The sequence below is a fragment of the Ambystoma mexicanum genome, chromosome 2q, assembly GCF_040938575.1.
Source record: "Ambystoma mexicanum isolate Mex_15411 chromosome 2q, UKY_AmexF1_1, whole genome shotgun sequence".
Taxonomy (NCBI): Eukaryota; Metazoa; Chordata; class Amphibia; order Caudata; family Ambystomatidae; genus Ambystoma; species Ambystoma mexicanum.
The window spans coordinates 1,288,069,467-1,289,222,899 of NC_090924.1; the positions used below are offsets into that span (position 1 = coordinate 1,288,069,467).

A 1,153,433-nucleotide genomic window follows, 5' to 3' on the forward strand; every position below is an offset into this window, starting at 1 on the left:
AGCCTTATTTCCTCCTACAATGTTTTACCCCCCCAATGTACCTGGTGGAGTAGAGTTCCTCGAAGATGCGTCGAACGATCCTTCTTGAGTGACTCCCTTTAAAGCAGGATACACGGATCGTCGAGAGGCATCGAAGATGGTGAACTTGTCGTCAACGGCGGTGATGAGAAGTTCGAGGGTGCCGAGACCCCGATATCGCCTCGGCGACGGATTGTTCAGGACCGCAAAGAGTTTCAGAAGAACTGTGGTCCAACAAGGGCGTCGAGTCGTCAAAGTCTTTGTGGCCTTCAGGTGGCGGGAAACCCACCAGCGGATTCTTCTCGGCGCGTTGGTCGTCCTCAACTTTCTCCGGCGGGACAAAGCGGTCAACGTTGCGGACAAGGGAGTCCTTGGATTCAAATGTTCTTAGGCAAAGGAGCGGGCAGCTCCGGTCGTCGGCAGCACGGCGTCAAGTGGTCCCCACGGCTGGGCAACACAACTTCACCGGGCCTCCAGCGGTTACACAAACCTGCGAACCCTGGTCGACGGCAATGGACTTCGACAGCGGCGAAGTCCGGGTGCTTTGCTTCGTTCTCCTCAGCGGTCCCGTCTCAGGTGGCAGCCTTTCGAGGGTCTGACTTCCAGGGAGCTTCGGCGAAGGTTAGCGCTGCTCGATGGTCCCTCGGAGCACGGGAAGAGGGCGCCTTACCAGGTCCTCTCTCGGATCAGTCCTTGACGAGTTCGGCAGCTTTCAGATCAGGTCGAAGCAAATGCAACAGCAAGTCTTGTCTTCCAGCTGGGCGTCGAGGATCAGCAGTTCCAGTTACTATTAAAGTGTAGACACAGCTTCTGAACAATTTCCAGTGGTGAGAGGTCCCCAGATATAATACTATCTTGTCTTTCATCCACACTGCTGGGTCACTCTCAGCGGCCAATCATACAGAAGGGCATTCATGCAGTCAGTCAGCCAATCAGGCACACAGTGCATTCAGGCCATCCTCCTCCCTCTCAGACACTCACAACAAGGAATGTGGATTGGGACGAGTACTCAGCCATTCAACACTACACACTGCATTCAGGTCATTTTCGGGCAGGGCTGTCTCAGTCTTTGTCTCTCATACCAGAAACCAGACAGCCACAACAAGAAGTGCTTATTGGTCACACACTCCATTCACCCAGGTCCCACCCACAGGGCGTACCCACAACATACAGTCACTGGGAAGGCTCCAGTCAGTCTGGACTGGACTTCACAACAACACCATATATGGAACTTACACCCAACAGCCAGTCAGGGGGAAGGGACAGAGTCAGGGCTTCCCAGGACTTTGGGAAAACAAGGTAACAGGTAATAGAAAGCAAGAGGCCATAGGGGCCATCTTGTTTTCCATCAGGAATCAACTGATTCCAATGGCAGGGCCTGGGTACCCCAAAACGGAGGATACTCAGCGCACCTGTCAAATTCAGCATGGAGCTGCCACCAGCCCATACCCTGCTCTGCGGGCCACCCACAGGTTCCCAAAAACATACACTAGGGGCACAGGGTTGTACCCCCCTCCCCCATGGGTGCCGTAAGGGTATCCCAAGGGGCTGTTCACCAAACCAAAAGAGAGAGAGCTGCACCGCCAGGAGTTCCACATGAACTCCTGTGCGGAAAATATGACAGAACACACGATAAAAAGGCAATAAAGGACAAGGATACGGAGGCCCTGTCCCTCCGATGCATTTCCATCATCACAGGAGTAAGAGTCTAAGATCGCGTTATTCGATGTGACCAAGGGAGTTGCCCATGCCAAAGCAGGCCCGGAAAGGTGGGAAATCAAAAAACCTACTTTATCCTTGTCTGTTGGGAAAAAACGAGATTTGAAAGTGAATTGTACTATGCAACTATCCAGGAACTCTTTGAGTTTATGTGGATCTCCATCAAACTTGCCTGTATTAAATGTTGATGGAGGTGAATCAGAAAACGCTCGGGCGACCTGTTGTCGCAGCTGGACATTATCTTGTTTGAGGGATTGCATTTCTAATGACATCGCCTGCATGGCGGCCATAAGTTGTTGCCTTTGCTGGTCCATTGAATATCAGTCTGCCAACTCTTTTCTTGAATACGTATTTTTTTTTTGGTGGTCTCGCTATCTGTTACCTCTAGTCGAACTTTATATTTTTGTAAAGAATCAACTTTTGTATAATTGTATAATAAGGAAAGTCTCACCTTGGCAGACTGGAACTATTCAATGAGAGGCCAATGCAGCGTGTAAAGGGTACCCCGACCGCCGCAGCACTCGCTACCCGGTAAAGAAACCCAGAGAGAAAGTGCGCGACCGGCAGGGAAACCCTCTGGGGTAGAAAACCCTGACAGGAAGCGGGCTCCGGCGTATCGATCACAGCGTAAGGACGGTGTCTCCAATGGTGATGCGGGAAGGCTTCTTCTGATGGCAAGAAACAACAAGGTGAGGTGCTTTGTGGGAGAGTAGAGCGGTAAGTATAAAGAAGGTAAGAAGGACCCCTAACCTCTTAGTTGGCAAATCCTCGAATACCTGAAGCGATCCCTGAAAGATGGGATTCCAAGAGAGCTGAAGGACGGGAAATCTAGAGGGTAATCGAGAGGTAAGTGCGCGCGCTATGGAAATGGTAAGATAGGGACTGACGGGAAGACAAATTACTGTTCTGAACTGTATCGAATAATTACCCGGGAGGAACCCCAGAGATTGGAACGGAGATTAAGCTCCTGACGGGGAGATGGGAAAGACCCCTGGGATTGAGCAAGCCGAAGCGGCTGGGAAGAGAATCTGAAATAGAATCAAGACAGTATTAGTACGTTAGGATGTAGGAAAGCATAGGCAGAGTGAAATGAGAGCACCTAGGTACGAACTCACGGAGCATCATCCAAAACAGTAGCGACGCGAAGAGCAGTCAAAGTTCGTGCCATATAAGGAATCACATGAGTTGTTTGCCGCGTCCCTGGCGAACGTGTAGCGACTGCAACGTTGTTCTCAGTGCGGACTGTTCTGCGGTCCGCCATCTTGGAAGTACCCGAATTACACCGCACAATCGGTTTCGGGACCATAGGGACCAACGTGCTGCGTGTGTAACAAGCTGCGGCTTATATGAAGTCCTTTATCTCATTATTGTGCCATCTTTTAATCTTGTGATTCCAGAGCTCTCAGGTTTCAAGTGCTCATACATGCAAACGCCATTCTCACGTCTATTTTTTTCCATTTGGATCTTGGGATTTTAGTTTTTTCTTTCCCAATTGCATTTTAGGAAAACTACAAGTCCAACAATTCCAAGCAAAAACAGGAGTGAGTCCTGCCCGTCAGGAAAGTTAAACATTTGAGCTTGGACTGCAATGTTATTAGTGATCTCAAACCTACATCAAGAAAGCATTTTGATTTACCTCTGTCTGCAAACCAGTTGTTAAGGTGGTGTATTATGATTTGGCCCTAGCTACTTTTCTCCTGCCGCCCATCGCCCCCCACTCGGTCCGAAAAACAAGGCAGACAAAATAAAAGTGTTTTCTGTAAATATTTCAGGAAATGTTTTGAGAAATATAAGGATATGGCATGTGGCCACTCAAAGAGCAGTCGCAGACAAAGGTGCGAGTAGTCTTAGACAAACTAGGAATGGAGCGCACAGCACACAGGAAACACGTTTGCATTAAGGGCGTGAAGGTATTTACCCTATAAAAGATGTCACTGTGCAAATGCCCTAGTTAGAGCAGTAACAACCCTGGTTATAAATGAATAATTGTTTTTCAAAATTCAATATCATGGCTTTTCTTACCCATCGCACACAAAATGTTTGGACCAATAATTACCAGAAATATTCATGTAACAAAGAACATACATGAATAAGACATTTTGGATACAATGTATTTTTTGGGAAACACCATGAAGGCCACTTAATATATATGTAAATGTAAAGAATGCATTCACTCAAAATGTAATGATGGTGTGCAATGGGCACCACCGGTTTGAAGCTGCTCATAAGCAATCACAAAGTAGAATATTCTCTTGTACCCAGAAAATAGTCCTAGATCAGCACATTGTAAGGTGGGGAATCTGTATTATGCAATAGTCAAATGAAATCACATTAACTCTCAGCAGACAGCTTAGAAGATATACCGGCAGAGTAGAGTTTGATGTTACTGTTTGATAATGGCAGAGCAAAGAGATCCTAGAACAATGTTTTTTGGGCGGGTGGGACAGGTTCTGACCGGAAATGGCTATAGGAATTAGTATGGCCATGGGCAGTCAATGGGTGAATACATAACCAAACAACACCTACAAGCACTGTGTCTCTCCTCATATGCCACACCCCTCTTAGCTGTATACTAAAATGCAACAGTTTGGGTCTATAGGTTGCACTGAAGCACCACCTAATGGCCAATATAAACAAGAATTGGCTATGTCAACAGTTTAGACTTTTGTGTAAGCATGGGAAAGGCACGTGCCAGGCACTGCCGTAATGGTATTAACTGGCCATAGGTACAAAATGGTGTGAATACCTGGGCATCTAATAGAAGTGCCTGGCAAATGTCTAATTATAGGGCGGCGACCGCCGCCCTATACTTAAGGTGAGTCAGACTCCCATAGGAACCACCAAAAATTCTATTGCTTATAACTTTTGATTTGTGCGACCGATTTGGCCGTCATTTTGAAGTCAATAAGGACACACAGCCTCCCCCCAGTCTGCAAAGTTTGTTAAAGATTTGCTAAAAAATAAAAAGGTTATTAAGAAAACAAAAAAAGAAAAAAACAAAGTTGCGGCTTACTTCCCATTAATTTTCCCATAGCCAAAAAAGGTCAATTTTTGCCATACCGCACAGCCCAAACCGCTGAACGGGTTTGGACCAGGTCTGAAACAACTAGGGCACAAAGCGTTCACTGCAGGCCCTTTTGTGCTTTGGGGTTATTAGTAGTTTTTTAAATATTTAATGGAGAAGGGGGGTGCCCCTTTTTCCAAAATAGATAGCAATATCTCAGGTAAATTGCCAAAAGTGGGTGTTTTTAGAAATTAAACATCTGCCATCTTGTTTTTCTCTGGATGCGAGAGGTAGCCGCGGCTATAGCCGAGGATATCAGAAAATGAAAGCAGAAAAAGGCATTTGCGGGTCTAAAAACATGCAAATGCCATCAGGATAGAGGTGGGGATGGGCTAGAGGGCACCAAGTGAAATTTAGGGGTCTAGGGACTAAGTTTGCAACAGAATGCTTTTCTGCAACCTCGGCTATATCCGCGAATAGCCGACATCTCAAAGAAAACTGCTCACAAAACAGCATGTGCTGTAGGGGGAAGGGAGGGGGCAGGGGAGGTGAGGAAGCCATTTGGGGAGTGGGAGAAGCTGGCACAGATGTTGGGGTACTTGGTGAGGGCCTGGGGGGGCAAGAAAGCATTTTCTTTTCTGTAGTTTTTCTGATATTCATGGCTATAAAACTAGAGCTAGCCACGCTATCTGTAGTCCATACATAAAGTGACTACAGAAAGCTGAGGGTATCTGTAGATCTGTACCCACGGGTATAGAAAAAAAGTAAATAGATATTTTTTACGGCTACAGTGACATCAGGGTGAAAAATCACAACAGGCATCTTGGACTCCCATCCATGCAGAAACCAGAACTGACGCTTCTTAGCTTCAAAGGAAGGCTGCAGATGGCACCCTCAGGCCATGTTGCCTAATAAGTTCATTTTAAAGGAGTATGAGATGATGATGCGCTCTGCACCAATTGAGTAATTGCGATTATTACAAGTATGACAATTTAGTTTGATGATTTTACTTCAGTTGTGAACAGCCGACACGTGTTTCAACGCGCTGGTCGTTTTCAAGGCCAATGATGATTTGAAAATAAACGCATGATGGTCCTGATTGCCAGCAATCTAGTGGTTAACAGCATCACACGTAGAAAGTTTGAGTGAAGGAACTTGTGGAGTCAGATGTGGGCCGCAATGGCTGGTTTCAATATACAGCTCGTTAAATCGAGCGTCGCTACCAATACCCGGGACAGTCCCTTTCCAGATTGCCTAATAAGTTATCACATATGTTACAAGGCCACTTAGTGCAACATGGCTGGAGGGGGCAGGCCTCTTCCTCGCTTTAAAGCTAAGCAGAGTCAGTATTGGTTACTGCATGGATGTGAGACAGTCTACAGTCCCGGATGCCATGTGTTTTCTTAGTTTTAAATATCTCATAACACGCTAAGAAAACACACAGCATCCACATTATTTTTTTTTTAAACTGTGCTACTGTCAGTCCTTGAAAGTATTGCACTTAGAGACCATTATTTTGCATTTTGCTGAATTTCTTTCTGGTATTTGTAATTTCCCATTCAAGGTGGGGAGGTGTAATGCAACAATTGTACACTTTTTGCCTAACATTACTCCATAAGGATTTACACATTTGACTACGGTATGACTACTTTTCAAGTTTTCTTTATAAAGCAGAGTATTGTTAAAAGCCAGACATGCGGGTGAGGAGGGGAAATGATGAGAGGGCAAGAAAGTCATGATTATTTGCCCACGATGTGGCAAGAGAGTTTGCAATCCTGGATACTGGTGCAGTTATTTGCCCCTGATTGTGGCTGCTTTTAAGGGCACAAGTAAAGGACACATGTGGGTGGACAGTGTAACTTGTTTTCTGAGGCGGACGCAACTCCTTGGATATTTTTGAGATGGGCAAGCTTGCTCAAGTATCTAGCTACCAGGACTTTACCCAGGTTGTCATGTTCCCAGTGCGGACGCTTACCCACAAGACCACAAGCACTTGTTTCGTATTGGGATTTTATTTTCCAGAGAATATTTCACGACAGATTCCTAGGCGTCAAGGGACAATAATGATAGTTTTCCCGGGATTTGAGGGACCAGGGCATGAGATTAATTACTCAGCGGATGTTATCATGGGCCAACCGATTTTGTATGAAGCCCGTCTGATTGTTATTAATTGACAACAGGAGAACTTCCCCAAGCTGCAGCGCCATAATTTTACTAAATAATTTTGTGTCAGTGCTAAGCAGGGCTATTGGGTGGTAGGATGTGTATTCTGCTGGGTCTTTTCCCAGTTTCAAGAGTAGCATGGTGGCCGATTCCGTCATGGTGTGGGTCACTGTTCCCGAGGAGAAAAAGGAGTTAAACAATTTTGTCAAATGGGGGACCAGTTCCATGCTAAATGTCTTGTAAAACTTGTTAGTGAAGCTGTCGGTCCCTGGGGCCTTTCCCGAAGGAAGTGAGTGGATTGCCAGTAAAACCTCTTGGTCGGTGATGGACCCTTCTAAGGGATCCCGTAGGTCCTGGGGGAGTTGGGGGAGTTGTATATAAAGTTATGCATTACCTGTTGGTCGCCCTGGTGTGTGACCGAGTGTACTCAGTAAAAGTATTCCATAATTCGGAGTTTACCCTCTTCAGAAAATGTGCGCTTACCATTAACATCCTGCAGAGCACCTATGTAATTGCGCCTGGCCCTCTTTTTCAGTTTTGCAGCTAACAGCTTATTGGCATTATTCCCTTTAGTTTAAAAGTGTTGTTTTGTGAGCAGCACGGAATGTGCTGCACACCCCATACTATGTGCCTCCAGGGCCTTCCACGCTACTCGCAGGTCCCGAAGTGAGCGCCTGGACCCCTTGTCCCTATATACTATCGCCTTTCCTCAAAGCTACTCCTCAAAATGGGTCTGGAACAGCTTCCTAACTTTCTCCCGTGCCGTGGATTGGTCTATGATTCAGCCCCGGATAAACGCCTTCCCAGCGCCCCATACATCGTCGAATCCCACCTCTCCAGTATCAATTTCCCAAAAAAATGCTTTATTGCTTCAGAGATGTGGGAACAAACTTAAGGGTCCTCCAGTAGGAAATGATTCAGGTGCTACAAGGGTTTGTGCGGGAGGTCTGGTTGGGTGGGACCATCGTGAGTATTAAGGGGGTATGATCTTATAGGGCTTTTGGGCGAATCTCAATGTTAATTATCTGCGGGATTAGGGTGTTGGAGAGAAAGAACATATCCAGCCTGAAGAACCCCCTATGGACTGCTGAGAAAAAGGTATAATCACGCTCCTCCTGGTGGAAAAAGCATCAGGCCTCAATTAGTGAGTGCTCACGTAATAGTGTGGTAAAGGCAAAAACGTTTTTCTTGTCGTGGGCCGTCGGGGGTAGAGATTTGTCAACCAGGGGGTTAACCACTGCATTGATGTCCCCACCCATAATGATTTCCCCTTCAGCAAACTCCCTCAGCGTCTTTGAGAAAGAGGCGTAAAATACTTCCTGTTGGACATTGGGGCCATACATTGATGCCAGGATCACTTTGCGTCGATATAATAGTGCTACCACTATGATATACCTCCCCTCCCCATCTCGAAGGATTTTCAGCCATTTCAGTGGGGTACCACTGCGTATATAGATGGCGAGTCTGCATCTCTTCGAGCCGCTAGAGGCACAAAAAGCAGTGGGGTAGAGTTTATTATTGAAGTGAAATTCATCTGAGGGTAAGAGGTGAGTCTCCTGGAGGAACAGGAGCGAGGAATTAAGGGTGGACATTCTATGAAAGAGTGCCTTGCATTACAATGTGGCATTTAGACCCTGTACATTCAGGGTGAGACAATTAACATCAGGAGTTGCCACTGTGAGCCCGCTCGGGTAAGCATATAATGCATTGAGTGGATGAACTCCCAGCAGGGGTGGCCAAGAGGCCCAGCTTGTTGGCAAACTCATTTTTCCAAGCTGTGTGTTACAATACAAATAGGGGTTCACAAAAATGTAACTTAAATAAGACAAAGTTAGGCATAATCCTTTCCAACAATGACATGAAGTCAGAAGTAACGGGTGTTCTCCGCTCAGGGTGCCTGACCTTTTGCCACGTCTCACCTCATCTTATAGTAGTGGAAAAAGAAATCTTAGATTTGTTGGTGTCCCTCCCAGGACTAAAGAGCCCATTAACTGGGTGAATTTCCAGCAAATCCATCTCGGGCGCCCATCCTCCCCGCTTCTGAAGTTATTGCTGCCAGCGAGAGGCTCCAGATGCAGAAAGATCAGTCTGCGGGCCGCAGAGATTCCTGTCCGGCCCTCAGTGTCAGTGGTAGAGGTGCTGCTATACTTGGTCCTGTGGGTTTCCTCCTCTTATCTCTAGGGGCTGGCCGAAATTGGGGACCATCCGGCTCTCTGACTTCTGAAGAACTAGCATTGTTCGCCTCTTCCATCAGTTCCTTCGCCTCATCCTCTGAGCCAATTATGTAGTGACGATTGCTGAAGTTAAAGACCAATTTACAGACAAACCCCCAGTGGTAGCAGATTTCTTGTGAGTGTAACCATGAAGTGATATTTTGCAAGCGCTGGCAGTTAGCCAAGGTATAGGCTGAGAGGCCTTGGAATAGGGTGAGGGAGGCTCCCTGGAAAACCACTGGCTCTGACTTCGGGCAGTAGGTTGCGTCTCTGTTGGACTGAGGAATAGACCCAGTGGGTCCTATCCAAAACAAGTTCCTCAGAGTCCGGGAGTTCAAGCAGCGACTTGAAAAGAGCACTCACATATGCCAGCAGTTCTTGATCTGAAACGTGGTGCGGGACCCCTCGTAGGCAGACTGTTTTCTAAATCAGCTTGTTTTGCCCAGATGTCTTCAAAGTGCTCTTCAATTCCATCCACTCTCTTCACCAGTTCCGCATAATCATGTGTCTGTTCACATGCTGTGTTTTCGAGATCATATATGCAAGATTCGAGGCCCAGTAAATGAGAGTTGAAGTCTGCAATTGTCCTTGGAGGTTTTTATTTCCTACTTTATCTCCTGCGTGATGTCCAGCTTGAAAACCTTCAACATGACCTGAAGGTCCCTTTTGGAGAGTGCAGAGTCAGGGAGGATCAGACCCAGTGGGGGCGAGTGGAATTCAGCTCTCACAGCCTGCATCCCTGGTTTCCCAGTGTCTTGGGGGGATAAGAACGCAGTGATATCCGATGGCTTCCCTTTCTCCCCTGCTTTGGGCATCGCTGATAAAACCTGTTGGGTTCCAGAGATGGGGGAGTTCCTCTGGTGTTGTTGTCTTAGAGAGGATTAGGGAAGCCAGAGATGCCGATAAGAGGAAGCCGGTCCCCAACCGTTCCGCCTGCGTGTGTTTGCTAGAGGCCCTCGCCCCTTTCCGTTCCAGAGAGATTGCTGGGGCTGGTGTTCAGGTGCCAGGTAAGGGGGATCGGTGGCCCAGGCCCATGAGGGCCAGGCTTTCTTCAGGAATGCTGGCTGTGTGGAGAAGCTCTGTGCCCGAAACGGTGGAAGATGATTTCAGTCCGTTTCAGAGTCATGGTCGAGGAGAGTTCACCCCTCCAACCGTTTTTGCTCCTCCCCAATCCGTCCGCTTAGACTTCAGGCCCCAGGTCTAACACAGCCCTCAGTCACTCCCCAGTCCGGGAGCCACAGCAGCACCCTTAGGCGGCCCGCAATCGCTGTGGTGACGGGGAGATGGGGCTGAGGGGAGCCGTTCTGGGTGTCGCTGGGTGACGCTGATGCAGGTTCCCGGGTAGGTGCAACAGCGCCTCCACCCGCTCCTCACCTTCAGGCTTGGCCGGGCCAGGCGTCTGCACTACTCCCCGAGCTCCTGAACGTCAGTAGCAGTGACACAGCTTGAGAGAGCGGGATGGCTCCTCACCTCATTTCGTTATCGCTGCGTTGTCTGTCTTGGTTGATAATCCACGGGTAGAGGCTCTTGCTTGTCTGCTAAGAGGAGGTTTTGAAGCAAGGAGTCACAGTGCCCCCAGCCCGGGTGCCCGGACAGCCATTTTTCCTTCCACGTTGCTCAGGTGTCGGGGGCAGAAGCGCTTCTCCTGCGGTTTAGTAGGCTTAGATTTCACCCCCAGGTCGAGCGATGTGCTCCGGGACCCCAGCAGAGTCAATGCGGGAGAAGATCGGGTTCGAATTCTCGGGGCAACATCAGAGGATCGGGCGCCCCGTCGCAGAGCTCACAGCAAACACAACTCCATGGCGTGCTGCCTGGCCCTGCCCCCCATTAGGATATATTTTAAGATTTTCATGCATGGGCATTGAAAAAAAGGGATTATTACTCTAAATCTATTTATGTGTAGAAAAGAAATGAAGTTTTAAAATTCAACATTTTCTTGAAAACATGTACATAGATATATATTTCTTTATGTGTGTCTTTTGTTACTGATTAACATGTTAAAATTGAAATAAACACATACTGTACAAAGTAAAAGAAATCTTTAAATAGTATCAATTTTTTTTATACATTGACTTTTGTGTATGTCATTGGGTGTTGTACCGATACCTAAAGATGTAAGGGATCCTTCTCCTGAGAGACTTATTGTGAACGAATGACTGGCTGGCCTACTTAGATCTAAGGGACATGTATCTGACAGTACTGATATTCTGCCCTCACAGGCTTTCCTATTATTCTAGCGAGGTGGCCACATTTGGGAATTCTTGAGACTTCTTCATTTTATCTTGCCCCCCTGTTCCTTCCCAAAACAGGCGAGGGCAGTGGTAGCTGCCCTCTGTGCCAGAGGGGTAAACATATTTATCTACCTGGATAACATGATTTTCATGTCTCAGGACCCGGTTCACCTGTGTTGGTGGTTGCTGATCAATTGGCAGAAATCGGAACTGGTCCTTTCTCAGGCCTTGGTGTTTCTGGGATTTGGAAAGGATTCAGTGGCCACCACCCTGCAATTGTCTGGGAGGAAGGTGCTAGACATTAAAGGTAGGCCTGAGCAGGCCATATGGCATCCTTCAGAGTACTTGCCAGGGCTGTGGATCTCTTTGCATCCTCTATACAAGCTATGTTCTGGGGACCCCTACATTACAGGGCCATCCAGAGGCTGGAGATTTGTCATATCCGGAGGAGCCTTTCTTACAAAGCCCTGGTCCCCTTAAACCAACAATCCCTTATGGAACTTAATTGGTGGTTGGCCCATATGAAGGCATGGAGTGGACACGCCATATTCCCATCGGTACAGGGTCTTCTCTTAAAATCTGATGGCAGCAGAACGAGGAGGAGTGCTCAGTGTGTGTAGACATGTCCACAGGAGGGAGATGGTCCTCAGATGAACTGGAGTTGTATATCACTGGCCTCTGGGGAGGTCATTCACAATCTAAGCTCTGAGCAGTGACACAGTGGAAGCTTGTTTACTGTTCCGCTTGGAAAACATTTCAATGGTATGTTTCGTCAACCATCATGGGGGCAGAAGATTGAGATTATTGGCCCAACTGACAAAAGCCCTTCGGCATTACGGCTTCCAGTAGAAAGTGGAGTTCACTGCTGAGTACCAGCTGGGACTATCTGGACTATTGAATGTAGTAGCACACTAGAATTCAGGTACCTTTCAGATCCCAGCAACTAGTTGCTGGACCGGTCTGCCTTCTTGTGCTCTGCAAGACACTGGTGGCCCCTTTGAATCTGATCTCTTTGCCTCCTGGCTCAATGGGCAGCTGCCTACATCTTCAGCTGGACGCTATTCCCTTCCTCAGTGGCCTGGGAGGCATTCCTCTATCCCTTTGGTCAGGGATTGAACATGTCTTTCCCCTCTTCATCAAGATAGAGAGAGTGTTATCAAAAGTCAGGAGAGAAGGCTTGTTGCTAGTCTTAACATCCTCTTTCTGGATGACCGGGGCTTGGGTCCCATTCTTCTGGACCTTTCCTCTGCTTCTCCAATCCCACTTCCCTGGAGTCCGATCGTTTGTCAGTTCCACAGGAGAGAGGTATTTGTTGATAATTAATGAAACGTCAGTGGCATAGACATTTTTGGGTCTTGCTTGCTGCTTCACTGTTTGTTGCAGTCAGCTGCATTCCTCATCAATGACTCCTCATCAAGGACTCCTGTTCTCCTTCCATCTCTAAGAGTTATGAGATTTGCTGGGTGGTTTGTCATAGCTGGTATATGGGGCAGAGTTGCAATCCTGTTGCAGTCCAGTTTCAGTACCAGTGGTACCTATGGCTAATATCTAACCGGTTTATTGGGCGTAAACGAAGCCCACCAGATAATTGAATTGTGTAGATAGGCCATTACAGCAGGTTATGACCTGGTGAATGGGGCCTCCATCGGTGAACATCAGTTGGTCTGCTATTTGCTTAAAGGGGTTTGGTTGGCAAAAAGCATCCACATTCCAGGAATTCTTAACTGTGGGCTGTTAGTGCTCTTCTTCAGTTTTTTGTTTCCTGGGGTGAGAAAGACATACTCTCCTAAAAATGCATGTAAAGCAAGCTGACCATGCTGTTATGACTGTAATTCTGTAATAGGGTCTTAGACGTTTTCTGCCTGAACAAACCACTTTTGTGATAATTTGGTGAATTAACACTAACACTAACACTAACATTGCGTCCAGGTGTTATCCATCCTTTCCATAGATTCCCTGCTGAGACGGGTCTAGTGCCTTATACTGTATGAGGAGGTTACGGGGCAGGATAGGCCCTTTGCCTTAACACAATTACTTCTGGCACTGTGTGAACCGTTCTTTCCGGTGTCGGCCCCACTTTAGCTTGTTGCGTCAGATGGGTGATGTAACAAGAGGGCATTGCGAAATCAGTTTTTGGCACCCATTGTACGAGGGCGCTATGGTTTATAAGACTTTTAGTCTTTGGGCCAGACTGCAGGACATCCTAAAGGCAACCGATTGGTCTGGGGACTTCAGGTTTATAGATTTCAACTTCGGCCGATTAGTGAGGCGGACACTTTGGTGTCTTTGAAAAAGCATAATACTTGCTTGGAGGAATGTCCCTTTCTTGTTACTAGAAGGGAGTTCTGATTCTATCAAAGACCCAGAGATGAGTAGTATCCCTCAAACTAATATGATGCACTGTTTCTATCTTTGTTGACAACAGTGTAGTGGTGGGCATTAGCTACCACCCAATGTTGACAGTCTTTTTCGTTGGCATTGGCAGGTTTGGATGTGAAGTCTTGCAGATGATATGGACCACCACCAGTAGTGATGTCAACATTTATTGGATGGACTTTAGTTTTGCTTCCCAAGTTGTCCCCCTGAGGATGGTGTTGGCGATTCTGGTTTGGTGCAGTTCTTGGGTTGACTGTTTTTCCAGTGGACCATTCTAAGCCTTTAGTTGTATCTTGGAATATGCATGTGGAATGGACAGGATGTGAGGTCATTATTAAAAGTGCTTAATGACTATTACTGACCTCTCATGGAACTAAAGTTCAAAACATTCTGGTTAAACTACAGAAGATTACTAGGAACTATGGAAAATGTATTTTCTTGCTGAAAAGGCTGAATACATAATACTCAAATCTGCTTTGTTAATAAAATTAGAACTTTCTTGCACTCAGCAGTAATGGAAATTGCTATTTGTGTACTTGTAGATTTCCATCTACCATGGAGAAAAAAGTACGATCATGCTCCTATTGCATACAGTGTTTCTCTAAGGATTTCATTTAAATATTGTCATGTTGGGTTATCATGTAATTTGTGTACATTCATGTCTACAAAGGTATTAAACCTTGCCGTATGACAGGAACTAAGAGAGAGTGCAATGCAGAGCTTAAATTGCAGGCTGTGCTCAAATCACAGCTTCACCAATTAAGAAAAGTGTACAATCCAGATCCCGGGCAACTCACTGATTGTTACTGGTGTCCAACCTGTGAAAATTGGCAGTCCCTAAGCATTTAAAAATTGCCAGTCCCTAAGTCAGATTTAGTTCTAAGGCACTCTCTTCAAAAAGGCATCACAGTGTTGCTACATATGTAATAACAGCGACAAGCCATATAATGCATACCAATATTTTGTTTCTTGGGTCACTCATGGAAACACCACTTAAACCAATGTACACCTCCCTGGTAGCGGCTACGCTGTATCTTCTATCTCTGCTATGGTCTGGATACCACCATGCTGCTTCAACTGGGTGTCCAGTGTCCATGCTTGAGCACTTGTACATTCTGCGAGGCTGCTAATCTGTGTCCTCCAGGGTTGATAGCTCTTTGTGTACTATCCTCATAGCTTCTATTCTAGAGCACACATACCTTCCTCTTCCAACCTGTGTCCTGTATCCACTCTATGGGACAGGTACTTCCTTTATGGCTTGTAAACTCTAAACATATGTTCTGGTATATGCACCTTCCTTATGATGTTTAATCTGAGTTTGGTATTTACTCCGGGTATGTGTACCGTTTTTTTTTACAACTACTGATCTGTCTCCTAAATCTATAACTCAATCCATATTCCTTTCTCGTGGCTGCATCGCACATGTGCCATGTGTCTATGCTTGGCTACAAACATCCTTTTCATGTTGCCTTTAAAATGTCACTTCCTTATGATTCTGATGTCAGCACCGATGAGGGAGGCAAGGAGACTTCAAGAGATTTTCTAAGAATATGTGTATTGCTGCCATGGAGCTTTGGGCTGTGACAGGGATGGGGTGATAGGGAGGGGGCAACAGAGATTCTTGGTTGCCTTAATATCTGACACGTACCTATATTTGACCAAGGCTAGAATTGTCTTTAAATCCGGACATATCCAGTCTAAGAAGAGATCAAGTAGGATAAGAAGAAGTCAGATGGTCCATGACAAAGAATAACCACACTTTTAAAGGAAATGAAAAACCTGTATCATTGCCGCAGAAGGTTTCTGCAGAATACAATGGTGCATGCAATTTCTTGCACAGAGAGAAAGTGTCTATGGGGGAACACCCAGCAGGCTGGACGTTGGCATAGAATTAGAGCTATGCACTGGACTGCTTCTGCTTTCCTTAGCCATAGGATGTCCTGCTTGTGCAAGAAATGCAAGCAATCATTTGTTGCATTCAGTGTTTCAGAATATGGACCCTGCAGGTATCACTTGCCCTGTTACAGACCTTTGAAACCCCACAACATTAAACGCACTTTTGCAGGTGACACTGCCCCCACTTGTGGAGTCCAACAGTTTTTGATCTATTTGTCAATCCTTTGTAATCACTTTAGAGCCTTGTGTTTGGAGTTCAACTCAGGATTTTGAATGAAGGATATGGGTAGCTAAAATGCATACATGAGAACATACATCTGTGCTATTGAACCAACAATTTCTGAAAAAGATGTCATATATCTTAGCCAATCTGTTCTGCGTTAGGTAATAAAAGTTATTTCTTGTTTGATTAACCTCTTGCCCCAGTTAAGATCACATATTGTAAAAACTGTCCTGTATGCTGCAGCTGTTCCAATTTGCAGAGGCTTTGTTTATTGCTAGCTGCACTGGCCTCAGCTGATAAAGGGAGGCAGGTGCAGGACAAAGTATCGCGTGCCACGGCCCCATTAGTGGAAGATGCCCCAGTATATAATGAACCTCTCCTGTACAGCACACCACCAGAGAGCAGCAGATGGCCTGGTCCTTCTCCCTATCACTTTGAGCAGGATCTGCCTGGAGACTAACAGGGAGCCATAGGACTATGGAATAGCAGTAGAGCAGATGCTCGGGACCAAGAAAATGAAACCACATCGCTACCATCTTTATGGAGCTGCACTGGCTACTCCTTCAAGCGCTCATCATGTTCAAGACAGCCTGCATCACCCACAAAGCAGTCATGCCCAAATCACCAGTGTATCTAGACAAGAAAAACATCATCTCTGGGCACGATCAGAAGTCATGGGATCACCCTGCTGTCATCAAAGAACACCAAAAGGGAAAAATAGGCAGGTCACTAATGCATATCAGATTGTGCCCCTCCATACAATGCTTCAGGAAGGACCCGAAGACCCTACTCTTCAGAGACCATTTTGCCAATCACTGAACATGCCGCTCAACTCTCCATTTCCCACTCTGGAACTCCCACTGGCCTCCTCCTGCGACCATTCCATCTACTTCTGCAACCCCAACAGACGACTAGTAACCCCTGGGGTGCGTCCCCTATATACAGTGCTCTGTTGCTTCTCAGCTAGGTTTGCACTTTATAAACCAATATCCACATGCACAATCATGCAGGCGATGCTGCCCTAGATGCAGCTGCCCCAGAACCACCATCACTCGGGAGAATGGGACCTGTACTCCTGACCTCTTCCTAAAGCTTCATCCCTGGGACATAAACTGTTGACTAGCCAGGGGTGGAATGAGGTCAACTATCCCCCAAGCATATGTCCTGTAGTGACACATGCTCCAAAGGAAGTGGGGAATCCTCATTAAAGGAAGGCAACTCCCTTATTGTAAGGAATCAACAAAGGATTTCCATGTCAGAAGAAGTTTTACAGAAGGATCTGCAGGGATATTTCCTTTATCTCATTCCAAATTGGTGCACAAATTCTGGTGCAAACAGGTAAAATATTGGTTGTGAGCATCAGCGCACAATGTATAATCAAGGCCCTCCTATTCAGCCCTATGACTGCTTCACATTTGGGGATACAGTAGCAGTGGACTGGAGAACTCTGGAGGCCAGGGGAAGCCACCAACCACATAATGTGCCCCCTGAATGTGGTATATGGGTATACCCAGTGAAAGTTCCCTAGCATAGCCTACCAGAAAAAGTATTGCATGAGAAAAGATTAAAAGTGCCCCATGCCAGCACCTTTGTATAGGAGTAGTATTAGGAAGAGGAAACCCAAAGAAAATCGAATTCAGGAAAGGTTTCTGCAGAATACTGTACACATTGGAGGTTGGGTGCTTTGCTCCACACTCAATCTGCACTTCCAATCATAGAGCAGGATTCCTCCTCCCAGAGTGGATTGTGGACCGGAGCCTGAAGCAGAGTATGCACCCATGAGGAGAGTACAACAAATAGGGGATATGCTTACAACGGGACTATGACTTTAGCAAACGTGTGCAATTATTGAAGCCACTGGCAGTCAGAAGGCGAGTCACCCAGATGCCATGTTGTCTGACCCCAAGATGATGGCAAACCTATTTGAGCCCTCGGGTGGGGGTAGGAGCCTGAGCTGAATTAAGGTATGTGGGGGACCCAGCACCTGACTGCACACAGGGAAAAGGGACCCTCAGAGGGATGGGAGATGGAACCACACACTGCTCACACAACCCTTGTCTGATGCACAAAAAGATCGCCAATCAGAACTCTGCATGAAGCAATGAGTGCTAAAGCCTCACTATAAAAAGAGGCACGATCACTAGGCTTTGTGGAAATTTGAAGAGAGTTTGTGCTGTGGCACCGAGAGGAGCAGGAGAAGCAGAGGGAGAGTGCGGGAGGTACCCACGCCACATTGGTCACACCGTGAGAGTCTTGAGACTTGCGGGCAATGGGGTTTCTGAAGAGAAATATGACTAGCCAGCAGGGGGCACTAGCCGACATCTTAGTGGTAACTGCAATGGAAGTTTTGTAACCTCTGAACCCGAGAAGGTTCTGTGTCCCTTGGCAAGGGGTGTTTGTGTGTGTGTGTTATAATTACTGCAGCCTGAAAAGAACACATGATCGGATGACAACATCCTAACAACATTCTCTGTGGAAATGGGGGCTGGGCTGCAGGATTGTTCTCCAGTAGGAGTTTTGGGGTAACCGAAGGGCAAGAGTTGAAACTAAATGGTCCTGCCCAGGTAGGGAGATGTCACATGGCTAGAGACCCTCAGAGGATAGCTCTTCTTCTGCATCATCTGCCAAGGACAAGTAAAGAAGCGTCATACACCCTGAGCCTATTAGTGTGTTGGTGGACACTTTCCTAGGTGCAGACACCCCAGAACTGTGTCTGAATGGGAAATGTAAATTGAATTAAGGACATTTAGTCCTCTTAGTTTAGATCCCTTTATCTTTATATTAGTATTGCGCTATCCTTACACTGCTAGCTGGTCATCTCCCTTTCATGTGGATTAGCTATTCCTCTAGGTCCTGTAGGTGTTTCTCACTTTACCCTGACTCTAGGACTCTGGCCAAAAGGAACACATGCATTCGTTGGGGAAATAACACATTAGAGGCTAGAACCATGCTTGAGAGAACATTAGAGGGTCTGGAAAGGAACATCTCTTTGGCAGTGGGAGTTATCCCTGTAACACAGTGGACTGTGACTTGCCAGATTGGACATCCTTTGTTTATTGAGGCCCTCTTTTGTTTCAGACATCAGCGTTTCCAAGGAGGAACTCCTTTGTGTTTTATACACTCCTTGTCCTACCATCCTATCATCCTACCATTGTTTACATAAGGATAAACCCCTGGCATATTTCTATTTTCTCCTGTGTGAGTGGTCTACTCCTCCTTCCCCCTGACAGGTGGAATGGAGCAGAAGTCATAAAAAGAAATTCAATCCATAATCCAACCTAGAGTTGTGACACGCCACCTGAGGAAGGGAGAATTAGGCCACATATATGGAGGGTAATGAGAAGTCACACACACATCCTGAGATGGAGGATTGCCCCAGTGAATTGCTGAGCTGCACTCACCTACACAGCATCCATGCTTTCCACCAATACAAACCCTCCGGCTTGTATGGTCTTGGCGACCCATAACTTGTGCGAGCAAGAAAGCCTAAGTTCTAGCCACTCATCCCCTTTGAATCATGTGAAGAAGTAGAAACAGCAGGATCTGAAGAATCCAGTCCTAATCAAACATGGAGGGTGCTGTATATTGCAGTAGAAAAAATAAACCTGTTTTAAGGATCAGAGAACAACCCTGGATAAGCCTACAAATGTTCCACCAGAAAAACCTTACCTGACCGATGCATAAAGTGACCCAGAACATAACCATCAAATACCCACACCCAGACAGGTGCAGGAATTTCTATTTGGTAGATCTGGCAGGAAGGCATTGCTGAACCAGATTATATTAAGGAGGAGAGAAAGAGTGACCAAGTACCAGGGTTAACAGGCTATGAAAACATATTAACACAACTAGTTGACCACCAGGTAAATAAAGAAAAGCACCTAATGAGTTATTGGAGGAGTTAAAGACAGCCGCCTTCAACTCTTTGCAACCTCCTCCCCCAGGTGCCCCCTGTCATTATACAATGGTATCGAGCAGTGGAAGACCCCAATGTGTTCTTTACTAATTTTGAAAGGGTGGCAGAGACTGCTGGGTGGTCACAAGGCAATCTATAGCCAGTCTACCAAGTACTAACCCCAGATGGAAGTTGGGTATATACAGAAATAAAACTAGGAACCCTAAAGTAGATGGGCCATGACATTTAGATATTTTGTCAGAAGTTGAGTGCCATCCCTCCACGATCTACTGAAATCCTTCAAAAGCTGTCTGGTAGGATTAAAGCTAAAAAAGCTAAAATAAATACATGGCTGGGGTAAGACTCTAAATATGGTAAAGATAATCAATTTATAAACTCCCTTCCCTCTTTCCTCCAGAGGGTCATAAGGCAGTGTTACAGTCCCTCCCTGGAGGAAGCTTTCCAGACTGGAATCGGACATCAGAGGTGCTCACTTTTAAAACCTCCACTTACCGGGATTTCCACCTTTAAGTAACCCACTAAAGGGCGAAAGAAAGACAGCTAGGCTTCTGCGTGGCTTGATCTCAATCTCTTCCTGAACTATGATCACAGGCCTCATGTGAGCCTAGCAGATACTTTTTCTCTAGGCCTTTAGAGGGGGGTGGAGAACCTTCCCCCACTATTATAGACTAAATCTTCACCAATGTTACTACTGCAATAAGGCAGGACATAATGCCTGTGCCTTTCTGGATCTTCCACTAGCAGAGACCATGGATACCAGTTACATATGGATCCAGACCAGGAAGCCCGCTACTGTCTGGAGTATCCCAAGGAGGACGGGGCATTACGGGTGGGGGGGGGTGGCGATGGTAGATATGACCGAAGTGGAGCTGCTTTCACTGGGGCAGGGAGAAAAAGAGTGAAATCTCTGCACAGGTTAGAGGCATACCAATGGTGGTCCGTCTAGACTTAGGCAGCAAGCAGACTGCAATACAATCAGATACCATATTTCCCCACCAGGTAATTCAGGGAAACCAATGCAAAGCACCTACATACACGGAGGCAGGGATCTATATACCAAGACAGCCCTTGCCCGCTTGGTAGACAGCCAAATCAAAACAAAGCACTGATATGCCATGGCTTACAGAAACTATAGTCCTCAGCAATGACTTGAAGGAGTTTCCTAATGGTTACAAACCAACCACATTAAAGGTAAAGAAAACAATGGACGTAAAAAAAAGGTTCAAAGTTCCCTTCCTTTCTCTGTGCTTTATGACTAGGGAAAAGTCTTGTCATGTTTACTATTAGTCTGCAAATTGTGGTTTGCCTATCTCCAGCTGATCAGGAACCAGACCGCCAGGGCCAGTTTAGCCGGGTCCAGATGTTGCTCTGCCCTTCCCTGCTGCGTCAGGAAGCCCCTGCCGGGGATCGTTAGATGGACGGGACCCTGGGAGCACAACTGCAGCAGATCCGAAAACCAGGGTGTCGAAGGCCAGTGGGGAGCAACCAGGATGAGGCAGCAGCCCACAGAAGCCCAGAACTTGCAAAGGGTAGGCTGGAGCCCCTTGTGGAAGGTTTCTAAGTGCAGACCAGAAACTGTGTTGCTCCGTGTCGTCTTGCTTCTAAGTCGAGTACATTGCCGCTGAGCTATCCTCCCAATCAATTTTGTGAAGACACGAGGGGCCGAGTTCAGGCCGAAGGGCAGCAGCACCTGATACTGAAAGTTGTAGGACATAATTGTGAATGCATCCTTGAGGTCCAGAGAACCTATCCAGTCCCCTGCACACAGAGACTTGTCTATGTGCTTGGGTGTAATCAGCTTTAAGCGCTCCAGCGGTAAGGACAGATTTAGAAATCACAGGTCCAGGTCTACCCTCAGGCCAGCCTGGTTGTTCTTGGGTACAGCAAAAATCCGATCTGACGAAGAGGAAGAGAGGATGGAAGTGGCATAGGAAGAGGAAGACTGAAGCCCATGGAGATTACCGAGAGGATCCACAGGTTGCTGAAGAGATGCTTCCAGGAGTCCTGCAATAGAGACGACCGCCCCCCCCCCGGCCCCACATGCGAGCTGTGTTCCGTGACCTTGACATCACTGCTTCTTGGCGTCAAAGGCAGGGGTAGAGAAGGGGAGTGGAAAAAACTGTGCATTCTCTGCTGCTTCCTCCTGTTGAAGCTGGTCAACCTGTCAGGCCTCTGTGTACCATGGTCTCCGAACCGCTTGAAGCCGGAGAATGCACAGGGTTTGAACTTAGAACTACCCTGGGATTGAGGGAAGTACTACTGACCTTTTTTTTATCAGGATTGTCAAGGAATTGGCGGTTTGAGCTGAGGTTTTCTTCATTGTTAGTTCATAGTCGATTGATGAATGAAACAGGTTCATGCTCTCAAAGGGCAGATCCAGGATACGCTCCTGTACATCAGATGAAAACATTGTGGCGTGCATCCACGCTGTCCTTCTCATCTCGATCCCAAGGCACAGGCCTCTGCTGGCTGTATCGATGTGGGAGACCACCGAAGACTGCTTGAGGTCCTGCGCAATGGCTCAGGCATCTGCCAGACCAGCCTTGAAGTAGGCTTGCTTGTCCGAAGGGAGGTTGGGCAGAAATCCCAGAGCTCCTGCCACAGCTTCTGGTTAGCTGCAGCCAAGAGGGCATCCACGTTGGCTTACCGCAGATGCAGTCCTGAGATTGAGTAACAGCGCTTTCCCAAGGGCTGCGGGTGGGAGGCAAGGAGGTTTGGCTCCCCGTAGGTCAGCCTAAACCTGCTGTCCAGCTTCTTGTTCATCTGGGCGTTGGCCCTAGGCTTCTCCCAGACCTTCCGCGCCAACTGCAGGACATCCATCTGGAGGGCGATACCAAAACCTCTGCTAGCACCCTCGACTCTTGGGGGGTTTCCTCAGGAAGAGGGACCCCCAAGAACTCTGCCATCCCTGAAGGCGGTCATGAAAGGCTTTAACGGATGCCGAGGATCCCCTCACCCCTTTTTTACAGACCAAGAAGAGTCTGGGCCTTGGGACACAGGTGCCAGCGGAGTGCCCCTAGGTCCGGACCCGCAGACAGGACCAACGGCTGTTGAGGGGGAGGCCCTGGTGGAACCCGGAGTGCAGGAGAAATGAATGGGAAGAGTACCCAGAGGAGGGGGCCAGGGAGGCACCATCTGTGGGAGGATCTCCTGCACAATGTCCTTCAGGAGGCCCTTCATCTAAGGGGAACGCATGAGGAGAAGGAAGTGCTCGAAGAAGTGGTCCTCACAAGCCGCCGGATCCCTAGGAGCCTGGCCCTCTGAGGCACTAGGCCTCTTCTCCTGGCAAAGCACTGAGGCACCAGTGCGTGTGGCCGTACGGTTGTGATGGGTAGATGTATCCCTGCGGAGTCCAAACCTGCACCAGATCCTTCTGGAGGGAAGGGGGCTGGGATCATCCTGCAAAGCCTACTCGATGGGTGAACGCACTGGCAGGCCTTGAGCCCTATCCAAGATGGCCACCTGCCTGGCATGCTCCGTCACGTGCCGCTCTGCCATTTTTAAGTCTTGCACCACTCCCTAGGTGGGAGGAGGGCACAGAGGCCCTGAGCCAAGAGAGGCCTCAGACACAAGAGGATACAGCTTGGGTCTTGCACTGGAAGCAGCGACGACCTCAGAGATGTCTCTGCTAGGCGGTGAGCACTCAGCCGGGCGGCGGTAATCACAACTCCTTGATTCACGACCTCGGAGTGAGCTCCGGTAGGCTGGGAGCCCTCGGAACCTGTGCTGGTAGCCGTGCTGGATCTAGCCGAGGACAGACTCTTGGAGGTGTCACTTGACAATTCCTTACCCCCTGGTGTAGAAGAAGAAGACGAGTCTGATTGTCCTTCCAAAGACAGCCTGGTAGGGCCCTTGAGCCCCTCAGCTTGGAAACCGGTAGCTTGGAGTACCTCAGGTCTGACCCCAAACCAACCAGAAGAGCCCCCGGGTCCCTCAGCTTGGCAGCCAGTAGCCTTAGAGGCCTCGGGCCAGCCAGAACCTGAATCCGAGGAAACCCAATCCACAGGGACCCCAGGGAAGAAGTTGCTGCGCTGTGGAGCCATGCAGAACAGTGGGCCTACCTTGTCTTGATGACAGGTCCTGGAGATGAAGTCCTTGAGGTGGGGCGGAGGAGAAGTGTGGAAGATCTCCCTCCACCGCGACAAGTGATTCTTCAATGCCCTGTGACCGAGAGTACTGCAGTCAGAACATGAGTCCCAGCGGTGGTCAGGCCCCAAGCACTCAAGACAGAGAGCATGGGGTTCCGAGGCCGGGAACGAACGGTCGGATTAGGCACATTTCATGGAGCCTCCTGGGGGTGACATGCACCGGGGGAGGCGAGGCACAGAAGGGAATTGAAATAAGAATTGCAAAAACACAAACGGGGAGCAAGCAGAAAGCTAAAAAAGTATCTGCGCTGGTTGCCAGGTCCGACACCGTCCGTGCGGAAAAAGGGACTGAAGTGAGGCACGGGAGGGCAGGGCCTCAGTGGGGCATTTCCACCCCCAAGGCTGCGTCCTTGTGCCCTATTCTAATTTTAAAGGGGAAGCAAATTTTTCCGCTGCCAAAGGTTCCGGTACTGTCCCTATGTTGGGAGATGCCACAAGGATGGAGGAAAGGGGACGGGAAGTATGAGTATTATTATTGTACTTATTGAGCGCAGGCCTAGCTTCGAGAAGCACCAAAGTGCTTTACAGAGGTATACAGCAATACAGATGCATAACAGAGCACTTTTCATATGTAACAACCGTACAGGTATACAGCTGGGGTGGGAGGGGCAAGATACAGAGGAGCACAGAGGAGGGGTACAGCTATACAGGGTGGCGGGGGGGAGAGGGCGGACAGCGTCTAGTGAGTCCAGTGGTGCGGGGGGCCAGGAAGTTGTTTCCTAGTCTCTATAGATCACCACCTCATAGGGGCAATCTTGTTTATAGAACTATTGGGACATGCATTTTCCCATGTGAATGATAATCTAGAATAACAAATCCTTCTGGTATGAATAATGCATATGGCATCTTTACAATACCAAATACTCTTGTTTTCAAGTGTATGCAGTTTGATTATAAAATAGACATCTAGATTCATTAAACAATCTTCAACAATCTTCCCTTTGTTGAAAACCAGCTTCTCCGCCTCCTGGCTTGTTTCATAACCAAGAGCAAGTAAAACCCAGACTTCCTGTGGTGCTGTGTGTGAGGCCACAATATATTGTTACTCAAGGTGTATTTGATATAAAATATACATTGCTATTGCTCTTACTCATGCAACTCGCTCAAGGTGTGCGTTTCAAGGTTCTTCCCAGAGCAATGTACGTAAAACCCATAGCAATGCAAACTGAAATGCCACATTTCATACAGTGTTTTTTTTAAAGGCCACTGTTTCAACTTTCAGATAATACATGTTAGTCAGATATCAGGCAAGTGTGCTTGATACACTCTTAATAGAATACGTGCTTTAGTTATTATGTTCTCCCTATTAAAAAGTGTACTTGTAGAACAGTGCATGATGACATACTTGCATAGAAAGGACATGCATTTCCAATAGAATTGCACCTTGTTCCAAGGAATCCTCCCAGTTGCAGCATCCCTTGTAACCCATAGCAACCGTCTGTGAGCATCTACCAATCTGTCAGGACCTTCGCTTCTCTCCGCCCCTCCCGTCTGTGTCGCATATAACAATACACAACAAACGATATGTTGTACACTGTGCCTTGTGGTTTAGCGCCTAGAGGGGTCATATGTCATCCAAAGCATCAACTTCCTACTTCTGTCTTGCAGAGCGCCAAGCATACTGAGGTAAAGGTAGAGTTGCTAGTTTTGGCTAACACCCAGGGATTGTGTGATGTGCACGTTATTTCTAATTATTGATTTATTGGACATTTGTATGGTGTCTATTCAAAAGTGTTTCCAGGCGCCACAAAACAAGATGACGGGGGGATAGGAAAGAAAGTAGAAAAACGGTTATATCGACCTTGTGACAATGCTACCGTGCAAGTGCAAGACAGGTGGTAAGTGCAGGGGGGGAGAGGGAGTTGTGCAGAACTGGGGTACACAATGGAGGGAGTGAGCAATTGCTGGAGGGGGCCAAGACGGCAAGTGCCAGGGGAAGGAGATGGGGAAGGGAGGATAAGTGCGGTGGACAGGGTGGACCAGGTCAGGGCTAGTCTGGGGAAGTGCAGGCAGGGATGCAGGGGGTGACTGGTAGAGAGGGTGGTCTGGCCCCTGTATGACTCTGAAGGGACCAGGCCCCCAATGAAGCAGCAGAGGGTACGTTAGCATGGGAGTGGGAGAGGGAAGGAAGAGTAGAAAAGGAAAGTCTTGAGAAGTTTCTGGAACTTAAGAAGATCTGGCTCAAGTCTGAGGGGCCAGGGAGGCCGTTCCAGAGGAAGGAACCAGCCCAGTAAAGGGATCTACCTTTCACTCTCTGCTTGGACAAACATTTGACCTGCAGAGAGTTGGAGCAAGAAGACCGAAGGATTCTAGAAGGGAGGTATTTAGGGAGGGAAAGCTGGATGTAGAGATGTATCAGGCTCCAGACATCCTTGTGGATGACGCAAAGGGTCTTGAATTTGATCCTTGTGGTCACTGGGAGCCAGTGGAGAGATTTCAGGGCTGGAGAGATGCGGTCCCTGCGCTTGAGGCCAATGATAAGTCTTGCAGTCCTATTCTGGCTTAGTTTAAGGGGGGAAGGGAGGAAAGAGGCAGATTGAGGAAGAGGCTGTTGCAGTAGTCCAGACTAAAGAGAACCAGGGCTCTGGAGACGTTGAGCTTCTGGGGGAACGTGAGGAAAGGTAGAGTGCATGTGAGGAGGTCGAGCTGAAAGTTGGACTTCTTGGCAAGGTCTGTGATGTGTGAAGAGAAAGAGAGAGAGGAGTCAAAGATGATCCCAGGTTGTTTTGCCTCATAGGTGGGTGAGGGGAGGGGACCCAACAAGGGTGGCCAGAGAGTAGGGGGGAAACAAGGAGCAGGCATCCCAATCAGAGGGATCTTGTCTTACTGGAATTAAGGTAGAGATCATTAGCAGAGCACCATGCCTGAATAGCAGTCAGGTAGTCAGGTACGGGAGAGGAGGTAGAGGAAGGCAGCTTAAAGGAGAGCTGTGTGTCAACTGCATAACACTGAAAATGAGGGGAGAGGGTGGAGATCAAGTGGGTCAGAGGGGCCAGGTAGATGTTGAAGAGCCATGGCGATAGGATAGAGCCCTGAGGGACGGCACAGGTAGAGAGTGAGGCAAAGGAGAGAAAAGCACCCATTTGCAACTTGGGAGGGTCCGCTTGAAAGGAAGGAGGTCAGCAAAGCCAGTGCCCGGTCCGTGATGCCTAGGGTATCATGGAGATGATTTATGAGGATGGAGTGATTGATGGAGTCAAAGGCAGAAGAAAGATCGAGGAGGATCAGAACAGAGGGAGTGTGAGTCCAGGTTTGAGAGCAGGTCTTCATGGGTGTTCAGGAGAGCAGTTTCCATGCCTCTGGATGCCTCGAAGCCAAGCTGGTGGTCATGGAGGCAGCCAGCCATTTCGGGGTGGAGGGTCAGTTGGGGGATGATCAGCTTCTCCGTGAGATTGCCCAAAAAAGTGGTGATAGAGATAGGGCGATAGTTAGCCCAGCAAGAAGGGTTAGCAGATGGCTTTTTTAAGAGAGGTTGCACAAGAGAGTGCTTAAGGGTTTGTGGGAAGGGGCCAGTTAGAGATAGCGATATGGAGGTTAGCTAGAACAGAGTCAGAAGGAGAGTCAAATGAAGTGGGCAGAGAAGGGTTGAAGGAAGAGGCAAATGCAGCAACTGACACATGCTTCATCGGTTGAATGATGGAGAAGGAGACTGCCAGTGCAGGTGGAGGAATTATCAGACTACAGGGGAGGTCAAGGTGGGGAGAGAGGAGAGAGACCCCAGGAGAGAGGGGTAGTTAGAGGGTAGGAAAGTGGGATGTCTTTGACGATGAGAGCCGCCAAGGTGTGTCTGGCAGAGTGGGTTAGGCCAGAGGAGAGGATAATGAGGGAAAGAAAGTCACAGAGGCCGCAAAAGAGTACAGTAGCTGTATCTGGAGAGTTAAGATGGATATTGACGTGCCCAAGGAAGATAGGTTTGGGAGTGGAGGCAAGTAGAGAGAAGGAGAGATCCTCCCATTCTGACCGGAAGAGGGAGATGAGTCGAGGGGGGACTAATGATGGTAGCGAGAGTAAGAGAAACGGAAGGCAAGACAGAAAGCCTGCAGACGAGGCTTTCAAAGGATGAGTCGTCGTGCCTGGGAATGATGGTGGCAGGAACCCATTCAGGGAAGATCAGTGCCACTCCGCCAACAGGCCGGGCGAGCCTGGGATTGGACATGATCTTGTAGCCCTCAGGGAGAAGTGTGTCAAAAGCAGTGACGGAGCTGGCCTTTAACCAGGTTGCGGTGAGAGCAAGGACATCAAGGTCAAGGTCTTCAAGGAGGAGACAGATGTCTGAGGAGTGTTTGACTGCAGAGCGAGAATTGAAGTACCTAAGTGAAGCTGGTTGCCCTCTTTAAGTGTTTTTTGAGGATGGGGCACAGGGGTGGGCTACCACCACTGGGGAGGAGAGGAGGGATGAGGGATGGAGGAGTGGCAGAAGAAGGGGGAAGTTGAAAGGAGATGGAATACATCTGTCAAGAAGGTTGAGGTTGGGCTGAGAGCCCTGGGCCATGATAGTGCCACTGAGATAGATATTTATGGTGCCCTTGGAAGATGCAGAGAGAGCCAAGAGCACTTACCATCTGTGCCAGCAGTAATGGGTGAGGAAAGGAAGAAAAATGGGAGAGGACAGAAACCATATGGGGAGTCCATGAGTCAGAAGAAGGAACAGCAAAGATAATGTCAATGATAGTCTGTCTGGAGGAAGCATTGATGTAGGTGTCTGCAATGGGCAGACCTAGGTTGGAACTCAGGACTGCCTTTTTAAACTTCTTCCTTCCAGACTTCGAACGAGAGGGAGGATAGGTGATGGAGAAGCAATTACAATAGATGGGGAGACCAACAGCACCATGGGGTAAAAAACAGAAAAGCCAAAGAAGAAGGTGAGGGTAGGGTGGAAACGGTGCATAGCAGGGGAGATGTTTAGAAGCACTGTGCACAATAGAATATCACCAGACTGCCAGGCCGACAAAATCAATGGGCAAACTAGACATGCCCAGATTCAAAGTTATTAACACATTGGAAAGCACACCTAAATTCGAATTTGCCAGAGAGCACTACCATGCAGTACAAAATGGAGGATACATAGTTGGAAAGCACACATAAGTTCGAATTTGTCAGAGAGCACTACAATACAGTACAAAATGGAGGATGCACAGTTGGAAAGCACACCTAAATTCGAATTTGCCAGAGAGCACTACAATGCAGTACAAAACGGAGGAATGCCAATTGGAAAGCACATCTAAGTTCGAATTTGCCAGAGAGCACTAAAATGCAGTACACAATGGAGGATGCACAGTTGAAAAACACACCTAATTCGAGTTTGCCAGAGAGCACTACAATGAAGCACAGAGAGGAGGGTGTACAGATTTAAGGCTCAACCGAGAATCCAAATTTAGTTTTAAGGTTTATTTTTGTTTAACAGCAGACAGCATTCAGCAAGATGCATATTTCAATAGGTGCAGGGATTCAAATGCACAGTTAGGCAGGTAGGGAAAGGAGCGGGAAGCAACCAAAGCCGTCAGAGTCTCAAGGGAGGGGTGTAGTCTAGACCAATGCATTCCATTTGCTTACCAGAGCAATGGAAAAAGCAGGTTTTGCTTGTGGTCAGAGCGTGCAGGGGTCACTTTCAGTGTGTTCACTGGGAGTGTTGCCAAGACTCAAAGGGTCATGAAGTAGCGGCATAGAAGGGGCTGCTTCCAGCACTGGACAGGGCCAGACAGGGGCCTTAGGTGAGGGCCTTGGATCAGTGGGCCAGCTCTCCCGCCTGACAACTCACCATTGGCCTTTGAATCAGGTGCTCTATGCGGCTTCGTGGATCAAGTAGGGTAGACAGCATCTGCAAGTACAGGCAGGCAGTGAAGTGGAAAAGTGAGGAATAGCATGGGCCAGACAGGGGCCTTAGGTGAGGGCCTTGGGTTGGTGGACCAGTGCCAATGTTAAAGTGTAGGCTGAAAGGGTTAATCTGAGGGCAGCTAATGTTAAACAGAGCTCACCTCAAAGTAGCTGTTCTGCAATACCCTTCTCACAAGGGATTTCCACCCTGTCATTCTTATGTTCGGTTACATTTTGATCACAACAGTTTATTTGTACGTACTGTCTCTAAGGAATATTCTGCATTCAAAGTAGGCATGCTTTCACTCATATGCTCATATGTTGGCAAAAGAATACACATTTCGACCTTAGCTGATTTCAAAGTAATCTGGGCGCGCTAACACTCTAGCTTCCCTTCTGAACAGAAGAAGAATTACATTATTTTCTTCATGTTATAAATGTCATGTAGGCAATCTACGTTGTAGGTACATCATCATTATATAACATGGTGTTCTAATATAGTTCTAGACCATGGTATTCTAATATGGTTCAGCTTATATAGCTATGTATGCAGCGTTACACTTGTCTTTGGTATTCTGTATTCGTGTAAGTGTTGTGTTTTATGTATATGCATCTCAGTTTCTGTGAAGGCATGAATATTGCAGAGGTTCATGGTGCTTAGGGTTTTTTTTAACCTGTTACGAGGAGCTACATTTAGTCAGTGCAAATGAATTCAATAAACAACCCGGTGAAGAAAAATAGGGGGTGGGGGGCAGTCAGAAGAGGAGGAATAGGTTTGTGACAGAGTCACCCCTGGGGAGAGAACAATTGGTGGCTGAGTTACTCTGGGGCCAGGAGAAGCTACCAGCTCTATGATGCAAGTGTAGAAGGTTAGTATGGGGAACCCCTAGAGCTCTTCCAGTCCCTCCTTGGGTGCCCACAATGAACCATGCGGTCACCCCTGAGATTTCCCTAGCATGAAAGAGGAAGGTGGGGAAATGACCCCATGTTACCATCTTTGAAGAGAATCAGTCTGAAGGGGAATAAGCCCACAGAAAATACATTGGGGGCCAGGTGCTTCCTCTGGGCTCATTCCACAAGTATGCTCAAGGAGCGGGATTCCACCTTGAGCCCACATTGAGCGCACACGTCCTGGAGTAGAACGCCCACAGAAGCTCAAAGCAAGGGCCCCACAAGGACAGGAAAATAAACAATGCTTTTCAATGCATAAGCCTGATCCAAAGATGACGGATACTCATTTAAAACCTCAGGCATGGGGACATGGCCATAAGCCAATTCAACTATTAGGTACAACAGCTGATTAAACTAGAGGAAAAGGGGCAAGCAAATGAGAGCAGGAGAATGCACTTAGCACACAACGACTCCGGGCTGAAGGGAAAACTGCCTTTGCCCCAATATAGAAAGAAATCACAAATCATTAGATTGTGTGAGACTTAGGATGGTGTTCAACAGAGTTGGCGCTTCAGCAGTGTCTGGGACAGTACAAGCAGCGATAAAGATCAGAAGGTGTCCAGGAAAAATAGACCACACTTTGAGGGAGTTGAGAAACAGGAAATGGCTGAACCAAATTGGGCATACTGTGTGAGAGTTGAAAAACAGAACATGGCTGAACCAAATAGAGCATACTGTGAGAGAGATGAAAAACAGAACATGGTTGAACCAAATAGGGCAAATTGTGAGAGAGTTGAGAAACAGGAAATGGCTGAACCAAATAGGGCATACTGTGTGAGAGTTGAGAAACAGAAAATGGCTGAACCAAATAGGGCATACTGTGAGAGAGTTGAGAAACAGAAAATGGCTGAACCAAATAGGGCATACTGTGTGAGAGTTGAAAAACAGAGCATGGCTGAACCAAACAGGAACTACTGTGAGAGTGTTGAGAAACAGGAAATGGCTGAACCAAACAGGGCATACTGTGAGAGAGTTGAGAAACAGGGAATGCCAGAACCAAATTGGGCATACTGTGTGAGAGTTGAGAAACAGAAAATGGCTGAACCAAATAGGGCATACTGTGAGAGAGTTGAGAAACAGAAAATGGCTGATCCAAATAGGGAACACTGTGACAGAGTTGACACTTGCAAGAGACAGCTAAGAAAGGAGATTGTTGGGGGCTGTGACCCATAGGCTGGCAAGAGCACTCCCCAAAATATAGGTTGTGGTTGTTTTACGTTTTTCTAAAGCAACACATGAAAAATAGTTTCCTTATTGTGAACCCTTTCTGCAGATTTCCTCTCTAACCACATGTGTACAACAGAATACTGTGAAGCCATGCGTGTCAAACACACTTCCAACCTTTATCAGACATGCATATTACATGCATATTAAGGAGGGCAAAGTTCTTTAATATGAATACAAATAGAACATTATATTTTTAGGTCCACTGGAACAGATGTTTGACAGTACACATAAACGATTACATTTCAGCCCAATGAATGATCGGGACTCCTTATTAGGGCTAACTAACAGACTTTGAAAGCATTTTAGAGATTGCGATTCTGTGACTTTATCAATACATTTCCTTAAGTATATATTTTCTTCCACTGTGCTTAGTGGTCTGCAAAGGTATTTTAACTTCATGTCCCATTCCCTTAAAATGGCATCTAATATAAAGGGATACATTTTTAAAACAGCAGATTTTTAGTGTTCCATAATTGAAATTGGTGTTTTGATGATGTAGTAACTATTAAAAGTGCTACCTAGTATCTTTTGCCATGTGAGGCTTAACAAGTGGCCTCACGCAATTAAGAGTACCTTTGCCCACTAAACGTTTCACAAGTATGTCCCTCGGTACAGACACACGCTAATATTCGGAATATCCCACAACCTAAATGAGATTAAAACTTTGTGGCCCTGAGGAAGAAGAGTGGCTGAATTTAATCCTTCAAAGTCCAAACATGTGGGTTGGCAAAGGTCAAAAGACCTTCAAGAACTGAAGATTTGTAAAAATCTGCTGCCTGAAATATAAAGGAAAAATAACCTACCGCATAAAGAAACATATAATGTTTCAGATTTGACTGAAAAAATGATCAAAAGCATTTTGTGAATGTTTTGTTTTGCATTTTTCTTACTTTTTTGTTGTGAATACATGTTGTGTTGTATGAATGGGTTCGATGTGATTTCATCAATAATGTTTTGATGGTGTGAGGACTCATCGAATTATTTGTGTTTTATAGGACATTTTACCGTAAGTGTGTGCGGGGGAGACCCACGCTGCACCCCCTATGGTCCCTGCAACCATTATTATTAGCCAAACCCACCCACCCTACATAGATTTGCAGCACAATATGATGGAAACAATTCAATGAATCTCCCACAATGGAAAATCCAGCGATGGAATCTTCCTACCCCACCTGAACGAGATATCAATGGTAGAGAGCAAAATATATATATGTTTCTTTCACCGAATATTAAGTAGATTCTGTCATGGTTAAAGTAAGCCACTTGCTTACTTTTTTCAATGATAATGTTTGGTTTTGTTTGGGTTTCTCATGCACATGTGTTCACAATTATTGCAAAACTAGCACTTTTAAAATGTATATTGTTTGGAGTAACTCTTCTTGTAAAACCAATGCAACCTTTTCTTCCAAAGAAAACCACAAGAAAACCCTTCTTTGTTTACAAAATTCTTTGTTTCTTGTGCACCCTTTCCCCAAGCAACCGTAACCTTTACTTTAAGTAAGACTAGAAAGGTGTCACATTTCCGTTGGCACGTGTGTCAGTGGCCTGCTCCTCCTGCTCGAAAGCCTTTACACCTTCTGAACATCAAAAGATGGATTTCCACGCCTCCATTGTGCCCAGCAAATGATGTTCCCCTAATGATTCCATGATTACAATGAAAGACTCGATTGGGCAGAGCCATTTCATTGCAGGCACCTACCTCAGGTTTATTAAAACATGTCGAATTGCATAGAATCATTGCCTAAAAACCCAATTTTAAAATGAGTAGCAATGTACAATAAAAATGAAAAGCGCACATTGAATTTCCAGAGATCCGCAAGCATATGCATTTTTTTCAAGCCCACAAAGACATCAAACATACATTTTGTAAGAAGAAAAATAGTCGGTTCGATAGCACAGCGTGTAGAGCGCTCGCTTTGACATCTGTGCAGAGCCTGCTGGCGCAGGTTCGAATCCCGGCGGGGCCAAACTCAACCTTTCATCCTTCCGAGGTCGATAAATGAGCACCACACAACGTGGGTAATAATAAGCAGCGCTCAGATACCTCAGGGTTTGTAGCGCTATATAAATGATGATGATGAAATAAACAATGATGATTATTCAAAAAGCTTAAGGAACCATCGTGCATCCTGTGGGGCGAAAACCATCAAGAAAGAATCAAGGCGACTCCGTGGGGTGTTTAATGCTGCAGGGGATGTATCTAATCGACTATACGATAAAGGGGATTTGTTTCCCTACAATATGGGAGTTGCTTGCTAACTATACCATAGTCATTCTATTTGTGATGCATAGAACACAATCAGGCATAGGGCGCCCAATGCATAGATTTGAGACTGCAGAGTCTTTTTGATGTCCTTGGTGGACGTGTGGTGTGTTGATAGAGATGGTGGGGCGCGCTGTGAACTTCGGACCCACACCAATGTGTGCATTGAGCCATAAACTGCAGGTGATCTAGTGACAGGTTAGGAGGTGGCGGGTGGCGGGGTGAGCTTTCGGGCCTACCCCCCTCTTGACCTGCACTTGGCTTATTAATTAATACTCTTAAACTGTTTACGCAAAGGGCGCGGGGCAGTGTTCAGTGCTTTGTTCTCCCACATGTTATTGTTAATGCTGCCTTTTCTTCTCTGATAACGAGTCTCGAAATTTCAGCAATTATGATTGGACTTCATTTTACAGCCTAACTATGTAAATACAGGGGCTGGGAGCCTATTCTCTCCCCTGCAGGAATGCGGGTTATGACCACACGTTTAAACATTCACTGCAACTAACTTAGCCCTTTGCATTTGAGCTGCTTGCGACAGGGGCTGCGAGCTTCTCTCCTTTTCAGCATTATTTTGAATCCATTATTTACGACCATACGCCCAAACCAACACAGGAGTAAACTCAAGCCCTTTGTACCTGAGACGTGAGTGAGGGGGCTGCGAGGTTTCGTCTCCCCCGCCAATTGAGAGTTAGAGCTGAAAGGCGAGTTACACTTCATTGGGTCTAAAACTAACTGACTCTGCTTGAGGAAGCGGCAAGGATTTCCGGCTGCTGCTGGGCTGGTAGAAAGGTTGATTAGAAAAAGTACCTAAAATTCACTATAGCTGCTAAAATGTGGTATGATTGTAGATTTTTAAAGGATTTATATGGACTTATCCGTTCTTTTATAGTAACACTGATATACATTTCCTTTCTTATTTCAGATGTCTTAGTAAACTGACTAGAACTTTCTTTTTATTTATTTAGAAGCACGACCAGTTGTGCGCTTGTGGAATCCACTTTACTCATTGTTGTTAGTCTGTTGCACGGTTTGCGTGGTGGAGGGTTCGAGGACTGCTGTCTTGTGTTGATTGAAGGGCATTAGCACGGGTCAAATTGTCTTTAACAGATTCCTTTGGTAAATAGTGTGGATTCATATCTACACTTAGGAAAATTGTCTGTATTTTCTTGTTTGTTAAACCCCCAGAGGAGTAGGGAAAGTTGGAGAGAACACAGAATTCATGTGGCAGTTATTTTCCGTGGCAAACTATAAACTAAGAAGGCCCCGAAGCTTAGATCTCAGAAAGGGAAAAGGGACTAATAGAACAAAGGGCACAATACCTGCACATAATACTGTAAGTCAAATAAATGGGAGGGAGACCAAAAGAGGGGAAGCAGAACCCCCAAATTTGGAGCAGCCTACAATTTTGGAATTTCTGACCAAAAAGAAGGTCGGGAAGGAATGTGTGAATGACGGATTGCCTCCCCTATCACAGAATAGGGCTATGGTAGATATGGTTGATAACAACTCCCTTCTAAATCTATGCAAGGACTTCAGGTGGCATTCTATGAGGGTGCCGACAGGAGGAAGTCCCCGCCTGAATACAAATTATTTGCTTACTAATCAGCAACATGATTATTCGTAGGCATTTAATGGGGCTCTCTCTGGGTGGGGGTACTCCACTTACTAATAAAAGCATGGAACATGCTGCAGATATGAATAATGTGATAGGATCAAACTTGTCCATGACCCCTGATTTAGAGAAGTTGTTGGAAGATAACATTTCGAGAGAACACATAGAATCAAGATCATGGTGCGATTCGGACTTAGTTGAGGATTATACTCTAAATATAAAAGAAAAAATGGATTCCTTGATAACGACAGTGGATATTCTATTAGGCGTTTGCACTAAGATGTTGAATGAGCAACAGTCACCCACAGACATGGTGGTTTTGTTGAATTAAAATATTTAAATAATTAGTGTACAATCACCTTGTGGAAACCATATAGAATATGGTGAAATCAATGAAAGTACATAGGTGCTCATGGCAGATGAGCTGAGTGGTAAATGAAGTTAATGAGGAGAAAAAGGATGATGAAATTGAAACGTTGAACTCATACATATTAATGCAGCAGAGTTTGAAAGTAGTAGAATGTTAGAGGTGGATGGGGTAGGTGAAGTTATTCATTCCCAAGGGTATAAAAGAAGAATACATTGCAAAATAAATTACAAAAAAGGAAATAAAACCAAAGTATTAAAATCTAGAAAGAAGAAATCAAACAAAAAGAATAGCATCACTTCAGCTGAGACCGCCTTCAATGATATGGAATGTACAGAGGTAGCAAATAGGTTTGAGCTCAATTTGACTAAACAAGAAGGTGGGTGAAAAAAGGCGGATATCAAAAGAGGGGGGTATGAAGAAGTGGCTTAAGAGTATGGGTAAGAAAGATGGCCCGGAGAAGGAAGCTCTGGTAGCAGTATTAGATGATAAAAGCAGTCAATGTGATGTACCTACAGTAGCAATTGCTGATCAAAGTGTACCTTTTGCCATAGTTGTGGAAAATGAGGAATCGCTGGAGGACAGTGAAGTGGGGATAAGGTTTCTTGACATACCTATAAATATGGAAAGGGTAGTATTAAAGCCTAGAGGAAAGGAGATATATAGAGGTGAAATGGAGAGATTGCCGATGGGCAGCAATAGAAATGAAAAAGGGAAAATAAATGATAGAAAAAATGGGGAACAAGATGCAAGGGTGATTAATAAAGGGAAGAGTATTAAAATAATAGAAAAAGCCCCTAAGGATGACATTCCTTATTTAAATCGTTGTTGGTTACTCCAATGCCTCCACAAAATATTTAAATTACAATTCATCAGAACCTCAGATATAGAAAGAGTCATATTGCCTGAGGTTGGAAGTTGGGAAAATTGGTCCATAATACAATTTGGTACAGCAGTCATTGTGGAACTAATCTATGATCAGTTGAGAGAGTTTTGGAATAAAGATTTTGAAATTATTGTATGTCATAACATTGGGAATAGTACGGAAGTTAAAAGTAGTAATCTGGTGCAATCCAGCAGGTAATTTAGGAAGCAGGTAAATAGTGCTGGATTCACGATGGGAATTACATATTAGAATGGTGAGATAAGCAGGAGGAATTAGCTCCAATCATAGTACCTTGGAATAGTAGGGGATTCCACTCTATTATGCCCTCTTGAAAAGTAGTGCTATTCTCACACTACAAGAAACCTGGGCCCAGGGATCTCTACTCATAGATAGATATAATATCCTGACCACCCCTGCAGAAACTGGTGAAAGAGGTAGACCTAAAGGGGGGCTATGTGTAGGGGTAAATAAAAACATTAATGGGCAGAGATTATGGTGCATTTGGCAATTCAGAATATGTCCTGTGTGTTATTATAGGTAATTATGGCACTGATGAGGAAATGTTATTGATAAATGTATACTCACGCCCAGGGGGGCCCACCAACCTGATGGAAATGGGAAAAATCAGAATGGACACCATCGAAGGATGGCTCATTGAATCCCCTCATTCAAATGTGATGATAATGGGGGCTTTCAACGCCTACTGTGATGTAGCGAGGAAAACTATAGATGATTGGAAAGAGCTCTGTGGAGCATATGAGATACCTATTCCAGGTGATTTGGGAAACCTGGGATTGCAACATACCCACTCTCCTCAAATCTCTTATGGAACAACCTGGCTGAATTGGTTATATAGTTGTGGACTTGGTTTTTTAGAACCAGGTATTGAGGGCGGTAAATATCTGACATGGTCTAACGGGTGTGTAAAGTATTGATTGGACTACATGTTCGTAAATAAGAGGATAACAAATCTGGTAAAAGGATTTGAACACATATTTACCTGTCATAGTGATCCTCAAATTTTAAAATGTACACTATACAGAACACAATTGAAAACAGGGTGTGGTGGAAAAAGCCTCAATATTTAAGCAATGCTGGGGGGAATAGGAATTGTTGGACAGAAACAAATGTGGTCAAATTTGATGAAACTTTCAATATCCTAGACATAAGTGGGCAAGAGATAGCCCTTAATGGTCTTAAGGTTATTTACTGGGGATGATACAGAAGACAAATTGTAGAATCCCAATAAACAAAAGGACAGGAAAAAAACACACAAGTACATATGATTGCCAGATATACACTAAGAAAAAAGAGAAAAAGAGGTAAATGATGAAATTAAATGGATGAGGTATGATGCGAGTATGAATGATGAAGAAAAAAGGCAAAAGATCTGCAATATTCGCACGAAATTTAAGAATTGGCTTAAGGCCCATAACAGTAATGTGCAGAATGCAAATAGAAAAATCGTATTAAGGCTATGTAGAGTCCATGATGCAAAAAAATTTTGGTATCTATACAGTAAATATATTACAGAAGAGGAGAATAAATATATCAATGTAATATCTATAGAAATATGGACATATTATATATCCTCACTTTATTTTGAGGAAAACAAATCAATCTCACGAATGGAGATTAGTTGGTTAAAGAAGAAATTATATTCCCCTTTGGACGAGAGGATGTTCTAAACATTATAAATAACATGAAATCCTCTAGGGCCCCTGGGCCATATAGTCTTGCAAATATAGTGAAAAAACGCAACCCTGAAAAATGGGTTACTATTTTGCTTGATCTCTATTCATGGGTATGGAAATGTGACAAGATCCCTGACAGCTGGAGAAAGGCCATATTTATTCTGATTCATCAAAAAGGGGGTAAGAACTTGCCCCAAGAATTATTGGCTGTTGGCCATGGCGGACTCCAGCTGTAAGATTTGTTTGCTCATTATCATTACAAATGATAAACCAATCGAGTAAACTAAATAAACTCATATCTCCTCTAGAGACGGGGTTTAGAGCGGGGTTCAGTACCATAAATAATATGGTTACACTGAACTATATCGCTGCAGATACCATAAAGAAAAAGACAAAATTACATGCCTGTTGATTTTTCTAGGGCATTTGATTGTGTAAACAGGGAAAGACTCGGTGAAAAATTACCAAAATGGAAAATATGCCTGATAGTTCTGCACTTCTTAAATGAAATGTACAGGGAATCCACAGTGACTATATGTGTAAATAAAGGAGTGGATAGGTCTCTAACTATTAAAACAAATATAGGCCTCAAACAGGGCTGCGTGACATCCCCTGTCTTATAAATCTTTATGTATGAGATATGGAAGAGTGTTTTGAAGATATTAATCACCACCCTCCCAAGATAGGAGAACTACCCATAAGCTGGATGTCATATGCCAATGGCACGGTCCTCCATTGGACTTCAGAGGATGCTCAATGAGCTCCATCGTTATGCTAAAGAGAATATCTTGAGCATACATGTGGGGAAAACAAAGATACTTATATTCGGAAGGGAGGAAAGAAACAATATTGTAATCTTAGATGGAAAATCGATACCCAAATTATTGAAGTAGTGGAAATATATCCATATTTGGGTATGTTGGTAAGGAACAACCCAACTCCCCCGACATTACTATGAGGAAATGATAGAGGAAAAGGTGGTAAAAACGTGGAATGTCATCTGTGCCTATATGTCTAGAAAGGGTGGGTACTCGATTGAGGGACTGCTGGAAATATATAAGACTTGCATAAAACCTGGGGCTCTGTATGCACTGGAAACGGTTGCATCTAGATTCACAAGAGACCTGAGTAAAATAGAAGGAAGATTATGGAAATCGGCCTTAAAATTAGCCAAGTCAACCACTATAGAGGCCATTAGATGTGAATTAGGTCTTACTTCCTTGATGACATTATGGAAAATCAGACGCTGTAAATTATATATAAAATTGAGAATGGATAAGAAGAAGGAAGTTAGTCTGATGAAGGTGATAGGTTTGTGTATGAAAAAGAGTGAACTAACTAATGAGTTTACAAAGGACTTGACAGACACTTCCATTATCTTCCTAAATGAGATCAATATAAAACTGCCAAAAGACACATAGGATGTGAATGGTTTGTATAACATATTGAAAAAGAAAGTCATACAATGGGATCTAAAAACAACTTGGATTGTTAAGTTAAAAAGGGCAGGTATGCAAACTATTGCCTGCAAGGAATGAGACCTGGGAAACCTCGTAATTATTTGTGGAAGGTTAGTAACAGAGAACTCTCCAGATTTATAATGTTACTAAGGTTTAATACTTTACCGTGTTATGAATATGTGGGAGCTTGGAGGGGCATTCCCATCGAAAAAAGAATGTGTAGATTTTGTAAATTGGAGATCGAGACTGCTAGACACTTTTTAACGACCCGTGGAAAACTGGTGGAATGGTATAAAAAAGGTTATAAGGAATTGGTCCACGACAGGAGTATGATTATGTCTGATCAATTTTGGTCACCAATTTACATGACAGAACCATTGTTGTATGCGGGAGCAGCTTTTTATGTTTGGAAGAAAATTCTACTTGAATGGGGAAAATCGAATTTGGAAATTTAAAACGGGGAATGCTCAGTAAAAATTATGTATATACTCATATGGAGCTGTCGAAAGAGGGGCCTTTGCCATGCAATATAAACTGGTATTTTCATTTTATATTGTTGTATATTTTAAAGGATATTTAAGATTTAAGGAAGGGAATATTAGGTATCCAGTGGAATGGTGTTTTATAAGTGGATGTAATTAACTATCTAATGCTATACTTTTAATATGCTGTAATATACTGTAAAATGTAGGAATATGCTATGTTTTGTTAAATGTTGTATTTGAAATTATTATGGTTACAAATTGTCATCTGTATGTAATAATAATAATTAGTTTTTTTTTTACAAGTGTTTAAGGTTTTAATTAACCAAATACACTATAATAAAGAAAGGAAAAAAAGATATGAGACTCATTTAATGCGCTGTGAGATGCAATATCAGTTGGGAATGTTCAAAGGTGAGATCATTTTGGCTGGAAGTCACTAAGATCAGGAATAGAACTTTACAAACAGATCTTTATTTTGACTTTCAAAGTGTGATTTTGGGGGATGATTCCTTCTTGGACGACCTGAGTTATCCCCAAAGATGTTGTTTTTTTAGAGCAGCCCTTTCAGCAATGAAAATGATCTTAAGAGACTGGAAAAGTGCCACCGCTCCATGCAGGTCTGCTTGGATTGATGACGTATGTAAAATGTCTTTGATGGAGAAGGTAGTCCTGAGCAAAAGGATGAAACGAATCTGTATGAGGGAATTTGGGGGAGTTTTTTGGAGTTGATATAATTACTGGACCTGTGCTTTGTTGTACCTGCCTGTGTTTGTGTGTACTGTATTTTAGTATCATAAAAGTTAATAAAAATGTCCAAAGGGTCATTAGGAATGCTGCAGTGATGTGATAAGTGTGTAACAATTTGAGGGCAATCAAAAGTGCATCACTTCAAAGGAGTGCAAGGTTCCTCATGGGGGCAGGTAACAGGACGAGGCAAAACTCAGTGGTTGCCTAGACGCTGCTTCCATTGGGTGTAGCAAATGTAGAATAGTTTCCATTTGAGGATTGGAGCAAATGTCACTATATCCCGAGCGTAAAGAAAATCCTTGCACCTTTCCCACACTGATAGCATCAATTTCTAGAGGGCGAGGAAAGTTGGGCTTCCACGGTCATGCAGGTTTTGGTCCTTATATGTAGATGGTTCAAGGGTGCAGATCAAAAAGGATTGGATTGTGTGAAAAGTAAACTGATCCACTGGAGGGTGACACAAGCCCACCAATTGTGTTTGCATAACTTTCCAAACAAACCAAATTCTGATCTTTGAGAGCATTGAGTGAACTGGGGGACTGCAGATTAAATTCCCTCTTACAGTAGTGTAAATGAATGAGACACCCCCCTACTCCCACTCCACTTCAAGTGATCAAAGCCCTTTTTCATCTATCTAGAGCTTATTAAAGAAACAATTGACATTTGTTAGAAACTGGAAAGCCCATTGTGAGGTAGGTTCCATTCTGCGATTTCCTGCCATGTCTGCATGCGGTCTGTCTCAAATGTCTTGATAGGAGTTTCGTGGAGCCTTGCGGCAGCACAGAAGAGACAGCAGCACAATGTTCAACAATAGCATCACGATCACCACAACCACCAAGCCCGTGACTGTGCCTGTAAAAATAAACACAAAAAGAATCAGAGACATATTTTCTATGGTTCCTGGGCACAATCTGTGAGTTGGATCCAGTCCTTTGGGTATTTAGAAAGAAAAATATAGGAGTACCTTTTCCCAAAACAAAACTCTACAGAAACACATTAACCTGAACTAGCGGTGAGAAAAAAAGCATTGACTTTACCATGTTTGTGAAAGATTTTCCAAGCATACTATGACTGGCTGCAATTCTATGGCACCTATTTTCCCTCCTGTTATGATTCTTTTATACAGGGGAGGACTGGCAACATTTGGCCTGAAGGGCACATGTACTTCTGTGGCCCATAGTGCAATGGCCCCAGCCCAAAGTGCAGCAGCCCCAACTTCCAGAACAAGTAAACTCAATACCCAACTCTCCCCCACACACACATTTCTCAAGTATATATAATAGACATAATTGGCACTACTTTCCTTTCATACAAAATATTTTTTAGTTATGCTTGTGATTTCTGAGACTCATGGACATTCCAACACTTACCAAACAGTACAATTATTTAATCCGCATAAATATAATTGGTGAAATGGGAATGCTGGGATTCGAGCCCAGTTTTCAAAGAACCAAACTCCCTTGCCCATGGTCCTCATCCACTTCATCGTTAGCCATCCCCAGATTCTCAAGAAAAAGAGCACGAGGCACTTGCTTCACAGTCATTACCCCTACCCTGTGGAACGCCCTACCTCTCCACTTCCAAGAGCAGCCATTCTACATTATCTTCAGAAAACCGCTAAAAACATGGCTGTTCGACAAATATGACTAAACTTATACTGGTGTATCCCTGTTACCGGACTATCCGCAGCATCTACTATCATGCTTATGTACTATTCTGTTTTTTTTCTTGTTTACCAATGTAGCAGCGCTTTGATACTTATTGGTTTGGCTGCTGTCAACTAAAAATGTGTTGCAGTTTGTAATTTGACAGCAGTCTACACCTTTTTGTCTTGAGCAGGACTTTCTTAAATTCCGCAAGCTCCTCACGACTTTCCTCTTTACCTCCTCCTTCCCCCTCTCTCCTCTGATAATCTCACAGTTGCTTGTTTGGTGTCCTGGGCCCTTATGCAACCTCGGGGTCCTGACTTCCCACACCAAATCACCCCCAGCTTCTGTCTATCCTCAGCACTTGCCTCGGCTCACCCTCCACTCTGGAGGCTCGTACTTACCTTACATTGCTCTTCACCTGTTGCTCACACATGAGCACACCAGCACCTATCCCATTCCCCCTCCCGGCTGCACTAGAACGTTCTGAACACTCACAAGACATAGTAGGTTCGTCCTCCACCCCCCACTGTATTTGATATTTTTTATGTTTTTTAATGTTTCTCATCCCCTTTTCCCCTTCATGTTGCCCTGTGAGCACTTTGAATCAGAATTTAACAAGCAAACAATATATAAAATAAATAAATAAATAAATCTCCTCCCATCCCAACCCATCTTTAGTTTTAGAACAATGTTAAGGGGTGGTGACGATTGAGAACTCATTGGTAGAGCAGAGCCATAAAGGACCCAGTAGGTCTGGTTTTGCTCTCATAGCCAAACATGAGCTGGTATGTCAAAAGACCCATACCTGGCTCCCGGCCTCCTCATCCCATAGACAAAACCCATACCTGCACCCTGTGTACAACCCCTCACTTGTCATGCTGCCTCCTCACCAGTATGCCTAACATACATTGTTAAAATCATAAAACACTATAGAGTATAAACACATATGAGTGAGACTTTTTCTACAGAGAGTTAAGGGGAAAATGCACAGTGATGAAAAGTGAACACATAATGCATGAAGTGTGGACGTTCAGGATTTGAGCACTGTCTTCCTGGTTCCACAGATTCCAATTAAGAAAGCAGGGGAGATTTCATCTTTTCTTATTCCATCTTCAATATTAGACACACAAAAATGCTTTCTGCAAAGTTGTTATTCAAGGACTAAATTAGTATACTGCTCAATAAATCTGGTTTTCAAAGCACCAGTGTATCTACAAGGAGGACGTCCATTAATCATCTGTGTCCTGTATATATCTGAGAAACAAACTAAGATTATATTTGGAATGAACATTTACTATAATTACAATCTTAGTCTGTACAATTGTGTGCACTTTCAAAACACCAAGTCACATGATAAAGCAACCTGAAAAGAGAAGTGTTAATTGAAACATATGCTCATAAAGCAAGTATGCATCCCTTAGTCAGAAAAAGAAGGGGGGGTCGATCCAGTCCCCCAAGTGGGTGCTGTGGCATTAAGGCCAGACATAGACCTCAGCAAAGGTCAACCTGCTGACCTACCGTTCCAGAATGTACCTCTGTCTCATTTACCCTATTTTCCTTACCCATCATCCTCTGGTGTCCTTCCTTTATGTACCACATTCTCAATTCCCCCGGTATCTTTCAAATAACCTTCAGAACTCTGTTCCCCTTTTGCTCCATCCTTTAACTGTTAACTCAATCCCCTTCCCTTACCTAGCACGCACCTCCTTCCCTTGCCCAAATTGATCAGTTAGCAATTCCTTGCCCATCACACCAAGCCTATTTTTGCCCCCATAACCTTCTGTTGCCCTGGCTTACAATAAGACTGTAGACCACCTTGATTTGCCAGTCAGCCTCTGCCAGATATGACAAGCAGAGGTGGTCGGGATCTTGCTGCTAATTGTGATTATGGGGTCTGGACAATGCAGAGTGAAAGATGGCGAGGGAACGCGGCTTGTTTGTGCTGCCAAGTTGCACTTCTTTGGAAAGTCAGCTGCATATTTCAACTTATGGAAGCATAGAGAGCTTCAAGGTAAATATGCCATGGACCCGGTGGTGGAGAGGGAGCAGGAGCAGTCTATTATATGTATGGTTGTTTTCTAATAAGGTGGAGTATGTTTGTGTTTGAGTGTATTTGTGACAGTATAACGTACAGGTGGAAGAATGTATCTATGTTCATGTGACTTTGCATCTAAATATCTGAATCTGGTGTTGATTTGCATGCGTGTCTTTTGTGGGTCATATAAGAGAAGAGTGTTCTGGACAAGGCAATGGAAATCGGTCACAGACTTAGGGAGTCATTCGGGATTGGGTGAAAACAGTAAAATCATCAATATTTTTGCAAATACCATTGATTTTACGATCCACGCAATTCAGGGTTTGATCAAACACCATTGGTGGTATTCCATGGGATTAAAATGGTGGTATTTAAAATTGACTTTTTGTAGAAAATCACATATTTTTACATCCACCCTAAAAATGAAGGTACAAAAATCCAAACTGGCCTCAAATGTTATAAATCGTTCTTTTTACTGTACAGAATGGAAGCACAGATGCTTCCCTTCAATGGAGTGAAAAACGTTTTTACAAAGGGCCATGTTGAGGGTGTAAAAGGCTGTGCATATCTGATTGCCTCCTCTCACCACTTTACCCATATAATGCATAAAAGGGCCAGAATTGAACCTTGTATGCATAAAGAAAATCTACAGTAGTGATATGAGCCACTACATTATTTATTTTATTGTTTAAGTGCAGACCTAGATTGAGAGCAGCGGCGCACTGTTCAGAGTGTGGGAAGCCCGCATTTGGGCTGGTATCTTTTAACAGACAGTACTGTGAGTTGGGATCTGTGCGTTGGGTGCGTCCACTGGAATTCCTATTTGGGCAGGTGTTGTTGAAACAAATCATGTTTTGAGAGATTTGCAAAATGGAAGAATTGTTGGTGCAAATTAAAGCTTACACTGGGATCACATTCCAAAGGGTTAATGTGTGACAAGAGAAGGATTGTTTGCGGGCCCTCTCTTTGCGGACCAGCTGTGAATGAAGCCTGTTGGTCGATTTGCTGAGCGAGGAGCGTGTGCCACCAGATATTTAGAGCTTAGCCTTCAGTAACGCTGGTGAGCTACTCGTGACTGCTTTGTAGATGATACATGCAGTCTTGAACAGTATCCTGGCGTGGGGATAAAGCCAATGTAATTCACATAGAATGGGGGTGATTCAGTTAACTTTCAATGCACTAATAATAAGACGTGCTGCAGCGTGGTGGACTACTTTTAGGGGGGCCACGTGTGTAGCTGGGAGGCTTGTCAGGAGGGCATTTCCCCCATCAATGTGCAAGAGCAGAAGGGCGTGCACTGCAGTCTGGAAGTCCTGTGGCAGGATGAAGGGTTTGATTTTGTGAAGGGTAGAGATTTGAGCCAGGCTGTTTGGGCCTTCTTGGCTATGTGTTTCTGGAAGGACAGGCTGCCATCAATGGTGAAGCCTAAGGATTTTGCGTCTGAGAGTATTGGATCAAGTCCTTCTAGGTGCATATCATTGAGCCCAAAGTTGTTGTTTTGCAGGCTAGCCCTTGAGGAGGAATTAGATCGTGGATGGGTTTAGGTTGAGGTAGGCAGTCGACATCCAGGATTAGATGGTGGCGAGGTAATTGCATAGACGAATGATGTTCTGCGTGCTATTTACTCTCATGTACAACTATACAAGTATAGTCCACGAATTGGTGGATGGCTATATTGGGATCTTTGAGGAGAGTGCTTAAAGGCTCCATGTAAATGTTAAAATGGATTGATGAGAGAATGGAGCTTTGGGGGACTCCGCAGGAGATCTGGAGTCAGGTAAAACACACCATGTTCATCTGGACGCTGTGATGAATCCGATGGTGTCATCACTTCTTTCCCGGTGGTGACCTCTCCCCATGTTTCCAGGGAACGGTAGCTGCTACCTGATCCTGACCAGCTATATTAGCGAGGATCACAAGGGGGACTAGCAGGGCACCATCGCAAAAGGCATGGTATTCCCCTTACTCTCTTGAGGATACCCTATCCATACCCAATGCCTTAATGGCATATTGCCACACCTTCCCTCATCCACCTAGGAAGAATAATGAAGACTTTTATCAAGATCTGTAAAGACGTCGCATGAAAACACTGTTTAAGACTCTTCCTACAAATCATACAGAGTGGACTTGCCCTTAAAAACAATTAAGAATGCTTACACAGACTTTACCTGTAAAACATTGTGAGGTAGTGAAAGAGAATGAAGTATGGGTGAAGGCAGCACAGAGCACCACAGCAAGGAAAGGATAGGAAGCCGACTGGAGGAGGAGGGACACAGGAGAGTGACTGATGGGTGTTACGGGAATCAGAGATACGCAGGGGGTTGGACAGTGCTTTTCTCTACACTTTCCAGAAAGGGTGAGCTGAGGAGGAAGAGGAGAACGGTTTCATGAGGGTTTATTGAAGGAGTGCTTTGCTGAAGGAGCAAGGAGCCGTGAAGAGGTAAAGCCCTGTTGGCCTGAAGTGGCGAGGAGCTATTGCGAAGTAGATCCCCGTTGGGCTGAATGAGGAATGAGCCGCTGAGAATTAGAGCCCCATTGGGCTGAAGGCAGCCGTAGCTTTAAGGATGACTGAGGGCAGCCAGAGGAGCTTGTTTCACTCCACCTGTTCATTTTCCAAGCAGCCACCTTCAGGGATGAGGCACGGTGATCGGAGGTGCCGGTTGAACTTGCATATTAATCGATTGAGAGCGGAGGGAGGAGCAAGTCCCAAGTGAGACTCCAACACTACTACTGGAGAAGTGCCAGCAGGATTTTCCTAGCCCTCTTATGTTCTTCAATTCACCACACATGTGTCACTTGAATTCCCAGCCCACCCTGCCAGTCACCCAGGGCTGAGTGAGGGAGAAATATTAGCCAGATAGATGAAGGCTGCCGCGGGGAAGCACTACCAAAAACAGCTTGCCTCTTCTCACATTGAACATCTGTGAGAACCTGCTCTCCAACCTTGATTCGAACTGTGAACTCATCTTACTTGATCTCTCCTCTGCCTTTGACACAGTCAACCATGGCATCCTGCTCAACCGTCTCCGTGATAACATGGGATCACTGGTCAGGCCCTGGCATGGCTGACTTCTTTCCTTTCTGACAGACCCTCCCAGGTTCAACTTGGGTCCTTCCTCTCCTCTATCTCTATCTCTTCCTGTGGTGTTCCCCAGGGGTCTAACCTGTCTCCCTGGCTGTTCAACCAATACCTGGCACTTCTTGCACACCATATTGCCATGTTCTGCCCCAACTTTCAGTGCTATGCGGATGACACTCAGCTCCTTTTCAGGCTACCCTCAGCCACCACTTCTCCCTCTTTCATCTCTGACTGTCTGTCTGCTATCCAGGAGTGGTGTGCTGCCAATAATCTCTGCCTTAATGCCAGGAAGACTGAGATTCTCCTAATCGGCACACCCGTTCCCTCCTTTTCTGTCACTCTCTGGCCGGCCTCTCTTGGCCCTCATCCTGCTCCCACTTGTGAGGCTAAAAGCCTCGGGGTCATCTTTGACTCCACACTCTCCTTCTCTCCTCACATCTCTGACGTCTGTAAGAAGTCATACTACCAGCAGCACCTCCTCTGAGGTATTCTTCCTCCCCTCTCCTTCCCCAAGAAGCTCACTGCCTCCAGAGCTCTGGTTCTCTCTAGGCTGGGCAATTGCAACAGTCTCTTTTTAAATCTGCCTGCTTCTACTCTCCGCCCTCTGCAACTCACCCAGAGCAGGACTGTGAGACTTGTCCTTGGCCTCAAACCCTGGGATCATTTATCTCCAAGACTGAAATCTCTGCACTGGCTCCCAGTGGCTGCAAGGATTAAGTTCAAAACCCTCTGCATTGTCCACAAGGCCTTCTGGGGCCTTGGGCCTCAATACCTCCAACTCTCTCTTCCTAAATATCATCCTGCTCAAGCTCTTCGCTCATCCGCCTCCAACTCCCTTGGGGTCAGTCGCTTCTCCAAACAACAAGTTGGTGGTAGATCTCTTTCTTCTGCTGGGGCCTCCCTCTGTAACAGCCTCCCTCCCTCCCTGAAACTTGAGGAGAATTATCTCTGGTTCTGGGAGCACCTCAAAACCTTTCTCTTTCCTTTTGCCTTTTCTCCTCCTCTCCCCTGCTGACCTCCTGGCTGAAACTGAAACTGCACTGGTTACCTGCCCACCCTCTAATGTCGGGCCCAGGTCCCCCCGCCAGTCACACACACCTGCACTGCCTTCCTGGCAACCCCGACAATTGGGACTGTTTTCAGGATCCCTACAGTCCCACTACCAGCACTTGATACCTGATGTCTGCACTTACCCTTGCACTTGCCATCTGCTGGCCGTACTTTACTTACTGTAAATGATTCTATTTTCCCATGTACTTCACTTTCCTCCTTCCCTGTTCCCATGCACTTGCGCGATCTGAATGACACCTGGCCTAGTAGGATCGTTGTCTGTCTCCCCTCTGTTCCCCCTCCCTTGCCTCGTCGCGCCTTGAAACACTTGTGTATAGGCGCGTTATAAATGCCATATCATATCATTATATCCTAAGAGAAGACCAAGAACACGCAAAGGGATAGCAGAGACGTCTGCCATACAAAAATCACGACAGGAGGAAGGGAGTGGGAACTGACCTGAAGCCCGTCACGTTCAGCCCCAAAGGACTGAGGTTTAGAGTATCGATAGAAAAGATAAATACAAGTTTTTAAGAAGGCAATCAAGAGAGTTGGCCTTATTTCCCACACTGCATGTGTGATAAACATCAAGAACGGATTTCCATTACATTAACTGCAAGAATACAAGAACGAGGAAGATGAGCTGAGTAATGCAGAACAAAGACAACCAGCTGTCTGAGGCAGGGGCATTGCTAGGGGGTGGCTAAGGGGGCTTTAGCCCCTGATCTTTTGGTTGTAGCCCCGGATACAATCTCAGGAGCTACAGCCAAAAGACTAGCTAGCCCCCAGTCCCAACAGTTGTGACATCAGCTTAGCCCCGGGTCTTTTCCAGACCTAGCAACTCCCCTGGTCTGAGCTATGCTGCTAGAGGGAGAAAGCTGCTTCTCTTGGTATGGACTGAGAGACCGTGGGGCTGCAGAGCGTGCCTTGGGGCCAACTGGCTCACGGAAGAAGACAAAGGGAAGCTGACAGAGAGAGAGAACATGCTGCAGGAACACCTGGGTGTTTCCGGTGTTGAGAGGCAGCATTTGCCTTATTGAAGCCCAGCACGAAACAGAAGAGCACAGCAGGAACCACAGGTAGAAGAGAAGCCAAGAAAGAAAGGGGGCAAGGTGGGAAGAAATGCTGAACGACCGCTACCGGCTTGCGGCGACAGAAAACACTGGGGCGTATTGGCAGCTATGTCAAATGCGAATAACTGTAAAGGAAGCAAATGAAGTACTTAAAAGAAAGAAGCTTTGAGCATTTCTTTAAGAGGGAAAACAGAACAAAAGCAAGAGACTTTCAAGGGTGTAATGCAATACACATAATACAAACGTCCTGGCAGGATAATCTACCAGGCAGAAACAGTATCAGATAAAGCCAACATAAGAGAATACCAATATTGGAAGTGAGTCCACATGGGAAAAGCCCTGGAATAAGAGTACACCAGGAAAATTGAAGCTGCAAAGAAAATACACTTTTAAGAAAGTTCTGGCAGGAGAATATGCCAGGCAGTTGCAAGTGTGTGTCTTTTGAGAAAGCCTTGGCAGGAGAGTATACCAGGAAATTGAAAATATGTGCATTTAAGAAAGCCCTGACAGGAGAGTATAGCAGCAGTTGCAAGTGTGTGACTATAAGAAAACCCTGAAAGTTTATGAGGCAGTTGCAAGTATGTTCATTTAAGAAAGCCCTGGCAGGACAGTATGCAAGGCACTGGCAAGTGTGTTCAGATAAGAAGGCCCTGGTAGGGAAGCACACCTGGAAAGGACAAACTGAAGAGTGTTTGAGAAACACATTACTTAAAGGGGTCCTGAGGAGGATATATCAGGAGTAGCAAAAAGGCTGTGTGAAACCAAGGAGAAGAGGCGTGAACACCTGGCAAAGGAGTACCCCAGGTATCCTACCAGGATACAAACCCACAGCCTCTATGCTTTGTGCACTAGTTGTATTGTTGATTAAGAAAGAGGAATGACAAACCTAGCAGGAAAGTACCCAGATACAGACTTACATCCAAGTTGTTTTGTTTACCAGTTGTGTGGTGGATAAAGAGAAGAGAAGTGAAAACCTGGCAGGAGAGTACACTAGGTATCCTAACAAGATAAAGACAAAGATCCAAGTTGCTTTGTGTCTCAGTTGTGTTGTGAATCAGGAGAAACTCAAGGATCTGATATATTTGAACATACAACAGAGGGAAGAGAAATCCAGGGGAAGGGAACCACTTTTGGAACAAGGAGCTCTATCCTTCCGGACCTTTGTGTTGGAGTTACGCAGTCTACTTTTTGAACATTTATAAGTCATTTAAGGCCAAAGACATTACTCTTTTCACCTTAGAGTTCATTTTGTTAGAATGTGAGGGCCATAATAGTACTTTGGACACAGGATGTTTTACTTTGGACATTCTGACATCCGACAGACCCTTCCTTTTGTTTGAGGTAGGGAACACCTCTTAGTGCAGGGACAGAGAGGCATTTTCTAAACCCCTTTTCTTTTGGTAATAAAGGTTTATGGCCAAAACCAGACATTTCTTTGTCTGTGTCCCATTCCTGGCTCTTCACAACGCCCTGGTATCTGCCCGAGAGGTAGGAGGTAAACCAGTTCAGGACAGTGCCAGAAAATCCCCTCCTGTCGGCAAGGAGATTGGAGTATGCAGTGGTCAATGGTGTCGAATGCGGCTGGCAGGTCAAGGAGAATGAGGAGGCATGAGTCTTTCTTATCCTGAATGGTGGCTGTCTCAATGCTACTGTGGGTAAGGCATCAAGCTCAGAGGTAGACGCAGACACAAGGATACAAGTTTCGAAAACCTTTATTTATAAAAATGGGGTTGGAAGAATGCCTTACTTGCCCTATTTCTAAAAGGGGATTAGTCGCAACCATGATTGTAAAGAAGAAAGAAAAGTCCAAAAGTCTCTCTGTCAAAAGTAAAGAATATGTCTGTGTCAAACCTATGCTTGCCCTCACATTCTAATTTAACAATGTGTAGGGTATTGGATAAAATATATAGGTGTCTCAAAAGAATATCAGTATGGTCATGGAGTTTCTTCTCAACTCCCTTCCCCAAGCTTAAGTCACTTATCGAACTTTAAAAGTTCTGTTCTTTCCAAACAGCTCACAAAAAGGCAGTTAAATTGTTTTCTTATTCGGCACAGTTCATGTACTGGTTTCAGGCTTCCCTTGCCTGATTCAATGTTCTCTAGCATAACACAGGGCTGCTTTAACAATGTTTTCTTTCTCATGCTACCCTCGCCTGATTCAATGCTTTCTAGCATAGCACAGTTCTACTTTAACAATCCTGTGTTGATCTTTCCGGCTTTCCTCATCGGAGCTTAGACCCTCTTTACTTTCAACTCTTTAGTATTTTTCATCACAACATTTCATCATCTTGACACACAGGGTTACCTTCCCCAATCTTCCTGCCTTCCTCATGCGGTTTATGTTGAAGACCTTTGTAATGGCACAGCTTTACTTACTTCCATGCCTGACCACTCCAACACTGTTGCATTCTGGTTATCGTATGCCTTATACTCTGTTAGTCTTTCCTCAAACGTGCCTTCTAGCATGACAAAAAGTTCCACTTCTTTGTCTCCATCTCAAACGTGCTCCTTAGCCCCCTGACAAGTTGTTCTTCTTGTCAATTCACTTAATCATTCTGTTCCGTTTCATCCGATACCCACCGGGATCTTGCTTCACATAATATTTTCTTCCTTAGCTTTTCCCATCAGCTTTCACTTCCATTAACTTTATTCAACTCGCTTTTCAATGCAGTGATACTTTGTTTAACGTTCCCATTTCACAGAGACTTTCGACATGCGGTATCCCACAGGACGACTCTGTTACTTTGTTTCATCACAGTACAAAACAATCAAAGCTTCTTTCAACGTGTCTCGCTTCTTAGGTGTAACCTTGCTTGCAACATTGGCTGTCATTCGTGTTGTTACAAACTGGGCTCTCTCATCACTTTGAACTCACTGGCTGTACTTTAAAAAAAGCGTCCTTCACAATTCTTTCATCCAAGGTCAGGGTCTCTCCCCTCCTGCCCCTCAGACCTTCCTGGTGGCTTGGCTGTCCCAGGGAAACAAGCGATCTCTTGGCACAACGTTCAGAAAGAGAAACCAGTTTCTCTGCTTCCTTTGAGGAACCCTTTTGGCTCCTTGGAGACACGGTCCCCTCGCCACGCTCTCTCCTGCTTCAACCTACAGATCTCCAAGCATCTTGGCACCCCATTCTCTCAAGCCTCATTCTCATTACCCTCTGCTCAGCTGCTCATCATCTTGCATGCTCTCCTTCTCGAACTCGCCTTTGCCTTCCTGACTTTCCGTGCTCCCTTTGTGAATCTGGGTTCCATCTTTTATACTTAGTTTGGTTCCCAATCGTATTCAGGTGTTTGTGATCGTAGCGAAGTGCCTGACCTCCTCTTCCTCATTAGAGGGACATTCATAGAAAGGGAAAAGTCCTTTTGAGTGTAGGTGTTCCATTGTAGAATTACTAAAGGCTCCAATGAGCCTAGTTCCTGATTGGGTGAAACCTGCAGAAAAAGATAGCCAGCCCGGACCGATGGCCAGGACAAATGGCCTCTTCAGGCCTCTGCCGATACAAGTGAGGAGAATTACCCCTTAGCGCCCCACAGCCCACAACAAGCAGTGCTTCAACACTGGCACAATGAGGTGCTCAGGAGCATTAAGATGGCCGCCACCAAGTTTGACGTTATGGATTACAACCTCTTACTAGCCTAGTTCCTGATTGGGTGAAACCTGCAGAAAAAGATAGGACGGCCAACAGCTGGGAGGTTCAACTGGCCCGTACCGAAGGCTAGGACAAAAGGCCTCTTTCATGTCTCTGCCGGTCTCTGCCAACCCCGTGAGCTGCAGGATGCCCTGCCGTGCCTCCAACCTCCTGATATTCCAACAAACACCAAAGGTAAGCCTGCTGACAGGCATGCAACTACCTATCACTGCAGTTAAATGTGTTTACAGAACCTGTTTGCCCACAACCCGTGCCCACCTCCCCACCTCAAACCCCTACAGACATCTCCCCATGGCTTTTCTCAGCTCTGCTCGGCCACCAAAGCAACGCTGTGTTACCAGACGCCAGCTCCCTAGCAGATCAACTGTTCTCTCTGCAGCAACCTAAGTCGGTATTTCACTCCGAGATTGCGCATTCACGATGAGCACCTGCTATCACCCCAACGAAGCCACATCAACCCGACCCACTGTCCACGATGCACCTGGTGCCAACAAGCCTAGAGATACTAGGTAATCCTCTCTGGAGCACTTCTTGCTCCACAACACACCTAGCTGGTACAGCCAGTAGGCATATCACTCCTTCCGGGACATCATAACCCCCCACTGCACACTCAGGTGCTGGCACCCCACTCCTCCAGTGACCACTACAAAGGACCTCAGCACCCTGCTCCCAGCCTCTACCCTGGACAGACATTCGAGACTTAGTCTCAGGACAAGTAGGATACCCCTGCTATCCAGCCCCATCTGCACCAGTCTAAGAAACGCCAAACATCGGGAGCATACTGACGCTACCAATGTTAAGCGTCCCAAAGCCAATCCTCTCTCTGTAGCATACCACACAACTAGAGCCAGGGGAGTGGCAACCACCCCAAGGCTGCTCTATCCCAGACAGGAACCACAATCCTCACCAACCGACCCCATCCTCAGGCCAATACAGCTAAGAAACCATCCACCAGCCTGCTCACCAAACATTCCCGAACCCTCACACCCCTTAACCCCAACAAGGCAGCCGCCTCGACCTCCATCCATCCTCCCCTTAGAGGTGACCTTAAAAAAGCCAGATCAATCCGAGCACATGCACTGGACATAAATGACCTCATATCGGCACATTACCTGAACCTGCTAGCCATCTCGTAATCCTGGCTACACCCAGCTTCCGGACCTTCTTTGTCCCCTGCCATGCCGTAGGGCTACTCCATCCCAAGGAAAGACAGACTGGATTCCTGAGGAGGAGGGGTCACCTTTATCTTTAAAGACCACCTCCTAATCAGACAAATACTCCAATAGAGGCAAATTGCGAATTGTTCTCGGTCGAACTATCTACCTCCCACAGTGACTACACCAATATCCATGCAATCAACTGCCCTCCAGGCCCATTGGCATCCTTCGAGGAAGAGCTCCTATACACATTAGGGGACAATATCAAGCCAACCACCAGAACCATCCTACTGGGAGACATAAACCTCAGCTTTAATGACCCTGAGGACCACAATGCCACTTCCTTGGCTAACGCCCTCTCTGCTCTTGGCTTCAGTCATCGTGTAACATTCCCTACGCACATTAACGGCCGTGCACTAGATTGAATTGCAGACCTCAACAGTAAAATTTGCATTAAAGCCAATGCATCCTGCCCCTGGTCCGACCACCACAACGTGACCTTCCCCTTCCTGCCCACTAAGCAGTCACCACCCACTCTCGCTACTCTCCCATCTACTTGCTCTCGGAGTTCACGTAAAATGACCAAAGATAACACCATGCCCCAGCTCTCACCACCCCAGACCGAATCACTTCACTCAAATAACCCCACTGTCCTAGCTGATCTGTTCTTGCCCAGAGCTTTGCCCGTGGTTATGATTAATTCAAAACCTTCCAGCCATCACCTTTCTGTTTTGCCAAAGTCACCCCGAGTTGGACGGGTATGCCCAGACGTGGGTCCCGAGTCTGCCGGGCCTAGAGACCCAAGCTACTCCTCACTGATGACGCCCAACAAGGCTGAAACATGTCTGGGGATGCTTGTGGTCTCGTGCAGAAGGGATGTGACCTAGCAGTTTGGGCGGACTGCCCCTTTTGGGGTGGGGCCAAGCCTGTTTTGCATATGGTCTTTCCCCTTCTGTAATGGCTTGGCAGGCGAAGAACGATGGTCTGGAGGGTTGCCCCGAGCAATGCCAGTGGTTAAGATTCAGTCTAGACCTTCCAGCCATCACCTCTTTGTTTTTGCTTTGTCACCCCGAGTGGGACGGGTATGCCCAGACGTGGATCCTGTGCCTGCTGGGCCTAGAGACCCAAGCTACTCCTCACTGATGAGCCCTAACAAGGGTGAAACATGTTTGGGGATGCTTGTGGTCTCGTACAGAAGGGATGTGACCTAGCAGTTCGGGCGGACTGCCCCTTTTGGGGTGGGTTTCAAGCCTGTTTTGCATATGGTCTTTACCCTTCTGTAATGACTTGGCAGGCGAAGAACGATGGTCTGGAGGGTTGCCCCGAGCAATGCCAGTGGTTAAGATTCAGTCTAGACCTTCCAGCCATCACCTCTTTGTTTTTGCTTTGTCACCCCGAGTGGGACGGGTATGCCCAGACGTGGGTCCCGTGCCTGCTGGGCCTAGAGACCCAAGCTACTCCTCACTGATGAGCCCCAACAAGGGTGAAACATGTTTGGGGATGCTTGTGGTCTCGTACAGAAGGGATGTGACCTAGCAGTTCGGGCGGACTGCCCCTTTTGGGATGGGGCCAAGCCTGTTTTGCATATGGTCTTTCCCCTTCTGTAATGGCTTGGCAGGCGAAGAACGATGGTCTGGAGGGTTGCCCCGAGCAATGCCAGTGGTTAAGATTCAGTCTAGACCTTCCAGCCATCACCTCTTTGTTTTTGCTTTGTCACCCCGAGTGGGACGGGTATGCCCAGACGTGTGTCCCGTGCCTGCTGGGCCTAGAGACCCAAGCTACTCCTCACTGATGAGCCCCAACAAGGGTGAAACATGTTTGGGGATGCTTGTGGTCTCGTACAGAAGGGATGTGACCTAGCAGTTCGGGCGGACTGCCCCTTTTGGGGTGGGGCCAAGCCTGTTTTGCATATGGTCTTTCCCCTTCTGTAATGGCTTGGCAGGCGAAGAATGATGGTCTGGAGGGTTGCCCCGAGCAATGCCAGTGGTTAAGATTCAGTCTAGACCTTCCAGCCATCACCTCTTTGTTTTTGCTTTGTCACCCCGAGTGGGACGGGTATGCCCAGACGTGGGTCCCGTGCCTGCTGGGCCTAGAGACCTAAGATACTCCTCACTGATGAGCCCCAACAAGGGTGAAACATGTTTGGGGATGCTTGTGGTCTCGTACAGAAGGGATGTTACCTAGCAGTTCGGGCGGACTGCCCCTTTTGGGGTGGGGCCAAGCCTGTTTTGCATATGGTCTTTCCCCTTCTGTAATGGCTTGGCAGGTGAAAAACGATGGTCTGGAGGGTTGCCCCGAGCAATGCCAGTGGTTAAGATTCAGTCTAGACCTTCCAGCCATCACCTCTTTGTTTTTGCTTTGTCACCCCGAGTGGGACGGGTATGCCCAGACGTGGGTCCCGTGCCTGCTGGGCCTAGAGACCCAAGCTATTCCTCACTGATGAGCCCCAACAAGGGTGAAACATATTTGGGGATGCTTGTGGTCTCGTACAGAAGGGATGTGACCTAGCAGTTCGGGCGGACTGCCCCTTTTGGGGTGGGGCCAAGCCTGTTTTGCATATGGTCTTTCCCCTTCTGTAATGGCTTGGCAGGCGAAGAACGATGGTCTGGAGGGTTGCCCCGAGCAATGCCAGTGGTTAAGATTCAGTCTAGACCTTCCAGCCATCACCTCTTTGTTTTTGATATATGCACAGTCACCACCATCAAAGAGTGTGCAGAGGCCTTTGTCTCTTTTATCGCTAGGTTCATAAACGCCTCATTTGAATCCTGCCTTGTCCCTCTAAGTCTAAAACAAGTCTTGGTCCTCCCACTACTAATAAAGCCTACACCAGACCTCAACGAGCCTACTAATCATCATCCGATAACGACAGTGCCCTTCCTCTTAAAAATTCTGGGCAGAGCCGCATATAACCAAATGCAGTACTTCCTGGAATCCAATCACATCCTAGGTACGCGCCAATCTAGTTTCCGTCCAGGATACGAGACAGGGTCAGCTTTGCTCGACCTAAAAAACCAGCTGGAAATTCTCAAAGACCAAGGCAAGCTTGACTTGCTCCTCTTGCTAGACCTCTTGAAGTGAGGGTCCCAGGAATGCCCCCTTTCATCCCCATGAACATGATGGCCCAAAGAGTGAAGAACGCACAAAGCCACTCGTTATTCGGGCAACCACCAGGCGCACCAGTGACTAACACATATGCAGAGAGGTATGCCCTCAGACACCATTCCAAACGTATCCAGTAAATGTCTTTATGGATACAGGTGCCTCAACAGTGGTTGTAGACCCAAATACCATGATAAATGACATTGACTGGAAAAGCAGAGAAACCACAGTGCTAACGTAACTAGTGACACCACGACATAACCGCGTTAGTTATGAAGTACACTCGCAACCATACACAGCTTTACACAAACACACACTCGTATTCGCGAAGTACATGCTTACATAGGTCTGTAGATAGAGAACAGATACATATACATACATTCAAATCTTTTATTATCTTCTCATCAGTCAAGTGCAGAAACGCTGAACGCAAGGCAACAAAGAAATACTGAGCAAGCTTGCAGATGCTTATGCAACTAACCCTATGGAGCTACAGGAGTACATAAGCAGCCTGGTAGGATCAAGTATGACTAACCTATAGGAAACATACTACACTTATACGTGTGTGGAAATCATATTATAAGTCTAATGAAAATCACATACGGCCTCAAGTCACTGGACAAGGGACGAAGGGGAACAGAACCAGGCTGCACAGAGCAGGAAGGCCATAGCTCACAGCCAGGTTGAGAGATAAACAGCACATTCCAAACTTGAGGCAACAAGGAGCCACCTGCAAAAAACAGAATAAATCCTCATAATTGCAGACGAGAAGAGCTCTATTTTGTGGCCCTCAACCATGCAATGCAGTTGAGCTAGACAATGGGTATTCTTCCGCAATGGGAAGATGAACCTTCTCAACCATCCAGATGAGAAGCGACACACAGACAAGTTAACAATGTTGCAACAAGGGGAGCACTCTCATAGGCATAAGTGGTATAGCTAACAGATACATTGGGAACACATAGTCATTTCACATCAGCTTGAAGAGATGCACAGAGGGCTGAGAACCAAACTGGATCCCAGGCCTGACGAGACTGGTTCAAGCCAATCAGGGGACAGAAATCCAGGGGTGGATGGCAGGGGGTAAGGGCCAATGGTAATCCTGCGACCCTGCAACAATGTAAAAGATAGTTTCATGGGGTAGGGGCAAATCGGCCACCTGTCATGGAAGGTCCAACAGAGGAAGTTGAATATAGGCTATACATACTACCTACCACGGCGAGCACCCAATTAAAGCTGGTGATACGTTTTTAGGGAGGGCCCAGGTGAGGATGCCATTCTGTATCAAAACCGGGTAACATGCTTGTTGAGTTGGAGAATCTGGAGATCTTTCTAAATGTCCTGTATGATCCCTATAAGTTTTTGTAATAAACGACAGTTCTAACTTGCTCTTGGCTGAGTCCTCTGTCTGTTCTGTGGAAAGGGTTGTTGGGTCTTGAACGGTTGAGCAATCCCCAGACCTCTGGCGTACCGTGACCTCTCCAACTTTCTCTGCGGCCTTTGACCTGGTTAATCATCAAATACTCTGCCACCACCTTTAGGCTTCCACAAACATCTCCCCTGAAGCTACCGCCTGGGTCTTCTCCTTCCTCAAAGGTAGAACCATGAAAGTATTCTCAGAAACGGCTTGAACGCAGGTTACCACCATAGGCTATGGTGTGCCACAAGGATCGTGTGTCTCCGCCACATTATACAATGTTTTCACAAAACCCCTCTCCGACTTCCTGGACTCTATCAGCATATCCTACACTATGCCGATGATACTCAGATTCTCCTCCCACTCTCAGGCATTTATGAGGATGACACCTTCACCCTTAATAAATCCTACATAACAATCCAGGCATGGTTGGCCATGAACCATCTCTGCCTAAATGACAACAAAACTGAGCTCCTGGTCACAGGCCCTCCTGCCATGTTAAAAAAGCTGGAAGCCCAATACTTGTCCTTCAACATTGATGGCCTAATCATCCCTGTCTTCTCCTGTGTGAAGCCCCTGGGTGTCAAACTTTTTTTTTTTTATTTCTTTATTGGTTTTAACAACATAAAACAAAAAACCATTATAATTTAACAAATGGTATGCTTATCAAAAATAAAGTCCCAACTCTTATCCTCCCTCCCCTCCCACTCCCTAGACCACAGTTAATTCCCAGTTCTTCTCGAGTCTGTGCCCTGGTCTGGCCCGTCCTCACTGCCTGAGCCGCTATCTGCTGTCCTGGGATGGAGCAGGGGCACTGTTAGCGCTACCCAACGGTGCAGTTCCTCGCTGGAGTCCAGCAGCCTCTGCACTTGAATTGCAGTTTCCCATGCTGCAGTTTCAGCAGTGATCCACTTCGTAAGATCCCCCACCACAGAGTCTCGCTCAGGCCTCTGGGGCTTTTCCATCCCATGGCTATGCGTCTTTTTGCCGTTATATATATGAGGTCTCTGAGCTCCCTGGGTGTCAAACTTAATGCCACCCTGTCACTAACAAGACAGGTGAATTCAGTTGCATCATCGGCTACCTTTTCGAATAAGCTAATCAATGCTGCCAGGCAATTCCGCACCCCGACAAGCTGTCTGACCATTGCGCGAGTCACAACCGGATATCATCTTCAAAACTCTCCCATTGCACACCGGTGCCTATCTCAAACAGCCCCCACCTACCTGGCACAATGAATCACAAAAGTAACTTAGTCCAGACCGGTGAGGCCAGCCTATGCACACTGCCTTGCCAAACCGAAATACAAACTGATCAGAGGAGGAGGTGCTTGCTTCCCTACGATGGCAGAAAATCGCTGGAACTCTCTCTCACCTGCCTTGAGAGCAGAGAATTCCTACTTAGCTTTCTGCAAAGCTCTAAAAACGTGGCTGTTCACCTAAACAACAATAAATCTGGGCTGTCTGCCCATACAAACATTACCTGTCCACAGAACCTTCTGAGCTGATCATATGTATTTATCATGTGTCCTCATATGTCATCTTTTTTCCCTATTCCCCCACAACAAGTGTAATTGGTTGCAACAGCGCCTTGATGCTTTAGGGCTTAGGTGCTTTACGAATGTAAAAATAAAATAAAATAAAAAATAAGAGAGGAGGAGCATTGAGGGTTCTGCAGAAACCAGAGATCTGTCTGACAGTAGGGTAAGGGGATGTTGGGTAGGGGGCAATTTGAAAGGGGGGATACCATGTCTCACCCTCAGGTAATCCCTCCTCAATCCCAAGGGACCTCCTCAAACCCAGTTGAACATCCCTTGCTAGTCCGCCCCCAGGGTCGGGATCCAAAAGCGATGGCCCTCCCCAAGCCACCTGTTTGGAAGATTCCCCGGGAGTGGGAAGGGAAAACCCCTTACGATTTTCGACACTACACATGGGCTGGAATCCTGACTGGTAGTCATGTAGAATGTGAACTTGTTCAATTTTGGCGAGTAGTTGTGTAGTAACTACTTTTCCAAGATTTAGCCAATAAACGTGAAGTTAATAATGGGCGGTATTTGGCCAGGTCTGGATCTAGAGTTGTCTTTTTCATGAGACAAGTCTTGCGTGTGTCCGGGAATGACTGTTCGGGGAGGGAGGCATTAGTGATTCCTAGGAGCATGTTGAGCGACGGGGACGTCAATTATTAATGATGGAGGCTGGAATTATCTAGTCAGAGTAAGAAGTAGGATTGAGAGCTAATCGTACAATGCTTCACAAAGAGGGGTTTGTTCCTTTGCTTTGCTCCTTTTAGAGGCGTGTGCAATTGTGGCGGTCTAGTAAGCAGCTTTTGCCTCTGTAATCAGTAACCTCTGGTTGGGGCAGAGAGATTTGAGGTTGGTAAGGTTACCAGTGTTATGGTTTTTGTGCCACCATTTCTCTAGGGCTCTGATTGAACTTGTGTTGGAGGCAAGCTCAGGAGTGTACCAAGGGACAGATGGTTTGGTCTTGGCCCGGATGGATTTTTGGGGGGCATGGTGTCCACCAGTTTCATAGCAGAGTTGTTAAATAATTTGCGTGTAGCTCATTGACCAGGAAGGGTTTGAATGAGTGGCACTGAGTGAGGGAACGTATAGGCTGACCTTTGTGGGCCGTAGTCATGTGGGTGACCAAGGGTGGGTTGCCGGTGTGGTCAGACCAGTAAAGTGAGGTTGGGTCTGCGCATGTGATGAGGGGGGATTGAGTACCAGGTGGTGGGTAAAGTTATCAATTGTTATTATAATATGTGAAGACTAAGTCGAGGGTGTTGTCTTTGTTGCTTTAGGGGAAAGGGGCACATTTTGCTTAAGCTCATGGAACTCGTCAGTGCAAAAAGTGTGCTTAGAGTGTGGTGGTCGGCTTGTGACTCTGGGACATTAAAATCTCTAAGAAAGACATTATTAGAGTGTGCTAATTTGGCAGAGTAGAGTAAGTGTGATATGTCTGCAATGAAAGTGTCACTCCTGTGAGGTGGTCGTTAGATAAAGTGGAAGGTGATGGATTCCTTGTGCGATAAAGGGAACTGGCAGGCAAGTGATTCAAAAGAACTTATTCTGGGAGGGGGAATGATGGAGCATTCCCAATTACTTCTGTGGATGATTGCCTCTCTGTACAATCAATTTCTCCCTTCAAATTGATCCTGAAAATGGCTGGAAAAAAATGTTAAAAACACTTTTTATATTACAGCCATCTGAGGTGGTATTTCTGAAATAGCACTGTAGGTATTCCAGAAATATCCCCTCTGCTGGTAGTAAATTTTGAGTAGAACGGATTTTCAGACATACCACTGGCAGAGCCGGTAACTTTCTTCAGCTGTATTAAAAAACCCACACAACTCTGTATGACACCCTTAGTTTGTAAACTTCTAATAATGAATACCTGCATATTACTTCTTTCTATGTGTGTCTTTCAACTGTGTCCAAAAGTAAGTACCACAAATAGTCCAATAGCCCTTTGTATAAACACTATATAAGTTACATCAATAGATGCATTCAGGGTGCTATTTAGCTCTTTTTGTATGAACTTACCTGTCCGTGCCCAGTTGGCCCTCATCTTCGCCAGGGCAGGAGCCCATTGCCACCCCCCAGCTGCAGGAGCAGCTCTAACACAGAGACGCGGCCTTCCCCGCTGCAGGAGCAGCTATTATCGTGATCCTTCTAACGCCGGAGCTGCGTGAACCCCGCTGCAGTAGCAGCCTCACCCATGACCTAGCTGCAGAGCCCCCAGCCTGCAATCCTGTGTTTCCCCCATCTCCCAATAGCCACCACCACCTCAGCGGCCACGAGGACTGGCCAGAATCTGGCATGAGCGCATTACCCTGCATCAAGATGGCTGCCGCACACCGAGATCCTTTTGTTGCTGTGGTTGCCTAGCAACGTGTTGCAGGCGGGCCGTTTAGCCAATAGAGGCTAACCGGAGGCAGAAGCTGGCCTCCCATTACTAAGGCCTACCTTCTAAGGCCCTTCACCTGTCCGTGCCGGTCATTGCCTGCAGGGCCGAGGGGCCAGTCACGCTGATCGACCGTCCTCCACCTTGCTACAGTCCACGGTAAGACACTCGTTCGACTACTTTGTGCCTAATCCTACAGCCCCATCCGACTCTCACCCTACTGGCTAACTACCAATAACACCTACTAAAAAGACACATGTGCTGCATTTGTACTTTGCCACGCATAAGCGCCTACATATGAGGCAACTAACAGTAATTCACCCTATGCGTGTCTACCTCTTACATTGTATACTCTGAGAGAATGTCATGACTTCCTGAACATGGCATACCGACCTCCTTGTTTATGCTGATAGGTCTCAGCGACATACCTACAACATGCTGCCACACCTTACAAGCCTGCATATACTACTGCTAGCCGTGTCCACTATGCCTGAACTTAAGTGCATATTAAATTGAATAAGTATATTCATGTACTGCATAGCTGCTGCATATGCTCCATACTATTGATACTTATCTGCCTAGTACACTCATACTCTGCGTTACTACGTGGTGTCCAGCTTAATTCATGCGTAACTTGTTTCAGTATTTATAGTTTATGAATGCACTGCTTCTACATAGGGGCAGTCACTTCTATGTAGTGTCCTACCCGCTCATCGTTGCCCACCTTACTGCGGTTGGATTTAGCAGTTCACTTCTGAAATTGGCAAACTGCATTATGTACTATCTCTCACTCCTACAACGCTAACCTTTGCTAAGCCTTGCCACTGGCTATTGTGCATACCTACATAGGCTGCCTCCTCACCCATGTGTAACACTACAGTACCCACATTACTACTGCCAAGTAGGTACTATGATCTGAAATTTACCAACACGATGGATATTGAAACTAGGCATAGCACAAAAGTGATTTCTGCCGTTTACTGCTGGAACTGCAACTAACTGATAGTATAGGGAAATCTTGCCCATACTGCATAAACTGAAACTAGATATAGTACGAAAGTGATCTCTGCCCTTAATGCTGGAACGGCATCCAGCCTATAGCACAAAGTTATTGCTGCCCAAACCAAGACAATTGAAACCTACCCATACTACGGAAAGTGAACTCTGCCGCACTTGAAGCCAGCCTTCCCACAAGAAATTAAACTACCCACCATAACCAACTAATCCTGTCTAATATGAGTAAAGATCAGAAGACCCAGACCTGCCTACTCACACTTAGTCTCCTCGCCATCATGGCCCTTGCTACTACCCTAGCATGCCCACCCAAGGACAGAAACATGAGACTTAGGTCAAGACTGCCCTGTCTCTATGAACCAAAAAGAAACAACACAAACAGCTCTACCAAAAACAATACTACCCAACCCAATGATCCTCTGACTAATACGAGCACAGACAACCAAATTAAACACCCTCAACTCTGTTCATACTTGCACTACCACAAAGAATCTTATGAGCCAGAATACACCCTTAACCAAACCTCCCCCCAAACCTAACAACACCTTAACGCTATCCGGTTCGCTCATCAACGCCAGATCAATGGTAGCCCACGCTAACGAAATAGCTGACATCCTAAACAACGAAAATCTGGACTTGCTTGCCATAACTGAGACCTGGCTTCATGAAGCAGCAGGACCAACCCTTATGATAGCGGTACCTGATAGCCATCAGATACTTAGAGCAGATAGGCCCAATGCCAGAGGGGGTGGCCTAACCATCATCTCCAAAACAACTGTTCCCATTAGACTAGCCACCTCACCATCTTGCTCATCCTGTGAAATACTCACAGCCAAACTGCTGTTATCCAATAACCGCCCACTAACTATCCACCTGGTATACAGGCCCCCGGGACCACTAGGAACTTTCGAAGATGACCTAACTAATCTCATAGCCAATAATACAAGAGACCACTCACAAACTTTGCTGATGGGTGACTTCAATCTTGGCTTTAATGATATTGACAACAAACATGCCCAATCAAAAGCAGCCCTACTAAAAGACCACGGACTCATCCATAAAGTCCTCTCTCCTACCCACATTAAAAGTAGGACTCTCGATTGGTTATCCGATCTAAACTGTAATATCGCCATTACTGATATTGTCCCGCAACTATGGAGAGATCACTACTTAATCACCTTCTCCGCCACACTAGATCTCCTCAGCCCTAAAGCTCTTAGCATAGCACCTCCACTCCCAACCAGAAGCAACAAGGATATTAACGGGAAAAGCTAATCCCCCTCCTTCTTCCCTCCATTAACGGACTCGAAAGTAATGCCGATCCCAACACGTTAGTAAATGCATTTAACAATGCCATGACTAATGCCTTGGACATCATCGCACCTGTTAAATTGCGCGAAGGAAGACAGGAATCACATCTGAATGCCTGGTTCACGCCCCAACTCAAAGATCTGAGATTACAAAAAAGAAAGCTCCAATCTATCTGGCGCAGCTCTCCTACTGACGATAACAAAGACAAATTAACCGACCTATCCAAACTCTACAAAAAAGAAATAATCAACACTAAAAAGAATATATTCAACGACAATCGCAAAGGCCAAATCCAACACCAAAGAACTCTTCTCCATCCTTCGCGAAATGGAATCCCCAATCCAACCGATAGACAATGTCCCAACGGACAAGATATGGTGCACCAACATACAAAACGCTCTATCGAATAAAATCTCCTCTCTCCAACTCAAAATAGCTAACAAAAAGGCCATAATGCCCTCCACTGATCAGCAACTATCACAACTCGCGGAAACCAGAACAACCCCGCCTTTCAGTTTCAAGACTATCTCCATTATTGATACAGAAAAAGTCATACTGTCCCTCAATCCCTCAAATTGCAAGGGAGAGAGCTGCCCAGCGCAAATATTAAAGGATGCAGCCAGGGACTTAGCCCCCTTTATCTCAAAGCTCATGAATTCCTCCTTCAAAACAAATACAGTACCTACTAATCTGAAAGAATCCTGGGTCCTCTCCCTGCTTAAAAAACAAACTTTATACCCCACCATCCCAACCAACTACAGACCCATCACTACTGTGCCTTTCCTACTCAAAATCATCAACAGAGTTGCATACCTACAAATTCAGGACTATCTAGAAGTCAATCACCTGCTAGGCTCATGGCAATCTGGCTTCCGCCCCCTTCATGGCACTGAAAAAGCCCTGTTAGACCTCAAGACACAAATCGAGGAGCTGAAGGATAACGGAAAAACAGCTATGCTACTCCACTGGACCTATTGGCAGCCATGCTACTCCACTGGACCTATTGGCAGCTTTTGACCTGGTGGATCATGCAGTCTTATGCAACCATCTCAGGCTTGCTGCTAACTTCTCAGAGGCGGCTATAGCCTGGGTCCAATCCTTTCTAGCTAACCGCACGAGGAGAGTCTTCTCCCCATCAGCTTCTGCCAATCCTATCCAAATATCTTGCGGAGTTCCACTGGGTCCTGTGTCTCTCCCACTATGTATAACATTTTTACCAAGCCACTGTTCGATAAGTTGGACAGACGGGGTGTTACCTACACTTACTATGCAGATGACACCCAGATCCTCATACCCCTTTCGGGCAACTTTGAAGTGGACTCTGCCTTGGTAAACAAGATATACATCCTCATTTAGGCATGGATGGCATCACATGGCCTCTGCCTAAATGACGATAAAACCGAGTTACTGATCCTAGGATCTGAAGCCAATCTTAAAAAACGAAGTCCAAACTACGCATCCTTCAACATTGATAAAAATATTATCAAGGTGATCCTGTGGTTAAAACCTTAGGATTCTACCTGGACTCCTCCCTCACCTTTAAGAAGCAAGTCAACTCTCTTGCTTCCACAACAGCCTATACGTGCAAACTTATCCGAGCCTCTAGACCGTTTCTCTCTAGAACTAGCTGTATTAACCTGGCCAATGCTCTCATAATGTCCAGATTAGATTATTGCAATGCCTTGTACTCAGGAGTGTTAAGATGGATTTTTGAACTCTGTCCTGGAGGGGCAGAGGTTCAGAAGGACAGCCTAGTTTCTTGGAACAGGGTAACCTCTGGACAAGCCAGACCAATCAAGGTACCGATCGCGGCGGTCAAGACTAGGTCTCAAGAGGGGTGAGGGTGACTGAAAGCCCGCAATGAGCACAAAAAGCAAGGACGCTTACAAATTACTCCAAGCAGGTGTTATATTAAAAATGTAGACACATTTATTCCAAGGCCTTTGTAATATTGACCATAGCAAAGAATCACGATAAAACTCAAGTAAACCAACACATCACAATCAAATACAATATATATACAATTACCGAAGGGTCTAAAGAGTTCGAAGCACGAAATATGCAAACCACTGAGATGGGGAGGAAAACAGGCAGTACAAGTAATCGTTAGACCCAGTTCGCCTTCAGAGGCCACCTAACTAGAAGAAAGTCTGAGCCCTATGAAGAGTGGAGCCTTGTGCTCAAAAGTACCTGCACACACTGGTGCCAATGGGCCAAGGGGAGTCTCTTCAAGGAAGTCAGGCAGTTCAGAGCGGTGAACAAAGGAGGGCGAACAGATCTACGCTAATCAAGCGCGGCCTCCACTTGCGGGCAGAAGCAGAGCTCAAGTGCGAAAAAGGTGTGCTGTTTAACACAGCGGGGAAAAGCTACGGGCTACTGAAGGAGGGCGACCAGTTCCTAGCGTTGCTACTAACCGGTCCCCGATGCAGGCAGATCCAGGCTTCTCCGCGTCAGTTTCAGTGCTGGCAGGTTCAGATACGAGCAGGGGACGACTCAGCGTCGTGTAGATTCCGCTGCAGCAGAAGTTAGAGTTGAGGATGTCCCAAACGCAGTGAACCCGCACAGATTGTTACCACAGCAGGGCAACGAAGCAGCCGTGTGTGTTTCAGCCCAGTGTACACTTCTCACTTCAGACCTGGTAATGCCAATTGTACGAATCGTGTGAGAGTTCTAAGGACTCGAAATACAACACAACCTGACGGCGTTAACAGAGCAAGACTCCTGTGTAGGCTGGTCAGTCCACTGGTTGGCCCAGAGACGCTTCCGAAGGCTTACGTGCAGGAGATGATGAAGATGCCGAGAATAGTTGTTCCCACTATTCCAAAGGGTCGAAGTACCAGTACAGGCCTTCTTGTTCGATCAGAGGCAGAAAGGTTTCACAGAGCGACAGCAGTGCAGAGGAGCAGTCCTTCAGCGGGTCACCAGCGATTCCTCGGTTCAGCCTCTTGGTTGCAGGATACTTGGCTCCTGTATCCGTCGTTCGTGAGAACTCAGGAGATCGACCTGGTAGTGGTGTTTCCAGCCTCCTCTTATCCAGAGTTCCCTTCGCGCCAAAACGGAGAGGACCCAATGGGAGATCTGCTCACAAAACACTCACACCATACGTGGACCTATCACGGACCACAGTGGTCCCAGGCATTCAAGACACACTAGACGCTCTGGCACCCAGGATGTGTATTGGGACCGGACATCCCAGCCCACATCCTGGAGGCACACACAAGGCCTGTAGAAGCCCGCGAAAGCATCTGTGTTTCGCGGGAAAGTACATGCCCAAATAAGGAAGGCCCCGGGTCGGCTCAACCTGGGGAAGGTGAAGGGGGCAAGACGGTCAGCGGGCAGGACAAAGAGCCTCGTGGTCTGGCCATTTTGGAAGCCAGGCCACCATTTTGGGCTAAGCGCGAGAAACGCGCTTAAACAGCCAAAAGGAGCTCAAAACACAAAGAAACGATCGCTGCCACCAGTCCCGTCCGTGATTCACTTGCACCGTTCGTTAACAATCCCAAGAGAGGGTCTAGGGCCTGTAGAGTGACTAGAGACCCAGGGGACCAGTAACCTAGCTTGTGTCATGTTGCGCGAAAGCTGCAACATGATAAAAGAACTACGGAAAACAACATTTCCCGGCACTGACTGTCTTTAAGGGCATGTCAGTTTCCCCGTAAGAATGGAGCGAAAGCCCAGAGGAGTGCGGCAGAAGGCTGCACTTCTCTGGCAAAGTCTAGATCAGGGTGAAAACAACAGCAAAAAGTTTAGGGGTTGCCACATGGAAGGAAAATTACCCACAATTAAGAAATCTTTCCTAACAAGGAGCCAACACATATGTCACAGATAAAATGCGAAATCTGCAAAACAATGCCTTGAGGGCAGCGCTGAATATCCCTTACAAGGAAAGAAGCTCAATGGTTAAAAATAAAGGACAGAATCTTCCTCAAAATAGTCTCTCTCACCTCTAAGTGTCTAAATAACTTAGCACCTCCTTATTTGTTGGAAAGAATCACTAAGAGAAAAGCCACCCGCCCCACGAGATCTGCTAATGCCTCCATGCTTGAGATTCCCAGATTTAAATTATCCATGGCTGGGGGAACCAGTTTTCCAGTTAAAGCTGCGCAATCTTGGAATACACTTCCACCTGATCTCAGACTGGGACAACCTTTCCCTAAATTTAGACACAATGTACTCAAATGGCTTTGCACTAATGACTCATAATTGGTTCCACCCTATCCCGGACTGCTACCTTCGCCTTCTACCGTGCACGATTGACCGCACCTATTGTATCTGCCTATGCATCACCTAATATGTAAGCATCTGCCGCCACTATGCTGTAACCAGTGGCGCCAGTACTATATATTCCCTTGTATGTATGTATGCACACGTAATCATATGCAATGATATGCATTGTGTTATGTATGTATGTACACGTATGCATATGCTTGTAATATGCAACGCAACTAAGCTTTAAGTCTTCTTGTACTGCTGCACCCAGCTACCCAAGGGTTTGGTGTGCATTATCAAATTAATAAACAAACACTAGTGTTCAAGAAATTGACCAGAACATAGGGGAAGCATTCATACAGAATCAAACCGGGGATAAACTCTAATGAGATATGGACCCTTACTTCCTTGGCAAGTAGGCGTTGTGATAGGCTGCTGTGGATTGTAACAGACCAATGGTGTATGGGGAGCAGAGGTGCACACATTACCATCCAGGGTCACAGAATGTGTTATTTAAATGCATACATTGCTACTGGGCAATATGAACATTCCCCTGCAGCCTAGACTCCTCTAACTCACCCTCACTGAGGAGGCCCATGTGTGGGGGCCAACCAGGCACATCCAAAACATTCCTGAAGTCAAGATGAATGCCTCGCCCCATTTGCACAGAATCTCGGTTCCTTTGTGGCAGGCTATGTTCCAAACGATTTTGTCTTTTTCACTTATTTATTTTACATTTCGGAACTGTTACCCATGGGGCAACACCCCAGCTGAACTGGTGTCCAAATGCCCCTTTTCTCCCTTGGCATTCCGCCCATGATTTTATATCACTTGTTACTGGAAACAATATCCTTGAACATGAATCCCCCATTCGCTGCAAGTCTGCTGCGAAACCATGATAGTGTTATGTACCTTTTAGCGCTTAATGCTGGTTTCCTTCAGCTTCTATGCGCAGCAAGAATAGCTGTAATTATTACTCAATTTAATGATAATGAAATTCATCGACCTATCCTGGCTGCCTGGATTATTGGGTCCAGTGGGGATTACATTTCGTGATTGTAGGTTACACCCAGATTTCAGATGCAAGCATTGAAGTGTTGAACTCTCTTGCAGGATATCAAAGGTAGTCCAGGTAAACACAAGAAGAAATGCTTTGCCTACCACGGAAAGCCTAAGGGCCTGATTTACAAAAGCGTTTCAGAGTAGCACAATCCCATTGAACAGTGATTTGTAAATCAGGTCCCAAATCTCGTACTGCAATAGCAATTTATACTGCTCCTGTTACTACTATAGTGGTCTCCTGGCGCTGTGTCAGCAAATAAGTAGCAGACGATATGTTATGTTAGATATTACGGATACAGGGCTGTGTATTCATGGCATCTATTTCAAAAATGTTTTGCCTTTTATCCTTTGAAGTGAAACGTCTGCTGTATTTTAATGTAATGTGTTTTATTTGATCGTGAAGGCCAATCCATCAGGCTAAAACACGACAAAGCGCAGTGTCTACACAACCTGCGTCTCTCCAAATGTTTTCAACTACAACTCCCATGATCCCCCTACATTGCCCCTGCTGACTAGTGCTGGTGGGAGTAGTAGTCCAAAACATCTGCAGCGCCAGTGTGACATCACGTGGCTATCAAAGAAGGCCGGCTTACACATGCGAGTAGCATCCATGCAATTCTCAGTCAGCCATGGTATCGTATGGATCTTTACCATATTTCCCTATTAGCCTTCAGGGGTCAGCACTTGAAACGTTGAATAGCCTCAAATGAACTGATAAGCATCTGCCCTTGTTTATGTTGAAAGCACGTCTTAAGTACCAGGCTATTATGCAAGTCTATGCAAAAAGGAGGAACATACTCGTCCTTGACACTTTAGGGATTAAATATTGCCCAGACGATATCAATAAATGTACATGCATCATTACAGAAAAGTACACATGATGATCGTTTAATGCAGTATACATTTGCAATACCTTAAGGTTTCTATACATCTCTTTGGTGCATACAGAATTGTACATGTGGGTCTCAGGAGGATAGCTCAGTAGGCAACGTGCTCGCCTGGGAAGCAAGACAATACGGAGCACCACAGGTTCGATCCCTGGGTCCGCGCTTAGAAACCTCTGGGTATTAAGCGTGTTATAAATAACCTATCATATCATGGGTAGCAAAAAGCTACAACAGGGCTTTGAAACCAGATGTTTTGGACCAACGTGAAAAAAAGGGCGCAGGCCCCTGAGCTACAGGGATATACTCCCTCAAGGGACTCTGAGAGACTTCAGATAGGGAACAAGAGGGAAGCTCGAGTTGGCTAAGATGTCACTCGGAACTGCCAGGTGGAGTCCATCCCGTAGTTGAAAGCTACCCATCTATGATTAGATGTTCTGCATGGCCTCTCCGGCGTCCCGCTTCCACCCCCCCTGCACTAGATGTACATATTGTGCCAGACGTTAAGGCACTTCAATCTTACTTACTAATACCATTTAGGATGGAACCATGTTTTTACAAGATTCAAGTACAAGAGCTCCATCGTCATAGCAAACAACCATTCAAGATACACTAAGAGGCTCACTTTCTATCAAAATGTCATTAAATGGCAAAGCGCCATTACATTTACATTGTAATGCAAATGGCTCCCCGCCACCACATTTTCGTAATGTAGACTGTGGAGTGCAAATGTAAAAGGCGGCATGCAAGTGTGTACGCCACCCTTTTCCCTTCACATCTGCACTGCGCAGTGCAAAGTGAGTAAACGCTGCTTGGCATGCAAACATGCCAAGCAGAGTTTAGTCTTGTTTGTGAGCGCCACTTGCCAAGTGTGCATGACAAGCGGTGCTCGAAACTTAAATGAAACCCTCCCTGACATGCTTGCACGTGGAGGACGGTTTAATTTCAACAGCAGACATGGTAATCGGTGCTCCCAGTTGAAATGAAACCCTCTCCAAAAGCAGAAACGCAGGTTGCGTTCCACCCCTCCTCCCTGCCATACAAATGCTTGAAAATGAGCTGTGGCGTGAATGGGATACGTCAATGCTTTTACACCTTTCATTCACGTTACGGCTCAATTGGAAATGAGCTCCTAAGTGATCGGTGTGGCCATCTATACTCACTTCAATGTTTCAAATTGTATTAAGTATGCAACACTCACATAGAAAACGAGTATGGCTAAGTCACCTTAACATTGATTCTCTCTTGACATTACCATTTACTGCCCGTCCTGCCCACCCCTCGCATTCATCCTTCTGCCACCGATAAATTCAATGTTCAACCTTGGCTGGAGCGAGACTATTTTCATTTCAGCAATTCCACTACCCAACTAGAGTCGGTAGAACCCAGACCTTTATTCAATCAGTTATAAAGCGAAAGATCTTAATGAAGCAGGGAGCGAGAAGACTTCCTGTTGACTTAAGAGTAATATCAAATAATTGATATCATTCTTCTCGATAGAAATGCATTTCCTGAGGCGATTATTATGTGAGACTCCCCATCTAGAAGGTGGAATCCGTACAAACGTACGAATGAAAAAAAAACAAACATGAGAAAATGCTGAATCTGACATGCAACAAAAAAAAAAGAATGGAAAAAATGTCAATCAAAGGGAGCAGGGGTTGCGGGGGTGTCCACTGCTCCCGTTGATCACTGTTCCGTGGCTTCGGGGTGGCGGGAGTTTCCCCCGGTTCCCTAGAAAGGAAAGCGGGCGACAGGTAAAGTTAATGAAAAAGAAAAAAAAAGGAAAGGATCTTGCAGTGCCAGTTCCCTTCCATGTGCGTGAAGGGAACCTGCGTTGCAAGGGGCTTGGGCCGGCGGAAGGTAGTTAAGGAGTGTGGCGATTGCATGGCCCGAAAGGCGGTGGTGCAGAGGGTGATTAGGGAAAGGAAGTGTGGATATTGGAGGGGCTATTGGCGGTCCCTGGGGAGTAATTCTGGTGTGGGTGAGGTTTGGAAGCAGTTTAAGCGGATGTCCGGGTTAATGAGGCCGCAGGGTGGTATGTCTGTGTTGTTGAAAGGGGTGGAGGTGGGCAGTGAGGATGGGGAGAAGGCGAATTTGTTGGGAGAGTATTTTGCGGGACTGCACAGTTCAGGGAACTTCCCGGAGGCGGTGAGGCTGGGTATGGGTGTGGTTGAGGAGGAGATGCGGGAGTTGTTGGCGGATGTTGGGCCTTGGGAAGAGCAGTATGAGGCTCCATTTTCTATGGTGGAGTTGGATGGGGCGATTCGGAAGGGGAAGTGGTCTAGTCCATGGGTGGATGGGGTCATGTATGTATTTTTGGAAAAGTTGCCAGTGGAATGTAAATTGGAGGTGTTGGCTCTGTGCAATGAGATCTGGAAGAGTGGAGTTTTGCTGAGGTTGTGGAAGAGAGCGATTGTGGTGGCGATTTTGAAGGGTGGCAAGGTCCCTACGGAGTGTAACTTGTATAGGCCGATTGCACTGACTGTTGTGCTGTGTAAGGTTATGGAACGGATGGTGGTTGAGCGATTGGGGTTTTACTTGGAGTCGAATGATGTTTTTGAGTGATTTTCAGAGTGGGTTCAGGAGGAATCGGTCGGTGGCAGATTCGTTAGTGAGGTTGGTGACTGGTGTCGAGGAGGCTTTGTGTGATGGGGAGCTGTTGGAGGCGTTCTTTTTGGATTTGGAGAAGGCGTATGATATGGTGTGGAGGAGTGGGTTGTTGGTGAGACTGTTGGAGATGGGTGTGAAGGGGAGGATGTTTCGGTGGATTAGGGCGTTTTTGGCTGATAGGACCTTTCAGGTGAGAGTGAGGGGGGTGATGTCTGAGGTATGGAAGATGGAGAATTGGACGCCGCAGGGGAGTGTGTTTAGTGCGATGTTGTTTAATGTGATGGTGGATGGGTTGATGCAGGCTATGGCGGGTGTCAGGTGGATTTCTTCGCAGATGATGGTGTGGTATGAGTAAGAGGGAGGAGTTTGTTGCTGGTGCAGAGTCGGCTGCAAGCTGCGATAGTGCGAAAGGAGGAGTGGTGTGCGAAATGGGGCTTTTCGGTGTCTGTGGATAAAAGTGTGAGTATGGTTTTCTCGAGGAGAAGAGTGCAGCAGGAGTTGGACTTGGTTTTGAAAGGTGTGAGGGTGAAGAGCGTGGAAGAGTTTCGGTACTTGGGGGTGATTTTGGATAGGAAGTTGAACTGGAATTTGCAGGTGGATGGTGTGGTGGATAAGTGTAAACGTAGGTTGAATTTGTTGCAGGCGGTGTCTGGGAAAGGGTGGGGTGCTCAGCAGAAGTGTTTACGAATTTTGTATAAGGGGTTGATTTTGAGTGTGATGGATTTTGGATGTCAGGTGGCAGTGGGTTGAAAGGTGTGAGGGTGAAGAGCGTGGAAGAGTTTCGGTACTTGGGGGTGATTTTGGATAGGAAGTTGAACTGGAATTTGCAGGTGGATGGTGTGGTGGATAAGTGTAAACGTAGGTTGAATTTGTTGCGGGCGGTGTCTGGGAAAGGGTGGGGTGCACAGCAGAAGTGTTTACGAATGTTGTATAAGGGGTTGATTTTGAGTGTGATGTATTTTGGATGTCAGCTGGCAGTGGGTTTCGCGGCGAGTCAGAAGCTGCGGTTGGATAGGGTGCAGGCGAGGGCATTGAGGGTGTGTTCGGGTGTGATGAGGTCCTCAACAGTAAATGCAGTTCAGGTGCTTGTGGGGGAGATGCCGTTGGGGTTGAGGAGGGATGCGTTGAATATGAGGTGGTGGGTGAAGTGCAGTGTGAAGAGTGTGGCTCATCCGGTGTGTGAATGTTTGCTGTATAATTGGAGGTTTGACTATTATAGGGACCGGTGGAGGAGGAAGGGGAGCACTTTGGGGTTTCACACGTGGGAGAAGGGGGTGCAGTGGGGTGTGGGCGAGTTGTTGGCTGTGACGGGTACGGATTTGGTGAGATGGCCGATGTGGATGATGGGGTCTCCAAAGTTGTGTTTGGAGTTGGCGAGTGTGGTGTCGAAGAAGCGGGGTTTGCGGGGTGAGATCAAGGCTTTGGGTCAGGCGTATGTGGCAGGGAAGGAAGGGTGTAAGGTGTTCACAGATGGTTCGAAGGATCCTGTGTCTGGGAGAGTGGGTATGGTGTTTTATCTGGAAAGCACTGGGGAGTATAAAGTGGGGCGACTGACGAATGACGTGTCGATTTGTACGGCCGAGTTGGTGGCGATTGCATTGGCGATTGATAGGGTGTACGAGTTGGGGTTTGACAAGGTGGTGGTGTTTTCAGATTCATTGAGTGGGTTACAGGCGATTGTGGCAGGGGATGGTGATAGGAAGGATGTGATTTTGGACATCAGGAGGAAGATTGCTCGGTGTGTGCGTGGGGGGATGGATCTGGAGTTGGCGTGTGTACCCAGTCACAGTGGCATTTTGGGTAATGAGTTGGTGGGTTTGGCGGCGGGTGCGGGTATGAGGAGAGGAGCGGTTGATTTGAGGATACCTTTGAGTGTGGATGAGGTGAAGGCTGTGGTGGTGAAGCGGGTTATGGATGAGTGGCATGAGAGGTGGGAGAGTGGGGTGAAGGGCAGGTGGATGTTTGGTGTTCGTGAGAAAGTGTCTGTGAAGGTGGATGCAGGGAAACTGGAATGGAGGAGGAGGGAGGAGGTGATGCTGAACCGGTTGAGGATATGGCATGTGGTGTTGAATGACAGTCTGTTTCGAGTGGGGAAGCGTGAGTCGAGGGACTGTGCGGTGTGTGGGGTGCCTGGGACTGTGGGACATTTTTTGCTTGCGTGTGAGAGGCATGTTGAGGAGAGAGAGTTGATGAGGGTTCGGTTGTTTGCGCTGGGAGTGGCTGAACTGAGTGGGAAGGCTTTGCTGGGAGGAGTCGGGGTGAGAGGCAGGGAGAGGAGCAGTGTGCTGCTAGATTTTGTGGGGCAGACAGGGCGGTGGGAGGGCAGCTCCTGCAGTGGCGGCTCCGGGGGGGTGTCTGCGGGTGTCGGCGGGGGAGGCCGGTGAGGCCGCCGGACGCCGACAGAACTGGGTGCTGACATGAGTGGGGGGTAGAGCAATTACCTTTAAATGGTCTGCAGTATAATGTTAACCAGTACCATACCCTGAGAGAACCACAAAGATTAGCCTGAGCCAAATCTAGACAGGAATGTGATTGTTAGCATATGCCACACTTAGATGGAATTTCTCAAGTTTAGTCTGCGCCAAATCTAGACAGGAATGTGATTGTTAGCATATGCCACACTTAGATGGAATTCTCAAGTTTAGTCTGCGCCAAATATAGACAGGAATGTGCTTGTTAGCATATGCCACACTTAGATGGAATTCTCAAGTTTAGTCTGCGCCAAATATAGACAGGAATGTGACTTTTAGCATATGCCACACTTAGATGGAATTCTCAAGTTTAGTCTGCGCTAAATATAGACAGGAATGTGATTGTTAGCATATGCCACACTTAGATGGAAATCTCAAGTTTAGTCTGCGCCAAATATAGACAGGAATGTGATTGTTAGCATATGCCACACTCAGATGGAATTTCAGAAATGTGATTGTTAGCATATGTCACACTTAGATGGAATTCCCAAGTTTAGTCTGTGCCAAATCTAGACAGGAATGTGATTGTTAGCATATGCCACACTTAGATGGAAGTACAGAAAAGTGATTGTTGGCATATGCCACACTTAGATGGAATTTTTCAAGTTTAGTCTGCACCGAATCTAGACAGAAATGACTGTTAGCATATGCCACACTTAGATGGAATTTTTCAAGTTTAGTCTGTGCCGAATCTAGACAGAAATATGACTGTTAGCATATGCCACACTTAGATGGAATTCTCAAGTTTAGTCTGCGCCGAATCTAGACAGAAATATGACTGTTAGCATATGCCACACCTAGATGGAATTCTCAAGCTTAGCCCGCGTTGCATCTAGATAGAAATATGATTGTTAGCATATGCCACACTTAGATGGAATTTCAGAAATGTGATTGTTAGCATATGCCACTCTTGGATGGAATTCTCAAGTTTAGTCCGCGCCAAATCTAGACAGGAATGTGATTGTTAGCATATGCCACACTTAGATGGAATTCTCAAGTTTAGTCTGCGCCAAATCTAGACAGAAATGTGATTGTTAGCATATGTGATTCTTAGCATGCACCACACTTAGAATTCCGAACCTAGCCTGTGTCGCATCTAGATAGAAATGTGACTGTTAGCTTGTGCCACACTAGTATGGAATTCTGAACTTTAGCTTGCGCGGCATCTAGGTAGAAATGTGACTGTTAGCATGTACCGCACCTAGATGTAATCCCACAATTGCAAGGACAGCAATGCCAACTAACCAACCAACTAACAATTCCATCCCTCTGCAGACACCTCTCAAACTATAACCACACACAACCACAAGCCTTAAACGCAGCAATCTGCACAAACTTCACAACAATGCAACAACAAAACAAACCACACATAGACTTGCACAACAGCACGCGACGACAACGGACCATAAAACACCCCCAAGCCCAGCCAACGGATCCACCGGGCTGAGGCTGCCAACAGCACATCACTGCTCTCTTGCACTTTTCCAGCTTATTCCCACTAACCCACCCCCTCTCCTCCCCTTTTTCAGAGCCGCCAGAGCGCCAACGGACCACTTCGGTGGTGATAGTGCGCGGTACAAATGTCCTTTAACATTAACATTAACATGAGAATGTGAGGGCTGTGTGTAAGATTGGTGGGGTAGGTGCACATCATCCTTTTGGATGGGGAAGCGCCTGCGTGGGTCCGCCCACACATTCAATAATTTCAAAGAAAGAAAGAAAGAAAGAAATGGCCGCAGGAGAGAAAACGGAAGTTATTGTCAAAAAAAATGACTTTCGGCTTTTACTCCCTATCTCATTTCGTTTTCAAAAATATCTCGGTAATCCTTTGAAGGGGACAACTGTATCTAATTAGATGAACGTGTGAGAAGGGCTGCAGTGCACAGGCAGTCAGTGGTAAGTGTACAAAAAGAAGTAGTGGAACTATGTTTCCTGCTGTCCTGCCCCGCCCCACAAACCCCATCGCCACGCCCCCTCCCACACGCAATCTAAACCCCCAAACAGGAAATGTTCAGTGCAGTGCACTGAAGTGCAAGTTTCAACTTCTTCCTACACTTTTATTTTAAAACTAAACCATTCAGTTACCGTTTCTTTTCTTGAAAAAAGTATAGGAACAGTAAAACATATCTAAAAAAAAGTAGAGAAACACTGCAGGCAGCTAACTAGCTTCTAATTCGGTCTAAGTTTTCTGGGTCCAGTCCATGCATAACCTCTATTGAGATACAGGTAGTAATTTCTTAGAACTAGGTATGCTAGTCCTTCATTGCTAATTGCTTGCTTAAGTTAGTATTCCACTGAGTATTCCACTTGCTACTCTGGTGCTAGCCCACACCATATAAAGGTGATAGGGTGTATGTCCATAAACACTACGATGTGGTTCTTCGGCAGAACCGCTGTCATTCGTTCAGTTTTCTTCTTCTGATTCACCCATTGCATCTTGATGAGCTCAAATTGATGCGCTCACCAATAATGCAGCTTAAGTTTGCACCAGGTACCCAATTGTATCCTTATGGGCGCAACCTTGCATAACTGGTAGTGAAACAGAAATGAACGGCCGCAAAGATACTACCCAATATCCCTCTGCCAAGAGGGGGGTACAGGCCAGGACCTGCTATGTCAAGAATAAATGGAATGTTTAGAAGTAGGGTTAGATCCATATCTGGAGAGTTTTCCGGGGACACAACTTGGGAACCTTGAATACAATGATCCCCACACTGATTGGCCAACTGCCAACATTTGTCAATGAATGCAACCCTTTGATTGGGGATTGGCGTACTTACCTTTACTCCAAGTCATGATAAATGTCTGGAGGGTCAGCTAATATTACCTTGTAGAAGATTTGAAATCAAAACAAGAGGCTGACCCAGAGACTGGAAGTGAGGAAGCCCGGCTGCAATCTGCAACCTTGCCAAGACTTTCCTGATGTCTCTTCTCTGCTCGCTTTCTGTAGGCACTTGTATAGCAGCTTCCTGGGTGAGGCTAATGAGTCTCAAATCCTGTTCCCTCTGAGTGTCTTGCTTGACCTGCTCACCATACTGAACCAGATGATGAAAAGGCAAGCTTATGGGATGTACTGGTAACCAACAGAGGCAGTGATGTGGTAACACTCTTCACTCAGAGGAATATCTCCTTAAGTCATCCTGCATGCTTCCGCCATTGAAGCCGCACCTCCCTCAGATGGAATGGTCTAGGAAAATACTGCAGGTACAATGGACCTTGTTCTATGGCCTTCTGCTGCTCCATCTGTAGATACATCTGTAGATACACCCAATTCCACAGGAACCAGTGCCCTATAGAACATGACTGCTGCAATACCAAACTCTAACCAAAAGTGTCCATTTGTCAACTGTCTCCAGAAACAGCTGAAGATCCCAGACAGAAAGTTATCAGAATTGTTTGACAGTTCTTCCAAAAGACCCGGAAGAGACCTAATGTCGGAGTACCATCAAGATTGTTTGCTATGGTCTGCCCTACACTCCCCATGTGTTGGCACAGTAAATCACCATAGGGAGGACTGTGAGAAGTCTGGTTTTGAGGACCATGCAGTCAAGAGATGCAAAGTAGCTTGCACACCCAACCACAATGCTCGATTATATGTTCCATATTAAATGATTAGCATTAGAACCACATCCCGTTGAGCCAATCAGCTATCATCTAGCTAATATTCTGCATTCAAAGACAGCTTTACATTGTGGTTAAGCTGAGAATAGTCCATGGCTCTCCCGGGCATCAACACACGGTGTATGCAATCTTCCAATTTATTGAAAGCCATCAAATTGCATATGATCTTACAGTTGTTCCTAATCTTAAAAGGTTATTAGATAACAAATGCTTACACTGTAACTCCTGAATTTCCGAACCTAAAAGAGAAATGAAGTGTTTTTGCTACATTTCTGTGTGGAATTCCCTTTATTCAAAGTGATACTGGCTGGCTTGACTGTCTATGTCATCCATCTAATTCTGCTTCTGAGAGCTTAACCTTGACTGCTTTATCACTTCTACCAACAGGTGAGCAGAGGCAAGCTTACGAGGCCCGCCTTAACTGTATGGGAAGCAACCGAGCACTAAACCTAGTTATTCCTGAAGCCAGGGCCCGGCGGTCATCAATGCTTGAAACAGTTCAAGAAACCTTGGAATGGTTCTAGTGCCAAGGCTTGTCATCCTCTCCAGCGAATGAATTACCAAGAGATTCTTCCATTTCAGTACTTCTTCCAAGATTTTATTTATAAGGCATTATACCAAAATGTCGCCTCCAGAATTCCGACTGGTGAAAATTCGGACTTTTTTCGACCCCTCTTACACCACGTATACATGGGATATGGGATATAATATAAGTATGGGGGCTGTGTGGGTCTCCCCCCGCATATGTATGTGGTGTAAAGGGGCTGGAGAAAAAAAACAAGTCGCCCTTTTCGGCCGTCGGACTTCTGGGGGTCGTAGTAATCAGTGAGGAGGTTTGCTTTACTGTATAAAGAGTTGCATGATATATGTCATGTTATGTTAAGTTGATTTATAACATGCACCACTGCCATTTTCATGGTCTCCAAGTGCTCATGTGGATCTGCAAGGAAAATCTGGCAGGGTGTGTTAGTGACAGTGAGAAGGATAGGATAGATATGCTCATCTGTAGATGTATGCAGAATCAGGGGCAACTGGTGTGTGAGCTTTCTGGATGTGCTTTGTTTTGTCCACTGGGCTTCTTAAGTTCGAAAGGGCAGGGTCCCGCGTTTGACTTGTTTGTTGTCTGAGGTGGTTAGGGTGATGAGCAGTTTGCACATTTTGATGGGTTCATTCACTAGCCCTCTGGGCGTGTGTTGTAGGGGAGGAGTGTGGGATGTATGGGAGAGAAGAAGTGGTTAGTGTGTTTTTTGGTGATCTCTGGTTATGTGTAGTTATGTTTTTGTTTTCCATTCTAAATGTATCCATTGCTTTCCTTGTTTCTGGTTTATGTTTTGTAAAAGCTGGGACTGCGTGGGTTGGGCAGTCTGTCAATGGAGTAGCTGTTAAATGTTTGAATGGCGTTTATCAGGTGAAAAACCAGGTTTTTAGACTTTTCCTGAAAGTGAGGTGGTCTTCCGCCATTCTTATTGCCTTAGGGATTGAGTTCCATAGTTTGGCTATCAGATAGGAAAAGGCAGTTCCTCCAAATGTTCTTTTCTCGTAGTGTCTTGTTTCTATTCACAGATCGGTGCTGGATCTTAGATTTCTCCTTGGCTGTTATCTGGTGATTTTTGTTTGGATACATTCGGCTTCTTGTCCATGTAGGAATTTATGAGCAATGCAGTAGGCTTTGAAGTTGATGCGTTTCTTCACTGGCAGCAAGTGCAAACCTCTTAGGGCCGTTGTGAAGTGGTCTCTTCTATTTAATCTCAGGAGTAGTCTTGCTGCAGTACTTTGGCTGTGTTTTAGTTTTTTGGTGCAGCATTCGGACATTACCAGGTATAGACTAATTAAGTAGACCGCATGATAACTGAAACAGTATTTTGGGTTGCTTATCTGAAGTGTAACAATCTTCACAATTTGATGTCTCTAGATTGATGTAAAAAATTCTGGATTTTTTGAAACTGACGACAAAACCCCTACATCATGACATTTTCATGCATAATCTAACTTGCTACCCTGGACAGTTATGTAGTGGGCATGAGAACGCTATCAGCAAAATGCATTCATGGACTATTGTCATTCCACCCAATTAATGTGCCAGTGTCTCCAAAGCTAGTGCCAAAGGTATGGGTGAAAGTGGGCATCCCTTTCATATCCCTACTTAGAATACCAGCATCAGACAGGAAGCCATGCACCAACATGTGTTTACTCTCTCTGCCCCACAGGCCATCCCCACCCCTCTGGTCCCCCCGTGATGTTCCCTTGTGCCCCCTTCCTTCTCTCACACAGTTATTGCAAATTTTGCTTGATTCTTCTACCCTGCTGCCCCCCTCCCCTTCTCCCTCAGCCTACTTCTGCAGGAGTCTGTCCTGATACATTCTGGTTTCACCATCACCGTCTTGTGGCCAATGCTGGATTTGACTTTAATGGACTTCATTGATTCACGAAGCGTCACCCTTTCTCAACTCTCATGCTGAAATTCCTTTGCATCTTGTACTCATGGTTGCCTGAATCATGCTGTTCCCATCTTCATCTTGTATCCTGGCTTGCAACATTATGTGTTACTACTTACTTCTGCAATTGTATTCACTCTCCCCTCTTGCTTCTCCACTCTTTGTGACAGCTTACTCTCTGTTCTCTCCTCCTCTCCCTTCTCCCTTTTCCTTTCTCCATTCTCCCTTTTCCTATCTCCTCCCCTCCTCCCCTTACTTCTTCTATGCACTTACCGTATCAGAATTGTCTCTGGACCTGGTATGATAGCAACCTCGTCTGTCTCCTCCCCACTCCCCTTACTTGTTCCCCATCTGCCCCCAGCACTATCTGAAATGTCGTCAGGCCTAGTTTGATAGTCGCTTGTTTTGTTCCTCCCCTCCCTTTCTGCACCACTCTCCCTCACCTTTTGTTTTTCTCCGGCTCTACCACAAATGTCGTCAGACCTAGTACGGTAGTCGCCAGTCTGTTTCCATTTCCTTCCCACTCTCCCCCTCCCTTCCTTATCTAGCTCTTGCACTATCTGAAATGTTGTCAGGCCGAGTACGATAGTTAATTTCACATCCTTACTGTTCATGTCCTGTAAGAATGTCATTGTATTTTCCCTTGTTCCCTCCCTTGCCTTGAAGCGCTTTGAAACACATTGTGTATAGGCACTATATAAAAAAACTATCATATCATATCATATTATCTTCATTGAGGCTCCCCAGAGTTAAGTATTTTAGGAACAGTTTATCATCTGGACAGATAATTTAATCAATTTGCCTTTTGGAGAAATGAGTTAAAAGTTTGATAAATGGTTTTAAAAGCAATCTGAATGATGTGCAGTAAAAGCCATTGCAGGGACTGTCAGGGCAAAGACTTTACCTAGTTTTTTAAAGCTGTGATTGTCTTGACAATAGATATGGGGCCCTGCAAGGTTTTGTCTCTTATTCCCCCATTTTTTAGGAGAACAAAAGGGGGGGGGGGGCGAGCTCCAAGTACACATTTCCTTTCAACTTCTTTAACTGCCTTCTCCTGAAGCCCTTAGAGTAGTAGTGCTGACATTGTTATAATGAACATTTTTCCTCTGTAAAGACCATTCAGTCTGGGCTCTTGATTTTACAAATCTATTCCTGAGGAAGGCGTTCATTTAGTCTATGGGCTGGTAGCTTATATGACATGTTGCCCTTCTTCTAGTCTATCTGTTCCAGCTAAAGGAGAGTATATCCAGCTCATCTAAGTTTTTACTGCTATCAACATCTAAAGTACATTCATTTTAGATCCATTCTCTTAATCCTTCTTTTCTGGGATGGGGGGATCCTATTTTAGATGTGACAAACCTTGCGCTCTTATTTTTAAAGCTAGACCTCATCCCTACTCATTAGGCCTAATAGTCAATGCTGTGGTGGAGAGGTGTTAATTAAAGAAAACTAATCAAAAATAGAGTTTAAGTAAAATTACGTTTATTTTCAAATATTCCTTCAGTTCATGTCAAGATCTGGATTCTAATGAATAAATGTCTTTTATAGAACATCTTATTCAGTGACTTACTTTGAAAGTTTTTGCTAGGCTTCAGAATGTACAGTTGATTTTTCATATACTGTATTGTTTTCTTTCACAGAAAAAAAAACTTTAGGACTTCCATTCCCAGAATGGAGCATTGTATTTTTGATCCAATCTATTTCTCTGTCCCATAAAAGCGATCATATTTTGCCTTCAAATCCCAGCATATAGAGTTGTATTCTTGTATCTCATCTCTTTTTATTTCATAAAATTGATTTGGCACTTTCCTCCATATCTGAGAATGGAGCAATGTTATTCTTATTTGTGATCTCTTCCTTCTTCACAGGCTGTGCATGGACTTTGCTTTAATTCTCACAGTGCAGTATTTTTTTTTTATTGCTATAGTTGATTAATCAACTTTTCAATACATAAAAACAAAAGACAAAACATAATTGAACATACAAAAACACTCTTATATACAATACATCATTAAACGTTAAATCATTTCATGTTAAAACAAAACATATTAGCTCACAGTCAAAGAAGAAAAGGAGGTAAGAATATAACATTCACATTTCCATGTTTTCACTTTTTCTCTTAATAAAAACGATATACAAACCATAAAATATATAAAAATCTAATTAAGGCTTCTAAATAGTCTTTCCAGTTACTGCTTATTTATTCACTCTGTCATTCCCTAAAATCCTCCTTTATTTTCAGTGCAATCAAGTAATTCAGAATTGCTAATCTTATGGTTGTTATTTGTGTATTATATATCCGACGCCAAACATGCTCAATAGTTAATGGAGTATAGGTCTCGAAGTGTTTCTTAAAATACTCAATTCTTTTAGGCAGTAGCATGGGACATTCCGCAACTAGATGTACTAAGGTTTTGAAATTTTTGGAACTTTACAAAAGCGGCAAATGTCCTCCTCTTTTGCAATGATGTTCCATTTAGCAAGAATGTTTCTTGTATGCCACAAGTTCATTCTGAATCTTAAAAATGAGTTTCTCGCTCTCGCACCAGGAAATTTTAACAAATAATTTTCTGCCGACCTAATTTTCTTTGTGATTATCTTGTGAGCTGTAGCATGTTTAATCTTTTGGCATTGCTCAAAGGTGTTAATCCAATCCCATATCATGACTTTTTCTTTGGCTCTATTGGGATTTATTATTAATAATTCCTCTGAGACTTCAACTGTTTGCAAGAAGTGTTTAACTCGTTGTCGCCATCTACCCATAACGTTGTGTTTGCTTGTTTTCATGTAAATAGACAGAACATGCAGTAAGGAACTTTCCTGTTGTTCCATGATACATTTACGATACAAACTGCATAATCTTCACATGTACATGCAGTATAAGGAAGATAAACCCAGTTCATATCTTAGCGAACACATTTGCGTTGCCATCGGTACATGTAAAGCATTTTTCCAAAATCGACCTTCCATTCTCAGCCAGGCCATCTCGTTTCTCCACGACCTTGTCTCAGCACCATATAGTACCGTTGGTACTACCTTCTGACAATAGAATATGATTATAGGCTTCAGAGAAAAAGTACAGTATTTTTGATGGAAGCCTGTGAAATGGCGGTATTGATTTTTTTTAAGCTCTTCATAATACGGAATGTCAGCCCTTGATGTATTGACATTCATTCCCAAATATTTGTATTTAGTTACATTTTCTAGTGGATAGGACATCAAAGTCCACGTGAAACGAGATACTCTAGCTTTCCTTTTGGGTACATTCTTCAGAGTTTTTATTTTGGAGACATTCATAACCAAATCATTTTCTTCCACATATTTCCCCAACTGATCAAGTTGGGGAAATAAATTCTGCAAGCCCCTTGGTGTTTTTGCAAACAGAACCACATCATCAGCATAAAACATCCAAGGGACTGCATTCTTTCCTAGCCGTGGCGAATCTGATGTTACCTTCCAAAACTCCTTCACCACATCAGCTATGAAGAGGGTTGAAGCCAAGAGACACCCCTGTTTAAGACCTTTATATGTATTAATTGATTTCGATAAGGTGCCATCCATTGTCAGGCGACCTTGTATAGAGGTTTCAGTATGGAATTGAGTTATCGGGGAAGGGGAGGAAAGTGATGATGAGAGTCCCATGGCTGAACACTAGTCAAATATTAGTCAATGGAAGAGTGGTCCACATGAGGGCCGATTCGGGAGCCAAGATATCACCAGTATCGCGTGATGTGTCGGAAGGGGTACTAGAAGGAAGGGTGGAAGATTTGATACCACCTGACACCTTGAATTAATTTGGATAAGATTGAGATTTCTAGATATTTTCCTGCAATGTTGGAGTTTGGAGGAAGGGAAGTAGTGGGTTGGATGGGGCAAAGAAAGTTAAAAGTCAGACTTTAACTTTATACTGATGAACTCAAGTTCTCACAGTACACAATGGCAGTGAGGAAGGGAGAGAGGTAGAACAGTACCCCCAAGGTGTTTATAGATAATGTGGGTAAGGTAAAGGGGATAGTACACAAAATATTGTGAAGGATTGAACGAAAGCAGTGGCATCGAAACTTCCGTTAGAATTGCGAGAATTTGTAAAAGGAAGTTGTAAAAGCTGTATGAGAAAGGGATCATTGGGTGAGTGTATGCAGTGGAATGGGTCTTTCCTTTGGTGGTAGCACGGAAGCCCAATGGAGATATGAGATTATGTGTAAACTTTCATCAGTTTAACAAAAGTGTTGCTGTGGAATGTCACCCTCTGTTGAATATGGGAGCGATGTTGAGTAGGTGGGTGAGAGCATGATATTCACGAAACTAGATCTGCCGTCTGCTCCTCACCAGGTGGAGTTGCATCCGAAGGCTAGGAGTCTTACAGCATTTGTCTTGCATGATGGATTATTTCAGTCCAAATGCATGCCATTTGGGTTAGTGTCGGCGGCCTCAGTTTTTCAAAAGGTGATGTATACGTTGTGCAGAGGTATAAGGAATGTCCATTGTTTTCAGGATGACATACTTGTCTGTGAAAGGGATAGAAAAGAACATGAAACTCTGGTGAAGGTATTGGGAATTTTGAGCGAGAGGGACCTTAGTCTCAAGAAGGAAAAATGTGTGTTTATGAACTGTGAAGTAAGGTATCTAAAGCACACGATATCAAGGAAAGGAGTAACATTGCATTACAGGTCACCACTCAGCTGTGCATCTGGTTTCTAGATGAATGAGCCTTACGGCATCTCACTGGCATCCTCAGTAGCATGACAGATTTCACTGCATCGTCGCTCTCTAGAATGACAGAGTGGCATAGCTACCCAGCTTCCCTCGTGATTGCTCACTGGAGTCTTCAAGGCTTCTCGCCTGCAGCATCTCACCCTTCACATGCTGTCCTGCTTCTGCTTCTTCCACTTCTCTGAGCACTTGCTTTCTCGTGTGATGTTCACACTATCATTGCCCTTTTGCGTAGATGCACGCTTGTTATTAATCCTCGCCTGAGACATTGCAGTAAAACTATTTGTTAGGTGCATTTTGCCTATTTGATCTTTAATTTGTGACCTATTCACCAGCCCTTTGAAAAAGCACAGGCTAATGTTCCTGAAGCTGGGCTTAACTTCTCTTGGGGGTAAGAGTCAATGAGGCGATAAAACCTAAGAGGGTGGACCAAATCTGTCAGCAACGGCACGCTGCCCAAGCTAAGGGCCCAAGCAAAGAGAGAGTCCAATAGCATGGGTGGCTGTGCCCATAGAAGCGGCACTCGGCCTGCCCGCGAGCGTTACAATGTCATTAGCACCTGTATACTTCAGAAGCAGCTCCTCTGGTTTTTTAAAAACACACTAGTAGCACTTGCATGTGAGCTAAGCGGGTGCTAAGCAGTGAGTGAGAAGCGGGGAAGAGGTAGCTTCCCTAGCACAAGCCAGCAGTAATAAGGCTGCTCGGAAATCAGATTTATGCCAGCAAATAAGCCCACGTTCTGAGCTTCCTGATTGGCTTGCACTCCCTGCAGGGGGCTAATTGCCACTAGTGCCTGTAGAGAGTTTGATGTGGGTACATGTAACCTCCACCCCGAATTATACAGAGATGCTTAACAGGATATGAGCAATGCTCTAATACATCTTACCTCTGTTTCCTGAGTGAGAACTTATCCATCCATCCCTGTGATTTAGCTAATGGCTCCATTCGTAATTGTGATTGTAATTGGCTTAGAATTATGGTTCAATGCTGATTATTCTCCAATATAAGTTTTGAGTGCACAGATTTGGTGCCCATCGGATACAGATGTGCCATCAAATCCACGCAACCAGAGTTTGGTGCATACGTTAACACCAGAGCTAAGGTTACTTTGTGGCATACTTTTTTGTTAATGCAGGTGTCACTCAGATGCAAAAAGTATTTGAGTCTGATGATTCAATCAAACTATTTCCAATGGTTTTATCATATTTATGGAACTTCTAAATCTTCGCAAAGTCAGTGGCTCACTAGAGATTATTGATAAAAGTCTGATATATTTGTAGCTGTGTACCAGCTAAAGGATGTGGTTTTCCGGATTTAGGGGACATTAATGATACACATGTACTTATGCAATTAAATTTGGGGAGAGGTGACGTACAATTGAGTAATTTGACCAAAAAAGTCAAATGTAGTGATAGCAATCATGATAATGTTCTTTTAAGTTCCCCTGTCTATGAATGATAGAGAATTAAAAGATTTTAATCAGAATGAAAAACGTACCTGTTTTTGATAAGGTTGTATGTATTATCAAAGCTTTTCGCGCATTGGTGAGCAAAAGTGTGGCTGAAGTGTGCTGTCAGAAGAGGATTGTCTGCATACTGCTCAACTCTTATACGAGTACAAGGACTTTGCTTTCTGCTGAATTTTCTCTTTGCATTTGCAGCTCAGGAAGTACTACCCTCCACCTGAGTCTTGGTATTTCAAACGCGGCGTTGCGCTTTGGCACGCCCTCTTTGGTAAGTGAAAGTGTGGCTGAAGTGTGCAGATGGCATTATCGCACAGACCTTTGTTTGATGCCCTATCACAAAGCACACTTGGCTGCAATTACTCTGCTATTGTTAATTGACTGCTGTATAATTACCACCTGAAATGCCAGCCATTCCTCTCACAACATCCTTTTGTGATTCTAATCTCTCCTTCCGTGTGACTATGTTGTATAATCTGAGAAGCACGCAGGGAGGTGGAGCGAGGGGGGGGGGGTTAGTTCAATTCGAAACAGGTCCAAAAAAAGTTTGACCTCATTGATGCTTTGAGTTTTGTTAAGTACATTACTAACAATCAAAAACCAGTTTCTGATGGGAAAATCACTGCATTCTTTTGTGTCTAATCAGAAACTACTAGTAACAGGCAAACAGGTAGTGCTGGCCTTAGCGGTGGCAGTGCCCCAGGCGCTGTATGATAAATGTCCCTGCACGCCCCTGGTCAATGCTGGGGTGCCTTATTTTTCACTCCACGCTCCGACACCTGAGCAGGGAGTAAATCACTGGAATAGGGCGCTCATGCTAATGCATTAGTGCCCTATTCTAATGAAAATCTCCTCGCTCCTGTGTCAGAGGAGGGAGGTAATCAACAGCACCCTATATAGGGCACCTGCCGTGCCTTCTCCCACCACACCAGCTCGGGGGAACCCTTGAAAGACTCCCCCGAGCTGGCATGGTGGGGGGCTAATGGCACCCGGCCCTCCCTGCCCGAAGGCCAGCCTTGGTAACAGGCCACCTAACAATGTCCTCAAGGCTGACCCCGTTACTAGGATCAAGGAACCAATCAGCACTGAAACCTCTTTGTCCTTGCCTGAGACCAATTCAATGCCAATTGATAACAACTCATTAATACGCATGTGTTACAACCTCCAAAAAGAAGTGTACGGCAATGATAGGGGAGCGATGGACATTCCTTTGACAACAGGAAGGATGCCTTATTTGCAGGGAATGTTTCGGCCACGCCCAATTTAATGCCGACCATGGAGCAACATCAAAACGAGTCCAGTATTAGTACCAATATGAGACCCATTTATTTTGACTCAGAACAACTATTAACCTTCATGAAAGCTATATTGGCTGCATGAACAGCTATTCTGAAAACTCAAGAAACAAACACAAATGTGCTTAAGCATATGTTTAAGCATATTGAAACATTAATTACTGCCAATAATTTTCAATGCCCCTTCATGCAAGTCAGTGATTTAAATAGGCCTAATATAATAGACAATGGCCAAATGTAAGAGGAAGGTGATGTGATTGAGAATGAAATACTCGCATTGGCCTTACAACAAAATATCACTATCTTAAATGGTACTCAAAATATCACTGAATTACTCGACAAAGCAAGTAAGATCAGTACAAATGCTCAAAAACAAAATTGAAAAAATAACAAACACTTGTGCATGGAAAAAATTAAAGAGAATGAAATTCCTCAGTGGCACTAATTTCCCCTACACGGGAGGCTAATAGCGGTGTGTCGGATCATCACACAGTCATTGAAACTAATGAAAAAATTCATATTGAGCTGTAAGAAGCCAACCAAAAAACACAGGAAGAAATGAGGGAAGAAATCATCGGTACATTGGATGGCAGGATTACTCGACCATCGGATGAAGCTTCAATTAATACCACCAGGGAAAGTCCTAAGCCATCTTCACACATATCAAACACAACTAACTTGGATTATAATGTAAATGATCGCAAGGAGGAAGTAGAAAATGTTAGTGATTCTAGGATTTTATTGGACTGTAATAATTTATCAACCATGCAAACCTCTGCCTTTATGTCTATAGATATCAGGAATAGAACAATTACCAATCATACAATTGGTTTGGGCAATTGCTGGGAAGGTCAACTGAAATGGCCCTTCAATGCAAACTGTAGTAATTCTACGGCTACTCCAAAAAAGTGTAATCCACGTAAATCCGATGATTTTGATATTTTGAGACCTCCCTCACAGTGTTCAGCAGATCTCTGAAAACCAAGCTCTTCAACTAGACTTTCACTCTACTAACATTTCTAGGTTGCTCTCATGTAACCCTGGAACCTGCTTACTCATAGTATGTAAATGTGGTCACACATGTTGTACTATACGTTTATCACTGTATCTATGTTAATCTTCTGTAACAGCGACACAACGCCTGATGGCCACTAGTGCGCTATCTGCTTACTCATACTATGTAAATGTTTTCCCAACTGTTCTACTGTACCTTTATCATTGTATCCAAGTGAATCTTCTGTAACAGCGCCATGATGCCCCAGGGCCGCTTGCACGTTTTATAAATTCAAATAAATGAACAAATAAATAACAGTATCTGCTATTTTGCCATCAGCAGAAAAAGTTTTTTAAACCTCCAGCTCGATTCTTAAACTAATGCACATTAATCCTCAGGTGCAAGTCTTAACCTCGCAAGACATTGATGTTGTACTGCTGCCGGAGCATCCTACAAATTATATCTGGGCTTGTATTCACTTTTACCCTATACATTCGGTTGGACTAATTCTGATTTATTATAGAGGTTTTCTCAAATTAGGTTATTCCTTTAAATATGGGTTATGTTTTTTTGACTAAAGCTGCTACTTTTAATTATGAAAACTTGAAAAACTTGAAAATTGTATGCAGTAACAATGATTGATGCATGATTTATGATAACCAGGCAAATATAATTAGATGGAATTGTTCAAATGTCAACAAATACGTGCTATTATGCAGAAGGATTTCCAGTTATTGAATTTCTATTCCCAACTGGATGCTAATATGATGATTGATAGATTCACTCAGATAATAAATAAGATCTGTTATCCACCATGCACAGTCATCAAGATCGATTCAGGGCAAACCAATATTTATGACTATCATATAGCCAGACATAAATGTAATATGCCTGGACTCATTAGAAGGATTGCCAAGAACAGTATAATGAACGGAAACGTCCAAAATGCCAGAAAAAAAAGGCAGAATGGGAGATTTGGCCAAATTTTGGTTGTTTGAAAATTCCGAACTGCCGAAAAGTTCGACCAAATCCCCCATTCGGTGCTAAGGGTTGCAGGGGTGCGGGAGTGTCCCCCGCACCCTTGTTCACTATATAGTAAGCGAGGGTTGCGGCGTTGTCCCCGCAGCCGATCCCAAAAAGTAAAAAAAGGAAATGACCCTGCAGCGCCGGTTACCGATCACGGAAGTGAAAGGCAACAGTCATCGCAGGGACACAGCGAGTCGGCAACACACAGCGAAGTGTGCAGCTGCAAGGTAAGTAGGGGGGTTGGGCGTGGGGGTGTGTGGATGTGGGTGGGGGCCAAGTCGGAAATGTTCAGGGGAGAAATGAGCAAATGTTATTTTCAGAAAAATAATCTTCTGTCTTTTCTCCCTCGAACATTTCCATCACAGGATTCTAACCCCAATCCTAATGAACAGGACGGCTAAATCAGTCATTATTAGTAACCTGAAATTTTAAAACTTGCTAAGCCAACATAATAATTCTATGTATAAGACGCAATGGCAACCCTCCCTAAAAAGATTTTTTTGGGGCATTTGATAAAAAAATAAAATCGAGATTGTGATAAGAAACCCCATGCAAATTACATTTTAGGGAGGAAGACATGCTTGCTTGTAAAAATAAATCTCTGACTATCTGAAGCGCCATGGCTTGTTGAAGTTTTCAAAGGCAATCCCTTGATGTGGACTGGAATATTGGGGGTGTTATTTGACAAGATTCTTAGCACCGGTTGTATACAAACTTCCTGGAAAATGTCCCAGGTAGTACCCATCCACAAAAAAGACATACGTACGGACCCAGCAAATTATAGATATTAGCCATGTAGGATGCTTCAGGCAAAGTATTTAGTAATTTATTACTAAAAGAAATAAAGAAATGGGTGGAAGGACAATAATTATAAAAACAGGATTCCGCCCAGGTTTTAATACCATCCATAATACCAAAACGCTCCAATATTTGATCAATGAATCTTACCTGAATTTGTATTCACAACTCTATCTAGCATTTGTGCACTTCACAGCAGCTTGCGATACCATCAATTGGGAGCTACTGCACTGCATAAACTAAGGTGATGGGGTTTACCAGACACTTGGCTAAATCTATCAAAGCAGTTATATAGGGACACTTCCATTATCATTTGACTTAATGAGACTGGTGAAATATCTCACCTGATTTTTACCAGCAGCAGATTAAAGGAGGGTTGTGTGTTAGCACCCATGCTTTTTAATCTATATCTGGCAGGTCTAGATAATCCTCTTGCAGACGTCTGTAGTTTTCTGCCAAAAATCAAAAATAATTCATATCCACTGGCTTGGATATGCGGATGACATTGTCATCCGTGATTGTATTGTGATAGGGTAACAAAGATTTTCGACAGCTTTGTCAGAATTCTCCAGATTAAACTACTTACAGATCAACCAGGCTAAAACTATAATCATGTGCTGCGGTAAACACAGAAAGCCAAGCAAAAACACATGTTTGTTAAATGGGAATAAATTGGAGGGTGTTCTATCTTGGTGTTTAAATCACTGTCATGATTCCTGCCCCTCATGTCCCCAGCCCTCCAAGATGTCACGCTGGAGCCAGGCCACGATCACCTACATGGCCCTCAACGGCCTCTCCATCCCTCCAAAGACCCACTTGGAGTCAGACTTGGCGCTTGTGGCACCAGACTCACTCACTCCCATAGGATAACATTGGGGATTGGACTTGTAGTGCATTGATGGGGGCTTCTTTGTCTATGGCTAACCAGGTAGCAGCCGTCTGTCAATCCGCTCACCACCAGATCCGGGTCCTCAAGAAGGTTATGCCGTTGATCCCTGATCCCTGAAGCCCTTCGCCCTCCCGTGGTAGCTGCATTGGTGATCTCACGGTTAGACTATTGCAACTCGTTGTACCTTGCACAGCCAAGCGGTCTTATCCACCGCCTCCAACGTATGCAGAATCTTGCAGCTAGGTTAGCCACCGGTTCCCCCTATGGGGCTCACATTACACCAGTGTTGCGCAAACTTCACTGGTTGCCGGTGAGGAAACAAATCCATTTCAAATCCCTGTGCATTGTCCATCGGGCTATTTATGCCCAGGGTGCCGTCAATCCATATTTATGAGATATATCCCAGGTCGAGACCTTCGTTCCATGACCTCCAATCGTTTGATCATTCCCAGAGCTAAGCGGGAAAGGCTCGGCGGCAGAGCATTCTCTATCGCCGCCCCCAAATTGTGGAATGGCCTTCCTCCGTCTCTGCAAGCCATTGTTGACCATCTTGGCTTTAGGAGAGCTCTCAAAACCTACCTGTTCTAACTCTAGCTGTTATCAGGTTTCCTCGTCCGAGCAGTCTCTTTTTCCAGCGCCATGATGCCCTAGGGCGACCGTGCGCTTTATAAGTTACAATAACATAACATAACATAACAAGATGGATGCACCACATATTTCGGTTCCCAGAACTAGTCTTTTGGGTGTGGTTCAGCCCAGAGACATCTGGGATACCCAGAGACTATTTAAGCCACACCCAGGCTGAGAAACATGCTTTGCGTTTTCTGCACCTGCAGCGTGACACTCACTGTGTTCGGATCGGTCTCCAGTAGGCCTGCATCTTTCTTCTGCGCTCAGCTCCTGCAAGAACAAGAACACTGTTAGGAACAGCCTTACCTTGCGGCGCTTCTGCCCATCATTCATCGCTCCTTCTGTTCAGCGGGCATCTTCGCCGGTGTCATTCCCATCCCGGCACGCCGCTTCCTAAGGAAATGGGAAAAGAACAGAAAAAAGGCATTAGTAAGCATTCTGCAAATCTTCGCTTATTTTTAAATACTGTACGAGCTTCAAACGCTTACCTGAATCCCAGCCGCTCTGGGGGAACTCTGTCTCGGAACTTCTCATCCATCTGCAAGAGGGAAAAGACACTCCAGGTTAGCGTGGAAACATCTAGAGGCGCCGCTTACCCACCGTATTTGTTCTTCATAACCGGCATCCATGCTGAAAACGTCGCGGCACCTAAAAGACACAGAAAAAGAACTCAGTTCAATGCAAATACAAAAGGGGTGCATTGCGCATTGCGCTCTCATTCACCTTCAGCGCTACTCATCTCAGCAGCACGCCACCATCCCCGGACGCCAGCCATCATCTAAGGAAGGAAAGGAACGAAGTTAGAGAACTGTTCAAAAGACTCATTATACTTACCTGTCGGACTCTTGCCAGTGAAGTAACTAAGCAGCAACGAGCCTGCGTCAATCAACGCGCCCCTGCGCTGAAAGCAGGACGGAGAGCACACTATCCAAGAAAACAAGGTGAGCTGTGGATCAATGGGAAGGGTTGGACCCCAGGGAAGAAGGGGTTCAAGCACACAGAGACAATAGGGAGTTAAACTCTACCAATCCTGTGTTTCAGGCCCAGTCTCCAGTCGAATAGCCTCCAGGGAAGGGTTTGAGGTCGTAAGAGGTCAGAACAGGCTGAGTGACGTCCCCGTGGATACCAGGTGAGCGTTACAATCACATACGATTGCAACAAGAAATCACTTAAGAATTATATTGCTGCCAAGATTAATATCAGATTTCACTGCATTAAGACATTTATACAAAAAGGTTCTTCATTACAGGGTACTGTAAAACTATATAACGCTTGCTTTGTCCCTGGTGTACTTTATGGTATGGATATTTATTTAACAAAATATATTTCGTAGCGCTATATAAGTGACAATTATTATTATTATTATAAATTTGAGGCATGGAAAGCCGTGGTGAGAGACATGTTTCTACCATCTGATGATATGCCCCCGTGAAGCCTAGTTGTGTAGTGAGTGGCGCACAGCCGCTAGAAGTGCGTAGCTCACAAAGAAGAAAAGAGGGAGATGCGACACAAAAGGGAAAGAACGCCAACCGTACCCGTCCCCCACCTACAAGGACATGGACAGGCCACCAATTTGATCCAAGGCGATGTAGACTCCACAATCGTTGAACATGAAGACAGTTTATGTTTATTTAATGTTGTTGTTTTGTTCTGTTTGTTCTTTCCTTTCAGGAACTAATCGAATATGTATTGGAATTGTAGAATGGCAGAAAAAATCAGAAGGGGGGGAAATGGACACTGATGTAATGTCAACTTCAAAATGCCAATAAAAATATTTTGAAATAAATATTAGCTGCTCAAAACTATTGAAGGAAATTTATGGCGTAGTTTTCTTGGTCTACGTAGGGGTGTCCCAATAGAGGCTATTTAATTAGAAATAGGAATCATATAGTTACTGAGCCTATATAAGATCAAACGTATACTTCTACTTAAAAAGTTCTACAACTCCGATCATACCTTATTGACCATTTTTGGTGATTACATCAAAGCCAACAAGTTCAAAGGCACATGGCTAATTAACAAATTTATCAACCCAGTCTTGCTTTCCATAATGAAATTGACTGGCAGGGGGACACGTAGGATGCTTCAGGCAAAGTAATTTTGTAATTTATTACTAAAAGAAATACAGAAATGGGTTGAAGGAAAATGATTATAAAAACAGGCTTCCGTCCCAGGTTTTAATACTATACATAATATCAAGACGTTCCAATATTTGATCAATGAATCTGAATTTGGATTCACAACTCTATCTAGCATTTGTGGACTTCTCAGTAGCTTGTGAAACCATCAATTGGGAGCTAATGTACTGCATAAACTAAGGTAATGGGGTTTACCCGATTCTTGGCTAAATCTAATCAAGTAGTTATATAGTGACACTTCCATTCACATTTGACTTAATGAGACTGGTGAAATATCTCTCCTGATTTGTACCAGCAGCAGATTAAAAGAGGGTTGTGTGTTAGCACCCATGCTTTTTAATCTATATCTGACAGATCTAGAAAATCCTCTTGCAGACGTCTGTAGTTATCTGGCAAAAAGTTTAAATACTCATATCTACTGGCTGACGACATTGACATCTGTGATAGTGCTGTGATAGGGTAACAAAGATTTCCGACAGCTTTGTCAGAATTCTCCAGATTAAACCACTTACAGATCAACCAGGCTAAAACTAAAATCATGTGCTGCAGTAAAAACAGAATGCCAAGCAAAAACACGTGGTTGTTAAATGGGAAGAAATTGGAGGGTGGTCTATCTTGGTGTTTAAATCACATACGATTGCAACAAGAAATCACTTAAGAAATATATTGCTGCCAAGATTAATATAAAATTTCACAACATTAAGACATTTATACCAAACGGTTCATCATTACAGGGTACTGTAAAACTATATAACGCTTGCTTTGTCCCTGGTGTACTTTATGGTATGGATATTTATTTAACAAAAGATATTAGCTGGCTCCAAACTATTGAAGGAAATCTATGGCGTATTGTTCTTGGTCTACGTAGGGGTGTCCCAATAGAGGCTATTCAATTAGAAATGGGAATAATATCATTACTGAGCCTATACAAGATCAAACGTAGCCTTCTACTTATTAAAAAGTTGTCTAACTCTGATCATACCTTATTGACCATTTTTGGTGATTACATCAAAGCCAACAAGTTCAAAGGCACATGGCTAATGAACGAATTTATCAACCCCAGCCTTGCTTTCCATAATGAAATTGACTGACAGGGGGACTTGTGAGCAAATTATTGGATATCAAAAAAGGAGATCACTGAGAAAGCATATAAATGGGATTGGATAAAAAACATTTCCCATTTAGCTCAATTTAATAATTCTAGAGAATATTCCCAGCAAAGATATCCTTATATTGTGCCAGCTAATTATGTAATTGCTAGTGTGGATAGACAGTTAGAAAGATGTATTTTTTATTACACTTTAACCTGTTGCCATCCCTTATGATCACAGGAGCGTGGACACATATATAATTATTCTTTTATAACACGCTCTATACCTGAGATCAGTTTCTAAGTGCAAAACCGGGATTCAAACCTGTCTTGCTGTGCATAGTCTTGCTTCCAAGACAAACGCATTGCCCCTGAACTATCCTCCCAGCCATATACCAAAACAAAATAGAAGATGCCGTCTTTGTCACAATGCACTTGAGTATACTAGACATTTATTAACTCAATGTCCAGCATTATGTAGATATAACTATGAATTTTACTGGAAACTAGGCAATGGTATGAATATTTTTGACTCAAATCAATCTTGGCATTATATTATCTCAGGCAGTTCTATTATTTTCTCAAGGTATTTGTATTATGGAAGGTCATATATACGTTGTTATCTTTGGATGAAGTAGAATGAAGGTGTAATTAACTAATAATTTAATCAAATGATATATTAATATGTTATGAGTTGAATTCTTATTAATTGTTTGGATTATGTGACAAGTTGAGGAAATTCATCCCTTTTCCCCAGGGGGCGAGCCCCCCGTAAGGCTGGGGAGGTGGACCCACTCTGCAAAACCCTTCTTAGGTGCCGAGGCAAGTGGGACCTCACTGGAAGAGACTCCCTCTTTGAGTTCAAGGACTCCCATTCCTGTGAGGAACTCCCTGATGCTCTCCAAGTGATGGCTTATATGGACTTGTGTAATAGATCAGAATGTTATCAGTTTCATGAAGATAAAATCAACCTACATTACCAGCGGCAAGAAATGGAGGCAATCTCTTTCAATCAAAGTCTCCAATGGACTGTGCCGAGGATACTGAAAAGGGATGATATGCCAAAAGACCAGGGAGAAAGGTCGGAAAGCCGAGAGAGAGTGAGACGCAGAGAAAACCAGGGCAAGCCCCTTATATGTGACAGAGCGGAAGGACGCAGGGCTGTCGCAGAACTTGGAGCCTGCGTAAACCAGAGAAGCTTTGATGCGGAGCGAGAAATGCTGGTGAACCAGCATCTGAAAGCAGAGGAAATCCGAACACCGTGGAACAGAGAGTTCAGTGGTGGCGTGACCACAGAGCAATCATGGTGGGCAACCCGTCCATACACCAACAGTGATACCACAAGCGGGAGGAAAGAACTCCTGATACGAGACATTGCACCATCTCTATCCAGAAGGCATGAGCAGAACACTGAGGAGAGAGACACTACGGAAAGTAAGCCGCTGGTCTACGAAGAAAACAAGAAAGAGTCCAACGTCCTTCAGTTACCGACGCCATTAGCCCTGAAAACAGAATGTAATACGGGGAACAGGAATACCGGAAGTTCAAGAGGGACACATTATACGTTAAATGAACCTCTGCACAGTACTGATACGAAAAGAAGTGAAATAATCTGATAAACCAGAACTGTGTTAATGAGATCAAGAGAAACCCGAAATCCACTAAGGGGGAGAGAAACAAAGTTGGAAACTTGTTACTCAGGGAAAAGGGAAAGATCGACCTAGACCCATGAGCTCAGGAAGATAAGCCTCATACAAGCAACAGCACCCTTGGAAGTTGAACAACCAGAATATTCTAGAGCAATATACCAGAGGATCTCGAACTCTACAAGAGAGAAAGAAGGAACCTGAGGGAGGGGAAAATACCAGTCCCCTAAAAGAACTGCAGAACTTAATCCAGAGGATAACCAGAGATCATTTAACAATGGCCCACTGATTGAGACAATAGAATCATGGAAAACCTGTGACAAAACACAGCAGCCTGGCGAAGGGAGTCATTCTCCTGGCCTTGGTTATTTATGTTAGTGGTTGAGTCAGATAGGTTACATTTGGATGGTCGGACATGTTTTGGACAGTCACACTGACTGACGATTACCTTAGTTAGTAAAATAGTTAGTGAACACTCTGAATCTGAAGACGTCCCCACTTCTTCCACAAAATATCCCCCCTCCCCAGGTGACCAGGGAATGGCCCTTGCTTTTGGATCCTGACCCCGAGGATGGATATGAGAGGGAGGATCACCTGGGAGGAGGAGAATTGGGGAGTGGGGCTGAGGCACCCTTGGGTGAGAAGCGATATCCCCCATTTTCCTTTCAGCAAGAATCTAATGACCCAAGGCTTTTATGGGATTTTTCTAATCCCTTACTTATCGTGCTAGTAAACCATCTCCTGATGTATACCACTCTGGTACTGAGACGAGGAAGAGGCCACACAGGAATTTACATTCATGCTTTATTGACTCAGACATACACACACACCAAGTTAGTACTGGGATGAGGAAGAGGGATGCCGAAAACCAAGACAGTTGTGAACTCACTGTTAACAGCCTGCACCTGGAGCCAAAGGTGCGGTATAAATGGCCCACTCAGCTGAGGCTAATGAAGTCGGAGCAGGAGAAGCAGGAGAAGGAAGCCAGGTGCTTGCAGACGGATCAGCCGAAGGAAAAGGCAGAAAGAAGCGTGTCTGAGATGCCGAGGCTCTGCAGAGTCGCTGTAGCAGAAGCAGATTGTGGCTGCCATTATTGGAAGGTCTCCAGAGGCAGGGTTTGGCTGCTGACCTCCTGGAGTCAACAGGACTCCAACTCTGTGTACCCGCGTTGTCGGATGGCCAGGACGAGGGGCTTGCTGAGCCGGGAAAAGCAGCAGCAGCAAGGGAACAACCGAAGCGGAGAAGGGCACAGGAAGTCAGTGAACCCAGGGAGACAAGTAAGTCTGAGTACCTCTGGGAAGCTGTGGTGCGAGCCTCATGCTGAATGAATGTTGACTAGCTCGCAAGTGAGCAAGCGACCACAGAGGCAAGGTGATGTCTGGTATTGGAATTGTGAAACACTGATGTTTAAAGGCTACAAGAATGTGATGAAGGAAGTGGTTTGTGAATACCGAACTGTAAGAAAATTGTGAAGGCTGTGGAGAGGGCCAGAAAAAGCAGTAACTCTGAAACTTGAAGTTGAATGATAAAACTATGAGCAGAGTGCACATTCCCAGCAGGAGAGTGAACTGGTAACTATGTTGTGTTAGAAATAAATGAGATGCAATTTTGAATATTGAACCAAAGGAAAGTAACAGTGAGTGAATGCCACATGAATGGAAAGTGGAGAAAAGCGTTCCCTGATACATAGAATCCATCTCCAAAATCACTTGGTCGGACAACCATCTAATAAGCTTCCACATACTGACGCTGGTTAGTCAGGGCGCACCTCAACCCACACCATGTCCCATTGCAAACTTACGGAAGATAATATCGTCCCCATTCTGACCGACATCCTCAAGACCTACCCAATATCAAATACCAACCCGACAGTATTTCCTCTATCTACCATAACTGCGTGAAATCAACCATTGATGCAGTAGCCCCGCTCACCTCTGAAATACGCCATAGTGCCAAACGCACCAACTAAGTTCTATGAAGAGCTTATTGTTCTTCGTCACCACAAAAGAGCGCTGGAGCACCTACATAAGATGACCCGACCACGGCCTCGGCTAACTCACAAGTCATAGCCAATAAAATCTACATATCAGCTGTCATAGCCCATAAAGTCTACTCTTTGAATACCTAAATAAACAACACCTCCTCCAACACCAAAGAACTATTCTCGACACTTAGAGAAATGGAAGCCCCCATCCCATCCACCACCCATCAAATAAAACAAAGCCTGGTGCACTACTATCCAGAATGCACTTGCCTCTAAAATCCTCACGCTACAAAACAAAATACAAATGAAAAGGCAAAAGCACGCCCTCCCTTGCACCTGATTCCGGTGCCAAAAAACAGCTTCCCAATTCAAATTCACCATCGTTTCCCAAGACCAGATCCTGCACCCCATTTCTACGTTGAAACCTTCCGCTTGTAAAGGCGAACGCTTCCCTGCCCTCCTAGTCAAACTCTGTGAACCTACATTAGCACCCATCATTACCAACTTCATTAATGCCTCCTTCATCACCAACTCTGTCCCCGCCAGTATCAAAGAAGCCTGGGTAACCCCACTTCTTAAAAAACTTTCTCTGCACCCTGACATACCCACCAACTACCAACCCATCACAACTGTGCCCTTCTTGGTAAAAATAATAGACAAAATAGCCTACACCCAAGCCAAGAGTATCTAGAAAGCAACCACTTGTTAGGAGCCAGACAATCAGGCTTCCGGCCTAAGAACAGCACAGAAACAGCCTCAAAACCTCAAAATCCAGATGGATACCATAAGAGACTCTGGGAAACTGTGCATCCTCCTCTTACTCGATCTGTCTGCTGCATTTGACTTGGTGGACCGGGACAAGCTATGCAATGCTCTCTCAGAAAACTTCAACTTCTCTACAGAAGATACCCTACGGGTCAAGTCATTCCTATCGGATCACACTTCAAGAGTATCCATCGGTGATGAGGCAGCCAACCCTATCCCAATTCCCCTTGGGGTCCCCCAAGGCTCATGCCTTTCTCCCTCCCTTTATAATGCATATATAAAACTCCTATTTGCAGCCCTTGACGACATGGGAGGCATCTACACCAACTTTGCAGATGACACCCAGATCCTAATCCTCATCCCCGGAGTCCTTGAACAAGATTCCTCCACCATTAATATGATCTACTCCATCATTCAAAATTGGTTGGCCACCAACAGTTTGTGTCTCAATGACGAAAAAACTGAGATTCTAACTAACTAACTAAATGGATTTTTATATAGCGCAACCTCTCACCCAAAAGGTCTCAAGGTGCTCACAGAAACATACAAACAAAGAACAAAATAGATTCAGGAGTGGAGAGGGAAACGAGTCACTTGGCAAAGCGACTGGCAGAATCCTGGAGAATAGCCGGGTTATCCTATGCTAATGTGTAGGTTTAGGCATCAAAAATAAATGTTTTAAGACGTTTTCTAAACTACTGCAATGTAGTGCATTGTTTGAGATAGAGTGGAATCATATTCCAACTTTTCAGAGCCCAAGCAGCGAAACTTGCTTCACCTAGTTTCCTCAAAAAGGTACGTGGTTGTACCAGTAACATAAGGCTATTAGAGCGTAAAGTGCACTTTGGTGTAGCCATATGGATCCTAGATTTCAAATATTCTGGGTCCTTACCTGAAAGACATTTAAAGACTATTACTAGCCCTTTGAATTTCAGCCGCTGCTCAATGGAGAGCCGGTGTAGTTTTTTTCGATGTTCTGTAATATGAGTTTGGCGGCTCAATCCACCAACAGCCCGTACTGCTCCATTCTGTATGGTTTGGAGACTCCTGATGTTCCCTTTAGAAGTTCCTATCAAAAGACTGTTGCAATAGTCTAATGTGGTCTTAACTATAGCTGCTGCAATATATGTTCTATTAGCTTCTGACATATATGGACGTATTTGCCATAAAAGGTGAGTAAAGAAGCTACATGACGACTTAAGATAGGACACATGTTTCTGAAATGTCAGGTGGGCATCGAAGAACACTCCCAAGGTCTTAACATATTCAGATACTAGGATATTATTGCCACCGATTTCAAAGGCTTTATAATCTGCATCTAGGCTTTTTATCCTATGAGGTGTGCTGATAACCAACAGCTCAGTTTTTATGTCATTGAGGGCTAGAGAGTTAAGAGCCATCCACTTCTGGATTGCATCATAGATTTCATTTATAGTAGCCAGATCATCGTTATAGACCCCAGATAGTTTAACAACTATCTGGGTGTCATCGGCATAGTTGGCAAATTGTATGCCCATAGCAGGTCACATAGACATTTAGGCCCTGATTTATGGGTTACTTGCGCCAAAAAAAACGGTATTTGTGCGCCATTCTGCCTGCAAATCCCTGTTTAACAAATGGGGATTTGCTGGCAGAATGGCACACAAATCCCGTTTTTTTCAGTGCAAATAATCCATGAATTACCCCCTTAATGTATATGTCGAAAAGTAATGGGGATAGGCACGATCCCTGAGGGACACCACATGTGACAGGAACTTTCAGAGACTTTGAGGATCCCTTAGCAACACAGGCACTACTAAGGCCAAGAAATGATTTAAGCCAAAGGACTGCTTCTGGGGAGCATAAGCCTATCTTCTGAAGTCTTTCCGCTAGAAGGTCATGGTCACCCAAGTTGAATGCAGAGGAAAGATCCAACAGAAGCAGGAGAGAAGAGTTTCCTTCCTCAATGATTTCTGTTATGATGGCCTTAAGATCTAAGAGTGCCGTCTCAGTTTCATGGTTGGTTCTGAAGCTGGACTGTTCCTTGGCCAAGATGTTATTGGTTTCAACAAAATTCTCTAGCTGTATATAGGCTTGGAAACACACAGGTTTGGCAGAACAGGTCAAAGTCCACAGCGCTTGTACACTGAAGAAATTAGGGAAGCACTAAAGCTGCAGGTGGCTGAGGGGTGTGGGAGCACTGCCAGATGCCACCCACAGTTAAGAAACTAAATGAACACAGACAGTTCTTAGTCTCACTGCGCTAAACAGTGCAATAGTGACAGGTGTTCCAAGTAATTCAAAGAAGGAGGGATTTCTCATGAGTCCAATGAGTTTAATAACGAAGTAGCCTGACACGTGTTTCGAGTCATCACTGACTCTTCATCTGAGGCTAAACATAATGCACAACATAATGAGGAACAAAAATAGTACAGCACAACATAAACAGTTTGAATGAAAGTCGTCCATTGTGAAAAAAATCAATAGAAAATTGATAAGGACATTAGTGAGGACATTCAACAAAAAGGGCAAACACAAGTGCAGGTAGGCCAAAAAGAACAGCAGTTACAGCATATATATTAAGATAAAATCAAATAGCAACAAACGAAAATAATAAAAAATAATAGATAAACAAGATTGGCACAGTACCATATTAGGAGGGGATTGGATTGAATGGAGAATCCATAGGTTACGGGATGCATGTAAGAAACACGGGTAAAGAAACAAACAAGTTGCAAGGAGTTAGTTATAGTGCATCCACGGAACAGCTATAGCAGCGCAGTCAAAGAGGCAAAAGATGCCAAAAAACAAAACCAAAATTGGAATCATAAAAAGTACCTGAAAGTTTCAAGAGCTAGCCTAACCAATTAAGTATATCGTGGCCAGTGCCAGATGCACTCTCTAAAAAGGAAGAGAGAAGAAAAGATTTTTATTTTATATGAAGTGTTTAAATACGCTGTTCAAGCACAAATGTGAAATTAAGGAAGAACAAGAGAGTGTGAGATTAAATGACAAATCATACCTCACTGCTTCGCAATTGCGGAACTCTGTAAGGGAAAAGAAATTCCCTCAGCATCACTTAAACATGGACAAATTAACTTAACAACTGTGATTGCTAAAATGCAGCTACCCGGAGTGCCAGAGGAAACCCAAAACGCAAAAGCATGGTGTGCGTGCACAAATAAGAATGGGCAAAAGCTAAAAATTGACATTCTCTAAACTTAATTGAGACGTGCTGATGCACTAATTAGAAGTATCATAGCGGCCAGGGGGCCATGAAAAACCGTTTTACCTGTGCAATGCTGCTGAACTGAATGAAATGAAAGTAAGCCCAGACCATAGAGATAGAAACAGGACTATTTAAATACACAAGGTATTTTAGAACATGGCCGATTAGGTCAGGAAAGAAAACCGCCATGTTGGAATGATGGAAATGAAATGAATACCTCAGGAGTGAATTTGCCCCAAAAAGTAAGGAGCTCACCAAACGTTTTTGCATAACAAAAAATGTACTAATTGCAAAAAATGGAGCCCCGGAGGGCACCAAGATAAATATATACTAGTAAGGCCTGAGAACGAAAGGAAATTTGCGCCTCGTGCACCAATTGCTGTTGAGCTGAATAACCAAAAGGAAAAACGGGTTCATATAGATGAAGGGGATTAAACCGCAGAGAATTGCGACTACTAGAGCATGCTAGTAGGAACCAAATTGGGGAAAGATGTTAAATAAATTGTGCATCTGCCATCTGTGAATGCGCTGCTATAGAAAAATGTGAGGTAATGGGACTGCAAACAGTCATTGTAGAGGGATCACTAGACACCACACGATTATAAATGACTACTTGGGTGTAAATAAAGTACTCATGTCCACAAAAAAGGGAGGGAAAACATGATACCTGTGTAAAATAAAGAAGAGAACAACAGTAGGTTTTCACAAAAAGGTTGCAAATTCATGGTCTGAATTTAGACCTCCAAATACAGTACGATATTTACAAATGAGTCTCGCTTCTAACTGGCGTAATTTGAGTGTGAGATTGCCCCCTCTAGGCGGCAATGACACTTTGCAAAGGCCCACAAATCAAATGTCACCCTTACTATCTAATTGATGCAGTTTTTGCCAGTGATTGGCAAGTGGGTATTTGGATTCCTGGCTGCCAATTGTGGTGAGATGTTCCTGAATACGAGTCTTAAGGGGCCTGATGGTGCTGCCTATATATTGCAATCCGCATGTACAAATAATACAGTAAACCACGAACTTTGAATTGCAATTGAGGAATGTTTTAATAAGGTGGTCTCCTCTATCTCCAAAGGAGACCTTTGAAGTTTCCAGAGTGTACTTGCACATGCTGCAGAATCCACATTTGTGAAAACCAGCAGCACGGGCAGAGTCTCACCACGTAGATTTAGGAGTGAGTGGACACATAAATGAAGGGCAGAGTTTATTTTTAAGAGATTTCCCTTTGCTAAATGTTATATTAACAGAGGGATCAAGCCAGTTGGCAATGTCAGAATATAAATGGAGAATGTGCCAATGTTTATCCAGAATTTTGTGGATCTTGTGACTATCTGAATTGTATCTAATAAACCTGATTTTTCGAGGCAGAGGCGATTTCTCGTGAGTTTTAGGAGTTAGCAGATCCGCTCTTTTCAGCTGATGTACTGTTATTGAAAACGAAAACATTATTCTGTAAAGTAAACAGCAAAAATTCTTTAACCATCAAAATGTGTTCGAAAAATGATACATTTTGGGAAATGACGACACTGAAACACTATCTACAGGAGAACAAGATAACTCGAGGTTTAAGAATTCTCATTCTTCTGGATTTTGAGGATCCGTTAGACACAGATCTTTTGTCCGATAAAATGTTGGAACTTCTGGTTGAGCACGCTACACGTGAACATTCACATACAATAGTTGAAATTGATGAAATTAAAGAACAAATTAATCTTTTTGATGCACCAAGTGCTACCATTGATAAAAATTTCAAAACACTATATGAAATCCTGCGCAAACACCAAGATGAGGTAAAAACGCGCAAATCAAGAAAATGTTCTTGCGATGATCGCGACTATAGAGATAATCGCATCTATACATACCAGGCCAAATATGACGAGGTCTCCAGATCCCGTTCTAGCAGCCTGGCATCCACCCCAGCTAGTTCAGAAGTAGATAGTGACTCAGAGCTTCAGACCCCGTCAACATCTAATTTGGGCAATGCCATACATTCTGATTCTTTAACACATGACATAGTACAAGACGAGTTATTAGACTCTGAACCCAATTCTTCGGTTCCATCAGGCGCTTCGCCTTTTTTGGAGCAGCTCAGACGCTTCAAGAAAGGCAATCGGATTGCAGGAGCAAAAAAGGTGCGTTTTCAAACGCCAGTAGCTTCAAATATATTGGCCCCAGGCTTACTACCAGGGGCACAAGGGGTGGTAGGCCAAGGCAGCGGAAACGCTCCACCCAACAGAAGACAGACCCAAGCAATGTCTCAGTCCCTACAACAGTCAATCAATCTGAACCAATAAATTTAATTACTAACTTAAACTCACATCCGCTCTCCTCGGCCGAAACAGCTGTTCTCTACAAGGGTCTTTCGTTTGTGCCATCAGCTACCAACAACTTTGTGGACATCCTCATTGATCTTTTTAAGTTTACACGTAAACTCAAGCTTAAAACATTTTTTGCAATGCAAGTTCGCAATTATAAACCTTTACCGCCCACTCCTATTGCGCCTCACATCTCTATGCAAACACTCCTTACTACTCATGTCCTTATGACCCTAGATGATTTTGCACCACAAACACAAACCAGCATTTCAGAAGTTCTTAAAGAATTAGATGTTGTTCAACAAAATGTTTCCATCAAGGAATTAACCAGGAAATCTAAGTTTACTCCTACATTCTCTTCTGATAACGTCATAGATACTTTCTATCAGGCAGTCATTAAGGATATCCATTCATTGGAAGATTTTGGTGCAATTCGCAAGCCGTGTTATAAGCACAATCTTAATAAAGATGAGTTTCAAGCAATGGTACATCTGTCTGGCAATTCTGAATTGATTATTAAGGAGGCCGACAAGGGCGGGAACGTTGTTGTCATGGATTGTGCTGATTATATAACTATGGGCATGCAGCACTTGAATTCCGCACAATGTTATTTGATTCTTTCTAATAATCCTTTGAAGACTATTCATGCGACAGCCAATGATCTGATTACCAAATGGCATAAAATAGGCCTTCTTACGGATGTGGAAAGGCAATTTCTCACCGTAGACAGACCTAATATGCCCACCATTTATTTCCTCCCAAAAATTCATAAACAATTCATCAATATACCAGAAGGGAGACCAATAGTGAGTGGGAGCGGTGGTACATTGGGACCTATCTCTGTCTATATCAATGAATTCCTGTATCAGTGGTGCTTAACACTCCTACATACATTAGAGATACCATGCACACTTTACAAATTCTTGACAGTTTAGATTTTCAAAATAACAGCTGGCTTGTTACTCTGGATGTAAAAGCATTATATACCTCTATTGATCATTACAAAGCATTAGCAAGTGTGGACTTTCTTTTCCGTGAATTTTCTGCATCATTTTTCGAACACATTTTGATGGTTAAAGAATTTTTGCTGTTTACATTCCAGAATACTGTTTTCGTTTTCAATAACATGTACTTTAAGCAACTAATTGGAGTGGCCATGGGTGCTAGCTTCGCACCAGCTTTGACCAACGCATTAATGCATTAAAATTGCACAAAAATTTGTATTTGGGAATGAAGCTTTTTTTACCTTACATGAAACTGTGGAAACGTTATATTGATGATGTTTTGTTCATTTGGACTGGTACACAAGAACTCTTGCTTGAATTTGTGGCCTATCTCAACAATAATGATTGGGGTATACAATTTACTTTGACCTACAGTCAGACTCACATAGATTTTTTGGACCTTTCAATTGATGTTACTCCAAATGGGTTGGTGACAAAAACCTTTCGCAAATCCACTTCTGTCAATTCAATATTACATGCGGACAGCTGTCATAAAAATCATGTCATAGCGAATATTCTTAAAGGAGAGTATATACGCGCTAAGAGGAACTGTTCCGAACCCTTGTACTTTGATCAAGAAAGTATCGCTATCAAATCTGGGTTCTTGGAGAGGGGCTATCAACATAGCTGCCCCGACAAGGCACTCATGTCAGTACGTCAGCTGAAAAGAGCGGATCTGCTAAATCCTAAAACTCGTGAGAAATCGCCTCTGCCTCAAAAAATCAGGTTTATTACTAGATACAATTCAGATAGTCACAAGATCCACAGAATTCTGGAGAAACATTGGCACCTGCTCCATTTAGATTCTGACATTACCAACTGGCTTGCTCCCTCTGTTAATATAACATTTAGCAAAGGAAATCTCTTAAAAATAAACTCTGCCCTTCATTTATGTGTCCACTCACTCCTAAATATACGTGGTTACACTCTGCCCGTGCTGCTGGTTTTCACAAATGTGGATTCTGCAGCATGTGCAAGTACACTCTGGAAACTTCAAAGGTCTCCTTTGGAGATAGAGGAGACCACACTATTAAAGCATTCCTCAATTGCAATTCAAAGTTTGTGGTTTACTGTATTATTTGTACATGTGGATTGCAATATATAGGCAGCACCATCAGGCCCCTTAAGACTCGTATTCAGGAACATCTCGCCACAATTGGCAGCCAGGAATCCAAATACCCACTTGCCAATCACTGGCAAAAACTGCATCAATTAGATAGTAAGGATGACATTTGATTTGTAGGCCTTTGCAAAGTGTCATTGCCGCCTAGAGAGGGCAATCTCACGCTCAAATTACGCCAGTTAGAAGCGAGACTCATCTGTAAATATCGTACTGTGTCTAGAGGTCTAAATTCAGACCATGAATTTGTAACCGTTTTGTGAAAACCTACTGTTGTTCTCTTCTTTATTTTACACAGGTATCATGTTTTCCCTCCCTTTTTTTTGTGGACATGAGTACTTTATTTACACCCAAGTGGTCATTTATAATCGTGTGGGGTCTAGTGATCCCTCTACAATGACTGTTTGCAGTCCCGTTACCTCACATTTTTCTATAGCAGCGCATTCACAGATGGCAGATGCACAATTTATTTAACATCTTTCCCCAATTTGGTTCCTACTAGCATGCTCCAGTAGTCGCAATTCTCTGCGGTTTAATCCCCTTCATCTATATGAACCCGTTTTTCCTTTTGGTTATTCAGCTCAACAGCAATTGGTGCACGAGGTGCAAATTTCCTTTCTTTCTCAGGCCTTACTAGTATATATTTATCTTGGCGCCCTCCGGGGCTCCATTTTTTGCAATTAGTACATTTTTTGCTGTGCAACGCACTTTATATACATTTTTGTGGAATTCCAGCACTGCTCATTTTTAAATTAAGAACAGGTTCATCTCTGCCTTTTTGCGGCGTTTGGTAAGCTCCTTACTTTTTGGGGCAAATTCACTCCTGAGGTATTCATTTCATTTCCATCATTCCAACATGGCGGTTTTCTTTCCTGACCTAATCGGCCATGTTCTAAAATACCTTGTGTATTTAAATAGTCCTGTTTCTATCTCTATGGTCTGGGCTTACTTTAATTTCATTCAGATCAGCAGCATTGCACAGGTAAGACGGTTTTTCACGGCCCCCTGGCCGCTATGATACTTCTAATTAGTGCATCAGCACGTCTCAATTAAGTTTAGAGAAAGTCAATTTTTAGCTTTTGCCCATTCTTATTTGCGCACGCACGCCATGCTTTTGCGTTTTGGGTTTCCTCTGGCACTCCGGGTAGCTGCATTTTAGCAATCACAGTTGTTACGTTAATTTGTCCATGTTTAAGTGATGGTGAGGGAATTTCTTTTCCCTTACAGAGTTCCGCAATTGCGAAGCAGTGAGGTATGATTTGTCATTTAATCTCACACTCTCTTGTTCTTCCTTAATTTCACATTTGTGCTTGAACAGCGTATTTAAACACTTCATATACAATAAAAATCTTTTCTTCTCTCTTCCTTTTTAGAGAGTGCATCTGGCACTGGCCACGATATACTTAATTGGTTAGGCTAGCTCTTGAAACTTTCAGGTACCTTTTATTTATGATTCCAATTTTTTATTTTTTTTTGCCAGCTTTTGCCTCTTTGACTGCGCTGCTATAGCTGTTCCGTGGATGCATTATAACTAACTCCTTGCAACTTGTTTGTTTCTTTACCCGTGTTTCTTACATGCATCCCGTAACCTATGGATTCTCCATTCAATTCAATCCCCTCCTAATATGGTATTGCGCCAATCTTATTTATCTATTATTTTTTATTATTTTCGTTTGTTGCTATTTGATTTTATCTTAACATATATGCTGTAACTGCTGTTCCTTTTGGCCTACCTGCACTTGTGTTTGCCCTTTTGGTTGAATGTCCTTACTAATGTCCTTATCAATTTTTTATTGATTTTTTTCACAATGGACGACTTTCATTCAAACTGTTTATGTTGTGCTGTACTATTTTTGTTCATCATTATGTTGTGCATTATGTTTAGCCTCAGATGAAGAGTCAGTGATGACTCGAAACACGTGTCAGGCTACTTCGTTATTAAACTCATTGGACTCATGAGAAATCCCTCCTTCTTTGAATTACTTGGAACGCCTGTCACTATTGCACTGTTCAGCGCAGTGAGACTGAGAACTGTCTGTGTTCATCCTGTATATAGGCTATTTTGTCCAAGATTTTAAGTATAAAAGGAACGTTGGTAATGGGACGATAGTTTTCAGGCATCAAGGGGTCGAGGTTATCCTTCTTTAGCAGTGGGGTATTCCATGCCTCCTTTATGCCGATGGGAACAACCGCCTCATCAAAGGAACGATTAACAAGTTCTGTTACCCATGGTGTAAGGGTGTTTGCAAATTCTTTAAAAAGTTTAGTGGGGAAGATATCCCCCTTACATGATGTGGGTATAAAGCCTTCGATGATCACTAAAACCTCTTACTCTGTCATTCTGGTAAATGAAAAAGGTTTTATCCCTTAATCTGGTAGCTCCAGAAGTGGAGGTAATGATGCTTCGGTTAGGGATTGAGACTCAATCTTTTCACTGATGCGGTCTTGGTGGAGCTGGGTCTTCTGACAGGAACAATCAAGTATGTTCTGACACCAGTCATCGTTTATAATGTACCTGTGTTCAGTAGTGGGACCTTTGAGCTCATTAAGAACTGGGAAAGGTTCTTTAGATTTTATCGAGGCCTTTTCAATTCTGACATTAAGGGACAGTTGTTTTGCCTCCAGAGTTAGATGTTTGTACTCTTTGACCACTATTTTATAGGTGGTGTCGCCATTGACGTTCACATTTCCTTTTATTTTTCTGAGCAGAAATTATATCGGAAGAGAAACGAAGTTTAAATCATTTCTGTTTCTTATTTTTTTCCTAGCGGAGAGGCGCAAGAATATCAAAAGCTTTATTGGTAGCATTTCTAAAGGCATTGGTAAATTCTTCCAAGGGTAGTTTGTCACCCAGGGGTGGTAAGAGAGGTTGTATAGTGGATTTAAATAATCAAGCTGTAATATTTTTTATGTTATGCGTTTCAGTTGCAATGATTGTTTTCTTTGGGATAGAATTGAATTTCAATGGCAGTACAAAATGCACCAGGAAGTGATCGGACCAGGGTCAGGGATCTACATTTGTTAAAAGCGGTTCAATATTCTTTGTGAGAATCCAATCAAGTATATTACCAGCTTTATGGGTTGGTCTATCCACTCATTGTGCAAAGCCAAGGGAGGATAATGTTTGTAGTAAGGATTGGACTTCCATATCCAGGAGGTTGTTAGCCCAGAGATTAAAATCTCCTAAAATGGCAAAAGCTGTGTTCATTTTAGATATGCCTCCTATGAGTGCCAGCAATTGCTCTTTGAAAAGGGGAGTTTCTCGTGGGGGTCTATATATGATTATTAGGCTCATTGAGTGTGTTGTGTTTGTATTAGGATTCTCACTGTAGGTCCTCTCACCCGACTAAAACTCTCCACGCCGACTACTCAACCATTACCATTGACGGAACTCCCACCCAAGTACTTAAACACGTTAAAACATTGGGCGTTCATATAGACTCCAACCTTTCTATGACACATAAACACATCAGTGCACTTTCATCTTCTACCGCTTACACGGCCAAACTCATCACACTCAGCCGTGATTTTCTTACTCCACAAAACTGCCTCACCCTAGCTCGAGCCCTCATTGTATTGAAACTGGATTATTGCAATATCCTCCTGATAGGAACTACAAATACGAATCTGGCCAAATTGCAACTGCTACAAAACAAACCCTTATGGGCAGCCTTTGGATTAAAAAGAAACAATCAAATTTCTCACATTAGGAGGGAAGCACACTGGCTACCCATCCAAGGTAGAATACATTTAAGACCCTTATTATCACACACAAATGTATCACCCATGATGCCCCTCTATACCTCAATAACACTGTCACCCATAAAAGGTTGACTAGATCCCTCAGATCGGGCTCTCGCACACACCTATGTGTCCCAAGGTTCAAGAGCTTTAGGGCAGGGGGGTTCCAGCTTCCCAGTAGCTGCACCTAAGATCAGGAACTCCCGTCCCAAGCACATTAGAAATGAGCTCTCCCATCAGTGCTTTAAGAGTATTATCAAAACATGGCTCTTCAACAAATGTTAACTAGTTGGGTCTCCACTATGCCACTGAGAGCACACTGCGATCACTGTACTCTGAATTGCTCTGCCTGTACTGTAACTATTTTTGTACCTCGAACTGTATTGTAAATTCCTCTGTAACCAGACATGCATGTGTATGTAACTTACGCTGTGATACCTCTGGGTTTGGGCGTGTAACAAATGCTATAAATGAATAAAAATAAAAGGAACTGTGAATCATGGAACCTGAAGAAAGCAGATATTTGTGATGACTTTAAAGAACTGTAAATTATACATGTTAAGAACAAGCAAGCATTGGGAAGAGCCATAAAGAAAAGAAGAATTGTACAAGTTACAAGTTGAAACTGAGGCAACATTGTGAGAATGGTGGCAAAATAAGTGTTGAAAAGAACTGTGAGAAACTAAATCCTATATCACTGTTGAGCTGAAGCAAATGCAAATGTGGAAAAGAAGCCAATCAGGTGTGCCGGTTGCGTGACCTATACAGGGTGGACCGTGTGGTCCAACAATTGCACCTAGACCGAGCACACCCTAATAAAGAGAAGTCACTTGATTCAGCTATAGGTTTATGGTTGAATATCCAGAGAAGCCTGCCTATGATGAATTGACAGAGTTGAACGTTGTGCTATTGATGAAAGAGCCAAGAAGGCTGAAAGCTGGGAAGAATCCTTAAGATTTGTGCTGTTGTGAAAACAGAGAAAGACTTGAAAGCTTGCGTAAGGGAACCCCTTTGGGAGTGAAAGTGAACTATTTATAATCCTCGGGAAGGGAGAGCCCCTTTCCAAACAAGAGCTGGAAGAAGCTCTAATAATTCGTTGGAACACTGCTTTCATTTGCTGCTGACATCCTGACACAGTTTGAACAAATAGATGTCATGGCAAGAATAGGTTTTGGACACAGACAGACATTTACTTTGGATTTCCTGACACAGACTATCATTAGTTTTAGGTAGGTAGGGAAATCCCACCTTAGCATAGGGCAAGGTAGGCATTACCCCAAACTCTTTGTGATTTTTAATAAATGTATGTAGCCCAAACTTTACTCTGCTGTCTGTGTCTACTTGCTGATGCCTTCACACTAGACATAGGGAAAGACAGACCTTATTTTTGATATTGAATATGTCTTTACTGCGTCCGCCTCCTTCCCATATGCTATTTTATTATTTCTGGTGTAGAAGGTTAGATTTTTCTTAGCCATACACACCTAAATAAATAAAAAATAATAAAACTATTAATATTTTAAATTCCAATAAAATAAATTAAATTAAAAAGGAAGACATTATGTATCTATAAATAGACTCAACTGTGTACCTTTGAGGTAAAAGTAACTCTTAAATCTTTACTTCAGTTAACTAATATTGTACACATACTTCCTAAGAATTCAGGTATCCTTTAGAGTGTGTGTGACTGGTCACCCATTCCCATCTTTATTCACACTCTCCTCTGTACTTAGTAGCTATTTTTAGAGACTGCTCTCTGCTCATTTTGTTCTAAACAAGTCTTTGGGGAAAATTAAATGAAACAACCCAAATGCAATGTTCATTAAGAATTTGATTTGATTTCAAACTGTATTGTTTTTTTTAAAAACCATATCAATTTTACAATGGGGAGTCCTTACAAAAATAATTTGATTCACATCATCCTGGCCTTGAGTCACACACATTCTATCCAGCGCACTCACTAAAGAGAACATAAAAATCAACTTGTTGTATATTGAGTGATGGACTGAAAATATTTATCAGACACAGACAAAATACAGAATTAATCTTCTTGTGGCACCGGGCATATAACCAGAATTGAACAGGACCAGTAAGATCCAAAAATAAACCTGGTCTTTAGTATTGCATTTATGTTATGTTATTTTGCATTTATATAGCGCCTTATATGTGCCAGTGTAGCTTGGATTTACATAACATACAGCACTGTTATTCAACCCTTCACATTTCAGTCATAGTATGATCAAATAAATCCTTGTCACTCATTGTCTTTCATTTGTTTTTTTAAATTGTTCAAATTGTGCTCTCAATCAAAATGTCCCTCTCTGACAAAAACTCCCTAACTCTCCACTTAATATACAGACCGCCTGGTCCTCTTCTATCCTTCGAGGAAGATATCGCTCAGCTCCTTTCACATTACACCAAGCCATCCTCCAGAATATCCTCATGAGGGATGTAAACTTGAGATTCAACGATCCTACCGATGACAACGTATTGGCCTTAGCCAACACCATTGAAGCACTGGGCTTCACCCAACGCATCACATGCCCCACTCATGACAAAGGTTGCATGCTGGACTGGTTGGCAGATGCTAACTGCAACATCAACATTTTATCCAACGTGCCATGACCATGGTTCGTCCACAATGTTATCTCGTTCACTATCCCCAAGAACAAACAAATTGGTGCCACACCCCAACCTGCACCGGCCTACCTGTCAAGGAATGCCCGAAATATCACCCCAGCTAACATGCTACCACTTCTGCAACACGCTAATGACTCACATGCACTCAACCAATGATCCGCCCACCATGGTAGAACTATATAATCAAACTCTACTACTTGCCATCAACAAGGTAGCACCCTTGATGAAACCTAAACCTAAAGCAGTAGCCCATTTGAACTTCTGGTACACCCCTAACCTTAAAGCATTACACTCTAGAAAGCGAGCAGTTGAGACTACATAGAAAATGGGCCTCATTCTGAGTGCAGCAGTAGCCATGCCGGTAAATACCGGCATGGCTGCTGCCAGAGTCATGAATTTACTGGCACCTGGCAATGGGCAATTACTGGGGCATTCCGGCCCCGCAGGACCCAGTAATTGCCCATTGCCGGGTGCCATTAATAATTACTCCCCATTCCCATTGAGCCCTTTAGGGCTCAATGGGAATGGGGAGGTCGGATGCACCGGCACCATTCACGAATGGTGCCGGTGCATCCGGCATGGTCAGACCTGGCGGGCGGGAAGGCACCCACGAGCAGAACTTGTAGTTTGCCGGTCCGGTAACAACAGTACCGGCAAGCTTACTGGTACCGTTGTTACCGGACCGGCAAGCTTGCAATGAGGCCCAATGTCTCCCTCAGTTGCCAATAAAGAGCACTTCACCACAAATTTCAAAACCTAAACAGGCCATACACCAAGCCAAAAGCCTTACGTACAAGGAGCGAATAGAAAACGCCACCTCAAGTACAAAAGAGTTCTTCGCCATCTTGCGAGAACTTGAATCACCAACTCGCCCCCGCCACCCCAGCTAGCTGCCTTAAAGACATCACTTGGTGCGCTAATATTTAAAAGGTGCTTCTGGACAAAACATTCTTACTACAAACAAAAATCGTGGTCAAGAAAGAAAATGGATACCTACCGAGGCACCAGCCGACCCCTACCCACACCTCCCCACTCTACTCACCCGTTTGAGTTTACCTTGGTCGATATCTTAGGAGTTACGAAAATCATCAAAGGTCTGAAGCCATCCAGATGCCAAAGGGCCATCGGCCCAGCCTAGCTCATAAAAGACTGTGCAGCAGAAATCGTCTTTTTCATTACATCGTTTATCAACAATTCCTTTACCTCTGGCAATGTACCAGCCAATCTAAAAGATGGATGGGTCCTCCCACTCCTTAAGAAACTTACACTAGACCCTAACAACCCCACCAACTACTGCCCCATCACGACAGTCCCTTTCTTACTTAAAATACTGGACAGAAAAGTATCTTGAAGCCAATAACCTCCATGGACTACTCCCATCCGGTTTCCGCACTGGTCACTGAACTAAATCAGCACTCCTGGATCTAAAAGTCCAAATGGATGAGATCAAAGACAATGGCAATCTGGCCCTCCTCCCTCTGCTCGACCTCTCAGCTGCATTATCTTTGGTGAACCACATAATCCTCTGCCAACATCTCTCTTAAGTGGCCTACTTCTGCCTCAAAGCAACAGCTTGGATCGAGTCCTTTCTATCAGATGGAACAATGAGGGTCTTTTCCACTTCCGCCTCTGGCCTTCCGGCCCCAGTCACCTGCACAGTTTCCGAAGGCTCCTGTGTCTCCCCAACGTTATACAACATCTTTACAAAGCCCCCCTCCGACCTACTTGACACTATAGGTACCTCATAAACTAACGATTCAAATGATCTCCAGATCCTCCTAACCCATCTAAGGCATCAACGAGACTGACTACAACGCACTGAGCAACATGTACCAAACTATCCAGGTCTGGATGGCTCGACATTCTCTATGCTTGAATGATGAGAAAACCGAGCTGCTCCTTATTGGAACGCAAACACGCCTAAACAAACTTAACCGTTCCTACAAATCCTTCATCATTGACGCAAACACTATCCCAGTCTCAAAAGAAGTAAAAACATTAGGGTTTTACTTGGACTCCTTGCTATCACTAACCAGTAACGTAAATGCAGTTGCCTCTGCAGCAGCATACGCTTTGAAACGTATCAATGCCTGCAGACCATTCTTGACTACCGACAGCTGCATCACGATTGCTAGAGCCCTTATTCTTTCCAGGTTAGATTACTGCTAGACAAAACACCCACTGGCTTCCTGTTCGCAAATGCATTGTGTTCAAAACAACCATTAACGCACAAATGTCTGTTAAATAGTGCACACAAATACTTGTAAAGAAAATTCTCCAAATCACAATCTAACAGACCTACCCGGGCCACCTACTCGCACCTTCTCATGATCCCTAGATTCAAACTGCAAAAAGCAGGGGGTTGTAGCTTCCCGATTGTAGCTGCTAAATTCTGGAACGCCCTACAGCTATCACTAAGATCAGGACCCTCCTTATGGTCCTTCCGTAAAGGCCTGAAAACATGGCTCCTTATGCAAGAACTTTAATCCGCCATAACTCTATATCATAGCACTACTATCTACTATGTATGTAAATCATTAATGTGTTTAAGTAATGTTATTATCCATCTGTACCACAGTATTACTGTAACCAGCGCCCAGATGCCTTGGGGTTTGGCGCGCTCTACAAAAAGAAATAATAATAATATTTCACATAAAGCTAATATAACAAGCCTTATTGACAGATAAGTCGTCAGGGCGATGTACATACCCCAACAAGACTATCTACCTACCTAGTAGTTGTCCAACAGCAAAGGGATGTTGTATTCATGATCTACAGTTCACTTTGATACTAATACATAAATCACACATGAAACAAGGGTAGGAAGGAGGAAAAAAGAAGTGGGTGAAGTAAAACAGAACAATCAATACCACATGTTTGAAAGGTCTTTCCATCCTCTGCAGGGGCTTACACTGACAAGCTTTATCAAGCAACCCACCCAAAAATGCATATTGCCCCCTCTTAGGGGTGCCCTTATGCAGTCTTGCGTCCAGCTCCTTAACAGCATCCTGTGATCTTTTAGCTGCTCCTTTCACTTTCAGAAAAGGACTGGCTTCCTGTGTCCTATATCTCTTTCCTGATGTAGCACTTCCGGGTTACGTTGGCTTTTGCCTTCCTCCCTGCTGCACCTGAGAGTATTCCTACCTTGCTAATTACTGTGCCGTCTCGCCACACTGCAGTACTCACCTATAATGTATTCGCTCCTGCTGCTCCTCCTACTCACCTCTCCCTATGCTTTCTCTAATCACGCTCCAACTTCCTCCTTTCCTATTCCTATCATAAAACTCACGTCTGGAAACTCACACTACTCCATCTCTCTTGCACCTCCTACTTTCAACAAAGCCGACGAGTAAATCAAACCTCCCTAACACCTATCCACCTCGCCTCTCTTCCTCTGAGACTCAACTTCTCTACTCTTCCTTACCGCATCAAATGGACATTGCACTATGGAATGCTGAGTCGGATGCAACAAAACCTTCTTTATCACTGACTACTTTCATGCCAGCTCTCCTCTGCCAAATCTCCTTGCTATCACCTAAACCTGGATTTCTCCATCTGAAACTGCCGCCCTGGCAGCCCTACACTTCTCCAAATTATCCTTTATTCACTGTCTTCACCTGACTGGCAGAGGTAGTGGCATCAGACACCTATTGTCATGATCCCACAGTACTGAGGAGCACTTGGATCCCGCTACGCTGGAAGTGCATGTAGCAGTGTAGTAAATATAGTAATTTTTCCAAGATGGCGGTGCCCGTTACTGAGGATTGGCTGACTGTGAATACATTCTGGAGCAAATATCTCACCTGCGCATCGCAAAGCCTATCCTCTGTGAAAAGAAGCACCGTTACTGCAAGTCCGTTTTTCCTTACTTTTCTTGTTCCTGCATATTTTTGCTTGTTTGTGCATCAGTCTACGTCCATTCCTGGACACACCACTCTGCTCCTGTTTTGCTTCATCCTTGTAGCGCTCACCTGCTGAAGCCCTGCCTTACTACCTCAAAACTCCATCCCATCTTACTGATACTGACTGGAACCTGTTTTCTCGTGACTTTTTGCAGGTTTTTTCCACAAATGATTTCCTCGTTGTTTTTTATATGTTTCCTGCAAGGGGGCTAGCCCTCTCGCTGTTTATACTCAGGTGGCAGGCTGGCCCTCAACTGGAACAGACCTTTCCTCTTCAATAAGAAGAAACAGGGCAAGTCACTAGAACCTCCTAAACCTGCTCAACACACTGCCAGTAAGCTACTGGTAAATCCATATTCCGAGCACAACAGTGACACCTACTTTTTTCCTGCCTCATCGCCTCCCAAATCTCCAATGCCACGTCCGCTCCTATTTCTTTTGAATTCACTATCTTTACTATTGCTCCGCCTCACTAGGTTAACATAATTTCCATCTATTGCCATTCTGATCCCACTGGATCACTCTTTGATGAACTTGGGCAACTCCTCGATTCTCTTTCCATTAAACATCACCTCATTCTCTTAGGTGACTTTAAACTTCCCTCTGTAGCCACTTCTCAGTAATCTAAACTTCAGTCTTTTCTTAGTGACCGCTCTCTCCGCTCTATCCATAACCTACCAACCCACATCAGGGGTAACTCTTTGGATCTCGTTTTCATCTTCACGGCTCTCTCAGCCACTAATACTACCTTCACATCACCCCTATCTGATCATCTGCTTTACATCCTCTGACCACTCTTCACTACTTACCTCACCTATTTCTAAAAGGAAATGTAAACCTTGTGCCATTCCTCCCTTTCTCGCTGACCTACAGTTCTCACTCTGCTCCTTGACATCTTCCACTATCACTGCCTTCTCCAGCTTCCAATCCCTAGTGTGTGACTCATTCCCCTCTCACTTACCACTGTTAACTTTCACCCCTAAGTCTCAGCACTCTCAAACATGAGTCACCCCATTCATACAGTGTCTCTGAAAAGACAAGCGCCGGCTGGTGCGCAAATGGAGGCATAGCCACTTGCATGACAACCTGTCCTGAACCCTCTCAAGTCCTCTCTTGGCAGAGTGAAAAGGGAATTCTACCTCACCCTCATCGACTCTCACTCCAACCATCCCAGCTGGCACCAGGGCCCTCTAAACTCACTCCTCACTCCTCTTAAACCTATGACTATCAACTCCAACATCACAGCTAATGACCTAGAGGAATACTTTGCTGCAAACATTTCCAAAATGACAGACTCTCTCCTGACATTCGTCACACTTCTTCCTCCTAAATTCTATACTCTGCCTACTCAACCATTATCATCTACCTCTATCTCCAACTTTAGTCACACTGATACTGAAGAAGTGCTATCTCTGCTGATGATGGCCAACCATGCTGGTGCCCCATCAGACCCTCCTGCTCCTCAGCTAGTCTAGGCTGTTACCCCTTTAGTGACCTCTCACCTTGCTGAACTCGTCAACCTGTCCTTCGATTCCACTTGCTTTCCCTCTATTTTCAAAATGACCACAGTCATCCCCCTCCAAAAAAGAGCAACGTGCTGACCTGCACCTGCCAATGAACCTTCACCCTGTTTCTCTCTAAAGTGCTAGAAAGGGTTCTGTTCAGCCATTTTACCAGTTTCTTAGATGTCCACAACCTTCGAGACCCCCTACAAGCAGGGTTCCGCTCCTGTTACTCCACAGAAACTGCTCTCATGAATGTCCCCAGATTCATAGCCTCTGCTAAGCATTCCAACCTATCCCCTATACTGATTCTCTGTGGTTTGTTCACTGCCTTTGACAACATCAGTCACAGTGATCTCCTTAATACTCTCCCTCTGCTTGGGATTCATGATCCAACCATTTCCTGGACTGAACCCTACCTAGCACCTTGCCAAGTCTCTGTCTCCTGGAACAACAACACCTCCCAATAACTCCTCTCACATTTGGTGTTCCACAAGGCTCTGCCTTGGGTCCTCTCCTATTTACACTATACACCTCGACTCTTGGGTCACTAATCTCCTCCTTTGGGTTCTCGTTTGTTTGTTTGTTTGTTTGTTTGTTTTATTATTTATAATGCGCACATAACCACAAGGATAACAAGGCGCGAACATAGTAAGAGGGTTGTATAGCTTAGTTACATACAGCATATTAAATAACGTCCCGTGGAGTTACAATAGGGATACAGTGGTAACATGGGTAAACAGATATCAAAGACATTTTATCTAGTGCAGTTTATATAGTAGCAGGAGGTAGCGGGGGTACACTGAACAATAATACAATTGGTGATGGCACTGATAATGGCATGAGGAGCCGCCAGGGAGTATTATTTGTCATGGTCCTTCATCCATTGTATAATGTATGTCCTAAACTGAAAGTAAGGGAGGTCTTTCCTTAGAGGTGGCGGTAGTGAGTTTCAGTGAGTAGCTGCTTTAACAGCCAACTCTTCATGGAGGACACCCAAAGCGTCTTCTCTTTTCCTGAACTCTCCTCTGATCTCTCTATCAAAATGTCCAACTGTTTCTCTTCCATTAAATATTGGATGGCTTCGCATTAACATAGACCTATATATGCCAGCTTCCCCAAGGATTGTTCCAATGTTTGTGGATGAGCGTTCTTTATCCTGAGTCCATGTAATTACGTTGCTTGTTACTACAACTGTGGTGAACTAGGCGTGCAAAAACAAATGTGGCTCCGTTGCTTTAGCCTGGGGCTAGATAGATATTCAAATCTGCCAATCCAGGTTCACAAAGGGAGTTTTAGTTACTCCAATCTGTGGTTGCTAGTTATTCTATAGTTTAAATATTTCAGTAGTTTAATGATTGTAGTGCTATGTGCAACAAATCTCATTGTTAAACTGGGTCCAGCGTCCCTCGCTATGGAGTCAATCCGTTGCAGGCATTAAATAAAAAATGAGCACGTTCTCATCAATTGTTTTCTCTTTTCTCTGAGTCTGCATTAGGCAGGAAGGTAAACTTTGGTGACTCTCAGCTTTATATGGCATCGGATGTGGGTATTGCTAAAAAATAATCCCCCTAGCCTCCTCCAGATCACCCCTGCCCATATTTTGCTAAATTGCCCAAACGAGGGCAACTGAATTTTGCCACTACTTGCATCTTGCCCACAGAGTTTCCCAACTGTAGGTTTGAGGTTTGGCCGCCTGTTATCTCGCCACTGCCTGTAGATTGCCACGATTGCCACTACCCACATCTTTCCCCCAGAGGGTTCCAAAGGTAGATTGTGCTGCTTTCTTATCAAACCATCTTATCTTTCTTATCTTTGGCACACAAATCACCCCATACACACTCATGCACCAAACAGCACATAATCAACTACAAATAAACCAGCACACTGTGACCGGTTTTTCTGAACTAAAGTTACCAACAACACATCAAAGCTCTCTTGTGCTGTTCCCTCTCAATCTTACTAACTAGACCCTCCCAAAAATACTTCACCTTTACACTTGCAAAGCCAGCCCTATGGACTTTGCCAAAGTGTTGAATTGGAGATTTGACATTTAAAAGCATTCCAAATAATTGCACTTCATAATTTCTGGCAGTTTTCCAAGCTCTCTGCTTACTCAGCAGGTCTTGTGTTTCAATTTCTTCTCTTTCAGATCCGTCTGGGCGTCTGAAGACCATGAAAATAGCAGCAGTGCGCAGTATAAATCACAATAACAAAACATAACAGAATATAACAGCCAATGCCATAACAGCCAATGCCATAACAGCCAATGCCATAACAGCCAATGCTTCTACACACTCGAATTCTTTTTCATGAAGGATACCTACCTTACCGCTGACAAGATATATATCAGGTACTGTTGCAAGCCTTACTTGCAGGTACTCTTGCTCGTGGGTGTATCTACACCATATACGCAGTGGAGGTTAGTGGAGTTGTGGGTCATGCCTTCGTCAGATATGACCTACATTGTAAGTTCCTATTTATAATACAGCATGCGTGAGTGCTTTTTCAGTGCATGTACATTACTTAGCTGTGGCAAAGCCTATAGGTTTGACTTTGTAAATGAGAAGGGTACCATTTTTTGGCAAAGACGCCATAGGACAAAATACTTTCCCTTTACACTTGCAAAGTCAGCCCTATTGGCTTTGTCAATGTGTGGTATTGGCGATTTAAACACAACAGGTTCACATTTGCATCTGAGCCTACCAAGCACTCTCTTTATCCCCTGAAAACAGATTGACTAAAGCTTTATGCTAAAGTTAAAAACATTTAAATATATTAAATCACATCTCCCATAGTCATTGCTTTTGAATGACTCAGTCATTTTATTACTCCATCAAAGTCAGTATACAATTTGACCTTGTGTCTATTAGCCAATGCATTTAGGATATGGATCCGTCTTCAGGAAAGAACACTTAATGAGTCAGGTGATGTTTACATAAGTTAGTCTTCCAGATAACCTAAGGCCTTAAGCCTCTTTTGGAGCGTTTACTAGAACAATACTTGTGGAACGTGGCCATTAACCTCATTTAGGATATCTGGAAGACGCCAATCCAGTGTGCTAGAGTTTCTAGTTCCCTAAAGATGGTAAAGATCTCTCTAGTGTCTGATTTGGCATTGCATATTCTGGCATTGAAGGAGTTGGATTTTGCTGCTATTACTGCTGATTTGTATTGCTTTGAGACTTTGGTGAAGTCATCTTTCAGGGTAAGGGTGGGAATTTTTGGCCACATTAGTTGTGCCTGGTGTTTTTTGTTACGTAGTTGAAGTAGGCTGGGTGTGAACCACGAGTTGGAATGTCTGACTGGTTTAGCTTTACGAGGTGCTAGGGGGGCACTGGTGTTCACAGCTTTGGATAAGGTAGAGTTTTAAACATCCATTAGTGACTTGGGGTTGGTGTAGAATGGGGGTTCGAGGTATAGAGTGTCCAGCAAGGGCATGATGCTTTCCCTTGTGAGCTTACGTGAGCTACGTGTGACTGCAGGTGGTTGTGGGGTGGCTGTGAGGTTGTGTTTCCTGCGCTGAGGGATGGAGAAGTAGATGAGGTAGTGGTCAGACCCCAGACAGGGAGTGTTTGCGCTGGTTGAGACCTGGCAGTTGTGGTCGGCAATCCAATCCAGTGTGTGGCCCTTCACATGCGTGGGGTTTGTGATGCAAAAGTGTTCCCTGATAACATGATGCAGTGATCTTTCACTCAAATAAATTGTTAAATGCACAGCTCAAATTTGTAACAAAAAAGGAAAGTGCACACTGGATACAAACATGATTAGAGGGCTGACTCACACATATGATAACAATGTCAGCCATACCCTACCATTTCAAAATGGCACTCCTGAAAATACCCCTTCAGTTAAGATGCAATGGCCCAATGAATGGCACTCTCTGCACCCTGGAGCAGAAGACTGGGAGATTTGTTACTATATATTTTTAACCATACAATTGCAGCACAAACGTGGAAAAATGCAAATGTATGAAACAGCATAAAAACAAAAAAAGCACTTAAAGAACCATATTTAACAACTCTCCCAAACGTAGCAAGCTGCAGAGTGGTGATGGCGGTGTGTGGCGTGACGGTGTGGAGTGGTGAGGTCATGTGCTACTGGTGTGGTGTGATAGTGTAGAATAGTGAGGTGGTGTGGTAGTGGTGTGGAGTGGTGTGTTGATGTGGAGTGGTGCGATGGCGAGGAGTGGTGTGCAGTGGTGGTGGTAGTATGAAGTGGTGGTGTAGCATGGTGAGGTAGTGTGGTGTGATTGAGGGTGTGGAGTGGGGGTTGGGATGGTGGTGTAGTTGTGTGGATTGTGGTATTATGGAACAGAGGGATCGGCTGATGTTGAGCAGAGGTGGTGTGTGATTATGGTGTCGTGGGGTGGTGTGGAGTGTGATTGTGTTGTGGAGTGGGGTGGGGTGAGATAGTTGAAGGAGACAACTGGAAAACAAATCAGAATGGGCCATGTGCCGCTGCCAGCTCAGACCACGCTGCAGCATGCCCAGAAAGAAGGGGCCCGGGCTTGAGAGGGTGTCTGGGTTCGGCGGTTGGCCTGAAATCCAAGGGCATTTTCAGAACATAAGACTGACCACAGAATGTTTTTTTTTAAATTGTTTTATTTATTAGCATTTCAACTTTCCAACAGTAACAGTACCAATCCCAAACTCCCGCCACCCGGACCCCGCCCCCCCCAGGATCCTCACACCAAGAGCTTTATAGTCGAAAAGTCTGAAGCAGCCCAAGATACGACACAAAGAATGTCCAATGTTCACAGTCCTCAGGGGGGGCACCTTTGCACCCAGTAATCTTCATGCAGAAGTACAAGGTCAATTCCCATGCTCTGCAGTTCGTTCTCGGTTAACATATCACATAAACAGCAACTACAAACCAAACCCCTACCCACCCATCCCCCGCCCGACATGGCACATAACTGTTCAACACATTTTAGGTCGGACCCAAGCACACAGTAAATAAATCCAACAATGCGACAATAAAAGGTATTCACCCCACAGAGGCAGTTTCCCAAACCACACAGCATCCGGAGAGGAACCCAATTCAATGCAACTCCACCCTCTCCCCCAATGTTCCAAAAGACCAGGGCCACTCCATTGTAATGCAAGATTCGCGGAGGCCGGACCCCTCAGTCAGACGATAATAAATTCAAGGACCCCTGTAACGATGCGGTGTCCGGTTCCCCAGCGCCTTTGTTCAGGAGGTATGACGTATACGCATTCCCACTTTCTGGCGTCACTCCTGTCCTTCCCAGATATCACGCCCCTGCGCAGCTCCATGTCATTACAGTACATAATGTCTTGAGACCATTGATCAATTGTCGGGGAAGTACTCCCCATAGCGACCCTACGCTTGGCAAGGATCAGCAGAAGGCTTATTAACTTCCGAAACCCCTTCGGTACCTGGGCAGTGTAACCCAACAAACCCATCACCAGATCCGGAGTACATCGCTGACCCACAACCTGCTCTATCACATCAAACACCGCTCCCCAAAATTGAGCCAGCGATGTACATTACCACGCCACGTGGAGAAAGCCTGCAGGTTCATACCCGCACCTGATACAAGCCACTGACCTGTGAGGGAAATATCGATGCAGTTGAACCGGGGAGTAATAATATTGATGCAATAATTTAAAATGAAGAAGTTTAAGATTAGTGTTGATAGCCCCTTTTTTGTGCCTTCACAACAATATGACCATACATCCTCCGAGATCTCCCTACCTAGCAGTTTTTCCCACTCAGCCCTCGGCGACACCACGGACTGTGACCTGCCCTCCGACACTGTCGCGTATAGTTCCGATAGCAGCCTCCAATCTAGGTCTCCCCTGATCACCCTATCTAACAGTTTGGCCGTCTGAGGCTGCTCGGGAAAAGCCGGGAAGAGCTGCTGCAGCACCACCTGGAGCCTATAGTACAGAAATACATCCAGCGCTGACAGGGCCCCTTTACCCTTCAAGTGCTCAATAGTAATAAATCTACCATCCGGAAACAAATCCGCAAACTTGGTGAGACCCAGCCGCTTCGTCATAGCAACATAACCTACTTCACTCGTCACGGGCACCTCCGGAATAAATATAATCAGAAGCTCCGGTGAGTAGAGTGTCCCCCACTTTGGTACATGCTCTAGCCAAGACCAAGCCCTGCACGTTAACTCCACCAAATTCTGAACCACCCCAAAGTGAGCCTGGGCTGTCAGAATAACTGATCTCAGCAATGCCGGGGATGCAATTGACCTCTCCACCTCAACATGTCTGTGTTCAGCCGCCAACCCATACCAGTATCTTAGATAGCTAGCCTGGGCCACATAATAATACAGTTCGAAATCAGGCAAGGCCAAACCCCCTTTATGGACAGGTGCCTCGAGCTTATCCCACGCCACTTGTGCCTGCTTCCCAGCCCAAAGAAATCGAGAGACTGCCGAATTAAGGTCTTGAAAAAACTTTAGGTATCTGAATGGGCACGTTAAGAAACACATATAAGAACCGGGGCAGAATGGACATCTTAACCACAGAGACCCTACCAAACAGGTTAAGCGGGAGCAAAGCCCACCTGTGCATTGCTACCTTGGCCTGCTGCAGAGTCGCCTCATAGTTACTGCGATACACCTCCCCCTCAGACCTAGCTAAGGTAATTCCCAAGTACCGAGTCCTAAGCATATCCCACTGAAACCCCCACCCGTCCTGAAAGCGAGCCAGCCCATCCGTCAGATTCCCCCTTAACCCCGAGAGTTCCCCAAATTGCTGAATATCTGACATGACCGGGTCTAAGTTAACCTCAGGATGATGCAAAAACAAGACCATGTCATCTGCGTGCAACGAGACCACCACTTTGTGAGTGTGTAGCTGAATCCTCCTATGAATATGGAACTCCCTCACTCTCTCAGCCCAAGGCTCTATCGCTAAAGCGAACAACAAGGGGGATGAGGAGCACCCCTGGCGCGTTCCCCTTTCAAGTGGGATTAGTGTGGTCATCTGCCCATTGACCCGCACCGTTGCGACTGGGTTCATGTATAATAATGACACCAAGGCCAGAAAGGACTCCCCCAGACCCAGCCTTCTCAGAACCCTAAATAAGAATGGCCATTTAATAGAATCAAAAGCCTTAGTAGCATCTAATAAAACTGCAGCCGCCGGGACCTCGCTCGGCAGGGCAGCCATCAACCCAAACATCCGCCTCAAGCCAAACGATGTCGACCGGCCAGGGATAAAGCCCGCCTGTTCCGCCAGGACCAACGTAGACATCAGCAGAGACAGACGAGACGCCAGGATTTTGGCCAAGATCTTATTATCCAAGTTGATCAAAGAGATCGGGCGGTAGGAGGAGCACTCCCCTTCGGGCTTTCCCGGTTTCAATAGTACCACCACTAGGGCCTCTTTGAGAGAATCCGGTAACCGACCCACAGGCACCGCCTCCTGATATACCCGCAGTATATAAGGCGCTAACTTGTCAGCAAAACACTTATAGAACTCCGAAGTAAATCCGGCCGGGACCGGGGACTTCCCATTAGGCAACGACTTCATGGCCTCCATCACCTCACCAAACGTCACTGGCCTGCTTAGCCACTCCCTCTGCTCCTCCGAGCACCAAAACAACCCCACCTGGTCAAGGTATGCATCAACATCCACCTGCGAGGCAGAGAACTGGGTAGCAAACAGGCAAGTGTAAAATGTGTGGAACTCTCGAAGTATCGCCTCATCTTCAAAATGCTTTGTCCCCTCCTCATCCGTAATTACCGTCACTCTGCCTCCCTACGTATTCAAGCGTGTGGCCCTAGCCAGTAACCTACTCGGAGCTTGACCCTCACCATACTTCCGAGGGGCAGACCTATCCCACAAATATTTGACCTCCCGCTGGGCCAACGCACGGAATTTCTGAAGGTGCACCATTATCTCGCCCCGCTGAGCCCTGGAAGGGACAGGAGCAGCCTCCTGCAGGGCACGTATCTCCTCTTCCTCCTTCGCCAAGTCCCTACGTATCCCCTTCAGTAAACCTGCCTCCTTAGCAATACACCCCCCCGTATCACGCACTTAAACCCTTCCCGCAGGGTACCAACCGATGAAACCGATCCTTCATTCACCTCAAAATAATCATCTATAGCTTTCCCCAACTCTTCCCTAAAAACCACATCCGTGAGCTCATCGCTCTTAAATCGCCACGGCGGCCTCCGCTCAACCCGCCCCCGCAGCCGAACCACCAAAACAACTGGAGCGTGATCAGAGAGAGTGCGAGCCAGAACCCCCACATCGGACACCTGTCCCAAAAGACTTTCAGACACCAAGAAGTAATCCAGGCGTGCCGCTGAGTTGTGTGGCGCAGAGTAATGCGTGTATTGATGCACCTCCAGGTTCCGCACCCTCCACACAACCGCCAATCGCCACACCTCTTGCATGCCCCAGAGTGTAACAGAGCACCTGCTGACCAAATGCGGGTGGTGCCCCGTCCGGTCCCTAGCAGGGTCCAGCACCGCGTTAAAATCCCCCGCCCACAATACCTCTCCCAAAGGTATGTCTGCCAGGTATCGCTCAATCCACTTCAGCGATTCAGATGTGTACTGGTTGGGGCCGTAGTAGCAAATAAACGTATAGAGCCTTCCCTGGATAACCCCCTGGACTATAACTGCTCTGCCCTCCTGATCGTTCAGCAGCTTAGTCAAACGAAAGCCCACAGACCTATGCGCCAACACGCACACCCCCCCCCTGGAAAAGGAAGAATATGAAGAAAAATATCTGTGGCACCCCCAGCATTTACCAAACTTGGCCTCCGACTCTGCCGTCAGGTGGGTCTCCTCGAGAAAGGCCACCTCCACATGATGACGCCGCAGATATTGCAGCACTTTCCAACATTTCGGAGGGCTATTAAGTTCCCGCACATTCCAGGTTAAAAGCTTAAGTGTCGTCATTGTTAAACTTTGTAAACCCTGCCATGGATGCATCAAGCGACCTACCAAAGAAGTGTATACCTCGTGCCAATGCACCCCCCTTCCCCCAACCAACAACTCCTCCCCGTCCCAACCCCCCTCCCCTACCGACAACCCCCCAACTTGTCGGTGCCTACCCAGCTCCCCATCCCCCCGCAAATTCCTCCACAACCACCCCCCATTCATGCCGGACACCCCAACCCTCCAGCAATTCAACAACCCACAACATAATGTCAGCCAGCTTTCGCACTGGGGGAAGCTACCAACCCGACCCCCCAGCACCCTATTATAGATCTCCCGACTTCCACCTTAAAAACCAACCCTGAATGTCTTGCCAGCGCCAGTAATCCAAGACCAGCCATACTCCCACCCCCACATCAGACCCAAGTATTGCCTCACTGTCCAGGTTCTTCCGGCAGCATGTCTAAGAAGGATGCCGCTTCCCCAGGAGTCTGAAAAAAGAGTGACTTGCCCTTATGCTCCACTCGGAGCCGAGCTGGGTATAACATGCATATTTCATATTTCTGTCCCTTAACCATTTCTTCACATCCAAAAAAGGTTTCCGGGTAGCTTGCACCTTGTCCGAAAATTCAGGGAAAAATCTGATGACATCCCCTTTGTAAGTGACAGTGCCTTTTTCCCCTCGCCTTCCGAAGCACGGTATTCCTGTCACGGTAGTTCAATAGTCAAGCTATCAACGGCCTCGGAGGGGCTCCCGGGACCGGCCTTTTCCCACTGGGAATTCTATGAGCCCTTCCCACCACACATATTGGGGAGAACCCCTCTGGGCCCAACACCTCCTTCAGAAAGCCTTCAACCAAGCTCTCCATGTCCCTCTGGTCCACCGATTCAGCCAGGCCCACAATCCTGACGTTATGCCTCCTTGAGCGTGATTCAAAATCCTTTTGCTTCTCCCTAAGCTCCTTCAAAACCTTCTGCACCCCAGCCATTGCTCCAGACACCGAACTTGCAACGTCCTCCTCTCCAGAGATCCGTCCCACCGCCTCGTCCAACCGTTCCCCCTGCTTGTCTAAACGGACCTGCATGTGGTCCTCCTTGCAAGTCAGCGTGTCCAGCTTCCCATCAAGAGACTGTATCCCAGATTGCAACTGCACAAGCATGACCTTAATATCCTGAATCGCAGATGAGGGATCCGTTCCCAAGGCCGGGGCGCACTGCTCCGAAAGATCCACCATTGCCCCATTGGATTTAGCCTGGGCGGGTACTTCAAAATGCAGCTTGTCCTGCTGTTTACCTCCCTTGGCTGCCTTCGACATATTGCGTGAGTGGGGAGGGAAGGGGGGACAAGAGCACATGCACCATCCAGTACCCTCAGCACAAGAGTCCCCCATAACACCTGCCCCTTCCGGCGCCACTAATGTCTCACACGGCACACTCCCCACCCGTGCCAAGACCCAGCAGAACCACAAGGGGGAGACAGGCGTGAGGCCCCCACAGCACCGCAAATGTGAAAATACAGTTGGGTCAGCAGGCGAATAAAACATTCCAAGCATACAAAGGCAGGTGAACCTTTAAATCCGACTCCACCAAGCTCACCAGGATATATCAAGCAGCCCACGTGTCCACAGCACCTTCAGTCTCCAGGAGAGCTCCAACACCCCTCCGGCCTCCAAGCCCATTACAAGGACTATGTCCGAGTCAGCCGGAGAGTCGAAACGGCAGCGCATTCACCAGCACTACTCCGCTCCTGTCCGCCGCCTCCAAGGAGCCCAGGGGGAAGGAGGCCACAGCCGCAACCCTCCGCGCGCCCGTCAGCGCCACTAGCAAGGGCCCCAGCACCGCGCTGCCTCCCCGCTGCAAAAGTCCCCCCAATTCCACATCGGGTTAGCCCTCAGCAGAGGCACCAGGGGCCGGCCCCGGCAGCAGCCCGGCTCCGCCGCACCTCCTCCACAGCAGGCAGACACTCCCACCGAGTCCGCTCTCCCTCGGGGCCGCCCACAGCCAAGCGGCTGTCACCGCAGTCCTCAGGCGGCCGCAGCGCCCCCAACGGGCACCGCGCTCCTTCCTCATCACGAACGGGACAGCTCACAGCCCCTCCAAGCATGTCCTCTACCCGGCGGCAGCACCCGCTCCAGGACCGCCTCTCCTCCACTCCACACTGGGGCCTCCGGCTGCAAGACAGGAGCCGCACCACTGAAAACAGACACCACCCGATGCTCTTGAGGGGCACAAAGTTGTCCAGCGCCGGCGCACCACACCAGGGTGCCAAATCAACCAGAAAGTCGGCGGGATAACGTCCGGATGTCCAAGGGTGTCGGAGAGCTTCACAGACCTGCGGCCATCTTGGTCGGGCTCTCGAGCGCCCCCCCGACCACAGAATGTTATATGCGGTATTTGCACTCATCTGGACAGCTTTTAGGATATTAAAAAAGGCTGCCATAATAACAGAGCTTTAACTATGATGCCCTGGCATGCATCACGGAGCAGCTACTTGAGAGCAGGGCCCCTTTACGTACTGCAGAAGCAACAGCTCTGACAGTGCTTTAAAGCGGTCAACAGACAGACCAGAAAATATGGCGCGTACCTACTTTCCATGGAGGCCAGCAGAGGTATAGAAGGAAACTTCCCCTTGGCCCAGCACGTTTGCACTATGAAACCTTTAGCGGGCTGGGCCACCACTCGAGGAAAGATGGTGTCCCACCGCCACTTGGAGGCGTCCTCAGGGAAACCAAAAGCAGGAAACCTTGCAGATACATACTGATAATTTCGTATGGAGGCCTGGGCCACGAACGTGGGTGCTGGTGTAAGGACAACATGAACAATGGGGGACGGTTTAACACTTGTATTCACATTGCCCACTAGAAAATCTGTACAACATATTTGAAGTTTCCAAATGGAAAAAAAATCACACGGGTTTTCAAAGGTATGAAACACTACACTTTAGGTTGGGGGACTTATCAACAAACGCAATGGGATGTGACGTAGCCAGAAATTAGCATATTAAGGTGAAATATGCGCATTTTATTAAATTGGCTTTGCATAACCACTCAAATTGCACAGGACGAATGGCATTTGCCTTTCAAAAAACCAACACCCCCCCCCCAAGAGAGGATAATTTCTTCTAATAGTGTTTTTGAAAAGGTGTGCACGTTCTAAACTCAAGAAGCCATGCAAATGCTTTCCCTGGGACTTGCAGTACCCAAATGGGACATTTCACCTTTAGTTGTTTATTATTTTTCATCAGGTTATATATAGTGCAGTGGTGAAGTGTCCGGCCTGCAAACCTGACAACTGCTCGATCCCCGAGGTGAGCTTTAATTCATAAATTCAAAGAGGGCATTCAATGTTTCTCATTTTAACCTCTGAAAAAAGTGGGTGGACTCCGTCCACCTGTAGGTACCCTCAACTTGAGCCCTGCGTTATATTGAAAACGGGTCCAGCCTGATAGATGTCTTACTACACACGTATCTGCTTGCCAGTGCACTCTTGGGTGTGTATCTGTGAAAGAGCATGTCACTGCACTGTTACTAGTGCAAGGGACAGCCATTTCATATTGTCTGGCCTGTGCTATAAATTTGGCGCTGTCGCGCATTGACAAGTTAGGGCTAAAGAAAAACCAAATTAATTCAAATTTCACACAGAACACTCAGTGTGATTTTGCACCCACCTCAACGCCACAATCCCAGTTGGAGAACAAGCTGTTGATAGCATTCACAACATGTTTCAATCAGCATGGAGTACTCTGCTGGGAACTGGACCAAATGACAGATAGCTAATACCTTATTTTTTGATCCGTTGTGCAACTCTGATTACAATGTTCCAGAGGCAAACCAGGCAGTGAGCACGCACCTTTGTCATTTTTTGCGTCTGTTAAACCACACTCCTTCCTCCGGTCTTCTGCAATGATTGGGGACACCAGGGCAGCAAACCTCTGCAACAGGCAGGGCTTTCCACAGTCGGGCAGATAAATCGGATGGGGTTCTGCTCCAGTGCCATTCCGATAATACATGTCAATGCTGTATTGCCTAGTTCAAGGTTATAAACAGACGATAGTTAGGAGATGGTGGCAGTGTTAAGCATGCCATACATTGTTTTCAGGGAATGGGTTGGCTAACCAAAGCTTAAATCAACCCGAAATACAAAACAAGGATTGGCAAAGCAGTAGTTTTGGTGTTTGCATTTGCAGTTTACTTTTATAAGTTAGGACTGCAGTAAATACTCAGGCAATAATTCCAAACATGTCTGCAAATTAGTGCTCATAGACAAACAACGTTAGTAATAGACACAGTAGAAAGACCTCTCTTTACTGCAGTGTACAGAAGTGTTTTGCTAAAGTTGCAATTCAGCAAATACTATGTTTGGAACGTTATAAGCATGGTGATTTTAAGGGTGAGCTAGGGTGGAAGTGTTAGCAGTCAGCTAAGATGGAAGGGAGAAGAGGTGAGCTCATATGGAAGGGGGAAGAGGTGCGCTAATGTTGGAGGCAATCGGTATGGGTGAGCATGGACGACATGGATGAGCTGGGATTAGTGGGGGTAGGAAGAGCTGAGCATAGGTGAGTGGGTTGTTGGGTAGGGGTGGGTAGGGTGGCTGGGTGCAGTGTCAGCCAGGGTGAGGTAAAAAAAGGCATGAGTAGTGTGGGGTAGAGAGGGGTGAGTAAGGGGTGGGTTTGGGTAGCATGGCGTTAAGTGGGGTTGCATGGGTAGAGAGGGGTATGGTATAGAGGAGTGAGGTAGGGTGGGAGTAGAGAGGAGTGAGGAAGGGTGGGTGGTGTCAGAGAGGTGTGGAAAGGGGGTGGGGTAGAGAAGGGTGAGGGAAGGGGTTAGAGATGTGTGGGGAGGGTTGTGTGGAGGTAAAGAGGGGTGTGAAATTGTTGTTTGGTGTACGTAGACAGTTGTGTGGAAGGATGGAGGGATGGGGAAGAGGGATGTGGATTGGTCAGCAGTGGGAGTAGAGGTGTGGAAGGGTGGATGGGTGGGATTAGAGAGGGGTAGGAAAGTTGGGTGGATGTAGAGCGGGACATGGAAGGTTTGTGGGTGAGAATGCATGGAGACAGGTGTAGGTGGGTGTTTGGTGCGAGAGAGAGGTGTGGAAAGGTGTTTGGGCTAGGGAGGAGCGTGGAAGGGTGGTTGTCAGTAGAGAGGGATGTGGAGGGGTAGATGGGGTAGAGAATGGTGTCAGGTGTTGTAGAGAGGAGTGTGGAAGGGTGTGTGGAGTAGGGAAGGGAGGGTGGTGGGGGAGATGGATGTGGATGGGTGGGTGGGGTAGAGAGGAGTGGGAAGCATGGGTGTGTGAGGCTAGAAAAGGGTGTGGAACGGTGGGTGGGGGAAGTGAATGGTGTGGAAAGGGTGGCTTGGGGTAGAGAGGGGTGTTGAAAGGTGGCTGGGTAAGGGTAGAGGGGTGTGGAAGGGTGGATTTGTGGGCGCAGAGAGGGGTGTGGAATGGTAGGTGGGTGTAGAGAGGGGCGTGGAAGGTGTGGAAGGTTGGGCATGGGGTAGAGAGGGGTGGTAGGGTGCATGGGAGTAGCTAGAGAGGGGGTGGAAGGGTGGTTAGGGTGGGTTGGTGTAGAGGAATGTAGAAGGGTGGGTAGAGAGGGGTGTGGAGTGGTGAGTGGGTGTAGGGAGGGGTGTGGAAGCATGGCTGGCATAGAGGGGGTTGTGGAAGTATGGGTGAGGGTAGAGTGGGGCGTGAAAGGGTGGGTGGGGTGGAGAGGGATGAGGAAGTATGGGTACGAAAAAGAGGGGGGTGGAAGGGTGTGTGGTGGCAGAAGGGTGTGGAAGGGTATGGGCTAGAGAAGGGTGAGGGAGAGGCATTAGAAATGTGTGTGGATTTATAACAAGTTAGTTAACTCCTGTCTTGACGCACTTCATAGTTTTTCCAATGTCATTCTTATACCCGATGCCTTCAGACTACTACAATGCTCTCTGACAGCAAGGCTTTAAAATGTTATAGTATTCTTACCCCATCCTTCAAGATGTGTTCTGTGCGCTCCATGACTTAGAATACCCTTTAAATGACTGCATATGGTCCCTCCTTTTCTCTACAACCAGATACATTTCCGTATCGGCTAACATTACACATCATTTCTTCTTCTTTATACATAGAGCGTTCATTACACCTGCTAAATTATCAAAATCTAAGATAGACAACAATGATAAGTGTTGGAGATGTGGCTTCGCTCCCGCCTCATATGAACATATGTTTTTTGGCTGCTCCTTCATTTTCAGGTTTTGGATAGATGTATGGAAATACCTTAAACTTATTTTTTTCTGTAGATGTCCCATTATCTTTTCTAGACATTGTCATGGGAAGCCTTGCTATCATCAGCCACTTACCACCAGAAGCTGCCAAACTCTATGACCTACTCATCATTTTGGCAATAAAAAGCATAACCGCCAATTGGAAAGACTTTCGTGCTTTATCTATCACAGTTTGGTGGAATACTATCTGTCAGACACAGAGAATGGAATTATGCATGGCCAATAACCTAAATTCTATCCCCAAGTACAATGCCAAATGGTCTTTTTTCATTTGCTACTTGGATTGTTTTAATGTAACCACACATGGAACGTGAACCTTCGCTTGCATTTTAAACTCCTATGATGTTCTTAGCATGTATTTACTTAGATACCATGTCTGATATCTATAAAATATGTTAATGTATAGCTAATGTGCATATTGCCTTGATTCACTCCCCCATGCTTCCCCTTCTGTGTCTTGTTAGTACTCTGTCTTGTTGTCTGTCTTCCCCCCACTTTCTTGTTTGTCGTGCAGAGTCCTTCATTGCAACCTTTCTAAAAGCAAATGGTTCTACTTTTTTTCAAATGTTACTAAAATTACTTATTGTTCATGCATGTCATTTGTAAAATACCTTCAAGAACATCTTATTGCTCTTGCATCAGTATATTCCTCTTTTTATTGTTTACCTAATGGATTTCTGCACTGCTCTTCAATAACTGCATTATTATTATTATATTATAAATTCCAATAAAGATTTATTAAAAAAAAAAAAAGAAATGTGTGTGGGGCGGTGTGTAGCAGTACAGAGGGGTGGTAAAGGGTGGTTTGGTGCAGGATGACAGGGTTGTGGAAGAGTGAGAAGGAGGGGTGTGGATTGGTGGGTGGATGGGAGCAGAGAGAGGTGTGGAAGGGTGGATGGGTAGGGTTAGAGAGATGTGTGGAAGGGTGAATGGGTGGGGTCAGAGAGGGGCAGGGAAGGTTTGCTGTGAGGGTGCATGGGAGGGGGCGTAGGTGAGTGTTTGGTGGTAGAGAGAGGTATGGAAAGGTGGGTGGAGTAGAAAGGAGCATGAATGGTGGGTGGTGATAGAGAGGGATGTGGAAGGGTGGGTGGTGTAGAGTGAAGTGTGGAAGGCTGGGTGGGTGGAGTAGAGAAGGGTGTCGAAGAGTGGATGGTGGGAGAGAGAAGGAAGTGAATGGGTAGGTGGGGTACAGAGGACTGGGGAAGCATGGGTGGGTGGGGATAGAGAAGGGTACGGAATGGTGGGTGGGGGTAGTGAATGGGGTGGCAGGGTGGCTTGGTGGAGGCAGAGAGGCGTGTTGAAAGGTGGATGGGTGGGGGTAGAAAGGGGTGTGGAAGGGTGGCTGTGTGGGTGTAAAGAGGGGGTGGAAGGGTGGTTAGTAGGTGGGTAGGGCAGAGGAATGTGGAAGGGTGGGTCAGGTATAGAGTGGTGTGGTAGGGAAGGGTGTGGAAAGGTGGGTGAGTTCGAGAGGGGTGTGGAAGCATGGGTGAGGCTCGAGAGGGGTGTGGAACAGCGAGTAAGGTAGAGAGGGGTTTGGAAGAGTGGGTGGGGTAGAGAACGGTATGAAAGGGTGAGAGGTTGTGGTAGGAGACGTGTGGAAGAGTGGGTGGGTGAGGTAGAGAGGGGTATGGAAGGGAAGGATGTGGAAAGGTGGGTGAGGTCAAGAGGGGTGTGGAAGTATGGGTGAGGCTCGAGAGGGGTGTGGAAGGGTGAATGAGGTAGAGAGGGTTTGGAAGACTGGGTGGGATAGTGAGGGGTGTGGAATGGTGGGTGGGTGGATGTAGAGAGGAATGTTGTGTGGAAGGGGGTAGAGAGGGGTGTGGCAGGGTGCATGGGAGGGTATAGAGAGGGGGTGGAAGGGTGGTTAGTAGTGGGTAGGGCAGAGGAATGTGGAAGGGTGGGTCAGGTAGAGAGAGGTGTGGTAGGGAAAGGTGTGGAAAGGTATGTGAGGTTGAGAGGGGTGTGGAAGAATGGGTTATGGCCGAGAGGGGTGTGGAAGAGCGTGGAAGGTAGAGAGGGGTTTGGAAGAGTGGGTGGGGTAGAGAGGGGTGTGGCAGGGTGAGAGGTTGTGGTAGGAGACGTGTGGAAGAGTGGGTGAGTGAGGTAGAGTGGGGTGTGGAAGGATGAGTGTGGTGTAGGTAGAGGGGGTGTGTAAGGGTGGGTTGGGTGTGGGTAGAGAGGGTGTGGAAGTATGGGTGAGGGTAGAGTGGGGTGTGAAAGGGTGGGTGGGGTAGAGAGGGGTGAGGAAGTGTGGGTAGGAAAAAAGAGGGAGTGTGGAAGGGTGCGTGGTGGCAGAGGGGTGTGGAGGGTATGGGCTGGAGAAGGGTGAGGGAGAGGCATTACAGATGGGTGTGGAGCAGTGTGTGGCAGTACAGAGGGGTGTGATAGGGTGGTTTGGTGCAGGATGATAGGGGTGTGGAAGGGTGAGAATGAGGGGTGTGGATTGGTGGGTGGATGGGAGTAGAAGAGGTGTTAAAGGTGGATGGGTAGGGTTAGAGAGGTGTGTGGAAGGGTGAATGGGTGCGGGTTGAGAGGGGCATGGAAGGTTTGGTGGGTGAGGGTACATGGGAGGGAGCGTAGGTGGGTGTTTGATGGTAGAGAGAGGCATGGAAAGGTGGGTGGGGTAGGAAGGAGCATGGATGGGTGGGTGGCGATAGAGAGGGATGTGGAAGGGTGGGTAGTGTGGAGTGTGGAAGGATGGGTGGGTGGAGTAGAGATGGGTGTCAAAGGGTCGATGGTGGGAGAGAAAGGGAAGTGAATGGGTAGGTGGGGTACAGAGGACTGGGGAAGCATGGGTGGGTGGGGATAGAGAAGGGTGCAGAATGGTGGGTGGGGGTAGTGAATGGGGTGGAAGGGTGGCTTGGTGGAGGTAGAGAGGGGTGCTGAAAGGTGGATGGGTGGGGTAGAGAGGGGTGTGGAAGGGTGGCTGTGTGGGTGCAAAGAGGGGGTGGAAGGTGGTTAGTAGGTGGGTAGGGCAGAGGAATGTGGAAGGGTGGGTCAGGTAGAGAGTGGTGTGGTAGGGAAGGGTGTGGAAAGGTGGGTGAGGTCGAGAGGGGTGTGGAAGTATGAGTGAGGCTCGAGAGGGGTGTGGAAGAGCGAATTAGGTAGAGGGGTTTGGAAGACTGGGTGGGGTAGTGAGGGGTGTGGAAAGGGTGTAGAAAGGGATGTGGAATGTTGTGTGGGAGGGGCTAGAGAGGGGTGTGGCAGGGTGCATGGGAGGGGATAGAGAGGAGGTGAAGGGTGGTTAGTAGGTGGGTAGGGCAGAAGAATGTGGAAGGGTGCGTCAGGTAGAGAGTGGTGTGGGAGGGAAAGGTGGATGAGGTCGAGACGGGTGTGGAAGGGTGAGAGGTTGTAGTAGGAGACATGTGGAAGAGTGAGTTAGAGAGGAGTGTGGAAGGGTGGGTGGTGTGTAGGTAAAGGGGTGTGTGGAAGGGTGGGTTGGATCTGGGTAGAGATGGGTGTGCAAGGGTGGGTGGGGGTAGAGAGGGGTGTGCAAGGGTGGGTGGTAGTAGAGAGGGGTGTGGAAGGGTGGGTGGGGGTAGCAAGGGGTGTGGAAGAGTGGGTTGAGGCATATTGTGCCCCCACCCAGGTTCACCAGACCATAGTCTGCTGGGAAAAACAGCATGAGCAAGGGTGAAGTAAGAGTGTTTGCAGGGATATGTACCAAGTTAGGCAGGGATACATGTGTGTATTAGTATGGGCGTATGTTTCTCCATTATATATGGACTGTGTTCTGGAGAGAGGCAACGTGGAGGAGTATGCATTGAGCTAATATACACACTGGGTTCAATTCAATTTTGGAGTACTATAAGATAGAGATTGTGTAGTGTTGGGTGTGTGAGGGGCACAATGGTGTGGGCAGGAAATCCTGGGCGATTTGTAGGCTTAAAGAACCTACTATGCCTATTTATGATGAATAAACTGAAGGTTATGCTAAAAGAGTCAATAAGTAGGTCCTGCAAGTGCCCAGAGTAGGTGCTGAAAGATTAGACCTCTAATTTAATTCAGATTATTCTACATATAAAAATCATTCTCCATTTTATTACAACATCTATAACACAATAACATAGACATAAAACACTTAAAATGGTGAATATAATGGTGAATAAAACCAGATTGCAGTACAAATATTCAATATACAGTACTAAAGATCACACATCCAATTATGAATCCAGGAAGGTACTTGTCTACAATCTATCAAAAACCTGGACCAAAAGAGTGTGGATCCAATGATGAAGCTTTCCCACGCTCTAATGAAAGCCCTATTTATGGTACTACAGGTACATTCCAGAAAAATAATTCTGCGGTGCCAAGTCAACACAGAAGACAGACTAATCCAATAGTAGGATGTGAGAGGTGAATGTTGTTGGTAACAAAGGTAATGGACTACGAAGGACATAGTTAATAACATAACTATGTTAGGTCTGGGTGCAGATGCAAAGTAGCCAATGTTTGTGTTTGTGAGGTGGCACTCAAATGGGAAGGAAGGGGATGCAGAAATTACTCAAACATCAATAATAAGGTCGACTCAAGAAGTTGGCAAGGTGTACACTTTTTTAATAAAAAATGATCTAAAACAGGGAGGACAACAAACATCCTTAGATGTTACACAGCATAATCTCCACACATTTCATAAAAAATACTTTTTATACTGAACATTCGTCATCACTGATGTCATACTATGTGGCAAACTGTAAAAACCTATTTGGGGGTATATTAAGGAACATCTTATACCTTCTATGGGGGTTAAAGTTGTGATTGGGTCTCTACTGTCAGGTGGGCAACTAAGCCCTCCTCTAGTGCAAGTCATTTACATCGTCACAAAATACACGACGATCAATTGGTTCTCAAACTACAGGGCTCTTTGCTACATGGCCCTCTATAATTGGTTGGCACGCTTGTACCATTCTGGAATATTACACTCGTTAGCAGCGCACAAGCTGGCAGCCCAGGTGCTGGTGGGCTGGTCTTGACCATAGCTTCCCACCCAATTAGCCTGACATCCATCATCACTCTTACTCTCTGTCATTCAATTAGCCTTTGAACATGGCCTTGTAGGCTTCACAACTACTTAGAATATTAGGGAGTATAGGTATACTCGTATCTGCTTGCCTCAACGTCATCTGCTTGAGTCTATTACCGTCGTGGTCACATGACTAGAGACCACGTTTCGAGCTTCAATTTAATGTTAGATGGTATTAAAAACAAATAAAACTTCACACTCATTGACTCTCAGCTGCACCTTGGCAGGAACTTGGCTTTCTGTTGTATTAATTTAATCTTTTGAATAGACAACCAGTTCTCGGCTGCCCTGTCCTTTCTTGACACTGGGCCAGGCAAGCCTCCTTGATTCTTCTTGCTTCTAAATTACTATTAATCAGCTGCAACACACTTTCAGGCTGTCTATCCATGGGATCCCAGTTTGCTAAAAACACAATGTGGAACATCCAGATTTCTTATGCTTCATATATACCTTGGCGGAACCGCCTGCCATCTATATACTACATATAGCTAGCTTCTAAGATCACTTAGTCTGCTTGCGTTACTGGCTCTGTACAATTGTAAAACGGCTTGCATTTTCTTCCCTGCTCTTCACACGTGTAATCTTCATTTTGCACGTAACAGGTTTACTCGATTCTTTTACTTCGTCATCAGGTTCTATATGTTCTTCTTACATTGTCCACTGCTACCTCTTCTCAGTGTGTCACTTTATGTGTTGTGATGTCACCAGTCTGCTCTTTCATTCAATTTCTCTCGTTTTTAAGGGATCTTTCCCAAAAGAGTGTCAGCTCTTCATGGATGCATAAAGAATGGCTTCCTCAATGAGTATTTTGCTTTAAAGGCTGCTCGTGTTATCAGCATCTTTACAGGTGTCGCCCTTGTCCTATCTCTGGCTCCCAACATATAGACAGGTTAGGGGTGGGTCTGGTTGAGGCTGCTTTTGGCTCCTCTACAACACTAAGGCCACCTCCCAGCATTGAGGAGCAGAGAGGGATCTTTTCTGGCTGCAAGTAGCAATGTAAGCACCAGTGTGCGCAAAGAGCAGCACAGAATGTAAGTGGCATGGATTTATCACATCTACCAATTCTTTTATATGCAATAGTTTTTGTGAACTCTAACCTGTTCCATGTGTACATAACATTTGACCAGAAAATTATCCAAATAAATTATAATCAAAACAATAAAGGAAAACGATTAAATAAAAGACAAATTGATTAATTATGGCAACAAACTAATCTGAGGTGGTTCCCTACCGTTAGCACCCTGGCAAGCGCCCATAGCCAATGAAAATGCTCTGAGCAGTTTCATTGGCGTTGGGAGCTTCCCTTCCCTGTGCCCGCTCCTCCTTCATATTAGCACCTGTGTAGTGATCTACACGGGTGCTAATGGTGTGATTTTTTCATTTAGTTAAAAATAGTAAAACGTACCTTTATCTCATGAGTCACCAACATTGAAGACGGACTTCCTGGCTGAAGGTACTGTGCTGCGTCGAGTGCGAGAAAAAGGTATGTTTTTCTCAAATTTTTACAAAATAAAAAAACATTAGCAACTGTGTAGTGATCTAGTTGAGTGCTAATGGGGATATACCCCTCGGTGGCTGAGTCCACCCTGTAGGTAACAGCCCACCACCCTCGTTAAGGGACCTACAGGGTGGGCCCGTCACCTCAGGGCATATCACCTCAATATTCAATAGGGGTCATTGGGCCATTTCTGGTATCGGTAGGAACTATATTTGACATTTTTCCACCAGGACTAAAAGGCTCCAATTGGGGCAGGATTTCAGAGTGTTTCCTTTTTAGTTGGCATCATCGAATTTAGGTTAGGTTGATACTTAGCAAAACTAACCACCATCGAGAAATTTGCTCAAGGAGTTAAGTAAAACGAGTTGGTGTTTGCAATCAGGTTCCTAGTGATCAGGTGTCCATCTCACACAATAACACACTATCGCAATTGAATAGCCTTGTTTAGAGTATTGGCCAGCAAGGCTTTATAGGGTAGACATTATGCTGCAGTGGTCAGAATCCAATAGTTTCCAAGCGCAACACTCTCCCATCATAGAGACACACAAGTCTTAGTGGAGATTTAGTTCACTGCGCATGTTACATATTCACTCACTCAAGATACGTACCCGTTGTCTTCTTGATGCAGTTCGAAGAATTGGCAAGCGGCATATGGTGGAAGCTGGCCGTTAAAAACATTGAGGGCTATCTGAAGAGCTGCCAGAGTAGTGTCATGCTAGGGAAGAAAGAAAGGGATATACTTCAGTTTGCAGCGTCAGAAAACAGCAACAGCCTAATTTTATTAAAATCGTAAATTCCATGCAGGGGACCACCAGCATTAGCCCTCGCGGACCAGGGGCCTAAGTACAGAGAACGTGAGCTGTTTCTCTATGGCAGCCAATCAAAAATGGGGGCCATAGAAATGGCAAAGGCAACTGCTAGAGTTCTTTCTCAAATTCCATAGTTGTCCCTTGCAGACGAGTGCAGAGGGTGTCCGATCAAAGGGTCGAATACATTGTTTTGAAATACAATAGTTTCAAAACAAAAGGACCGGGGAAAAAAAGTCGAATGCCTTCTTTTAAATGTATTTTTATTTTTGCTTTCGTATATGAAAAAACACTGGTTTTTACACTAGGAACAAGGGTTTGGGGAGGCACCCCCCCTCCAAAAAAAAACGTACATTCGACTTTTTTTTCCAGTCCTTTTGGTTCGAAACTATCGCATTCGAAACAATTGCATTCGACCCTTTCACCTACAACCGGCAATGACTGCATTCTCATTGGATGCTGCATGGCCCCTGGATGCTAATTACCAGTAAATTAATTAGTCCTTCTCTTCCTCATCCCAGTCCTATGAACTCTCCCACCCTTCCTGGTTTGGATTATGCCTAGTATTGTTACTGCAGATATAGTACCACGTGGATTCGTGTCGAGGTGACTAAGTGAGTTCCGGAAGGGCCGAGAGCAGTGTGGGCTCCTCCTTTGGATAAGGACTGGGACAAGGAACAGAAGGCCTAAATATTCTAGGCCTTCCCCACACCATGATATGTAACAGTTGTGTTAGGGTTCATCCAGGCCTGCGGACACCACACCCCCACATGTCTCCGAAGATTCCGAACACAGACTATATCTCTAACGAAATCAGAGTAAAGGGTATGGAGGAACAGACATAGATCACACCACTAGTTCACGCCTACGGTGCAAAACAAAAGAAGAAAAAGGTATACCACCAAGGTCCCACCCCCATCTCATAAGGACATTTTGGGTTGCCCTGGATAATGGATGGATCTGAGGAGACGATGTCCTGGGTGCTTGCTGATGTAGTACTGGGCATGGGCAAGGAACATGATGGAAAACTGTTAAGAGCTGCAAAGGAGAAGCTCAGAAGGTCCAACTGTGCACACAATGATATACCTGGCGGCACAAGGATGGTGAGGGTCCAGTTTGGACTCAGTAGAGGGAAAGGAAGAGGGAGAATGGAACAAATCTTTCATAGAGAACTGCAGACCATCTGGCAGGCAGTCCGCGGTCAGGATTCAATGAACCAGAGTAACTCACAGGAATCAAGAAGTCCAGGGAACAAAGAAAATGCTGCACAATGAGGGAAACCCAGTTGTGGAGCAGCAGTGAAGGCGCAGCAGATACCAGGTGAAAAACGTTCCTATTATATGATGCCCCAGCATTGTCACATGGGATATGAGGAAAAGAAAATAGACCACCATTCAAAGATGGCCACATATGTCACCTGCAGCTAGGCCTGTCTCAGAATAAAGTCTGGGTGGCACAGTCTTTACGCCACCACCCAAACACATGAGGAGGCAGCCACTATGAGGGGCAGCACTGACACTGGGCCACAGTGAGCAGGAAGCCTGGACGCAGAAGAAGGAGATACCCCGACAAAGGTGTGGGTGAAGAGCACACAGAGGCATAGCAGCTGCTGTGTGCTGGAAAGTTGGAGCTACTGTGTGCATACTTGTTGAAGAGCCTAAATGACATAGTACTTATACTCTTCCCACTTATGACCTATGGGTTATGGCCAGTAGAGGAAATATGTGTATTAAAAAGTGTATCTGGCAGTGGGCTTTGCATTTTCCCAAATATGTTTAGCGAAGGAAGGACCAGTGTCAAAGATAAGAACCAGATAATTTCCTTTAGCCACTGTGAGTAGTGGGAGTCCATCAGAAGTAGCCAAGGATTGTTCATTTCAGAGGGGATTGTCTCTTCTGCATTTAGGCAAAAATGTGTCAACTCCTGTATGACTGTCAAGTACTCAGTAATTAAGGCTAGGAAAAGGGAGTAAAGGCGGAAACTGAGAAGAATTCATATTCACACCCGGGGAGGGTGAGTCAACCAACCAGGTGGCTGGAACAGCGGGCGAGAATACACAATCCCGCCCGCTGTTCCAGCCACCCGAGGTCCTTCCCTGGGTGGCGCGATTTTTTGGCTTCTTTTGTTTAATGTCCCTGTTGCCTCCCTAACCTCCCACCCCCTATTTATTTGAATTTTTCCTCAGGAGATCGGCTGCGCCAGCAACAAAGATCTCAGAAGGAAAAATTATGAAAGCCATTCACATCCCGGACGAACCCCAAGGTGCGAATGGCTTTCATGCCCTGACAGTCGGGCAGACATGGCCGGTAATGGCCCACATCCCGAGCTGAGGCCACAGCCCACATCCCAAGCTGAGGCCCTTCGTTCGCTCGAGCCTGCCTTAGCTCAGGTTGCAGGGCAGTTACCGGCCATGTCCACCCTCCTGGCAGGGCATTCATCCCACAACAATGATGCTTCTCCTGGTGATCAACATCTCTGAATTATACGTGCAAAAACCACATACAATAATTGGGTAAAACGTTATAGTGGATGATGCCATAATATGGCATGATAGAATGTACATGTGCAGAGCTGCGTAGTCCTCTTTTTATTCGGGGGCTCTGTGGAGGAGGACCAATTTTACACAATGCACAAAAGGGGTTCCACAGAACAGCTCCCCACCTTCATACACATAAGGCTGTGATGATCCACATACAACACCATTTAGAGTACTGTCATATTTTATTTAGACAGAAATGCACAAATGTAGCATATTTTTTGTACCATCTGTTTATTGGCGTTTCGTAATCAGATATTATGTGCAAGCAATAACGAAAGGGTAAGACAGAAGCGCGTAATGCTGCATTCAACATAACGCCGCCAACTGTTGATGAAACCCTAATGTAGCGGATGATCGCGTGTCATCAGTTGTCAAATATTAACTACATAGACATAAACAACAGGGAGAACAATTGCAAACTCCCCATCCGCCCCCCCCCCCCTCCCCTCTAACAGGGTGAAGCTCTTCCGATGCTAAACAAAGCCAGTGACCTAACTGAAAGAGAGATCGGCTCTCTGAAGGGTTGTATGCCCTTCTCCCGGTAGTGCGAACCAATTGCTCATGCTGAGGTAGGTAGAGTATTAATGAATTGTAGGCAAGGGGCTCCCCCAGTTTCTTCGTCCTTATGCCTAGATGCAGAAACGGGGGGGGGGGAGCCCCTTGCCTAGAGTTCATTAATACTCTACCTATCTAAGCATGACAATTGGTTCGCAAATGTAGCATTTTAATCATTATCTACAAAACATAAAACCATACAAAACTTAAAACAACAGTGCATGGTCTGACAATCAAAAAAGCCCTCGATCGGTAGGGCAATAAATACAAATAGATGTGTAAGTTAAATATGGCATGACAAGAAAAGTATGCTACACTAAAGGAGGGGAATACAAAGAGGTTATGGGAAAAGATTAGGTCATTGAATTGGGGAGAGGGGGTGTGATTCTGTGGCAAATGTCATTAAGGAAGAGAACTGGACCCAATTAAAGTTGAATACGACTATTAAAGCATGGTAGAGGTGATTCAGGGTCTTAAATCGTCTAGAGCCCCAGGCCCAGACAGGGTCTCAAACATGGTTATGGAAGCCAACCCAGATGTCTGGGCCAATATCATGTGCCTCCTATTTGATACAATCAAGGAAAATGGGGATATTCCAGAGTCGGGGCACATGGCCCACCTAGTTCCAATCTATAAGAAGGGGAGGAGGACTGAATGTGAAAACGACTGCATTTTCTCTTTTTTGGGCTGCATGAGTAAAAGCTAGTCTAGTTTGATATTGCAGGGGTTGAATTAGTTGATCCAGAGTCATCTGGTACTTAGCCCCTTACAGAAGGGCTTTAGAAAGGGCCTGTCCACAGCCTTTAACATCTTTGTCCTCAATAAATTAATCCAGCAAACACGTGTTAAGGATGCATCCCTGCTCTATGCTTTATTTATTGACTTCTCAGCGCTTGGTCCTCCTCAAGGACTACAGTTTACCTGTAAACTTTTTTACAGTCATATTAAAGCTAGAATACGTATTTACTGAGCTGCTGATCTCTCTGCAGCAGTGGCGATAGACAGGGATGTGTTCTGGCCCCTCTGCTTTTTAATCTCTATATTTCTGACATTGACGCTGCTCTGGCCAGGGGCAGATCATTTCTGCCTAGGCTTGGCCATTCCAGAGTAGAATGGCTTGCCTATGCGGACAACATTGTTGTCTGAGACAGATGCCGGAGTGCGCAAATCATCTTGGACTACGCAAAAAGTAATGCGATGCAGGTGAACATGCGAAAAATGAAGTTCAGTAGCTATGTATATCTTGGGTATGGTATAGAGGAGAGAGAGGAAGGAAACATGAGTTGTTACATAAAAGGAAACTGACAGCATTGTCTATGTTGTTATTGAAAGAAAAGGTTTGCCCAATGTACCGCTGAGTACAGTCTGATAGGGGTCATAACCGTTTAGAAGCAGTAAAGTATTCTATATGCCCTGGAAGCTTCTTACACTGACCTTGAGGTGTGGCCAAAAACGTTGGATGGTTATGTATGGCACAAACTTCTTGGCCTCATTAATAGTACGCCGGTAGAGGCTATAAGGATTGAACTGGGACTTATGTCACTAGCAGTCCTTCTGAAACTTAGGAGAGGCAATTTGTTCATAAAGATTACTATAGCTGACGGAAACTCTCTTCTAGATAAAATTAGAAAGACTATACAGACAGTTCATGTCATGTCTTGAGAGAATTCATGACAGATAATGAACAATGTTTTGAACAGATTCAATGGGCTCCGAGCTGGGAAAAAGATGCTGGGGTTTTGATGCATTCTTTAAAAAAACGGGCTGAAAGTTGGGATTGGGTGAACAACCACGAACATGTGGCAACGTTAATATCATTGAGCATTCTTCCCTTAAAAGAAACTACAAAAATACATATATCCATTCCCATCCCCGAAGCTCAGAGGCACATGTATGCTTTTCAAGCATAATGAGCTGGATGTCTTGGCCATCAGAGGGGCCTTGAGAGGCCTCCCTGTGGAGGAACCTCCATGTCAGTTTCAATGTTTGGCTGATGCAAGCTTATCTGTGACATTAGCCGTAGGTAGGGTGGTCTGGACGGTGGTAGAAGGGAAGCTTGCTATGAGACTGAGGTAATAACTCGTTGGATTGGTACTGGTGAACAGTGGCAGTTGGTTGCTCACAATTGCTGTGGATGATCCAGGGTTTGAGATCACTAATGCTGCAATGATCCAGGCTCTGTTGGCCAGGCTCTGGATAATGATGTTAAATATAATTTGGCATGTTTTCTTTTATGTTTTTATTTTGTGTGCATGTATATATATATGTACTTCTGATTAGTTGTACTTATTATATGATTAACTGAGTGTAAGGTTGCATTCACTGTATTCACTGTGTCACACTAATAAAAACAAAGTACTCAGCGATGTGAATATTGCGAAGTATGTTACTTCCGAGTTGGAGCATTATTTGCGTATCGTCAACATAGAGCTGCTTTGAGACAGTGCAAGCTCAGTAATAATAGCCATGGCAACCGGGAACCCCAAAGGTGTTGGTGTGTGATGTGGTGTGAATCAGAAGTCTCCTACCTTGATCTGGGTGGAGCTGCCCTGCAGGAAAGATGCCCTTTTAGAACTGGCCTTCCAATGCCCATATAACTTTGGAGACAATGGAGCAGGATGACATGGTCCACCAGGTCATAGGCAGCAGTGAGAGGTCCAGTAAAACCAAAGCTGCGGCCTTGATCTCGTCCGGGAACGTAAAGAATTTGTCTTTGATCATTCAGTAGGCAGTGTTCTTCACTGACAGCTTTGGGTCACTTAATCTACACATTTTACAGTAGTTCACTATTGAAAGGGAAATAACCTGAAAGTTGGAGAGGATGTTGTGATCTGCATCGAGTTTCTTGATGAGACGGGTCATGGCCGGTGTTTTCAAAATGTCTGCAGGGATCCCTAATCTGTAAGGCATGTTGCAGAATATTGTCAGTGGTAGTGTTAGTGTATGAATAATGTATTTGATGATGGATGTTGGACAAGGAAAGTAATATTCTTTTGATACCTTCACTGATAAGGCAGTTTTTATTATTTCTTCTGGGATACATGTAGTAAAAGTATGGCAACACAATTTAGTCTCAGTCTTTTGAATGGTCGCCGTTTTCTCATTAAAAAAGGTTGCAAACTCATACCCTAGCTTTTGCAATGATTGGTGGCCACTGAAAGTTTGCAATGGCTCTGTCTATTTATTGCAAATCCTAAAGACCACCATTGTTTTGTTAACTCCCTCAGGGAGGAGGGATAAAATATTCGCTTATTTTCTTTAGCTGACATGAGGGAGTAACAATAGCTTCTTTTCTTTAGCTGACATCAAGGAGTAATAATAGCTTCTCTTCTTTAGCTGACATCAAGGAGTAATAATAGCTTCTCTTCTTTAGCTGACATCAAGGAGTAATAATAGCTTCTCTTCTTTAGCCGACATGAGGGAGTAATAATAGCTTCTTTTCTTTAGCTGACATGAGGGAGTAATAATAGCTTCTTTTCTTTAGCTGACATCAAGGAGTAATAATAGCTTCTCTTCTTTAGCTGACATCAAGGAGTAATAATAGCTTCTCTTCTTTAGCTGACATCAAGGAGTAATAATAGCTTCTCTTCTTTAGCTGACATCAAGGAGTAATAATAGCTTCTCTTCTTTAGCCGACATGAGGGAGTAATAATAGCTTCTTTTCTTTAGCTGACATGAGGGAGTAATAATAGCTTCTTTTCTTTAGCGGACATGAGGGAGTAATAATAGCTTATTTTCTTTAGCTGACCTGTAGTTGGTAACCTTGATTGGAAATTTTACATGCAAGTTTGTGTTGTACTTCATTTTGAAACCAATGGCATTTTAGTTTCCTACCTTAACTTTGTATTAGCGCTAATTCCTTAGTAAACTGTTGTGACTGTTTTCAATAATAGCTTTCGGTATTTTAGTATTCAAAGGGCCCAAGCTGTCCAGGATGTGTTGAAGGTCTAGATACATATCATTTAGTAATGAACCTGGAGACTCCCGGTGTAGCAGAGATGGACTAAAATGTACAAAGATACAAAGACACTTGCAACATTTGGTCTCAGAATCCTCTTTACAGGTCCAAGGTGGTGGATGCCATGTTCAATTTGGCTTCAGCCTGGGAGTGTGGTGGATACAGCCCAGCCTAGTGGTCAGCATTTGATGTCTCACCAATTTGTGTTCGGTTAGAGATAGAATGAACCAAAAGGAAAACATGACATCCAACAACTGACGCCCGACACAGAAGGGATTATTCACTTCAATTTTGAAACCCAAGTTTGACATCTGAATAAGGACTTTATGAGCCTGGTTGTTGTTAGCCAGAGACTGACACCCCACCCCAGTATAAAAATGTAACTGAGGTGGTTATTAGGTTGACCATGACATTTAAGCACTTCTACAAGATGGGAGCATTATACCCATGGGGTTAATGGGCCAAAATATTTTAACTCATATAATGATCCGTCACATTACTGTCATATTATGAGTTATTACTAGCAATGGTTAGTAGCCTGAAGGAACATTTTGACAATGTGCAGCATGTCAATTTCATACTCCTCCATGATATTAATAACGAAACAGGCATTCTTAATAGGCGGCACTCACATTTTGAAAGCCTAAGTCAACATATTATTGGGACGCTTCAAGTGTTATCTGATTTGGGAGATATTGGAGTGGTATGAATATGCTTGGTGGACAGCGGCCCATAGGGTAAACCTGGAACTAAAATGAGTGAGGTTGGGCCTGTTAGGTAGGGGACTTACTTGGACCGATCTAGTGTTATTGGTCACCATTGGAGGCATATTCTCAATTCTAGGCTCATTTGACTGTGTGATGGGATAGAGGTTATTATAGTAGATGGAGTGTCTAGGCACATCTTCCCAGTTTTGGGGTTCTCCAGGAGTTTCACGCCTGTCAATACCCCTCAGGTATATGATTTATTTGCTTGCAGCATTATGGTATCATTATCAAATCTGTTTATAGTGGGTCTGCTTGGGCGAGTGTGACTATCTCTAATGCCCCATTTTAGCCATCTTGAATATTTTTAGATCACTCAATGGAGAAGACGACCTTTTTGGTGTTATCCACTTGTGCATGCTATTTGTGTGAAGCAGTTTATGTGTGAAGGGTACATTTGTGTGAGTGGTGATCTAGCTATTGGCCACGAAGGTGTCAGGGTTGGTAAGAATCATCCATTCTTTGAAGTTCTACCTCTGATTTTTAGAAGTGATTGAGGTTGGAGAAAACGATCTGGCACCACCCAGAATTATGGCAAGTTGTATTAGGCAACTAATGTTTTTTTTTTATTGTGTTTATGTTTTAAATATATATACAAACAAAAGGCAAATCGCATACATATACAATTCCTTTGAAAAGTTAAAAAGATGCAACATTTTCACACAGATACTTAAATACTAACATGTATCTATTTCACACATACTGTAATTAGAAAATATATCCGATATCGGGCTATAATGAACCCAGATATTGTACGGCTCCCAATCTATTTTCACTCAATCCTAGGTCCCAAGATCGAAAAGCTTGCATAAGATTTGGTTGTAGCTAATGTTAAGGAGACCTTTGATCCAGAGCAGATGCTAAACCATAATTGATCGCTTGCTATTTCGTTATTGTCTACCATTAAATGTTTAAAAAGCTCCTATCTAATTGGTTGTAAATTAGGACATTGAATAATCAAATGTTGAAAAGTTCCAATGTCCTCAATTTTAGGACAGACACGAGAAGCAAGGATTTCCGAAGGTAATTTGGATCTTGACCCTAGGACCTCCCTAGTGGGCAGTTAGGTTTATAAGAAAGCGTAATAGAAGTGCTGTCTGTTTCTGAAATGAATTGGGATCACTTGGGTTGATGTTATCATAGGGATTCTTCTCAGCCGCTGCTATGTATGAGAGGCGATAGACATAGATCTTGTCTCTGGTGGTGCACCAATCTAAATCAAAGATATTTTTTTTTAAAGCCTGGGGTCTCTCCAGAAATACCTCGATTGTTGAGTTCAATGCCCCCAGCAGACTCTTGCAGTTATTATCTCAGCTATAATTGAATTTAATTCTGAGTACAGGCAACATTGGGGAGGGTGCATCACTTTCCTATACAGCGCTTGTACTCTCCAGGTAATATGTGCATCCAAAGAGTTTAGGCCCAATTCATAATTTACAGCTGGTATAGGGAGGCATTTGAGGAGAACTAAAGTCCTCCTCCAGATGATTCCCTCAAGTTTGAACCACAATCTCTTGCATTTGTTGAGATAAACTCTGCTCCATAAAGTAGAGTAGGAATTACCTTCATCGTATAGTACATTAGCACAGGTGTCAAAGAAAAGCGACCAAAGCTAGAGTTAATTAACTTAATTTGGGCTGCACATTTCTTGCATTTGTCGCTAAGCCTATTGAACATCAGAATAGTCGAGGACCTCCTATCTAGGGTAAAACCCAGATAGGTAAGCTCATCCACCACTTCCATTGAGTGTTCTAAATGCCAGGAAAATCGATCCTTCCATCTGGCTTTACCAAAGATGAATATTTTTGATGTATTACTATTAAACATAAGATCGTTAGCTGATGTATAGTCCTGGCTTTGGCTTATAAAGGATATATAGAAATTACAAAGTGCCGGGACTAAGACACACTCTTGTCAAAGTCCCTGATGAGTGCCAATGGGGTCAGACATTGTACCCGAAATGTCCAATCTATTGCTGAACTCAGTATTTGAGTGGAGTTGCATAATTAAATTGAGTAGTGTGCCTGGGAAACCCCACATATTCAGCTTCTTCCATAAGGAATTCCTGTTGACCATATCGAATGCACTTGATAGGTCAAAGGAAGCCATATAAATGAGCCCGTTTTTATCATGACATTGGTGTTGCAGAAGAGAAAGCAGAAGACGGTTTTGCTGAATTCCTACCTCTTTCCGGAAACCTGATCACAATGGTTGGTAGAGTTTGTCCAGTCATTTAATTCTGTTACTATGATAGATGCAAATACCTTGCCGACCATGTCAAGAAAGGCAATGGGATGGTGGTTTGCAGGTGATTGCCAAATGCCCTTCTTGAAAATTGGCCAAATGCCCTTCTTGACAAAAGAAACCTTCCAAGAGGAAGGGAGAGTACTATTTTGCAGGATGTCCTGGTAAAGTGTGATTAAAATAGTGACCCACAATGAAGGGTTACCTTTTAATGTTACATTAGACAGGCCGTCCGGGCCAGCTGCTTTTGAAGATTTCAGCTTAGCAGCCTGGTTATAATTGTCTTCCCAATGAAAGATCCAAACTATTTGGCTTATCTTTATTGGAAATAGCAATCTAATTGCTAATGTTTCTAAACTTTCTATCATTATTCCTGTCAACCAGAATGTGAAGCACAGAAGTGCAGGAAAAGCATCAATGGGAAAGGGTTTAGTTACTGCAGGAGATCAATGTACCATTAGTACTTGAAATTACATTGCCATTACATTACAGATACAAACACTTATGTTTGTTTGTTTCTTTATTTGTAGCGCGCACCAGACCCGAAGGTATCAGGGCGCGAGGACAAGAATGCTTTAGGCTTACAAGTTACTAGCTTACACAATCACAAAAGTACAGATCATTGGCAATACAGCAGGTAATACATTTACATAGCAGAGATGGGGTATAGTAGAACGGTCGGTATGGCTACTGGTCAGTATGGCCTATAGCTCGTTCCCTTTGAGCCACTTGATGCAGTTTAATATGAAATGTGGGTATGTTAGGTCAAGCCTTAAGGTGGGCGGGAGGGAGTTCCACAGTTGTGCAGCTTTGACAGGGAAGCTGTTCCCTCCAGTTGTAGTCATTTTGAATGGGGGAACTAGTAGGTAGTTCGTATAGGCTGCTCTCATGGGTCTTAATGTGATTCTTCTTTTGAACCTCTCTGTGAGGTAGCTGGGTGCTAGGTTATTAAGGCATTTGAATGTTGGGGAAGCAGTTTTAAGTTTAATTTTGTCATTCATGGATAGCCAGTTGGATTGCCTGCTAATTATTGAGATATGTTCTCTTTTGGAGATTCCTAATGCCGCTCTAAGGGCATTGTTTTGCAGTATTTGGATTTTCTGTGTAATGTATTTATTTGCAACTAGATAGAGAGCGTTGCAATAATCCAGTTTGGACAGCACGAGTGCTCGTGCCAACGTGGTGCAACTGATTGTGGACAGATAAGGTTTAGCTGATCGGATTAGCTTACAATTGAAGCTGTGGATGAAGCCATAGCGTTCACTTGTTTTGCTAAAGTTAGGCTAGAGGCAAGGTAAAAACCTAGTGTTTTATTATCACCGTTCCCATCACCCTTATGATAAGGGTGATGGGAACCAACCCCCTCAATAATATTCAGGCACAACGCCTGGGAAGCAGTGGGTGAGGAACAAAGAACGCTGGCATTGCGAGTGAGGATGGGCAAGGGCACATCACCCCACTTACCAGTTAGTCCTGAATGCAACCTTGGGAAGCAACAGAGCAATCAATATGGTGGAAAACTTGACCTTCTAAGAGTGGCTATTTGTCCATTTAGTCTAAACTTTTTTGGATTCTTTCGAATGAATCCTTTATTATATGCCACTTTGATTGGTGACAGAGGAAGAAGGAGCACCGTCTCGGCTCAAGGTAAAATACTGGTGCAGAAATCGGCCATCTTGGAAGCAGAGTTGGAGGGCGTGCCAGGCAAAATAGCAAATACAAAACAGGCTAGACTCTGTGCCAACATATGTTGGCCTGGTCATCTGATAGGTTGGGTACTCTCAGGCAAAACATTGTGTATGGGTACTGTGACATGTGACCTGTCGAGACCCATTGAAGCTACATTGAGCTTGGCCCATAGATTTCTGGGGCAATTCCACAACAAGATGATCTGTGCCTTGAGAACTCTACATTGAACAACTGTGTCTATAAACAGTCCAAAATTCAAGAACCCTCCCATACTCACGGCCGAGTAGATAATCATTTTTCTCTTTGTAGGAGTTTTGATAAAATGTGTGAAATTTTTCAGAACAGCGTCCACCAGCACACCTTTAAAAAAGAGAAGAAATGAATCAGAACTTACCCATGGGATGGGGCTGAAGGACTAATTCAAACATCAGACTGCTTCATTTGTGTTAAAATTACATTTGGTAACATGGCTATCCAGTCCTTAGAAGAAGAACTAGTGTATTCTTCTGCACATGTGGTATTGTAGTGATTTACAAAGTACAATGGGAGAATATAGGCCACAACATTAAAAAACACAAAAATATCAACTCAAAATATCAACTACCTTTTGTTTTTATTTTAAGGTTTCGAGAAATGTAAAACTATGTGCAACCATAAAACCTCCTATGAAATCCTGCACACACTTATCAAACAGCAAACACACACTTACCTCAGCACCCTAAATCAATCTGCATTGTATTTTTCTCCACAGACTTGGAAGTTCTCCCTGAACTTACAAACCTACCCACTGCAACCCACCTGTTACCTCCCTCAGCATTTCAACCTATTTTTAAATTCTTGCTACATTTCTGTAGGCCAATATTTTTAACCTCTATATTTTGGAAGTGTCAATTCTTTCAGTCTTTAATTTGTCTGAACTACATTTATACTACCCATTTTTCTTTTTTGTTTAAAGCGCAGACCTAGCTCAAGAGCAGCGGAGCACTGTACAAAGAGTAGGTAGCTAGCATTTGGGCTGGTATCTTTTAACAGTAGCGCATCCATTGGAATTAGTACTTGGTCAGGTATTGTTGAAAGAGCCGTGTTTTGAGAGGTTTGCGAAATTGGAGAATTGTGGGGGCATTCCAAGCTGACATAGTTATCGAGTTCCAGAGAGTGGGTGCATGAAAACGGAAGGATTGTTTGCGGGTCCTCTCTTTGTGGACAAGTTTGTGATTCAAGCCGGTTGGTCAATTTGCTGCATGAGGAGCGTGTGCCACCAGATATGTGGAATGTATCCGCTAGTTATGATGGTGTGCTACTCGGGGCTGCTTTGTAGATGATACATGCAGTTTGGCCAGTACCCTGGCTTGGAGTAGAAGCCAATGCAGCTCACATAGGATGTGGGTAATTCGATCAACTTTCCGTGCTCTCGTAATAAGATATGCTGCAGCATGGTGGATTGCTTTTGGGGGAGCCAAGTGAGTGGCTGGGAGCCTTCACAGGAGAGCATTTCCCGGTCGATGTGTCCAGACCACAACGGCCTGCACCTCGGTCCAGAAGTCCTGCAGCTGGATGAAGGGTATGATTGTTCGAAGGGTAGAGATTCTGAGCCAGGCTATTTGGGTCTTCTTGGCTATGTGCTTCTGGAAGGACAGATTGCTGTCAATGATGAAGCCTACGGATTTTTCTGAGTCTGAGAGTTGTGGATCAAATCCTTCTAGGCGCATATTATTGAACCATTGTTTTCAGCTGGCGGACCGATGAGGACAAATTCAGTCTTGAATGGGTTTAGTTTGAGGTAGGCAGTCGACATCCAGGACTGGATGATAGCTAGGTAATCGCAGAGAAAAATGATGTCCTGCACGCTATTTATTCTCATGGACATCTGAGTATGGTCTGCGTATTGGTGGATGGCTATATTGAGATCTTTGAGGAGAGTGCCCAGAGGCGCAATGTAAAGGTTAAACAGGATTGGTGAGAGGATTGAGACATGAGGGACTCTGTAGGAGACCTGCAGTCAGTTAGAATGCAACAAGTTCATCTGGACAGCCTGGTGTCTGCCTGAGAGGTAGTAGATAAACCAATTCAGGACAGTGCCAGAGAATCCCATACTGTCAGCAAGGATGGAGAGAAGGATGCAGTGCTCAATGATGTTGAATGCAGCCGAGAGGTCAATGAGGATGAAGAGGCATGATTTGGAGAGCATCATCTACCTGGACCATGGCTGTCTTGATGATACACTTGGGGTACCCTGAGTGATAGTCATTTAGCAGGAGGAATTGTTCGATTCTGGTGAGTAGTTGTGCAGCAGCTACTTTTTCCAAGACTTTGCCAATACACAGGAGGTTCTTAATGGGCCTGTAGTAGGCCAGGTCGTCTCAATCTAGTATTGGTTTTTTCAAAAGACGTTGTATGAGACCAGTCTTGAGGGTGTATGAGAATGATCCTTTGCGAAGGAGTCAATTATTTAATGATGGAGGCTGGAATTATATTGTCAGAGTAAGAAGTATGTTTGAGGGAGGCAATCATTTTTAGGGGATCCCGGGGAAAGAGAGGAGAGAATTTGGTCCAGTGTGCATGCCAGGGGGCAGGGGATGCTACAGCTGTGAGAGGTTGATTGCATGGTGTCTATTTTTTCAATAAATAATGTGTTGATTCTGTCACATTTTTCCTGAGTTGCTGGCACCTTGGGATCGGGTATGGGTTTGGTATTATGCTTTACTACTTCAAAGAGGTCTTTGCTTCTGTTAGAGGCTGCCACAATGTTCTCCTTGTCTTAATAATGTAAATCTCTGAAGGAGAAAACACTATGCGATGACGCGATTTCAACCTGCTTTCACTTGTGGGTTGGAATGAGACCGGAAAGTAAAGCCAGAACTACCAGAGGTCTCTTCCCAACATGAAGACACAAAAGGGCCAATATTTTGATCTAGAGACCGTTATATGATAGTGATTGGCTTTATGCATTTATTCCATTTCATCTTTGCTTTGTTTATTGGCCTAAAGTAAATGTTCTTTGCTGACTTTTCAGATCTATTGACTTGAATGTGATTTCATGGAAGGAAACAAAGTGGTGGGACAGCCTTGGTGGAACACTATAGTTTTGTTCTCATGGTCCTTACTAGCGGTGTACAAATGAACAGGAAAATGATAGCACCCACCACCAGTTCATTTTAACACAAGCACGTTATTGGATGTGATATCTTTTGACTGCAACACACACCTGACGAGAGAGCCCTCTGGACATGGCAACTGCTCCTGCACTGCATGCTGCCATGAAGAACTGTAGCGACTCCCAGAAAACTGGCTGAGTGGATCATGTGAACTGATGAAAGAGGGACATGTGACTTCCACAGTTTAGGCGGACACTCTTTCCCCTCCTTATGCTACCCCGGCATATTTTACTACCCAATTGCACCTTCACGTATAGACCTCATACTCAGGAATGAGAGTCTTCTGACTTCACTAAGCACGTGACGTGAGCTTCCTCCAGACCCAACAGCTGCTATCTTCCATTCCCATTTCCATCAGAGAGGCAGGGATGACAATCAGCCTGGGGAAATGGCTCAGTAGATTTTATGATCAGTAGATCTTATGATCACACCGGTGAATGTGGGGCTCATGTCGTTCATACAAGCCCTCTTCAGTACAAACCATAGGGCATCCTCGTCCGGAGGGCTATAGCTAAAGCAGGAAAAGGACAATGGTGACTCATACTTGGTCTTGTTATGGCCAGATAAGAGGGAAGGGACAGACCCCCTGGTTTGGATATGCTCAGCAACACATGAATCACTTCACACCTATTTGCACCCACACCCTTGTTCCAGCCACCTGATTGGCTGATGGCCCTTTCCCGGGTGCGAATGCTGCATACATGGTGGTGGGAATATCAAGTCAATTGAATGCCACAATCTAAGTTTTTCAGAAGGAACAACAATAGGCAAATCATTTCCACTGAATTTTCCTTTTATGTCATATTTCTCATAATTTCATTGAGCCTCAAGACTGGTATGAATTCTTAAATTTAATGTGCCAAAGATCTCAGCAGGTGGGATAACTATGGCATATGAAGTTCATAGTGATTTCCATCTATCCATTGGCAGGTAGCTTGTATTGAACTTGGCGGTGTTATGTTATAGAAACTTAGTATGTTATGTTATGTTATTGAAACTTAGTAAAGTGCAAGTATGCCCGAGGGCATCATGGAGCTGTTGTGTGAGTGCAGAGACTTAAGAACATAGCAGCAACTGATCATTTCAGAAAAAAAAGTCTTTTTAAGTACTCTGCAGAAGGTGAAATGATCCGAGATACCCGTAGGGCCAGAGGAAGGTCATTCCAGGCTCTGGCAGCCACAACAGAGAAGACTCGCTCCCCCTTACGTGACAAACAATAGTGAGGAACCGCTACAAGGAGCGCAGATTGAGATCTTAACAGGCGGGCCGGAACATAATGACATAATGAGCTAATTTGGCCTGCAAATACTCAGCTCCCAAGCCATAAAAGGCACGATGCAAAATACACATGGATTTGAAGAAGATCCGGTTGGCGACGGGGAGCCAGTGCAGTTGCTTCAACAGAGGGGACATGTGAGATCCAAAAGGGGGGCGAAGTATAGAGCGAGCAGCCGCTTTCTACAAGAGCTGAAGCCTGTTAATAACATAGCGTGGTTGAGCCAAACAGAGAGAGTTACAGTAGTCGAGGGATCTCAGAACCAGAGCAGCAACCACCGGAGCCTGACAGTAAGCAGGAATAAATTACAGGACCTTACGCAGAATGCATAGCTTGGAATAACCGACCCTGCATAACACAGCCACCTGATCATCCACGGCAAGAGAGGCAAAGATTTTAAACCCCAGATTCCTGATTGGACCGGCGTGGGAAGGGCGCCAAGGCTAGTCGCTCAGAATTCTGAGGTCCAAAACAGTTGGGGAGATGTAGTATCCACAACCAGGACCTCAATGTTAATGCCGTTAATCTTCAGTCAGTTTCGCATCATCCACAGACCCAGGTCCGCTAGACAATTATTCAGTCGGGACACTGTGTCAGATTGTGTAAGGTCAAGATGGACAAGAATCAGGGTGTCATCCGCATAGGAGTAGTAGCGAAACCTATGTGCCCGGATGAGAAACAGGAGATGTCAAATATAAACATTAAACAGGGTGGGGGACAGTGCTGATCCCTGGGGAACACCACAGAGAAGTGAAACCAGAGCTGAACGGAAAGGAGGAAGAGAAACAGATTGAGAGTGTTCGTATAGAAAAGCCGTGAACCAGGCAAGAACCTGGCCAGCGAGGCCGCCCTCTGAAAGACCAAGATAGAGTGGTTGACCGTGTCGAAAGTGGGCGACAGATCGAGCAAGAAGACTGCTCCGACCCCGCCCTTATCTACCAGATGTGCCAAATCATCCAGAACCGAGTTCCGGACAGATTTGGTGCCCTGCCGGGCCTTAACTAAGACTGGAATGGATCAAGACAGTGAGAGGACTCCCGAAAGCTGGACAAGAGGGGGAACACCAGTGCTTCCATCACCTTCATAAGGAAAGAAAGAAGGGAGATAGGACGATAGTTAGACAGTATGTCAGGTTCAAGAGAAGGCTTCTTTAAAAGAGGAACCACCAGCACATGCTTAAGAGACGGTGAGATCACTCCACTAGAGAAAGAGGCATTAACAGCAGTGGTAATATGTTCAATCAGGTCGACAGATGCAACCGTCTAGAGAGCCAGAGGTATAGCATTGGCGGGAGAGGCCGACTTCAATTTAAGAATAACTGACAATACATCAGAGTTAGAAAAAAGAGGGAAAGAGGACCAAGATCCATTAGCAGCTGTATCTATTACAGAAGTTAGAATTTAGGAGGCGATTGAGAACAAAGTCTATGGTTACACTGGGTATGAATCGCAGCCCTCTTGCTTGGGCTGATGCTACTCTGGAAGCACCATTCAGTGATTAAAGTGCATCAGCAACCATCTGGGATATTCTGTTCTCAGTGTCACCGATAACTGAACTGGACATTTCTGCCGATTCAATATCAGCCTTAGACCTTGAGGCAGACATTTCAATGTTTAGTACTAGTGAGACTATATGCATTTAATAGGCTTATTTTATGGAAAGAAGCACCTTAAGAAAGAAAAGGTCAGAAACATAAGGTAACATCAATTGATCACTTTTCCTAAATTGATGCTGAAAGTGTGGTCCTAGCTCATGCATGGTGGATCTTTTGTGCGTCATTGCAGATGCTCACTTTATTGTTACCAATTCAGTGTTGCAATTTTTTTCCCTTATGTTAATGTTTCCATTCATCTTTATGTGTAGGCAATGTTATTGTCCTTATGCCAAAACATTTAACCCATGACAACTTACCCCCTTGAAGACGGGACTTCTCCACTTGCTTGAGAATATCAAATAAGGCCATTAATAAAATTTGGGACAGCTCTAGTAACTTAGTCCGAACTTCTGTCGTCGCCCATGCTGGTAAGGTCATATTATGTATTCCCTAAAAGAAGGAGAGATTTGTTATTATTCAACCAAAGTTCTTTTCTACTATTTCTCTAGGCAAAAAGGGAGACATAGAACATTTACAAATATGACATGTGATAGAATTTGGTCATCCTTTTTGCCTTTTTCCCTGCCTATATGCCTATATTTGAGACATAGCTACTTCACGGTATCCAGCTTTACAGTTACAATGCCAGTACACATGTTATCGATAAGGGCACACCTAATTTACTGACCTCCAAACATACTGTGATTTTGGGGCATTACCCTGGAACGTATACATCAATGCACGTTGAGAATGTTACTCCAGCAATTCCACTTGACTACTAGGAATTAATTTATGTAAACCACTCACGCTTTCATGTCATAAAAGGCCTGTGATGAGAAGAAAAGCAGTGGAAAGCAAAATAAGTGATGGGATGCAGATCAGAGGTGATATTCCCTACGGCTTATAGTGAAAAGTTGTACCATTTGAGAGTTAGCCATTTTAGCAAGACACTACTATTTTAAAATGTATTAGATGCTAGTAGAATGTTTCCACTTGTTTTTGTTGACCGATTCTTCAAGGAGGTATATGGAGAAGGTCCATTGAAAGAAAAACTGAAGGGAAACTCCATTTCACTTTAAAGGAATCCATTTGGAAAAAGAGCCACACGTAGTGAGAAGGTGGTGTAAGGAACTCATTGTGGCAACAGTAAAGGCAGACACAAGTGATTACGATTCAAGTGTGTTTATTTGAACAATATGCAGGTTGAAAAAACACCCAATCTAAACTAAATCTAAGATGGGAGCAAGCATCGACCATCGAATGAAAAATAAGGCAGTCCTTGTGGCATCTTTTCAATGTAAAAGGCCTATACAAAAAAAACCTATTGTCAAATCCTTACAACTAATTATAGAAAGAGTGTGGGATAGGGATTTCAATAAGGAAAGAAGTGTTCAAAAATAAAAAGTCAGGATGTGCTTGCCAGGGGTCTCCCTTTGCCACGTTTTAAGCATGGGAGAAAGTGGGTCTACTGAGCATGGCACACACTCGAGCTTTCACAGCACAAGCCGACAGTTCCGCTCCAGCTATCAGGTTCTCCGATGGTTAAGGTCTCTTTTTCAATAAAAGTCTCTTGCCTTCGAAGCCTGATGTTCCCAACAAAAAAACACACGTGTGGCTTTGGGGGATGGCTTCACCCCTGGGTCCCCCTCTTCCGGGCGCAGACCCCTCACCAGTTGTCTTCGACAAATCGCTTAAACAGTTCCTTTCTCTACGACCTTTGGGTGATGACTTTCGACCCCTGGATCTCCCTCGGCCGGGCTCGGACCCCAAATGACAAGAGGGGCACTTCACTTCCACTTGTCCTGCAGAACTCTTGCTTTTGTAAATCTTAATGTCTTTTTTAACCGTTCCTCAGGATTCACCCCTGTTTGTTGGCCTCCCTTTGCCGGGTTCACTCTGGCCACCTTTTCCAAAACCGTTCACTGTGGCCAACCCTCGGTAGGGTTCACTTCTGTCAATACACTGTTCTTAGGGACTTCAGGCTCCGCCCCTTCTCGTTAGCATCCCTCTGCAGGGTTCACTCTTACCAACTTTTACAAAACAGTTCACTGTTCATCTGCTCATTTCACCAAGCAGGATTAATTTTCCCTAGATTCCCAATCAACTGTCGGTCAAAGACTTTCAGCGGTACAGAGGATTTTACAAGACCTCTGTGTGACCACTTTGACCCCTCTTCTTGCCTTTCTCCCAAGGCCTTCTGGTAACTGTAGTTCAACAGCAGGGTAATCTCCTCGAGTGAACTCCCACATGGTGCTTGATTCTGCTACGCTGGCTTTCCTCTTTCTTATATCAACAGTTCTTTGTTCATTCAGAGTTCAATTAGTAGCCGCTTGCCACTTTTGTTCAACACAGTTCGGTTTCTTTATCGGCTCTACCCTTGACTCACCGGCTGTGATGAACTGCTTTACGTTCTTGTTTGTAGAGTCAAGGCCAGTACCATTGGGCCATGTGTCTCTCTGCGGCTTGCTGTCAGTGGAGGAGGCGCTTGGGTACCGTTGACATCTGCTGCAACACACTCTAGCTTTTGTTCGCGGTCTTACAATTCCTTCTCTTGAGGCTTCACGGGTCTCTGTCAATAAGGGCAAGGTTATTCTCCTCTTGGTATCCACTCAACTTGCGCCGTCCTACTCCTCCTTTTGAACTGACGAGCTGAGTTAGCTCTCATGTCGTGCGGTCTGCCTTGCTCGTCCTGTGTTCTTGTGCTGCACCTTTTATCCCTGTGGGGAAGGGAAATGGCCGACAGTTGTGTGTGATTCTGGTCAAATGCCTGACTTTGCCTGACTCTTGTATTGGGACATGCCAGGTAAACAGCTCTGGTGTTAGTCTGTTGTGTTGTGTGAAAGTGTTTGTGTCGGAAAAGGGGGAGGAGCAGTGTTTTGGAATATCCTATGTGGTAGGATGGGGAAACATTTTTCAAAGAAGGTGGATACCGCGGCTCACCCATCGGTGTCCCACTCCCACTCTCCAAGGAACCCCCATCCAGGTGAGGACCCCCCATTCAGGTGAGGACCCACTTTCTAGGTGATCATCCCGCACTGGTCCACCCCAGGAACTGGATCCAAATGTGATGGGCGTGTCCTGGACACCTGGATGACTGAGCCCCGGGGACTAGATAGGGAGACACGTTCAGGTTTCTCACAGTGGGAATACTTTTGCCCAAAAAGAATAGTTGTGGCTTCACTAAGGATCAATGCATCAATTGCGCACTAGTGCAAATGATCTGGCACATGGGATAGAAAATGCAGAGTCTGAGGAAGGGTGTTGTGCTGCGTGCTGGTTGTGAGATGGTCATGTGACCAGAGAAGAAGGCATGACGAGTGGCGTCATGTTGTGCGTGGATCATGAGTAAATAAATAAGGGAAAAAGCCCGCCAACAGGACATTCCTGTCAGCATATATGAGTGTCTGTGTGTGCTATTGATGCAGGCCTAGTCACCCCTGGACCCTATACATCACATCATCTTAGTGACGAGTGGTTGTTCCCGACCCCCGTTAACGTTGGCACCCGCAGTGTTGCTCTCATGCCTGCATCGTATATGCCCGCAATGTTGGGAGGTGCACTCTTCCTCCTAAAGCAGTGTCGATGTGGGCTGATCCAAATGCCCAAAGCGGCCCTCTAGAGTAATCCGTGGCTGAAGGCAGCGTTTCTGCTTCGGTGGCCCCCAGCAACGCAGCCCAAACACAGCACCCCCAGCGTGGTGTGCGGCGCAGGCCGTTCTCGGGCATCAATTTGAAGAAAAACATGAGAGCCGGCCCAAGAGCGCTCCCTAATACCCCCGCCCTCCCCACCTGACAGCAGACCTTTGACCCTGCTGGGAAGCCCGGCGCACACCGGGAGTGCAGAAGAGGATAAAAAAAGGGTTGCAGCAGCATGGAGAGCATCCCCAGTGTATATACCCAAAATCGCAGGAGGAATAAAGGACTGAACACAGTTCTCTCTTCTGGTTGTCCCCCTCGTTCATGACCTTTATTCAGTGGCTGCATACCCATCTATTAGTGATATATATACATCGCATTTCCTAAGCAAAGACTGAGCACAGCATAGGTCCTGCAACGCTTTAGCCTACACAACCTGCAATTGAGAACATTCACATAATGCTTGGAACCGTTGAGCTCCATACTGGAACAGGAAACACACCACAGAGGGAGCAAAAGCAATAGGGGCATTACAGCGCCACTGTGACAGAAAGCGCAAAGCTCAAAGCTGCCCCGCCACAACACTATAGGCTGCCCTGAATCAACACACAAGACGCAGAGGGGTGTACACACCTAACTGCCATGGCAGCAGACCCGGCAGCATCCCCTGCGAGGGCAGAAGGACAAGGGCAACCTCCTGATAACAGCACATGGTTAGATGTGGCACAAGCAACCTTCATGGGGCTTTTTGAACCCTATGGGCCCAGAGCAGCACTCAGATGGGAGTTGTGGATATAAAAATTTGAGCTGACCACAAATTCACTCAAAATCATAGACCCTGAAGAAAAGCGGACGCTCTTAATGCTTAACCTGGGGACACTAGCGCTAGGGACACTGAAGATGACTATGAAACGGCCATGGTAGTGCTAACCAGGAAATTCAAGTCACAGCTCAGCCCTGATGTTGAGAGGTTCAAATGAGCCAACCCCGTCAATGACCAGATGAACAAATTGACGATTTCCACAGCTGTCTATGAGAAATGGCGATTGGGTGACTTCCCTGATGAAGAGTTTGCTGTTCGCCATCAAGTCATACATGGCCTTTCATCGGACAAACTCTGCAGGATACTTCTGTCAGAAGCAAACCTGGCACTAGAGCGGATCCTCACTGTGCGGCATCAACGAGAACAAACAGATGCTCATGTAGCCGAGATGGAGTCCATGATCAGATGGCTGCCCTTGGACACAGAAAGCCTGAAGGACTGCATAGCAGCAATAAACGCACTCTGACAGGGGATAGACAAGCCAGGCCAAAAGCAAAAATGATTAGAAGCATGCAAATGTTGCAGGGGGCCTTGGCACAAGGATGAGCCATGCCCTTCTCTAGGAGTGACGCGCCACAAATGCAGAAAATTGAACCATTTTGCAGCGGTATGTTTGAGATCCAACTCCCGAAGCCAGAAGGACAACAGAACCACTGGACCGCCAGAACACTGATGCAAAGATACCTGCTAGTGGAACAAGCAGGATAGTGGCTCCAGAACCAGGCACCCCACCAACCAACATCAGAAAAAGAATGGAGGACGTGCTTGTGCAGTGACCGTAGATGATCATGACAGAGACAGTGATGAGGAAGAACGCTCTGAAGGAGAACCATCTCCTGACAGGCCGTCACACCACCAGAAATCAAGGAAAGAAAATGCATATGATTTCGGTCATGAAATCACGCTACAGCAGTAAGAAACGAGGAACAAATACCCATCCCACGTGCATGATCCTGGCTGACGGCAATCGCATGAAAATGATGATAGACACAGGAGCTACCGTCAATGTAATGCCTGTCATCAGATATGAGAAACTCTTCCTACGCCCGACGCTGCAACACAAATCAGTACAACTGTTCGCGTACGGATGTAAGAAGCCCTTACCAGTAAAAGGTTCCTTCAGCTGGCATTCCAAGGGGAGAGATGCAAGTCCCGCATTTACATGGTTGACTCAGGCATTTAGACACTTCTCAGCTGCATGATGCAAGAAAGACTGAAGCAGATCCATTTTGCTTTTAAAATGTGCACAGGCAGGATTGATTATCTGTTGGAGAAACATGACAAGTTGTTCCAGGGCATTGACTGTTTGAAGAACCACATGGTTAAACTGCACATAGATCCCACAGTAGAACCAAGGGCCGCCCGACACGGACGGGTCCCCTTCCACATGAGGGCCGTAGTGGAGGCTGAACTCAAGAAACTTGAAGACCTCAACATCATCGAGAACATTTCCGGGCCGACACTGTGGGTATCGCAAAGCCCAAACAGCCCCACACTGTTTGAATCTGGATAGACCTGTGACTACCAAACGTGGCCATCGTGAGAGAAAGACATATTACCACAACCATAGATTAACTTATCGTAGATCTCACGGGGGCAACCACGTTCAGCAAACTAGATCTGAGCTCTGGCTACCATCAGATCAAACTAGCTAAAGAGTCCAGATACATTACGACCTTCTCATCCCATCTGTGACTGCAGGAATATCGGCAGCTTAATTTTGGTATCTCCTTCGCAGCCAAGATGTTCCAGTACGAGATCAGGAAGGAGCTGCAAGATCTCCCCAGAGTGACAAATGCCAGCAATGACATCCTCGTCTACGAGAAAACTGACAAAGAACATAACTCCCAACTCGCAGCAGCACTCCAGCGCCTAGAGGACACGAGGCTCACCCTACACGTAGAGAAGTATGAATTTGGGAAGAAGACGCTTAGCTTCTTTGGGTCCTTGTTTAATGAAAAAAGGTGTGTCACCAGACCGGAGCAAAGTGGCCGACATCAAGAATGCTAAAATGCCCACCAGGTTGACAGCTTCCTCGGGATGGCTACCTACTGTGGAAGATTAATTCCTGACCTGTTCACCACCGCAACAACATTGTGAGAACTTACCCAAACGAATTTCGCCTGGGAATGGGGTGATACACACAAAGCCGCGTTCCAACGTATAGTTCCAACGTATAAAGGACTCCCTGTCAGGTGACGCAACCATGGCGTTCTTTGACACTGCATGCAAAGCAGAACTACTTGTTGGCGCCAGCCCGGTGGTGTTGGGTGCTGTTCTGACCCAGAAAGATCGAGAAGGACCAGTCCACTCCATAGCGTTTGCTAGCAGGGCTCCGACCCCCACTGAGAAAACCTATGGGCACATCGAGAAAGAAGCGCTAGCTATCGTGTGGGGATGCAGGTACTTCCACGTGTACACCATCGGCAACCCAAAGTCCTCACAGACCACAAGCCACTAGTACCGATATTTAAAGGATCTGGCCCACAGCCCAAGCTCAAGAGATGCTTCAAAGCCTATTCGGCATAGGTCATAAACTGTCAGTTTCCCTGGAGGGATTGGTGCTAAATGGGCACTGGATTGTTGTTCCGATGAACTTGGAAGAAAGAGCGCTACATCTGGCCCATAAAGGACACCAAGGGTTAGTCAAGACACAAGCCTTACTAAAGTCAAGACTATGGATGCCACAAATACAAGGGAAAGTAATGGCACTGGTGGAAGCATGTGCGTCATGTCAAGCTTTCCGTTGCCTGGGACCCCATAGCCGATTGCCAGCCCTACCAGCAGCCAACAGAGATGGGACACAGTCACTGTCAAGTTCTGCACCATTGCCAATGAGACGTATCTGCTAGTGGCAGTGGGCGAATTCACTCGATACCCAGAAGTCGAGCCAGTGCGCTCCACTGTTGCAACCTCGATGGTCACAGCCCTGGAGAAAATATTTGCCATAAACGGCATCCCATTCACTATCAAGAGCGACAACGGACCTGCTTTAAGAGTCGGGAGCTGCAGCTATTCCTCGACAGCCTAGGAATTCGACACCATCGGATCATGCCCTACTGGCCACAAGCTAATGGAGATGTCGAAAGGTTCATAGCATCCATAAAAAAAAGTGGTGCAAATTGCCAAAGACAAGAACAGACCGTGACTCCCAGAGCTAGTCTGTTTTCTTCGCTCATACCGCCAGATCCCACGCTCCTCGACACAAGTGAGCGCAGGAGCACTCATGTTTGGAGTCCCAATCTAAGTGGAGCTCCCTCTTCACCATACCTGGAGTCCACCACTGGTTGACACAGAAAGGGTTGAACAACACCGCTGAGTGCACAACAGCAATGTGAGCTATGCACGGCAAGCTACCTCAAGCGTGCTCCAAATAGGAGACACAGGGCTGTGAAGAACAGGACACCACCAAGAAAGTTAGTCCTCACATAGGAATCGCAGCCATGGGCAATTGTGAACAAGAATCACGGCATGGTGACAGCGTCATGGCGGAACGAGACAGTGACCCGGAACTCCTCCCATTTTCAGAAAGTCCCAACTGCCATGTGGCAAGAAGAATCGGAAACAGCGCAGAACAGAACGACCAAACCCTGCCTGAGACAGAACCAACGCAAGGAGCTGCCGGCTCACCCATGAGCGCCGCCCAAGACATACCACCCGAGGGCAGCAGAGAACCAGTCAGTCCCGGCACCAGCGTCACCCAGAGAGCAGAGAGCAAACACTGATATTCAATTTGGCAGCAATCAGCACCATCCACCCGGCTCAGAGGGTTTGTGCTGCATGGGATCTATTGGTAAGCTGATGAACCGGACAACCGTAAGACTGTCAAAAATGTATTCATGTTTCCAACCGGAGTACATGTTGGTATTTAATTTGGGGAGTGATGTGAGATGGTCATGTGACCAGAGATGACGGGATGACGAGTAGTGTCATGTCGTGTGTGGAGCGGAGTAATTTAATAAGGGCAAAAGCCTGCCAGCGGGACATTCCGTCCCTGTCTGCATAGCTGAGTATCTGTGTGCGTCATTGATGCAGGGCTCAGTCACTCATGGCCCCTATACACTACAGGGATGTGGGGAGGGCAGCACCCACCTATGGTATTTACAATCCCTTCTTTCGGATCCTGTTGGGGCCCACTCGTTGTGTCTCTCCACTCCAACAGGTGAATGAGGCACTGACACACAGTCCTATCGGTAATCACACTGCAGGCCTTCTTTCTCCAACTGCCCATGTCCTGTTGTGACATGCGCAGTGAGAGCAAGCACTACAGGGATGGCAAGTAGCATGCAGTGAATAGGCCGAGAAAATAATACATTGTGCACTGGTGTTGCCTGTCACATCCCATATATCTAAGACAATAGCCTTGGCTTCCTCTTGGAAGTGTTATAGCGCCACCCAGGGACAGAAACTTAAAAGGGATCAAATAGTATTTTCTCCGTTTTAGAATTGATGACGTGAAAACCTCAATATTCAAAATCTTAAAAGTACTGAAATTCAAGGACAGGGGCTCTGACAGTGTCCAATGCCTCAAACTGGGTAATGGGGGTACGGGGTCGATGAAGGCCCTGCACCACCCCTATTTTTGGAATACTGGGTCTAGAGAAGGTATATGGGAGGGGGAACCCTCAAGCCTCCCTAGTCGCAACACCCACCCAATCTCGTGTGCAGAGGTGGGCAAAGCCTGTTCCATGAGCCCCTCGCGTGCTACCTTCCTCCCAAGCCCAGCGCTTATGGCCAGGAAGATACAACACTAACAAAAACATTTCTATCAACACACAGACCGAAGGAGCCACTGGTTGACAACATGAGACAGAAGGAGCGGTGCGTCTGTGGAGGCGACCTCACCATCAGTGGATGTGCGACCCCGCAGAAACTACAAGGCAGGAATTCAGTATTGGCCGCTGGCACTGGTCTGGTAAGGTGCCATCTTCTGCGGTCTGGGAACGGCATTGCTGCCAGTTGCGAGTAGGGTGACCAGAAGTCCGGGTTTTCCAGGACAGTCCGGGGAAATCACCCTCCGTCCCGGAGTTTTTTCATTTTTGAAACCCCGTCGGGTTTGCATGTTTGGGGGCTACGGTAATTAAAGCCGTAATTATTTTTCACAACACTTTCAGAATTTTGAAGTAGGAGGTTTGACTTGAACCCTCAACCTCTCAGGTATAAGGCAGAATACTGACTGCCATAGAGACTGGCTTGGAAATTATTGTACAACAAGCCATGTAATATCAATGATAGCAAATGCTCGTTTTGAATTAACATGCCACGATTCACAGACAAAACTGCACAAATGAGATTATATACAGTTTACAGAAAGGAGAAGTGCCGGAAATATGGTTGAGGGGTGGTTGTGGGGGCGTGTTGGGGGAGGGGCGGTAATTGGTGGCCTGCGATGGGGTAGTCCCTCTTTTATGTTGTTGGCCGTCCCGGTTTTTTGTTTTGAAAACCTGGTCACCCTAGTTGCGAGCCTCCGAGCTGCACAGGGAGAAAGCAAACACTGCGCACTCTTGGGACCACGGAGCCTGTTAAAAACGGACACAAGCCACAACAGAAAGCCAAGATGGCCGAGGGTCCTTAAAAGAATGTGATCCCCCTGCAGGGTCGTTTTTTGATAGAGCGAACCAAGCGCTGCGTATTTGCACGGGGCCGAGCCTGATTTGCATATGCTCGGTCTTTCCCCTTATGTAATGGCGCAAAAGGCCGAAAAACAGTGGTCTTGATGGTTGGTCAGAGCAATACCGGTGGTTATGGTTAATCTCCCCACCTATCAATTTCAGTTTTACTAGTGGGTCGGAATACAGGGCGCGCTGCACATTACATGTCAGGTCCCACGTGCTCATGACAGTTTCCTTTGCTTCCACTAGATGGTGGTAGAGAGCCAGCAGGAACAGGAACTAAAAAGGAGCAGAATAGGCCGATCTGTTTTCAGTTGAACGCTGTGAGAAAACCTCAGTCTTAATGTCTTTAGCACTGTGCAATTAACAAGTGAAGGAAATCAGACAACAACGTGTTCACTGGCATTGAAGAAACGAAAGTGGTTATTGTTTTAGTGATGTTTGAAACTTAGAACAATTTCTAGAGTTTACCAGTGGATCAACAGGCGTCCTAAACCAACCAGTACAAGCAAACAAGATTTTACTTTACAGAGAGCACATGATGTACGTCAGGGAAGCAGGATACACGTGTAATGCGGTGTGCATGCAGCATGCCGCGCCTCGCAACACCTAACTGACGATGCCCAACAAAGCGGGAGCAAGTCTGGGCTTGCTTGTGGTCCTGTGAAGAAGCAATGTGACCTAGCAGGAAACGGAAGAGGCAAGCAGGAAAGGTCAAGGAGGGCAGGTGGTGGAATGAATATCAATGGGGGGAATAGAGAGTGTGGTGAGACATTGAGGAGGAAGGGGGAAGGGATCAGATAAGGATGACGAGGAGAAGAGGGTGGCGAGGGAGGAGGATTCAAAGCTAAGCAAAGCAAAGAAAAAGTGACAAACCAGGAGGAGGGCTAAGTTAATGGTGAGGTTCCTGAGTTGGTGGCGAACGGTGGTGTTGGTTCTCCACCAGAGCGAGCTGAGGGCAGAGCATAAAACCCTATGCCACAGCAGACCACGCCATCTGGACGCTGCAATGCGCTCGCGGTGGCCATGCCAGGTTATGGAAAACGAGAGGCAGAGGAATGCCGAGGATGAAAGGCAAACTAGAGGCACCCTGACAAGACGCAAGAAATTAGCGTGGGGGTACTCAAAACCCCCCAGGACTGTGACTGGCTCTTTTGACGCCGCTAGGGAAGCGGTACTCAGTAGGGAAGGGACAGACTCAGGACTACAGTCTTACGGAGACATGATACTTTGTTTCTTTGCTCGCTACAGAGCGCTTTCACCTGCAGCGCACACATCGCAACAAGATGTAGGCACTGGCAGGGGACTCCTGGCGGTGAAGCGAAAGGGTCTCTGGTATATTTAGGAGCATAACTAGTGGTAACGAGTCGATGAAATGCCTCCAATTGTTGCTCTCAATGCGGCAATGTAATCTCTCCGTTTAACGCTTGAGAAAGCGACATACACGCTCTGAATGCACTTAGTTAGCCCTGCTGAAAAATGCATTCAGCAGTAAAGGGGTTAATGGTGTGTGGCACACAAAAACTAGTATACATTATAAGTTTTAGTTTTAAATTGTCAGAAGGGTTTTCCTTTATTATGATTGTCGAGTGCCCTTTCTTGTTAAAAACAGTCTGTCGGTGTTTTGGTGGTAAATTCAGCGTTAAGCCTCTCTTTCTCTGTGGGTTTGTTACCCAGAATGCAGCAGCACGGATCTATTTATCTCACAATGGGGCTCATTCTGATTTTGGCAGTGCAGTAAAAAAGTGGGGGTAATTACATTACCGCCATTTTTAAAATCACTGTAACAGAATCACCTCTATTTTGTTGTTGAATTTTGGTGGAATCACCACCGGCGGAATTGCGGAGTGGTAATTCCACCGATTTTTGGAGGAAAAGTAGAAGATTTATCTCCAGCATGATGCATCAGCAGAAATTACCTTCAGCATGAAGCGGGAGGTAAATCCTCAATTTTTCCTCCAAAAATCGGCAGAATTAACATTCGATTATTCTGCCGGTGGTAATTCTGATACAAATCCTATGAAATTTTATGGACTCCATAAATGGGGACTAATACCACCCTATTTCTTGTAATCCCCTGGTAAACCCAGGGGACCAAGTGGTGGTAGTGGTATCTGATTTTGGAAGTAATTCGGCGGAATTACCACCGAATTACCACCAAACTCGGAATGAGCCAAACTATGTTTAATCTTATTGTAAGAATGGTCCCTTAGTGCTATGAGAAGTAATGGCTTTTTGACTCGGGAGGATAGCTCAGGGACAACGTGCTCACCTTGGAAGCAAGACGACACAGAGCAACACAGGTTTGATCCCCGGGTCTGCACTTAGAAAGCTCTGGGTATGAAGCGCGCGTTATAAATAACCTATCATATCATATGTTATGTTAATTATCATTTTTGTATATTCTCTTTTTCTTCTGTATGTGCGAAAAGTTTGTATTTTAAACTGATACTTATGTTAAAAAAATAAAAATGACCACCAAACTGAATTACCGTTACTGCTACTCACTCGCTCCTGAAAATCTACTGCAGGATTACGGGTGGGGTAATGCTGGTGCAATTCCCCATTATTGGAGTCGATAGGGCTGCATGGGGTTATTTGGGGATTTACTGTGAGCGGAAATTTCCCTATGGTAAATCTGGTGATTTTTGAAGGTGAAGTGGAGGATTTACTTCCAGCTATGTGCTGGAGGCAGATCCTCCACTTCACCTTCAAACTCAGAGTTTGGTGGTCTGGGAAAGTGGTGGGAAAGTGGCAATAATTCACTTACTGTCAGTTTACTGGTATTTACTCCCTACCACCAAACTTGTAATGAGGCCTTATGAGCCAATCTGCAGCTGTAACATAAAACTACGTGTCTTCTCCTTTATGTTGCAGCAAATGAGCAATTTCATGAAGCCAGAAGAACCAGCGGTGAACACTGTAGTTCCACTGGTACATTACTGCAAGCCCCCGGCTACCTGAACACATGTCACCAAAAGTAAAGCAACAGATCCACTGTTTCCCGGAAAGAGAAGCACACATTGTGGATACTATGTGCCTCATTCCGACAATATTGCTATCCAGGCGGTAGAGCGGCCAGGATACCGGCATCTGGTTCTTACCTTTACCAGCACCCGGTCCGGTAGCATAGCTGGCAGATTACGGGTGCCGGCGGAGCGGTGTAAATCTCCATTCATGGAGGCCCATAAGACCTTATGAGGGGATTTTCCATCATTACCGCCACCGGCAGTGGCGGTAACAAGGGCTTTTTTGGCCAGTAGGGCACTTGGATTATCTCCAGCATTCAGCTGGAGGTAACCCAGATGCCCTACCGGCACCCCTGTAGTCGGGTGGTCCGGTAAAGTGCCGATATCCTCGGATACCGGCACCTTATTACCGGATCGCCTGACTCGGAATGAGGCCCTGTGTTTCTATATCACATGGTGTGTCACGCCAAAACAGAAAATACGTTTTCCCTGCTTATCCAGTATGTTTCCAGCCTTGGATTCACACGCTAGAAATGTAAACAGCCCCATCTCAGCACCAACAAAGGCAGTTGCGCAGAGGGTCAGAGAGCGTAACCCTAGAACCAAAATGGCAGAAAGGCTACTTATGCACTCTGCTCATCCTTCTAGCATCAAATCACAGTGCCTCCCCAATCACGGGGCAGTGGTGCAGACCCTCACTGCTAGTCCCGTCCAAAGGGACGAGGGCGAGGGCTCACAGACCCAGTTGGTTGTTGGTGGTAGTTGTGGTAGGCATCTGGAGTGTGCTGGAAGGCATTACAGCACCGGATTTGGAGTTCACTGAGATAAGAGGGGGAGAAAGAGTTAGAGGAGGTGGTGGTATCAGGAGGAGGTGGTAGCAGTCAGTTTGAAGAAGTGGCAATCTCATAAGGAGGTGGTAGTCAGTTGAACAAGGTGGCGACTTTAGGAGGATGTTGCAGTCAGTTAGAGGAGATGGTGATATCAGGAGGAAGTAGTAGTCAGTTGGAGGCATTGGTAACATGAAGAGGAGCTCGTTTTCAGTTGGAGGAGGTGGTGACACCAGGAGGAGAGAAGGTGATACCCTCAGCAGAAGGTGGCCGTCAAGAGGAGGAGGTGATAAGAGGAGGAGGCAGTAGACCTGTAGGGGAGGATGTAGCCAAAGTGGGATGGTAGCCAAGGAGTTGAGGTGCTAATAATTGGAGGAGTTTGTAACAAGGGTAAGAAGAGGATAACAACAGGGAGACAGGAGGAGGTATATTTCTTCCACAGAGAGAGACAGAAAAAGAAGGTCCGAGCTGGCCATGTCAGTCCAATGCAGACCCAATAGGCAGGTGGAGGAACATGCTTTGTGCAAGGAGGCTAGATAAGGCAGTCAGGGCTCTCGTGGGGAGGATGTGCGAGTGCTGAGGAAGAAGCGGGGGGCACTTAAGACCATACGGAGATGGAGGAAGAACACACGTTGCTGCAGCGTACTCGACTGAGAAGCCTCCCCACACTTCATAAACTGTTGAAAGTCACTGTATGGAACCAGTGGATCCGGGACTTGATTGTAAACAGTACTTGGGGTATGGATCGTCGGTAAATCTGCACGTAGTTAGGAGGAATGTTGACTGGATTACTTCTGTTTTAACTTTTCCTTTGGCTCACCAATGTTCTTTTGTTGAAAAATAAAGCCTTTGAACCACAATTTCTGGTATTGTCTTCTGTGCTTCACACATGAGCCTCCTGACACCTATAAACCCCACACTCTGCAAACATCCGATGATAGACATACAAATAGTGTTTCAAATTGCCAACCCGGGTGAAACCTCAAAATTAAAGTTATATTTATAGAAAGAAAGGTACCAACCAAGTGCAATGACATGATGAAAACAGGGTTCTATTATAGGCCATCAAAGAGTACTTAGCAAATAGGATTTCGAAAAAAGGAAGAGTGTGATATGCACATAGAAGATTGTAGACCAAAAGCACAGAATGTAAAGTCCACAAAAGCAGAAAAGGCGTGGGATGCCCATCATGCCAATGGCAGGAGAAGTAAAATGGAGGACCAAATACCAAATAGAAAAGATGGCCAAGACAAATGGGGGCAGGATTGAGATGGCAAGATTGGAGTACCAAGCTGGCAGGGCCATGAGGGCAAAAACCAGGCAGGAACACAAGAGATAAAATAAGGCATAGAACAGGCAGGTACTACATCTAGGCAGAGACAAGTGTTGTTTCAACTTCTTGATGGGTGTTGGTTAATGTTTGTCAGTTAAGAATTGCGGAGCCAGGCTTTTAGACTTTTCCTGCACTTCAGGTGGTCCTGTGTGGTACAAACGTTACTTTGTAGCACTTTCCAGAGTTTTTCCACTGTAGTGGAAAATGGGGCACCTGTGTGTCTTTCTCTTGAAAATCTTATCGCTTCTAAAAGTATGTAATTTCTCGATCTTAGGTCACTGGCTGGTTGTTAGAGGGAGATTTTGTTTTGCAGGAATTCTGCTCCTTGACCTTCCAGTGCTCTGTGGGCCATGCAGAGGGCCTTAAGCTGGATCCTTTTTTGATCGGTAGCCAGTGCAGTGCTCGGAGAGCCAGTGTTATGTGTTACTTCCTGTTGAGTCTGAGTAGTAGTCTAGCAGCTTTGTTTTGGATCCGTTGAAGTTTTATTGTGAGGTAGTCCAGCATACCTAGGGAAAAGATGTTGGTATAGTCGATTCTTGAGAGAATCAAGGAGATGACGGCCAAAGCACTGTGTGCGAAAGAGAGGGAGGGAATAATCTGTCAGATAGAGCGGAGAGTGCAGAAGCACTTTTTGACTATTGCGTTGAGTTGTGGTTCCAATGTGAGTCTGTTTTCCATTAATATGACACAGTTCTTGGTCGCTTTAGATGGTTTGGTGCAGTTCATTTCCTGATGCCAGTGAAGATGGCTTCAGGTGCTATAGTTGAGTATTGTTAGCATACTGGTGATTCTTGGTGCTGTGGTTTGCAAAAAGATGTCCACGGAGCTCCATATGCATGTTAATGGTCACAGGGGAAAGTATAGATCATAGAAGTAGTCCAAAAGTCGTCAATGGAATTTGAGTGCAGTAGAAGAATTATTGGGTTTGGGTTTTGACCAAAAACATTTGACCTAATCACATTTGATAGAATTTATTTGACCTTTATTTTGGTCTAAAATGCGGGGGGAGACCCTCTGCAACTTCCCCACTTCCCCTCAACCTAATCTATACCCTTACCCACCCCAATACATATATATTTAATTAAATTTGACCAAACAAAAGGTCAACAAAATTTTCTCAGATGTTTTCAGGTAAATTATGCTTATATCGAATTATTGTTTTTAGTGTTGAATCCCAGGTGTATTGCAATATAATGTTTATTAAGGCGGCTATGGGGGTTACGCAAATTATGGGTTTCTTTGCAGTATCATTGTTATGGCTAAGGATGTGGATGAAATGGGTTGAAGTTGCCCTAGATGTCAAAACAGTGTTTCACTGCATTGTGCCTCATTATGCGTATGACGGCAAGAATAAAAACCTAAGGGTTGAAAGCAAAAGGGTCGAATGCAAAAGGGTCGAGTGCATTCGACCGAAAACCAAAGGATCAACATTTTTTTACAAATATATATATCTTTTTTTTGCTCTAGTGTAGCTTTAAAAGGGTTTTTATTTACCCCAAAAACGGGGGTTTGGGTGGGGGCCCCCCCAAAAAAATAAATAAATAATAATTCGATCCTTTTTTTCGGTCGAATTGACTCGACCCTTTTGTCATTCGACCCTTTTTTCGATCCTTTGACCCAGGGACGTCATTTAGGTGTCACCAGAGGTCGCAACTGCGACCTTTGAGGTCTCCCTTGCGACGTCTAAAACACCAAAACCAAAAAAAAAACGTTTTTTCTTTTGGTAATGCAAGATTTTGGGATGTGTGGCTCTTTACTTCTGGGGTGACTGGCTTTCTTGTTCAGGCTCCTTAAAAAAAAGAAGAAAAATAACAACAGGAGTGCCACAGGTTTAACACTTTCAGCACTGACCCTAAATAAGAAAGAATAGGAATACCAAATAAGGTGTCATTCTGGAATTCTATACAATAATTGCTAGGCTCATTAAATGTTTATTTCAGGCACACTTCAGGGGGTGAGTCACTGATTTTGTCTGTTCTTAAACGCCTCACTCCGCCTTTCATCCTTCTGAGGTCCATAAATGAGTACCAACACAGGTTGAGTGATATTGGGTGTATATTATTTTTATATAAAGCGCTTAAGCGCTGATGTGCTATATAATAACACATCATTATCATTTGGTCATGGACGTATGCTTGCATTGACAGTAATTTGGTAATATGGGCCTATACACACTGATCTTAATGATACATATGGCGATCCATTCTTGTATGAATTGTACATCACATAGGGATATCGTAACTATATTTTTTGTAGTCTACAATGCTATCTGATGTCACTTCCTGTTTTGTCAACCGGTGAAATGTCATGTTCCATCGCTACCCGTGATATCACTTTGGGGCGGGGTCAAATTACATCACTTCCTGTGATGTCATCAGGGGGTGAAGGGTCATGTGATGTCACTTCCGCTACCCCTGGCATTTTGGTGAAATTACGTCCCTGTTTTGACCTATAACCCTTATCAGCTGCAATCTCATTGGATGTTTATGGCATAGGGCTCATAGAAAGTACAACATGAAGTGAATATGGGTTATTGGCAGGGACGTCATTTAGTGGTCACCAGGGGTCGCAGATGTGACCCCTGAGGTCTCCCGTGCTACCTCTGTGGTCTCCCTTGCTACCCCTAAAAAAATAAACACGTTTTCTTAATGAAAGCTCCTGGGCTGTGGCCAGCGCCATGTGGCGTTTTGCTTCTAGAGTGGATGGCTATCTTGTTCAGGTTGCTTAAAAAAAGAAAAAAGAACAGGGGTTCCACAAGTCTAACACTTTCAGCAGTGACTCTAAATAAGAAATAATAGGAATACCAAATAATTTGTCTTTCTGGAATTCTATACAATAATTGTTAGACTCATTAAAGGTTTATTACAGGCACATTTCAGTGGGTGAGCCACTGATTTAATCTGTTCTTAAACCTCTCAACTCAGCCTTTCATCCTTCTGAGGTCGATAAATGAGTACCAACACAGGTTGGGTGATATTGTATGTATATTTGTTCTATATAAAGGGCTTAAGCGTAAGTACTATATAATAACACATCATTATCATTTGGCCCTGGACGTCTGCTTGCATTCAGAGTAATTTGGTAATATGGGCCTATACACACTGATCTTAACGATACATACGACGATCCATTCTTGTATGAAATGTATATCACATTATAGTGATATCGTAACCATATTTTTCGTAGTGTACTTAGGAACAATGCTGTGTGATGCCACTTCCTGGTTTGTCAAGGGGTGAAAGGTCGTGTTACATCGCTTCCTGTGATATCACTTCAGGGTGTGGTCAAATGACATCACTTCTTGTGATGTCCTCAGAGGTCAAGGGTCATGTGATGTCACTTCCGCTACCCCTGGCATTTTGGTGAAATGACGTCCCTGGTTATTGGCCTTGTGGGATATTTCCAGCATGGGGTAGATGGAAAGTACTGCATGGGGTAATGTAGTGCTTTCCGTGCACCGCAGGCCATCACTATCACATGAAACTGCAGCTCATAGGTAGACAGTATTTTCATTATTTTCATTATTTTCCTGTTTTTTCAAATTGCACTAGGACCATTCTTCAGCTGTTGAAACTAATTTGATTGTTTTGTTTTGGTTTACTTGTAGAGTGCATGTGACCTTAACTGGTATCTAAGCGCTGAAAGCCCACTCAATCAAACAAAAATCAGGATGTGGCAGACGTGATAAACTGGATGATTAAGAGGAGGGTACATACAACTGTAGTGCAGCAAGAACAGGGAAATACAATATAAATGTATTGACATACTGCAAGGAGAATACATTAAAAGATAGTTAATCTGTTGCTTGAAGTTAATCAAAGCAAACACAAAATTTTAATCTCGGATGATGAAGAAAATCAGGAAACTTTTCCCTAAATCTTTCAAAATGCAGCAATGGCGGGTATCGCATTCAGAAATGTGCACTCTTTTGAAAGCCTTCAAATCTTGCCTCCAAATGTATTTATTTATTTAATGAAAATTACAGGGAAAACAATGGATTTTTGGCACAAAAATGCTTACAAATCTTTTTAACATGCATCTACAGAGTGAAGGACCAGTGTCTTAAAGGATGTGGATAGAAGATTAGATGATGCAGGGGAGGTGGAAACATGAACGAGGGATGAGGACAGTGGAGCATGATATAGGAACAGCACAGTGGAGGAAGTGCTACGTTTTAGGATGAATGGGTTAGGGTTATGTGCCATGGCGTTATTGTACAGAGGAAGGAGAGAGGAGAACAGACAGATGGGGTGGCGTAGAATGCTATGGAAGTGGTTTTTCAGAAAGGAGGAGTGTGTTGAGTGTTATCCCGAGCGTTCCACAGTGACATGTGGAACGTGAAACGCTCGGGGGACGCGGGACGCGTGGTGTCGGTTGAAGTGGAAGAACCGAGGGGCTCCGATAAATGAATTGTGTGCCCGCAGGTTCTGAATAAAGTAAGTCGAGTGAAGAGTCTCAATATTGGTGATGAGGACAAGGAGGCAGCGGTAGTCAGTTAGAGCCTGCAGTCCCCCGAAGCATGGAACCAAGCATCAATAAGGAAACGCGGCCTGCCAGCAACCTGCCATAGAAAGAAAAGGGCACTACAGCGTGACGAAGCGTCCCATAGCAACAGGGAGCTTCTTTCACTACATGTATCAATCAGCTATAGACAAGTATGTGCTAAGCCAGTTGGCAGTAAATATTTCAACAGCACGCAAGATTTGTGAAATTTTAGACGTCCTTTCTGCTCCCTCGTGGATGTCTATGGAAACGCTATAAGAAGAAGAGCTTGAGAAGAGAGTTAAGAAGTAAATGCAGCACCCTTTGTTAGAACAAGGGCGTAGACGCAATCATGGCAGCTGCAAGCATGGCTCTACCACCCCAGTTTATGGTTGAGCCAGGCACACATCCCATCAGGTGGGATACATGGAAACAGTTATTTGATACATATTTGATGGCCATACGAGGTGACAAATTCACTCCTGCAAGAAAGCAAACTGTCCTGCTATATAACCTTGGTCCGGAGGCCCACAGTGCTTATGATGGGCTGCCTGAGGAGGTGGACGGGGCCAAGGAGATATGGATGATTAGACCATTGCAATTCAAAAATTGCAAAGTCATTTTGAGCCTAAGAAGAATGTTACCTTTGAGCGTCACAAATTCTTTCAATGCTGGCAAGAACCGTAAGAACCAGTGGAATGTTATGTGGCAGCCTTGAGGACCTTATGCCCCACTTGTGAATTTGGTGTGTTAACTAGTTCTCTAATCAGAGATCAATTGGTGTGATGCACTAACAACAGCAGAGTGCAAGAAAAACTCCTTGCCAAAGACCTATCTCTAGATCAAGCCATGAAGTGGCGAGAGGGATGGAGCAAACCACTCATTATATGAGGAGCATGAAAGGTGTGAAACATGGTCAAGAGATAAAGGGGGTGAAAACAGAGAACTAAGATGTGTTACATGTGGAAGCAACAGGCTCTTTTCAACAAGCATATTATGCCTGGCAAGTAATGCAAAGTGTTTGAAGTGTAAAAAGAAGGGACATTTTGCACTAGTGTGCAGAGAAGCTACTTTGGATGCCTTAGATATAGGGGGTTCTGCCCCAAGCAAGAATTGACACAGGTGGCATTGGTCCAAGTAGTGGAGCAAGTCAAATATGTGTTGGAAATCAGTGCTCTTCATGGTATCTGGAAAGGTCTGAGTGATGATTTCGTGGTCAATGGTAAAGTCACCCCGATGAAGGTGGACAGTAGTTCACCTTGGACTATTGCCTTGTGTGAGATGTATGAAAATGGAATGGGAGGAAAGCTGAAGGACTTGCAAGAGCATAAGATTGAACCGTATGCCTATGGTGAAGTGGAAATGGAATTGTTGGGGAAATTTCCAGTGCAAGTGAAATATAAAGGAAGGAGTTGTGTATGTGGCAACCAAAGGTTCTTCATTACTGGGTTGGGATGAGCAATATGAACTTGGAGTTCACATTCAGGCAAACTCAGTGGGACCTGTTACAATAGCTCAAATGGAAGATAGTTGGGAAAGGGAATTTTAGGTTTTCACTGATGATCTCTGCAGGCTCAAAGATGTTGAGCACAACTTTAAAGTGAATGTGGAAGCTATCCCTGTGGTCCACAAAGTAAGATCAACTCAGAGGAAAATAGAATGAGGAGTTAGATTCATTGCTCCAAAGGGGGGTAATTGAGGGGATGGACAGTTCCAAGTCGCTGTCCCCACTGGTCACAGTGTCCAAGGCCAATGGTAACCTAAGAGTTTATGTAGACTTGAGGGATCGCAATAAAAACATTTGGATAGACTGTTACCCCCTGGCTGTCATCTCAGAGGTGTTGGCAACCTTGGGCAAATCTAAATTGTTCACTGTGATTGATCTATCGGCAGCATATCATCTGTTCCCTTTGGCTCCAGAATGTCAACAGCTCACAGCATTTATCACCTCAGAAGGGACCTTTGAATATAGTAGGATGCCCTTTGGTCTGGATTCAGCTGCTGCAGTTTTTCAAAGGGTAATGGAGAGGGTGCTGGAAGAGGTCCCCAACATAGTGGTCTTTCAGGATGATGTGATGGTCCATACAACTTCTCGAAAGGAACATGATGACACGTTGAGGAAGGTTCTCCATGGATTGAAGTTGGCAGGGTTGACGGTCCACCGCAAGAAAGTGTCACATAGCTGTGGAGAGTGTGGAGTACTTGGGACACTGTGTGTCGGGCAAGGGGACCACTTCCAAAGTTGGTCTGGTTGAGGCAATCAGCAAAGCGCTGGAACCCAAAGACAAGGAACAACTGAAGTCATTCGTAGGCCTAGCAGAGTTTTATCACACATTTGTTTGGGGCTTTGCGATGATATCCACACCCCTGAGATCATTTTTGAAGAAGGGTGTACAATTCATCTGGTCCAAGGATTGTGAGGAATCCATCCAAAGGATTAAAGAGGACATTGTAAAGGCGCCGTCTCTTGGGAAGTTTTGTGCCAAGGATAAAACTGTTCTCACGGTGGATGCTAGCATGCTTGGATTGGGAGCATCCTTGACTCAGAATAATAGAGAAAAGGAAGAACGGATTGTGGCTTTTGCTTTGAGGCCTTTGAGGGGGGCTGAAAAGAACTATTCAGTGATTGAGAGGGAGGCTCTAGTGGTGTATAGGGCCATATTGCATTTTACGTTTTTCTTGGGGGCTAGCAGTTTGTTTTTCATTCAGATCATAAGCTTTTGGTGTGAATTCTTGCGTGTGGAGGTTGGGGTGTTGGGTCGCCAAGGATCAGCAGGTGGTGGTTGGGTTTGCAGTGTTTTGACTTTCAGGTTTGTTTTTTACCGGGAGTGAAGAATGCGGTTGCGGATTGCCTGTTGCGTTTGCCTGTGGATATTATGCAACCAGATGGGGAGGTTGAGGATGATGAAACTATTATTGCCAGTATTGATTTGGAAAGTGTTGGACAAGTTGAGTGGGAGCTGGCAGAAGGTGCAGATGACATATGGAAGTATGCCAAAGAGTGGACAGTCTCAGGGTGGCCTGGAAGAGATGTTTTGGACAAGAGGTTTGAGGTATGGTGGGAGGTAAAAGATGAATTGTCTTTGATTGATGGAAGTCTAAGGAAGGGTGCGAGTATCATTACCCCAGAGGGATTGAGAGTTATATTGGTTGAGCAGGCATGCCAAGGACATATGGGTGTAAACGGGATGAAGAGAAGATTGAGACAATGGTTTTGGTGGCCTGGAATGGATGGTCTACTGGAGAGACTGGTGAGGGAATGTGTGCCATGCTGCTTGAGTGATGAAATCAAGGTGGTGTGAGAGACGCCACTCATTCCAGTGTTTGTTCCTGATCAGCCGTGGTGCAAGGTTGCTATTGATATTATGGGCCCCATTCATGGTCTGTGTGGTGGCTTGAAATTTTTGTTTGTGTTGGTTGACTATCATACCAAATGGGTGGAATGGAAAGCGCTTATAGGGGTCCCCGCAAGAGATTTGATTGAGTTCCAGGAGGGCGTGTTTTACGGGGAGAGGTTTCCAACAGAAGTTGTTACTGACAATGGGGTGCAGTAGTGCTCAGAGCCTATGAAGACTTTTCTGAGTAGTTATGCCATTACGCATACTCACACTGCCCTCTACCACCCCAGGGCGAATGGCCTGGTGGAGAGGATTAACAGATTCATTAAGGAAGGTATCCAACTAGCTTTCGGCTCGAGTTTGCCATAGAAATTGGCGTTTAGTCATATGCTGTGGGGTTATCTCATTATGCTTAATTCGGTAAATAAGGTGTTGCCCTTTGTTGGGTGAAGGGCAGGGAGCTGGGGTACCAATGTGTGCCCAGGGTGGTTGGGGCTTGCCAACATGGTTTCTGTGGACAGGAGTGACATAGGGGGACGTGGGTTGCGGGGTGGCGGTTGGAGTGGAAGGATCGAGGGGTTGCGATACATGAATTGTGAGCCCGCAGGTTCTGAATAAAGTAAGTCGAACCTACATAAGTGAAGAGTCTCAATGATATGATGATGTGGCATTTATGATATGATGTGGCATTTATAATGCGCCTGTACACAAGTGTTTCTAAGCACAATAAGACATGGAGGGGGAAACAAGGAGGACAAAATAACAATCTTACTAGGCCTTGTGTCATTCAGATCGCGAAAGTGTGAGGAAGAGGGAAGGGGAGATGTGCCAGGGGGGAGGGGAAGGGCAAGTGCAGTTAGCTCTCATGTGCAGCCAGCGGGTGACTCATAAGTGCAGAGAGAAGGGACTGTAGGGTTGCAGATACAGACCCTTGAGTGCTGGGGTGCCTGGAAGCAGTGTGAGGCCAACTGAACATGTAGCAGCCTGGGCCAGAGTTCAGAGGGTGACCAGGTGACCAGTGCGCGGAGCAGTTAGGTGCATCAGCAGGGGAGAGGAAGAGAGAAAGCGGAAGCGAAAAGGACTGTTTTGAGTTGCTTCCGGAACCGGAGGTGGTTATGCTCAAGTTTGACAGGGGCAGGGAGGCTGTTCCTGAGGGAGACCCCAGCTGAGGAGATAGAACTACCCCCAACTCTCTGCTTGGAGAAGCGTCTGACCCTCAGAGAGTTGGAGGTGGATGAACGGAGAGCTCGAGAAGGAAGATGTTTTGGAGGAGAAAGTTTAAGGTAGAGTGGTCCCAGGCCCCAGAAAGCCTTGTGGACAATGCAGAGGGTCTTGAAGTAGATCCTTGCAGCCACGGGGAGCCAGTGAAGAGATTTCAGAACTGGAGAGATACGATCCCTTGGCTTGAGGCCAAGGACAAATCTTGCAGTCCTGTTCTGTATAAGTTGTAAAGGTCGAAGAGTAGAGGCAGGAAGATTTAGAAAGAGGCTGTTGCAATAGTCCAGCCTAGAGAGGACCAGAGCTCTGGAGAAATTAAGAATACCTCTGAGGATGTGCAGCTGATAGTTTGACTTCTTAGAGACGTCAGAGATGTGAGGAGAGAAGGAGAGGGTGGCATCGAAGTTGACACCAAGGTTCTCAGCCTCATAGGAAGGAGCCGGAAGAGGGCCCAGAGAGGGGGGCCAGAGAGAGAAAAGGGCAAAGCGGGTGTCCCAATGAGGAGGATCTCAGTCTTGCTGGCATTAAGGCAGAGATCATTGACGGCACACCATTCCTGAATTGTGGCCAGACAATCTGGTATGAGAGAAGAAGCAGAGGTGGCAGAGGGGAGCCTAAAAGAGAGCCGAGTGTCATCCGCATGACATTGAAAATTGGAGCAGAAAGTAACGATGCAGTGGGCAAGACGTGCCAAGTAGTTGTTGAAGAGCCAGGGAAAGAGGTTAGACCAGTGGGGAACACCAAAAGTAGAAAGAGAGAAGAGAGGAAAGAACCCAGTTGGACCTGAGAGGGTCAGTCGTTGAGAAAGCAGGTCAACCAGGAAAGGGCCTGATCAGTAATACCAACGTTGTCCCGGAGACGACTGAGTAAGATGGCATGGTTGACCGTGTCAAAAGCAGAGGATAGAACAAGACGAATGAGGACAGAAGGTAGATTAGAGTCATGATTGGAGAGCAAGTCTTCACGGGTGTTCAGGAGACCAGTTTCCGTGATTTTGGGAGCTCTGAAGCCGGACTGGTGGTCATGGAGGCAACCAACAGATTCAGTATGTAGATTAAGCTGGGTGATGTCCAGCTTTTCCAAGGGTTTGCCCAGGAAACGAGTGATGGAGATCGGCTGATAGTTAGCCAGAGAGGAAGGATCGGCCGAGGGCTTCTTTAGAAGGGGTTGCACAAGAGAGTGCTTAAAGGGCGAGGGGAAGGTTCCATTGGCAAAGGAGTGATCGCAGAAATCAGCCAAGGCTGGAGCAAGGGTGTTGGTGTGGTCTTTGATTCTTCTGGATGAGCAGGGGAGAACCTGCTTTGATGTGACTTGTCTAGAAACATTGTCGGGGTGAACAGGCGAAATGAGGAGAAAGGAGGAGGAGAGACAGCCTCAGACGGACCAGGAGTGATAGAGGAGGAGGATGTAGAGGAAGAGAGGGTGGACAGGATGAGCTAGGAGGTTAGATATAAATTTAATATTTAAATAGAGATAGAGTAGGAGTAGTGCAGAGAGGGAGAGGAAGATCATTTCATGATAAGGGAGCAAGGAGACAAAGAGAGCGGAAATGAGAGGGAGCGCAAGGGGCATGAGAGGTGGATAGGAGGTGAGCCAAGGATGAACATAGGGAGCAAGGGGGAGAGTAGGGAGTGAGATGGGCCAATATGTATGGTGGGGCAAGTACTTGTATAGTTTTGAAGATGATGAGAATGAGTTTATACTTTGCCCTTTGTCTCATAGATAATCATCCTAACTTATGACGGCCTGGGAAGGGGAAGGTGAAGGTGAAGAGGGGAGGGTTGAAGAGTATGGACGGCAAAACTGAAGACTTTGTCGAGGGGTGAAAAAGCATAGTTGGGAAGGCCACAGTGTAGAATGACACAGTAGTCAGGTTGGGAGACTACTAAAGAGGAGGTTAGATGCTTACCAGTGTTGAAGGGAAGAAGATATCTTCCTTTTCTGATGTTGAGGAGATTAAACAGCCTCATTCCCAGTATGATGGTCCGGAAATAAGGATATTGGTAGCAACATACCGGCACACTTTCCGGACCACCATTCTACGAGAATGCCAGTAGGGGCCACGGATTCCGGTAGGTCAGGCCTGCCTGGTTTTCATGCTCCTACCGGCATGTCTCTCACTAAAGCACTGTTGCCAATGGTGCCAGTGCTTCAATGACTGCATTTCCATATGGGACTCCATGGAAATGGGATTTGGGGGTTTACTGTTTCCACAGCCTGCCGTAATGTCCCAGTGGCACCGGGAACACAGGTGGTGGAAACAGTATTACGGGATTTCCAGTAACGCGACTGGTGGGTTTTCCGGCAACCCCGCAAGGAGGCCTTTAAAGTCTGGCTACAGTGACAGATTTGGAGATGAAGAATGAGAAGTTGTGAGATGGGTCGAAGACGTCATAAAGGTTGTGATCAGAAGCAGGGGAGGGAAAGTAGTCAGGAGAGAAAAGAGGAGGGGGAGAGGAAGAGATAGCCTGATTGGATGGGAAGTAGAGCACTTCAGGCTTAATGGAGTTGAGCATGAGGGAGTGAGATAGCATCCCGTATTTGATGGTCGAAAGGCAGATATTTTTGACCGTAGGTTGTCAGATAAGGCAGTAAAGGAGAAAAAGATCTGAGTGTCATCAGCGAAGAGTTGATAGGAGAAGACCAACGTGCCAACAGCAGAGGTATATAGAGTGAAAAGGGTGGACCCAGGACTGAACATTGGGGAACACCAACAGTAAGGGGGGGGGAGTGGGTAGGTACAGCTGTTACAGGACACCTGTAAGTGTCTGGGGGCAAGCTATGAAGCAAACCAAGCCAGGACCTTGTCAGACTCGACTTTGCCTCACAACCAGGCTAAGAACTTATTACGTAAGGCCTACAAGGTTTGTGGCCTGACGGATGTCGTAAGTTTGTTCTTATGATGCAATTGAACTTAAGCCAACTTTTAATTATCGGGCGCATACTTATAAACTGCATGTTTTGAACAAAGAGAACTTTGCTAAAGAGTACAGGACGGCAGTGTTATTCATTAGAAAATTATGATTATTTCAAAATACTTCTCATGTTTAACAATTAGCGATTATTATCTTTTGAATTGGTGTACTCTCTGCAAGCGAGGAATACCAGATAAAATGGCTGTGCTAATTCATTGTGGCAGGGCACTAAGTATTGTTTTAACAAAAGGTTTTTAAACATTCATCAGTTAGAAACCAAACACTCTGTGCAGTCCTTCTCTAACTGCTCTTCCCATAGAATAACGTTTATTTTTGCAATGCAGCAAGATTTTGTAGCTTGACCTGTGGCTCAGCCAGCTCCATTCCATGCCATCTGAAAGGTTTAATAAGGTTCTTTATATTTCCAATTTTGTTTGAAAAGAGAAGGCTGTCAAAGGCAAAAGTTTAGAATGCACATATGTGAAATGAATCTGTCAAAGTCAATAGGAATGTCCGAGGCATTTGTGGCTGTCTTGGAGTTAGAGCTGTTCAAATTACAGGTATATAGTGCAATGTATGACAGCAGGCTACCGTGCCCATGACCCCAATACCGGGTAAGTCCTCTAATGCAGTTCCTCTTTAGCTGGACTTTGCTGGCTTATGCCGACAATTCATTTGCGTCCTTTTACGATCCATTGGGCCTCATTACGACCCTGGCGGAAAGTGACTGACCGGACCGCAACAGCGTAAATAGCGTTTCCGCCATTGCACGAAGGAGCAAAGTGCGGCTAATTACGACCCATCGGGCACGAGCATTACGCCATGGCGGAATCCGAAAGGCTGCGATGGCGGAAATGACCCCAAAACGGCCCTTACCGCCGCCGTACGCTGCACTAGGTGCAATACCGCCACCCATCTCAGCGGTCACCGTAATGAGCGGTCACCGTAACGAGCGGGCACCGAAAATTACGGGCACCGTAAATATACGGAAACGGAAGTTAAAGCATGTGGCCGGAACGGGAAACAGCACGCCGCACAACTATAAAATCCGAATCCCAACACAACCATTAAAAATCCGACCCTGACACACATCCCAACCCGTTAGCAACCCCAGTTAAAAAAATAAATATGGGAAAGGTAGCCAAGAAAGCGTGTGATCGCAAGCGGCAGGTCCACTTCTCCCGAGAGGAACTGACCGTGCTCACCGAGACCCTCCAGGAAAATGCCGCCGTCGTCTTCTCCAGTCAAATGACCAGGACGGCCCTTGCCAACAAGAAGGCCATATGGGCCCTGGTGGCACAGCGCGTAAGTGCGGTGGGGACAACACCCCGCACGCCACAGCAATGTCGCAAGCGGTGGGACGACCTGCGGATCCGCGTACGCAGCATACTTTCTGCGAACAGGAACATCGCCACAGCTACCGGGGGGGGTTCAGAGTCGCCCATCAAGTTGACCCCCTGGGAGGATATCTGCGCCTCCACCATAGGAATGGAGAGCATAGAGGGAGTCGGAGGGATGGAGAAAGGAGTGCCGACATCCGGAGAATCAGGTAGGTTGGCCAAGAGAAACAATGCGAAATCCACAAAACACGAACATGTGCAGTACCCTGTGACCCCATAGTGCAATACATACTTTGCCCTGACAGCGCCCTCTAAAAGTCAGAATGAATAAACAAATCAATCAAGATGCCATAAACAACCCCTACATGTGCAGCATGCACCCCCTAACTGCAGGCAGCCAAATGAATGCATCCTCAATCCACACGAAAATGAGACCACCTCCAAGGCCCAGTCCCAAATCAGCCTCATGTACCACCCCAATGCATTTGATACGTTGCCATTCCAAATCCGACAGACCCATAACTAACGCTCGCCCCTCTTTACTCCACCACAGGGTCCGATACCAACGACGAGCTGCAGGACACCCCTACCAGCACGCCTGCAAAGAGGGCCAGGACCAACGTCCCAAGAGCCTCCACCTCAGGTGCAAGGATCAAGACACGGCAGCAGCAGGAATCAAGTGGCAGCACACTGGAGGGGACTGCAACAGGCACCCCAGCAGCCAGCAAGTCCACAACCCCAGCACCACAGGTCCCCCCAAAGAACGTATCTGATGGCACTGCCTCTGGTGCTAGCAGCACCATAGGTGACACAGCTGTCATGCCAGCATGCTCCGACACGGAAAACAGTGCTGGCGACGTAGGTACCATCCATGACCTTTCCCAATCCCCCTGCATGTTCCATCCCCTACACCATGACGAAACCACGCAGGGGCACCCTGAAGACGACGACTGGCCAACCCCCACAAGTCCTGTGCCAAGGCAACATGTGTTGAGCAGCCCCCCTGTCACACCACCGCAAATGTCCATGGCCCAGCAGAGGCAACAGTCCCTCGACCTGCTGATCGAGCAACAGCAGGAAGTGTCCACGCTACTCAAGGACCATGCAAATGAATGCCGGGGTTCCAGGGCAGCCATGGAAACATCCACCGAGACACTCAGGGCACAAATAGAGAAAAGTAGTGAGAGCCTCAGGGGAGAAATGGAGAGAAGCACCGAGAGCCTGAGAGCACAAATGGAGAAAAGCACCGAGAGCCTGAGAGCACAAATGGAGAAAAGCATCGAGAGCCTGAGGGGGGAACTGCATGCGACGTCCAAAGACGTTTGTGCTGAACTTGCTGCTGTGCGCCGTGTGCTCTCGGAGCTCTCACAAACCCTCAGAGACATGCATGGACGCGAGCAGGCCGAGACATCATCCGTGGCAAGTTCCGTCCAGGGCAGCCCCCAACGCAGATCTGGCAGGAACCTGCGCTCCACGGGCAGGGGTGCCCCTGATACCCGTAGAGGGGGCTTGCAATAGCGTCTACCCACGGACAGCATGCATATTTGGACACTGGTGTTGGGGGGGGAGGTAGTAGGGTGGAGGGGGTGTGTTGGGCTTCACTGGGTGGCGGGTCCATAGGGTGTATAAATCAAATCACATTAACAATACAGCACCTCATTATCATCCAATGACATGTGTGGACATTGATATTTGCGTACGAGGCCTTCATAGGCGTACAGTCCACAATGTGCCTGTACTACACACACACAGTGCCACAGGTCCCCTTTCCGTGTAATAGGCACCATGCGTGGTTGCTAGAAGCATGCATCTATGATGCTCTGTCGGATTGCACGTGCATCCTGTGCCTCATGGACTCCTTGAGGTGCCTCCACATCCCCACCCTCATCATCATCATCATCTTCAGGTGCATGCAGTACAGCGTCAGGGGGCATGGGCACATTCCTACGTATGCACATGTTGTGCAGCATGACACATGCCATGACCATCTTAGAAACCTTCTCATGGCTGTACATGAGTGCCCCGCCAGACCTGCTGAGGCTGCGGAAACGAGCCTTCAGTAGGCCGAATGCCTGTTCAATGACCACACGGGTACGTGAGTGGGCATGGTTGTAGTCCTCCTCATGCTCGTTCTGTGGGTTCCGGATTGGTGTAAGGAGCCATCTCTTCAGTGGATACCCGGCATCACCTGTATGAGACGAATAAAGGGTGTCAGTGGAATGATAGTGCTAAGTAGCCCCCCCCCCCCTCCTGCAAGGTCATTGACGCATCAAATGGGCCACGATGTCATGCATGGAATGAGACTCACCGAGTAGCCAGGATCTGTGCCCTGCGTGTCGCTCCATGTAGCGTGGTATTCTTGTGTTCCTCAGGACCATAGAATCATGGGTAGATCCTGGAAACCTGGCACAACAATGCGTAAAGATCTTGTTGGAGTCACACACCATTTGCACATTGATTGAATGAAATTGTTTCCGGTTGCGGTACTGGACCTCCATGGCATGTGGGACAACCAATTCAACATGGGTGCAGTCGATGGCACCAATGCAACCCGGGATGCCGCCAAGTGCATGGAATCCCACTTTTGCGGTGGTAATCTCCTGGTACGTGCGTGGTAGTGTGATGTGGTCGTCGGCGTGCTTCAGGAGGGCATCGTGCACTTGGAAGAGTGTCCGTGAGAACAGTGGCTGTGAAATGCCATGCAACTGTCCGACTGTGTGCTGGTAGGTGCCTGTGGCCAGGAAGTGGAGTACAGACACCACCTTCAGTAGGGGTGGGATGGCGGTTGGGCTATCTATCATGCTCACGAGGTCAGCATGTGTCATGTCCACAATGGCGATTATGGTGTCCCGGTCCAAACGGTAGAGGGTGTGGATCTGCTCAGCAGTGAGGTTGAACGGATCAGCTCGGAGGCGTGGGATTGCTGGCCGCCTGCGTGGTGGTAGTGGCAGTGCTTGTGGGCCTTGCTGACCCTGCCTTGCCCTCCTCCTCCTCCTTCTCCTCCGTCTCCCCTGTGCGCCCGGTTGTTGTACCTGTTGTTGTTCGTCGTCTTCTTGTAGTTGTAGCACTTGCAGTGCTATCTGGTCCCCCAGGCCCAACATCGCTAGTCCTGCCGGTAGCATTTTGGAGTGGGAGTGGTTGTGGGAGGGGTTTGGGTCTGCTATATATGTGCTGTCGGCCTGTATGGCCTCCACCTGTGCTGATTGAATGAATCTGTGGCAGATGCAATCCCTTCTGGCCGAGCACGTCCCGCACGTAAGGCTGCATTTGGCCGCATGGCATCTTGGGATTGGAATCATGTATCAAATCCCGATGGCAGTGTGATGTACTTTGACTGATTTTCATGCTATGCTCCCATTGTTACACATGCTATGATTGCAGCCGCTTACATACCTGTGAAGAGTCAGTGGTATGTAGGGCTCGATCGATGGCCGACCCTCATGCAGCACAGTAACGTACTTCACCGACGGGCGTGGCGTCCCATTTGTGATTGCAGCCAGTTAGCATTATGACACACAGCCGCACTACATTGATGTAATTGTGAATGCAAGCGTTCACAGAAGCCTTTTCGACGTAATGTTGCAAGTGAGGAATTCGAAGGCCAGGATTTTTGGTTTTGAAGTAGCGGCGAGGATACGCCCACAGGTCTGGGTGGAAATGTAACGTTCTATTGTAGAATGTCCTTGGGACATGGCCCATAACGAGCAAGCAATGAATGATATGAATTGAATGGGATGCGCAATAGCGTAGTGGACGATAAGGCAGGACGTTCCCAAATCCATCTTGCTTCACAACACTACAGATCCGGCCAGGAGCACAGTGGTTTTTGCAGACTGCATTACGCACAGACGCGATGGAAGTTTCACATATTATGTGAGTGAATATTCATGCGTTTTCATTGCGGGATGAGGGAATGATGAATGGATGCATGGACAGATGATTCCATTTAGGGTCTGCCATGTACATGGGTTTTTTGAATCACTCCCCTTCCCCTGCGCTATGTGATGCAAGGCTGCCATAGTGGGATTTACGTCTATCTGCCCTTGTCGGATCCTCCCTGTCTCGACGCGCCTTCATACACTTGTGTCTAGGCACGTTACTAATCCCATGTCATGGGTTCTATCTTGACGGACGCATGCACAGTAACCGACGTTGCCAATGGTGTATTTACCTCGATTGATTTCGTTATGAATCGATACTGATTTAGGGGTGTGTATATTCCTTTGGAGTGGGCTAGCATGCATATGGGTGTGGATTTGGTGTGTTGAATGAAGATTGTAATGCATCATGAGTCCCGTAATGCAATCGGTTAATTTGTGTTTCATTTGGGTGACAGGTATCTCCTGCCCTATTGCAGATGCCATCTCTACGCCACTCCTCCAGATGGGTTTTACTCTCGACACCTGCAGCTTCGGGTGAATCAGTGGAGCACCATTACGATCTTATGGGACGATCGCCAATGGGCCACATGCCCTTACGCTGTACTGGTGGCTAGGTGCAACATTTCGGCCTTTCAGCTCGACTAGTGCCTGCCTCATGGGACGGACCTGCGGTTCTTGCCGCTTCCATGTTGCCTTTTGGAACGTTGATGTAGGCCCTGTGTGCCATGATGGTACAGGGCGTCACACAAGTGGAAGCTGGTCAATTATTGCAGATGCAGCCCTCGGTGATGATGGATGTTTTGGTGTTATTTTGCAAATACCTGTGGGGCCTTTGTCATTTGGATGTGCATTTAAATTGTATTCCGATATTTGTCGTGTTGCGTTATTCTTTGCAGGTGATGTGGCGATTTTCGATTTGTGGCGGTATGTATTGCGAGATGATCTGCATTGTGTTCCGCCTTCTGAGTTGAGTTGTGTGGTACAGTACTGGCCGCGTTTGCCTACGTAGCACAGTATGGTCACGGATAGGGGCTGCCATTGTGACTGTTTACATGATGTGCTGTTCAGGGGCGGGGGATTGGCTTTTGGCCGACTGGTGCCTGTCAGCCAGGTCGATTGGTGGAATGATGGGATGTTCAGAATGTGGCTGGTCACAGGTGCCTGTGTTTGCGTGCGTTTGTTGGAGGGGGACTGGGGTCATGTCCATTGGAATAGCTTCTGTATTCATGCCATCTGTGCCCTGCAGCTCCCATCGGCCCCTCTTGGGATGAGCCTGGCTGCTCAGTCACTCTGCCAACTTGTGTGGTACATGCTTCTGCTGATGGTTGGTTTGTTTACTGGCAAGAGTACAGGGCTGGTGCAATCCCCCTCAGGATGCTGTTTTGGATGTTGCCTTGCGCTGGTGGCAAGCGATGGGGGACTACTGTTGTATTGTGTCATGTGTTCTTGATTTTCATTTTGATGTATTGTACCTTCACATTCCTGTGCTGCATCAGTACGGCTATGGTGACATGCCGTACATGGATGCCCACTCACGGGGCGCTTTGAGCCCCTGCATGCATTTCTACGTTGGCATGCATGGGTGAATTGTAGATTTCACTGGTTGCATAGTGTGAGTACATTGCGCCTGCCAGGAGTTGTGCATTGTGGCCAGGGAGTGGAGTACAGGCACTCAGTGGGCCATTTACGGTTGGTTCACGATGCCGTATTTCTCGCCATGGCGGAATGGTACTTTACGACGTGCTTGATGGCGTTCAGTACATGTCCGCTAGGGTCAGAATTCGCGTACCGTTGCGCCATGGCGGTGATTCCGGTTTTGCAAGGCGCGCGTGCGCGTACTTGGTGCAGTTAGCGTTGCCGTTCACTGCGGTGTCGCTAATGGCATCGTACTTTACGGTGACGGGTCATAATCGCAACGAGCGGTGTTCGATGGCGGTATTGCATTTCCGCCATCATTTTTCCATTTCCGCCTGGGTCCTAATGAGGCCCATAGTGATCAAGGGAAGAATCTGCCTCTGCCCTTTCCTGGTTTTGTCGCCCCCTTTTCCCTGGACACTGGAGCTTCATGGTGTGAAATTCATCTAGAGGTTCTAGGGTTCTGTCGGAAGGAAGGGGTTGGCTTCTTAGAAAAGTAAATCACAATCATGACAGACTGAGAAGCCTTTAAACAAATGAACTCATACTACAATCTCTTGGTAGGAATAGCACACGCCATTCAAGATATTCAGAATGAGTTCTAGACAGCTCAAGCGGAATGAGATCTCCTGTTAGACAGGATTAACAATTCCCAACCTATAGTGTCCCATAGCAGTTAGCAGGTGGCCAGTGTTCTTGGCACGTCTGGAAGCAATATGACTTCCAAATCCAAACCTAATTCCACAGACTTGAGGTTTGGCTAACAAGGAGAAAATCTAAGAGGACCCTAAAACTGTTAACAGTTTGTTTACTAGCCCAGTGTTAGCTACATTTTATGGCCAAACTACAGCTTTCATGCTGTCCTTTCTACATATGATAGGTTATTTATAACGTGCTTAATACCAAGAGGTTTCTAAGCGAGGACCCGGGGATCGAACCCGTGTTGCTTCTGTGTCATCTTGGTTCCAAGGCGAGGACGTTGCCGCTGAGCTATCCTCCTGGGACGAACATGGAGGCGTTAGTTTGGACCATGCCCTTAATGTTGGAGAAAAGCCCATAGTTACAGCATTACAATGTGTTTTGGCACAATTGAATGCTCTGTGTGACTAGAAGCTACTGACACAAGCCAGACATATTACAACATATCATAATCAAATGGGCTTTATGATGGGTCTATCAACAGTAAATTATATAATGGCACCTATGCCAAAAATTGAACAGTCTGAGCATTCGTATAATAGGCCTGTTTAAGCTATGCATATAGACTAGATTGGACAAGTATGTCGGTAATTCCGGTCTGACAGTGTTACCGTTACCGGCGGGGTGACAGGCGGAAGGACCACTGTATTACAACCATGCAGGGGTGCATGCACCTCCCCGCCGGTACCGGTAATGCTGTCCAACTGGTATGACAGCCAACAATATGAATTTGCCAGAAGTACTGCCAAATAAACAGCGGTATCACCAATACCGGCAGCATATAGGCCGGTATTATCGCTGCCAGTATCAGCATTGCTGGTATTACCATAGCCAGTAATACCGGCAGTGGAAATAACGTTGCAGCCAGAATGGGAGCGCAGATGCAGACATCTTTAGAAATTCAATCCATTCCCAATCCCCCATTTCCTGCTGCCATCCAATACCCATACCTGTGGCAGCATCATGGCACAAGAAATAATGTCACGCCTGCCAGAACTGCGGCTGCAGAAGCCCAAGTTCACAGAGGCAGATCACACTACACTCGCGGATGCAGTCGTGGAGCATGCAGAGGAGCTTTTTGGGTGCACATAGCGTAAGTCCTCTGCACAGAGGAAGACGGCCATATGGGCTGACATCATGTCAAGGGTGACAACAATGGGCACTGTTCCCTGCACTGCCAGGGACTGCCACAAGCGATGTGCCGATTTGAAGGCAGGGGTGCACAGCTTCATAGCCCGATACAGGAGGGAGAGGGCTGCCACAGGAGGTGCCACCGTGGAACCACTGAAACACATGCCTTGGGAGGAGACAGGCAGTTCCATTCTCCACATGGAGGTCATTGAGGGGATTGCCAGCACGGAGGCTGGATCAGGGTACCACATCGATGGAGTTAAGTCCATCCAACCCCATGTACATGTAAATGCTGTGACCATAAGCATGTGTCCCCCAGCAGAGATTTACAACATGGGCAAGGGAATTGGCCACCACATGGCCATCACAGCAAAGTCACAGTGAGGACACACACTGCCAGGGGAGATGGGGAATCATTGCTGTGTACATGCACTGTGGATGAAACGTGTATGCCAAATAATGGACACATGACAAGCACCCATGCGTGCCATGAAAGTCCATGTCGCCAAGTGATGCCCCACCTCACAAACGACAACATGCCATCTTGACAGGCAAACAGACAGTGTGCACATGCATGCACCGTGTACACCATCAGCAGGCCCTACCAACAAGTAAATGTAGCGCTCATTGCACCGATATCACCCATGGCAATCATGCAAAATGTGCATCCCCGGAACACACACAATGTCCCAGGAGTATCTTGCAAGCTCACAGACAAGTCTGCAAAATGACTGACTGCATGACACTCTATTCCCAACAGGTACACAGTCCACAGACAGTGATGAGGCCCTCCACGAGCCACGCCGGTGGCACAGCTTTCCTTGAAGCCACCACTGACATGCAACAGCACACACCTATCCTGGCTCACAACGATCCCTTCCCTTTAGTGGCTCGCAGTCTTTAGGGTTCAAGCACACCCTCATCACCATCACGTGCAGTATAGCCACCGGTCCATCATGGCAGGACCCATTTTGTAACTACTGACAAGGATGAGGGGAGGAGGAGGAGCATGACATGGGCTATTCCTCACTATGCTTCAGCCCAGAGCTACAACACAGCCCACCACCGCTGCCTGTGATCAACATGTTGGCAGATCTAAGGCTGGATGCCATAGAATGGTGGCAAGCATCCAGAGGCACTTGCGGGCCAGCAGTTCCATGAAATGCAGGCCATGCATGACTGCCTTCAGGGGTGTTGCCGTAGGATGTCCCGGTCACTCTGCCAGCACAGTGCCCACAGGCACTGAGTCGTTCTCAACAGAGGGTGGTATGTCCTCATCTGCGTGCAGGGAAATGTTCTGCAGGATGCAGATTTTGTACAACATTGCACAGGCGAGGACGATCTGACACACCTTATAGGGCCTCTACATGAGGACCCCTCGACAGTGTTGTAAGCAGCGGAAGTGAGCCTTAAAGAGACCAAAGGTGCGCTCAACACACACCCCATTCGGTACCTGTGCTTGGTTGTATGCAACCTCCTGTGGCATCTGTGAATTCCTCAGTGGAGTCATAAGCCACAGAAACTGGGGGAATCCAGAGTCACCCGCAAGGGCAAAGGACATAGGTTTCATTCACAGTGATCTGTGGTTGCTTTGCCTGTGACAAGAGCATGGTGATAGACAGTCTTTGCATGCTAGCCACAATTTTGGTCACAGAACATGATTTCGCATTCCAGTCCTTTCATGTGGAGTTGACTACTGGGGCAGGGTAGTTGTTTTGTCTGTCATGGTACATCGTGCACACAGCCAACACTTGTTGCTTTCAGGGTCTGTGATTAACAGGGGAGCATGACATAGTGGGTGGTTTGAGCCTGTGCATTGATCGCATGCATGTGCCCTGATGGGTGTATGGGTTACATGTGCAGGCTGTCTGTGACGATCCCATGATGGATTTGCATCCATGGTTAGCTGAGTACATTCCATGACATCTGCCAGTGTCATGTTCCTCAGTTGCAGTTAAGCGGTATGTCACTCAATGTATGGCAGTGGTCTTAGTCAACACAAAAGAGAAAAATATTGCTGCTAAATAGTGATACCATGCATGCTCTAGTCATGTATTATTATTAGGGTATCACATTCTGGGTCCCAACACATGGTTATGTATACAAGTGTTCATTGTCCAAAGAAAACACACACATCATGACATTTTGTAGAAAATTGGTAATTGGTTCTTATTTTTGGCTGTGGTTCAAAATCAATAGTATACATACAACTTGTACATGAAGTTAGCTATAAGCTTGATGAACTCAGTGCATCTAGAAATGACCAATTAACTAACCTGCATTCCATTTCTACTGCAATTTCCAAATTAGTAAATAAATATTGGAAGTTAAAAAAAGAAAAACTACAGTTTTCTTAAATTTTAGAAAGATAAGACCCTACCAAAGTATTAGGAAAGGAAGGTGTGGATTCAGAAGTGTCGATAGAGACCCAGTGTGCAGATAGACTCCGTGACTTCAAAGCTAGTCACGTGTAGTGGAAAGGAAGAAAGATAGGCAAAGTAATAAATAAATTATTTACAGCCTTTGTCAAACTAATGTGTCAAATGATAAAATAGAGCTAATGTTCAACACTTATGCTCGTTTGACATGAATACTGCAATTTCTTATTATTATTTTTTTATTATTAATGTTTTTTTGATAATACAAACTTTTCATTTTATCCTTTACAAGATACAAAAGAACAAGGACAGAAACAAAACAAGAAAAAATGAAAAAAAACAAAAGGTGAAAAATTGGATTGACGTATATGCTTGTGTTTCTTACAACAGTCTGTCGTTCAAAATCACAGTCCAAAATTTAATTACTGTCAAAATTATGTTCTTATCATGTCCTTTCAAGAGATGTGCCCATCGTTCCTCAGTATTCATCTGCTTCTGGGAGATTTTAAAGAAGTCTTTGAACAAGTTTCTTTTGTCCGTTAAAGCATCACAGACCATAATTACATGAAATAGAGTCTCTCTGGTGTTGTCAGTTTTACAAAATCGGCAGTCTGTGGTCGTTGTTGTTGGATGTTTTATGCTAAATAGATAATCACAGGTTGGAAGTATATTTAAGCAGAATCGTAGAAAAAGATCTCTTATTGATTGTTCTGGAAAACATGCTAAATATGGAGGTAACTCATTGAGGGCTCTTGCTTCTATTGAGCAAATCATTGCTCGTTTATATTTTAATTGTTCCTCTATTGTTTTGATCCAGTCATTTTGTTGCACTCTTCTTTTAGCATATTGTGGTCTGTTTATAAGCATATCTTCACTGGTGTCCTCAGAGTTCATTTTCTTTTTTATCTCATTAGACCAGTAATGCAGAGCTGTTACACATACAGGGTTCCTTTTGTCCTTGAGTATCTCTAGAGATCGAATTTTGTCCAGGCAAATTATTTTTCTATAGAGCTCCATTTCTTTCCAGCCAATGATTGATTCAAGGGACTGTAAGGCCAGTTCAAACCGAATTCTTGAGATTGGAAATGAGTTAGATAGGCCGAGAGGTTTTCTCCAGAATATTGCCTCGTATTGTTGCCATTTCATTGTGTCTTGATTAATTATTGTTTCTCCAGCGTATGTTAAAATGGGCACCACTTTTTGTCTGTATAATAGAATAGTTGATTTTATTGAGTAGGTTCCAAATTTGCAATGAAAATAGCGACCCAATCAAGCTAGAGATATTGCCTTTCTCTCGATGTAATTTTTCCATTCTTGCTCAGTTGACAATGGATTTATCAATGCACCAAGATATTTGAATGTTTTAGTTTCTTCACTCTCTTTTTCATCTAGTTGTATTGTCACACTTTTTCATCCGGTGCTGTGTAAGGATGTTAGTCTCATTAACCTGGTTTTAGAAATATTGATTTGAAGGTCATGATCTTTCATGAAAGAGCCCAATTTGTTTAATGTTTTTTGTAGACCAGATTGTGTTTTGTCCATGACAAGGATGTCGTCTGCATACATTAAGGTCTTTAATGGTTCATTATTGATCTTCGGTGGGTTCGCGAGTGGATCATTGATTGCTTGTACAAAGCCAAAGGTGTATAGGTTGTATAAACATGCAGCAAGGGGGCACCCTTGTTTAAGACCATTCCAAGTATTAATTTTGTCTGTTACTGCACCGTCTTTTGTCAATCTTACTGTGATCGATGTATTAGAGTAGAGTTGTTTAATCGGATTAAGAATGGCAGGAGGGCAACCCCAAGCCGTTAGTTTCACCCACAGTTTTTCTCTATTCACCGAGTCAAATGCTGTTTATAGATCAATAAAAACTGCATAGACTTGTTGTTTCTTTGCTATCGCTTCATACTTGATGAAATTCAATAGTAGCAGATTGACATTTGCACCGATTTTGTTGGCGAAGCCAGTCTGCCTCTTTCTAGAAAACCGTTTTCTGATGCCCATAGGTTGATTTTTTTCATTAGAAATCCTGCAAAGAGTTTTCCGAATGGATCAAGAAGGGCTATAGGTCTATAATATAATTTTTTGGCTTTTTCCTGTCACCAGCTTTAAAGATCGGGATCAATATCGCCAAGGTCCAATTGTGCGGAATTTGTTTTGTGTTCTCTATTAGTTTGAGAAGTTTTGAAAGAAAGATCGCCCATTCTTCCGGGGCAGATTTTAAATTGGCGTTAGATAACCCATCCGGGCCAGGTGCTCGCGATGGATTTAAAGAGACGATAGTTTTTCTAATCTCGTCTTTGTCCCATTGTAGGTCCCAAGAATGTTTGTTATTTGAACTGCTTGCTGGTGGCCGATCTGCATTTGTATTGTAAAGGTTTTGGAAGTGTTGAGACCATTCTTCAGCTTCGACCTCTTGTATCATAGTTGGTCTGTTAGATTTACCATTTAGGAGCGACCACAGCTGTCTGGTGTTTTTCTATTTTAAGGCCGCCAGAATGGCTTCCGCATCCGATTGTTTCATTATAGCTTTATGTGATTTTATGAAATTCGAATATTTTTGTTTTTCTTTATTTATTTCGAACGCAGAGGATGTTGTCTTCTGTTTTTTGAGTTGCCGGATTTTTTTATATAGAGTCTTTTTCATTGTTTTGATGTCGTGGTTGAATTGATGTTTGTGTTCATTTTGATACGTTCCACACATTATTTTTGGTTGCTGGTATTTATGCAAAATCCACCCGTAGTTGAGTTTTGAGTGATCTGGTAAAATTAAATGCTCGAATTTTGTCAGCAGTTCGGGCATTTGATGTTGTTTTATTCAAATTTTGTTTAAGCCATTATTTATTTCCAGCTCAGGTAAGGTTAATCGTAAAGTTTGTGTTTGGGCAACAGTCCATGTTATTGAGATTTGGTGATGATCGCTATTTGTTTGCGGATGGTTAGCAGTTGTTATCAGGTTTTTTAAGATCTTTTCTGAAATAAAGATATAGTCTATAATTTAATTGAATTTTTCTCGAGTCCATGTTGGAGGAGGTTTATCTTGATCATTCTTTGGTTGCTCGGTCAATGTTAAGTTTCTAATACAAGTTTCTTCAGACCACTTTTTTGCTCTTGAGGATAAGTTTGCAGAAGTTAATCTCAAGCCTTGAGGACTATAGAGATGAATGTTCAGGTCACCAGCAATTATAAATTCAGTTGAAAATATTCTACCAATTGAGTCAAATTCATCAAAAATTGAATCTAGGAATTTGTTCTCGTTCATTGCTAATGGGTTCCAATAATTGTTGAAAATTGTTAGGTAACTCGGTTCTTCTTTTGGAGTTTGAATACAAATAATAATGTATTGGGCCCATGAATGTAGATTTTGTTTTGATGCAATTGACCAGGAAGGGTTCATTTTTGTCATAATCAACATGCCTGCTGACGGTCTACCTTGGTGTGAGGTGATCGCTGGATTCATGAAGGTCATAAAGCCTTCACATATTACTTCTTCAGTCAGCCAAATTTCTTGGAGGCAGATTATCATTGCATTTTTTAGATTTAGAGAACCTTCTTCAAAGAGATGATTTGAACCTCTGGTATTCCAGGAGCATAGTGTGATCTCCTCTGTATTAGTTTCTTTAGCTTTTGGTTGTTATAGATAGGTCTTAATTCTTGTGTTTTGAGATTCGGCTCGTAGTGTTAGTTTTTGTTTAATTTGAGCGCTATAAGACATATAAAGGTGCAATTGTTCAGTCCTGCGAATTGGGTGATAACTTAGTTGGGTATCTTTGTCTTGTACATCATTGTAAGAGGGTAACCAAGTGATGTTTTGCTTTTTTTCGTTATTCTTTTGTTTGTTTTGGTTCGAATACTCTTGGTTCGTATTTATTTTTGTTTTTTTTTAGATCATCGATTTAGTTACAAGGACTTCTTCAGCTCTAAATCCCAGTTTCATTAGGTGGTTTTTTTGTTGATAGGACATGCATCATCGTCTTTTGGTTGTAAAAATCAATATGGACTTGATCCATCTGCTTCTTATTTGGAAAGTGTAGGACATCAATGTCTCCCGAGGGGGGGCGTGGCTTGATGGCTACGTGAGAGGACGTTCCTTGGAGGAGCTCCTGATGATTCGATCTTGATCCTGGGAAGAAGTGATGGTTTTCGGCTTACTTTCTAGCCCACGGTGCACCCAAGGGTGCATGAAAGTGGGGGGCACATGGTGAGTGCCCTCCCCACCAGCGAGACTGCATATCCACAGAACTAGACTTCGAAGAAGGTGGCGGTCGCGCAGTGGAAGGGCAGCACCCAAGATGGCCGCCCGTGGACAAAGGGCCATAAATGGTCAGTGGAGCTGAGGAAGACAAAGCTGGCCGGAGCATGGGCGAGCCCAACCAGATAGACGCGTCGCATGCGCCTCTGACTGGTGGCAAGAACATAAGTGCAAGCCCCCTCTGAGGAGGCCCTGGATCATGGCGGGCCAGCAGAGTGAACCCGAGTCCAGCGGAACCTTGCTGTGAAGGGGCCGGTGAGCGAACTCCGCAAGGCGCTCCGCAGCGCCGAAGACACAGCTGGGCGCGTGCGACCAACCGACGCAGCAGGATGTCCTCCAAGGTGGTGCGACCCCGGATCAAACAGCCCACGATGGAGGCCTACGCTAGATCGCCCTCGGGCACGGAAGGGGGCAAGAGCAAAGAAGCTCCTGCGGCGCGACGGACCCACCGGGTACTATCCAGGAGGTGCTGGCAGCAATTGCCGACTTGAAGGTGGCTTGGGAGACGAAGTTGGGCCTGGCCATGAAAGAGCTGCAGGAGGGCCTAGACCTTAAGATCGGAGCGGTCCGAGAAGAGGTGAACCTGTTGCGCCAGGACGTGCGAACGATCGCGCAGCGCACTGGGGAACTGGAGAAGGAGTTGGCCCCGACCACGGAGGCGTGCAATGCACACGCTAAGGAGCTTCATGCCCTCGTGCAACGAGTGGGCAATTTGGAGGACAGAGCAGAGCAGGCAGAGGGGCGCGCCAGGCGCAACAACATTCGCATAGTGGGTGTCCCGGAGGGAATGGAAGGATCGAAACCCACGGATTACGTTGAAACCATGCTCTTGCAGGAGATCACAGGCGGGGAGCTGACCCAGGGGTTCGCGGTCGAAAGGGCCCAAAGGGCCCTGACCAGGAGACCGGCCCCAGGAGCCCCCCCCCCGGCCGCTGATCGCGAAGATCTTGCACTATCGTGACCACGAAAAGATTCTCGAATTTTTCCGGAAAGGAGGTACGATAGAAAGGGGGTCAGCGAAAATAACGGCGTATCCGGATTATACGCTGCTCGTACAGTGGAGCCGAATGAACTTTGGAACAGTGAAAAGGAGGCTTAGAGAAGCAGGCCACCGCTACATGTTGCTCTACCCCGCCAGGTTAAAGGTGTTTTATAAGAACAGAACCCTCTTCTTTGAGACGCCGACCGAAGCGATGGAGTGGTTGGATATGCAAGGTCAACCTCAGGAATCGGATGCCCAGACAGAAGCGGCTGGAGATAAGTAGCACGTTGCAGAGGCACCCGTGAGGCCATAGTAACGACATTGGGACTGGAATATAGTACAATATTGTGCTTGTGGGGAGGAAGTCATGGTATCTGCCGGCGGGTCCCGTTGAATGCACTTCTCCTAAAAAGACGACTGGGAGCTCCTGGGGAGCACCCTCTGCACCCAATAGTAGTACACTTAGTTAGGTCACTGTTAGATTGGTGACACCCCGCGGGGTCCTCGTCCTCGGACACGAGACGGGTCCAGACGTGGGTAGGCCTGAGATCCAGGGATGGAGCTGGGCTATTGTTGGGGGTTGGCGGGGAGGGGGAAGGGGGGGAGTTGTGTGCAGTGGTGCGAAGTTGGGGAAGGGAGGAGGAGGGGCATTGTTTGTGAGAGAGCCAGGGAACAAACTAACATGGGGAGCATTATGGGAAGGGATGGGATGGAGATAGTCCGACCGGATGGCATCGGATAATCTCAGAATTGTGACCTGGAATGTATGGGGCCTTAACAGCTACCTGAAACGTAACAAAGTGATGTTGTACTTAAAGAGGATGCGCGTAGACATAGCCCTGCTGCAAGAGACCCACCTCACTAGGGAAAGGCTGGAGGTGGTCAGGAGGAAATGGAAGGGCAATGTTGTGGGGGCGGCGTACTCGGCGTATGCTAGAGGGGTCATTACTTGGGTGGTGCCTCATGTGCCGTTTCGGATGCTTGATTCTACGGTGGACCCGGAGGGTAAAATGGTGGTGGTAACGGGTCTCCTGGAAAACAGAGAAGTGCACATCATAAATTTGTACGCCCCCAATAACGACACAGCAGCTTACTTTAGGACCCTCTACGGTAAAATTGGCCCCCTGGCAGGGGGTACGGTATTGTGGGGGGGGGGACTTTAACTGTACTGTGGATCCCAGAATGGACAGGTCCAAGGACAGGGCAGGGAAAACGGCACCGGCGGCTAAAGCGCTGGGTACCTTACTGAAAGACCTAGGCCTAGAGGATGCGTGGAGAAGGCTGCATCCCACGGATAGGCAGCATTCACACTACGCAGCGCCACATGATTTGCACACAAGGTTAGATTACATGTTTGTAACAGCCGAGATAGTGAGAGACATAGAAGGAGCGGAATACAAGGCCCGAGTACTATCTGACCACTCGCCCTTGGTGGTAGACCGGAGACACCAGCCCCCAAGACCGCGGATCCCTACATGGAGACTCAGGACCGAGGCTCTGCAGGACGAGGGGTTTTGGGAGGGCCTGAGGGATGCCATCGAAGAATACTTTGATATAAATACGGGAAGCGTAGGCTCTGTGGGCACACTGTGGGAAGCGTTTAAGGTGGTGGTGCGCGGGGTAGCCATTTCCCAAGCTAAGGGGCTACAGGGGGGCGTCGAAAGGGAACTCCAGGAGGTGGAAAGGGAGCTAGAGGATCTCACGCGTTGCGAGAGCACCGCTCATGATAACAGAACCAAAGTAAAGGAGCTACAGTTGTCCTGCAGCGCACTCTGGGATAGACTATGCAGACTCAATTACAGGAAATACACGTAGAGGATACACGCAGGGGGCGACAAGCCGGGCAGACTGCTGGCCTGGCTGTATAAGAGTGAGACCCCCCGCTCGGTGATCAGTGAGATTAAGGATGAGAGAGGTTGCATATGCAACACCCAGAAAGAGGTAAATGAGGAGTTCCTTAAGTTTTACAGACACTTGTATGAGGACACGGGGAGGATATGTGTCAAGACATACTGGACACATTGGAGGACATAGAGCTGCCCACCTTGGACGATCTAGAATGCGTCGAGTTAGACGCACCCGTCACCTCGGATGAGCTGGAGGTAGTGATTTGGAACTTGCCCACTTGCAAGGCGCCTGTTTCGGATGGGCTGCCCAGCGAGTTCTACAAAACATACAAGCAAGAGTTGTTCAGCCACTGCTTGCCACTTTCAATGAGGCCTATGAGCAGGGGGGACTCCCATTGTCCCTCTGCGAGGCTGTAATCATCCCACTCTTGAAACCAGGCAAGCCGGCCGTGGAGTGCGGGTCTTACAGACCGTTGTCTATGCTTAATCAGGACAGCAAAATACTCACGGCTGTGCTGGCTAATAGACTGAAGAAGGTGATTAAGAAACTGATACACCCAGATCAGACGGGATATGTTCCAGGCAGGAACATCACCGATAACCACAGGAGGCTACACCATGTTATAGACCAAACTGAGGGGGACACGGGCGAGTTGGCTATAGTGTCGTTAGACGCGGTCAAGGCCTTCGACTCGGTACGATGGCCCTGGCTGAAAGCGGTCCTGAAGGGGTACGGAATGGGGCCTGGATACCTCAGATGGGGCCAGTTGTTTTATAGCACCCCGATGGCGAGAGTCAAAACAGGGTCCACAGTCTCAGATTCTTGGCAGCTTTGCAGGGGGACCAGACAGGGATGCCCCTGGTCACCCATGCTATATATACTGGCATTAGAGCCGCTGGCAATATGCCTGCGACAACAATATGGGGAGGTGGGCATAAGCACTGTCAGTGGAGAGCACCTGATATCATTATATGCGGATGACATGCTCCTTTATTTGCGTTATCCAGAAGAAAACCTGCAGTACGTGCTGGAGGTAATAGAACGGTACGCCATCCTCTCGGGCATATCGGTGAACCCTGGAAAGTCTAGTCTGTTCCCTTTGGGCAGATATAGGAATGTCCCAGTACAGAGGCTGCCGGTCCTGCCAATACCATGGCAGCCCGTGACATTTAGGTATTTGGGAATAAATATTTACCACAAGGTCGAGGCAGAACACAAGCATAATACGGAAAAGGCGATAGAGGGGATCAAGAACAGCATGGTATTCTGGTCTAGATTGCCCCTGACCATGATGGGGAGGGCGGCCTTGCTCAAGATGGTGGTCCTGCCTAGACTCTTGCACTTTTTTGTGAACGTCCCGTTTTTGATACCTAGGAGCCTATTCGTGAAACTTCATAGCGTGTGTAGGGGCTTCGTGTGGGGCAGCTCTAGGAATAGGGTTGCTCTGTGGAAGCTCCAGAACCCATGTGACAGGGGGGGATAGGCCTGCCTAATTTTGAACTCTATTACCTGGCGGGGCAGCTGCAGTACGTGGCCAGGTGGCTTTCAGCTGAAGACTCGGCGGAAGCTAGGCTTCTGCGTGGAGACACAGCCCCATACTTTCTGATGGAAGTGATGTGGTTGTGCAGAGACAAACTGGTGGGCAAGGGGCGGCTACTGAGGCTGGGCTGGGAGATCTGGCACAGGACATGGAAGATTGGGGGGAACTCGGAGCCGTACTCTCAGCAGGCCCCTTTGGCGGCGCTGTGCGGGAGCGACTCTCAACTACTTGAATCGGTCCGTAGATACTGGGAACAGGTAGGCCTGGCCACCCTCTGGGACATATGGCAGGAATGGGAGGCAGTGGACTTTCAGAGGTTGCAGGAAGAGACGGGGGTACACGGTGGCCAACATATAACCTACACTAGGCTTGTGAAAAAGACTAGAGAAAGATGGCCTGAGACAGTGCTAGCGGAAGACTCTGACGCCTCCCTGGAAACCACGTATGATGTATCGGAGGGCGGGCACGAAATATCGAGGATATACGATCTCCTGCGAGTAAGGGCAGGAAAGGAGTTGCTTCAATTGAGACAAGATTGGGAGGAGGAGGTGGGAGAACCCATGACGGACGGGCAATGGGAACGGGCCCAGAGGTACCACAAAAAGGTGTCCCGAAACGCGAGATTCCAACAGCTTCAATTGTACGTTACCCACAGGGCTTATTTAACCCCCGGGAAGATTGCAAAGTTTGGGGGACCAGCAACACATGTTTTGGGCTTGCCTGGAAGTGCACAGATTTTGGGACGAGGTCAAGACGAAACTGGCTGGTGGGGGGGTGGTGCTGGATGTGGAATCGGCCTGGTCATGCATGCTTGGGCTTTTCCCTAGACCCCGGCATTCAAAACACATAAGCAAGATGAAGGACCTGGCTTGTGTGTTGGCCAAGCGCAGGATTGCCATGGGCTGGAAGGCGGCCCACAGACCTAGGGTGGAGCTATGGTGGACGGACCTCTTGAGGTGGGCGGAAGCTGAATCTGTAGTCTGGTTCGAAGCGGTCACCAGGGGGGCGGCAATTGGTGGCCTCTATAGCAAACCCTCACCAGGGTAACAACGGAACAGAGGACCCGGATGATGACTGCCTAAGTACTGTGCTACCCAATGATGCTTCCGTAAATGACATGTGAGAACCGGCTCTAGTTTAAAGGGAGGTGGGGGGGAGTTGGGGAGTTCTAATGAAAATGTGCTGGACTATGATACTTTCTATGTTTTGAAACAGTTGTAGTGTGTTTGTTTGATTTCAAAATAAAATAAAAAATATTAAAAAAAAAAATCAATGTCTCCCGAGGTGATTTGAGTCAGTTGTGGAATAACCGTGAATAGTTGCAGAATGTTTGATCTATTCATAATCAGTGATTCAGTAGGATCTAGACTGGTTGTGGCTAGTGATAGCCGGAAGATGTTATTTACTTTCCTCGGATCCACAAACATTGGTCGAATGAGTGTACATTCGCCCTGTCTCGTACTTGTTTCTTTGCTTTTCTAAGAGTTTTCAGTGTCAACTGAGCTCCAACTTTCCTCATTCGATACTGTAGAGTATATAAAAGATATATTTGTGGATGTGTTCATTGAAATTGAATTGGCAGTAGAGTTTTCCGAACATGCATCTAAGACGATTAGTGGTTGATCTTGAGGATCAAGCAGGGTGTCACCCAGTTCAATCGGTGTACTAGATTCTGCCGGATTGTCAGGGCGATTCCTTGTCAAATCGGTTGTTGGTTCTTGATCAATAGCAGCTAGTAGAGCGTCGAGCGGTTCGTCCTCTCGTTGTATCGATGTTTGTCCTGAACCAGTCGTTGCTTCTTTGAGATTTGTTTTTGCTGTTATTGAGGCTTTTGTCATGTCTGTTCGTGCTTGTTCTTTCATATTTTTAGGTTTTTTTTTATTTGGGTTTATAGGTGTTGCTTGTTGTTTTTCTGACAGATTGAGTCTCCTTAGGAAAGCTCTGGAGCCAGTCTGATGTTTTTTTGCAGTTTTCTTCTTTGGCATTGGTTGATTTCCTAGACAGCCTTGTTTGGTTAGGTCGAAAATGTCAAAAGGAGTACATGATGATGGTTCGGTATCTACCGTACTTGTGGAAGGGTTTATAAGGTATACCTGAGTTTCGTATTGAGTAGCTTGGTTTATTTTAACATCAAATGTAACATTTCCTTGTTTTAAGGAATCATCTGGTTTGTTGTCTGTGCCAACGTGTTTTTTTGTTTTGTCATCCAACATTTTCTTTGTGATCATTGTTAAGGTGTCTGTAAGGTTTTGTTTGTCAACCCGGTCAATTCTTGCAATTTCTGCTAATCGATTTTGCCAGGTCCTGGAAGCTTCTGCCTCAAAGTTGAGACGTTCTTGTATCGTGCTTATGAACGCTTCCATGTTGATTTGTTTTGTTAAGATCATGGCCAGTAGGGTCACTTGATCTTTTGTAGAGTCTACCATTGCTTCTTGAATCTTCAAGAAGGGTACCATGGCTAATGAAAGAACGGCCACTAGCGTATTTTGGAGATCCAGCATTGTGGTTGGAATTCTTTCTGGAATCTCCATAGGAGTCTTCGTTGTAATTTCATCTATTACAGGTTGGTCGTTATTCATTGGTGAAAATTTTGATGGAGAGGTTTGGGGGAGACGTTTTATAGTGCTTCAATTTGATTTTGTTATCAATTGGGGTGAATGTGTTGTTTGTAGACATTATATTCTTAGGCTTTTGGTCTCCGAAGATTTCTTTTCTTCGTTCTTGTGTGTCCAGACTTGCATCAATTTCGGTGACGTCAAGAGTAAGTCGAGTAGCTTGGTTTTCTAATTGTTTGTTTGTGTTTCTTTGGGGACAATCTTGCAAATAATAAGACGTCTGCCATTGTTGTTTTGCGTTTCGTGCTCTTTGCTGTAAGGATGGGGTGCAGGGTAAATCTAGATGTGTTTTTGTACAATTTTTTCCCGCTTTTGTAGATGGCTCGATATTTGAAAGAGACTCACTGTTTAAGGTTGCTAAGCCAGTCTGTATCATTTTGTTTTTTTCCTGCTTCATTAAAGGATTTGAATCATATTGTTCTTCCTTTCTTGTAAAGGTGTGTATGGGTGCTGTAGATACCTTATCTTCTGTCTTGGGCTCTACCGTAGGTGGTTGTAGGGGCTTGTTTATTGTATTAGCAAGAGTGCTAAGTTGATCTTAAGTAGAACTTACAACTGAGTCGGTAGGAGTAGGTATTTTTGGGGCATTAGCTAATGTCTCTTCTATTTTTTCCTGTAATCTGGTGCAAGGTTTGATGGAGTCCATGATCTCTATTTTGCGGTGAGATCGGATTTATACAGAAAAATGAAAAGAAGAGTTATTAAGCTTACCGCGTCACCAGCCATAAACAGCAGCAAACAGAAACAGTAGATGCCCTTTACACCGACGGGCTTAACGCCGCAAGGGCATGTCTTGTTGATACCACGTGACCCGTGACACACGGCAGTTGTTATGGACGCTCACTTCAAACTGCTACGGCTCCAGCCGTAGTCTTACTTGAGTCGGAGCGTATCAGGCAGGTAATGCTGGGTGTTCCAAGGCACGGGAAAACAGAGGCTCAGCAAGAGCTAAACAGGAGCAGCAAACAGCAACAGTAGATGCCCTTTACACCGACGGGCTTTACGCCGCAAGGGCAGTCGCTCTTCTTTTTATCCGTGCTTCCGGGGGGCGTGTCTTGTTGATACCACGTGACCCGTGACACACGGCAGTTGTTATGGACGCTCACTTCAAACTGCTACGGCTCCAGCCGTAGTCTTACGCGAGTCGGAGCATATCAGGCAGGTAATGCTGGGTGTTCCAAGGCACAGGAAAACAGAGTCTCAGCAAGAGCCAAACAGGAGCAGTAAACAGCAACAGTAGATGCCCTTTATACCGACAGGCTTAACGCCGCAAGGGCAGTCGGGTTTTGTTTTTTCCCGTTCTTCCGGGGGGCGTGTCTTGTTGATACCACGTGACCTGTGACACACAGTAGTTGTTAACGACGCTCACTTCAAACTGCTACGGCTCCAGCCGTAGTCTTACATGCGTCGGAGCATATCAGGCAGGTAATGCTGGGTGTTCCAAGGCACGGGAAAACAGAGGCTCAGCAAGAGCCAAACAGGAGCAGCAAACAGCAACAGTAGATGCCCTTTACACCGACGGGCTTAACCCGTATTATTTCCATATTGAACATAATCAATAGTTTACTTTCCAATTTTCCTGTGTGCCAATAACAGGTTCCCAGTCACTGTGCTATTTTTCACACATTGGTTAATAATCAAAAGGTGTAGTGCTTAATTCTAAACAGTGATTGTACGGTTTTTAACTTCAAACCGGCAAATCCTATGCTCACGGGTTTCAAATACATTTTGGGGTTCATTGGTCTGTATTGATCTAAGACCAGTGGCTTGTTTCTCGGGTAGATGAAAAAGAAAAACGAAAAAAGAAAAAAGAAAAAAGGGGGGCAACTCCTATGTTGGAGTTTGTTTTCCTTTTTTCTTTCCCTGATAATGTGATTCAGCAAAACCAGGGCGAAGAGCCCTCATTGGCAGTGGTCTTAGGGCATATAGTCGGTAAGATATCTCAGCGCGTTGAGCGCTCGCTGCTGCAATCTGAGAGTGATCTGAAGGTCGCAGGTTCGAATCCCGGCAATGCCAACTCAGCCTTTCATCCTTCCGGGGTCGATAAATGAGTACCAATTTCAGTTGGATGATATTGAATGTAAATATGTGCTCTGTAAAGCGCTTTGGATAAAGGCGCTATATAAATAACACATCATTATCATTATATACATACCGGCCCCCCTTGGTGCCCCAATGGTGTGTGTGGGCTCTCCACCTAGTGTTTCATCTCCCACCTTAGGTGGCCCAAGGGATGCCTGGAAGGGCCCAGGCTATTTAATGACGCTATGATTTTTCAGTGCATCCTGTAACCATGATTATCATTATACTGTGCCCATTTACATTGAATTGACAGTCATCTTCGTCCTTCGTGCAAGCAAGACGACACAAAGCAACACAGGTTCGATCCCCGGGACTAAGCTTAGAGACCTCTGGGTATTTAAGCGCTTTATAATATACGCAACTAAAACAAAACAAAATGACGCAACTAAAAAACAAACAATTCCTGTAACAGCGCCTCGATGCCCACGGGCTGTGTGAGCGCTTTAAAAATGCAAATAAATAAATAAATAAATACTTTGGACACCCCTAAGAGGGGCCATCCCCTCAGTTTGCCAACCATAGATGTCTTGCCATGTGTGATGTTGCATTGTGGTTCCTGAAGTCCAGTGTGTGTAGCTGACCTGTTTGGAATATTTTTATTGCCCATTTTTGCAGCATCATAATTCATGTCCTAGTCCTGTGGGTTGTAGTCTGTCATGTGCTGCCTTTGCGGGCAGATCCTGCATGTACAGGGCCTTGACAGGTCATGGACTCTTCATGTGGGGTAATCCTCATCCCACCCTCAAATTTCATTTCAATTGTGCTGCAGGGTTGGTGTGATGGAACTTGGGCTCACCCAATATCCAGGTCCGTTGGCCTCTGTGCCTCTTCATGTATCCCAGCAGCGTGCTGTTCCCAGGACCATGGCATCATGGGTGGAACCTGGGAAGCGGGCACAGCAGTGTATGATGGTGAGGTCTGGATTATAAGTGACATGGAAATTGAGGTAGTGGTAATGCTTCTGATGGCGGTAGACCACCTCCGATGACTGGGATGATACCAACTCCACCTGAGTACAGTCTAGGCCTGCTAGGACATTGGACATGTGTGGTAAGGTTTACAATCGTGTCTTCTTGAGATTCACCTGTGCCAGTGTGGTACGTAGGGTGATATGCCGTGACAAATGGCGCAGGGGTGCTTTCAGCACCTGACTGAGCACTTTCAAAAATGTGGGCTGGGAGATGCCATGCAGTGTGCCCATGGCATGCTGCAATGTGTCCGTAGCCAAGCACTGCAGGACCGACACCAGCTTCACCAGCGGTGGTATGGCTGCCTGTCCAGATGTTGATCCTGCTTCCAATGTCCTCCTGGATTAGGGTCAGCCGCTCACAAATTGCCTCCCCCTTGAGCCGGTACAGGGCGAGCATCTGGCCGTATGTGAGCGCCCATGGTGAGGCCCTGACCCGGGTTATGAGCGCACACCTTGCATGGCGTCTCCTCCTCAACATCCTCCTCCTCCTCATACCCCTCTCATCTGCTTCACGTTCCCTGTGTTGGTCCTCCAGCCCCAGAAGATCAATGTTGACCAGTGGCAGCATGGTGGTGTGGGATGTGTGTTTGGGGAAGGTGTGGCCTTTTTGTTCCCTCCTTCATGTGTGCTTTGGGTGCACCTGTGGCCTAATTTCGTCACCTGCTTTCAGGTGGAGGTATATCTTCTGTGGTTTTGCGGGTATTACTGGCAACTCCTGGCAGTGTTATTGCCATTTACCCAATTTGTGGTTAGCCGGTAATACGTTTAGCTGGTAGTACTGTCGCTACAAATACCATCACAGGTAATACCATTGTCAGTAATACAGTCAGCGGATTTCCCACCGACTGTAATAAACGGCAACGGTATTGCCAGCTACGATATTTGTGGTGACTTGTGATTCGGTGGTCCGGGGAAAGTGGCGGTAATTCTGGTTACCAGCACTTTTACTGTGTACTGCCTGACTCATAATGACCCCCATTGAAGCATATGATATTGCCAGATGCAAATGTTTATGGTACAAATTGCAAGCATTGGGTACCCTAGAAGGCCTAATCTGTATGCTCATTGATATATACTCATATAACTGTAGCTGTTTGTTTGGACAGCACAGGAATACTCAATGATGTTACTGAGACCAATACAGGATTGAACAAAGAGGTGTATTGGTGCATTTAGCTTACCAATTTCTATTTGGCTGACAAGCCTTCCTTGTTCAATATACCTAACCTCCCCCCACACCCGCCACTGCTGATCTGCCTGCTTGCAATAGCTGGGATATGCAGATACCCTAGTTTTGCTCGATAGCACCACATTTGGACTTCAAAAGGTGATAGATTGACTCTCTAAGAATTCTAAGGCACACAATCTACAGATCAATTTAACTAGAATTAAGGCAATGCTTTTTAATTAACCAACATCCTCTAAACCTAAAAGACTACTGGCAAGTGAACAAGTATACACTGTGGATACATATACCTACTTGGAAATCATCATAGATAATACATTGAAATGTAATGACTGCATTACTTACATTACCACCAAGACCAAACAAAAATCAAATGTGTAAAAGATGGCTGCCTGTAAACGTGGTGGGTATAGTTTAAGGCCATTAATTGAAGCTTACACACTAAAAACAATGATCACCATGTTATATGAGTCTGAGATCTGTGGTCTTAATATTGTAAAGACCTACACAAGCTTCAGTGTACATTTTTGGAAAAAGCTGCTTGGTTTGCCAAATCCCTTTCAGTAGAGTTCATATGCTCGGAGTTCTGTATAGTATTCAATAGGACCTACATTCAGCAGTGTATAATGAATTTCTTTTAAAATGTACAGCAAGCTAGGACTAATTTTCGTTGTGGTGCTGTTAAGGAAGCAATGAAATCTAAAATTACATCATATAAAAAAAATGGTTATACATGACAAAGAATACATTACACTCTTGTCTATCCTAAATGTGAATTTTGTTGACACAATACTTATGACGACAGATATTAGTAAGAAGATGGCATTTCTATGTAAGGGAATAGGGCTAGAATATATTTGCACAACATTGAATATTTCTCCCTACATTGGAAATTATGGGAGATTGTGGGAAGTAGAAATGGGCAGACAGGAGCTGCTGAATATATCAGATTAGATTTCAGCTTGAAACGATTAAGCATCTGTAAATGTATTGTCCTGGATTGAAATATTTTAGGACTACATACTTAGGTAAATACAATATGGATGATGAAAGCTCAGTATGTTAGTTGCGGCATGCCTTATGAAGGGTGAGGATGTGAACACTATCATAGCTTCTACCAGGATGTGGTAAGCTGTCAAAAAGTAAGTCAACAAGATAGATAATATTATTTATTTATTTATCACGACATCTAACTAATTAGTGTTTTCGTCTCTTTATATGATGATCAGAATGTATGATTTGAGATTGATTTTGGTTCATAAGAATGTACAAAATTGATAATTAACTATGTATTGATATGTTTAATTTTAAAATGATGTGCATGATTAATCTATGTTTTTGATTGTCTACAAAAGTTGATAATTTCAACTGTTTAATACTATAAAATTGCATATATGGAAAGACTACTTTGAGACAGGGCTAGATTCCAACAGCAGCAAAAGACAGCACAGCATACCGATAGTACAGCCTCTACAACCGTTTAGACAGGGTTAAGAGAAGAAGTGAAGGAATCTCCTACCTATAGTGGATAATTGACCCACTGTAGTAACCAAATTAATTACCCTCTCTCTACCAGTCAAGCAACAGACTCAGTCCAGTTGTAATGAAAAGAAGAGAGAGCATAGGAGACCTCAGGTGTGGGTAAAGTCAGCAGTGACCACCTCAATATCAGGAGGTGAGTGGAAAGGAGAACCCATGCAGATTGATAACCTTAGTAGAATCTTAACCTCAGCAGAAAGAGAAAGGTGGTGAGAAGCTCATTCGCACATGTATTGTGGAATGTGTGATGAATCCGATGGAGCCATCACAGTTTTCTCTCTGGTGAACCCCTCACATGTGGCCAGGGGACGGCAGCCGCTACCTGATCCTGACCCTATCAGGGGTGGCTATATGAGTAAGGATCACATGAGGGAGACAGCCTCTGGGTAAATGGGACCTGGTCCCCCTTTTCCCTTACAGGATTAACCTCCCATTTGCAACACTCTAATGGCCAATGCAGTTCCCCCCCTGCTCCCTCTTGTTATTCCCTGTGAACCAACTTTCAAACACAGACTTGCCTTGTAAAACTGCTAAAGTCATCTGCTATAACTCTACATATCAATCCTCCTGGACTGAGTTACCATCAAAACCCACTTGGAAAACTCATCTGACATTTTTATGTAAGTTACAAAAAGAGGACTACTGTTCCCAGAAACAACTCAATAATGGAAGAGGAGTGGAGGAATGCAGAGTAAGGTAAGTGCCAAGCACAGGTAGTGCTCTGGTTGCTGGGAGCACAAACCTGTGGCGACCGACGGGCTAGGAGAAGGAACGTGGAGCCAACCGGCTCAGGTGCGGAGAAGCAGAAGTTTGCATGATAAAAACTCCACACAGTGGTAATGCCAGAAGACAGCGCAGGGCTCCTGCATATTCACCGGTAGCAGAAAACAGCAGTACACCTACCAGAGTCCTGTGCGAGGCAGAGACACCGAGCTGAAGCCACAGGAAGCAGGGACGCGGAAAGCCGATGAGGAAGAAAGCATTGATTGTTACTGGCAGGATGTGAGAAGAAAATGGAACGCCACAAAGAGCCGGTGGGTCCAGGCTGGGTCAAAGGGACCACCGGGGCATTTTGGCAAACACACCATTTGCGGATGATTGACAATAACAAAACAGAGAAAGAGAGAAAAACTTTTCAAAACCCGAAAGAAAGTGAAAGTGCATCCCCTAAAAAAGGGAGTCTTTGAAGTTTGCAAGTATGTGCCGCATATGCACATAAGAAATACTGATAAGACTTTCACTTTCTCTCAGGTTTTGAAAACGGTTTCCCATAGCAGACAGATAAGGCTAAGGTGGTGAACCACCAAGAGTGGAAGTGTGAGAAAAACACTGGGAAAGGCAGTATACAATGGACAGAATGAACTAGCCAATAAGGCTAATGTGAAACATTATCAAGAGTGTAAGTGTGAACAAAGGCACACAAGTGGAGAGCCCTGGTAAGAGAGTATAGAAGGCAATTAGAGGTCTATGTTTGCATCAAGCCCTGGTAGAAGAGTATACCAGGCAACTACAAGTGCGTGAATACAAGAAGCCCTGGCAGGAAAGTATACCAGGCAATCGCATCTGTGTGAATATAAGAAACCCTGGCAGGAGAGCAGACCAGGTATCTTGACAAATGAAAGACAAAGTTGTGTATGATTTTGGTGTGGATTAAGAAGAAAGACAAGAACTGGAATTTGTAAGAAAGCGTGAAGAAGAATCCAGGGGAAGGGAGACATCCTCTGGAGTAAGTAGCAATATCCTTGAGAGACTTTTTGTTGGTTATTTATCTTTTCGCTCATTTGAACATTTCTAGAACACCGAATGCCAAAGGCATTATCCATTTCACTTTAAAATTAATTTCTTTAGATTGTGGGGGTCAGAATAGTACTTTATACACAGGACGGTTTTGTTTTGGACATTCTGACACTGACAGATCCTTAGTTTTAAGTTCAAGTAGGGAAACACCTCTAGTACAGGGACAGTGAGGCATTTTACCTTTTATTATCAATACAAGTTTTTAGCCAAAACCATGTCTAACTTGTGTCAGAGTTTCATTCCTGATGCCTCACAGATGCCAGATCATTATGTAAAGAGCTATCCCAGCTTGGCGGGAGATGCCAAGGACCGAGCATGAAAAACATCATTGTTCGAGGCTGGGAGCATGCCATCCTGTCCCCAGCAAAAGATATCTTACTTTGCAGATCTTCCTGTCACGCATGGTCTCTAACTGTAGTTGCCTTACTGGACCAAGACTATTTAGCCACACCTGGGTTCCTAAAATTGCAGAAGGCCTTGGCCTGTATCCATAAGGGCAGTAGATGTGAGACCCTTAATATCAGGAGATGGAGAATACACCCTGGATAATGATTACTCAAATTGGAAGAGATTTGTCTTATTCCATGCACTTCTCAGACATTCTAGGGACATCACGGCTAAGGAAGCATAATACATTGATTGGGGGAATCAGATTGCAAACATTTGCTTAGAATGTTGCAGGGAACATTGTAGTTCACAACCAGGCAAGGTCTTTCAGCAAAGTATGATAGGTGTTATCAAGGAAGGAAAAGATGAAGATATCCATTCAGTATCAGCAGTTATGAGATGTAAGACACAGACCAGATACTGCCATACAGAGAATATGATTGATCAATTGAATAAGTAACAGACTCAAAGATTTGTCATGGCAAGATCTATGATTTAACGCTTAAGGAGGACACCAAATTGTTGAAATATCAACAGGAAAACTTAAGGAAAGGCTTCCTCATAATTTCCACATCACAGTCCAGACCTTCTATTTCTTTTTGTTCTGAAGGCAAATGGGACCCTGAGACCATTTGTCGACTATAGTGAGATAAAACTGATTACAAATTTCTTTTCCAAGTTGGGCTCGCCGGGGGATAGGGCTGTATTTAACGCTAGTGCTATGTTTTTGAATCTCATCAACAATGTGTTTCATGAATTATTAGATACCTTAATTGTTGTCTATCTAGATGACCTATTGGCCTTGTTGGAATTCTTAGAAGTACACAGGCACCATGTCAGACAGGTCAGAAAAACAAAACAATATTATTGACAAAGTTAGAGAAATGTCAAATTGAAGGGGTTTCAGTTTGTTCCTGGGGTTTCGGGTCTAGGCTAAATGGACTGAAATGGACCTGCAAGAGGCATAAGCACTACTTAACTGGCCATTGCCCAAATCTGTGAAAGAAATACAGAGGCTGCAGCAAAGATCCTTTGCTCTGCGCTTTCACTGTTGGAGCATTTTATAGTTGGAGTGGTAATGCAGCATTTCCTCATTAATGCAGCGTGTTGGAGGAATAAACAACTTACCCCTTTACGGATCCTGAGAGGGATGCCAGCTGCAAAGAGAAGGCAGACTCCACTTTAAAAATCCCTACCGGTGTGGAGCATGTAGGCAGTGGGTGTGAAAGTGTTCTGCAGTGTTCTGCGGCCGAGATCTGGTGGATCACTGTTTGTGTGGAAATCTCTGCAATCAGCAGCGTACAACTGGGGTACGAGTGCTTTATTTGCTGCACGTTTTATTCTTTGAGAAGTGGGTCCTATATAGCACAACAATCCCCTCCTAATATCTACCAGATAAACTGCCGGGTAGAAGGGATGGCGGTGAGACCTTTACTGAACTCCCTACAACTTCCTGCTCTGTGGGGGAACAAGGGGCTGCTAAAAATATCCAGGTGACGGGCGGTACGGAACGAAGGGTCAAGGCACCCAAACACCCATGTATGGGGAATGTAACAGGTGGGAGCAGGCCCAGGGTGGCTGGTGGTGCCCTGGTGATACATCAGTGATTACATTCTTTGGACCAGCCAATGGTATGTGAATCGGGGGATATCCAGAATAAAGACATGGTTTCAGATGTATCAATACTGGCCCTTCTTGTGTCCTATGAACTTGCCTAGGGTGTCTGCCTTTCTTTGGACTTAAGACCAAACTTATAATTAATTCACAATGAGCGTGATGAAGTGATTCTCCATCGGACTCTAATGAATCACACACAGGAATCCTCCCTGCTGCTATGTACAAGAACTCATCTCTGGCACCAGCCTGCCCAATTGTTGGGGCAACTGACAGGTGACTTTGTCTGCTCCCCTATTCTATTATCTGCTGACTTGGATTGTGCCACTTGTATTCCTATGGCTGTGGGGGATGAGGAATACTCCCCCAGTTAGGAGCTAAAACATAGGAACGGGTCTTCTACTACAACCAGCCAGGAGCTGCGGGCAGGTGGGGAGCAGGTGGTAGACACCTTCTCTTTTCCTGTCTTGTCTTGCATACTGCATGTATAGGGGCTACGACAAATTGGTCTTCGAAGTACACAAATTTAGATCTGTGGTCAACGACTTGTGGGGTAAACTTTATTTTTTCGAAGGTTTAATTTCGGCCTTGGTAAAATAGCCTTCCACCAGTTGTAATATTTGCACACAGCAGGGGGCTACAAGTATTAGTAACCTACCGAACATTGCAATGGCACCAATAAAGCGCTTGGGTCAATTTAGTAGGGATGGTCCCTCAGCATATGGGGGCCAACTCAGGTGCCACCTCTAGGCGGCCTATGGCAATGGAGTTGGTGGAGCGTGCCCTACCCTCACCCCCTAGGAAGAGCAAAATAAAACAAAATATTTGGTTGCCCCCAATAGCCTGGGAGAGGGCTCTTCGATGATTGCTCATGTGGAACTGCTTGTAGTGGGCGATGTTGTCCATTCTGTACCCTCTGATGCCACTCTTGAGTGTGAATCTATGGTTGTGAAACAGTCATAAAATTATAAAAATATAAAATCAGGCCGATTGAGGAAATCCTGTGGCTTGAGAAAATGTTTGCGTACTCTGACAACAAAATTGCCTCAGCTGATAAAAGAAGCTTCAACCTTGGTTTCGATTCAACATCCCTCAGTTCAATCTAACAACGTACAAGAGCTTCATGTGGTACCAGTTCAAGGCGCATCCAAGCCTTCTCAAGTTGCTCCAAAGAAAAGAAGTTCAGCGGCCATGGGGCAGGGCTCGATCTTGCCGTTCTTATTGCAGTCAGTGTCTGTGGGGCTATCTGCCCCAACCGGGGGGCCTGATACCTCCCTACAGGAATCTTCAACACTGAATAATAGTGCAGAGCATGACAAGCTCTCCCTTGATGCATCAGATCTGCTTTCAGAGGGTTTGACCTGTGTGGAGATGCTTGCACATTCCCTGACAATATATAAACAAGTTACACCTGTAAGCAAATTATCCGAGGCGGAGTCTCCTGCGACCAAAAGGGTGACTTCTGGTCTGCCCCGCAGGTCTTCTGAGACTTATATGCAGGGGCCTAGTTTGAGTAAGAAAGACCCCTCTCAGGATGTAGATTATGGCTTATTGACCCTGGAACCATTGACTGTGTCTCATAGTCATGTTTCCCCAAATAGATCTCATGTTTTGGAATTCTTTGCCAATGTTCCCACTTTGAAAATAATTTCTTTAAGTGAAATTTTGTATGTGGATTTTCCATTCAAGGAGAAGGCGGACCTAGTTTTTCTACATATTAAGTCTAAATCTATACTTGATATACTGATGGGGGAGGCTGATGCTCTGAGACCTCTGGACTTTGATTTACATCATAGTCATATTCCTGTTAAGGTTGCTTTGGGGAGAGGGGCGAGTGGACAGATACGTGGTGTGGCAGTGAAGCAAGCAACTCTGATATTTTGATCTGCTTTGGCACAAAGATCTTTGGTGCAGGAATCTATTGGTCTGGAGTGGCATTGGTTGCCGGCATGTCTGGCAAGTGATCATACAAAAAGAGGAATGAGATTTAAGAACTAAGATCCGTATTTGAGGATTTGAGGTTCGCCTCCTGGAATTCAAGAGGTTCTCGCCATCTGTTTGATTGCTCACCCCTAAAAAAGTTACACATTTTTTACCTGCAAGAAACATGGCTTGGGAGTCCCCTGGTACTCGATGGGTTTGTAGTCCTCTCGTTGGAAACCTCAAAAGGCAAACAGGTTAGGCCTTCGTGGGGGTCTCTTTACTGCCCTAAGAAGGGACATGGGAAGTTAATCTTAAATGATAAATTCTTGTCACCCGGATATACTGACAGTGGGTCTTGTTTGGGGCTCGGTAGATGGTGGTAGCCTAAGTGAGTGGCTAATGATGAATCGTTACTGGAACCCTAGTTCGGCACACTATGAGAGTTTTGTGGAGGGTCTGGAAGGACTCTTGGAAGAGTGGTTTGGCAGGGGTAGAGGGGACTGTCTTGATCGTAGGAGATCTTAATTGTTATTGTGGGGAAGAACGGGTTTTCACTTTGCAAAGAAACAATTGGCTAACCATTAAGAGACGCAGGCAGAAGGAAGCCTGGTTTGATCTGATGGCAGCCTGGGATTTGCAGTGTCCAAATGTAATTTTTGTGAAGGGGGGTTGTATTGCGAAGACCTGATATTTCAACAGTGGCTCCTCAACTTTGGATTATGTTTTTCTCTCCCCACCTTTGTTGGTGCTCTGTGATGACTTTTGGACTGTTAGATCTACTGTGTGGGGGGGACCTCTTTGAACTGGAAGGTAAGGCGCAAACTGCATTATTCTGCAACTGATTTAGTTGTGAACAATTTGGGGAACAGAGTAAGTTGGAAATGTGGTTCAATCACAAAACTGAATGGGTTTTTAAAAACAGCTTTGACGAGCTGGCATTGTTCTTATTATTAACCAGCCACCTTGTTCTCATATTTGAACAAACTCACTACTAACTTTCTTCAATCTCTGACAGGAAGACACAGGAGGTTGCCTATGGTGGGAATACAGGCCTCTCATATTGTATAAAATGCTCTGGTACAAGAAAGAAAGAGGAAACTTAGAAAGAGTATTTGGGATTTAAAGAAAGAAGGGACAGGAGATGATTATCTAGTAAAGAAAAGAGGGTTACTTCAATCACTTAAGAAATGGACGAAGAAGCAACAGGCACAGTCATTCCAGCTAACGGGGAATGAATGTTAGCAATTATGAAGGAAAAAGACAGAGGGGTCCGCTGGTCAGTTCTAAATGATAAGGAGGACCACCAAGTAACTCTCCAGACTATTCCAATTGGAGAGAGTGACGGAAGAGGATATATGTCTAATTTGTATGACAGAGAGGAGACCACAGAGAGCTGCCCTCCTACTGAGAAGGCTGTGGTATGGGCTCTCCAGGTGGATAAGGAATCAGTTGAAGGTCCCAGTCGGAATTCCAATTGTAGTAATGAAGCAAGACAGTGACCTATGGGGTACTATACTGAGCCTTCTGCTTGAAGAGATTCTCAGGAGTAGAGTCATTCCGGAGTCATGGCGGAGGGCCATTATGATCCCAATTTACCATAAGGGTGATTGAGCATCTCTTTTGAATTATCGCCCTATCACCCTTCTTGATGCTAGTAAGATCTGTGCCTCCATTGCTCTGGGGTCCTTCAATGAGTAGATAGGTAAGACGAACTGCCTGAATCTGAATCAGTCAGGCTTTCGAAGCGGTGTAGGTACATCTGTAAATGGGTTCGCTTTCTCTATGCTGCTGCGGGATAGTAACCTTAAACAAAAAAACATGTATGTCTGTATCATAGACTTAACCGCAGCTTTTGACAATGTGGAGGAAGCTTAAGGCTGGGTTATCCCAAATTACCTGTTGGTGATTATAGTTTCTCTTCACACGGATACGAGTATTCAGGTATCATATGATATTATATTTTATTTATATCGCGCCCATACACAAGTGTTTCAAGGCGTGACGTGGCAAGGGAGGGGGTACAAGAGAGGATAAAACAACAATCTTACTAGGCCCAATGACATTGAGAACGCGCAAGTGCAAGGGAGAGGGAAGGGGACAGTGCGAGGGGCTGGGGTGGAGTGGAAAATGCACAACACCGGATCAAAAACAACAAAAAGGTAGTGTGGCCATCGGGTGGCAAGTGCATGACTTAAGCGCAGACAACGGGTGTCAAATAAGTGCAGGTGCGGGGGCTGTAGTGTTGCAGATACAGGCCCAAGTTCAGGGATTACCAGAGGCAGTGCAGATAAATTTCAGGGTGGGCAAGGGATCTGGGCGTGAATTCAGAGGATAGCCAGTTGCCAAATGCATTAACAGACAGAGATCAGCTAGGAAGAGGAAGAGAGAAGGCAGAAGCAAAGAGGAGCGCCTTGAGGTGCTTCTGGAACCGCAGATGACTCTCCTCAAGTTTCAGAGACGCAGGGAGGCTGTTCCAGGGGGCGGCCCCAGTCAAAGGAAGAGATCTTCCACCAACTCGTTGCCTGGAGAAGCGACTGACCCTGAGGGAGTTGGAGGCGGAGGAGCGAAGAGCTCAGGTAGGAAGGTATTTACAACGAGAGTGTTAGAGGTATTGAGGACCCAGGCCCCTAAAGGCCTTGTGGACAATGCAGAGGGTCTTGAACCTAATCTTTGCAGCCACTGGGAGCCAATGCAGAGATTTCAGTGATGGAGAGATATGATCCCTGGGCTTGAGGGCAAGGACAAGTCTTGCAGTCCTGTTCTGGATGAGTTGCTGAGGGCGGAGAGTAGAAGCAGGCAGATTTAGAAAGAGGGTGTTGCAGTAGTCCAGCATGGAGAGAACCAGTGCTCTGGAGACAGTGAGCTTCTGGGGGAAGGAGAGGAAAGGAAGAATACCTCTGAGGAGGTGCAGTTGGTAGTTTGACTTCTTAGAGACATCAGAGATGTGGGAGAAAAAGTGAGTGTGTAGTCGAAGATGACCCCAAGGTTCTTAGCCTCACAGGTGGGAGCAGGAAGAGGGCCAAGGGAGGCTGGCCAAAGAGTGACAGGAAAGGAGGATGCAGGTGTGATGATGAGGAGAATCTGCGTCTTACTGGTATTAAGGCAGAGATGGTTGGTGGCACACCACTCCTGGATAGCAGAGAGACAGTCCGAAATGAGAGAGGGAGAAGAGGTGGCAGAGGGGAGCCTGAAAACGAGCTGAGTGTCATCCGAATAGCACTGAAAGTTGGAGCAGAGAGCGGCAATGCGGTCGGCAAGAGGTGCCAGGTATTGCTTGAAAAGCCAGGGAGAGAGGTTAGATCCCTGGGGAACACCACAGGTAGAGAGTGAGATAAAGGAAAGGAAGGACTCAAGTTGGACCTGGAAGGGTCGGTCAGAAAGGAAAGATGTCAGCCAGGCCAGGGCCTGATCGGTGATACACAGGTTATCATGGAGATGTTTGAGCAGGATGGAATGGTTGACCCTGTCAAAGACAGAAGAGAGATCGAGTAGGATGAGGACAGAGGGGAGATTAGAGTCGAGGTTAGAGAGCAGGTCCTCACAGATGTTCAGGAGAACAGTTTCCGAGCTCCTGGCTGCTCTGAAGCCAGAATGATAGTCATGGAGACAACCAATAGATTCAGTGTGATGATTTAGCTGGGAAATGGCCAGCTTTTCCAGGAGTTTGCCAAGGAAAGAAGTGATGGAGATTGGGCGATAGTTTGCCGGGCAGGAGGGGTCGGCAGAGGGTTTTTGAGAAAAGGGTGCACAAGAGAGTGCTTCAGAGGGGAGGGGAAGGCTCCAGTGGCGAAGGAGTGGTTGCAGAAGTCAGCTAGGGCATGAGCAAGGGTGTCGATGTGGTCTTTGATGGTTTTGGAGGAACAGGGAAGGACCTGTTTTGACAAGCCTTTCATAGATTGGACTTGTCTAGAAACCTTGTCAGGTGAGAACAGAGGAAAGGCAGAGAAAGAGGGAGGAGAGTGGCAACAGGGGGCCGATTGTAGAGGAGAGAGTAGAAGGAGGAGTAGGAGGAGAGGACGAGGGGGTGGACAGGATGTCCTGAGTTTTAGAAATGAAGTGAGAAGCCATGGCTGTGCAGAGGGCCTGGAGGGGGACAGGAGAGGTAGGGACTGCAACAGGATTGGCCAGCTTCTTGCAGATTTTAAAGAGTTCCGCCGAGTTGTTAGAAGCCGCAGAGATGCAGGCTTGGATGTGTGCTCTCATCTTGGTGCGGACAGTGAGCCGATACTGCCGCTGTCACAGGCAGCAGGCAAGTTTGTCAGAGGATGCTGAAGAAATTAGCCATTTCCTCTCAGCCACCCTGCACTTGCGTTTAAGAATTACGAGGTCAGAGTCGTACCAGGAGTTGCACTTGGCTTTGGGCTTTAAGCGGACCCTCATGACACAGGCAAGAACATCAATAGTATCAGAGATAGAAGAGTAGAGCATGGAAAGGGCTGTGACAGTATGTGAGTCAGCCGGAGGTCCGCTTGAATGCGGTGGGGGGCATTGTCCGAGCCTGTACACACGCCTTAAGGAGTAAGGCAGGGCGGTGTACTGGCTCAGGCACTCTTTAACCGGTATCTTTCAGACCAGGGCGCTTGGTTGTCTGGGGTAAGCCCTTCTCCCGCGAGGATGTAGTTTTAGTCATTTCTGTATTTACTCTATGCAGATGACTTAGTCAACCTGGATCAGATTCTGGTTGGATTGTAGAGTTCCCTGGACTTATCTTTGTTCATGGATGCACATTGCCTCAGGATCAATGCAGCTAAAAAAAAGATTGTGGTGCGAGACTCTAGGAGGAACAGCCGTCGGTAATTCGTGTGTAGGATTAAGGGGATTGTCCTTGGTAGAACATATAGGTATGTTTATCTGAGCTTCACTATCTACAGTGGGGGATTCAAAACTGCGCACTTGGACCTCTTGAAAAGGAAATTCAGAGTTTTCTCTGCCCAGCTGAGGGGTATAATCTATAAGTTAGGTATATTTTCTTTAACACCAGCAATGACCTATCACAGGGGCAAGATTCTACCCGCCCTGCTGTGTGATAGAGATGTATACGACTTGTCTTCTCATCCCATTTGGAGTATATTAGAAGGCCTTATCTAGTGGAGTTGTGGATGCTGTGATTAGGCTTGAACTCGGCCTAACTTCTATGAAATCTTGAGCTTCTTTTGAAAAATCAAAGTCCCACAGGCAAGCTCACTGTTCTGAAAATTAAGTGCATTGGGCCAGTGCAGTGTAACATCTGTTTTTTCGCTCTGGGTTAATGAAGCGCAGGGCAAGCTGTTAAACTTAAATCGCCCAGTTGAATTATTGATAGCTAATCATGGGAGAGTTAAGCGTGCACTGGATGAGAATGACTCGATCTCCACAACTCTTCTTCCCACTTTTGAAGTGCGAAGGTGCCAGACAGGGTCTGAACAGGGCTAAAAGGATGTGCAGACTATACAGGGTAGATGGAACAATAGAATCCTTCTTTGATCTAATCCTACTATGTCCATTAACTAGACCTTTGAGAATAAAGCATCTTTTTCGCTTTGTTGCTCATAGGATGGTTTTTGATCCAACAGATATTTGGCTGCAGATAATGTCAGGCACTCTAGTTTTATTATGTTTAGCATTTCTATGCTGTATAGACAATATTTTCTTGAATTGTGTGTTTTCATTATTTTTAGGTGGTGCTAGATCATATCAAAAGCTTAATGTATTGCTATGTATGGTATGTTTTATTTATGTTTTGATGTGTCTTTTGTGTAAGGTTCTTATGTCAAGAGCCATGAGCACAATACAAAAAAATGTAAAAAAGAAATACAGAGGTTTTTGGGATTTGCTAACTTTGTGGGAAGTTTATGCATAACGCTTTGGCCATTGTGGCACTGATTACCCTTTGACTCAGAAGATGCTATGGCTTATGTGGGGGTCTGACCAACAGTATGTAATCACGCAGTTAAAGGAGAGATTACTTACTGGAAAGGCTCTTTCTTCAGATTCTTCAGCCACAGATTCTCACATCTTGATAGATATCCTCCAGTGGCAGTTTCTCTTGGACAATTTCAACACAGGGTATAGCGCAGCTCGACATCATCCCGCCGGCTCTCACGTGCTTCAACTCCAATGCTCCTTGGTTCCCAACATGATGTCAACAGCCCTACTTATAGCATGGTCTACACCCCCATGCCTCAGTTCTCCATTTTTTTCCCTGTGCTCAGTAGCTGAAGGACTTAGTTTTCTACACAATAAAACAAATTGCCTACTTGATTTTTTGTTTGTGGTGAGAAACTAACTCAACTTAATTTATATTCCTTTTTTTACACCTAGAGGTCAGGCAAGCATAATGTCCAATTAGTGCAAACTGTGCACAAGCCTTCTGTCACTCACCCACAAGAAGCCTAAAGAAGCTTTCAGAAGTGGTGAAGGGTGGGTGATAAATAATCTGTGGGAGAATAATCCATAGGAAGGACATTACTGGTGAGTAGTTTTTCCCTCAATGGATTGCACTCCCCACAGATTCCTCATCTTGATAGACTCCCACAGCAGCAACATAGTGTGGAGGAAGGCTGAAAGCTCTAAAACTGAAGGCTCTGCAATACTGCTCTGCCAAAGCAAGCGTCCCTACCCCTAGCAAGATCCAATCTGTAGTGCTTTGAGAAAGTGTGCAAAGAAGCCCACGAGTTGGCCTGGCAGATATCTCAAACCAGCACTGCCCTCTGCAACGCAGAAGAAGCCTCCACCGTCTCGTGGAATCGGCCCGGAGACCCGACAGGACCTCCTTTCCTGCCTCCTCACAGCTTTCTGCTACACAAAGAGCAATCTAGTGTGACATTGTTTGCTTATTCACTGCATGGCCCAGTCTCGGGGTGAAAAAGTAACAAACACCTAGTTGTCTCTGTGCCAAGAGGCTGCCTTAGCTTAGCCTAATTAAATCTCAACAGCATTTTGAGTCTAATCTAGGGAGGCCCTCCTCATCCTGGGAAGGATGTGGGGTGGCAAAAACACTGGTAATTCGATGTTCAGAGAAACATGGAAATCAGACAGATCCTTCAGCAGAAATTTGAGCCTAACCTTCAAAGTAACATTTTTCTTAAAGAACTGCAGGAACGGATGCTTGCATGACATTGCCTGTAGTTCACTTACATGTCTGGCCAATGTAGTGGACACTAAGAATGCTGTCTTCAATAACAGTAGAATAATAGATGCTAAATACAGGGGCTCAAAAGGGGTCAGCATTTGGAAGGAGAGGACCAAGTTAGGGTGCCCTGCAGGCACAGTGAAGGGATTTAGTGAGAACATGCTTACCAGACCTTTCAGAAATATGACCACCACTGGGACTGAAAAGGACGAACTTTGTTCAACAGCCCTTAAACAGACAAAAAGAGGCCACATACCCCTTGACTGTTCCAGTCAGCAGGCCCTGCTTAGCCAGGGACAACAGAAACTCTATGACTACCAATAACGGGCATGACATTGGGTCTGTACCTCTCTCTCTAGATCATGCCGCAAATCTTCTCCATCTGCACGCATAGATAGACCTGGTGGAAGGTCAGTGTGCAGCAAGCAACACCTACAAAACTTCTTCCATCAAGTTCCCGCCATCATATGTCAGTCTTTCAAGAGCCAGGCATGTAGATTGAGAGACTCCAGATTGAGATGGAGTTCCCAGAATCCTGACTACGATAAGAGGTCGATCCCCAGAGGAAGCCTGCGGGATGGGCAAATGGCCAACTCCGAAAGGTCCGGGTATCATGTGCTCCTCATCCAGTCTTGGGGTTTATGCATCAGGTGAACCTGTAAATTCACAAGGGGTGTCCTGGGAGTCTCTCTGCCAGACATTAGTCCTGGTTGCGAGAGACTTACCCAGAGTCTTTAGCTCACTATCTTTCACAGAGAAGAAATATCCCAAACATATCAGTCTTTGTCCTGCCCTGGGGCAGTCCAGCACCGAAATGCTAGGCAATTCTCTTCTGAACAAGAGTACCAACAGCATCCCCAGACACGTGTTTCGGTCTGGTTGGACCTCATCAGTAGGGAGGAGTTGTGCCTCTCTAAGAATAGTGAGCAAGGGGTCCACGTCTGGATTCCCCTAGTAACTTAGGGTGAGACCCAAAGTTACTTAAATATGCAAATTGACCTGTAACCTACTCAACTTCCGTAGAACCAACAAAATGACTGGACTGAGAGAAAATGCATAGTGAAGGTTCAAGACCCACCCACTAAAAAGGTATCACCCAGTATCCCCAGAGGGCAATATCCCTCGAGCAGAAGTGTTTGCACTTTGAGTCGCCTCTTGTCGCAAACAGGTCCACTAATGAGGTTCCACAAATGGGGATCTCTGAGATGACCTCTGACCAAATTATGCAATCGTAAGAGACAGAATTCCGCCAGCTCAGGGAATCCGCCAGTCACTTCACCATCCCCACTAGATGAGCTGCAGAGATGAAATCCTGCTCTCCAATAACCAGAACCAGAGCTGCATGGTATCCTTCCATAGGGGGAACGACTGCACCCCCCCCTTGTTTTCTTAAGTAATGCATATTGTCACTGTGTTGTCTGTCAAAACTAGGACATTCTTCCCAAGAAGGGTCGGGTCAAAAGCTGTTAGCGCTAGCCTGACAGCCCACTGTCCAGCAGATTGATGGCCCATTGGAACTCTACCTGGATCCATGCAATGAGCACCACAGCCTTTTAGTGATGCATCCGTGACCACCTAAAACTCTGGCCAAGGGGTCCAGGATGGCTCCCCTGCCATCATGTTCTCTGATCGGCCCACCATTAGAGGTCGTCGGCCAATGTTCTCGAGATGTTGAGAACATCTGACATGTTGCTTGAATACTGTGGCCATGACCTTGAAGTAGCCACTGAAGGGAGTGCATCTTTATCCTGGCCTCTGGCACTAGAAAATGCAAGAAGTCATCAGGTCCAGGAAGAGGAGAGAAGCTGAAGCTGATAGCTCGCTCGAGTTCTGGAACAATGTGACCATATGACCAATCCAGGTGACTCTCTACTTGGGGGCAAAGGCCTTCACCACCCAAGCGTCCAGGATAACTTGAAGTTTCTGTGCTGGTGTTGTGTGTGACTTCTGAGGAATTAGCGCAAGCCCTGAAGCAGCGAACAAGTGTCCTTGAGATACCGCTATACTTGGTCTGTGGGGGAACCAACCTCGAATGAGCCTATCAACAAAAAATATGGAAAGAGGAAGATTCTGCTTCTCCTGAGTTGGGTCGCCACTACTGCCATCAGCTTGGTGAACAATCTGGGTGTGGAGTTCAAGCCAAAGGGAAGCACTTTAAACTTGTAATGAGCGCTACCGATAACAAACATCAGGAAGCTCATTGCTTTTGGTGAGTCAGCACCTGAAATCAAGCAGTTCCAATGACACCAACCAGTCCTGGGTTTGTAGAGCATAGAGAATTTCCCACAGGGTCACCATCCTGAATTGGTCCCTCCTCAGGAACCTTTTGAAGACCTTCAGGTCCAGAATGGGACGGAGGTCCCCCTTTCATGGGCACAATGAAGTAGCTGGAGAACTAGCCCATTCCTCATTCCCGGGCTAGCACCTACTGCACCGCTCCCTTTTTCAGTGAATACCTCAACTCTTTCCTGACCTAAGGAGCTGGTTCTTGAGATTGCAAAGCTGGTGATTTGTCTGGGGAGTCTGCCTAGGAAAGGTAGACAGTAACCCTGATCAACCAGCTGGAGTACCCAAGCATCTAAGGTGTTCTCCTGCTACCTGCTGAGATACTCAGAGACCCTTGCTCCAACTGGAGTAGCATAGGGGAGAACTCAAAGCGGCTTTGAGGCAGGTGGTGCCACTGGCTCTGAAGTCCAGTTTCATTTCTCATCCCTCCTCTTCTCCTGCCGGAGCGGGAATATCTTTTTTGGCCTTGCTTTGACTGGTGCAACCAGGCTCTTCTTATAAAAGGGGTGGGGTGGCAAAACACCCTGCCTCTCGACCCAAAAGAGAAAGATGAAGATGGGGTAGGCTGCTGGACTACTAGCCCCAATGACTTAGCCATACTTTTTGATTCTTTTACTTTTTTCAGGGATTCCACAGCCTTGGGCGCGAAAAGATGTTCCACATCCAACTCCTGTCTATCAACCTCGACTGGACCTCTATCGAGAAACCGAATCCTTGAAGGTTCGTGGCCCTGTGAAGGATCGTCAGTGCTGTCGATATTGATAAGATATAGTACAGATGAGATAAGATTATGTGTAGATCTGAGAAGTTTGCAGTAAAAAATCAATGTAGGTACACATGCCCTACCAGATATCAACGAAATGATAATGGAACTTGGCAAAGCAACATTGTTCTCGAGACTTGATCTTTGCTCTGCACTCCATCAAATATAACTTACTCATGATTTCAAGGAAGAAAACAGCCTTCCCAACTCCATTCAGGCTTTATCAATATGTCTGAATGCCATTTGGGCTAGCAAGCACAACTGCTGTATTTCAATGCCTCATGTCCCAAATCTTCAAAGGGATGAAAAATATAATGTTCTTTCAAGACACAATTTTGGTGTACACTGGGCCTCATTACAAGCCTGATGGTCTGGAAATAAGGGTGCCGGTAGCAACGTACCGGCACACTTTCAGGACCGACAGACTACGATAATGCCTTAAGGGACCAGAGCTTCATCGTCCCCATTCCCGTGGAGTTCTATTGGACTCCACGGGTATGGGGACTTACACTTTCCGCCACCTAACATCCCGGCCCGACGCCACCTGGAATACCCAGTGGCACTGGGATATCAGGTGGTGGAACAGTGTTACGTGGTCGGCAGCAACCCACCGGTAGCACCGGCGGGTTTCTGACGACCTCGTAATAAGACCCACTGATACAATGGACGAACATAAAACAGTCCCACACGAGGTACTAACTGTGTTAAAAACAAAGGCTTACTCTAAGAAGAACAACATGCAAATTCATGGAATAGGATGTCGAAACAGTGAGGATATTTGGTAACAGGAAAAGGTGTCCAACCTAAATTAGACTTAGTAGCGGCAGTGAGGGACGCAGAAGCCCCCACAACAAAGTAGAAGTAACATCATTCCTAGGTCTTTGTGAATTCAATTTGAAGTTTGTACGGAATGTGTCAGAAAAAACATTACCCTTGAGAGAATTAGTGAAGAAAGGGAAGTTGTTTAGTTGTAATATCAGGGAACAGAAGCTTTTGAAGACATTAAAAGCTTCATTGCTCCATGCTTGAAACAATTTGACACACATGAAGTATCTTGAATCACTGTTGATGCAAGCAACAAAGGACTGGGGTAGGTTTTATCACAGCTCCCTGGTTACTCAGAACAGACTGTACTTTTTGCATTCTGCACAGAGGCAAACTATTCTGTTATTGAATGTGGAGCGCTACTTTGTTTGCGGGCTGTAAGACATTTCAGGCAGTTTTAATGGGGAGCAAGTTTCATAATGCGCACAGACCACAAACCTCTGGTTCAGGTACTGGCTGCAGTGGGAGGCAACAGAGTTTTTGCCCAGACTAGCCAAGATATCAGTTAAACTTCAAGATCTCACATACTAAGATGAGTATAAACCAGGGAAGCACAATGCAATGGCAGATTGCTTGTCAAGATTACCCAATTGATATCAGGCACACAGAGGTAATCAAGGAATAAGGTTAACAAAGCGAATTGTGATGGATGATTCCTGGGGGTTGGCAGATGATTCTCAAATTGAAGTGGTAGTACAGGAATGTTGTTTGTGCCAAGAGAATGACAAAGACTGCAAGACATGGCCGGCTCCCCTGGTGCCATTTACAGTTCCAGAGGGTCCCTGGCGAAATGGTCAGAGGTACAATTCGTAGAACAGATAGACACATATAGTGCAATACGATTTTTGAAAAAGGTATTCCATAGAGAAGACGTTCCAGAAACATTGGTGACAGACAATGTAATTCAGTTGATCACAAGAGAAATGAAAGCTTACCTTGAGAAAAACAAAGTGAACCATTACAAGCTAGCACCATACCACCCACAAGCTAATGGACTTGTAGAGAAATTCAATTTAGTAAAGGAATATGTACAGACTGCCCTACTGAGCAACATAAATGTAGTTGAAGAAGTACAAGGCATGTTAGAGATGTACAGAAACATGCCACATACACCCATAGGAATAGCCCCATTCGAACACATGAGGGGGAAGGAAAGCATCTACATTCATTAGACCATTGTGGCTCATTAGAGATGGGACGTTAAAAAGAGCTTCTAAAATGACATATCAAAGAGTGAATGAAAACATGGTATGACAATGTAAAGGTAGGCAAGGAATATGATTCTGTTCAATAGGGTAAGAAGTAAGGATCCAGTTACCAGGACATGTAGAGAAAGGAATTAATCGTTACAGACCTCCCACACGCATACAGCAGGATCTAATAAATGCAGTCCGCACGGCGGAGGAGGGAGTCTGGAATGTAGACAAATAAGCCACAGTTATGCAATATGGATTACAAGATTCAGTAACATCCACTCAAATGACAACGAGTGGGCGAAGAGAAGTGCCAATTACCTCTGACCCTGTACAACAGACCACAGGACTGTTCCAGAGAGAGGAAGGAAATCAGTGTGGACTAAGTCATGATCAATGTTGTGTACGTACAAGACAAAGAGAGAATTATGCTGAAGGCTTATCTGACATGTGACAAATAATGAGAAAACAAGTCCCGGGTGAATACACAATACACCATAGCTAGGAGGGCCAAGACCAGAGAAAGAACTACAAAGATTCCCTGTAAGATTTTTTTTAAAAAGCTATTGCGTAATATGTTCACCACGGACATATTAGTTAAAAACTCATAGTATAAGTTAAGGCATGTTATAGGTCCTAAAATAGGTTAAGCACACATAAGGTGAACAAGTTAGTAAGAGGAACTATATTTTGATTTCTAGGATTAAGGAAGTTGTAGTTAATGTGTTTATATTATTATTTTTGTCTTTAATTGTAATGGCTTTGGTTATGCATGAACACTGAATTGGTTCATTGATTGAGAAGTTGATAGTGGCTGACATCATCAGGGTCCAAGGAAGGTTTCTTCATTAGCAGGAGGATGTGTACTGCTTTTAGTGCATCAGTGAAGTTGCCATGGATGAGTAAGATGTTTACTGTATTGAGGAGGGGAGTGACACATCTGTGCAGATTGCAGAAAGGATTTCACATCAGTGGATGAGATGATGTCATCTTGCAATGTGCTGACCATGAGGGTGGCAAGTATTTTAGCAAGGTCTGTAACTGAGTCCATCCATTGTAGTGTTTGATAGTATGGGAGGAACATTGGCTGCTTGTGTGGTGCTTACAATACAGTCCATATTTTATGTTTTTTAATGCAGAAATGATTGGATTTGTGGGTTGAGTATGGTATTTTTGGTTCTCTAAGTGCGTTGGTGCAATGCTTGACAGCTTTAAAGATGGTGTTTGAAGGATAAGATTTGGGAGGACAGATTTGAAGGCGGCTGTCTAGATGGGCTTGAAGGAGGAGCAGTCTATGAAGAGCTCCAGGGAGAGGCGAGTTGTGAATTCCAAGAGAATAATAGGCCAGGAGGATTTATGGATAACTGCAAGAGCTTTGACTGTCTTGAATGTTTTGTTTGTGTGGTTGATCTATCGTATGCTGTAACAAGTCAAGATAAGTATTTGCATCATGTATGAGGCATGTTCCTGTAAGGAGACTGTATTTTGTTCGTACCTGGCACTCCAGTCCCTTACATATTGTTGTTTGTGTGTTTCTGACTGTACTTTGCATTAGTATGAGAACAACGTTTTGGCATCAGAGGTCAGGTAAGCTGAGCAGATTTATTTGAAAAATAGAAAATGTATGGAAGCAACTGCATTTGCATGCATTTACAAATATGATGTTAAACACTTCTATTTCTCATGCACATTGTTTATATTAAGACACATGAATTCCCAATTTGTTCTTTCCATTTAGCAAGGTCAAAATTGATGTATCTTATACCTCACAAAGTAAAGCATCATACACCATCCAGAGTTTCCCACCATTGACCAATGAGTCCACAGAGTATCCTGTGTTAGTGGACATGCTCTTTATAAAATCCTGAAAAACAAAAAGCAATTGAACATAGAAATGATCATTACCTCAAAGTCTTCAACTATTACTGGTGCAAAGAGCAAAACAATGCTAATATATTTAGGCAGTCAGTCAGTCTAGGTTTAATTGAACAGCTTCCTAAATCTGTTAGTAAACACTTTAACAATTGCACAATGTATTATGTTCGGCACACAGTAATATGATTAAAATCATACTAAATGATAAAACATTCTAATATAGAGTTTGAGTAAAGCAGCAACTATTACATTAAATACTTTTTTATACCAAATTAAAACACAACCTAATCTGAACGACTCCTACTAAAAACCAAATGATTTGCATAGTTGCTGCTTCCTTAACCAACAGAAAAGTGGCATGACACTGCATAACATTTTAAAGCCTAATTACTGGAATAATATACCGAGATCTAGGTTTAGAATGAAATTAGCAGAAAAATAAAACATGCATCCTAGTTTTTATTCAACAATGAAGATTACCCAGGCTTACAGCACAGGGAGTCTTGATTCCATTAAAGACACAGGCCCTCATTAGGACCCTGGCGGTAAGGGGTTTACGCCAGCGTTAGCTGCGCCGACCCCTTACCGCCAACTACGAGTTCCCAAAGCGCCATGGTCACTATTACGCCCGCTTTTTGCGGGCGTAAAAATCCATGGCGCTATGGGACCTTGGTGTTAATTACGCCACCGTAATGTACGGTGGCGTAATTAACGCCTTCCCCACTCCCATTGAGCCCTATGGGGCCGAAATGGGAATGGGGAAGGGTAAATGGGTCAATGGGGACTTACCGCCCCGCCAACCTCGGAATGGGGCGGTAAGTCCGCCATCCGCCATGGCGTAAACGGACTTTACGCCATGGCGGAAAAGTCCGTCGATGGCGGAAAAAATCCGCCAGGGTCGTAATGAGGGCCACAGAGCCGAGCATTATGCTTGTCTCTTATAATGCTTACTTTGCTGAAGAGTAAGCCTTAAAAGGGATACGCTTACTGCTTTCCTATGCTCTTAACATAGAATCCATCACATTTGCAAGTAAAGTTCTGACTATTGTATACAACAGCACATGAGGTAGCAATAGGTTAAAACAAAATCTTGCTATAGGTTTCCTGGCATGCTGTTTAGAGACAGAATCTAAGTAATTCCTATTGCTATGAGTGAAAGGTCTGACTAACAACTTTCTAAGTAATAATAGCCTGCCCGACCTGCATATCATAATGTGGGGAGGCCGCATGTTTAACCAACATCTTATCATTTGTAGACAATGAGAGCCTTAGGAAATACATTCCAGTCCCTATATCCTTAGATGATTCATTGTATGTGGTAGCCAAGGAAAACTAATGCCATTGGCGGTATTTAAGACTGGGGTGAATATTTCAAGTTACAAGCTATTAAAGTAATTTGCAATCTCGATGTACATAGCACGGTTCTATTTTAGAACGCCAAATGTTTTGATCGTGGATAACAATAACACATTTATTTGACCGATTTCTTTACTGCAAAATGAGGGAGGGGAGGGCCCCGGAATCCCGCCTCACATGCCTCCATACCCCCTTTTTATATACCTAACCCCAACCCCTTCATCTACCCATTTGCGTAACAAAATGTGGAAAGCATTAAAATTGATCAAAATAATTGAAGAGTACCCACAGCACACCATTTCTTACACACCAAGAGTCACTTGTCACTAGCTAATAGCTAGCAGTGAGTGCAAATGTAGTATCTTGATCGAAGATAACTATCATAATAATGCAAGACAACAATAGAATAGGGTAGATCCATATACAGACCCAGAGCACAATTGAAGCAATCTGCAGATCAACTGTGAACAGGGACGGATTTAATTCTAAATATATCAACTCGTTAGTGGTTGAAGCCATGACCCCAAGGACACTTTTCAAGAAACTCCTTTCCGCTCTAGAAAAATAGAGCAGTGGAGATATGGACCACAAACCTGCAGCATATTCCTCGATTAGCTTAAGTTTTACACAATGCCACATAGCCAGTACAGCCCTTAAATGAAAGTAGTCACTTCCTGTCCGTTCATTTACCGTAAAGTGCAATAGATGTCACCAATCACACAGACCCCAAAATATATATCAATGGGATTACACAAGAGTGAATAAAGTTTCCTCTCGCTGCCTTACCTGATGGAAATTGACTATTCACAACGCATACTAAACCATTATCCTCCAATAGTTTAATAAAGAATTTTCCTTGCAAGTTTAACAATATGGGCTGTGTATGCATAGGGGATATCGACACTCACACAAAGTTCATCCAGATCCGGTTTAGTAGATCAATCTGTGCATTGAAATCAGCAGCCACAATAACAGAACTGGTTGTGGAAGATATAGGCATTCTTCTAGAACTGATTTAATAAGACCCTCCAACTCACACAAGCAGTCAGAGTGGTGTACTTCAGGAGATATATTATCTGTGCAAGCCGATAATAAGGAGCAGAACAAATATAGTTTTTGAGAAACAAAACATATGAATCCACCCTCTGCATGCCCTCTCAGCAAGAAAACAAGGATTGGTAAGGACCCAAGTCTCTTTGAGAAAAATAGTGTCATAGTTGGAGACAAAATCACACCAATAAGGTCACACAGTTTAATTGCTATTCTAGCGCTAATCTGAGATGGTATAGCCCCTTACACATCATATAAGCTTTTTTGGTTTCTGAATCTTATGTGGTTTTCTAATATCAGGTTACCTATACATTGCAGAGTTGAGCTACTGTAAGTTATGAGCATCCTCAATCACTCTTCTAAATAAAATCAGCACTTCACATGAAATTTAAAAAAAAACATCCCCTACAGCTTGTCAAAGATAATGGGAATGGTTAAGGATGTCAATTCAATGTAATCAAGTCAGCTTCCTAAAATGTCCTAAAAAATGTCCCAGCTGACTGTTGACTAGTATGGGAGTTAGACACAATAGAATTACTGCTGGAAGGCTGATATGGATGAGAGTATTAATGGCTTGGTCTCTGCTTTGGGCTTGATTGAATGGATGAACCCACTGGTGGTAAAGTTAAGAATTCTACCGCTGGCAAATCCTCCACCTTGTGGGGATCGTGGAAGATCAACCAGTAGTAAATAATTGACCTTCACTAAATCTTTCCACCTTGGATACATCTGGGAGCATGACTGAAGCACAGGTTCTTAAATATCAAATTCAATGTAGACTTGTATTTAGGAAGGAAGCAGGTCCTCCATAAGTATCTTTAGAGAGTCAAGGTACCCCACACATATAATTCATATTGGGTGCCACTGTTCTATATGAAGAATAACCTCTGCCGATTTTAAATTATTCCTCATTGCTGCCTTATAAGACCCTCCTTTCTTCAATTCTGGGTTTCAGGGGATGGGTGTTGGATACAGCACTGGATTAATCTTAGCATCTTGCGGCTGGTTTACAGCTATTGTTCATTATTAAGTCTAAATCCCACATTATCATCTCAGATGATTGCCAATTATCCAATTTTCCAATACAATCGGCAGGACGTAATAATCATAGACCCCATGGTGGTCTGTCTAGAGGTGGTAATTACAAAATTTGTTGGCCAATTAGTACACGTTTTGACATCCCCTGATCTAGCGAGAGACCAAATATATTGCTATTCGCCTTAGTCTCATTTTTCACCAACTTTTGAATATCTTCTATATATTCCTTTAGGCATGAAAATAAGACCAATAAGTTGGCTAGTCAATTAGTTAAGTTAAACATTTTAATTGCTTAAGCTGAACATGTAATACATTGTCCATTAATTAAATGGGCCTCAATATTATCATTCATATCAATGGATGCCCCATGCTACTAGTTTTCAAAGCTTAAAGTGAACCATGGGGGTGACCGTGTAAACTACCTGATTAATTTGAACTGATCAGTTTTAGTTTTGGCTATTAGGTGGAATTCAACCACCACCAATAAGTCAAAAATATTGCATTGGAGTATAGGAAGGAGGGAGATGGAATGTTAGGACAAACAGTCAACTTGAGTTATTCACCCAATCACTGACTTCCTATGGCCAAGTGTCTCCAAATGATTGTTCCTAACCATAACTTGGCAAACCCTGCAAACCACAACTTCCTTATCTCCACGTGAGTTAGCCTTATCAAGCAGTAACATCAAATGATGTACCCAGCACGCCTTCCAGTCTTCTATCAAGCAGTCTTCTGAGAGTTAATAGTTTAATAGCTTTAAATGTGCTATTGGTGCAATAAAAATATCTTAACTAAGTGTGCCTTTGATTAATAAGCAGTATGTGTGTGCCTGCACTGAAGACTTGTTCAAAACAAGCATTGGCAATGGCAACCATTTTCACTTGCGTATAAGTATTACAGTTGCATTTGTCAGGCACTGCTATTATATGCTCAAGAGCTCACATCTTTTTGCAGCTGTTACCATCCTATGGCCAGGTAGTACCATAATGGCAGTGCCTGGAAAATGCATATTCCATGCCCACACAAAAAGCAAAAACTGCTGAGTTTTGCTATTGCTTATTGGAACTTGCAATGATGAATAATCAACTTCAGCTTCCAAAATTGTATTGCCGCTAAAGGCCTCATCTTTATTAGAAATAATCATATGAGTACATCTAATTGGTTGTACAATGTCCTCTGCTGAATCAGACAATGCCTAGCAATCAGCAATTTTGGCAGAAATGGCAGGCACATAAACTAACTGATTTATCAGCGTCCGGTCCACTTGATGAATTTCAATAGGCATAACAATCATACAGTCCCTTTCTTGGTAAGGTTTTCTTAAAACGTCATAATGATTAAGGGGGTTGCAATTTTCATCTTTAGAAACATGATTATGGATTACAAATCACAGTAGAATTTAGGAGCTGGTTGGAGAGGATACAATTGTAATAGCGTTTTCCTCCCTATTTATAGGCTTATCGTTAAAATCATACAATAGAGACTTTATTTTGTGTATTAAATGTTGACCTTCAACTGTGGGAGTACATAGTGTTGCAAACGTCTTTACAGAATTACCCAGAGTAGGGAAATTATTTGCATTCCATTTCATTCTTCACTAACTGTTACCAATCACTTATATTATTTGCAAAAATGATATTTAAAACATGAAAAAGCCACATTTAAAAATAGGTAATTGTTCCAACCATAACTACTCAATTAAAATGAGCAGTAAAACAGTACATCAAGAGTCAATATAGAGAACCATCGCTTGGTTTCTATCCAAAATCAAATAAAAAATAAAGTAAATTAGTCATGAATAAGGATCCAAAGTGTGCTGCGGAGATACCAAGTCTTTATGCAGTCAATACGAGTTTGCTCCAGGTAACTCAGTTACTTTCAGGTTCTCAATAAAGGCAGCATCCTACACGCTGAAACTAAGACTCAGGTCATCTATAACATTATGAATCCATTGCAACAGAAGGATCTGTTGCAAGACTCACTTGCAGGTGTCAGATAAACTAGCGGTGTAAGCCCTCGAGTAGTACACAACATAGTCACCCAAGCCTTCCATGTAAGCCCTCGAGTAGTACACAACATAGTCACCTGAGCCTTCCATGTAAGCCCTCGAGTAGTACACAACATAGTCACCTGAGCCTTCCATGTGAGCCCTCGAGTAGTACACAACATAGTCACCTGAGCCTTCCATGTGAGCCCTCGAGTAGTAAACAACATAGTCCTGCGAGCATTCCATGTAAGCCCTCAAGTAGTACACAACATAGTCCCCAAGCCTTCCATGTTACTGGTCCTCTCACTCGCTCAACCTGCTCAGACTGCAGAAGGTCCTTTACTGTGCCGGCTTTGCCAAAGATGCTTTTCTCTTGGAATCGTCAAGCTATGGCCTAGAGCCGGAAAATACATGTAAGGTTCCCAATCTGCTTCCAGACGGCTCAAACTGCAGCATAGATGTATATGACCTGCACAAACTGAACGTGTGCAAGTCTATAACATCAAAAGCTATTTCTCTGTAGACAGAAGACAATTCCTGATTAAACAAACTGCCCATTTTCATTACCCATTGTTGAAAAAGGCTTTGCCTACACCATAACCCATCACCAACATCAGCCCCCCACAATGAATTGTAGAGAGTAACGGATATAGAGAGTAACTTATAGACAGAACAAACAAGATACAACCTAGCCCAGGGGTCTAAAACCTTTAGCTCTCTAGATGTTTTGCACTATAACTCCCATTAGCCCTAGCAGGTCCAGTCAACGGTGAGGGATCATGAGATTTGTAGTCCAAAATAACTGGGGAGCTGACCTATTGAGGCCACATACAATTGTTGTCTAGTTCCAATGTTTATGTATATATCCACTTTCCACCCCAGAATGAAACACGGAATTGGTACTAGCATGTTTTCTTTTACCAGTATGAAGTACTCAGATGTGTCGCTAGTGGTGGGCTGGAGGGTGCTATAGCCCTGGGTCTTTTGGTTGTAGCCCCAGATAGAAGCTCAGGGGCTACAACCAAAAGTCTAGCTAGCTAGCCCCGAGTCCCGACAGTCACAACATTAGCGTAGCCCCAGATCTTTTCCAGACTTAGCAACACCCCTGAGGGTACTGAATTGGTGCAGTTATGGATCAGAGAAAGCATGCTCTGATAGCCAAAATGGGATGCCACAACCCAAATTTGTCTCAAGCTTTTTAACAATCTTCAACATAATGTCCTACACAGTGGCACAGTTGAGTGTACAACGTCAGAGGATATGATATGATATGATATGGTATTTGTAACGCGCCTATACACAGGTGTTTCAAGGCGCGACGAGGCAGGGAGGGGAGGAACAAGGGGAGACAAAACAAATGATCCTACTAGGCCAGGTGTCATTCAGATCGCGCAAGTGCAGGGGTGGGGGAGGGGGGAAAAGTGCAAGGGGAAGGGGAGGGGGGGAAGTGCAGTAAAGGTAAGTGGCGTAAGTAATAAATAAAAAAGGGCCAGCTAGTGGCAAGTGCAAGGTAAGTGCAGAGCAAGTGCTGGGGAAGGGGGGGGGGGCTGTAGGGATACAGAGACAGTCCCGTAGTGCAGAGGGGTTCCAGGGGATCAGTGACTGGGACCAGGACCGAAGGCAGTTTAGAGTGGTCAAGTTGCAGGATCAGTGCAGTTTAGTGAAGAATTTAATTAGCTGTTCAGCAGGGGAGAGGGAGAGAGAAAGCAGAAGCAAAGAGGAAGGTTTTGAGGTGCTTCCGGAACCGGAGGTGGTTCTCCTCAAGGATCTGAGGACAATGTCCCTACGCAGATCACATTTTTCCATGAATAACAGAAAGGAGGCTTGCATGGGAACTCTATCACCCAGCACTCCTGTCCCGCACTGAGGAGACCAATAAGGATATCTTCTTTTCATACATCCTCTTCAATACCTTCTTTACGATCCCACGCCACACCTATCAGCAGCTTCAACCTCCAATGATAATATTCAGGTATACCTTACCCAAGGGGAAAATCTTATCCAGGTAGATTCACCCATTCTGCCATTTGGCTTTGGGTCGCAAATCTTAATCCACTTTCTAAAAGATTCTTCAAATTCCCAGAAAAAGTACTGAGTTTCATTCAACTCTACTACTGCAAAACTCTGTACCTGGTTGTTCGCAAATGATCAACAAGCTTCAATTGGACCTCTTCTCTTCTGGTAGACTGTTTTGCATGCTTTGGCTCATTCACAATATCAGCACTGTGCTCAGAAGACTGCACCGGCCCTTCAAAGAACACACTTCAAGAGCGTTCCCCTCACGGGAAGGCAGTCCACAAAGTCAGTTCAGTATTCCTGCAGAGCCACCTCCACAAACAGATCTCTCTCTTTTTTTATCATTGGAATTGTATTATGGAATGATATGGCATTTATAACGCACCTGTACACAACTGTTTATAGGCGTGACAAGAAAAGGAGGGGGAAACAGATGGAGGACAAAACAACGATCTTACTACGCCTTGTGTCATTCAGATTGCGCGATTTCAGGTATGAGGAAGGTGGGAGGAGGGAAGTGCAGGTAACTCAATAAGTGCAGCCAACAACGTGCAGAGAGAAGGGACTGTAGGGTTGCAGATACAGACCATAATTGCTGGGGGAGCCCAGCGGCAGTGTGAGGGTAACTGGACCCAAGTTCAGAGGGTAGCCTGGTGACCAGTACGTGGAGCAGTCGGGACATCAGCAGGGGAGAGGAAGAGAGAAAGCGGAAGCAAAAAGGAAGTTTTTGAGTTGCTTCCGGAACCAAAGGTGGTTCTGTTCAAGGTTAAGAGCGTCAGGGAGGCTGTTCCAGGGGGAGGCCCCTGCCGAAGAGAGAGATCTGCCTCAACTCTCTGCCTGGAAAATCGTCTGACCCTCAGACAGACCGTTGGAAGTGGATAAGCAGAGAGCTCGAGAAGGGAGATGTGGAGGAATAGAGAGTTGGGGATTGTGCAGTCCCAGGCTGGAAAGACCTGTGGACAATGCAAAAGATCTTGAACTTGATCCTTACCACCACAGGGAGTCAGTGAAGAGATTTCAGAGCTGGAGAGATACGATCTCTGGACTCGAGGCCAAGTACAAGTCTTGCAGTCAGGTTCTGGATAAGTTGTAGAGGGCAGAGAGTAGAGGCAGGCAGATTTAGAAAGAGGCTATTGCGGTAGTCCAGCCTAGAGCGGACCAGAGGTCTGGAGACAGTGAGCTTCTGGTGCAAAGTGAGGAAAGGAAGAATACCTATGAGGAGGTGCAGCTGATAGTTTGACTTCTTAGAGATATCAGAGATGTGAGGGGAGAAGGAGAGGGTGGAGTCAAAGATGACACCAAGGTTCCTAGCCGCACAGGTACGAGCAGGAAGAGGGCCCAGAGTGGGAGACCAGAGAGAGAGAGGAAAGGAGGGAGCTGGTGTTCTGATGAGGAGGATCTCAATCTAAGTGGCATTTAGGCAGAGATCATTAGCGTCACTCCAATCCTGAATTGCGGCCAGACAGTCTGGTATGAGAGAAGCGGAAGAGGGGGCTGAGGGGAGCCTGAAAGAGAGCTGGGTGTCATCCGCATAACACTGAAAGTTGGAGCAGAATGTAGCAATGCAGTGGGCAAGAGGTGCCAGGTAGTGGTTGAAAAGCCAGGGCGAAAAGTTAGACCCCTGGGGAACACCACAAGTAGAGATAGAGATAGAAGAGAGGAAAGACCCCAGTTGGACCTGAGAGGATCGGTCAGTGAGAAAGGAGGTCAGCCAGGCTAGGGCCTGATCAGTGATACCCAGGTTATCATGGAGGTGATTGAGCAGGATGGAATGGTTGGCCATATCAAAAGCAGAAGAAAGATTGAGGAGAATGAGGACAGAACGAAGGTTAGAGTCAAGGTTAGAGAGCAGGTCATTACAAGTTTTCAGGAGAGCAGTTTCCGTGCTTCTGGCAGCTCTGAAGCTAGACTGGTAGTCGTGGAGACAACCAACAGATTCAGTGTGTATTTAATGCATAAACACATAACACCATGGATATGCATTGTTACATACGCTTCCTGCACACACTAATACATTGTAGCATCCTTCCCCGTGTCGGAAGAATTGTTCTGTTTTCACTGGTAGGCATACACCCGGTGCTAAACCATAAAAGCAGTTTTCAAGAATTAAAATGGAAAATTCAACCAATAAAGTATAATCAAACACTAGCATAACTCAAAATACAGTGCAACAAAAATCAGTGGGGTTGAACCTGCACTGTATGTTTATTCATCAGCATTATATCAGCGAAAATGACGCCATTGTTATGGTTTATGATGGATACTGGGGTTATCATGCAAGCTCACAAGCTCAATTAAGGGTCTCCAGTCTGTTAGAAATTGTGCCATCCTCTACGACAGCCCTGTGTCAATTTTACTCATAGAGCCACAAACCATAATCCAACCCACCATTCCATCAAAGTTGGCCTATCTGAGGATTTTCAGTGTTTTGCTACCACTAAACGGGCTGCAACCAAAAAGTGCATTATCAAGCTAGAGGTTTTGGCCCCTAACTTGTATAGCCTCTGTTGGTCCTCATCACCTAGCAGGACAACCTGCGGGTCTAATGCCAAATCTATTCCGCATATTTCCTTTATCTGTGCCAAGACCTCTTTCCAAAACACCTGGATGAGGGGACATGCCCACCACATGTGGAAAAAGGAGCCAGAAGCAGACGCGCACCTCCAACACATTGGGCAGAGCAGAGGTTTAATCATGTACAGGCACTCTGGCGTGAGATACCAGTGGCACATTAATTTAAAGCTATTGTCCTGAAGTTGAACTGATTTGGAAGATTTACCCGCTCTGGTCCATATGTTGTACCATGCTAGTTCGGTCGTCTATAGGCTTACCTCTGTCCTCATCCCATTTTGTCATATACCCGTGAGGAGATTTTAACCTGCTAGAGTTCAATAATTTACATAGGGAAAAAACCTTGCTAGCCGGGCAGTCTCCTATGAAGAGGTCCTCAAACTGGGATGTCTCTTGCGTCGTCTGGGCTGCAACTTTCGGTTGAGCAAACCAATGCCTAAGTTGTATGTACCCATATCTATCGGTTTCATCCACCATTTAGATCTGTTGGCATTGCTTGATTGTAACGGGACATTGATCTGTAAACATCTAGCCTAGTATAGATAGGCCTCCCTCAATCCATCGAGTGAATCATCCATTGTGGTATCCCGGTGGGAATTCCCTGTTCTCCCGTATACCCATCATGTGGGAGGGAAATGTGGTTATGGCGTACCTATGGGTGGCACAGTCCCAATAATAAAACATGGCTCTAGTTGTTGGGAGCCCTCGTTTCTCCTGTTTTGTTGCTGCTGGGCAGCACCAGCACCATTAATGGAGTTGGGCTCCCCCAAGGTACCGTGTTCTATGTCTACCCAGTGTTTGGGGTATTGCATGACGGCCTGACTGTCTAGTAACAATGCCAACTGGGCTGCGTATAAATAGCTTTCGATATCTGGTACCGCTAACCCACATTTGTCCTTTGCTGCTGTAAGTGTGAATAGAGCGACCCTAGGGAATGTTTTGGTCCAAATAAATCTACAAATATGCGATTGCAAGTCCTTAAGTCCTGCTCATGGAATCCAGACAGGCAGTACCTGGAATATATATAACAACCTCGGGAGAATGGTCATCTTGAGCGCAGTGATTCTACCGAACCAAGATATTTCCGAGGTGGTCCACTGCGCCAGATCCTGTTTAGCTGCAGAGAAAAGTGGCACAATATTAGCTGTATATAGATCCACATATTGCACTGTTAAATGGACCCCAGATATCTCAAGGTTTTTGAAGCCCATGAAAATGGGAAAGAAGCCTTTAACCAGGCAACTGTTCTAGGCGTTTCTCTTAAGTTAAGAATAGTAGACTTTGAAAAGTTAACCTTAAACCCTGAGACTGTGCAGAATCTTTCCAACAACGTAACTATGTGAGGCAGTGAGGACCGGGAGTCCCTCATATAAAAGAGGAGATCATCGGCATATAGAGCCAGTTTGTGCTTGTGGCCAGTGATCTCCAGTCCGTGTATGACCATAGAGGATGGGACTAAGTGCGCTAATGGTTCAATGGACAGTGCAAAGAGCAACAGGGACAATAGGCAACCGTGCCGGGTGCCCCTTCGCATGCTCATGGGATCTGACAACATTCGGTTCACTCTGATCCGAGTAGAATGGAGTACGAAATTAGCCTACATTTGTTTAAGAAAGCTGGAACCAAATACTAACCCTTCAACACATTTGACAGGCATGTCCAGTCTACCAGTTCAAACAATTTTTCCCCATCAATGGAAAGCAGGGCTAAATCTCGTTTCTGCCTCCGAGCCCACGCCATAACATCTATAGTGTGCCGGATATTATCTGATACCTGTCGTCCCGGGACAAATCCCGTTTGGTCCTCATTGACAACTCCTGGGAGTACTGTAGCTAAGCGTGTGGCCAGGATTTTTGAGGAGATGCTGGAATCATATTTAAGGACTGCGATGGGGCGAAAAGAGGAGCAGAGGATGAAGGACTGCGATGGGGCGAAAAGAGGAGCAGAGGATGAGGTCCTTAACAGGCTTACCTATTAAAGTCAGTGGGTGTGATAGACCCTGTCGCTGCAAAGGAATGAAATAAAACTACTAATTGAGGGGCAAGTATACCACCAAACTTCTTATAAAAAAGGGCGGTGAACCCATCCGGGCACAGGGCCTTATTACCAGGGAGGGTGCGGATGGCCTGGGAAAATTCCTCCAGGGTAATGGGCTCTTACAGTCTTTGCTTGTTGTCCTCGGAAATCTGGAGGAGGTGGGCATCTTTGATAAATATGTCCTGTTGAGCTTCACTAAGGGGCTCCACATTGAATTGTACTGAATAGTATCACCCCAATATATGCATCTTGGTTGGATCATCATCCTGCAAATGGGCGTCTACATCCCTCAGACCTCCAATTGCAGTGCTATTTCACTGAGCTTGTAGTTTATATGCCAAGATGTGTGATGCTTTATTAGAGGTTCTGAAACAGAAGTGCTTAGTCTTAAGTAGTTTATGGGAGATGTAGTCTGTCCATAGTGCATTTAACTCCGATCTCAGCACTTGCCTGTAGGTTTTCTTAGCCCTATCCTGTTTAGAGCGGGCTTCCCACTCTTGGACCCTCTTCTACGCCCCCTACTGGTTGGACTGTTAAAACCTTTTCACCTGCCGATGCCAGACTTACCAATTCGCCTCTCAGTGTGGTTTTAAGGGCATCCCATATCCTTGCCATGGGAACCCCCTATATGTGGTTGTCCTAGAAATATTGGGTGATTCTTTCAGAGATTGTGGTACAAATAGCTTCATCAGCCAATAGATAATCATTCCGCTTCCGCTCGGTGGACTTACTTCTGCCTACCCCATAGCTGTCTAGCTGTATCGCGACGGCAGAGTGATCAGAAACCATTGCTAGTTTGAGGATGAAGGTGCCGCCATAAATCTACCAATTGCATGTCCTCCATACATTTTGTGAGGGAGACTGCTTTCAATGCCTCTAATGAAGTGACTGAACCCGATCTATCTACCCCTGCGTCTAATACTACATTAAAGTCGCCACCAGCCACAAGTTCCCAGCATTGAAACTGTGTATTGTGAGGGAAGATTTGAGTGTAAAAGTGATCATGTCGTAGGTTTGGCCTGTATACAGAGACCAAAGTTAGATCCTTGCCCCCTATTCGTATATGCAAACCCAGACCTGCCTTGGGCGTCTCTTACTATCTGCAGTTTTAAAAATTGGAGAGATTTGGCTAATAAAATCACCACTCCAGCTTGTCTCTGGGAGGAGGAGACAAAGTATTCGTGGGGGAACCACGTGGAGTGAAGCATCTACCAGTCTCTCTGTAAAATATGCGTCTCTTGGAGTAAGGCGATATCACCCTAAGGTTCACCAATATAGATAGCACACCCTTCTGCTTCCTCTGAGAATTCAGCCCTTGAACGGTCATTGATATTATTTTCAAAGCAGTCACTCCACCAGGTTAGGCCTTTCTATTCCCTCCTCCCTTCCCTCCCCTCCCCTCCCCATGTTAACCAGTGAGTTTACCCTCGGCCTGAACACATCCCCAAAGGAGGACAATCAGCATCTCTTCCCCACCCAGTGCAAGTCAACCACTGTGGCCAATTTATAAGGAATACCAAAACCAAATGCAGATAAATTAGAAAAAGGAAAGAAAACTACAAAAGGAAACTACCCCGTGCGGTGTAACCATCAGGTACAAATTTCCTGATTAAGGGCACATGCTCCTGATGCCCTTACAATTATATAAGAACTGCAACAAAACAGCTTCTGAAGCCTCATCAGTGGCTGTAGAACCAACTCCCGGAACCTCAACCGATAAAAAGTTCCCACTGCTCACCACAGTGCATTTTAAACAGTTTATCCCCAAATGTCCCAGCTGACTTTCATGTGGAGGCCTCCGAGTCTCTGCTTCTTTCCCTTCTATCCATAGAAGGCCTCCTCCAATTCTTTCTTCTTCCCCTCCTTGAACGTGCTCGCGACTAGTCAGTGGACGAGGTCTCAGGTGGTCGGGTAATTGTATATCCTCCTCTGGAATTTTCAGGGTCACAATAGCTGCACTCAGGGAGGTAAACTGATGCCGAACCCCATCCATTTGAAACAAAATTCGAAACGGGTACTCCCATCTATATTGAATGCCTCTGGTTAACGGTCTCATCAACCTACGTCTTTGAATGGTCCCTTGAGACAAGTCTTGAAACAGCTGAAGAGAGATGCCATTTTATTCCAAGCCCCACCTCATTTTGGCTTTCTGGAAGATTAGGTGTTTGGTCTTAAAAAAGTGAACTCTTGTCAGTATGTCTGGGAGCAAGTTTTACCTGATCTGGGAGTACACTCTATGTGTACGATCGAGGGGGAGGTCGACCTCAGCATCTACCAGAATGTCTTGAAACAAAGCCATCTATGTATTCCTATAGCTCTCGATCTGTGACTTCCTTTGGTATCCCTCTAATGCAGATGTTATTTCTACGAGACTGGTTTTCTGCGTCCTCTTGTTTTGCTTCCGTGGAGCTTCTGTAGGCCTCTAATGTGGCCACACGCTGTTCCAGCTGACTGTGCAAGTTCCTTTGGTCACAGAATGCAGTCTCCAAATCACTGAGTCTGGTCTCACTCTGTTGTACATTGCATGCAACTTCTTGGAGGGAACCTTTTATTTCCTGCTATGTGGTGTCCATCTCTTTCTGGACGGATTGAAGTAATCGGGTGATGCCACCTTTTGTAGCGGGTTGCGCCACATCATCCAATGAGGAGGCGGGCGCCTCTGCAGTGGGTTTCGTCTGCTCAATCGTATCCTTGATAGAGCTGCCCGTTTATCTTTAGGCTTGCTGGACTTCATGGTGAGATGAAAGGCAATGACGTTGATGTGCCCGTGCACTTGGCCTGTCAACTGCGGCCACTGTAAATTTGGCCAGGAGGGTGCGTGAGGGGAACAGCATCCAGTCCACAATAGCTGAGACAATGGCAGTGGCCCTCCAGGCATGCATGGACCGAAGCACCAGCAACCACACACAATTGGCTTCCACCAGCTCCGCGCCTGCGAGCTCCCAACCAGGCAGCCCTAGGAGGCGATCCATGTGCCTGTCTGGCACGGCACACAAGTCCACACATGGTAAGCATGGGCGCATGTAGGGCATAACCATGGACATGCCAAAGATCACACATGGCCATTGAACACTTGCACCACACGTGACTAGTTGTGGAGGGGGAGGTGGGAAGGAAAGCTCGGAGTGATAGTTAGAGAGTGATAGTTGGGGAGGGGGAGGGAAAGTTGGGGACGGGTAGTGATAGTTGGGAGTGATAGTTGGGAGTGATATTTGGGAGCGATAGTTGGGGAGTGAGAGGGGGGATGGAAAGTTGGGGAGGTTTTTTTATGGGCCGTCTGCTATTACAATACTTCATGTACAATACACTTGGTTCTGCATACAAATCACAACTGGACATTCTGTTTTTGCGTGAGTATAAAGTGTTTAATTTCATGTGCTCAAAAGTACATGCCACCAGTTGTGCACCATGTGCTGTGACTAGTGTTCAGAAGAAGTTGTGTATTAGTACATCACATGCATGTTGTGCATCCATGGCCTCCTGGTGGAGTCGCAATGGCATCCCGTCATCGTCGTCATCGCCATCATCCTCCTCAGCAGGGTCCATGTCCGGGGGCAGTGCAATGTTGCGTCTAATACACATATTGTGCAACATTGCACAGGCCAGAACGATCTTGTCCACCTTTATGGGGCTATACATGTGGGCACCACAGGATCTGTACTGATATGTGCACGGTTGTAGGACTCTTCGTGCATTTCCAATGGCCGTTTGACGGGTGTCATCAGCCATGGCGTGAGGGGGTATCTGGCCTCACCTGCATGGGAGTGACAGAAGGAGGATGGAATCATTGTGGTGCCAATTTCAGATCAGTGAAGTGTGCATCTACCCATTTCCCATATTTACATAGCACAAGATGCATAGTACATGGCACAGATCACTCTAGTGATCACACGTAATGCCATAACCCCATGCAAATGGTTTGTCAGTCATTTGATCTGAGATTGTTCTGCGTGCTCACTGTCTGCAGTCATACATCGAAATGGCCTTGAATGCTGCTATGTGTACTTTTATTGGTATGGAAACAAGGATGCGTGGCTGCCTACTAGGATCCTCGTATCCGGTACCTTGCTAACAATCTGCCTACTGCAGCTGCAGCTACCAAGAGGCCTGACACTGATGTGTGCTGCTGCCGCTGTAGGCAATGTTCTCACGGGAGCACCAGCAACATTTACAACGGTGCCAATCCTCCCATGTCCATGTCCCCATTGCCTACTATGGCACTCCATGGTATCGGGGACTTGCATTTTACCGGCACCTGGCTTCCAGGGCCGCACCAACCTGAAATGGCCCTGTGGCACCTGGAGTTGGCAGAACCCTGGCAGGGGCACGGTCGGGCTTCCTGGCGGCCTCCTGATGTGGCCCGTGTTCGTGTTCCCTTTGATGTCACTCAAATATCGCTGCCCAATTCCACTGCATTATTCGTTCATGTTGTGTGTGTTGCTTGCTTCACCATGCCATTCTACATCTTCTGAGTGCTCATATGTCAATTTGCATGTCTCCGATCACTGGTACATTTTTTTGCACGATGGCACACTGATGTGCACCGATTTGGGATATGGGTACATGTGTGTAGTGATACGTTTATCGTTCATCACAAATGATGCAGCATGGGTGTGGTTGTCATTCATTGTCTGAATTGGGTACTGTTTGCGGTGGGTGTATGAACTGTAATGTGCAATTGGTGCTTGCTGCACAGTTGTGTAAAGAATGGCGGGTTGTCGATTGGCATGGCGACAATTTCCTTGGTCCCTATGCAGGGTTGTTGGCTGGGTGGTTTGGAGTCACTTTTCCGTCACTGATTCCCACACACCTTGCCATGATGGCCTGCCGCCATTCCCTCCTTCTATGCCCATTGAGTCAGCCCATACTGGGTCCGTTGATATGTCATACATTGCACATCACTGCCATTCATTCCTGTGTGCCACATTCAGGTTCACATACATGTCACATGCATATGAGTATGTGCTCCCGTGAGAAGGCATGTGTACTGGCTACATGCTGTGGGGTTCACTGCTGGTGGTGTGTAGGATTGCATTCAGTTGACCTGTCTGTGATGCAGGTGGTGGGGGATGTGCACAGTCTTATTGCCGGGATTTGTGTAAATGGTGTGATGCATTCTGGTACATGTGGTACTTTTGAGTTGCCTCTATAACTTCAAAATTATTGGGATTGGGTGTGATCCGTATGCCCATTTGGTACATGTGTTCCATGTCTTTTAAATCAGGCATGCAATTTGTGTGTGTTAGGTTGCATTTGGTACATGCTCTGCTGACTGTGCATCTACTCCCCCACTACACAGTGGTCATGCATTGGTCATTCTACTCACCCAACAGCCAGTGGACTCTGGTGAGTGCCTATTTACCCCCCCCCCCCCCCCACCTCCCCAACTACACAGAGGTCATGCATTGCTCATTCTACTCACACAAGAGCCAGATGCACTTTGGTGAGTGCCTATTTACCCCAACAGCCAGGTGCACTCTCCGCTGTGCCATGCCATGTAACCTGGAAGCTTGGAGTTCTTCAGTACCATTGAGTTGTGGGTGGATCCCGGAAACATTCACTTCATCTCTACTCACTAATTCGTTGGTGCATATGATTTTTTCATATTCCGTTACATGTTTCTCTTATTACTTCAGCTATATCTTCATTCATTAAGCATTTGCATATTGTTACAGTGCATCTTTGTCTCTTTCCTTCATGAAGTCACTCTGCCCTCATCCGATTGCATTTATAGCTCTTCAATGTCCAATGGTGTGTGCAGACATCCTTCCACCCTTTCAGTGGGAGTGTACATTTGATATGGCTGCAGAGTGCATAACGTCTCTCATACACTCTATGCGGTATAGGGATTATACATGGTGTCCCACATTGAGCACTTCTCCTGCCGTTCCATTATGATGGAGGTGAGGGGGCGGGAGCTATGGATGATGTGTCAACCTGCTCCTCTACACCTTGCAACCTGGTACGGTGGTGGGATCTCTTACCAGAGTGTGCTGGAACTCCTCTGCTCCCAGTGAGGCTGGAGTGTGAGACGTGACCCCCCCAGTTATTGCAGAAAAGTTTGTTGGCAAACTCTCACATCTCACTACAGAGCTAGCCCCTCTCTTGATAGCAGTATGGGTGGCCCGCATACCGGTGAAGGAGGGAAAGGTGGAGTGTCCATCTTGACAGCCTGTACGCTTGGCTTTAAGAAGTTCATGTCAGCAACCATTCTCTCTGAGCTGGTAAGAAAAAAGGCAGCCCAATGCCCCCGCCCGCCTCATACCATGTCTATGGGGGTAAATAGCTGTAGGCTGGGAACAGTTCCCACAGTTAATGTTGGGATAAGGGATATGTTATGTTTAGCCTCTGGTGTTCCTACAATACAGTGAATCTGATGTTTATCGAAGTAGGGATTCTTTCAGTGTTCCTGATAATTGAGGTCTCAGGCGTCCATCCTTTCCTGGGCTTATTCAGTTTCTAGTCAGAGAAAGCATACACGTAAAACAGCACTGCACACAAGTCCTCACTTGGCAATTTAATGTGTTTAATGAGGCCACTAGAGGCACTCTGATAAGATCTTGCAGTCCACTGGTTGCTGCTCTTCTCCCTCCTCAGTGTATGGTTGGCATAGCCTTGGCACAACCATGAGCATTGGTGGGAGCGGTGGAAAAGTGGGGAGCCTTGTGAGAATGCTCCGGGCCATTATTCTGAGAGAACTTGGCTAGCAAATTGAGCACCTCTAAGACCCTAGGCTCCTTCAGACTGACCAACAGAGCAGGAGGCACTGGAAAAGGACAGCTTCTATTTCCTCCTGATGTGGGATGCTTTGTCATGATGCATACCCCCGGGCATCCAGACCACGTCCATCAGTCCCGGGAGCAGGCATCATGTTGCCTTAAGAAAACCCAGCAACCCCTGTTAGGGGCTGTCTGGGTTCAGTCCTGGTGCCTATGGCGCCAGGCTCATATGGGACATCAGTCCTGGCGCCTATGGCGCCAGGCTCATAGGTGCACACTTACTGTTACGAACCGTTCCCAACGGTGGTCTTTTCTGCGCCGGTGGCGCTTCATGCCATCTATTCATGCCGTCACTCCCAAGATGGCGTCGCGGAATCGAATGGACGGTCTAGAACCCATTCCATCCATTGAGGAAACTCCGCCCGGTGATTTGATCATGTTACTTAAACGCCGGAATGGAAGACTCAGCGCGTTGCTACTGTTGGTAGTGGTCACGCTCCGTAAGTCTTCGCTTAGGAGAAATACTGGAATTTCGTTTCCGAATTGGTTCCAACCTTCCACCTCCTCCCTTCATTGAAACCTGCTTGTCTATCCTCTTTTCTCTTTCCCAGGCTGACCGCGACCAATCACTGTCACTTCATAGCGTTCAAGAGCTTGTTACCGGCGAAGTCGCCTTCAGACCTGCTCACAGTCCGTAGGTTACCTCCCCTCTCTCTTCGATTCACATTTCATCACACAGGAAGCCCCGTTCTATACTTACCTCTCATTGTTTCCCCCTCGTGTCTATTCATTAGGAATCTCCGGACTACATCTCCCATCATTCATCCCGGGAATCTCCATTCACATCCCCCTTCGTACTCAGACTGGGTAGGTGGAGCCAAATCCCTTACATATTCCTACAACCTGTCTTCTCTTAAAACATCACTGACCTTGTTTTCTTCCTCTCCCAAAGTTCCCGCCGATCCCGAACCTCTCAACAAACCCACCTCCGAGAATCGGCATAGCAATCGGCGAACTATCGGAGAACCTTCGGGAGAAACCCGCACGCTGAAACATTTACACCTCGAGGCTGCAGCAGAAGTCTTGTCAAATCCCTCAACGCTCTCAAGCGGCACAGGGTTTTTTCCCCTTTACAAAGGGTTTCCCTGCCGCATCCTTCATTTGCCGAGTTAGAGGCGAAGGGAGGGTGTAACAAGTGAACTCCTGATAGCCTCATCTCACTATTGAAGACAAGGTAGGAAATCTCCAGTTGTTGTGTGGTGTTGGGGGGAAACTGAGTGAGCCATTACGTTCCCACAGTTACAACTAACTCTAAAGTTAACAGATAGCAACGCCTGTGGGTGGTAGCTGGGTAGCGTTTTGACTCTCTTGGTGCTCCCTACCTCACCGCAAGTTAGTATGGAGCAGCAGGTCCAACAGTTGATGTCGGCTGTACAAGCCCTCTCAGGGGAGGTCCAACAGCTTAAACAGGAAAACCACATATTGCGACAACAGGTGGGTAGCTCAGCCCATAGCTCAGAGGTTCCCCCGGGTCCACTTCCATTCGGAAAATTCGATGGAAATCCACATGCCGTTAAGGAATAGCTAGAGGCTTGCACAGTTCAGTTTGCTTTTAAGGCAGCCTTTTTTCCTACGGATCGCGACAAGGTGGGCCATATGATCGCCCAAATGACGGGCGCAGCATTAGCATGGGCTACCCCCCTTGTCACCAATAATAACCCGATTCTGGACTCCTACCCCGCCTTTTGCAACAGTGTCAAAAGCATGTTTGGCAGGCAAGAAATCACGATAGCCTCACAAGAGAGGCTGTTGGACCTTAAGCAGGGAAGTCAGGACCTCTTGACATACATTACTAGGTTTAAGCAGATGTCCGCCGGCACCTCCTGGGCGGACGACGCTCTAGTTACCATATTTCGACGAGGGCTATCTGAAGACCTAAAGGACGAAGTTTCACGAGTCCCCCGTCCTCACAACTTAACGGAATTTATTGCATTAACAATGCAACTAGACTATCGCCTCCAGGAAAGACAGCGAGAACGACGCAAGGGTCGTTCACTAAAAGCCTTTTCTGAAGGGACAGTCCCTCTACCCAAGACTTCAGTAACAGAAGAACCGATGCAATTAGGTTCCACTAGAGGTCCTCTTTCTCCAGAAGAAAGGTCCAGAAGAAAATCGTTAAGTTTGTGCATGTATTGTGGGGCTAGTACAAATACGGTAAAGGAGTGTCCCCTTACTCCCAAAAGGAAATCGGGAAACGCCAGCGCCCGGCCGTGAGGGGAACAACGGTCCAGGGCTCTTTGACAGTTACCGGTTCCCTATTGGCCATACACTCGGATCCCGACCCTGTCCCAGAAAGCGCCATGATTGTGCTAGAAGTGACCCTATCCTGGGACAACATACAGCTTCAAAGAGTGTCTGCTCTCATAGATAGTGGAGCTGCAGGGAACTTTATTGACGATGTCTGGGCGGCACGACATGGTATTCCGAGAAGAGCAAAACCCATAGCAATCCCAGTGGAAAGCGTGGATGGTAGCCCCTTAACCTCAGGACCCATTACTAATCATACTGGCCCTTTAAATTTGAGCATTTATAATCACCATGAATCACTGGTATTAGACATTATCAAAACAGCCCATTACCTGTTAATCTTAGGGTTACCTTGGTTGAGGAAACACAATCCTTACATAAATTGGGCTGCCGGCACTTTGTTCCTAGGCTCGGAACACTGTGTTCAACACTGCTTAGGATCAAACAACCCGTCCCTAAACCAATACACAAACAACCAGGGGCTCCACCAGGTGAAGATTCTTCCCCCTGTCTACCAACAATATCAGGAAGTCTTTGCACAGACAGAGTACTCCTCTCTTCCACCACACCGCAGAGATGACTGCGCTATCGATCTAATCCCTGACAGTCCTCTCCCCTTTGGGAGAATGTATATACTATCTGCCAAGGAAAAGGAAGTACTGAAAGATGACTTACACACACATGTACAGAACGGGTTGATTACTGAGTCTAATTCCCCGGCAGCAGCTTTTTTGTTTTTTATCCCGAAAAAAGACTCTGCCGAACTTCGCCCATGTATAGGTTATCGAGGGTTGAACAAAATTACAGTCCCAGACAGGTACCCTATGCCCTTAATACCTGACATATTGGAGGCGGTCAGGGGTGCACAGATATACACCAAGCTAGATCTCAGGGGAGCCTACCACTTGATACGCATAAAATCCGGGGAGGAGTGGAAAACCGCCTTCCGCACCCCTTTTGGTCACTACCAGTACCAAGTTATGCCCTTTGGTCTTACCAACGCTCCCGCAGTTTTCCAAAGGTTCATGGACCACTTGTTCGCAGATATATTGCTACATTATGTTATCATCTATCTGGACGATATCCTGGTCTTTTCTCCCAATGAAACTACACACGTTCAACATGTCAAAAGTGGGTTTATAGTCATAATCTCGAATACAAATATGTCGAAAGTCATAATGTCGAAAAAATAAAGTCGAAAACAAAAATGTCGAATTTCTTTTTTTTGTTGATTTTTATTCGAAATGGGGCGGTTCCCCCCCCAACCACCCTTTTTTAATTTTTTTTTTATGTTTTACCCCTTTTTTTTACCACCGGAACCCTAAAAAAACATGTAAATTAAAAAAAAAACAATTCGACATTTTTGTTTTCGACATTATTGTTTCGACATTATTGTAATTCGACATTTTTGTTTTCGAGATAATGACTGGACACCTCAAAAGTGTCCTTTCCCGTCTGCAAGATAACCATCTATTTTGTAAAATAGAAAAGTGCAAATTTCATCAAACTTCTGTCACTTACTTGGGGTATGTCCTTTCACCGCAAGGAATTTCTATGGACCCGACAAAGATCTCCGCCATTAGGGACTGGCCATCCCCCAAGTCCATCAAAGACATACAGAGGTTTTTGGGATTCGCCAACTTTTATAGACGGTTTATTCCACACTTCTCTTCTCTTTCTCAATCACTTACACATTTGCTCAAAAAAGGGGTCCCATTTGTTTGGACTCCCGAAACCCAGACCTCCTTTAACGCTTTGAAATCCGTGTTCACTAGAGCACCCATTTTGGCGGTTCCAGATCAAAACCAACCATTTATAGTGGAATCAGACGCTTCCCATTCGGCACTTGGAGCGGTCCTATTACAGCCGGATGCACAGAATATGGAAAGACCAGTAGCATATTTGTCAAAAACCCTCACTCAAGCGGAGCTCAAGTACACAGTCTTGGAGAAGGAGCTCCTGGCCATAAAAAGAGCTTTTGAGGAGTGGCGACATCTGCTGTTGGGAGCGCAACACCCTATAGAAGTGAGGATGGATCACCAAAATCTACGAACCCTGCAGTATGCACAGACATGCAATAGTCGCCAAGCTCGATGGGCACATTTCTTTTCACCGTTCCGAATCACTTTTACCTTCATTCCAGGTAGAGTTAATTTAAAGGCGGATGCTCTATCTCGACAGGAGGGCAAGGACCATAAGAGCTTTAAACCGGAGCCCTTATTCCCCGTTGCTAAGTTCATTCCAGTCATACATCTTTTTATACAGAAAATCCGAGATCATACTCAGAGGATGTTGAAGGTCAATCCAGACATTACCACTCAGCAAGAGTTATCAGTTAACAACGGACTCCTATTTAAAGGAGTTAGGCTGTTCATCCCTAATGAAACCCTTCAATTGGAGGTACTGCGACTATGCCACGATTCACAGATCGCTGTGCATAGAGGAATCTCCAATACCGTAGAACTGATCCTCAGGCATTTTTGGTGGGCCACGGTTAAGGAGGATGTACGGGAATACATAGCTTCCTGTGCAATTTGTCTACAGACTAAAGTTCCTCGCAGACCACCTGTGGGGAAATTGGTGCAAATGCCACTACCCAATAGACCCTGGCAAATTATATCCACTGACTTTATTGTGGACCTTCCAGACTCGGACCATTGTTCCACCATTATGGTCACGTGGATTCGCTTACTAAAATGACACATTTCATCCCCCTTCCATCTGTACCTTCTGCCCTACGTATGGCCCAAGTCTTTTTGGATCGTATCTTCTCTTTACATGGTCTTCCCGACACGATTATCTCTGATCGGGGTCCCCAGTTCACCTCCCGGTTCTGGAAACATTTGTGTAACACCTTAGGAATCTCACGTGCTCTGAGTTCGGGCTTCCACCCTCAATCTAACGGACAAACGGAACGCCTAAATCAGACGCTAGAGGGATACCTCCGATGCTATATTTCGGCAGCACAAGTCAATTGGAAAGACCTGCTACCTCTTGCAGAATTTGCGTATAATAATGCTGTGCATTCGGCCACAAATGTCAGCCCTTTCTACTGTACCTATGGCTTTCATCCTTCCGTATTTCCATCAGTCTCCCCTTCTTCCTCAACCTTCCCGAGCTTGGAGAAGCTTTCGGACTCTGTTCGACAAGGACACCAAAGGGGATTGGAAGCCTTGAAGGTGGCACAGGATAGAAGCAAGGCGCAGACGGACAAACACAGATCCCCAGATCCTCCTCTTGCTGTAGGGGATCGTGTATGGTTGGCCAGGATGTTTTTGCCCCGGAGACTCTTCCCTTCTAAACTGTCCCCTAAGTACTTTGGACCTTTTAAAGTGCTTGAGCGGAAGGGATTGGCGGCCTTCAAATTGTAGCTACCCAGGTCATGGAGCAGGATCCACCCTACTTTCCATGTCTCTCAGCTGAAACCGGATATTCTGAACTGTTTTCATCTTGTCCCTACTGGTACACCCCCTCCGATACTTCGGAGTTCTGGCCCCGAATACGAGGTATCAGATATCTGTGATGCACGTTTTCACAGGGGGTCTCTGCAGTTTTTGGCCGATTGGAAGGGCTATTCACCGGCTGAGAGATCCTGGGAGCCCGCCTCTGCGGTACATGCTCCGCGCTTGATTCACGCCTTCTATCGCCGGCATCCGGGTAAACCGGGTGCCGTCTCCTTTGGCAGGGGGCATACTGTTACGAACCGTTCCCAACGGTGGTCTTTTCTGCGCCAGTGGCGCTTCATGCCATCTATTCACGCCGTCCCTCCCAAGATGGCATCGCGGAATCGAATGGACGGTCTAGAACCCATTCCATCCATTGAGGAAACTCCGCCCGGTGATTTGATCACGTTACTTAAACCGCCGGAATGGAAGACTCAGCGCGTTGCTACTGTTGGTAGTGGTCACGCTCCGTAAGTCTTCGCTTAGGAGAAATACTGGAATTTCGTTTCCGAATTGGTTCCAACCTTCCACCTCCTCCCTTTATTGAAACCTGCTTGTCTATCCTCTTTTCTCTTTCCCAGGCTGACCGCGACCAATCACTGTCACTTCATAGCGTTCAAGAGCTTGTTACCGGTGAAGTCGCCTTCAGACCTGCTCACAGTCCGTAGGTTACCTCCCCTCTCTCTTCGATTCACATTTCATCACACAGGAAGCCCCGTTCTATACTTACCTCTCATTGTTTCCCCCTCGTGTCTATTCATTAGGAATCTCCGGACTACATCTCCCATCATTCATCCTGGGAATCTCCATTCACATCCCCCTTCGTACTCAGACTGGGTAGGTGGAGCCAAATCCCTTACATATTCCTACAACCTGTCTTCTCTTAAAACATCACTGACCTTGTTTTCTTCCTCTCCCAAAGTTCCCGCCGGTCCCGAACCTCTCAACAAACCCACCTCCGAGAATTGGCATAGCAATCGGCGAACTATCGGAGAACCTTCGGGAGAAACCCGCACGCTGAAACATTTCCACCTCGAGGCTGCAGCAGAAGTCTTGTCAAATCCCATTCACTCAACGCTCTCAAGCGGCACAGGGTTTATTCCCCTTTACAAAGGGTTTCCCTGCCGCATCCTTCATTTGCCGAGTTAGAGGCGAAGGGAGGGTGTTACAGGTGAACTCCTGATAGCCTCATCTCACTATTGAAGACAAGGTAGGAAATCTCCAGTTGTTGTGTGGTGTTGGGGGGAAACTGTGTGAGCCATTACGTTCCCACAGTTACAACTAACTCTAAAGTTAACACTTGCCTGATGCAGACCATGCTGCAAGAAGATCCAAACCCATGTGAGGCCTGGAAGGGACTACTTTTCCTTAGGGACTATTTTGTTACTCGGGTGTGGTCGGGGAGGAATACCTACCTGGGACTACTTTGGAGGCTATTTAAACCACGCCCGAAGAACAGCACATGCTTCGCGTTATTCTGCATCCAGCAGCGTAACGTTCACCGTGCCAGCAGCAGCATCCAGCCTTCTGCCACGCCCGCCTCGAACCTGGAGCACCTAGAAAGAAGGAAAGAAGCAAAGGTTAGAACAAGAGTATTACCTGATTTCTTACCTGATTCCGGATTCATCGCATCTTCAAACCAGAGGAAAGACTTTGTTTTAAATGCGTTGCATCGCAGCAGCAGCGCCGCGCCATACTCACCGTTCCACGCAGCATTTCTTCGATCTGGCGCTGTCTCCATCTTTACATCGCCGAATCCTGTCACCTAAGGGGGACAAGAAACAACAAGGTGAGCAGAGAGAACAGACAGAGGCAATCCCTTTAGCCACCATATGCTTACCTGATTTTACCGCCGGAGGTATTATTCATCAGCATGCCACATCTTCTTATGCCGCACCTGTAAGAAAAGGAGAAAGCAGCAAGTTTAACCCTTGGCATTATTTACCCGACAGTGTTGGGTAACACAGACTTTAACAGGAGCACTTTCAGCAGCCAATCTTCTTATTGGGTCAAAGTTGCAAGATAAAAGAGGAATTGGGCAGGAGTGAATTCCAGACATTTTGAACTCTTACAAACTATATACTTACGGCACTTCGCCAGGACCTTTTGGAGTCAGGATTCGTCTACAACTCAATATCTTCAGGCCAGTGAAGTAACTGGTCATCAACGCGCCCCTGCGTGCTTCGCAGGATGGAGGGCTCATCCTTCAAAAATATAAGGTGAGATTGCTGAGAGGGCACCAAGGTGATTAGTGGGGAGGACAGTGGGGGTGCTATCACTTGAATCCACAAGTGGCTAAATCCATCTCCCCACTTGTAGGAGAATATTTCTACAGGTCAAGCAGACAAGATTAGGAGGGCAGATCCAGTCAGTCATCGCTGCACTTTGCATCACGTGGGTGGAGGCCGCAGCAGTCCGGGCCCGACCGACGCCCACGTGGGAGCCAGGTGAGCGTAACATGCTTTCTTTGTTTTCTGGTCCCTATGGGAATCTGCACTGCATCTGCTTGGAGCTGTGTGATAAGGTCTAACATGGAGGACTGCTACATTGTTGTCTCTAGTAAGACATGAACCCTATAACTCCAAACCTAGTCTGTATCATTGTGAGCAACATCAAGCATATGAATCAGGCCTTTTATGTTAGTCCAGGGAATGCACCATCAAGACGTTAATGAGCTTTAGCTCTCTTCCAAAGTTCTTGATTAACAATATTGGAGGGGCCCTAGTGCCATTCAGCTACTCCGTGATGCAGAACAAGTGCATCATGGTGAAAGCTCTGTTAAAGTGGCAGACATCTTGTAGGAGTGAGTTCAACTGTTTAAGTTGGGGAACCATTGTTGACTGTTACTTTTATGAACTTGTCTAGTTGCCATGCTGCTTGGTAGATTAAAGTGTGTACCATGTTTGTGTTGTACTACATTCTGTTTGCTTTTTGGTTTTCATGATCATTAGTATTAGTGTATATGGCTTCCACTGTTTGAAATCCTAAATAATGTTGCCACGAATGTATTGGTTGCCTCGTATATAAACATGTTCAAGGTTCCCAATCCATCATGGCAAATGGGATTACAACAAACAGATCTGTGGAAACAATGCCAAATTCTCCAACGGAGTGTATCCCATAATTATTCCTAACCATGTAATGGTATGTACAAAACAACACCCATATTAGACTACACAATACATACAAAATTCATAACATATAGTGGGTAGCTTCAAAAACACAGTTTAAGCAATACTGTACAGGTTATATAGATCCTTTCCAAATAATAAACAAATTTATTTGTAGCATTTACAAAAATATTTTTCACATCATGATGCAGTCTAGAGTTCACCAATTTAGTCTCAATAGTCTGAACGCGCTTTGGGTGTCTGTCACAACTTAGCGGGAGGGATAAACACTCTTGAGGCCGATTGGTTAACAGATTTCTTTTATTTTTATTCAGTTCAACTCTCAACTGGCACTAACGAAGAAAATGGGAAAAAAAGGAAGTCTCTTTAGCGTAATGACCCTGCTTAGAATTTCGGGGTCGGTGGCGAGCTTTTCTAGCAAAGGGGTATTCGCAGCCCTATACAGTCTCAGTTCTCAGAGGGCTCTCTGTTCGTTCCCAGCTTATACGGTGGGTCAGTGGGTTCATACCCCGTTACCCCAAAATTTCCAGGTATGGACTCTCCTCATACGCCGAGCGCCTCACCGTCTTTCTGCTGTATTTTCGTTCGTATAAACTCCTCGGCCACTCGGGTAATCCTCTTCCTGATTTCTCTTGTTTCCTCGATCAGCTGTTGCCGCGGCGTGTGCTGCCCCTCCGACTCCTCGGTCGGGTACTCCCTCGCTCAGTCACACCCCAGCTGTTCGTTTACCTGCAGCATTGCATCTTCTCGGGGATTCCCCGGCCAGCCGCTCGTCATCGGGATTTCTTTCTCAAACTCCTCCCACACGAGGGAGGGCCCCGCGGCGAGGTGCCCTCTCGCCCCCCCTCTTTTCGCAACCAGGTGCGACGCAACTTGTGGATTTCGGCAACGTGCCTCCTCCTCTTCAAACTGGGCACAACCGGTGCCGGAACAACTTTTCTCAACAGGATTTTCTTAGGGCTCTCAGTACGCCCATTCATAAGACGGTTCCTCCTCCTCCGCATTCGGTCCCTGTTCAAAAACAAACCCCCACAACGCCAGGATTAGAGAAAAGCCCTTTACTTCTTTCCCCTCCACCGATTGGCTCTTAATCACCGTCAATCAATTCACTCCCTCCCTGGTGACATCACACTATTGTCCTCTGCTTGCTGTGATGCCGGGCCACTCCAGAGTCTCCAATGATCCAATCCTTCACTGCATCACAGACCCCCTCTTCCGGGCTCTTACGCTCGGGAAGAGCATGCATCCTAGACAGGAAATCTGCTTGTGCCATTCTCCGGCCAGGTCGATGTATCGTCTTGAAGGAATATGGCTGAAGGGATAGAAACCACCTCAACACTCGAGGATTCGTATCTTTGTTTCTAGAGAGCCACACTAGAGGAGCGTGATCCGTCACCAACGTGAATGATCTTCCTAACAAATAGTACTTTAGGGCTTCTATTGCCCACTTTACCGCCAGACACTCTTTCTCGATGGTGGCATATCCCATCTCGTTGGGTAACAGTTTACGACTTATAAACAGGATTGGTCTCTCCTTATCTCCATCGTTCTGAAACAGGACGGCCCCCAGACCATAACCTGAGGCATCCGTATGTAGGAAGAATGGCATTTGGAAATCGGGACATTTTAACACCGCTTCATTCGAGAGGGCATTCTTTAGACCCTCAAAAGCTTTCTCGGTTTTCTCATTTCTCCACTCCCTTTGACGGGGGGCCGTGGACTTTAACAGATCAGTCAAGGGAGCCGCAATTGTTGAAAAATGTGGGATAAAACGTCGGTAATAACCTACAAATCCTAGAAATGCTCTCACTTGTCGAGCATTTACTGGAAATTGCAAACGCTGGATGGCCTCTAGTTTTTCCTTCTGAGGCTTAATTAGCCCTTGACCCACCTGGTACCCCAGGTATTTAGTGTGGAAATTGGCCAGGTGAGATTTCTTTGGATTAATGTGTAGTCCGGCATCTCGTAGTGTGCGCAGGATGGCCCGTAAATGACTTAGATGTTCTGTCCAACTCTGGCTGTAGACAATGATGTCATCTAAGTATGCTCCCACATAACCTTCATGACCCTTTATTAGAAAGTTCATCAGTCTTTGGAACGTAGCCGGAGCCCCATGAAGGCCAAATGGCAGCACGGTAAACTGATATAAGCCGGTGGGAGAAGCAAAAGCCGTCTTTTCTTTATCCGCTGGATTCAAAGGGATCTGCCAGTAACCCTTGGTTAGATCTATCGTTGTCAGGTATTCGGCCTTCCCTAGTCTCTCCAGAAGTTCTTCAATACGCGGCATGGGATATGCGTCAAATTTTGATATTTCGTTCAGCTTTCGAAAATCTAGGCAGAACCTCGATGTCCCATCGGCTTTGGGTACGAGGACTAGGGGAGAGCACCATTCACTATAAGATGGCTCGATTACCCCCAATTTGAGTATTTCTTGGTTCACCGCCTGGACCTTCGCTTCGGGAATCCTGTATGGGCGAAGTCGGACCTTGACTCCCGGGTCGGTTTGGATCTGATGACAAGTTAGCGTGGTTCTCCCGGGAAGTGACGAGAATATTTCTGCATACTCTCCCACCAAGTTTGACAACTCATTCTTCTGGCTAGTAGTTAACTCCAGATTAATGTTCAATGCCTCCTTGCCTATTTCTTCCCCACTGTTAGGCATACTTTCCTCCGTCATCTCCTCCACGTTGATCATGGTTATGGTTGGCACCGGATCGACCCACTTTTTTAACATATTGATGTGGTAGGTCTGTAGCGGTATCTTCCTCTCAGGTTGACGAACCCGGTACGTTACGGGACCCAAGACTTCTTCGATGGTATAAGGTCCCCTCCAGGAGGCTAACATTTTGTTCTCTGAGGTGGGTAGGAGAACTAAAACTCTGTCTCCCACTTGGAAACTTCTCATGCGAGTCCCTTGGTTATAGTAATGCTCCTGGTTGAGTTGAGCTTGTAGAAGATGACTTTGTGCAACTGCCTGGAGTTTCTCCACCCTCTCCTTCAATTGTAAGGCATATTCGGTCAGCGTAATCTCTGAGCTGGGTTGTTCCTCCCAGTTTTCTCGTAAAATATCTAATAAAGTTCTCACCGGCCGGCCAAACAAGAGTTCGAATGGCGCAAAACCTGTCGAAGACTGTGGTGTATTCCTTAAGGCCATCAGAATCCAAGGGATTAGTCTGTCCCAATTCCGTTCTCCGGGCAACATGGTTTTCCTTAGCATTAGTTTTATAGTTTGGTTATACCTCTCCACTAGACCATCGGTTTGTGGGTGGTATACTGCTGTTTTAATCTGTTCTATGTGGAGGGTATCACACACCTGTTTTAATACGGCTGACATAAAATTGGTGCCTCTATCCGTTATGATTTCTTTGGGGATGCCGACTCTTGTAATAAATGGGACCAAGACGTCACAGACTTGTTGCGCATTAATGGATCGTAAAGGAAAAGCCTCTGGGTATCGAGTTGCATAATCTACGATTACCAATAGGTATTTGTGACCTCTGCTTGTAGGATCTAGTGGACCCACTATGTCCATCCCGATCCGATGAAACGGTTCCAGTATTAAGGGCATCGTTTGTAACGGTACTTTTCGGACATTAGCTTTGTTCTTTTTTTGACCCTCAGGACACTGTTGGCAGAAGCGTGTCACTTGTCCATATACCCCTGGCCAAAAAAAACTAGCGAGTATCTTCTTGGTAGTTTTTTCCACTCCGAGATGACCTTCCCCTAACTGGACATGTGCCACTTCCAGCACGGACCTGGTATATTTGTTGGGTACCAGCAGTTGTCGGACTTCTCCTTCGGTGGGGTCGGTGACCACCCTATAGTATAATCCTTTGTCTTTGATGAAGTAGGGCCCTTTCCCACTTGTCGTTTCTCCTACTGACGTTCTAGCGTTTTTTAATAGGGGATCAAGTTCCTGTGCAGAACGGAAACTGTCCCCCTGATCCTCCATAGTCCAATCCACTGCTACAGGATACATGTTTCGCGCAACCCATTCTCGTTTCTCTCTTCGCTTTTCTACTCGACTCTTCCTCTGTTTGTTTGATTCTGATGTGATCTCTTGGTGGTGGAAGGGCGCCTCTTTCAGCCACCCTCTCTCAATTTTCTGGATAATGCGTGATAGGTCTGGTACATCGGATCCGACTAACAGGGGCTCCGGAAGCACCGGCATCACAGCTGCTCGTATCCCTATCTCTTCCCCGACTAACTTAAGATGAATTTTTTTAGTTGGGTATCTTTTGACATCCCCATGCACGCAGCGTATCTGTACAGTCTCATTCGTCTCTGGCATACCACCTACCAGTTCCGGGTGGACAGCAGTCTGTAGGCTTCCCGAATCTATCATGGCTCTGGTAGGTCGGCCCTCCACTTCTGCCTCGCACACATAGGGATAAGAAGGCTTCGTTCCGAAACCTGCCTCAGCTTGGTTACTTTCCTTGGCGACCTCCAGGGTCCCCATCTCCATCGTTTCGGCTTTTCCTCTCTTGGGACATAGTCGGGCTAGATGTCCCCATTCTGCGCACTCGAAACACTGGGGTCCCCGGGCCCCGAGGCTAGGGGGTCTGGGACTTGCTGAGGTCGGAAAGCCTTCACTGGGAGGTCGAGTCTTTAGTACCTCCCAATCGGGTTTTCGGAGCATTGAGTTCGGCCACCTTGAACTGCCAGAGAGTTTCGGGCCAGTACCGGGGTTTCCCCCCATCCCCTTCTGGATGGCTGGATAGGTTAATAGCTTCCCCTGGCCCGCCTTCTGATATGCGGAAGCTATATTCACCGCTTCGACCAGAGATGGTTTATGATGTTGCCGTACCCATCTTTGGATCGGTAGGGGTAGGGCCTCGAGGAATTGTTCCAGCACTACCTTCTCCGACATCTCATGGGCGGTGGAGGTGGTTGTCTGCAACCACTTGTCCCCTATTTCTTTCACCCGGTAATACAGCTGGCGAGGAGTCTCATCGGGAAGTAGTCGAGTCTCTCGGAATTTAATTCGGTAGGCCTCTTCATCATGACCTAACCTCTCCAGGACCGCCCGCTTCATCTCTCCATATGGGGTGTCTCCTGCGGGGTTGGCTGCTTGGTATGCGCTTTGCATCTCCCCCGTCATTAGGGGGGCCACATAATGACACCACCGGTCTGTAGGCCACTGGGCATTCCGAGCCACTCTCTCAAAGTTCACAAAGAAGTGAGCCGGATCTTCCCCTGAAGTAAATTTCTGTAGCACAGAGGTAGGCACCTGCGTATGGCTCCTTGAACCGGATGTTTCCATCAGTTGAGCTTGCTGAAGCTGCAAGGCTTGCTGGAACGTCTGCCGATCGGCCTGTGCTTGCTGTCCCTGCATTTGGAGCGCTTGTTGTAACAACTGTTGCCCTTCGGCCAATGATTTGATCAGTTCCTCCATGGTCCTTGTCTATCCCACCGCTGCCACCAAATGTCACAACTTAGCGGGAGGGATAAACACTCTTGAGGCCGATTGGTTAACAGATTTCTTTTATTTTTATTCAGTTCAACTCTCAACTGGCACTCACGAAGAAAATGGGAAAAAAAGGAAGTCTCTTTAGCGTAATGACCCTGCTTAGAATTTCGGGGTCGGTGGCGAGCTTTTCTAGCAAAGGGGTATTCGCAGCCCTATACAGTCTCAGTTCTCAGAGGGCTCTCTGTTCGTTCCCAGCTTATACGGTGGATCAGTGGATTCATACCCCGTTACCCCAAAATTTCCAGGTATGGACTCTCCTCATACGCCGAGCGCCTCACCGTCTTTCTGCTGTATTTTCGTTCGTATAAACTCCTCGGCCACTCGGGTAATCCTCTTCCTGATTTCTCTTGTCTCCTCGATCAGCTGTTGCCGCAGCGTGTGCTGCCCCTCCGACTCCTCGGTCGGGTACTCCCTCGCTCAGTCACACCCCAGCTGTTCGTTTACCTGCAGCATTGCATCTTCTCGGGGATTCCCCGGCCAGCCGCTCGTCATCGGGATTTCTTTCTCAAACTCCTCCCACACGAGGGAGGGCCCCGCGGCGAGGTGCCCTCTCGCCCCCCCTCTTTTCGCAACCAGGTGCGACGCAACTTGTGGATTTCGGCAACGTGCTTCCTCCTCTTCAAACTGGGCACAACCGGTGCCGGAACAACTTTTCTCAACAGGATTTTCTTAGGGCTCTCAGTACGCCCATTCATAAGACGGTTCCTCCTCCTCCGCATTCGGTCCCTGTTCAAAAACAAACCCCCACAGCGCCAGGATTAGAGAAAAGCCCTTTACTTCTTTCCCCTCCACCGATTGGCTCTTAATCACCGTCAATCAATTCACTCCCTCCCTGGTGACATCACCCTATTGTCCTCTGCTTGCTGTGATGCCGGGCCACTCCAGAGTCTCCAATGATCCAATCCTTCACTGCATCACAGTGTCACACTCCCTTCTTCAGGAGAAACAGGTTCTAACTTCATTCTGTCTCTTCTAACACACGAAACACATAGACAATTGTCATACTGTGTTGTCGCCAAAACTCCTATAAAGTGCCAAATCATTCCATTAATTTGTCAACAACTTCCCAACACATTGCGTAGTCCCCCCAAATTATTACTGCTGAGCTGCTGAAACAATTGTGGTCCTATTGTTTACAGCTTGTTCTTTATAGCTGTGGTGGTGTACAGTGGATTGATGTACTTCATTTCCCCTAACTTGCTTTCATCTTGCTGAATAATCAAATGTCAGGGTACAGTTCCACAAACAGTATTTTTCGCTGTAATCTGAGGTTTGGAACTCTGCCATAAAACACTGTTCTTCCTCCTGTCACATGGGTTCTTCGGACCAAGAACTCACCAAGACCATTTGTTAGATTTTAACACTTTTATTTGAGCTTTGTTACCAAAATTAAGGGCCATTTGAAATGCAAGTGGGATCCTAATTAAGCAATAAAACCAGAGCTGGCAGGTCGGATTGGGTTGTAACGGCCTGGGGCCCAATTTGCAGGTCTCAGCAAAGGAATCAGGTTAGTGGGCTAAGAGGGTGGGGAGGGAAGGGAATGGTGACCGGAGGAAAGGGGAGGATGGGGAAGGGTGGCAGGGCAGGAGAGCAGCCTATAGGCTGCTCAGAAATGCAGGCTTGGATTGTGGGATTCAGCCTGCATTCCAAGCAACCTGATTGGCTGGCTCCCCAGCCCCAGGTGCTAATAAACAAATAAAAGGGTCAGGATGGTTCCTTTCTTTGATGTATCTGGGTCCCATCCCCCTTATATGTACCCTCCTACATGGTCTTCCTTTTGTGTCCCCAGATTTGCAAGCCTTCATGGCCTCTAGATTGTTCATCCCAGTCCTTACATTTCCAATTGGAGTTTTTCATTACACTCACTCCTGGCCGATGCAGGCTTTATGGTGACCTGAGCCCTTCTTCAGTAGTTGATCTAGTTGGAGGCCTTGCAAGGTGCCATACCCCAAGGCTCACTCGAGCACATAGTCTTAAAAGCAGGCAGGTCAGTAGGAGTAACTGGCAAGCAGAGCAGGAAAGGGACCACTATAATCTGACTTGCTTGGCTTTCCTTGTGGTCCTTCCTCCCTGACTTTGCTGATGTCAGGATAACCTCACTGACACAGTCTCATTCCTCCTTCCAAAGACTGGTCTCACAGAACATTCTTCTTCTGTTCGTCTTGGGGAATGTTTTCTCCCTGATCCTTGGTCCCTCTTCTGACAGCTCATGTCCCCGTCTTTTCCTCTTCTGTTCCTCCTTCAGCTCTAGATGTTATCTCCGGTTACCAGACATTTCGTCGAAAACCAATGGTCGACAGGACATTTGGTCGAAACCATTTGGTCGAAAACCAAATGGGCGAATTATTTTTTTTTTTAATTTTCACTTTTTTTTTTTGGAGGGCCCCCCCCCAACCTCCTTTTTTTCTAAAAAACCCTTTTTTCCCCTAAACTAAAACCTAAAATATATATATATATATATATAAATAAAATAAAAAATTCGACCATTTGGTTTTCGACCAAATGACTTTCGACGAAATGTCTTTCGACGAAATGTCCAGACACCGTTATCTCCTCCTTATCCTCTCTTGTTGTCACCTCATTATCTGTGCAAACTTCACCACCTGTGGATGCCACCTCCAAACTAGCTTCTCCTCTTCATGCTATTATTTTTTTCAGAGCCACTTCCTTCTATCCTTGGTGATGTTTTCTCCGCCTCTTCTCTACCGTCCTCACTACCAACCTCACCCATTGATGTTTCTGCAATGACCGAATCCGTACTACTCTCAACACCCTGGTATTGCCTCTGCCCCCAATGTAATCTCCTCTTCTCCCTTGGGTCTTACGCCCTCCTCATGTGCCTTTGATCTTACCACCTCATCCTTTAATCTTGTAAATCTCACCACTTCTTCCTCTCTTCCAGCATCTGCTCCAGAGGTTACGACCTCTTCCTTCTCCCTCAGTTTTACCACTTCCTTCTGACTTCCTGCTCCCCTCCTGATATTACCACCTCTCCCTTCTACCTCAGTCTTGCCACCTACTCCTTTCTTTTAATTGTTTTAGCTGAAACAAATCAACTTTACATATTTTTTTAATATAATGGTTACAAAAAATAAAAGAAAGGAAGAGAAATACATAAAATTGATGAAAATTAACCTTGACAGAAAAGCTTAAATTTAACTAGGTTAATTACATCATAATAAAACAATACAAATGAATAACCCTAGTGACCGAATACAATTTGAGAGGGTAAAACAGCAAGGGACCTTTCATTTTAATTCTTCCATATATCTTTTTAACTCTTCTCAAAAATCGGATAGTACCAATTCTCAAAGATACAGATAGACCCAACATGATCATAAGCCACAAGGTATCCTCATTTACATCGCTATGTTCTTTTAGCTGAGGTTTTAAGTTAAGTAATCTTCTGTCACATACAGCATTGCATTCTACCAATATGTGTTTTAAAGTTTCAACTTGTCTATCACTTTTGCATAATCGGCAGAATTTTTCTTATGGTGGAATGATTTTACGTTTTGCTCGTACCTCTTGAGTTGACCAAAGATTTATTCTTGTTCTCAAAAAATCGGATCTATGTTGTATTGACAGTGATTTAATCATATACGGTTCTGCAAAGCTGTATTTTTTATTTAAAAAAACATTACTATCGAAATCTTTATATTTAAGACAGGTAGATCTATTCCTTGCCCAGTCTCATTGGAATAACTTAGTCTTTACTCAAATAGGATTTTGTAATAACAGTTCGATTGAGGCATCAGCGTAAGAAATGGCGTTAAACTTCCTCGCGCCAGTTTTCTGTAAAAGTATCTTTAGATTACAGAAGATAACAGGCCAGGTTCCCTAATAACATGTTTGAATGGTATGCTAGGATGCACTTGCAAAACAAACCTATTATTTGCCATAAATAGCGGGTGTACGATGATGTTAATCCCAGTTCATCGCGAATGAGCGCAATTGGAGTGCAGCATGGAAGGCTCAGAATACGTCTCCAGAATTTTGCTTCGAATTTTTCCCAGATGGATTCTAGTATAATAGGTAGAGTTTCAGAACCGTATAACAGAATTGGTGTGACTTTTTGTCTATAATATGTCAGGACTGGTGTAATTGAAAATTTCCCAAATTTGGCTTGACTTATAATAGATTGTGAGATCATTGTATTCAACTTTGTCTTCCATCTGCACATCTGCGCCCCAACCGCAACGCCGGATACAACTACACCCAGATAAATATATTCATTCACACTTTCTAGATGTTTTCCCTGTAGGGACCATTTGTAGTTTTTACATTTAGAAATCCTGGGTAAATTACACGACATTACTTTAGTTTTTTCAAGGTTGATTGTTAGAAGGTTTTTATCAACGTATGCAGACAAGGCATTAAGAAGTTTTTGCAGCCCACATGGGGTTTTTGAGATCAGAACCAGATCGTCTGCATAAAGCAGAGCTGGAATATTTTGGTATCCAAGTTTCTGTTACACTCACGAAGCGCTGGTCCCTTTGGTCTAGAAGCCGGCTCTGTGGCTCCATTCGGAATGGTACCTTCAAGATGGTGGATCGCAGTACGAACGGTTCCGCTATCACCGTTCCAGTCCTCTCACGTTCGCCAGAGGTACGGCGTACCGCTCACGTGACTCTTCATAGGACACGGAGACTTCCAGCTTTTCGCGTCGCTACTGTACTAGCGGATGCTCCGTGAGTTCGCAACTAGGCAATCTCAAATCTTCAGCAGAAACCTCTTACCTCTGACCATTACTAACCCCTCTTCTCTTAACTTTCCAGATTCTCTTTTCAGCCTTCTTTGTTGACACAAATCCCCCGGATTAATCCTGCGTCTCATTAAAAAAACGCTGCCTTTGAGTTCTCGAGTTACTGCATTCTGGGTAATAATAAATACTCCCGTCCAAGTCCCTTTCTGAATCTTTCTTCAGGTATTGTAGGATTTGATTCTATGGGCTTACCCACCTTTACTTCCTTCTGACAGACTTGTGTTCCAGTCGCCCTCTCCGTGTCTCATATTCTCAGCTTCTCTCCTGGTATTTACAATCCGGCTGGTTAAGAGGTCAGGGGAATTAGTCTCTTTCCTGTTTTCCCCATTCCCCTTCCTATACTTCTGCTATTCATCACTTCGCTTCTCATTTCTTCCCTCTCCAGAAGCAGTCTTCCGATACTCTACGCCACGATCGAATTGGCGTCATCAGCCTGCGAACCACACTCCAATCTTCGGATCCTGCGCTCGACCAGGGTTTTCTTCCCCAGAGGGTTTCCCTGACTGGCGCGTACCTCTCACTCTGGGTTTCCCTACCGGTTGAGAGGTTGACGCGTTGGTCGGGGAGATTCTTGAGTTCAGCATTTGCTTCCCGTTGAAAATATCAGTCTGCTCAGGTAAGATCTCCAGACCTATTTAATCGGGGGTTCTTAAAGATCCATTGAACCTAGTCTAAGAATCTAGTATTCTGTAACAGTTAGCGACTCCCTAAAAATAAAAATAAATAAGGCTACTGCAGACTGAGATTCAATGGAACAGCAAATGCAACAACTTATTGCCGCCATGCAATCAATGTCCCTAAAGATGCAGGCTCTCAAACAGGATAATGCTCAATTACGACAACAGGTTACTCGTGCCTTCTCAGACTCTCCCCCAGTAAGTTTGAATACAGGCAAGTTTGACGGAGATCCACACAAACTTAAGGAGTTTCTTGATAGCTGCACTGTGCAGTTTACCTTTAAGTCCTGCTTCTTTCCCACGGACAAAGATAAGGTTGGCTTTGTGATTTCACATTTGGCCGGACCTGCTTTGGCCTGGGCTACACCTTTGGTGACCTCTAATAATGTGATCTTGGACTCTTATTCTGCTTTCACCAACAGTTTGAAATCAATGTTCAGTAGACAAGAGATCTCAGTGTCCACGCAAGAAAGACTGTTAGATCTTAGACAAGGTAACAAAGACCTACTTACCTATATCACTCTCTTCAAACAGCTTTCCTCTGAGTTAGGATGGCCAGACGATGGGTTGCTCACCTTATTCCGACAAGGGATTTCAGACGAACTAAAGGATGAGGTAGCTAAGGTTCCGCGTCCGGCAAATCTAGCGGATATGATAACACTCATCATGCAAATCGATTACCGCTTACATGAACGTTCTTCTGAAAAGAAGAAGACTAGAGGCATACGATCCCAACTCGATTATCCCTCCATAACAAATAAACCTATAGCTTCTGACGAGCCTATGCAAATAGGAACAGTGAGAGGACCCTTATCGGCAGCAGAGAAAGAGAGAAGGAAGAGTTTGGGACTATGCATGTATTGCGGAGGCTCATCTCATAAGTTACGAGATTGTCCTTTAGTTCCTCCCCGACGCACTCCAGCTAAGGGGTCGGGAAACTTCAAAGCCCTACCGCAGGGGGAACAACGGTAGGGGTACAAGATTCTGATTCCCCAAAGAGAATCCCCGTAAATCTGGATTCAGTAGCAACCACTCACAATATGGTTATTATTTCTGTTACTCTCGTTTTTCACGCTCAGATGGTACAGAACGTACCTGCTCTGGTAGACTGCGGAGCTGCAGGGAATTTCGTTGATGATCAATGGGCCAATAAACAAGGAATTAACTGTATACCCAAAGCGATGGTCACTCCTATCCAAGGAGTTGACGGTCATCCACTAAGTTCCGGCCCTATCCGAGAACAGACAGAACCTGTTGTCTGTCAAATAGCCTCACATAAAGAGACCATAACTTTCGATCTAATCAAGGCAGCCCATTTCCCCATTATATTGGGTCTCCCCTGGTTAAGGAGACATAACCCCTTTATAAATTGGACAGCAGGTACTCTTCCTCGGCTCGGAATACTGTGTCAGCCATTGTTTAGCCAAGGAATCAGTTGGCATCTACATTCCGACTGAAAACTCGATCCCTTCACCAGTATCTTCAATAAACAACTTGGAGATTGTTCCGGAATGCTATTCGAAGTATCAGTCTGTCTTCTCCAATCCCCAGTTCCCTACTCTACCGCCTCATAGAAGAGATGACTGTCACATTGAACTTCTTCCTGACAAACCCATCCCGTTTGGGAGAATGTACGTCCTTTCCCAACAAGAAAAGGTAGTCCTTAAAGAATATCTCCAAACCAATTTAAGGAACGGGCTCATTACTGAGTCAGTTTCCCCGGCCGGAGCCTCTCTCTTCTTCATTCCAAAGAAGGAGACTGATGAACTTCGACCTTGTATCGACTACAGGGGTCTTAACAAGATCACAGTGGCAGACAAATATCCTATGCCATTAATCCCTGACATCCTGGAGGCAGTTCGAGGAGCTTCCTTTTATACTAAGCTGGACCTTCGCGGAGCTTACCATCTCATCCGTATTGCCCCTGGAGACGAATGGAAGACAGCATTTCGAACCCCATTTGGGCATTTTGCATTTTGAGTATCACGTCATGCCCTTTGGATTGGTGAACGCACCTGCCGTGTTCCAGCGTTTCATGGACCATCTATTCGCAGATATTCTATTCCATTTTGTAATCATCTACTTAGACGACATCTTAGTATACTCCCACTCTCAAGAAGAACACCTGATACATGTAAAAACTGTACTCAAACGACTGCAGTCAAATCAGCTTTACTGTAAAGCATCTAAATGCGAATTTCACCAAAGACAGGTAACCTATCTCGGGTTTGTGATGTCAGCCCAAGGCATTTCTATGGATCCAAAAAAGATCCCCGCAGTGGTTGAATGGCCTATACCTTCTAACGTTAAGGAGATTCAACGTTTTTTAGGGTTTGCTAATTTTTACAGGAAATTCATCCCTAACGTTTCGGATATTATTCTGCCCCTTACTCGACTGTTAAAGAAGGGAATTCCATTTGTATGGGATAAATCCACCGAATTCGCATTTCAGACTCTTAAATCCTTGTTCACCTCTGCATCCTGTTTGGTAACCCCCGACCAGAATAAACAGTTTTTTGTGGAAACTGATGCATCTCATCATGCTCTAGGCGCGGTCTTACTTCAACAAACCGACCAAGGAGATGAAAGACCAGTTGCATATCTTTCTAAAACCTTCAGTGCCTCGGAACAAAACTATTCAGTGCTCGAAAAAGAATTGCTGGCTATATAAAAAGGGCGTTTGAAGAGTGGAGACACTTGCTACTTGGTTCACCCTTTCCTGTAGTGGTACGTACAGACCATAAAAATCTCAGGGTCCTACAGAATGCACATACAACCAACAGTTGACTAGCACGTTGGGCGTATTTCTTCCTTCCATTCCGGATCGAATTTACCATACTTCCAGGAAAACAAAACCAGAGGGCGGATGCTCTCTCTCGTAAGGACGTTCCTGTCTCCCAATTCAGCTCTGAACAATTGTTTCCCAAAGCAAGATTCATCGCTGTCATCGCCGACTTCTTAAGTGAATTGAGGACTGCATCGGTCTCTAACCTAGACGCCTGCAAGAAGACAGCCAGTACTTATCATCTTACCCAGAACGATTCTTTTTTTTTTCACAAATCACAAGTTTTTATCCCTACTTCAGATCTGCAGCATGAAGTATTACGAATGTGTCACGACTCTCGGGCCGCTGGGCATCGAGGCGTTCAAGGCACTTTAGACCTAGTGCTAAGATATTTTTGGTGGCCAGAAGTCCGCAATGATGTACAGGATTATGTAGCAGCCTGCATCGTTTGTTCCCAATCCAAGAATCCCAGGACCCCACCTTTGGGGCTGCTCACCCGGATGCCGATTCCAGAGAAACCTTGGCAAATGATCTCTACCGACTTTATAGTAGATCTTCCTCCCTCACACAACAAGACCGCCATAATGGTCACCATAGATTATTTTACGAAGTTGGCACATTTTACTCCCTTGAACAAGCTGCCAGGGGCTGGGGAAATGTCTAAGATTTTTCTTTCGGAAATCTTCTCCAGACATGGCCTACCGGACACAGTGGTCTCCGATAGGGGCCCTCAATACACCTCCAAGTTTTGAGAAAAGGTTTGCCAAGTCTTGGGAATCAAGCGGGTTCTCAGCTCAGGGTACCACCCACAGACGAACGGACAGACGGAACGCCTTAACCAAACCTTGGAGACCTATCTACGGTGTTTCGTATCAGCAGCCCAAGACAATTGGTTGGACTTGTTGCCCTTAGCCGAATTTGCATACAACAATGCCCTTCATACAGCCCTTCATACTAGCCCTTTCCATTGTACTTATGGATTTCATCCGTCCTTTGTTCCTTCTATCAGTTTATCCCCTTCTAACTGTCCAGGAGTGGATGGCCTCATTTACGAAATACAAGAAGGACATAAATTGGCTAAAGTCTCTTTACGAACGGCTCAAGATAGGGCCAAACGGACTTCTGATAAACATCGCCAAGACGTCCCACCATTAAGCCCGGGAGATACTGTTTGGTTGGCTTCTCGCTTTCTTCCCCGGCATTTGGTCCCTTCTAAGCTATTCTCTAGGTTCTTCGGCCCCTTCAAGATTCTATCGATGGTCGGTTCTGCGGCAGTCAAGCTCGATTTGCCCTCGTCATGGTCCCGGATCCATCCTGTTTTTCACCTCTCCCAGATTCGGTTGACAGTACCGGACCGATTTCAACGGTCAGACTGTACTCCTCCTCCTCCTATCTCTACCGATGCTGGCCCAGAATATGAAGTCGCCAGTATCTGTGACTCCCGTTATCGGAGGGGGAAACTACAGTTCTTGGTGGACTGGAAGGGGTACTCCCCTGCAGAAAGAACTTGGGAGCCTGCCTCAGGAGTTCATGCTCCACGTCTGGTCCAACGTTTCTTTAGGTTACATCCTGGGAAGCCAGGGTCGCCCCCCAGGAGAAGGGGCAATACTGTTACACTCACGAAGCGCTGGTCCCTTTGGTCTAGGAGCCGGCTCTGTGGCTCCATTCGGAATGGTACCTTCAAGATGGTGGATCGCAGTACGAACGGTTCCGCTATCACCGTTCCAGTCCTCTCACGTTCGCCAGAGGTACGGCGTACCGCTCACGTGACTCTTCATAGGACACGGAGACTTCCAGCTCTTCGCGTCGCTACTGTACTAGCGGATGCTCCGTGAGTTCGCAACTAGGCAATCTCAAATCTTCAGCAGAAACCTCTTACCTCTGACCATTACTAACCCCTCTTCTCTTAACTTTCCAGATTCTCTTTTCAGCCTTCTTTGTTGACACAAATCCCCCGGATTAATCCTGCGTCTCATTAAAAAAACGCTGCCTTTGAGTTCTCGAGTTACTGCATTCTGGGTAATAATAAATACTCCCGTCCAAGTCCCTTTCTGAATCTTTCCTCAGGTATTGTAGGATTTGATTCTATGGGCTTACCCACCTTTACTTCCTTCTGACAGACTTGTGTTCCAGTCGCCCTCTCCGTGTCTCATATTCTCAGCTTCTCTCCTGGTATTTACAATCCGGCTGGTTAAGAGGTCAGGGGAATTAGTCTCTTTCCTGTTTTCTCCATTCCCCTTCCTATACTTCTGCTATTCATCACTTCGCTTCTCATTTCTTCCCTCTCCAGAAGCAGTCTTCCGATACTCTACGCCACGATCGAATTGGCGTCATCAGCCTGCGAACCACACTCCAATCTTCGGATCCTGCGCTCGACCAGGGTTTTCTTCCCCAGAGGGTTTCCCTGACTGGCGCGTACCTCTCACTCTGGGTTTCCCTACCGGTTGAGAGGTTGACGCGTTGGTCGGGGAGATTCTTGAGTTCAGCATTTGCTTCCCGTTGAACATAGCAGTCTGCTCAGGTAAGACCTCCAGACCTATTTAATCGGGGGTTCTTAAAGATCCATTGAACCCAGTCTAAGAATCTAGTATTCTGTAACAGTTTCGGAGCATCTGATTCTATCCCGTTAAAGGCATTGCATATGTCTGCTATGAAGAAACTAAATAACGCTGCAGCTAAAATGCAGCCTTGACGTAACCCTTTATAGGTGTTCATTGATCTAGACAGAAGGCCTTCCAGATTTAGTCTCACGCTGATATTTGTTTTGTTATGGAGCGCATAGAAATTTTCGCGATACAGAGTCAAAGACGGCTCGTAAATCAACAAAGACAAGGTATAATGGTTGTTTCTTCTCCTGATGATGATTTATAATAGCCGTCAGGGTAGTTAAATTAACCGATATTCCTAACCCTGCAATGAACCCTGTTTGACATGGATCTAGCAGGGAGGATTGCCCTTTTTGAAGATCGGCACAATTACCGATCTGCACCAGGAATCAGGGATGATGTTAGTGGTAAGAACCTGGGAGAAGATGTTACATAAGATCTTGGCCCATAACAGGGGATGCTGTTTAAGAGTATGGTTGCTAAGGCCATCAGGCCCTGGGGCCCTAGAGTTACTTGATAGATTAATAAAGTATAAAACATCCTCTTCAAGGATCTGCATTTGATTTAAACTTGGGGTTAGTTTTTGAACATCGTACTCATCCATAGAAGGGTTGGAGTAAAGAGTTGTAAAATTAGTTATCCAATCTGTTTCAAGCACTCCATTGATTTGAATTGGATACTGTGTTGTGTTGCTCGTCACATTCAAGAGGCCCCAAATTTGAGCTGAATTTTTAGAACTGATTGCGGCTAACATGGTTGCTCCATTGTGTTTGTATAACCAGGTTTTATAACTTCTAGTCCAATTTCTATATTTGTTCTTCAAGGCTGTGAGGACCTCATGTCTTTCAGAGATAGGAAGTTGTAGAACTAGTCTTTTTTCTTTACGGAATTGAGTCTTTTGCTGTTGCATTTCTCTGTCATAGCAATATCTCAGTTTTTTTTTACCCTGAGCAGTAAGGCTGGAATTTAACTTGTAATAGTGAAGAGCTAAGATATACGTTTGATCTTCCCAATTTGAACTTGCTTTTATTTTCACGAGGTCCTTGTGTAGATTTTCTAACATTTTTCCGTTCCAGCAAAATCTAATTCTGCTGTTATTTACAGAAAGTTGAGGACTATAACACATGGTACATGATTTAGGGGTAGTTCTATTAAGATAACAAACTGCGGTCAGCATTTCATGATCACTGTGAATTGAGTGGATCACGTCGAATTTGGAAACCAAACTGAATGTAACACTATCAACATAGATATAATCAATGATTGATGTATTTAGACCTCGCTGCCAAGTGAAATGTGCTGGAATGTCGTTTTCCATTGAACCATTTAGCATTAAAAGGTTACGGCTTTTCATCATCTCTTCCCATTTGATACAGGAGTAGTTTTTCATGGCAAGTGATGTTGTTATGCAGTGAAGGTTCAAGTCACCCACAATAAAGATGTTCGTTATCTCAGCTGATAAGTGTATGATAATCAAGAGTCTTTCTAATTCTGTAAAGAAAGTCTTATCAGCTAAACCCATGGGATTTCGATAAATATTTAGTAAAGCTAATGTATTCCCTTGAGTGGTTATTTTAACCAATTGTAAGTAAGGGTTTGGTTGAGCCCGTGGAAGGATTCTGAAACCAGATTCTAGCCTAACGGCAACCATGAACCCTGAAGCTGGTCTTCCTTTCGCCCCCTTGATCGCAGGAGACAATTTCATACCAATTCCACACTGTGACAGATGTAAACCACGTTTCCTGTAGGGCTATTATATTAAATGATAGGAGATGTGAACTATCCTCCAGCAGGTGTGAGTGACCACAAGTGTTCCAGCTTGCAATCGAGAATTTTGTATCATTTTTTCCTGTAAATAGTTATGAATGGTAGTCACAAATGTTTGAACTCAAATGACTTAGTTGTGTGTTTCTTTGAACCAATTCATTATGAGTGCGTTTTTCATTTGCATTATAAATGTTCAAATCTCAGGTCGGTATAAAAGGAATGTTCTGGGCATCTTGAGGTTTGTCCGTGAAGTTAGGAGTTGGATCAATTGCTAGAATAAAGCCACTCGCAAACAAATCCATGCATGCCTGCCACAACACATTACATACCACATTCAAGCTCAACCAGAGTCTGACTATGGTTAAGATTACATCTCTTATAAATTCGACTTGAACGATATCTTTTGAGGTAATATCACTAAAAGCTGGGATACCTTCAAAAATTGGCAGGACGCTTGCTCGGCACAAATCGTATGCTCTAAATGGGGCATCTCGACATTTTTGTATAAAGCGGTGGTTATCACTTGGGTTGGGCGTGTGTCTTGACAGTTTGTTCAACGAAATAGGAATATTTGGATGCAATGGGCCTCATTAAGACCCTGGCGCTAATGGTTTAACCGCACCGTAAAGAGCGTCGGCGCCGTTAAACCATTAGCGCCTGATTACAAGGTCCCTTAGCGGGTTGGAGGCTTTAACGCCTGCTTTTTGCAGGCATTAAAATCCAACCCGCTAAGGGACCTTGGAGCTAATTACGGCAACCGTAATTTACGGTGACGTAATTAGCGCCTTCCCCATCCCCATTATGCCGTATGGGGCAAAATGGGAATGGGGGAGGGCAAATGGTGAATGGGGAATTACCCCCCCCGCCAACCTTGTGATGGGGCGGTAATTCCGCAATCCACCATGACCATAGCACCATGGTCCAGCGCCTGGGTTGTAATGAGGCCCAATAACTTTTTACGTGCAGAGGTCTACTCTGGTAGATGATTATTTGAGTTTTTCATCATTTGTGTGCTGATCAAATCAGATCTAAGTTCAGTAATATTAGGCAAGATCTCTTTTTTAAAAAAAAATATTTGTTCATTGCGTCACAAATTTCTGTCCTAATATTGAGGCATGAGTTACCTTTTTCATTATATGTCCTCTCCTCCAGCACGGCTGAGTGGTGGATCGACTCGGTTGTTAATAAGTCAGAGTTAGTAGAGGGACGTGGTTGTAAAACATTGTCTATGCTTTTAGTACATCCCTCTGTTCCCAATTGGACTACATTAGTTTGCATGTCTTGTTTGAGAGGCAATGCAGAATTAAGTTGACTGGGTATAGAGTTAGATTGTTTAAATTGTTTAAATTCTTCTAACGTTCTACGAATTTCAGCTTGGGTGTCTTTCAGAATTTCATTAGAAAAAGAGATGTGTTAGTGCACAATTGAGACTCATTCGCGGTACTCAGTTGAATTGATCGTCCATTGTTGATAATTCCCTTGTTTTTATTAACCTCTTCAAAAGGTTGCATGGGAGTAGTATCACTTGTGACTGGGGTAGGCGGAATTATGTCTACATCAATGCGATTTTCAGCAGTAGCATTAAAGGCTGATATATGATTGCTGTTGACATTATCTTTTTTCAATTCAGGATCTTGCAGGGTAATAGAAGGCGTAATCATTGACAATAGATCATTCAAGGGGGTATAATCCTTAATAGTGTGTTGGTTTTTATCAAAAGATTCTTTATTGTTTAAGGTTTTGTATTTGTTTTGTAACGCTTTTCTTACGATAAGTTTTGAGCTTTTGACCAAAGTAAGGCGTTGAACTAATTGTTTGACATTCAAAGTGCCAAAGGAGCGCTGAATCTTTTGATTTTGGGATTTTTTTAAGGGATTATCAATGATAATCTTTTGAGTCAATTTCTTATCGTTTTTTCTAACAAACAAACAAATTGTAGACTACGCCTGATTTCACAGCAGATTTTGTTGTTGGGGGAAGGGCAGAAGAAGGAAGATCTCTCATAATGGAGTCTTCCTGAGTGGATTGTTCACAATCAATCTGGCCTATGATTTTGTCAAAGGCTGGGAGTGGCCAATCGTGTGGTGTTGTAGTAGACTCAGATGGTTTATTAGCGAGTTTTACACATTGGGTCACCGTTCTCTCAACATTTCTCTCAGTCAAGGAATTGCATTCAGTATTGGTGACAGCTTCCACTTTCTTTCTATCATTCAGTTTTTTGTCCCACTCATTCATCCATTTAACAATCTCATCTATTTTTCTAGATTGTTGCGCTATCTTAATGTCTAAAGATTCAAATAATTTTACTAAAGACATAACAGTGGTGTTCATGGCGTTGAGAGTAATTTCTAACAACAGATTTTGTTTTTCAGATATATTGGTCTGCTTGACAGGTGAGTGGATACTACTACTCGCGTGTATTTCTTTCCTCGGGGTAGGCTGAACAAATGAAATTGCACTCCCAGGCATAGAATCATTAGAATGGTTAAATATGCTTGGGGACTGATATAAGCTTATTTCATCAGCATGGGAGGGTGAGGAGGTTAGCATGGGTGAATTGTTAATAGCACGCGGTGGTATCTCATCAGTACGACTATTACTCATATGTGCACTAGTCACAGAAATGTTATTTCCAGTTACAGAATTATCTTTTTTTGTGTTACATATAGATTTGGAATCCGTGTCTGCACTTTTTTTCAACATTATGTACGTTTTCCTGCGTAGTTAAATCAACAATGGTAGGAAGTACATTTGCATCGAGATAGCAGCCATGATTTGAGTATCTGAAATGGTTAACTCAGGTGTTTGAGCTGGAGGTTCTTGAACAGAAATATTATTCGTTACCATTGCATTCACAGGTACATTAGTGACACAGTTTTCTTCGGAGGTGGAATTAATAGAAATACGTGGTAGATAAAACTCATGAATGTCCGTTGTAGCAGTCTTTTTTTCCACAGTACTTGGAGGTTGACCACAGATTTTCCTTTTTATTGCGATGGTTGGTGATGGCATCATAGGTGAGGCTTTCAGTTGGAGTGAGGCACTCGATGTCATGAGAGCAAGTGGCATTCCAGATTTCAGAGTGTAACCAGATCCCTTTCGTGACATTAGATTGATAGGGTTCAGATCAAATGGCTGGACACTACACGGGCAAAAAAAATGAGGTCACTTTTTTGGTTATATGAAGCAATGGATGGGAAAAAATAATAACGAAAAAAGATATCTATATCAGAAAGCCGCGTTACGCTGTTAGCAGACCAGCTTAACAGCGTAACAGCGACTTGAAAAGCGACTTGCTCGAAGCGCGCGCGCGCTGTAGCGCGCGCTCGTCACTTTTATGGGACCTCTGGGAAATTGGGGCGGAGTATACCTACAAGAATAACAGAAATAGGTATTTAACGTTTGTGTTCTTCTTTTCTGTCAAATAAAAAAGTGGGGAAGTAAAAGTATCTTTATACCGCGTAGTAGAGTTCAAAGGGTCCAAAGTTGTTCTTTGTTTCAAATGTTCAGTTCAGTTGAAAATCGGGCAAGATGCTCGCAGCGTAACAGCGACTTGAAAAGCGACTTGCTTGCCACCTACTCCTGACTTCCAAACTGTCATCCCCCTTCAATCTCTTAGCTCTCACCATTCATCCTGTTCTCCTCTGCTCCTCTGTGGTAAGTTACCTCTGTAGTCTTCTCAGGCTCTCCAGGGTTTGGTTTTTCCAACTCTCTCCATTCTTGAGCCAAGCTCAAAGTCACATCTCCTGCTCCTCCCACCCACACTGGAAGACTGTGGCCTTTGGGTTTTATACTCTTTACTCCTCCCCCTGAGTGTGGCTCTTAGTAAGAGTATGCAACTGTGGTCTGTAATCGGGACAAGGCTACAATTGATTGCTGTGTATACCTGGGACTGTTTTGGGATTAGGGGTGTTGACCAAGCCTGGCTGTCCACCATCTTCAAGAGTATTTTCCCGCCCTAACCCTCACTGCAACTGCTTGTGCTCAGGCATGGCCCTGTTCTTCCAAAGTATGAATTAAATGCTGGGGAATCACTGGGTAGGCTGTTTAAATCTTTCTGCATGTATAAACTGCATGCACATGGTAGAAATCCAACATTGTATCCTCAGTGAGAAAACACTCTGCTGGTACACAGTGCTACAGGAACTTTGTTTCCCACGTTATGCACTCTGATGTCAGAAAGCCTGGAACTTGCAAGACTCTATCTGTGGGATTCCTTGGTTAACTACATGTCCCTTTGAAGTAATGACAAGACTTCTCTGAGGTTACGGGCTTACCTGTAACCCTATTAAACCATTTGCTACTAGCGCCAGATGAATGGAACTGACTCCAGTTAAAGTAAAACGTGGATTTTTCAGCTTTCACACATTGGTATTCTTAGATAGAGGTTCAGGCTCTACAGTCCGGTTAAAGCGACAGATGTAAAAAGGTACAGAAAGGGCTTCTTATTAGTCACAGGGGCCAGGACAACATCCAATACCTTCACAGTTTATTCATTTGTGTGGGTATATCTAACACAGGAGTAGTTTCAGGCACTAACCTTGTTCCGAATATATGTCTGCACTTTGATACCTTTCATGGTTAGTATAATTGTAATTGGTTATTTATAACACGCTTAATACCCAGAGGGTTCTAAGTGCAGACTCGGGGATCAAACCTCTTTTGCTCTGTGTCGTCTTGCTTCCAAGGCGAGCGTGTTGCCCCTGATCTATCCTTCCCGGCTCGAAGTGTGGTAAGTTACTGTTGCTACTGCAGGATGGGTCCCAGACTGGCATGTATACCCTTACCTGCCTGGTACAATCTAATGTTAGAAATGTGTCTAGCTTCCCTATGCGTATGTGCTATGGATCGATTCACTAACAACACTCTTGGCGCTTCTTCAGGGCCTATTCTTAACTCCTATTGTACAAATATTCCAAGAACATACACAGTTTCAGGTTCAGGCCCCTGATCTATCCTTCCCGGCTCGAAGTGTGGTAAGTTACTGTTGCTACTGCAGGATGGGTCCCAGACTGGCATGTATACCCTTACCTGCCTGGTACAATCTAATGTTAGAAATGTGTCTAGCTTCCCTATGCGTATGTGCTATGGATCGATTCACTAACAACACTCTTGGCGCTTCTTCAGGGCCTATTCTTAACTCCTATTGTACAAATATTCCAAGAACATACACAGTTTCAGGTTCAGGCCCCTGATCTATCCTTCCTGGCTCGAAGTGTGGTAAGTTACTGTTGCTACTGCAGGATGGGTCCCAGACTGGCATGTATACCCTTACCTGCCTGGTACAATCTAATGTTAGAAATGTGTCTAGCTTCCCTATGCGTATGTGCTATGGATCGATTCACTAACAACACTCTTGGCGCTTCTTCAGGGCCTATTCTTAACTCCTATTGTACAAATATTCCAAGAACATACACAGTTTCAGGTTCAGGCCCCTGATCTATCCTTCCCGGCTCGAAGTGTGGTAAGTTACTGTTGCTACTGCAGGATGGGTCCCAGACTGGCATGTATACCCTTACCTGCCTGGTACAGAGATTAAAAAAAAAAAAAAAATCAAATTTGAAAACACTAAGAATATAATCATTGTTAGTCATACCTACAATTCAACCCATATGCCAATGATGCGAAGAAAGAAGAAAGAACAAGGGAGGAAAGAATTAACAGTAGAAAGGACATGGAAAAGAACTGTTAGTGAAAGGTAATGATCATATCAATTGATGGCACATGTACAGATGGTAACATAACACATTTCTAAGCTTCGGTTTCTTGTCTTTGGGGCTCAGCATTGTGGTACCGGGCTTCTATGTGCTTTATTGCAGTTGTGCCGGTGTCATGACAGTCAAGTTGTGCTGTTCCAGTGGTGAGTCAGCACAGAGGCAGTTTCAAGACAGGGCTCGCAGCGTCAAGTAGATGGCTTCAGTTGAGATGAGTTGGAGGTCAAGACACGGCAGGTTGAATGTCTCCACAGAGTCAAACTGGTAGTCAAGTCGTGACAGGCGAGGCACTTCACTTGGCCAAGATGGCATTGACAGAAGGGCTTAGAGTGCCAAAATAAGCACCACAGGACCTGCAGTGGCTGAAAGTGAGTTGATCGTGGTTGAGCTTGCTCAAAAGTGTCTCAAGACAGTAAAAAGAATTCTGACCTGCTTCTGGGTTTCTGCATTGCTGAGAGACCCTGTCCAGAATCTCTGGGACAAGGTAATTCCCTTCTGCCCTTCCCAGCCATGACATTTTGTAGAAAGCGCTTGCAGAGGTTCTGCCATCTCCAGTGGTAGGGTCCTGGGTGTCAGTGTCCAAGGTGCAGTCAGCCTTGTCCACACAGCAATTGCACTCCAAATGTGCCAATGGATTGGGTAGTGAGAAGAACTTTCCTCTTCCTTGTAGCATTTTGTCTTTTCCTCTGTAGCAAAGGATCATGGAATAGACAGTATCTGAAAAGAGTTCCAGGTGATTACTTCGTGTCTTGAAGTTTACAGCAGATTGATCCATAGCAAGCCTCTTAGCAATCCAATCCTGGTGCGTTTACAAGTACTGTTTGCCTGCTCATGTCATACCCAGGTTGCCTTGTCTGCAGGAAGTGGGAGGGGGCAGGAAGTTTGGGGAATCCTAGCAAAATGAAAGATGGCGAGAACCCTTTGTGGTCTGAACCTCCCCTCTGGGCTACTCTAACTTAGCCCCCTTGCCCTGACTGCCTATTTCAAAAGGACTTCAATCAGCATCCTGGCATGATAAGGCCATTCATATGACAGGATGGTGCCACATGTTTTCGCTGCAGCCATTTTGCAATCTTTGCATTTATTTTAAATGTCCAGTATTCACTGCAGTCTTCTTTGGCGATTATTATTTTTATTTGCCCCCCAATTTAACCCACACCACCACCTCAGCCTGCCACCCACCACCAATCCCTTAACCCAAACACACAATATATGTATACATTGTGAGGGGTCCGAAATGTCAGGCAGACAACTTTGAGATGATTTCTCAAAATAGGGCATTTTTAAATATCATACATTCAATAATCGTCTCACTATCCCTGCCCTGATGAGGAATTCCATGCCTAAAATAAACTAAAGGAAATGCTCTAACAACAAATATCTATAATCTATGGCAATTTATACTAATCACCAGGTAATTTTTATCAGCTTTGGCTTTTGTACAACATATAGTACGATCCATAATGACCAAATCATCTGCATAGACGGCATACCCCACCAGGTTTCACTGAGCAACCAAGTTCTGCTGTTAATACCTTGGATAGATCCGACAACAACAGGGGGGCCCACACACAACCCTGTTTCCCCCCTGTTCGTCTTTACCTCCTCTATCAGGGTTACCCTATCATCTAGTGCCACTTGGACATTTGTGTTGGTGTGAAATCATATGACAATGTCCATTAGCCAATCTGGACATCAGAACTTTAATAACTTGGTCCATAGTTTAGTGCGATTCACAAAAATCAAATGCAGCAGAAAAGTCTTCAAATATTAGGTATAATGCAGGGTTGTTCTTCCTGATGGCCCTCTTCATCACTGGGTCCAACAATCTGATATTATGTGTGGTACTAGAGCCCGGTTTGATCCCTGGTTGGGTAGGATGCAATGCAGTAACATTTTCTGCCCATTTCTGCAATTTGGCCAAAACCAGAGAGGTGAAGAGCTTTCCAGAATTATGAAGTAGGGAAAGCAATCAGTAATTTTCTGCTGCTTTCCTATCACCTTTCTTGTACACAGGTAACAATATCGCGCGCTGCCAATCTTTCAGAAACACACCCTCACTACAGATCTTATTGTACAGTATCTTCAGCACCTCAGTCCACTCAGCAGGGCTGGCCTTCAGGACAGCATTCGACAGACCATTTAGTCCTGCTGCACGTGATCCCTAAAGACAAACCCTTGCTGTATATATTTCGTCTGTCGTAAGTTAGAGCGGCCAAGATGCTAGTGGGACATGATCAAATATCCCTGGCCTTGTGATTTTGTGTTTAGATGCTGTATATTGGACCCATTTAGCTGCTGGCACTGGGTTTACCAAATTCCGTTGCTTATCACCCTTTGGGTTTGACAGGTGCCACCAGATCTCTCTTGTGTTCCTGTGGCATATGACTTGAATCATAGTCTGCCAGTGGCCATTTTTGAATGTACACCGCCTTTCTGTCAGCCATTTGTTATGCTCTTTTTTTATGTTTTCTAATTCGGTAGCACCTCCCTCCCTTTTTGCTACTCTTATTTTGCAGCGCACACTCCACTTTGCTTCCTGTACTTCATAGTCAAATGGGTTTGATGCTTGTGCGGGTGAACTACAAGCTACTTGGCTCAAACAATCGCCCATCTCGGATACACTGAGCATAACAAAATTAGGTAGCTCGGATTTATAGAGACACCTTGTAGCTTTGCTAATATTTCTTTCTGTCCAGCAAATTATAGCCAGAGTGATTTTCTTTTTTTCACGCCAGCCCCTCCCTTGTCTTTTGGCTCAGTGGTACCCATTTTTAATGTCAATCCCATTGTTGAATGATCACTGTACTTTGAACCACACACCTGCAGCGGCTCAACAATCACAGCACACTCATTGCTAACAAAGAGGTAGTCAAGGGTTGATGTTTTATCATTCAGAGATCATGTAGGTTTCCCTGGACAGACGCCCCCAGTTCTCCCGTTCAACATAAACAATCCCCATTCCTTCAAAAGGGATACCCAACTGTCCCCCTTTCAATTTCTCTATTATAACACAGTAACTGGGTGTACAAGCATATAAGCTCCACATTTTTCGGGATTCCTACACCGTGCATTTAGGTCACCCCCTATTACTGCACACTCATTGTCCTAAGTGGCAAACCACTCGGCACATACCTTATATAAGGTTTCCTGTTCAACATCCGTGCTCATTAGTAATGGTATATACAGGTTTACCATTAGGATCGGACAACAAAACGCTACTGTTTCCAACCCTTGCCTCAATGGGTAGCATTTTGTCGGTTGCACATTACATTCGTACACTCTCGAGACCCAGACTTTGCCTGATTGCCACAATCAGTCCCCCGAATAGCCGGCCACGTGGGCCTTTATCTGCCAGTCGTTGGAATACCACATAACCTTTTAGTTGTATCAGCTTTGTCAACCACGTTTTGCTGAAAAAATAAAATGTCATGCTCACACACAAACGTCAGCGACACAGTTTTACTCAGAAAATGTCTATGCCCCCATGCATTCCAATTTAGAAGTTTTACTGTTCATGCACATTCCTAGAGATTGTTCTGCATGAATCTTTTAAACCATTCCCATCCCTGGACGTCGTCTATGCTCATTTGTGATGTGTGTCCTTCCCCCACTATCTTGTAAGGTAATCCACCTGATACTCCCTGCGCTCCCTTTAGCACCTGCGACAATAATTGGGCTGGCACATTCTCCCGTGATTGCACATGTGTTGGGGCATCCACCAAATGCCCCACCTATAAGATCGATTCACGGTGGCAAACCTTCAGATGTGACACAATGGACCCTAACATAACTACCACCCGCATGGGTCACTGGCTCAACAAAACTGGAGTCGGCTGATGACAAAACCAGCAGTGGGAGGACTTTGTTACAGATTAATAGGAGATCGGATCTGTTGGTTCTTTTCCCAGAAAAAGTCTGCGCTCCTCTCCCCAATGTAAAGATTCTTTCAGCCAGTTGGCTAGGGGATCTCAAACCATCCCCTTCACCAGAATCCACCTGTGGTAAATTGCCACATGAACATTTCTGCTGGGGGCTAGTCGGTTCAGGGGCTATTTTTACGGGAGCACTAGTAGTTGTTTCTGGGTAGAGGATTGGATGGTTTCTGCAGCTTTGCTTACCCCACCGCCATGCCCGAATTGACACAGTGGCCCTCCATCGTCCAACAGCCAACGAGTCAGTGTTCCAGCGGTTTTTGGCAACCTCCTTTGTTTCCTAGTCACTTTTCTCTTGGCCTTCCTTTTAAAACCCATTTCATGGAATATGGCTGTAGAATTTGAAGGGTCGGGTGACAAGACTTTAGAGGTTTCATTACCCACAGCAATATTTCGTTAGTACTAAAACAGCCTTTTCCCCTCTTTTTTCAACCTTCGTTCCTTTCTGGTCATGTTTATCGACATTTCCAATAATGCTGCATCCGTCAGGTTTGATGCCTCAGAAGGGCCAACCTTTGTTCAAATGCAACTCGCCCCTTTCGCAATGTAGGACTACATTTCGTTGGGACATTCGACCCAGCCCAATTCAGGGACCCTTTTACCTATTCTTCCATTCGGTTGTCCAATAGGGCCAGTATGTTTCCCTGGCTCTGAACACCATCAAGTATTATCCGACATAGCTTCAAGAACAGCTTTACCGCAAAATGCACTACATCAACTGGGCTTTTCCCTCTGTTTGGTTGACGCCATCGCACCCATTTGAGATGCTCAGGTCCCTTTCAACCAATTCTGATGCTTGCTACAGGTCGGGGGATATAGATAGCCATTGATGTTCATAATTGGGGGCAACATGTCACTTAGGTGTTGCAGGGGGCTTCTGGGGCTCTCAGAATGCGAGATCACGGGCGCATCAGTTTTGACGCATCTATGCATTTCCTCCACTCGTATACCTGTTGCTGCCTGCAATGGGCAGCAGTGAACCGCCATCAATATCCCCACATTCACAGTCAAACACATTAATAATCACACCAGCCAATTCTTTCTCCAAGCGCTTATCATCCGGTTCCCACTTTTGACCGGTTTGTAGGAGTCATTGATTTCACTGCATTTGATGGCATTGTGTGTTCCTACGCACCACCCAAACCCCCTCTCTGCAGACTTTTATCTTTATCATTTTGCATCCAGGCTGCTGCACGCGTATTGGCTTTTCCAGTGGATTTACCCCTCATTGCCCCTTTCATTGATATCCTCTGCGTGTCCTGAACAGTCTGCACCTTCCTTAAAGGAGGGAAAGCGGGGAAAGGGGGGGTTGTGGAGGGGTGCCTCAACACCACAACACTCTACTGCCACACTCTGGGCAACGCGCTTCGCTCTCCCTGCTGGGCTTTAAGGAGGTCCTCTGCAGTTAAAGACACAGCACATTATTTATCTGTGCCGGTCGATAGTGCTCACAAAGCAATTTTCCTTCAGAGGGTTCTGCAAGTCAATCCAGCCTAGAGTGTGACCACAGTACACCACAACACTCTACTGACACACACCGCGCGACACGCTTCATGCTGCCTGCTGGGCTTTTAGGTAGTCCTCTGCAGTTAAAGGCAGTTAAAGGCACAGCACACTATTTCTCCATGCCATTAATAGCGCTCACAAAGCAATTTTTCTTCAGAGGGTTCTGCAAGTCAATCTAACCTAAAGTGTGACCACAGTACACCACAACACTCTACTGCCACACTTTGCACCCTGGTTGGCAATTTATAACAACAATTGCACATGTAAGATTTTCACAGTCTCTCTTGATAACTTGGGTGATCTTCCCTTTCCCAGGTTTTAAGTTTGGTTCAGTTCCAATGTTCAACAAAAGAAACAAGGAAATCCTGATTTGCAACAGAGCTCCAACACAGTTCGTTAGAGCTTCAACTTGTCAAAAGAAAGTTCTGTTAATCCTATGTTCAACAAAGGAAAGGTTCTTCTTCTTCCTTGAATAATGCTTTCCACTAATGTCAGCTTTTCTCAACTCTTCTGCCAACACCATGAAACACAATTATATCTTTGTCAGGATAACTTCACTGCATTTCTACTTCCACCTGTTTTATTCTCATGCCAGGCCCACTTTTACAAGGATTCACCATGCGGGTCTACTCGCCTGCTGATAGTTTTCCACAGTCAACAGTGCTTTTGGAGTTCTAAATCTACTGACAATGAAAGGTTTATCACTGTTTCAGTGGTTTGCAGTTTTGTGACTTTCAACAACTTTTCAGAAAAGGCAAGATTTACATTAGTGCTTCTTAACACCTTCTTAACACCTTCATGTAAGCAAGGCACTCTTCTTCTGAACATTCACCTTCCAGAAGGGCAGCCTCTTTGCCACTCTTGTTTCTCTCCAACACCAGCAACCACAATGCCCTTAAGAATGCAATTCTTCCTCTTCTCCTTTTGGCTTTGCCAATAAGAGATTTGATACCAGCTTCAATCTTTATGGAACAGTCATCAATAACAAGCTTCACCCCTTTAAAACATTGCATTCACCCCTTCTCGTCCTGTTGGTCTCATAAGCTTAGTGATATGCCTTGTTGTTAGTCTCTTTTGATTCTTAATATAACGTGTACAACTGTCAGGCTTAAGACAACGCTTATACCCCTCTTCGCTGATGGCAATGTTTGTACCACTCTTAGCTGTGGGCAATACTTGTACCACCCTTGGCTGTGGGAAGTGCTTGTACCACTCTTGGCTGTGGCCAATGCTTGTTCCCTGGAACTCACACTTTTTAAAGTTTAGTCACTTAGCTTTAGTGTTACAATGTTTGCTACTGCTTTATACATGACTCTTCAGTTAACCTTCACTTCAGAATCGCCTTTAGGCACACGCGATTAGTATTTCATCTGTTTTCTTCAATCTAATATTCAATGTGTGCCAATTAGGTAGTTTCACTCATACACGAGTGCTACTTTTGTTAAAGTCATTGTCCCACCTGGTCAGGTTAAAAGCGCTATCAGATACATGCAAGTGATTCTGCTTTGCTACTGTTGCCACAGATTGTTCGTGCAAGGGATTAGAACACTCGGTAACACTCACAGGCTTCTGTCATCAATCCCTTTGCGTGCTGCAAGGCTTCCACGGCTCTGGATCCTTAATGGACACACTTCCTTGGTGAAGTTGCCTTTGTTTCCCGCCAGCTGAGAACGGAGCTTGCCCTGCTCCTGAGAGACCTGGGTGTACTAGACCCCGGCTACGGTCTCATGCACGCTGCCAGTTGCGCAGTCTCTCTGACTCGGTTCACATGAGGGGAAGCAGTCTTCCTTCAAACTTCCTGCTGCGTAACCTCTGCACTTCAGATTTAGGGGTAAAAGGACCCTCTCAGGACTGACAGTTAAAATCTGCTTTACACTGTTCCAACAACATACTTTCCCTGTACTGCTACTGGTGCTCCTTCTCAACCTCCATCTAATGGCCTGCACGTAAGGGGGCCTTTCAGGCCTCTCTGCCTCCCTCAGGTGTGGGTCATTAGCACTAACAAGCTGACCACTCTGGCAACATTGCTTTTGGGTCCTCTTTGTCATCCCAGTACTTATGGAATTATGTACAGAATTAGGTGTTCTAGTCAGCCTTCTGCTTTTAAACTCAGATTGATTTCTTCTAAGTATATTTAAAGAATCATTACAAGCATCTATTTGAAAGGAGAAGGCAGTTCTTTTAAGCCATCATTAACAGATTTCCTTTCTCTGTACCTCTCAGAGTTAGGATGGTTTTTGACTTTATAAGTCTGAGATGGGCTTTCCTTACATAAGATGTTTAAATAGTTTATCTCAACTTTATCCACATTAGGAAGTTCAATTTGTGGTTTAGACAACTCATAACAACAATAAGCATTACATGCCTTGGTTCTTGTAAAACGTAAACGTTCTCCCCTTTACAATGCGAATTATGTGTCTCATCCCACAGGATCCTCTCATCACCCTGAGCATTGTCTCCTCCCAGGTGATCATCCCGCAAAGCATCACTGCCAAGTTTAGGAAGGATCAGGAAGTGTCTGCCTTTCCCTGGTCACCTGGGAGGAGACTCTAGGCAGGGTTTTAGTGAGGTATATGATACATTACTCACTGTAATCGTATTTCTGATGCTTGTATCTGCTTAGATGCACATGCCATGCATAGGCCGACATCTAGTGGAAGCTGCAGAGTTTTTGTGGCTTGACATATTTGTTTGCAGGGTGCAAGTCTAATACTGGCGCATGGTTAGATCTTTTTTTGGAGCAAGGAAGTACGTTGAATAGATACCCTTGTTTACCTCGTAGATCGGCACGACCTCGATGGTGTCTTTGAGGAGTAGTGCTGCAATTTCTTCCATCAAGATGAGCTGTTCTTCTCTTGGAGACCTTTTCTGGTGCAAGGGTAGATTTGATGGAATCCCCAGGAGTTTGATGCAATAACCTCCCACTACCGTAGATAACACCCATTATCCCCTCCCCTGCGTGGGTGAAGGTTGTAATCCGTCCCCCGACAGGGGAGGCATGGGAGGGGACCTCTGGGGAGATGTCATTGTTTGGAGGGGGTTCCCCCGCCCCTGGAAGGGGGGCTTTTACCCCTACCGCGGCCTCTGCGTTGGCCTCTAGGATAACCTTGGGACGCCTGTTGGTTGTTATTCCATGGGGTGCTCTGGTTTTGACTATACACGGAGCCTCTTTGAGAACATTGGGCTCTATAGGCATATTGAGCAAGGTAGCCTGTGTTTCTAACTTAAAACCAGACTGACACAGCCAGGCATGGTGCTTTAGGATGGTGCCTTCTGCGATAATGCATTCAGCGTTATTTGCAGTGTCTAAGTTATATTTAAGTAGATTACTTGCAGTAGCTCTGCCTTCGGCCGCTACCAGGGCGAGCTTTGATTTAAGGGGTTCTGGCGCTGAATCCACTAGGGCTGTAACCTCGTCCCATTTTGTGAAATCGTAACTAGCTAACAGATTGGAATTGTTAGCGATTCTGGCTTGATAGGCTGCAGAAGAAGCTATCTTCCTCCCCATTGTGTAGAAGTTGTCATTTCTGAACCAAAGCTCTTAGGAAGATGAGAGTTGAACAGAAATGTACTTTAGGTAATCTGTCATATAATATATGTGGTATTAACAAGTTGTAAATATTATAAATATGTGTTTTATGAAAGATGAGATATACTGTACAGAGACAAAGGTGAGGTTTTTTCCCTAAGCCATAAACATGACACACTGCTCCATTCTCAAATCAGGGGACAGGAAATCCTCTAACCTATCAGATCCTTAAAGGGTTGGGTATTGTAGAATCAGCCTCCCCACCCACTTTGGAAATACATAAATAGGGACTGCTGAGGACAGATAGGACACACACTTTTCCACTACTCAACTGATTTCTTGGCGAAGCACCCTGCAAGAAGATCCAGACCAGATCCAAACAATATCCAGACAGAGACCCTAGAACCAAACTCTAGAACTTGAAGCAGAGAGGCCTTACCCAAAAGCTGAACTCTTCTCAGCAGGCCTTCAGAATCTTTTGCAACCTGATTATAACCCCTAAACTTCCACGGGGCCTAACCAAACCATTCAACAGCCTGGCTGAGCTGTTTTGCTATTCTAGCCAAGAACCCTGTGTTAGAACCAAGATCCAGACCCAGAAAGCAGAGCTGTATCCAGAACCCGTCAGATCCAGACCAGAGTGCCGTGCTGAGAGCAGAACCCAGGGCCTGAGACCTGTCTGGTGGCGAGAGAGAATCCCAGCCCAACCCTTGACCAGATCTTTGACGGGGCCCACTCCATTCCAAAGCCATAGGAGTGAGTATCTAGTCTAGAACTGTACATAACCAATCTCTTAGTTTAAGTAATCCCATTCCATCCATTTCAATCTGCCCAGAACTGCATTATAGAACCTCTTTTGTCTATCCTAAATTCTCCTCTCCTCCACATAATTCTTGAAAATTGTAGCGATAATCATCTATGCGCTGATATTTCTTTCAAGTGTCTTGACACACAACAATCAGAGCGGAAGGCCTGTTTCTGGTGGTTGTCCCGTTGGGTATCTTGTAGTTTCATAGCCCTTAGTATAAGTCCTTATAGTTTTTCTGCAATTGCGTTTCCTGCACGCGGGAAAATTGCCGCGATTTACAGTTTAGCTCATTTCACCACATGTCAAAATAGCTGTTTCTTGTTTTCAACTGCTGAAATTCGTTTTCAATGTGATACTCATTCATGAATCATTGCTAGTGTTGACCTGAACCAATCCAAAGTAATGGCAATCACATTCACAAGAATTTTGACCTGTTTTAAAATCATGCCTATTCTGTCTAAGCTTGCTGGGGGAACTGGGATTGAACTGCATTGTTGATTGTATCCCTGAAACCTGTGTGCCCTCATTTCCATCTCTCCATATTGCATAGTGGGGGGATTGAGTAATAACAGGGGGAAAAGTGATCATATTATCTTTTGATTGAAATCATATCAAGTTTATTTCTGTGTTGCATTCTTTCCTATTATTGCATTTCCTTGAATTCCTACAAAGTATTTTCTGCTACCTTATCCGTCCTATTCCTACTTCTAAGTGATTAAAGAGATTGTTGATATTGTAATATTACCATTGCTGATCACTGTTCATATTCATAAGTTTGATATTCAAATATTATTTATATTAATAAAAGTGTGATATATATATATATTGTTCAATTCGTCAAATAAACCTTTTAATTTGCAAAACAAACCTACTTCTTGGCTCAGTGACGTCATGGGGATTCAAAGAGAGGGGCGTTATATAAGGGTTCATCATCCAGATTTAAAGAACTTTGACATAAAAATATATAAGTAAGGGCTTTCATTGGGCATCCCTTACTAAGCATTGACTTAGTTGGAGTGCTGGATTGAAGTCACTTACAGTGTAGGTCATAAAGACCAGTGGAGATGCGTGTCCTTTTAGTGGATGGTGCATCATAAATGTAGGCAGGGGGGAGAGTTCTTTTTCCTGACCTTTGGGAAGACGTGCAGGGTTGAGAAGTTACAGGCATGGCCTTGGAACTGGATGCCTGAGTGGTAGGAGGTGTATCCAATAAACTTTGAAGAGCCTGGGGGTGTTCGTCAAAGAAATTCGCAAAGAAAGACATCCTGCTCATAACTCTGTCTATGTTTTTGGCTGACCAGTTGGCAGAGGTTGGGATGATCCCAGGGGAAGAGATGGCAGGAGTGGAGGGTGTAGGTAAACTACCATCTCCTTCCTCTTCTTCTATCAGGATTTGATCTTGACAAATATTCTCTGCTGGGATCTCATCAGGCTCTTGTGGCTGTATACTAATAGGTTTGTCTTTACTCTTGACCTGAAAGCTCCTTTCCTTCTGGGAAGAATCCCTATCTTTATGTTTATTCTTCTGATTAGGGCTCTTCGAGGATGACTTTTTAGAGGTAGAATCCTTAGTTAGACCCTTGGGAACATGTTTTTCTATTAACTGTGACAATATTGAGTCTTTAGGTGTCTTCCCAGGTGTGGGTCGAGTTTCGGCACTGGGAAGGCCTTTACCGGCGTATTTGGACATTCGTTCAGTAGGAAGGGACTTACGCTCAACGTCTTTTGACGTCTTGCGGTCAGTAGAAAGGGTCTTATGGTCGGTGTCCTTGGTTTTATGGGGTTTGTCATGCGGCAGCTGTGGCTCGGAGTGCCCAGAGGACATCGAATCTGTAGATCTGCCTCTAGATGCCGACTCTCGGCGTGTGTGGGACACATCGCAGTGGGGTATGTGTTTGGTGTGGGAAAGCGTAGTACCTTTGCCGCCGGGTGTCATCCCCACAACAGAGCCGCCTGCCTGTCTACTAGGGTCGGTGGCTAGCACTGGGGAACGAGGATGTTTCCCGTCGCCCTCGCCGTCCGAAAGGACGGGGTCGCTGCCGGCGTTGGACTCTTTCTCCACCTCCATGGCGGCCTCGGCCTGCATGGTGTGGTGGTCCCAACGCTTTGTCCTGCAGTCTTTTAGAGTTTTTGGTTGAAGCAATTTACACGCTCGACAGTGAGTTTCATCGTGGTCTCTATTAAGGCATAGATTGCACAATCTGTGCTTATTGACCCACGTGTATTTCTTATTACAGGACGGGCAGAACTTAAACAGAGTTCTCTCCATGTTTGGGGTAGGCAGCAGGGCGACCAGGCAAAGGGGTGGAAATACACATTTTGTAATGACCTCCCCCCACTCTCCCTACTGTAGGGCCTAGGCCCGGTGGGCCTTCCAAGGCCGATCAAAATCCGTCGAAAATCTTCGTCTTTGTCTGACGGTCCGTCCTCTCTTTGTTGAGTTCTTCACTGCGTCGAGACACAGCGGTCGAGAAAGGGCATAAAGAGTAACTATTAATATAACTTTATAAAGTACTGTATTTGTATTTATTAGTTGTATATAGCGCTTTAATCCAAAGTGCTTGTCAATGGCATACGCCGAAATTGCACTCCGCGATAAGCGACCGCTCACGATGGCGAAAAAAACAATCTGAGGGATCTCATTGCGTGAGGGATCATGGGTACAGTGGACATCACACTAGGGATAGTATTACTGGCACGCCCTGTCGACATCTTGGAATTTCAAAAACAACAGTAATATTCTGCAGCTTCCACTAGATGTCGGCCTATGCATAGCATGTGATCTAAGCAGATTACACAATCCTCAGAAATATATATATGCAAACAAAAAGTAAAAAGCAAGGGTGGCAGGGGCGCTACTCTGGGTCCCAGCAGCAGTAAGCTCAAACAGTCCAAAGATGTTCTACTCCTAGCACGCTTTCATGCCTCAGCAATCTTCAGGGTGGCTGATTGGATTCAGGTGTTCAGGGTTGACTCCCTCTAGCAAGTATCAGGATGCGGCAGCAGGGAATTCTGTTAACTGTAGTGTAGAGCCAGCCAGGATCCAAGTCTCCCCCATTTTTCAATATTAGCCCTCAGTGGGGAGTTACCATCATTATTGCACTGCAGATCCAGGCATGTGTAGCTCTGGTGCAGTCCCTCAGGAGCCCCAGTCTCTAGTTAGATATGCAAACAAAAAGGAAGCGTGGCAGGGGCGCTACACTGGGTCCCAGCTGCAGTAAACTCAAACAGTCCAAAGATATTCTCCTCCTAGCACGCTATCCTGCCTCAGCAATCTTCAGGAGACTGATTGGATTCAGGTGTTCAGGGTTGACTCCCTCTGGTAAGTACCAGGATGTGGCAGCAGGGAATTCTGGTAACTGTAGTGTAGAGCCAGACAGGATCCAACTCGCCCCCATTTTCAATATTAGCCCTCAGTGGGGAGGAGGGGAGTTACTATCATTATCACATTCCAGAGTCAGGCATGTGTAGTCCCAGTGCAGCCCCTCTGGAGCCCCAGTCTCCAGTTAGATATGCAAACAAAAAAGAAGGGTGGCAGGGGCGCTACTCTGGGTCACAGCTGCAGTAAGCTCAAACAGTCCAAAGATGTTCTCCCCCTAGCACACTTTCATTCAGCAATCTTCAGGGAGGCTGATTGGATTTAGGTGTTCAGGGTTGACTCCCTCTGCTAAGTACCAGGATGTGGTAGCAGGGAATTCTGGTAACTGTAGTGTAGAGCCAGCCAGGATGCAACTCTCCCCCATTTTTCAATATTATCCGTCAGTGGGGAGGGGGGAGTTACCATCAGTATGGCAATCCAGAGTCAGGCATGTGTAGCCCCGGTGCAGCCCCTCTGGAGCCCCAGCCTCCAGTTAGATATGCCAACAAAAAGGAAGGGTGGCAGGGGCGCTACTCTGGGTCCCCGCTGCAGTAAGCTCAAACAGTCCAAAGATGTTCTCCTCCTAGCACACTTTCATGCCTCAGCAATCTTCAGGGAGGCTGATTTGATACAGGTGTTCAGGACTGACCCTCTCTAGTAAGTACCAGGATGTGGCAGCAGGGAATTCTGTTAACTGTAGTGTAGAGCCAGCCTGGATCCAACTCGCCCCCATTTTTCAATATTAGCCCTCAGTGGGACTGTTGAGCAGATTGCAGCTGGGACCCAGAATTGCGCCCCTGTCACCCCTCTTTTTGCTTGCACGTTAAACTGGAGACTGGGGCTCCAGAGGGGCTACGCCCGGGCTACACATGTCTAAGTTTGGTGTGCCACACTGCTGGTAGCTCCCCCTCCACCATCCCTATTGAGGGCTGACATTGAAAATTGGTGTAGAGTTGGATCCTGGCTGGCTCTACACTATAGAAACCAGAATTCCTTGCTGCTACAGAGTGGTACTTCCCAGAGGGATTCAACCCTGAACACCTGAAACCAATCATCCTCCCTGATGATTACTGAGGCATGAAAGCGCGCTAGGAGGAGAAGATCTTTGGACTGTTGAGCAGATTGCAGCTGGAACCCAGATTTGCAGCTCAGCCATCCCTCTTTTTGCTTGCCCATGTAACTGGAGACTGGGGCTCCAGAGGGGCTGCGCCGTGGCTGCACATGCTTGACTTTGGAGTGTCACACTGTTGGTAACCCACCACCTCCCTATTGAGGGATGACATTGAAAATAAATTGGGGGAGAGTTGGATCCTGGCTGGCTCTACACTAGAGCTATCGGAATTCCTTGTTGCCACAGACTGGTACTTCCCTGAGGGATTTACCCCTAAACACCTGAAACCAATCAGCCCCCTTGATGATTGCTGAGGCATGAAAGCGCGCTGTGAGTATATCTTTGGACTGTTGAGCAGATTACAGCTGGCACCCAGAGTTGCGCTCACCCATTTTCAATGTTAGCCCTCAGTGGGCGGGGGTGGGGGGCGGAAGTTACCATCAATATGGAACTCCAAAGTTAGGCAAGAGTAGCCCAGTTGCAGCCCCTCTGCAGCCCCAGTCTCCAGTTAGATGTGCAAACAAAACTTGAGTGGTGGCAGGGGCGCTACTCTGGGTCACAGCTGCACTAAACTCAAACAGTCCAAAGATGTTCTCCTCCTAGCGTTCTTTCATGCCTCAGCAATCTTCAGGGAGGCTGATTGGATGAAGGTGTGCAGGGTTGAATCCGTCCGGTATGTACCAGGCAGTGGCAGCAGGGAATTCTGGTAACTGTAGTGTAGAGCCAGCCAGGCTCCAACTCTCCCCAATTTTCAATATTACCCCTCAGAGGGGAGAGTGAGGAAGTTACCATCAGTATGGCACTCCAAAGTTAGGCAAGAGTTGCTGAGGCTGCATCTGGGCTACCTGCCTATAAAAACAAAACAAATTGGCGTAAACGACGGTGGTTAAAACTGCACATTTAAAATGCAAACGTGTAGAGTGGCCGCAATGAAAACATGGCGTACGGTCAGGAGGTTCCATGAGATTACAACAAAAACTGGAATAACGAAAAACTATTTTTGTGACTCTAAAATAACGAGAAATACAGATTTTTTGTTTTAATTTGGGGGCTCCCTCCCCTAATCCCTCCATTTCCTTAGCTTCATAAGCCCACTCCAAACCCCTCCCAACCGAGTTTGTTCCCTTAGTCCACACACCATATATATTTTAAATAACAAAATCATTATTTTTCCGTTATTTTAGGGTCGTTTAAAAAGTTGTTCGTTATTCCAAATTCGTTGTTATCATGATATACCGGTCAGGACTGTCTGCAACGCTTCCCTGTGGACCTCCTAGAGAAGGCTCCTGTTTTTTGGAGGAAGGAGTCAACCTGCCTCAGGTGAATCAAAGAGAAGCTTTCTGGGCAGGGTCCCACATGGTTGTTGTGGGTACAACCAGCACAGACGGCTAATACACACTCACGCCTGTCAGGAATGAGTCACATCATCACGGTGACAATAATATGACATCCAAAAAAAATGTGGCTTTATAACTGTGTCCCAGGACCTACCATTGTCAAACCAGACATGGCTTACATTTTACTATTAATCCACTGCCATCTGTCTGTCCAGGGGCACGCGATTATTATATTTTGAATCAGAGGTCCTCTGCCTGTTGGACGTTTGGGTTCCATCAGCTGAGTTCAGGAATATACATGTGACCTTTGAACCTGCCCCTTTGCCACTGCAGGCCAGATGATGGGTAATGCCTGTAGACAGTCACACCCAGGTACAGGCCACACTATGCGTTTTGGTATGGAGCATTTATCAAAGTGAGTCTGATTAGCCATGTTGCTTTCAGAGACAGAATTACCTACATAATTTTATTGCAAAGAGCAAAAAAAAGCGACAGCATTTTAACCCTTTCATATGGCATTCTGTCACAATTGCACTGGTTTCAATGGTCTGCGTTCAAATGTGCCTATTTTTCATTTTTTCTGATCTGACAAACATTTGTGCTGTGCAAACTTGTTACCATGCTCTGAAGTACCCTAAATGACTGCGGATAATATGGACGACGAGCTGCACCGCCTTGTTTTTTTTCAGTACTGTTGTCTAACAAACAACGGTAAAGGCAATAGGTCAAACTTTGCTCGTATACGTAGAGGGTCAGAAAATGTTGGTCCTGTTGGGTTTCAGAAAAAAAGGTTGTATGGTCTAAATTTACAAACCTAAACCTATTGACTTTGCCAATGGTTGTCTTTGGGAATTATTGTTTTTGGTTATGCTGTGTAGGTTTTAAAGACGGTGTTGTTTTAATCTGTTGTGGGTGTCATGACCAGCTCCCAGTCATCCCTACTAATCTGCCCTATGCCAGGATGCACCATATACTTATGATACAACATTGTAGAACTCAGGTCACTAATCCCTTTTGGGCTCACTCACCAAGTCACTACATTGATATGATAGGTTATTTATAATGCGCTTAATACCCAGAGGTTTCTAAGCGTGGACCCGGGAATCGAACCTGTGTTGCTCTGTGTCGTCTTGCTTCCAAGGCAAGCATGTTGCTGCTGAGCTATTCTTCCAAGATAGCTAATGAACCTGCTACGTATGGTACGCAGATGGTTAAAACCTACCTACTTCAACATCCCTGAATGATTGCTACCTGGATTTGACTGTTCAACTGTTTAACCATTTTTCTTTATTGTACTGTACCCTGTTTTAAATGTTCAACGCTTCAGTTTAAGGCGCTTTTATAAAACACAAATGAAATACAAAATACAAAAATACAAATGGGTAGGTATCATAATGAGGTTGGGTTTCTGGCAGGCATAAGATTACTGGGGAGCAGTGAAATGCAACTATCGCTCAATAATCACTTACCTCGTAAGGTTTGATAAGGTCTAGAAACTGTGACGATGATAAGGTTTCTTTTGTAAGTGCTTTGTACCGGGGGCAGTAATAAGGGAATTCCAGGAGCTGAAATAAAAAATATAGACAGATTCGGTCAGATGTGCCCTTGAAATGCCAGGCTTGACAACTGTTGCATGTCGGATAGACAGCAGAATGACGCTGACAGACTCCAGGCTGCTCAGATTTCCATAGCAGCATCCTAGTCCTTCAACTTCCATGCCCTTTTCTAAATAAGCAGCCACTCTATCACTTGGAGAGGTGTGTAAATAATGACAGAAGCACCATATTCTAATACAAAGTGACACATCTCAAGGTAGAAATCAATCCACAAATTACACCTTTTAATGGTATTAAGTTTGTGTTCTCAAATTCAATTTACTGTAGCCAGTTTGTAATTTTGACCTCTGCAAAGGGCTGAGGACACCCACCTGGAAATGATGCAGATGCTGTATAAACCGAAATATTATGTAATAAATTATACAAAAAACACATGATCTGCAGTAATGCAAATTGGCCAATTGGGTATCAAAAATCTAGGTCCTGCTTTTAAATGAAAATGTGTTTAAATCAGAACCAAATGTCAAAGGCATTCATCTTCTTTGACATGCATCGCATAAACGCTTTGTCCTACTTTTTATTGGCACTCCCTCTCTGTACCTTTGGTGCTTAATCTTGCTACCCACACCCTCTTCAACCTCCTGCAAACCTCATCCACCAGTGGAACCACCTCAAGGCAGGGTGGCTTGCCATGTACAATCACTCTATCCTTAAATGACTTCTTCTTCAAATTCATCGATGGGCTAACACCCCCCCCCCTCCTCCACCCAGCCATACTCATCCTCTGTACTTGGCTAACTCCATCTCTTGTTCCTCATTCCCTTGCACTCTAAGTCCTCACACCCACATCAACCTCTGAGAAGGCACCTCTTTCCCTTGAAAGAACACTGAGGCGTCTGGGGGTATCATAGCATACCCCGATCAGACATCCTGTCCCATCCTTTCACCTGAACACAATTAAAATGATAATGCAACATATGTTCATAAGTCAAATCGATACTCTTATAAAATGTATGTTTGTAACCACGTGTCAGTGCCATCCCCCTCTTACTTCCCTATGCCTCCATGCTGCACCTGGTCGCTGTAGCTGTCATTCGAGCTCATCTAGCAATATAAGACATCCATCCATGGGATTATCCCATCAGACATAGGTGCTCACATACAGAGTGTCTTAAATAGGATATACCCCATGTACACAAAATAAAATGCAAAATGAATTGAGTGGTGTGACTGTAGTGCACATGCAATCCTTGCAAAGCTTGTGGCTCTATCAGGGGCTGAAATGAGGACAGGTCTTGAGTGTCACAGTCAGAAAGTCAAAAACATGCATGTTGTTAAAACATGGGATCACAAGGAGGTGAACATGTTTCAAAACATGGAACTTTTATTGTGTTCCTAAGTGGATATTATCCTCCCAGCTGGAGACTAATCACACCTCTTTAGTTCCCCACCTCAATTATGCTCCTCTTACCTGAGAAATTATGTATCATATGGTAGAATACAGAGAAAAATCGAGCCAACATGGCTAGTCTGATCTGAAGCAAAACTAAGTAATTTGCTATCTTTTATATAGAATGCCTTAAATTGCACAATACAATAAATGTTGCTGTAGCCTCAGGATTATGTGACTTCTTTTAGATACGTTGATCTTGATCTCAATAATAAAAACAAGAAATTGAGTTCCCGGACCTAAAAACCAAAGGAACCTTATGCCTAACTCATCATCACTAGAGTCATGCCTCACACATTTAAAATGTTCTTTAGATGGCTTTGATTACTATTAGCTCAAAATCATGATAATGGGAACATTCCAGAAATTAGCTTTTTAAGGCAAAAACGTAAATGGTATCGCAGACAAGAACGCCAAAATAACTTGGTGCAACCCAATGATGCTACATTGTGTTGGGATAGAGGAGGTTTTTGTGTGACAGTGGGGCAATGGACAGATTACAGGCAATTGGCGGAGGCACCTCTGATATCAGAGGAATCCTGGACCATTTACCTGGACCAGCTGTTCACTAGATCTGATGTCAATTTCTCGGTTGATACCGCCCATACCTCTGGGTATGTTCTCTGCTTAGGCCTCTTCCTCAAATTCAGGAGTCAATTTCATACTTTGGTTATTACCTCAACCCAGTAGTTTCTGGTTATCGGTTAGCCATAGCACATATGTAATAAATCACCAGTTGCTCCCCATCCTCTTCAACACAGAGATGAGCTAAATGGGAAAATGCTACTGAATCTCTGTGGCTTAGATGACACCTAATGTAAAGTTTGTGGGCTCTTTCCTTGATTGTTGTATTTCGCAATGCCACATTTGTAGGTTGCCATGATTCCTCTGAGATTTCCTTACCCAAATGAAGTTCCCAAAGTGATGTATATGGAATATCTCAAAAGGGTGTTTGTATAGTTTTGACACATGTTTAGGTCTGTAAGATAGAAACTACTATTTTGACAGCTGAGATAATTATCCAGTTCCTCAACTACAAACATCTATAGCGCTGTTGTTCATCCAAAAGAGAAGAATCCTCAAACTGTTCAAAATACAATGGGACACCATTTTTAAACAATTCCCTAAATTCTGTTGTGCCATTTGTGAAAAAGAGACAAACGTTAAACCCAGGGAAAAATCTGAATTGCTGATAATTGTGGGAAAGGGGGCCTTCGTGAGCAGATAGCTTGAAGTGTCTGTGAAAGTTGTCCCGCTTGAGGTCGACAGCAATAAGCCTACCTGTAATCTATCTATAGACGACAGAAAGGACATTCTTGTCAAGTGGACAGAAGGGACAGCCTGCTCTATGATCAGCCATTTATTATCACTTTCTGTTCCAAACCAGGCCATCCAGGGAGCTAAATGGGCAGCATTAAACTACCTTAGTAGGTCTGGAACACCCAATCACCCTGCCCAACTCAACTTAATTAAAAGCATACGTGAACCTTATGTGACTTCTCCCAACCAGATCAATCTAATGATGTCCCTTTGCATTTTCTGGAAGCCTAGTTTAGGTATGTGGGAAGGAAATGCCCGAAACATAGATAGTAGTCTAAGAATACCATTCATTTTCAGTCCAGCAGATCAAACCAGGGTGCTTCCAATGTACTGTTTCTGTCCACTATATTATGTGTATAAAGTAGTTGGAGAGGGTGGGGGGAATTTCTCATTTTAATGCCCAAATACTTCAAGGCCGGTTTCTCCCATGGAAATGAATCATAAGTAGCAGCCAACATGGAGTAGATAGTGCATTTTTCAGAGATCTTCAACCCTCTTGATTTAGCACAGTTCACCTTGTTACCAAAATCCCTTTTACATTCTTTCAAAATGCTCCCTTTCCTGGGTATCATGGGCATAGTGTCAGTCATCACAAAGAGAACATCATCTGCATAAAGTGACATTTTGTGGGAAATTCCAACTGTTCTGGATAAGTTGCAGAGGTCGGACAGTAGAAGTAGGAAGATTAAGAAAGAGGCTGTTGCAATAGTCCAGCCTACAGAACAAGGGCTTTGGAGATGGTGAGCTTTTGAGGGAAGGTGAGAAAAGGTTGAATACCTCTGAGGAGGTGCAGCTGGTAGTGGGACTTTTTAGAGACGTCCGAGATGTGAGAAGAGAAGGAGAGAGTGGAGTCGAAGATGACCCCCAGATTTATTGCCTCACTAGCAGGTGGGGGCGCAGGGCCAAGGGAGGCCAGCCAGTGGGACATTGGGAAAGCGGGGGAAGGTGTCCCAATGAGGACAACACCTAAAGACTTGCGGCTGCATGGACCATTGGCCCTAATATTCATTTATGATCCAATAGTGTTGTGTTGCGCTGTGTCCGCTTAGTATTAGTGCAACATTTGTGGGGACTTAGAGTGGTCATCATCTTTATTTTATATGTTGATAATTGTCCCTAACTTGAGGGGCCATTTACGCATACTCTACCATTTCGGGGATCATTATAAGCAATAGTTGTAATGGTAAAAGCATAAAAGGAAGTGGTATTTTAACTAGCTTTTTCTTTTAAATACCACCTAATTATGAGTTCGGATCTCATTGTGCGCTTACTGCATGTAGTAGATGGACAGTAATGCATGTGCTAAATAGGTCAAGCAGTACTTTCTCTGCACCCAAGCGATGTGTGACATGCAATCATATTGCATAATTAGAGGTATTGAAAAAGCAAGTTGTTTTTAAAATAGCACATGTTTTAATGGTTGTTCCAATACTATTAATGGGACCCCTAAAGCTCAACAGTATGGCGAGTAAAAGAAATGGAAAAGCCCCCAAAGAGAAGAAGTTAGGGCTCTCAAGGGAGATGATGGCAGGTGTGGATAGTTTATCTGGTCACATATTGACTTTGCCGTCTGATATTCCTGGTTTTGCTCTGCCCATGTTCACCGTAGGGCTGCAATTCAGGAATCATTGGGCTGGGTGAGCTACGCCCACTTGTCATGGGGCACCATCCCTGCTTCTTTAGCACTGTCTGCAAACTGTAGAGGCAGCCTGGAGACTGGTCTGCAAGCCTTCCATTAATACCCAAATAAGTTCTGTATCTGATTGTTGAACTTGCTTGAGTTCACTAAGTATGATCCCTGCTGAGTTTCTTTCTTTTCTTTCTGTCTTTTTCTTCTGTCCCTTGACTCCATTAGTTAGATTTTATCGGTTAATTCATTATTGTTACTATCCAGTTGTATGGTATGCTTCTGCTCTATTTTAATGTCGAATATTTGACTGGTTATTGCTATTTTATTTGTTTGTATTGCAAAATAAAATAAAATACATTCAATAGCCAAATACAAACGTCATACCCTGCAGGAGTAGTTCTATGCATATCCGTCTCCAGTCTTGCACATTGCACACATCTGAAATGGTGGCTGCGCCAGGGTGGGTGGCTGCCCCCCTCTGTCTCACCCATGGTGCCCAGTGTGCCGCAGCCTCCCGCTGGCACACTATTATCCGCCCCGCCTGGCACCAATAGCTGCCTCCGCTACTGACATCACTCCCACACTCACCTGTTCTTCGGCTAATGGCACGGTGTGCACCGGGATGGGCTGCCAGGTTATGTTTGGATTCCATATCTGCTCACCGCTGGGTGGATACAGGCCTGCCAGGTTGGCCTGCGCGCTCATAAGGGTTCGATCGATGTCCGTGCTGCGCACATACACCTACATTCAGAAGAAAAATAAAGAACCTAAGTATTCAGACTCCAACTACCTTCTGTTCCTTCTGAATGGGGAAGGGGTTCAACTGTCCCACGCTGGAAAGATCAACAGCATCTGCACCTCCATAGGAAAAGGTGTCAAGCAACCACAACCTGAGCCAGACTTGCCCTGGCCAGCTTGGCTCCAGTTCAGCCTTTCAAGAGCAGGTTTCACCAAGGTTCTAGTGTCAGGGTGCAAGGATTAATGAAGCCCCTGGTAAGGTGACATTGGGTGCCCGCTCCCTTACAACGGGCCAGATTTCATGGAACAAGGATATAATGTCAACCCCTCAGCTGTTGGCGGCCATGTTGGTTTTCTAGATTCGCCTTGTTGATGCATTGCCCCTTCGCAGGGTCCACCTTTCCTCACCTCCGGTGTCCCGCTGCAGAATGAACCTACATCTGTGGCTATGAACACGGCTGCTTTAGTTTAGGAGTAGGTGACATCACAGCTTTCTCGACATAACAGAGGGGGGCGGAAACCCCAGTGTCCATTTCAAGGACTGCGAGTCCTCCCAAACTGTTTACAATCCCAACCAAAGGTGCAATGGGCGATACAAATGGTACATAGTAAAAATAACTCCAGAAAAATTGAGAACACTGAAAATAAAGGTAACGAAAAGGATTATTAAAAACACTAAGCTAAAAGGGAAGAAAGCAAACATAATCCATAAATAAATTTATACAATTGATCAAAGCAAAGCGGAAAAATACTTTAGACTTGGAGAAGTATGAGAGTAGGTGAGGAGGATAAATGAAGGTTTTAAAGCTGGTGTTGGGGTGCAAGGGGATCCCCCTTTTTTTTTAAAGTATTCTTCCACGGATAAACACACAAAAAATGGTGCTGAGTAGTGCAGAGTGTTATGCCTCATATTTAACAAGCATTGGCAATGCCAACAGTTTTGGTTTTTGTGTAGGCATTGGAAAGGCACTTGCCAAGCAAAGCCGTATTGGTATTAACAACCCATTCTTGGTAGCAGGTGCAAAATGGTGCGAGTACCTATGCATGTAATAGTAGCGCCTGGCAAAAGCTTCAAACTTAAGCACAGCCCAAAAATGTTGGCTTTGAAAATGCTTGTTTTGAACATGACTTTCTAGGCTTTGCCAATGCTTGTTTTTAACAGGACTTTAGTGAATGACATGCATCATGTTTATAAATCGAGTGGCTGAAGACAGGCCTGGTAAGACATTTTTATCACACCAATAGCCGTTTACAACTCCAATTAAGTCATTAACTCTCTGAAGGCTGCTTTGAAAAAACACTGGCAGGCACTTTGAATGAAAAGCCTGATGGTAAGGCTTGACTAAAGCGAGCTCAGAGTTCCCTTGCATCGGTGTTTTGGGCGGGCAGAGGCAGGAATGGTTGGGAAGGGCCATAGGGAATTAGCATGGCAATGGGCAGGCAATGGGTGGGCACATAACTAAACAACGCCTACAAACTGTGTGACCCTCCTCAGATGTCATTTCTCTCTACCCGTACTCCAATGCAATAGCTTCGGTTTATAGGTGGCGCTATAGCCCAAACTAAAAATCAAAGAAATACAAAACACCTTCTTAAAATAATATGTATATTTGGACACACCTGCGTGTTTTTAAGATAAAAACAAATGCAATTCTAAATGTCCCTCTTTGCTTAGGGTGGGCAGATGCATGTGTCCCAAACAGACATGAGGTAAGACTGCTCTTTCGACTGTTAGAGAAGTCACGCGTGTCCTGTCATGGACGCAGCTTTTCTTGGCACACTTTCGATGCTGTAAAGCAAAACAGACCGAATAGTCATACCAGGGGAGGTGTTGAGAATATCCGTAATTAACATATAAGAAACATGGCTACATGTGGAATCGTGATGACGTGTACGTGCATAATTGCATATTCATATTGGGAAAACAAACTCCTGCAACCCAGGAAAATATAATTCCTTCAGAAAGCAGTAGAACCAGGGTAATTATCAAATGGATAACATATATGGGATAAAGTCCCCCCAGTCCCCTCCACTGTATATCATAAGACTAAGTGACCGAGGAGTTCCATGACCAATTGGAGGAACGAGGTCGAAGGTCAAGCTCCCAAATGCCACGGAACTCCCAGGTAACTTGAAATAATATTTTCACGTACCGGTAGGGAGGGTATTTTATCTCTATAATTCATGACCACACACTGTCCTCCCCTTTCATTTTTTTTTATTTTGCTTTTTTAAAGCGCTCACACAGCCCGCAGGCATCAACTGTTTTTTTTAGTTGCGTAATTGTTTTTTTTGTCTTAGTTGCGTATTTATAATGTGCTTAAATACCCAGAGGTTTCTAAGCGCAGACCGAACCTGTGTTGCTTCGTGTCGTCTTGCTTCCAAGGCGAGCACATTGCCGCTGAGCTATCTTCCCGGGATAGCTGTCTCCTTCCTTAATTTAATGTAAGAACTGTTGTAATTGTTGATACATAAAATCAGTGTAGAATATGTTTGGATTAGAAAAACTAAAATGCAACTTCTAACGGGCTATAGTAAAATAGTTTAAGCATTTTAAGAACAATGCATCAAAAGCATTATGTGCTTTAAAATAATTGAAAAACTTGTAGTTATATACTTTCACTCGTGTGTTAAACTCCAGCAGAATACAAAATAAACATACTGTCATAAACAGTTCCCTATTGATGTCTGTAAAATGTCAAAGAGACCTAGTTTACCAGAAAGGAATTTGAAAAGCTAGCCACAGCTTCAATGAAGCATTGCAGTGACAGCTGGAATTCTGCTCTGTCCTGGCTCAAGCAGTAGGAATAGTACTGTGACAATAACTGATTACAGTGCAGTAGTGATATCCTTTACTTGCTACAGGTCAGTGGTGATGTCAGAATCGGTGACCCTCATGACAAGCATCCCGCCAGTAATTCCAGCGGGATACTGGGAAACTGCCCCTACCATCTCCACCGCCTCATAGGACTCCATGGGATGGGATTTCCGGAATCACAGGCACGGGTAGTACCGGTGCCTGGGATTCTGGCATTTATTTGCTGGTAGGAGACTGGCCTCCAGGTAGATCACTGCCCCCACCTGTAGACTTGTATTTCCCCAGTCTGGAAAAAATGCCAGTGTCGGAATTACCGGCATTTTATCCGACCAGGGAAGTTGTACTGACCCTGTTAGTGAGGCTTCTAACTGGAGACAGCGGCCTGCTTTCTGTGGGATAATAATGCAGCCTCTAACGGCTTCTGCTACCGCTGGTTAGTTTGATACTCGCCAAGAGGCCCCCACGCAAAGCATAGTAACTGTGTTTAGTTCAAAACCTGGGGCAAGGAAATGCTGCCCAATGGACAGTGGAGTATGCTGAAGGGCAGTTGCTGCAGTGCAGAGTAGTCCAGTGCAGAGGCTATTCAGGCCAGTTCATGCAGAGAAACACTGGTTCAGGGGAGCAAGTCCTACACTAACTGGGCTTGGGAGGGTACTGCGATTGAGACAGCGGCACCAGTCTCCTGGTGGTGGGGCCCAGCCGAAGCATAAGAGGAAACATGACGCACTGCAGCCCTGGAGTACCCTGGAGTATGTTGCGGAAATGCAACTCCTCTAGGTCACATGACCACTGTTAACTGCCGCTTTCCTCCAAGACTACCCTGGAGACCTCTCCCCAGTATTCTGCCCAGTCCCTACACCCATGGCACTGCGTTGGCTACCTAACCAGCCTTTCCCCTTCACTCTGTCTTCTCCCCGCTCTCTGCTCCCTATTCCTTCACTCTGTCCCTTACTCTGCCCTCTACTCCCTGCCTCCTCTGCTACGCTCTCACTCTGCCCTCTCACTCACAGTGACCACTTTCCTTTCAATCTGCTTCAATCCAAGATGCTCCTAGCCTCCCTCTGCTTTCTCGGCTCCAGATAAGATTTTGGAATGGGAATATTTTATTAAAGTTGGGAGTCCATTTTTTTTAAGAGAGTTTACAAGTCATTTCAATTCCTAAACGAGGCTATTTTTAGGTAAGTAGAGACACATTTCTACTAATAAGCATGTTTTGTAATCTGCATGTATCGCCACCGAGTCAATCATACACATTAAAAGGAGCATATTGATCTTGAATGTCTGCATCACGCCAGGCAGTAATCATGTTAGAGGTCCTTACTGTGGCTCCATGTCTGGAAGCAGGAAGCAGGCTCCCTTCTGTTTGTTTATTTTTCTATTTTTTGCTGGTAGATTTTTAACTCTGTTATTTTGGGGGATGGAGTATTTGTCTGTTTTGAGGCAGTAAAAGTAACTGGTGGTCGCTTATCTGCAGCGCTGCTTCTAATACTCACACTGTCCTTATACCCTCGCTCTGCCCCTGGCCATCACACTGCACCCATGCCCCTCGGGCAGCCCTCTCCCCTCACTCTGCCCCCGCCCATCACACTGCACCCATTCCCCTCAAGCAGCCATTTCCCCTCACACTGCACCCATTCCCCTCCAGCAGCCATTTCCCCCCAGACTGCACCCATACGCCTCAAGCAGCCATTTCCCCTCACACGTTACCCATTCCCCTCCAGCAGCCATTTACCCTCACACTGCACCCATACCCCTCAAGCAGCCATTTCCCCTCACACTGCACCCATTCCCCTCAAGCCGCCATTTCCCCTCACTCTGCACCCATACCCCTCAAGCAGCCATTTCCCCTCACACTGCACCCATTCCCCTCAAGCAGCCTTTTCCCCTCACACTGCACCCATTCCCCTCGAGCAGCCATTTCCCCTCACATTGCACCCATACCCCTCAAGCAGCCATTTCCCCCCAGACTGCACCCATACCCCTCAAGCAGCCATTTCCCCTCACACTGTACCCATTCCCCTCCAGCAGCCATTTCCCCTCACACTGCACCCATACCCCTCAAGCAGCCATTTCCCCTCACACTACACCCATAACCCTCAGTCAGCCCTCTCCCCCACTGGATAACTCTTATCGGGTGGGCGTCTACGCTCTTCCTTCTAATAATTACAAGTAAAACGTTACTACAAGTACGACGTCTCGTTGGTTCGACTATCTATAGGACCCTAGATTATTTGGTCCACTGTGATTGGGTTAGCTATAACCCCAAGCATAAATCTTCTCTTTAATTAGCAGCATGCACAACGGACACCCAGATACAGGATGCCCCAAGATTCACCCAGCCTCCCTTCCATCAGTCAGTATGTGTCAATTAGTTGGCTGTGGTTGGCCTCCAAACTGTAGCTTCTTGTCAGGAAAAGTTATGGTATCTTCTACTTTGGGTGACATCAGACGTTGGTACTTCTTCGCGCTTGGCTGTTCACGTGTTAGCACACTGTGAATTTGCTTTGTTTTCCATCTATTTGTGCATTTCATTCTTACTTTCGGCCACCACCTGCCTGGGCCTCCTTATCTTGACCTTCACAGGGAGGCTGCTCTGCTCCTTAAGTTTCGATTCTCCGAAGTTGCCACCCGCCTCCCATTCTTGGTTTGACCTCGACTTCCCAGACATGAGCTGCTTCTTGCTGAGTTTCGGTTCAGGCCTCTCTTCTTGCCTTTGCTAGAACACGAATCCTGGCCTGTTCGACCCTTAGTAACCTGGGTTAGTACTTTTTTTTGTATATAGTGGACTTGCACTTATATAATGTGCTTCGTTGAGGTAGATTATGTATAATGGCGCATGCCGCTCTATTCTTCTACTAAGCATCACAAGCCTCATTGGTTTCTTAGCTTCTTGCATTACAAGTATATGTACAGGCATTATTTGGTTAAATATCTTCCTCTTGCTTTGCAGTTCAAGTTTCTGTATGTTTCAACATTGTCTCTCCTTCTAGTTTCACAATATCCTTATTTATCACATTTCGTCTTTGTGTGTCATCTTTTGGTTGTCGTTCGATCATCTGTACGTCTGTCCGGGCCCTCGTGTCATCATCATTCGTCTTCAATTAAGGCCTCTTGAGTTTCTTCTGGGACAGTGTTTAAGCACACTTCACTTGTGTCATTTGCTGGTATGGTTGTCTCAATTGATACCTTACTGTCCATGGTTGTCTGGTTATTGGCACTTCAATAGGTATTGTTCTTCTGATTGGTACTGGGCAAAGCCCGAGTGTGGCTCTCTGCTGGTTTATTTGCTCATCATACGTCACGTATCTCGGTGTGAACGTTCCTGGTACTTCAAAATGGGCGACTGGAGTGCAGGTTGTATTTGGGACTTTCTCTACACTCCCCCCTCTGGTCTGTTTATCGACCACTTCCGCTTCCTCTTTTGGATTCATCTTACTTGGTTCTTCTGTATCCATTTCTTCTTCGTCTTCTGGGTTTGTGCATGATGGGGTGAAAGAGTGTCTCTTTGGAGTCCATATTTTTATCACTCCTTTCAGGCTTCCTGCTGTCTTTACATGTTCGTCTTTAGTCCATGTCATTAGTTGACATTGTCCATTCGGGCTGCAATAGATCCATTTTCCTTCATAGTTTCTGTGTTTCCTGGGATACAGAAACTTTGTTCCTTCTGGCGCATACTCGCTGGCCTTCACAAAGTCTCTTATTTCGTCATCAGTTAGGTCTCTGGGCTTCCATCCTGGTTTGACATCAATCACAATTTTCATCCCTATGGCTTTCTTCGCAGTTTTCTGGCATTGTGAGATTATTATCTTGATGACACAAACTCCTAGTAATATCATTACTAGTAGGGCTCCTAGGAACCTGAACGCATCTGCCATCCATTGTGGTACCCATGAGAACAGGGATCCAAACCAGCTGTCATCATCAACTTCTTCGGTTTCATTGATCATCTGGTTCGGTAGGTTTGTCAGCATACCTATGGCTTCTGTTGAAGTTCCATTTTCTTCGTTGTGAGAAGGTGTGAATGTGCAACACGATTCTTCGATTTTTGCACAAACTCCTCCATACATAGCTGTGATCATGTCAAGTAAATATCTGTTCTGTAGAGTCATCAGTCGGATTGCTCTTAACTCTTCCTTAATTGCATTGAATCCCTTTACTGTCGAGTTGATGGTTTGCAGTAACTCCCATCTGGTTATCTGCAAACATTTAGTGTTTGCTCCAACCTGGTATCTTGGCATGAGGATCGTTGTGAACACTGATGAGGTGAGGCTGAACAGCCTGTGTTCATATGGGATTGCATGAAATGCTTCTTCTGATTTGGCAGAGAAGTCATTTTCCCTCTTCATTCGGGATGTCAGCTCCACAGATCTCTTCTTCCTCAGGTGAGCATCTACTTTCGGGAAACTGTCAATGTTCAGGTCATTCTTTGGGATCACTAATGCTGGAACGTGGACATTCACTATCGTACATATGCTTCCCCAGTTCTTTGGCAGTCTGATGTATGCTTTGGATCCACACGCCCAATAATGATCCATAATTACTGCAGTCCAATGCGTCATTCCTGGAGCCTCAAAAATCCGTCCACAGTTCTGATTCTCTCCCATCTTCCTCATGCCATTGTTCCTGAAACACAATTTCGGGCTCTCTAATGGCACTATCTGTAAGGGTCCTCCTCTGTCTTCGACCCATGTGAGTAATTTTGTAAGTTTTGGCCATAGAGGTTTGCACAACCTCTGTGAGTTTTCTATTGCTTCCTTACAGGCTCCAAAAACCATCCAGGCTCGGCAGATTACTACTCCTTCTTCCCATCCGTTTGGAGAAAGAACTGTTCACCAAATTGGCATTTGGCCTCTGTTTTTACAGATCTGAGCCTCTTCTGGAGTTTTCCCTTGGACATTCAGCCTTGGGTTTATTTCCCATCTTATCCCTGCTCCTTTAACTTCAGGTTTCTCGTACCTGATCACGTGATTCCTACTGTGGGCTCTATTTCTTGTCTTGATGTCCTGGATAATCATCTTCATCGGGATAAGCTGCTTCAGGTGCCCATTTCAATGAGGCATCACTTCCCATGAACTGTCCTTTGGTGTTGCACATTGCGACGTGTGAGAGAAAGTGTGCTGTCGGGACATCAATTTCTACGGCTACGAAGATCTTGGACTTCCCCATGCTGTATGGTAGGAGTGCACAGACAAAGCATTCGCCTTCTAAATTTCGTCTTCCAACTTCCTTCATGTGTTGGTACCAAATGTTGTTTCCCAGATGTGCTGTGCTATACAGGTAGTCATTTATTTCATTATTATCTTCATGTAGGCTTCTTTTGATTCATAGTATCTTCCTGTAGTTTGCTATAACTACTTCCCTAAATGCATCTGTATGACTTTTTCTTGCTGGTGGACTCTTAGGTATTTCGGTCCGTGGTATAGGTCTCTTCACTTGCGCCATTTGAGTGGACAAGCATCTGTCGGCTTCTATCTGATACTCATGCATTTCTCTGCTGCGTGAAAGTGCCCATGCCACCCACCCTAACACCGGTCCGGTATATGGCTAGCTAGACCTGGTGCTTGCCCCTTGTGTTGGACCATGTGTGCTTGTAGAGTCAATCTCTGTCGGTTTGTTCTTCAGTTCCTCTTGTAGTTTTCTTACTCTGGTTATGTGCGGTAGTAGAAGATCTACTAACATTTGTGTCTTTGCAGTGAGTTTTTCTGAGGCCGCTTCAGTCCTCGTGTGGGCTTCTGATATGACTGCTTTTGTTGGCCTTTCTCTTGATTCTTCTCGATTCCTTTCATTATTTCCTGGGACTGGTTTTCAGCAGGCACTCTCATCTCCTCCGCTGCTTTTGTTTGCGTTTCTGCAGTTATTGATTCTAGGCCCATATTGTGTGCATTCTGTTTGGGTGTGTGCGTGTATGTGTCAGTGCTTTGTCTTCATTCTTTTCGTGCCAACCCTGTCTCCGGCTTTCCTGTTGATTTGTTACCACAGGTGTGTGTGTATCACTACTAATCATGTTAATTTCAAGTTTATCTACTCTATCATCAGATTTTCTAGGGACTGGAATGACTATATAAGGTTTTGATGCTCTTGTGGATTTCATACGTACATCATCAGGTGGGTGTACTGAATTTGGAACGCTTCGTGCACCAAGAAAGAATGCAGTTCTGATCGTTAATGACAGGAACATAATGACAATTATAATACATAAGCACATTATAATTCGGTATGAAAGGCGACAGTATTTTCTTCCAGAGAAGCGAGGATGCCTCTCAGATTTTGGGAAGACCAGGTTACTGTTCTGGGCCCCAATCTCGATCTTTCACCGAATGTTAATGTTATTGTTCCCCCACTCAATGTCGTTCTTCGAACAGTTTTGTATCGAAAGTGTCAAGTGCTTCACAAGTTTCCCCACTCTTGCGGGAGGTAATTGTCTTTTAATACAGGATGTAATTCCCTTGCTAGACTATGGAGAAAATAGATTAGACTAACACTTCGATGAGTAATTTTTACTGTGCATGTTCAAAATACATAAGTTCCCAGTCCACTCCTCTAATCTGCTTCAGTCCGGAGGACATATTGGACACTCGACAGTATGACGAAATAGGGAAAAATTACAACAATATAACAAATGAATTCTTGACTCTGCTTCCTCGATCTGTCCCTCGGCGGAAGGTTTCTTAGAATCTCCCCAGATAATCTCTCTGATGATTTGAAAGTTCCACTTGGAGGATTATTCCATGCAGGAGCATCCCCAATTGTGCGATATTAGCTGGATTTCGGATGAATGTGAGGACGTCAACCTCGATAGGTCTCCCCACTAATTCAGGAAAGTTAGCAACTATGCGAAAAGACACTGTGCACTAATCTGCTGCCTTCTAGTGATAGGGACATTCAGGATTATGTGTTATTTCCTTGACGTGAACAATGTTTTCACTGTCCAGTCGCATGGAGTGCGACTAAATAACTAATTTTGTTCAACAGCGGGCTCAAATGTTCGGCATTTGCTGGATCTTGAAGAAAGGTCACGTATCTGTGGTTCTTCCGACAATAGATGGGCACTCTTCGAAAGAAAAGTGTATTGATGAGTTCATCTAGTATCGTCTGTGGTGGAAGCATTTATGTCCTTCTCACTGTACTCCGGGAGTACGATTAACTCTTCTGCAATGACAGTAAGCAGGTGTCTGATTACCTTCTCGTTGTCAGGATCTTGTAGAAAGTCTGTGACACTGGTGAGCCTTCCCACCAGCGACGGATATGACACTAAGACTATGACACTAAGACTAAGTGGAAGTAAGTAACCACATCCTTTGTGATGTCTCTGCTGTGCGACACCATAAGGGTTGCAAAAACAAAGTCTCAGTGTGTGAATCAGGATACTGTATTTGCTTTCAATGAAAAAGTCCTTGATCAAAGTTTGTCATAGTCTTTCCCTCATCACGGTTCACGTGTGATTCAGCTCACAAGTTGTGTCAACAAAACGCGTTGTGGCTTATGTGCGCAATTTCTTCTTCACCCTGCAACTAGGATGCAGAGTGTCTGTTGTGTATGTCCTTATCCCCTTTTGTCTAGAGGAAGTGTCCAAATGAAGCCACAACTTGCAAAAGTTCTTTGTCTTTTCTTCGCTGCTCATGCGTCCTTCTTCCACGTCATGGATCTCATCTGCATGTGCTGTGGTTCTTCCCCGTTGTCTGTAGTTCCTTCGCGGTGGGGTGCTTAATGTCATTGAGAAAAATCCATGCTCTCCTGCCCTGCAACTTCACAGCTGACGGAGTGCAGTCCTCCACGATGAAAGGACAATTGAATCTTGGCTCGTCCCACCTTTTCCTCGTGTGATTCTTTACTAACACAGTGGGCCTCATTACAACTCACCCGGTATGGTATGTAAACCTGCTGCCACCGTTGTTTCCATACCGGGTGATCACGACTCCTGCATGAAACGAGATGGTGCCGGTGTTTCCATGATCCCCATTCCCATTGAATCCTGTGGGAGTCAATAGGAATGGGGATTTACAATACTGCCTCCGGAATTCCCGGGTCACCGGGCTTGTAATGGCCCGGTAATTCCGGGAATCACGGAGGCGGAATGGTAATACGAGTCTGGCGGTAAACAGGTGGTTTTACCACCTCGGTTACCGCCGGACTCGTAATGAGGCCCAGTATCTCCAGGAAGACGAGTGGAACACGTAGACCTTGAACTGGGTCTGTTGCAGTGTCTCCTTCTGTGTTCTGTGCTGTGCTGCACCCTTTTCGTTGTTGTTGCAGCTGGTCTGAAATTACAGTAAGGCTGGATGTCATGCAGTTCATATACTTTTGCATTTCCGATCCCAGGACCTCTCGGGTTGACTGGGCATCACATCTAGCTCTGTCTCGAGGGGTTAGGGGAGTTTTCATTCTCCTTCCTGTGACTATCTCGTGTGGTGTAAGATGATGGTCGGAGCCTGGCTGGTTCCGAAGAGCATACAATGCCAAAGGAAGGCAGTGCAACCATCCCCTCTTTAGAATAAGCTTCAACTTGGCTTTCCTTTCCTTTAACAAGCCGTTGAGCCTCTCACAGATCCCATTACCTTATGGATGATACGCCGACGAGAACTTGTGCTTTATACCAAGCAGCAAGCTAATCTGTTCAAAGACTGAATTTACAAAATGAGCCCCATTATCTGACCTCATCACTTCGCACACCCCCCACCTAGGGAACACTTCCCTCACTAGGAAATTGACCGCACAGGTAGAGTTTGGGTGTGTACATGTACCTGCTTCTTTCCATCTAGAGAATGGACACACAACGACAATTAAGTATCTGTACCCGTTGCATACTTGAATCATGTCGATGTAAGTGCTGAAAAGGCCCATTTGGCCTGGGGATGACTCCTCTCATTACTTTTAATGTGTGCCCAGCGGTGAATTGCTGGCATATTATGCAGCTCACCATAAAAAATGCAACATGCTCAGATAAATTCGGTATAAACCAGTCTTCCGTGATCGTTGCTGCTAGATTCTACTTTGTGATATGCACTGGGTAATGTAACTGCTCCAGTGATATTTTTAGTAGGGCTACAGGCATTACCGGTTTACCAGTGCTGTCTTGTCTCCACAAGCTGTCAGAGGGGTTTAAAGAACACCCTCAACATTTCCACAGGTTCTTCTCTTCCTGCGGCACCTCCCCCTGAATTTCCATTAGTTGTGCTTGCCCCAAATTGCTATAGGCTTCTGGTGTGGTTCGTGCTACCATCATCCTTTCATGGGTGCACGCCACTTCCACTTCCATAATCGTCTCGGTTTTGGATGCCATACGCTTGGCTTCCGTGTCTGCTGCGTGGTTTCCGCATGACACAAAATCTGTCCCCTTTGTGTGGGCGGCGCATTTCACGACCGCTATACCCACTGGGAGCTGTAGTGCCTTTATTAGCCTGTCCAAAAGGGCTGCCTGCTGCACTGGTGTGCTGTCTGCTCGGAGGTAGCCACTCCTTTTCCACGTGCACTGTTGACGTCACATAGGCAGAGTCACTGTACACGGTTACATCCTGGTCTGCGTGATTTCAATCGTGAGTATCAACGCCAATAATTCTGCAGCCTGTGCTGAATAATGAGATGGTATTAGTGCACTGACGACTACTCGAAATTCTCCATTCGCTATGTGTTTCATCACAGCGAGGCCTGTGTATCTTTGTCCGTCATCTTGATCGATTCTTGATGAACCGTCAATAAAGACGATCTCCCCTCTCGCCAGGGCATTTTCTTTTACCCTGGGGATTTTGTCATAGAATTCTTCATAATTTGCACAGTCATGTATAGGCTCTCCTTCAGTGACTGGCTCAGCTATGAACGTAGCTGAGTTCACTATTTTACATCGGACTATTTTAATCGATGGGTTGGATATGATCACTTCATAAGCAGAAGCTCTCTGCGATGTCAATGTGCCCTTAGGTTTCTCTAGAATGGCAAATAATGAGTGCTCAGCATACAAAGTCATGGAGCATCCCATCACAATGGTTGTCGCCTCCTCTAGGGCGAACGCCGTGGCAGCTAAGCTTTGTTCGCATGGGAAGTGTCCCTTCATTACTGGGTCCAGATTCCCACTGTAATATGTTAGGGACTTGTACCCCAAAAAAGTTTTTTGAGCAAGCACTGCTGTCATGACGCTGCCATCTGTGTGTGAGAATAGGTAAAATTCCTCTGCATAGTTAGGAATCCCGAGAACTGCAGCTGTACAAATCGCTCCCTTGATTTCAGAAAACCCTTTCTCCATCGCCTCAGACCATTCAATTGTTTCCTTTGTCACTTGGGCCTTCTTTAGGGCCTGAAGTAAAGGTTTAGTATACGAGCTGTAATCGAACACCTATGCCCTAACATAGTTGCACAGGCCTAAAAAGCTCTGCATTTGCTTTATTGTGTGTGGCTTAGCTGTGTTCAAGATGGCCTCAGCCTTTTCTGGGGTCACCTTCTTTCCTTCATGTGAGATTATTTGGCATATGTATAGCACTTCCTGTTGACAGTATTGTCACTTTTCCTTGTCAACCTTATATCCTTTCTCAGCCAGTATAGTCAATAGCTGGACCGAATCGTGTCTGCACTGCTCTTCTGTGATGCTACAGATAAGGATGTCATCTACATACTGTAAAACAACACTTTCTAATGTGATATTGCTTAGTCCATCTGCAGGACTCTGTTGAAAATGGACAGGGACTCACAGTACCCCTGTGGCAGCCTCGTGATTTTCAGACGCATTTGTCTGAACGTGAATGACCATCAACTATCTTGAGCACAGTAGTTTCAGAATGTGTTCTGATTATAATGTGGAGCTTTTTAAAGAGAAATATATTGTTATGTGTAATGTGTTTTTTGATAAAAATTAAAATATGTATATTTTTGATAATTACATGGTTATTCGCCCTTTTTTGGTTAGGTGGTGAACATGACAAAGTGCATATGCATCTATAGTTACTCACGCTGAGCAGAAAGGGAAGGAAGCTGTTTTGTGGGATTCTGTAGGTTTCGTGAACATGAATGACGTCAGATCTTGTGAGTCGTGGTGTAACGGGATTGAGAAAATGACATTTTTCAAGTCAATCACCATGAAATATTTTGCCTCGATGGGTATATTACATGAAATTGTAGCCGGGTTAGGGACTAAAGGGAACTCAGCCTCAACAATATCGTTTAATGGTTGTAAATCCTGGATTAAACGCCAAGACCCCCCCTTTGATTTCTTGACAGGATAAACCACCGTATTACATGATGATTCTGACGTCACTAAGATGCCCTGGTCCATCATCGCAGAGATAGTCTTCGCAATCCCTTCGTCTGCCTTTCTGGACATGGAATACTGTTGGACTCTCAGCAAAATTGCTCCTGGTTTCAATTTATTTTTCACTTCCCCCACCCCTTCAGGAGCCTACATCATAGGGTCCTGTAGTCCACACTGAGACAGGTGTACAGGTGTTTTAGCTATATCCTAATCAAAATATTCTGGGTGTTTCAGTGCCAACATCATTCTCTGGGGCACTTTGCTTCTGATAATTTTTACCCAAAATACGAGACTCACTTCCACCCTTGTCTCTTTCGTGTCTGATTGTTCTTCAAACAGATCGTCATCAGTGTCGTCAGTCACTCGATACCCTTCTTCAATGGCGATAATCGAGCACCATTGTCTGCCTTCATCATCGTATCCTTCAACCAATGCTACCTTCCCTCGCACTGCAGCTTCATGTATCATCAAGGGAAACACTTGCCCCTCCTCCTCATGCATATGTATTCTTGGTCTGACTAAAAACTCATCAGGGGTTCTCATAGTCCTATCTGCAAGGCCTGGCAAACTTGCCATAAGCACACGCATGCCATATGCGAAAACTTCTGGCTCCAGCGGTATAGCTCTCATGGCTATGTGTCCTGAGTATGCTCTAATCATTTTGCATACGTTTGAATAGTGCATTCCTGGAGTGGAGCATACTCTGCCCTCTTCCGTGAACGAAATCATCATGTTCAATTTTGTCATTAGGTCTCGACCCAAAATGTTTACTGGGGTCTGACGTGAATACAATAAGGGTACATTCATTTTGCATTCTCCTATGGAGACTGGGAGAGCGTCTGTAAAGGGAACTCGACTGTGAGCTCCTGTAAAACTCTGAGTATCTATGGCCTCGCCGGACAAGGAAAACTTGCCTTCATGTATGCACGAGCGTGTTGCACCCGTGTCCACTAGGAAGGAATATTCTTACCCCCTATAACAACATCCACCCTAGATTCCCTATGAGGGTCTGGTGTCACTGATAGGATAGAGCACATCAGGGTTCTCAGTGAGCTGTCCTAGTTTATATATAAGTTTGGCCAACTGTGCACTTGCATATTTTCCCCATTCCCAGTGTTGCTTCCCCTTCCAGGGTTCTGGACCTGCCCTGTGCTCATCGTGTGTGACATGTGCGACAGTGTCTGTTTGGATTGTCCTTGTGAAAAATTTCCCATGTTCTGTGGTTGCATCCCTTGTTGCGCACCTTGCTGCACTCTTGGTACGTGCTGTTGCACCGTGTGATTCTGTGCAACGCCCTGTTGTGAGGTTGCAGGTGGATTCGCCGTGCCTGCTCCCATTACTTGGCCACTCTGCAACATGCCTTGACTTCTGCACGTGTGTGCCAAGTGCCCTGTATTTCCACACAGCCAACATACTGGAGGTGGTCGGGTTATTTGTCCATTTGACCTGGCCGAATTACCAATTTGCGCGTTTTGAAAGCCTCCTTGATTATTTTAGAAACCTCCCTGATTGCTCTGCCATCCTCTTCCTCTAAAACCTCTTCCCCTCGGGTCAAATCCTACGTTACCCTGGATATTCTGTTGCGGGTTAATCACCTGTTGCATGCTCTGTTCAGCTCCGTTAGTTAGCATGGCTCCTTCAAGAGCATACTTTGATAATTTCTTTTACACCAGCTTCGCTTCCTCACCCTTTCGAGTGGCCTCTTTTTTCCGATTCTTTTCCTGCAACAATCTACAGTAATGTGCGATGGTCAACTGTATTTCAGCCCACGGTTTAGCCTCAACTCCTATCAATTTCTTGAGCTGTTTCTGCACCGGCTCTGGCAACCCTTGGGACAATATATGGTAAAACACAGGTATAGATGTTGTCCAAGATTCATGCGTTTTGAGCACCCACGTGTCTTGGAAATTCTGGATATAAATTAACGGATCTTCCGACTCCTTCTTTTTCCGAGTCATTATAGCTCCCATATCGGAGGTGTCTGGGTAGAGCACTCGTAATGCTTTCCATACTGCTGCTCTACAATTATTAAATGGCGCTCCGTCATGCGCGGTATTAATTGTGGTTACACCAGGGTACCCGGCCCTTGTCCATACATCATCTGCCCTCTCACCAAGTATGGCGATCAGGAGACCTTTAATGTTCCCTATAGTTAGCGTGTTTCCTCCTGTCATTTTTTCTAACCTAACTCATATATCCACTTCCTGGCTCCCGATGTCAGCATTGGAAGCTTGTTCTTCAGGTTTTCTAGATCCATGTGTGGCCATGGAATATATTGTGGTCTTGCGCCCCCCTTTTCTAGTAGCGGAAATCGGAATGCGCAGCCTTCTTTCTCTTCTCTCATGGTTCTCCTGTCTATCGCGGGGGTAATATTCCTGCATCGCCGTCTACCTGGCAATGTCCTTAGTCTGTCTACATAGGCTGGTGACGACACCCGCCTCTGACCATGGGGTGTTTCTTCGTGCCGGGCAGACTGTGCGGCAGACTCTGATGTCCTCGGTGCGGACTCGCTAGCATCTGACCATCGTACCCCTCTTTCCCTTGGGAGTCGTCTTTCGCGCCGTCTCCCTTCTTCATTTGCCTCGTGCTCCCCCTCTTCGGAGTCGGACATTGGTGGTTCCCAATTCACGCAACTCCTTGTGTCATCATCATTTCTATTGATTTCCAATCTATCCAAGGACAGTTTCCTACCCCCACTACTTCAGGTGACATCCTCCGTGTCATATAGCTGAGTGCTCTCCAAGCGCTTGTCCTCTCCCTCTCCTTGGGTGTTTGTTCTAGCCCCATTTCATCATATATTTGATCGATCGTTTCCCCGAAGTCATCTTCAATATTTGCCCTAGACGTGCCTGGCACCGAGTGGTACGCAGAAAAGAATTCTTCAATGTCTTCCCAGTCTGCAACTGGATCGGGTTTTTTAACTTCCCTTTCCAAAATACTCGAGACTGTGTGTCTTCTGTCTACACTTACGTTCAACATTATCATCGAATTCCCGGCGCTTCCTCGCCTCTTCTCTGACTCTATATTCTTCTGTTCTCTTTTCATTTCTACGTTCATCTGCCCTTTGAACTTCCTCATCTCTTCGTCTGCTTATCCTTTTTTCACGTACCCTTTGCTCTTCTTCCAACCTTTGCTGTTTCTGTCTGTCTTGGTCATAGACGGCTCTCTGTTTGCAATCGAGCTGTTTTTCTTGCTCTTCGCGATATAGCTGTTCTCGTCTCAGTCTATCTTTCCTTGTTATCCTTTCATCCCTTAACTCCTTTTCTTTCTCCTTTCTCTGTGCCTCATCTAACCTCTCTTTAGGTCTCACATCATCACTTCCTTTCCCATCGAGTTTCAATAAAATTTGTCCTCCCATCCATTCGTCTTTTGTGAAAGCTATCCCATCAGTTCTGCCTTTGCTTCCTTTCCATTTCTTTCCCTCTCTCTCCTCATCGAGATATGCACTGGTCTGTGCCAGATCCTTCCTTTCATCATCGCTTCTCCCCTTGTCCCTCGGGACTGCGCAGGTAAGATTCTTGTCCATATCCTTCCCTTGATTTTCGTCACTACTATATGTAGGTGACTCGTATGCGGGGTTGCCATATCCCGTCGCTGCTTTAAGCTCCCTTAATGGGTAGAGTCCCTCAGCCTTACTTTCTTCGGTTTCCGTTTCAGACGGGGCAGGTGGCGCGGTAGACGTCTCACCCCCCTCTGAGCATACATGTATTATCCAATCTGCCGGAGGCTCTTCCTCCTTTCCTTGTTCATACATCTTCCACAATTCTAGAACAACAAGGCATTTTTCTAACTTCTTGTCTTTATGTGTGGCGTGCAAATATGTTGTCATATGCTGTAAGACGGCTTTAGATAAAGACCCATTTCGTGGCCATGGCATAAACATCTTGTGTGCAGTGCCTTTAACCCACTCGATGCTATACTTTTTTGGCTTGGGTGCGTGTTTTGGCAGCTGTTTGCATAGGTGTGCTAATGGAGTAATGTCTTCCATGATTAAATCTGTTTATGTTCCTCTTGTACAATACTTTTGAATAATTTCATGCAACTTTAACACCTCCAACAATATGAGCGAGCACCAAACACCGCAAGCTCCAATCCAATTTTTTCCCGCCAAAATTTTATATGTTAACAATTCACTCAAAAACATCAATTTGTGTACGATTCCGTCTCAACTATCGAATTGCGCCGAAGCTTAATCAGTTCTCAAAAATGTTCTTTCACATGTGACGGCACAACAAAACATATAAGACAGACACTTAACAGACTAGACAGACACCAGCTGGGCACAAATATCTCTGCCTCTAATCATTACCCCTACATGGAGTTTAAACGAACCCCTTCACAACGTCTTTAAACGTGGTGGTAGCCTAATCGTTCCCTATTATGTGGGACTCTGGGTTCACGTTTCTTCTGACCGCTATATTAAAGCGCAGGAATAAGGCGAATTCTCTCTCTTCTCAGGTGTCCGCCCTGGTATCCTCTCACTTCTCAGGTTTCCACCCTGGTATCCTCTGACTTCTCAGGTGTCCACCCTGGTATCTTCTAATTATTCAATTATTCCTGAGTCATTATCCCCTTATGTATATATACTGTCTTCTCTACTTCTGACTATTTTGTTTTTCCACCTCCCTCCGTTACCTTTTCGCTATACTTGTTCTAAAGCCTATGAAATTTGCCAAAGCACTCCATTTTTTGCTTCACTCACTGTTCGCATCGTTCCTCTCTGGATCCTCGGGATATCCGCCTCCGTTACCGCCTCCTTCAGACTTTTACCTGATCCGCTGCCCGTAAGAATGGGAAGGGATATGGTTTTTTAAAATGGGTCCATTCAGGCCCCACTGCAGTTTTGGATCAATTACACTACCATTGTCCACGGGAAGCTTCACAGTCTACTCAGCCGAATGACGAAGGGCTTGTGATATTGCCGAAGACCTAGAGTTACTTCGTGTTGACGGTCAATAGGTGTCTTATCAATAATCAATAATCAATAATCAATGGTTTCCAACCATCCTCTGCTACCAAGTGTAAATGAGTGCGATTAACCCCCGATTGGCCCCTAGAATCAGAGCTCGCTCTCGAATACTTTAAGACGAGATAGCTGCACCTTGAGGTTGATGGGGGTGCAGGTTTCTTACTCCAACACCAATCAATAAGGACAACTCAAAGGTTTGGCAAAGGGGAGTCCGTTTAATGACAAGTACAAGAAATGGGGAAACATGGAGATCAACAATGATGCAATGGTCCGTTTCGCTTCAACTCCCAGCGATCTTCATTCAAACAGTTAACACTTATACCCAAAATTCGTCATCATTGACGTGTAACACTCATAAATTTGTCATGCAATTCTATTGGTTGGAAAAGGTAACTTTACTATAGGTACTATATCTGTATATGGTAACGGAGTGTGAGGATTGGATAACTCTTATCGTGTGGGCGTCTACGCACTTCTCTCTAACATTACTCATGTAAAACGTCACTACAAGTACGACGTCTCATTGGTTCTACTATCTATAGGACCCTAGATTATTTGGTCCACTGTGATTGGGTTAGCTATAACCCCAAGCATAAATCTTCTCTTTAATTAGCAGCATGCACAACGGACACCCAGATACAGGATGCCCCAAGATTCACCCAGCCTCCCTTCCATCAATCAGTATGTGTCAATTAGTTGGCTGTGGTTGGCCTCCAAACTGTAGCTTCTTGTCAGGAAAGGTTATGGTATCTCCTACTTTGGGTGACATCAGACGTTGGTACCTCTTCGCGCTTGGCTGGTCACGTGTTAGCACACCGTGAATTTGCTTTGTTTTCCTTCTATTTGTGCATTTAATTCTTACTTTCGGCCGCCACCTGCCTGGGCCTCCTTATCTCGATCTTCACGGGCAGGCTGCTCTGCTCCTTAAGTTTCGATTCTCCGAAGTTGCCATCTGCCTCCCATTCTTGGTTTGACCTCGACTTTCCAGGCGCGAGCTGCTTCTTGCTGAGTTTCCGTTCAGGCCTCTCTTCTTGCCTTTGCTAGAACACGAATCCTGGCCTGTTCGACCCTTAGTAACTTGGGTTAGTTCTGCTTTTTGTATAAAGTGGACTTGCACTTATATAATGTGGTTCATTGAGGTAGATTATGTATAATGGAGCATGCCGCTCTATTCTTCTACTAAGCATTGCAACCCACACTGGTTTCTTAGCTTCTTGCGTTACAAGCATATGTACAGGTGTTAGTTGGTTAAATATCTTCCTCCTGCTTTGCAGTTCAGGTTTCTGTATGTTTCAACATCGTCTCTCTTTCTAGTTTCACAATATCCTTATTTATCACATTTCGTCTTTGTGTGTCATCTTTTGGTTGTCGTTCGTTCATCTGTACGTCTGTCCGGGCCCTCGTGTCGTCATCATTTGTCTTCAATTAAGGCCTCTTGAGTTTCTTCTGGGACAGTGTTTAAGCAATCTTCATTTTGTGTAATTTGCTGGTGTGGGTGTTTCAATTGATACCTTACTATCCATGGTTGTCTGGTTATTGGCACTTCAATAGGTATTGTTCTTCTGATTGGTACTGGGCAAAGCCCTAGTGCGGCTCTCTGCTGGTTTATTTGCTCATCATATGCCACATATCTCGGTGAGAACTTTCCTGGTACTTTAATATGGGCAACTGGAGTGCAGGTTGTATTTGGGACCTCCTCTACACCTCTCTTTCACCCACTACACTCTCACACTGTGTCAACTATCCAGCTCATCCTCTCTCACTTTGACCCTACACTCTCAACGACCCATCGCCTTAACCCTGCCCCAAACAATGCTGTTCCTCATTTGCTCCTTTCCACTAGCAGAACTCCAGTGCCAGTCATGTCAAATGTCACCATACTTTGTATGCCACCCCCTACTCTTATCTCTGCACTCTGCTACCAGCCTGCCTCACTCTGACCCCACTCCCTCTTCCATCTACCCTGTCACTGGTACCCTCTCAATGTGCCCTCACCTTTTCTTCTTCAATCCTCTCACTCTACCATCTGCTATCAATGGCCTTTCTCTCACTCACTCTTCTTCACTCCCCTACCCTCTCATTCTGCCCTCTTTACCCTGCACCAATCCTTCACTCAGCTCCATTCTGTCATTTGTCTCCTTCCCCATAAATGTCTCCACTATCTCACTCCCTGTTCTTACATGATTCCGATCCTACCAGATCCCGATCCTATCTTTTTCCCCTTCTGATCCTACCCTTTCTCAGCCTACTCTTACCTTCTCCCTGCAACTACGTTTTCAGTTTGGCCCCACCACACCCTATCCTTCCTCTCTCACTGCCTCTGCTCCCTCAGAACAGTAAGCTCCTTCAACCCTAGCAATCTGACTCCATACCTCCACATTGCCCCAAACACATTTTTCATTCCCTTTTCTCTTTGCCCCAGCACCTCACTTCGCCCAATCGTCACACTGTGCCATAGCCCATTTCTCCAACTTTGCCCCCCCCCGCCCTACCCAGATCTGTCAATAGCCTCCGACACTGTCCACAGGCTGTCCCTCTGCTCCCAGCCTTCTCACTCCGTTTCTATTAATTTCAATCCTACTGTTCCTATAAGCAACCGTAACGGAATGGTTTCTTTTTAAAATAAAAGTGTAGGAAGAAGTTGAAACGTGCACTTCAGAGCACTGCACTGAACATTCCTTTAAACAGCAGGTGTGTTTGTTTGGGGGTTTGGATTGCGTGTGGGAGAGGGCATGGCGATGGGGTTTGTGGGGCGCAGGAGCAGGCCATCAGGGAACATAGCCCCTTCTTTGCATACACTTCGACTACATATTCAACTGTACTCCTCAGAGCTCCAGATACGCTATTGCAGGGGGAAGTATTTTACTTTCTACTTTTGGAAGTTGGGAGTAAAAAGAGTTTTCAGGGTGTGAAAGGCAGGTCTGATTGTTTCCTGGAGTATTTCAGACAAGAACACATTTTAATGTTCACAATATTTTTGTTATAGGTGATTTCTTTGTGCCCAGTAAATATAATAAATGAAATAATTTGTTTTCCTCCAATAGTCTTTCTTCAGGGGATGCTTCTTTTATAAACACATCAACACGGTAGCAGATCAGGTGGCAGCGAGGGGCCGACACCTGCTCACTGTTACTTCCTGAATTAATTGTTGGTCAGGAGAACTTGTCTAATTTTAGGTTGCTAAAGTAGACAGCTACGCTTCCCTTGATCATTACTACAATCTCCTTAGTGTCTCTAGCCCTCCACTACCATTACCATTTCCCAAAAAGACAGATAAACATCTGACTGGTGCTAGCCGCTAATTTGAGCCGGTGCTGTCCCGGACACAGCGCCAGAACATGTTTTACAGCACCAGTACTTATGATTTAATTCATGAACTTAGAATTGTCTTTCTGTCCTGATCTTTTCCCACTTACAAAAAGTGAGAAGGTACTAGAAGCATATTCTACTGATAATTATTATTTTAGTATTAAGTGAGTGTGAACCTAGCTTCGAGAAGCAATGGAGTGCTTTACAGAGGTATGCAACAATATAGATATGTAACGGAGTGCTTTACAGAGGAAACAACACAACATATATACAGTGGGGGGTAGGATACAGAGGGACGCAGAGGAGGGGTACAGTTGTACAGGGTGGCGAGAGGAGAGGTGCACTGCAGCGTCTACCGAGTCAGGTGGTGCAGGGGTAATTTGATGGCCTAGGGGTTGAGGCAGAGAGACTCCTTGAAGAGATGGGTCTTGTGTTCTTTCCTGAAGAGTAGGAGCATGGGGGCGAGGGAGGAGGTTCCATAGTCATGCCCCATAAGCAGCGAAGGCTTGTTTTCTGGTCCTTTCCTTTTTGCAGTGGAGGATTTCAAGTCTACATAATCTCTTGATCTAAAGCGTTTCCCTCACTTACAGTGCCCATGAAGCCAAATTCCATACCCTAAAGGGAGTGTAATGCCGACAAAGCAGTTTCAAGTGGATGCTACAGAACACAGAATTACAGGTTGTTTCCCAATACAAGTATTTAGGACTTTTTATTTCTCGTAACATAGCAAATGATATTTATAGTATGGATGTAAGTAACAAATTGCGAAACTTAATATCCCAGGCGAAAATTCTAGCCTATAAATATGTGAAATTCTTGCATACACATATTCTTTTGTTCTATCATCAAAAAGTAATGCCCATTTTACTGTATGGCTCCGAAACACAAGCTCCAAAAGAGAATGCAGACTGGGACAGACTGGAGTCTCGGTTTTGGAAGCAAGTTTTGCGGTTACCAAGTTGTACACCATTGCTGCTTATACGGTTTGAATTGGGCCTATTGTCACTACATTCACAAGTTGTGTGGCACATGTGTTCATTATTGAGAAAGTGTCTGGTGGGAATTACTGCAATAAATATGGTAAGTGTAGTAGCTTGTTGCTTACTAGCATCTGATGATGATTTCCCTTTTTGTTGGTGACAGTATTTATTATTTTTTTTCTTTTTTTTCCTTTGGTTTGGCTGACAAAATCAACCTTTCAAATATAATAAAAACATACAGAGATATGAACAGCAACAATTACATGTATAATTCTCCTATATACAACAATTTGAATGACATCGTAGTAATTGTATAAAGTGCAAAGCATGATTATTTAATCATAAGTTATGCTTCCATGTGTTGACTCTACAAGGCAAATCATATAGTGATTAAAACAAATCTATTGAAAGTTCTATGCAAATGTTCATCTGGTTTATCATTTCTGTCACTATTTAGAGTCAATGTTTACCGATGATAAAATTAGATCTAGATTTTGCTTAATGGCGATTCTAATTGCCAATATTTTACTAGTGAATATTCTATGCCATATTTCATCTTCATTCATCAGGACATACAGATGTAACAAGTTACTAAAATAGATTTTTCTTGCCATAATTAGTGCTGGACAAGTCACTACCAGATGTTGCAATGTTTCTCGAGAATTCATATCAAGACAGAAACGACACTGGTTTGACTCCTTAGGTAAAAGGACCCTCCTCACCAAAATTTCACCTGTTGGCAAAAGATTAAGTCTGAATCGCAGGTACTGTTGTCTAACAGTATATTTTAAATGCTATGACAGATACGTCAGTTACTTTTGATTTGCTTTTACAGAATCCAGGGTGAGCTAAAATTAAAATCTTTCAGTTCGACTGGATTATTAATCATACCAAATGTTCTACATATAAAGATTTCGATGTATTGGTATTTGGTACAAAACGCTATCGTGAGACAGCTATCTATTGAAATGTTCTTCTCCAAATATTCGCAGTCAATATATGCGATTTAGATTCAATCTCTGGCCCACAAATGATGTGATGGCCAGGCGGAGACAAATACCCGCAGGGCAAAATTACTGTCGCTTCTGTGAAAATATCTCAGAGAAAGAAACTTTACAACATCTTATAGTGGCATGTCCCATGTTAGATGCCAAACGTAATGTATACTTCAAAGGGTTATTTGCTATTTATCGTCCTGTTGACGCAAATCAGATCTGGAAAATGATCTTTTCAAACACCAAACAAGTGGTCAGAGTGGCGATAGTCCATTTTTTGGTCTCGATCTTCCCGCTAGCTGGAACTGGGGCAAGTGAGTAGATCCATTTCAGGTTGAATCGTGAAATAAGGGTCCTGAACTGTTGTCGTCGCAAATAAGAACGGTGTTGATACCTAAGTGTCTTTTTTCTTTATTATTGTTGGTTTTCCTCCTTTTTTTAAATTTTCCCTCTCTTTCTGTTGTCACATTCTCATGGTTGGTATGTTTAGTTTTAATGAAATTTTTGTAGCATTTTATCATGTACATAAATTGTGAATGATGTGATATGTAGTTATGATGAATTGAAAAATGTATTTAGGTTGTACAAATGTTTTAAATTGAAGAAATCAAATTATTGTTTTATGTTTGAAAGGTTGATTTATCAGCTAACCAAATAAAAAAATAAAACAAAAATAAAGGGAGATTAATGGGGGGACCAGATGGCCTCCAGCAGAACATGAAAAGGGCTCCTGCTCAAGTGGTCGGCTCACCAACACATATTTGTTTTCCATGGTTTCAACAATGCTGTTAAAACGAACAGTAACAACTAATACGACTTCACTTCTTTCAAGCCTAGCTACGTATTGTTTTCAAGCTACCTTTAAAAGCTGCATAGCCCCCACTCTGCTTCTCCCATGTCCATGTTTTAAGTTCCCCAGGAAGCTCATCGGTTCATGCGCCTCCTGCAGAGGTCACAATGTAACATGAATGGCTCTCTCAGCTTTTAATAGTAGGCTTTACTTCGAGGAAAATTCACAGCCACAAATACAGGTGTGTTTCTGACATTTCTGCTTGGCCTTAATAAATGGTGGCAATGCTGGCAGAAGTGCACACACAGAGAGGGTGTTTACGTGACAAGGTAAGCGATTGGGGCAGTGGGGAAGGTACTGATCAAGAAAGGCAATGCAAATATTCATGGAAAGTGCCTGCAAGGGTATCGAGTGTGACTAGGAGAGAAAGTGTAGGGAGTGTATGTGAAGGGATTGTGTGAGTGAAAGGAGCATGTCTAAGTAGCAGCTGGGGTGGAGAAGGGAGTACTAGTGTGGGGGAGGGTGCAGTATTGTGGGGTAGGGAGTAGCAGTGTGCAGGAGCGGCTAATGTCGAGGGAGTAGTAGCGTGGAGGCGGAAGCAGTATTGTGGGGGAGGGAGTAACAGTGTGAAAGCGGGATAGTGTGGAGGGAGTAGGAGTGTGGAGGAGGGGATAGTGTGGAGGGAGTAGTAGTGCGGAGAAGGGAGCAGTATTGTGTGGGAGGCAGTAGTAATGTGGAGGAGGGAGCAGCATTGTGCAGGAGGGAGTAGTAGTGTGGAGAAGGGTGCAGTATTGTGGGGGAGGGAATAGTAGTGTGGAGGAGGGGATAGTGTTGAGGAAGTAGTAGTGTGGAGGAAGGAGCAGTATTGTGGGGGAGCGGGTAGTAGTGTGGAGGAGGGGATAGTGTTGAGGGAGTAGTAGTGTGGAGGAGGAAGCAGTATTGTGAGGGGGGAGTAACAGTGTGAAGAGGGGATAGTGTGGAGGGAGTAGTAGTGTGGAGGAGGAAGCAGCTTTGTGGGGGAGGGAGTAGTAGTGTGGAGGAGGGAGAATACTTGGAACAAGCTTCCAATGCAGTAGTGTGGAGGAGGGAGCAGCATTGTGGGGGAGGGAGCAGTAGTGTGGAGGAGAGAGAAGTATTGTGGGGGAGGGAGCAGTAGTGTGGAGAAAGGAACAGTATTGTGGGGGAGGGAGTAGTAGTGTGGAGGAGGGAGTAGTAGTGTGGAGGAGAGAGAAGTATTGTGGGGGAGCGAGCAGTAGTGTGGAGAAAGGAACAGTATTGTGGGGGAGGGAGTAGTAGTGTGGAGGAGGGAGAAGTATTGTGGGGGAGGGAGAAGTATTGTGGGAGAGGGAGCAGTAGTGTGGAGGAGGGAGTAGTAGTGTGGAGGAGGGAGCAGCATTGTGCGGGAGAGAGCAGTAGTGTGGAGGAGAGAGAAGTATTGTGGGGGAGGGAGCAGTAGTGTGGAGAAAGGAACAGTATTGTGGGGGAGGGAGTAGTAGTGTGGAGGAGGGAGTAGTAGTGTGGAGGAGAGAGAAGTATTGTGGGGGAGCGAGCAGTAGTGTGGAGAAAGGAACAGTATTGTGGGGGAGGGAGTAGTAGTGTGGAGGAGGGAGAAGTATTGTGGGGGAGGGAGAAGTATTGTGGGAGAGGGAGCAGTAGTGTGGAGGAGGGAGTAGTAGTGTGGAGGAGGGAGCAGCATTGTGCGGGAGAGAGCAGTAGTGTGGAGGAGGGAGAAGTATTGTGGGGGAGGGAGTAGTAGTGTGGAGGAGGGAGAAGTATTGTGGGGGAGGGAGTAGTAGTGTGGAGGAGGGAGAAGTATTGTGGGAGAGGGAGCAGTAGTGTGGAGGAGGGAGCAGCATTGTGGGGGATGGAGCAGTAGTGTGGAGGAGGGAGAAGTATTGTGGGGGAGGGAGTAGTAGTGTGGAGGAGGGAGAAGTATTGTGGGGGAGGGAGAAGTAGTGTGGAGGAGGGAGCAGCATTGTGGAGGAGGGAGCAGTAGTGTGGAGGAGGGAGAAGTATTGTGGGGGAGGGAGCAATAGTGTGTAGGAGGGAGCAGCATTGTGGGGGAGGGAGCAGTAGTGTGGAGGGGGAGATGCATTGTGGGGGAGGGAGTAGTAGTGTGGAGAAGGGAACAGTATTGTGGGGGAGGGAGTAGTAGTGTGGAAGAGGGAACAGCATTGTTGGGGAGGGGGTAGTAATGTGGAGGAGGGTATAGTGTTGAAAGTAGTAGTGTGGAGAAGGGAGAAGTATTGTGGGAGAGGGAGCAGTAGTGTGGAGGAGGGAGCAGCATTGTGGGGGATGGAGCAGTAGTGTGGAGGAGGGAGAAGTATTGTGGGGGAGGGAGTAGTAGTGTGGAGGAGGGAGAAGTATTGTGGGGGAGGGAGAAGTAGTGTGGAGGAGGGAGCAGCATTGTGGAGGAGGGAGCAGTAGTGTGGAGGAGGGAGAAGTATTGTGGGGGAGGGAGCAGTAGTGTGTAGGAGGGAGCAGCATTGTGGGGGAGGGAGCAGTAGTGTGGAGGGGGGAGATGCATTGTGGGGGAGGGAGTAGTAGTGTGGAGAAGGGAACAGCATTGTGCGGGAGAGAGCAGTAGTGTGGAGGAGGGAGAAGTATTGTGGGAGAGTGAGCAGTAGTGTGGAGGAGGGAGCAGCATTGTGGGCGATGGAGCAGTAGTGTGGAGAAGGGAGAAGTATTGTGGGGGAGGGAGTAGTAGTGTGGAGGAGGGAGAAGTATTGTGGGGGAGGGAGAAGTAGTGTGGAGGAGGGAGCAGCATTGTGGGGGAGGGAGCAGTAGTGTGGAGGAGGGAGAAGTATTGTGGGGGAGGGAGCAGTAGTGTGGAGGAGGGAGCAGCATTGTGGGGGAGGGAGCAGTAGTGTGGAGGAGGGAGATGCATTGTGGGAGAGGGAGTAGTAGTGTGGAGAAGGGAACAGTATTGTGGGGGAGGGAGTAGTAGTGTGGAAGAGGGAGCAGCATTGTGGGGGAGGGAGTAGTAATGTGGAGGAGGGGATAGTGTTGAAAGTAGTAGTGTGGCGAAGGGAACAGTATTGTGGGGGAGGGAGTAGTAGTGTGGAGGAGGGAGTAGTAGTGTGGAGGAGGGAGCAGCATTGTGCGGGAGGGAGCAGTAGTGTGGAGGAGGGAGAAGTATTGTGGGGGAGGGAGCAGTAGTGTGGAGGAAGGAGCAGCATTGTGGGGGAGGGAGCAGTAGTGTGGAGGAGGGAGAAGTAATGTGGGGAGGGAGCAGTAGTGTGGAGGAGGGAGCAGCATTGTGGGGGAGGGAGCAGTAGTGTGGAGGAGGGAGATGTATTGTGGGGTAGGGAGTAGTAGTGTGGAGAAGGGGATAGTGCATAGGGAGTAGTAGTGTGGAGGAGGGAGATGTATTGTGGGGGAGGGAGTAGTAGTGTGGAGGAGGGGATAGTGCAGAGGGAGTAGTAGTGTGGAGGAGGGAGCAGTATTGTGGGGGAGGGAGTAGTAGTGTGGAGAAGGGTGCAGTATTGTGGGGGGAGGGAATAGTAGTGTGGAGGAGGGGATAGTGTTGAGGAAGTAGTAGTGTGGAGGAAGGAGCAGTATTGTGGGGGAGGGGGTAGTAGTGTGGAGGAGGGGATAGTGTCGAGGGAGTAGTAGTGTGGAGGAGGAAGCACTATTGTAGGGGAGGGAGTAACAGTGTGAAGAGGGGATAGTGTGGAGGGAGTAGTAGTGTGGAAGAGGGAGCAGCATTGTGGGGGAGGGAGTAGTAATGTGGAGGAGGGGATAGTGTTGAAAGTAGTAGTGTGGCGAAGGGAACAGTATTGTGGGGGAGGGAGTAGTAGTGTGGAGGAGGGAGTAGTAGTGTGGAGGAGGGAGCAGCATTGTGCGGGAGGGAGCAGTAGTGTGGAGGAGGGAGAAGTATTGTGGGGGAGGGAGCAGTAGTGTGGAGGAAGGAGCAGCATTGTGGGGGAGGGAGCAGTAGTGTGGAGGAGGGAGAAGTATTGTGGGGAGGGAGCAGTAGTGTGGAGGAGGGAGCAGCATTGTGGGGGAGGGAGCAGTAGTGTGGAGGAGGGAGATGTATTGTGGGGTAGGGAGTAGTAGTGTGGAGAAGGGGATAGTGCATAGGGAGTAGTAGTGTGGAGGAGGGAGATGTATTGTGGGGGAGGGAGTAGTAGTGTGGAGGAGGGGATAGTGCAGAGGGAGTAGTAGTGTGGAGGAGGGAGCAGTATTGTGGGGGAGGGAGTAGTAGTGTGGAGAAGGGTGCAGTATTGTGGGGGGAGGGAATAGTAGTGTGGAGGAGGGGATAGTGTTGAGGAAGTAGTAGTGTGGAGGAAGGAGCAGTATTGTGGGGGAGGGGGTAGTAGTGTGGAGGAGGGGATAGTGTCGAGGGAGTAGTAGTGTGGAGGAGGAAGCACTATTGTAGGGGAGGGAGTAACAGTGTGAAGAGGGGATAGTGTGGAGGGAGTAGTAGTGTGGAGGAGGAAGCAGCATTGTGGGGGAGGGAGTAGTAATGTGGAGGAGGGAATAGTGTTGAAAGTAGTAGTGTGGAGAAGGGAACAGTATTGTGGGGGAGGGAGTAGTAGTGTGGAGGAGGGAGTAGTAGTGTGGAGGAGGGAGAAGTATTGTGTGGGAGGGAGCAGTAGTGTGGAGAAGGGAACAGTATTGTGGGGGAGGGAGTAGTAGTGTGGAGGAGGGAGAAGTATTGTGGGGGAGGGAGCAGTAGTGTGGAGAAGGGAACAGCATTGTGGGGGAGAGAGTAGTAGTGTGGAGGCGGGAGCAGCATTGTGCGGGAGAGAGCAGTAGTGTGGAGGAGGGAGAAGTATTGTGGTGGAGGGAGTAGTAGTGTGGAGGAGGGAGAAGTATTGTGGGAGAGGGAGCAGTAGTGTGGAGGAGGGAGCAGCAATGTGGGGGAGGGAGCAGTAGTGTGGAGGAGGGAGAAGCATTGTGTGGAAGGGAGCAGTAGTGTGGAGAAGGGAACAGTATTGTGGGGGAGGGAGTAGTAGTGTGGAGGAGGGAGAAGTATTGTGGGGAGGGAGCAGTAGTGTGGAGGAGGGAGAAGTATTGTGGGGGAGGGAGCATTGGTGTGGAGGAGGGAGTAGTAGTGTGGAGGAGGGAGCAGCATTGTGCAGGAGAGAGCAGTAGTGTGGAGGAGGGAGACGTATTGTGGGGGAGGGAGTAGTAGTGTGGAGGAGGGAGAAGTATTGTGGGGGAGGGAGTAGTACTGTGGAGGAGGGAGAAGTATTGTGGGAGAGGGAGCAGTAGTGTGGAGGAGGGAGCAGCATTGTGGGGGAGGGAGCAGTAGTGTGGAGGAGGGAGAAGTATTGTGGGGGAGGGAGTAGTAGTGTGGAGGAGGGAGAAGTATTGTGGGGGGGAGCAGTAGTGTGGAGGAGGGAGCAGCATTGTGGGGGAGGGAGCAGTAGTGTGGAGGAGGGAGAGGTATTGTGGAGGAGGCAGCAGTAGTGTGGAGAAGGGAGCAGCATTGTGGGGGAGGGAGCAGTAGTGTGGAGGTTGGAGATGCATTGTGGGGGAGGGAGTAGTAGTGTGGAGAAGGGAACAGTATTGTGGGGGAGGGAGTAGTAGTGTGGAAGAGGGATCAGCATTGTGGGGGAGGGAGTAGTAATGTGGAGGAGGGGATAGTGTTGAAAGTAGTAGTGTGGAGAAAGGAACAGTATTGTGGGGGAGGGAGTAGTAGTGTGGAGGAGGGAGTAGTAGTGTGGAGGAGGGAGCAGCATTGTGCGGGAGAGAGCAGTAGTGTGGAGGAGGGAAAAGTATTGTGGGAGAGGGAGCAGTAGTGTGGAGGAGGGAGCAGCATTGTGGGGGAGGGAGCAGTAGTGTGGAGGAGGGAGCAGCATTTTGGAGGAGGGAGCAGTAGTGTGGAGGAGGGAGCAGCATTGTGGGGGAGGGAGCAGTAGTGTGGAGGAGGGAGCAGCATTGTGGGGGAGCGAGCAGTAGTGTGGAGGAGGGAGAAGTATTGTGGGGGAGGGAGCAGTAGTGTGGAGGAGGGAGCAGCATTGTGGGGGCGGGAGCAGAAGTGTGGGGGAGGGAGTAGTAAGTAGTGTGGAAGAGGGAGTAGTAGTGTGGAGGAGGGAGCAGCATTGTGGGGCAGCAAGCAGTAGTGTGGCGGAGGGAGAAGTATTGTGGGGGAGGGAGCAGTAGTGTAGAGAAGGGAACAGTATTGTGGGGGGAGGGAGTAGTAGTGTGGAGGAGGGAGCAGCATTGTGCGGGAGGGAGCAGTAGTGTGGAGGAGGGAGAAGTATTGTGGGGGAGGGAGCAGTAGTGTAAAGGAGGGAGAAGTATTGTAGGGGAGGGAGCAGTAGTGTGGAGAAGGGAACAGTATTGTGGGGGAGGGAGTAGTAGTGTGGAGGAGGGAGCAGCATTGTGCGGGAGGGAGCAGAAGTGTGGAGGAGGGAGAAGTATTGTGGGGGAGGGAGCAGTAGTGTGGAGGAGGGAGAAGTATTGTGGGGGAGGGAGCAGTAGTGTGGAGAAGGGAACAGTATTGTGGGGGGAGGGAGTAGTAGTGTGGAGGAGGGAGCAGCATTGTGCGGGAGGGAGCAGTAGTGTGGAGGAGGGAGAAGTATTGTGGGGGAGGGAGCAGTAGTGTAGAGGAGGGAGAAGTATTGTAGGGGAGGGAGCAGTAGTGTGGAGAAGGGAACAGTATTGTGGGGGAGGGAGTAGTAGTGTGGAGGAGGGAGCAGCATTGCGCGGGAGGGAGCAGAAGTGTGGAGGAGGGAGAAGTATTGTGGGGAAGGGAGCAGTAGTGTGGCGGAGGGAGAAGCATTGTGGGGGAGGGAGCATTAGTGTGGAGAAGGGAGCAGTATTGTGGGGGAGAGAGTAGTAGTGTGGAAGAGGGAGCAGCATTGTGGGGGAGGGAGTAGCAGTGTGGAGGAAGGGATAGTAGCGTCGACAGAGTAGTAGTGTGGAGGACTATTTCATAAACAGGAATTGAGTTTTTGAAGACAATAGCATGTCTGCGACCAGCCTTCTCTGCACCGTTCGAGCCACCCTTGCTACAGGCATTTGCCTGGATTGTACTCAAAGCCTGCGGTGAAATGCAGTTAGTTATAAATACTGTTTCATTTTAGGAACTGTGATAGGAAGTCATTCTGTCATTGTTAAATGAAGTGGGAGAGTCGAGATCAACTGCCATGTGTAAGTAGGCCCCCGCCCAGGGGTGGACTGGCCTGTAGGGAACTCTAGAGATTGGCCTGGGCCTCTTTTGTGTGGTTCTTTTTCCCAGAGGAAAATGGTTGGGCTTGCTGAAAATGTGCAGTATGCGGCTACTTAAGAACATTATTTCCAGGGCCTCATTTGGTTCCCAGGCCTCCCCTGCCCCCACCACCAACAGAGCGACTCTATGAATCCGAAGAACGAGCCTGCAGCGTAACTGGTACAGCCGGAAAGACCAGGCAAACACCGACTTTGTGTCACGTGGAACGCAAGTAGTACTAGTACACATGACTCCTATGATTCAAAGTGCATTGTTGAGATGCTGTAAACTGCCTGTGCCCAGCGGAAGCCTGGGCAGAAAACCCAAAGGGGTGTGTTCCACGATGGGTTTTGTTAGTTGGTTGACAACCAACCTTTCAAGTGATGTTTTGCTTCTCCACTGCGAATTCCTACACTATTGGCAAAATGCATTGATTGCAATTATACAATCCCGTGTATCTCTATGCATAGTTGCCAACATGATACATTCCCATCTGTAGATGCTTATCCGGTCCTATTCTGATCTTTGCATTCTGGGACTTGAAGTTTTACATTTGCCATTATAAAACTACCAATCCCAGAATGCAATTAAAAAAACATTGCTGGATAAGCACCCAGAGACTGGAATGGATCATGTTGGCAACTGTCTATGCTGCACTGCTGTCATTTCCGAACATCCCCACTGTTCTGTCCTTGCTCCATCCTGCATTGAACCTGCCTTCTGACATCCACTTTGGCTGATCTCCTTTCCCTTTCTAAGCGCCTTCTGCTGATTTTATTTTGTGTTGTTCCTGCCCAAATAAATAGCGCGTGGCTCAGCTCGTCATGCTCCCTGCATGAGCCACTAGGTTTCCTGCTACTGCCATGAAACAAGCCAACAACCTGCTGACATATTGCAACCATGCACTCACCCAGGTGCTGGCCTACACACCAGAGGTAGGTGAGAGCACGCCTATGATGCAACACATAACACTCAATACAACTAACACACATGAGACAAGACATGTAACCCATATAACACCCATTACACATAGAACATCTCGCTACCTCCAGCTTAAGCTCAGACATACTCAGCATATAATGTTGTTATAAGAGATAATTTTGTTAGTCCAAATCTGAACAGGTTTTCTTCAATCAGGTCTTTTCTCGTGAGCTCGAAATCAGAAATCAAAGGTCAAAATAGGGCCACTGCCACAAGAAGAAGAAACAAGAAGAAACACATTTCTTTGAAGAATCGGTGGGAAGCGAAAGCAGGTGTTTTCCCTCTTACCTCATTGCGATCGTAGGTGGCATTCAGGAATCCCTTATATCTTTTACGTAGGTACTGCCCAAGTTCATACTGCTGCCGCATGCCAAGCTGTGATGAGAAATGTGGAAAAGAGGCCAGTGTCAATTTCAGCAGCTGCAGGTGTGACTGACACAGGCTCTATTGAGGTTTCACCAACGTCCGGTGTGGCCAACATGTTGAAACACACAAACAAACAACCAGTTGGCAGTCACCGGAATAACGCGCATATACAATTCAAAAATATTATTCTGTCTGTCGCATCGGGGAGATAACAGGTTTTCTTATGTACCAGGCACGCTGTAAGAACATTAGGAGGGCCCATGACACTTTCGGTGAGTTCCTACAGCAAGTAGACTAATCAGGGCGACATTTCTATGTGCTAGTTATTATGTTTATGTTATTGTCTTATTAGCGCCAGGAGGTCTTGTAACCGGCAGAGGTGCGCTACACAAACCCCATGTATATAAACATAAAGCACAAGCTACATGTTCTATTCTTACCAGTACACACTCCACTCCAGTGCCTCAGGTTACCCTTCTTAGGAGCATGTTCATGGTGTCGTATTAGACTGGGGGACACACACTCCATCCCAGTCCTCCAGGTTATCCATTTTAGGAGCTCGCAATTGGTGTCTCATTACACTGGGGAGGCACACTGCATTCCTGTAATCCAGGTTATCCTTCTTAGCATCATGCTTTTGGTGTTGCATTAAACTGGGGGAGACACACTGTACTCCCATTGCCTCAGTTTATCATCCTTAGCAGCATGCTTTTGGCATTGCATTAGGGTTAAGGAGGCACAATCCATTGCCTCAGGGTTTCCTTCTTAGCAGCATGCTTTTGGCATTGCATTAGGGTTAAGGAGGCACAATCCATTGCCTCAGGGTTTCCTTCTTAGCAGCATGCTTTTGGCATTGCATTAGGGTTAAGGAGGCACAATCCATTGCCTCAGGGTTTCCTTCTTAGCAGCATGCTTTTGGCATTGCATTAGGGTTAAGGAGGCACAATCCATTGCCTCAGGGTTTCCTTCTTAGCAGCATGCTTTTGGCATTGCATTAGGGTTAAGGAGGCACAATCCATTGCCTCAGGGTTCCCTTCTTAGCAGCATGCTTTTGGCATTGCATTAGGGTTAAGGAGGCACAATCCATTGCCTCAGGGTTTCCTTCTTAGCAGCATGCTTTTGGCATTGCATTAGGGTTAAGGAGGCACAATCCATTGCCTCAGGGTATCCTTCTTAGCCACATGGTTCTGGTGTTGCATTAGATTGGGGGAGACACACTCCATCCCAGTGCTCCAGGTTATCTTGCTTAGCAGCATGCTGTGGGGAGACACACTCTATTCCAGTGCCTAGGGTTATCCTGATTAGCAGCACACTTTTGGCATTGCATTAGGCTTAAGGAGGCACACCTATTCCATTGCCTCAGAGTATCCTTATTAGCTGTTACGCTCACCTGGTATCCACGGGGACGCCACACGATACTAGATGGAGATCTAAGCGCTACCCCGGACCCCTCTCTGCTTGGTTATGTGCCAGACGTTGGGTAGCGCCTATCACAGGAGAATGGAGGGTTAAGATACTGGTTCTGTGATGGATGGACTTCCACCTCCCTCTGGTCCAAATCCCCTCCCTTGGGGTTATTGCTCACCTTAGGTTTTTGTGCGTTGAACTCTCCATCCTGCGTCTCTGTGCAGGGGCGCGTGGTTGGTGCGGGCGTTCCTTGGACCTAGTTGCTTCACTGGTCTGTGTGCCGTTATGTCGGGTCCGACCGGCTGTGACTCTGACTTTCCTTGCTGTCTTCCAGGTGAGTTATAATGTCTTTTCCGTCTTTATTCTGTCCCTTTCTTTCCCTCCGTTTTCTCTATCTTCTCTGCGTCTTGCTCCACTATGCTGTTCCCTAACAATGTCCATTTTTGTTTTCCCAGGGATGGTTGCGATCTCATAGTTGCCGCGCCGATGGCAAAGACCACAGTGAGTTATTGATGCGCGGAGCGCTGTGCTGTTTATTGGTGTTAATTGCTAACCTGTGTTCTCTTCTCTTCTTTGTATAGGTTGCGGTGATGTTCCGGAGTGATGAGCGATCGAAGCGCTGCTTGCGAGGTAAGTGCTTTGTTAATGCTGACCTTGTTCCTTCTCACTTGCAGGTTGCGGTGAAACCCGGAGATGGGCGAGGTAAGAGAAGCGCAGGGTGCTGCCAGGACTCGCTGCTTGCCCAGGTAAGAATTGTTATTAATGCTGCCCTTGTTTCTTTACCTTTGCAGGTTGCGGCGAACTCCGGAGATGGGCGAGGTAAGCGAAGCGCAGGATGGATTCAAGGCCGGTTACTTCACAGGTAAGTGTTCATGCTCGCTAATACTGTTCTTGTTCTTCCAGGTTATTAATGGAATCCGGATCTAGGGCTTCAGGATCGGGCCGCCAGAGAAGCAGATGAGCAGGAGCTGGACACGGTGAGCGTTACGCTCAGGAGTGCAGAATAACTCGAAGCATGTTCTGCTGTTTGGGTGTGGTTTAAATAGCCTAGGCCAAGTAGTTCCAGGCCCAGCCACACCCAAAACACTAGACCGCATGGCTTGGTTCTAAAGAACTGAGCTGTGTAATAGGCCTCCATGTTGGATTAAGGTCCAAAACTGGTATTGCTTTATTCCTGATAATGAGCCTGGCACCAAAGGCGCCAGGACTGACTCCATGTATGTTTCTGATGGAGTTTTAAGGCTCTTGGGGCTAGTGTGAAGGGCTTTAGCCCAATCGCTGCCAGGGGGCTGTTATACCTGAGGGGGTCAGGGGCATGGATCATGACATTAGCAGCATGCCTTTGCTGTGGGGAGACACACTCTATTCCAGTGCCTCGGGTTATCCTCCTTGGCATGCTTTTGGCGTTGTATTAGACTGGGGGAGACACACTCCATTCCAGTGTCTCAGGGTATCCTTCTTAGCAGCATGGGTTTTGTTGTTGCACTAGATTGGGGAGACACACACCATCCCAGTGCTCTAGGTTATCCTGCTTAGCAGCATGCTGTGGGGAGACACACTCTATTCCTGTGCATCGGGTTATCCTCCTTAGCAGCATGATTTTGGTGTTACATTAGACTTAAGGAGGCACACCCATTCCAGTGTCTCAGGGTATCCTTCTTAGCCGCATACTTTTGGTGTTGCATTAGACTGCGGGAAAATGATTGTCATACAATGTTCAATATCTTGTTATCATCAGGTTTTCCCTGCGATGCACATTTGTTCACCATATGATGCAGTTTCCTCTTCTGGATGAGCTTGCAAAAATTATTATAGTGTTGTTTAGCAAAGAAGGGGAAGGAGCTGATTCTGGCATAATTTACCAGCAGAACTGCAGGATATGACGAGGCTGTACAAAATGTTCACATTTTTGTTGGGAAAGAAGGCATTGTGGATCGATAAACCCATGGCCTTTAAGTATTAGAATAGTAATAGTAAGTGATGTCTTAAGGAGACACACTCCATTCCAGTGTCTCAGGGTATCCTTCTTAGCAGCATAGGTTTTGTTGTTATATTAGATTGGAGAGACACACCCCATCCCAGTGCTCCAGGTTATCCTGCTTAGTAGCATGCTGTGGGGAGACACACTTTGTTCCAGTGCATTGGGTTATCCTCCGTAGCAGCATGATTTTGGTGTTACATTAGACTTAAGGAAGCACACCCATTCCAGTGTCTCAGGGTATCCTTCTTAACCGCATGGTTTTGGTGTTGCATTAGATTGGGGGAGACACACTCCATCCCAGTGCTCCAGGTTATCCTCCTTAGCAGCATGATTTTGGTGTTGCATTAGACTTAAGGAGGCACACCCATTCCAGTGTCTCAGGGTATCCTTCTTAGCAGCATGCTTTTGGTGTTGCATTAGACTGCGGGAAAGTGATTGTCATACAATGTTCAATATCTTGTTATCATCAGGTTTTCCCTGCGATGCACAGTTGCTCACCATATGATGTAGTTCCTCTTCTGGATGAGCTTGCAAAAATTATTATAGTGTTGTTTAGCAAAGAAGGGGAAGGAACTGATTCTGGCATAATTTACCAGCAGAACTGCAGGATATGACGAGGCTGTACAAAAATGTTCACATTTGTGTTGCGGAAGAAGGCATTGTGGATCGATAAACCCATGCCTTTTAAGTATTAGAAGAGTAATCGTAAGTGCTGTGTATAAAGTTGTATACACACACACACACACACACACACACACACACACACTTACACACACAAACTGTGCAGGTGGTAAAAAAAAGTCTGTCCAACTGGAGGGTTGTAGTGATGAGTAAGGTTGGCGCTGGAGGGGTAGGTTGACAATAAGAAGGTGGCTGGCAGGTAAAATGATGCAACTTTGTTAAGAAAGAACAGACTGTATTTGATAAAGAACTAAGTTATAGGGGGTCATTACGACCCCGGCAGTAGCCGTGCCGGTAAAAACAGCATGGCTGCCGCCAGAGATGTGTTTATTTCTCAATGGGACTGGGGAGGACGGATGCATCGTCACTGTATCCAACAGTGCCAGTGCATATCCATCAAAGTCTGCAAGCGGGTGCCTTTCTGCCTGTCAGGCCAGACCTGGTGGGCGGAAAGGCACCTGCACACAGAACTCAGAGTGTGCCAGTCCGGTAACAATGGTGCTGGTAGCTTACCGCCACCATTGTTACCTCACCGGCATAGTCATAATGTGGCCCATAGTCCTGTTTACGGGCACTGGATATTTGCTTGCTAGGCAACCATGTATTGTTGACGTGGATCGAGCTGGGATGTGCTGAGGTCCTGTGCTGACTGCTATGTGTTGGAAACAGCCATGTAGGACTACTTTGAAGTGCGCAGTGGCGTACAGATAGTGGGCCTTGGTGAGGGGTGTTGCTAGGTCTGAGAAAGATCTGGGACTACACTAATGTCAGGACTGTCGGGACTCGGGGCTGGCTAGCCTTTTGGTTGTAGCCCTTGAGCTTCCATCCGCTGCTTCACCCAAAAGACCCAGGCCTATAGCCTCCTCAGCTCCCCTCCCCCACACCCAGCAATGCCTCTGGCCATGGTGAGTGCCGGCACTCTCTCCTGATGCGCAGCATATATCAATGTTTGGAAAGGGCTTCTTCCCAAGTCGGGTGTACGGGTGAGTATGTCTGGTATAAGGCCTGCTGGCACCTTACTTTCATGGCTCTAGTGCAGAAGCACGTGGGTGCCTGGAATATGCGTCCCTGTGTTTACTGATGTTGACCGCAATCTGAGAACCTCATTCATCCAGTAGGGCAGGGCCGGTACAACTATTTGCCTGGTCTTGCTGCTGTTGAAATGCAGCTGTTGAGGGGTGCAAGCCCTCCTCTTAGCTTTGCCTCTTTTGAGAACTTGAATTAGAACTTTGGAACACGATTGGTGGAGGCCATGCTCATGTTCTTCCTGGGCCCTGTTCCTCAGGGAAGATCGTCATCCCTGTCTAAGAAATGTTTTTTTGCGGAGCATACTGCTGGCCCCTGGAGAATGTTCCGAAGTCAGGAAGGTATACAGAATAACTGGGAGGGAGGGGGGATATGCCCAGTTTTAAAATAAAAATGGGAGAAGTTTGCCTCATGCGATTTGCAGGCAGAACAATCAGGTACCTAGAGTTAAAGGGTGGCCTACGCATTGTTTTGCATATGGAATGCTGGTGTGTCAGGCCGGGTTCAGTGTTGGAAGATTTACACACTGAAACTGTGTAATGGTGTGCCCTTTTGCTTGTGTGTGTGGTGGCTGGGTTATTCTTTAGAAGCTGACACAGTCTATATTGCTGAAGCTAATAGGAAGAAGAGAGAAGTGTATCCTAAGGGCAATTGTGGGTTAATTGTTGCAGCCAGACAAGAGAGGCAAAGAGGCTGCCCCTCTGGAAAAGGGACTATTCAGAGAAATAGTGCCTTGTGTACTTGAAGGTGTTGAAGTGTCATAAAGTGAATCTTGTCATATCTGGAAAACACTGTTTAAAGGTGCTGAAGCTGTGGGTGGTGATGACTTGGGAGGTAGAGAAGCAGACCCTCATGGTGAAATCTTGCAGAAGTTACTTGAAGCCCGAGAGTTGCTTAGATGAAAGTAGAAGTGATGTGAAGTCATCCTGACAAAGATACAAACTGTATATTATAAAAAAAGAATTACTAAGCGTTGACCAAAAGCTATGTTTCTTTTTATTTTACCAGTGGTTGTGTTTATTTGAACCGAACAAGGAACTGTGGTGTCTCCTCTTGGACAATTAGAAGTGTGACAAAGCATCTTGGCTAGAAATAACACTGAAGCTATTTGATGACGTAGAAAGTCTTTATTCCAACAAGAAGAGAGGTTTTTCTGTTGTTTGAATTTTGGTTAACAAAACTATCCTATGACTCATTGTAAGAACAAAGAACTGAATTGAGACTTTATTACCTACCCGGATTTCCTTGTTTCTTTTGGTTGAACACTGGAACTGAAATTAACTTGAAACCTGGGGAAGGGAAGTTCACCCAGGTTACTAAGAAGGTCTGTGAATATCAGTGTTGATGTTATTGTGAATTTCCATATATTTCTTTATGTATTTGATGTGGTAAGTGGGCCAAATATCCTATGTTTTAGCGCATTTTCCATTAGCTTTGATAGGCAGAGAAATCCTCGTCAGAGTAGAGATAGTTAGGCATTTGATGAGATGTATACTTTAATAAAATGGCAAAGTTTGAGATCTCATCTAAAGGTTGTCAGCCTCACATTTCTGACCCCTCACAGTTGACAGCACAATTAGGGTTGCTTTCCTGGTTGTTTGATAGGGAGCCTATCTCTTCCTGTGGCATTGCTCCAGAGCATGGATTGCTCGACCCCTTTGGCAAGGGTGATGGCTTTGTCGAGCGTGAGCTCAACTGCAAGGCACTAGCGATCACTGACATTGGCATTTTATGTATGAACCATAAATTGGTATCCGATTACTGTATCTCAGAAAGAGATGAACTTGTAGGTGACTGCCAGCATACGAAGCGTAGACATACATTGGGCATCATTACAAGTATGCCGGTCTTGAAACTACGGTGCCGGTAAGCTTACCGGCACTGTTGTTTCCAGACTGGCATACTACAGGTCTGCCTGCCAGAGCCGCCGTGCCCGACAGGTCTGACCTTGCTGGGCAGAGCGGCCACGGTAAGCAGACTGTCACGGAAGCACCGGCACTGTTATTAATGATGCCGGTGCTTCCGTGGTCCCCACTCCCATAGAGTCCTATAGGACTCTATGGGAATGGGGAATAACATTTTACCGGCCCCTGACTTTCCGGGCAACCGGGGTTGTAATCCCCCAGTGTTACTGGGAAGTCAGGCGCTGGTAAATAATTACAGGTCCGGAAGCAACCTGCTGGTAGCGCCGGCACGGTTACCGCCAGACCTGTAATGAGGCCCATTGTTCGGCGATCGATTTCTGCTGTAGAAAAAATGCCTTTCCATGGCTGAGTTGATTCTGGGGAGGTCACCTGTCGAGGTGTGTGAATGTTTCTTCAAACACTCTGGGTGGTACTGTGTCAGGTGGTGTAGGAATGGAAAGAAGTTATCAACATACTTCCTACGCCTCTGATTCCAAACACTTGGTAAGGGAAAGCAGAATGGGTTAACAAGATAGTACACATTGTTGGGAAGGTGGGGAAGGATGAGGAAGAGGACTATGTTACTCCAGAGGTGGAGATACCTATCGCTGCAGAGTGTGAAAGCATTGGCGGATTCTGGATCTCCATATACTATCATACCGGAGGAACGGTATAGGCAGATCTGGGCAGGGGAGAAACACATGTTACATGGTAGTGACATAAGGCTGAAAGGTGAGGGTAGGATTGAGGTGATGGGTTTGTGAGCAACATGATCACTTACGGCACAAAAAGCATACAAGGAAAATGGAACTGTCTGCTTGGTTGGAAACACCAAGGTAGGCTTGGGATGGAATTGCATCTGGGTAATGAACAACAAGTAAAAGCAGTTGGTGTGAACAAGTCTGAATCATTTGCGCAGGAAGCTGCATTAAAATGTACAAGTTTATTTTGTAAAAGGATAGGGAAGATGTGTGGTTATTGTCATAAAATTCAGTTGTTGGCACAGACCTTGCCGTATGTGCCTAAGGTCAGTACTTTACCACTGGGAGTGAGAGGGGAGGTGAGATTGGAATTACAAGGTCTATGTCAGGCAGGAATAATTTGGCAAATAGAAAGCAGTGAATGTATGTCCCTGATAGTGGTCACGCAGGGGCTTGATGGGCCTATTAGGTTATGTGTGGATTTGAGAGACCTGAACCGGAAAACATGGGTGAACAGGCATCCATTACCAAAGGCCAATTAAATGTTAACAACTATGTCTGAGGCGGGTGATATAATATCATTGTTCTCTTATCGGCAGTCTACCAGGTGGATTTTCACCCGTTGTCCCATGCTTTGACAGTGTTTATTACTCACGTGGGGGCATACCAATATAAGAGAATGCTCTTTAGTTTAGTATCGGCATCAGCCATGTTCTAGAAAGTCACGGAAAATGTATTGGGTGGATGTTCCTGGAGTCAAATGTTTACAGGATATTTTGGTAAGAGCAACAAATGAGCAGAGCATGATGCGATAGTGTATGACGTGTTGCAGAGATTGGAGAAGGCAAGCTTGACAGTAAAACAGGAAAAGTGCCAGTTTAAAGTCATTTATTAGTCACAAAGGAGGAATTGGAGACCCGACCAGAGATGGTTTATGCCATTCTCGTGGTGAAATCCCCAGAGAAAAGGGTGTTTTAAGATTGTTCTTAGGCCTGATCGAGTACTAGCCACAATCTGTAAAGAACCTTCCTGTAAAGTGTGCTATATTGCAAGATCGTCTTGAGGTGAAGAGAGATTTTGTGTGGTATAAGGAAGAAGAGAAGGCATTTAGAAGTATGAAGGCGAAGGTGCTGAATACTCCAGTGTTATATAGGTTTGAGCCAGCAGCTGAAACAAGTGTAACAATAGAAGCATGTACACGAGGTCTGGGAGCCGTTCTTAGTCATGTCCGTGAAGGTGTAGAAGGGCCGATAGCATTTACATCTGGCTCCTTGACAGACACAGAAGCAAGGTATTATACTATAGAAAGAGAGAGCCTGGCATGTTATTGGGCGCCCAGATATTTTAGGACAGTTGTTTGGGGTGTTCCGTACAAGATCAGAAGTGATCACAAACCTTTTCTTTGATAAATGTATTCTCTACGAGAGGTTATGGTTTGGCAACACAGAGGATTGCAAGGTGGTTGGCAGAAATGCAAGGCTACGTAGTGGATCATATTCCTGGACGGTGTAATCCAGTGGCAGATTCTTAATCTAGGTCTCCAATGGAAGTGAAGGACCAAAATATAGATGTGTGTGAGGAGTGGATTGCACAGGTGGGGGAAACAGTAAGCAATATATGCACCCGGCCAGTCGGTTAGAGGAAATGAAGAAAGATGTAGAAATGATGGTTGCTATACAGAATATTGTTCAGGGACATCTCAGCCAGGCACTTGGTAGGGCTCTAATATGTTCATCCCCGACTAACTGGAGAGTTGGCATAGTCATCATGGATTATTGCTCCAACTGGCATGAAGTCAACTACATAGAGTCAATTACTACACAATCCATCACTTGGTTCTTGAAGGAGCTCTTCCATAGAACAGGTCTTCTGGAAACCATCATATGGGAGAATGGTGTGCAACTCACATCTGACCGCATGCGGACATGCCCAATGGCCTGTGGTGTGACCCACCACACCACCTCACTGTACCATCACCCGGCAAATAAGTTGGTTGAAAGATGTAAAAGAGGCCTCAACTCCGCCATACAGGCTGCCCAAGAAGGCCGAGGGATAGTTGCTCCTTGCCTACTGAATGACAACAAACTCCAGAACAGGTGTTTCTCCCTTCGAGATAATGAGGAGGTGTAAAACCCCACTCCTTTTCAAACCATGGTGGATTATTAAGAGCAGCAAGGCAGCCATGTCTGCCCCCCTGAATACTCCATAGATCTGTGACAATCTGGCTGCCATCCGAGAAGGCATGGAACAGTTCCATCAGAGCACAAGTCGAGGGACCATGCAGGGAGAGTTTCTGGCCACTTTATTGAGAAGCCGGACGCCCCCCTCTGTTTGTTTAAGGAATTAAAGAAAATAAGCAATTTGCTGTGATTTCCATCAGCAATTCTTGCCGAAGCTGTGAATTGAAGCAGTGACATGTCTTGCATTGGCACCCTGCTATACAGGACCTGTTTGGGTACCTATTCTTGGATTTGAAATGCTTAGCTTGTATATTTAGCCAGCAACGCTACGGAAAAATATGTTCTCTTGGCAAATGCTTATTTGCCCCGTGCAATTCTTTCAATTGTGAAATACAAATTGAATGATATTTCCATATTTCACTTTGGGATATGTTTTATTCCGTTGACGTCACTTCCAAATGCGTGTCAGAACCCCCCTCCCACTTTCTTTTTTAGGACTCGAGCCCTGAGTTCCATAATTGCATGCATGCCACTTGAATGCCAAAGGTGAAAATTGAGTGAGAGCCATGTGCAGAAGGGTCTTTCCTAATTCAGCACTCCATGTCAGATAGACACATTGTTGCACTGCGCCCTTAGGCCCTCCAATGACAAGGTGTAAAATGTGTCGCTAATTGCCAACATCTGTGATTCTGCCAGAGCTATCTCTTCTCCAGCTATGAGCTACTGTGTATGCATGATCTGCCCAGCAGGTCACTCCTGCCCTTGGGGAAGGCGTCCAAGCTTTTAAGTCTTTTCAGTTGAAAGGGCTCTCGTGCCTCAGGGGGGCCCCCAGCAACTTACCCCATGTTGCCAGTCAGCAGTCTTATAACACAGCAATATATTCCATTTTATATTACTTTCGTTCTGGGGCTTTAAATGTGTGATTTGAAGTGCTCCACTTACAAGCTACGTTTGCTGGGGCCCTTCTGGCCATCACCTCCCAAAGAGTATACAGAGGTGTTATCACCCTGTTGCCTTTTAACATATGTTCCTCCACACCAGCCACTTGCTGACAAAGAAGGATTTATAGCCTTTCAGTGGTCATTTGGTGTTTCAGCTCCCTGCTGGCTGGACGTCTCGTGATACTCTCAGGCTGTTACCCCCTGGCTGTATTTCTTTATCTCCATTAAAATGCATGCAGCCGACGGGTGCCTCAGACTGTTTTCCGCTCTAGGAAACGGGGTCCCCAACTATCATGTTGAAATGGGCCCCCACACATCTTCAGACGGGCCTGCCCACCATTCTCCCTTCCCCAGCGCTGAGCTCATCTCTTCACATGCCACCGCTGCTGTGTAGCACCTTCCCCAGATAGTGCTGAATCCTTCCGGTTCAGGTACAGAGAGGAAACCCGCTCTCAACAGCGCAGTCTCACTGGGCTCAGCCGCCCCCTTCAGGGCAAGACATCCAGTGCCTGTGCCTCGTAGTGGACCAACTAAAGGCTAACATGCGCTTCAGCACTTCATTCCTACAGATCGTAGCTAGATAGAGACTAGCTAGATAATAAATAACAGTATCCTGGGCTGCTTGTTTCCTCCTCATGTTTCAGAGTCGCTATCCCGCCTGTTTGCAACTTACTTGTACTGTTACCGTCTGCCTTATCGTAGGCTGTTGTTTGCGACAGGGGATTATTCAGACAGAAGCCTTTATGATGCACAGTTGGGAATTGTTGTGACCTATTTTCTCTGGCTTCTAGCCAAGAAGAGCCTTGTTAACATGACACCCACGGTTGCCAGGGGCTTCTTCAGGCTCCCCTTGGCAACCGGTGAAATACAAACATTAACTCAGTGTGAATGGGAACGTATATAAAGGGATACTAGGGCACATCTAAAATGTATTAAAAGCGTAACGGGTCATTTATAATGGACACAATGTTATAGGGTGAATCTCATTTGGAAGTTAGATTTGCAGTACACACTATGGGCCTCATTACGACCCAGGCGGTAAGGGGTTAACGGCACCGTAAAAGGTAGTGGCGCCGTTAACCCCTTACTGCCTAATTACGAGGTCCCTTTGCGGGTCCCTATCTTAACGGCTGGTTTTACCAGCCGTTAAGGATTGGACCCGCAAAGGGACCTTGGAGGTAATTACGGTACCGCAATTTGCGGAACCGTAACTACCGCCTTCCCCATTTCCATTAAGCCCTATGGGGGCAAAAATGGGAATGGGGAAGGGCCATTGGTGAATGGGGAATTACCGCCCCACCAACCTTGGAATGTGGCGGTAATTCCGCCATTCACCATGGCGGAATCGGTAAAATACTGGTGGCAACCATGGCCCTACTAGCGCCATGGTTACCGCACGGGTCGTAATGAGGCCCTATGTATTAGCTTGTCTTTGTCCAGGGATAAGCTCTTGCTTACTGGGGGCAGCCTTTAGCTCCGGTTCATTAAATATTTATTTCAATCTGCAAATTCAACCACATCACCTTGACCCTCATCGAACTGCATGGGCTCCCGCTGCAGGCCTATATCATCTTCAAATCCTGCTGCATCACCTAAAAGGCTGTCACCATTAAGTCACCAAGCTACCTCACTGAGAAATATAGTATCTATGGGGGCCTACGATCCACCAGAAGTAAGGACATGTGCAGACCTGGACTCCAACGATGCAGGAAGGAAAGAACCAGAAGACAGGCCTTCTATGTCTATGCCCCCGACTCTGGCACCTCTTACCCATCAGGCTCCCTATAGTTCAGGAAGGAGCTTGAGACCCTCCTCTTCAAGGAATGTCTCACTCACCATGCACTTCACACACTACCTGAGACTGGGTGATCTGATCCCCACTGTTTCCTCCATTGGTTGCTTTCAGATCCTTTGCTGATAAATTGTCGGCCCCCCTCCTCCACTGTTGTTAGCTCCTCACTCCCTTAGTTCTCTGTGTTCCAGACCATGTTCTTTCCCCTATGATCGTAAAGTGCTCTGCTGCTTCCTGAAGCTAGGTCTGTGCTCAATAAATATCCTAATAATATTAATAATAATAATAATAATAATAATAATCACTGATATATCACAGCTGTTCTTCCCCCTTGCTGCTGTGACTAACAAAGGTACTAAGATCACAAAAGCTCTATGTAAATTGGAGCTTATTGTGATGTCACTGAGTGTTTATTATGATGCCATTGAATGCAATAGTAATTATGATGATGCAATTTAGTATAGATTGTCTTAACAGAAGCAAAATAATGTTGAAAATAATGTTTAAAAAGTGGGAAACAATGTCTTTTAATGTAAAACATAGACACACACACAAATACGTATATGGTATGTAGGCATTTCAATTATTTTCAAGTCATTTGTATATATATGTTTCTTATTTAAAATAAATGGTGATAAAAAAACCTCTGAAAGTTGTCCCAGTCCTTGTGGCCAGGCGGCTTCTTGGTGTGGATCAGTAGGAAAGGGTTCATTTGCACTTCTGTCTCCATGCCGAAATATCTGGCAAAATAAAATGTAAACATAGGTTAGATTTCCTCAATAATTCTCATTCAATCTTTCAGTTTTCCAAACAGATTGCAGGTAGAATCCACTGGCAATGGGCCTCATTACGACCCAGGCGGTAAGTTACCGCCTGGGTCGTACCCTTATCACCATGGTGTAAACTACGTTTACACCATGGTGGATGGCAGATTTACCGCCCCATTCCAAGGTGAGTCGGGCGGTAAATCCCCATTTCCCATTTACCCTTCCCCATTCCCATTTTTGCCCCATAGGGCATAATGGGAGTGGGGAAGGCGCTAATTACGCCACCGTAAATTACGGTGGCGTAATTAGCACCATGGTCCCTTAGCGCCATGGATTTTAACGCCTGCAAAAAGCAGGCGTTAAACTCACCATGGCGCAAAGGGACCTCGGAATCAGGCGTTAAGGGTCGGCGCCGTTTACGGCGCCGTTAACCCCTTAACGCCTGACTTGTAATGAGGCCCAATGTGTCCTCACTTGGATAAATAACTGGATCATGCCATTGAGTACATTCTTAATAAATGACTGGCAAACGCGTGGGCCTCATTACGAGTTTGTCTGTAATTCAGCTATACATCCTGTTTACCGTTAACCACAACTTGATCCAGTCGTTTTACCATGGGATTACAAGTGGTGGAAGGGCAGTGTAAACCCCCATTTTTGAAGTTCCTGGGAGTCCTGCGATAATTCTGCCAATTTTTGGAGGAAAGGTGAAATTCTCCACTTTTCCTCTAAACTTGGAATTTGGCGCTGCGGTAAATACAGCTGCAATTTTGTTATTGCCAAAAAAAGTGTCACTAATTCAATTGCAGCCACCTTTTTACTGCGCCACCAAACTCGTAACAAGGCTATTCTTGGTGGACTTAATTTGTGTAGAATGACATATTCAGCAACAGAGATATACACACAGCGACAAGCAAGGTTGAGTAGAAAGAAGGCATGCTCAGCCACTGTGAGAGAGTTGAAATACCCATGACATTCTATTACCACACATTCCCCCTACAGCTCCTTATCCAGGGATCATAATTCAGAATCAGGTCACAAACAGAAAGTACAGGTATACACACTTTCACTGACTATGGCAGTAGAATGTAAAAAAGCCTTTCTATTGTAATAGTATTGTCACACCTCTTCCTTCTCTCTCTCTCTGCCCTGTTAATCTAGTTCTCTGTTCTTTTCTCTGTTCTTTCCTGCTCTCCCTCGACTCCTTACAGCTTGCCGACTTGCTGCCTGGTGCACAGGTTCCGGCATCCCTGTCAGTCTTCTTTCGCACTTGCCTCAGGTCCCTACATCCCACCCACACTCCCTGCACTTGAGTTATGACCTTGAGAATGGCTCTCTCTGCACTACCCCAGTCTCAACCAACCTGGTGAACTTAACTCCCCCTCCCTGTGACCTTCTGTGCACTTGCATGATCCCTCACGCACCACGCCTGAAGATCGTTTGACTGTTCCCCTTTGTCGACCCCCCCTAATTTGCACTAGTAAAACTGCAGAATCGCTGTCAGGCCTATTTGCTCTAGCCTGTGCTGACTATGATCGTCTCAGAAATGTAAGGGGTCTGAACGACTGTTGTTTTTTCTCTTGTTCCCACCCTCCTTGAGCGCTTTGAAACACTTGCTTGTGTATAGGCGCTATACAAATAAACAATACCATACCATACCATACCATACCATACTAAACCCTGATAGGAGAAGAAGCTCTTTGACCCATACATTCCAGCTGCCCTAGACACATGCAGCTTGTCAAATGGATTGATAGATTATGCAGGGGTGTTTCTAGGTATAGAAAAGATCTGGGGCTTTGTTAATGTTGGGTCTCGCGGCTAGCTGTCCTTTTGGTTGTAGACCCTGAGCTTCTGTCCGGGGCTACAACCAAAAGACCTAGGGCTATAGCCCCATAAGCACCCCTACATCCCTTACCAATGTCTCTGTCCTGCGGCAGCATCTTGTTGGGCAGGTATGCCAATTCAACCTTGATGCAATAATATCGGGTCAACAAATAGGGCTGTTGTAACAAGTGTCATTCGCAGCTCTCTTGGCACCACCTGTCAGCCAGGCAGCCTTGTGGAGGACTGCTTTGAGGGTAATGAGCATTAAGGCAGGTGGACCGGCCAAGATTTCGTTTGCAGAATCAATGTTGGTTACAATAAGGGCCTGCCTCAGAGTGCAGAAGTCGCGCAATGAAACAAAGAGCTTCCGGGCGCAGAAGAGAATAACGTTGAAAATTGCCATGCTTAAAAACCTGCTTTCATAGAGAGACTGGGATCCAGAAGGAAGCTATGGGATTTGGCTGATGGAGACAAGATGGGAACACTCTTATTTTCTGCCAACTCTTGAATCCACATCTGTACAGACAGCCAGTGGTGTTGCTTGCCAATGACCAGGCACTCAGTGATGGCAGTGATAAGGTCTGAGAAAAGCCCAGAATTCCACTCTTTTTTATTTTATTTTTAATTTGGATACAACCAAATTTGGGTTTTTTCACAAAACATTACATATAAAAATGAAATGTACATCACAGATCTACAAATCAAATTACAGATTTGATCATCATAAAAAACATTTCAAGCAATCTTTAATTAAACTTTCCATATCTAAAAAAACGAAGAAAAAGGGAGAAGTGCAAATCTTTAACAATATCTTAACTGAATAAATCCAGTCTGTTGCAATACTCTTATCACATTAATTGTTAAAGAAGTTTAATTCCACTCAGTTTAGAATTCCACTCTCTAATATGATCCATTCCGGCCGCGAGGGGGCCCAACGCTCTCACCAGACAACATCTGCAGGCACAGCGGGGTGTCCACCTACTGGTGCACCGCCATACCCAGTCAGATACCAGACCCTCCAGCGGCTTCAAGTAAAGACTGAATAATATGGGGGCACTGGGGCAGGGGTAACCTCTGGGACACTTATTCCAGGCCCTTATGAAGTGGAAAGCTTTCAGCTTTGAAGAAGTCACCCCAAATGGGAATGATATTCCCCGACGTGGGCCCTGTGCTTGCTGTGCATACAGTTCAAAACTACACATCACTGATGATGCCAAAAGGGGTCAAAACATTACTGACGTTGCTTGTGCTCTCTTGCAGAAGGGATGTGGCCTAACAGTTTGGGGTGGACTCCCTCTTTTGGGGTGATCCAAGACGGATTTACATTTTTCCCCTTCTGAAAAACCCCGGCTTGGAGGGTTGCCCAGTGAAAAGCTAGTTAATATGATTAATTAGCACCCTGAAAGGGGGCGCTGGCCCGTCAGGCTGCTCGGAACGCGGGCTGTGTTGCATGGTACAGGACAGTGTTTCCGAGGAGCCTGGGTGCTGCTAGCCAGTGCTTCCTTCCACATTCTTCCCCGTCCCCTCCCCCTCTTAGCACTGTGTAGTTCCTACTTGGGTGCTAAGAGTGTGTATTCACAGCCACAGTATCAACATTGAAAACGGACTTGAGAACCACAGCGTGGAGCCGGGCTGCACAACAAGGTATGTTTCTTTTAAAATAAACCAAAAAATACACACCAATAGCACCCGCATAGGGAACTATATGGGTGCTAATGCTGATATGCCCCTTGGCGTCGAGCCGACTGCTGCCGGTAACAGCCCGCATTAATACGCCCTCGCTTAGCTCGTGCCCTTAACTTGGGTGGCAGGCCGTTACCGACTGGGTGGCCCCGACGCCGAGCAGCATATCGCCCCATTCAAAACCTTCAATCCATTAGTTTTCAGTTTTGAAAATGAAAATGGTTGGCTAGGCATGAGGAAAAACAGTGCTGAGCACTGTGCTGTCAATCCCGACCCGATGGGTCAGGATTTTAAGCAAAACAAAAATTGCTGTGAGATCCCGTAGCTGGCAGACATCACCCAATACCTGCGGGTGAGGCCTCGGTAAACCTTTAAAATCCTGCTAAACGTGCATGTCGAGTAACTTAGTTTACCAACTCTCAGGGGAGCAACTATGTTCTCAGCATGGTAAAGGAAATTAGCTGTGTACAGTGAGCGTATGGTTGCAGCCAGAGGGTGTTGCTTTGTATTGCACTACACTAGTAAAATTGAGTATGAACGCTCATTATAGAATCCATGAAGGACCAAAAGACATTGGGCCTCATTACGACCCGGGCGGAATGTGTTTAATGGCGCCGGTAAAGGTGCTGGCGCCGTTAAACCCATAACGCCCTATTACGAGGTCCCCTTGCGGGACCCGCTCTGGACGTCTGGTTTTACCAGACGTCCTTAGCAGGTCCCGCGAGGGGACCATGGAGCCTACAACGGGACCGTTATTGACAGGCCCGTTGTTAGCTCCCTCCCCATTCCCATGGAGCCCTATGGCGGCTCGAATTGGAATGGGGATGGTCCGGGTTCCCTGAATGGGGAAATACTGGGCCCTCCAAAGTTCGAATGGCCCGGTATTTCCCCATTCAGGGACCCCCGACCCGGACCCGAGTTTGGAGGCAGCCATGTCCTTATTAAGGGCATGGCTACCTCCAAACTCCTAATGAGTTCCATTGCGTTTTAAAGAACATCTCACCAATTACTCCACTCAACCCTGTTTTCACCCTGTCGACTGCCGCTACCCATTCCAGCTTCTCTGCTACCCCTGCATCCTACTTGTAACTCCCTGCCAGGAAGATAGCTCAGTGGGTGTTGAGCGTTCGCTGCTGGGATCTGTGTGTGATCTGAAGGTCGCAGGTTTCGAATCCCGGCAAGGCCAACTCAGCCTTTCATTCTTCTGGGGTTGATAAATGAGTAGCAACCTTGGTTGGGATGATGTATGTAAATATGTTCTATGTACATCGCTTAGGCATATGGGCTATATAAATAAACAAATCATTGTGAAATCATCGCTGGGTGGTTTTCCTTTCTACAGCAATTTGTTGCTTCCTGGAAAGGTGTGGGCTTTATAAGTTCATACATACATTGGACATAGGGTACAACCAATAGTAATTACCACTGCTATTTTGAGTCTGGAATCAAATCATGAGCCTTAGACTATTGCGTCTATGGTAACCATATGAACGATTATTTTCTTCAATGTAGTTAAAGTACTTTATAAAGCACATACGCTTTACTATTCTTATCTCATTAAATAAACCATATTAAATATAGCAACATAGTTCTTCACTGAAACTTCCTAGACACACATATGTTAAGGAGTCCCTTTTTAATCTAGATAAATGCAGCAATCATGCACAGCAATCCCTGTGAGTGGGTAGGTGGGAGTGCTATGGACATTTGCGTGTCTCTCAAGAAGTGAAAATGGTAGGTGATTAAAAAGGAGAAATGTGCATAAGGCGGCATGCTGTAGGGAACAATGACTACAAGCAGGCAATCGTATAATGCATTTACTTTCACTGTGCTTCTTTCGGTTTGGGAATACAGTTGTAAAACAGAGATTACTAAAAGGGGTTTGATTTGATGGGTGAGAGGAGGAGAGGTTGCATGCAAAGTAAGGGCTTTGTATCAGGGGTAGGGTGAGGATAGGCAGAATTCCAGGTTATGGGGTTGTCTTGTGGGAGGAGCAAGGGGCCTAACTAGGGGAGGGCGAGTGCAAGGTATAGGCAGCTTGAAATATTCATCTATCTGTGCAGTTGCACAGAGCATTGCAGCCTTTGCCCCATAGCGGAGATAAAAGGTTTGGATGCCTGCGAGTGACGTGTTATTTATTTATTTATTGGACATTTGTATGTTACCGTACACCACACCCTACGGAATTCAGCAGGGCATCCCCCTCACTGGGGACTCATAAATACTATTGGTAATTTGGCCCTTTGACATCAGCATTCAGCAATGCATTCGAATTAAGGCATTATATACTTGTAGTCTTCCATTAAAGATATGTTAAATAAAGCTACAATCAAATACTTTTTGCTTATCGTATTTCTATAATAGGTTGTGCATCTGTCGGGATGATTTGAGCACTTTCAAGTCATCTCTCTTAAACAGAATAATCTGCTAAACCAAACAACCCATATGTCTACAAATTAGGCCTGAGAAGATATGTTGTCAAAGTGGCTAACTGCTAGATTGTGATCAAATCCTGACTTCACCATTTAACTTAAAGGAGAGTTCCGGGACTTTTTTTTTATTGTCCCTACGGGTCGGCCATGTGTTTGTAAGCATAAATCGGTAGATCGTAGGAAACTTTCCTATGGACCTTACCCGACTTTTCGCCCCTTATCGCACTCGAAATCAGCCTCCATTTTGTGATAATCCTATCATTCCGCCGCATCGACCTGGCTCACCTGCCTTTGCGGCACTAAATCAAATCCCCCGCCCCTGAGCCTGACATCAGCAGACGCGTACTGCCCATTTCAAGCACGTCTCGTGTCAACAATCGCTGCGCCTCAGCTATTGACGTGTTGCCATGGAAATGGCAGGACGCCTCTTTCCCCAATAAGTATAAACAGACCGTTTCACAACATACAGCAGCAGATTTTCGATTCCATTCCTCTCTCTGTGTTACTTTGAGTATTCTGTGACTCGTTTCAGTGCTCTGGTCAGCTACCTTCGCCGCTTGTAGCCCGTGTGAACAGATACCAGTACCACCGCTATAAATTATTTTACTATCTTTACCGCACAATGGCCACAATAATGCCGTATATGTACGAGCCCGAGTACACCGAGGAAGAACTACTGGAAAGGCAAGCACGCGAAAACGATGGGGATTCGGACGGCAGTTGGGAGGACCAGTCAACGGATGAAGAGCCTGGACCATGTCGCATGGACGGCGTCTCCACCTGGTGCACGTGCAATCGGTGCGAGCTAATGCCAACTGAGGAGGAGAACTGCTGCTGCCGTGAAAATTCCGGGTGCTTGGCCTACATTTCGGAAAGCGAGCAAAGTCAGCAGGAAGGCGAGCAAAGTCCGCAATGCATCACCGAGCTGCCAGAGTTCAGGGAAGCCTGCCTCTCACGGACAGTGTTGAGGATGATGATGGTGCTTATGCACGAACTTCGTGGCACTGTTCGTCCGCGTAATCCGAGTAACGAGTAAGTATACTCTGTTTGTGATGTCAGTGATGCCACCACTATTTCATGGTCGTCTCCCACATATAAAATTACATTTACATATCATTGGAACGCATGTAAATTGGTTCCATATAGTGCATTTTCTAGATATAATTTTTTTCTAAGAAAAATGACATGTGTTACCTGAATCGACATTGATAAGAAAGTTTGGTCAGTTTAATACAGTTTGCATCTTTTTTTTTCACAGGTGGTACAGGCTGGTGGCCTATCGTTGCTTCACTTGGTGGCTTCACGGGAGGCTCGGACACCGCGTTCGGAGAGTAATACCTGCCTGTGCGGTACTTGCCATTAGACAACATTTCCCCAGTGACAGTGGACAATACCGCGGATTTTCCCTCGATGTGCTGCAACCTCAACTTTACAATGTGTAATGTTTATTATTTATGTTTAATTAAAATCTAAAATAAAGCCCAACATATATTTTAACAATGGTTGTTTTGATTTTTTAAATGAATCTAGTGTATATTCTCCTGGGAGGGTGAGGTATTTATAAACTCACCCCCCTGCCTTCCATGTAGTAGATCCTGCAGCCATCCTCTTACATTCAGTTAGATGGCCTCTCCTTGGTGAGGCCCTGCGGCAAACGGGTCTTGTCTGCACGACCACCGCCCCGATCCACCCCCCGCCTTATCAAAGGCAGTTCGCACCGGGGTACTTGAGCTGCTGGCAAGTGGAGCTGTCAGGGAGCGATAAAGGCCAAGAGGTGCCAAAGACCATGTACACTTCAAAGTGGTCTATAGAGCATGGGTTTGTTGTTCCCATGTCTACCTCCAGACCCCGTGTCTCCTGCCAAGCATCCCCCTCACGCTGGACGGCCCCCTGCAATCCACATAAGTGTGTCTCCATTCACGAGTCTTCCTGTGTCTTGTCTGCACGACCACCGCCCCGATCCACCCCCCGCCCTATCAAAGGCAGTTCGCACCGGGGTACTTGAGCTGCTGGCAAGTGGAGCTGTCAGGGAGCGATAAAGGCCAAGAGGTGCCAAAGACCATGTACACTTCAAAGTGGTCTATAGAGCATGGGTTTGTTGTTCCCATGTCTACCTCCAGACCCCGTGTCTCCTGCCAAGCATCCCCCTCACGCTGGACGGCCCCCTGCAATCCACATAATGCCACGACATATACACGTCATTCATTCACAAACACACCCCTGGTTCGAATTCTTTATAACCCACCTCATATTTCTAATGAGAACTTCTTTGCGCTTTGCTAGTCAACCCGTGAAGGTGCTGGTTATCTGCTCTTCGTCTCTGTGAACTTCCGTGACCACTTTGAGCAAACTCGTCAGTTTGCAACCTGTGAACTGCTCCCTGTTCTACGACAAGAAACTACTCTGATCCCTGCATCTAACTGTTTGTTCGTCAAGGTAAGTCCATGTACCATAATCATTTTGCGTCCAATTTTTTAATTTATATCTATTTGCTAGTAGTCATCAAATTGCATCCATGTTTTCTTTTCGTTCACGACAGTACATGCAAGGAACTAGTCACATGTTCTGAGTTTAGTCAAATTACTTTTTCTATTTTTTGAAAGTTATTGAAATACTTATCCGCATGTGAATAACGTGTATAGTTCCAAGAACCAAAACGGACCTTGCATTGAACCTTTTATGTGTCATTTACTGTTTTAACACATTGGTATTCATAGAGAATTGTTGATCTTTACTTTTCAGAACTTTCCATAATGCCTGCCTGTTCCATTGGCGGTTGCCCTTCGAAGACCCATAACAAATCTGAAGGTACTATAATGCATGTTTTCCCTAAGACAATAGATCAGATAAGAGAATGGGTCCGATATTGCGGATATCCAGCCTCTGAGCTAGAAAGTAGAGTCCTAGAAGTCTTTGCGGACAAGAGGGGTGATCGATACCGCATCTGCAGCAGGCACTTTAGCCCAGACATGTACTCCACATCATTGCTAATAAAGAAGAAAACACCGCGAGCGAGGCGAAAATTGCTCTCAACCGCTATTCCCACTCTATTCGTCCACATCCCTCCACTGGTGAGTCAAGTTTACGTATTTATCTCTCGGCCTTGCGGTAGTGTGTAGCATTAGCTAACAATAATTTCCCCATTTATGTATCCACTCAATATGAAGGCGGAAGATTCTCCATCCGTGTCGTTATTGCAGTCATCAGCCACTTCAAGCGCCTATCGGGTAATCTTACTTAGCTATTCTGACACTGACTTGTTTTAGGCATGTAAATCAATAGTTTTAATTGATCGTGTAATTATTTTACCTAATGGTACACCCTTGTACTCGTCCTCTAGTCTTTGTTTTCAGTTATAATTATTGTTATCCAAAATAATGCAAGTACTGTCTTTCAGGGAGATGCTGAGGAGTCCAACGCATTGACGACAACCGTAGATGTCACTCAGATGCTCGAGGTACGTTTCCGGACAGTTCCATCGATGGAGATCATCAGATCTTGCATTCTTGTAGCGTGATTGTTACACACAATGTTTCTTTCGTTTTTAGCCATTGATATGTCCTTCTGTCGTCGCCCTCCTATTTGTCTTCTTTTTTCAATATTGTGTTCATTACTAATGAAAGTCCTATGTTTCAGGGAGTCGATGGAGCATTAGTCCAAGTAGAAGGGGGAGCATGCAGTTACGGGTCGGCGCAACAGCTTGCAGAAGTGTGCACCGCAGTTACATCGTCCCTTGATGTTCTTATGCATTTCGAGGTATGGATACTGACAGTTCGATCAAGCGAAATCATATGACGTGATTACATCCGCTATACTTCCTTCTTTATTAACGCAAGTACTATGTTTCAGGGAGATGACGGAGCTTCTTCTACAAGAACATCACCCCTAGTAGTTGATGCAGATCTCTGGGTGGTGACACTTCCAACGATCGAGCAAATCGAATCATATTTACATATCCATTATTTATTTTAGACAACTGATCATTTGTGCAGGTCTATTTAGATGAGCCGTTGACGCCTGCTCAAAGTTTATGTTCTTTTTAACAAAATAGAAAAGCATACTAATGCAATTACTGTGTTTCAGGGAGTTGCTGAAGCGTCATCTTCAATAATATCATCAATGGAAGTCTATGCGGAGCCCGAGGTATGGATCTTGACAGTTCAATCTAACTAGATCAACAATGCGTGAACTATTGTCGTTTGAATGTTCTACACAATGCGTTCATTCGTGTTTTGCTATTGAGATGTACGTATGGGTATTGGTCCCCAAGTACATTTTGTGTTTTCAATATTATTATACATACTAATGAAAGTTCTATGTTTCAGGGAGTCGATGGAGCCTCAGTGAGTGATGGATGTGCTTATCATGAAAATATAGTCGTTGCAGCGCGAGAGGAAGTGGAGACATGCACACACGAGTCGGAGCAACAGCGTCCAGATGTTGAAGTTCGAGGCAAGAAAGTTTCAAAGAAAAGAAAGCAAAAGAAGGTTAGTGTCCTGTTCACTATATTATGTTGTCTTTCACTGTCAATAGTTCAATACTGTAAGTTGTGTTTAAACTGAACATCCCTTTTCTAATCTGTCCTCTAGTTGCGAGTGGGTGTAAGAACTAAATCTACACAGACAGTGAAGCGAACGAGAGATGTTGCTTGTCAAACCTTTTGGCAGGGACTTGAGACTGGAGATGCATCGTGCCAATGGGAAGAATATGAAGTGATTGACAACGGAGCTATACCACCACCAGCCATTGATAGTGAATGTCCTCCTGGTAGTTTGGATGCAGTCGGAGATCAATTCACAGAATCCACACCCGCAAAAAATAAGAGCGCGCGAAAGTTGAAGACATTGTTTTTTTCTCCCATCTCCGGACAAGGAACAGATGTTGCAATGGAAGAGAATGACGTGGACGACAATGAAACACCATCAATATCACTCAGCATAGCGGAAGACGATATCAGAGATTGTACCTTTCATGCGAGTGACATGTCCTCAACGTTACAGGCCGAACCAGCTGGGATGCAGAGTGAAAGTATAAGGAAAGAGGCCAAATTCATTGTATTCGATAGCTGTTTGATGGATATTATTATGATGATGAAATGTGGGCATTCGGTTGGTGGGGAAGTATGTGGGGAGCCATTGATTAATGTGACTCGTGCAATTCGAGGCACTAACCTTAAAATACATGCCACCTGTACACAATATCATCCGTTCGCATGGTCTGCACAACCCATGCTGGGGCAACTGCCAGCAGGCAATCTACTTTGTGCAGTGGCCGCACTTTTTAGTGGTTCAAGTTTTAAAAAGTTACAGTATTTCTTTCAGTTTGTGGGAATCCATTTCATTGCGAAAAGTCAGTTCTACAAATACCAAACCGATTATCTATTTCCAGCCATCAGCGAAGCTTGGAGAATGGAAAAAATGTCAATGGAAAGTACATTCGCGGGCAAACGCTTCAGGCTAGCCGGTGATGGACAGTGCGACAGCCCAGGATTTTCAGCCAAGTACTGCACCTACCACTTTCAGGACATGGAAAGTAAGAAAATTGTGAGTTCGGTGGTCGTGCAGGTGTCACAAAGTACATCCTCAGTGGCCATGGAGAAAGTTGGCTTTGTAGCATCATTGCAAGAACTACAATCGCGGGGAATGGTGATCGACCTGATAGCCACGGACAGACACGTTTCAATTGCCAAGACAATGAGAGAACAGTACAAAAATATAAATCACCAATTTGACGTTTGGCATCTTGCAAAATCAATCAATAAAAAATTGTCTGCTGCAGGTAAAAAAAAAGAATTGCAAGGTATTTCACAGTGGTCCAAGTCAATCAGCAACCATCTTTGGTGGAGCTCAAAAACATGTGAAGGGTCGTTGGAAATTCTACTGGAAAAATGGCGGTCAGTAATGTTGCACTGTAGCAACGTACATCGATGGTCGACAAATGAGCATTTCCACAAATGTGAACATGGCCATTTGTCCACAGAGGAGGCACGGAAGAAGAAGTGGTTGATTCCTTCATCACCCACTCACAAAGCCATTGAAAAGATTGTATTTGATAAAACTATAACAAAAGCTTTGAGGGGACTCACGGAATTCTGCCACACAGGAGATTTGGAGGTGTTCCACAATATGTGCCTCAAGTACAGGCCCAAAAGATTGCATTTTGGCATGGAAGGCATGATAAATCGGACTCTTTTAGCGGTCTTGGCACATAACCATAATGTTGGCCGTCAACAAAGTAGGACGACCGGAACTTTAGGGACGCTTCGCTACAATAAGGCCTTCACTAAAAGAAGTAAACAATGGGTGATCAAACCAGTGTTTGAGGATATGCAATATGAGTTTATTGAGAGACTTATCGTAGATGTCCTCGATAGGCACATACATGGAGTGGTGAACGAACCTATGCAGGGGACAACTGCATTGCCACCCAACATTGCCTCTGTTCCATGTCCACCTAAAGCAGAGCTCATTGAGAAATACACATCACGGTTTAAATGATTGTAATTTGATTGTCTGTTCTCTCGAGTCTCCTCATGTTGCAGGCCCATTGCAATTAAACCAAACAGTAATATAAATCATTTTTACAAAAATTATAGAATGTTTCCGTATTGCAAAAACATGGCCGACCCATAGGGACAATAAAAAAAAAGGCACGCAGACAAGATGTCCCTAAAACTAACTGCAGCTAACTAGAAATGTGTGCTCGCTCAAAGTGAAGGTCAGCTGCTTTGATGTTTTGCTCGGGTGGCGGAACGGCCCACGACCCAATATAAGGTTCTATTGTGATTTGACCTTGACAGGCCGGGACCATCCTGAAAGACTAAGAAAAGATAATGAATAAAATTTCAGAAACGAAACGATGAGCCACGTTCATTAGAAGAAGTAACGTCGGCAAAGAAGGAGTGGTGTTTCGGGTCTGCCCTACACAGAGACACAATGGAAAATGCAAATATAATGTAAGTAACTTTTGATGAGTTTATACCGCAATTTCATTACTATACAGTGGCTTTAAAGACGGGTTCAGTTGTACTTGTTCGTTCTATGTGGCATATTGTTTTCTACCGCGCACTATCTTGAGGAGAAACATCTGCTTTTACTGAAGCACCTCAAAACCTTCCTCTTTGCTTCTGCTTTCTCTCTCCCTCTCCCCTGCTACAACTGGTCCACTGTCTGCGACCTCAGTCCTGGGCCCTTCCACTCTCCACCTGCACTCCCCCCCCCCTCCATGCCTCGCCACGCCTTTAAACACTTGTGTACACCCAGTAGCGCTGTCCTCGCTATGAAATGAATAATTTTAATAAGGATCTGATGGTGAGACTAATTTCATTTTTTATGTTTTTAGGTACATCATTCACTACTGTCTGTGTCACGAGTACCAGACACCGGCGGACGGCTTCTACAGCCGCCAGTTGCTTCTCCGCGTGAACAACGTTACCACCCTGACCATTTTATGGGACGATCGCCAAGTACAAGTATGCCCTTATGCGGTACTAACGGTTAGATGCAACATACCTACCGTTGTGGTGGCCTAGTGCCTCGTTGTTGGAACAGCCATGCGATTATCAGTGCGACCGAAGAGCTTATTTTTATCGTAAACCAACACCCTGTGTACTGCACACGAACATCGCTTCCCTCAAGACGAACTAATTTGGATCGAGAGCAAAGAAAAATGCAAATCGCTGAATATTCTCTAAACATTTGATGTCCAATAAACGTACTTTGCCAAATGTACAATCTTGCCGTTTGCTTTTAAACCACGGTTTCACATTCCGAATTGTGGCGCTGTATTGTGAGATGCTCTAAGACCCTGTGTACAGCAAAGGACCATCGCGTTCCTCAATACGAACTTTTTGGAACGTGAGCAAATAAAAATGCAAATCGCTGAATATTCTCTAAACATTTGATGTCCAATAAACGTACTTTGCCAAATGTACAATCTTGCGGTTTGATTTCAAAGTACAGTTTCATATTCCGAATTGTGGCGCGCTGTATTGTGAGCTGATCTGTGTTGATTTCCGGGGTCTGTGTGGAGTCGCGTAGAAGACGCCTGGGCACGTTTGCCTACGCAGCACAGTCACGTCACGGATAGAGGCGGGGAATATGAATGTTTTGATAAAGTCTGTTTCAGGGGCGGGGGATTTGATTTAGTGCCGCAAAGGCAGGTGAGCCAGGTCGATGCGGCGGAATGATAGGATTATCACAAAATGGAGGCTGATTTCGAGTGCGATAAGGGGCGAAAAGTCGGGTAAGGTCCATAGGAAAGTTTCCTACGATCTACCGATTTATGCTTACAAACACATGGCCGACCCGTAGGGACAATAAAAAAAAAGTCCCGGAACTCTCCTTTAAGTGTGTAATCCTGGGCAAATTATTTGATAGCACTATGCTTTACCTGCCAACAATGGAAATCCCTGGAAGTAATTCAGTTCACAATGTAAGTTATTGAAAGAAAACCTCACTCATACGGCCTCATTAAAAGTTTGACAGTATTCAGGTGGTAAAACTGCCAGAATACTGCCAAACTATCATTATGGCCACTTGGTCTGGCAGTATTTCCACCGAAGTGGTGGTAGGTTGTGTAAGTCCCCATTATTGGAGTTCATAGGACTCCATGGGGATTTTGGTGGAATTACCGCTGTGTTTGCTGATGTTTTGGCTGTAAGGCACCAGATTTCCCTACAGCTTTTTGCTGGAGGAAATTCCTCCACCTCACTGGCAAACCTATAATAGAGCGGGCGGTAATGCAGCGTTAACGGAATTACCGCCATGTTACCACTGTTTTTTATCCACACTGCCGTACTTGTAATGAAGCACACAGGTTACTAAATATACTGTTGCCTCATATGTTACTAAAATAAAGGTAGTAACCAGTCATGTATTGTGCACCAGCTATTTGTCTCTTGCTTTACTAATTGCACACTATTTTAATGTAACATCCCTTGATGCCCTAGGGAATGAAAGACTGGTGTCACGCCCGGCAGTGTCATTTTCTGGGGCATCACAGTGATATCAATACATATGAAAATTAAGGGCCTTCTCTTATTTTGCTGCAAGGCAGCTCAGATATCTTCACCGGCCTGGGTAGATGGTTGTGTGGGGGTGGGACGACAGGACACCAAGAGGGGAGTTTTTGTTACTCGATTGTGTTGTGGGGATCGCGATGGCCTGACACCAGTTAGGGGGTCTAGCATTCCAACATGTACATGCCCATTCTTTGGGCAAATGGGCCTGTATTTGGCTCTAAGAGCTAAGCCAGAACCCCCACCCCCGCCACAGCCTCTGCTCTGACTCTGACCTAAGCATGCATTCTCTACCCTTCCTCCCCCCCAGTTTATACATACGTTATGATTTTAAAGCAGGGTTTCACAGGAACATCAAAACAGTCAAGCCTTCTGCCACAAGGCGTTCTTAACTTTCTCTGTAAAACTTGAGTGAAAAAAAACTTACATTTTGCACCCATTTCCTAAATACCTAGTGACGGAATCAGGGAATTGTTCGACTGCATTTCATGGGCCTTTCCGTTTGGTTTCATGACATATCACTGGCCCTCATTACGACCCTGGCGGAGATCCATGGTGCAATTTGCACCATGGACCATGGCGCAGAGCTGCCAACTCCGCCATGGGGGTTGGCGGACTTACCGCCCCATTCCGACCTTGGCGGGGCGGTTAGTCCCCAATCCCCATTTACCCTTCCCCATTCCCATTTTTGCCCCATAGGGTATAATGGGAGTGGGGAAGGCGTTAATTAGGCCACCGTAAATTACGGTGGCGTAATTAACAAGAGGTCCCGTAGCGCCATGGATTTTTCCGCCCGGAAAATCCGGGTGTAAAATTCACCATGGCGCTACGGAAAGTCGGAATCTGGCGGAGAGGTACGCCATGCATTACGCTGGCGTAAACCCCTCTCCGCCAGGGTCGTAATGAGGGCCACTGTCTCTTGCCAGCGCCATTGAGGATCAGGAGGAACTGTACACTGGGCTGGGAAGTGCTGGGTAAGTACATGATTTGGGGCACAGTGGCATTTGATGGAAACATTGAGTGTGGGACTTTGAAAGGGGGCCACGGGGAGACATTAGTGTGTGCCTATAGACTACGGGGAAAGTTATTGTAAGGGCGGGAGGCAGATCTGGGTGGGAAACACTGTTTTAGTACGTTAGGATCATTGTAGAGGGGCTCATGTCTGCTTGATACTGAGTACATGACCTAGGATTTATTATTCTTAGAGTAGCCAGGGAACTATGGCAGATGAATAATGAAGCAATATTGTGAGGGGTACACTAAGGTAGAAGGCAACATGTGAGTGTATAACCAGGGGCGACAGTAAGTATTGTGGCCACACGTGACTATGATCATGTGAGGCTTGGCACTAGGAGTGAATGACACTAGGGCCCTGATTCACAGAACGTTTTCCTATGGGATTGCGCCATTATAAAACACTTCCATGGATCAGGCTCTCGGTGTGTTACAGTGGGGAGTCGTATCGGAAGACACTAGATGAGCATAGGGACTTTAGTGGACGTTTTAGGGGGCACGGCATAGGTCAACAACATTGTCAATTACATTAATTCAGAGAGTGTTCTTGTGAAAGCTACACAAAGCTTAAAGGCACTGGCAAGTATGTGAGGATGTGGCCTGGGCGTAGTGTGCTTGTGAGGTTTGGCTTGGGGCATAAGGTGTGTATGTGAGGATGTTGCCTATTTGTAGTGTGCATGTGAGGGACAGCTGTAGAGCACTATGTGAGGATGAGACCTACATGTAGTGTGCTTGTGAGGGGCAGCTGAGGGGCAATAGATAAGTATGTGAGGTTGTGACCTTGGGGTTTTCTGCCTTTGAGGACTGGCTATGGGGCACTAGGGAAGTATGTGAGGATGACATAATGGGATTGTGTGCTTGTGACACTAGGGGAGTATGTGTGGGTGGGACATGGGGGAAGTGTGCTTGTGAGGGCCGGCTGTGAGACAAAGGATGAATTTGTGAGGATGTGGCCTTGCGGTAGTGTGAGGGCTAGCTGTGAGTATATGAGTGTGGGGTGAAAAGACAGCCCCAGAGTGACAGAGATGGAGAGGCCGTGCTAGGAAATAGGCCATGCTAGGCCCTATTGTGAGAGTGAAGCTAGCTAATGTGAAGTTCCATTGAAATATAAAAGCCAGTACAAAACAGACATTTATTGACATAAGGCCTAGTGAAATGGTAAAAAATGGGCCTAGTCAACTGCACTAAAATGAACCGGTGCACAAGTTAAAGGGAATCTACCTGAAAGCTAAAACCACTGGATATGCCCAATGAATGGGAAATAACCTGCAGTGCTATAGATGCAAACTTTGTGTAAAATGGGGATAGGCATCTGTTTGACAGATTCAAAACTGCAGCAGTACACATGAGAAAATATAAATGGAAATGACAGGCATGTGAAAAATACCAAGGAGGAATTGTGCCTTACATTTAAAAAGTGGAGCCAAGTGACATGTTTCGGAGGCACTTACTTTTCACAAATTAACTGACATTCAAATGGAAAGGCCCACTTGGCTGATTTTTCTATGGACCCGTAGCCTATGTGTGAATAATACCTAAAGTGAACTTATATCTGTCCAAACCGTCTGTCAAGAAAGACTGTATTTCAAACAACATGCCCAAATATAATGCCAAAATGTTACATGTAAGAAATTCTTGTTGATTTAAAACTGTATGTTCTGAAGTATGGGTGTAGCTGGTGTTTTTTGACCTCAAGACCTGTGCACTAGGCCCACCAGGAAAAACAGGCTTGGTTCAGTTATAAATACAAAGAATTAACAGATAATTAGATCAAATTTTTGGGAGTTGCAGATAACACAGCCAGTAGAAATTACTTTTAAGGTCAGGTCTCCCATTAACTGTGCATTAGTGGGCAACAGAAATGACCTTTTCGGGACTAACTCAACCTCAAGGAATGGCTTCGAGCCACTAATGGATGATCAAACATTGTGTATGAAACAGATTGCTTATACGCAGATGTTCGGGTCAGGTGACGATGGAGAAATGCAACTTAGGAACAGATGGCAGCTATTTGAAATTCAGGGACCCATGTGATACATTGCCATATGAGTAACATTGGGCCACCTTTTCTTTAATTAAGAGAGAATCATATGTCCCAGTGAACCCATCCCGGACTCAAGCCTGTTGGTACCATGCAAATATGAATCCTATGTGATGTATACAATGCAAGTTATGAAGCCAATTATGATGCTGGCCTTCCCATAATTTCTAGGAAATAGAAAGTTGGAGTGATGATAGGTTATGGAAGTAAGGTTTGACGCAGGAAGGGGGAGATTTGTGACTATTTTGGCTCAGGAGTAAATTGATAAAAAAAGGAAGGGCATGCAGATATATGATTAGTATTTTCCGACTCATCATAAAATATAGAACTCCAAAATATATATGTGTCTGCAGTTATCTGAAATATTAGCTGCCATGTTGTTAGATTTCAAGGACACCGAAGAAGTTAAATCCACTTGCCATTTTGATATGATGAATCTTTTTCTTCCCTCAGCCTCCATCATTCACAACCCCTAACTCCTTGTCCTATTAGCAGACAATGGACGTATTTAGGGGGAGGGAGAGGGAGAGAGGCCAATCCGTAGCGTGGGAATTATGATAAAAATGGAGTGCTACCAGCCCTATAAGAGATCAGTTGTCAATCTGAGAGGGATCTTTCTTTCTTTGACTTTTCAACTCTTGGGACCTTTCTTTGGATTTTAGATTTTTCCCTTCACTTTCCCACTCTATTTCTGGAGGTAGTTTGCTTCTGGACTCTTGCAAAGAACTAGCAGAGGGACAGGAAGAGCTACCAAGGCGTATACATTGCAGGAGAGATGGAGACTGAGAAATCTAGAAGCTAGCTGGGCCTACCATTTGAGGAGCCAGAGGAAGTCTGGATGCTGGGGACTACCCTTGACCAAAGCCTTTCACCAGATCAGTGCTGTCCTCAGAGGAGCTCTGCTGTTTCCTTGGATGCCCCATAATCAAGGCCACCCATGTAAGTAGATCAATCTAAATGCCAACCAAAGGTGTGGGGAGGAAATAGACCATAAAGTACTTCGGTGACTCTACCTTTCTGAAACTCCTGTCTTCTGTATCAAAGGCGGGTTTCCATAATCCCAAAATAGGTTACCCTAAAACGCTGCCATTCAAGTGAATGAAGAGTGTGCAAAACGAAATGTCACATTTATTCACTTGCATCCCAAAACGATTTTCCAAAAAAGCCCTGCATTTCATGAAAATAACAAGCTCAACACGATGTTTCCATTTAGTTACGTTCCTGACTTTGCCTTTCAATTAAAAAACCCAAATTATTTTTTTTTTGATTGTGTCTATTTGTCAAATCCTGCCATTTAATAAAACACCAAACCGATTTTGCTACTGTATTCCCACTCCCTGTACCTTGCCTTCAAATCCTGGGCGTAGGGGTTGCTGGGAGAGAAGAGAATTGTGATAACCCAAGCAACACCTTGCCCTTCCTCCCAAAGAGATGCGAAGCACCAGGTTTCAGAAAAACAGGAAGTAGGCAAGGAGCAATTGTTTTTGGCACCATAAGGTGCAATTGTCGTCGGCACCAGCCGGCGGGGGGCTGGCACCATAGTCCCCCACACAGAGACAGCAGGGACCCAGGGGACAGCCCCTGGGTCCTATATAAAGAGATGCTTGGGCAGCAGAAAACAGAATCAGTTTGGGTCCCTGCACGGGGACCCAAGTGAACAAGTTTGTGGTCCCTGCACGGGGACCCAAACCAAAGAGTACTTTCTGTACACAGTCTCTTCTTTTTCCCAGAACCCTCCAACCCTAGAAAAAGGGCGAGAAGAAAGAGAAAGAAGATAGGTCACTGTACGGTGACCACACTGTCGTGGGACAAGAATGGCGGCACGGGCCAGAGGGGTAACCTCAGGACCCGATGCCCAAAAGTACAGCATATTATGGTTACTGTAGTTCTGATGTTTTGTTATGACCATAAGTGCGCCATAAAATCTCACGCCCTTTTATTGCTAACACTCAACCAATGCTGGGTGGGCATGTGAGGCTGTGAACCGGGGTAATGTGCCTGTGAGGGCTGGCTGAGAATATGAGGATGAAACCTGGGGTTAGTGTGTGACACGGGTGAGTATAATGATTTGCAGAAGATTATTTTGAGAGGGTACTCTTCAGGGGCATAGTCCTATGCTAGGATATGTTGGGGGTGAGGAAATGGGCTTGAAGTGTATTATTGTGGGTGTAGGGTCACAGGGTTTCATCACACTAGGCGAATATATGACCTGAACAGTGGTATTATTTTGAGAGTGGTTCACAGGGTAGTGAGGCACTGTGGGTGAGTGTATGGAACTGGACTGTTATTTACTGTTTAGGTGAGAGCACAGAAGATTCTGGAAGGCGTGACTGTGAGGAGAAAGTCCATGGGTGAACATACGGAAGTGGCGTTTACTATGAGGCTTGAGGAGGGGAGTCAGTGCCAAGCTGTGCTCAGAGAAAACATGTCAATATAAGGAAGTAGGCATTTAAGGGGTGATGAGTATAATATGCGACCTTTATGGATTATGAATTTATAAATATGCATGTTTCTGTGTTTGTTAAATATTTATTTGTCAAAATGCTATCAATCTTTGTTGGCACTGAGATATTTGTTTATGCCAGAGCCTAGAAGCTGAACTGCTGCTGTCACATGGGCTGTGAAGAGACTAGAGTCAATGCTTTGAAGCAAGCCTCTGGCAGGTGGGGTTACTCTTCTAAATAATCAAAGCTCTTCCCACTGCTCGTCGCACCATACATAGGAGAACCGCAAAGTGAAAACAAAGCAAATCATACTGCAAAAAAACACTCATTACAAGTTTGGCGGTGTGTGGAAAAAAAGGTGGTGGTAATTGCGTTATCAATACCACTGCATTTACCGCACTGCAAAACTTTGAGTTTGGTATTTAAGTGGAAGATTTACCTTCAGCATAATGCCGGAGTCAAGTCCACCACTTTAACATCAGGAATCAGCACATTTGGCGCTGCGGAGTAACAACACAGTAAATCTGCCAAAATCCCTATGGAGTTCTATGGACTCCAAGAATGGGTACTAACATCGGCATAACACCACTTTTAAATCTTGTGATAAATCCACGGAACCGAGTAGCGGTAACAGATTCTGATGGTAACCCGGCAGATTTACCACTGAATTTCCACCAAACTCGGAATGAGGCCCATAGTCTCATAAGAAGCCCCTAAGAATGAAAGCATTTGTACGTGTCTTACCACGAGTGGGAGAAGGGAAGATCAGGCTGTGCTTTGTAGCGTGCAGAAGTGTTTCAACTCAAGGATGAGCTGATGGTTGCAGGACTGACTCATGCCACTCCCGCCCTCTCTTGGAACTGGCTGCTGGCACGGGAGTGGGTGGGCACATTCTGCACCAGGCGCAGCCTTCCCATAGCTCTCACGTGACCTCTGCCCCAGCAGATAATGCAGCAGAGCTGGGTTCAGCTCGGCAGAAACGTGTGTTTCTGTGTTAGTTGGCCTGGGCCAGTTTGGAGCCTTGCCAAGTGTGTGCAGGTCGCAGCAGAGGCATGAAAACACTAGTCAAATACATTTAAGGAGCAAACTTTAAAAGAACATGAAAGCTTAGCACATTTGAGCGGGTGTTATTGTCACTCACTGTGAAGCCAGCACAGGACTTCAAAAATTAAAGTCTGTGTGTGCGTGTCACTGCAGAAGTGAGGGACATTGGTTGGCATGTAAAGGTCAGATTGTTTATTCTTAGGGGGTCCTGACACCTCTATCGCCTCTGGTAGTTGCGCCCATGCCCTCTCGACCTAAGAGAAATATACCAGACACATAAACTGTATGGCGCAATACATGTTTTTTATTGAACCTAACATCGTGCCACATGAGGAAATATTGCCAGCACCTCTAAAACCCACAGAAAAGTGCCTCAGCTGTGCCTATCAGAAGGAAATATTGGGTGAGGGATGGGTGCGTGCATGCTGACCCGGCTTAGGAGAGTAAGCACTCTTAATAAAAACAAACGAGGTTCACAGGCTACACATTGAGAAGAGTGATGCTTGGTGCCAGTCCATTCAAGATGAGTTTGTTAGAAAAGTATCTGTCCATCAACAGTCCACTGTATCTCGTCAAGCATCCCTCAATCTCTCTTCCTACAATCATGTGGATTCCTTTGCATCTATAGTTCTACCACTCCTGGTCAATCAGTCGCTATTTGCATTCCACTAAGTGTCCGAGGAGGAAGGTCTTTCAATCTTAAGGCGCATGAAACACACCTCGTGTCTGGGGGACGTGCGTCCCTCTCTCTCGAGTATCATCAAGGACTGATTCCCTGGATTACTAATATAATATCATTACTAGTATCATAAAGGCTCCTTTGCTGAGTCCTTAGTTCCCTCTTCCATCAAGGAAGCGTAGATCACATTGCTTCTGAAAAAAGACAATCTCGATCCCACGATGGCTGGGAACTACCACCCACCACCAATGTCCGCTTCCTACTAGAAATTCTGGACAAAGTAACATACACTCAACTCCATTCTTTTTTTTAAAAGCTCACAATCTGGTGGGGGCTCGGCGATCCGGCTTTCAAGTCAGATATGGTACTGAGATGGTACTGCTCAATTTAAAATACAACATTGCAGACATTATCGACCGGGGCCACATAGCATTGTTGATGCTTCTTGATCTGTCAGCGACATTTGTTTAGTGGAAACCCACTGCAGAGTGGACAATCTTTTCTGGGACCCCTCAGGGCCAGGGTAGCAATGGGGGATTTTCAGGCATCCCTGATCCCAACTTACCTGTTGTGTTCCTCTAGATTTGTCCCTCTCCCCCATGCTGTTTAGTATCTATACCAGGACACTGTGCGATCTGCTTGATAGCATGGAGGTGGTCTCCTATACAAACTACGCAGACGACACCCAGGTTCTTTTGGAACTGTCCGGTGTGCATGCCCATGATGCCTTAGCCATCAATACCATCTATTCCACTATCCACACTTCAGATGGCTTTGAACGCTGTAGCTCTTAATGATAGCAAAACGGAGCTATTGACCATGCATTCTGCCCCCAGGATACAAAAAAATTGACTCATGTTATAGTCACTTCTCAGTTTTTGGGTGTTCTATTAAAGTATATCACCATGTGCAAACTCTGGGAGGATACTTTGACTCAAGCTTTCTTTTGATAAGCATGTATCTCATCTGCGCTCATCCTGCGTCTACTTAAACAAACACGCCCCTACCTCTCCACAGAGCATAGAGCTGTTATTTCAGCAACCCTAATCAATGCTAAGCTTCATTATTGTAACAACTTGCTGGATGGTACCTCTGACTCCAACATTAAAAAGATTCAGGTTATCCAGAATGGTGCGGTCAGGGCTGGCCTCGGCCTTAAGAAACAACATGTTACTGCAGCAAGACGTAACTTACACTGGCTTCCAGTAAAACATAACATTTTTCACAAAGCCTGCACCATAACCTATAAATGCTTACATGGAATGGCGCCCAGTTATTTCTCTGAGCATCTGAAGGCGGCCCCAATCAGAAGGCGGCGACGGTCAAATTAACACTATTTTCTTGCTTTGCCGCGGTACAAAATGAGGAAATATGGCGGAATCCATTTTTGATTTCCTTGTCCCACATTCATGGAACAAGCTCCCACTCGCTCTTAGATCCATTCTTCACATGGCTCCTTTTAGGAAAGCAGTTAAGACCCTCCTCTTTAATAGAGGAGAGGATTAGATCTTCTTTTTCCAGTTGCTGCCCCTTCTCCATCTCTGTTTCTGTCTGTCTTGTTTTTTTATGTGCACCCTGAGGCCGTGGCAGCGCGTTACAAACAACAAAGCAAAACAAAGGAAAGGAAACTGCCCCAGAACTTCACAGCTCACCTCGCGCGGGACACCCACTTTGCCCTAAGTTTAGTTACAGAAGCTGCTAGTTGCTTGCATTACACATTCCTCTCTATAGCAGGTCCTCACACGAATGACTGCGAATCCTCACCAGACAGCCCATCTGGAGATGTATTCACTCTACTAGGAGCTATTCAGCACTCATCAATGTCAATCCCTTATAGCAAACAGACATTCTAGAAAACCTGCTCACCAGCAGGGTCGAGTACAATGGAAATGTTACTTGACCCTCCCAAAAATACTTGACAATGCATGTCGACAAACAGATTAAGCGAGGCCGAATGGTGATACAGCCAATCATGAGAAGCAGACCGATCGGGTGCTAGAAGATGAAGTGACGGAAAATCTACGGCAACATATAAGGATAGTAGACATTCTGATATAGAAGAATTGTTTGTCCTAAGAGGGAGCACTACAAATACTTTTTTGAGTAAATCTTCTGTGAAAGAAACAATGGGACTCATTACGACCCTGGCGGAAGACCATGGTGCTAGTAGCACCATGGTCCATGCCGGTAAGTTACCGACTCCGCCATGGAGAAAGGGGGAATCACCACCCCATTACAAGGTTGGCGGGGCGGTAATTCCCCCTTCCTCCATGGCCCTTCCCCATTCCCATTTTTGCCTCATAGGGCTCAATGGGAATGGGGAAGGCGCTAAGTACGGTGCCGCAAATTGCGGCCGTTAAGCCATACACCAGCCTTTAAGGTCGGGTCCCGCAAAGGGACCTCGTAATTAGGCGCTAATAGGTTAACGGCGCCGCAACCTTTTACGGCGCCGTTAACCCATTAGCGCCTGGGTCGTAATGAGGCCCAATGACTATGAAATGAGTCAGGATGAAACCTCTGACACAAACAGAAAGAAAAGGATTTAAGGAATTTACAATGCATGAAAAATTCTTAGAAGATGGCAGGCCCCTGAAGGGTATGGGATATGTATCATGCCTAGTTTTGAAGAGGAGGAAGACAGGGATCTATCAGAAGCTTGGGAAGTCGCTTTAGATGAAACTTCTATTCAGCTTATCAAACTCTTATTAACGCATGCAAAAAGGAAATATGAAAAAAATGAGAGAGCATTTTGAAATCATTAAAAAAGAAATAGAAGAGATTAATCTTCCTGAAGTCAAAAAGAGAAACTATATTATGTTGAACAGAATTATGAAAAACGAATAAATGATTTAAAACTGAGCAACACAAAGATATTCTTAAAGACAAATGTGATGTTAGTGATGAGCGATTCTACGTGGTCCAGCCCAAACATGATAACATTACAAGAAAATCTGGTTCTTGCACCAGCTCTCAGGGCTGCATCCCAAGCCATCCATGATGACTTGGGATGCAGAATCTAGTGGAAGTAATTCTGAACTCCCCGAGTAGAAGTACAGAGATCATGCAGTGTTTGAAAAATTATTAAAACAGTCTTTTTAGGGCAGATCAAGATATTGGAATGGAAATCGACAAAACAGAGGCAAAATGGTTACATTCGATTTAGAAAAAAGCAAGCAAATCATGCAGAGGAGGAAGGACGTGGAGATGCGTACAGAGAACCCCAAGCAAGGCCACAAGGGGTTATGACCTGTTCCAAAGAGATGAAACTCTTATCTGGAGAAAAAGTATCACTGAATATGGCGGTGAACTTATCCACCTGGGCACTTCGTTCTGTGGCGAGAGCAATACTAGAAAAAAATCTCATGTTTGCTCACTCAAATATCTGTGACATGGCTGAGATCTATTCAGAATTATTCAAGGTTGTAAGAAAATGAAAAAAATTATTTAAATTACATTGAGTTAAAGAAGAGGATACAGTAATTACCAGGGAACAATCAGATCTATCCCTTCAATACTTAAGGCTTGAACAGATGTGAATTTAAATGAGAAAACTGTGGTAGAAGCAGTTGATGTTTTGAAGAGTCTAGACATATGTAATTATCTCAGAAGAAAGGCAGATCTTAAAAATAAAAGCAGAATAATGTGCCACATTTTTCCCCCAGATACTTCTCTTAATATACATTTTAAAGCTGTAGGTAGACCTTTGAGGCGTTCTGAAGATAAATTACTGAATAAAGGGAACCAGAGTAGATATACTTAACTAAGATTGCATATGAACTCCGATTAGTCTTCATATGATAGTTCTTTTATTTTCAAAAAAGGTGTGGAAATAGTTTTTCTTAGCAACACCTGAATAATAATGAATGCTAATACCCAGTGAGAGGAGTGTGGTGGCCTCCCAGCCAATCAGGATGCTCAGAAGGGGGTCTTTACCACACGGTAAAGCCACACTCCGAACCTCTTTGCAGCAAGAGAGCGCCATCTTTGCCGGGAATCAGGTAAGTGCACCCACCGCACGCCCTTCAGTGCCTTCCCCCAACCCAACTCCAATGTCCACCCCTCCAACCTGCCTTCACCCCTTCCCCACTTACCTTGCACGACTCTGTCCCTTGCCGGCTCTGGCAACACTCAGTATTCACGGCGCATCTCCTTCCCGCAAATGGCAACCATGAAAATGGAGAAGGGATTACATGCAGTCTCTTCTGCCCGATCCATGTTGGCCATCTTGTTTTGTAATTTTTCCCAAGTTGAGAAATGGCAAACACACTGTTTCTTAACTTGAGAAACAAAACACTATTAGTACCATGGTACAACGTGCCGGGGTACTAATAGAAATATAACCCTCGTAGGGGGGCATTACTGGTCAGGTAATGCCCCTGGCTAACATTAAATCCCTCACTTCAGTCAGGCATCTAACTTATACCCAGTGGCATTACCTGCCTTTTAAGGCCCTTCCTGCTTGGGTTATATTGCTTAGTTATGAAAAACTTACATCTGATCCTACCTTAAAAATGCAAACATCATTAAAGAGATTAAGAAAGAGAAGATTGACACATGGTGTTTTGAGGCATGGATCTCAAAATAAAAATAAAAAGATCTCTTTGTGGTACAAGCGGCATTGAATTTTATGTAATTCTTGCCAATATTTCACAAAAATCATTATGAATGTCCACAATATAGGCCCAATATTAATGGGAAAGAAGCATCAACTGCATGTATCTCACAATTTGTAAAAACAATACTAAATCATAGAGTTAATCACATGATGGATACCTAAGGAATACTATGGTCCTTTTAAATAAAATTCCTGAAATCCAATGGCAAGCTGATAATCAATTAATGACATTTGACGTTGAAATTTTATACACTTCATTTGATCATGAACTTGGAAAAAGGGATAGTAATTATTTTCTGGAAAGATGTTCAGCTTGTAGCCTATAAATCAATGATATTAGAAATGTTAGGCATAACATTACGTGGCAACTTTTCCTTGTTTGATGGGCTAACTTCCAGGCAGAAAAAAAGGAGTTGCAATGGGCTCTGGGTTTGCCCCTTCCCTAGCCAATTTAGTCAAAACATATCATGAGATTAGCCGTGCATGGGCACCTATAACGAAAAGCCTCAGTAAACACATAATTGTACGGCAGCGCTTTATAGATGACATATTTCGCATCTGGGTTTGAAATGTGGTTGATCTAAAACTTTTCAATAGCTGGATGAACAATAAAGGTTTTCAGATTAAGTTGACAATGTGAAAGATTGCAGAAAGGATTGCATTTCTTGATTTGAAACTTTGCTTTGAAAAAAATCTGTTAAAGATCAGGATTTTTTGGAAACCTATCGAAGCATATTCAAGGTTTGAAGCAGACAGTGGGCCTAGAAGTAGCCCCATCAACAATATCCACTGGTGGGAGTTGTTATGGGCTATGCAAAACTCTATTAATGTTGCAGTGTATGAAGAGGAAGGACAAAAACACACTACCTTTTTGAAAAGAAGCAGACATTTTGATGCAAGCAACTAGAGCTGTGAAGAAAAGGGTACAAATCTACGTAGAAGGAGCACAATCCTGAGTATGTTTCAAAATAAAGAAGCGTTCATCACACAATATTTTTATTTTTTTTATTTTTTTTATTGATGTTGAAATAAATCAACTTTTCAATATAAAACTTTACATTCAATTGATCAAACGATAAAGTATACAAGAAACTTTTCATGATTGTTGAAATAACAAGTATAAGCTTGAATACTTAGCAAACATTAAAAGGCGAGGTAGAGAAAAATGTTCAATTATTATAAAACATCTGACAACAAGTTAAGAAATGTAACGCTCCCCACACACCAGATAAACAGAAAAGCACTTGGAAAAACACTGGAAAAGACAATTTTTTAACAGGTCAAATTCACTGCATAAAGAAAATTAACAATTGCAATTTGAAGGGAGACGTTTGTCGTGCACAATAATGTGCACCATCTTTCTACTGAGTCCAAATTCCCCAGATGAGAGCAATGCCGTGAGAAAAATTTCAGGCGTTCTTGTACTAGAGCTGGGCATAACGAAAGTATGTGTTCCAAAGTTTCTGTAGTTTTTATATCAAGACAAAACCTGCAAAAGGTTACAGCCCCCTTGGAACATTTGCGTTGGGCCAAGAGTTCGCGGGTATGCCATAAATTCATACGCATTCTCAAAATGCCTGAACGTATTTTCTTGCACGGGAACTTAAGAAGATATGGTTCTATATAACCCAACCTCTTGTGTCTGAATTTTCCAGGTATTGCAGATTTATATTGAAGACATTTAGTGTGAGTCTTGATCCAATCATTACGATAAATTAGCTGTTTTACCTTGTTTGGATTTGTCAAAAGCATATTAAGCGACGCAAGGTGAAATAGATAGCACGTAACCACTGCTTAACAAACTGATGTGTGGTGTGAAAAATATAATTCGACAGAAATTGTAGGACATTATGTTCTCGATGGGGCATCAAACATTTCCGAAGAAGGGCACAAGTTCTCCATTGGTATTGAGCATTCAGGCAGGTGAGGCCTAGTTCATAACACACCCATACTATCGGGATGCATTGGGGGAGCTGTAAAATTGTTTTCCAAAATTTGCCTTCTAAGCGATCAAAGACTCCTGACTCCCATGTAGATTGTGACTAAAGCCCATATAAAATACATGGAACTGCTTTTTGCTTCCAGTAGAGAACTGCCGGTTTCATCGTAAAAGCACCATAACGGTGCATTATGATTTTTGTCTGTGAAACGGCCGAGTCAAGTTTGCACTTCACAACATCCAAATGGGCATTCACTGAGGCACTACCATCAAAGACCATACCCAGATAAACGTAACTTTGAACTGTAGCCAAATTTATGTGATTAATAGACCAACTTGCGGTAGATCGCGACGTATTACGTGGTCTATAAATGACAATTTGGGTTTTAGCCGTATTCACCCATAGGTCGTTGGCCACTATGTAATGGTTGAAACCATCAAGAAGTTTTTGAAGACCACATGGGGTTTTCTAAACTAACACCAAGTCGTCAGCGTACATAAGGGTCTGAATTGTACAGTTATTTATCTTGGGTGAGTCCGATGATATTGCCTCAAAGATCTCGCGAACGTCATACATAAAATAATTAAAAATAGCGGAAGCCAAGAGACAGCCTTGTTTAAGGCCACGAGCAGTTGGAATAACTCTAGATAGAAGGCCTTCCAGATTTAACCTAATACGTACAGATGTCTCACCATGAAGCAATTGAATAATTTGCTGTAATGTAGTTGGACATTTGTCTCTAGAATGTTTCGCAAAAAGAATAGGGCGAGAGATGGCATCAAAAGCCGTATGAAGGTCCACAAAGGCAAAATAAATTGCTTGTTTAGAGTTTTGTGCTTGCGATTTAATAGCGTTGAGACAGAGCAGATTGATATTTGTGCCTAGACCGGCTAAAAAACCAGTCTGGAAAGGATCTCTTGTGTGAGTAGCTTTTGTCCAAATATTGAAGTCTCGCAAGATCAGTTTGGAAAACAATTTGGCCGGAGCATCAAGAAGGGCAATGGGCCTATAGTTGCGTGGAAGTGTGCGGTCCCCCTTCTTGTGGATTGGTACAATAATTGAAGTTTTCCAAGAGTTCGGAATATTGCGAGAAGTAATGATATTTTGAAAAAGTTTATTCAATATTTTGGCCCACATTGAGGGATTCGATTTGAACATATGATTGCTAAGGCCATCTGGGACTTTGGCTCGGGAAGAGCTAATTTGTTTGATATAGCCTTCAAGCATAAGCGGGCCACAAACAAGAGACCAACTCTCTGAGCAATCTGGTAATTGGACCAAGGGCACAAAAGACGGGTCCGCATACAAGTTGGTATAATGCTCAATCCATTGAGACTCAGTTACGCTAACAATCTGCAAAGCACTCTGGCTTCTATGGACACATTGATTGAAAATTGCCCAGGTTTCGGCTGTGTTTTTATTTGCTATTAACCTGAGCATGTGTTTGCTATCCGCTTGCAAGATACATGCTCTGTGCTGGTGCATCCAATTAGGGTATCTGCATTTAGCCGCTCTCAATTGCTGAATACAATTGGATTGATTTAGCTTACTGATTAGCCTTTTTTCGCGATGATATTCAGTCTTTCTAGCCTTAACAAGGGGATTAAAAGCATGTTTATGTTTCTGAGTCTCTGTTTGATTACCAGAAATCACTGAATATTGAAATGTAGTTAGAAGATTAGTGTACTGTTTTGGATAGACAGAATGATTATTAAAAGTGATCAAATTTGCTAAAGCACACATTATTAAAGGAACAATAAAAATATGTTTAAAATTCTAAGCAATAACTGTCACCTATTAACGTTAGATAGTGACCTTAAAAAATACATCGATCGGAAAGCACAAAGTAAATATACTAAAGCCAAAACATTGAAATCTATTAAAGTCCAAGTTACTTGCAACTAAGTGTTCAGGATCCAAAAATGGATTCCAAAAATAGTTGCCATCTCTCTGGTATAAAGGCACGACCCCATCAAAAATGAAAAATCCATAATATAAGTAAGGGCTGTAGGGGGGATTGTTTGGAGTAACGTACATAAAGGAGATTTATCAAGATTTGGTTACATTGTATGGAACAGGCTTGATGACGAAATCAACAAGCGTCAGAATTTAATAAAAGAGAATGTCGATAACAGAATTCTTAGCAAACTGAAGTAGTGAAGTACGAACAATAACATAATTAAAAGAGTACAGCCACTCCAAAATGGCTACTGTAGAAGTACATTTTTTTTTATAATGGCATTTTGGAATAAGTTATACATCAAGATGGACTAATAAATGCTGAAACCACAGTTAAGATGGGTGCCGTAACAATGGCGGTAGTCCTTCTTTTATGGTAATCTAGCAAGAGAGCACATGGGATTGTATTTGAGTAGCGCATGCACAACTGTGAGAAACCAGATTCAGAAGTGTAGATGCTGAAGTAATCCCTCCGAGCAGACAAGCCTCCCAATTTATAGAATTGGTACAGAAATGTCCTGGTAAAGAAATCTTGATGGACATTCTACATATTTTGATTAAGTAAGAGAAAATAGGCATTGAGTAAACCAATACGAATTTTAAATATAAAGTTAGAGTCAAATATCATTCCACCCCCTTTCTACCAACTTTTAAATTAGCTTTACTTTACTTTGAGTTCTAAGGAGTTGCTTACGTAGAGGATTTTGCTGAGGATCAGGACATAACACACCAATGACAAAAAAAGGGGCAAAGCCACACCTTAAAATGAAGCCAGATTAGTTATTAGTAGTGCTGCAGTAAAACTGCTTTTTAGGTAATATAACCAACAGTGAGAACATGACTTAAGTTTTTTTTTTGATTCTTTGAGGATTGAATAAAGAAATATTTCTCGAAAAGCAATAGTTGATGCACCTTCTTTTAACACATGAGCTACTGTGGGATTAATGAAATGATGACATATTCTGATGAAATACATTTTGTGGATTTATTAGCAGTGAGACCAAATACACATTTATTTCAAGACATGATTGGGAAAAGGGTGTTCAGAATAACAGGGGTGGCTAAATGGGAACTGTGAGAAACCTGAAGGTGTCTCACCCGCTAGTCCCCAGGGATCTGTCATCCAGGTGGCCAGGACACAGCCATCGCTTTTGGATCCAGTTCCTGGGGGTCGACTAAGTGCGGGAGGATCATCTGGGTGAAGGGTCTTCAGGGAGTGGAAGTGGGGCACCGGATGGCAAGACACGGTATCCCCTTCCCTGTAACACCCCATCCTACCAGGTAGGATACTTAGGAACTCAATTCCCCCTCCCTTTTTCCAACACAAACACTTTCTCACGGACGGCTCACTTTGAGAGAAAACTGACTAACATCCCTCTTCTGCAATAGAAGGGGCTCTCCTCCACCTCACGGCAACACACCCCTCTACGGGCATTGAATAGGCTCTTTTCCCCCTTACTCTAGTGCACCCCTATTCTGCTGTTAAATGGGCAATTCCTTCCCTCACTGGAGCACACCCCTCTTTTGGGAGTTCAAGGAGTTCTTCTCTCCCTCAATAGCGCATTCCCCTTTTGTGGAGTTCAAGGGGTTCTTCTCCTCTTTGCTGGTGCCCACCCCTCTTCTGTGTTCCCCTTTGCTGCTACTCTCCAGCTTTCTCAACAATCCCCTTTGCTCAGCTCCCAGATCAGAGACACAGGGGCATCATTATGAGGACGCCCGTTGCCAACCATCCTCGTTACACTGAATCCGCTGCCTGACATCCCGGTGCCACCAGGACATTATGAGTCCTGGCGGCACGGGATAACAGGTGGCGGATTCGGGAAGTCCCCATTCCCATGGAGCCCCATAGGACTCCATGGGAATGGAGTCACGGAAGCACCGGCACTGTTTTTGATGGTGCTGGTGCTTCCGTGAAGACTCTGCGGGCGGGTTCATTGCATCCGGCAGGTCGGCCTCTGCCCGCAGAGTCGGAGTTGGCGGTCCACAGAGGGTGCTGGTACGTTGCTACCAGCACCCCTATTTCCAGACCGCCACACTCATAATGAGGCCCACTGTCTGTGGATCTTAGCCTGTTTTATAGCCAACACCAACTCCCATTGGCTGAAAATAGCTTTCGGTTGATTGGTATAATGGCTTCCTATTCTAAGCCAGGGATGGGAAGTCTTTAAAAGGCTTTCAGTTTGCTCTGCTTGCCAACACTGTCATCCACACCCCCTCACCTCCCTTCCTTTCATCGCTCTTATTTGGCAACATCCATTTAAGATTAAGAATTTGTTATAACTCACTCTAAATAAATCTTAAGTCAATTTTGTTTTTAAATCAAACTTCTTTCTAAACTTTTAAACCTTTATACGGTGACAAATATGCTTTCAAATTCACCTGTACCCATTGTGTCCTCCATTTTCTTGTGGGGGAGAACCCCCTTTCAAACCCTACTTCGATGGGGTGGTGCTGCTCACTACACTTGCTTGCACAGTGTAATATGGGGCCACTTGGAAAAATATTTCCAGGGACACTTTTTGGCCCCAGTCCACCCTTGTGCCTCATCAATGGACCACCTCACTCTTGACTGTGAGGTCAGGTTGAGGGGGTGGAGGGTGGGAGGGGCAGGCCAACGCTGTTGTGGGCACGGGAGGAGTAAGGACTCCAAAAGCAGAATGATACAAAGACAGCTCATTAGGTCAGGTGACTGTTGCTGAGATGTTATGTTTCGCCTTGCCTGTAAATCATATGTTTTTTTCTCAATCCTTAATGCTTAAGATGCTGTTAAATGTATTGTTTTGACCTGGAGATGGGTACGGGACCCTCCCCTCGCTCGGGCTTCTAACTTTGGCCCTGGGTTCAGTACCCTACCGGTAATCCCCCACTCCCATCAGATTATACTGCCTAATTATACCAACAAACCACAGCTGGCGGCAGAGAGGTAGTATGTGCATGTTTAATTCGGTATTAAGAACTTGCATAGATGAGACGCCTCCAACCCATTGATGTGGTCTCCCACTTCTGCTTATAGTTCAGTTGCTTTGGATAATGGGAGGGTGGAGAGGGGGGTGTTTGCTCTGCCAGCCTGAGTGCTGCCAAGCAGATTTTCCGAGGCCTGGGCGCTAGAACAGGTCGAACTGCATTTCACAACCAGATGTATTATGCAATCCGATAGCGTGATGGCTGCACGAGTTGGCTGTACTTCCTCGTCTGCTTCCAACGTACAGAAATGCAGCAACCCGATTCCTTGCCCTTATGGAACATAGATTATGCCGAATTTCAGATGGGAAAGACTGCCAAAAGGTTATGGCAAACCAGGACCTGCACTGCAATACATCACCATTCTTAACCCGCACAACCACGCCCTATATACGCTCCGCGCATGGCCGCTTGCCCAAAAAATCAGACCTTGCTTTTTCAACAGTTTGCAAACAGACACGTGTCTGCCGTCTTCAGTAGCGCGTGTGCTGAGTGGAAACAAAACATGCATTGGCAAAGTCAATAACCTTTGCTGATCAATTCCCTAGTGCAGCCTGACATGGTACAGTAATGCCATCATATGCCCTGTGTAGTCGCCATATGCAAGCTGCACCTCACATGTGCGCTCCTTGTGCTGCTATTGAATACCTATTGATACTTTTTTTCCCCTCACAACTTTATTTTAACTTTCCAACATTTATAACCATCACATAATTCAAACAATGAACGTCAGTTTACGATGAGCGAGGTACGTTGTCCAATAGCAGGTTGGCATGATTATCTGAGGCACGTTACATGGCCTCAAGGTCCGGAGTCCCTTATAAATGTAGCATCCAACAAAAACATTTCATTATACAGAGTCCTTTGAGTATCTGTGCAAGCTGCAGGGTGTTATTGTGTTTCCTTCCCTTGCCCCACCCCTTTTCCCGCGGGTATGCTTTTTATAAGCAGGAGGTGTCTTAGTAGCGCGGGCCTATGCCGGTCTGTTAGCGTGCTATGACAGAAGGATGTGAACATTTCCCAAATCGCACTGTGTCTCGATTGTTTGGCTTCTAGGCAGGCACTTGGTTTTCTCCATGGTCCATACTTCCCATATTTTCCACCGCCATATTGCCCATTGTGGTCCCTCCGGCCTTTTCCATGTTTGCGCTTTTGCTATGCGGGCTGCATTGAGGGGCTATGTGATCCAAGTGGCTGTGATTCCACTTAGGCCATACAAGCTGTCCGGGTCTATTTTTCCCAGAGCCAAGAGTAGGGGATCTAATGGAAGTGGTATATTTGGAATATCCTTAATTATCGCCAATATATCTTTCAAATAAATGTGTGCGGAGGGGCACATTCACCACATGTGTCCTATCAAGCCTTCTGATTGACAACCTCTCCAGCACAATGACGATTGTGTTGAGGTGATTCTAGCAACTGTTTGGGAGTGTAAACCACTTCATTAACCTCATTAGTATTTTATATGCACACTATTTTGTCGTAGTGCAGCTTAAGCTCTCCCGTTCTCTCTATCAGATCTTATACCAGTCTTCCTCTGAAATCTATATCATGAGATCCTCCTCCCACCTTCTCATATAAGGCAAGCGATTATCCTGATTGTCCCTGTCTAGTAAATGTTATAATTTTGTAACTCTGCCCTTGCCCAGGTCCTCCCTTAGAGCTAATTTCGATCGCTGTGGGTTCCCTGCCCCCTGTCTGGAGGATCGCCAGGCTCATTATCCAATGCCTCAGTTGGTAATATCTGTACCATTCATTTTCTGTGAGATCCGCTTTCTGTTCAAATTGGAGGGGTTTACTGTCTTTATACTGGACACTAAGGTCCTCACTCCTCCCTCTACCCATCTATGAAAGACCCCTGCCTTCAGTCCTGGGGAAAACTCTGGATGATTTAGGATCAGGGTGCAGGGACCTATACCTGGTGTGATACCCCATTTCCTTCGTTTTTTTTTAAATTTATTTTTTATTTTTTTATTAGCTCTTTGGTTTACACGAAGAAAACCTTTGGCTATTTTTTTACAAAACAAACACAAAAAACAACATAAAGCAACAAGAAATCTCAACTACACAAAACCCAACCGACCATTGATTCAATCATTGATCCAAAAAATTAAATAATGTTTTAAAAGACAGGACTAAATGACTGGAGAAGGAAGAAGAAAGCAAAAAAAATAAATAAAAATAAAACAACAAGAATAGCATTTTAGAAGCTACATTTCTTAAAGTATGCTAAAATATTACTAAAGCTTTGTAGAAGTGCCAGTCTTATTTCTTTTCTCTTTCTATTCTTCTACGCTGCTTAATGCTTAAAACTGGGAAAGTCTGCTAGCTTTCAAATCCTTAACACTGTTCCGTGATTTAACTGTTCTTCCTCAATTTTCTCAAAGATGAGCAAGATACATTTTATGACGGCAAGATTATTTGAGATCTTATCTCCTTCCAGCAGGTATGACCACCAGAGAGCAATATCCTTGAATCTATATTCTTGCCAGATGTGGCCTAAGTAGATCTGTCATTCACCTCTCACAGTCGGGCATTCCAGCAAAAAATGTTTCAATGATTCCATAGTCGTTACATTTTTGCACAATTTACAGACCTTTAGGTCTTCTCTCTCTCTCTTTCTGTAGTGATTGGTTCTACTTGGCCAGAGGTTCAGGCGTAACTTTAAGAAACGATGTCTCAAAAACCAATTGGGAAAAAGAGTTAGGTATTTTGGTAGCATATTCAGTTTTCGCGGGACTGCCCAAAATTCTTCGGAGCCTTGATATTTATTGAGCTCTTCCAGTGTATCATTCCAGTCTCTAGTATATTTTTCTTTTTCACTTGGTCTGGGTTGTTTAATAGGGACTCTTCCGTCTCATTCAGGTTAAAAAGGATTATCTGGCATGTTTTGGCCCATTCAGCTAATATCGGTTCCGACCTCTCTGCCATTGCTTTCTTTATGGCAGCAAAACCCCCCTTTGTTGCTGGTTCCAGGCATTTTCTGAAGAAAGACATTATCTTCCACTCTACGATGACTTTCAGAGAAGATAGTGCCTGCTCTCTTTGAATTAATTGAATTGGGAAAGATTTTGGCAATCCCAAAATAGTTCTCCAGAATTTGCCTTCTACACATGATCATAATTTGATGTCCAAGAGAAACGAGATTTGTGATCCATAGGTAAGGATTGCCACTACCTTTGCTCGATAGAAGTCTATCATAGGTTTCATGGAAAATCGACAGAATCGCACCAATAGGATCTTAGCTTGTCCTATTAGGTTTCTAAGTTTATTTCTTAGATCTTGACATCTCTGGGCTACATTTCTATCGGTGTTAATACAGACCCCCAGATACGTAATGGCTGTCACTTCCATTATCTTTTTGTTGGATAAGTACCATTGAGGCGGGTTTGTCTTTTTATTCTTTTTGGTATTGGCAAAGTCAAAATCCTGGATTTTTCCGGATTGATGGTCATTTTATTTTTGACTACATATGCCTCTAAAGCTTTTAGTTGATGTTGAAGACCTATTGGGGTCTGATCGATTAGAACTATGTTGTCCGCATAGATTAGTCTTCCAATTGCTATGTTGGCATGTTTTGCTGGAAAAATTCTTAAGTCTGCGAAGGCTTCTTCCATATCTGAGGAGTATAGGTTGTATAGTTCTGGGGCCAAGGGGCAGCCTTGTTTCAGCCAAATGGTCATGGGAATTGTATCTGATAGGAGTCCAGCTTTATTTAGTTTCACTTTGATCGAAGTGCCTTTATGTTATAAAGCTGGATTTCCGGACAATTCCATTTTTTTTTATTTCTTCCACATCCACTCTCTATCAACTGCATCAAAAGCCTTTAATAGGTCAACAAAAGCTATGTAGAATTTCGCCTCTTTGTTAATCAGGGTTCGAGCTTTTAATAGATTTAGAATGAAGATGTTTAATGGGGTGCCTTGTCCCTTTACAAACCCTGATTGCCATTCGTCCTTATGGCCTGTTTGCGTTGCCCATTTGGTCAAAGATCTTAACAAGATAGAGGCAAAGATTTTTCCTGCCATGTCCAGAAGGGCGATTAGCCTATAGTTTTCTGGGACTGTTCTTAAGCCCTTTTTGAAAAGTGGCACCACAATGCTCATTTTCCATGAATTAGGTAATTTCCCTGAAGACAAAATGTATTTAATCAGTTGGTGTAGGATTTTGGCCCATTCCGCTGGGTCTTTTTTCAAACCTTCATACGTCAGACCGTCTGGCCCCGGTGCTCTTGAATTCTTTCGTTTTTTAATCATATCTTCTAGTGTCTCACTGTCTATTTTCAGCAAACTTTCGTCCATTTTTATTGGGATCCGTTCGTTTGTAGGAGGTTTTGAAGTTGGCTGTCTTTGTTTATAATGTGCTTGCCATTGTTTCTCTGCGACTGGAATTGTTGTTAAGGCGTCTTAAAGCGTCTCCTTATTATTTATCAAGGCCCATGTCTCTGCGGTGTTGCTCTTGCATATCATTCTTAACATGGCCTAGGAGTCGTGGTTTAGCATTGATTTTTTATGCATCTTTATCCAGTTACTGAAAATTTGTTTTATTTCTCATATTTGATCAGTTTTGTTTACCTCCTTCGAATATTTCAGTTGTTTTAGCTGTTTCCTCATAATTTTTTGCTTATCAACCACGGCTTGATCGTATATATGCCGATGTGACATTATTGGTTAGGTAATTCCAGACTTGATAGTAATATGGAAGATTTTTAGCAGTGGAATGTAATCGATGACTTGCAGGGGTAGCTGCGAATGTAGTTTGTTTATCATGGTTGTCAAGTTACCGTTCAGCGTTGGTAGTTTCGCTGAATTCATTTTCATTCAAGTTCTCCCTGAGTTGATTTCTATCTTGAATGAATATATTTCCTTTTCCTTTTTCGGGAGAAAGTTTAAGCATGTAAGTTTAATTGCGTTGCGCTCACGTGCCTTAGTGGGTTTCACCTCTAGTTTTTGAATGAACGCTGACATGTTAGATGAAATTGTCACGTAGTCTAGAATGGCTTTTGATTTCTGACCTTGCCACGTCGGTTTTCCCGGAATATCCCCTGGCGTGACTCCGTTTAGGATTGTGCAGTCTCTGGATTGAAGAGTGGACCTCCAGTTGACACCTCTTTTGTGTTTCGTTGTGGCCATTTTCGGTACATCTTCGAGTATATTGTTGTTTTCATCAAGACAGGTGCAATTAAGATCACCCACCAAGATTATCCAAGGGTCGTGCCATTTAGCTTTCAGATCGTCGATTGCAGCTGCTACATCCCTTGGAAGTGATTTGTTCACATTTACACCTGGCACCCAATATATATTCATCAGCACAGCGTGCTGCGAGTATTGGTCGTCTAGGGGCACCAGTGTTTCCAGGACTAGGACTTGATTATAAGGAGACAAGTTTGAAGAATGGATCACGTTCCAATTTAGGTCCTTTTTTATCGCTATCAGCAAACCCGCGATTGGTCTTCCTTTTTCACCTTTCTTTGCAGGGTTTATGTTTACTGAATAGCCTTCGATCAGGGGAATTTCTCTCAACCACGTTTCCTGCAAGTATAATACGTCTGGCATATCTTTTTCAAATTCATTTTTTGGTAGAAGGTGGTTGAATCCCCTTGTATTCCAAGAAATGAGGGTCCAAGTCTCCTTTTGTATTTCTTTCCGGCCCTATAGGGTCTTCATTTTTCCTGCTGCTAAGTTAGCCAACCAAACCCATCTCTCCTGTTCTCCATCTGGGTTACCTGAGATTGTTTAATGGCTTTTTTATGCGTGCCGTACGCCTCTTGAAATCAGGCTTTCTTTGAAATAGTTTCTTGATCAAGTACGTCCGGTTCCACTTCTTTATTGATTTTTTCAGTTATCTTGAACCCCATCTTCCATACGGTCCTCTCTTGAAACCCGTATTCTGTCCATATGCGTTTTATCAGGAAATTCTATCAGGGTTACGTCGCTAGAGGTGATTAATCTCAATGTTGGTATATGGTGGAACAACCTTAGGACATTAACCCGGTTTAGAATAAGACCATCATTTGTGTGTACTAATCTTTCCAAAAGGAGACCTCTACCCTTTTTTTCCGGGTTTAGCCTACGTTTGGGTAATCTCAAGGGACTAATCCAGGAGTTTTCATTTCCCGTACTATACTCATCTTCTTATGTGGTATATTCCTTAATCTCCAAGATAGGTAGGGAGCTGTTTTTATTTTGACTTTCCAGGTTCATTATTGGAATTTTAACTGGGGTATTTGCATCTCCAGTCGTCGTTGTCTTTAATTTTTTCTTATTTGCAATTTCAGGCTTGATTGTATAACTTTCCTTTTTTGTTGTTTGATTTAGCTTGTATTGGTAGTTCCGTCTGTACTTGTTCCTCACTTACTTGCTCGATGTCCTCTTCTTCTGAGTCGCTAGAGGTTGAGTCATTTTCGTCCGAGATGAAATATGTGGACATGCCCATTAAGCTCCTGTTCAGAATCGTCCGTTTCTACTGCTTCTTTGTTCTTTTGACTCGTATTTATCTGCATATTAACCTCTTTCTAACTGCAAGTATTTTGATTAAATACAACTGACGTTGCTTCCTTTGGTATGGTCAAGCATTTAAAAAATGATTTACTTTTATTTGATTTGCATGACCTCTAGGGAGGTTGGTTTTTTGTTTTTTTAGGTATCTGTACTAATTGAGTACTTCTCACTTTCTGTTCATTCGTGGTGGATTGCTCCTTTGATCGTATCACGGTGTCACCACCCTTCTGTTTTGCATTCTTTTTTTTAAAGATTTCACACAATTTGAGTTCTGATTGACAATGTTTGTTACTTCAATATCCTTTCCAGGCTGTGAGATGTCCAATGTTATTAGAGGTGTTTGTTGTCCTGTTTTTGTGTTTTGTTTTACTTTCTGATTAGTGTTTAGTGTGACTCCTCTATGGGTTTCTTTAGCGATAGAGTTTTTAGAGGTATTTGGCGTTGATTCACTGTTTTCCTTATTTTGTTCGCCTCCTGTTGCGATCTCCGTCATATCTTTGTTTGTTTCTCCTTTCGTCGGAGTTGTAATTGAGGATTCAATTTGATTTTTTGGTTCTTCTGGAGTCCCTTCTTTAGTGACGATTTGGGGACGCTCTTTCAGTCGCTCTTCCTTGGAGCTTTCCTCTATTTGTAGTTGTAATTTCGGTAATTCTTTTGATTGAAGAATGGAGAAATCTGGACCACCTAGTGAATCTCTCCTAGGGTTTTTCCATCGATTTTCCTTCTCTTTCATAATTGGTTCCTGGATAGTGTGTAACATGTCAGAGATTTTTTGCTCGACATTTTGCATGTTCTTTTCCATGGCCGTTATGAATCCTTCGATGAAGATTGTCTTTGAATGAACCATTGCTAACAACGTAGTATGGTCTTTCAAAGTATCCGTAGCATCCTCATGTAATTTCATGTAGGGGGCCAATATTGCTGCCATTGTTGTAATCATCAGGAAATCATCCTTTTCACACTTTTCTCCCACTGTTCCAGGTTTATAACTTGTCTCCCCCTGTTTCGGGGGTAGTTCTGTTGTGGGTGGTAGCGTAATCAAATCTGGGTCCTGGGCATTGTCTGTTTGATTTGACTGATTTTTGGGTTGCCCTTTCATGGTTTGTGCGGCCGTCTCTATGATCTGCGGCTCTTTGTCAATTAACATTGAGTTTTCCAGCATCACTGCATCAGGGATTTCGTTTAGCGTTCTGTTTTTATAGGTTGATTTCCTTTTAGGTGTTTTAGCAATAATACATGTCCCCCAATTTAATAGGGATTGTTTCCCAAAGAAATGATTGTTTCTATCTTGGCCGTCCCCTGAGGACAAGGTCTGAGGTTTCCATATTTTTTTCTAGATCCATATATCTTATAAAGTACATTCTGATTGGTTTAGGGGTTATTGTTTTGGCTTTTGTTACAATATGGGTTTCTTTCGCTATATTGTCTAAGTATTCAACCATAGTGTTGAGTTCGAACCTTGGAATTTCCTCAGATAGTTGAATTAGATCCTTTGCCTTAGGAATATTTTCTTCTGATGTTTTTGGTCTTATCTCTAATGCAAGTGATGGATTCTCTAGCGCGCCTTCCTTTGAGTCATCGTTTTTCCTTGTTGGTTCTATCTCCTGTTTGTTTTTATCGGGTATTTCATCTGGCTTGAGGGCGGAGACTTCCTTACTCTCCTCTGCATCAGGGGTGTTTTCCTGAGGCTGAGGTAATTGGTCCGTCTCGTTCATGTTTGTCTATTTGATGGGGTATGTGATTATTCATATTTGAGTTAGCCCCGATACTCTCTAGATTTAGATATGATATGATATGATATGATATGGCATTTGTAAAGCGCCTATACACAAGTGTTTCAAGGCGCGACGAGGCAGGGAGGGGGTAACAAGGGGAAGACAGACAACGATCTTACTAGGCCAGGTGTCATTCAGACCGCGCAAGTGCAGGGGTAGGGGGAAGGGGGAAGGGAGGGAGTGCAGTACAAATAAGTAGAATAGAAATAAAATAATAAATAAATAGGGCCAGCTGGTGGCAAGTGCAAGGTAAGTGCAGACAAGTGCTGGGGGGGGGGGCTGTAGGGATACAGAGACAGTCCCGCAGTGCAGGGGTTGCCAGGGAGGCAGTGCAAGTGAAGAGTGACTGGGCCCAGGACCGAGGTCGGTGAGAGTGGCCCAGTTGCAGAATCAGTGCAGCTTTGGTGAAGAATTTAGCAGGGGAGAGGGAGAGAGAAAGCAGAAGTGAAGAGGAAGGTTTTGAGGTGCTTCCGGAACCGGAGATGGTTCTCCTCAAGTTTCAGGGAGGCAGGAAGGCTGTTCCAGAGGGAGGCCCCTGCCGCGGAGAGAGATCTACCCCCAGCTCGTTGCTTCGAGAAGCGGCTGTCCCTGAGGGAGTTGGAGACGGATGAGCGTAGGGCTCGGGAAGGAAGATATTTAGGAAGAGAGAGTTGAAGGTATTTAGGCCCCAGTGGGAGCCAGTGTAGAGATTTCAGTCCTGGAGAGATACGGTCCCTGGGCTTGAGGCCAAGGACAAGTCTCGCAGTTCTGTTCTGGATGAGTTGCAGAGGGCGGAGAGTGGAGGCAGGCAGATTAAGATAGAGGCTGTTACAGTAGTTGAGCTTCGAGAGAACCAGGGCTCGGGAGACAGTGAGCTTCTGGGGGAAGGAGAGGAAGGGAAGAATACCTCTCAGGAGGTGCAGCTGGTAATGTGATTTCTTAGAGACGTCAGATATATGGGGAGAGAAGGAGAGTGTGGAGTCGAAGATGACCCCGAGGTTTTTTGCCTTGCAGGTAGGAGCAGGAAGAGGGGCAAGAGAGGCCGGCCAGAGAGCTGCAGGGAAGGAGGGAGTGGGATGTGTATCTTCCTGTGGCGGGCTCCACCCGGTTTGATTGCCGATCTTTACCTCTATCATAAAGGGCTGAGGTACTCCCCCTGATTAGAATCTTTCATTTGAGGACTCAGGTTCAAACTTTTCTTAACTTGCGGCATCTTGTTGTCGTTGTCATTGTCATAGGGTAGTTTTGTGTCTTCTATGTGGTCTTTAGTTCGAGGGTGGTCCCCCTGTCTAGTCGCCGGTACTGACTCTGCCATTGGGTGTTGGGAGGTCATGTGTTCGTTGACTTTTCACAATGGTATCAAACCTTTGAGTGAGCTTGTCGTTTTCCAGACGTTCATATTAGTGGTTTTCTAAGTCGCAAAAGCGCGCTAGTTGTTTTGAGAGCTTGCATCAGATGTGCGCAATTTAATTGATCTTGATATGATTGTATATATTGTTTGCTATATTTTTTGCTTTACTGCTGTTGGTAATTTATGTTGTAAGGTAGTAGCAGTAGGCGGGATCAAAGGGGTCAAGCCCCGGCAGTCTCCCTTTCCTTAAATCACAAATCAAAAAAGTTTAGAGCATTTCGCTGGGTGGGATCAAAGGGGTCAAACCCCAACAGTCTCCCTACCTCAGCGCATGAGAAAAAAGAAATAAAATAACGAGTAAGGTTGGCTTATTTGTCAGGACTAGGCGTGTAGACTAGTAGACCTTTGATCGTATGTCTTGTTTAGTTTAGGAAATGTCTACTGACTTCAAATTGATTTACAAAAGATGTGACCCACCTGTTGTACTCTAGAGTGTTCGAGTTGGTTACACGTAACACCGACGTACTGGTTTTCAAAAGTTTTCACGTCCAACCGTCCAGTCAACCAGCCAAACAGCTCCAAACAGCAGCGCCCTTATCCACACAGCGGGCTTTCCTTCGTATTTTGTGCCAGTGATATATTGTGTTTCATGTCGCATTTAGAAGTATACGTCTCCCGCAGCATGTGCCCCATAGGTAAATATGGGAGATCTCCAAGTGGGACCTGAATGGAGGATAGCACAGGGGCAACATGCTGGTCTTGTAAGCAAGACCACGCAGAGCAACAGAGGTTTGAATCCCTGATCTGCGGTTAGAAGCTAAACTCGGGTGTTAAGCGTGTTATAAAAAAACAATAAAATTAACAAAAAGAAATTGTCCTGGAAGCCTGTTCCATCTAGGAAATCTGACCACCTAAACATGTGCGCTCTTTGTACTGCTATTGAATACCTATTGGTATAGGGAAACCTCAGCCCTTCTGTATGTAGTGATCTTGCGAACACACGCCTGGATATCCTGTGCGATTTATGGGCCCATATGAAGGTGTGTAATTTCGCTGCAGTCTATTCAGGTGGCACGTTTGTATGGGTATTGGTAGATTTTTAAAGAGGTATACAAGTCTGGGCATTAGTTTCATTTTTAGGGCAGGTATCATGCCATTCCAAGAGATCTCTAGCAGTCTCCATCTATTCAGGCCTCTTGTCAGCTCTCAGAGCAATGGAGGAAGGATCAATTTCAAAAGGCTTTTATGCTTGGAGCCCAACTTAATGCCTAGGTACTCCAGAGAGGTGTCCGACCATTTAATGGGATATTTCTGGGACAAATAGGCTATGACCCTTGCGGGTTCCGTAACATTTAGACCTTGTGACTTCTCGCAGTTAATTCGTAAACCCGCCACTTCTTCAAAGCTTCATAGTGCCTTCAGTAAGGGTGTAAGAGATATGTTTGATGTCATCTGCGTACAATGTGATCCTATGCTCTACCCTCCCCCCATTGAATTTCTGACATTAGGTGGTTAGCTCAAATACTTCTGGCTAATGGTTCGATTTATATTGCAAACAATAGAGGATATAGGGGGCAGCCCTGCCTGTTACTTCCTGTGAGTCTGATTGGGCCTGTGAGTTGCTTGTTCACCTGTACCCTTGTGCTAGGGGAGTAGAAGGATAGCATTATCCGGTTCCATGTCATTTCATTGTGGGATGTATTTTCGCAGGGTTTTTTAATGCGATTTGTGTTAACGAAAAAAACATCCTGTGATGAAAGGACGTCGTACCCATTATCCAGGCCCTGATGTTGGGGGCTAAGCCTATCACCATCAGAGTCTCCTCCAGAAAGACCCAGTCTACCCGGTCGAAAGCCTTGTGAGCATTTAATGCCACTAAGGGGAACCCCTCTTTATGCCTCGTGCCTATTTCTACTACAATAAAGGCTCTTTCGGATGTTATGTGTGGATCTGTTACTTATAAATCCCAACTGATCTGCTGAGACAAGATGCGGGAGGATCGCTGATAACCTTCTGGACAGAGGTTTGCTGTAGATCTTGGCATCGTGGTTCAGCAGCGCTACTGGTCTGTATGAATCACAAAGCGTGCAATCCTTCCCCGGCTTGAGTATTAAGATGGTTCTCAATTCCGCCATGGTGCCTGCCACCCCATTGGATTTTAGGATGGAGTTAAATACGTGTGTCAGCGGCTTCAGTAATTGCGCTGTCTAAAGGAGTTCCGGTCTTTACATCGATATAGCACTAATGTAGCATGTGACTCTTTTCCTCTTCCCCATAACACATGTCCCCTCTTTGGTCCTGCAGGCTTCTAATGTCATTCCTAGTTTTGTTACACTTCAGCTTAAAGGCTATTAGTACCCGGCGAGAGACAATCTGAATGCAACAAGCATTCTGATTGGCTCTCGCCAGGTCCCTACCCGGCCGGGAATCCCTCCGTTGGGATTCCACGGCCTTTATCCCCGGCGGGGGGCATGGCAACCCCTCAGCCAATGAGGAGGCTCGAAGCGGGGCCATCCCCGCTCCGAGCCTCACTGCGGCTGAGAGGCTGCCTTCGCCCCCCGCAGGTGACTCGGGGAAGTCTTTTCTTGTTTTTTCCCTCCCTACCACCCGCCCCCTCAACTTACCTTCTTGGACCAGCCGTGTGGAGACTCGGAGCGGGGCCTTCCCAGCTCTGTGCCTCCACACAGCTGGGGGCTTCCCTCGTCCCCCGCCGGGGAGGCAGGCACGTTTTTCTTCCCCCGTCCCACTCCCGCCATCCCAACCCCACTTACCTTCTTTTTGATCCTTTTTCGGGAGCGGACACGCTGGGAAAACAGCTGTTCCGCTCCCGATGGCCGCCATGGAAAGGGAAAACGGACTCCGTTTTCCCTTTCCATGGCGGCGGCCATTTTCTTTTTTTTCTCTCCCGAAATGCTAAAAAGCTTTTAGTGCCCCGGTCATGCAATTTTTGCGGGCCGGGGTACTAATAGCAATAGAACTCTCGCGTCAGGGTCATTACTGACTCTGGTAATGCCCCGGGGCCTTCGGTAAGGCCCTCGCTTCGCTCGGGTTCTATTGCTTAAATAGCCTACCCGCTTTATTTCCCTGTGTGTGATATCTCTGCTTCATTACAATGAGTGAGTGTGCCGTGTGCACAACGAGGTGGGCTTCCAGCTTGCCCCTGGCTAGGTGCCATTTACTCAGTGCTCGTCTGGAGCCCATGCACTTGAGTGCCTGTTCCTGCTGCTGGGCTTCCTATTCTAACTGGGTTGTATACCAATTGTACGAATGACAATTGTTCGAATAACAATTGACCTTCTGCACAATTGACTGAATTTAAACAGTAAATTAGGCTATATATGCGGGGGGAAACCCCCCGCAACCCCTCAACCAATCCAACCCCCACCCCAACCCCCCACCCAATCCCCTTATATTATTATTACCCCAACCCAACCCATAATATATATAAAAATGACCATACAGTCAATTGTGCAGAAGGTCAATTCGGACCCCTATTATTCGAACAATTGTGTCATTTGAACAAATGTAAACGAACAATTGGGGTAATACCTCTAACTGTGCGTGTCAGTCTGTGTTTACCTTGGCGAATGCCGTGACTCTGGAGATAAGTTCTCCCTCGAGGGTGGCTTTAAAAGCATCCCAGACTGTGTTCAAGCACACCTCTGCTCAGCTGGATGCAAAATACTGGAGAGGGAATCTCCTATCCTGCATCCTGCTTTCATCGACCAGGAGCAGGTGCATTTCTTGTACAAAGATTCTTTTGTGTGTAAGTATGTATTTCCCCTTCTTAGGGCAGTGTAAACCATGTACTTTGTAGGACATACACATTTCTTTAGTCACTGTCTACTTGAGCCTTATGATAGAGTGTGTCGAGATGGAGCATATCTAATTCAAGACTGTAGAAAGTGCCTGTTTCGCTCTTGAAGAGACCTTTGTGCACCTCATCAACTAAAAAGGTTACATTTAAACTGGTGATCAAACCTAATACAACTTTGGTAGGACACCTGTTCCCTAGGCTCCCATCTATATCAACTAACATTGTCTGTCCAAATATCATTTTCTTTAGTTCTGGGGTGTTCCGGCAAGGACTAGATGTCATGGCCCTTTCAGAAGTTCTCTATTGGAGCGTTCCGAATCGAGCTGTCATTTCATGCTTTGGGTGGGTCTGGGTTTACTCTTGGCTGCTGGGGATAACCTTCTGGTTTTGTGTGGGTTCGTCTCTGAAGGATACGGATTGTCAAACAAATTGAGCTTATTTGAGTGCATTACTGTCCTTGCTTCCTTTGGTGATGTTATTACCCGTCTCTTCTCCTGATATGTGAACAGTAGGGCACACAGAAATCCCCACCTATGTTTCAGCCCTTTTCCCCTTAGCCATGTTATAACCTCATGAAAAAGAAGGGAAACCTGGATACCTAGTCTTTGTTCTATAAATGGAATAATATATTGTCCACACAATTTTGTGTTTGGTGTGCTAGATTTGTAGCAGGGTTAGTTTATTTTCTTAGGTTATCAACTCTTTTAGTGGATACAAAAAGAGGGGGCTTCTAATTGCCCCATGTGGTCAGCTGACACGTGTTTCGACCTGTAGGTCCTTCTTAAGGCTAAGTGGTTCGGTCCGGCGCCCCCTATGAGGTTCTGGTTACAAATGGTCCTGTGTATACAGTGGCTCTGTTGGGCCCTGGGAATCAAGGAGTTCCTACTGTCCGCGTTCGGCAGCTCGGGGTTATAACATCACTCAGCTTCCATCACGGGGCTAAACCGTGAAACAATTTGAGTTTAGATCCCTCCTATCTTATGTCAGTCAAGCATCTTGCCTCATGTAGTATTTCCTCATTTGTTTTGTACAAATGGACGATGGTGAGGGTGTCCGGAATGAGCCCTTTCTCTTGTTTAATGTGGTATATATCCTGTGCGTTCCGTCTAGTATGAGCGAGTCCACTGAAGCTGTAGGATGGATAGCCTTGAAAAGTGTAGTAACATGTTTCTCCAGATCCTGATCTGATAATCTTGTTGGTACGCCTCTTATTCATATATTGTTCCTTCTCACCCTGTTTTCGAGATCCTCTTGCTTAATTTGTAGGGTCTCATTCTGTGCTTCCAGCGAATCCATCCTGTTGGCTAGTTCTGCCAGAACATATGAGTATTCACAGGTGGCATCTTCCATGTCACTCATCCTTTTCTACACTGCTAGCATTTGTTTGTCCAGTGTTGTTACTTTTTGGGTCAGCTCAGCGATACTTCTGTGAATTTCCTTGGTGATGTCCCGGAGAAGTTTCTGCAGGTCTCTCTGCATTATGGTTATTTGATTGTTCTCGTACTCCATGGACCTGAGCTATTATTATTTGGTCTTGCTTCTTTGATCACTCCTGGCCTGCGTTCTTTCCTCCTTTGGTTGGTTTTGCCATCATGAGCACTGATTCTGCGGCATGTTCAGCTCTTGCTGTGAGTGCTGCGCCAGTTGTCGCTTTGCAGCATCCTGAACTGCTCCAGGGTGGAATTGACTCCAGTATTGTTGGGGGGATGCCCCCTCCCCATTTTAGGGATTCTCTCATGGGTCCCACCCCCACCGGGTTACTTCCTCTTTTTGACGGCAGAGCACTCAGTCCTGCTGGTTTTCCCCAAATCGCTCCTCCATTGACAGCTTTTCCCAAGGGTAGCCCAGATATTGATCCCGCCCATCCTATGACCGCCCCTCTACATCTCGAAGGGTATTCTTGGATGCAGCCACTGAGATACTTGTGGGGGCCAGTTAGACAGGTCCGACCCTTTAGAGGATTATCACTTGTCACTGTTGCCGAGACTGGGCTGCCTCACATCATGAGTGCCTTTCCGTGCTGTAGACCTCCGGGCTCCATGGAATTGCACCTCAGGCTCAAAGTCCTGCAGCACTAGACCACCATGGTTCTCTACCTCTATGCGATGCACTTTGGCTGTTAGCTCCCCACTCCCAAGGGACTTGGGCCGATGGGCTACACCAGGACTCTTCCTCTGGATGTGTTACCCCGCTGGTAGCCCGCAGGCCTCTCCTCTACTGGTCCGCATCCCTGCCGGGGCTCCGTTCTTCACTGGGTCCCCTGCCTTAGCCCATGCAGCCACTTCCCTGTCGCCGCTCTTGCCCTCAGTAGCTCCCACTGTGCGGCTCACCTCTCGACTCTCCCCAGCTGCATCTCACCTCTTTAGTCGGCTTCTGGCTCTCCTGGCGCTGCTCCTCCATGACACCGCTGTCTGCTATGCCAGTCTACTCTATGTTCTCTGCAACCCTTTTGGTGCTGCTATGTCTCGCCGACTCTTGGTGTCCTGTGTTGTTAGGAGTCCCAGTCTTATGCTTTCTGGTGTCCCAATCAATCTCCGCTCATGGAATTGTGAGACATTTTGGCCTGGACTTTACTGTGGGCTTAAATTACATTTAAGCCTCCCTCAAAAGCGGGCCTCTCGGAGCATGTTTAATTTGGAGCTACCATGTTGTACAGCTAAGCCACACCACCAAAATCTACCACTTTACTGTATAGAAAGTTTAAGTCCCAGTTCCCAAATATTTACGACCATCCATGTGCTGGAACTGGACAGCATAGCAGAAAGTGCTGCATTCTTCCCACCACCCTCTCGTCACCGCATAAATGGCACATGCGTGACACGTGGCACACTTTTAACCATCTCCATTCACTTCTCCTGTTTGAAGTAAATTTAAACCACACTTAAAAAATAACCATATTCTATATCTGCACATTCTTTTGTTGTATGCAACTATGTATGCAAGCTTCTTTCCATTTAAACACTGCGCCTTTAATATCTTTCTTTAAAGACAAATACGCTGAGTACTCCGATGATGTAAAGATTCACTAGTAAGAAGAGTAGAAATTCCTGTATGCCAAGTTTACCTCCATGGCTTTAGGTGGGCCAGGGATGTCTGGGATGGAGCCCTGAAAGTCTCCAAAAACTGTCCTAGTGACAGGGCTTGCGCAATAAAATGAATTTCGCCAAGAACCTCTGAGTGTACCGTTGGGACAGAGCACAAGAAATACATGCAGAGAAGTCATCTAGCTGTTAAACCAGGACAGGCAGAACCCAACTCCCAAAGGACAACTATCTCCAAATTTGTATATATGACTCATAGTTCTTCCACATGCCTGAAACAACAAAAATGCATCCAGGATAAGCCGCTTCACTGCCAAGGACATCAGGGAATAGTTATTGCAAGCACCCAAACAATAAAGGAAGGATTTAAATATTGATGCAGATACTTTTCTAGATACACAATTATTTAAGATTAAAACCAAATTTGTGCTACAGACACTGCTAGAAAATCTATATGACACATTCAATCGAGCAGTGGTCAGAGACATACATCAACTTACACACAGTGGAGGCAAGAAACAGCATAGAAGAAGGGAAAACCTTAGCAGGAATGAGAAACCTGCCTTGGACAGATTATATAAATAGGAGTACGTCATCATTAAGGAAGCTGATGAAGGAGGCAATATTGTAATCCTTAACAAGTCAGATTATATAAATATGGTTTATTCGCATCTGAACTCACCTGGATGTTACTGCAAAATCACAGGCAATCCTACCATGAATATCATTAGGTTTGCCAAAGACTTATACTTAAATGGTATTGGAGAGGACTCATTTCTGATGATAAAAAGACATTTCTAATCAATGAGCATTCCATTGTATGAAATATCTTTTCTTGCCTAAGGTACACAAACACTATGAGCACTTAACAGAAATCAGACCCATAGTAAGCGGCATAGGTTGGGTCACTGAAAGTATGTTGAAATATATCGATAGGATCCTCAGAACCATAGCTTCCGAACTCAAAACACATGTTAGGGGTACTATGCATATTTTAGAAATATTAGATGACAGGAACTATATACGATACTTGACACAAAATATATTTTGTTTCCAATGAATGTCAAGTACTCTACACTTCCAGTGATCATGAACTGGCACTCAAAAAATTCAGTTTTCTTTACGACAACAAATCAGCCACTTACCTGTTACACATAGAAATGCCCAAGAATTCTTACAATGGCATTTTCATTGTCACTGATGAAATATTCAAACAGACTAAAGAGATAGCGATAGGTGTATGTTTTGCACTGTAGCGTGCCAATTTGCTTATTGGTGAATATGAACGTATTCACGCTTTAAGTAACAACGTATTTGTATCGAAGATTGTAGTATGGCATCAATATATTAATGACGTATTGCACATTGTTTATTCAGAGAGGCACACCACAGGAATTGTTATACTATACCAGCCTATTCAATAACAATAATTATGAAGTATTAATCAGCAGCAATTTCAGTAACAACACTATTACCTTTCTAGATTTAATACATATTCAAAACAATGGGATAGAAGCACATTTTTTAAAAAAAAGCAACGGCAGTTAATGCAATTCTACATGCACATAGTTACTACCAGAAAAGCTGAGTTAAAAACATTCCAACAGGAAAATGTGTGGGGGTGTCAAGACATTGCAGTGAACAAAAATAATAGACTTAGCATATGGTTTTATAGAAGAAAGATTCATACAAAGTGGCCATTCGAAACATACCATAAGTATAGCAAAAATGAACCCAAACAGAAAGCTGGAGCAGAGCCATTAGTTCCCAAACCCCGAAGTAAAGATGAGGTTATTGAAACCACTAACTGCATTACCGGGTATAATAATGAAAGGAACATTTTGAATAAGATGTTAAATAAACACTGGCATAGAATAAAAAAATAGGCAACTAAGAGGTAAAGGAACTTAAAGTTCTTGAAAAAGAGTCAATTCCAATTTCTACTATAACTCCTTTTCTTAATAATGTAATGTTATGTGATACTTCATAAATGGTTTCTTTCTATAATTATTCTGCACGCCAGTGCCAAGTGGGTTCTCTCTTCCAATGATGTAATGTTTGTTTGGGGGCGGGTGGCCCATGCCTAACCCACCTGACCCTGCTTTAGGACGCGCTCAGCATAATGTATCTAGCCCCCTTTCCAGAGCATATGTCCTCGAAACCCACTTAAATGACTGTTTACCTCACCTTTTTGTCCAGAAATATCACATTGTGAAGATGCTTTTGCGAGTTATATATTTATCAGTGATGTATATAGCACCGGGTGTGAACACAGTCACTTCACAGCGCTCCATGAAAACCACATGTTTCCACTACAAGGTGCATGAGGTGTATTGCTTGACTGCAAGAGACTTCGGCCCCATTTATCACATATTTGTACCACTCTGCCATTTGCCACTCCCAGGGCGCTACGCCCTACAACAGAACAGAGCCTCCATTTTATTTAAACACAGCCTAGCAGATGAGGCCCATAATTGAGTCTCACACTTAATGACTGAAGTGACCTTAACTTTATATGTTTTGCCCTGTGGTTGCAGGCACCATCACCTGCACTGATTATCAAACCCAACGTTGCTGACAATAGGCGGGACTTTTGACACTTAGAAGATCCATATGCTGTTCCAATTGTATTTGTCAAATATGTTTTCACTATGGTTTAACTAATTTTGCCCGCAGTATTTGCAAAATAAACAAACTCCTAAAATTACCTCAAAACATGCTGACGAAATATACCCTCCACCTCCCTAGGACTCTCCCAATAGTCTCTCCCACTGTGTTAAACCCCTGGTAAGCACCAACTTTCAGCAAAAAGAAACAGTGAGCAAGAACAATGGCAGCACCTTCTCCAAACACCACCCATGGCGGTCCTTTCCCACAGAGACCCCAGTGAATGCCAATTATACATAAAACAGTTGAAAGGTTCTGAGGCAGACCAGAATCCAAGACTTGAACGCACTGATTTTGTAGCAAGAGACGTTTACATACACCTTAATGTTCCTGTCCAAATCAGGCAAAGACCTCCAAGGATCTGGAATGGAGACCAGCACATCGTCAGCAAACACAGCTAGATTATACTTGGCATCACCAAATGTTGTGCACCATACAGACTCTTTGGCTCTAATCGTAAGAGCTCCACTGTTAGTAAAGACATGAGGTGAGAGAGGGGGTAGACATTGCCTAACTCCCCTCCCATTGATAGGCCACTGTTGACTGTGATCTTCTTCACAGGGTGGACATAGTTCACCAAGATGCTTGTAATAATGACCTTGCTGAAGTCCAAAGCCTTCAGCCTCATCACCAGGAAGGACCAGTCCACCCAGTCAAATGTTTTTTCAGCATCTAGAGTCAGGATGGATGCCGGACCCAGAGTTCTCAAGAAGGTGGACAACGATTCTTATATTATCGAAAGAGTTTAGCTGCCCACCACAAACCCAGATTGATCAGTGATCAGTAGGAATGAGCTGCAGTAGGAGCTTTTCAAGACGTGGTACCAACATCTTAGTGTGTATATATATATATTCTACAATTGTGAAACATCCAACATCACGTACTGGTGGTACTGATCTTCTTATTTCAGATATTCCATCGCTCATGGACCTTGAATGCCTCGATGATGACAAATTTGAACCAGCCAATTTTGACTTTCTTGATTTTGATATCAATCCTAATTGGGATATACGCACTAAACTTAAGAGCAAATCAAGATTTAACCCGCAATTTCCTGTGGGGAGCTGCATTGAGTCATTCCATGACCTCTGTGTAAGTGATTTAAGATGTTTGCGGCAAAAAAACAGTATCACCAAGCAAAATCTTACTCTTGCACAACACTCGGCTATTGGAGAACTTCAACAACTATCCGATATTGTCATTAAACCAGCCGACAAAGGCTCCAACATTGTGATCCAAGACAGAACAAAGTATGTTCCTATAGCCAATCGGCAATTACGTGACCTATCTATGTTACACTGAGCTTTCCAAAGATCATTTTCCAGAAATACGAGCAGAACTTACTGATCTCTGTACTAAGTGGGCGAATGAAGATCTATTAGAGGATGATTTGATTAAATTCCTCATCCCTGCATGCTATACAATACCCACTATTTACTTTCTTCGCAAAACGCACAAGTCACTTAAATATCCCCTCGGTAGGCCTATTGTTACCTTATGTGGCTCACTATTAGAACATCTGGCTCAATTTATTGATGAAACACTTTTTCCATTTGTATCAGTGTTGCCATCCTACCTGAGGGATACTAAGGATTTTCTACAACATATCACCAATACACCTTGGGAAGAGGGTCTGATTCTGGCTACGCTTGATGTGGTTTCTTTATACACCTCTATTGATCACACTGTGGGAGCTAATGCATGTAAATACTATCTTGACACCCGCTCACTTAATTATCTTGGACATAGATTTTGGATATGCTTTTGTTCTGTCTAAGTAACAATGTTTTTTTATTTGAGGGGTCTTTCTTTCGTCAAGTTAGGGGGACTGCCATGGGCAGTACTTTTGCCCCGTCCTATGCCAATCTCACTATGGGTTGGTGGGAGGCTACATTTCTGTCTGATCTACTTTCGTCTTGTTTTCCAACACAGATTATTTCTTGGTGGCGGTACATTGACAAAGCTTTTATTATTTGGAAGGGCACAGAGAGTGATTGGCTATCATTTGTTAAGAGTATTAACATCAACAATGCCAACCTTAGCTTTACGGAATGCCATAGTCGTACTGAAATTGTCTATCTGGATGTCATCGTCATACTTGATAGCTCAGGTATACATACGGCTCTCCACAAGAAACCTTCTAACACTGGTTTGCCCCTTCATGCCAACAGCTGTCACCCTCCCTCATGTAAGAAATCTATTCCCTATGGTGAGTTTATCCATTTTCGATGGAATTGTACTACTATGGCGTGGTTTGATCTCCACTGTGCACTGGCAGCTGTTGACTTTGTGAAACAAGGGTATGACAAGAGAACCATTGAAATGGCCTATATCAAGGCACATGGAATGTCTAGAGACAAACTGCTATGTGATACCAACTCTGCTTAACCAATCACTAATGATGAACCCAGACTGATCATTTCATTTGATACTGCCTCGAATAACATCCGTAAAATTGTTCAGAAACATTGGCGTGTCCTCACTTTAGACAATGATCTTAGGCCTATATTGTCTAAACGTCCTACTGTGACATATAAACGTGTCCCCTCTCTCAGAGACAAACTTGTTTCCAGTTTTTTGACACCAGTAGAAAAAAATAGGCCTGCTATGAGCTGGCTCTCTGCATCTCCTCTGGGGTTTACTAAATGTATGAAATGCAAGGTTTGTGCACATGCCATTATGCTGAAGTCATTTGTACACCCAGTCACCAAAATCCATCACAAGATAAAATACTCCATCAACTGTGACACTACTTTTGTGGTGTACGTTCTCTCGTGCCCCTGTTTGAAATGGTACATTGGGAGTACGACATGTAAACTCAAATTGAGAATTCTTCAACATCTCAGAGCCCTTAAGAACTCTGATCCTGCGTACCCCATGGCCAAACACTTTAAACAGGAACATGAGAACAATTTCAATTTGTTAACATTCTTTGCAGTGGCGCATGTGCCGATTCACCCCTGAGGTGGTGACCGCGTCTTGAGACTAAGACAACTGGAAACAAGATTTATCTTGGACTTTGATACCAAGCGTCCAAAGGGGCACAATGTGGATGAACTGTATACATTTTTGGACACTTAGTGTATCCTCCCCTGCATTTCTCTTTAACCCTGGTTTCTGATTTATTTCCTTTTTTCTCCTTCATTTTTGTATGAATATGTCTACTTATGACTTTCATTTTGTTCCACAATGGTTCCTTTCAGCCTCGGGTTTGATTGTTTTATTTTTTCACTTTTTTATATTAACTTTTCACTATTGATTAGGCTATGTTTGTTACCTGTAGGGGAGTGGTATCTTATCTTGCTCCTCATATACAGGTTTTATTGCTGGTTTTTCTACCTCTGTGGCCTTTGCCTTTTGTCTTTTCCTGTCTGTCTCTTGGTGGTCTACTCTGCCTGTTGTATTCTATGGGCTTTACATTTGTTCTACGTATTTTACTTTTAAATCTGTATTGTGATTTTCTTACATAATTATAAGGTTATGATAATTGCCATTGGGACATTTTATCTTCAGGACTGTTCCAGTTGCTTTGACTTGCACTTTATTTTGGCTCTGATAATCTCAGGAACTGATGATATATGCAGTTTATTTGTGGAACATTTCCTGTACTTGCATTATGTATCATACACTATTAGCCCTATTCTGGTCTTAGAGTAGTGACCACCTCTTAAAATTAGTTATTTTGGCTGATCTTTACAGTGAATTGAATCTTTGATTATTTTATATTGAGGTGCACATTAGTTTTTACTATGACTTGTGCGGGCTTGTATAACCTTTTACAACTTTGTTTGCAACTTAGTATGTAGATTGAAGATTTGTATATAATTAGGACTTATTAAATGTAGTATGTCCTAAGTTCAGATATGGTTGCTTTCTATTGTGACTCCGTTTTTTGGGTTTTTATTTGTATTGCCCTTAATGATGGTGATTTCACCTCCATTCATGCACTCACGCTTTAACCATGTGCATATTTATTGTACTGACCCAAAATGCCGGTGTTCCCACCTCCATGCTTGCACTAGCACTTTAGTCCCTTGTACCCTCTGTGCACCTCATATGCTCTTTCCATTGCTGCATATAGTTTTGCCTTTTTTTCATCATTTGAGATTTTTTCATTATAATCATGTTTATTGTGTAGAATTCATTTTCTTCCTCACTATGTGTATGTCAATTTGACATCTGGGGATTATTATGCCACATTTTATTTCTACATTAATATGTTTATATGGTATCTTTTATGTATGTTGACTCCAATGTTATATGAATTTATTTGATGCCATTGCTATATACTTTCATAGTAATATATGTGCACTATGAGCTTATTTTGTAGTGTTTTATAGGTTTGATTGTAGCCTTCTATGTATATTCATGTTTATGACTCTCTTCCATCATGGCCGCCATTGTGTCTACTTATTGCTTTGACACCTACAGGATTGACTGACAGAATTGTAGGACTGCCATTTTTTGTGGATACTAATACCAGCTTACCTTTTTTCCCCTCACGTGATCAAGCACTCAGTGTAGCGCGAAACGCGTTGTGTGCAGGTCGTGTACCACGGCGTCCTGTGTTGTCTGTGTCTATGTTGCTGCTCGCCATGTTGTATATGTTTGTACAACTTTTTTAAACATTAAAGAACATCCGTATTTATTACACGGTGGTTTCTTTTGTCCAATTTATCTGGAGTTTGCTATTTGCATGGGGCCCGTGGGAGTGCGGTTCTCCTTTTCCTCTTTTTCTGTGGATATATATATATATATATATATATATATATATATATATATATATATATGTGTGTGTTTCGTTTAATTTAATGTATTCACAGTGCATTTGTAAGGTGCTTATACAGCAAGTGAATTGTGTTTCAAAGCGCCCACAGGGCAACAGGGAGGGAACATGGGAGAGAAAAGCAACATAACAAGGAAATATAGAGGCAAACCTACTAGGCCTTGTGAGCATTCAGAATGTGCAAGGGCAGAGAGAGAGATAGATGGGAAGAGGAAGTGTGGGTAAGTGCTAGATGTACCAAAGAGAGAATTGCTAGGGAGTAAGTAGCTGTTAAGTGACTTGGTGAGAGTGGCCAGCTGCCAATAAATAAGTAAGTGCATGCATATGCTGGCATAGGCCAGTGGGTGCCGCAGCAAGTCATGGGAGCGGGCAAGTGCTGGAAGCGGGCACAGGCTGAAGGCAATTAGGTGTGGGAGATCAGGACCCGGGAGGACACATAAGGGCCCTGGTCACCAATCTCAGCAACTGTGCAGTTTAGCAGACGAGAGAGAAAGGGAAGGAGGAGGTAAAAAGGAAGGTCTTAAGGAGATTCTGGAATTTGAGGAGATCCGGCTCAAGACGAAGAGGAAGGGGGAGGCTGTTCCATAAGAGAGAGCCAGCCGAGGAAAGAGATCAGCCACTAGCTCCCTTTTTAGCGAAGCACTTGACACAAATAGATTGGGTGCTGGAGGAACATAACGATATGGAGGGAGAGTATTTAGTGAGAGCCAGTTGTGGATAGCGTGGCCCATGCCCCCAGACAGACTTATGGATGATCAGAGGCGTAGCCAGGATTGTGTAACTAGTGGGGCCTGGAACTAGTGCAGTAGGGCCCATCCTAAGGGGAGCCTGCAGAGGGACGTACATTTGTTCTAAATGGGCAGGAGCAACAAAGCATAGATAGGGAGCCCAAACAATTCAATGGGTGTTCATTAGTAGAGACACGTCACCAACAATGCACAGAAGTTTCCACTACATTTTCATAGCGTATTACCTTACCCCTACACCAACCTCTCCTTCAAATAATAACACTCAATTTGCTTTGTTGCACCCATAAACACCTGTTAAACATGCCATTTCCCTGTTAAAAATTGTTCATGGTCCAATGACCCTCCCCGGGCCCCAGCCTCTCATACACAGACAGAAAAATACACACAGAGACAGCCACACACACACATACACATACACATACAAAGACACACACACACACACACACACAAACTCATGCACATTTATACCCATTCATCCACCACATACCCATAGAGTTTCTCTTTCATTCACACAAGCACGCAGAACATTCATACTGCATTCTCATTCGCACCTGTTCTTGCACCAATGTACACCATTCACACTGCATTCATTCATACGAATACACTTAGACACCCCCTCCTAATCATACATGTGTACATACACACACACACATGCACTTACGCACACCCTCGCACGCATGCACAGATACATTCATACCTACAATCCTCACAAACACGCATACACACAAACAAAAAACACTTTTTCCCGCATTACCTGTTTCCCTCCAGACTCGCCATGCCACTGCCTCCTTAGCTGCTCTGTATGCCTCCGGCTCCTCCACAGACAGAAACCAGGAAGCAGAGATAGCTTCCTGTATCCTGACATGCACACAGCAGGGTCAGTTAGTCGGCTTAACTGCGCAATACACCGATTTCCCAGAGAGCGAACCCTACTGCTCAGGCTGCACAGTGGCAGTTGTAAATGCCCACTCAACAATGATGAGTGGGCATTTATATATTTGGGTGGACCTTGTCCCTCAGACCCTACTCTGTCTACGCCTCTGTAGATGATGCAGAGGGATTTGAATTTGATCCTAGCAGCAACCGGGAGCCAGTCGAGAAATTTTAGGGCTGGAGAGATACGGTCCCTGGGCTCTAAGCCAAGGATAAGTCTTGCAGCCCTATTCTGGATTAGCTGGAGGGGTCGTAGAAAAGAAGAGGGTAGATTGAGGCAAAGGCTATTGCAGTAATCTAGCCTAGAGAGAACCATAGCTCTAGAGACATCAAGCTACTGGGGGAAAGTGAGGAAAGGGAGAATGTCCTTGATGAGGTGGAGTTGAAAGTGGGCCTTCTTGGCAAGGTCCGCAATGTGAGGGAGGAGGAGAAGAGAGGAGTTGAAGATGACTCCAAGGTTTCTGATTTCAGATGAAGGAGGAGGGGGAGAGCCCATAGAAGATGGCCAGAGTGAGGGTAAGAAAGAGGGAGCAGGAGTCCCAACAGCAGTTTCCGTGCCTCTGGATGCTCAGAATCCAGATTGATGGCCGTGTAGGCAACAAACAAGTTCAGTGTGCTGGGTCAGTTGGGGGAAGACCAGCTGCTCCAGGATTTTCTAAGGAAGGGTGTGATAAATGGATGTATGTGACTTCTTCGAAAATATTTTACCTAATGGCAATTTCACGGACTCCATTTCACCGAAAAACAAAATCTACTTTTTACTTTTTCTGCTTTTTTTTAAAATAATGTGGGGCAATCCCCCCGCAACCCTTCTCACCCCTCCCTACCCTAACTTACACTCTTACCCCACACCCCACCCAATATGCATTACACAGATACCATTTCCCCTACCATTTTAGGTGAAATTAATTTTCGAAGAAATCTCATTAGGTGAAATGGTATTCGAAGAAATCTACGGTAACAGTGATAGATATCGGGCAGTAGCTGGCTGAACAAGAAAGGTCTGCAGAAGGTATTTTCAGGAAAGGACAAACAAGGGAGTGCTTGAGGGAGGAGGGGAAAGATCCAGTAGCAAAAGAGTGGTTGCAGAAATCAGCAAGTGCAGGGGCAAGAGAGCCAATATTGTCCCTAATGGTTCTGGAGGAGCAGAGGGAGACCTGTTTGGAGGAGATCTTCATGGAGCGGACAACTGGTGACCTCATCAGGTGTGATAGGAGAGAAGGAGGAGAGAAAGGCAGTGAGGGGATGGAGGGCCATAGGAACAGGGCAGATGGGGAAGGGCTAGGGTAGATGGATGCAAGCATGCTCAGAATGTCCTGTGTTTTTGCAGTGAAGTGTGTGGCCAGTGCGTTGCAGAGGGCTGGGTGGGAAGAGGTGAGGAGGAGACTGTGGAAGGGTTGGCTAGTTACTTGCAGATTTTAAAGAGTTCAGCTGTGTTGTTGGATGCACCAGAGACTCGGGCCTGGATGTGGCCCTTTTCTTGGAGCGAATGGAAAGTCGTTATTGTCTTTGAAGCAGGCAACAAGCCAGTTTGTCAGAGGGTGAGCCTGAGGTCTGCCACTTCCATTCCACAGTTTGCACTTGCCTTTCGGGTCTGCAAGTTTGGAGCCATACATGGTGTTATGCTTGGAGGCATGTTTCAGGTGGATCCTATTGACTGGGGAAGAATGTCAAGGGTATTAGTGATGGCAAGATGGAGGTTGCTGAGAGCAGAGTGATAGGTAGAGTCGGTAGTAGGGAGAGAGTGGGTATGAAGTTAGATGCAATGGCAGCAGCTGACACTTGTTTCATCGGATAGATGTTCTTGAACGAGGTTGGCAGGGCTGGGGGAGGTGCGATCAGAGGGCCGAGACGAACTAGGGGAGAGGAGAGAGTGGTCTGACTAGGAGAGTGGGCGAGCAGTGGGGGGAGAAAGAAAAGATCAGTATGGATGAAGGCATCAAGAATGTGTCCATCTGCGTGGGTAGTACCAGAGGGGAGAATGGAGAGGGTGAGAGAGGTGCAGAGGTCACGGAAAAAAGTGGGTGCCATGCTTGAGGTGTCATGGTGGATGTGGAAGACATCCAGGAGAAGTTTAGAGGTGGTTTTGAGGAGAGAGGTGGAATAAATCAGCCCAGTAGTGTTGTGGCAGTCTCCTGATGATACTTGAGCCTGGTGGTGTACTGCCCATCTAATTGCTTGAGCCCCGATGCAGTAGCTCGCCTCTGGTGCGAGCGCCGATGTTAGAAGACTGAGGGAGTGTGATCACGGCTCAGACAGGGGCCTTTGAAATGGGCCTTTGATTTGGGGGCTAGGGTTTGCATTCCGGCTCCCAGGATTGCTGTAGAAAACTCAGGCTGCAGCCAATCACTGCAGCGACATCGGGCATGCAGAAGGAAGCCCAGTGCTTTCAAACACGGTGTCCATTTTGGAAGGTGGAACAAAGGCCAAAAAATTCAAGATTCTCACTGCTGATCGGGCCAAGGAGAGCGCTTGGCTTCAGAAGGCGTCATTATATATTTAATGCATATAATATATATTCAGTTCATATCATGTGGTACTCCATTGTATCCGCTGTGAAAAAAGCTGCACGGAAGACCCCCCCAGCCCAGAAGGGCTCACCTGGTGACTGATAGTGTCATGGTAGTTTCCTGATGATACTGGAGCCTCGTGGATGTACTGCCCATCTAATTGCTTGAGCCCTGATGCAGCAGCTCACCTGCTTTGCAAGCGCCAATGTTCTATATGAACATCAGTGTTTAACAAGGTGACAGGCTGAAAGGATTCACAGAGCTTTGGTTCTTTATCTGGTTTTTGGTATGAGGCTCAGCATCGCTTCCATCATGGAATCTGCAACTATACCCATTCGACAAAATGAGTTAAAAATTTTATGAGAAGATAAACCAGTTCCCTAGAAAATGTGTGGACCAGGTGCTCTATTTAGCTTGTGAGAGGATATCCCTGCTTCAGCATCCTCCCTTATAATGTATGGTGCTCCTTCTTGTTGTCATGTGTAATGAATTCTATGATATGAGATGCTATGTCTGCAACATCCTCATTGTCCTTTAATAAAGATTGTGGTAAGGACCAGACCCACTTCTTCCCTGCAGACATTTCACCTTCCATCACTACTTGTGGTCTGACATTCTATAGGGTATAATAACTATCTCTTCTAGGAAGGGCAATACAATGTTTCCAGCAATTAGTTTATTCTAGTATAGATTATCTGTGCATGTAATTAGAATGTTTATTCCAGTGCATAAACCAGACGTTTATTTCACTATAAACTATTTCTATATCAATCCCTGATCGCCATGGAATCAACTCTTTCCAGCAAGTCATCAAATGCCACCACCCCCCCACCTCGGATCTATGTGATTATAGCAAAATAAAATTGCTGAATCCAAAAATGTTGACCCTTATTTTCTTTTACCTGATTAAATGTGCAGATGATGTGCTGCAGCCCCCCCCCCCCGATACTCCCCCTACATTATATATTACCCTAACCCATCCCCCACATATAATTTCGGTGAAATCGGCAAAAACCAGGTTGACATTTGCGGATTCAGCATTTTGTGCCGCTCAGTAATGGGGTGATACTCCCACCTTTGTTCCTCTAGAGTGATCTAAGTTTTGGGAATGGATAATATTCTGGTAAAATCAGAAAAGAACACCTCCGGCTTAGTGACGTTTTCAAGCACTTGAAGAGACTCTAGACATTATGCGTTTCCTTGAGGGCATAGACAGAGACGAGAGCCAGGCTTCTGCTATGCAACGATCCTGAGATCATGGTATGCTTCCCTCTTTATCGAAGAGAGGCAACTCTCGCTTGCAGGGGAGGCACTTATGGATAGCTTTGTCCAGGAACAGCTCTCTTGGAGGAACCTGGCAACAAGAACTGCAAGAGAAGCTGTTTGTGGTGCTGCCTCTACTGATCGCCCTTAAACAAAAGGGTCACTTCCCCCAAAAGAGATTTTGCCTCCTGTTCTTGCAGTAAATGAAATAGTCGAGATCTCTGGTTCAGACAATAAAAGTCAAAAATTGAACAATTTTACATATCTGAACAATTTTACAATTTGAACAAATCCATAAGAAAAAAGAAAGCCAAGATGGAAGCCTTATGGAAATCCAACCCCACTGCAGAAAACAAATCTAATCTCAAAACCATCTCTTCCTTCTATAAGAAAGAGATAATCCGCACTAAAAAGGAAACCTACAATACTAGAATAAATAATGCCCAATCGTCGGTTAAAGAACTCTTCACCATCCTGAAGGAACTAGAAAACCCTAACCCTCCTACCGATACCTGCGTGAAGGACAAGCCTTGGTGCACCAGTATCCAAAATGCCCTCGCCAATAAAATTACTGGTCTCCAAAACAAAATTGAAACCAAAAGACAACAACTCGCCAACAGCAATGCCCTCACTCCTAGCGCACCCACCCCAACCCATAACACCTCTGGCTTCACTTTCAAACCGGTTACCATTCCTGAAATCCAAAAAATCATAGCATCCCTCAAACCTTCTAATTGTAAAGGGGACAGCTGCCCCGCCCAGATCATCAAAGATGCTGCACGAGACCTAGCCCCCTTCATCTCCAAACTAATAAACCTTTCATTCTCAACCAATTCTGTACCTAACTACCTGAAACAGTCCTGGGTTCTGCCCCTCTTAAAAAAACAATCTCTCGACCCGGCCATACCCACCAATTACAGACCCATCACTACGGTCCCTTTCCTGCTAAAAATCCTCGACAGAGTCGCCTACCTGCAAATCCAAGATTACCTGGAGACCAATCAACTGTTAGGCCTGCGTCAATCTGGCTTTCGTCCTCAACACGGAACAGAAACAGCCCTCGTTGACCTCAAAAGCCAGATTGATGGCATCAAGGACAACAACAAAGCAGCCATCCTACTCCTCCTAGACCTCTCAGCAGCCTTTGACCTGGTTGACCACAAAATACTCTGTAACCACCTTTCATCTGCTGCCCACTTCTCACACTCTGCTGTCACTTGGATACAATCTTTCCTAGCCAACAGAACCATGAGGGTTTTTTCATCTTTGGCTGCAGCAGACCCCATCCCCATCACATGCGGTGTCCCACAAGGGTCCTGCGTCTCCCCTACCCTCTACAATATCTTTACCAAACCCCTCTTTGACAAATTGGACCATCTGGGTGTCACCTACACTAACTACGCGGATGACACCCAGATACTCCTCACCATCACTGGCAACTACAACACTGACGCCACCAGGATCAACGAAATCTTCGCCATCATTCAGGCATGGATGGCCATACACGGCCTCTGCCTGAATGATGAGAAGACCGAGCTCCTCCTGGTCGGCTCCCCCAATAACCTACAGAAACTCAGCCCTGACTACTCCAAATTCATCATAGATGGCAACATCATTCCAGTTGTAAACCATGTGAAAACCCTAGGCTTCTACCTAGACGCCAATACCAACCTCTCCAAACAAGTTAATATGACCGCCTCAGCTACCGCCTACACGGGGAAATTAATTAGGGCTTGTAAACCCTTTCTATCTACAAACAGCTGCCTCATTCTGGCGAGGGCCCTCATACAATCTAAGCTCGATTATTGCAACAGCCTCTACCTTGGTGCCAACCAAGCTATAATCAAGAAACTTCAGATCCTCCAGAATAATGCGCTGAGAGCAGCTCTAAACATTCCCAGGAGAGAGCACATCTCACACATAAGACTAGCTTGTAAATGGTTATCTATCCAACAAAAAATCGACTTGAAAACCCTCTGCCTCACCTATAAAGCCCTAAATCACCTTGCCCCCCAGTACCTCACCAACAAATTCTCCCTCAAGCCTAACACAAGACTCACCAGATCATCCAATACTCTCTGCCTCACCGTGCCCAGATTCTCCGCCAAAAGAGCGGGGGGCTCAAGCTTTAGTGTCCTTGCCCCTCAACTCTGGAACACCTTGCCACTGAGTATTAAATTGACCAAATCCTTCCAACTGTTCAGAAGATCAGTCATTAGCTGGCTTCTAGAGAAGGAAATCCCCAGATAAATTAAGCTCAGTCCCACTTGCGTTTACTGTACATACCTTGAATAGATGATTGTCTTAGACCTGCACCAACTGTATATATTGTACATACCTTGAAATGCTCCTACTGCCTGCCTGTATACTCTATATTTGGCATCTTAACGCCACAATTGTATAACTGATTATTTACTGTAATTATGTAACCTATCCTTAAGCGCCCATTTACCCCTGGGTCTGGAGCGCTATACTAAATAAAACAAACAAACAAACAAACATAATTAAATCCATCTGTATTGAAGTAAGCGCCTTCATCAAATGCATAAACTACCCATGAGGACATAACACAGATAGGACCTTCCAGGCAACCACTGCCCCACTGCCTCCGCATGAAGCTCAACAGAATCCACACATGCACTGCTGGCAGCATAGCCATCCCTCTGTTGCCCGGCGGATACTGGGTTATTGGTAACCCCACCCGCACAGAGGCGGGCCCCTCATGACGTTACAGGGGGAAGTTGGGGAATGCTGGGAAGGTGCGAACGCGCCAGTTAGTAAAAGAAGTTGATAGAATAAATGTGTGCAATCCAATCCTCCTTCTTGCAATCAATACAACATTGGCGACGAGGATCGTTCCAGCATACGCCGGAGTCCTCCTTCTTCGCCCGTAGTTGCAGCCGCTCGATTTTCCCTCGGCAATCCGCCGAGCTTCCTCCTCCTCCTTCACCCGGAGTCACGAACGCTGACACATGCGTGCAGTGCTTTTCCCCTCTGGCAGCCTGCCAAGCCTCCTCCTCCGCAGCCTGGATATTGTGCACCCAGAGGGTGTACGCACTGGCCCAGCTGCCAGCTGATCTCCTCTCCTCCCTCCGCACACACACACACGACGAGAGGTCACAGGCGGCCCGACTGCCACGTTCCGACGAGGGCCCAAGCAATCCGCTGGCCCTGCCTCCTCCTTCAGCTGCGAGCAACGTGAGTGCATTGGAGGCCGCATCCAGGCCCAGTCGAACAGTGTTTTCCTTCTTCCTGGGACACACGCGCTTCGTGAACAGTTCTCCCATATGAACTGTGCATCTACTGGCCCAGTCGTCGACTCCATTATTACGGGATCTGCCTGGCTGCCAGCCGCCCAGCTGCAGAAGATGCCTACATCCTGCCACCGCCGTCATCACCTGAGTCCTGCACATACCGGTGAGTGGACCCTATAAAGCCCTACCAGCGCCTGACCACCAGCCCTGCCAGCGCTCGCCAATCCGGGAAAGCCATCCTGCCTGCACCGCTGCCCCTGTGGTCCAGCACTTCTGGCCCGATCTCGAACACTACAGGCAGTGCACTGCTGCGCACCCACCTATAAAAGTGACGTCTTCGGCCCCATTCCTACCCCAAGATGAGCAACCCTGCGTCACCTCAGCCTGCCCGCGCAGCAAAGTCAATACAATTACGGATGCCACCGCCCTACACAATGACACCTCAGGCCACGAAGGGGCCCAGATGGACTGAATGGATGGAGGATGTCCAGCACTTCGTGAGAGGGTCAGGGGATGGCGACTCCCCCAACATTAGGGACATCTTCCTCAACTTGGTCGGGGGAGAGATCAAGACCATTGTAAAGACAATCCCTGCGGCTGAACAGAACAACTTTGCAGACCTAATCAAAGCACTGGACAAACTCCTCATCATCGAAGTGAATCGAGACTACGAAAGATATTTATTAAACCAGTGCACACAAAAACCACAAGAGACAGTCGATGAGTTCATAACTCGCCTAAGAGTGAAAGGGGCCCATTGCCAGTGTGACGCCTACTCCCTTGAAGAAGCAATAAGACTAAGAGTCATAGAGGGCTGTCTCTCACCTGCACTCAAAAAACAGTTATTAAAGAAGCCGCGCACAATTCCAGAAGTCAGCGAGCTTGCCCGCATATATGAGAGGGTTGACGCCCAAGCTACCTCCATGGGTGGCGCCAGCAGCCCCAAGCAAAACGCTACTGAACTCATAGTGGCCGTACAGCCATTTCGCCAGTGTGACAGAAGACAACAGCCCTACAGAACACCAACCTCACAAGTTCCACGCCAACAGAGACAATGCTATACGTGCGGATTGGCATTTCCACACTCAGGGTCATACCCAGCTCTATCACAACGGTTCTCCAATTGCGGGAGAGAAGGATATTTTCACTCAGTGTGCAGTGAGGGGATACCATTTCCTCCAACACACCCACAAATGTCCACCAGGACACCTTTTCGGCCACCGCCCCCACAATTCAGACAGTCAAGATACTACCAACAAACCCCACAGCGATTTGTCAGAGCCATGGAAGAGTACCAAGAGTATGACTACCCACATATTCCCGACCACGCAAACCAACCACGTCAATTAACTGACGAATATGACAATCCCCCAGAGGAATACAGAGATGAGGCTTACTACCAGGACGCCCAGGCGACCCACTACAACACGTACTATGACCAAAGTAATCAAGATAAGTACGTCAACCTTATACTCGACAATGAGGAAGCCAGAGAAGCGCCCAAAATCCCCATCAAAATGGAAAACAACACATTCCAGTTCATGGTGGACTTGGGCGCCACGGTCAACATCATGGGCGAACAGGACTATGCCAGAATGTCAAGCCCGCCGAAGCTGGAGCCGTCTCACTCACGAATCTTCCAGTGGGGAGCCAACACCCCGTTGCAGACGGTTGGACACTTCACCCGCCGCCTTCTGCTGAATGGGCGGCAGGTAGACACCACCATCCATGTAATTCGCTCACTGACAAGAAGTCGGTGCCTACTCAGTTACCACACCGCTTCCTGCCTGGGACTGATTGAAATACATGTCAGAGCTGGCGACACCATCACCGCAACGGCGGACAAACAGAGTCTGGAGGGTCTTGTGGGGACAATCGCGTGCAGGAAACCCCAGCATCTCATCACGCAGGAAGACATCACACTGAAGTTTCCGGACATATGTTCAGGTTTGGGGAAACTCAAAGGGCCCCCATTAGGCTACACATAGATCCCGCTGTAAGGCCAGTACCACAACATCCCAGGAGGGTTAGTTTCCACCAGCAGGAAGTGGTATCAAAAGCACTTCAACAGCTACTCGACAATGGCATCATCAAACCAGCAACAGGGCCAACACCATGGGTGTCCCCCCTGGTGATCGTCCCCGAGGAAGTGGGCAAGATACGCATATGTGTGGACATGAGAGTAGCCAACAATGCCATTCAACGTGAAGGACACCCGGGTCCGTGCATCGAGGACATGATCGTACAGCTGAACAACGCCCAGATGTTTTCAAAACTCGATCTAATCCAGGGCGACCATCAACTGGAGTTGGACGCTGATTCCAGAGAAATCACGACCTTTGCGATGCACAATGGTTTGTTTAGGTACCGGAGGTTAAACTTCGGGATCTCGTCCGCCGCTGAAATTTTTCAAGAGACAATTCGTCAAATCATCAGACGCATACACGGTGCCCTAAACTACAGTGATGACATTCTCATTTTTGGGTCATCCAAGGAGGCTCATGACAGAGCACTATACGCCACCTGCGAGGCACTACAAGCTGCTGGCCTCACGTTGAACATTTCCAAATGCCGGTTCAGCAAAACAAAGCTCAAGTTTTTCAGACACATCTTCTCCTGCGAAGGAATGATGCCGGACCCGGAAAAAGTCGACACCATGAGAAATTTCAGTGAACCACAACAGGTTGCGCATGTCCGCTCCTTTTTGGGCATGGCTGGGTATTGTGCAAGGTACATACCCCATTATGCCTCCCTCACAGAACCTCTCCGGAAACTTCTGCAGAAGGACGCTGTGTTTGCGTGGACGCCAGCATGTCATCGATCCTTTTTGGACATCAAACATGCCCTCACGGAAGCTCATCGCCTTGCGTATTTCAACCCGCTGTGGCACACAGAAGTAATCGTGGACGCCAGTCCAGTTGGACTTAGAGCCATCCTGGCTCAAACCAGTGGCGCGGATGTTAACCCCAGACAAGTGGTGGCATACGCAAGCAGAGCACTGTCAATGCCAGAAATGGCCTACTCCCAGGCGGAAAAAGAGAGCTTGGCCGCTGTCTGGGCGTGCAAACATTTTCACAATTTCCTAATTGGAAAAAAACTCACTTTAATTACGGATCACCAGGCCCTTCTCTCCCTGTTCGGCAACCCTCACACCAAGAAGCCCCCGAGGATCGAGCGGTGTGGCATATGCCTCCAAGACTATGACTATGACATTATTCACCGTGGGAGGCGTGAACCCGGTCGACTATTTGTCACGCCACCCAGTCGGGGCCCCGGTCACGCGGAAAGGGGACATTGCATATGTGCATTACATTGCATCCAACTCGCTACCACCAGCTCTGTCGCTTGAGTCAGTCGCTGCAGCATCCGCCATGGACCCCACAACTGCCCTCGCAATCAGCCTTACCAATACCAGCAAGTGGAGGGATTACCGGAGAGCCATGCTAGCCCACCCGGGGGTGTCCAAACAGGAAGTCGAAAGACTGGCTAGAGTGCACAATTAACTCGCCGTGAAAGACGACAAGATCCTACTCAGAGGGTGCCGTCTCGTCATCCCTGCAATGTTAAGGAATGAGGTAGTCCGGCCCGTGCACGAAGGACACAGGGGGGGCGAAAATACAAAAAAACAACTAAGATGCCACATCTGGTTTCCATTCCTAGATGCAACAGTCGACGAATGGGTGAAGAACTGCCACGACTGCCAATGCACGGCACCCGCTGAAACCCCTGCCCATCTACAGCACACACAGATACCTGATCACCCATGGGAAAGAGTGGCTCTGGATTTCTATGGACCCACAGAATCAGGAGATTATCTCCTACTCCTGATAGATGAACACTCACGTTTCCCAGTGGTAAAAACCGTCGCCTCCACTGCTTTTCCCCAGGTAGCAGCGGTACTAGAGGAAATACTGAGCGAATGGGGGATCCCCAAAGTCATCAAGTCTGACAACGGACCACCATTTTGAGGCCACGGGTTTGGCACCCTTCGGTTTAATCCCATGAAAATCACCCCTCGATATCCGCAAGCAAATGGCATGGTAAAGCGATTTATGGCGTTGATCAAAAAGACAATCCAGAGAGCGAAAGTTGAAGCAGTCAACACGCACCAAGCGTTATGCCGTTTCCTCAGAGACTACCGTAACACGCCACATGAGGCCGGGAACAAGACACCCGCGGAGCACATGTTTCGCTATGAAGTACGCACCCGCATCCCTCGGAACCCAACTGTCACGAAGCCTACGGATGGCGAGATGCTCCGAAGAGACGCAGATGGGAAAGAGAGGGCTAAGCGGGTCACCGATGCCAGGCGCAAGGCAACGCCTAAAGAATTTCAATTAGGCGACGAAGTGCTGGTACAACAACCAATGATTTGCAAGACAGATCCACGGTTCGCCCCGAATCCCATGAGGGTCATCGAGATAAAGGGGACGATGGTCACGGCTCAAAACCAAGACAAAGCCATCACAAGGAACTGCTAGCAGTTCAAGCACTATATCAAGAGAGAAGCTCCCGAAGAGCCAGGAAGACCCGTCACCCTGGAGTTGCGGGTTCCGAGAGATGACCTGTGGACTCCGCCTGAAGGTGATCCAGGAGGGATGGAAGATGACGCCGAACCACAGAACAGTACGGGGCCCAAGCCCCAAGAAGGGAGGCCTCGTCGGACAATCAAGAGACCAGTACGCCTAGTTGAGGAGTGTTAAGCCGATGTTTGGACATATTGTCCGGGGCTGATGTTGCCCGGCGGATAATGGCTTAATGGTTACCCCGCCCGCACAGAGGCGGGCCCCTCATGACGTTACAGGGGGAAGTTGGGGGAATGCTGAGAAGGCGCGAATGCGCAAGTTTGTAAAAGAAGTTGATAGAATAAAGTAGTGTAATGCAATCCTCCGTGCGTATGCGTCCTCCTTCTTGCATTCGATACAACACCTTCCAACCCAATATCCATCCTCCCCTCGAGACTGGCCATGCTACATCCGTTACAGTGCACAAAGTTATTTTACAAACAGTCTAAAACTTTGGCAATGTGATATAACTTGGGTGAGCGCTCCAACACACTTAGAGAAAAGGCAGCAATCACCAACCTGTGCACAAAATACTCTGCTGTTTCCATCTAACTCAACATTGTGCCAATACAGTGATATAATGACAGCATTGGATGCTCTTTGCAAAGGGCACAAAAGTCAGATTAACACATTTATCAATAAGCGCCAGAGTTATCAATATCCATCAGTGGGTTTTCACCTTACACCACTTGTGTAACGACCCCAGCCCCTTCCCATATACGTTTCTTGTCTATTCACTTTGTGGATGAGTTTGGGGTTATTGCCTTCTCATTGATACCCTACAGCACACAACCCTCTTGTAAAGAATGTATCTTTGCAGGCTCATTATTGTGGTGGGAAGTTAGACCACAGAGATAGGCTTAGCATTAACAAATGTTTCCTTGTACAGGTTTGTATTCCCTTAATTTCTGCAAAGTTTGTGATTCAATGTCTTGAAAAATCAGAATACTATTCCCTTGGCAGTGGAATATATCAGTGTTTTGATGTTCTCTGAGTTAGGTCTGCTTCCTCCACGGGAAGAAGCGGATAGTTCAGGGGCAACACGCTGGCTTTGGAAGCAAAAGGACGCAGAGCAACACAGGTTCGATCCCTGGTTCCACGCTTAGAAACCTCTGGGTATTAAGCGCGTTATAAATAACCTATCATAATCAGAAGCAACCAGTTCCTTAACTAAGCTTTTCATGTCTGCACCCTCACTTCTCTTCTTTACAAATTTAAAGAGAACTGTGGAGTTGGACATTGACAGCGTTGAGGCTCATTTTACTGTTTTGCCTTCGGGGGAGTTCCTTGGCATGATTAGCTATCACCCCCTCACTGAGCTGACATTTCGTCAATTTCTGGATCTCTTACTGCATCTCCCTAATTCACTTCTTCATCGCTTTCTTAAGTGCTCTCATTCCCTGCTAAATGTTTTCTTGAAGCTCTCTAAAGAAGGTGATGAGATCCTCCTTGGAAAAAGCTTTCAGGGGGGACTTACATCTTCCCATGGAATTAGGGGTTCAGTCCACAGTGTGATGCTCTATTGCTTCTGATATGGCACCTGATGCCATTTCGTCAGGGTGCCCATGGCCCTGCACTTGTAGTAAGCTGACCATAGAACCCTTTACCAGTCTCCTGGCTTGTTTTGTCATGCAGTTGCGTGGGGGCCTTTAGGGCACCAAATTCTCCTCATGTCAGGGATACCCTGCTCTTTTTTTTGTGAGACCACCACTATCCTACCACTCAAATAGTGAGCCTGAGCAAGTCACCTCCCATTACCCCCTCGCGCGAATGCACCCAGACTTCCAGCAATTAGACTGTTCCCCACCTTGGTTATGTGACGAAATGACTACTGCTCTGCAGGAGAATAGGGATGAGTAGTGGCTAAACCTCATACTCAACCCCACACTTCCAGCAGTGGTCCCAATCATAGAGGGTAAACAGGCACAGCCCAAAAGGTATGCCCCCTGTACCTCTTTTGGTAGAACAGGCTGAGAGCAGATTACATCTTCAGGAGGGGTGTAAGCAGGTCGCAGTAGCAAGTCAAACAGCTTTAGTACAATAGTTCCAAAATAAAAGACTGTCCAGTCAAGGTTCCATAAAAATAATCAGAACAATTGAGATGGGTATCCCCTAAACCGTGGACCTGGGGAACTATGTAAATAGCAAATAAGAGAATTGGGGTCACACGGATAAATACAAAAATTCAAAACATTCAAAGACTGTGATGACCTGGCTTCAATACTGTATAAATTTAAGAAAAACTGAGACAACAAATGGTTGGTATGGAATTCAACGAGAACCCAACTAACTTTATTAACAATGGTTTCCTCTTTTCTTTCAGAAATCGTTTACGTGAAAAGGATACGTTTTCACTGTTGGATCTGGACAGCTTTGTTCCAATGCGGTTTTCTCCTCTGTTCCAAGGTAAGTTGTGTCTGTTTTCTACTTTGGCTTTTCCTTTGGGGATGTTGTTACTTCTAGTCTCTTTTCTCGCAGAGTACTCCTATATTTGTTTTCCTCAAATAGTCAAACTTCTCCTCTCACACTTCTGCAGATATTTTTGGAGATGCTTATATTGGTAGACCTGGTTCCTAACACATCGTTGTTGAGTCCCTGCAACTACTCCTCCATAGGTGTTCCAGATCATTGGAGGTGCTAAAAACACCTTTGAGACTCCCTTCTTACGTGGTTTTTATGCATCAATATGTTCGTAAAATAATTCTGCAATTCGCTGCTTATTTATACAGCCCCGCATCCTAAACTTTATTAGGCAATCTGCTCCTTAAAATATCCATTAACTACAGTTGTGTCCTTATCGGTGGTTCCCAGCAGTCTATAATGCTTCCCCTCCTCCGAAGTTTGTCACTAACATCAAAGCTCCCATGCAGTTCTTTCTGGACTTACTTATTCTCGTCCTACCGCTCCCTGTAGGCGAGGACCTCTGCGATCCGTCATTCCCTTCTTACGACTCATAGCCGGTTCTGCACGGTTCCTCCAAGACAACGGCGTACGATCTCTCCCGTCGCGGTCACCTCCTCGATCAGCGTCTGCCCTCCGGATACGACGCCTTCGTTGGATCTGAGAGAGTGCCTCTCTCGGCAAAGTCAGCGACTATGGTCGTTGCATCGAGCTTCTCCAGGATAACGGCGTCCCCCCGCCGCTCGCCTCAGCCACGTCCACGATCAGCTTCGGCCCTCCAGACTCGGCTCCTTCGTTAATTCGGGGATGGTGCCTCTCTTGGCCAAGTCCGCGATCACAATCGCTATATAAAAACGTAGATCAAACCAAAACTCGGCAACCTGCGCAACGGCGCAACTTCGTATCGTTATTATAACTTCCAGGCCGGAGCCAACAGCTGTTTCTTCAAGCGAACCCCTCCTCAATACCCCCATGCGTAACCGTCCTTTTCTCCCTCTTCCGCTCGAGCCCCCGTCTCCTAGGTAACAACAAATGACAGCCTTGCCATTAGAGGAAAGTCCATACATGGATTAAATAAAATAGAACTTCCTGGTTATACATTCAAGAGACAATATGTATTACTGTACATGTGGTTTCTCCCATTTAAGGACAACGTCACACCCCCTCTACTAAACCCTTACGTTCGGGAAGGGTTTCTGCTCTGGACAAATAATCAGCTTGTGCCAGCATCTTTCCCGGTCTATGAATAGTATTAAAGGAGAAGGGCTGGAGGGAAAGAAACCATCTTAGAACCCTCGGATTTGAGTCTTTATTACGGGCTAACCAGACCAAGGGAGCGTGATCCGTAATCAGCGTAAACTCTCGACCCAGCAGGTAGTACCTGAGTGCTTCAATGGCCCACTTGACGGCCAGACACTCCTTCTCTATGGTCGGGTAACTTAACTCATGTGGTAACAGTTTCCTACTGATGAACAGTATATGCCTCTCCCCCTCGCCTTGATTCTGAAGAAGCACTGCCCCGAGTCCTGTTCCTGAAGCATCAGTCTGAAGAGTAAATGGAGATTTAAAATCTGGACATTGCAAGACAGCCCTTTCGGTGAGAGCCTCCTTTAGAAGATCAAAGGCTTTTCTGGTTTCGATTGTTTCCCAAATTTTCTTAGGTATCGTGGGTTTCTTCAGCAGATCTGTTAGAGGCGCGGCTAAAGTAGAAAAATGCGGGATAAACCGTCTGTAATACCCCACAAATCCTAGAAATGCCCGTACTTGTTTTGGACTTTCGGGGAATTTCAACTGCTTTATAGCCTTCACTTTTTCTTCTTGTGGTCTAATCATTCCCTGACCCACATAGTATCCCAAATATTTAGTATGAAAGGTTGCTACATGTGTCTTCTTAGGGTTTATGTGTAACCCAGCTTCTTTCAGAGTCGAAAGTATATTTCTTAGATGCACTAGATGTTCTTGCCATGAATGACTATAGATAATAATGTCATCAAGATATGCCCCAACATAACTTTCATGACCCTTTATGAGATAATTCATCAATCTCTGAAATGTCGCAGGTGCTCCATGTAACCCAAAAGGTAATACCGTGAACTGGTATAGGCCTGTAGGTGTCGCAAATGCTGTCTTCTCTTTATCTGTCGGCGATAAGGGTATCTGCCAATAGCCTTTGGTTAGATCAATGGTGGTTAAGAATCTGGCCTTTCCTAGATTATTCAATAAATCTTCTATGCGTGGCATGGGATAAGCATCGAACTTAGAAATTTCGTTCAGTTTTCGGAAGTCCATGCAGAACCTTACACTGCCATCTTGCTTTGGTACCAAGACCACCGGTGAACTCCAATCACTATGGGATGGCTCAATGATACCCAAATCTAACATCTCCTGTACTTCCTGGTTAATGGCGTTTATTTTTGATTCAGGTATTCTATAGGGTCTGAGTCTTATTAGAGATCCAGGTTTAGTATCGATTCGATGGTAAGTCAATTTGGTTCTTCCTGGTAGGGATGAGAATATCTCTGTGAAGTCTTGTAAGAGGGAAGACAGATCAGATTTTTGTAGGAAAGACAGTTCCGGGTTAATGTTTAAGCTTTCCACACCGAACTTTTCCTTAACCTGTGGGAAGTTTTCTTCTGGTGGGGCTTCACTGGTAATCATTGCCATGGTTCGCACTGGGTTTATCCACTTTTTCAATAGATTGACATGATAGGTTTGACAAGTCAGTCTACTACCTGGCTGTTTCACCTTATACGTTAAAGGTCCCAGTACTTCCTGGATTTCAAAAGGTCCTTTCCAGCTGGCCAACATCTTATTGTCTGAGGTAGGCATCAGCACTAGTACTTGATCCCCTGTTTTGAACGTACGTAACTGGGCCTTTTGGTTATAATATCTTTCTTGTTTCACTTGAGCTTGAAGAAGGTTGTTTCTAGCTATATCTTGTAGCTTCTCGATTCTATCTTGTAACTGGGATGCGTATTCCTTTAACGTTAACTCCTGATCTGGTTGTTCCTCCCAATTTTCTTTCAGAATGTCTAATAAAGTTCTTACTGATCTTCCGAACAATAACTCGAAAGGCGAAAACCCTGTTGATGACTGGGGTGTGTTTCTTAGAGTCATTAATATCCATGGTAACATTCTGTCCCAGTCTCCGTTTCCTGGTGAAGTTGTCTTCTTCAGCATCTGTTTAATAGTCTGGTTGTAGCGCTCAACTAACCCATCCGTCTGGGGATGGTATACCGCTGTTTTTAGATGTCCAATTTTTAATATCTCACAGACTTGTTTCAAGACATTAGACATAAAGTTCGACCCTCGGTCTGTTACGATTTCTCTTGGGATCCCCACTCGCCCAATAAAAGGAATCAATACATCACATATCTGTTGCGTATTGGTGGCCTTTAACGATACGCTTCTGGATATCTAGTGGCATAGTCTACCACAACGAGGATATACTTATGGCCTCTTCTTGTGGGGTCGATCGGACCGACAATATCAAGTCCAATCCGACTGAAAGGTTCTAGAACCAGTGGCATTGGTTGCAAGGGTGCTTTCTTTATATTAGCTCTATTTTTCTTCTGACAGTCTTCGCAGGATTGACAAAACCTAACCACTTGTTGGTATACGCCTGGCCAGTAAAATCTATCCAAAATTTTTTTCGTTGTCTTTTCCGTTCCGAGATGGCCTTCACCAACTTGTAGGTGAGCTATTTCCAAGACTGTTTGGTAATATTTTCTTGGAACTAGAAGTTGTTTCAACTCATCTCCACTCCTGGACTTACTCACTCGGTATAGTAACCCCTTCTCTTTTATGAAACGTGGACCTTGTCCCGCAGGATCGTCTGTCGTTCGTTCCCGAGCATACTGCAGTAATGGATCTAGCGCTTGAGCCGATCTGAAACTATCTCCATCCTCTTCTAGCTTCCAATCAACGGCTAACGGGAGCATATTTTTCTCCTTCCATTCCTTTTTCTGAATTCTCTTCACTTTCTTGCTCTTTGGTTGCTTACAGGCGGGTTTGTATATTTCTTCTTCCCTGAAAGGGGCCTCTTCCCACCAGCTCTTCTCAATTGCATGTATTAGCTTAGGGAATTCAGGTACGTCTGACCCAACTAGCAAGGGTTTTGGTAAAGAGGGTAGTACGGCTGCTTTTACTCCCAATTCCTCCCCCCCCAATTTGATCTGTATATACCTGGATGGATAAGCCTTTACATCCCCATGTACACAGCGAACTTGGATCTCCCCTGAGGAATTATAACTTTCACCTACCAATTCTGACGTCACAGCAGTCTGAAGGCTTCCCGAGTCGACTAGGGCAGTTGTAGGTTTTCCATCCACCTCAGCCTCGCAGGTGTATAAGTATTGTGACTGCCTTCCAGGTGCTTGTTCAACGTATTCACTTTCTTTGATGGAGTCGAAGACCCCCACATCCATTGGTTCTGTTCTTGGCTTCTTCGGGCAAAATCTAGCAAGGTGGCCCCAGTCTCCGCAGTCAAAACATTGGGGTCCTCGAACGGTTGTGGTGGAGGGACGATAATTTATTGGTCCCTCACTGTTGGATCTGGACCGTGCCACTTCTCCTTCTGGCTTCCTCAGCATGGAGTGGGGCCATCTTGGTTGAGACCCAGCTTTATTGTTGTTGGTATGCGCTTTATACGTTGTCGTATAGGATACCAACCTTCCTTGACCCGCTTTCTGATAAGCGGAGGCCACATCTACCGCTTCCTGGAGAGACAGTCGATGATGTTGTTTGACCCATCTCTGCACAGGACCGGGAAGGGCCTCAATGAACTGTTCCAAGATCACTTTTTCTGTTATTTCATTTGTAGTGGTCAGACTAGGTTGTAACCATTTCTCCGCCAGTTCCTTCACTCTATAAAATAATTGTCTGGGTGTTTCCTCTCCAGTCAATTTGACTTCCCTAAACTTGATTCGGTACATTTCCTCATCGTGCCCCATTCGTTCCAACACCACTTTCTTCATATCTCCGTATAGGGTATCTCCCGTTGGGTTGGCGGCCTGATAGGCTGACTGCATTTCTCCGGTCATTAATGGTGCAATGTAATGGCACCACCTCTCGGCTGGCCATTGGGCGTTCCTAGCTACCCTCTCGAAGTTCACAAAAAAATGGGTCGGATCCTCCCCAGTCGCGTATTTTTGCAAGACAGTTGTAGGTACTTGAGGGTTGTTCCTAGCATTAGTAACCTCTAATAATTGTGCTTGCTGCATTTGTAAAGCTTGTTGAAAAGCTAGTCTGTCTGCTTGGGCCTGTTGATTCTGCATTTGCAAGGCCTGCTGTAACATTTGTTGTCCCTCACTTAGGGTCTTGATAAGTTCCTCCATTGCGTTCTCTTGATCCCACTTCTGACACCAAACTGTGATGACCTGGCTTCAATACTGTATAAATTTAAGAAAAACTGAGACAACAAATGGTTGGTATGGAATTCAACGAGAACCCAACTAACTTTATTAACAATGGTTTCCTCTTTTCTTTCAGAAATCGTTTACGTGAAAAGGATACGTTTTCACTGTTGGATCTGGACAGCTTTGTTCCAATGCGGTTTTCTCCTCTGTTCCAAGGTAAGTTGTGTCTGTTTTCTACTTTGGCTTTTCCTTTGGGGATGTTGTTACTTCTAGTCTCTTTTCTCGCAGAGTACTCCTATATTTGTTTTCCTCAATTAGTCAAACTTCTCCTCTCACACTTCTGCAGATATTTTTGGAGATGCTTATATTGGTAGACCTGGTTCCTAACACATCGTTGTTGAGTCCCTGCAACTACTCCTCCATAGGTGTTCCAGTTCATTGGAGGTGCTAAAAACACCTTTGAGACTCCCTTCTTACGTGGTTTTTATGCATCAATATGTTCGTAAAATAATTCTGCAATTCGCTGCTTATTTATACAGCCCCGCATACTAAACTTTATTAGGCAATCTGCTCCTTAAAATATCCATTAACTACAGTTGTGTCCTTATCGGTGGTTCCCAGCAGTCTATAATGCTTCCCCTCCTCCGAAGTTTGTCACTAACATCAAAGCTCCCATGCAGTTCTTTCTGGACTTACTTATTCTCGTCCTACCGCTCCCTGTAGGCGAGGACCTCTGCGATCCGTCATTCCCTTCTTACGACTCGTAGCCGGTTCTGCACGGTTCCTCCAAGACAACGGCGTACGATCTCTCCCGTCGCGGTCACCTCCTTGATCAGCGTCTGCCCTCCGGATACGACGCCTTCGTTGGATCTGAGAGAGTGCCTCTCTCGGCAAAGTCAGCGACTACGGTCGTTGCATCGAGCTTCTCCAGGATAACGGCGTCCCCCCGCCGCTCGCCTCAGCCACGTCCACGATCAGCTTCGGCCCTCCAGACTCGGCTCCTTCGTTAATTCGGGGATGGTGCCTCTCTTGGCCAAGTCCGCGATCACAATCGCTATATAAAAACGTAGATCAAACCAAAACTCGGCAACCTGCGCAACGGCGCAACTTCGTATGGTTTTTATAACTTCCAGGCCGGAGCCAACAGCTGTTTCTTCAAGCGAACCCCTCCTCAATACCCCCATGCGTAACCGTCCTTTTCTCCCTCTTCCGCTCGAGCCCCCGTCTCCTAGGTAACAACAAATGACAGCCTTGCCATTAGAGGAAAGTCCATACATGGATTAAATAAAATAGAACTTCCTGGTTATACATTCAAGAGACAATATGTATTACTGTACATGTGGTTTCTCCCATTTAAGGACAACCCCCTAAACCGTGGACCTGGGGAACTATGTAAATAGCAAATAAGAGAATTGGGGTCACACGGATAAATACAAAAATTCAAAACATTCAAAGACTCAGTAGGGTAAATGGGCAATGAGGGACATGGACAGGTCAGAAGTCAAGTTTACATATTTTATTCAATTAATACAAATAACACAGTAAAGATCATTTTATTTCATCCACACTATAACATTTTCTAAAATGCATACAAATAAATAATATATATCAAAAATATGCTAGAAAAAATAATATATCTATCTAAAAAACTATCTATTCAGGCACTGCAAACTATAATGTATATAGCCACTGTGTATCTACAACAGTTAGGCCACAAAAGTCAGTGCAACAAGGTTATCAGAAAAAGTGCTAAGTGCCTTGTCAAAAAGCACTTAGCACTCTTTTTTTGACGAGGCACTTAGCACTTTTTTTGGGACACAATGGTAACTGGGGTATTGAAATGTCTTCCTTGACATTCATTTTAGAAATGATCCTATGACCTAAAGAAAAACGCATACAACATATTGCTCAGTCAAGAATAATATGATTTTCAAATAAAGCTATAACTTTAGAAAAATATGTGGTAAAAAAATAGGGATGAACTAGTTGTACCCTGCGTATCATACACCGTAATATCACTCTTTCCCTCTCTCCCCTTTTTGATTATGAGCTATTTTAATAGCTGCTGTTTTTGGGACCATAGTGAGCACCCTAACTGGGCTTTATGGCGCCCCAAATACTGCAAACCAACACAGATGAAAGGGCGTGTATTGGCCCTCTATGTTGGGGGAGGGGCACTTCTGTATAGCAACGAAAGAATTGTGGGTCGTATTCCAGCCAATTTCACGCGCGTTCCTGAGCGGACAGCTGCCAATGTTGATTATTTTGTCTCAGTCCACAACATCTGGTTTATAAAATCCTTACTCATGATTAGGTCAGAGAGGGAACATTACCCTTTGATCCTTGAGTGGAGGTTTAGACCTCCGCTTACCAATCAAGTTACTTCAGGTTCAGCATCAGTGATCGAAGTGAGCGAGAACGGTCGTGAGCAGGTTCCACTCTTTTTTTTTCCTTCTGTTTACCATTCCTCAACTTTTTACGACAATATTCATCTTTCTATATAGAGGATTTGTCAATTCATGTCCCTGTGCAAGTGTTAAGTTGTAATAGGAGCCTTAGTTACTATAGTCACACTAGTCACACTAGTCACTAGACTATTGCCATGCCGCAGCCGCATCACATCGCTACATGTTGCACTGCGTTTCCGCCTACCCTCTCCCTTGCCAAGACCACAGTTCCACTACTTTTTTCAGTACACTTGAACCACTGGTTAGCATTTAATAACACATAGGTTTACCTATTCTGTACAGAATGTCAACCTGCAGAGATGGCCAGGTGGATTGAAGAGGTGCTTTATTTGACCTTTGGTACATCGGCAACACATTAGGCGAATCAATTTCATCGAAACTTGATTGCTATAAATGGCATAGTGTTCTTCCCCCAACTCATGTCAATGGCGTTGCCAAATACAAATCTACCTTGACATTTGAAGGAGGGGGGTAAATTGCCGCCTGTATCAGAAAATTAGAGCAAGACATGAGAGGATCTGTAGAAATGGCTGCCTGGGTTTCCTGGAACAATGATGTTTGACTAAGAAAATCAAACAGAATTATAAAAATCCCCTTAAATAGCACAGGCACCAAATGGCCACCAAGAATGCCTGAGGTCTTGCGATCGAATAATGTGACTACATTTTCCGATATTGGGGTAAGAAACAAGAGCTTCAGGTTTCCCTTACGAACAGCGGTATTACCATGAATCACCGGTTGGGAGCCAACAGTAAATCCCCATTCCCCATTGGATCCGATGGGGCATTTTCGGCACTAATACTGCGGGCTAATACAGCAGGTAGTAATACTGCTGAAAACAGGGGGCTAAATGGGATTTTCACAGCCAGAAAAAATCTGGAGGTAAAACAGCCCATTCAGCGCCCAACTCTTGATAGGGCCAGCCCTTAAATGCGACAGTAATACTGTTACCGCCGCATTTAAGAGCTACAGCCCACCTCATGATGTGGCCCTTACTATGGTCAAAGTTCCTGAGTTGGGGTGCATGCGCCAGCTAAACATGTTGATTGCCTTGCCTAAAGACGCTGAGGTCAGGGTTAGGGGAATGGTTGACTAAAGAGAAGGGCACTGATTTGGCGTCAAATAGGGGTTTGTGCTACTCCCTTGCTGTTTCATTTTTACATGGTATATCTACAAGTGGTATGGGCATTTATTCCACTACTAGTGGTATACTACATTCCTCATTCCATTATTGACATCATCGTCTTGGATAGGACTCAGGTGGGGCTCAAGCAGTTTCTGACTAGGTTTCCTCCGGTAAATTGAAAGAATCCAATCCAAATCCAAAGTAATGTGTTTTTCAAGCAATAGGATTAGGAAAACTATTGGTGCTTTGCGGAATAACAGCTCAATGTCTAAGGGGTCTTTAAATAGCAGGTTGTCCATTATGATGAAAAATATGAATGGAGAGGGACATGGTCCCAAATCTGTGCGTAGGTCTGCCTATTCATATTTGTCGTCATGCTTTAGGCCAGGGTGTCTGCAACCTTTGGCTCTCTAGAGGTTTTGGACTACAACTCCCACCATCCGTAACCAGCATGGTCAATAGCCAGATATCATGGGGACTGTAGTCCAAAATATCTGCAGAGCCAAAACGTTGCAGACCCCTGCTTTAGGCATTGGTCACTGGGAACTGTCAATTGCTGACAATTTACATAAGCATGTTTCTTTTCCATAGACACGCACAAAATGGAAGTTATAGAGGTCAATGACCCCAAACAGTCAAAAGTCAGATTTGATTTTACTTCACCCAGCAAAGGCAACTTCGCACATGTCTGTGGTCTATTCATGAGATCTGCATCAAGATCACAAGACAGGCCAGTTAGATAAAGAGACGAGGCGCTCTCTAAAACATCACGGCGTGTAAACCTGAGTGGCAGACAGTATGAAAGATCGGATGCCAGGTCCTGCTGTGACGTGTGGCCACCGATGCAGAGAGGGCGGGAAGCTGGATGGCTAACGCATGTACCCATCCAAGAATGCCACCTCCCCGCCTCGAACGCTCAGCCTTTGTTTTGGGCTACACTGGGTGTCGCTTTGCAGCACCCGTGCGCCATAATCTAAATGACTGCAACATAGGAGGAACAAAATAACATTTTAGCGGACATATTTGTTTAAAAATGTAGTACTGTGTAATACACACCTCACATCGTCTAGGTTTTCGTCACACTGATGTACGTCTGCACTCTCACAACGGATATCTGAAGTGTGGAAGGCTTCACTGAATATGTAAATATTTTTGTTTTTAAGACAATTTTAAAAGCAAGGGTCCCAATACTTTTCAATATAGTAACCCAATGAGTAATGCGGAAGTGGCTGTGTGGCAGCAGAACCTTGACAATAGAGTATAGCCTTCGTTTGGTGCCGGGTTTTAACCGGGCTAATATAGCTGTTCTAGAAAATGTGAACTCTTTTGAATAAAATAATCTTGTTATTTTGTGAAAGTGTGTATATGTTTCCAATGCTTTGTGGACACAAATGTCAATATTTGCGTTGCTTCCTGGTACTACAGGAAGTGAATGAAAGAATCTTTCTCTTGTTACTGCACATAACATGTTTTAACACTTCACGCTGCCCTTGATTGACCTTGTAAATTATTGTGTAGAAAAAGCCAATCAAAGGGGAAATAGTTTTTCATTGAAAGGAGATGGGAGTATTAGTGTATGGTGTGTGGTGGCTAAGATAAGCCCCCCCCGGGAAGCTTCACTTTGCATCAAATGAGATCAGACAGACACGTGGCAGCAGATCACGCTTCATGCATTTATATTGCAAATACACAGCATACAGAGTTATCAGCAGGGAAAAACAGCATGCAGCACGCAAGTGTTCGGGCAGCCGGCACAAGGAGCTCTCTCTCTCAATCCTTCACCCTCGAGTGCTGGTTTATATAGCATATCATAGGCAAACACTAATATGTTTCTGTACTAACACAATGGGGCTGTTAGTTGGCTCGACATTACAGACATTTTGCAAGAACTCTAAACACCTTCCTTGTGACTGTATGACGCAGTCCTGCAGGGATATCGTGTTGTATTCTGTATAGGTGGCATTTGCAGAAACCCCTTCTGTTATCTCCCATATATAGCTAATGCTAAACTTGTAGAGAATAAGCAGAAGGGAAGGACTGACGTGTCCCCTGCCTTAGGAGGGGGCTGGGCCTGTCCAGGGTGTTGTGAGTAGAACAGGCCCAGGGAGGTCGAGGGAGGTGACATGGAGGGTCTGAGGCCTAACTGTATGGGAGAGCCTAATAGCATTGCATAAAATAGCATAACAATCCTGCATATCATAGCATAGCAATCTTGCATAACATAGCATAACAATCCTGCATATCATAGCATAGCATAGCAATCATGCATAGCATAGCATAGCGGTCCTGCACATCATAGCATAGCAATCTTGCATAACATGGCATAGCAATCCTGCATGCAAAAGCATAGCATAGCAATCAGCCATAGCATGGCATAGCAATCCTGCAACATCAGGTGGGATGAGTCTTGGAATAAGTATTGTGCCATTTGGGATAGTTTGATTACGTTGGCATCAATGAGGTGTGTTTGAATTTAAGTCATCATAAGTTGTCCTCCCTATTACCTTAGGCTCCTAAGGAGCAAGATAACGACCTCTACTTGAAGTTTCAGTTCATGAGGAGGCCTTACAGTTGAAGTAGGGCTGCTTAAGACTTCTTCTGGGAATGCAAGTTCGCCCTCGGGTCCACCAATGGAATTAGTATGTACGCTTTCAACACCTCCTGTGTTTATTCGAGGCACCTATAAAACACATGATGTTTCAAGGTGCCACAAGACAAAAAGGGGCGGGGAACAAGGGAGAAGATACAATAACGGCTCTACTAGGGCTTTTGACATTCGTATCGTGAAAGTGCAGAAGTGGTGCCAGGGAGAAGGGAGAGGTGAAGTGCCAGTCTGAGCAAAAATAAAAAGTGCTAACTTGGCAAATGAAAAGGGGGATGGGCGAAGTGCAAGTGCTAAGAGGGGCGGCTAGAGGGAAAGTGACAGGAAATGCAGGTAAGTGCAATGACTGGGACTGGGCGGTGGGGGTGGGGCTTGTAAGAGTATTTAGCATTATTTTTATGCAGCACCACTGCATGGGTTTGGTGCATTGCTATAATGCGGTACAGCAAGGCATGTGTTGCCAGTGTGACATGGACATGTAAACGAAAACAGGCTATTCAGTCAAAAACGATTTCTACATCTAAAATGCAGATAATTTTTTTTCACAGTTAAAAGCATTTTTTTTTTTCCACCTGAAATTCCTCTGTTGCAGGAGACACATTTGAGGATTTATGAACTAACCTTATTAACAATACTAACGATTCTAACTCATTAATAATATAATGTGTTCTCCAGTGCAAAATGAGATGGAAAATGACAGGCTCTGAAAGTCATTTTAAACGCGCATCCAGATTTTTTTTCTTTGCTTCTATCTGCGCTCTGTCCACAGTATTTGCAGGAAGCAAAGACTCGAATAAGCAGGAAATAAGTTTGGTTACAGTTGCAACTGTATAAACCAAGCCATTGTTCAAGAGAAGGAGGGTAGGACATGATTGAATTTCATTGGTTGAACTCATTTGGTAGGCTGTAACAGAGCTTTTTCTAATGAACCTCGGGGAAGAAGAGAGGAAGAAGACATTTTACACAGCTGGGAGAAAGACCTGGTTGGTGGCTGGGGATTTTCCTGATTGAAAAAGCAGATCCCAGTGCACTGCTGCAGAGACTGGGAATTCCAGTCAATAAGCCCCGGTTTGAGTGACGGCAGATGCTCGTCCTTGCTGGGGTGATTTAAAAAGAATTCATTGAACCACTTCCAGAAGGCGACCAGCCGACGAATTTCACATGCTGAACAGACCTGGTAATTATATTACAGAGTGTGGCGGCAGTGTGTATGTGTGTGAAACTATTCAGTCAGCGTGGAAGAGGGAACTCCAGTGTTTTATCAACATGTTTAATGTTGCGAATTGAATATGTTCTCGCTGCTCTCTTCTCTTTTTGTTACAGATAAGGTTGTTACTGTGCAATTTCCATTTATTTCTGTAAAAAGAGTAAGATCGTGTTGAAATGCAATTTTTTATAATACACAAAAAATATCTGAAAGCAGACGGATAGTGTGTTTTATTTTTCTCTTTTATTTGTGCATCTACCATTAGAGTACTGATAATATGGGGAGAGGTTTAGACAATGCAATTGTCATTTTTAAGCCAGCTAAAAATAAGACTTAGCGGTAGCTGTGTGCATGATTCCAATCAGTATATAAGTGTATGTTTTCTGAACGGAACATAATAATAACATAATGAAATAGACTGCTGCTGGAGGTACATGAGTCAGCAGAAAGAGAGGCCCTGGACATAGTTCACCGATGTAGATAAGTTGGTGATGAATACCACATGTTAGCTCGCTGCCGTAGATAAGCCAGTGAGGACAGCCCATGGTGGCACTCCAATTGAAAATGTGGTGTTCCTGAAATGTAAGCCTGAGGCCTCTCTAGTGATCACACGAACAAACTAAGCAAAAATAAGGCTTTCTGGATATTGGGGCTACATATAAAACAAAGGAATTATGCTCACCAGAAATACCACCAATAACGCATACCAACATAATATTACTGAATTATTTTCATTTTGGCGGTAAGAAAATACTGCTAGGCCCCAAATCTATACAAAATACCCTACAGGCTTGGAGCCCTGTAGTACTCAGAGGGAACCAGGCAGACCATCACTGAGGCCGAAGAAGTGTTAGCAAGGGAGGGGGAGAGTGAAGAAGGAGAAAAGGAAGGTCTTGAGGAGCCTCTCGAGCTTACGGAGATCTGGCTCAAGCCTAAGAGGGGCAGGGAGACCATTCCAGAGGGAGGCTCCTGCAGAGGAGAGACATCTAACCCCCACTCTTTGCTTAGAGAAGCTTCTGACTCACAGAGTTGGTGCAAGCAGACCAAAGGGCTCTAGCAGTGGGGTATTTAGGGAGAGGGAGTTGGAAGTAGCGGGGTCCAAGACCCCAGAAAGGCTTGTGGATGATTCAGAGGGTCTTGAATTTGATCCTAGCAGCAACTGGGAGCCAGTGGAGAGAATTAGGGCTGGAAAGATGCGGTCCCTGGGCTTGAGGCCAAGAATAAGCCTTGCAATATTCTGGATTAGTTGAAGGGGACGAAGGGCTGAAGGAAGATTGAGGGAGAGGCTGTTACAGTAGTCAAGCATAGAGAGGAACAGAGCTCTAGAGACATTGAGTTTCTGGGGGAAGGTGAGGAAAGGGAGACTACCTCTGAGGAGGTGCAGCTGATAGTGGGCCTTCTTGGCAAGGTTCGCGATGTGAGGATAGAAGGAGAGAGAGGAATCAAAGATGACACCAAGGTTTTTTTGCCTCACAAGATGAAGAGGGGAGGGGACCCATAGAGAACAGGTAGAGGGAGAGAGGGAAGGAAGGCAGGAGCTGTGGTCCCAAAGAAAAGGATCTCACTCTTACTGGCATTAAGGCAGAGATCCATTCATTTGTATGAATACTTTATTATTCAGCTCTAGGGAGTCATCTTTTGAATAAGCTAGTATTGCGCTTCCTTGTTCTGGAGTTGCTGTACAAAAGTCAATGATAGTATGAAATGGCGATGCAGGAAAAAAGTTGCGGTAACAGAATTACTGCCACTTTTCCTGTGCTGTCATACTACAAGGTTGGCCCTGGAGTGGGGGATTTACCTCCAACATCATACTGCAGGTAAATCCTCCCACTTTCCCGCCGAAAAATGACAAAATCGGCAGAATTACCGCAGCGGTCATAATGGTGGCGGTGATTCCATCGAAATTCCCAATGACGGACCAAAATTTGCCTACTTGGTGGTAACAGTAATTCCACTGGGTGGTATTCTGGCAGATTTACCTCCAGAATACTGCCCAACTTGTAATGAGGCCCAATGGCAGCGTCCTGACTGAGGGCAGTGTCTATGTTTTTTAATTGAGATCATACAGTTCAGCAGAAGTTCCTTGACTTTGGCAAGAGCATAGTGGGGCCCAGTTTCTTCGGGGTATTTCTGGATGAAATGCTAACTTGATGATTGTCTATGCCACGCTATTGGTTCTGCGCAGACATAAGTTATTGTAAGACATATTGGCATTCTTGATTCGTTTACTTCAGTTAGGGTATGGAGTCGGACCGGCTGATTTATTCATTTCTATTAAAATGATATCTTAAGCACACCCTAACCATGAAGACAGTGAGGTGCTATACAATAAAATACAATACATTAGAAAGCGTTTCACATTTCCAAACTGCTGAAAAGGAAAGAAGAGGTAGTATAATAATAAGGGAAACAAAACAGAGAAAGGTCAAATCAAAAGAGATTGAGATATGTAAAACCTTAGCTACAAAAACACTAAACCTTATTAGGGAAAGATAGCCCAAACAAATGTGGAAAGCTGGGAGGGAAAACAGGTAAAAAGGGCGACCCTGCACTTGAGAATGTTACCTGCTGGGAATTACTGTGGAGGACTGCCACACTGGAGCAGCGACAGGAAGACAGCTTGACGGGTCTGCCAAATAGTGAAGTCTCCTCTGCCTGACTCCAAGATGGCCACCCACATTTTTTAAAGCTTTCCTGATAAGTCCCCCCTCCCACAGTTGGAACAAATGAAGGTGAGCCAAGCAGGTAAAAAAGGAAGGCTTCACACATCAGTCAGTTGCTGGGGAGTTGGAGGCGAGTGAACAGAAAGGAGAGCAAAGTGTGATAGCAAGTTGGAGAGTGCTTGCAGAGGAAGCAGGGTGTTATATCACGAGGAGGCCTGCACAACCTGGCAGAATAAGAAGGGAGCTACGTTCTTAGGAGGCCTGATTCGCCTGCCAGACTGAGCAGGGCACTGTATCCTTAGGGATTCTGATCCTCGAAGCATAGTGCTATAGTGAAGGAGACCATCACACTGACCAGAGCGAACAGCACACTATATCAATGGAAGGTCTAATCCACCTGGTGGTACAAGAATGCAGCTATTCCCTAACCATATACTAAAATTTACCAGCCTGCCACTCTGCCTTCTGAAGTTATCACCTCCTTTATTGACACCTCCTCCTTTTGGTAATTCTCATGCCTGGATGTTACCACCTCCTTCACTTCCACCACCTTCTCCCGGTTAATCATCCCTCCAGATGTAAGCACCCCCTTCAGCTCCAACACCTTCTCACCTCTTCCTGGTTAATCACCTTTCATGATGTTAGCACCTCATTCAGCTCCAGCACCTCGCCCTGGTTAATCTCCTCTCATGATGTTAGCACCTCATTCAGCTCCAGCACTTCCTCCTGGTTAATCCCTTCTCATGATTTTACCAACTCCTTTAGCTCCACTGCATCCTCCTGGTTAATCAACTCTCATGATGTTAGCACCACGTTCAGCTCCAGCGCCTCCTCCTGGTTCATCTTCTCTCATGATATTAGCACCTCATTCAGCTCCAGCACCTCCTCCTGGTTAATCCCTTCTCATGATTTTACCAACTCCTTTAGCTCCACTGCATCCTCCTGGTTAACCTGCCCTCCCGTGATGTCACCACCTCATTTTGCTCTCCACTGCCTCTACCTCTAGATTTGTCTGTTCCTCCAGTTTCCTCTCTCCCACACTCTCCACTCTCCAGCCTACTGTGAAATTGAGCCGCCTGTTCTATCTACCCAAAACCTCATTGAGAGTCCTTGTTAATATAGGACAGTAATCAGTCCTTATGGGACTGTGTTTCCTTTATTGTCTGAACCCTTGTAGGGGGTTTTGGGCTGAGAGATGATTGGGCAACAAGTCTATGGTGACATGGACTGACAAGGGACTAGCCTAAGATTATATCAATACCAGCTAACCTTTAGATTTCCAAAACTGCTCTGGATCCATCCCTGACCTCTCTTTGCCCTACCCCTGGGCCCCTCCTCTGCACTACCTGAACCAACCAGGCTTCCCCAACTCCTTCACACTTGCCACTGAAATCAGGGAGAGGCTGGGTGTGCCGGGGAGTGGTCACTGCCGCAGATATTCCTCCTGTGCGAGGAAACCCTGCCTCCACGGTGGGCGAAGCGGGTTCCAGAAGACTCTACGACAGGGAACATATGTGGTCAACGTGGGTGAGTTTATTTTTAAGAACCTTGCCCAGTGATTGTGATTTTGTGTCCATGAGATAAGAATCATGTCCAGTGATTACGATTTTGTGTCCGTGGGACTTCGGCAGACCGGGTCTGTGCTTTTAATAATGTGCCAATCGCAAGCAGGAAGATGCACCATAATCCTCGCTGGCAACATTTTCAGAATGTAACCGGTTTCTTTTAAAGGGAAAGGTATCGGTCATTGTGCTAGGGACTTGGGCCCTGTTAGGGTTTTGGCATTACCTTCCTGGAGATCCAGTGCTAGAGTTCAAGTGCCGGAGGGCAGGGCTTTTAGGTTTGGACTGTCTTGGTGGATTATTGTATTGGTGAGGGTACCCAGAACTTGCATTGGCTAAGGCAAAGCAAATGCCTCCTGCCAAACAGGACTGTGTTATGATGTAAGTTAAAACAAGTTCATAAAAATTTATTACCAGATCCTAGTTAAACATTGAGCTGCACTATGAGCTCATTAACTTCTAAGAATGTTATTCTAAGAATGTGGATGAGAGACAGTAGAGACTGCAGGGAGAGAGCCATGTTGGCACTCGGCTCTCATAGGCCGCTGTCGCTGTTATGAAATAAATTACTGTTTCTTCATCACTGCTGCCTGGAGCCCTTATTTCCTCATTGACGATGAGGATGGCTCTCAGCAGTGTCTCCCTACTCCTTTGAAGTCTCGTCATAGCGCGGCCTGCATTATTCCACACTCCCGTGCGACAGCGAACGCTGCAGGAAGGTCAGGAGGAGCGGAACAACAGGTCAGCAGGCGCGTCCCCTGGGGGGTAATCTTGCCTTCCCCATTACTGTATTGACTCTGTCTCAAAGCAACAGTGTTTACTTTCAAGGATCCCTAGCATTGACATTATCGTTGCTGAGCAACCTGCCCATGCAGTTCTGGCAAGTTTCAGGAGCCAGCCATTATGACATGTATCCATTCTGTGGATGAGCAGCCATCATGTTCCAATTCAGACTGATGTAAGGGGGATTGTGACATCATACACAAGGGATTGTACTCATACAAGACTGATCCCTTTGTCTGCATAGCACAGTACTGTCACTGCTCAGTCTGTGCATCCACTAGGCATACTTGAACTGATCCAGAGTCTATTGGTTGCATCCAGCAAGCCCACTCTTTACCACCTTTTTACCGCTTAAGACATGGCAGCTTCAATACTTCCGCCAATGTCATTTTTGAATGAACCTGGACGCCCCCAAGTTAGGTGGGACAGGTGGAAAGACATGTTTGAAAACTACCTGGTGGCAATGGGAGGAGAGAGATTCAGCTCAACTCGCAAAAAGGCATTATTACTTCACAATCTTGGTGTGGAAGGCCGTGCAGTGTTTGATGGGTTAGGCAGTGCACAAGCTGGTGAAGCGGAGGACACAGATGAATATGTCCTTGCGATTAAACAACTCAAGGATCATTTTGAGCCTAAGAAAAATGTTACATTCGAGAGGCACAAGTCCTTTCAGCGTACGCAGGAGTCCTCAGAATCCGTGGAATCGTACATAGCCTCATTAAGAACATTAAGCCACTCCTGTGAATTCGAACATCTATCTGACTCGTTAATTAGAGATCAGTTAGTGAGGTGCACAAATAATATTAGGATACAGGAGAAATTGTTGGCAAAAGACATGAAGTTGGATGAAGCAGTGGACCTAGCCAGAAGCATAGAACAAACCTCACAATATGTCAAAGAACTGAAGTCTGATAAACAGAGTACCCAAGCTGTGTGCGCAGATGATCACAGGAAGAGACTTAATGTCAATACAAGCAGGAAAGGAACATGGGGTGAGAAGTGTACCAGATGTGGCAGTGTCAAGCATGGTCCGAATTACCCTTCGTGCCCAGCAAGGAATGCTGAATGTTTCAAGTGTAGGACCAGAGGACATTTCGCTAATGTATGCAAGAGGTCATTAATAAATCTCTTAGAAACCAGAAACAACCAAGAAGAAGGTGCTCACTCAGCTTACAACATACAGGAGGTGTACTCCTCGCAAGACAACCCCAGACATGTCTTCGAGATTTCGACCATTGGAGGAGGAGACAGCAAAGGTCCAACAGATGTTTTTGTAATTGATGGTCAAGAAATACTCCTGAAAGTTGACACATGTTCCCCATGGACCATCATTTCTAAACAGACATTTAAAGATGTTCTAAAAAAAGATGAATCAATGCTGGATCCACCAAGAATTCGGCCCTGCGGCTATGCGGAATCCCCTATTGAGATGCTGGGACAGTTTACTGCAAGTGAGCAATACAGAGGTGGAGAATGCATAGCTCACATTTTGGTTGCAAGAAAGGGAGCCTCCCTTTTAGGTTGGGAGGAACAAAGGAAGTTGAGAGTCAGGGTGCAAGCTAGCACCACTGAGCCTGTCACCATTGCCGAGATTGATGATATGTGGTCATGAGAGTTCCCAGAGGTCTTCACCAAAGGACTGGGCAGACTCAAGAACTTCGAACACCATATTAGACTAAAGAAAGAATCTCAGCCTATTGTTCATAAAGTGAGACATGTGCCGTTAAACATGAGAGCGCAACTACGCAGTGAACTCAATAACTTAGTAGATAAGGGTGTCATTGAACCTGTTGAGGCCACAGAGTGGTTGTCCCCCATTGTTTTAGTGGCCAAAAATAATGGTAAATTAAGAGTGTGTGTAGATTTGCGCAGTCTTAATCACAATATTCTGGTGGAGAGACATCCACTACCCAACATTTCTGAGACACTCTCCACTCTTGGCGAACCCAAATTGTTCTCTGTCATTGATCTCTCTGCTGCCTATCACCAAGTTCCCCTTTCCCGAGAATCGCAACATCTCACTGCCTTTATCACACCTGAAGGCACTTATAAATACAATCGCATGCCATTTGGGTTGGCCTCGGCCGCATCTGTGTTCCAAAAGGTGATGGAGGAAGTGTTAAAAGGGTTGGAAAATGTTCAGGTGTTTCAAGGTGACATTCTGATTTTTGCAAGTAATGAGCATGAGCATGACAGAGTACTTAGGGCAGTACTATGCAGACTGAAAGAGGCTGGGTTAACGGTCCAAAGGAGCAAATGTAAAATAAGTGTTGAGGAAGTGGAGTATCTGGGACACAAAGTTTCGAAAGAAGGTATTTCTCCCAAAAAGTCACTCATAGAAAGCATTAGTAATACTCCTCAGCCCCAAGACAAGGACCAACTACGTTCTTTCATGGGACTAGCGGAATATTACCATAAATTTGTGAATGGCTTTGCATCCATCTCATCTCCATTGAGGGAGTTACTAAAAACGAATGTGAAGTACACATGGTCCAAAGAGTGTCAGGAAGCATTCTTGCAAATCAAAGATTGTATAGTCAAGGCCCCATCCTTAAGTGGATTCATGTTTGGCAGGAAAACGTCGCTTTCAGTTGATGCTAGTACCCTTGGCTTAGGAGCAGTTTTGACTCAGTTTGACTCAGGTAAAACTGAATACACAATTGCATTTGCATCCAGGCCACTTAGAGGAGCAGAAAAAAATTACTCGGTCATTGAAAGAGAGGCACTAGCAGTATTTTGGGCAGTCACGCACTTCAAGTTCTTTCTATGGGGTCGACCTTTTATTGTCAGATCAGATCACAAGCCTTTGGTTCAATTGATGAACGGTTCTGAGTGGGCCAAAGGGTCTCCAAGAGTTTCGAGGTGGATGGTAGAACTCTTGGGTTATAATTTCAAGGTGTGTTACATTCCCGGGAGGGAGAATGTGGTACCAGATTGTTTATCCAGATTACCTGTGTGTGATGGTGAATTGGAGGGAGCACCTGAATTTCAAGATGTGAGCATTGCAGAAATTGAGTATGATGCCATTGATAAAGAGATGTGGATAAGAGCTGGTGAGGAGGATTTAATATTGAATCAAGTCATGATTTGGACCAGAGAAGGATGGCCTCACAAGAATATTGTGGGAAAAGAGTTTGACAGATATTTTGGTGTGAAGGACGAGTTAAGTATGTCTGAGGACGGATGTAAACTTAGAAAAGGAAATAGGATAATACCCCCCATTGGAGTCAGATCTCATTTAGTGAATATAGCACATCAAGGTCACCTGGGCATGGGAGGAACAAAGAGATATTTGTGGCAATATTTCTGGTGGCCCGGGATTGACAGCGATGCAGAGAAGTGTGTTAGGGGTTGTAGAGAGTGTGGTAAGAGTGACAAGACCAAGATGGTTAGAGAAGTACCAATAAATCCTGTCAAAGTACCAAGTGAACCATGGCAAAAAGTTGCAGTTGATTTGATGGGACCATTACAAAACCTTGACAATGGGTATAAATACATTGTTGTGTTAGTAGACTACCATTCCAAATGGATTGAATGGAAGGCTTTGCGTGAGGCAACCACTGCAGAGATGGTGTTATTCTTCGAGGAAGTGTTTTACAGGGAGGGTTTCCCGACAGAATGAATCACTGATAATGGAGTACAATTCTGTTCTGAAAGGATGTTAACTTTCTTGAAGAAATTTTGCATCAAACACACTAGAACTGCTTTATATCATCCAAGGGCCAACAACCTCGTTGAGAGAGCCAATAGGTTCATAAAGGGTGGTTTGCAATTGGCCATGGCTTCTAATCTAAGATGGTTTGGTGTAGTAAGAGAAATGATATGGAACTACTGTACCACACCACACTCAGTTACAAATGTATCTCCGTTCATGTCATTGAAAGGGAGACAACCTGGAACAAAACTATGTCCTTGGTGGATGGACTTAGCCAAGAGTTCCAACGAGAGAATTATGACTCTCATCAAAGAAGCACAGGATGTGTACAAAGAAAGATTTGATGAGGACAAGAGTGTCAAAAGTAATACCTGGAAAGTGGGAGATTGTATTCTCATAAAGAACCCTAGATTCACTCCCAAATATGTAGAAAGCAAATACATTGTTCCCAAGAAAATATCTGCGGTAAGAAACAATGTAGTAATTGTAGAAGGGGGGGAGTGTTGGTCAATGTCCAGAATTGTGAAATGTCCAGAATGCATGAAGGACAATGCACATGATAAACATGACAATGGTGAACATGACAATGGTGAATTTGCTAATAACAGTATCAGAGACTCTAGTGTCATAGATAAGTGCTCCAAGGATGACAACAATTCAAGGTCTGCAGCAGAGACACATTCAAATAGAGTCAAGAACAAACCCGGCTGGTTTAAGGATTATTATGTAGAGTAAACAGCTGTATGCACATAAGGGATGAGATGTGTTATGATGTAAGTGTAAGTTAAAACAAGTTCATAAAACTGTATTACCAGATCCTAGTTAAACATTGAGCTGCACTATGAGCTCATTAAGTTCTAAAAATGTTATTCTAAGAATGTGGATGAGAGACAGTAGAGACTGCAGGGAGAGAGCCATGTTGGCACTCGGCTCTCATAGGCCGCTGTCGCTGTAATGAAATAAATTAGTGTTTCTTCATCACTGCTGCCTGGAGCCCTTATTTCCTCAGACTGCAGGGGAGTTACCCAGGGATCCTCCCCTTTTTGGCCTGTAACCCCTAGCTCTCACTGTGACTTGCAAAGCCAGGCAGGGGACTTGCTCACATGGTCTAGAATCTTTGTCATTATGACAGTAGTGTGGGTTTTTGTTTGATGTGTTAAGTTCAGCATATAGAGTTAGAGTAAATTACCTGTTGTACGCAAGTCTCTAAATTGTCAGTACCTGTTTTAGCAACTTTTAATATCCATCTACGCAGGATACCCCTTTTCCCTGCTGACGTAAACCATTGTCTTGGTGAGTGAGTGAGTTCTGCTGGACTTTTTTCATTTTCCCATCCTCCAGATGCCTAAGGACAAACTAACGGCACCTATGAACTCTCCTCACAGTCTGGTGTTAGAGTGAAACCTCACTGCCCACGCGTATTGTGACGTATGGGAAGCGACGAGTGTTCACCTTCAGTGGCAACAAGCCCACACAGTTGGGTTAGACGTTCACCTGCCCCAATGCCTTTTACGAGTGCCCTCTTTAAAAATGTTAATGGGTGCTTCTGATTTGGCGTCTTCAAACAATAAACATTTTAAACAGGAAAACTACAGTGCAAATAGTTCCCTCTCTACACCCCTTGACATCCAACGCAGATTCCGTTTTGTTTACATATCATTAGACTAAGAACCGATGGTATTGCCTTTTTAAATTGTGTTTCATTTTGTTTTATTTCCAAGGCTTAATCTGCTAACGGTACAAACAGAACCAGGCAGACACAGAGCCCTGTAGTCACCCTTCCTGTCCATGCGATGGTATGTGTACAGTACATTTTTCTATACAGCTACTGATTTCAGGTTTGGGAGTGGGTTGCTGTGGAGCGAGGATGCCCTCACAGATATGGAGGTCTTAATCTCCTGCAGAGTGCCTGGTACCGCCTATAGCCACTTTTCACAAGGACATTCCCATTGAAAAACGTCAATGGCTCCCGATTAAGGCAGCACACCTTGAAGACTGAACTTGAGATGGTACTCAATAACACAATTAGACTGCAGACTTCACCATTCAACCCCATTTAAAAGGACTCCACTTTGAAGATGATTTAAGCTAGTCATAGTGCATTGTAACGTGTGGGCTACATCACCTGCTGTACCCGGGAGCTCTATATCTGCTCTGTTATCTGAACGCATGTGCCCAGTAATGCCTAAATGCATAAGCTTAGTGATGAGGGCCAAGCTAAGTGAAGTTTATGAAGCTGGATGTTCCATTACAGAAATCCAGCAATGGCCTGTCTCTCTCAGCGTTTCCCTCACTCTGTCTGCCATTGATTCCCGCGCCCGTGAGAAAGAGCACCAACAGAAGAGGACGATTAAGTATGAGAACGAGTAAGGGATACCAGGTGGAGGGATGCTGTTGGGCTTTGCACTTATAGATTTCCTGATGTTTCTGCCCTTTTTCTGAACTTTCTGGAAGTATGCTGTCCACACTGTGCAATATATACATATATCATATATTTTCATAGTTGTTGCTGTGTTGCTACAGTAACATTGACATTTGCTTGTACTTTACTTTAGGCATTTGTGCAAGATAGTAGATGAGCTGCTGTAACTAGACGACTGTCGGCAGCTAATGTCAGGATAGGTGTATTCTACCCTCCTAATAGCGTTGGGGCTATTGGTACAGGACTGTATGGTCAGTTACCATGACAGTGGTTATTTCTTTTATTATTCTGACTAATTCCATCCACCCCTTCCTGTGCCTCTTGTTTGGGAGATATGTTTATTTCTTTTATTACAACCATGCCTTATTCTGGCTCCTTGGTCTTCTCTAGCCCTCCCCCATCCCACTGTGCATTATGATTGATTGGTATTTGTATTTGTATTTATTAGGTTTATATAGCGCTTTATGCCAAAGCGCTGTACAATACAACAACAAGAATACATATTAAACAAGAAGCAAAAAAGTTACAAAGACATGAAACAAACCATCAAAAACAGTATATAGATCAATTGACCAGTTCTAAAGGAGGAATGGATAAGAGGAAAAAGAAGGGAAGTAAAAAGGGAGGTCAGAGCGGGGGAAGAATACAGAGATAACAGAAGGAGGAAAGGAGGTAGGAGAAAGAAAGGGAAGAAGAAAGGAAGTACGAAGGACGGTAGAGATATAATAGGAGAAAGAGGGAAGTTAGGGTGGGGGTGAAGAAAGAAATATTTCAAGGAGGCACGCAAAGAGGGGTAAGAGGAAATGGAACGGATGGAGATAGGTAGGGAGTTCCAGTGATGGGGGGCTAGAAGCTGAAAGGAACGGAAACGAGAGGAAGCACAAGGGGGAGTAGGTACTGTGAGTAGGAAGAGATCAGCGGATCTGAGGGAACGAGAAGGAGAGTAGAGAGAAAGGAGAGAGGAAAGGTAGGGGGGAGCTAGCCCATGAAGAGATTTAAAAACTAGGCAGAGAAAGTTAAATTTAAGTTGGGAGTGAAAGGGAAGCCAGCCAAGAAAAGAAAGGGATGAGGAAATGGAATCAAGAGGTAAAAGAAGACAGAGGGTACAGATAGCAGAGTGGTAAAGGGATTTGAGGGGAGCAAGATGAGAGGCGGGGAGTCCAAAGAGGAGAGAGGAACAGTAGAAAAGTCGGGAGAAAATGAGGGAAGATATTAGGAGTTTAGTAGCATGGATGGTGAGGGAGGAGCGGATTTTGCGAACATTGATTAGGTGAAAGCGGCAGGCGCAAGAGGTAAGAGAAATATGATGGGAAAGGGATAGGGTAGAGTCATGGTGGAGGCCAAGGTCACGAGCAGAAGCAGAGATAGGGAGGTTAGTAGGAGGAAAGAGAATAAAAGGAGGGGGACAATGGGGAGGAAGAGTGTTGGAGGGGAGGAATAAGACTTCAGTTTTGTCAGAGTTGAGGAAAAGAAAGTGGGAAGACATCCAGTTTTTAATAGCAGTAAAACAGGAAGAAAGATTTTGGTGGATTTCGGGGGTGAAAGAGGAGAAGGAAAGAAATAGCTGGGTGTCATCAGTATAGAAATGATGAGAAATGCCAAAAGAGGAGATAATGGTGGCGAGAAGAGAAGTGTAGACTGAGAAAAGGAAAGGGCCAAGTACAGAGCCTTGGGGAACACCGAAGTCCAGAGGGAGAGTGGAAGAGGTACGACCACCCCAGGAGACAGCAAAAGAGCGGTTGGAAAGGTAGGAGGAAAGCCAGTTGAGGACAGAGCCACTGATACCAAAGGAAGAAAGAGTGTTGAGAAGTAAGGGGTGATCAACGGTATCAAAGGCTGCATAGAGGTCAAGGAGGAGGAGGACAGACGATTGCTTAGAGTAGCGAGCAGTAAGGAGAGAGTTGAGAACATAGGTGAGGGCCGTTTCAGTAGAGTGTTTAGGGAGGAAACCAGATTGAGAGGGGGGAGAAGAGAGAGATTGGTAACAAAGGTAGAGATTTGAGAGTAGACTAATCGTTCGAGAAGTTTAGAGAGGAATGGTAGAATTGAGATTGGCCGGAAGTTGGAAGCAAGGAGGGGGTTAGCAGAGGGTTTCTTCAAAATAGGAATGATAGTAGCATGTTTGAAAGAGGAAGGGAAGGTGGCAGTGGAGAGGCAGATATTGAAGAATGAGGTTAGGTAGGGAAGGAGGAGACGGCAGATTTTAGGAATTAGGGGGTAAGTAGGATACTATTTAGTTATTTTATTACAACCATATCTTAGTCTGCCTTCATTGTCTTCCTTCCACTTCCCACCCCCGGAACATCATCTTTGGGTCCCAACCAGGCCGGTGTTGTCCTTTCTAGTGCAACCCTGCCTTATCCGTGCCTCCTTGGCCTCGGCTGTGCAACATGTTTGGGTGTTAACCAGTACAGCTGGCGTAGTCCTGAAGCTAAGCAAATGTACTACCAGCTAAACAGATCTGAGGAATACCTGAGGCCCTTCATTATTTTGGAGGATATATACAATAGAATTTTCTTTATAAACATGATGTTGATCCATATCCCTGTACGTAGCTATGGGGATTCATCGAGGAAAATGCTGGGCACAAGTCTGTATTACACAAAGCTTTACATAACATGATCCCAGATACACCATAATGAGTTACACTGTTGTACAAACATTACATAGAGCAATATGCTAAAACTGTATTTGCAAGTATATAGATTTGAGAGATGTAACATTGAACATAATAGACTGGTTAAGCGTTGACAGAAGGAAGCACCTCATCTGTACCATTAGAAAGTAGCACACCTTACTGTCCCAGTACAGTGCATATGTCTGGGTGATAGCCAGGACAGTGTGCATTTGTTTTGTTAGAACCATGAGTTCTCACTCTCCAGGCTATGTCCTATGATCTGCGCACATCAATAAAAAAAGAAGATGGTCCACTTGAAGGTCTGGAAGGAGACGACTTTGCGGCCATTCACTTCACAGATGAGACTAGTGCTGCCCTAGAATGGTCCAAGGGCCTGGCCAAAAGGAGGAAATGACACGTTCCAAACAAACCTGTCCTGAAGCATGAAATAAAATACATAACAGCAGCATCTCCAAGGCCGTTCAGGACCCATAATTTGTTTTGAGGCAAAAAGTGAAAAAATGATTGAACAGAATGCAGGACATATTGCTTGGGCAGTGCTTAGAGATATGGATACGAGCTTGGAAAAGGAATGCATGCCCCGCCACAGGACACCCTTCAAACACTGCTGCAACAAATATTAGTCAACTATATGTAACCCCAAAGCCACCCACTACCTCCTCTACACTTAAAACAGGACAAATATCCCCTCCGCAAAAACCCATTCCTTGAACCCACGCTTCACAAATACTACTGCCCCATCAATATCCTGCCATAACACGCTAAATTCATGGTACGCTTCCTCACAACCCAACTTCAACAACACAAAACCACAAATGACCTCCAACCGCCTTCCAATCTGGCCTTAGACCTGGCAACAGCACTGAGACTGCAACACTTTGCATCCTTGATGACCTCCACAACATCACAGACAAAAGACATATAGCCCTACTGATACTCCTCAACAGCTCTCCTGCTTTCGACATCATAAACCACACCACACTTCAACAGCCTATCCCACAGGATGAAACCCTCAGGCACCATTCTCGACTGGTTCCCCTCCTTCCTCAATGACAGGGCATTCTTTGTCTCCATGCCTCCTTATTGATCTGACCCCGCACTGAACAAGTACAGGGTCCCGGAAAGATCTTCCCTCTCTCTACTCCATTTCAACCTATCTGTGGAATCCCTGAGATAGACCTTTAGCAAACACAACATCTACCAATACACTGATGACACACAAATATGCTTCCGAATCACAACTCTACACCCACAAAAGCTGTCGCTCGACTATCCCCACCTGGAGAGCCAACCTCTTCATCAAATGCAACCCTTCCAAAACTGAATACCTCCTTATCTGTCCCCCCAAACAAAACCACAATCTCGCCCTGAGCTTCATTACTCCCCCCCTTGGGAAATTCCTGTCACTGGAATGGCAATCACAGTGACATTAGAACGTGTCGCTATGATGACATCCCCGGGTCCCTCAAGGGCCTTGCCCACCTCAGCAGTGCCTCCAATTTTAGCCCCTTGTTTCCCGACCTTGACCCAGGGCAAACGTGTGCACCTCCCTCTTCCCAGGCCAGTCCACAGTGGAACAAAGCATCTTAACCCACAAGAGAAACAGGGAAGGGCAGTGCACACTGCAACCTGCAAATATAATCGCTGTTAAACAGGTGGTAGGCTACGTCCTGGGTCCTTACCTTACTCCACTCCAATGGGACACAGACACTAAGGTGAATTATTTTTGGGATCCGAACGGGGACCCCTTTTTATTTATAAAAAAACATAAATGCCATTTCCTATTTCACATTACTAACTGTAACCACCTAACACTAATCTCATAATATGTTCCCCTGGCAAGGGTTTCTTTCTAATGGGAGCTGCCCTGTCAGCTCACCATTTCATAGCAGGTTATAGGGGGACCCATAGGGTGGACCTGATAGAGCAGACCCCGGACTGTAGAGGGAGGCCAGTAGATGGCCCCAGTGGGTGGTCCCACCACCTAGGTGGCCTCTGGCAGGCTGCCACTTCCCTTACTTACCTCACGCCACGGTACATCAGACCCTCATTTTCATATCCCTTCCCCTTATATACACATAACTACCCAACACTGTAAACATTCCCCTGCTTAACTGTTAAAATGCTCTATTTATAATATTCAGTGAAAGAAACGTTACGACAGAGTTAAGGTGATCAGATTTAATGCAACAAAACCATTGAAATTCAGCACTCGCATTTGAAGCAAGTCCACCTTAACTTTGCGCTCCCCTGTTGAGTAGCGTATGACCTCAATGATGATACCACTGGTGACATCACAAATTACATCATACATGACATCACTGATATCAGTGGTTTGATTCATTACATTTTGAAATATAACAACTCTTTGTTAAATACCATATATGTACATGTTTTATACTTACACAGTACATTGTAGTGTGCCCTTGTTTCTTTAAATGTAACATGCTGCATACAATTATGTAGTATAAGCAACCAATTTTATTTGTATATTAAACCATTTTCTAATGCATCGATTCTATACTATCACAATGCACACAGGCATATGCTTTCTTTTATGTGATCATGTAATGTTATCACGGTAAAGAGAATTGTAAATGTAAGTGTGAACATTGACTTTATTTATAACACTTACTATTAAACATGTTTTAACTAAGGCTTTTTCACTGAATTTCAAAGGTTTTGTTGCTATGTTTTTCCACATTAAACCTGATCACCTTAATTCTCTGTTTACTAATGTTTTTTCACAGAATTTCGAAGGATTTGTTACATTGTATTTTATTTAGGGACCAGTGCCATGACCAATGGCCACGGCAATCAGCCTTGGCCACTGTACTTGTTACACCAAAATGTTTCTTTGGGGCCCACTACCGATGGCCTTTGGCCGTGGCCACTATACATGTTGCACCAAAAGGTTCCTTTGGGCCCACAAGCCATAGCCTTCGGCCATTGCCAGTGGCCACGGCTTTTGGCTGTGGGAATTGTACACGTTGCACCAATAGGTTTCTTTTGGGCCCACTAGCCAAGGCCTTTGGACATGGCCACTGTAAATTTTGCACCAATAGGTTTCTTTGGGGCTCACTAGCCATGTCCATCAGCTGTGGCTTCTGTACATGTTGCACCAATAAGCTTATTTGGGGTCCACTAGCTTCAAATGCAAGTGCTGAATTTCAAGGATTGTGTTGAGTTAAATATGATCACCGTAACTATGTTTTAACAAAGGTATTTTCACCGAATTTCAAAGGTTGTGTTGCTATGTTTTTTTCACGTTAAATCTGATCACCATAACTCTCTCTCAACTAAAGATTTTCATGGAATTTCAAAGGATTTGTTGTACTATATTTTCTTTTGAGCCCACTGCCATGACCAATGACCATGGCCAGTGGCACAAAGACCCATTACCCCCTGCATAGTAGATGTGATCACTGTAGGTGTAAGATGTCCTTTTTTTCACTCTCTTCCAATCCTCGCAGGATTTCCCCATTAACGGCAACAAACTACACATATAACCACAACGAGCTACACATGCCAGTGAAATGTCCTTGGTATTCCCCCAATAATGCGAAAATGTTAGAAAATCAAAAAGTCTTTCCAGTCCTCTCAGGCACTCACCAAGTGGCCCCTCCTCTTTCCATGGACCCCCACTACCCTCATGTGCTTTTCTCTCCCTGCCCCTCTCGCGTTATTTGGTTTGTGTGACATATTTTCTTTTCTGGATGCATCTTTGTTGTAGTCGTGGCAATCTTGCAAGATTCCACTGGTTTTCCCGTGATAACCCAAAAATATTTGAACTGTAACTGGCTCCCCAGAGCACCCCCCAACTCCCCATTTTCATATGGTATCCCATCTCTAGCCTGATGGAATTGCAACCTTTTTCCTCCTCCAAATAGCTTTATGACAACTTTTCATTTACCCGGTAATCACTCATATTGTGCAAAAAATTGTGGTTTTCATTTCTGAAAAGTCTCTCTGCTGCAATGCCCCATGGTAGATATAGCTATTTTTTTAGGAGAGCAGGGGGCATCCCCTTCCTCAACAAATATTTTAACAGATTTAGCCCAAACCTTTCCGAGATATTAAGTCAACGATTTATGGCCAAGTTGTTTCATATTTGGTCCAAATCCCTGAGCAGCTTTTGTACTTTGGTTTTACCAAATTTAGACTTTGTCTCTATGGGAACATGAATGGGAGTATGTTGAAAACAGTGTTTATTTTGCTTTCTTAATAACTTTTTCATTTTTTAATGAATCTTTCCCAAAATGTCTAGTCTGGAGAGGTTCTGACAAACTTTTTGTTTGGAAAATGTCATCCAAATTCGTCAAGCAAGTCACAAGTTAATACCAGTAGAATTTTCAGATTTCCTATGATTCAAGGCTATCACCTTAACTATAGGGTGACGACCGCCTCCCTATACACTATGACTTGACATACTAATACATATATACATAGACATTAAATATACATTTATATGCACAACAAACGACATATTAAACTTATAATATGTACGTGGAACTGCTGCAATCCGCTACCCCTTTTCAGTACCTGTGGGTGCTGTCTCTTGTTGATGGGGTGGTCTGTCTCATGATGGAAATATGGGCTGTTCCCCCTCATGCTGCTCTTCTGGGGTGGACCCACCCACAACGTAGAGCCACCCGCTCTCACTGCGCATGGCCCATGCAATATTGCTGTTTACAGGTGGACCCCAGACCTGTGGGGGGCCCACCACATTCACTACTGTGCTCTTTTTGATCTTCTGTGTGATATCCCCAGGCCACTCTCACTGCCACATCCCACAGTCCTTTCACAACATTTCGGGCTGACGGGTTGCCTGTTAACACACTGTTCCTGCGTTAAAATTCAATTTTTTGGGTGACCCCATGCCGTAGGGGTTGGTGGAGGCTGCCCACATCACTGCTGCAACATGCAGCCCTTTTCTATCTTCTTGGGTGGCCCCATGCCCATGCCCGTTCACTGCAACCGCCGCAACCCTTTATCTCTTCAGGCGGGTCCCCGTTGTAATTGGGATGCGGCCATCATTACCACTGTACCAGTGTGCACTGCCTCACAGCCCTGCCACCTTTCTAAATTGCGACAGAATTTGACAAAGGGGTGGGCCGCTCTCCTCCCACAGCTCTGGCCGGCATGCTAGAGCTCCTTGCTTCACCCGAGCCCACCCGGCGAGGTGGCTGCGGACTTCATCAGCTTCCTTCACACAAGCAACCCAACATGATGCCGGGGACATTTCTTCACAGCCCGGCCCTATGGGGCAAGGCAAACTTCCTCTACCACCTCTTCAGCTTTGCCCGGGGTAGCTGAGGAAGAACTCTCTTTGGGCGAAGCTCGTCTGGCAACAAGGTGGGACAACAGGGGGCAAGCCACCTGGACTGGATAGGTTTTGTTCTTCCCCGGACCACCCCTCACAAGCAGTCCGGGCCTTTAAGGATAAGCCCATCCGGAATGGACCCAGGAGGGCTGACAGCCCTCATACCCTTGTCAGTCCCCGGACTGTTCCAGGGACACAGCCCAGGCGCATGGTAATAATGCGGGCCACCCTCCACATACAGCCAGGAGTTCACAGTCTTTAACACCCCGGGGGCTGGCCGGTCAAGGCTAGGGCCCCCAAGCTGCCACCACTTGCTGCTGCTTCTCTTTTTTCTAATGGCCTCCCTCGCCTTCAACATGTTTTTCTTTTTTGAATCTCTTCTCCCCTGCCCAGCCCACTTCTAGGGCACGCGAGGTCTGTTCTTGGTTGTTTTTTTCTTTGTTCCTTCAACATTCCATCCTGCCCTATGGTAGGCTGGATGCTTCAGTACAGGTAGGTTCCCTAAATAAACACAAACACTATACAATACAAAAACACTAAATAAAGTATTTACTGGTGTCTGTGTCTTTATTTCTCTTAGGGGACAAGCATGTAGCCCTGCCCAATTTGGCCACGGGCTACACTTTGATCAAATAACTCACCACAGACAATCCACACATGTGCCTTTCCACACCTATCAAATCCCTAGGCTTCATCTTCCACCATACCTTTGCCTCACACACCACATGGCGTCCATAACCAAAATATGTAACCCACAACTACACCTTCTCTGCAAGATAAAATACATCCTTGCCCCTAACTCGTCCCCACCGCAGTCCAAGCACAGGTACTGTTCAAACTGGATTACTGGAATGTACCCCTCAGAGGGCTCCCGAAAAGCACTGCTGCCCCCTGCAAGCCATATTGAACGCAACAGCCAGACTCGTCCTTCACTTACCCCAACACACGCAAATAGCGACTGCTCATACACAGCTCCACAGAATCGACATATCCCAGAGAATTGCCTTCAAAGGACTCTGCATTGTATTGAAAGCTGCCTGATTTCCAGGCCTGGTCGGACCAAGGATGTCCATCTCCCTTCCACAGACCACGGCAGTCCCCATGGGAAGCATGTTCCAGGCCAGCCGGATGGGAAGGGGCACTGCACCTTCAAAATAAGATTGATGTTAACAGGAGAAGGGCGACGCCCTGAGTTCTTACCTTTTGCATTCTTAGCACACAGACACCAAGGTGGTTTTTTCAGGGATCCCATTGGGGACCACAGTTTATTTATAAAAAAAAGCATGACACTTTTAAAGTAAATATTTCCATATTCCTAGCACCAAATTCGCTTTCTTAAGTTCCTCTGTCGTGAGTTATTTCTAAATAGGAATCAGCCCTGTTAGCCACCCTTCCTTAGAGGGGTCACAGGGAGACCCATTGTGTGGGACTGGTAAAGAAAGCCCTGTATTTAATGCCTGCTACCACACACTAAAGCATGAGACCAGAGGTTGGCCTGCGTGGGTGGTCCTTTTAAGCATCAGGCAGGCTGCCACTTCATCAATTAGCTCACAAGAGGGTGCAGTCCCATGTAATCCCAAAATGTAATCCTTAAATCCTACACCTACATTCAATGTCTAAATTCCATTTCCCGGACAGTCCGAGACCTCTCTTTACCCCTCCACTCTCCAGGATGAAGCAGACTTTGCTGCTATTCAACTCCTGGGCCTCCTGACAGGCATGACCCGGGTGGACTTTGATGTTTGGCCCGCCTCCCTGGGCCACGAGGCCGACTGATACTGGTTGCCCGATACGGGCCTGTCCCCCCCCCACGTGGCCTGGGCTCCTCTTCAGAACTTTGTTGCGAGAAACACCGTGCACGCTGTCTTGGCTCTTTCTGTAGATGGAGTCATCTGGTCTGCCTCCCTGGGCAGACAGACAGCCGTCACGTACTTTCCCCAACAGTTTTTTTTCGAATTACCCCTGCCCAGCCAATACTTGGGCAAGGGAGGCCTGTCGCTTATTTTTTGTTTGTTTCCTTTTCTCTTCAACATTCCATCCAGGCCCATGGTGACCCTGATGGACTCACACAGACACACAGATACACTCCCACACACACACTACATTTAATACAGTATTTTATTTTAACCCTGGTGTCTGTGTCTTTATTTCTAGATTGTCCTTAGGGGACAAGCATGTAACCCCATATAGCCGGGCCCTATTTTGGCCGGGGGCTACACATCCGCTTCGGAACCCCATTTTACCTTCATGACAAAATGAAACCCATCACCCACACAAACACCAGACAAGCAAGCCAGCATCTCCTACACCTTCCACTCTGCAAAGTCACATGCACACAAAAACCTGCAATCACCCAATGGGCAGCTGGAGCATGGAACACCCTATCACTTCACTTTGCACCGCACCCTCCATCACCAGTTTCCCAAAAGGCCTCAAAGCACACCTATTTCCCCACACCCAATCCAGCCTCGCCACCTCCACTGCCTCCACCTGTCTATCCTAATTGTCCTATCCTGCCCTGAAACAATTTGGTAACTCCTGTTTCACCTCCCACCTTTGCAGTTGAGGGCTCCAAGACCCCTTGGGCAGGGGCCAGCGCTGAACACATATTAAAAAAAAACAACAACAAAAAATATATGCACTAAGGAGCATAATTTACATTCATTTTGCAATTAACGAATGGCTTAGAGGTTAACAGCAGCCATTAGTTTTCAATTTGATTGGTGAAGACAAAGGTGCAACTTTGTTTAAAATGTCCACCACAGCTCAGGCTCTTCAGCAAAGACTAATAAAGCATCCTCTGGGGTCACCACTTCAATCCCTGACCTTTGTGGGAGAGGTGCCTTGTGACTCCTGTGGAGCTGGGGGGTGCTTTTGGGGGGGATTGTGCTGTCAATTACTGAACCTCTCTCCTCCTAGGGGGACTTCCGTCATCAATTCATCTAAACTCATAATCATTCATTCACACATCCTCCCTGCACTGCACGCTCTCTCCACTAAGTTTACTTTCCACTTGACCTATCCCCCCCACCTGCTGAAATGTGTCTGTTTATAAACTCAGAAATGTATTTTTCACTTTACAACAGCCGTAACTATTGGCTTTGCCAAACAGCCATAACTATTGGCTTTGCCAATGCGTGGTATGTATTGCTGGATTATGCAGAAAGTCGATTTTGTCAAGCTCCAGAATGCATAGAGGGTGCTTAGGACACGTATTAAGTGGAGCCCTTGCGGGATGTACCGGGGCCTTGTATTATAAACTTGTTTTAGTCCTACGTCTCATGCGTATGTAAATGTTTTGTGCTTTTGTTTTTAATCTCTTGACGTGAAAGGTTTTTAAGAACTGAAAACGTTTTTTATAAAATGTCTCATATGGTGGCTTACTGAGTGGTAAGATCAAGCACATTTTCTTCGCTGCAGCAGTCATAACTAGATGAAGTGGATTTAGAGTGTGACCAGAGTGTGATTGCTTCAGCACGAGGAAGCAATATGCTATCCCAAAAACCATCTAAGCAAACACATATATGGAATACATTTCATCACTTATTTCTAAAGTGTCGCCCTGCTCCATGTACTACCTATGACCTAACCAGAACAAGTGTTTTAGCAATTTTTGAGGAAATTGGATGTTTGCAAGAGGTTAGTTCCAGGGATATCGAACAGGTGGAATTTCTTAATGATGACGACCACCTGTCTGTGGGCCGGGTGTGGCTATTGTCAAATGTAGTAAGAAATGTACTCTGGCCGGCGTGAATGGAATTATTTGCCTTGGGGTTTGTGTTAGCTCAAGACCTCACAGTTATCAATATTGGCAACGACCAGAACTGTGTAAATAATCCTATTTCTATCCTCTCTAACAAACCATTGAATACTTATGACAACTTGCACCATGACTGGGAAGAACAAATCAGAAACCATGGGCCACTGAGTGTTTCACAAAATCATAAATCATAATCGTCCCTGACACTCCAGCAGCGTGCCATACCTTTGGCAAGCTGGAGTACATGCAGTTTTTCACATTTGTTTGTAAAAGTGGCAGCTCTTTAACACCATTTGATATCATAGCAATGCAGGAGACATGGCTATCCGAACAACCTGTTTGGGATCGTCATACCATCATTTTACACCCTGCTAAAATCTCTTCTAGAGGTCGGCCCTTTTCAAGGCTACTGGTCGCAAACAAAAATAATAAGGATTTGCTAATCTTCCCGTGGCGGCACCCAATCTATATTGACAAATGGTCAAGATTACATATCCGGCGGGGGGGGGGGCAATTGCATAAATTAACATCTATCGTAATCCTTTGGGTATTACAGATAGCAAGTGTTTTACTGATTTAGAACAACTATTAAATAATTCACTGCAGTTACCGGAAATTCCAAACACTATATTAGTTGGAGATCTGAATATGCAATTATTGACACCCCTTATCCACATTAACAACAGGTCTTGCAAGAAATGGCTTGCCTTGATGAATCAAAGGAATTTTATGATGTGCAATGGTTCTCTTTCTGGAGATATTCCTCCGCAAAGTACGTGGCGGAGGGCACAGAACGAATCCATTATCGATTACATCTATGTCGATATAATTACGTTCAATCAGGCAAACGAATTCAAGGTGATTAAGCAGCCACACAGCGATCACAAAATGTTAACTTTACAATGGTTGTCTGAGTGCTTACCCATTATTACTAGTACATTTTGATTTTCTCCGTGTATGACTGTGAATAATGCCAGAATGCAGTTTTGCTGGAATGAGAACGCACTGGCATCACTTAAAGAAAATATCATGAGAAGCCATGTTGATGTGACTTGGATTGGAGAACCTTATACAGCGTTTCTACACTTATATAAACTGCATTCAAGTACATCAACCCATGCCTATTTCAAACCTTGACATGAGTATGACTCAGAAGTGCAAAGTAGAAAAGCTGTTCTGCGTAGGGAAAAAAGAGCAATCATTATATCATCATCCTCTGAAAAAAGTAAGATTATTCGTGCCTTAAATTGCAAATATAGAAATTGGTTAAGATCTCACCAAGTTCCATTGCACCAATCTGATGGTGAGGTAATGCTTAAAACCAGTTCCACTAAAAACACTGCGCAAATCTGGTCTTTGATTAATGCAGCCAATCATTCCTGCCAAATGCCTGTCCAGATTAATGGAGTTAACGAGAATGAGTGGGTTGCACACTATTCTAGGATGTACGCTCATCCGGCTCCATGTGAGCTTGCTATAATTCCTGAGCTATCTAGTTATGGTGGGCTTCAAGTTCTAAAAGAGGACATCTTGCTTTATATCATCAGGCTAAGTAGTTCCAGGGAACCTGGCCTAGATGGGTTAAACAACTTTTATGTTTAAACAACATCCAAACTTATGGGTCAAGATTCTTCAAAACATCTTCATACAAATCATAAAGTCCAATGTTATACCGGACTCATGTCGTCGCTCGGTATTGTTCCTATCTTTACGAGGGGCGATCGGTCCTGTGCTGCCAACTATAGGCCGATCGCACTTTTGGATGCCCCAGGGAAAATCTTTTCACGTTTTATACTGAGAGACTTCAATAATTGGACGTCTGAGTAATTTGAACGTGATCCATTGCAGACAGGCTTCATTGCAGGCATGGGTACATCTGTCAATTTATTGACAATAACATCCATTATTTCACATTTTGCAATTTTAAAAGAGCCGTTATATTTTGTGTTTGTTGATATGTGTGCTGCATTCGACTCTGTTTCCAGGCAATTATTGTTTGAGAAGCTGGTTCGTGAGGGATGCCCTTCCTACTTTGTTTCACTAATTAGAGATCTGCACACTGGCACCAGCATTCAAGTAAGACTGTTGTTAGATGGGAATTTAACATCATCAATTGACACACATAGAGGGCTGAGGCAGGGCTTTATCCTTTCCTCAGCTCTCTTTAATTTCTTTATCTCTGATATTGGAGGCGCATTCCAGAATATCCTTGCTGATCCCCCAAAGTTGGCCAATAAGACTATTTTTATGACTTTGCTCTTTGCAGACAACCTGGTCTTAATGTTCAAAATACAGCAAGGATTACAAAGATTTTGGATGCTTTGGCAATTTATGTCCAAGATAATCTTTTAACCACAAATCTGCATAAAACCAAAGTGATGAAGTGTTAAATCAGCAGAAGACACAAGTATAAAAATCACAGATGGCTTTTGAAGGGCATAGAATTGGAGTGTGTCCACTGTTATACCTATTTGGGAATTGTTATTGCCGATCATGGCTATTCACATGTTTATATAGAGACTTTAAAGACCAAATTAACTGTCTCCATCTCCAAAGCTATGATCATTCAGGCCAAATATGGCAAATTCACAATGGTGCCTGCCATGACATATAATTTACAAAAGAGTTACACCTGTTCTCTTATATGCCTCAGAAACTAAGCCTACAATCTCAGAAAGAGAATGGGCCAAGATGGAGGGCAATATTTGGCAGCGTATTTTCTATTTAACTAACTGTGTTCCAATAGCTTGGATTAAGTACAAACTGGGGCTGATTTCTTTATATGCACGATATCTATGGCAGATGATAGCGCTATTCAGAAAGTGCATTCTTGCTCTCCAGTCAACAGTTGTAACAGGACTTTTGTCTGATTATATATTTTCTTCTAAAGGTCAGTACATAAGCAAGTGGCGTGGAGTGATTACTCAAGCTTTGGGGATACAGATATTTCATTACTTGATCTAATACAAAACCCTATGAGAGTCAAGACCAAGCTCTTTCTGTGGGATTGGATTAGAACTATAGCAAAATGTAAGTCCTATTGTGATTTCAATGAAAATCCGCCCGAAACAAAAGATATTGTACTCCGGAGCCATACATTTTGAAATATCCCTCAATCATGCATAGATCAGATTTTTTACGATTAAGAATAAATCTGTGGCCAACCAACAATGTTCTAGCTAAGCGCAAAATAATTGTACAAATAGAGAACATCTGTCGGTTCTACAAACAGCCCCTACAGAAAGAAACATTAATGCAGTCTTTTGGTTGATTGTATCGCCTTAATGGCTATGAGAATAAGATTTGTTTTGGCAAATGATCTATTGTGGTGTACTTACGTGAGTAAGAATTGGAGCTATTGGGTTTTGCACACATTGAAGTTAAAAAAGATTTAGAGATATAATAGGGATCTAATATAATTTGTTTGTAGGTTTCTTTTTATTTCAAGTGTACATTGTAATTGGATCGTATTGTTATGTAAATTTAAAAAAAATGTTTTTATCATGATCTTTTGTAATAACTTGTCTTTTAGGTTTTCTCTGTTGTTTATACTCTGTTCATTTGTATATTACAATTTGTGATATAAAAATATTTTTTTTAAGTTAATATAAGTCAGCTAAATCAATTAAAAATAAAAAGAAGTGGATTTTGTCTTAGGGAGGAGGCTTAAGGGGACATCAGACCAAATACAGACAGCAGCCAGAGTTCAACTCACTGAGCTATCTAATGATATACAAACTTACTGACTGGGCCAGACTCCTCCCCTTCTTGCATACAGAAGGAGGTGGACTATGTTAACCACAATGAAAATCAGAGCATGTCTAATATATTTTGTTCTGTAAACTGTCAGGGAGCAATTTACCCCTTCTTCAGGAATTAAGCTTACAAAGCAAAATATGTTTTAGTCTAGTGAGTCACAATTCTTTTAATCTGTTTATGTTATACTGTTTTGGACATCAATTTCTTTGTCTGGTACACCCTGCTTTGGGGCAATGAGGAAAGACTCTCTTTAACTTCTTTAGTTTTGGCTATCAGGTGGCGCTAAAGTGCCATCATAAGCCAGAACTGTTGCATTGGAGCCTAACTAGGAGGGAGATGGGATGGGATGAGGGGAATACAGCTTGGGGATGCTGTCGGGCCATTTACCCATCCACTGACTTTCCATGGCCATGCTACGTCCTATGGTGACTTCCACCCACTACCTGCGACTCCCCGCGCCCCAAATAGATCCTCCTGGGAGCTCTCTGAGCAAACTTTAATAGGTGATAAGTTCATGCTGTGATTTCCAGTGCTATTTCAAAGCAGTCTTCATAGAGTTAATGGCTTAATTGCAACTATAAATGTGATACTGTTGTAATCAAAATCTCTTAACCAGCGTGCCTTCATTCACTTGGTTTATAAATAAGTAATATGAGTGTCTTAACACTGAAGGCCCATGAATAAGAAGTATTGGCAAAGCCAATAGTTTTGGCTAGTGGATAGGCTTTAGATAGGCCTTCGACATGGACTACTTTCATATGCCCTGGAACCTCCACCATTTAGCAGCTGTTGCCATCTCATGTCCAGGTAGAGCCATTATGATACTGCCTGGCAAATGCCTATCATATGTCCACACAAAAGCCAAAACTGTTTGCTTGGTGGTTTTCGTTTGGTCACTGGGAAAGGGTGTGGCTCTAGGTTTAAGAAAGTGGACTCCTGCCAAGTGTTGACACATCAGTAGTCAGTGAGGACATGATTTATGTGGCTTTTTCTAAAAAAAATCCAGAATAGGTTAGGGCCTGATTCATAGAGTGTTTTCCTGTGGGATTGTGCCATTATAAAAGGCTTCTGTGAATCAGGCCCTTCGTTTCTAAGTTGTACGTTGAGACCGCCTCGCTGGAAATTTTGAGAAGGAAACTGACTCATCCGGCAATGAATGATAAAGCACTCTTTAGCGCTACGTATGTGCCGCCCCTTGACGAGTAAGTACATACTTGGTACATAAATCTGCTTTTGGCAGCTTTTCATCCCCTGCCTCTAGCCCTCTTTCCCCCATCTCTCAATAGCCTTCTAACTGCACCTGTGTCATTCTTTTCTTCTAACTCGAGCCACGCCATTATCTCTGCGTGCTCTACAGTGCTCTGTTGCTTCCCATGCATTCCAACTTAAAGCAAGAGAAACCATTTGCAGATCACCTGGTGCTGGCAAGTGCGAGAGAGAAAGGGAGTTTTTATTAAAGTGAATGACTGTACTTCGCTCTGGAACATTACTGGGTGCAGCCGAACAAAACAGAAAGACATACAAGCCCTTCATTAAACTTAATGGCCACCACCCTACTAATTAATGATCACTAGACAAAAAGGAATCAATGTTTGCAGCACCTGACCTGCCCAAGATGAAAACGAGGCGGATCCCAAGATGGCCGCCAGCTGCCTTCCATGACAGATGAGGCAGGCTCTCAGCATAGCGACTCCCATGCCAACCGTGATCATGCTGTCAATCCTAGCGTACTTACACGGTGAACTGACGCATACCAAAAGGTGGCAACCCGGAAGTAGTCCTCCACTGCTGGTTGCTGAGGGCGAGCTGGCTGAGGACGCCCGAGTAACAACTCTGTGTTCTCCCTTTCCAGCACCCAACGTGAAGGAGACTGCAAACATTTCAACGCTTCTCTTGCCAGTGTGCTAATATCGACCCATGAGATTGATGCAGCTGCTTACAGTGGCATTGCAGAGGCAAGTAATGGACCGACAGCCATTTTATTTTTTTGCAAAATTTGACCCTGTGATTGCTGTAATCAAATGCTTGCCTGAAAGCCGATCGGCAAGAGTTAAAACGGAAACTAAATGGGCGCAGGTGTAGAACGTGGACAGCAGCTCAAAGTCTAAGATTGGCAGATCTTGTCAAGGGAAGAGAAAATAAATTCACATCCTGGCCTCTTCAAAGAAAATGAAGACTGCAGAAATCAAAGCCATGATGGGAACGAAGTGGGCAGAAACAGGGCTGACAACCTAGCTCAACAATATTAGCACCTGACAAAGTCATGGGCGGAACAGAATTCTATAGAAGACAGCGGAAAAATTGAAAAGCTCTCGGGGAGAAAGGAAACATAAATACATAAGCACATTTTATATCGCTGGTCCGATAGCACAGCGAGCTTTGACATCTGTGCAGAGCCTACCCAAACTCAGCCTTTCATCCTTCCGAGGTCGATAAATGAGCACCACACAACGTGGGTAAATAAGCAGTGCTCAGGTGCCTGAGGGTTTTCTAGCACTATATATATGTTTAATTATTATTATTATTATTGAAGTGTCAAGCCCCCAGGTAGTAACAAGCCTACTATGAACAATAAGAATAGGTCAGGAAAAGGAGTTAGATTTGATTTTAACTAACAGAAAAATAACAAACACTTTTTTATCTAAACATTTTGAACAAAAGATGTATTGAATGTTCATTTTTAAAAATGTGGGTGGTACCCACGCCAAGCCCCCATTTCACTTAGTTTATAATTAAGACACTTATTACAGGAGCAGAAAGACACCCAAAAAGGCTTTGGTGGGAAACCAGCAAATCCTAATAAAAAGAAATAAAACATTGAAGGGAAATAAACCGGAGAAAGACACACCAACAAACAAAAACGTTAATTGGCCCATGCAAATATGTAAAGGAGGTTCTCATACTAATAGGTGCACACATCAACATCCAGTGACAACGTCTAGACATACTTTACAGATCAAACATCATAATTGTCCTAAAAAGCCCTCCAGAAGGCCAAGGCATAACACCTAAAGGTATTGAACGTATTACGTTCCTCACAAACAATGCTCATAAAACACAAAAAGACCTAGCTAACATCATCATTAGGGCCTTGCTTTATGATATGATATGATGGGTTATTTATAACGCGCTTAATACCCTTAGGTTTCTAAGCGCAGACCCGGGGATCGAACCTGTGGTGCTCTGTGTCGTCTTGCTTCCAAGGCGAGCATGTTGCCCCTGAGCTATTCTCCCAAGACGGGAGGAGCAATTTGGTTGAGACTGCAGGAGCTGCACAATTTAGGTATCTTCGTTGAGGAACTAATTCAGCAATTGAATCCCAACTCATTGGGAGAATGTCTTGGCGAGAGCAGGCGCTCTGGTGATAGTAACAAGGATAGATGAGTAGCAGTCTCCTAGTCCTCAGGCGGCCCTGAGAACTGCGACCAGTGACACCACTGAAGAGGATCACGTGCCTACATTATGCAAGAAACGGACAAGATGGAGCCCAGCCTTTGCTTTCCTTGTACTGTACCAGTGCCTCTCCCCTCTGTAAAACGATCCATGGAGACAACATGAACATCCTGCATGAACATGAAACATGATAAACTAAGAACACTGAATATTCCGGCTTCAAAACCCCACGCGAGTGGGTGACTCAAAGACCTATTTGCATATCTTTTCAAGTTTTGCCAACCAAGATAAAGGAGTGCAACTGGAAACGACAATGTGCCTTGTGTGCAGGTTTCCGGACACCTTGGAGGGTGGTGCCAGTGCCTCAGTCATTGATTGCTATAGTCCACTTTGGGGCACTTACACACAGTAACTGAGGATCTACAAAACAGACTTCCAGCTGACTCTATCATTTGTGTAGGGGAAATTAATGCTCACCTACTCTGAAGGTTTTGAATTAGGGGATGCCAAAAGCCATGGTGATGCAGTTTGGGATGGCAAGAATTGATGACAGAACAATATCAGATGCGCAGATCCATTCGCCGGTCACTGCTTTGGCATGTGGACCGCCATTGACCAGGGGTCAAGTCTAAAAAAAAAGTGGGGTTTCACCAGAAACTAGCATACCAAGGGGCCCTCTGAAAAAGTGGGTGGACTCTGTACACCTGCGTGTAGCGTCGACTTGAGCCCTGCCGTGACCACAACTTTATAACACTCAAAGACAGTGGCTTTGTAGATTATCATAAAATACAAGTAAGAACAGAAGCAATCCTAGGCGATTATGAAGGTCCAAAGGAGCTAGAAATTACAGAGCGCAATATCCATCTCTTCCCAAGATGGAAAGAAGAACGCTTTAAATTGGAAGAAAATCCAAAGATTTAAACCGATTGACAGTAAGGGACAGATATGCACCCTATCAGGCCACTCCAACAGCTGGGTGCTTCCAGCCATTCACTTTATCTACCTCGACTGTCATCAGTTACAGTTTGCACATGAGTCTGAGCACCTAAGATAACAGCTTGCAGAAGGTTGTTTTATGTATAAAAGTCTGGCTACGGAACTGCTTTGTCAAAGGAGGGGCTGCACGACACCGTCAGAGAGTTTTGAAATATATAGTGTGACGACGTCGGAGTCCTGACTCCCTCATAAGGAATGGATGTGTCTCGTCAGCTCAGGAAAGCCAGCCTACTAAAGTAATTTCGGCAGAGCTGTAAGCAACCTGCATGAGGTTCAGGGACCCCCTCTTTGGTCCTTGAGGCCTGATCCCCAAAACTCCCATGATAATTAAACATAAGAGGAAAATGCAAAGATCCAAAAAGAGGTGCTAGCCTAAGAAAACAAGCACCACAGTATCATGTGTGGGAATCAGGATCCATGCAGGGAATTGCTATAGAGACCTGTGACACTGAACCCCATATAGAAAAGAACAAAGAATGTACAATGCCTTTGCATGTGCCTTTGCATGGTCCCACGAAGCGTGAATCAACATGAACTCCCATGGACACTGACTGAAATAATTCGAAGCAAGTTCAACCCTCTAGTAAACAGTGTCGCAAGGGGAACCAAGGAGCCTACAGGGGATGATGCAGAAAGGAGTAGCTGGGGTGGATATCCACCTAATCGTTAAAGGGCAGTCAGGCTTTTTCAAGGCTCATGGAGTCACAGACGTACATCAGCAAATGCAAATCTTGAACAAAAGCCAGCGAGCCTATCGGGAGGCTTCTTTCAAGGCACCCAATTAGATCTGGTAAAAGAGAGGTCTGGAGACAATTAGATCCATGAGAAGAGAGGAGGGATGCCAAAAGAGGAAGCAGTGTTCCATGAACCGAACGAACATGCACAGACCTGCGAGAGACAACTGAACAACCAGAATGTCGCGGAGCAGCATGAACCAGGAGCGATGGTGCAGTCCCAGGGAACCAACTGCGGAAGCCTGAAGCCAGGGGCTAGTGGTAATTGACACTCTTGGCGCGTAAGAAATAGTGTTCTGTGGATATTGAGAACTGAGGGGCAAGTAATTTATATGCCTGGCGAGTGCACATTTGGGGGTTTGATTGCAAGTATTTCCACTTGGAGAGTGTTAAGAGACTGATCCTGCCAAACTGTGAAGAGAGAGTTGGAGCCAGAAGGTGAGCTAATAAAACAAGTCTGTGCATAAGGAAAATGATAGACCTTGTTTCCTTTTTTTCAATTTGGGTCTGACATCATCGTTTAGAAAACAGCATAATATCCTTGACAAATAGTCCAAAAGGGATAAGATTGAGGAATATGCCATTCAGATAAAGATCTTCACCCCTGCCTGTTACAAAAGATGACATACATGGCATTGTAATGTATTATATTTTTGATATATTATTGAATGTTATACCTGCTATTAAATAATATGAGGTCAGAATGGATATGTGCATAGAAATAGCAAGTAGTTCAAGTCTAAGTCTCCAGCCCTGAAATCTCTTCATTGGCTCCCAGTGGCTGCAAGGATCAGTTCAAGGCATTGTCCACAAGGCCATCTGAGGTCTGGGCCCTCAATACCTTCAACTCTATCTTCCTAAATATCTTCCTCCTTGAGCCCTTCGCTCATCCGCCTCAACTCCCTCAGGGTCAGTCGCTTCTCCAAGCAACGAGTTGGTAGATCTCTTTCTTCGGCTGGGGCGTCCCTCTGAAACTTGAGCAGAACCATCTCCAGTTCCGGAAGCACCTCAAGACCTTCCTATTTGCTTCTGCTTTCTCTCTTCCTCTTCCCTGCTGATCTCCTGTCTGATACTGCACTGGTCATCTGACTACCCACTGAATTTGGGCCCAGGTCCCTGCCCGCCAGTCGCACACCCACACTGCCTCCTGGCAACCCTTGCACTTGGGTCTGTATCTGCAACCCTACAGTATCCTTAACTGCACTTATGGATAGCCGTTGTCTGCACTTAACCCTTGCACTTGCCACCTGCTGGGGGCACTACTCATTGTTTGTTTTGATCCTGTGTACAGCACTGCCCCCCATGGTACTTTTCCCCTCTCCCCTGCACTTGTACAATCTCAATGTTACTTGGCCTAGTAAGATCGTTGTCTTTGTCCTCCCTCTGTTCCCCTCCCTTGCTTCGTCGCGCCTTGAAACACTTGTGTATAGGCACGTTATAAATGCCATATCATCTCAAACAGATCAAAGTAAAAAACGCGATTCGCCAGTCACTTTTCTCTAGGAAAAACCTGCTATGTATGTATGCTGACAATCCACATTGTAAATTCAACTGCAGATTTTGTAATATGCACAGCCAATAACCAAGTATGCATGGATGTCAATAGCAATGTTCTGTAAATAACTCTTTTTCTCAGAGGAAGACTCCATGTACTCACAAAACTCTGAAAAGAATGCTAATGTTCAAAGAAAATAATCTGTTAAAGCTCTTTTGCTGTAGTGCAATCTGCATGACACAGGTGTCATCAATTAATTGGGATGCTCTTTATCCAAAGCAAAAGCAGGCACCCTCATGAATAGCGTGGGTTGTGGTAACAAGTTTGAAAATATACAAGTTAGCTTAAAATCATAGAGTGTTCGTAGATTGAGATCTAGGCTAACTTTAAATGATAATGGCTGACTATGTCTGGAAAACCTGGCGAAAAAAGAATCTAAATTAAAAGCATTCTATACATTAAAATTGCCTATTTAAAGCAAGCCCTAACGGAACGGATTTCCTTTCATCCTAGGTCACATGCAAAGCAGGAAATAAGGAGTAGGTTGCGAAGAATTCAAACTGACTCTCAGCTTGTTGTGCTGAGAATATGTTTGAAAGTGAATTTAAATCTGTTTAAAATGGACAAGCACATACAATGCCATATCATAGCCTCCCGATATCCTAATGCAAAACAAGCATATGCACATTATTGTGCCCTTATACCACATTAATACATATGCAGATTATTAGCAACCACATACAATGCCATATCATAGCCTCCCGATATCCTAATGCAAAACAAGCATATGCACATTATTGTGCCCTTATACCACATTAATACATATGCAGATTATTAGCAACCACATACAATGCCATATCATAGCCTCCCGATATCCTAATGCAAAACAAGCATATGCACATTATTGTGCCCTTATACCACATTAATAAATGTGCAGATTATTAGCAACCACATACAATGCCATATCATAGCCTCCCGATATCCTAATGCAAAACAAGCATATGCACATTATTGTGCCCTTATACCACATTAATACATATGCAGATTATTAGCAACCACATACAATGCCATATCATAGCCTCCCGATATCCTAATGCAAAACAAGCATATGCACATTATTGTGCCCTTATACCACATTAATAAATATGCAGATTATTAGCATTTCTAACTAAAATATGAAACTCACAACTCTGCAATTGTACATTCTTTAGGAATGGGGTGACTTGAGATGCACTGTACCTGGTGAGTGGAGGGAACAGCGGAAATGCGATTTAAAAACCTGTGAGATACAAGGAACCTAGATTTATAAAACTGTGGAATGACTCTGCCAGAATTCTGCAATTAGTGATATCTGATGCTTTAAAGAGGGCTTATAAGGACAATTAATCATACATTTGTGTATGTGAAAGGGCCAATAAAACAATTGTGGATGTGTCCTCTTCCCATGGGTCTGGAGACCAATGCGAGGAACCAGGAATCAGACACGGATACAGAGGATTTACGGTTGATGCCATAAACTTTTATTCAAAATAAAAGTGGAGTTGGAGAATGCCTTGCTGTCCCTGCTCTACGAGGCATTCCCTTGCCTAAACAAAAACTAAGGGTCTGTCTGATGTCAAGATATCCAAAGCAAAAATGTCCTGTGTCCAATATGCTATTCTGGCCCTCACATTCTAAAATTAACTCTAATGTGAAAAGGTAAATGTCTTTGGCCTTGTAAAGTGTACAAATGTTCAAAAGGAAAAGGTGTAGCTCCAACACAATAAAAATTCCCCTGGATTTATCTTCTCTGTTTTTTAAACTTGAAGGATTTGAGTTTCACTGGGTTTTCTTGCTCAATAAAACAACTTGTAGACAAAACAACTTTGCTATCAATTTTAATACCTGGTGTATTCTCCTGCCCTGTTTCTTTTCTTTCAATATTAGTTTGTACCACAATCTTTGGTTGCTTCTGATGTGACCTTCTCAGGACTTCCTCATGTGATTTGTTTACACATTGTCCAACTTAACTTAGTCTGATACACTCTCTTGCCAGGGCTTTTTTCAGGCGTCATGTTTAGTCCACCTGTAACTTGACTGTGCCTGGTATACTCTCCTGCCAGGCAGTGGTCGAAGTTTACGAAAAGAAGTACTGGAACTATGTTCCTTTCTGGCCTGCACCCACTCCCCACAATCCCCGTTACCACGTCCCCTCCAACACACAATACACGCCCCAAACACTTGCACCTGCTGTTTAAGGGAACGTTCAGTGCAGTGCCCGGAAAGAGCAAGTTTCAACTTCTTCCTACACTTTTATTTTAAAATTAAACCATTCCAAATGGTTTCTTTTTCAAATAAAAGTATAGGAGCTGTAAAATGTAATTTAAAAAAGTAGAGGAGCACCGCTCCCGACCGCTCCTGCTCATTTCAACCACTGCTGCCAGGGCTTACACATATGAATACAATTGCAACTGGGGTCTGCCTGGTATACTCTCCTGCCAGGGCTTTCTCATAAGAACACACTTGTAACTTAAGTCCGCCTGGTATATTTATTTGTACAATTATTAAGCACACACAACCCTCAGGCATCAAGGCGCTGTTACAACCAGGTACACTTAAACTTGGAGAGGGGGGAAGGAAAAAACAGCAGACTGGCAAAAGAGAGCAATCAATGTCCAGAGCTCTAGGTGAAGAGGCATGTTTTCAGAGCTTTTCTGAAGGCCCAATAAGAATGTTCCACTCTTGGATGAGGTGGGAGTAAGTTTCATTCACGGGCAGCCACAGAGTGGAAGCTGGCACCTCCACTTTTAGCTCACTTGGTCTTGGGCACTATAAGTCTGTGGATTTAGGCCCTCCTGATCGGTCTGGAGGGCTGGACTTTCATGAAACATTGAGTCAGGTATGATGGAGTAGCTTTGGACAAGCAGCAGTGCGTGATCGATTGTGTTCTGAAAATGATCCTTTCCTTGACCGGCAGCCAGTGGGCGTTTCTTCTTGTATCGGATATATGCTCTCTTTTCAGGATATTGAGAGCTGCACGGATTGCGTTGTTCTGGATTACTTGTAGTTTGTTAATGTTATGTGCTGATGTGCCGGCAAAAAGGGCGTTAAAGTAGTCAAGTCTGGCTCCAATATTGGCTCTGGCAATGGTGAGGCAGTTGACTGTGGTTAAGAATGGTCTTGCGACATTAATTAGTTTTGTTGTGTAGGCGGCTGAGGAGACAATGGTGTTGACCTGGTGTGTTTGGGAGAGAGAGGAGTCTAGGTAGACCCCTAGGGTCTTCACCGATGCAGAGACAGGGATCTGAAGGCCGTCTATGCTGAACTTAGAATATTGTAGACGTTGGTTTTTGATGACTGAAGGGGGCCCGACCATCAAGATCTCAGTCTTATCATCGTTTAAGCATAGGCCATTAGCTGCCATCCAGGCTTGGATGGTTAAGTAGATTGTGTTTAGAGAACACAAGTGTTCTGTGTAGTTCATGGTGAGGGGTAGCAGGATTTGCGTCTCATCGCCATAGTTTGTGTAGGAGATGCCGATGGAGTCCAGGAGGTCAAAGAGGCGTTTGGTGAATACGTTGCATAGTGTCGGGGAAACACAGGAGCCTTGGGAGACTCCACATGAGATGGGTGAGGGAGGGGTGCAGGCAACTTCATAGAAGACTCTTATTGATCTTTCAGCCAGGAATGAGGCTCCCCATGCTGTGGCATCCCTTGAGAAGTTTGCTGCTGAATTAAGATGGTTGGACAGAATTGTGTCGTCAACCAAATCGAAGGCGGCAGAGAGGTCTAGTAATAGAAGGAGGGCGGGTTTGCCTTCATCGCTGAGGGAGTCAAAGTGTTTTTTAAAATCCAATAAGGCTGACTCAGTACCATGGCCTGGCCTAAAGCCGGACTGGTAAAGACCTAGGACCTGGTTGGTTTCTAGATAAGGCTGAATTTGAAGGTAAACAGCCCTGTCTAAGATATATAACAGGAACAGGACCGTTGTTATGTGGCAGTAGTTGGGATGACCCATGCTTCTTTTAAGGAGATGGGAACTGTGCTTGAAGAGAAAGAAGCGTTGATGAAACTCATGATGAATGGGATAACAGCTTCAGCGCAGTCCTTGATGATGGGGGCCGGACAGGTGTCTCCTTTGCACCTGGAGGGCTTGAAGCTTGTGAGGATGGCTCCAACTTCTGTTTCAGAGACCTGGTGGAAGTGGAAGGTGGCTTGGTCCTGGGGGTTGGAGTGGGGCAGGGTGGAGGATGGGTTTTTATCGAAGCTTGCTTGCAGATGATTTTCCCCTGTAGGGTGGCTACTTTGTTTAGCAAGGCTTTTGGGATATTTACACACCAGGATTCATCTTTGGCGATGCCTAGGGGAGGTGAGGCTAGGGCTCCTAGTTCTTTAAGGATGGTGAATAGTTCCTTGGTGTTGGAGTTGGCATTAGTGATTCTTTTGTTACAGGAGGAAGCTTTGGCTTGCATGATAGCTTGTTTATAGGTCCTGGCAGCGGAATTGAATAGTGCCGTATGCGAGTCTGTTTGAGATTTCTTCAAAGATGCCTCAGCCTGGCATGTCTTTGCTCTCAGGTTTTGAAGGTCACCTGTGTACCAGGAGTTGGTGTGAAGAGTGCTTTGGCCTTGCGTAGAGTCAGATGTGTGACAGTGTCCAGTGCAGTGGCAAGTGTTTTAAGATAGGTGTCTGCCAGTGCCACTGCGTTACCAGCCAGAGTAGAGAGATGGCCAGGTTGGATGTTTGAGAGAAGTGGCATTATACTCTCTTTTGCGATTTTACAGGAGCTCCTAGCCCGGTGGGTGGCATGTGAGTGCCAGTATGTGAGTTGTCTTGGGGCTCCGGGATGGAGAAGCTCACGACAAAGTGGTCGGACAAGGGGAATGGTGAGACAGCAATGGAGTTTATTTTACAGTTGAGGTCCTCCAATAAGTCCAGGGTGCAGCCCTTGACATGGGTTGGGAATTTTTCACAGTATGAGAAGCCTAGGGCGTTAAGTGCATCATCAAGTGAGGCAGCATTATGGTCAGTAAGGTCGTTGAGGCCTAAATTCAGATCCCCTAGGAGAATGACTTTGGAGGTTGGTTTGAGGTTAGCATTGAGGAGATGTAGGAGATCTTCCTCAAAAGTGCTAAGTGGTCCTGGTGGTCTGTATATGAGGTTTAGAAGTATAGAGCAAGCATGGGAGGTAGTGAGTTTTAATGAAAGCATGTTATAGTTTCCCTCAAGTTTAGAAGGGCATTGGGCCTCATTACAAGTATGCCTGTCTGGAAATAGCAGTGCCGGTCGCTCCATACCGGCACCTTTTTCTGGACCGGCATACGCCGAAGCATGATGCCACTAACCCCGTCACCGCAAGTGACCTACCATATCCGGCTGCACCGTGAACAGAATCTGCGGAATGACGTGTTGGCCATGCCTGAGACTCCAGCACGGCGGTAGGATGTGCACATTCCGAGTACCAACTTCACGGAAACAAAGCATAAAAGTGCGAAAGCACCGTGATGACCACGCCAGAAAAACGCTGGCATCGCAGGCCAGGCGTTAAACAGTGTCATGTGTGCAGGAACAGGCCACAGGTGGCCAGAATCAGCCCAGGTGGCCACCATGAGCACTGTGAATGCACAAAAGGACCACTCCCACACCCTGTAGCACTAGCAGTAATGGAGCTGGAAGTCCTGCATGCAGGGATACAACTGGAAGAGGCAGAGGAGGTGGCAGAGGCACAGGAGGAGAAGCAGGGTCATCATGGGCAGGCAAAATAACAATGGCCAGCAGGTAGCACCCCGCAGGCAGCCACCCATACCACTTATAAGGGCCACATCCTTCAATCTCAGCCAAACACAGATCCACACCCTGTAACGGCTGGACAGGGACAGCATCACCTCCATAGTGGACCTGATCCACGATAACCTTGTCAGCCTCATCCAGATCCATACTTCCATACCCCTCTTGCTCAAGGTAGTGTCTGTGCTACACTTCCTTGCCACCGGCACCTACCAACACACTGCGTGTGAAGTGCATGGGCTATCACAACCCTGTTTTTCGAGGGTCCTCTACCAGGTTCTGGATGCCCTCCTGTGGCACGTGTCTGATCACATTGCCCTACCCAGAACACTTGACCAGGTTAATGCCACAAAAGTCACATTTCATGCCCTTGCCGGCATGCCCAATGTGATTGGTCCATTGTACTGCACACATGTGGAGCTGGTTGCCATGCATGCCGTTGAGGCAGTGTACAGTAACTGGAAACTATACCTCTTCCTCAATATGCAGATGGAGTGTGATGCACACCACCTCATCACCCATTGCTGTTCAAGATTTCCGGGACCAATACATAATTCTATGGTGCTGAGGAACTCTATGCTGCCAGAGTACATGGCATGTCACATCGGAGAGCACATATGGCTGTTGGGTGAGCGTAATTACCAAAGCATGTGCACTGTGGAATTGGGGGGAGGATAACACACCCATGCGTACCTGGCTGTTGGGTGAGTGTAATAACCAAAGCATGTGCAATGTGGAATTGGGGGGGCATGACTCTCTTCAGTGCATGTGTGCAATGCAATGTCAGACACACAAATTGCATGCATGAGATTAAGGGCCTGACTGGCGTGTGTGAAATGGCCAGAGGGAGCGTGCACATGCATAATAACAGCAAATCTGGACTGGCACATGAAATGCATTACAGGTACCAGAATGCACCACACCAATAGTACAAACCCCTGAAATAACACACTGAGCACAACCCCCACCGCCTGCAGCACAGAGAAATCATTCAAAGGCAGCCCATCACCCCACCTCCCAACCACTAGCATACCCACAGCAGGTAGCCAGTTCACCTGCCTGTTACAAGTGCACACATCCATATGCATGTGGGTATGATGTCCTTTCGTCGCGGGATGATTTTACGCTGGGTTTTTAACGCGAATTCTTTTTTAAACCCCCCCAAAAAAAAACATTTGATGGGTTTTTCGAAAAAATACATTTGCGGTAAAAAACCCCACGAAAAAACATCCCGCAATGAAATGATATGGAACCATGCATGTGACATGAACGACAACTAAAGAGTTCGACATATGAATGGATGGGTAATATGACATCATCCGACATGCAAATTCAACCCAGATTGGAACAAGCATTTGTCAAAGTTGTTGGTGGCATAGGCAGAGGGTCATAGGGCAAGGTGTGTGTGAATGGGAGATGGGAAAGTGACAGCAAAACACCCATCACCACGCATAGGGACCAAGCATATTGGCTGCATGGCAATCATTATCCTGCCATCGCCTTCTCAATCAATACAAATCCTTAAAGGCTACCTTACCGTGTATGCATCCACATTGATCATTTAGCATGATTCATAGATGCCCATCAACCCCTACCATGCAGCATGTCATGTAATTAAAAATGCAAGTCTGACTTCACGCATGTAGATATTCCCTAAATAAGAGCAATTGCAATGTATGTACGTAAACAAACGTTAGCTCCAGTGACAGGTCTGCCTACCTGGCCTGCGGCGCCCAGGAGGGCCAGACCTGTCGGGCACACTGGCCGATGCAGGCAGATTTGTATTTTGCCGGACCAGAAACAAGCCACCTGGTAAGGCCACCGGCACATTTTGACCCGGACAAGCAAAATTAACATTTTGAACCATGCCATTCCATTGACATTGATGAATGCAGACAGTAAGCTGTCAGATCACAGATACAACGCCTAACTATCCGTAAAATGCAGACCCAGCAATTTCCATTGACAATGTGCATGGTACTAAGGCCATCTATGACATATGCTTCGTCTTTTGCAAATTGCATATAATAACTTGCAGTTGGAAGCAACCAATATACAGACTGTACCAACATGATACTCGCACCACAATGATTTTGCACCCTTTCCCACCCTCCCGAGCAGGTGATGCTGGATACCTTTGGTGCCATGGCTAATGACCCCTTTGAGGCAACCACAGAACCAGGACGAGCAGGGATACCACTGCAAACATCAGGACACGCTGCACAATTGAGCAGACATTTGGATTGTTAAAGGCAAGGTTCCGCTGCCTGAGCAGATCTGGGGTGCAATGATGTACAGTCCCGTGAAGATGGGAAAGATAGTCCTGGCTGGTCCCATGATGCTCTGATTAATCACTATATCTGATGACATCACACAAGCACATGGCCTAGGCCAGCTACTACATGCAGCACTGTACAGGAAATTAAGCACCCACTGACACTAAAATATGAATGTCCAGTCATGATTTCAATGCAACACCAAGTGTAATGTAATTAATGAACCACAAAGCAAACATGGAACTACAACCACCACCCAAACTATCCCTCACCAACCCCAACTATCCCTCCTCACCTCCCCTCCCCAACTATCCCTCCTCGCTTCCCCTCCTTAGCTATCCCTCCCCACTCCCCGTCCCCAACTTTGCCCCCCCACACCTCCTCCCTGACTATCCCTCAACAACTTGTGCCACGTAGTCCAAGTAGTCCCTGCCAAAGACACATCCAGGGCACATGATTCTTGTCGGCCTATTTGCGTGTCCACTTGCCACCTGGCGTGCGACTTTGTGGAGTGGATGACAGGCGCCTAGAATGCCGCTTTGGGCTGCTGGGCACAGGACTTGCGGGCGTGGAGCTTATGGATGGCATGTGTGCCTGCTCAGTGGGCCGTCTCTCAAGGAACGCCTGAAGGCACATTGCCATGGTCTCAGCTATTGAGGACATACTACTATTACCCTCGTACCCTCCTGGCCATCAGGACGATGGCAGTTGTGGCACAACCAAGGGCATGTGTATTGTGCCGGCCACTGGCCTGTACACTTTCCCTCATCAACTGTACCTCTTGTAGGTGCTGCTGCACTAGTTAAGGCATCCTGCCGTTCCTCAATGCGGTGGAGTCGGCCGTCCATTTCTCTGACACTGGGGAAGGGCGGACATTGTGGGCTCATTTGGTTTATAGGGCTGCATTCTGCAGGCTCGTAGCTGCTTTGGACATTGGTCTCCCCTGTGTTGTCTCCAGCATTGTCAGCTATGTCCTCACCACTTGAATCATGGCAAAGTGCATATGGCTACTGTGCTGGTGGTGGTGTAACAACAGCAGTTGGTGCTGGTGGGATGGCTGCAGCTGTGGTGACTGTGGCGGTTGGTGATGGTGGGATGGCTGCAGCTGTGGTGACTGGGGTGGTTGGTGCTGGTGGGATGGCCACAGCTGTGGTGACTGTTACGGTTGGTGCTAGTGCAATGGCCTCAGCTGTGGTGACTGCGGCGGTTGGTGCTGGTGGGATGACCACAGCTGTGGTGACTGTGGCGGTTGGTGCTAGTGGGATGGCCACAGCTGTGTTGACTGTGGCGGTTGGTGATACTGAGATGGCCACAGCTGCAGCCATCCCACCATCACCATCAGCTGCGGTGGTTGGTGCTGGTGGGATGGCCCCAGCTGTGGTGACTGTGGCGGTTGGTGCTAGTGGGATGGCCGCAGCTGTGGTGACTGTGGCGGATGGTCCTGGTGGGATGGCCTCTGCTGTGGTGACTGTGGCAGTTGTGCCGGTGGATGCTGCAGTATCGTGGGTGGTGGTGGTGGTCTGTGGTGTCCGGCAGCAGTGCCACTGGTACCCCTTGATGTGCTTGCATGGGCCATTTCACTTTCAGATGATGTGCCTGATGGAGTCAGAAAGGCATGTTGTCAGTGAGCAGTATGGATTCATGAAGCACAGATACATGCATTATGTTGGTTGTGGCCGTGCTGTGTCAGGGGCATGGCGTGGTATGTGGCATGGTGCAGACATGCTTGTGTTCTGCGTACTGAGCTGCAGGATGTGTGATGTTTGTACATGGTAGGTACTGCACTGGGGATACAGTCGTAGTGTACTGCCTCTTGTTGGGTATGGTGTTGGGGGTGTTTGTTCCCGCTGTGTGATGTTGGGGCGGGGAGGGTTGTGGTATGGATGGGGCAAGCATGGGCTTGCTGCCTGGACCAGTTGCAGGGACAGTATGTGCATTTGTGATCAGGGGTCGAGCTGGCTGGGACGAGGGGGACACATGTAGACTTTGTGTGCAACGGTGGTCATGTGTGGGTGCAGATGGGTCTCAGCACTGCTGTGATTTGGTGCCAGTGGAAGCACAGCGGGCAGGGTGATGTGTGCCTATGTCGGAGCAGTTGCATGTTCAGTTGGCAGTACAGGGTGCTGGTGCTGAGTTCAATGAGTATTTCTGCCATGGGTCATTCTTTGGTGGCCAGGGTCTATGTCCATGTACGCACCCAGGATGTTGTTTTCTTGTGGGGGTCAGGAGGGGTGGATGTCACCTTTGGTTTGAGGATTGCAATGGATTGTGTTTTTGTAATGGCTGCCGGCCAGTTTCCTGTTCCGGCGATCACTTTCTTTCCGGTCACGGTAATTGTGATTCAGGGGCACCGGCACCAAGGATGACGGTGTTGTCAAATTTTGGCCGTTTTTATGGCATGCTAGAATGAGCATGCCGACAACCCATAATCATCCAGTGATTCTGGAATCACGGATTTGCCAGAAACAGTGGCACTGGCATGATGGTAACTAGGGAGACTTACCTGCAATCTCGTAATGAGGCCCAATGTCTAATTTTCAGGGTGTATTTGTATATCAGCGCCACCCCCCTCTCCTGGTGCCCTGTCTGTCTACTCTTAGGACAGTGAACTCAGGGGGCAAGGCAGGGGACAAGGCAAGCCCAGAAGCTGGATGTAGCCATGATTGTGTGATGGCTAGGTCGTCTAGATTTTGTGCAGTAACGAGATCGTGGAACGCCAGGGAATGGGCAGGTAGGGATCTCACATTTATTAAGTGTTGGTGTGATCCTTGTTAGCAGCCTGGTACTGTAAAGGTACCATGGGTGGTACATCAGGTGTGTGCTGGTTGGTGGTGGGGGTTGGTATAGGCGGTGCCGGTTGTGCTAGGCTAGCGTAGCTGGGAGGCAGAAGGAATTTTTCAGGTTTCACAGATGGATGGGCTGCGGTGCCGCTCTGCTAGTCTGAGATTTCTAGTAGAGATGGGTTGTGCATATGTGATGAGAATGTGGCAAGTTGTTCTAGTTTGAATATGCTAATTACTTGAGGTGATGAGGAGGGTGTGTGAGGGCCTGAAGCCTGAGACTATTGTGCAGCATGTGATATGTAGCAGAAGGATTGAGTGGGCGTGTTTCGGATTTCCGGTAGGTTCATCGTTGTTAGGTAACCGTGGCAGGCGGAACAGGCCTCAAAGTGGTGGCGAGTAACAGTGGCATCATAGGGCTGATCAAGGATGTGCACGGGTATTGGTTGAGCCTAAGGGAATCATTAAAGCAAACGAGGAGGCAGGTGGAATGGGCCTGGATTTGTGGTAGCACGAGGTAGGCACTGGAGTGCTAGGTGTAGTCGTAGTGTGTGGGCCAGTGGGATTAGTGGATAGCACTGGCACGGAGGCAGTGAGCTAGTAGTCATTAGTAAGTGTTGGATTTAAGTATGGTGCAGACAGATCAGTAACAATCGGGGAGGAACATATGCTAAAGCGGCATTGGAATCGCAGCCAGATGCACGCTTACCTTTAGGTAACCGGTGGCTTTCCGGTTTGGCGCTGCCTCTGGAGACATCAGATCCGACATTGTAGTGCATTGATGTGCAGCAGGGAGCTGGTAGTGGTGGCATTTGGCTTATGCATATCCCCTCACTTGAGCCTGGCATTGGTATGGTGAGTGGGTTAGCACAGCAGAGATGTACAGAGCTTGTGTCGGATGACCAGTGCAGGTTTCCCTTTGTGTGCTGTGCTCTTGGGAGCAGGGTTCCTGTTGGCTGCGGGCACTGCAGCGAGCAGTGGAGAGCTGCAGAGAGGTACATTTTCCTTAACTCATGGCCTTTAAGCATGGCCGGCTCTGCCTTCTGGCTTTGGGGAGAGGTGTACCTTTCAGGCACAGCTGGCCAATCAGGATGAATTACAGAGCCCAGTGGGTGGATGATGGTGGGACCTGGTGCAGCCAACTTGGCAGGGCTTCTTGCACCTACACAGCATTGTGGTCCTACATGCTCCTGCATGTTTGCTGGTTCCAATGGAGATCCCCATGTGGAAAGTGATCACAGTGTGATTGCAATGTGATTGTTTACTCTCCTGCCAGATCTTTCTCATATGAATACCCGTGTAACTTAAAGGAATGGTTCGGTCTGAAAATATTATTGGCCAAAAAGATGGCCAATAATAAAACAAATATCAAAAATATATTTATTTGTTAAGTCCCTATGGAAAGTTTCGAGCAAATGAAGCTCAAACTTTAAAATTGGAAGCACTAGGGGGCATCCATTTTGTGAAATGGATTCCCCCTGTGCTTGCGTTTGCGGCACTAATGAAGCAAAAGCCAGCCAGCTGTAGTAAACAAAGGCTTCCACTGGGTGGCTTTTGCTTCATTGTTGCCGGACTCGGAGGACGGGGACCAGAGACTACAGGCAGGAAAGCTGCATCTCGGTAAGTGCTATTTTTTTTTTTAAATAAGCACTAGCTGTGTTTTTTTTCTATGTTTTCCGGGCTGGAGGAGCTTTTAAAACATTGTATTTATGTTTGCGGTAGCTTCAGCTTGGAGCTCCAAGCTGAAGCTACCGCAAACATAAATACAACGTTGTTGTGTTTCAAAAACACTGCGGTTTTTCTTTCTAAGTTTCTCGCGCTCCTCCAAGCCGTTGGAGCCTAAGAAACTTAGAAAGAAAAACTGCAGCGTTTTTGAAACACAACCGCGTTGTGTTTCTGCCTGCCGTGGCTATCACTTTGGGTCTCCGCTGCTCCCCGGGGGAGTTTCATTTGCTCGGAACTTTCCATAGGGACTTAAAAAAATATAAATTTTAGTTAATTGTTTTATTATTGGCCATCTTTTTGGCCAATAATATTTTCTGACCGAACCATTCCTTTAAGTCTGCCTGGTATACTCTGCGGACATAGCTTTTTCATATGAGCACTGCGCACACTTGCACACTTGACAATATCTTAGATTCAGTTTGTCATGTCTCTTTAAGTATTTGGCCTCTCGTTCTTTCCCATATACTTCATTTAATGTTATTTGGCTTCAGTAAGGTTGCTGAAAGGCCCCGGTGTCCCAGCTTCCCCTGGGTAAACTCACCGGTTATCTTAGGCATGCGTCAGCTCTCTCGCAGCAGGCCTGCTGCAGCTCTCCAGCATCCCATTCGTTTGTCTCGTGCTTGGTGCTTCTGCTCTGCAGCTTCTGCATCCCTCGCGGTTCTGTCTGCTCTGGGTCTCTCCAGCATCAAATGGCGAGGAGGCTGCCCATAGATCCCTGCGTATGCCAGGAAGCCTTCTCTTCCCTTCCTTTCATGGCTTCCATGCAGCTGACCTATCTATGCAGTCTGCTCTCTTCCTCTTTCTCTTTCGTGAACTGGTTGGTTCCACGGACCTCTCGAGAGCGCTGCGCTCCCTTAGCCAACACCAAGAGCAAGTGATTCTCACAGCCAGCGTCTCTTCTCTGTCAGTTGATTCCCTGGTTTAAATGTCCCAGCATCAAGTACGTACTTACAACCACTAGAGCACAGCTTGCGCTTCTGGTATTTAGTGATCCTCATTACTTGGCTCTGCTTTCTCATCACAGTATTTTGGTATTCGGGGAAAGGGAAATCTGCTCTTAATGACTTGTATGCAAAGTAAGGGAAAGTAGTATCAGTAGTCTTTATGGGTGGGTGAGGGGAGTCATGACAATATGACATTAAGGCATCGGGAATGGAGAAGCTATCCCTAACAGGAAAAGGGGTATACCATTTCTCATTCGATGATGCCATATTACTTCCTTGAGGGTCGCCTCCCCCTATGTGATCCTCCCTCATATAGCCGCTCCAGGGTCAGGATCAGGTAGTGGCTGTCACCACTGGGCCACATGGGGAGAGGTCACCTGTGGGAAAGGAGTGATGACGGCATCAGATTCCTCACATCAATTAAATACATAGATCAATAGGGATCAACTTTACTCCACTTCATGTTATGGGTGGGATTTGCTGGGTACTTAAGCCAAACACTTAGAAAGAAAGGAGTGTTTTTGGAAAACAGGGAAGCAAGAGAGCAAGCCTACAGGAGGGGAGCAGCTTTGGATTCCCACTTGGTGTAGCTGCTAGGGCAAATGTTTACAATGGCTTATCCATTCTGGGATGAATGGAGAGGCATTGCTCAAAGCAGGGCCAGATTACCTAAAGATGTTTGTTTGGAACAGGTGCACACAATGGAGGGAGATCTTACCTAATGGAGCTGACTGAGGCCAGTCAGTGTACCTACCTGCCTTGGGCTCTTGAAAAACAGACAACAAGTGCATAAACCCCAGGATTATTTCGACCTATTTAAAGAGAATTAGTTTAATCCCAGATGTTATTTGAAAGTATTTTGGGAGTGCTGTTTGAAGGTTATATCACAGAAAAAGGGAATATAGTGGCAGGTGCAAGTGCCTTGTGATTTGTAAGTAAAACTGAAACCCTATGTTGCACCATATAATTTGGAAATTCTCCTGCAATTTGGGATCTCTGGAAGCTCCAGGCATCTCACATTGAGCATGGACAAGTCCTGCGGTTGGTGTTTGCCAAAGTCAATAAAGGTATTGAAATTTCTTCTTCAATGTGCACATTAAACTGGATGAACTGGATTCCTTGAAAATGGGAAGTGAGTTAGGGCCCTGCTCTGCCAACATTCCAAAAGCTACATAAATCCTGAGAAACCTAATCCTTTACAATTATTTTCAACATATCCAACATCACAGAAGATACAGTCAAGTTGTGTCTCTGCCCAAGCTAGGAAACAACAGCTTGTCATAGATACTGTCCAACATTTTGGATTTAAATTAGCCAGAGTATTGATGAACGATATTTCAGATGTAACTGTAGTAAATTGATGTGTTTTAAACTTTATTTCGGGACCTGCTTCACCTTTTGATTTCAAATGGATGTGGATGTATGCAAGCATAAGTCTCTACTGTAGATTGTTTGATTTGAAATTCTGTGAAGCAATACATGTCAAGTTATGTGCCTACATACAGAGAAAGGTGAATATTTAGATTTGATTTAGAATGAGGTCTGGGTGCAATCCCCAAGTGGGGCATCGCTTGTTACATTTTGATGGCATTTTATTTGGTAAAATAAATAGTTATTGCAAACCAGTTCTTCCCTGTCTCTAATTGTGGGGTGAGTTTGTTGCACAGTAAATGATTAAACTGAGGGTGGTCTGAGAATGGAAAACCAAAGCTCAATATAGATATATCAATTGTGATCGTTTTGTTTGGGGATGATTTTTAAGCTTCCTTGGTAAGGATGTCACCCAACTGAAATATAAAAAATAACCTGAAAATATTAGCATAGGGAGATCATTACTGACATCGTCTAAGCCAATCAGAATATTCAGAGAGCAGTCAATAATTTTGGGTATTGACTGCATTCTTAACATTCTTACTTCAAAAGCAGAGAGGGAAACAACAATTCGAATTCCGGATAGTCTTTCTGGGAAGATTTTATTTCATTGCAGCATTCAATTCAAATTCCGTAGCGGACACTTCCTTTCTGCGAAGATCTTTTTTCTATTGCAATATTGAATGTAACACACGAAAAAAGGGAAAACATGGGAAAATGCGTTCACTTTCTTATGCAGATTCTGTTTACTCATAAGATACACCTAATGCATGCGCATGTTAAACCCATTATAGTTCAAACACGTTTTAAATTAAAAGGCTTAACTTATTAAGACAGCCTTATTATTTAAATACTACAAAATATAACCACATTTAATTTACTAACCCAGTTTGTCAATTTACTTTACTCACTGTTAAAATAACCTGTTTTACTTCAATACCAAAACTTCAAAGCCTGCATTACTATCATCATGATGCGCTAAAAGCCATGTAGGTCTCAGGAGGGGCCATTATCTCTTAGGATAATGGACCTTCCCCCAACTGTTGAATGGAATGAAAATATGCTTTAAATTGGTGAGTAGTAGTAGCACATTGAAACATTAAAGAGATATTTGGAAACTACAGTGGCAACATGTGTGACGAAATAAGCAGTCCTCCAGAAGTGGGCCAAGAAACTATTCCCGAAAGCAAGTTGGCAGCTGGGCACGCTGTCATTACATAAGTATGCCAAAGACATAGATCACACCATCAGATGTGAAGCTGGAAATACTTGCTTCAGTTGTCAAAATCAAAAGCTCAATGAGGTCAAAACATGCCTGGGATTGCTTATTGCTTCGTGGAAAAGGGAGCTGGCCTAGTAGTTCGGACTTTAGGGGAATGCGGAAGCCCTACAGATCAGCAGGGTCACAGCTATCTTTACTCACTAAAAACAGACAAATACTCCCCAAAAATAATATAGGAAGAAAAGATACACTCAATTAAAAATAGGAAGCAAAGGAAAAATAGGATGCTGCTCCCTTCACTCTCATCAACGCTGCTGCACAAATACAGTGCTCAGGAAGGAGGTCTGCTATTATTATTACTGCCTGGTCTGAAGAGGCACTTTAAGGTAAACATGCATCTATTAATTTGCATAAATCACTAGGCGCAAAAATATACATTACAAAAAGATATTTATTATTTACTGTTAAAATATATGTTTACGCGCCTAATGATTACTCCCTGGAACTTTTTACTCACAACTTCAAAAGTAAGGATTAAAATAGTCCCACTTCAAAGTCTTATATGGAACCCTCAGTGAGAGGAACCAAGCCTGGTTTGAATACTGTCTTTCCCCTTCTGTAATGGCCTGGTAGGCTGAATACCAATAGACTGGAAGGCATGCAAGAACATCACCAGCGGTTGTGATTTAATTAAAAAAAAACCTTCCAGTTACCACTCTTCCAACGCTTGCTGCTGGGAAATATCTGGCTGTGATGCAGATTATGGGGGCATATCTCCTAGGACAAAAATTCCCAAGCCTGTGCCAATGCTCATCAAATGCGAGATCCGCCATGCTTGTCCATCGAGTGTCCTCTTTTTGCTGAATCTCCTGGTTCTACCATGCTTGTCCATCGAGGGTCCTCTTTTTGCTGAATCTCCTGGTTCTACCATGCTTGTCCATCGAGGGTCCTCTTTTTGCTGAATCTCCTGGTTCTACCATGCTTGTCCATCGAGTGTCCTCTTTTTGCTGAATCTCCTGGTTCTACCATGCTTGTCCATCGAGTGTCCTCTTTTTGCTGAATCTCCTGGTTCTACCATGCTTGTCCATCGAGGGTCCTCTTTTTGCTGAATCTCCTGGTTCTACCATGCTTGTCCATCGAGTGTCCTCTTTTTGCTGAATCTCCTGGTTCTACCATGCTTGTCCATCGAGTGTCCTCTTTTTGCTGAATCTCCTGGTTCTACCATGCTTGTCCATCGAGTTTCCTCTTTTTGCTGAATCTCCTGGTTCGAAATCACTGTCGACTTCAATCCGTGGGATACCTGGTTGAAACTTTTGGGGTTTAGGGGCCATTGTCATGGTCACATTGGTTACACGTTTATTCAACTGATTATGTCAGTCCCACAAGGTCTCTGAAGTCGGAAGGGCAGAATCAGAATGTAGAAAGAGCTGTTTTGCAGGAGGCTGCATGAGTAATCCGGATATATGATATGATACTTTATTTACAGTATGCTTAATACCCAGACGTTTCTAAGCGTGGACCTGATTATCGAACCTGTGGTGCTCTGTGTCGTCTTGCTTCAAAGAGGAGCATGTTGCCACTGAGCTTATCCTCCCGAGTCTGGCGAGGGCCAGACCCATTACATGTTTGGAGGTATGGTAAAAAGAAATAGCAGTAATTCCATTGCCATGGTAATGAAATTACCCCAACACCAAACTACGAGTTTGACCTTGAAGTGGAGGAGTTACATCAAGGCAAAAAAGTGGCATTACCATCACCGCTAATTCCACCAAATTCCTAATGGACGCCTGTAAACGCAAATATTGGGATCAACACCACCATGCTGCCACTTGTGGTCCAGTAGTAACCTCGCCCGACTGGGTGGTGTAAGCGGTAACTGCATCTTCACAGAGATACTGTTGGAATAACACCAACATCTGAGTATGGTCTATACTTAAACATGGGGCCACGCAGCTGCACCATACTGGAGAGGAGGCAAGGTGCTTGCCGGAGACAATCTCAGGCATCCTGGAATGGGATCATAATGACACTTTCATAACACGTTCACTGACTTGGCTTGACTGCCTCGGCAGAGGCATCCCCAGAGGTCGACGTTATTCGCAGGTGTTGGGGAAAGAAAAAAGAAAGAAAAAAAATATATATGAATTTTGGATAGTGGTATATCGGAACTACTTATCGAATGCATTTTCAATGGACTCTTGTTTTAAAAAGAAGGCCAATTTCGGGCAGTTCGGAACATTCTATGCATTCTTTTCACCATGTTGTCTTCTATCCTGCACTTTTTTCTCTTACTTCCTAGTGTGTTCATCTTCTCTCTCTTTATCATTCCTGACAGCGCCAAGAAGCCTCTTTGGAGGCGCTGGTGCACTATCAATAAAATATACTTACTTTACTTTCCAAGGTGGGTGGGATATTTGTCCACCCAAGCAGCCTCCTGCTTGTGCTCGGTCACTATCGTACCACCTCCCCAGCTTTCAAGGCCCAGTCCCTGGTGCTTGGCCTTCAGGCATTGCTGAACACGTAGGATTCAGGCCTGACGAATGTCCAGAACTCCAAAGCCCAGTTGACAATCATGAGTTCTCCCTTTCATCATGCTATGCAGTTCTCAGATGGATGGCATCAACATCCTCCTGCTTTTTGAAGGGGAAGCCAGCCAAACAGGCAGGCCACCAGTTGCACACCTCGTGCTAGCCTCCGGGGTGGCTCAACTCCAGGACCACAAAGTCCTCCATTTTCCTGGCAATCCTGAAGAGCAATACAGCAGATCAGCAAGGCAGCAAGACCGGTGGATGGGAGCCTAGTGGGTGGTCCTTGCAGCATGGCTTTCCAACAAGACGCAGGATTGTTGTGTCGCCCCTTTAACTGGGGGCGTGTTGCCCCTTTAAGAATGCGAGTCATGACTTTGTCATGACTCGTCCTAATAAAAGGGGCCTCTGCATGCATCCACGACTACATATTCAACCCGAGAAGATGGAGTCACGAAGCTCAAGCCTCGGTATCCAAAAATTACAGATGATGGATAAAAATCTATCAGTAAGAAGAAGAAGAAGCGGACGTGCGGGCACTGCAGCAGAGACCCAGGAAGTGTCAACTGTGTCTCTGTGTCTTAATTGAGTGTCTGTCTGCTGTGTGACCACGGCCTGTGTTTCAGCCCCGGCCTGTGTGCCCACAGGGCCAAGGCTGAGGTGGGCTGGGTGCTCCCACCACTGGTGTGCGGTCTGGTCCATCCAGATCCTGCAGGGTGCCCCCTGCGGTCTGCCCCGCTACATGATCGCAGCCTTATCGACTTGCCAGGTGATCCCGGTATCACCTGTGTCCCACTCCGGTGCCCCGTGAGCGGGACACTATAAGGATGAGCCTTCCGCTATGTTTATATAACTGGACAGTAGACTTGCTCATTACGCATGATAACAAACATCTTACGTTACATACATGCATAATTATGTGCTAGGCATACAGATCAATGAAGTCCCTCACCCCGTGAACTGTCTTGCAATGACAAAGGTATTGCATTCCTTGTAGTGAATGCCTCGTCTGGCTCTAAGTCGCAGGCCAGGATCATCACATCTCTGCTGCATAGTGTGGACTCATTGTTCTCTGGCCCCCTTCTAATGTCCCTTCTGCCCCAAACACAGCGCGTGCTAGCATCAATGGTCGGTGGGCATTGTAGGCTGTCTGCATTACCATTCTGGAGTATGGGACACTTACAGGTGCTTCGCAAAGCCCAGAGGCACAGCAGCCACTGTGGCCGAAGAGGAGCCAATGATGACAGACCAGCAGATCCAGTTGTGGAGTACTGGGGTTGGGAGTGGGGAGATTATTTATTTATTATTATTTATTTATTCACATATATAGCGCCGGGGCGTAAACATGTAGACGAGGACAACATAATAGTAGATGGGACAACTGAGTGTTATTTGATTGTCCTATAGGTCTGCTAAGCTTATCTAAAGATAGCTGTCTTTATCGCCTTCCTGAAGATTAGATAGTTGCTCTCAAGTCTGATTGCCTTTGGTAATCCATTCCAAATTTGGGCAGCTCTTATTGGAACTGGTCTGCTAAGCCCGTTTGAGCGCTTGAAGGAAGGGCAAACTATTTGGTCTGAAGATTCAGATCTGAGCAAGCGGCCAGGAGTATAGTGGGATATCTGATCTTTCAGATGGGCTGGAGACCTGCCATGGAGGCAACGGTGGACTACGGCCATGGCTTTGTACATGATCCGTTCCTTGAAAGCCAGCCAGTGCAGAGCTTTTCTGTCTAAGGTAATGTGCTCCTTTCTGGTTTTCTTCTTGACAATTCTTACTGCATTGTTCTGAATAACTTGACATCTAGCAATGCACCCCTTATTGGCTCCCAGCATTAGAGCATTATCGAGATACTGAGGAGGGGAACAGGCCTCTCGAATGAAAGCTCTGTGACTTTTGCAGAGTTCTGCACAGGGTCGGACTGGGGCATAAAATTGTCTCGGTCTCCAATGAAAAAGTAGCCCACAATTGAAAATGGCAATTAATTCCTTTTGTGACAAATTGTTTGAGTAGTATCCAAAGGGGAGGTTTTGATATAATGTAATGCAAATTGTACATTTTTAATAATATTCAGTACATTGGTCAAAACTACTAGTCGCATGGTGAAGTAACTTATTACACTGGCCCACATGGCCCAAAAAGATGGCCCACTTTGACCCCAAAAACTGCCCCACGCTAGCATTTTGTGTTTTTGGTTCAGGCATTGCCCTATAGGCCAGTCCTAGCCTGGTTCTGCAGCAACACACACGACCAGCACCGCAGTTCTTCACATATATAGCTGCCCTGCAAGGCTGCTTGCGCAAGTTAGTAATGTATCTGGCAAGCATCTGCAACCTATTTCTTTTTTTACACTGGCAAAACAAGACTTTCAACTTGCATTAGCTATTTGACAGCCTTAAATATGGGCCTGGAGCAGCACACACTCAGGTATGTGATGAATATTGTACTGCTGCTGTTTGCCCTATATCTGTTGCTCTGTGTTCAAAGGGGCTTGCATTACTGCTGACTGTGCTGTGACCAATGTTCCAACTAAGCTGTGCGCATGTGCGCTTGCCCAGCTTCCTTTTGGGTGCCGCTCAGAAGATTTTTAGCAGCGCACACAGACATTTTTCACCTATGCAATAAGATTTAAGAAAGGCACAAGCCACAGTAATTACCTGATATTTGCTTTCACTTAAAATGATGAACTAGTCATGATATTCTGGTCTAGCTCATTTACATTGCCTTACTAGGCAAGCGTGACCTTAAACACCGAATACAGTCACAAAAGGTAAAAACTAATATGAAAAAGTGGTTCCATCAACAGAAAATGTAGCTAAGATATGCCTGCACACATTAACCACATACTGTCTCCTCCCCACCCACAACTCCTATGCTTTACTCTACCACTCATTTACTCAGACCTCTAAAGGCTACCCCAGAACCTGTTTAGATATTACCAGACAATCAGGACTCTTCCTCTCTTGGCTCTGGAAAAGGTTACCAGACTTGTACCTACATCCACTTGTTTTATGTGTGTTGCAGTTTAAATAACGTTCAAGCAACAGACCTTCTATAATTCATGGCGCCTTTTCAAAAGTGCCCTTTTGACTACACTGGCACTCCTGAGATGTATTCTGCGTGCTGCAGCACGACTCATCAAAGGACTCTGGAAAGTCGACCCTGACCCTCCTCTAACTGCACTGGCTCCTGCTGCAAGCCTCTACAAGGCTGTCTCCCTGAAGTCCCCAACCTACCTCACTGAGAAGCTCTGCATCTCCAGAGGCCTGCGATCCACCAGAAGTCGGGAAATACACAGACTTGAACTCCGATGGCACAGGAACAAAAGAACGAGCCAGTCATCAGACTCACCCCATTGCTTCTACACTTAAGGAAAGAGCTCAAGACCTTCCTTATAAAGGAATGGCTCCTCTGTAACACATAGGTCCACACACACTGCACTCCCCACCGTACTGACACTCTGTGATCTGCTCTTCACTGTCTCCTACCCTGGTTGCTTGTAGATCCCTTGCTGCAAATTGCCCACCCGTTGCCTCCCATTCCCTTTTTCTCTGCTTCCCTTACTGTGATTGTAAAGCGCTCTGTTGCTTCCCAAAGTTAGGTCCGTGCTCAATAAATACCCTCATAGAAATAAAAGTGTCACCCACACTATGTAACCCAACTATCATCTTAAATATCGTATACTGACTGCAAGTAAGCAGGTGACTTGGATGTTTTACCTCAAGCCATGCTTTCTATTCTTAGAACATTTGTCACTTAAGCGCTTTGAAGGGGTCCCCTTGCAAGTTAAATCATTATAAAACACAAATATGAATTTTCTCTCTGGATTTGGAGTAGGCAAATGTCATGCTCAGCGTTTCCTACTTTAGCTTTGCTAACATTGCCCTAAAGGTGGAGAGTAACATTGGAAGATCATTTACTTGGCCTGCAAGGGATAATAAGTATGGGCTAACCCCGGTATTACTAATCTATAGTAGTAGGGCACACGTTCCAAGTGTTCAGAGTTGTATTGGGCATAGACACCAACAAATTATATTGTAACTCGCTTCTATACAGAAACGGTTTCACTTATCAGTGGTATAATCCTACCCAACTATGTAAGGGTGGGATAAGTTGCAAACGATCTTGTATGCACTGGAAAATAATAGTGTACATGCAGATTTATGACACTTTCTTAAAATGCATATCATATCATGGTGGGGCACTAAATATGTTTTATTTGTAAAGTATTATGTGTCTGCAAATATCCCAGTGGGTGTTTTCCTGCTGCAATCCCTCTCTTTTTATAGTGCCCCGTCAACTAGTTTTGGAGGCTAACACTGGCGCTGGAGAGGGGTGCCAGTGGAAGGACACAGGAGAACACTCCTTGCGGGTGATGAGCAAATCAGTAACTTTCAAAAACCAAGTCAGTTGTTTCGGCAGTGCAGTGCAGTGCAGTGCAGTGAAGGACATGTGTTTGTTTGCTAAAGGACAGGAAACTCTAGTAAGTCTATAGCACTGCACTTTCTGTGTCTTTATATGCACAGCTGCTGAGGACATTTCAATATAAACATGTTGACTCTAGCATCCCCCTGCATCTTGTTTAACTGATAAAAATGAATTATAGAAGGGTCCCTAGTTACAGAAGAAGGCACTGAAGCTGCTGTACCTCTGGGCATTGATGCTATTAACCTAAAAGGCATACATATGTGATTTTCTTCAACCAAGCTCAATAAGAAACCTCATTGAGGCTCTTTTGAATTTTTATCTAGACTTCTGTGAGGAAGGGTGGGTGAAACTATAGGCAGTAATATGTGCCCTGTAATTTTACTTCCTATGCCAGGGTAACAAGCAAGGCTCCAATAAGAATTTGCTTCCTACTTGGAGTGAAATGATTTTTCAGGGAGTCAAAAAGTAATTAGCTTTGCCAACCAGGATATTTTATGCTTATCAAAAATGTTCTTTCCCGTTAAAATTCATCTTGAGATTGGGCAACAATATTATTAGTTTCTTCCTATGCCGCTGCTATGCTGGTCACTGATTCGAAAGAATATCAGTGGAGCTTTGTGGGCAGAAGCCGGGGCCTGGCTAATATGTGTTCATTGTTTCCCGTTTTTGTTGGGCAAATGTTTGTTTTAAAGAGTAACAACTGATAGTGTATATGTCTCTTGGCTGTACGGCTGGTTTTGAGTAACTGTTGTCACAACTCACATGACAACGTAATGTGGGTAGTAGTCAGAAGCCAGGGAATTTTGATCATCATATTAAATTATGCAGTTATTCTGATGCAATTATCATCCTTACATAAATTATGAGAGGTATGTTCACCTGGCCCTTGAATTACTTCATTAAAGTTGCACATGAACTGCATGTTTTATTGTCACATTCTTTTTGTTTGCCATTAGTCCATCTGCAAATATTGTATCCGGTCTGATTTTTTTGACAGCCACATCAGTTATAAAAAGCGATATTTGTTTTTCATAATACACATTAGTGTTTTTCCAGTGGCATAAAGCACACATTTATCTCTACACAGGAGTACATTTGCTAGCTACTGTGGCAGATCTTGAGATCTTGAACTGGTTGTTAAGTTCTCTTTATAATCACATATACAATAATTCTTTTTTAGCCTGTGTGTTTGGAAAAAGAGCTGTAAGATGCACCTTGTACACAGTTTTGTAAAGAATTGCAACGGGTGAAGGGGAAATTCCTTTCCAAACTCTCTTTGGAGATGGTAACTCACTAACTATGCACTCTCACAAAGTGGCTTACTGTTGTGATGTGCTTGGTTAGTCTGATGTGGTTTGTCATGTGATTTATGATGTCACCTGAGTGCCTGTGGAATGTTGATGTATGAGTGGGAGAATGCTGTGGTGAGTGTTCTATGTGGTTTCAGTTGAGCCCTCCCTCCCTGGGTGATGGGTGCCGGTGTCTCTCTCTCTCTTTATTGCTTATGTCTTAATCCTGTAACTGTAAGGTATGAACTGAAGTAAACTTACTAAGAAGTAACCTAATGCTGCCTGGACTGGCTTTATAACATTGGCGACGAGGATTTCCAACTGAAAAGTACCCATGGTGCAAAAGGGAGGAGAAGAGTGAAGAGGACTGCTGCGGGGGTGCAGTGAACATCAGGTCCAGGAGAAGAAAGAGACAACACCGCACCCAAGTAAGCAAACCCATCACCCAGGGTGGACATGGGAGGAAGGGGTCACATGGTCCATTAAGGGTAAATGCAGCAGCCTAGGCCATAGCCCTGGGAGTGCTGCGCCTTGGGAAAAGAAGCAGGAAGAGGCCCATGAGAGAGGGGTAGCCCAGTATTGTCAGACGTGACCAGCAACCTTTACTTTCGGGAGTGATGTGATGTGGAAGTGAACCTGGAATCAGTCCTTTAATGAAGGGTGCCCCTGGTAGTATCAGTCGTATCTACTGCCCTCAATAATTTGGGTATGCTGTGTCAGGGGAGAAACTGGCCTATGTTAAGGGAGTTGATGCTGGAGCCACGTTTGACTGGGACTATGAAAAGCTGCATGTTCGTGTTATATATATGCAGCTGCAGCCTCAGAAATGTGTTTAAAGTGACTGTCGTGGCCGTGTGTGCATCGTAAACGCTTGCAGAAGGTGGAGAGGGTCGAAAACAGTTTAGCAGCACCAATATATTCAGAGAAAAAGGATTGAAAAGCCATGTAGGGACTTGTCAAAGTTGGTGTGCTTTACGACATAAGAGGAGCATTTTTCATGTGCAACTGAAGAAAGTGTTTAAAAGAGCAACAGGAGCACTTAATGAGCGGCTGTAGTGAGCACTGAAGAAAGCGTGATATAATGTCTAAGAGGAACGGTTTTACATTTGCGGCTGAAGTGAGCGTTTGACATTGTCCTAGGCGGCACTAGTGAACGACCGTTAATTCATGGGACAGTGCAGAGGTACCTTCATCATCTGTATTATATTCAATTGTGATGACATAACGTTCCATATGGGGGTATCAGCGAAGCATCAGAACGCTACGTTCCCAGCATTCTAAAGAGGCCGTTTTGAAGATGTGCCAGGACGTTGTGTGTAGGATTAAGTAAAGGACCTTGCTTAGCTCATGCAACGTGATGTTTCATGCTGCGTAATGCGGAAGTCAGAGTTTCTGTTTAATTGTTGAAGCAGCTCTCCACGTTGGATTAATGCAGCTATAACCGCCGTGACAAGGGGAGAATGCAAGCCGCTCCGCTCATTATGGGTATCTGGTAGCTGCCAACGGTGACCGAGTAAGTCCCAGGAATTCGCTTTGATGAGGATTTATGCAGTGCGCATGGGTTCATTCATGTTCGAGGCTGCTGAAGTGAATTCGCCTTGTTCCCAAGGAAAGCTTTATGTAGCGGCCATTGGGATATGCTATGCCTCCACGAGTAATCGTGAGCTGATGAAATATGCAAGTGACATTGTCATGTTTAAAAGTAGTAATTAACATTGCGCTAGGTTTTGCTATCTCTAATGGCCGAGAAGTGAAGAAGGCAACGCGGGACATTTTGTTTTGTTTAAATAATGCAATGCGGTTGTTTGTGATCCTCTATGTTCTGCAATTTAAAAAAAAATAAAAATTGCGGCAAGTGTAAGGGGAGGTAAAATGCATTAGTGTCATGGTTGGGCGATTGGTATGATTGGCGAGTAGAGAGGTAATGTGTTAGGGAATTAACATGTTTCAAGCAATTGCAGGTAAATGGACATTTTTGTTGGCGAGTGAAGATGTAATGTTTTAGGGAATTAACATGTTTCAAGCAATTGCAGGTAAATGGACTTTTTCGTTGGCGGGTGAAGATGTACAGGGTAATTCATAGAATTTCGCAGAAAAGTGTCGCAAGCGGCTGGCGCAGAGTGTCCGCGTGCGATTGTCTGCGCCAGGCACGTGCGCTAAAACCGATTTCCGCGCACAGCGTATTCATGGATTTTAGGCTCCCAAACCAGCCGTGGCGCAGAGTATCGCAGCGACCCTGCAGCAGCGCCAGTAACGCCCCCAAGAACGCCCTCGCGCAAGGAAAAGCCATCAAAATCGCTAAATCATCGCAAAGGGCTGCGCTAACCCTGGACCAGTTTACAGGGCTGCCAAACAAGGAACGCAAAGCGGGTAACGTGCATATCAAGGGTAAGCGTGAAGTTATACACGCGATTAGCCAGGCTGCCAGGGTACGTGTATTTCAGGGGTGCGCGGGAAGTTCAACACGCGATAGTCCAGGGAACGTGTATTACAGGGGTACGCGGGAAGTTCAACACGCGATTGTCCAGGGAACGTGTATTACAGGGGTACGCGGGAAGTCTTACATGCGATTAGCCAGGGCACGTGTAATACAGGGGTACGCGTGAAGTTATACACGTGATTAGCCAGGGTACAAGTATTACAGGGGTACGTGGGAATTATCACACGCGATTTGGCTGGGTACGTGTATTACAGGGGTACACGGGAAGTTCTACACGCAAATCGGCTGGGTACGTGTATTACAGGGGTGCGCGGGAATGATCACACGCGATTTGGCTTGGTACGTGTATTACAGGGGTGCGTGGTAATGATCAGACGCGATTTGGCTTGGTACGTGTATTACAGGGGTGCGTGGGAAGTTCTACACGCGATTGGCCAGGGTACGTGTATTACAGGGGTACGTGGGAATTATCACACGCGATTTGGCTGGGTACGTGTATTACAGGGGTACACGGGAAGTTCTACACGCGATTCGGCTGGGTACGTGTATTACAGGGGTGCGCGGGAATTCTCACATGCGATTTGGCCAGGTACGTGTATTACAGGGGTGTGCGGGAATTATCACACACAATTAGGCTGGGTGGGTCCTCACAGGTGTTCCCTGTACACCCTCCACGGCCCCAGCAGGCAGCCCACAAAACAGGGGACTACCCTGCACACCTGCTCATGTCCCCCTGCACCCCCAGCCCCCAGCAGTGCAGGGTCACCCTCCACCAGGCCCCCACTCATGTCTCCCACCACCCCCACCCCCCAGCAGTGCAGGGGCACCCTCCACCAGGCCCCCACTCATGTCTCCCACCACCCCCACCCCCCTGCCACCATGGGCAGCCCCCACCAGGCCCCCACTCATGTCTCCCACCACCCCCACCCCCCTGCCACCATGGGCAGCCCCCACCAGGCCCCCACTCATGTCTCCCACCACCCCCACCCCCCAGCAGTGCAGGGTCAACCTCCACCAGGCCCCCACTCATGTCCCCCTGCACCCCCACCCCCCAGCAGTGCAGGGTCACCCTCCACCAGGCCCCCACTCATGTCTCCCACCACCCCCACCCCCCAGCAGTGCAGGGTCAACCTCCACCAGGCCCCCACTCATGTCCCCCTGCACCCCCACCCCCCAGCAGTGCAGGGTCACCCTCCACCAGGCCCCCACTCATGTCCCCCTGCACCCCCACCCCCCAGCAGTGCAGGGTCACCCTCCACCAGGCCCCCACTCATGTCTCCCACCACCCCCACCCCCCAGCAGTGCAGGGTCACCCTCCACCAGGCCCCCACTCATGTCTCCCACCACCCCAACCCCCCAGCAGTGCAGGGTCACCCTCCACCAGGCCCCCACTCATGTCTCCCACCACCCCCACCCCCCTGCCACCATGGGCAGCCCCCACCAGGCCCCCACTCATGTCTCCCACCACCCCCACCCCCCAGCAGTGCAGGGTCACCCTCCACCAGGCCCCCACTCATGTCTCCCACCACCCCCACCCCCCAGCAGTGCAGGGGCACCCTCCACCAGGCCCCCACTCATGTCTCCCACCACCCCCACCCCCCAGCAGTGCAGGGTCACCCTCCACCAGGCCCCCACTCATGTCCCCTGCACCCCCACCCCCCAGCAGTGCAGGGTCACCCTCCACCAGGCCCCCACTCATGTCTCCCACCACCCCCACCCCCCTAGCAGTGCAGGGTCACCCTCCACCAGGCCCCCACTCATGTCTCCCACCCCCCCCACCCCCCAGCAGTGCAGGGTCACCCTCCACCAGGCCCCCACTCATGTCCCCCTGCACCCCCACCCCCCAGCAGTGCAGGGTCACCCTCCACCAGGCCCCCACTCATGTCTCCCACCACCCCCACCCCCCAGCAGTGCAGGGTCACCCTCCACCAGGCCCCCACTCGTCTCCCACCACCCCCACCCCCCAGCAGTGCAGGGGCACCCTCCACCAGGCCCCCACTCATGTCTCCCACCACCCCCACCCCCCAAGCAGTGCAGGGTCACCCTCCACCAGGCCCCCACTCATGTCTCCCACCACCCCCACCCCCCTGCCACCATGGGCAGCCCCCACCAGGCCCCCACTCATGTCACCCACCACCCCCACCCCCCAGCAGTGCAGGGTCAACCTCCACCAGGCCCCCACTCATGTCCCCCTGCACCCCCACCCCCCAGCAGTGCAGGGTCACCCTCCACCAGGCCCCCACTCATGTCCCCCTGCACCCCCACCCCCCAGCAGTGCAGGGTCACCCTCCACCAGGCCCCCACTCATGTCTCCCACCACCCCCACCCCCCTGCCACCATGGGCAGCCCCCACCAGGCCCCCACTCATGTCTCCCACCACCCCCACCCCCCTGCCACCATGTGCAGCCCCCACCAGGTCCTCACAATCCCCAATCATGTGCGTAATGGTCAGCCTCCACAGCCAAAAAGCCCTACCAAGTAACCCATTCACCCACAGGGAAATGAAAACACATGTTACACCCCCAATGTTCATGAAGCAAATGAACCCATGTCCGTCACACACAGATTTTCAAATTGAATGGGAAAACACACAACATGACATGCATGAAACCAATGAGATGAAACCACAGAGTGAACAATGGAAAAAAAAATGTATTGGACAAAAATACGAATGGTAAAGAAAGAAAAATAACTACAATGTAAATGTGAAAAAAGTAGAAAATCAAATCCATAAAATTTTGTCCAAAGTGAAATGTAAAAACTCTCCATGCAACAAAGAACTATGTACAAAAATAACAAGGGTCCATCATCACAACTGAACTAAGGAAACCTCCTAAAAAACCTACCTAAATATCAACTATATACAAAAAGTGGAGCAGTGTCCGTCGACTCCAAATCATAAGAAAAAACAAAGGAAACCTAAAACTAAAGAACTATATACAAAGGCGGCGGGCAAGTCCAGCGGCTCACTCCGTGGTGTTCCGGGCCAGGGCATCATCGAACTCCTGTTCGATGTCCCGGAGGCGGTCCAGTTCCATGGCCCCGAGGGTCCGCAGGGACGACGCCGTGTCCTCCTCCAACCCCCTGCGGATTGCCTCGAGGCACTCGGCGCGCCTCAGGGCCCTCCGCATGGAGTTCTCCGCCCTGACCATTGTGAGCCGCGCCTCTTCCGCCCGCCGCCGCTCCGCACCTATGGCGTGGCCCAACCGCTGCCACACGGAAGACACTCTCTGTCCTGGGTCCTCCTGCCCTCCGGCCGATGCCTGCCCCTCCGATGTCGAAGGCCCTGAGCCTTCATGGCTCCCACCATGTTGCTGCTGCTGCTCTGCCTCTGCCCGTGCACTGCCTCCTGCTGCCTGCACATCCTCCGCCGGCTGGGGTGCAGTTGTTGATGTGGCCACCCCTGCTGGACGTCCGACTCCCGACTGTGGCAGGGATGCCTCCTCCACCAGCCTGGCCGCACTGTCAGAGGCAGCTCCACAGGGCACCCAGGTGACTGATGGGTGGGAAGATGGCACAGAGGACGACTGGCGCGTAGGGGGTCCAGTTGAGGAGGGGGTCGGAACAAGCCCCATCAGACGGAGGAATCCGGTCTGGGTGACCTGTCCCAGCAGGCTGACGTGGTCAACGAGCCATTCGAGATGACGTGCAGTCTCTCCATGAAAAGACTGCAGGTCACCTCGCATGGCCCGTTGACGCAACGCCACACCAGCCAGGACAGGCTCAACCCGGACCTGGATAGCCACGTCCGCAGGCAGAGGAAGGCCAGTTGACGTCAGCTCATCCCCTGCCTGGAAACGGTTCTGGACGTAGGCATCCCTGCTGGTGCAAGATGATGCAGGGACAGGATCGGGGACAGGATTGCACACAGGCACCTCCGCGGCGGCCTGTGCTGCCTCCTGTCCCTGGTCCTGGACTGCACCACTAGCACCAGTGGGATCCCCACCTCCAGACCCCGTCTCTGGTGCTTGCACGGCCTCCTCCTCCACCAGACCCCCCACCAACCTGGATGACTCCGTGCCATCTTCCCCTGTTGGGCCCTGTGGGGTCCCAGCTGCCCCTTCTGCTGCCGAGGAGTCCAACTCCAACCTCCGCCTCTTGGACCTCCCCCCGGCAGCTGCGGCCTGGGACGCGGCACCGGACTCCTCACTCCCCGACGAGATGACAACACGGGAGGGGAGCCGGGCCTTGCGTCTCTGGCTGGCGGTCGGATCCCCGCCGCTGTGCTCCACAGCACCTTCTCCGCCCTCTTCATCAGTTGACGCTGCAGACAGGGAGAAACAAAACACAGGCATCAGGGCACTGTACAATGGACACATACACACATGACAGTTGCACATGAGTGGCATTGGCAAACCTCAGACATGTCATCACAATCCCCAACACACATGTCATTGCAACCCGCACACATGAGCCATACCACAGCCATATCGCAACTGCCACCACCATCCATACACATACAACAGCATGAGCAGCCAAAGGTGACCCAGACATCACATGCAACACAGGAAGTGCACCACACATGTACACACACCACCACACTTGCATGCATGTGTACACCTCTGCCAAGTGTCGCACTGTTCAGACGGGCATCCATGTCACATCTGCCAATCAGGCTTACACATACCGCAGTCACATGCATCCATGTTGCATTACTGTTGCACCCTTGTCAAATACACACACATGCACATGTACACAGTGCTCATACATGCAGCCCAATACAACATACATGCGTGACATCACGGACATGTCTACTTACATACACATACATACAAACATGTGTGCACGCACAACTGCATTTGCCATGCAAGCCTACACACACAAGCACCATCCATGTCTCACACATTACAGCCCTCGCATGTGTCAGCCCCACGGCCATGTACACCCCCACCCATACTCGACCCCATACAAACAGATGTGCAACCTGCACAATACCGAATAATCACCACACGCACTGCTCACAATCAGGATGCATGTACACTCACCGCTCGACTCCAGACGGGTCTGCTTCTCCAGGACCTGGACGTGGAGCGCTGGGGATATGCGTTCCAGGACCCCCATCTGTTCTTCCGACAAGTGGCCCCGGCACCCCTTGGCATCCGCTGCCTTCAAGAGGCGCCGGGCCTTGTTCAGGGTCCTGGACCTGAAGTCCTCCCAGCGCTTCCTGACATGTTGTAAGTCCCGGACTGCCACCCCCTCCGCGTTGATGGCAGTCACAATGTCAGTCCAGATCCGAGTCCGTCCTTCCTTGTCGGCGCGGGAACTTCCGAAGAGGGCATCATACTGCCCCAGGACTTGCTCCACCAGGACACCAACTTCGGTGGCACTGAAGCTGGTGCCCCTCTGCCTCTCTGGCCGGGGGTTGTCAGTGGTCACAGATGGTGTTTGCCCCGACATGACAACCCCAGAGGCAGGAGTGGGTGGGCAACTGGGTCCTGGGGCTGGGCTGTGGAGCGATGGAATTCCAGTCGGGAGTCTTCGGTACCAGCAGGGGTGGTCACAGCAACAGCACCCCTGGCTGATGTGCAGGCAGCAAATGGCAGTGCACGTGGGCAGCAGGCAGTCAGGCAGCAGCAGATGGCAGGTGGGAGCGTGCTCGGGGCTCTGGGGGGCAGTAGTTCGGCCTTCTGGGCAGGAGCGTGGTCTTCCGTGTGCTTACGCGTGGCCAGCTTGGTACGGAGTGATTTGGCACGTGAAAATCCTGCACGTCAGCGTGAAAATCGAGGAAAGGCCCTCAGCGCGTAAGCGCGTCTGTGACGTGACCCGCACGGGTGTTTCCCACACAGCACGTGATGACAGAGCACACGTGGAAAGACTGCACGTCAGAGTCTCATCGCGTGTGATTGGTGGAAATGGCCCCACACGCAGAAGTGACAAAGCGTGTAATTGGAGGAAATGTCCCTACACGCAGAAGTGACAAAGCGTGTAATTGGTGGAAATGGCCCTAGCGCGTACACGCCGCGTAAGTGACGCTGGACGTGTGGGCCTGTATAAAAGGTACGCGTAGAACACCACTTCCTTGTACGTGCTTTTCGTGGAGAGCGAGTGGGTGAATTCTGTACTTCTTGTCGTTTCACACGCGATTTACTTCACGGCGTTTCAAGTTCGTATTCCCTGTTACCTCTGACAGCTTTTTCACTTCTTTCGCTTTTACTGGTTTACCTGGGCCTGTTCCCTCAAACAGTGTTCCCTTCTACTGTTGTCCTGTCTCCTCAGACAGCGTACAAATCTTCTTTTGGCGGGGGTGTTGCCAACCAAACGTGCTCCTTTTACACGCTCCTTTACCAGGCAGACGGTGAGTCACGCACGTATCTAACATCTGTGCTTGCCCCGTGTGTAGCCTACCCCTTCAGAGGTCATTCTAGGCTGCGTGTGACACGCATACGTTCATTCTTGTGTTTCTGGGTGCCACAGCGTAGTGCAGGTTTTTCTTTCTGCACACGTGGTCTAGGAGGGGTTGCGTGCACGTCATCTCCCTTTTTTGGGCCTCCTGTGCGTTGCGTGACCCGTCATCTTTCCCCAGGGGTTACATTCAGCCTTGCTAGAGCACTAGGGTACAATTACCATCTGGTACCCAACCCCTTTGACCCCCAATTGCCCAGGACAATAGTCTACATCCACTCCCATACGCACATTAACATCAGTGCCATGGTTGGGAGGCGAGGATTCCGTAAGGGTGGCAAAGGTGGAAGAGCCACAAGTGGTGGCCGTGGTGGATCCGGTAGGGGACGTGGTCGTAACTTGCAGGGTGAGCCTGTCCCCCCATGTGTGGAGGACCAGTCACGGGCACCCATAATCCCCCCCCCCTGTCCCCCCCTCCCATTGAGGCTGATGTGGCTGACACCATCCATGCTCAGCCCTTGTTGGACCAGCCCATTGTGGCACCAGACCTGGCTGACTCCATGGCTGACTTCCAGGTCAGCAGGGCTACGACACGTGCGCTGGTGCACGTTGATGCCATCATGCCACGTGGATCTGGGGCAGCAAGGTCATCTGCTGCACCAAGGAGGCAGGGCGGAGAGGCTGCAGGGGCAGCTGCGGCTCCATCCACCCCAGCCCTCACACACCCAGCCAGGACAGTGTCGGTCCTAGTCCATGCTGCTGACATTCCCCCTGACACCATCACACTAGAGCCAATGCCTGCACCAACTCCCATGCTGAGTGTGCAATCCCACACTCCTGATACAGAGTCCACCAGGGCTCCTGCCCCTAGTGTCCAGAGCGGCGCAGGACACTCGGGATCACCACCACCTTCCAAGCGGAAGCGGAAGAGGAAGAGTGCTCGTCCGGCACAGGCTGATGCCCCAGACACGGCTACACAGTCCGGCCCGTCCAGGAAGCCCAGCTTCACGGATGACGAACTGAATGCACTTGTCGAGTATGTGTCCGGACATGACAACGAGATGGTCATTGTTGCAGGATCCAAGACCACACCTGCACAACGCCAGGCACACTGGCAGACCGTTGCGGACATCGTAAGTGCCCTTGGAATCGTGAGGCGCACAGCCAATGATTGCTATAAGCGCTGGAATGACCTAAAGCGCAGGGCAAAGAGTAAGCTGGCCTCAAGTCATGCCGCAACTCTAGTGACTGGAGGTGGGTCTCCAGTAGTAGACATGGAACTCACTCCACATGAGTCAGTCGCTGGGACCTACGTCACGGAGGAACAGATCCAAGGCGTGGGAGATCTGGCTGATTACGAGGCATTGTCCGGTGAGTGCACATGCCTGTGTGTGTCATACATGTGCATGGTGTGTGTGTGAGGGCTTCTGTTTGTGTGCCAGGTGAGAGTGTGTGTGCCTGAGTCGTATGGGTCAGCCATGTGCTTCATGCAATACTTCCTGCGCAGCTGCATTTGGCCATAGCAGTATCCCTTCTGCCAACAGTAGACATCTAGCCCAACTGCACGCCAGTTGCCCTTGAAGTGTCACCTTGCCACAACATATTTGCTTATTTTTCACTGTTCATTCAGTCAGTTTGTTTGCATTCCACCACTTTCACTAAGCATGTCGCTGTCCACTAGTCACATGTCTGACATGGGTATGGTAAAGTGGAGTGACTTTGTTACCTGGATATCATTTGTACACACATGTCCCTGTGCAATTGGACCATTTCAGACTGGCAGCTCCAGGTGAAAAATCTGACCTGTTAGAATTAGAAAAGCAATTACATGCGGGAACTGGACTGAATGAATAGGTGCTGCCCTCCTCTCCATCTTCACTCAATAGCAATGGTACATGCCATCTGTGTGATGGCATGTGTGTTTCACCTGGCAATCACAGGCCAATGTGTGATGCCACTGCCAGGCAGCATGCAGAAAATGTGTTCATCTTCCATCTTGGTGTCATCAGTGTGTGCCATTTGCCTGCACTTCATACGCAGTGAGGGTGCATGCATGGGAGGGTTTTAGTCATGTGGGACATGTGTCAATCAAGTACTGGTTCTCTTGCTTCTCAGCCCTCATTGTGTGCCATGGTGCTAATGCCTGTTTCCATTTCTTTGTTTTCATGTCTTTGCAGGGATACTGCTGGGGTTGTGGAGATGGTGCAGACCCAGGAGGGGTCCGAGGGCCGACCAACCACCAGTGAGGGACGTGGTGTGGTGGTGGGGGAGAACCCACAAGTGCTGCAGGTCGTGCTCTCAAGGGGTGTCTCTGGCTGCACCTCCCCCGAGCTGTACTCAGGTGTTGATTCGGATGAGACCTACGTGCCGTCGCAGGTGAGTGTTCCAGGGAGGGATTCTGTTCTGTCTCACCCACCTGCACCAGGGTCAGAACCCTCCATGGGGATGTCAGTGTTGGCAGCTACGCCTTCGGTGGTTACGTATGCAGGGTCACACTCCGCGACATCTGATCCTGTTCCTGGGCCAGCAGATCAGAGGGGGAATGCAGTCCTGCAGCCTCAGGCAGTGCCGGCACAGCAAGGCGCAGTTCGCCTTGCCCCAGACAGGTGTGGTGCCCGCCGACGTGGTGGCCGTACGCCACCCGGCAATACCGCATGGGAGCAATCCATTTACGGTATGGCAACCCAACAGGCTGCATCATCCGAGATGATGGCTCAGGCCATGGATAGGGTGGCCACTTCCATTGTCCCCCCAGAAAGGCTGATGGAGCGACTAGAGCAGGCAACCGACTCCATCTGCCAGTCACACAGGGAGGACATGTTGGGGTCCAACAGGGACAGGCGGGCGGCACTGGCGACTCTGCAGGAGGCCATCTCCATTGAGTCCCAGGGCCACAGGGAAGCCCTGAGGCAGGAGCTCCTTCACCTCAGGACGACTCTTGTTGAGCTTGAGGCTTCAACACACCAAAGGACAGAACAGCAGCTGGAGCGTCTCACCCGTACGCTCTCAGCTGAGATGCAGGCAACGAGGGCGGAGGTCTGGGCATCCCGTGAGTTGTTGCATGGGGACCTCCGCACACTCATCCTCCAGAACCAGACCTACCACACCCGCATGCTTGCAGCCATGGAGGAGCAGACTAGGGCCTTGCGTGGGCTGCCTCCCATAGTACAACCACCTCCGGATGCAGCTGCACAGGGTGATAATAGCGACAGCAGTGATACTCCCACAATAGGGTAGCCGTGTGGGCCATGAGCCCATGGAGGTGTTTTATCTTCCAAGGATCCACGCAGGTGGGTTCTGGTGTGCATCCTGTCCTCGGACCTCCTGGGTGGCCTCCCCAACCCCCCCGGGCCCATCAATGGCCATTTTTGATTGTTTCTTATTTTTATTTTTATTTTGATTTCTTTTATTCCCAATTTTTTTGGGACGATCTGTTGGCTTCCGTGGTTCCTGTGGGCATACGCTGCATTGTGGCTGGGCACATGCAGGCTTGTAATGTATTTGGTTCAGATGCTTGGGTTTGAGTCACACACACCCCTCCTGCTTCCCGTTTCCATGGGCTTGCAAAGGGTGTGCCCAAGTGACAGTGAATTACACAGTGACGTTGGACTCCCATGAGCTGTGTGGGCAGTCTGTAGTCAATACTGTGTATACATTCCTAGTGCATATTGCTGTTGTGTTGTACACTGCATGTTGCATTGATGTGTAACTCTTCTTCTGTGTCTACCTCCCAATTTGCAGGTCCCTTCCTCATGTCCACACAAGGACCTCTAGTCTGGAGATGGAGTCCATGTTGGCAGCAGTGCACCTACAACTCTACATGGCGACAACACTGCACAGTTGGTAGTGGTGGGAGTGCAGGCATTTCCAGGTGGTGAGACTACTAATATGTAACATTTGTGATGTCATGTTAATGGTAGTACGTGCTCAAGTATGTTGTTGGTCCGGCATTGCTGTGAGCATTTCAGGTGTTGCAGGTTTCTAATAGTGCCACTGTACATAGTGAGACTGATGTCATGTTGTGGGGATTACTTTGTTTACCTGCAATTAGCATGACATGGCACGGTGTGTCGTGTGGCGGTGCTGGGGTTGGGTTGGCCCACATGGCACTGTCCTCTTGTTGCATTTTGCAAGTGGGTATTCATTTTAGCTGCTTCAATGTGTAACTTCACAAAACTGCATTGGTGGTGTCTGTGTGGGTAGGGATGCACACATTGTGACACTTCCAGGTGAACAATCTCAGGCTGACATGGTATTCCCGGTTCATTCTCCAGACATTCAGGATCAGTGTCAGGTTGAGTCATCATTGATTGTCAGATGGAATGTGCCAGGGCAGTGTGCACTCCACAGGGGTGTGATTTCTATGTGAAGTAATTAGCCACTAGCTGTGTACGGGCTGCCTCCCCCCGTGCCCTTTCCCCTCCCATGCGCAGCGGCTGTGCATGTGGTTGGGGATGTGGGGCCACCACCATGTCCACGGCCAGGCCCCGGCGTGTTGCAACGTTGTGCAGGACACATGCTGCCACTATGATCCTGCACACTACTGGGGGAGCGTATAACAGCTGCCCGCCAGAACGGTCAAGGGAGCGAAAGCGTGACTTTAGCACTCCGAATGTGCGCTCCACTATGCCCCTGGTTGTAATGTGGGCTGTGTTATATCTTACCTGGGGTGGCGTGGTGGGGTTCCGAATTGGCGTCATCATGTGTGGGCTGAGAGGGTAGGCACTGTCCCCTGTGGAGGTGGTGATTGGTATCATTGGTGGGGTTGTGACCTTGCTCAGTATCCAACATGCATGCATGTGCAGTGGCATACATACTCACCAAGCAGCCATGTATCGCCATGCCGCCCAGCTTCTAGGTCCTGGCTTAGGGTGGACATTCGGTAAATGAAGCTGTCGTGGGTGGAGCCGGGATTGTTGGCATATACTGAGGTGATGATTCCCTTGGCATTACATGCTACCTGCACGTTGATGGAATGCCAGTGCTTGCGGTTCCTATAGATGTGCTCAGATGCCCTGGGGGGACGTAGAGCCACATGGGTGCAGTCGATGGCACCTAGCACTTTGGGGAATCGTGCCACAGCGTAAAAATCCAGGGCGGCAGCATGCCTTTCTGCAGGTGTTCTGGGCAGGTATATGTGCCTGCGGACTGATGGGCGTGCAGTGATGATGTTCAAGACCTGGTGTAGGCAGCGTGACTGGGTGGCCTGTGACACCCCACCCACTATGGCACTTGTCCGCTGAAATGATCCAGTGGCTAAGAAGTGCAGTACATTGAGGACCTTCTCCAGGGGGCTGAGTGCTTGGGAGCACAGGGTGGGTGATGTGAGGTCATCCTCCCACTCACTCACCAGGTCCAGTATAATGTGTGGTGGAAACCTGTACCTCCCATACACCTGGTCATCAGGCATCCCGAAAAGGCTGGTTCTGGGTGTGAATATTCTGGCCCTGACTATCCTCCTCCTCCTCCTTTGGTAGCCCACTGCCACTGCTGCTAGGAACGGTATGTTCATCCTGGCGTCTGAGCTTGTTATTGTTAAAGTCCGCAAATTTATGCTTTGCGCGTGTTCTAGGCGAGCGTGTGACCCGCGCACCCCTGGAATCCAGTTCCCAGTCCAATAGCGTGTGGAAATTCACACGCACCACGGGATACAGCGTGTGACCCGCGCACCCCTGGAATCCAGTTCCCAGTCCAATAGCGTGTGGAAATTCACACGCACCACGGGATACAGGTTCCCTGACGTACTTGCGTGTGTAAGTGCCCGCGCACCCATTAAATACACGTACATAGGCCAATCGCGTGTACGCGCACTTTTGTCCAATTACATGCGATGACACTCTGACGTGCAGTATTTCCACGTGTGCCCCGTCATCACGTGCTGAGTGGGGAACACCCGTGCGGGTCACGTCACAGACGCGCTTACGCGCTGAGGGACTCTGATCCAATAGAATCGCGTATGCGTGCTGACGCGCTTACGCGCTAAGGGCCTTTCCTCGGATTTCACGCTGACGTGCAGGATTTTCACGTGCCAAATCACTCCGTATCAAGCTGGCCACGCGAAAACACACGGAAGACCACGGTCCTGCCCAGAAGGCCGAGTTACTGCCCCCCAGTGCCCCGAGCAGCCTCCCACGTGCCATCTGCTGCTGCCTGCCTGCCTGCCTGCCTGCCTGCTGCCACCGTGCCCTGCCATTTGGTGCCTGCACATCAGCCATCTGCAGGGGTCCAGTTGCTGTGTCCACCCCTGCTGGAACTGAAGACTCCTGACTGGGATTACATCGCTCCACAGCCCAGCCCCAGGACCCAGTTGCCCACCCACACCTGCCTCTGGGGTTGCCATGTCGGGCACTTCCACATCTGGCACCAGTGGCAACCCCAGGCCAGAGGGGCAGAGGGGCACCAGCTTCACTGTCACCGAAGTTGGTGTCCTGGTGGAGCATGTCCTGGGGCAGTATGATGCCCTCTTTGGACCGTCCCGCGCCAGCAAGGAAGGACGGCAGAGGATCTGGGCCGACTGTGTGGTTGCCATCAACGCGGAGGGGGTGGCAACCCGCGACGTCCTGAAGATCAAGAAGCGCTGGGAGGACTTGAGGTCCAGGACCCTTGTGAAGGCCCGGCGCCTCGTGGAGGGGGGCCGGGGCCGCATGAGTTCCATCCAGATGAGGGTCCTGGAACGCGTACGCCCAGCGCTCCACGCCCAGATCCTTGAGAGGGAGGCCCGTCTGGAGTTGAGCGGTAAGTGTCCAAGCATTACTGTGTGAGACAGGGCATGTTGCGGTGTGCTGGTTCTATGATACTTGCCTGTATGTGTGCCATAGGCCATGTATGCATGTATGTGTGCAGGGACATCATGGTAATGCATGTGCGACCAGTGATGTGTGATCCACATGGTTGTTGCATGTGTTGAAATGCCGCATGGGGAGCCCTATGCAGATTTTGAACATGAGAGCATGCCAGTCTCTGTACCTGGACATGGGTGGGGGTGAGGGATGGGTACTGATGCCAGGTACATATATGGTAGCCATGTCTGTGTGCCTGACCTGCGTGTCTGTGACTTGTGCATGCCATGGATGCATGACACATGTGTGTGACAATGCACAGATTCAGTGAAGCAGCCAAATTACCCTTGTATCCGCTGTGTTTGGTGTGTTTGGGGCCAGATGGATGTGACTGAGGTGAAGTGTGTGCATGTGATAGGCATGAGCCATGATGCATGTGAGTTACATATCATTGAATGTTTCAAGAGTCCATTGGACATGCATGGAAATGTCCATGGCATGCACCATGCCTGTTACTGTGTGTGTTTTGCCTGGACTGACCCATGTGTTGTGGAGGGACATGATGGAAGTGTACTTTGACAGTGGTGCTCATCTGCTATTGCTTCCTGTCTAGGGGACCATTGTACAGTGCCCTGATGCTTGTGTTCTTTGTCTCCCTCTACGCAGCGGCTAGTGAAGAAGAGGGCGGAGACGGCGCTGTGGAGCAAGGCGGCGGGGATGCCCCCACGGCTGCAGCGGAAGGGGTGGGTGAGCCCCCACAGGGGCCTGCTACAGTGGGAGACGGTGAGGAGCCATCCAGGTTGGTGGTTTGCACAGAGGAGGAGGAGGCCGCCACTGGGGCACACATGGGGCCTGGTGGGGGCATCCCTGCTGGTGCAAGTGGTGCAGTCCAGGGCCAGGGGCAGGAGGCAGCACAGGTCACCGTGGAGGGGCCTGTGCATGTCGCTGTCCCTGACCCTGTGAGTGCACCACCATGCACCAGCAGGGATGCCCCGTCCCAGGCCTGTCCGCAGGTAGAGGGGATGTCCATGTCACCTGACTCCCCTCCACCTGCGGACGTGGGAACCCCTGGCCGTGCGGAGAAGGTCCTGATTGGGGTCGCGATGCGCACGGCTGTGATTCGTGATGCCGTGCGTGCTTCCCGGGAGGAGCACGCACGTCATCACGAAGTGCACCGTGCCGACGTGGCCCAATTGGGATCGGCCATGTTCGGGGGTTTCCTGCATGTGTTGGCCAATGTGGCGGCCCTCTCCTCCTCTGTGCAGTCTATCCACCAGTCGTTCCCCTTGCCGTCTTCCAGCCCAGATGCCACCAGGGCCCCCTGTGGACCTGCCCCGACCAATGCAGCCAGCTCGGTGGGGATCCCATCCCTGCCACAGTTGGGAGTCGGAGGTCCAGCAGGGGTGGACAACACAGCAACTGGACCCCAGCAGATGGAAGATGTGACAGCATCATCAGGCAGGGCACGTGCACGACGGCGTCGGTGGTTTCCATCAGCCTGGATGCCGTCGTGCTGGCAGAGGCAGTGGCGTCGGAGGCAGCAGCGGGCTCGACGTGGGAGGCATCATGGCTCGGGGCCATCAAGATCAGAGGGGCAGGCATCGGCCGGAGGGCAGGGCAACCCTGGGATGGTGGTGTCTTCCGTGTGGGAGCAGTTGGTCCAGCGGATAGGTGCTGAGCGGCAGCGGGCGGAAGAGGAGCGGCTCGCCATGGTCAGGGCGGAGTTCTCCATGCGTCGGGCGTTGAGGCGGGCTGAGTGCCTCGAGGAAGCTCGCAGGGAGTTTGAGCTGAACATGGGGTTATCCCTGCGAGACCTCGGGGCCAGGACAGAGTCCCGCCTCCAGGACATCGACATGGAGTTCGATGATGCCCTGGCCAGCAACATCAACAAGTGAGCCGCAGGACTTGCCCGCTGCCTTTGTATATAGTTAGTTAGTGTTAGGTTTCCTTTATTTGTTTTTATTATTTTGGACCGCTCGGACAATGGCCACTTTTTTGTATATATTTTTTTCATTAGGTAGTAGTAGGTTTCCTTTATGGTGTTGGGCTCATGGACCCTGGTACATTCCTGTATTTAGTTTGTTTTTTGAAGGAAAATTTTCTTTTTTTCATTATTGTGTTCACCATGTGGAAATGGTTTTTCATTCTTTTGCTTCTACTTGATATTGCTTTGGTCAACATTTGTTTTTGTATTCCTTTTTCGTTTTTTGATTTTTACTTTTGTTCTCCAACATGGACCATTTATTTTACTATCCACATAGTTGTATGTTTGATTTGTTTACTTATTTTTAATCTTTAATACATTTTTTATTTTTACTTCCACTTGTCTTATTTTGTCTTTGGTTTCATACATGTCATGATATGGGTTTTGACATTCACTTGCAGCCATTGTGTATGTGTGTGTGACGGACATGTGTTCATTTACATACTTGCCATTGGGGTTGTGTCATGTAATTGCATTCACTATGTGGGTGGATGCAATCCTTGCCTGGGTGTTTGTGCTGGGTATGCTGCCCATTACTGCCATGATTGTGTATCGTCAGGACCTGGGGGCAGGGGGACATGGGTGGGGGCCTGGTGGAGGGTGACCCTGCACTGCTGGGGTGTGGGGGTGGTGGGTGACATGAGTGGGGGCCTGGTGGAGGCTGCCCCTGCACTGCTGGGGTGTGGGGGTGGTGGGAGACATGAGTGGGGGCCTGGTGGAGGGTGACCCTGCACTGCTGGGGTGTGGGGGTGGTGGGAGACATGAGTGGGGGCCTGGTGGAGGGTGCCCCTGGTGGCTGGGGTGTGGGGGTGGTGGGAGACATGATTGGGGGCCTGGTGGAGGGTGCCCCTGGTGGCTGGGGTGTGGGGGTGGTGGGAGACATGAGTGGGGGCCTGGTGGAGGCTGCCCCTGCACTGCTGGGGTGTGGGGGTGGTGGGAGACATGAGTTGGACATGGGTGGGGGCCTGCTGGCAGGTGCCCCACAGTGCTGGGGGGTGGGGGTGGTGGGTGACATGAGTGGGGGCCTGGTGGAGGCTGCCCCTGCACTGCTGGGGTGTGGGGGTGGTGGGAGACATGAGTGGGGGCCTGGTGGAGGGTGACCCTGCACTGCTGGGGTGTGGGGGTGGTGGGAGACATGAGTGGGGGCCTGGTGGAGGGTGACCCTGCACTGCTGGGATGTGGGGGTGGTGGGAGACATGAGTGGGGGCCTGGTGGAGGGTGGCCCTGCACTGCTGGGGTGTGGGGGTGGTGGGAGACATGAGTGGGGGCCTGGTGGAGGGTGACCCTGCACTGCTGGGGTGTGGGGGTGGTGGGAGACATGAGTTGGACATGGTTGGGGGCCTGCTGGCAGGTGCCCCACAGTGCTGGGGGGTGGGGGTGGTGGGTGACATGAGTGGGGGCCTGGTGGAGGCTGCCCCTGCACTGCTGGGGTGTGGGGGTGGTGGGAGACATGAGTGGGGGCCTGGTGGAGGGTGACCCTGCACTGCTGGGGTGTGGGGGTGGTGGGAGACATGAGTGGGGGCCTGGTGGAGGGTGACCCTGCACTGCTGGGGTGTGGGGGTGGTGGGAGACATGAGTGGGGGCCTGGTGGAGGGTGACCCTGCACTGCTGGGGTGTGGGGGTGGTGGGAGACATGAGTGGGGGCCTGGTGGACGGTGCCCCTGCACTGCTGGGGTGTGGGGGTGGTGGGAGACATGAGTGGGGGCCTGGTGGAGGGTGACCCTGCACTGCTGGGGTGTGGGGGTGGTGGGAGACATGAGTGGGGGCCTGGTGGAGGGTGACCCTGCACTGCTGGGGTGTTGGGGTGGTGGGAGACATGAGTGGGGGCCTGGTGGAGGGTGACCCTGCACTGCTGGGGTGTGGGGGTGGTGGGAGACATGAGTGGGGGCCTGGTGGAGGGTGACCCTGCACTGCTGGGGTGTGGGGGTGGTGGGAGACATGAGTTGGACATGGGTGGGGGCCTGCTGGCAGGTGCCCCACAGTGCTGGGGGGTGGGGGTGGTGGGTGACATGAGTGGGGGCCTGGTGGAGGCTGCCCCTGCACTGCTGGGGTGTGGGGGTGGTGGGAGACATGAGTGGGGGCCTGGTGGAGGGTGACCCTGCACTGCTGGGGTGTGGGGGTGGTGGGAGACATGAGTGGGGGCCTGGTGGAGGGTGACCCTGCACTGCTGGGGTGTGGGGGTGGTGGGAGACATGAGTGGGGGCCTGGTGGAGGGTGACCCTGCACTGCTGGGGTGTGGGGGTGGTGGGAGACATGAGTGGGGGCCTGGTGGACGGTGCCCCTGCACTGCTGGGGTGTGGGGGTGGTGGGAGACATGAGTGGGGGCCTGGTGGAGGGTGCCCCTGGTGGCTGGGGTGTGGGGGTGGTGGGAGACATGAGTGGGGGCCTGGTGGAGGGTGCCCCTGGTGGCTGGGGGGTGGGGGTGGTGGGAGACATGAGTGGGGGCCTGGTGGAGGGTGCCCCTGGTGGCTGGGGGGTGGGGGTGGTGGGTGACATGAGTGGGGGCCTGGTGGAGGCTGCCCCTGCACTGCTGGGGTGTGGGGGTGGTGGGAGACATGAGTGGGGGCCTGGTGGAGGGTGACCCTGCACTGCTGGGGTGTGGGGGTGGTGGGAGACATGAGTGGGGGCCTGGTGGAGGGTGCCCCTGGTGGCTGGGGGGTGGGGGTGGTGGGTGACATGAGTGGGGGCCTGGTGGAGGGTGCCCCTGCACTGCTGGGGTGTGGGGGTGGTGGGAGACATGAGTGGGGGCCTGGTGGAGGGTGACCCTGCACTGCTGGGGTGTGGGGGTGGTGGGAGACATGAGTTGGACATGGGTGGGGGCCTGCTGGCAGGTGCCCCACAGTGCTGGGGGGTGGGGGTGGTGGGTGACATGAGTGGGGGCCTGGTGGAGGCTGCCCCTGCACTGCTGGGGTGTGGGGGTGGTGGGAGACATGAGTGGGGGCCTGGTGGAGGGTGACCCTGCACTGCTGGGGTGTGGGGGTGGTGGGAGACATGAGTGGGGGCCTGGTGGAGGGTGACCCTGCACTGCTGGGGTGTGGGGGTGGTGGGAGACATGAGTGGGGGCCTGGTGGAGGGTGACCCTGCACTGCTGGGGTGTGGGGGTGGTGGGAGACATGAGTGGGCGCCTGGTGGACGGTGCCCCTGCACTGCTGGGGTGTGGGGGTGGTGGGAGACATGAGTGGGGGCCTGGTGGAGGGTGCCCCTGGTGGCTGGGGGGTGGGGGTGGTGGGAGACATGAGTGGGGGCCTGGTGGAGGGTGCCCCTGGTGGCTGGGGGGTGGGGGTGGTGGGTGACATGAGTGGGGGCCTGGTGGAGGCTGCCCCTGCACTGCTGGGGTGTGGGGGTGGTGGGAGACATGAGTGGGGGCCTGGTGGAGGGTGCCCCTGGTGGCTGGGGGGTGGGGGTGGTGGGAGACATGAGTGGGGGCCTGGTGGAGGGTGCCCCTGGTGGCTGGGGGGTGGGGGTGGTGTGTGACATGAGTGGGGGCCTGGTGGAGGCTGCCCCTGCACTGCTGGGGTGTGGGGGTGGTGGGAGACATGAGTGGGGGCCTGGTGGAGGGTGACCCTGCACTGCTGGGGTGTGGGGGTGGTGGGAGACATGAGTGGGGGCCTGGTGGAGGGTGCCCCTGGTGGCTGGGGGGTGGGGGTGGTGGGTGACATGAGTGGGGGCCTGGTGGAGGGTGCCCCTGCACTGCTGGGGTGTGGGGGTGGTGGGAGACATGAGTTGGGGGCCTGGTGGAGGGTGACCCTGCACTGCTGGGGTGTGGGGGTGGTGGGAGACATGAGTGGGGGCCTGGTGGAGGGTGACCCTGCACTGCTGGGGTGTGGGGGTGGTGGGAGACATGAGTGGGGGCCTGGTGGAGGGTGACCCTGCACTGCTGGGGTGTGGGGGTGGTGGGAGACATGAGTTGGACATGGGTGGGGGCCTGCTGGCAGGTGCCCCACAGTGCTGGGGGGTGGGGGTGGTGGGTGACATGAGTGGGGGCCTGGTGGAGGCTGCCCCTGCACTGCTGGGGTGTGGGGGTGGTGGGAGACATGAGTGGGGGCCTGGTGGAGGGTGACCCTGCACTGCTGGGGTGTGGGGGTGGTGGGAGACATGAGTGGGGGCCTGGTGGAGGGTGACCCTGCACTGCTGGGGTGTGGGGGTGGTGGGAGACATGAGTGGGGGCCTGGTGGAGGGTGACCCTGCACTGCTGGGGTGTGGGGGTGGTGGGAGACATGAGTGGGGGCCTGGTGGACGGTGCCCCTGCACTGCTGGGGTGTGGGGGTGGTGGGAGACATGAGTGGGGGCCTGGTGGAGGGTGCCCCTGGTGGCTGGGGTGTGGGGGTGGTGGGAGACATGAGTGGGGGCCTGGTGGAGGGTGCCCCTGGTGGCTGGGGGGTGGGGGTGGTGGGAGACATGAGTGGGGGCCTGGTGGAGGGTGCCCCTGGTGGCTGGGGGGTGGGGGTGGTGGGTGACATGAGTGGGGGCCTGGTGGAGGCTGCCCCTGCACTGCTGGGGTGTGGGGGTGGTGGGAGACATGAGTGGGGGCCTGGTGGAGGGTGACCCTGCACTGCTGGGGTGTGGGGGTGGTGGGAGACATGAGTGGGGGCCTGGTGGAGGGTGCCCCTGGTGGCTGGGGGTGGTGGGTGACATGAGTGGGGGCCTGGTGGAGGGTGCCCCTGCACTGCTGGGGTGTGGGGGTGGTGGGAGACATGAGTGGGGGCCTGGTGGAGGGTGACCCTGCACTGCTGGGGTGTGGGGGTGGTGGGAGACATGAGTTGGACATGGGTGGGGGCCTGCTGGCAGGTGCCCCACAGTGCTGGGGGGTGGGGGTGGTGGGTGACATGAGTGGGGGCCTGGTGGAGGCTGCCCCTGCACTGCTGGGGTGTGGGGGTGGTGGGAGACATGAGTGGGGGCCTGGTGGAGGGTGACCCTGCACTGCTGGGGTGTGGGGGTGGTGGGAGACATGAGTGGGGGCCTGGTGGAGGGTGACCCTGCACTGCTGGGGTGTGGGGGTGGTGGGAGACATGAGTGGGGGCCTGGTGGAGGGTGACCCTGCACTGCTGGGGTGTGGGGGTGGTGGGAGACATGAGTGGGCGCCTGGTGGACGGTGCCCCTGCACTGCTGGGGTGTGGGGGTGGTGGGAGACATGAGTGGGGGCCTGGTGGAGGGTGCCCCTGGTGGCTGGGGGGTGGGGGTGGTGGGAGACATGAGTGGGGGCCTGGTGGAGGGTGCCCCTGGTGGCTGGGGGGTGGGGGTGGTGGGTGACATGAGTGGGGGCCTGGTGGAGGCTGCCCCTGCACTGCTGGGGTGTGGGGGTGGTGGGAGACATGAGTGGGGGCCTGGTGGGGGGTGCCCCTGGTGGCTGGGGGGTGGGGGTGGTGGGAGACATGAGTGGGGGCCTGGTGGAGGGTGCCCCTGGTGGCTGGGGGGTGGGGGTGGTGGGTGACATGAGTGGGGGCCTGGTGGAGGCTGCCCCTGCACTGCTGGGGTGTGGGGGTGGTGGGAGACATGAGTGGGGGCCTGGTGGAGGGTGACCCTGCACTGCTGGGGTGTGGGGGTGGTGGGAGACATGAGTGGGGGCCTGGTGGAGGGTGCCCCTGGTGGCTGGGGGGTGGGGGTGGTGGGTGACATGAGTGGGGGCCTGGTGGATGGTGCCCCTGCACTGCTGGGGTGTGGGGGTGGTGGGAGACATGAGTTGGGGGCCTGGCGGAGGGTGACCCTGCACTGCTGGGGTGTGGGGGTGGTGGGAGACATGAGTTGGACATGGGTGGGGGCCTGCTGGCAGGTGCCCCACAGTGCTGGGGGGTGGGGGTGGTGGGTGACATGAGTGGGGGCCTGGTGGAGGCTGCCCCTGCACTGCTGGGGTGTGGGGGTGGTGGGAGACATGAGTGGGGGCCTGGTGGAGGGTGACCCTGCACTGCTGAGGTGTGGGGGTGGTGGGAGACATGAGTGGGGGCCTGGTGGAGGGTGACCCTGCACTGCTGGGGTGTGGGGGTGGTGGGAGACATGAGTGGGGGCCTGGTGGAGGGTGACCCTGCACTGCTGGGGTGTGGGGGTGGTGGGAGACATGAGTGGGGGCCTGGTGGACGGTGCCCCTGCACTGCTGGGGTGTGGGGGTGGTGGGAGACATGAGTGGGGGCCTGGTGGAGGGTGCCCCTGGTGGCTGGGGGGTGGGGGTGGTGGGAGACATGAGTGGGGGCCTGGTGGAGGGTGCCCCTGGTGGCTGGGGGGTGGGGGTGGTGGGTGACATGAGTGGGGGCCTGGTGGAGGCTGCCCCTGCACTGCTGGGGTGTGGGGGTGGTGGGAGACATGAGTGGGGGCCTGGTGGAGGGTGACCCTGCACTGCTGGGGTGTGGGGGTGGTGGGAGACATGAGTGGGGGCCTGGTGGAGGGTGCCCCTGGTGGCTGGGGGGTGGGGGTGGTGGGTGACATGAGTGGGGGCCTGGTGGAGGGTGCCCCTGCACTGCTGGGGTGTGGGGGTGGTGGGAGACATGAGTGGGGGCCTGGTGGAGGGTGCCCCTGGTGGCTGGGGTGTGGGGGTGGTGGGAGACATGAGTTGGACATGGGTGGGGGCCTGCTGGCAGGTGCCCCACAGTGCTGGGGGGTGGGGGTGCAAGGGGACATGAGTTGGTGTTCATTAGTTCAAGGAGACATGTGCCTTTGCTGGGGGGCATGCCCATGTTGGGTGGGCTGCCTGCGGGACATGACCAGGGATGCAGGGTAGTCCCCTGTGGTGTGGGCTGCCTGCAGGGGCCGTGGAGGGTGTACAGGGTACACCTGGGAGGACCCACACTGTCAAATCACATGTGGAACTTCCCGCGCACCCCTGAAATACACGCGCCCAGGCTATTCGCGTGTGGAACTTCCCGCGCACCCCTGAAATACACGCGCCCAGGCTATTCGCGTGTGGAACTTCCCGCGCACCCCTGAAATACACGCACCCAGGCTATTCGCGTGTGGAACTCCCCGCGCACCCCTGAAATACACGCGCACCCAGGCTATTCGCGTGTGGAACTTCCCGCTCACCCCTGAAATACACGCGCCCAGGCTATTCGCGTGTGGAACTTCCCGCGCACCCCTGAAATACACGCACCCAGGCTATTCGCGTGTGGTACTCCCCGCGCACCCCTGAAATACACGTAGCCCGCTCCCCCAGGCCCGATCGCGTGTGAAACTTCACGCGAACCCCTGAAATACACGTAGCACGCTCCCCCAGGCCCGATCGCGTGAGGGACTTCACGCGAACCCCTGTAATACACGTAGCCCGCTCCCCCAGGCCCGATCGCGTGTGAAACTTCACGCGAACCCCTGAAATACACGTAGCACGCTCCCCCAGGCCCGATCGCGTGAGGGACTTCACGCGAACCCCTGTAATACACGTAGCCCGCTCCCCCAGGCCCGATCGCGTGTGAAACTTCACGCGAACCCCTGAAATACACGTAGCACGCTCCCCCAGGCCCGATCGCGTGAGGGACTTCACGCGAACCCCTGTAATACACGTAGCCCGCTCCCCCAGGCCCGATCGCGTGTGAAACTTCACGCGAACCCCTGAAATACACGTAGCACGCTCCCCCAGGCCCGATCGCGTGAGGGACTTCACGCGAACCCCTGTAATACACGTAGCCCGCTCCCCCAGGCCCGATCGCGTGTGAAACTTCACGCGAACCCCTGAAATACACGTAGCACGCTCCCCCAGGCCCGATCGCGTGAGGGACTTCACGCGAACCCCTGTAATACACGTAGCCCGCTCCCCCAGACCCGATCGCGTGTGAAACTTCACGCGAACCCCTGAAATACACGTAGCACGCTCCCCCAGGCCCGATCGCGTGAGAAACTTCACGCGAACCCCTGAAATACACGTAGCCCGCTCCCCCAGGCCCGATCGCGTGAATAACTTCACGCGAACCCCTGTGATGCACGTACCCTGCTGAAATCGCGTGTTAGACTTCCCGCGCACCCCGGTATACACGCACACGTATTTTTTGTCAGCGGGTGTCCGTGTTTGTGGGTACCCCTTTGCACGTCATTTTTCCTGGAGGGCCACAGTATGGGACATTCATCATGGCAGTATATAGGTGCTATTTGTTGGCGCACCTTTTGGCGCACATTTCTTACAGCCGCAGAGACGCTACCGCCTGCTTTCTTGTGGCGGTCGTGTTTGTGCCTGTGCGCTGGTTTGAGCGTGCGCTTTTTTCCCCTATTCTATTCCATGAATACGTGTTGTAGGCGAGCGGGTGGGCGTTCCGCGCACTTGTGCCCTGTACTTCCCCCGTGACGCCCACGTTTTGGCAAGTTGTTCCCCATTCCGAGTGTTACGCCCGTGTTCCGCCTACTTTTGTTGCGTGCGCCGCGCTATGTGCGAATTTCGCTGTGGCCTGTGTGATTTTCGCTGTGACCTGGCGCACGCTGTTAGATGGCCTGTGCGCCAACGTGCGCCGCACACTTTTTTATCGCACATACGCTGGTTTTCTCGCGCACGGCCTTCCATGAATCGACGTGCGCTGCTTTTCGTGCGATTTTCGCAATTGCACTGCGATTTTCGCTATTCCACTGCGATTCGCACGTTTTTGCCCACTTGCGCCGCGCTAATTATTCCATGAATCGGCCTGGTAATGTTTTAGGGAATTAACAAGTTTCAAGCATTTGCAGGTTTATGGACATATTGATTTCTTTAGCATTTTAGTTTGTTTGTTTGCATATCTTAATGCAATGCAAGGTGCTAATGCAACGTGGAGTCTATTTAAGAGTGAATTATTTTAAGTTGAGGATTTTTGAGTTCTCTATTTCTGACTCACCAATATTGACTAATAGAGAAATACAGGTTTCATGTTTGTATTTGAAACAACTTTGCGAATGCTAACTATAAAACTATAGTGTTTATAATTGCTAAAAAGAAAAAAAGTTAATTGAAGAAGTAGAAGTGTTATGTATATTCATGTACTTGGAAAGTATGAAAGTGAAGGCATGTCACTAGTATATTATCTAGTTAATACGTATGGATGTATAAAAGAATGAGTGGGTGCAACATTCATTTTTTTTAAATATAAGTTTTAGATATTAGGGAGGTAGCCCCTCCGTTGGTATTAACAGTAGGTAGTTGCACTGTTTTGATGAGTTTGGTTAGGTGGTAGCGCCACTTAGTAGTGCACTCTTTTAGTGTTTTTAGTAGCACTGTTTAGGTCATGGAGATTGCGTATGTGATGCAACTAAGGTGAGGTAGCGCCTCTGTAGGTTTTTTTTGTGCGTGTAAGGTGAATCCTGAGGGTAGCGCCTTGTCAGGATTGTTAATGAGTGGTTAGTGAGAGTTGCACTAATGTGAATGGTACTGTAAAGTCTAGTGTCTTTGCTATAGCGGTAGTCTAGTGTCTTTGTTATGGCGATAGTGCACTCTTTGGAGAATATGATTCTTATCCTAAGGGACAGCTAGTAGAAGTCAGATGATGCGGGTTGCTGGTAGGGGACGCCCTCTAGTAAATACTATGTTAAAGCTAAAGATGCTGTTCAAGGTGAAGAATCGCTTGGTGATTTGTTTATCTTTATGTGTTATGTGTTGATCCTGGCTATTTTTATCTGGTCAGGGTTTGATTATGGGACTGGATTGTACTGCCATTGAGAAGAGTGCTAGAGTGTGTAGATGGTCTTGGAGTTGACTGGCCAGCATCTCCAAGTTGTTTTAGGTGCTTTACACCATGGTATGGTATGGTTAGGTTTGTTTGATTGCTTGGTCCACTTATATATGTGTGTTTCTGAGGCATGCGTGTTGCTGGTTTTGTTTTAGTGAGCTGTAGAGTTTTACTGAATCTCTTATCTGTCTATGGTGATTTCGTTGTCATCCGGATGACTAGTATTGCGTCGGGGTGACAAGTGGTGCTTCAGGGTGGCAGCCTGAAGGCTCGCCTGTGGCAGGGGCGAGCAGGAGGACCAAAGTTGTTTTGTGTTGGTTATGGTATTGTGGGTTAGGCATAGCCTTGGATCTGGGCTGGTTTGTGTCTAGAGTGGGAGTCTAGAGTCTGCCCGTGGCAGGGGTGGATGGGAGGTGATTAGTGTTGTTATTGATGGTATTTAAGAATGATAGGCGGAGTTCTGGAATTGCATAGTTGTGGGTTTTTCATGTAAAACTTCCATTGCTCTCTGGTTTGGATGTGATGTGTGTTGTTTTGTGAAAATGTTTGGTAAGGAGGGAGATGTGTTGTGAAGCTCTTGTTGCAAGTGTGTTTGGTAAGGAGGGAGATGTGTTGTGATGTGCTTGGTTAGTCTGATGTGGTTTGTCATGTGATTTATGATGTCACCTGAGTGCCTGTGGAATGTTGATGTATGAGTGGAAGAATGCTGTGGTGAGTGTTCTATGTGGTTTCAGTTGAGCCCTCCCTCCCTGGGTGATGGGTGCCGGTGTCTCTCTCTCTTTTTATTGCTTATGTCTTAATCCTGTAACTGTAACTTATGAACTGAAGTAAACTTACTAAGAAGTAACCTAATGCTGCCTGGACTGGCTTTATAACACTTACCTCTTTAGTCAGTTGCACACATGGAAAATAAAGTGCACACAAAGGGCAACCAGTTCCGCACTTGGAGAAAAATAATTAGAGGGAACATTGGCTGTGACTGTTGTGTGTGCGCCATGTTGGACATTTTCATTGAAGCATGGTCAACCAAATGGATCTATCATGCACAGAACAAGAAAGAAATATACCCAAATCCATAAAACAACTAAAATGGTGGACCATAAATAGAATGAATACAAAATATGATAGGGTTTTATGATAATCATGAGTGTAAATGATCCCCTGTTGTGGAATGTTTGCTGGTCCTCGGCCAATCATGATCATTGGAATGGGAACCCTAACTGCTAGCTTGCAACTCCAAGGATCCTTTTAGATGTGTATCCCGTTCAGTGTCATCTTGTTGCGGCAGCTTATTCTGCGGCTCATCTCTTTCAGAGTTGTGCTCCGTGGCATTCCAGTCTCTTGCCCACAGCCTTCCTTGTCGCCCGCTGCCATTGGAGCTCTGTGACTGCCCTCCTGCCATCACCAGCTCGTCTTCGTCCTGCTACGTCTTTCCTTCGGCTGCATTTAGGGAACTTGCCACTCCCTAAACCCACCCAAATAACAGACGCACCGGCTCCTGGCTGAGTCAGTTTCCGTCCGCATGTCTGAGTGTCCGCTTTGCACAGACAGAGCTTTTGTCATCTATGAGGAGGAGGAATTCAGGAGGGACGCACTTCCCAAGGGACAGCTCTGTGAAATTCTTCTTTCTTTTCTTCTCCAAAAGTGACTTCCAATAGACCTCACAAAGAAACCTGAATGTGGATTAGGGCCTGACCAAGCCAATCATGCCGCAATGAGAAGGCAACATCTTTGGTAGGTAAGTTGACTGTGTGCTCCAGGTGTCACCGCGCCACTGTTCAACATCTTAGACGGGGCTAGGTCACCACCTCCTGCTGTTCCGCTCTTGCCTCCGCTTCCTCTTCTCGCTCAGGTGCACAAAACTGAAAAGGGCCTTCTTCTCCCTGCTACTTTTTTCTCCCAGTGGCCATCGTGAGATGGGATTTCTCTTTTGTCTGAACCCTCATTACCCTTTTTACACACAATCACATGCAGATGTGAAATTGAGGGTGCTGAATGACCATAGTTGATATTGATATTGATAGTTTATTTGTATAGCGCCTATACACACATGTGTTTCAAAGCGCTTCAAGGCAAGAGAGGGAGCAAGGGAAAATACAATGACATTCTTACAAGGCCTTGAGACATTAAGAATTGAAATTAACTATCGTACTAGGCCTGACAAAATTTCAGATAGTACAAGAGATTTGACAATGATAAGGAGGGAGAGAGGAGAGGTAGGAGATGAGACAGACGACGTCTATCATACTAGGCCTGACGACATTTCTGGTAGTGTAGGGGAATGACATTATAGTTATAGGGAATGAGTTATAGTGCTTCTCCCAGGACTGTTAACTTGGGGTACAGCAATGTATACCTCATCATGTGCCCTCCTCACTGAACACTAACCCTGAATAAGAACAGTTAAAATAATCTGTTAGGACTTTCCCTCTAGGTAATTGGGGAGCTTATATTACGGGGCCTCAAATGGTGTTGTCTCTAGTATCCTATCTACATTTGTATGAATGCCACTTCCCTTATTGTTTTATTAGAGCCTTTGTTCCTGGGGAACACGCAGGAGGCATGGGCATTTCAATCTTACCGGGCACCCTAGTGCTCCCATTGCGCCATGCGCTCCCCTCTTTGCCATAGAAACATTCTCGGTTGCATCGGCTACTTTTTGTGGGGATCTGATCTCAAGCAATGTTGTTGACCTGATCTGACTCACAGTTACACTTTGTTTTCTCTGGCCATGTTTTTAAGTTGCTGTTAAGATGGATTTCTAAACTCTGGCTTGGGAGACAGAGGTAAGGAGGCCAATCTAGTTATAGTGAAACAGGGAAACTCAGGGAGTTTAGCCAAACCATTCAAGGTAGCATGGAGAGTGGCCAAGGCTAAATCACAGGAGAGGAGAGTGAGGCCAGGGGTACACGATGAGTACACTTAGACAGCAAGTACAAAAATACTCTATTTATCATAGGCCCAAAAGCACACTAAAAAAACGACTCAAGAAGGTAATGGTATCACACAATACTACTACATATAAAACATATATACAGTAACAGTTAGTTCATTCAAAGTATACAGTTCAGCCTCCCAGTAACTGAAAGGGAAGGTAATTAGTTAACAATTGCACCAACAGTCCACAGGAATACGAACCCTATATTGAAAAGTCCAACCCCAAGTTTAATGGGGCCCTGTGCCCAAAAGTGCAAAAGTACTTATAAAAGTTGGGGGAAAAGTTAGGGAAACGTTCCAGTGGTTGTGAAGATCAGTTCAGAAGATTCGCAAAGTGATTTACTCGTGAGTAAAATGCTTCCCTTATCTTTTGAAGGGCTTTTTCACCAGGGGTTACAAAAGCAAAGTATTGTAAAACAAATCAAAGTGCTTCATAAACTTTATAATGGAGGAGATAGGGGCAACAGTAAGTCTGGTGACTATTCACCAGCCATACTCCAATTAGTCCCACGGATTTGGCAAGTCGAAGGGGAGTGATTGGATCCATGAGAAGATGCCCAGGAGCTGCGTGTGCAAGTGAAGTTCCTGTCGGGTGTAGGAGCTGAGTGCAACCCTTTCCAGTGGAGATATGCAGCAGGCACCTATGCAGAATTCTTCAGGACACTCTACCAGACGGGTGATGGTTGGTTCCAGCGACAGTCCCTGTGCACAACGACAGCAGGCATCTCAGTAGTCGCGTAAATTTTAGCCTTCCAGTGCAGGACCCGGGATGCTGAATCTTTGCAGGACGATGATTTGTAGGACTAGCTGTATACCACTGAAGTACCAGGCCAAAATGCAGAAGGGCGACGATTCTAGCACAGTAGCCCAAAACAGAGATAGGCAGCCCACCGGGTGGTCCAGGCACACTTCTGAATATTCCAGGCCACAGGATCATGAGAAGACATTGAGGCTGGTTCGTCCCACCAGTCCAAAGGGTCGAAGCACCAGCAAGGGTCATCTGAGATCAGTAGCCAGACAGGGCTGCACTGGGACAGCAGCAATAAATGGTTGCCAGGCCTCTTCAGGATTCATCCTTGGGTCTACTGTCATCTGCACAGCTGCACAGGATACTTGGGTCCTCTTCTGATGTGCTGGCATGGCTGCAGGACTCCTCTTCCTGTCTCAAATTCAGTTGAGGGATCAGACTCAGCCCTGCAATAGGAGGACCTGCCCCACACATGCACACCAGCAGTGGTCCAATCAGAGACCACTGTGGGTCTGACTCATGCTTGCACACCCACACATACTGGCACCAGTAGGTGTATTGGGACCAGACAGTCCCAACTTACTTCCTGGGTCCCAACACAAATGGCATCCACAAGCCCGCGAAAACCACTGCTTTCCCGGGCAAAAGCATGACCATAAAAAGGCCAAAGAACACAATGGCCAGAGAACATGTGGAAGATCTCGTGGCATGGCCATTTTACGACACTAACCATAGTTAGTAGCCAAACACGGTAAACACGATAGAGCTATCCAAACATATAGCAACAATGGTAAAAACGTAATTGTGACCTCTTGTTTTTCAGCTGTTGGTCCCCCTTATCTTAAGGATTCCAGAAGTCCTTTCAGATGAACATTAGGTGTACTGGTACTAACCCTGCAGGCATGCACAATGTATGATCGAAACCCAGCATCTTGGAAATCCCTTTGTTTGTATTGAAATGATGATCTGAGCATTGTCACTCAGCCAGAGTGGTTGCAGATTTGGCCCTGCTGACGCACCTATGTCTGAAATGCACTGGCATCACTTTTGTCATCTGCTTTCCCCGCTTTTGATTGTTTTGCATTAAATCCGTTTTTAATCATCTATTTGGGCATGACTCCTCTTTGTACCTTTTATGTGATGTATTCACCTTCTATGTGAGCGTTCCTTATGAACATGCTCTGAACTGTCATTCTGACCTTTTGGTTGAGTACGGAGGACTGAGGAAGTACTCCCCAGATTTTGTTATTGAAACATAACTGTTGCCACCAGCTTGTCTTTAGGCACATTTTAAAAGTAACCAAAAATCCTTTGAGTGTGAGCCTACGGTGATGCAAAATTATCCCCATTGCACTGCACTGAAAGACGCTTAGTGCAATATGAAAAAGTTACCCAAACAGATCAAGTTAAAACGATAAAGGGGAAACATAGTTTCCCAGTACTGACAGTCTGAAGGACTAGTCAGTTTCCCCATAACAAATTAGCAAAAGGCCAGTGGAGTAAAGCTGTAGGGTTCACTTCACTATAAAAGGTCAGGACAAGTTGGAAAACAAAAGCAAAAAGTTTGGGGGTACATAGAACATGAAGGAAAAGTTGCCTAAAGAGAAACTTTCCTAACAGTTGTTTTCTGATCTGAGCACTATTTTTGGTAATGATTTCGTTGTGCAGACTTCAGGCATTGTTTTCATGTCTCTACAACTGCTTGCATTTTGCTTAATGGAAAGCTCATATTGGGTAGCCATGATCTACAGCTCCACATGGTTACACGTTGTCTCACTGAGAATTGGTACATTTCTGCTTTCGATGCCAGCATGTCATTCATTTCTTCACTGCCTACCACAAGCTGAACACATTTAAGTTTGTCTTTTTGTCAATTGGAAATTTATCAAACGGGCCTTACTTTTTGTCCACTTGATGCCGGTGAGCTCTCCTGTGCAGTTTTTGAGGTCTATGTGCTTATAGTCATTCGTAGTCAAACCTTTTGACCTTTACTGCGGAAGAGGCTTTTCAAGGGTGTATAATCACCCTTTTACCGTGTGCTTTCCTGCAGCAGCTTCTCCATGAGGTTTCTGCTCTTGATTTCCTCTGCCCCAAACTGCAATGCAGGGTTGGGTTCTTTAGGGATAGTCTTAGGTGTTACTGTGCCATCCTGTTATATTTTCTTAACCATTGCAACACCTGACTTTAGGTTTCAACAGGGGTGATGTTAAGGCATGAACTGAGCTCGTGGCGGAAGCTAAAGAAGCAAGGAGTTGGGATTATTCCATGATGGTCGTGGATCTTCCCCCCACTGGGATGGGGTTTTGTCTGCTCTTTGTACTCGTTGATCATAGCTGATTGTAGAGTAGGATGTCCCCGAGGCGGTTTCCTTTCGTTTTTTTCCAATCTGCACGCGTCCAGCAATTTTCCAAAGCCCAACTTGCTTTTTATCAGTATTAAGGTGAACAGGTCATAGGGTTGTGCTACACTTACAGATGTACTACTCTCCCCTAACTCCCTTGTTAATTTCAACTGTGGTTCAGGGCAAGCCTTGGCTGCCATATTCTGTGGTACTACTCTTGTACTGGTGGTGTGAATATTTCCAGTGGTCCACCCTCCACCAGGTACCACTTTCCTACAAAACAAATCTGTAATGCTGTAGGAGGTCTACCCCCATGGTTTTGTCATTCAGTGACCTTTCCCATTTCTGCAGTTCTTGCACTAAACACCTGGTGAAGGAACAGGGTGGGATGGTCCATGGGACTTGGACGCCCTAGCATTCAGGAAGTTGTGTGGGAATTTTTCTCAATTTTTCGGGTACGTATACGACCAGGAGGGAACACACTGAATGCACTCTCTACAGACATACTGCCGAAAGAGTAACGGCATCCAAAATAGCCTATATTGTTCATGTCCCTGCACTCATTATCCCAAGTGGTGATGACCCCAAGTGTTTCTACTTGTACATTTCAAGATTACCACATGACTGTCTTCAACACAACATGTTTTGAGACTGTCTTTCAGTTTCTCAGGCTTGACTCCATGGGCACACCCTTTCTATCACAAATCCACAGGGTAATGTTCTCCAATATGTTCCATGAGGGACTGCATCAGCGAACATAGCCGAATGAAGAACACACATGACGAAAAGACGGACAGCCTCGAAACATGTGGTATCGAGTGACGCCATCAGTTTGACATGCATTTAAGAAACTATTGAAAGCAATTGAAATAAAAACATTTTAAACAACAACACAAAGTAGTTATCACTATTTGATGTAATGAATGCAAGGATACGAACACTATTGGTTCTTGTGGTTAACAGTGTCTGAACACTACTAAACAGATGGTCCCGCGCAGAAATGGATGGTAACTAGGATTTTGAGTGCGGTTCTTACATGCATATGTTTGCACTGCAGAGGGAGACACTGTATTTTAAGTGTGGTCTGGGGTGGGCAGGGGTGTTAATGGAGGGGTAAGACACAGGGGGCCTGAAACTGTTAGCTGATATGTTCTTGCAGTAGGGCAAGCTGACTGGTGTGAGTCGTGGGTTGTGCAGTCCCAACTCAACCAACCCCCATCCTCCTCTCACTCCCACGTCAGCTGCTCTTGGAGAGCCATGCAGCACACGGCATTCACACCAGACAGCGTGCTCATTTCCCTTCTCTCATACATGCTCACCTCATGACCAGAGAAACACTCCAAAAACAGCTGCCACCACACCTGTGATATCTAGTCTAGTTTCCCCACACATGTTAAGGCCTCCAGTCTTGGCTGGATAGGGTTGTTTTCAGGAGATCTTGGGAAGCCGTAAATGACTGTTTCGGAACAATGGCACAAGGTTAGGGCACAAAATCAGTAGCTTAACTGGTAAACATCAGCTGACACATACACTGAAAATCTGATGGTTTACCGTCTGCATTCCGGGGATTACAGAGGCACCTCAGATGTATGGTTTGGCGGGGTGCTTTCCACCATTGTGCCCGACCTGAGAAACTTGACATTTACTTCTAACAGCCTCATTCTGATGGCCCATGCAGGGCCGGCCTTAGGGCAGGGCTGTCCGAGCGACCGCCCGGGGCGCCTTTAGCCCCACACCACTGCAGATCGGGGGAGTCTTTCAAGGTCTCCCCGAGCTGGCGTAGTGGGAGAAGGCACCCTATTCAAATTAAATGTGCCCCGCTCCTGGAGTGGGGTGCATTTAATAACAATAGGGCGCTGATTGCTTTCGCATCGCGGCCTATCGAAAATAAGTGGCACCCCCCACATGACCAAGAGCACGTGTGGGATGCCAAGTTTTTTGTTTTGCTATCCGGGCCGCTGCCACCATCAAGGCCGGCCCCGGGCATAATTATGGGGGGGGGGTGCAGGGGATTTTGTCCACCCCAACTTCTGTAGCATGCCTTTTTGTCCCACCCATCATTTGGAGGGGCTGTAATCATCAATTATGTAAATGGACAGTGCGAGGCCGGCAGGGGTGCTCGACACGGCTTGCGCTGTCTCATTACAAAATGCAGAGATGCCTGGCAGCCGCACTGCAACACATTCATGGCTTGGATGCCCTGTGTGGCTCAGTCCCTCACCCTTTTTTATAACAGGAGGGACAGCCTCGAAATAGGCCGGACAAAGAGGCTAGCAAATAGTTATATACAAAAGGGTCGTCCTGCCTTCAAACATTTGGGATTGCAATGATTTAGATGCAATAAAAGTTTCGACTCCTCCAGGATTAGGTCAGTAAGAGGAATTATCCAAACGCTGGACTAATATCATAGTGGCCTTTTTTAATTTGGCTGCACATATAACTTTGCAATCATAAGTTTTGAAAACAAAAATAAAATAGAGAGCATTTTCAATCAAGTGAGTCACAGTTTTTTCAAGTGTTTTACCAAAGAATCAAAAACAGCAATGTGAAAACAGATGTATAAACAGTATTGAAAGTGGACCAACCCATAAGCCCTTTGGACATTATTTTACTAATATGGACTTTATATGGGCTGAAGAGTGTGCGGATATGTAACACCCACCCCAGTTGAAGAATGCATTGAATATAAAAGTGCTTTTTTCACTACTCTTTATACATCTGTTTTCACATTGCTGTTTTTGATCTGATCAAATCTACCATTCAACCAAATTTAATTTTAACAATTTGGCTGAAATGTTCCCTGAGAGCCACCATCCGCCCGCCCTTATCCCGACACCTTTCCTTCAGTTGTCATGTTCCCCCCGACGTTTTCAGCAAAGTTACTCCAATGGATTCGTCGGCTGTGCTTCTGGGCTTCATCCTCTAATTCTGATCCATCTCTGCACACATCAGAGACAGATCAGGGATTCACAGCACGCACACATTGAAAGGCATAGTAACCTGCACGGACGCACCAGCAAACATGGCTGCTGTCATTGCCACACTGGTTTGCAGAGATTGTGTCAGGTTTCTGCGGGTGCAGGAAAACTTGGCATAATCTTGGCAAAGTAACTTATTCTGAACAGATCAGATTGATGCAATCTAAGGTGGCATGCAAACCCTGCATGGGAACTCAGGTGTGGCGTTTCCAGGCGGTGAGGCAGCGCGCGCACACATGGTTAGCATGGGTCTACTCTGGGTTGGGAACCAGCAGAATGAGGGTGGAAGTGTTGACTCTGACAGTGCTGAGCATCACACATTACTGGAATATCATTAAAAGTCATTTTCTTCAAACATCAGTAAATGGCCAACTTTCACGACATATGAAATATTTCAAAATCATATGTATTTTTCACCTATGTGAAATAAAAAAGTGTTTCCACATTCGTCTTGGGAGGATAGCTCAGGGGCAACGTGCCCGCCTTGGAAGCAAGACAACACGCAGCAACACAGGTTCAAATAACCAATCATATCATTCTGAAGATATAAAAAAAGTAGGCATTCTACAGGACTTCAAAAGTTTACCCTTTGTACCATGTAACCCAACGCGTGAATGTTATCAAGGGCTGGAGTGTGTGTACGCTGTTAAGGACCGGGGCTGTCACACAATAGGCACATTATGCCTTTTACAGAGGGTGCCATTTGCACAGAATGGGTTGTAAATCACCCACAATGCCTTACCTCGCTCACTCGCCATGAGCTGAGAGAAATGGAGCACCGGCGGAAGGCCCAACAATTTGCCTTTCAAAACAGAATGCTAATACACGACAATGCGCACAAAAAATTAAAATGAAGAGCAAAGTTTAAAAAAAAAACCTATTGGCGATGTAAATGACTGAAGGGGCATAGCGATGAATGCATACACCTGGAATTACTACCAGGAGCATTACACAAGTGATGCACACCATGCGCTAATGTGGTGATTAATATTATCTTTAATGATATGTATTTGAATCCTACTCTGCTATTTTCTCTATTCTATTAGAAATGTAAAACACTTTTACACAGAAAAAGGAAACAATAATACATGGCAAAAAATACGGGGCTTGCCTTTTGCTATTTCTGTTATTACTATTATTAATAGAACCATGTTGTTGTTATTTATACAATTATTATTAACAACACTAATACATTCAATTATTCTGTTGTTAAAAAGTTAATGATATTATGTATATTAGTAGCCCAATCAGCAAGTTTAAAAAACAGCTATTACTTGCAGCACTACTAAACTGCAAGACTTTGGCAGCAAATTCTGAGAAGTTATTATTGGAAATCATTTTAAGTTCTATTATTCACAATGAGAATGGTAACAGTAATAACGAAAACCACTATATTACTAATGATTATTGTCATTACTGTTGTGACTTAAAAAGGTGTTTTTATAAACCATTATTTTCATTCTTCCAGCTTCGTGGCGCTCTAACAGCTGTTAGTAGTATACAGCTCACTGATGTGTATTTCCACATAACGTGACCTAAACATATGCGTTTCTTAAAAGTCCGTACTTTCGTCATTGATTCGAAAAACGCATCTCGGGGACGAATTGCGTTCATTTCATGCTTTTCATACGCATCAAAAAGAAGCGCCTCAGACACCAGAGCAGGTTGGGCGCTATCTTCCTGTTGAAAGGCAGACCACAGGAGAACACAGCAGGCTGCGCGGGACAGTGCAGAAGCGCCACGGCTGCTGCTGACTCCGAGCTCATGAGGAGGCGAACGTCCCTGTCTCATCCTGCACTGAGTTGCAAGCATGCCAGGGGTCGACGTACTCACCAGAGTCACGCAGCGCAGCTTCCGCTCTGCCGAGCCCCCCGGAAGCAGAGTGAAGCACAGGTAGCACAGAGAGAGGGCACGCCACCCGTCCATGCTGGAGCTGCTCGGCCTGTCTGAAGCCGTGCAGAAACTTTACACATCGCCACAACACGAAGGGGGCGGGGCGTGTCTCTGAGACACATGCAGGCATTGCTACACTGCCGGCTAAGCTCATGTGACCGACTGGATCTCTTGTAGTCAAGTCTGCCAGCACCATGGCAGTGCCAGTCTCTGGTTAAGCCCAAGGCTACACGAAGAACTAACTAATGTCTCTACCTACTGTGCACTCGTCAAATAATAGCATTTCTTGCTGAAAGCTCTGTTCCAGTAGCAAACGCAAAAACAGAGTAGCCCTCCTAGGGAATCCACAAACAAGGTTCTGAGAATGAGCCCCCCCCAGCTTTGTTGAATGAAGAGGAGGTTCACAGCGGGGGGCGCATTGAAGCATGCTTTATTCTAGAATTCCCTGCCCCATGTGTAAGTACATAAGAGTGTTGTATCCCAGTACTGAGGTGGCTGGTAGCCGGGGGGGGGGGGGGGCTATAGCCCCGGATAGAAGCTTAGGGGCTACAACCAAAAGGCTAGCTAGCCCGAGTCCCGACAGTCCCAGCATTACCGTAGCCCCGGACCTTTTCCAGACCTAGCAACACCCCTGGCTGTGATACCTTACTGCACCATAACGCGAGGCTGCCCTCACATCACCCACACCATCACTCCTTTATCGTAAACATGAACAATCACAACAATTAACCATAACAACACCGCTTTGGACTGCAGGTATAGTGATTTGTCTCACAAACAGCAGAACACCACCCTTGCTTAGCTATACACAACAGAGTCCACCAGCTGGGCAAGTGGCTTCCGGGCCAGCCTTTGGTGTCGAGGCAACCGCTCCAGTACTGCTTTTTGGGAACAGCACACAACACTAGGTTCACAATCCCGATTCAGTATTGATAGAGGCAGTGGTTGGTAAGAGCTTCCTGTCACGACACGACTCAGTCCTGGTTAAGGGGAATATCCTTAGTGTCACTCTCAGATAACCTATTGAGAACTCCACGTGATCTTCTACATGAGGAGCCCTGCACACAGGGTTTTAAGTGGACCTGGACTTGCCCTGTAGCTGAGCCCTGGAAGTTTGCCAAAACTTCAATCAAGCCAGCAAGGAATGCCACTTTCTTTGTGCTGGGGATTCGAACCCAAGCCACGGCAGTGACAAGCCAGTGTCACATTGCACTGTGCTATTTCATAGGTGCTAGATTTATTTTGTTTAATTCAATAGACTGACACATAAAGCCTGTTACGACTGCCTTTTTGTGTTAAGCAGTCTATTGAATGAAACAAAAGAAATCCAGCACCCACAGAATAGCACAGTTGCTGCGCTATTCTGTAGCTGCTGGATTTCTTTTGTTATATTCAGTAGACTGCTTGACACATAAAGCCTGTAACGGCCCGCTCAAAATATAGTCCGCATAGGCAGTTAAACAAAAAATGCAGAGCTTGTTTTATCCATCTGTAGGCAGTGCAATCGCCTGACCAAATTTTTCTCCTCATGTTCGCACTTTCAGATCTCCTCCTAAGCCGCTCCCCACAGAACCGTGTCCTTCCCTTCACCAGAACACATACAAGTTCAAACCTGCAGTGAATGCAGCTTCAGTTCCACCCACCGGTCTGGTTAAACTGTATCCATGTGGCTAATTAAAGCTTACATGTGCAGGGCGCCAAATGCATATTTCTCTTCCTAAACCTTCATCTGCCTCCTAATACACATACTGTATCCGGTTTATAGTGAAAATGTCGAGAATTTTTTTTTCGAAAATCAGAATATCGAAAAGATATACATATAATTAAGAGTCAATTTTTCAAAAAAAAAGGTCGATTAACAATATCAATAACCCGATTTAAAGAAACAACAAGAGTATCATTTACTATGGGGGGTTCCCCCCCTCACCCGACACCCCGCGTTCACCCGCCACCCCCCCTCGACCACCCTCTCACCCCTCATACACAACACAAGAGGGTAAGAAAGGGTTAAACTCATAGGTGACAACCACGAGTAAAGAACCTTGTTTAGGTACCAAGAAACCGGTAACGGTTGTGGAAAACCGTCATTACCTGACAGAACATCATTTGAGAACGTACTGCAGGAAATCGATTGGAGTTGCTTCAGATCAAAACAGGTAATATTGTTATAACGAACATGTAACTAAACATTAATATATCATACAACATACAATTGTGTGACAGGAAAGATAAAACAGTTAATTTTCTCATTTATTTTAGAATAAAAAATGGAGAACAAAGTGGAGTTCATCACCACACAAAAAGGAGGAAAGCAGTTGGTTTTAAATGGATACGTTTTCTATAAGGAAAGCCAAAAAAAAGAACGCTTTTACTGGAAATGCACAGAGTATGCGAAAACTAAATGCAGCGCACGAGCGATTAAAGAGGGAGCAGATATAAAAAGTAAAAATGAACACAACTATCTGCCAGATCAGACCAATATTATCATCCGAAAAACATGAACCGAACTAAAAAGAAAAGCCATGGAAAGTCACGGTGAAGCTAGTGGATCAGTACTTGCAGGAGTTTGTGACAAATTACCCACACATATAACGGCTCAGTTACCAGCTGAAAAATTGATGCAGCGTACAATAAACCGTACTAAACATCAGAAAGAGAATCTGCCACCGGCACTAATGTTATTTAGTGATATTACAATCCCGGATGTTTTCAAATTAACCGCCAAAGGAGAGTGTTTTCACCATGCCACATTAGAATTGAACAATGAAAAAATATTGATATTCTCTACTGCTGCAAACTTTCAACATCTCACTCGTAGTCAAAATTGGCAAAGTGACGCAACGTTTAAAGTGTGCCCACAACCTTTTCACCATTTTTACACAGTGCATGGTACAATCCGCTTGTATATATTTTAATACCAAAAAAAAGTGAGGAAACATACAGAATCGTGTTCATTAAAATTAAAGAGACTGCACCTGATTCTAATCCAACTACAATAATCATGGACTACGAAGCAGCTAAAATTAAGGAATTTTCATCAGTGTACAAAGGGACAAGAGTTCAGGGATGTTTTTTTCATTTTACACAAAATATATGGCGAAAGTTACAAAAATTAGGATTAAGTACTAGATATACAGAGGACAGTTGTTACCAAAAAACATAAAGAAACGTTTTGCATTGGCTTTTGTACAGGAAAATTATGTTGTTGATTTTTACGAACATTTGATTGAAACGAAATACTACAAGAATCATGAGGAGGAAAATACTGATTTACTGGACTATTTTGACAACACATGGATAGGACAATTAACTTGTAATGGAACAAGACGCAGGCCAAAATACCCGGTACCATTGTGGAATTGTTACCAAGCTACATTAGAAAGTCCACCACGCACCAATAACACATTAGAGGGATGGCATAGCAGATTAAGTAAACATTTCAACATCCACAACCCTACTTTATGGCATTTTTTGAAGTACTTGCAAATTGAAGAACAACACCAAGATTTAGGATATCACAAACACTTTCATTGACAAAGGACCAAAAAGAAGAAAGTACAGGGATTACGAAAGTAAACTGGTACAACTAATACAAGATTTTAACGCATAGAATGAAGAAAACCTCTTGAATTTGGTGGTATTTAACTTAAAATGTGAAGCAAACTTACGATTCATGGACATCTACAATCCAGTGTGGCATAGGCGAAGTAAATCTGAAACACCAACCTGCAGCTCCATAAAACCAAATCTGAAACGGGAATCCATGTAAATATGCCAAAAAAACCCAAGAAAAATCTGAATCCAGCACGAAGGAAAAAATGCACAATCCTGGATGAGAAACTCCAAAAATTCAAGTCTGTAACGGCAATCCATGTAAATGTGCCAAGAAAAAAAACAAGAAAAATCCAAATCCAGCAAGGAAAAAAAGTGCAAATCCAAAAAAGACCCATACGAAAACAATCCACGATCCTCGATGCTCCGGAAGAAAAGGTATTAAAAATCCATAAAAACCAGTTAATCCAATGGAAAAAACACGATTGCTCTGAAAAAAAAAAAAGATGAAAAATCCATGAAATCCACGACCAGAGTAACGGAGACGCGACCGCTGGAGAACCGTTTGGAAAATGAGCTTTAAAAATGGCGCTTACGTATAAATGTTAAATGCATGTTTCTAATGCTCTAGAACCATCTAATGGTCAATAAGTATATTACAAGTTGAACTTCATTATATATATATATTTATCAATACATTTACAGTCATGTTATATATATATTTATCAATATTTTTGCAGTTGAATAAAATAAGTATTAATTCAAAAAATTAATAAATGATATTAAACAATATAATAATAAAATAAAAGGACATATTTGTTAAATAAACATTGCATGAATTGTATTATTAATATTCTATTTGTTACTTACCTTAAATAATGCTTTGAAAAATGTTTTCGAAAAAATACAGAAAAAATTCGACATTATTGATTTTTGAAAAAAAAAATTCGATCAAATATTTTCGACATTTTCACTTTCGACATTATTGCATTCGAAATTATGACTGACCACCACTGTATCCCAGTGATTTCTGGTATACTCTAATATTCGCCAATCAGCACCACCGTCCATGCTCAGTTCAAAGTGCCATGTATGTACAGCAGACACTGCTTCAGTGCTTACTGACATATCACACACACATTGTATACTAATGCTGTTGCTTCAGATTTATGAACATTTTGTACAGTTGGGGAGAACTCAACATGTCTCTAGAATAGAACATAACAAATCAGGGGAAAAAAAGAGGATGATGCTTTAATCACGACAGAAATCTTTTCTAGCAATTTGAAAGAATCTGCTCACACTAAAATCATTAGTGAGAAACTCAAATTAATTTAAAGGTCCCTTTGCATTGCAGAAAGCGTTAGGAATACTTCTTGAATCTCTAGCTTCTAGTTAAAAATGTGTCTTACTGTGAGCACGTTGTAAGGTGGCGACGAGTGGTTAAGGTGTCGGGTAGTAAGTGGGGAGCAGGTAGCGAGGCGGAGCATGGTGGAAGGGGAGAAATAGAAGGGGGTGCCCATTGATTCCAGGCCACAGCACAGTTACTGTGCTATTTCTCAAGTGCGGTGCTGGATTTCATTTGTTTCATTCAATCGACTGCTTGACATTTATGTGTCCAGCAGTCTATTGAACGAAACAAAACAACTCCAGCACGTACGAAATAGCACAGTGACATGTGACACTGTCTTATCACCAGCAGCGCTCTGGCTCGAATCCCCAGCATGGTAAAAGAACAGAAAAGTGTCTTTCCTCACTTTCAGGCTGTGAGTGGTGGGTGATTAGGAGGGGGACTGCATAAAAAGGCAAGCTGTGAATTTAATATCATTTAAATGCATAGTATTTCAGCTCCTGCCAATACTTGTTTTTGATGACACTTCAACCACTAGGGAAAGCCTCAGTGGCGTCCCTAGAAAGAGGGGAGTGGGAGGGGATGGAGAGGGAGAGGGGTGTGCCCCTCCCTCTGAAATCCTGAGCCCCCTTACCTAAGGCGAGCAGTGACCGTGTTCTCTGTTCGTGGTGTTATTTGTGACACTCACTAAGGCAAATATCTGCAGATCACACGGCAAATACTCTCCTTTCGTCTCAAAGCTAGCAGTGATCTTGGTATGCATTCTGGCATCGGTATGAACATGAGCACGAGCCACTTCTCAGGTGCCCCTGCCCGGCTTCTGCACAGCGACCACCATAGTGTGCAGAGCAGCTTGCAGCCCCTCCCATCAGAATGTAGCCCCAAAACTGCTCATGATGGGCCATTAGTCACTGAATGGCTTCGTGCCTGCATTCTGATGGGTGGGGGGAGGTGCAAGGGGGTGTGGATAGATGGTATGCGCAAAAGCCTGTCTGCAAGAGTGCTTGTGATGTCACACATCACCTTTCATAGGCGGACCCCCCCAACTTTTGTCTGTGCCCCCCCTACTTTTGTCTTTGGCCCCCTCTGTGCCCCTCCTAATTTGATTCCTGGAGACGCCACTGGATAGCCGGCCAGTGACGGGAGTGCAGCAACAATGAAGAGATAGAAAAGCGAATGAGTTAGTGCCCAAAATAGCATAAGACTTATGCTATTTTGTTAGTTAATTGTTAATGTGTGCAGATTGGTGCGGGTGAGCATTAACATTTTAAAACATGTTTGAGTTCCACACCTGCCACCAACACACACAGCACATTTCAGGCCACGCCCATCATTTAGGCCACACCCCTCATTACAGCCCCCCTCGATTTCTCACTCCAGGAATAAGGTCACATATGCTGCTCAGGGATGAAAACCTGAAGATAATAATAATGATAATGATGTGTTATTTATATAGCGCCTTTATACAAAGCGCTTTACATTGCACATATTTACCAGTGCACACGTGCTCATTCAAGCTGTCCTAGCCCTCCATGGAGAACCCCAGCCTTTTGCAGAGGAATACATGTAGATACATGCATTTTACACCCAATACTCTTAGTCTATGTTATTTCACTCTGGCTCGTGCCAGGTTTGACTTGAAAATTAACTTTTTTTCCAAAATGTCCTCTGCAGAATGCCCAAACATTTGCCCTGCCTCTTTTTCCACCTGCCCTGGCTCTCTCCTTCAGATGTCATACCCCGAATTCAATTGCTATGTTAATGAGTCCCCCCACTTTTCTTTTAGGACTTGACCCCCATTTTTGTGAAAACATATTCCCCGATGAATACCTCCTGTTGCGTTCCGGCCTATCACCTCCCATAATGCTTCACACTTCTAGTGTGTTTTTGCCTATTTATCCCTAATGCCCCCCATCTTTATCATGATTTTCGTTACTGCTTTTTGTATTGTGGCAGTTTTCGTTTCTTCCATTTTCGTAACGTGTGTGTTACAAGTCGGCTAAGAATAATCGTCAGCATTATGCAACTTCCTTCAATGAAATCAGGTCACTAGCGAAACGCCTTAGCATTTCTGATTCAACAGCGCCCTCGTGTGGTTTTAATGTTGATCGTCAGCGGAACAAGGAAAAAAGGAGGCAAGAGTTTGGGAACGGTGCATATGACGGGCGGGAGTTTAACATTTCAAGCTTTTACATACCTACTAGGCTGTGGGATATTGGTGGCAGGACTACTGCGGTGTCTATTTTCTATTTAACCTTGCTTGATTCTTTTTCGCTAGCACTGTCTTTGCTCTCAGTCTCACCTCATTGCTTCTTGATGTGGACAAATTCTGCATATGAAACTCGGTAGAAATGTTGGTTTGTTTCAGAAGTACAGAAAACCTAGGGAAAAAAACCGGGACATGGCAACTAAAAAAGTAGGACTAACTCTTGAAAGTGGCTGTCAAGGCACTACACTTCAGTAGCGGTTGGAGGAGAAGGGGGTTTACGTGTTATTGTTTAAATAAGTAAATAATATAATTGATTTATCAGAAACTAACACTATCTTAAGTTGTACAGTACAGCATTTCTTCTGTGCGAGATTGTGCATTCCTGTCTGCCACCTATGAAGGCCGCAGTTTCCAATAGAACCATAATCTTGAGAAAAGGGGACAGAACACCAAATTGCGGGACAGTCCTGGCAAAACCGGGACGTCTGGTCACCCTAAAAAAAACCTCGAATGATAGGAGGCACAGAGTACGTCTCTCATGGTTTCAAAAAAGGAATCGTAATAGCTTTGGTCAGAATTTCACTTCTAAGATTATAAGTACCTGCCGATTCCCAGACCCCAGAGCTCATTTTCCTGGTGGAGTACGGGAAAGTCCATGGGTAAAATGCACGCGTAAACATTAACCTTTTATGCTTGGATTTTCCTCTACTTCACTATGGTGGAGAGGGGGCATGGAACAGATCACCCATCGTCTCCGCCATACAAATGTGACCGCATTTACACCGGCATGGCATTTTCATGCTCGCCTAAATGCAGTTGTGATTCTAGTAACGGCACAGAGTAGTAGGCAAAAGTCCCAAAAAGCTTTTGCTAGATCTGCCAACCATTGTAACATGTCCTGCCCAACAGTTGATATGCTCCCTCGACTGCTGTCTCGACCAACTCCCTCCAGTCCAAACACCAATGCTAACGGCCCCCCGACCGAGATGACTAGCATCGGAGTCTAAGAGCAGATCTCAGCGGCAACGGATTATGGCTCTTCCATTCCATGCGTCCATGTGGGATAAGCACAATCTGTAATTCCATCCATTCAGAATAATCCTACCTGCTCTCAACAGATGATTTTTCCACCTTTTTAATGCCCTGTAATGCAAGGGAGCCGGGACGATTCCCTGAATCCAGGCTGAGACAAGGCCTGCCACCCACGCCAGATGCTGTAGATTAACCTCTCCCCTGGATAGTATCCTCCACAATCCCTTTTTTTATGCTGCATACTCTTACCGCAGGTAGATGCATTGCTTCTGACCTCTTCTCGGATCCCTGTTTTTTGTTGTATTGACCTGTATTGGCACCCGTATGCCTCTGGGCCCTTGTCTCGCGCGCAGTATAAAATAAATAAATACATTGAAAAAATGCAACACAGGTCCATTGGCTCCCTTAATTGGACATCTCTTACTGGCAGCAAAGCTGGTCATCGCCCGTACCTGGAAGGCGACCAAGGGTCTGGTGGCAAAGATGTGGTGGGTTAGGGCGTGGGACATTTTGGTGGCAGACAAAATTGCAGCACTGTGTGAGGGGCGTTACTTAAGGTATGTCTCGGTGTGGGCCACATTCATTGACTTTGCTGAGAGATTCCCCGCAATGGCTGTTAGGCCCCCAATGTTGCAACATTTTTCCCCTCAGTGACCTCGCCTGCTTCCGGAGGCGTGGACAGTGTGGCTGAATCAAGGGGATGGGGAGGGGACAACCATATTCGAGGAAACCTAATTCATGTCTGTACTGCACTGATGTCTGACAAGCCCGTAGACCCAGGGGCCGTTCCCCAAAATCGGTCACATTGTATTGTACCTGAAGTTCTATCATGTTAATTTAAATAAAAGTTGTTTGAAAGAAAATGCAACATCTCATTCCTGCTGTCTATCACAAACCCTACAAACAGTTGACCTGTCTCAATTCACCAAGAATACAAGGTATAACAGCAATTGACGAGTGACATCCCTCTGTCTCCTGGCTGTATCGGGAGCCTGTGCCATAATAAGGATGTCATCCAAATAAATCAGCATGCAAATTCCCTCGCTTCTCAAAAACCTATCACGGCTCTCAACAGTTTTGTAAAGTACAATAGGGCTGAGGATAGTCCAAAGGGTATTGATCACACCAAAGAAATGATAGAAAACCTCTGAATTCCCAGGCTATTGGAATTAAGAAATAAGCATGCTTAAGATCCAGGCGAATGATCCAATGGCCTGGCCTCAACACATCTTCTAACAGAGCAATCACCTATATCTTGAAGTGTCTGTATCATACAAACTGCTTCAGAAACTTCCTGCTATCTCTTACTCTTTTTGAATTGCCCTTTTCTCCCACAACTGATGGATCTCTATGCCAAATGCTCGAGACGGTGTCCTTGACATCAGGCACAAACATTGCCTGTAGTTCTGTACCGGGATGCAGACTTTGGCTAGACTTAGTTATGCTTCCAATAGGAGCCTAAGAAATTCTAGTGAAGCCCTTCTATAGTCTCCAAAACCCATGGATCCGTGGATATGCCTAACCAATTATTTGATTAATAAAGAATGAAGACGACCTCCTACAGGACCCAGGATAACCTGATTGTTTTGAACACCTACCACTGAATCCAGGACCAGATGATCCTTTTGTGAATCCCCTGTTGTATTGTCTTGGTCACCTTTCTGGGAAGAATGCTGGAAGGGACCTACTGAGTTGCCTAGCGTTTTATTGGCCCATGCCAAATGAGCTTTAACCCCCAAAGCATCTGGAGAATGGAGCCCAGATGACCGCACGGCCCCTGTAACACCTGAACCTACCAGAAATTGGTGTCTAAAAATAACTGTTTACTGTTACATCATAATCCGAGAAGAGGACCTCCTCTTCTTTACTCTCTGTCTCAGTGTCCATCAGCCCCACCAACGTGGCATTCATCTTCATAAGGGTCGCTCTCCATCATTCTTGGATGATTGATGCATTTGCATCCCCAACGAAACGCAAGGCTCTTTGGGCCCAACCGCTGACCATCTCTGGATCTAGGGCTTTGCTTCCTTGAACAAATCCAGAGTGTTAAGGAAAGGGCCTGTAGAGTTCAGCAGGTGATCTGAACATGCGGCCCATGCCTCATACATAGCCATGGTAAGATCCTTGGGAAATCATGTGTCCAGCAGGTGTGGGGTGTTGCTTTCCCTCCATTGCTGGCTTCAGCCTTAATCTTGAGCACGGAATCATTATTATCTCGTTTCCTCCTTAGAAAATACTGAGTAAAACACTCTACGCGAGGACGGATGAATCAATCAAATTCATTTGATTGTGTTAAATCCAAAGGATTACACACGGGCTCCTCTGCTGGGTCTACCACTCCAACTGCACTTGGACCTTGTTCCTCCTCCAACATGTCCTCAGCATCATAGGACTCAGGGATGTTAATTCAGGGGAGAGTGCGTGTGGAGCCCGATAAGGTTGGCTGTCTCCACTACTCGGAATTCTAAACAAGGAAAGGAGTTAGGTGGGCAAGTCCTATGCAGGCACTGGGGCACACGGTCCTGATGCTCCTTAATATGGATATTCACCCTGAGTTCACACTTAACAAATATTGCAACATTCAGACATGTCCTGAGAACATTAAAAACACATTATGTATAACCCAATCAAATTTTTCGCATGATTTTCATCGAGATCATTTAAAAGTGCAACCAAATCCGTGTGTGTGTGCGTGCGTGCGTGCCGTGCGTGCGGTTATTAACCAAGTAAACTCCAATGTGCGCTTGTGATTGCAAATCAATTATACAAAACACGAAAGGCAAACAATAGCAGACTCGTATTGCGAAGTCTAGCACAACTTCCGGTGATTGAGAGAGTGTGTCGCAAAGAGACTATTGCCTGGTACATTGCTGACTCTTATTGAGCTACTCATGATATTTTTTATTTTTATTGTTCATTTGAAATGCGCCTATACACGTATGTGTCTCAAGGCGCAACAAGGCCAGAGGGTGCTGTGAGGGGGGAATGATCCTACTAGGCCTAATTTGTACATTTAGATCGTTCAAGTGCAGGTATTTATAATGCGCTTGATAGCGGAGGTTGATTTTTAGTGCAGATCTGGGATTCGACCCAGTGCTGCATAGCGCAGTCTTACTTCCAAGACCCACGCGTTGCCACTGAGCTATCCTCCCTTCAAAAGTGCAAGAGTCTGCTATTGATTGACTTTTGTGTTTTGTATAATCAATTTGCAATCACAAATGTACATTGCACTTCATTGGGTTCATAACCACAAACACACACACGTGGACCTGGTTGCACTTTTAAATGTTATTGATGAAAACCATGCAAACTTTTTGATTGGGTTATAAATAACGTTTTTTAATGTGTTCTTAATGTATCGGAATATTCCAATATTTGTTAAGTGTGAACTCAGGATGAATATCCATATTAAATAGCATCGGGACCTTATGTCCGAGAGCCTGCGTGGGACTTTTATTTATTAACATTTATAAAGCGCGCAGCAGCCCATAGGCATCGTGGCGCTGTTACACAAGTCGTTATTGGTTGCAAGAAAGTATACTTAGTTACATGACAATGAAAGTTTGTAAACACATACTTGGTTACATGGCAGTACTTAATACAACAGACTTGCCCACCTACTGCTTTCCTTGTTTAGATTTCCTGGTTATTTCTCCAGTTGAAGTAGGTGTCTGTCCTCCTAGTGATGTCATATTTAGGGGTGACCCGTGTAGTAGATTTCATGTCCCTACTACTCTACCCCCGGTGATGACTCAGGGCCTGTGCCCAGCCTGGCGGTCTTTCATAGATACTGTACTTCCCCTCCGCCAGGGGCCCATTGGCTGAAGGAATGTCTTCTGACACTTGTTCCCTACACACCTATCGGTCCTGGGCCCATCAGACTGGACTATATGGTACATGTTTGCCTTACTCAGATCCACCTTGCACTGCTTATGGGCTTTTTTCTGTTAGTGTGAGCTGCTGTGGCACTGTTTCCTGAATAAAAGAGGCCAATTCTGCTCTCCAAGTCTCTTCATACATTTTCTTGCCATTATTTTGCTCCTTTCCTTCTATGATATCATCTTAAATGTAAGGTCCTTTTCTCTAATGCTGATATGTTCTCTCTTGGCACTGTGCACCTGGCCACCCTCTGTCCTCCGGGACCAGGTACCTGCTCACCCTGCAACCCTCGCACACTGCCTCTGGGCCATAACCCTGCACTGGGGTCTCTATCTGTACCCATACAGTCCCCCCTTTTTCTTCCAGCACTTAGCAGACCTACCCTGTCTGCTGCCTTAAACCCAGCACTTGCCACTTGCTGGCTGCACTGCCACTGTTTGTTGCCTTTATTATTGATTTGTTCATGTATTATTATTTATCTGTTTCTTCTTTTGCTCCGCACTTTCCACTTCTCCCCCTTCCATGCACTGTTCCCTTCGCCCTCTTCCATGCACTTGCGCGTTCTCAATGTCACTGGGCCTAGTAATATTGTAGTTTTCTTCTCTCCTGTTCCCCTCCTTCACCTTGTTGCGCTCTGAAACACTTGTGTATGATCGTGATAGAAATAAAATATCAATATTGTGGGGACTTCCCATTGCGCGATCGCGCGAAGGCGATCTTGCGAGATTTAAATGCAAGAAGTGCAAGCTCAATGCGCAGGATGTCAGAAGCGGGTGGAGAGCGCAGTGAAAGCACTGACCCAGCGCTACTCCTGAATCAGGGAGCTCATAGGTTTCCAGGGCCTGACATCAAGGGTTACACACACCAGAGCATAATGCCATGGCTGAGGGCAGCCACCTGGGTGCTCTGGAGTGTGTTGTGTGTGTCCATGAATGACATGCACAAAGTGCAGTGATGAGACTGTCATACCAATGAGTACAGTGATACCCCTGCCCCTGGACTCTATCTCCCCCAGTTAAATAAGTTACCTCAGGTGTCAAATAAACACTGCTGTTAAACACAGCCTGTGTCCTGTCTTCATTAAGGTCACCATATAATTGGCAACGAGGATCCAGAACCTCGTGGGCCCACCATGCAAGGCGCCATGCCCCCGCGTTCCTCACCTCGCCCGGGACCTCGGCAATTCCATGGCAGCAGTGGGATCTACTCTTTTCCACATACCTGGAGGCGATGGGCGGAATGGAGTACGCACCGGCCAGGAAGAAAGCGATGCTGCTGAACGCAATGGGGTTTGAAGGGAAGTGCATCTTTGCAGGACTAAAGGCCATGCCAGAGGCTGGCGAAGATGACGATGCATACCCGTAGGCAATTCGCCGCATCATGAAGAGGTTCACCAATAAGGAGAACGTGGTGCTGCACAGACTGAAGTTTTACACTCGCAAGCAGAAAGGCAACGAGCTAGTTGACGACTATATCACCAGGATGAGGGAACTAGCATCTCTATGCGGTTTCAGCGACAACGCAGAACAAGTCATCTGCGACATCCAGGAAAGTGCAGGATGAATTCATTCAGGAAAAGGAAGTGGACCTCGACATGGCCATCCAAATTGCCAGAGCCGAAGAGACCACCAGCAGGCGCAAAGATGTCAGGAGTCCATCGCCGGTACCTGACATATCTGCGCTGCAATGGAGAGGGTGCAAAGAAAGACAGTCCCGCGACAGCCCCAGAGAGAAAGGTCCCAGGCAAAGAGATGCACCAAAGTGCTATAGATGCGCCAGCACCAAGCACATGGCTAGTGATCCCGACTACCCCACCAGGAACAAGGAGTGTTCAAAGTGTCGACGCTTAGGTCACGTGGCCGCGGCCTGCACGTGGAGGGGAAAAGCCGTCACTCGCATCGACGGTGACAAAGAGTCGAGTGAAGACGATGAGCTACACGACAAACCCATGGTCATCATGGTCAATGCCCCCCATGCCAGGAGAGAAAAACCCCACTGCACAGTGAAAGTGGACAGCATGGAGACACGAGCCATGGCTGACTCAGGTTCAGATCTCACCATTCTGCTGATAAACACAGATAAAGAGATGATGGGGTGAGACCAAGTGGAAATTAGAACCACCAGACAAAAGCCGATGGTCTTCGGAGGAGGCACCGTGGATCTGCTTGGCTACATCAAAGCAAGAATTGAATTCAAAGGCAGGTCCACCACGACAAAAGTCTACTTCGCTTCTCAAGGCCCTGCCGTACTTGGGTGGGACGATCAACACAGGTTCAGCATAAGGCTAGATCCCAGCACACCAGAACAAGTGCTTGCGGACTCTTTAGGAGGAGCGCCGAGTTGGAAAGAAGCCTTCCCTGGCCTGTTCTCCGAAACTCTGTGGAAAATCAAGAACTATCTCCACAAGATCCGCCTCAAATGGAACACAGTGCTCGTTAAGCACAAGGACAGGTCCGTATCTGCCACAGGAAGACCAGCACTGGACGCCCACCTCCAGAAGATGGTCGAAGATGGCACCATCGAAACACTGGAGTACTCAGTGGTTGTGCCCAGTAGTACTCATTAAAAAGAAATCTTCAAACGACCTCAGAGTCTGCATTGACCTCAGAAGCCTCAAGTTAGAAGTCGTCACCGACAGCTTCCCGCTTCCCAGCATCAGTGAAATAGTGCTCATAATGAAAGAAGCAACTGTGTTCTTGAAGCTAGATATGCGTGACGCATACCAACAGATATACTTGCACAAGGCCTCATGCCCGCTCACGGCGTTCATCAGCCGATTCGGTACGTTCCAGTAGACCTGCATGCCGTTCGATTTGTCCTCAGCGGCATCTGCTTTTCAGAGGATGATGAGCTCCCTGTTGAAAGGAATCGCGAATGTCTTCTACTTTCAGGACGACATACTCGTGTACGCAAAGGACTCAGTGACCCACGACAAGGCACTCGCTGCAGTACTGAGCAGACTGCAAGAAGCAGGGGTCCACAGGCACCACAAAAAATGCGTGTTTGGCATAGGTGAAGTTGAATATCTCGGGTATCACATCTCGAAGGATGGAGTGAGACCCAAGAAGACCCTCCTTGAAGCCATAACTGATTCACCGGCCCCGATGTCCAAAGATGAACTCCGGTTCTTTCTGGACCTTTCAGAGTACTTTGCCAAATTCGTTCTGAGATTCTCAGAAACTATGTCCCCCATGAGAGAACTCCTGAAGAAGGATGTGATCTACGCATGGGGGCCCCAGCAGGATGAAGCATTCACGGCGATCAAGAGAAGGATCCTCCACGCACCCTGTTTAAAGCCGTTCAACCCAGAATGGGAAACATGCATCACGACAGATGCCAGTGCCTACGGGCTATGCGCCACCCTAACCCAAAAAAGGGGTGACATGGAGAACATAGTAGCTTTCACCTCGAAGGCCCTGTCACCATCGGAGAAGAACTACTTGTGGAAAAGGAAATGCTAGCGTGTGCCTGAGCCGTCAACAACTTCAGATCATATGTCTGGGGTACAAAATGCCAATTGATCACTGACCACAAACCCCTCATACACATGCTAAGCCCAGGCGGGACAAAGACCGGCACACTGAGACTGGCCAGAATCGCTGCCAAACTCCAAGAATACACCTATGAGATAGCCCACATTGCCAGTTGGAAGAACGCCAAAGCAGACTGCATGTCAAGGCTCCTGTACCAAAATACCCTAGGAACCACATTCCTTGAGGACGAATGCGTTGTGGCCTCCATAGGCAATCTCAGGAATGGCAAATTTATGGAACTAAGTGAGCGCCACTGGCAAGATGAATGCGAGCAGGATGAAGCCCTCCGCCGTGTGGCAGTGTGGGTTGCGAGGGATGGCCCAACGAAAGAGCAATCCCAGAAGGCCTACACCCCTACTGGAAGGTGAGCGACGAAATTACGGCCATGAACGGTCTCATTCTGAGAGGTGACCGTGTGATTCCCCCCAGAGGCATCCGGAAAGTTATCCTTTGCAGAGGACATTCGGGCCACCTAGGAAGCAACATGACGAGGCGCAGAGTACGCACCGCTTACTGGTGGCCAGGCATGGACCAGGACATACAGGCGATGATCGAGAGGTGCCATGAATGCATCAACAGTGACAAACGCCTGTCCGTGAGACAAGCTCCCATGATGCCCACCAAGGTCCCCAAAGGAGTGTGGTGCAAAATAGGGCTGGACTTCATCTGCCCACTGGATGGCAGGTCCTCAGAGCAAAAGTATGGAATTGTCATGGTGGACTACTTTTCCAAGTGGGTGGAGGTTGAATTCACCTCAGATAGCACCACAAGCACGGTCATCGAGGCGCTCACCGCCGTCTTTCAGCGTGAAGGCCTTCCCGAAGAAATAGTGACCGACAATGGGGTGCAACTGGTGTCCCGAGAAATGGAAAGGTTCCTCAAAAAGCACAATGTCTGACAGCTGAGAGTGAGTCTGTACCACCCGCAAGCGAATGGGCTAGTGGAGAGAGCAAACTGCTTCTTCAAGGGAGCGCTGCAGTTGGTGCATGCATCGGGCCTAGACCCCTGCAAGACAGTAAAAGAGGGCGTTACGGCCCATCGTGGCCCACCGCATCACACCAAATGCCATCACAGGCGTTTCACCTTTCTAACTGTTGAGAGGGAGAAGGGCGGCGTCCACGCTGGTACCACCCTGGCTACACCAAGTAAGGTTAGATGAAGATGTGGACATGCATGACATAGTAGTCCGCATGCAGAGAAACAAGGAAGCAATGAAGGCTCAAGGGGACAAACGCAGGGCCGTTCAAACCACAGCAGTTAGCAAAGGCGACCTAGTAAAAATATGCCTTCCCCATAAAGACACCATGACCGGCTCCAAATACAGTAGACCCATAGAGGTCATCGCAAAGGGACCCAACCACATCTGCACCAGCGATGGTAGACGATGGAACTTGGAAAGAGTGACCATGTACCGCAGAAGAGAATCTACCAACCACCCATCCGTGGAGGCAGGAGAAGGACTGGCCCAGCAAGGCCCGTCCAGCAACCCCCATCATAATAGGGAAAACTCAACAGAGCTTCAAGAACCCACAGGCATGAGCCCCCCGTCCCCGTCCGAGGGATCACAGAAAGAAGTGACACAAGGAGAACCCGATCCACCCGAATCTCCCCATGTACCATTTCGCAACTCAGCTCCACCCTCCGACCAAGGCAGACCTCAGTGGGAGAGAAGAAAACCCAGCAAGTCTCAGACTTTGTCATTTAAGTGATTTCAATCCGGCACACACCCAAGTCAAAGCTCAGCGTGTAGTGCACAATTAAAATCCTTATTTATTTTTGTCTAAAAGTTCATTATTCTGAATGATATACCACTCATATCACACCCTTCTCCCGGAACCCCCCAGTCACACTGAACCAGGAATCAGGCTGGTTTGCAAAGGTAAATATTTATTTATGTATTTAAAATGTAATCACAATATGTTTTAATAGATATACAACAATCACCAATGGGGTGACAGAACACTGAATAATATCTTTAGTACACTAGGAATAGGTAATAAGAAAAACAAATGCAGAACAGAAAATAATACTTTTGTGTGGGTTCAGATCAGATAGCACTGTGGTTAGCAGTTCCCCCTGAAACACCCCTCAACCCCCGATAGGCAATGCAAAGATATAGGAGGAGGGAGCAGGTATTCAGGAATAGAACAAATCAAACAGAATATCAGTCCCACTTTCCGCCAGCAAACACAAGAGAAAAACGGAATTGACTTTTCAGCTGTCAGAGTAGCTTTCATGATTGACTTTAGAATGGACTGGGCAAAAACACCAAATATGGTCATAATTGCTAAAATTGTTATCCATTCTTATGGGAGCCGCTTTGGATAGTTGCACACAAGCAATGGTTTGGTCAGCAGAAAATAATGGAAATCTTAAGGTCCAAGTCAAAAGCAGTTAAAAGCTATTTTACACATGTAAACATTTTTCAGGATTTTAAAATTGCTGCAAACTTTTCTTTGTGCGATATTCGCGATAACGGGAGAATAACATTTATTTGCAATGTTTTGGGTGCAATGGATAGATATGGATGTTGGCTACAAGTAGGAGTTGAAATTTCGTTTCTATCACAAAAACCGAGGAAGTTATGGAGGTTTTAGTAAAGGTCGTTTTTGTAAAATAGGCGCGAGAATTAAAAACAGAAATGCACTTTTAAAAATGACAAATGATTTTGCTTATACTAGGGGATGACTATGAAGAAGCGAATACCACACATGGATCACAGTCACTGGATCAGGATGACCACCTGATAAGGGCCCTCATTACGACCCAGGCGGTAAGTTTTCAACATTACCGCCATGGCGTAATTAATGTTTACGCCCTGGTGCGATGCCGTAAAGTCCGGCACATTCCGACCCATCGCGCACGAGCATTACGCCATGGCGGTAATGTAAACTACGCCATGCCGTAAAAGACCCCAAAACGGCCCCTACCGGCATTGTACGCCGCGCAAGGTGCACTATCGCCATCCATTACAGCGGCGACCGTAATTAACGGTCACCGTAATTAGCGGTCACCGTAAATAAGCGGAACCGAAAGTAGCGTCATTGCACAGGAACGGGAAAGAGCACGGCGGCCATCTTTAAAAACACAATCCATTGCCATCCTCCCCAACCACTCTACATCCGACCCTGAGACCTGCCAAAACCCATTACCCACCCATTTTCCCACTACAAAATGCCAAAAGCTGTCAAAAAAGCCTGCGATCGGCAGCGGCAGGACCGCTTCACTCAGGAGGAACTCACTATGCTGGCGGAGACCCTCCAGGAGAATGCGGCGGTGGTCTTCTCCACACAAATGACCAGGCCGGCAATTGCCAAGAAGAAGGCCATATGGGCCCTGGTGGCACAGCGGGTCAGTGCGGTGGGAACCGTACCCCGCAACGCACAGCAGTGTCGAAAGCGGTGGGACGACCTGAGGCTCCGCGTCAGGAGCATCCTCTCCGCAAACCGCAACCTGGGCCTGGCAACCGGGGGAGGATCGGATTCCCCAATCAAACTCCAGCCATGGGAGGAAATCTGTGCCTCCACAATCGGCATGGAGAGCATAGAAGGGGTAGGAGGGATGGAGAGAGGAGCACCGACATCAGGCGATGCAGGTAGGTGCCTCAAATCAAGCCATGCAATAGTCACTGAAGTCCATTCATGTGTAGCACAATGTTGCCCTAGAGTGTAAATGCAACACATCAGCAGGAGACTGCCCACAGTCACATCTGACCATCACCCTGTACACATGTAGTATGCACACCCTAACGGCAGGCACCCACATACCTCCATGCTAAGGCCACTCAAAAAGGAGACAACCTGCATGCCCCTGCCTCAAATGTGCTGCATCTAGTAACCAAAATGATGTCAGTCATCGCGATTCCAATGTCCACAGACCCATCAATAACACTCTCCCTCCTTTGCTCCACCACAGGCTCAAATTCCAACCCAGAGGATGAGGACACCCCTGCCACAACACCAGCCAAGAGGGCCAAGACCACTGTGCCAACACCCTCCACCTCAGCTGGAGTGATCAAGACACCGCAGCAGCCGAAATCCGTTGCCAGTACACAGGCCGGGCCACGGACAGGCACCACAGCAAGCAGCATGGCAGCAGCAGCAGCAGCACCACACATCCCCACAATGTTCGCCACAGAAGACACAGGTTCTGCAGGAAGCAGTACCATAGGCGAAACTGCTGCCATTGCAGCATGCTCTGAAAGTGACACAGAGGAGCCCGAAGTCGGACCCCCCACTGACCACCATCATTCCCCCTGTCTGTCCCAGAGCAGCCCCCATGAGGATCCCACACAGGGGCATTCAGAAGATGAGGACTGGCCATCCACCCCATGCCCTGTCGAAAATCAGCAGGAGGGGAGCAGCCCCTTCGTAACACCATCTGCAATAGGCATGGGCCAGCAGAGCCAACATTCCCTGGAGAAGATAATCACGCGCCAGCAACAACTCTCCTCGCTTATGAATGAGCATGCTGCAGAATGTGGGGGGGCCAAGGGCAGCTATGGAACAATGTACAGAGACCCTGAGGGCTGAAATGGAGCGGAGCACTGAGACCCTGAGGGCTGAAATGGAGTGGAGCACTGAGACCCTGAGGGCTCAAATGCAGTCCTCCTCAAAGGACATGTGTGCGGAACTTGCCGCCGTGCGGCGCGTGCTCTCAGAGCTAGCCAACTCCATTCGGGACATGTGTGCACATGAGCAGGCAGGGACCTCCTCCGTTGCCAGTTCCACCCAAAGCAGCCCCATCCGCCGATCGGGGAGGAACCTGCGCAGCACAGGCAGGGGTGCCCCGGGGGCCGGGAGAGGGGGCTTGCAATAGCGGCTGCCCACCGTTATCATGCAACATTAGCCACTTAGTCACAGGGTGTGTTGGGGTGTTCAAGGGGGAGGGGGGAGTGGGTGTGTTGGGGTGTTCAGGGGGAGGGGTGAGGGGGGAGTGGGTGTGTTGGGGTGTTCAGGGGGAGGGGGGAGGAGTGGGTGTGTTGGGGTGTTCAGGGGGGAGGGGGTGTGTCACAACAATTCACATTTAAAATACACATTTTCCTTTTTCACAAATCAAATGTGTGGACATTGTTCATTGCGTATGTGTGCTTTATTGGTGTACAGTCCACAGCGTGCATGTCCCCGACACACACAGTGCCCCAAGTGCCGTCTCCATGTCATACACACCCGCCGTGTGTGCTAGAAGCATTGGTTGGTGATATCTTGATGCATTTCACGCCTCTCCTGTGCATCACCTCCTCCATGAGGTGCGGCCCCATCTGCACCCTCCTCATCCTCATCGTCAGGTGGTTGCAGTTCTGCGTGAGGGGGCAGGGGCACATTTCGTCTGACGCACATATTGTGTAGCATGACACATGCCATGACGATCTTTGACACCTTCTCATGGCGGTACAGGAGTGCCCCACCAGACCTGCTGAGGCAGCGAAACCGTGCCTTCAATAGTCCGAATGCCTGCTCAATGACCACACGGGTACGTGTATGTGCACAGTTGAAGTCCTCCTCGTGCTGGTTCTGTGGGTTCCGGACTGGTGTAAGGAGCCACCTCTTCAGGGGATAGCCTGCATCACCTGTATGTGGGCGAGAATGTATGTGTCAGTCATGACGTCTAATTCGAAACTTGATGTGCCACCATGGCTTGCATCCAACTGTTACTTTGGACCACTTCTAAATGCACTAATTGATTCACACTATGCGACCGGTATATGCTCATGGCTCTCATGGCCTGTTTTGCATGCCATCAACCAATGTATGCAGGGGGGGTCAAGTGCCTTGTGAGTGCCCATCCACTGTGTTCGTTCATGCCGTTTGTTTTGGTGGCCTGGCACGTGTCCTGTGATGTCAATGCTCACATCATTGCAACATTGCTGTCGGCCTCATCATGACCCCAGTGAGCAATACTGATGTTTATAGGGACATTTTGGGGGCCCTGCTGTCTGTGTGATGGTGTGTTGATGTTTCTGTCCGTCATGTGCCTCCTTTGTGCGCAGTTATGGGGGACAGGCCTTTCGGTTGATGGTGTTTGGTGACGTGCATGTAGGTGCATTTCGTTGTAGTCAATGTGGTCAGAATTGGTACAATGCACTTGCAGATGGTTGTGTCATGGTTGGGACACAACCTCATTCACATGGTAGGGCTGCATACATCAGGCATTGGGTTTACTGGTGTTGGGTGAAGTTTGTTTTGCTTTAGGGTATGATCTGGCTCCGTTGTCTCTGCTACTCATAGCCAGGTGGAGTGTGCATCATTCCCCCCGCCTTTCAGCCAGGTGGAGTATGCAACATTCCCCCCCTTTCAGCCAGGTGGAGTATGCATCATTCCCCCCCCTTTCAGCCAGGTGGAGTATGCATTGGTACGTTGTTCACCTACCCACTTCACATTTCCATGGTCATGACATTAGACTCACCGAGTAGCCAGGATCTTGGGCCTGCATGTTGCTCCATGTAGCGTGGTATTGTGGAGTTCCTCAGGACCATTGAATCATGGGTTGCTCTGGGGAATCGGGCACAACAATGTGTGATGATCCTGTTGGAGTCACAGACCATTTGCACGTTGATTGAGTGAAATAGTTTACGGTTGCGGTACGGTACCTCCATGGCATGTGGAACCACCAATTCCACATGGGTGCAGTCGATGGCACCAATGCAACCAGGTATGCCGGCTAGTGCATGGAAACCCACTTTGGTGTTTGCAATCTCCTGGGCAGTCCGTGGTAATGAGATGTGGTCGTCTGTGTGCTTGAGGAGGGCATCGAGCACTTGGATCAGTGTACGTGAAAATAATGGTTGTGAAATTCCATGCAAGAGCCCCACTGTGTGCTGGTAGGTGCCTGTGGCCAGGAAGTGGAGTACAGACACTACCTTCAGTAGGGGTGGGATGGCGGTTGGTGTTTCTATCATGCTGACGATGTCGTGTGTCATGTCTACGATGGCGGTGATGGTGTCCCGGTCCAAACGGTACAGGGTGTGGATCTGCTCAGCAGTGAGGTTGAATGGACTGGCTCTGATGCGTGGGATTGGGGGCTGCCTGCGTGGTGGCACTGGCTGTGCTGGTGGGGCTTGCTGGCCCCGCCTTGCCCTCCTTCTCCTCCTGCGTCTCCTCTGTGCTGCCTGTTGTTGTTGTTGCTGTTGTTGTTGTTGTAGCACTTGCATTGCTATCAGGTCCTCCAGCCCCAACATTGCTAGTCCTATTGGTATCATTGTGGAGTGTGACTGGGTGTGGGAAGGGGTGGGGTGTGCTCTTTTTGTACTTCCTGAGTCTGTATTGCCTCCACCTGTGCTGATTCTGTGCACCTGTGGCAGCTGGGTTCACTTTACATGGCCATTTACGGTTGGTTCGCGATCGCGTAATTAGCACCATGGCGGTAAGGTACTTAACGGCCTTTGTGATGGCGTTAGGTGCATGTCCGCTTGGGTCGTGATCCGCTTAGCTTTGTGCCATGCCGCTATTTACGGCGTGGCAGGTCGCGTGCGACCTTGGTGCAGTTAGCGGAAGCGTTAACTACGATGCCGCTAATGGCATCGTAGTTAACGGTCACGGGTCATGATCGGACCTAGCGGAAAACGATGCCGGTAATCATTTACCGGCATCGTTTTTTGCTTACCGCCAGGGTCGTAATGAGGCTCAAGGAAACCCAACTTCTTCAGATGAGAAAAGGGGCAGCGCAAAGATAGTTCTAACAATACTGGTTCTGAAGGGAAGATAGGATGGGTTGGAGCTAGGGATAAGACAAGGCAAAGATACTCCTAACAATACTGGTTCTGACTGGAAGATAGGATGGTTTGGAAATAGGGACAAGATTATGCAAATATACCACAGGACACAGTTCTTCCTATTTATATTCACTGGATAAGTTTTTAAATGGGACCGTCAGTTCTGGTCATGGATGGGGTCTTGTCTAAAAAAACAGCACGGGACTGGATCATCTAGGCCAGTCGCCGGATTGGCATAGGATCTGCTCTCCTAGTCTGTGGGTATTTGAATCAGCGGGATGGCGAGTTCCTCAGGCAAGCCTAGTGGTGGCAAGCCAGAGAATTTCTGGATACTGGTTCAAAATGGCCTTCTCAGACCACACAGCGCTTTACTGAGTGGGGAGAATAATTTGAGGATTTGGGCCTTGCTGGAAATCAATAGTCTCCATTGCTGGCAAGAGATTTGGCCTCTGGATCTGGAAGAATATTTAAAGCTGGATGTAGAAAGCTGGATCAGAGTGCTTTGCTGGAATCAGGAAGGTGGCTTGATCAGTGAGTCCCTATGTGCTCTCAGCTGTCTCTATTTATGCCCCAAAAATGATATCATAAAGGGGTGTATGAGCCTGCTTAGCTCAGCTTGCCCCTGTGCCAGGTGAGTGGGTCAGTGTCTACTCTCTGCCTTGATAGGAGGAGAGAAACAGAGTGTCATCTTTATGGTGTAAAATTTATGATGCTAAGAATCCACCCCTAGCCACTGGAACGCAAAGTCTAATTTTGGCAAAATACATATTTACACATGTGCAACCTCTATACAAATCACATATACAGATTTCATATTTTACATAGCAGCTAAAACCCTGTAGCTGTAGGATCTTGTCTCCACTTTGTACAGAACTTTGCTCTTTACCCTATGAACAAAATGTCCAATTTTTAAGCAAATTTTCACAAGTGTGCATGTTTAACATGGGAATAAGTGAATAAAGTTTCACAATTTTAGCGCAAATACAGACCCCATAAACCCACATTTATTGCCATTCCTGTTCAGAATAAGCTACACGGTTGTACTAAGTTTTCAAAGGTAGTGCTAAAAATTAGGTTAATTAATCTGCCATTTTCAGATTTTGCACCCCTTTTGATAATAAATTGTACACCTTCTTAAAATGTCAATTACTTATTCTGTTAACACCAACTGGTCAGTATTTGTCACTCCTTGAAGCCTGTGGTGGCCCCATCCTTTCGAATTTGCTTCTGTCAGCCAGGAGTTTCCTGTGCTGCAGCAGTTTTACGGCCTTTCACACCTTCAATGTCCTGGGTTGGAGGATGGTCATTGTTCCCTTGCTCTTTGTAGACCAGATTCTGTTCAAACCCTGTAATTAGCACCTCACCGTGAGTTTCTGCTGAGGGAAGGCCTTCCTTCTGTGAGAAAAACCTGCTATTCCAGTTTTTTCAGCTTCAGCCAAACTAATTAACTTTTAAACTTAGCAAAAAACCACATCTGTTGCATCACATACAAATACATTTCTTTCTTGGCCTTAAAATCTGTGGAATCAAAACACAACTAATATCTGTATTCCTTTTTGCAACAATCCTGTTTATGTTGTTACTTCAGCAGACGTTTGAGTTTTAGGTCATTTTAAAGCTGCCTTAGTAACTCTGACAGCTGTCATTCAGGCAGCCCCGGTTACTGCACCCAGATTTTGGCATAGAGGCTGTCAGTTTTCAGTCTTTGTATGTTTCACAATGTTCCATTTGATACATAGATTTTAGCACCGGGAAAGATTGTGAATGTTGAAAAGTGTTGTGCTACAGGCATTTTGGAGTTTTTAGGCAACAAAGCAAATGACAATTTTAGGCACATTTTTGGGTTTCATTCGCAAAGTGCGGCGTTTCTCTCTGCACTCTGCTTTCTGGTCATGGAGCCCACAGGCACATTTCTGCAGGGTGTGCTCTGTTCCACTGCACATGCACCATGGGTGGCAGGTTATGCATCCCTCTTTTTGTGTGCTGAAGCACACGGTTTTTGTAGGTTTCTGTAGGTTTTTGGCACGCATAAGGGTTTTGCCGCCATTGTTGCTGTTTCTTTCCCCATAACTGGCAGGGTGATGCCGCATATCATAGCATAGCATAGTGGGTCAATACATCCCACAGAGCCCCCCTCCCAACTTGAGTTTGACCACCCGTCAATGGGAAGTCGGGAGATTGGGATGTTCTTTTCTTTTGTCCATGTGGAGGAATTCAGCTGCTTGTCCCATCAGTGATGAAGCGACATGCTCTCCTCTCCGGTTCTGGTTGGGAGTATGGAGCGGCACTCCGGGCTCCTTGGGTCTTTCCTCCTGGTCCCTAAGTGGTCCTCCTTGGTATCCTTTGGATAATTCTTAGTTCCAATGCTAGAAGATAGAACATAGCATGATTATGGAAATTTCCCCACTACTACTCCCCGAGGGTGTAGTGGGGCAGATGCATGCATTGAATACAATTTACAATATTCCCCGCCTATATTTACTAATGGTTTTAACAGGTGGATTCTTCTAGGTTTCCGGATTTTCCCCCTCTGGGTTTCCGGTTGGTTCCTCTATTTGCCGCAAAGTATGCCTTGGATGGCAACTCTTTAGCTGGTTTATGTGACCCACTTGTCTTCCCCTTTTGCCAAACTGCCCTTGGGGATGCGGATTCTGTAGGCGACTGGTGAGATTCTGTCCACAATTTCAAAAGGACCCCGCCAAGTTGGGAGGAATTTGCACTGTTTGGCTTGATTCCTTTGGAATTTCTACAAGTAGACCCGGTCTCCTACTTGGTATTCCTTTTTAGTTGTCTTGAGATCATAGTGGGTCTTCATACTGTCTGCAGATCTCTCTAGATTCCGCTGAGCACAGGCAAAAGCATGTTGAAGGTGTTTTCTCAGATTCTCAACATACTCATGAGTTGTGGAGGCATTTATCAAGGTCTGCTCTTGGGTTCTGTAGAGCAGATGCTAGCGTAGCACCATCCTTCATCCAGTCATCAGCTGAAATGGAGACATTTTTGTTGCAGAAGAAGGGGTAGATCTGAAGGCCATCAGGACAAGGGGTAATCGAATGTCCCAACTTGGCCCAGAATCTGCCACAAACTTTTTTAATATGCTCACAATAGTTTTGCTGTACCTCTCAACTCCACCACTAGAGGACTTCCGGTAAGCTATTGTAATGCGTCCGAACGCATGGAGGTTATGGCGGCGGTTTCGATGGAGTGGCCATTAGACGTTCCACCACGTCAGTCACTATTCTTGGGTATTGGTCTAGTCTTTTTCACGTTCTGGTTGTGACCGTCGACAGCCGAGAAGTATTTACTTCCGGGTTGTCGGACTGTCGGCGCGTTGCAACGTCTTAGCGTCTCTCGCTGACTTGTTGCTGTACGCTGTGTTTTTCTCCTTTCCTTGTTCAGTGGTTACTCCCACTGATCCCTTCTGCTTCCTTTTCTCCCCCTTTGCGGTACTTTCGGTTTGGCATTTCTCTCTCTTTATTTGCCGGTTCCCGCATTTCGGGGGGAACCCCCCTCTCACCTTTGCTTTGCTCTTGCTCTCTCTATTTCCTTACCTGGACAGTCCTGGTCCCTTCTCCTGCTTTCAGCCCACTTACTTGCACAGTGAACTCTGGTTCTGCGGAAGTTGCTTCATCCGTTGTTCTCCTCTCCATTCCACTTGGAGCTGTGCAACTCTCCATTCCACATGGACATTCCGGATTCTACGAGGGTTTTTTTATGCCTGTGGCTTTTTCTCCAAAGACCGCCTTTTTGCAGTGACGGGGCCGCCGCGGCCACAGTTTCTTGGGGCCGCTGTGGCTTCCCACCGCGGAAGGTTCTATTCTTCAGCTGCGCACACCTACTGGGAGTCCTCCAGCTATTCTACAGAATCAAGTTCATCAGGTGAGGAGATGGAGGTGGGAAGCGGGTTGGACGATTCCGACTCAAGTTGTGACAGCTATGTGTAGTTTTCGTTTGACCCCAAGTATCTCCCCTATCTTTGTCATCACTTCGCTATTGAAGTGACTACCTCGGTCTGACTCAATCCTTTGGGGTAGTCCAAAACGCGAGAAGATGTGATTGATCATCAGTGCAGCTGCTGTTTCTGCCTTGCAATTTGGGGCCGGCAGACATTCCACCCATTTAGTGAACAAGTATGTTACGATCAACATGTACTTGTTCCCCCTAGAGGAGCGAATCACGGGCCCAATAAAATCGACTTGCAAATCTGACCAAGGCAGTGTCATCTCCCTCTTTTGGAGGGAAGCACGGCTGTGTGAGTGATGTTGGCTGAAATTGTGCAGACACAAGACACCCCTTCAAGTATTGGTTGAGGTCCTACCCCATGTGAGGCCAGTATGCAACCTCTTGCAAGATTTCTAATGTTGTATGAAACCCCCGATGACCGGCTGTGGCCGCATCATGGGCGTGACTTAGCATCAGGCTTCGGAATGAGGTAGGGACCACCCACTGGTCATGGCCAGATGTGGATCTCCTTACCAGCAAACCGTCTTGGATTCAGAAAATTTTTGGACATTTCATCAACACTCTGAGATCCTCTTTCCCAATGTAATCGGTATCCGTCAGGGGAAAGTTCTCTTGGTCCTCAATGTGTTGATAAAACTTACCAATTATTGGATCTCCTTTTTGAGCAGTAATCAAATCAGCATCCTGGGTCTCCTTACTCCATTGTGCAGATGAGAGTTCATTGTGAGCATTTGTCTGGGACCTAGTGATAGCAGTGACCTGGATTTCCCCCCACAGGGACTCGATCTCAAGTAGATCCCCTTGGATGGCTCCGGTTTTGGCCAGCTGATCAGCTAGGTCATTTCCAGTTTTGTTTGGTCCTCTACTTTAGAATGACCCTTGCCCAACTCCTTAAACTTGGCTTCAACTGCTGGGCTTCTACATCAACAAGAAAACATCCATCGAGAAATCCGATGAGCATTTACACCAAAGATCACCTAGGGAAAACTACAAACTCGACTTATGTCGCAAAACAAAAAGAATGGAGCAGACCAGAACAACCATTCAAAAGAATTTATGAGGTAGAATCTTCATTCACAGAAACCGTATCCTCAAGAAGCACAGTCTATTCCCAATCATAACAATTAATGAATCCAGATATCATATGGTCACTTTGCTCATGGAACACTAGAGGAAACCTGCATCTGTTCACTCAGCCTTCCACTGACCTTGAAAATTACCAAATCATATGTCTCCAAGAGACTTGGATCAGTGAAACGCCAGCGTGCAATGGTTTCCTTGCCTTTCTAAATCCCGCCATAATCAAAAAACAAGGAAGACCAGCATCAGGTCTACTCACCCTAATCAAAATAACCTCTGAATGGAAAGTACTAACCAATGAAAATATCAATCCCTGGATTCAACTAACCATAATAACAACGACGAAGAACAAACAAAACCAAAAAAATGACGAAACAAGAATTGCTATATTGAATTTATATTGGAACCCTGCAGCAATCACAACCGAGGCATTTATTGATGGTGTATTCATCACAATTGACAAACTAGTCGGACCTATCACCACCTAGAAATAATACTCTGCAGAGATCTCAACATTAACTTAATCACACAGAACGGTACTCCGCGAGCTCCTGATCAACTCTCACCAAAGGCATCAAGATGGATGGATGGATGAATGAAATAATCACGCGAGATCTCACCCTCCTAAACCACGCAAAGAACAATTCCACCTCCTTCATGCCAACATGGGCCAGAGGTTCCTCAGTCGCAATTATTGATTACATATTTCTTTCACAAACTTTGCAACAATCAGTCAAGACAGACCAAATGATACTTTGTGACAACAGTGATCACAACAAGCTAACAGTCCACTCGCATGCCGCTACCAACCAAGACATAGGGCCTCCTTACAACCCAGGCGTTAAGGGTTTAACGGTGCCGTCAGCGCCGTTAACCCTTAACGCCTGATTACCATTTTAACGCCTGCTTTTAGCAGGTGTTAAAATGCAAGGCGCTAACCCGCCTTGGTGCTAATTACGGCACCGTAGTTTACGGTGCCGTAATTAGCGCCTTCCCCACTCCCATTATGCCATATGGGGCAAAAATGGGAATGGGGAAGGGTAAATGGGGAATGGGGATTTACCGCCCCACTCACCTTGGAATGGGGCAGTAAATCCGCCATCCACCATGGTGTAAACACAGTTTACACCATGGTGGTAAAGTAGGGAACTTACCGCCTGGGTTGTAATGAGGCCCCTACCCTTGAAAGTATGTCCACTTGAACTTGATGGAACATCCTCAAGGCTTCGCATTCCACAATCAGCGATATCTCTTCTACCGACGAAACTACTCGCCTCAGCCAAAACAGATCTCGAAAAACTGAACTACGAGTGGATTCTGCTTCCCTTTCAACACACAGTAAAAAATCATCCATATAGAACTCATCTACATTCATATAATCAGGAAATTGCAGAAAAGAAAAAGGCGTTGGCAAAATTGTTAAGACATCTGAAGAAAATCAGAACAGTTGAAAGCACCCTGCAGATTTCAAAATTGAAACAATCATACAACAACTGGAAAAAATCTCAACAAACTATCTTGCTGCACACAGATGCAGAAACCATAATGAAGACTTATCAATCAAACAACTCAAGAGAACTTTGGAACCTATTGAATGACAATCTTCAAAATCAACACAAGCTAATGGCCAACGTACCACAACAAAAATGGATTACCCATTTCTAGACTATTTATGCGGACCGTCCGCACCAATCTGAAGAAGAATCAACTAATAACAAACCAAAATGGACAGTATCCGTCTCCAATGACGACCTGATATGTATAATCAAAAAGCTCAACTCATCAAGAGCACCTGGTCCTGACAGACTCTCAAATGCGGTACTAAAGCAAGACCCTTTGGCATGGGCAAACTTCTTGTGCCAGATAATAGACATCATAAACACACATAATCAAATTCCAACTACTTGGAGAACGGCTACAATCGTTCCGATTCATAAACAAGGACCACGTGACCAACCACAGAATTTCCGCCCAATTGCTCTACTGGACCCACTGGGAAAACCTTTTGCAACAACACTTCTGAGACAACTCAATTCTTGGGCCACTTGCAATGGGCGATTCTCAACGCGACAAACAGGTTTCACCCCTAAGGTCGGAACTAACATTAATCTATTACTACTGCATCTCATCAAACACGAAACAATCAACAACAAGACTATGATTTATGCTGCATTTATTGACTTAAAGATGGCTTTTGATGCCATATCAAGTCAAAAGCTATGGGCAAAACTAAAAACATGGACCTGTCCTCCAAACATCCTGGAACCATTTATCTCACTCTACTCAGAAACTTCAATAAAAGTGAAACTCACAAAACAAGGCCTGACCACCAACTCAATAACTACATCAAATGGCCTAAAACAAGGATGCCCTCTGGCAGCAACTCTCAATAATCTCTTCACATCAGACATCGAACAACATCTGACAAACAGCCAAAAGAATCCACCGAAAATAAACTCAACACCGATTCCAGTTATGGCATATGCGGACGATATCATTTTGCTTGATAAAACCCCATCTGGACTACAAGCTGCCCTGACATCACTGAGCAATTACATGAACAAAAATGAACTAACGATCAACATTTCAAAAACTAAGACTATGATTCTAATGAAACCACAATCAAAACCAAAACAACAACCCCAATTTAACATCAATGGAACACGACTAGAAAATGTCACATCATTCAAATACTTGGGCATACTAATCATCCAATCAAAGACCGAAGATCAATGGTTGGATAAAATAGAACAAAAGGCCCAAACACTCGCACGACAGGGATGCATTCTACACAGGAAATACTGAAAATTCTCATTCAAACCAATCATTGCATTCTACGGCAAAAATACATTCCGATAATAACTTACGGAACAGAAGCAATCATGAATACAGAAAAAGCAAACTGGATGAAATTCGAGTCAATCTTTTGGCGCAAGATTCTTTCTCTGCTGCAGTCGTATCCAATGCCGAGAATACGCTACGAACTAGCAACACAATCCATCGGATCCATTGTATGCTGGAAACGACTAGATATCTATCGTAAAATATTATCGGAAGATAAAATCCCTGCCATCCAAATCTTGAAAACCAAACACCTTTAACAACACGGTGTTAGAAAAATGGAAAACATCTATCATCAAAGAAATGGAGCAAGAAGAGATATCTGAGGAACTCCTAGTCATGCGTCCGCAACACGCCAAAACCAAATTGTTACAGAACGACTGGATCAAGACCATTCAACAGAAAAACACCTACAGACAGACCCTTCAATGCGTCAAAGACAACAGAAAAATACACGAACCACAGCCGTACCTGCTAATATTCCCTGATTACACCATCAGATCAACTTTTTTAAGAATCCGGCTGAACATTCTACCAAGAAACTCTTATCTCGCCAGAACAAGACAGATCCCCAAAGAACAAAACTACGGCCGCTTCTGCAAAACTGAAACTATACCGGAAACCATATTCCATCTGGTTATGGAGTGTCAGTCTCTCTCACTTCAATGCAAGAAATTTGGCTCCCACTTTGATCTTGCTTCCCAACAAATGAATACAGAAGAAAGATGGGCCGCCATCCTCAGTGGTAACAACAACAAATATATATACACAATTACCCTTTTCCTCTCCAGTATCCTTGATCTCCATGGGAGAAAACCTTAAACCAACACAGCAGTATCCTTTTTTTTTTTTTTTAAATATATTTTTATTTTATCTCAACCAAACAACATTACAACGAAACATAAATAAAACACCTCAAACAAATAAAACCAAACAAACAAAAAATAAGGCACTGCAATCCCCATCCCTCCCCCCTATGAGCCTGTAGAGTGTCCGCCATCAGTGTCCGTTCCATGCGGTGGGGCCTCATCGCTCTCAAGTCCAGCCGAGGCCGACCCCATACCAAACAGCTCAGCTAACAATAACTTCCATGCCGTGAGAGAGCCTGTTTCTTCCTCCTCCCCTGTCATACTGCCATCCTGCCACGCTGCCGTTTCGGCATCAGCCCATTTCTGGAGATCTCGCCACCAGACCTCCACTCGCGGCTTATGACATTTTTTCCACCCCATGGCTATCCTACGTTTGGCAAGCACATAGGCCAGATCTTTAAGTTTCTCAACATGTCGAAGCTTACGCGCCCTGGGATACCCTCCCAGCAGACAGGCCCAAGCCGAATCCACCTCAAGTGTGACACCCCTCCCTGCCAGCCTCCGCGCCACTTCACCCCAGTAGGTTGCAATCACTGGGCACGCCCAGAACATGTGTATCATGTCCGCATTCTCTTCGTTACACTTGGGGCACGCCTGGCGCCCATTATCCAGAAATTTGGAAATTCTGAGGGGGGTCATATATGCCCTGTGCGTAATATAGAGCTGTATCTGCTTAAACCTGGCGTTCCTCGATACCTTTTTGTGGTTCCCCAGGGCGCGCTCCCACATCCCATCCGCCATCGGGGCCCCCATCTCCGCTTCCCATTCCAGTCTCAGGTGCCCCAAATCCTTCCCAACCTTTGTCATCAACATCTCGTACAACCTAGAGACCTCGTGCCCACCCTCTGATGCGTCATACATTATTTCCAGCGTGGCATGCGGTTCACCGGCCAAGGTAGTTTCGGGCCACGTGCTCCGGACCTCCCGGACCACCCTATGATATGTCACATATTGACACCTGTGTAGCCCCGACCCTGCCTCCAGTTCATCGAACTCCATCAGGGTCCCATCCTGCCAGATGTCGCCCATAGTGATCAACCCCACTGACTCCCAGTATGTCCGGAGAATAGCTCTCAGCTGCCCGTCTTCTTTCGCTAGGGCAACCAGAGGTAACTGCGGCATACACGGCAAGGGGTCACCCATCATCCGACAGGCACGCCGCCATATGTTCCTGCCAAGGGCTAGCATCTCAGGACGCTCCCTCATCCATGAACCGGTCACCCAGATCACCTCCCGCAGATAGAAGGGGGAACAGTCTTTCCCTAGCAGCCTGTGTTCGGAGGTCTGTTCATCCGAGAGCCACCTGGCCACATATTGCAGTTGCGCCGCCATATAATAGGCCTCAAAGTTTGGCAGCTTCACGCCACCTTTCTCATAAGAGTTCTGCAATTTCCACAATGCGACCCTGTTGCGCGTGCCGTGCCATAGGAAATTCCTACATACACTATGTAACCTAGCAAAAAACTTCCTAGGTATCATATACGGGATGTTATTAAAGTAATGCAGGAGCCTGGGCAGCACCACCATTTTAAGCATAGCTCCCCGACCCATCATTGCTAAAGGCAATCTTTCCCAGAACCTCATACACTTCTCAATCTTTCCCACAGCTAGTTCGGTATTATGCCTGTGTTCTTCCTCGGTAGTGTGATACACGTCAATGCCCAGGTACCGGAAGGAGCTCGTCGCCCACGGGATCCGCAGCACTGGCAGCCTCTCCACCGGTATCCCCACACAACTGCCTAGCGGGAATAGTACGGATTTCTGAGGGTTGACCGCTATGCCAGACAGCCAGGCGTACCTCTCCAATATCTCCAAGATATACTGCAAATTCTCTTCCGGATGTTTCAGGTATAACAGCATGTCGTCTGCATACAGGGATATAAGATGGCACTCCCCTCCCACCTCTATGTCCACCGGATCATACTGCTGCCGGAGGTAAATTGCCAAGGGTTCGAGGGCCAGTATGTACAACATTGGGGACCAAGGACACCCCTGCCTAGTGCCTCTGCCTAACTGCCATCTGTCTGACACCACTGCGCCCGTACGGACCCTAGCCAGGGGCGCACTATATAATAGCTCGGCCCACCTCATGTAGCCTGGTCCCAGTCCAAACCGCCCCAAAGCTGCCAGCAGCCACGGCCATCGAACAGAGTCGAACGCTTTAACCGCGTCCAACGCCACTATCGCCATTTCGCTGTCCTCATTGCACCCCCATTCAACCACCCTGTGAAGGCGTCTATGATTCTGAGTAATATTCCGATTCGGGACATAGCCCGTCTGGTCAGGATGGATCAGTTTGCCTATCACCCTCCGCATTCTGGCCGCCAGGACAGCTGTTAGGATCTTGCTATCCTGGTTCAGCATCGATAGGGGCCGGTAGGAGCCACAATCATGTCCCGGTTTATTGGGTTTGGGGAGCGGTACTATAATCGCCTCCCTGAGCGATTCCGGCAGCCGCCCCACCTCGAACGCTTCATTAAGCATCTCCAGCATGGGCGGGAGCACCTCCTCTCCATACGCTTTATAAAATTCACTGGGGAACCCATCCGCTCCTGGGGCCTTGCAAGTGGGCAGCTGCCGCACAATCTCCTGCAGCTCCTCCAGAGTGATCGGAGCATCCATCTCCTCTCGCTCCTCGTCACTTATCCTGGGCAGGCCTATGTCTTCAAGTACTACCTCTATCTCCTCCCGGCTTCCCCCTTCTCGATCCTCATATAATGCTTGATAATAATCCGCGAATGCCCCGTTCACCCCTTCCTGGGTGTCCTCCTCCACGCCCTTTTCAGTGATAACTGATCGGATCGGGGATCTCGGGGTCTCGCTCTTATACAGCCAAGCAAGAAGCCTGCCCGTCTTGTCCCCACCCGCATGCAACCTCTCAATGTACTTCCTGTAATTCAGGTTACAGAGCCTGTCCCAGTGTTCTGCGCACCTCTGCTGCAGATTAGTGACCGCCTCCGTATCAATCCCACCCTCCCCAGCTCTTTCTCCAACTCAATCTCGGCCTTACGCAGATCAGCCAGGACTCCACCCATTAATCCCTTGGACTTCGCAATGGCAACCCCCCTCATTACAACCTTAAAGGCCTCCCACAAAGTACCAGCCGACTTGACACTACCTGTATTCGCCTCAAAGTAAGCAACTATCTCCTCCCTCATGTCCTCCCTGAAGACTGGATCCTTGAGCGCTTCCGCCCTAAGGCGCCATGTTGGAATTCGCGCACGTGGGGGACAAAGCTGCCATCGCATGACCAGGGGCGAGTGGTCCGAAAGGACTCTCGCCCTGTAGTCTATCTGGTCGCACTCCGCGACAACGTCCGGAGTGGCGAAAAAGTAATCCAGCCTTGTGTGTAGCTGGTGCGGGGCCGAATAATGCGAATATTGCCTCACGCCAGGGTGTCTCGTCCTCCACACGTCTGCCAGGCCAAGGTCTACCAGCAGCGTCTGCAGTACCCTAGCCGCCGGGCTGGGCCTGACCACCCTGTCATCCGACCTGTCCTCCCTGGGGTTTAGTACACAATTAAAGTCCTCACCCCAAATCACCGGACCCCCCATCCCTTCACCAAGTCTAGTGATCAGCGTCCTAAAGTACGTCGCCGTGTCCTGGTTGGGAGCATAAGTATTTATAATACACACTACTTTATTTTCCACAAGCCCCCTTACCATGACCAGCCTCCCATCAGACTCCACAACCTCCCCAAGTAGCTTAAACGGGACATGTGGTGCAATCCAAACCAGCACACCTCTAGCATAGGCCGAAAATGTAGATCCCACTACTGTCCCTCTCCACTTCCTCCCCACCAGTTCCAGTTTATCCCTTGTCAGATGCGTCTCCTGTAACAAGGCGACATCTATCTTTTGCCTTTTTAGGTACAACATGACCTTGTTACGCTTAAGGTAGCTGTTAAGTTCTCTAACGTTCCATGATGTATCAGTAGCTCCCTCCTCCCTCCCAGGTCTGCTCGCCTCCCCCCCACCTCAAAGACCCCTATTTCCAGTTTCTCTCCCAGGCTCATACAAAAACTAACACACCCCACCCCCCTAACCCAACCAACTGCCCAGCTCCATCCCTGGATCTCAGGCATCCCCGTGTTCGGTTCTCTCTGGAGCCCAAGTAGAGAACCCGACAGGGTGTCACTCCACACACAGTGACTAACCTAAATTCAAACTGGGGTACAAAGAACAGCCCCTGGAGGCTCCTCTCCCTCGTATCCGTATCCGCGCACACGGACCGTGTTCCAAACTCCCAACGCATACACTTCCACAACAAAGTCACAAAGACTATATTCCAGTCCCAATGTTCATAGCCCAACCGGGCCCGCAGCGCCACTTATCTCTTCCCGTTCCGTCCGCCGTCCGCTCATCTGGCTCCTGAGGACAGTTTTGTGCATCGAGCCACTCCATGGCCTCCTCCGGAGTGTCAAAGAACAGCATCTTAGTCTTGAAGAAAACCTTCAGTCTGGCCGGGTAGAGCAACATATACTTGTACCCAGCTGCCCGCAATCGCCTCTTAACCGCCCCAAAGTTCATGCGACTGCGCTGCACTTGCAAGGTGTAATCGGGGTAAGCAGTAATGGTCGCCTCTCCTCGCCGTATGGTGCCCCCCTTACGAAAGTGTTCAAGGATCCTTTCCCGATCCCGATAATTGAGGATCTTGGCAATCACAGGCCTAGGCGGGTTCCCCGGCGGTGGTCTCCTGATCAAGGCCCTGTGCGCCCTCTCCACCACAAACCCCTGCGACAGGGCTCCCCCAGTGATCTCCTGCAGCAGCAAGTTCTCAATAAACTCTGTGGGATTCTGGCCTTCAGCCCCCTCCGGCAGGCCCACGATGCGAACGTTGTTTCTCCGGGCACGTCCTTCCACCTCTTCAGCCCTACTTTCCAAGTTGCCCACCCGCTGCACCAGGGCATGGATATCGCGCTTATGTGCAGTGCAGTCCGCCACAGTAGGGCCCATCTCCTTTTCCAGAGATTCCCGTGCGCTCAGCCAGGGCTTGCACATCCTGCCTCAGGAGGTTCACGTCCTCCTGCACCGCCCCAACCTGTAGTTCCATCGCAGTTTTCAATTCGGCCACAGCAAGTTGGAGCTTGGTCTCCCACGTCGCCTTCAGGTCCGCGATCGCCACGAGGACCTCCTGGTTCGCACCACCAGCGGCCATCTCCTTGGTCTGAGCCTTATCCTTGCTCTTGGCTCCTTCCGGGCCGGGCGGTGTCTTGGCGTATTCGTCGAGCGTGGGCTGTTTATTCTTCGCTCTCAAAGGCTTGTTCGACATATCTCCAGTCAGGAGCGTCCTTCTGGCCGCGCTCAGGTCCAAGGCAGGGAGGCACTATGCCCATACACCACAACTCAGTTTGAAAGTCACAGCTCGCCCAACAATCTCAGGCACCGCTGTTGTCCGGCGCTCCCCTCAGATGGGCCGGGTCGCGCTGCCCCCTTCGTAACGCCGAGAGGGCGCACGTATGCTGTGGTCCCGGTCCACCGCTCCTTTGTCCCCTCGTCAAGCGGCGGCGGCCATTTTGTCGTCCGTCGAGGTCTCGCCACCAGCGCTTCACTCGGCTCCTAAGTACACGTACGCAATGCGAGCCCGTGTAAAAATGTATCCTTGCGTGCAGCCGAACTTCATGTACACAGTCATCCCAATCTTCGCCAAATCGCAGCAGTCCTTGCGCGGTATCAGTCGGATAATGTACGGATCAGCGGGAGCCCCCGTACAGGCACGTCTTTTCACATGGCTTCCAAGCCACGCCCCCCAACACAGCAGTATCCTTGATCTCCACGGAAGGAAATTTTAAACCACAACACAGCTCTTTTTTCTTTTCGTTTTTTTTTCCTTTTATACTTTTCATTTTACTGCACATATAATGCACAATGATGGAAACGTTTGGCAACAAAAAAAAAAAATAAAAAAAAAAGAATGACCCTTGATCTTTTTCCAGTAGATGGTCATCCCATTCGATGTGACCAGATCATTAATATTTTGTATTAATTTTCCGTGTTTCAATGGTTTGTTATTAGCACATAGCATGTCTCTGGTTTTCCAGTTAACCAGGTGCTCCACGAACCCGTTCCGTACATAATCTGAATCAGTGATTATAACCAGTTCGTGGAGTTTGTGTTGGACAGCAGTGAGGATGGCTTGATGCACAGCCATCAGCTCTGCAACTTGACTACTTCGGGGACCGATTTTGTACCCAGCGGAGGGTTCTGGGGCATCCTTCACCCATGCATTCCCTATGCCGGCCACAAGTTCCTTTTCCCCATTGTTGTCAATATGGTAGGAGCATCCATCCACATAGACAGTGGGCATTCCTTCACACTTGTCTTCTTCATAGACTTTGTGTGGGGAATTAAGGTATGCCTTTATGTTGTCCTTGATTTTAAGACTTTAATCCTCGAGACAGTTATCTCTGGCACAATCATGCAAGTCAGCCAGACCTTGCGCGAGGGGACTCTTCTTGTTTTGGCCATATCTGACCTCCACAGGAAAGCCTTGCATTGACAGAATCCAGGAAGTAATTCAGGAATTACGCACATTTCCGGCCCGGATTCTGTCACTTTGAATATATTGCAAAGGTTGGTGTGGAGTCTCCACTATGATGTTTTCCCCCTGGATAAACGGGCGGTAATTCTGCAATGCCCACACTGTTGCCAGGAGTACCTTCTCACAATTGTTGAATTTTTCCTCCACAGAGGATAAAGTCTTACTCGCATAGGGGATTACTTTATTGACCTTGTCATGCTTTTGATATAATACTGCAGTCAAGCATGTATTTGAAAACCCTGTCTCCAAGAACAACTCCTTGTTTTTGATAGGGTAAGCTAGGCAAGGCGCTTGTGAGAGGCTTCTTTTGAGTTGCCTTACTGCCTCGGCTTGTTCTGGACCCGACTCCCACTTGACCCCCCCCCTTCAACAGATGGATCAGGGGTCTCATGATCTCTGCGTAGTCATCAATGAACTTTCTGCTGTAATTAGTTAGTCCAAGGAGGCTCCTTAGTTCCCCCAGAGTTGTGGGTTTTTTTATTTTCTGGAGTGCTTCTACTTTCTTTTCCTGGGGACAGAGACCCTCAGGAGTTACCTCATGCCTCAAGAAATTGACACGGGTTCTGCACCACTGTGCCTTTTGGAAAGAGAGCTTTGCTCAGGCAGCCTTCAACTGTGTCAGAACATAAAGGATCTCTGCTATGTGTTCCTCCGCAGTTGAGCTTTTGACTAGAACATCATCTATATAGCCCAGGTTACACCTCTCGCCCAAGTCGGGCATGGCCTTATGCAGAAAGATGTTAAATTCATTGCCAGAGTTGATGTATCTGAAGGGAGTCCGGGTCCAAGTGTACTGCTGCCCCCCGAAGGTAAAGGCCAGCTTGTATTGGTGCTCCCTACTGACATGTACGGTACAGTACCCATTGGTTAGGTCAATTGCAGTGAATACCTGTGACCCTTGGATCTGGGCCAGCCCTTGGTCAATGTAGGGAAGAGGCCATTGGGAAGTATGGACCCATTTGTTGAGCTCCCTTAGGTCAGCACAGAGTCTCCACTGGCCGTTTGGGTTCAAAATCCCCAGCACCGGATTATTGAAGGTGCTTTGGACTGGACGAATTATCCCACGGGTCTCAAGGTTCTTAATTATTTCAGTAAGGGACTCCATTGATGCGAGAGGCAAGCGATATTGCTTCACAAACACTGGAATCATGCCAGGGTCCGTGGGAATTGTTGTTGTGTGGATGTCAGTGCGACCACAGTCATGAGTCCACCGCAAAGAGATCTTGAAAATCTAAGAAAACTTCTTTCAATTTTTGCTTTTGCTCCAGAGTCTCACAGGCATCAGCTAGGTTGAATCTCTCTTCAACCATCTGCCTGAAGCCCAGAAAGACTTCTGGTTTGGCTATCTCAGCGGCCTCCTCCAGCTGGTTAGAGAAGTCCCTGGTCAAAGTACTGATTTGGACTGATGGCTTCAGGTGGGAAAGGCAGTCCTTGTGGACTTGAAAGATCACCTCATCCCTCCTGAAGTCACAGGTCACATCTTCCTTACCATAATGGCAGGAAGAGTACACCAGGAAATTCCCCCCATGCCGGGTGAAGTTCCTGTTTGGTGTTGTGTCATTGTTGCTTTCACTGTCAAAACAGTACTCGGGGATTGATCCTAACAGTTTGTTACCTAAATCTGTGGAAAAATGTCGGTCAGCAACTGCCATTCCAATAATGGTGCCTGCGCTCAGAGTGATACGCTTTAGGTCGCTGTTATCCACCTCTTTTGGAATGGTGTTGTGTTCTATGTTGACTAGTCGTGTTGGGTTTACCCCCAACCCTTGTTGTAGGAAATGAGTATGAGATGAACATAGGCATCAGGATTTTTCAGTTTCTGTCCTCTTTTAATTTTTACTTCAAGTGAGAATTGTCGGGTCTGTTCTGGGATGGTGACTTCCTCTCCAATCTGAATTTCAACTGCATATGGCAGTAGTTGAGCTGACCGAAATGCTTTCTCTAGGTCATCAAAGTCCACGGGATTACCCACTATTCCGGACCAGGCTTTGAAATTTATTAGATGGAAACTAATGGCAAAGCGATTGGGAATGTCACTGACTAAATAAAATGCAGCGGGACATCTCGCACGACCCAACAATTGTGGACTATGCTCTTGTTGCCTATGGAGATTTTGAGCATACACCTGCTAGGCAGGAGATGTTTGGAATTGGGTGTTTCCAGGTCCATTTCCCATTTGTCTAACAGTTTAAATGTGGGAATGGCTGGATCTTTTGGGAGTTGGCAGAACATGGCCTCGCTGATGAAGCTCTTACCGTTGTTCACACACACTCGGGCGAGAACAGAGTCCTTCCCTTCATTTAACTGAATAGGGATGAACAACTGCTCTCCAATTTTCTGAATATCAACCAAGCCTTGAGCTGATTTCTCATCATTTTAGACTATAGGAGTAGGATTTTTTGATTGTGAATTTGTATAGAATTTCAGAGTGTTCCCTTCCAGTGTGGAATGCCACCTTAGACTGGAAGGAAACTTGATTTTCAGAAATAGAGAGGACTCCCCATCACCAGTTTGTTGTCCTACTGCAATTACTGTCATGTCTGGGATTTGGTTATTCGAGAAGTGGAATTCAATTTGGTCAGCTTTTTGTTCAACCATGTGGCATGTGCCATTTAAACTAACATGGTTGACGCTATGTTTCAATTTTATTCGTCGGTTAGTCTGGGTCCAGAGAGCCTTGTTTACACAATCTATGAGGGGAGACAATCTATGCAGGATGTCATTTCCTAGTAAACATGGTGTGCCCTCTGGAGTCACAACTATAACCGGGTGCTTCACCTTGTGTCGCCCAATTTTAATATCTAAATCTGCAGTCCCCTCGACAGGAATTTCCTTCCCATCGAAGTTCTGAAGTTGTCCAGGAAGAGGGGTTAGATAGATTTGGTTTTCTCCCCCCTTCCCGAATTTAGCTGATCAAAGGCCCTTTTTGACAGAAGGGTGGCTTGAGATCCAGTGTCCACCAGTGCCAAAATTGTACATTGCCCCTGTATTTGGACCAGGGCATAAAATCTTCCCTCCTTTTCCTCAAGGGGTCAAAAATAATGCACATTTCTGGCCAATTGGTGGGTTAATTTATTTGCTTTGGATTCTGACAGAGGGGGGATTTGGGCAGGATTGTGTTTGGGATCTTGGGAACCTGTAAGAAAAAGGTGGCAATTGGATATGGGGGAAGTTTTGGGGCTGATTCTGAGTCCTGGCTGCTCCCCCAATCCCCCTTTTTGGAGGCAGTCATCAGAATCGGTTTGACCGAGGTGATTTTCTTGCTGGTCATTCTGGGGTTTGATGATGGGCGGTTTTAACTCAGTCTCCCAATCTACCCAGTCTTGATCAGGATCTATTGGGACCCATTTCTCTATGGGAGGAGTTCCCCCATCCCTGAAGGAGAAGATCCTTTTCCCAGAATCCTCTGAGGACCCCTCTCCTTCAAATTGGAATATTTGCACCTCCTCCACAAAATGGGCCTTTTTAGGCTCTTTATTTCTCCTACCCACCCTCTGTTCCTTAGGTTGCAGATTTTCAGGGGCAGGAGATTTTGGTCTCGGTTCCTGGGTTTCCAGGGGCTTCCCACAAGTCGGATAGGAAGCTTCCTCTAAGGTTTTACAACCCCCTTACCCCTGTGCCTCTTCCCTGGGAACCGGTGGGTTGTCGGGGTTCTTCCGCTGTCATTGTTCTGGAGCACCAGACCCTTGATTTGAGGAGTTCTGAGCTGCCATGCTCATCTGAGGGTTCTGTTGAGCCCTCAGCATGTGACCCAGATCCTATGCCATGTTCTGGACCTGGCGCTCCAGTTGGGACATCCGCTCTGGCTGGTACAGGGTCCTCTGATCTACCCTTGGTTGATCACGGGAAGGGTAACTATCCCTTCTCGTTTGGTACCCCTCCACCCTTGGCCTCCCCTCTACCGGATTGGGCTGTCTGGGCTCAGGAAAGTGGGAAAAGAAAGAAGGGTTGTTTTGGGGGTTGAGGTTTGGCGGGTAACGGGGAAAGAAACTTGGCCCAGCATTTGGGGGATTACTGTCCTCCTGGGAAAAGTGTGGAGGGAAGTTCCCTGCGTTGGCAGATGTCTGGTTGGATCCCCCCCCTTGGGCTGGAGGAGTCCACACATTTCCCTTGTACCAAGGGGCTGATGTAGTCAGGGGAGTTAGGGGTACCATTTGTGGGGTTACCTCCCTGACTCCCTCTTTAGGATTGGCCTGAGGGCCATCTGGGGCTGGGGTTGGTAGGATTCTGCGCAGGAAGGTTTTTAGGCCCCACCATCTCTAGATCTAAAATGGGGGCAACCTTAACCTCCGCCACCTTAGCAGCAGCAGGGGTGTTGGTTGGTTTTGGGCTTTTCTTAATATTTGTACTTTCTTGTGGCTTCTGCACTTCGTAGATGCAAGTTGCTTGTTCAATGACCCAGGCCCTCATTCTGACTCAGGCGTTAAGGGGTTTACGACGCTGTAAACGGCGCCGACCCTTAACGCCTGATTACAAGGTTCCCTTTGCGGGATGGCTTTTAACGGCTGCTTTTTTGCAGCCGTTAAAATCCATGCCGCAAAGGGACCTTGGCGATAATTACGGCACCGTAATTTACGGTGCCGTAATTATCGCCTTTCCCCATTCCCATTATGCCCTATGGGGCGAAAATGGGAATGGGGAAGGGTAAAATGGGAAATGGGGATTTACCGCCCCACTCAACTTGGAATGGGGCAGTAAATCCGCCAACCACCATGGCGTAAACGTAGTTTACGCCATGGTGGTAAGGGTACGACCCAGGCGGTAACTTACCGCCTGGGTCGTAATGAGGGCCCCAGGCTAGTGATCTTTTCTCATGAAAGTCCCTCACTAGCTGGGTCATAATGTATTTAGGGAGGGCATGAAAGAAGGTATTGACAAATTCTCTACTTTCAGTGCGCACCCTTCTTGTGGTCTGCGCAAAGGCGCCTTTCAGTTCTTGGACAAATTCTTGTGGGGCCTGGTCTTCCCCACGTTGCAGGTTGTAGGCTGCCTTGCAGGCCTCTTGAGGGTTTCTATGAATAGAAAAATGCTTTAGGATGGCCGCCCTATGGGTGGACCATCTTGAATGGTTCTGATCCTTCAGCCCCGCAAAGAAGCTGGAGTATTCAGGTGAAAATGTCCACTTGACATACTGAATACAGCTTTAGCTGTCCTTCAGGTGAAAAGTCTCCATCATATGCTCAAACAATTTAAGGTGCTCCCAAACTGAATATTTGGCATTCTTGTGGTAGGGCATGATGACGCTCCTAATAGCCTTTATTTACTTCAGGGGATCTTTGAGTAAAGCTGAATTAACTTTGTTGACCTTTTTAGTTCTGGTCACCCTGGTCCACTCATCCTCTGACTCAGAGGCACTGCTACCAGAGGTGGCTGTCTGATCTTCTAGGCTCTCCCTGATTCTGCGAGCTTGGGAATGGCTGGCAGATTGTGGGGGCCTAGTCTCTTTTGACTTGTGGCACTCAGAAGAGTCTTCTGACTCTCCCTTGCTCCCAGGATTGGCTGAGTACCCCCCCCCCCCACGATCCTAGCTGGGAAGAGGTTTTAAGATGCTCCTAGTGGGCCTAGTCTCATGGAATTCCCCACCAAAGTTTACTGACTGATCTCTTGGTAAGTGATATTGTTGAGGATCCAGTTCTCTGATTCTACCCTCACTGGAGTCTCCCTGATCAGAGAAGATGGCCCTAGCATTTGTGAGCCTGTACAGAGATGCCCGCCCATCCATTTCTGGCAGGCGCTGACCTGTCAGTTCCATGTTACCCATTGTATTGAAGTTTACCATCCCTGTGGCCCTTGGTTCATCTGAGCCAGTGGACATGGGGGTGGCAGAGTCCATGGGATTGAAGGGATTAAAGTCCCTGATGCCAGGGTTCCTGAGGTTATGCTCAGGGGTTTCTCTCTCCCATGTTACTTCATCTCTTTCAGCCCCTACTCCCTGATGACATGCCAGAATCTGACACTTTTGTTCCTCTATTAAGGCCTTACTGGTCTCTATGAGTATTCCTGCATGGCTATCTGTCTATGGAGCCTGTCATTCTTTTCACAAAGAGCCTCATTGTCTCTCTGTGCTTCCTGTCTGAATTGGGAGTATTGGGCCCATTTTTGCTGCAGGAGACTCACCTCCTGAATTTGGTCCTTACTGGTTTGATTATTCTTTACCAGAGCATGCTCCACCCGCCTGGTGTGCTCTAACAGCTTTTCATAATCCATTTTGATTTCACCAAGTTCCTGAAGGGCCATGTGATTTTCTTCTAACTTTGTTTTTAAATGACTGACTTCCTGGCCTAAGGCGTCCCTTTCCTGAGTTAGAGTGCCCTTTTGTGCAGCCAGATCGTCTCTCTGTTTTTTTAATGCACCAGCTTTCTGGCACTCCTCATTGATCTCTGTTTGTGATTCTAGGTCTTTGATAACCAATTTATTATTTTCATCTTTTAAGGATTCTAGGCGGTTTTGCAGGGTGACTATATGCTCTGCACAGACTCTATTATAATTCAATTGCTGCTCCAGCTTTTGTTGGCTCTGTTCTAAAGAGTCCAAGCTTTCTTAACACTCTTTTTGCAATGTCAGTACTTGGGCATCTTGCTCTGCATTCTTTTGAAGTACGAGTGTCAGTTCTTCTTGCAGTTTGGTGGCATACTGCCTAGCCTCTGTTTCAGCTTCTTGGCTACTCTGGAGCCTTTGCTCTGCAGAGTCCAGATTAGTCTGGATTTTCTGCATTGCTTCCCCTTGCCTCTTTGTGAAGTCTACATGGCCTGCATACTTTTCCTGTATGACTCCTATGTGGAAGTACAGGTAGGCCGCTATTTTGGCAATTTTACATTGCTCCTCTTTTATTTTAGGGGTCATGTACAGCTCACTGAGTGCTTGATGTAATGGCCCCATGTCGTGCCAGATATTAATGTTGGTTTCAGTGACGTCTTGTTTTATTCCCTGCAGCCATACTGTTTGTCCTGTTCCAGCCATTCACCCCTGACAAACAATTTGCGCAGCAGGTGTTCCCTTGCAATATTGATTTCAACTGGGGTCGCCATTCAGGAAATATTAATTTCCTTCTGGCTTATCTCGGGGTTATTTTACTTTTGCAAACAGGCCCAACTCCTTTAAGTATTTCTATTGAAGGGTGCTTATACAGTGTAGCACAGTATGGTAACCCAACAAGGTGTATGTACCCCGTCAGCTAGCACGCTGTGTTAGACTGTCACGAGTGGTATGTCTAATTCAGGATCCCGGACGAGCCCCCAAGCTGTAAGTGATTTCAATCCGGCACACACCCAAGTCAAAGCTCAGCATGTAGTGCACAACTAAAATCCTTATTTATTTGTGTCTAAAGGTTCATTATTCTGAACGATATACCACTCATATCATACCCTTCTCATAGAACCCCCTAACCCCCGGTCACACTGAACCAGAAATCAGGCTGGTTTGCAAAGGTAAATATTTATTTATGTATTTAAAATGTAATCACAATGGGCCTCATTACGACCCTGGCGGAGAACCATGGTGCAATTTGCACCATGGTCCATGGCGCAAAGCTGCCAACTCCGCCATGGGGGTTGGCGGACTTACCGCCCCATTCCGAGGTTGGCGGGGCGGTAAGTCCCCAATCCCCATTTACCCTTCCCCATTCCCATTTTTGCCCCATAGGGTATAATGGGAGTGGGGAAGGCGTTAATTACGCCACCGTAAATTACGGTGGCGTAATTAACGACAAGTCCCGTAGCGCCATGGATTTTTCCGCCTGCAAAAAGCAGGCGTAAACATCACCATGGCGCTACGGGAACTCGTAGTCGGGCGGAAAGGTACGCCATGGGTTACGCCGGCGTAAACCCCTTTCCGCCAGGGTCGTAATGAGGGCCAATATGTTTTAATAGATATACAACAATCACCAATGGGGTGACAGAACACTGAATAATATTTTTAGTAGTCTAGGAATAGGTAATAAGCAAAACAAATGCAGCACAGAAAATAATACTTTTGTGTTGGTTCAGATCAATATCAGATATATCAATATCAGATCAGATAGCACTGTGGTTAGCAGTTCCCCCTGCAACACCCCTCAACTCCCAATAGGCAAGGTAAAGAGATAGGAGGAGAGAGCATTTATTCAGGAATAGCACACATCAAACAGAATATCAGTCCCACTTTCCCCCAGAAAACACAAGAGAAAAACGGAATTGACCTTTCAGCTGTCAGACTAGCTTTCAGGATTGACTTTAGAATAGACTGGCCAAAAACACCAAATGTGGACAAAATTGCTGAAATTGTTGAAGTTGAAAGCAGTTGAAAGCTATTTTACACGTGTAAAAATTTCTCAGGATTTATAAAATCGCGGCAAACTTTTCATTGCGGGATATTCGCGATAACGGGAGAATCGCATTGATTGCGAAATTTCGTTTCTATCACAAAAACTGAGGAAGTTATGGAGGTTTTAGTAAAGGTTGTTTTTGTAAAATAGGCGCGTGAATGAAAAATAGAAATGCACTTTTAAAAATGACAAATGAGTTTGCTTACACTAGGGATGACTATGAAGAAGCGAATACCACACAGGGATTACAGTCACTGGATCAGGGTGGCCACCTGATAAGGAAACCCAACTTCTTCGGATGAGAAAAGGGGCAGTGCAAAGATAGTTCTAACAATACTGGTTCTGAAGGGAAGATAGGATGGGTTGGAGCTAGGGATAAGCCAAGGAAAAGATACTCCTAACGATACTGGTTCTGACTGGAAGAGAGGATGGTTTGGAAATAGGGACAAGACTATGCAAATATACCACTGGACACAGTTCTTCCGATTTATACTCACTGGATACGTTTTTAAATGGGACCGTCAGTTCTGGTCATGGATGGGGTCTGGTCTAAGAAAACAGCACATCAGGCACGGGGCTGTATCATCTAGGCCAGTCGCCGGATTGGCACAGGATCTGCTCTCCTAGTCTGTGGGTATTTGGATCAGCGGGATGGCGAGTTCCTCAGGCAAGCCTAGTGGTGGCAAGCCAGTGAATATCTGGACACTGGTTCAAAATGGCCTTCTCACACCACACAGCGCTTTACTCAGTGGGGAGAATAATTTGAGGATTTGGGCCTTGCTGGAAATCAATAGTCTCTATTGCTGGCAAGAGATTTTGCCTCTGGATCTGGAAGAATATTTAAAGCTGGATGTAGAAAGCTGGATCAGAGTTCTTCGCCGGAATCAGGAAGGTGGCTGGATCAGTGAGTCCCTATGTGCTCTCAGCTGTCTCTATTTATGCCCCAAAAACAACATCATAAAGGGGTGTCTGGGCCGGTTTAGCTCAACTGATTGGGTCAGAGTCTACTCTCTGCCTTGATAGGAGGAGAGAAACCGTGTCATCTTTAAGAATCCACCCCTAGCCACTGGAACACAAAGTCTAATTTTGCCAAAATACGTATTTACACATGTCCAACCTCTATAAAAATCACATATACAGATTGCATATTTTACATAGCACCTATTCCTCAAAACCCCGTAGCTGTGGGATCTTCTCTCCGCTTTCTAGAGAATTTTGCCCTTCTCCCTATGAACACAATGTCCAATTTTTAAGCAAATGTCCAGAGGTGTGCGTGTTTAACATGGGAATGAGTATATAAAGTTTCACAATTCTAGCAGAAATACAGACCCCATAAACCCACATTTATTGCCATTCCTGTTCAGAATAAGCTACACAGTTGTATTAAGTTTTCAAAAGTAGTGCTAAAAATTAGGTTAATTAATCTGCCATTTTCAGATTTTGCACCCCTTTTGATAATAAGTTATACACCTTCTAAAAATGTCCATTACATATCCTGTTAACACCACCTGGTCAGTATTTGTCACTCCTTGAGGAATGTGGTGGCCCCCTCCTTTGGAATTTGCTTCTGTCAGCCAGGAGTTTCCTGTGCTGTGGCAGTTTTACGGACTTTCGCACCTTCAATGGCCTGGGTTGGAGGATGGTCATTGTTCCCTTGCTCTTTGTAGACCAGTTTCTGTTCAAACCCTGTAGTTAGCACCTCCCCGTGAGTTTCAGATGAGGGAAGGCCTTCCTTCTGTGAGAAAAACATGCTATTCCAGTTTTGCAGCTTCAGCCAAACTAATTAACTTTTAAACTTAGCAAAAAACCACATCTGTTACATCACATACAAATGCATTTCTTTCTTGGCTTTAAAATCTGTGGAATCAAAACACAACTAAATTCTGTATTCCTTTTTGCAACAATCCTATTTATTTACAATCCCTGCATTCATTTCTCCTTCGATCCTCTGCTCCTCTGGAGCCCTCGTTTTTGCTTTAGAAGACCTCCTGCTGCTTTACTAAGAACTCCAGCAAATGCAGCACCTCTCAATGGGTAAGCGCTCCATTTTTGGTGTGTTTTGCGCCTGATGCGGTGCGCTTAGCATTTTGTGCTTTAAATTGGAAAAAATATCTTGCTGGCAAAGCACTAACTACCTGGAGAGCCCTCGCCTGGCCCATTACTTCGAAAAACCCTGGTTTCCACTCTATTTTTGCCTCTCCCTCATTGGGGCCCATTGTTTCTTTCCTGCCTCCAAGATGGCTGCTCATTTTCCCTTTGCCTAAGCTCCACTGGGCCTGTACTGGTCTCCCCCGCCCATTGGTTGCAGAGGTCGTCATAGACCAATAGCAGCAACTGGGAGGCGGGAGCCTGCCCAGTGCACCCAGGCTCACAGGAGGCCCTGCATTCATTTCTCCTTCGATCCTCTGCACCTCTGGAGCCCTTGTTTTTGCTTTAGAAGACCTCCTGCTGCTTTACAACGAACTCCAGCAAGTGCAGCACCTCTCAATCGGTAAGAAATCAATTTTTGGTGTGTTTTGCGCCTGATGCGGCGCGCTCAGCATTTTGTGCTTTAAATTGGAAAAATACCTTGCTGGTAAAGCACTAACTACCTGGAGAGCCCTCGCCTGGCTCATTTCTTTGAAAAACCCTGGTTTCCACTCTATTTTTGCCTCTCCCTCATTGGGGCCCATTGTTTCTTTCCTGCCTCCAAGATGGCTGCTCATTTTCCCTTTGCCTAAGCTCCACTGGGCCTACACTGGTCTCCCCCTCCCATTGGTTGCAGAGGTCGCCATAGACCAATAGCAGAAACCCGGAGGTGGGAGCCGGCCCAGTACACCAAGGCCCACACAAAGGCTCCTGTCAGCTTCCCTGTCTGCTTTACAGGCTGCAACATGATATTTCTGCCACAGCCAAACCCTCCCTGAGGCTGCTACCCCTGGACTATTGGACTACCATGACTCTTCCAACACATTCTGCCGTGGTTAGTCCCTCCTTTCTGACTTCCTTTGTAGTACCTACTCTGCTGGTACTCCTTCAGCTCTCCTTGTTATGTTCTCAAATTGTATTCGTGTCTGTACTCACTCTTACCATCTGACTCCCTCTTGTCTCCTTAATTACAGGACCTTCATCTATCCTTAAAGTCAAACTTGGGTGTATTTTGCATTTAACTTGAAAGTCAAACTTGGGTGTATTTTGCATTTAACTTGAAAGTCAAACTTGGGTGTATTTTGCATTTAACTTGAAAGTCAAACTTGGGTGTAATTATGCATTTAACTTGAAAGTCAAACTTGGGTGTAATTCTGCATTTAACTTGAAAGTCAAACTTGGGTGTATTTTGCATTTAACTTGAAAGTCAAACTTGGGTGTAATTATGCATTTAACTTGAAAGTCAAACTTGGGTGTAATTATGCATTTAACTTGAAAGTCAAACTTGGGTGTAATTCTGCATTTAACTAGAAAGTCAAACTTGGGTGTAATTCTGCATTTAACTTGAAAGTCAAACTTGGGTGTAATTCTGCATTTAACTTGAAAGTCAAACTTGGTTGTAATTCTGCATTTAACTTGAAAGTCAAACCTGGGTATATTTTGCATTTAACTTGAAAGTCAAACTTGGGTGTAATTCTGCATTTAACTTGAAAGTCAAACTTGGGTGTAAATCTGCATTTAACTTGAAAGTCAAACTTGGTTGTAATTCTGCATTTAACTTGAAAGTCAAACTTTGGTGTATTTTGCATTTAACTTGAAATTCAAACTTGGGTGTAATTATGCATTTAACTTGAAAGTCAAACTTGGGTGAAATTCTGCATTTAACTTGAAAGTCAAACTTGGGTGTATTTTGCATTTAACTTGAAAGTCAAACTTGGGTGTAATTCTGCATTTAACTTGAAAGTCAAACGTGGGTGTATTTTGCATTTAACTTGAAAGTAAAACTTTGGTGTAATTCTGCATTTAACTTGAAAGTCAAACTTGGGTGTAATTCTGCATTTAACTTGAAAGTCAAACTTGGGTGTATTTTGCATTTAACTTGAAAGTCAAACTTGGGTGTAATTCTGCATTTAACTTGAAAGTAAAACTTGGATGTAATTCTGCATTTAACTTGAAAGTCAAACTTGGGTGTAATTCTGCATTTAACTTGAAAGTCAAACTTGGGTGTAATTCTGCATTTAACTAGAAAGTCAAACTTGGATGTAATTCTGCATTTAACTTGTAAGTCAAACTTGGGTGTATTTTGCATTTAACTTGAAAGTCAAACTTGGGTGTAATTCTGCATTTAACTGAAAGTCAAACTTGGGTGTATTTTGCATTTAACTTGAAAGTCAAACTTGGGTGTAATTCTGCATTTAACTTGAAAGTCAAACCTGGGTATATTTTGCATTTAACTTGAAAGTCAAACTTGGGTGTAATTCTGCATTTAACTTGAAAGTCAAACTTGGGTGTAAATCTGCATTTAACTTGAAAGTCAAACTTGGTTGTAATTCTGCCTTTAACTTGAAAGTCAAACTTTGGTGTATTTTGCATTTAACTTGAAATTCAAACTTGGGTGTAATTATGCATTTAACTTGAAAGTCAAACTTGGGTGTAATTCTGCATTTAACTTGAAAGTCAAACGTGGGTGTATTTTGCATTTAACTTGAAAGTCAAACTTGGGTGTAATTCTGCATTTAACTTGAAAGTCAAACTTGGGTGTAATTCTGCATTTAACGTTGCCCATTGATTGTAATCCTGCTAGCCCAGTCACTGTTCCATACCGCTGCACCTGCATTCTCCTCCCCCTGCCTCCTCTCTTCATACTCATGGCACTGTCTGTTTCTCCCATCTTTTCCAACTGCTTCTCTATCAACTATCCTTCCCTTCGCACTAAGTCTGGAAGGAAGAAGTTTAAAAAGGATATCTTGGCCTCCAACCCTGGTCTCCCTATTGCTGATACCTATATCTCCGCCTCTCCCAGACAGACCCTCACCGACATCCTCTTTGTTGTTCCTTCGCCTGATCTATGGACCCCCCAAATGATCTCTGTGCTCTGTCCTGTCTCCTCCTCTCCCATAAATGGTGGCACTCGCTGGGAAATCCTCATGGCTTCTTTTGACTCCTCCAGAGTCATCCTTAACGTCTACCTAAATGGCACTTTCATGGTCCAAGGTCCCCAGGCAAATCTCCTCCTCTTCAATAGGCGTTTCCCTTGCCTCATCAACTTCCTTTCTTCTCCGGCTGTCCCCTCCTCTCATTGCTTGGCTACCTTGCCCACTCTTCCCTCCTCTGCCCATCTTCTGGCTACCTCCACAACTCCTCTGGAGTACCTCTGATTTGTACCCCTCCCCGGAAGGTCTTTAAGGCCGGCAACCTTCCTCATCTTGCCACTCTCAACTCTCGCTCTGCTGTCAAACACTCCTCTGACATCTGCCACCTCCTTGAAGAACTTAACGTTCTTGGTCTTACAGAGACATGGTTCACGGCCAGCTCTGTCACAAGATTTGACATTCCCCTCCCTGACGGCTACAAGATCCTCTCCGCACCCAGATCCACTCGCCCTGGAGGGGGTGTAGCCTTGATCTTTCCTGAGTGGATTCCTGCCGCTATAATTCCCACTCAGATCTACTCCTCTTTCGAATGCCTCGTCTGCAGGCTCTCAATCTCTCCTAGCCACTCTCTTACTGTTGCCACTCTCTACCGGCCCCCTGGTCAAATCACCTCTTTTCTCTCTGAGTGGGCTGACCTCTCCTCCTCTCTCCTGGCCTCAACCACTCAACTCCTCCTCCTTGGTGACCTCAACATTCACCTTGATTCTCCCTGTCCCTCAACATTGCTCTTTCGCGACCTCTGCGATTCCCTCTCCCTCTCTATCCTCCCATCTGGCCCAACGCACTCTGCAGGGCACTCACTTGATGTCGTGATCTCCTCTAGCCTCCCCCATCTGTCCCTCTCTCCACTCCCCTCTCCTGGAGTAACCACTACCTCCTCTCCTCTCATCTCTCTCTCTCTTCCCCCCAAGCCAAGCCTACCCCAACACTGCCACCTACCTTTCTGGACATCCGGCCCATGAAGCGTGTGTCAGTCGAGGCTTTTGCTTCCACCTTCTCCCCATCCCCTCTTCCTCTGGCTGACTCACACCCTGACACAGCCCTGTCTTCTCTCTATTCTTCTATTTCTGATACTCTTGATGTTCTTGCCCCTGTCATGAGGATCCGCCTGAAGTCCAAAGCCAAGTGCAATTCCTGGTATGACTCTGACCTAACTACACTTAAACGTAGGTGTAGGGCGGCTGAGTGAAAATGGAGGGATTCCTGCTCATCTTCTGACAAACTGGCCTGTCACCTTCTCCAAAGGCAATACTGTCTCTCTGTCCGTTGTGCCTGTGTCTCTGTGGCATCTAACAGCTCGGCCGAACTCTTTAAAATTTGTAAGGAGCTGGCCAACCGTGCTGCAGTCTCTACCCCTCCCCTTGCTTCTCAGGCTCTTTGCAATGCCCTGGCCTCACACTTTATCTCAAAAACCCAGGACATCCTGTCCACACTCTCCTCCACCCCTACTCCTCTCCCCTCTCCGTCGGTACTCACTGACCCTCCTCCAGCCACCCCCCACCATCCTTCTCTTCCTTTGCTCTCTTCTCCCCTGATGAGGTCGCTAGACAAGTCCGATCTATGAAAGCCTTGTCAAAGCAGGTTCATCCCTTTTCCTCTAAAACTCACAAGTGCCACATTGATACCCTCGCTCCGGCCCTTGCCGACTTCTGCAACCACTCCTTTGCCTCAGCATCCTTCCCCTCCCCTCTTAAGCACTCCCTTGTGCATCCTCTCCTCAAGAAACCCACAGCGGATCCCTCTTGTCCGGCCAACTATTGCCCAATTCCCATTACCCCCTTCTTAGGCAAACCCCTTGAAAAGCTGGCCATCTCTCAGCTAAACCTTCATTCTGATTCTGTTGGCTGTCTCCATGACCATCAGTCTGGCCTCAGATCTGGCAGAAGCACGGAAACTGCTCTCCTGAACATCCGTGAAGATCTGCTTTCCAACCTTGACTCTAGCATTCCCTCTGTTCTCATCCTACTTGATCTCTCCTCTGCCTTCGACACGGTCAACCATACCATCCTGCTCAACCGTCTCTGGGATAACTTGGGCATCACCGATCAGGCTCTGGCCTGGCTGACCTCTTTCCTCTCTGATCGACCCTCCCAGGTCCAACTTGATTCCTTCCTATCATCTGTCTTCCTCTCCACCTGTGGTGTTCCCCAGGGGTCTAACCTCTCGCCCTGGCTTTTCAACCAATACCTGGCAACTCTCGCCCCTGTATTGCCATTTTCTGCTCAAAATTCCAGTGCTACGCAGACGACACTCAACTCATTTTCAGGCTGCCCTCGGCCACCTCCTCCACCTCTCTCATCACTGATTGCCTAACTGCCATCCAATATTGGTGTGCCGCCAACAATCTTTGTCTTCATGCCAGCAAGACAGAGATCCTCCTCATTGGCACACCATCACCTTCCTTTCCTCTCACTCTCTGGCCGGCCTCCCTTGGCCATCCTCCTATCCCCACCTGCGAGGCCAAGAAACTTGGTGTCACCTTTGATTCCACACTCTCCTTCTCTGCCCACATCGCTGATGTATCAAAAAAGTCAAACCTCCTACTGCACCTCCTCAGAGGTATTCTTCCTTTCCTCTCATTCCCCCAGAAGCTCACTGCCTCCCACGCTCTGGTTCTCTCTAAGCCGGACTATTGCAACAGCCTCTTTCTTAATCTACCTGCCTCTACTCTCTACTCTTTACCACTTATCCAGAACAGGACTGCGAGACTTGTCCTTGGCCTCAAACCCTGGGATCGTATCTCTCCAGCTCTGCAATCTCCCCATTGGCTCCCAGTGGACGCAAAGATTAAATTCAAAACCGTATGCATTGTCCACAAGGCTTTCTGGGGCCTGGGTCCAACATACCTTCAGCTATCCCTCCACAAATACCTCCCATCTCGAGCACTCCGTTCCTTTACCTCTAACTCCTTCAGGTTCAGTCGTTTCTCAAAGAAACGAGCTGGGGGTAGATCTCTGTCTACGGCTGGGACCTCCCGCTGGAACAGCCTCCCTGCCACTCTAAAACTTGAGGAGAACCATCTCTGGTTCCGGAAGCACCTCAAAACCTTCCTCTTTGCTTCTGCCTTCTCCTCCCATATCCCCTGTTGATTCTACTCTCCCTCGGCACCATGCACCTGGCCATCCTCTGTCCTCTGGGCCCAGGTACCTGCTCATCTTGCCACCCTCAAGCACTGCCTCCGGGCCACCCCCTGCACTGGGGTCTGTATCTGTACCCATACAGCCCTCCCCCTTTCTTCCTGCACTTTCAGACCTACACGGCCTGCTGCCTTAAACCCAGCACTTGCCACTTTCTGGCTGCATTCCCATTGTTTGTTGCCTTTTTATTTATTATTTTATTATTATTTTTGTTTTTTTTCCTTCTCGCTCTGCACTCTCCTTTTGTTCCGCCTTCCATGCACTTCTCCCCCTTCTCCCTCTACCCTGCACTTGCACGTTCTCAATGTCACTGGGCCTAGTAAGATCGTTGTTTTTGTTCTCCCGTTACCTTTCCCTGCCTGGTCGCACTCTGAAACACTTGTGTATGAGCGCGATAGAAATAAAATATCAATCAATCAATCAATGTTGCTACTTCAGCAGACTGTTGAGTTTTAGGTCATTTTATAGCTGCCTTATTAACTCTGACAGCTCTCATTCAGGCAGCCCCAGGTACTGCACTCAGATCGTAGCACAGAGGCTGTCAGTTTTCAGACATTGTATGTTTCACAATGTATACATAGATTTTAGCACCGGGCAAGATTGTGAATGTTGTGTTATAGGCATTTTGGAGTTTTTAGGCAACAAAGCAAATGACAATTTTAGGCACATTTTTGGGTTTCATTCGCAAAGTGCTGCTTTTCTCTCTGCAATCTGTTTGCTGGTCATGGAGCACACTGGCACATTTCTGCAGGATGTGCTCTCTTCCACTGCACATGCACCATGGGTGGCAGGTTGTGAATCCCTCTTTTTGTGTGCTGAAGCACACGTTTTTTGTAGGTTTCTGTAGGTTTTTGGTGCGCATAAGGGTTTTGCCGCCATTGTTGCTGTTTCTTTCCCCATAACTGGCAGGGTGATGCCGCATAGCATAGTGGGTCAATACATCCTACAGAGATGCACTGACTATCCTTCCTTTTTCCCACCAAAGGAGGTGTGTGGGGACTTCCCATTGCGAGATCGCGGGAAGGCAATCTCACGAGATTTGAATGCGAGAAGCACAAGCTCATCTCACAGGATGTCCGAAGCGGGCAGAGAGCGCAGTGAAAGCACTGCCCCAGCGCTCCTACTGAATCAGGGAGCTCAACGGGCTTCCAGGGCCTGACATCAAGGGTAACACACACCAGAGCGTAATGCCATGGCTGAGGGCAGCCACCTGGGTGCTCTGGAGGGTGTTGTGTGTGTCCATGAATGACATGTACAAAGTGCAATGAAGCAGCTGCTTGGATGAGACTGTCATACCAGTGAGTACAGTTATAACCCGGCCCCTGGACTCTATCTCCCCCAGTTAAATAAGTTACCTCAGGTGTCAAATAAACACTGCTGTTAAACACAGCCTGTGTCCTGTCTTCATTAAGGTCACCACAAATATCAATATCAATGATTCCAAGCATAGTAAAATGAAAAAGCTCCTTCACCTTTTGTCACCAAACCTTGGGACCCAAGGTCCTTCCCTCATATCACATTACTGGGACCCAAATGACTCAGTTTGCGCTCCTCATAATGTGCACCCCACGTGGTCCGAGACACTGTCTTAAAAGACTGCCCTGCAGAAAAGCACTGCTATTCACAAAACACCACCCGTCCTCCCAAGACTTACTGATAAACGGGATGTACAACGTTTGAAACACCTAAAATGCCTTTTTGTGTTTGCGTGTTCCCCGCACATCTGACCAAATGCTCCATGACCCCATGGAAACACAATTGTATGAGATAAAACAAAACAAGGTTATACTCTTCTGCTAGGAAGTCCGGACCAGCAACAAAAGAGGGAGAAGATAGAAAAGAGGAAGGAATTATACAGAGAGATGGCAAAGGATTGGTCAAGGGAGGGAGAAGAACAGAAGAGGGTGTTATGGGAGCAGCAGTTTTTTGTTTTACTTGCTGCTGAAAATTAAAAGAAAATCGTAAACTGCATAGTAGGAGCTTCCATGCCATGCCTTAGAATCCTATGCAATCCAGCGGATTTTTACACTTACAGTAAGCAGGTGTATGCCACAAGAACCCGTTGTAAACGCTGCCTGCCGTGAATAAATGTCAGGCAGCGTGTGCTCTCTTTGCACTGTGAAATGCGAAAACAAAGGCGTACGGGTGATTACGCCTGCACGAATACCTTTGCTTTGCACTTTGAGGCACACATGGCAAACACTGCCTGGAGGGGATCTGTTTGCATGTCAGTGCAAATGTAGGCAGTCCCTGCAGATAGTGAAGGTTAACAAATGAATCCCGCTGGGTGTTTACCTTCCTGTTGCCTGGTCACTTGTGAGAACCCTGTTAAGGATAGACTTCGGGTCTAGGGGGCATCACGCAAGGTGCCCCACCCACTCATTCGCTTGTTCCACAGGTAAGTAGAGAAAACATCCATGTAAATGACCCACGAATACTCGCAGCTCGCCGCTTTGAGAATTTGCTGACTCGCATATATGGTTAGTCAGGGGGATAAACGTTGAGTTGCACACGCCTCTAAAGCATTCCCCCCCCCCAACACAGACCCTCTATGACTCACCTCCCCCCACAACACCCCATGTCTCTCCCTTCCTGCCCTCCCCCTACAGTACCCCTATCCCCCCTAAAGCCTGTAACACCAAAGCACCCCTATGGCTTACGTTCTCCTCCTCCTCTACAGCCCAACAATGCGTCCCCCCACAGTACCCCTGCACTACACTTTACACCTCCCCAAAGCACCCCTATGGCTTACTTTCTCCCCTTCCTATACAGCCCCAATACCTCCCCACAGTACCCCTGCACTACACTCTACACCTCCCCCAAAGCACCCCCATGGCTTACATTCTCCCCCTCCTCTACAGCCCAACAGTGCATCCCCCACAGTACCCCTGCACTACACTCTACACCTCCCCAAAGCACCCCCATGGCTTACTTTCTCCTCCTCCTCTACAGCCCAACAATGCATCCCCCCACAGTACCCCTGCACTACACTTTACACCTCCCCAAAGCACCACCATGGATTACTTTCTCCCCCTCCTATACAGCCCCAATACCTCCCCCACAGTACCCCTGCACTACACTCTACACCTCCCCCAAAGCACCCCCATGGCTTACTTTCTCCCCCTCCTCTACAGCCCAACAATGCATCCCCCACAGTACCCCTGCACTACACTCTACACCTTCCCCTAAAGCACCCCCATGGCTTACTTTCTCCCCCTCCTCTACAGCCCAACAATGCATCCCCCACAGTACCCCTGCAGTACACTCTACACCTCCCCCAAAGCACCCACATGGCTTACTTTCTCCCCCTCCTCTACAGCCCAACAATGCATCCCCCACAGTACCCCTGCACTACACTTTACACCTCCCCAAAGCACCCCCATGGCTTACTTTCTCCCCCTCCTCTACAGCCCAACAATGCGTCCCCCCACAGTACCCCTCCACTACACTCTACACCTCCCCCAAAGCACCCCCATGGCTTACTTTCTCCCCCTCCCCCACAGCCCCCATGCCTCCCCCCACAGTACCCCTGCACTACACTTTACCCCTCCCCCAAAGCACCCCCATGGCTTACTTTCTCGCCCCCCTCTACAGCCCCAATGCCTCCCCCCACAGTACCCCTGCACTACACTCAACACCTCCCCCAAAGCACCCCCATGGCTTACTTTCTCGCCCCCCTCTACAGCCCCAATGCCACCCCCGACAGTACCCCTGCACTACACTTTACACCTCCCCCAAAGCACCCCCATGGCTTACCTTCTCCCCCTCCTCTACAGCCAGCCCACCAATGCTCCCCCCCACAGTACCCCTGCACTACAATTTACACCTCCACGAAAGCAACCCTACGGCTTACTTTCTCCCCATCCTATACAGCCCCCAATGCCCCCCCACAGTACTCCTGCACACCACTTTACACCTCCCCCAAAGCACCCCAAAGGATTTCTTTCTCCCCCTCCTATACAGCCCACTAATGACTCCCCCCACAGTACCACTGAACTACACTTTACACCTCCCCCAAAGCACCACCATGGATTACTTTCTCCCCCTCCTATACAGCCCACTAATGCCTCCCCGCACAGCACCACTGCAGTACACTCCACCTCCCCCAAAGCACCCCCATTGCTTACTTTCTCCACCTCCTCTACAGCCCCCAATGCCGCCCATCAGAGTACCCCTGCACTACACTCTACACCCCCCAAAGCACCCCTATGGCTTACTTTCTCCCCCTCCTCTACAGCCCACCAATGCCCCCCACAGTACCCTTGATCTACACTTTACGCATCCCCCAAAGCACCCCCATGGTGTACTTTCTCCCCCTCCTTTACAGCCCACCAATGCCTCCCCTACAGTAACCCTGCAGGACACTTTACACCTCCCCCAAAGCACCCCCCTGGTGTACTTTCCTTCTGCCCTCCTACGGGTCTTGTCCGCACCCCTGCATCACAGGGCCATCTTAACAGTTTTGGGGGCCCGGGGCACAGACAGCCTTGGGCCCCTCGAAACCCCTGTTGCCCCCCCAAAACCCATGTCCTACTCCCACCCCCTCCAAACCCATGTCGCCCCCACAACACGACACCCATGCCCCCTACCAATGTGGGTTATGCTATCAGTTATTGCCCGTTTATGTCAGAGCATCCACCTGGGTCTTGTAAGTGCCAGTGGTCACGCACGGACACACAGCTGCCTCTCACTCTCCAACACACAGTCGTACTCGCTCTTTCAAACAGCTACTCTCTGACTGACCCACACATTCGCTTACACATGCTGTATTCTGCATGCACGCGTTCACTCTTTTACACGTCTGCTTTTTCTATACAAACCTCTGACATACATGCCAAGTTGGCTCCTATACACATGCGTTTTCACTCTTGCACAAGCACACACTTGCAGCACAATCTCTTACATACGCTCACACTCAAGTCAAAGTGGTTTAATAACACAAAATATCCCAAATGAAATTCCATTCACTTTTCATATACGAAACCACTGAAAAGAACATGTAACATTTGCTACCATCCTGCACGAATCACGCTGCGTTCATTGTTTGCAAGCCGATATTTGAGATGAGATCCGCTATGCTCCTGGAAGGCATCACACTTGGGTCTTGAACCCCACTCCAAGTATTTGACCAATTACTTTATGCCCTCAAGGGTTCGACATACTCCCCCTCGAACCCACGCGGTCTATTCGGGGACGCAAAGGCAGCTTCATCTTTTTGGGAACGTTTATTGAGTGCCTCTCCATACAAGGACACCTGCCGACATCTCATAAAGAAATATCTATGGGCTGTGCAGGGACGTCTCTATGGTGGGACAAACGGGGCACAGCTGCGGAGAAGAAATTGCAGGCACTCTATCACACCCACACACAAAGACGTGCACGCCTGTGACTTGTGGAGTGCAGACTCAGAGCATCGGTGCAGCTGCGAGTGACGACCTGAGGGCTGGGCCTGTGCTCACGCGGGAAGCACGGTGGGGAGCACCCAATACGGCAACGGAGCCCGTAGAGGCAGTGCCTATGATGACATGTGAACGCATGTACATCTGTGTAGTTGCATTGCTTAAACATGGGGAGAGGGAAAACCCACTGAGCTCCTTTTATTTCTTTTTGTCTATGCCCCAGCCCCTTAACGTGTTTGTATATGTGGTCTGCTTGTTCCTTAAAAAACAGATGCAAATGCACAGGTGCACACATCTGTAATGTGAAGACTTGCAATCGGAGGTGATGAGCTGCGGAAGAAGAAGCAGGCCGCAGGCAGAGGTCATTGTGGAGAGAGAAGCGGGCAGGGCCCCAGGGGAGAAAGCAGGGCAGCTGGTATGGTGGACAGAGGAGCAGGCAGGGGAAAAAGCAGGGCAGCTGGGCTGCTGGCAAAGTGGAGAGAGGAGCAGGCAGAGAAGCAGGCAGGGCCCCAGGAGAGAAAGCAGGGCAGCTGGTATGGTGGACAGAGGAGCAGGCAGGGGAAAAAGCAGGGCAGCTGGGCTGCTGGCAAAGTGGAGAGAGGAGCAGGCAGGGGAGAAAGCAGGGCCGCTGGCAAGGTGGAGAGAGGAGCAGGCAGGGGAGAGAGCAGCACAGCTGGCAAGGTGGCGAGAGGAGCAGGCAGGGGAGAAAGCAGGGCAGCTGGCAAGGTGGACAGAGGAGCAGGCAGGAGAGAAAGCAGGACAGCTGGCTGCTGGCAAAGTGGACAGAGGAGCAGGCAGTCGGGACAGGGAAGAAGGGAGTGCGTACGTACGTTATATTAGCCTCCTGGAAGAGGAGGCGGAAAAAGCACTCATACATTGTAAATTGTTTTCTTTGTTCTACTGTTTTATGTTGTCCAAAAATATCATGTCTTTTGTTCAATACAGGATGCTTTTAGCAAAACTTCTTTCTATAAATTAGAATAATCTTTTTCGTAGCTTATTGTCTCATATTCTGTTTTATTTTTTAATTTTCATGAACAACCTGTTGCCTTTAAAGCATCTGTACTATATGTTTTAGAACAAATTCTCTTTTTTGTTCATTCCTTTATTATCACATAATAAAAAATATTCAAGGTTTTTTCTTCACTTTTCTCTTTTTCGGCTGACTGTTTATTTTAACCACAAAGGTACCAATAGATTAGAGATATCTAACGATACTCAATTTACAAATTAGATTATAATTTTGCCCAATTTGTGAAATAAATTCACTTTTGTCAGCAGACTTTTGGAAACCATACTTTTGTACCTTGTTAGACCCCCACCGAAAGCTGCATCACTAGGGGCAAACCCCTTTTTGTTAACAATAGCCACACCATATCCCCTATTTGGTAATCAGAGGCTTTGTTGTGATGCTGGTCCACGTACCTCTTCTGGTGCGCCTTGGCCTGATGCAAGTGTTCTTTGGCTCTCGTGAAAGTCGGCGAAATGGTCGTGTGGAGGTTCGTGACGGCAGGCATTTCCAGGATCGTAGGGACGTCCAATTTGGAGGTGCGTGGGTGTCTCCCAGATACCGTAAAGAACGGCGTTTGCCCAGTGCTGCTGTGTATTGAGTTGTTATAGGCATACTCAGTGATCCATAAGAGATCCTTCCACTCCCCTTCCACTTGGTGAAGCATGCAGCGCAAGTATTGCTCGAGTGTTTGATTCGTCCTCTCAGTTTGACCGTCTGTTTGGGGGTGATGGCTAGTGGACAATTGAATGTCTATTTGGGCCAACGAGCAACACTTTCTCCAGAGGTTAGACACAAATTGGGTACCTCGATCCGAAATTAAGACTGATAGGAACCCGTGCAATCGTACCACATGTTTAAGGAAGGTTCTGGCGAGACCGGATGCGTTAGGTAGTCCCTTGAACGGGAAGAAGTGGGCCATCTTGGAAAACAAGTCCACGATCACCAGGATGGTGTTGTAACCTTGACAGGAGGGTAGATCGGTAATGAAATCGAGTGATAACGTGTGCCACAGGGCAGGTGGAATGTCCAAAGGTTGTAGGAGTCCAGCGCGTCTTTGCTTTGAGGATTTGTTCTGAGCACAGATACCGCAAGAAGTGATGAATTCAATTACATCCTTACGCCACGTTGCCCACCAGTAACTTCATTTCACCTTAGCCAAGGTTTTGGCAATCCCCGGAAGTGGCCTTCCAGAAGGGAGTCATGATACTCTGAAATGACCTGTTCTTGAAGTTCTTTTACTGGCACGAATAGCCGATTTCTGTAGTAAGGCAGTTGGTGCTTAACACTCCTCTTGAACCCCACTCTTGTAGTTGCTCCTGAGTTAACACTTGCCGAACTTCATACAGCAGCTCGTCCTGAGTCATGGTAGTTGTGATGCCCAAGATTCTGTCCCCAGGAATGATGGCCATGGGGTCAGGAGGTGTATGCACCACCTCATCAGTGCCCATGCATGAGAGGGCATCCGCCTTGCCATTTTTAACACCGGGTCGGTACGTGATCACATAGTCGTACTCTGCAAAAAAAAGGGCCCAGCATAGTTGCCGGGATGATTGAGCCTTTGCATCTTTCAATTATTGGAGATTTTGGTGGTCCGTTATCACAGTGATAGTGTGTCTGGCTCCCAACAGGTAGTGTCGCCAAGCCTTCAAAGCTGCCTTAATGGCCAGCAACTCCTTATCCGTGATGGCATAGTTGAGCTCCGGCGGTGAGAAATTTTGTGACCAGAAGGCCACCGGATGTAGCTGGCCAGTGTGAGGGTCCCTTTGCGATAATACAGCACCCATTGTCATTCTGGAAGCATCCATCTCTATCACATAGGGGAGATCTGGGCGTGGATGTCGCAAGATTGGAACAATGGTGAATTTCGCCTTGAGTTCCTGAAAGGCCTTTTCGGCCTCCTCTGTCCATCGAAACGTCTTGTTGCACTTCCTCAACAGCGAAGTGATCGGGTGTACTATTTGTGAGAACCCGGGGATAAAACGGCGGAAAAAGTTCACAAAGCCTAACATGCTCTGGACTCCCTTGATTGAATTCAGAGCTGGCCAGTTAAGGACCGCATCGACCTTGTGTACATCCATCCGTATGCCTTTAGGTGAAAGGATAAAACCCAGGAACTCTACTTCCGTAACATGGAACAAACATTTCTTGAGCTTGGCGTAGAGAAGATGTTGACAGAGCTTGGTGAGAACAGCTCGTACGTGCCTAATGTGATCTTGTTCGGATGCCGAATACACCAGGATGTCATCGATGTAAACTAAGGCACAGACATCAATCAGCTCTCTCAGGACGTCATTCATGAAGTATTGGAATGTAGCTGGGGCATTACACAGGCCGAACGGCATCACTTGATACTCGTATAAGCCGTACTTGGTACGGAACACCGTTTTCCACTCATCCCCTTCCTTAATGCGCACAAGATGGTAGGCACCTCTAAGGTCCAGCTTAGTGTAGATTTGGGCTTCCTTGACCTGATCTAATAACTCCAGGATCAGGGGCAGGGGGTAGCGGTTCTTGACAGTGATTTGGTTCAATGCACTGTAGTCGATGCACGTTCTCAGTTCTCCTTCCTTCTTCGGTACGAAGAATAAGGGAGCCGCTGCCAATGATTTCGAAGGACGGATGAAACCGTTGGACAGGTATTGCTTCAGGTACGTCTTCAGGTGTTGGTTTTCAGGTTCAGTGAGCGGGTAAATTCGCCCACATGGAATTCGGGCTCCAGGTAGCAGATCGATCTGGCAATCGTAGGGCCTGTGGGGTGGCAAAAGGGTGTTCCCTTGCTCCTTTTGGAATACATCTTGAAAGTCCTGGTATTGCGTTGGTAGAGTAGCGACCACCCCTAGGACACTTAGAGTACCTTCTTGAACGAGTGAACTGGCATGCTTTCCCTTCCATCCTTTTGGATAGCAAGTGTGCGTGCAACCATGGGCGAAGACCAACTTGCGGGTGCGCCAGTTGATCCGTGGGTTATGCGCGACCAGCCACGGCATCCCCAGGATTAATCGGAACTGCGGTGCTTTGATAAAATCAAAGGTGATAATTTCGCGGTGACCATCTTCATATAGGAGAGTGAGTTATGTGGTGCATTCGGACACGGGACCCGAGGCGATCTCGGTGCCATCGACAGTAGTTACAGTCTCTGTGGTAGGCTTAGGGCAGAGTGGTAGCCCCATCTTTGCTGCAACATCCTGGTCTATATAATTCCCCACTGCTCCGCTATCAATGTAAGCTTCCAACAAATGCATATTTGATGGCTGTTGATGGGTAATTAAGATCACGGGTAGAGAAAAATGGGAGGTCTGTAGTTGGATCTCTTCGCTCGACAATTGGACCCCTACAATTGCCGGGCTTGGCATTTTTCTGACTCCTCACTAGGGGTCTCCTTGTCTGTAGCTCCAACGGTTCTTCTTGGCGGCTTAACAGGACATTCCTTAAGGAAGTGGCCGGCCTTCCCACAGTACAGGCAAAGCTGCTGTTCTCTCCTCTTCTCTCATTCGGCTTTGGTCAAGGGATGCCTGACCCCTCCTTTTTGCATGGGTTCAATGGTGTTTTCTGATCCCCGCTGGGCTTGGTCTTTGGGACGCACAAACATGGGACATGAATCCGGGTTGCTTAGGTCTATTCTTCTATCCTGCAATCGCTGGTCCAGTTGCACAACCAGGTTAATGAACTCTGCACAGTCCCTGGGTGGATCCACCACTTGGGCCAGTACATCTTTTAACTCCCCTCGTAAGCCCCGGTGGAACAAAGTGGTTTGTTTGTCCTCTGGCCATTCAGCTTCAACCACCAGCCTGTTAAAAGTGGCTATGTATGCTAACAGACCCTGATTCCCTTGTCGGAGGGATAAAAGTTCATTGTCAAAGGCCTGGCCATGAGAGTGATGGGCGAAACGTTTCTCCAGCTCCAGCTGGAAGCCCCTAAAATCATGTAACAGCGAATCGTTCGAGCTGATAAACGGCACCGACCAGTCCGCTGCACTACCAGTCAAGTAGGACAAAACAAAGGCCACTCGCGATTGTTCATTGGGGAACGCCCCAGGTCGACCCCAGGTCGACACAAAAAGTGTAGGCGACACTGATTCATGAAGGTCGCATATTTTCGGGGGTCCACCGAGAAACGTTCCGGTGGGGCTAGTGGCACTGTCCCCGGTAGATTAATCTGAACTGGATTACCTGTGGGCGTTGGCATAGATGGGTTAGCTCTGGGCAGCAAGGCTTGTCCGGCCTGCGATTGAAGGAGTTGTCTGCCAAGATCATCAGTTAATTCTTTGGCCACTATTAATTTTTTCCGCAAGGCATTGGTTTCTTGTTGTGCTGAATGTACCTCTGCACGTAACTGCCCCAACAACTGGGCCAACTGGTCGGTCTCCGAGGTTTCCATGCTAGACATCCAGGTGGATTATTATGTTTTTTGACTTCGGATTCTGTAACGCTCACCTTGTATCCACAGGGACGCCACCCGACTGGTCTGGGACGCTTCTGGGACTGCTGCACCTTCTCCACGGACTTGTGCTGCCGAGGGCCAGTTCTAGAAGACAGGAGTTTGGTTTTAGCTACAACACCTTCTCTCAGAGCCCACCTTCCCTGTGCTCCCCTTGGAATCCCCCTTGGAGCCTTTCTCACCTTGTGTTTCGTTAAGGTGCGCTCTCTGTCCTGCCGTGCTGAGCAGGGGCGCGTCGTTGCTGGGGACCGTTCCGCCGAGTTACTTCACTGGCGTGGCCCTGGAGTCCAGACCAGCTGTGACTCCACTCTTGAGGTAAGTCTCTCGTATGGTTAAGAATGAATGTCCGTAATTGTGGTTGCCCCGAATGACCTTCACCTTCTTTCTCGCAGATTCAGAAGGGAGGATGGAGATGTCGAGCTGATATAGAGGGCTGAGCTCGAGAAGGTAAGAGAAAGCACAAGGCGCGGCACTATGAGTGTCCTTACAAGTTGGCTGACCTGTGCTGTTGTTCCTTGCAGGTCGCCGAAAGATTCCTGGAAGAATGTGGTCAACTGAAATACCAGCAGCAAGATCACAGTGCCTTATGTACCTGTCGATGTGTACTACCCGAGGACGATTCCAAGGGAGAACAGCAACCTTAGAATGGATGTCCAAAACAGCATCCAGTTGCCACAAACAGTCTGGAGGCACTCATGGCAGAGGGGATTAGAGAGCACACATAGCAGCTCTCTCCAGTGGTTTGTTTGCCTACTTTAGTCATGTGTTTGTACCACATGTTATTGGATACTCGAGCAGTATCAGTGAGATAACAATGAACCCCTCCTATATCTACATCAGCACTGCACCTACCGCTCCTTACTGGTCTGGCAGTGCCCACCTCTCCACCTGACATGGTACTTCCGCCTGCCAAAAGTGGGGTTGTTTTACACGGGTTACAGCTTTATTCTCTATAACAAAGGACATTCGCCAAAGAATAAGAGATAAAATACCAAATGAAAAGAAGACACAAGACACAATTAGCATAATTTTAATAATGATACCCATTACTTACTCCTTTTCGGAATCTTGTGTAGCTTGGAAAATGCTTATTGATGGCCTGCAATCCGTTAAAAATGTGTTATTTCGTTAGTACTTTATTAATTCAATCCCCGCAAACGTGAAGCTGAGCCATTGCAAGGAAAAATAATTGTTCCCAAACAGTGCGTATTCTAGAATCACAAAGTACTGCAAGCACTGAAGGATTTCCTCTACTCAGTTGTGGGTATGTTTGGGACAGATAGGCCAGGAAAACACAGAAAAATACACTAGGATGACGTCTTCTTGTACTGTTAGATCTCCTAAACAAAGTGAACAAATTGCCCTTGGAAGGTCGAGGGATGAGGGTCATGAGGAAGCATGGGACAATGCAGTAATAACAGTCACACTTTCACAATGACTGCTGTCAGTGTGTGGAAAGAAAAACAATAAATAGAGAGTGTCTGGATGTGTTGGCAGTCCTTTCCTATCTCTCTTGCTCTGGAGCGAGTAATCATAGGTCGGCCTCTGCGGGGCTGTGATGTTCCTGGATGGTCTCCTTGTTCTTTGGCTTGTGGAACGCTGGCCCTTTCGCTGTCGGTGCAAGGAGAGGGCGATGCATGACAGGGCTTGATGTTGCCAAGGTAGTTACAGGCCTTTTTTATTTTGCAATTGCACTGCTCAATCTGTTAATTCCTCAACAAGATATGGCCCCGAAAACCAGGGCTTATACCATTTGCGGGTAAAATCCTGAAAAAGGACACTGTCTCGTGGATACAGTTGTGGAGCTTTCAACAGTTCTTTGTTTGCTTCTCTTCTCTTGCTCCAGGCCTCTCCCGTGGTCTCTGCAGTTGGCGAGAAATAAAAGAGGCAACAGCCATCAAGAAAGCGGTGTACTCATGCATTTCCAGTCCCAATACATTAGTCATTTTTTCTGCATCTGAGAATGCCCTCATGGAAGGAGCTAGGGGAAGTCACATGCGCCACCTGGTTCCCACCTCATGTGCTCTTGAATGTTGGTCAGAACCGGGTTTGTTGCACAATGCGGATAAGGCCAGAGGTAAACAATGCAATCACCTTTATGTTTAATGTTTTTTTAATTATAGCAATTCCTTCTTTGAGAAGCCTATTGAGGCACTCACACACCCTGTTTGCTTGCGTGTGAAAATTTGTGCTGTATCCCTAGCAAGGTTGTGATGTGATGAAACATCTCATTGGCAAAGTAAGGGCCATTGTCAAACCGCAGGACTTCACACACGCCCCATTGTGGAAATATTTCCCGAACCAGGAACTTTACAGCTCTGATGGCATCAGGATGTGAACAGGGACCGGCTTCGATCCATCGGGAAAATAGGCACACAAATACTATCATGTAGCGGTAGCCCTGGCATATTTGGATCATGTCCACATAGTCAACATGAAGGTGTTGGAATGGACCCATTGGGCAAGGTATGGCTCCTATCACCACTCTTAGTGTCTGACCTGATGTGAATTGTTTACACACAATGCAATTAGTCATACATTCTGCCACATGTTCTGCCAAATAAGGACAGAGTCAGTCTTCTCCAATATGAGCAGCAATTGCATCCTTCCCCATATGGGTAGGATGGTGTAACTGTGTTAGTGCAGTGTGCAATAATGACAATGGCATTACTACTTTCCCTGTGTTGTTTTGCCACCTTAGGACGTCAGACAGAGATACTGAGCATCCCCTTTTCACATATAGCTCCTTCACCTCTCTTGGTGACGCTCCCTGCAATTCCATAATCTGTGTCACACCATTGTTTGTACATGGTTGCGCACTCGGGATGAAGCGTCCAGTTCTAAAATGTCCCCAAAATAAGCGGTGCATTTTGCTTCCGCATCGACTGCCTCCCCCCTCGTGTGGGCCTGATATGTCACCACTGCCATGTGCAGTGGGAACTGTAGCACCTCTATAAGTCTGACCCATAGGAGTGTATGCTGTAACGGTAACCCATTAGCACATCGGGAACCCCTCCTCAGCCAATGTGACAGCCCAGAATGCACTGTGAATGTCACACAGACTGAATCTGAATAAACTATCACTTCTTTGTTTTTGCTATGTTCCAGTGTCAATATCACAGCTACTAACTCGGCAGCCTGCGCTGAAAAATGGGACCGTAAATGTGCACTCACTACTCCCTCACTTTTCCTGTCTCCTTTTAACCTCACAACCGCCGTCCCAGTATGTCTATCTCCAGTAGTCTGATAAATTGACGATGACTCATCAATTTAAAATACATCTCCCCCATCAAGTGTGTTCTCCTGTACTTTTGGGATGTTGTCATGGTATTCTATGTTTGCGGTGCAGTTGTGCATGTAGTCGGTCATTCTCTATGGGTTCGGCGACGAATGTCGCCAGATTGACAAGCCGGCAGCTCACTATTTTGAGTGCTGGCTTCGACAATAACACCTCATACCCTGAAGCTATTTGGGTAGTTAATGTACTTTTGGGCCTTTCTAGTATTGTGAAGAGAGCGTGCTCCACAATAATAGTGGTGCTGCATGCCATAGTAATACTCGCTGACTTCTCCACTGCGAATGCGGCTGCAGCCAATGCTTGCTCACAACTGTAGTGTCCTCTCATCACTGGGTCTAATTTCCCCATGGTTGTCTTTTGTGTCAGTACTGCAGTCATTATAATAAGAAGAATTCGTCTTGATAGTCTGGGATCCCTAACACGGGAGCTGTGCATAGTGCTACCAACAGCTCTTCGAATGCCTCTGGCATGTCTTCTATCCACTGTAAGGTGTCCTCCCCTCTTTGTGCTTTTTTCAGTGCGCTTAACACAGGCCTAGTGTAAGTGCTGTAGTCAAATACCCACTCTCTGCAGTAATTACATAGTCCTAAAAACTGACGCATTTGTCTTGTGGTTGTGGATTTTGGAGTCTTGCGTATTGCCTCAGGTCTTTCTGGCATCACTTTTTGCCCATCTTGTCATATCAGCTGCCCAATATATAATACTTCCTTCTGGCAGTAATGTAATTTGGCCTTGTCTACCTTGTACCCCTTGTCTGCTAGAACAGTCAACATGTGCAAGGAGACATCCCTACACTGCATTTCCGTTTTGCTGCAAATCAAGATGTCATCTACGCGTTGTATAACAACACTTTCTAACTGTACATTATCTAACTCCATTTGGAGGATCCTGTTGAATATGGAAGGGGACTTGCAGTACCCTTGAGGAAGGATAGTGCCTTTCCACTACTTATTTCTATATAGAAATGAAGTAATGTCTTCTGAGTCTGGATGTAGTAGTATAGAGAAGAAGGCATTCTTCAACTCTATAACCATGAAGTAGGTAGCTCCCGTAGGAATGCTGCACAAAATTGTCCCCGGATTGGGAACTAACAGAAGTTCTGCCTCAACAATATGGTTCAAAGGGAGCAAGTCCTGTATAAAATGCCACAAACCCCCTGGTGCTTTTTTCACATGGTACACTGCTGTGTTGCACAGTGATTCTGATGGTATAAGATGCCCTGCTTTACTAAAGCTGCAATTGTCTCATAGATGCCCTTGTCTGCCTCCCTCGACAGTGGATACTGTTTAGCTCTTGGTAAAATTGCTCCTTGCTTAAGTTTTATCTTTACTTCTCCTATCCTCTTCAGAAGCCCCCCGTCATAGGGAATTGTGGTCTACAAGGCACTGGGGACCTTTACCAGGTGTTCCTCGAGAAATGTTGGTGGTGCTTGTAGCATCATCCCCATTCTCTGTGGTGCCTCCCTGTAGTGTACCTTCACCCAGTATGTAATGCTAATGTCAAACACAACCTTGTGGTCTTAGCGGTTATCTTTGAATAGTTCTTCGTCTGTTACATTGGTTCTTGCTTTTAAGACAAATACGTTGCACGAGAGCTTTCCTCCTGGCTACAAGCAGCCCAGAAGATGGAGCTGATCTCACCACCGCACCTGATGCTGATGCGAGCAAGGCCTCCTGTGGCATATGTAGAGCATTGTGTCCATGTCTGGAGGCCACATTGCCAAACCAACACAGACATTGGGGCATCCTTTCTTAAATGATGTACACATTGGAGGAAAGGTGGGAAAGGAGACATAAGCGAGATTTAGATTGCAACAGACAATATGCATCATACTGGAGGACACTACCTGTCTGCAATTACATGTCACCATGTGAGATGAGTAGAGGGGGATCTAAGGCATAGCCAATGCTTTACATGTGCAGGTACTTGATGGTCCCGAGCAGGGACGTCATTTTACCAACATGTCAGGGGTAGCGGAAGTGACATCACATGACCCTTGACCTCTGATGACATCACAGAAAGTGAAATAATTTGACCCCACCCTGACGTTACATCACAGGAAGCGATGGAACACAACCTTTCATCCCTTGACAAAACAGGAAGTGGCATCACATAGCAATGTTTCTAATTACATGTCGAAAAATATGGTTCATGATATCACTGTAAAGTGATTTGCATTAATACAAGAATGGATCACCATATGTATCGTTAATATCACGTATAGGACCATATTACCAAATTACTGTGAATGCAAGCAGACATCCAAGGCCAAACAATACTGATGTGTTATTATGTAGCACTTACGCTTAAGTGCTTCATATAGAACAAATATACATACAATATCACCCAATCTGTGTTGGTACTTATTTATCAACCTCAGCAGGATGAAAGGCTGAATTGACCTTGCTGGGAATCGAACCTGCAACCTGCAGATAACACACACATACACATTGCAGCAGCAATTGCTCAACCCACTGAGCTATCTTACCAGCTATAGCTATCAGAAAACCAGCCACTCCAGAAACAAAGAGCCACATGCTGCTGGCGACAGCCCAGGAGCCTCAGTTTAATTAAAACATTTTTTTTAAATAAAAGTTACTTCTTTAAATATTCTTTTAGGGGTAGCAAGGGAGACCTCAGGGGTCGCAGCTGTGAACCTTGGCGAACACCAAATTACGTCCCTGATTCCGAATACCTGCAAGACATAGTACCGGTTCTTCTTAGCTGGAAGCCAATACTTTTAATGCAGGAGTAACGGCACTTCTCACCAGTAGGTGAATACTCTGGGATGGGAATACCTGCACTTCTGTGTTGCCATTTCAAGCACTGGGCATTGCATTATAAAATATGCTTTTCACAGAATCTGCATTAATGTTCAGGGAAGCCTCAGAATTGAAGTAATTGAAGCACAATCAATATGGTACACAAGCATTGGCAAAACAATAATTCTGGCACTACACAGGTATTTGACAGGAACTTGCGTGTGCCAGATATTGGCTTCAACTAAAGGTAGAACCTTCTCCCACCTGCATGGGCGAGTACCCTCTCCACAGCAGTGCTTGCGTAGGGAAGCTTTTGCAGTGCCCTGCTGTGTATTCAGAAGTTTATAAAATGAGTGACAGCTGTTGGTAATTGGGCCTGCGCCACACATCAGACAGAACTGTAAATGCTGCACTGAAACATTGCTGCAGTATCACTAATAGTGAGCTGGACACCAGCGAGAGGCGAAATATCAAGAGAAAAGTGAAACAGACAGATTGCCTTTCACCTTTGTTGCGATGCTATTCAATCTTATTTAACATATGTGTGCTCACTTTCCCATCATACACCGGGAAACGGCGGTGCCACGTGCGCGTGACTGTCCCTTAAAAGAAACAGTTGTTCTATTATGCTCATTCTACCCTTATAAGTGCTCTACACGAGAAACCACGTCTGCTGCCCCTCACCCCACACCTCCGATAATGATTTGAGCAAGTCTTTCTCATTTTGCAGTCACATTTGCAGGCGACCTTTAATGCAGTTTTCTGTTACCATATCGTAAAGCGCTGCGGTACTGGGTGTCGGGGTGTTGAAAGCGCTATATAAAAAGTTGACTTTATTCTACTATTGGCTACACGTGACATTATGCGGCTCGATGGAGGCGCTTTTTTGTCTAGCTGTGAAAAATATATTTTTTGACCTCGCAAGGTCTCCCCGTGCTTCACCGCCGGCCCTCACCACGACATCCCCACCCCCCTGCCCCATTTCCACCCTTGTGCTCAGAAGCGGTTTCGGCTAGCGCGCAGCACGGTATAAAAAACAACACTAATAATTACATAAATAAATAAATAAATAAATACATAGAATGATATGTGCATTTAGGGGAGGATTAGATCGAGGTTGACCTTTACCGTAATCTATCTATAAATATCGTCTGCACGGGCCGTTCTAAGAATATGGAAAGACAATGTGACCAATACGTGCAATGGGACATCAAAAGCAAAGCGCCAATGAGTGACAGCGGCATTTGCAGCGACAGGTCCGGTACCTGAGAGGTGTCGCCTATTCCAGAAGCCCGGGAAGCTTTGCAGCAAAGGTTAGCCCTCCTCAATCCTGTCTCCTTCTGATGTATTGACCTATGCCATCCTTTTAAATAGCATATTACTAGTCCCACGGCCTCCTCGCCTAATCCGACAGCATATTAATGTTCAGTTTAAAACCCCCAAAGACTTGCCTATTTGAAAAGACAAGGATCAAAGATGAGTGGCAGGCCATATGGCTTAGGATTCATTTTGATTATGGGGCATTAGCAAAACAAACTAAGTAGCACAACAGATGTATTCATATGACAATGTTTAACAACAACAGTCATGTAGCAATGATCCTTTTCAGTAAAGTATCACCAACCATTTATTTTAAAACGAAAAATTGTACCGCAAAGAAATTGCACTTAACAGGCATTGTAGGACTGAAAATGTACATATAGCAAGGCATGTAAATAAAGAGGGACTAAGGCGTGTGAAAGACGACCAAGGATCATCTCCCAGTCTAAGAGAAAACAGTGGAAAGAAAATCAAGACCGGATGCTGAGCTGGGAAGCAAGTCCAGCGGGTGCCACAGGCCGGGCAGTGCCAACGATTGGGGTGCCAGACATGTAGAACTGGCATCAGAGAAGAGTGTGTGCGGGCAAAGGACTGATGTGGCGAGCTCAGGCTATAGTCTTGAGGGTTCCTTTACATCTATGGAATACGAGTGTGGGGGCGTGGGGCACAGGAGAGACCCTGGAAAACAGAGCACAGGAGCTCTCACTCCCCGCGGCCCAGTCCTCCTCTCACCCCCAATGTGGGGGAGGATTTAAACGAGTCCCACAGACCTCTATCAGTAATGCTATCATGAAATGAAGAAATACAAGTAGCTTCATTCTGGTAATCAACGCCCCCAAAGAGTTATATTTAAACATCGTCCCGCAACGTCACTACAAGACACGGCCAGTGGAGCAACTTTGCTGAAAAAGTTGGGGGAGGGGAGGTAATGACAACTGAAGGAAAGGTGGGGGAGAGGAAGGGCAGGGGTGGCTCTGAGGGAGAACACTAAATCACTACACCACAAGAGGCTCTTGCCGACTATGTTATAACTTTCATAAGACTAGTGGAGTGTCTTTAAAATGCATTTCTAAACACACGCCAGTCTTCTGAAAGTTATAACACCACAGTGTGTCTTCAGAATTCACTGCATTGAAAACAGTAAAAAGTTAGCTTTCTCTTCCCAAAGAGGAACTGCAAGCACGCTGGAGGGGGCTGGTGTTTGATTATTGCCACCAGGGCTTATAGACATAATACAAAATGGATGCCTGTAAGCAATGCCAGTCTAGCCAAGTAATCGCACATACCATGCTTGCTTTATCAGATGCCCAGAAAAAGTCATGCCACAGTAAGAAAGGGCTAGACTGGCTGCCCCAAAATGCCAGACTAGCTATACTATGCTTGTTTTGTTTTGTTTTATTCGTATTTATATAGCGCACAACAGCCCGAGGACATTGTGGCACTTATTACAGTTCAAAGCTTAGTTACTTAGTTTACATGGTCATTAGCAATATATATATAGGTTGCAATATAGTTACATATAGTCATTAGCAGTATATATACAGGTTACAATATAGTTAGATTACACTTGTGTTATATTACAATATACATGACAGAAGTGGAGGAGGCAGTCCTCCACTTGCTAGTTGAGGAGAGTGGCCTTGAGGTTGTTGCGGAAGACAGAGATGGAAGTTTCAGCTCTAAGGGTGGCAGGGAGTGAGTTCCAGAGTTTCGGTGCAACATAGGAGAAGCCTAGACCTCCCGCTGTGGCTCTCTTTATGCGTGGTATGTGTAGCTGGTTGGTGTGCTGAACTCTGTTGGGGCGAGTGGATGTGGTCCTTGGTATTGCTTCAGATAGGTATGCTGGAGCGGTTTTGTTGATGCACCTGTGAGTGATGGTGAGGATTTTCAGAGTAATACGTTCTTTGACCTGGAGCCACCGGGCTTCACGTCTGGCGTGGGATATATGGTCTCTTCTAGGGATGCTCAGGGCAGCTCTGGGGGCATTGTTTTGTGTGGTTTGCAGTAGGGTTTAATGGCATTAATGAGTTTGGTGCTGAATGCTGATGCAGAGGCTATGGCGTTGACTTGTTTGTTCATCGATAGATTTGCATCAATGCGAACACCTAGAGTCTTGACAGAGGATGATACGGAGATGGTTGAGTTGTCTATGTTGAAGTTGTATTGGGGGCTTAGTTTCGATAATTGTGTTTGTCTGGCCCAGGATGACATTTCAGTCTTCTCCCCATTAAGACAGAGGCCATTGGTTGCCATCCAGGCTTGGATAGTGGCATAGATGTTGTTAAGGACCGTGGCATCTTGGTGGTAGAGTCCAGATAGGGGTAAAAGTACTTGAGTGTCGTCTGCATAGTTTGTATATGCAACATACATGGAGTGAAGTAGGTTGAAAAGGTTAGAGACGGTGGGGGCTGTACAAGATCCTTGGGGGACACCGCAGTTTATAGCATTAGCTGTGTCCGAGTAGACCTTCATGGCTCTTCCTTCAAGGAAGGAAGTGATCCAGGATGCTGCTTGATTAGAGAAATGGGCTGCATGGGTGGGGTGGGTGGTGAGTGTTTGGTGATCTCCCAGGTCAAAAGCAGCTGATAGATCGAGAAGGAGGAGCAAGGCAGGTTTGCCTTTGTCCATGATCTGTGAGATTTGATTTTTTAGGTCTAACAAGGCAGATTCTGTTCCATGCTCGACATGGAAGCCAGATTGTCTTTTGCCTAGTATGGAGTTAGCTTCTATGTATGATTGGATCTGGATGTGGGCTGCTTTGTCCAGGATTTGTAGGAGGAACAGGACTGTCATTATCTATATGTAGTTGTTGGGTTGCGCTGGGTCAATTGTGGCCATTTTTAGAAGTGGCCGCACCCAGGCTTCCTTGACATTGTTTGGGACAGTTCCTGTTTGGAAAGATGCGTGAATGAAGGCAGTAATCAGGGGTGCTAGGTCATTGGCACATTCCTTGATGATTTTGGGAGGGCAAATGTCTGCTTTGCCGAGGGATGGTTTGAGGTTTTTGATGAGATTAAGTATCTCAGGTTCTGTGACGTCTCTGAACGAGAATTGAGCGTGATTGAGATTACTATGCTTGTCTTGTGTAGGGCGGTTGGTTTTTTGCCTTATCACAGATGCCCAGAAAAAAAGTCATGCCACAGTAATGAAGGGCTAGACTGGCTGCCCCAAATGCCAGTCTAGCCAAGTAATATAACACATAATACGTATATATACGTGATTCATAGCTCAGCTGCCCAGTATGAAATGTCATGTCGCACTAAGACTCATGGCTAGACTCGATGCACCATAATTCCAGTCTAGCGATATAATATTTCATGATTGCCTCCCAGGATCTCTCCTGTGCCCCACACTAGCACCCCCATATTCCATAGATTGCCCGGCCATGATTGCCTTCTCAATGCTCATAAACAAATGTTGCACCGTGCACTGTTAAGAATAACACCCAGGACATCAAAGATGACATCACACATGTCATTGATGACATCACTGATGACATCACATATCTGGCTCACTTGTTTTTGTTCACTGACATATCTAGGCCATGTGGTTTTGTTCACTGACAGTCAGAATGTTAAAATTCACTCAAAAGTGTTGTATATCTAGACGTTAACCTTGTCATATGTTCTTAAAGTACTTTCCTTAGTGTTTGGTCTCAGCTCATGCTGCACATACATGGGGCAATAGGCAGGCCTCAAACGCACAATTCATTTGTATACATGAAGATAAACTTTCATGCTATTAACATTTTCTGATGATGCTGTTTCTTTCTTTCTTCCTTACTTTAGCTTCCCTGTATGTGCCTCATTTGTATGCATTGTGGGTCTTCATATGTATTGTTGGTACTAGCACAAGCGTGTAGTAGGTCTTGAATTGTTAGCTAGTTATCGTATGTTTAACATTACACAAAACTCTGATAAGGTAGCATTCATTATTATACTATCCAACATTACAAGATTATAAATATTGTACTTCTATGCAGCCATTGTCTATGTTTATGTATGATTAGGTTCCTGTATTAATAACATTCCAAAATAATGTTTTTTTTAGATGAGTACATTCTTTGATAGATTAAGTAGTTCATGATAAGTCTCCTGATCACCCCTGACATCTTGTTACCAACATTATAAACACAACCCCTTGTAGAGACTTTTCATCAAAATGTATTTCATATTTGATGTCATCAGTGATGTCCTCAATGACATTTGTGATGTAATCTTTGATGTCCTGGGTATTAGTCTTAGCAGTGCACGGTGGTGGCGCGAGATATGGTGGCTTAGTTTACCATAACTAGCGAATTTCTGAGGTTTTTCGGTTTTACTTGTAACAATAACGTCCCTTTAACAATGTTTTTTCATTGATTTAATTGAATATCATAGGTTTTTATTGGTGCAACTTAACCATAACGTCCCTTTAAGAAAGTTTTTTCAGAGAATTTCATGGGTTTTTACCAGTGCATGCTATTTTCTTATAACATACTAAAACAATACTTACCCCAATGTAGCTAGATTTGTGTCCACTTTACAAAGTTTCTCTGTAAAACTCTACCATTTTCCACCTTCTAGCCTCATTTTTAACACTTCTGTACACTTTTTGCAACTTTTTCCACTGTTTTTGCATCCGTCAACATCCGAGAACGTCTGACATTATTGCAAATCTTCCGGAGAGTGCCACATGACCATGCACTCGCGCACAGCATGATGACGTGTCCATGAACGCATTTGCACTGCGCGTTCGGGTCCTTGCTTCAAGGACGGTTTGCAACTGCATTTTCTACTGACCTAGGAACTTTCAAGCTCAAAACATACACTTGCACAGCTCCTAGACCTATTGTTACTCATTATCCATTAACAATCTAGTAGAAAGCACATACTTGGAAGAATATTAGCAAAACTGCTATTTGTCTTAAAAATGGCATCACCTATTGCCATCCCTCCTCCCCAAGAGCCACCACCAGCACCACCAGCTGGAGGACCCACACAACAAAAAAAGCTCAGTACTTCCAAAGATAATGAAGAGGACCAAGAAGATGAGGTAGAGGAAGTGCCTACCTCTAGCACCCAGTGAGAATCATGGGTGTGGCCGTTCTTTACCACTGTTGGGAATGTACCAGAGGCTAAAGCTACAAAAGTGAAATGCACTGAGTGCAACTTTGTACTCAGTCGCGGACTACCTGGACATTACTCCTAGGGGACCACCTCCATGCACCGCCACACCAAATCCAACCACTGCAATGCTCTCAGAAAGATTGTTCCTTTCTTAGCAAGTAAGTTCCTCCACATCATCTTCCTCAACCATTACTGTAACCACACAGCCTACTTCTGTGGGACATAAACTCCCACCACCTACCTTGCAAGCAAGACAAGAGGCTGTTGATCCATATCTTTCAAAGACAACAGTCCTCTGTTTATACTGCAACACCCCACTCTGCAGGGGAAGCAATTTCTAAGTGCTTTTGAAGCTGTAATCAAGGAGCATGAGAAACACTGCCCACTACTTTAGAAGTAACACATGCACAACATCTTCCCCTGTCCACCTGGCTATCCATATCAGTGCTGGGTGCCTCTTCCTTCATTTCCTTCCCCACCTTATGTTCTAACCTCTCCCGCAAATATGTTTTTTAAATAACAAAATAAAGGTTCCTTTAGGAACTACCTTTCACAGTAAATAAGTAGAATAAAAAAAATCTTATAGACTCCATCTACTTTTCATTTCTCAGTAAAGTACATAGACACAATAAGTTTTTCCAACATTTCCATTAGCATTTTGTGTTATGCTAATGAGAATAACGTGGCGTTCATCCCCTGCTCCAGGGACTGGAAGGGGGATAACGGCCCGGCAGCCCAAGTTATTGGCCCAAGCAAAGTGTGTCTGTGTGCGCCCTGATGCCTGCGGTGTGTTATAAATAAATAAATAAATAAAGAGGGCTCCACACCATTATCCTCCATTACAGGCCCTGCGATGGGGGATAAAAGCCATAAGCACCCCTGGTTCCCAAAGCGGGGACCCAGGCTGCTACAAAATTGATTTTTCTTCCTACAGCGGGATTCCTGTGGCATCCCGCTGTAGGAAGGTAAATCCTTTTCCAAGATGGCCATCATGGAAAGGGAAAGCGGGGCTCCATACATATCCCCTCTTCCCTTTCCATGGCAGCCTTCAGAGGGCGAAGACAGAACCCCATGAACATATTACCACAAGCACATTTCTTTCCCTTTCAAACCTATGCCACTTTCGAATAACTATATTACATAGATGGTCCCAGGTGGACATGGTCACTTTAACCCCGTTTGTTGTCCCTCGCAGTCATGGCCAGTAGACAGATTGCCCGAGTCATGACCTTATACCATGACCCAGACAATCTGGCCACTGCCCATGGCCACAAGCTATACCTCAGTCACCAAAGGTATATCACTATTTCCAGTACCTGCAGTGTGCCACCAATGACCTCTGCCTTAATGCCAGTAAGACTGAGATTTTACTCATTGGCACACCCACTCCCTCGTTCCCTGCAGCTCTTGGGCCGGCCTCTATTGGCCCTCTCCCTGTTCACACCTGCAAGGCTAAAAACCTCAGGGTCATCTTCGACTCTACACTCTCCTTCTCTCCTCACATCTCTGACATCTCTAAGAAGTCACACTACCAGCTACACCTCCTCAGAGGTATTCTTCCTTTCCTCTCCTTCCCCCAGAAGCTCACCATCTCCAGAGCCCTGGTTCTCTCTAGACTGGACTATTGTAACAACTTCTATATAAATCTGCCTGCCTCTACTCTCCACCCTCTGCAACTTATCCAGAACAGGACTGCGAGACTTGTCCTTGGCCACAAGCTCAGGGATCGTATCTCTCCAGCACTGAAATCTCTGTACTGGCTCCCAGTGGCTGCGAGGATTAAATTCAAAACCCTCTGCATTATCCACAAGGCCTTCTGAGGCCCGGGGCCGCAATACCTTCAACTCTATCTTCCCAAATACCTTCCTTCTCGAGTTCTTCGCTCATCCGCCTCCAACTCCCTCATGGTCAGTCGCTTCTCCAAGCAACGAGTTGGTGGTAGATCTCTCTCTTCGGCTGGGGCCTCCCTATGGAACAGCCTCCCTGCCCCCCTGAAACTTGAGGAGAACCATCTCTGGTTCCTGAAGCACCTTAAAACCTTCCTCTTTGCTTCTGCTTTCTCTCCCCTTCTCCCCTGCTGAATTCCTGGTTGAAACTGCACTGGTTACCTGGCCACCCTTTCTGATCTCCGGCCCAGGCCTCGCCCATTGCACACCTGCACTGCCTCCCTGGCAACCCCCGCACCTGGGGAATATTGTTCTGTATCCCTACAGACCCCCCCTACCAGCCCTTAAGTCTGCACTTACCTGCACTTGCCACCATCTGGCCCTGCTATTATCTTATTTATTCTACTATCCCATGTACTGCACTGACACCTGGCCTAGTAAGATCGCTGTTTGTCTTCCCTCTGTTCCCCCTCTCTTGCCTCGTCGCGCCTCCGAAACACTTGTGTATAGGCGCGATATAAATGCCATGTCATATATCATATCATATCATATCATATCATGACACTTGTCAAAAAATAAAACATGGGCACATTTGCAAAACCATACTTTAAGGTCCTTGACAATACTCTTTACACGAGTTTGCTTGAAACCCACCCATATTTTATTTTTTCAAGTGTCAAAATGTACATACAATAGTCATATAACTTAAGCCCCAACTTGACAAAATCCATTCAGACTTTACACAAGCATTCAAGATTGGGTCTATAATCTTTTTGAAATCCTTTGTCCACATTTGTCTAACGGCAAGAAAATTATAAGCCATCTAAAAAGGTTGAGAGCCCCCTCTAATTTAGCCCCCTCTTGAGAAAATCCCACCAAACTTTACAAAAACATTTATATCTAGATTTAAAATCGTTTGACAAACTTTTTTGCAGATTTGTCAAGTGGCACCACATTTACAAGCTTTTACAATATTTTGGGACCCCCCCTCTAATTTGGCCCCCTCTTGACACAATCCCACCAAACATTGCAACCTCAGAATCAGGCTTAGAATAGAATTCCAAAATTTCATGCAGTTTCATTCAGTGGCGCTATCCAAGAACTGCTTTTCACCAACGCGGTAATGCAGAAATAGGCACAGAGGTCCCCGGACATCTGAAGCATTCGCGAAGATCACAGGACTGTACCCGAACATTTGGAGTGTTCACGGACTTCGGGGATGAAAACCCCAATTCTTTGGCTTCTTATGGCCATATCCCATCCCATCCTCATCACCCCTCACCTCCCCAGAGATTGTTTGATAAGGTTGACAAGTGCAATGTTACTTTTTTTATACGTTTTTACCGCAGTGTCCACGGTCACCGGCCGCTGTCCGCGAATTCAACATGGCAGGCGTTTCTAAAAATCTGACGCACTTGACGCTTTTCACCATCCAATTAGTGGGTGCGTCCAATGTCCACGGATATCACGTCACCCTCTAGGCTAATCGAATGCCTGTCTGCGGACCGAACGGGGAAATGAGTCCGTGGACCGAACCCAGACATCACACATTTTTTGGATGTACTTTTTGCTCATTTAAAAAAAAAAAAAACTACTGGACAATTTACACCAAATGTACAAAAGATTTCTGGACCACGCCCCCACTTCTGACGCAAATTTACTGAAAATCCATCCTGCGGTTTGGGCTGTAGGCAGAGCAACATTTTTTCCATGCAGTCTATGGAAAATTGTTTTTTTTTGGGACCCTTCCTATAACTTTGCCTCCCCCCCTTGACGAAACCTCACCAAACTTGCCAAAAACACTCAGAGCGGGCCATATGCTCTTTTTGAATAGTTTGGTAAGGATTCATCCGGGGGGAGAGATGTTATAAGCTGTCTGAAAAATGCTCTTCCTACGAGTTGAGCAACATATATATATATATATATATATATATATATATATATATATATATATATATATATATATATATATATATATATACACACACACACACACACACACCATTCATACCCATTCACTATGGACAGCATCAGGGCTTTTGAACTCTTTCAAATGAAAGGGGTCCTCAGCCACGGGGGTGCCCCCCCACCTCCTGCCCCCATGTTGCCAGTCAGCACTCAGCAGTCTTGTAACACAGCAATATATTCATTTCTCTCTATTTTTGTTCTGGGGCTTAAACTGTGCACTTTATAGCGCTTAAATTAAAAGTTCAGTTTTCTCTTCCCACAGGATATATAGAAATGTTATCACCTCATTGCCTCCTAACACTGGTTCCTCCACATCAGCCACTTGCTGACAAAGAAGGTTTTAGAGCTCTTCAGTAGGCATTTAGTGTTTATGCTCCCTGCTGGCTGGCCTTCTCATCGGCAGGTATTAACCTGATCTTTGTCTCCATTGTAATGTATGCACACCATGGGTGCCTCAGACTATTTTCACTCTAAGCAGGGGGCACCAACCAGCATGTTGAAATGGGCCCCCATGCTTCTTTGCCCCTGCCATTCACCCAGTCACACAACAACATAACATTCACAAACTTCATTCCACCCAGAACATACAAACAATGCATTATTTATCATTCATTCACAGACCCAAAAGTCAACACACATACACATGCACTGTGTGCACCCAACACACATGCATATGTACATAGACAAGAACACATGCAAACAGACGCAACGGCCATTGAGTAAACTGGGCTTTAGCCCCCCTCTCTGAACTTTTGGGCTATGTTGTCTTGACCTAGTTGAACTAAAGAGCTATAGCAGAACAGGACCTGACACAGACAATAAAGAGTTCTTGGGGCTTCTCTTTTAACTAAGGTCGCGACAATAACTAATAATTTAAACAGTTTTTTTTTAAATTAATTTTGTTATTGTAATCTTAGTTTTTTTTACAAAACTTTTATTACATCCAATTGTAGAAAAACATCATTCATCATTTCATCCGTTAGTTAAGAAAAGGAACATCATTCAAGCCAATATAGAAACATACGGAGATTGCCAAAGTTAAAGGGACTATCCAGACAAAAAAGAATCACTTTCTACCATAGGTCGATTCAAGTTAAATCTACCGTTCTGATCTTCAAGGGCTACCATTGTTCAAGTATCAGTCTTCTTACTTCACTTGTGTACTAGATTCCAACTCTTATTACGCGGACAATTCCAGGATTTTGTCCATGTGTGATCAGCCACCGCACATGTGAGTTTGATGTTGTTGCCTGTTATCACATACGACGACCACTCTTCCATATTATCGTTCTTTGGAGCGAACCGTCCCAATAGTCTAGATCTCACTGTTGCAGTTGCCACACATTCGACATAACAAGTGTTTTATTGAGTCTGGGTGTTGATTGCAATGGCGACAACAGTTATCTTTTGTATTTTTGTCGCGTCTTAACCACAGCATCTCTTTAGTCTTGAGTGCATTTAGTTTTAGTCTTAAGAACTGATCTCTGTGATGTCTTGATGAGCAGCTTACTAGATATTTTGGTTGTTCGTTCAGACAAATTCCACTTGAACCAAGGTCGAGAGCAGATTGTAAGTTTCCTCTTTTTTCTGAGTTGACAATCCAGCCCCATTTTTCCAGTTTTTCATTTGCCAATTGAGGACAGGCAAGTAGTAATTCTTGTTTTATGTCAGCTGCTTTTAGTACTTGTTCCATTTTAATCTTCCATTCCTTTAGTAAGCCTGTTTGAGGTTTCTCACTCACAGAAACAAGGATCTGATATGGTGGAGCCGGCTTTGCCAGACACATTTTTCACATAGTGGCTAAAGACTTCCATAGCACTGTGTTGTACAAGGAATTTATTGGAAGTTCATATTGTAATGTTGTTATTGAGACATGTTTAGGCAGTCTAAGGACCTTTTGCCAGAATTTGCCTTCAAGCACTTTCCATATCTTCTGATCGAGATTCCACCCTGCCTCACCACCAAATGTTATTGCAGGTATTACTTTTTGTAGGTAAAAAGTCAGTACTGGTTGTGTGCAACAAGCCGGAAAGTGACGCTCCGTGACTACGCGGCCATGGAAGCCAGCTGCCTGCCAGTGGGCCCAGCACCACCCAGTCCAGCACCTTGGCAGTGGCTGCTGCCTTTCAGTCAGGCCAGCCAGGGTGAGAGACTGAGCTGCGCGTGGCCCAACATGCCGGCACGCGGCACTGCGGCCGCCCGCCTCATGTAATGGGATAACGAGAGCCTGGCCAGGCTTGCGCTCTCCAATTACACAAGTGATGTGGCCGCAATGCACCCCTCTGGCTCTGCTACCACCAAATGATGGGGAGGACAAAAAGGCATGTCACAAAAGTTGGGGGTGGACAAACACCCCTGCCCCCCCAGTAATTACACCAACAGGCATGCCACACCTGAACATACCATTTTTAATTTAGGGGTGTTGTCCCCATGCATTCCAGAAGGGTCAGTCGGCTACATCTCTCTGCAAAGTAGAGTTCAGTTGCAGGACCAGTGAAGACTGCTGCTGCCCTAGTTTCTGCACACGTTTGGCAAGTATTACTGGATTTCTTTGTTGGGGAAGGTGCTAGTTTTGGGCGGTAAATGTATCACTAGTTTCCTGTCTGGGAATCAGTTGCTTGCAAATGTTTTTCCCACCGTCCTATCATCAGAAATGTTATTAAGCTACTTCACAATATTTATTATTTATCTAAAGATAATCCTTCCACCTTGCCTTCAGATGACGGCATCACCAGTGAGACCTTTAAGCCGGTTGTGCCATCATTTGACACTGGCAAAGTATATGTGGCAAACAGAGGCACTGGGCTTTCTCCAATAATTAACCACTGCCCTAATCCATGTGTTCTCAGAGAAGCAGGATGTTCAGCATAATTCCTCCTGGTCTCCTACAGCAAAAGATGAAGGTCAGACCATTTTAATTTCATACAGTGTGACATTCCCTCTCTCCCCTCCAGCTGAGGCTTTTCTGGTATTACTTGGGGAGGCGAACAAGTTCTTCATAGTCTCCTTTTTTGTCCCCCAAATTTCATTTCAGCACACTGCCTACTTTATGCTCTGACGCCTCTGTCAGTGGGCTAGGAATTACAAGATCCATTGAGTTCTCCTTTGGAGGGAAAATATGATATCTGGTTTTAAGCCCCCACATCCTACAGGTACTCTTGAGCACATCTCAAGCCCCTCATGCATCCATCCATAACTAGACTTCAAATGATGCCAACAACGCATGTCACTGGTATTCAGCAGCATAAAAGGAGTTGCCCAATAAGGACCATGCTCAATTCATTTCATGATATTTTGTTTCCGGTCTAAACACATAGATCGCAGTGATCATTATCGCTCATGCTTATGTTACCTCTCGCATTTGTTGTGATCTATGTCAGTCTGTTTTGTTGTCTGACTTCCCCCCTCTTTCCCATGCCCCCCCTTCATTTTTCTCTGTTTTTTGGTCATCCCACAGACCATGGTTTGGTTTACACCATGGACATGGGGGATCACAGTTCACACAAACAATGTTTGTTACTTTAAAAACCACTATGGCGGTCATGTGCCCAGTATATAAGCCATTAAACACAACATAACATAGCATGATATGATATGATATTTTATTTATAGCGCGCCTACACAGGTGTTTCAAGGAGCGACGAGGCAAGGGAGGGGAAGAAGGGGGAACAAGACAACGATCTTACTAGGCCCAGTGAAATTGAGATTGTGCAAGTGCAGGGGAGAGGGAAGAGGAGAAGTGCCAGGGGAAGGGAAGGAGGAGGAGGAGCAAGTGCAAGACATAGGATCAAACATTGAAAACATGACATAAGATCAAAGCATAACATAACATAAGAGGATTTCAGATGTTAAGTTACTTGTCACAAGAACCATTTGAGGGTCGGCTTTTGAAAATAATCTGCGATGTTATTGCTCAGAATCAAAAGCTTTTTATTTTTTTTTTTAGAATCAAAGGCCCGGGAGAGTGATCTATTCATTTGTGTCATTGGTTGATGCACTTTCTTGAGAGCCTCGGGCAAAGTTGTGTTATGTCTGCATAAATGTGCAAACCAACCCTCTCCGGAACTATGATGTAGATGTTAAGAAGTGCCGGTGGAGGGATAATCTCGCTGAACGGAAGATTACACCGGGCAACTTGGATGAACCATGTGTGGTGGGAGGACAGAAATCAGGGATGAAAGGTGTCTGGACCACTGTCATGACTGTGAGTAATGCAGAGAGGTTAGGAGGCCTGTCCCCTTCTGTTGTTTTTATAAATACATTTGATCATTTACAACTAATAGTTTCTAAGTCTATGTGACCAAATGAAGAAGGAAATGTGTGTTGCTGCCTGCGGAAAGCATTGCATTGTATTTCTACTCAAGTAATCATGAACGTGTACTTTTGTTTTGCCTGGAGCATGCTTCCAATGCGACACTTGCATCATGAAATTGGATAAGAGTCTGGAATGGTCTCTGCTATACAAACTGTGTTAAGTGCATCTTGTGTCAAAAACACTAATATCTGTCTCTGGTCCACAAGAAAAGATGGCCTAGATTTTAACATAAATACTTTATTCATTAGAAGCATATGTGTCTGTGTTTTATGCATTATTCCCGCTAGCGTACTCATTTGTATTGCTTTGATAATGCTTCTATTTGTGAAAGTGTTTTGTGGGGAAAGTGTAGCTCCATCCATGGACTCCTCTGCAGTTCCAGCGGAGACACAGTTGTGCTCAGAGGCATCGGTGGGTGGCGGGGCTGAGGGGCTATAGGTTATTCTCAGCTTGGTTACAGTGCTGTACAGTAATTACAGTGTGTACATAGGTTACAGGAGTTGGGACAGGATAAACAGTTACAAATATGATGAACAGTTTCAATATATGCATATTTACATAGTATACATGGGTAGGCAAGGTAAGTTATCGGTCATTGTCCTTTATCCACTGAATGTAGTTACGTCTAAAGTGGGGGTAGGTTTGTGGAGTCCTTAAGGAAAGTGGCAGGGAGTTCCAGTGTTGGTCTGCTTTCACCTGGAAGCTGTTGCCACCTGTTTTGGATCGTTTGAACCTGGGCACTGAGAGCAAGTTGGCATTAGCGGTTCTGGTAGGTCGGTTAGGGGTATATCTTTTTTTATGTCGACTAAGTACTTTGGGGCTGCATTGTTGAGGCATTTGTGAGTTATGGAAGCTACTTTGAGCAGGATTTTGTCGGTGGTGGTGAGCCAATTATGGGATCTCCTGATGTTGGAAATGTGTTCTCTCTTGGTTATGCTAAGCGCTGCTCTGAGAGCATTGTTTTGCAGAGTCTGAATTTTATTTGTAACATATTTGTTGGCTCCTACGTAGAGAGCATTACAATAGTCCAGTTTTGATAGTATAAGGGCTCTGGGTAAGGTGGTACAACTCTATGTGGATAGGAAGTGTTTGGCTGCTCTTATTAGCTTACATGTGTAGGATGTGTAGGAGGCAATGGAGCTAACCTATTTGCGGAAGGAGAGGGAAGAGTCTAGATATATTCCTAGAGTTTTCACTTCCTTGGCTACCTTGATAGAGTTGCCATCTATGATGAAGCTGGAGTAGTTGTGGTCTAGTTTGTTTAGGTTAGGGGTGGAGCCGAGGATAATGCATTCAGTCTTATCATCATTCAGGCATAGACTATGTGAGGCCATCCATGCCTGGATGATGAGGTACACCCTATTCACCAAGGCCAAATCCTTGTTGTAATCTCCCGTCAACGGGATGAGGATCTGGTTATCATCAGCGTAGTTAGTGTAGGTGATACCCAGACCATCAAGATCGTCAAACAGGGGCTTCTTGAACATGTTGTACAATGTGGGGGAGACGCATGACCCCTGAGGGACCCTGCAGGTGATGGGATAGGGTCCGCAGCTGCTGAGGTGGAGAAGACACACATAGATCTGTTGTTCAGGAAGGACTCGATCCAATCGATAGCTTCTTGAGAGAAGTGGGCTGCCGAGTCTAGGTGGTTACAGAGAATTTTGTGATCTACTAAATCAAATGCTGCAGAGAGGTCTAGAAGAAGTAGTAGAGCCGTTTCCCGTTATCTCTAAGGGTGTCGATTTGAGCCTTTAGGTCGATGAGAGCAGTTTCTGTTCCGTGTTGGGGTCTAAAGCCTGATTGCTGGATGCCCAGGAGATGGTTAAATTCAAGGAATTGTTGTATATGTAGATAAGCTGTCTTGTCTAATATTTTGAGCAGGAAGGGGACGGTGGTGATGGGTCTATAGGTAGTCAGTATAGCGGGGTCTAAGGAGGGTTTTTTGAGTAAGGGGAGAACCCAGGACTCTTTGAGATTATTGGGGATGATGCCTGATGAGAAGGATGCGTTAATGAGTTTGGTAATGAAAGGTGAGAGGTCTCTTGCTGCATCTTTGATTATTTGTGAAGGGCAAGGGTTGCCCTGGCAGTTTGACGGTTTGAGGCCAAGGATGATTTTTTTCCACTTCTAACGTGGAGACTTTGGAGAAGCTGAAGCGGGAGAGTGGGTTGGGTGTGGCGTTATGGGGGGTGGGGCGGGGTGTAGTGTTAAGAGGAGTTAGTAGCATTGGTTAGTGATTATTTTTTGTTATTAATTTTGATTTGTAGGCCTGCAACTTTGTTAGAGAGGGCATTTTGGACACTGGTGCGCCATTTTTTATCTTTCACACATGTGTCCAAGACAGGGACAGGTGTTTCCAGCACTTTGATGATAGTAAACAGTTATTTAGTACTAGAATTGGCTTGTGATATTCTCTGGTTATAAGATTCTTGTTTAGCGATTGCGATTTCTTTTTTATATGTGGAAGCTATTTTATTGAGGATCAGCTTGTTGTTGTCTGTGGGTGAGTGTCTCCAAGTGTGTTCCTTTTTACGTTTCTCTAATCTGAGAGCTTTTAAGTGGGTGGAGAGCCAGGTGTACAGGTGTTTTTTTGGTTTGCTTTTTCTCAGTTTTAGTGGTGCAATAGAGTCTAAAGCTGAATGTATGATTTTGTTGTAACCTTCTGCGAGGTGGTGAGGATTGGAAGTAGCTGCGAGTTGGTTCAGTGTCGGGAGAATGAGGGGGATACGTTTTTCAGCTGTAATATTTTTCTTGTTTCTTGTGGGAATGGCTGTCGCTAGTAGGTTATTGGAGATGGGGCTTGAGGCTTCGAGGGTGAAGGTAAGGAGATGGTGGTCGGACCACGGTTGAGGGGAGATGGCAGTGATGGAGGCCACACAGTTGTGGTCTGCGACCCAGTCCAGAGTTCTTCCTTTGATGTGGGTAGGGGTGGACACTCTTTGGGTAAAGGCTAGTTCTGACAGGGTATTGTCGATGAGTGTAGCCTGGGGGTCTTTGGGGTCTTTAAGGCCTAGGTTAAAATCTCCTAAAATTAGACTCTGGGAAGTATTTTTTAGGTTGTTAGTGAGGATAGTAGTGAAGTCTTCCTCGAAAGGGCCTAAGGGCCCAGGAGGTCTGTAGAACAGATGAATGGTGATAGTTTTGGAGTTGGCAGTGGGCAGCTTGGCTGCAAGCGATTTGCAAGAAGTGAGGTTATTTGTGGTGTCAAGTCTAATGTTGAGGTGTGTTTTGGAAATTATGGCGAGGCCTCCGCCTCTGGATTCCATTCTGTCCACTCGGAGGATAGAATAGTCATCAGGGATAGCTAGCGAGAGAGCTGGGCCAGCAGCTGCATGGAGCCAGGACTCAGTGATCGCTAGAAAGTCTAGTTTTTCTTCTAGAATGAGGTCTGCTATATCTGTGGCATGGGCTACTACAGATGTCGCATTAATTAAGGTGCCTCTAATGGGCGGGGCGATGGTTTTAGTGCAGGTGGGTGTGGTGGCTGTATTGAGAACCTTAAAGTCAGTCATGGTATTGGTTAGGTTATGCTTGGGTCTGTTCATGGGACGGTTGGTGAGAGTGTCTATGTGCATAGGTGGGTCGGGTTAGTCAGTTTAGACTGGGTGGACTACCCGGCACGAGGTTCATATAGTTTAGGTAGTCTGGCTTGTAGTCTGACATTTCTGGTGGATGGACTACATGGTGTGGAGAGGTGGGGCAGAGTGGGTGTGATGGTGGGTGTAGGCGGTGGAGGGTGGACATAAGACATGATGGTGGGGGGAGTGGTACCTCTGGAGGCAGAGCTAGAGGTGAGACTTGGAAGGCTAGATGAGTGGATGAGGTGGAGAATTAATCTCAGTACTGCTGAGAATATGCCTGGCAGGTACATTCTGTTGGGTATGGTTGAAGTGCGCCAATCAAAAGGAAGGGTAGATGGATGCTAAATACAGCATATATGCTAAATGCAACGATCAAGTGGCAATGCACCTAGATGCTAAATTCAAGAATCAAATGGCAGGGCAGATAGGTGCTAAATTCAACATTCAAATGGTAGGGCAGATAGGTGCTGAATTCAACATTCAAATGGCAGGGCAGATAGGTGCTAAATTCAAAATTTAAATGGCAGGGCAGATAGGTGCTAAATTCAACATTCAAATGGCAGGGCAGCTAGATGCTAAATTCAACATTCAAATGGCAGTGCAGCTAGATGCTAAATTCAACATTCAAATGGCAGTGCAGCTAGATGCTAAATTCACCATTCAAATGACAGGGCAGAAAGGTGCTAAATTCAACATTCAAATGGCAGTGCAGCTAGATGCTAAATTCACCATTCAAATGGCAGGGCAGAAAGGTGCTAAATTCAACATTCAAATGGCAGTGCAGCTGAATGCTAAACTCAACATTCAAATGGCAGCGCAGTTAGGTGCTTAATTCAGCCTTTAAAATTGCAGGGCAGATAGGTGCTAAATTCAACATTCAAATGGCATGGCAGATAGGTGCTAAATTCAACATTCAAATGGCAGGGCAGATAGGTGCTAAATTCAACATTCAAATGGCAGGGCAGATAGGTGCTAAATTCAACATTCAAATGGCATGGCAGATAGGTGCTAAATTCAACATTCAAATGGCAGGGCAGATAGGTGCTAAATTCAACATTCAAATGGCAGGGCAGATAGGTGCTAAATTCAACATTCAAATGGCAGGGCAGATAGGTGCTAAATTCAACATTCAAATGGCAGGGCAGATAGGTGCTAAATTTAACAGTCAGATTGTAAGGTCTATATATAAATGCAACATAGATGCTAAGTGAAGCAATCAGAGGTAAGAACAGCGCGTAGCATGTGGCAAAGCATACATGTGGGTAGCACGTGACTTACAAGGTGGGAGTTTGCCAGGAGTTGGGGCAGATTATGAGCAGTATATTTCCTTTGTGTGACTTTGCAGGCGATGGGTCACATGTGAGCATTGTAAAGTTAGGTGAGGAAATACTTATACTGCCAGTTAGGGTGTAGGGTTGAGTGGTACCAGGTATGTCTATGAGAGTAGGGGCACTGATGGATATGTCCAAGTTCTACTAGATATATGTAAGGCAAAGACTGAAGGGAGTACCTCTATGTGCGCTCTGGTGTGCTAACAGGGATGCCAACAGGGCCTTAGGTGCGGTCCTTCGGTGTTAGGGCCGGCTGCGCCTGCTGGATTCGGATTGGCCTGGTAGGTGCTGTAGCTAGCCAATGGGGATGTGGCAGCCACTGCAGCCTGGTTAGCAGGTTAGGGGGCACTCCAATGTGCCTGGGGTGGCCATTTTGGAGTGGCCTTGAGCAGGTTGGGCATTATAATAGCTGGGCAGTCACAAGGCCCTTAGGTACGTTGATAGTATGGCAAACGTTTATACAACACTGCGATCCAGAAGCAGAATAAGCAAAGTGTGTAGCTTTTAAGCTGCACAATGATCTGGATGCCCGAAAGTAAACGCTTCGTAGTAGATGCGGTGAAGATGTAGCAAGCGTTTTTACAACGTTGCGTTCGGGATGCCGGATGAACAAAGTGTGCAGGTTTTAATAGCACAATGAACCTGATGCATAAGAGTGCACGCTTCGTGGTGGTGCTTCAATGCCCTCATGGGCTTACCTTAATTCTTTCCACTTCAGGAGTAGAGACTTTAGTGAAGTTGAATTGGGTGGATTCGTTAACAGTGGTGTTTCCAGTAATTTTAGTTGTGCGTGGATCATTTAGGGACTCTCTTTTACTGGCAATTTTGTTCTGTAGGGTGGATATTTTGTTAGTTAGAGCGTTTTGAATCTCTGAGCACCATTTTTTATCTTTGGTGCATGTGTCAGGTAATGCTATGGGTGTCTCTATTTCTTTGAGAATGGTGAATAGTTCCTTCATATTAGATTTCGCTTGGATATGCGCGTGTCGAAGGATAACCGTTTAGCTAGACACATTTCTTTTTTATAGAGGGAGGAAAGTTTGGTGAGTTTAAGTTTGTTAGCATCTGAAGGTGATTTTTTCCAAGCAGCCTCACAGTTTCTTTTTTGTTGCCTTAAGTTTTTTAGGAAGGGTGTAAACTATTTGTTCAGGTGAGTTTTGGGCTTGCTTGGTCTAAATTTGAGGGGGGCGATAAGGTCCAAGGAGGTGGTCCTAATTTTGTTGTATTCCTCGACCAGGATCTCAGGATCCGTATTGTCTGGGAGCCGGTTGAGGGTGGGAAGTACGGTTGGGATAAGCCTGTCCGCGGTAATACTCTTTTTGTTTCTGGTTAGTGTGGGTGGAGCCCTGATGATGCGTGGGGGAGGGGGGTCTATCAGTAGAGAGCATGAATGACATAGGTGGTGGTCAGTCCAGGCTAGTGTTGAGATGGAGAGGATATTGGCTTGGCAATTGTGGTCTGCCACAAGAGTGTTCTACCTTTATTGTGGGTAGGTAAATTGCTTCTTTGGGTAAAGCCAAGTTATTAGAGGATGTTAGCTGTGGTTGAGGCAAGTTGGTCTGACGGGTCGTTAAAGCCCATATTAAGGTCCCCACTACAAGAACTTGTGTGGAGCTTTTGAGATTGCTGGACAGGATGGTGTTAATATCATCCTCAAATGTCCCGGGCGGGCCCAGGGGGCGGTAAATCAGGTGGATATTAAGGGTTTGGGCATTAGTGAGTGGAACTTTAACAGATAAAAGTTCACTTGAGTGACGTCAATAGGGGTGATTAAACGCATGGAAAGGCTACATTTGTAAATGATAGCGATACCACCACCTCTACATTTTTGTCTGTCCTGCCTCAAAATAGAATAGCCGTCCGGGACTGCTAACATGAGCATAGGGCCTGCTGCCAGGTGTAGCCAGGTTTCGGAGATGGCGAGGAAATCTAATTTCTCTCTTTGGATCAGGTTGGCAATTTCCGTAGCATGTGCTACTCGAGATCTTGAGTTAATTAGAGCTCCCTTGATGTGAGGATTCATAGCAATTGTGGTTGTCAAATGGTGGTCTTGCGACCGTTAGGGTTTGCTATGCTTGGTTATGCTGTTTATTGCCCTAGGGTCAGAGTTGCAAGCTACGTTCATGCTTATGTTTGTTTGGCTAGGCTGAGTTAACAGAGTCCTTAATCCTATTGTGGTAGGGATAGAACTGATGGGAGGTTCGTACATTTTGGCTAGTGTAGCTCTAAGGCGTAGGTTCCTAGCCGTAGTTGGGCAGGGATTGCTGGGTAATGGAATTTTAGCATTATTCAAGTCTACCAATAGTCTAGTAGTGGCAGTGTTATTCAGGTTGGTGGAATGCATCAGGGAGAGTGGGTGGACTGACATAATGTAGATTGTGATGCTGAGTGTAAAGGCTATGAAGTAAACAGTCTGGCGAGAGGCTGAGGGGGGCATGCTAGTAAATGATGGTGATGCCATTCTAACGAATTTGTGATTGAGGTAAGTGGCGCCAAGTTCTTAAGGTGCAGGTGGAGGCGTCGCTATAGTATATGTGTAAGTTACATTTTCAAAAGTTAGCGTAAGTCCGTAATGCTAAAGCTAGGCTGGCAGTCAGTCATAGGTCTGTGGTCAGTAAATGGTGCTAGCCACTTTCGATAAAGCAAGTTGGGACGGTAGCAGGCAATGGCAGGCAGACAATCATAGGAGGCACTAGCCACGTTATATGCACACAATCAATGAAGGGCACTAGCTGCTGCAAATCAAACCAGGCAGAGGGCAGGCAAACAATCATTGGGAGGCACTGGCACGTTTTTCAAAGTAGGTTTGGCATAGGTAGGCACACAATCAATGAAGGGCACTAGCTGCTGCAAATCAAATCAGGCAGAGGGCAGGCAAACAATCATTGGGAGGCACTGGCACGTTATTCAAAGTACGTTTGGCATAGGTAGGCACACAGTCAATGAAGGGCACTAGCTGCTGCAAATCAAATCAGGCAGAGGGCAGGCAAACAATCATTGGGAGGCACTGGCACGTTATTCAAAGTACGTTTGGCATAGGTAGGCACACAGTCAATGAAGGGCACTAGCTGCTGCAAATCAAATCAGGCAGAGGGCAGGCAAACAATCATTGGGAGGCACTGGCACGTTATTCAAAGTAGGTTTGGCATAGGTAGGCACACAGTCAATGAAGGGCACTAGCTGCTGCAAATCAAATCAGGCAGAGGGCAGGCAAACAATCATTGGGAGGCACTGGCACGTTATTCAAGACATATAGAGCATAGGCAAGCGGACAGTCATTGAGTGGCGCTGGACAAGGTTGCAGGGCATGTGTCTGGCATTAGCAACGGGAATTGATTAGGAAACCTTGTCAGAATCACTCTGGCGAAAGAAAAGGAACCAGACTTAAGGAAGTTGGACTTTCCCTTTAAATCCACAGGAATAAAATCAATAAATATCGAGCCAAGAGTAGGTGGCCAAAGATTTCATTTTGGTTGGCTAAGGATGATCCTACTAAACTTCCACGACCAGTAGTTCCTGTTTCTATTTCCATGGCAGCCGTCTTCTGTGGTGATTTTGTTTGGTCGGTGGTCTTGTTGATTGCAGTTACTGAACTAAAAAAACATGATATTAGCTCTACAGACAAGACACTGGGGTGATAATAGCTGTACACCCCTTTCATTTGAGCGCTCCAAGGCAGAAATGGCTCTACAACCTTATTAAACGCCCTTGCTTCGCTCTGGCCTTTAACTTGGTTTTCTGGGCTGTTACTTCCCAGGAATGCGGTCCTGCGGGTGGCCTATTCCTTACATAGAACATCAGTCAGATAGTTTAATTCACCTGGGATGGATGCAAAGGTATCCTAGTCCCAGGGGCGTTGCTAGGGGGGGGGCTAAGAGGGCTATAGCCCCTGATCTTTTGGTTGTAGCCCCGGATAGAATCTCAGGAGCTACAGCCAAAAGACTAGCTAGTCCCCAGTCCCAACAGTTCCAACATCAGCTTAGCCCCGGGTCTTTTCCAGACCTAGCAACTCCCCTGCCTAGTCCCCATAGCAACATATGTGTAGTGATTGCTTCTTGAAGCGGGCAGGCGTGACGGCAATGTTTATAAGTGAAAACGCATGTTTTCTCTTCTTTGAAAATGTGGCTCATTCTGTTTATGCTTTTTTTTAAAATGCCCTATCCCTTAGAAAGCACAATGAGGGGCCCTTTACAAAGGTTCATATATCACTTTGCACCCGCAATGCACATTTGCTTTGGGGTGCACATTCCTTTTCATATTCTCAGAGGGACCAACCCTCTATGTTACCAATACTCCTGCGCGCAGAGCTAGAGGCGAGAACCATATTACGTTATCGTGCTGCTTTGGGGCAGAGTTGAGCCTCAACTGTAATAACAGCATCGGTCTATCATAAGGCCCTGCAATAGGGCAATTGCACTCTTACAACGCCTCCATGGATAAGCCAGACTGTTCCAAAAGGATATTATTTTGTAACCCTTCTGTTTTCCTCTTTGAAATGACATTATCCTTGCCGGATTATCAAAGCTGGTGAAAGGGAATACTTCCAGCTGCAGGAATTAATCTTGTTTGTAGATAATGCCAGGACTAAATACTTTTATTCGAGTACATTAGCAGGCGTTTAGTGCTTTAACAGGTCATAGTCAGAATAGGAGAAACCAGCTCGAATGTTGCCTCCACTGTATTTTGTATTCTGTCAAGCAGATTGAGAGAGAGAGTTCCATCAAAGATGGTTATTTTATAGAAATTGCTATATTGCATGGAAGGGAAGCATGGTGTTTGCACTTACATGTGAACAGTCTCACTCCATGTCATTTTCAGCATTTGCACTACAAAGTGCAAAAGAAAGTGTAAAAGTTGGCAAACTCGCTTTTATGCCTTGTTTTGTGCAGTTTGTAGTGCAAATAGTGTAGACGTTGCCTTCTACTTTCCCTCGACAGACCTCATTTAAAATGGGTACCTATGCATTTTGCCTGCATTTAACAGGTGTACACAGAGGGCTGATTACACAGGAGTCCAATGCAGAGCCTAGAGGTGCAGGCAGAAAAGGCAATTCTGTTCCGTGCCTAACTCCATCTGCAAAACCATGATGACAGTGTCCCAGAGTGGTATATGAGCCGTAAAAGTTAAACGCATTGTTTCTACACCATGGATAACGCTCCAGGGGCTTACAAAACGAGGGCCATACCGTCCTCACAACTCGCTAGCCATTAGGTTTAATGCTTTAATACATTAAACAGTTTGGAGCACAAGCTGAGATCTCATTACATTCCAAGAATACCCATCCGGGCAAAGAATGCGTGGCTAGATGCTACTGTAAAATGCTTATTTAAAGCCAATTACCGGTCGGTGTGTGTTCTTAGCCAATCAAGGGTTTGGAAATGTAGGCCTTACCTCACGGTGTAGGCTCGCAAATGGAGCCCCGGATGAACTTGGTGAACCTTCACTTGCCCCTTCACCACTTGCTCTCACTCCTGCTCACACAGCTGTGCCTATCCCCCTTTCCCCACAGACCCTTTAATCCCCTCCCATCTCAGTCTTTCTAATGTTCTGCCCTCTTATGATACCCAATCCACCTGTTGACTCCCCAGAAGCCTACCAAGCCGGACTGACCCATGGATGTTTCAGATGGTCCCAACCATTACCATAGAGCTCTCCTCCTCGTTCTCCTCCTCTTCTTGACCTATAGGCACTGTCTTCCTGCATCTAAAGAAGATCCTAGTACTGGGGCTCGGGGGATCAGAGGCATGTACCCCCCCTCCAGGATTGTGCTCTGCAACCAGACTTCTGTGGATTCTATGGATGGACTACTGTTAGGCAGTCCAGAGGATCAGGGTTTCGCACCACAAATCACATTTTAGCAGAGTACCCAGGGCCCACCAAACCCTCCCCTGGCAATGACAGAGGATTCAGCCATGGGGCAAAGCAGATCTGTCTTTTATTTTCCACACTGACTGGGAATCATACATGAAATACAAAGAATCTCCAGCAATCACAGCTCCTGAGCCTGTGCCCTGAGCTTCTATCCCCGGATGACATCACAGTTCCTAACCCTTCCCCAAAAACCTAGCAGCACTTTCTATTGGGTAGCTCATGTACTATCACCTATAGGTGTCCCCTATATGAGTGGTCTAACTGGTCCATCCATGTCAGGTGGGTTTACCTTAAACCACCCCAAAAAACTATCTATTATATTGTTGCAGGGTTACCGGACCACCATTGGTTCCTACCCCATTACACACAACCCCAGAATTTGTGTGCCCTGATTGGCTGGAGTGGGTCTCCTCAGACCTGGGACCCTGCTCTGTTCACAGCGCTCAGTGTACCTTCTCATGGTAATGAGAAAGACTGTGTGTTATAATTGTCCACTGGTACGCCACCTAGCCTCGAGAGTGCCTGCACAGTTTGTTGGGCAAAACATGTAACAATTCTGTCTGTCTTCGCTGGGAACTGCTTCTCTTCCCACCACGGGTAAATGGCTATTGTTCGGCTTGACTAAGTCACGTGGGTGAGGACTGCAAAACTGAGCTTCTCCGTCTCCAATTAGATTTATTGTTATTTATTCTTGTTGTTGGCTGCGAGCAACGGCCCTGTGCTTCATGCTGCAGAGTCTGCATTTCTTCATCCCTTGTTCTGAGGCCTGTGGCTTCATGTGAATTCACTACAGTAATTCTACATATACATTATATTATTCTCCTTAGGGGTTAGTAGTATTCGGCTCTTCCATGTTCCATATACGTCCCTGTATTTCCATATGGTTAGTTGCAGTGAAGCGGTTGCAAGCTTGCTTTATGTGACTATTTGCTTTCTTGCGTTTCTGCGTTGGGCTAGTGAAAATGGAAAGGTTTCTGGCAGTACGTATACGTATCTGTCTTCTATCTATAGGACTGTGTATGCATGTTCTTTGTGTGTGCACGTGTGTGTCTGTGCAACTTCATGCAGGGATGCAAGTTTACTTTGTGACTAATCTTACTACGTCGTGGTGTCACTAATGACGTCAGCACGGCTGGATATTTATTATTAGTTAACATGGACCAGTGATGGGGCACCTGTATCCGCAAAGAAATCAGCCGGATAGTGATTGAGCTGTTGCCTGAGAGAATATCTGCTCATTTAAGTGGAATGAACCGGTCCACCTGGGGGTTGGCCAAACAGTGACTACCATCTGTAATTTCTCATTCTTTGGGCAGTCATGCAAATAGGGGACATGAGGGCCAGTTAATGGACCCTCTCTTCAGTCCCCCCTCTGTTCGACCTGTCGACCACTTCTCCAAACCTATTCACCATGGCCCTTGGCAGGCAAATCTTTGTCACTCCTCCCAGGTGTCCATAGAACGTCGCATGATCATCTAAACTCCATGTCACGTAACAGCAGTCTCCTTCTGGGTTGCATCACACCCATTTTCCCCCATATTCCTTATAAATGTTGGGATCTATGAACACAACTCCAGACGGGAACAGTGGGCACCCTGTTATCTGCATCCTTAGGGTAATTTGTGCTTCTATTATCTTATCTTCTTCAGAAGTTGTTTTTACTGATACTTTAATTCCTACAGTTTTCTCTGTCATTTTCTGGCATTGTGTGGTACATATTCTGATCACACACAGGGTCAGTACTACCAGTATTAGTGCTGCCAGCAACACCTGCAGTCCATTCTCCATCAATGTAGGCATCCACAAGATTATGTATGATAGCCAACCATCATCTTTTCCTGTTCCTTTTGCTTCATCCTCCATTTTTGAATGCATTCATGACAATCTGATAACTGCTTCAGTTAGTGTCCCATTTGCTTCGTCATTTACTGGAACGAACGTGCAGCAAGAGGACCGATCTTGCACAAAATGCTCCTTGCATAGCTGAGAGGAGGCCCAGAACATACCTGTTCTAGAGGGCCAGCAACCATACGGCTTCTTTCATGGCATTGGAGCCGTTAACCATTGAGTTTCTTGTTTGCATTAGCTTCCATCTCGTCATCTGGAGCCATTTTGCGTTTTTGTCCATCTGTCATGCAGGAACTACTGATACAAAGAACTTCTCTGTCCTACTGAACAACCAATGCTCAGGTGATATGTTGTCCAGAGAGTCTTCCGATGCTGAGGATATGTAGTTCCCCCTTTTCACTCTAGTTAATTCTACAGACCTTTATTTTCTTGTGGTATTGTCCATATTAGGGAAGTTGTCTGTTTTGATGTCTTTCTGTGGAACTACTAATGCTGGCATGTTGATGTGTGCCAGTGAACATATTCCTCCCCAGTTGGGTGGCACCTTCTCATATGCCTTTGATCTGCAGGCCCAGTAATGATCCATTAATACTGCTGTCCCAACTTTCATGCCTGGAACTTTTAGTGTCTGCTTACATTCTTTGTTTTCTCCAACCTTTACTGCTCCATCATTCTTGAAACACAATGCTGCTTTCTTCAGTGGTATTATGGGCATTGGTCCAGCTTCATTCTCCACCCAGGTCAGTAACTCCGCACTTGCTTCCCATTCCTTCAGGCATTTGTCAATTGCTTCTTGAACTGTACAGACTGGAACTGTCACTAGGGTATGTGCCTTGCTCCCCACTACTCCTTCTTTCCATCCTTCAGCTGCGTAAACGTGTCCATATACAAGCATCTGGGTCCTTTCCTGACATCCTGGTTCTCCTCATATCTCTATCCGCCCTTTCTTAAGACATGGTCATTCTTTCAATGTCATTGTTTTAAGTCTTCTCATTCTGTGGTCCGTCAGTTTATATTGTATAGCCTGGTCCTTTTTCAAACGACTGTCCATCGTCTTCATAGGGAAATGTTGACTTGGACATCCATTTTAAGGTTGCTGTTCTCCCTTTGAATCTTCCCCGGGTGGTAAGCATTACTAAGAACATAAGGCACTGTGTTCTGGTTGCTGGTATTTCAGTTGCAACAAACGTTCTGGAGGCACTTAATGCATCGGGGATGAGAGAGCAGACATGGCAGCTCTGTCCAGTGGTTTGTTTACATAATTTAATCATGTGTTTGTACCACATGTTATTGCATACTCCAGCAATCAGTGAGATAGAGATCAACCCCACCTACATCTAAATCAACACTACGTCTACCTCTCCTTATTGATCTTGCAGTGTTTACCTCCCCACCTGACATGGTATCCACACCTGCCGTGATTGGTGTTGTGTTCGTAGGGGTCACAGCATTATTTTCTATAACAAAAGACATTCGTCAAAAAATAAGGGCAAAGATACAAATGAAAAGAAGACACACAACACCATTAGCGCACTTTTAATAGTGGCAGTTATGACTTACTCTGCTTCGGAACCTTTTGCAGCTTTGAAGATATTGACGAACCCCCTGAAATGCACTAGAAATGTGCTATTATATTGTCAGTACTTATTATTTGTACTCTCTTCGGTCACGATGTTGTGCTAGTGCAATAAAGTATAGCTGTTCCCACACAATGCGTATTCTAGGATCATGAAGTACTGCAAGTACCGATGGATTTCCTCTATTCAGTTGTGGGTATGTTTGCGACAATTAGGCCAGGAAACCACGGAATAATAGGCTGGGAGAGGGTCTTCTGACACGGTTGGAATTTCGAACGAAAAGGACAAATTGGCCTTGGAAGGTGGCAGGGTGAGGATCGTCAGGAAGCATGGGATAATGAAGGAATAACAGTTGCACATTTCACGATGAATGCTGTAAATGTGCGGAACGAAAAATAATAAATGAACAGTGTACCCTGACTCTGGATGTGTAGGCCGTCCTTTCCCAATCTCTCTTCCTTGGGAGCGAGTAAGCATGGGTAGGCCTTTGCTGGACTGTGATGCTCCTTCGTTATTTTTTCTCTCTTCTTCTCGTGGAACGTTGGCCCTTTTGCTGTAGTTGCTAGGAGAGGCCACTGCTCGACAGGGCTTGTCGTGCCTGATGTAATTCCAGGCCTTTTTGCCTTGGATCTTCACCACTCAATCAGTTACTTCCTCAACGATGTGCATGCCCGTGAATCTTGGCTTGAACCAACTTCTGGTAAAATCTCGCCAGGATAAAATTGTGGTTGCTTCAATCGTTCCTTGTTTGTTTCCATATTGTTCCATTTTTCTTTACCTTTGGGCCTCTCCTGTTGTCCCTGCATATAGGGGCCCCTGAGGGACCCTCGGATGTGGAAACAAGGCAGAGTCACCACACTCGAATGGATGCGCCAGACACAAGGTTCCGTTCCCAAAATCTAGGGTTTATCGCAATACAAAGAGGTCCCAGTTGGCCAAATGGTCCCACGCCCCGCGACGTGTGTCTAACAGACCTCGGGGGACGCAAGAGAAGTGCAACGTACATCAGTTACATATATACAAAACGAGCACCTTACAATCAGCAATGACACAGTATGACACATTTGATGCCGCCCCCAATTCATTTCCCTTTGAATTAGAGGTGATGATTGACCAGTGTGACGAATATGACACCTTAGACCACCATATTTAGTAATGGTTTGCAATCTTCAATTTTACAGACACCATTCTTTATTTGCGAGAACACAGCATTTCTGTTTTTCATGGGCAAGCTGCGCGTAGGAGACTGGCACATACCAGACCTCACTATCTCTTAGTTTCGATTCTCGCTCTAGAGGTCAGCCCGCTCTCCGGGGCCTCACTGGCCTCACATTGCTATTCTTTCAGGAGACTCCCTGGCATTCGTGTACTGATTAAATGCCTTGCTCCCTGTCTTCAAGGATATGTGAGGGAGGGAATCGGGCATTTCTGTCTGGCTCTCCAGTGTAATGTTTCAACATGTTTTTGAGCCTTGGCCCATTGAAGCGAAATAATATCTACAGCAAAGCAGTTTTCCATGAGGCAAAGTGGCAACGTTAGAGAGAGCAGAGAGAGAAAACAAAATGGCGATTCTGGTCATCTTAAAATGGCCTCACTCTAGTTGAACTAATAGCTACGTAATAACTAATGAATAGATATTCTTAACACTGTAAATGAGGCGGTTGGTCTTCGGCCAACCAATTATCATTCATTTCCGGACCCTGAAGGGGTGTTTGGTTTTTCTGGACTTACAAACCCTCCTCTTGGCCGTATGCCAAACGTCTCATCCATACATTGCATCTTTCTCCAACCAAGTATTTGGATTAGATTTGGAATCTGATTCAAATTCTGACTCATGTACACTTGTTGTCTCCTTGTTATTATTATCAATATCAATTGCCATGAATTCTTTAATGGTTTCAGATTCGTTACTATGGCGAGTGCTTGATTTAGTAATGTTTTTTCATTTCATCATTTGTACACACTCTTCGCTAATTTCAGTACATACTACGGGGAGACAATGTATGCAACAAAAACATGTCACGAATATTCCTAGGATTGCTACTAGAATTGCAAATAGGTTCCATCCCCAGGACCGCAACACTTCCCAGAACCAGGAGCTTATGTTCAATTCCCAGCCACCTTCAGAGGGGTGGAGATCAGAACTTAACACATTCAATTTTCTTATCGCCTCAAAAATAGTGGGGGAGGAGTCACTTACAAATACGCAAAACGCTGATCCCACGATTTTCCAAACACCGCCGCGATCAACTAAGATTATATCAAGGGCCATTCTATTTTGCAGTGACATTAATCTAATTCCTTTTTCCTCGAGAGTCATATTATTGTTTCTTCTAATATCCTAGACAGTCGTCTTATGTTATAAGAGTTTATCGCCTGGCCCCAAAATGGTACAAATGATTTCGCTATGTCCTCTGCAATCAACCCGTCCCCACTATTCCGGCGAAGTCGTGACGTGGTCAGCTTGGCTATATCCGCTGTTTTCGAAACAAACACCCCAGGAAACAGGAAACCTAAATAACAAGTGCCTCCCCAGTTTCTAGGTAACCAAAGATATGCTTTTTCTCCACATACAAAGTACACAGGATCTCCCACATATATTGGTTCCACTTCTTTATCAAGGAATGCTATGTTCCTGCATCTGGTAAATGTTCCTACCTGGAGAGAACCCTTTTTCTTTAAACATAATGGGACAGATTGAGGGTTATAATTCACTGTCTATGAAGGGGGTTCTGCATCCTATTCCCCTGTGGGTTCATGTGGAACATGATCACAGAGGTTTTATAAGGTACAGACAATCTTTCCTGTGGCATTATTGCTGGTGTAATTAATCGTCTTTTATGGAACATGGAGCAACCCACCGGTTTCATAATCACTTCCTCAAATTCATTCATATTTGTCTTATCTAGTTGACCAGTTTCACTTTCGTTCCATTTCCCATAATATAGGGCACTCAGAGAGGCATAACATGTGGAAGTCAATGGCAGGGGCTGTACATACCATCCTATTCCTTTGCCACCATGTTGAGGCAAATGGGCACAAACCCAGCAATTGTTTTTTCTTAGGATTGAGTGTGTCATATTCATTATTAATAGCAATGTGTTGTTCCTATATCCTTCCTTGTCTTTCTTCCATTGGGAACAAGGTATAGGAAATCACATGGACTGGGCTTTCTGTTGTGGAAATGTTCATAATGGGCAAGAGTACTTCAAGAGGGTGCATTTCCTCTAGGTACCATAATACTGATATGGTCAGCATTGGGGCTTATATACTCGTTATGCACATAACTATGGTTAGACCCAGCATACAATTCTTTTTAACATGTCCTTTTTCCGCCTTTCTATGTACTACATTTAACTCGCTATCAGCATTGGTGCAGGAGGGGGCATTTGCTGGTTCTGACATTTCTTCTCTTCCTTCTTCTTCTGCTGTGCTTGTCGTGAATATCTCTTGTTCATGTGCTTCCCAGGATGTTGACAGAGTTCAATCAATGTCTACAATCTTTTTATGCCAGTTTGCTATCTGCCTGGATTGATTTTTCATTTGGAAAGGCCTTCGTGCATTTTCTCATTGCCCTATAGTTTCAGAGCAGCTGCCTTTGTACCACGTGAGCCCCGCTTGTTCACTCGGGTTCCTGACACATGGATTTAGCACCGAGGAGTTGCGTTCCGTGAGCTGTCTAACTTGCACAACTCTTACGCCACCCTCCTCTAGGCCTCCGGTTCCCACTTCATCTGAAAATAGGAAACAGAGGCAAGAAATTCCCCAAAGATGAAAATATGATCACTCCTTCTTTCTGCTCTGCAGGTTGTACCGATTTTCTCCTGGTACCGCGTGATCAACAAATAGTGCAGGTGCACTTCCGGTCTCGAGCTTGGAGTCAGCCTGGGGCACAATGGCAGATGATGATGGGTGCCCAGGCGACAATGCAGGCTGTGGCGCAACAGATGATGGTGGGCGCCACAAAGGTATGCGCTTGATGTCAGCCAGCAGAGATGCAGAATCTGCTGGACAATGTTGAGGCACTCTTTGCTCTTCCGTTTTTATGGCAATCTCATCAGACTCTGTTTCACGATCAGGCAACTTCTGTGGCAAAGGACTGGCCTCAACCTTTTCCGTTTCTGGGACCGCTGTTGTCTCCTTCTGGTCTTTGTCCCGATCAGTTGATGTGTCGAATGGCGATGGGACTTTCATGGCGTGCGTGGCATGAATCCACGCCTTGCGTCCATCCATGCGTAGTGCTGTCTGCGTGCTTATAAGTACCTGATAGGGCCCACGCCTCCTGGGTGCCAGTGATATTTTCCGTTCGTAGTTTCTGACTATTACCCAGGTTCCTGGCTCTAATGCATGTCCTGGGCCAGTATACCGCACCGGTAATGCCTCCTGCACCTGCTGATGAATCAAACACAGTTTATTTACTAACATATTACAGTAAATGCTGAGTACAGGGTATTCTACCTCTCTCATTCTCCTAGGCTGGGGTGCACACCACACATTCACTGGTCTCCCCATTATGATTTCATAGGGGGAGAGGCCAGTTCTGGCCTGCACTGACGTTCAAATACACTGTAACGCTATTGGTAATGCATCTACCCAACTTAGTTTGCTGCCTGCACAGATCTTACTGATTTTGGACTTCAAGATTCCGTTATGCCGTTCAATAAGACCAGCCGAACTCGGATGTCTCGAACAATGGAATCTTTTATCGATCTGTAATCCTGCACAATTGTGGCTAAATGTTGGACTATTTTCTTCGCACAGATGTGTGTGGGACTGTGAGCCATTATAACCATTGCATTTACATAAGCATTTGGCAACATCCAATTCCCGCTTTTCTTGTCCACCCAAATCCAATTCTGCAGAGCCCTTGGCCCATCCCTGTATTTCGTCGGCGGTAGCTTCTGCCTGCATTTCTTTAAGAGTCACAATTCCATTTTCTATCATGCAGGGCACTTCCTCCGATTGTACTGTCAACATATTTGTATTCAAATCAGTGGCAGTCTGTTTCGCAATCTTGTCTGCAAATGCGTTTCCTTCTCCCACTTTACATGTCACCTTTTTATGCGCCTCGCAATTCACTATTGCCAGGTGCGTTGGACACGTAAGTGCAGACAGTAATCGCACAATCAGAGGGCCATGTTGAATTCTAGCCCCATGGGATGTTAAGAAACCTCTCTCAGCCCATAATCGGCCAAAGTTATGGACTACGACAAAGGCATACTGGCTATCAGTATAGATATTTACACTCAAGTTCTCTGAAATTGCACAAGCTCTTGTTAAGGCAATTATCTCTGCTGCTTGGGCAGAGTTATAAGGAATTCTTTTACTCTCCACAATGCTTTTTAATGTCATAACAGCATATGCAGCAGTTGATGTGCCATCAGGTAGTTTAAAACAGGAGCCGTCACAAAACAGTTCCCCTTCTGGTTCTTTTAGTGGTGTGTCACTCAGATCAATTATCCCTTTTGTTTCTTCCTCAGTAACCATTAGGCAATCATGGGGAGGCAATTCAGTGCCACCTCTGTTTTCCCCGGGCATTGGCATTAATTCTGCTGGATTCAAAGCGCTACACCTCATAATTTGGATGTGGGGCACGAACAATACAATTTCATATCTAGTCAATCTAGCAGAGGTGAGGTGTTGCATCTGCGTTCTATTGAGTAGAACATCTATGGCATGTGGCACCATCAAAATTAAGGTGTGCCCCAAAACCATCCCTTCTGTTTGTTTCACCGACGCAGCAGCCGCTGCAACAGCTCGCAAACATCGCGTTAGTGCACGCGCTACAGGGTCCAGCGCAGAAGAAAAATAGCCACACGCCTATTTCTTCCACCTTGTTCCTGTGTTAAAACAGACAACGCGTACCCTTCGTTCTCATGCACAAATAGCCTAAAAACCTTTTCATAATTCGGTGTGCCCAAAACTGGAGCAGAACTCAAAATGGTTTTTACCGAATTAAATGCTTTCTGACATTCTTCATTCCACTGCAAAGTCATCACAGCATCCTTTTTTGTCAATTCCACCATTGGTTTCACAATTAAAGCGAAGTTTATAATCCATTGATGGCAATAAGAATCCATCCCTATTATCGCTCGCACACCTTTCCGTGTTGTTGGAATAGGCATACCAGAAATACTCTTTATCCTCTCTGGCGTTAATCTTCTCCCTTCCTTTGAAAGTAGGTAACCCAAATAAGCTACTTCTTTCTGACAGTACTGGAATTTCTTTAAGCTTGCTTTATGGCCATGCGTAGCTAGATGAGTCAATAATAGAACAGTACCTTCTTTATATATCTCCTCTGTGTCAGCAGCGATTAGTAAATCATCAATGTAATGTACCAACACACAGTCTGCTGGTAATTCTAACATGTCTAGCTGTTCTTTCAATGCTCTACTGTATATACTCGGACTTTCAGTATAGCCTTGTGGAATGCGTGTAAATGTGAATGATCGTCCTCCTAGAGTGAAAGCAAATATATACCTGCTTTCTTTGTGTACTGGAATGCTGAAGAAAGCGTTTTTTAAATCGATAACACTAAAGTATTCTGCTGACGCAGGGATCATTGTCAAAATCATAGTGACATCTGGCACTAACGGGAATTGGGGGTCTACCACTTTGTTCAGTGCACGGAGATCAATTATGAAACGGTACGGTACCTCATTACCCCCTTTCTTGTACACGGGAAGAATGGGACTGTTACATACACTACCTGTAATCTCTTCAATCACTCCCAATTTCACCAAATCAGAAACAATGCTTTTCAATCCTTTTTCTCCTTCTGCTGAAATTTTGTACTGCGGAATACAGGGTAGCGTTATTCCTTCTTTTAATGTCATTTTTACTGACTCTATTTTCAAGCACATCATTGTCATTCACAGCCCAAATGCAAGTTGGTACCTTACTCAATTCCCCTGATAAAGGTTCTGCCACAAATTCAGAAGTCGGCATAGTCTGGGGAGAAATAGTCAAAAATATCCCATCTGGTATACAATGAATAACTGCGCTTAGTTTTTTCAATAGATTCAATCCTAAAAGATTTTCCCCACAATGCTCTGTTAAAAGAAATGGACAATGTTCAGTAAAAGCCCCTGTTGTCACCGCTACTGATTTGGACTTGGGGTTTATTACTGGGGTGCCTGCGAACCCTACTGAGATAGTCTGTCGCCCCGACAGAGGATTTGTCTGGAACCAAGTGATGATCTATCGAGCACTTTTGTGCCCCGTGTCTACGAGGAATCTCTGCTCTTCATTCCCGACTTTCATCTCTACGTAGAGCCCTTTCTGATTCACTGGAATTGTCACTGGTTCCGACCCCTGTCCTGGGTTGTCCTATTGGGGTAACACATCATCCGATGTGTAGTCTCCACTGGTATTATAGTATGCACCTGTCTGATTACCAAAAATGTTCCCCCTCTCCCTCTACTTCCTGTTTGTACACCCTGCTGATTTTGACTTTGAGTAGTTTGATTCGGAGCCTGGTCTTGATTCTGTGCACCATTCCCATAATTATTTTGGTGCTGCTGCATATGATTTCTGTTGTGACCATTTGTTCCCATGTGCCCTCTGTGAGGCCTTCTCTGACTATATCCGCCTCTATTTTGCAAATGCGGACATTGTGCCCGTCAGTGTCCTTCCTCTCTGCAGAATGCACATTGGTTTAATCCCAAAGGCCCTCCATGCATATTCAAATGTCCCCTACTCTGTGCATTTCCCCTTCCCCTGTTGTGTCCTGCTACCTGCTGGAGTAACACTCGTGTTTTCAAGTTTGTTCTATCCTTTGCTTCTCTTTCCTTCTCGGTATTTGCCCGGTTCTCATAATATAGGGCCATGTGTAATACTTCTCCTAGCGTTTTTGCTTGCCATGCACTTTCTGAAGTCATTATCAAGTTTTGAATCAGAAGTATTAACCCCCTCACATATTTATCCACAAATAACCTTTTCCCTGCTTCCGTACTCACATCCTGTCCACTGAAATCTGTAAATACTTCTTCGAATCTGTTGAAATAATCTGTGGACAATTCATCTTTACCTTGAACACACGCGGTCATCTTGTCCCATTGAATTCTTTTCTCTGGGAACAATTCTTTTAACCTCTGTACTATTTGTGCCGATAATGCTAACATATTCGCCCCTGGCTGTGCACCCACTGCTTTATTCTTATCTTCCAGTATTAAATTTGCCCACGTGGCACCATAGGCCGTCTCTTCATCGACCTTTCTTATTCGTTTCCATATGTCCGCTGGCAAAATTATAATAATTATAAAAACCTGATGGATTTTTCCGTATGTCAGGGATTGTCTGTTTTATATTATTCACTTCCTGTCTAGAGAAGGGAACATGCACGTATTGGGCTGTATAATGTGCTGGGATTACCACAGGTGGCGCACTGCCTACTGCGGGAGTCTCTACCTTTCGTACAAAAGTAGGAGGCACTTCTCTCATGGGAAAAGCCACACTCACTATTCCTCCCCCCTCCCTCATATGCAACAATATTCCCAAGTCGAGGGATAAGGCTGTCTCTCCTGTTCCTCGTTCCATCGCTCTCTTATATACTGCCAACAATTCAGGAGGGCTCACCTTTTCCTCACGTATATCTTTGTTAATCAAATAATCAACCATCGTTTGTAACGCTCTCCTTTTCATTGCTAACGTGTATTCATCAAATATTTCATGTATTTCCATTGTGGGAATACTGGGATCTGAAATCCATTTTTGTGCCTCCCGCATACATACTTTTATCTCTGCACTAATTTGCGCTGCTGGTGACGGAAATGGCTGCTGTCTACCTCTCTCAATATTCTTTCTCCTATTCCCCGGTGTGGCGAGTACTTCAGAATACTCTTCATCCAATTCATTCTTTATTTCAAACAGTCGCTTCACATGCTCTTCTATTTCTTCATCTCTCCCTCTACAACGGGCTAATGCATTCAAATCCAACAATCGTTGTGGTGATAACTTCCCAATTAACTTTTTCCATTGTCCCGACAAATATTCCCCCATGCATTCCAACAATACCTGTCTTTCGCTGTTCCTTCTGAAGTCATACAGTGATGCTAGCGTGGATGCCCCATCATTCTCGTCTATATACATTCCACCTGTACTTGCAGCTCACGCTTTCTCTCCTTACTGATTGCGCTGCGAGTTACTCTCGTACATTCATTCTGCTCAATTCCACTCATGGGAGGGGCGGTCGGAACAGTGGCACCCTCTTGATCGGGAGGTGCGGAGGAGGCAGTGAGAGTGGGATACGTCTGCTGGGGCTGTGGTAATTACGAAACACTTGGGCCTGGCTGGCTAGTGGGCAGTGCAGTGTCTGATGCAACCTGTGGCTGTGCTGGTGTTGGGAGGAGCTGAGCAACGGGAGGGGGTTGAGCGACAGCTACTGACGTAGTCTGTTTAGTTTCCTCCTTGGGCCCTGTTTTGTTTCAGTTAAGATTTTGTTTATTAATTCATCCGATGAGTGTAGATCTCTTTGTGGATATATTTTTTCTATGTTTAATTCATCGCGCCGTCATGTCTTTCTCAAGCTATTACTCCACTCCTCCTCCTCCTTCTCCTCAGCTTTCTCCGCCTTTGACTTATGCCTGCGCGCATGTTTCTCTCTACTTCTAAATCGCAGCATTGCTTCCCTCCTCCAGTCCCTAAGGATATCAAGTGCCCCAGGGCGTGCTATCTTTCTTATCAACACCTTTCCCAGGTTATCTATAGGTTCCATCTCAAAACTCCCATCCCTCGGCCACTGAAGATTTTCCTGTTTTCTGGTTTGCTTATGCCAAGTTTCACAAAACATTATCGCTCCCATACCATACTTTATGTACATATCATAAGCCGGCGTTCCTCCCGGTGGTGCTTCCTGGCCAGTTTCCAAAGATTGATCCCCGCAGCGGAAAAATCCTGCTAAGGTGGACAATACCCCAGGCATGTTTCATCCTTTCCCTTGGCTAATCAAACTTACTCTGGGTGTTTGATTTTGCAAAATCAACTCTCAACCAATATCAGGATCACTTACGAATCGATGCACGACTCACCTGATTAGTCAATTTGTCTTTTCAAGACACAATTCGTCCATATACTGACGCAACCAATGACGTCGTGATTGCGTATCTCGACTCTGCCTCGTTTCGGGGCCCTCGCCTCCTTGTTCACTGGCAAGGGACGTCGATCAGGGATCAGCGGTGTGCAGAACTGCAAAGGAGTCTCTCATCGCTTTTCGCAGGGGCGCCCGGTACACCTCTTGATCCCGGCTCGATCGCTCCCGTGCTCGTCGTTCTTACCACCTTCCTTATTTTGCAACGTACACGATGGAACAAGTGGGGGAGGGTCCCTATTCGGGTGCCATCTTGAAGGGGCCCCTAAGGGACCCTCTGATGTGGAAACAAGGCACAGTCACCACACTCAAATAGATACGGCAGACACGAGGTTCTGTTCCCAAAATCTAGGGTTTATTGCAATACAAAGAAGTCCCAGTTGGCCAAATGGTCCCACGCCCCGCGACGTGTGTCTAACAGACCTCGAGGGACGCAAGAGAAGTGCAACGTACATCAGTTACTTATATACAAAACAAGCACCTTACAATCAGCAATGACACAGTATGACACATTTGATGCTGCCCCCAATTCATTTCCCTTTGAATTAGAGGTGATGATTGACCAGTGTGACGAATATGACACCTTAGATCACCATATTTAGTAACGGTTTGCAATCTTCAATTTTACAGACACTATTATTTATTTGTGAGAACACAGCGTTTCTGTTTTTCATGGGCAAGCTGCGCATAGGAGACTGGCACATACCAGACCTCACTATCTCCTAGTTTCGATTCTCGCTCTAGAGGTCAGCCCCCTCTCCGGGGCCTCACTGGGCTCAGAAAGGGGGGCCGTAAAGAAGAGAATAATTCAACTCTTTAAATTCTAGTTTCGTACATTGCTATTCTTTCAGGAGACTCACTGGCATTCGTGTACTGATTAAATGCCTTGCTCCCTGTCTTCAAGGATATGTGAGGGAGAGAATTGAAGCAAAATAATATCTACAGCAAAGCAGTTTTACATGAGGCAAAGTGGCAACGTTAGAGAGAGCAGAGAGAGAAAACAAAATGGCGATTCTGGTCATCTAAAAATGGCCTCACTCTAGTTGAACTAATAGCTATGTAATAAGTAATGAATAGATATTCTTAACACTGTAAATGAGGCGGTTGGTCTTCGGCCAACCAATTATCATTCATTTCCGGACCCTCAAGGGGTGTTTGGTTTTTCTGGACTGACATGCAGTTGGCGAGAAATAAAAGAGACACTAACCATCAACGAAGCATTGTAGTCATACATTTCCTGTCCCAATACATCAATACATTTTTCTGCCTCCTTCAATATCTTTCAATACCCTAGTGGAAGGAGCAAGGCGAAGTCGCATGTGCCGCCCGGTTACCACCTCATGTGGGGTTAAATGGTGGTCGGACACTGGTTTGTTGCACAAGGCGAATAAAGCCAATGGTAAACAATGTAATCAGCTCTTAGTCGACATTTTCGTTATCTTGCCTATGCTTTCTTTGAGCAGCCCTTTCAGGTGCTCACACACTCCATTTCCATGCAGGTGATACGCACAAGAGAATATGTGTTGTATGCCTAGCAAGGTGGTGATGTGATAAAACATCTCATTGGCGAAGTGAGGGCCGTTGTCAGATCGCAGGACCTCACATATGCCCCGTTGTGAGAATATTCCCTGAAACAGGAATTTTGCAGCCTAATGGCTTCATGATGAGAGCAGGGACTGGCTTCGATCCATCGAGCAAATGGGCACACAGCCACTATCACATAGCGGTAACCCTGGCATACTTGTAGCATAGCCACAGAATCGACATGGAGGTGTTGGAATGGACCCATTGGGTCAGGTATGGTTTCTCTCACTACAGTTAGTGTATGACCTGCTGTAAATTGCTTGCAAATGAGGCAATTCATCATAAATGATGCCACATGCTCTGCCAAGTTGGGACAAAACCAGTCTTCTCCAATATGAGCAACAAGTACATCTTTTGCCATATGGGTTGGATGGTGCAATTGTGTCAGTGCTGTGTGCCATAATAGTAGTGGCATCACCACCTTTCCTGTTTTTCCCTACCGCCATTAGCCATCTGTCATCTCTTCCCTAGGCACAGCTCCCTGCAACTCCATAATTTGTGTAACTGGTAGGGTGTCATACCCCTCCTTCAACACCCGGTTTTGAGAGAGATGAAATTGTTCATATATGGTTACGCGCCTGGGATGGAGTGTCCATTTCTAAGATTTTCAAGATGTCATTAAAATGTCATTAAAATATGTGTCACGTTTTGCTTCCGTGTCTGCCGCCTCGTTGCCCCTGGAGATGGGATCCCCCCCTTGTGTGGGCCTGGCATTTCACAATTGACATGCGCAGTGGTAGTTGGAGCGCTTCTATCAGCCTGTAAAAAAGGAGTGTGTGCTGCACTGGTGATCCGTCAGCACGTCTGAAGCCCCTCCTCAGCCAACTTGACAGCCCAGCATGCACTGTGGATGTCACATAGGCTGAATCTGAATATATCGTCACTTCCTTGTTTTTGCTTTGCTCCAGTGTCAATTTTAAAGCTACCAATTGAGCAGCTTGTACCAAATAATGTGACGGTAAGTGTGTGCTTACTAACACCTCACTTGTTCCGTCCTCCTTTAACTTCACTGCTGCCGTCCCAGTATGCCTTTCTCCTGTGTTCTGGTCTATTGTGGACGACCTGTCAATATAAAGTACTTCTCCCCCCTCAATTGCATCCTCCTTTACCTTTGGGATGTCGTCATGGCTCTCTATGTTTGTGGAGCAATTGTGTACGTAATCATCCTCCTCTGTGGTCTCGACGACGAACATCGCCGGGTTCACAAGTTGTCACCTCACTACTTTAATAGCTGGATTTGACACTATCACCTCTTATCCAGAAGCTCTTTGTATGGTCAGCGTGCTTTTAGGTCGCTTTAGTATTGCAAAGAGAGCATGCTCCACAAAACGAGTGGAGCTGCATCCCATGGTAATTCCTGCTGATTTCTCCACTGCAAATACAGCAGCAGACAGTGCCTGCTCGCAAGAGTAGTGCCCTCTCATTACTGAATCTAATTTCCCGCTGTAATATGCTAATAATTTATAGCCCATGGTTGTTTTTTGCATCATTACTGCGGTCATTACTACTCCATTGGTGTGTGAAAATAAGTAAAATTCCCTTTGGTAATCTAGGATCCCTAGCACTGGAGCTGTGCTTATTCCTATTTTCAGCTATTCAAATGCCTCGGTCATTTCTTCTGTCCATTGCAAGGCACTGTCCCCTCCTTGTGCCTCTTTCAGTGCACTCAATAAAGGTCTGTTGTATGTGCTGTAGCCGAACACCCTAAAGTAATTACAGAGGCCTAAACATTGCTGCATTTGTTTTATGGTCACAGGTTTTGGGGTCTTATGAATTGCTTCTGCCTTTTGTGGTGTCACATTCTGACCCTCTTGTGAGATCAGTTGCCCAATTTCTAATACTTCTTCCTGGCAATATTGCAGTTTTTCCTTGTCTATCTTGTAACCCTTTTCTGCTAATACAGTCAGCATGTGCACTGAGTCATTTCTACACTGTGCTTCAGTTTTCCTGCAAATCAAGATGTCGTTTACATATTGTATAACAACACTTTATAACTGTACGTTGCCTAAGTCAGTCTGGAGGACCCTGTTGAATATAGACAGGGACTCGTAGTACACTTGTGGAAGACGAGTGTGTTTCCATTTCCTGTTTCAAATCTTGTGAATCTGGATGGAGTGGTATCGAGAAGAAGGCATTCTTTAACTCTATGACCATGAAGTGGTTAGATTCTCTGGGAATTCTACACAAAATTGTCGCTGGAGTCCTGTATAAAATGCCAAAACCCCCTGTTGCCTTTTTCACAGAGTACACTGCTGTGTTACACATTGATTCTGATGGTACCAAAACGCATTGCTTAGCTAGGGCACAATGGTTACGTAAATGCCCTCATCTGCTTCACTCGACAGAGGGTATTGCTATGACTGTGGTAAAATGGTCCCTACCTTCAGTTTTATTTTTACTGCTCCTATCCCTTTCAAGAGTCGCACGTCATAGGGACTTGTGGTCCATAAGACACAGGCGACCTTGGCCAAGTCCTTTCAGAGAAATTAGAGCGGTGCCTGCAGCATCATCGCCATTCTAAGCAGAACTTCTCTGTAGTGTATCTTCACCCAATATGTAATACTGATGTCGAACACTACCATGTGATCTGAATGGTTGTCTTTGAATAATTCTTCATCAGTAACTGTAGTCAACCTGTGCCCTACTGCCACTGCAATCACTGTCCTCCATGCTCATCCAGTGTTGTCTGTCCCATGTAGCGTTATTCTGTCTTCCCCCACTGTTACAGCCTCTAGCTCTAGTGACATTACCGCCCCCTCTCTCAAGTCTAATGGGAGTTCTGGTCTGAATATGTTTTCATTTGGAATGCACCACAGCTTTCCCTAGATATCTGGGAGCAATGCTATTATTACTTCAGCTCCATATCAAAACAACTCCTCATCTGCCGGCACCCCCTTTTGTACCGTGCATCTGCAATATGCTTGAATAATTTCCCTCATGTTTAGGAGGTGAATACCCGGTGTGGAGCACACTATCCCCTGGTCAGTGAATAAGACGGTCATGTTGAGTTTGCTCATAATGTCTCTCCCCATAATGTTTATGTCATGCACCTGCCATCCTGCCGTTTGTGGCATACCTGGCGCTTGTGCCACCATTGACTTTCCCGTTACGTTCGTAACATTCTTTCCTGTTTTGGTATAGTCTTTCTGGCCATCTTCTTCCTGTTTCCTACTTTAGCCCCACCCCTTGTTTATGCGTTGCGTTGCAACCCCTTTGGAGCTTTGCTTTCTATTCAGGTTTATGCTCCCCTGTAATTTCTCCTTGCTGCCGTTGCTGCCTTTGCTTGCTTGCTTCCCCTCCTCTTATTTTTTCCCGGGATGTTTCTGTGCACCCACTGCTGCCGTCTCATGGCGGCCTGTCTGTTCCCTTACCTTCTGCTGCTTCTCCCTCCTTGTTGCTTTCCGCGGCCCTTTCCGCACCTCTCTGGTGCTCTTCGTTTTTCCCATTTTCTTTTCCGTATTTTCTCACCGTCTTCTACGTTCCTTCTACCTTTCTTACTTGTTCCAGTTTTTCTGCCTTTCTGTGTAGGGTTTATTTACCTGCCTTGCCCTTTGCATTACGTGGTTTTCCGGTTTTAGGCTTTACCTGCTGGTGTGATTTCTGCATACCACCCGGAAAGTCTGTTGATCCACGACTGTACCTGCAGTAATATCTATTTGGATTCTAACAAGAGGTTTTTTTTCGAGTCTCTGGCTTTTTTCCTCTTGTTCAGGCACTCGTGGAAGGAGGTCCTGTGTTCACTGTTTACCTATACGGCGACACAGTGGCTTCCATCCAAGGGAGGCCATTTTTCTATAAAAAGAAGAAGACCTTCCGACGGAATAAGGACAGTAAGGCGTGGGTGGTCCACAGAGGATTCAGGTGAGGATAAGGAGGTGGGGGACTATTCGGATTTGGAGGATTCCTTTGATGTGACATCTAGCATTCAAGACAGTTTACCGGTGTCTGTCAGGAATACAATAAGGGTAAAGCTAAGTCATGCTCCCCTAGAGAAAGTGTAAGATTGTCTGCAAAAGGAACCAAATCCGTCGCCCCAGAAAATCCCTGCACATTCATGGCATCACCTGACATTGCATACCTTCCCTCTCTGATACAGGACCTAATCGCCCCTGTGTCCATGAGAAAGGAAAAAGTCTTGTCACCTATCGTCACCCCTATACATGGTTTCTCTGCCAGATTGTGTGTAATCAATAGGATGGAACACATCAGGTCTGCCCGTGGGCTGTTCTATTGTGGCTATAATGATATTCTGTTCCCTGTGAATGTGTTGCCCCCCACCACAGTTGCCCCCCCGATTTCCTGATGGGAATTATTCCCATAGAGTCCATGCGTGGCACTGTGCCATTGTGCTGCTGTATCGTATACTGTGACTGCATGTTATTCTGTACCTGCGATGTGGATGGTGTCTGTGAGTACTGTTGTGTGGGTGCCTGCATCTGGGGTATCTGTGCCATGGGATGATTTGCCTGCTGGTATGCTTTTGAGGTCTAGACCTGTTGTTGTGTTTTGTCCTGAGCATAGTACTTGGTCTGATCACCCTGATATGTGGACTGTTATTGTATCCCCCTCTGCTTCTACCCACCCTGGAAATCTGTCCTATCTGTCCGCACACCGAACATTGGGGTGGTACCCTCATTGGCTTTGGATATCTTCCTGAAAATCCCTTGGAGCCTTATTATATGGGGTATCCATACCCTGATCCTCTCAGTGGCCCCCCTCTTCCTCTGTACCCGTGGTGAGCATCACCCAGCACCACGAATCCTCCCCCAGTTCTCTGCCCTTCCACACTTGCCAACATTGCCCCTTGCAAGGCATTTTTCAGCACTAACTTTGCCTCTTATTGCTTCTTTTCCTTGGTCTTTTTCCTCACCTTTTCTTCCATTAGCCTGCAATATTGTGCTATAATAAGCTGAGTTTCTGACCACGGTTTTGCCTCCATCCCTGCTAGCTTCTTGAGATGATTTTGCACCTGCTCTGGCAACCCTTGACATAATGTGTGATAGAATAATACCACTGTCTTGTCCCTTGGTTCTCGCGTTTCAAGTCTCCATTTCTCTTGAATGGCTTGAATATAATGCAAGAGGACTGTGTCTTCCCTCCTTTTGCGTTTTATGATCGCGCTAATGTCTGAGGTGTCTGGATACTGCGCCCGTGAGCAATCCATAAAGCCGCCCAGCAGTTGTTAAGTGGCGAACCATCTTGCGCCGTGTTCTGGGTGGTTACTCCTGGGTATCCGGCCCTTTTCCATACTATATCGGCCACCTCTGCGAGAATTGCAGAGAGTAAACTTTTCATTTCCCCACTGCTAATGTCTGAACTACTGTTAGTCTTTCCATCTTGTATATCCATTTCCCCGCTCTCGCATTCAATGAGGGTAGCTTACACCTCAAGTTGTCCTTGTCTATCTGTTGCCATGGTATGTACTGAGGTTACCCCGCCTCCCTTTACCAATAAGGGGAATTGCGTCAGTCCTGTGTCTTTGGTGGCAGTGAATGCCCTTCCCAATTCTCCCCTTCTCCGTGCTGGAAGGTCCATGAGCCTCTGTGTATATGGAGTACCGCTATGTGCGCTGCGTGATATAGCCCTGGAGCGATGTGCCCTCCCATCCTTGTCACCCCGTAGTCAACCCTTGTCCTTGTCCACTCCCTGTATTGTGTCATGGTCTGGGCTCTTCCCTGGAAACTGCTAAACAGGTCGCCTGACTTCCACATCCGACCCGGTGTCTCCACCATTGCTGTCAGTGTTATCTTGGAAGCTTTGTCTTCTTAACACCATGCCTTCCCGGTGCCCTTCTCCTAAGTCTATTACGCTCCCAAACTCCCCCCTCACAGAGGACCCGCTGCTGTGTCTGTCTGGCAGCGTTGCTGCTCTACCATCTCTCCTGCCTCGGCCTAGCTCTCCTTGATCCTTGTTTTCACAAAACATGCTAAACCCAACTGTACTCATACTTCCCTCACAGCACGCTCCTCCGCATCCCTGTGCTGTGTGCTGTCGCTCCCTTCCAAGCCGTGCTTCTTCTAACTTCCTCTTTTCCATCTTTATTTGCACTTGCTTTGTCCTCTCTTCTTCTGCCTTTTTCCTTGCCATAGCCTCGATCTCTCTCTGCCTTCGCATCTCTCGCTGTTCGCGCTCCCGCGCTTCTGCCTTCTGTTTCTCCCTTCGCACCCATTTGCGTTCCTCTTTTTCTTCCCTTTCTAGTCTCCCTACTTCTTACATTATCGCTGTCCATTTGCTTGCTTCATTGGTGTCCTTACACCCCATTTCTTTCTTATTGGAACATCCCGTTTATCCAGCTACCTTCCTGTCTAGTTTGAGCAGTATTTGTCCTCCTACCCACTCGTTTGATGGTATATTCTCTTGTTATTCCTGTCTCCATTCCCTCCCTATGTGGCTCCCCTTAGTGCGTGCCTGGATCTCGCTATGCTCTCTTTTTTTACCTCCCGTGCTTCCGGCTCCTTCTGCTACCTGTTCAGCCGCGCTCTGTCCCTCCCTTCTGCTTTATGCTGGAGGTGTAAATATTTGATTTGTGTACCCTGCCACTGCTCTCATTTCCCTCACTGGGTATAACGTATGGACCCCGGCTGTTGCACCTTCGCTTACATGTTCAGGAGGAGGAGGGGTGGGGGCCAAGGGGTTTTCGCCCGCAGCCTCTTGTTGGTTCAGCATTCAGTATTGCCGCACCACATCCCCTCCATCATCCGGGAACATTTTCCACAGCTCGAATAAAGCCATTTGCTTGTTCAATTTCTTCCCCTTGTAAACCTTGTGTATATGTGCGTGTAATGGTTGCTGCACACATTTGGAGAAGCTCCCACCTTTTGGCTATGGCTTAGGCAGTTACCTTCCATGCTTTGTGTCCATTCCACGCTATATTTACATACTCTGTCCTTATATCGTGGAAGGAATCTGCATATATGCTGTAGGGGTGTGTCCCCACATTGCTCCCACACTACATTACTTTTATACTTACTTGACCGCAAGTTGGGGCTTTCGACACTTCCGCTGTTATCAAACAAATGTACTTTATTTTAGGTCCACCTTAAATTTTCAAATAACAGTTCAATCCACAAAATCACAAGCCTCTCTGGCTCTCAATCACTGTTCTTGGAGTGCTCCACGCACCGCCCTTCCGCAATTCTCTGCCTTCTCAGGCCCAGCCACCAATCTCACACATGCACCTTATGTGCACCGCCTCAAAATTGCCACCATTTTTTCAACCCTTGATCGTCAAAAGTTCTGAACCTCCTCATGCTCTCCAAGTCCAATACACAAACCTCACTGGTGATGTCACCTCTATACTGCATAAGTGAAGGACACAAAATTGCCACAACCCGCCCACTCGCAACATTGCCAAAAACAATTCTCAATTGCACCGAGACCTTGACAAATACAAACAACATATATCCACGGCCGTCTTCCTGCCTCACAGTTGATACCAATATTTCACATGCTCAATCTGTACCTAGAGAGTCACCCAGGAGATAAAACGCCTCCGCAAGACTTAATCAGAAGAACACCCTCCGCAATTCAAGCTAGCTTCAGTTGCTAAGCCCTATACACAGGGATACTGCCATCTATGACCCGAGCTACAAGGCCCAACTCGCAGGAAATCCAATGTACATAGCTTCTGTCGTTCGAAGCCTTGAATCGATCGTCTATGCCAACTGCTGCAACTAATCACCTCAAGATCGAATGATCCCTAACCACACATCACTAATGCCCACCTTTGCTTTGTACCACCCAATACTCAACAATACTCAACACCACCCCACACCCAACAGTTATTCACCACTTCCCTCCATGCCATATGGCTGAGTCAATACTTACACCCCGGGATCTGCTGACGCCGCTCAGCTCCCAGCTCTCCCCAATTCTGCCACTCCGCCCTTATGGTCCGCTGGGCATCCCACGGGCCACAGGCAGGATTTTCTCCAAGGCGGCTCCTGACACCCTCTTCACTGGGTGCACTCTCTATGTGGTCCTCATTTTCTGTGGGTCACCTCACAGCCCTACAGGCGTTGCGACGAAAGCGACGCCTCAGTGTCGATCAAACATAGCGACCTTCCCCTGCTACCAATTTGTAAGGCAGTCCAGAGGATCGGGTGTTTGCACCACAAATCACAGTTTAGCAGAGTACTCACTAAACCCTTCCCTGGCAATGACAGAGGACTCAGCCATGGGGCAAAGCAGAACTGTCTTTTATTTTCCACATACACCGGGATCATACAAGAAATACAAAGAATCTCCAGCAATCACAGCTCCTGAGCCTGTGTGACAAGCTTTTATCCCCAGATGACATCATAGTTCCTAACCCTTCCCCAAAAACCTAAGAGCATTTTCTATTGGGTAGCTTGGGTACTATCACCTATGGGTGTCCCCTATGTGAGTGGTCCTTCCATGTCAGGTGGGTTTGCCTGAGACTTCCCCAAAAATGATCTGTTACATTGTTGCAGGCTCACAGGACTGCCATTGGTTCTTGTCCCATTACACACCACCCCAGGATTTGGGTTCCCTGATTGGCTGGAGTGGGTCTCCTCAGGCCTGGGACCCTGATCTGTTCACAGCGCTCAGTGTACCTTCTCAAGGTAATGAGAATGACTGTGTGTCCTAATTGTTGCCACTGGTATAGCCACCTAGCCTCGGAGAGTGCCTGCAGGTTGCAATGTTTGTTGGGCAAAACATGTAACAATTTTGTCTGCCTTCACTGGGAACCGCTTCTCTACCCACCACGGGTAAATGGCTATTGTTCAGCTTGGCTAAGTCACGTCGGTCAGGACCGCAAAACTGAGCTTCTCGGTCTGAAATTAGTGGGGATTTATTCTGTTATTTTGCAGGTGGCTCCTTGTCCCAGGAGCCAGGAATGTACCACCTGCCCTTGTCCTTGCCAGAGTCTGCATCAAAATACAGATGTCATTGGTCTATCTAATTACCGTACTATAACCATATAACTTCTGCAGGTGATTCAGAAGACAGCAGCGCAGGTGTGCAGAGATAGATGCTCATATGCCACCTATCCTGTCCAACCTCCATTGGCTTCATGTCAGATTGAGGAATTGTTGAACATCATGCATCAGGCGTTTTATGGTAATCTCCGTGACTATTTAAAGCAACTATTTAAACTTATCACCATCCCAAACAGAACGCACTTGACACACTGTGTGTAAACCGCTTCAAAGGAACCACAGCCTTTGGGAAGACTGTACCGTCCTTTCTGGTAAGCTCTGGAATTCCCTCCCAGAAACGATTCTTTTCCCAAAGGATTTGCTCTCACTCAGAAGAAAAGTGAAAACTGAACGAGCACTACCTCTTCCAAATGCAGGCCATTCACAGATCCTGCGGTGCTTGGGTGATCGAGGTGGGAGCCAAGCAGATATGACCCACCGCCAACGCAGGTCCAGCAAGGGATGAGTGAGAAATATCTTTGCTCTAATGGCCCAATAGACAGAAGCGTTGTTGCACAACCAAGATAAACCCAGACTGCAGCGGTTATTGTCCAAATTCTACGATTATTCGATTGAGAATAAGCTAAAGGCAAACCCCTTAAAGACCAATATTTTATGCTTCAAGGGACATAGAGGTGGGTCTCGAAATTTAAAATGGACGTTAGGTGGAAAAATAATGGTAGTGGAGCCCATGGTTAAATGTCTGGGACATTTTCTTCCCAGAATCTCTTGTAGGACTGCTTGGGAAACCAGTCTGATGGAAAAAGGCATGCGATTGGGAGCATAGATGAGGTTTATTTATAAAAAGTACTGCCGCTTCATACTGATTCTGCTGATTCTATTTTATAGCCAGGAAGGAATCCCGGCTTTGTTATATGAGTTGGAGCCCAGCTCTTTTTCAAAGAAATTTGAACTTCAAAGACTACAAGGAAAAACTCGGCTAAAGGTACTAAATCTTCCGAACTGCTGCCCTATCTCCATGATAAGATATGAATTGGGTGTAACAGGAATGCGCAGCGTAGTGGAATGGAATGCGTGATGCCTTTACAGCAAGTTGATTGTTGCCAAACCTAGCTCCTTATACCATCTAATGCCCACACAGTTGGAGCGCCCCAAGCCAGGATGGCTAATACATTTCAAAACAAAGTGCTTATAGGCATTCGAGTATGGTGGTGTTACTCGTGTTACTCGTGAGCTTCTTGTTAGTTATCCTTGTGTAGCAATAAAAATATCTATCAACAGGACTGGATAACCACTTGTGATGCTAGAAGCTCATATAAGCTGTTTAATGCGAATAGAAGAGAAAATAAGAAAATAAGTATTTTGCCACCTTACATTGTACAATGTCCTGATGGGAGAGTGATGAAAACCGTCTTAAGAATTAGACTTAACCTCATACCTACTCGTGAGATTTTATATGTGAGATATTTATGTCTTAAAGATCTATGTAAGTATTGTAAAACTGATTTGGACAATTCATATATGGGATACATTACTCACCGTAATCGTATTTCTGATGCTTGTATCTGCTTAGATTCACATGCTGTGCATAGGCCGACATCTAGTGGAAGCTGCGGAGTATTACAGTTTGTTTTTCGAAAGTCGAAAATGGGCGTCGACACAGGCGTGCCAGTAATACTATCCCTAGTGTGACGTCCACTGTACCCAAGATCCCTCACGCGTGTAGGATCCTCAGATTGTATTTTTTCTGACATGAGGAAGCATGAGGAGTAGCGTGAGTACAGATAATCCAAGCAGATAAACAGAAAGGTAAGACTACAAGCAATCATGCGCCTTCTCTCGGAGGGGAGGAAGGGTGGGTCGCATGTGAATCTAAGCAGATACAAGCATCAGAAATACGATTACGGTGAGTAATGTATCCCTTCTGAGGCTTGTGGAATCTGCTTAGATCACATGCTGTGCATAGATTAGCGAGCAGTACCAGAAGAAGGAGGTGGGACGTGAGAAGGGTCATGAGCAAACAGGTGTCTTAGAACCGCTTGTCCCACTTGTGTATCTGTCTTGGAATGAGTGTCAATGCAGTAATGCTGAGTAAAAGTGTGAATAGAGCTCCAAGTAGCCGCTTTGCAAATGGTGTCGAGGGGAACATTTGCAATGAAAGCCAGAGTGGCACCAATGCCTCTAGTAGAGTGGGCCCTTGGCGTAAAAGGCAGAGTGTTTTCAGAAAGAGAGTAACACAGCTGTATACAGTTGATAATCCACTTCGAGATAGCGCCTTTAGAGACGCGATCCCCCTCTCTGCCTGTAGCTACGGAGACAAACAGTTGATCTGTTTTCCTTAGCGGTCTGGTTTTATTTACATAGTATAGGACCGCCCTACGCACATCTAGGGTGTGTAGTTTCACCTCAGCCGAGCTTTGTGGGTTTTGGAAGAAAGCCGGAAGCTCGATGGACTGGTTTACATGGAACTTGGATATGAATTTAGGTGAGAACCTAGGGTGTGTGCGTAAAACCAGTTTGTCCTTGTGGATAGTAAAGAAAGGATCTTGCACTGACAGAGCCTGAATTTCACTGACCCTTCTTATGGAGGTAATGGCTACTAAGAAGGCCGTTTTATAAGTCAGGTGTTTGAGACTACTTTTATGCATGGGTTCGAATGGGGGTCCCATGAGCTTAGCTAGCACCACGTTGAGGTCCCATCCTGGCGGTGGGTTCGAAATAGGAGGGTGAAGTCTCTTTACTCCTTCCATGAAGGCTTTAACCACTGGCACTTTCCACCACGAGACCTTGTTATGGGATGTGGTGTAAGCCGAGAGGGCTGCCAGGTGTACTTTCAGTGAGTTAAAAACCAACCCTGCATCCAGCAGGTGGAGCATGTATGTCACAACGTTGGAAGGAGTGCAATCAACCGGGTTGATTTGTTTATTCTGGCACCAGATAACGAATCTTTTCCACTTATCAAAGTAACAGTGCCTTGTATTTGGTTTCCTGGACTCCTTTAGAATGTCCATACACCTCTGTGGTAATTTGAGATGTCCAAACTCTATGACTTCAGGAGCCATGCTGCTAGGTTCATAGAGTTGGGTTCCTGATGCACTGTTTGACCCTGTTGCTGGGACAGTAGGTTGTACCAGGCTGGGAGTCTGATGGGTTCGCACACCGCCATCCTGCGTAGGTGTGGAAACCATGGTTGTCTCGCCCACATGGGAGCAACTAGGATGAGCGTCATCGATTCCTTGTTCATCTTGTACACCACCTTCCTGATGAGAGGAGTTGGTGGAAAAGCGTACGCAAACATCCCTGACCAGTTCATCCACAGGGCATTCCCTTGGGAGTCCGGTTGGGGGAACCTGGATGCAAATCCTGGGCATTGTTTGTTTTCGCTTGTGGCGAATAGGTCTATAGTGGGGAAACCCCACTGAGAGAAGAGATTTTCTACCACGTCTCTGTGAAGGACCCATTCGTGTTCTTCTGGGAGGGAGTCTCTGCTTAGAGCATCCGCTAGGGAATTGAGCTCCCCTGGAACATGTTGCGATGACAGGAAGATGTTCCGTCTGAGTGCCCATATCCAGATTTTCTGGGCAAGCTTGGACAGATTTGGTGAACGAGTCCCCCCTTGCTTGTTTAGATAGAACATGGCTGTCGTGCTGTCCGTCCTGATCTGCACCGACAAGTTCAGTAGATGGGGCTCGAACGCCTTTAGCGCTCGGAATACTGCCAGAAGCTCTAGCAGATTGATGTGGTTCTTGGCTACTGAGTGAGACCAGAGACCCTGAGCTGTGTGGTGGAGATGGTGAGCTCCCCACCCAGTCAGGCATGCATATGTAGTCACCACGGCTTGTACTTCGGGATCGTAAAAGGGTTTCCCCTTTGCGAGATTTTCTCTTGTCCACCAGTGTAGGCTCTGTACGAGTGTTGGCGAAACGACCACTAGATCGTCCCAATGACCACTTGCCTGAGACCACTGTTTCGCCAACCATTCCTGTATGGGACGCATGCGCAGACGCGCGTGGGGGACCAGGTAAATGCATGACGCCATCATGCCCAGTAACCGCATAGCTTTGCGTACTGTTATCTGTTGACCTGACTGATAATGCGGAATTTGCAGAAGTATATTCCGAATTCTCTCTTCCGAAGGGAAGGTCAATCCTTTCTGAGTATCTAGGATAGCTCCTAGAAATTGTTTTGATGTGCTTGGCACCAGACTTGACTTTTTCTCGTTGATAGAGAAGCCTAATTCGTGGAGGAGGTCGATAGTCCTCTGAATGTTTGACCTGCAAATTGCTGGGGTTTTCCCCGTTATGAGCCAGTCGTCCAGATAAGGGTACACCGGGATTGCTTCCCTGCGTAGGTGTGCAGCCGCCACCGCCAGTACCTTGGTGAATACCCTTGGTGCAGAAGCTATCCCGAAGGGCAGTACCTTGAATTGGTAGTGGCGACTGTCTACCTTGAAGCGTAAGTACTTTCTGTGCGCTGGGAGCATGGAAATATGAAAATAAGCATCTTTCATATCCAAGGTTGCCATGTAATCCCCCTTTTTTAGGAGGGGGATTACCTCTTGTAGCGTGGTCATACGGAATTTTTGGGGCTTGACATACTTGTTGGCAGGCCGCAAGTCCAATACTGGGCGCATTGTCAAATCTTTCTTTGGCACAAGGAAGTAAGTTGAATAGATACCCTTGTTTACCTGGTGTCCTGGGACGAGTTCTATCGCGTCCTTTTCTAGCAGAATGGCGATCTCCTCGAGAAGGATCCTTTGATGCTCTAGGGAGTGCACTCTTTGTCGTGGAGGATGGTTCCGGGGACGCTGCAGTAGTTCTATATAATATCCTGCGGATACTGTTGACAGCACCCATCTGTCTGAGGTGATCCCTTCCCAAGCCTGGGTGAAGGTGGAAATGCGTCCCCCTACTGGGGTTGCGTGGCAAGGGACCCTGAACTGAGCGTCACTGTTTTGGTGGAGGCGTGCCACCTCCCTTGTTGGGGCTGCCTCTGCCTCTTCCACGACCTCTCTTGTTACCCCTGCCGTAACTCTGGGTAGACTGCTGGTTGTTATTCCATTGTGTACCCTGTCCCTGGGCATAGTTGCCTCTTTGTGAATTTTGTCCGCGTGGGCGACGAAAATTACTGTTCCCCCTCTGGTTAGGGGGTTTGTTGGTAAGCTGGCCAAGGGATTTGAGAGTCTCATATTCATCTTTGGCATTTTTAAGTGCGTCTTCGACCGCTTTCCCAAACAATAGGTCGGGTTCCACTGGCTTGTCTATTAAAGAAGCCTGGGTTTCTGTCTTGAATCCCGACTGCCGTAACCACGCATGTCTTTTGATAACAGTACCTTCTGCTATCAATCTCCCTGCGTTGTCAGCGGCGTCGAAAGTTGCTTTTAAAATGCAACCAGACACGGCTCTCCCTTCTGCCGAGATCCGAGCCAGCTGGCCCTTTAATGGTTCTGGAGCAGAGGCAATGAGCGCCGCGACTTCTTCCCATTGATGGCAATTGTAACTAGCCAACAGGGTGGTGGAATTCGCAATCCTTGCTTGGTAGGCGGACGTTGAGGCTACCTTCCTGCCAAACCCGTAAAGTTTTTTGCTCTCCTTGTCGGGAGGAGCTTCTGATGAAGATAAGGGCGTGCCAGCCCTTTTTCTAGTGTTGGTAACCACTAGGGAATCTGGTTTAAGATGTCCCCTTATATACAGAGGGTCAGACTGGGCTGCCCGGAAAATCTTTTCAATTCTGGGGTTGACAGCTCTGGTGAGGTTCGGATTCACCAGGGAAGGATCTATTCTTCGTTGGATGGATTTGAGGATAGGGATGGTCTGAGCGACTGGTCTTCTCTCTCCTACAAACTCCTCCGCGAAGTCCCTTTCCTCCTGTACACCGTGGGTGTCGATGTGGAAGTGTTCCGCTGCTCGAGCGAGAACCTCGTTAAGGAGGGGCTGGTTATCAACTGGAGAGTCAGTAACTGGGGCTTCGCTTTGTACTGGGGAATCTACTCTGTAAATTTCCTGCTCATCTTCTCCCTCCTCCAGGTCCTCATCCTCCGCATAGTAATCTGTCCCGGTTTGTTCTTCCATCATGTCAAACTCCTGGTCCTCTCCAGGGAAAACTTGTCCCTGGTAACTGGGGAGTGGAGTAGAATATGGAGTGGAGTAAGGCTGAACCTCGAAGGGTTCAGGTCTTTCGACCCGGGGCTTTTTACTTAGCGGGATGGGATCGGAGGAGCCTGAGGGTGTGGCCCCTTGAGGGTTATATGAAAGAAAGTGTTCTGGGTTCTTATCATAAAAATCAGCTAAGGAAGACATCCTAGACATAACCCTGTCTATGTCTTCACTGGACCATTCCCTGGAACAGGGTATTACTTTAGCAGGTGATTTATGGGACTTTTCAAGGGTAGACTTGTGTTTGCTTGTCTGCTTAGGGTGGGAGGATGGCTTTACAGGGGTGGAAGGCTGTGCTTTCCGCTGTTTCCCCCCTTCCCCGTGCGTGGAAAAATGTTTTCCCTGTCCCTTGGGGGCCCCAGAGACTTTCGACGCCTGGCGTCGAGGGTCTGGAAAGGTATCTGTGTGCTTCGGGCGTGGGGCCTCACTGGTGTTAACCGCGGTCTCGGTATCTTGGAGCGCGGCCTGGGGGTGGAAGTCGTCTTCGTCTCCCGACGATCGAACTTCCGTTAGTGTGTGTAGCGAGGCACTCTTGGCAAGAGTGGATGATTGCCTTGCGTCGTGAGGCGATCTCGATCGAGAGCGCCCAGAGGACACCGAGTCGGACCGTTCTTTTTGTGCCTCTTTCCGGGAAGTCGACGTCGTCGAGGTCCGGTTGGTCTTAGTGTGTTTAGTGTGTGTTAGGTGTGTAGCGCTTGCGTCGCCGGGGGTCTTCCCCATAGCCGCCTTGCCGGACGACCTTCCGAGGTCGGGGACCTGCGCTCGTCGGCTGTCTTTCGACGCCGTAATGCCCTCGCCGTCCGAAAGTACGGCGTCGCTGCCATCGCTGAAGGCGCCCTCCGCTGCCATGGCCTCCTGCCTGGCGTGGTGGGCCCAACGCTTTGTCGAACGGTCCTTAAGTGTCTTAGGTTTAAACCTACTACACGCTCTGCAGTTCGCTTCGGGGTGATCCCTCGGCAAGCAGAGATTGCACGTGGCGTGCCTGTCGACCCAAGGGTATTTGCGATTGCACTTGGGGCAGAATTGAAAAGGGGTACCCTCCATACGCACCTTAAGGCAGCGGGCTGCTAAGTGTAGGAATATATATAAATGTAACTATATATCAAGAGTGAAGAGTATGTACCACCCCCCACTCTCCCTACTTGTAAGGGCCGAGGCCAGCGGCCTACTAGGCCCGGGCCGAGGCCAGCGGCCTACCGAGGCCCAGATCCGTCGTGCAGCAGTCGACGGTCGATGACTTCTCCAGCCGTCGTCGAGGTTGAGGGTCGACGTTGGGGTGGGGAAGGGAATGAATAAGAATTAAAATTATAATAACAGCAAAAGTATGGCTAAGGCCAGGGAACTCCGCAAGATGCTTCCGACCAGTATGGCGGAAAAAAACAATCTGAGGATCCTACACGCGTGAGGGATCTTGGGTACAGTGGACGTCACACTAGGGATAGTATTACTGGCACGCCTGTGTCGACGCCCATTTTCGACTTTCGAAAAACAAACTGTAATACTCCGCAGCTTCCACTAGATGTCGGCCTATGCACAGCATGTGATCTAAGCAGATTCCACAAGCCTCAGAAATATATTTATAATGGACACCTGCGCTCCTAACTCCCTCCAAATATTATATAAAAATTATATTAACACAAATAATCAATGTGTATGGACAGTAAATCTTGAACAACCAAATTTCATGATTCTGTTCGTCAATTTGATTGTCTGAGTTAATATAATTTTGATATAATGTTTGGAGGGAGTTAGGCGCGCAAGGGTCTAAGCTATACAGGGAACTTTTTTGGGCCTTGGGTCAATAGACCCTGCTCGCACCCTTCCAATATTGCAGTGTGGATACATAGCTTCGTTTATCTCTTGGTTAAGGTACAGGGTGTCAGCTCAACCAGATAGTAGCCCCGCCAGTACATATTTTTATAATGTGCCCTTTTTAAATGGTGAAAAGGGAAGAGTTTTTTAAAGATTATGTGCGCAATGTGATGCACTAGAACATGAATAATTTTTGGTATCGTTTTCTGGCAGCGACACCAACATCGTTATTAATTAGAGTGGTCACCTTTATAAAGGATGTCAAGTTGATCGATGCATTTTAAAGTTGATCAATGAAATTGAAAGTTGATTGATGACATCTGAATTGGATTGTAAAGAGTTTATTTTATTTGCTCTTAAATTGGATGACTATTCATTATTAATTTAAAATGTATTGCGTTCTATTTGTATAGTCTAAATTTAAAATCTTTATAATAAACCATGTACTAAATAAACGAAATAAAAACTGACTACACACTTTTCCACTAGCCAGAGACTCTGGTCACTCAGAATCCTGCTCATAAATTGTCAGAATCGTGGGGTCATGTGGTCTCAACTTTCTGTTTTCCCAGCAGGAAAATGTGACATTGATTAGTTAAGTACTGGCAATGCTGCTGCTCTGACTTACCCAGTTTGGGATGATGGTACAGGTCTGTTTTGTAACACTTCTGTAACAGCATGCACATAGCAAACAAACTAGACAGAGGGTCCCTGTCACAATCATTCATGTAGACAAAATGTGCACTTGACAAAAGTAGCTGCAGGATTATTTATCTCACTGGTTTAACAGTCATATGAAATGTAAAAACCTTCCATAATTTAAATACTTTTTGAAATTACATTTCAAATTATATGTACATGAATGATTGTGACGGGAACACTATAAGTCTTGGCTGTTTGCCATTCACCCCCTTGTTCCTGACACTTCAAATAATTGGTTGAAGACCCCTCTTATATGTGTGTCTTACAGCAGATACATGGAGCACCTGTAGCAGCTTGCGGGCCAGTTGCCACCGGTGCGAAGGGGAGATGCAAGACTGTTGCTCGGCCTAACAGCCTTACACCACAATATGTCAGCACTCAAGGTCTTGCACTCACACTCACCAGAGTATACATTATCCTTAAACAAATGCTGTGAATGAGGGACGAAAAACAGCCTACCCGAAAAGCGAGAGGGCAACAGAAGGATGACTCAGTCTGGCAAAACCTAACTACACACGTTTTTGGGGAGAATCCCCAGACTTTTTGGTGAAGTGGAATAAAATACCCAGCACCATTTTTACAACTACAGCGGAATCTGGGGGATTACTGGGCACTACCTGAAATTTGAGAAATGCAGGCACCATTCTAGGAGTGGCACCTGTGTAATCAGTAGATCAGTAGATCCTCACTTCCCCCCCAGACTCACACTCATCTACATCCCCAAGCAACTACTATCTTCCTCGTCCTTTTAAATTCCTGTAACTTGTTTACAAATTCAAACATGGTGACGCTCCCCACTACCTTGCCGACTGCATCTCACTTTACTCTCTCTCCACTGGATAAAAGCCATAATATGATATGATATAGGTTATTTATAATGTGCTTAATACCCAGAGGTTTTTAAGTGTGGACCCGGGGATTGAACCTGTGTTGCTGAGTGTCGTCTTGCTTCTAAGGTGAGCACGTTGCCCCTGAGCTGTCCTCCCGAGACACCCTTCAAAACAAAGATACAACTTCACTTACTAGCACGCCTATGGCTCCCACATTAGCATTCAAACCTACTCATTAACCTGCAGTCTGCAATCAACACTACTCCTGTTCATATAGCTTTATAGGGCCTGAGTGTTTTCCAATGGGAGTTCACCATTACATAAAATACTTCTATGAATCAGACCCATAGATGGAGGCAGTGGGTCACTATCGCAGTATCGCCTCGGCCCCTAACTTGTGGGCTGGCCATTATCCCAAGCGATAATGCCCCCTATAGAGGGCTATAAGGCTATTATCACATATTTGTAAAAGCAATATAGATTCCAGAGTTGTAGTTATAAAGTAGAAAATGTTTTAAAATATATACTTAAACTGTATTAGTAGCTTAACTGCGATTAATGTCTGTATGTTGTTTATATAGCACAAGCCTAGTGTTCAGAGGCATTTGAACACGTCATCCATAGCTACTGCCCCTCCCCCGGGCCAATATTGCACAGGGTGAAACGTTACTCACTAAAGCAACCATACCGGTTTCATCCCAGGCAGGTACAGCAGGAGATGAGCACAATGTAAACTGAAGATGGCACGAGCAAAATTAATCTAACGTTACAACATTAAATGTGCATGCATTAGACATGAAGCAAATATGCACTCAACATAAAGAAACCGCACACTAGGTCAAATTTGCATTTATACATGAAGAATACTAATATGGCATTTATAAAGACATGAAGAATACCAACATAAGCAAAGTATAAGCTGAGTGCAACACGAAAGACACACAAATATAGCTCACTAACTTAGAAACGCAATAGTAATGGGCAGCCATCTTTTCCAAAATGTAAGCCACAACATGCTTTCAAGTTAATAAAAGGTCTTAAGACTTCACGAGAATTAAAGGTGCTTAAATCATAGAAATACAGATCCGTGCAGAGCTCAGACATTAGCTAGCAACCCAAGACAAGGTTACTGAGAAATTAGGTAGGGTCCGAATGCTGCAGAAAAGGCAGGAGATAATGATTCCCATGGTAAGAAGAATACTCCCATCTAATTAAATGTTGGAAGAGCACAGCCGACCATTGTGAGCCTGTTGCGGGCAGATCACAAATCCAAGAAGACCTCATAATGAATAACTCATGAGTGTCCCCAGTGGTAAAAGGAACCATGACACTCACACTTATATTAGCTAAACACTGAATAAATACAGGGTAAAATAATTCCAAACGCGGTCTCATCACATGTGACCCATAATTGAATAACACTGTCTATTCATTAACAACGACACAGATAGGACACCTGGCAAAGGAATTGCTCTTGCGCATGGCCTAAGAATAAGGGATGGTACATTCTTTAATTGAAAGGAAAGTGGTCCATGGACCTCTCTCCCTCTACTCCTGTCTGGCTCATGTCTTGATGACCTGTCTGTGGCTCAGGATTTCTCAGTATGAAGCCAACCAATCAAAAACCTCAATGTTAGGCCACCCAGTACATATAGACTAACCAAAAATACATTCTTGAAGTGATGTTGTTTAATTGTTATCAATTTGGAGGGGGTCTCAGAAGGATTGTTACCCAATCAGAGGTTTAAACCTTATAGAATGTATATGTAGTCAATCCCCTTAACTAATCCCCTCACCTCATAGGTTTTGGTATTGTTTGATGCTTATTATGATGAAAGATCGACTTAAAAGTTGTTGCTTTTCATAAGCATGCTGAGAGCGTCGAGACTTGTATGCTGTCCCTGCTTTATTCCGATGTCAATAAAGTTGGGTTTTGCCTTGCACATTGTCTATTTCCATAATTGTGTTTAGCTTGATCTAACACCAGAACCTCTGTGTAATTTTGGGGACTTCCCAGGCCGTCTTTAAACTAGCAAGAAAGCAATGGAGGACTGCACAATAAAGGGAGTGGAACATAGTGAAAGGGAGGATAGTCTTGTTGGTTTGTGGTCCTCACATATTCGTGATGGTGATGGTGATTGGTGAGGGGTTCGTGGAGAGCAGAGCATTCGTATCTTTCCTGAATCACAGGAGGGAGGGGTCTTGAGTTCTGCAAAGGAGTTGTTGGGTTCTTCCAGTGATAGGGTCTTGAATTCGGACTATCTGGGACATTACGTTTTGGGTTTATGGTAATTTCATCGAATTTTTACCATTCCATCGAAAAAATGCATCGAAAAAATTACCATTGAATGCATGTTTTTTCCTTTTTTTTTTAAATGGCTGGTCCCCCAACCTCCTATTTTTACCCTTTAAACCCCATTATAAATAACACTAAACCCTTTACCTTGAAAAAACATGCATTTGATGCATATTTTTTCAATGCAATTTTGTCAATGGAATGAAATTCGATAATAATGCTTTAGATTAAATGACCAGATACCTACTTTTTGGCATCTCAATAGTGTCTATGGTGGGTAGGGTGTCACCAATATGGTAATAGATCTCAATTTTATCTTTGAAGAACAAGTTGATTGCTTTTCATTGATTTAGGCACTTTGGATTTGGTAGGAGACTGATGTAGTATTTGATGTCCTTGAAGAAGCTCTCCTTTTTTTGGATGCTCTTGCTATGGATGCTGTGTAGTAATGTGCTTTGGATGAGGTGATGAGGATCTTGCGGGCTGAGTAGAGGCTTTTCAACGTGGCGAGATCTCCTTGTAGTTGTGTTTTTATCAAGCTTTCTTCTTGTTTGTTGATGGCACGTTTAATGTCGGTGGGTTCTTTTTGTATATCAGGGTGCAGATGGCCTGGTTTTGTTGGTTCTTAGTTTCAATGGTGCATGCATATTGGCAGAGCTTGTTAGAATGCAGTTGAGCTGGTTGAGAAGGATGTTCATATTGGGTGAAGGAGTGTGGAAACCAGGTTGGTGAGGCTTTCTTTTAAGACATCCAAGGGGAGGGTTTGGATGAGAATTGTGGTGCCTTTGTTGGTTTCAGTTTCCCTTGATGGGAGGGCTCTGAGTGATGATATGATATGATATGATATGATATGGCATTTGTAACGCGCCTATACACAGGTGTTTCAAGGCGCGACGAGGCAGGGAGGGGAGGAAACAAGGGGAGACAGACAACGATCCTACTAGGCCAGGTGTCATTTAGATCGCGCAAGTGCAGGGGTGGGGGAGGGGGAAAAGTGCAAGGGGAAGGGGAGGGGGGGAAGTGCAGTACAAGGTAAGTGGGGTAAAGTAATAAATAAATAGGGCCAGCTGGTGGCAAGTGCAAGGTAAGTGCAGAACAAGTGCTGGAAAAGGGGGGGGGGGCTGTAGGGATACAGAGACAGTCCCGCAGTGCAGAGGGGTTCCAGGGCATCAGTGCAAGTGGAGAGTGGCTGGGCCCAGGCCCGAGGCCGTTAAGAGTGGTCCAGTTGCAGAATCAGTGCAGTTTCAGTGAAGAATATTAGCTGTTCAGCAGGTGAGAGGGAGAGAGAAAGCAGAGGCAAAGAGGAAGGTTTTGAGGTGCTTCCGGAACCGGAGATGGTTCTCCTCAAGTTTCAGGGAGGCAGGAAGGCTGTTCCAGAGGGAGGCCCCTGCCGTGGAGAGAGATCTACCCCCAGCTCGTTGCTTCGAGAAGCGGCTGACCCTGAGGGAGTTGGAGGCGGATGAGCGAAGGGCTCGGGAAGGAAGATATTTGGGAAGAGAGAGTTGAAGGTATTTAGGACCAAGGCCCCAGAAGGCCTTGTGGACAATGCAGAGGGTTTTGAACTTTATCCTCGCAGCCACTGGGAGCCAGTGTAGAGATTTCAGTCCTGGAGAGATACGGTCCCTGGGCTTGAAGCCAAGGACAAGTCTCGCAGTTCTGTTCTGTATGAGTTGCAGAGGGCGGAGAGTGGAGGCAGGCAGATTAAGGTAGAGGCTGTTACAGTAATCCAGCTTCGAGAGAACCAGGGCTCGGGAGACAGTGAGCTTCTGGGGGAAGGAGAGGAAGGGAAGAATACCTCTGAGGAGGTGCAGCTGGTAGTGTGACTTCTTAGCGACGTCAGAAATATGAGGAGAGAAGGAGAGTGTGGAGTCGAAGATGACCCCAAGGTTTTTTGCATTGCAGGTAGGAGCAGGGAGGGGGCCAAGGGAGGCAGGCCAGAGAGCTGCAGGGAAGGAGGGAGTGGGTGTACCGATGAGTAGAATCTCAGTCTTACTGGCATTAAGGCAGAGGTCATTGGCGGCACACCATTCCTGAATAGCAGACAGACAGTCAGAGATGAGGGAAGGAGAGGGGGAGGCTGAGGGTAGCCTGAAAATGAGCTGGGTATCGTCCGCATAGCACTGGAAATTAGGGCAGAGAGCGGCGATGCGGTGGGCAAGGAGTGCCAGATACTGGTTGAACAGCCAGGGAGAGAGATTAGATCCCTGGGGGACACCACAGGTGGAGAAAAAGATGTCGGAGAGGAAGGACCCCAGTTGGACCTGGGAGGGTCGATTTGAAAGGAAAGAGGTCAGCCACGCCAGAGCCTGACCAGTGATACCCAGGTTTTCACGGAGACGGTTGAGCAGGATGGCATGGTTGACAGTGTCAAAGGCAGAGGAGAGATCGAGCAGAATGAGAACACACGGAGTGTTGGAATCGAGGTTCAAGAGCAGGTCTTCACGGATGTTCAGGAGAGCAGTTTCCGTGCTTCTGGCAGCTCTGAAACCAGATTGATGGTCATGAAGACTACCAACTGATTCAGCATGGAGTTTAAGCTGGGAGATGGCCAGTTTCTCCAGGAGCTTGCCCAGGAAGGGAGTGATGGAGATAGGGCGATAGTTAGCCGGGCAGGAGGGGTCGGAAGAGGGTTTCTTGAGAAGAGGGTGCACAAGGGAGTGCTTGAGGGGGGAAGGGAAGACTCCAGAGGCGAAGGAGTGGTTGCAAAAGTCAGCCAGGGCAGGAGCCAGGGAGTCGATGTGGTCCTTGATAGTTTTGGAGGAACAGGGGTGAACCTGTTTGGACGAGACTTTCATAGATCGGACTTGTCTGGAAACCTCGTCAGCAGAGAAAAGTGGAAAGGCAGAGAAAGAGGGAGGAGGGATGACTGCAGAAGGGCCAGAGGAAGAGCCGGGAAGGGAGGGAGGGAGGGAGGTGAAAGGAGGAGAGCGAGGACAGGATGTCCTGAGTTTTAGAGATGAAGTGAGAGGCCAATGCAGTGCAGAGGGCCTGGGAGGGGACAGGAGAGGTAGAGACTGCAACAGGGTTGGCCAGCTCCTTGCAGATTTTAAAGAGTTCGGCGGAATTGTTAGATGCTGCAGAGAGGTGGGCTTGGATAAGGGCTCTCTTCTTGGTGAGAACGGAGAGCCGATACTGCCTTTGGAGCAGGCGGCAGGCCAGTTTGTCAGAGGATGAACATGAAGCACGCCATTTCCTCTCTGCAACCCTGCACTTGCGTTTTAGGGTGGCGAGATCCGAGTCATACCAGGAGTTACATTTGGCTTTGGGCTTCAGGCTGATTCTCATGACGGGGGCAAGGATATCAAGAGTAACAGATATAGCAGAGTGGAGCATGGAGAGGGCTGTGTCAGGGTGGGAGTCAGCCGAAGGGGCGGGGGGGGCGAGAAGGTAGCAGCGAAAGCCTCAACTGACACACGCTTCATGGGTCGGATGACCGAGAAGGTGGGTGGCAGTGAAGAGGGTGGCTTTGCCTGTGGGGTAGGGAGGGTGAGGTGGGAGGATAGGAGAAAGTGATCACTCCAGGAGAGAGGAGTGGAGAGAGGGACGGAGAGGGGAAGGTCAGAAGAGATCAGAGCATCAAGAGTGTGCCCAGCAGAGTGAGTAGGCCCAGACGGGAGAATAGAGAGTGAGAGAGAGTCGCAGAGGTCACGAAAGAGAGCAGTGGGGGGACTGGAGGCATCAAGGTGGATGTTGAAGTCGCCAAGAAAGAGGAGTTGAGTGGTTGAGGACAGGAGTGAGGAGAAGAGGTCAGCCCACTCAGAGAGGAAGGGGGAAATTTGACCAGGTGGCCGATAGATAGTAGCCACGGTAAGGGAATGGCTAGGAGAGAGAGAGAGTCGGCAGACAAGACATTCAAAAGAGGTGTAGGTCTGCGTAGGAGTGACAGTGGCAGGAATCCACTCAGGGAAGATAAGGGCAACACCACCCCCTGCACGGTTAGGCCTGGGCATGGAGAGGATCTTGTAACCGTCAGGTAGGAGTGTGTCAAAGCTGGTGGCAGAGCTGGCTGTGAACCATGTCTCAGTGAGACAGAGGACGTCGAGGTCCAGTTCCTCAAGAAGGTGACAGATATCAGAGGAGTGCTTGATGGCAGAGCGAGAATTTAGAGTGGCAATGTGGAGAAGGTTGCCCTCCTTGAAGAACTTCCGGGGAGGGGTACAGATCAGAGGTACGCCCTGCGGAGGTGTTGAAGAAGGAGGTGAAGAAGGAGCACGAGAGGGGGCAGGGAGGGAGGGTAGAGGCAAGGTAGCCAAGGATAGAGGAGGGGGGACAGCAGGAGAGGAGAGGAAGTTGATGAGGTGTGGGAAGCGTCTATCAAAGAGGAGAAGGTTGGCCTGAGGGCCTTGGACCAAGATGGTCCCATTAGCGTAGACATTAATGATGGCCTTAGAGGAGCGGAAGGGGGCCAAGAGGACATCCCAACGGGTGCCACCATTAATGGGAGAGGAGGAGAAAGGAGAGAGCACAGAGACCATATGAAGGGTCCATAGGTCAGGCGAAGGCACGAAAAAGAGGATGTCAGTGAGAGTTTCCTTAGAGCAGGCACTAGTGTAGGTGTCAGCGATAGGGAGGCCTGGGTTGGAGACCAGGATGTCCTTTTTAAACTTTTTCCTACCAGATTTAGTGAGGAGAGCAGGATAGTCAATGGAGAAGCAGTTAGAGAAGATAGGCGAGACAGAGAGTACCATGGAGTAGGAGGGAGGGGGGGGAGACAGACGAAACGAGAGCACGCAGACAGGAAGTGAGCGGCAAGCACAAGTTACCACGATTAGAGCAAACAAAACAGTAAAGCGTATTAGGTACCGGGCCACCTAAGTTTGAGAATCCTGCGAGGGGAGAAAAACACCCTAGTTACCACAGTTCAGAGCAAACAGTAATGCGTATTAGGTACCGGGCCACCTAAGTTTGAGAATCCTGCGAGGGGAGAAAAACACCCTAGTTTACCACAGTTCAGAGCAAACAGTAATGCGTATTAGGTACCGGGCCACCTAAGTTTGAGAATCCTGCGAGGGGAGAAAAACACCCTAGTTTACCACAGTTCAGAGCAAACAGTAATGCGTATTAGGTACCGGGCCACCTAAGTTTGAGAATCCTGCGAGGGGAGAAAAACACCCTAGTTTACCACAGTTCAGAGCAAACAGTAATGCGTATTAGGTACCGGGCCACCTAAGTTTGAGAATCCTGCGAGGGGAGAAAAACACCCTAGTTTACCACAGTTCAGAGCAAACAGTAATGCGTATTAGGTACCGGGCCACCTAAGTTTGAGAATCCTGCGAGGGGAGAAAAACACCCTAGTTTACCACAGTTCAGAGCAAACAGTAATGCGTATTAGGTACCGGGCCACCTAAGTTTGAGAATCCTGCGAGGGGAGGATAACACCCTAGTTTACCTCAACTGTGAATACAGTGAGGCAAGGCCCCATGCGGATGTAACCAGGAGTAGGAGGGGTGGGCCGGGGAACGGAGAACAGGTGGAACTGGCGCCTGGCGTCCCCTGCGGACACCTGCAGACACACAGGGAGCCGCACTGTAGGAGTCGCCCTTGGCCTGGGGCCCTTAGCCGCGGGGGCTGCCGGGCAGAGGGCTGCCCAGGAGGGGGGAGGTTATAGGCAGAGGGAGAGGAAGGGGGGTGTGGGCGGGCAGGGAGGCGGGGAGGGAGAGGAGGACCAGGAAGTGGGAGGGGGGAGCAGGAGCAGGCCAAACACCGCGCTCAGAGCGCGAAAAGCAAATAATTCAATATTATTTTGAAAACACTCACGGAGGCCCAGGCAGGGCTTCCCAGGCCTGCTGTTCCCCTAGTGCCACCGGCGACCGCTCTCCACGCTCAGCTGAAGAAAGAAGCGAGCGGGGGGAACGGCCGTCGAGTAGGCCAGAGGGGAAGCAGGCACACAGCCAATCAGAGGGGGGGTGGGCGGGCAGGGAGGCGGGGAGGGAGAGGAGGACCAGGAAGTGGGAGGGGGGAGCAGGAGCAGGCCAAACACCGCGCTCAGAGCGCGAAAAGCAAATAATTCAATATTATTTTGAAAACACTCACGGAGGCCCAGGCAGGGCTTCCCAGGCCTGCTGTTCCCCTAGGGCCACCGGCGACCGCTCTCCACGCTCAGCTGAAGAAAGAGATCTTGACAGGTATGGTTGCATGGTCAGTCTAGTCAGTTGTATAAGTCGGAGGTAGCTGATGTCTGGGGATGAGGTGACTATCAGGTTGAGAGGGCTGTCTTTGGTGCAGGTGGGATCAGTGATGAGTTGTGTGAAGTAGATAGTGTCCGGGAGATCGAGGAGAGCTTCTTTGGCATGCTTGGTTGCTTGCCTTCCTGGTAGAATTAGGTCTTTTAGGAAGACTTTGGATTTGAGCAGCGATGGATCCTGGAATGTGCATGTCCATGAAATGCTGTGGCTGCTTCACTTCTCTGTATGGTTGGCATGCTAGATGCTGTAGTCAGCAGTAACAAGGCCATCCAGGATTTGAAAGCATGTGGGGTAAGCCATGTTTCTGATTAGAAGAGTGCTTCAAGGACATGTCTGGTGATTATATCAGAAATGTCTGCTGCTTGGATTACAGCAGAGCGAGCATTGATGATCATGAGGTTTCTTGTGTGATTGGGTGGAGTTGGTTGGGTGGTTGTGAGTGGGACGTTGATGAGGCTGAATGGGTTGGAGCTAGCATGGTGCTTGGGGTGTGCTGAGTGTTTGCCTGGCAGAGTTATGATGGGGCTAGGCCAAGATGTATAAGGAGTGAAGCATATGGTGGTAGGATTATCTGGGGTGTGTTGTGCAGGGGTTCTGGCCCTTGTGCCTTTCTGCCCCCTAACAGAACCAAACAGATGTTGTTTTGGTTAAAACCCTTGACTTTATCAGCCCTTGGCTCAGGATGCCCAGGCAAGGGATGCCTCAAGTGAGGAGGGTTCTAAAGGCAAGGTGAGGGAGCCGTCACACAGAAGAAGGGAGGAGAGGCAGAATGCAGCCACATAAGCAGGGAAAAAGGAGAGAAAAACTCAGCAATACATGTAGACAAAATGTAGACACAAAAGCACAAACACTGGGTTTTAAAGGCAGAGACTCAGAGTAGCCAGGAGATGCCCTCAACTAAAGCTGTTGAATGTTTTCTTGTAATGTTTCCTTGATCTTTCATCAAGAGGCCATACCATGGTGAGTTTGCCCACTAATGTTCATTAGAAAGGTGCGACTATGGCATAACCTGTTTAACAGTTAATTGGAGGGAACATACCATTAATATATTCATTGTTCATCTATTGAGTTTGGCCCTGTGGTTGCACTGATAAATTGATAAACAGAAAAATATTATCTAATGTTCAAACAGTGGACAGGAATGGTGGCACTCCTTTTCAATGTGTTTGTCTGATTGTTGTGAAAAGGTCAATAAGCTGGTATGGGGACCTTCCTCAGCCCGGGGCGGGGGGCCTACCTGGGTGGAAGCCAGAGCCAGCGCTACCCCAAAGTGGGAAGGTGGCAGTTAAGAGGGCCCATCCCGGCCCCTTCTTGTAGTGCTAGTTGGCTTGCATACCATATTAGGTTATGTGTTATTGTTTCTTCTGTAGCGCGCTATCACCCAGCGGTATCCTGGTGCTGGGGGCAGAAAGAAAACAAAGAAGTAGTGAAAAGACAAAAAAAGACAAACTCAATGTGGGAAGAGAAAGGTTTTGAGCAATTTTCGAAAAAGTAAAAAGTCCTCAGGTAACCTGAGGGTTAGGGGAAAGGAATTCCAGAGGCGGGCGGCTGCCACCGAATAAAGCACGAGCACCCGCCGTGGCCTTCCTATTCGGAGGAACCATTAACAAACCAAGGCGAGCTGAACGAAGAGCCAAGGTTGTGACATAGGCTGATACTTTGTCCTGCAGAATAATCGCTCCCTGCCTGTGTAGCCCGTGGTGGGTAAGGCAGAGAGCCTTGAACTTAATCCGACACTCAATGGGCAACCAGTGAAGCTGGATTAAGATAGGCGAGGCATGAGAAAAACAAGAAAGGCCTGCCACCGGGTGTGCAGCTGAATTTGCAGGATCTGAAGTCTGCAAATGTGGTATTTGGGTTGGCCAAAAAGGACCTTATTGCAATAGTCTAAGGGCCTCATTACGAGGTTGCCGGTATGCTTGCTTGTACCGTTGTTACTGGACCGGCAAACTCTGAGTTGTGCTCGTGAGTGCCTTTCATTCCGCCAGGTCTGCCCTGGCGGAATGAAAGGCCCCCGCGAGCACAGCACGCCTGTAGCACCGGCACCATTATGAACTCCATACCGGCATGAAAATCCGGCACCCGCGAAAGGGCAATTACCGGCTCCGGCGTGGCTGGAATACCCCAGTAATTGCACATTCGCGGGTGCCGGATTTTCATGCCGGCATGGAGGTAGCCTTGCCGGTGTAACCGGTCAGGCTACTTCCAACCTCGTAATGAGGCCCTGACTCCAGAAATATCTGTCTCAATACCATGCTGCTGCCAATCGCAAAATACCAACTGAAAGAAGAAGAACCTTCACCAGCTGAACTGACGTCAGCCAGAGTGACGCAGACCCTGACGAATGCTACTTGCAATGTTTGAAAGAGAGAGCGCTCCACGACAGCATAGCATAGAAGAGCTGCAACTTGAAGCAGACGCATCACAGAACCGCTCAAACACAGAGCGCTCCAAGCTCATTGTGCTCACCTGGGAGAGAACAGCAAAATGTATCCCTAGTCTAACAAGCGGACTGACAGGCCGACAAGGCCCTCACATGAACTGGGAAAAAAACACCATCACTCACCACTGTGGCCCGCCATTGAAGAAACCCGGCAGACCTGCACACGAGAAAGGGGCAAACTTTACACCACCTTTTGTATCCTAATTTGTTTGTACAACTTCCCAAGTGGGGGGAACGGGAAAGATTGGCCCAGGGAACCAGTTGGGAGGGATGACCAATGGGAGAAGGGAAAGCAGTCTAATGAGAGAGCTGGGAAACAGGAAGTTGTGGTTTGCCCAGATCAGGTCAAAGGAGGTAGAGGTGGATCAAGAGAGCAGGTGAAGGAAGGTAGGACAGTATGCGAGTGGAGTGGTAGGAGAGAGTGGGCCATGGATGAGAAGGTGAGTGCAGAAGTGAAAGGAGAGTGAATGTAAAAGAAGGGCGGGAGGAGAGCAGTAGTGGTATGGAGAGGGGAGAGTAGTAGTTCTGTGGAGAGGGTAGGTTATTACTGGTGTGGAGAGGAGAGGGAAAAGTGGTAGAGGTGTGGTGCATGGGGGAGTAATAGTGGTGTGAAGAGGGGAGAGCAGTAGTTCTGTGGAGAGGGGAGGGTATGACTGGTGTGGAGAGGAGAGGGGAAAGTGGTAGAGGTGTGGTGCAGGGGGAGTAGTAGTGGTGTGGAGAGGGGAGAGTAGTAGTTCTGTGGAGAGGGGAGAGTATTACTGGTGTGGAGAGGAGAGGGGAAAGTGGTAGAGGTGTGGTGCAGGGGGGAGTAGCAGTGGTGTGGAGAGGGGAGAGTAGTAGTTCTGTGGAGAGGGGAGGGTATTACTGATGTGGAGAGGAGAGGGGAAAGTGGTAGAGGTGTGGTGCAGGAGGGAGTAGCAGTGGTGTGGAGAGGGGAGAGTAGTAGTTCTGTGGAGAGGGGAGGGTATTACTGGTGTGGAGAGGAGAGGGGAAAGTGGTAGAGGTGTGGTGCAGGGGGAGTAGTAGTTGTGTGGAGAGGGGAGGGTAGTAGTTCTGTGGATAGGGGAGGGTATTACTGATGTGGAGAGGAGAGGGGAATGGTGTAGAGGTGTGGTGCAGGGGGGAGTAATAGTGGTGTGGAGAGGGGAGAGTAGTAGTTCTATGGAGAGGATAGGGTATTACTGGTGTGGAGAGGAGAGGGGAAAGAGGTAGAGGTGTGGTGCAGGGGGAGTAATAGTGGTGTGGAGAGGGAAGAGTAGTAGTTATGTGGAGAGGGTGGGGTATTACTGGTGTGGAGAGGAGAGGGGAAAGTGGTAGAGGTGTAGTGCAGGGGGAGTAATAGTGGTGTGGTGCAGGGGGGAGTAGTAGTTCTGTGGAGAGGGGAGGGTATTACTGGTGTGGAGAGGAGAGGAGAATGTGGTAGAGGTGTGCTGCAGGGGGAGTAGTAGTTCTGTGGAGAGGGGAGGGTATTACTGGTGTGGAGAGGAGAGGGGAATGTGGTAGAGGTGTGGTGCAGGGGGAGTAGTAGGGGTGTGGAGAGGGAAGTGGTAGAGGTGTGGTGCAGGGGAGAGTAGTAGTTCTGTGGAGAGGGGAGGGTATTACTGGTGTGGAGAAGAGAGGGGAAAGTGGTAGCGGTGTGGTGCAGGGGGGAGTAGTAGTGGTGTGGAGAGGGAAGAGTAGTAGTTCTGTGGAGAGGGAAGGGTATTACTGGTGTGGAGAGGAGAGGGGAAAGTGGTAGAGGTGTGGTGCAGGGGGGAGTAATAGTGGTGTGGAGAGGGGAGAGTAGTAGTTCTATGGAGAGGATAGGGTATTACTGGTGTGGAGAGGAGAGGGGAAAGTGGTAGAGGTGTGGTGCAGGGGGAGTAATAGTGGTGTGGAGAGGGGAGAGTAGTAGTTCTGTGGAGAGGGGAGGGTATTACTGGTGTGGAGAGAAGAGGGGAAAGAGGTAGAGGTGTGGTGCAGGGGGGAGTAATAGTGGTGTGGAGAGGGGAGAGTAGTAGTTCTGTGGAGAGGGTGGGGTATTACTGGTGTGTAGAGGAGAGGGGAAAGTGGTAGAGGTGTGGTGCAGGGGGAGTAATAGTGGTGTGGAGAGGGGAGAGTAGTAGTTCTGTGAAGAGGGGAGGGTATTACTGGTGTGGAGAGGAGAGGGGAATGTGGAAGAGGTGTGGTGCAGGGGGAGTAGTAGTTCTGTGGAGAGGGGAGGGTATTACTGGTGTGGAGAGGAGAGGGGAAAGTGGTAGAGGTGTGGTGCAGGGGGAGTAATAGTGGTGTGGAGAGGGGAGAGTAGTAGTTCTGTGGAGAGGGGAGGGTATTACTGGTGTGGAGAGGAGAGGGGAATGTGGTAGAGGTGTGGTGCAGGGGGAGTAGTAGTTCTGTGGAGAGGGGAGGGTATTACTGGTGTGGAGAGGAGAGGGGAAAGTGGTAGAGGTGTGGTGCAGGGGGAGTAGTAGGGGTGTGGATAGGGAAGTGGTAGAGGTGTGGTGCAGGGGAGAGTAGTAGTTCTGTGGAGAGGGGAGGGTATTACTGGTGTGGAAAGGAGAGGGGAAAGTGGTAGCGGTGTGATGCAGGGGGGAGTAGTAGTGGTGTGGAGAGGGGAGGGTATTGCAGGTGTGGAGAGGAGAGGGGAAAGTAGTAGTGGTGTGGAGGGGGAAGAGTATCATTGGTGTGGACAGTGTTGGTGAAATGTAAGATTGGAGGGCAGAGGGAAGTAGTAAGGAGAGAGAAAGAGGAGATAGGACCATCAGAGGGACAGTGGAGAGAGTGTAAGGGAGAGAGAGAGAGAGAGAGAGAGAGAGAGAGAGAGAGAGAGAGAGAGAGAGACAGACACAGGGGGTGTGGGTGGATGGAGCAGACGAAGGGAGAGTAGAAGATAGAGAGATTTAGGGGAAGGAATAGCAGGGCTTGGGAGGAACTACGTGTTTGAGAACCCGGGTGTCTGAAAGGCACGGCTGTTAAACCATTCCTTTGGATAAGATTCTGTAGATTGTTACTCGTAGAGGTTTAGATAGAAAATACCTTAGTGTTTAAGCTATCGCTAGCAGCTAGATAGTTTAGACAGTAGGGATAACCAATGTCTAGTAACAGGCCAGGCTTGAAGAGAGGTCTTGGTTAAGATGGCACTGTCCTTTGCTAGGAGAGAGAGAGACACGGGCGGCCATTAGTCCCTCTGTTCAATCAGAAATAAAAACCTTTGATCTGTCTCTGAGAAAAGGTGTGCTATTGAAGCCACCTGTGACCTTGCACAACCGTTGCTGTTAGTGTAAAGGAAAGAGGAAAGTGCAACATCCTGAGAACCAGCCAATCATTCCAGGTTGATTTACTGTTGCTGGTAATTACCCATGACTGAAATGACCTGAACAGCGAGTCCCTTTTGAGCTTAGCTTTTCTCCTGATAACAACTCTTTCAATGTCACAAACGCCTCCACTGGAGCTACCGTATAGAGAAACGACAAAACTGCAGAACATTCTGGAAAATGTTATGTGCGCCATATCAACAGGGTCAAAAGATTGGGAGAGAGAGCTGTTCTGCTCCAGGTGTGACTGGACTCATTAGCTTCTGTAACATTTGGAACAAGCACAGACAATGCCAACAGTTTGGGCTTTTGTGTTGGCATGGGAAATGCACTTGCCAGGCACTGTCGTAGTGGTATTAACTAGTCATTGATGGTAGCAGGTGCAAATTAGGGCGAGCACGTAGGCACCTAATAGTAGTGCCTGGCAAATGCCTAATAGTTATACACAAGCCAAAATTGTTTGCTTTGCCAACACTTGTATTTAGCAGTACAGTGAAGGACAGGCAGAGTGCTTGGAAATCAAGAGGCTGAAGGCAGACTTGGTAAGACATTTTTATTACACCAGTAACAGGTTTACAACTCCAATTAAGTAATTAACTCCCAGAAGACTGCTTTGAAAAAACACTGCAGGCACTCCAAGTGCAAAGTTTGAGGGTAAGGCTTGATTAAAGCAAGCTCAAAGAGTTCCCATGAGGAGGTTTTTTGGGGGTAAAGGGGGGTGGAAAGGAACGGGTGGGAATGGCCCTACAGATTTGCATGGCCTTGGACACTCATTGGGTCGGCAAATAACCAAACACCTACAGGCTGTGTCGCCCCTCATATGCCATTCCTCACTATCTGTAGTCCAATGTAATAGTTTGGGCTTGTAGGAGTCGCAACTGCAGCCGAAACCTAATAGCCCACACTAAAAATGGTGTCACTGTTTGATCATGGAGGGAGGAGTAAGCAAAACAGTCAAAGGAAATTCCACTACAATACAACGTGTATTGCATTTTCACGTATATGAGAACCAGTCCATATTGTGTTCCTGTTTTAATAAACAATAAAAATAATTTAGTATTTATATAGCGCTACGAACTCTCGGGCATCTGAGCGCTGCTCATTATTACCCACGGTATGTGGTGCTCATTTATCGACCTCGGATGGATAAAAGGCTGAGTTTGGCCTTGCAGGGATTGGAACCTGCGTCAGCAGGCTCTGCACAGATGTCAAAGCGAGTGTTCTATTCGCTTTGACTATTTTACAATGCAGCCATGATTAGATCCAAGCAGTGAGGCAGCAGGAGAGGTGAAAGTGGTTGCTGCATTAATCAAAACCTAACTTTACTCTGCAAATCTTTCCCTGGCCTCCAGCAGCTTCCTCCAGGCATGACCCTCGGACACCGGGGAGATTAAATAAGACAGATAAGTCTCTGCATCACACCACAATACACCAGTTTATGTATTTTAGTCATTTTTAAGCACCAAATATTTCACTCAATGATAGCATCAGGCCACTTGTCTTGGCATGCAGTGGTTGATATGCAAACATACACGAATGGTACAGTGCACAATTCCTGTATGTGCACCATTGAGTTGCTTAGTACCGGATATGTGTGTTTTGTGTGTTTATGTTATAGGGGAAGTTTTTATTTTTTTCTTAAGAGTTATAGTGTGAGGGGCTTAGTGATCTCTTGCCAGGCAGTTCCAACGTAAGGGATTTGGGGGGGGGGGGCTTAATGCTAACACGCGGCTCCTAAAGTGTATTTTGACGGGCCAATAAGAATATGGTTTGCTGATCTGGGTACCTGAGTTGTTTTTTTAAAATTCGCAATGGTTGGATGAATCGGAGGCGGCTTTGGTGCACACATCTGCCTGTCTATGCAATAAAGCACTGTCAAAATTGCTCTCTCTTTATTGATCCAGCACGTGAGTATTTAAATTACTGGTTAAACATGCTTCATGTTTTTCTTACTGCCTAGTCTCAGGGATTTGTATGGGCAGCAGAAGGGATTGAGACTAAATTAAGTGCGATCCTGTTGGAAATGTCACTTCATCACACCCTTTTTACATCATGGTCTGGTTTCCTTTGCGACTAGGTACCTGAAAATCTATTCTAGGCTAACCCTAAATAGCAGCACTAAGCTTGTGAGGCTCAGAGGACTAAGCTACACCTCGCTGACGACGCCCATTGAGGCTGAACAATGTCTGTCATTACACGTGGCCTCGTGTAAAAGGGATGTGACCTAGTAGGTTTTATTGGACTGCCTCTTTTGGGGGTAGATAAAAGCCTGATTTCCATATGGTCTTCCCTCTTTTGTAAGGGCATGCCAGTCTAAAGAATGATGGTCTCAGGGTTGCCCAGACCAAGGCCACTGGCTATGATTCATTCAAAAACTTCCAGCCATCACCCCTTTGTTTTGCATAGCACACCTAATATGATATCATAGGTCATTAATAAAAAATGTAGGAACACTTTGACATGAGGACAAGAGGAGATCTTAACGAGCAAGAAAACAGAGCTATTGAAACAACTCAGGGAGGTGAGAGGAATCAAGAATCAAACCAGATGAAAAGAGAAAAGCAGTAGTCTAGTCCAAGGAGTATGACGAGAGAGACAGCTCTTGTGGATGCAATGTATTTGGAAGTAACAGGAACGAACACTACAAACATATGATGGGAAAAGGAAAGGAGGCAATCAAAGAAGAACCTGGTTTAATAGGCAGCACAGGACAGAGGCAGGATTAGGCCTGGAGAGGAACCAGATGGGGAGAAAAACAACCATTGGAGGATGGGGCAGGACCAGAAATGAGCCTCCTCTTTTGTAGGGTTTAGGTGCAGTGATTGGAAAGACACCTGACATGATATGAGATGATATGGCATTTATAACGCGCCTGTACACAAGTGTTTCTAGGCGCGAAAGTGGACTCCTGCAATCTTCTTGTTATACAGAGGGTGACAGGAACAAGGAGAAGCCCCTCCATGTCAGGTGCGCTGCCTCGGAACTCAAGAGAGCGAGGGAGTGAAATAGCGAGAGAAAGAAAGACGAAGCCCAGATACCAAACCTGTCCCCCTTGCTCGGGTCCCACTCCATAGGCAAATAACATCACACAGCCAGAAACTCCAAGAGCCTCCACTTCCTGGACTTCCAGCACGTGCCCAACGAGCTCAACAGGCACAGGCGCCTGTTTGAAGCAAAGACCACTCCCCATTCATGCCTGACCAACGCCACAGATTCGTAAATCGGACATTTGTACAGGTGGCAACGCACTTAGCTGTTTGGCCCAGACCAGACTGCAGGTGCCTCGCCTGTCTAACTGATACTTCAGCAATTTCCTGTCACAAAGTGGCGATTCTGTTTCCCGCAGCATTACACAAGCAAATATCCTGCCGTCCTGAATCTCTGTAAGCAGTCTTGTAGGCAGGGTAGGGCCTGAGCGCGCAACGACCTCCCACAATCTGTACATGCCTCCTCAAAGTGCTATCTGGGCATTTACAGATGTCACTGTGCAGGATGAGAAGCTCACAAGCTCATTGGCTCAGGTCAGGTACAGGGAAGCTTTCTCTGCCGCCTGGCTCCTGTCTGCGCCTCTGATGGAGCATGCGAGGCGCCGGCCCTCCGACCAGGGTGCAGCTGAGGAAGCAGCCTCATGCCGAGTCTGGAGGGAAACAGGTAAAGAATACAATTGTTTTTGTGTACACGTGTGTGCGAGGATTGATTTGTATATGTGTATGAGTGCATGCGTGCATGCATGCAATGGCATGTGTAAGCGCACCTATGCATGTATGTGCGAATGCGCATGTGAATGAGAAGGCCATTTGAATGTTCTGCGGGCTCGTGTGAATGACAGAGACGCTATCATGGTGCATGACTGGTTGGTGAATGTGTATGAATGCATGAGTGTGTGTCTGTGTGTCTCTGTATGCAAGGACGGGGATCATGGGAGGCATTGGGGCAGGACATTTTTTAAACAGGTTCATGACATGTTTTACTGGCATTTCTGGCCAAAGCAAAATCACCTTGAGTGTTGTTATGTGAAGGAGGGGTTTGGGTGGGGGGAGTGTAGAGGGTACTACAATGAGTACTACAATGGGGCTGGCTGGGTACTACCGTGGCATGGAATTTTGTACTCGCACTAGGGGCAAAGGCAACATGTTGTTCGTACATGGGAGAGGGGGGCATGTCTCCTTACTTTGGCATTGTTCTTATATAGAGAAGGGGGAATGTGTGTAAACAGCAAGGATATGTTTTCGTGCTGTGGCATGGCATATTTTCTACTGGCATTAAGGCGAAGCAAATAGCAGTATGTTTTTATGTAGGGGTATTGGCATATATTGGCAAAGCCAGCATGACATTTCTTTTATAGTGTTAGTACTGGCATTATGGGCAAAGCCAACATGAGCATGTTATTATGTGGGAATACTGGCATATATAGGTGCATCAGCATGGTCATGCATGCGCACAAACAGTAAAACAACGTACTGGCATTTAGTGGACAAAGGCAATTGAAAATGCATTGGAAAATGCCCCTGTGCATTGGTGGTGACATGGCATCTAATGGATTTATGTTTTCATGTCTTACCTTACACAACCTGTTGTGGGGGCTTCAAACTGCCCCCGCACCGTAGCATGCCAGCAAGATGATTGATGCCACTCGCTGAAGCAGCCCCACAAATCATAACCCGACGACATCACCAAAGCACAATAATACACATGAACTACTCGCTGATGTCAAAAAGCAACAAACATGAACATCCATATAAATAATGATGGAAGACACAGCTGCATTGAAATTAATGGAAGGCACTGGAAAGGCTCAAAACACAGGCAGAGGCCTGACACACTGATTTCCCATAGAAACGCAGACAGAGCTGGCAGTGCAGTTATTGTGCCCAACCTTGCCAATGCCCGAGAGAGAGAGAGAGAGAGTTTTTTGTGTCAACAGAAAAGATAGAGCACCTGCAAGGGCAGAGAGCTGAAATTCTTCGTAAATGCAAACAGAGAAACTCAAAACTACGGTCCCTACACACTTGATCTGAACCTGTGGAACAAGGCCCATTCATCCGAGGCAGGCACAAACTGTTGTTCCCATCGAACTGAAGACAGAAAATGCACACAATTAGCACAGTATGACGTAGGAGGCTGGAATATCCTTGCTCAGGGCCAGAGGAGTCAGAGAAGTGGCAAGGGTATTGGGAAACAGGTAGCACCCTGAGGCAATTCTCTCCATCCATCATTGTGCTCATGTGCTGGTAATTTTCCCAAGCTGAGAAAACTCAGGCTGTCCTCTTGTGGGTGGTCATAGGCTGAGCTACCCGATATGTGTATGTCTGCCCATACTGTTCACCCAATCCCATCTCATATAAGGTCCAGGAGCGTAACCTCTGGTTAAGATGTCATTGTACAGTAAACACCCAGCTACCGGCCTGTAATGAGTTAAGAATGTATTGGAAGCTGCAGAAATATGTGTGCCTATTTCTGCTTTTGAAACTTATTAATAAAAGCAGTAATTTGTCACATTTCTGGACTCCTTTGTTCCTTGGACATGGGGGATTTCCCTCAAGCCGACCTCTGGTTTTTCACTCTGCTTCAAACCCATTTCAAACAAAAGGGCTTTTTTTGGGTAAACTTTCTTTATTGTTGTACAGTAAACACATACCCTATTGGGTATCAAACATTCCCACCACAATATAACCCAATTCAACACTCTGCCCCACACATTAGACCCACAATGTACAACCGTAAACTTATTAAACAGCCATTCAAGTGAACAATACTGCATCAAACCCATCATTTTGTTCCATGACATCAATTATGGAGATTCTACCACTCAGGTGCAACATCGCACTCAGGTGTTTGTTGTCCACTCGATCGATCCGGAATAGAGTCCGGGGTCTGCACTGCTTGTGCTACATTCTGCTGATATTGTCTGAACGGTGACCAATAGTCGAATGCTCGGCTAGTAGTTGGTAATGTCAAAGCAAACATAGATTCTCTCCGTTCGCAAAGGCCATGCACTCTAGCCATCTCGTAAATGTCGGGGGGTTGGTCTTACCCCAGGACCTAGCTACTAGATATCTAGCTATTACAGAAGCCATACTCAAGAGCCTCTTTTCGGTGCGAGTGCCCCTTCAACCAGGGCAAGGAGCCATAGTTCTGGAGTGTAATCCCGCGTTGAAGTGAGCATTTCCGACAGGGCCACTTCTATATTGTCCCAGAAGGATCGAATGTTCGGGCAACTCCAACTGACATGGTAAAAGTGTGCCCGGTCAGCATTGCGCCTTTTACATACAGGTGGGCTCTCGGGGTAGAACTTGCTTAAAGAGTATGGGGAGTAGTACATTTGGTGCACATACTTATAGTGAATCAGACTGCATCAGGAATTTAATGAGATATATCGTATTTGCAACAGATGTCCACTGTTCCTCAGTCAACACCTTCCCCAGGGATGTTTCCCACTTGACTCTGTACGCATGTTTCTGTACCATTCTTCCCCCCCTATCAGCTTATAAATATTAGATACCACCTTCCTGGTAGATGTGGGGCGTATATTATAACTTTGCGCTGGGTGGAGGGTTGGCGCAAGTGGGAAGTCGGGTCATTTGGCTCTGAGGAAACATTGCCGTCTGTAGTAATGTAATAGAGTTACGGAATCATGCACGCCCCTGGAACTCAACTCCTCCCATGATACAAAACGACCATCCTGCACCACATCCCCTAAAGTATGAACGCCCAGGGACTGGAACCGCTCCCTGAAGGACCTTTCATGCGTGAGAGGGATTCCTGTTATGTTATATATTTGCAACTCTGGAACGAAAAAGGGGGAGGCTCGTAGTATCTGATTTATCTCCGCCCACGCCCAGCATGTTATTGCAATGGGTTGGATCTCATTTTGCGGAATTGGATCTCTGTCTCCCCATAACATACCCATTAGAGCATCCGGATGGGAGATAGCCCCAGCTATCTGAGCATGTGGGGACCCAGGGTCAGGCGAACTCCATCCAGATATATATTGTGTCTGAGCAGCTAAGAGGTAAAGATAAAGATCGGGATACTCCAGGCCTCCCAATTCATACGGTCGAGCCAGGCTATCATACGCTAACCTAGGCTGTCTGCTTGCCATACTAGTCGTGTCATCAGTCTCCGAACACGGGTCCAGTAGCTAGCTGGAGGCCAAACCGGAACATTATTATATACATACAACAATTTGGGGAGCATTACCATTTTTGCCAGCGCTATACGGGCCGCCTGGGATATCAGAAGCAGGATCCACGCCTCACCTTTTGCTCCAGATCATCTAGCAGCATTACATAGTTGGTTTTGTACACGTGTTCCTTGATGGTGGATATCGTGATGCCCAAGTATCGAAGCCATGTGGAGACCACCGGAATTCGTTGCCTATGTTGGCTCTCTGCACAGCTGGTGTTAGGGGGAGGACCTCAGACTTCTCCCAGTTAATCCTGAGCCCTGACAGTTCCCCAAATCTAATCACTTCCTGCATCAATGGTGGGAGGTTTTGGCGGGGGTTTTTTACATAAAGAAGGATATTGTCTGCATATAACGATATGCTAGAGAAGTGCATGCATGTACGAATCCCTCGCTGTGCATGCAGCTCCCGGATATGACAGGCAAGGGGTTCAATCGCAAGGGCGAATAGGACCAAGGAGAAGGGACAACCCTGCCTAGAGCCACGCGTAGGATATATATGTGCGGACGTGAAGCCATTCGTCTATATAGCCGCCCTCAGTGCCCTATAAAGAAGCACGACACACCTGATCTAAGTTAGACCCAAGCCTGAGCGCCAGGGCACCTCGAAAAGGAAGTAGCATTCAACGGAATCGAACGCCTTCTCGGTATCGAGGGCGACTACAGCCATCAGGACTTCTGGGTTGATGTTATGCATGAAGGTAAAGAGTTGGCGTAAGTTATTCTGAGTAGAGCGTCCAGGAATAAATCCAGACTGGTCTGGTAACACTAGGCCTGGCATGTGTGGAAGTAGACGGTCAGTAAGGATTTTGGCGAGAATTTTACTGTCAGTATTTATAAGCGACAGAGGCCTGTAAGAGGATAGATGAAGGGGGTCCTTCCCAGGTTTCAAGAGGACAGTAATTAAGGCAGACTTAGTAGAGTCCGGAAGGACACCCTTAGCCAGCGCACTGCTAAATATCGCCAGCAGGGGAGGGGTGACCAGGTCAATGTATGCTTTATAAAATTCAGCTGTGATACCATCTATACCCGGGGCCTTCCCATTGGGGAGAGATTTGATGGCATTGCGAACCTCCTCCTCAGTAATGGGGGCATTGAGAGCACTGCCTTGCTTGGGGTCTGGCCATCCCTTATTTGATCCCCACCCCAGCCTTCAATTTCAGCTATATTGGTGGAGAGCCGTTCCTTCTTAATGGCCAAGCTAAGGTCTTACTCGGTCTATCCCCATCTCCATATCTGGCCACCAGAAGTGGGTCACCCATGTACCTCTCTTCACTGTCCGCTAATTCCTGAAGTGCCTCCCTATGTGTTTTTAGCTCTCTGCGAAGTTCTGGGGTATCCAGAATACTCTGTTGTCTTTCTCCCTCCCATATGATACACTCCAAACCTTTCATAGATCGCCTTAGTGCCTTCAGTACCCTCCCTCTCTCGACATGCAGCAGCCCCGAATATATACCTTAAAGGCTTCCCAAATTGTATCAGGATCTGGGACCGAACCCACGTTAGTTTGAAAGTATATGTCTATGTCCTTTTCTATCTCAGCTAGAAACACTGGGTCTCTAAGGGCAGTAGCTTTAAATCGCCAGCGAAGCTGGTTAGGGTGGCACTCCACGGACTCAAACCGAATTAACACTGGGGAGTGGTCGGACAGGGCCCTAGGCAGTATGGTGGCCTCCGTAGCCGCTTTAAGAATGGAAGTCATGGACATCACATAATCAATTCTAGACGAGCTGCTGTGTACTCCCGAGAAGAAGGTATATTCCCTATCGTTGGGATGTAATCTGCGCCATACATCATGTAGATCATGATCCTGTGAGATATTCGCCTACGCTTTGACTGCTTGTGGGGGGGTCGATGGTGTTGTGGCAGACCTATCCATATCTAAGGTGAGGGCCAGGTTGAAATCGCCAGCCCATAGTATCTCATACCCAGTGAATTTGTGGAGATGTCTAGCACACTGATGGAAGAACTCAGGTGAGTCTGTGTTGGGTGAATAGACATTTATAATCAGTAGTCTGAGACCAAACGTTTCACCTGCCAATATTAAGAATCTCCCCTCTTCATCTCGAATCTGCTCATGTAGCCTGTACTGCAGGGTTTTATGGCTATAAGTGGCCACGACTCTAGAGTGTGAGGAGTACGAGGATTCATATCTATGGGAGCCCCACCCAGTTAGGGCTGGAAGAGGGGCACCCCTGGCTAAATGGGTTTCCTGAAGACATAGTATATTCACCCTATGGTTCCTACTGTAGTTGTTCTATCGGCCGTGTCTTTTTCTGGTTGGTCAACCCTCGTATATTCCAAGTCAGCAACAAAAAATGTAACCCAGGCTTATCATACGATGCAGCTGTGATTATTTGGCCATCCCGAGTATGACGACTCGAGTGGTGTGTTCAGATTGGAAATATAGTGGGTTATCTGTATCGCTTGAATTTGGCGTGGTTGAGTGTGTTGTGAAGGGCAATTAGGGCTTGGATGAAAACTTGAAACTAGTAACAATCCCCCCATCCCCTCCCAAGCCAGAAACTTGAACCTACTGGCACCCGTTTCCTCCCCCAAAAAATGAACCCAATACATCTAAAACTGTTCAACAAACTGCAGTGGCTGCGGAACCTGGGGTGCTAGGGGCGAATTACATGCTCCAAGCGGCTGCAGCAAATATTGTGGCACTTACGGCCAAGACCAGTCCCCTGAGCTGGGGGATATCAGATTGAGAAGAGGGGAAACCGAGGACTGAGTCCACCTGCCTCCATGTGGAGACTGTTCATGAAACGAGGAGATCGCCCTGGTGATCCACCCTGGTCAGGAAGATTCCTTTCAAATTGTTCCGCTGACTCCGCTGAGGTGAAGAAGACAGTGGATCCTCCATGTTGGATGCAGAGTTTAGTGGGATACAGCATAGCATATTTCACTCCTTTTGCTCGAAGGATACCCTTTACGTTCTGGAATGTCTTACGCTGATCCTGGACATTTGGACTGAAATCAGGGAACAGTCGGATCATGGAGGAGCCCCACAGCAGTTCCCCTTTCTCCCTGGCGGCCCGAAGGAGAGCATTGCGGTCCCTATAGCAGAAGATCCTGGCGATGATCGGGCGCTCGGGGGCCCCAGGTGGTGGCTTAGCAACCATCGAACGGTGCGCCCTCTCGACCATAAACATCGATGTGAGGGGAGGATTATTGAGTATTTCGCCCAGTAAGATTTCCACAAACTTCTCCATGTTGTCAATTGAGGTGGACTCCGGGACCCCCAGTATGCAAATGTTATTGCTCCTCGAGCACCCTTCCAAATCTTCATTCTTGGCGAGCATCTTCTTCACTGTTCGCTGTATCACCACCATCTCCCATTGCAACGTAGCAACCTTATCCTCTTCATCTCCTATCCGCCGTTCAGCCTCTGCCATACGACCACAAAGTTTATCTATTTGAATGGCTGAGGTGTCCATCTTGCAGGTTAAGGCATCTATCTTTGCCCCCAGTGTATCCGTACTATTCTTTAGAGCCAGCAGCGTCTGATTCAAAGCTACCACATCAATCTGGGCTTGCGTCTGGTCCTGGCTCGAGGGTGGTGGATGTTGGGACGGGTCCGCACGTGCAAATTGGTCCATCCTTGCTTGTTTCTTGGGCTTACCCATAGGAGTGTCGTGCAGGAGTCACAGTGCCACTGATGGGGCTCCTGATAGAGACAGCAGATTGCTCAGTACGGAAGGTGTGGGCCCCAAAACCTCAGTCTCCGGGAGTTAATGACACCAGTTATGCCCGCGGGGTGCAGCTCTTCAGGTGTCAGTAACTAGCCTCAAGGAGAGGAGAACCAGTGTAGTAGTACTGATCTACAGTGTAGATCCTGGCCAGGCAGAGGTTATCACCTTAGGAATGCAGGCAGGGTTATTACTTGGTGCTACCGCCCTCCAGTCCTGTGCAATAAGTTCCAATTATCGCGCAGGTGGTTATGCCTAGTGCTGACGCTGTGAAGGGAGAGCGCTTCGCCCCAGTGTCCCCTACTCCCCAGTCAGGCTGTGCCAACACACCAATGGAGGTCTTTATCCCTGTTACAAGACGCTGTCAAGAGTATTTGCAGAAGAAATCTGATTAGCATCACCAGTGAGGAAGCACCGCTCCTGCAGGACGGGGAAAGCCAGTGACCGCCGTTGTGATATCTCAGCAGTACAGCAATGCCTCAAACATAGCTAGATGGCCCCAAAGTTAGTTCTTCAAGCGGAGGTGGGGTGAAACCAAGAAGAGTGGGCTAAGTGGCAGCTGGTCTTGGTTGGTATAGTGTTGCAAACCTCACTTCGTGTTACCTTGCCACAGGATCCTCAGAGGGCCCCACAGGGACCACGCGAAGATAGTGCCCGCAAGGCAGGACACCACACCAGGCAAGAAGGAGCGGGGCTCACCTGTGTGCAGTCAGGATGGCAATCCCGCGAAGGGCCGAGGGGGAGCCGGAACGCACAGATTATGGGCGGCCGCGGGTCACGCAGGCAGAACAACACAGCACTGCTCAGGCCGCCACAGCTTCGGCCGCGGCCCCGGCCCAGTCTCCCCTGCCCAGCACAGCACCTCCGCAGATCACGTCAGGGTAGGTCTCTGCCACCGGCCGCCACAGAACTACGGGGAGCGTCAGACACCAGGTCCATCAAGTGCAACGAGGTACACCGCCAGTCCCCGCAGGAGTGATCCGCAGGAAATCTATGCCAGTCCCGACGCTGCAGTGTCACAGATGGCCTCTCCCGCTGACGGCTCGGCTCTCCCCTTCCCCAACTCCTCCCTCCAGACTCTCAGCTCGGAACCTCGTCAGAACAAGGAGCTGCACGGATGCACAAGATAACAACATTAAAATGTGCCCCAGACCTTATTACATCTGCAGGGTGGCCCCAGGAGTCAGGAAAGGGCCCAGTGCCAAGGATATTTACGAAGAATATCATTTCCGAAGCCGTAGCTTCTCAGGCAGCGGCCATCTTCGAATTCGCACAACAGCACCCCCGGCATTATTCATACCTGTCAATCATGATATAAAGTTCAGACTTAAACACCTTTTCTTTGTGTTGCAACACAGTCACATTCTGAAACTTATTCATCAATCTACTATTAATTGTAAGCATTCAGTTTATTTATTTAGAGAAAAATATGTATTCATATGGCCCAACTCACGTGGCCCCTTAGATGAAGACAATATTTGACCTCCGATCTAAAATAAAGTGACCAAATAATTACTAGCTATCAAATTTATTTCAAATTACTCAAACCTTATGACCAGGACCCCTGTCCTACTAAGCCCTTGCAGACCCTGCAGCCCTTAGCACCGAATGGTGGATCTGGTCGAACTTTTTAACCGTTCGGAATTTTAGAACGGCCGAAATTCGGCCAAATCTGGCATTCAGGCTTTTATTTACAGACTTTTTGGACGTTACAAATTCTACAGCAGGCACTCTCCTTATATACAAAGGTAATTGAGGTTCTACCCCCAGCTCGGTTGCCTTATACCTTTGAAGCGAACATGTTAGACAGCCCGAAGCTGAGGTCTGCAGACTACACAAGATCGATGGCATGAGCAAGGTGTTGGGCATAGAACTTGGTACATTTGAAGTTTCTGTATGGTTCTGTATTGCATAGTATTTCTCCTTTGCTCTCTTTTTTCTTTCTCTCTCTGTCTCTATGTTTGTTTCTCTCGTTCATCTGTCTCTTTCCCTCGACTTCTCCTTCTCCCTCTCCATTTCTCACACTGCCATGATTTCCTTTTGCAGAAAAACCTTGTTACTTGGTGGACTGGTCACCAGCATGGTCAGTGCTGGTTTTAGACTTGACCCTTCGGTGGGACTTTAAAAGAACTCTTGGAATGCAGGCTTCGGTACAAGGCATCTTGGGAGGTCATTCCATGATGGTTGACCTGGGGGGTCCTGAAAATGTTAGGTGCTGATGCTGAGCTATCCTCTGAACACCCTGGCACTACGGTTAACATATAGCCCATTTCATGATTAATTGATCCGAATGGAATGCACTTGTCCATAAGAGCCAGGCAGCAGGCTCTAAGCTATACAATATGCTATATTTAGCAAAAAATGGGTTCTGACTTCTTTGCATCAGGCTGCTTTGTTGCCCCCGCAAAGGTGGAGGCCCCGAGCATGTACCCCTGTTACCCTCCCATAAAGACTTCTCTGGTGCCGACGGCTGCCTGAGTTACTGTAAACTGTTCCACAATCTGCCTAACTGTGTCTTATCTTTATTCTACAATGCATGAAGTTCTCTCACCCTCAGTATCAGCCTCACTCCTCCGTTACCTGCACACCATGCACATTTCACCCCCTGCCTCACCACTCACACCCACCGAATTGCCAGTGCCTCTCGTAAACTATGACCGTCTTCCAATTGGAATAAATTATGATTACACAGTGTTATTACACTTCTAAGGCCATAACTGATACTGCCCCCCCCAAAAAAAACAAATTGGCAGTGCTCCACTTTTCTTGGTGCAATACCAGGGACGTCACTTCACCAAAATGCCAGGGGTAGCGGAAGTGACATCGCACAATGCTTGACCCCAATGGCATCACAGGAAGTGATGTCATTTGACTCTGGCCCGAAGTGATAGCGTGGGAAGCGATGGAACACGACCTTTCACCCATTGAAACAGGAAGTAGCATCACATAGCATTGTACACTACGAAAAATATGCTTACGATATCACTATAATGTGATGTACATTTCATCCAAGAATGGATCGCCATAAGATCAGTGTGTATAGGCCCATATTACCAAATTACTGTAATTGCAAGCAGACGTCCATGACCAAATAATAATGATGTGTTATTATATAGCACTTACGCTTAAGCGCTTTACATAGGAAAGATATACACCCAATATCACCCAACCTGTGTTGGTACTCATTTATCGAACTCAGAAGGATGAAAGGCTGAGTGGAGGCATTTAAGAACAGACTAAATCAGTGACTCACCCCCTGAAGTGTGCCTGAAATGAACTTTTAATGAGTCTAGCAATTACTGTATAGAATTCCAGAAAGACACATTTTCTGGCATTCCCATTCTTTCTTATTTAGTGTCAGTGCTGAAAGTGTTAGACTTGTGGCCCTCGTGTTCTTATTTGTCTTCTTTTTTTAAGGGTCCTGAACAAGAAAGCCAGCCACTCCCGAAGTAAAGAGCCACATGGAGCTGGCCACAGCCCAGGAGCTTGCATTACCAAAAAAAAGGTCGCAAGTGACACCTCAGAGGTCGCACGGGCGACCACAGAGGCCACAGTTGCAACCTATGGCGACCCCTAAATGACGTCCCTGTGCAATACTGTTTGGAACATAAAGCACCAGCATCTATTTCTTAATTACATTACACACGTTTTGGTTAGGGTAGCAGCAAAAGAACTTTAAAAGAGACCAAGGTAAAGGAACATCTATATCTTTTTAGATCAACACAACAAGGTACATGAATCCAAAACACTACTCCATGTACATGTTTGCTACTCCACCATTCCACTGATGCATGATTGGGAGGCCTTTCCTGGTGTGTTCTATGGTCTGCACACAGGAGTCATGAGTCAGGACCTTGGTTATAGATTCCGCCAATCAGTTCTGCCTTTTTGGAAGACATATGGACGTGTTTCAAATACTTTCACAAAGTTGAGTCCTTGCTACATCAATAATGCAGCTGCTCTGGTGTGCTTCAGGTCGTCATTCTAGATCAGGGCTGTCCAACTCCAGACCTGGAGGGCTGGAAGCATGTCGGATTTTCGGGAGACCCCTCATTAATATTCATGAGACATTTGCATACACTGATTTTAAAAGTATGCACATTTCTGCTCATGAATATTAATGATGGTGATCCTGAAAACCCATCAGGATTCTGGCCGTCGAGGCCAAGAGTTGGACAACCCTCTTCTAGATTATCCCTAGTTTGTGAGTGTCGCCAGGGTAATGGCATCACGCATATGGCAGAAGGCATCACATTATAATATTATCTTTGAAAAAGGCAGTTAAATTACCGACTCAAGAAACTCCACTGGCCCTGGCCCTTTCTTGGAGATGGCGCTTTAAACATTTATCTTCACAGGGTGCTTTGCACGAGGCTCACTGGAATGAAATACTTTCCTCCTCAATGTCATTCAGTTAAACTTTCCAGGTCATCATTAGTCTCATTTGTAAAAATGATGTGCTTGAAGTCTTCTCCCATCTACATAGCGGCCCCGCCGCGGGCAACATACTTTTGCTTGTTGATGTCAAAAATCATCAGACACACCCTGTGGATAAAAACAGTATTTGCCAATTTGACATAAAACAATTGACCTAACGACCAATTTGATTGAATTTTACATGGGTGATGTGGCCTTCGGGGCAGTTTGGTCGCATATATTGGAAAATACCAACTCTGGAGAGAGGGGGAAGCGGGCATGTCCCCCGCTCTCCATGGTGGGTATTTTGCAATTTTGGGGTGCAGGGGTGTCCTCACAATTGTAGGCAAGGGACAAACTAAAAAAATAATTGAAAAAAAACGCACCTGCGTTTAAATTGGCCCCCGATCAAAGAATTTTTTGTCAGTTTGCCACAAACAAAAGAAATTCGGGCAAACATACCCAAACCTAAAAAACAAGTCATGTCAGGTTTTGATGATTGTAACAGCATGAACAGAATCGCCCATTACAACTCTAAAAATGAATAAATCAAAATTAGAATGAATAAAATAGGGAAGCGAGTACATATCCAAGCCTGCACGAGTTTACTAGCACACAACTCACTGTGGGTGCATATCCCATGTTCCATTGGGACATGTGAATAGGGTTTACAGCCATGCCTCCTTTTCATGCCTTCTGCAACTTGCAGCTCTGGATTTACAATGGAAAAGCGAAACTACGCGTACCAGAATGCAGAGAAACTCATGGAACAGGATCCACCACACATGCCCGACATGAGACGTCATAACATCTCTAGGCGCTATGTAGTAGCTATTGTCACATAACCTACGAGTTCCTGGGCCTGTTTTTGCTGGTGTAGAAAGATGGTGGAGAAAGCTGGTGGATTCCATAGGAATCCATTGGTGTTAGGCGAGCATGAAATACCATTCGGGTGTAAAACCAAGGGGTTGTTAAAGACAGAAAGGAAAAAGGAGGCGAAACGTAATTTCCATTGCACACCCCTCTTCCACCTCCAAAAATCACAAACATGCCATGGAGCATGAAAAAGGGTGCTAAATCAGTCCTAAAACAAAAACCTCCATGCCTGCCATTAGCACTCTTGTGTACACTCCGGAGACTTAGAACAGTATTCCCTTTGAATGTGAAAGCAGTGTAGGAATGCAATACCCACCCATTTACATTTTGCTGTTCACCCACAGGCATTTCATGGTCACCAGCTTTTCCCTGTCACACTCAATTCCAGTATGCCCCTGCTTCGTTTCCCTATATTTTGTTTTACTTAATTTACTATTTTTGTCTCTACCCCCTCTGCTGGGCTGTTGTTCCTTGATTTGGCCCCACCTCTGAGCTTAAAATAGCTCCTTTAGTTAAGCGCTGGTTGCTGAGAGGTGTTTGTGATTTGTAGATGGCAGGTTTGAATCTCTGCAAGGCCGGCTCAGCCTTTCCTCCTTCCAGGTTTGTTAAATGAGTGACGTTTTCAGTTGGGCAATAATAACTGTATTTATGTACAGGGATTTAGTGAAAGCGCTATGTAAATAATGTCATATTATTTGATCACACAGTTGTCACTAATGCTAAACAATGCCTGCTTTCCAGTGGCATCATAGTCGTAGTTTATTGATTCCATCATGCCGGCAATTGTTTAAACCAAGCGCATAGCTCCCATGCTCCTCCCCTCCAGCTGCCCTGACATACACGAGCTTCTTACCAATTTAGAGCAAAATGAGGAATTACTCACTGATCTACCTACCTTGCTTGCCTGCATATCTGAAACAGCCCCCTATTCTAGGAGAGATTGTGTACACACCCTACTTGCAAGACATCAACTTTGACTTTTGCAGCTTGTTACTGCACATGGATTTTACCTGGAATTTACCTTATCTGACATGCATGCTGCATTTTGCTGAATATGGTCCTAAACGGGCATTTACATAGCATCTTCTGTCTACCGAAGTACCCTGCAACCTACCTAATGATGTACGTTGTCTTTGCCGCCTAGCCTAATACTACATTTGTAACATTCCCGTTATGACCTTACCTTGTCTCTTCATGCTGTCATTCATGTTTGTCTGAATACCTGATGTACCCCCGAACCGTGAGGCGTGGCTTTGCCAGACTGTGTATTTACCACAATTCTATCTTTCATGTATTTGTATACCTGATGTACCCCGCTGTGCCATGAGGCGTGGCTTTGCCAGACTGTGTATTTACCCCAATTCTAGCTCTCATGTATCTGTATACCTGATGTACCCTCTGTACCATGAGGCATGGATTTGCCAGACTGTGTATTTACCCCAATTTTAGCTCTCATGTATCTGTATACCTGATGTACCCCCGTACCATGAGGCATGGATTTGCCAGACTGTGTATTTACCCCAATTCTAGCTCTCATGTATCTGTATACCTGATGTACCCCCGTACCGTGAGGCGTGGCTTTGCCAGACTGTGTATTTACCACAATTCTAGCTTTCATGTATCTGTATACCTGATGTACCCCCGAACCGTGAGGCGTGGCTTTGCCAGACTGTGTATTTACCACAATTCTATCTTTCATGTATCTGTATACCTGATGTACCCCCTGTGCCATGAGGCGTGGCTTTGCCAGACTGTGTATTTACCCCAATTCTAGCTCTCATGTATCTGTATACCTGATGTACCCTCTGTACCATGAGGCATGGATTTGCCAGACTGTGTATTTACCCCAATTTTAGCTCTCATGTATCTGTATACCTGATGTACCCCCGTACCATGAGGCATGGATTTGCCAGACTGTGTATTTACCCCAATTCTAGCTCTCATGTATCTGTATACCTGATGTACCCCCGTACCATGAGGCATGGATTTGCCAGACTGTGTATTTACCACAATTCTAGCTTTCATCAATCTGTATACTTGATGTAGCGTCCTTACAGTTTGTGTCGAGTGCGTATGCATGTGGGAGTAGTTGGTGTGTGTAGTGCACACATTGTTGGTGTACATGTGTTTGCATATATGTGTATGAATGTATTGGATGCGTGTATTTGAGAAGTGTAGTGTGTGTAAATATGAGGGTGTCTAGTCTGTGCAATGTTTGAGAGAAGTGTAGATGGTGTACAGTGTGTGTGTGTAGAGTATGCATGGTGAGTATAGAGTGCGGGTGTGAAATGATTGTGTGTGCATCTTAAGCGTGTAGTGTCTGCATGTATGTTTATGTGGCATGCCTGAGTATGCGATGTGTGTGTTTGTGAGTAGTGTGTGTATATAGTATGTGGGTGAAGTCTGTTTCATGCGTGAATAGTGTGTGGTATGTCTGTATGCGCAATGTATGAATGTGTTTGTTAGGTGTGTGTTGTGCATGCGTGCATGTAGTGAACGTGTGTGCAGTGCGTGTGAACAGGTAGTGTGTTTGTTCACGTAGTAGCTCTGAAGGTTATGTGTGTTAAACAGCTGTTGTCTGGGGTCCGCTGAATCCTAACCCCAACTACAAAAGCATCATAAAGTTTGCAAACAATTTGAAAAGCAACTCTTCAAAGTTGTGCCACCTCTTTAACATGCTGAACGTCTGATTGGCAAACAAGTTATGCAAGTTCTCTTTACGCGTAACTGATTGCACTGGCGTCTAAAAATACCCGGAGCCTCCTCCATTACCGTAGGAGCAATTAATCAGCATTTTGACAAGCGATTGACATATTTTTTAATCTGGATTCGTGGGGAAAATGTGATTGGGGACTTCTTCGCGTGCCACCTGACTACCCTATGAGAAACCTATTGATTCGTGATCACTCTACTTTTCTCACGGTCCTTATTAACATGCATTTACATTCGAAATCAGCAAACAATTACCTTCTCAAGTGCAGCATTTAATTTGCATGCTCGAGATATGCCGAGTTGGGCTTTTTTCCCCCTACCATTTCCATAAGTTATTCAGCCGTGATCCTGAGCCATCGTCTGCTTTGCACCCCGGCTGATCCGGCGCTGCACGGCTAGGTTAGAGGTCTAATGAAGACCGATGTTGCTCTGTGATGCTGTAATTGTGGACTTCCGAGTGAAGCGAGCAGTTTGAGTCCACCAGGCAGGGGTGCTAGTTCTGGAAAAGATCCGGGACTAAGCTAATGTTGGGACTGTCGAGACTCAGGGCTAGCTAGCCTTTTGGTTGTAGCCACTGAGCTTCAATCTGGGGCTGCAACCCAAAAATTCGGGGTTAGAGTCCCCCTTTGGAGCTACTGTAATTATCACGGCTGGCAGAAAATGGGAAGTCACTAGGTTTCGGCACTTTTCTTCTCAGTGGAGGGGTTGTGCTGTCTGCAGCAGGCCCTGGATGGAATGTTGATCATAGACACACAATAACAAGGCAATGGAAATGGCCGGGTAGTATGTGCACACACCTACTGTCCTCCTGATCCTATTAGGATCATATTGTAATTGTCAACATTTGTAACATCGGCCTACATGCAATGCACCCTTTGCTCTGAGTTGATGCTCTGGGTCGCCTTCTGCACATTGGCATCGGTTTCATTACTGGACTCTGTTTCCTCCGTTTGTATTTGGAGTTGGTTTAGTTTGGCAAGTGTCTTGCCAAGCATAGACAATAGTAGATGTGTGGTCCAGTGTGTCACACGTACATTTAGGCAGTTTCTTGCCTTCAAGTTCTATTTCATAATGGTCTAATATACTAATCTACCATACTAATTATGCTAAACGATGACAGTATACCTGCGCAATGTACTAGCAAATAAATGCAGCAGACATTTAATTAGCTTGGTGAGCCCAACACCCAGACTTGCAGGACAGATATTCAGGGAGAGATAATAAATAAATAATTCCCTTATATTTTTGTCCCAGATCATTCTTTTGATCCAAAATGGCCTTGGAAAGCAGGAGGTGACCTGGTGTGGATGGAATAATTGGTGTTTTGAGGAACAACATAAACACAACCAAGGCAAACATGTAGTCACCATAATCACCTGGCATAATCAGGAGAAAGCCGGTAGGAAGAAGGGTCATTTCATGACATCATCAGCAAGGAGTGAGTAGGGAGGAAGGTGGGAGGACTGTGAGTACGGCATTTACCCATGGGTGACACTATACCATTGTGTCCCCTCCAGTCGCTATCAAAGGCCACACATTGTACCTGTAAATCAAAGACATGCATGCGCACCTCCAGGCTGTGGGTAACATTCCTTGATAACGCAACCTCTATGGATGTCACTGGCCTGTCGGCTGGACACAAGGCTGGTAATGGTATGTATGGGTGCCAAGCAAGAACTCATGGCCAAATCAAGCAACTATGAAGCAATGTCACCGTAAGCATTCTCTTGGGTGACTGCTCAGCAGAGTAGCCTGCATGCCAAGGCTGCCAAGCACAGGAGGCAGTCCAAAACAATTCAGATCAGTTACACATACAGTGTGATGCTGAGACATATACATTCCATAATGAAAAGGAAAGTATTCACAACACTCTGCTCTACTGGATTCCAATCTGCATTCCTGTTTGATGGGAATTATGCATTAGGAACAGAGACCCTGCTTGAATCAAGATTTTAAAAACCAGCACTGTACATTTTCTGGTAGAGGACTGAGTGGCTTTGAAGCCGTGGTTTGCAACCTTTCACTCTCCAGATGTTTTGAACTACAGCTCCCATCAGCCCTAAGCAGAATAGTCAATGGTGAGGAATCTTGGGAGTCCTGGTCCAAAAGGACTGCAGAGCCAAAGTCTTCTGACTTCTACCTTAGAGTGACCAAGCAGGGCCGGATTCTGAGGCCAAAGAAAGTTATTGTCGCTCCTTTGCGGTGAAAGCTGGTTGTTCAATTCTCCCCTTTTGTGGTAGGTGAGAATTTTCTGAGTGATGCTGAGTCCAGGAGTGCCCGTGTGGTGCCACTTAGAATGCTGTGAGTTGAAGCAGCAGCAATTGTCTGTATATGGCAGGTAGACCTGAAGCTTTCCAGAGCTGGGTGTGCCAGTACATGCCTCCTCTCTCTTACCCAATGTCCTCAGTTTCCCTGAAAAGCTGGACTTAACTGGAAGAGTCATCAATAGACATGCGCCCTTCGAACCTGCAACCAACGTTATGAGTTATCTTGCACCCCAGTCTTCTATTATTAGACTGGGGATGAGCACTTCAAGAACTGACTGAGAAAGTCAAAGCAATGTGCTGGGACAGCCAACAAGGCACCAACCCCTCCTCTACAACAATCATGCCACCACTGCACCCAAGAAACGAAATCTCCCAAGAGGAAGTGGGAGCAAGCAGCTTGCAGCAGCCATCAGATGAGGTCTAACTCCCTAAAAATAATTAACAAGTAAGTAGCGTCCCAAGCAAGACTAAAGCAACTCCCTGAAAAGGAGGAAAATTGCCTGAAACCTGCGCCAGCTTGCACAAATGGCTCAGCAACCTCTTTAAGGGAGTAAAACAGCTTCAGTAACAGAAAAGGGGCAAAAAGTGCAGAATCTGGGGGCAGCTCCCACTGAGAGGCTGAACGCTTGGTAACTCACATTTTCGATATCATTGCCAGCAAATGGCATCAGCGGGCAATCTCTGTGCCCAGACCATTGAGCAAAAATGCTCTACACAAGTGACCGCGCCAGTCTCAATCATCCAACCACCATTCAACCACAACACCTTCCATCGAGTGACACGAGGATGAGGACATCAGGGTACAGCCTTCTGTGCAACTGATCTTGAGGAGCTGACATTACTACTATGTTCCAGTCAGAGACTTAATGGGCACCATGTTGCCTCCAGTGCTGGGCCGAATAGTGGGTTATCCCCCTTCCTAAAAAGCCCTCACTTGACCCCACGGTCCCGGCCAATTTTCGCCCTATCTCTTTGCTTCCTTTTATGGCCAAACTTTTGGAATCTCTTGTTACTCCCCTTTTATCCTCTTTCCTGGAAACATCTAAGATCTTCAATCCTGCTCAGGCAGGCTTTAGACCAGGGAGAGGTACTGAAAGTGTGCTAGTTTCCATGCAGGACGACATGTCCAGGCTTGTTGACTCAGGTGGGGTTGGTGCCCCGATTCTGTTGGATCTGCCTGCCGCATTTGATCCGCTTGACCAACACATCCTGCTGTCACGCCTGGCCCAGATCGGGATATCTGGTCAGCTCCTTGCATGGTTTACTTCCTTTCTCTCAGACCGCACACACACTCTTGCTATGCCCCACATTCTTTCTTCACCCTGCTCCCTTACCTGCGGTGTCCCACAGGGCTCCTCACTCTCCCCGACCCTGTTTAACATCTATATTTGGGCACTGGTCTGCCTCATCCGCTCCCACGGCCTCAACTGTTATTCTTATGCTGACGACACTCAAATTTTGATCCGGCTCGATCAAGCCGAGGTGTTGTCATGCCTTCATGACTGTCTGAGGGCCGTTGGCGATTGGATGGATCAGAACTGGCTTAAACTTAATGGTGACAAAACAGAGGTGTTGGTGGTGGGTTGTCCCCCGGATCCCTCACTGTGGACCTCTGTTTTTTGGCCCATTTCTCTAGGCCTCCTTCCCAGTCCAGTGAGCAAAATGAAAAACCTGGGTGTTATTCTCTCTGCCTCTCTTTCTATGTCTAATCAAGTGACATCTGTGTGCCACGCCTCCCATCATCAGATCAGGGTTTTAAAGAGGGTCTTACCCATGATACTGGAAGCCATTCGCCCTCCTGTAGTGGCTGCATTAGTCCTTTCTCGTTTGGACTACTGCAACTCTCTGTATCTGTTGCAGCTGATTGGTTTAATACAGCGGCTTCAGCGCATACAGAATCTGGGGGCCATGCTAGCCACAGGCACTCCCTATGGAGCTCATATCTCTCTGGTGCTCTGCCAACTTCACTGGCTCCCGGTGGGCCAGTGTGTCCACTTCAAGTCTCGGTGCATTGTCCATCGAGCGATTCACGGTCAGGGAGCTGAGTTTTTACAGACTAAATTCTCCCGCTACCTCCCTGAACATGATTTACGTTCCTCCACTGCTAATCTTCTCGTTGTTCCTAGATTTAATTGTGTGAGGATTGGTGGCAGGGCCTTCTCCATAGCAGCTGATAAACTTTGGAACAATCTCCCTTTGGTATTATGGACCGTTCCTAACCACCTTGGTTTTAGAAGAGCACTTAAGACCACTCTGTTTTAGTTTCCCACTTCTTGGCTTCTTCTTCTTTTTGAGCAGCTCTCCTCTCCAGCGCCATGATGCCCCTGGGCGACCGTGCGCTCTACAAGTCTAGATAACATAACATAAGATAACTTGCCTAATGCGAAGGCTGCCACTGCAACCATGGCGTTTCCCTGTGACAAATCAACTTCCGGGCCACCGGTTTCTAAACCATTAATCAGCCCAGCCCCTCTAGTACACCAGAAGGGATTTGAACATATTGGAAATACAAGTAAATTATAAACCTCGTTGTCCAATTTTAGTAACGTGGACCGAACATCAGGCTTATCTCTGCAAGGTCGTGGATCGTTGGTTAGTTGCAACACAGCGAAAATACATTTATTACCCAATGATAAAGGGGACTGTCCAGTCAAGGTTGTATAAAAATATCTATTTTATTATTATTACAACAGACAGTTCTAGCACACTACAAAATAAAACCCACCCTGTAAAGGAACACAGGGGACAGACAGTTTCACAAAGGAAAGGGATGCACTCTGGATACTGAGAGAAAGGTGGCTGCTAAAGCAATCAGTCTTAACTGTTCAAGGGTATTTCGTTTCAGCACCAAGGGAGCAAGGGGTTGTACATCTCACTAGGGGCCTTTGCAGAAGGACCAGGGGGACAGAACCACAATGTACCTGGTGCTTGAGATGATCTTAATGCTCAACAGTGTCGTGTCAGTTCCAGGAGGCTTTGCTACTCTTGCGACAGAGTTCAAGACAGGAGACAGCTGTGGGTACCAGGCGTGTGGCAGTTCAGCACGCAAGGCTAGACGGACGGCTGCAGGCTGGCCTACACGACAGCTCAGCGTCAAGAATTGTTGTCTCTGTGCTCGTTGGTGAATCTGGAACGCTGGTCAAGGTGTCTTGGATGACTTTAGTGACTGCAGCATGACAACAGTCAGTGGTGCAGCTGGCTGCGGCTCGAGGGCTTGACTGTTTGACTTGATAATGTCCTTAAAAGATGGATGCTGGTTGATGCTTGTTGTGGCACTCCTCCTAGCTTCTTCACAGGGCTTGTGTCGTCCTTTAAGGCGGATGGCCCAAAGCTGAGGAGAGTGTTTGCAGGCAACGGCCTTGTCCTTTGTTCAGAGACTCTCTGGCACTTCCCACCTAGGAAGGTTGCTGGCAGAACCTAGCAGGGCATGCTGTGTGCTGGCTGGGTACTGGTCCTGGAACTGCTGGATTGGTCCTCTGAGTCCGGTATTTCCCTCTCTTCCCTGGGAGAATCTTAGGGGAGGTATATTGCTTCCCTCTTGGAAATCCTGGTCTTCCTTCACTGGTGGAAGCTGTAAGGCAGACTGTACCTTCAGCAAGGGTCCTAATTAGTCCTTCTTCTTACTCCTTTTGAAGTCGTCGGATGATCTGCCAAAAGAGGGGCTCAACACTCTTTTAAAGCCAAATGGGATCCAGTGATTGGTGCAGGTTAAGCCTACCTCCAGGAACCAGCTTGGGTCCCCACCAACAATCTTCTGTTATGCATGAGGTCATAACCAGAGTGCTTTGCAACAGGAAAGGTAAGGGGTGACAACATGTACTACTAATTCCCACCCACCTTCCTGTCTGTTGTGGATCAAAGTGTTTCTCTGGTTAATTGAGCTCTCTGTGACTCCTGATCAAAAGCACTGGTCTCCCTTGAAGTTTGTGGTGAGAACAGACTTTCTGTCTCCATCAATTCACATACTTCTTCCACCTGAAAGGGGGCCTCCCTGCAGGGTTTGCTTACTGTAAACAGTTGTCCCCAACATGCCATTCACTGCCCTTCATACAGAGGGGTGGGATTTAGCTTCAAGTTGACTCATTGCCTATCAAAGAGGTGTTGGTGTTTCCTGTCCCTTTGTTCTGTGAACAGGCCCTTTCGCAGGTGTGCTTCAATTAACTCTCTTCAGTATGTGTTGCCAAAACACAGAACTTCAATAGAACGGGGAGGATTCATGAAGCCTTTGATATTTTAATTAGGCTGGCCATGGCCAGAGGAAGGTGTCACCTTCCCCATTCTTGAATTGGTTTGATGTACCCTTGGCTGTTGTAATTACAGCTGAAAATGACAGTTAGGACTGCGCCTGTAGGCTGTGGCCCCCCTGGAGTACACTTGACTATGTGTTTATTGTGCGGTGAGCATAGGAAAATGTGTGCAGATTAGCCCCACACATTTTCTGAGGTTGATCTCTAGACACGTCCAGTCCATGAAAGCCTTCTCCAGGCAGGTTGACCCTTGCCCTCCTAAAACCATCAAGGACAATATTGATTCTCTTACTCCAGCCTTGGCCAACCTCTGCAACCTCTCTTTCGCCATTGGAGGTTTCCCCACTTCTTTCAAGCACTCTCTTTTCCACCATCTGCTCTAAAAACCCTCTGCTGACCCTTGTATACTGGCAAACTATCAACTGATCTCTATCTTTCCTGGGCAAACTCCTGGAGAAATTAGCTATCTCTCAGCTTACCCTCCTACTTAATCTGTTGGTTGTCTCCATGACCATCAGTCTGGCTTTAGAGCATCCAGAGGCACTGAAACTGCTCTTCTGAACACCTGTGAACACCTGCTCTCAATTCTTGACTCTAACTCTCCTTTTGTCCTCATTCTTCTCTCTCTCTCTCTTCTGCTTTAGACACTGTAAACCACAACATCCTGATCTCCCGTTTCCATGATACTCTGGCCATCACAGATCAGGCCCTGGCGTGGCTTGCCTCCTTTCTCTCTGACCGTCCTACTCAGGTGGTACTTGGGTCCTTTCCCTCCTCTATCACTCTCTCCACTTGTGGCGTTCCCCAGGCATCTAACCTATCCCTGTGGTTCTTCAATGTCTAGATGGCCCCTCTGGCCCACTTGATCTCTACCTTCACCTCTAACTTTCAGTGTTATTCGGATGACACACAGCTCTCCATCAGGCTATCCTCAGCCTACTCCGCATCCTCACTCATTCCTAACTGTCTGTCTGCAATTCAGTCTTCGTGTGCTGCTAACAATCTCTGCCTCAATGTCAGTAAGACAGAGATCATCCTCATTGGGACCCTTGCCCCTGGTTTCCCAATTTCCAACTGGACCGCCTCCCTTGGCCCTGTGTCCTCACTTACTAGTGAGGCAAAAAGCCTTGGGGTCATTTTTGACTCCACTCTCTCCTTCTTTTCTCAGATCTTGGACATCTCTAAAAAGTCCCACTACCAGCTGCACCTCCTCAGAGGTAGTCTATCTTTTCTCACCTTCCCCCAAAGGCTCACTGTCTCCAGAGCCCTGGTTCTCTCTAGGCTGGACTATTGCAACAGTCTCTTTCTCAATCTTCCTACTTCTACTGTATGGCCACTACAATTAATGCAGAACAGAACCGCAAGACTTATTTTTGGCCTCAAGCCCAGGGACATGTAGGGACACAAAGGAGTGTCGGGATGCAGAGGAAGCAGTAAATACTAACAGAGGGATTCATGTGGAGAATACAGACATCAAATGGCTGTTGCACATTTAAAATGGAAATGCATATTCTTGCAGTAAGCACGTGTTTAAAATGCTAAGGGTTCAGGGCAACAGATAATCTGTCCAATTTGCACTGTGTACATACTAATCTAAACTAATCCATTAACACCCTTACCCCATAATTTGTAACATGTCTTTAACAAATCAGTGCCAAGCAGGCTCAGATGAGATGTCAAAAATGAGGCATTTTGCAAGCACAGTTTACTGGCTGTGGTTTCATTGTACCAACTGCGAGGAAAATATGCACTGTTGAGAAAGCACTATTGTGTGCGCAGGAAGCGATTCTTGCAAATAGGTTGGGCAAAACTATCGTGCTGGAAGGACAAATGGAGAGGCAGCTCAGATTGTGGGCATATACAACACAGAGGGGCAGGTCCAGTTGATTGACAGGGTTAACATTTAAAAGCGAGGGAGAGAGTGGGTGTAGTTAGTCTGGCTGAGGAGAGCTGCAGAAACTTTCTGGAAGACGGCAGACTGAGCAGACAGGCGGTAGACTGGGGGGAAGCTGAGTTCCTGGCATACAACTCGTTGTCCTTCGTGTGGGCTGTTGGGCTTTGCAGAGTTCACAACACGTGCTGTCAAGCCAATTCGGAGGAGTTCCCAAGAGATGACAGTGCAAGAATCTTCCGTGTGTGAGGTGAGCATGCCAGTAAAAGGTGAGGTCATGACTGAATGAATTGATTTTTTTTTGTTAGCTAGAAGGGTTTTTAATGTGTAATTGTTCAACATTGAACATGCAAATGTATTTATAAGTTAAAAGAGTTTGTTATTAAGCGAGGCATCTGCCAAGTCCCACGATCCAAGGTCGCAGTGAATTGAATACATTTCATCTTGTAATTGGGCTGTGTTTATTTTGAAAATTGTTTTTCCCTTTTTCCTCTTGCTTATTCACATTCGCACTATATGTTCCCTTTCATGATTGGTAAGTTATTTGCCACAGTAAAAATACATTACAAAAATCACTAGGTGCTCTGATACATTTTTATGGCATTTGGGTTATGTCATTCAATCTATTGTGGGCTCTGTAGTTCGACAGTGATCCTCATTATAAGTTTGCCAGTCCAGGAATTATGGTACCGGTAAGCATCCCGGTACTGTAGTTCCCGGACCGGCAAACTATGAGTTCTTCTCGTGGGTGCCATTACGGCCGCCAGGTCTGACCTGGCGGCCTTACCGGCACCCGCGAGCAGAGCATGTCGGATGCACCGGCACCATTCTGAATGGTGCTGGTGCATCCGACCTCCCCATTCCCATTGAGCCCTATGGGGCTCAAATAGGAATGGTTAGCATTCCTTTCCGGCACCCGCGAATGGGCAATTACAGGGTCTGGTAATTGCCAATTCGCTGGCGCTGTACATTTTCGCAAGTGCAGTGTGTCGGCTGTGCATGTTTACAGCTGAACAGATCTGCCAAAGGCAGTAGCCCAGCCTCATAAATAAGTTGCTGGGAGCGACAAGTGATACTGTCAAAATCCCAAGTGTAATAAGTCTGGTTCCTTTTCTTTAGAGTTGATCCGGGATGAATAACAGGTTTAAGAGTATTTTCGGGGAGTCCTGTCACTCCATATAGGGCATTACCATAATAACGCCTTACCACTTTACCACCATAAGAGAATACCACGGGATTAGGTATAGCCCTCTGACAAAATCTCTAACAGACAGCATCTCTCTGGCACTAAAATCCCTCCACTGGCTCCCTGTGGCTGCTAGGTGAAATGCTATCAGGCCTAGTATGCTAGATACTTTGTTAGATAATTCGGAAACTCGAAGTCCTAATAATGACTACTGTTTTTCCCTTGGACCCTTCCCACCTTGAAGCGCATTGAAGCACTTCACTTTTAAAAAAATGTTTTATTGATTTTTTACACATAATAAGAACAACTTCCGCATTGGTCCATTTTACCAAATCCTTCCACCACATCTGCACTGCTGGCCTCGTCTGTGCCTTCCACCCCTTCCCAATTCTACATTTTGCCAGTATATATGCTAAATTCTTGAGTTTGCTCACATGTTTAGCCTGTTTGGGCCTAGGGAAGCCCCCTACAAGACAAGCTATGGGGGATCCTACATCAAGGTTGATCTGTGCTTTTGCCAATATTTGGGCTACCTCTCCCCAAAATCTGCAATCTCTGCGCACGCCCAGAACATATGCACCAGATCTGCATTCACCCCGCCGCACTTCGGGCAGATCTGTACCTCTGCTCGATTAAACTTGGCTATTTTGCTCGAGGTCAGATATGCTCTATGAGTCACATATAATTGAATCTGTTGTAGTCTTGCATTCCTCGACACCTTGCATATGATACCCCATAGCTCTGTTCCACATGTCATCTGACAATGGTTCCCGTAAATCTGTTTCCCATTTCTGCCTCATCTGTCCTGCTTCCCTACCAACTTTGGACATCAATAGCTCGTATACACGTGAGACTTCATATCCCCCTTCCGACACATCATAGATATTCTCTATAATCTCATCCGGCTGTGAGGGCATTTCGGTCTCTTGCCATCTCCGTCTAAGGTTCCTCAAGATTCAGGAGTACATGATGTATTGCCCTTGGTGCACCCCTGTGTCTTCTATCAGTTCCTCAAATACCTTGGGCCTCGCCTCCTTGAGTACGTCCCCTACCGTTGCCACCCCATGGGTTCCCAACTCCTTTTCACTTTTAACCTAACTTGTTTATCTACCCCTTCCAACACCACTAGCAGTATCTGCAGTGAATATGGTGTTGCATTCCCCATCCACTGACATGCTCGGTGCCATATTGTGCACCCCAGGCGCACCAGTAGATGCTCACTGCTCATGCCTGACTCGGGTAGCCATATAACTTCATTTAGGAAGAACAGCGTACTTTCTCCTTGTTGTAACTTTGATTCAGGTGTTTGCTCATCCATTTGGCCACATGTTGCAGCTGGCTAGCCATAAAATATACCTCAAAATTGGGCAGTTTTATTCCCCCTCGCACATATGAATTCTGGAGCTTCCACAACGCCACCCTGCACCTTGAATTATGCCATATGAGGCTCCTGCATATGCTATGCAATTTCCTAAAGAACACTCTAGGTATCGCGAACGGAATATTTGTAGTGTAGGAGTCTCTGCAGCACCACCATCTGCAATAATTCTCCACGCCTCATCCTGGACAATGGTGGCATCGTCCAGAATGATATGCAGTTTACAATTTTGCCCACCGTCTTCTCCATGTTATGTATATGCTCTCTCCTAGGATCGTGATAAATATCCACTCCCAAGCACTGAAATATGTCTATGTCCCACTTAATTGGTAACACCGGTAGTTTATGTATGGGCTTCCCCACATACTCTCCCAAGGGTTACAGGCTTGATTTTTGGGGGTTAACAGTTATGCCGGACAGTGCAGCATAACATTCCATCACGTCCAGGACATATAGTAAATTCTCTTCTGGGTGCTGCAGGTATAGGAGCATGTCATCCGCATATAACGATATCAAATGCGCCCCCCCCCAGGTACTTATACCCGCCTCTCCACACTCGTCCCTTAAATAGAGCACTAGTGGTTTCAATGCCAGGATGAACAGCATCGGGGACCATGGACAACCCTGCCTCGTGCCCTTACCTAGCTGCCACTGCTCCGAGACCGTGGAGCCCGTTTTGACTCTTGGTATCGGTGCATTGTACACAACTGCACCCATTTAATGTACGTGGGCCCCATGCCAAATTCTTTCAGGAACGCTAGCAGCCAAGGCCAACTGACTGAGTCGAATGCTTTTACTGCATCAAGTGACACTACTGCTACTTCCTGTGTCTCCCTACGGGTATAATCTATTATGTGATATAATCTCCTCAGGTTGTTGGTAATATACCTGTGTGTGTCTGATCCGGATTAATGAGTTTACCTATGACCGGTCTAAGCCTCTTTGCCATGACCGCCGTAAGAATCTTCCCATCCTGGTTCAGCAATGAAAGGGGCCTATACGCGAGACATTCCGTATCTGACTTATTTGGTCTGAGGAGGGGAATAATGATTAACTCCTGCAGGGAACCGGGCAATTTACCCGTTTCTAGCACCTTATTTAGCATTGCTAGTAGTGGGGGAAGGATGACAGCCCTATATTCTTTGTAAAATTCACTGGGGAGCCCATCTGATCCTGGGACTTTAATGGCCGGTAGTTCTTTCATCACATTCTCTAGTTCTTCGATCGTGTTGGGTATCTCTAGGCTGTCTCTCTCTTCATTACTAAGTTTGGGAAGATTGATCTCAGTCAGTGCCTCTTGTATATCCACCTCCTCCCCCTGCATAGATTCTTTATACAGGTGCGTGTAATAATCATAGAAACACTTGTTTACTTCTTCTTGCTTTTTGCACAACTTTCCATCCACCCCCTTCACTGCTCCGATTGTCTTTCGTGTGGTCTCACTTTTATACAACGAGGCAAGCAGTCTGACCGGTTTGTCTCCCTCTGCATGTTGTCTCTCAATGTATTTCTTATAACTTAGTTTACCTAACCGGTCCCAGTGTACCTTACATTCCTGTTGTAGGCTGGGCACCTCCCAGGCCTCTTCTAAGGACCTGTTACCTGCCCGCATTTAGATTCTATTTACTTTCTCTTTGTCTTTTGTAGATCACGCAGTATAACATTTTGCTACTCCTTCGACTTAGCTATAGCCGCTCCTGTCACCATCACCTTAGAGGCCTCCAATAACATACCGGCTGAGTCTACACTGCCCGTGTTGTACTCAAAATATTCTTTCACCTCTGCCCTCAAATGCTCTCGGAACCCTGTATCTTTCAGTGCTTCAACCCTTAGTCTCCATGTCAGGACTACGGCTCGGGGGGGGGGGGGGTAGAACCTGCCATTTAACCACCATGGGGGCATGATCCGAAAGGACCCTTGCTTTATACTCAGCATGTGTGAATTCACTCAACGCCTCCTCCCCCACAAACACCTAGTCCAACCTCATATGGAGATTCTGCGGGGCGGCATAGTGTGAGTATACTCAATCTTGTGGATACATTGTTCTCCATACATCTGCTAACTTAAATGTGCGCAACAGCACATTCAAAGCTTTGGCTGCAGGGGTTGGCTAAGCAAATTTATCATCTGATCTATCTCTCGTTGGGTCTAAAGTACAATTAAAATCTTCTCCCCATACCACCGCACAATCTCTATATGGACTAATCTTAGGGTACAATGATCTAAAATAAGCGACTTTGTCCTGATACGGGGCATACATATTAATTACACATATTTCATTACTTTCCAACAATCCCCGAATTATGATCATCCTACCATCTTTGTCAAGATAGGTCTGAAGGACGTTGAATGGGACTGTCGGCGCCACCCAAATTAGGACCCCTCTAGCATATGGCGAGTAAGGTGAGCCCAGGGTCATCCCACCCCATTTCCGTGGGAGCGTGTCTTGTTTCTTATTAGTCAGGTGGGTTACCTGCAGGAGCGCTATGTCTATTTTCTGGCGTCTCAGATATGTCATAACCCGATAACCCAGTTCCTTTTAATATAGCTATTCAAACCTCTCACATTCCAGTTTTCTATTTTAAGTTCACCCATATTCTTCAATCGTTCCACCTCCTCTCTCATCTGTGTCTCTTCGTCCTTTGTTTCTCCGTGCGTATCTGTAGGCCAACTACCCTTTAACTACCCCAACTCCCATGACTCCCGTTTCCCCAACCATTCACCAATGTTTGCCCAGCTCCATCTATGGATCTCAGGCCTCTCCGCATCTGACTCCTTTTGCAGTCTTGTGCCGGTACTCAGAGTGCAGCAGAATACTGAACTACTAGTATCTGAACTACTCTAAACTAATGTGGGTGATAACGTGATTCGCAGTGCTGCTTAACCTAAGCAGTACCTGTGCCTCCTGCATTTAGCTAAGATTGAAACACGCATTTGATCTGCTACTTAAATGTCAGTCGGATCATTGTATATTGACCTCTATGCTACTCCAAAGTACATTAATCACAAAAAGCGGATTCACTTATCACTTCCAACTCCAGTCTGCTCTTGTTTCTCCATCAGCATATTCTGCATGTCAATCCACTTGCCTACGTGTTCCGGGGTCTCAAAAAAAACTGTGAGGTCTTTATATAGGACCTTCATCTTCGCTGTGTACAACAACATGTATTTAAGGTTGGCAGCGCGTAACCTCCTCTTGACAGCCCTGTAGTCCATTCTTTTTTTTTGCACCATAAAAGTATAATCAGGATATGCTGTGATGGACACTGATGCTCACTTGATCATATCGCCATTCCGTAAGTGTTCTAGGATTCTCTCCCTGTTCTTGTGATTAAGTATCTTGGCAATTATCGGCCAGGGCGGGGCTCCGGGGAGGCGTTTTCCTTGTTAGGGCTTTATGCTATATGTAGTTGGTCGGGTTCGTACCTTCCTCACCCTCCGGGAGCAACAATTATCCGTACATTATTTCTTCATGCCCGTCCTTCCGCCTCTTCTGCCCTGTTTTCCAAATTCCATACTTGCTGCAGTATGGAGACTTCCAGAGCATTTTCGTTGCAACTGCTGTTGCCTTCACTTCTGTCTCTAGCACCCCTGTACATTCCATTAATGCTCTGACGTCCTGTCTCAGGAGGTTCACATCTATACTGATTGCATCGATTTTAAATTCCAGCATCAATTTCAACCCTGCTATTGCCTCTAGTATTTGTTGATCTATTCGGCCGGTGCTGCTTCTGCTCATGCATCTTGCCCTGTCGTCTTTGCGCCGTCTGTCATCTGTGCCAGTTTGGTGAATGCTTCAATTGACAACTGATCCCCTTTGTTCTTATTTGATTTAGATGCCATTGTCGGGCCCCTTTCACTGTGGCTTTCTTTTCTGCTTTGGTTCCCATGGCTCTCTCACTTGTCTACCACAGTGCTGTGTTGGAGGGTATTTCTGCTGTCAACTTAGAAACACGTTCTGTGTCTTATCCTACCCAGTCTTGTCTTGGCATTCACGCTCCCCTCTTTCTCCGGCATCTCCTCTCAGTCGCCTGGAGGTTGGGGTCTTGTATTGCCTGTATATCACGTATTTCCCAACCTCTCTTTTTGTCCGTGGGCTTTCCAGTGGGTGCTTCTGGGTTTGCTGGTGGTTACACAATCTTTTCTGCCTCCCCAGATTGCTGGTCTTTACACTACCTGTGGGCACCTCTTTGTTATGCTTTGTAATTGCGATGCATTCGTATCTGCCCAGCTAGGTATTACCTTCCTGCAGTTATCCTTGCTTTCGTTGACACTGTGTGTTGTCACTGCCTGCTCGTGCTCCACCGGGTCTGGCTCGGCCTACTCCACGGGGGGCAGTATTCAACACTCTGCACCGGGTTCACACATCCCATTTCCACATCTCCGGAGTCTCTGTGTCTCCAAGCACCCTGGAACGTCATCGCGTAATGGTATTTCTATACTCTCACTGATGTGATTGCTACAGTTCTCTTTAACCATCTGGGGCCCACTGGCCATTGATTGGCCTGTGCTACCACTCTTTTGCCGGTTTATGCACTTCAGTGCCTGTTTTCTGGCAACTGTAATCCTTATCGGCCCTGTTACTGCCGTTTGATTGTCTCAGGCCCTGGTTGCCTACCAGTTGCACTCTGTCACGACTTCGCTTCTCCGTGCCAGGTTCTGTCCGCCAATCGTCTCTTCTCTCTCTGGTCTGTTTGTTCTCCGGACCGTCTTACATATCTCTTACCACACTTCGGTGTATTCATTGTTCTGTAAAGCCCTTTCCTTACATGGGCCTGGCCTCTGTATTTCCTCTATTCCTCTTCTGCCGCGATCCTTGCTCCAGCTTTGTTACTTTATAGGATGCTTTGTGTCTGACAGTTGTGTTCTGGTCCCCAACTTTGCAAATATCCTCAGTACTCTAGGGGCCATACACTCGCTTTTCTCATCGGGTGGCTCTGTGAAGTTGCAAGCCTATTTCGTCACGTCTCCTCTTCGTTCTTGTGTATTGCACACCGTGCCTGACTCTCCGGTGCGCTTGTACTGGTCTCCCGGATCTCCCGTACGTGTGCTGCAACTTCTCAGCCTTTACCTAGCCTTCCGATCCGCTACTGCTGGCGCTCTTGTGCCTGATAGCCTCCTGCACAGTCGTCGGTTACTTTCCACTCCGTCTGATCCCTCAGCATTCGCCGGTCAGGGTCCGCCTTTGTGTGGCCACAGCACGGCTCTTCTTTCTTCGGTGCAGCTGTCCCACAGCTAATTCCTTTGTTCTCCGCCAGCCGCCATCTTATTTATTCCACCGATAGGATTCTGTAAACCTCTCCAGCTCTCCGTTTACAACCCGTGCTGCGATTTTCACTGGAGTTATGCTCGTCATATACGCAGTATCTTCATGCCTCTGTAGTATCAAGTTTGCTTCTCACAGCTGCTTCAGAGCGTATTTATGCATCAGGATCAGTTGAGAATCGGCAGGAGCACTTAGAAGTCATGTCCTATTCTGTGGCCATGTAGCCACAACCCCCTGAAGCACTTCACTTGTTTATAAGCGCTGTACAAATAAACAATTACAATTAAAATCATTCCATTTCTTACAAAATTTCAAAAAAGAACCCAGGCAAGCGCACACTCACCATGCCAATGGTCGAATTCCTCACATTCCCACCTCACTCCTTGGCCCCTATCAGCCGGCAGTTACATGTGCATCGTAGTTTTGAGGCTCGCCTTGAGACAAGCTTTCCTATAACGCAGCAGGATGTCTGAAATGGCTGTACATTCCAGTGTGGACAAGAGCTGGCATGCATGAGGGATTACTTTTTTCTGTGCACACAGGAGAGAGGAGATGACATGGTTCTGCTCCAATGCGGCATATGGCGGACCCGCACAGGTGCAGCAAAACTCACCCCTCATTCCACATTTTCAGTGGTGAATGACCCAGGCAGGGAGAGCACATTGCCACAATGACAACCTTGCCGCACATTGTGGTCCAAAACCTCACCCTAGCAGCCACCAGACATGGGTGAGCCTAGGTAATTATCTGCCCTCAGAATGATTGGTCCTCATGGATGGAATGCCTTTGCCCTGGAACAGAGGTCTGCAACCTGTGGCTCAGCAGATGTTTTTGACTACAATTTCCATGATCCCTCACCATTGACAATGATGGCTAGGGATGACGGCGGTTGTTGTCCAGCATCTGGAGAGCCAAAGGTGACAGACCCCTGTCCTAGAGGAACCAGGAATCTCTTGCCAACTTCCTCAGTATGATACCCGGGTGTGACACCCTGCTCTATTGTTATGGGAATGTGTTTTTACAATGAGGGCCTGTGGGTGTATCGAACTTCTTCAGTGTTAAGCGGCTTCACTTCAACACTACAGCTAAGTCAATGCCTAGTGTGGGATGCTGAGGGAAACCCTTATTGATATATTTTTAGGTCCAGTTCATGTACTCTGGATGACAACCCTTATATAACACCCCTCTCTTAGAATCCCCCTGACCCCACTGAGCCAAGAAGTAGGTCTGTTTTGCAAATTCTAAAAGGTTTATTTGAGAAATATAAACAATATATATATCACACTTCTATAAATAAATTGATAATGGATATTACACTTGTGAATATGAGCAGTAATCAGCAAGAGGTAACTTATGAATAGGAACAGAAGAATAAGGTGGGAAAGAATGCTTTATATGGTTCAAGGAAACGCAATGATGAATGAAATGCAGTACAGAAAATAACTTGATATGGCTTCAACAAAAGACAATGTAATCACTTTTCCCCTGGTGGCAATTCACCCCCCCTATATGCAATGCAAGGAGATGGAAGTAACACACACATTCTTCAGGAGTACAATCAAATACAATACGGAATTCAGTTCCCCCCCAGCAAGCTTAGAGGAAACAGGTACAAGTTCGAAACACAGGCCCAAAATGCTTTTAAATGCGATGGCAATGGATGGGAAAATGTGCTAACTGATTTTAATTCCCTCTAGAGATTCAGGGTGAGTGAGAGATGCTTGTTGGTATTAGTTCAGGCTCACTTTAGCAATGCTCTATGAGTTATTACCAGGTTGCAAACAGATTTTTAACAAAGGAAAGAATGGAGCAGCTATTTTGACAAGTGGAGAAATTGAGCCAAAATTGCAAATCGCGGTAAATTTCGCGAGTGCGTAAATCGCGATTGCTGTAAAAGTATAGGATGTCGGTTCTAGCCTAGAATCACAGCTTTAAAATGAAAGTTAAATTTCATTCCTAGCCCAAACGGTTCCAGAGATACGGACAATTTGATAAAGGCAGATTTTCGGATTTAAAGTAAAACTCAAAATGACAGGTGACAGCTTGCAGCTGCAGAATTGACAGGTGACAGTTGTGCAGCTTTACAAATGACAGATGACACGATTTCTAGGAGGCTGTTCTAATTAGGTTAAAATAGTTTGGATTAGATTATTTTAACTAAGAGATTGGTTCTGCACAGTTCTGCTAGGTACTCACAATATAAATTGGAACTATGCCTCGTCACGGATCTGGTCAACACGTCCGGCGGCGGTTCTGTCTGCTCGGTGGGTCAATCAGGCACTGGTTCTGCTCACAGCGATCCGGATCTCTGGTTCTGCTCACAGCGGTTTGGGTCAGCTCTGCTCTGCTGGTCTAGCCTCTCTGGATACAGCGGCCTCTGGTTCTGGATACTGCTCTGCTTTCCGGTCCGGATCAAGTGGATTCTGGATGTAACACTGCTTTCTGGGTACTAGCAAAAGTTCTTGGCAAAAGAATTCAGACAGCTCGCCCGGCTATGAATAGTTTGCAAATGATTTTAAGGATGCTGAGGCCTGCTGAGAAGAGTTCTCAGCTTGTGGGTTTAGGCCCTTGCTTTAAGTTCTGAAGTAAACTTCTGGTCTCTGAAGATTGATGGATGTGAAGTCTGGAGTCTCCCGGCAGAGCGTCCCACAGAAAATGGAATTGAATCTCTACCTGTCCCAGCAGTCTTTTTTTATGTGTTTTGGAAGTGGGTGTGTGCGTGGCATAACTGAGCCTGCCCCTCTCTACTTATCATTGGCCCAATTCTCCCCTCTCCCATAATTGGGGGAAGGAAATGGATTGTCATCAGAGTGATGCTGTAGGTTTTATGGTCAGAGGAACCTCCTCTTGTCAGATTGCACACAAATCTATATTTGATTCAAATACATATTTCCCAGATACACAATTTGTTGAAATTACATGTACACATTATATATTCCTTATGGTCCATGCTTGTCCGCCTCTGATCTTCCTGGGGGCTTGCATTAAAAAATGACAACATTTTGCACTTTTTGACTGGTTTACCAATATCGGACATTTACCAAAAATTACACACATGTGCGCAAGGAGTATGGACATTAATTGATGAAGTGTCAGATTTTTAACATGCAGACATTTGGAGTGAGACCCTATTTTCTGCTACCAACCCACCAGAATACACCACAGTGTCCTAACGCCTCTTAAAACGTGCACAGAAAAATCACAAGAATAATGATATTACTTATATAATTTTGACCAGTCCGCATTATGAGTTATCTATCTTTTTAACTTATGCCCTGGTTAAAAAGGGGTGTGGCTTCCCACATCACATGGTGGAAGAACTGGTTTATCCACTTCCCCCAAGCTCAGCTGGCTCTCGCAGGCACTTCTCCTCCTACTTCTCCCAAGATGAAGCCACTTTACGCCCCCCCAATATAACATTTGCCTGAGCCAAAGAAGGCCCATTGTTCAGTTTCCTGCAGTCCCCAGGTAATTCAATCAGAGAGGTGTCACCTCCTTTTTGTGGGGGCAGCAGAATGCAGCCAGGCCTGGGAACACAGCTGTTGATCCAGTTTCAACTGCTGTCGGGGGTAGTTGTCAGGCAGAATCCAGTTTCATTAAGCCAGGTTTCAGTTAAATGTCACTTTTTGTTCCCAGTTTTCTACATTCAAATCAAACTGACCATTTTTACACATGCAGCTAGAATGCTGATTCTAAGTTCAAAACTATGACATTTCAACAGTTACAAACTATGTGACACTCAAAAGTAGGTCCCTCATTTAATTTAAACATTTCGATTTTAGTGGTTTTCAGTTCAGTTTAACTTAAGCTGCTGACCTCCCCAGCTCAGCCAGTTTTTTTATGAACATTGTTTTGGGCTCTTTTTCTTTCCAGATTTTTTATGCACACAAAATTTCATTCTGCCAAATGTCTGCTGGTGTTCAGTGAGATTTTTGAATATCCTGCAATGTTTGAAAGCTTGCATTTTGAGCTTGCATTCAGAGAACCCAAGGTGATTTCAAAGGGCTTTTAAGCTAACAGGCACTTCTGTTTTTCCTTTGGCACACATTCCACTCATGGCACCCCTGGCCCATCACGCTCGCACTGGTGGGTGGAAGGTTAGGCGACCATTTTGGTGTGCGCACAAACTGCGCGGTTCTCCTGGATTCTGGCGCACATGTGAGCTTTTTGGCCATCTTGGATTTTCTAAGCCCACAGCACCAAATGTGCTGACAAAGCTTAATGACTCAAACGTGGGTCAATACACCTGACAAAGCCCCCCCACCTGACTGCACTTTGAATTTGAGTCGAGGGGGAGTCGGGTGCGAAGAATGTTTTGACCCACGCACTGGTATGTCCGCATCATCTTCTTCCAATTCCGCAAATGGCACAGTTCAGCATCTTTTCCTCCATCCGGTTGGATCGATCGGTTCCCCTCGCCGGTCCTGATGGGAATATTGGGCGGTACCCCGGGCCCCTCGGATCTTTGCCCCCGGTCTCCGGATCGTCCTCCTTGGCCAGTCTCCAGGTTTTCTTTCTCCTAGGACGACAAAGGAAAGCGGCAATACCTATTCGTAGACATTTCTTCCCCACCATTGATATAGTGGGGTGGCATATACATTTTATAGTCAAAACATTTGCGTTCTTATTTTTACAAAAAACAAGATACAATTATAAGACTTTTTTTTTTTCCAAATCATAATATTTTAGAGACTATATGTGGGATATTTTAGGGTTGGAATTGAATTACTCTGGAGCGGTCCCCTCTGGTATTGCAGAGGACTCCTCCAGTTGTTGCAGAGTGTGCCTGGGATGGCAACACTTTAGCTGATTTATATGGACCCACTTATCCTCCCCCTCTGCCAAACTGCCTTTGGGGATGCAGATCTTATAGGCAACAGGGGAGATCTTGTCTATAGTTTCAAACGGTCCCTTCCATGTAGGCAAGACTTTTCGCTGTTTGGCCTGGTTCCTTTGGAAATTGTATAGATAGACCCGATCACCCACCTTATATTCCTTTCGGGTAGTTTTTAAATCATAGTGGGTCTTCATGCTCTCGGCTGATCTTTCTAGATCCCGCTGAGCATAGGCAAAAGCATGTTGAAGGTGTTTCCTTAAATTTTCCACATACTCATGAGTTGTGGAGGCATTTATCAGTGTCTGCTCTTGGGTCCTGTAGAGCAAATGCTGTGGAAGCACCATCTTGCGCCCCGTCATCAACTCAAATGGTGACATTTTGGTTGCAGATGAAGGGGTAGATCTGATGGCCATTAGGACCAGAGGTAATCGGATATCCCAACTTGGCCCAGAATCTGCCACAAACTTTTTTAAGATGCTCACAATGGTTTGGTTAGATCTCTTCACTGCTCCAGAATAAGCTGGCCTGTAAGCAATATGTAGCTTCCTTTTGACCCCCAGTATCTCCCACATCTTTGTCATTACTTCACTGGTGAAGTGGCCACCTCTGTCTGACTCAATCCTTTGAGGTAGACCAAAATGGGAAAAGATGTGGTTAATCATCAGGGCAGCTGCTGTTTCTGCCTTGCAGTTTGGGGCTGGGAGACATTCCACCCACTTGGTAAACAAGCATGTAACGGTCAACATGTACTTGTTTCCTCTAGATGAGCGAATTACAGGGCCTACAAAGTCGATTTGCAAATCTGACCATGGCAGTGTCATCCCCCTCTTTTGGAGAGGCGCACGGTGTGTGAGGGATGATGGCTGAAACTGTGCACACACAAGACACCCCTTCAAGTATTGGTCGAGGTCCTGCCCCATGTGTGGCCAGTATGCAACCTCTCTTAAGATTTCAAGTATTGTATGAAGCCCCCTATGACCGGCGGTGGCCGCATCATGGGCGTGACTTAACATCAGGCTTCGGAATGAGGTAGGAACCACCCACTGATCATGGCCAGCTTGGGATTTCCTTACCAACAAACCGTCTTAGATTCGGAACAATATTTAGACATTTCATCAACACTCTAAGGTCATCCTTAGCAATGTAATCAGTATCCGTCAGGGGAAAGTTCTCTGGGTCCTCAATGTGTTGGTAAAACTTACCAATTATTGGATCCCCCTTCTGAGCTGTAATCAAATCAGCATCAGGGGTCTCCTTGCTCCATTGTGCAGTTGAAAGATCATTGTGAGCATTTGTCTGGGACCTAGTGATCGCAGTGACCTGGATTTCCCCCAACAGTGACTCTATTTCGATTAGATCCCCTTGGATGGCCCCGGTTTTGGCCAGCTGATCAGCTAAGTCATTTCCAGTTTTGTCTGGTCCCTCTACTTTGGAATGACCCTTGATCTTTTTCCAGTAGATGGTCATCCCATTCGATGTGACCAGATCATCAATATTTTGGATTAGCTTCCCATGTTTCAGGGGTTTGTTATTAGCACATAACATGCCTCTGGTTTTCCAGTTAACCAGGTGCTCCACGAACCCGTTCCATACATGATCCGAATCTGTGATTATGACCAGTTTGTGGAGTTGATGTTGGACAGCAGTGAGGATGGCCTGATGCACAGCCATCAATTCTGCCACATGACTACTTCGGGGACCAATTTTGTATCCAGCGGAGGGTTCTGGAAACTCCTTCACCCATGCATTCCCTACGCCGGCCACCAGTTCTTTCTCCCCGTTGTTGTCAACATGGTAAGAGCATCCATCCACATAGACAGTGGGCATTCCCTCACACTTGTCTTCTTCAAAGACTTTGTGGGGGGAATTAAGGTTTGCTTCCATGTTGTCCTTGATTTTTAGACTTTCGTCCCCGAGACAGTTTTCTCTGGCACAATCATGCAAGTCAGCCAGACCTTGCGTGAGGGGACTCTTCTTGTTTTGGCCATATCTGACCTCCACAGGAAAGCCTTGCATTGACAGAATCCAGGAAGTAATTTGGGAATTACTCACATTTCCGGCCCGGATTCTGTCACTTTGGAGATATTGCAGAGGCTGGTGTGGAGTCTCCACTATGATGTGTTCCCCCTGGATAAACGGGTGGTAATTCTGCAATGCCCACACCGTTGCCAGGAGTGCCTTCTCACAATCGTTGAATTTTTCCTCCACAGAGGATAAAGTTTTGCTCGCATAGGATTTTACTTTATTGACCTTGTCATGCTTTTGGTATAATACTGCCGTCAAGCACGTATTAGAGAACCCTGTCTCCAGGAAGAACTCCTTGTTTCTGACAGGGTAAACTAGGCAAGGCGCTTGTGAGAGGCTTCTCTTGAGTTGTCTTACTGCCTCGGATTGTTCTGGACCCCATTCCCACTTGAACCCCCCCTTCAAGAGATGAATCAGGGGTCTGGTGATCTCTGCGTAGCCCTCAATGAACTTTCGGCTGTAATTAGTCAGTCCAAGGAGGCTCCTTAGTTCCCACAGAGTTGTGGGGTCTTTCAGTTTCTGAAGTGCTTCCACTTTCTTTTCTTGGGGACAGAGACCCTGAGGAGTAATCTCATGCCCCAAGAAATTAACATGGGTTCTACACCACTGTGCTTTCTGGAAGGAAAGTTTTGCTTCAGCGGCCCTCAACTGTGTCAGAACATAACGGATCTCCGCTATGTGTTCCTCCACAGATGAACTTTTGATGAGGACATCCTCTACATAAGCCAGGTTACCCCTCGCACCCAGGTCGGGCATGACCTTATGTAGGAAAATGTTGAATTCATTGCCGGAGTTGAGGTATCCGAAGGGAGTCCGGGTCCATGTGTACTGCTGGCCCCCAAAGGTAAAAGCCAGTTTGTATTGGTCCTCCCTACTGACAGGCACGGTCCAGTATCCATTGGTCAGGTCTATTGCAGTGAATACCTGTGACCCCTGGATCTGGGCCAGCCCTTGGTCAATGTAGGGCAGAGGCCATCGGGAAGTATGGACCCGTTTGTTGAGCTCCCAAAGGTCGGCGCAGAGTCTCCACTGGCCGTTTGGCTTCAATATTCCCAGCACCGAATTATTGAAGGTGCTGTGTACTGGACGGATTATTCCCCGGGACTCAAGGTTCTTAATTATTTCAGTAATGGACTCCATGGATGCGAGAGGCAAACAATATTGCTTCACAAACACTGGAGTCATTCCAGGGTCCGTGGGAATTGTTGTGGTGTGGATGTCGGTGCGACCACAGTCATATGAGTCTACCGCAAAGAGATCTTGGAAATCCAAGAAAACTTGTTTCAATTTTAGCTTCTGTTCCAGAGTCACGCAGGCATCAGTTAGGTTGACCCTCTCTTCCACCATCTGCCTGAAGCCGGGAAAGACTTCTGGTTTGGCTATTTCAGCGGCCTCCTCCAGCTGGGTGGAGAAGTCCCTGGTCAGAGGGCTGATTTGGACTGGAGGCTTCAGGTGGGAAAGGCAGCCCTCATGGACCTGGAAAATCACCTCATCCCTCCTGAAGTCACAAGTCACATCTTCCTTACCATAAGGGCAAGAAGTGTACACCAGGAAGTTCCCCCCCATGCCGGGTGAAAATCCTGTCTGGTGTTGTGTTGTCATCACTGTCACTGTCAAAACAGTCCTTGGGGATTGGTCGTAACAGTTCATTTCCTAGATCAATGGAAAAATGTCGGTCATCAACCGCCATTCCAATAATGGTGCCTGCGGCTAGAGTAATACTCTTTAAGTCGCTGTTATCCACCTCTATTGGAATGGTGTCATGTTCTATGTTGACTAATGGAGTTGGGTTTACCCCCAACCCTTGCTGTTGGAGAGAAGCATTTAAATGTATGTAAGCATCAGGGTTTTTCAATTTTTGTCCTCTTTTAACTTTCACTTCCAGGGAGAATTGTCGGGTCCTTTCTGGGATGGTGACTTCCTCTTTAATCTGAATTTCAACTGCATAAGGTAGCAATTGAGCTTACCTAAATGCTTTTTCTGGATCATCAAAGCCCATGGGATTATCCGCTACTTGGGACCAAGCTTTGAAGTTTATTAGGTCCAAACTAATGGCAAAGCGATTGAGAATGTCACTGCCTAAGTAAAAGGCGGCAGTGACGTCTCGCACGACCCAACAGTTATGGACTATGCTCTTGTTGCCAATGGAGATTTTGAGCATACACCTGCTTGGCAGGAGATGTTTGGAATTAGGTGCTTCCAGGTCCATTTCCCATTTGTCTATCAGTTTGAATGTGGGAATGGCTGGATCTTTTGGGAGTTGGCAGAACATGGCTTCGCTAATGAAGCTCTTACCGTTTGTCACACACACTCGGGTGAGAACAGAGTCCTTCCCATCATTTAACTGAACAGGGATGAACAACTGCTCTCCAATTTTCTGAATATCAGCCAGGCTCTGAGCTGATTTCACATCTTTCTGGACTATAGGGGTGGTAGTGTCTGTTTGTGGGTTGGTAAAGAATTTCAGAGTGTTTCCTTCCAGTGTGGAATACCACCTTAAACTGGAAGGAAGGTTGATTTTCAGAAATAGAGAGGACCCCCCACCACCAGTCTGTTGTCTACTGCTATTACTGTCACGTCTGGAATTTGGTTGTTCTGGAAGTGAAATTCTACTTGGTCAGATTTTTGTTCAACCATGTGGCAGGTGCCATTTAAACTAATATGGTTGACACTCTGTTTTAATGTTATTGGTCGGCTAGTCTGGGTCCAGAGGACCTTGTTTACACAATCTATTAGGGGTGACAACCTTCTCAGGAGGTCATTCCCTAGTAAACAAGGGGTGCCCTCTGGAGTCACTACTATGACCGGGTGTTTCACCTTGTGTCGCCCAATTTTAATGTCCAAATCTGCCATCCCCTCGACGGGAATTTCCTTCCCGTCATAGTTCTGGAGTTGTCCAGGAAGAGAGGTGAGAGGAATACGATAATTCTCTCCCCTTCCTACATTCAGTTCATCAACGGCCCTTTTGGACAGAAGGGTAGCTTGAGATCCTGAGTCCACCAGCGCTGAAATTGTACCCTGCCCCTGTACTTGTACCAGGGCATAATATCTTCCCTCCTTCTCCTCAAGGGAGCACAGATAATGCACATTTTTGGAAAACTGGTGGGCTAACTTTCTGGTTTTGGACATTGCTAGCGAAGAGATTTGGGCAGAATTCTGTGAAGAGCCTGGGGAATCTGAAAGAAAAAGTTGGCAACTGGAAATGGTTTCGGGTTCTGGGCCGCCCCCCCCTTTTTGGAGGCATTCATCAGGATGGGTTTGAATCAGGGGATTTTGGTATTGTGGGTTCTGGGATGAGATGATGAGCGGCGGTAGCTCAGTCTCCATATCTCCCCAGTCTGGATTGGAATCCCTTAGGACCCATTTTTCTTTGGGAGGAGTTCCCCCATCTCTAAAGGAGAAGATCCTTTTCCCAGGATCCTCTGAGGATTCCTCTCCCTCAAATTGGAAGATCTGTACCTCCTCCACAAACTGGGCCTGTTTGGGTACTTTGTTTCTCCTACCCCCCTTCTGCTCCTTGGGAGGCAGGCTTTCAGGGGCAGGAGATTTTGTTTCCGGTTCCTGGTTTTCCAGGGGCTGTTTACAAGTTGGGAAGGAAGCTTCCTCCAAGGCTTTACACCCCCCTTCCCCTTCTGCCTCCTCCCAGGGAACCGGTGGGTTATAGGGGCGCTGCCCCCGTCATTGTTCTGGAGCACCAGATCCAGAGTTTGGGGCATTCTGCGGTGGCATGCTCATCTGAGGGTTCTGTTGAGCCCTCAGTATGTGACCCAGATCTCGTGCCATATTTTGGACCTGGCGCTCAAGTTGTGAAAGCCACTCAGGCTGATACGGGGCTCTATTTTCTCCCCTGGGCTGATCCCGGGAACGGTAGCTATCCCTTCTCTGGTAATACCCCGGATTGGGAAGATTTGGGTACCCCTCCACCCTTGGCCTCCCCTCTCCCAGATTAGGTTGTCTGGGCTCAGGGAATTGGGGAAAGAAGGATGGATGATTTTGGGGCTGGAAATTGGGTGGATACCTGGGGAAAAAGTTCTGGCCAGGATTTGGAGAATTTCTGCCCTCCTGTGGGAAGTTGGGAGGGAAGTTCCCTGGGTTAGGTGCTTGGCTGGATCCCCCCCCTTGGGCTGGAGTCGTCCATACATAACCCAGGATGGGTCGGTTTCCCTTGTAGCGGGGACTGACATAATCAGGGGAGTGAGTGACCCCATTTGTGGGACTACCTCCTTGGCTCCCTGTCTGTGACTGGCCCGAGGGCACTCTGGGCTGGGCATTATTAGGTGCAGGTAGGTTTTTAGGCCCCCCATCTCCAAATCCAAAACGGGGGTGACCTTTACCTCTGCCACCTTGGCAGCAGCAGGGGTGCTGTTGGTTTTGGGGTTTTTCTGCGCATTATTTTTATTTTCGATGGGCTTCTGCACCTCATAGATCCGGGTAGCCTGTTCAATGACCCAGTCGAAAGATCTTTTCTCATGAAAATCTCTCACAAGCTGGGTCATTATGTATTTGGGTAAGGCATGGAAAAATGTATTGATAAATTCTCTGCTATCCGTGCGCACCCTTCTGGTGGTCTGCGCAAAAGCACGCTTTAATTCTTGCACAAACTCTTGTGGGGCCTGATCCTCCCCACATTTCAGATTGTAGGCTGCCTTGCGAGCCTTTTGAGGATTTCTGTGCACAGAAAAATGTTTTAAAATGGCTGCCCTGTATGCGGACCACCTTGAATGGTTTTGATCCTCCAGCCCTGCAAAGAAACTAGAGTATTCTGGTGAGAAGGTCCACATACTGGATGCAGCTACTGCTGTCCTTCAAATGGAAAGTCTCCATCATTTGCTCATAGAGCTCCAAGTGTTCCCAAACAGAATACTTGGCGTTCTTATTATAAAGCGTAATGACACTCCTTATTGCCTTTATTTGTTTCAATGGGTCCTTAAGCAAGGCCCTTTTTGCCTTATTGGCCTTTTTGGTTCGGGTCACCCTGTTCCATTCATCCTCTGACTCCGAAGCACTGCTCCCACAGGTGCCCGTCTGATCTTCCAGGTTTTCCCGGATTCTGCGAGCCTGGGAATAGCTGGCAGAATGTGGGGACCTGGTCTCCTGTGTCCTGTGACGCTCAGAGGAGTCTTCAGATCCTTCCTTGCTACCAGGATTTGATGGGTACCCCCCCACTGACCTAACTGGGCAGAGGTTTTCAGGGTGCCCTTAATGGGCCTAGTCTCCTGGGGTTCCCCACTAAATTGCACGGTGTTTGGGTGCCCATACCCGGATGCCTGCCCATCCATTCCTGGGAGGTACTGGCCTATGAGCCCCATACTTCTAGCTGGATAATAATCTGCCATCCCTGTGGCCCTGGGCTCATGTGCGCGAGGGGACATGGGGGTGGCAGAGTCCAGGGACTGGGAGAGATGAAGGCCTCTGGTACTAGGGCTCCTGAGGTTATGCTCAGGAGTTTCTCTTTCCCAGCAAACCTCATCTCTATCCGCCCCTGCTTCCTGTTGCAATGCAAGAGCCTGCGCTTTCAGTTCCTCAGTTAAGGCCTTACTAGACTCTATCAGTCTCTCCTGCATCTCTCCTGCATCGCTACCTGTTGCTGGAGTCTATCATTGTGCTGGCAGAGAGCCTCATTCTCTCTCTCTGCCTCCTGAATGGTCCTGGAGTACTGGGCCAGTCTCTGCTGCAGGAGGGTTACCTCCTGAGTCCCATCCCTACTGGCCTGCTCCTTTCTTGCCAGAGCCTCCTCCACCCTCCTGGTGTGCTCTAACAAGTTCTGGTGTTCTTTTTGGAGGTCACCCAGTCCATGGAGGGCCAGGTGATTTTCTTCCATTTTCCTTTTTAAGTGGCAGACTTCCTGGCCTAAGGTATCCCTTTCCTGACTAAGAGCCTGCATCTGTGCCGCCAGGTCGTCCCTTTGCCTTTGGAAGGCACCAGCTTTCTGGCGCTCCTGGTCAAACTCCTCCTGGGTATCCAGGTCTTTCAAAATCAGTTTATTGCTCTCTGCCTTCTCCCTATCTAGGTGGCTTTGCAGGGTGACTACCTGCTCAGCACATGCCCTATTGAAGTCTAACTGTTGCTCCAGCTTTTTCTGGCTCTGCAGTAGGGAGTCCAAACCTTCTTGGTACTCCTTCTGCAAGGCCAGAAATCTGGTATCCTGGTCAGCCTTTTCCTGTTGCAGCACATCCATATCCTCCTTTATTTTAGTGATGTACTGTCTACTATCATTTTCTGACTTCTGGCTCCCGTGCAGCCTCTGCTCAGAAGAGTCCAGGTCAGATTGGGCCTTCTCTAACGCCATCTGTTGCCTATTTGCCAGATCTTGGCCTTCAGCACATTTGTCCTGCATGGCTCCCATATATAGGTACAAATATGCCGCTATCCTGGCAATCTTATTATGTTCATCTTTGGCTTTAGGGGCCATATATAGTTCACTCAGGGCCACATGCAGGGGACCCTGATCTCTCCATGTATCTGACCCTGTTTCAGTGACCTGTTGCGCGATTGCCTGCAACCATACCGTTTGGTCCTGATGAGTCCACTCACCTCTCACAAATAGCTTATGTAAGAAGTGCTCTCTGGCTATTTTGATGTCTACCAGTGTCGTCATTCTGGAATTTGAGTTCCTTCCTGACTCACAGAAGTTTGTATTTTATTTTTGCAAAACAGACCGTTTCCTTAGAGCGTTCCTTTGAGGAGTGCTTTACAGCATAACACAGCGTGGCGATCCGACTGGATGTATGTCTCCTGTCAGTTAGCACACTGTATTAATCTGACTTTTCGCAGTTTGGCCTGGTTCCTTTGGAAATTGTATAGATAGACCCGATCACCCACCTTATATTCCTTTCGGGTAGTTTTTAAATCATAGTGGGTCTTCATGCTCTCGGCTGATCTTTCTAGATTCCGCTGAGCATAGGCAAAAGCATGTTGAAGGTGTTTCCTTAAATTCTCCACATACTCATGAGTTGTGGAGGCATTTATCAGTGTCTGCTCTTGGGTCCTGTAGAGCAAATGCTGGGGAAGCACCATCTTGCGCCCCGTCATCAACTCAAATGGTGACATTTTGGTTGCAGATGAAGGGGTAGATCTGATGGCCATTAGGACCAGAGGTAATCGGATATCCCAACTTGGCTCAGAATCTGCCACAAACTTTTTTAAGATGCTCACAATGGTTCGGTTAGATCTCTCCACTGCTCCAGAAGAAGCTGGCCTGTAAGCAATATGTAGCTTCCTGGGATACTGAGGGAAACCCTTATTGATATATTTGTAGGTCCAGTTCATGTACTCTGGATGACAACCCTTATATAACACCCCTCTCTTAGAATCCCCCTGACCCCACTGAGCCAAGAAGTAGGTCTGTTTTGCAAATTTAAAAGGTTTATTTGAGAAATATAAACAATATATATATATATATATATATATCACACTTCTATAAATAAATTGATAATGGATATTACACTTGTGAATATGAGCAGTAATCAGCAAGAGGTAACTTATGAATAGGAACAGAAGAATAAGGTGCGAAAGAATGCTTTATATGGTTCAAGGAAACGCAATGATGAATGAAATGCAGTACAGAAAATAACTTGATATGGCTTCAACAAAAGACAATGTAATCACTTTTCCCCTGGTGGCAATTAACCCCCCCCAATATGCAATGCAAGGAGATGGAAGTAACACACACAGTGTTCAGGAATACAATCAAATACAATACGGAATTCAGTTCCCCCCCAGCAAGCTTAGAGGAAACAGGTAGAAGTTTGAAACACAGGCCCAAAATGCTTTTAAATGTGATGGCAATGGATGGGAAAATGTGCTAACTGATTTTAATTCCCTCTAGAGATTCAGGGTGAGTGAGTGATGCTTGTTGGTATTAGTTCAGGCTCACTTTAGCAATGCTCCATGAGTTATTACCAGGTTGCAAACGCATATTTAACAAAGGAAAGAATGGAGCAGCTATTTTGACAAGTGGAGAAATTGAGCCAAAATTTCAAATCGCGGTAAATTTCGCTGTAAAGGTATAGGAAGTGGTTCTAGGTTCGTTGGAAAGCCTAGAATCACAGCTTTAAAATGAAAGTTAAATTTTGTTCCTAGCCCAAACGGTTCCAGAGATACGGACGATTTAATAAAGGTAGATTTTCGGATTTAAAGTAAAACTCAAAATGACAGGTGACAGCTTGCAGCTGCAGAATTGACAGGTGACAGTTGTGCAGCTTTACAGATGACACAATTTCTAGGAGGCTGTTCTAATTAGGTTAAAATAGTTTGGATTAGATTATTTTAACTAAGAGATTGGTTCTGCACAGTTCTGCTAGGTACTCACAATATAAATTTGAACTATGCCTTGTCACAAATCTGGTCCACACGTCCGGCGGCGGTTCTGTCTGCTCGGCGGGTCAATCAGGCACCGGTTCTGCTCACAGTGATCCGGATCTCTGGTTCTGCTCACAGCGGTCTGGGTCATCTCTGCTCTGCTGGTCTAGCCTCTCTGGATACAGCGGCCTCTGGTTCTGGATACTGCTCTGCTTTCCGGTCCGGATCAAGTGGATTCTGGATGTAACACTGCTTTCTGGGTACTGGCAAAAGTTCTTGGCAAAAGAATTCAGACAGCTCGCCCGGCTATGAATAGTTTGCAAATGATTTTAAGGATGCTGAGGCCTGCTGAGAAGAGTTCTCAGCTTGTGGGTTTAGGCCCTTGCTTTAAGTTCTGAAGTAAACTTCTGGTCTCTGAAGATTGATGGATGTGAAGTCTGGAGTCTCCCGGCAGAGCGTCCCGCAGAAAATGGAATTGAATCTCTACCTGTCCCAGCAGTCTCTTTTTATGTGTTTTGGAAGTGGGTGTGTGCGTGGCATAACTGAGCCTGCCCCTCTCTACTTGTCATTGGCCCAATTCTCCCCTCTCACATGATTGGGGGAAGGAAATGGTCATCAGAGTGATGCTGTAGGTTTTATGGTCAGAGGAACCTCCCCTTGTCAGATAGCACACAAATCTATATTTGATTCAAATACATATTTCCCAGATACACAATTTGTTGAAATTACATGTACACATTATATATTCCTTATGGTCTATGCTTGTCCGCCTCTGATCTTCCTGGGGGGCTTGCATTCAAAAATGACAACATTTTGCGCTTTTTTACTGGTTTACCAATATCGGACATTTACCAAAAATTACACACATGTGCGCAAGGAGTATGGACATTAATTGATGAAGTGTCAGATTTTTAACATGCAGACATTTGGAGTGAGACCCTATTTTCCGCTAGCAACCCCCCAGAATACACCACAGGGTCCGAACGCCTCTTAAAACGTGCACAGAAAAATCACAAGAATAATGATATTACTTATATAATTTTGACCAGTCCGCACTATGAGTTATCTATCGTTTTAACTTATGCCCTGGTCAAAAAGGGGTGTGGCTTCCCACATCACATGGTGGAAGAACTGGTTTATCCACTTCCCCCAAGCTCAGCTGGCTCTCGCAGGCACTTCTCCTCCCACTTCTACCAAGAGGAAGCCACTTTACGGCCCCCCCAATATAACATTTGCCTGAGCCAAAGAAGGCCCATTGTTCAGTTTCCTGCAGTCCCCAGGTAATTCAATCAGAGAGGTGTCACCTCCTTTTTGTGGGGGCAGCAGAATGCAGCCAGGCCTGGGAACACAGCTGTTGATCCAGTTTCAACTCCTGTCGGGGGTAGTTGTCAGGCAGAATCCAGTTTCATTAAGCCAGGTTTCAGCTAAATGTCACTTTTTGTTCCCAGTTTTCTACATTCAAATCAAACTGACAATTTTTACACATGCAGCTAGAATGCTGATTCTAAGTTCAAACCTATGACATTTCAACAGTTACAAACTATGTGACACTCAAAAGTAGGTCCCTCATTTAATTTAAACATTTCGATTTTAGTGGTTTTCAGTTCAGTTTAACTTAAGCTGCTGACCTCCCCAGCTCAGCCAGTTTTGTTATGAACATTGTTTTGGGCTCTTTTTCTTTCCAGATTTTGTATGCACACAAAACTTCATTCTGCCAAATGTCTGCTGGTGTTCAGTGAGATTTTTGAATATCCTGCAATGTTTGAAAGCTTGCATTTTGATCTTGCATTCAGAGAAACCAAGGTGATTTCAAAGGGCTTTTTAAGCTAACAGGCACTGCTGTTTTTCCTTTGGCACACATTCCACTCATGGCACCCCTGGCCCATCACGCTGGCACTGGTGGGTGGAAGGTTAGGCAACCATTTTGGTGTGCGCACAAACTGCGCGGTTCTCCTGGATTCTGGCTCACAGGTGGGCTTTTTGGCCATCTTGGCTTTTCTAAGCCCACAGCACCAAATGTGCTGACAAAGCTTAATGACTCAAACGTGGGTCAATACACCTGACATCAGAAGCAGCGCTTTGTGCATGCATGTCCACTGTACTGCGCTATGAACATTGCTATGCAGTTCATGTTCAGGCATTCCCTTTCTGCTATCCATAGTACAGATGGACCTCCAGGCTGAAGACTCTCACACTGCCTTGCTGTTCATCCTGGCTGTAGATAGAAGCTAACAGGGTCAAGGCTTTCTGCACAACTCATGAAGACTTTCCACACTGAATGTTTGCATTTATAAAGCACTCACACAGCCCAGGGGCATCGAGGCACTGTTACAAGGCTACGTCTTAGTTGCATCACATAAATGGGCAGATAGGTTACATTAGCCCATCAAAACAAGTCTTATTTACATTTCATTAGGTTTGTCACAGTCGTCTTTCATAGGTAGGATCTGCGTGGGTGGTTATCTCATTACAGTATGCAGGTCTAGTTAGATTATTTGAATATGAATGATTACATTGTTTGAAAAGCATTTGATACGTAAGGGAGGAGGGTTACATTTAAGCTGTAGTCATACAAAATACAGTTTATTGGGATTGGGGTATCCGGGTCTTAAAGATAGTGAGGGTGGGCCTATCGGTTGTGTGTAAGGTTTTAGACAAACAGTCTGGTTTTGATGGCCTTGCGGATGGCAAGATGAGGGGGTTCACTTCTGATGGGTATTGAAGAGACACCTATAGATTGCAACTGTTGCATTGGAGTACAGATAGGAGGGAGATGGGATATCAGGCCGGACACATTACCCACCCATTGACAGCCCATTGCCATGATAATCCTATGGCCATTCCCACCCACTACCTGCTAGCTCTTTCTAGAAATAACCTCACACAATGTGCTTTAGAGGCCTATAGCCACTTGGTTTATTAGCAGTATGTATGTCCACACATCTTTCCCTTGCTCTGAAGTCCTGTTAAAAACAAGTACATGTAAACCCAAAGTTTTGGCATGTGTATGTATGAGATAGACATTTCACAGGCACTGCCATCATATGCCCATGTAACCAACCCAATTTCTAGCTGTGGTCATCTTATGGCCATATAGTATCCTAATGGCAGTGTCTGGTAAATGCGTATGCCATGCCTACACAAAAGTCAACACCATTTGTTAGGTAAGAATTTAACTTTAGTGCTAAATCTACCTCACTTGTGAGAACCCTAGAACCTTTTGCTGGACTGGTAGATTATTTTTCCCTATACCTCAGTGAGTGGGAAACTTTTCCACACTCACAGATTCTTTTACTCCTTTTATGGGTGTCATTTTTAAGACTCCCCCTTGTGTCCTTTTAGTTGTATCCTCTTTGACAACTTTTGGTATATTCCTTTTTATTGTTACAGGGTTGTCCTTGGGGCTCCCCTTGTACTTTCTCTGGCTAACCTTGTGAGAACTACAGTTCCCAAGGGTAGAACGGCTAGTTCTATCCATTCTCGATTTTGTTAGGTGAAACCAGCACACCCCACCTTATGTGGAGTGCTGGCGAGATACAATGTATCCCCTTTATCACTAGCACTGTAATAATTCTGTTACGGGGACAAGCTTACCTTAAATGGGTAGCGGCAGTGTACATTTTGACAAATTTGATACACCTGTACCGCGGGCTGTTTTCACAGCTGCATTAAAGGCACCCATGGGTGCCTATTTTACCAAAATGAACCCTGTTTTCTTATTTTGACATGTTCATGCTTCATGTCCCTTCTTGGTCTTTCCCCTGCACTCCAGGGTGGGAAAGTCCTTTGTGTGATTTTTATCTTCGGCAGTAGGTCTCGGTCAAGCCCACACAGGCTCCAGAGTATCTGTAAAGGCAGGAAACGAGGGAGGAGTCCAAAACTCTGCAGCCCTTTGTCTTCCATCCGGTTAAAACTGGGATGCTGGCTGTTTGATTGGTTGGGTTCCTGCAAAAAAGTCCAATCATGGAAGCTGAAGAGGTAATCGACCACTGGAGGTAAAACCAAGGAGGAAGATGAAGTAAAAATGGCCGTAGCAATTTCTAGCGTCCAGGGAGCTTGCTGCGTAACCAGAGCCTCCTGTAATCCCTTCCTTCCAATCGACCTGGGATGCAGAAAAGGAAGACTTTGACCCAGAGCCTGGTGAGATCCACTAGACTCAAGAAGACCTGTATTTTGAGCCATCCCACATTGTGCTGCAATCTTGCAGGGTGCAATACCCCAATACCCTGGGACCTTGAGCCATTGTGTGGCGCATGGTCTTCTGAATTCCGAATCAAGCTTAAACTTTGATGGAATTCTGCTGACCCTCCAGAGACATGCTTCCAGCCATTAAGTCCCCTCACCAGAGTGCTGTACCAGATTAGCGATACAAATCCAGTCAGCGATATTCTGTCTTGTTGAATGAAGAAACTCTTGCCTGGAGCATTCCCTGCTGATCCTTGCTACAGAAACCCTTCCAGAGTGCTGTCTTCATGACAAAGGAATAGATTGACCGGGGTTTTGGCTGCATATCCTGAAGTCTCCCCTGCTGCAATACTTCTACTCTGCTGAGGTAAGGTGTTAGCTGGTGTATTTATCTACCTTAAGCCTCTGTGATTCCTGTGTAGATTTGCGGTGTTCCTGTGATTGGGAGGCCTCTCATCCAGTTCACGCAGGCCCACTGCTGGAATACTCTGAGGGTGTCTTCTCAGAAGTCCCTGGACCCTTTTAACCTCTCTAAAGTGTAATACTTACCTGTTTGAACAGTCTTTTCACAGAACTCAGACCTTTGCTACTTCTGTGCCTTCCTGAGCTGTCTGTTGGACTCTAGAGAGCTAGTGACCTCCCTTCTGCCACTGAGAACACTCATGCTCCAACGAATAAGGGAAAGACTTTCTAAGGATTGGGCCTGTTGCCTAGAAAAGCGAACAAGTGTTTAAAAGTTTACCTACTTGTAAAAGAGTTGGCTGGTAACTGTAACTCTGAGAGTGAGCAGTTACAAAAGTGTTTACTTACCGTGAATGTGTGTTGCACTATTCTGAAAAGTATATTTAAGGTTATTGTACTCACCTGTGAATTGGTTGTGCCTCTTCCCCAAAAATAATGCTGTTCGCCTTACTTAACTATTTCTTTCAGAATATTAGTGTGTAAGTCCACCCGCTGGGTTTTGCTTTCCCTGGTCGGTTTTATACAGATTCTCAAACAGTCTTAGGTTTATACCTACCTCTAAGTTGCTGGTAGCTCCTTTAAAACGCATGTGGGTTCTACTTACCTTGAATAGCTGTGTGCCATCCAAAAATAAGTTAGAGCTATTTTTTTGTATTTTTTTTTATTTGCTTGATTCAATTGCTTTACAATTTTTACAAGATAAAACAAAGCAGGTGAAACCTGCCTTATAATCCTCAAATGGAGAGAAAGGAGAAAAACAAGGTGATAAAACGTAATTAACGTTCATCATCTTCTCTCTTATTTCTTACCCCAGTCTGTGTTCCACTGACCTGAAAAGCAACTGTAATAGTATATTACAACATTAGGTTTTACCTGCCTAGAATAGCTGTGTGCCATTCTTAGAAAGTGTTCTGTAGGTGTAGCTGATCTTGGTTTGCCTGATGCAATCTTAAATTAGTGCAAATAGTTCTTGCTCACATTAGTCTGTGACCCACTGAGCTGAAAAGCAACTGTAATTGTATATTACACCAAAAGGCCTTACTCACCTAGAATACCTGTGTGTTATCCTGAACGTGGTTATAGTTTTCTACCGTTCTTTGAATTTGTGTTCCACTATTCAGAAAAGTATATTTGCAGGATGGTTTACTAAGTGATGTCTTATCTGAGTGTCACTGCACAACTGCTAGGATCTACTACCCCTGTATTACAGAAAGTAGTCAGAAAGTAACTTATTGTTTTACTCCCCATGAATAGGTGTGCCCTATACTAAATGTGTTTTATAAGGTCTGACTTCCTTAGAAATAGTGTTGGTTATTCTGAAGACAGTTTATACTTTGGTCTGTGTACCTTCAAACATTGTGTTGTGCTTTTATAATGTGTCCATAACTCTATGACAAAGTACTTAACCCACGACTTAACCTTCCTACAGCCCTCTGTGCCTCCTAAGGTAAGCCTGGCTGCTCTTTCTACGCTACCATATACTCAGGTGGCAAATCCTTATACTAAGAGTGGAGTTTTGTACTTTCTCAGTTGTATGGTTTTACTGAAGCCCTTAGAAAAACGGCCCTAACACTGTTGTCTTTGGCACCACCATCTACTTCATGATACACTTCCCTGTGCTCAGCTGTGCTTATTTAGCACTAATGCTGTGTTCTTTAGAGCCACCCACTGCACACTACGCTTTTCTGTGCTCATTTGTTCTCTTTAGCACTAATGTTTGGTTTGCATAGATCCATCTAGTGCACATTAGTCTTTCCTGTGCTCATCTGTTCTGTTTAGTACTGGTGCCTTGTGTGTCATTCATTTCTGTCATCCATGCTCCACCGTGGCACTTTGCAATAGCCCGTATCGTGTGTGGGTCCTACACCCCATAGCTCCCCTCCTAACTTGGGGTGTACCGCTCGGACTGCTCTTATTATGGGTGAGGCCTACTGTTATCCAGTGACCTGTTCTTGGTGCTCAAATCCAAGCTATTTGGTTTGGTTTGCTTGTAGCTGTGTCACCTGCCAGCAAACCAAACAAGATAAGTGAGGTCTTTGCTCTGTTGCCTTCTCGCCGCTATGTTCCTTGTATATGCTTAGCCTGTGCGCACCTCTCTCTGCCCTGCACTGTGGAGGTCCAGAATGCCACCCTACTCTGCACGGGAGACTGTCTAAGTCTAACTTGTGCAAAGCATAACACCTACCTACACATCAGTGCTTATTCCCGTATGCAGCGTTCTAACCATTAGTCCACCATCTCTATGGCCATGATGCACCCCAGGACGCCAGTGGAGCTCCTTGGCGTGTTGTCGACAGGGAAGGCACGTGCAGATGTTTCTGCTCCTGTTGAACAGACGGTCTCACACAGATGTGCATCCGTTTCGGGCGAAAGAATATGTGGCAATATGTGACTGTTAAGTGCTGGACGGTATCAGCGTCGCCTCTGCCTCGTTGCCTGGATCTGCCCTCTGCTGGACGTCGCTCCCAGGACCATCAGCCTCCAAACTCTGGCTCGCTCCAGACTACGCTATTGCAACTATATTCACATGGGCATTGCGCCCAGCTACTGGGCATTGCAGTTATAGAAAAATAGGGCATTGTGCTTATTGCGTAATCATAAGTGTTCCGACCATATCACCCCTCAGTGTCAACAATCGATCTGGCTTCCTGTGGCCAAAACTTGAAGTGCAAAATGCATTATTTTCTCTGGAACCCACTCATCAGCATGTGCCCTCCTAGGCCTCCTCATGGGGCATCCCTTCATTTATGTCACCTAATGATGAAAATGCCATTGTTTGCATCTATGCCTGCCCAAATTGAGCTTATGTAACTGGAAAAAGCGCCCTGAAGCCCCGGGGTTTGTGTGCGCTCTACAAATGTCAAAATAAATAAAATAAATAAATAAAATGTACCTGGCAGCGCAGGACTCCCTGAGGATGTGGGCCTTCATCCACAGGTGATTTGTAAGTCTGAATATAGGCATAGAGTGTTCCGACCTTGCATTATTTGCTGCTAGCCGTTAATCAGGGGTCGGCAACATACAGCTCGGCAGATGTTTTGGACTACAACTCCCACGGGCCACGCATGATATGATATTTATAACACCTCTGTGTTTCTAGTTGCGCAGTCAATCCTGAGGGATCGTAGGAGTTGTAGTCCCGAACAGCTGGCGAGCCAGAGGTTGCAAACCCCCAGCATTAGGTTGCACACAGAGAGGAAACCTGTAGCCTTTTGGGATTTCCGTACTCATATGTGCTGCAGATAATTATAGGGCAAGGCTACTGTACTCTATTGCAGTCAGGCTCATCTAAACATGTACACAGTCTCCATCAGGCATTATGATATCTGTACACAAATTACCCACTGTAAGGAAATGTAGGGATACAAGGTTTGCTGCTGGGATCTCTTTTTTAAAATTTTAAATGTTTGGATGAACAGAATAACATCACATATAAGGAAAACATCAACATTACTTTGAGTAAAAAAGAGAAGAGAATTCTTTAAAAAATAAACATAAAAATTACTCCAACACCGTTCTAGGTATTACACCAGATATGAATCACTCCAAATCCATCTCGATAAATTTGCCCCGTAGATCTGTAAATGCCTTACTTTTCTTCTGACATCGAAGGACAACTCTCTCAATATTAGAGAGGGAATACATCTCCAAAAGCCACATAGATTTATTGGGAAGTTGGCATATTTCCAGTTCCGCAGAATAATTCTCTTCACCACCATAGAGTCCCTGAAGAGCCAGGTTGTCTGAGAGTAGGATAGGTCCTCCGGGATGGTGTCTTCTCTCAAAATCAAAGTCTTGAATTTATACTCCATATCTACTCCAAAAACCAAGTTCAGAATTCTGGAAATCTCACTCCAGAAAGTCTTCACAGCCCCAGAACATATGCTCTAATGAACCTGCTTTTTGTTTACAGCCCCAGCAAGCATTGGCTGTACTGAGGCCTTGTCTGTACATCCGTTCTGGTGTCCAATATAACCGGTTCAGGTGCTTGACTTGCCTCGCTCTTTCCCCAATAGTAATGGACATACAAGGAATGTTTCTACAAAGAGCCTCTCATCTAGGAATCATCATTTCACATGTGAGACTTCTCGGCCCTTTGAGTAATGGCTGAGTGTTCCATTCTGATGAACCACTCCAGAGTTTGTAGATAGCAGAGACAACATGCTCTTGCTGACATAGGCAGGTAACAGACCCAATCAGGTGATCCCCAGTAAGTGCTCCTAATAGAATAGAAGACCCAAGGGACCCGTATTTCCCAAATGTACAGTCTCTGAGGTTATGTTTGTCCCACAGGTTCTGGAAAGAAAATTATGATCCACTCTGAAATAAATCCCCAATTCAGCCAGAAAAGTCTCTTGTTACTGATCTTAATAGAGGGATTTAACAATATCGAGGCCACACTTGCAAGCAGTGCATCTGTTTTCAACAACTTAGACATCTCCTGCCAGCATGTGCGTAGGAATTCTATAAGAACAGAGGTGTCCTTCTTCTTATCATTCCTCATAGTCATCGAAGCGGTTGGTTCCAGCAGCCCGGCCGAACTCGCCTCTGCCACTGACCACTCATCGAGGTTCTTGCACAAAAGGCAGAATGTGGTGGGTCATAAAAGCAAACTGATATTTTGTGTAGGTATTCAGACCTCCTTTGTCACTTGGGAGCTGCAGTTTGGCAAGTTCCATCAAACTATCCAACTTTTTCATCAAAGGGAATCATGCTCGTGAAGTAAGTGATCAGAGATGCTGCCGTCATTTTCAATGTGCTCACTTTGCCTCCCAGTGAAAGGTTTAGGCAATCCCACCTCATCAGGTCAGTTGATAGACGGCGTACAGACATTTTCAGATTAGTCTCCATCATGTCCTTTATTATTATTTATTTATTGTGTAATATGTCATTATACAAGGCTTAAATGCATTAAAACTCATTTTACATCATCTATTACAATTATAAATACATTATTAAAATCCAACAATTCATATGTATACACAAAACACTAAAAATTGGGGATACATACAGCCTACCATTTGCATCCTACAAGTTAAAAAAAATCCTCCCATATATAAAAAGCAGCAGAAGATATGACCACAGAATTTTCTTTGAACAGAGTATTCCAAAACTGATCAGAATTCATTGATCTAAAATCTATACAATTATTTCTATAGCCTTTTTCATAGAAACATTTAATCTGTCAATCCGTTATATTCCGTTATATTAAATCCGTTTATAACGGTGCCGGTGCAATCATAAGTTCTGCTCGCGGGTGCCGGTATGCACGCCTGGCCAGACCAGGCGTGCAGTCCGGCACTGGCGAGCAGAACTCGTAGTGTGTTGGAGAGGTAACAACGGCGCCGGTAGCACTACCAGCACCGTTGTTGCCTTTCAGACATACTCATAATGAGGCCCAAATGCCTCCATCGATCTTTGTAATCCTATTGGTGTTAAGTCAAGACAGCACTGTGTCATCCGCATAAGCAAGACAATTTATGGGAACACTGTTTATGTTAGGTGGAACATTTCGGGTTGTGCTTAAGGCTTCAGCAAGGTCCGCAACATACACATTTTACAGAATGGGGGCCAGTCCACTGCCCTGCTTCAGTCCGTGATTAGTTTCACAGGGATTCGCTATTTCTCCACGAATCGAGGCCGATGTTTGGGAGTAAAGTCCTTTTATGTAATACAATAGGCGGGGGGTTTATGCTGCACTTTGCAAGTTTTCCCACAATAGGGGATGTGACACACTGCCAAAGGCAGACCAAAGTCTAAATAACAATATAGACTTCTCTTTCTGGAAACCGGTTTTGACTCCGCCATAAGATATTGAATCACAAACATATTAGTCACAGTGCCATAGTTTTTTCAGAAGTCTATTTTGAAATGGCTTCAAGAGACATTTCTCACTGGCCCATTTCATTATTCTTTTTAGTAGTATAGGGGTAAATATCTTCATGCTGGATTCCTGCATCGCTGATAGACGATAGTTAGCTGGGTTCCGTTTAGATCCCTTGTTATGGGTAGGGATAAGTATAGATTCATGCCAGGATTTAGGTATTATCCCTGTGGATTCAATCTTTCTAATAGCTTTGTAGAGGATCTCTGACCAGAGCTTAGGGTCTCCTTTCTATAGGGCATTATGTACCAACATTCTATATTAGTCATGCCCATGGCCCACCTCCAGACTGTCTCAGACCCCCATTATCAAATGCCCTCCTCCCCCCGAGCCACCCTCAGCCTCTCTTTTTCCCGCCTATCTGGACCGTTTTCTAGCACTACCCACCCATATTTGGGGGACACACCACGGAAACGTATTTAAACATGCCCTAACACCAGGATTCTGTGCCATCAATACCGGCCAAACTGATGTAGATTAGGCAATCCTCACTCCACCAGCAGCTCCAGAACCCGTAAACTGGACGATGACTCCAGGCCAACCCTCTTAGTAACGCATGCACCCAGGCACCAGTACCGTGGGAGTCCACTACCTCTGTCTGCAACACTGATGAAATTAGGGACTCCCAACCCGCTGACACTACCTAACGCACCAAAGCGTCTGGGCATCCCACTTTTCAAAAAGCATTTGAGATCAGCCAGGCTCTGCTAATTAAGTTTAATGCAAGAAATTGTGATCGCGCACTCTGTAAAACTGATGCAATTAGGCACTCACTACCCACTGACACCACCAAACTAAACAGGTGTGTGGGCATCACATTTTTCAAGAAGCATTTGAAATCAGTCAGGCTCAGCTAATTAAGAAGTCAGGGATCCGGCACTCTTCCTTACATTCCTGTACGATCAATCTGGAATTTGATTAGAATCATACTTGGTTATGCACTGCTTAATGAGCGCCTTGACCTAATTGACATTGACCAGAATGGCGCACGTAGCACTGCAGATTTGCGGGCTACCCCCAGAACCAATCTGAAGTATGCTGGTATCCGACCAATCAGACACACTATTACTCAGTACTTGATCTGCATTCTGCGATGGCGGCCGGCATCGAAAGATCGCTGTGACCGTTCATCTGTATGCAGAGGCCCCCTGGTTCCCAAGTAAGAACTGCCATGAGAATCTAACTGCTCCCACTAGTTCATGGCTAGCTCAATCTTAGCCTTTGTAGAGGTCCATGGCCCTCATTACGACCCTGGCGGAAATGGAAAAACGATGGCGGAAATGCAATTCCGCCATCGAATAGCGCTCGGTGCGATTATGACCCGTCACCGCAAAGTACGATGCCATTAGCGACACCGCAGTGAACGCCAATGCTAACTGCACCAAGTACGCCCGCGCGCGCCATGCCAAACCGCAATTACCACCATGGCGCAACGGTACGCGAATTCTGACCCCAGCGGACATGCACCTAACGCCATCAAGCACGGCGGAAAGTACCATTCCGCCATGGTGAGAAGTACGGCATCGCGAACCAACCGTAAAGGGCCCTACTGAGTGCCTGTACACCGCTCCCTGGCCACATTGTACAACTCCCCGTAGGTGCAATGAAGCCACACAATGCAACCAGTGAAATGTACAAGTCATCCATGCCTGCCAAGGAACAAATGAATCTCAAGAGGGGCCAATGGAAGCTGCAGGGCACAGATGGCACGAATACAGAAGCCACACAAATGGACATGACCTCAGTCTCCCTCCAAGAAACGCACGCAAACACAGGCACCTGTGACCAGCCATATTCTGATAATCACATCATACCACCAATCCAACTGGCTGACCGGCATCTGTTACACAAAAGCCATTCCCCCGCCCCTGAGCATCACATCACCAAAACAGTCACATTGGCAGCCCTCATCCCTGACCTCACTGGGCTTCGTAGGCAAACGCGCCCAGCAAAGTACCACGCAACTATACTCCGAAGCTGGAACCCAATGCAGATCTCCTCACAATGCATCGCTCCCCAAATAGGAATATGACACATCACCTGCAAAGAAGAACGCTACACAGTTCATATCAGAATAGGAATTTAATGCACAACAAATTCACCAAGGCCATACAGCCATCAGGCCATGAACCCCAAAATACATTTCACCATTGTGGGCTGCATCCGCAATAAATGACCAGCTACTTCTTGTGTGACGCCCTGTACCCTCATGGCACACAGGGGCTACATTCTCGTACGAAAAGGCAACATGGAAGCGCCTCGACCCGCAGGGCCGTCCCAATAGGGAGGCACTAGTCCAGCTGAAAGGCCGAAATGTTGCTCCTAGCCACTAGTACTGCGTAAGGGCATGTGGCCCATTGGCGATCGTCCCATAAGATCGTAATGCTGCTCCACTGATTAACACGAAGCAGCAGGTGTCGGGAGTAAAATCCATCTGCAGGAGTGGCATACAGATGGCAGTGGCAAAAGGGGAGGAGATACCTGTCACCCAAATGAAATGAAAAAGAATAGAATGGCCATCAGAACTACATTTGAATTACTCACTTCAATGATCACACCAAATCCACAGCCATATGCATGCTAGCCCACTCCAAAGGATCATCACCAACCAAAAACCACTAGCGAATCATAACTATCTATATCGAGGTGAAAACACTATCACAAACGCCTGCTTCCATACTCACATGACATGTGAAACTTCCATTGAGTCTGTGCGTAATGCAGCCTGCAAAATCCACTGTTCCCCCAGCCCGTAATTCCAGTGTTGTGAAGCAACATGTAATTGGGAACGTCCGGCCTTATCACCCACTTCGCTATTGCGCATCCCATACTATTCATATCAATCATTGCATCCTCGCCATGGCCCCTGTCCCAAGGACATTGAACAATAGAACGTTATATTCGCAGTCAGACCTGTGGGCATCTCCTCGCCGCTAGCTGAAAACCGAAAGCGCCGTCCTTCGAATTCCTCATTTGCAACATCACGTCGAAAAGGCATCTGTGGCCGCTTGAAATCACTAATTAATCCATCTAGTGCGGCTCTGTGTGAAAATGGCAACTGCCTTCACTCACAAATGGGACGCCCCGCCCGTCGGTGAACCTCGGTGCAGTGTTGCATGAGGGTCCACCGTTACTCGAGTACTACGTTCCACTGACCCTTCACAAGTCTGTTCGCGACTGCAAAGATAGTATGTGAAACAATGGGACCAAAGCAGAATGAACATATCAACCAATGTTACACTGCCATCGGGTACAAATACATGATTGTAATGGCAAGATGCCATTCGTCGAATTGCAGCGTTGTGTGCGGGACGTGCTCGCCCAAAGGGGAGAGCAGCTTGCACAGGTGGAATGAATCACCACAGGTGGAGGCCATACAGCCTGGAAACACATTAATTGCACACCCAACCCCCTCCCACAACCACACCCACTCCGAAATGCTACCGGCAGGACTAGCCATGTTGGCCCTGGGGGACCTGATAGCACTGCAAGTACTCCAACTTCAAGAAGAAGACGAACACCGACTACAACCGGCCGCACGGAGGAGACGCAGGAGGAGGAGGAGGAGGAGGGCAAGGCAGGGCCAGCAAGGGCCGCCAGCACAGCCACTACCACCACGCAGACAGCCCGCTATCCCACGCCTCCGAGCACATCCGTTCAACCTCACTGATGAGCAGATCCACACCCTCTACCGTTTGGACCGGGACACCATAACCGCCATTGTGGACATGACACAGGCTGACCTTGTCAGCATGATAGATAGCCCAACCGCCATCCCACCCCTACTGAAGGTGGTGTCTGTACTCCACTTCCTGGCCACAGGCACCTACCAGCACACAGTCGGACAGTTGCATGGCATTTCACAGCCACTGTTCTCACGGACACTATTGCAAGTGGTCGATGCCCTCCTGCTGCACGCAGACGATTACATCTCTCTACCACGCTCGGAGCAGGAAATTACGAACGCAAAAGTGGGATTCCATGCACTTGGCGGCATACCGGGTTGCATTGGTGCCATCGACTGCACCCATGTGGAATTGGTAGTCCCACATGCCATGGAGGCCCAGTACCGCAACCGAAAACAATTTCATTCCCTGAATGTACAAATGGTGTGTGACTCCAACAGGATCATTACACATTGTTGTGCCCGATTCCCAGGATCCACCCATGATTCTATGGTCTTGAGGAACTCTACTATACCACGCTACATGGACCGACACGCAGGGAACAGATCCTGGCTACTCGGTGAGTCTCATTTCAAGCATGATAGTGTGGGGTATGTGATGCGGCAATGACCTGGCAGGAAGGGGGGGGGTGCGTACGTAGCAATGGCATTCCTCTAAATACCTTCATTGTCCACATACAGGTGATGCCGGGTATCCACTGAAGAGATGGCTCCTTACACCAGTCCGCAACCCACGGGACCAGCATGAGGAGGACTACAACCATGCCCACTCACGTACCCGTGTAGTCATTGAACAGGCATTCGGCCTACTGAAGACTCGTTTCCGCTGCCTCAGCAGGTCTGGCGGGGCACTCCTGTACCGACATGAGAAGGTTGCAAAGATGGTCATGGCATGTGTCATGCTACACAACATGTGCGTACGTAGAAATGTGCCCATGCCCCCTGACGCAGAACTGCAAGCACCTGAAGATGGTCATGATGAGGGTGGGGATGTGGCAGCACCTCAAGGAGTCTGCGAGGCACAGGAGGGCCGTGACATTCGTCAGCATATCATAGATGCATGCTTCTAGCACTCACGCCTGGTGGCTGATACATGGACACGGGACTTGTGGCACTGTGTGTGTCTGGAACATGCACAATATGGACTGTACGCCTATGATGGCCTCGTACGCAAAGATCAATGTCCACGCATCTCATTGTATGATCGTGCATTGTTCATGGCATATGTGATATCATGTTAAACACCCTATCGACCCGCCACCCAAGTAAGCCCAACACACCCCCTCCACCCTCCTACCTCCCCCCCGAACACCAGTGTCCAAAGATGCTCATTGTCAGTGGGCAGTCGCTATTGCAAGCCCCCTCTCCGGGTATCAGGGGCACCCCTGCCTGTGGAGCGCAGGTTCCTCCCAGATCTACGTTGGGGGCTGCCCTGGACGGAACTTGCAACGGATGATGTCTCTGCCTGCTCACGTCCATGCATGTCCCTAAGGGTTTGTGTGAGCTCAGTGAGCACACGGCGCACAGTGGCAAATTCAGCACATACGTCTTTGGACGTCGCATGCAGTTCCCCCCTCAGGCTCTCGGTGCTTCTCTCCATTTGTACTCTCAGGCTCTCGGTGCTTCTCTCCATTTGTGCCCTTAGTGTCTCTGTACTTCTCTCCATTACTGCCCTAAGTGTCTCAGTTGATGTTTCTATGGCTGCCTTAGTACCCCCACATTCATCAGCATGGTCCTTGAGGAGCGTGGCCAGTTGCTGCTGTTGCACGATCACCTGGTCGAGGGACTGTTGCCTCTGCTGTGCCATGGCCATTTGCGGTGGTGTCACAGAGGGGCTGGTCACCTCATGTTGCCTTGCCACAGGGCTTGTGGGGGATGGCCAGTCGTCGTCTTGTGGGTGCCCCTCATGGTGTACGGGATGAAACAGACAGGGGGATTGAGACAGGTCATGGATGGATCTAACTTCGACATCCCCGTTTTCTGTGTCGGAGCATGCTGCCATTAATGCAGTGTCACCTATGGTGCGGCTGCCACCAGAAGCAGTGCCTACTGTGGCATCCATTGGGGGGACCTGTGGTGGTGCTGTTGTGGGCATGCTGGCTGCTGGGGTGCCTGTTGGAGTTCCCTCCTGTGTGCTGCCACTCGATTTGTGCTGCTGCCGTGTCTTGATGCGTGCAGCTGAGGTGGAGGGTCTTTGGCCGTTGGTCTTGGCCCTCTTTGCAGGTGTGCTGGTAGGGGTGTCCTGGAGCTCGTCGTTTGAATCGGACCCTGTGGTGGAGTAAAGGAGGGCGAGCGTTATTAATGGGTCTGTGGAAATTGGAATGGCAATGTATCACATGCATTGGGGTGGTACCTGAGGGTGATTTGGGTTGGGGCCTTGGAGGTGGTTTCATTTGTGTGTGGAGTGAGGGTGCAGTTGTTTTGCAGCCTGCAGTTAGGGTGTGCCTGCTGCACGTGTAGAGGGTGTTTTTAGGATTTTTAATTATTTATGTATTTAATGTGACTTTTAAAGTGTGCTATCAGGCCTATGCATGTGGCCGTTCTCCTGGACATGTGTTACTGTTGCACTATGTGGACACGTGGTACTTCACATGATTGGACATTGTGGTTTTGGCATTGTTTTATTTGGGGCAGCTACCTGATTCTTCGGTTGTCTGCACTCCTTTCTCCATCCCTCCGACTCCCTCTATACTCTCCATTCCAATGGTGGAGGCACAGATTTCTTCCCAGGGGGTCAACTTGATGGGTGATTCCGATCCCCCACCGGTAGCTGTGGCAATGTTGCGGTTGGCAGAAGGTATGCTATGGACGCGGATCCGCAGGTCGTCCCATCGCTTTCTGCATTGCTGTGGGTTGCGGGGTGCGGTCCCCACCGCACTTACCCGCTGTGCCACCAGGGCCCATATGGCCTTCATGTTCGCAAGTGCCGTCCTGGTCATTTGCGTGGAGAAGACGGCGGCAGCATTCTCCTGGAGGGTCTCTGTGAGCACGGTGAGTTCCTCACGGGAGAAGTGGACCTGCCGCTTGCGGTCGCACGCTTTCTTCGCTACTTTTCCCATTGTTCTTGGTTTCACTAGGGTGGCTGACGGGTTGGGATGTGTCTCAGGGTAGTGTTTTTAATGGTTGTGTGGAAATAGTGTTTTTATAGGTGTACGGCGTGATGTTTCCCGTTCCGGGACCATGTTTTTACTTCCGTTTCCGTATATTTCCGGTCACCGTACTTTCCGGTTGCCGCTCATTGCGGTGACCGCTAAGATGGGTGGCGGAATTGCACCTAGGGCGCCGTACGGCGGCGGTGTGGGCCGTTTTGGGGTCATTTCCGCCATCGCGGACTTTGCACTTCCGCCATGGCGTGGTGCTCGTGCCCGATGGGTCGGAATGAGCCGCACTTTGCTCCGTCGTGCAATGGCGGAAACGCTATTTACGCTATGGCGGTCCGGTCAGTCGATTTCCGCAAGGGTCGTAATGAGGGCCCATGTCTTTCCATGTTTTTTCACATAATTCTCCCAGCAGCGATCGAAATATTAAACGTCGACCACCCGGCACACATGCTACGCCACCCACCGTCTCAGGGCTCCAACCCTCAATTAATGGATTCATCCGTACTTATATACTAACACGCAACATATTTGTGGTCCCCATTTTGAACTTGGGCATACCATTGACCTACCAACGATCATTGCCAAGGGATTCACCACCACATCCCTTTAGCTTATAATCAAAATGTGCTTTTCTTCTCTCGTGAAGGACCCACAGCCGTACATTAGGATCACCCGCTTAACGGGTCGCCATTTCAATACAGTAATGACATGCCCCCTGACACTGACCTCATTTCTTTTCCCAACACAGGAGGAGTCTCCCGATGTATCCCTTCACTTTCTCCCGCCACATTGTGCGCAGTGTCTCTCTCGCCTTTAGGCTCGCAATATAATTTCTTTTGCTCGAACCGATGCAGAGACATTCGCAGTGTAGACTGCTCTCGCGATTGCCCCATGCATAAACACTGTGTACAGGTTTTTTTTAAATTTCCCAATTAACACTGTGCCTTATAGGTTTGACACCAGAAAACCTTGATTTGAAACATGTCCTGTTTTAATTCCCACAGGTTGTTACTCAACAAGAGCCCAATTCCTGAGCTCACCATCCATGCACAATCTTGCACGCACTACACACAGTAAGAACAACATGTACACCTCACCATAGAGGCAATGTACGGATTCGTACCCACACCTTGACCATTAACTAACCATTTCTATCTCAGTCTTCTTTCTTTTTTCTTTCTACGGCCGTCCTCGGTGCTACTTCTCAATTCTCATGATTTGCTCCAGTGCAACTTATATGTATTCAATCATGCTAATGACCACCCAACTGCAACCTTGTTTCTACCTACCTTTTATTCATGGGACCAAGCCCAACCAATACACATTTGGTTCACACACCACTGTCACCTAACACAATTTTGCAATTATAAAATAACATGCATACCAGGCCTGAAAATGTTGGATGTGGAAATTTTAAGTGATGTCGGCTACAGACAGAGCAAGTAGGACAAAGGGAAGGGACCATTAAACATAGAAAGAGAGATGAAAGAATAAAGGCACAGGGTCTGTGATTGTCTGGCTTTCTATAAAGTAAGGGATATGCCATTATCAGAGGACAATGCCCATTTACAAGTTTCACCGCTGGAAATAGGTTGGGGAATGGTATTTTCCCAAGCAATAAACACATCTCCAGGGGTCTAAATGACAATTGGCATAATGGTGAAGGGACTATCAGCTGCATGCCAAGCATTGTGATTGGTGCCCATTATAACTATTATGGAAATGGTAAAAAACAAGTAGTATGTGCAGATTCTGTAAAAACAAAGACCAAGTGGAAACTGTGAGAATTTTATTACTGCAATGCAGCGCATTGAAGCTACAGGGAATGGCCTTCTTGGAGAGACTGTTCTGTTCATTATAATGGCAGGATGAGGAACATTTGTGGAGGCGCTTTTTAGACGGTCAGAATACCAAGGATGCAGAGGCTGTGGCAGCATTTATGAAAACTCTTTACCTGACTATTTCATTGTTTTATATTTTGACTTTTTGTATTTTTAAGAAGTGGTGTATATAGGCTGACATTTTTTTATAATTGCATACAAGGTATCTTGGAGTTTTTATGAGTAGGATTGTGTAGCGTAATATCTTTATTTCCAATTGGATGTATTGCATTTTCATGTGTTTATATGTATGCATAATTGTGTTGTGTAATCAAAGGTCGCAAACCAACAGAGTTTAAGGGCTCACTGGGGAATTGACCTGCCAGTATTCAGAAACCTGCATGCTGAAAAGGGGCTTATTTAGGCAGACTATGTGGGTGTCTTTCTGCAGTTGAAATCCAGAGAAAGCTAAAACAAAACTGTAATTCAAGTGCAGATGGGAAAAGCACATCACATTGCTGGCTGAGACATGAATGCAGCATTTTTCACTGAAACTGTCACCCATCGAAAGGGGGTTCAGTGTGACAATTCAGACACACTTTTCAGCAGAGAAACGAACAGCATAGAATTACAAGTGTATTTCATTAATGACTGGAGCAAACAGCCCAGTACTTTCAGCTGCCATCTTTAAAAAAAAATGCTGTGGCAAAAGTGAGAAGAAATCCATTGATGTAAAAGGAAAGTGAACCCTGATCAGACAAACACACAGTATGACAAATAATAAAGTCTGATGCTAGAAAATTCAATATGTGAGTTGCTCTCAGCCAATGACAAATGGTGGGTGTCTGGGCAAACTTCAGAAAGTACTCCCCCCACTGAAAGCCTGGTTTGCTCATCCCAACTGTTTACAATGGCAATAAAATGTGGCCTGCTTGAAAGGTTTTGAAAACCAAGTGTCCCCCAGACTTGGAGTCTCTGAAAGCTCATTTCTCTGCAGGACAGCTGACCTTGCTGGCACATGACCGAATTTTGGGATTCAGGGGTGGTGGGGTGAAATCAGGGGCTGCAATCAAGGCTGAACTCTGAAAAATACAGGAAAATAGAAGCTTTTCTGATCAAAGAGTGGTCCATTTCAGATAAGAGAACAGGATGCTGGATGGCTGCAGTGGGGGATCTCTGTTTAGCAAATGCATCCTCCATTTACAATATGTAGCCGTCTAACTTCGCATAACAAAAATACTAACATAAACACTGGCCCAGAGAGGCAAATGGTGCTGGGGACAGTAGGGCTAAAATTTGCATAACCTAATGATTTCCTATTAATTTAAAACGACTATTATCATTTAGGCATTTTTCTCAGCACCCATAAGTGGTACTTTCTTGATTGATGTGTCAATTTTTAGGTAATTTCCAGGCGATTTTGTTGAAACAAAATTCATCCACCTGCGATTTAGGACATTGTAATGATGAGCTAAAAGGTATTCCTGGCTGCTGTGAGCCTGTCCCGGATTTAAGAGTTGGAGAACTGGTGGAAGGTAAAATTAGGAATGCGGAAAGTAAATTACATGTTCATAATTATTATGCTTTTGGAGTAAACAGTGGAAAATTGCCACATTTCCGTGCAACATAGTGCAGACCTGGTGGTCATTTAATTAAATTCCCCATGAGTAGCTGAAGCGTAATATGTATAATGTGGCAGTTACTGGTAAATTATGAAGTTTTGCTACAAAACCAAGTTTTGCCAAAAGAAGATGACATGAAAACAAAAGGGGATTTCAAAGGGAAGTTGCCATGTCTGTTCCAGACTCTTATGTCAATCCATAGAGAGAGGATGGATTTTGGAGGAGAGAGAAGGGTAACCGGCCAATCCTTTTTGCGTGAACTCTTGCATCAAACTGCCCAATGTTGTAAACTTGATTGTGTCATCACTGGTATATAAAGTCGATGTACTATGAGACAAGTGAGGGAGCTGCTAAAAATTACCATCAGAGAGAGCTTCTCAAACTTGCCATCTGACAGCCACAAGGAAACACCAAAAAGAGATGCTTGCTGAGAATGCACTGAGTGGAGCTGTCCATTGCTGGGAAGGCCTAAAAGCGGACAGGGTCCTATGCTGGAGAGCTGGGGACCATCCTTGAGAGTGGAGTGAGCAGACCCCTGCCCTGTCCTTCCAGAAGGTCCTGAAATGCAGCTGGCTTTCCTGAACTTTAAACAGAGGATTTTAATGTAGGTACACTTGAACTCTTTGGAACCCAGAGGTGGGGGAATCTGTTGGCCTTAACTCCTTTCCCATGATAGTTGTCATGGGGGGAAAACCATGTAGATCCTTAGCATACTTAACTAAAAATATTAATTTAATGAATTCCCCTTGGTGCAACACCACATGGTGATGTTTGTTAAAATACGAAACTAAGAAAGCTCATTTCCAATGTGCGTTGAAAAGACTGTAATGTAATTTGGTAATCCTATTTTGCCTGTTAACCCTGATTTCTTTTAGGGAGAGGGGTGTCTTTGACCCTAAACTAAAAAATCCCTAAACTGCCAGCTTTCCGAACACAGGCCTTTAAGTGGCAGTTGTCTGAAATCCCAAATTCTCAAATCATCCCAGTTTGTACCATCCAGCTCTCCAACACAGGCGGTCTGTTTTCCAAAGTAGGGGCGGGTCTGAAAATCCCACTGCTAAATCATCCTGTGTTTATTTACTGCTGGCTTTTTAAGCGTACAGGAACACCATAATTGTACAGCATTTGCAAATGTAAAGTGATTTTATTCAGGGTCCAGGGTTGATCATCATTTATTTTGCTATTTGTATACATTAAAAAATTGTGATTTGGGTTTTCCCAACCAAATTGTGCGAGTTATTTATATAGAGAGAATGTTATTGTGTTATGCTACAGATAAGGTGGTGTGTGATATTTTAGTGCAATATTCTATTACTTATCATCCAAATAAATTCACACATATTTCCCGTACACTGCCTGGTTCTTGGCTCATTGGTAGCTCAGGGGGAGGGATCCAAGGGGTATGAGATGCATCAGAAATAGGTCTGAATAAAGAACTGAAATTAAACTGTTTTGTTGTGCGACACCAAGATTGGGGAGGGAAGGAACTCCCTGTGTTGAGGGTGGGCTCTCAATAAACCGTTCCATAATATAAACAAAATTGTACATTTTTGCATTATCTTTTATCACTTGTGTTTTGTAAAGGTTTAAAATAAACAAAATAAAAAAGTAGTATTTCAAGTACCACTTGTTTGTATAATTATGAGTTGGAATCACTGGGGATATTTCTGTTTGCTTAAGGTAAATACAAACTACTGTACATAGAAACAACAGCAGTACTTTCTATATATCCTATGGGGTAAATATCCCAAGCACTTCTCAAAAGTAGGTGATATTTTAAGGGTCGGAGTAACTGGCTGTGCCCAGTGTATCATATGCCAATCTTTATCTTGCTCTCTCTCTGAGCTTTCTTTCTCTGTCGCTTTCTGTCTCACCCTATGTCTGTGTGACTCTCTTTGTCTGTCTCTCTCATTCTCTATTGTCTCTTTCTCTCTCTATTTGTGGGCGGGACCCATGTTGTCAGGTATGTGTTTTGTAGAACCACCCCAGCCTTTGACAGTAGTGAGACCACATAAAAATGTATTGAAGGAGGAGGGTTTTGTGGGTGCTGTGTTTTTAAAGGTTAAAGCAATCTCTGATCCAACGTGGGTTCCAGCCTGACATTTGGAGACTTAAACTGTTATTGTGTGTGTCTTGCAGGAATGTCACCATCACACTCAGGGAAAACTTTCCAAATTTGGGGTTGTGAGGGGGACTTGGATAGACTCTGCAGGTGAAATTGGAGTTTTGATAGACCTTTTGAGGGACCAGGTGACCAGGCTGCAGGGTCTGCAACTGAGATTGTTACTTTCTTACTTATGTTAATTGTTAGTGTGTGTAGATACTGTAACAAATGATAAGGTTCAGCAGCACTACCAATCGGTTGACAGCATGCAAAATTAAACAGTACCTTAGGGTTAATAAAGGAAATCACCATTAGTTTTAATTTATCATGAACTACTCTAGACCAAAGGGCATTTTGAGAGACAAAACGATGTCTAGCCTCAGCAAGCTAGCTACGAAAAAGGAAATTACTTAATTGACTAACATTATAAACTAGGTTTTCAAAAATATATTAATATGCTAATGATCATGTCTCCTTTATAGTATTGTCATTATAAGAATGTTAAAGTTGTTTTGCTGAGAAAAGCACATTATCAAAACTTAGAATCAACATGTTATGTGTTTTCTGAGGGCAGGTTATCATTCCAAGATGGCAGTCTGGTACACACCTATTGCATTCTTTCCATTGCCCTCACCTCTATACCTATCATGATTCCCATGCTGTTTACTCCCCCATATGATAATGGCTTTTGGAGCATGGCAGAATGTCTATGAGTAAACAGGTGCATGTTTCCAATCCTCATTACACAGACACCCTTAGAGAATTGTATCTATCACCTACTTTACCACCATCCTCATCCTACCTATAGTAGGCTATAGTACGGAGTACAACTACATTCCAAATGTTATTTATTTTTATTTTTGCATTTTTAAAGCACTCACACAGCCTGTGGGCATCGAGGCGTTGTTATAGGCGTAATTGTTTTTTGTTTTTCCTTAGTTGCGTATTTAATCGAACCTGTGTTGGCTTGCTTTAAGTCGAACACTTTGCCGATGAGCTATCCTCCCTGGACAGTCACGCTGAGTTATATTACGAGAGGAATACATTGATGGCCAAGGGATATATTCAGTATTTAAAAGAGAAAAATAAATAAAAGAAATTGGATTGCTTTACACAGCAAGATTGTATGTATATAAAATGTTAATTTTGGGGGATCTTGACGTACGATACCGCTTAGCTTTTGATTGCTACTTGTTTGTCAAATTCCCCCTTTAAACGCTGGTGACTGAAGGAGACTCCCCTTTTGCCAATCTGGTCTCTTATCGTATGCAAGTTTGAGATACATCCCAGGGCCGCGCTGGTGGGCAAGGACCCATTGCAAAAGCAGGACATCACATTGTAGCCGGAGAAATTCAAATTCAAATACATTTCATTGCTTGTCAATGTATGCCAGTGTTGCCAGCGTTAAAGTGGGCCTCGTAACCAATGCACAAACCATCAGTGGGGTTCATTCTGAGGTTGGAGGTAAGGGATAAACGATGCCAGTAAAGGATTACTGGCATCGAATACCGCTACGGGCTATTCTGACCAGCCCTACCGCTATTAACGGCATCGTAAAGTACAATGCTGTTAATAGCGGTCTGGGCACGGGCACGCGACCCACCATGCCACTATTGCATGCCGTAAAGTAGAGGAGATCACAAGGTAAGCGGACATGTAAATAACGGCTTCATGAAGGCATTAAAAGTTCCTACCGGCCTGCCATAGATACCGGAATCGCAGACCTACCGTAAAATGCCATGTGCAGTGATCCCAAATGCCACAGGTGCACACAATCAGCACAGGTGGAGGCAAGGGAGTTTGCCCCACTACAAAATGAGCACACACCCCTTACCTCACCAAGATCAATACAATAGCAGCAGCATCAACACTTCAGCTGGAGGACATGCATGCATTGCAACACCAGCAACAACACCAACAACAACAGCAGGCACCACAGAGGAGACGCAGCAGGAGAAAGAGGGTGTGACTGGCCATGCATGCCCCACCAGTGCAGCCCCCAATCCCAAACATCAGAGCCAGTCCCTCCAACCCAACCCCACAGCACAACCACACCCTGTACCATATGGACCGTGACACCATCAACAACATTGTGGACATGATATACGACTGTCAGTCTCATTGAAATATGTACCGCCTTCCCCCCTCTACTGAAGGTAGTGTCGGTGCTCCACCTCAAGCACACAACAGAATACATATCTCTGCCACGGACTCCCCCAGGAGATACTAGAAACAAAAGGTGGCCTCCATGCCATGGAGGTGATTTAACACAATCACAAACTATACCACCACAAACAGGTGGAGATGGAAGGTGACGCAAGCAAGATCTTCACACCTTTTGGTGGCCATTATCCCGGATCATCCACAGGAATGCTGCATGTCATCATGGGAAAAATCAGCGCAGAATGCCAAAAATTGCAGAGGCTACTGCCAACGCTCACCATCAGAACATCCTACACAACACAACAAATCACTAAATTCACACAAACAGAGCAATATGCGTACACTATGCATGAGCTACAATACGGCAGAGCACACCGTGTATCATCTTGAAGATGCAACCCACATCATTATTCCATGGCACAGGACACATAGAGGGCCCAAAATAGCTTGCATACAACCAGAGACTTGTGCATGTGATCAACGATAATCTTCCGGCATGTGTGACTAGTACAGCTGTCCATCATTATTCGCATGACATTTACCTTTAATTGCCTCCCATTCAGGTGATAACGGCTATCCCTTGAAGCCGTGGCTCCTCACCCCTGTCCGAAACCCACAGAACAGGCACGAGGAGGACTACAATTGTTCCCATTCCCGTACCTGTGTGGACATTGAGCAGACCTTTGGCTTGTTGAAGGCACGATTTCACTGCCTCAGCCGGCCGGGTGGGGCACTACGCTACAGGCATGAGAAAGTGGCCAAGATTATATGGCATGTGTCAAGCTGCACGATATGTGCATCCGCCGGAACGTGCCCCTGCCCCCTGACATTGAACTGCTACCACCTGGTGATGATGAAGGGGAGGAAGAAGATGTGGCTGGACATCATTGCGGTGGCGATGCACAGGAGGGCTGTCCTGTGCGCAAGTCAGTGATTGCACAATATTTGTGACACACATGGCAGCAGAGGGTGACATGATGGTTGGACAGAGGGCACTGGGTGTGGGGGTAAAACTACACCATGCACTGTAACTGAATAATTGACACATGCACAATGATGAATGTCCACTCAGGTCTTGTTTTTCACACAACCGGTGTATTAAATGTAACAGAGTAAACGTAAGTGACAAAACCCTCAACCACCCTCACCTCCACCCCCTACAACTCCCCCACACAAACCCTCCCCCTCCTCCCCCTCTCCCCACAACTCCCCCACACACCCTCTCCCCCTCCCCCTCACCCCACAACTCCCCCACACACCCTCACCCCCTCCCACTCCCCCCACAACTCCCCCGCATATAATTACAAGTGTATTTCATTAATGACTGGAAAAAACAGCACAGTACTTTCAGCTGTCATCTTTAAAAAAAAAACAATGCTGTGGGAAAAGAGAGAAGAAATCCATTCATGTAAAAGCAAAGTGAACCCTGATCAGTAAAAACACACAGTATGCCAAAGAATAAAGTCTAATGTTAGAAAATTCAATATGTGAGTTCCTCTCAGCCAATGACAAATGGGCAAACTTCACAAAGGACTCCCGCCACTGAAAGCCTGGTTTGCTCATCTCAACTGTTTACAACAGCAATAAAATGTGGCCTGCTTGAAAAGTTTTGAAAACTAAGTGTACCCCAGACTTGGAGTTTCTGAAAGCTCATTTCTGTGCAGGACAGATGACCTAGCTGGCACATGACCGAAATGTGGGTGGGGGGGGGTTGAAATCAGGGGCTGCAATCAAGGCTGAACTCTGAAAAATACAGAAAAATAGAAACTTTTCTGTTCAAACAGTGGTCCCCTTCAGATAAGAGAACAGGATACCGGTGGCTGCAGTGCGGGATCTCTGTTTAGCAAATGCATCCTCCATTTGCAATATGCAGCCTACTAAATTCAAATAACAAAAAATACTAATATAAACACTGGCCCAGCGAGGCAAATGGTGCTGGGGACAGGAGGGCTCCAATTTGCATAACCTAATGATTTCCTATTAATTTAAAAAAAACTATTATCATTTAGGCATTTTTCTCAGCACCCATAAGTGGTACTTTCTTGATTGATGTGTCAATTGTTAGGTAATTTCCAGGCGATTTTGTTGAAACAAAATTCATCCAGCGGCGATTTAGGACATTGTAATGATGAGCTAATAGGTATTCCTGGCTGCTAAGTTTTGCCAAAAGAAGTTGACATGAAAACAAAGGGGATTTCAAAGGGAAGTTGCCATATGTCTGTTCTAGACTCTTAAGTCAATCCATAGAGAGAGGATGGATTTTGGAGGAGAGAGAAGGGTAACTGGCCAATCCTTTTTCTGTGAACTCTTGCATCAAACTGCCCAATGTTGTAAACTTGATTGTGTCATCACTGGTATATAAAGTGGATGTACTATGAGAGAAGTGAGGGAGCTGCTACAATTACCATCAGAGAGAACTGCTCAAACTTGCCATCTGACAGCCACAATGAAACACCAAAAAGAGATTCTTGCTCAGAATGCACTGAGTGGAGTTGTCCATTGCTGGGAAGGCCTAAAAGCTGACAGGGTCCTATGGTGGAGAGCTGGGGACCATCCTTGAGAGTGGAGTGAGCAGACCCCTGCCCTGACCTTCCAGAGGGTCCTGATATGAAGCTGGCTTTCCTGAACTTTAAACAGAGGCTTTCAATGTAGGTACACTTGAACTCTTTGGAGCCCAGAGGTGGGGGAATCTGCTGGCCTTAAATCCTTTCCCGTGATAGTTGTCATGGGGGGAAACCATGTAGATCCTTAGCATACTTAACTAAAAATATTAATTTAATGACTTTTCCTTGGCGCAACACCACATGATGATGTTTGTTAAAATTCGAAATTAACGCTGAAAAGAATGTAATGTAATTGCGAAATCCTATTTTGCACGTTAACCCCAATTTATTTTAGGGAGAGGGGTGTGTTTCACCCTAAACTAAAAAAATCCCTAAACTGCCAGCTTTCCGAGCTCAGGCCTTTAAGTGACGGGTGTCTGAAATCCCAAATTCTCAAATCATCCCAATTTGTACCATCCAGCTTCCCAACACAGGCCTTTAGGTGGAGGGGGGGTCTGAAATCCAATATTCTTATATCATCCCAATTTTTCTGTCTGTTTTCCAAAGTAGAGGCGGGTCTGAAAATCCCACTGCTAAATCATCCTGTGTTTATTTACTGCTAGCTTTTTAAGCATACAAGAATACCATAATTGTACAGCATTTGCAAATGTAAAGTGATTTTATTCAGGGACCAGTGTTGATCATCATTTATTTTGCTATTTGTATACATGAAAAAATTGTGACTTAAGCATATTGCCCCCTTTCAATAATTCCTCGCTCCCCTTACTTGTTGAGGGGTGACGGACGCTTTTCTATCATTGGCCCCACATTGTGGAATAAGCTCCTGGAGGAGCTATGCAAAAATGCTTCAAATCTTTTTCTTCTGCTGATCATTCTACTGTCAAGTACATGCATCTAAAATCTGTGCCCAGATACAGGAGGACCTTTGGGTTTGGCGTGTGACAAATAAAATAAAAATGAAAAAACACAGTCAACCCTTACTGAGCAAGTTAGTTATTCCATAGCTAGTTTGGGAACAAAACTAACAATCTAATATTTCAACTTTGGAACTGATTTTGTTACTGATATAACCCAGTAACTTCCAGTTGTACAGGGAATACCTGAGAGCGGAAACTTGAAGACCAAATAATCTGTCACTATACCAGGTTGGCAGGTGGACATTGTTGTGCATACTGGATTAGAGGAATTTGTGGCAAGTAATATCGCCTTCATTGCCCTTGCTACATTCTGCCATCATGGATGCTAAACCGGGACGGAAGAAAATCTAGCTATTGAATTGCTAAGGTGCATGGATGGCTAAGTATCGATCAGTTCCACGGAGACAGTTGTCTTTAGACACTATTGATTGACTTTAGAGGAGTAGTCACTCGCTGTTTAGCTTGGAGGATCAGCTGGCTTCACATAATTTGTCTTCAACATTAAAACTCCAAGCCCCCCTGGACTGTCTATTGACTTCCCTAGATCAACACTGTGCCTCCACCGATAAGTTATGGCTGTTGGAGATATATCATTATTGTGCTTTATCCCCTCCTAGCGAGATCTGCAGTACTTTTTGCTGGACTTCTGGACATTTTTTTTTCAATCCTGTACGAGTGGAGCCTTTTACACTCATTCATTCTTGTGGACTCAGTCTTTTGGAACTCTATTCTTTGTATTATACCTGCACTATGGAGTCTTTCTGCTCAAAAGCTCTTATAGGCATCTGTTTTTCTCTACTGCAGGACACAGCTCCTTGTGGGCAGTGTTGCTGGGTACACTTGGGGTGCTCCTTTAAGATTCTTATTCATTTATCTTTAAGGAACTACAGTTCTTAAAGATAGAGATAAACTTGATGTCTCTCCCAAAAACACTGTAGTCTGAAAGATTGACACACACCACCTTCGGTGGAGTACAAAGGGATACCCAGTATCCCCCTTCTCTTTGCTCCTGCAACTTTTTAGTCGCCTAGTATGGCTGGTGGCAGTGGACGTGTTCTACCAACTATTATCAACTATTGTTTTTTTATACCACAGGCTATGTCCATAGCCTCGGTAGCGCACAATAGGGGCACACAAGTACCAACTTGGTGACTCCCTTCTTTTTCGACATTACGAGCGTGGTTGTACTTTGTTGGCCCTTCTATACCATTCTATGAGGGAATGGTTTGCGTGTTATTCAAAAGTTGAGGCAAAAGTTGAGGCTTCTGGAGTGTAAAGCAAGTCGACCACAGGAAACTGAAATAACTGAAGCAGACGACCAGAGATACGTGCAGACCCTTTTCAAAACGGTGAAGGGATGACTGCTATCCTTACCCAGTTTTCTATGCGACAGAGTCGCCTCCTTCCCTTTGGCTGGTGGGAAGAACCAGTCCCAAGACGAACTTTGAAACAAACCATCTCCTGAGGTCCTAGGAACTTTTAGAGCGCCGGAACCCCAATACCTGGTGATATGCTGCCCATTTCGACTGCATCGCTGTGTTAAGGCCGAATCTGTCTAAATCTTCGATTGCAGCTTGGCGTAGCAGGTGAGCATGGCACTGTTTTGGGATCTCATCCCCGTTCCCAGCACCTCCATTTTGGCCTTTGACCCCCTGCCCCCTCCGTGGTCTCCCGCATGTCCCTTTGCCTCTGTTTCCCCTTCCCTTCCTCCTCCCGCCTCCATAGCCTCGGTAGCGCACAATAGGGGCACACAAGTACCAACTTGGTGACTCCCTTCTTTTTCGACATTACGAGCGTGGTTGTACTTTGTTGGCCCTTCTATACCATTCTATGAGGGGATGGTTTGCGTGTTTTGCCTTTGGTGGGAACCAGTAGGTAGCCCCAACTAGGCCTCAGGAACAGGAAGTAGGGGAGGAGTTATTCAAAAGTTGAGGCTTCTAGAGTGTAAAGCAAGTCGACCACAGGAAACTGAAATAACTGAAGAAGACGACCAGAGATACGTGCAGTCCCTTTTCAAAACGGTGAAGGGATGACTGCTATCCTTACCCAGTTTTCTATGCGACAGAGTCGCCTCCTTCCCTTTGGCTGGTGGGAAGAACCAGTCCCAAGACGAACTTTGAAACAAACCATCTCCTGAGGTCCTAGGAACTTTTAGAGCGCCGGAACCCCAATACCTGGTGATATGCTGCCCATTTCGACTGCATCGCTGTGTTAAGGCCGAATCTGTCTAAATCTTCGATTGCAGCTTGGCGTAGCAGGTGAGCATGGCACTGTTTTGGGATCTCATCCCCGTTCCCAGCACCTCCATTTTGGCCTTTGACCCCCTGCCCCCTCCGTGGTCTCCCGCATGTCCCTTTGCCTCTGTTTCCCCTTCCCTTCCTCCTCCCGCCCACCCCCGTTGTCTGATTGGGTGTCTGCAGCCATCCGCTGGCTGGAGTCCACAAACGCTCCCTGCACACCTGTTTATTGCAGCTTGGTGTAGCAGGTGAGCTCGGCACTGTTTTGGGACCTCGTCCCCATTCCCAGCACCTCCATTGTGGCCTTTGACCCCCTGCCCCCTCCGTGGTCTCCCGTGCGTCCCTTTGCCTCTATTTCCCCTTCCCACCCTCCCCGCCCCCTCACCTGACTGGCTCATTCCATATTTTTAAAACCACCTTCCCAGGGCAGCCCTCTGCCCGGCAGTCCCTTCTGCAAAGGAACCCAAGGCAAAGGGTGGCTCCAACAGAGGCGGCTCCACAAAGTGTCGGTAGGTGTCAGCAGGGGAAGTTAGTGAAGCCAGCAGCGGACAGACACCAACAAAACTGTAAGTGTGGCATGGTTGGGGTGTAGAGCAATTACTCTACTCCAGAAAGCCTCTGCCACTCTACCTTACCTTCCCATAACGTAAACTGCTAAGAATTACACCATGCACACCTAGAGAGATCTGTGCACCAACCTAATTCAACGCTGGACTGTAAATGTTACCCTGTGTAACATTCTAACATACATGCATTACTAACTAGTGGAACTCCCAGAGACAATAGTGAAAATTAGCCTGCCTCATATTGAGACGGGTGTAACAATGTTAGCATGTGCCACACTTTGACAGAATTATGACTGGTAGCATACGCCTCACGTTGGTGCACTGTGAATGGTAGCATGTCCCACTCTTAGTTGGAACTGTGAAAAACAGCATGCACCACATTTAGATGGAATTCCGAAGGATAGCATGAACCATATTTAGGCACAATTGTGATAAATAGCATGTGCCCTAATAGCGTCACTGTGTTAAAGTTGCATCTAGAAAGTGTGCCCGAATAGCGTCACTGTACTAATATTGAATCCTAATGGTATACCCAACATCATTGAGTGTGCCCAATAGTGTCACTGTGTTAAAGTTGAATCTAGAAAGTGTACCCAAATAGCATCACTGTGTTAAAGTTGAACTTAAAAAGTGTGCCCGAATAGCGTCACTGTGTTAAAGGTGAACTTAGAAAGTGTGCCCTAATTGCGTCACTGTGCTAATATTGAATATAGACGTATTCCCAACATCATTGAGTGTGCCCTAATAACATCACTGTGGTAAAGTCTAATCTAGAAGGTATTCCTAACATCATTGAGTGTGCCCTAAAAGCGTCACTGTGTTAAAGCTGAATCTAGAAGGTATTCTCAACATCATTGAGTGTGCCCTAATAGCGTCACCGTGTTAAAGCTGAACTTAGAATGCTTGCCTGATAGCGTCACTGTGCTAATGTTAAATCTAGAGAGCGTGCCTAATAGCGTCACTGTGTTAAATTTGAACTTAGAAAGTGCGCCCTAATAGCGTCACTGTGCTAATATTGAATCGTGACGGTATTCCCAACATCATTGAGTGTGCCCTAATAGCGTCACTGTGTTAAAGCCGAATCTAGAAGGTATTCCCAACATCATTGAGTGTGCCCTAATAGCATCACTGTGTTAAAGCTGCACTTAGAATGCTTGCCTAATAGCGTCACTGTGCTAATGTTGAATCTAGAAAGCGTGCCCTAATAGCGTCACTGTATTAATGTTGAATTTAGAGGGTATTCCCAACATCACGAAGTGTGCCCTAATAGCGTCACTCTGTTAATGTTGAATTTAGAGGGTATTCCCAACATCACGAAGTGTGCCCTAATAGCGTCACTCTGTTAATGTTGATTTTACAAATTGTGCCCCATTAGCATCATTGGGTTAAAGTTGAACCTAGAAAATGTGCCCTAAAAGCGTCACTGTGTTAAAGCTGAACTTAGAAAGCGTGCCCTAATTCCATCACGGTGCTAATGTTGAATCTAGACGGTATTCCCAACATCATTGAGTGTGCCCCAATAGTGTCACTGTATTAGAGTTGAATTAAGATGGTATTCCCAACATCATTGAGTGTGCCTGGTTGCATACACTTTACTGAATGCCACACTATCACACTACAACGCTTACTCTCTCCTATACACCACCATTCAACTAGAACACAGCGATACTATGACACATTTGGTAAAGCTGTTCTCATACTAACATGACCCATAAAACTACCCATCATCCTGATAAAACACAGCTAGCTAGCACATACCGGCTAGCTTAGGCGTCTCCTCAGGTCTAACGCAGCCAAACCTCAGTCTGGATGTCCCCCTCCAGACTGAACACATTCAACTGATCTCCTCAGCACCACACCTACTGCTAAAACGCAGCTATCTTGCAACAATCACACCAGCTGCACACATACCTGGTGCGCCCATGCACTTTACGACTCTCTCTCTCAAATGACTTGAACTGCGGTTGCCAAGGGTGTTCAACCTACCAGCACCTTGAGATCATACCAATGATACATAAGGCGCTATACAAATGCAAAATAACATAACATAACATTTGAGTTTTCCCAACCAAATTGTGCAAGTTATTTATGTAGAGAGAATTGTATTGTGTTATGCCACAGATAAGGTGGTGTGTGATATTTTAGTGCCATTTTCTATTACCTATCATCCAAATAAATTCACATATATTTTCTGTATATATTTCCTTCCCAATTCTTGGCTCATTGGTAGCTCAGGGGGAGGGATACAAGGGGTATGAGATGCTTCAGAAATAGGTCTGAATAAAGAACCGACATTAAACCGTTTATTGTGCGACACCAAGATTGGGGAGGGAAGGAACTCCCTGTGTTGAGGGTGGGCTCTCAATAAACCGTTACATAATGTAAAATAAATTGTACGTTTTTGCATTATCTTTTATCACTTGTTTTTTGTAAAGGTTTTTTTAAACTTTATACTATAAAATAAACAAAATAAAAAAATAATATTTTAAGTACCACGTGTTTGTATAATTATTAGTTGGAATCACTGGGGATATTTCTGCATGCTTAAGGTACATAAAAACTACTGTACATAGAAACAACAGCAGTACTTTCTATATATCCTATGGGGTAAATATCCCAGGCACTTCTCAAAGGTAGGTGCTATTTTAAGGGTCGGAGTAACTGGCTGTGCCCAGTGTATCATATGCCAATCTTTATCTTGCTCTCTCTCTGAGCTTTCTTTCTCTGTCTCTTTCTGTCTCACCCTATGTCTGTGTGACTCTCTCTGTCTGTCTCTCTCATTCTCTATTGTCTCTTTCCCTCTCTATTTGTGGGCGGGACCCATGTTGTCAGGTACGTGTTTTGTAGAACCACCCCAGCCTTTGGTGACAGTAGTGAGACCACAGAAAAAAACACATGTATTGAAAGAGGAGGGTTTTGTGGGTGCAATGTTTTTAAAGGTTAAAAGTCGAATGGGAGCAGTTGAGATAGAAGCAATCTCTGATCCAACGTGGGTTCCAGCCTGGCATTTGGAGACTTAAACTGTTATTGTGTGTGTCTTGCAGGAATGTCACCATCACACTCAGGGAAAATTGGAGTTTTGCAAAATTAAACAGTACCTTAGTGTTGATAAAGGAATCCACCATTGGTTTTAATTCATCATGAATTCTTCTAGACCAAAGGGCATTTTGAGAGACAAAACAATGTGTAGTCTCACCAAGCGAACTACGAAAAAGAAATTACTTAATTCACTAACATTATAAACTAGGTTTTCAAAAATATATTAATATGCTAAATTCTAGTGATTATGTCTCCTTTATATTATTGTCATTATAAGAATGTTAAAGTTGTTTTGCTGAGAAAAGCACATGATCAAAACTTAGAATCAACATGTTATGTGTTTTGTGAGGGCAGGTTATCATTCCAAGATGGCAGTCTGGTACACACCTATTGCATTCTTTCCATCTACCCCTGTGAGGAAGGGGAAACGGACAAATAGCATCAAAGAGGGTTCTTGGTTGCTTTGCAAAATCAAAGCACATTTTGAAACATAAGAAGGGCCACAGAGCTTTATTTGTGAAAAATATGTCTGTGATAATGATGTTATGCTTGTGTCACTCGGAACGTCTTCCTCTTCTTCTTCTTCTTCTTCTTCTTCTTCTTCTTCTTCTTCTTCTTCTTCTTCTTCTTCTTCTTCTTCTTCTTCTTCTTCTTCTTCTTCTTCTTTTTCTTCCTGAAATGTAGTATTGAGGTGCGAGTCTGGTGTTGATGGGGGGAGCTCCAAGAGTCATGGGGCGTAGACAGAGGAAGACTCTCTTCTCGTCCTATCCTTCCTGCACCGGCAGAGTTCACATCTGCAAATGTCCTTACATCTGGTGGACGGTAGGCTTCCTGAGATGCTGTGTTTCTTGGGGACTTCAGTGCTACAGCCTTGTACATGATGCAACAGGATTTGAAGATAAGTACTTGCAGCGTGAGCCTGTGCAGCTCCATGAGGGTCTAATTTGCTGTCCTTTGATGGGCCATGCTGCAGCATGCATGACACACCTCAGGGTTGCCAGTGTAATCAAGGGAAGGCCTACCACAAGGGCATTGCCACCATCCAGGTGGGAGAGGACCAAGGCTTGGAGAGCATACCTGAAGTTGTTTTCAGGGATGAAGTTCTTGATTTTCTTCAGGAGAGAAAGTCGGTACAAGCACATCATGTGCACTGGCCTTCATGCTCATTTCATTTGTAAGAACACTCACCCTAACATTAATGTGTAACCATGTACCATATGTATTCATTCAAACAACCTCAGTATTTGGATGTGAGTATAGAATGGCTCTGGCATCTGTCTCTCCTTTGGGGTCTGAGGGCTGTCCTTGTCACTGGTGGTGGTGGTGGTAGGTGTTCCCACCGCTTGTAGTATGTTAGGCGGAAACCTGTGCAGTTCCCTCTGGGACCACTGCAAAATATTTAGGACTACAGGTGTTTGGCAGTAAACCCACTTGGTAGCAGTCTGTACCACACAGATTCACTTGGTAGCTGTGGCTGAGCAGTCAGACTTCCCTCAAGAAGAGTTAAGCAGTATGTGGAGTATACAATATAGGGCAATTCTTCACAGTAAGACAAGCAAACACGCAACGAGACTCAGTGTAAAGATATTAAGGTATTTATTTATAACGGAACATCTATGGAAAACACTTTGGCACTATCACGGCAAACACTTCAATCACAATTACTCTACGAAGAAGAAACGATCAATCCCTCTAACAATATTTCGACAAGTCTAGGTTCTACCAGTATCACTTATTTGCAGACAGAGGTGTATGCCTCAACCTAGATGGCACTCTAATATTAGTTAGGACGGGAGAGAAAGAAAATAAGCAGGTTACGAAATCAACACAGTTAAATACTTCACAGGAAAAATGCATGGCAAGAAGGCACGAACCACAATAGATCATAAAGTTCAGAGGCCAGGCCCACTCGGAGAGAGGCAAGGCGATATGTCCCAAAAAGTCTCTAGTGGAAATGCGTTCGAGTCTTTGTAGCAAATTGTTATCGGCAGATTGATCCAGTTCAGAACAATACGTGAGAAAGCTTGGAGGCGACCCAACGGAAAGGAGAGGATTAAGACACCTCACTCGAACCGATCGAAAGGGAAGCCAGGCGGACACGGTACCTTGGTTGTGGAGAGACAGCTCCGGCGGGGGCAGTTGTTCCTGGTGGTGGATGCATGTCGGGTCTTTGCCAAGAGTAGAGATGATCTCGTCGTCGAAGAAAAGTGAAGTCCGGTGCACCACCAGGGAGGAGACCAGCCGCGGAGTGCTCCGTCACAAGGCACCACCTTTTGGTCGCGGTACAGGGGTAGTGGCTATCCGGTTGCCGGGGTGCTCTGCACGGGCAATTCGACCACTGCGTCCTGAGGCGAAGAAAAAACAAAGGGGACTGGTTGTTCCCACCAGTCAGGGGAAGAGACTCTCCGGCAGGGAGATCTCCTCTGTCGTCGGGAAGTGGTGAGTCGGTTCCGCAGGGCTCCACCGGAGGTGTCGTCGTGCAGGTCGGCTCAGCGTTTCCCTCGTCGGATTCTTAGGTCCTGTGGCGACTTCTGAAGATCCAGTTCCAAAAGCCCTGCTTTTATGCAGAAAACCCCCATTCATTCAGCCTTGCTGTCAATCAACACGTGCTAAGTGGTGAGCGGGGAGGCTCACCACTTGGGCCAATCACTCCAGAGTGCGACCGGAGTTGGCAAGGCAACTCGGTCCAGGGTGCCTAAACCCCCTCCAACACCCCTGTGGTAACCCAGACAGACTGGCACCACTTTGGAGGGTCTCTGTACAGAGGCCCGCCAAAAGTGGAACAAAGGGCTCAACCTTTGGTTTAGGAGTCACAGAGACGAACACAGACGCCATTTTAAAAACGGAGTTCTGGCAGAAAATACCATCCAATAAACTTATTTAAGATAAGTAGACCAGTGGTACGTTAGAAATTAACGAGGAAAAGTATCAATCTCTAACAATGGGACGAATCCCATAGGGTTATGTTCGGGGTCGAACATAACAAGTAGTTTCCACTGCCACCAGCCAAAACTCGACGAGGGGGGACGGGACAGTGCCCCCTCAAGTAACAGATCCAGGAGTAATCGAATTACCCCTACTAGTACGTCCACAATAAGATGGTTTGTACTAGTCCTGTTAGTAAATTTAGGTCTAGTAAAGCCAATAGTGACTTTACATGCCCGGGGAGACAGTAGTCAGCCCCCGGGTATGGAGTCTATGGTGGAGGTCCGCTAGGACGCCCCATTGTTACGGCACGTAGGGTGCGGTGTAACACACATAGAAAAACATATGAGACCCTATGGAGTAAAAGACCCCATAGCCCATAGAACACATTGTCATTCGAAGGAATTACACACATACATGTCCAAGAGTGGGAGAAAAGAGTCTCACTCTTGGCAGGATGGACAAAACAAACTCCAGAAATCCAGCAAAACTGCTGGGGGACTCACTAGGTTAGGAAATTCAGCCTAAACAGAGAATTCTCCCTAACACTCGCACCCTCCAGACTAAGGGACAGGAGGGTTTAATCCACTCCTGGATGAATCTCATACCTCTAGTCGATGACATACATCCTAGAGAGACCATCAGCATTTTGGTGGTGACATCCTGACCTGTGCTCAATGGTGAAATCAAACCCTTGCAGGCAGATCGACCATCTCAATAGTTTTGGGTTTTCCCCTTTCATTTGCATTAACCATCTCAAGGGTTGGTGGTCAGTCTGAATGACAAAAGTAGAACCATACAAGTACGGCCTAAACTTCTTCAGAGCCACGATAGCAAAGCACTCTCTTTCGATTGTTGCCCACCTTGTTTCAGGATCCTTCAGCTTGCGGCTGATGAAGCAAAAGGGGTGCTCCCTACCTTTCCCATCCAGTTGACTGAGTACGGCACCTATTCCTACATTTGAAGCATCTGTCTGCACAATGAAGTGTTGGCGGTAATCAGGAGCTCTGAGTACTGGGGCTTGGCAAAGAGCCTTTTTCAGGTTTTCAAAAGCCTGATTGCACTCCTCGTTCCATTTAACCTTTTTAGGAAATTTGGGTGAGGAGATGACATTCAGTGGAGAAGCTATGGTCCCACAGTTCTCTATGAAATTCCTGTAATACCCAGTGAGGCCTAGGAAGGCTCTCACTTGGGTTTGAGTAGTAGGTGTTGTCCAATTTTGCACAGCTTCAATCTTACTGAGCAAAGGCCTTATTTCTCCACCTCCTACCTCATGTCCAAGATAGACTACCTTACTCTGTCCAATTTGGCATTTACTCGCCTTTATGGTCAGATTGGCTTGTCCAAGAGCCTGCAAAACATCTCTCAGGTGGGATACATGTTCTTCCCAGGAATTGCTGAACACTGCGATGTCATCCAAGTATGCCATGCAGAAGTCCTCCATCCCATTCAGAACCTGGTTTACCATCCGTTGAAACGTAGCAGGTGCATTCTTCAATCCGAAAGGCATTACCTTAAACTGGTATAAGCCAACGGGGGTAGAAAATGCAGTTTTCTCCTTGGCATGGTCTGTCAAGGCTATTTGCCAATAGCCTGACGTCAAGTCAAATGTGCTGAGGAACTTGGCGGCGCCAAGTTTATCCACCAACTCATCTGTTCTTGGCAAAGGGTGGGCATCATTCTTGGTGACTGCATTAAGAGCTCTATAATCCACGCAGAATCTAAGCTCTTTAGATCCGGCCTTTGGTACTAACACAACTGGGCTAGACCATGGACTAGTAGAGGGCTCTATTACCCCGAGATCGAGCATCTTGCTGACCTCACCTTTGATGTGGGTTCGTACGTTTTCTGACATTCTGTATCCTCTGCTTTTGACTGGCAGACAGTCACCAGTGAGTATGTCATGATGGCGCCAAGGGGTCAAGCCTGGTGAAAGCGAGAACAGAGAGGCAAACTGATTCAACATAGATTTGCACTCTTCTTGTTGCTCGGGTGTCAGATTGGAGGAGAGATTTACTCCTTCAATTTGTTCGTCTAAAGGTAAGCCTCTGAGGAGATCCGGAAGAGCTTCACTCTTTTCTTCTTCCTCGGATGATGCTAGAAGCAACGCTCCTACATCAGGTCGTGAGACATACGCTTTGAGGCGGTTGGTGTGGAAGACTGTCGGAGCCTCCTTGGGGTTGCCCAAGTCCACCAGATAGTTAACCTCTCCGAGTTTACCCACAACTTGGAAGGGTCCCATCCACTTATCTTGCAAGGCCCTCTGCCTTGTTGGGATCATAACGAGAACGAGCTGGTCTTGAGTGAACGCAACCATGTTAGCCTTTTGATCGTGCCAGTGCTTGATCAATGCTTGTCCAGCTTTCAAGTTATCGCTTGCTTCCGTCATCATGTGCGACATTCTCCTGCGGAGACCTATCACGTAGTCAGTTACTTTGACCGGCTTGGGGGAAGGAGCACTCTCCAACCCCTCCTTAATCAGGGCCAATGGACCTCTGACGGGATGACCACAGAGAAGTTCAAAGGGAGAGTAACCTACTCCCTCCTGAGGGACTTCTCTATAAGCAAAGAGAAGGCATGGCAGTAGAAGGTCCCACTTCCTTTTAAGGGGTTCTTCTAAAGCAGCTATCATGCTCTTCATGGTTCGGTTGAATCGTTCTACCAACCCATTGGTTTGTGGGTGGTAAGCTGTTGAGAACTTGTAAGTAACTCTACAGGTTTTCCACATGGCTTTCATGTAGTGGGGCATAAAGTTTGACCCCCTGTCAGAGATTACTTCCTTAGGAAATCCGACCCTAGTAAAAATACCAAGGAGGGCCTTAGCCACAGCCGGAGCTGTAACAGTCCTCATAGGAATTGCCTCAGGATACCTAGTAGCATGGTCTACTACAACAAGTATAAACCTGTTGCCTGAGGAGGTTGGAGGATCAAGGGGACCAACAATGTCAATCCCTACTCTCTCAAACGGGACTCCAACAGCTGGGAGAGGCACTAAAGGTGCCACATTCTTGGAGCCAACCTTACCAGAGGTCTGGCAGGTGTGGCAGCTCCTGCAGTATTTTTCTACTTCGGCCCCCATCTTTGGCCAATAGAAGTAGAGAGAGAGCCTTTCCTTGGTCTTCTTGAAACTCAAGTGACCAGCCAAAGGAATCTCGTGGGCTAACTGCAAGAACTGTGGTCTGTTCTCTTGGGGTACTACAAGTCGTTTGTAGTCTCCAGGTGCAGACTCGGTCGGTTCACTGTAGAAGAGGCCATCTTCCCAGTGCAACCTGTGTTTCCCAGGCTCTTGCCCTTCAGCCTGAGCTTCTGCCTGGTGGCAAAGACCTTCCAGAGTTGGACATTCTCTCTGTCCCTTACTGAAGTCTGCCCTGCTGGGTCCACCTTCTGCCAGTAAAGACTGCAGCTCAGGATGGTCAACAGGATCCAGATCTCCAATGAGTTCCTGGCCTTCCATTAGCTCTTCCTCAGAGTCTAATTCTACCACACAGGGTTGTTCCTCCCTCTCAGCCTCAGCTGGAGGTGGAGTTACGGGTGTAACTTTGGACAACCGCGGGGAAGTCCGTGTTGGCTGGGCTGAACTGCTGGCTGCGGGTTTCGGGATAGAAGGCTTAGGTTTCCCTTTTGCTTCTGTTTTCTTGGAGACAGCTGCCGACAATTTCAGTGGAGCAGGAGTGATTTCCTTCTTCATCATCTCCTGGAGAGTACCGCGCATGGTCCTCTCTTTTGCGGGTCTGGTTAGCTCCTGTAACCGTTTACTAGGAGGTCTGGGAGTATGCGATACAACACCGAGAGTTTTCAAATCGTTACCCAACAGTACGCGTCCTGGTGCCTCACTCTATATGCTGACAGGTATCTTTACAGTCATGTCGTTACACTGGATGAGAACTGGTAATTGGGGAAGCATCTGCACAGGCCCTCCAGCTAACTTGGTGAGGAGTTTGGGTGCCTTAGCAACATCCTCAGCCTGAAACAACGATTTATCCACCACCGTGATGCTGGCCCCAGTGTCCCTAATGGCAGGAGTCTCCTGACCATTCACCTGGACACTGTCCTTATAATACTCTTTAGTATTATCGGGGATAGAATTATAGACATCTAAATTCTGTTGTTCCCACAACCCCAGAGATACTAAAGAAACGGTGGCTGAGACTCCAATGAGTTCGTCAGCTAGCAGTTGAAAGTTTCCACTTGCCATTTGGACTTCCTCCTCTCGAGCGAAGGCTAAGGAGACAAGCTGGGCCCCTGAAGGTTTACCCTTACATCTGGGATCTCCTTTCACATGATCAGGCGAGCCACAAACAAAGCATTTACCGAACGCTTTTTGGAATGGTGGCTTGTTCTGACCTCCTTCAGGTTTGGCACCAGAAGACACACTATTCTGCTGTGTTTTTCCCGGTGGCTTACCCTTCTGGTTTTGTTTGGGGCCCTCTTTGGAATGTGAGTTATTCGAATTCTCTTTTGAGTCTTTTTTAGGCTGTTTTCCTTCATCCTTTTTCTGAGTTACCCCAGAATCCTTATGAGTAGCCCTGTTGGCAACCCATAAGTCAGCAGCCTTAGCTAGCTTCTGGGAATCCAATTCCTTCGAATCAGCCAAGTGCTGTCTGAGCTCAGGAGAACAGGCATCATAAATCGACTCCAACATAAAAAGATTCTTCATACCCTCATAAGTGTTCACTTTGTAACCCTTAATCCATCCCTCTAGGTTTTTCAACCCTTCACTCACCCAGGTAGCCCAAGGGGTACCATCATGCTTTTGAGGGTTCTAAACCTCTTAAGATACTGGGAAGGGGTCTTCCCGAATCTAACTATTAAAGCTAGTTTCACACTTTCGTAATCCATCTTATCCGCCTCCCCCAACTCCATTACCACATCAGTCGCAACAGGAGGGAGCCTAGAGAACAACCAGGGAAGTAAATCATTCCCGGTGATGTCCTGGAGCCCATGATTGTACTCAAACAGTTTTAACCAATCCAACACATCCAATCTTGGTTCATACATACCCACTAATTCCTTCGGCATCCAGGGTCTTTTGGGACTGGAGCTCCTAGAGGAACCAGAGGAGAGAGAAGCATTTTCGATAGACAACTTTTTCATCTCTAACTCGTGATTAAGTTCTATTTCCCTGAGTCTTAACTCAGCTTGCTTCTGCTCAGCCTGGGCATTCATCCGTCTGAACTCGAGCTCTTGGTTTCGTTCAGATTGAGCCAAGAACCTTTTGTATTCTAATTCGAGCTTGATTTTTTCAAGTTCAAAATAAGCAGGGTTACTGGTGGGACCTGGTATGGGCCCCGTAGGCACAGCGGGTAAGGCAGGTAGAGGAGCAGGGGAGACAGTTTCGTTAGCCTCTCCTTCCTCTGCAGCCTCTTCATCGCTATCATCAGAATTACGATTCAGATCAACAACATCACTGTTATCTACATTTGCTGGAGAGATTGTTTCCTCTGAACCAGTACCCAGACTTTGGTTAGCCAGCAATCTCTCTATTAATTCTAACTTCTTGCCTCTTACAGAAAGATTCTCTTGCCTACAAAGAGCTCGCAAACTCTCAGTATTTTCACCTGACAAGGATTCTTGACGGTAAGTTTCCATCGTAGACATGTTTTTGAAAGTTGCTTTTTAGTGCTAAGTTTTGTGGTTAGTTATCCTAAAGTGTCGAAAATCACTCTAAACTGTATACTCGATACAAATCCCACCAGTGTTAGGCGGAAACCTGTGCAGTTCCCTCGGGGACCACTGCAAAAGATTTAGGACTACAGGTGTTTGGCAGTAAACCCACTTGGTAGCAGTCTCTACCACACAGATTCACTTGGTAGCTGTGGCTGAGCAGTCAGACTTCCCTCAAGAAGAGTTAAGCAGTATGTGAAGTATACAATATAGGGCAATTCTTCACAGTAAGACAAGCAAACACGCAACGAGACTCAGTGTAAATATATTAAGGTATTTATTTATAACGGAACATCTATGGAAAACACTTTGGCACTATCACGGCAAACACTTCAATCACAATTACTCTACAAAGAAGAAACGATCAATCCCTCTAACAATATTTCGACAAGTCTAGGTTCTACCAGCATCACTTATTTGCAGACAGAGGTGTATGCCTCAACCTAGATGGCACTCTAATATTAGTTAGGACGGGAGAGAAAGAAAATAAGCAGGTTACGAAATCAGCACAGTTCAATACTTCACTGGAAAAATGCACGGCAAGAAGGCACGAACCACAATAGATCATAAAGTTCAGAGGCCAGGCCCACTCGGTGAGAGGCAAGGCGATATGTCCCAAAAAGTCTCTAGTGGAAATGTGTTCGAGTCTTTGTAGCAAATTGTTATCGGCAGATTGAACCAGTTCAGAACAATACGTGAGAAAGCTTGGAGGCGACCCAACGGAAAGGAGAGGATTAAGACACCTCACTCGAACCGATCGAAAGGGAAGCCAGGCGGACACGGTACCTTGGTTGTGGAGAGACAGCTCCGGCGGGGGCAGTTGTTCCTGGTGGTGGATGCACGTCGGGTCTTTGCCAAGAGTAGAGATGATCTCGTCGTCGAAGAAAAGTGAAGTCCGGTGCACCACCAGGGAAGAGACCAGCCGCGGAGTGCTCCGTCACAAGGCACCACCTTTTGGTCGCGGTACAGGGGTAGTGGCTATCCGGTTGCCGAGGTGCTCTGCACGGGAAATTCGACCACTGCGTCCTGAGGCGAAGAAAAAGCAAATGGGACTGGTTGTTCCCACCAGTCAGGGGAAGAGATTCTCCGGCAGGGAGATCTCCTCTGTCGTCGGGAAGTGGTGAGTCGGTTCCACAGGGCTCCACCGGAGGTGTCGTCGTGCAGGTCGGCTCAGCGTTACCCTCGTCGGATTCGTAGGTCCTGTGGCAACTTCTGAAGATCCAGTCCCAAAAGCCTTGCTTTTATGCAGAAAACCCCCATTCATTCAGCCTAGCTGTCAATCAACACGTGCTAAGTGGTGAGCGGGGAGGCTCACCACTTGGGCCAATCACTCCAGAGTGCGACCGGAGTTGGCAAGGCAACTCGGTCCAGGGTGCCCAAACCCCCTCCCACACTCCTGTGGTAACCCAGACAGAATGGCACCACTTTGGAGGGTCTCTGTACAGAGGCCCGCCAAAAGTGGAACAAAGGGCTCAACCTTTGGTTTAGGAGTCACAGAGACGAACACAGACGCCATTTTAAAAACCGAGTTCTGGCAGAAAATACCATCCGATAAACTTATTTAAGATAAGTAGACCAGTGGTACGTTAGATATTAACGAGGAAAAGTATCAATCTCTAACAATGGGACGAATCCCATAGGGTTATGTTCGGGGTCGAACATAACAAGTAGTTTCCACTGCCACCAGCCAAAACTCGACGAGGGGGGACGGGACAGTGCCCCCTCGAGTAACAGATCCAGGAGTAATCGAAATACCCCTAATAGTACGTCCACAATAAGATGGTTTGTACTAGTCCTGTTAGTAAATTTAGGTCTAGTAAAGCCAATGATGACTTTACATGCCCGGGGAGACAGTAGTCAGCCCCCGGGTATGGAGCCTATGGTGGAGGTCCGCTAGGACGCCCCAGTGTTACAGCACGTAGGGTGCGGTGTAACACACATAGAAAAACATATGAGACCCTATGGAGTAAAAGACCCCATAGAACACATTGACATTCGAAGGAATTACACACATACATGTCCAAGATTGGGAGAAAAAGAGTCTCACTCTTGGCAGGATGGAAAAAACAAACTCCAGAAATCCAGCAAAGCTGCTGGGGGACTCACTAGGTTAGGAAATTCAGCCTAAACAGAGAATTCTCCCTAACATAGTATTGCTGCAAATCCAGCTGTTTCAATGTTGACCACTGGCAGAGGTGTTATTTCCGGAATCCCACTTCTGCCAGTGGTAACCTCAAACAGTTTTCTTTTTAAAGCATGTTAATGTCCATTGAAATGGATAATGCCCTTACTGTGCCTTTTATAGCTTGCGTGGATACGATGGAGAGAAGGGGCCTCAGAGCTGCACACTTTTTCACCCCTTACCATAGCCCATTCTAAAAACATGGTTTACTGTACTTAAGGGAAGAACAGTAAAAACAGTCAAATATATATTTCAGACAATCTTGGATTTTTTACTTGCACCTCTTAGGTGGAGATAGAAAAAAAGGTGACTATGTCAAAAATCTGCCTGAGACCTTTACCTCTAGCTGTATTCCTTTGGAATACTGCCCAAGGTAACACTGTTAATCCCTTAATCCAGCGGATGCTAATTAGGGAGATATGTGTTGCCCTCACCTCTAAACCTATCATGATTCCCATGCTGTTTACTCCCCCATATGATAATGGCTTTTGGAGCATGGCAGAATTCCTAAGAGCAAACAGGTGCATGTTTCCAATCCTCATTACACAGACATCCTTAGAGAATTGTATCTATCACCTACTTTACCACCATCCTCATCCTACCTATAGTAATTTTATTTATTTATATTTTTGCATTTTTAAACCGCTCACACAGCCTGTGGGCATCGAGGCGTTGTTACAGGCGTAATAGTTTTTTGTTTTTTCTTAGTTGCGTATTTATAACGCGCTTAAATACCCAGAGGTTTCTAAGCGCAGACCCGGAGATCGAACCTGTGATGGCTTGCTTCCAAGTCGAACACGTTGCCGATGAGCTATCCTCCCTGGACAGTCACGCTGAGTTATATTTTGAGAGGAATACATCGATGGCCAGGGGATATATTCAGTATTTAAAAAAGAAAAATAAATAAAAGTATTTGGATTGCTTTACACAGCAAGATTGTATGTATATAAGATGTTAATTTTTGGGTGTCTTGACGTACGATACCGCTTAGCTTTTGATTGCTACTTGTTTGTCAAATTCCCCCTTTAAACGCTGGTGACTGAAGGAGACTCCCTTTTGCCAATCTGGTCTCTTATCGTATGCAAGTTTGAGATACATCCCAGGGCCGTGCTGGTGGGCAAGGACCCATTGCAAAAGCAGGACATCACATTGTAGCCGGAGAAATTCAAATTCAAATACATTTCATTGCTTGTCAATGTATGCCAGTGTTGCCAGCGTGAAAGCGGGCCTCGTAACCAATGCACAAACCATCAGTGGGGGTCATTCTGAGGTTGGAGGTAAGGGATAAACGATGCCAGTAAAGGATTACTGGTATAGACTACCGCTACAGGCTATTCTGACCAGCCCAACCGCTATTAACGGCATCGTAAAGTACAATGCCGTTAATAGCGGTCTGGGCGCGGGCACGCGAACCACCATGCCGCTATTGCATGCCGTAAAGTGGAGGAGATCACAAGGTAAGCGGACATGTAAATAACGGCTTCAAGAAGGCATTAAAAGTGCCTACCGGCATGCCATAGATACCGACATCGCAGACCTACCGTAAAATGCCATGTGCAGTGATCCCAAATGCCACAGGTGCACACAATCAGGACACGTGGAGGCAAGGGAGTTTGCCCCACTACAAAATGAGCACACACCACACCCCTTACCTCACCAAGATCAATACAATAGCAGCAGCATCAACACTTCAGCTGGAGGACATGCATGCATTGCAACACCAGCACCAACAACAACAGCAGGCACCACAGAGGAGACGCAGCAGGAGAAGGAGGGTGAGACAGGCCCTGCATGCCCCACCAGTGCAGCCAGATTAACCACACATGCAGCCCCCAATCCCAAACATCAGAGCCAGTCCCTCCAACCCAACCCCACAGCACAACCACACTCTGTACCATCTGGACCGTGACACCATCAACACCATTGTGGACATGATATACGACTGTCAGTCTCATTGAAATATGTACCGCCATCCCCCCTCTACTGAAGGTAGTGTCGGTGCTCCACCTCAAGCACACAACAGAATACATATCTCTACCACGGACTCCCCCAGGAGATACTACAAACAAAAGATGGCCTCCATGCCATGGAGTGGTTTAACGCAATCACAAACTATACCACCACAAACAGGTGGAGATGGAAGGTGACACAAGCAAGATTTTCACACATTGTGGTGGCCATTATCCCGGATCATCCATAGGAATGCTGCATGTCATCATGGGAAAAATCAGCGCAGAATGCCACAAAATTGCAGCGGCTACTGCCAACGCTCACCATCAGAACATCCTACACAACACAACAAATCACTAAATTCACACAAACACAGCAATATGCGTACACAATGCATGAGCTACAATATGGCAGAGCACACCGTGTATCATCTTGAAGATGCAACCCACGCCATTATTCCATGGCACAGGACACATAGAGAGCCAAAAATAGCTTGCCTACAACCAGAGACTGCTGCATGTGACCAACGATAATCTGCCGGCATGTGTGACTAGTACAGCTGTCCATCATTATTCGCATGACATTTACCTTTAATTGCATCCCATGCAGGTGATAGTGGCTATCCCTTGAAGCCGTGGCTCCTCACCCCTGTCCGAAACCCACAGAACAGGCATGCGGAGGACTACAATTGTTCCCATTCCAGTACCTGTGTGGACATCGAGCAGACCTTTGGCCTGTTGAAGGCACGATTTCACTGCCTCAGCCGGTCGGGTGGGGCACTACGCTACAGGCATGAGAAGGTGGCCAAGATCATCATGGCATGTGTCAAGCTGCACGATATGTGCATCCGCCGGAACATGCCCCTGCCCCCTGCCATTGAACTGCTACCACCTGGTGATGATGAAGGGGTATTAAATGTAACAAAGTAAACGTAAGTGACAAAACCCTCAACCACCCTCAGCCCCACCCCCCACAACTCCCCCACAAACTCTCATCCCCCTTCCCCCTACCCCTCCCCCCACAACTCCCTCACACACCCTCACCCCCTCCCCCTCACCCCACAACTCCCCCACACACCCGCACCCCCTCCCACTCCCCCCACAACTCCCCCACATATAATTACAAGTGTATTTCATTAATGACTGGAAAAAACAGCACAGTACTTTCAGCTGTCATCTTTAAAAAAAACAATGCTGTGGGAAAAGAGAGAAGAAATCCATTGATGTAAAAGCAAAGTGAACCCTGATCAGTAAAAACACACAGTATGCCAAAGAATAAAGTCTAATGTTAGAAAATTCAATATGTGAGCTCCTCTCAGCCAATGACAAATGGGCAAACTTCACAAAGGACTCCTGCCACTGAAAGCCTGGTTTGCTCATCTCAACTGTTTACAACAGCAATAAAATGTGAACTCTGAAAAATACAGAAAAATAGAATCTTTTCTGTTCAAACAGTGGTCCCCTTCAGATAAGAGAACAGGATGCCGGATGGCTGCAGTGAGGGATCTCTGTGTAGCAAATGCATCCTCCATTTACAATATGCAGCCTACTAAATTCAAATAACAAAAAATACTAATATAAACACTGGCCCAGCGAGGCAAATGGTGCTGGGGACAGGAGGGCTCCAATTTTCATAACCTAATGATTTCCTATTAATTTAAAAAGACTATTATCATTTAGCCATTTTTCACAGCACCCATAAGTGGTACTTTCTTGATTGATGTGTCAATTTTTAGGTAATTTCCCGGCGATTTTGTTGAAACAAAATTCATCCACCAGTGATTTAGGACATTGTAATGATGAGCTAAAAGGTATTCCTAAATCAAGTTTTGCATGCACACTGCGCAACAACACTTAATTAAAGCCAAAATTGTATAGTGATTTTTAATGAAAGCTAGAGTAGCCCGACACGTGTTTCGGGCACTTGCCCTTCCACTGAGGCTCCAAGGTTTTTTGTACATGCAAAGTAATGTAGTACAAGGCATTTGAACAATGTACATATATACACCCAAGGTAACAAGGCAACCAAAGAGAAAGGCCATAAAACAATTATTTTGGTCATTCATGGCACGATATTGTACATTTCAATTCATGGTGCCAAAGCAAAAAATTATTAAAAGCAATTTAAAAATAAACAAGACATCCATGTATAACATAATTGCAAAGAAATCCATACCAATTGTGTATTCGGAATTCATCAGGTCAATTAGGGAGAGAAGAGCGGAAGATAAACAAGCTTTGTTAGCTTAGGGGTTCTTAGTAGGCCATACAAGTTGTAGGGACTAGAATTAAATTTAAAACCATTATCTGAAGTTTGAATCAGTTGAGAACTGTAATTAAGGGAAAACGAATTGTTAAGCCATTTACGGGACATCGAATAAAGAATGCTATTGCTGCAATATAAGCAAGAAGATTTAGGCTTTCCACTTATTGGCATAGCAATGGGAGCGAACTATGCGTCTGCACTTGCAAATATATTCATGCATCACTTTGAACAACTGGTTGTATTTACAAATGTTATGTTCTTACCATATATCCATATTTGGAAGAGATATATAGATGATGTGATTCTGATCTGGACGGGCTCGTGTGATACACTCAATGAATTTGTGAACTACCTCAACTCTAACACATGGGGACTTCAATTTACACAGACTGTCAGCGACAGGAGTATCAACTTCTTGGATTTAACCATCACCATTTCAGAGGATAAACTGATAACTAAGACCTATCGTAAATCTACTTCTGTTAACTCATTACTTCACGCAAGCAGTTGCAACAAGAAATCGGTCACGCGTAATATCCCTAAAGGAGAATTCATACGTGCCAGACGTAATTGCTCCTCTAATGAGGATTTCCTCACAGAATGTGCATTTATCCGTAACCGTTTCTTGGCAAGAGGATACGATAGTCGCCTCCTTGATAAAGAACAATGTGAGGTGAACTCTTTAAAGAGAGAGGATTTACTCACTCCTAAGGTACGCCCTCAGAGTACTCACAGCAACAAACTGAAATGTATTACTAAATACAAGAGAGAAAGTTCCAGTCTGTATAGTATAGTCAAGAGACATTGGCATATTCTCCAACTGGACAGAGAAATTACTCCTTGGATAGATGATTCACCAACCTTTATCTACACCAAGGCAAATAACCTCAAGAACATCCTTTCTCCTTCATTTATGTCCAACCCACAACACAAACCAACCTGGCTACAGCTAGCAAGTACCAGTGGTTTTCGCAAGTGTGGTGGATGTTCTATGTGCGCCTTTGCATATGAAATGAACAAACTTGAATTTGGCCATTTGGGCACACATACTATCACCCCATTTATAAATTGCAACACCAAATTTTGTGTATACTGTATCCTTTGCGTATGTGGACAGTGTTATATTGGCAGCACAATTCGGCCATTAAAAATAAGAATTCGAGAACACTTGGCGTCCATTTCCCAGGTAGATTCCAAATATCCATTATCAGTTCATTGGCAACGAGTCCACCAAATGGATAATAAAGCAGAAATTAGATTCTCTGGGATGGCCAAGGTTACGTTACCACAACGAGATGGGAACTTAGTTCTCAAATTGCGACAATTAGAAGCGCGACTTATCTGCCACTACCGTCACACATGGCCTCAATACAGACCACAAACTTTCTGTCTTTTTATGAACAATGAGCAATGTAAAAATGTTTTTCCTAAATTGATCTTCCCTGGTTTCTAATTTTCCTTCTCGTACGCTTGGGGCTCTTCGTTTGCCATACAACACAATCTACTTATAGATTCAACTTGCAATTACCCTTGCCACCCGAGGGTGCCCAGATGAGGTGGGATAGGTAGGGCAGGCTTTGTAGGACAACCATGTCCCCCCTCCCGTTTTCCTTTGACTTACACAAAAATCACTTTATTTCTTATAATACTGGACCACCCCATCTCTTTCCCAAGACACACGTGGATGTAAGTGACACAAATGTATATGAACATATATCCTATAGCATAATTCTCTTATTCCTAATCAATGAAAACGGTTGGCGGTTTGCTTGGAATTAATTAACCTTGGAACTGCTCTGATTTCTTGTCGTGTATACACACCTAAGATGGCGGACGTATAGTTCCACTAGCGCAGCAGCGAATGCAGACGTACAGACGTGCCTACCTATATTCGTGGCAGCACGGGAAAGAGCCGACAGGCTCCAGTTCGAACTGCAGCGGAGAAGACTCAAACTTGCGCCTAGACCCCTAAAAGCTGCGAGGGTCTACGCGCAATCTGACAGACACGCAGCTTGTGCTAATTATGCTGTTTGTTTATGTCTTTCCTTTCCCCCTTCCTTCACCTCACCGCTGGGCTTACTACATACGATTGTTTATGGAATCTTCCCGTTCTTCAAAGCTGTAACGCGGAAACGCTACCTTATATTTTGTTGCAACTGCAAGTGACAGGTACTGGTTTGGCACTTGCCATTGTCCAATAAATGCCTAATTACTCCTTATATGCAATGGAACATATGCCTAATACGCCCATTAAATGAAATTTACAGCGGAGCCCGTGAGAAATCGTTAATTAATCACTTACCATATCCTGGGTAAGTGGAAAGCCTACATTTTCTTGCTTATATTGCAGCAATAGCATGCTTTATTCGATGTCCCGTAAATGGCTTAACAATTCGTTTTCCCTTAATTACAGTTCTCAACTGATTCAAACTTCAGGCAATGGTTTTAAATTTAATTCTAGTCCCTACAACTTGTATGGCCTACTAAGAACCCCTAAGCTAACAAACCTTGTTTATCTTCCGCTCTTCTCTCCCTAATTGACCTGATGAATTCCGAATACACAATTGGTATGGATTTCTTTGCAATTATGTTATGCATGGATGTCTTGTTTATTTTTAAATTGCTTTTAATAATTTTTTGCTTTGGCACCATGAATTGAAATGTACAATATCGTGCCATGAATGACCAAAATAATTGTTTTATGGCCTTTCTCTTTGGTTGCCTTGTTACCTTGGGTTTATATATGTACATTGTTCAAATGCCTTGTACTACATTACTTTGCATGTACAAAAAACCTTGTAGCCTCAGTGGAAGGGCAAGTGCCCGAAACACGTGTCAGGCTACTCTAGCTTTCATTAAAAATCACTATACCATTTTGGCTTTAATTAAGTGTTGTTGCGCAGTGTGCTTGCAAAACCTGATTTTTGTTTACTTACCTGGCGGTAGATTTGGCAAATCCCACCCCCCGCATCCACCTGCAGCACCTTTCACCACACCTAATCTAATAGGTCTTTGCGCTGAACCTCGTCTTTTCCCCTCTTGCCAACCCAGTTTCTCTAAAAGGTATGCCTGGCTGCTAAGTTTTGCCAAAAGAAGTTGACATGAAAACAAAAAGGGATTTCAAAGGGAAGTTGCCATATGTCTGTTCCAGACTCTTAAGTCAATCCATAGAGAGAGGATGGATTGTGGAGGAGAGAGAAGGGTAACTGGCCAATCCTTTTTGTGTGAACTCTTGCATCAAACTGCCCAATGTTGTAAACTTGATTGTGTCATCACTGGTATGTAAAGTGGATGTACTATGAGAGAAGTGAGGGAGCTGCTAAAATTACCATCAGAGAGAGCTGTTCAAACTTGCCATCTGACAGCCACAATGAAACACCAAAAAGATATTCTTGCTCAGAATGCACTGAGTGGAGCTGTCCATTGATGGGAAGGCCTAAAAGCTGACAGGGTCCTATGCTGGAGAGCTGGGGATCATCCTTGAGAGTGGAGTGAGCAGACCCCTGCCCTGTCCTTCCAGAGGGTCCTGAAATGAAGCTGGCTTTCCTGAACTTTAAACAGAGGCTTTCAATGTAGGTAGACTTGAACTCTTTGGAACCCAAAGGTGGGGGAATCGGCTGGCCTTAAATCCTTTCCTGCTATAGTTGGCATGGGGGAAAACCATATAGATCCTTAGCATACTTAACTAAAAATATTAATTTAATGACTTTCCCTTGGCGCAACAAAAATTCAAAATTAACGCTGAAAAGAATGTAATGTAATTGGGAAATCCTATTTTGCCTGTTAACCCCGATTTCTTTTAGGGAGAGGGGTGTGTTTCACCCTAAACTAAAAAAATCCCTAAACTGCCAGCTTTCCGAACACAGGCCTTTAAGTGGCAGGTGTCTGAAATCCCAAATTCTCAAATCATCCCAATTTGTACCATCCAGCTTCCCAACACAGGCCTTTAGGTGGAGCGGGGGTCTGAAATCCAATATTCTTATATCATCCCAATTTTTCTGTCTGTTTTCCAAAGTAGGGGCGGGTCTGAAAATCCCACTGCTAAATCATCATGTGTTTATTTACCATAATTGTACAGCATTTGCAAATGTAAAGTGATTTTATTCAGGGACCAGGGTTGATCATCATTTATTTTGCTATTTGTATAAATGAAAAAATTGTGATTTAAGCATATTGACCCCTTTCAGTAATTCCTCGCTCCCCTTACTTGTTGAGGGGTGACGGACGTTTTTCTATCATTGGCCCCACATTGTGGAATAAGCTCCCGGAGGAGCTACGCAAAAATGCTTCAAATCTTTTTCTTCTGCTGATCATTCTACAGTCAAGTACATGCATCTAAAATCTGCGCCCAGATACAGGAGCACCTTTGGGTTTGGCCGTGACAAATAAAATAAAAATGAAAAAACACAATCAACCCTTTTTGAGCAAGTTATTTATTCCATAGCCTGTTTGGGAACAAAACTAACAATCTATTATTTCAACTTTGGAACTGATGTTGTTACTGATATAACCCAAGAACTTCCAGTTGTACAGGGAATACCTGAGAGCGGGAACTTGAAGACCAAATAATCTGTCACTATACCAGGTTGGCAGGTGGACATTGTTGTGCATAATGGATTAAAGGAATTTGTGGCGAGTAACATGCTATGATCGCCTTCATTGCTCTTGCTACATTCTGCCATCATGGATGCTAACCCGGGATGGAAGAAAATCTAGCTATTGAATTGTCTAGGTGCATGGATGGCTAAGTATCGATCAGTTCCACGGAGACAGTTGTCTTTTGTTTTTTTAAAGTATTTTATTGGTTTTTTCAAGAAAGTGAGAAACATTACAAACTTACAAGTGTGGTAATAAAAAAAACAATACAACAAACAAACAAAAAAAGAAAAAAGAAATAAAAAAAAAAGTAACGTGAGAACAACCAAAACAACAGCAGTCTACGTGTAGCGTTAATTATGAGATGTTTGGTGGCAAGTAAAAATTATAGTTCCGATGTTACAGGAAGCGAGGGGAACAGTTTCGGGTAATTCCATCTCTGTATCAGTATGTAAAATCGGGTGTTGTAGGACGCTACAGTCCCTCAGGGAGGCTTATAGTTTGCCTTGAAGCGCATGTCACTCAGGAGGGCTTTCCAGGAGTCCAGGGTCCCACTTGTGGCTTCTACGCTGGTTGTGATCCCGTCTTGCCAGGCCCTGGTTTCAGCAGTCGTCCATCTCGCCAGTTCGCTCAGCCACCGAGCATGGCTGGGGCCCGCTGGAGTCTTCCAGGCCATCGCTATTGTTCTCTTGACCAAGATGCATGAGATGTCCATTAGTTTCACCAAATGTTTAAGTTTGCCCGGTCTAGGATATATACCTAGTAGGCACTCACCGGGCGTCCAGTCGTATCTTACCATGCCAGCTTCTGCGCAGGATTGTTTGGCTTTGGACCAGAGTGTTTTCACTTTGATGCAGGACCAGAACATGTGGATCATATCTGCCTTGTCATTTCCGCACCATGGGCACGTCGGGGGTATTTTCGGGTTGAATGTGGCAATCCTATGGGGAGTCATATATGTTCGGTAAAGGACATTCAGCTGTATTTGTCCGAATCTGGAATTCCGGGACACTTTCTTGGGGTAAATCAGTGCTCTCTCCCATTCCTTGTCAGTAAGTGGTGATTCAAGATCTGCCTCCCATTTCGCCTTCAGTGCCTGACCTTTGGGGTTAGGCTTGTCTATGAGTCTGTTGTAAAGTCTGGAAACTGGTCTCCAACCATCTGAGAGGTCGTGCATTTCCTGTAGCAGTGGGTCTGGGGTGGGCTCTTCCGGCCAACTGTTCCACTGCTTCTTAGCGATCTGTTTGATCCTGTGGTACCAGAGGAACTGGCCCTTGGAAAGTCCTTCAACGTTCTGTAACGACTCAAAGTCCCTGAATTCCCCATCTGTGAACATGTCTCCCCATGTATATATGCCTGCTTCTTCCCATCTCCTGGGCGTGGGAAGTTCCGCCTCTGACTTGCACACATCCACCATTATGGGGTTATCCGGTGAGTACGGATGTTTCACTTGCCTTATGTGACAGGCCCTGGCCCATATCTGCCTGCCCAGTTTGACAATCAGCGGAGCTTCGGGAGGTAGCCGGGGGGGAAACCATAGAGTTTCTTTAGGTATTAAGTTTGTGGAAGATTGCCTGAGTAGTTCCAGTTCGGCCGATGTGTCATCAGACAGCCACTTCGTAATGTGACTGAGCTGGGCCGCCAAGTAGTAAAGGTGAAGGTCTGGGAGTTTTATTCCACCTTCCTTATGTGGGAGAGACAGCGTGGCCAGTGTGAGCTTGTGTCTGCGCGGACCCCACAAGAAGTCCTTGATGATGGCCTCTAGTGTCTTGAAGAAAGGCGGGCGAACGTAGTGGCAAATATTGGCAAAGAAGTACAGAAATCGAGGAAGGATTATCATTTTGGCAATCGCCGCTCTACCCACCATTGACAGTGGTAGTTTGGACCAAAATTTGATTGAACGCTGAAGGCCGGTGACTGCTGCTATAGTGTTATATTCGTGTGTGAGTAGCGGGGTGTGACCCGCATTGATTCCCAGGTACCGGAACTTCTCAAGTTGCCACTGTATTCCGATAGGCGGGAGGTCGTCTACTGCAATGCCCCTCAGGCTAGCTAGGGGGAATGCAGTTGATTTGTGTCTGCTGAATCGTATCCCTGAGTACTTTGCATAATTGTCGAGAACTTCTAGCGTTGTGGGTGCGTTGAGCTCAGGGCTCCTCAAGTAGAGAAGTACATCATCCGCGTATAATGAGATTATATTGTAAGCGTTGCCCACCTTAATGCCCGCATCAAAAAACTGTTGGCGAAAGTATATGGCTATTGGTTCTAGGCCCAATATATATAGCATGGGCGAGAGTGGGCACCCCTGTCTCGTGCCCCTTTGTATTGCCCAGGATCCCGAGACAATTCTGCCTGTTTTAACCCTTGCCATTGGCGAATTATAAAGTACCTGGATCCATCTGATGAAGCCCGCACCAAAGCCGAAGCCCCTCAAAACCTCCACAAGCCACTCCCAATAGATAGAGTCGAAGGCCTTGATGGCATCAAGTGACAGTATCGCCAGGTCCTCCTCTCGGTCGTGGGTTTCGGCCATGATGTGTTGTAGTCTCCTGAGGTTGGCCGTGGTATTGCGTCCTGGGACGAATCCATTTTGATCTTCGTGAATTATAGATCCTACCACTCTGGCGAGTCTGTTGGCTAATATGGAAGTGAGGATCTTACTGTCGTAATTCAGCATAGCCAAAGGTCGATAAGAATCACATTCGGTGGGTGACTTGTGCGGCTTGAGCATTGGAATAATTATGGTCTCTTTCATGGTGTTGGGCAGGATGCCATTTGTGTAGGCTTCTTGATAAACTTCATGCAGGATGGGGGTGAGTATGGGTTCGTAGGTCTTGTAGAATTCGGGCGGGAGACCATCGCTGCCGGGGGCTTTACCATTAGCGAGCGATCTGATGGCCGCTGTCACATCTTCGGAAGTGATTTCTGAGTCCAGTTCCTCCCTCTGCTCGCTGGAGATTTGAGGGAGGCCTATCTCCTCCAATGTTTCGATTAGTTCTGCGGCGGGCACCTGGGACTCGTGGGCATACAATTTGGAGTAGAACTTAGCAAAAGTCTCGTTGATCTCCATCTGCGTCTTGTGTGTTACTCCTTTTTCGTCCTTTATCTCCGTTGGCAGGTGTTTAGGGTGTTCCCGCTTGCAGAGCCAGGCAAGCAATCTGCCGGGTTTGTCAGACTCTCTGTGGGATCTGGCGGTACGTGTTGCGAAGTCAAATTTCTCCAGTCTGACCCATGATTCCTGGCATTTTATACAGGCTGTTTTAAGGATCTTTTCGGACTCTGGAGAAATGTCAGGGGCGGACTCTAGTCTTGCGATCTCTAATTCCTGGGCCTCGAGAGAGGACTGTAGTTGTCTGCGGGTTCCGCCCGCTCTTGAAATGATTTCTCCCCTGGTAACTACCTTCATGGCCTCCCACAGTGTGGACCAGGTAGCCACCGATCCCTTATTGATTTCGACATATTCCTCTAGCTTCTCAGCAAGGTCCTCTCTGAACTCCGGATCATCCAACGCTGCTGTAGGCATCCTCCACATGGGAATTGGAGGTTTGGGTCCACGCAGCTGCCAATGCATGGCAAGCGGGGAGTGGTCGGAGATCGATCTCCCCAAGTATTCAGTGGATGTGGCCAGTGGAGATTGTTCCTTATCAACAAACAAGTAGTCGATCCTTGTGTGGACGCCATGTGGAGCTGAGTAGTGTGAGTAAATTCTGGCCTCTGGGTGTTGCACTCTCCAGATGTCTACCAGGTTGAGCTGGTCGAGTGTTTCCGACAGGGAGGTGGATGCGGGATTGCTTGGCTGTGGAGGAGGGCGCGATCTGTCCTTGCTTAAGTCCATGACGCAGTTGAAGTCTCCCCCCCACACGAAGGTCCTGCCTCGGTGTTGTGCCAGTCTAGCACTCAACGTGCTTAAGTGTGACGGGATTCCGTGTTGCGGAAAGTATGTGTTAATGAAGCACACTGGGGTTTGTTCTATGGTGCCCCACATTGATGTATATCTCCCTTCGTTGTCAGAATCCCAGCCTTCTAGCTGGAAAGGCACATTCGGGCTCACCCATATCAGTACGCCTCTCGCATATTTGGAGTAAGGAGACCCCCTCGTGGTCCCATCCCATCGATCTGTTAACTTAGACATGGAGTCCGCTGTAAGGTGGGTCTCTTGTAATAGCGCAATCGAGACCTTCTTCCTCCTGAGGTAGGACTGTACGCGGTTCCTTCTGAGGTATGAAGCCATCCCCCTCACGTTCCATGTCATTACAACAAGTTGCGACGCCATCGGATCGGTGTTCTGAATTCGTCTTGGAGTTCTGGCCCGCTGGCTCGGTGGTACGACGAGCCACAGGAGGCGTTCTGCGGGCGGGGGGCCCCTGGTTCATGAAGTCTTGTGTCGTAACTTGGCACCATCTTGTACTTTACCAACATTGATGATTCGTAGACTGCAAAACCAACTAAACTAATGATATAACACAAACTGGTGCGCCCAGCGACTACAACACTGTCGCGGTGCTCAGGCGCTCTCGAGCCGTCTGAACCCATCCGGGAATCGGGCGCGAGCTGGGTCGGGCGGTGAACTGGCCCAAATGGATTTTCTGCTGGGGGTAGGGTTGGTGCGAGGCGGCAGGGCCGTGCGAGGGCCGCTTCTGTAAGTTAAACTGTTATTTGGATTACCTGCTGGGGTCCGGTTACTGGTGGTGCGAGGAGACTCGGGACTTAATCTTCATTCCGAGGGGGATCCTTGCCATCGGCTAGGTTATTATCTTCTAGCCACATATTGGCCGCCTCCGGGTTTTCAAGAAATATCGCTCGCCCATTATGAACAACTCTCAGGCGCGCGGGGTACAGCAGCCTGTATTTAATGTCCAGTTGGCGAAGCTTCGTCTTGATCGGGACGAATGAGTTCCTTTCCCTCTGCACTTTCTGGGTGTAGTCGGGGTAAATAGTAATTTTTGAGTCCCCCCTTTCTATGGGACCTGCTTCCCTGGAGTGCCGTAGGATGGTTTCTCTATCTTGAAAATTCAATATTTTGGCTATTATTGGCCGTGGATGCGAGCCGGGGGGAGGACGTCTCTGGAGGGATCTATGTGCCCTTTCAACCGCAAAGCCTTGGGTTAGTTTTCCGGCCCCGATCTCTTGTAGCAGAAGGGTTTCGACATAGGATGTGGTGTTTAGGCCCTCTGTTCCCTCCGGGATACCCAGGATCCTGATGTTACCCCGTCTGGCCCGTCCTTCGGCTTCCTCCACCCTTCCCTCCAGGAAGGCGACCCTCCTCTTTAGATCGGAGACTTCGGACTTCAGGGTTGTGGTGGCCCCGGACAGCTCCGTCGTGGAATTCTCGACAGTCGTTACCCTCTCCGTCAAGTTGCGGGCATCCTGGCGGATGAGTTGTATGTCCATTTTGAACTCATCAATCTTGGAGTCAATGTGGGTTCTCAGTGAGGCAATGGCATCTAATATCTGTGAGCGATTGTCGTTGACCTCCCCTTCGTTCGGATGGGTGTTTTCGGAGAGGCTAGGTCTGGACTGGGTGGAGGTCTTCGCCTTGGTCGAGACAAAGGAGTCCATGGTGGCGGCCCTGCTCTTGTTCTTGGTGGCCATCTTGAAGCCGCTGGACGTGGATCGCCGAACCTGCAGGGGCAAGTGCGTGCCCCGGGCAGCCGAGTCGGGGAGCCAAGTACAGGCGGCCCGAGGGTGCGGTGGTGGTCAGGGGCCCACCAAAGGGTGTTATGTAGGCTCACGCACCTTGAATTTCCGGGCCCCCGAGTGCTTCAGCTGGAATCAGATCGTTCGGGTGATGGCCGTGGGGCGGGGTGCTGCTTCACAAAGGTGGCGAGTTTCTCTTTATGTGATGCCATCCACGTGGTTCTAGTTGTAGTCCGCGTTGCATAAACTGGGCCAGCCGAGGGGTAACGGGGTCAGGTGCCTGGGGGCCTGTGTCGGTTCAGCGTCGGACCGGGGTCACCCCCCCCGGCCTTGTTGCCAATCCCCAAAGCGCTCCGTCAGGGGACTCTGGTAAAGGGGCTGCGTGAAGCTGTGCCAGGCGCCATCTTGGATCAATGCGCGGCGGAGGGGAGGGTGGGATCCGGAGCACACCGTTCCTCACGGGGGCACCGAAAATTCCAACACTCAAGTAATTCCCAATGGGGAGCACTTCCCCCACCGATGCGTGCTTTTCCGCTGGCTGCGACCACTCTTGTACCGGAGAAAAAGGATCAGGAAGCGGAGTCTCGGCCGGAGCCCGGCAGATCAGCTTCTGCCCTCCATCGGCTCCAAGCCACGCCCCGAGACAGTTGTCTTAAGACACTATTGATTGACTTTAGAGGAGTAGTCACTCGCTGTCTAGCTTGGAGGATCAGCTGGCTTCACATAATTTGTCTTCAACATTAAAACTCCAAGCCCCCTGGACTGTCTATTGACTTCCCTAGATCAATACTGTGCTTCCACCGATAAGTTATGGCTTTTGGAGATATATCATTATTGTGCTTTATCCCCTCCTAGCGAGACCTGCAGTACTTTTTGCTGGACTTCTGGACGTTTTTCTTTCATTCCTGTATGAGTGGAGCCTTTTACACTCATTCATTCTTGTGGGCTCTGTCTTTTGGAACTCTATTCTGTGTATTATACCTGCACTATGGAGTCTTTCTGCTCAAAAGCTCTTATAGGCATTTGTTTTTCTCTACTGCAGGACACAGCTCCTTGTGGGCAGTGTTGCTGGGTGCTCTTGGGGTGCTCCTTTAAGATTCTTATTCATTTATCTTTAAGGAACTACAGTTCTTAAAGATAGAGATATACTTGGTGTCTCTCCCAAAAACACTGTAGTCTGAAAGATTGACACACACCACCTTCGGTGGAGTACAAAGGGATACCCAGTATCCCCCTTCTCTTTGCTACTGCAACTTTTTAGTCGCCTAGTATGGCTGGTGGCAGTGGGCGTGTTCTACCAACTATTGTCAACTATTGTTTTTTTTATACCACAGGCTATGTCCATAGCCTCGGTAGCGCACAATAGGGGCACACAAGTACCAACTTGGTGACTCCCTTCTTTTTCGCCATTACGAGCGTGGTTGTTCTTTGTTGGCCCTTCTATACCATTCTGTGAGGGGGTGGTTTGTGTGTTTTGCCTTTGGTGGGAACCAGTAGGTAGCCCCAACTAGGCCTCAGGAACAGGAAGTAGGGGAGGAGTTATTCAAAAGTTGAGGTTTCTGGAGTGTAAAGCAAGTCGACCACAGGAAACTGAAATATCTGAAGAAGACGACCAGAGATGCGTGCAGACCCTTTGCAAAACGGTGAAGGGATGACTGCTATCCTTACCCAGTTTTCTATGCGACAGAGTCGCCTTCTTTCCTTTGGCTGGTGGGAAGAACCAGTCCCAAGACGAACTTTGAAACAAACCATCTCCTGAGGTCCTAGGAACTTTTAGAGCGCCGGAAACCCAATACCTGGTGATATGCTGCCCATTTTGTCTGCATCGCTGTGTTAAGGCCGAATCTGCCTAAATCTTCGATTGCAGCTTGGCGTAGCAGGTGAGCATGGCACTGTTTTGGGACCTCATCCCCATTCCCAGCACCTCCATTTTGGCCTTTGACCCCTTGCCCCCTCTGTGGTCTCCCGCATGTCCCTTTGCCTCTGTTTCCCCTTCCCTTCCTCCTCCCACCTACCGGCCCACCCCCGTTGTGTGATTGGGTGTCTGCAGCCATCCGCTGGCTGGAGTCCACGAACGCTCCCTGCACACCTGTTTATTGCAGCTTGGCATAGCAGGTGAACTCGGCACTGTTTTGGGACCTCGTCCCCATTCCCAGCACCTCTATTGTGGCCTTTGACCCCTGCCCCCTCCGTGGTCTCCCGTGCGTCCCTTTGCCTCTATTTCCCCTTTCCTCCCTCCCCGCCCCCTCACCTGACTGGCTCATTCCATATTTTTAAAACCACCTTCCCAGGGCAGCCCTCTGCCCGGCAGCCCCTGCTGCAAAGGGCCCCAAGGCAAAGGGTGGCTCCAACAGATGCGGCTCCACAAAGTGTCTGCAGGTGTCAGCAGGGGAAGTTAGTGAAGCCAGCAGCGGACAGACACCAACAAAACTGTAAGTGTGGCATGGGTGGGGTGTAGAGCAATTACTCTACTCCAGAAAGCCCCTGCCACTCTACCTCACCTTCCCATAACGTAAACTGCTAAGAATTACACCATGCACACCTAGAGAGATCTGTGCACCAAACTAATTCAACGCTGGACTGTAAATGTTACCCTGTGTAACATTCTAACATACATGCATTACTAACTAGTGGCACTCCCAGAGACAATAGCAAAAATTAGCCAGCCTCACATTGAGATGGGTGTAACAATGTTAGCATGGGCCACATTTTGACAGAATTATGACTGGTAGCATACGCCTCACATTGGTGCACTGTGAATGATAGCATGTCCCACTCTTAGTTGGAACTGTGAAAAACAGCATGCACCACATTTAGACGGAATTCCGAAGGATAACATGTACCATATTTAGGCACAATTGTGATAAATAGCATGTGCCCTAATAGCGTCACTGTGTTAAAGTTGCATCTAGAAAGTGTGCTCGAATAGCGTCACTGTACTAATATTGAATCCTAATGGTATACCCAACATTATTGAGTGTGCCCAATAGTGTCACCATGTTAAAGTTGAATCTAGAAAGGGTACCCAAATAGCATCACTGTATTAAAGTTGAACTTAGAAAGTGTGCTCTAATAGCGTCACTGTGTTAAAATTGCATCTAGAAAGTGTGCCCGAATAGCGTCACTGTACTAATATTGAACCCTAACGGTATACCCAACATCATTGAGTGTGCCCAATAGTGTCACCGTGTTAAAGTTGAATCTAGAAAGGGTACCCTAATAGCATCATCGTGTTAAAGTTGAACTTAGAAAGTGTGCCCGAATAGCGTCACTGTGTTAAAGTTGAATCTAGAAAGTGTGCCCTAATAGCGTCACTGTGTTAAAGTTGAATCTAGAAAGTGTGCCCGAATAGCGTCACTGTGTTAAAGTTGAACTTAGAAAGTGCGCTCGAATAGCGTCACTGTGTTAAAGTTGAACTTAGAAAGTGTGCCCTAATTGCGTCAGTGTGTTAATATTGAATCTAGACGGTATTCCCAACATCATTGAGTGTGCCCTAATCGCATCACTGTGGTAAAGTCTAATCTAGAAGGTATTCTCAACATCACTGAGTGTGCCCTAATAGCGTCACCGTGTTAAAGCTGAACTTAGATTGCTTGCCTGATAGCGTCACTGTGCTAATGTCAAATCTAGAGAGCGTGCCTAATAGCGTCACTGTGTTAAAGTTGAACTTAGAAAGTGCGCCCTAATAGCGTCACTGTGCTAATATTGAATTGTGACGGTATTCCCAACATCATTGAGTGTGCCCTAATAGCGACACTGTGTTAAAGCCGAATCTAGAAGGTATTCTCAACATCACTGAGTGTGCCCTAATAGCGTCACTGTGTTAAAGCTGAACTTAGAATGCTTGCCTAATAGCGGCAATGTGCTAATGTTGAATCTAGAAAGAGTGCCCTAATGGCGTCACTGTGTTAATGTTGAATTTAGAGGGTATTCCCAACATCACGAAGTGTGCCGTAATAGCGTCACTGTGTTAATGTTGAATCCAGAAAGTGCGCCCTAATAGCGTCACTGTGCTAATATTGAATTGTGACGGTATTCCCAACATCATTGAGTGTGCCCTAATATCGTCACTGTGTTAAAGCTGAATCTAGAAGGTATTCCCAACATCATTGAGTGTACCCTAATAGCGTCACCGTGTTAAAGCTGAACTTAGGATGCTTGCCTAATAGCGTCACTGTGCTAATGTTGAATCTAGAAAGCGTGCCCTAATAGCGCCACTGTGTTAATGTTGATTCTACAAAATGTGCCCCATTAGCATCACTGGGTTAAAGTTGAACCTAGAAAATGTGCCCTAAAAGCGTCACTGTGTTAAAGCTGAACTTAGAAAGCGTGCCCTAATACCATCACGGTGCTAATGTTGAATCTAGACGGTATTCCCAACATCATTGAGTGTGCTCCAATAGCGTCACTGTATTAGTGTTGAATTAAGATGGTATTCCCAACATCATTGAGTGTGCCTGGTTGCATACACTCTACTGATTGCCACAATATCACACTACTATGCTTATTCTCTCCTATACACCACCCTTCAACTAGAACACAGTGGTACTATGACACATTTGGTAAAGCTGTTCTCATACTAACATGACCCATCAAACTACCCATCATCCTGATAAAACACAGCTAGCTAGCACATACCAGCTAGCTTAGGTGTCTTCCCAGGACTAACGCAGCCAAACCTCAGTCTGGATGTCCCCCTCCAGACTGAACACATTCAACTGATCTCCTCAGCACCACACCTACCGCTAAAACGCAGCTATCTTGCAGCAATCACACCAGCTGCACACATACCTGGTGCGCCCATGCACTTTACGACTCTCTCTCTCAAATGACTTGAACTGCGGTTGCCAAGGGTGTTCAACCTACCAGCACCTTGAGATCATACCAATGATACATAAGGCGCTATACAAATGCAAAATAACATAACATAACATTTGAGTTTTCCCAACCAAATTGTGCAAGTTATTTATGTAGAGAGAATTGTATTGTGTTATGCCACAGATAAGGTGGTGTGTGATATTTTAGTGCACTTTTCTATTACCTATCATCCAAATAAATTCACATATATTTTCTGTATATATTTCCTTCCCAATTCTTGGCTCATTGGTAGCTCAGGGGGAGGGATACAAGGGGTATGAGATGCTTCAGAAATAGGTCTGAATAAAGAACTGACATTAAACCGTTTATTGTGCGTCATCAAGATTGGGCAAGGAAAGGAACTCCCTGTGTTGAGGGTGGGCTCTCAATAAACCGTTACATAATGTAAAATAAATTGTACATATTCGCATTATCTTTTATCACTTGTATTTTGTAAAGGTTTTTTTAAACTGTATACAATAAAATAAACAAAATAAAAAGTAGTATTTTAAGTACCACTTGTTTGTATAATTATTAGTTGGAATCACTGGGGATATTTCTGCATGCTTAAGGTACATAAAAACTACTGTACATAGAAACAACATCAGTACTTTCTATATATCCTATGGGGTAAATATCCCAGGCACTTCTCAAAGGTAGGTGATATTTTAAGGGTCGGGGTAACTGGCTGTACCCAGTGTATCATATGCCAATCTTTATCTTGCTCTCTCTCTGAGCTTTCTTTCTCTGTCTCTTTCTGTCTCACCCTATGTCTATGTGACTCTGTCTGTCTCTCTCATTCTCTATTGTCTCTTTCTCTCTCTATTTGTGGGCGGGACCCATCTTGTCAGGTACGTGTTTTGTAGAACCGCCCCAGCCTTTGCTGACAGTAGTGATACCACAGAAAAAAACACACGAATTGAAGGAGGAGGGTTTTGTGGGCGCTATGTTTTTAAAGGTTAAAAGTGGAATGAGAGCAGTTGAGATAGAAGCAATCTCTGATCCAACGTGGGTTCCAGCCTGGCATTTGGAGACTTAAACTGTTATTGTGTGTGTCTTGCAGGAATGTCACCATCACACTCAGGGAAAATTGTCCAAATTTGGGGAGGGTAGGGGGCCTTGGATAGGCTATGCAGGTGAAATTGGAGTTTTGATAGACCTTTTAAGGGACCAGATGACCAGGCTGTAGGGTCTGCAACTGAGATTGTTAATTTCTTACTGTTGGGTGTCTTGACCCACGTGCAAGTAATCATGCTGCAACATTTGGTGCTGTGGGCTTAGAAAATTCAAGATGGCGGAAAACCCACATGTGCGCCGAAATCCAGGAAAGCTGCGCAGTTTGTGCGCCCACCAAAATGGTTGCCTCACTTGCCACCCACCAGTGCGAGAATGAAAGGCCGGGTTGCCATGAGGGAAATGGGTTGCCAAAGGAAAAACAGTAGCGCCGGTTAGCTTCAAAGCGCTTTAAAACCACCATTGGACTACCCGCACAGTAGTCTGAAACCATTGGGAATGGCAATGCTGATTGCCAAATGCAACTTAGAATTGTGGGGAATTCATTTGTTAAATCCCAAAAATGGGTGCAGTACCAGTACTCACCACTATCCAAAAGCCGGCGTTTTAAAACCACCCTGTGTTTCTCTGAAGGCAGGCTCAAAATGCCTATTTTCAAACATTACAATATGTGCAAAATATTCACTGAACACCAGCAGACATTTGGCAGAATGGAGTTTTGTGTGCTTACAAAATCTGGGAAATGAAGAGCCCAAAACAATGCTTATAACAAAACTGCTATGGAGTCAGCAGTTTAAGTTGCACTGGATTTAAAGACACTAAAATCGAAAATGTTTAGATTAAATGAGTGACCTATGTTTGGTGTCACATGCCTTTGTAACTGTTTAAATGTCATAGTTTTAAACTTAGAATCAGCCTTCTAGCTGCATATGTGAAAATGTTTAGTTTTATTTGAATGCAGAAACTGGGGAACAGAAATGACAGCTTAAAGAGATTCCAATTTGCCTGGCAACTACCCCCATCAGGAGTGAAACTTGAGTCACAGCTGTGTTCCCAGGCCTAGCTGCCCTTTTGCTGCTCACACTAAGGATATGCCATCTATCTGATAATTGAATTACCTGTGCTCTACAGGAGCTCTGAACAAAGCCTGTCTTGACTCAGGCAAAGGTTTTATTACAGCGGTCGTAAAATGTAGCTTCCTCTTGGCAGAAACTGGGAGGGGGAGAAACTGGAGACAGAAGCTGGCTTGGCAGAACTGGATAAACCAGTATTTCTACCTTGTGCTGAGAGGAAACCACACCCCTTTGGAGCCAGAACATAACTTTAAAAAGATGGATCATTCATAGAGCGGACATGTGAAAATTTTATAAATGATACCATAATTCTTGTGATTTTTCTGCCCACAGTTTAAGAGGTTTTTAGAACCGGTGGTATGTTCAGGGGGGTGTCAGCGGAAAAGTGGATATTACTCTAAATGTATGCATGTTAAAAATCTGAAACTTCATCAGTTAATGTCCATACTCCCTGCGCACATGTATGTAAAGTTGGGTCAATGTCAGAAATTGAAAAATCAGTTAAAAAGTCAATTATGTGCCATTTCTGAATGCAAGCTCTTAGAAACAACAGATTTGGACAGAGACATGGCTAAATTCAGCCACACCATGTATATGTAATTTCAAGCAACTGTGTAACTGTGAAATATGTCTTTTGTTATCAAATGTAGAATGTGTGCAATCTGACAGAGGAGTGTCCTATCTGCAAGCCATAAAATGACATCACTCTGACACAACTTAGCTTCGCCAATCAAGTGAGGAATGGAAATTTGACCAATGACAAGTGAGAGGGGCAAGTTTAGTTATGACCAACATACCCACCCACTCTCAAAACACATAAAAGCAGAGAGACAGGACAGATAGGGACCTTCAATTCCATTTGCTGCAACGCGCTCTGCCGGACCATACAACATCCAGAGATCCAGACTTCAAATTCATCAACCTCCAGAAAGCCAAACTAGAGGCTTCAATCTATCCAGAACTAAGAGACCAGACCAGAGAGCGAGCAGTTCCAGAGACCAGACGCTGTGCCCATAGAGAGACCAGAGCCCAGTCTAAAACCCTGACCAGATCCGTGATGAGGCCCATTTAATTCAAGAATATAGTGTGAGTACCCAGCAGAACTGTGTAGAACCAATCTCTTCGTTTAAATTCATCTAATTCAATCTATTTAACCTAAGTAGAACTGCCTGATAGCTCCAAATCTGTCACCTGTCATTCTAGCTGCAAAATCTGTCACTTGTCATTTTGAGCTTTTAAAATTTCAAATCTGAAAAACGACCTTCACAAAATCACTCATATCTCCGCAACCGTTTGTGCTAGAGACTTGCAATAACTTGCTTAGAATCGTGGCTTTCCTACGAACCTAGAACCGCATTCCTACCCCCTATAGTTTTACCGCAATCGCGGAACACGCATCCGCGAATTTTGCCGCGATTTGCAAATTTCTTCACGTGTAAAAAGACAGCAGTTTTGCTTTTCCTTGCCAAAAACTTCGTTTACCTGCTAGTTACTACTAAAGCATTGTTAAGGTGATCCTGAATTCATAGAGAGTAGATATCACTCACCCTGAACCTCTGAAAGGGAATTAAAAGCATTTTTAGCATATTTTTTAATTCATTGCCAGCACATATCAAAGCATTTTGCCGGTGTTTTCAAAACTCCTATCTGTTTTCTGTAGTGTAAGCTTGCTGGGGTGAACTGAATTACAGTTGATTGCATTTCTGAGAACTGTGTGCTTCCTTCCATTTCCTTGCCTTGCATCAAGGGGGGGAGGGGATTGCCAGAGAAAAGTGATTACATTGTTTTTGCTGAAATCCTATCAAATTATTTCTGTACTGCATTTCATTCCACATTGCATCCATTGGAAACCATAAAAGTATTGTTGCTATCTTATCCATTTCATGTTAACTCCTTAGTGATTATAAAGAAGTGTGCTAGTGCCAGATTCTCCGTTGTTAATCTTTATCATCTCAGATTAAGTGTGATATCCAATTATTAATTTATTATAAAGCGTGATATAATATATATTGTTTACTTCTCAAATAAACCTTTTAACTTGCAAAACAGAACTACTTCTTGGCTCAGTGGGGTCAGGAGGATTCCAAGAGAGGGGTGTTATATAGGGGTAGTCATCCAGAACGCATGAACTGGACATAAAGATATATCAATAAGGGTTTTCATTCAGTATTATAGACTAGGCGTTGACTTAGCTGTAGTGTTGAATTGAATCCTCTTACATTACTTATGTTAATTGTTAGTGTGTGTAGATACTGTAACAAATGCAAAGGATCAGCTGCACTATCAACCGGTTGTCAACATGCAAAATTAAACAGTACCTTAGTGTTGATAAAGGAATCCACCATTGGTTTTAATTTATCATGAATTCTTCGAGACCAAAGGGCATTTTGAGAGACAAAACAATGTGTAGTCTCAGCAAGCGAGCTACGAAAAAGAAATTACTTAATTCACTAACATTATAAACTAGGTTTTCAAAAATATATTAATATGCTAATTTCTAGTGATTATGTCTCCTTTATATTATTGTCATTATAAGAATGTTAAAGTTGTTTTGCTGAGAAAAGCACATTATCAAAACTTAGAATCAACATGTTATGTGTTTCCTGAGGGCAGGTTATCATTCCAAGATGGCAGTCTGGTACACACTTATTGCATTCTTTCCATCTACCCCTGTGAGGAAGGGGACACGGACAAATAGCATCAAAGAGGGTTCCTGGTTGCTTTGCAAAATCAAAGCACATTTTGAAACATAAGAAGGGCCACAGAGCTTTATTTGTGAAAAATATGTCTGTGATAATGATGTTATGCTTGTTCCACTCGGACCGTCTTCCTCTTCCTCTTCTTCTTCTTCTTCTTCTTCTTCTTCTTCTTCTTCTTCTTCTTCTTCTTCTTCTTCTTCTTCTTCTTCCTGAAATGTAGTATTGAGGTGCGAGTCTGGTGTTGATGGTGGGAGCTCCAAGAATCATGGGGCGTAGACAGAGAAAGACTGTCTTTTCGTCCTTTCCTTCCTGCACCGGCAGAGTTCACATCTGCACATGTCCTTACATCTGGTGGACTGTAGGCTTCCTGAGATGCTGTGCTTCTTGGGGACTTCAGTGCTACAGCCTTGTACATGATGTAACAGGATTTGAAGATAAGTACTTGCAGCGTGAGCCTGTGCAGCTCCATGAGGGTCTAATTTGCAGAGTCCTTTGATGGGCCATGCTGCAGCATGCATGACACACCTGAGGGTTGCCAGTGTAATCACGGGAAGGCCTACCACAAGGGCATAGCCACCATCCAGGTGGGAGAGGACCAAGGCTTGGACAGTTGATTTTCTTCAGGAGAGAAAGTCGGTACAAGCACACCATGTGCACTGGCCTTCATGCTCATTTCATTTGTAAGAACACTCACCCTAACATTAATGTGTAACCATGTACCATATGTATTCATTCAAACAGCCTCAGTATTTGGATGTGAGTATAGAATGGCTCTAGCATCTGTCGCTCCTTTGGGGTCTGAGGGCTGTCCTTGTCACTGGTGGTGGTGGTGGCGGTAGGTGTTCCCACCGCTTGTAGTATTGCTGCAAATCCAGCTGTTTCAATGTTAACCAATGGCAGAAGTGTTATTTCTGGAATCCCACTTCTGCCAGTGGTGACCTCAAACATTTCTTTTTTTAAAGCATGTTAATGTCCATTGAAATGGATAATGCCCTTACTGTGCCTTTTATGGCTTGCGTGGAAACGATGGAGAGAAGGGGCCTCAGAGCTGCACACCTTTTCACCCCTTACCATAGCCCATTCTAAAAACATGGTTTACTGTACTTAACGGAAGAACAGTAAAAATAGTCAAATATATTTTTCAGGCAATATTGGATTTTTTACTTGCACCTCTTACGTGGAGGTACGTGGAGGTAGAAAAAAAAGGGTGACTATGTCAAAAATCTGCCTGAGACCTTTACCTCTAGCTGTATTCCTTTGGAATACTGCCCAAGGTAGCACCGTTAATCCCTTAATCCAGCGGATGCTAATTAGGGAGATATGTGTTGCCCTCACCTCTAAACCTATCATGATTCCCATGCTGTTTACTCCCCTATATGATAATGGCTTTTGGAGCATGGCAGAATTCCTAAGAGCAAACAGGTGCATGTTTCCAATCCTCATTACACAGACACCCTTAGAGAATTGTATCTATCACCTACTTTACCACCATCCTCATCCTACCTATAGTAATGTTATTTATTTATATTTTTGCATTTTTAAACCGCTCACACAGCCTGTGGGCATCGAGGCGTTGTTACAGGCGTAATTGTTTTTTGTTTTTTCTTCGTTGTGTATTTATAATGCGCTTAAATACCCAGAGGTTTCTAAGCGCAGACGCGGCGATCGAACCTGTGATGGCTTGCTTCCAAGTCGAACACGTTGCCGCTGAGCTATCCTCCCGGGAAAGTCACGCTGAGTTGTATCTCGAGAGAAATACATTGATGGCCAGGGGATATATTCAGTATTTAAAAAAGAAAAATAAATAAAAGAAATTGCAATGCTTTACACAGCAAGATTGTATGTATATAAGATGTTAATTTTGGGGGATCTTGACGTACGATACCGCTTAGCTTTTGATTGCTACTTGTTTGTCAAATTCCCCCTTTAAACGCTGGTGACTGAAGGAGACTCCCCTTTTGCCAATCTGGTCTCTTATCGTATGCAAGTTTGAGATGCATCCCAGGGCCGCGCTGGTGGGCAAGGACCCACTGCAAAAGCAGGACATCACATTGTAGCCGGAGAAATTCAAATTCAAATACATTTCATTGCTTGTCAATGTATGCCAGTGTTGCCAGCGTTAAAGCGGGCCTGGTAACCAATGCACAACCCATCAGTACCTTTCAGCTCTGACCCAAGGTACACAGTTAGGTATAATTGGGTACATATGCTTGAGGTTGCCCTTCGTGTTTGGAGTGATGAAGAGAGCTACCATATCTGGCAGCTATTTCTGTCGCCTTTCTGCTTCTCCATGGATGCTGCATTGTGTATTCACTTCACATTTTCTTGTGAAGGCGCTTTCCATCCCAGGCAGTCTGATGACGAAGCACGTTTCTCTGATAATTCCGTACCAGGGACAGCGAAGGAGGCAATGCAGTTTACTTTCGCTGTCTCTTCTGTCGGGCGGTATAGAGCCCAGTCTGTCTCAGTGCCTCATCTCATGTCACACTGGGCAGAGCCTGGCCTCCCTACGTCTCTTCTTTCACACTAGGTGCAGATCCTGGCCTCTCTTGGTGTCTCTCACACTGAGGCTCAGCGTGACTGAGGAGAAAGTAAGGACCTCTGGGCATGTCTCATGCCACGCTGAGCGCCAAGCCTGGCCTCTGTGAACATCTCTCCTACCACACTTGCTTTGCATCTCTTGGTGTCTCTCACAGGGGTGGACTGGAAACCGAAAGAGGCCCTGGAAATAATTTTCAAAGTGGCCCCATATTACACGATCTCAGCAAGCCTGACCCTTTTCCTATGGGAACATTTTGAAATAACACACACAAGAGGCCCAGGGTGTAGAGGCCTACCAGGAAATCTCCTGAGTTCTCTATAGGCCAGTCCAGCCCTGGTATCTCACATTGACGGTAAAGCCTGGCCCCCTGGGGTGTCTCTCTTGCCACGCTGCACACAGAGCCTGGCCTCTCTAAGCTTCTCTCCTGTCACACTGGGTTCAAAGTCTGACTTCTTTTGGTACCCCTGCTGTAAAGATGGGTGCAGTGCATCTCTGGGCGTCTCCCATACTGAGGGAAAAGCCCCTGTGGGTGTCTCTCCTGTCACGATGGGTGTTGAACCTGGCTTATCTGAACTCCTCTTCTGCCACAATCAGTGTGGAGTCTGATTTCTCTTAGCATCCTTGCTGTCACACTGAGTGCAAAAACGTGGCTCACTTAGGGTGACTTACACTCAGCAGAGCCTGGCCTCTCCATCTCTGCTGTCACACTGACTGCATAGCCTGGCCTCTATGACTCCAGTCACTTTGGCTGCAGAGCCTGATGTTAAGTTTGGTTCCTGGCCAGGCATGAAACTGACACCAGTGTAGGAACAGGTAACATCTTTACTGAGTTCCAGCTCCAGGTTAAATAGAAACATTAGGCCACATCAGGTAAGTTACGGGGACAGAACATCCATGGCATCCTCTCTCAGTCAACCCATCTTCTCAACTGACATTCACAGAAACATTCAGAACATAACATTCTCACACACAGCATTCCATGCCAGTCACTCACAGCATTCCATGCATGCAGGGCAGGGTGCATGAAAAGACAAGGCACACCACCTGTGTGTCTCTCATTGTGAGGAATTCGACCATCCGCACGGTTATGAATTCTTGCACATACTTCCCCAAAATACCTGGCCAGTCACTGGCTTTCTTTATTCAGTCAAGCGTCTCCACCTTTCGCCAACACACAATGACTCTCTCCGACACACCACAAGCCCCACCCTCAGATGATTGAGCACTCATTTCCTCATGCCAGGCCTATGGCTCAGTAGACTAGTGCATCCACTAGGTGCATCTGTGTTGGACATCTTGGCCAAAGGTTCATCAGGTTAATTCAGCACATCATCTTTCGGAGGTTGATAAAATGAGTACCATTGAGTTAAGTAACAATACACATTTGTTATCTGTCTTTAATGCCAAGATGATTCCCTGAGTGTGACTGTGCACTCTACTAATACACCTGTTATATTATGTATACATTTATTTCTGAAAGCATTACTATTGACTCAATCTCTGCGACTAAAGAAGACAAAAAACAAACAGTTAATTTCTTAAAATGTTGCTGTGGAAGGTAGACACTTAACAAAATGAAGTCCTGTAATTTGGCATTAATAAACACAAAAGGATACGTTGCTACTCTATGCTGGCATATGCATACCAAGGCAGGGGGTAGTCCTTAACCTGTGGCACAAGGGATTTTTTGAACTACAACTCCTATCATCCCTGCTCATTGAATCGCCTAGCTAGGGCTGATGGGAGTTGTAGCAAAAAACGTTTGGCAAACTGTTGAAGAAGCAAGGGCAGAAACAAGGGCCTCGGTTTCTCAATCCGTGTGGCCAGAGTGACGTCTTGATGCTACTAAACACATGTGTGTACATTAGCACTGTAAGCTGTCATATGTAAATCAAAGCAGGGGAAGCAAGGCCTTCAACCTGCTGCGCCCAAGATGATTCAGATTAGAACAACTATTGGCCCTGCCCATCCAGGGTAGGGCTGATCAGAGTGGTAGCAAAGAGCCCTACAGATAAGGGGTTGATCTGCACTTTTACTGCCTACAAATAGGCAAATACTCCCCAAAAATAAAGATAGGGAGTAAAAATACTGCCAATAAAAATGAGAAATGGACATCTAGGAGCTTGCGCCCCTGCTTTCACCCAAACAGATCCATGGATGTGTTTCGACCAGTAGTGCATGTAGTGCCACCGGAAGAAATGACCACGGTTGTGGACGATGCCAAATTTATCTTTTAATGTGCCTGGATAATTTGGTGCAAAGACGTATTTCTCACAAAAATATTTTTGTTTTACAGTTCAACATATTTTTACTTGCTTATAAAACCACTCCCATTGGGGACAGGACTCACGTTTTAACTCCCTCAAAATCATTTTACTCCCAACTTTCAGAAACAGGGCGTAAAATACTATCACTTCAAAATCTTATCTGGAGCACTGGTAGTAACATCTGGTGACGGGTTGATGAGAATAAGGACATCCCTTATCTGGAGTCAAGCCCCTTAGATTGGAAATGAAAGAAGATCACGTCAATTGACACTGAAAAAACATGACTGTACATTATACAACATATGCACACATATACCTGAAAGCGTGCACCATACCTCCCCCAAACCTGAATGCTATATAGTAAAGAACACACCTATAGTAATGGGTTGACCAATGCACACGCTGTCTGGACAGAGTTGCAGAATGCGGGCAGCATTCATTTGAATGAGTTTGGCATGAGGGTAAATTGGTGCTTGTGCTTCTAATGTCAAGAAATCTAAGGCAACTCCCATAGGCAGACCGCAGATGCCCAAATAAAATAGTCTGGTACTCACTATTGGAAGTCATTATAAGTCGACAATATCAACAGAAGGGTGAAAACCTCCATTTGAAAGGCTGAGCCTTATACTATACCTATTGCACCATAACTCAAAAAGTCTTACACTATATGATATTACTGGGCATGATGTCAGTCTTTAAGATAACTGGAGAATATAAAGTTTTTAAAAGTCGCCTCAACACTGTTTTCTCTACACTCGATTGATCATTAATTGTTTTTTTGTTTAATAGTTTTTATTTGTTAATAATAGCATATGTAACAGCAAATAAATTAACAGATAAACAAAGAATTGGTTTTCATTAGGCAGTATAACTTGGTATAACAATGGTATATAGCAATAAAAGACATTAACGATGAAAAGATAAATGCTATATGAGAGCAGAACAAAATTGGCTAAATAATGCAATATGAGAATAAGAAATTGTATATATAATCCTACCGGGGAGGACGAACAAGGGAGACAAACAAAAGTGAAAAACAAGAAAACAATGGTTGGAAGAGGAGGGAAAGATTATACATAATAACATCATGTCCGTGACGTGGCATTATAAGTATATAAATATTGAATGAAAAACAACCATTTTGCATTATATTTGGGGATAGAATCTTGCGATTTAGCCACACGGTACTCCATTCTAGCCATACGGTACTCCATTCTAGCCATACGGTACTCCATTCTAGCCATACGGTACTCCATTCTCTGAATATGACATATATCCACAACTACAAAGAGAGCGAGAGTTCTTCCAAATGGCGGTAATAAGTTTTAAAGCTATGATGATAAATAAATCATACAACTTTGCCTCTGACTTGTGCAAATTGAAGCAATTAGTAGCAAGGCTGCCTAAAACAATATTTAAAAAGGAAAGGGGATCATCGAGCTTAAAAATTGCTTTGATATACTTCCAGATATCTTGCCAAAAAGAAAAAACAAAGTAACAATGAAAAAACATATGATCATACGAAGCAGGGGCATAATTACAGGTCCAGCATCTATCCTCTATACCATTCACAGTTTTGGCGAGTTTAGCAGGAGTAATAAACGCTCTGTGGATGAAAAAGAGAAAGTGTTTGATGTTAGCTGATACAGCGATGTTATTGATTTTAGAGAAGATTAGAGACCATTTATGCTCGTCTAGAACTTGACCTAATTTCCTTTCCCATATGCGACAAACGGATTGGGCCATAGGTTTGGTGTTGAGGGCATAGTATATTTTAGAAGCACTTAGAATGAGTGATGTGATTAGTTGCAGCATTCTAGAGGGGTCAGGAGAGAGGATGTTAGAAAAGTTGTTAAGAGCATCCAGGCATGCATTGACCAGTATATTGTAAAAATGCAAATCAGTGTTATGGATGGAGAAAAGGGCTCTCAGTCGATGAAAAGGCAAGATAAAGGGACCATTTATAATTTGTTGGATGAATCTAATTCCCCTTTTTATGTAATTGGTTTTTAATAGCACATGCCCTCAGGACGTACTTTATCACAGAATCTGAGACAGCATATTGTATTTGTGTGATATCAGGGAACCCAAAATAGTATGTTGTTCTGAATACTAGTATCTAACAAGGCTATTTGTAATGTGTGCCTGCCCCTGCTCCCTGTCTGTTACTGTAAAGATGCCTTGGGCAGAGGGAGAACCACAGCATGTATACAGATATTGTGTTGGATGTGGAGCTTCCCCACACAATACATGTTTGTATTAAACAGCTGCTGTTCATAAAACGCCATTTGATATTCTAGGCGACACACTGTAACAAAAATACTGTAAGATCTCTTGCATACTGGGTAGACATAAATCACCCATTGGAAATGTGCAAATCCATACCTTTGCCAGAGCAGGCTGCAGTGTACCAGATCCCAGGTACTGGGCACTTTGAAGGAGGTTACCACATGACTTAATCATGTATCTGCCGGTGCCCCAAGTCTGCATAACCATGAAGTTGCATGCAAGAAGGACATCACACTCTGAGATAAAACATGCAATTACCCATCATGCATGGCATGTTGCCTTACAGGGGAGGTGGAAAACCTTGGAAACAGACCAGGTGATTAATAGCAGTCCCTATATACTACTGTTGTTCAGCTTCTGTTTAAGTTCAGGCTAGAAGCTGGGGACATCCCTCACCTCCATTCTAAGGATTCTCATGGACCGCCTCCTTTGAAGCTACAATTGGATGCATGAGAATGCTCTGCAAATGAACCCAGACAAAACCATTTCTATTGTAGGTAAGAAAAAGCCAGACTCTCTTGGAAGGCACATCTCTGACCTCCTCAACAATTGTCACCAGTGGTTAGGACCTTGTGAATACATATTTATTCTGACCTGTTAATGACAACTCAGGTCAACGCTGTCACTAAGAGGTTTGTTCTCTTTAAAGTGTTTTAAAAGAATGTTCCCCTTTCTGGCATACACAGATTGTCTATCGATCTTGGATTACTTCAACGGCATGTATTTAAGTTTACCTAAGTTTGTGATTTCACATCAAAGAAACCTCACCTTACTATTTACAAAATGTAATGAACCAATCACAGAAAAACGGAATACTATCAATGGCTTTTAAAGCCACCAGCATTAAACCTCTCCTGAAGAATACATCGGGCAGAGCGGAAGACCCTACTAACTACAGACCTTTATCCAATGTGTACTATCCAGCAGAAATCATGGAAGCTACCTATACAAAAAAACCCAAACAGGTGGAATCTAATGGGGTAGGATTAAGACCAAAGGGAGGAACAGTATCAGTGCTTCTGTCCATCTGGGATGACCTAAAAATGAACGCCATGAATGACATGAACATAACACAGCCCTCATCCTACCGGGCATTTCGGCTGTGGTACTCCAATGGACAAACTCCTTCCTCACAGATTGAACCAATACAACCTATCTACCTCCTTTCACCAGGGGTGTTGCTAGGTCTGGAAAAGATCTGGGGCTACACTAATGTTGGGATTGTCGGGACTCAGGGCTAGCTAGACCTTTTGGTTGTAGACCCTGAGATTCTATCCGGGGCTACAACCAAAATACCCGGGCTATAGCCCCTAAGCCCCCCTAGCAACACCTCTGCCTTTCACCTCAAGAACACACGCCATCAACTGTGGAGTCCCCCAAGGATCACATCTCTCATCACTTCTTTTCAACATATACATGGCATCACTCATGAAAAAGCATGCGTTTACATGTTACAACTATTCAGATACCACCTAAATAATTTTTGAGATTGACAACAGATATTGACTCAAACAACATCCTCGCCAGCTGCCTTAGCGAGATAAATGCCTGGATGACAAAAACAACTTGAAACTCAAACCAAACAAAATAGAAATCATGGCCACCCATCACAATGGCAATAGCCCACCCAAACTACTTCCCTGGTCTGCAGAATGAGACCGAAAACCTCAACAGTGATAACAAGTCTTAGAATGTGCATGGACAGTGGGCTCACACTACAACCACACGTCAATGACATAGTCCAGCATTTCTTCTAAAATCTACCTTTAATCAGATGTATCATGCCATATCCCAGGTTACACACAGTACCTTTGCTATATTTTCACAGACCTTGCCAAGAGTTGACTACGCAAACAGCTTACATCTAGGTATGCCAGACTACCTGACCAGGAAATTACAATGTATCCAAAATGCGGTGGCAAAACTTCTACTAAGATAAAATATGAGGCAACACATCCATCCATAAGAACCCTCCACTGGCTACCAGTGAAATCAAAAATAATTTTTAAAGCACTCTGCATCAGTGAAATTCACTCTCTATTGATCAAACATGATTCTTAGTTCTAGCAATGACAAATCTATCAATATCCATGAGAAAAAGTACAGAGATGCAGCCTTCTCCACCTTCATAGCAAAACTGTGGCAGCCCGTTCCTAAATAAATCCAGATAACAGAATACCTTTTTACATTAATAAAACTGTTTAAAACCTGGCTTTTTAATAGACCAGGATAGAGAACAACTCACAACCACGTGAGAGATAAATACAAAGAAACACACCACCCCAACATAGTCACCATCACATAACCTGACCCCCAAACATCACACCAGAAAGAACATGACAACCTAATTCTAAGCAAAAGAACAACTCAAGAAAATCCCAGATTGCAGCAAACCAGTCGCTTTGGTCTACATCAAGATGACCAGGGAATTACACATGCAACTAATGAATAAGAACAAACCAAACTACAGGAAAACTCAAATGGCAGCCACGCTAAAGCTTTGGACTAGTATACTCCAAAGACACCAGGATAAAGAACAACTCACAACCAAGCGGGAAATAAAAATGTACAGCACAGAGACATAAAGCATCCTCATGAGATGATCTGAACACTGTCAACCTAAGGTCCTAACAGAATGAACAAAAGGAAGAATCATTAAACAAGGAACAAACCTTCAAAAAAACACAAACTCCCTTAACTCGCATCTTCTTGGAACAGCATGCCATAAAGGCTCAACCCATCTAGCATCACCACCATTAGAAAACACAACACCAACAAGAAAATCTCACCAGTAGAAATACAAGAAGCAAACTAACAAATAGGAGCAAACCTGCAGAAATACTGAAATGTAACTGTTATGTGGTGTCCTCCTGGATGGACAGAATGCATGAGGTCAGAAGTGTGAGGTGGGCTTGTATCCTCTTCTGTGAGTATTTAAGGAAGGGATGTGTGTTAAATAGTGCCTTCCTGTATGCATGGCAGTGCACGAGGGCATAGTGGGAATGTTGTGTGGGTGACTGGAATGTTTGGGGATGATTGAGTTTCCAGCATAGGGTTGGAGTCATGTAGGTCTGGGCGGTGGGAGCCAGTGGGTCTGGATCCCAATCTGGGTCCCCTTCTGGGCTTCTGCCCTGTTCCTAGTCTCCTACGCGATGTAACTGAATAATGAAAAATTGTAACAATTTACCTGATGTCTAAAGGAGTTCTCATTAAAACAGTGGTGATGAGCTGGTCTTGAAACTGGACCCGAGCAGGAAGAAGCCGAGAACAGAGGAACAAAAGAAGAAGTAAACTGCTGCAAGGGGTGCAGTAAGGATTTGGCAGCACCCACTGCACCTAGAATTGAGAACCCAGCACCCAACTCAGAGAAAAGATCGCAGAGGGGTGCCACGGCACACCCAGAGAGCTAACCAGGTAGAGAGGTTGCAGGGTGAGGAGAGAGGCTGAATGGCAAGATCATGCCTGGAAGAGCACCTGCCTGTTGAGGACCGAAGTGACAGAGGAGCAGAGCACCGGTCTACCGCGGCAGTTGCCTGATGAAGGACAGTCACGCCCAGCACCTGTGGCAGGAGGGCCATTGAGGGCATATCTGTGAAAGCCCTGCTGAGAAGTGTCAACCGGCCAATTTACTGGCCTGGAGGCAGAAGCCGGTGACAGTGCTGTCCCTCAGCATGGAAGTGTCAGTGGGCTTCACAGTTAGCCGGAATCGGCCCCTGTGAGGAATGGTGACCGTTGGTGGATGCGAGTGCTGTTGAGCTCAGCGCTCTGATGGCTAATGGTGACGTCACCCTGAATGGTGAGCGCTCGAATGTTTGATCAGGAGCTCCATACCGGCGTTGTAAGGTTTAGAGAAAAGCACGCTTCTATGTTCCGGGCGCGTGCTGGACTCACGTCTCTCCCGGGCCTTCCCAGGGCAGGGACCTCCGTTTCTACAGTGTTCCGGGGAGTGCCGCAGACCCAATTGAAGATTAGCATTTTGGTTTGCAGGGTTATGTAAAGGGTGAACGAGGTCAACAATTTTATCTGACAAGTCTTATTTAGCTGCAAAAAAGTATTCAGTTTATGTCATTGCTTAAGGAATTAACATTAACAAGTGGTTTGGGTTGCAGGCTTTAGATATGATATGATATTTTATTTATATCGCGCTCATACACAAGTGTTTCAGAGCGTGACCAAGCAAAGGGAGGGGAACATGGGAGAAACAAAAACAGCGATCTTACTAGGCCTAGTGATATTAAGAACGCGCAAGTGCATGCAAAAGGGAAAAAGGTGGAAAGTGCGTGGAAGGGGGAGAAGTGGAAAGTACGGAAAATGAGGAGAGAACAGAATAAATATTAAGTGCAGTATATTAATAAATAAATAAAGGCAGTGAAAAGTAAAGTGGTAGTGCAGACAGCAAGAGGCAAGTGCATGATTAGTCAGATAGGGTATATTTGATAAGTGCAGAAGAAGAGTGGGGGACAGTATGGGTACATATACAGATCCCAGTGCCAGCGGTGGCCCGTAGGCAGTGCTGGAGGTAGGCAGGGTGAGCAGGTAACTGGGCCCGAAGGACAGAGGGTGGCCAGGTGCACAGTGCCAAGAGAGAAAAACAGATCAGCAGGCGAGAGGAGGGGAAAGGAAGAAGTGAAGAGGAATGTCTTGAGGTGCTTCCGGAACCGGAATTGGTTCTCCTCAAGTTTCCTCAGGTACAGAACTGCCTTTTGCAGTAAAGAATTTTAGGACATCACAGTGTGAAGTATTATGCGTTGTCACTCTTATGCAAATATGAGGAGTTTTGTGTCTTGATGTTAGCTGACACGTTTCTTGAGGTTCTGCGGATTGTTTGCCTCTCCTTGCGGCATGGTCATATAGGTCAACTATAGAAGTTCATTTGCAAGATGGTGGATGAGTGTATTGATGGGAAGAGATGTAAAGTCATTTAACATCTTTGCAGGCTTTGCATCAGAAGAGCTGCCCAACGCAGCGTGGGTTTTTAGGGACTTTTGGACATGCAGCCATCCATGTTACATGCAACTTGGCGTATCTGGGACATGGTGGTGTGTTACAGTGTAAAAAAAAAAGGGGGGGGACATATTTCACCTATCTGTGAGATTTGAGTGATATGTCAGTAAATGGGTTAGTGTCCCTGTTCTTTGTTCGATGTGCAGGGGGGTAAATACCTCTGCATTTCCCTATGTGTGGTGAAATTGATATACGTTGAGGTTAGGGTGCCTAACTTTGTCATGTGTAATTTGTTTTTAAGGAGACTTATCTGTCGGAGAGCAGATTGTGGTTGTGGCAACCCCACTTCTCTAGTGTTGTGCGATTGGCCGGTGTGGCATTTTAGTCTGTGTATTTTTAATGCTGGCGTGGGTTGTGCCACCTCCCACACTTCAGTGGCTCTTATGGGATGTGAAAACTTGACAAGTACACACATTGGGGTTTTGTCTATCTTACAGTTGTGGAGATTCAGCATTTTTGTTAAAATATTAAGTTGAAAAGTGAAGTTTTTTTATTTAGTTGGTCACTGCATTAATTGCAGGTTGTTTTGGTAAAGATTTTGAATTGGGGTCTAATAGTGTGTGTGTGTACATCTTGTGGCGTAGGTTGTCTGTAAATTGTTTTGTACCTTGGTTTCGAGGTGTCTTTGACTGTTGATGGGGCTCGGTTTATTTTTGGTGAATCAACTTTTTGGTCAGCAGGAGAGTTAGTCCAAGCTTTGTGAAGAGGGCTGAGTATGGGCTGAATTTGTATAACCAATGCTCTCCTCAGCAGCATTGAAGTTCTATTGGTTGGCCTGATATAGCGGGAAAACCTTCATGGTTGGCTTATTCGCCATTCAGTGGGGTTATTTAGCTCCTTCTTCCATGGTGGGAAGATGGACAAATTGATTGGTGTCTGCTGAAACTACATCGTGGAGGATGTTTGTTGTAATGGTGTCTCGCAAATTGATTTCTTGGAGTGAGTTTTAGTTTTGGCTTTCTCGTTTTAGTTAGACCTCTTGGTTATTAGTCCGTCTGGCCAACAGATTAGGATCAGTGTGAAGATTTGCCTTGCTTCTTTGTGTAGCAGCAGGTGGTTATCATTTTGTGCAGTTCATTGTCACCTGTTTGGTGCATGTGTGGTGAGAGGTGATTTGGGTAAGCTGTTGTTCTGCATCTTCTTTCATTTTGAGGATGCAACAGTTTATTTTGTTGGACGGATCAGCTTTTGTGTGTTCAGTATGGCCTAAAATCAGGGTTTCTGGACCCTGACATTTTAGGTTTGCGCTTGAACATGGCAGGCTCGAGACCTGGGGGTGGCAGTCTCAGGTAAAAGGAGATTTGCCTGTTATGGTTGGTTGAGAGTGTAGTCATGTTTGCCCAAGGTGGAGCTGGTTGCACCTCTGCGTGGTAGGCCTAAGATTCAAGAGTGGCAATCTTGGATGTAAGGTTTACCCAGTTTATTTATTTCATTTGTAAAGCACACAAACAACCCTGAGCCATTGAGGCGCTGAACTGTTGGTTTAGCATGCAGTTATGTGGATCGGGTGTGCTGTTGGCTGTTAATATCTGTAATTACATAGGATGAGAAGATTCTGCCTGTGCCTCTCGCAGACAAGCACCATTGTCTCCGGTATGCCTGTTGGCATTGAAGGAGGAGAGGTGTGTTATGTGGAGCCCCCTGATTGTCTCTTTCCTCTGTGTGTGTGTGTGTGTGTACCTAGCAGCTGGTCACCCGCTCGTCATTCCCTCCATTCAGGCTGAGCGGTTGCCGGTAACATTGCTGGTGAGAGCCCTCTTGGGCCTTTTACATTTGTGAAACTTGCGGCGTGTGTTCCTTTGTTGGCCCGTGTTCCCTGTTCCTTTTTCCCCGCTCCCCTTCCGCCTTCTTCCCCTCCTTACCCGCCCACCTCCCGGCCCGCCCACACCCTGATTGGCTCTTTCCTCCGTGTGTGGGCGTGTGTACCTAGCAGCTGGTCACTGGCTCGCCATTCCCTCCATCCAGGCTGAGCGGGTGCCGGTAACGTTGCTGGTGAGAGCCCTCTTGTGCATTTTACATTTGTGAAACTTGCTGTGTGTGTTCCTTTGTTGGCCCGTGTTCCCTGTTACCTTTTCCTGCTCCCCTTCCGCCTTCTTCCCCTCCTTTCCCACCTGCTTCCTGGCTCCCCCAAACCCCCTGATTGGCTTCCCCCTCCTTTTTCACTGACCCTCCCTGGGCAGCCCCTCCCCTGGCAGCCCCACGGCTGTGGGCCCCTAGGCAAAGGCCGGCTCCCTTTAGACGGCTCCTGGTTGTGGCTGCAGGTGTCCGCAGGGGGCACCAGTCTGCCAGTCACCATCCCTATGCGTGTTTTCCCCCTGTTGTTTATAATTTGCACTGTATCAGTATTTAAAATTGCATTGTGAAACCTAGGCCTTTCTCCCTCTGTTCAGGATTCTCAAGCTTAGGTGTTTTTCCCACTGTCTTAAAACGTGCATTTGGATAGTTCTTTAATCCTGAGTGTTGTCGTCCTATTGCTCAACCTTCTTGCCTCTCGCTGTCTCATCTGCCTGCACCCTGCCCGGTGTCCTTCCCTAGTGTGCCCCTTTCCCTTCCACCTCTCCTCTCCCCTCCAACTCTATGGTGCTCTCTGTCTCTCCTATCTTTTCTAACTGCTTCTCTATTGACTATCCTGCCCTCATCACGCAATCTGGAAGGAAGAAGTTTAAAAAGGATATCCTGGTCTCCAACCCAGGCCTCCCTATGGCTGACTATACCAGTGCCTCCTCCAAGGAAACTCTGTACGACATCCTCTTTTATGTCGTTCCCTCGCCAGACCTATGGACCCTATATATGGTTTCTGTGCTATCTCCTTTTTCTTCTCCTCCCAATAATGACGGCATCCGGAAGTCCTTCAAGGATGGCAACCTTCTCCACATTGCTAATCTTAACTCAGCTGTCAAACACTCCTCCGACATTTGCCGCTTTCTGGAAGAACTTGACCTCGATATCCTCTGTCTTACCGAGACATGGTTCACGGCAAGCTCTGTCACAAGCTTTGACATGCTCCTCCCTGACGGCTACAAGATCCTCTCTGTGCCCAGGTCCAACCGCTCAGGAGGGGGTGGAGCCCTGATCTTCCCCGAGTGGATTCCTGCCTCTGTCATTCCTACACAGGCCTACTTCTCTTTTGAATGCCTTGTCTGCAGGCTCTCTCTCTCTCCCAGCCACTCCCTTACTGTGGCTACTATCTATCAGTCACCTCGTCAGATTTCCTCCTTCCTCTCTGAGTGGGCGGACCTCTCTTCCTAACTCCTGGCCTCAACCACTCAACTCCTCCTTCTTGGTGACTTCAACATCCACCTGGATGCCTCCTTTCCTCCCTCTGGACTCACTATTCTCCCCTCTGGTCCGACTCATTTTGCAGGGCACACTCCTGATGTTCTGATCTCCTCTGACCTTCCCCTTTCTGTCCCTCTCACCACTCCTCTCTCCTGGAGTGATCACTTTCTCCTTTCCTCCCATCTCACCCTCTCTACCACACTGGCCAAGCCACTTCCATCACTGCCACCCACCTTCTTGGTCATCCGACCCAAGAAGCGTGCTTCAGTTGAGGCTTTTGCCACCACTTTCTCACCCCTCCCTCTTTGGCTGACTCTCACCCTGACACAGCCCTCTCCACGCTTCACTCTGCTATTTCTGATACTCTAGATATCCTTGCCCCTGTCATGAGGATCCGCCTGAAGCCCAAAGCAAAGTGCAACTCCTGGTACGACTCAGACCTCGTCACCCTTAAACGCAAGTGCAGGGTGGCCGAGAGGAAATGGCGTGCTTCTTGTACATCCTCTGACAAACTGGTCTGCCGCCTGCTCCTAAGGCAATACCAGCTCTCTGTCCTCACCAAGAAGAGAGCTCATATCCAAGCCTGCGTCTCGGTGGCAACTAACAACTCGGCTGAACTCTTTAAAATCTGCAAGGAACTGGCCAATCCTGCCACAGTCTGTACCGCTCATGTCCCTTCCCAGGCCCTCTGCACGGCACTGGCTTCTCACTTCATCTCTACAATTCAGGACATCCTGTCTTCACTCTCCTCCTCTTCCCTCACTCCCTATACTTCCTGCTCTTCCTCTGGCCCTTCTGCAGCCACCTATCCTCCCTCCTTCTCTGCCTTTCCCCTGTTCTCCACAGACAAGGTTTCTAGACAAGTCCGAGCTATGAAAGTCTCGTCTGAACAGGTTCACCCCTGTTCCTCCAAAACCATCAAGGACCACATTGACACCCTTGCTCCTGCCCTGGCTGACTTCTGCAACCACTCCTTCACCACTGGAGCCTTCCTCTCCCACCTGAATCACTCCCTTGTACACCCTCTTCTTAAGAAACCCTCTGCCGATCCCTCCTGCCCGGCTAACTATCGGTCTCCACTCCCTTTCTGGGCAAGCTACTGGAGAAACTGGCCATCTCCCAGCTTAATCTCCACACTGAATCTGTTTGCTGTCTTCATGACCATCGGACTGGCTTCAGAGCTGCTAATAGCATGGAAACTGCTCTCCTGACCATCGGTGAAGGCCTGCTCTCCAACCTTGACTCTAACACCCCCTGTGTCCTCATCTTGCAAGATCTCTCTCTCTTCTGCGTTTGACACTGTCAACCATGCCATCCTGCTAAATTGTCTCCGTGATATCCTAAGTGTACTGGAGAGACCCCCGGCCGGCCCATAGAGTCGGGGTTTGCTCAGCAGTACTTTAAGATGAGATAGCTGCACCTTGAGATGGATGGGGGTGCAGGTTTTCTTACTCCAACCGCAATCAATAAGGACAACTCAGTGGTTTGGCAAAGGGGAGTCCGTTTAATGACAAGTACAAAAAATGGGGAAACATTGAAATCAACAGTGATGCGATAGCCCGTCTCGCTTCAACTCCCAAAAACTTCATACAAACAGTAACATTTATACCCAAAACTTGTCATCATTGACGTGTAACACTCGAAAAGTTAACATGAAATTCTATTGGTTAGGAAAAGTTAACTTTAATATAGGTGCTATATCTGTATATGGTAACTGAGTGCGAGGATTGGATAAACACTATCAGGTGGGCGTCTAAGCCCTTCCTTCAAAAAAGACTATGGTAGACGTCATTAGAAGTACAACGTCCCATTGGCTCTACTATCTATAGGACCCTAGATTATTTGGTCCATTGTGATTGGGTTGGCATCAACCCCATGCATAAATCTCCACTTTAATTAGCAGCACGCAGAATGGTGAACCAGGTGCAGGATGCCCTAAGATTCACCCGCCTCCCTTCAATCAATCATTACTTTAGTGGATATGTGTCAATTAGTTGGCTGCGGTTGGCCTCGAAGCTGTATCTTCTTGTCAGGAAAAGTTATGATATCTCTGTCTGGGCGACAGCCAAGCGTAGGTGTGGACCCGTGCCTCTTTCTGCTCGGATGGTCATGTGCTGCTCACACCGTGAACCTGCTAGTTTTCCCCAGTTTGTGCATTTAATTCTCATTCGGCTTGCCACCTGCCTAAGCCTCCTTATCTCGTCCTTCTTGAGATAGGCTGTTCTGTTCTTAGGTTTCGATTCCGTGAAGCTACTGTTCGCTCCTTCTCTTGGTCTGACCTTGTCTTCCCAGGCACGAGTTGCTCTTGCTGAGTTTCCATTCAGCCATCTCTTCTCATCTTAGCTGAAGCACTAATCCTGTCCTGTTTGGCCTCTAGTAACCTGAGTTAATTCTGCATTTGTGTAAAGTGGACTCACACTTGCATAATGTGCTTCGTTGAGGTAGATATGTATAAGTGGCACTTGCCGTGGTCTATCTTCTATTAAGCATAGCAAGCCGCACTGTTTTCTTAGCTTCTTGCGGTTTCAAGCATATGTACAGGCGTTATCTGGTTGAATATCTTGATCCTGCTTATGGCTTCAGTTTCTCTATATTTCAACATCGTCTCTCCTTCTAAGATCACGATATCCTTATTCATGGCATTTTGTCTCTGTGTGTCATCTTTTGGTTGTCATTTCTTTCATCTGGGAGTCTGTCCGGGCCCTCGTGTTGTCACCATTCGTCTTCAATTAAGGCCTTTTGAGTTTCTTCCGGGACAGTGTTTAAGCAGTCTTCATTACGATTCATTTGCTGGTATGGTTTTCTTAATGGATACCTTACTGTCCATGGTTGTCTGGTTATCGGTACTTCAATAGGTATTATGTTTCTGATAGGCACTGGGCAGAGCCCTACTGCGGCTCTCTGCCGGTTTATTTGCTCATCATACGTCACATATCTAGGTGTGAACTTTTCTGGTACTTCAAAATGGGTGACTGGTATATAGGCCTCACTCGGGACCTCCACTACACCCCCCCCTCTGGTCGATTCATCAACCACTTCCGCTTCCTTTTGGATTCATCTTACTTGGTTCTTCTGTATTCATTTCATCTTCATGTTCTGGGTTTGTAGATGATGGATTGAAGAAGTGTCTCCTTGGAGTCCATATTTTTATCACTCCTCTCAGGTTTCCTGTTATCCTTACATGTTCATCTTTGTTCCATATCATTAGCTGACATTGTCCGTTTGGGCTGCAATAAATCCATTGTCCTTCATAATTTCTGCGTTTCCTGGGGTAAAGAAACTTTGTACCTTCTGGTGCATGCTCGCTGGCCTTCACAAAGTCTCTTATTTCATGATCAGTTAGATCTCTGGGCTTCCATCCTGGTTTGACGTTGATCATAATCTTCATCCCTATGGCTTTCTTCGCAGTTTTCTGGCATTGCGAAATTATTATCTTGATGACATAACATCCTAGTAATATCATCACTTGCAGGGCTCCCAGAAACTTGAATGTGTCTGCCATCCATTGTAGAACCCATGAAAACAGTGATCCAAACCAGCTGTCATCATCCACCTCGTCGGTTTCATTGATCATCTGGTTCTGTAGGTTTGTCAGTATACCTATTGCTTCTGGTAAAGTTCAATTTTCTTCGTTGTGAGAAGGTAAACGTGCAACAAGATTCTCCAATTTTTGCACAAACTCCTCCATCCATAGCTGTGATCATGTCAAGTACATATCTGTCTGGAGAGTCATCAGTCGAATTGCTCCTAACTCTTCCTTAATCGCATTAAATCCTCTTATGATCGTGTTGATAGTCTGCAATAACTCCGATCTGGTTATCTGCAATCATTTAGTGTTTGCTCCAACCTGAAATCTTGGCATCAGAATTGTCATGAACACTGATGAGGTGAGGCTGAACAGCCTGTGTTCATATGGGATTGCATGAAATGCTTAATCTGATTTGGCAGAGAAGTAATTCTCTCTCTTCATTTGGGTTATCAGTTCCACAGATCTCTTCTTCCTCAGATGAGCGTCTGCTTTCGGGAAGCTATCAGTATTCAGGTCACTTTTCAGGATCACTAATGCTGGAATGTGGACATTCACTATAGTGCATATGCCTCCAGAGTTTTTCGGCAGTCTGATGTATGCTTTGGGTCCACATGCCCAATAATGATCCATGATCACTGCAGTCCCATGTGTCATTCCTGGGGCTTCATAAATTCGTCCGCAGTTCTGATTCTCTCCAATTTTCCTTGTGCCATTGTTCCTGAAGCACAATTTCAGACTTTCTAATGGCACTATCTGCAGGGGTCCTCCTCTGTATTCGACCCATGTTAGTAATTTTGTAAGTTTAGGCCATAGTAGTTTGCAAAGTCTTTGTGAGTTTTCGATGGCTTCCTTGCAGGCCCCGAGGACCATCCATGCTCTGCAGATCACTACTCCTTGCTCCCATCCGTTTGGTGAAAGCACTGTTCCCCAAATCTGCATCTGGCCTCTGTTTTTCCAAATTTGAGCCTCTGCTGGAGTTTTCCCTTGGACATTTAGTTTTGGGTTCACTTCCCAGCTTATTCCTGCTCCTTTAACTCCAGGCTTCTCGTATCTGATCACATGATTCCTAGTATGGGCTCTGTTTCTCGTCTTAATGTCCTGAACATAATCATCTTCATCAGGATAAGCTGTTTTAGTTGCCCATATCAATGAGTCATCACTTCCCATGAACTGGCCTCTGGTGTTGCACATTGCTACGTGTGACAGACAGTGTGCTGTCTGGACATCGATTTCTACAGCTACGAAGATCTTGGATTTCCCCATGCTGTATGGTAGGAGTGCGCAAACGAAGCATTCCCCTTCGGAATTCCGTCTTCCAACTTCATGTGCTGGTACGAAATGTTGTTTCCTAAATGTTCTGTGCTGTCCAGGTAGTAGTTTAGTTCATTAATATCTTCATGTATGCTTCTCTTTATTCTTAGGGTTTTCCTGTAGTTTGCTATAACTACATCTCTGAATGCATCTGTGTGGCTTTTTCTTACTGGAGGATCCTCGGGCATCCTGGTCCATGGTGCAGGTCGCTTCATCTGTGCCATTTGAGTGGACGAGAGTCTGACAGCTCTTTCCTGGTCCTCATGCATTATTTCTCTGCTGCGTGCAAGTGCCCATGCCAACCAGCCTGACACCGGTCCGGTGTATGGCTGTATTGTAGGTCTGGTACTTGTCCCTTGTGTTAGAACATGTATGCTTGGTAATACGGTCTTTGCGGTTTTGTTTTCCAGTTCCCCATGCAGTTTCCTTGCTTTGGTTATGTGCGGGAATAGGAAGTCTACTAGCAGTTGTGACCGTGCAGAGAGTTTCTCCAAGTTGGCTTCTGTTTTCTCAAGAGTTTCCGATATAACTGTTTCTATTGGCTTTTCTTTTAACTCTTCTAGTTCTCTCACGACAGCTTGTGTGACGTTCCTCATGACAGGCAGTCTTTTCCTTTCTGCTGCTTTTGTTTGTGGTTCTGCAGTCATTGATACTAGGCCTGTTCTGTGTACATTCAGTGTGTGAGTACGTGTTTTTGTCAGTGTTTTTCCTTCATTCATTTCATGCCGACCCTGTCTCCGGCTTTCCCGCTCATTCGTTACCACAAGTGTGTGTGTATTGTTGCAAATCACATCCATTTTGAGTCCATTCACTCCACCATCAGATCTTCTAGGGACTGGAATGACTATATAAGGTCTGGGTGCTTTTGTGGGTTTCATACGTACATGATCAGGTGGGTGCACTGAAATTGGAACGCTTTGTGCACCAATATAGAATGCAGTTTTGATTGTTAATGACAGTAAAATAATGATAAACACAATACATAAGTACATGATAATCTTGTATGTCAGGCAGCAGCATTTCCTTCCACTGAAGCGGGGATGCCTCTCTGTTTGTGGGAGGAGCAGGTTGCTGCTCTGGGCCCCCATCTCAATCATTCGCCAAATGTCAATGTTGTTGTTCCCCCACCCAGTATCGTTCTTCGGGTTCTGTGTCAAAAGTGTCAGGTGCTTCACAAGTGTTCCCCCCTTTTGCGAGTGACAATTATCTTTTACTCCAGGATACAGTTCCTTTGTTTGTTTGTTTGTTTGTTTATTATTTATAGCGCGCACCAAACCCGAGGGTAACCGGGCGCGTTGTTCAAGGATACTTTAAACTTTACAGGTTACTTTGCTAGACTATGGGAAAATCAATTAAAATAATACTTTGGTGAGTCACTTTTACTGTGCATGTTCAAAGTACGTGAGCTCCCAGTCCACTCCCAGAATTTGCTTCAGTCCTGAGGACATACTGGGCACTGATCAGTATAAGAAGAAATAGGAAGGTAAAATAACAAGAGGTGAAGCAAATGAAGTTTTCAACTCATCTTCCTCAATCTGTCCCTCGGCGGAAGGTTTCACTATCTTCTCCTAAGGATTCGATGGAGATTGGAAATTTTGATTTGAGCTATAATACCCTGTAAGAGCATGTTTAGCTGAGTACACTTTACTGGATCTCCGAGAAATGTAAGTACGTCAACATTGATTGGCCTTCCCACTAGCTCTGGAAAGTTCTCAATGAGGTGAAAGAAAACGTTGTATGCCAATCTGCTGTCTTCTGGTGACAAGGACATCTGTTCTTTCCTCTTTGGGATTCAGGATCATATGTTCTTTCCTCGATGTAAACAATGTTTGCACTGTCCGGTCACGTGTAGTGTGACTGAAATGATCATCCTATTTAAAAAATGGCTTAAATGTTCAGTGTTTGCTGGGTCTCGAAGAAACGTGATTGTGTCTGTCGTCCTTCCAATAAGATTTGGACCGTCTTCGATTATGCAAAAGAACAGTGTGTTGATGAGCTCATCTATTTCCACCTGTATTGGAAGCATTTGAATCCTTCTCACTGTACTCAGGAAATAGGATGAATTGTTCGGCAATGACAGTGAGCAGCTGTCTGATTATTTTTTTTGTTCTCGGGGATCTTGTAGAAAGTTTGTGACACTGGTGAGCCTCCCTACCAGTGACAGGTACGATCTTAGCACTAGGCTGAATTAGGTGACCACGTCCTTTGTGATGTCTCTACTGTGGGACACCATAAGTGATTCCAAACAAAGTCTCAGTTTTGAATGAATTGGGATACTGTGTCTGTTTCCAATGTAAATATCCTCAGTCAAAATTTGTCATAGGCCCTCATTACGACCCTGGCGGAGTGGGTTTACGCCAGCGGTATTCGTGGCGGACCCGTCCGCCCTACTACGAGTTCCCGTAGCGCCATGGAGCCTTTCTCCGCCTGGTTTTTCCGGGCGGAGAAATCCATGGCGCTACGGGACCTTGTTGTTAATTACGCCACCGTACTTTACGGTGGCGTAATCAACGCCTTCCCCACTCCCATTATACCCTATGGGGCGAAAATGGGAATGGGGAAGGGTAAAATGGGGATTGGGGATTTACCGCCCCGCCAAGGTCGGAATGGGGCGGAAAATCCGCCAACCCCCATGGCGGTATCGGCAGCTTTCCGCCGTGCTCCAAGGTGCATTTTGCACCGCGATTTCTGCCAGGGTCGTAATGAGGGCCATAATCTTTTTTCTCATCAAGGCTTAAGTGTGCCTCAGTTCAAAGTTCAAATCAACAAACATGGTGTGGCTTATATGCGCAATTTTCTTCTTCACCCTGCAACTAGGATGCACAGAGTGTCAATTTTTTTTTAATATCCTTAGCCCCTTTTTTCCTTAGTCCTTAGAGGAAGTGTCCAAGTTAAGCCACAACTCGCAAAAGTTCTTTGTATTTAATTAGCTGGTCATGCGTCCTTCTTCCTCATCATGGATCTCGTCTGCACGTGCTGTGATTCTTCCCCGTTGCTTGTTGATTCCTCTCGTTGGGGTGCAGGCAGGGGGTTTTCTCTGATGTAGGGTTTGATATCACTGAGAAAAATCCATGCTCTTCTGCCCTGTAGTTTCACAGCGGGCGGAGTGCAGTCCTCTATGATAAAAGGACCGTTGAATCTTGGCTCGTCCCACCTTTTCCTTGTGTGATTCCTTACGAAGACAGCATCTCCAGGGAAGACAAGTGGAACACGTAGACCTTGAGCTGGGTCTGTTGCAGTGTCTCCTTCTGTGCCTTGTGCTGCGCTGCACCCTCTTCGTCATCGCTGCAGCTGGTCTGGAATTACAGTAAGGCAAGATATCATGCAGTTCAGATAGTTTTGCATTTCAGACCCTAAAACCTCTCCTGTTGACTGGGCATCACATCTAGCTCTATCTCGGGGTGTTAGGGGAGTTCTCATTCTTTTTCCTGTGGCTATCTCGTGTGGCGTAAGATGATGATCAGAGCCAGGTTGTTTCCGAATAGCATACAATGCCAGTGGAAGGCAGTGCAATCATCCCCTCTTTAGAGTAAGCTTGAATTTGGCAATTCTCTCCTTTAACAAGCTGTTGAGCTTCTCACAGATCCCATTACCTTGTGGATAATACGCTGACGAGAACTTGTGCTTTATACCAAGCAGCAAGTTAATCTGCTCGAACACTGCATTAACAAAATGGGCTCCATTATCTGATCTCATGACCTCACACACCCCCCACCTTGGGAACACTTCCCTCACTAGGAAATTGGCCGCACAGGTAGAGTTTGGGTGTGTACATGGACCTGCTTCTATCCATCTAGAGAATGGACACACCACAACAATTAAGTATCTGTACCCGTTGCATACTTGAATCATGTCAACGTTATCGACATGCAAGTGCTGAAAAGGCCCATTTGGCCTGGGGATGACTCCTCTCATAACTTTTAATGTGTGCCCAACGGTGAATTGCTGGCACATTATGCAGTTCACCATAAAAAATGCAACATGCTCAGATAAATTCAGTATGAACCAGTCTTCCGCGAGCGTTGCTGCTAGATTCTCTTTTGTCATAAACGCTGGGTAATGTAGTTGCTCCAGTGCTATTTTTAATAGGGCTACAGGCATTATTGGTTTACCAGTGCTGTTTTGTCGCCACAAGCTGTCAGAGGGGTTTAAAGAACACCCTCGATGTTTCCACAGGGTCTTCTCGTCCTGCGGGGGCTCCCCTTGGAGTTCCATTAACTGTGTTTGCCCCAAATTGTTGTAACCCTCGGGTGTGGTTCATGTAAGCATCATTAGTCCATTGGTATGGATAGCTTCCACTTCCATAATCGTCTCACTTTTGGATGCCATGCGCTTGGCTTCCGTGTCTGCTGCGTGATTTCCACATGAGATCAAATCTGTCCCTTTTGTGTGTGTGGCGCATTTCACGACCGCTATGACCAGTGGGAGCTGTAGTGCCTTAATCGGCCAGTCCAATAAGGCTGCATGCTGCACTGGCTGCCATCCGCTCTGAGGTGCCCCTCCTTTTCCAGCCTTCTAGGCCTGCGTGCAGTGTCGATGTTACATAGGTGGAGTCACTGTACACCGTTACTTCCTGATCTGCGTGATTCTCAATAGCGAGTATCAACGCCAATAATATTCTTGCATTAAGAAGCACTTGAAACTCTCCATTTGCTGTGTGCTTTATCACAACAACACCTGTGTATCTTTGCCCATCACTTTGTTCGATTCTCGAAGAGCCGTCAATAAAGACGATCTCTCCTCCTGCCAAGGCATTTTCTTTTATCCTGGGAATTTCATCATAGAATTCTTCATAATTCGTGCAGTCATGTATCGGCTCTCCTTCCGTGACTGGTTCTGCTATAAACATAGCTGGGTTCATTATCTTACATCGGACTGTTTTAATCGATGGGTTTTATATGATCACTTCATAAGCAGAAGCTCTCTGAGATGTCAATGTGTCCTTTGTTTCTCTAGAATGGCAAATAATGAGTGCTCGATGTACAACGTCATGGAGCATCCCATTACAATGGTTGTCGCCTTCTATATGGTGAACGCTGCGGCAGCTTAACTTTGTTTGCATGGGAAGTGACCTTTCATTACTGGGTCCAGATTCCCACTGTAATATGCCAGGAGCTTGTAACCCAAGGAGGTTCTTTGAGCGAGTACTGCAGTCATGACGTTGCAATCTGTGTGTGAAAACAGGTAAAATTCCTCTGCATAATTGGGAATTCCGAGAACTGGAGCTGTACAAATTGCTCTCTTGAGTTCAGCAAACCCTTTCTCCATGGCTTCAGACCATTCAATATTTTCTTTTGTCACTTGGGCCTTCTTTAGGGCCTGAAGTAAAGGCTTAGTATAAGAGCTGTAATCGAAAACCCATGCCCTAATATAGTTGCGCAGGGCTAGAAAGCTCTGCATTTGCTTTATCGTGTGTGGCTTAGCCGTGTTCAATATGGCTTCAGACCTTTCTGGGGTCACTTTCTTGCCTTCATGTGAGATCAGCTGGTCTATGTACAGCACTTCCTGTTGACAATATTGTAACTTTTCCTTGTCAACCTTATAACCCTTATCAGCCAGTATAGTCAGTAGCTGAACAGAATCGTGCCTGCATTGCTCTTCTGTGGTGATGCAAACCAGGATGTCATCCACATATTGTAAGACGACACTTTCTAGTGCAATATTGCCCAAATCCATCTCTCTGTTGAAAATAGACAGAGACTCACAGTATCCCTATGGCAGCCTCGTGCTTTTCAGACGCATTTCTCTGAACGTGAATGACGTCAGATCCTGATAGTCACGGTGCAACGGATTGCGAAAAATGCTTTTTCAAGTCAATCACCGTGAAATATTTTTCCTCAATGGGTATATTGCATAATATTGTTTATTGACCTTAGATCTTGAATTAGCCTCCAAGACCCCCCCTTTGATTTTTTGACAGGATACACTGACGTACTACATGGTGACTCTAACGTCACTAAGATGCCCTGGTCCATCATGGCAGAAATTGTCTTAGAGATCCCTTCATCTGGGATACAGTCGGGCTCTCAGTAGAATTGCTCCTGGTTTTAGTTTAAATTTCACTTCTCCCACCCCCTTCAAGAGGCCTATGTCATAGCGTCCTGTAGTCCACACTGAGACAGGCACTTTAGCTATATCATCATCAAAATATTCAGGACGTTTTAGTGCCAACAACATTCTCTGAGGTACTTCTCTTTTAATCATCTTTACCCAAAAGGTGAGACTTACTTCCACCATTGTCTCTCCATTTTCTGCTTGTTCTTCAAACAGATAGTCATCGGTGACATCAGTCACTCGATATCCTTCTTCAATGGCAATTATCGTGTACAATTGTCTGCCTTCATCATCGTAACCGTCAACCAATACCACTTTCCCTCGTACTTCAGCTGCGTGTATCATTAAGGGAAATATTTGTCGCTCCTCCTCATGCATCGGTATTCTTGGTATGAATAAAAACTCATCAGGTGTTCTCATGGTTCTGTCTGCAAGGCCTGGCAATCCCGCCATAAGCACACGCAAGCTATATGCAAACATTTCTGGCTCTAATGGTATGGCCCTCATGGCTATGTGTTCTGAGTATGCTCTAAACATTTTGCATACATTTGAGTAGTGCATTCCTGGAGTGGAGCATACTATGCCCTTCTCCGTGAATGAAATAGTCATGTTCAACTTAGTCATTAGGTCTCGACCCAAAATGTTTACTGGGGTCTGACGCGAATACATTAAAGGTACATTAATTTCACCCTCTCCGATGGAGACTGGGAGTGCGTTTGTAAAGGGAACTTGACTGTGAGCTCCTGTAAAACTCTGAGTATCTATGGCCTCACCAGACAAGTAAAACTTGCTTTCATGTATGCACAAGCTTGTTGCACCCGTGTCCACTATGAAGGAATATTCTTTACCCCTATAACGACATCCACCCTAGGTTCCCTTTGAGGGTCTGGTGTCACTGATAGGATAGAGCACATCAGGGTTCCCCGTGAGCTGTCCTAGTTCATGTACATGTGCACTGTGCACTTGTGGAGTTTCCCCATTCCCATTGTTACTTCCCCTTCCAGGGTTCTGGGTCTGCCCTGTGCTCATCGTGTGTGACGCTTCCAACAGTGCCTGTTGGGTTTGCCTTTGTGGGAAACTGCCCATGTTCTGGGGTTGCACTCCTTGTTACACTCCTGGCGCTTCTTGTTGCACCGTGTGATTCTGTGCAACGCCCTGTTGTAAAACTCCAGGTGGATTCACCACGCCTGCTCCCATTCCTTGGCCGTTCTGCATCATGCCTTGGTTTCTGCATGTGCGTGCCAAATGCCCTGCCATTCCACACAGCCAACAATCTGGTGGTGGTCGGACTATTTGCACATTTGACATATCTGGGTTTCCATTTAGCATATTTTGAAAGCCTCCTTGATTATTTTGGAAACCTCCTTGATTGCTCTGCCATCCTCTTCCCCTAAATCCTCTTCCCCATGGGTAAAACCCTACGTTACCCTTATTATTCTGCGGTGAACTAGCCATCTGCTGCATCCTTTGTTCAGCTGCGCTAGTTAGCATGGCTCCTTCAAGAGCCTACTTTGATAGTTTCTTCTGCACCAATTTTGCTTCCTCACCCTTTTGAGTTGCTTCCTTTTGCGATTCTTTTCTTGCAACAGTCTAAAATAATGTGTGATGGTCAACTGTATTTCTGCCCAAGGGTTAGCCTCAACTCCTACCAATTTCTTGAGTTGTTTCTACACCGGTTCTGGCAACCCTTGGCACAATATATGGTAAAACACAGGTATTGATTTCCTCCAAGATTCAGGCGTTGCGAGCACCCACGCGTCTCGGAAATTATGTATATAAATTAACGTATCCTTAGAATCATTCATTTTTCGAGTCATTATAGCTCCCATATCGGAAGTATCTGGGTAAAGTAATCATAGCGCTTTCCATACTTCTACTCTACAATTGTTAAATGGCGCCCTGTCATGTGCAGTATTAATTGTGGGTACACCAGGGTAGCCTGCTCGTGCCCACACATCGTCTACTCTCTTACCAAGTATGGCGAATAGGAGACCTTTGATGTCCCCTATAGCTCGTGTTTTTGTCCTATCATTTTTTCTAACTCATGTATCCACTTTCCGGCTCCCGATGTCAGCATTGGAAGCTTGTTTTTTAAGTTTTCTCGATCCATGTGTGGCCATGGAATATATTGTGGTGTTACTCCCCCATTGTCTAGTAGTGGATATTGGAATGCATAGCCCTATTTTTCTTCTCTCATAGTTCTCCTGTCTATTGCATGAGTAATACTCCCGCATCGCTGTCTACCTGGCAATGTCCTTAGACTGTCTACATAAGGTGGTGAAGACACCCCCCTCTGACCATGAGGTACTCCTTCATGTTGGTCAGACTGCGTGGCTGACTCTGATGCCCTCGGTACAGACTCGCTAGTGTCTGACCATCGTAACCCTCTTTCCCTTGGGGGTTGTCTTTCGCTCCGCCTTCCTTCCTTGTTTTCCTCGCGCTCCTCCCTTTCGGAGTCGGCTATTGTTTGTCCCCAATTCACGCAACATTTTGTGTCTTCATTGTTTTTTCTTTCTCAGGTGTCCGTCCTGGTAACCTCTCTCTTCTCGGGTGTCTACCCCGGTAACCTCTATTTATTCTATTATTCTCAAGTCATTATCCCCTTATATATATATATATATATACAGTCTTCTCTACTTCTGACTATTTTGTTTTTCCTCCTCCCTCAGTTACCTTTTCCCTTTACTTGTTCTAAGGCATACACTGTTTGGCAAAGCACTCAATTCTTTCTTCACTCACCGTTCTCATGGTTCCTCTCTGGACCCTCGGGATCACCGCCTTTGTTACCGCCTTCTTCGGTCTTTCGCTCGCTCAGCTGCCCATAGGAATGGGAAGGGATATGTGGGAAAACGGGTCCCTTCAAGCCCTTACTACAGACTTCTTTTACACTACCATTGTCTACGAAGAGCTTCATGGTCTACTCGGCCGAATGGCAAAGGACTTGTGATATTGCCGAAGACCTAGAGTTACTTTATGTCAAAGGCCAATACGTGTCTTAGTATAGTCAAATACTCGATAGTCGATAAACCATCAAATCTCTGCTACCAAGCTACCAAGTGTACCGGAGAGATCCCCGGCCGGCCCATAGAGTCGGGGTTTGCTCTGCAGTACTTTAAGACAAGATAGCTGCACCTTGCGATGGATGGGGGTGCAGGTTTTCTTACTTCAACACCAATCAATAAGGACAACTCAATGGTTTGGCAAAGGGGAGTCTGTTTAATGACAAGTACAAAAAATGGGGAAACATGGAAATCAACAGTGATGCTTGCTTCAACTCCCAAAAACTTCATACGAACAGTAACATTTATACCCAAAACTCATCATCATTGACGTGTAACACTTGAAAAGTTAACATGCAATTCTATTGGTTAGGAAAAAGTAACTTTAATATAGGTGCTATATCTGTGTGTGGTAACGGAGTGCGGGGAGTGGATAAACTATGAGGTTGGCGTCTAAGCCCTTCCTTCAAAAATGATTACGGTAGACGTCATTAGAAGTACGACGTCCCATTGGTTCTATTATCGATAGGACCCTAGATTATTTGGTCCATTGTGATTGGGTTGGCATCAACCCCATGCATAAATCTCCACTTTAATTAGCAGCACGCAGAATGGTGAACCAGGTGCAGGATGCCCTAAGATTCACCCGGCCTCCCTTCGAACAATCATTACTTTAGTGGCTATGTGTCAATTAGTTGGCTGCGGTTGGTCTCAAAGCTGTATCTTCTTGTCAGGAAAAGTTATGATATCTCTGTCTGGGCGACAGCCAGAGGTAGGTGTGAAACCATGCCTCTTTCTGCTCGGATGGTCATCTGCTGCTCACACCATAAACCTGCCTAGTTTTCCCCAGTTTGTGCATTCAATTCTCATTCGGCTTGCCACCTGCCTGGGCCTCCTTATCTCGCCCTTCTTGAGATAGGCTGTTCTGTTCTTAGGTTTCGATTTCGTGAAGCTACTGTTCGCTCCTTCTCTTGGTCTGACCTAAGCTTCTCGGCAACGAGTTGCTCTTGCTGAGTTTCAATTCAGCCATCTCTTCTAGTCTTAGCTGGAACACGAATCCTGTCCTGTTTGACCTCTAGTAACCTGAGTGTCATGATCTCTGCTTCCAAAAGGTCAGGGTTTTCCCAACTCCCTTGGAAGCAGATCCATAACCCAGGTTCCGAGTGCCAACCAGTCCCAATTGGGACCTTTTGGACCCAGTCCTGGCGCCAGTGGCACCAGGCTCATAAATATGCCCAGTCCCAGCGCTGGAAGCGCCGGGCTCATAATGCTTGGGTGGACTTACCTGCAGCAGACCATGCTGCTTACTTGCCTGCCAGTTGAGTCTCTGATCCTCTTCTGTTTGGAACTACTTTTCCTGTTGGGTGGGGCAGGCGCCACTCCCTAGATTCAGAACACTGGAACTCTTCTGGAAAGCAGGAACTCTTTTCTTACCTAGGCGTGGCTGTGGAAGGAGACACCTAAGCACTACAGGAGGCTATTTAAACCACACCCGATGGATGAATCTTGCTTTGCGTTATTCTGCATCCTCAGCAGCAGAACGCTCATCGTGTCTTCTGCATCTGATCCTGGGCCTAAGGAAAAAGGCTTACCATTCTGAATCCAGTCTTCAGCAACACCTATAAAGACAAGAAAGAACAGGTTAGCATTACGGTCTTCAGTGACAGCTCTTCACTTACCTGGTCCATCGGCTGTCACCAACGTCTCGCGCTGCATTCCGGCATCTGAAAGACAAAGGCTTACCTACTCTTCGTGCGCTCCGGAGGTCTTCACACTGCATTCCGGCATCAGAAAGACAAAAGCTTACCAACTCTTTGCACGCTCCGGAGGCCTTCGGCGCTGCATCCCGCATCTGAAAGACAAAACAAGGTGCGTTTAAAGACATTGGGGAACTTTAATACTCACGTGCCATTACTCCTTTCCACATCTAACCCAATGGGTATTCCGGCACCCTGCAGCCGCCCCGAACTTGTACCTGCAAAATAAAAAGACAGTTAGAGCGCATCGTGAAGCAGGCAACAAGCGCTTACTTACGTGCTTCCAAGCGCTTCTATTCATCACACGGGCTCCATCTTCAAATCACTTCAGCCCGCCATCCGCCATCGCCGGAACCCTGCAAAACAAGAGACATCATTACTAAAGACTTTAAAGACATTAGAATTACTCGAAACTTACCGTTCGTGCAGTAAACGACGGACAGCAGTCCTCTGAAGTCAAGAGGCCTGCTCCCCTTATCCAGTGAAGAAACTGGTTACAGCACCCTGCCTCGAGGCAGATGGAGAGCACGGCGTTCACTTACCTAAGGTGAGAGCGTTAACCTTTGGGGTTCTACAGGAGAAGAGAAAGGGAAGAAGAGAGAGACATTCAATAACCCAGTTCATTAATCCCACATTTTCTATCTGCAGACATCTTACCCTTCGAGCCAGACATACAGTGCACAGAGGCCCAGCCCAAAGAGCCAGCCGTGTGTTACACATCACCTTTGAAGAAACGGTATACGCCCAGTCAAGACCGGCGCCTCTACGGGAATCAGGTGAGCGTTACACTGAGTTAATTCTGCTTTTGTGTTAAGTGGACTCACACTTGTATAATGTGCTTCGTTGAGGTAGATATGTATACGTGGCGCTTGCCGCAGTATCTTCTACTAAGCATAGCAAGCCGCACTGTTTTCTTAGCTTTTTGCGGTTTCAAGCATATGTGCAGGTGTTAGCTGGTTCAATATCTCCATCCTGCTTACGGCTTAAGTTTCTTTATATTTCAACATCGTCTCTCCTTCTAAGTTCACGATATCCTTATTCATGGCGTTTCGTCTCTGTGTGTCATCTTTTGCTTGTCGTTTCTTTCATCTGTGAGTCTGTCCGGGCCCTAGTGTCATCACCATTCATCTTCAATTAAGGCCTTTTGAGTTTCTTCCGGGACAGTGTTTAAGCAATCTTCATTTCATTTTATTTGCTGGTATGGTTTTCTTAATGGATACCTTACTGTCCATGGTTGTCTGGTTATCGGTACTTCAATAGGTATTATTCTTCTGATAGGCAATGGGCAGAGCCCTACTGCGTCTCTCTGTTGGTTTATTTGATCATCATATGTTACATATCTCGGTGTGAATGTTCCTGGTACTTCAAAATGGGCGACTGGAGTGCAGGCCTTGCTCGGGATTTCCTCTACATAGGTATCACTGGTCAGGCCCTGGCGTGGCTGACTTCCTTCCTCTCTGACCAACCCTCCCAGGTCCAACTTAGGTCCTTCCTCTCCGCTATCTTCTTCTCTACCTGTGGTGTCCCCCAGGGATCTAACCTCTCTCTCAACTTTCAGTGCTATGCGGATGACACTCAGCTCATTTTCAGGCTACCTTGGGCCACCTCTTCTCCATCCCTCACATCTGATTATCTGTCTGCTATCCAGGAGTGGTGTGCCGCCAATGACCTCTGCCTTAATGCCAGTAAGACTGATGTTCTCCTCATCGGCACATCCACTCACTCCTTTCCTGTAGCTCTCTGCCCGGCCTCTCTAGGCCCTCTTCCTGCTCCCACCTGCAAGGCTAAAAACCATGGGGTCATCTTTGACTCCACACTCTCTTTCTCTCCACACATCTTTGACGTCTCTAAGAAGTCACATTACCAGCTGCACCTCCTCAGAGGTATTATTCCTTTCCTCTCCTTCTCCCAGAAGCACACTGTCTCCAGATCTCTTGTTCTCTCGAGGCTGGACTATTGCAACAGCCCCTTTCTAAATCTGCCTGCTTCTACTCTACGCCCTCTGCAACTCATACAGAACAGGACTGCAAGACTTGTCCCTTGCCTCAAGGCCAGGGTCGTATCTCTCCAGGACTGAAATCTCTGCACTGGCTCCCGGTGGCTGCGAAGATTAAATTCAAAACCCTCAGCATTGTCCACAAGGCCTTCTGAGGCCTGGGGCCTCAATACCTTCAACTCTCTCTTCCTAAATATCTTCCCTCTCGAGCTCTTTGCTCATCTGCCTCAAAATCCCTCAGGGTCAGTCGCTTCTCCAAGCAACGATTTGGTGGTAGATCTCTCTCTTTGGCTGGGTCTTCCCTCTGGAACCGCCTCCCTGAAACTTGAGGAGAACAATCTTCGGCTCCGGAAGCACCTTAGAACCTTCCTCTTTGCTTCTGCTTTCTCTCCCCCTCACCCCTGCTGAAGTCTTAGCTGATTCTGAGACGGCACTGGTTACCTGGTCACCCATCTGATCTCGGGCCCAAGCCCTGCCATTTGCACGCCTGCACTGCCTCCCTGGCAACCCCTGCACCCAGGGACTGTTTTCTGTATCCCTACAGTAGCCCCACCAGCACTTATGTCTGCACTCACCCTGCACTTGCCACCAGCAGCCCGTTCTTTTATTTATCTTATTTTATTATCCCATGTTCTGTGATCCCCCGCACTTTTCTTCTTTCCCCCTTTCCCCCTCTCCCTTGCCTCGTCGAACCTTGAAACATTTGTGTATAGGCGCGTTATAAATGCCATATCATATCAAATCATGCATGGAATGAACGAGATCAGAAGCGTGAGGTGTGCTTGTATTCTCTTTTGTGAGTATTGATGGGATATAGGTGTGTTATGTAGTGCCTTCCTGTATGCATGGAGAGCATGAGGCCACAGTGAGAATGTTATGTGAGTTACTGGAATGTTTGGAGATGATTGAGGTTCCAGCCTAGATATTTGGAGTTATATATGCCTGGGTGGTGGGTGCCAGTGGGCCTGGGTTCCAGTCTTGGTCCCCTTCAGGGCTCCTGTCCTTTCCTAGTCTCCTACTTGATATAACTGACAGTCCCAACTCTACAGCTCTTCAACAAACTTGGAAATCTGTTCACTGGCCAAAACACCAAAATCCTCCCCAGACACTTGAGGTCTCCCATCTGGAAACAAAACACCTTCAGTGTAGAAATCCCTATCCACTTAAAAAACACACCCACACAGATGCCAGTTCCTCATGGTTCTACATACGCCAACAGTAAAGCACAACAGCTTGTCACCTTGCCTTTTCCCTCTACTCCCCTAACCGTCCTTATTTTGTCATTTACGACTCATGTGAGCAGCTGGAGAACATTGAAATGGCAGCGGTGTGGGGATATAAATCAAAATAAAATAACACAACATAACTTTGCAGCAGCTTTGACATGTGACATCTTGTCGGTCTTGCATTTTCTCCACTAGCTCACGGTAGGATTTTGGTTCAGATTTTGGTCTCTGTGGATGATCCTTAGGGCTTGTAATAGTACAGGTCTGCTGTCCCTTCATGCACAATGTCATATATGCATGCTGAAATGAACATAAGATCTAAAACCTCTGCCGGTTTCAGCACCAAGGCTGCACCGCATGGGTCTAGAATGGGAAGGTGCCAGTCCTTCCTCTTTAGACCTATCAGCAATGGAAACAGAAGTAAATCAACCGGAGCCAGAGACGGTTTTAGGGCAAAGGTTGTATCATGTTTCAGCTGATGTTGCAAATGTTAGTGACATGTGCTGTAAAACCAGATTTTCTTATGATAACAATATCAAAAACAGTTGTGTACAGGCGCGTTATAAATGACATATCATATCAGGTGCTAATATTACTGTTGACGCCGGAGTGTGCTAGCTTCTATGAAGAGTAATAATAATAGTACATTTTACCCAATTTACTGGTACTCAGTTTATCAACCTTCAAAGGAAGAATGACTGAGGTGGATTTTCTGGGAATGTAAACTTGTAAAGTGGAGGTTTGCCCCACGTGAGAGGCAACCACTTAACCTGTGAGCGATCCATTAAGGATGAAACTATTTCATTATGCATGTTACATGGCATGTGTTCTTGCACTTACGATGTAAACCAGGCCGGTGTAAGTTGGTAGGAGAAAGACATTTTTGTGAGTCTGCTGATAATAAATGTATAGAGGTTTTTATTAGAGAAGAGGATGAGATGCTGCCATGTTGAGGGACGACTGCGTTTCTTGCGAACTTGAAACATTCATTGACAAATCTAAGGCACATCAGAGAGCACACCTTACAGTGGTGGAGCACTCATGCCTCAGTTTGGAGGAGCAATTGCTCAACTTGCTGTAATTGTGCTCATAGATTGAATGGGGTATTTGCAAGTCTACCACTATCAGTGCTATAATGCCAGTGATATTTTACAACCAAGAGCATTAGTGGAGTATTACTGTGATGTCAACTCTTGCTTTGTAGGCATCACCAAGTGTTAGAAACCTTTGCATGCAATGACTCATTCCAGTTGTGCTCAGTGGTGGCGAAAGGGATCACTGAAAGCACTGCCTATAAGCCAAAACTATTGTCATGGAAGTTGCAGATAGGAGATAGATGAGGAAGCAGAGCCTGTGGGGGTGGCTTTGTGACTGACCATGGCCATGTTAGTCCCTATTGCCATTCCCACTGTTTACTCCCCCCTCCTTTCCCAAAACTCACCCCATTAGGATCTCTGAATCTATTTCTGTGCTTTCAGAGAAACCAAGCTATCTGAAAGACAATTGGCCTCATTACAAGTCTTCCGGTCCATAAACACTGTGCCGAGAACACTGATTACCGGCATGGTTTCCGGACCATCACAGTATGCCCCGTGATGCCGGTAACAATGTTGCCACTAACATGTGCCACTGTGCTACCGTAGCTGACAGCACTGTGAATGGTATCAACCCCCAAAGGCACGCAGCAAACATGGTTGAGACGGTACCAAGGGAGCATTACGACTGCAGGCTTCACAGAAACACCGGCAACAACACGGTGAAACCAGTGCCGAAAACACCGGCATCGCAGAACCGATGTTAAGCAGGCTCAGGTGTGCAATAACAGCTCAAAAGTGGCCCTAATCAACCCAGCTGCACACCATAAGCACTGTGAACGTTGAAAAAGACCACACCCATACCCCACCCACCTTCCAACACAACCATGCTGCCGCATGCAGCAGCAGCCATGGAGATGGGGGCTCTGCATGCAGAGATGAATATCTATGAGCAGGAGTGTTATATCCAACCTTCTCCTTCACCAAATTCGACCCTTCTCTTCCCTCCTCACCTGTGTCACAGAACTCAGCTTCCTCCTCGGAGATGCAGCGCCGTAAGGTATAGTCCTTTCCTTGCTTTTGACGATTGCTCCGACCTCGAGAGGAAGCCACAGTGACCGTCGGCTGAACGGCAGCTCTGTGACTCCCTTCCCGAAGCCGGATCGGAGCGGGGAAAAAGCCGCGATGGCACAAAAATCCCTGAGGGTATTCGCCTGTATCAGTGGAGGTCGAGATCCAGACAGCATATTGGATACCCAGAAATTGTAGAAGGAGTGGAAAGGGTACACACAAGCACATAACGAAACGGAAAGGAGAACCACGGCTGAGATGGAGGAGCCAGGAGAGAGCGACTGGCAAGAGAAAAATGGACAGCCGGGAAAAAAACATGCAAGGTAAGAAGAATGAGAGAGAGGGCAAGATGGGAAGGAAGAGCAATATAGGTAAATCAAAGGACAGGCAGAGAGAGAGAGAGCGAGAGAGAGCGAGAGAGAGAGAGAGAGAGAGAGAGAGAGAGAGAGAGATTCCGTTGTGGAATGAAAGGGAAAATAACTAGCATCAAACCGTAACAAGTGAAAACTCAGAGCAGCAGTTGCAACGCACCCACTGCAGTGAGAGAGAGTGTTTTGAATCTCCTGGAAGCGGGGGCCATGATAAAAAAAGACTAGACCAACACCAGAGAAACGGAGGATAGCATGAATGGACGATTAATGGCATCTTAACCTCCATTTCTTCCTTAAGCACCAGGACCCCGTGTGCATGACAAGGAGTTGCAAGAGGCCAATAGGCAGAGGGGGAGGAGGAGGAGGATGGCAATGCAGAGGAACAATGGACAGCAGGTAGCACCCCAAAGGCAATCCTGCATAAGGGCCACACCCTGGAGCCTGATCCACGGACAGGTACATACACTATATCAAATGGAAGGGGGACCCTCTGCACCATAGTCCACCTAATCCAGGATGACATCCAGAGCCTAATTGGCATCTGGACCGCCATACCCCCCTTGTTGAAGGTCGTATCCGTGCTTAATTTTTTTGCCCACTGGCACATACCAACAAACTGTTGGGGAGATGCTCAGGATTTCCCAGTCCGGTTTCTTAAAAATGCTAGTGCAGGTCCTGGATGCCCTCCTGCATCATGTGTCTGATCACATTGCCCTCTCCACAACACCGGCCCAGGTCAATGCCACCACAGTAAGTTTTCATGCCCTGGCAGGCGTGCACAATATACTTGGTGCGCTCGACTGCATGCACATTGAGATGGTGGCCAGACATGCCATTGAGGAGGTATACTGGAACCAGAAACTATAGCACTCGATGAACGTACACTTTGTGTGCGACGCAGACCTCATCATTACACACTGCTGTGCACAATTCCCTGGATGCTCCTATGACTTTATGGTGCTGCGCAACAGCACGCTACCAGGGTACATAGAACAACACAGCAGAGAGCGAACCTGGCTGTTGGGCGAGTGAAAGTACCTACACACGCCACACATAGCACGTGCACTGTGGAATGGGGTAGGGTTATCCACTGTCACCAGTCCCTGTGCATCATGCAACAGTTTGTACACAGACTGCATGCATTTGTGGGAGGTCATGGTTGGCATGTGCCACATGTGTAAATGGAAGGACACACCATCACAATATGGGCACATATGGAGAGGCACATGACATGCATCACAGGGACCAGAATGCATCACTCCCATGTCACCTACTGCAGCATGTCCACACTGTGCACATATCCCACCGCCGAGACAAATGACAGTGACCTCCCAACCACCAGCGTGTGACACAGCGTGAAGCAAGGTTATTTGCGTGTCAAAAGTACACATACCCATATTCATGTCACACGAATATGAACAAATGTAGGACTATAGAAAACTATATAGAAAATTGAATGGGCGAGATGACAGATAATCATTATGGCAACTAAATTAATTAGGGTGCCCTTTTAAAAAAATGGATACATGTGTGTTGGCTTAAGTGTAATGCCAAGGTGGGGGTCAGTTGGGAGGAGGATTGTGGGGTGTTCACTCGCAATATAAATGACCAAAAGAAACATAGGGTAATTTGAGCAATTTGTTATGTCTTGCATTAATCCCATGTGACACAGGCACACATCCACACATGGCTGCTTTGCCTCAACCACCCCAATATGTGCCCCCCTTGTGTCCCTCCCATGCAGGTGATTCCGGATACCCCTTGTGGCCATGGCTTATGACACCTGTTAGGCACCCACAGACCCAGCAGGAGAATGCATGTAACCATGCCCACCTCAGGATGAGGTGGTGCACCATAGAGCAGAACTTCAGACTCGTGAAGGCAAGGTTCCGCTGCCTAAGTAGATGGTGGGGAGGCACTGATGGATAGTCCTGTGAAAGTGGGCAAGATCGTTCTGGCCTGTGTCATGTTACACAACATGTGCGTCAGGCATAACATTCCCCTGCCCCCAGACATGGACATGCCTCCAGCAGAGGGGGAAGACGGCAGTAATACTGAAGCAGAGATACCATTGCCCCATCGCAGGGATGGCTGGGACGGGTGTGAAGCCCGCTATTAACTAATTAGGAATTAATTCTAGGCACAAAGCATGAGCACATGGTCTAGGCTATTCACCATATGTGAGATTTCACAGCAAACCACGAAAATAACTAATGTCCCGTCATGAATGCAATGCAACACCCACTATATTTTCAAATATATAAGTAAAAGTGAACTGGTGGACCAATAACTCCTCCCCAACTGTCCCACACCCCCTCCCTAACTATTTCTCTGCAACTTTCCTTCCCAAAACCCCTTCCCCACCAATCCCAAACCACACCCCCCAACTTGTGGAACAATGCCAATACCCCAGTGCACGATTGTCTCATGGTACAGATGAGTCCTGGGTTTATTTATGTGGCTTCTTGCCACATGGCCCGCCCTTCTGCTGCAGGTCAGACAGGTGCATAGGCTGGTACATCGGGCTGCTCTGTAGTGAGCTTGCAGGTGTGGAGCTGTTTGAGGGCGTGCAGGACAAGTCAGTGGCACTCTGATCCAGGGCTGCCTGCAGGGACAGAGATAGGGACTCAGCGATTGCCAAAATGGCACTATTCCCCTCGCAAACCCTCCGACCCAGGAGCACACCGACTGAGGTAGCCCGTCCCAGTGCATGTGCAGTGCGACGCCCGGTGCCTGGACACTCTCCCTGATGAGCTGTGCCACAGCACGCAGCAATGTAACCTTCTCCCACATCAGGCGGGACTCCTCCAGGTGCTGCTGCACCATGCATGCAATTTCTTCATGCTGCTCCTCGATGCGGCACAGACAACAATACATGTCCCTGGCACTGGGAAAGGGCCGGTGTGGAGGGCTGTGGATGTTGCTAGGGTTGAAGCTTGGCCGCTGGTATGTGGTGTGGTCTGAGGTGCCCTCCGTGAACTCCCCTGTGTCCTGTGCAGCATCATCTTCACTGGAAGCATGCACATATGGTGGAGGCTGGTGTTTGGGGGGGAACAGCTTTCCTCCTGCTGGTACCCTTGGTGCAGATTGAGCCATGTCAGTGGCTGTAGATGGTGCCTGGGTAGTGGTAGCTGCTGCAGTTACTGTGGCCGCAGATGGAGCCTGGGTGGTGGTAGCTGCTGCAGTTACTGTGGCCGCAGATGGAGCCTGGGTGGTTGTAGCTGCTGTAGTTACTGTGGGTGCAGATGGAGCCTGGGCGGTGGTAGCTTCTGCAGTTACTGTGGCTGCAGGTTGTGCATTGTGAGATGCTGCAGGAGTGGCCTCTTGGGGAGGTCGGCCTTGTCCCTGGTCTGTGGCCTGTGTAGGTGGTGCTGCCACATCCTGGGTGGCAGTGGTGCGTGGAGTTGCCCTCCTGCCACATCTGGTGTCCGTAGAGGTGCTTGGCCCAGCACTATCACTGCCAGATGATGTGCCTCAGGGTGGAAGAAAGGAATGACGTTAGAGACCAATGTGGCTACCTTGATACATACAATATGGACATCGTGTGGCCTGGTGTTGAGGGGTCATGCTGTGGTACATGCCATGGTGCCCTCATGCTTGTGTTACAGGGCAATTTTAAATGTGTGCTGTACAGGGGTGGGCTGACACAAACATCAGGCCTGGGCCTTGCACATCATCTGACTGCACGTGCAGCAAGAAGACAACTCGAGCAAACATCTGCCTGGCCGCCGAGCTATGCAGCTGAACACCTGAGGGGAAACCCGCACTATCTGTTCACTGCTTTTCCCATGAGCATGGTGTGCAGGTAGGTTTGGTTCCACCAGGACTAACTTGGAGGTTGATGCTCCATCTGTTGATATGCCTCTCCGGTTTGGTCTTTATGTTTGCTTTGTGGTGGCAGCTTTATTTGACTCGTTTTAGAAGCAGGGTGAGCAGCAAGCACAATATGTTAACTATTTACTTGTGTTCTCGCATCTCCCCGTCTAGTGAAATCCATTAGATCTGCGCAGATGTGCGTAGTGGCTTCTCTTCTAGAATCTGCTCTGCTAGAGAGCGATGGCCGTGGACATTTGCACCTCACCCTTTCTGGGCCGATGTCAATATTTTAAATTCATATTTCAGTAAGGCAAACGCATACCAGTTGCGGTCTGGTATGGTAACAAGGTGGGCGCTTAATGGCTTAAGTGCATCGTGTAATTTGCTAGGTACATTGCACAGATGCAGGCTGAAAAATGCAGTGTAAATGTTAATGGAAAGGCTCACGCGCTTCCGCAGATCCTATTGATGGGACTCGAGAAGGGGTTAGATGGATCATGGGACTTGCTGGAGTCCCAGAGTGCTTTGGGCCTTATAATGCAGCTCGGCCTGTGCAGGCTCTGAGCAGGTAAACATGTCTGCTTTTCATCTGACAAAAAACCGAAGAGCAGGGAACCCCACTCTCTGGATTAGGGAAATACAGAGATTTTTTTCAGAAAGAAGAAATCCAGAAGACACAATTTACAAAACTACAAAAATTATGTATTTCATTAATATAGAACTGTGAATGAATCAAGAACAAATCAAACAACAATAATTCAATGTAAGAAAATGAAAACACATTTATCTCTCACATCCGTACTGCGCAATATGCCTCAGTCCAAACAAGCATATCCTTATCTGCATCCTCTCTTCACACTCATACACATAAATACCTGAAGATATAAAAAACATCCCATTATTGGACATTTTTTTAAACGTTATATATCTCTCCTGGAATAGATACTAATTCATTTTCATAATCCCATTTCCAGGCATTTGGACAGGACAGACCGGTTTCAACATATTTGGCACAATTGGTGATCCTAAAAAGATTACATATAAAATAGATCATTGACCTACATAAATTACATATTCTATAAACATTTACAACACATGGATACCGGGAACATGTGGTACATTCCAAAAGACCCTGAAAAGGCCTGGGGTGCCACAAAACCAAGCCGTAACCCAAAGAGCAATCACACAACAGCGTGGGACCCAACACCATATCCAAGTTTTAGTGAGCAGCAACACTACTTTAGTGGAAAGTGAATTACGTAGCCTGGTTGACATCTATTCCTTATTCCTTTTTATTGGCTGGTTCATTGGGTCTGATACCACCTGAATAAACATCTCCATTACATTTCTAGGACTGATTTAGTCACTATTAGAATTATGTCTCATTACAAAAAGATAGCCCACTGTGTTACAGCCGCTCCATTTCATCTCCACCAAATAGTTTAAGAGCATTTGCAGTTACTACTAGCATTTTGTCATGAAGAAATGACACAGTGGGCCTCATTATGACTCCGGCGTTAGCTGTGCCGGTAAAAATGGCAGGCTGCCGCCGGAGTCATGTTTTTTTTCCAGCGCCTGGCAATGGGGAATCACTGGGGCTTTACAGCCCCGGCGGTCCCTATGGCCAGGCGCCGGAAAAAGAAACTCCCCATTCTCCTTCAAGTCCCATTGGACCCAATGGGAATGGGGAGGACGGATGCAGCAGCACTGTGTGCAACAGTGCTGGTGCATCCGTCAAAGACTGCAAGCGGGTGCCGTTCCACCCACCAGGTCAGACTTGGCAGCCGGGAGGTCATCCCACCCGCAAACTTGTACTCTGCCAGTCCGGTAACAATGGTTCCGGTAGCTCACCGGCACCATTGTTACCACGACCAGCAGGTTTATAATGAGGCCCACTGAGTGTTAGCCCTCTGACATAATCTCCTCCTGCCTTCTAAGAAGACCTTTTCTTGTCACTAGCAGTAGTTTCCTTCACAAAAGATGACACTCAGTTACAGCTACTAAAGTTTCCCATGCGCGTTCTCAATGTCACTGGGCCTAGTAAGATTGTCAAACCGGATATTAAATTATGCCACCTATTATAACGATTTGTATTCATATTGGCCTACGCCAAGTTGCTTAATATTATACGTGAATAACTCTCTACGACAAGGTCTTGACCTTAGAAATTGATGTAAGCCGCCATCTTGAATCAAGCCTCCATTTTAGGTTAGAACCGCTATTTTGGGGTTTTTGTACAAAGTCACCCTGTAATCTAAAATGGCCGTCTCGTGTGCCCTTGTTCTTGCCTTAACCTCTCCAACCTCTGTAGGAGAGTTAATGTCCAACCTGCCTTCAGGCTACATGTTAGGGTCATATAGACCTTGTCCTTTGTTGACCTTGGGAGCAGGGGATTACTTGAATTAGCAATGTTAAACTACAAGTATACAAGAACAGTAATGCTATCCAAATATAATATGTGAAACATTTGTTTGGTCTGTATTAAAACAGCATGTAAAGAGTGTAAATGGTAAATTAAAGAATAATGAAGTGTGTTAGTAAATATATTCAAAAGTAAACCGCATGCACGAGCCATGTAAATTAGGAAAGTGAACCTGGCGTGACCCTAGCCCAGTGTATAATTAACCTGTAAGAGGGCTGGACATCATTTTACAAATTGTATAAATGCGTCGATGTCCAGCTCGGAAATTCTGTTCACTGCTCACATTGAACCCTGCTGGTGGTCTCTGTGATGTATTGACGGCTAAATAGCTATTTGTGTACTTTGTTGAATACTGTTCAGTTTTGTAATAAAGATTCTGGGGATCTTTACAAGCCCGTGATGGTGTATTTTCCTTTGCTTGGTGTAACAGCCGTAAGATTGTATTTTTTCTGATTCCACAAGATCGCTGTTTTGTTCTCCCCTGTTCCCCTCCCTTGCCTTGTCGCGCTCTGAAACACTTGTGTACGAGTGCAATAGAAATAAAATATCAATCAATCAATCAATCAATCAATCAAAGGCTTTTACTTTGAATGCAAATACTATGTTGTCTCACTTAAACAGGATGGCACACTGAGTTACAGCCTCTATATATAATCTCAACCTGCCTCCAAAGAATTCAAAGATGTTTTCTAGTCACCATGAGTATCTATTTTATTTTCCTTTGTCAAAAAAAAATGTGACACTCGTGTCTCCTGTCTCCAAGTCTCCAAATAATTGTAAGCAACGTTCTCTTGTCACAAAAATATGGCAAACTCAATTACAGCCAATGATGCACTGTCCTGACTTCACAGTATTATACAAATATTCTCTGCAACTATCTTGTGACTACTAATCATTTGGCTTGCCACTAAAACACAGTCCTTTTTGTTACAGTCACTCTCCTGCCACCAAATCATTCTCAGACATTTTCTTCAGAAGCAACTACTATTCTACTATGTTGTCTCACCACAAAAAGATGGGTAATGGCAAATCTAATCTAAGATTTTCTTTTCTCTCCAGCTAATATTGTCTCTTGGTGCACTAAGATGGAGCACTGTGTTACAGCTTCTAAATATAACCTGCTATCTCCAACATATTTTACTTTTTCTAGTCTTTACTAGTATTTTCTATTGTCACAACAGGATAGTACACTTATTTCTAGCCAATCAATATAATATCCTGCTGCCTCCAAAGAATGCTAAGACTTTTTTAATCACTGTTAGTATTTAACAAAACCATGACACTCTGCGTGACAGCCACATCATATAAATTCCTCCTGGTCCTTCCTCCAAATTATTCTCAAAATATTTACCTCAAAGGAGTGTTTTCTGTTGTCACAAAAAGAAGACACACTTAGTTACAGTTACTGTATATAACCCCTTTCTGCCACAAAGAATTATGAGCCCTTTCTTCTTTACTAATTGCATTTTAGTGCTCCTGTTTCTCCTATCTAGGCTTGCGCTTCATAAACCCACTGTATTCATATATTCATATATATATATATTTTCTCTTGCCACAGAAAGGATGGTACACTGATTTACGGCCCCTGAATACAATCTTTTCTTGTCCCTAAACAATTGTAAGACTTGTTATGGCATACCTCTGCTAGTATTTTGTCTTGAAACAAAAGAAGGAATACTCCATTATGAACATTATTATGTGCTCCTTTCTCCAAAGACATCTAAGACCTTTCTAGTCAATACTACAATAGGCAGACTTAATTGCATCCAAGTAATCTAATCTTCTTCTGCCTCTCAAGAAATCTGTCAGCTATGTATTTTATATTGTAGGCTTTGGAAGCCGGTTTTCTACATAGGTTCTCTGAAACAGGAAACTGCGTACATATCTAGCTTCAGAACTTCTTAACTTGCAATTTAAGTGAATGCCTATGTTGGATTTTTAGTATGTTAGATAGCCTAGGAACAGCTGCAAGAGAGTACGTTGATACCTTGGCCGAAGTGGAAATTTAGCCCAGGTTAAAGACCTTTTGTAAGAGAACACTAGCTGTGAAATGTATAAAGGCTCTCCTTTGAAAAAGAGAGCACAGACACAGGTAGATAAAGAGTGGACAGGTGGTGCCCATGGCAGAATTGTACGACCATGTTGAAAAAGCTGCAGCTATATTGTGTCTCTGAGAATAAAACTAATTCTGTTCCAGTTGTTTCATTTTTGCCTTAAAGTTATTTTATGTGAATAGGTGGGAATACAAATAAGTATTTTCCCTCAATTGGAACCACCAGATGAGACCTCATTGCAGTTAAGATCCAGTTGGACTACACGTGTCATGGTCGGAGAACAGGCAAAGGTGGGTGTCGGGAGTGGGGCACACTGCTGATTTCCTTGCAGCGACACCTTCATTCACCAGCTGATTTCTTCAACACGATTGATCCCTGCAACTGAGTTTCCCCGTCAGTGCGAGGAAAAGGAATTTACATTCCTGGTGAAGCGCTGGAACAGAATACTGCAGAAAATTAGGTGAGACCATTCCAGAATAATATTTAATGGTTTGATATTATGAAAAGAAAACACTGTGTTACCTGAGGAAAGCATACTGTTAATGAGCCATAGAGGAGTGTGCTTAGAAATGTAATGCTGTGTTCCCTGTGGAAAGCATACTGTTAATGAGCCATAGGAACACACGCTTGAAAATATAATTATGTGTTTCTATGGAAGCTTACCGCTAAAATGAACCATAGGGAAATATACTCTGTGTATGCAGTTGAAATCATGGGATGGAAGATTCATGAAATGAGTATGTAAACTGCATTGAAAGTGGACACACTATATTTAAAGTGGGACATTATCAAATCAAATTTTGTGATCACAAAAGAAAAGGGGAATCAAGGTACAAAGTAAGCGATCAAGATGTGGGATTAAAATGTAAGAGTCAATAGGAATTAGAAAAACATGTGTCTTCGCCATTGAAAGGAACGCCAAGATGGGAGCTAATGATTAAAAAAGGCTTGGGGTAGTGTTGTTTTTGCAAAAAATGACATGGATACACTGCCAACAACTCTGATTTGCCATTAACAGTTTATCGTTCTATTGACCTAGAAAAAATAGGATATTTAATTGAAGTGTTAACTGCTAAGGGTGATAAGGCTATCAGGCCGATACAATGGGAAGTCTACAAGCAATGGGAAGATTTTTATAGACAGAAATCATGAAAGAAGTACAGATTAAAAAGAAAATTAAACCACCTTCTGAAAGAGATAAAGCATGTGCATTTGATAATGAGAAAAAAATTAAGGATTACCAATAGGAAGACTGTGAAGATTTAATCAAAATTAAGGGTGTGTATGTAGCCAGGGCTTACTCCTCAGCCCCAGCACTTTAATCAAAAAAGATCTTAGAGGATGAGACAGACCATTGTTAGAATGTTTGATAGTAAAAAGCCCTCCTCTAGGCCCCTATCAGGTACCTTATGATGAGGTGATCTCCTTGCCACATCGTTCCCACAGGAGTACATCCCATGACACAGAAACCGCAGAAAAGGTAGTGTTAGCATGGATAATAAATAGCCTAGAGGGAGTGGAACAGGCTAAAGTACATGTGCACCAGGAGCAAGATACATCTGTATTTGCAATAGTACAAAGGCTGAGCAAACACATGTGTGAGCTGCATAAAAGGTTAAAAGGAGGAAATATATCCCCGGCCAGATAATTATGAGGATGTTGACAAAGCAGTTACAGAGTATAAACTTGAGACAAAATTCTGTCTGCAATAGTGTCAACATTTTTATTATGGATCATAAATGCTCCATCAAAGTCTATGGTAACTCAAGCATTTCTAATGAGAGAGGTGCCTGGGTTTGATACTGAGAACCCGACTCACCAGCTCCATGGCCCTTGGAACTGTATGGAATTAATGTCTTTTACCAACAATTATCCAGATTTTAGACAAAATCCAGAACAGTGGTATACCCTGACAGACCGGGTACTTAAGACAGTTCCACTCACATTGGGAGATATAGATCAGTTGTTTTTATGTATTCTGCCAGCAGATATATGGCGCCAATGCAGAATGCAAGATAGTTTAGATTCCCCATAAAATGGGATGAGATGACAGAGGCAGCAAAAGAAAGTGGTAAGAAAGGAGAATTGTCAAAGGAAATAATAACTCTTCCAGTTCTATTGATAGCACGTATCCAGCAAGGGGTTCCCCACAAGCAAATGAATTGGGACAAATTGACTGTTTGCAGACAGGAAGAAGGGGAGTCAGTTGAAATATATTTTGCACGTAAAGAAGAAGCATTTACCTCATTTATTGGAATGGACATGGCTATGCCGGACTGACAGAAAGTCTTTTGTTCACATTTTGTAGAAGGAGTGTTGCCTCACCTAAAGAATGATATACAAACCTATGAGTCTACATGGACAACTCAAACTGCTGCCCAGATTCTGGCTACGACTAGATATTATGCCAATTACCATGCTAATGATAAAAGGGAGAATGAGAAGAAAATGGAGGAATTAAAAACCAGAGCACTAACGCAACAGCATAAGTATTTTTTCCCTAGGCAAGGCCAGCAATATTCAGCTAGGAATCATATGAAAATGACTATAGCACAAGAGACTGCACAGTGCAGGGCTGGTCCAAAGTCCAAAATCCAAACTCCAAAGTCCAAATATCTGATCCTGTACAATTCAGTATAGGTCCTATATTGTGCATGGCTCAGCTTGTGTCACTGATAAAGGTGCTTTAAAATTGTTGGGAATGGATTTGCTAAAAACATTTGCATGCAGCTCACCCAGTTCCCTTGCCATGGAATGCAGCTCTGCATGAAAGCTTTGATGTTTTAAAACCCATTTTGTGTCATTTACCTGTTTTTAGGCACGCTTGATTTATGTGTATGTGCATGAAAAACAAGGCAGTGCATTATTTGTACTCAACAGCAAGAAAAAAATAGACTGTATGAATATTTTTCTTCTACATTGATACAGTGGAAAACAAACAAAGCACTTCCAAATTGTGTATGGGGTGTAGCAGATGCAGCCTTTTCTGTGAAACTGCCCCATGCCATAATATTAAGACATCAATTTACATTGTTTGTACCACATGCAGTTGATATGTTATCAAATAAAACAAAACACAGGAGATTAAAAAATGCCAGGTTGAAAAGATATGAGCTGAAGTTGTTAGCTTAAAATATTACCATGTAGTGTTGTGATACTCTAAATCCTGTTACCTTGTTACCCCTCCCATACGATGAATTAAAAGTAATGTTTTTATTGACCGAATTGCAAAGGCAATCGTACAGTCACTTGTATGACACATGTTTTTTACACACACAATATCGCCAGAAGAAATTATATGTTGAGAAATATTCTTGAGATAGAGCAAACTATTTAGGCTGAGGCCGCTGAATGAGACCTTCAGGAATCGAAACAGAGTGAGAGATATGTAGATGGTTATTGGCTAAGAAATGTAGATAAAAAAATGGAAAGGACCACATATGCATTTACCTTTAATATTGTTCTGTGCTCGGGGCCCATCTTATGTAGGTGCAGAAGGAATGTGTAGGGTTGCTCACTACAAGTTGGGAGTAACACTAAAACCTAAGATCAGCCATGGTTACGTATTGTAGAACTGTTTAGTATGTGTGTCCTGTAATATTGGTGAGAGTGAGGAAGCCCACAAGAAAAAAATACCTTTATTTAGCTACCTGAATTTCTATTGATGCATTATAGTCAGAGTTTATAAAGTTGCCCCACCGTCAAAGAGACATATGTTACTAATAGTATGTTAGTGATAGTATGAATGTTTAGCAAATAACCAGAAGCATTTGCCAGATAGAACAGCACTGCAGTGAGTATTGTTAAAAATATATAGAGTAGTATTTACCCCAATTTGGCCTGCCTTATTTTATATGGAGCAATAGCAATGTACACATTGTTAAATGCTGACATTCGGATTTTGGATGTTCTCTCATGAGGTAGTCATGGGCCAACCAGCTACCAAAACATGTGTTATATTCGCTGTTAACCAACTACCATAGGAAAACATGTGTTATATTTGCTGTTAACCAACTACTATAGGAGTTACCTAAACACTTGTTTATTCTCTGCAAACAGGTTCTAAAATATCATTGGAAAGGGTCACAACACGACATCCAGGCTGGTGAATGGGTATTTGTGAGCATCAGGACTGCAGCCCAGTTAAAAAAGGGCATTTCAGGCACTGCTCACCTCTCAGAAGGCAGTAAAAATATTGTGGTTGCTAGTTTTAGATCCACACTTTTATGCTTAAAAACAAGCTTCATGCTTATTCTACGCACGCCATTGCCTTATCTGTCCAGTACTGAAAAGATATCCCTTCTGTTGAAACATTTGACATTTGCATAATTGCTGTTCTTCAAAAGACAAATTTGGAGCAACAGAGGAATCACAATATCCAGGACGCTCAAAGCAGATCTGCAAATGGAGAAAAGAAATTCTATCGAATGGGCAAGACCACCATTAAAGACTAACTAGGGGTGAAAATAGATGCTCCAAGGAGCAATTCTGCTCCGTTAGATCTGTCCTGATGGAATTCTACTTTGCTGTTGTACGTTGCTCCATAATAAGCTTTGCCAGAACCACATGTATGGCTATTTCATCCCAAAGAAGAAAACAAAGAACAAGGGCATGCCATGAGGTTGTGCTTGCAGTATTGATAAAACTAAATGTTTTAAGATTAGATGAGAAGGTGGTTAATACTGCAATGTTATGAAGCACTAACCTTTTATAGTATAGTAATTCATGTCTCCAATGCATTCCTGTAACAAAACAAAGGCAACTTTACAATCCACTGTAAATGTTCCATTGTCCAAGAAAACATGCTTAGAGAAATATTAGCTTTAGACATGGCAGATTAAGTAGATGTTTAAGAAAAGGGTTATTGTGAGCTATGTATTTTATATTGTATGAGTTGGAAGCTGGATTTTGACATAGGGTCTCTGAAACAGGAAACTGTGAACATATCTTGCTTTACAACTCCTTAACTTGCAATTTCAATGGCTGCCTATGTATGGATTCAGCTGCCCACTTTTGCTTACAGAGCAAGTTTTAGTATGTTGCATAGCCTAGGAACAGCTGCGAGAGAGTACGTTGATACCTTGGCCAGAGTGAAAATTTAACAAGGGTTAAAGACCTTTTGTAATACTACACTAGCTGTGAAATGTATAAAGGCTCTCCCTGGAATGGGGGAGAGCAGACACAGATATATAAAGAGAGGGCAGGTGGTTCTCATGCCAAAATTGAACGACCATGTGGAAATAGCTGCAGCTATCTAATAAAACCTGTGTCTCTGAGAATAAAAAAATGTGGTTCCAGTTGTTTCATTTTGGCCTTAAAGTTATTTTCTGAGAATAGGTGCGAATTCAAATAAGTATTTTTGCACAATTCTAAGACATTTTGTTTGGAACTAGTATGCTCTCTTGTCCCAAAAAGATGGCACACTCAGTTACATCCACTGGATCTAACCTCCTGTCTTCTTCCAAAGGAATCTGGGATGTTCTTCTCACAACAAATAGCACATGCTTTCATGTCACGCAAAGTGGGATGTAGAAGCCAGAAGTCACAAAAAGATGGCCTATCATATTTCAACAGTCCAATCACTCAACTAAATCCTAATCATCTGCTATCACTCCTTTCGCTGCTCTAGCAACCTGCTGCTTCTGCTTAACAAGACTGTCCCCGAAATAAAACATTAATATCCTATGTATACTATTTTAGTTTGCACCACCCAAAACATTTTACCTAAACCACTGATAAAGCCAGTAAGATAGCTCAGCGTGTTTTGAGCTCTGTGATCTGTGTGTGACCTGCAGGTGGCAGGTTCGAATCCCGGCAAGGCCAACTCAGCCTTTCATCTTCCGAGATCGATAACTGAGTATCAACTTTGGTTGAGTGATAATTCTATGTAAATATGTTCTATGTACAGCGCTATAAAAATAGAAATTCATTATAATGTGCCGGAAAACTGTACTCTCCAGAAATGACCCAAATGCGTGTTTTTTAAAGTAGGATAAAATAAAGTCCCCCAGGCTTACTCATGAATTATGGGCTCACTGTAGACATGGGGCCTGCTTGCATTCAGAATTTCGAATGTTGGCATGGCTGACTCATCCCTTCATGGTTCTTAGTTCAATACATTGAGTATCTGTAAATAGGATAAAATAGCACCTGTTATTAGAGCGCTAAGAAGCAGGAGGATTCCAGGCATGCTTGTCTGCATAGTTATTGTTATCATTGATTATTACTATTATTACCAACCAGCACATGTTGATATTTTTTTACCTCTAACCTTAACATTGTACGTCAGACTTTCCTCGTTTTAATGACGGTATCCGGTCATTGCATCTAAAACAAAGCATTGACAAACCATTCCATTGAAAAAAAGGCATTGAAAAACATTGAATGCATTTTTTTTTAATGGTAAAGGGTTTAGTTTAGTAAAAATGTGTTTTAAACCATTAAAATTGGGGTTCGGGGAGGAACCCCCATAAAAAAAGAAATTAAAAAAATGCATGCAATGTTTTTTTTTAGATGCTTTGGTGTCAATGTTATGGTTTGTCAATGCTTTGACTGTCGATGCAATCACTAGGAACCTTATGACTTATGAATACTTAGTATTTGCATTTCCTCACTGGGATAATATGCACAGTGGGAAATTGGCATCAATGACACAGGAAAAGATGACATTTTAAAATGTGGAGAACATATATTTTTTTAGATCTCAAGGGGTAAAAAAGAAATAGATGATCCAACCTGAAAGAAATCCACGGGCACGTTATGAAAAAATACATTTTTTGCAAGCATACAGCATAGCTGGATGCAAAATAGTCCATTCCAGGCCGATTCAAACACTTGCTTTAAATCACCGCTCTGCTAATACAGATCTAAAATAAACTTCAACACTCACTGTACATTTATGTTTTTATGGTGTTATAATCTTCCTGTTTCCATAGCTTCACAGGGTCTGGGACATTGCTATGTATAGCCCCCAGTCAGGAGAGAAGACACTTATTTTTAACAAGAGCCAGAGACAAGACACCCGAGCTCAGATCCAAGTGTATCGCTCTTAACACTTGTCATCTGCCATCTCTGTCAGCCTGCTCTGCGAGAACCAGAAAAGGAGGGTTCTTGAAGACTGAGAACATCAATTATTGATGGGTGACATTTGTACGTTCTTAATTAAGAGCGCGCGCAGCCTGCCAGCATCAGCGTCAATTCCAGGCGTAAGACAGTCAAGCCATGTAGAGGGACGGGCAGTATAGAGCGTTCAGTGTACTAATGATCTTTTATAACGCGCTTAATACCAGAGACCAGTCTCTAAGAACAGATTGCTCTGCACGGTCTTGTTTCCAAGACAAAGGAATGCCACTGTGCTATTGTGTATATTTGATGGAAACTTGTACTATCATGAAAGCAGCACAGGATTACATCACTGAGAAAATACATATAGGGATCGACTGTTTACTTTTCGTATCGCCTCTGTAATTCAAGTATTTGTTAATGGTTTCCGGGTACACAACACAGCAGATGCATTTATGGAATGCATGTTCACCCCTGGAGGAGCATCTCGGCCCTGGATGTTTAGTGCTACCCAACACAATGGTACTCATTTTATTGGTATCAGATGGATATAGGGGAGATTGGACCTGTTGTGAGCCAAACCTGTGTCCATGAGGTCAAACATAGAGCTTTGTAGTGGATACATTGGTCCCCGAGGCACAGACACATATGTGCAGCATCTGACAAGGGCCTATGGCTGGAATCATGGCCGTACAAGGTTTTGATATGGAAGCACCACAAAGAAAGAGTATAAACCATGGTTTCTCATTAAAAGGCCTTCCAGATGTGTTGGACCTAACTCCCTTGATCTATAGCCAGCACAGTGAATGGTGAAGGATCAGGGGTGGTGCCGTCCAAACATCTGGGTGGTCGCCATAACGACTAGCCATGGTCTAAACCCTTCCAAAACTGAAACCCAGGTATCAGCCAGTCCAAGAAAGAAAGTCCTTGGTGTTTGAACTGACTTATCCCAAGAGACGTAGATAGTAACCACCAGAGAATCACGGCACAACGTGGCCCGCTCTCTGAGCATTTAATCACGGCTGAACTCACATCGTCGTGTAATTATAGTTAGAAATAGATGTCATTTTTAGTAGCGGACCAGATTTGGTGGATTTAAGAGAAAATACTTGTCCTGTTTTCTGGTAGCTAGGTTCAGGGCACAGTGGTCTATGATTGGCCAGTCAGAGTCACTGAGCAACCTTGCCGCCTGATTGGATGTCAAGAATGCTTGATGCAAGGCATTCTGGCCATCTGGACATGGCGAAAGCTCTGGCCTTCTAATTGACCAATATTTCCATGTGGATTTATTGCTGTAGATTTTTAACACCATACATAACCTTGCACACCAAGTTGGACGAATCGCTGGACTAAAGTGTTGTGCTTGTTACGCACAGAATGGTTTACAGACATGCAGAAAATCCAGACCAATTGGTGATATTGATGAAGGACATTTATTTGCGTGTTTGGATATGTAACTTTTTCATTCAGTCGTGTTCTCGTACTTGTTGAGTATATCCTTGTCCATGTCTTTGGAAATAAATATATTTTGCAGTAGAATTATATCTGAATTTAAGATGGCACACGCCAAAGGGCTGTTGATCAAAGAAACAGTTTGTACTTATGATGTACAATAAAGAAGTTCCTTACATATTTGTTGATATTTCTTGAGAGACAGGACTCCCTGTGTATATATAGATGGGAGTTCTTATGTTTGATGGTAGATTAAAGGGTGGACACGGTAAAACATCCGAGAACCTTAAACATCACTGCCCCATTATGTTTTCTAGCATTTGAGGGTCTATTCTAGACATATGCATTATGTTCTGAAATCTGTGTTATTTGTTAAAATCTGCCATCAACTACAAGGCATTATAAAATAAATAAATAAATAAGTAAATAAATACAATTGATAATATCCAAGCACCTGACATTGCCCATTTACAGAAAACAGTCGCTGTGCCATTATCCCACAATTATTTGTTGCTGAATGTTCCCAAGTGTCCCCAAAAAGAGCCAGGAAAGCTTAGCCCACCAAGGCAAACAGAAAGCCCCCCCCCCCCCCAGCCAGTGCTTTATGGACGGGGCTCTGCCGATGCAGGGCGGTGCCTGACATCATCTCAGTAAATGAGCACAGTCCACGTCGCCAGACTTCAGAGAGGGGGCTCAGGAGCCAGGGCAGCTGCATCCTCGCTCCACAGGTGGCCTCTCTGTCCAGCTCCCCCTTTCCACACTCATTCCTCATCGCCCTTGACTGCTTCCGAGCGACGTTTATTGATAAAATATTCACAGCTGGCGGATGTTTCCATCCGAGCTCACCTCTAAGCTTTGCTGTCATCATTTTGCATGGCAATTGGATTTTCCGCACAGCTTCAACTCAGAGTAACAAATGCAAACGCCTGAGCACTCGGCCCAGGCAACCCTCCATTCGTCTGAGAAAATGCCTATGCGGGCTACGCTCAGAACGGTGGCAGGATTTATTCTATTTTAAAAGACAAGTTTGGTCTATTTTTGTTTTAAAAAATGTAATCGTTCACGTTTTCTAATTGTTTTTCTCTCTCTCTTGTGGTTATTTCCATAGTGTGTTTTGGGGTCGCTTATTTTGGTTAACCCTTGAGGATCTACGTTCTTTTAATAAGCGTCACATTCCATCTCTGTAGAAAGAGTTCTGGCTTCTCCATCGAAGAGGAAAGACAAAAGTGTAAAATCTCATGGGGTAGTGGAAGGCAGGGGCCCACAACCAGGCGGCCCTTGTGATTCGTAATATTCTGTTTCAAGATTGTGAACAGCAACTTTGCAGCTGTAAACCCAGTTACTGTGTGTGACCAGTACTGGAGAAAGCGCATAACAGTTTGGCTCCCAGTGTTGGAATGGAGTCATGAGGTAAACATAGAAAAGATAGACAGGCTCGAAATGTAGAGATGATAAGGTCAACATCTACAAACGAGAGGCCGGGTCTTTAAGTTGGACATCTACAAATGATAGACCGGGTCCAAAACGCATACATTTCAAGGTCGTTATTTACATACGATAGACAGTGTCAAAATGTAGAGATTTTGAGGATCACATCTACAAACGAGAGACAGTGTCAAATATTGAGATTTTAAGGTCGACATGTATATCTGACTAAGTGAGATGTGAAAGGAGGAATGGGGACGGGTGTGACTGGGCATGCAAGGAGATTATTGGGGCTGAGAGTATCCAACCCCCATATTGAAAGCAATCTGAGTGAAGGGGAAGCAATATAAGTACAGTTGTAGGAGAAAAGGTGTAGATGGGGCAGGCAAGCGAAGTATGGGGGGGACCTATCTTTTCAAACTGTCATTCCTTTAACCTGACAGTATTTTTCTGTCGAAATGTAGCACATCTTTTATTTTAATTGAAACATGTCGACCTATTTAGCAGGTAACACAATATGGGATGATCACTCTTTTTTGTTTTCATGCGGTTGATCTGATATAGCGACAATATAGTATCAACTAAAAGGGATCAGATCAACTACCCCTTTCTTGATCAGCCCACTTCAAAAGTTCAGGTGTTAGGTCTATTTCTTGTGAATCACAGAAATAGACATGACAAGAATGGTAGTGGTAATACTCAATACAACATTTTCATTTTAATCACAAATCTAAAGAAATTGATTTCAGCATTTCAATTTCATTTCATATAAGCAAAAATTGCTCAAGTGTGAGGTTAGTATGTGACAGACAAAACTGTTCTTCATCAGCAGATAATTTTCTAGAGATACTCTTCTCTTTTCTCAGTAGTGGTCTGGGCTTTCTTAATTCCCCATCTGTCTTTCTCTTTCTTCCAAGTCCATTTCATTGGTAGTCCAGAGAGATAGATAGATATTTAAAAGGATTGGGTGTTTTCCATAGTGTTTTTTTGAGTTTGTTTCCTTTTCACATCACACCACTGCCGCTATCGGGACTCACCAAGGCAGATGTTGAAATAAGAAAGCCGAGACCGCTACTTGGAAAAGAGAAGATCCAACACAATAGGAAGATACGCTCTTGTTGCACAAATAATTGAAATTCTGATCTGACCCTTTTATTTCGAAGCTACAGTTAATGTGAGACGACAGTTTGAAAACCAAATCACACCCTGTCCTGAAGATGGCCCAAAACATCAAACAATGATGCCAGCGATGGCATCTAAACTATTTTTGAACAAGGCCAAAATATATGACCATATGTAGACATATCTGGAAAGTTTATACCAAAACAAATTTCTAAACTAGAAAAATATCTGTTGATGAAGAACAGTTTTGTCTGTCACATATTAACCTCAGACTTGAGCACTTTTTGCTTATATGAAATGAAATTGAAATGCTGAAATCAATGTAGGCTTTTCACCTGTGTTCTTAATCTTTTTTTAGATTTGTGATTAAAATAAAAATGTTGTATTGAGTATTACCACTACCATGCCTGTCATGTCAATTTCTGTGATTCAAAGGAAATAGACCTAACACCTGAACTTTTGAAGTGGGCTGATCAAGAAAGGGGTAGTTGATCTGATCGCTTTTAGTTTTGCCCTATGTAGCAGTCAACCTTTTGCTGTCGATCTTTTGGCCTGGGAATTTTTTAAGGTGGACATGCACAAACAATAGACAGATTCACAATATAGGCACTTTAAGGCCGACACATATATCTGACTAAGAGAGATGTGAAATGAGGAATGGGGGACGGGTGCAAATGGGCATGAAGGGGGGGTCTGATAGGTGGCACCCTCAGTTTTAAAAGCAAGGAAATCTGAATGAATGAGACAAATGGACATGTGGGTATTCCAGAGTTTTCAGTTTATCCAATGGTTGTATGCTAAAAGGGTACAGGGGAGAACCACACGATATGAAATCATGTCACTCTTTTAACCTGACACTGTTTCACTCTTGAAATTCAGCAAATATTTAATTTTAAAACAGACATGTCGCCCTTTGTAGCAAGTCTTAACAGATGTGCTACAGTCTATTTTTTGACTTGGAGACCTTTTGACTTACATCAAAAGACATGCAAAGGCATGCCGACCTTTGTAGCAAGTCGACCTTTTACTGTCAAACTCAAAAGACAAATCTAATTGTGTTCCTACTAATCTACATGCTCTAGTCTGTGCTGATAAGGATTTTTGAAACCTCTGTCTTGTCATATGAGCATTTCTTTAAATTAAAGGATCTTATGAAAGCTAAACTCACCTGGCATCTGAGCACTGTATAGGAGGCGTTGGAGGAAGAAAACATTCCATGTCAATGATTACATTGAGAAAAAGAGCCATTTGACGGCTAGCTGCTTGCAGACATTTCCCAGGGAAATAGGATTTTAATGTATTTCCAAATGCGCGTACATTTGTTACTATATATATTGAGACGGAAATGATTTTACACATCGAAGATGCATGTATTTAAAACGACAGAGACAGAGTTGCTGGGATCCTACATGCAGAGATTTGGAGTTTCATGACTTAAGAGCAGCGCTCAGCTTCCAGGGCCTAAAAGTCGTGATTTATACTGAGAGAGCGGGTAAATAGACTTCCATGGTGGACACCGATGCAGAAATAACTGCCTTGCGGCTTATAGTCATTGGATTCCAAATGGCGAATGTACATGTTGGGTGCATGATGGGACAGTGGCAGTGGGAGCAGGATCGATAACCGAGAAGTCTGCGCAGTGGTGGTGGTGGGGGCGGCGTGTGGGCCAGGGATGGAGCCAGTCACTTCTGGAGGACTGGGGGTGAGGGAATTTTGGAAGGGCGGTCGAGGAGCAGTGTTGTGGCTTATCAGGGGTGGGTGATGTGGGAGCATCGCAGGGGTCTCCACTCATTGGATGGGCTGTGCAACGCTTGCGCATGCCAAACCCTGATGCACTGAAGGAGCATGTGGGAAAAGCGGTGCCTGATTCGCACATGGATCCACTTCAGAGGGGGAAGCAAGGAGACCTGTCCAGGAGAGAGTTTATAGAAGGGACAACTTAATGGTCGGCTTCTCCCCTGAGGGCAAGTACAGACAATTTAAAAGTTCTGGGGCTTGAATGCGAAGGGCATATTTACCAAGTCTTTCAATTTGGCACCTAACAATTAAAAAGAGAACGTATCTGAAGCATGAAAGAAAGGGCACATTTGGTCATTTTATCAAGTGGGCACAATGGTGTGTGGGCATAAAGACCTTATGAGGAGGCAAACCAGCTTGATCAATACTCTCTCGGCAGAATTCTAATGCCTGGCAAAATATAATCCTTCTATCCCCTTTTCCTGCACCCAGACCCTTCTAACACCTTTTCTTGCCCCAGTCACATTAAGCCCCTTTTCTTGCCTCAGTCCCCTTTCTTGCCTCTATTAGCCCTTTTCTTTCCCAAGTCCCTTTTAGCCCCTACTCTTGCCCCCTTTAGACCCTTTGCTTGACCCCACCCCCTTTTTGCCCCTTTTCTTGTCATCTTTAGCCCCCTTTCTTTCCCCTTTTACTGTCTTTTCTTGGCCCAGTGCATTTTAGCCCCTGTTCTTGCCCCAGTCCCCTTAATCCCCCTTTCCTTCCCATTTTAAACCCTATTTGTTGCCCTGGACCCTTTTAACCTATTTTCTTGCCACAGACTCTTTTCTTGTCCCCCAGTCCCTGACTCAAGGCCCTCCCAAATTTTTGCGTGGCCTTTCTCCCCAGCTCGTGTTTGGCACCTAAACCTAGGCCAGACCACCAGACTCAGCCCTAGCTCAGCCATACCCCAGAATTCCCTGACTTTCCATGTCTAGCCTAACCCCACCAATACATTGCAAACTGCGCTTCAATCCTCAAATCTCAACCGTTCCGCCGGCACCCCTGATCTATGTCTGGCTTCCACTTCTTTGCTTTCATGGCCCCCATCAGTGGAATACTCTCACCTCTGCCATGAAATCAACCCTATCTATGGAACTAGTCAGGTCGCTAGCCAGTGAAGTCTCATCCTTAACTCTGCTGAACCCCTCCCTCCAACCACCCTATCTCTAACTACCCTAGAGAGATGTGAACAAATGGATCCAGAGAAACCTGATTGGCTGCGCCCCAGCCCCGCGTGCTAATTGTATTTATGAAAAAATGTCCCATTGACTAAAGGTATACCATATTATGCATTTCTCATTATTACGAAAGGTTGCATTTCTCCTTCACTACCTGGTTTGCCCTCACCATTCCAACCACTGTAACTAAGTAAAGGAATCTGCTTATGGATTACCTCTACTATCTGTATTTTGTACTCTATGTACAATACCTCTGGCATATGTGCCCAATGTAAAAAATAAATACAAAATGTATGCAACTTTGAGAAACTCTTTACTGGGCTAACCGAACAGAATTGTAAAGACCTGATGTGGAAAATGCAACCAGCAATATCATTTTCTATACTTATTTTCTAATCATCACACTGAACAAAAAACATTTTCCCACTTCAATAGTGTATGTTATCTTTGAGCAAAGTAAAAGTAAATCAATGGGAGCTTGCTTATTCCTCAGAAGAAAACAGTGTGCAGGCAGACAGATAGCACCACTAGTGTGCCTGTTCCTTGGAGGCAACTTGGGGGGCAACCAAATAAGTAGGCTATTGACTTTTTATTATCGGAAAATGGTGTGAGCCCAGTGCTGCCCACAATTCCGAAGACTTGATTCAGGTAGAGAGTCACTAATATTGCCTGTGAACATTATAATATTTTATAGTGCTTCATGTGACTACACTGTGGCCATAAAACAGAAACTACGAATAAATGAAAGTTCATCAACTTTAATCGCAAACCACCAAAGTATTCTATAAAACTTTACCCGTATTGAAAAATCTAATAATTTTATAATGTGTTCAAAAAGGAAAGAAATGTAAACACAAACGTAATAAAATAAGTATCACCAATTTGATCATGAACATTTGTTGCACCTCTAAGAAAAATCTTAATGAAATCCAATGTATCTAGTGACAAGTGACGTTTCCTGATGCATGTGTAGCCCACAGTGGATTGAGATGTTCTCCCATTTAGTACAACCTACTGAAACACTTGTGAGGCCCGTTCTCCTTGCTAAGTGTTGTCATGTAACTTCCAATGAAGTATCACATTGTCCCACAGGAGTCGGCTTGCAGTGCATCTCCTTCCAATAATATATGTCTGAAGTATAGAAGTGATGGCTTTATAAATGCATGTAGAAATCTATTGTGATCACATTACTTGTAAAGTATATGCAAAACATTTTAATGGGGAATACATTGCTCTTTAAATGTCTAGGAAGCTATTGATATTTTGATATAGCTTTGCCAACACTGGTTTTAAGTCTGAGCCCTAGCATAGATGGTTGAATGGGGGTTGAAATTCCCGAGATTAGCTTGGCCATCAGGAGAAAACAGAATTATTTGATTGAAGTCATCAAAGAAACCCATTAAAGAAATATAACAAAGCCTACCTGTTCATGGCCATTGGTTAATGAGATGCTTCCCACTCATATGGAGTACTCTCAAAGGTCAAATATTTAAGGAAAAATACATTTAAATTCAAGCAAGGCTGAATTCACGTTCTTTTGCAAACAAATCTGAACTGACCACACGATCAAGGTCCTGTTTTTTCAAACTCCCCAGCTTCAAAGAAACATTATTGCAATTAAGAGCTAACCTTTTTGACATCAGGCAAGTAATACCACCAGAAGCCTAGTATTGGGAGCTCAGACAAAGGGTTCTCTTAGAACTGTTTACATGACTCATGATGCTAGCATGAGGGTTTCAAAAAAATTAAATTTAAGATGCAACAAGAAACCAGATATCAGATATTCCCATAAAACCATAGGACCTAGAATCGAAAAGAAAAGTGTGTTGCAACTTTGAGATTTTCCTCTACACAATGATTCTAAACACAATATTTGAAGGATAATTAAAGAGTTATTGGTAATGGGTGAAATTGTAAATACTTTATCACACAAACTCATGTTGGGTATCTCTGAATTTGCGGGGACTGTTGTTCCTCAATGTGTCATGTTGTTAAAATAAGATATGGAATAAAATATAATTTTAGATTCAATGGTGTCCGATCATACAGCTCCAACCTTTTTACATGTTTCAAAATATGATAAACCTATGGAAATGAAGGGCGTGTATTCTCTGTGCGTGTCTGCAAGCGAATAGAAGGTCTTGACCAATCAAAAAGTGCGAGGTCACAATGATACAGTGTGGGAACTATTCCCGTTATGAAAGTAGAAACACACTGATAATGAGAGAGAGCTAGGATTTTCAAAGCTGCCGAGAAGTGGAACCTATGTTCCAAAAGTCTGAGTTCTGATCTTGGGTACTGTCTGGCAATGAAAAGGACTTGCCGAAGACGGAGATTTACATGAGGAAGGCCTGCTTTCCGAGAAGAGAGAAATAAATCAAAACCAGCCAGCTGGTTGGAAATTCCATGGGAAACCTGAGGGTCTCTGCAGGCTATGTACCTTCATAAATGATTCCAAAATATTAAACTCCTCCAATATAATTGGACAGGGTCCCTCCAGAACCATTTCCCTGCTAAGCAGCGGGTGGACTTTGAAGTGACTTCAATTAGGGGGAGCTCATTCAAAATAGAATACTTGAGCATGTCAAGTGGAAGCTGTGCTTTGTTTTCTCACTATATTCAAAACCAAGCCAGATTGTTTTTACATGGGAAAAGTTAGCATTTCTGCACGGAGAAAGTGCAGCTCTTTGTACATATAAAAGCACTCAAATAAAACTCTTCAGATTTTCAGAGGCATAGGGTGCACATTTCCACATCTGCATGGTAGATTGATAATGTATGACCTGTAAAAACTGTAGATAGTTATAAAAAGGCAGATTGGGGATGGAGCTTAGCTCTGTTAAGATCGTGGATTTTTGGTGTGACTGAATGTCTGTATTATACTTAATGAGAATTGCACAAGCAAGCTAATGTTTGTTTCTGTAAACGAATTACCTAAAGTTAGGGGACCACCTTTCAAGTGATTTTATTTGAATAACATGACATTTTGATTCATAATACAGCCTATTTTTTGTCCCAGAATGTTGGGGTGGGATTGTATATCAGGGGGCATTGTATTAGGGGATGCGCCCAAGTTATATATCTACAACTGAATTCATAAAAGATCTGACAGTACCCACTGCTCCCCCAGGCAGTAAACATTCAGAATAAGCTCCCTCAAATTGTTGTTTGCCGCATTTACATATAGATTAAACAGGAGTGGTTCCAAAACATACACCTACCCTTTCACCATGAACTGCAACTTATTTTAACGGAATTGTACCAAAATGTTGACCAGAAGATTGCGACATATCTGTTACTGCGCCTTTGCACCATACACAAATTCAGACTCACATTACACTGAACAAGGGGAGGAGTGGCTGTGGGGTGTCCCCCACTCTGCTTGTTCAGTGTAATAGGCTCAGGGATTGCAGGGGACAGTAAAGAAAACAAATGTAAACCAAGAAAAAGAAAAAAGGACCCTGTGCCACCAGTTCCAACCCAAGTTAGTGAGAGGGAACTGATCTTGCAGGGATAGAGGCAAGTCAGCACACACAGAAGTGTGCCACCAAAAAGGTAAGTAGATAGGGGGCGAACCAGGTAGGGGGATGCCGGGAGCAAGTGATCTATGTGATCACTGCACCTCGCTGTAATGGAAGTCAGCATTTTCATGGTCGACATTGAACTTAGAGACGTGTGTCCTTTAAGACGAGGCAGCAATACTTACAGCTGGAGGGGGATGCAGAAATTACTCAAACATCAATAATGAAAATGACTCAGAAAGTTTGCAAAGTTTGAGTTCGGTTGTAATATTAATTATCTAAATCAGGGAGTTACAACGGACATCATCCGACGTCGCAAAGCACAGTCTCAATGTGATTTTAGAAAAACACAACTTTTATACCAAAAAAACCATCATCACTGATGTCATTTTACGTGGCAAACAACAAAAACCTATGAATAATTGTGGTTGGCTTTCAGGGAACATCTAAGTATATGTTCTATATAGATGAGGGTGGTGATTGGGTGTCTAAGTCAGATGGGCAACTAAGCTCATCCTAAGTGAAAGCCCATCTTCATCGTCACTAAATACATGATGATTCATTGGTTATACAAACTTTAGAGCTCCTAACTACGTGGCCCTCTATGATTGGTTTGGCACATTGGTACCCTTCTGGAATATAACACACACTAGCGGCACGCAGGCTAGCATCTCAGGTACATGGAAGGTTGGTGTGGTCTTGCCTCCCCTTGGTGTGGTCTTGCCTTCTCCTCAAATTAGACCAACATCTATTATTGTCTGTCAGTCAAATAAGGCTTTGAACTCGGCCTTGCAGAAGCTGCTTGTCCCTGAGAAATAAAGGGAGTGTGGCATAATTCTGTCTCCTGGTTTCGATGTAGCTCGGGCCAGGCTATTTTCGATCTTGACCATGTGACTGGAGCCTTTTGCTGTATTTAATTCTATTAAATGATGAACTATTGACGCCTTCAGTCTTTTTTCATATTGCTTCAAACAAAGTTTGTTCTTTTCTCATGTTAGTTGTATCCTTTTGACAGGTGCACAATTTCCCTGTGGCCTCGTCTTCTTGGTGCTGGGAGAGTCAAGCCTTTCTCAAAATTCTCCTTCACCATCAATTTTAAATCCAACTGCGCCACACAGAAATCCAGTTCCAAGTATGAGTTTCCAAGCCTTGCTAAAGTGCATTGTGGAATATCCAGGTTCTGTACATTACTATATGTATACATTGGCGCATCGCCGCATCTAATTCACTACATAGCCAGCCTTTAGGATTGCTTTTCCCTACTTGCGTTAGTGCATCTGTATAGGTGTAAAATGACTTTGCATCTTCATCAGTGCTCCTTTGCACGAGCATCTTCATTTCGATCCCGAAATGCTGCTAGACTTCTATAATTTATCTTCAGCTTCTATAGAATGTCTATATTCTCCTTTATTTACAATTCTTCTGGACACATCAGTTCTTTCTTCGTATGACATCACCAGTCCCCTTTCTTATTCAAATGCATACTTCTTCTGGAACCTCAGCCAGAAAAGCACTATTTCTTCACGCTTGTATGTAGGGTTGTCTCAATTGATACCTTGTCTCAAAGATTCTTTGTGGTATAGGTATTCCCACTGGCACTGCTTGTGTAGTCATCTCTGGATCCCAACAAACAGGTAACATAGGGGTGGAGCTTTTGTTGGGGATACTTGACTCTCCCTCTACACCCCCTCCTCTGGGCGATTCATTGATCACTCTGTCATCACTCTTCACATCTAGACATCCTCATCTGTAGAACTGCTTCTTCGTACCTCATATCTTCACAACTCCTTTCAAGCATTCAGCTGATTTCACATGCTCATCAACACTCAGTTTCATACACATGCATAGTCCATTAGGACTGCAGTAGATCCATCTTCCCACATACTTGTAATGTCTTGGATACAGGAACTTCGTCCCCTCTGGTGCATGAATGCTGGCCTTAAAGTAGTCTCTGATTTCTTGATCTGTTGGCTCTTTGGGCTTAACTCCTGATTAAACATCGATCACAATCTTCATTCCCACTGCTTTCTTCGCAGTCTTCTTGCATTGTGTGATTATTATCCTGATCACGCAAAATCCAAGCATGATCATCACTATCAGTGCTCCAAGAAACTTGAAAATGTTAGCCATTCATTGTGGAATCCATGAGAAAATTTATCCAAGCCATCTGTCATCAGCAATGTCCTCCACTTCGTTTATCATCTTCTCATGCATGTTTGTCAGCAGCTTTATGGCCTCTGCCAAGGTGCCGTTCTCGTCATCATGAGAAGGTATGAATGTGCAACATGATTCTCCGATTTTGGCACAAACACCTCCATCTATAGATGTGATCATGTCAAGGACAAATCTGTTCTGGAGAGTCATCAGTCGTATGGCGCTCAGCTCGTCCTTGATAGCATTGAATCCCTTTATTGTAGTTTTGATTGTCTGCAGGAGCTCCCATCTGGTTATCTGTAACCACTTGGTGTTTGCTTCTGTTTGTATCCTGGGCTTGAAGATTATCACAAATATTGATCAAGTCTTACTAAACAGTTTGTGTTTATATGGGATAGAATTAAGAGCTTGTATTAACTTGCCAGAGAAATACTTCTCCCTCTTCAATCGATTCAGGAGCTCCGCACATCTTTTCTTCCTCGGGTGAGCATCTGCTTTTGGAAATCCTTCAATATTCAAGTCACTCTTTGGAATCACTAATACTGGAACATGCACAATCACTAGAGAACACAGTCCTCCCCAATCCCTGGGCAGCTTCATGTAAACTCTGGATCTACAGGCCCAGTAGTGATCCATTATCACTGCTGTCCCAATGTTCATTCCTGGCACATCAAAGACTCAACCACAATTTTGATTGTGCCATTGCCTTTCTCGTGCCATTGTTTCTGAAACATAGCTTTGCACTGTCCAAAGGCACTATCTGTAAGGGACCTCCATTGTCTTCGACCCATGTCAGCAATTTTGCAAGTTACTGCCATAAAGGTTTGCATCCTTTTTCCACACGGTCAATAACTGTTTGGTGATGACCAGTCACTATCCAGGCTCTGCATATGACCACACCTTCCTCCCATCTGTCAGGAGAAAGTACTGTTACCCAGATTTGCATATGGCTTCTTTCCTTGCATCGTCAAATGTCTTCTCTATTTTTCCCTTGACATTTGAGTCTTCTGTTTTCTTCCCATCTGATTCCAGCTCCTTTCACTCTAGGTTGGTTGTATCTTATCACATGATTTCCGGGGAATGTTCTTGCTCTTGTCTTCAATTCTTGGACATAATCATCTTCATCTGGGCTTGACCATTCAGTTGCCCATACCAATGATGCTGATCGACCCATGAACTGACCTCTTGCCAGGCAGAGTGCAATGTAAGGTAGACAATGAGTCTACCTAATGGACTATGCATGTGTATGAAACTGAGTGTTGATGAGCATGTAGACAATGAGCTGTTTGGACACCTATTTCAACAGCTATGAAAACCTTAGACTTCCCCATAGTATAAGGCAGGAGTGAACATACATAGCACTCCTCCTCAGATGTGTGTTTGCTCACCTCTTTCATATATTGATAACACATGTTGTTCCGCAAATGTGCTGTGCTGTATAAATAATTATTCAATTCATAATAATCCGCAGTTGCACTTCTCTTTGGTCTTCTGTGTGTAGAATAAGTAGGCAACCAGAGATCATAAAAAATGTGTAAAGCTGATCTCCCTCCAAAAGAAAGCTCTGACTTATTTGTCACAGGAATAGGTGCTTTCACATGCACCACTGGTGTAGGAAAAATCACATAGGGCCTTGGCTGCATCACGATGTCTTGATCTGCATTAGTTGGTAGTTTGGGAAGAATCAAGGGAACCCTTCCTTTCTTTGGACCAACCACATATACAGCATGAATCAGAAAGATTATGAAAACCACAATAAACATTGGAAAGCATATACTATGCACCAGAATGTTATGCTCCACCATCTCGGTGGCTCCTATGTCGTTGCTCTTATTCACTCAGTCGAACAGCTCGGTGGCTTATTGACCACATGACTGCCTGTAATTACTTTTAAGGAAGGAAGCATTCTTTATTCAGGCAGTCTCATGAAGTACTCTGGCAGTCGGTGAATCTTCTCCACAAGTTCCACAAGTAGCTGACTGATTGCAGGATGATTAATAGGGTTACGTATTAACACAAAAGTATTGTCTTCGCGCCAAACAAAATAAAGATGAGCCTCAAGCAAATAGTTGAAGATCAGAGCCAGAAAATTGAGAACATCTTCATCCAACAGGACCATCAGTAGGCTTGAAAAGGTGCTCAGGTAATGGTCTGATCTGGGTTAAAATTGCTGCCAGAAGGTGTTTAATCGCTGGGCCATTCTTAGGATCTTGCACAAAAGCACGTATGTCAACACGACAGCCATCAAGATCAGGGTAAGCTCTGAGTATAAAAATGAAGACAGCAAGAAGTAGTCTGTGTACATCACCATAGGGGAGCACCCTGCAGCCCACCAAAGAGAAACTCAATTTGAAATCACTCCGGGAACTACTCCCTCTTTCAATAGTCAAACAGAAAATCTAAATCTGGCATCCTTTGCTTTCTTTTTGCAAAAAGTCTAGTGTTAAACACACTTCTGTGACTTTTTCACTCCTTGCTGTAGCAAGAACAAGGAGTGTTTTCAGAGAAGCCACAGTCCAACGCCACTGAATTCCTGTGGCTCAAGAACAATTGCTGCTTGCACTCCTATCAAATGGCTGTAAGAGTGCCCATGAAGGAACCACAGTCCAAAGTACTCTTTGTCTTTTTACTGGATATTATATGTGTCCTTCTTCCTCATCATCAATCTGGTCTGCACTTGCTGAACTTCTTCTTCTTGACTTGCTTCCGAATGGGGTGGAGGTTTGTCGGTCTCACCAGCATAGGCTTTCACATCACCCAGATAGATCCATGCTCGTCTTCCCACGACTTTGACTGCTGATAGAGTGACATCTTCCACAACAAAAGGACCGTTAAATTGAGGCTCATGCAACTTCTAGGTAAAGTTCTTTATTGAGACCTGATTACCAAAAAAGAGTCTTGGTACAGGTAATTTCTGAATATCAGTTGTTGTATTGTCTTCATCTGTGCTCTGAGACCGACACCCCGTCAGCCTGACTTGACCTGAAATAACAGAGATACTAGCCGTCATACATGTTAAGTAATCACGTAACTCAGCACCTAACAGTTCTGCAGTTGTCTGGGCATCACTCCTAGTCCTCGATGGAATAGTTGGAGGCGTTCTCATTCGCCTCCCTGTGACTAGCTCGTGGGTTGTGAGGTGGTGGTCTAAGCCAGGCTGATTTCTCAATGCATATAATGCAAGGGGCAGGCAATGCAGCCAGCCCTTCTTCAGGGTTAGTTTTAATTTGGCTTTTCTCTCTTTGAGCAGGCCATTGAGTCTCTCACATATTCCGTTTCCTTGAAGGTGATAATCAGAAGAAAATGTGTGTTTTATACTGCGAAATAAGCTGATTTGCTTGAAAACTTCATTCACAAAATGGGTGCCATTATCTGATCTCAGCACCTCACATACTCCCCACCTAGGAAATACTTCTCTAATTAAAAACTATGCAATGCAAGTGGTATCTGGGTGTGTGCATGGACCTGCCTCGATCCACCTTGAGAAGGGCACACTACCACTATCATATATCTATCATATATCTACAACCATTACAAATCTGCAGCATGTCAACATAATCAATATGTAAATGCTGAAATGGACCATTCGGTCAAGGTATAACACCTCTGACTGTTCGCAGCGTGTGCCCAGCAGTAAACCTTTGACATACGATGCAATTCACTACATAAAAAGCAATGTGTTCTAATAAGTTCGGCATGAACCAATCCTCCGCAATGGTTGCTGCAAGGCTCTCCCTAGTGATGTGCGCAGGTTAGTGTAGCTTCTATAAGGCCACCCTTAATAAGGCCACAGGCATCACCGGTTTACCAGTGCTGTCTTGTTGCCCCAATGCTTCGGTGGGAGATAGAGAACACCCCCTCCGTGTCCACAAGTCTTTCTCTTGCTGTGGAGCTTTGCCTTGAATTTCCATTAGCGGAGTCTTTGGCAAATGATAAAAACCCTCTTTCATTATTACAGCCATGATTTTTCCCTTGCTGATATAAGGAGTATCAAAACTCGAAATACCCGAAGAAGTTGCAACTCTTTTGGCTTATTTGCCTGCGGCTTGGTTTCCGCGTGAAATAAAGCCAGTTCTCTTAGTATGTTCTGCGCATTTAACTATTGCTATGGCTGCTGGGAGCTGTAGTGCTTTTATGAGTCTATCCAATAGCGCAGTGTGTTGCACTGGAGTGCCATCCGCTCTGAGGTAGCGCTTCTTTTCCAACGTGCTAAGCCTGCATGCATGGTTGACATCACATAGGCTGTACACTGTCACTTCTCCTTCGTATTTCCTGAGCGCGATAATAAGCGCTACCAATTTTGCAGCTTGTGCTGAAAAGTGAGATGGCAGCCTTATGCTTGCCACAATGTCGAACTCCCCATTCTCTCTGTACCTCACTAGAGCTGAGCCAGTCAGTCTTTCACCATTACTTTGATTAATTTTCAAAGAACCATTGATAAAGAGGGTCTCTCCTTCAGGTAACGTGTTTTCTTTTACACAGAGTAGGATGGTGATTCTGATGTCACTAAAATGCCTTGATCATCATAGCTGATATAGTCTTAAAAATTGCCTCATCTGCCACTCGAGACATGGAATATTGTCTTGCTCATGGTCAAATCGCTCCTGGCTTCAGCTTAATCTTGAGTTCTCCCACCCCCTTTAACAGGCCTCTGTCATAGGGGCCCGTAGTCCATAAGCAGATTGGTATTTTCTACATGTCTTCACGAAGAAATGTGGGACGCTGCCGCACTATCACCATTGTTGGTGGGACCTCTCGCTTTTCTGTCCTTATCCAATAAGTAATAATCATTTCAAACACCTCCTCGTCATCTGACGGGTCGTCTCTAAGCATATCCTTGTCAGTGACATCAGTCAATCTATATCCTTCCCCAATGGCAATTACAGTTCTTCATGGTCTACCCTTATCCCATCTTTTAAGCATCGCCAATTCCCCTCACAATATGGCTGCCTGTAGTTCCAAAGGGAAAACCTGTCCCTCCTCTTTGTCCATAGGTATCTGTGGCCTGAACAGACATTCATCTGGTATTCTCACAACCTTACCCACCAGACCAGGTAGCCATGTTAATAAAATGCGTATCCCATAATTAAAAACGTCAGGCTCTAGTGGCTTTCCTCGCAAAGCTATTTGTCCTGTGAATGCCATGATAAACTCACTTACATTCAAATAATGTATTCCTGGTGTTGAACACACTATGACTTCATCAGTCAAAGGAATCAACATATTTAGCTTCGTCATTATGTCTCTACCCGATATATTAACTGGAGTCTGTTTCGAATACAACAACGGAACAGACATGTCACATTCTCCTATAGAAACTGGCAATTTCTCAGTAAAAGGAACTCGACTTGTAGCTCGTGGGAACCCTTGAGCATTCCTGACAATAAAAATGTTCCCTCTCATATACATGAGCGAGTTGCCCCAGTATCTACTAAAAAAGTAAAGGCTTTGCTCCTATCATTGTAGAACCTGATAGAATGGAGAGGCCTGATTTGTCATCATTGTGGTATCATTACTCATTGTTATCCATCATTACTCTGCTATGGAATCATTCCATCATTGAATCCTGTTTAGTTATCCATTATACATTATGAAGTAGCATCATTAGACTATCCACATTATTAGACTGCCACTTTGAATGCATTTGCATTTGCTTATAGAATGAGGCCTGTTATATTTGAAAGAGCCATTTAGAGACACGTTATATTTGTAGTTACACATGTAGAGATATTTATGTATTATGTAGGCACGTAGAGCACTGCACTTAGAATATGCAATGAGTTTAGCGCTTGGGTTTGTGTGAATGTGAAAGTAAGCACGCTAGAAAGCATGAGGCCTATGGCATTATAAAGCCTGAATGGAGAAACACAGAAGAGCCATTTGGTTCTGTGCGAAGTCGTTATGGTACACTGTGAAATAAAGGAATGTAAACAGTTTCTTGGCAGGCACAGATGAACCTTGTCCGAGTAGAGAGGGATGCTGGCCTTATCAGCATGGCTGTGCCGCGCAGAGAGAGAGAAGGTGGGGGCCATGAGCAGCAGGGAGTGCTTTTGCATGGAGAGAGGGAGAGACATGCAGGAGAGGGATTTCAATAGAATGAATGGAGGAATAGATGGTAAAATGGTGTATTGCAGGCAGACAGAAGAAGGCCAAGCTAGTAGATGTGATGGCAAATTTCACATTGACACAGAACACGCTGTGATTGACCAGAACCCAGAGTGAAAGAACATGCAACACAGACAGAGAGGCACGGCTCGGATATAGAATTTGCTGACAGACACAGAGAGGCATTTTAGCTTAGAGAACAAATGTAACCATAGGGATTTGTATACGTCATTGGACAGTATAACCAGAGGTGAAGAAATTGGAGTTGTTGGAGATGTAGATGGAGTTCGAGTTTGATGAGAGAGAGATGTCTGGTTGACATCAGATCGAGAGGCATTTGGTGGGGGAATTGATGCAGCCTTGGCAGACCAGCTTGGCAGAGATCGATGAGCTTGGCAGAGGCTTGAGGCAGTTCGAGTGACCAGATCTTGAGAGAGAGGCCTGGCCCTGACACTGACTGGCTGGTTGCAGAGTTAGCGGGAGAGGAGAGACTTGGCATAGAGAGCTGGAGAGGGGAGAGATGCACATGCAAATGGGAAGTATGGTTTATGGCCTAAACCTGATTGATTAGAACAGACACTCACAAAGAGCTTTAGGTTTGGGAAAGGGGAAATCAGACAGGTATTGTCTTAGAGAGAGAGAGAGAGTGAAGTATGGTGTGGATTGCAGAAGAATGCTGAGTGCTGACACTTGCATTAGGCTGCATTAGAATCACAGGCTTGCATTAGAAGCCTGTAAGGCTTAAAGTAAAGTATCCTGAATGGTAGATTTGCACCAAAAGTATAAAAGGTGCAAATTCAAGATTTGCATAGTTTTAGTGGTGTTTGCATCATGCATTGCTGTGCATAAATAAATGTATCCTATTGTTATAATTGAATTGAGAACCCTTGAGCATTCATGGCATTTCCTGACAATAAAAATGTTCCCTCTCATATACATGAGCGAGTTGCCCAGGTATCTACTAAAAAAGAAAAGGCTTTGCTCTTATCGTGACTTCAACCTTTGGTTCCGCTCGAGGATTAGGCGTCACAGACAGTACTGAACACATCAAGTCACCCAATGAGCTGTCCTATTGTGGGTACATACTTATCCCCATACCTGTACACTGTCACTTCTCCTTCGTATTTCCTGAGCGCGATAATAAGTGCTACCAATTCTGCAGCTTGTGCTGAAAAGTGAGATGGCAGCCTTATGCTTGCCACAATGTCAAACTCCCCATTCTCTCTGTACTTCATTAAAGCTGAGCCAGTCATTCTTTCACCATTACTTTGATTAATTTTCAAAGAACCATCGATAAAGAGGGTCTCTCCTTCAGGTAACGTGTTTTCTTTTACACACAGTAGGATACACTGCGGTATTGCATGGTGATTCTGATGTCACTAAAATGCCTTGATCCATCATAGCTGATACAGTCTTAAAAATTCCCTCATCTGCCTCTCGAGACATGGGATACTGTCTTGCTCGTGGTCAAATCGCTCTTGGCTTCAGCTTAATCTTGAGTTCTCCCACCCCCTTTAACAGGTCTCTGTCATAGGGGCCCGTAGTCCATAACAAGATTAGTATTTTCTACATGTCTTCATCAAAAAATGTGTGACGCTGCCGAACTATCACCATTCTCAGTGGGACCTCTCGCTTTTTTGTCCTTACCCAATAAGTAATACTCATTTCAAACACTACCTCGTCATCTGACGGGTTGTCTCTAAATATATCCTTGTCAGTGACATCAGTCAATCTATATCCTTCCCCAATGGCAATTACAGTTGTTCATGGCCTACCCTTATCCCATCCTTTCAGCATCGCCAATTCCCCTTGCACTATGGCTGCCTGTAGTTCCAAAGGGAAAACCTGTCCCCCCTCTTTGTCCATAGGTATCTGTGGCCTGAACAGAAATTCATCTGGTATTCTAACAACCTTACCCACCAGACCAGGTAGCCATGACAACAAAATGCATATATAAAAACTTCAGGCTCCTAGTGGCTTTCCTCGCAAAGCTATTTACCCTGTGAATGCCATGATAAAGTCACTTACATTCAAATAATGTATTCCTGGTGTTGGACACACTATGACTTCATCAGTCAAAGAAATCGTCATATTTAGCTTCATGATTAGTCTCTACCCAATATATTAACTGGAGTCTGTTTCGAATACAACAACAGAACAGACATGTTACATTCTCCTATAGAAACTGGAAATTTCTCAGTAAAAGGAACTCGACTTGTAGCTCCTGAGAACCCTTGAGCATTCATGGCATTTCTCGACAATAATAATGTTCCCTCTCATATACATGAGCGAGTTGCCCCAGTATCTACTAAAAAAGAAAAGCTTTGCTCCTATCGTAACTTCAACCCTTGGTTCTGCTCGAGGATTAGGCATCACAGACAGTACTGAACACATCAAGTCACCCAGTGAGCTGTCCTATTGTGGTTATATACTTATCCCCATACCTGTAAAAGGATTCCCACCCTCCATGTGACACCTTCTGCTCTAGGAGTCAATAACTGCCCTGTGTTTGCATTCTGCTGTATCTGCATGGGTGAGTGCTGTGATTGCCCTTGCGGCAGATTCATTGATGCTTGCTGTGATTTCAAAGCCTGCTGTGTTTGCGGTGCTTGTGTCTGATGCACTGTCTGATCATGGGTAAATCCAACCTGCTTTGTGGGCTATTCGCTGGAGGATGAGCTGTCACCCCTCTTGAGAATTGCCCATTCTGGACATAGCCTTGGCTCCCACATGTTCGTGCTATATGTCCTGTCATTCAACATGTCCAACATACAGGAGGGAATCTTCTAGCCTGCCCTCCCTGCATGCCTTGGCCGTCATTTTGTACATTTTGAAAACCGCCATGGCTATTCTGGAACCCTCCCTGATTATTTTGGAAGCCTCCCCTTCCACTAAACCCTGATCCTCTGCCTCACGGTATAAACCCATTTCCTCCTTGATCTGACTTCCATTGGTTATTTGCCTGCAGCATGTTCGCTGTCTGTTGTGATCCTTACCCTTCTTCACTAGTTAGCATTGCCCCTTCCAGAGCATACTTAGATAATTTTTTCTGCACTCATTTGGCTTTCTCAACCTTCCTAGTGTCCTCTTTCCTCCGATTTTTCTCCTGTAGTAACCAGCAATGATCAACAATGGTCAGCTGTATTTCTGGCCATGGCTTTGCTTCCATGTCTACCAATTTTTTAAGTTGTCTCTGTACCTGTTCTGGCAATCCCTGACATAATATATGATAGAACACCAGTATAGATTTTCCCCACGGCTCTCAAGTTTTAAGGGACTACTGATCTTGAAAAGTTTGAATGTCAGCAAGCGGATCCTCACCGTCCTGCATTTTGTGTGCCTTTATAGCTCCCATATCTGACATGTCAGGATACTGTCCTCTAAGCGCTTTCCAGACAGCCGCTCTAAAATGATCACACAGTGCGCCATCATGCACTGTGTTTTGTGCAGTAACACCTCATATCCTGCTCTTGTCCAAATGTCATCGGCCCTCTCCCCAAGGATAGCTGCCAGGAGACCCTTAATGTCCCCTATGGCCAGAGTATTTCCTCCTGTAATTTATTATAACGCGTATATCCATTTGCCCACACCCGATGTTAAGCTCAATAACTTACATCTTAAATTGTCTTTATCCATCTGAGAACATGGTATATACTGCAGTCTGGCCCCTCCTTTCTCTAACAAAGGGAATTGTGAAACCCCAAATTCGCCCTCGCCTCCCATTGTCTGCCTATCCATAATAGGGACAATGGTTCCTGATTGCCTTCTTCTTGGCAGCGATCTTTACTGGCTCATGGCCGTGATTCCCCCCTTTCACTAAGAGATCGCCCAGGCTCTGGCGTTCTCTCTTTAGGTAGGTTCAAATCCGACCACCCTACTTCCTTGTCTGCCTGAAAACATCCCTCGGAGAGCTCCATGCACCAGCTCCCTCCTCCCCACGGAAGCCTTTCCTTTCTTTGTCTGACATATCTTGTTCCCAACTCGTATGGCGTTCCTCTCTCTGGTCCCTGTTTAGAGTCAGCCTGTCCAAAGACAAGTCTCAGTGCTCTATGCTAAATCAACTTCCCTCATTTCCTCGTGCTTGGGAAATCTCAAATTGATCATCTTTCCCTTTACCTTTTAATTCGCTCTGCATTTTCCTTTTGTGATATGCTTTTGCGTTTCTATCTCCTATATTCCCTATCTCAAAATCCTCCTCTATGTTTATCCTAGAGAGCCCTGGCAACAGCTCTTGTGGTGGAAATAACTACTCTATGTCCTCCCATGCTACCACTGGATTCAGTTCTATTAGCTCTTTTTCAATGCAATCAATGTCGCATGCTCTCTGTCTTCTTTTACTTTCCATTTTCTCATCAAATGCCCTTTGATTTTTCACTTCTTCTCTACACCTCTCTTCCTCCTGTCTCTTCACTTCTCTCCTCTCATTTGACCTAGGCACCTCTTCGTCTTTGCGTCTTTGCATTCTTTTGGCCCTTAATTTTTGTTCTTCCTCCTGTTCTTTCTTCTTTTCTAGTCTGTCTCGTTCTTTGATCGCTCTCTGCCTAATATCATTTTTCTTTGCTCTTCTGCTCTTTCTTCCTTTCTTAACTGTTCTTCATGATAGAGTTGTTCTTGTCTTTGTCTACTCTTTCGTTTAACCTCATCTTTCAATATTTTCTCTCGTTCCCGGTCTTTTTCATCTTTCTCGTCCTGATCTTCCCTTTGCCGTACTTCTGCAATGCTCTTTACTTCAAGTTTGAGCAATATCTAGCTGCCCATCCACTTGTTCTGTATGAGCACCATCTCGTCAGTTTTTTCTTTCTCTCCTTTCCATCTTTTATTTTCTCTTTCTATATCTAAGGGCATGTTTGATCGTTCACTTCTCTCTTTGTCCCATTGGACTTTAGAGATCACATCTTTCTCTGGAGCTTTCTCCGGGCTGTCGTCCATTGATGTAAAATTTCTGGGCTACCTTATGGATCGCTCCTTGTCCATATACCTTCACTTAAACTCTTTCTATCGTTATCTTAACAGCCAACCAACCCTCTGTTACTTTTTCCCATTCATCATTTTCCCCATGCCCCATGCGTTTGCCACTCCTCTCGGGATCGTCTCCTCCTCAAATGTCTGCTATAGCTTTTGGCCCACTCAGCTGCCTGAAGAAACCAGGAGGCGATTCTGTGAAAGAGGCACCTGTCCCAACTATATCTTAGTGACTTGCAAATATTTTAACGGCCGCTATCCACAGGGAGCCTCCGGCCCTCCAGCTAAAGGGCAGAGGATGCTTGATTTTCCGATACTTTAAAGCTTACTAAAACAAAGGGTCTTTTTTTTTTTTAACACTTAAGATTTATTAATTTTGACATTGGATTGAACATACAGGTGGGTACATATTACACACTGAGAATTAGTTCGCGTTAGAGTTCAAGTCCCCCTTAACAAAATTTAACAACATTAGTGTTCATCATTCCAATGAGGAGAGAAAATGAAAGCCCTGCCCCCCTCCCCCCTCCCTCCCTCCCGGTTATCAAGTCTCCTCCTTTCAAGGCAATGCTACTTTGAATCAACGTAGGCTGCATGGCGTTCCTCTTCAACCGTCCTTAGGTCACGGATCTCCAATACGTACTGTGACGGGCAAGGGTTATAGGCCGTGGGTCGTCTTGCTTTCCGCCAGTGGGGCGTAAGTTAACCGTTAAGATCCTTGCTGTGTAGAGTCATCAGTGGTTGAACGTGGGATATACTGTGCGGTAAATCGCACCAGACTTCCTCATGTCTTGCGGCTTTGTCATGTAATATAGCCGTTATTTTTACCATTGTGTAGATGTTTGTGGCTATCTGTATCCAGTCCTTCTTATCCGGTAGGCGTGGGGCTTTCCATTTTATCACTAGAGCAGCTCTTGCCGCGAGTAACAGAGTGGAAATCAGACCTTTTACCCTGATCATGTTGTCGTCTTCTTCCACGAGGCCAAAGAGGATCAGGAGGGGTGTCAATTCCCTCTCTATGCCGTCCAGTTGTTTGATCCATCCCAGGTCCTCCTGCCAGTAAATGAGCACTTTGGGGCAGGCCCACCACATGTGCCAGTAGTCGGCATTCATACCACATTGTCGCCAACATCTTGGACTTGAGGTCTGGAACATCTTAGACAGTCTGTATGGATCGTACTGCCATCTGTGAAGCAGTTTTATAGCGTGCAATTTGTACTGGGCTGTGATTGATGTTTTGGATGGCGTCTCAAAAATGTTTTCCCAGGCTTTTTGATCGAACTCTCTGGCGAAGTCTCGTTCCCATCTTGCTTTGAGACGGCGGCTCGGTGTGTCGTCTTTGGTAATTAAAGCTCTGTACATTCGCGCTATGAGGCTTTTGGAGGAGGTAGTTGTGAGTAGGATCTTCTCAAAAGGCGTTAGTTCTCTCTGTGTGGTGGCCTTCCATTCTTTCCTGGATAAGGTGCCCTTCAATCGCAGGTACAGGAAAACTGGTATTGGGTGGATTTGGAGGGCTTCTTCTAGGTCTGTTATTGAGATGAATTTCCCTTTTCTCCACAGCTGACCGACTCTCTCGAGGCCAGCATCAAACCACGATTGGTATCTAGCATGTTCCGGGATTTCTTCTCTGATCCCGGGGGACCAGAGATGGCTCAGGGGTGAAGGCCACGTGGTGACTCCCGACATCGCTCTCCCCTTCCTCCATATGCTCCACATTGCGCCCAGTATCGGGTGGTCACGCAGATTTCTTGTAAGTTTCGCTCTGGGTACCCATAGCCATTCTGCCAGAGTTACGTTGGCTAAAACGTCGTTGTCCAGTTGGACCCATTGAAGGTCCTTCCTATCTCGTAGGTGTGGGATTAGAATTCTTAGCTGTGTAGCTTGATAATAGCGTTCTATGTCCGGCAGACCTACTCCTCCTAAGTCCTTTGGTAGTATTAAGACGTCGTAGGGTATTCTGGGTTTCTTTCCATTCCAGAGGAAGTCTAATAGGGCCTTTCTGACTTGTCTGAAGAAGTGCTTTGGGATTGTAATGGGTAAGACTTGGAAGGGGTATAGGAACCGTGGGAGAGTCACCATTTTAATTGCGTTTAAGCTCCCCATCCAGGAAATTGTCAGGGGTTTCCATTTTTTGAGATCAATCTTGAGGGCTTCGAGAAGCGAAGGGAAGTTGGCTTCGTAAAGGTCATCTAGGTGTCGCGTTAAGTTGATCCCCAAGTATTTCAGTGTTGGGCCTCCGATGATCAGCCCGAGGTGCTGGAGGGCGATTTGATGTTCCGGGGTTGGATCGTGGAGTGGGAAGAGAGTGGATTTGGATTTGTTGATCTTGAATCCTGCGAGTGTGCCGTATTCTTCTATCAGCTGGATCGCTCGTGGAATGGAAGATGTTGGGTTTGACACGTGGAGTAGAATGTCGTCCGGATACAAGGCTAACTTATATTCTTTGCCGTTCACCCATATCCCTTCTACTGCAGGGTCTGCCCGTAGCATTACGGCTAGGGGTTCCAGGGACAGTGCAAAAAGTGTTGCCGAGAGGGGGCATCCCTGTCTCGTGCCCCTGCTGAGGGGAAACCAGCGGGAGAACTGTGCATTCACCATGACCGAGGCTCTTGGGGCTGAGTAGATTGCTTTGATCCCTCGACGGAGTGTGGGGCCTAGGCCTATCTTCTTTAGTGTGGCCTCTAGGAAATGCCACTCGACTCTGTCGAACGCTTTCTCGGCATCAATTGAGAATAACGCTGGTTTGTTCGATGATGTTCGTGCCTCATGGATTAGGTGCAAGGTTTTCCGGGTGGAGTCCGCTCCGTGTCTGCCTAGGATGAACCTGGTCATTGTGGATTATTGCGGGCATGTGTGACTCCAGTCTTGCAGTAAGGACTCTCGTATAGATTTTGGCATCGATATTCAGGAGGGATATTGGGCGGTAGGAAGCACACAATTTTGGGTCCTTACCCTCCTTAGGGATGACAGTTATCAATGCCTCGGAGAAGGATTCGGGTGCCACCCCAGATTGGAGGATGTTATTGAACAGGTCAACCATGAATGGGAGAAGGGCATCCTTGAAGGTCTTATAGAACCCTGCCGTGTACCCGTCATTTCCGGGGGCTTTCCCCATTGGGAGTCTTTTGATTGCCTCTTCAATTTCTTCTCCCGTGATGGGGGCTTCCAAGGTGTCTGCAGTATTAGATGGGAGATTGGGCAGTGGAATTTTGTCCATATATTCACTTATCGCTTCTGGATGCGAGGCAGCGCGAGAGGTATATAACTCTTCATAAAAGTCGGCGAAGGCTTCCGGGACACTGGGGGGAAATGGTTCACGGGAGCTCCCTTCTGTTTGGATCGTGGGCACCCACCGCTCTTGGCGTTGACCTCGCAGTCTTGCAGCTCATAAGGCGCCCGCCTTATCTCCGTGTTCGTAGTGTTTCTGCTTCAGATTATTGAAGCTTGTGTGCAATGTTATCCGCCTCCAGTTGTCGCAGTTCCTCCCTCTTATCATTGGCCTCTTTAATCTTTTGTAGTCTATCCTGTTGAGCTGACTGTGCCATGAGGTCCAGTTGGGTAATCTCTTTATGGAGCCTATTTTCTATCAACTGTCTTTCTCTTTTTTTCGCTGCTCCTTCTTTAATAAGAAGCCCTCTCCAGGTTGCCTTGCCTGCCTCCCAAATTGTATTCATAGAAGTTTCCCCTATGTTGTTAATTTCAAAGTATTGGGTGATGTCCTGCTCTAGTTGATCCCGAAAAATTGGGTCCTTAAACAGTGTCTCGTTACAGCGCCATTTGGAGCATCTGCGAGGGAGGGCTATTTGATCAAGAGTGACCATGACCATATCATGGTCTGACCATGAGATAGGGGTTATAATGGCTTCTGTCATTGCTGTGATGAGATCTGCAGTAAGAAATATATAGTCTATTCTGGAAAAGGTCGCATGTGGCGCTGAGAAGAAAGTGAAGCCAGCTCGTTAGGATTGGTATGTCTCCATGCATCGGTAAGATTGTAGGCAGCCATCATATCTGCAACCGGTGGGCGTCTGGTGCTCGCTGGGAGGGGGTATAGAGGTGCGTCCAGATTGTCTATCGTGTTCCGGATCCATCCACGTGTTCAGGTCACCACCGAGTATTACGTCGCCTTCTGCTTCGCTCATGCCTTTCGGGATTATCCTCTGCAGGAATCTGTCTTGTCCTATGTTGGGGGCGTATATCGCCGCCAGGGTGACGACAGTGCCTTGTATCCTGCCCACTAAGACCAGCGCTCTACCACTGACATCCATCCATGATTTTGTGAGTTCAAATCGGATCTTTTTGTTGATTAATATGCCGACTCCCGCCTTCTTCAGTGGGCCAGAGCCCCAGTATTCAGAGCCCAGTTTAGCATATAAAACCTTCCTCTCTTCTCCCTTGCTGTATCGGGTTTCTTGTAAGAAAAGTACGTCTAGATTGGCTCTCTTGAACTCTCTCGTTACCAACGATCTCTTGGTGGGAGAGTTGAGACCCTTAACATTCAGCGTGCCTATTTTGAGTATGCCCTACCCGTCACTTGGTTCGTTATGTCTGCGGGACATTGACAGTTCCGTAGCAAGCATTTGCAATGTCACGCCGCCCATTGTTGGAAATTGCCTTGATGGCAGTGATGTCGTAGCTACCTCTCCGTAACTGAGGCTTTACCTGAGGGTGTGCCATCCCCTGTGTCCCTCCCACCGCCCATCCCTGTAGGGTATTGGACATCATACCCCTTGCCCTCTGTTCTCTTGCGTTGCTCTTTGGTTCTTCAATGAGGGTTTCTGTCTGTTTGTGATGGCGTCCGAGTTGGACTGGATGTAAACAGCGGTCTACTGTCAAACCACCACCGGGGGTCGTAACCGCACGACCCCGTCAACTAATAACATCAACATAGCAATTTGAGCCCCCACCCCCCTCTCGTAGAAATTATATAACAAAAAGTAATGTGTCGAACACCAACAATTTAGGCTGTAAGCAATTATACATTGTGATTCATGCGGTTTCCGGCGTCCACGTCCCTCAGCAGTTCTTGTTTGCGGTTCAGGCAGTTCACTTGTCACATGATGAAATCAGAGATACAGGGGTGCCGTGATCCAGGGTGTAGATGGGTCCCCTGCGGGTATCGTGGAAACAATGGTCGCTGGATTGTAGAGCTTGGGTTTAGAGTGTCATTTGTTGCTATCCGGTGTGTCATTGGGTCGCCTGAACTTCCTGGATCCTTTTACTCGTTTCCTTCTCGGGCCCTGAAGTTCCCACCCCGATCTGTCGCGTGCAGGGGTATTCTGGGTTCAGTCACCTGATAGCGGTCCGAGGAGGTCGGCGATGCATTCTCGGATCTCTTCCTCGGAGCGGAGCAGGATCTTCCTGCTGCCGTGCTCGAAGGCGAGAGAGAAGGGATATCCCCATCTATATCTTGTGCCTTGTTCTTTTAGCCATCTCGTGAGAGGACCACAGAGGCGACGTAGGGCCAGTGTCAGTGATGAAAGGTCCTGGTAGATAGTAATCTGGGCCCCTCCAAGGGTAAGGGTGCCTCCAGATCTGGCTTTCGCCAGTATCCTTGTTCTGTCCTGATACCTGTGGAATCTGGCGAGGACCGACCTCGGGCCACCCGGGGGGCCGCCAGCTCTGTGAATTCTTTCGATCTTGAGTTCATCGATGTCTTCATCCGCTGTCAGAATTTTGACAATATCATGTATCGTTTGTTTGAGGTCTTCTTCTGTCTCCCCTTCTCTCTCCGGAATTCCAAAGAACCGAAGGTTATTCCTTCTCTCTCTATTTTCTAAATCGTCTATCTTTAGGCGGATCTCGTCTTCTTTCTTCTCTATATTTCGTATTCTTAGGTCCATTTGGGTTTCTAGGATGTCGATTGAGGCTTGATTGTTCTCAACTCCCTCTAGTCTCTCCTCGATGTTGTCTATCCTCTGGGTCATCTTGTCCATTTTACCGCCGAGGTTGGCACCCATGTTCCGAATTTCGGTCAGAAGGGCAGCGATGTCTCCTTTGGTGGCGGCTGCCCCCGTTTCGGAGGCCTCGACTGACATTGTTGGTCTGGAGTCGTGGGGCTGTGACAGCGGAGTATAGGCGTACTTGGCAAGCTTACTCTGAGTGTTCATGGAGCCCTCGCGGGCGCCTCAGGTTAGGAGGCCGTCTTCTCGGGCCTGGTGTGTTGACAATATTGACGGGCACCGGGGTGATGGTTCCGGGAATTCTTTTGGAGGAGTAGGAGGAGGCACACGCCCTGGTTCCAGGGGCTCTACCCTCCGCTCCGCTCAGTCTCACTCAGTGGGTCCGATGTCTTGACCGGAGGTCTGGGTCTCAATGCAGTCCCGTAATGGTGAGGCGGGGGGGCGGGCACCTCCAGGTATTTCGCTGTTCTCCGTTGGTGGGCCACTTATCCGTGTTCTGTTTAGTCTTGAGCTGGAGCCTCGCCAGAGGAGGGCACTCGCCCCAGGAGTGGGGGCCCAACCCTCTGTGTCGCCACGGTGCACCAGTGAGTATTCCGCTGTGTCCGTAGTCCGCAGGAATTGCCCGCTTAGGTCTGGCTAGGAGCAGACGAAGCTGGGGTGCGAGCGGCAGTTCAATTACTGTGTGGGGTCCCTGCTGTTAGGAGGCACGGGCGACTTTGTGGTCCCCTAGGGTTGGTGCTGCGTAGCTACGTAGTGCCACAGTTACCGATGAGCCAGAGTGTGACTTGCTTTGGGTGAGCGGGTCTGTACCGAGTTTGTGGCCACCTCCAGCTGGGCCCTTGTGTTTGATGGGGCCCTCCGTGGGCGGTAGCAGGCCAGGTCCTCGATGCGGGCATGGGATGGGGAGTGGGGCCCCTGTCAAAGTGCGGTGCGTGGGAGCGCTTAAGGGGAGGGCAGGCACTCCACGGCCCGCTCCCGCCCGTCGCCGGGCCTATGTCCTGAGCTGCGGGGAGTGCGCACGGGGACGCCTGGAATGGCCGGTCCTTTAATCACGTCGGGGCGGCTGGGTGTCCGTGGCCTTCTCCGGTGCCTGGGCCTGGCGCAGCGGCACCGTGGATGAAGCAAAGGGAGTGGGCGGGTGCCGCGGGCGTCGTCTCCAGTTTGTGTCCTCGTGGGCGAGAGGGGTACAAGTTCCAACAGAGTTTTCTTCTGTCCTGCAAGTCCGATTTTCGTCGGGTTTTCGCTCAGAGGGTGGGGGGGCGCTTCCCGTGACTTAATCTGCTGTTGTTGGGCCCGGGGGGGGGGCGGGCAAAAGTGGGGGGCTCAGGTCACTTTTGGGGCCGTGGGCTAGGAGCTCACACGGAAGCGATCATCGTCCGTGCACCCCCTGGTGGCCAGTGTACAATGGGTCTTTTAAATCATCTTAACTCTGCTACCACATGAACTCAGAGATCTGAGTCCTTTAAGAGGAGGCAGCAATACTTAGAGGTGACTGGGATGCTGAAATTACTCAAACATCAATAATCAAAATGACTCAGAAAGTTGTCAAAGTTTTAGTTCTGATTTAATATCAATTATCTAAAACAGGGAGTTACAACAGACATCTTCCGACATTACAAAGCACAGTCTCAATGTGATTTAAGAAAAACACAACTTGTATACCAAAATATCGTCATCACTGACGTCATGTTATGTGGCAAACTACAACGGTAACGGTGGTTGGCTTTCAGGGAACGTCTAAGTATATGTTCTATATAGCCGGGGGTGGTGATTGGGTGTCTAAGTCAGGTGGGCAACTAAGCCCATCCCAATTGAAAGGTCATCTTCATCGTCACTAAATATACGACGATTCATTGGTTATACAAACTATAGAGCTCCTAACTACGTGGTCCTCTATAATTGGTTTGGTACATTTGTACCCTTCTAGAATATTCCACATACTAGCAGCACGCAGGCTAGCTTCCCAGGTGCATGGAAGGTTGGTGTGGTCTTGCCTCCCCACCAATTAGCCCAACATCTATCATCACTCCTACAGTCTGCCAGTCAATTAAGGCTTTGAACTCGGCATTGCAGAAGCTGAGAAATAAAGGGAGTGTGGCATCATTCTGTCTCCTGCTTTTGATGTAGCTTGGCCCAGGCTATTTTCGATTTTGACCATGTGACTGGAGACCACTCTTTTGAGACTTTTGCTGTATTTAATTCTATTAAATGGAGAACTCTTGACGCCTTCAGTATTTTTTCATACTGCTTCAAACAAAGTTTGTTCTTTTCTCACGTTAGTTGTATCCTTTTGACAGGTACAAGTTTCACGATGGCCTTGTCGTCTTGGTGCTGAGCCAGCCAAGAATTTCTCAAAATTCTCCTCCGCCATAGAGTTTTGAATCCAACTGCACCACACAGAAATCCTCTTCCAAGTATGAGTTTTCAAGTCTTGCTAAAGTGCATTGTGGAATATCCAGGTTCTGTACATTCCCATATGTATACATTGGCGCATCGCTGCAACTAATTTACTACATAGCCAGCCTTTATGATTACTTTTTACTACTTGCGTTACTGCATCTGTACTGGTGTAAAATCACTTTGCATTTTCTTCAGTGCTCCTTTGTACGAGCATCTTCATTTAGATCCTGAAATGCTGCTAGACTTCTATACTTTATCTTCAGCTTCTATAGAATGTCTATATTCTCCTTTATTTATAATTCTTCTGGACATGTCAGTTCTTTCTTCGTATGACGTCACCAGTCCCCTTTCTTATTCAAATGCATACTTCTTCTGGAACCTCAGCCAGAAAAGCACTATTTCTTCACGCTTGTATGTAGGGTTGTCTCAATTGATACCTTGTCTCGAAGATTCTTTGTGGTACAGGTATCCCCACTGGCACTGCTTGTGTAGTCATCTCTGGATCCCAGCATATAGGCCACATGGGTTTGGAGCTTTTGATGGGGGTACTTCACTCTCCCTCTACAACATTTTCAGTGGCACAGTCATCACGTAGATCCATTTTAACCTTACTACCTCTTTGTTCTTCCAGATTTTTCTTAATCGTCTATATTGTTTTATATACTTTCACACACACTGAATAATTTCTTTTGCCTCGATATGAGGCTGAATTGCCTCTGCTACAAATGTTTTCTACAAACCGTGGTGAGATTGGGCATCGACCTACAGGCATTCATTGATGTTATTTTCTTTTAAAACTATTCTTCAAATTAGCACATCTTCCTGTATGTGCATAGATACCTTTGAAACAATGTTGTTTGTGAGCTGTTAGGTGTATTTCAGTTTGATGTAATTGGTGTATGCCTTTTATGATATTTATCTGTTTCATCGAGGCATGTTTGGTTTATGTCTTGGCGGTTTGCTGCCATATTTGTGCTTGCAGAGCTCGACTAAATAAATGGTGCTGGAAATGTATTTGTGCTTTATATAGGTTTTCACTACTACTGCTGCTACTACTAGTACTACTACTACTTCTGGTTGATCAATGGCAACACATTGCCAGTTATCGCTTTGTTGGCTATTTGGGTTGAGGCCGTCATGTCATGTTAACCACTGTCTGCTTTGTTTACTTGTTTTACAATCCTAGTGACATTTTCTCCCATCATATGTGCTTTCTTCACTTTTAGCATGTAAAGATTAATCCCAAATTAAAATAGTCCTATCAAAGTTGATTGTTCAGTTTTATTAACAGCTCAGGATAATGGGCGCTTGTGGCAGGCATAGCTCTAAAGGAATTGGCAATCGTGTCAATAGTGAGTGTTATTAAGAATCTCAAAATAGGAGAGGAGAGAATACTATTAGTTTTGAGGATCGCAAACAGGCCAATAATTTATTGAAAGTGGGGTTACTTGGCAATAAAAGTCAAGAAATATACAGCACAGTAAACACGTAAGTACAATTTCACACAGTGGCTTATCAGTGTGTGTTATATTATTCAGATTTCAAATGTATAATACGTTTTTTACAGCTCTTCATGCCATATTAATCTCTGTACCTTGCAATAAAAGGCGTTATCATTATCCAATTACATTGTGATCAATGTATCAATTCATCAATAAATCAATCTATAAAAATCCTCAATTCAAAAATGAAATCGCAATTAAAGTACATAGACAATTAGTACCCAGTGACAGCCTTTAACACATGGTATAGACCCCGCTCTGAAACTCCTCAGATTGAGAGGCAGTCATCTTCCCTCTCCGGGAATCAGGTAAGTGTGCTCCCCCACATCCCATACCTCTTCCGCCAACCACCACCCCCTATTCCATGTATCCAATCACCCTAACCCCCACCCCACTTATCTTGCACTGCGTTGTCCCTCGCCTGCAACACTAGTGTTTCTGGCAAGCCCCCGTCACGGCAATGGCCGCCACGGACATGGAGAAGGGACTACATTTAATTCTCTTCTGCCTGATCCATGGTGGCCATCTTGATTTTTAGTTTTATCACAAGCTGAATAACGGCAAACTTGACATTTCTCAGCCTGAGTTAAAAAATGATTAGTACCTTGGTACAACGTGCCAGGGTACTAATAGCAATATAACCCTTTCAGGGAGGCATTAAGGTCAGGTAATGCCCCGGGCTAATGTTTAAGCCCTTGCTTTGCTCGTGCTTGTAACGTATGCCCCATGGAATTACCTGACTGGAACTAAGTATTGTATTTATTTAGTTCTATTTATGTATTGAAGGTTGTTTGTAATTCCTAGCAGAAGGGACCTACAGAGGAAGGAAAACAGCAGATAGAGGCAAACAAGGGTCTGAGTGCCTTTTCACTAGATTGAGGATATTATATAATGGATTTAGTATAAAGCCAAACAGAACTTTCCACAGCACAGCATTCTACATTCCCCATGTCCGAGGATAAATTCACATACAAACAGAATTTTACAACAGTACATACATGGTTAAATCAGAAAATGTAAGGAAAATTAAGAATTTGCTATTGAACATCTTTTTGCTTACTAATACAGGAAGACAAGAGGTAGGGGAAGCAGGTTGCACTGTAATCGTGAACACTCAATAGATTCTGGGCAGGGCAAAAGCACGAGACATCAATAGCTAAGCTGCCATTTAAAAGTCTATCAAAACATAACCTTAAGATTCTATTTTGTTTAAAGCATGTTTTACGGTACGAAATCCCCATATATGAATGTAAATACCAGTGCACAGAAGATACTACTTCATGGAAAACAATTGGAACCATTAGTGGAATTAACATAACAGTAACATAGTTAGGTTTATCACTGGTGAATGAGTGCTGCACGCCATGGACACCACACAGACTCAGGGCCCACATACGAACATAATAGAGGTAGATGAGACGGAGCCAGACATACAGACAGCAGATAGCCCATACAGCTGCTACAATTCCTGAACCCAGTGCTAAAGGGAATTCCCTGAGACACCTACTATGGCCACTGACACTGGCCTGGAATTTCCACCCAGATTCTGCTTTTGGAATCACCTACTAGGTCTTTCCTTAAGCCAAACAAGAGAACCCAAGAAGCCAAAGCAAAATCTCTTTGTGTGCCCTGCTACTGTGACACTGGTGCCAGGCAGAGAGTCACCGGAGAGACACTTGACATTTTCCAACCAGAGGTTTGTAAAACAAACTACAACCCACAGACACTTCTAACCCCTGTGTACTTTGGTACGTCACGTTTCATGCACTCCGTGGGATATATGCATCACTAGATTGCGAGTCTAGAACATCAGCAGTTTTCCCCTGAGTGGGGGCATTATTGACTGCACACCATCAACAAGTCGCAGATTCACCCATTTATCATTCGGGAGCTACACTAGCCATATCCACAGCACATGTATGATGTCACTCTATGCTAAATTGCCGATCTATGTGTTTCTCAACATCATGAATAATGACAAGATATTCCAGGCCAGTCAATGCGCAGTTGCATAGAATAGGCAAATACACAGACTTGGTGCTCCAAGGATGTGGAAACTGGCAGGCTGTCATTGCAGGCCAAGATTGCAGAACATAAACTCATACCTCTATTAAGCTCGTTGATATGTTTCCCTAAGTGAAGACTCTGACTATATGCTGAAGGCCCATTAGTTGATTCCCTACCACAATGAGGTAGAATGGAGAGCATACAACACAAGCCACATCGCCACACATGCATCATCATTTGAAGAAAAGTTGACTGCCTAAATCAGCACTCTTGGTTAGTTCACTGCAAAATGTGCTGATGGCAACTTGATACATTAATGTCAGGAAACAAGCTGTGGATGAGTCGTATGATGACCAATTTGGTTATGAACACCTGATTGAGCAAGGACAATCAGATAAGGGTTTACCTTCCTGCATAGTGGCACTGAGGGCATTGTACTGCTAGGTCACACCAGCGGATCAACGGAGGACTCCAAGAAGGAACATATTAAGATGCCACCACCAGCTACCAATTCAGACTCAGGTGAGGCATCCACAGAACAGGTGCCGATCTCTGTGGGCAAGGCCAAAGGAAATAGAAGGGCATGTTACTAGTTCCTGAATCCCTGGGAGCAGGTGTAGGGGTCAGCGCATGTGCACAACCACCACCTCTCACATCTAGCCCATACAACCACCCCACTAGGCCCTATGGGCTGCAAATGGCTGTCTAGTGGTTTGATTTGATTTGAATATTTGTAAAGCGCATACCCAAATGGGGATCAGGCACAAGTGCATCTAGGCGCAGTACTGATACTTAAATCAATCATAGAAGTGTTAAAGAATTAGGTAAGTGGTGGTAGGAGCAGGACTAGTGGTTTAGTGGTAAAGAATTAATAGAGATGGTAGGAGAAGGACATGGATCTTTATCCTTCGGTTCTTCAAATGCTTTAGACTGCAACACCCATGATCACTCACCATTGACTATAGAGGCTAAGGCTGATAGGATATATAGTCCTAAACACCTGGAGAGCCAAAGGCTGCGGAACCCTTCAGTAGGTCATGGGCAACAAGCAAAATAGTTCTGCGAGGTACCCTTGGTCAAGGATGGATGAGGCGTGTATTCCCAAAGACGGCACAGACTTCACTTCATCTGTGGGTGATAGTGTCATATGGGTGGCAGTGGCCCTGAGCATGGATAATGAAATGTGCACACAGGAATCATGAATGGCAATAACAGCGTGTGTAAACAGGCATGTCACAGCCTCACAAAGCTCAGTGACAGGTGGCATCATATGAATATCAAAGGTGGGAGGTTGTATAGTAACATGCCAATATACAACAATGCCAGGTGATGAAAGGGTATCAGGTTGGTATCACGGTGACTGTGTGCCTAATGACTATCCTCTCACTTGCATGATCTTATTGTCACTTGTAAATTCACAATGAAGTACATTACCCATGGATTCAGAGCAGCCAATGTGTGATATGCCTCTGGATCGGGGCATATATGGTTGCTCTAATCAATCTGATGTTGCAGCGGAGCACAGGGCTTCCCCTTTGGTTGGGCATGTCTCCAACAGCCATACCTAGCACATTTGCATTCATTGGCTAATGTGATATCCGCCAAAATGTGAAAGCCCCCTACTGAGAATAAACAAAATCAAATGTCCTGTTGTGTGAGATGCTACAAAGGCAATTCCTCTCTGAATCAGCGTAGCAGTATCAATACCAGACACTTAGATTGCGATTGGTCATCAGTTAATGTGTGGTTGAGGTGCAGCATCATTCTAGGCAGAGAGTGAGCAAGGTGTTCACGTTTGGATTAACTGTACTAATTTAGGGTCAAACAACAAGCCTTTCAACATTTAAAACAAAATTAGGAGCCCCTCTACTGAGAAGGATCAAGCTCAAATACCCTGTTCTATGGAATGGTGCCCACTCCTGGGAGTCTACATTCACGATTTAGGTTCCTCTGCCATACCGCCTTAGAAAGATGAATATGCAGATTAGCCTAGTCATACCAATAAGGACACACTGGCGCCAAAATGCCAGACCCTTCTCCCCTGAACAAGATTACCAGCAGCTAGTAACACGTGGTCGGCCTCCTTAGATGTGGGCTGTGACTCTCTTCTATCCCATATGTCAAGGGCATTGAGTGCAAGGATGGCCTACTGGGACAAGCAATCTCACATTCTTTGGTTTACGTCATTTTTTGCTCCCAAATTATCAGGTCAAAAAGCATCTGTTTTTGTTAGGTTCCTCCTGGACCTTTAAATTGATTCTTGAGCCCACTGAAAATGCCAGACAATCACACCTGTGTGGCCAGCAGAGATGGGCACAGAACTACTACACCTGTTCCTCCCACGGAAACTGATGTGGACTGCGATAAAGCTGGACCATGCCTTGTGCAAGTGACAGCTGTTGTTGCATTGTGCAGCACAACCTTACAGGCTGGAAAACCCAGATGGCACACAGGCATTCTGCCACCATACCATACTTCTGCTGGTGTCCTGTGTTCTATCTGTACGTAGGAATGCGGACGATCAATTTCATGGTTTTAAGGGATGCCCATCAGTAAAGCGTGTCCTGAAAGAACCCATTCTAGGGTATTTCCACAGACCTCCAAGTGCCTCAAAGGAGTGTTTTTGCATGTAAGGCATGCTCCCACAACAGCACATCAGCCCCTAGACTGGTTCTGTTGTATAGCCTTGGGCCTTGCAAGACAGGTAAAGGACCTTTCATAATTTCTTCATTTGTAAGGCGTGGCTCTCATAATTTGGGCTTCCTCTTGTGCTGCTGCCTGCTTGTTGATTTGCCCCTGTCAATGCGAAATTCAATAACAGTGCACTAATTTGCACTTGTTGAATGATGATATGTAATCTTTTCAGCACATAAATGCATATTAATAATGTGAAAGAGATAGTGCTGTGGGTGATATATAAGGGACCTAGTGGCATACACTTCCCATCCGCCCCATTAAACCATTAGTGCAGGTGATGTGAAAGTGCTTGCATTTCCCTGTGCTTCAATTTCCCTTAACTACATTTCGAGGTATGTAAAGAACTATATTACCTATGCTCCTTTCTTGCTAAATAGGCATAGAATGTTTTGATTAATCTTGGAGATCTGGGCATTGATGCATGCACAGTTTGTTTTGCATAGCACTCGACTGAATGTATGGGAAGTTGAAGGACACAACGTATTGTGATCAATATCATTGTCATAGTAAAATGAAGTAATGTCTGCCAGAGTGTTCGACTCAGCTATAGTTAGCATATGAAGTCCATTATAGACCTCCTCTCAATCAGGATGCTCAGAACACATTCTTTCTTGAGCAGCAGCCTTACAAGCAACGCAGAAACCATTGTCCAGCTAAGTAGAGGCAGAGAGGATCAGATGCAGTCCAATACCATAAATAAACAAACATCAATGATAAACAAAATGTGTACAGTTTGTTAGGAGTTCCATGTTCATTAAATTAACATTCCAAGTTACTTGTGTGTGCTCATCTTTTGTGTGCTCATTGTCTTCCAAGTAAAATCTTTTTTCATTTTAGTTGCAAAGCTCCACGTTTAAACAACCTTAATCCCCTTGGGAGCAGTCATTATCACTTGGGAGAATGAACCTCCACCAATTTAAAGCCCTCAATTTCACCTTATGCAATACCTTTTGGATTGGGCATTAACATGTGATGATGACTGCTCTCCTGTTCTATAAGGCCTTATCAAATACTCTGGTTGTAGCATGAGAACACGCCCAATAAGCAGGTGTGTTTTCTTGCATAGTTTAGCTAATAATAACTCTTACGCAGCTAATTTAATATCAGAATTCAGCACAACAATTAATTAATTTGTGTTTGATGACGTGAAAAGTTATGGAAATCATCTTTGGTGTAGTGATCTGTCTGTCCATGAGTTATCACCCACAAACCAACGGTCAGTTGGAAAGGATAAATCAGGTCTTGGAGCAGTACATGCAAAGAGAAACACTATTGACAGACAAACCTGCTTACAATAATGCACTACACATCCCTAGAGTTTCACCCATTTACTGTAAATTAGGTTACCAACCAAAAATCACCAGGAATTCACATGGAATCCTAGTTTATTTATGTATATACTAGAGGTACAAAGCTTTTTTTAAATCACAAAAGAAGATATAATAGATGCAAAATCAGATTTGACTGTAAGCAGTGAACATCTTACAATGGGGTGAGTTTGAGTGACTCTCTGATCCAGTTTGTGGATGGGAGTAAAGGGAACAGTCAGAGGGGGCAAAACTCAAGTGTTATAACGGACATCAACGGACATTGCAAAGCATATCTCGCAAAGTATTTCATTAAAAATAAGACCTTTATAGTAAAAACCTGTCAAACAAATAAGAAAAACCTACGGGGAGTTGTGGTTGGCTGAAAGGGAACATCTAAGTATACTTTCTATACAGAAACGGGTTGTGATTGGGTCTCTACAGTCAGGTGGACATTTTATGCCCACCACTAGAGCAAGTCATCTTCATTAGTAAATAGATACACAGTTCATCATTGGCTATCAAACTATATGGCTCTTTGTTATATGGCCTTCTACAATTGGTTGGCATGCTCGTGCACTTCCGGAACATTCGGCTCACTAGAAGCACGTACACTCATACACCACGTGTCACGAGGTGGACTTGACCCTGTCTCCCAACTCAATTAGCCCAGCATCTCTCATCATCCATGCCTTCTGCCATGCAGATTGTCTTTGAACTTGGCCTTGCAAAGTATCCTTGCTCCTGGGAATATATGGGAGTGTGAGCACTTAAGTCTAGAGCTTCATGCCCACTTCTATTTCCATTCATAGCCCACATGACAGGAGACCGAATTCGGCCTCTTTTTTAGCATTTCATTGTATGGGAGTCTTGGTAGAGTCACCTGCAGTCTGCGGCAGTCCTGGGCAGTCTTTCCACCACGTTAATCCCAGTGGAGGCAGAGCTTCACTACCAACTCCCCCGCTCACAGCGGAGCGTGGCAGAGTCTTGGTAGAGTCACCTGCAGTATGCGGCAGTCTGCAGTGGGATAGTGCAAAACAGAAGGAGAAAACACTATACTTATGATCCTCAGTCGGGGGTGCGTTGCCAGCTCTGGGAAAGTCGGGAAGGTGCGGTTTCTGACAGAACCAGAGCTTTGTACTGAATGAGAACCAGGTTTGGTAAATTGACCAGAATTTGTAAGTTCCACCTTGCACCTTGCAACTATTAGCCCAGAGGGAAAATTGGTGCTCTCGTCCTCTTGTCTTTGACCCCCTACCCCCAGCATCTGACCTTCGCCATCAGTGGCTTTGTTTACAGTCTACGGCCTACACATGAGCTGTAGTCCTTACGGCATCACGGTCACTCTGGAACCTTATGTGGAAACCTGGTCTTAAAATAACCCACACTCAGTGTACGGCCACTGATGAACATACGGCCGTTTCTCTTGCTGCTAACCTTTTACTTTTTTTATTATATTTTCTGTGCCAGCTGTCTAGATTTCAGCTGGCAATTGGTAGTTCAAGGGACAGGGGGGGGAGAGCTGCTCAAGCTGTCGGGCGTGCCATGTCCTCACTGCAGGCTCCTATGCTCTTTGTACGCTGCTCTAAAGTATCGCCAGGGGACGGGGGAGAGTCGGGCTAAGGGAGTTCCTCGAGCCATCAGGCATGCCCTGTCCCCAGAGGCGGTGTATACTTTACATTTGATTCTCTTTTGGGGAAAGTTGTGCCGTCTCATATCACTGTATTTTTATTTTCTCTCAGGGTCAGAGGCTTTAAACTGTGGGCTGGCCTCTTTGCCTTAGTCTTAATATTTTGTTCTCCTAAACAGTGGCTTTACGCCCTCTCAGGTGGGTGGCTGCGAGTATATCTCTCCCCTCCCCTGTTTTTACACACGGAACAAAACACAAATCTAAATAGCTTGGTCTTTCTTTTGCTGTATTACTTTTATCAGGTTTTATTCTATTTTAACACTTGTATTATCAATTTGAGCATGTTTGCTCTTGTAGATTGAATTTTGTATGAACACTATCTTGTTTTTTTTTAATTGTATCTCACCCTTGTAGTTAATTAGGTCTTTTTTACCTTGCTTAGTGGGCTGATAGAAGGCTATAGGACAGTATCAAGATGTGCTACTTACGTATATATATATAACATCTTTTCTTTCTTGACCCAGCCCTCCGCTCTGACAAACTAGATATATTAGAAACTCTTGCACTAGCACTTTAGGTCTACTTCTTAAATTTATCTCCAGGGGCTTTCTTAGATGGGGGCATCTTGTACGCTCCCTACTGAGCAGGTTCTGCTCACAGTTTGAGCTTAATATGTCCAAACATAAGGCTAAAGCCCCACCTATGGGGCCTAACAAAACAATAAAAAGCAAACCTAGTACCCTAGGTGGTCTGGGCGGCCCAGATTCTGGTGGAAACGTCCCCAAATCAAAGTCCAAAAATAACAAAAGTGCTTTGGTCCCATTAGGACAACCAACACTAAATGAGTATCTCAAACAAATGGCAGGCAAATTAGAAGAGCGTATTCAACATACTGAAAGAGCTATTGAAGTTGCAAGCTTACAATCTAGTGAAGTTGGTGATAATAGAATGTGCTCTTCACCCTCCCCAAACACATCACCTTAAAGCCTTTCGCAGTGACTTGAAAACACTCTGAACGACAATGCCCCGGAAAGGGACCTAATGGAAATAGGCAGTGGTGAGAGGGCTTCCTCTAGGGTTATGGTACATGCCCAGGAGGAAGCAGGTGTTTTTATTGGTAGTTTGGAGGGCAGAGGATGGAAATCTTCCTTAGTTGTATGCGTGAACGACTCTATGGATTCAGCCTCAAGTGATTTTAAAATTTTGGATGAGGTACTGGACAAAAAAATTAGCCCCGGTCCTAGGAAAATGAAGGGCACTTAAAAACTTGTTGAGCTTTTTACACTTTGCATAAAGGATGACCTAATAAGGAGCCTAAAAAAGGATATTTTGGAAATTAAAGATCTTCTAGAACGAAAAGGATCAATAGTAAAACGTATTGTGCTAGAAAACCCAATCCCCCTATTACCAAATCTCACCAACAACCAATATGTGTGTGGAATGGTAGGTCAGAACCCCTTAGTCTCTGCCCCTTCAAACCATATCCCTGAACAATATAGTGCCCACGTATCGGAGAGGACCGCAAGAAAGGGTAACAGGGGCCCCTCTGTGGTCTCTGCTGTGGGGTCGCGCAAGATTCTGAAGGACGATGGTTATTTTTGTGAGCAAACAGTGCTCAACCTACCCCCGGAAGGTTGGCTCTGGTTGGACTAATAATAAGACTACCTTGTCTGGTCCTCGGCATGGTGGAATCCACTACTTCCCTCCTAGACAAAAATGGCACAATGGATAAATACGCATCTGCTGGGGATTAAGGTAAACCCCAGAGGCATTCTTATGACTAGAAGAGTTTCTTGGGCGGGGAAGGAACCAAAATGGGTAGGGGGGGACTGTGTTGTCGTTTCTATGATTGTTCCAGCCATGCTTGACTATGTGGTTACTTCCATAAAACCCTGAGTGTCGGCTCTGTAGAAGCCACACCCAAAATAGCACTTTCTTTCCATTTAGCAGCATTCTACCCGGCAAATCCCTCTCCATTTGCACTACGGATTACCCCAAACTTGCGAGGGGTTTATGAAGGTTTGGGGGGAGGGAGTCAGAATGTATCAAATAACCCAGTGGTTACTGTAGATTTGGAAAACCGTAATAAGGTTCTGCAGGAAATTGAGGAATTGGATTGACCTGCTGCCTTGGTGGAGGCTGTTCAGTCTAAGGGGGAGTCTGTGAAAGGATCTGAGGACTGGCATAACCTGATTGGTAATAAGCCAGTGCTAGTTCATACAGATATGTCCTTTCTATGCTGGAATATTGCAGGAGCCGCCACTAAGCTCTCGCAGATTGCGACAGTCACAGCTTTGGGGGAATATTATACAATATTTCTTCAGGAGACGTGGGCTCTCTCTCCATTATGTTTGGATGGCTTTGTTTCTAAATGTGTTCCAGCTAAGAAAGGTGGACGTGGGAGATATTATGGTGGTTTGGAAATTTTGTTGAAGGCTTCTCTAAACTTAACCTTAATAGTCAGAGAAACTAAAAATGTGAACATACAATGTATTATTGCATGCCTTGAGCACGGCCGACCATTGACTATGGTAAACTTTTATAATAGTCCACACATTGCCAATCAAGGGTGTCCAGGGGCATTGAGGGACTTTGTTGACTCATAGTGTATAGCTAATGGGAGTCAAGACTCACTGTTAATCTTGGGTGATGCTTTTAATGTGAAAATGGGGTTGGGGATAGTGTCAGAGAACATAGATCCCGGGGAAGACCATGCATACAGGATTGCGCCTGTTCAAATGGTAGATGAAAGAACGTGTGCAATGGGATGCAGTTCAGTGAGTGGTTCCTGGAGTGGGGTATTCGTTTGCTGAATGGCCGTGTGGGCGTGGATCGACAGGGTAAGCTGACTTTTTATGGCACCCAAAGGACATCCACAATTGACTTCTGTTTATCTGTAAAGGATTGGTACCTAATAAAGGAGTTTGAGGTGGTTGAAAACCTACTCAGCGATCACCATGTGTTGCGGTTGATAGTAACAGTTGATACGATAGTGGCCTCATTTATTAATCTGCCGCAATTGGATCACTGCAAAATCAACCCATTGTGTAAGCGCAGAGTGAAATGGTAAATGGGCTAAACTGGACCCTAAAGCTACACAATCCACCATTTGTATGTCTAATTTAGAGGAAGTCACTGCTATTCTCTCAAAAGGTCCATGCTCTAGCTCAATTTTCTCAGCCTCACAAAAAATATGGGGCATGATGTCTGACATATTGCAAAAGGATTTTAAAACCGAGAGAACAAATCCCCAGTCTTGGTTTGATGAATCATGCCAGACAGCACAGGACAATCTGAAAAGAATTTTACATGCAAAGAATAGCACAAAGCGGGAGATAATTTGTGCCGGGCGCACTATAAAAATATTGTGGCGAAAAGGAAGAGTCACCTAGAAGAGCTTGTTTGGATCGTTTTGTTCAGGCTGTACAGCTAAGAGACTCCAAAACATTGTGGGAGTTCGTGGATGATGGGCCCCCCTATAAAACAACAAGGACCCATAAAGAGAACAATGTAAGTGCAATGGCATGGGCTAACCATTTTAGCTCCCTTTATAAAGCAGATCCCCCCACTACCTATTCTGGGCCTAGAAGTACGTCGCTGCTAACTGTAAATGAGGTAGAGGTCTCAGTAAATAGGAAACTCCTCAACCGAGCCCCTGGCCCGGACGCCATCCCTGCTGATCTTTTTTGTGATGAGGTGGATGTGTGGGCGCCACTGTTGACTAATTGTTTTGACGCCTTTCTGGAACTTGGTATCCATCCAGCCACTTGGCGACAGGCAATTATTTACCCAATTATTAAGAATGGTGATCCAGGCAGCTCCCTCTCTTATAGACCAATATCCCTGTTGGACACTTTTAAAATCTTCGTTCGAGCTGTTCTGGAATGGCTCGAACAGTGGATCGCTGACTCAGGGGTACTCACAGAGATACACTATGGTTTTTGACCAGGTCTGGGAGTGAGAGACCAGGCTTTGAACTTGTATTTGGTGGGTGCAACATCAATATTTGTTAGGGGCGAGCCATTGTACTTAGCATTTATGGACCTGAGCACCGCGTTTGACAAAGTGAACAGGCTATGCTCTGGGCTGTGCTCAGGTCCATGGGTTGTCCGGGAGACCTGGTCAAGGTTCTCCAACTGATCCATGAAAACACATCGGCTTGTGTCAGATTTGGGGACCAGGGACAGTGCACAGCCTTCTTTGAAACTTTTTTGGGTGTCCTGAAGGACTGTGTCGTGGCCCCGGTATTATTTGCCCTGTATATAAACGGTGTATATCAGGCACTGGTTAAGACCAATGCCGACTTCATTAGGGTAGGTGGAGTTTACCTCCCAGTACTGGGGTCTGCTGACGATATGGTCATAATTACTCGCACTCCCATAGCTTTACATTGTTTGGTGGATGCTTATACACTATTTATGTCCAACCAAAAACTGGCAGTGAACAACAAAAAATCAGCCGTTATGGCATGTATGAGCTCAGGTGGAAAACATCTCAAGATACACACGATTCGGAGTGGTGGGGAACCTATACCGAGGGTCACAAAATTTGACAACTTAGGAGTTTGTTTTACCAAGAACTGGCGGGGGTCTGGTCATGTAGACAAACAATGTTTGAGGATGAGACAGGCTCTTGGGGGCCTGTCCCGTTTTCAAAGAAACTGCCTAGGGCAACCCATTAACCTAATCATTGAGGTGTATAGAGCACAAACAAAAACTGACACTAACTATGGGGCTGCGTTATAGGGTCTGGATAAAATCAATAACATTGAAAATGTGGAGAACACTTTTTTGAAAAAACTACTCGGGCTACCACAGTCCGCACCTAACTATGGTACTCATTTGGAATTGGGGTGCATTCGCATACGATTGTAAGAGCCCTGGTGACTAGCTCAGCTATAAAGAAAAATATGTGGCTCTTTTACATTTAGAAATGTATCATTCAGTTAAATTGTGAGAGCCTGTTATGTCCACCAACACTCTTGTCTCCCTGTTACGTGAGGAAATATAAGCAATTGTATAATGCTATCCTCGTGTCAAACAGGGAATCCTTTGCTCTGGGGACACCTGCAAACAGAAGGCATATTGTCCCAACTACTACAGAAGGCATACACCCATATTTGCTCCATACTTACAAGCCCTCAGACCGATGGGCCTTAACGCGAGCCCGTTTTAACTCGTTTGGCTTTGGCCACGCACAAAAAAACTGGTCACATAACAAACAATCTATAGCATGCTCATGCTGTCAGTGGCCTGAGGAGGATTTACTACATTTTGTGTTGTTCTGCCCAGCCTACATGGACCTCAGAAGAAAAACAATATTACCATTGCACAAGATTGCAGGCATTACCAAGGCAAGGCCCGCTTTGTGTTATTTGCTATGAGCTGCCACAATGCCTGTGGCCAGGGGTTCTGTGGACTATTTGAGAAAAGCCTGGTATCGTCGGACCAAAATCACTGTTGGCAATCTGACAGAACATTTATAATGTTAAGACCACTTAAGAACCCTACTGGTGGATACTACTTTTACTTGTAATTAGACCGTACACAGGCACTTTTTATGAGCTTTTTTATTTGATAGTTCTTCATTTGAGTTCCTCTTTTTCAAGAAAAGTATTGTACTTTGCACTGATTTTTGTATTTTATCTTGTAAATGTTTATGGATAATCTTTCCGAATAAACTTATCGAATGAATGAATAAACTTGACACTCATGGTGTTCTTTCTTTGCACCTTAACAAGGGATGATTCAGCGTCTCACGCTCACTGTTCTTCAAGGATAGATAACCAGTTCTTGGCTGATTCAGCCTTGACACCAGGCCAGGCAGCTCTTTTCGGCCTTTCCACAATCTCAGCTACTTGTTTGCTGTGACATAGCTTAGGGTTTCTCTTCATGGGCTTGAGCTTACTAAAGTTGTTACACTGATGTCCATATTCTAAATAATGGTGGAACTGCCTGCAGTCTATTCACTATGTATAGCTAGCTTCTATGATCACTCATTCTACTTGCGTTGCTGCATCTGTACATTTATAAAAACGCTTGCATTTTCTGCAGTGCTCTTCACACGTGCAATTTTTACTTTGCATATGAACGTTTACTCAATTCTTTACTTCGTCATCAGCTTCTATAAGATCCATACATTTTCTTCTTCAGCCAGTCTTCTCTGTGCGTCACACTCATTTCTTGTGATGTCACTAACTTCTCTTCCTCTCATTTTCATATTCCTTCAGGGATCTCCTCCAAGAGATAATCATCTCCACGGGATACATCAGATAGGATTTTCATATGGGATACCTTTTCATGAAGACTCCCCGCAGAACGCTTACAGTCACTGGTGTCATACATGGCACAATTTCTGGCTTCCAGCATATAGGTAGGAAGGGAGTGGGACTTCCTACAGAGGCATTCAGCTGCTCCTCTACACTCCCCACTCTGGTTGATTCATTGACCACACCTTCATTAATCTCTTATTTTGATTTCTTCTCTTGAAGAAGTGTTTCTTCAGGATCCATGTCTTCACTACTCCCTTCAGAGATTCTGCTGATTTTACAAGGTCATCTACACTCCAGGCCATGTAGCAGCACTGTCAGTTCGGATTACAATAGACCCATCGTCCTACATACTTCTTGTGATTTTTCAGATACAGGAACTTTGTTCCTTCAGCTGCTACGATGCTGGCCTCTATATACTTTCTGATATCTTCATCTGTCAACTCCTTGGGTCAAAACACTGATTCAACATCAATCATGATTTACATTCCTACTGCCTTCTTTGCTGTCTTCTTACACTGTGTCATTATTTTCTTAATCACACAAAATTCAAACATCACCATCACAAATACTGATACAAGAAACTTGAAGATGTTGGCCATCCATTGTGGAACCCATGAGAAAATGGACGCAAACAAAACGTCATCTGCAATGGCCTCTGTCAAGGTCCCATTCTTGCCATTGTGAGAAGGTATGAACGTGCAACATGATCCTCCATCCATTGCTGTGATCATGTCAAGGACATATCTGTTCTGGAGGGTCTTCAGTCGTATGGCCCTTAATTCTTCTTGGATAGCATTGAATCCCTTTATCGGGTTTTGATCGTCTGCAGGAGCTCCCATCTGGTTATTTGTAACCATTTGGCATTTGCCATTGTCTGGATCCCTGGCATAAAGATAGTCGTGAATACTGCAGCAGTCTGGCTAAACAATCTGTGCTCATATGGAATAGTATCAAAGGCTTCTATTGATTTTGCTGAGAAATAGTTCTCCCTCTTTGTTCGGTTAAGAAACTCGAGTGATCTTCTCCTTCTTAAATGGGCATCTGCTTTCGGAAATTCACCAATGTTCAGGTCACTCTGTGGAATCACTAATGCTGGAATATGGATGAGCACCAAGCAACACATACCTCCCCAGTCCTTGGGCAGCTTCATGTAGGCTCTGGACCCACACGCCCAATAATGATCCATCAGGACGGCTGTCCCTTCTTTCATGCCTGGTACATTAGAAATTCGGCCACATTGGCCATTCTCTCCAACTTTCCTCGTGCCATTATTTCTGAAACATTAGGACACACTGTTCAGAGGTAGTATTTGCAACAGTCCTCCCTTATTGTCGACCCATGTCAACAATTTAGCAATCTTTGGCCCGTGATCCTTGCATTCATTTTTAGCATTTGCCACAACTTCTTCCCACTGTCTGGTTAATGCTGCTGCTTTGCAAACAACAAGTTCAACAACCAATCCTCCATGAGTAAGCACCGCACCTTTGATTTGTAGTTGACCTCTTTCCCAGCATTCACATATTTCTTTCCCATTCTTATCTTTACATTGCAGAATCTTGTTTTCTTCCATCCTGATTCCTGCTTCATTTATTCCAGGCTGTTCGTATTTTACTATTTGATGCTTTGTTTCTGGCTTCTCTCTTGTCTTTTAATCTTGCACATAATTATCTTCTCTTTGAGATGTTGCTTCATTCATCCACACTATGGATGCTGTATAGCCCTGGAATTGTCCTCTTGTCATGCAACGTGCAAGATGTGTCAGGCAATGCTCTCTTTACGCTGATACTTCTGTGGCTATGAATATTTTAGAGGTTACCATAGCATAATGTACTAGGGAACACACGTAGCAACTATCCTTAGATGCTTTTTCTCCCACCTTTCTCATGTTCTGATACCACATGTTATTACCCAAGTGTGCTGCATTATCTAGATAAGTGTTTATCCCTCCATTATCTTACTCTACATTTCTCTTATATCTCCCAAATGTATGCTTTGTTGTGTAATACTCATGAAGTAAGTAAAAAACAGTACTCGCAGCAGGGGGAATTGTAGGAATATCTGCTTCAGTGGAAGTAAAAAAATCAAAAGCAGCTCCTTTAGTAGGATAAATCATAGTGGCCTCTATCTTAAGAGGAGCATCAATATAATAGGGAGAAACATATGATTTGATATGATAAGGCATTTATAACGTGCCTATACACAAGTGTTTCAAGGCGTGACAAGGCAAGGGAGGGGGAACAGAGGGAAGACAGACAACGATCCTACTAGGCCAGGTGTCATTCAGATCATGCAAGTGCAAGGGGAAAGGGGAAGTGCGAGGGGGAAGAGGGAGGGGACAGTGCAGTACATGGGATAATAGAATAAATAAGTAATAGTAAAGTATGTCCAGCAGGTGGCAAGTGCAAGGGTAGAGGGTAAGTGCAGGCATCAAGTGCAGATAGTGGGAATTTAGGGATACAGAAAACAGCCCCCAAGTTCAGGGGTTGCAAGGAAGGCAGTTCAGGTGTGCGACTGGTGGGGGAGGGCCCCTGGGCCTGAGATCAGACAGCGGTCAGGTAACCAGTGCAGTTTCAGTTTCAGCCAGGAAATCAGCAGAGGAGATGAGGAGAAAAAGCAGAAGCAAAGAGAAAGGTTTTGAGGTGCTTCCGGAACCAGAGATGGTTCTCCTCAAGTGTCAGGGGGGCAGGGAATCTGTTCCAGCGGGAGGCCCTAGCAGAGGAAAGAGATCTACCACCAACATGTTGCATGGAGAAGCGACTGACCCTGAGGGAGTTCGAGGCGGATGAGCGAAGAGCTCGAGAAGGAAGATATTTAGGAAGAGAGAGTTGAAGGTATTGAGGCTCCAGGCCCCAGAAGGACAATGCAGAGGGTTTTGAACTCAAACCTCCCAGTCACTGGGAGCCAGTGCAGAGATTTCAGTCCTGCAGGGATATGATCCCTGAGCTTGAGGCCAAGGAAAAGTCTCGCAGTCCTGTTATGGATGCGTTGCAGAGGGTGCAGAGTAGAATCAGGCAGGTTTTGAAAGATGCTACTGCAATAGTCCAGCCTAGAGAGAACCAGAGCTCTGGAGACAGTGAGCTTCTAGGGGAAGGAAAGGAAAGGAAGAATACCTCTAAGGAGGTGCAGCTCGTAGTGTGACTTCCTAGAGATGTTGGAGCTGTGAAGAGAGAAGGAGATTGTGGAGTCGAAGATGACCCCAAGGGTTTTAGCCTCACAGGTCGGATCAGGAAGAGGGCCAAGAGAGGCTGCCCAGAGAGTGACAGGAAAGGGAGGTGTGGGTGTGCTGATGAGGAGAATCTCGGTCTTACTGGAATTAAGGCAGAGATCATTGGCGGCACACCACTCCTTGATGGCAGACAAACAGTCAGAGATGAGAGCGGGAGAATAGGTGGCTGAGGGTAGCCTGAAGATAAGCTGAGTGTCGTCCGCATAGCACTGGAAGTTGGGGCAGAGCCCAGCAGTGCGGTGGGCAGACAGTGCCAGGTATTGGTTGTACAGCCAGGGAGAGAGGTTAGACCCGCCAGAGCCTGACCGGTGATCCCCAGGTTATCGCGGAGAGGGTTGAGCAGGATGAAATGGTTGACCGTGTCAAAGGCAGAAGAAAGATCAAGTAAGATGAGGACACAGAGGGTGTTGGAATCAAGGTTGGAGGGCAGGTCTTCACAGAAGTTCAGAGGAGCAGTTTTCGTGCTTCTGGCAGCTATGAAGCCAGACTGATGATCATGGAGCCAACCGACAGAATCAGTGTGAAGATTGAGCTGGGAGATTTTCCAAGAGTTTGCCCAGGAAAGGAGTGATGGAGATTGGGTGATAGTTAGCCGGGCAGGATGGGTCGGTTTCTTAAGAAGAGGGTGCACAAGGGAGTGCTTCAGGGGGGAAGGGAAGACTCCAGTGGTGAAAGAGTGGTTGCAGAAGTCAGCAAGGGCAGGAGCCAGGGAGTCAATGTGGTCCTCGATGGTTTTGGAGGAACAGGGATGAACCTGTTTTGAAGAGACTTTCATAGATCTGACTTGTCTAGAAACCTCACATGAGGAGAACAGGGGAAAGGCTGAGAAGGGGGGAGGAGAATAGGCCAAAGAAGGGGCAGAGGAAGAGCAGGGAGTTGAGTGAGGAGGGAGAGACGAGGAGAGAGAGAGGACAGGATGAGTTTTAGAGATGAAATGAGAAGCCAGTGCCATGCAGAGTGCCTGGCAAGGAGAGGTTGAGACTGTGGCAAGATTTGCCAGTTCCTTGCAGATTTTAAAGAGTTCAGACGAGTAGTTGGATGTCGCATAGACACAGGCTTGGATGTGGGCTCTCTTCTTAGTGCAGACAGAGAGCCGGTATTGCCTTTAGAGCAGGCGGCAGGCCAGTTTGTCAGAGGATGAACATGAAGCATGCCATTTCCTCTCAGCTACCCTGCACTTTCATTTAAGGGTGACAAGATTGGAGCCGTACCAGAAGTTGCACTTGATTTTGGGCTTCAGGCAGATACTCGTGACAGGGGCAAGAACATCAAGAGTGTCAGATATAGCAGAGTGGAGCATGGAAAGGGCTGTGTCATGGTGTGAGTCAGCCGGGGGTGAGGGAATTGAGAAAGTGGTGGTGAAACCCACAACAGATACACGCTTCATGGGTCGGATGACCGAGAAGGTGGGTGGCAGTGATGGAGTTGGCTTGGCCTGAGGGGTAGAGAGGATGAGCTGGGAGGAAAGGAGAAAGTGATCACGCCAGGAGAGAGGAGTCGTGAGAGGAATAGAAAGAGGAAGGTCTGAGGAGATCAGAACATCTAGCGTATGCATAAAGTACATAAAGACAAAGAGCATAGTTGCACATACGTATATCACGAAACAACATATTAATCTATACCATTTGTGGCATTCTGGAATTGGTTGGGCTTGTTCATTCCCTAAAATTGTACCAGCTTCAACGTTCTTTATGTTTACTACGATTGTTTAAGGAAAAAAAATGTTTTTACTCCTGCAACTGTAATATCTCCTCTATTAATGCTATGAGCAGGCTTCTGATTACAGGGCCATTCTTAGGATCCTGTAAAAACGTGTGAATATCAATGTCTCTCCTGACAAGAGCAGGATAAGCTTAAAGAAGAAATGCAAAAACAGCAAGTATAAGTCGGTGAACATCCCTGTCTGTTAGAACCATAGAGCTAACCAAATAGATACTCAGTGTGAAACGAGTCAGGATATTGCTCTTGTTTCCAGTCTTCGAATTCAAAATTGAGCTCAGGCATATTTGTGATTCATCAAAATCTTTCTAAAATACATTTTTCAAAAGATACCTGTGACTTTCAGGAAGGGTTTGCACTCTTGCTAAAATATCTATAAGGAATGTCTGAACAAGCTACAGTCCATATGCAAAATCTGCCTTAATTAACTTGTGTTTTATCGTTCTTCTTCTTTGTCATCGATCGAGTATGCACACACTGAAATTCTCCTTCTTGTCTTGCTCCTGGATCAACAGCTGGGGGTGGTGTGGTCTCACCGGTGTACAAATTCACATCGTTCAAATGAAGCCAAGCTCGTCTGCCTTGGACCTTTACTGCTGAGGGAGTGACATTTTCAACGCAAAAGGGGCCATTAAATTGTGGCTCGTGCCGCTTCTGGTGAAATTCTTAATTAATACTGTGTCACCAACAAATAATTTAGGGGCCGGTAACAGTTCAGGAGATCCGGTTGCTGAATGGTCTTCATCTGTATTCTGAGACCGACCCCCCTGACGCTTGAGTTAATCTGAAATGAGAGAGATGCCAGAGGTCATACATGTCAAATAATTATGCAGTTCGTCATCTAGCAATTTCGCAGTGCTCTGGGCATCACGTCCACTCCTCGATGGAGGCGTAAAAGGCAGTCTGATTTGCCTCCCTGTTATAAGTTCATGGGGTGTGAGGTGGTGGTCTGAACCAGGCTGATTCCTAAGGGCATCTAAAGCTAGGGGCAAGCAATATAGCGATCCCTTTTTCAACATTAGCTTGAGCTTGGCAATCCTTTCTTTAAGGAGGCCGTTGAGTCTCTTACAAATCCTGTTCGCTTGCGAGTGATAAGCAGAAGAAAACATGTGCTTAATGCTCAATAATAGTCCTTTCTGTTCCAACACTTCATTGACAAAATGTTACCCATTATCGAATCTTAGCAATTCACACACACACCCCATCTTGGAAAGACTTCACTTACTATCAATTTAGCTGTGCAAGTAGCATCAGGGTGCGTACACAGACCTGCCTCAATCCACCTAGAGAAGCAACACACCACCACTATCGGATACCTGTATCCATTACACACCTGCAGCATATCAACATAGCCAATATGTAAATACTGAAAAGGACCATTCATTCGAGGAATAACTCCTCTAATCATTTTCAGTGTATGCCCAGCTGTAAACTTCTGACACACGTTGCAATTCACTACATAGAATGCGACATGCTCTAACAGATTTGGAACAAACCAGTCTTCTGCAATTGTTCAGGCAAGACTCTCCCCAGTCACATGCGCGGGGTAATGCAGTTGTTCAAGCGCTTTCTTAAATAATCCTACTGCCATCACTGGCTTTCCAGTGCTATCCTCTCACCATAATGCTTCTGTGGGGGATAGAGAACACCCCCTTCATTTCCATAATTCCTGCTCTTCCTGTGGTGCACTGCCTTGAATCTCCATTAATTGGGTCCTTGGCAAATGATGAAACCCTTCTTGCATTATCATAGTTGTGGCTACTCCCTCTCTTATACCTGGAGTATCAAAACTCGATATCTCTGAAGAACATGCAACCCTTTTGGCTTCCGTCTCTGCGGCTTAGTTCCTGCAAGAGATAACATCTGTTCGCTTAGTATGAGCTGCGCATTTAAATATTGCTATGGCTGCTGGGAGCTGTAGTGCCTTAGTAAGCCTGTCCAATCAAATGCATGCTGCACTGGACTTCCGTCCGCTTGGAGGTAGCCCCTATTTTTCCATTGTGGTAACCCTGCTTGTACGGTTGATGTCACATAGGCAGAGCTACGGTACATGTCAATTCCTGCCCTTCATGTTTCTCGAGCATGTCAATTCCTGCCCTTCATGTTTCTCGAGCTCAACAATAAGCGCTACTAATTCTGCTGCTTGTGCTGAAAAGTGAGCCTTATACTCACTACAGATTCAAAATCCCCATTTGATTTATGCCTCATTACAGCTGCGCCAGAATGTCTTTCTCCATTCATCTGATTAATTCTCAAATAACCATCTATAAAAAGAATTCCCCCTGACAAAGCATTCTCTTTCGTACGCGGTATATCATTATGATACTCAACATGATTCGCACAGTCATGCACATGCTCGCCCTCTGCCACTGGCTCAGCTACAAATGTGGCAGGATTCACTATTTTACATCTGACAATTTTGATAGTTGGATTCAAAATCATTTTTTCATAAGCAGAAGCTCTCTATGATGTCAATGTGCCTTTGGGTTTCGCTAAAATGTCAAACAATACATGTTCCACTAAAAGTGTCAGAGAGCAGCCCATTACAATACTTGTAGACTTCTCAATTGCGAATGCGGCGGCTGCCAATGACTGTTCACAAGGAAATTGTCCATTCATAACTGGGTCTAGAGGTTTGTACCCTAATGTAGTCCTCTGTGTAAGCACTGCCGTCATGACTGTCCCATTTGTTTGAGAGAATAAGAAAAACTCCTCAGCATAATTGGGGATTCCGAAAACAGGAGCTGTGCAAATCGCTTTTTTCAATTCCTCAAACCCGTCCCCCATTTCCTAAGTCCATTCTATTGTAACTTCATTCATCTGTACTTTCTTTAAAGCCTGCAAAAGGGGTCTTGTGTACGATCTGTAGTCAAACACCAAGGCTCTAGCATAATTGCATAGCCCAAAAGATGTTTGCATTTGTTTCACTGTGTGTGGTTTTGCGTTTTTCATAATTGCCTCAGCCCTTTCAGTTGTCACCTTTTTACCCTCATGTGAAATCAACTGTCCTATGTATAACACCTCTTCTTGATAATACTCTAACTTCTCTTTGTCTACTTTGTATCCCTTGTCTGCTAGGATAGTCATTAACTGAATCAAGTCTTGTCTGCACTCATCCTCTGCGGTGCAACAAATTAAAATGTCATCTATTATTATCATTATCATTATTATTAGGATTTATACAGTGTGAACTATGGCCCAAAGGCATCTAGGCGCTAGGCAGGGGTGAGCAGTTATACTGTAACAAACCTCAAAGACTAAGAAGCAGAGAGAGAGCTAAAAAGATGAGTCTTAAGTGCTTTCCTAAAAGGAAAGTATCCAGTCTGAACTCTAAGACGTAGCAGAAGGGAATTCCCCAGGTTGGGGGCCAATACCGAAAAGGAGCGGTCACCTAGCCGCTTACAGTGAAACTTAGGAATCTTCAGAAGGGCCTGTGATTCTGAGCAGACTTCTTTCAGGAATGTACTTAACCACTTTCTTCCTCAGGTACTGAGGACCAGCATTTTAGAGAGCTCGGTGTACTATACATAAAATCTTAAACTTGATTCCACAGGCAGCCAGTGTAGTCAGTGAAGAAGAGCAGCGTGTCAGAAAGCGTGGGCAAGGAAAGGTAATTGGGGTGGTGGGAGCCACTTTGTGCACCAGATGTCATGTTTGTCCCCATTGCAGGTGTCACTGGTGCTGCACACAATCTCATTGGATTTTGTTGTTGAGTTACCTCCAGATCAAGGATACACTACAATCTTGGTAGTCATTGACTCTTTTTCCAAATTAGCTCATTTTGTCCCAAGTAAAGGGATACCGACCGCTAGTGAGTTTGCGGATCTCTTTTTGCAACACATAGTCCGTCTGCATGGTGTACCACAACACATAGTTTCGGACCGAGGCTCCCAGTTTACGTCTAGGTTCTGGCGTTTATTCTGTAAGAAAATAGGCATCAGTTTACAAATGTCCAGTAGCTACCATCCCGAAACAGACGGGCAAACGGAACGCTTGAATCAGACTCTTGAGCAATACCTGCGTTGTTTTGCCCATATTACAGAAGGAACTTGGGTTGAGACTCTTTGGTTGGCAGAACTCGCATATAACAATTCAAAGCATGCCTCCACTGGTCATTCCCCATTTTACATAACATACGGCTACAATCCACACATTCAGCCCACAGTCGCTCGTGTCCCCGATGTCTTGCCCTCTGTCCAAGTTAGGGTGGAACTGTTAGCACAAACATGGAAGCAGGCACATCAGAATTTACTAACTGCTAAAGACTCCAGCAAAAGATACGCAGATAAGAAACGCAGACCCAGCCCAAACTACAAAACAGGTGATGAAGTGTGGCTGTCGACTCGACACTTGCAAATACCGGGGTCAAAAAAGTAAAAGCCACGGTTCTTAGGACCATTTCGTATTCTGCAAATTATAAATCCTGTGGCGATGAAACTGCAGTTACCACAGCATATGAAGTCCATCCAGTTTTTCAAGTGGCTCTTTTAAAACCAGCTGCTCCCCACATTCAAATGAAGAGACCACCACCTGTTATAGTAAAGGGGTTTCCAGAGTATGAGGTTCGGGCTATATTGAATTCAGGCATGAGGGGGGGTCTGCTTCACTACCTGGTTGATTGGGTGGGTTTCGGTCCGGAGGACCGGTTTTGGGAACCTGCTAGCAATATACATGCTCCTCGGCTCTTGCGCCAGTTCCACTCAAATTATCCCACCAAAACCCAGCCCTTTACGGAGGGGATGTACTGTCAGAAAGCGTGGGCAAGGAAAGGTAATTGGGGTGGTGGGAGCCACTTTGTGCACCAGATGTAATGTTTGTCCCCATTGCAGGTGTCACTGGTGCTGCACATGTAAAAGAAAGTTAGGGGAAAGTCAAGACAGGAAGAAACCACACTCCCCAGCATGCTCAGCCTCCAGAACTACAGCCCCGGCAGACCAGAAACCTCCGCTCCAAGAAACAGGCACACGGGGCCTGTCGAGGCTGGAGCCGACGCCCAGACTTACGCGCATGCGCGCAGGAACTTCTGCGCATGCGCGAACATCCCGAATCTGTTCGCGCTCGTACTTTCCTCTGGGCGGATGCATCACCGACGACCTCCGGACACAGCATCTTACGCAGGGCCAGACCTCGCCTCCACTCCTGTTGTGGCCCCGCGAGACAAGAGGCATTAACGCCGCTTCTGGCACCCCGAGGCTGCGAGCCCCGACCTCCGAACATTGCCATTAACCATATGGACACGAACACAAAGCTAAGTGTACCATTCTGTTTTTTGTGATTTATGTTTTAACTTGGTGCAACGCAATCCAGCAGTTATATTCATGCTATGGTTTAGTGGGTGTGAATACTAATATTACACTTATATGTACGAACTGTGAAGGGGCAACTCAGTGCTGTCTACAACTGGGAGCAGTCCCTCAGAGGTTACAGGTGTGAACATTGTACAGTATAACTAATAGGCAAGGGGTAAACTCAGTGCTGATGCTCAACTGAGTGCAAGAACCTCAGCCAAAAAATAAGAGTGATTTGTAATTGTAAGAGTTTGTAACAAGGCTCTCAGGACAAGAGCCCTGGAGCATGTTTCCCTTAACTCCCCTACCTGTCCCTAACCAATCTCCTAACCCTCTATCCGGTGATCCTCTTCTCCCGAAACCTATCCAGTCCAAGGACTCTAACCCTCTTTCCCTCAGGGGGTCGCGGAGGCCTGTGCTTTGTATAAACCAGGCGCCAAGACCGCCTGGGGGAGGTAGGTGTTCGTGCTGCTTCTGCGCTGAGGACCAACAAGAGAACCTGACACAGCGGATGGAGTCAATTGGGGAACTTTAAGCACTAAACATGCTGCTGCGTTCTGGAGGACCTCTAGTCGTTGAATCTGGTACTTTGGCTGTCCCAGAGAGATACCGTTGCAGTAATCGACAGACCCCATTATCGAGGAAGTCACCAGTGTAGTGCAGTTTTCCCCAGGAAGCAAGGGAAGAAATGTTCTCAAGACTTTCGGTTTCCCAAAGCCAGTCCTGCAAATGGCAGAGATCTGGGCTTCTCGGGAGCCATTGTGGAGAAGTTTCACACCCAGGCTCTCAACTGAGGCACAAGGGACACGGCAAGGGCCAAGGGATTCAGGCCAATATTGCGAATTCCATATGTGGTCCCTACAATGTGGTACAACTACTAATACCTCTGTTTTATTCCCAGGTAGTTGGAGTCAGTTTAAAGATATTAGCTGGAGAGAGAGAGGCTGAACCGTTGCTCAAACACATTTCCACAGAGTCTCCCATGGATTGCCTAACTTCAATGCCCTTACGGATGTCAATAATTATTTAAAAAAAGAAGGTGCTAATTTCATCACACCTAAGTTGAGTATCCGGAGGAATCACTGAGCTACCCGCAGTGCAGACTGAAAGCTCTTTAGCCACTCTATATAACTCTAGAGAGGCACCCGTTGCTTCAGTTATTTGAATGGCATAGTATTTAGCTTTGTTGAAATGGATCATCTGATGATATGAGAGGACTGCTTGCTTATACAGGATGCGAAAGTCAGTCTCGTAATTTCATAGCCAGTGCTGCTCCAACCACCCACATAGCTGTTTCTGGGTTCTAAGCACAACAGAATACCATGCCTCTGAAGGCTTCAATCTACCAAAATGAGGGAGGCTGGGAGCTACCCTGTCAGCTACTGTCTCCAGAGAGTTAAGAAAAGAGAAAAGGGGGTCATGACCCTTCTCGTTGAGAGTCCTACATTCCTCAGAACATAACTTGGCTATCTTAATGAGATTAACCTTATGCCAGCTTCTTTGAAGCTGAACCCCATGAGAAGTATTCTAAGGACGGAGCAGACATGGACCAAAAACGGAATCAGGAAATGGTCTGAAAATAAGGTCCAGGGTATTACCGCTCTCGTGAGTGGGGAGGTGGTTACATCGGACCAGGTAAAGGTCTGATAAACATGTCTCCAGGTTCATAGCATAGTGATCAAAGGATCATTCAGATGCAAGTTAAAGTCGCCCAGCACCACCAGATTCGGGTGTAGCAGACTAGGTTTCATACTGTATCAACATACTTTTTAAATCAACATTGCCTAAGTCCATCTGTAGGACTCTATTAAAGTTAGATGGAGACTCACAGTACCCTTAAGGTACCCTAGTATGTTTCAAACAAGTCTGACGGAACGTAAATGAATTCAAGTCCTGTGAGTCCTTGTGCAACGGGATTGAGAAAAACACATGTTTTCAAATCAATCCATGTGAAATATCGTGCTTCCACTGGGATACTGCATGGTATCATCACTGGGTTAGGAACTAAAGAAAACTCTGCCTATATGATCTGGTTAATCAGTCTCATGTCTTGTATGAATCTCCATGTCCCTCCCTTTGATTTTTTCACAGGATACACTGCGGTGTTGCACAATGATTCTGATGGCACCAGAATACCTTGTTTCACCAGTGCTGAGATGGTCTTAAATATACCCTCATCGGTCTCTCGAGACATGGGGTACTGTCTTGCCCGAAGTAAAACCGCCCCTGACTTCAGCTTTATTTTGACTTCCCCTATTCCCTTCAACAGTCCTACGTCATAAGGGCACCTTCTTCAAGTCTTCTTCATAAAATGCTGGAAACTGCCGCATTATTGCCATTTGCTGTGGGATTTCCCTTTTCTCTACTCTTATCCAGTATGGGATGCTCAAGAACAACACTACTTCATCATCTGTTGGGTCATCTCCAAACATATCATCATCAGTAATGTCAGTCAACCTGTACCCTTCTTCGAGAGCTAATACTGTTCTTAATGGTCTACCTTCATCATCTGTTCCTTCAAGTATCGCCATTTCCTTTCGTACTATGGCTACTTCTAACTCTAGAGAGATAGTCTGTCCCCCCTCTTCGTCCATAGGTATCTGTGGTCTGAACAAGAATTCGTCAGGTATTCTCACAGTCTTTCCCACTAAGCAAGGTAGCCATGTCATCAGAATGCTCACCCCATAAAGAAAAACCTCTACCTCTACTGGAACACTTTGCAGAACCACTTGCCATTATACATTTGCCCACATTCAAGTAGTATATTCCAAAAGTGGAACACATTATTCCTTTGTCAGTAAATGAAATCATCCTGTTAAGTTTGGTCAGCAAATCTCTTTCTAAAATGTTAACTGGTGTCTGACATGAATTCAACAATGGAACAGACGTGTCACAGTCTCCTATAGAGACTGGTCATTCATCAATAAAAGGAACTCAGTTCGTAGTTCCGGAGAACCCTTGAGCATTCATGGCAATTCCTGACATTGGATATTTTCCCTCTCGTATACATGAACGAGTAGCCCAGTGTCTACTAGAAAAGAAAAAGATTTGCCTCCTATTTGTCACATCAATCCTTGGTTCCTCTTGGGGGTCTGGTGTCAGTGATAGTACTGAACACATCAAGTCGCCCTGTGAGCTGTCCTATTGTGGGTATATGCATAACCTTTTACCTGTGAAAGGATTCCTTCCCACTACAATGGCACCTCCTATTCTGGGTGTCAGTAATTGTCCTGTGTTTACATACTCTTGTGTCTGCATGAGGGCGAGTTGCAGCTGCTATTTGCGGTGGATTCATTTGCACTTGCTGTGGTTGTTGTGCCTGTTGCATTTGCAGCACTTGTGTCTGACACACTGTCTGATCTTGGGGAAACCGTGCCCTGGTTTGTGTGCTATATGGTGGAGGATAAGCTGCCCCCCTCTTGAGAATTGGCCATTCTGTACATTCCCTTGTCTCCCACATACATGTGCAATGTGTCATATCATCCCACAAGTCCACCATACAGGAGGAGCCTGTCTGACTAGTCCCCCTTGATTGAATCATTCTTGAGCATTCTGTGCATTTTTAAACCCATCTTGATTGTTTTGGAATCCACCCCTTCCTCTTTAGCCAATGCCTCTGCCTCGTGGCATGAACTCATTGCCTCTTTGGTCCACCGGGCACTGATTATTCGCCTGCAATGTACCCACTGCTTGCTGCATTCCCATTCCTTCTCTGCTTGTCAATACCGCCCCTTCTATGGCAAATTTTGACAATTTTTTCCTAACTAATTTGGCTTCCTGAATTTTCCTCACCTCATCTTTCTTCTTGTTTTTCTCCTGCAATAGCCAACAGTGGTGCACTATCGTCAGCTGTATTTCAACCCATGGTTTTGCTTCCATTCCCACTTACCTTTTCATTTGCCTCTGCATTTGCTCGGGCAACCCCTGACATAAAATATGGTAAAATATTGCCACAGTTTTTTCCCAATGCTCCCTCGTTTCACGAGTCCAATGCTCTTGAATGTCCTGAATGTACACAATAGGGTCTTCATCTTCCTTCATTTTACGTGTCATAATTGCACCCATATCTGATGTGTCAGGATACTGCACCCTGAGAGCCTGCCAAACATCTGCTCTGCCATTATTAAATGGTGCTCCGTCGTGCCCTGTATTCTGTGCTGTCACACTTGAATAGCCTGCTCTCCTCCATATGTCATCATCTCTTTCCCCAAGAATGGCTGACAAGAGGCCCTTAATGTCCCCTATGGCCAATGTATTTACTCCTGTCATTTTTTCTAATTCATAAATCCATTTTCCTGCACCCGACGTCAAACTCAGGAGTTTGCATCTTAAATTATCCTTATCCATCTGTGATCATGGAATATACTGCTGTCTTGCTCCATCTTTTTCCAATAAGGGAAACTTTGTAAACCCTTACCCGCAATCGGCTCCCATTTTCTGTCTATCCATGCCAGGGACAATTGCCCCTGTTCATCTCCTTGTCGGAAATGACCTTAACCTGGGTACATATGGTGGTGATTCTCCCTTCTCACTATAAAATCATCCTCTGGGACTTTCTGGATATGCTATAGGATCTAGTGTTCTATCCTTCGGTTGCTGTAGATCAGACCATCCCACTTCCTTGTCCATCTGCAGGCTTCCCTCAGGGGCAAATGCACCTCCTCCCTTTTCCCCACGGAAGGATTCTCTCTCCTCAGCTGACATGCCTACTCCCCAACTAGTTTGAGTATCATCCCCGTTACCCTTATCTAAGTTCAATCTGCTTAAGGATAAGGCTCTGTATTTGAGGCAGAAGGGATTTTCTCCTTTGTCTCATAATTGAAATATTAGGGATTGATCCCCCTTGCCTCAGCTTCCACATTTGCTACTTTCCTTTAATTCTTGATAAGTTTTATCGATCCAGTTCCGATACTTCCTATGCCAAAGTTTTCTTCGTTTGATGCTACTCTAGATGCCCCTGACGTTGCTCCTTTTAACGGAAGGAACTCTTCCATTCTGTTCCATCTCATTGCTGGGCTTGGCCCCACTGGCTCCTTTCGAATGAGACCCATATCAAGATCCCGCTGTCTCCACCTGTATTCGAAATCTTCATAGAATTCTCTGGTTTCTTGCCTCCCTTCTAATTCTCTCCTCATCTTGTCTTCGTTCTTCTAACCTTTCTCCTGCTCTCCTTTCTTCCTCTTCTCTTTGTCTCTGTACTCTTCTGTCCCTTAGTTTCTGTGCTTCCTCCTATTCTGTTTTCCTTTCTCATTTGTCCCTATATCATAATTTCTCTGATCCTCTGCCTGTTCAACTTTTTTCTCTTGCTCCACTTGATACATCTGTACTCGTCGCTCGCTGCTCTTTCTTTTATGCTCATTGTCCTTCCATATTTTTTCTCATTCCCTGTCTTTTCTATCCTGTTTGTCCTGATCTTCTCTTTGCCTTACTTCCTCAATGCTCTTCCCATCTAGCTTGAGTAATATGTGTCGCCCCATCCGTTTGTTCTGCATGAGCGTTACCTCAGCAGCTTTATCCTTCTCCCCTTTCCATCTCTTAATCTCTCGTTCTATTTCTGTTGACACATTCGATCACACGCTTTTCTCTTCCTTGTTATGTATGATCTTATAAATCTCTTTTCTCTTACTCTCCTTTGGACTATCATCAATGCTATAAGCGGGCAGTTCGTATATCGGATTACTATACCCCGTCGCTGCTTTCAGTTCATTTAAAGGATACTACCCTATTTCTTCTGCACTAGCGCCTTTCACTTCAGTCGAGGTAAGGGGAGCTGAAGGCTCAACACCTTCCCCCTTACACTGGTTAAGTATCCACTCTTCGGGTGGCGGATCTTCCCTCTCTTCCTGATACATTTTCCAGAGCTCTAAAATAGATAGACTTTTTTTCCGATTTTTTCCATGTGTATGCAGCGTGCAAGTATGTGGTCATGTGTTTCAGTACCACTTTTGACAGTGATCCCCCTTGTGGCCACGGCATGAACATCTTATCTGCCATGCCTTTCACCCATTCCACACTATACTGTTTTAGCTGGGCATGTGCTTTGGCAATGTCTTGCATAAATGCATCAGAGGAGTGTCTCCCATCATGAGGAGTCTCAATTGACTGTCAATACTTACCAGACTTTATAAAGTACCATCACTAATTTTTTTCAATACTTCTTAAAACAACAAATATGAGCGCGCTCTGACAACCGCCGTTCAAAACATCTATCTTTTCAATTATCTCTGGATTGGTACCAACCACTTCCCTAGATGGATATTATATTCCTTGACTTTATCTCAATTCATTCACAACATACATCACTCTTCGACACCTTTTCTCAGCACAAATAAACAGACAGACTAGTCGACTTTACATATTTACTAAAAATACTCTGTGATCACCTTTTTTCTCTGGCCCCTGTTCAAATATCCTGTCACAGGATTTAAATTGTCTCCTTACATGAACCTGTTCATACGTAGCTTAAGGACTCCGAATGGAGTGTGAGACAATTTCTTCTAGACCCCCTTGGGTCAGGCTTCTGGGCGCTTTTTATCTCTATCTCTATGTTCACACAGTATTTTCCGTTACTCTTGTTACTTTCAAATTAACACAACCCTGTTCCTTTAATTTGCCATTACCCTCAGTCTACTTACTTCTCATTTGTTTGACTCAAGGCCCCCTGTATCGTCTCCTCCTCCAACCAACCACTTTTGCCTTCTGTCCGCAAAGCGCCTATGGAAACCAGGAAGGGATTTCATCAAAGAGGGACCTTGCCCAGTATCTTGGTTCGTCTTGCAAGTTTTTCTATCTGGCCGCTCCCCACAGAAAACCCTGTGATCTTCTGGCTAGATGGCGGAGGATGTCCGATCATCAGAAATACTGGAGCTAACTTAATCGATGGGTCTAATCATCCTACAACGGACATCAACTGACGTTGCACAGTATATCTCTTGAAGCATTTCATAAAAAATAACACTTTTATAGTAAAGACTCATCATACTTGACGTCATACTATGTGGCAAATAAGAAAAACCTACGGGGAGTTGTGGTTGGCTCAAAGGGAACATGTAATTATACTTTCTATGCAGGAACAGGTTTTGATTGGGTCTCTACAGTCAGGTGGACAACTCATGCCCACCCGTAGTGCAAGTCATCTTCATTAGTAAATAGATACATGGTTCATCATTGGCTATCAAACTATAAGGCTCTTCGTTATATGGCCTTCTACAGTTGGTTGGCACGCTCATGTCCATCCGGAACATTCGGCTCACTAGTAGCACCTAAGCTCATACCCCAAGTACAAGAGCATATTTAGGAAAGCTGAATTAGGCATAGTCGGATTTACCTACACTGGTGGCACAGTCGAGAATAGCCAATGTACTAACCAATCCACCCCACTCCTGCTCCTCCAACAAAATCCATAACAACTATACATATCCCTAGGCTAACCAAACTACACATACACACAACAAGCATTAATTAACTTTCACACTCAACTAACTTCAAAGACACTGAACCTAACCTCAGACAGAATATCCCATACAAAGCCAGCCTTACCCCACAGAATCGCACACCTACACAACTCACTCAGACATGTAACAAACAACCATGCCACTGGACCCCCCTTACAGATACAACAAACCAGTGTTCACGATTATACGTGGATCCTAACTGCACCCTACTCACACGCCCCACATAAATACCAGTACACAACCAAGGCACTTTACAGTTACAAGAAGTCAGGCCGCTCAACCAATCCACATTCAAGACAATGCACTCAGATGCCAGTTTCTCCGGGTTCTAAACCTATCCTATCATCCTATCCTCACTAACAAAACCTGCCCATTTTTATTGCAGAGCTACTAGAGTGCCTGGAAACTGCCCCTGGGTGGTAGTGGTACGTGGTACAAAGCAACATAACATAACAAATCAACATAACATAAGGTCCACTTAGCAAAGTCACCACAAGGACACCCCAAATTCCACATTTGAAACAGTGCAGATTATTGGAGTGACACAGAGAACATTAGAGTGTATTAAGAGGGTACGAGAGTGCATACTATTGGATGCCCCCAAGCACCCACCACCCCTGTGAACTCTCGCAGATGCCTGAGTTCCTAGGGATTTTCAGCGGGACCATGAGGGAGCGGAGCATATCTTCCACCCGACAATGGAATGCTATCCTGGAATGCTCACCTCATTCCCAGGTGTGCGGTAAGGCAATAGAGAGGCAGAGAGGGGAGGCGATTCAGGGGTCTACTGGGCAATGGGAGATAGGCACAGTTGTGGGAGCAGATGCGAGAGAAAATGGTGAAGGCTCAACAGAAGGGGTTCCCAGTCCATCCGCGGGCTCAGATTGTGAGTCCACATTAAGGCCTACATTGCAAACCCCTGATTTCCTGAAAAACACCATCTGATGCTAGTCTTCCTAAAAGAGGCATTTTTCATTGCAATATAGCCACAAATTCTCTTCTGTCATTATAAAGATCTCAGCTTTGTGTATTATAAGAATTGAACGTAAATATGCATTGTGTTGCGAGGACTGTATGAGCTTCATTTTCGAAGTCCCTGGAGCGTTTTCCAAGACATAAAAGCAATGCATACAACCTTTACTGGTCAGATACCACTCTGGGTCATTTTCATCCTTTTTTCAAACGGAGTTAGGCACGAAACGGAATGAACGTTTCTGCCTGTAGCCCTTCGCTTTGCATTGGATTCCTATGTAATCAGACTGCTTTTTACACTCAATAAATGCTGGCGGATTTCAGAGGAATCCATTTTAAATGTTATTTGTAATGTTCAAATGGGAAGCAACATTTACACTGTTTGCGATACAAACTGCAAAAACAAGTCCCAAAAAGGAGTTTGCCAGGTTTTAAACTTTTTTTGCACTTGTAGTGAAAATGCTGAAAATGACATGGAGTGGGACTGTTTACATGTAGGTGCAAACGTTGCCAGCTCTATAAAATAACCAGCGATTATGGAACTCTCTCTGGATCTGCTTGACAGAATACAAAATACAGTGGAGGGAAAATTCGAGCTGGTTTATCCTATGGCTGTACCTGTTAAAGCACTAAACGTCTGCTAATGTACTCGAATCAAAGTGTTTATACCTGCCAATTTAAACAAATAAGATTAAGTCCTGCAGCTGGAAGTATTCCCTTTCACCAGCTTTGATAATCCAGCAAGGATAATGTCATTTCAAAGAGGAAATCAGAAGGGTTACAAAATGATATCCTTTTGGAACAGTCTGGTTTATGCATGGAGTCGTTTTAAGAGTGCAATTGCCCTATTTCAGGACCTTATGATAGACCAATGCTGTTATTACAGTTGAGGCTCAATTCATCCCCAAAGCAGCAGCTAAGTGCTTTAACGTAATATGGTTCTCGCATCTAGCTCTGCACGTAGGAGTATTGGTAACCAGGGATGTCATTTCACCAAAATACCAGGAGTAGTGGAAGTGACATCACATGACCCTTGACCCCCCTGATGACATCACAGGAAGTGATGCCATTTGACCCCACCCCGAAGTGATATCACGGTAAGCGATGGAACACGATCTTTCACCCTTTGACAAAACAGGAAGTGGCATCACATAGCATTGTACAGTACGAAAAATATGGTTACGATATCACTATAATGTGATGTACATTTCATACAAGAACAGATCGCCATATTTATCGTTAAGATCATTGTGTATAGGCCCATATTACCAAATGACTGTAAATTCAAGCAGACGTCCATGACCAAATGATAATGATGTGTTATTATATAGCACTTACGCTTAAGTGCTTTATATAGAAAAAATATACACCCAATATCACCTAACTTGTGTTGGTACTCATTTATCGACCTCAGAAGGATGAAAGGCTGAGTTGAGGCGTTTAAGAACAGACTAAATCAGTGACTCACCCCCTGAAGTGCGCCTGAAATAAACCTTTAATGAGCCTAGCAATTATTGCATAGAATTCCAGAAAGACACATTATTTGGTATTCCTATTCTTTCTTATTTAGGGTTAGTCCTGAAAGTGTTAGACTTGTGGCACTCCTGTTCTTATTTTTATTCTTTTTTAAGGGGCCTGAACAAGAAAGCCAGCCACTCCGGGATTAAAGAGCCACATGGAGCTTGCATTACAAAAAAAAAAAAAAAATTAGTTTTCTTTAGAGGTCACAAAGGATACCACAGAGGTGGCAAGGGAGAACTCAGAGGTCGCTCTGAGAATATGAAAAGGAATGTGCACCTCAAAGTAAAGGTGCGTTGAGAATTGTGCAAGCAATTAACCATTATCAACTGTAAATGCATATTCTATTTTGGGGCGAAAACATCGGCTTGGATGTAGAAGTATCAGAAGCCTCAACCTTTAGTAAATTTCTGTGGAAATTGTCTTTAATAGCACCCATAGGACGTGGGAAAAAAACAGCAAACAGCGAAAAAGGAAGAATGAGACAGAGGAGAAGAGACAGACTCAATTTTACCTAGAGAACCTGACATTACAGAAGAAGGGCCTATCCGCAGTGTTACATTTTTCAACCTATTCCATTAATGAGGAGGAAGAACAGAGAATACCCGCTCACTTCTTCGCCGCCAGAAGCAGGAGCTCCTCTCCCCCCATCTGCAGGAGCAGCTCTCCCTCGCTGCTCACAGAGCTGTGCATCTAAAGGTAAGCCTGTGAGGCTTATTGTGCTATCAGGACACCAGAGTGGATTCAGACCCCGATGCACCTTATCTCTGCTGCATTATCCATTGCCATCCTGAATAAGCATACGACGCCGAGACATTACATCTCACCATGCATATTTGATGCCGCTCACCAGTGTGCAGATATATGAAAACCGCGAGGTACGCACCTCCAAGATGGCGGCCGTCATCTGATTTCGATGTTACTAACTTTGTGATTCCTCCTGTTGCCTCCTCATTGGGCAGGCCTCCTACCTTAACCAATAGTGAGGCACCGGGAGGCGATAGCCTGCTCCCAACAAAGGCACACAATCAAGGAACCTGTCCTGTGCCTGTCCTTGATGGCCTGGCGTCTACGCTAGGATCCCTGCCCGTTACCCTTCGATCCGCCTTATCCTGTTTCCTGCATCTTGCCGTCCCGTCGTTGTGCTACTGCGAGATGTTTTAGACTGTACCGTTCCACGCTGAAGTTTATCATATTGCGTTAAGATCAGCCACAGAACTCTATGACCGGCATCTTAACTGTTGATGCCTAACACTATTGCCTACGACTGGAACGCCAATCTATATTATGCCTGCCTTGGTAGCCTAGAAAAATATTGTGAGTGCCAACTATATGAAATTTGCATTGACGGTATAGCAGCCTAACCTACTGTTAATTGCAAGACTAACCCTGCGAGTCTTGGCCCCATAGTGTTTAGATGGTTTATACCCCCACCGGCACCTTAGTCTTATGTCTAATTCGTGCTGCATAGAAACTTAAAACTGCCTGAAATTACTCACTTACTGTTGTTTCATTAAAAATATGGAATGTTTAAATGATCCTAAACCTGCCAACTGTATCCTAACTTAGAGGCATACCTTGACGAGCCTGATTCCACATATGGTTACACAATGCCTAATTCGCAACCTATAGGACTTATAATAGCCCGATTGGCCTGTGTTACTTTTATTGATACATATTAGGCCTGTACATCTACTTTTTTTTGGTAACTCTACACCCAATTAAGAATAACCAATGACTGTAAACTGCCATCCTATTGTGACTGTGTAATAATGCATACCTATAGCACTTAACGCAATGCCATACCTTGGGTGAGCCTTTATACTACTGTCTTTTTCAGAAGTGCCATCACCACCCTGTCTATATCCCCTCTCAATAGCGTCAGCTCACTCACCCACAAGCCTAGCAATTCCATTACTATGTCCAAGCATTTTTATACTGCTGACTATGTCAAACCCACATTCTTCCTCCCTCCTTTGACACTCACAGGATCAAACCTACCCCATTCCTAACACCACTGAAGCCTGTACACACCAGTGATCCCACCAAGTCTGCTACAAAACTACCAGCCCCTAATGTTTACATCTCGCCTGGGGATACCATCCAAGATATTAGCTCTAGCACCCTTGATACTAGCCCAAAACCCCCCATTATTTCCCCCACCCTGAATCACACATGCCCAACCACAATAAGAAATACCAGGCTTGGCTCCAGATTGGGGAAACCTTACAAACGACCTCCTGCCACCTTACTCATAAACAGCACCCCTCAATGCCCAAAAAAACTACCACTAAAAAACCTTAAAGCCTCTACGAGAACCAGACTGGTACCAATCACACCTATCCCACATGCCCATAATACCAGTCCTATAGCTATCACTGGGGCATTAATAAATGGTAGATCCCTAGTAGCCCATGCAGCTGACTTTGCTGACCTGATTATCAATAAAAAATTGGATTTCTTTGCAATTACCGAGACCTGGCTACATACAGCAGCAGGTCCGTCCCGCCTTATTGCTACCCCAGACAACGACAGAGTTCTCAGATCAGATAGAGAGTCGTCTAGTAGGGGAGACTTTGCTTTTATCGCTAAAGCCTCACTGAGACTCAGAATCATCCCACTTGACCCCACCACCTCATGTGAAATATTGACAGTGAAACTACCCCTCTCCACTTTGCACACCATAACAATGCATCTAATTTACAGACCCCCGGGACCCATAGGCTCCTTCGAAGAATAAACACTTGTGCATAGGCGCGTTATAAATGCCATATCATATCATAAATTAATACTGTGATCTCCTCCAACACGAAACCCTCCTCGCAAATCCTCCTATTAGGTGACTTTCAGCCTAGGATTTAATGACCCTACTGACCACTCTGCACTGCTTCTGGCTAATTCCTTGTCTGAATTAGGCCATAATCAGAGAGCCCTCCTACCCACACATGTTAAAGGAAGAATCCTTGACTGGGTAGCAGACCTTAATTGTACAACTAACATAACCTCTATTGAACCACTATCTTGGACGGACCACTTCCTACTGACATTCAAATTGCAAGACTGTATACCCCCTATCAAGCCTGATATAACAAAACCATCACCAAAGCCCTAGACTCTATTGCACCCATAAATATGTGCAAAAGTAAACCTAGTACCCACCTGAACACCTGAACACTTGGTGTACTCCTAAACTCAAAGATTTAAGAAAAGAAAAAAGTAAATGTGAAACTACTTGGAAAAACAGCCCCTGTAGCCAATAAAGATACCCTCTTAAAAATCACAGATAACTACAAAGAAGAAATTCTCTAAGCTAAATTGGATACATACAATGAACGGATTGATAAATCTAGTTCTAGTACAAGAGAACTATTTACCATCCTCCGAGAACTCAAATCTCAGCACGCCCCCTACAGACAACTGCATCAAGGACAAAAACTGGTGCACTAAAATTCAAGATGTCCTTGCCAATAAAATTACACTGCTCTTGTCATGGGCACTAGCGTAGCTAGCACTTCCAAGTCACTTTCATGTTCAATTCATGGCAAGAGGGGAAAACAGATAGGAGCACTGTGGGTGAGAGCATGGTGAGCAAAGATAGGGTTAATATCCATTTCATCCATTGGTACTCCCTACTCCCATAGAATAACATGAGACTTCCTGTTTCCACTAGTATGGATCCTTTTTGTGCCAACCCGGAACTAAGTTGAACACTCTAGTCTTCAGGCGTGGCTCTCTATAAAAGCCACGCCCAATGAGCAACCCATGCTTTGTGTGCTTTCTGTAGCTTCAAGCACCTGGTCCCTGAGACTTCTACAGCTTTCTTCAGCCCTTGTGACCGGCAGATCAGTCTTCTTCACTGCGATCACCTCTCCTGAAAAGATAAAAACAGAGGCCTAAGCTGACAAGCGGTTTTCTACTCACCTTTTTTCAGTGCCCCTTCGAAGTAATTGCGACTCCTTTTCCACTTGCGGACCGACAAGTCACTCCCGCTCATCTTCTCTGCAAGCTCATCTGGATTTTCCGTCCCCGAGTGACTCCGGCAACCTGCAAAGAGAAAAAACAAAGGAAAAGCCGGTTAGGACTTAAAGACACTTTGTTGGCAAAGACCTTCATAGACAATACGAACCTGAACTCTTTCACACGCGCTAACCCAGTGAAGCAACTGGGATTCCAAGGACATATAGTTCTTACCTTATTCCGAAAAGGACTCCTTTTGTGCACATCTGCTATTCCCACAGTACGAAGGTTCCAGTGAGGTAACTGGCCTTGGGACACTCTTTGGGAGCTCCAGAACTCCACTATCCGAAATAAACGGTGGAGTTTACATCGCCGAACTAGCGCAGTAACCAGCAAAACCAGCACCAAGTCAGCGCAACAGCCTGCTGGTCTCGCACTGTAGCACCCCTGCAGAGGCAGGACGGAGAGCCCACCATCCCAAGCTAAGAGGTGAGCCCCCAGACACTATATTGCAGCACACAGAGGGGAGAGGGGGTTTCCTGGGTTTGGGTAGCACCGCTCACTAACCCGTCATTCTCCTTCCAGGTTAAACTCCCAGGATTCCGGGTGAGAAGAGGGCAGGGCCGAGGTTGGCAAACTCCATCACTCCTGCACAGATTCAGGTGAGCGTGACAGCTCCAAAACAAAATAGCCGACAAAAAACTCAACCTGCCTCCTCAAGGTAATGCCTGGAAACAGAGCCCTAACCTTCCTAAACCGACACAATGATTCAAATTCACCTCAGTATCCCCCCAAGAGGTGCAAAAATGTATAACCTCCCTCAAACCGTCAAATTGCCAAGGGGACTCATGTCTAGCCGTCATCATAAAGGAAGCAGCGAGTATACTCGCTCCTTTCATTACCTCACATATCAATGCCTCCTTCCATACATGCACCATACCTACTAACTTGAAGAACTCATGGGTACTTCCTATTCTAAAAAAACATCTCTTGACCCCAGCATACCCACACATTTCAGACCAATCACGACAGTCCCCTTCCTGTTAAAGATTATATATAAAGCAGACTGTGATCAGATACAAAATTATCTGGAGACCAACAAGCTACTCGGCCTCCGCCAATCAGGCTTTAGGCCCCAACACGTCACAGAAACAGCCTTGATCGACCTAAAGATCCAGATCGACGATTTGAAAGATATAGGAAGCTCAGTCCTCTTGCTCTTGCTGGATCTGTCGTCCGCCTTTGATTTGGTCGATCACAAGGTTCTGTGCAAGCATCTTTCCACAGCGGGTCAATTCTCAACTGACGCGGCAGCATGGATTAATTCCTTCTTAAACAACAGGTCCATGATAGTCTTTTCCGCGTCGGCGCAGCTATCCCTATCCCCATATCTTGTAGAGTCCCACATGGAACGGGCATATCACCTACCATATATAATGTGTTCATTAAACCATTGGTTGATGACTTGGACCGTCTCGGTGTCACCTACACAAATTATGCAGATGACACCCAGATCCTTATTCCGCTGACAGGTGACTATGACAAAGACCTAGCCATTATAAACAGAATTTATCTCATCATTCAGGCATGGATGGCCACACATGGCCTATGCCTGAATGATGACAACATTGAGCTGCTTCTCTTAGCCACCCCTTTCAACATTACCAAACTGGGCGATCAATACCGCTCTTTCAATATCGATGGAAACAATATTAAGGTCACCAACGAGGTAAAAACATTGGGTTTTTACCTAGACTCCTCCTTGAATATGCACAAACAGGTTAGTGCAACAGCCTCAGCAACAGCATATACCTGTAAGATTATCCATGGGCCTCATTACACGGACGGCGGTAAGGGTCAACGGTCACCGTTAATGGTACCGGTGACCGTTAACCCTTACCGCCTTACTACGAGGTCCCTTTGCGGGTTGGAGACTTTAACACCTGCTTTTTGTAGTCGTTAAAAACCAACCTGCAAAGGGACCAGGGTGCTAATTACGGTACCGCAATTTGCGGCACCGTAATTAGCGCCTTCCCCATTCCCATAGAGCCCTATGGGGCAAAAATGGGAATGGGGAAGGGCAATGGGGGAAAGGGGAATTACCGCCCTGCCAACCTTGGAATAGGGCGGTAATTCCCCTTTCCACCAAGGCGGTGCCGGTATTTTAGCGGCATGGACCAAGGTGCTAATAGCACCTTGGTCCTCCGCCTACCGTGTAATGAGGCCCCATGCTGCAAACCCTTCCTTTCCACAAGCTGTGTTACTCTGGCCAGAATCCTAGTATTATCCAAACTTGACTATTGTAATGCACTGTACCTAGGTGCCAATAAACACATTATTAAGAAACTCCCGATCTTGCAGAACAATGCACTCAGAACTGCCCTGAGCATTCCTCGCAGACAACACATCTCTTCAACTAGACCGGCTAACAACTGTCTCTCTATCAAGGAAATAATTCAACTTAAAACAGCATCTCTATTTCATAAATACCTCAATAATGTGGCCCCCTAGTATCTTAGTGATAAACTTTCCAAACACCACTGTGCCCGACCCACCAGATCATCTAATTCAGGCTATCTAAAAGTACCTAGATACAAACTTAAAAAAGCAGGCGGCAGTAGCTTCCCAGTCATGTCCGCTCAACTCTGGAACTCACTTCCCATTACACTAAGATTGGACTAGTCCTTCCATACATTTAGGAAAGATATGAAAAACTGTATTATCACCAATGATGCACCCTACTAGTCCCATCAGCCCTCCTTAAGCTTAACTATGTATAGAAAATCCGATCAACTGACATTGACTGTAAATACTAATTGCACATTCTGACTCTGCACCCTCACTTGTACATAGCCCATGATTTAAATAATATTAATAACTCTTCTTTGTAAACTACTGTACTTTTCTTGTACTGCCTGTTGTATTTTTTTCTGTGTGTAACTACGAAACTGCATATTCTTGTAATGCGCCTAGATACCTCCAGATTTGGTGCGCACTATAAATAAATAAACAAACAAACAAACAACCTATACCAATTCCACCAGTGGACATGCCAGAAAGGACCGGCCTGAATATAAAAAACAAAGGGGCACAGCAACCGTTAAAGTTTCAAACTTCATCAGAAAAAAGGCTAGTGCTGATATCAAATTTCCTGAAATTCAAATCTCTGGTGACCTGGGTAAGAGTTACAAGGTCCGCACACAGAAACAGTGATTTGTAATGCCCAGGAATTAAAAAAGACAACAATAAGACCTCATAACCTTGAGCGGATGACTGGTCAGGAAGTTGGAGTGGTAGTCACTTGTGATAGATTTAGAACCTTGACAGAAAAAAAGATCATTGGCAGACATATCTTATGCACAAATAATGAAGAAAGAGCCCTGTCCCTCCACTTCCGTCCAGGTACATTGGAGGTCAAACGTGACAAGGAAAGCACCCGTAAGAAAGTTAGAAAGGCTAGTAGACAGAGTGGACAGCTTTATTCTGAACAGAAGAAATGTATCTTACATTGCATACCAAACCAAAGGCAAATCTGCTTGGAGGACTTCCGGGTGATAGAATTTGCTACAGAAGATCTTCTGGACTTGGTGTACTTGCATCTTTACCATACAATTGTAAAACATACATTATTGGACTCTTCTGCAAGCCTCCTTTCAATGGGTGTTGACAAGACAGCCATGGAGGATAAAGCCTGTGCTGACCACGAAAGTAATGATGGAAGAGCGGGGTCCATGAGCCAAGCTGTTGGCACGGGTCCACAAATAGACAATAATCTAAGGGGGGCTGAGGAACACAACCGGGTTTGGATTGCCCAGAAACCAGGATAACGCATGGCAGTACTGAGCTCTCTGACGCTGAAACGTTTCACCAGCAATCTAAACCAGGACTCCTTGTGACAGTTAAGTGCCAAGGAAGTCCTGGTTAAGAACGCCAAGTAGAGCACACAAAAAGAAGTGCTTTGGAGACATCTGAAGAAGTTTCTTGGTCATGGCTACCAGCCGTCTTGACGGAGGCTAAAACACAGTAGCTGAGCCAAGATAACAGACGCAAAACCTTATGCTTGGCCTCAAGGATCATGCAAGGCTTCTCCCATTTATTCGAAAAAGGGAAAATCAACTTGGGAGATTTCGATATACTGTGCCTCCAAGAAACCTGGCTGCAACATAACCATGTTTAGATGGATACACAGTTTATTCTATCCAAGCTACTGGAGGTCTAAAAGGTAGACCGGCCGCCAGGCTACTGACTGCCATAAAAAGTGGTGTGAGGCTTGAAGCAACTGGAGCTGACATAATATGCTCCCATGTCCAGCGAACTGTGATTTATCTGGATACTATTTCCAGCCACAAAAATAATCCTCAAAAAAATGATCTGACCATAATCACCTTATAATGGAACCAGTGGGCTCTTGCGGAAGACGATCTCATCAAGAAAGTGTCCAATACCATCGACAAAGCTTCCACAATAGAAGGCAATGCTTTAATTATTATCTGCAGTGACCTGAATTTGAAATGACTGAACAGGAATGGAGAAGTAAATCGTGATGCATCTGTCTCCTTAAGTCCATCGGAACACAGAGGTTTGGCATGGATAGACCTAATGGACTCTAGAGATCTTCATATTCTGAATGGCCACGCAGAAGAAGACCGACCCATCCTGCCAAAATGGTCAAGAGGTAGTCAGGTAACAGTAATTGACTAAATATTTGTATCAAGGAATTTGGTCTGGCACATAGAATCGTTTGAAGTGATAGATGCGGATGTGGGTACGAAAGACCTGACTTTGGAATGAAAATAAACGTAGAGTCAACAAATGGCGGAAGTTGCCTGTAAATGTCCAGAAAAGACATGGGAAGCATAGTAGCCCAATACAAAACGCAGGGGTTCGGCTTGAAAGGGCTTGTATCAACAGAAAGGCTTGATTACACTTAAATATAACAATCAGCAGGGCACCACATTAAAATACTGTCACACGTATGACAAAATATTTGTGAGGAATAGGCGTGATTTGAGGAGAGAATTCAGGCATCTCAAACTTCATCCGTTAAGTGAGAAAATAGTGGCCAGTAAGAAGTTGAAAAACCAATATAAAAGTTGGAGACGATTGCATAAGTCGACCATGCTTCAGCAAAGTGCGGAAAGGATGCTAAAAGCTGCAAGAAAGACTCAGTGGAGATCTTGAATGTAATAAAAAATAATGACACACCCCAGATGGCGCTGCGGTCAAATGGTTTTCCGCAGGCCATTTGGGTGAAACATTTTAAAGTTCTATTTTCTGGCACATCAGGTCTAGAAGAGTCAAGGGAAAAGAAGGCACAGGCTATATGGCACACTGAATACAGTGATAAGGAGATAGTTCTACTGATCATGAGGGCTAGTTCCTCTCAAGCAACGGCCCAGATGGTTTAACGAGCCTTATGTTAAAACAAGATCCTGAATTGTGGGCTCAATTTATATGCAGCCTATTAGAGAAAATGCAAAGATTTCAGGATACACCGAACTGGTGCACACGAGCTCCTATCGTTCCAATATACAAGAGGGGCAATAGGGACAACCCGAAAAACTATCACCCTAATGCCCTCTTGAACGTTGTTGGAAAGATTTGTGGATCACTCCTCCTATCTAGACTCAATGAATGGTCGTTGGCTGTGGGGCACCTTAATCCATTCCAAACTGGATTTGTGTCAGGCTTGCGGACTTCCGCTAACATCATCTTGTTGTCTGCTTTAAAAGGCAGAGCTTTAGAGAGCAAGTCTAAAATGTATGCAGCATCTATAGACCTGGTTCAGGCTTTTGATAGAGTGAACAGGTCTCGGTTGTGGGAGAAAATGCAAACATGTCTGGGTTGCTATTTGACAAAATACGAACCTTTCGAGGTCTTAAACAAGGCTGTCTCTTAGCCCCAGCCCTGTACACTGACTGTCTAGTACAGATGGATCACACTCTGATAGGCCTCCAATGGCAGCTGAACAATCTGGAAGAGTACATCAAAGAAAATGACTTGCAAATAAACATCGGGAAAACAAAGAGCTTGATTTCTGGTACATTGCTGCAAAGGAAAACAATAGATTCTAAATGGTATCTGTGATCAGTGCAGATAAAGCAGGTTGAATCCTTTAAGTACCTGGGTGTTAGCATTAATATGAGTAGGGGGAAGACTCCAACTAAGAGCATCTTAATGAATAAATCCCAAATGCTAGCGAACCAGGCTAGCATTATTTACAAAAACATTTGGTCGATTCTCCCTACTCCCAGTCCTTGAATGTTATAGGCTGAAGGCCGTGGCAATTTTAACTTATGGCTCAGAATCCATGCTTTTTATCCCTGCAAACCTACGGGCAGTCAGCGAAGGTATCTTTCGGAAAAGAGTCTTAAATTTACCAAGATCGACCCCCATTCAGGTGATGGGAATTAGGGTTAATTTCGCTAAGAGCAACAGTGGATTGGCAATCTCTGGCTCTGTTCAGGAAATGGGTACTTGAGTCACCCCCTCTAGTCCTCGCCATGGGGAAACAGCAAATAGCAAGAGATTAACAGTGCGCATTAGTACTTTGGGTGCGACAGTGTAGAGCCTTGCTTGGTAGACTATGTGTTGCAGAAGAAGGTCTAAGGGTAAACCCAGTAAAGGTTAAACGTAAAATCTGGGAATTGGACTGGATTTTAACACATGACGAAGCAAGCAGGTGCAAGATGTTCCATCAACTGGCTGATGAAAGTAGAGCATTTGGTTCCACTCAGAGATACTTGATGACATTGCAGTATAGTTTCCTTAGAAACCAGTTTATGAGGATAAAGCTAAATCCTCCCCCGATTTAGGAAGCACTATCTGTGAGGACCCGCAGCAGACCTAGGGATCTAGGGATCTGTAGGGAAAAGAGAACAGTGGAGAATGTAATCCATCTATTGCTATTTTGCCACCCCCACAATTCTGAGAACAAAATTCTTCAATAGTTTTTTTATAGAGCACTAGTACTTTAAATCTATTTTATAGGTGCAAAGTAACATATGAATCTTTGCAAATGGCCCTACCTACATACCTGGCTTAGAGCCATGTAAGCAGGGAAGCCCCTTTCTAGTGAGTTGACTGCGTGGATGCTTGCACTTATAAACATGGCCGTCAAGAAGCAATCGCTATGCATATGTTGCTATAGGCCCTCATTTAGGGTACCTTTGCCTCCCAAGTGAATTAAGCAATCAGACTGATGATCTATTAAAGCAATAGCGCAATCTCAAGAGGGCATTACTGGGTCGTAACAGCCCTGAAATCTAAGCTAAAGGCGCGGGCAGAGCTTACCAAGTTTACCAAGGCTGTGGAGCCATTTCTGCATTGGAGCGCATGACTGAATGGGGTTTGCAGCTATTATCACCCCATTGTGTTGTCGGTGGTGCTAATAGCATGTTTTTTAGTTGAGTAACTGCAAGCAAGAAGATCACAGTCCATTCCACCAGTAAAAAAATAATGACCAAAGAAGATGGGCCCCACGGAAATAGGAAAGGGAACGATTGGTAGTTGAGGGTTAGTAGGATCATCCTTAGCCAATTAAAATGAGATGTGTCTTTGTCCGCCTACTCTAGAACTGATATTTTTCAATTTTGTCTGTGGATATAAAGGGTAAATAGCACTTTGTCAGGGATTTCCTTAATCCACTTTCTTCTCTTTCGCCAGAGTGATTCTGACAAGGGTTCCTAATAATCTCAGACGTAGTAGCAGATGGAATCGAGGAAGGATCCAGCATCAATGAACCCAAACCCAATGTATACAATTCCTTTCATTATCTCCGTTTAGAGACCATCTCGCTGCTCCCTATATCTTGAATCAATAATTAACAGATCCATTTTGAACCTTCCCTCGATGCAAGGTAAACGTGCCTGATCCGATGCCCACTTTCTCACACCATTCGCAATGTAGTGCATGGAAGGGTCAGTAAAGACCCTTCTCTGCATTAAATGCAATTGTATAGTGCCGCTTTAATCAACTTCTGGGCATTTTCCATTTCCACCTTGAAAATTAAGGACACAAATGATTTAAAAAAGAACTTTAAAATAATGTCTGCGGATTTATAGGTCCACCGTGTGTTGTATTTCTCCACAGCTGCATGCATTCAAAATTGCCCGTGCAGCGGGTCACGAAGAAAGCTGAAAAATGATAATTGACTGAAACACATGTCAACTGTTTTTATGCAGATTAGGTTGTTTATAAATGCTTTGAAGTCTTCAGGCCAGTTAGCTGAAGGGTATTGCCTTCACATTTTTAACACATTTTCTGCGGGCATGGTGCACCTTTCCCATCCCAGTAAAAGGTTTTGGCTGCGGATACCTATAATTGAAAGGGCCACGGGCAGCCGCCACCCTCAAATGTTCCCTTCCAAGAGAAAAACGGGACCAATCATGTAAAAGGCACATATATATATATATGGCTTGAGGGCAGTCAAACGGTTAAGTGTGCTTAAATGGGTGTCTAGTCAATTCATCTAAACTCATTCCACCTAATACCATTCCATTGAAATGTTTCCTTCTGAAAAATGTCCATCTAATGCATGTTTTTGGGGGGTAAAGAGTTAATTTTTGTTCAGGTGCATTTTAAAGGGTGAAAAAACTGGGGTTTGGGGCAGAGAGAGGATAAGGATGAGCAAGAGAAGAAGGACAGGAAACAAGAAAAGGAAACAAGAAAAGAGATTGAGGGAGGATAAACAAGGAAGGAAGAGCAGGGAGCGACGGGAACAGATATATAGGGAGGAACAAGAGGAAGATGAAAAACGGGCAGAGGAACAAAGGAAGTATGCCAATAGACAAAGAGCGATAGAAGAAAGGCACGCAAGCAGGGACCCTAAGGTCTCCCTTCTACCCCTTAAAAAAAATTAACACAAACACGTGTCTTTTTTTTTTAATGTAAGCTCCTGGGCTGTGGCCAGCGCCATGTGGCTCTTTGCTTCTGGAGTGGCTGGCTTTCTTATTCAGGCCTTTTAAAAAAATAGAACAGGGGATCCACAAGTCTAACACTTTCATCAGTGACCCTAAATAAGAAAGAATAGGAATACCAAATAATGTGTCTTTTGGGAATTCTATACAATGATTACTAGACTCATTAAAGGTTTATTTCAGGCACACTTCAGGGTGTGAGTCACTGATTTAGTCTGTTCTTAAACACCTCAACTCAGCCTTTTATGCTTCTGAGGTCGATAAATGAGTACCAACGCAGGTTGAGTGATATTGTATGTATAGTTTTTCTATATAAAGCGCTTAAGCGTACATGCTATATAATAACACATCTTTATCATTTGGCCACGGACGTCTGCTTGTATTCACAGTAATTTGGTAATATGGGCCTATACACACTGGTCTTGACGATATATATGGCGATCCATTCTTGTATGAAATGTTTATCACGTTATAGTGATATCATAACCATATTTTTCATAGTATACTTAGGAACAATGCTATGTGGTGCCACTTCTTGTTTTGTCAAGGGGTGAAAGGTCATGTTCCATTGCTTCCCACGATATCACTTCAGCGGTGGGGTCAAATGACATCACTTCCTGTGATGTCACCATAGGTCAAGGGTAGTGTGATGTCACTTCCGCTACCCCTGGCATTTTGGTGAAATGACGTCCCTGGACAGAAGGAAAGAATGAGGAGGAAGAAGAACAAAGATTAAAGGATAAAAGGTTACAGAGAAGAAGAGAAGAAGAGGAACAAAGAGAAAAAGTAAGGAGGGAAGAACGAAGGCAGGAGAATAAGCTAGAAGGGATGTGAGAAAGCAAAGGGAAGTAGATGAAGAAGTAGAACAGAAAAGGAGGCAGCAAGATTTGGAAGCCAGTCTCATCCTAAAGGAACAAATGAGGCCGAGAACAGAAATACGATGGGATAGAATGGGAGAGAGTCTCCCGATAAAGGAAGTAACGCCAGCAGCACCTAGAGTAGCGCTAGAAGAAGAGAGACATGATGTGAAAGGCATTTGAGAAAGGATCGATAAGGTCTATCAACAATTAAGACGAGATAGTGAGTATGGAACTCAAGGGAGTGATAATCGATCCCTGATTCCGCAACCACAAATTGAAGAAGAAAATATGCTCATTAGTGAACACCGAGCATTGTCCTTAAGTAGACTATATTTAGACCGAGAAGAGGATGATAGTTACACTAGTTGGGGTCTAGAAATGTCAGACGATGGAGAGAGTCAGGGTGTGAAGCAGAAAGAGAGGGTGCTTGTGCCCCCTTGGGAAGCCAACAAATGGATAAGGAAGTAAGGTGGTCAGATCTGGAACATCCTAAAGAAAGAATGCCAGATCCCATAGCATATCCTGAGTGCCTCAGAGGACAATCATATAGTGAGAAGGGAGAGTCACCACCATATGCAAGTAGGTTAAGGTCCCTACCAGCAAGAAGGCAGAACTATTACCCCTGCAATTGATAGACTAACAGTGGGATTCGACTATAGGATGGGGTTCACACAGTTCCCCTTGATGGAGAAGGGGGGAGCGAGACCACAATACATTCCATGGCCGCAGATGGATAAGGATAAGGATAATTTAAAATGCAAGCTCCCTAGTTTGACTTCGGGGATGGGAAATTGATCTACGAAGTAGCGAAAATGACAGGGGGAAACACGCTGGCTATAGGAGAAATAAAAGGTCTCTTGGCAGCCATTCTTGGGCAGAGGGCTGATGACATATGGAGGAGAGCGGGGTACTCAAGTATGACTGCGCAAAGCACAGTGCATGATGAAGCGCCATTGAATAAATGTAGTGCAGATGTTTGGATGACTCTCAGGGTATAGTATCCTGACACATCAGATATGGGCGCAATTATGACCTCAAAAATGAAGGAAGATGAAGACCCTATTGCTTATATTCTGGTTATTTGGAGAAATGGCATCTTGAAACTCATTATAAGTTTGCCGGTCTGGGAACTACGGTACCTTGCCAGTACCGTAGTTCCCGGACCGGCATACTACGAGTTCTGTGTGCGGGTGCCTTCCCACCCGCCAGGTATGACCTAGCGGCAGAATGGCACCCGTCCGCAGACCATGTCGGATGCACCGGCACCGTTATAAGCGGCGCCGGTGCATCCGACGTCCCCATTCCCATTGATGGGAATGGGGAGCATTTTTTCCGGCGGCCGAGAAAGGGTAATTACCGTAATCACCTATTCACGGGTGCCAGAAAAAAAATGATACTGGCGACAGCCATGCCAGTATTTACCAGCACGGCTACCGCCAGGGTCATAATGACCCCCAGAAGTACTATGTTATCATATTTTATGTCAGGAGTTATCAAAACCAGTACAAAGACAGATGAAAAAACGGTGTGCAGTGAAAATATCGGAAAAGAAATGTCGAATGACAAAAATGTCAAAACAAAAATGTCGAAAAAAAAAGTAGAATAATTTATTTTTTGGCTCTCGTATGTAAAAAAAAGGTAAAATAAAAAAAGGGGGTTGGGGGGATCCCCCCATTTCGAATAAAAAACATTATAAAAAAAAATGCGACTTTTTTTTTCCCTATTTTTTCTTGATATTTTGACTTTCGACATTTTGATTTTCGAGGTTTTGACTATGAACCGAAAAAACAAGTAGGGATGGAAGCAAAGCCATGGGCTGAGATACAGTTGACAATACAAGAGAAGAACAAAAAGAAGGATGAAAATAGAAAAATTGCGGAAGCCAAATTAGTTCAGAAAATAATGTGAAAGTTTGTCATGGAAGGGGCAGTGTTGATAAGTGGAGAATTATTTGGAATGTAGGAAGCAATAGGTACATTGCAGTTGAATAATTCACGCCCTATGGATCAAGGTGGGTATTGGTTTGCGCCACGAGGCAGAGGTATGGGTTTCTGGGGAAGAGGAGGCAGATTTCAGAACAACCAAGGTGGATTCCAGAACACACAGAGTTCGAACCAGAGTGCTCAGGGAGGATACAATAAAGGAAGATTTGCCAGACGGTCACCCCCAGTGTGATCGTATTGTGGAATAAAAGGGCATACTGCGTGCATGTCCAGGAGCTGAGGGAGTGTACAAAATGGGCAGTTTTCAAGAGGAGGGACAGCTTATCCACCACCTTGCAGCACACAAACAAGACAGGGCTTTGCCCAAGATCAAACATCCTATCAGGCGCAGGCACCGCAAGTACAGAAGGTACAACAGCAGCAGGGACAAATGCAAATACACCCACCACAAGTGCAGTCGCAACAAACACCTATGCCGACACAACAATATTTGTATTTGTACTTATTTATTTGTAAAGCGCAGCCGAGCCCTGAGGCAACTGGGCACTAGAAATTACATGTTACACAGGCATAAACTATACAAGCATTTAGGAGGTAACACATACATAGAGGAAACAATGCAGTCTGCTAACATTAGGAGATTACCTATGCATAAAACAGCGATATAGTTATATACAAATAAACAGGCAGAGGCAGTTGAATAATGTGGTTTATTGTATTATTATTTTATGTTGCAGATGGGTTGTTGTCTTGCTCGGAGAACCAAGCTTTGACCTTACCATGGAATAATGTAAAGGACGGTTCCTCTTTTATAGAGATGAGTAAATTATTCCATTTCTTAGCGGGGAGGCCTGGGAATCTAGCTTCGCCTGCACATTGTTGGTTGAATCGTGGGATGACAACACAGTGCGATTGTGCTGTTCTGGTGGGTCGCGTCGAAGTATGGCATGAAAAGTTGTCAGATAGATAGATTGGGCCCTGTTTATGGAGGCACTTGTAAGTAAGTGAGAGAATCTTTAAGTCTATTCCCTGCTTAATGTTTATCCATTTTATGTTCTGTCTGGTTGCTGTGATGTGTTGTTTCCTGAGGATGTTACATGCTGATCTGATTGCCTTATTTTGCATAACTTGCATTTTGTTCATATTTTGTTGGGATGTGACCAGGTAGAGCACATTGCAATAGTCGAGCTTAGATAATACTAAGGCTATGGCTACTGAGATGCAATTGGTTGTATTCAGGTAGGGACGGCAGGCTGTAATGAGCTTGCATGTATAGGCTGTGGAGGATGCTGATGCATTCGTCTGTCTCCTGAGTGTGAGTGCTGAGTCAATGTATATTCCTAAAGTTTTCACATCATTATCTACCTTGACGGTGTTGCCATCGATGTTAAAGGAGTTAAAGAGGGTCCCTAGTTTGTTCAGTTTGGATGGAGAGCCAAGGAGGAGAAGTTTGGTTTTGTTGTCGTTAAGACATAAACCATGCGTAACCATCCAAATTTGAATAGTACTGTAGATATCATTTTGCTATCTACAGTGTACTCACTAGTGATGGGGATGAATATCTGGGTTTTGTTCACATAATTAGTATACGTGACACCCAGATAGTCAAGTATGCCAAATAGAGGTTTGGTGAACACATTGTAGAGAGTTGGGGATACACAGGATCCTTGAGGGACTCCGCAAGTGACTGGTGTTGGTAAGGCAGATGCAGAAGGTGCAACAACCTCATAGATCTGTTGCTAAGGAAGGATTTAATCCAGAGGTTAGCTTGGTTTGAGAAGTGTGCAGCAGATGACAGGTGTTTGCATAGAATTTCATGATTCCTTAGGTCAAATTCTGCTGATAAGTCGAGTAGTAGGAGCAAGGCAGATTTCCCCTGGTCTTTTAGGATCTGAATTTGTGTTTTTAAGTCAATGAGCGGCGTATCTGACCCATGTCAAGGTCTGAATCCTGAATGTCCTAGTTCTAACAGATTGTTTGCGTTTAAGTAATGCTGAATCTGGAGGTAGGCTGCACGGTCCAGTATTTTTAGCAGGAACGGGACCGTTGTGATAGGTCTGTAGTTGGATGGGTTATTTCGGTCCAGTGAAGGTTTTTTTTAACAGTGGCAGTGGTCAGGCATCTTTTAGATTAGTGGGAATGGTACTGGAATCAAAAGATGCATTGATAAATGAGTTGATCAAGGGGGCGAGTTCATTGGCTGCTCCTTGATGAGAGAGGCAGGGCATAAATCACCTTGGCAGTTAGATGGTTTAAGTTTAAGTATAATCAACTTCACTTCATTAATAGAGAGAGACTTGAAGTTAAATTGTGGTATTTTGGGTGAGTGGAGAGAAGGCAGGTCCTGTGGGACAGCATTATCAATGAGGTTTGTTTTTGGTCTTTATTTTGTTTAATAGCATAGTGATTTTATCTTGGAGCGCATTCTGTATGCTAGTCCACCATAAGGTGTCTTTCGTGCAGGTATCAGGGACAGGGACAGGAGATTCAAGTTCTTTCAATATGTTGAATAGTTACTTTGTACTGGAATTAGCTTTGACTATGCGTTCCTTAAAGCTGTCTGTTTTAGCCTGGACAATGGCTAGTTTGTAGTTGAGTGAGGCTGCAGTGAAGTTCACCTTGTTGGAATCTATTGGGGAGTTTTTTCCAAGCAGTTTCCGCTGATCATTTCACTTTCCTGAGAGTCTTTAGGTGGGGCGTGTACCATTTACTGATATGAGCGCTGGGTTTAGATTTCTGCAATTTGAGAGGAACAATGGCATTGATAGCCTTGAGGAGAGTTTCATTGTATATGTCCACTAGTTCCATTGGGTAAGAAGGCAATTTACTCGGCTGTGTGATTGGCCGTAGTAAAGGTAATAGATTCTCTACTGAGAGATTCCGTTTGCTTCTTGTTATCATCGCTGGAGCTTGAGTTTGTGATGTGTAGGGTGCATCCTTCTCAATGGTAAATGTAATTAGGTGGTGGTCAGTCCATGCGCATGGGGTATTGAACAGAACATTAATACTGGAATTAAGGTCTGCTAACCAATCTAGCATTCTTCCTTTATTGTGAGTTGGGTTATTTATGCGAAGTGTGAACCCTAACTCTGTGATAGTGTCCTTAAGGGCAATTGCTTTAGAGTCTTTGGGGTTATGGAGGCCTAGGTTGAAGTCTCCTAGAATAATGACTTGGGATTTGCTTTTGGTATTAGCGGACAATAGATGTGATACATCATTTTCAAACGTGGATGATATCCCCGGGGGTCCGTATATCAGGTGCCCAGTGATGGTAGATGTGTTGGAGGTGGATAGTTTGATAGATAGTAATTCAGCGGAAGGAAGATGTTGCTTGTTGATCATTCTGAGATCAATCAATGTTTTGTAGATGAAGGCAATCCCTCCTCCCTTGGAGATATTAGCATCTCTGGCAACACTTGGGATCTTGTAATTGTCTGGTATGGCCAATGCTAGTGAGGATCCTGACGTTGGATTTAGCCATGTTTCTGTAATGGAAATGAAGTCCAGATCATGGAGGGTGATGATGTCAGCTATATCTAAGGCATGCGCTTGGAGTGATCTCACATTGATGAGTCCTGCTTTGATTATGTTGTCTTGGTTGCTGGGTGTCGGCAACTGAACTTTTTGGATATTGATGTGTTTTGTAGGTCTTGAATTGTGATTGTCATTGATATTTGGGTTGGAGGCAGTAGTGATATCTGTGGGGGCTTGTGCATTTTGGTGTAGTGTTCTAGTGCCAAGTCTGTTGTTTCTCTGCAACGTTAGGCAAGGAGAAGTCTTGCTGGTTTTGAGGGCGTAAGCAGATGGTTGGCAAGGCTTAGTATTGGAGGCATCAGGATGCAGTATAGTATGGTTAGTTGAAGGCTGTGTCAAGTATAGTTTAGCGGTGGTAGCATGGGGCAACATGGGTTTAGGTTGGCGGTTAGTGCAATATGGAATAGGGAACAGTGAGGAACATATGCGAATACAGCACAATTAGTGACGTCTAGAATAGGGCCTCACTGTAGTAGAAGGAAATCCTTCTTCCACGGGATGGGGATGAGCTTGTACCCTCAATCGGACAGCTCACAGGGTGACTTGATGTGTTCAGTACTATCTGTGACACCAGATCTCCATGAGGAACCAAGGGTTGATGTGACGATAGGGGGCACATCCTTTTCTTTTCTTGTAGACACTGGGCAAATCACATATGTATATGGGAGGATAAATACCCAATGTCAGTTATTGCCATGAATGCACAAGGGTTCTCTGGAGCTATGAATTTAGTTCCTTTTACTGACAAATTACCGGTCTCTATAGGGGAATGTGATACGTCCGTTCCTTTGTTATATTCATGACAGACACCAGTTAACATTTTAGGAAGAGATTTGATGACAAAACTTAACTTGTCGATTTCATTTACTGAGCAAGGAATATTGTGCTTCACTCCAGGAATATACTTTTTAAATGTAGGAGAGTTCATACTGACGTTCACAGGGCAAGTAGCTCTGCGAGGTGTCCCGGTAGATCCAGATGTTATTTTACATGGAGTAAGCATTTTGCTGACATGGCTACCAGGTCTGATAGGGAAGATTTTGGGGATACCTGATGAATTTATATTTAGACCAAGAATACCTATGGATGACAAAAATGGACAGACTACCCCTGTAGAGTTGGAAGCAGCTATAGTTTGTGGCGAGATAGCAATGCTTGATGGGTAGATGATGAAGGTAGATCTTGGAGAACAGTGATAGCCATTGAAAAGGGGTACAGATTGACTGATATAACAGATGAAGATATGTTCAGAGCTGAACATATCGATGATGAAGTTGTGTTCTTTATGAGCCTTACATACTGGATAAGGATCAATAAGGAAGAAATCCCACAGCGAATGGCAATAATGCGGCAACAACCAGTATTTTTTTAGGAAGATCTAGAATAGGGGCCAAGTGTCCTATGGACCACAGGCCCATATGACATATGTTTATTGAAGGGAATAGGGGAGGTTAAAATAAAGTTTAAGCCAGGAGCAATTTTACCCAGAGCAAAGCAGTACCCCATGCCCAAAAAGGTACATTCCAGACTATTTCAGCACTGAAGAATCAGGGGATCCTGGTAACATCAGAGTCATCGTGCAACTCCGTTGTGTATCCGGTTAAAAAATCTAAAGGGGGATGTGGAGATTAATGAAGGATTTGCAACCTCTTATTCAGATTGTAGAGGCAGAGTTTCCTTTAGTTCCTAATCCTGTGACAATATTGTGCAGCATTTCAGTTGATGCTCAGTATTTCATGGTGATCGATTTGAACAAAGCATTTTTCTCGATCCCACTGCATAAGGACTTACAAGACCTGACTTCATTTACGTTTGGACAAAAATGACTAAAACATACTCGTTTGACTGAAATGAACTCTGAGTTCCCATCAATCTTTAACAGGGTCTTACAGATGGATCTTGGCAATATTGATCTTCAGAGTGCGGTGATACAGTACGTAGATGACATATTGATTTGCAGCACAACAGAGGATGAGTGTAGGCATGACTCTGTCCAACGAATGACTAATTTAGCAGGCACAGGATATAAGGTGGAGAAGGAGAACTTACAGTATTGCCAGGAAAGGGTGTTGTACATAGGCCAGTGAGGGGAAGAAAGTGACACCTGAAAGGGCTGAATCAATTATGAAAACACCAAACCAAACACAGTGAGACTGATGCAGCAGTTCCTGGCCTTGTACAATTATTGTAGAGCCTGGGTGTTTGATTACAGCACATATACCAAGCCACTTTGGCAAGCATTAAAGAAAGCACATGTTGGTAAGGAAAAGATAGAATGGACTGAAGAAAGGGAGGAAGGATTTGAGGAGTTGAAAAGAGCAATTTGTAGAGCTCCAGTTTTAGGGATTCCCAATTAATGCAAGGAATGTTATCTATTCGCATACACAAATGGGGTCGTCGTGACGGCAGTGCTTACACAAAGGACAGAATTGGGGTACAAACCTTCAGCATATTACAGCAGTATTTTAGATCCAGTTATGAACAGACATTTCCCTTGCAAACAATCTTTGCCGGCTGCTGCATTTGCAATTGAGAAGTCTACAAGTATTGTCATGGGCTGTACTACGACTCTTTACGTGGAACAGGCCTTATTTGCCTTTTTAGAGAAACCCAAGGGGGCATTAAAATACCAAAGAGCGTCCACTTATGAAGTAATGATTTCCAATCCAGAAATTAAAATGTTAAGATGTAAGATAGTGAATCCAGCCATGTTTGAAGCTGAACCTGTAAAAGAAGGTGAACATGTGCATGCCTGTGCAACTTATGTTGAATTCTATGATGACATACCCTGTGTGAAGGAAAATGCTTTAACGAGGGGGGGATTCTTTTTATTGATGGTTCTTGACCAAACTAGTGTGGAGAGGTATTCAGGCTCTGCAGTAGTAATACACAGAGTAAATAATTAATTTGGAGTAGTTGCGAGTGCAAGACTACCGTCTCACTTTTCAGCGCAAGCAGCAGAATTAGTAGCACTTATTGTCATGATCGGGAAACACGAAGGACAGGAAGTGACAGTGTAGAGTGACCACATCTATACTGGGCTGTCACGTTGGAAAAGGAGGGGCTATCACCATGCAGACGGCTCCCCAGTACAACATGCGTCCTTATTGTACAGTCTCCTCAAAGCACTACAACTCTCAGTGGCCATAGCGGTCGTTAACTACACCGCAGACATAGAAGCCAACAGAGTTGCATATTCTGCAGATCTTTCGAGTTTCGATACTGAAGATATTAAGGAAGGTTTAACTAGAACCTTGTTAGTACGAGAAGGATTTAATATGCTGTCATTTACCCAATTAATAGAGATTCAGGGAGAAGCCCTACAGGAAGAACAAGAAATATGGATACAAAGGGGGTGTTCTTTATCCCCCACGGAAGCTTTATGGTAACAGGAAGGACTGGAAAGCCAGTAATACTGATAGCATTATTGAAAAACACACCTGAACAACTGCATTCCCCCACGCATATAACCAGAGAAAGTCTTGCTGCTGCTAATGCAGAAGACTGGTTCATTCCAAATTTACTGGAACACATTGCAGAGTTCATGGTGAATTGCATTGTGTGTCAAAAGTCTATTGCTGGGCATACACTAATAACACTTAGAGGAGTAATACCTTGATTTAATGGTCTGATCTAGAATTTACATATCGACCATGTCGATATACTGCAGACATCTAATGGTTACAGATATCTATTAGTGGTGGTGTGTCCCTTCTCCAGGTGGATCGGAGTCGGTCCATGTGCACACCCTGATGCCACTTGTGCAGCAAACTTTTTAGTGTGCAAAGTCTTCCTAAAATGGGGTGTGTGTGAAGTACTAAGATCCTATAATGAGCCACATGTTGTCAATGAGTTATTTGAACATATAATGCTTCTATTAAGCATAAAACCCATGTTTTCTTTTGCTTATCACCCGCAAGCAAATTAAATATGTGAGAGACCCAACAGCCTCCTCAAGGAAAAGATCAGCAAGATTAAATTTACTTTGAAGAAGGGATGGTTATATTGCATACCCCTAGCCTTATTTGGCCATCGGAATCAGCCAGGTTCTGACCACCACCTCACCCTGCACAAATAAGTAATGGGGCGTTGTATGAGAACGCCTCTTACACCTCCATCTAGGGTCAGCAGTGATGTCCAGAGTGTAGTGAAGACTCTAGGTGATGAAATGCATGATTATTTGACGTGTATGACTACCAGTATTTCTTTCATTTCAGATCAAGTCAAGCATTGGGGGAGAGGTCTAAGAACACAGAAGAGGATGATCCAATGACCAATCCAAGTGAACTATCGCCACCACCAAAGTTAAATGTTGGGGACCTAATACTGATAAAGAACTTTACCAGAAGGTGACGTGAACCTAGTTTCAATGGCCCCTTTATCATTGAGAAAGTCTCCCCTTCTGCAGTTAAGGTATTGGGAAAACGAGCGTGGCTGCATTTGAGCAACCTGAAGGTTTATAAAGTTGAGATCTCCCTCATCAGTTGCTGACCCAGAACCAAGAAGAATTGTCATGTGTGCAGACTCGATCAATGACCAAGAAGAAGGACGATAAAGCAGCAAGGGATTAGCACATGTTTTTATTGGACTGGAATTCAATGGACAATCATTATTTATTTTAGCAGGAAGTGCAAAGACTTGCAGGCTGAAATGAACTTTAAGAAATATATTGTGGAAACAAATAATACATCAGTGTTATACCTAAACGTCAGTTTTTGGTTAGAAATTGGAAAAGAGATAAATATTTGTATTTGTATTTGTATTTGGTTTATTTATAAAGCACAACCAGGCCCAGGGGCATACGGGCGCGTACGTTTTTTGATCATGTTACATACGAGTACAGTTACATTAGCAAGCAGTAGGCAACAGTTACAATAGTTGTGGTTACAAATAAATACATACATTGGAATTACAGGTACAAGCATACATGTTGCAATTAAGGCAGTGGGCCGAAGATGAGACAGATAGTAATATTATTTACAATATGTACAGTGGGTAGGCAGTAAATCTAAGCTCTAGGATGTTAAGCTGTCAATGTGTCCAGGTCATGAAGCCAATGTTTGGTGTTGTGTTTAAATAAGTTGAAGGAGGTTACAGACCTGATTGCAACAGGTAGTGTGTTCCACTGCTTTGGGGCTTGTACAGAGAAACTAACTCCTCCCGTGTTATGGAGTTTGAATCTTGGTATAGACATAGTGTCTGAGCTGTTGTAAGTGGTCTTGTAGATGTGTGTGGGGTAAGTTGGTTAGAGATGTAGGATGGTGCGAGGTTAGCCCTGGCTTTGTGGGTAAGGGCAAGAGCTTTGAGGGATATTCTGTGCTCTATTGGAAGCCAATGCAGATTACGTCTAGTCTCAGAGATATGCAACTTTTTAGGGATGTTGAGGGCTGCCCTAATGGCGTTATTTTAAGTTACTTGTAGTTTATGAATATTTTTGCGGCTAGTGCCTAAGTAGAGGGCATTACAATAATCTACTTTGGACAAGACTAACGTTCTAGCAAGAGTAATGCAGTTGGGAGTGGAGATAAACGCCCTACATGTGGTAATAAGTTTGCATGTGTAGGCGGCTGAAGACGCTACTGCTTTGGTTTGTTTGGTGAAGGATAATGTGGCGTCAAGGTAGATACCAAGGGTTTTAGTATTATTAGAGACAGGGATGGGGTTACCATCAATAGTGAACAATTTGAAAGCAGTATTTAGTTTTTTTAGTTTAGCGTGAGTACCAAGGATAATCAACTCAGTTTTTTCGTCATTGAGACAAAGTCCATGGTGTGCCATCCATGCTTGTATTACTGCGAATATTTCATTGAGGGTTCTGCTATCAGATTCATAGTCGTCAGAGATAGGAATGAGTATCTGGGTGTCATCTGCATAATTAGTATACGTGACACCCAGATAGTTAAGGATATCAAAAAGGGGCTTTGTAAATACATTATAGAGCTTTGGGGACACGCAAGAGCCTTGCGGGACACAACAAGGGACTGGTGAGGGTTCAGCCGAGTCAGTAGGAGAAAAGACCCTCATGGTACTGTTAGCCAAGAAGGAGCTGATCCAGGCAGTGGCTGCGTCGGAAAAGTGAGCTGCAGATTTCAGGTGGTGGCAAAGCGTTTGGTGGTTGACCAAGTCAAAAGCTGCTGACAGATCAAGCAATAAGAGCAGTGCTAGTTTGCCATTGTCTATTAAAATTTGAATCTGAGTAGTGAGATCTATTAGGGCAGTTTCCGTGCCATGTCTAGGTCGGAAGCCGGATTGCCTTAGTCCCAGAAGATTGTTTGTTTCTAGATAAGCCTGTATTTGCAGGTAGGCTGCTCTATCTAGTATCTTTAGTAAGAAGGGTACAGTTGTTATAGTATCTTTAGTAAGAAGGGTACAGTTGTTATCGGCCAATAGTTAGACGGGTTGGCTGGGTCAAGAGTGGGTTTTTTGATTAGTGGGATGACCCAGGCGTCTTTTAAGTTATCAGGCATTACTCCCGTTTTGAAGGAGGCGTTGATAAGGTTAGTAATGAATGGTGCCAGTTCATGAGCTGCTGCTTTGATAATCGGAGCAGGACAAGCGTCGCCTTGGCAATTCGATGGTTTAAGTTTCCTAATGATGTTTTCTACTTCCCAAATTGAGAGGGGTGAGAAACTAAATGGTTTACAGGTTGGCTCAAAGGTAGGTGACTTGTTAGGAAGTTGTTTGTGATCAGGGTCAGCGAGTAACAGGTCTTTTTTTCGCATTTATTTTAGATTGTAAACAGGCTATTTTATCTAGAAGTGCCTTCTGGTTGTTGCTGCACCATAGTGCATCTGTGACACATTTATCAATAGGGGCAATCAGGGATTCTAATTCTTTTAGAATCTTAAAAAGTTCTTTTGTGTTAGATTCCGCTTGTTCGATCCTTTTGTTATAGGTGTCTTTTTGGCAAGTATAATAGCTTGTTTATAGCTAGACGTTGCTAGAATTAGTTCATTTTTATTATTTACTGAAGGGCACTTTTTCCAATGTGCTTCTGCAGTTCTCTTAGTTTTACGTAGTTCTCTAAGATGCGGCGTGAACCATGTATTCAGGTGACGTTGTGGTTTAGGTTTCTGCAATTTTAGGGGGGCGATGGTATTCAAGGCTTTCAGTATTGTCTGATTGTAAATGTCTACTAAGACTGTGGGGTCGGAGGTGGCCACGTTGTCCAGATCCAGATTCATTTCATGGAGGATATCTGTTTTAATTAATAAGTTACATGATACCTGTTGGCACTAATATAAACAGTCTCGTGGTTGCTATTTTTGTGTTCTTACTTCAATCCTACCCTGCCCTTGTTAGGAGAGACATTGACATTGACTCCTTTTTACATGATCCCAAGAATGGTCTAGTGATAAGAATGGTCCAGGGTTATAGAGAAAATTGTACAATTACAGATGCAGAATTCAATACTTCCAGTAAAAATGATTCAAGAAGAGGGCAATGTGGTTATAGAGAGAGCATGAGTTTAGCATGCTTCAGGATAGCACAACAAATGGTTCTCCAGACCTTTATGCGTAATATACATATGCATGTGCATTCTCTTTATCTTTCTGGAGCTTACATTTCTGAACATCTGTTTTCCTACTGATCACATTGAAAAAAGATTGTCTATTATTCTTCCTGGTGCAAGTACAAATTATGATAATTTTGTTAACCTCTATCCGCATGTTAAACGACATAAGAGAGATGCAGAAAAAGTTAATCAGGGGATACATATTTACCTTGATAACACAGCTCACCTGGGAAATAATGTGTGGTATCAGCACAGGAAAAAGATGGGGGAAAGAGCATCTGATGAGAATTGCTATGTCTGCTCTCTCATCCCCCTATGCCATGAATACTGTCAAAACATTCATTTCAAAAGAGATGCCAGCGCAGGATGTGAAGTGCCTCAGTCATCTAGCAGCATGCACTACCAGAGTACAGTTCCAAGGGAGCTAGGTGACTTTATGATGGAGATCGAGACAATCATTTATCAAAACAACACAAATGGAGAAGGAACCTGGATTGACAGACAGGATGCTTATGTACCCTGCTGCAGGCCAGGATGAGGTGATTGCTGACAAAATTAACAGAATTACTTGTTCTGACATGCCCGGATGCTGGGAACGATCAGAGATGTTGATCTATGCGTGAGTACACAACAGTAAAGGATGGGAAGATGGAATGAAGTCCTGTGCAGTTCATCTACTGAGAAAAGAAGGAGTGCAGAAGGTGAACAATGAGTGTTTGAAGTCATGGTCTAAATACTCTAAACTGCTGTCGTGGGTGGAGGATGAAGCTGGGCCAGTATCCCTAGTCCCATTAATAAATGCAACTTTGTGCTTTCAAAGTACAGGAATGAATTATGTGGTACATAATAAGGGGTGTAAAAACACCATGGACGTTCCAGGAATGAGGAGAGGGATGGCTGTCCTAATGGATCAGTATTTGGCCTGCAGATCTAGAGCATATATGAAGTTACCCAGGAATTGGGGTAGAGTGTGCACTCCTGTTTACATCCATGTTCCAGCGTTTGTGATCCCACAAAGTGACCTGAGGATTGAAGAGTTCCCAAAAGTAGATGATCACCTGAGAAGAAGATCAATAGAACTCTGGCGAAGAAAGAGATCAAATTACATCTCAGCAAAATCAAAACAAGCGTTTGACGATATTTCCGAGGAGCACAAATTGTTCAGTAAAACTGCAGTGTTGTTCACATCCATGTTCATGCCTGGGGTTCAGACTGCTGTAAACACCAGGTGGTTACAAATCACCAGATGGGAGCTGCTCCAGACAATGAATGCCACCATAAAGGGATTTAATGTGATAATAGAAGAATTGACAGCCATAAGGCTGATGACCCTCCAGAACAGTTATGTCCTTGACATGATCACTTCTATGGAAGGAGGTGCTTACGTCAAGATCGGGCCATCATGTTGCACATTCACACCACCTCATGACAGAGAGAACGGGACGTTGACAGAGGCCATATCGATGCTGGCAGATTTACACATAAAAATGGTGGACGAGCCATCAGCCATAGAAGATGACAGTTGGTTCGCCTTTCTGTTCCCATGGATTCCTTATTGGATGGCAAACTTGTCAAAGTTCCTTGGAGAAATATTGGTGACAATCATATTTGGATTCTGTTTGATAAGGATAATAATTGCACAATGTAAGAAAACTGCCAAGAAAGCAGTAGGAATTAAGATCATGATTGATGCTAAAGATGAACCCGAAGTGAAGGAGCTGACTGATGACGCCATCAGAGATTACATAAAGACCAGCATTGTAGCACCCGAGGGAACAAAGTTCTGGTATCCAAAAGATTATAAGAAATACGTGGGACAATGTGTCTATTGTACCCCAAATGGACAATGTAACTATATGACCTGGAGTGTGAACGAACACATCAAAACAGTTGGCACCCTGAATGGGGTGACAAAGATATGGACACCAAAGAAACATTTCTTCAAGAGGAAATACAAGGACACAGAGAATTGAGGAGGTGGTTGAGGACTCGACCAGAGGGGTGAATGTAGAGGAGCAGCTGTGTCCATCTGCAGGAGATCCCGCCTCCCTAACTCTCGTGTACTGGAGACAGGAAATCGTTCCATGCCTAGCACCAGCCATAATACCAACACCAAAGTGAGTGTTTGAAAGAAGATACCCATTGAGACAACCCTACCGAATGTACCCTCGACGTGATGATAACCTGCAGGAGGAAAGACCTGAAGGAGTTTGAAAAGAAGCTAACCAATGAATTGATGATGTCAGAAAGAAGTGTGCACAACGTCTCAAGAAACGGGCTAAGTATGATGTAAAGATCCTGAAGAAACTAATGACGAAGTAAAGAATCGAGTGAGTTTCCCAATATAAAAAAAGGAAGATTACACGTGCACGAAGTGCTGCAGAAAAACAACTGTTCAATAAATGTACAGTTGCTGAAACGCAAGGTAAATTAAGTCATCATAGAAGTTGGCTATGAGTAGTAAATAGACTGCAGGCGACATCACCATTGAATAAAAACTGGTCATTGGTATCATGAATTTAGTAGGCCAGAACCCATGAAGCTGATATAGAAAACTATGCCGCAGCAAGAATAATAGGCTTGTGAAGCTGTATGGCAGGCTGCATGGCCTGGAGTCAAGATTCAAGAAGCAAGGTCAGCTATCTATTCTGAAGAAGAACAAGCATGCAGAGGATGAACCTTCTCGCATTAAGGTGCCGGATAGAACACAAAAGATGCCAAACTTAAATTCATTTAGAGCATTTAAAAGCTGCAAAATGGACTAAATCATGGTCTCCCGTCACGTGAACTTGAAGTACCAGACACGATAGCGAGTGCCCTCACTCCTGTGCATTCTTAAAGACCAGGACATTCTGCAAGGCCAAGTAAAAAGACAATTTCATGGCAGAAGGCATGGGCGATGGGAGATGTTGGGCTAATTAGGCGGTGAGGTAGCTTCATGTCCTATCTCCCTGCACCTGGGTCTTGGCTTACGGGCTGCTAAATTAACCGAATATTCCAGACGTGGCACAAGCGTGCCAACTAATTGTATTAGTTCATGTAACGAAGCACCTTATATTTTGAAGACCAATGAGAAACTGTGTATCTAATGTTTCTGAAATTACATGCATATTTTTAGAGATATGCATCATAAGTTGTTCAGCTGATAATGAACAACCAATAACAATCCTAGCTCCTATAGAAAAGTACATTTAGATGTCTCCCTTAACCAATCCTGACCCTTGGTAGATTTTTTCATTATTGCCACATAGTATGATGTCATTCTGATGGATTTTTCATAACCAAACCATATTTTGTGTAGAGATCATTGAGAGACTGAGCATACGTTGTTGCTCGTTGTAACCTCCATGTTTTAGATCATTGTTAATAAAACAGTACTTTGCCATCGAAACTGCTGATTTGGATGTATTTAATAATTGTGCAAATTGGATCGTGCATATTATATTTTTTTACTTTGCATACTAATGAATTGTTATGTGGGATTAACACAGTGTTGAAAACGACTCATTGGTCGACTCATTGGTCGAAACACGTGTCGGCTGTCCAATATTCAGAATAAACATCTTATTTCTTTGGAAACACTTGTTCTGGAATAATGTTATTAGCACATTTTCATTGTGGCAAAAATAGGAACTATGTTGCCATTTCGCTTGTTAGCCTTGCGGAATAGAATGGCAACATAATTCCCAGAAATGTATCTGCTTAATTTAGGGCAACCCGTACCATAGTGTGTGCATCCCATGGAATAAAGACACACACAATGGGAGAGAGATGTTATAAAGAAAGCATTCATGTCTGTGACAATTAACAATTGTGTTATCTTTCTGTGTTAATGTTCAAAAAAGCGAAACATATTTCTTGTGAACTCTGTGAACGATGGGAGCATCTTTTTTTATTTTCAGAAAACTGCATGATTTTATTTCTAGCAGCAGTGTTTTATAATGTGTGTTTGTCAACAAAGCAACACACTTGTCTCCCTCGTTACTAACATTAAAATATGGTTGAAACAAAAGCCAGGTTTTGTAAAAATAATTCAAAAAGACATTGCGAAGCGTTTTCCAATGGGATTGCACCATTGTAAAAAGGCTATGTAAATCAGGCTATTTGAAACCTTTAATTTGCAGCAATAACATGCTTGCTCTAAACTCTCCCAAACCTGTACAATTGTTATAAAAAGTGCATAGTTAGGCACACTAATGCAGCATAGATTTGTGTTGTTCACATGGTAAAGCAGGAGGTTTTTGAGTGATCCATTGATCCCCTTTTGCAATTGAATTTCTATAAAACTTGTAGAATTATTTTTAAAATAAAGGAACATGTAATAAATATAGATGTTGGAAAGAAAACTAATGTATGTTCCATATGAATATCTGAGATTTTGATGGCAATACAGGACAAATGATGGCACTGCCTGACCAGAGGATGGCAAAAGCTGCTAAACGTTGTTAGTGGAAGTGCATATAATGGGAAGCCTGGCAAATCCTATCTGATGTCTATACAGAAGTCAATTCTGTTGCCATTGGCAACGCTTGTTATGTAGTTTGTCATCTCTTGACTTTACATTACTGCAGGTGGTTAGAGGATGAGTCCACCTTTCAGGTGGCTTTATGTGTTATGAGCAACAAGCCCCATGCAATACAGTTTTAAGTGATGTGCTTATGGATATGACATGATTCAAGGATGCCATTCCATTCCTCCCAATGTTCCAGCACATATTTGCTCAAACATTTTTACTGTAAGTGCTTATTTCTGCTGCTCATTAATGTGCAGAGCAGGTTGGATGGCACAAAGATGTAGCACTGGCAGTCCTATGCTATGGTAAGGCGGGCAGGAGGGGGCAAGTAGGAACCAGCAGCAGTAGATGTGGGGACTCTAGGCTGTTGAGATGCACATTTCATGTCCCAACATAGGATAGAAGTTCACATTGTGCACATTATATTAGAACAATGGTGTGGCTAGGGTAGACGCAATGTTGATGTGATGTTGCAATTTGACATGTGTTCCGTGTAGGTACATGTATTAGGATAAATGTAACTATAAATGTTACTTTGTATTTAGTGGATACATTTTAGGTTCGCATCGGGGTGCAACATAATAGAATTCATGGGGACACAATGTAATTGTGCAATGTACAAAGTGTAGCGCTTAAAGGGGGCAGCATGGACTTCTATGCATGTGAGAAAGAGAAGTCTGTGAGGGGAAACCCACTGTGAGGGGTGCGGTACTCCTGAACAATATACATTTAGGATTCGATAATGGTTTAGATGGGAGACATGTTCTGGGATATTAGGTGAATATGGGGTTTGTTGCGAGTACATGGAAATATCGCAGATCACTGTTCCCCCTTAGTTGGGTTTCGTGTAGGCCACTGATAGTTTGGCTTGCAGAGGTGAACTTTGCATGGCCTGAAGAGTTGAATGACCAGGTCAAAAAGGAGGAATGAAGCAAACCACATTTGGGAGGCTGGCGATAGCATCAAATTGTTATTTGAGGTGAATATTAAAGTGTTATTGGGTCATAGGTTTACGACTAGATGGGTTTGTGGATATGGGGATCACATCTTCCTGGAAGCAAAGAGTCTTGTTGTTAAGTCTGGTCAAATGGTGAGTCTAATTGGGGTTAGTTAATGAAACACATGGAAGGGGTGGTCGAGGCCAGAGTTTGCCAACGTTTTATGGGTTTAGTTTGGGCTCTTAAGTGGATAAGCAGGTTGTGTGCTGGAGATTGTATAATCTGAGTTGGTAGTTGCAAATAAGGTAACGTGAAGGAATGCAGAAGGAGTAAACATGGGATGCCAGCATGCCTGGGACGATAAGATGTTCATTGTTTGATCAAAAAACATGGTTGTTTGTTTCTAGCCTTCCTCTTGTTTGTGTTCTTGTAAAGCCTTGCACATAACGTACTGAGTTAAAGGTTTCCTACCATATTGGACAAGTCATTAATTGAACTGTTCTTTAGATGATACAAAGATTATGTTTAGAATGTCACAACTGGTTATTTACTTATTTATTTATTTATTGGATATTTGTAGGGCACCTATACACAAGTGTGTCAAGGCACCGCAAGACAAAAAGGGGGAAGAGGGACAGAGGTGAAAACAATAACAATAACTAGGCCTTGTGATATTCGGACCATGCAAGTGCAGTGACAATAAGTTCAGGGGTAAGGGGCAGGTCAAGGCGGAAGGACTGGGATAAGGGAAGGGGGAGGGGAGGATTATGGAAAGAAAGCATGTGGGGAAAGGGATTGCGTTTTGTCAATTTGTCCAATGGGGTTTGAGAACATAGTGGCATTAGATATGCTTGTATAGGGTTAGCCAATGGGATTTTGAGGGATGTCTTCGTAACAGAATATGTGTGGTTATGTAAATTGTTCAAATGTTTATAAAACTGCAAATCTGTTGAGCAAAACTGGAAGGAACTTCACGAGGCTGACTTACCCCTTCAGGCCGACAGCATGCAACAAACTTGCATAAAGTGCATTTACTCTCCGTTGGACTGTTTTTTTCGCATTGAATTTTGGAGTCACATTCATACAAGGCCTTTGCAGGACTGAGTAGGGACAAAAAGCACTTAGTGTAAGACTTCATGCTCTTTGCCAAGGGTGCCTGCTGTTAGGATGCCTAAGTACCAAAGAATAAGAGAAAATGCCACATGACTGCTCTCCCCAGTAATGGAGTTGCCTGCCTCTAAGATGGCTGCTGGTGGAGTCGATGTCGGGTTGTGGAGAGGTTCAACTGGAGCTATCTGCAGATGATTATTTTTTTAATGACATGGCCAGAGTGAGGATGCAGGAGGCAGGCCACTCAGTCAAGGAAAATATTTGCCCAATCTTCACGCTTGTGCTCTCACCAGTAATGGTGCTACCTGCACCTAAGATGGTTGCCACTGTGGTCAAGGTCAGGCACTGGAGGGCATGGTCTGATCACCAATCTGGGGCTGCATTGGGATGTTCATTCCTAGGATCATGTGTTTGGAGGTTCTTGGGTGAGGAGGATGGAATTGACAGTCAAGCATGTTTGTGGGGTGTGGTCGGCAACTATGTCTAATCAATACACCAATACCAGGTTTTTCTGTTGTGGTCATGGTGTGGGTAATTCATTGTAACATACAGTCTTTGTAAAGTATATTTAGTGCATGTGGTGTGTGGTTTCACAATGTAGGTGTGGGTGATATGCCGATGCCATGGCTGATTGAAGGTGTCAGCTTTAACTGTAGGATCTGATTTCAATCTCTTTTAGCAGGAGACATCTCTTTGCTATTTACTGCCTCACATATATGTGGCTCATTGCTCCATGTCACATTATCCCCATGTGTCAGGTCAGTGGAAGAATTGTTAAGGTTACTATATATAAAAGTTTGAAGTCTAAAAATGTTGGGATTGCCAGCATGAAGGTTTAACGTATCACAATTCATAAAAACAGCATTAACACTACTACCGAAACAGCAAGCCATCCCGGTGGGCAGGAGCCCAGCCCCCGATCCATCCATGTTGCCTGATCCAACAGGGCAGCTTGCCCAGACCGTGCCGTTCAATACAGCATTGATACCCTATTTGCCACAACAAGGGTAAGCAGATCCTCACTGCCACTGCACCCATCGATATTTTACTAGCTATTTTGCTTCTGATTTGGCGATCCGATCCTGGACCTCTCCACGAGAAGAGGCGTGAAATGTACGCTGGGCCCTCTGTTACTGTGGTTGCCTAGCAACCTAAACGCCGCAGGGAGCGCCCCATTGGCTAGCGAGCCAACTTCCTGCGCAACACCACGCTGGAAGGCTTGAGTCGGCACACATTGCAAGGCACAATCCTGTCAGTGCCTGTCGTTGCGGACAGGGCCATAGGGCCAGCCACGCTGCCTGCTCGCAATTCACTTTTAGAAGGTAAGCATGCACCCAATTGATAGACGACAACCCTGTGCCTAAAGCAAACATCTCAACACTGAGCTCACGTGCTACTCGTGCCGAGTCGCAACTTCTGATCCTACCCACCTTGTATTACCTAGGTCCACTGCCGGCAAATCTAGATCCAACCCACTAGTACAAACGGCATGCCATACACATGATCTCGTGTCTTTAACTTTGCCACTCACCGCTAACTACACTGTACCCCATTGCAAGCATTGGACCTTAGAACTGCATATTGCTATAGGAATGCATTATCTGAATTAGCCTATTGTTGCCCATTGCCACATGATTGCATTATTTGAATTAGCCTATTGTTGCCCATTGCTAAATGGCTGCATTATCTGAATTAGCCCATTGTCGCCCATTGCTACATGATTGCATTACTTGAATTAGCCTACTGTTGCCCATTGCCACATGGTTGCATTATCTAAATTAGCTTATTGTCGCCCATTGCTACATGGTTGCATTATCTAAATTAGATTATTGTCGCCCATTGCTACATGGTTGTATTATCTAAATTAGCTTATTGTCGCCCATTGCTACATGATTGCATTATTTCTATTAGCCTATTGTTGCCCATTGCGACATGATTGCATTATGCGAATTAGCCTATTGTTGCCCATTGCTACTTGTCTGCATTATCTGAATTAGCCCATTGTCGCCCATTGCTACATGATTGCATTATTTGAATTAGCCTATTGTTGTCCATTGCTACATGGTTTCATTATCTAAATTAGCTTATTGTCGCCCATTGCTACATGGTTGCATTATCTAAATTAGCTTATTGTCGCCCATTGCTACATGGTTGCATTGTCTAAATTAGCTTATTGTCGCCCATTGCTACATGATTGCATTATTTTTATTAGCCTATTGTTGCCCATTGCGACATGATTGCATTATGTGAATTAGCCTATTGTTGCCCATTGCTACATGACTGCATTATTTGAATTAGCTTATTGTTGCCTATTGCATTGTAACCACGTCCGGTCTATATCAGAATAACCTACTACTGTAGGGTTGCACATTCAGAACTAGCAACTATCTGGCCGCAGCACCTGCATCAGATCCTGCCACATCTCCATGCACAGATACAATGTCAACTGGCTGCCAATCCGCGACAGAAACACACTACGCACCTTAGCCATCACACACAAATGTCTTTCTAACGTAGCCCTAAATATCTTTCTGACAAAATCTGCATGCATCAACCTACACGCGCCACCAGATCCTCACAATCTCATAACCTTGTAGTACCAAGATTTAACCTGAAATCAGTTGGTGGAGCCAGATTCCCAGTACAAGCTGCCACATGCTGGAATTCCATCCCCATCCCTCTGAGACTAGAACCCTCCTTCCTCACCTTCAAAGCCAGCATTAAAAACTGGTTGAGCAACAAACAGTAAGGTGGTACCATCATGTGCATCGGCCATTTCTACGTACAACTTCTACTTCCTACCCTCTGACCCATCGGTAATCAGGGTCTCAATTATTGTATATATTATATATTCCTGCCAATGTATCGCCTCTTAACATGTATATTACCATCAAGCATCAAGTTTTCAACCGCCCAGTTACCTCAGTGTTCGGTGCGTGATATAAATAATAAACAATTACAAATGCAAATGCATCTACCCACCTTATCTAACCAGCCTAGCCTACTAACCCCAACCTCCTATACTCCACCATACCCTGGCACACACAACCCATTTGCCTAGCTTCCAAACATGGCCACACTAAGAAGAGTGACTCTCATTATGGCCACCTTCCTCCCTCTATGCCACAGTGTATCACCCTCCAACCTCCCACCCAACACATGGTTCAAAGTGCCACCCACTACACAGTTCGTAGCCACCCCCCCATCAACCACTTCTGTCACCATCAGAATGGATCTCTAAATTCACCACCCCCCTACACCTCTCATCCCATGTCCTATGTGTTTGAGAAATGCAAGACTAGGTTCTCGCTCTAACACGCCCAACATCACAAGTCTCTACTTCACATGTCCCACGCATTTGAGAAATGCAAGACTAGGCTCCCGCACCAGCCTCTAGACTACACCTCCAAATTCTCACACCTTACCCTCAAGAGACATCAAATCACTGCCCACCATTCCACCAGCACCTTATGCTGACAAGCGCAACAACCACAGCCCCTATACACCATTTGATCTCCCACTGGATGACTAAATGCCTCCCTCCACCACAATCGAGGGTGCCCTCATCAATGGGCGATCACTAGTAGCCCACACCCTTGCTATTGCAGACGTGATCACATCCAACAAAATAGCACCACTTAAATTAAGAAAGGTCAAACCATCTGCCCATGTGAACAAATGGTTCTCGGCAGAATTAAAAGCTCTTTGCAATCTCAAAGGAATAGCTGAAACCAGCTGGAGAAAAGCTCCCTCTATCTCTACGAAAGAAGAATTATCTTTGGCTGCAGCTACATACAAAGCTGCTATCACGAATGCCAAAAAATACATTTTCAATACAAGAATACACAACGCCAAATCTGGCACGAAAGAGCTATTCTCTATCCTAAGAATATTGCAATCACCTGTGCCCCCACTGATGACTGCGTCAAGGACAAAGCCTGGTGCAATAATATCCAGCAAGCTCTCTCTAATAAAATAGCTCTCTTGCAAACCAAGATAGAATCCAAAAAAGCTAACCTTGTAGCCAATGACCACTCTAGCAATACACATAGCTCTCTCCATCCCGACTGCCCCCTCTTCCACTTCTCTCCAGTCACAGAGGTGGAAGTTATCAACATAATTGCGAGCCTAAAACAGTCTAATTGTCTAGATGACCTATGTCCTGCCTCAGTCATCAAGGATGGGGCTAAAGACCTAGCCCCCCTCATCACCACTCTAATCAACTCCTCATTCAAGAACTCCTCTGTCTCGAACAACCTCAAAGAGGCATGGGTAATACCTCTTCTTAAAAAACCCAACCTGTACCCTAATACACCGACCAACTATAGACCCATCATGACTGTCCCCTTTCTCCTGAAAATACTAGACAGAGTAGCGTACCTTCAAATACAACGACATTTGGAAGACAACAACCTTCTAGGTCTCCGACAGTCTGGCTTTAGACCCAGGCATGGGACTGAAACGGCCCTCCTGGACCTAAAAATCCGAATGGATGAAGCTAAAGACAAGGGCAATCTGGCCATCTTGCTCTTGTTGGATCTGTCTGCAGCCTTCGACCTAGTCGACCACCAAATACTTACCAAACACCTCTCCTCAGCTGCTGCATTCTCCCAGAATGCCACCAATTGGATTTGGTTGTTCCTGTCTGACAGAACAACCAGGGTCTTCACACCTTTTAGTGGAGGCGCTACTGACCCTGTCCCAACCCAATGTGGAGTCCCCCAAGGTTCTTGTGTCTCCCCAACGCTTAACACCATCTTCACCAAGCTCCTCTTCGACCGCCTTGATGACTTGGGTGCCACATATACTAACTATGCCGATGACACCCAGGTCCTCATTGCGCTTACTGGGAGCTATGAGGACGATGTTGCAAAACTAAATGAGATCTATCTTGAAATCCAAGCATGGATGGCCACTCATAGCCTCTGCTTAAATGACGACAAGACGGAACTGCTTATCGTCGGCTCCCAAGCCCGTCCTAACAAACTCAACCCCAGATACCAATCCTTCAACATTGATGGCAACATCATAAAAGTCTAAAAAAAGAAGTTAAAACACTGGGTGTGTATCTTGACCCCACACATTCACTAAAAAAACAAATTAACGCCACCATCTCATCCATGGCTTACACCAATAAACTTATTAACGCCTGTAAACCTTTCTTATCCACCAACAGCTGCCTCAAACTGACTAGAGCCCTGATATTGTCCAACTAGACTACTGCAACACACTCTTCCTTGGCTCCACTTATCACAACTTGAACAGACTACAGATACTTCAAAACAACGCCCACATCTCCACCATCAGAAGGGAGTCTAACTGGCTCCCTATGCGTGAGAGAATTGAATTACGAGCACTAGTCATCACACACTAATGCCTCTATCTGACAGCCCCATGCTACCTATCAGAAAAATGTGCTAGACACAACTCCACCAGACCCACTAGGTACCCATACTTACACCAAATTTACATCCCTAAGTTCAACCTGAAGACAGCAGGGGGAGCTAGTTTCCCTGTGCTAGCAGGGAAATGCTGGAATACCCTACCTATGGCAATTAGAGCCGATTGCTCGTTCTGGTCATTCAGAGCCAAGGTAAAGGAACTGCTCATATCTCACAAAAAACTCTCAATTGCACTTAGCAATATCGTATATTCCACTAAATGTGTGCCGATACGGCTGCGGACCAAGTTGTAACCTGGTCGCATAACTCTCCTTGCCCTTTTTATCACAGACCATTCTGTAACCCGGTCCCTCATGTTATTTTTGTATTGTATCATACCTGCTGTCTTTCGTCTGTGCAACTTTCTGTAAACTATGTTGGTTTTTAAGGTCAAAGCACCCAGTTACCCCAGGGTTCGGCTGCGCTATACAAATAAAAAAACTAAACTAAACGGGAGGATAGCTCAGCGGCAACGTGCTTGCCTTGAAAGCAAGACGACACAGAGCAACACTGGTTCGATCCCTGGGTCCGCACTTAGAAACCTGTGGGTATTAAGCACATTATAAATAACCTATCATATCATATTATATCAAACGAACCATTACATAACATAAACCCAACATTTCTGAAAACGTAACTCACCATCTTTTATTGACTTGTTATTGTGTGAATGTGTTGATCGTATTTTGTGTGTCATTTGCATACTGGTGCTACAGCTATGCTTGTTTGTACTTGCAATTGAGTGGTCACTGTTGCAGTGAGGTCATGGTGTATGCTCCCACACATTCTTACCTTTTTTTCTTCTTTTTGCCTCTCAACCCAAGACTCCTCATTTCATGTCAAAGAACCTCTTCCCCGCTTCAAGTGACAATTGAAAATGTATTACCACTCTTCTCTTAATTATTTGCACATCTGTTGCTTTAAAAGCCTTTCCAAGTCTATACAATCCTCAGATTATACTTTCTCTTGCACTTGGATCCGCTTTTTGTAGCATATTCAATTGTGTTTCAACCACATTCTCTCCATTCTGGACTTGCAGACTGTCCTGTGACTCTGCACTGTCACCTGGTAACCTAACTAGCCAACTTCTGCTCAGGGAATGGGGCTGAAGGGGGATAGTTTATATGCAGATGAGTCCGAGAGGAGTCCAGCAAGACCTAAGAGGGGTCCAGTCTCCACAACATCCCAGAAATCCTTGATGGTTTGCTGGCATTGAACAATGACTGCTAGGGCCAAAGTCTCATGGCTGCATCCTAATCAGGGAACCTGCTGAAAGCCACCCTAATTTGAAAGTGGTTTCAGGGTGACCCTCTTATCAATACCATAGAACTGGCCGTTTGAAGCTGAAGAGACATTCAGTGCAGTGCTGCTCTTTGGGCACACTGGTGCTTACATTCTTGGCTTAAAACCTGAAAGCCTCCTTCCCTGCTCTTCAGTGCTTTGAGGTGGCCTTACTGTGGCTCTAAACGCTACACAAACACATACACTGTCTATTTTACATCTAGAGCCAGGCATACCATACTTACTTTTTTTTTTAACTCTCTCCATTGCACTCCATTGCCCTTTGTTACCACCTACGTTCAGAATTTGCCAATGTGACCGAAAATACTTTACTGTATGGCCCAGTTGATCTAATTTAGGCTGCATGAAATGATCATACAACCAAAAATGTGGTCAACTAGGCCATACAGTTCCATTATAGCGAACAAGGGATATGGGAGTTGCGGGGGTGTCCCCCGGTCTCCTTGCTCGCTATAATGGGAATGGGGTTGCAAGGGTGTCCCGCTTCCAGGAGATTCGAAGTGGGAGACTTAAAAAAAAAAGAAAAACAGAGAAAGTGACCCTGCAGCTTCAGTTCTGACACACGTTTCAGGGATGGAATTGACGCTGCAGGGTCAGATGGAAAGCGGACCCTGAAAGGTTAGTGGTGGGTGGGTGGTGATGTATTGGGGCGGTGGGAGGGGGGCATGGATTAGTTGATTTTGGCCGCAGCAAAATTGGGTGGGCTGCAAAATTGACTACGGTCAATTCCGACGCAAATAATTATGCCACAGTCAAATCATACCAATTCATAGATTCACCTCTCACACATTCTCCTCTTGGATTAGGCCACCTTCTGACTTGGCTTGTACCAATGCATGTCTCTGTGTGTAGTCTGGTCGTCTTCTAGAGCTATTCATGGGGCCATGGGGGTGTAGTGGTGGTAGTGAGCATACTGGTTGCCGTTGCTCTTGATTTGTTGTATTTTTTGTGTATTGATATTGATGTGTTATTTATATAGCGCTTTCACCTCTTTACAGGGAACATATTTACATCTAATATCAGCCAACCGAAGTTTGTACTAATTTATCCACCTTGGAAAGCTAAAAGACTGAGTTGGCCTTGATGGGATTCGAACCTGCGACCTGCAGATCATAGTCAGGTCGTAGCAGCGAGTGCTCAACCCACTGTTCTATTTTATTGACTATGTAGTCATTGCCTGATTATTTTGGCAGTTTGCATCCTTTATTTGCTATTTTTCTGTAATCCCCATTTCCTGATTATTGCCTCTAATCAACTCGACCGCCACCAATGTTGATGATCTCTTATAAACTCTCAACCAAACCACAACAGAACTTGGTGATGCACATGCCCCCTTGAAACTGCACTACATCGGGGGTTAAACCCTCTGTTCCTGGGCACACGGAATAACTAATCAACAATAAAAAACCATCATGTCACTCAAAAAACATTGGTGTAAAAGACAGAGGAATGCAAACTACTCATATCGGTGGCCTAAACATCAGTAAACATCTGTGCGCACCAGCCAAGCACTGCCTAAACCCTCTGCTTGACCCAGTAATGCCTGAGTCTACAGAAAAATTCTACTTTGTTTACAACTTTTTCACCAAGATATTAACAACAGATCGATAGGGCAAAATCGTTGATTTACCCACTCTTGATACCACGGTGCATGACCCAAACCTGGACTGCCTTCCATCCCTTACACCCAACAATATATCTGACACCCCTGGATCACCTAAAACAGTTGCATACACTGATGAAACCCTCCCACTGCTATCCTAAAGCAGATCACGGGGGACGCCAATACCCCACTTCTTGAAATCGTCAATGCCTCACTCACGCAAGGGGCTCATTCCTCCTGGTCCTCCTTGACCTTTCTTCCATGTTCGACACAGTCAACCATCTCACACTGACCAGCCTACTCACAAATGGGAGGGGTTTCTCGGGCACAGTTCTCAACTGGTTCGCATCTGACCTCTCAGACAGGCACCAAGCCATCCATATGGGCAACTCGAGTTCAGACCTACAGCTGGTCATCTGTGTAATGCCACCAGGCAGAATACTCTCCTGGGTGATCTTTAATCTATATATGCAACCATTGGTATTGCTTTTCAATGACTCCAACATCTCAATCCACCAATACGCAAAGGATGCCCAATTACACCGACAAGTCAGTTGCACCCAGGGCATTTAACTCCTCAAGAATTGCCTCATCTTCATCCAAGTCTGAGTAACAAGGACATACCTGAAGCTCACTCACGAAAGCGGTTTTACTCGGGCACCCATTTAAGCAGGATACCATCTAAGGGTGGCTAAAAGATAGGCACTTTGATAGCATCACCGCCCCCCCAACCCCCCTGGTCATAACTGCCAAATTACCTGGCATCACTTTCATCACTCTCTCCTTCTGACAAGATATCAACAAAGAAAACCAAAAGGCTGGGTACCAGCTAACCCCCCCTCTGGGAGATAACGCCCTTTCTGCTACCTGCAGACTTTAAAACAACAGTCCAGGCCCTGGCAATTTCTCACATCAATGGAGGAAGCACCTTCCTCACTGGCATACTGGTGACACTCCTGGCACGTTTAGGGCTAACTAGCACTCTGTAGCAAAACACATAACAGGAAACAAGGAATTCACCCACATTTCTCTCATCCTAAGAGAGCTGCACTGGCTTTCCATCCTAACCATAATAGTCATTAAATCTGAGTGCATCACCTATGAGGCAACTGCCAATCGCACACCGGCCTTCCTAGCTGCAAAACTCTGTAGATCAGATGGGCCGCACTCCTCCAGGAGCCAGGCCATCGCTAGACTCGAGAGGAAACTGGCACACAAGGAAAAAACGGGAATCATCCCTTCCTTAGCCACATCCCTGCCTACTAGAACATAATCCCAGTGGCAATCTGGAACACGCCAATGCTCTTGCAGTTCTGGAAAGAACTCACTCTTCAGTCAATGCCTACTGCCAGCTATGCTCCTTGCATTCCCGCATCACATCCCACCCACATTGCTGGAACATCTTCTGCCGCATATTGTAACCGGATGTATACTAATTGACCTTTTCACAATTGATCACGGGAGAATTGACCTTCTGCACAATTGATCGTGAAATGAAGGTTAATTAGGACATATATGCAGGGGGAAACCCCCTGCAACTCCCCACTCAATCCAAAATCCCTCACAACCCCCTACTCAAGCCCATTATATTATTTAGTACCCCAAACCCACCCCACATATATATATATATAAAAAGTAAAATAAAGGCAAAGGTCAATTGTGCAGGGGGTCAATTAGGACCACTATTATTAGGTCAATTAGGACAAAAGGTCAATTGTAAAATGTCAATTTGGGTAATACCATTGTAACCTGCCCTTCTTTATCTCATATGCGACCCTAAATGAGATATATGGGGCTCTGTTCCTTTCTAGTTAGGTTTGCACTATATATAAACAGAATTATGACAAATATAAAATTACCCCCCTTAAAGCTATGTTTCATTTGCCACTAATGAATGGCCACATCTACTGGTATCTTATTCACACATGGAGATGCAGTGACATTTTAATCAATGCAATATAATGATCAATGTAAAATGTAACGCAAACAAATTACCCACAATTTAACTACCTCTCTTAAATTGTAAGAACAATGCCCTTTCAATAATCGCTTCAGGCTTAAGTCTTATCCCCGTCATTTGCCGCTTGATTATACATGTGTTGACAACGTTCCTACGTGCTTTTCAAACTCCATATGCGCTGTGCTATTACTGTCTCATTAATCTGCGTATTTGCAATCTGTGACGCTTTTGTGAAAGATGGATGCTTTCAAAAGAACGCCATTGGACTGCGGCTACACCGACGACGACAGGAAATGGGGCCAAACTGTTGAGAAACATGGCAGATTGTCAAACAGAAACGGCGCTGGGCATGATTCATGGATACGCGTATTGGCAATATTGGTGCAGAGCGTTCATAATCAAGCACAGCCGTAGTCAGTACCACATAATAAAACAGTGTTATACTTGTGAAATGTGGGTAGGCAATTTATTTAGCGGCACTATATTTTTAGTTTTGACTATTTCTGAAACTACTGCATAGGAGTACAGCTAGGAGGGAGATGGCACGCGAGGAGGGACACAGCTTGTAGGCTTTCTGTGTTATTTACTCACCCATTGACAGCACATTGCCATGCTAATCCTTATGGCCGTTCCCACCCACTACCCGACCCTGCCCACCCACAGTACATGCTCATGGGATCTCCTTGAGCTTGTTCCATCAAGCAGTAACAGCAAACCTTGACCTGCCAGTGTTATTTCTAAGCAGTCTACTGAGAGATAATAGCTTAATTGGAGCTGAAAATGCACAATTACTGCAGTAACAATAATCCCTTAACAAAGGGTGCCTTCAGCCACTTGTCTATATCTGTACATTTCTCTGCGGTTCTGTTAAAAACAGACATTGACAAATTCAACTGTTTTGCCTTGTGCATAGGTAATAGGCATTTGCCAGGCATTGCTTCTCCATCTGTTGCCATCTTATGGCCAGGCAGTACCATGACGGTGGTGTCTGGCCAATGCCTAGCCCATACCTACACAAAAGCCATAACTGTTGGTATTACAATGATTGTTACAGTGTATATTGGAGCCTCACATGTTCTAATTTCTACCACACACATCAAATGTAAACACATTTTCTAAATTTGTGATGTTACAACTTAAAGCATTGTCTGTAGGATACATTTGGTAATTTGAATCATATTTTAACAGCTACCCAGAAGCGACATTCCGCAATGGCTATGATTCAGTTAATTCGAACCTGAGCGGAAAGTGGAGTTTAAGATTCTATTGAAGTCTCAATGAAGATATTTTGGCTTTACAAAATTATGCATAATTTAAACTGGGGCTGTAGATCAACTAACATGGACAATTGCATTGCCAGGGGTGGACTGGTCTATCAGGAACTCTGGAGATTTCCCGATAGGCCTCTACACTCTGGGCCTCTTTTGTGTGGTATTTCCCAATTTTCCCATGGAAAAATGGCTGGGCTTGCTGAAAATGTGTATCATGGGGCCACTTTGAAAATTATTTCCAGCGCCTCTTTTTGTTCCCAGTCTACCCCTGTGCATTGCTCTTAGTTTCAGGTTATCATCAGTCGAATGACAACCTCACCCAATTTTTAATATTGTGTCCATTGCATGCAGGAGAAAAAAAAAACACTTATTTTCCCTCCTCAGAATCATAGGGATCAATCGGGTATGTCTGGCCAGGTGTTTTATTGGTTTTATCCAGTGATAATGTTGCGTGGGAAAAGGTCACCAGGGGCGGCATTTCACCAAATGTGCACTCCCACGAAAATCAAGTACTTTTCCCAAGAAAATCACTGGGAGCAAATAGCGGTTGATTACGAGTGCACAAGCATGCACGAACACCCAATGCCGGTAATGGCCATATTGCCATGCCGCGAAAGGACCTCCAACCCCCCAACAGCGCCATCACGGGACCCGCCGATACCACCTCCACCAAGGAGGTACCCCTTAACAACGACCCAGTAATAACAACATGCTAATACCGGGCTTGTAATACCAGACCCGGAAGTAACGTCATCGCGTCAGAACGGGGAATGCGCCGGTGGCCATCTTTAAAAACACAATCCATTGCAATCCTCCCAAACCATCACTGCTACAGAGGAGTCCCAGGGCCATTGTTTTTTTCATGTCCAATGTAACCCGTAAAACCACCCCCCGCCTGCGCTTCTCAGATGAGGAATTGAATTATGTTGGCAGATACCCCTGCTGGCCATGCCGATGAGGTATTCACGAATAACCTCAAAAGGGAGGTGCAGCTGAGGAAGAAGGAAATTTAGGTGGAGATAGCCCGCAAGGTGTCTGCAGTAGGCACCACCCCCCTAGGCAGTCAAAGACTGCAAAAAAAGATGGGACGACCTCCATCTCAGGGTCGGGAACATCCTGGCCAGCAATCGGAGGGAGGCCATGGCCACAGGCGGGGGTGCGCACTCACCGGTGAAACTCATGTGCTGGGAGGAAACCTGCAGCACAACCATCCAGATGGAGTCAATAGAGGGCTTCGGGGAAATGGGGATGTGTGCCGCAACATCTGGAGAAGGAGGTGAGTGACCCTGCAAACCCCAGTAGGCCAAACCATGACATATCTCAACTGATGTGAAAGTGAGCCTAGCCAAGGCAATGCATGGCCCATAGTACACACATTTACAGATCCATGTCGAGATGGAGGCCCAAACCCTGCCACACTGAAATGCATGCAGTGTGCCAATCCCATAACCAACAGACACCCAACACACAGGGACCCTTTGCATGTAACACATCACACAAAGCCCAATAGAATGGCATACCACCTGGTACGCATCAGTGCCGAATGGAGATGCCACAGCTAATGCCAATATGCCAATATGCCCCCCCTTGAAACTACCTTTTGTGATACACCTATAAGATTGCAATGCATGAGAAATGAAATACTGTACAGCACCATGTCATGCTTCTTGCATGTAACACCATCACTGATGCCCTGCATCTCTTCCTCCCTGACAGGCACTGATGGAGAAGGTGGGAGTCAGGGCCCTGCCACAAGGCCATCTACGTCCAAGGCCAGACCGCCAGGCACTGGCTAATCCACTTCCGGGACAGCACCACGGCCCACAGTCCAATCCAGGGCAAGCGCACAGGCCATGCAGGCACACAATGACACCAGAGCAGCGGACGTGACTGCTACCACAGAGCTGCCAACAACAGCTGAAGGGGAGACTGATGGCACCCAGTCTGCTGCCACCATCTCAGTGGGTAAGGCAGCAGCCACAGCCCCACTCAGTGATGTTGATGTAGAAGCGGAGGAGTATGTGGACCTAGATGGAACAATCCATGTGGAATGTCCACACACCCCAAGCCCTCCATCCACCCTCCAACACGCCACTCAGGGCACACTCTCCACCCCCATGCTGGATTCTGCAGTTCTACTGCACAGTTCCGAACTCAGTACCACCCCAGAGGCCAGCCTCGCAAAGGCACACCCAGCTGCATCAGCTTTAACCTCTGCTGCTCCCACTGACTTGGAGGCACGGCTGTCAAGGGTGGAGGCAAGGCAGGACTCCATGATTGACCTTGTGCGCCAATATGTGGCTGACGGTGAGGAGACATGGCAAGAGATCCGTCAGGCCATTGCTGGGAACACTGCCACCAATAATGCTGTGACAGTTTGGGGACCGTCACGCATGTCCTGACCAGCATGCTACAACACATGCAGCGCCAACAACCTGCGCCGGCCATGCCAATCCCAACTGCATCCACCCCATCCTCCACACCTGCATCCTCCGCACCCTCCAGACCTGTGCGGATGACAAGGCGGAGTGCAAGGCAGACCGAAATGCTGCCCCCAGACACAAAAAAAGCCCGCAAATAGTGTGGGATGACAATGGGTGAGGGGGAAGGTGGTGTTGGTGGTGTATAGGGGATTAGGGGGTGTTCATTGGGGTTATGGGGTGTTCATTGGGGGGTATGGGGTGTTCATTGGGAGGTATGGAGTGTTAGGGTGTTTTGGGGGAGGGGGTAGGGAGAGGGCATGTGAGTGGTGGAGGGAGGAAGCACTTTTCTGTAATTTTCATTAATACACCCGTTGTGTGCAAAATCATTTAATGCCTGGACATTGTTCATTTCGTGTGTGTTCATTCTATTCATGACAGTGCACAGTGCCCAACTCCCCACATATCCTGTGTGCATGTCCACATGGACCCAGTGCCCAGTGTAGCACTGACACATATCCATCAACGTCCCAGTGGTTCAGAAGTATTCATCAATCAGTGATTGGCGTCATCTTGTGCATCACGTACTGGCTGGGGTGCTGCTTCTCCTCCATCATCATCCTCATCATCCTCACCAGGTCGATGCATGTCAACGTCAGGTGGCAGTGGTACATTTCTCCAGATGCACATGTTGTGCAGCATGACACAGGCCATGAGGATCTTTACCACCTTCTCAGGGCCATAAAGGAGTGCCCCACCAGACCTGCTTATACAGTGGAACCGCACCTTCAACAGGCCAAAGGTATGCTCAATCACGACACGGGTACGGGTATGAACCCGATTCTACTCCTCTTCGTGCCTGTCACACGGGTTCCGCACAGGGGTACGTAGCCACGGCTTCAAGGGATAGCCTCCATCACATGCATGGGAGCACAAAGAGGTATGTGTGAGTCATTCTGAGCTTCCACCTTTAGGAATCACGGCCATGGCCGCAGTTATTTGGTGTTGCCATGCACATGTCCCTGTACTTATGCACACAGATTAATTGGATGCATTGTGTACTGCAATATGGTCTGCTAGTGTGGATTGCATTGTACAGATGATCCAGAGTGTTCACTTGCATGCTGATACGGATGTAATGTGGATGCAGAATGATGTCTTGTCTCCCATAATTGTAGTGTATTCTACTCTGTGCCTAATCACACTAGCGACATTGGCACAGTTGTAATCATGTTTAGTCATGCATCGCTTGACATACCCATGGTGGCCTGCTTGTGCATCTTGCATGTTGTCATTGATGTACGGCATTGGTCTTATGTATGGCATTGATGTGTCATGTTCAGGTTGGAAGGTTCAGGTCAGAAGTGTTTAGCTCTGAGTGCATTGTCCCCTCACTGCCCATTCCCACCCATGTGGAGTATGCAACCCCCCATTCCCACCCAGGTGGAGTATGCATCTCCCCATACCCACTCAGGTGGAGTATGCATCCCCCCCATTCCCACCCAGGTGGAGTATGCATCCCCCCATTCCCACCCAGGTGATGTATGCATCCCCCCACCTCACAACCTCGAAGCCCTGCCATGGGCCAGTCAGGCAACTCACCAAGCAGCCAGGCACGTGGTCCAGCATGTCGCTCCATGTGGCAGGGTAGCGTGGAGTTACGCAGCACCATGGCATCATGTGTAGATCCGGTATATCGGGCGCAACAATGTGTGATGATATTGCTGGAGTCACATACCATCTGCACATTAATGGAGTGGTATTGCTTGCGATTGCGGTACACCGCCTCTGTTGCATGAGTGACAACCAATTCTACATGGGTGCAATTGAGGGCACTGACGCAATTGGGCATGCTTGCCAGTGCATTGAAGCCTACTTTAGTGTCGGCAAGCTCCTGGGAAGTCCGTGGTAGGGATATGTGGGTTCTAGCGTGCTTCAGGCGGGCATCCCGCACTTGGGTCAGCATGCGTGAAAAGAGTGGTTGTGATGTGCCATGCAGCTGGTTCACTGTGTGCTGGTAGGTGCCTGTGGCCAGGAATTGGAGCACAGACACCACCTTTAGTAGCGGGGGGATGGCAGTGCGTATTTCTATGAGGCTGACTATGTCGTTGTGTATCATGTCCACTATGGTGGTGATGGTGTCCCGGTCCAACCGCTACAGGGTGTAGATCTGCTCTGGGGTTAGATTGAAAGGACTGGGTCTGATGTGAGGGATTGGTCGCTGCCTACGTGGTACCTCTGGCTGCACTGGTGGAACTTGCTGGGCCTGTCTCACCCTCCTTCTCCTTCTGCCTCTCCTCTGTGCTGCCTGTTGTTGTAGCTGTAGTTGTTGTTGTTGCTGTAGTTGTAGCAGTACAGGCATTTCCTCCAGCCCCATGGTTGCAATGGCTAGTGGTTTCATTTTAGTGTGGGTAGGGGTGTGGTGTGTGGGTGTACTCCTTTTGTACTGGGACAAGCTCCATTGACTCCACCTGTGGTGATTGTGTGCACCCCGATGGCAGTTGCCTACACTGCAGGTTGCTATTTACGGGTGGTCTACGATGCCTGTGTTGCTGCCGTCGTGCAGGCCCTATTTACCGCCTTCAGGATGCCGGTAAGTGCATGTCCGCGTAACTTGTGATGTCCTCCTATTAGCGTCATCCCGGTATTTCCGCCGCGAAGGGGCGCGTGTACGCGCGCATGCCGGTATGAAGGGGCACGGTACGGGCAGTGGCGGTATTGGCGGATTGTCGTGTCGTAATGGCCCGGACCCATTAACGATGCCGGTAATACCATTCCGCCTTCCTATTTTCATTACCTCCATGCTTGTAATTAGGCCCTATGTCTATGGCAGATGCGGTCGGGATAGATTGCCGGGCATGGAGCAGAACTCTACTGTCCAGAAGGTAAGTGGGTGGGAGTTTTGTAACAGAAGAAGGGTCTCCATGTTGCCTCCTCTCAATCAAGATGGTGAATTCCAGTGGTGGGCCTTGGGTGGCTGGAACATGCGAACATTTCCAGCTACCTGATTGGCTGAGCGCCCTACCCTGGGTACAAATGAATAAATCATTAGACTCGCTAGTAGTAAGATAGGCAGTTTAGATGGTAAGATACATCCAGAACACCATCTTCCCACCAAACATGGGTGCAGGGATCTCTTTTGGAAAATAACGGGCAGAGCATGGCATAGTTAAATATATTCTACAGTAAAACTACAGACACAAGAGAGCAAAAATAGGGGGAAAGATCTAGAAAATATTTACCGGAAAGACATTTTGAAGGCAAAGCAAGACTATTTTACCATGCAAATATAGAATGCAAAAAATGAGTCCAAAAATTATTTGAAATTTTTGAGACCCTGGAAAAACCGCAGGCTCAAATAAAAAAAAGTGGATCCTAAGCAGGAGGACTGTTAGATAGTCCAGAGAGCATTTGCTGATAAAATCAGGACAGCGCAGGCCAGTATTGCAAACAATCTGGCTATACCTTAACCTAATTTAGTGCCCACAGTCTCAGGGATACCATGGCCTACTAATGTCCCTCCTTCTGCCTTCAAAATCATCTCCAGAGATGGGCTGGAGAAAGTGCTCATTTTTATTCCTTTTTTTGTTGTGTTTTGCTAATGTAACGTTTATAAATAATCATGTGCCAGACATGTTGAGGAAAGTGATTGTCACCCCCCCCCACCCGACTGAAAAACTTGGGCTGGATCATAAAATCTGCAATCATCTGAGACCCATAACAAAGTGTTTTTTCTATTGAAAATGATAGACAACCTGGCAATGATACAGCTTCAGGAACAGGTGGAATGCCAGAAGATTCTCCACCCTAGGCAGTCGGGTTTCAGGCCCTCCCATGGCACGTAAAGCGCGCTTTTGGATTCGCAGTCAGAAATGGTCAAATTCATGGATGGGAGCAAGACAGGGTTGCTGATGTTATTAGATCTATCAGCAGCCTTCAACCTGGTAGACCAGTAAAAACTGCTTGCTAGGCTCACAAACAACAGAGGGTGCACCTGGGGAGCAATTGCTTGGATTAGGTCTTTTCTTCTTGATAGGAAATTAAGAATAGTATGGGGTAACGCATGCTCCAAGCCCGCGCTATTTAAGTGTGGTGTTCCGCAGGAAGCATGTCTCTCCCCGGTACTATTTAATATATTTTGTCGCACTCTATGTGATGTTTTGGATGCCTTGGGCGGGCATTTTTCAAACTACACTGATGATACCCAGCTCATTATTGAATTGAGTGGGGTTTATGAAAAAGACCTTGAGAACATAGAACAAGCGTATAATGCCATACAAATTTGAATGACAACTAATGGTCTGTGTCTTAATGCAACTAAAACCGAGTTTCTTATGTTTGGCTCGACACAGGCACATACTAAACTTCCTAATCAGTATGAAGGTTTTACTATAGAAGGACACTATATTAAAACAGTGTCCAAGGTGAAAACCCTGGGAGTAACCCTGGAATCATCCCTGGGTCCTGAAATCATGTAAGCAGTGTAGTTAACAAATCCCAATTTCACCTAAGGCTGCTTAGATTCGTGAAACCCTATGTCTCTGTGGCTAATTGTACAACACTAGTCCGAGCTGTTAAAATGCTGAGGCTGGATTACTGTAGTGCGTTACTGGCTGGAGCTAGTAAGGGCTGCATCAAAAAACTCCAGATACTTCAGAATGATGCAGTCCGAAACATCAAAGGCACCACAAGACGGGACCCAGTGTCTGTATACAGGAGAGACTGGCATTAGCTCCCGTTAGAGGCCAGAATACGTTTTTAGGTGAATACCATCGTGCATTTGTGCCTATATAGACAAGCACCTGAATACTTAAAAGAATGATTGGTATTGGAAAATCATACCAAAGTTACCCGGTCGTAGGACTCGATGCATCTGACCGAGCCTAGATTCAAACGAGTAAAAGGCAATGGATGCTCTTTTGTGACACAGGCAAGGTTGGCTTGGAATAAGCTCCCAGTGGAGATGCGTAGGGAAGAGAATAACATCACCTTTAGGAAATGTCTAAAGACATTATTGTTTGCTTAAATTGTAATATGTTGGTCTTGTCTGCTGTATGTCGGTGCCCTGATGACTGCGGGCTCGGGCGCAATATAAACAAATAGACATAAACATAAATAAATATTCTTAAACCCCACTTTCCTCAACCTAGTTCATCCGAAAGATTTGTATATGACTTCAATTAGCTGTTCATCAACAGCCAGCGAGAATATGGAGTTCACCCCCCAAAAAGCCTAGTGGCTTACCTGCCAGAATTACAGAAGATAAAGGGTTGTGCTAGCTATGTAGTCTGGAAAGTAATTAATGGTCACAATCACCATATTTGTATCCATACCCTACTAATCAACAGAAGCATATGGCCATTAACATCTTTTAAGTAAAAACCATTGGAACACCTAATACATATCCAGTAGGATCACAGAAGGGTGATTTTGCTTAAAACATCTGCCACATAATAATTTACAGCCTTGCCATGTAGAAAACCGCTTGTGTTCTTGGTTGTTCCTCAGTGTATCGATTACAATTTGGTAAGGAATTGGTGTTACCCACATCACCGAAAGGCCTCCATCATCTGTGAAGAATAGTTTCAGTATTTTACAAATTATTGTGGCTTTATTTATTTTTTAGCTATTTGTTTTTTGTAAAGTGTCTGCTCTGTTGCAATCGCTTCTTGGTAGCCCAATAAAAGGACTGGGTGGGGGAAGAGAGACCAAAGACAAAAGGAAAACTAGAGAAAAAAATGCATCTGCTCATTCACAGTCCTTGACGCATTCCAGATTAGTTATGGTATAATGTGGCATTTATAACGCGCCTGTACACAAGTATTTCTAGGCACGACAAGACAAGGAGGGGGCAGCAAAGGGAGGACAAAATTACGATCTTATTAGCCCTTGTGTCATTCAGATCATGCAAGTGCGGGGAAGAGGGAAGGGGAGAAGTGCCAGGGGGGAGGGGAAGGGGAAGTGCAGAGGTAGGGAAAAGTACAGCTATTCCAAATTCCAAAAGGATCCAAGTTCTTTTTATTTCATGACCTGAACAGCAGTGGTCATGCTGGACCTGTTCCATGAATGGCCCATGTGAAAGGTTAGAGAACCAGGGCATCAGATGCACTGCATAGCCTGAGGCAAGAATAGGAGGTGTGGCACTCTGGAGGCAAAGATGATCTGTAACTGGAGCCTAAACTTAGAAGGGCCATCATCATCCAAGAAGTGCAGGGTTCTTTCAAGCCATAGATCTGAAGGCCGTATGATGCTGGGTCGGGCGTTAACCATCCGCGTTGGAGCCTGCCCCCATTTCCTTACACTGGAGGGCAAGAGGAAGATGTAGTGGCATTACAACTAAAATGTGAATGTTGAAATGTGTTAAGTTTTAAACTGTACCCCATAAACAATAACTACAAAATTAAAATTAAAAGAAAAACCTGTTTGACAAGCTGTTTTGTTTTGGTTTCAGAACCCAAGATGTTTCTTTTGCTTCTCATAGATTTGTTCCAGAGGGCGGTGCCTGATACTCCAATGGTTTTCCAGTAGAATCTCCTTTTCTTGATCCAAGTGGTGGCAAACTCCACCACTGTGGAGGAACTGGGGTTTCTAAAGGGAGCATATTATTGATGGTTCCACCTGAGGTATGTGCAGCCTTTTGTCCAATTGGCCCTGTAAATGATGCAGAGAGTTCTGAAGTCAACTCTTGGATCCACTGGGTGCCAGTGGAATCCTTAAAAGGCTAGAATGCTGTGATCTCTTGGTTTCAGACCCAGGAACAGTTTGTAAGATTTATTCTGTAGGAGTTGGAGTTGGTGAAGTAGGATTTTAGGGAGATCAGGTAGGTAGAGTCAATTCCCATAGTCAACATGAGACAGCCCCATTGCTCTTGTCACTTCGATCACGTGGTTAATGTTAAGAACGGACAGGATGTAATAGAGCAGGTGGAGCTGATAGTGGGATTTCTTGTTGAGATCATGTACTCGATTATTGAAGGAGAGCTTATCGTCAAAATAGTTCAGAAGTTTCGTGCATCAGAGATAGGATAGATGTAGGCACAAGGAAGGGGGAACTAAAGACAGAGCTGAAGGGACCTTTGCCCCCATAACATGACATTGGTGCATTCATGCAAAGGCAGTTTTCAATCATTCAGTCTTGTACGCGAGCCAAGAAGGTTGAGATGTATTGGAAGCCAGATGCGATATCCCCTAATCTGAAAGCAATCCGTTCATTGTCTGCGTGCAGTGGATTGATGAGATCTTCTGGATCACAGGTTCTGTGTAGCTGGTGCAGAGCCAGGAAGTTAAAGGACAAAGCCAAGCCTTCAGAGACTCAAGAATAATTTGTGATTCTCTATTTTGCAGACGAAGGCACAGTGCTTGGTGGTTTACAGTGTCAAATGCTGTCCTGAGCGATTAACATGACAGGACATTGTGTTAAAGTGATGGCAGAAGGTCATGACTTATAAACATAAGGGCAGATTCCATGCTTCTGCATGAAACCTGAGCTGCAATCAGGTTTTAACATAACACCTGATTGGTGCTCATGAAAGAGATTGTGGGATTCACAGAATTCCAGTAATTCTTGGCTCACCAATATTTCTAATATTTCTTTGATGAATGGGCTATTTGCAATGGGACGATAATTATCCAGGAAATTATGGTCAGCTTTCGGCTTTATTTAGGGGTGGATAATGTTTTGTTCGGGCATATCGGAAGTAACCATTTAGTATGTTGGTCAATGTTTGAGCTATGTTGGTTTCATTGTGTCTATTTTTTTAATGCAAGCATCTGGCGTTATTCTATTTCTTTACTAAAAGCTTCATTTTAGGTATTTTTTTCACTTGACCCTAGACATTTCTGATAGAAAGGTTTGAGTTTAGTTAACTACTGATGTACTGTGTCTAACATGACTTCAAAAAGATATTTGACATCATTATAAGTACGGCGGTGTGGTAAAGAAAAGTGGTATTGGGGTAGTAATTCTGTTACTATCACATTACCGAACCTCTGTACTACAGGTTTTGGCGGTGAGGTGGAGAATTTTCCTTCAGCAAAAAGGTGGAGGGAAATCTGCCACGTTACCGCCCAAAAGAAATTTACAAAATCAGCAGAATTACTGCTGATAGTATTTCTGCTCAAATCCACATGGAGTCCTGTGGACTCCAAAAAATTGAGACTAACGCAGCCTACCACCACTTGTAATTGTGCTGTAAATCTGCTGTAAATCTGAGGGACCAAGTGGTGGTAATGGTAAATCCATTTGGCAGTATTCCAGTGGTTTTCTGATCAGAATATCACCAAACTGAAATGAGGCCCCGGCCTCATCACGACTTTGGTGGTATCCCAGCGGTAATAACGCTGGGATACTGCCAATGTAAAGGGTGTTACCGCTACTCAGTCGAGCGCGATTAGCGCTGGATCACGAGTAGCGGTATGGCAGTAAATCCCCATTACCTAGTAGGTCCACTGGACCCAATGGGGTTTTTCGGCGCTGCGCTAAAATAGCACCGAAAATGGGCGGAAAGTTGAAACTCCAACTTTCCGCCCGACTCCTGATTGGGCCAATCCTTAAATTTAAGGGCTTCCGCCCAACTCTTGATGAGGCCCTCAGGTGCCGAATAAGTTGTTGAACTGTGACACTGGCGCGGGTATGATGTGGGACTGAAGCATGCGTCAACGCATGTGCTAAGCGGTTGGGGGATATCGGATAGAACTCTATTTCAGTTTAGATGTATTTGATATGAGGGTTTGAGGGTTTTTTCCTCGGCAAATTCTAGTAATTCTAGAAAAAGTGCAGGAGAGTTTGCTATTTATAGGTTTTTCTTTCATTTTGAACTCTAATATGATTTCTGAAATTTCTCCACAACAGTTCCACACACGTTTTAGTTATAATAGTTTTTCCACCTCAAATCGCTCATAAAAATCCTCAGTTTCAGCTTTATTGCCTAAGGTAAACCTTCAGTTCAACCCAAACACATAGCAAGGGTATTAACATTCCCTTAAATCACTATCCTTTGAATAATATCCCATCACATCATATCATGCATAACACATGGGACTGAATTCATAAAATGAGGATCACAAACTCAGGTACCTTATTCCATTCTAGAATTTTGTGGTGGCATAGTCAAACAAGATGCATCCCTAACAGACATCAAAACTAATTGGAAAGATAAAAAATAAATAAAGGGTACCTGAAATGACAATGTACTCTTAATCAATTATTTACTCAAAAGAATGATTTTATTTCATCACAAATGTTTAACATACACAGTGAATTTTATACACATCTAAAGATACTCACATTCAATTACCCCATCGCTCATACGCATTCATACATTCAAACCTCAGATCTCGCTGTCTCAGACAATACATGGTATCTTCATCAATATAATCATCTAACAAAAATATCAAACACAGAGTTTTTGCACCTTTTCCTAAGTACAGGTGTGCCTATCTGTGCATGCCACAGAAGATGTACAAGTCGACACGTGTTTCGGTCGGTTATGACAGTCTTCATAACTCTAGCCCTTGTATTGACCCAACCTTCATCAGGACAGAAGTAATGTGCCAAATATGCCTTGCTTCAAGGTAGATGGAGTGAGGGACATCATCTATAAAAACATAATAGTAAAACCTATTATCATCACTTTACATGTTTGTCATCCTTGCTTATTTACAAACCATAATGTTTGTGTAAAAGTTGTTAAACCATTACACCATATACAATTGTTGGAGAAAGTACAGATATTGTGGGCATTGTCCCATACAGACACAGCCAATTCGAAAATATATAGCCCGAGCCTGAAAGAAAGGGAAAAACCCAGAGGTTAAATCATGCCCACTGGTTCCCAATTCATTCACCTTAACCTTGATTGCAATCTCCTATTTGATACAAAGGCAAGGATACTCACTATTTTGTGTGCTAACCACTACTGTTAGCCCAAAATGTCTTCTTCAGTTGATCCCCTATTTTGTGATGAAATAAAATCATTCTTTTGAGTAAATAATTAAGAGTATATTGTCATTATTGATCTTTTGGTCCATATTCTTATTATTATTACTAAAGAGACATGTCCATGTCTTACCACTACCGCACTACCGCCGTACAAGCAAATAATCATTAATAAGTGATCAAATGGGATCCTCATTCTAGAAAGCACATACTGCAACACAAATCTATCAACACCACCAAGGCCAATCTTTACAGGCAAGATATAATGCTACCGTTTTACTATAGACTGCCTTTTCAAAAAATCTTGTCCAAGCAAAATGACTGGTCTAGAGTGGCCACAGTTCTTCTAATGCCAGCTTGCGAATCAAATAAAACATTATATTCTGAAATCCAAGTCACCAAATGGACAAATAATATTTTCCAGCTAGACCATCACTAAGGACGATCGGTCTATAACTTCCTGTGCCTAATGTATTCCATTTCTTGTGTATTGGGACAATTTCGGTTAATTTCGAAGTAGATTGCATCTACCTAGTTATATTAATAGCATTACAAATAAAGTTAAGAAGGGCGCCAAGATAATCACCCGATCTCTACAAAGGTTGACAGGTAACTTAGAAGCTTGCAGTGCCTTACTGGGTTTTTGTGATTGCAATTACACTGCAATCTAAGCCTCAGCAAATGGTGTTTGTATTGCACAGCTGATGAGGAAAACACAGCAAACGGCAATGATCCTAAGACCAGAAGGTGCTGATGACCAAAAGCATCTAAAGACCGAACCTAATGATCAGGTTTTGCCTTAAGTCCTTTTCTAGAAATCGAAAGATTTGTAAGCAGATATGAAACAAAAGAGTGTTCGTCAGAGAAGCCATGATGCCTCATCATGGACTATCCTGGCTGGGGCTAATGGACATTGCAGTCCCAAACATCAGGAGAATCAAAGATGGCCGAACCCGGTACTATTCCACTTGGTCGTACATCTGGTGAAAGGGACCACAAGAAGATGCAGATCCACAGACTGAATACCCTCTTCCCGGGACATAGTGCCAATGTTTTCTAGGCAGATAAGCCGTGGCAATCCCAATAAGGCATTTGAAGAACTGGCATCATACCTTAACAATAATGGCATTCTGGACAGGAATCCAGCGCAATTCACAGTACAAGGGGTCCATGAAATCAAGCTTCTTTGAGCCATACATTAGACAAATGACTGAATTCTAAACAACAGCCATTGCAACTGAGAGTCCAACAAAAACGGTGTTAGCGAAATGTTTAAAACCCGTCTTCAAAAGAATCATATTTCTGGTAACAAATCCTAAACCATATAAAGGGAGGTGGTCACTTCTTATTTTGGCTCCTGAGCCTAGTCGTTATAATTTTCCAGAGTCGTAGAATAGCAAGACTTTTTTGTTGTCTTACTCACAAGACATGCTAGCCACAAGTTATCGCCATCAGATAAATTGCTCTCCTCTAAAATGCTGCCATGACAAAGTCCTAGTGCTTGGCTGGTAGAGTTATTAAAGCATTTTTTTTATTAAGTAGACACAATAAAAACGGAATATGTTCTCGGTTGAGGTGAAAGAGTGCCTGAGAATAGAGTATATGGACACTGGCCTTCCTCAGATGCTGATCTCTTGCAAAGACCTGGCAAATACTGTCTGGAAATTGGTAAACTACTAACTTTAGTGTGAGTAACCAGCATCCTGGCAAATGTGTGTCTGAATGTCTTTGTAAGTGACTCTTATACTTGCGAGTAACATAAGTGAACATGCTGTATTATTTAGCAATTATGGCACAATTTGGAGAGTGAGAGTATCTGCCTTAATGAATGATTATAAATTATGGAAAACTGAAGGAATAATTATTAATAAATAGATATTTTGAAGAGGTGGGGACATCATGTGTTATTTTTTGGCCTGCCATGCTTTTCTTACCTTTCTACTTGTTTCTCTTGTGTATAGTATCTCCCTGCACGACTGTCTCTCTCTTTTAATTTGCACTCACAGCGTACACAGAGTATCCATGTGTGAGAACACTCCTAATTAAAAGTACCCAAATGTACAGATTGCTAAAGTCCTATTTTAGGGTAGATGCTAATTATATGCTGGAGTGCACACCAATATTAACACTGAAGTTCTGTGGGGTCCCCTGCATTCAATTTGAAACCTTATGACGTGGAAAGGAGAAGCGAAGAGTGAAATAGAGGTGAAATCCCTTTTGCTCTTTTTCGTCCACTTCCGTCTCATGAAATAGTGCACGACGCCTGCAAATGCTTTGTGGGCTGCGTGTACAATTGGTTATCTACGGAATCCGACTGATCATGACCAGATGCAAAACTAAGGCTGATTCCACAGGAATTCATTTGCTGTAAACCTACATGACAAGCTCATGCAGGACTACAAAGAGACGCACTGACGAGACAGAGGAGGACTGCATGCTCCAAAATGGAGAGGCACATTAAAATGGAGCTGGAGAAGCATTAGGCCTTGCTTTTCTAACTCCATTTACATGGCGCCCCACTGAAAATGAAGTGTTAGTCTTCAAGATGCCCTTATTGTGTACTATGTGTGGGCTAGAAGTGTATCTAAACAATACAATATTCCTCAATCAGAGGTAAATGGGAGGGGCAAGCAAGCTATCTTATTCCCAAGGATGTCATCCACGACATAAACAGAATATTAGAGTTTGAATCTAACCACACCCACATCGGCACAGAACTCTGGAGGGAGGGAAGGAGGGGATAGAATTCAAGGTGACCAGCTATGGACCCTGCCGAGCCCAGCTTTCTGAATCAAGCACAATCTTTGTGAGGCAGGTTAAAAAGGAGGTAGAGAGCAGGAGAGGTGCTCTGTTGTTAGATGATCCACCAAGCAACACTCATCCGACACCCTAAAAATACAAACATCTCGGAGAATTGTAGACTGGTCACGCAGAGAGTAACGTTGATTGCAACCAGAGGCGTAGACAGGGTAGGGCCAGAGAGGGCAAGATCCACTCAAAACCTATAATGCCCACTCAGCAGCGCTGTGTGGGCATTTACAGATGTTAATGTCACTGTGGTGGGCCGAAATACATTATTCTCAGGTCCCACTGGTTGTAGAATCCTGGCTATGCCTCTGATTGCAACAAGAGGCTCCTTGCACACGTCTCCTTAAAATCCCGTCATTAGGCCTGAATTAGGGATTCCCCAAAATATCTCCAAAGTAGACTTGGTGTAAGTAAGAAATAGCATAGAATGATCGTCTTTCGAAATAGACATAACGTGCAAGTTGCTCTGCAATTCCCACGATTCAGTGAAGCAGTGGCCCATGGAGGCCCCTTATGATGCAGACACGCATACTAATCTTCTATCCTCCATGCCATAGTCACCCTCGGGTATTAAAAGGGTTAAAACGTTTGCAGGACAGTACATGCTTGCATGCTGAAAAGCCAAGCTGCTTTGAATCTTTGAAATCATGAATAGATCTGTTCAATAACTGGTGGCAAATAAGTGGGTGAATAGATTCGGCTGAACACTGAATCATCTGACTGGCCACTGTATTTGGGTTTCACTTCTCCAATTTTGACCAGATTCTGGTCATCGAGTCAGGGCAGCCATATTCACCGGTCCATATAAGAAACATGCTTCTGGAGCTCTTGAGCAGTCACTGGGAATATCTCAGAGAGGGAGGAGGGTGAAGCCTGATACTGCTTGAGAGCTGGACAATTTCCATTTCTTTATTTTTGAAAATATCTTTGAGAGACATCTGTATTTCATAGGCAACGGCAGGTTAGGCCGGCCTTGCTAGTGCTTGGGATTTTGTTTGAGACAAATGTCACTGTGTCTGCCTGGCTCATTTGTAACTTGTTTGCATATTGTGTGCTGATGCAACTTGATTGAGCACGCTCACACATGACTCGGTTCACCAAAAAGCTGACACTATTGGCACACATTGTGAGAACGGCAAACGCGTTTGGGGTGTGCTGAGAAACCCATTTTTGCAGGGACTTGCTCATCACTCAGGCACTGGCAGTAATGGCAGAGTGATTGGCTGTGTGACGCAACACAACACCTGCCTGGGGAGAGGAGGAATTTGCGCTGGGGCGCTTGATTTCTGAAGCACTGCAATTTTCTTCAGCAGTTGAGATCAGGTAAAAGGTGGCACAGCTAAGTGCTGTCAGTGTCTGAAGTGTGTGAGGTAATAAGCAACACTAAATGCAATTGGGCCTCATTATAAGTACAACGGTGCGGGTAATGCGGCGGTAAAGTAATACCGTTGCATTACCGCAGTGGCGTATTATGTCTTTGGCCATAAAGTGGAGGATTCACCTTTGCTAAAACCTAACAAGACTCCAGGTAGTGTCCCCACTTGCCCAGATAACTTAAATACTATTTTATACAAATAGTAGGGTTCACACACAAAACGAGTTTTATGCTAACCCAATATTTCAATGGTAGAATAATTATGGGAAAAGAAATGCATTTCTAATTTATTCAAATCTTTCATCTTTAAATATGTACAATCAACAAAACACGCAATTGTGATTCATGGCAATGACTATTATAAAATAACATAGACATGTGTTACCCCTCTTTTGACATTCATTGAATCTCAAGTAACCAGAGGGCACCTGTGCAAAAAACTGAACAGTATAATATTCCCCTATTTGCATATATTACCATCTTTGTGGTTATCCTGGTTCATAGTGCCTCTTTTTCCCGCACTCCTACAGTGAAGGGGGTGCACATACAATTTTTGCCACACTCTTGCTGGAAAGGGGGTACGCACATCATTTTTGACTGACTCCCAGATGGAATGGGTCAGACAGACCTCATTTTTGCTGCACTCCTCTAGGGAAGGTGGCACACATCACATTAGGCCACAGTCCCACAGGGAAGGGTGGCACATGCAATTTGTGCTGTCCTGCTGCAGGGAAGGTGGTGCAGAACACATTTTTGTTGGCATCCTGCAGAGCTGCGGGGCACCCCTAATTCTCGCTACATTCACGCTGGGGGGTGGGGAACACATCCGATGTGCATGTCTCTTTCTCAGGGAACATGTGACCGAGCGGAGAGAGGAGTTTCCTGAAAGTCCACTCTGAAGTCTGACCAGAATTCCCTCCTGTGGTGGGGGCAGATGGCAAACGTCATTGCCAAATCTCAGCAAGGCACACTACATTGTTGCAGGAGGTTACAGCCACAGGCCCATCAACAGCAAATGTCCAGCACTTGTACAGCTTCTTTTGTTTCTCACTTTACTAGGCTGGTCATCACCAGTGTTGTCGTCACTGTTTTCTCTCTCTGTAACAATGACTCTGGGTTCAAGGATCAAGGTCCCCAGGTTTGGGATGATATGATATGATGGGTTATTTATAACATGCTTAATACCCAGAGGCTTCTAAGCGCGGACCTCGAGATTCTGTGTCTTCTTGCTTCCAAGGCGAGCGCGTTGCCCCTGAGCTATCCTCCTGAGACTGAAGAGGATGATATGATGAAGGAGATCTAAATCTGCTATACAGTTCCCTCAGACAGTGCAGCAGGTGGAGCACAGCTAATAATGATGACGTAGTGTCCGTTTATCCTTCCAGGGTCCTGCAACAACAGTCTCCTTACCCCCCTGTCACTGGTGGGTGGGTCATAAGGGCTTTGGCTAGGGGAGTGGACAAGTTGGCAAGTGACCGGGATCTCACATCTCAGAAGCCGCAGATAGGGTGCAGACCACCCTGTGCTGTCTGGACCCCTTATGTGTCTTGATATACTCCCAGGCCAATCAAGATGAAGGAGTTGGAGAGGACCCCTAAATTGTTGCACTGCTGTGTACAAGAGAGGCAGGGGTATGAATGACGCTATAATGTCAACACATAGTGGATTGGTAAGAGTGTGTACCTCCTCACCGACTGCTGCGGTTGTCTGTGTTGCACTCCTAGAAGAGGAATCCAATTCATTATGCATCAGTACTTGTTGCATTTGGAAAGATACTTATGTCTATGTATAGAATATCTGTCTAGACTTGTGAATGGCGCAGCGCCCATCTAATGGAGCATAGAGAGAAACTATAAAGACGCCTCTTTGAATGATTCATACTTTTCCGAAACAAAGGCTTTCTAATTACGGAAGTAGGACACCTGCCCTTTAAATGTCTACCCACACTTGAATGTTTCTTCTTCAACACCCAACACATCACACTAAACTACACTGAGAAAAGCTTAACACCTCTTTTTCGGTTATTCTTGTTCTTAATTTTTTTAAGGTTTTGTTTGTTTTAATATTTTGGTTATACATTTTCTTAAGAAGGAAGGGAAGGAGGAAATGAAAACAATACAAACAGCCTGAAGATATTGGATCTTCCCTTTAAAGACAATGTTACCGCGTCAATACGTTCAGCATCTCTCAAAGGAAGCCGGGATGGCGCTTCAAAAAATACTGAATCCTACTAACCTACGTCACCATCTCAAACAATTCTCCCAGGTTAATAATGGCAGCATGTCTCGGGAGGATGTCTCGGGAGGATAGCTCAGGGGCAACATGCTCGCCTTGGAAGCAAGACGACACGATCCCCGGGTCCGCGCTTAGAAACCTATGGGTATTAAGCGCGTTATAAATAAGCCATCATAACTTTCAAGCATGTCTCTAGCTACACAGCAATGTGATTGAGGTTCTGCTCTCTTGGAAATATTCTCTAGACCCCCGACATCCTGGAATGCTGCCTGGAAGGGGCCTTGCCCTTTCATATGTGGGCACAACACCTTTGATGCAGGAACAAACCTCACTCACTGGAGGCTTACAGTGTGACATGTTTTACTAGTGTTCTGTGAGTGCTCAGCCTCCCCCTTTTCTTTCCTTTGGGGATGTGGACAGAGTCATGCACTTCTCAGTGCCAGAGCGACATGTAGTTTAGGGAGGCTGCTGTACCCAGGGAATGGGTGGCCGAGATGGTGCACCACCGGACATACACCTGGAGAAAACTGCACTCAACAGGTTCAGTCTCTGATGCTAAAGCCCCTTCAGACACCTTAAACTAATCCCACACCCTAGAAGATGATGGCATCATGCCTGTCCTCTATGTACCAGTGGAAACTCTTGTGGGTATTAATTTCAACCCTATTGGGCTTAATGCTGCCTCCTGACCCGTGAACTACTGGTTGCTCCGTACTCTCCTCCACCTTCCACCCATTATCATCTTGCCCCTTCACTGCCCCCTGCTCCTCATCCCATGCCTTATCATCATCATACTCTGTCACTGTAAGAACCATCATCAACACCAGTACCACCACAATCCCAGCATCAGTCCCACCAGACATCTATTGAAGGAGGCAGCAGATTGCACGAGTGCCTCATAATATCAAGCATGTTATACAACTGTGCCTCCCCCTCTTCTGGTTTAATGCAGGGTGATAACTGTTTCCTATCTCTCTGTTTCCTTCGCGTCATGCTCTTGCTGGCGTCCCTTGGCCCTCCTCCAACCCCCACCTGCGAGGAAAGAAAATTGGGGTCATCTTTGACTCTACGCTTTCCTTCTCTGCCCACATCTCTGATGTCTCTAAGATGTCAAACTTCCAGCTGCACCTCCTCAGAGGTATTCTTCCCTTCCTCTCTTTCCCCCAGAAGCTCACTGTCTCTCGAGACCTGGTTCTCTCTAGGCTTGACTACTGCAACAGCCTCTTCCTAAATCTACCTGCTTCTACTCTCTGCCCTTTGCAACCTATCCAGATCAGGACTGCGAGACTTGTCCTTGGCCTCAAGCCCTAGGATCGTATCTCTCCAGCAGTGAAATCTCTCCACTGGTTCTCAGTGGCTGCAAGGATTAAATTCAAGACCCTTTGCATCATCCACAAGGCTTTCTGGTGCTTGCGTCCAAAATACCATTAGCTGTCCCTCTGTAAATACCCTCCCTCGCTAGCTCTTCGCTCCTCCGCCTCTAACTCCCTCAGAAACGAGCTGGGGGTAGATCTCTGTCTTCAGCTGGGGCCTCCCTCTGGAACAGCCTCCCTGCCTCTCTGAAACTTGAGGAGAACCGTCTCTGGTTGCGGAAGCACCTCAAGCCCTTCCTCTTTTCTTCTGCCTTTGCTCCTCCTCTCCCCTGCTGATCTGTTCTGTCTTGGCATCATGCACCTGGTTACCCTCTGACTTTCGGGACCCAGGTACCTGCTCACCCTGACACCCACCCACGCTGCCTCCTGGCAATCCCTTGCACTGGGGTCTGTATCTGTAACCCTACAGCCCCCCCCCCCATTTTTTTCTGCACTTATCAGTCACACCCTGTCTGTTGCCTTAAACCTAGCACTTGCCACTTGCTGGCTGCACTACCAATGTTTGTTGCTTTTATTATTTATATATTTATTATTTATTCGTATGCCTTTGCTCAGCACTTTCCACCCCCCATGCACTTTCCCCTTCCCCTCTCCCATGCACTTGCACGTTCTCAATGTCTCTGGGCCTAGTACGATTGTTGTTTTGTTCTCCCTTGCCTCGTTGCGCTCTTAAACACTTGTGTACGACCACGATACAAATAAAATATTATTCTCAGTATCAATATCAATAAGATCTTTGTACTCACTAATGGACAGCACAGTGTAGCTGTCCCCGCACCCTATAGGTTTCTCTAACAAAAATAACTGACTTCCCAAACCAAACTAGAACCACAAAACAAAATAATTCCCCAAACAAAGTAAAAGGTTTACCCTACAAATATAATACAATTTGTTATAGAATTAACATGGAATCAATGGGACAGACACCGGCTGATTTATGCTCTCAATTAAGGATTTCCCTCAGGGGAATAATTTTAACCCAAAGTCTATGAGGCAGATAATCCTTCCCTGAGCACTTGCCCTCTGGGCCTCCCTTTGCACTTGCCCAGTCCTTGCCCCCTCCCCCACATGCACTTCTCCCTCTTCCCTCTCCCTGCACTTCTCGCTCTTCCCTCTCCCTTCACTTCCTGATATTGCACTTGCACGATCTAAATGTTACAAGGCCTAGTAGGACCGTTTTACTGTTATCTTTTCCCTTGAAGCCCCCCTTTTTGTGTCTTGTGTCACCTGGAAACACTTTCTGTTGTATAGGCGCCATACAAATGCTCTATAAATAAAATCACAGTCCCACTATTGGGTGGAACGATACATATTCATTGATGTGACCATGCAACCTCTCGGCGGGGAAATGGCCACGCAAAGCCCTCATACTATCCGCCACCCGAAGGCAGGCATACAGACAATTGCGCATAGGATTCACAGTGCAGAGGTAAGATTGGGTGTCAGATTTAGGGGTGCATATACGCAGCTGTGGTGCCACTCTAACTTAGGGGTGCACATACACAGTGTAGCCAGGTGCAGGAGCCGTTTACGGGGTTCACATATAGTTTTTCCGAGTTGTATCCGAGTTACAAAGTATCGGACACATGTTGTTTGGGTGCCGGCAACGGATACGGGGGACCCAGTGCAGGGTCCCCGAGATGCAGGCCTGCTTGCAGGGCGCCCCTTACACTATTTGAAGGGTGCATCTATTTGCGCCCAGGGGAGCACACAAAGGTGGCTGCTCTGGCTATTTTTGTTTTGTGTGGGGGCGTGTCAGGGGCGTTCCACAAACAATTCTATGAATACGCAGAGCACGCATTTTTTATTCTACACGCAGGCTCGCACAGTGTCATTTTGGCACAGCCCTTTCGGGATAAATGCACACTTTTCCATGAATCAGGCCCTCAATCTTTACCAGCATACTGTCTACCTATGGGTGACCCCCCACTTTTTGTCCTTTTCCCCTCATTGGTGTATATCAATTTCAGGATAGTTTACTTCGCCAGTATCTCAGGAACTGAAAAGTCAGCATCATCAGTGCAAGCAAACTTTTTTCAGTTACTTACTAAATCCGGGTTTGATCCCTCTTATTAGCTTGTCATGTCAGACCAGCTATGCAAACAAATAGGTGGGGCAGATGCCTTCGAGCAAACTAAAAGTATTCAAACCAAAAAGTCCCTGGTATCTTCCCCTGCAGGATCGGGATCTCTCCCCATCCATTGGAGTCTTTGGGTGGGTCTTTTGATCTTCCTGCTTTCTTGGAGTTGGCTCTCAGTGCTTGAGTACACCAATGAGAGCGTCTCACAGTCCAATACTTCAGAGGGGGACAGCTTTTTTGGTATGCAGCAAATTCCTGGGCATGGAGTTGGTTTTTTGCAGGGGACCAGAATTGAAGGTGTAAAGGATCCATCCCCCCACTGTGTCACTAGAATTACTCTAGTGCTTCCCCATTTCACCTTTTTGCAGGGCACTGATTATCCGATCCACAAATACACACTCTCTGCTCCTCAATGCCCTGTCTGTTACATGGTCGTATTTAAGGGCCTTCTTTTACCTCCTCCTCTCTAGTCATCCTGAACCCACTCAATGATGAACCATCTGCATATTCTTCCACCCACTCCAGTTGCTGATTTTATTGTCTTAGGGTTGGCCTCAATCCACTCTTTTGATTTGGCCCCCTTGGACCTTAGCATGGTCCACTGCTACCTCTTCCACTCCTGTTCTATTGGTCTTCTGATGTATCACCTCTACTCCCTACCTTACTCCTCAGTCTTCTCCTGCATCCTATCTCTTTCAATTATGGATTTTCCCCATCTCCTTCTCCTCTCTTATTTCACCCTCCTCCTCCACTGTCCACTTTTTACTGCTCTTCCATCCTTTGTATTAATATTCTCCTCCTCCTCATTCTCCCCTCTTAGTTTCCACAATGTTTGTTTGTTTGTTTGTTTATTATTTGTAATGCGCAGGCATACCCTCGGGTAACAGGGCGCAGCATTTACATGAGATTAAAACGCTTAATATCCAATGTTCCTCCTTTCATCCTCTTCTATCACTTTTCATCTCCTCTCTCCTCCAAAATCTGATGTTGCTCCTTTCCTCCTCTCCTTTCCCTACTCCCACCCTCATACTCCTCTTACCTACAATATTTAATATTCCACCTTTTCTCCTCTTACCCTCCGTCTCCTCTTCCCTCCAATATCTAATGATATTCTTTTTCTCCTCTCCGCTCTCCTTTCTTGTTCCAGATCTCTCCTCCAATTAATTTCGAGCTATTGCTTGCTCCTTCTCCAAACAGCCACATGTCTTTGTGCAACTCTATTCCCCTTTATACAGGCTTGACCCACTTCCTGGATCTGCAAGTTTCAGGAGGGGACTCTTAGAGGGACTCCTGATAGTGGAGTGGGTATTTTCTGGCTGAGTGTGACTCCTCCGCTGCTCGGGAGACCCTAGCGTTTCCCATTTACTTCAGCATAATGTCATAGGTCTGTGCAACCATCTTGACTTCTCAACATGTGTCCATGTGGAAGAAAATCTCTGCGTATAAGGTAGACGCACCACGGAACACTATTGTGCTCATGAGGTACTGACTGTAAATGAGGGAGTCTCTGCAGACGGAGGCTTCCATCTACAGGCATCCAATTTCTGTTACTTGCTTCTAGGGTATTGCTCCCAGTGGTACTATTTTGTCATTGTGGCTGGGTCTGTGGAATACCGCGTTAGGGCTCTGGACAAGTTGGTAACAAATATGCTTGGGCGAGATGTTTAGGACAGCATGAACTCCCCTAATGTTACATAATGTTACAGTCCCCTGCCTAACTTCATTTTTGGGCAGCCAGAGAAATCTCCCAACCAGCCAGAGAAATCTCCCAACAATGCGCGTGGGCTCAACACTTTGTGACCTGTGGTGGCAGTTGACCCCCTTGAAACATGCACCCATGTGCGCGAACCCACACACACACTCCATAACTCTCTAGCTCTTCCTAATGCAAAGTGTGGATCAGTCCTGCCTCCCTTTCCTGCAGCCAAACTCAACCCACTATGTAAACAGGAATTCACAGTTTCCTAATATGGCTTCCTGAGCTTGCTTTACTCTAAGAATTCGCCTGAGTCCTCGAATCCCATGTGAAGATCACAATCCCATCAAAACCCTTGTGGGCTCTGATTCACATGCTTCCTCCCACAGATGCACCCGGATCCTGCAGTTGAACCTGCATGGATTCGTGGATGGGTTTTCAGAGGTTTGCTCTAGCTTAGTGCTAAAGTATGGTCTCAAAGTCAAGGCTGCAAAATCTTACCAATTTCTTTTTATAGAGAGCGGGCTGTTTCTGCTGCCTGCTTGATGTTACTCTGTACCCGTGACTTGAAGGAGGACAAATCAGAGGTGGTGCCTTTAAAAGCCAATCAGACTGTTCAAGTGGAGTGATATGATATCATATTTTTATCACGCTCATAACCAAGTGTTTCAGAGCGCGTGTTTCAGAGCAAGTGGAGCGAAGTAGGTCCAGAGTGGGCTGTTTTCGCTGGTTCCGTAGAGAGGTAAGGCAACCTGTTTGATGCTGGAACCGGCGTGGTGTCATCTGAACCATCTTTGTGCTGGGGGGTTGGGTGCCCACAGGTTGTATTGTGCCATGCTGTTTCCTCTGACGAAATGCAAGGAGGAGGCTGAGAGGGCGACTGAGAACTCTATAGTCTTTAAACCCTCAGCATTTGCTGTTCCCAGCCCGCACGTCTAGACATCCGTGCCTATTTAGAAGCCGATCTATCTCCTTTACTAGCTTTGATGGGGAAAAAGAAACCGCCTAACCATCCTGAGGGTTTCTTAGGACGAAATCCAATACCAATGTTTTTTAAATCGCCAGCGAAGTCACAGACATCATCGGACAATCACCTAAAAGAGGTATCTGGCAAATTAGAAAGAAAGAATTCTTGTGGCGGGAAGGGCAATTAGTGCTACAAAATGTAACATGGAATGTTTAATGGCCAAATACATGGAGGGATGAGGAGTCAACTAACATTGACATTGTCATCACTACTAGCTCTCCTCCAAATGCATTGTTCAGACCAATAGCACATCTGGTTCATCCACTATCTTCCTTACCCGAAAAGACTCACTGCGCAAGCTTAGATACAAGGAAACTGAGCGTTGGAACTGGTACGGAATATACAACCTCTCTCTAATATGCACTTTGATATCGTTTTAAAGGATGCAATGGACACCCTTACGAAAGACTTAACACCTTCTCATTAGAGCTCTAGTCGAGAAGGTCCAAACAATTTTAGAATTTTTAAGCAAGTTTGAAAAGCAGTATGTAACTCATTATTGAATATGGTTGAGGTTCTAAGGACACTAAAACGGGAAACATTAAGTAAACCCTGCAAGAATAACAATGATATTGGGAGAAACTGTCATGTGGAAGCTAAAAGTGTAGAAACCAATACCTTACCTCGGGCAACTCGATTTGTACATCATTTGGACCTAGACCCCATCAGATGGGCACGGGAAATGTGCATTCAAAGATCACTGAACTGATTCACAACCGGCAAACAAGGCAAGATATTCCTGCACCCGGGTCTAGTGGACATGGAGCGGCTTACACTAGGCCCTGCTACGCTCTGCATTTAACATCTGCAGCTGCACCACTAGTTGGGGTTATTATTGAGGTGGACCCTCTACCTATTGAACAATGGAATCTACAGAGACATTGCTAAATACATCAACTCGATCTACTGGATAAACACGATAGTAAAGCATCCGAAGCTTATCCTCAGACTACAGAAAGTGGTGAGAGCACCAAGAACAGTTGGTTATTGCGCCTCACTCCTCATTAGATATTTTAGTTTGATTGTACATGCAGCCGGTTGTAGGAACCATAGGGTCTGTGCTCTTATGCCCCGAATCAAAATTTAATATGTTTGTGTTGTATTCCTACACAGTTGGCGCTTGTACACAATCCTATATGTGCTTCCTTTGTTCACTGTTCGCCATGAAGGGTATAGTCCACTCGTGAAGTTTGATACCAATCGGATATTTATCACCTTGGGTACTGACACGTGTTTCGCTCTTGTCTTATCTCTGATAAAAAAACCACAACTCTCCAAGATGTGAAATTACAATGACTAGATCTTTATAGAAGAAAGACCTAAATACTAGGAAAATCAGAATTAGAGCGATTTCACTGGGAGGAATTTATAGAGGAAAAAAAACTTTTGGGAGCTTGTTACAGGAGGCATGAGGCATAGTTGTGCCACTAATGTTCTGGCAACCAATGTCTCTGATCATTTTTGGGTTGAACATTTCTCTTCATTATATTGAGCAACCGCAGAGGTCAATAATACGGAGACTGCTGTTTGGGTCAATAAGGAGGGGAGCCACATCGGAGTGGAACTAAATAATCCTCCCTGTCTATGATGTACTATCAAAGAAATGAGTGTTGCCATTGGTAAACAGAGACCGAAACCGTTGCCCTGATCAAGATGGTATAGGGGCAGACCTATTCTGCAACCAGACTGATTTATGGGGTCCGTGTCTAACCATGGGATTTAAGGCCTTTATAAGAATGGGTAAAGTCGCAAAATGCTGGCAATTATCCCTAATTTATCCTGTGCACAAATGGAGAGAGTAAGCAGGCCCCAGCAACGTACAGACCATTCTCCTTGCTGGATTAAGCCTTTAAAATATTTGGTTGAGCCCTTTTAATGAGACTGAAGCAATGGGTTAACTCTAATTCCATTTTAGCGAATATCCAGTTAGGGTTCTGTTTGGGCCTGGGCACGTGTGAGGAGACATTAAATTTATACTTGATAGCGTCTTGTTCAATATATTTAAAAAGAGAACCAATTTACATGGCCCTTATGGACCTGAGCATCCCCTTCGACAAAGTTAATTGGACAAAGATGTGCAGCAATATTCTCAGGTCTCTAAACTGCCCTCTTGAACTGCTGAGAGTACTCATCATGCCTCATCAGGATAACAAAGCTTGCTTAAAAAGTGGCAGGAAGGGCCATTGAACTCAGTTTTTCCCAGTAAGTTTGGAGAGTGCCAGGGGTCTGTGCTCGCCCCCCTGCTGTTCTCATTGTCCATTAGTGGACTCCATGAAGCCTTACTCGAGACCTGTACAGATTTTAAAAATATAGGGAATGTCTCCCTCCCTTTTCTTGCATACGCCGATGACACAGTTCTGATTGCTCTCACTCCGTGAGCACTACAAACATGAATGACGTCCTACACAGCTTTCATGAAGAACTCTGGTCAGAAAGTAAATGCAGGAAAATCGGCTGTTATGGTTTGTCACTCAGGCAATGGGCGTATCAGTTTCCAAACAATGAGAAGTGATGAGAATATAACCCTATGGGTCTGGGAATTCAATTATCTTGGTATACGGTTTTCAACTAATCGATCTGGTGGGAAACACATTGCTGAACAATCAATTAGAATGAAACAAGCACTACAGGCGATTGATGTGCTTCATCAAGAGCTGTAGAGCCGAACAGCTGAACATGATATTGAAGGTTTGGAACTGCGCAGTTAACTTGATTGCCAAATACCGGTCCTCACTTTGGGGGGTCTCAGATTTGGCACAACAGCAAGAAATAAATAATTACTTCATTAAAAAACGACTAGGTCTTTAGCATTCAGCCCCCAAGTATGCATCCTATTTGGAGCTGGGCTTGACGTTTTTGGCCAATGAATTGGCGCTTCAACCAAATCTGCATTGGCTACGAATATGGCTGAACCCTAGAGAGGAATTAACACAATCCATCTTGAGGGCCAAAGTAAGTACAATGAGGGCACTTTTAATTCTCTAGATTCACCACATAAAGATCAGGATGGACAAGAAAAAATGCCTGCAGACACCTTACATCATTAGACGCTCTCAACCGAACTGCAGCCAATAGTCTCAAAGAAGAGCTGTTTTCTGCCTCCTCCAAGCTAGTCTGTGAATCCGAGGAATTGGTCAAGCCTACTAATGGTACTTATACCCTCTTGTCTACAGATACAATCCAGAATTATCAGACTTCGTCTAATTGTGCACATTAGAGATCCCTTGTGGCCAGGGCAAGATTCAACTGTCTACTCTTGAAAGCCATTACTGTGAGATGAACTGGAGAGATAACTGATAAATGCTGCCCATTATGTCAGACGCACGTGGAGGACTTGATGCACTTAATATTTTTTGGTCCCGCCTATAATGGCATTAGAGCTAGAACACTAAAACCGATGCCCTGAGAAGCAGGATTTGTTTGTTGTCGCCCAGCCTTAGTATACCTACTAAAAGCAGAATCCCGGAGAACGAGCTGGGCATTACTCCTCTACCTTAGGCAGGCTCTGAAAAGGAGGAAGTGGCTACTTGATAATGCTGTGCAGTAAACATTAGACACTTATGTTACAACTCATTAAAGGAATAATAACTAGTCTGTACTTTAGCTGTCTTACTATTTGAAGTGTATTATTTTCAAATATTGTGTGATACATTGGATTCTATTCTAAGAATTAATATGTTATTCTATGGAGAAAAAGACATGTAAATGTATTGTTTAATGATGGTTTTAAACAGTAAGAAACGTATTACTGAGTTTCGAGTTATTTATGTATCTTGTTATACTGCAACGAGATATCTGTTAGACTCCAGATAAAGGCTTTACAGAAACGAGAAAATGCTCGAGAACTTTCCCCAAGAATGCTCAATCACTAGAACGAAGAGAATTCGACTATTCTCGCCAATCCTAAACAATTCCATTGCCTGGCCATTCCTCCTCGTTATCATGTGTGCAATGCTCCATCGTGTCATTGCATCTACAGTAGGAGAGATTTGGACTCGTCCATCTGGAGACCAATTTCAAGAGCAAGATTAGGAAATCTCCTTACTGAAACCTGGGTACTATTCTAGATACATGATTAAGAGTCATGCAGCATTAATCTTTCAGATGTAATCACAATACTGCTGCTTTGGACATGACCACACAAGTCCTACAGCTTGTTATTCTGATTGAAAATATTGAATAGGCTCTCAAGTATTGCATCTAAGAAAGCTCTATGGGATTGGGACAATCCTTCAGCACATATGGGCTTTCATTTGACAACCTAAGGATATGTGGGATGTATAGGCTTTAACAGCATCTAATTGGATATGAGGCTCTCACAACAATACTTTGTCAGAGGAAAGTTCAGGCATGGGGTGATTAGGCAAAGTGTGATGGATAAGAAGCTTTGTATAAAAAAAGCCTCTTGCATTTGCTATAGGAACCCTTGTATTCCGTTCCTTTTTAGATTCTCTGTGCCATTACAGAAGGGAAAATAAGTATATAAAAATCACCCCTGGTTTCACGCAAAAAAGGGACAATGGACCGTACATTTCTAAGTAACATTCATTCTGAAAGGAACTAGACGCAGACCTCGGAATGCTTCGGCTTCATATGGTGTCATCATTGGTGTTCTGCTTTGAGTGGCAATTGTGATGGCCAGATTTCTATTCCATGTTTGTAGCCCATCTGTAATATTACAGAATTGAAAAAAACACATACATATCCCACCTGGTTCCAGCCAAAAAGGGGCACGGCAGCCTATATTGCTAAATTGCACCTATTCTCAAAGGGAGTACATGTTATGTCATCAGTGATGTGTAGCAGCGTAAGCCTCGGACTCAAGTCCGGACTTATCCATGCAACAGAGGTGGACGAACTCCAACAACCAACAAGGGATGGACTGAAAGATTAAAATCCATAATAACTACTGATACCTACTTTGGGCAGTCGCCTAACAGAATGACAAATTCAGATGAAATTGAAAAATAAAAATCTTTTTATCCTAATCAAGAAGATATACCTTTTCTCAAAGTGCTGACAACTCATGCAACAACAATGGTGTTATGTGCTATGGTAAACAGCGGATTGATGGTCTCCAAATTGGAAAGTTAAGGACAGAGCCCCCGTGTGCTCATGGGTTCCCATTTCCTAAACCATGAATACCTTCTAGCTCACCATGCTCCTTCTCATCCTTTTCCCTCTCCTAACTGTCCTCTCTCGTCCTCTCTATTGGGTACTTAGCACACTTTGACAAAGTGTTTCACCACATTTCTTTCCCCTTTCCATCTTCCCTTCTGCACTGACATAATATTCATCCTACTACAGGCCCTCACATTTCAACTTCATCTGCACCACTCACATCTCTGTCTCTAGAGATCCACCACTCTGTCTTCACTCTCTTGTTCTCTGATTGAACTCACTCGTGGTTTCTGGAATGAACCATCACTGTGCAATACAACTTCCTTTCTCACTGATCACTTTGATTCCCATCTCCTCCATCTCTCTGTGTTGGCCATCACTGAAACCTGGATCCCCCCTCTTGACACTCTCACCGCCGTCCACACTGCCTTTTCTACCCGACTTGCAAAATGAATATGGTGGTGTTGGTCTGATGATCAACATGGACGCACAATTGGCCCCTCATTTCCCCTCTAACTTTACTCCCTCCTTCTTTGTACACATCCATGTTCAACTTCTTGATCCCGCACCCTCACTATCCTACTCCTCTGCTGCTCTCCTAGCACATTTATTCTCTTCTTTGATGACCTCAGCCTACGACTTGAACCTCTCCCGAATTGTGTCCCTATGTCATCATGGAGACCACAACCTTGGGACCACGACAAAGACCAATTAACTACATGTGGACTCCACTGTCTCCGACCACTCTGTTATCACAATCCACAGCCTCACTAGCCCCACTCAACACAACTCGCTAGATCTCATCTTCCTATGCTCTCTTCTTGACTCCTCTGCTGCCTCTTTTGATGCTTCACCCTCTCACTACTAGGTCATCCACTTCATCGCAGTTCTTACTCCCTCCTCACTCATCTAGCACCAAATTATATGTAAGCCTTACTCTGCTCTGCTCAATCGTAGCCATGGAAGGGCCTCCTTCCCAGCGCTCGCTCTTACCCACTTTCTCACTCTATCAAATTCACCTTTGCTCTGTTCTACATTGTATTGGCTACGGCCTTTGACTATTACTTCCTAGCCCACTTCTTTACCCCTTCATGAACCCCAACCACGAATACTGCCGGCTACCCAATAGCTGAGGGCAATGATGTGCCTCCACTTGTGCTGCTAGTACAGAGCCGCCTCTCCAGCTATCCGGATGACTTATTAGGACTCTGCCCTTGATGTCTCCACTGCTCTTGACTCTGCCAAATCTTCCTACTATGTGGATCTCATATCATTACAATGTGTGCACAAATTAATCCTTTCTCACCAGGCCATACAAGTCTCCCCTGCACTTTGCACTTTGCACCAACTCCTCGCCTCTCACGGCTGATAGCTTTACCTCCTACTTCTCCTCCTTGGTTTCCTCTAAAATTGCTAAAAAATGGGACACAATGTACAACCTGCTATCCATTCTCTCCCTTCTGTCTCTCCACCTCCCTCTTCCCCAAGCCCTACTTTTTGATCCCACTTTTTCCTACTTCCCCTGAAGAGTTACCACCCATCATACAGTCAGTCAACTCGTCCTGCACCCCTATTGATCCTATTGAACACCAAAATATCAAAGGACTTGCACGTGTCACCCGCTCTCTCCTCTCCTCCCTCTTCAATCTCTCTCTATTAACTGAAATCTTCTCAGCCTGCTACAAGGTAGCTATGGTTGTTCCATTCTTTAAAGCAAGTATGCAGACCCTAATAATCCCTACTTCTATAGAAACATGTAATTTCTGCTTCACCACTACCAAATCCTCATGCTTGTTGTCTTCAACCGCATCGTCAAAAAAAACCTCTTTGCAATCCCTTCCAATGTGGATTGCAAAGCAGAGACCACAGAGAAACTGATCTAGTTCATGTTGCTAATTGCTCCCCACTTGCACCTCACCTCTATCCACATGCTAGTCGATCTCTTTGACACCTTTCACACAGTGAATCACCCCTTTCACTTCCAAACCCTCTCTTCCCTTTGATTGAAGGACACTCCATTGAAATGGGTGGACATCTATAACTCGCTCAAACAGGAGTTTTTTGCTGAATATTTTCAGCCACAAAAATCTCCTCAAATTCTTTTTTTTTGTTGGAGGGGTTCACCACCAATCCCCCCTTTCACTATTATGTAGTACCTATTCCCCCCGTCGCCCTACCCCTTACCCATACCCCTCCCATATATTTGGATGAGTTGTCCAGCCGAAAACCTTGCGCACAAAGCTCTGTGAAAAAAAGCCTGGCAATGTAACAACGTATTTCCCTTCCAGCGTGTATTCCACTTGGATAAGTGCTGGCCTCATTCCTTCTCACTCTATGACCTCATCACTGGGTGAGCTCATTTAATTCTTTGGCTTCTCTTATCACCTCTTTGCCAACATCACCCACATCCTCTTCTCCTTTCCTAGTGTACCTTATGTCTTTCATGTGTTGTGGGCTTAAGAACCTGATTCTAGTTTTCCTTCTTTCTTTGGTTCTGACCTGTCAACTTCCTCTATCTGACTGCGTATTGGCATTGAATTCCGGTTGCTGGACCTGCCATTCCACCTGAGGTCACGCCTTGCTTCAGAGGGGCTGCTCCACTAGGTTGAGGGTTCCCTTCTTAGAGGCACCTTTCTATGCCAACAACCTGTGCTGTGTTAACCTTCAGGATCCAGGCTTTCTGATGGGACAGGATGACTGTATTCACCAAACTGCAAGAAGGAGAAGATAAGACCACCAGATTGTCCAGCCACTGACAGCAGGCACCCTGAAAATGGACTGCCTCCAACTTCTGTGTTCTGTGTTCTGTGCCAACCTAAGCAACCAAATAAATACAAATCGAGAAATAAATTCAGAAATTCATGAACTGGTCATTATTATTATAGGAAAAGGTTATTGCTTCTACTGTTCCATGTTTAATGTATATTTTGTTGTTCATTGTAAAGCGCCTTGGATTATGGCGCTATATAAAATAATAAATACAAATATAAATACAAATTATGATATTCAACATTGTTTTCTTGAATGGAATTCATCAACATATATTGGAGCTGAAATATTTTCTCATCAAAAAATACTTTGTTCATGAATTATGGTCATTACGGCTTATTCATAAACAGCATTTTAAAACTAGAAAGTATTAAGATGACTAATACTTTTTTGGTGAATTATAATGTAAATGCTAATATTTCTTTAAATTAATTGCATTCTGGTATTGTAGAGGAGCAACTGTGTACATCTGCAGGTAATCCCGCCCTCCTACCACCCGTGTATTGGAGACATGAGATTGTGCTGTGCCTGACACCAGCCATAATATCAATAACGCAGCGTGTGTTTGAAGGAAGATATCCGTTGAGACAACCCTACCGAATGTACACTCGACGTGATGATAACATACAGGACGAAAAACCAGAAGGAGTGTGAAAAGAAGTTAATGTCATAAAGAAGTGTGTATGATGTCTCAAGATAAAGAAGTATGACAAGGTATGTGTCCTAGGAGAAAAACGATGACGCAATAGATCAAATGGACTATTGATGTAGACAAGAAGAAAACTACACAATAAATAAGATGTTGATGAAAACAGTAGTTCAACATATGTATAGATGCTGAAATGCAAGGTAGATTAAGTCATCATAAAGGTCAGCTATAAGTAGTAAATAGAATGCAGGCAAAGTCGACAATCTACAGTTGCTAGACATTGGAATCATGAGTTAAGTAAGCCAGAACGCATGAAGCGGGAATGGAAAACTGTGTTGCAGCCAGACTAATAAGCTCATTTAGCTGCATTGCGAGACTGGAGTGAAGATTCAAGAAGTAAGGTCAGCTATGTATTTTGAAGAAGGATGAATATGCAGAGGTTGAACCTTCTCATGTTGAGGTGCAAGAAAGAACAGAAAGGATGCCAAGTTTTAATTCATTTAGAACATTTAAAAGCTGCAAAATGGATCAAATCATGGTCTTCTGTCACGTGAGCCAAGGATGGAAATAGAGCTTTAACTTGCAGTTCCTGGCATGATGGTGAGTTCCCTCACTCCTGTGCATTCTCAAAGACAAGGATACTCTGCAAGGCCAAGTACAAGGACAATCTTCATGGCAGAAGGCATGGGGTGATGAGAGATGCGGGGCTAATTGGGTGGTGAGGTAGCATCATGTCCTATCTCCCTGCACCTGGGTCAGGGTTTACCGGCTGCTAAATGAACCAAATGCTCCAGACATGGCACAAGCGTGCAAACCAATCATATTAGTCCTTATAACGAAGGACCTTATAGTTTGTAGGACCAACGAGAAACTATGTATCTAATGTTTCCGAAATGACATCTTTTTAGAGGTAGGCATACATTGTCCACCTGACATTAGACAGCCAGCAACAATCCTAGCTCCTATACAATTGTATATATAGATGTTTCTCTAAACCAATCCCGACCTTTGATAGGTTTTCTCACTATTACCACATAGTATGATGTCACTCTGACAAAGTATCACTATAAGATTGCATTTTTTTGTGGAGATCTATGAGAGACAGAGCATACGTCCGTTGATGTTTGTTGTAACCTCCCTGTTGTAGATAATTGTTCATAAAACAGTACTTTGCCCTCTTCCTGAGTTGGTTCCGTTATTTGGACTCAGACAAAATCTGGTGTAATCCCATCCATTCCATGTGCACGTTCCTAAGGCCATTAGCTCAATATCATATTGGTTCTTCAGCAAGGACTGAGAAATGCAGGTGCAGTACACTGATTCACAAAATTAAATACAACATTTATCATCTAAAACACTCTTGAAAAATAATGAAGTATGCAGGCTTTTAGTCGCATATTGCACTACAATGTTGCACATCATCATGGTGACCTGTCTATTGGAGAATGCAGGTTCTTTCGTGGGATATTATATTACAATGTTGCACATCAATGTGGTTACTTGTCTTACTAGACAATAAAGGCTCTTTAGTGGTTGATTATAATACAATGTTGCACATCACTGTGGTGACCTGTCTATCAGAGAGTGCACGTTCTTTCGTGGGATATTGTACTGCAATGTTGAACATCATCGTGGTCACCATTCTATCAGAGAATGCAGGTTTTTTCGTGGGATATTATATTACAATGTTGCACATCATTGTGGTTACTTGTATATCAGAGCATGTAGGCTTTTTAGTGGAATATTGTACTACAATGCTGCACTTCATCATGGTGACCTGTCTATCAGAGAATGCAGGTTGTTTTGTGGAAAACTGTATTACAATGTTGCACATCATTGTGATTACTTGTAAATCAGAGAATGCAGGCTCTTTATTGGGTTATTGTACTACAATGTTGCACATCATCATGGTGACCTGTCTATCAGAGAATGCAGGTTCTTTCATGGGACATTGTACTGCAATGTTGCACTTCATCATGGTGACCTGTCTATCAGAGAATACAGGTTCTTTCATGGGACATTGTACTGCAATGTTGCACTTCATCATGGTGACCTGTCTATCAGAGAATACAGGTTGTTTTGTGGAAAACTGTATTACAATGTTGCACATCATTGTGGTCACTTGTATATCAGAGAATACAGGCTCATTATTGGGATATTGTACCACAATGTTGCACATCATCTTGGTGATAGCTAAAAGTCAGTTCTCTGGTGTAATTCTAAGCGAGAGCAATTTCTCTCAAGAGCACACCGGAGGTAAGGTACAGCTTAATATGTTCTGTCCTATCAAGTTATGGTATATTCCCAGTTAGAGTAGTCCTATGGAGTACTTGCAAGTAGCCACTAAAACGTACCACTCCCACCTGTGGACTAGAGTCATGTTCCATTCAGTGGCGTCGCTAGGGTGGGGCCTGGGGGGGCCAGGGCCCCACCTGTGAAACCCTGTGCCCCCCCGTGTACCTCCCTACCTAAGACGAGCAGTGACCATGTTCTCCCCCTACTTTTGTCTGTGCCCCCCCCTACTTTTGTCTTTGGCCCCCTCTGTGCCCCTCCTAAATTTGATTCCTGGCGACACCACTGGTTCCATTCTCTTACACAGCTCTTGCTAAAGGAGCTCTGAGCTTTCGGGTAGAACTGATGTCTTCTGGGGAGGCTTGCAGAAAGAAACCTCCCCTGGCAAGGCATTGTACAATGTAAAAGCCTGCACCAAGCATGCCCAGAGTGCAGATCCTTTCAGAGCAAGAGTGCTCTAGTGCCATTCACAACACTGCACTTTTACACTACACCACCACGTGCTGCTGAAGAGCAAATTAATCCTGGGAATCTGGTATAAAAGCAAAACTCCTGATAAGGCAATACTGTAATGCGACTAAACACTAAGCACTTTAGGATGCGCATACAACTTAGCCTCATTATAAGTTTGGTATTATCTCAGCTGTAAATCCGCTGAGATACCACCAAACAGTATTACCGTTACCACCACTTGGTCTGGCGGTATTACTGCCAGATTACAAGTGGTGGTAGGCAGTGTTAGTCCCCATTAATTGGAGTCAATAGAACTCCATGGGGGATTTCAGTGGTATTACCACCAGCGATAATTGCGCCTGCGGAAATACTGCCGAATTGGTCGGTTTTGGGCAGTAAGGTGATGGAATTACCTCTGGGTTCTTGGTGGAGTTTATTCCCCCACCCTTTCCCCTACCTCGTAGTTAGGCGGTGCAGTAATGCGGCAGTAACATTATTACTGCCTCCTTTTTACTGCACCACCCTACTTACAAGCTGTTTTTTCTGTGGTTGGTATTTCTTTCTTAAACAATACAGCATGTGCGTGTGTGGGGTAGGGGCGGGAGGAGGCTGGGTGTCACTGGTCTGCATTAGATACGAAATCAAATTCTGTATCCCTTTGCTTTTGGCAGTCTGTATGCCACTCAGCGTCGATTCCAACACCTGGGTTTCTCCTATTACGCAGAGGACTCCCTGGCAACATATTTAAGCACTTGTCATGTTTAGTCCCTCAGAGAACAGAATTCCATTAAAGTTAACATTGCAGCTGCAGTGTCTGGCCTGTGTAGCTATTTAACATTTCTGGCTTTTCGTGGTATTTATTCGTATTTTCCAGATTTAAGGGTTTTTCTGTCTTCACATTGCTGAGGGCAGATGGAAGGGGGAGGGTGACCAAGTCCGAGGATTTCTGTGACCCTCTCCAGATCACTCTGTGAGTGACAAGTACCTGGGGAAACGGAATTGTAATCAGTTTTTATTTTGAAATTGTGAATCATTTATACATGTAGGTGCATGTTAAATTCACATGCTACTTGAAGAAACTCCTCAAGACCTTCCTCTTCTCCTTTTCCTTCTCTCCCTCTACCCTGCTAACCTTGCTCTCCGTTCTTCCCCTCTCTCCCTCCTCTTCCTTACAGCTTGCTGACTGGCTGCCTGGTCTACCTCAGAGTCTCCCAGGTCCCTGGCACCCCCGCCAGTCCTCTTTCATGCTTGCCTCAGGGTTATACACCCCACCCACACTCACTGCACTTGAGAAATAACCCAAGAGAGTGCCTCTCTCTGCACTTACCCAGTCTCCACAGATGGGGTGCACTTGGACCCACCTGCCCCTTCCCTGTGACCATCTGTGCACTTGCACGATCCGTACGCACCATGCCTGAAGATCGTCTGTCTTTTCTCCCTTGTCTTCACCCCTTAATTGCACTTGGTAAAACTGCAGGGTCACCATCAGGCCTTTTTGCTGGTTCTCAAACTGTTAAATATATCCTATTCACTTACTCTGCCTGTACAGACTATTATTGTCTCAGAATGTTAAGGGCTCTGAGCGATTGTTTTTTTCCCCCAATTTTCCACCCTCCTTGAGCATTTTGACACACTTGCCTGTGTGTAGGCGCTATATAAATAAACAATACCATACCACAGCAATACCATACCGAATTGCCTCTGTGAGAAGTTGTGACATGCAACTCCTTCAATATGCATATGCAAACATACATACATAAATAGACACTGTAACAGTGTCTCATGCCTTGCCCTGACCAACAGAGTGGGGTGACACAGTGGGCAGGGCCCCACCGCCCGCTACGTGAGGATGGGCATGGGGGTGGTATTGGAAGCATGCTGATTCCCTCCCATTGCAGAGTGATGGGCTGGCATGGGGCCGTCATATTATTACCACCAAGTAAAGGATCTTTTCAAATATGCGCCTCAGAGTCTTCAGGCCTTTTTAAGGCAGGACTCTTGCTGTCAGGACCCCATAGAATATATATGAGACTGGTCTGAGGCAAACTAAATACCCGGGAAAAGCCCTAGTGCTGATAATGCACAGAGGCTGTGTATTGCTGTCACAGTAAGTGGTGTGGGAAATGCGTCACAGTAAGTGGTGTGGGAAATGCATCACAGTAAGTGGTGTGGGAAATGCATCACAGTAAGTGGTGTTGGAAATGTGGGAAATGCGTCACAGTAAGTGGTGTGGGAAATGCATCACAGTAAGTGGTTTTGGAAATGTGGGAAATGCGTCACAGTAAGTGGTGTGGGAAATGCATGACAGTAAGTGGTGTTGGAAATGTGGGAAAGGCATCACAGTAAGTGGTGTGGGAAATGCATGACAGTAAGTGGTGTTGGAAATGTGGGAAAGGCATCACAGTAAGTGGTGTGGGAAATGCATCACAGTAAGTGGTGTGGGAAATGCAGAGGGAATCGGAGCGCCAATGAACCCCTGTGCAGGACCCAGTGACTGCGCCTCACGGCGCATGCAAAGTCAGACCAGATCAAATATGGTGGATTGGCCTTTTGAAGGCTCAGTCTTTAATGGGAGGGAGAGGCACACAGAACACAACCTATGGGGAAACACCATTATACACACTCCATTCCCTAAGAGGCACTAATTAGGAATTGCGGCTGCAGACCCTTTAGGGAGATCCAGCACAAGCGGAGGGAGTAAGGAATTGTATAAATATTTGCCACAGGCTAATGCAGGGAGTTGGAGAAGCAAGGAGGGAAGCTCTGCGGAAGAGCAGAGAGTGCGGAAAGTGAGGTGAGCTGAATCCCCACTAGGCAGCTAATGACAGTCCTATCCCAATTCACCTCTGGGAGATGCTCCCAGTAATGGGAGTCGGTATTTTGGGTGCCCTCAAAGTCCCAGTGACTGCAGGGGCGCACGAATTAGGGTGACATCATGGTACATTCCCATTACATTAACATCTGTAAATGCCCACGCAGCGATGCTGCATGGGCATTTGCAGACTTTGGGTGGCCCTTGTTTGCTCTGGCTCCACCCGTTCTATGCGCTGCCTCCAGTTCCTGTGAGGCCTCCACAGAGGACTCGAGGACAGAATGCTTCAGTTCAAGGTCTGCTCCCCTAGCTTAGGAGATCCATTGCAGAGTGATTGGTCCTGGTCCACAGCACTAGTCACACCCGGTGTGCTCTGGGAGGGATTAGGGGACAGGTCTTCAGTCTGTCTTGGACGGCTCCTTCTTCAGGCCCATTCTTTTATTTATTTATTTAATTTTTTATTGTGCTTTAGCTGACTCTTTCGACTTTTCACATACATTAACAGAATTCAGTACTTAGTGAAATAATAAAATATTCATATGAAACAATTTCCTAGCATTAGACACCTTTAAAAGAAAAGGAAACATTAAAACAAAACATAATACATTCAGCATAAAACAACATAAACAAGTCATATAATAGAGCATAATGGAGAGGAGACTGGTTTAGGGAACTTAATAACCATCCTACACTTAATTCCCGTCACACAAGAATCCAAGAGATCTCAGGACCTCCAAAACCCGGATAGTCAGGCCTGTTTCATTACCCGAAAACTAACCTCTCTCTGAAAGAATTAGAGCATATCCATTGTAATTGTGATTGTATAGTTTATTTATACAGCGCTTATACACAGGTGGAGTGCTGCAAAGAGCTTCAAGGCAGGAAGGGAACCAGGGAATACAGAAATCATTCTTAGGCCTTGAAGGTCTGAATGATCTAAACAGGTAACTAGCATACTGGGCCTGGCGGCATTTCTCCTAGTGCAAGTGCATGAAGTGTTACAGTTTCGACCCAGCTAGGGTGGAGGGGAGACAGAAACAAAAGGTGATCGGGAGACAGGACAGACAAACTTACTGGTCCTAGTACTTTTAAGTAATGCATCCGTACAGAACGGAGGTGCAAGGAAGAGGGGGTGGGGGGAACAAACGCATCCAGTCCAACAGAGCACAGGGTTAAGTGCAGAGAGGTTGCCTCGCTCATATCGCGTAAGCAGAAAGTGCAGTAATGCTGAGCATAGTGCAGTGGCCCAAGGCAAGTGCAAAAACTTCGGGAGAGGGCCTGGGCAATGTAAGGCTCTGGAGGTGAACCAGGCAACCAGTCAGCACAAACTGAATGGAATAAGGGAGGAGGAAAAGAACAGAGGTTAGCAGGGTAAAGGGAGAGAGAAGGAGGAAGAGAAGAGGTAAGTCTTGCGGAGGTTCCAGACTTAAGATGCTCCGGCTCAAGGCAAAGAGAGGCAGTGAGGCTGTTGCAGAGGGAGTCACCTGCACAGGATAAAGATCTATCCCCAAATCTCATTACAACGTATCCACAAACCTACCCGACAGTCTAGTCTACACCTTAGTTCATAGGTTCTTCTGCAGTCGAAAGAATATGACTCAATGGTTGAACAATCTTTTCTTTGTAAATATGCAGCTGTTATCTCTTGGTGCTGCTTTGTTCCTAATGACTTTTATTTCCCCTGTATTAATAACATTCAGGCGCAACCTTAAGAAATCCATCCGCCAAGCTTTATCAGGGAACCTGGTCAAGTGCTTTGTTATAGAACACACAAGTGGCAAAAAAGTCCAAGTGAGTCCACTGTGCTTGCAAATAATTAGAAAGGGAAACACAGGCTGCAGGTAACTGCTGAATGTGGGTACATTACCTATGTACCCCACAGAAATAGAATGTTGAAACAAGAAATCCAGTCACACAGCGCCAATAGTTCCGTTTTTGGAACTGCTTGAGTTGCAGCAGTATTTATTGGCCATGGACAGCCTGACACGTGTTTTTAGCATAAACTTGCTCTACTTCTGAGGCTGATAGTATATAAAGGACATTTGAGAAGGCCAAATAATATACAATTACAATGGTCACAAATCAACAAAGAGATTGGCAAGGCGGACAAACAAATCAAATATTTCCGACCACATTGATGACATTCCATTGAAAAAATATGCATGTATTACAAATCTTAGACAGGTTGCCATTTACACACAATTTGCTATTGGTCACTATGGATGTGAATTCATTATATACTTCGATCAAACATGATAAAGCGATTGCAAGTGTTGATTATATTTTTCATCAATCATCTGCCTCATATTATGATCATGTTGAGATGCTCAAACAACTATTGATGTTCACATTGCAAAATAATGTATTTTTGTTTAATGATACTTATTATAAACAACTCATCGGCATTGCTGTGGGGGCCAGATTCGCGCCTGCACTGGCCAACATATTCATGCATCATTTCGAACAGGAATATTTAATTACCAACCATGCTTTCAAGTCATCTATTTATCTATGGAAGCGATACATAGATGATGGGATTTTACTTTGGTCAGGCAGTGTAGAAGAACTATCACATTTTGTAAGTTTTCTCAATTCCAATACATGGGGCATTCAATTTACCTATACTTATAGTCATAAGTGCATCGACTTCTTGGATCTTTCAATCTCCATGATGAATCATGGCTTTGAAACCAAAACCTTTCGTGAAAGCACCTCTATTAATGCGGTACTACATGCAGCAAGCTGCCACAAGAAACAAGTCATCTCAAATGTTCCCAAGGGAGAACTAATTAGAGCCTGCAGGACCTGTTCTCAAATGGGCGATTATCTATCAGAAAGTACACAGCTAAAAAGGTCAGTGAAATGAGGAGAGCGGATTTGCTCACGCCCAAAAGTGGTGCCTCAAGTCAGGTCACAAACAAGATTCGGCTAATTAACAGATATAACACAGACAGTCACAAACGACATGCTATTATCAAACAACATTGGCATCTACTTCACCTAGATCATGACATCAGCAAATGGATAGACCCACATCCTAATTTCACTTTCAGCAAAGTGATTACCCTTAAAAATATTCTGTGTCAATCTTTTATGAAAAACAAACGACACAAGCAGACTTGGCTACATATGGCTCAGAACAAAGGGTTTCGAAAATGTGGCAGCTGCTCTATGTGTATTCATGCTTTAGATACAAAAATAGTGCAATTTGGTTCAGGTCAGGAACACCTAATTGATTCTTTTATTAATTGCAATACTAAATTTGTTGTGTACTGTATCATTTGTGTATGCAAAAAGAAATATATTGCCAGTACCATCAGACCCCTTAAAATACGGATAAGCGAGCATTCATCAACCATTGCTAGCCAAGATGCTAAATATCCCTTGGGCAGCCACTGGCAAACATGTCATCAATTGGATCTCAAACAGGACTTACTGGCCTAGCCAAAGTCACGTTGCCCCCACGTGGGGGGAACCTAACATTGCAGTTACGAAGGCTTGAAGCAAGGCTAATCTGCAACTATAGGACTGTGTACTGTGGTTTAAATTCTGACCATGAATCTGCTGTATTTTTATAAATCAGTTTTTCTGAGGGTCTTTATAATGAAGTATGTCTTTGATCTGGGTTTAAAACATGCCAGTGCAGCTCAGGGTTGGTTTACTTTGAAATGTGTCACTTGTTTAGGGAGTGTAAATATCTGCATATCCCCAATTGGGGTGTAAATGTTATTTTGTATTGACAAATGTCATAGAAGTTGTTGCATGGGTGTACAGCTGAGCAGGTGTTATGCACAAGTTTGTGTGTTACTAATACCTTGGACTTTTCGGTGTCACACCACATTCTAATCAGTTCACGGGATCCAATTTACCGTGAACGTGTTCATTTCACCTACGGTTTAACCCATCATGTCCTGCAGTTTATGGTTTTTGTCCCTATTTGGGCTTTTACACTGAGATCATCTCCTCTAGGTATTGTAACTCTATATAGTTTAGTCTTAGGAAAATCCCCTATTTTCAATATATGGAGCATGCACTTACTTATTTGTATTTGCATTGGTTTTGTATTGACTCAATACTCATTCAAGATGGCGGCGGAGCCTTGCCTTTTTTGTTACGCGCCAACTACTGGCTAGTCAGCCTTCTAATACTCAAGCTTGTGAGCGGCTCGGCACTAGTTTGGAGATTACAATCCTAGATGAGCCGACCACCAAGGTAAGACAATTGATACATGGTCCATAAGACCACCGCTCAGATACAGGCTGAGCGCTTCGCTCGGAATTAGATGTTAGATGATAACGAGTAGTTCAACGATGCTCATACTTGTCCTTTACTTTATTTCTCTTCACTGTCTCACATCAGATAACTAATTGTTTGCTTCAATGAGGCTTGACTGCGCACTCAAATTGTTCCACCTATCGCAAATGCAGTATATGCCGCAACTGCAAAGTTTAAGAGGTATGTTCACGTTAGCTTATTGGGCATTTTATTGGTAGTGCAATTTTGAATCAGGCAATTTGATCTTACACCCAGATACTTATCCGCCTATCAGGCAACCATGAAAAAGACACTCTACTTATCAACCAAATATATTCTGTTATCCAAAACTGGATGGCCCACAACAGTCTCCGTCTAAACGATGAGAAAACTGAGCTGCTCATAATTGGTTCTGCCCCCACAATAAAATCCCTTCAGCCTTCTTATTCTTCCTTCACCATAGATGACACCACGATCCCAGTTCTCAAACAGGTAAAAACTTTAGGTGTTTACCTTGATACCAACTTATCCATGACCAAACATGTCAATGCCCTCTCTTCAGCCACCTCGTACACTACCAAGCTCATCTCATTAAGTCGCAAATTCCTCACACCAAAAAACTGCATCACATTAGCAAGAGCCCTTGTACTCTCTAAGTTGGCCTACTGTAATGTACTTCTAGGTACGTCCAATGCCAACCTATCCAAAATCCAACTCATGCAGAATAAAGCTCTCCGAGCCGCACTGGGAATAAAAAAGAATGAGCATATCTCGACCATCAGAAAAAACAAGCACTGGCTTCCCATTAAGGCAGTAATTATCTTCAAAACCTTATGCATTGCACACAAATGCATTGCCAACAAATCGGCCAAATAACTCAACAACACTGTTACTTACAAAGCCTCCGCTAGACAACTCAGATCTAGCAATAGCCTCCTCCTTGCTATCCCCGGATTCAAAAGCACAAGAGCAGGGGGCAGCAGCTTCAAAGTCCTAGCCCCTAAACACTGGAACATGCTCCCAACTAACATCAAACAAGAATCCCACCAACTATTTAAAAAATTGCTGAAAACTTGGTTATTTAAGCAATTCTAAAACACCAAAAGTCCATAGCTATTTATAGCCCTACACTCTTCTACCTGCTGGACCATACACCCTTCTCCTGCCCTTCCCTGCCCATAATTGTCAAGAATGTAATTGATGTAATTCTGAACTGTCTTATTATCCTTTCTGTGACTCTTTTGCTCCCACTTCACCCCTTGCTTCCACACTCTCCTCACATGAGCTGCTTGAGTCGAAGCTTTCGGAGGACAGGTTTCATCTGGCGAGGTAGTCTTTCTCCTTTTTTGGTGGTAATTGCCTGTCACGGAGGGAAGTCACAGTGAACGCTGATGGAACAGCAAGCCTGTGGCTCCCTTTCCGGGAACAGGCTGATACACAAGGGAAAAAGCCAAGCGGCAGAAAAAAACCTTGTCAGGCACCGTAATGCACTCTATCCGACTCCAAGTAGGAACGGAGAGGGGAAAGTAGAAAGAGCAAAGGCACCGGGTCTCGAATGAGGGAGACACGACCCGGGCGAAGGAACCGGAATGAAACCGGTAAGAGGCAAAGTAGCGAAGAGAAGGAAAACTTCGTACAGAGGACGAAGTCAGAAGCAGACAAAAGCACTGACGATCCGGACGGAGTGTCAGCAGCAAGCGTAAACCCGGAAACTGGGAACACTATCCAGAGGGGTTGCAACGCAGTGTCCACCAGGAGGAGGAGGAATAAATACTCCCGGCGGGCTCCGTGCAGAGGGAACTGGGATGGCAGCTAGAGCCATAAAAATAGAGGAAGGACTACCAGCCTCTAAACCTATACTGCAAGCGACACCGCGGAAGTATCCTCCAGTCTTGGCGGCGGCGGATGACACTTATAACCATGCGGGGATGTTGCATCATGCCCACAATTGTCTTATGAATTGCCTGTAACTACGCCGTGACACCTCAGGGTCTGGGCGTATAACAAATGTAATAAATAAATAAATAAATAAAATCTACATTGATAATACAGACCCAGTTTTATAATCTGCCCATTACTAAACAGTAACCCTCACATATTTTATCTCTTTACTACAGTATTATGCACATTGACAGGTTTTTCTGGATAACGTACCTGCCTTGTCCAACTATCGATCCGATAAAATCCTTCCCACATATAAGGTACTTTACAGCAATATAGTTGCACATATACAATGGCTCTAGCGAGCATCTGCCCAGCTGCAATTGACCCATGCATCTCAAACAGAGCCAAACTAATATTTGCGTATTCGTTTCTCTTTCTTCATCCCCCAATATACCTATCTTCAATATGAAAACATTATGCTCCACAGTATTTGGCTTTTCTTTTTCCTTTGTCCATTGTAAATCTCATTAACCTTGTATACTTTGTATCAAATTTGCTGATGACTTTCTTACATTTATATAGTTTATTTTGTTGTTGGATTTTGACTAAACCCTTCCCCCAACCCCGTCCCCTATTTTTTCAATGGAATGTCATAAATGTGGTCGGAAATATTTGATTTGTTTCTCCGTCATGCCAATCTCTTTGTTGATTTGGGACCATTGTAATTGTATATTATTTGGCCTTCTCAAATGTCCGTTATATACTATCAGCCTCAGAAGAAGAGCAAGTTTATGCTTGAAACACGTGTCAGGCTGTCCATATCCAATAAATACTGCTGCAACTCAAGCAGTTTCAAAAACTGAACTATTGGCGTGTGTGACTGGATTTCTTGTTTGTACTTTGGTATGTAGCCACATGGTTTGTCATACTGTGACAGTGTCTTTGCTAGAGACAATTCTTGCATCTGGTCGATTGTTTCTATCCAATCCATACGGCAAAGAGCAGTCTTAACACCCCTAGGATTGGTACTCAGGTCTTCACAAGATTTGTTACATTGTTTTAATCTCATAGTAGCATCGTTTTTCATTTGGACTGGAGTGGGGCTTGTGCCTTTCCTCATCTCGTTATTGATTTCTTCATACAGAGAGTGCTTCTGAGGAGTTATAATTTGCCTAAAAATGGAAATCATTTTCCAATCTAAGAACACTTTCAAATATTTCCAGGCCAACTCATATCTTAGACTCAGTATCGGCACACTCAAAGGCAAATTCAAAACTATTTTCCATACCTATTACTTAATCCTTGCCCAATTAACTGCCTGTGAGTATAACAATGTTTCATTCGATCCCCTTTCTTAAAATTGGGTTAACAATCGCCAACCTCCAGGACAGTAGACTCATCCTTCTATCTAGAATCTCTTTTAACATAAGCAGCAGAATCCTTGACAACAACTGTGGATTGAGCTTAAATATGGAACTTGACAGGCCATGAGAGCCCGAACCTATAGATGAGGATGATTTTTTAATTAGATCTACAATTAAATCCTCATCCATGGGCAGTTCCCATTTTACTTTGCAACTGCTATTAAGTATGCTACCTGGAGTAGAGTTGTACATATTTCCAAAGTACTCACACCAAACTGCTTCTTGAATGATATTACTTTGAACTAGATTTTGAGTGTCATTTGTCCTATTAACTAGTGCCCAGAAACATAGTGATTTTTTATTTAGCAGAGTGCTCATCATTAATTCAGCATCGTTCTGCAGTTGAGATTATTTTTAAGAACGAGACCAGCCTCTATAAATGTTCCTTAGTATTCTAGACTTCCTATCATATTCTAAAGAGGTTCTGCTTAGGAATTTCAGATTTCGGAACTTCTGTCTCAGTTCACACTTTTTTTGCCTATACTCTTTTTTTATAGGCATGATGACGGTTCTTATTCTTGGGGTTGTATGGGTTAGCTTGCAGATCTAATTCCCAAATATAATCGATGGTATTCAATGGACTTCGTAGGATCTCTGATTATATTTCTGAGAGAGAGCGGTAGACCATGTCAGTTTTGCATTTAGATAGGTAGCATTCTAAATTTCTATTATTAGCCTCATTTACTGCTAGCCTTTCATCATACACACCCTCCCCATCATCTTTCACAATATTGAAATAGCCTGCCAGAATTTCATGATCACTAGAGCCCTTATTGGGAACCCAAAATTCAAAGCAGTCTGCGAACACATTTCTTTAAACTAGTAAGTAGTCAATTGTGGACCCAGTATTCCCACGAGACCAGGTGAAAGAAGGTGGAATATCTCTGTACACATTACCATTTGCAATCTGTAGATCCCAACTTGTCAAAAATGTCAACTACCTCTCACCATTGGTATTAGGTTCTTTAAGGTGAGCAGGGCTGTTTGCTTCCATTGACCTAATGCATTGCGAATGTAAATCACCTGCAAGTATAATTTCCACAGGGCCAAGCAACATCTTAATCTATGTGAGCAAATCAGACAGGGCTGATTGAAAAAAAACTAGATTGGACGATACGGGATTCCAATAGACATTCACAATCGCCAGTGATCCTATAAAGCCTAGGCCAAGGTTGTCCAACCTACGGCCCGCGGGCCACAATGCGGCCCTCCGAGCCTTTTCATGTGGCCCGCGAGGCCGAACAAACAAACAAAGGAAATACTAACAAACAAGCCGGCATGGGTTGTGATTTCCATTGGCTGAGAAACAGCCAATGGAAATACTGTTGCCATGCAAGGTACGTCATATTAAAAAAAAAAGAAAACCTTGCATGGTCACAGTATTTCCATTGGCTGTTTCTCAGCCAATGGAAATCACATACGTCATGTTTATGGGCGGAGTGAAGGTAAGGTATACCGTGCCGGCACCACCTTCACACTTCTTTTCCTGCCCAGCCCAGCCAAGCCCAGCCCAGCCAAGCCAAGCCCAGCCCAGCCCAGCCGAGCATTACGTGACCAAGCGAGGCCTGGTAAGTTTTCTTTGTTTTCTTTTTTTTTTTTTTTTTTTGGTACGTGACAGCCCAGTTTATTTATTTATTTGTTAAACATTTGTCGGGTCCGTGGACCCGATTAATTTATTTATTTCCGCAATGTTGGTTGGGCCCAACATTGCGGAAATAAATAAATTAATCGGGTCCACGGACCCGACAAACGTTGACTAAATTAATAAATAATGTGGGCTGTGACTGGCTCTGGTGCCCCCTTACAGGGGCCGTGGCAACGGAGCACTGTGACTGCCTCTGGTGCCCCCTTACAGGGGGCACCAGAGGCAGTAACGGGCCACGGCCCAGTTTATTTATTAATTTATTCAATGTTTGTCGGGTCCGTGGACCCGATTAATTTATTTATTTCCGCAATGTTGGTTGGGCCCAACATTGCGGAAATAAATAAATTAATCGGGTCCACGGACCCGACAAACGTTGACTAAATTAATAAATAATGTGGGCTGTGACTGGCTCTGGTGCCCCCTTACAGGGGCCGTGGCAACGGTGCACTGTGACTGCCTCTGGTGCCCCCTTAAAGGGGGCACCAGAGGCAGTAACGGGCATCGGCCCAGTTTATTTATTAATTTATTCAATGTTTGTCGGGTCCGTGGACCCGATTAATTTATTTATTTCCGCAATGTTGGTTGGGCCCAACATTGCGGAAATAAATAAATTAATCGGGTCCACGGACCCGACAAACGTTGACTAAATTAATAAATAATGTGGGCTGTGACTGGCTCTGGTGCCCCCTTACAGGGGCCGTGGCAACGGAGCACTGTGACTGCCTCTGGTGCCCCCTTACAGGGGGCACCAGAGGCAGTAACGGGCCACGGCCCAGTTTATTTATTAATTTATTCAATGTTTGTCGGGTCCGTGGACCCGATTAATTTATTTATTTCCGCAATGTTGGGCCCAACCAACATTGCGGAAATAAATAAATTAATCGGGTCCACGGACCCGACAAACGTTGACTAAATTAATAAATAATGTGGGCTGTGACTGGCTCTGGTGCCCCCTTACAGGGGCCGTGGCAACGGAGCACTGTGACTGCCTCTGGTGCCCCCTTACAGGGGGCACCAGAGGCAGTAACGGGCCACGGCCCAGTTTATTTATTAATTTATTCAATGTTTGTCGGGTCCGTGGACCCGATTAATGTATTTATTTCCGCAATGTTGGTTGGGCCCAACATTGCGGAAATAAATAAATTAATCGGGTCCATGGACCCGACAAACGTTGACTAAATTAATAAATAATGTGGGCTGTGACTGGCTCTGGTGCCCCCTTACAGGGGCCGTGGCAACGGAGCACTGTGACTGCCTCTGGTGCCCCCTTACAGGGGGCACCAGAGGCAGTAACGGGCCACGGCCCAGTTTATTTATTAATTTATTCAATGTTTGTCGGGTCCGTGGACCCGATTAATTTATTTATTTCCGCAATGTTGGTTGGGCCCAACATTGCGGAAATAAATAAATTAATCGGGTCCATGGACCCGACAAACGTTGACTAAATTAATAATTAATGTGGGCTGTGACTGGCTCTGGTGCCCCCTTACAGGAGCCGTGGCAACGGAGCACTGTGACTGCCTCTGGTGCCCCCTTACAGGGGGCACCAGAGGCAGTAACGGGCCACGGCCCAGTTTATTTATTAATTTATTCAATGTTTGTCGGGTCCGTGGACCCGATTAATTTATTTATTTCCGCAATGTTGGTTGGGCCCAACATTGCGGAAATGAATAAATTAATCGGGTCCACGGACCCGACAAACGTTGACTAAATTAATAAATAATGTGGGCTGTGACTGGCTCTGGTGCCCCCTTACAGGGGCCGTGGCAACGGAGCACTGTGACTGCCTCTGGTGCCCCCTTACAGGGGGCACCAGAGGCAGTAACGGGCATCGGCCCAGTTTATTTATTAATTTATTCAATGTTTGTCGGGTCCGTGGACCCGATTAATTTATTTATTTCCGCAATGTTGGTTGGGCCCAACATTGCGGAAATAAATAAATTAATCGGGTCCACGGACCCGACAAACGTTGACTAAATTAATAAATAATGTGGGCTGTGACTGGCTCTGGTGCCCCCTTACAGGGGCCGTGGCAACGGAGCACTGTGACTGCCTCTGGTGCCCCCTTACAGGGGGCACCAGAGGCAGTAACGGGCCACGGCCCAGTTTATTTATTAATTTATTCAATGTTTGTCGGGTCCGTGGACCCGATTAATTTATTTATTTCCGCAATGTTGGTTGGGCCCAACATTGCGGAAATAAATAAATTAATCGGGTCCATGGACCCGACAAACGTTGACTAAATTAATAATTAATGTGGGCTGTGACTGGCTCTGGTGCCCCCTTACAGGGGCCGTGGCAACGGAGCACTGTGACTGCCTCTGGTGCCCCCTTACAGGGGGCACCAGAGGCATTAACGGGCCACGGCCCAGTTTATTTATTAATTTATTCAATGTTTGTCGGGTCTGTGGACCCGATTAATTTATTTATTTCCGCAATGTTGGTTGGGCCTAACATTGCGGAAATAAATAAATTAATCGGGTCCACGGACCCGACAAACGTTGCCTAAATTAATAAATAATGTGGGCTGTGACTGGCTCTGGTGCCCCCTTACAGGGGCCGTGGCAACGGAGCACTGTGACTGCCTCTGGTGCCCCCTTACAGGGGGCACCAGAGGCATTAACGGGCCACGGCCCAGTTTATTTATTAATTTATTCAATGTTTGTCGGGTCTGTGGACCCGATTAATTTATTTATTTCCGCAATGTTGGTTGGGCCTAACATTGCGGAAATAAATAAATTAATCGGGTCCACGGACCCGACAAACGTTGCCTAAATTAATAAATAATGTGGGCTGTGACTGGCTCTGGTGCCCCCTTACAGGGGCCGTGGCAACGGAGCACTGTGACTGCCTCTGGTGCCCCCTTACAGGGGGCACCAGAGGCAGTTACAGGCCCAGTGCATTGTAGGCAGCACAATGTTTGTCGGGTCCTTGGACCCGATTTATGTGCCGTGGTGGGGGACTGTTACTGCCTCTGGTGCCCCCTGTAAGGGGGCACCAGAGGCAGTAACAGGCCACGGGCCAGTTTATTTATTAATTTATTCAATGTTTGTCGGGTCCGTGGACCCGATTAATTGATTTATTTCCGCAATGTTGGTTGGGCCATGTCCATGTCTGGACTAGCCAGGGTACCTTAGGGTGAAGCCTTAAGTCCCCAAACATATATGATTTGGGATAAATATTCACTCTTGTAGTTGCAGTGTTCAACTTAGTGTCACATGTGTTTTGTGAGTTGGGACAATCTTGCGCCAACATGTCCCATTCAACTTGACATATTTCCATATGGTAGCATTTTATTTAATTGTTTTTTATAAGCTAAATGTAATACCTGAGTTCGGTTTCTAAGTGCGGATCTCAGATTTAAACCTCTGTTGCTCTGCGTGGCCTTGCTTCCAAGACTATCTGCCAATGCTATCCGCCGTTTTCCATTGCTCCGTTATCGTGATGTGGGACACCTTGATGGAACGTGCATTATGGCACCATCATGCACCTTCTGGGTATCATCAATGCAATGTTCACATACCAAATCAGTGGGTGTAGTTGGTAATTTCCATGATATGGTAGTCTTGAGTAATTGGTTCATGGACTGCACAAAGGTGGACATTGTACCACCCAGTGCCAGAGAGCAGGCCCTCAGAAACAGACACATGCAGCACCTCATGGAGATGACAGGTGTACAGAAGCCTACTAGCAGCCTGTGTTGGCCTGGGTATCTTCTGGAACTTGTTTTTGTTTCCTTTCGCTGTGCAGTGTTTCCCTTTTGATTAAATGCCCTTGGACGTCTGCTTCCACTCATAGTAATTTGACAATATGGATCTATACACAAAGATATTAATGATACATATGGTGATCCATTCTTGTAGGAAATGTGTTCAGTGTTTGTGGGGTACGTGGACCCGAGTTATTTTATTTCTGGGCCGTGGCGGTGGACTGTTACTGCCTATGGTGCCCCCTGGACCAGTCACCTATGGTAGCAGACATATAGGCTGAAATGGATCTAGTTGCAGCTCACTAATTTTGCCCCCTGCTCCTCATGAGCCGCCATAGTTGGTCAATCTAGTGGTGTCATCAGGATTCAAATTTAGGAGGGGCAAAGAGTGGGCCAAAGGCAAAAGTAGGGGTCATGGGCTTTGGTCATGGTCATATATACTTTGGGGAAAAAAGCATTGTGAAAGAAATTGCGCCTTCCCACTTATACAATGATATTATGTGTACTGGTTAATAGCCTTGCCTTTAATTTGCAGTACTACAAAACTGGAAGACTCTGGCAACTAGCACGCCGTAACAAATAAAACATGTTGTTCTCTGAGTTTATGTGCGTTAGAACAAAGCTGACAGAGCAATTACTATTTTTTCTGTGGCATTTTAGTGTTTTATCTCCCTCTGGCTGCCTGCCACGTGAGAATAAGAGCATTCCTTTGCATTAATTCATATTTAAGTAGCATCACAAGGGTGCCACAGCCTGTGTCCGCACCCACCCCCACTGACTTGTATATCACGTGCCAAACACTGCTTCTCTACAGGCATTGTTATAGATTTGTGGGACAATAGTATGAGTGAGGCTTTTTTAATCATGCCATACAGTGTGGCCCAATGTTCTGCCTATATTAAAACCACTACATTATTACTTAGCAATACAAGTAAGTTTGAATTGATTTTATTGTAATGGGCCTGTGACAACGTAGCTTTCATATGACTAAAACCTACCCAACTCTCAATAGATGGCGAATCAGAAGAAAAGAAAGATTGATGCTGAATGTCGTGTTTTCAAGGATAGTTGGGCCAAGGATTTCTTTGTGTGTGAACAAAAGGGGAACATCTTGTGTCTCATTTGCCAGGAAAAAGTAGCTGTCTACAAGGAATACAATGTCAAGCGGCATTATACCACAAAACATGCCACTGAATTTGACAACCTGATTGGCCAGATTAGGATTGATCGGGCGAACTCGCTGAAGCAGGCCCTGATCGGGCAACAGTCGTTCTTCAAAGCTGGCAGACAGAACTCTGAGGCAGCAACCAAGATAAGTTACTTGATATCCGAGGCCATAGCGAGGAGAGGGAAACCATTGTCCGATGGAGAATTTGTCAAAGATTGCTTGGGAATATTGACATCTGTGGCATTCCCTGACAAACAAGCAATGGTGGAGAAAATCAGTCTCTCACATCAGACAATTGCTAGACGAGTAGATGACCTATCATCAAACATTGCAGACTCACTGACGAAAAGATTGGGTGCCTGTCAGTTTTACAGCTTGGGGGTGGATGAAAGCACAGATGTGAGTGATACCGCCCAACTGGCAATCTTTGTACGAGGAGTGACCAAAGAATTCCAAATTGTTGAGGAGCTACTTGACCTATGTTCAATGAAAGGCAAAACAACAGGACAAGACATTTTCAATGAAGTGAAACGTGTCTTGTTGAAATTCAATCTGCCAGAGGACAAACTCTGTGGTCTGACAACTGATGGGGCCCCTGCTATGATCGGCAAACACAATGGATTTGTCAGTTTAATGGCAAAGTCAGTTCCCCAGAATGTCATCACGCATCACTGCATCATTCACCAGGAACAACTGTGCGCAAAGGCCTTGGAGATGACGCATGTGATGGAAAAGGTTGTTTCTACAGTGAATTTCATAAGGGCAAAAGGGCTCAACCATAGACAGTTCCAAGCATTTCTTGCGGAGATGGGAGCAGACCATGATGATGTGATCTACTTTTGCCAAGTTCGTTGGCTTAGCAGGGCAGCCACACTATCCAGATTCTGGTCACTGCTTAATGAAATTAAAACATTCATGACGAACAAAGGGAAAGATGTCACCTTCTTGGAAGATGCGAGCTGGTTGAATGACTTGGCATTCCTTGTTGACATAACAAAATATCTTTCAGACCTGAATATAAAACTGCAAGGGAAGGAACAGTTTGTGAACAAGCTGTATGAGCACATCCAATCCTTTGTTCATAAGCTGGAATTGTTTCAGAAACAGCTGAATGAAAAAAATGCTACTCATTTCACAGTACTGATGACCAGATCTGCTCACAGCATCAACCATGACAAGTATTCGGCACTGGTTGGGAATCTTTTGAATGAATTTAAAAACCGATTTTCAGATTTCAGGGAGCACAGTGATGAGCTGAAGATTTTTGCAGATCCGTTTGGTACTAATGTCACCAATGCTCCTGACATGTTTCAAATGGAATTAATTGACATGCAAAGTAATGGTGACCTGAAGAGAGCCTTTTCTGAACATACCCTGCATACATTTTATAGTAAATACATTACATGGGACTCTTTCCCAAATCTGTCTAATCATGCACTTCGGTTCATTGCACTTTTTGGCAGCACGTATTGCTGTGAACAGCTTTTCTCAAGATTGAAGAGCATAAAAACTAAATCAAGATCACTTTTGACAGATGGACACCTATCTGGAATACTCCGCATTGCCACATCAAGTGTGCCAGCGGATATTGAGCATTTGTGCAAGCAAAAACAATGCCAAGTGTCACACTGAAATATGTTCAGTGTTAGAATTATTCTTAACTGTGCTGAATGCTTTACAAGTTGCAACTTTACAAGTGACTAATCATGCAATAAAAAAAGTCCTTCATACTTTTAGATTGGGCTCGCATCGCCTTTCTTCAATTGGGTTCACCTTTGGATGATCAATTTTCAACAGTTTATCTTTTGAATGGGATTATGCTTCTTTCATTACCACAGAAGTAATGAACGTTTATTACAGAGATAAGCTGCCATATGTATTGGGCACACTGCACATGCTCAGGCAGCATCAATCATGCTTTGTACAGGACAATGCTGTCCTAAATTGGGAACAACTAGCATAGACATGTTGCTACAGAGGCATATTTTGGCCACAACCAGCATGCCAATGCGTTACATCAGTGACAGTGCTGTCTTACACTGAGGACACATTGATCATTAAAATGTGGTGTTCTACAATGTTCTTGTCTGCTGTTGGTGACATGGAATGTACATGTTCCCCTTTAGAACTGATTGTAAACTTATGGCTTTTTGGTCACTTTTCCTGCTGTAAAATGCACCATTTCATCCCCATATTTGGAAAAAAATCTTGGGGGGGGAACCCCCCCAAACCCTCCCTAGATCGTTATATCTCCCTTGCTACGCTCGGTCGCCCCCACCGTTTCAGTAGAATATCACAAACTGGTGGAAGAAATCACAACAAACTAACCTTTGATCACTGTCCCTGACACATCTTTGGGACTGCATGGCTATCACTGCCTGTGATGCAATTGTGTCAAAAGTTACACACCATCGATTTTGAATATACTGCTTTGGGTGAGGGTGTTGACTTTTGGCTCGCCGGCCCTCCGGCCCTCCGGGTGACAAAAAGTTCATGCTTCGGCCCCACATTCAAAAAGGTTGGACAAGCCTGGCCTAGGCCCTTCAAAGAGACCAAAACTGCCAATAAGCACTCAACCACAGATGGTATTATTTCATAACTTGAGGTTAAGGCTGATTTAATTGCTATAAGCAGTCCACCAACTGGGCAACCACTTGCTCCCCTGACGGCTAATTGTTGTGCTATCAAGAAACCATCGAGATTTAAACGATGGGTCAGCCACGCTTTTTTGAAAAAGAATAAGGTCATGATGACCAAATATATAATGTCACTCATAGCCTCAGTAGCAAAGGCTGAGGAACCCCCGTGTATTCCAATCCAGCAGCTTAAAGTGACCACATACTAAAGCACATTTTCACGTGATCGCAACTTCTCAACAACTTGGATAATGATGTCTGGCAGCAGGGTCCAAATCTGTTTTTTGAGTTTGAGGGTCCAGAACCCTTGATGGAACCAGTTTGCAATGTCTCAGTGTCAGAACGATAAGCACTCTTGCTTTGCTGTTTTAATCTTGATCTTTCAGTTACATTTCCTTCCTCATTTTTTTCTTCCTTGAACAATACTGCATACATTTCTATGCGCAAGCAATTAAGATCTTCGCTAGCCAACAGTAAGGCTTCAGCTCCCTGGTGTGAATTTAATCCACGTTCAGTGATATAATGACAGTCATAGTAGGGAAAACAGACATATTCCATCTCTGTGGATGTCAACAAATGTGAACAGGTGGAGCTGGGACATGTTATTTGTGACAGATAGGAATCTACTCTGATTCAGAGCATCATTGTTCCCACCAACATTCTTTGTCAACTTAACCCATACCATAGGAATTGCAAAGGCATTGTCCTCTGAAGGCTTTTGAATCTCACTCATCAACGATAGACTGGTAGGCTTCAGTAATCAACTACTGTCTTCACCTGTATTTCCTTTTAGTGTAGTATCAGTAGCAATCAGACTTTGGTCCTTTATTCTAGACCCCTGAGACGATACATAAAGGCTTTGCTGACAATCCCATCTTGCTTTTTGGAATATTTGATCGATTTCTTTTCAGGCTCAAAATCTTGATATTTCCTTACTTTATAGAAAATCGGCTCCTGTTTTCCCAAAGCAACCTTTTACTCTGTTTGTGCACCCGAAGTAGTGGTAACAGTTATTACTGAAGCCAAATCCTTGCGCTCCATACGCTTAGAAGCTAGCTTGCCTGAGTTATTGGCTACTTGTTTCCGATGAGACAGATTTATTTTCCCCTAGCAAAAATCAGAGCCAGTTTTAATGTATGCTTTATGATGCTTGATTGAGTGTGCAGGCTCACATTAGTGAGCCTATAGCCCTTGGAACGTGCATCTGTTACTGATGGGATTACATCAGAGTAATTTTGAGTTCCAATAACCGGACAAACTCAAGAAAATGGCAAATTTCTATTTTATTAGCAATTATCTAAAACATGGAGTTTACAATGAACATCAATGGATGTACGCTCATTCTCTGTGATTTCCACAAAAAATACAATTATATACTTCTTTATGCATCAGAACAACATCATGCTACGTGGCAACAGTGAAAACCTATCAAGGGTTGGGATTGGTTAAGGGACACAGCTAGATATACAATCATATAGGAGCTAGGTTTGGTATTGGCTGTCCGATATCAGGTGGACAACTTATGCCTACCTCTTCATACGTGTCATTTAAGAAAACCCAGTTACACAGTGTTTCATTCATTTCTGAAGCTATAAGGTCCTTTGCTATACAGACTAATACAATTGGTGCCATGTCTGGAACATTCGATTCAATTAGCAGTATGTAAGCCAAGACCCAGGTGCAAGTAGATAGGACATGAGTCTGTCCTACCACCCAATTAGCCCAACATCTCTCATCACCCATGTCTTCTGCCATGCAATTCTCTTTGAACTTGGCCTTGCAGAGTATTCTTGTCCTCGGAATGCAACGGGAGTGAGGGAACTCGCTATCATTTGTGGAACTCCACATACAAGCCATATTTTCATCCTCGACTAATGTGACAGGAGACCATGATTCTGTTCTTTCTGCAAGCTTTTAAATGTTTTAAATGTGTTCTTTCCTGCACCTTAACGTGAGAGGATTCATCCTCCGCACAATTGCTCTTCTTCTGCGTAGATAGCTGACCTCGACTTCTCAGTTCTTGTTTTCAGGCCAGGCAGCCTCCCAACACAGCTCCAATAACCTGCTATTCTACTTTGACACAGCCTTCCTTTTTCTCTTCATGATAATTTGTCTTATTTATTTCATGATACCAAAGTCCAGTTTCTGTACAATGGTGGCTCTGCCTGCATTCTATTCACTACTTATAGCTAGCCTACATGATGACTATCTTGTGTTTCAGCGTGTCCATGTTCTTTATACATCTGATTTCTTCAGCACTTTGTACCGTGTAATCTTAATCTTCTACACCTTAAAGTTAACTCGATCCTTTACTTTATTATTTCTCCTTCAGGATCCAAACATCATGTTCATTCAGTATTTCAGGACATCGTGCACTCTTTCTCATGACACCATCAGTCCATTACCTTAGCTCTTTCTCATATTCCTTCAGGGAGTTCATCCTGTAGGGTGTCATCAACTCCAGGGTACATTCAATATGGTCATCTTAATGGATATCGTCTTCCATATACTTGCTGCGATATTGGTACACTAGCTGGTGTTAGACAGGGCACAGTCTCTTGGCTCCAATACAGTGGAGGAAGGGGGTAGGAACTACTGCAGATATGAACACCCGCTCCTCTACATTATGTTGAGCCCTAGGACTCTCCTTAGGCATCAAACTCTGTGAAAGCTGGTGATGTCATGTTGGAGTGTTGCCTTGTGAATGTCGGAATGTTTACCCAAGGGTTCCACACCCAGCCAGTTAGAGCTCCCCAGCCTGGGTGATGGGAGCCAGTTATGTCCTGTCCACTTATGTATATAACTTCATGTAACTGTGACTTAAGTACTTGTAATAATAACACTTAGTCATACTATAAGAGTAATTTATATAGTATCTGGTTTTATTGGGAGAAGCCCCCATGGAGGCCAACCTTCATCTGTTCAGGCAACTTCGTGTATGGTTCCATCAACATTCTGGAACCATACACGAACATGCCGTCATGGTTACAGAACTCATTAACATCATAGTATCAGCACGGTGTATTGATAACCATGGTAATAAACATCACAACATCTTCCCTTCTATATTAAACTGAACAAACTAAGTTTAAAAATTTAAAATATGTTACCACTTACATTTCCTAACTATATATATATATATCATGTTGACTTATTGCCAATTTAAGAAAAGGATACACTTATAAAGTATTGTATATCTTTTGATGCTCTTGCTTCTTTGTGTTGCTGTAGTTCTAAGTCACAATTTCTCTTTAATAATATACATAGTCTTCATTATAATTCCACGCTCTTTTCCTAACTCTTGAAGATGACTGAACATTCTCTATATTTTTTTTATGTATTTCATTTTTTGTCACTTTCTCCTGAGCAAATGCTTTGTTCATATATCCCAAGTCATTGAACTTGTCTTTAAACATTTCTCCCTTTGCCAACTGTTCTTCATTGAGTTTTACAACTTCCTCCTCCTTTGCCAAAATAACATCATTACATGACCACTTCTTTCCATCTTCTAGAATTACCGATTTTCCAGAACACTCCATTATTTTCTGAGGATAACGAAATTTTGACTCTCCTTTCATCACTCTTTTGGGTTCTCTTACTCTAACCCAATCTCCTTTTTCAAACTTGCTTTCTTGAACACGTTTCTGTCTGTCGTAATAATTTTTGTATTCTTCTTGTTTTCTTTTTACTCTGTTAACTATTTCTTCCAAATTTATTTCTTTGTTTTTTTTTTTTGGTATCCACGAAGGTCTGAATCTGTTTGTAGCTATTCTCCCTCTCATCAAAGTGAAAGGTTCTTCTTCAGTCGCTGAATGAGGGGTAACTTTATACGTGTTAAGTGCCTCCTTTAGTGTTTCCTTCCATGGTATGTTGTTGACAATAGCTAATTGAATGATACCTTTTATGAAACGATTCATCCTCTCCACCAATCCGTTCCCCATGGGATGGTATAAAGCTGTTGTATTATGTTTGATGGCCCTTTCTTTAAGAAATTTCTGGATTTCTTGTGACATAAATAGAGCTCCATTGTCAGATATTATTTCTAGAGGCTCCCCTTCTCTGTTAAAAATTTCCTCTAAAAACTTAGTAACTTTCCTCGCTGATATTGATTCCTCAACAACTCCACATTCCACCCATTTAGACGTATAGTCAACCAGTACAATGAAATAGACTTTTTGTGGTCCTAAAGTTTCATATGGTCCTGCTATATCAATTGCCAGTTTAGTCCACACGGTACTTGGAACTTCCACTGGTTGTAATGGTGTGATGTGCGTTGTTTTGCTCTTATCACTTACTGCACATGCTGAGCAATCTCTAACCATAGCTTCCAATTCATCCCACATGTTGGGCCACCAATAAGCTTCTCTTACTCTTCTTTTTGTTAAGTTTCTTCCCACGTGGCCCTCATGCGCTAATTTCATAATTTTCTCTCTCATTTTAACTGGAGGTATTGTTCGCTCTCCTCGATAAACGCATGTATTATCACTTGATAATTCGTCTTTTATCTTTTCCCAAGATTTGATATTCTCCTCAGTATCTGTCCATCCATTTTCAATAGCTTTTCTTAACGATTTTTGTTCAAGATCTTGTTCTCTCGCCTCAATCCAATCTTCTTTTGAAAACCCTGGGTGTATATGTGCTATTATACACTCCATGTTTTGATCATCTGTAAGCTCTCTTTTGTCATCACATTCAATCCTGTCACAGTTACATGGTAGACGAGAAAAGCAATCAGCCACTACATTGGTCTTCCCAGGGGTGTATTTTATACTGATATTGTATTGCATGATAATTAACGTCCACCTCCTTATGCGTGGAGAAGTCATGTGGGGATTCTTTGAATTTAAAACATGTACAAGTGGCTTGTGATCAGTTCTGATTTCAACTGGTATGCCCCAAATGAGACTTTTGAAATGTTCTAGAATCCATTTAACTCCCAAAGCCTCCTTCTCAATAGTCGAATAATTCTTCTCAGCTCCTCTCAATGTCCTGGATGCAAAGGCAATGGGAACTACCTCACCATCTTGAATCTGCTCTAATACACCCCCTAAGCCCATGTTGCTGGCATCTACTGATATTCTGGTCTTGGCACTTGAGTCAAACATTTTTAGTGCAGGTGCTCTGTTTATTAATGACTTCATTGTTTCAAACTCCTTCTTGCATCTTTCAGACCAATGAAATTTCATACCTTTGCACATCAGATTTCTCAATTGTTCTGTTCTATCAGCGTAGTGATCCACAAACTTTGAATAGTACTCTGTTAATCCTAAAAAACTTCGGAGTTGGTCTTTATTTAACGGATCAGGAATCTTGAGAATGGTGTCGACCAATGACTCTTTGGGTTTTATACCATCCGCATTTATGCGATGACCTAAATAAGTTACTTCGTTTTTCTTTATTTTGCATTTTTCAATTTTGAGTGTCATGCCTTTCTGTTGTATAACTTGTAGCACCCCTAACAACTTAGCATCATGGTCTTTTTCAGACATTGCGGATATCAGGATATCGTCCTGAAAATAATGAACCCCTTGAAGACCATCAAACAAATGATGCATTAATCTCTGAAATACTGCAGCCGCAGAAGCCAATCCGAACGGCATCCTTTTGTATCTGAATGCCCCCAATGGTGTTATAAATGATGTCAAATGTCTGGATTCTTCATCTAACACTAGCTGGTGATATGCTCACGATAAGTCGAGTGTCGTGAAAAATTTTGCTGGCTTCATCGTGGTCAACATCTCTCCTATATTAGGTAGTGGATGGCGGTCTACCCAGATGTTGGCATTCAGATCTCTCAGGTCAACACACATTCTTATTGATCCGTCTGGTTTTTTAACAATAACAATAGGGGATAACCATTCAGAGCTTTCGATGGGTTCAATGATGTCCTGCATGCTCAATTTATCTAATTCTCTTTTCAATGCTTCTCTAGTGCCAATAGGTATGTTTCTTACTTTATGTACCACAGGATTTGCTCCTCTTTTAAGTATGATCCGATGCTTGAAACCTTTAAGAATTCCAATGTTATCATTGAAGACTTTAGGAAAACTCTTGGCTAAATTCTCCGATGTACTACAGCTGTCTCCATTTATGCAAAGAATAGGCACACTCTCGCCTGGATGTATCTGTATCTTCAATGATGCTTGTTCCCACCATCCAACTATGGAAAATCCATTTTCAGCAACATACAATCTGCAGTATGTCTTCCTTCCTTCAAAATTTAAATGTACCCAAACGTACCCAACTATATTAATGGGAGTCTTACCATATCCGGTCGCTTTAATCTTGGTCAATCTCAATTCTTCCATTTTTTTTTTTAGTATGTTCACATATGTGTCCACATCCACCATAGTATATGGAGAACCTGTGTCCACCATGACTTGCAACGCTATCCCATCTATTTCCATTGGCACCCACGGGCCCAAACCACTCTCATTTGGTGTGAATGCAAGTATCTGTACTTCCTCTTCAAATCTGTCTGTGATGGCTAATAGACTACTGGGACCACCAATTTCTTCTAGAGCTTTTATGCTTGTCATGGCAGCACTCCTTCCTCTACCATATCGACTATTATTTCTCTCATGACGGGCATTAAATCTGCCTCTGCCTCTATTGTTGCGACACACTTTGCCAAAATGACCTATTAGTCCACACTTATAACATTCAGCTGATACAGCAGGACAGTCTTTCTCTGTATTTATGTGTCTAAATCCACCACATTTGAAACACTTGTTGTTCATTCTGTATGCACTGTCTCTTCCCTGTCTAGATCCAGCATCATTGTCAGACCTGACTATTCTTTTGACAATGGCAATCAAATCCTCTTCACTACCATATTGTCCATCGATTGTTTCTCTAACTGACTTTATTTCTGCATTCTCCATCTTGTTCTGAACCTCCTTCATGCATTTCTCGCCAAGTTCTATGGACCTAGCTATTTCAATTGCTTGTTCCAATGTAGGGTTTTTTGCCTGCCACAAACGCTGTTGTATGCGAGGATCTGCCACATGTAGAACCAGTTGATCTCTCAAGTATTCCTCCGCCACTCCTGTGAAGATACATGTAGCCAACAGACCTCTCAACGCAGCTATGTAAGCATCAATGCTTTCACCCTTATTTTTTTTCCTTGAAAAGAATCTATAACGTTCCAACACAATGTTAGTTTTATTTCCAAAATGTTTGTTTAGTTTAGTTATTGCCACATCATATTTTCTGGCTCCACTTGAGGATTCACCACCCAGAACTACATCTGTGTGATCCAATTCTGGTAAGTTCCTGAAGATCCTGAGTGCCTCTGCACCTATACAGTTAAGCAACGTGGCCTCTTTTAAATCATCATTAAACTTTGCACCTCCTATCGCCCTTAAGTATACTTGAAAATTGTCCTGCCACTGTTCCCAAGGACACACTGGATCTCCAGGCAGTGGCAAAAATTTCATTGGAGCTGCTATGTTCTGCATCATTCCTTGACACACAACTCTTTGTATACTCGTGTGACTGTCACTGGATGATCCTCTTTTTTTTTTTTTCTTTTTTATATTTCAAGTTGTCTTGCAACTGTATCAACTTTCACTCCTTGAAACTCAGTGCCATCATGCCAACTTTTATTTCAGTGTTTATGTCTTTAATGCAGTTATATGTAACTCCGGCAATCCTAACGTTCCCACACTAATATGCGCGTGTTTTGATTTAAACGTGCTTTACATTTATCTCAATTCAATCTGCTGTTGTACTTTGCCGTATCCACTTGGGGCGGATTCACATTACTTAGTATGGACAGTTGGGTGCTGTCATTCACTAACAATAACGCATGCAGGCCAGCGTATACTTCATCACTTTCATCCTTGTCATGATACGCACATTGACGGCCTTTCGCGCAGCGTTTGCCGGTGTGATGAAAATATCGTATCCCTTAAGATGGCGGCACGCACACCACGCACGTAGGTGCTTTCCTCTAGCGTTTTCTTATGTCGGCCTCGCGCAGCGTTCATATGATGCCAATCTAACGTAAGCACAATATCTTATTTGTTTTATTTTTTTTTCCTCGCGATTAGCGCTGCTACTTCCGCCCACTTGCCTTCAATCAGATATAATTTTTCTGTGGGTTCTGCTGCCTCACCATTTTTCGATGCAGTTGGTCGAGTCAGCACTTGTTATTCAATGCTTCTGGGGGCTTCCTCCCTGTGGAATCCTCGTCGCCAATTGTTAAGAAGTGTGATAATAACACTTAGTCATACTATAAGAGTAATTTATATAGTATCTGGTTTTATTGGGAGAAGCCCCCATGGAGGCCAACCTTCATCTGTTCAGGCAACTTCGTGTATGGTTCCATCAACATTCTGGAACCATACACAAACATGCCGTCATGGTTACAGAACTCATTAACATCATAGTATCAGCACGGTGTATTGATAACCATGGTAATAAACATCACAACACCCCATTCCCCGTGGGGGCATTCCTCTCGGCTCACTTTAATTTTGAGTCACGGCAGGAGTAGGTAATGACCATACGAATTGAGACTAAACAGCATTTTTTATCCTTTTTGCCTTACGATTCTTGGAATGGCAACTTGGTTACTAGTTGGACCCTATTCGTCATCCTTTCTCTCCTTCCTCTTGATCTTGTGTTGGACCTTGCAACCTCTCAGCGCGGTATCTAAGTGAGCTGTGACCTCTTGACAATCCCTTTCATCAGGCTCTGTCAGATTCTGATCAGAAGCACCTTCTATTATGTCATTGTTAGCAATGTGAGCCAGTCTTCTAAATTCTTCCAGAACAGACTCAGAAAGAGGGGTGTCAAACATATCCAGGGCAGCCTGCATCTTATGTTCGTCATTGATATAAATTTGTTCAGCAGCCAATGTTTGATGGAGAGAGCCTATGTCCATTAATGGTGTAGCCGAGCCACTCTGGTTGATCTCGTTGTTCATCCGTGCACTATTCTTGACCTTCATTAGATCGCCTATGCTCTGTTCTTGCCACACAATAACTATTCGTAAGTCATTAACCGCATCAAAAAGAGTTGTGCTTATGGCCATTTTTAATCCTACCAAAGTCGATTCTGTGTTCGTCATGTCCTTTGTTAATTTCAAAAGAATACCAGAATGTACCTGGACCTCACTCTTCAACATTTCAAAAACATTCACTAGAGACCTGAGCATGAAATTCAAAGGTGCTAAAGTGGCAGCAGATTCAAGAATGTTTCCTGAGCTGGGAGTGTTCAACGGTCCAGCATAGTCCAGTGAGGTTTGAATTTGACCCTCTAAAGTTTCATGACCTCTTTGATTGGTAGGTACAGAATGAATTGAAGTAAGTGAAGCGTTGGTTGTTCGTGGTCCTGAAGGGGGTCCCAGACTAGAATCCTCCAGCCTCAGTGTTCCTCTCTCTGCAAGGAATTCGCCATACGACGCTATGCTGGAATTCTTTGTTGGCTCAAAACGATTTGCATCACCCAAACTCCAACATTTCCTTGCCATGAAGTATTCATTTATTTTCTTCTGAATGTTTGTCGTAGTTTTCGTACATTCCAAGCCACCAACAAAAGCTGAATTTATATTTCGTAAACAGTTAGGAGTGTGGGGTGGGCAGTGGATAGATGTACCGCATCGTAATTTATCTTGAATATTTTCACTATCTATATGAATTTGCGCTACTGTTACTCTTTTTTTTTGGAGTAAGTGGTACAGACTCCTGTGCTCCATCAATCACTCCCACTTTTGCTGAGATTTTCCCATTGCAAACAAAAACAGAGTCCGATTCTGTAGCCCTTAAGTCATCAGTAAGGGATCCACTCCATAAATCGTACATTTTAGCTATGTTAGACATCCTGTTTTTAAGTATTTAGATTTTTGTCACCCTCCAGTTGTGCACCTACTGGGTGATATAGGGATACAGGAAGGGACTACAATCTCAAAGTTTCAATAGATGAGTAGGGCAGTTTTCAATAGGGCGATGCCTCCCAACCCAGCAAGCCACAAACCACAGACTGCCCCCCCCCCCCGATTGCACACAACGAACAGTGACTATGAGAGAGCTTTTACAACTTACCAGCGTTTTTCTGGATTACAAATCAGTTTACAGACCAGGAGAAGCTTTTCTTCCTAGTTGCTAGTTGCTAGTCACAGGGACACAAGAGTCGTAGCCCCATCGGCAAGCCGGCAACCCAGAGGCTCAGCGCTCAGAGCCTGCTCTCTTTGTCTCTCAGAAAGGGCTAGAGGAAAGCACCTCTCAGTGTGCTCTCCAAAGTGTCTAGCCAGACTGTTCACAGTTCACAGCTAACAGAACAAACAGAAGCCACAGAAATCACAGCTGCTTCCAACATTTCCGACAATGATAATATGTTTGAACCAGGTAAAGTGTATCAGAGGCCCCTTCTTTTAATGGCACTAAAGCTAGCCTGCTTAATTTGACCAATCCCTGCTCTTGGCCAGAGCGTACTTTGCCCTGTGGACGTCACACCCAAAGTGCTTTGCTCCAGAAGCAATGGAGGGGACAGGAAAGAGAAAGAGAGACATCAAGAGACGGTATCACTACATATTATCCCCACAAAATATATCGCTGTATATATGGTCGTTTGGAATGGCCATAGGTGATATTTTGGAGGGGGGGGGCATTTTGGGGGGTTTTGGGAGCAGGTGTTGCGGGGGTGTCCCCCACTCCTTTAAAAATGATGCAGGGGTTTCAGGGGTGTCCCCCGCAGGTTCCATGCCTTAATATCACTGCACAAATATGGCGATATCGTTGCATGGTGATATTTTTGCAGCAATATTAACACATGGAACCCAAGAAACAAGCCTATCCTACCTCCGCCCCATTGCCTCCTTACTGATAGCAAAGACATGTTGACATGCAGCAACCTGGTGTGAGGCTATCCTTCTGAATGGGTGTGCTCCTTTGATACCTGGGTCCAGGACAGATGCCTGCTGTGTGGCTGTCTCTGGGGGAGGGTGTTAATGGCCCTCACCAAGGGGACCAAAGAGAGGCTGGGTCCTCTGAGTTTCTGTCCTGCCATTTGGCAGAATCGACCCATTTGACCCGAATACATATTCACTTTCACAAGCACTGACACTTGTGCGATATGAATTTGGATGCGGCAGCCATGATCATAAGTAGTGCCATGCACTATGCCTAAACGCAGGCATGGCTTATTTTCAGAGATTACCCTGCCATCAGTATGGGGTACTCATGATCATCATAGTTTCAGTACAGGAGGCATATCATAGATGCGGCCTCTGTGCGGCAGAGACTTCTCTTTTACTGTTGGTGTCACATGGGCATCTGTGACCTCTGTATCTGCTAGGTGCCATGGGTAGAGCATGCGCTGTGACTCATGATACTGATGCAGCAGCTCACAGATACATTCCATGCTTTTTGGCATGGAGATTATAAAAGGGGAATTTGATCAGCAGATTACCCTTTCAGCAGATTACCCTTTCAGAGATTACCCTTTCAGTAGATTACCCTTTCAGAGATTACCCTTTCAGAGATTACCCTTTCAGCAGATTACCCTTTCAGAAATTACCCTTTCAGAGATTACCCTATCTGGCCTTTGGCTGGTCAAATAGCACAGCGAGTAGAGTGTTCGTTTTGAAATCTGACACAGGTTCGAATCCCGGCAGGACCAAACTCAGCCTTTCATCCTTCCGAGGTCAATAAATGAGCACCACACACTGTGGGTAATAAGCAGCGCTCAGATGCCCGAGGGTTTGTAGCGCTATATAAATGCAAAAGAAAAAAAAAAGAGATGGAATTACCTCCATCAATTTATTATTCAAAACAAATTAAAAAAGCCAGTTCTTTCACAAATGTCAATCCGTCACATATACAGACATAGATACAAGCATACATACATACATTAATGAACACATACATGTATCTAGCTTCTGACTGACCAGAGGAACTGAATCTGCACTTCTAAATATGAGACGAGAACTGCGTCAATCACTGTATAACAGCAGGAGCTCTAAAACTATAAATCTATCAGCAGACTATTAAGCGGTGGATCACGACATTCTTATGTACAGACTTCAGCATAGCATGGGTGTGGCAGGTATGAAATTATTCCACTCGTATGATGTGGCACACGTAAAAATCAGCCACTTCCTTCCAAACCAATCAGAAATAATCTATGGTGTCCTGTGAGGGTCAGTCTACCCCAACACGAGACCTCTGGCGACCCACACTGATCGCTTTGAGAATCCCTTCCTGCAATGTGCTGATGAACTCAGTAAATATGAACCAGTCACATGAAGTAGAACCATGCCTACATATGATCCATGACTAGATGGGCCTTAGTAACGTTTGCCTAAATGGTAGCAAAACTAAAATGACTCTGTTTGGCACGAGGCAACCGAATCACCTTCCGTGCACCTGGCCCGCTACCATGGAACGTCCTCCTACTGCCCTCAAAGCTGCCCTCAAAGCTTGAAAACTCACCGTTATGACTTGCCATTCTCCCCACAGATCAGTGCATTAACCCGTGATGGCCCCATCCACTCCATAAGCTGCAAATGCTAACAGCTCTTTACACAGTTTTCTTAGGAAGGCTTTTGGACAGGTGCAATATATGCAAGTGGTAGGAGATCTTTAAACAGGAACTGCAATTTGTCCAGAACTGAGGAGCTGCAATGATTCTTGGTTTATAATTAAAAGATGTTATTAAGACATTAATTTAAATGGAATCCCTTCCCTTACCTCCTGCTAAAGCTAAGCCAACTAGTCAATGTACAAATGTGTACATTATCCTGCCATTATGCTGTCATGCTATAAGTAGCACCACCCCAACATAAGAAACCACAGTTACATGACTCCATACAATGACTGCGAATGTCCACAAAGGCACTGATCTGATCCTTGGAGTTCAGAGTTACCCTCTCCATTAGTTCCAATTTGGACATTTTAATTATTAATTCCACAAATGTGTCTGGTCTATTTAATGACGTAATTGATCATCGTTCCTATGATGATTGCTCTCTTAACATACAATTGAACAAAATCATAATTTTTTGTACTTTCGGCTATGCCATGCGACCATGAATTGATCGATTGATTGTTTATTTGTATAGCGCCTCAAGGAGGGGGGAACATGGGAGAATACAAGTACATTCATACAAATCCTCGAAATAGTACAGAATGTGAAAGATAACTATCAAATCATAACAGATAGTACAAGTGCATGTAACAATAAGGGAGAGGTGAGGGAGGAAGGAGGGAGACAAAACTAGCAGTAACATTACTATGCCTGACGACCATTGTTGCAGTGCAAGAGTGACAATAGGAGGGGAAAGGGGGTTTGGGGAGTGGGGAAAGGGGGTTTGGGGGGTGGGGAGAGGAGGGAAGGGGTGAGGAGAAGGAACAAAACAAGTGACTATCAATTGAAAGTCGACGACTGTTCAAGATAATGCTGGGGCGGGAGGGGGAGGAGAAAACAGAAGAGACAAGGGGGGACAGACAAGCTGTTATCAGTGGTCAAGTGACCTATGATGAAAGTAAGTGCTAAGAAAAGTGTAGAGGTGTAGGGGGGTAAAAACGTCTGATAGGACAGGTGGCTATGAATTACTATGCCAGACGGCAATTGGGGTAGGGCCGGAAAATGGCAGATGGAGGTAAAGGAGGGGAGGAAAGGGTGGTGGAGAGGGAGGAGAGAAGGAGGGGGCATAGAGCGTAAAGGTAGGAAGGGGAGAGGGGGTAAGAACACTCACAGGGGGCAAAGGGAAAATAAGAGGGGGGTGGGACTGGTAAAAGGGGGCAGGGGAGACAAGGGAACACTGGTAGGGGAGATGGGGGACAGTGGGGGGAAGGAGAGACAAGGGGACCCTTTTGGGGGGCAGGGGAGACAAGGGGACACTGTTGGGAGGCCGATAGCTCCATTGATCTATGTCAGGATGAAGTGTTTGTGACCCACAGCGACGTAATTCCCGTGGTCTGTAGTGAGAATCCAACATGCCAGGGAAGCGAGAGTTTTGGATTTGTAGAGGTCAGCGAACAAAGAACTGCCCTGGCAGTTGCTGACTCTATACTAAAAAATCTGTCAGAAATAAATGCCACCCTGGCAGTAAATCATCATCTTAAGACCAAACCTAGGGAAGTTAATTCGCTGAAAGTAGATCCTAACATTATGATAAAATGTAATCAAAGCCAAGAGAGACAAGAACACACTCACAGCTAATTTCAGTGGTAAGGAGGAACTTGATCCATCTGGGAAATCCCCAGAAGAGAAAGAGACTGGACTACAGCCCAAATCTATCTCCTACATGTTCTCAAAAAAGAAACTTTAAGAATGCAAGGTCCCAAGAGCCTGACCTAGAGCTTCATCAGGACAGGCGGAAACCTATATTTACAAAATTTAACAGAACAATCAGCACCAGTGAGTCTTCGGAGACAACGGCGCAGACATCTTCTGACGATTCTTATGAATTAAGAGCCAATGCAAAAAACAGAAGGGTAGGATGCAAATGAAATTGTATTAATATGGAACCAACATTGAATGACAGAGATGTTTGCTTTAAGATGGTTGAACAAGTCATCAACGAGCTAAGACCAAATATAATCTCGGCCTTAACTATCACTGTGGCCCCGCTCATAATACTATATGAACAGGTGGGTGAAACATATCAAGATCAAAATACGCTGACTGCACTGGTAAATTCAAAAATCATTGACATGGAGGTGGCAATTCATAATATGCAGCAACAAGAAAATGGCAATGTGAAGAAAAATGAGATGCTAAATACACTGTTAAGAGATCAATTTAGAAACAGCGCGGAGGACAAACGCCTTTTGCCAGAGGTTGCCAGAGAGGCATTGCTTATCCTGAAAAAACAACAAATGAGTGAGGAAAGACAAGAGAAGGACCCTGGAGATTAGACCAAAAGGGACAAACTACGTAATGAAGATCACCTAGCTCAAAACAAAAAGTGTCCCCATGATCATAAGATCGATTTGACGATTCTAAATGGAACAGCCACTTTGTGAGTTCAAAAGAAAGCTGTTGATGGTGCTATAACATCAACAGAGTCGCCTGTAAAAGGAAGAGCATTACATGCTCAATCACAAGAAAATAAGATCGATACAGACCCCAGTCTGGAGTGGTCAGTTCAAAATATGGCTAATGTAGATTCAGTTCCCTCAACCTCTGCAAATGCAGAGGGATTCCCCTCCCAACCAACAGAGGCTGATTTTGCAAAAGATAAAGATGGTAAGCTAGACACTGGGCTATTAACATCCGAGAACATAGAGAAATTGAATGGAACACCAGTGGCCTCAGAGCCCCAAAAAGAAAAGAGAACTGAATCGGCTAGTGGGAACTTTGCAATATTTAAGAAACCAAAACAGAGTGGAAAAACTGATGAAGATGTTGTTGCTAACAAAAAGATGGCAAATCAGACTGCACAACAAAGGAAAAAAAAAACATGGCTTATTGTAAAAACTCATTAGCTTAAAGCTCGTGTACATTTTTAAGAGACATAAAAGCGCTAAATGTAACTATACAGATGGATGCTTTGAATACCGTCATAATGCCAGCAATTGATGACCGAGGTCGGGGCCAAACCGCAGAAAGTAATAACAAGCAGGCGGGAATAAATAAGGACCAAAATGATCAAAAAACAGAAGATGGTAAGGTATTAGATCTTCTCGTGAATTTATCGACCCATGACTGTAGCAGTAACGAGGATGACTTGAAATCTGCACCTCTGATTAACGCGAGCAAACAACTTAGCAAGAAACTTGAATTATGCTCAAAAAGAAAGTGTATTATCATAAATTCCCCACCGAATGCAAATCAAGATAAGACCTCACAAATGCAAGCAGCGGATAAAGTAAATACATTCCTAAGCTTGGATGAACGTAGAGAATTGGTGGTAGATAAGACAGTGCAAAGAGAAAGGCAAAATACTGTGAATGAGAGGGAAGAAAATCTTCAAAAATGCCAGTGCCTGAATGAGGGAAGTATTAGTGAACTGAACAAGAAGCAAGTCAGAGTTCAGTGGAGGCCTAGAGTGGATTGGAGAAACGACAAAAGACCACTGGTACAAACTGTAAGAGAAAAATTTTGCAAAAAAGGGAAGACAACTTCTAACTATCGTCTCTTGCTAGAAATAATTTTTCAGTCTTGTGATCCTCTAATCCTAAATAGATACAATGTGCTACTAGTTGTTAGGCATATTCCCCAACTACGATCTGTTGCAATGGAGGACATCAAAACCATTGAATTCCTAGATGAGGAGATAACGGAAAGAGTCATATTACACATCTATTCAAGAATCATCTGTGATCTGATCCTAAACTGTAGTATGGATCTAAACTCTCTGGGCTTCTACATAAAAGACATTCACAACGGAAATGACTTATTCGGTGAACAAGATCGGAAAAAGGAATATGCTGGAAGGAGTGTATCACCTTCTACTGAGTCAAAGCGAGAGGATCAGCCCAAGACGATGGAGAAAACAGATACCAAAACGAGCAGATAAAAGACCCTACTTGCATGAAAACCAGGAGAGCCCAATGAAACAAATCAAAATCACGGTGGAGGGACACAGGAGTGCATTAAATGACGTGACGAAAGGGGATGAGTCCATAAAACCTAGGAAGGACTCGAACAAATGGAGTTGGTTAGCTGAAACCCTAAATAGATCCTCAGAGAATTAATGCCAAACATCAGATGCAATATGGATGGGCTCGTGGAACACTAGAGGGTTTGCCCATCTGTTTGGAGGCTCCGATGTTGACTTGACCAATTTAGATATAATTTGTCTGAAGGAAATATGGCTGCAAACACTACCAAGTGTGGTAGGTTTTGAAATCGCCTTAAATCCAGCCATTAAACAGGAGAAGGGCAGACCATTGGCAGGACTAATAACAATGGTGAGATCCCTCAAAAATCTTCATATAAAGAACACAATAAACCCTTCATTTTACTTATAAGTCTCCACCATTGAAATAGGAGCGGGAAGAACAGGCAAGGAAAATCTGATATATATTTTTAATATGTACTGGCAACATGAGGCCACAGATTAATCAGATTTTCTTGACATGATATGTAGAAATATAGATTGCCTCAAAACTGTAGAAAATGAGCCTGCTATCATTTGTGTAGTCATCTAAATATGGAATGTTTACAAGTGCATACGATCAGACGGCTAAAAAGCCATAATTATGATCCTTACCAAATAAAACAAGCTTGGGCCAAAGAAATGAAGGAGAGAGACTTAATCATGATGAATGGTAATATTCAAGGTGACATCCCCCCAAATCCAGCGTGGACCGAAGGCTTGACTAAATCAATACTGGACTACTTCTACGTGTCTGATTGTATGAGTGGGAAGATCTCGAAACTAAATGTGATAGTGACCTCCCAGAGTGATCACAACTTGGTCACAATCAAGATAGATGGTCTACTTCCCCCACAAAAGAGACATGGAAGGTCCAGGTATGTTTAACATCGGGAATAAACAGGGTAAACATTGATAGTGAGAAAATACTATCTCTAACACAATCACTCCTTGAGAGAGAAAACTCTGACCAGATGGATCCAATAGAGTATCCGGCACTGTTACAGTGCTATGCAGAACATCAAGTGGGAATGCGTAAGATGGGCTTCAAGAAATATCATGCTTATGATTACCATATTGTGGCAAGAAAAAGAGAGCAAAGAAGAGTGATAAGAAAAATCCTAAAGCAACACACACTTGATCCACAGAGAAAAATTAAGAAAATTAAAGCAGAATACAAAATGTGGCTACGACAACATTAGAACTTAATGCTCCAAAAAGATGCAGAGGAGATGATGAAGACCTTGGCTAAGAGGTATATGAAATTGTTTTGGAATTTTATCAACAATGCTGAAGCACTGCAAGGAGCTCTTCAAGAGTCACAAGTTTCGGAAAGACAATGGATTGAGCACTACTCCAACCTATTTAAGAAGCAGAGGCATTTTGTTTACCAAGGCCAAGAAGTTAGGGGTCCGTGGGCTCTAGAAATCTCCCAAAGTGATATACTAGATAACATCAAAAGATTAAGTACCTCAAGAGTGCCAGGACCTGACGGACTGACAAATGCGATGCTAAAACAGTATCCAGAGGAATGGGCAGACCTCTGTTATAATCTATTCAAAAACATCATAATAGAAGGAAGGGTCCCAAGATCCTGGAAAACCGCTGTGATTGTGCCAATATTTAAAAAAGGTTTAGGATCATAACCGAAGAACTTCAGACTGATAGCGCTACTGGATGTTGTTGGGAAGCTCTTTGGAAGTCAGATATTAAACCAGTTAACAAACTGGATTAAAAGCGTTGCAGCTTTTGACATCCGCCAAACAGGGTTTGTCAAAGGAGTTGGCTGCCCCTTGAATCTATTCCTGATTAATCTGGTAAAGATGGAGGCAAACAAAAAAAGATCCAGAAGATATATAGCCTTTGTCGATTTGGCTCAAGCTTTCGACAGTATTGCCAGAGAATGTCTCTGGGCAAGAATGGAAACAAAAAAAATGCCCAAAGGATCTAATGAGGGCGATACAAGCACTTTATTCAGAGACAGACATCAAGATCAGATGAAATCAAGACAGCACCCTTTCAACTGCAATAAAAACAACTAGAGGGGTGAAGCAGGGGTGTACCCTAGAAGCAACACTATACAACATTTTCATATCAGATGTCAATAGTGCCATGGATAAAGTAAGAGCATTTCCTGTAAAGATCAATGGTAACTCGCTGCACTATCTGCTATATGCAGATGATATTGTACTCCTAGATGAAACCCTTATTGGTCTCCAACGCAAACTGACAGCTCTAAAAGGATATCTGGATGAAAACAGACTGGTCATAAATGTTGCAAAAACAGAGATCCAAGTCCTGCAAAATCTAATAGGAGCAAAGTCCAACAACAAAATTGAACTGGACAATCGGTGGAGAAGCGATTAAATGTGTCAAGCAAAGTCAATATCTAGGAGTTCTAATCAGCTCTCACATTAATGATGACCCAATGGTGCAAAAAATCAAAAGAAAATGTAAACTCTTATCTGCCCAGGGATTGTAAATAAACAAAAGTATGGAAAGTTTTCTGTAAAACCTACATTAGAATTTTACAGAACTAAAGTGATACCATTGCTGATCTTTGGAGCGGAAGCAATGTTGGGCTGCCCATATGAAACGTGGTCATGGTGCGAAAATCTATATTGAAGCAAAATCTTACATCGCCCAAGGGGAACTCCCACCTCTTGCATGCGTTACGAATTGGGACCAACATCTATAAATACAAGAGTGATGTGGAACTCGTTGATACTATACAGGATCTCGATAGGAGCTGATGGACTACCGCAATTTGAAATATTGACTACTCCGAAAAGTAAGAAGCAGGGCTCTATTCTTGAGCAATGGGAGATGTCGTGTGAAAGGCTTTTAACACAACTAAGCCTAGATAAAGATACTTTTATTCGGCACCCAAACAAAATAAAGAGCAAACTTTGGGATCAAGATTGGTGTGAAACCATAGAAAGAAGAAACAGACAAAATTGTATGCAGCAGGCTGCCCCTGAAGCAAGATCAAGAGGTACCCTACCGAAATATCTAGACTTGTTCCACTGTAGTAAAAAAAGAACTCTCATCATGAAATTTCGTTTGAATCGATTTAAAACATTGGAGATCTTGAACCTGTGGAATAGAAAAGAGGTCTTGGAAGACCAATGTCGCTTCTGTGATGTACCAAGAGAGTCCCTAAAGCATCACATTTTGTATTGCAAAGCCCTGAAAGATCTACAAACAATACATTTGGGGAAGCTAATTATGGAAAGACCCTGCCTAATTGCTGAAGATTGGTGGAGAGTCATGCATGAAGGTTCCGAGAAAAGGCTTGTCTTTGCATTGAGATTCTTTTAAGGAAGAGATCGAAAAGAGACTGGAGCAGACAAATAATAACAAGGAGGGGAATAGCGAGGTTCGATTGAGTACTAAGTGAGAGACAAGGAATGGTCTGCGCTAAGTGGTAAATCAAATCAAATGTGAACTTTTTCTTTCATTGCTTGTCTCGTGTCTTTTCTGTTGAAGCTCCCTTCATTTTTTCTCTTTCCCTCTCCTTCCTATACTCCTCTGTTTCCTTTGGCGATATACTTCTGGCATTTGTAAAGTTTTTAATGAACTATAATAAAAACATTTAAAAAATAATGATAAAATAAATACACATTAAAAAAGCACAAATATTCAGAAAATGTTAGAGAATAAAAAATGATTGAAACAAAGGTCTTGCAAAAACAATATTCATAAGTAAACATTAAGAAATTGCTATCGAGGCAACCGTCTTCTTTATCTTTTCAATGGAAATCTCCTGGTCCCCCAGCATAATGCCTCCTTCTTCTGGTCCAAGATCGTTCTAAAAAACCTCTTGAAAACACATGAAGCAGAACTTGAGCTTTGCACAGTTTTGCACAGTATTGCATGGCTATATTTACTCTCTGAATTGCCATCCCCATCCAGTGTTATCTGCAGGCCTGGCATGCTCAAGAATTTCCTATGGCTAAAGTAATCTGCATCTATTTAGCCCTCCCGTGTCTTACTCTGGTTAGTGTTTGGCTTTGAGACGAGTTGACTGTTCTGGATAAACTAACAGATTGTTTTCACTATAGCTGTGAAAAGTTTGAAACCCTTCTTCAGCCATTCAAACATTACCCATGCACTTGGCTGTATTGCAGGATAGTGACCACATTCAATAGGATGACAACCAGAGAACTGGTTTGGTGCTTATTTTTTGAACATGCTAGTTAGGGCTGGGCAATATATCAAATTTTGGAGATATGACGATATATTTTCAAAATCGATATGGGATGAGACAATATCATTAACATCGATATATATATATATATATATATATATATATATATATATATATATATATATATATATATATCTCGATCTTAATGTTATATATAAATATATACACATCATTCCATATACCACAATTTTTTAATTACGTTTTGATATTTACACAGCTGTGTGTATTCTGAAACTGGAAGAGGAACCCTGTATTTGCACTGTATTTTGATCAATCTATCTATATAAAAGTTGTGTGTGGGTTTGTGGCAAAGCATTGTTCTTTATACAATTCCACACCGTTTGACCAATCTGCACCACCCGCATTTTGCATAGTTACCTGTTACGATCTGGCGTACAATACTGGCTACATGACATTTGGACACCCCACCCAGCTCCCCAGATTTCAGCATGAGTCAGAATTTGTATGGTAGGTTTGTGGCTTGACGAAGCATTGCTCCTTATACAATTACACACTCTTTCACCAATCTGCAACAAATCCTGCATACTTACCGTTTAGGACCCTCCGAACATTACTGGCTACATGGCATATGGACACCCTGCCCCTTTCCCTGGATTTCAGCAAAAGTTAAACATTTTTGTGGGTTTGTGGCCTGCCGACAAAGAAAACGACGTTTAGTGCGAAGGTAAACAAAAAAGGTATGAGAGGTGAATGGACCTGAGAGGTGAAGGTGAAGGTAGGTATCATTCCAGAAGTTTTCAACTTTTTGCAGCATCAGGTGAAATTACTTTTCGAGAGGATTTTTGCGAGATGGTGCCTGCTGATGAAGCCCTAAACCATGTTCAGGGGTAGGGAAATAAAAAATGTTGTTTCTAAACAAGTTTTTCAATGCTGTAAACCATGCTCACTGCGAAGAAAAACAAAAATGTTTGCTGCATCAGGTGAACTTTCTTTTCAAGAGGATTCAGCTATGTGGTGCCTTCCGACGAAGCCGTAAACCATGTTCACTGGGAAGGGAAACAAAAACGTATATGTCTCAACCAGTCCCGACACAAGGAACAAAACTTGAGGTCCCTATGGGACCATCAAAAAGCATATTTCAAGGCCTTAGGATGCACGGTTTCTGAGATATGTGCACTGCAATGCACCGCAACAAACTGCACGATGCCAGGGTGAGGAGCAACTGCGACGTACAGGATCATACATTTTCAACAGTTGATGAGAGTGTCAAACTGTCTGTATACAGAACCCATCTGGAGAACAGGTACTTCTGCTAGTGTCTTATAAAGGTGTTTGTGATATGTGACATGTCGTTGGCGGCTTACAACTGAGCATTTAACCCACATAAACAATATCAAGTTATATATTGTGTATCGCTATTCAGCCCAAAAATATAGAGATGTGACATTGGGTCCATATCGCTGAGCCCTACTGCCAATCCTAAAAAAGTAGTTACAATTTTGCAGAGACTCAAATGTATGCACTTTGAGCACTGTATAGTCCAAACGTATAAAAAACACATCAGAAGAAGAAAGTGAAGACATTCCTGCTGTAAAACAAGAATCAGAGTAAGTGCAATCACAGCAATGCCTCAAGATCGCTTTGTACGGTACACTTAGAAACAATTACTTGATGATCACTGCTAGTGAAGGAAAAATTAATGTACTGAATGCAATCATTTAATTCAATGGAAATACTTTTAAAAGCTGACAGCAAATTGCAGATTTGCAACATGTTGAAATATGACAACCCTGAAACCTATGCTTAGCACATGTAGCTGCACAATACAGTCTATCATGCTATTTCAGAAATATATGATCCATCAAGTACACCAACCAAAATGGTCTCTCTGAAGGATTGCCATCTGGCAAGGGTGTAGAAACCCTGGCTTTTTGATTTTTTATTAATAATAAAACGATGCAGATAATTCTATCTCAGAAAGGGTGGTCTAATAACCAACCCCCATTATGGCCAAACTCCATGGCAGAAGCATAGTGGCACATGTAGCCTGCTTCATCAGTCTCCTGATCTGCAGCACCTGCTCTCCAGAGGCACAGAGCAGGTTCTGAGGTCACAGCTGCCCTGTTTGACAGCTGCTGTGACAGACAAGTCACTGCAGTGTAGAGGCTACATTACATTAAAATATGCACTCCATTCTAAAGCTACATAATTATGATGAGCTATCATCCTGGTGGCAGTTTAATCTATCAACATAAGCCATACCTGGGTTGGGGTATGGTGCCTGAAGGTTCACATCATTGTTAATGCCACATCTGATTCATAGCATACTAGTGTTTACCCTGAGCTCAGACAGCTTCGGGAGGCTGGGTGGGTTCCAAGCACCTGCCTGTCTGCATTCCAGTGAATGAGACAATAGGGCAGGTTGCCGGCCTCACTTGACTTTCTAAAAGGAAAGGTAACACCCTCTCGCCAGGCCCCTACCTTCCAGCCAGAGACACAGGAGAGCACTGTAACAAAGAGCCAGGTACATGACAAAATGCTGCCTCACACTAGGGGTTGTACAACAGAGAGACTGTAAAACTGTAGGCTGAGGAGCGGTGGATCTAGGACAGCTAGTCAACACAGATCAGGTGGGAGAAGTGTTCCTCTTTCTTACTTTCTGTGGGCTTTCATTCCTTCCTTTCCCCTCCACTTACGGTTGAAACAAAGCATTCTGGGATTGACCTCAAAAGGCAGGGAGCAATTTTCTCAGGGATACTTTAAATCAGGCTTTCTTTCCATCAATACTCAGTGGTCAATTGCCTAAAAAAGAGGGGGCCTCCCAATCTTTCTTTGATTCACTTTTGGACCTTCAGGACTTAAGAAAAAATTAATTTGGGACTCTTTACTTATTTTAAGTGGTTAACATTGTAACCTTGAACACAGTATACAAACAGAGAAACGAAAAGGAATAATAATGAACAATAAAACAAGACGTTTATTAAAAATCCATTCACATATTCCTAATAAAATCCATTTACAATTATAATTTACATACTAATTATTTTCTTCTTTCTGCTTCACGAAGCCAGCATGTATTACAGCTATCATTGCATGTTAATTCAATTTATCCTGATAAAATAGTCAATGAGTACCTCAGATTACAATTCATAATCAGTAGTGGTAGCAGCGGAAAAATAAATTGCTGCCTTGGTTACACTTTCTTCTCTTCCAGCCTCACTCTAAATTAGAATTTGGGCCAGCATCTATAAACAAGAAGGAAGAACAATGTTGACTATTTATTGTCAGTCTCTGCCATCATTTTCAATGTCTCTTGTCAGATTTTATAGGCTGCACAGGCGATCACTGTGGAAGATGCCCCAATCAATGTACTCCAAATGTGGTCATTCTGTGCAACTGATATGTGTGATATATACATATATATATATATGGATCAAATTAAAGTTTTACAGTATGAATTTAACTTCTGTCCAACTTTTTCATACGCCTATGCTGAAACTAGGATTGACTTTTATAAATACATGCGGAAAATCAGATTAAAGAAATTCTTTATCTTGAATCCTCCGAAAAGCAAGCCTAAACAATTCCTTCAAGGAAAAACAGCTATTTGTATAGAGGATCTTGATGCTTTACTTGATTTGGCAGAATTGGAATCAACAAACGACAACGAAGAGGCCTTATCAGAAATCTCATTAGACGTGTTGAATATAGAGACAGACTGGCCCATGAAAAGCAAATTGAAGGTTAAATCACGTTTTAATCCACTATTTCAACCAGGTGGTAAACTAGAAGCTTTTCAAGATTTGGTGATTCACGATCTTCAAAAAGCACGATTCAAAACAACTAAAGCTAAACCCAATTTTTCCGCCAAAGAAAGACAAACCCTGAAAGAAATACAAGAAATCAGCAGTATCGTTATTAAAGCCTCTGATAAAGGTACTAACATTGTTATACAAAACAGAGTAGATTATATCAGAGAAGCTGAAAGACAACTACTAGATACTAGTTGTTATGAAAAACTCGAAGGAAATCCGACAGAAAGAATACAATTTAAGGTGGAGTGTCTTCTAAAGAAATGGTCCGATTTGGGCCTTCTGGATGAAGACGATTGCAGATTCCTGTATAATAAATTCCCCTGCATTCCAACCATCTACTTTCTCCCCAAGATCCATAAACATCCTACCAATCCTCCAGGCCGTCCCATTGTTACCCTGAATGGAGCTTCATTAGAAAACCTCTCTAAATATGTGGATCAGACTCTTCTTCCCCTCGTATTCACTTTACCGTCGTATTTACGAGACACGAAAGACTTCCGGAGTAAGATCGAAGGAATAGCATGGGAAGAAAATTACATGTTTGCCACATTAGATGTTGTCTCATTATACACTTCTATACAGCATGAGAACGGTAAAATGGCTTGCAAATATTTTTTAAACACAAGATCTCTAAACTATCTTTCACATGGTGAAATGATAGTTGAAATTATAGAGATGTGCCTCACCAACAACGTCTTTTTGTTTAATAATGAATTTTACAACCAAATCAGAGGAACTGCTATGGGTACAAGCTTTGCACCATCCTATGCAAACTTGACCATGGGATGGTGGGAGAAGTTTATAGTATGGACTGAACGTAACATCAAATACACAAATCAAGTGGTCCTGTGGCTTAGGTTTATTGATGATCTCTTCATCCTTTGGAATGGAGATGAGAGTGATTGGCTGGAATTCGTCAAAATATTGAATACGAACAACATCAATTTGAAATTCACAGAAACCCATAGTCGAGACCAGTTGGTCTTTTTGGATGTGTTTGTGAAAACGAATCAGAAGGAAGTTTTCACTGAATTGCATCGGAAGCCAACAAGTTCCAATATGCCTCTTTTCGCAACCAGCAACCATCCGGTGTCTTTAAAGTGGAGTATTCTCTATGGCGAATTCGTCAGAATACGACGCAATTGCAGCACAATAGAAAAATTTGATCAGGAGTGTCGGTTCACTGCTGAAAATTTCGCCAGACAGCGGTATCCAAAATCAGTTTTGGAGAGAGCCTATTTGAAAGCTCGTAATTTCAACAGAAATACCTTGCTCTCTTCCAATTGTACTCCAGAGAAAGACAAACAGGATGACGAAACAAGGCTAATTTTGATGTTTGGAACTCACGCCAATATGATTCGTCAAATTTTTCAACGACATTGGCATATTTTGCAATCTGATGAAGTACTTTCTACCATCCTTAAAGATCGTATTAATATCACTTTCAGAAAATCTCCATCAATCAAAGATTCATTAGCCAGCAGTTTCTTGCCCCCCGTGGAGAAAATATCGAACAGTTCTTGGGTAAATGCAAATCCAACAGGATTTTACAAATGCACTAAATGCGAAGCCTGCAAGTATGCCCTAAATAGAACAAACTACACGCATCCAGTTACGAGACAAGTAATTGAATTGCAAAATTACATCACATGCAATACGGAGTTTGTGGTCTATGGACTCTTATGCCCATGTAACCTTTGGTACATTGGAAGCACTATCGGCAAATTGATGCTGAGAATTTTACAACACATGCGAGCCATAAAAAACTCAGACCCCTCCTATCCTATGGCTGTCCATTTCAAAGATGTTCATCAGGGCAAACTAGACTGTCTAAGTTTCCTTGGCCTACATCATATAAAAGCCAATCCACGGGGAGGCAATAGAGAACTTGATATGCGGAAAAAAGAAACCAAATATATTTTAGACTTTGAATCTAAAAAACCCAAAGGACACAATTTAGATGAAGAGTTACACACCTACTTGGGAACCTAGAGCCACAGGACCAATATAGTTTATCTTGTTGGGTGTATTGACAAGTGCTAAGCTCTCCATATGAAGTCTGTTCGTCAACAAAAACATCTTTTTAAATTTGTGTTGTGTTATATTGTCAAATTTTATTCACCTAGATGGTTCTTATTGCCAGTTCTTCAATTTATGGTTGTCCAGTCAAATAGATGAATTGAGAGGTTAATTTTTAAACATAGTTATGTCCCCCACATTGCATAATTGTTCTAAATCCTATTGTACTATAATGGTGCACATATTTTTATTGGTTTTATTGCTTTTGTACTGAGTGGTTTATTTTAAATATTCATGTTTGCAGACTTAATAGCAGAAATTGGTTTTAGCCATATTTTGCACTTTATGCATTAGCACTTTACCTTTGTTGCTTTATATAGCAATAGATGCACTTTAGCACATGACACTTTTTAAGCACTTAGCACTTTATTACTCTGCTTATATTCAATCAGCTGCAAACATTTATATCGAATCACAGCCTGCCAATCGAATTCTTCAGGCATGTGCACTGTGCAAGTAAAAGTAAAAGCAAAAATGAAAAATGAAGAATTTTAGGATTATATGTTTTCTATTTTAGAATTAATAACCTCTTGACTAAATGTGCATTTTTGAAAGGGACATTGGTTTTAACCCGGGCAGATTTACAAAAGAGTCAACCCACTCGGGTTATACTTGCCAGAAATAAACCTTCTTGTTACCATGGTCTAGGGGCTATAACACATCCATTATATAAGGCAAATTTGTCACTTACAAAATGGCCGCCATGTTTTTCTCTCCATTCAATGAAGCTATATATATAGCTGGTACTAGAAAGCAACAAAGGACAAATGGCACAAAGAACCATAGAGACTGGTTAATTGTTTGTAAACCTAGATTTACACAGTCGGTTGTGGGTTTCACTTGTACGTGAACAAGCTGCGAGTAGGCGGCGAAACGCGTTGCACCGTGCACTTTTTAATCTGGCAGATGCCTAATAAAACTGGATAATGAACTTAACCCTACACTGCATTGGTTTTTGATTTGAGGAAGCAACTGACACCAGCGGTTTGTGTATTGCCACAAGTGCCATCCCTCCCTGGGAGAACTAGAAATTCTTTTTCCCGGCTTTTGCAAATATATATATGTCTCTATCGCACAGTTACATATTCTGCAGATTCTATCCTCAGAGGGGATTTTTACCCAGGCACCAACATATTCATAGGTAGGTAAGATGTTGAATCGCATGTATCTAATAAACCGTCTCAAATCGTTGGTCCAGAATTTAGTTTATAGGGCTGAAGTAGTTTTTTGGCTATTTTCAATGTATCTCTTTTTCTCAAATGTGACTCTGAGAGAGTGTATGCACCATACTAGCATTTTTCCAGCTTACAAACCACCTTACAGACCAGGAGTATCTTTCCTTCCTAGTTGCTAGCTACTAATCACAGGGACACAAGCGTCATAGCCCCATTGGCAACCCGTCAACCCAGAAGCTCGGAGCTCAGAGCTCGGGGCCTGCTATCTCTGTCTCTCAGAAAGGGCTAGAGGAGAGCACCTCTCAGCGTGCTCTCCAAAGCGCCAAGCCGCAACGTTCACAGTTCACAGCTCACAGAAAAAACCGCAGTACAGAGACCACAGCCGCTTCCAACAATTCCGACAATGATAATGTGGTTGAACCAGGTAAAGAGCATCAGAGGCCCCTTCTTTTAAAGGCGCTAACGCTACCCTGCTTTAGGTGACCAATCCCTGCTCTTGTCCAGAGTGTACTTAACCCTGTGGATGTCACACCCAAAGGGCTTTGCTCCAGAGGCAGTGGAGGGGACAGGAAAGAGAAAGAAAAACAGTGAGAAACAAGATGGTGGAATGCTTCTTCCAGTGTCCACAGCCTTCCTGCCTATCCTACTCCCACCCCATTCCCTTCTTAGTGATAATGTACTGATACTGTACTTTTGGCTATGCCATCATTCTACTTAGCTTATAAAGTCTAACTGCAAAGTGTGAAGTCAAGCTGCTAAATGGTTCTCACAATAGTGCTGTTAAGAACGGCAGCGTTGTATTTCCAGGAATCCACTTGGAATAACCAACATGAATGTTCACAATTTCATTGCACATTTCGCGCACACAAACACTCGCGTACGAGCATGATAGGGATAAAATATCAATATCATTATCACTAAATATAATTCACTGGTAAAAATAAAACAAGCACATATATTCAGAAAACTTTAGAGAATTAAAATAAAACAATTGAAACAAAGGTCAATATTCCGAAAGTAAAAAGTAAGAAATTGCTATCTACGCAAACGCTCTTTTCAATGAACAACTCCCGGTCCCCCCTCTCAGGTCTTCGCCCAGCATAATGTCTCCTTCTCCTGTTCCTGGATCATTCTAAAAAACCTCGTGAAAACGCATGAAGCAAATCTTGAGCTTTGCACAGTTTTGCACAGTATTGCATGGCTATATTTATTCTGGCAGTTGTCTCTCTGACCTGGATGCTCAGGAATTTCTTATAGCTAAAGTAATCTGCAACTATTTAGTGCTCCCAGGTCTTGCTCTGGTTAGTGTTTGGCTTTGAGACGAGTTGGCTGTTCTGGGTAAGCTAGCAGATTGTTTTAACTATAGCTGTGAAAAGTTTGAAACCAATCTTCAGCTTTTAAATACATTACCCATGCATTTAGCTGTATTTCAAGATAGTGAGCATATTCAATAAGATGACATCCAGAGAACTGGTTTGGTGCTCATTTTATGAGTTACCACAATTCAATTCAATTCAATTCAATATAAAAAAATGTGATAAAGAACTATGACTGAAACAGTTAATAAAACATGAAATACACCCTCTCTGTTTGTAAATACTAATGCTAATAGATATATTTAAACATGCTAATTAGGGCTGGGCAATATATCGAATTTTGGAGATATAACGATATATTTTCAAAATCGATATAGGATGAGACAATATTGTTAACATTGAGATATATACATTACATGGCCAGCAGTAGTGGCCGTGTAGTTATGGTTAAGTTGCTAAACTCATAGAAAGAGCACCTTTTGACCGGCTTATAACTTCTCTCCCCCTGGAGGAATCCTCACCAAACTTTGTAAAAAAATGTATATAGGCGGTTCTGAATTATTTGGCTAAATTGGGTGAGGTTTCGTGCAGGGGGAGTTATAGGGGGTCCCAATTTCATTTTTCCATAGACTGAATGGGGAAAAACTTTGTGCATGGCTACAGATCGAACGGCTGGAGGGATTTTCACCAAACTTGCACGAGGAGCGGGGTCTTGATACAGAAACCGTGCTTTTGTGTGTTCGGTGGAAATTGGACCAGTAAATTTGTTACAAAACACTGAAATGTACATCCCAAAAAATTAGTGACATCTGGGTCCACTGCGTAGACCCATTTCCCTGTTCGGTCCGCGGACAGAAAAGTCATTGGATCACGGTACGGCGTGGTGTCGGAGAAGTTTGGACGCAGCCGTGGTTCGCTGGAGGGAAGCATGCTGTGCGTCAACATTTTTTGAGAAAGCACCATGGTGTATCGGAGGACAGTGCGGCGGAGGCAAGGTCTGGAAAATGTACTGTACGCATTGTGTAAGCGGCCATAAAGGAATGAATGGCTGGGGGAGTGAGAAGTGGTTCATGTGACATATGCAGGCTAGTAATTTATGTGGTGATTGGAGGCAGCTGTCCTAACGGTCCCTTAGTTTGTGCCGCAACCTGCTTGCAAAGTGCGGTGTGTGCCGATTGGTTGTAGTAGTGTTAGTGCTATGAACTGAATGTGGGTAGATGGCAGTAACACAGCACTTTGTGAATGGGAGTCGGTACGCCTGTAGTATGTGAATGAAAGTGTATAGGGGTGCAGGAGAGAGTGTTTTCTTTCCACATTGTGCTACCTGTTGCAATTTGTTGCTGCATTGCTAAATGGTGGTGCGAAGGTTGGGTAGGAGTGCTGGTGGCAGCGGTGTGTATGTCGATGGTTGTAGTTGGTGAAATGGTGAAATGCATGGCAGCATTACCTTGCGGTAGATGTGTTCAAGGCCTATGCTGTGTGCAGAATTGCTGACTTAGGCCGAATGTTGTGAAAATGTTGTGGCTATCATAACACAATAATTTGTGAATGGCTGTGGGTAGAGGTGGTGGAGGATGTGCTATGTTTGTGCATTATGGTAAGTGTGACCTGTGTTCGTGATTGGGTGTTTTATGGTGTGGGGGAGTTGGGGTGAAGTGCTGCTACCTATGTGTGGCACGTTTGAGCAAAATGGTAGCTGCCCACATAGCCATCATGTTAACTGTTGCCAATTTGCTGCTGCGTAGGGACATGGTGGTGTACAGGTTGGGTAGGAGTGTTGGTGGCAGTGGTGTCTACGTGGATTGTCACAGATGCTGACATGGAGGCATGCATGGTGGCGTTACGTTGCCCTGAGTGTGCTCAAGGCCTAGACTATTGGATTCCTGTCCAAAGGCCGTAGGCCATGCTTTCAAGAGCCTAGGCCATGAGGACAAGTACGCCAGTAATGCATTTTTCAATGTGCATGAGTTAGAGGGTGGTGACATGTAAGGAATGGGTGTGGAGCCAATTTCAGCCGTTATAGGCCACTGTTGCAAATAGATTGTGGGTAGGTTGGCAGTGGCACAATACTTTGTGAATGGGAGTGGGTACACCCACAATATGTGATTGAAAGTGCACAGGGATGCAGGAGAGAGTGTCTTGTTTGTACATTATGGTAACTGTTGCAATTTGTTACTGCATAGCTGAATGCGGTGCTCTGAGGTTGGAGTTGCTGCAGAGAAAAGTCACACTGTGTGGGCACTGTGTGCAATGCTTGTATACTGTCAGTATGTTACAGGGTATGTTTGAAGGGCAGCTTATATTTGCTTGGCTAGTGTGCTGTGTGCACGATGCTTGCAGTATGGGCAATGTTCTAAACATGTTGTGCTTAAGTTGCCAGTGAAACAATCCTTTCTGAGTGGAAGTGGGTAAGAGAATAGTATGTGAATGAAAGGGCGTGGGGGTTCCGGAGACAGTGTAATGTGTATACATTATGCTAACAGTTATACGTAATGATGTGTATGTCCATTGCGGTGTCGAGGGTGGTTAGGAGTGCTGGTGCCAGTGGTGCATATGTCAATAGTGGTAGTTGGTGATATCCTGACATGTATTGTTCAATTACAGTGGGGGGAATGTGTGCAAGGAGCAGACCCACTGGAGCAATGCAGCTTGGCAGTGTATGCGGCACAGGGTGGTGATCTTTGGGGAATGCGTGTGGAGTACATTGTCGACGTACTACAGCAGAACAAATGAGTTCCAGAGCGTCAATTGTGCATTCTATGATTGTGGTGATAGTTGGAACATACCACAGTATTTGGTGTGTGGCAGGAGATGGTGCAGTGAGAAGTTGGGTAGTGTGGCCACAGGGTGCAGTGTGTATGTAATGTGAGTATGGGAAGTGGGTATGGTTGAAGGGCAGCTTATATGTGGTTGGTTACTGTGCTGTGTGCACATTTATTGAAGTATGCCCAATGTTGCAAAGGTGGTGTACATAGGCTGGCAGTGACACAATAGTATGAGAATGGTAGTGCGTAGGGGTGGTGCAGGCTGTGCTATGATATGATATTATATGGTATGATATGGCATTTGTAACGCGCCTATACACAAGTGTTTCAAGGCACGGCGAGGCAGGGAGGGGGGAACAAAGGGAAGACAGACAACAATCCTACTAGGCCAAGTGTCATTCAGATCGCGCAAGTGCATGGGTGGAGGGAAGGGAAAAGTGCAAGGGGACAGGGAGGGGGGAAAGTGCAGTACAGGGAAGTAGAATAACAAATAAATAATAGGGCCAGCTAGTGGCAAGTGCAAGGTAAGTGCAGACAAGTGCTGGGAAGGCGGGCTGTAGGGATACAGAGACAGTCCCGCAGTGCAGGGGTTGCCAGGGAGGCAGTGCAAGTGGAGAGTGGCTGGGCCAGGACCGAGATCGGTGAGAGTGGCCAAGTTGCAGATTCAGTGCAGTTTCAGTCAATAATTTAACAGGGGAGAGGGGGAGAGAAAGCAGAAGCAAAGAGGAAGGTTTTGAGGTGCTTCCGGAACCGGAGATGCTTCTCCTCAAGTTTCAGGGAGGCAGGAAGGCTGTTCCCGAAGGAGGCCCATGCTGAGGAGAGAAATCTACCCCCAACTCGTTGCTTGGAGAAGCGGCTGTCCCTGAGAGAGTTGGAGACAGATGAGCGAAGAGCTCGAGAAGGAAGATATTTAGGAAGAGAGAGTTGAATGTGTTTAGGCCCCAGGCGCCAGAAGACCTTGTGGACAATGCAGAGGGTTTTGAACTTAATCCCTGCAGCCACTGGGAGCCAGTTTAGAGATTTCAGACCTGGAGAGATACGGTCCCAGTCCTGTTCTGGATAAGTTGCAGAGGGCGGAGAGTAGAGGCAGGCAGATTTAGATAGAGGCTGTTACAGTAGTCCAGCTTCGAGAGAACCAGGGCTCGGGAGACAGTGAGCTTCTGGGGGAAGGAGAGGAAAGGAAGAATACCTCTGAGGAGGTACAGCTGGTAGTGTGACTTCTTAGAGACGTCAGATATGTGAGGAGAGAAGGAGAGTGTGGAGTCGAAGATGACCCCAAAGTTTTTTGCCTTGCAGATAGGAGCAGGAAGAGGGCCAAGAGAGGCCGGCCAGAGAGCTGCAGGGAAGGAGGGAGTGGGTGTGCCGATGAGTAGAATCTCAGTCTATGGGTGTGACACGTTTTCATGAATGGGTGGTTTATGGTTTGGGGGAGATGGGTAGAACTGGCGCTACATTTGTAACATTTGTGCATAATGTTAGGTGCCCACATGGTCGCTTGCTTGGATATGTAGTGTTGCGGTGGGTGTGGAAAGGGTTGCAATGTTGTGTGCATACCTAAAGGTGTGCTGGGGGCATGTTAGGATGTTTGTGGATGCTGTAATATTGACTTCTTTAGAGTAAATTTCTGGTGGAGGGGCTTTTCAAACAAACGGAACGTGTACTGAGAGTGTTTAACAGTAAAAAAGGAGTGGTGTATAGAAATGACAGTGTGCAATGCAGAGGTTTTGTATGCAATTGGTGCATGTGTGTTTTGAAATGTGTCAGCACCCAATTTGGGGAGTGCTGCAAAAAGTGACTGTCCAAAGGGAAGAAGTATTGTCACAGCTGCATTGGGCCGTGGCCGTCCCTGCAGATGGATAAGCTCACATGCACATCCTCCCATTATGAGCAGGGTGGAAATGGAAAAGGAATTTTGGGAAATAGACAATTAGGAGTTTAGGGTGTGGTTCATAGAAAGGGGCGTTACCATTTCGTCACAATACTGTGTCGTGAGAGTGATAGACGTGGAGCGACGCACCATGCTTATCGCCGGTGATATCTTTGTCGCCATCTCCCCAGGTTTTGCATGCAAAGAGGCGTTGCTGGAAATTTTGGGTTGGAAGGAGTGGACGCTTTCTGGGCCTGTCAGGGTGACTGCAGTTTCGGCAGGATGGTTCACTTTTGCAGATATGTGGCATCCGTGACGAACGTGGACTGTGTCGTGGTGCACTATGGAAGTGCACATTTGGGTTATATGTTGTGTGGATGATTCATCCATCTACTGATGAGGTTGCTGACCGCAGTGATGCACATTTTCCCTACTGCCAAGGTGGTTTTCTCACGCATAACACCAAGAACAGTGTGGGCCCATCCCGGTGTAATTTGTCCCCAGCCAGCGGTTGGAAGGTGTGTTATAAACAGATTTATGCGTTGGTTTATGCAGACTGCTGGCATGTTCTCCACCCACTGTGAGATCATGAGGTCGCAAAATATGCAGTGGTTCAATAGAAATGGCATTTATTTGAGTGCCATTGGCAATGGCGTTTTCTTTCACACTGGGCAAGAAGCATTGACCAGAATGTTGTAAAAATGTAAGGACAAGCTAACAGAAACGCATACAAAGAGAAAATACAAAAAAATAAACAATTTTTTCGCACATACGTAGAAAATAAACAAATAAATACCTTCACACATATACGCTAGAAGACTGAATCCCCTATCTAGGTTCATATTGTATACCACTCCCCCCACAACCCCCCACCTTCACCATCACGAAAAGGTAGTGGATTACGCAGTACTTTCAGGATGGCACGTGTCACATCCTGGATCGCCATGTGGATGTATGCGGATGGAGAAATCGGGCATACTTTCATTGAACTTTGCAGTGGACGTGCTTTGGAATGGCACGACATTTGTACTGTGAATGTGTAATGGTACATTTCAAGTGTTGCACAGCAGTGACAGTGTTCAATGATGGCGGCTTTAATGCGATTGGTGGATGCGTGTGTGCCTATTTACTAGTAACCTAATGAAGTAGAGCTGCAGAGAAGATAGTGCAAAGGGAAGAAGGACTGTTCTAGTTTTACATGAGTACGGCCCACGCGCTACTTTTGGAGGTGCACGTGGCAAAATCTGGCCTTTACATCACCTTGTCCAATTGCCATGCCAATGTGGGGATTAGACGATCAGGTAGTGTGGGTATGGTTAACAGGAAGGGGAGGTGAAACGTTTGCACATTATACTCTGTGTACAGAGGATGGCTGATATGGCGAAATGTATTGTGTTGCCTGTAGGTGCTCCCTTTGTAATAGTTAAGTACAACTGTGCTCTGCAAAGAAACTTTGACGTCAATTTTGGTTTGTAAGGAGTGGACGCATTGTTGAACGCTTTGCATGAGTGCCATTTCGTCGATATGCATGTACTTTGCAAAGACCTTGCCACGTTTCCATTAGTAGATGTTATCGTAATTTATTACAGCGGCATGCATATGGGTTACCTGCCTTGCTTACATTTGTCCCGTAGACTGAGGAGGTTGCTGAGTGTCGTGAGGAGGCTTTTTCCCACCGCCATGGTGCTTCTCTCATCTACAATACCGCAAAGAGTATGGCCTTCTGCTCATGGATGTTGTTCGGAGACAGACGAAGGAAGGTGTCTCACCAACAGCAGCATGCACATTGTGGAATGTTCTACTGCAACAATAATTTTATTACTTGTCGACATGCAGAGTGTTTCCAAGAAAATAGCATTTTGTTGTCCTCCATTGGCAAATCAGTTTAGTTTTCTCCTCTACAGGATGCGGTGAAGAGTTTACTGAACTAATGGGCGTAAAAGAAAACGCAAAAGCTACTGAAAACCGACAAAAAAGGTGCTTTTGTAGAAGGATTTACACCAACAAAAAAAACAGATTCTTTTTAGAGTCACCCCTTACTACGAACTCCCCCTTCCCTGGTTGTAAGTCATTCCCCCACGCACGGACGCAGCACGAAAGTCATATGGAGGGATTTTGCGGGTGGCAGCCACGAAAATTGAACTGTGGGAATTGTCCAATGAGTTGCTTAGGATGTGCAGCAATAGGATGAGGGACTCTTGCTGCACTGGGGACCGGCCCCCGACGTACTTGGGGACCCTCACATGCCACATTTGATGCTCCTCACCATGCTGGCCTATGGAAATGGGATTGCAGCGATTGCCATATCATGTGCTGCTCAGAGTGTGCATCAGAGGAAAGCGCGACAATAGGAAGAAGGAGTGCTCCAGCTTCACTGGGGCGTGGCCCTGGTGGTACTTGGAGAAAGGCACGTGCCACATTCTGCATTTGTGAGCATGCTGGCCAATAGAAACGTGACTGTGCCCTTTGGCCAATGAGGTAGTCAGGGTGTATGTTACAGAAAAGAGCACCAATAGGGAGAAGGAGTCTTCCTGCTTCACCAGGGCGTCTCCATCGCGGTGATTGGGGAAAGGCACGTGCAACATTTTGCCCTTCTCACCATGTTGGCCAATCGAAATGGGACTATGGCCATTGGCGAATCAGGTGCTCTGGGTCTGCACCACAGGGGAAAGGGAGGAATTCACTTTTCCAGAACTTTGTGTACTGCGGCTGGCACACATGGCAAGGCACACAGTTTTCGTCGTGGGTGATTACTTTGTGGAAGATCTGTGCGTGTATGCCCTCCAAGAAGACTTGTCTAGCAATTTAGGTTTGGAGGGAGTGGACGTTTTGTGGAGTGGTATGGAATCGTGCTGTGTCGGTGGACTGCTTCTAGAATGTCAACGTGTGGCCGCTTTGGCAACTGTACATGTTGTGATCGTGCACCTTTGTGTGTTCAGTGAACTGAAGATTTTGATGAAAGCAGTGCAGCACATTTTTCCTACTGCCAAGGTGCTTTTCTCATGTATACTGCTGAGAATTGCATGGCATTATTCCAATGCTTCCTGTCGCAAGCCAGAGGTGGGAAGGGGTCTCATCAACAGAAGCATATGTGACTTCTTGAGTACTGCTGGGATGTTCTCCTGTAAGAATGAGAACATTGGTTCCTGATACCTACACCATTTCAAGGGAAGTGGCATGTCTTTGTCGGCTAGTGGCAATTAAATGTTTGTGCACAATCTACAGACTGCACTGAAGACCCTACTGTAAGAATGTGAGCTGCAGTTCAAAACACACATTCACGTATGAAAACCGCAAAGAAAGTGTTTCTAGGGAAGCATCTTAAAAAAAAAAAACACAAAAAAACAAAGGTTCTTTTAAGAGCCACTACAACCAACAACGTGCGCTCCCCTGGTACAAAGTTATTCCCCCACTCCCGTGCACGTGCAGCACAAAAAGTCAGCAAATATCACGATAGTTGCGGGTGGCATGTGGAAAATACACCCCATTTGCAAATTACGGCCATAGAAATGGGCCTGTAGAGGCTACAGGATTTGGCAATCAAGTTTGTGGGTGTGGTGTGTACGGACCAACGGAGCTACACTGTGTATTTGTTCACAGAAATGCAGAGGGTGCCGTTATGGGTGTGTGTTTTACAAGGCACAGAGTGCAGATTTTAGGGTATGCCGACATACATTCAGTGAAAGTGAATGCAAAACACTGTGCACTCGCTATTCATTTAACAATCTATGATGTACATGTGTAGTGCTATGGACAAGGTACAATGAAGTGCGTGATTTTGGTTTGTGTGTGTGATACGCAATCATGACGACATTATTGTTGTTCATTGTGCAGGGAACATTGCACAGCATGTTACACGAGTTTCAGTGCTGTTTGCGATGAAGGAGGCCCTTGCGTAGTTTATGCGTTTCTTTCCGATCTCTTGCATAACTTTCTATCGCAGTACGCAGCTAACGATGTGGCAGCGTCATTTTCTATTTGGTCCATCAATGGAGACAGGGCGGTACATTGCAAAGAAGTGTATTTGTGCATTTCTTTGTCATGTGCCAATGGCATACTTCGCACATGGCATAATGACGTTTCACAGCATGAATACTTTTCCCTACCTACAATGTTCATCTTACTGTGCCAGCTATCTCTATTTCTGCACGCCCCATCTAAACTGGCTTGGTGCCTTTCTTGCAAGTAGTGATATGTTCTTGCAGTAAGTGTTGCACTGTGACTGTCTTCAAAATGCTCTGCAACACGCAAAGAAACCTCTTTGTACAGTGCACTCCTTTCCAACCGACTGTACTATATTGTTCTCCACAATGCCACGCCTCCTGCCCTGCATGCGTGCATTGGCAATTCCGTTGTTCATCTTTGAAAGGTGCTTTCTTTGTTTACCTTTTTTCATTACTCAGTGCATCTTTATTTATTATTGTGTTCTCACACACACAACAGAAGGAAAGCCAGGAAAGGTCCGGTACCAGAGGGGCAGCACCTGCCTAGATACTATAGGGGGCGTGCCGGGAGACAGAATTATTAGGTGGCCATCACCTATATAGGCGGCACTCATTGTAATGCTCCTGTAATGACCACTGCAATGCACTTCCAAGTAACTTCCCTGTGCACAGTAGCGCATTGCACTCCATGTACAATACAATGCCCATTGCCGGGTAAGGGTCTGTAGTGCAGCATTTGCTTTGGAACGGTTGTTTTACAGCCCTTCTGTCGTACAGGAGAGTGCCTCTTGTTGCCCAGATGTGGCAAATGCTGTACATGCAAGTACCCAACTTCATTCTTTGAAAGGCGGTAGCCGGCCCACTGCTTCTTTGTCCTTCATTTTGAGTTGTCGTCACATGCAGTACAAACACTTTATGTTACATCATTACTGTTAGCGGTACCATTCACAGATATACATACATTGTGGAATACAAGAATGTTTACAACATCGCCAAACACAGCTTCTTTACATATGCCACAAAGCCATTTATTCTGTGCATCCCATGCACATACAGTGCATTTCTAACCACCAGTAAGATTGCTTGCGCTCTGCATATTCTACTATTTTCTTACTTGCCTTTACATGCACTAGTATGTGTGTGAGGAAGGTGCACCAGCTTTGCAATTTTGCAGCTTTACTACAAACTGTCCCACTTGCAGTTACATGTTTTCTATAACCGGCACGTGACCTGGTCATACTTTCTGTCACACTGCTGAGTGCACACACAATGTATCAGTTTCACGGGTCATGGAAAAGGAAGCAGCAGATAAATCTAAGCAATGCCACATTTAACATGCCCATGTCACAGTGCAGGTTGCTGTTCTTTGTTTACCAGTGGCAATGATACAGTTAGGAGTACTTTAGCCACACATTGCTAAGTTTGCATAGCCTCCTACGAAGTGGACAGCAATACTTTAAATGCGGTAGCCTACTACATGAATACGTAGGGCTCGCTACAGGGCGGTGTTATCAGCATCCTGTGCCTGATCTATGCATGGGTCTAGGTGTGAAACATAAACATCCACAACTACTTAAAAGTGCATGTGAAGATGCGGACATGCGGACACTAATGGAGTCCTACGGATACTTGCCGTATAATTGCACATACGCCAACCAGGTGAAGTCTATATATGTTACTAAAAACCTTTTCCCTTTACTGAAAAAAATACCCTAAAGCAACGTTACGCTTAAAGTGCCCTACTATAAACCTATGAAATTCACTAACAAAAACCGTTGTTAACTGGACATTATGGTTAAGTTGCACTACTAAAAAACCTATGAAATGTAATGGAAAGCATTGCTACAGGGACGTTATGGTTACAGGTAAAACCTAAAACCCCCAGAAATTCACCAGTTATGGTAAGGTACGCAACCATAGCTCACACCACCACTGTGCACTTCAAGGACTAACACCCATGACATCAAAGATGACATCACAAATGTCATTGATGACATTACTGAGGACATCACAGGTCTGGCTCCCTCTTCTTTTGTTTAGTGACAAATCTACACTAGGTGCTTTTCTTCACTAACTCTGAGGAACCACAAAGTGAGAAGGTACTATATGTGTACACCTTACCCTTCTCATATGTTCTTACACTGCTTTCCTTAGGGTTCAGGCACATCATATGGTACATATACATACTGGAAGAAGGAAGCCTGAAATACAGCAATCATTTGTGTGCATTAAAATAATCAGTTAGGTTAAGAACACTTTCTGGTAGTAATGTTACTTTTTTGCTTACTTTACTTTCTTTGTATATGCTGCTATTGGTATGCATTGTGCTCTCTTTCAGTTTTGTGTGCAGTAGTACATTTATGTAGTAAGTGAGGGAATCGTAGCCACTTATCACATGTTTAACAATCCACAAAAGTGTAAAAGGAAAGAATGCATCATTTCACTATGCAACATGGAAAGAATTTGGATATTGCACCTCTATGATGCATGCTGTACACACTGCTTATTTTTGTACATGGGTTTTGTCATGCAATGGAAAGAAATGTGTAATGCAGTACTGTTTATAGTAATGCCTTGTCTAATGCCTTGCTTATGTAATGATAGTTCTCCCCATGATCTCAAATCGTTCTCTGCCAACATTACAATGACAATCCCTTCTGGAGGCTTTTCATGACAACTAAATGCACGTGTCATGTCGTCAGTGATGTCATCAATGACATTTGTGATGTCATCTTTGATGTCATGGGTGTTAGTCCTTGCAGTGCACAGTGGTAGCGTGAGTTATGGTTGCGTGCCTTATGCCTTGATGAATTTCTGAGAGTTTTAGGTTTTACCTGTAACCATAACGTCCCTGTAGCAATGTTTTTCCATTGAATTTCATAGGTTTTTTAGTAGTGCAACTTAACCATTAAGTCCCATTGCCAACGCTTTTTGTTAGTGATATATATAGATACACATTATTCCATATACTACAATTTTTTATTTACATTTTTATATTACATAGCTGTGTGTATTCTGAAACAGGGAACCCTGTATTTGCACTTTATTTTGACCAATCTATATATATATAAGTAAAATGTTATGTGTGGGTTTGTAGCAAAGCGTTCTTCTTTATACAATTCCACACCGTTTCACCAATCTGCACCACATTTTGCATAGTTACCTGTTACGATCCTCCGGGACAATACTGGCAGCTACATGACATTTGGACACCCCACCCAGTTCCCTGGATTTCAGCACAAGTAAGAATTTGTTGGTGGGTTTGTGGCTTGGCGAAGCATTGCTCCTTATACAATTACACACTGTTTCACCAATCTGCACCACATTTTGAATAGTTACCTGTTAGGACCCTCCGAACGCTACTGGCTACATGGCATTTGGACACCCTGGCCCTTTCCCTGGATTTCAGCTAAAGTTAAAAATTGTTTGTGGGTTTGCGGCCTGCCGATAAAGTAAACCATGTTCACCAGGAAGGGAAACAAATAAGGTATGAGAGGCAAATGGAACTGAGAGGTGAAGGTGAAGGCAGGTAGCATTCAAGAGGTTTTCAAATTTTTGCAGCATCAGGTGAAATTACTTTTTAAGAGGATTTTTGCGAGATGGTGCCTGCTGACGAAAGCCGTGAGCCATGTTCACCGGCAAAGGAAACATAAAATGTTGTTTCGAAACAAGTCCCGACACAAGGCACAAAACTTGAGGTCCCTATCGAACCATCAAAAACCACATTTCAAGGTCCTAGGATGCACTGTTTCTGAGATATTTGTACCAAAATGCACTACAACTAACTGCACCATGCCAGGCTGAAGGGGAACTGTGACCTAAAGGATCATTCATTTTCAACAATTGATGAGCGTGTTAACGTGTCTATATACGGAACCAATTCAGAGAACAGGTACTTCTGCTAGTGTCTTATAAAGGTGTTTGTGATATGTCACATGTAGTTGGTGGCTTACAACTGAGCACTTAACCCACATAAACAATATCAAGTTATATATTGTGTATCGCCATTCAGCCCAAAAATATAGAGATGTGACTTTTGGTCCATATCGCTCAGCCCTACTGCCAATCCTAAAAAAGTAGGTACAATTTTGCAGAAACTCAAATGTATGCACTTTGAGCACGGTATCATCCAAATGTATACAAAACACATCAGAAAAAGAAAGTGAAGACATTGCTGCTGTAAAACAAGAATCGAAGTAAGTGCAATCACAGCAGTGCCTCAAGATCGCTTTGTACAGTAAACTTAGAAACACTTACTTGATGACCACTACTAGTGAAGGAAACGTTACAATTTACTGAATTAAATAATTTAATTCAATAGAAATACTTTTAAAAGCTGACAGCAAATTTCAGATTTGCAACATGTTGAAATATGGTAATCCTGAAGCCTATGCTTAACACATGTAGCTGCACACTACATTCTATCATGCTATTTCAGAAATATATGATCCATCATGTACACCAACCAAAATTGTATCTCTGAAAGATTGCCATCTGGCAAGGGAGTAGAAACCCTGGCTTTTTGATTTTTTATTAATAATCTAATAACCAACCCCCATTCCGGACAAACTCCAAGCCAGAAGCATAGTGACACATGTAGCCTGCTTCATCAGTCTCCTGATCTGCATCACCTGCTCTCCAGAGGCACAGAGCAGGTTCTGAGGTCACAGGTGCCCTGTTTGACAGCTGCTGTGACAGCCAAGTCACTGCAGCGTAGGGGCTACATTACATTAAAATATGCACTCCATTCTAAAGCTACATAATTATGATGAGCTATCATCCTGGTGGCAGTTTAATCTATAAACATAAGCCATACCTGGGTTGGGGTATGGTGCCTGAAGGTTCACATCATTGTTAAAGCCACATCTGATTCATAGCGTACTAGTGTTTACCCTGAGCTCAGACAGCTTTGGGAGGCTGGGTGGGTTCCAAGCACCTGCCTGTCTGCATTCCAGTGAATGAGACAATAGGGCAGGATGCCGGCCTCACTTGACTTTCTAAAAGGAAAGATAACACCCTCTCGCCAGGCCCCTACCTTCCAGCCAGAGACACAGGAGAGCACTGTAACAAAGAGCTAGGTATATGACAAAAGGCTGCTTCACACTAGGGGTTGTACAAGAGAGAGACTTTGAAACTGTAGGTTCAGGAGGGGCGGATCTAGGACAGCTAGTGAACACAGATCAGTTGGGAGAAGGGTTCCTCTTTCTTACTTTCTGTGGGCTTTCATTGCTTCCTCTCCCCTCCACTTACGGTTGAAACAAAACATTCTGGGATTGAACTCAAAAGGCAGGGAGCACTTTTCTCAGGGATGGGATTGAATACTTTAAAGCAGGCTTTCTTTCCATCAATACTCAGTAGTCCTTTGCCTAAAAAAGAGGGGGCCTCCCAATCTTTCTTTGATTCACTTTTGGAACTTCAGGACTTAAGAAAAAATTAATTTGGAACTCTTTACTTATTTTAAGTGGTTAACATTGTAACCTTAAACACAGTATACAAAAAGAAAAACGAAAAGGAATAATAATGAACAATAAAACAAGGCATTTTTTAAAAATCCATTCACATATTCCTAATAAAATCCATTTACAATTATAATTTACATACTAATTATTTTCTTCTTTCTGCTTCACGAAGCCAGTATGTATTACAGCTATCATTGCATGTTAATTCAATTTATCCTGATAAAATAGTCAATGAGTACCTCAAATTACAATTCATGATCAGTAGTGGTAGCAGCGGAAAAATAAATTGCTGCCTTGGTTACACTTTCTTCTGTTCCAGCCTCACTCTAAATTAGAATGTGGGCCAGCATCTATAAACAAGAAGGAAGAACAATGTTGACTATTTATTGTCAGTCTCTGCCATCATTTTCCATGCCTCTTGTCAGATGTTATCGGCTGCACAGGCGATCACTGTGGAAGTTGCCCCAATCAATGTACTCCAAATGTGGTCATTCTGTGCATCCGATACATGTGATATATATATATGTATATATCCCTTTTGGTAATAATACAAACTAAGATTAGGGCATTGCCTTAATATGTGCCGAGATGTCTCTATCTGTAACGCTCACCTGATTCCCGTAGAGGCGCCGGTCTTGACTGGGTGTATACCGTATCTTCAAAGGTGATGTGTAACACACGGCTGGCTCTTTGGGCTGGACCTCTGTGCACTGTATGTCTGACTCGAAGGGTAAGATGTCTGCAGATAGAAAATATGGGATTAAGGAACTGGGTTATTGAATGTCTCTCTCTTCTTCCCTTTCTCTTCTCCTGTAGAACCCCAAAGGTTAACGCTCTCACCTTCGGTAAGTGAACGCCGTGCTCTCCATCTGCCTCGGGGCAGGGTGCTGTAACCAGTTTCTTCACTGGATAAGGGGAGCAGGCCTCTTGACTTCAGAGGACTGCTGTCCGTCGTTTACTGCACGAACGGTAAGTTTCGAGTAATTCTAATGTCTTTAAAGTCTTTAGTAATGATGTTTCTTGTTTTGCAGGGTTCCGGCGATGGCGGATGACGGGCTGAAGTGAGTTGAAGATGGAGCCCGTGTGATGAATAGAAGCGCCTGGAAGCACGTAAGTAAGCGTTTGTTGCCTGCTTCACGATGCGCTCTAACTGTCTTTTTATTTTGCAGGTACAAGTTCGGAGCGGCTGCAGGGTGCCGGAATACCCACTGGGTTAGATGTGGAAAGGAGTAATGGCACGTGAGTATTAAAGTTCCCCAATGTCTTTAAACGCACCTTGGTTTGTCTTTCAGATGCGGGATGCAGAGCCGAAGGCCTCCGGAGCGTGCGAAGAGTTGGTAAGCTTTTGTCTTTCAGATGCCGGAATGCAGTGTGAAGACCTCCGGAGCGCACGAAGAGTAGGTAAGCCTTTGTCTTTCAGATGCCGGAATGCATCGCGAGGCGTTGGTGACAGCCGATGGACCAGGTACGTGAAGAGCTGTCACTGAAGACCGTAATGCTAACCTGTTCTTTCTTGTCTTTATAGGTGTTGCTGAAGACTGGATTCAGGATGGTAAGCCTTTTTCCTTAGGCCCAGGATCAGATTCAGAAGACACGATGAGCGTTCTGCTGCAGAGGATGCAGAATAACGCAAAGCAAGATTCATCCATCGGGTGTGGTTTAAATAGCCTCCTGTAGTGCTTAGGTGTCTCCTTCCACAGCCACACCTAGGTAAGAAAAGAGTTCCTGCTTTCCAGAAGAGTTCCAGTGTTCTGAATCTAGGGAGTGGCTCCTGCCCCACCCAACAGGAAAAGTAGTTCCAAACAGAAGAGGATCAGAGGCTCAACTGGCAGGCAAGTAAGCAGCATGGTCTGCTGCAGGTAAGTCCACCCAAGCATTATGAGCCCGGCGCTTCCAGCGCTGGGACTGGGCATATTTATGAGCCTGGTGCACTGGCGCCAGGACTGGGTCCAAAAGGTCCCAATTGGGACTGGTTGGCACTCGGAACCTGGGTTATGGATCTGCTTTCAAGGGAGTTGGGAAAACCCTGACCTTTTGGAAGCAGAGATCATGACAGTACCCCCCCTCAAGGCCCCTCTCAAACCGGGCTTCTCCGGGGGTTTTGGCTTGTCAGGATATGTTCGGTGAAATCTTTTGATTAGGCGAGGAGCATGGACATATTCAGCAGGTTCCCAGGATCTCTCTTGGGGGCCGTAGCCTTTCCAGTCAATTAGGTAAAATAGTTTAGATTTGGAGATCTTGGAGTCCAGAATGCTTTTGACTTCAAACTCGAGTTCTCCATCAACTAGGATAGGTTTTGGAGATTTAGTTAGTCGGGTTTGAGGTTGCACGGGTTTTAATAAAGAGACGTGGAAGACCGGATGCATCTTCATGTGCGGGGGCAAGTCCAACTTGACCGCTACTGGGTTTACTATGGTAGTGATGGAATAGGGACCAAGGTATCTTGGGTTGAATGTGCGTGGCCCTTTTAGAGGTAGATATTTGGTGGATAACCAGACTTGATCCCCTACTTGATATTGAGGGGCTTCCTTCCGATGTTGATCTGCTCCTTTCTTGTATTGTTCTTTAGCCCTTTGAAGGTGAGAAACAGCTTCCTTAAAGGCTTGGGTGATTGTAGAATGCAGGTAGTCTACTGCTGGTGTTTCAAGATCTTGGAGGGGATCCAACTCCGAGGTTCGAGGGTGACTGCCGTACAAAAGAAAAAACGGGGTTTTCCCAGTTCCCGAATGGACAGAGTTATTGTAGGCATATTCGGCTATCCAAAGGATGTCTTTCCAAGTTTTTTCAGTTTGTTGCAGCATGCAGCGTAAATACTGTTCCAGAGTTTGATTGGTCCTCTCGGTTTGTCCGTCGGTCTGAGGGTGGTGACTGGTCGATAGTCTCACATCAATTTGAGCCGACCGACAGCAACTTCGCCAAAAATGAGAAATAAATTGACTACCTCGATCCGAAATTAGAACCGAAGGAAAACCGTGCAGTCGGACGATGTTTTCGAGAAATTCTCGGGCCAGAGCTGCTGCTGTTGGCAAGCCTTTGAGCGGAATGAAATGCGCCATCTTGGAGAATAAGTCCATGATTACTAGAATCGTATTGTATCCGGAGCATGGAGGTAGATCGGTGATGAAGTCCATAGAAAGCGTATGCCAAGGGCGAGGTGGGATGTCAATAGGGCGTAAGAGGCCTGCTGGTCTTTCCTTTTGACTCTTGTATTGGGCGCATACTCCACAGGACATTATAAAGTCCCTGATATCTTTTTTCCAAGACGGCCACCAGAAGTAGCGCTTGATCTTTTCTGAGGTCTTGGCCATACCGGGATGTCCTTCCATTAAAGAATCATGATAACAAGAGATTACTTTTTTCTGTAAATCTGTGCTGGGTAGGTATAATCGTTCTTGGAAATACAATAAATTGTCTTTTACTGCAAAGTCCTTTCCCTGCAGATGCCAATTCTGTATGTCTGCTGGAGTTACAAGTTGCCTGGCTTTATCCTTAACTTCCTCTATGGATTCCGTGGCGATTACACCCAGAATTCTTTGTTCGGGAATGATTGGTACAGGTTTAGGGTTGATCAAGTGTTCTTCCACTCCCATCCGAGAAAGGGCACCAGCTTTACCGTTCTTTGTACCAGGTCGATAGGTAATTATGAAGTCAAACTCGGCAAAGAATAATGCCCAACGGAGTTGTCTAGAGGATTGGGCTTTTGCGGTTTTCAAATATTGCAGGTTTCGGTGATCCGTAATCACAGTAACGGTGTGTCGGGCCCCCAGCAGATAATGCCGCCAAGCCTTAAAGGCAGACTTGATAGCCAGAAGTTCCTTGTCAGTAATCGTGTAATTGATTTCAGGAGGCGAGAATTTGCGGGACCAAAATGCCACGGGATGCAACTGATTGGTTACCGGGTCCTTTTGTGATAGAACGGCCCCCATGGCAAGGCTTGAAGCATCAGTTTCCACGATGTAGGGGAGTTCGGGGCGAGGGTGTTTTAAGATAGGTGCAGAGATAAATTTAGTCTTCAAATCCTGGAAAGCTTGTTCCGCCTCGGTAGACCATTCAAAACGTTTGTTTTTCTTTAACAAGGCAGTGATGGGCTGGACTATTCGAGAGAATTCGGGGATAAACCTGCGGTAAAAGTTAGCGAAGCCTAACATGCTTTGCACACCTTTTACGGAGGATGGTGATGGCCATTTGAGAACTGCATCGACCTTCTTTGAATCCATACGCACTCCGCCAGGTGATAATATGAATCCCAAGAATTCAACTTCAGTCACGTTGAAAACACATTTTTCCAACTTAGCGAAAAGTTTGTGTTGACGCAATCTTTCGAGGACCATTTTCACGTGTTTCCGATGTTCAGATTCCGATGAAGAATAAACAAGGATGTCGTCAATGTAAACAACAACACACACATCTATGAGCTCTCTGAGGACATCGTTCATAAAATATTGAAAGGCGGCCGGGGCATTGCAAAGTCCGAAGGGCATGACCTGATATTCAAATAGCCCATACTTGGTGCGGAAGGCCGTCTTCCATTCATCGCCCTCTTTTACTCGTACCAAGTGGTAAGCTCCTCTAAGATCCAGCTTTGTATATATGCATGCTTTTCTGACTTGGTCCAGGAGTTCAAGGATCAAAGGTAACGGATATCTATTCTTAACGGTGATCTGGTTCAGGGAGCGATAATCTATACAAGTTCTAAGGTCTCCTTCCTTTTTTGGAACGAAGAACAAAGCTGAAGAAGCAGGGGACTTGGAAGGACGAATAAACCCATTTGCCAGGTATTGTTCCAGGTATTGTCGAAGGTGAAGGTTCTCAGGCTCGGTGAGGGCATAAATTCTACTACAAGGAGGAGTAGATCCAGGTATCAGGTCTATCTGGCAGTCATAAGACCTATGAGGAGGTAGAGAGTTAGCCTGATCCTTCCGGAAAACATCTTGGTATTCTAGGTATTCGGGAGGTAACTGGGGAGTCTCTGAAGAAATTGCTGCCAGTGCAACACCAGGTGGAGGGTGACAAGTAGAGACACATTCTGGAAACTGGACCATTCTTGCTCGCCAATCGATCAGAGGATTGTGTTTCTCTAACCAAGGTATTCCTAGAATAATCTGAAACTGAGGGGCCTTGATCACATCGAACACGATCTTCTCATGGTGTCCATCTTGACTTACTAGCGTCACCTCTTGAGTGGTATGCGTTACTGGCCCGGAGGCTATCTCCGTACCATCCACCGTAGTAATGACGTCCTTTACAGCCTTGGGACAAAGAGTTAGATTCATCCTCAAAACCATTTCATGATCCACATAATTGCCGATGGCACCGCTGTCGACGTAAGCTTCAATTGCATGTAATCGATCCGGATTATCAGGGCTAATGAGGACCATAGGTATCACGAAATGCGAGGTCACGGAACTGGTTTTCACGCTCGGCAAGAGGACCTCTATTCTTGTCGGGCGAGGTTGTTTCCCTGCTCAGAGTTCGTAACTTTGGTAACTGCAGCTCCTACTGCCTTCTTGGCAGGTTTCACCGGACAGTCTCGAAGAAAGTGCCCTGAGTTTCCGCAATAGAGGCATAATTGCAACTGTTTTCTCCTTTCCCGCTCCTTTTGTGTTAGAGGACCTTTCAGACCCCCTATTTGCATGGGTTCCCCGGAGTCTACTCCTTTGGAAGGAGTTGGCGGTTTGGAAAATACTCGAGCATCAAACTTGGAACGATCGGCCTTCCTGTTCTGCAGTCTGTGATCTATTTGAACGACTAAGTCTATATAGTCCGAACAATCTTGTGGGGGATTCACTACTTGGGCTAACACATCTTTGAGCTCTCCACGTAGACCTCTATAAAACAGCGTAATCCTTTTGTCCTCAGGCCATTGAGTTTCCACTATCAGTCTGTTGAAAGACGCAATATAAGCCAAAAGGTCTTGATTACCTTGTCGCAACGAAAGAAGCTCATTGTCCAAGGCCTGCCCCTGTGAATGTCTTGCGAACAGTTTTTCCATACTGAGCTGAAAAGCTTGAAAATCATGGAGGACCGGATCATCTTGATTTACTAGAGGGATCGACCAGTCTGCCGCATTGCCACTAGGGTACGAAAGCACGAAAGCTACTTTAGCTTGATCAGTTGGAAAGGCTGCTGGCCGGCATAAGAAATGCAACCGGCACTGATTGATAAATACTGCAAACCTCTTTGGGTCACCAGAAAATCGTTCGGGCGGAGCCAGAGGTACATTCCCAGGTAGGTTGATCTGCACTGGATTCATAGAGGATGTAGAAGGAAGATTTCCCCCAGATGCGGGTAACGGGGTCTGTCCGGCTTGCGACTGTAGCAATTGTCTAGCGCGATCATCTGTTCGCTCCTTGGAAATAATCAGTTCCCTTCTTAGAGCGTTCGTTTCCTGACGGGCTGCATGCACTTCTGCCCTTAGTTCCCCAAGTAACTGGGCTAGCTGGTCGGTATCCGAGGTTTCCATAGCGCCTGGACGGGAGTTTTGTGGTAGGCTTTGCGTTCTGTAACGCTCACCTGATTCCCGTCGAGGCGCCCGTCTTGACTGGGCGTATACCGTATCTTCAAAGGTGATGTGTAACACACGGCTGGCTCTTTGGGCTGGACCTCTGTGCACTGTATGTCTGACTCGAAGGGTAAGATGTCTGCAGATAGAAAATATGGGATTAAGGAACTGGGTTATTGAATGTCTCTCTCTTCTTCCCTTTCTCTTCTCCTGTAGAACCCCAAAGGTTAACGCTCTCACCTTAGGTAAGTGAACGCCGTGCTGTCCATCTGCCTCGGGGCAGGGTGCTGTAACCAGTTTCTTCACTGTATAAGGGGAGCAGGCCTCTTGACTTCAGAGGACTGCTGTCCGTCGTTTACTGCACGAACGGTAAGTTTCGAGTAATTCTAATGTCTTTAAAGTCTTTAGTAATGATGTTTCTTGTTTTGCAGGGTTCCGGCGATGGCGGATGACGGGCTGAAGTGAGTTGAAGATGGAGCCCGTGTGATGAATAGAAGCGCCTGGAAGCACGTAAGTAAGCGCTTGTTGCCTGCTTCACGATGCGCTCTAACTGTCTTTTTATTTTGCAGGTACAAGTTCGGAGCGGCTGCAGGGTGCCGGAATACCCACTGGGTTAGATGTGGAAAGGAGTAATGGCACGTGAGTATTAAAGCTCCCCAATGTCTTTAAACGCACCTTGTTTTGTCTTTCAGATGCGGGATGCAGAGCCGAAGGCCTCCGTAGCGTGCGAAGAGTTGGTAAGCTTTTGTCTTTCAGATGCCGGAATGCAGTGTGAAGACCTCCGGAGCGCACGAAGAGTAGGTAAGCCTTTGTCTTTCAGATGCCGGAATGCAGCGCGAGGCGTTGGTGACAGCCGATAGACCAGGTAAGTGAAGAGCTGTCACTGAAGACCGTAATGCTAACCTGTTCTTTCTTGTCTTTATAGGTGTTGCTGAAGACTGGATTCAGGATGGTAAGCCTTTTTCCTTAGGCCCAGGATCAGATTCAGAAGACACGATGAGCGTTCTGCTGCAGAGGATGCAGAATAACGCACAGCAAGATTCATCCATCGGGTGTGGTTTAAATAGCCTCCTGTAGTGCTTAGGTGTCTCCTTCCACCGCCACGCCTAGGTAAGAAAAGAGTTCCTGCTTTCCAGAAGAGTTCGAGTGTTCTGAATCTAGGGAGTGGCTCCTGCCCCACCCAACAGGAAAAGTAGTTCCAAACAGAAGAGGATCAGAGGCTCAACTGGCAGGCAAGTAAGCAGCATGGTCTGCTGCAGGTAGGTCCACCCAAGCATTATGAGCCCGGCGCTTCCAGCGCTGGGACTGGGCATATTTATGAGCCTGGTGCCACTGGCGCCAGGACTGGGTCCAAAAGGTCCCAATTGGGACTGGTTGGCACTCGGAACCTGGGTTATGGATCTGCTTCCAAGGGAGTTGGGAAAACCCTGACCTTTTGGAAGCAGAGATCATGACACTATCGCACAGTTACATATTCTTCAGATTCTATCCTCAGAAGGGATTTTTACCCAGGCACCAACATATTCATAGGTAGGTAAGATGTTGAATCGCATGTATCTAATAAACCATCTCAAATCGTTGGTCCAGAATTTAGTTTATAGGGCTGAAGTTGTTTTTCGGCTATTTTCAATGTATCTCTTTTTCTCAAATGTGACTGTGAGAGAGTGTATGCACCTTACCAGCGTTTTTCCAGCTTACAAACCACCTTACAGACCAGGAGTATCTTTCCTTCCTAGTCGCTAGCCAAGCCGCAACGTTCACAGTTCACAGCTCACAGAACAAACCACAGTGCAGAAACCACGGCCGCTTCCAACAATTCTGACAATGATAATGTGGTTGAACCAGGTAAAGAGTATGAGAGGCCCCTTCTTTTAAAGGCACTAACGCTACCCTACTTTAGGTGACCAATCCCTGCTCTTGTCCAGAGCGTACTTTGCCCTGTGGATGTCACACCCAAAGGCATTTGCTCCAGAGGCAGTGGAGGGGACAGGAAAGAGAAAGAGAGACAGTGAGAAACAAGATGGTGGAATGCTTCTTCCAGTGTCCACAGACTTCCTGCCTATCCTACCCCCACCCCATTCCCTTCTTACTGATAATGTACTGATACTGTACTTTCGGCTATGCCATCATTCTACTTAGCTTATAAAGTCTAACTGCAAAGTGGAAGTCAAGCTGCTAAATGGTTCTCACAGCAGTGCTGTTAAGAACGGCAGCGTTGTATTTCCAGGAATCCAATTGGAAAAACCAACATGAATGTTAACAATTTCATTGTACTTTTCACGCCCAGAAACACTTGCGTACGAGCGCGATAGGGATAAAATATTAATATCAATATCACTAAATATAATCCACTGGTAAAAATAAAAAAAGCACATATATTCAGAAAACTTTAGAGAATTAAAATAAAACAATTGAAACAAAGGTCAATATTCCAAAAGTAAAAAGTAAGAAATTGCTATCCAGGCAACCGCTCTTTTCATTTAACAGCTCCCGGTCTCCCCTCTCAGGTCTTCGCCCAGCATAATGTCTCCTTCTCCTGGATCATTCTAAAAAATCTCGTGAAAACGCATGAAGCAAATCTTGAGCTTTGCACAGTTTTGCACAGAATTGCATGGCTATATATATTCTGGCAGCTGTCTCTCTGACCTGGATGCTCAGGAATTTCTTATAGCTAAAGTAATCTGCAACTATTTAGTGCTCCCAGGTCTTGCTCTGGTTAGTGTTTGGCTTTGAGACGAGTTGGCTGTTCTGGGTAAGATAGCAGATTGTTTTAACTATAGCTGTGAAAAGTTTGAAACCCTTCTTCAGCTTTTAAATACATTACCCATACATTTAGCTGTATTTCAAGATAGTGACCATATTCAATAAGATGACAGCCAGAGAACTGGTTTGGTGCTCATTTTATGAGTTACCACAATTCAATTCAATTCAATATAAAAAAATGGGGATAAAGAACAGTTAATAAAACATGAAATACACCCTCTCCGTTTTTAAATATGAATGCTAATAGAAGTATTTAAACATGTTAATTAGGGCTGGGCAATATATCGAATTTTGGAGATATAACGATATATTTTCAAAATAGTTATAGAATGAGACAATGTCGTTAACATTGATATATACATTACATGGCCAGCAGTAGTGGCCGTGTAGTTATGGTTAAGTTGCTAAACTAATAAGAAGAGCACCTTTTCAGCGGCTTATAACTTCTCTCCCCCTGGACGAATCCTCACCAAACTTTGTAAAAAATGTATATGGGCGGCTCTGAATTATTTGGCTACGTTGGGTGAGGTTTCATGCAGGGGGGAGTTATAGGAGGTCCCAATTTTATTTTTCCATAGACTGAATGGGGAAAAACTTTGTGCATGGCTACAGGTTGAACGGCTAAAGGTATTTTCACCAAATTTGCGCCAGGAGTGGGGTCTTGGTCCAGAAATCGTGCTTTTGTGTGTTCGGTAGAAATTGGACCAGTACATTTGTTACAAAACACTGAAATGTACACCCCAAAAAATTAGTGACATCTGGGTCCGCTGCGCAGACCCATTTCCCTGTTCGGTCCGCGGACAGAAGTGTCATTGGATCACGGTACGGCGTGGTGTTGGAGAAGTTTGGACGCAGCCAGGGTTCGCTGGAGGGAAGCATGCTGTGCGTCAACATTTTTTGAGAAAGCACCATGGTGTATCGGAGGACAGTGCGGCGGAGGCAAGGTCTGGAAAATGTACTGCACACATTGTGTAAGCGGCCATAAAGGAATGAATGGCTGGGGGAGTGAGAAGTGTTTCATGTGACATATGCAGGCTAGTAATTTCTGTGGTGATTGGAGGCAGCTGTCGTAACGGTCCCTTAGTTTGTGCTGCAACCTGTTTGCGCCAAACTCTTTTCATGGTGATTGATGGCAGGTCATTTGCAGATGGGGAGTGAATTGCACATGAGATAGGTTGGGTGGGAGCGCGGATGGTGGTGTGCTGCGGATGGAATGCGTTAGTTGGCCACATGGAGGCATGCATGGGTGAATGAAGGTGCAGAAGGTGCAGTGGGTCTGTGGAAGGATTACACTATTAGGTGCATGGCCGAAGCCTGTATCCCATAGGCTGTAGGGCATGCACTGAGGAGCTTAGGGCTACAACATACACACCACAGGAAGGCATGTTTCAGTTTTCTTCCGGTACAGGGTGCTGCTTGCAAAGTGCGGTGTGTGTCGATTGGTTGTAGTAGTGTTAGTGCTATCAACTGAATGTGGGTAGGGTGGCAGTAACACAGTACTTTGTGAATGGGCGTGGGTACGCCTGTAGTATGTGAATGAAAGTGTATAGGGGTGCAGGAGAGAGTGTTTTCTTTCCACATTGTGCTACCTGTTGCAATTTGTTGCTGCATTGCTAAATGGTGGTGAGCAGGTTGGGTAGGAGTGCTGGTGGCAGTGGTGTGTATGTCGATGGTCATAGTTGGTGAAATGGTGAAATGCATGGCAGCATTGCCTTGCTGTAGATGTGTTCAAGGCCTAGGCTGTGTGCAGAATTGCTGACGTAGGCCGAATGTTGTGAAAATGTTGTGGTTATCATAACACAATACTTTGTGAATGGCTGTGGGTAGAGGTGGTGGCAGATGTGCTATGTTTGTGCATTATGGTAAGTGTGACCTGTGTTCGTGATTGGGTGTTTTATGGTGTGGGGGAGTTGGGGTGAAGTGCTGCTACCTACGTGTGGGACGTTTGAGCAAAATGGTAGCTGCCCACATAGCCAACATGTTAACTGTTGCCAATTTGCTGCTGCTTAGGGCCATGGTGGTATACAGGTTGGGTAGGAGAGTTGCTGGCAGTGGTGTCTACGAGGATTGTCGCAGAGGCTGACATAGAGGCATGCATGGTGGCATTGCGTTGCCCTGAGTGTGTTCAAGGCCTAGACTATTGGATTCCTGGCCAAAGGCCGTAGGCCATTCTTTCAAGAGCCTAGGCCATGAGGACAAGTACACCAGTAATGCATTTTTCAATATGCATGAGTTAGAGGGTGGTGACATGTAAGGAATGGGTGTGGAGCCCATTTCAGCCGTTATAGGCCACTGTTGCAAATAGATTGTGGGTAGGTTGGCAGTGGCACAATACTTTGTGAATGGTAGTGGGTACACCCATAATATGTGATTGAAAGTGCACAGGGATGCAGGAGAGAGTGGCCCTCATTACGACCCTGGCGGAGGTCCATGGTGCAATTTGCACCATGGACCATGGCGCAGAGCTGCCAACACCGCCATGGGGGTTGGCGGACTTACCGCCCCATTCCGAGGTTGGCGGGGCGGTAAGTCCCCAATCCCCATTTACCCTTCCCCATTCTCATTTTTGCCCCATAGGATATAATGGGAGTGGGGAAGGCGTTAATTACGCCACCGTAAATTACGGTGGCGTAATTAACAACAAGTCCCGTAGCGCCATGGATTTTTCCGCCTGCAAAAAGCAGGCGTAAAAATCTCCATGGCGCTACGGAATGTCGTAGTCTGGCGGAGAGGTACGCCATGCATTACGCTGGCGTAAACCCCTCTCCGCCAGGGTCGTAATGAGGGCCAGTGTCTTGTTTGTACATTATGGTAACTGTTGCAATTTGTTACTGCATAGCTCCATGCGGTGCTCTGTGGTTGGAGTTGCTGCAGAGAAAAGTCACACTCTGTGGGCACTGGGTGCAATGCTTGTATAATGTCAGTATGTTACAGGGTATGATTGAAGGGCAGTTTATATGTCCTTGGATAGTGTTCTGTGTGCACAATGCTCGCTGTATGGGCAATGTTCTAAACATGTTGTGCTTACGTTGCCAGTGAAACAATCCTTTCTGAGTGGAAGTGGGTAAGAGAATAGTATGTGAATGAAAGGGCGTAGGGGTGCCGGAGACTGTGTAATGTTTATACATTATGGTAACAGTTATACGTAATGATGTGTATGTCCATTGCGGTGTCGAGGTTGGTTAGGAGTGCTGGTGCCTGTGGTGCATATGTGCATAGTGGTAGTTGGTGATATGCTGACATGTATTGTTCAATTACGGTGAGGGGAATGTGTGCAAGGAGCAGACCCACTGGAGCAATGCAGCTTGGCAGTGTATGCGGCACAGGGTGTTGATCTTTGGGGAATGTGTGTGGAGCACATTGTCGATGTGCTACAGCAGGACAAATGAGTTGCAGAGCATGAATTGTGCATTCTGTGGTTGTGGTGATAGTTGGAACATGCCCCAGTATTTGGTGTGCGGCAGGAGATGGTGCAGTGAGAAGTTGGGTAGTGTGGCCACGGTGCAGTGCGTATGTAATGTGAGTATGGAAGTGGGTATGGTTGAAGGGCAGCTTATATGTCGTTGGGTACTGTACTGTGTGCACATTTATTAAAGTAGGCCCAATGTTGTGAAGGTGGTGTGCATAGGTTGGCAGTGACACAATAGCGTGTGAATGGTAGTGCGTAGGGGTGGTGCAGGCTCCGCTTGGCCATAGGCCATGTGTTCAAGAGTCTAGGCCTTGAGGACACGCATTACAGTAATGCATTTTTCAATGTGCATGAGTTAGAGGGTGGTGACATGTAAGGAATGGGTGTGCAGCCCATTTCAGCCGTTATAGGCCACTGTTGCAAATAGATTGTGCGTAGGTTGGCTGTGGCACAATACTTTGTGAATGGTAGTGGGTACGCCCATAGTATGTGATTGAAAGTTCACAGGGATGCAGGAGAGAGTGACTTGTTTGTACATTATGGTAACTGTTGCAATTTGTTACTGCATACCTCCATGGCCGTGCTCTGTGGTTGGAGTTGCTGCAGAGCAGGGGTCAAGTACTAAAAATTAAAGTGTGGGGACTCATCAACAAACACAATGGTATGTGACATTGCCAGAAATTAGCATATCAAGGTGTAATATGCACATTTCATTAAATTGGCTTTGCATAACCACCCAAATGGAACAGGACAAATGGCATTTGCCTTTCATGAAATCAACACACACACAAAACCAAGAGAGGATATTTCCTTCTAATAGTGTTTTTGAAAACGTTAAAAGGTGTGCATGTTTTAAACTCCAAGAACCAATACAAATATTTCCCTGGGACTTGCAGTACCGAAATAGGAAATTTCACCTTTAGTTGTTTGTTAATTTTCATCAAGTTACATAGTTTAGTGGTGGAGTGTCCGACCTACAAATCTACCAACTGCGGTTTGATCCCTGAGGTCAGCTTTAATTCAGAAATTCAAAGAGGACATTCAATGTTTCTCATTTTAGCTTGGGGGACTGAGTCTCCCCTCTGAATAAAGTGGGTGGACTTCATCCCCCCACGTTTACCCTCGACTTGACCCCTGCTGCAGAGTAAAGTCACCCAGTCAATATGATATTCCTGAACCAGCGTTCCAGTGTCCCCGACCAATAATCAGGATTGGCCTTATAAACAATCTTAGGAATTCCATCTGGGCCCGAGCTCTGGAACTATGTGATCTCACAATAATTCTTCTTATATCATCAGCATCAAAGTCCAAAATCAGCTGACTCTTTATGAGAGTGTTTGGCATCTCATCCATAGTAGCTTCATCAATCTTTTCATCATGGTACATTGATGAAATATAGATTAGCCAAGCAGTCTCAGGAATGGGGTTAAATTCATTAGCTGTAGCATCAGATAGGACGTGCCGCTAGTCTGACCAGAATATTTTATTATCATTGCTACAAAGAAGTTTGAACATAGGTTTCCAGTTTTCATTGTAGAGAGAGCGCTTATGATGCGAAATCCAATTTTTATAATTGGCAGGAAGTGTAGTTATTGCACCTCTCCATGCAATACTGGTCAATTTCTTGGTCCAAATAACCACAGCCCTGTCTCGACGGTACTGCTTTTTCCTCTCATTGATTAGTGGATCAAAGCAACCCCTCACTTCTCACTTACCATGGTTGGTCATATGTGTTAATTTAAAAGAAGTGGAAAGTGCTTGCATGATCTTACCCATTTCCCAATTATGATGTCTAAAGATGGTTTCCATCCATGCCTAATTTAATCGTACATATTCATTAAATCGCTCGATATTTGCGTCTGACCAGATAACCCTATTGCCTTGATTGTTTATGCAAACTGGGGGACATCTGCTTTTTTAAATTAGTTTATGCTCAAACCCCAGCTTCCATGTCCAAGTCAAAAAACTATGGTCGCTAATGTCACTAGAAATTAATGAGATAGCGCTACAAAGGTGCGAGAGCTCATGGCTCAAGAAAAAGTAGTCCAGAAAGGACTCATGTTTGCCATTGGTCCAAGTTGCTTTAAGTGGGGCCCTCCCTGCTCTCCTTGATGTTAAGTCATGTTAAATCATAAGCTTCCAAACAGGGGGTCCATTCAGCCACCTTTCGTTTTAATACTGTGCTGGCGGTGCTATATTTGATGATGTTATTAGCATCATAGGCAGTCCATTCATCGCTATGAGGCATGATAGTCACTCGCTTATTAAAGTCTCCAGCAACCATCACATATCCCAGCGGGCATACCAAATTTACAATATTTTATCCACCTTGTTCTTCAGGTTGGAAGATATTTTGGATCCCGAGGGATCATATATGTTTATAATCAGAACATTCCAATCTTTGCATTCAGGGTGAATAATGATGGCAGATAGTATACAGGAGGAATCAATGGCGGAAATGAAAGGAACAAGAGATATGTTAGTTCTCCCATCAGACGTCCCTTAGACCCACGGATAGCGGGATTCCATAATGTATTATAAGCATCAACGAAAAAGTCAGACGTAAGCCACGTCTCCTGTAAAAGAAACACATCACTGGTTAATAGCATAGCAATTGGGTTGGTCAAAAATTAATAGAATACATGTGTATTACATGTAGACCACTTCCAATGTGCTATGAAGCCATCACAATACCTGCACAGTAAAGTGTGCAGCCATATCATAGCCTCCGTGGGCAGCAACCTAATGGCCCTAATGAAAACACCATAGCATGCACAGGCACGCTAAGAACAAATCGCCTTGGGGCTAGATTTCCCATTCCTATCAACTACACCATGTCTCCCATCAGAGGGATCACGAGAATTTCAAGTCTGGCATCACGGTTCAAATATCATAATGTCCACATTACCAATCACAAACGCCACACCCAGTTGCAGAACCCGTAACCCACCTAACACCAGATAACCAAAACCCCCTCTATGCTTATGCCACATGACATGAAGAAGAGTCTTCACCACCAGCATAGGGCTTCTCAGCCACCGAGGCCCATTCCAGATCCCAGCAGTCCCTTAAAAAGAGCCCTTCTTAATGTCAGCTCACTTGGAGCCCACGCTATCGAAACTCATGATTAGATCAACAACTAGACCTACTAGTAGTCACCGAAACCTGGCTTCACCATCCTACTCTTGCTAGCCATCCCCCTGCCCATAGTATACACAGATCAGACCGGACAAATGCGGTGGGAGGTGGTGTTGCCATTATCGCAAAAACCAACCTCGAGCTCAGACCATGGCCACTAGAAACTCTGGAAGGATATGAAATGATCCTTATGAAACTTACCACAGACCCTAAGACCACCACCAATATACTTATCATCTATAGAGCACCCACCCATGCCAAACAGCCAGAAATAGACATTCCCCTCCTCATTACACCTTAGCTCAAACCCAACACTAACTTTGTGATACTTGGAGACATTAACCCAGGCTTCAATGATGCCTTAGACTATAAAGCTGAAGCCCTCCACTCCTCACTCAAAGATATGAAGTTCACTCAACTTGTGACAGTTCCCACCCATGACAAAGGAAGAATATTAGATTGGGTATTAACGTCTAATATCAGTGTTAACATCAACTCCATCACAGATGTAAATTGGTCTGACCACCACCTAATATGTTTTCAACTACTAACTCATAATAAACCCACCCCGATTGCCACCACACCTTGCTCTATCGAAATCAGGAATACACGCAAACTCACAGCTGATAATCTTAACCCGATATTGCCGGAGGCATGATCCACCCAGAATATCACAATTCTCAACCCTAACCACCTTGCCAACACTTATCACAAGTGCCTTAAAAACACTATTGATGTTGTAGCCGAACTTCACAGATGACACCCAGATTCTCATCCCCATCACTGGGAATCATGAGCAAGACACAATCACTGTGAACAAGATCTATGCCATAATCCAAAATTGGATGGCTACAAACAGTTTATGTCTCAACAACGACAAAACAGAGATTCTCATTGTGTGATCCCCCGCCAAAATCAAAGCTCTCCACTCAGATTACGCCTCCATAGCGATCAACGGAACACCCATTGCCATCGTCAAACAGGTAAAAAGGCTGGGAGTCCTATTAGACACCAACCTAGAAATGACTAAACAGGTGACCGCCCTTTCATCTACCACCACTCACATGTCTAGCCTCATTGCACTAAGTCGCCAATTTCTAACCCCACAGAATTGCATTACACTTGCCCACACGCTTATTATGTCAAAAATAGACTTCTTCAATGTACTACTGTTAGGCTCCTCAAACACCAATATTGCCATACTCCAACTATTACAAAACAAAGCACTGAGGGCAGTACTAGGAATACAAAAGTCTGATCATATAACCAAGACTAGAAGGGAAGCCCACTGGCTACCTGTGAAAGTTAGAATCATTTTTAAAACTCTCTGTATCACACACAAATGCCTTTCCAAGACAGCACCTACCTGTCTGAACAATGCCATCATCATCAATAGTGCCTCCAGAACTCTCAGATCCAACAACTGCACCCGGCTGTTTGTCTCTCACTTCAAACGCTCAAAGGCAGGAGGCAGCAGCTACCCAGTATTGGCACCTAATCTTTAGAACTCCCTCCCTTTGCACACCAGAAATGGGCATATAACAAATGCAATAAATAAATAAAATAAATAAATGTTTTTACTGTGTTGGTCAAAACATGAAAGTCTCAGGGATCCATTGGTCCATATCCTTTTGGGTAGTGGGCGATGCGGTTTGTGAACTTTTCATGGTAGCAAGTAGGCTCAATCTTTCATTAACATGTGGCATCGGGGGTGACTCAAAGTTTTAGGTAGTGATTCAGCAGCTATTTCATCAGTGTCAACATTTACTGAGTGTTTGCGACAAGCTGTAAGTTGAATACCCATTTCTTTACGCTCCAGATGGTAGGCACTCAAGACCGTTTTTTCTTTTTCTTTCTTTTTTTTTCTTTTTTTTTTTTAGTTTATTACAAACTTTAAAAAAAATAAGAAACAAACATGAACATCATCCTTCACATCATTAAAAAGATATTGCATATTTACAGTTATAAACAAAGAGGTCATCATATTCAATCCTAGGGACTGATTGGGTAGAACGAATTGCATCTGATCACTCCTTTGTCACTGCAAATGGTTCAGATTGCGGTATTTGCATTCCTTTTCCAGAGCATTGTTCTCATCTTTCAGGCTTTTGGCTATAATGTCTAGAAACACAGTCAGTGCAAATATAATTTTATTATTTGCACCATTGTGCATCAAGGTCCACCATTCTTCAACCATATGTGTGATTTATTTAGCCATCTCCTCACCCAAACATTGAATTCTTGAACTGTTCATCGTTGGGCAGAATAGGACTAAATGTTTCAATGATTCATCAACGCTATTGCAGAAGCGACAAGAATAATCTTTCCCACAGCTCCCATCAACTCGATACGCTGTCTCTTTAGTTTCCAAAGCATTTAATCTAAAGTAAAGAAAGAGTAATCTCCTCCTCTTGCACATGAATCTAATCAGATACTTGGGGAGCTTGTTCAATTTCTTTGATTCCATAGGGGTGTTTTTCATGCATGCGTGTGTCATTCTTTTATCATATGTATCGATCCAATCCTGTTTGAGTAGTTTTTTTTCTCACTGCATTTGGATTCTGCAGGAGAGTATCTTTATCAGTACTTAGCTGAGCTAAAATAATTTCACAAGATGCTCTCCAATGGCTCAGGAGATCTTTGTTCGGGCATTCTTTGATTTTTGTTAGAATGCGAAGTTGTTCAATATCATCCGCTCCATCGATTTCCTGTATAAGGTTAACGAGTTCCATAGAACAATTGCATTCAGTGATGATAGGCTTAGCTCATACCTCATACAGGCAGTTGGGAAACCCTTTGGTAGTTGGAGCAGCCTTCGCAATATTACATTTTCACATCTAGTCCAGAATTCATGTTTGATTCGAAACAGAGTCTCTGCTCCATATGTGAGAGCAGGAATTATTTTTTGCCTATAAAAACGTACAGCTGGAAGCATAGAAAATTTGCCGTACTTTATTTGCAGTTTAGAAGCTTGTGCAGCAAGTTGATTACACTTCGAGACCAGCCCTTTCACCATCGGTTCATCTCAAATGCTTGCACTTATTGTGATACCCAAATATTTAGCTTCGGGGACTACTTTAAGAATTTAATTTCCCAACTTCCAGTTGAATTTTTGGCATCTTGTTTGCTTACGAGAGCTTTGAAGGTTCTTTAATATGAGAATCTCAGTTTTCTGGATGTTGATCTCAAGTTCGTTATCATCAATATAGATTTTCAGGGCAGTAAGCTTCCTTTGAAGACAAACTGGTGTCAAATCTAAGATTGCAATGTCGTCTGCATAAAGAATTATGTTGATATGTTCTCTGTTGATCTTAGGAGGGAATGAACTGACATTATCCATAGCTTCTCCAACATCGGAGATAAAAAAATTGAAGAGAGTAGCTCCCAGGGGGCGGCCCGCTTGATCCCACACATAGTATATATAGGCGCGTTTTTACCACGGGCAAATCAGCTTCAGGCAGCTCAACAGGAATAAGTTCTTCGCTATGGGTATTTCTTAAAGCTGGGATGTTTTTTAGCAGATTCATTATGCAGCAACGATTCATGAATGGGCTGTAGCCACATGGATTAATTCCCTCCAGTTTCGCCCATTTGCCCAGAGCTAAGGTGCTGTGGTCCAGCTGACTCATCAATATCTTACTCCACATTACGTCCGTATCAGTGTTTGAGGTCGTGTTAAGTACAGGTAGGCATGATATTGCCCTGTGTTCATGGATGTAAGGTGTTAAGTGATACATTTGCCCAGACTTGCCTTGTTCACTGTTTGTCATAATATGATTGGTTATGTAGTTATGTGTGTTCACAGTTGCAGGTATACTCACCTTGGGTCACAACAAATCTCGTAGGTCCGGTAGCGGGTCTTATTTCCTGTTGTTGAAACTGTGCAGTTGTAGAGTGGGGCAGTCAGATCCTCATGGCCGGCAGGGCTATCAGCTTGCACAAACACTGGTGCTGTATTCATTTTCCGATGTAGTAAGGATTTCCCACAAGCATAGGCGAGTTGGCCAGACCGGACCCTGTGTTTCTTCTAAAGCTTTGTCACCATGGGTGCTTTGTGATTGAATTCATGAGAAATCTCTTGATCTCCATCGTCATGTACCGTTAGTTGTAACATGTCCATAGCAGAGTCAAGATTGTAATTTGTTGTAAGGTATAGAGTCACATGAGAACTGATCGGGTCGGTCGTTTGTGTTGTAAATCGACAATTAATTGTGTGCATGGTGTTTCAACAGTTATAATGTTATCTGGTGATGTGATAATTAGTGCGTCTTGCGCACATGCTGTTTGTTGTGTGGCAGCCTCATTTGAATTTAGTATAAGATAGACAATCTTCCCAGGAACATATTTTAGTTCTTGCTGTTCTTTGGCCATGCTAGAACAGAGGTCAAAAAGAGCTTCCACTAATGCGACATCGTATTGATCACAGCATTTAATACTAGTGAAATGTCTGAAAATTGTGTTTTTTTCCACCAAATTTCAGAGAAATTTCCCTCTGCCCACCCACCGAAACACGCCGACAACAACAGATGTCCTACCTTCCCGCATTCCCACAGGTGTCCCGACGAAAACGGTACCTCACATGTGTGGATGCACCTACCTCGGTGCAAAGGGAAAAGGCTAACACACTGATAAGCCCAAGCCTTTCGGCAAAGCATATTTTGCTCATGTGGACAACCTACAGATTTGGGCCTAGGGTGTCGAAGCCACCAAGGAAAACAGAAGCCCATGCATTTCCGAAAAGACACCCGTGGGCACCACCCTTTTCACTAAAAACATCCATGGTGGTTTAGTGGCCCCCCACAGCCACCCAAAACAAGTTATTTTTTTATTTTTGTTTTTGTTTTGCCTCTTTCCTAGGGGCACATTGTGCTAGCTATCTGCCCCCAGGGAGGGCTACATGAGATGCCCCCTATCCATTTGAGGTGGGGGGAGAGGGCCACCCCCCTTTCCACTAAAAACTTCCATGAGGGTTCAGTGGCCCCCCACACCCACCCAAAACAAGTTATAATTTGTTTTATTTTTGCTAGTGTGTGTGGCCATCTGCCCCCCAGGGGGTGCAAAGCATACTGCCCTAGGCTTGGGGGGTGGCTCTGCCAATATTTGCAGTGGCACCCCCCCACCCCAAATGGATGGGGGCATCTCAAGACCCCTTCCAAGGGGCAGAAATCTGCCCCCAGGGAAGGCTACATAAAGTGCCCCCTCCTCCACTTAGGGTGGAGGGGGAGGGCCACCCCCCTTTCAAACACAAAAAATCCTGGTGGTCTAGTGGGCCCCCCACCCCCACCTAAAACAAGTTATAATACATATCTTTTTATTTTCCCTTTCCCTAGGGGCAGATGGGCACATGTGTGTGGGTGTGTGGCCATCTGCCACGGGGGAGGGGGCAAAACATACTTATACAGGCTTAGGAGGGGTGGCTCTGCCAATATTTGCAGTGGCCTCTCCCCCCGATCCCAAATGGATGGAGGGCATCTCATGTACCCCTTCCTAGGGGCAGAAATCTGCCCCCAGGGAGGGCTACATAAGGTGCCTCCATCCACTTAGGGTGGGGGGGAGAGGGCCACCCTCTTGCAAAAATCGCTGGTGGCTAGTGGACCCACCCCACCCAAAACTACGTTTTTAAAAAAAAACATTTTTTTTGTTTACCCCCCTTCCCTGGGGGCAGATGACCACCCATCTGCCCCAGGGTATTGCCCCCGTGCTTTGGGAGCCAGGGGGGAAAGGGCATCTTACATAGTAAGCAGCCCCTCCCCACTTCAAAAACAGATCCCTGCACGATATTCTGGGGGGGGATAAATGACATTACATCCCCCCCACTTAAAATTGTGGGGGGGATTTGTCCCCCTGTCTCCCCCATGTCCTACGCCCATGCTGGGATATATAACTTTCCCTCTGCCCACGTCACCACAAATGGCAAAGGAGGCATATCTCTTACCTGTGCCTGTTTTACCTTTATGATTGGGATCACTGCTGGTTTGCAGCAGTGTGGGGGCTTTGTAGATGGTAGAGCAGAAGTCATCACTTCACAGCATTTTCATCGCGAATCAAAAATGGTGGTAAAGGTATATTCCTGGGAGGACAAAATATAATTCTGTAGATGAACATTTGCGTCCACGCGTGAAAGGCTGCTCTTCGCCAGAGTGACATGTTCTATATAATTAGAGTCTATGAAATCTATCACCATCTGCTGCTGGTCACACATGAGAGGTATCACGTGGCCGAGGGTTGCCAACTCACCACTGACTGTATCTGAGGCATATTCAAATGGCAAAAGGATTTGGATGAGTCACTCAATGAATCCCCACTGCTGAGGAGACAAACATGTGTGAGCTTTGCTCACTTGTTGTCCTCCATCACAACATCTTAGATGGCCTTGTGTTGTTTGGAGAGACAGTGCTGGGTACGCAAACTTGACTTCCATCTTGGCACACCTTCCTTCATGAGTGAATGTTAGGCAGTCCATTCCCTTTCTTTCATTTGCACAGGAGTGACTGAAATGCTCATGCTAGCTCATGGACATCACATTCACAGCTTCAGGTTCCTGGATGATGAGATGTAAGCAATGTCCAGACCCAGGCCCTCTGAAGAACCTGCTACCAGCCAGTGCATGCACAGTGTTTGCATCATTGTCAGAGGCAACAGCACTGGCACGCTAAATGCCACTAGAAGGTTGCCTGCGTTGTGAGAACATGCTTAACATAGTAATGGCTGCACGTTGGCGAATACTCTGCATGGCACTGCTGGTGAGGCGTGTCCTGATATTCAGCGTGTTGAAGGTGAAGAAGGAGCACCTTGCAGGGTTTTTTGTTCAGCCGCGTGACCACGTCATTTTGCTCCATGGGGCTCCCACATGTGAATCCGTAGTTCTCTGGTTCCAAAATGACTACCTGGCTGGCTACGGTTCACGGGTTTATGTCAGATTGAGCTGATTGCAATGCTGGGCATGTTTATGGTGATGATGAGAACATCTCAAACCAGGGCATTCTGACCAATGGCAGGTGATGTTGCCGGGCTTGGTGTTGCAGTGGCGGTGCTGGTACAATGTGATGCAGAGTCTTTTGTTATGCGAGTGCTGCTTATGGCTGATGCTTCTATGACTGCTGCAGAAGCTGGTGTAAGACTTTGATTGTGGCTGCCTTTTTTTCTTCAAAAAAAGGAATGTAGCAAGGCTTCAGCAATGCTGCTTCCACTTTCTCCATCAAACTTTGACCTTCTTCATCTCCAGGCTCAGTGCTCCCACATGCAGCCGCAGCATCTTCCCCACTTTCACACCCAAAACAATGACCAGCTCCTGTGGTTTCTTGATGCCTTCTTTTACTCCTGGCCTTTATGGCTTCACTGGGCCTCATTACGAGTTGGGCGGTATTCCAGTGGTAAATCTGCCAGAATACCGCCTAACGGAATTACTGTTACCGCCACTTGGTTTGGCAGATTTACTGCTGGATTTCAAGTGCTGGTGGCGGTGTTAGTCCCCATTAATTTGGAGTCCACAGGACTCCATTGGGGATTATGGTGGGATTACTGCCGGCGGAATTACTGCTGCAGTAATTCTGCCAAGGTTGTTGATTTGTCGGCAGAAAGTGGGAGGATTTACCTCCAGCATGATGCTGGAGGTAAATCACACATTCCAGGGCCAAACTCGTAGTATGGCGGTGCGGGAAAAGTAGCGTAAATCCGTTACTGCAACTTTTTTTCACACCGCCATACTCGTAATGAGGCCCAACCCGGAAATGGAATGGGGAGATCTTGAAAAAGAACGGATGCCTCTTTCCTCAACCACATCTCATTGGAGGGTTCGTGGAGCTGCCTCATCAATGCTGTCTCGGATTACTGCTGAATCTTGTGACTCCCCCACTCCACTAAAGACTCTGATAACATCAGAAGCATCGAATCTATTCTGGCTTCTCAATCCATCCCTCTCTTCTGATGAATTTTGCTGGCAAATTGGTCTTGCTATAAGAATGTCCCGCTGCTCAGAGCTTTTGCAAGCATTGGTCTCGCTGTAAGAATGTCCCGCTGCTCAGAGCTTTTGCAAGCATTGGTCTTGCTGTAAGAATGTCCCGCTGCTCAGAGCTTTTGCAAGCATTGGTCTCGCTGTACGAATGTCCCGCTGCTCAGAGCTTTTGCAAGCATTGGTCTCGCTGTAAGAATGTCCCGCTGCTCAGAGCTTTTGCTAGCATTGGTCTTGCTGTAAGAATGTCCCGCTGCTCAGAGCTTTTGCAAGCATTGGTCTCGCTGTAAGAATGTCCCGCTGCTCAGAGCTTTTGCAAGCATTGGTCTCGCTGTAAGAATGTCCCGCTGCTCAGAGCTTTTGCAAGCATTGGTCTCGCTGTAAGAATGTCCCGCTGCTCAGAGCTTTTGCAAGCATTGGTCTCGCTGTAAGAATGTCCCGCTGCTCAGAGCTTTTGCAAGCATTGGTCTCGCTGTAAGAATGTCCCGCTGCTCAGAGCTTTTGCAAGCATTGGTCTCGCTGTAAGAATGTCCCGCTGCTCAGAGCTTTTGCAAGCATTGGTCTCGCTGTAAGAATGTCCCGCTGCTCAGAGCTTTTGCAAGCATTGCTGCAGCACTTTTTTTACGTTTGTTGTTGGTTCTTTTTTGGGCAGCTTCAATTTCATTGGGAGCCTATGTTGATGCTTCGCAAAACACTTGACCCTTTTCTTCCACACACGATTGTGAACAACAAATATGGACGTTACGGTGTGATGACTCACACATTCATTAATTGTATGTAAGAGAAACATTGTTGTCACGATTGGTGTAGAGTCACTCACTTCAAGTTCTGTTTAGAAAATAAAAAATAATGTAGACGTTGCCATGGCTACACCAGGTGGATGATCACACTATAAACATGGCAAGGGAATAATATGCATTTGCTTACATAAAATGTACAAGGTGCCTCCTGAGAATCTCAGTGACTTCGAAGCACTAGGAAACTCTCCATCTGCCCCAAGAATACATGAAACAGAATGCTATGCCTCTGCAGTCAACTACAGAGCAGATTCCCATCCCATGCATGGTGGCACCATGGCCACACAGTGCTCCCCTGTGCAGACAGTGTCTCTGTGCTCTCATCACATGACACCTAGAAACAGAACTGCACGCAGAGCACTGGGTTGTTCCTATCCACATACATGAACACACCAAAGCTACCTTGCATTTTCCCTCTCTCCTCGCGAACCTAACCCACTTCCTTCTCTTTCATATCTTCCAGAGCACGTGGAGACCATGCAAATTGCTGCAGCACTCTGTACAAATCCTACTGCCATCCCATAGAAAGCAACAGGGGCCTACTACTACATATCGTAGGTGTGAGTTGTTCTCACTTCTCTCCCACTTCACCCTCCCAATAATGAGTTTACTAACCATAACTTTATCCAAGAAATTCAAACAATGGATTGCTGCCTGGGCTAGAGTGTGCACTAGTGTGCTCCCTTACTTCACTAACCAAATACCCCAACACATGTGCATCCTCTGAGGACAAGCTCTAGAATCCCCCCACCACCCCACATACACCCCCCTCATGAGTAGGGACAGAATCAGAGATGGGGAGGACCCGAAAGGAGCTACTAGACTTGTGCACTTGTGCATGATCATTGCTATTTACAGACAATGGCAAAGGCACAGCATTTTTATGATCAGACCATAACACATGAGCATAGATCACACGTTCTAATCCCTGTTAAAATTAAAGACAAAATATTCTGCCCCAAGGATTGTCGCTTTTTCTGAGGCATAAAGATTTGCTAGACAATATTTAAATGCTGACTCACTTTACTACAGATAAGCAAACACCACAACACATGTCCGTCCTTAAGGGCAAAACTCTCCATTGCCATCACCACTCCTATCTAATGGGTAGGGATATAATAAGAGTCCCGTCAGCACCAACAGTTGCCTTGCACGGGCACGTGATTATTTATTTAATTGTTTTTTTTTATAACGCAAACATTACCATCCCTCAGTGTGGCTTCTATGCATAGATCCAGGATTTGAACCTCTGATGCTCTGCACGGATTTACTTTCAAAGCCAGCGCATTGACCCTGTGCTATCCACCGTTCACATTGATCGATACAAATAAATGGCAAATGTACATCATCTTTAATATCCGACTATACAACATGAACATCGACCACAAGTTTTAAGCACTGCGAAAATGGAGAAAAAAAAACAGCCTACAACAAACATGCCGGACTTTCTGAGACAACAATGTTCTAGAAAAGCTTCACAAACACCATTTCTGTGTCAGAAATATTAGGTAAACCGACTCTGCAGGATCATATCAAGCGTAATGTTTTTGGCAAAGTCGTTTGCCTGCAAAGCGCCAATGCCCTGAAGATGAAAGCCACGCAAATAATAATTTTCCTGTGGAGCAAAAAATATCATTTGCTTATTTGTTTTGAAGTAAAAGTTATTTCAGTATTTTTTACAGGTACTAGCTGCACCGCAAAAATAAGAAAATTGCAATAAAACAATTTGCAATGCGCTCGCCCATTACCCTCACCCAACTCCCCCAGGCATTCCCCATAAGCAACACAGGCAGCAAGTTATTAGAAATAAATTTACAAAACTCCCTTGTTTAGTAGCGTGATTGATTCACCTGATTGAGTCTGCTGGTATTGTTCATGTAGTTGCAGCAGGGCGCTTCCCAGGCACTAAGACAGGAGATTGAAAGATGGAATCATGTGCACGCACCTCAAACAAAGGTTAGAAAATGGCTGCTAAGCTTCTTCCACACAGTAGACTCTGGCACATTGACACACAACAGCGAACAGGAAACAGCAGCGTGCTGTTCCGAAGGACCATTGCATTGTGGGTTTATCCTGGGAATCAGGCATAGTAGTGCGTGATGGTAAGGTCGGCGTCGCAGGTGACTGGGACATTCAGGGAATGGAACTGCTCCCGGTTCCTGTAGACCTTCTCTGAGGTGGAAGTGGCCACCAACTCAACATGCGTGCAGTCCAATGCTACCACCGCATTGGGCATACCCGCAATTGCATAGAAGCGGGCCTTGGTGATGTTGAACTGCGCCTGGGTGGTGGGGAGGGCGATGTGCTGGCCCACAAAGCACAGGAAGGTCTCCAGAACCTGCACCAGCACTCTGGAGAAGGCAGGCTGTGAAATGCCGTGCAGCTGGCTCACAGAGTGTTGGAATGTGAGAATGTGACACAGGCCAGGAAGTGCAGGACTGAGACCTGTTTTACCAGTGGTGGTATGGCTGACCTGATGCTGATCCTGATCACAGTGTCCTCCTGGATGTGTGTCAGTAGGTCAAGCATGGTCTCCCTTTAAAGGGTTAGTATCTGCCTGTCAGTGAGGGTCCAGGTTGTGGCTATGTGAGGGATCACTGCACACCTCTGCCTCTCCACTTGCATCCCCATCATCCTCCCCCTCCTCCTCTTCCTGCTTGTCCTCCTTCTCCTTCTCTCCCTGGCCTCATGTTGCCTCTGCTGGTCCTCCAGTCCCCGCAGTTGTAGATTGGTATGTAGCACCTCTGGCTGCATGTTTGCACCAATGAGTGGCAGCATGGCTGTGTTGGGAAGTGTTTTTGGGGTAGGTGTGGCCCTTGTGTACTCTTCCTGTGTGCACAAGGTGCACCTGGGTGAATTGGGTGAACCAGTGGCCTTATTTGTTCACCTGTGTCCATTTACCGGCTGCTCTGAGGTGTTGTTATCTCTGCCTGTGTTTTGCCAGAAAAAATCTGCTGTGATTACCGCCAAATCCAATCTCGTGATATGTCAGTGATACCATTGGACCTACTTCGGTTGGGATGAATAATTTAAGTAAATATGTTCGATGTACAGCGCTCCTGATCACAGTGTAAGCGGTATATAAATAACAAATCATTATAAGTTATCATTGTGCTGGTATCACCGGCGCAGGCTTCCGGCAGTGCCGGAATTTTAATTGACGGTATTACCGGCATTGGTAATTCTAGATAAGGTGATATCAGTGTCGGTAATTCCGGCAAATGTGTTCTGGCAAACTCATGCTTTGCAGGGCTGATAAAATTGCTGGTAAATGGTTTTACCAGCACGTTTACTGTGTACTGGTAAACTTGTAATGCAGGCCGAAGTTATTGCTTCGATTGTCTTAGTTTGGTTCTTGATTCTGTGAAGGGTATTTGAAGGTTTTTTTCAGTGACAGCATATGGCAGTCGCAGACTTGTTTACCCAAAATGGGGATGGCGAGAGATGCAGGGAGATGGACCAGTGATGGCTGGTTTAGTGCCACAGTGTTTCATTAGATATGGGGGTAAGGGCAAAAGTGGAGCGATTTGTGAGCAAACCAAGTTAAGGCTTATGACTGCAGTAAAAAGTAAACAACAAAATGTTTTGCAGAAAGAAAATAACATTTCCTGCGACCAGGAAAGAAAGTGGTGGGGAGTTTTACTCTGATTACTGTGCTCTTGAATTGTCAAACAAACGGTTATTTTAAATTTTTTTTTAATAAAATAGCTCTGTAGTGGAAAACTGGACTTGAAGTTATTTCATGTAAGTGGTTTTTTATGTACGGGGGAGGAAAGGTTAGCTCAGGGGCAATGCGTTTGTCTTGGAAGCAAGACAACGCAGGGCAACACAGGTTCGAATACCTATCGTGTGTTTTGAAACCACTTGTGGGTATTAAGCGAAGTATCAAAGAACAATTATAATGTACCATGTCAAAGTAAATTTGTTTTATTGAATTTCAGCAAAAATGAGTGTTCAGGTGTGTTTTCCTGCAAAAGTACTTTAACAGTGCTTTGCTTCAGCAAATATCAAGTTCTGAGATAATTAGCAAATGTTAATTCCAGTTTTTTGTTGCCAGCACAAAATGTGGAAAACTCAGTGAGAGTCATTCTCATTATAAGAGTAAATTTCATGGAGGGGACCACTTCCGTTTGCACTCAAGTGCAAAAGGTCTCAGACATTTTTTATTTTTTCACCAAATAGTGGAAACGTTAAGAGTAAAACCTAGGGAAAATGGCATTTGCTCCTCACTTTTCAATTAACAGCTGTAGCAGGCGTTTGCAGTGGATTCCAATTGAATCCTCTTGCTTTTACGAGTTGGAAATTTCAGGACGAGTCCATAGAAAACAATTGCATTACCACCAACATGAAAATCCATGCTGGCAGGAATGAAGCTATATTTGTGAGGGGATCGAGAACATGAGACAGAAGTGGTATGTCCATCCTGTTCACCATCTGTAGCTAATAAATAAAAGGAAAGTCGGAATATCAGAAAGAGTGGTGAGAACAGTGGTTTCTGCCAATTTGTACTAATCTGCTTAACATGAAAAATGCGCCCCCAGAGTTCACTTTGCCACTTATTTTGTTGAAATTGTTGAGCAATTCTCTCCCAAAAGTCAATATGCAGCTGCAACACCTGCCCTGCAGATTTAATTTCCCACAAATTACCTGATTGAATATTTTCACTCATTGTTGTGAAATATCTATATTTTTGTGCAACAAGTAAAGGGCACTCTGGGCTGTGAGTCGTGGGCCCATGTAGCTTATCCTCCGAACTGCCCTTCAGTGGTCCACACAGTGGTATGCGGCAAAGATATCAGGGACCCACATCATCACAGAGGGCACCCCCCCAAACCAAAGGTCATGCTTCCATGAAATGGTACCGGGCGTTGCAGCTGCAGGAGAGTAAGTGTCTCTTAGAGGCCTCCACACCTGTTTTACCGCTGCACCAGGCAGACTCCTCTCCTGTACACGGGTCCGGTTGCCTGCAGGCTAAGGTTTCTTCGAACTCCTCTCTCGCCCCAGCACTCACACTGACAGATCTGGCACCGCCATTCAGATCAGGTCAACACTATATATCGTGAGGATAGCTCAGGGGCAACGTGCCACCTTGGAAGCAAGACGAAAGGGAGCAACACAGTTTCGGTCCCCAGGCCCGTGCTTAGAAACCTCTGGGTGTTAAGTGCGTTATAAATAACCTATCATATCATATCATATGTTTTTACTGTTACCACCAAGGTCACGATGAGAGCCCCAAACGTTCACACAGATCTCAGGTGGGGTGACTTATGATGCTCACTGAGTTCTGGGTGTGTCCCTCTGCAGAGGGTGGCTCTGTCTAGTTTGCTGAGGATGGCGGGTGTCAGGGGAAAATGGCAGAGACCTATTTGGTGCCAAATTAGACTGAAGTCGCCCCCGAGTCTGCTAGCATGTTCAGGTGTAGTTACTCAGGTGTTTAACAACCTAGCAATCATCGCAGTCATTTCTGCAGTGAGAGCTGGATGCTGTTTTTTGATGACTTCTAAATGATCATTACCTAACTGGTAATGCCCCCCTGCAAGGGTTATATTGGTATTAGTAATCCAGCAAGTTCTACTGAGGTACTAATTGTGTTTTTATCTCACATTGAGAAACAACGTGTTTGCAGTTTCTCAACTCCAAGTAAAAACTACAAATCAAGATGGCCACCATGGATCAGGGAGAAGAGAACTACAAATAGTCCCTTCGCCATTTCCATGGTGGCCATTGCCAGATTGGGATGCGTCGGGAACACTCGTGATCCCGGTACCTGCGAGGGACGTGGCAGCGCAAGTTAAGTGGGGTGGAGGCTGGAGTGGGGTTTGAGATGTGGAAAAGCAGGTGTGGGGGAGGGGTAGGGCACATGGGCGGAGGGCACTTACCTGATTTGCAGCGAAGGAAGATGGCACCTTCCCGCTTTCTGGAGGCTCGGAACGGGTTCTTTACCATGTGTTAAAGACCCCGTTCCGAGCCTCTTCATTTGCTGGGAGACCGCCACACCCCCCTCGCTGAGTACTAATAAATAGTAAAAGATGCATACAAGAGCAACTTTGCTGCTTTAAAATGCAAGGCCCTGTTTCTTGCCCAGTAAGGCTCTGCTACCACCTCCACACCCACTGTAAGGCCCTGGAGACAACTCCTCCCCCCATCTCCCTTGCAGCCCAGCAAGCACACTTTCTTGTTTATGGCAAAGCATTTAAATGGCAAGTTATCTATAACTGATGATTCATATGAGTAACCTATGTTTTCAACAAGACCTTAAGTTTTACTGTTGTAGTGACAAGAATTGTAATAGGGTTATTTGAAGTCTGAAAATCCATGCAAAGCACCAATAAACTACTCAAATCTGTGTCTTCTTTCAAGACAATTAAAATGTGTCAAACAAACAAAAAGTAAAAAGATATCTCCCTTATTTTCATGTGGGATTATTTATCCCACCAAAAAGCGTTTACTTTTTTTGACGAATTTCCCATATTCTTCCCATCATTTAAGAAACATGTCTTTGTTACACAATGAAAACCAACCAGCTAACCATATCACGCACTTTCCTTTGTTGTGAGTCTTTAAAGGTCTTCAAAGTACATTACAGACTAAATGGCCATATTTTAGCCTCATGCTTAATTGCATTGTCTTCAATTCAAAATTTTAAAATAGCACTCCAATTAAACTCTTTTTGCTTAATATGTTTCTATAGGATTTGTGTATTTGCCACTGAGTTTTTTTTATTTGTGTACGTTTCAAGTCCTATACAAAACAGACTATTGTTGAAAGCCAAACACCAATCTTTACTATCTACATCGGGGATGATATTTGGATAATTTGAAGACTGGTCTCAAAACCTGGCTTCACCAAATCCCGGCCTTGCCTGGCGCAGTCCGTTTCTAACCCTGTGCCTTAGCTGCCAAAATTGGTAGTCCCTATACATGAATCAGTTCATACTGTCCGCTACTCAAAAAATACTCACTCATAATAATAATAATAATAATAATAATAATAATAACAGTGACTATACAAATATTGGATCTCACATTATTTATTTGTCTCCTGGCTTACCTCTGGCAATTTATTTGAATGTAACTTCACTTGCCCCCACCGAATATCAAAGATTCATATCACTCTCTCGGTAGTGTCATTTTCTGTGAAGTACCTACATATGCAAATTAGGGGGCTTTTTTTCAACCCAGGACGCCACAAGTCACAAGACCATCCATGCACCTGAGAATGAAATGCCAAAAGTGTAATATAAGAGCATTTTGTTGTAATATGCACGGGCTCGTGCATAGGCACACTGGTGGAATGTTGATGCACGTTCAGCAATCAACATTCCACAGTGGCCGTTGAGCGAGGGGAGCCGTAGCTTGTGGCTGTGGGGTCTCGCCAATAAAGAAAGATAATTACTCTTACCTGTGTCGGTTAGATTGTGTCATTGGCGACGAGGATCGGGATCTTGACGAGACCCTGTCCCACGTGTGTGCGGATTGGCTGTGTGGCTCCCCATCGTCTCGGGCGCAGTCGGCGTGGACGGGGGCCGACCGGCGCTGGATCTGTTGCAGCGGCTCCTGCGGGCTTGAACCGGCGCAGGGCCGGGCGGGAGGCTGTCCTGTGCAGGAGCGGAGGGCGAGGAGCTGTTGGCTGCTGCCGGCTCGCTGCGGAGTCTGCGTGTGCCCCAGTGGAGGAGCGGTGGGCGAGGAGCTGTTGGCTGCTGCCGGCTCGCCGCCGGTGCCTGGATTTGTTGGGGCGCCGGGCGGGCGGCTGTTCTGTGGAGGAGCGGAGGCCGTAGCTTTCTGTTCCCCTGGTCGCGGCGGAGTCTGCGTGTGCCCCAGTCGGGGTCCTGCTCCTGGTGGATCGGAGGCCTGTGCGCGGCAGTTGGCTCCGCCCCCGACAGCGTGTTTACGCTATCCGGCTTAGCGTGGGCTGAGTCCAACGAGGAGGGGCCGTGGTGACGCCTGCGGTCGCTCCAGGGAAGCAGGAGGGGCTGCGGTGGCAGTGCGCAGTGTGCTTTCACAGCATCCACTGCGGCGGCTGCCGGATGAGTGAAAACAGGAGGAGAACACCGTTAAATACCTGGCAAGTTGCAGAGCCACAGTTCAGATTTAAGGTGGATATGAAGGGGTGTTGCTGGTAAGGTTGGAACACCCTGTTCCATTGGGCCCAGACAAGTTAAGGCTGCAGCTTGTCTGGGGCTGGGATTGATTGTACACATCGTTGGGTACATCATTGGTTTTGACTCACCCTGTGCCAGGACCTGGCTGTACTGCATATGCGTGGGGGTGCACGCTCACAAGGCTACAGGGGAAGATATGCGTGTGCGGTCATTCTGGTTGGTGTTGTGATTACCCTGTGCTGGAAAAAATACATCATTGGTTGTGACTCACCCTGTTCCAGGACCTGTTGTACTGCATATGCGTGGGGGTGCACGCTCACAAGGCTACAAGGGAAGATATGCATGTGCTGTCACCTTGGTTGGTGTGGTGACCACTGACTTTAAGTGAAAGAGAGGAAAATTCTTGGATTATAGGGGGGCACGCAAAAGAACAGTTTTGTGTCGGTTACTTTGGTGGGCACAAGGTCTTGGGCAGTAAATTTCGGCCATGTTGCATACAGCTGCTAGGCCTCCACCAGCATTTTTGCCTAACCCAGGAGAGCCGGTTGCGCCTTGGGAGCAGTGGGTAGATGCCTTTAAGGTATATTTGCGGGCTGCGGGAGGGGCAAAGTTCAACGATGATGAAAAGGAGGCTGCTTTGCTTAATTGTATTGGTACTGAAGGCTTGAGAGTTTTTCGTCACCTGCCTGGAGAGAATGTAATGGTTCAAGGGGGAGGCGAAGGGGAAATGGTTGTAAGTGCCTATGAGACGGCTTTGAAGAAACTGCAAGTACGTTTTGGAAAAAGAGTTAATGTGGGTTTAGAGCGTTATAAGTTTTTCTCTAGGGCTCAAGGTTCCGCGGAAAGTATAGATTCATACGTTACTGCCTTACGTGCGCTCATGGCTACATGTGGGTTCCCGGGTAACGGAGAGGAACATATAAGGGATCAGATTATGATGAAAACGTCTAATCAAAAAATTAGAGAGAGATTGTGGATTGAGAGCGATCCTTCTCTTGATAAGGTTTTGGAGATTGCTAGAGCAATTGAAGCCTCCAAGGCGAGTGTACAAATTGTTACTGAAAGGGATGGTAATAGGGAAACGGTGCATGCAGTGGTGTCAAGGAGCAAGAAGGGTTGGGACAAAGGGGTTGTACAAGGGAACAGAGCACCTAAAGGTAAAGAGGTGTGCAAAAATTGTGGGTGGTCAAGTCACACAGTGGATTCGAAATCATGTCCTGCTAGCAATGTAGAGTGCAGGAAATGTAAACGGGTGGGCCATTTTGCACGAATGTGTAAAGGGCAGGTGGTCGCAAATGTAACTGCAGAAGAGTTTACCACGGGGCTGGAGGGAGCATCAGGTGGGGGTCCCAAACAGAGTGTCATATTACATGTGGAGGGTGGTGGGCGGAAGGGTCCATGGGTGTCGGTGTTGGTGGACCAGCACCCTGTGGATATGCTGGTGGACTCTGGGTCACCTTATACCCTGGTGTCTCCGGAAGTGTATCAAGAGGTTTTGGGTAAGCCGATCTCTACGCTGTTGGCACCAGACATCAGACCGTATGCATACGGGCAAAGTTCCATTGATCTACTTGGTTATGATTGGTCACATTTTTCATTCAAAGGAAGGCAGACCTTAGGTAAATTGTATGTGGCTCAAAAAGGGACAAGTGTGTTGGGTTGGGATGAGCAGGCTGCACTAAAGATACAAATTCATCCAGGTGAAAAAGAACCGGTTCTCAGTGTCAGGGAGGGAATGGAAGAGAAGGATGTAAGAGTTACCTCTACAGTGCTTATGAGTGAGTTTCCTGAAGTATTTTCAGACATCCTGGGTAAGCTTAGGGGGTTTACGCATCGCATTGTGTTGAAGAAGGGTGCAGTGCCTAAAGTTCACAAGGTGAGGGGGGTGCCAGTTTCAGTGAGGGAGGCATTTAAGGCGGAATTGTCTAAGTTGCAGTCGGCAGGAATAATAGAACCCATTGAGGCTTCGGAATGGTTGTTTCCTGTGGTTTTAGTGAAGAAGAGTGATGGTAGCATCAGAATGTGTGTGGATCTACGGGAATTAAATGCCAGCATATGGGTGGATCGGCATCCTTTGCCTAATATTAATGAGTTGCTATTGACGTTGGGTGAAGCTAAATATTTTTCAACTTTTGATTTGTCAACGGCGTATCACCAAATTGACCTGCATGTTGAATCTAGGCCTCTTACGTCATTTGTGACTCCGTTTGGGGCGTTCAGATTTTGTCGCATGCCTTTTGATTTGGCTTCGGCTTCGGCAGTATTTCAGAGGCTGATGCATCAGTTGTTTGAAGGGGTGGTGGGTGTCAGCTACTTTCAAGATGACATTTTGGTTTGGGGCAGCAGCAGGGAGCAACATGATGCAAGGGTGAGGAAGGTCATGCAGATTCTTAAAGAGAGAGGTCTGACTGTAAAATTAACAAAGTGTCAAGTGGGGGTGGAGGAGGTCACATATTTGGGACACACGTTGAGTTCACAAGGTGTAAGTCCAAAAAGGGAGTTGGTACAAGTGTTGAGGGATACGCCAGCTCCGGTTAATAAGGATCAGCTAAGGGCTTTTCTGGGTCTTGCAGAGTATTATGTTAAATTTGTGTCAAATTACGCTGAAAAGACAGTGGCCATGAGAGCTCTCATGAGGAAGTGTGTAAGATTTGTATGGTCTGCGGAGTGTGCGGCAGAATTCGAGTTGGTTAAGAGGGAGGTGGAGAAGGCTCCCTGTCTGAAATCATTTGACCCAAAAAATAGAACTGCGTTGACGGTGGATGCAAGTGAGGTGGGCCTAGGGGCAGTCCTAGAGCAATACATTAATGGTGAATGGGTCCCGGTGGCATTTGCTTCAAGGACATTGAGAGATGTGGAAAACAGGTACTCTGTAATTGAGAAAGAGACTTTGGCAGTGCTGTGGGCTTCAAAACATTTTAGGACATTTGTGTGGGGCATACCCTATGTAGTGAGAACAGACCATAAACCGTTGGTACAGGTATTTTCTTCCAAGGGAGTCATGGCAGTATCCCCGAGGATAGCGAGGTGGTCAGTACAGTTACAAGATTACAATTTTTCCTTGCAGTATTTTCCGGGGAAGTTTAATGTTGTCGCGGATTGTTTGTCCCGCTTGCCAGGGGTAGAGGAGGACAGTGAGGGGGGAGTAGTGAAGGAGGATGATTTGCAGGAGTGTCAGGTTGCATTGGTCACGTCTGCTGTGGAGAAGTCGGTGTGGGATCAGGAGTCTGAGGATGATATTGAGTTAAAGTGGATTAGGGAAGGTCTGGTGAAGGGGTGGCACACCGTGAAGGAAAGGCCGGAAGGGAAAGGATATGCCCAGGTTCTCCAGGAATTAGCAGAAGGTCCCTGGGGTGTGTCTAGGGGCAGCAGATTGATACCCCCGATAAATTTGAGGGGAAGAATGGTGGAATTGGCACATGAAGGTCATTTGGGCCGATCTTTGACCAAAAGGAGATTGAGAGAGGAGTATTGGTGGCCGTCAATGGACAAGGATGTGGAACAAGTGGTGAAAGAGTGTCAAGCGTGTTCTGTCAGTGATAAGAGCAAGGTACTGCATCCACAACCGGTGCATCCTGTTGAGGTTCCAGAGCAGGTATGGTCGAAATTGGCTTTGGATATTATGGGTCCGTTTGACTGTTTAGAGCCTGAGTCCAGGTATATGTTAGTGTTGGTGGATTACACATCCAGGTGGATTGAGGTGGCGGCGTGTTCAGATGTTACGACCAATACCGTAATTGATTTTCTGAGAAAAGTATTTGACCGTGAGGGTTTACCGGCAAGTTTAGTTACGGATAATGGTGTGCAGTTCACTTCTAGAGCCATGAGAGAATTCTTGGAAAAGCATGCCATTTCTCACTATAGGACAGCTCTGTATAATCCTTCGGCAAATGGTCTGGTTGAAAGGGCCAATGGCACTATTAAGTCAGCCATACAATTGGCTTTGGCCAATGGTTTGAACTGGCAAGAAGTTGTGTCACAATACCTGGCTGCATATCGGAGAACACCTGCCATGCTTACGGGTAGAACTCCATTTGAATTAATGAGGGGCAGGAAGGCAGGCACAATGTTGAGAACCCTGGCTATGGGGGGTGGTGGCCATGCGATATGGATTTGCGAGCAATTCATTGCAGCATTTTAGAGCGCCAGCAGACCATGGGGTCCTCACAAATGAGTAGGAAGGAGTTGAACGTAAAGCCTGGGGATCAGGTGTACATAAAGAATCCTAGGTTAGTTCATAAAGGATACAGCACTTTTATGCCCTTAAGGAAGGTTGTTAAAGTTGGAAAAGGGTATGTGCACTTGGAGGATGGATCTGTGTGGAGTAAGAGGCGAGTGGTGGTGGATGGATGCAGACGTGTGGTCAGGGATGGTGTGGAATATGAGGAGGAATCACAAGAAAATGCACTGGATTATAATCCTGTGGTTTCGCAACCCATCGGGGGTGAACAGCAAGAGGGGGTACCACTTCCAGGTCCTGTTGATCCACAGGTCAATGTGGAATTTCAGTCTGCTATGGATCAGCAACTTGATGCAGTTCAACAAAGGGGTCGTGTGGGTAGGAGCTGTGGACGGCCCATAAAATTCAGGGATTATGTTTGTTAAGAGTGAAGTACATTTAATATTACCCATGCTACTTGTATGGATACAGCTGTTAAAGTAAGTTGAAATATGACATGTCATGTGATGTTTGTTTTCGTTTCCCATGTTCGGAAAAAAAAAAAAAAAAAAAAAAAGGAAATTGTTTGTGGGTGCCAACATTTTTATCCAAGGGAAGAGGATATGTTGTAATATGCACGGGCTCATGCATAGGCACACTGGTGGAATGTTGATGCACGTTCAGCAATCAACATTCCACAGTGGCCGTTGAGCGAGGGGAGCCGTAGCTTGTGGCTGTGGGGTCTCGCCAATAAAGAAAGATAATTACTCTTACCTGTGTCGGTTAGATTGTGTCACATTTCTTCAGCTAAACTGTTTTGCAGTTGTTCAGTCTCCTAATTGGGTGGCATGGGTCAGGTGATTTGCCTCTAGTCAACGCAAGGCATTTCTTGCTCTGAACTGGAATGTTGTTAATTGCACTGTTTTGGAGTCTCCCTCACCTGGAAAGCCTGGTGGATTGGGACTAGGTTGTTTTCACAAGATACTAGCTGTACCTGGTGCATCATATGCTGATCTAGAGCTCTTTGTCCCTCTCGCTCCCTGCTCTTTCAAAATATCCCCATGAGAAATAGAAATAGGACGAATAGCACCAGTAGGGGTTCCAGTCTGCTTTGCATAAAATCATGAAACTTTTTGAGAATATTAGAATGTACACTGATTTGTTTAGTTGACAAATGCGTGTGTGATGGTGATTCAAGCATGCAACCCTTCTGAGCAGGTAACGGACATTGGGCTTGGTGCATATTTCATTTGTCACAACCCTCAACATTACAATGTTTATAGCATTGAAGAGTAAAAACACTGATTTGGACAGCCTTCAAATGTGTATGTGAACATAACATCGCTACATCGGCCACTGCACTTGTATCCAAGAGAAATCAAGAGGTAATGTTTCCTTTCCCTGAGCAGAATTTTAACAAGGCCTCTGAGAAGACTGACTGTGCATATGATCAGATGCAAATGCACAGATATCCTAAGAGAATTGTATATACCATCTGTAATCCAGATACTCTGATTTAGCTCATCCTATGTCTCTTTCTCTTTATATGTGTGTGTGAGAGTAGTGTTGTCCGCTGCACGTTTGCTAAAGCCTCTCCAACCGTTGCTGACAGCTACGCAATCAGAAAAGGAAATTGATATCGTGAGCGGCTGGCTGTATTTTTTTCACAAACATCTATTTAAAAAATGACATATTTAACTGTACAGAAATTGTAAATGTTAATTTCGACTGATCCATTGCAGTATATTCTGTAGTCATAACAAGAAAGTTGTACTTGCTGTACTGAGCAAAGCAGAGTATCAACATTGTCAAAAACCACAATAACCATATACATTATTTTTTTATTAAAGATTAGCATTCTAGAATGAACAGTCTGGTACACCCTTGTTGTGCTTTTTCAGAATACCCTCACGAGAATGGGGAACTGGAAAAACACAACCAGCCAGGGTTCCTACTTGCTTTGCATAAAATCAGAGAGTATTTTGGAGACATAAGAACAACCACATATCTTTATATTTTGCAAATATACCTGTGATAAAAAAGGGTTATTTGCTTGAATAACTAAGTACATAATGCACACTATGCTTGGTGTTCATTTCATTTTTTACAATACTCACCCTAACATTTACATGTTGTAGCCATTAATCCATGCATACTGATTCTGAGAGCTTCCTGATTGAGATGTGAGGATGGGATTTGATGTGACATCAGCCACTCCAGCTGTGTCCAAAGGCTGTCAGCATCTGAAGATAATGGGCCTCATTCTGAGTCAGGTGGTTCGGTAGAAAATTGCTGGTAATCATGGATGCCAGCATTTTGCCGGACTGACCGACTAGAGAGCTGTAGATATGCCAGGTCCCTACTGTCAAAAAAGGCCTCATTACTGGCACTGGCATTGCTGGTGCCGGTAATGACGGCAAATCCCATTACACCCTCATTCTGGCACCCGTAATCCGCTGAGAATGCCGCTGGATCGGGTGCTGGAAATGGTATCTACATTTGCCGGTATCCTGGCTGCTCTACCATCAGGATACCGGCAGGGTCAGAATGAGGCCCAATGTTTCTTCTCCCTACCAGATTTGTAACCAGTATCAGTAAAGGGACGGCTGTGCATACACTCCGTTCCCAATGGTTAAGGGTGGCTGTGCACATGCTCAGTTCCCAATGCACAGACATCTTAAAGAATTATGTATAGAAAGGACTCCAAATGCATTTAAACTTCACTGTTTTTGTATATCACTGTGTACCTAGTACACTGTGAAACACGTCTGTAAAGCGGTCTCCCGCTATGGTTATTATCCCATGAAATTCAGTGCATTTGGGAAGTCGCTGAATTTCAGGGGTTTGTTGCAGTCAGTTTGGGCATCTTAACTAAACTTTAACTAAAGCTTTTTCAGTGAATTTCGAGGGCTTTGCTATACCATATTTATTTTCTACGCCACTGGCCACGGCCTTCGGCTGTGCCAAATGTATATTTTACAACATTACTAAGCAGGAGGATAGTTGTTTTCTTAATTTTTTAACTTTTTCCCGATAACCAGTTATTCTCACAATGTACTACAGATAGACACTGTTACTTGTAGCTGTTTGATACCCGTTGTTATCGGGAAAATTGTCGCTGCCCTGTAGTTAAGGTGAGTTGGACTCCCATACGAACCTCAAAGAATTCTATTTCCAATAACTTTTGATTTGAGTAACGGATTTGGCCGGAATCTTGAAAGTGGTTAGGGATGCGGATGTCCCCCCCTACTGCAAGGTTTCATAAAGATTAATTCAAAAATAAAAATGTTATTAAGGAGACAAAAATATTGCCAAAGATGTGGCCTACTTCCCATTCGTTTTCACATAGACAAAAAAGGTCAATTGTTGCCAGACCGCACAGGCCAAACTGTTGGATGGTTATAGACCAGGTCCAAAACAACTTGGCCACAAAGCATTTAAAAGAGGCCTTTTTGGAGTTTGGGGTTATTCTGTGCAGTATCTTTTAAAATATTTGACGGTGAAGGAGTTGCCCCCTTCTCAAAAATAGCTGTATCTCCGGTAAATTGCCAAAACCAGAGTTTTTTAGAAAAGAAACAGCTGCCAACTTTGTTTTTGCTCAATGCGAGAGACAGCCGAGGTTATGGGAAAATGAAACACAGGAAAAAAGCCATTTGCAGATCAAATGCAGGCAAATGCCATTGGTCTAGTGGTGGGGTAGTGTGGCGAGAGGGCACCAAGTGAAATTTAGGAGTTGGGGGTGGTCTAGGGACTGAGTTTGCAACATTTGAGTTTGCATCACAAAGCTTTTCTGTAACCTTGTCTATACCTGCGACATCTCAAAGCAAACGTGTTGTGGGTGTAAAGGGAGAGGGGAGGGCAGGTGAGGAGACCCTCTGGCAAGTGGAGGGAGCTGGCACAGCTAAAGAGGGCACTTGTTGAGGATATGGAGTGGGCGAGAAAGCATTTTTTGTTTTCAGATGTTTTTCCGATATTAGCGGCTATAGAACACTACAGATATCCGCGCTATCTATAGTTATTACATAAAATGACTACAGATAGCTGAGGTTATCTGTAGTTCGTACACATGGTTATAGAAAACAAGTTTAAAATATATTTTGACAGTGACTTCGGGGGTGGAAAATCGGCTGAGGCCAGTGAAACAATAGGAATCTGGGCCTCCTATCCAGGCAGTAACTGGGACTGAGTCTGCTTAGCTTCAAAGCAAGGTAATGGCTGGCACCCTCAGGCCATGTTGCCTAATAAGTGATCCCACATATACCACTCCACTTTGAAGCTAAGCTGGGTTGGTCTCGTTTTCTGCATGGATGGGAGACAGTCCACAGTTCCAGAGGCAGTGTGCATTCTTTGTTTTAAATATCTCATAAAACACTAAGAAAACACACAGCATCCCATTATTATTTTTTAAACTGTGCTACTATCAGTCCTTGAAAGTATTGCACTCAGAGATTGTTTTTTTCCCTTTTTTCTGAATTGCATTCTGGTATTTGTAGTCTCCCAGTCAAGACAGGGGAATAATGCCACAATTGTACACTTTTTGCCTAACATAGCTCAATAAGGATTTATATATTTGAGTGAACTATGGAATGTGTAATTTTCGAGTTATCTTTACAAAGCAGAGTATTGTTGAAGCCAGACATGTGGGTGAGGAGGGGAAATGACAGGGCAAGAAAGTCATGATTATCTGCCCATGATCTTGCAAGTAAGTTTGCAATCCTGGACACTGGTGCCGTTATTTGCACCTGATTGTGGCTGATGTTCTGGGCACAAGTAAAGGACAAATGTGGATGGACATCGTAACTTTTTTTAGAGGGTGGATGCAACCCCTTAGTTTTTTTTTAGGTTGGCAAGCTTGCACAAGTATTTGGCTAAAAGGATTGTACTCAGTTTGTCATGTTCCCAGTGCATGTGCTTACCCACAAGACCATAAGCGCTTGCTTCATATAGGGATTTTGTTTTCCAGGGAAAATTTCACAACAGATTGCTGGGTTTAAATGGTGAGCACCTTTAATAATTTGCCAGCATATTTTTGGAACATTTCCTCTCTCAGGTAATTTTTCTGTTGTGTATTCCTTTTTTAAAAACTCCAATGCTATTTTGTTTTTTGCACTTTCTTCTAAGGGGAAGGTCAATTGAACTACCTTTGTATATTTCACTTCAAGATATTTGTTCACTTACTGATCGAATGTTCATGGGTGCCAGCTTTGGATTTTTGCTATGTGGCAAAAGTACCTGGGCATGTTTTATTGAAGCATCCAGTCATGTTTTTACCTTTTCTGTGCTGCTTAAATGCAGTTAGTTGGGGTCATGCAATGTATCACAACATTCACCAAGAGACCGGCCATAAAACAAGGGGCTTGTAGTACACTGCTTAAACTAAGTGTGTGATTGTTGGGAAATAATGTAATCACACAGCTCATTAACTAAAAACATTGTGAGTTCTCAAACCCTGCAATCTTTTATACATAATGAATAAAAAAAGATATTTTTACAGGTACAGTCACATCGGGGGTGAAAAACCACTTGTGACCCGGGTCCCCCATCCGTGCAGTAACCGGGACAGCTTTGCTTCAAAGCTAGGAAAAGGCCTGCCCTCTCAAGCCATGTTGCCAAATGAGCTCAATTTACAAAACCACATGGAGCAACATGGCCTGAGGGGGCAGGCCTTTTCCTAGCTTTGAAGCAAAGCTCTCCCGGTTACTGCAGGGATAACCCGACGCTTGGAGCACGAGAAATAGAATTTGCAGGTGGGATTGAACCCAGGAATTTCTAGAATCAGACTATACAGTGAGCGAATCGCAAGCTTACAAAGACCCGGATTTGAAAAAGGCGAAGTATAGACGCCGAAACAAGTGTCATCCACAAAGGGCTAAAACCTTTAACAAAATTAAAAAAAACTAACCAGAGACTTGTATGGAATCATTCTTTCACGTATTTTGGCGCAAAGGAGTGCAGGCATAGGTGTGTGTTTTTTCCCAAGATTCTCAGCCAGAGTAGAGGAACTCAGTGTCTCCATGTTGGCCTACACTCATTCGACAAATATCAATATAATAAAGAAAAACATTGAGGGAGGAATCAAAAAGTACAAGGAGCATTTTCAAAATAGGTTGTGAAGGTACAAGTACATGAGATCTGTACAAAAAAGTTCCTCAAAATCAAAACATGTTTATGTTTATGTTTATTGAATTTATATAGCGCTTTAAGCCAAAGCGCTTTATAATATAACAACAGGTACAAACATAGAACAGGTCATTAGAACAATAAATAGAACTATTTACAAGGGGGGGAGGGTCGAGGAGGGGGTAGGTGAAGGGAGTTACGGTGTAGAATTTGAGGTAGGGAGAGGGCAAGGGAGGGGGGAGGGGAAGGGGGAGTGATCTTGTGTCCTCATTGCCCTTAAGTAGTAATTTTGACCAATTTAGGGCAGAGGGGAAGGAGAGAGGATGGGGGAGTGAGGGGGGGGGCTCGGGTAGGAGGGCAGGGTTACGGAAAGGAAGTCAGGGGGAGTGAAGAAGATGGGCTTTCAGGGAGTGGAGGAAGGATGAGTAGGTAGGGGTGGAGCAGATAGAGAGCGGGAGGGAGTTCCGGTGTCAGGGGGCCAAGAGTTGGAAGGAGCGGAAGCGTGAGGAGGCACATGGGGCTGGGGGTACAGTGAGGAGGTAGAGGTTTGCTTACAATTATGCCATAATCACCTTGTGTAGCGATATTTCCACTTGCATTCCAACAATTTTCTTTCCGTTTATAAACATTATTAGTTCCTCATATTGATATGCCTAGACTGACTTCAACCTTCAACCATATGTTATACAATGCCATCAATATGCTCATACTATTGGAGTTAATATAATGAGGTCAAAATAGTTCCTCATTTATATAGTTTCATTGTTAGGTACAGAAGGATATATACTCATTAATCATGAAAAATGTGAACCTCTGACTTATTTTCGCAAGGCTCTGGAAAAAGCAGTTCCTAACACTGACCAAACATCAGCACATACATATGATCTAGTTCTTTATATGGTGGTTCATGTCATATGATATTCCTCTTGATTCCTCTTGATTCTAAGCACTGTAATAATAGCTGTTATCGTTATCCAATTTAATGCTACTCAATATTATAGGCAAAGGTAAAATAGACTGTAACCACTGTACTGTTGGGAATACTCCAATTTCTAAAACAGTTGCGAGATACTTAGTTGAACTGCCAGTTACAATAACATCCTGACATAGATCATGAAACAGAACTTCTCATTTTGTATTTAAATTGATTCGGTTAGACAGATGTAATTGAATGCTGATGTGGCTCGTTCGGCGCAGATGCGTCTGCTCCCGCTAAATAAGTATCCGGAGGTGCGCTGCCGGCGCAGAGATGGCAGATGCGCTCATTCAACCGCGTTGCGGGCAATTCATTGAAAATCAGGAATTCTCATCAGTGCACACATCATGTGCCTAGTTTGCAGCTGCAGTCAATGCTTGTCACATCATTAGCATATATCTTTCCGTACACCTTTACACCCTGAGCCGTCCAATAGGAAGGCTTGATTATACAGCTCCCAAATACCTCATCAATACAGTCGTGAAGAAAACCCAAACCAGAACCCTCAGATCAAACAACAACTTAAACTTTGAAGTACCACGCTATAAGAGAGAGAAAGCGGGAGGTAGTAGCTTCAAAGTCCTTGCTCCCAGACACTGGAATTCCCTACCCACCAACATCAAAACCGAAACTTCCTATCCACAATTTAAAAAAACTACTGGAACCTGCTTATTTAATCAGTATTAAAAGGAGCAAAGACCACAGACTATTTAAACATTAACCTTGTATGTACATGGCCTCATTCCGAGATTGGAGGTAGCCATGGCGCTATTTGCGCCATGGCTGCCTCCAATACCGGGTCCGGCACCAGTCTGGTTTAAATGGGGACCTACCGGTGCATTCCGACACTGGAGGGACTGGTAAATCCCCATTGAACCAACCATTCCCCATTACCATTTGAGCCCCCATAGGGATCAATGGGAATGGGGAGGGCGCTAGTAACGGGCTCGCGAATAGCAGGCCCGTTATTAGCGCCCTGGTCCCTTAGCAGGACCTGTAAAGGACGTGTGGTCAGACCACATGTCCTGTACGGTTCCCGGTAAGTGACTTCTTATTTGGGCGGTAAGGGTTTACCCGCATCGGTCTCCTTACCGGTGCCCGGTATCCCTTACCGCCCAACTTGTAATGACCCCCACACTGTCTGTAACTTTAACACTGTTTTCTTGCATTATTTGGTTGTAACATAAAGTTTGTACTTATTCACTGTCTGTAACTACGCCATGATACCTCCTGGTCTGGGTGTAAAATAAATGTAATAAATAAATAAATACAGTGGTTGGGTGCATGCGGCGGATAACACCAATGAAGCTCGCAGGTATGATTTTCACTGTTTGCTACTTTGGGGTCAGATGTAGAAAACACTGTATTTACATTTTTATGGAAACATTTCTATTAAAACTAGTGTACAAGCGCGATACAAATAACATATGATATCATATCATATCAAGTATGTATGTAGTGTTCACCTAACTATGGAACTAAAGTACAAAGCTATTGAAACAGCAGTAAACAAAATTGAAAAAGGATGAAAATATCAATTAAGAAAAACAAATCAGACGATTCCAAGATGGCGGCGGAGCCGGGCAGACGTGTGTGTGCAATAATAGAGAAATACAAATAAGCAGACACTTGGCCCTCCGGAACTTGTCTCCATCGAAGATACAACGAGGAAAGGAAAAACCGAGGTGGAAGATCCAGCATGCTGACAATAGGAAGAAGGGGACCCCCTAGCTGTCAGGAGAGGCTCACTGTAAGCAGAGCCAACAAGCAGAGAGAGATCCCGGGGAGTCTGATCCAAGAAGGCGCCACACGAGGCAGGACCAGCGCGCCTCTCGATGAGAGAGCCGGTATCGGAGACTCACAGCAGAAGCGGAGTCACAGAGACTAACGCCAAGGTACCAGGCGGGTCTCAGACCGGGTGGTTAATTTGCAATACCCGACACAGGAAAACAAACTGTAGTACCTCCGGAACCCCCAGACGGGATATCTAACAGCACACTGCCGAACCGCAGCAAGCAGAGAAGGCAGTCTACAAACGCTCGGATGGCGCACCAACAGGCTGGGAGAAGGCCCCCCACTCGGCGAATGACAGGAGAACCACCGGCGCGGACAGGCAGAGTAAGCGGACACAGCGTTGTGGTTACTAGGCGCCCGAGGGGAGAACAACAAAGGAACACAAGACCAGCACCACAGTGGAAAGGAGCCGAAACAAGCGAATGGTAAACCCCCAGGGACGGCGGGAGGACAGGCTACATCAGCTACTTCCCCCTCCGTACCCCGCAAACAACTAGGGACTCCGGGCCAAGAGATCAGGCAGAAAAAGAGGACCCCCCCACAAAGGGGGGCCAGGTAACTTCACAGGACACAACACGGGGCAGAAGCAGAGCAAGACGTCGGGGGAGAGAGAGCAGACACAGCGCTGGGGAAATTAGGCACCGGAGGGGATAACAGCAAGAAACACGAGTCTAGCATTACAGGGAGAGAGCAGCAGAAACTAACGGTAAGCCCCCAGGACGGTGAGAACACAGGCTACCTCAGAGTCAGGCAAGCCCCACCCCGCTAACAACAAGAAGGGACTCCGGGCCTAGGGAGTAGGCAGAAAAGAAGACCCCCCCACAAAGGAGGCCCAGGCGATTCCACAGGGCACAACGCAGGGCGGAAAGTGCAGAGCAGGCTCCACCGGAGGCCACCGGGGGAAAAAGAACACAACAGGGCACCGGCCCTACACACTCTACAAACACATCAGAGAAGGTACCCCCAAAGGCACGGAAACGGGGAGACAGACTAGCCCATCAAAGCAAGGAACAAAATAGAACCTGGCAGGGCAAGCAAGCCCAATAAAGCGAACATAAGCGGTAGAAACACCCACACCGCCAAGGCCACCACGGAAGAAGATTCACACACATGTCAAAATCTAGAAATTGTCAAGTGCAGCAGGCGACACAGCCCTCCAGCAGCAAGGCCAAACAAGACCAAGACCTGATCCAACTCTGGGGCGCAAACAAAGGAGTGACACCAAAAGCAAATATTCAAAAAGATAAGGGGAAGACTATATCAGAACAGCCAGGAGGCACAGTTATGGCCACGATAGACGACATGAAAACGTGGATTAAAGAATTTCAGGACCAATTCATATCCTCTACACAAACATAGTTCGAAAACATGAAAGGGGAGATGAAACAAGCGATCCAGGAACTGAAAACAGACTTTGGAAACCTGGAGGAGCGAATGGACCAACTGGAAAGAACGGTCCGGAACATAGACGAGGAAACACTGCAATACTTGGAAGCACAAGAACGACTGGCAAGACTGGCCCAAGAACTAGAAACTCAATGCGAAGACTTAGAGAATCGATCCCGAAGGTCAAACATAAGAATTAAAAACATGCCGGAATCGGTCGAGGATAAAGACCTCCATACGGCAGTCCAACATGTGTTCCAAGAGATACTCACAGATGGCTCAGGAGAAGAAATCCAGATAGACAGAATACACAGAGTTGGCCCACATAGAGCGGGAGAGCCAGGAGCCCGCCCAAGAGATGTACTAGTAGCACTGACGCAATACACACAAAAAGAGCAAATCTTAAGGAAAGCCAGGACATAGACCACATAGGAATGAACAGCAAAGAAATTCAGCTCTTCCAGGATTTAGCGCAATCCACGCTCAGGAAACGTAGAGAGATGGCCCAGATAGCAAAATACTTGGCAGAGAAACAGGTGCGCTACAAATGGACCTTCCCATTTGGCCTTCTTTTTACATGGGAGGAGAAGCAACATTGTATCACCACATGCGAGGATGGTCTCAAGATACTGAATATGCAAGAGCAGAAGAAAGAGCCAGCAACAGACAGAGAAACACACCGAGAACGACGGGTGCCGAGGGGATGGCAAACAGAGAATAAGCGATCGAGACGCCAAACCCGGAACATGGAACACAAATAATACTATCTAAAAAAAAAAAGGAATCAAGTCTCAATAGATGCGAAGGAGACACGGCATACGCAACAAAAAGAAGAAAAGGGCCAAATGCTACATGAGGATGCGGCAGAGCCAAGGGACACCCTTGGAATCCACAACAGACAAGCAGGGTTTAGGACTCCCTAAAACATTAACCTGAGTATTAGAGGACATGGAGCAAAGGCCATCCGCCCGAGCTACCACAGGGCCCATTGCCCTCCTCAGGGAAAAAGTTGGAGGGGGGGAAAGGAGGGCGTGAAGGGGGGGAGTTGCGGGAGAATTACAAGGGGGAAAAGGTCCAAACACCGGCACCAATGGACATAACTGCGAACCACACAGTAAGAGACATGGGAAATCAGAGACTCAAGGGAAAAGATGGGGCTGAAAATATTAACATACAATATCAGAGGGCTGAACTCTCCCGTAAAAAGGAAAAAAACAGAACACTTTCTACACAGAGAGAAGTATGATGTAATAATGCTCCAAGAGACACATATACAGAAGCAAAGAAAGGGACAAATCCGCATAAGAGGTTACAACCAAATACTCCAAGCCAACGATGAAGAGAAGAAAAAAGGGGTCATGATAGCATTCGCTACCCAACTCAACATACAAATACGAGGAACACTGACAGATAAAATAGGACGGTACCTATTTGCGAAAGTACAGATCGAAAATCGCCCACTGACACTAGCAACGATATACGCCCCAAACATGGGTCATGACGGATTCATAAAAGACACACTGAACAAATTGGAAAATTGCACAGTAGGAGAAGTAATTCTGACAGGAGATTTCAATCTAGCATGGAACGCGAGGGAAGACCGCTCAAACCCCAATCACACGCAACAAGGGACACCGCCACAATCGCTAAAAGAGATGATGAAAAAGATGGCCCTGGAAGATGTATGGCCAAGAATCAGAGGCACAACCCTGGGATATACATACCACTCACACGTCCACGGAACAAACTCAAGAATCGATTATATCTGGGTCACTGGGAGCCTAGTAGGGGAGATACAGGACATAGAAAAAGGTAAGATTTAGCTATCAGACCATGCCCCGCTGTGGATATCACTCCCCAAGATCCGCAAACGTTCAGATCTATGGCGCTGGACACTGCCAAGAGAAACAATACAAGATCCGGTAATGAGAGAAACAATCAGAGGCAAAATAACAGAATACGGGGACAAATAATAGCCGTTAAAGCACAGAAAGACAAGCAATCCAGAAAATGGGAAAACGAATAAGAAAACAAATTGGAAGAGATCAGAGAAGAAATGGCAGATAACAAATCTTTAAAAATAAAGAGAGCCTACCGACACGTCCAGAGCCAGCTAGAAGCACTCAGAACCAAAAGAGCGGAAACTCAACTATTGCACTTGAAGCATTGGTATGTGATGAAATCCAACAAAGTGGATAAACTGCTGGCAAGACAATTAAAATGGAAACAACAAAACCAAACGGTAAAAGCATTACAAGACGAACACGGACTAATGAAAACACAATCAAAAGATATAAAAGAAATATTTAGAGACTACTACCAGAAACTGTACACATTGGACAAACCGAAAGAGGAGGAACAGGTAGCATACCTGAGGGGGATAACACTTCCAACCATCACATCAGAAGAAAAAACATCACTGGATGAACAAATAACAAAAGAGGAGGTAACAAGAGCAATCAGAGATCTACCTAAAAATAAATCCCCACGACCGGATGGCTACACAGCCGCTTTCTATAAAACCTATGCAGGAGCTCTATCCTCCATCTTAACAAATCTCTTCAACACCTTTAAAGACTCAGCCAATATCGCTACGTCAATGAATGAGGCAAAAATACTGGTCTTTCACAAGAAAGGGAAAGACCCAGAGAATCCGAGCTCATACCGCCCAATAGCATTAATACACATAGATGCAAAACTCTACACAAAGGTCCTTGCTAACAGACTATCACCCCTGCTCCCCAAGCTGATACATCAAGATCAATCAGGATTCATCCCTAACAGGAAAACTCACGACAATATCAGACGAATCGCACACCTGATAGAGAAAGTGGGGATCACCAATACCCCAGCAGCAATTTTAGTGGTAGATGCGGAAAAAGCATTCGACCAGGTAGAGTGGTCCATGCTATATGCAATACTGGGGGAAACGGTCATGGGCAATACGTATATAAACATGATACGGCCAACTACAACTCACCCTCAGCTAGGATTGCAGTAAATGGAGAACTCTAAGACATGATCAGAATAGGGAGAGGCATCAAACAGGGCTGCCCACTGTCCCCCCTCCTATACGCAATCTTCCTCGAGCCACTGTTGGCGAAGATAAGAGCGCCATCCAACATTAAGGGCATAGAAATGGAGGGGCAGACACACAAGACAGCGGCATATGCGGACGACATGATGACGACCCTAACCAATGCCAATAAAAACACTACCCCTCCTCATACAAGAAATAGATGAATACGGAACAATATCAGGCCTGAAGATAAATAGGCAAAAGTCATCGGTAATGGTCCTGGCCAGAGACAAACAAGAAATACACAGGAAAACGGAAGAATTACATCTATAAACGGCGGAAGAAGGGGTTAGATATCTTGGAGTCACACTAACCAACACAATAAAAAATCTCTATGCAGGGAACTACACGAAACTCATAGAACAGGTGAAAAGAGTCCTGGAAAGATGGCACCCACTCTCAATATCTTGGTGGGGCAGGATTACAGTCATAAAAATGACAATACTCCCCAGACTACTGTACTACTTCCAAGCATTCCCCATACGTATTCCTGCTGCATTCCTTAAGACACTCACCAAAGTAATAAGGAAATATATCTGGCAGAACAAAACCCCGAGACTATCAATCGAAGCACTCACACGCAAAAGTCAGAGGGAGGCATGGCACTCCCTCATTTCTGGAAGTATTACGAGGCAGCAAGGAGATGTGGGTTCTGAAGGAATGGATCCCAAACAAATCAGAAAAAATGTGGGAGGCACAGGACAGAGCGGTAGCAAGATCAAACATGCGCCACCTACTATGGATCAGACCCGAGCACAGGCATCATAAAGTCCGAATAAGCGAGATCATGAGCACAACCTTGGAAATATGGGATAGAGCAACCAAGAAAGAAACACTGACAAAAGACCCAGCCCTAAGCACGGAGAAAGGAGCATTCCAGAAATGGCGGGAAGCAGACTGCACGAAAGTGGGAGACATGTGTGATGGTCTACAGATCAGAACATACACAGAATGTCAGGACCTTCTGGACCTCACGGAAAAGGACAGATACCAATATGAACAACTTCATCATTGGCTCACTACCCCGAGAATAACACAAGCAATAACAAGGGACCTGACACCATTCGAAACATATATCATGACACAGACAGGGGAAACAAATGTGTCTCCACTTTATATAAATTCATAAACGCCCAGACAGAGGAAATAAAATGGCAATATATGAAGAAATGGGAAACTACATTAAGGAAAGAAATCACGAGGGAACAATGGACATACATCGAGCAAATAATCCCCAAATGAACACGGGCGATCCAAACAAGAGAAGCATGGACACAAATGATGATACAGGTGTAGTATACCCCGGAAAGACTCCACAGAATGTTCAACACATCACAAGATAGATGTTGGAGGGGATGTGACGCAGTGGGCAAATGGAGACACATTTGGTGGGACTGCCCGGAATTACAGAACTTTCCTACAGAGGTAAAGTCCCAAATGCAAGGAATGTTTAAAGGTGCAGAAAGGCTAGGAGAAGAGGTATGGATGTGTGGCATGTGGAATCCCTGAGACAGGACATTGACAAAGACACAAAAGAGAAACGCCATGGGATTCCTCACAGCAGCATGACTAGCAGTAGCACAAAAATGGAAACAGAAGACACCCCCATCCAACCAGGAGTGGCTACAGAGAATATGGGCATTTGTGGCGATGGAGTGAATCACATATAACATACAAGGGGCCCGGCAAAAAATTCATATCAGACTGGGGAGAGGCGATAGACTACCTACAAAGTGACTATATGATGCAGTGGTGCCCACATAAAATCCGCATTCTGGACATGTTTACAGGATGAGGCAGAAACATGAAGAGTGGAAGCAGAAGGAAAATCAAAGACTGCACATCCAGCGTGGGGGGATGGCGGAGGGAGGAGGTATAATGTTGAAATCCCGATGTTCATGTTTAAAGAAATGCTAATAAAAATATCTTTAAAAAAAGGAAAAAACAATCAGCGATAGAAACCCTAATATACAGCAGATATTTTGAAGAGTGATGCGGGTTATAAAAGCTTTACAGACCTTGTTATCGGGCCGTATCAGGAATTATGGGCCCCTATAAGTCGTTAAACGTTCTTGCTGTCCTCAGGTACGGCCCCTGGGCTAGGTTTACAAACATTAAATTGAATCTTCCGATTGTCTCTAGACCCGGTAGATGCTTTACCTGAGCAGCAGCCTCATCTCCACGGTGCTGCCACCTCCTCCCCCCCAACCCCCTTACTGTCTCTTCATCTCATCCTTGGCTGGATACCACCTCTGCTCTCTGCAACCTGGCATCCAGATCCATGTACGCACATGCTCTTTTCGCCTACTCGCTTGTTAGCGAGCAGAGACACCCACCATAACACTCAGCCACTTATTGAACTTCCCCAACTCACCACCAAGGTGTGCTCCTCACTTCCTCTCCCTTGCTGTGACAGTTGTGACTGGCCAATAGCACGGCTGGCCTGGTGGTTCTTCCGATGCCATTGCACACTTCCTCTAACCCCCTCGTTGCAACAGTATAGAGATCACTGCTCCCTCTTTGAGTTGAAGTATGTACCAGCGCGGGTAACATGGCTACAATGGCCCTCGCCTTTCTGCCCAGGGTACTAATAGCCTTAGCACCCATGGGGCAGGCAAGGGTGGCCATTAGGTGCCAAAAGCCAACCTTAGTGCCCTCACTTAACTGGATGTTAAGTCAGGTTTGCTATAGACCTATATTTGGCCTTCTCCCTCCTGCAGGTGTATTTGCATGGCGCACGTTGATGCCCAGTGGCGTCTTGGCACTGTTTAGATGTTACCCAACTTTTATCCAAAGGATAAAAGGTCTGAGTGGACCTGCTGGGATTCGAACCCGTGACCATACAGTCAAAGACAGGCCCCTGTAGTCCACACATTAGCCCTCTGAGCCAGATGCGATTGTAGAAAGCACGACCCTATTACAAAAAGTGATGACATGATATGATATGATATGGCATTTGTAACGCCTATACACAAGTGTTTCAAGGCGCGACATGACAATGAAAAGAGAAAACATGATTACAAGCAGTGTCATAGTCAAATTACAAAGTGATATATAGAGGGCACTTTATTTGGACAGAGATGGAGATGAGGAGAGACATAGCAGAATGACAGGACCATAGATAGTTAGCAAAACACCTGAACTAGACTAATAAGTAACTGTGCACTAGCAATTGAAGAATTGATCATGTGTGTAGATAATATTCAGCCAAAAGCTAGCATGTCAGGGGGGTCTAGGCATATTGCATCTAAAAGTGAGGGTTGGAACAGGGACATTTCCAGCCCAAATGTAGTGCGCATTATCTGTGAAAAGGCCGCGATCACGATTTTAAATTTCATTAGAACGTCGTACCATAAAATATCTTTGCTGTCTGTGCAAACCGACTCAGATGGATGGACAATGTTTACTCTGAATTGTTTGCTGCTCAGCTGTTTTCGTTTCAAAGCTTTAAAGATGTGAAAATAAATACAGCCCCACCCACCTCTTTCAACAGCTAATGTCACTGGACTCCTGGAAGACTGATATGAGAGCAATTCTGCCTCCCTGAAATCAGTCAAGTTGAGGAATACTGCATACCCTTAAGAAACACCACTTGCACCACGGTGAAGTTTAGATGCTACCAACCCAGTGTTTTCTCCCCATCTGCATATTGTCTTGGCTGTGAGTTCTCCACTTTCCCCGGCGTTTTCTCCCCATCTGCACATTGACTTGGGTGTGAGTTTTCCACTTTCCCTGGTGTTTTCTCCCCATCTGCATATTGTCTTGGGTGTGAGTTGTCCACTTTCCCTAGTGTTTTCTCCCCACCTGCACATTGTCTTGGGTGTGAGTTGTCCACTTTCCCTGGCGTTTTCTCCCCACCTGCACAATGTCTTGGGTGTGAGTTACCACTTTCCCTGGCGTTTTCTCCCCATCTGCATATTGTCTTGGGTGTGAGTTCTCCACTTTCCCTAGTGTTTTTTCCCCATCTGCATATTGTCTTGGGTGTGAGTTCTCCACTTTCCCTAGCGTTTTCTCTCCATCTGCATATTACCTTGGGTGTGTCTACTTTTCCTAGTGTTTTCTCCCCATCTGCATATTGTCTTGGGTCTGAGTTGTCCACTTTCTCGCCATGTGCACATTGTCATGGATGTGAGTTCTCCACTTTCCCTAGTGTTTTTTCCGCATCTGCATATTGTCTTGGGTGTGAGTTGTCCACTTTCCCTAGTGTTTTCTCTCCATCTGCATATTGTCTTGGGTGTGTCCACTTTCCCTAGTGTTTTCTCCCCTTCTGCATATTGTCTTGGGTGTGTCCACTCTCCCTAGTGTTTTCTCCCCATCTGCATATTGTCTTGGGCGTCAGTTGTCCACTTTCCCTAGTGTTTTCTCCCCATCTGCATATTGTCTTGGGTGTGAGTTGTCCACTTTCCCTAGGGTTTTCTCCCCATCTGCACATTGTCTTGGGTGTGAGTTGTCCACTTTCCCCGGCATTTTCTCCCCATCTGCATATTGTCTTAGGTGTGCGTTATACCTACTTTCCCCGGCGTTTTCTCCCTATCTGCATATCGTCTTGGGTGTGAGTTGTCCACTTTCCCTAGTTTTTTCTCCCCACCTGCACATTGGCTTGGGTGTGAGTTGTCCACTTTCCCCTGCGTTTTCTCCCCACCTGCACAATGTCTTGGGTGTGAGCTGTCCACTTTCCCCAGCGTTTTCTCCCCATCTGCACATTGATTGGGTGTGAGCTGTCCTCTTTCCCTGGCGTTTTCTCCCTATGGGTGTGAGCTGTCCTCTTTCCCCGGCATTTTCTCCCCATCTGCATATTGTCTTGTGTGTCAATTGTCCACTTTCCCCAGCGTTTCTTCCCCGTCTCCACATTGTCTTGGCTGTGAGTTGTCCACTTTCCCTAGCGTTTTCTCCCCATGTGTATATTGACTTGGGTGTTAGTTGTCCACTTTCCCTGGCGTTTTCTCTCCATCTGCATATTGTCTTGGGTGTGAGTTACCCACTTTTCCCGGCATTTTCTCCCCATCTGCATATTGTCTTAGATGTGAGTTACCACTTTCCCCGGCGTTTTCTCCCCATCTGCATATTGTCTTAGGTGTGAGTTGTCCACTTTCTCGCCATGTGCACATTGTCATGGATGTGAGTTCTCCACTTTCCCTAGTGTTTTTTCCCCATCTGCATATTGTCTTGGGTGTGAGTTCTCCACTTTCCCTAGTGTTTTTTCCCCATCTGCATATTGTCTTGGGTGTGAGTTGTCCACTTTCCCCGGCGTTTTCTCTCCATCTGCATATTGTCTTAGATGTGAGTTACCACTTTCCCCGGCGTTTTCTCCCCATCTGCATATTGTCTTGGGTGTGAGTTGTCCACTTTCTCGCCATGTGCACTTTGTCATGGATGTGAGTTCTCCACTTTCCCTAGTGTTTTTCCCCATCTGCATATTGTCTTGGGTGTGAGTTCTCCACTTTCCCTAGCGTTTTCTCTCCATCTGCATATTACCTTGGGTGTGTCCACTTTTCCTAGTGTTTTCTCCCCATCTGCATATTGTCTTGGGTGTGAGTTGTCCACTTTCTCGCCATGTGCACATTGTCATGGATGTGAGTTCTCCACTTTCCCTAGTGTTTTTTCCGCATCTGCATATTGTCTTGGGTGTGAGTTGTCCACTTTCCCTAGTGTTTTCTCTCCATCTGCATATTGTCTTGGGTGTGTCCACTTTCCCTAGTGTTTTCTCCCCTTCTGCATATTGTCTTGGGTGTGTCCACTCTCCCTAGTGTTTTCTCCCCATCTGCATATTGTCTTGGGCGTCAGTTGTCCACTTTCCCTAGTGTTTTCTCCCCATCTGCATATTGTCTTGGGTGTGAGTTGTCCACTTTCCCTAGGGTTTTCTCCCCATCTGCACATTGTCTTGGGTGTGAGTTGTCCACTTTCCCCGGCATTTTCTCCCCATCTGCATATTGTCTTAGGTGTGCGTTATACCTACTTTCCCCGGCGTTTTCTCCCTATCTGCATATCGTCTTGGGTGTGAGTTGTCCACTTTCCCTAGTTTTTTCTCCCCACCTGCACATTGGCTTGGGTGTGAGTTGTCCACTTTCCCCTGCGTTTTCTCCCCACCTGCACAATGTCTTGGGTGTGAGCTGTCCACTTTCCCCAGCGTTTTCTCCCCATCTGCACATTGATTGGGTGTGAGCTGTCCTCTTTCCCTGGCGTTTTCTCCCTATGGGTGTGAGCTGTCCTCTTTCCCCGGCATTTTCTCCCCATCTGCATATTGTCTTGTGTGTCAATTGTCCACTTTCCCCAGCGTTTCTTCCCCGTCTCCACATTGTCTTGGCTGTGAGTTGTCCACTTTCCCTAGCGTTTTCTCCCCATGTGTATATTGACTTGGGTGTTAGTTGTCCACTTTCCCTGGCGTTTTCTCTCCATCTGCATATTGTCTTGGGTGTGAGTTACCCACTTTTCCCGGCATTTTCTCCCCATCTGCATATTGTCTTAGATGTGAGTTACCACTTTCCCCGGCGTTTTCTCCCCATCTGCATATTGTCTTAGGTGTGAGTTGTCCACTTTCTCGCCATGTGCACATTGTCATGGATGTGAGTTCTCCACTTTCCCTAGTGTTTTTTCCCCATCTGCATATTGTCTTGGGTGTGAGTTCTCCACTTTCCCTAGTGTTTTTTCCCCATCTGCATATTGTCTTGGGTGTGAGTTGTCCACTTTCCCCGGCGTTTTCTCTCCATCTGCATATTGTCTTAGATGTGAGTTACCACTTTCCCCGGCGTTTTCTCCCCATCTGCATATTGTCTTGGGTGTGAGTTGTCCACTTTCTCGCCATGTGCACTTTGTCATGGATGTGAGTTCTCCACTTTCCCTAGTGTTTTTCCCCATCTGCATATTGTCTTGGGTGTGAGTTCTCCACTTTCCCTAGCGTTTTCTCTCCATCTGCATATTACCTTGGGTGTGTCCACTTTTCCTAGTGTTTTCTCCCCATCTGCATATTGTCTTGGGTGTGAGTTGTCCACTTTCTCGCCATGTGCACATTGTCATGGATGTGAGTTCTCCACTTTCCCTAGTGTTTTTTCCGCATCTGCATATTGTCTTGGGTGTGAGTTGTCCACTTTCCCTAGTGTTTTCTCTCCATCTGCATATTGTCTTGGGTGTGTCCACTTTCCCTAGTGTTTTCTCCCCTTCTGCATATTGTCTTGGGTGTGTCCACTCTCCCTAGTGTTTTCTCCCCATCTGCATATTGTCTTGGGCGTCAGTTGTCCACTTTCCCTAGTGTTTTCTCCCCATCTGCATATTGTCTTGGGTGTGAGTTGTCCACTTTCCCTAGGGTTTTCTCCCCATCTGCACATTGTCTTGGGTGTGAGTTGTCCACTTTCCCCGGCATTTTCTCCCCATCTGCATATTGTCTTAGGTGTGCGTTATACCTACTTTCCCCGGCGTTTTCTCCCTATCTGCATATCGTCTTGGGTGTGAGTTGTCCACTTTCCCTAGTTTTTTCTCCCCACCTGCACATTGGCTTGGGTGTGAGTTGTCCACTTTCCCCTGCGTTTTCTCCCCACCTGCACAATGTCTTGGGTGTGAGCTGTCCACTTTCCCCAGCGTTTTCTCCCCATCTGCACATTGATTGGGTGTGAGCTGTCCTCTTTCCCTGGCGTTTTCTCCCTATGGGTGTGAGCTGTCCTCTTTCCCCGGCATTTTCTCCCCATCTGCATATTGTCTTGTGTGTCAATTGTCCACTTTCCCCAGCGTTTCTTCCCCGTCTCCACATTGTCTTGGCTGTGAGTTGTCCACTTTCCCTAGCGTTTTCTCCCCATGTGTATATTGTCTTGGGTGTTAGTTGTCCACTTTCCCTGGCGTTTTCTCTCCATCTGCATATTGTCTTGGGTGTGAGTTACCCACTTTTCCCGGCATTTTCTCCCCATCTGCATATTGTCTTAGATGTGAGTTACCACTTTCCCCGGCGTTTTCTCCCCATCTGCATATTGTCTTAGGTGTGAGTTGTCCACTTTCTCGCCATGTGCACATTGTCATGGATGTGAGTTCTCCACTTTCCCTAGTGTTTTTTCCCCATCTGCATATTGTCTTGGGTGTGAGTTCTCCACTTTCCCTAGTGTTTTTTCCCCATCTGCATATTGTCTTGGGTGTGAGTTGTCCACTTTCCCCGGCGTTTTCTCTCCATCTGCATATTGTCTTAGATGTGAGTTACCACTTTCCCCGGCGTTTTCTCCCCATCTGCATATTGTCTTGGGTGTGAGTTGTCCACTTTCTCGCCATGTGCACTTTGTCATGGATGTGAGGTCTCCACTTTCCCTAGTGTTTTTTCCCCATCTGCATATTGTCTTGGGTGTGAGTTGTCCACTTTCCCTAGCGTTTTCTCTCCATCTGCATATTGTCTTGGGTGTGTCCACTTTCCCTAGTGTTTTCTCCCCATCTGCATATTGTCTTGGGCGTCAGTTGTCCACTTTCCCTAGCGTTTTCTCTCCATCTGCATATTGTCTTGGGTGTGTCCACTTTCCATAGTGTTTTTTCCCCATCTGCATATTGTCTTGGGTGTGAGTTGTCCACTTTCCCTAGCGTTTTCTCTCCATCTGCATATTGTCTTGGGTGTGTCCACTTTCCCTAGTGTTTTCTCCCCATCTGCATATTGTCTTGGGCGTCAGTTGTCCACTTGCCCTAGTGTTTTCTCCCCATCTGCATATTGCCTTGGGTGTGTCCACTTTCCATAGTGTTTTCTCCCCATATGCATATTGTCTTGGGCGTCAGTTGTCCACTTTCCCTAGTGTTTTCTCCCTATCTGCATACTGTCTTGGGTGTGAGTTGTCCACTTTCCCTAGCGTTTTCTCTCCATCTGCATATTGTCTTGGGTGTGTCCACTTTCCCTAGTGTTTTTTCCCCATCTGCATATTGCCTTGGGTGTGTCCACTTTCCCTAGTGTTTTCTCCCCATATGCATATTGTCTTGGGCGTCAGTTGTCCACTTTCCCTAGTGTTTTCTCCCCATCTGCATATTGTCTTGGGCGTCAGTTGTCCACTTTCCCTAGTGTTTTCTCCCCATCTGCATATTGTCTTGGGTGTGAGTTGTCAACTTCCCCTAGTGTTTTCTCCCCATCTGCATACTGTCTTGGGTGTGAGTTGTCTGCATGTGGTTTTTCATAAGTGACTGCGTGAACTCACTTTACATGTCGAAGCTCTGCATATAAAGCTGCAGAGCAGACATGTATGGCAGCTCCCCTGAAAGTGAGGCCATCATGAATACACAGAATGCGCGATCTGAGTCTGACCCGCTCCCGTCCTCTGCTCTAGCCAATAGTGAAGCCAAGATGACCCTCATAAGTGGTATTCTGCAGTTGCTTGGAAAGGCAGATAAAGTGATTTGCCTGGTTTCTCCTCTTCTAGCATATGTTCCAAACATTGGGCACAGTGGGGAGAATACAGTCATTAGGGGCCTTCCGGTGCTGGAACTTTCTAGGGCTACTTCGCTGGACGGAATCACTGAACTGCCCAGTGTGTATTCTGAGTGGGTTCCCCATGATAAGCCTGAAAAACGAATGCAGCCACTGTGGGGTTTTTTCAGGTTTTCCTCAGTTGGGATAATAAGGCCGTTAGAGATAGGGCCTCAGTGCACTACATTTCTCACCAGAGCAGTGCTTTTAGCTCAGGCATTATATGACAAATGCATACAGCATTGAACAAGAACACAGCTAATACTTCGGTTTCCTGAAGAAGGCATTTGTGTACCTCTAGGAAAGGTCGAAACTATTGTAGACGCTTTTAAATTCACATTTCAAGGGTGTCAGTAGTAACAAATCTTAGTGCAAGTATTTCCTTACAAACTTCTACTCTGAGACCATTGGTCTAAACATTTTGCAGAATGACTTAAAGCTTTAATGTTCTCTAAGTGAATCTCACTTCCTCTCTTACATGTATATCTCCCACCTCTTCAAGGTAGAACTGCAGTGAGCTTCTAACTCCTCCCTGAAATTATTTGAAATATTTAAGAACCCTCTCAGGGGCAAATGGTATATCTAATTCCCACACCAAAGGCAAGAGATATTTCAGCCACTCTCTACCATACCATAACATGTCTCATACACCATATTGCTCCATGCAGCTAGAACAAACTGCTCCAACACCATATCTTTGGACACTGGTTAATCCCCAACGAAACTCAGCCATTAACTCCATTACCTCTACCATTACCACACTGCTAACATAGGGCACTAGACAAAGTAGAACAAACATAAAACCCTGGCAGATAAACATATGTACATAGCCAAACTCTATACATTGTTTGAACAACATCTTATGTTAACATATGTCACTCCTGCCTATGGTGTCAGGCCTGATTGTGGGGCAAATCCCCAGGCCCTACTGCAAAGGGCCCTCTGAGTGTATTGTGCCCATATGACCATAACACATTCTTTTGGGATTGTTCTAGTGAATCTGCCCTGCAATCAATACACATAATATCGTATCTTTGGTATTAGTGCAGTGAAGAGTTGGGTACCGCAAACACGTATAGTACAATTATATAATGTTGAGTGATTGTTCCTTGTCTAATGAAAATAAGCAATGATTTATTGGGTGCGCTGGCGACCCAATTGTCATAGAAAATGAAACACAAGGCACCCATATTGCTGAACAGCAAACAACACACTGTTCCTTCAGGGTAAGCAGGCCGCATGACTCATCCCATGGTGGGAGGATTTCAGACCCAAATTACACAATAAGTCAATTACATTCATCTCTAGAGGGGCACAATGATTGCTTTCCCATAGTGCTTTGCTCTGAGGCCCTGCACCGGAGGCACACTTCTTGGTGTGGCTGGCTACTAAGCGGTTTTGTGACATGGGTGGCATGATACCAGACACTTCGGTCTTCATATTGTATGATAAGAGGGGTCATTGTTTTGAATTTTTAAACCCACCCTAATACTGATGATGGTTGGTGAAAGAGCTCCAAATGGAAATTAGTTTTCTCCGTTGAGGGCATTGCAAGTCATCAAGTCCCCACCTTCCTTAGACCTAGGCCTTTTTTAGGTCCCAAGGCTCTCCAATGAAGGGGTCTTGCTCGAGGGCTGTTTGAGTCTCAGAACCCTATGTATATGGGGTGGGTTTCTATTAGAGCATGATTCAGATAGCTGACATTCACTCTGTGGGAAGTCACTGGAGGAATATAGGATCAATACACAAGGAGAGATGTGATTTATGAGCTAATAACTGGGGCAGTACTCTAGTCTCACTATGAGGAATGGCTGCATTTACACATTAACTGACCATCGTGCGCCACAAAGGTCACCCTGAGCGAGATTTCAATTTTGCCCATTTTCAATCTGATCTTTAAACATTTCTATATATCACAGCTGCCTTTCCTCGTTTCGTTGTGCCCGTTTGCTCACGGAAGGATAGCTCAGAGCCAAGGCGCTCGCTTTCAAAGCAAAACGAAGTAAAGCAACACAGGTTCGCACCCGCGGTCTGCGATTTTTAAGCACGTTATAAATAACAATTGCAATTACAACTTACACAACAGTACAGGGCGGTGAGGCCAAGATCGGCCTTCTCCAGCCAGGTCCTAAACGGGATTATATTTACCTTTAGTAGCCAGTACCAGTATGGGCAATCTGTAGCATGGCTTCTAATGCTGTGACCAGAACAATATGCAGTCATAAAAAAGGCAAGAAAAAAAGGGATGTCTGGCAAGTGTGAAATTCAGAGACTGTTTTAGAAAGTAATTATATTGTACTCTTCGAAGTACCTCCAGAAATGGATTTTTGCACTGCTCCTTGTTGAATCCTGGTGCCTGTGCTATAGCCACACTATCACTACGGGTTGTGCCTTAACCGCTTACACGTCGGTGTTCGACCCCCCCCCCCCGCCCCCCCCCCGGCCTCCAGTAAAATAAGGGAGATATCATTATTTCATTGGAGTGGTTTTTGCGTCAATGTTCGACCCCCACACGAATTGGACGGCGCGGACTGGCTTTGTGTGCACTTCTGTGGACAAGGTCAGCTGCGTGCAAGTTTCCCCATTGCCACCACGTAGTAGGAAAGCGAGCAGTACTTTGCTCTTTACTTTTCCACTGCGTGGTGGAATAGTGTGTATGCCGCCGGAAGATCTGGCTTCGCTTGCAGCATTAACAATGGATTCCTACGGAATCCGCCTGCTTTTACTAGGTGGTAATTTCAGGCGGATTCCACAGGAATTCTTTTCATTAACGCAGGATGAACATCTATGCTGGCCGCCGCATTGGTGGAAAATGGAGGCAGAAAAGTTAAGTTCACCCCATTCCCAACGCCGATTTAAAGAGCGGTAAAGGTGGTTGAAACAGTGTCTTTGCTCACTTAAGCTTCACCTGCAAAATGACCCCTAAAGAGAAAGGATAGTTTAACATTTCTCATGTACTTGTCAAGCGGTTGAAATGTTTAAATAACTTTTCTTAAGGAGTCATAACAATTTCTTTTGTATAAGCAGTTCATTTATTTACTAAGCATTGAGTAAACCACTTATAAAACGTTCACTGTTTAACTAACATGGCCGATACATGCCTGGGTAGGGTTTAGTAAATGTATTTTGAAAGGACTTTGCGGGCTTAGTAGGGCTTAAGAAATGCCTTTCATTATGACTAGGTCCTCCCCGACAAGTTTCCCGAGCCAGTCCTGCCTTTTGCTTCCAGTTGCATGCTGGAACTTGTAGTTTCGTGTTTCCCATTGCAAGGGTGGGCCTGCAAGTCCCAGCATGCCGTGTGGAAGATACCTTTACATTATATTAGCAAATGCGGTCTGAATTTGATCATGTTTTTTATGAAATTAATGTCTCCTGTACTGACAAAAGTATCTAGATTTTGAGCATTTTATGTACCGCTTATTTACACACAACTGCACTATGTATGTTCTGGGCACTGAAAGAAAGCTAGGAGACACCACAGGCAACTCCTTTTATGACAGGTCTGCCACAATCATGGCCTACAAGTAAGGGAGGTGCACAAGATAGTCAATAAAAGGCAATGTGCCTCATTATGGGTGTGCCGGTAAAATTGCCAGTAATTCTGGCACCAACACTTTTCCCACACCAGCAAAACACACGTTTTGGCGGAAACTGTAGGGTATACCGACAAATTGCCCTACCGTTTCCACCGCTGAATATCCGGGTATTACTGGGATATTCCAGGTGGGGCAAATGGAGGTACCCCATTCTACAGAAGCCGATTAGATAATTTGGCATTTATTTGCCGGTTAGGGCCCTATTTACCTCCATCTTGGCTCTTGACTGGAGGTAAATCAGTGACGCCCACCAGCAAACTTGTGTTTTGTCGATGTGGGAAAAGTGCTGGTGCTGGAATTACCGGCAATTTTCCCAGCAATTTTCCTGCAGCGGCAATCCCATGATGAGGTCCAATGTATTGATTACTGTATGGATGGCTCATCACATGCGGAACCCACTGCGGTTCCACCGGTATCAACATGTCTCTTGGAGAACGCAGAGGGCACAGAGAACCGTCGCCCCAGGGACAGTCCAAAGCTCAACACACATTGCTTACAAAATATGGAAGGTTTTGCTGAAAAACGGAACAACAAAAAAAACCTACAGATGCCCTTAAATCCTGCTTTGGCACCCTGTTTTAGAGTGCCATGCTTTGGGTAGTGCCTTCTGGGATATGATGATATATGCGGACGGTGAGTTTAGAGTATGTTAAGATTAAGGGAATAAATAGAATAAACTCAGGACCTTGTTTTACCACCCTTTAAATGTTTGACTTGAATATAAATGTTAAAAAAAGACACACAAAAAAGGAATATCAATAAATCAAACATGAAATACATTCTGTGCTATGATTCTAGCCTTCCAGCTCTCCCTTCTCCCCCCAGACCTCAAAGGTTAGAAAAGAAGACGTAAAGAAATGACAATAAAATAGACCCATGAATTAAAAGAATGCCTTTGCTAACCTCACTGGAGGTCACTGGCATCAGTCCATGCGATGTACCTCGCTTCATCTAGGGTGGCCAACTCTACAAAATGATTTCACAGGTTACTTTAGAAATGGTAGTGCATCAGACGCGTCCCACAGTGTGCGCGGTTCCATACCACCCCCCATTAACTTTTTGGTATCATTAGTGGTGGAAGGCAGTTTAACACACACAGCTCATCACAAAAAAGAACAGAATTGTAGGACCATTATACGTGCCGGGCAGGGACCTGTATGGGCTGTTAGAGATTTGTGCAGGCCCTGTGGGGTAAACGACACGAAAACCTCGTAATGTGCTTATACATTCACACCAATAGAAGTGACCTCACAGAAAGGGGCATTGCAAGGAGCATCAATCATCTTTCATACCTATTGGCTCAATGGGAAGGAATATTATCTGAAGGTGACATGAGCAAGCTTAGAGACAAACAACTTTGTGGTGTGAAATATATGGGCACTGTTATTATTATATATGACACAACTTTATAGCCAAGTAAACATTGAGTGAGGCTTTTTTTAAATGGCCTATAATAACATAATAATATAATAACATAAGCTATGAACTGAATCACTTACAGGGACTCCATATGAAGTGAGATCAAATGATTTGTCCAGGATCACACACTGGGTAAGTGGTGAAACCAGGCAGTGGACAATTTAAGCACTTGACCACACATCTTCCCAGGTTTAGTTAATACCGTTTTGGTTTGGGTTTCATGTGCTTTAATACTACATTGTTTATAGAAATGCCTTGAAAAGAACACACATTGCATAATAAAGGATCATTTCATAACAAACTACATTTTCACTGTATAAACCACCATAGAACAATGTTGAGCAAACATAGTATGTCTTTAGCTTTATTTCCCCATGCGTTTGGAAGGTCACAGTAGCATCGTGCAAAGTCAAGTGAGCCTAAAGAAATCTCCCTGGGGTTTTAAACCTGCAGTCATTATTTCACACAACTTGCAGCATTGTGCACGCTTCCCATTTCTTATCACCCACCATTCGCATTGCTTAAGGGACAAAAGTACCTGCTAAGAGTCCACCTGCCGCCCATCAATGTCGAATTGCTTCCACTGTAATGGTCTGTTGACACAGAGCAACCTGTTAATATGTTTCACAGACCCGTGGGAGAGACCCACTACTGCGTTGAGCTCCAATGTTCACACACACTGGGAGTGAAAGACAGAACGGCTTTGATCAGGCCTGAAGCAAAGGCAAAGTCAGGACTTTTCTCCATCCCTATCGAATGTGGGACACAACCTATATATTCAGGACAGATCCGCAATATACAGGACAGTTGGCGGCCACCTTCAACACTGCACACATTCATATGCTGTTACTTTCGGAAGTAACTCCTACCTTAACCCTAAACTTCACTGTGATGTTACTGAGATATCTTCCATGCTCTGCCGCCATTTGCATGGTGCCTACACTCGACGATGGATAGGAAAGAGAGGGTGTTCGGGGATTAGGTCAGTGGGTGAATGCATGATAGATATGCTGTTGTGTTGATGGGTGCAGTACACACGTACCTTGGCACTGTGTGTGGGGTTGTTCCTAGATCGATTAGGTCGAGAACATGGAGGACATTGTGACCGCAACAGAGCCTTGTGTGTGCCTTGGTGGAGGTGGTGGCTTGTGAGTTATAGTTCTCCTCCCCTACCCTCCAAACCATTCTCTAGCTGGGATCGCAGATGAAATGATATGATATGATAGGTTATTTATAACGCGCTTAATAGCCATAGGTTTCTAAGCGCAGACACGGCGATCAAACCCATGTTGCTCCGTGTCGTCTTGCTTCCAAGGTGAGCATGTTGTCGCTGAGCTATCCTCCTGAGACAAGGTGCTTCAAAGCAGAACAACTTGTAGGTGTTCTGAAAGTTTGTCTACAAAAGAGATCAAATAACATACGTTGAGGAAAAGCAACACAACTCCTGATACCCAGAACAATGGCATGTTTCAGACTGATGTTCTTCAGAAATCATTGTGAGGCACCTTCTGCATGTTCAGGCTCCTTCACTCTGATTCTGATATGTCTACCCACATCGTGGAGGCTAATCACAAAGTCACTGCGTGGTGCAGTGAAATACACAGGAACCTGGGAACCACACAGCTTCCTGTGACTTTCACCACAGCGTGCACGTCGGAGGTGATCAAGACAGTACTCAAGGGTGGGATCAGAATATTGACCCCCACATCCCTGCATGACAAATCCCCACATGGTCCTGGAACCGAGAACATCGGTTTTGAGGTTTGCCTGCAGGGTTCTCTAGCCATGCGGGAAGGTACTCCAGCACTCACGCCAGAATGAGGTGGATATTGTCACACTTTTTCCCCAAATCTGCATCCACCAGAATGATGTTTTTATGTGAAAAGTTCTGAAATATGACTGCCCAATATCTTATTGAATAAAATGCAGTGCAATTTCAAATGAATAGATTTCCTTCGAGTCAAACCCAGCTATACTCACCTGATCCATCTGCTTTCTATACACCCTAAGTATGCCAGTTTCACAGCACTGCATAGCAACATTAAGGAAAAGGGAAAATTAACAGTAAACAAAAGGCACCACCTCCCAGAAGTCGCAACTTCGATTTGCCCTTAGAGAAACAATCTCATTGGCAGGGCATAGGCTTCTGAAAAGAGCATTTTTTGTGACTATGGATGTTTTGGTTATTGTTTGTACTTTTGGTTTCTGAATGTCCTCAATTTATATTTTGGTTAATACATGCTATTGTATTATGTCCGTTTCGATTGGCCCTGATTTGAAGAAGACACATTTGTGTGTCGAAACACGTGTTATCTGGAAAGGGCTACATATTAAAAATATACTTTTTTCACCTGATCTACACTGTGGCACAGTCCCTAAAGTGTGGAGCTTTTCTGTCTTCTGAAAAGAGCAGACACTACATTCATGGTGAACAAATTCCATAGGTACGAATGTGGTAGTTGTTCTATTTTCTGGGAAATCAAAATACTTCCATGCTTAAACATTTGAGAGTAAACCACTTCCTTGACAACAAATATTAATGAGTAGTTAAGTAAGAAGCCAGGTGGAGTCCTTCTGTCGTCTTTTTTCAAATCTGAGAAGCAGTCGGTATGGTAAATGTTCCAATCCGCCCAGAGGACAGGCGATAAAATGGTCGATTCCCATCTCTTCATAGGAAATACGTTTGGAAGGAAAATGCTTGGAGCTGATCATAAGATTCAGATGATGGAAGCAAATTAATTGAGGTAGGCAATTGAACAGTTTTGTACATTGAAGTGAATTTTGGTTCCTGCATGAGGTGAGGAGTAAGGCATCCCAAAACATTGGGTCTTCTAAGGCCAGATGTCTTTTTTCCTAAATGTACTTCTTTTGAAGGCTGCTGGACTCAGAATATTAGCTGTGTGGATTCTGAGGTTCCTGGTCGGAACATCTTTGATGGGAAGGTTTGATCGATATTTGGGTCCCAAATTCCATATTTCTCTTCTGAGAATGCAGAGCACTACGAAGTCTGCTCATAACAGAATAGGCAGCAAATGTAGGTTTTGCCCTGTACCTGAGACGTGATCATTTTCTTAAGCTGTGTTGTCCTGTTTGATAACCTGGAGCCAGACAATGGTTAGTCCCAGGAGAAGGCTATCGTAGTTTTCATCTTGAAATGTGATCAGTGATTGAACCGGATGGACTTTGTCGTTCTTCTCCAGGAACAGGGTGGCCTTACAGAGAAGGCTCTGTGTAAAGAGGCAGCTGCTAACAGGCCTTTTTCTTGATGGCGTTGAGAATATCTGCATGGGGAAAGGCAGGTGTTGGTCAGAAATTACACACACGCATAGTTTTAGTGAAAGGGTACAGAGCAGGGCTATGACGCTTGGGCCACATCCTGGGGATTACGGCTGCTCAGAGGCCACTGCATAACAGGAATTCGGTTTTGCATTGGTTGAGGCAGAGTTGGCTTTCGTACAGCCATTCTTCGATGGCTGACAGGATGCAAAGTAGGTTGGTCTAATAGCTGCCTCTCTGTTTATATGAATTCTGAGTTGTGTGCCATCCATGTAGATGTTGTACACAAAGTGGTTGTGGTCCAGCACAATCCTGAGGCATCAGTTGTAGACATTAGACCACTTAAGTGCCACGCTATTATGCAAGTCTATGCAAAAAGGACGATCATACTCGGCACTTAAGGAAGAGCCATGGGGAGAGGAGGTTCCTCGTGGGCTCCAACACAGGAGACCCAATGGATGTGATTAGAATTGATCCCATCTCACTGAGTCTAATGATCTGAAATAAACTGTGAGATACAGTTTAGAGGGATGCCCTGATGCCAGTATAGCATTGATGCCTTGACAGTATAATGTTGTGGTCCACGGTATATACCCTGCTGACAGATCTAGCCGGATAATCGCCAGAGGTCTCTTAGTGGCATTAGGTAGTTCGCATATCTTCTGTTATGTTCAGCAGAGTGGTCTCATTGCTTCTCCCTGGCCTAAAGCCTGATGCTCTGCCACAAACAAGCCTCAGAGTTCGCTGTATGCTTTCGCGACTGCTTTCTTGACCAGCGAAGATTGGAAGATTCAAGGCTTTGATTTTTGACCGATGGGGGTGATCTCTGCTTTCCTCAGAGAGCTAGGGAGGCAACCTGATGCCAAGAAGAGACTGCAGAGTGCCACAGGAGTTGTCCCAGGGAAGGCATTAGTGATTAGACCAGAAGAATGGAACAATGGTTTGCTTGAGCTTTGACATCTTGATGCTTTCTGTGATCGCCAAAGTACAGGAGTTAGAACTCTTCAAAACCGCCATTAGGTTTTATGACCTGTCTCGATTTCAGCCACTGTCACCTCTGGAGGGGGGACAATTTGTGTACAGTCTTGGTTCCATTCTGCACTTTATTGACATGCTTAATTTGAAATGAGGTATTATTTTACCGGTAGTTTGGTTAACTGACAATGGGCCAGAGACCTGAACGAGATGGGAAGGATATCAGCCAGTGGCACGTATCGCGAGAATAGCACGTCTGTCACCAGCAATCTTTTAATGACACTGGGCTTCATTATGAGGTAGGAGGCAGCCATGGTGCTATTAGCACCATGGCTCCCCCTTACCGCATATCGGGTCCAACCTTGGAGGACCCGTTAAGTCCCCATTCCGAGAACCATTCCCCATTGCCATTCGAGCCCCCAAAGGGCTCAATGGGAAAGGGGATGGAGCTAATAACGGGCCCGGTTATTAGCTCCCTGGTCCCTTAGCGGCTCCCGCTAAGGGCGCCTGTTAAAACCAGGCACCCATAGCGGGACCCGCTAAGGGATCTCGGAATAGGGCGGTAAGGGTTTACCGGCACCGGTCTCCTTACCGGTGCCCGTTAACCCTTACCGCACACCTCGTATTGAGGCCCACTGACACACTGCTCCGGATAGACATGTTTGTTGGGGAAAAGGAGTAAGAATGCATGCAAAATGAAATGTGAAACTGTCAACATTGTGACTCTTCCTTCACAACATATAGCAATGTGAATGTCAACATATTCCACTTGCATTTTAATTTGTTATCCACAGCACTTATTAAGTCTGAGGGCCCACTACTGTATTATATTTCTGACTTTCGTGCCCTAATCTGAGAACCCGTAAATTGGAATTTGATATTTTTCCTTTATTACTTAATTTTTACATCTTTTAAAACTTTTGTTTTAAATATTTAAATATTTGTTTTAACTCAACTGCAGTGCTTTTTGTGCTGGCCAGAGCGAGAGCGATTTCTCAATCGTATTCTCTTTCATAGCTTTCATGGATGGTCGATGCTGTCTTGTATCTGCTTCCTGCAGCTTTCCATTGTTCTGCTGCAGGTTTCCTTTCCTTTCTGATTGGTCCTTTTCGCTTTTCTTTCTGATTGACCTGAATAGTTCTGCTGTGAACACCTCGCAAAAAAGAGGTCTTCGCCAGTACAGCGAAGTGGCTATGTTGGAGGGTCATTGTGCCCAGGTTAGGGTTAATGTATGTGTTGGACTCCAGCATGTCAAAACCCCTCACCGTATGGTTTGTGCTTTACCTTTCAAAATCATATAGTTTAATCTATGCTTATCAACTGTTTCTCCTCTGGAAGATTTGTCTCCAGTTGTAGACTCCCTGGGCGTTTCTGCATAGCCAAGGTTTAAATATGGCTACTTCCACCCTTACGTTTTAACAGAGTATTGTTTTTTCCGATAGGTCATTACAGGGCTTGCCTGTGGTAGAGACCCAGAGACCCTGTAGTTATGGATAAGTAGCTCAACTCATAGAAAGATCACTTTTTGGGTGGTTTATAACTTTGAGCCCGTTAGACGAATCCTCACCAAGCTTTGCAAAAAAGTATATGGCCACCTTAGAATGATTTTGCTAAGTTTGGTGCGGTTTCATCTAGGGGGGCAACATTATATGGGGGGTCCCATCATTTTTGAAAGCCTCATAGGCCCAATGGAAAAAATGTTTTGCTCATGACTATAGCCCAAACCGCTGGACGGATTTGCACCAAACTTGCCTGACGAGTGGCAGATTGGTCCGAAAGCGTGTAAATCCGTCCAGTAGTTCTTTTTAAAATGGCCAAAAAGTAGGTAAAAAAAGAATTTGGGTCCGGTTTGCAGGCTCATTTCCTGATTCAGAGTCCGCGGACACCCATGGACCAATCAGAGAACAGCAACTTTTGAAATGGACTCCATGTTGGATTCGCGAACTGCGTCCATAATCTGCCAACATTGCATTAAAAATATATTAAAAAACACAACATTGCACTTATCAAAATAATGAACCAATCACTCGGAAGGCCAGGGGTGATGAGGATGGGATGGGATAAGGCCATAAAAAGCAAAAAATCGTGTGTTTCTTCTTCTGAAAAGTCTGCGAACATCTCAGATGTTCAGGGACATCCATGCACATTTTTGCATTATTGGGTGGGTGAAAAGCAGTTCTTGGATGGCTTATAACTTTGACGCCAATCAATGGAACTGCATGACATTTTGCAATATCATTTTATACCTGACCCTGAATGGTTCTGCAAAGTCTGGTGCTGTTTCACCAAAAAGGGGCAAAATTAGACAGGGTCCTAAGATATTTGAAAGGCTTATAAATGTGGTGCCGCTTGATGAATCTGCACAAAAGTTTGCAAAAAGATTTTAGATCGAGATTTATATATTTTTGCAATGTTTGGTGCGATTCCGTCACGAGGGGGCACAATTAGAGGGGGTATTACCATTTTTAAATGGCTTATAACTTTGTTGCTGTTTCACAAATATGCACAAAGATTTTCAGAAAGATGATAAACCCAACCTTCAATGTTTGTGAAAAGTCAGAATGGATTTTGTCAATTGTGGGCTAAGTTATATGACTATTTTTTGTACATATGTTTTTACACTTTAAAAAAAACATGCACGGATTTGCAGCAAACTCATGCAAGGAGCATTGGCAAGGGCCCGAAAGCATGGTTTTGCAAATGTGTTTGTGTTCTATTTTTTGAAAACTAGTTACAAAAAATTGTGATATACCTTTGGTGACTGAGGTATAGCATGTGGCCACCAGTAGTGGCCAGATTGTCTGGGTCATGGCCTCACTCTGGCTACTGGCCATGACCATGAGGGACCGGCAATGGGGTTAACATGGGTATAGCCACCAGGGACAGGCTATGTGATAAAGATTTTCAAAATCATGGGTAAGTTTGAATGGGAAGAATTCTGCTTGTGGGTACGGCCTGAAGTGCTGGACAGGATTGCAGCAAACATTCATGAGGACCATCAGCAAGAACCTCAAAGCTTGGTTTTACAAATCTGTCCTGTGTTTTATTTTTTCTAAAGTGTCAAAATGTAAGTACAATAAATTGTGATATAACCTTGGTGCCTTGGCAATGGGCCTAGCCCTGTGCAAGGACAAATGTCTACTCTGATTTATTTGCTTATTGGGGCATGCACCATGGCCGAAGCCCTAGGTTTAAATGGGAAAAAAGTCTGCTTGCGGCTGCAACCCGAAGCGCAAGATGGGATCGCAGTAAACTTGCACCAGGAGCTTGAGCAAGGACCTGAAAGCATGCTTTTGCAAATCTGTCCTATGTTTTACTTTTTTGAAAATGTCAACAAGTAAGTACAATAAACAGTGATACAGCTTTGCTGCCTGGGCAGTGGGCCTGGCCCTCGGCACGGACAAATGTCTACTCTGATTTTCCTATAGGGAAATGTGGTATGGCCAAAGCCCATGCCCCATGCATATTTGAGACTGTCCATGACCATAAACCATGAGCACTGACCATCGGTCACATTATGAGGGTATAGTACGCACTGAACTAGGATGCAGGGTAGGTGCAGTGGATAATGGGGGTGGTTTGGTGGGGCTGGGGTCATGGTCGACCCTCAGGCCCTAGGCAGTTCAACCATAACTTGCATCCACAGCGTGCGCTGCTGATAACGACACACATCGCTCTGCAAAAAATATGTTTGTTAAATGAGGTTTACAGTTCTTTAACGTATTTTAAAAGAGGAATTATTAATGACTTATATACAATGATGTAGCCTCATGAACCATTTTCACTCATAAAAACCTATGAAATTAACAGAAATAACTTTGTTAAAGCGACGTTATGGTTAAGTTGCACTAATTAAAACCTATGAAATTCTGTGGATAAAACTTTGTTAAAGGGACGTTATGGTTACATGGAAAACTGGGAAAAAAAATGAAATTCAACAGTTATGGTAAGCTAAGTAACCATAACTCGTGCCACCACTGTGCACTGCTAAGACTAACACCCAGGACATCAAAGAAGACATCAAAAATGTAATTGATGACATCACTGATAACATAACATATGAAGTTAGTTTTGATGAAAAGTCCCTACACAGGGTTGTATTTATAATGTTGGTAACAAGATGTCAGGGGTGATCCGGAACACCTCTCATGAACTACTTAATGTATTAAGGAATGTACTCATCTAAACAAAACATTATATTGGAGTGTTGTTGTTAATCCAGGAACCTAATCATACATACAGGCAATGGCTGCAGCATGTTCCATAGAAGTACAATATTTTTAATCTGGTAATTTTGGATAGTAAAATAATGAATGTTACCTTATCAGAGTCTTGAGTAATGTTAAACATGGAATAAATAGCTAACAATTCAAGACTAAATACACACTTTTGTTAGTACAACCAATACATATGAATACCTACAATGAATACCAATCAGAGGAACATACAGGAAACCTAAAGTAAGGAAGAAAGAAACAACATCACCAGAAAATGTCAATAGCATTAAAGTTCATCTTTATGTATACAAATTAATTGTGTGTTTGAGGCCTGCTTATTGCCCTATGTATGTGTCCCATGAGCTGAAACCCTAAGGAAAGTACTTTAAGAACATACGACACCGTTAATGTCTAGATATATGACACCTTAATGATGTCATCTTTGATGTCCTGGGTGTTAGTCTTAGCAGTGCACAGTGGTTGTGTGAGTTATGGTTGCTTATCTTACCATAACTGGTGAATTTCTGGGGATTTTCGGTTTTACTTGTAACCATAACGTCCCTTTAACAATGTTTTTTCACTGAATTTCATAAGTTTTTTTAGTGTACATGCTAACTATAACATCCCATTAACAATGTTTTTCTACTGAATATATATATATATAGATATATATATATATTCAGTAAAAAAAACTTTGTTAAAGGGATGTTATGGTTAAGTTGTGCTACTAAAAAACGATGAAATTCAGTAAAAAATGTTTTTTAAACCCCTTAAGTGCCAAGAACGAGATATCTCTTGTCCTTGGCATCTTTAGGCCCCAAAGGATGGGGCCTAAAGGTTAGGGCCCCCTGGGTGCAGATGACTGATCATCTACCCCCAGGGAAGGGGGCAAAAAAACAAAACAAAAAAATAATAATAATAACAAAAGGGAATTTTGGGTGGGATTGGGGGGGGCACTAGCCACCAGGGATATATTTGACAGAAAAGGGGGCTGGCCCTCTCCCCTCACCCCAAGGGGAAATGGGGGTACCCCTTGTACCCCTCCTTCGGGGCAGATATCTGCTCCTAGGAAGGGGCATCTGACACCAGGGAGGGCTGCATGAGATGCCCCCTCTTATCTGCCCACAGGGAGGGCTGAATGAGATGCCCCCCCTGCATTTGGTTTGGGGGGGTAGAGGGTCACCCCCCAGTACATTAGAAAATTACCTGGAGGTTTATGGTGCCCCTCAGCTCGCCCTAAAGTGTAGTGTACCTTTTCCATTTTTTTCTTTGTTTATGAAAGTTGCCTTGGCGCAGGGGGGCACATTGGTGTGTCTATCTGGTGCCGGGGTGCCAAAACCTTACTGGCCCACCCACTGGGGGGCCTGTCCCACCATTTTTGCCCCCCCACCCAAATGGAGGGGGGTGTACCTCACACAGCCGTTTGTAGAAGGCCCAGGGAGGCCTGTATGAGGTGCCCCCGCCACCCATTTGGGGTGAGGGGGGAGAGAGCCCCCAAAAATGGTGGGACAGGCCCCCCAGTGGGTGGGGCAGTAAGGTTTGGGCACCCCAGGGCCAGAATGGCACATCAATGTGCCTCTCTGCACCAAGGGGAGTTGGGTTACGAAAGGAAAAAAGTGAAAATGGTGGAATGCTTTTTAGGGGGGGCTGTGGGGCACCCCAAAGGGACGGGGAATTTTCAAATGGGATGGGGCATCGACCCCTCACCCCCCCATCTTCAATGAAGTGGGTACCATGTCATGCAGCCCTCCCTGGGACCAGATATCTGCTCCTAGGAACTGACGTCTGAGCCCAGGGAGGAGTGCAGGACACCCCCACCTTATCTGCCCCTGTGGAGGGCTAAAAGAGATGGGCCGCCCCTCCAATTGGGGTGGGGGTGGAGAGGTGCACCCCCCTTCACATTAGAAAATTCCAAAGCGGTGTAGGGTGCCCCTCCGCCCCGCTAAAGGGAAGCCTGCCATTTTGAATTATTGTCTTTGTTTACCATACCTGCCTTGGCGCAGAAGGGCACATTGGAGTGCCAATCTGGCACCCGGGGTGCCCAAACCTTACTGCCCCACCAACTGGGGGGCCTGTCCCACCATTTTTGGGGATGGAGCATTGACCCCCCCCAGCCGCAATGGAGTGGGTGCCATGTCATGCAGCCCTCCCTGGGACCAGATATCTGCTCCTAGGAACGGATGCCTGACTCCAGGGAGGAGTGCAGGACAGCCCCCCCTTATCTGCCCCTGGGGAGGGCTACATGAGATGGGCCGCCCCTCCAGTTTGGCCATGTGTGGATTCCCAGGGGTGTCCTCTTTTGGGAAATGCATGGGGTCCCCTGTTTCCTTTGCTGGCTTCGACACCCTAGGCCCAAATCTGTAGGTTGCTCACATGAACAAAATGGGCAGTGGCGAAAAGCTCGGGGTTACCAGTGGGTTACCCGTTTCCTTTTGCGCCCCCGGTAGGTGCACCCACACATGTGAGGTACCGTTTTCATCGGGACACGTGTGGGGATGCGGGAATAAAATACTGGCACATTGGCAAAACCATGCTTGTAGGTCCTTGCCAATGCTCCTTACGCAAGTTTGCTACAAATCCACCCATGTCAAATGAATGCACACACAATCGTCATATAACCTAGCCCCCATTTGACAAAATCCATTCAGACTGTACGAATACATTTATATCTAGATCTATAATCTTTTTGCAAACCTTTTTGTAGGTTTGTCAAATGACACCATATTTATAAGCCTTTACATTATTTTGGCACCGCCCCTCTAATGTTGCCCCCTCTTGACAAAATCCCACCAAACTTTGCAAAAACATTTATATCTAGATCGATTATCAGTTTGCCAAAATAAGTGTAGATTCATCAAATGTCACCTCATTTATAAGCCATTACATTAATTTGCCCCCCCTCTAATTTTCCCCCCTCATTACAGAATCCCACCAAACATTGTAAACACATTCAAGTCACAAATATACCATCCCGTCCTCATCACCCCTCACCTCCTTAGAGATTATTTGATAAGTTTGACAAGATCAATGTTCAGAAAATATTAATCATCCGAGGGTTTAGGCATGTATTTTTATACATACGTTGATCGATCGCACAAACATTTCCAATGCTCCTTACCTTAGTTTTCCTCTTTTGTACACATGCGAAATCTGGCAACAGGGTGCGGCCATCTTGTGCTAATCTTACCGTTGCTGCATCGGCCTAAGGCAGCGGTATTCAAACTGTGAGGTGCGACCCCTCAGGGGTCCGCGGGTGCATCACTGGGGGCCATGAGAGCTCAGCATGAAATCGAAAAAAAAAAAATAAAAAAAAAAAATATGTATATATATATACATATATATATATATATATATATATATATAGCAAAAACGAGGAAAGGGGCACACTCCAGTTCCCTACACAACCTTCCAAGCCACTGGTGTTCTCCTCCGACCGGTTTCTGTGCCAATACACGTCATCAGGGAGGCTGTCTTAACTTGCAGCTCACAGCAAGTGCAGGTGATGATAATCTGCTGCAAGGGCTTCTGGTAGATGTAGTTATCAGGTTAGCAAGGAAAAAGCTCACGCCCAATATCACAATGGAGAAAGGGGGGGAGTAGCCTACAGTGAGGCACTCCAAAGCCGGGCATGTATCACCCTGGTGCAGCACCCTGTCAGGTCTTGAAGATTACACCCTTCAAGATCCTGGAAAAATGGCAAAAACGAGGAAAGGGGTGCACTCTAGTTCCCTGCACAGCTTTCCAAGCCACTGGTGTTCTCCTCCGACCGGTTTCTGTGCCAATACACGTCATCAGGGAGGCTGTCTTCACTTGCAGCTCACAGCAAGTGCAGGTGATGATAGTCTGCTGCAATGGCTTCTGGTAGATGTAGTCATCAGGTTAGCAAGGAAAAAGCTCACACCCAATCTCACAATGGAGAAAGGGGGGGAGTAGCCTACAGTGAGGCACTCCAAAGCCGGGCATGTATCACCCTGGTGCAGCACCCTGTCAGGTCTTGAATATTCCACCCTTCAAGATCCTGGAAAAATGCCAAAAACGAGAAAAGGGGCACACTCCAGTTCCCTGTACAACCTTTCAAGCCACTGGTGTTCTCCTCCGACCGGTTTCTGTGCCAATACACGTCATCAGGGAGGCTGTCTTAACTTGCAGCTCACAGCAAGTGCAGGTGATGATAATCTGCTGCAAGGGCTTCTGGTAGATGTAGTCATCAGGTTAGCAAGGAAAAAGCTCACGCCCAATCTCACAATGGAGAAAGGGGGGGAGAAGCCTACAGTGAGGCACTCCAAAGCCGGGCATGTATCACCCTGGTGCAGCACCCTGTCAGGTCTTGAAGATTCCACCCTTCAAGATCCCGGAAAAATGGCAAAAACGAGGAAAGGGGCGCACTCCAGTTCCCTGCACAACCTTCCAAGGCACTGGTGTTCTCCTCCGACACGTCATCAGGGAGGCTGTCTTAACTTGCAGCTCACAGCAAGTGCAGGTGATGATAATCTGCTGCAAGGGCTTCTGGTAGATGTAGTCATCAGGTTAGCAAGGAAAAAGCTCACGCCCAATCTCACAATGGAGAAAGGGGGGGAGAAGCCTACAGTGAGGCACTCCAAAGCCGGGCATGTATCACCCTGGTGCAGCACCCTGTCAGGTCTTGAAGATTCCACCCTTCAAGATCCCGGAAAAATGGCAAAAACGAGGAAAGGGGCGCACTCCAGTTCCCTGGACAACCTTCCAAGCCACTGGTGTTCTCCTCTGACTGGTTTCTGTGCCAATACACGTCATCAGGGAAGCTGTCTTACCTTGCAGCTCACAGCAAGTGCAGGTGATGATAATCTGCTGCAAGGGCTTCTGGTAGATGTAGTCATCAGGTTAGCAAGGAAAAAGCTCACGCCCAATCTCACAATGGAGAAAGGGGGGGAGTAGCCTACAGTGAGGCACTCCAAAGCCCTCATTACAGAATCCCACCAAACTTTGTAAACTCATGCGCAATCAAGTCACAAATATACCATCCCGTCCTCATCACCCCTCACCTCCTTAGAGATTATTTGATAAATTTGACATCAATGTTCACAAAATATTAATTTTCCGTGGGTTTAGGCATGTATTTTTATACATACGTTGATCGATCGCACAAACATTTCCAATGCACCTTACCTTAGTTTTCCTCTTTTGTACACATGCGAAATCTGGCAACAGGGTGCGGCCATCTTGTGCTAATCTTACCGTTGCTGCATCGGCCTAAGGCAGCGGTATTCAAACTGTGAGGCGCGACCCCCCAGGGGTCCGCGGGTGCATCACTGGGGCCATGAGAGCTCAGCATGAAATCTAAAAAAAAGAATAATAAAATATATATATATATATATATATATATATATATATATATATATATATATATATATATATATATATATATATATATATATATATTTTAGATTGAAAGAAATGGGCAGAGTGGCTCAGATGGTCGGGCTGAAGTATGAAACTGTCTCAGGCAACAATGAAAAAGTGGACCGCAGTTGTAAATGGATATTCATTCCTTTAGTCACAGACTGGGCCTCATTACAACTATGGTGTCGATTCATGGAATCAATGTGCGCTGAAAATTCCCGCGCAGAGGTGCCAAAACGTGCAAATCGCAGTGCAAGTGCAAAAATCGCAGTGCAAGTGCAAAAATCGCAGGGAAACCAGCGCACATCGATTCATGGAAGGCCGTGCGCGAGAAAAATATCGGATGTGCGCTGAAAAAGTGCGCGGCGCACGCCGGCGCACAGGATATCTAACGGCGTGCGCCACGGCCACAGCGAAATCGCACATAGCGCGGCGCACACAACAAAAGTAGGCGGAACACGGGGCGTAACACTCGGAATGGGGAACAACTCGTCAAAATGTGGGCGTCACGGGGAAAGTACAGGAGGCAAGTGCGCGGAACGCCCACACGCAAGCCTTCAACACGTATTCATGGAATCCAATAGGGCAAACCAGCGCACGGTCAAACCAGCGCACAGGCCCAAACACGTCCGCCACAAGAAAGCAGGCGGTAGTGTCCCTGCCCCTGAAATAAATGTGCGCCAAAATGTGCGCCAACAAAAAGCACCTATATACAGCTATGATGAATGTCACATACTGTGGCCCTCTAAGACAAATGACGTGCAAAGGGGTACGCGACAAACACAGACAGCCGCTGTGTGAAAAATAGCGTGTGCATGTATTCTGTGCTGCGCGGAAAGTCCCACATGCGATTTGCCTGGGTACGTGTATTCGGGGGAGCGCGGGAAGTTCCACACGCGATTTCAGCAGGGTACGTGGATTCCGGGGTGCGCGTGACGTTCTACACGCTAATTCTGCAGGGTATGTGTATTCCAGGGTGTGCGGAAGATCCACACGCGATTTCAGCAGGGTACGTGGATTCCGGGGTGCGCGTGAAGTTCCACACGCTAATTCTGCAGGGTACGTGTATTCCGGGGTGCGTGAGAAGTTCCACCAGCGATTGGCCTGGGTACGTGTATTCCGGGCTGCGCGGGAAGTTCCACACGCGAATTGCCTGGGTCCGTGTATTCCGGGGTGCACGGGAAGTCCCACACGTGAATTGCCTGGGTCCGTGTATTCAGGGGTGCGCGGGAAGTCCCACACGCGATTGGCCTGGGTACGTGTATTCCGGGGTGCGCGGGAAGTTCCACATGCGATTTCAGCAGGGTACGTGGATTCCGAGGTGCGCGTGAAGTTCCACACTCTAATTCTGCAGGGTACGTGTATTCCGGGGTGCGCAGGAAGTTCCACACGCGATTTCAGCAGGGTATGTGGATTCCGGGGTGCGCATGCAGTCCCACACGCTAATTCTGCAGGGTATGTGTATTCTGGGGTGCGCGGGAAGTTCCACACGCGATTTCAGCAGGGTACGTGTATTTCGGGGTGCTGGGTAGTACTACACGTGAATTGACCGTGTGGGTCCTCCCAGGTGTTCCCTCTACACCCTCCACGGCCCCTGCAGGCAGCCCACACCACAGGGGACTACCCTGCACCCCTTCTCATGTCCCGCAGGCAGCCCATCCACCATGGCCATGCCCCCCAGCCAACCCACATGTCACCATGAACTACTAATCACCAACGCATGTCTCCCAGCACCCCCACCCACCAGCATCCAGGGGCACCCCCCACCAGGCCCCCACACATGTCTCCCACCACACCCATCCCCCAGCAGTCAGGGGCACCGTCCACCAGGCCCGCACTCATGTCCCCCTGCACCCCCACCCCCCAGCAGTGCAGGGCACCCTCCACCAGGCCCCCACTAATGTCCCCCTGCACCCCCACCCACCAGCATCCAGGGGCACCCTCCACCAGGCCCCCACTCATGTCCGCCTGCACCCCCACCCACCAGAAGCCAGGGGCACCCTCTACCAGGCCCCCACTCATGTCCAACTCATGTCTCCCAGCACCCCCACCCCCCAGCAGTCAGGAGCACCCTCCACCAGGCCCCCACTCATGTAAAACTCATGTCTCCCTGCACCCCCACCCCCCAGCATCCAGGGGCACCCTCCACCAGGCCCCCACTCATGTCCCCCTGCACCCCCACCCTCCCAGCAGTGCAGGGCACCATCCACCAGGCCCCCACTCATGACCCCCTGCACCCCCACCCCCCAGCAGTCAGGGGCACCCTCCACCAGGCCCCCACTCATGTCCCCCTGCACTCCCACCCCCCAGCAGTCAGGGGCACCCTCCGCCAGGCCCCCACTCATGTCCCCCTGCACCCCCACCCACCAGCATCCAGGGGCACCCTCCACCAGGCCCCCCTCATGTCCCCCGGCACCCCCACCCCCCAGCAGCCAGGGGCACCCTCCACCAGGGCCCCACACATGTCTCCCACCACCCCCACCCCCCTAGCAGTCAGGGGCACCCTCCACCAGGCCCCCACTCATGTCCCACTGCACCCCACCCCCCAGCAGTGCAGGGCACCCTCCACCAGGCGCCCACTCATGACCCCCTGCACCCCCACCCCCCAGCAGTCAGGGGCACCCTCCACCAGGCCCCCACTCATGTCCCCCCTGCACCCCCACCCCTCTGCAGTCAGGGGCACCCTCCACCAGGCCCCCACTCATGTCCCCCTACACCCCCACCCCCCAGCAGTCAGGGGGACCCTCCACCAGGCCCCCACTCATGTTCCCCTGCACCCCCACCCACCAGCAGCCAGGGGCACTCTCCACCAGGCCCCCACTCATGTCCAACTCATGTCTCCCAGCACCCCCACCCCCCAGCAGTCAGGGGCAGCCTCCACCAGGCCCCCACTCATGTCCAACTCATGTCTCCCTGCACCCCCACCCCCCAGCAGTCAGGGGCACCCTCCACCAGGCCCCCACTCATGTCCCCCTGCACCCCCACCCCCCAGCAGGCAGGGGCACCCTCCACCAGGCCCTCACTCATGTCCCCCTGCACCCCCACCCCCCATCAGTGCAGGGCACCCTCCACCAGGCCCCCACTCATGTCCCCCTGCACTCCCACCCCCAGCAGTTCAGGGCACCCTCCACCAGGCCCCCACTCATGTCCCCCTGCACCCCCACCCACCAGCATCCAGGGGCACCCTCCACCAGGCCCCCACACATGTCTCCCACCACCCCCACCCCCCAGCAGTCAGGGGCACCCTCCACCAGGCCCCCACTCATGTCCCCCTGCACCCACACCCCCCAGCAGTGCAGGGCACCCTCCACCAGGCCCCCACTCATGACCCCCTACACCTCCACCCCCCAGCAGTCAGGGACACCCTCCACCAGGCCCCCACTCATGTCCCCCTGTACCCCCACCCCCCAGCAGTCAGGGGCACCCTCCACCAAGCCCCCACTCATGTCCAACTCATGTCTCCCTGCACCCCCACCCCTCAGCAGTGCAGGGCACCCTCCACCAGGCCCCCACTCATGTCCAACTCATGTCTCCCTGCACCCCCACTCCCCAGCAGCCAGGGGCACCCTCCACCAGGCCCCCACTCATGTCCAACTCATGTCTCCCAGCACCCCCACCCCCCAGCAGTGCAGGGCACCCTCCACCAGGCCCCCACTCATGTCCAACTCATGTCTCCCTGCACCCCCACTCCCCAGCAGCCAGGGACACCCTCCACCAGGCCCCCACTCATGTCCAACTCATGTCTCCCTGCACCCCCACCCCCCAGCAGTCAGGGGCACCCGCCACCAGACCCCACTCATGTCCAACTCATGTCTCCCAGCACCACCACCCCCCAGCAGTGCAGGGCACCCTCCACCAGGCCCCCACTCATGCCCAACTAATGTCGCCCAGCACCCCCACCCCCCAGCAGTGAGGGGCACCCTCCACCAGGCCCCCACTCATGTCCAACTCATGTCTCCCAGCACCCCCACCCCCCAGCAGTGCAGGGCACCCTCCACCAGGCTCCCACTCATGTCCAACTCATGTCTCCCTGCACCCCCACCCCCCAGCAGCCAGGGACACCCTCCACCAGGCCCCCACTCATGTCCAACTCATGTCTCCCTGCACCCCCACCCCCCAGCAGTCAGGGGCACCCGCCACCAGACCCCACTCATGTCCAACTCATGTCTCCCAGCACCCCCACCCCCCAGCAGTCAGGGGCACCCTCCACCAAGCCCCCACCCATGTCCCCCTGCACCCCCACCCCCCAGCAGCCAGGGGCACCCTCCACCAGGCCCCCTCTCATGTCCAACTCATGTCTCCCAGCACCCCCACCCCCCAGCAGTCAGGGGCACCTGCCAGCAGGCCCCCACCCCCCAGCAGTCAGGGGCACCCTCCACCAGGCCCCCACTCATGTCTCCAAGCACCCCCACCCCCCAGCAGTCAGGGGCACCCTCCACCAAGCCCCCACTCATGTCCCCCTGCACCCCCACACCCCAGCAGCCAGGGGCACCCTCCACCAGGCCCCCACTCATGTCCAACTCATGTCTCCCAGCACCCCCACCCCCCAGCAGTCAGGGGCACCTGCCAGCAGGCCCCCACCCCCCAGCAGTCAGGGGCACCCTCCACCAGGCCCCCACTCATGTCTCCCAGCACCCCCACCCCCCAGCAGTCAGGGGCACCCTCCACCAGGCCCCCACTCATGTCTCCCAGCACCCCCACCCCCCCAGCAGTCAGGGGCACCCTCCACCAGGCCCCCACTCATGTCTCCCAGCACCCCCACCCCCCAGCAGTCAGGGGCACCCGCCACCAGACCCCACTCATGTCCAACTCATGTCTCCCAGCACCCCCACCCCCCAGCAGTCAGGGGCACCCTCCACCAAGCCCCCACCCATGTCCCCCTGCACCCCCACCCCCCAGCAGCCAGGGGCACCCTCCACCAGGCCCCCACTCATGTCCAACTCATGTCTCCCAGCACCCCCACCCCCCAGCAGTCAGGGGCACCTGCCAGCAGGCCCCCACCCCCCAGCAGTCAGGGGCACCCTCCACCAGGCCCCCACTCATGTCTCCAAGCACCCCCACCCCCCAGCAGTCAGGGGCACCCTCCACCAAGCCCCCACTCATGTCCCCCTGCACCCCCACACCCCAGCAGCCAGGGGCACCCTCCACCAGGCCCCCACTCATGTCCAACTCATGTCTCCCAGCACCCCCACCCCCCAGCAGTCAGGGGCAGCTGCCAGCAGGCCCCCACCCCCCAGCAGTCAGGGGCACCCTCCACCAGGCCCCCACTCATGTCTCCCAGCACCCCCACCCCCCAGCAGTCAGGGGCACCCTCCACCAGGCCCCCACTCATGTCTCCCAGCACCCCCACCCCCCCAGCAGTCAGGGGCACCCTCCACCAGGCCCCCACTCATGTCCCCCTGCACCCCCACACCCCAGCAGTCAGGGGCACCCTCCACCAGGCCCCCACTCATGTCTCCCAGCACAACACGTCATCACAATCCAGATCCCAGGCTCCTATGCCCAACCAAATCCCACCCCACGCCACCCCAGTCCAAACACCCAACCAAGCTTTACATCCATTCAAAATGGAAATACCCATTACATAATAGATACCAAACAAGCAGTATGCGCATGAGTACAAGTCCGTCAGACCCACACAATGGCAACACATGACTGTGAAAACCCACATTCTGACAGGCATGAAACCAATGAGAGAAGTCCACACATTGAAGTAAGAAACAAAAATGTATTACAGTGTAAATGAAGTGAATGAAATGTAAACAAACAATAATGGCAACAAATATTAAAATGCAGCATGTCCACAAAAATAATAAATAACGAAAATGGGACTCCAAAATAACCGTAAAGAAAGTGTGTCCAAAGTCACTGTCCAACAAAGCAAATCCAAAGGGAAAGTAAAGTGAAAATCCATTGCTCCATGGTGAAAAAAATAATAAAAGATGAAGTCCACAAATCCACTGTCAAACTATGTACAAAGAGCAAATCCATGGTCCATGATCCCAACGATGTAAATGAAACCTACAATAAAACCTACCTAACTAATAACTATATACAAAAAAGTTGGGCATAGTCCAAGCGCCCCAAATTAAAAAAAAGAAATAAAACCTAACACTAATATACAAAGGCGGCTGGCTAGTCCAGCGGCTCACTCTGTGGTGTCCCGGGCCAGGGCATCATCGAACTCCTGTTCGATGTCCCGGAGGCGGTCCTGTTCCATGGCCCCAAGGGTCCGCAGGGACGCCGACATGTCCTCCTCCAACTCTGTGCATATTCCCTCGAGGCACTCGGCCCGCCTCAGGGCCCTCCACATGGAGTTCTCCGCCCTGACCATCGTGAGCCGCACCTCTACCGCCTGCCGCCGCTCCGCACCTATCTGCTGGCCCAACCGCTGCCACACAGAAGACACTTCCCGTCCTGGGTCCTCCTGCCCTCTGGCCGATGCCTGCCCCTCCGATGTAGATTGCCCCGAGCCATGATGCCTCCCACGTTGACTCTGCTGCTGCCTCTGACGCAACTGCCTCTGCCAGCACGACGGCATCCAGGCTGATGGAATCCACCAACGCCGTTGTGCACGTGCCCTGCCCAATGATGCCGGCACATCCTCCATCTGCTGGGGTCCAGTTGCTGTGGTGTCCACCCCTGCTGGACCTCCGACTCCCGATTGTGGCAGGGATGGGATCCCCACCAACTGCGTTGGTCAGGGCAGGTCCACAGGGGGCCCTGGTGGCATCTGGGCCAGAAGACGGCATGGAGAACGACTGGCGTATAGTCTCCACAGAGGAGGAGAGGGCCGCCAGTTTGGTCGACACATGTATGAAACCCCCGAGCACAGCCGATCCCAACTGGGCCACGTTGGCACGGTGTTCTTCGTGATGACGTGCAAGCTCCTCCCGGGAAGCATGCACGTCATCACGAATGACACCCGTGCGCAACGCGACACCAATCAGGACCTTCTCCATGCGGCCACTGGTCCCCTCGTCCGCAGGTGGAGGGGAGTCAGATGACATGGACATCCCCCCTACCTGCGGACGGGCCTGGGATGGGGCATCCCTGCTGGTGCATGGTGGTGCAGTCACAGTGTCAGGGTCAGTGACATGCACAGGCCCCTCCACGGCGACCTGTGCTGCCTCCTACCCCTGCCCCTGGACTGCACCACTTGCACCAGCAGGGATGCCCCCACCAGGCCCCATGTGCGCCTCAGTAGCGGCCTCCTCCTCCTCTGTGGAAACCACCAACCTGGATGGCTTCACACAGTCTTCCGCCATTGCAAGCCTCTGTGGGGGCTCACCCACCCCTTCCGCTGCAGCCGTGGGGGCATCCCCGCCACTTTGCTCCACAGCGCCGTCTCCGCCCTCTTCTTCACTTGCCGCTGTGTAGAGGGAGACATAGAACACAAGCATCAGGGTACTGTACAATGGTCCCCTAGACAGGAAGCAATAGCAGA

The 1,153,433-nt window shown here is 45.6% G+C and overlaps 2 protein-coding genes and 1 long non-coding RNA gene across 3 annotated transcripts; 2 read left to right on the forward strand and 1 right to left on the reverse strand.

Annotated features, from left to right (window-relative positions):
- Nucleotides 1-32,042: 32,042 nt before the first annotated feature.
- Nucleotides 32,043-539,618, reverse strand: LOC138570105 (prostatic acid phosphatase-like). The gene is made up of 11 exons (XM_069648717.1): nt 539,470-539,618; nt 357,840-357,935; nt 344,505-344,591; nt 310,824-310,976; nt 305,749-305,844; nt 237,147-237,245; nt 162,567-162,699; nt 156,502-156,584; nt 144,278-144,384; nt 134,738-134,913; nt 32,043-42,265 (listed from the first exon to the last, which is right to left on the reverse strand). The coding sequence occupies exons 1-11, from the start codon at nt 539,560-539,562 to the stop codon at nt 42,153-42,155; spliced, it is 1,236 nt and encodes a 411-aa protein (XP_069504818.1). The 5' UTR covers nt 539,563-539,618; the 3' UTR covers nt 32,043-42,152.
- On the forward strand, nt 170,250-436,783 carry LOC138570106 (uncharacterized). The gene is made up of 3 exons (XR_011303401.1): nt 170,250-170,500; nt 431,134-431,216; nt 436,701-436,783. It is a non-coding gene; the product is annotated as an uncharacterized lncRNA (long non-coding RNA).
- A 481,981-nt stretch (nt 539,619-1,021,599) lies between the features above and the next one.
- Nucleotides 1,021,600-1,023,387, forward strand: LOC138568849 (general transcription factor II-I repeat domain-containing protein 2A-like). The gene has a single exon (XM_069646626.1). It carries the CDS (start codon nt 1,021,600-1,021,602, stop codon nt 1,023,385-1,023,387), a length of 1,788 nt encoding a protein of 595 aa, XP_069502727.1.
- Nucleotides 1,023,388-1,153,433: the final 130,046 nt, after the last annotated feature.

Excerpts from the sequence above, each read along its gene's own strand:
- LOC138570105 (XM_069648717.1), bottom strand. The coding sequence starts at position 539,562 with ATGGACGGGTGGCGTGCCCTCTCTCTGTGCTACCTGTGCTTCACTCTG. Across the intron at positions 310,977-344,504 it reads CCACCTACGATCGCAATGAG|GTGTATGTGCGCAGCACGGA; the intron begins GTAAGAGGGAAA and ends TTCTGAATGTAG. Across the intron at positions 134,914-144,277 it reads CTGCATCAAGAAGACAACGG|GCAATACAGCATTGACATGT; the intron begins GTACGTATCTTG and ends ACCTTGAACTAG.
- LOC138568849 (XM_069646626.1), top strand. The coding sequence starts at position 1,021,600 with ATGGCGAATCAGAAGAAAAGAAAGATTGATGCTGAATGTCGTGTTTTC.